This window comes from Oryctolagus cuniculus, chromosome 8, assembly GCF_051225735.1.
Source record: "Oryctolagus cuniculus isolate XC-2025 breed Fujian yellow rabbit chromosome 8, ASM5122573v1, whole genome shotgun sequence".
Classification (NCBI taxonomy): Eukaryota; Metazoa; Chordata; class Mammalia; order Lagomorpha; family Leporidae; genus Oryctolagus; species Oryctolagus cuniculus.
Genome location: NC_142874.1, coordinates 116860091 through 118013523, shown reverse-complemented (window position 1 = coordinate 118013523; position 1153433 = coordinate 116860091). Strand labels below are relative to the sequence as shown.

Below are 1153433 nucleotides of genomic sequence, written 5' to 3'. Positions count from 1 at the left end.
GGTGTTCCAGGGTCCCGGATTCAGTCTGGTGCAGCCTGGCAATTGCAGCCATTTGGGGAATGAACCAGTGGAAGATACCTTGATAGCTCACTGTCTTTCTCTTCCCTCACTCCTTCCCTCTCTAACACTGACTTTCAAGCAAGTGAACACCCTTAATCGATAAAACCTAGAACAAAAGCAATTTTTTGGAGAGGGTTATTAGTAATGCTGTGGGTTTTTCCTATTACATGGGAGAGGGCTATAAGGTTATCTTTCCTCAAGCCTGGTGATCAGGGCTTCCATAAACTAAGATTGAATGATGTCAAATGGCCATTTAGGGGACAGAGTGAGATGCTCCTGGAGGCTCCACAGACCAGAAGCGGTGGCAAGCAGGGAGGTAGCAAGATAACGAGAGCTCCATGTGCTACACTTACAGCTGCTCACACCTAGGCTGGTCTACGTTCCTGTGGGTTCCCTCTGGTGACAGAAGTATGGGAGAAGGGGAGAGAGCTTTGAGCCATCTCTAATTCTGCCCAGGATGCCACAGGGTAGTTATTCCAGCTAAGAGTGAACCTCTGATTGCCAGGGTGTGAAAGATGAAATAGAAGTACCATAGTCATCAAGAAGAAAATTGTAAGAGGAGGTTCCAAACAGGGCCTGCAAATGACCGATCTGACAGACTGGCAGCCACATGCCTGGCCTGGCCTCAGGAAACCTATGTGAGACTGAGTGCCAGCCACACCTGTTCCTACCTCTTACCACCCCACCCCTCACCTTCACCTGGGGTCCAGCCAAGCAGCAACCTGTTGAGTGGGAGAAGGACAGAGGCACCCATGCCACTGGAGCCAGCTCAAGCCACAAGGAGAATATTTATCTTTAAATGAAATATGGATGGGGTGGATACTGTGCCAAAGTCGGCTAAGCCTGCTTGTGATGACGCCATCCATATCAAAGCACTAGTCCAAGTGCTGGTTGCTCCACTTCTATTTCAGCTTCCAGCTAACGTGCCTAGGAAGGCAGTGAAAATGACCCAAGTATCTGGGCCCTGGCACTCAGGTGAGAGACCAGATTGGAGTTCCCGGCTCCTGTCTTTATTCTGGCCCAGCATTGGCTATTGTGTCTGGGAAGTGAGCCAACAGATGAATGATTCTCATTCATTCTCTCTCTGCCTTTCAAATCTGAAAAATCTGGGGTTTGAAAAGGGTGTAAGTTACTGAGTTATTTTGGTCTCTCGCGGTGACAAGTGTATATCACTTGGGATTTGTCAGAAAAATCATAATACCTGTACTAGATTTCCTCCAAGGGGCAGGAGGAGCTTGTCTTACCTTGAATAAGAGCTCTAAGAGGAATCAAAACAGGTAGCTGGAGAGAATAACCTCTGATTATAACCTTGGGACTGCTGTGTCAACACAGTGTCTTGGGTGTCTGGTTTCTCCACCAGACTAAGCTGTCCTTAAGGGCAAGCACCAGCCTATCCACTGGAACTTTAGGAGTTCCTGGTGCATAGGCACGAGTATATATGACAGAAATAGACTATCATTTAATGCATTTCTAATCCTTTAGGTCTCTGAATCAGTTGCCTAATTTTTCAATTCCAAAGGGCTGTAAAACAGATACCCATTTTATGAACATTGAAGAAGGGCACTAATTTACCAAAAGGGTCATTATCTTTATGAAACAATATTTACTGGTGAGAGGGAGTTCTCATTTACAGTACAGCTTTCTCCAATGGCTAATCAATCTCTTTATATTTTCCAGATGTAGTCCTGATAAGATTTTTAACTTTTAACCCAACTTTATAAGATAAGAAATTCATTGTTGGAACATCCCTTAAATTTATTTCCCTCTGAGATATTAGACAAGACCTATCAAGAGAATCCACAGTTCTCCTTGTAGCATGAGAAATTTCAGGCTTGGGCTGTCTCTGAGGATTCTTTATCTCTGACTTCAGACTGAGGTGGACTGCTATAAATATTCGCAGGCGCATAATGCATGCGCGTCACTCCAAGCACTGGGGGCTGGTCTCAGTTGTCTGCCTTGTAAAGTGAGAAGATCGGTCCAGTTGATGAAGGTCTTCAGGTCGAACAGATTTTTTCAAATCCTTTCTGACTGCTCTTGGCCTGCCTCATGTATTCTGGGGTGTCAAAGGAGAGAAATGAACAAGCAGATTCTGCTAATGAGGTGATGGGTTGAATGTGTCAACATCGCCAACTCCCTCCTGCCTGAGTAAACATCAGGGCTGATGCCTATAGTTCCTTCTGACATGGACAGCCCTGGTCTAGATTGTTTCTGAGTAACTACCAGTGCATGTTACGTGGTTGGTTTGCCCTCTGAATCTTACGTAGGAGGTCTGGAGGCCCCTAGCCTAGATGCTGGAACGCTGCCATGAAACGCACTGGGGATCCACTTCCAGGTGATGGTTCCAGGTCCCCTCCTTGCTGGGGGAACCCAGTCTGATCTGGAGGCAACTCAGCACATTGTCCTTTGACCAAGACTTTAAACCTCAAGTAATCTAAACTGGAAACCTGATTTACTTCCAGATTTTTCACTGACAAACGGGGGGATTAATTAGCTGACGTGCTCTTCCTTTATCTTCTTGTTAATTTCATCTCAAACCATCTGTATCAGTGTAGTGCAGTATAGCATCAAACAGCTGCATTGACAAGATTCGTGGTAAATTTTACAAAAATCAGAACCAAACCATAAATTCCCATATGCTGCCACTTGTACAAAAGGGCTCCAAAAATTCATGGATAAGGCAAGTGTTGTGGCACAATAGGTTAAGATGCTGCTTAGGATGCTGGCATTCCATGTTGGAATGCCAGCTTGATTCCTGGCTGCTCCAGTTCTGATCCACCTGCATGCTAGTGTGCCTGGGAAGAAGGGAAGACGACACAGGAGGCTCCTGGTCTGTCCTGGACCAGAACTTGTTGCAGGCACTTAGGAATGGACCATTGGATGGAAGGGTCTCTCTGCCAGTCTTTCTGCCTTTCAAGTAAATAAGTAGACCTTTTTTGAAAAGTTCATGGAAAATATGTATTATGAAAAAATGAGGCATGGAATTAAAGATCTTTTTCACCAAGATAAACTCAACTTTTAACTCCATTTTCCAGATCTTTGAAGCCACCTTATTTGTTAGGGCTTCCATAAAGAAGTACTGTGTACTGAATGGCTTGTTCTGGAAATAAGAGGTTCAAGATCAAGATGGTAGTATGGTTAGTTTGTTTTTTCTTAAGACTCTTTCTGAATTTGGGGTTTGTAAGTTAATGTGGCCTTCCATCTAAATTTCTTCCTCTTAATTATATGGATAAGAGCCCATCCTAATTATCTTTTTAAAAACCTATCTCTAAATATAGTCACGTTCAGAGGTGCTGAGGGCTAGCACCTCAACATACAAGTTAGAAGGGGATAAAATGTAGCTCGAAACATTAAATTTTATGTAAATCATACACTGACATTTTATGAAATTAGATCTTGTATCAGGCAACAGTTTAGGTTTTTCTGTATGAAATATTTACCTAATAAAGTCAATGGTGAATCTTGCTTATTGTATAAATAGGCTTTTATACCATATGGTGCTTGGCATTATAAAATGTTCTATATTTTAGTTCAATCCCCGAAATGGTGGTAATGTTAATCGGTAACTTTAAAAGGGAAATGATAGAATCAAAGGTGGAAATAGTCTGCAATAATTTGAAAGCTGTATAAAATGACCTGGAAATAGTCATGCATTCATCAGATGCCAAGGTGTCTTGGGCATCAAGGGAGAGAAGACATGAGGGCCCTGGCCTCACGGAGCTTACACACTAAGGCGTATGTAAGCAGAGGCAGTAACACCAGATGTGTGGAATTGCAGACCAGAGTAAAAATAACAGAAGAGAAAGACGAGTCCTGTGAGACAGGACTGACCTAGGGGAGGCCAGGGGAGCCATTTCTGAAGAGGCCCCGAGAACTAAACTGGAGAAGGGTGAGCTATGTAGAGAGCAAAGCAGCTTGGTCTCAGAGCCACTGTGCCAGCTGGCTAAACAAGACATGCTTGAGACAGAAGCCAGCAAGGCTGGAGCACATGGTAGGTCATTGGTTTTCCTTCTGAGAACATCAGGGACTGGAACTTTGGCAAACAAACCTAAGTGTTAAGTGAGGAAGTGGATAGACAGATGTTGCTCACATTAAACATTTAAGAGTAACCTCTATGACATCTCATCCAAGAAGATAAAACAGATGGCAAATAAGTACAAAAAAAAAAAAGCCTCATGAAGTGGAGAAATGGAAATTAAAACCACAAATGACAGCACTGCCTAGTCATTAAAATAACAAAGTGATGACACCAAGTGTTGGTGAGGATATGGAGAAATTGGGCTCTTCACACGTTGCTGGCAGAGGTGTAAAATGATACAGCCACCCTGAAAACTAGTTTGGTTTCTCTTCCAACTAAACATACTTGGCAGTTTCTTTTTAAAAATATGGCTTTTCCAGAGTGGTCAGTCTAAAGGGAATATTTACAAAGACCTGGGAAGGGCATAAGGAAAAAACTACAAGGGCTAGCTCATTACCCTGAGACAGGTAGCCCTATGGATGCTACTGCCAGCTCAGGACTTCTAGAAACAGGAGCACCATTAGCTGGAGCAGGGTGCAGCTGGATTGCTAAGCCCTGAAGCAGGGAGCCCCTGATTAAATACCCAACCCATTCTCCACCGCCAGTCTGTTCACAGCATTCCCTGTTGGTCAAACCCAAATAGAAAGCAGACTGAGGAATTGTTACCCACGCCAATCAGGCTCACAGGGCACAGAGGAGGTCTGGAGGAGCAACAGGAGATGCAGCTAGGAGCATGTTCGAGCAGTGTGTTGGGTAACAGTCACCCATCCCTGTGTGTTGCCCTAGAGGCTTGTGTGTGCTGTGCTATATTCTAAAACATTTCCTATAGCATATAATGGATATATTTTTCCTTTTTGGTGTTTTTCTTGTATCTCATGTCCCAGAAGCCATCCAAGCTTTTTCTGTGTAGAGTAATATCACCCAAGTTTTCCTTTGGATAATTACCCCATCATTTTTTCATTTTTTATTATAAATATTTATCTGTGAGAGGGAGGGAGGTAAAGAGCTAGAGTTCATATCCTGTTCACTCCCCAAATGCCAGCAATGGCCAAAACTGGGCACCAGAGGCAGATACCCAATCCAGACTTTGAAATATAGGATCCAGTGTCATACCTGCTAGGTCAAACACCACCCCAACCCCCCGCCTCCATTCTTCACCTATAGTTAGTGCAGGCCTGGCTGCACACCATGAATTCAGAGTAAACACAGGATTCACCTTGGCCAACCACAGCACTTTCTTCCCTTGTCTATAGCAGTAGACACTCGACCCAAATCAGTCCAACGAGCTTTGACCCTGAGGCTTTTGCTGTAACTATTAAGAAAGGGAATCTTGCTTTCTGTTGAAGTTGCTGAAATCATTGAATCTAAAACCAAAGCCACTAGTGTTCATCTCTGCCTCCAGTGAGCAGGGAGTCTGAATTCTGAAAAAAGAGGGCAGCCAAGATCAGCCAAGGTGAAATTGAGTCCATGCATTTCAATGGAACTCAGGGAACACCATGTCCCCACTTGGATTAAAGCAGGGATACTGCTAGATACTTCAACTACGAGTTGATATTTCACTTTTCTCCAATTCTTTAATTGGAGGTCTTTTGGTTACAGTGAGGTAGGATACAGAAAGGTATCACATCATTGGCTGAAAGGAGTCCTAAAATGGCTTTAAGCTACACTGACTACCAGGTGTCTTAGGGAATACTAGCCCTCTCCTAGAGGAAGAAACAGCTTAGGCTGAGGAGGTGGAGAAAGGAATTCTGACCTGCTGTTGGAACGAATGCAAATTAGTATTTCCATTGTGGGGAAAACAGTATGGTGCTCCCTCAAAACACTAGAAATAGAACTACCAGATGATCCAGCAATCCCACTACTGGGTTTGTATCAAAAGGAAATGAAAGCAGTATGTCACAAGGCAAATAAGCATCCACATGATCAGAGATAGTAAATCAACCTAGATGTCCCACTGACATGTGAGTGAATGAAGTGTGTGTGTATGCAATGGAACACTATTGAGCTGTAAAGAAAATCCCATCATTTTCAATAACATGGATGAAATGGGATGATTTTATACGAAGAAGTCTAGCACAGAAAGGAAGGCCACATGTTCTCACTTCAATGAAGGCTAAAAGCATGGATCTTGAAGTAGAGGGTAGAAGACTGGGTAGCAGAGGCTGGAAGTAAACAGTGGAGAGGGTTGGAGAGACGATGCTTAATGGGTATAGGGGTATAGTTGGATAGGAGCAGTAGCATCTACTGTTCTACAGGAAGGTAGGGTAACTATGGTTTATTTCAGGACAGCTGGCAGAGGATTTTGAATGGTCTCAACACAAAGAAGTGAGAAATTTCTGAGGTGATTTTCCTGATCTACTACAGTCATACAAAAATACCACTGTACCCCATAAACATGTAACGTTGTGTCAACTAACACTGCAAAATGTTCTCTTAAAAACCTTGATACAACTGGATCTTCCACATCCTCATTCTGCTTTATATAACATGTTATGGAGGAGATTAGTTATAAAAAGCATTTCTTCACTTTTAGCAAGTATAGTTTTTTAGCATCATTCGACTTTGCTGTTTAAGGAAAATGAGTATTTTGCAGTTTGACCCGTGAAACGGTTCTTGATTCATGCATTTAAGATAGTTTTGCCAGAAGGATGATCCTAAAATGGTCTGTTAAAACAGTATACTAAAGCAGTCTCTTATAGAATATTCAATTCGTAGGGAGTGAGCACAGTTACAGTGCTACTTAGCTGTCTGGTTCTTGTTCCAACTTCAAAAAGAATAAATTAAGATGTAGAAAATACAGAGCTTTTTAAATATCATTCAGCTTACTAAAATCGCCCGTAGTTTGCAGGTTTATAGCCTAACAGGGCAAAGCAGATCTTCACCCCTGCCACAGTTCTACTCTTCTGGACCCTTCTTGAGAAACAATTGAGCACTGCTGCCAAGAATAAGAATAACTTGGAGCACTTACTGTGCCAGACACTGTTCAGAGCATTTTACACACTTGGGTTTGTAGTGCATTCCTTTGCACAAAGAAGTTGAACTTTGAGACTGCACAAGCACAAATGGCCATCTTCCTTGGTTCACTCTCTTGAACAGAAAAAGCTGATGAAAGCATTCTTGTTGGTGGCTGTTTTTATCCATCCTCTAAGAACACTGGGATGTTCTCTCATTTTCTTCATGGTTATTTGTTTTGATAGGAACACATGGTTTCAGTGATGTTGAATAACACCACACAGGTCAGTCACTAGAAGGGGAGTAGACATGGACAAGAGTTACTGATGTGGATTTCCTGCGTGGAAAAGGAAAATTCTCTCAGTCTCAACCCTACACTTCACCCCTTGTCAGCACACTTTCATTCCGCAGTTCTTGGGCAGAACACCTGTGGCTCAGTTCATGGCTGAAGCAAGCTGCACAGGAGGACCTCACGATGAGGCTCGCATCTCTGTCCCTGCTCAGTCTCATGAAACGTTTTAACCAGTGGAGAATGACTCATGGCTTCACTTAGCTTGATATAACAGTGAATTGTTGAAATTTATTTAGCATCTTATTACTATTTCTACTGTTACTGCCATTACTACTATTGGGCAACTGTGTGATCTTCCAGGAAGAAAAAAAGCAAGATAAATCCTTTTTTCCACATGCATCCCTGACTTCCACCCATGCACTGGAGAAGCCAAACTCCTGAGGCTGACTGATTTGAAGAGATGATAGGGACTTTGTGTTAGTGGTAGAAAAGGTTAATGGTCTGGTTTGTGCTGATGAAGTCCACTTGAGGTGGTAGAATCACTGGTAGAGACAGCTGCCTGGACACCCAAGCAAAGCACCCAGTGCTGTTGAAAGGGGTGATGGCATCTCACCAAAGCTGCCCACCTTCCACTGGGCCATGTGGGCCTGGGCAGGGGACCAAGGGCAATGACATTCAAAAGTGACTCAAAACCAAGAATCTCTATTTTCCTTTGGGTAAGAAGGATGATTAAAAATATGCCACCTTGGGGCCGGCACTGTGGCATGGCAGGTAAAGCCTGCAATTCCAGCATCCCATATGGGCACTGGTTCGAATCCCAGTTGCTCCACTGCTGATCCAGCTCCCTGCTATGGCCTGGAAAAGCAGTAGAAATGGCCCAAGTCCTTGGGCCCCTGAACCTGCGTGAGGTCTGGAAGGAGCTCCTGGCTTTGGATTGGGACAGGCTTCAGCCATTGTGGCCACCTTGGGAATGAACCAGAGGGTTGATTCTCTCTCTCTACCTCAATTTGATATGAATCGTTTTAGAAAAATACAAAGTATTTTCACAATCAGTATTGTAGATCAAGTGTTCTGTCACTAAAGGCAGTTACCTGAAGTATCTAATATAACAAGATTTAAATTTTTTTGATAAATGAGGGTACAGCAAGACTCAATACATGCTGTTTGCAGGAAAACCACTGTAAATAGTTTTGTTTTTAAACAAAATAGTTAATGAGACTTAAAAAGTGATACCTAGTAAACATTACGTTAAGAAAACTTAGAGTCCCATATAAGGACGAATAATAGAGAAAGCTCATTACAATAACTGAATCCTGCATCAAGAAGATGATCAGAAATGTGCAGGTACCTAATTAGTTTCAAATATAAATGAAGCAAAAACTGACAACTGACAAGAGTTAGATAAACCCAAGTTACAGTTGGAGTTTCAACTCTTCTCTGTAACTGTTACAGTAACTTGAAACTCAGTCTTATGGAAACATGAGGATATGGTCCTACGCAGTCTGCTCTAGATTCTTATAGAACATTCATAGAATGTCCAATGTGCATCTATTCTATAGTTGGAATACTCACAAAGGCAAGCTCCACCCAGGACTAAGAGCCTAAAACTTAAAGGATTGAGATCATCATATGGAATGTTTCTTTGACCACAACATAAGAAACTGGAAACTAATGATATTAAAATTCACAAATGCTTGTAAGTTAACATTTCTAATACAGAATATATCACAAAGCATATTAGGATAAATTTTACATCAATAGTAATGAAAACAAAACAGATTCAATTAAATCAGTAACTATAGGATATTTGTTTTAAATGTTTATGTTGGAAAAGAATGAAAAATCAATGATGCAAGAATTCACTTAAACCCAAAAAATAGAAAGTTAAAGCATCAAAGGAAAAAAATGCAAATGAAACCAATGAAACTGAAAAGAGTTATCGTGCAGGCAAAAAGTCAGTTAAGCCAGCTAATTCCTTGAAAAATTGAGCCTTTAATTAGTGATGAAAAGAAAAATGACCAAATTCAAGAAAAGGAGACATCAGCTCAGATATTAAACTTATAAGAGGATTATTATGCACAAATTTATGTAGCAAATTAAGGTACTTGGAAAAAATTGGTAAATTCTTTGAAAGATACAAGCTACTGGAATTGATGTGAAAAGAAATAGGGAAACTTAATAGCCCCGTATGTATTAAAGAACTTGATGTCAAAGTAATTGGTGAAAAGATTATCCAAGGTTCCAGGCATTATTTCTTGACAAGATAAACAGATAAAAAGGCATGAACCTCAACTCTCACACTTAGTGCAAGAACATATTCTAAATGGAATATAGACTGATGCATAAAACCAAAAATTTTAACACGCCCTCACAAACCTGGGAAAGTCAGAATTCTTAACAGCACAAAATACAGAAGAAAGATAAATAAATGAACTTCATCCACATTAAACACAAGTTTCAAATGTCACCTTTAAGAAAACAAAAGAATAAACCAACATAGAAAAGAAAGTAGACAATATTTGCATTACCTATGTCTGACAAAAGACTTGCATCCAGAGTCTAAATACTAAATTGGTCTTCTGTATATAAAAATAATTGAAAATGAATCTTGAAGTGAATGGAATGAGAGAAGGATCGGGAGATGGGAGGGTTGCAGATGGGAGGGAAGTTATGGGGGCGGCGGGGAAGCCATTGTAATCCATAAGCTGTACTTTGGAAATTTGTTAAGTTAAAAAATCTCACAACTTGATAAATGTAAGACTACCTAGTTTTTAAACTGGGTTAAGAGGGGCTGGCATTGTGGCATAGCAAGTAAGGCCACAGCCTGCGACAGTGGCGTCCTATGTGGGTGCTAATTTGCTCCACTTCTGAACCAGCTCCCTGCTAATGTGCCTGGGAAAGCAGTGGAAGATGGCCCAAGTATTTGGAGTTCCTGGATTCAGCCTGGCCCAACCCTGGCTGTTGTTGCCATTTGGAAGAGTTAAGCAGCCATCTGGGGAGTGAACCAGCAGATGGAAGATACCTCCCTCTCTGTCAGTCTGTCTCTAAAAAGTGGGTAAAGTCAGACTGTTTGAAACAACTTGATACTTCAAAAATATGAGAGTGCTGGGGGCCGGTGCCGTGGCTCACTTGGTTAATCCTCCACCTACGGCACCGGCATCCCACATGGGCACTGGGTTCTAGTCCTGGTTGCTCCTCTTCCAACCTAGCTTTCTGCTGTGGCCCAGAAAGGCAGTAAAGGATGGCCCAAGTGCTTGGGCACCTGCACCCATGTGGGAGACCAGGAAGAAGCTCCAGGCTTCGGATCGGTGCAGCGCCTGCCTTAGCAGCCATTTTGGGGGGTGATCCAACGGAAGGAAGACCTTTCTATCTCACTATCTATATCTCTACCTGTTAAATAATAAACTTAAAGAGTGGCCAATACATGCATGAGAAGATGCTCAACATTTTCAGTCATCAGAAATATAAAGCCACACTGCTATTACTATATATAGTTGCAAACTAGCAAAAACAAAAATGGCTGACAACACACACTGGTGATTTGGAGCAAACGGATCTCTTATGTACTGGGAGGCAAATGTTAGGTGGTATAACCATTTCCCAAAACTTGATTGCTGTAAAGTTAAGCAAATTTACACTTGCCCTATGTCCCATCACTGCTAAGTATATCCAAAGAGAAGTGAAAACATATGTACTGAAAAACTTACAACTTTTTAAAAGATGACTTATTTGAAAAGCAGAGTGGCAGAGATCATCCATCCACTGGTTCACTCCCCAAATGACTGCAGTGACCAGGGCCTGGGCCCAGCCAAAGCCAAGAACCCAGAACTCCACCTGGGTCTCCTATGTGGGTGGCAGGGACCCAAATACCTAGGTCCTCATCTGCTGCCTGCCCAGATGCATTAGCGGGAAGCTGGACTGGAAACAGAGCAGCCAGGACTCTAATATGGGATGCTGGCAGCACAAGTGGCAGTGTAACTCACTGTGCCTCAACACAGATCTTGCATATAACGATGCGTGTAATGGCAGACTAGAAGCAATCCAAGTGTCCATCAAATGAATCATTAAATAAACTGCGGTGTGCCCATACAATAGAAGACTTAGCAAAAATTGATAGACGCAATGTGGATGTCAAAAGCATGATGGAAAGCAGACATGCATTCAAAAGTACACACTGATTTCCTCTATAAAACTGTAGGAAAGAAACTGGTAAGACAAAAAGGAGGGAGGTTCTGCTAAGCAGTTGTGGAAGGTATTGGTGTCAGAGGCAAGAGGGAATCTTGGGGGTAGTGGGAATGTCCCATACCTTGATTGGCAGGCATGGGAGCTGTACAGATGTACACACGTGCCAAAATCCATTAAACTGCACACTTAAAATGGATGTTTCATTACACATATTAAACCTCAAAGTTGATTTTTAGAATCATTGCAGGGGCCGGCACTGCAGCACAGCAGGTAAAGCCACCACCTCCAGTGATGGCATCTATATAGGCACCCGCTGCCACTTCCAATCCAGCTCTCTGCTGTGGCCTGGGAAAGCAGAAGATGGCCCAAGTCCTTGGGCCCCTGTACCCACGTGGGAGACCCAGAAGAGGCTCCTGGCTTTGTATTGGCACAGCTCTGGCCATTGCGGCCAATTAAGAAGTGAACCAGCGGATGGAAGACCTCTCTCTCCCTCCGCACCCCACTGTGTGTAACTCTGTCAAATCTTTTTAAAAAAATCATTACAAAAGTAAGCTCACAAAAATACTGCAATATAAAGAAGTATCTGCATGTTATAAAAATTCAAAGATGAATCCAGAATATTAGTGTCACCATCCAAGAAAATGGGAAATGCAAAGAAGGGAGAACTAACAACCAGAAAGGTTTTCCTGGGTTGAGAAAAACACAGATCTTGTGTTTGAAGTATTGACTTATCCAGCCAAGACAGATAATGTGATTCTTACACCTCCGTGCCAGCAGGGCCGTATGTGTTGCATGGGTGTGTGTGTTAACTGAGGCCCTGATAGTCCTCTTCCCATGGTGTACTATTATGTGGTTGGCCCTGGGGGAGGGCTGTGGGAATCGACACCATGAACACTGGCATGCTATGCAAGGTCCTTGGATTCTGGTGACCTTTTAAGTTTGAGGTTCTGGCCCTGAAAAGTAGTTCAGATCTGGAAGCCAGACTGAAGGCATGATCATACATTGGTGTGACAGCTGCCAACCGCCCACCCACCCATCTTTCACCTTTTTGGACTGTAGAGGGAGGGGTACTCTTGTTGTTTGGCCTATTTTTTTTTTCTGCAGGTATTGTTTCCTTTTAATCAGCTCCATAGTCCCCTGCAAACCAGACCCGTTCATTGCCCTTTCCTCCTTGCCATGCACTAAGTTCATTGCATCCACCTGACTTCTAATGATAAAGCAGCAAACCCCTGTCCTTTGTTGGATGTGCAAGGAGGGGTGGCCGATTATCACTGAGCCCAGTTGTGTAAAATCACACAACTTACTGATGCCAGTGCCCTTTTCACAGGGCAAGGCTTTCTGCTTTGGTTGATGGTGTATCTTACTGAACATGAATGGCTAATGGGTTTTCCAGCCTTACAGACTGTGCCCACTCTATTTCTCTGAGAACTTTTCTCTTCATAGCTGTGGCAACTCTGAGCCAGTGCTCATCTCATGCTGGTGAGATCCATCCCAGGAATGTGTTTGCATCATCTCTTGGCATCCTTGTTAGAATTTTAAATCACATATCCTAGGAGAATTTCCTAGATGGATAAACTGGTTTCGAGCAGTATGCTGATTCCATAAGGGCCAGGGCTCTCAGAAATCAATCACATCTATACTCTATACTCTTCTGGGGTGTGTGTGTGTGTTTTGTTTTTTAGTAAAAAATGCCCATTTCTTGCTGCTTTAGGGTTCTGTCCCCCACCTCCCTTATCAAGCCCAAGCCAGACTCTGGCTGTGTTTGCTGCAACTTAACCATAGCCATAGGCCCATAGACCAAGTGGGTAGCAGGTGCCAGTTCCTGAAATGAGTACATGTTGTCTTGCAGAGTAAAGACCTCTGCTTTGTTCTAGAACAAAGGGAAGAGTGCTAGCCCTTACTAGGGAGGAATAACCTACTCAGAAACACAAAGACTAAAGATTTGGGAACATGAACCCCAGTGTCTCCATTTTATGTGTCAAGGTCCTACTTTTACCTACCCTCACCTTGGCATAGACTTTCTAGGTGGAAAGTTAATTTTCTCTGGAGTTGAGCTACTCTTACGTAGAGGCGTGATCCTCCGATCTCTTGGCCCTTCTGCTGAACGAGATGAGAGCCTCTTTGATCACTACCAAGGAGACCTCTGCCTTTTGCCCCAGCCTAACTTTCCTTCCCCCAAGCTTTAACCCAGTTCTGTTGTCCATAGTACTTCCCTTGTATTTCTCAAATGGCAGATACCAGCAACAGCTGATGCGTTTCCTCCAGCCAAAATACCATCCAAATCCATCACCTGTATTCTTAACACACACTCGGCCACCTCCTGCCAGAGGCTGTGTGTCCTCCGAGTAACCACGGCAGAACTAGCTGCCAGAGGGGATTCTCCAGGAAGCAGACTCTAACAGATTATCATGCGGGAGGGTTATTAGGAGATGCCTTGGTTCAGGGGGAAGGGGAAGAAATCTGGCAGAGAAATTCAGATGGTGATGCAGACTGAGTGAAACTGATTTCTGAAGGTGGAAAGACCCTTCAGGGCTCCTCCTAGCAGGGGTGAAAAAGCTGAGCATTTTCACACCTATGTCAAATGCCTTTTGCACGTGAACCATGAGAGGGGTGGCTGAATTCACCTGGAGGCCCTGCCAGGAGCTGAGGCAATAGTCTCTTTATTCTTGGGGCAGGGTGGAGGTTGCACATCACAACAGCCATTCACCTTTATCTTTGCAAGGACTGAGGTTTGCTATGTGTGTGCGCGTTTCCCTCAGAGTATAAGCTGAAGGTCTGTGTGCTTCCAGGTATCTTGGAACTCTGACCTCTCCACCCCAGAACTTCCTAATAGTAGACCTTGCTGTGACCACAACAATGAAGTTGTTTCCTTCTTCCTTCCTTCCTCAACCCCTTCCCACTTTTTTAAAATTTTATTTTGGCTATTCTTTGTCCTTTCTACTTTGGATATGTTAATGAGTACCAAACACTTGGGATCGGTGCTGTGGCATAGTGGTTAAGCTGCTGCCTGGAGTTCCAGCATCCCACATGGGCGCCAGTTCCATCCGGGCTGCTCCACTTCCAATCCAGCTCTGTGCTATGACCTGGGAAAGCAGTGGAGGATGGCCCAAGTCCTTGGGCCCCTGCACCCACGTGGGAGACCCAGAGGAAGCTCCTGGCTTCAGATTGGCACAGCTACGGCCATTTAGGGAGTGAATTAGCAAATGGAAACCCGCCCTCTCCCCTCCCCGCCCCCACCTTGCCTCTCCTTCTCTGTGTAACTTTCAAATAAAAACACAGCTTTTAAAAACTTATTAGGAACCAAGCTCTGTGCTAAAGAATATACATTGGTTATGTTTCATGACTGATCTTAATTGATCATAACCTCAGTTCTATTTATAAAGCATGAGTAGGAGTTGACATTGTGGCATAGCAGGTAACCCCACTACCTACAGCTCTGGCATCCCATGAGGGCATTGGTTCATGTCTTGGCTGCTCTACTTCTGATGGCCTGAGTGTTTGGGTCCCTGCCACCCATGTGGGACACCTGGAAGAAGCTTTTGGCTCAGCACTGGCTATTGTGGCCATTGAGGAGGGAACCAGTAGATAGAAGATAGGTTTGTCTCTGTCTCTCTCTGCAACTCTAACTTTCAAACATTTTTTAAAATGAAGGAAGGGTAAGTATTTAGCAGTAAAAGAGACTTAGGGAGAATCATGTTTCCAGGCCCCACAGCTAGTTCCTACGAAATCTGAGCATGAACTTTGCATTACATTTCCTTAGTAATATTGCTAATATTAAGTCTTTTATTTCTCTATTTGAGAGGTAGAGTTAGCAGGAGAGACAAAGTCTTCCTTCTGTTGGTTAACTCCCCAAGTAGCCGCAGTGGCCAGAGCTGTGCTGATTCAAAGCCAGGAGCCAGGTGCTTCTTCCCAGTCTCCCATGCAGGTACAGGGGCCCAAACACTTGGATCATCTTCTACTGCTTTCCCAGGCCACAGCATAGAGCTGGTTGGGAAGAGGAGCAGCTGAGACTAGAACCAGTGCCCATATGGAATGCCAGCACTACAGGCAGAGGATTAACCTACTGTGCCATGGTGCCTGCCACACTATTAGTTTGTTTCTTCACCTCCACCTGTCTCATTCTAAGGTCAGTGTGTGTGTGGTACGCTGTTCTTAATCACTGTCCCTGGCAGCCCTGTCACTGGTCAGCCTAGATCCCAGGCGATACATGGCGTATGTTAGAGCTCTTTGATCACATTTGTGACTTTGCTTTACATAACCCCATCACATTCAAACCCAAGAGCCAGCTGTCCTCTCAAGGCCCAACTGAAGTCCCCCTTCCAACTATACTCCCAGGTATTACAAGAATGACCTGCCAGTGACTTACAAAGCTTCTCCACTCTTGAATGATTTAGTCCCTTTGTTACTGCTTGGTGTCTTCATGTGTGTGTTCATTGCCTTCAACAGATTGTAAATCCCACAGGGGCTCTTTAGCATTCCTACCCTGTGTAATGTATGTGCATGGGCGAATCTCCAAGCAGCTGACACTAATTTTGCATTACTGTCATGCACCACTTAGATGCCTTTGGACACTTTTTCTTCATTCTCTAATGATGCAATTTGTATCTCTTCTCGGATTTTTCCATGATGCTGAAATCCTTATCTCTCCTATATATTTTTTTATTCTGCACTTCCTCTCATGTATAATTCTGCCCTGGGAACCTAAAGCAGTTGAGTTTATCAGTGGTGAACAACATAAACTATGTTATTCACAAGGCTCGCAACACTCAGTCATGATCTAACTTTTTTGCTTTGATTACACTCAATAGGTCCAAGGGAAATAGTTTGATTTATTGTGTGTGGTGGCTGAAGATGAATGCTGGAATTGTTTACAATCTTGCTGCACAGTCTAATCCACAGAGCAGAAATATCAGTGTCTCCCTGGAGCTTTTTGGAAATGTAGTGCCCCATGCCCCATCCAGATATGCTGAATTGGAACCAGCATTCCAGTAGGATCTGCAGATGATCCCTGTTGTACTTCAGTCTGAGAAGCACTGGCTTAATAATTATGGGATGCTCTAGGTAAAATGGCTGTCAGAGCATCCCACATCCTGGGCATTACACTCGATGCTCCCTACAGGTCTCTTCAGCCCAACAGCTGTGAAAGTGGTATGAAAGTGGTATTTCTACTTTGTAGATGAGAAACAGACTTGGATGTTTACAGCATCATCCTCCTTGTAATCAGCAATGCTTATCTTGGGATGCAGCACTGTCTGCTTCAAAGTCTTGTAGACTTAAGTTGCAGATACAGCACAAGGTCTCGGTGTGTGTTCCTGACACCTCACCATTCCAGAACGTCCAGGCTACCATTAGCCTTGCTCCTCCATGGCAGGCCTCAGTCCACGACTGATAGAGTGAGTTTCAATACTCCCTTGGCCCTCGGGTTAGTTTTTGCTGTGTGTTGTACGGTGGAGCTCCGATTTCCCCTACAGGATTAATCTGCAGCTGAGCATTGCGGTAGTAGACTTAATGGTGCACCATTTCTTGGTCCCTTCCCTGCCCTACTTCCCAGCATCTCCCAGGAAACTACTCATAATCCTTACTGCATGCCCTGCTTCTGGGGGGAATAGGTATTAAGATAGCAAAGAAGTCAGCCTGGTTCCTTTGAGAGACTCTGCGTACCACAACAAAAGCAGCACACAGAGAAGGATTAACATCTCCCATATATCGTGAATACCACACTGTCCTGAAAAGTGAAGTCTTTGTAAGAGGCTGACAGCTGAAAGATGAGATTCTGTGATGCTTATTAAAGTGGAGTAACCCAGGGGAAGGAAAAAGCCTGCATTAACCCTGTCCCCAGTGGAAAGGACAGGGATAGGGTCTGTTCCTTCCACGGGAACCCTTCAGTGGCTCACCAGAGTGCCTTTTCTTCAGCTATTTTCCATAGGAGGAATAAAGAAATGCTTCTGCAGCATACACTTTCTTCCCCTCAAGTTGTGATGCAAAAAGGAAACTCCCTTGTGTAAATTGATTGTCCCATCCCAATCCTGACTGTGGCATAAATAAAGGCATTAAGTGGGCTGATACTTGTGTTCAATGTCTGCTTCAAGCACACGTGACAGAAAGAGCTTGCACTTGGTTTAACACCCTGCTCTCACTGCCTTAAAACTTTTTAATTTTTATATAATAAATTTCCAAAATACAGCTATTGGATTACAATTGCTTTTTCCCCCATGACCTCCCTCCCACCCACAACCCTCCCATCTCCTGCTCCCTCTCCCATCCCATTCACATCAAGATTCATTTTCAATTCTCTTCATATCCAGAAGATCAATTTAGTATATACTAAGTAAAGATTTCATCAGTTTGCACCCACACATAAATACAAAGGGTAATATACTGTTTCAGTACTAGTTAGAGCATTGATTCACATTGAACAACACATTAAGGACAGAGGTCCTACATGGGGAGTAAGTGCACGGTGACTCCTGTTGTTGATTTAACAAATTGACACTCTTGTTTATGGCGTCAGAAATCTCCCAAGGCTCTAGTCATGAGCTGCCAAGGCTATGGAAGCCCCCTGAGTTCACTGACTCTGATCATATTTAGACAAGGCCATGGTCAAAGTGGAAGTTCTCTCCTCCCTTCAGAGAAAGGTACCTCCTCCTTTGGCCTGTTCTTTCCATTGGGATCTCACTCGCAGAGATCTTTCATTTAGGGTTTTTTTTTCCCCAGGGTGTCTTGGCTTTCCATGCCTGAAATACTCTCATTGGCTCTTCAGCCAGATCCGAATGCCTTAAGGGCTGATTGTGAGGCCAGAGTGCTGTTTAGGACATCTGCCATTCTATGAGTCTGCTGTGCATCCCGCTTCCCATGTTGGATAGTTCTCTCCTTTTTAATTCTATTTATTTCAAAAATTTACACAGAGGAGAGGCGGAGAAAGAGGTCTTCCATCCAATGGTTCACTCCCCAGTTGGCCACAATAGATGGAGCTGTGCCAATCAGAAGCCAAGAGCCAGTAGCTTCTTGGTCTCCCACGTGGGTGCAGGGGACCAAGGACTTGGGCCATCTTCTGCTTTCTCAGGCCATAGGAGGGAGCTGAATCAGAAGTGGAGCTGCCGGGTCTCAAACCAGCACCCGTATGGGATGCCAGCACTTCAGGCTAGTGCTTTAACCTGCTGCACTACAGCGCCTGCCCTGACTTCAAACTCTTAATCACTGAACAAAGTACCTCACACTTTCGCTATGACTTGAGCCCTGGAAATTGTTACCACTCCTATTTGCACTAATTAAAACTTGTTTGAGGAATGAATTTTCCCACTGCAAGCAGAAATCAAGCTTAGGGAACCAAAGGGATAAAAATAAAGTACCTGCTGGGAAAAATTCAAATGTTGGAGGTTCTAGAAGCTTCCGGGAGTGGTCATATTAAAAATTGGGACAAGAGCAGGGAGAAAGCTGTGGCACATGCTTAAGCTCATGTGCATAGGACTAGGCATGATTGCAGCCATAACATGATTGACTTGGAGCCAGCAAGGGCTCTTAAGATCTCCCAAGAAATTAAGAGCAAAATGAATGATCCACTTGGGCTATTTGTTCTGCAACAGGTGAGCAAACAGATTGAGTTCCTGGTGATAGCCAGCATTCACCATATTACTCCATTCCCAGCACAGTGATAAGGGACTTAGTCATTATTCCCTTTAATCAAATGACAATCATACAAAGCAGATGGTATTGTCCCTGTGTCACCAGTGAGAATCTGGACAAAGTCCGATGCATTAATTGCCCAGGGCTGTGTACCTAGCAAGGACTCAGCCCGGATTTGAACCCTGGCAGTCAGACCATGGAGCCCAACTTAATGTCAATGCATTAACTCAATGCAAGGAAAAAAGTGTGTGCAGATGCTGAGCAGTAAGGAGCCATGTGCAGAACTGAAAGGGGAAAGGCTGTGTCCCCGTGGTGCAATACTTTGTGGAGCCAAGTTCCCCTTTCCCCGAGGCGGGCGCTGGGGTGGGGGCAGCAGGGCACAAACATCCGCAGACCTTGGGGAGCCCACGCGGGGTTTTCCTGGACCCATCTTGCTTCACAGGCGCATTTCCATGGATTTTTACCATGCTGGGTCAGATTGTCAGAGGTCTTCAAACTGTTCCACTGAGCCGGTGGCTCAACTGGGGCACTCTACCGCCTTCCAGACTGAGCTGGAGCCCAGTGCAGGGATGTCCACTGCTCCAACCTGCACAGCTTCACTTTGGCCTGCTGAAATCTGAACTGGGGATTATGGATAGGAATTTCTTTGCCAAAAGATGAAGTTCTGCATCTTGAAATACATGGAAGGGATGGGCATTTTTAAGGTTTTGCAACTAAGGTGCTGTTGGGAGTCCTGGCTCTGCTCCCTATTCCAGCATTTTGCTAATTTACACCTGGGAGAGAGTAGTGATAGCTCCAGTAGGTGGGTCTCTGCTGCCCACACAGGAGGCCTAGATAGCTCACAGTTCCCAGCTTCAACCTGGCCCCTGTCCCAGCCTTTGCCAGCATGCAGGAAGGGAACCAGTTGATGGGGGGTCCCCCCTTCCTCCCTCTCTCCATCTCCCATCACACTGTGGGTGCACAAGCCCTCCTCCTCCCCTTCCCAACATATACTGTTCACCTTCTGCCTCAGTCAATAGAGAACACACAATTTTGACATGTGGTGTTTGTGGAATCCTGAGAAGAAAATCTCCCCTGTGCCACAGGTTTGTTCATTAACCTTGAGGTTGAGCCTACGTTAAGGTCCTGGGGTCAGCACTGTGGCACAGCAGGTTAAGCTGGCACCTATGATGCCTGCCTTCCATATTAGTGCCTATTCAAGTCCTGGCTGCTCCACTTCTGCTCCAGCTCCCTGCTAATAGGCCGTCTTCCACTGCCTTCACAGGCACAAGTAACTAGGCAGACCCTGATGGGGTTCCAAGTTCCTGGCTTCTGTCTGGTCCAGCCCCAGCCTTTACAGCCATTTGGGGAGTGAACTAGCAGATGGATAATCTGTCTATATAACTCTGCCTTTCAAATATTCTTTTAAACAGTTCCTGGGGTGGCTTCTCTATTGGATTCTGTACCTTCCTATTGTCTACTTTACTTAGGACAAATGCAAAAGCTTCTGAGCATCAACACAAAATTTCCTTGTAATTAAATGCTTACACCAGAAAAAATACTCATTCAGGGCCAACTCTGAAACCTTTACAAAGTGGTTGTAACATTTCCTGTGTGCAGGACACAGACTTAATTGGGTTTCTTTCTCTACTTTCCTACACCATCCAATTTTGAGTATCAAGTGTAAAACATAGTGCACTCTGCCCTCAGCTGACTCACCATAGAATAGGTAAGAAGAACTCAATTGTCATCTGTACCTCCCAGGGCCATTTTCACATTCTGCCTCCTGTTGCAGGGACGGAGAGTACAGGCAGCTGAGGACCTGGGAGACTTGATAGAAAACTGGCCACCACACTGAGTCTTGAGGAAATTGCCATCCATAGGTGTAAGTATGTGATTAGCTTCCCAAGAGAAGATGAAATAACCACTCCATAGAGGTACAAGTAACACCAGCAAATCCTACAAATCTGGAGAAGTCTATCTTGTGGCTTGGAACTCGGGTTTTCATTGTGTGTCCCTGAGGCTCCATCTGTCACCTGAGTCCTCCCAGGCACTGTGTCTTGTTCACTTGACTCAGCCAGTATAAACTTTACTACTCCCTATGGCAATCAGTGTCTTCTCAACCAGATCCTTAAATCCACCAATATTTGAGGAGTGTGTATTAGGTGCCACCTGTCTCCTCCCTCCCAACTCCAGAGAAACCTCACAAGCCTCTACAGTGGGGCTTCAAAATGTGGAAAATGGGATTGAAAGACAAGTCTAGGGACGGGCATTTGACCTACTGTTGAAGAAGCCGGATGCCCACATCCCAGATAGGATCCCTGGGTTTAGTTCCAGCTGCACTTCTGTCTCCAGCTTCTTTCTAATGTGTGCTCGAAGCAGCAGCGGATGATGGCTCAAGTGATGGGGTTCCTACCACACACTTCTGAAGATTCATTTTGAGTTCCTGGTTTCAGCCCAGCCCAGCACTGACTGATGTGGGCATTTGGGGAGTGAACCAGGAAGTGGAAACTGTCTCTCTCCCCACTTTAAATAAACTCAAATTTTCAAAATTTCTAAATTGATTCGCATAAAAATAAGCTTTTAAACATTGATGGAAATGTGCATTATGAATAACTATGTATGGATTTCAAAAATGTTTGAACCAAAGTAAACATTTATTTGCATTTTCCAAAACCTTTCTAAAGTCCCTTTTCCAGTCACTCCCCACCTTCTTTTCCTTCAGCCTGTAGGTGTTTTCTGGTCTGTCACTACGTTTTCACTCAGCTAAATGACCTTCTGATTCTGCTTTCTCGAGTCAGCTGTGTGACCTTTCCCATCCACTTTCACCCACAGACTGGCCAGGTGCCATCTACTTTGACTGCCATTTCTTTACCTCCTCCTGAACTACTTAGAATCTTGGCTTCCATTACACTTCTGATACCCTTCTGTTAAAGGTCACTAAACATCATTAAACCTCACACCATTTTCTCAAATCTGTTTCCTTAACACTTTGATTTTTCTGTATCTCCAGGCAGAAAAATTGCAAAGTAAGAAAATATATATCATTGTATTCCTCTAACATAGTGACTTAAAACCTGTAAAAGTGGGTTTTATTTGACTTTCCTTGGGCAGAACTCATCTGCCATTTTGCAGCTCTTCCTCAAGGACCAAACTCCTTGCTGTATGCACTGTAGTTGGCCACTCATTCAACAAACAGCAAAGCTAGGCCCCGTGGACAAACAAAACCCCTGTCCTCATGGACTTCCTCATCCAGTGGAGTGCTGGACACATGTGCAGTCACCATCTGGACAGACATCCAAAAGAGAGAGCGTGGTCCTTAGAGACCACACAACGACCAGGGAAGATGACTGAGCGTAGATGGGCGGCTGCACCTCAGGATACTCCTGGGGAAGTTAGGCTGGTCCATGCAGTCTCTCTTCATGCTTTGCTTCCCTTGTCATAGAAAGCAGGGGGAGCAGGGAAGGAAGAGAATTCCAGGCAGAAAGAAAAAATACACGTGGGCAGTACGACAAAGGGACTAGGAATACACCAGGTGAGAGGCACAGGATGAGGCTAGAAAGATTAGGGAGGATTTCGACATCATGGTGAGTTCTGTTGGTTATCCTAAAGCCTTTGAAAACACAAAGCAAGAAGATATGATCACCCGAATGCTTTCGTTTAAAGTTTTTAAATCTCCTGCATCGTGGAGAATTGGTGCCAGAACTGGCCAGTTAGTAAGTCAATAGATAGGAGCTGATGGTTGTGTCAATCTAAGTAACAATCAGATATTCTCAAAGCCTATAATTTCAGAATAGTGGCATATTGCAATGGAAATATACATGCCGTAGTGAAGTATGAATACATTCAGGGAGACTGGGGCAAGGGGAAGATTTTTAAAGGCAAAATGAGAATTACATTGTTCCAATGTACAAGGAGTATAAAACTTGGTACTTTTCTTGCTATCTGAAACCCAAATAGTCTCATGAGACAGCAAGTAAAATTATTCCAGATTGTTTCAAAGCCTTCTGAAGTTCTGAATTGTACTCAGTGTGTGTAGCAGTTTGGAGACACTGAACAGTAGCCATGGATTAGACTTCCTACAGCACAGGAATGTCAATCCATTGAGAGTGGAGGAGGAGCCGGTTCTTTAGCTTGGAACATCCAGAGCTAAGGTCAGGAAGGAACTGCCCGAGAGGAGCTGGCACCTCCAGCCGGACTCCTACCCCTCAGGTCAGTGCCAGGAGACAAGTTGGGAACTCTGGCCTTGCTTTCCTCTGGGTCTCACATAATGGCAAAAGTAAGGAGATACCACTCGGTATTATAATCCAAGCATGCCAAGTTCAATTAGCCCAAACCTACAGCTGTCTTTAAGACAATTATAACTTGTATAGAACCCATTACCTGCTCTCAAGATCATTCCTTTTCCAAAGTCTTCAGTGAGAGAGTGCAACTGGCTGGTACCCCCTGTCTCCAGTTGCTCATGATCATTTTCCAGCTTTTCTGGGGGGGACCCCAAGCCACACACAGCAGCAGCATCACTGCACCCACTGTCTTCTCTCAGGCTGTGGAAGAGAGGCTTAATCCAAGCCTTTCCCTGAAACCTGGCTTCAAAACTTGGAGGAAGCCGCCTTTGAGTCAAAATCAAGGTCTTGGGATTTGGGTGCTTAAAACCTCCGTCTGGGAGGGGGTTGGTCAGGAGCAAGGGGACTTGGATGATTAAGTTGGGAATTTTAAGTTAAGGGGAAGATGTTTCAAAACTGTTGACTCAAATCCTGAACATCTCATGTCTGCAGAGCATTTGGTCCTGATGCCATTGGCTGCCATTCGCTATGCAGGAAGCTGGCAAACATCCTCAGGCACAGTTTGTGAGCTTTCCCTCCAATACACATGGAAACGAGGACTATGCAGTCTCCTTAACAGAGCCCTCGGTCCTGATGGCAGAGAGCCTTCAATGGCTCTGGGCTTTGGAGTGTCAGACCAATTCCATTCAAGTGCTCGTGTCCAGGAGAGAAATGCTGCATCATCCAATGGACAACAAAAATCTGTGGCTTAAACTAATCAGTGTGCAATATTAGTGACCATGCTCTCTGGAATGATACCTGCCTAAACTGTGCTTTCATGATAAAATGGTAAAAGCAACTGGCTCTGTGTGCTTTGAATTCCTCAAAATATTTGAGAAGGTGCTTTGGAAAGTGTAGTTTATCTACACCTATAGATAAACATTCTGAAGTCAGCACATACCTAGCGCTTCCCAGAGGACAGGCCCCATTCTGTTTAATGAGAAACCATCAAATAGAGCTACAAAAATGTTTTTACATCTAATAAATTACCACTTGCAAGACATTATGAACTGAATACAGTATAATGGTACTGCTCACAAGACAACTTGTAAAAATTGATTCAGGCATTGTAAACTATGAGACATGTGTATAGTTGCAGGAAAAAGTCTTCCACTCCTGTCCTGGATCTCTGACAATATGTACAACCTCGTTTGCAGTCAAGGTGAAAGTTTAAATTTGATTTTGTCAATAAGGGCCTAGGCTAATAACCTCCTGGGTTGGCCATCCTGGGCTGGGCTTTGTCTTTGATCTCAGAGACACAAATCACATCTTAAAATTTTTTATTAAAATAATTACTTGCAAAAAGGGGGATAAACTTCTTGTTAAATATTTGAGAGGTAAGTTACAGAGAGATCTTCCATCTGCTGGTTCATATCCCAAATGACAGCAACAACTGGAGCTGGGCTAATTTGAAGCCAGGAGCTTCTTCTGGGTCTCCCATGTGGGTGCTGGGGCCCAAGCACTTGGGCCAACTTCTGCTTTCCCATGCCGTAGTAGAGAGTTGGATCAGAAGAGAGGCAGCCGAGATTGGAACTGGCACCCATATGGGATGCCACCACTGCAGGCAGAGGCTTAGCCTACTATGCAACAGCTCAGGCCCTCAAGGGGGGCTAATCTTAAAACTAAGATGCTGTCATGACCATTTGTCCTTGCTGAGGTTTGATTTGAATCTGTTCATGATGTTTTTTTGCCCTGTTTACTATGTATCTCCTGCTTGGTCTGCTGAATGAGTGTAAGTGAAGTTCACAAAACAAGCAGCATGCGTCTGTGATACAGGATTCCTCTGTGCCTAGGAGGGAAAGTAAGAGCAAGTGCCAGAATGGCAAATACCCTAAACAGCACTCTGGCCTCAGAATCGGCCCTTAAGGCACTTGGATCTGGCTAAAAAGCCCATGAGAGCATTTCAGGCATGGAAAGCCAAGACATTGTGGCAAAACATGACCTAAATGAAAAATCTATGTGAATGAGATCCCAGTGGAAATAAGGGACCATCAAAGGAGGAGGTACCTTTCTCTGAAGGGAGGAGAGAACTTCCACTTTGATTATGGCCCTGTCTAAATAAGATCAGAGTTGGCGAACTCAAGAGGCTTCCATAGCCTTGGCAGACTCGTGACAAGAGCCGAGAGTGATTACTGAGGCCATAAACAAGAGTGAATTGTTAAGTCGTCAACAGGAGTCACTGTGCACTTACTCCCCATGTAGGATCTCTGTCCTTAATGTGTTTTACTATGTGAATGAACAGTAAAACTTGTCTTCAAACAGTACTTTAACAGTTTGCACCCACACAGATTCAAGGTATAATCTTTACTTAGTATAGAGTTGGTCTTCTGTATATAAAGATAATTTAAAATATCTTAATGATCACTTTTCAGTTAAGCTTCAGCACTTAAGAATTGTGTATTGATTACAGTATTCAAAGTATCAAGTAGAACAAACAAAATACTAAGAGGGATAACATATTAAGTTGCTCATCAACAGTCAGGGTGAGGGCTGATCAAGTCACCGTTTCTCATAGTGTTCATTTCACTTTAACAGGTTTCCTTTTTGGTGCTCAGTTGTCACCTATCAAGGAGAACAAGTGGTATTTGTCCCTTTGGGATTGGCTTATTTCACTCAGCATAATGTTTTCCACATTCCTAACAGGGATCACTTTTCAGTTAAAATTGAAACACCTAAGAATAATTGTGTGTTAATTACAGAGTTCAACCAATAGTACTAGAACAAAACTAAAATAGATAAAGTATTACATTGTACATCAACCGTCAGGACAAGAGCTGATCAAGTCACTGTTTCTCACAGTGTCCATTTCATTTCAACAAGTTTCCCCTTTGGTGCTCAGTTAGTTGTTGCCGATCAGGGAGAACATGATATTTGTCCCTTTGGGACTGGCTTAATTCACTCAGCATGATGTTTTCCAAATTCCTCCATCTTGTTGCAAATGACGGGGTTTCGTTGTTTTTGACGGCTGTATAGTATTCTATAGAGTACGTGTCCCATAATTTCTTTATCCAGTCTACTGTTGATGGGCATTTGGGTTGGTTCCAGGTCTTAGCTATTGTGAATTGAGCTGCAATAAACATTAATGTGCAGACAGCTTGATCACTGTTAAATGTAAGAGTGGGAATAAGAGAGGGAAGAGATGTGCAATTCTGGACATGCTCAAGCTGACTTACCTCAAACAGTAGAGTTAGAAACATACCAGGGGATTCCAATTCAATCCCATCAAGGTGGCATGTACCAATGCCATCTCACTAGTCCCAGTGATCAATTTCTGTTCACAATTGATCATAATGATAGGACTAAGAACCAAAGGGATCACATAAACAAGAATAGTGTCTGCAAATACTAGCTGATAGAATAAAAAAGGGAGTGAATGATCCAACATGGGAAGTGAGATACACAGCAGACCCATAGAATGGCAGATGTCCTAAACAGCACTCTGGCCTCAGAATCAGCCCTTAAGGCATGCGGATCCAGCTGAAAAGCCCATGAAACTATTTCAGGCATGGAAAGCCAAGACACTCTGGGGGGAAAAAAAAAAAACTAAATGAAAGATCTCCGCGAGTGAGATCCCAGTGGAAAGAATGGGTCATCAAAGGAGGAGGTACCTTTCTCTGAAGGGAGGAGAGAACCTCCACTTTGACCGTGGCCTTGTCTAAATATGATCAGAGTCAATGAACTCAGGGGGCTTCCATAGCCTTGGCAGCTCATGACAAGAGCCTAGGGGGATTACTGAGGCCATAAACAAGAGTGTCAATTTGTTAAGTCAACAACAGGAGTCACTGTGCACTTACTCCTCATGTAGGATCTTTGTCCTTAGTGTGCTGTACATTGAGATTTAATGCTATAACTAGTACTCAAACAGTATTTTTCACTTTATGTTTCTGTGTGGGAGCAAACTGTTGAAATCTTTACTTAATGTATGCTAAACTGATCTTCTGTGTATAAACAGAATCGAAAATGAATCTTGATGTGAATGGAAGGGGAGAGGGAGCGGGAAAGGGAAGGGTTGCGGGTGGGAGGGACGTTATGGTGGGGAAGCCATTGTAATCCATAAGCTGTACTTTGGAAATTTATATTCATTAAATAAAAGTTTAAAAAAATAAAAGGAAAAAAAATCTTAATAGGATGGGAGTGGGAGTAGGATGTGGGGTGGGAGGGCAGGTGTAGGGGGAAGAACCACTATAACCCAAAAGCTGCATCTATGAAATTTGTATTAAAAGATTTCTAAAAACTAGAAACAGACTGGTCATAGGATCCTGCAATCCCACTAACTGGGTATATACTCAAAACACATGAACACATTGTATCAAAGAGACACCTGCACCACCATGTTCATAGCAGCACTGTTTACAATAGCCAAAATATGGAATCAACTAACATGTCCATCAGATGCTTGGATAAAAAAGTGGTATATATACACAATAGAATATTATTCACTATAAAGGATGAAATTCTACCATTTGCAGCAGAATGGACACAACAGGAGGACATCGTGTTGAGTGAAATAAGCTGGATCCAGGCCCGCGACGCGGCTCACTAGGCTAATCTTCTGCCTTGCGGCACTGGCACACTGGGTTCTAGTCCTGGTCGGGGCACCAGATTCTGTCCCGGTTGCCCCTCTTCCAGGCCAGCTCTTTGCTGTGGCCAGGGAGTGCAGTGGAGGATGGCCCAAGTGCTTGGGCCCTGCATCCCACGGGAGACCAGGATAAGCACCTGGTTCCTGCTTTTGGATCAGCGTGGTGCGCCGGCCGCAGCACACCGGCCACAGCGCACCAGCCGCGGCGGCCATTGGAGGGTGAACCAATGGCAAAGGAAGACCTTTCTCTGTCTCTCTCTCTCTCACTGTCCACTCTGCCTGTCAAAAAATAAATAATAAAAAAATAAGCTGGATCCAGAAAGAAAACACCATGTGTTCCCCCTTATATGTGGGAGCTAAAATTTAAAAGCAAAAGAAGATTGTTTATAGACATTGTCTATATTCCCACTAAACTAGGGCCTTCTTATTTGTTAAGCTTATTACTCGATGAAGTATTAAATCTTTTAACTAGTATAAATTTAAAATGTCACTTTAAAAACTAAAGGGAGGGAGACGAGGAGGGAGGGAGGGACTATCATTGTGTCCTTAGAATTGCATCTGCAAACCACACTGCTAAAAGCTAATTAAAATTTTTCTAAGAATAGCTTTAAAAATTTCATGGCAAACACATAATGAAAAATCTTTGTATGGATTTCAACTTTTTTGGCACCACAATAAACTTACCTTTTAATTAAAAAAGGCAAGTGCCAAGGGTGAGAGATGTAGGCATCGCCTCTGTGTTTGGAGTGCTGGTCACCATAGTCAGTACAGAGTCTGCAGCAGTGAGGACCTAATATCCTTTGATAGACTTCTAGGGAGTTAGTTTTTCCACTGAAGCCAGGAAAATCGAAGTGAAGGGCTGAGACACTTACTTCATGTAAGCTTGGGGTGGCCTAATGCACTTTGGGGGATAACTCTGCAGCATAGTAGAAAGTTCACCGCAAAGGTTGAGGTCCAGAGAAGCAAAGAAGCCAGAGGGCGATCAGAACTTGGGTGGAAGTGAAGTCTAGCTTGACACCACAGCTCCCGCCTAGAGACAGTGGAGCCGGTGGCAGTAGGAGGTGCTGCGAGGTGTGTGTGGCGGGGGGGGGGGGGGGGGGGGGGGCTCTGTCGTCCTCAGCTGGTGACAGAGAAGGGGAAACCGCACTGGGCCTCCGCTGCTGCTCAGTCACCCCTAATTCGGGAGCTGGTATTGAAACTTGAAAGAAGCTTCCCTGCCCAGACTTCCTGTTGGTTAACTGGTCACCAGGTCTCTGAACACAATCCGGTAAGTCTGGTGTCTGTCTTGCTGAAGCTGTGAGAACAAGAAAGGGGTGCTAGCTGAGAGCATTCCTCTCGATTTGCAAAGATCTCTAGTTTCCCTTCTCCCCATGCCCTCTGCTCGTTCAGTCAGCAGGGCAGCCATGGAGACTGGGCAAACTGCCACTGAGTGTACACAATGTGCTGGGTACAGTATGAAGAACAGGAAGCCAGAATGTTTGCTCACTTCCCACAAGCAGCTCACAGCCAAGCGAAGGAGGCACACTGCAAAATAAAAACCCTAGGGGTGAAGGCAGTGGTGGTAGAGGTAGTGGGTACGATGGTGGTAAAAGCAGAGATGAGTTTAACTGGATCCTTCACAAAGGCTGACAATCACTATTGAGTCACTTCTCACTGTATGTTGGGCCCTGCCTCAAATATTTCTCCTACTTTATCTTTAGTTCTCCATTGGCTTTCATTTTATTTTTTGAGACTTATTTGAAATGCAGATTTTTTCCCAAAGAAATCTTTGATTTAATGAGTACAAATTTCATAAGTACAACTTTAAGAATATAGTGATTCTTCCCACCATACCCACTCTCCCACTCCTCCACTTCCACACAACCACCTCTTCCCTCTCCCATTCCCAGTCCTGTTCTCCATTAAGAAGAAAAAACTGTTCAACAGTCAAGACAAGGGCTATTCAAGTCATGAGGGATTTCTATCTGCTGGTTCACTCCCCAGATGGCCACAATGGCTAGGGCTGGACAAGCATGAAGCCAGGAGCTCCATTCAGGTCTCCCACAGGGGTAGCAGGAACCCAAGTACTTGGGCCATCATCTGTTGCCTCCCAGGAGCATTAGCAGAAAGCTGGATTGGAAGCGGAGAAGCCAGGACTCTATCCCAGGCACTCTGATGTGAAATATGGGCATTTGAAGTGGCAGCTAAACCTGTACCACAATGTCTACCCCTATCACTTCAAGTATTGGAAAACTAAGGCTTAAGAAACAGGTTACACACCCAAGGCCATGAAACAAATCGACAGAGCCAGCGTTCAAGCCCAGGTCTCTCTTTGGTTCTCTGATGCTCCTTATCAAGTGATCATTTGTAAGGACAATGAGCACGAAACTACCTGGTACCTTGGACTGGGAAACAGGGTCACCTAAGGGAATGACGGTGTGTAGACTGGCTTGAGCCAGGAACAACTCTTGTTCATTGTGGCGGAAGGAACTGCACGGCAGAGGCAGCCGTCACGGGTGCATGAACTCTGAACTCCGATCAGCATTAGTCACCAATGTTTCCTTGTCTCTTGCTTTCAAGAGATGCATGTTCTCATCTACTCTGTCTCATTGGCAGTCTTTAAAGGCCCGTTTTTGAGGGGGTGGAGCATGTGACAGGCCAATGCAGTGGGTTAAACCCCCGGCCTGCAGCACTGGCATCCCCAGTGGGCACTGGATCGAGTCCTGGCTGCTCCACCTCTGATGCAGCTCCCTGTTAATGCCCATGGGAAAGCAGCAGAGGATGGCCCAAGTCCTTGGGCCCCTGTACCTCTGTGGGTGAGCCAGAAGAAGCTACTGGCTCCAGCTCAGCTGCAGTCATTGTGGCCATTTGGGGAGTGAACCAGTGGATGGAAAACCCCTCTCTGTCTCTACTTCTATCTGTAACTCTTTCAAATAAATAAAAAGATCTTTGGGACATGTAGGGCACAAGTATCTGTGGCCAAAAGATTTGTATCTTGCTTCCTTTGCATGATCTCATTTTTTTTCCTGAACATACAAAGGATACATAAAAACTATCTCTTCCACTAAATATGACAGCCACCTGAATTTTCCAGAAGGGCTGTTCCCTTTATTTCTACTATCATAGAAAAAGTTGTAGTGAGCAATCAAAGCTATTGTGAATTTGCATATGAACTTCATTCTGTTTCATACCCCCCCACACACACACAAGATACAAAACTACAGTTGGGATGAATGGTCCACTATGATTAGGGTGGGTAGAGAAGGAGATTGGTCAGGATGCCCAGGGATTCTGGTGCCACAGCCACTGCCCGCCTGAGAATCACTGTTGTGGGGAGTTGGGATCAGTGCTGCTTCCTTCTGCAGTCTGCTAAGCCAGGTTGATTGCATTTGGCTGACAATGCTCGTGCCAGCCAAAAGAGCAAACTGGAGTTGCACTGAAAAACTAGCATTTTGTCATTTGCATGTGTCTGTCATCAGGGAAGTTTCTCTTCAAAACTACATGACTGGCTTTCTGTTCTTCAAACATTCAGATCTCTCTGGCCTATGATGTGACTCTCTGTCTTCATTAACTTGATCCATTCTCATGCATCTGCTTCTTCCAAGCATCTTCCTGGATTAACTGCATAGACTATCCCAACAACCCCTTCTCAGATGCAGATAAACAAGAATGAACTGTCATATGATTGTCATAGCAATCACTGCGCCCTCCTGTTAAAAGCACTCAATGGAGATAAGTAGGTAAACCAAAGCCAGGAAGACTTGGTTACAAAGTTCCCTTTTACAGCTACCAGAAATGAAAATTACATCCCCTGTGGCTGAAGCAATTTCCCCTGAGCCACTTCTATTTTCAGTCTAAGTGTCTATTCCAGGCTTATGTGGCTGGAAAGCTACAGATTGTTATACAACACACACGTTTGGTAATTTACGGAAGTTCTTGGTTTGATGAGGAGAAGGAAACTTCCCGAAGTTTTATTGGTTTGCGTGCTGGCCCCAGTAGGGCTGAACACCAAGTTCTTGGCATCTGGCACAGGTTTGAGAGGATTGAGTGCCTTCGCGGAGTCACGGAGAGACTTTTTGAAGGGTGCTCATGTGTTCCGCTGGCTGAAGCAGGCTAGTCTTGCTTCCCAATCAATTACACAGGAAGTGAGAAAGAGGTCCATTCCATTTGACAGACAACACACAAATGTACCCTGCCTGTGCTTCCACTAGAACAGTAACTTTGCATTTTCTTATTCTTCCAAATACCTACAAATACATCCCCCACACTCACATCTAACATACGCCCAATGTGCATGGGCCATATAAATGCTCTATAAATATCTGATTGTGGTATTAGCAGACAATTGAGGTCTCTGTCAGCAGGGGAGTCCCAAGGTAGTCAGAGAGCTTTGTGCTGAGCCACTCCAGGAGAGGGTAAGATATATTTTTAATTCAGAAGAGAATGACATCACAAATCTATAAGTTGCTAACCACCTACTACATGTCAGAAAAGTTGTTTCAGATAGCCTCTCTTCTGTCTTTAGAGACTGGTTTCCATTGGGGAAAAGAAGCCCCCCAAGGTAAACTCTTTCCCTTCAAACAGCAATATGTGAGCCAAGGTCAAAAGTGCTTATTCCAGTTACCGTCCCACTTCACAGAAGCCGGTGGCTGTGGGGGATTCACAGCGGCAATTTACGGGAAGTCCAAACTCCTTGTAGTTTCAGCTATGGCAAGTATCATTCCTTTTTGTAATAAATGACTTTAAGAAGAATCACATGGCATAAGGATTCAGTAAAACAGACCATAGTATCAAAGTATTGATCATAGACCCACCTCTTAAAGGCCTAACAAACAGCACTGTAATGCCTTCTGCTCCTGTATTTAAGTACCTGGCTCTTGCCATCGGATCAGCGCAGTGCGCCGGCCGCAGCGCGCTGGCCACGGCGGCCATTGGAGGGTGAACCAACGGCAAAGGAAGACCTTTCTCTCTGTCTCTCTCTCTCACTGTCCACTCTGCCTGTCAAAAAAAAAAAAAAAAAAGTGAACAGCATGATAAGGTCTGTTGGCCAGACTGTAACCCACAAGTTAGCCTCTCCTGGAGGATGCCACATGCCAGTTCTGTGACGGAGGCCTGTGATAGAATCCGATAAGTTGGGCACATGGGCGATTCTCTGCAAGTCCCAGCTGAGGCCTGGTCATTGTGCTTTGTGACCAGAGATGGCATGTTAAGCATTACTCCACACCTTGTAAGACGAGCTGCCTTCTCCTACCATTCACCTTAGCATAGCAGAGAGAGGAAAGAAAGGTCTGACAAAGTCCCACCTCTGCCACTTGTTGGTCAGTTACTAGCTTCTATGAATATCTCCATTAAATTGGACCTCATAATGCAACATACATTTCACTTCCCAACACTCAAAACTTCTTGTGTTGGAGAAAGCTCCTGTTGTGTGAGTCTTGAAAAACGGCAGGGCCCCATTTCTACTGCGGGAGCTGCAATGGGGCCCTGCCAGACCCAGGACTGCTCGCTCAGTGCTCTCGCTGGGAACTTTGCATCTTGAGTGATTCAAAGTCTGTGACGTAACTAGACTGCTCTGTGACAAGATCTTAGTGTGGCCCAGCTTTTGCAATCTTCCCATGGATTCCACGAGCTGTCTCTTGTCCTTTCAGTCTTTTTAAAAATTCTTAATCACATATTCAGATTATACTCATAATTACAGAGCATATTGTGATGTTGCATGTGCACAACTCAAGATGACTGGAGCAAGTTAAATGTATCATTTATTCTTCCTGTCTAACCGAAAGTTTGTACCCTTTGACCGGTATCTCCCTTTCCATCTACCCTGCAGTGACTGGTACCTATTCTACTCCCTACTTCTATGAGTTTATTTACAAACCTGGAATTTCTTTCTGTACCTGGCTTGTTTCACTTAGCACAATATCCTCCAGCTTCATCCATGTGGTCACAATTGGCAAAATTTCCTTTTCTAAGGCTGAATAGTATTCCATTGGGTACATATGCCACAATTATTTATCCATTCATTTGTCGATGTACGCTTTTACTCAACAGTTACTGTGAATAATGCCTCAATGAGCAGGAGGGAGCAGACACCTCTTCAACATACTCATTTCAAATCCTTTGTGAACCTAGAAGTGGGATTGCCAGATCATATGGTAATGATCCACTTGTCTTCTGCTCCAAGGTAGATTTGTTTTGGGTGTTACTGTTTCTCTGTTGCTGACATCCTAGAACCCTGTGTAGGTGAGAGAATTTGCATCACTTAAGAGTTTAAGTGATCAGCTACAGGAGAATGAGCTCTCACATCTGAGTGTCCTGATTCCAAAGTCTGTCACTCAGTGGATACTTGGTGCACAGCAAGTGCCAGGCACTTGATGACATGAGGGACATGGTGATGAATGGCACAGATGTGAAGCCAGTGCAAGGCAGTGCCAAGTGTGGCCTGGGTCCTGTCAGCATCAGGACCACTTGGGACACTTGTACACCTGTGGGTTCCAGAGTCCAAATTACAGAACCAGAACTTCTGGGTTTGGACTAGGGAAGTTGCATGTTTAATAAGCTTTCTAGGGGATTATGATGCTTTCTACACTTCTAATATGACACCAGCCATACACATGAGTCTATAGTATGAGTACAGTAATACTCTAACACTGGCGTGGATGCAAGAATATATGCTTGTATATAGGTGTCCTGAAGCTCTGCTTTTTCAATTGTCCCTTGGACTTCAAGTGGTCTCGGGCAGCTCTTTTCCTTTAAAAATATATACTCTCATTTGGAAGGCACAGTTATGGGTGGGGGGTGACCAAGAGATACCTTCCATCCTCTGGTCCACTCCCCAAACTGCTGAAAGAGTAGGGGTAGGCTAGGCCAAAGCCAGGAGCTTCATCTGGGTCTCCCATGTGGGAACAGGGGCCCAAGCACTTGGACCATCTTCCACTGCTTTCCTAGGCACATTATCAAGGAGCTAGATGTAAGTGAAGCAGTCAGGATTTGAATCAGCACCTGTATGGGATGCCAACGTTGCAGGCAGTGGCATTACCTGCTACACCACAGCACTGGCCCCCCAACTCTTGTCCTTTGTCCACTGCTTCTGATGAACAAGGTAAGGAATTCTTGACCACAGGAGATCTGTAGAAACTGAAAGCCTGCTCCATTTCCCTTATTGTGGCTACAAGGAATCACTTGCTGATGAGTTTCTCATTAAAAACTACAAAAGCTAATAGGCTTGAAAGAGAAGAATCGCCTCCAAATCGCAATGAGAGCGATAATCAGGGCGTCATACCATCTCCCACATCTGTCTCTGCTGGGTGTCATATCAAAATCCTAGGTTTCTCACTGGAGCCCTAACAGTGAATGAATGGACAACCCCTAGAGACCTAGCCTTCCAAGCAAAGTCAATTAGTTCATGAGGCTTTGAGGAAGTTGACCTCGGGAAAGAAAGTTAATGAAATTGCATAAATGGAGCAATGAGAGAGCGGAAAAACTACCTTAAATTTCAAAATCATTGGGGCTGGCACTGCAGCATAGCAGGTACAGTTGCTGCATGCAGTGCCAGCATCCCATGTAGGCATTGGCTTAAGTCCCAGCTGCTCCACCACTGATCCAGCTCTGTGCTAGGTCCTGGGAAAGTAGAGGAAGATGGCCCAAGTCCTTGGGACCCTGCATCCACGTGGGAGACTGGAAGGAAGCTTCTGGCTTCGGATCATCACAGATCTGGCCATTTGCAGCCATCTGGGAAGTGAACCAGTAGATGGAAGACTGCCTCTCTCTGCCTCTCTCTGCCCCTCAAATCATTAAAAATTTCAAAATCATTTTACATTCTATAAACACATAATATCTCAGAGTATCCCTGTGTAGACAAGTATTACAGCCTTCTTGTGGATGAGAAAATTTGGAGCTTGGAGTATAAGTGTTCAATTTAAGAATGAGCTCTCAGGCTGGCACGGTGGCGCAATAAGTTAATCCTCTGCCTCTGGTGCTGGCATCCTCTATGGGTGCTGGTTCTAGTCCTGGCTGCTCCTCTTCCAATCCAGCTCTCTGCTGTGGCCTGGGAAAGCAGTAGAAGGTGGTCCAGGTCCTTGGGCCCCTGTACCCACATGGGAGACCAGGAAGAAGCTCCTGCCTCTTGGCTTCAAATCAGTGCAGCTCCAGCCACTGCAGCCATTTGGGGAGTGAACCAATGGACAGAAGGCCTTTCTGTCTTTCCCTCTCACTGTCTGTAGCTCTACCTTTCAAATAAAAATTTTTTTTAAAGAAAATGAGCTCCCAAATCTAGACCTGTTGATTCCAGTGAAAATCTTAGTGTGCTTGAAGACCAAACCACTCCTGTACAGAGCAGCTTGTACCACAGTGGTGGTCCTGGTTAGGCACAAGGCTCCATCATAAACAGATGGGAGGGGAGGGCACTACCCTCCCCAGAGGTGGGGACAGACCCCAGAGGTGTCTGTCTCTACTACCCCAGAGGTGGGGACAGACAGGGCTGCTTGGGTGTGGAGAGGACAAATGTGTGTCTGACGGTTATCAGGAATACATCCCAGAGTGCATTGGGCTCAGGAGTCATCTAGGGTGGTGCCACTTTCGGAGCCCAACAAAATGTCTGCTGGGTGATGAGGAATCCACTCTGAACACCATGAATATCATGTCATGGCACACGAAGCTGTTCTGCCTACAGAAGTCACATCTGCCCCTTGTCAATATTCACTGTAAGTGCAGACGCTGGGAGCTCCCAGCATGATTGAAACAACAACCCTGGATTTTGAGTCAGATCTAACCTTGAGTCATGCATATGTAATTCCAGAGTGTACCAGAGTGAGTCATGAAGAGGAGGAGAGGGGTGAGCTCAGACAACAGACTTCAGACTCGCAGAAGCCCAGCCTCTCCCTCTGCCCTGGACACCTGGGTCTGCACAGCCACCTCGAGGCGCCTTGGGTCCAGGGCAAAGCCAGGGCAGCATCGTTGCTCTGGAGCAAGAGGTCACTGGAAAATCAGACTCTCCTACACCCAAGCACAGCAATAAAGCTACGGGGACGAGGCTCTGCTCAGGGATTGCACTGATGAATCAACAGTCTGTTATCAGCTTAGTCATCAGAGCTGGCGGGCATAGCTTGACAGCTTCTCTCTGGCCGTCCACTTACAGACAGCAGCACAGCCTGCTCAGGCCTCTGCTAAGACGGACATCAATACACAGAAGAAAACACTTCGCCTGAAACCCCAAGGGTGCTGATCTGCATCTGCTGATCAGCTGCTGGGCAGGCCCAGTGGGATGCTGGTGCTGACCCCAGTGAGGGCCAGAGGTTGTGAGTCTTCCTCAATTCCACATCCGATGACCTCACTCTGATAGCTTGCAACTGGCCATGGCTGGAGTCCTTACATCCTATACGTAGGCCATTACCAGAAGCCAGAACTTCTTATTTTCTAGATAGTCGGTTATAAAACACTTACCGGCACATCTTTTGTTGCTATATCCAATAAAGTCCCTTTTCACATCACTGAGGCAGGGAAAGGTCGGTAGACATGACCCCAAACTTCCATTCACTTAATCTAGTATGGGCAGCTTCTGTTTTTGAATTCTCTACTAAGACCTCCTAGGCTTTATAATTAAGAAAACATGTCCTAGAAAAATGCTACCACCTTGTGATACCCTGAGGAAAAATATTCTTGGTTTGCACTTTTACTCTCAGGAGCAGGGTGTGTTGAATTCAACAACCAGACTTTGTGCAGTACAGGTGTTAAATTTTCAACAGACTTTCACAGGGCAAAAGCCACATCTTATCTGTACATTGCATAATACCCGGCATACAACAGACACTCCAATATTTGCTCATTTGGAGGCAAGAACAGAGCAGTGACTAATTTAGTTTGCCTACAGATCTAAACAGAATTGAACCACAAAGGAAGGAGTTAAGTATTTGTTCATGACCCACAGGAGACTGCAGCACTAAAGTGTGAAAGCCACAGGCTTTGAGCATATATGCAGGCGCAGGTGTTAGTACTCCACTTCCATAACTTTGCCTCCTCACCTGGACAGCCTCTGTCTGGCACCCTCAAAGACTGCCCCATTGATGTCTGCAAAATGGGCAACAAGACGGTGCTTTTCTCTCTGGCCTCCTTGTCAAGGTGCATTGTGGCTGAAATTCCAGGGCCTTCTCTGAAGATGCTGCTCTGAGACTTCGCAGTCTTGGAGCCATACTTTTATTTGCAGAAAAGCAGGGGAAAATGCCCACCCCCCACCCCCGCCTCAGTTTTCCATCCTGTGGCTGAGGACATCGCTGAGCTTCAGCCTGCACACTTGTGCCCAGAGATGCTATACAGAAGCCTCTCGATTCTGCACGTGACTGCTCTCCCCATGATCTCCATCCTGCAAATCGGGTAGAAATGGAAAATCGGGGCCTGGTGCTGTGGTGCAGCAGGTTAATGCTCTGGCCTGCAGTGTCCGCATACCATATGGGCACATTTCGAGACCCAGCTGCTCCACTTCCAATCCAGCTCTCTGATATGGCCTGAGAAAGCAGAAGATGGCCCAAGTCCTTGGGCCCCTGCATCTCTTGGGAGACCCGGAAGAAGCTCCTGGCTTTGGATTGGCCCAACTCCGACCGTTGTGGCCAACTGGGGAGTGAACCAGTGGATGGAAGATCTCTCTCTGCCTCTCCTCTCTGTGTAACTGACTTTCCAATAAATTAAAAGAAATAGAGAATCAACTAATCCATGCTACTCCCTCTTGCTCTTATACTCAAATTTGTTCCTCACTTTGTGCAAATACAAAAAATCCCTTTGTGTATCCTTGAGATGGGTAGAAGGCAGTGTAACAGGAAGGACAGTGATGGGGTGGGCGTGTGGCACAGCACTTAAGCCACTGTGGCAATGCCCACGTCCTGTATCGGAGTGCCTAGGACTGAGTCCCATCTCTTTCCTACCCAACTTCCTGCTCCTGCACACCCTGGGAGGCAGCAGATGGTGTCTCAAGTACATGGGCCCCTACCACTCATCTGGGAGACCCAGATAGAGTTCCTGGCTCCTGGCTTTGGCCTAGTCCAGCCTCAGATATTGTGGGCATTTGTGGGAGAGAACGAGAAAATAGAACACTTCTCTTGCCCCCCTTCCTCCCCCACCCACTCACATTTCAAATAAGTAACTTTAGGGAAAGGCTATGATATTCTTCCTGTTGTCCTGTAAGTGTGCTGAGATCCAAAGCTAACAGAACATGCGAGAAGTGTATCCATTCATTTGATTGTTTTAAGTAACCAAAAATGCATTTCAAATAGCCTACACAGTAAAGAAAATGTTCATCTCAAATAGTAAGACCATTTCTATATTGCTTCACACCTGTTAGAATAATTATTATCAAAGATGAAGATACCAGTTGGCAAAGGTGTGGAGAACAGGGAACACTTTGGGGCCAGAGTTGTAGTGCAGCAGTTTAAGCCACCACCTGCGATGCCAGCATCTCATATGGGTCCAGTTCCGGTCTCAGCTGCTCCACTTCTGATCCAGCTTCCTGCTAATGTGCCTGGGAAAGCAGCAGAAGGTGACTCAAGTGCTTGGGCCCCTGCACCAAAGTGGGAGACCGAGTTGAAGCTCCTGGCTCTGGCCTGACCTAGCCCTGGCTGTTGTGGCCATTTTGGGAGTGAACCAATGGATGGATGATTTTCTCTCTAAATCTGCCTTTCAAATAAGTATTCCTCCCTCCTTTATAAAAATAATTAACACTGTTGGTAATGTAATGTTCAATGTAAATGGACATAGCCATTATTGATATTAAAATAGATGATCCCCCAAATTAAAAATAGAATATAATCCATTATAAGAGAACAAGACTTTCTGCATTATTTTAGCAAGAAATTCCTACATGTGTCAGCTTTATCAGATCTGGACATGACACCTGGAATTGCTGCAACTGTCCTACGTCATGAGTGGATCTTGCCTGAAGACAGTGTTCAGAGGCAGGAAGAGGCCACTTCTCACGCTATCTCAGATATAAGAGTTAAATTCTTTCTCAGACCTTGATTCCTTAGAAAAGTATAATTCTTGCAGTTGGCTTAAAACAATGAGGATTTCCCCCCATCGGGTTCTTGGAAGAGCCTCATCTGAAACATGTGACTTTGTTGAATATTCAAATTAAATAACATTCTATTAGAAAAGCATGAGTGCAGAAATGGATGTTGGATGGGCAGCCCAAAGGCTCTGTTCCTGTTCACATTCTATATCCAGGCACCAGAGCCAACCACCTTCCTGCAGGGCTAGCAGAAAGCACCTGTCCACCACTGGGTCCCAGGTCAGTACATAGGGATTTCAAAGAATTTATGGAAAGACTCTTGTTCCACATGAATACAGACAAGAGCTGTAAGCAATTATCAAATCACGGAATGTCAGTTTCATTCTCATATATTGGGTTTTATTTGTATCCTATATTAAGTACCCTATATCAGATAAAACCTATGATACTAGGCTTTCTTGGGACAGGCTTATTTCACTAAGCATAATCTCCAGTTGCATCCATTTTTACTTGTTAAATTATGCCTAGTAGTGGGTTAAGCCTGTGATTATGAAGTAAATTGAGATTATATTATTGCAAAAATTAAAGAGGGGCCAGCGCTGTGGCTTAGCAGGTAGAGCCACCGCCTGCAGTGCTGGCATCCCATATGGGTACCAGTTCGAGTCCCGGCTGCTCCACTTCTGATCCAGCTTTCTGCTATAGCCTGGGAAAGCAGTAGAAGATGGCCCAAGTCCTTGGGCCCCTGCACCCACGTGGGAGACCTGGAAGAAGCTCCTGGCTTCGGATCGGCTCGGCTCCAGCTGTTGCAACCATCAGAGGAGTGAACCAGCAGATGGAAGACCCCCACACACGCCTCTGTTTCTCTGACTTTCAAATAAATAAATCTTTAAAAAATTAAAGAAAAAAAGGAAGGAAGGAGAGATTGAGGGAGGGAGGAAGGGGAAGGGAAGTATGGGTATTTCTTAGAATTGTATCTATAAATAGTTAATTTGTTCATAGTAATAAAACTTATGGAAAGTCATACTATGGTAAAAGAAATGTACAAGCTCTATTTTTTGTACCCAAAATATTTCGATTTCATTTTTCCATGGAACTCTTAAGACCCCTCATGCAACAGGGAGATTAGGAGAGATGAGAGGACTTTGGAAGATTTACAAGTACCTGAAGAAGCCCCTCCTTGTTTCTCTTCTGAAGTTTGACAAGCCACTGCGTTGGGAGTGTACTTGATGATGCTGAGCTCAGAGAAAGGGACATAGGGAGATTAGGAGCTAAGAGAAAAGCAGCAGTGAAGCCACATGCTTTTCTACTGTCCAGAAGCACTCTTTAGTCATCTGTGGGCCAAGTGGGCACTGCACAGCGACCAGGCTTGGCTGTCTTGTCTGTACTCTACCTTGAGAAGGGGAGCACACAGGGAGGGGGATCCCAGAAACGGGTGGCTGGAGAGCAAGTCCCTGCGTTAGGGATTCAGGAGAGTGGAAGAGTTTGCAAAGTGACATCCGCTATACTAGTCTTCAGTGAACTAAGGAGCCCTGCCACACAGCCAGCATCCGTGGTGTGTGGTGGTGAGTGACAGTGCCTTCACCTTCACTCTTCTCTGTCAGTAGCATGGGCCAGGGAGAAGGAAAGTGAGATGTAGAACTATCAGACAATGTTTCTTTCATCCATGCCAAGCCTCTGGAATCAAAACTTTCATTTATATTGAAGGGAGAAGAGCTTTGAATCATACAGATATAAAAAATGTATTCAATAAACACAGCTTAAGATTATTCAGATAACAAAGCATCAAAAAGATGTTTAAAAAAAACACCTGGAAGGTGCCTCAAAGGAGATACTAACCAGCAGGAAAAGTGGATGTAATATTGTGGAGTTGGAGGGTATCAGGGAAAGTGGTTTCTTCGTTATACACCAACCAGGTGAGACTCCGCAGGGAACATTCTACACAGGAGGAAAGTGAGGGATTGCCCAGCCACACTGTGCTGCTATTGAGGATACATGGAGGTTAGGAGTACACTAGGAAAGACATTTACAGTATCTAGATTCTGCTGATGAGGATGGAAGTATTCCTTTGGAACGTGAAATGGCAGTCTCCTGAAGATGCTCCACCTGTGAAGTTCAGGCCCCTAGTGGAAGGCAGAGGAATTACAAATAGTCCTCAATGTTTGTTTCAAAGTATCTGAAAACTGGGGTAGAGACAAGAGGTGAGGCCAGACCAAGTTGGAGAGAAGGCAGGATCCGTGGAAGGACTGATCCATGCAAGGACCGTGGGAGCCTTCGAAGCTGAACGATGACATAATAGGCTTTGTGTTTTAGGAAGATGGCTCTGGTTGTCACAAGTAAAATGGATTAGAGGGGGCCTGGGAGGGTAGTTAGCTAGTGTAGTCGTTCCAATGAAAGGCAATGGTGCAAATCTTTTTATGGCTGAATGGTATTCCACTGGGGATGAGGTGCCTGAAACTGTTCACAGAAAATTGAATCAGGAGATAAAAGGTTTCAAAAAGTTTGTGGAAAACACTCTTATCTGCGCGTACCACATTTTCTTTATCCCTTCATTCATTGATGGACACCTAAGTTGATTCCATATCTTGGCTGTTCTGATTAATGCTGCAATGAACGTATCTTTGATATAATTTCATTTCCTTTAGCTACATACCCAGCAGTGGAAATGCTGGCTCATATGGTAGTTCTATTATGGAGTAAATTCCATACTGTTTTCCTTAACACTAATTTACATCCCCACCAACAGTGTGCAAGAGTTTGCTTTTCTCCCCAACCTCACCAGTACTTGTTATCTTTTGTCATTCTGATAACAGCCACACTCAATGAGATGCCTCACTGTGATTAATTCTGAATGTTTCCCCACAAATGCTAAATATTGGAGGTGATGTAGATACTAATTACCTTGGTTTGAGCAGGACACAATGCATACATGTACCAAAACATTGGACTCCAGAAATTTGTGCAATTAAAACATATCCAAAAAAAAAAATCTTTACAAAGAAAAAGACAATGGTGGCTAGGAATAGAAAGTAGTAATGAAACTGGAGAGGCATGAAAAAAGTTAAGAGATGAAAAGTGTCAAAGCTTGGAGACCAAAAAGATAGGAAGATTAAAGGGGTTGAAGAAGTGAAAGATCAGTTCCTGGCTTCTGAGTGGGGTTTGAGCAAATGGGTGAATGATGGTCACTGACCAAGCCTGGGAATACTGTCAGTCGAGCAGACTTTTAGGAAACCAAGTTCAGTCTTGGAATACAATGCATTGTATGTATTTAGAAGAAATGACCAGTCAGTAGGCTATCAGATGCCATATTACATGCACACACATGTGACTCTGAAGGCCCAGGCGGAGATGAGCTTACTTAGGGAGAATGCACAGGGTAAGGGGCTTGGTGATTGCTTGGGGGAAGAGGAGAAACTGGCAAAGGAAGCGGAGCACCTCGGTGAGACAACCTGGGAGGCACCTGAGGTCTGAGGACTGACAAATACTAAAGGGAAATGCTGCAGGGGCCTGATGTGACTGCGTGCCAGAGAGCTGGTGTGCAATCTGGTTTTGCAACCTCAGGGCCACGAAGTTGAACCTACTCCAAAATTGGTTGGATTTCTGCAGACTTTTAGGGGGTTTTCTCCCCTCTTTCATTAACGTTACAGCCTGATCAAAAAAAATCTCAAACTTCACAGATTTTTTTAAAGAGCTGTAAAGGGAAACAAATAAATGACTCAAATGCTGAAGTAATAGGCACCCCAGCCCTCTTGTCCTAGGCACAAAACTTTTCCTTCCGCACACTGTTCTGTAAGTAATGCTGCCACCTAGCAGTCTCCTGGGGAATCACCACCCTGACAGGTAACAGTTGGGTGGACACAGTGTAGACTTGTGTGGGATTCAATTCATTTGAGTTTAATTCAAACCACACTTGAAATATGAATCTCATCTCAGGGTGGGGGCGGGAAGGATGACTTCTAGGCAGCTATAGGTCTTGACACCATTGTGTTTAAAACAATAGGCTGTTGAAAGCAGCTCAGTCAAGATGAAAATGATGGTGAGAAGTACAAAGTAGCTACATATGTTGGTCCAAAATCATCCAGTTGTATAGGTTAAATATGTGCAATTCTTTGTGTATTGTTTATACCTCGATAGAGCTTTTTAACAAATGTATGATTGAAAGAAAATGATGACAAAAAGTAAAATGCCCCCTTGAAAAGCTGCAGCTCGTTTGTAACAACTATAAACGTCCATAGGTATCTTCTGGGGAATGTAGGTAAGAATAAGGTGTGGGTGATTGGTCTCGAAGAGGAATCTGGAATTGTAACTCAAAGAATCCTGCATGTGTCCTCTGGAATCCTCAGTGACATTTTAATGCATGGCAAAAGCATGACTCACAAACTAAACTGAAGTTGCTTCTCCATCTACTTTAATCTCTTGTGGTTTCACAGAAGAGAAAAATCTAACAGTCATGTCCACTGATGTAGCCTACACAGCTCTGGAAGGCAAGGTGACTGCTTTAGGTCCCATTGTTGCAAAAGCAACTGTTGCTGCAGAATGGTAACAAGACTAGTAAGTGTTGGAGCCAGGACTCAAGCTCAGACCATGTGAGGGACAGAGTCTGATCATGCTCCCCTGCATTATAATCCTTTGCTGTTGTGATATCAAGTGTTTAGTAAGTTAAAACATTTGTGAGCAAAAGAACTTTTCTATTTCCTAGTTGGTTAGCATGAGAGAAAATGTTCTCAGTTTTGCCACTGTGGCATTTCGTTTATCTTCCATTGCAAACTAAAAGTGTAAAGATTTTATCCCACTGATCATCTTGTAACTCTTCCACAGACTCTCTGTTAAAGCCCTGTTGACTCCCTGGATTGGCCAATCCTTGGAGCAGTCCTGCTAGCTCACTCTTTCAGTGACGGTGCACTTTTTGATATCTTCATACACTGGTTCACCCCAAATGGCTGCAATAGCCAGGACTGGGTCAGGCCAAAGCCAGAAGTCAGGAGCTCCATCAGGGTCGCCAATATGGGTGCAGGTACCCAAGTGCTTGGGCTATCTTCTGCAACTACCCAGGCACATTAACAAGGAGCTGGATTAGAAATGGAGCAGCCAGGACTCAAACTAACACTCATTAGAGACACCAACATTGCAGGCTACAATGCTAGCTTACTTTTCAGTATCTTGAAAGTTATTGTTGTGCACTTAGGTGTCAGTGTGCGCATTTATCCTCCCCACTTTCCCTGAGGTTCCTATACATTGTATTCTGAGAAGACTTCATACACCTCTCTGAGGAGAATCTGAATATGCAGATGGTTTATTCAGACATAAATCTATCAGAGCTAACTATGCAGCCTGTGCAACAGCAGGCACACTCATGCCTCAAGGTGCATCCAAATCACCAGGGAATCTTACTAAAGTACAGGACCTAAGAGTCTACGTTTTTAAAAAAGCTTTATTTTATTTGAAAGGTAGAGAGACAGAGAGGGGCAGAGGCACAGGGACAGAGAGAGATCTTCCATTCACTGGTTCTCTCCCCAGATGGCTGCAACGGCCAGAGCTGCACCGATCCGAAGCAAGGAGCTTCTTCTGGGTTTCCATTGTGGGTACAGGGGTCCAAGGACTTGGGCCATCTTCTACTGCTTTCCCAGGCTATAGCAGAGAGCTGGGTCTGAAGTGGAGCAGCTGGGACTCGAACTGGCACCCACATGGGATGCCAGCACTGCAGGCGGTGGCTTTACCTGATAAGCCACAGTGCCAGCCCTGAGAATATGCATTTTTGAACTCCTTCAGTCCAGGGGCCACAATTTGAGTACCAAGGTACTGAGTTAATCAGGTTTTCTGGGCTCTAGAGAAAATCTGGTTTGACAAGGTCAAGAAAAAAAACTTCTTCCATTATGGCCTATTTCCCTGAGTTTTTATGTATCTGATCATAAAGATTAGTTTTTATATAAATCAAGTCATGTTTGTTTCTAAACAAAGGCATCTAGAAGACCTATTTTAAAAACAAAGTCTTCCCATTTGAGTCCTAAATCTATTGGTTCAAATGTCTCTTCTCCATGGCTTCAAGGTTTTGTATTATCCTCTCATAGATGACATCATGGGGTGTCTGACCCACAGAGGGGTGCCCAACCTCCCACCCCACTCTGGGGACAGGCTGGCTTGACATTTCCATAAGATAAGCACCCAACTGTGGACTTTATAGGCATTGGAATCAGATTTTAGGATTGCTCTGGAATTAGTTCCTTGACTTGGTGACCTATTTTTTCCTTTTTCCTTTTTTAAAAGCCAATTTAGTAATTGTCTAGACTTACTCAGAGCCCCCTTTCAGATATCTTTGTCTTTCTGGTTATTGTCAGCATCATTCATTTTTGCTCTGACAAATAGTTAACTTTATCTTTTCATTCCATTTTCCATGAGCTTCTAAAAATATTAAAACTGTATATGTGAAATATATGGAATTTTTTTTCCTTTATATACATTTTAAGTCAAAGATGACATAAAACTAGTGTGTGTGTGTGTATGGATGGATGGATAGGTATTTGTTTGAAAGGCAGAGCAGCAGAAAGAGAGCTTCCACCCCCGATTCACTCCCCCAAATAGATACAACAGCCAACTCTCAGCCAGGCTGGTCGTCTCCTACATGGGTGACAGGGGCCCAAGTACCTGGGCCAACTTCCACTGCCTTCCTAGGCATATTAGTAAGCAGCTGGATCAGAAGCAGAGCAGCTGGGACTGGAACTGACACTCTGATATGGGATGCCAGCATTGTAAGCCATGGCTTAACTGGCCGTGTCACAACACTGGCCCCTACTTGAACCCGTTGAAGTCCCCTTGTGTAGTATTCATAACAGAAGATGTAAAGCACCTTCGCTTGGGTCCCAAGATCAGATTTCACAAGAGTGAGATGAACGACACACCATCAGAAATTGACTGTTTTCAAAAGAAACAGCAATATCAGCTCAACAAAAGTGTCAAATGTTATTCATAATTAGGAATGCATTAGTCAAAGAATAAGGCCTAGGACAAAGGAAGTAGTGGGCTTTTTCTGCTTTGAGTTGGCAGATCCATATTTGGGGTAGTGTAGTGTTCAGAGACATGCACACAAGTGTGTGTGCGTGTGTGTGTGTGTGTGTGTGAGAGAGAGAGAGAGAGAGAGAGAGAGAGAGGGTGAATGAAGCAAAAATGATTTTTGATCAAGGTCAAAATGTTTCAAAAAGATAGTGATGGAGTTTAAACTGTACTATAAATTTAAGAAATAGGGTAATTATTTTGAGTTGTGTACATGTGGATCTTGGAGTGGAAGCTAGCAAAACATTGATGGATGAATTCGGTGGTGGGTGGGTAGATGGATGGAGAGATTGTCTATTGAGTACATTGCACTTTCTAGGCACTCTGCCAAATACTTTAGTTACATGGGTTGTTTTTGTCCTCCAAACAACCCTTAGAAATTAATATTACTCCTATATGGAAACTGGTAAATGTGAGGCACAGAGCTTAAGTGGCCTGGCCAAAGTCATTGAGCAGGTGACCCATACTTTGTGCCCTGAACTTCTAGTTTATTACCCTGTGTGGCCATCAGAGGGGTGCACTTCTCAGATCTCCATTTAAGAAATAACTCACAGTGGACATGTGGTGCAGCAGTCCAGTTTCCGCTTGGGGAGCCACCATCCCATGACAGAGTACCTATTTCAGGTCCTGACTCCTCCACTCTACACCAGCTCCCTACTCTTGTGCCTGGAGAAACAATGGAAGATGGCCCAAGGACTTGGGTACCTCTCACCCATGTGGGAGACCCAAATGGAATTCCTGGCTCCTGGCTTCACCCTGATCCATCCCTGGCTGTTGCAGGTCTTTGGACATGAACCAGAGGATGGAAGATCTCTTTATCTCTGCAATTTCCAAATTTAAAAAATGAAAATAGAAAAATCACAACACACACACACACACACACAAATACAAATAACTTACTGGCCCAGTGGCAAGGTATGCAGGAAGCTGACACCCTCCAGTTGTTAATCCTCTGAGTCTGATTCAGTGTTTTGTTTTTGGTTTCTTTCTGATTTGAAAGTCAGATTTGCCGAGATGGAGAGTGAGATTTCACATCTGCTGGTTCACTTCCCAAGTGGCCACAATAGCCAGGGCAGATCCAGGCCAAAGGCAGGAGCTAGCAGGGGCCCAAGCACGTGGGCCATTGTCAGCTGCTCTTCTTGGGCTATTAGCAGGGAGCTGGCTCAGAAATAGGATGCTGGCATCACAGACGGTGGCTTTGCCAGCTACACAACACCACCACTGGCTTCAGTGTTTGATCAAAGGCCATCTGTTTCTGAGCCCACCCAGCTAGTGATCTCGCATGGTACCAATGGCAGGATCTGGACAGTCCTGCCCATTGTGGGGCTCCTCCAAAGACCAATCTTTTATTTTTTCTAGAAATGCATTGTATTATTTATTTTAGGGAGGGAATGAGGGGGAGAGGAGGAGGAGAGAGGATACTATTGACTCTTTCACTCCCCAAATACCAACAGATAGGGTTGGGCCAGGCCAAAGCCATGGGCTTGGAAGTTGATCCAGGTCTCCCTACATGAGTGACAGGGACCCGGGTATTTGAGCTTCACTGCTACCTCCAAGGGTAGAGATTAGCAGAAAGCTGGAGTCAGGATCAGAGCCAGGACTCAAACGTAGGCACTCCACTAGACATAGGTGTCCCAAGCAGCATATAAACTGCTGTGCCAAACACTTGCTCTGGGACAGTGTTTCTCCAGAACTCTCCATCGAATTGACACAGATCTTGTTGGATCAGCATCACAATCTGAAGCTGCCCAATTCTGCCGCCTCTCTCACCCTGCCTTTAGCGTAGGAGTTACTCTGAACAAACTTATTTTGCTGCAAAGCCCACCTGAGCATCTCCTTTACAGAGAAGGCAGCCAGCACACTTTGACTTTAAGTGTCTGGTTTGCTCTAATATGGAAGCACCTTAAGCATTCTTTGGAGTGGTGATAAGCAGCTGAATTAGCACAGAACTACTGCACTCTCAACGCAGCAGTTTCCATAGAAACATAAGGAGCCCTCTAACTACTAGAAGTGCTGAGCTGCCTCAAGATGGATGTATTCCCTATCACCGCAGCCATCCAGCCCATTAGGGAACTGTATGAAGGTTGCGTGGACTGACTGCGCTACACCCCCATACACGCTGGGGCACCTGGGATGCTCAACACTCATAACGTCGATGAGTTAGCAAAAACGCACGTTGTGGAGGAAGTCGCACCAGGACAACCAAACCCCTGATTCTTTAGCACGTCTGTAGGTCTGGTTTGGGACACCCACTAGTCCACTCCCTGTCATTGATCCTGTGGGTCAATGCAGCCATTGTCTACATGCTTTCTTTTTTGTTTTTAATTGAAGAGCTGCTATCCAGTAAGATAAGGCTGTGGGCAGATTGTCCCCAAGGTGGGACTAGAATGACACTTCATATGTGCCTGTGTTAAGCAAGCTGTAACATGAGGCTCAACAATTCCTAATGTGCTCATGACTCAACTCATTCTCCAACACATGGTTCTTCAGCAGAATAACTTGTACACCACCATTAGAAGATTCTCTTCCTCAAAGCCATTGCCTCTGTCCCTTCCTCAATACATAGGCACACCAAGTCAAGGACACAGACTGATCCACTCCAAGATTTCCATGGTGGTCAGATGACATAAGTAACCACACACTTCAGAAAGTAAAATAAGAGGTGGAAGAGATTGGCAGGAAATACTGTAGGGTAATCAGCATCAGGCTGTGTATATAATAGGCAGTCATTATGTATGCAAATATTTACGGAGCACCTGCCCAGGGCCAGGCCTTTTTTTGCAGGTGCTGGGGACAGAGTGATATGCCTGACAGTGTCCCTAACACCAGGAGCACACATTTAAATGTCATGGAGAAACTTTTCAAGGGTTCTTCACTGACAGAAGCAATCAAAACTCCAAGCGCCAACAGAGATCATAAAGGGGTACTTGGGGACCTCCAGATCGATACCTTTATCCTCTCTCCCCATCCTCCAATCCCTGTAGCATCCCTGGCATTTATAGTTTACATTTTCAAGCAATAGTTTATGAATTCGCTTAAGAGTACTATTAGTATAATAAAGTTTGTAAGAGGAGGGTTTTCTTTAAAAAAAAAAAAAAGCAAGCTCAGCAATATTTGGGGGTTTTTAAAACTGATGATGCAGCTGACCTACTAGAGACAAAGGCAGTGGGAGGGCCCTAGGAGGTATAAATAAATAGGAGGATCTGGGGCTGTGAACCCACGGCTTGGACCCAGAGCTGCAGGCTGAACTGCACTAGCAGGCAGAATGAGGCTCACCTTGGCATCTCTGCTGTTCACCCTGCTGGTCAGCAGCCTCTCTCCAGCCCAAGGTGAGAACTTTCTCTGATGTTTTCCCTGTCCTTTGAACAGAAACCATCTTCAGGGATTTCAATTAAAAACTGGAAGGAAGTCTGCCTGAAGAGGGGGAAAAAAACTATTTAGTTACTAAAACCAAGATGCTTAAGGATTTAACTCTTAAAAACTGGCAGTATTCGTATTGTTCTGATTTTTCTTGTTAGCAGGGGGATATATTGGCAGTCCAGAGTCCCTGTCATTTATGGATGCTTTGCATATTCCTGGTCGTCTTTAGATTCAGCTCCTGTCTAATTCTAGAAACGGATCTCTTACTAGTCTGCCTGTCAATGCTATGCCCTCTGACCAAGCCATTTATAGTGTTTACAGATTGTTGATCTCAGCCAATCTCTTGCAGTGAGCACCTTAATACAATTCCATATGGTTAGACCTGACACCAGGCATCACATGGGCATCAGAGAAAGCACACACAGTCTGCAAAGCAAACTTTTGAGCCTGCATGGGGCAGTTATGTGTGCATAGATAAGTGTCGAGTTGAAGTGGAAGCCTGTATACTGCTGAAGGAGGAAATGCATGTACAGAGACTCTGCTTAGGATTACAGGGCAAATTTTTGTTAAAAGGCAGAGGCTTTTTCCCCAATGATTATTTTGTATCCTGGGTTATTTTCACTCTTCAAGCCCCTCATTTCTCTCCTCCTCGAAGTTTTCCTGTTCTTTGCTAGGTCAGCTATAATAAGTCCTCTCTCCCAAGTTGCAGTTGGGATCTTGGTGTGATGTTAAGGGACTTTGAGAAAATCACAGAAAATAGAATCAAAAAATACATTTCCTTTGAAAAAAAAAAAAACTTGAAATCCATGCATACTAGGGGTCTTTAGAAATATCATGGAAAATGCATATTATTAAAATCTGTGCATGGGTTGAAAATTTTTTGCACTAAAACAGATATATTTTAATCCCATTTTTGCACAAACTTTGAAATATCCTCATACAATATTTTTCGATATTGTAGCTCTGTTCACTTGTTTCCTCAGTAAATTGTAAGTGCTGTAAGTTTGTCACTTCTGTTTATAAATAAATATTGAGTACAGTAGACACTTTGAATAAAGGGGATGCAACAAGTCTTTTGAAAAAGGTTTGGATTTCATTAAGATACTTGAGCTAGGTTACTTATAAAAATATCCAATACTTTTGTTGCTGATAAAGAGTCTTACATTTTTATTATTGGCTTTTTTTGGTAATGATTGGCAACTGAGATGGAAGATCAATATATTAATAAAAACAAAAGTGTCTTTAATGTTTTTTCCATGGAGAGGGTGAGGAGGATGATGGGAGAGAAAATGTTAGTGTGTCACTGAGTGCACCGCTACAGCAGGGTCAGGCCTAGGTTTGCTTGCACAGGGAGTGAAGATGAGTTGATTTTGTGCTGCATTATCATAACTGAGTGGCAATCCTCACACACTGTCATATAGACAATACAGTAAGGACCATTATGATGCTACTACAAATTTCAGTAAGTGTTGTGTTTCGAAGAAGCTAATTTTACTTAAGATTTTTTTAGAAAATGTTGGCAAGTACTCAAGCCAGGGCACATAGATATACGCAAATTGTGTGGGAGCAAACTGTTGAAATCTTTACTTAATGTATGCTAAACTGATCTTCTGTATATAAAGAGAATTGAAAATGAATCTTGATGTGAATGGAAGGGGAGAGGGAGTGGGAAAGGGGAGGGTTGTGGGTGGGAGGGACGTTATGGGGGGGAAGCCATTGTAATCCATAAGCTGTACTTTGGAAATTTATATTCATTAATTAAAAGTTAAAAAAAAAAAAACAAAAGGCATATGGGTGGGAGGGCTGCCTTGAAATGTGTAAATCTTCAAATGCAGAGTAGGATAAGTAACAGGCATAGGTGTTGTGATATAGCAAGTTCAGCTGTGTTTGGGACGCCTACAGCCCATGTCAGACTTCCTGGTTCTGGTCCAATCCAGATTCCTGCTGATGTGGATCCTGGAAGGCAGCAGGTGATGCACCCAGATGGAAGACTCAGATGAAGTTCAAGGCTCCTGGCTTCAGTCAGGCCCAACCCTCATTGCTCAAGAATTGGGAGAGGGAATTGGTGGATGGAAGATCCCCCCCTCCCCCCTCTTTCTCTGCCTTTCAAATAAATGAATGAACATTAAAAAACAAGGATAAATAATTTCTAGTTATGAATTATCTGAAAAGACTCAACTCTGCATTCACAGGTGTCCTGGAGGCCTACAACACAGACTTGAAGTGTGAGTGTGTTCAAGAGACTGCGAACTACATCCCCATACGCTTCATCGATCGGCTCCAAATTGTGCCCCCTGGCAATGGCTGCCCAAAGAGAGAAGTCATGTAAGTTGCAAAAAAAAAAAATTAATATGAACTCTTCTGCCTATTGAAAATTAGAACACTGTATAGTAACATTTGATCTTACTCAAGAATTTCAAAGAAACTCGCCTCAGTGTAGCTAAAAATGTTAATAAGAATTGGTAATATTTTACTTCAGTCATAAGCTATGTGACAACATTTGGGTCAATGGACCACATATATGACAATGGTCCCATAAGTTTGTTATCATCTAGTGACATCATAGTTTCGTAGTGCATGTAAGTATATTCTATGATGTTCCCACAATGCATTTATCAGAACCTGTCCCCAGCATGAACAATTCATGACTCTCTGCACTTGGTAGTAGCACTCAGCTCGGTGCCCTGCAGACATGCAATCCCTTTTTTCCTTCTACAATTTCATTAAGGCAAGTGTGGTGGTGTCGTTCCCTGACAGACTAAAATCTGGGGCGCTGGAAAGTTAACTCACTGCCCAACTCACACTGCCAGAAAGAAATGGAGCCAGGACACTATACAGGTTTTCCTATTTCAAAACCACTTCTGAACGCCTTGGGGTACCCACTGGGCACCACATCTTTCTCAGGACAACTCTGAGTTGCTTTCATTGGTAACTCTTCCCATGGACTTCTTTAGACTTTTTTGGAGTATTTGAAAGCATCTGTTCCGTTTTGATACTAGTGCTTTGGACTGTGGACTGGTGATCTTCAACTTCTAAAAGCTAGTTTTTTAAAAGTGATACATCAAAAATGTATACAGAACAATTTTCACCCAATAGGCTTTATATACTTACCTATATACCAATGAAAGTTTTAACCATACCACGAACTCTGAGATGTGAAAGTTTTAACCAAGCCCTCAAACTTGGGAAGTGACGTCAAGCCATGATGCTTTCGGGAGGTTATATTTCCTCTGTCATGACTCAAGTGTCACCTCTCAACCAAAGGAACTAACACAGCCCAATTTATTTTTGTTTTACTGGCAATCATTTTCAACGGATATAGAAGTGAAAACTTCGCATTCTTGAAAGTAGTTCATACCTGTCAGGGATGAAAATATGGTGAGTCCAGGTGGTCATAAATCCACGTAGAGTTGGAAGCCAGATTGTCGGGGTCCTCCTGAGAACCCAAATTGCCCATGACCTCTGACTTCTCTGAGATGCACTTACAAAGGTAGAATCTCAAAGTAAGGTGGGTGGATCCTTGATGTTTGTCATTTTATATCTCCGATAAATGGCATTTCAAGAAATTGTTTCATTTAAGCTCACACCTTTAGAGCATAGAGTCTGTTTTCTACCTGCTAGGAGACCACTTTTCCACCACAGTATAGCTCTAAACACCTTGTCTAGCATTAAGGTCATGTTTATGAAAATCAGTGGCTAACATTGTTGGTTCTGGATATAGCCTACATTTTAGCCATGATTTATTATATTGCATAATCCTGGACAAATTATTCAAACTCTGTAAGCCTCAAGTCCTTCCTCAGGAGGTGAAGAAATAATAGTTCCTCTAGCATAGGATTTTTTGACATGAATTGAGCTAATTCCATGTTACCTGCTGAGCACAGTGCCTGGAGTATTCTAAGTACTTGATAAATACTAGCTATTATTTATCACTGCTACTTGTATTACTGCTTAATTTCTTAGAGTGGGGAAAGTCTTGCTAACTGGTGATTCAATAGGACATTGATGTTACTTGGAGCAATCAGCTCTGCAAACCACATTAAAGTTCCTTGACTATTTTTCACATAAAAGGCACTTGAGAGCTTTTTCTATTACCTATTTTGTTCTCAATGGACAAGCTCAATGGACATTTTAAAGATACTGTAATATGATATTAGAGGTGAACCAACCTTGGAGTAGCTATTTGGTCCTTTTCCAGTTCTCGCCATATTATTGACAAAGCCCTAACCTTTGACTTGTAAGCTTGTCAGCTTTGTATTCTGCTGCAACATCTCACACGTACTAGGTCCCAAATGATTTTCTTATTCTTCAGACCTCATGATACTATCACCTATTCCAGACTTCAAAATGCCCAGCCCTAATTTCATACCCAGCTGTTTCCATTGTTGAAAGTACAACATTGGAGCCAGCATTGTGGCATAATGAGTTGAGCTACTACCTCCATCTCTGCATGCCATATGGGCACTAGTTCATGTTCTGGTTGTTCCACTTCTGATCTAGTCCATGCTGGTGCATCTGGGAAGGCAGCAGAGGATGGCCCAAGTGCTTGGGCTGTTGTACCCATGTGGGAGACCCGGATGATGCTCCTGGCTTTGGTCTGGCCCAGCCCTGGCCATTGCTGCCATTTGAGGGTGAACCAGTGTATGAAAGATCTCTCTCTTTCTTTGTCTCTGCCTCTCTCTGCAACAGCCTGAAATAAGCAAATATTTTTTTAGAAAATGTCTACTTTCCCATTTTAAAACAAGGTACAACACTGACTAAAATGTAACACTGCTTTATTTTATTATCTATTTCTCCCCCAGAGTGTGGCTGAAGACGAAGATAGCTGTATGTGTGAAACCTCATGCCAAATGGCTCCAAAAACTCATACAGATACTGCAGAAGTAAGTTAGGCACACCAAGTGCTTCCAATCTGTACTAAGGGTTTTCCTTTCATGTAGGGTCAAGATGGGGACCACTTAAGATTTATGAGCTGTTCCTTAGACAAATTCTGTTTTCTGCTAGTATTACTTACTGGAGACAGTGGAGTGACTCATTATAACAGTTCAGTTAGCTAAACCAGAAGCCTATTGCACCATATGTCATTGACTGATATCTCCAGGGGCAGGGCACAGTTTCTTGTGGCCATTTCTCTTACCATACCATTTTTGTCTTTGCAGAAAAACTATGCTTTCAACTCCACCAGCTCCAGTGATTTAGAGAATGACCACCTGAGACAGTGTCCCCACTAAGAGTACCTACATTCCCCCTTACCTCTGCTCTGGATTTTAGTTTGTGTTTGGTTGAATCATGTCCAAGAACAAATTCTTCTCTGTGCAAATGAGCGTGAGACTGTATGTAAGAATAACCTTGCATAAGCTGACGGGGCACACCCAAGCTTCTTCAGACACATTGCCCCATATGCTACAAGTGTCTATTCGTACTCATCAGGGAGGAGTGTTTCTTTGAGAATTGTTGCATTACAAACTACATTGGTTCTTTTGATAATACTTTCATATCTATTGTTTAATGCAAAACTTCTCTAGGAAATGAGGGAATGAGAACTTACACTTCAAACCTGAACATGTGACTTGAATTAGAAGAAAATGATGGATGTATTTCGATCATTTGATACCCAAAGAGAAGCAGGCCCCTATGACACACTCAAAAAGTAGCCTGGGAAACTGATGGAATACCAACCTGACGAGAGGCAAAGGGATCTACACAGTAGACTACTGTGCTTAAAAACTCATTGTTGAGGCGAGCACTGGGCCTCATGGTTAAGACACCCACATCCCATATTCGAGAGCCTGGATTGAATACCTGCCTCGGCCCCTAACTCCACTTCTTGCTATTACAAACCCTAGGGGGTCGCACTGATGGCTCAAGTAATTGGATTCCTGCCACCCACATGGGACCCTGGATTGAGTTCCTTGATCCTGGTTTTGGCCCCAACCCAGCGCCAGCTGTTGCAGGCATTTGGGGGCTAAATCAGCATATGGGAACTCTTGCTCTTTTTGCTCTGTGTCTCTGCCTTTCAGATAAATAAAATTTTTTAAAAATCAAAATAAAAACCTATTGAGGACATTACGCCTTCTACTTTTAATGGTTTCTTTTGTGAAATTTATTGTCTTGGGTTAAAATCAATAAATTCAGACAAGGAAATGGAAAAGCTACTTGCCTGGTTTTATCGGTTTATGGTGTGTATGTACATTGAAATATTGCACTGAACTCCCTGAGAATGTCATATTACACATTAATCAAAACTCTTAAACATTTTTCTAAAAAATCAATGCCTTTAACAGATCTCTAGTCTTAAATTCATAGAATATTCAGGAAACACTGAAAAGGTGATATACAGATGGCCTCTTACATATTTGTCTGGACAAACATTTTTACCCAGATTTCCTTTTTTTAACCATTTTTCTCTTGATCCCTGTTACAAATACTTTGCTGCCTATTAATCTAATGTCATTCAGCAAACTCAATTATGAACAATTCATTCTTTTTTGACAGGCAGAGTGGACAGTGAGAGAGAGAGACAGAGAGAAAGGTCTTCCTTTGCCGTTGGTTCACCCTCCAATGGCCGCGGCCGGTGTGCTGCGGCCGGCGCACCGCGCTGATCCGATGGCAGGAGCCAGGAGCCAGGTGCTTTTCCTGGTCTCCCATGGGGTGCAGGGCCCAAGCACTTGGGCCATCCTCCACTGCACTCCCTGGCCACAGCAGAGAGCTGGCCTGGAAGAGGGGCAACCGGGACAGAATCCGGCGCCCCGACCGGGACTAGAACCCGGTGTGCCGGCGCCGCTAGGCGGAGGATTAGCCTAGTGAGCCGCAGCGCAGGCCTGAACAATTCATTCTTAACTCAGATGGAGATGTTCTCTGGCTCTTCATCATGAAAAGTGGGGTTTTGTCATGTGGATTTGCTTTGTACATCATAGCCTTCACAGATGACCTGAAATGACATGTCACTGGGTGAGTGAAGCTATTCCCACTGCCGACGAGATCGGAAACGCACAGCTGGGAGAGCCCCTTTGCCCCAATGCGAGAATCGTGATTCCCTCCAAGCTCGACCTGTGCGTGATCCCATTTTCACCATCTCGCTATATGAGGGTACTTCAAAAAGTTCTTGGAAAAATGGAATTCAAAGATAAGCCATCTTGCAATCCATGCAGTTTTTTCTCCTGTGCATTCTCTGTGAAGATTTTGAAGACCCCTCATATTAATTCTTAGAGTCTCCGATGTTTCATTCGACAGTTTTACACTGAGTTTCACAAACGAGACTCCATGTGAACGAACACATGTCCGCTCCTCCTCGGCAGCTCGCTGGGCTGCACTGCCTGTCTGGGCCTTCTCCAACTTCCCAGCTGCCTTCCGGGAAGTCTGCTCCCAGCAGCGTTTGGTTTGAGGCGATATCTGGCTCCCTCTTTTATTTATTACTACTAAACAAAGTGCTTAGGAGAGGATGAACTGTGCCTGTAAATGCTGTATCTTCTGAGTCTATAATTCACTTTTATTGCAGATAGACACACAAGAGGATTATAAAATGTCATCAATCTTAGTGTTCATCAACTTCAATGTTTATAGGTCAGAAATCAGTTATTTCTTCAATTTGATTTTGATCTTGGAGAATGATTGGATTTAGGAGCCTTAAAATCTGTATATATTAAATGCATGAAATTGTACTCCTTAAAGTTTTAAAATTTTCTTTTAAAAATCAAACACTGCCATCTTGGGGCCACCACTGGGGCACAGCAGGTTAAGCTGGTGCTTATGACACCAGCATCCCCTACAGCAGTGCCAATTCACAAGCTGGCTGCTTTGTTTTTGATCCAGCTCCCTGCTAATGCACCTGGGAAAGCAGCAGAAGATGACCCAAGTACTTGGGCCCCTGCCACCCACATGGGAGACCAGATGGAGTTCTGGATTCCTGGCTTCACCAAAAGATGGAAGCTCGGTCTTGCTCACTCGCTTGCTTGCTCTCCCTCTTGCTCTCTGTCATTCTTTCAAATCTTCAAAAACAAATGCTACCATCTCACAGGAAGCAGCTGGAATCAATGCCCCTGTTTTACACCTGTCCCACTCAGCTAGGACACAGAGTGGTGAAGTGACTGGCTCAAAGGCTCCCAACTTCTAGGTCCAGCCAAAACCGGAACCCGGGAGCTGGAATCCGTGCTTCTATCCACTGCTCTGCACTGAGTACATAGGAGGGTGAGATCAGTAGAAACTGAGGCTAATAAACATTTATTGCCTTAAATCCCAGAAGCAATAAAGACGAATCAGGATTTAAATCCAGGAACATATGACTCTTACGTAAATGCTAGTCATTCCTTTCCACGAGTGTATTTCTTACACCTGCCCCTTCGCCGACCCTCTTTTACAGAGAGCTCCAGCACATTCAGTCTCCCCAGGTGGAGATGTCCAAGCCCAGGGGAATGAAGGCCATGGGCAAGCATGGCCAGGGAAGCACTGCCAGGACAGGGTGGGCTTCCAACCTTGTGCTTCTCATCACATAAGCACCCATTCCTCAAAAGCCACAGGTCCAGAGCTGACCAGGCTGATGTGGAGCAGGGAGATGAACCCCTAGACAGGTGCTGGGAAACCCATTGAGCCAGGTGATGGAGTGTCAGGAGAGGGGTTATTTTGCTGATCGAGTGGGTTAGATGATGAAAGAGGCAGAACAGAGTTCATGTGTGACTACATTCATCCATACGTAGACCCATATACAAAGCAATTAAAACTCATAGTAAAATAGAGCTGAGAGCAGATACAGGGAATTGAGGGACTGACACAAGTTGGTCTGCTCTGGGCAAGCTGAAGAGGAGGCTCCGAGGCCAGCAAGGCACAGGAGGAATGCGGCAGCATCACCAATGTGTAACAAAGCGAGTAGAGCCTCATTTGTGTTCCTCAAACCTGGCCACTAGGGGCCTCAGGGTGGAAGAGTCTTTGCCTCCATCTGAAGGGGCTCAGCCCTGGCCTCACGCTGAAACATGGCTTGTCCAGCCACAGGAATTCTGTTCTAGGGTCTCTCACTTTCCATTGTCTTCCTCTCCGCAAGTATTCCCTTCCACGGAGATGAGCCCTTTTAATGGTCCCACCTCCACATAGGGATAAGCACATATTCCAAGATTTACATGGGTTAGTTTTGAACAGAATGTGTTGGTCCATGTTTTTAAAAAACTCGGTGGAACAGAGAAGGAGAAGCCCATGAAGTCAGAAGGGAGATGTTTGAAAGAGAAAGCATACCGTTTTGTCATCCTCCATGACACAGTGTCTCCATGGGTGGCCCTCTGAAGTGTGACGTCAGCATCACCTGAAAGCCAGTTAAAATGCATATCCTCCCCATATTTTCCTCAGTCAGGAACTCAGAGGTGGAGCTCAGAAATCTGCATTTCACCAGTTGTGGCATGATAAAAATGTATTTGGTTCTGTCCCCATTGTCATAGATCCCCCAAAACCCTCAGAATTTCCTGAGTGAAAGGTGTCTCCCTTTTAACAGGGATCCTCTTTCAACCACACCTGAGTTTATGCTAATGAGATGGCTAGTGGAAGTCCCCTGACAGCCTTAGGACAGGGGCTCCAAGGCATGTGTTTAGAGGGTTGGAGCTTTCGTGCCCCCACTTCCTAAGCACCTCTAGGAAGAGGAGCGTTGCCGGAGATGGAGTTAATCACCAGTGGCCAATGAGGTAATTGATCATGGCCGAGCAATGAAAGCTGATATAAAAAGCTTCCAGGTTGGTGAAGACACCAAGGGTGGTGCACCTGGAGAGGACGTGGGAGCTCTGTGCCCTCTCCTCCTTCCTTGCCCTCTTCACCTTTTCCATTTGCTTTTCCTGAGTTATATTCATTATGACACATTAAAATAGGAAGTAAAGTGCTTTTCTAAGTGCTGGGAGTTATTCTAGCAAATTACCAAAGGGGGTGTTATGGGAATCCTTGAATTTGTAGTTGGCTAGGTAGAAATGTGAGTTGTCTGGGCATCCCATTTGCAACAGCTATCTAAAGTGTGGGCAACTTTGGGGGACTGAGCATTTAACTTATAGAGTTTGCACTAACTATAGATAGTGTCACATTTGAATTCAATTGTTGGACACCCAGCTGATGTTGCAGAATCAGAAAATTGGTAAATTGTTTGATGTGAACAGCCACCTGAGGAAAATTCTCTCACTAATTAGGACACTGGTCAGTTTGGCAAGCATTGCTCCACTCTCACGGTGCATTCCAGCCATCTGGGGAGCTTGCTTTTTCTTATGTCAAGTTAATTAAGCTGTAGTTTTATACAGCAAAATTTCACGCTCTTTGAGTCTTCAGTTCATTGAGTTGATTGAAACAACCCTAACCAACCCCTGCTCTATTCCTATAATTTTGCTTTTTCCAGCATGTCATGTAAATAGAATCCCACAATAAAAAGACTTGGTAAGTTCACTTTGTGTCACAGTGCTGAGACTCATTAGGTTGTTGAATACATCACCAGTCTATCCTCTCCTGTTGCTGTCATTCCATTGGAAGCGTATTGCACAACTTATTTATTCACTCACCAGTTGATGGACATTTGCATTGTTTCCAGTTTTGGGCCTTTATGAACAAAACTAATACCAATATTTATGAACAATTCATTGTGGAAATATAGGTTTTTGTCAGTTAATTACCCAGAAGAAGGATTGCTGGGTTGTAGGGAAGATACATGTTTAACTTTCTAAGATGCCAAACTGTTTCCCAAAGTGAATATACCTTTATGACTTCCTACCAGCAATATGTGAGAGTTCCAATTGCTTTACTTCTTCACCAGCCCTTGGTATTCTTGGCCTTTTACATTTTAGATATTTTAGCAGAGATTTAGTCTATTATGATCTGAATTTTTATTTCCCTAATGGCTAAGGGTATTTACCAGTTTTTCATGTGTAAATTTGGTCTACTTACATTAGAAATCAGTATTACATGAAATCCTGTTTTCATTGAGTTATGTTGGTAATGTTGTCGAAAAGAAATTGAATACATATATTATATTTCTGGGCTGTATATTGCCTTTCACTTGTCAATATGTCTATCCTCATGTCAATACTACATGGTCTTGATTAGTATAACTTACTGTAAGTCTTTTTCTTTTATGTAAGTCTTAAAATCCTGTAGGAGGAACCTTTCAATTTTGCCCTTAAAAAATTTTTTGGAGGAATTCTAAGCCCTTTGCTTTTCCACATAAATTTAAAAAAATTTTTTTTTATTTTTATTTTTTGACAGGCAGAGTGGACAGTGAGAGAGAGAGAGACAGAGAGAAAGGTCTTCCTTTACCGTTGGTTCACCCTCCAATGGCCGCCGCAGCTTGTGCACTGCGGCCGGTGCGCTGCAGCCAGCGCACCGCGCTGATCCAAAGGCAGGAGCCAGGTGCCTCTCCTGGTCTCCCATGCGGGTGCAGGGCCCAAGCACTTGGGCCATCCTCCACTGCACTCCCTGGCCACAGCAGAAAGCTGGCCTGGAAGAGGGGCAACTGGGACAGAATCCAGCGCCCCAACCGGAACTAGAACCCGGTGTGCCGGCGCCGTAAGGTGGAGGATTGGCTTATTGAGCCGCGGCACTGGCCCCACATAAATTTTAGAATCACCCTGTCAATTCCTACCCCTCCCCTCAAAATACTGTGGTTGGAATTGTACTGAATCTAGAGAGCAATGTAGGGAGAGTTGACATCTTAATAGTTCTGAGTTTCCCAGCTGCTTAACAGGGTGTATTTCTCCAGTTATATGAGACATCTCTCCCTTGTCTCAGCAATGTTTTCTAGTTTCCACATTTAGATATTGCAGTTCCCAGACCCAAGCCGTGAGCGGTAGCCTTTGAGGAACATTCCTCTGTAGGAGCAAGACAACGGACATGTTCCCTGTTTATCATCCATATTTAGGAGGTGGTCAGATGTGTTTCTAGCCTGGTTTTAATCAGTCAATACTGTTATCTCTATCACAGAAAAGTAACAGATCACTTTAAGTAGTTAAATGAGAAACCCTCAAATTTTGCCCACCAGATCTGTAACTGTACCCAAATCTCATCCCATCTTTCATCAATTCCATTTTGCTACCCTACAACTGGTACCACCAAGTCCAATCCATACACCTTTGTCTTTTCTTAAGATTTATTTATTTGAGAGGCAGAGGGAGAGAGGTCTTCCATCCACTGATTCACTCTCCAAATGGCCACAAGGCCGAGCTGAAGCCTAAAACTAGGAGCTTCTTCCAGGTCTCCCATGTGAGTGCAGCGCAAGCACTTGGGCCATCTTCTGCTGCTTCCCAAGCCATTAGCAGGGAGCTGGATTGGAAGAGAAACAGTAGGGACACTAACCAGCTCCCAAATGGGATGTCCGCACTGCAGACAGATGCTTAGCCAACTACGCCACAGCACCAGGCCCCCACCTTTGTTTTAGATCATATCCTCCTTGGTATCTCAGGAACCACACTCAATCAACTATCTTTTGTTCTATATAAATAACCACTTCCTCACAGTTAGTTCCATCCCCATACTATTTAAACATATTCCAGACTCTTCCATCTCAAAAAAACAAAAACCAATGAAAAAGTTCTTCTTTGTCTCTCCCTGGCCATGGCCTACCTTTTCCTTCATTGTCTCCATCACTCCAAATCGGGCCTCCACCCATCACAGACCCAAAACAACCACCATAGGGTCACCAGTGACCATTGTGGCAATATTAGTCAGCTGTTTTCACAACAGTTCTATGTAACTCTGTGGCTTGCAACAAAAGCACTTATTCCTCGGCCATAGATCCTCAGGTCAGCTCAGGGTCAGCTGACTCAACTGAGTTTGGTGGGGATTACCTCCGGCCATCTGCTTCAGATCTAGCCCATTTTGGTGGTATTCAGGGTGTGTTCTTCCCAAGGCAACGGAAGGTGCACAAGAGCTGTGCACAGAAACATGCTATGCCCCCAAAGGTCTAGATTCACAATGATCAACCAGTTACTTCCTGGTTTTGTATTTAATTGGCAAATAATAATTACCTATAATAATAGGGGAAATCTGATGTTGCGACATGTGCATACACTGTGAGATGAGTCAGTCAAGCTAATTAACATTTCCAACGTCTCATATGCTTATTTGTGGTGGGAACATAAATAATCTACATTTTTAGCAATTGGGAAATACATGATACATTATGGACAATAGTCAGCACACTTGGCCAAAGCTAGTCTTGTGGCCATGTCCAATACCAGTATGTTGGGAAGTTCATTGCATCTCGAGCGTAATTGCAAAACCACCTGGCAAGGGGCAATGGCAGAGGAAGGGGCAAAGCACTGGGAACAATAATAAACCTGCCACAGTTGTTACGTCCAGCGTCCAGTGATGAGTGTTTCACACTCTTCTTGAGGAGCACAACTGTATTTTTCAGGAAAGGAAGACCAGTTCCATTAGTCTCTCTCCTGTGCACTCAGAATGATTTTTTTTTTTTTTGACAGGCAGAGTTCAACAGTGAAAGAGAGAGAGACAGTGAGAAAGGTCTTCCTTTTTCCATTGGTTCACCCTCCAGTGGCCGGCACACCGCGCTGATCCGAAGCCAGGAGCCAGGTGCTTCCTCCTGGTCTCCCATGTAGGTGCAGGGCCCAAGCACTTGGGCCATCCTCCATTGCCTTCCCGGGCCACAGCAGAGAGCTGGACTGGAAGAGGAGCAACCAGGACAGAACCTGGCACCCCGACCGGGACTAGAACCCGGGGTGCTGGTGCTGCAGGCGGAGGATGAGCCTAGTGAGCTGCGGTGCCGGCCCCCATGCATTTCACACTACCTTTCTGGGCACTCTTTCTCAGATTTACTTTCAGATTCACCCTGTTCCCTGTGGCTGCCCACTATTGCATATGCTGACGTGACACTTTTTGCATCCCTCTGCCCTTGCCCCTCAAGAAATGTCATCTAAGCTTTGTTTTTATCATGTAAACATTTGCTGCATCTAAAACCCCTCATGACCAGTTCTGAACCCCATTCTATCTCTTCCAAATGACTCTGTTCTACCTCCACTTTATGTTTTGCAAAGATATTCCAAATTCAATGTCAGGGACCAAGATTCATGGTCCAGTGCTAAGCTGGTCCAACTCAGCATTTCCTACATTAGTGAAAGCTCTCCAACTTGTCTAATTGTGCAAAATGGAAAACTAGAACTCATTTTAAAATTTCTGTTATAATTTTAATAAGAGTTAATAAAACTCAAAAATGTATATTTTTAACACATTCCACTATATGCTCACCCTATGGTATGCAATCATAGCAAGCATTTTTTTAATATTTTAATTATTTATTTAAGAGGTAGAGTTACAGACAGAGAGAGGGAGTGAAAGAGAGAAATGTCTTCCACCTGCTGCTTCACCCCCCAAAGGCCACAATGGCCGGAGCTACGCCAATCTGAAGCCAGGAGCTTCTTCTGGGTCTCCCACACAGATTCAGGGGCCCCAGCACTTGGGCTGTCTCCCACTGCTTTCCCAGGCCACAGCAGAGACCTGAATCGGAAGAGAAGCAGCCAGGTCTCAAACCAGCATCCATATGAGATGCTGGCACTGCAGGCAGTGGCTTTACATGCTGTCACAGCACTGGCCCCAAGATGTGTAATTTTATCACATATTCCACTATTTATTATTTTTTTACATATTCCATTACTGAGTAAAAAATACTCATCCTATGGTAGGCAATCAGCTTTATTTGCAAGCATTTTTTTTTTTTAATCTGGATTAAGAAACTCTGCATTTGAAATCTGAAGATCAAACAAATAAAGACCACATCATATTCCTTGGCTTTGGTGAAGCTGGACGCTCCAGAAGAAAGTCCTCACTGAGACCTCTCTCCCCATTGAGCAGACAGTGGGGCTTACATCCCTCACCCTCAAAGATCACAAACAGTTCCTGCTTTTCTCTGGGTGATGTTCCCTGCAGGGGCTCCAGCTCTGGCTTTTCCTCGCCCTCAGAGCTCCAGGCCCCTTTGTTCCTCTCCAACTCCTGAGCAACTTGCCCTTCCCAGCAACCCAGAGGCCCACCTGGGACTTGCACCAGGGAGCACCCTAGTCATCTCACAGGACTGGCTGCTCTTTCAAGGGTGTTCTCTTGCGCCCTCTGGTGGCAAATACAAAAATTACCATGTTCAAATGGACGATCAGGACGGCGAAGGAGGTGGTCCTGATGCTGGGCACAGATTCTCTGCTCTTTTCCATTCCGTCAGACCCCTAAGAGTGTCCCCCAGGGATGCTGAGAAGTGGATCCCCTGAATACCTTCTGCTGATGCCCAAACTCGGAACTCGAAGGCCTTGCTCCTAAAAGTCGGCTGCCCCAACCAGCAACAGGTGAAGAATGAGCTAGAGACACAGAATCTGAAACAGACCCTGCATCTCAACAGGATTCCAGATGACTTATGTGCAAATGACACAGAGAAGCTCATTTCCCCTATTGCCTTTCTTTAACAGCTCTCTCTATCTCCTCACTGAAAAAAAATAAATTAAAAGGATGAGATGCAGGCAAGTCCCAGGGGTAAGACCTCATTCATCAAGTTAGCTCTGCACCCAGGCTAAGGATGGAAGTCAGACAACCTGCACGGACATGTGGTCCTGGCGTGATTAACTGCAGAAGCAAATGTGAAAATAACATCTACCCCTTAGGGAATGAAAAGCGAGTCCTAACATTTGCAGCTCAGCGGCACGTAACGTGGGGTCGTCACTGGGGTTGACAAGTTCCTGGAAAGTAGGATTGTTCTTCTGTCTCGGTCTCACTCCCCAGCCTCCTTAGAAATGGCCACGGCCTTTGAGCTGAAGCCGCAGTCCTCTACTGGCATCCAGTGGTAAAGGGCGGGAGGTGGAAACATCAGCTCCTCAAACTCAGTAACGCAGTCAACCCAAGAACTGATCCAGGGAGGTCAGCTACAACCAGCCTGGGGCTGGGCACATGGCTTCCAAAAGAGCCCACAGAGCGGAACGGAAGAAATGTGGCTCCCAGCCCAGTGTCAGCCACAAGCTGCCACAGATGGAGATTTCCTATTCTGAGCAAGATGAGTACAATTCATTATCAGCTGCCAGGTGCAAGCTAAAGAAATGTGTGCTGTCTTCTTTTTTTAACTTTTATTTAATGAATATAAATTTCCAAAGTACGACTTATGGATTACAATGGCTTCCCCCCAATACCGTCCCTCCCACCCACAACCCTCCCCTTTCCCACTCCCTCTCCCCTTCCATTCACATCAAGATTCATTTTCGATTATCTTAATATACAAAAGATCAGCTTAGTATACATTAAGTAAGGATTTCAACAGTTTGCTCCCACACAGAAACATAAAGTGAAAAATAATAGATGATTTTTTTAAATGATGATGAAATCAGATCAGACCTATTGTCATGTTTAATCCCAGTGAGAGTCAAGTTGGGAATTGATAATTTCTTTTCTTTTTTTTTACAGAAGATCAGTTTAGTATGCATTAAGTAAAGATTTCAACAGTTTGCACCCCCATAGAAACACAAAGTGAAATATATTGTTTGAGTACTCGTTATAGCATTAAATCTCAATTGTGCTGTCTTCTTTTATGCATCATCTCAAATTAGATGGAGAATAATGGCCGAGAGTTGGGCCAAGCCGGGCCCCACTGCTCAGTAATAAAATGAACACTTCTAAAGGACTTGCTAGCCAATGGCAGGTTAGCTCACACAGCTTCTTCTCCTGATGATGAGCTCCAGCTTGGTGTCACTGCATTGGCTTTGTTTGCGTGTTCTACCCTTTCTGCCTTCTGGAAAGTCGAAATGACAGTATGTGGAGAAAGGCACCCGAACTCTCTTGCTTTCCATGAAGGAGATCATGCGGTCCACACAAGAACGATGGGTGTCCCTGAGAAGCAATCACAGTGTCCACGGGCACTGAGAGCCTTTTGAATTCTGCTTCGCCTGTTGGCTAGCTCTGCACATTGGAGAGTGATTTGTCATCAGTCGCAACGCACAGACTCCTACTGAGGAGCAACTTCAAAGAATTCCATTTTGGAAATATCCAGAACATTTTTTCTGAAAACATCCTACGTTCTCCCACCCAAGATGCTATCATCAGCAGACACAATGTTCACTGAAGTCAATGAGAATCTAACAATCCCCACGCAATGATGATTGGGGTTAACAGGATTCACTTGCCCACAGTCTAAGGATTCAGGTCCTTGGCATTCTGTTCTCCCTATTTGTCAAAAGCAACATTTCTACAAACCTCAGTTATGTCCCCTTTTGCTATGCAAGTACTGTCCAACTATTAATGAAGATAACTGTTTTTCTAACCACATCTGGGGGAAATTTGGTCATGCGATGCTGATTCCATGGGAGCCCAACTTGGACTCGCTTAGGAGAGTAGGTCATGGACACCCCCAGGTACCATGCCAGTGAGTCACAGGCAGGTAGGATGGTTCTATTTTCCATGAAAGTCTGTGATTCCTGGAAATTCTGGCCAGTTCTAACTCCTAGAGACTGACTGGAAGGGGTCTTGATGTTCCCTCCAAGTCCCTTCTGTCACAATGAGAAGAATGAGGAAGGTATTTTTTTTTTTTTAGCAAAAGCTAAAATTCCAAGGAAGATCAAAATTGAGGAAGTCTCCTACTTCTTTTTGGCCCCCTCCGTGGTCCATGTGCTCTGGCTCCATGCTCATGAGTCCCTCAGAAATAGAACTGCAACCTGGGCGTGGCCTCTGACTACAATCATCCAGCCAACTAAAAGTGAAAAGTCTGTGTAACTTTGGGAAAACCTTGGCCAGTATCTTTGGTTGGTTTTCTGGCAATGCTTAGTCAATATCAATTAACAACAAAAATGCTGCTTTGTGTCTTTCCCCTCTGGGACAAGAGGAAGACCGTGATGTATGGCATTCATTCTCCTATCGGACCTGTGGAGCTGGTGCCAGCAGTGGTAGGGCCTCTTTCTAAAGCCAAATTGACACCTGAGTTGTTGTGCATCTGCCACACCTGCTTGATGGCTAAGCATGGGTTTTAACAAAAGAAAGTCCTGAGCTTAGGTGATCTCACGTTGTGAGCAAAATCTTGGAAGCAATTTTACTATTGCTTTTCCTAGAATGATTTCCAGGAGGATCCTAATTCATCCTGTCCATTTTTTTAAAAGATTTATTTATTTATTTGAAAGAGTTACACAGAGAGAGGAGAGGGAGAGAGAGGGAGAGGGAGGGAGAGGGAGAGGGGGAGAGAGAGAGAGAGAGAGAGAGAGAGAGAGAGAGAGAGAGAGATTCTGTCCAATGGTTCACTCCCCAGATGGCCACAACAGCCGGAACTGCGCTGATCCGAAGCCAGGAGCCAGCAGCTTCTTCTGGGTCTCCCACGTGGGTGCAGGGGCCCAAGGACTTGGGCCATCTTCTACTGCTTTCCCAGGCCATAGCAGAGAGCTGGATTGGAAGAGGAGCAGCCAGGACTAGAACCAGTGCCCATATGGGATGCTGGTGCTTCAGGCCAGGGCTTTAACTGACTACGCCACAGCGCTGGCCCAATCCTGTTCATTTTTGAGACAGAAATATACTGCAAAGAAGTGAGTCCAAGGGAAACATGTGTGTCATTTCCTAGCTATGTAACAATGGGAAAGGTTATTTTCATTCATTCATTCATTCATTCATTATCTGAGAGAAAGAGAAAGAGAGCAGGCTCCCATCTGCTGGTTCTGTCCCCAAGGTGCCCACAACTTCCAGCACTGGCTTGGACTGAATCTGAAACTGGAACTCAATCCAGGTCTCCTGTGTTGGGTGGCAGGGACCCAAGTACCTGAGACATCCCTGCTACCTCCAAGGTCTGCTTATAGTAACTGGAATCAGGAGCTAGAGGCAGGTGTTTGTTAACTCCAGGTACTCTGACCCAGGATACAGGCGTCCTAGACAGCATCTTAATCTCTAAGCCATCATTCGTCTCAGAAGTGCTTGTTGTTCAAAGATTTCTCACTGAAAAAAGAGATCATGTGACTTTTGAGTCTTGATTCACCCCCTCACCTGTAGAGAAGAGTGATTTAGACAACAGCTAAGGCAACTTCTAGTCTCCAAATGAATACCCCTTCCCTTCCCGCATCCTTCCCAACTCTAAAATCTGTTATCCCCATACATTTTGGCACTGCCAGCCATTAAAATTAAACCTGAGTGCTATCCTTAGCCTACACCCCAGCCCCAGACTTCCTCCTTAAATCACTCACTGAGAGTCCTTTCCTCACCTCCTTAATATCTCCAGGATCCATCTGCTTGATTTCCCTTGCCACCTTTGGCCTCATAAATGAGCTGTCCTTATTTGGGGGACTGACATGACAAGCCAGGAAGGTGCAGAATTAAGTTTAGAAAGTGATGGAATCCATCATCAAACGTCTATATTTCTTTTTTTTTTCTTTTTTTTTTTTTTTTTTACAGGCAGAGTGGACAGTGAGAGAGAGAGACAGAGAGAAAGGTCTTCCTTTGCCGTTGGTTCACCCTCCAATGGCCGCCGCGGCCGGCGCGCTGCGGCCGGCGCACCGCGCTGATCCGATGGCAGGAGCCAGGAGCCAGGTGCTTTTCCTGGTCTCCCATGGGGTGCAGGGCCCAAGCACCTGGGCCATCCTCCACTGCACTCCCTGGCCACAGCAGAGGGCTGGCCTGGAAGAGGGGCAACCGGGACAGAATCCGGCGCCCCAACCGGGACTAGAACCCGGTGTGCTGGCGCCGCTAGGCGGAGGATTAGCCTATTGAGCCGCGGCGCCGGCCCAAACGTCTATATTTCTAACGCATAAAAGAATCTGGCCTCTTAGGAAACATGACTTCAATTTGAAAGGTGCAGTTAGTTTAGCTCTGGGATCTTAAGCTGAGGAGTTTAATATAATTTTTTTTAAAGATTTACTTATTTAGGGGCCGGTGATGTGGCGCAGCAGGTTAACGCCCTGGCCTGAAGTGCCAGCATCCCATATGGGTGCCAGTTCGAGACCTGGCTGCTCCACTTCTGATCCAGCTCTTTGCTATGGCCTGGGAAAGCAGTAGAAGATGACCCAAGTCCTTGGGCCCCTGCACCCATGTGGGAGACCCGGAGAAAACTCCTGGCTCCTGGCTTTGGATCAGCGCAGCTCCAGCCATTGCAGCCAATTGGGGAGATTTATTTATTTATTTGAAAGTCAGAGTTACATGCAGAGAGAGAGAGAGAGAGAGAGAGAGAGAGAGAGTCTTCCATCCACTGGTTCAATCCCCGATGGCTGCAACAGCCGGAGCTTCGCCAATCTGAAGCCAGGAACCAGGAGCTTCTTCTACATCTCCCATGCAGGTGCAGGGGCCCAAGGACTTGGGCCGTCTTCTACTGCTTTCCTAGGCCATAGCAGAGAGCTGGATCAGAAGTGGAACGGCCAGGATTGAAACCAGCACCCACATGGGGTTTCAGCACTGCTGGCAGCGGCTTTACCCGCTATGCCACAGTGCCGGCCCAAGTTTAATATAAATTTTAAACATACTGGAATTTTTAGGAAAACGATATGCAAAATTCATAATTCTGTGTACAAATATTTGATCAACAAGTTACAAAATTTTCTTAAGCAGTCGGAAAAATGTGCTGAAGTCATAATTTTGACTTGCCAGGCATTTGAAGTACCTAGGAAAAAATGAATTATATTTATCAAGAGACTTAATCTAAAATCTTTAAAAGACTATTCAACTCAATGTGTCGGTGAGTCCAGTTGTTTAAGAGGAGTTCTGTTTATTGGGTGAAGGTTAAACAGTGACTAAACATCAAGTAAAAGCAGTTATTAACATATATGAAGGTATATGTTAAAAAAAATAAAGCTTGTTGAAAATGGAATTAAAACATAAGTCTAGGGGCAGGTGTTTAGCACGATGGCTAAGCCCCACGCCTGGGACTCTTCCATTCACATCAGGGTGCCTGATTTCAGCCTCCTGCTAGTGCACACCCTGGGAGGCAGCAGATGATGGTTCAAGTACTTGGGTCCCTGGCACCCACATGTGAGATTCAAACTGAATTCCCAGCTCAGAGCTTGGGCCTGGCCCAGACCCAGCTGTTACAGACATTCAGGGAGTGAACCAGTGGATGAAAGATCTCTGTCTCTGTCTCTCTGCCTTTCAAATGAGAGAGAGAGAGAGAGAGAGAGAGAGAGAGAATACATGTTTATTTTGCTGATATTTGCTGATAAAAATGTTTGAAATTCATGCAAAGCCTTTTCATAATACCCATTTTCTATACATTTTTAAAGACATAAATATTAATTTTTTATTTTTATTAATAAAAAGAGAACAGACATCATGCATTTAATAGGTAAATTCTAAGATAACCACATTTCTCTCCTTCTCTGGTTCCCTCCCTCAAAACCCCTCCTCCCTTGCATTTTTTTCTTTCATTTTTGCAAAAACATTTTCAGTCCACTCTATGATCACAGGGAAATTCTGTAAATATTAGATTTACACATTGATCATGAGGAAAATGCATATTTGAAAAGTTAAACTTTATTTTTTATTTATTTGAAAGTCAGAGTCACACAGAGGGAAGGAGAGGGAAGGAGAGGGAGGGAGAGGGAGAGGGAGAGGGAGAGGGAGAGGGAGAGAGAGAGAGGTCTTCCATCTGCTGGTTTACTCCCCAGTGGCTGCAATGGCCGGAGCTGTACCCATCCGAAGCCAGGAGCCAGGAGTTTCTTCTCCCACGTGGGTGCAGGGGCCCAAGAACTTGGGCCATCTTCTACTGCTTTCCCAGGCCATAGCAGAGAGCTGGATCAGAAGTGGAGCAGCCAAGACTAAAACCAGTGCCCATATGGGACGCTGGCACTTCAGGCAGCGGCTTTTTCTGCTACACCACAGCGCTGGCCCTCGAAAAGTTAAACTTTAAAACAGGCATAAATGTTAAACCCAAGGAAAGATCAATAAAAGGCCTTTCTGTACTTTAAATTCCCCTGCGGACATCAACTTCACGGATAATTGCACAAAGAGTTCGCCTGTTAGGGAAATGCTCCTGTTTAAGGAGTTGGTCTGGACCCCCTTAATGTGTATCTCCTGTCTCCTAATTAAAAGCAGGAGTGCAAACTGAAACCAAGTCCTAGAGCCTTGCAAAACCTTGAATTCCAATATAACTTCTTGTGCTTTGTGTAGAGAAAAGCCATGTGGCACTCCCACTGAAATGTCGGGGCCAAATGTGTTTCAAACGTGGAGCAAACACCTTAGCAGCTTGATTTTCTCCAAACCGTGACAGAGGCTTTGCCACAAGTTAGTCTCTTGCTCCATGCAGCGAGAGCGACATTTTGGCCCCTTCCTTCTTCTGGCTGGAACTTGTTACCAGTCAGATGATACTCCCCATATCGTTTTCCCAGGTGGGCAAGACCTTTCCATCTACGCTAAATTAACCCAGGGGAAGGCTGTTTGCCAGGCCTCTGAGAAGCCCAGAGGTCCCCCCAACTCACTGTTCGGACCCCTCCACCTCCCAGCAATGTGTGCAACCTCCCCAGCGAATGTGCCTGGTTGTTTTAAACTCTAAATAAATAAATAAGCAAGCAAGCAGTGAGACTAAGCAAAGGGCTCTTCTTCTTTACAGATTCTCTCTTTCCTTGCCTTAAGAAATTTTGGAGGAAATACAGCTTGCTGCACTCTGACTCATCGCTGTGCACTCCTCCGGGGAGTAGGGAAAGTTTATGGGGAAAATTGCAGGGCTGGGTCTTCCTAGGGTCCTCTGATTTGCGCTGCACGGAATGTGCAAAGCCAGGCGTCTCTTGCCTACCTGCGTAAAACTCCATCCTTCAGCTCTTGTTCCCTTCTCTCTCTCTCTGGTTCTCCCTATTCCAGCTTCTGCTGATGCACACCCTGGCAGAGGTAGCAGATGATGGCTCAAATATCTGGATTCCCTTCTCCCTCATGGAAGACCCAGACTGAGTCCTCCCTCTCCTGACTTAGGCCTGACCCTAGATGATATGGGCATTTGGGGAGTGAACCCAAATGCTTGTTCATTTTCTCTTGCTCTCACTCTTTCGTTCCATGCCACCATTCAAATAAATAATTATTTTAAGTATGGTAGAGTTCAGCAGTAAAGCCATCTAGCTCTGGGCTTTTCTTTGTTAGAGACTTCAGATTCCTGATTCAATTTCATTATTTGTTATTGGTTTATTCAGGCCTCCTATGTTTCCATGGTTCAATTTTGGTCCAGAAATATATCTATTTCTTCTAAATTTTCCAGTTTGTGGTGTTTTTTTTTTTGTTGTTGTTGTTGTCGTCATAATAGTCCCTGATGAGCCTTTGGATTTGTGTAGTTTAAGTCATCATATCTCCTGTTTTGTCTCTGATTTTCTTGACTTGAGTCTTCTTGGTATCTGGGGATTTATCCTGGTCTTATATTTGCAACACATTTCCCTGTTTATTCATTTTTCTTTTTTTAATATTTATGGGGCCAGCACAGTGGTGTGGCAGGTAAAGTTGCTGCCTACAGGGTTAGCATCCCATATGGGCACCAGTTCGAGTCCTCCTTGCTCCACTTCAAATCCAGCTCTCTGCTATGGCATGGAAAAGCATTAGAAGATGGCCCAAGACCTTGGGCCTCTGCACCCACGTGGGAGACTTACCCCATTATCTACTGCCATCCCAGGTGCTTTAGTGGGGAGCTGGATCAGAAGTAGAGCAGCTGGTCTCAAAACAGCAGTCATAGTGACCACTGTGCTACAATGCCAGCCTCACTTCATTTTTCTTGATACTCTGTAATAGTCTCAGTGATTTTGAGAAATTTCTCTCCCAGTTTTTAGACTTGTGTAATAGAAGAATCTCATCCATCTATCCAGCCTGAGACTTCTAAGATTCCTCTTGGATCTTTGTGTTTGTCCAAACTGCTGTCTGGTTTTGGTGGTCCACTGGAGACCAAGATGTGCCACATCCTGTCAGTACCCCAAAGTGGGTAACATAGAAACCTAATTCTCTAGATGAACCTGGAAATACTGGGGTGCTGGGTATGTTGCAGTTCCTTTCATCCTTGTACTGAACCAGAGAGAACACATTTATCTCCCAATCTCTATGCACTAACGGGGGAGAGCCTCTGCAGCAAGCACCCACACGCACATTCAGGCCACGTGCTCTGATCCTGGAAGAACAGCAACTGCAAGTGGACCCATGGCATGTCCTCCTCCTTGATTGCTATAGCCTAAGGAGACTCACAAATGCAGGGTCCATCAACTCCCAGAGCTAGGTGAGTAAGGAGAGGGTCTCATGATGAAAGTTATAGACACTGTAGCACTCCACACGTGAACAAATCCCTTCAAAAAAGTAGACCTGAAACTATCGCTAGAACAGCAGGGGAAAGATTTGAGGAAGGCTACACATATTCTGAGGCTGCCAGAAGCCCACTGTTTGCTCTGAAGCTGACTGACTGTATGCCCCTTTGACTGACTTATGCAAGTTGGTCAGAAACCAGGTCATTGGGTTGCATGGAAATCCTTTCCAGGGAGAAACAGAGCTGTACTTTAACGTATTCTCTGCACTTCTCTTAGGTGGCATGGTTCCTGGAGGTGGCATGCACCCATTTAAAACCAACTCTTTGCTCAGCCCTCTAGAGAGACTTGCACATACTCAGTCCCCTCTGATTCCACAGCCAACGGGTCTTGAATGCCATCCTTCAGGTGGGAGCTTCAAAAGCTGGGGCAAGTAGGGGAATGTGCAGGCCAGCTGGCCCCAAGAGAGGTTGGCAGGGCTGGAGTTACTGCTGGGATGAGTACTGAGCTCCTACTCAGATTGTCTGTGGTTCACTGCCTGTCTGCCCTTTTAACTTCCCAGTGCTGAATGGAAGAAAAGGTTAGGTAGCCACTATTCTTTATTGGGAGAAACTAAGAGATGTGTTTCTTTATAATCCCTTCTCTGAACTGTTCCTGTGAGGAAGTATAGCTCCTGTAAGTGCCTCCATGCCTGCTTAAAACCACCTCTTTGTTCTGTGCCCTATGAAAATTCAGGCATACCTAGTCCCCTCTGTTCCCAGAGACAGAAAGTCCAGTCCCTTGGGTATGGCCCAAAAAATCAGGGGAGTTGATGGGTGACAAGCTCCTTCCAAAAGGACTTGGTGGACTGTAGGGAGTCAACAGAGAAGGCTTAGGGAGAGCCAAGCTCTTGCTCAGGCTACCAGAAGTTATTTCTCTGATGAAAGTTGGATTAAAAACTCCACAGTCAACCATGGCAGTTGGCAGGATACGCTGGCAAATCTCTCCCAGAGAAAACAGTGGGAGCTTTGAGTTTCAGCATTTGTTCTTCCCTGTGTTCCCAGGGATGAAGGCCTTAGAAGTGTTCCTTGGAATGATAAATCTGAGTAGTGTGGTGTGGGACTGTACCAGTAGAGCCAGAGGTCATATGTTCACTGCCATGTTCCTTTTCTGTAAAAGTGGGTCTTCTGTTCTGATGCCAGGTTATGTGGATCAAACCCTCTATGGCCATGTTAGTGGTGCATGCTGAGGCCTTGGGGTGAGAAAGGAAAAATTCTCATGGGAAGTATGTATTGATTCTAATAAAAATGAGTTTCTCTCCCTTCTAGGGTGATGAGTCAACTATAGCCCCATTATTATCGCATTGGTGGTTGATCTTCTCAAGAGAGGACCATTTTTCAGTTCAGCCTTGGTTTCTGTTGCTAGCTGCACGGCCAATTGGCAGAAGCAATATCTAGGGCAGTACTGCTGAGTGGAAAGCTGTTGTGGGTCTCATGAATACTATATTTCTAATGCCACCACCACTCTATTTGTGCACCTATTGTGCCAGCACTTGGCTGGATGATGCCATATGATTGAATCATTCTATTTGGGTGATAAGTGCCCATAGATGGTCTTTCATGATGGTTACTATGTGAAATTGAGATCTTCGTTCTTTGTGCCTTTCCCATAAGTCTATCCATGTACATTCAGTGTAGTCAGATTAACATGATATCATGAGTACTGTAGACCAGTGTGAAATTCTAAGAGGACAAAGAAATTAAACCTAATCTTGAGGCAACACTGTAAAATATAATATTCTAAGCATACTGTAGTCTGTTCCAAGGGAATGTGAACTATTTCTGATCTATTATTGTATTGAAGTGAGAGCTTTGCAGGGTACAGTATTCTGGGTTGACAGTTTTTTTTTTCTCTTGAGATTTGGAATATATCTTGCCATTCTCTCCCAGCCTAGCCTGTAGGGTTTCTTGTGAGATGTCTGCTGTGACTCTAATTGAATAACCTCTGATCGTAATCTGGCATTTCTCTTGTGATATTTTAGAATCTTTTCTTTATGTTTTACTCTGCAGAGTTCAACTACAATGTGTCATGGTGAAGATCTTTTCTGGTAATGTCTATTAGGAGTTCTATGAGCTTCCTGTACTTGGGTGTCCTTTCTTTCTCCAAATTAGAGAAGTTTTCTGTAATTATTTCACCTAAAAGACCTTCTAATCTATTTTCTCTTTCTACACCTTCAGGAACTCCTAGAATCCATATGTTGGGACATTTGATAGTATCCTGTAGATTCCCAACAGTGTTTTTCAGTTTTCTAATTTCCTCTTCTTGTTTTTTGTCTGACTGTATAATTTCCTGCAACTTGTCTTCTAAGTTGGATATTTTTTCTTCTGCTTTACTGATTCTGTTGTTAAGGCTTTCTGCTGCGTTTTTTATTCTATTGAATTCTTCATTTCCAAGTTTTCATTTTGCTTTATCTTTAAGATCTCAGTTTCATGGAAGAAATTTTCTTTCATGTCATGTATGGATTTCATTAGTTTGTGCATTTACTTCTGATTATTTCTGTGTAATCCTATGATCAAATTTTTAATGCCATTCCTGGCAATTCTTCAGATTCTTCATCTTCACAATCTAGTATTGGAGTGTTGTGTTCTTTTGGTGGTGTCATGTTGTGTTTCTAATTCTTATTTCTTAAATTGGTGCATTTATTATTCAGCATTTGTGGAGATACTCATTGGTTTCTTCTTTGTTTTCTGCTGTGGCAGCTGTGATCTTTGGACTATGTGTGGATTAGTGGAGTGTCTGCTTTCAGGGAATACCTAGAGGCATGTGATGGTTGTGGCCAGGGAACTCTATTCAGTGCTCTTGAGTGAAAGAAGTGTTAAGGTGATGTTAAGGTGACATCCATGTTGGGCATGGTAAAGCTCCTCTTTTTTTTTAATCAGGGGGGAGGTTTTCCTGTCCTGTCGGCATAGAGTCAGCTCATTTCCTCTCCTCAAAAGAGACCAGTGCCTGGGCGCCAGCCCCAGGGGGTATAATTCTCATCCGCACTTCCACAAGGACCACACAAAGGATCTGTGCAGACTTGGTGTAAGCAGATTCCCCAGCAATGTCCCTCACCAGGGAACTAGGGGCACTGAGCATGTGGAGCCTTCCACAGTGGCTGCCTGAAGTCCCAGCCACAACCTAGCCTTCCCACACAGCTCAGTGTTTTCACATCCCCACAGTTTGATTGTTTTCACAGTCCTAGCTCACTAGCCTCCCACAGTCATAAGCACCCCCGTCGACTCAGGAGTCTCTGCTCAGCTGGTTGTTGGGCAGAGACACTAGCTGCTGCAGCTGTTACATATGTCCAGAATGGTGCCTGCTCTCTATTGGCTTGTTATAGGATACTGTTGCAGAGTTATTATATAGGGAGGGAGAAACGTGCCACCCCCTTTTTTTCTCCTCTAGCTTGGCAAGTGCACTATCCCCCATCAGGGCTGCAAGCCAGATTCCCTCTAGGCTTTTCCTGCAGCTTTATCACCAGTGGCTTGGGCGTTGCAACCTGGTTTCACCTCTCTCCAAAGCTGGTGTGGAGGCTCTTGGTTGCTGGGGTCCTAATTTGTGCATATCCACACCCTCCATGTAAGTCCACTGTGTCCCTCCAATTTGTGTAGAGTTTCCTCTGCTGTTTTCTCCCTAACTCTTCCCTGAGACTATACTCTCTCCATGTTTTTTAAACCATCTTCTCTCAGACTAGCGATGTAAGCTCCCTCCCTACTCTGCCATCTTAATCCCAAATAAATAAATCTTGAAGAGAGAGAGAAAGAGAAACCACATGGAAACAGGGATGGCTCTCTTAAAAAAAGATTCCATGGGTCCAAAAGCCAAGGGGGTAAAAGTAGAAGGCTATTTACTATGGAGACACTATTGGCATTTTTTTCTTTCCAAAAGTAACACTAGGATTAATGGCTTAAAGATGTACATCCAGGCTGGCGCCGCGGCTCACTAGGCTAATCCTCCACCTAGTGGCGCTGGCACACCGGGTTCTAGTCCCGGTCAGGGCGCCGGATTCTGTCCTGGTTGCCCCTCTTCCAGGCCAGCTCTCTGCTGTGGCCCAGGAAGGCAGTGGAGGATGGCCCAAGTGCTTGGGCCCTGCACCCCATGGGAGACCAGGAGAAGCACCTGGCTCCTGCCTTCGGATCAGCATGGTGCACCAGCCGCAGCGCGCCAGCCGTGGCGGCCATTGGAGGTGGAGGGTGAACCAATGGCAAAAGGAAGACCTTTCTCTCTGTCTCTCTCACTGTCCACTCTGCCTGTCGGGAAAAAAAAAAAAAAAAAGATGTACATCCTTGCCACCCCAGGCCCTGTGGCTTAGGTATACAGATACTGGTTTCCCAAATAGGAAATATTTAAGGATACAGTCAGAATCCTATTAGCTTTAAATTTTGGAAACTCCTTAAAATGTTGCGCTACCCCTTCCAAAGTACCAGCAATCAAGAAACGTCACTATCATGGTACAATATCAGGGGAAATTGGGCTGCTTTTATACAACCAAAGAGGAATATGAAGAGATTACAAAATTTTCATGGAAAAAAGCATTAAAAATATGTTTTATTTCTCAAGGTAATTCATCAAGTTCAAGACACTTTGTAAGCCATGATGCCAGCCATTTAGTCCAGACCTAAACAAGGCCCTGGGAATTTAACCATGCCAATGGAGTCTTTTTAATATTATTAACTGAAGAAAATAGGTGTCCTTTAAAGATATTTTAAGATTAAGAAACAAAAATTCAGAAGGAGAAAAATCAGGACTCTAGAGTGGATGCCTAGTGACTTCCCATCAACATTCTTGCAAATGATTTGGTGAGAGGAATGAGTAAGAGCGCTGTCAAGGTGTGGAAGGACTCTGGGGAAGGTTTCATGGGCATTTGTCTACTCAGACTTCTGCTTTCTCGAAACACTCTCCTAATAAGCAGATGTTGTCATTCTTTGGCCCTCCAAAATGTCAACGGGTAAAATACTTTGAGCATCCCAAAGATCTATTGTCATAACATTTGCTCCTGATTGGTCCACTTTTACTTTGACTGGACCCCTTCTAACTCTTGGTAGCAAATGCTTTGGTAGTGCTTTGTTTTCAAGATCACACTGGTAGAGCCATGTTTCACCTCCTCTTTTAATTCTTTTTTTTTTTTTTTTTTTTGACAGGCAGAGTGGACAGTGAGAGAGAGAGACAGGGAGAAAGGTCTTCCTTTTGCCGTTGGTTCACCCTCCAATGGCCGCCGCGGCCAGCGCACTGTGGCCAGAGCACTGCGCTGATCTGATGGCAGGAGCCAGGTACTTATCCTGGTCTCCCATGGGGTGCAGGGCCCAAGCACTTGGGCCATCCTCCACTGCACTCCCAGGCCACAGCAGAGAGCTGGCCTGGAAGAGGGGCAACCAGGACAGAATCCGGCGCCCCGACCGGGACTAGAACCCGGTGTGCCGGTGCCGCAAGGCGGAGGATTAGCCTAGTGAGCTGCGGCGCCGGCCAACTCCTCTTTTAATTCTTCAAAGAAGTACTTCAGGATCTTGATCCCACTTGTCGAAAATTTCATTGGAAAGCCTGGCTCCTGTCTGCAACTAATCTGAGTCCAGCAGTTCTTGTACCCATTGAGCAGGAAGTTTGCTCCACTTAAATTGTCAGTCAAAATTCTGTAAGCTGAATCAATTCAGATGTCTATATTGGTTATTGTTTCTACTATTAATCATTGGCACTCTTCAATCAGGACATGAACAAGATTAAGTTTTTTCTTGCCAATTGATATGAATCGTCTCCCACTGTGTGCTTCCTATGCTTCCTAGTCAGCATCATCTCATATCTCCTTTTTTAACAACACAAAAGAAGTATTGTATTTATTCACTTGAAAGGCAAAGTGACAGGGGTAGGGGTAGAGGGAGGAATATCTTACATCTACCAGTTCACTCCCCAAATGACCACAATGGCTGGGGCTGGCTCAGGTCAAAATTGGGAGTCAGAAATTCTATCTGGGTTTCCCACGAGCAGCCAGAGCCCAGGTACTTGGACCATCTCCCACTGGTTTCCTAGGCACATTAGTGGGGAGCTGGATCAGAAGTACAATATATGGGACACAGGAGCTCCAATATGTGATGCCAGCACCATAAGCTGCACCACAATACCAGCCTTCATCTCTTCTTACAACAAGTAGTAACTGCTGATTCCTTTGAGACATAGTCCTCATAAACTTTTTGTAAACCATCGGTGATTTCTCTACTCTTCTACTCTTCTACTCTCACTATCAATTTGCTGTTTGTTCTTATTCCAATTTTAGCAGAATCCACATTGCTCTGATAGGGCTCTTCTCAAACTGATGTCTTATCTCTAAAAAATATATGTATCTAAAAGGCAGAGTTATAGAGAAAGAAGAAAAGATAGAGATCTAATCTGCAGGTTCATCCCTCAAATAGCTGCAATAATCAGGACTGGGCCAAGCTGAAGCCAGGAGCCTAGAACTCCATCCAGGTCTCCCACATGGGTGGCAGGTGTCCAAGTACTTGAGCCATCTTCTGCTGCTTGCCCAGGCACATTAGCAGAGAGCTGGATGGGAAGTGGAGCAGCCAGGACTCAAACCAGTGCCAACATTATAGGCACCAAAACACCAGCTCCAGTGTCCTATCCTTCTTAGTGGTTCAAACTAGATCTTATCCAGATTTGTTATTTTTTAAAAAGTACAAGTTTATCCCTTAAGCCATTCTGATCCGGCTAAGAAGCCCAAGAGAGTTTCTCAGGCATGGAAAGCCAAGACACTGGGGCAAAAAAAAAAAAAAAAAAAAAAAAAAAAAAAAAAAAAAAAAAAAAAACCTACATGAAAGATCTCTGTGAGTGAGATCCCAGCAGAAAAAGGGGCCATCAAAGAAGGAGGTACCTTTCTCTGAAGGGAGGAGAGAACTTCCACTTTAACTATGGCCTTGTCTAAATAAGATAGGAGTTGGCGAACTCAAGAGGCTTCCATAGCCTTGGCAGCTCATGAAAAGAGCCTAGGGTGATTACTGACATCATAAATAAGGCTGTCAACTGTTAAATCAACAACAGGAGTCACTGTGCACTTACTCTCCATGTAGGATCTCTGTCCTTAATGTGTTGCACTATGCGAATTAATGGTAAAACCAGTATTCAAACAGTACTTTATACTTTGTGTATCTGTGTGGGTTCAAACTGTTGAAATCTTTACTTAGTATATACTCAGTTGATCTTCTGTATATAGAGATAATTGAAAATGAATCTTGATGAAGAGTGGGATGGGAGAGGGAGTGGGAGATGGGATGGTTGTGGGTGGGAGGGAGGTTATGGGGGGAAAAGCCACAACAATGCAAACGTTGTACTTTGGAAATTTATGTTTATTAAATAAGTTGAAAAAATACAAGTTTATTTGGTACAAAAAATTTGAAATCCATAGATGTTGTTTCCATACAATTCATTTCCATGGACTATTTGAAGACTCCTTGTAGTGGGCGCCGTGGCTCAATAGGTTAATCCTCTGCCTGCGGCGCCGGCACACTGGGTTCTAGTCCCGGTTGGGGTACCAGATTCTGTCCCGGTTGCTCCTCTTCTAGTCCAGCTCTCTGCTGTGGCCCAGGAGTGCAGTGGAGGATGGCCCAAGTGCTTGGGCCCTGCACCCCATGGGAGACCAGGAGGAAGCACCATGGCTCATGGTTTTGGATCAGCGCAGGGTGCCAGCAGCAATCCACCGGCCATGGCGGCCACTTGGGGGGTGAACCAATGGAAAAAGGAAGACCCCTCTCTCTCTCTCTCTCTCTCTAACTCTGCCTGTCAAAAAATAAAAATAAAAAAATTTTAAAAATGAAGACTCCTTGTTTGTTTGGCACCAAGTAATTCACTTAAGCATCTCTTGGTAATCCCAATTTTTTCTATAAATGGACAAGTAGACACATATTGAGGAAATGGTAACCAGGCTGAGTCCTCAAGAATGAGAGAAGTCTCAGGGCCAGTGCTGTGGCATAGCAGGTAAAGTTGCTGCCAGTGGTGCCAGCATGCCACATGGGTGCCAGTTCGAGTCCTGGCTGCTCCACTTCCAATCTAGCTCTCTGCTAATGTGGCTGGGTAATCAGTAGAAGACGGCCCAAGTGCTTGAACACCTGTACCCATGTGGGAGGCTCCTGGCTCTTGGCTTCAGATCAGCCCAGTCCTAGCCATTATGGCCATTTGGGAAGTGAACCAGTGGATGGAAGACTTTCTCCCCCCTCACCTCTGTCTCCTTCCCTCCCTCCTTCCTTCCCTCCCTCCCTCCCCCCCCCCAGCTCTGCCTTTCAAATAAATAAACCTTAAAAAAAAATGTGAGAAGTCTCAAAGACCAATGGAAGTGCTTACTGCGGGTAAGGAAGGTCCACAAAGGTTAGTAGGGAGGTAGGTGGCATCAGTGATGCCCTTGAGGTTAGTGCTAGCTACAGGGGCTGTAGTTTATCTGTGTGACTTTCCTTTTATAAGTTTTCCCCAGTTTAAAAAAAAAAAAAGCTATCGTAAACCAACAGGAGCTCCTCCTGGACGAAGTGAATCTGCATGTGTGACTTGTTGACTGCAGTGGAGGTTTTGAGGCACAGCCCAGACCCCTCTGTGACTGGGGTCTTTATTCCTCCCAGCTGCCAGGGTTACTGCTGGATAACACTTCTCAGCGGTTAGCCCTCTCCAAAAATTGCCCTCAGCTGAAAAGAGCAACTGCACGCGCTGACTCCCATTCTTGGAGACAGGGTCTGAAATCACTCATCAGTGAAGGGCCCCATTATTCCAACTCTGACAGCTCTCAAGAGTCCTCCCAGTTTCATATTTCCCTATTGCATCAGCTGATGCTTTTTTGGAGTGACATTGAAACTTGTCCCTTGTCCCAACTCTGCTTCCTCCTTTTCCTGAAAGCATTTTCCAGTAAACTGAGTGAATACTAATCGCCTTCTCAGAGTAAGCTCTCTGGGGATTCCAGTCTGCAACAAATAGGGAAGCGAGGAGAGTCGATAAAAATTCCATTGATGAGAATGTTACTGTTGCAGACAACTGGGAAGCAGTCCTCCCCAGGGACCTTCTCAGAGACACTGATGAACATGCCTCGGAATTTTCCTTGGCGGAACGAGGTCAGAGTATTTATTCAGCACCTCCTCTCTCTCTACTGGCAGAGCAAACCCTGAGCAGGTTTTAACACTTTGACACTTCTTTCTGCCCTCTATATGGGCTGAGGAAGCTCTTGAAGATAGAAAGTGCCCTCAGGTAGGAAGACTCAGGAAGGCATCAGCCTAACTGGGGACTGTCCCCAAGTTAAGTATGGAGTTATAAGAGGAACACTGACATTTAACAATGGTGTAATGATTTCTGTGGAGAGGGACAGGAATAGATTCTTGATGGTTGTTGTGATGAAGCAGCATGAGTTGGAGGCTTAGCTGGGGTAAAACATCTAGTGACTCTTCATTACACATCTTGATGTTGAAGAGCATTAGCACTGGGAGATAACGTGTTAGAGTGGAGGGGCTGCTGTGGGGGAAAGCCACAAGGGACAAGTTTCAATTACTTTGGCTCTTAACATGATCATGAACCCCTGCTTAACAACTTTTGGACTTTAATATGGCTGAAATTTTAAATCTAGGCTTATTAATTGGTTCATCCCCAAAATCTGCTTTGGTAAAGGGGCAATGGACATTGACAGAGCATCGTTTTGTACCCAGATTTGCACCTGATGCCTTCACATCCCTTGACACCTCCTATCAGCCTCATGAAGTAGGTATTACCCACATTTTATAAGTAAACGAATCGAGATCTAAAGAATTACACTAACAGCAAAGAACATAGAGATGCTGGATGGCAGAGCTGGTATCTAAGCCCATTTTTCTATCAGATCAATCGTGGCGCCAAGAAGAGAGAGGCAATTCACAGCAACACAGATGAATAAGACGGTTCCTGTCCTCAAGATGTTTGCTTCTCCTTCAAAACTCAAACTCGAGAAATGCCTGTGGGTTTGTAAAATATGGCCATGAAGCAGTATTCCCTCACAGCAGTCCCCCTGCTCTTACCCATACCCTCCTAGCACTGCCTAATGCTCTTCATGTTTACACCCAAATTAGTGTTATGAGATATTTTTAAAGGTTCTATTTCAAACAGTGTTAACTTTATAGAACAAAAATTAAGTGGCACAAAATCTCCATATACCCATACCCAGCATGCCCTATTATTAACATCTTATGTTAGTATGAAATATTTGTCACAATTTAACAAACGCAACTCAGCTTCGGTGGTGGGAGATTTTATTTCTGTAAAGCCAGAGAAGCCTTTTTAAATCCTCTAGCACATAAAGTGTCTAAATTTGGTTACTACAGTGTGTTTGCATGCAGAGAAAATAACAGCCACAATGGTGATTGATTAGGTCACTTGGAATCTGTTTATAATTAGTATCTTCAAATGCCTTTTTGGATGGAGGCCACTCTTCCACTTAATAATTTTAGGACAGTTTGGGGTTTAAGAGGATGATCCATTCCTCCAGAACTGTGTTTTAACTTTTAAGAAAAAATATATCCAGAGTCGGGGAAAGAAAACACTTAGTCCTTAATCCTATTAATTTTTCCTTTGCTGGGTATTATCCATCTTCCCAACCATTCCCCAATCATCTTACCCTTTTGCTGAAATGTGTTGTTGAACAAAATAAAATAGCCTTCTCAAGGCTACTTGAGGGAGAGTCTCAGGGTCAACTTCAGGGTTTCCATTCATCTTCCTAAGCTTCAAATCCTCGCAGCTGTTGGCTCTACCCCCAAATCCTGAATCTGTCAGCACCAGATTCTTTGTTTAAGAGAAGTAACAAAATGGCCTTGTGCTTTGAGAATGGGGAAGAAAAAAATTCAAGTGAGAGAAGCTTGGGTAAGTCACACACACGCACATATACTAAAAGAATTAGAAAGTGCCAATTACAGAAAGCTGAGGGAAAGCAGAGGAGGACAAGGGCAAGGAAAGGTTATTTGTGGTGAGAAATATAGGAGCTGAACTTGGGCTTTGTGATACTCTAACCACTGTTCTCCAATTAATTTTCAGACAAAGTGACACAAAGTCATCTCAACTTATCTGCAGTTGGCATGCAATATTGGAAGTAAAAATAAGTTAATATTTACTGAGTACTAGTATGTATTAAGAATCTTACCAGCATTATCTCAATTAATCCTGAATTCTACCCAATTAAGTAGGTTCTTTTATTACACCCATGTTACAATAGATGAGAAAAGTGAGGGTTGCAAGGTGGTCATTAATCAGAGCTCTCAGAGAAAAAATGCCCCCCAAAGGGTTTAAATAAAGTGTTCTATGAAGAATCTCTTTGGCTTCTTCATACACCTGTGGGAAGAACTAACAGGGGCTGAGAGGTGAACCAGCAAGAGCTGAAGCCATGGAAGTGCACCCCCTGACAAAGTCATGGCTCAACAGGGAGGAGTGGGAACCAATGGCCAGCCCTCAAGTCTCATGCCAGTACCTCCTATTGCCTAAACCATCCAGATACCAGAGGGACTCCCACAACACTCTTATAATAATGATGGGAAATGGACAGATCTGGCCTTCTTTATGCAGTATGATCTTTAGGACTGAAGAAATTTTCTGCACAAAATAGAAAATTCAATAGGAAATTGAATTCTGGGCTCCTGGTTTCAGCCTGGCCCAACCCTGGCTGTTGTGTGCATTTGAGGAGTGAACCAGCAGATGAAAGATTTCTCTCTCTACCTTTCAAACAAAATAGAAAAAATTTAAATCATTTAGAAGGTTTATCTATGATTCTAATATCTGTCAAATGCCTGAAATCCCTCTATTCCTCTCCCAAGTGGTTGGGGAACCCACTGTGAGATAGAGCAACATACTGATGGTCCAGATTCAGAATAATACTGATGATATTAAGGTTCTCCAGAGAAACAGAACCAATGTTAAATACATGTATGGGAAGAGATTTATAAAGGGGAATTGGCTCACACAATCAAGGAGACAGAGAAGTCCCAAGATCTGCCATCTGCAGGTCAAAAAGCTAAGAAAGCCTCTGGTGTAGTTCCAGTGCAAGTTCAAAGACCAAGAACCAAGGGAACCCTGGTGGAAATCCCAGGGCAAGCACTGGGGAAGGTCAATGTCCTAGCTCAAGCAGGCAGTGTAGGAAGCAAAAAGGTTGAATCCCTGCTTCCTCTTGCTTTGTGTTCTCTTTAGGTCCTCAAGAGATCCGATAATGCCACCACATCAGGGAGAGCCATCTAATTTACTAAATCCACCAATTCAAATGCTAATCTTGTCCAGAAACACCCCCTCCCAGCCATATCCAGAGACATTGTTTATTCCGTGCACCCCACTGTGCAGTCAAGTTGACACATACGATTAAATGTCACAGATGCCATTTCAGCTTCAGAATATCCCATGGGGTCTCTGGGCTCTTGTGATCGATCACACCCTGGTAGGTTTGCAACCTAATCCTCTGCCATGTAATTGAACCCAAGAGTACTCCCAAGGTTCTCTCTAGCACATTTCCTGTACACTGGTCTTCATTTTAGAATCTTGCTCCTAGGAGGAAGTGTGGTGTGTAAGTGCTAAGAAAGACCCAAGACAAACCCCAATATTTAGCAATTTGCCAGAAGATGAAAATGGAGGAAAATATGAGAAAATTTCAGTGTCATAAAATCCCAGGGAAGAAAGTATTTCAAGGAGGGTATAGTATGTTTTATCAAATACAGTGACAATTCCCAAATTCCTAAATAGTGCTGACTTAGGACTTAGAATCTGAAGAAGGGTAGGATGGGACAAGATTAGGCCACAATTTGCAAAGAAAATCTGGTCTTTTTTTCCTCTATAAACATTTTATTTAAGGTATACAAACCATGCATTTCATAAGTACAACCTTAGGAACATAGTGATAGTGATTCTTCCTGCCATACCTACCCTTCCACTTACACTACCACCCTTCTTCCTCATCCCTCTCCTATTCCCATTCTTATTTATTACTAAGATCTATTTTCAGTTCATACACAGAAGATTAACTCTATATTAAATAAAGTTCAATAATAGTTTGAAAAAAGCTTTCTTAACAGTTTTTTTTTTATTTATCTTTTGATTTTCCTGTGACCCACTGTTCATTCAGGAACATTTATTTCAGTCTCCATGTGTTTTTGCTGAGACTTGCTTTATGGCCTAGTATGTGGTCAATCCTAGAGAAAGTTCCATGCACTGGTCAGAAGAATGCATATTCTGCAACTGTAGGATGAAAGGTTCTGTAGATATCTTTTTTTTCTTTTTTTTAACTTTTAATTAATGAATATAAATTTCCAAAGTACGGCTTATGGATTACAATGGCTTTCCCCCCATAACGTCCCTCCCACCCGCAACCCTCCCCTTTCCCACTCCCTCTCCCCTTCCATTCACATCAAGATTCATTTTCGATTCTTTTTATATACAGAAGATCAGTTTAGCGTACATTAACTAAAGATTTCAACAGTTTGCTCCCACACAGAAATATAAAGTGAAAAATAATCAATGATTTTTTAAATGATGATGAAATCAGATCAGACCTATTGTCATGTTTAATCCCAGTAAGAGTCAAGTTGGGAATTGATAATTTCTTTTTTTTTTTTTCACAGCAGATCAGTTTAGTATACATTAAGTAAAGATTTCAACAGTTTGCACCCCCAGAGAAACACAAAGTGAAATATACTGTTTGAGTACTCATTATAGCATTAAGTCTCAATGTACAGCACATTAAGGACAGAGATCCTACATGAGAGGGAAGATCCTACATGAGAGTAAGTGCACAGTGACTCCTGTTGTTGACTTTACAAATTGACACTCCTGTTTATGGCATCAGTAATCTCCCTATGCTCCAGTCATGAGTTTCCAAGGCTATGGAAGCCCCTTGAGTTCTCCGACTCTTATCTTGTTTAGACAAGGTCATAGTCAAAGTGGAGGTTCTCTCCTCCCTTCAGAGAAAGGTACCTCCTTCTTTGAAGACCTGTTCTTTCCACTGGGATCTCACTCACAGAGATCTTTCATTTAGGGTGTGTTGTTGTTGTTTTGCCAGAGTGTCTTGGCTTTCCATGCCTGAAATACTCTCATGGGCTTTTCAGCCAGATCCGAATGCCTTTAGGGCTGATTCTGAGGCCAGAGTGCTGTTTAGGACATCCGCCATTCCATGAGTCCGCTGAGTATCCCGCTTCCCATGTTGGATCACTCTCCCCTTTATTTATTCTATCGGTTAGTATTAGCAGGTACTAGACTTGTTTATGTGCTCCCTTTGACTCTTAGTCCTTTCATTATGATCAATTGTGAACTGAAATTGATCACTTGGACTAGTGAGATGGCATTGGTACATGCCACCTTAATGGGATTGAATTGGAGTCCCCTGGTATGTTTCTAACTCTACCATTTGGGGAAAGTCAGCTTGAGCATGTCCCAAATTATACATCTCTTCCCTCTCTTATTCCCACTCTTATGTTTAACACATTTCAGTTAAATTCAGTTAAATTTCAACACTTAAGAATAACTGTGTATTAATTACAGAATTAAACCAGTCATATTAAGTAGAACAGACAAAAAAAACTACTAAGAGGGATAATGTATTAAGTTGTTCGTTAACAGTCAGGGCTATGCTGATCAAGTCACCGTTTCTCATAGTGTCCATTTCACTTCAGGAGGTTTCCTTTTTGGTGTTCAGTCAGTTGTCACCGATCAGGGAGAACATATGGTATTTGTCCCTTTGGGACTGGCTTATTTCACTCAGCATGATGTGTTCCAGATTCCTCCATTTTGTTGCAAATGACTGGATTTCGTTGTTTCTTACTGCGGTATAGTATTCTAACGAGTACATATCCCATAATTTCTTTATCCAGTCTACCGTTGATGGGCATTTAGGTTGGTTCGAGGTCTTGGCTATTGTGAATTGTGCTGCAATAAACATTAGGGTGCAGACCGCTTTTTTGTTTGCCAATTTAAATTCTTTTGGGTAAATTCCAAGGAGTGGGATGGCTGGGTCGAACGGTAGGGTTATCTTCAGGTTTCTGAGGAATCTCCAGACTGACTTCCATAGTGGCTTGACCAGTTTGCATTCCCACCAACAGTGAGTTAGTGTCCCTTTTTCCCCACATCCTCACCAGCATCTGTTGTTGGTAGATTTCTGCATGTGAGCCATTCTAACCGGGGTGAGGTGAAACCTCATTGTGGTTTTGATTTGCATTTCCCTGATGGCTAGTGACCTTGAACATTTTTTCATGTGTCTGTTGGATGTTTGGATTCCTCTTTTGAAAAATTGTCTATTGAGGTCCTTGGCCCATCTCTTAAGTGGGTTGTTTGTTTTGTTTTTGTGGAATTTCTTGATCTCTTTGTAGATTCTGGTTATTAACCCTTTATCTGTTGCATAGTTTGCAAATATTTTTTCCCATTCTGTCGGTTGTCTCTTCACTCTCCTGACTGTTTCTTTTGCAGTACAGAAACTTCTCAATTTGATGCAATCCCAATAGTTGATTTTGGCGTTGACTGCCTGTGCCTCCCAGGTCTTTTCCAGAAACTCTTTGCCTGTGCCAATATCTTGCAGGGTTTCTCCAATATTCTCTAATAACTTGATGGTGTCAGGTCTTAGATTTAGGTCTTTAATCCATGTTGAGTGAATTTTTGTGTAAGGTGTAAGGTAGGGGTCTTGCTTCATGATTCTGCACGTGGAAATCCAGTTTTCCCAGCACCATTTATTGAATAGACTGTCCTTGCTCCAGGAATTGGTTTTAGATCCTTGGTCAAATATAAGTTGGCTGTAGATGTTTGGGTTGATTTCTGGTGTTTCTATTCTGTTCCATTGGTCTATCCATCTGTTTCTGTACCAGTACCATGCTGTTTTGATTACAACTGCCCTGTAGTATGTCCTGAAATCTGGTATTGAGATGCCTCCGGCTTTGTTTTTGTTGTACAAGATTGTTTTAGCTATTCGAGGTCTCTTGTGCCTCCATATGAATTTCAGCATCATTTTTTCTAGATCTGAGAAGAATGTCTTTGGTATCCTGATTGGAATTGCATTGAATCTATAAATTGCTTTTGGGAGAATGGACATTTTTGATGATGTTGATTCTTCCAATCCATGAGCATGGAAGATTTTTTCATTTTTTGGTATCCTCTTCTATTTCTTTCTGTAAGATTTTGTAATTCTCATCGTAGAGGTCTTTAACGTCCTTGGTTAAGTTTATTCCAAGGTATTTGATTGTTTTTGTAGCTATTGTGAATGGGATTGATCTTAGCAGTTCTTTCTCAGTCATGGCATTGCTTGTGTATACAAAGGCTGTTGATTTTTGTGCATTGATTTTATATCCTGCCACTTTGCCAAACTCCTCTATGAGTTTCAATAGTCTCTTAGTAGAGTTCTTTGGATCCTCTAAGTACAGAATCATATCGTCTGCAAAGAGGGATAGTTTGACTTCTTCCTTCTCAATTTGTATTCCTTTAATTTCTTTTTCTTGTCTGATGGCTCTGGCTAAAACTTCCAGAACTATGTTAAATAGCAGTGGTGAGAGTGGGCATCCCTGTCTGGTACCAGATCTCAGTGGAAATGCTTCCAACTTTTCCCCATTCAATAGGATGCTGGCCGTGGGTTTTTCATAAATTGCTTTGATTATATTGAGGAATGTTCCTTCTATACCCAATTTGCTTAGAGTTTTCATCATGAAAGGGTGTTGAATTTTATCGATTGCTTTCTCTGCATCAATTGAGATAATCATATGGTTTTTCTTTTGCAGTCTGTTAATGTGGTGAATCACATTGATTGATTTGCGAATGTTGAACCATCCCTGCATACCAGGGATGAATCCCACTTGGTCTGGGTGGATGATTTTTCTGATGTGTTGTTGTATTCTATTGGCGAGAATTTTATTGAGGATTTTTGCGTCTATGTTCATCAGGGATATTGGTTTATAATTTTCTTTCAGTGCTGCATCTTTCTCTGGCTTAGGGATTAAGGTGATGCTGGCTTCATAGAAAGAATTTGGGAGGATTCCCTCTTTTTTGATTGTTCTGAATAGTTTGAGAAGAAATGGGATTAGTTCTTCTTTAAATGTCTGGTAGAATTCAGCAGTGAATCCATCTGGTCCTGGGCTTTTCTTTGTTGGGAGGGCCTTTATTACTGTTTCAATTTCTGTTTCAGTTATGGGTCTATTTAGGTTTTCTATGTCTTCATGGTTCAATTTTGGTAGATTGCATGTGTCCAGGAATCTATCCATTTCTGATAGATTTTCCTGTTTGCTGGCATACAAGTCCTTGTAGTAATTTCTGATGATTCTTTTTATTTCTGTGGTGTCTGTTGTTACGTTTCCTTTTTCATCTCTGATTTTATTGATTTGGTTCTTTTCTTTTTTTAGTTAGTTGGGCCATAAAAGCTTGTACCTGATTGTTAATAAATGCACAAGTTCACTGAAATTTGACTCTGGTGCTTCTTGCTGAAGAATGCCATCACCCCACCATCATGACATTGTGGGCCTCACAGGACAAGTCTACATGAACATTTTGGAATGTTTACATTTTACTGTGGAGAATTGACTACAATGCGTTGTGGTGAAGATCTTTTCTGTTCTTGTCTATTAGGAGTTCTATGTGCTTCCTCTACTTGGAAATCCATTTCTTTCTCCAAATTAGGGAAGTTTTCTGTAATTATTTCACTAAAAAGACCCTCTAATCCATTCTCTTTCCATGCCTTCAGAAAATTCTAAGACCCATATGTTGGGTAGTTTGATATTATCCCATAGATCTCCAACATGGTTTTTTAGTTTTCTAATTTCTTCTTCTTCTTCTTCTTTCGGTCTGACTGTAAAATTTCCAGTGATTTGTCTTCTGACTGAGATATTCTTTTTTTCAATTTTTATTTAATAAATATAAATTTCCAAAGTACAACTTTTGGATTATAGTGGCTTTCTCCCCCCACCCATAACCACCCTCCCACCTGCAACCATCCCATCTCCTACTCCCACTCCCATCCCACTCTTCATCAAGATTCATTTTCAATTATCTTTATATACAGAAGATCAACTGAGTATATACTAAGTAAAGATTTCAACAGTTTGAACCCACACAGAAACACAAAGTATAAAGTACTGTTTGAATACTGGTTTTACCATTAATTCACATAGTACAACACATTAAGGACAGAGATTCCACATGGAGAGTAAGTGCACAGTGACTCCCGTTGTTGATTTAACAGTTAACAGCCTTATTTATGATGTCAGTAATCACCCAAGGCTCTTGTTATGAGCTGCCAAGGCTATGGAAGCCTCTTGAGTTCGCCAACTCCTATCTTATTTAGACAAGGCCATAGTTAAAGTGGAAGTTCTCTCCTCCCTTCAGAGAAAGGTACCTCCTTTGATGGCCCCTTCTTTCTGCTGGGATCTCACTCCCAGAGATCTTTCATTTAGGTCATTTTCTTTTGCCACAGCTGAGTGAGATATTCTGTCTCTGCTTCACCAATTCAGTTGTTAAGGCTTTCCACCACATTTTTTTGTTCTGTTGAATTATTCATTTGCAATATTTTTTTTGGTTTCTCTTTAAAATCTCAGTTTCATGAGAAAAATTTTCTTTCATATAATCTATGATTTCTTTAGTTCATGGATATGCTTCTGATTACTTCTAAGTAATCCTTTCATTTTTTTGAATTCCATTTCTAGCATTTCTTCAATATCTTCACTTTCACATTCTACTATTGAAGTGTTGTTGTGTTCCTTTGGGGGCAGCATGTTGTTTTCCTTATTCTTGTGTTTTGAATTACTGCATTTTTGTTTAGGCATTTGTGGAGACATTTATTGGCTCCCCCCCCCCCCCCGTGATGGCTTTTATCTTTGGACTATGCCTCTGTGTATTAGTGGAGTGTCTGCTCTTTCAGTGAATACCCTGATGTGTGTGCTGGGTGTGGCCAGGGAGCTCTGTTCCGGGCTCCAGGGTGAGGGGAGTGTCCAAGAAGACTCCCCGATTAAGCATGGTAAATCTTCTCTCTTTTTTTCTTATCTGAGGGGATGTTTGTTCAGCTCTGTTGGCATAGTCTCATACTCACCTCCTTTCCTCACAGGAGACCAATGCCTGGCACTAGCCCCAGTTTGTACAGTATTCATCCACACTGCCACAAGAACCACACAAAGGATCTGTGCAGTCCTTGGTGTGAGCACAGATCTTGCAGCAGTGATCCTCACCAAGGAATCAGGGAGCCCCAAGTGTGTGGAGCTGCCCACAGTGACTGCTCAGAGACCCAGCCACACCCTGTACCTACACACATAGCCACAGTGTTTTCAAAGTCCCAGCACACAAGATTCCCACAGTCACGAGCACCCAGCCCCCTGTCAATTCTCCCAGCCAGATTCAGGCATCTCCTCTCCACTGGTTATGAGCCCACAGACACAAGCTGGTGTTTGTGGCTTGAGCTGCTGCAGTCTGGTCTCACCTGACTCTCCAAAGCTGCTGCTGGGGTCCTCAGCTGTGCATGTCCACACCCTCTACATAGATCCAGTGTCCCTCTAATTTGCGTGGAGTTTCCTCTGCTGTTTTCTCCCTAACTATTCCCTGAGATTGTACTCTCTCCACATTTTTTTAACTATCTTCCCTTAGACTAAAGCAGTAAGCTCCCTCCCTTTTCTGCCATCTTGGTGCTTCTCCCAAGTATGTCCTTTTGAAGTAGGCAGGCATACAGGCTAAAATTGATTAGACTTGTGAACTGGAAGACCATGCCTTCACCATGCCCCTGTGTGACCTCATGACCCTACCTGATGCCTTCACCCTGTGTGGCCTCATGCCCCTACCTGGCCACACCTTAATTAACCATTCCCCTTTGGAAGTGGGTTAAAAGCCAGGACACGGTGTGGTCCAGCTCTCTTTCTTCTTCCCTGGCCTCTTGCCAGGAGGGGGCTGGCTGCGGCCCTGCGCCTCCAGGGCACATGGCCTTCGGGCCATGTGCTCTAGGCTTCCCGGCCTAGATGCTCATCCATGTGGCTGGTTCCTGGTGCTCAGTATGAACCCTTATTCACCTCCCTCTCTTAAATAAAGCTCTCTCCTATGCAACTTTCTCATTAAATAAAAGCTTAAAATGTGCCATGCTGCCTCATTTATCTGTGCTGGTATTTAGAATTCTTCTCTAAATATTAGGCAAGAACCCTCTTGGGCTTATTAATATCAGGGATTTAGTAATAAGCCCGTGGTGAAATTGTAAGGCACCCCAAATTCCAGCAGCACATGTGGCACCCAGATGGCATTTCTAGGAAACATTAAGAGCCATATTTTTAGTGTAAATTTTAGGGGGTCTTCTCCGATTTCACTTTCTTATTTAGATGTAATTTCTTACTTAGGGATGATGGCCATGGCTGATGCCTGCATATTCTGCATTTGAGAGGACAAGTCTGACCTTTAGGTCTCTCTTTCTCTCTCTCTCTCACACACACACAATCACACACACACATTTGTAATTCCTCCACAATTACATATCAGAATACTTCAAAAAGTATTGTGGAGGGAATGTTTGAAGGCAAATCATCAACTAGATTAGTCTGGCCTACTGGTCCAGAGAAGGCAGGAAACATGGAAAGTAAGAAGAACCCATTGGATGGGCCTAGATTAAACCCAGTCCATTGAAAGAACAAAGGTTAAGGTTCCCAGAGAAAGAAAGCTCTGTGGACTCCAGCCTTGGCTCCCACTGAGAGTGCCCAGCCTGTTGGTCTGCCCACCAGGTTTCAGACTTGTTCCCACACAATCACATGAACTAATTCCTTGAATAAATCTTTTTATGAAACATACAATTGGCCCTCTGTGCCTATGGGTTCTGTATCCATGGATCCAAGCAACCATGAATTGAAAAATACTTGAGAAAAAACTTGTGTTTGTACTGAAAGTGTACAGAGTTTCCCCTGCTATTACTCCCTGAACAATGCAGTATAACAGCTATTTATATAGCATTTACATTGTATTATGTACTATAAGTAATTTAGAAAGGATTTAAATAAGAGGATGTATATAGATTATATGCAAATACTGTGCTATTGTGAGGAGGTAGATGAACTAGTCAGGTCCCTTTCTCGTTAAGAGTGGACAAGAGGCCGGCGCCGCGGCTCACTAGGCTAATCCTCCACCTTGCGGCGCCGGCACACCAGGTTCTAGTCCCGGTTGGGGTGCCGGATTCTGTCCTGGTTGCCCCTCTTCCAGGCCAGCTCTCTGCTATGGCCCAGGAGTGCAGTGGAGGATGGCCCAAGTCCTTGGGCCCTGCACCCCATGGGAGACCAGGAGAAGCACCTGGCTCCTGGCTTCGGATCAGCGCAATGCGCAGGCGGCCGCGGTGGCCATTGGAGGGTGAACCAACGGCAAAAAGGAAGACCTTTCTCTATGTCTCTCTCTCTCTCACTGTCCACTCTGCCTGTCAAAAAAAAAAAAAAAAAAAAAAAAAAAAAAAAAGAGTGGACAAGAGGCTGGCTTCTGCCCAGAAGCTTCCTTTACCAAGACAAAAATGCCAATCCCACTCTTCTGAGTTTCTAGTTTTATCATGAGAATAGAAAGAAGCTACCTATCCTACCCTTTGGATGGCTTTTTTGTTTTATCAAGAGCAGGCTAGACACAATTCTAGTTCCAGCCATCTAATGGGTTTTGTTTCTGACCTCTGATTGGTCACTGAATTGTGCTTAAAAGACTCCCCTTCAATCTTGAGTCTTCCTCTCTTGGAGTCCTGCTTCCTGACTGCTGTATCAGGAGGTGTCTGACTTGCATAAATCTTACTTTGCTAGCTGCCTTGTCCGTGTGGAAATGCTTCTTCTACCTGAGACAAGAACTGGGATCACCTTGCCATTTCCCTATAACACTATTTTATAGAAAGGATTTAAGTATCCACAGATTGTGGTATCCATAAAGAACCCTGAAACCAATTCTCCATGGATTCTGAGGCTCAGCTTCATAAAATAGGGTACCTCAAAAAGATTGTAGGATATAGAATAAAAAGGGAAGTTTATTTTCTATTTGGGTACAAAAAATATTGTTATCCATACATAATTTATTCATAGTATACATTTTCCATGATTTTCTTCTTTTTGAAAGAGATAGACACATATATGGTCAATTGATTCTTTAAAAATTTTTTTATTTATTTGGGGGGAGAGGCATGTTCCCATCTACTAGTTCATTCCACAGATGCTCACAACAAGCCAAGAGCTAGAACTCAATCCAGGTTTTTCATGTGGGTTGCCGGAAACCAATTTCTCGAGCCTTCAGCACTGCTTCCCAGGGTCTGCAATAGTAGGATGCCAGAGCCAGGAGCAGGAGCCAGGTAGCAAACCCAGTCACTAGGTACCTTAACCAGTAGGTCCAAATGCCTGCCCTGCTATGAACTTTTTGAAGTATTCTGATATGTAATTGTGGAGGAATTACAAATGTGTGTGTGTGATTGTGTGTGAGAGAGAGAAAGAGAGACCTAAAGGTCAGATTTGTCCTCTCAAATGCAGAATATGGAGGCATCAGCCATGGCCATCAATGTCAATTTTACCCACCAGTGAGGAAAGCAAGTTTGCACACTAGCCCTGGAGGAGGTAGGGAAAACAATGTGAGTAGAGGAAGAAGCTGGGAAGAGAAACCCTGCAGAAGTCACCCATGCTTAAGACAGGCCTCAGGGACAGGCATGGCACAGAGTTAAGCCACTGCTTGGGATGCATGCATCCCAGATGGGAATGCCAGTTCTAGGTCCCGGCTGGCCTCCAACTTGCTGCTGATGTGTCTGGGAGGCAGTGGTTGATGACTCAAGCACTTGGGTTTCTCCACAAGGGAGACCTGAATGGAGTTCCTTGCTTCTGTCTGTGGCCTGGCCCAGCCCTGGCTATTGCAGGCACTTGGGGAGTGAACCAGCATATGCAATCAATCAATCAATCAATCTCCCTCCCTTCCTCCCTTCTTCTCTTCCCTGCCCCACTTACCCCCAACCCCCATCTCTGTTACTCTGCCTTTAAAAAACAAAAGTATTAAAAGCCATACAGGAATTTGGATTAGAGATAAAAATTTCTGTCCAGTCTAATGTACAATTTTCAAGCACCTAAAAAATTAAATTCATTATTAATTCATTAATTCATTATTAATGCCTGAGAGTGACAAGAAAAATCTACCCAGATTCTTTCCAAGTCCCAAAATGCCCTAATAATGAATAATAAGTTGCTTTCTGCTCCCTCTAGAAGGTGGTTATTTGGTGCAGGAGTTAAACCGCTGCTTGAGGTACATGCATCCCACATCAGGGTGCCTAGGTGTCACTCTCAATTCCAGCTTCCTGCTAATGAATATCATGTGAAGCAGCACATAAAGGTTCAAGTAGTCAGGTCCCAGCCACCCACAGGGGGACCTGGGCTGGGTTTCAGGGTCCCAGTTTTGACTGGCCCAGCCCTAGCAGTTGTGGGCATTTGGGAAGTGAGCAGACACGAGCTCACTTTCTGTCTCTCTGCCTTTCAAATAAGTGAGGGGCCAGCATCGTGGCACACTGGGCTAAGAGACCACCTTCAATGCCAGGGTCCCATATGAGCACTAGTTCAAGTTCTGTATGCTCCACTTCCAATCCAGCTCCCTTCTATTGTGCCTGGGGAAGCAGTAAAAACCTATGTGGAAGACCCAGATGGAGTTCCTGGCTCATGGCTTCAGCCTGGCCTAGCCTCAACTGTTGTGGTCATGTGGGCAGTGAACCAGAAGACAGAAGCACTCTCTCTGTCTCCCTCTCTCTGTAACTCTGGCTATCAAGTAAAATAAATAAATCTTTTAAAGAAAGAAATTAGTGAATTAATGTAATATCCTTAAACAATGTTGTTCATCCCTTACAGGGGACACCTTTGTCAATGGTGACATGAAAGGATTTTCGAGTGTGCCAGATGGCACCAGGGTTGAGGAATGAGAGGGAAGAAGAAAATGGAAACAGAGAGGGTAGAAATTCACCTTTAACAAAAGAACTTTTTAAATTTGCATCTCAGAAGTTAGGTTGTGCAGGTCAGAGAAGAGGCTGAGAGCCAGCTGGAGACAGATGTAAGATCAATAGAGGAGTTTCTTTTTGTGAGGAGAGAAAAATGGAAATATATTTAAATATAATGGGGATGACCTAATCGGGAGGCAAGGGATGAAGATGGAGGAGATGAGAGATCAGACGCAGCATGAAGTCCCAAAAGAGGGAGGAGGGTGAGGGTCCCAGCACCCCAGGGCACAGGAGGGTCTGACTGTGGATGGGTAGGGAGGCTGGGGACTCTGTGTCAAGAAAGCCAGGAAGGAGGAAAGAACAAGTGTAAATCCAGTGGGGCTTATGGATCTAGAAAGGGGAAGTGCACAGGTTTTCTAGAATAGCTGTGATTTTTCTGTATGAAGTTAAATACATTATAGTAGAAAGCATGTGGTCCACTCATCGATCTGTCTTGTACACTGAGCCGTTGCTAGCAGATATTTGAGAATCCAATAAATGGGTGAACTATGACATTCTTTGTGTTTTTATTATGGTTGGTAATGTTTTAATAACACTCTGAAAAGGTTCTAAAAATTCCAAATGGTCACTTCCAGCCAACTTCTTGGGCCACCTATAAGTAAATAATTTCACAGCTGCTCCACTGGAGTTTGGAAGTCCCCTCTTCAAGTGTAAACAGAACGTTCTCTGCAGCTCACTTTTCTTTTTCACCTCAGACAGCTTCAGACAGCAGGACCCAAAACTTCCTCCACTCTCAGTGTAAAATCTAGAGGGAAGCAAGGACTTTGTGTGGTCCCCATGGCTGGGTGCTATTTTGCATTTACAGTTTCTGATCTTAACCCATAACACAGCTTTTAATGTTTATTCTCTTTTGAGGAAGACAAATGTTGATACAAAAGATGCAGAAATGAAAGTTTTATAAATTCCATGTACCCACCATGAGAATCAACAAACACTAATATTCAGCCTTATTTACTCTTTTGTTTTGTTTTTTTTCTTTTTACCTGAGGGCATAAAACACAACCATGACTTCTGAAGTGTCCCTGAGTGTGGAAAAGCCAGCAGAGGAAGAGAGCGTGGAGGTACAGCAGAGCTAGGGGTCCTGGAAGGCAATTGGTGGCCGGTGGCAGTTTCGAGGAGAAAGTGGTGACAGATACAGGAGGGATGTTTGCCTCAGAGAGAAGGTCTTCTCTCCAATTTAGCAGGAGGAGAGATTCAGAGTTGGTGACAGGAAGTCAAGAGAGCTTTTATCTTAATGTTTTTATTTTTCTGTGAGATAGAAACCCATCTGAACCCATCCATCTGTTGAGCTTTGAGGGGGTGTCTGGTGCACTTGAAGAAAACAGAGATGATTTGAAGCAACCCTCGGTGCACAAGTGAAAAGGAAGTTGAGATGGTTCTAGTTCAGCACAGTCTTCCCTCTGGGCCTTCAGTGGCATCATCTGGAAAATGATCAAAGTGCAGCAAATGGTTCCTGATGTCTTTTCAGAACGAGAATCCTAAGAAGTTGACCCTACCCGTTGGAAAGGAGTCCCATAACTTCTCCCACAGTGCTCAGTGCAGGAGTATGCCAAGGCAGGCTCAGCCTTCATAATGTGATTCTGTTTCATGGGCTGAGAAATTTGGTTAAAAAATTTCAGTTTTTCCTCCTTGTAAGTTGGGACATAGCCACTCTGCTTGAAGGAGGACATTTTGCCAGCATTAACTTTATTGTTTGTGGCAATTTTGAGGAGGAAATGGTGACAATCAGTTCAAAGTCTTGCATATTTATGTCATGGCAAAATGCCATAAAATCATCAAATACCACCACTCTAGAGGGTTTGAGCAATCACTTCATCTGAACATTCTCCCATATAGAGCATTGTGTGAATTACATTGGCCAGTTTTCCATCCCCTGAGATTTGGGGCCATGGTATTACTTTCTTGTTCTATGCCAAAATGGACTTTATTGGGACAAGCTTTCAGGAATATCGTTTTCATTGTCAGAGTGACAGCAGACTCTGAATGGTAGTTCAATGCAGCCCAAACCTGAAGACTTGTGAGCACCCTTTAGCAGCAGTAAGAGTAGGACAGAGTGCTGTGCTGATCCTTTGTCCAGTGATCTCTTGGCTGACTGAAGTTTGCTCTCCAATGGATTTCTTAAGAGGAGACTTTGGGAACATTAATTCTTGAGTTTTGCGTGTCCTTCCTTTTGCCTTCATCTTTGAATGACAATTTTGTTACACACCCAAAATTGTGGGCTAGCTTCCTGGTGAGTTTTAGGAAACACAGCAGGTCAGGGTTGTCATGCAAAGTAATTTATTTGCAGCAAATAAGGAGACTACAGGGAAACATTTCCAAAACTGTGGCTCCCTGAGCTGGGGAAATGGGGTGCAACAGGGTAAGTTCTTGTCACTGCATGCAGAGGTGGGCATAAGTTCACATAGGCACAGTTCCGAAACATAAACCCACATAGACCGCATATTATGCTAATAAGGCTTAAGTTCCTCCTGGGGCAGAGAGTGTCACAACAAAATGAAGCAAAGTGTGACCTTGGATACTCTTTAACCCATCTGCACAGATGTTGTACTTGCAGTAGGATCTGGACCAGTTCTGGTGGCTGATGATTACATCTTTCCCTGGAATGTGACAGGAAAACCTGAAAAACAACTTTGGAGAACATCGGGTGCTTTTAGGGTCTTGAAATAGAAATGAGTCACTGTCAAGACTTTGGAGCTAACGGGGGCGTTAGCATTGTGGCTAGAACTGCCAAAGGCCAGCATGGGCCCCCTACCCTTTCTTACTTTGAAGAAAGGGGCGTAGCTGATTTTCATGAGCATAGTTAACACTCTTACCTAAAGGGTGATGATATTTTTAAATTAACATTCAGTCCAGTAACACTCTTATACCCTTTGTAGTTATGTCTTTAGGGAAAAGTAGTGTCTGTTTCCTGAGAACTGGTTATTAAAACAAGAACAAAATGATCTTGGATGAGATTTGCTGGAATTTACAATTCTAACTTATTTATTGTTTGAGAAACAAAACAAAATAAGCTACTTGGTGAGTCTAGAGATGTAACCACTGCATATTTGGCGAGTGTTCAGCAATAATCGTTAACACTCCACTCCTGTTTGCCAAGGACTATTGATTCAGAGGTCCCCTCTGCATGGAGGAATTGTATGACAGTACACTGTTGTTCTCTATTATTGACAGCATGGCAATACAGCTCTCAAATCAGCCAGAAGGGACTTTTTCCTTTTACCGTTCAACAGGAGCTAAGTAGGCAGCTAGCACAGTTGGTTCAAGATAAGGATCTTTCTCACTAGTGTAGGACAGAATTAAGAAAGGCAACATACCCAGACTGACTTAGAGCAAGGTATTGGTTTTGGTCTTGGGCTCACCCTATCCTGAGAAAGATTTCCTTCCCGTTATTAACTTTTCTCATTAGAAATTGAAATATATCTAATCTTAAGTGAGGTAGAAAAGAAAAGACAATGGGATCATGGACTCTCAGAATTGAAACAGACAACAGAAGCCATCTAACCAAATTCCCTGATTCTCCAGAGGAGAAGGATTGCCGAAATGTTCATGGAAAATGCACACTGTGAAAACATCGACACGGACTTCAAAGTTCACCAAAGTGAACTTATGTTTTAATTCTATTTCCTATGAACTTTCTGAAGAACGCGCGTGCGCACACGCATGTGTGTGCACAAATACACATACACACACTCAGTAATTGGCACATGGTGAGGTTCAGTGCTTGTTCTTGTTAATGTATGGAGCAGTGTCTCATCCAGCTGAATTCACTTTGGGTCTGAAAGTATGAAGGGGAAGTCTGAATTAGCATTTAGAAGGAATCAGGCAAAAATTTCCCCTTTGGTAGAGAATTGCACAATTGAGTGAGTTGAGAAGAGAAGGAGGGGAGAAGGAAAAACATGGTTGTGAAGAGGTGTTGAGGGCACAGGCTGTCTCCTAAGATTACCCACCTCAGGCATTAATATTTCAAATGATACCATCACCTTTCACCAAAATGTTGGCCAAGCTTCACCTCAAGGCTTTGAGCACCATTTTCCCATGGGTAAATAGCTTATTGAACAGTGCAACCTGAGGTCTCTGTCATCGGGATTCTGTGATTCTAAGCACTTGCCTGGTGCCACACAGCTGATCAGTGATGGAACCAGGGTTGAAATTCAAGTTCCTATTTTCAAATCTTCAATCTTTCTCCTCTTTTTTTTTTAAAGATTTGTTTTTTTTGTTTGTTTGTTTGAAAAGCAGAGTGACAGAGAGGTAGTTATAGAGATTTTCCATCCATTAATTCACCCCCAAAATGGCCACAATAGCTGGGGCTGGGCCAAGGCAAAGCCAGGAGTTAGGAACTCCTTCTGGATTCTCCACATGTCTGTCAGGAACCCAAGCACTTGGGCCATCATCCACTGTCTTCCTAGGCACATTAGCAAGAAACCAGATCAAAAGCAGAGCAGCCGGGACTCAGACTGCCACCAGTGTGGGATGCTGATACTGCAAGCGACAACTTAACCGCCTGCTCCACAATGCCAACCCCATTCTTGCTCCTCTTATACAGTTGTTTTTGTTTCTACTATAGGACTCTTTGCTCTTATTTTCTCTGCTCTTTTATAAATTCTATTAAATTAGATAATTGCTTAAAACTATTCCCTTGCCCCCAACCCCTGATGTATTCAATTTCAGTCATTTATCTCATCAGTATTTAAGAGGCATTAACAGGCTGCATGGAATAAATACTGAGTTAGAATTTAGACCTAATTCAAATTCTAGTTTTGTCAAGTAATAGCCAGGTGACTTTGGGCCAACTACTTATCTCTTCTAAGCCCCAGAAAATGGATTGAATGGGGCATGTGTTTGGTGCCAGGGTTAAGATGCCTTGTGGGACATCATATTCCCATTTGAGAGTGCCTGGGCTCAAGTCCTGGCTCTGCTATTGATTCCAGCTCCCTGCTCATGAGCACCTTTGGAGGCAGTAGGTGATGGCTCAAGTAGTTGAGTCCCTGCCATGCACATGGAAGACCTGGACTGAGTTCACAGCTCCCAGATTTGCTCTGGACCAGACCTGGTTGTTACAGGCATCCAGCAGATGGGGAGATAATGGATTCATTCTCTCCCCACCACCTTTCAAGCAAATGAAAATAAACTTTTTTAAAATGGCTAAAACATAAAGGCAAATATCTATTTTCTCTTATTTGTGAAAGTTACTATATAGAGAGTATAAGAACTGTGGATATCTATCACTGGTGTGTAGTTACAACCAGTGCTTCACTGAATCACACAGTGTAAATGACAACACTGTTGTGATCATTGTCAAAAATCCTTCACTCTGGGATATTAAAGTCTCTGTCTTAAGAAAATAATAATGCATATGCATGTAATGTCTACATTCCAAGTGAAAATGGCAAAATATTAAAGTATAAAATAATAATTGTTTTAAATGGTTAAAATAGTACACTTTTATTAAAAGAAAAAACTGGAATGCCTACTACCCACTCCTGGGGTTTCAGTGAGGACTAAGATAACATTTTTTAAGTTCTTTTTTTATTTGAAAGAGTTACAGAGAGAGAGAGAGAGGGAGAGAGAGAGAGAGATTTTATCTGCTGGTTCATACTCCCCAAATGGCCACAGTGGTGGGGCTGGGCCAAGACAAAGCCAGGAGCTTCATCCTGGTCTCCCACATGAGTGCAGGGCCCCAAGGACTTGGGCCATCTTCTGCTGCTTTCCCAGGCCATTAGCAGGGAGCTGGATCAGAAGTGGAGCAGCCGACACTCGAACCTGCACCCATGTGGTATGCTGGTGTCACAGGTAGAGGCTTAACCTGCTACACCACAGTGCCAGCCCCTAAAATGACCTTTGTAGTGGAACTGACATTCTGCATCTCCTCCCTTGTGCAACTCAGTACTCTTAGTTATTAGTAATAAAAATTGTTCTACCTTAATCCTGAAAGAGAATTGTGTTTGTATGATGTAGCTCAATGGTTGAAGACAAGAAGTGGGTGTTGTGTGTTGCAAGTGAAAGTAGACACTGTTCAATTGCTCCCTGGAGAGGTCAGCTGGAGGCTGAGCAGAATTGGAATCGGAGACAGGTGAGGTTGAGAGGATCTGAAGTGGGTCCCAGGAGGCGTGTGACACAGTGGCTCCCCAGAGACAGATGCTGTCTAAACAGCATGTGTCTCCTGCAGGCATCGTAAGCCCTGGGCTGAGGGGCCTCTCAGCCAGCCTGCTGTTAGTGCTCATCATGTTAAGTGTGCAATGCCCAAGTTAATCCCAGTCCACTAAGGCAATATGTGCTTCTAATATTATGTCATACTGATTGTTAGCATCCTGGACTTCTTCTCTTCCCACAAACTGCTTCACTCTTCTTATTTCCAACTTTTTTTTTTCATTTTTCTGTCTCTCTTCATTGGTAGGGAGTTCTGTTTTGGTGATATAACCTATTTGATCTTAACCTCTAAACTTTCGTTGACATAGAAAAGTGGAGCATCTCAGAATTTGCACACATAGTTCAGCTATATTCACCTGTAAACTTTAGGGCAAATAAATAAATGCTCAAAATGCATCCAATCGTCTGATTAGAACACTTGAAAGCGGTTTCAAAATTGTGTTTCTCAGCATTGATTTCCGTCAAGAGCAGACATGTTTAATTTTGCCTGTGCCAAAAAATTCGAAGTGTAAATTTTTCAAAATTAAATAAACAGACCTGCATAGTTGCTAAACCTTAGGCAATATACAAGAGAAGTTCAAAGAGTCTGTGGGAAAATCAAATTAAAACACATTTGCTGCCAAAAAAAATTTGAAATCCGTGTATATTTTTTCATAATACACATTATCCATGAACTTTTTGAAGACTCCTATGCTTGGGCCTGGAGCCACCCTCTCAGCACTTCTGAGCCATCTCATTCTCTGCTTTATCAGTAGCATACTTAGAAAATTCTCTCCCCTTCCCCACACTGAGCAGCTCTGCCTGCATCTGAGTGTCCTGCAAATCTTTGTTCCTATCCCAGTGTCTTATCAAGTAGTACCTTCTCAACCACACAAAATGCTCCCAATGGAAGCTTCCATAGCATTGGTTTCACTTCACTGCAAAAACGTTTTCAAATTAAAAATACATATCTGTATCTCCATAGGTCAATATACATCTATAGATATTTAGGTATAGATACAAAGGGCAAGGTTCTATCTTATTGTCCTACTTGTGTGACCTGCCTTGCTTCTCCGTTCCCCAGGGACATGCCCTCCGCTGTCTCACATGGCCAAGTCGTCAGTGAGGAGAGGCAGCAGAAAGGGAGGGCTGAGTGCCTGCAGACTCTGAGAAGACACAGAAGTACTGAGGGTTGGAGTAAGTAGAGGAGGAGTCACTACAACTGCCTGGGCTGGCCTGTGCAGCACTGTCAGGAACAGTCACCCCACTGACGGCTTTAATTTTAGTTCTTAAAAGATGTTGGCTTTCCTCTATTCGAAAGGCAGAGAGACAATGATTTTACTAAGATTTTATTGCCATCATTAAAAAATCTAAAATTTTACACATTGGGCAAAGGCACAGCAAGTCTTTTTTTTGGGGGGGGGGAGCTCTACAAATCATCCCAAGTAACTTCTGCCTTGAAATAATTAATATTGGCCCAGAATTTCCTTCCCCTTCATTGGTACTTTTCTGAATGCAATCAGAATCTTTTCCTGAGTTTCAGGTGGTCACATTGTTAGAAAATAATGCATTCCTAATACTGCAGAGGAAGAATGGTTAGTCAGGACTCTTGGGTTTTGGCCAGCACTGAAAATAGCATAATTTCACGTAATTAGGATGTGTAGTTTTAAAAAAGTGTCAATATGGTGGGCATTTTGGCACAGTGGGTTAAGCCGCAACATGAAATGCCCACATCCAATATCAGAGCACAGGTTCAAGTCCGGGCTACTCTGCTTCTGATCCAGCTCCCTGTAATGTATTCTGGGAGGTAGCAGACTCAAGCATTTGGGCCCTTGACACCCATATGGAAAATTCAGATGGCGCTCCTGGCTCCTGGCTTTTGACTGGCCCTGTTCTGGTCACTGCAGGTATTTAGGGAGTGAACAAATGGATGGAAAATCTTGTCTCTCGTTCCCTTTTTTTTCTTAAATATTTATTAACTTTAAAGACAGAACGACAGGGAGAGAAGGAGAGCCAGAGAGAAAGACATCTTCAATCTGCTGGTTCACTCCCCAAATGGCCTCAATGACCAGACTTGCTTGGGCCAGGATGAAGATAGGAGCCTAAAAGTCCACCCAGGTCTCCTATATGGGTGGCAGGAACCCCAGTACTTGGGCCATCTTCCACTGCTTTCCCAGGTGTGTTAGCAGGGAGCTGGATCAGGAGCAGAGCAGCCAGGAGTCCTACCAACACTGATAAGGGATGCTGGAGTTACAGGTGATGATTTAACCTGCCGCTGAATGATGCCAACTCCTCTATCTATCTATCTATCTATCTACCCATCTTTCATCTATCTATATATCTCTCCATCTTTCGAGTAGAGGAAAACCAACATGTTTTAAGAACTAAAATTAAAGCCGTCAGTGGGGTGACTATTCCTGACAGTGCTGCACAGGCCAGCCCAGGCAGTTGTAGTGACTCCTCCTCTACTTACTCCAACCCTCAGTACTTCTGTGTCTTCTCAGAGTCTGCAGGCACTCAGCCCTCCTTTTCTGCTGCCTCTCCTCACTGACAACTTGGCCATGTGAGGCAGCGGAGGGCATGTCCCTGGGGAACGGAGAGTAAGACAAGTCACACTCAGGGCTTCCTCATCACACTGAGTGTCACTTGAAACTATGACCTTGGAGATTCCCTCTAAGCATTACTGATCCCCCCACTTAAAGAACTGTAGGGTAAATAGAAACAGTGCTGATCATCTCACTGGGAAGTAATCATGCCAGGCAAAATGTGAAATGAACCATGACAGCAGGATCGAGAGGGGAGGGCTTGACTCTCATGGAGTGGACCACAGGAAACCTGCTGGGCTTTGAGGACTAAGTAATGGTTACAGCTGCAAATGTAAGGGAAGGTGACATCTCAGGTAGAGGAAAGCACTTGAACAAAGGATGGGAACATGAAGTGTGTTCTGTGTGGGCGGAGCCCAGAGAATAGGGCAGGACTGCAGCACCGTGGGCTAAGCAGCCACTTGGGAAGTCAACATTCCATATCAGAGTGTGCAGGATCAGGTCCCACCTCCACTTCTGATTCAGCTTGCTGCTAAGGTACACCATGGGAGGCAGTGAGTGACAGTGACGGCTCAAGTAATTAGCACTTGGGTCCCTTCCACCCCTGTGGGAGACCCAGATGGAGCTCCTGGTTCCTGGCTTGAGCCTAGCCTTAGCCCAGCCCTGGCTGTGGCAGGCATTTAATGATTAAATCAATAGATGGAAGATTTTCTCTCTCTCTCTCTCTCTCTCTCTCTCTCTGTGTGTGTGTGTGTGTCTTTTTCTCCCACGCTCTCCCTTTCAAATCAATAAATATAAAGAAACTTATAAAATAAAGAAAAGTTTGGAATAGAATGAGAGCTCTAATAGGTAACAAGTGCGTTGTAGAATCACACAATAGGCCCAGTCTGTGTTCATTGCCTTTGTTGCAAATATTACAATTGGTACCTCCATAGTTATTTTGTTAATATCTAATTCCTTTTTTAAAAAAGATTGTATTTATTTATTTGAAAGGCAGAGTTACAGAGAGAGAGGCAGAAGCAGAGAGAGAGAGAGGAAGGGAGGAAGGGAGGAAGGGAGGAAGGGAGGGAGGGAGAGGTCTTCCATCCGCTGGTTCACTCCTCGATGGCTGCAACAGCCAGAGCTTCTTCCGGGTCTCCCACATGGGTGCAGGGGCCCAAAGACTTGGGCCATCTTCTCCTGCTTTTCCAGGCCATAACAGAGTTGGATCAGAAGTGGATTTGCCAGGACTCGAACTAGCACCCATATGGGATGCCGACACTGCAGGCAGCGGCTTTACCTGCTACATACGCCACAGCACCAGCCCCCATCTAGTTTCTTTATAAGCTTCTAACATGATTTAGCTATGTCTTTATGGGTGTGGGTGTGTGTGTGTGTGTATGTGTCCTTATATATAAAGATGAACTGTTACTGCCATATCAGCCACCTGCATTTGTATTGCCTTTCATTTCTAGCCTGGGTACTTATGTGCAATGTTGTAGGAGGAGACAAATACTTTGTTGATAGTAAAATTTCAGTTTCATATCACTCTTGCTGATTTTTCCGTTTAACATTTGAAGCTGTCATCTTGAGAATGCCACTCTTCTTGGAGAATCACTCCTCTCTGGCTCCCATTGAGACACCCTGAACTCTTCCAGGACTTGGAAGCTGGTGACACAGCCTCTCCTCCCTTGTTTTACTTGGGCAGAGCCAGCATTGAGCCCATTCTTTATCTTTGTCTGCCAGACACAAAGGAAAGTTGAGCTTTTACTGTGCATTCCTTGGAAATGGCAGAGCAGGAATAATTCAATGCAGTAACAGATGAGGCATTTACAAATTTGATTGAAGAGAAGTTTTTTTAAGCTCTTCTTTAAAAAAAATTCATAGAATTGTGTGGTTGCCCTCAGGGATAAAACTATGATTCAGTCACTGTACAACGGGTTTGGAGCATTCACCCTTCAGAGCAGGAGTCTTCTGTCCCTGCCTCTTTGCAAAATGGGGTGTATGACTGGGATCTGTGGCAGAATGGCTTAACGACTTGACCGAAAGAGAGGCAAGGTCATGCATTTTTTATGCTGTCACCTGACTTGAAGAAATATAGTAACCAAAGCAAAAATCATCTCTGAGAAACAAATTACCATGCAAAAGGTAGAAGTCTCACCTGAGACACCCCAGGCTCCATCTGTCCTGACACTAGTTTGAACTTTTTCATATTTGAAATAAAATCATATCTTCGTCGGTGAACATATACCCATTGGATAGCTATGTAATGAATTACGTAACATGCTTTAAACCATATTTTGTATTGCAGATAAGTATTCCGGCAGAATTCAAGTCCTTTAAAGTAAGTCATTGATTATGCCTTTGTCCTGAGTGATTTTTTGAAGTTGGGAATAGGTGTCAAAGAACCAAAAATATCCACTATATATGACAAAGAAAATGAGCAGAAGTTATCTCACGGGAGATGTTTCTGCGATGTTCAGTGAGACAAAGGATGGTCACAGGATACCAAGAGTCTGACACTCCTGCTTCTGAACGGCAAAAGGCCTCAGCAGCCTGAAAGGAATGCGGGTGGAGAATCCATGCCAGCGGGCGCCTCCACCCAGAGAGGCCGGGCAGCACACCCAGAGAGGTGAACTCAGGCAGACAGGAGACTGGCAAGGAAGTGAACCAGGCGGATGAGCTGAGGCCAGGCCCAGAGACCCAGCACCAGACAAAGGATCTGAATCAACAGGAGTGAGAACTTCACCCCAAGCTCTGATTAACAATCACAGAACCCTGCCAACTGCATACTACAATATCATAACTGCAGTTCCAGTTCCCCAGCTCTACCGCACTTGTGGGCAGTGAGTGTCTACTGAAACCCACAATCTTCTCACCTATACAAAGTCCAGATAGGAGTGAGCCATGGGTAGCTTTTTCTTAAACACAGCTCCTTGGGTACATTTCCTCTTTGAATACACCTGCAAAACTGACAAGGCAGTTACCTGCCCCTCCTGCATTTGAGGTACTACGATGGAACGGGCATAGGGTAATTTTGGTAGATGTTTCTGATCAAAAAGTGGGGAGCAGGACACACAAATGAGTCACTGCTGTAGCAATTCTGAGTCCAGCAGGAAGATGCCAGGCGTTCCTTGCGGGGTTTCAAGGCCCAAGAATAATTCTCCTTGAGCTCAGCTCCTCTCTCTAGGCTCTGAGCCCCACACCCTCTGAATCATCCATCCTGCCTCATCAAAGGAAGCACCTGCTTGTGGCTGAGTAATTTTCTCAGTCGGCTTCCTTTCAGTGGACCTTTGGAAGCCCCGTGGCATCTCTGTTGCTTTCAGTCCAAAGCCAGCAGTGTTTGTTGATACAGTTTCCTCAAAATCTTGGCTCACCGCCTGTGCAGTTCACTGGGGTTCACACCGTTGGACAAATCTTCCAGATAAGCTTCTGTCAACACTGGCCTTCTGCTGAGAGAGATGAGAGAGGACACTCTGACCTTCCAGAGCCCTCCTTGTTGCAAGTCTGCAATTGCATCCTGAGTCTCTTTCAAGGCCCTTTGCAGACCTGGTCATAAGCTAGCCTTTCATCTTCTGAAGCTGGAACAAAATGTTATGCAGTATGTTCCTTGGTTTTTTCCCTAGCTCACTGTTTCTGACAGTACTCAGAGGCGATTTCTTAATGTTGGCTTGTTGTTGTTGTTGTTATTGTTGGCTGGAAATAATGAAAATTTTCAAAGCCATCAAGTGCTGGCTCCTTTTTGTTTGATGACTTGTCCCTCAATTTCTTTCTCTTCTCTTGCATAAGTAGCAAGAAGAAACAAGGTAGCGCCCTCAGCACTTAGAAATTTCCTAAGCTAGAGCAGCAAGTTCACTGGGCATATTTTCTATTAACCCTGAGGGTACAGATGACAGTCATCTATGAGTACATAACAAGGATTCCCCTTCTACTTATTTCCAATAACATGTTTTTCACTTCCTGTTTCTAACAATTGTAAAATTCACAAAACACAAGACATGCCATTCTAGTCATTTTGAAGTGTACATTTTGATAGTATTAAATACATTCATAATGCCAGGCAACCACTACCCATGGTTTACAACTATTTATGTTGTGAAACTGAAATTCTACACCATTAAACAGTAATCCCCTCTCTCTCATCTATGATATCCACCAATCCACCATTCCACTTTGAGTCTCTTTGATTTTGACTGGTCTAACTACCTCATATAAGAGGCATCATATAGTATTTGTCTTTTAGTGAGTAGCTTATTTCACTTAGCATAAGTGAGGGTTCATCCATGATGTACCATAGATCGGAATTTACTTTCTTTCAAAGACTGAATAACATTCCATTGTCTGTCTATAGCACATTTTGCTAATTTCTCTCTATCAATAGGTACTTTGATTGTTTTCCATGTCTGTGAATAAGACTGCCACAAGCCTGGGTGTACAAAAAGCTGATTTTCATTCTTTTGCATGTATATACTGCCTCACTTCCCTGTGCTCTTATGGAAAAGTGTCCTGGGTCCATATTTCTATTAACAGTTTGCTCAAGGCAGATTAGACTTTTTTTTTATCATGGCCCTCAAAAATTTTCCAGCATTGTCCTATGTCCCAAAGAAATTCAACATTTGTAGGTATTTATTACAACAGCACCCCACTTCTGGTACCAGAATACATATTAATTATATATTACTACATTAAATAATTCATCAAAACTTAGGAGATTGAAACAAAAATACTATGTTAGGGTTTCTGTGGATCAGGCACAACTTAGTTGGGTCCTCTTTATCAGTGCCTCCAGCTCCAGGCAATGTGTCCAAAGGGCTACAATCATCTCATGGCTTGAATAGGGAAGAGTCTTTTTCCCAGCTCATTTGCAGGGTTGTAGGCAGGATTCAGTTCCTTGCAGGCTGTTGGAGTTGGGGGATGGGATTTCAGGTCTCTATTGGCCGTTGGCCAGAGGACACCCACACTTCCTGGACACATGGTCCTCTCAGTAGGGAACCTCACAATATAGTGGATCGTTTTTATCTGAGTGAACAACTAAAAAGAATCAGAGTGAGAGAGAGCAAAACAGAAATCACCACGTTTCATAACCTAATCCCAGGAGTGACATCACCTTTTCTATAAGCTATTAATTATAATCAAGGTATCTGATTAAACTCACAGTAAAGGGAATGGGAATACACAAAAGTATGAATCACTGGAACCATTTTAGAAGCTGCTCGCCTCAACAAGTAATCATTAGAACTTCATAAACATATAGGACTATGCACTTATTATTTTCAAATTAATATTTATTCGCAGATTACAATGTGCCATTCACTATCCTAAATGTTTTGTATCCATGAACTCATTTGACTCTTTTAACAACCCTATGAAGAAAGTATTTCTATCACCTTCATTTTGCATGAGTAATCTCAGAGTTTAAGCTTAAGTATTTAAATTTATGAGTTTAAACAATTTACTGAGGACTTGAAGTAAGCAAGCAGTTATGCCAGTGTTTAAACACGAATAGTCTGGCTGCAGAGCCTGAACTACTAACAACCACAATATTTACTTTCTTATAAAAGGATAGGACATTAGGGAGGAATAGATTTGTAGTTAGAGCTGAACAAAATGAAGTGTCATTAAATATAAAGTTTATAGCAGTTTTCTCCCTTGTGTACTTTTCATAGTGATGTTATAAAATAGAATGATAAACTATCTCTTTGCTAAGTTTAAATTTTTGTAAGTTTCATTAAATTTAAATTTTCGTAAATTTTATTAAATTTTCATGGAAGAAAGTTATGATTATAGAGATTTAAACAGCTGACTCCATATCACTGGATTCTATGCTGCTTTTTTCATATTACATCATGGATATTTTCTCATTATTTTTGAAAAATACAATTAATGTCTACGTTTCTTGAGCTTCTACTCAATACTCATATCACAGGGATTCTTCAACTACAGTACTTTAAAAGTTGATTTTTATTTTTGTTTTCTTTAGATCAAAAGGCTACAATTCACATTATGTTGCTGTGTGGACTTAGAAATTCTGGAGGAAGGATAATGTTTTAAAGCACATTCACAGGACACAACAATACAGCAGCTACACACTGTTCTCCCACGGCCTTTGAAATCCCCAATAAAACAGAAGAACTGTTAGGCAATTAGGGAAACATAACAATAACTCGGGAGATACTATTTACATACAAACATACTTGAAAATTTTCTATTAGAAATAGTAGGACTAAAATTGAATTTTATAGCATTGATTTCCTTTTTTCAATACATGGTAACATTAAAAGAGAAAAATAAGTTACTTCAACAACACTATCAATATAATCTCAAGATATATGGGTGTATTTTGGTAGAGATTCATAGTTTAATGTTGACTTGTAGTTAATTATTATACAAATTATCTAGTCATCTGTATATAGGCAAGTGTTTCTAGTTCTTGGCTATTAGGAATAACGCTGCTATAAATATTCATATACAAATCTTTTCTAGACTGTTTTTATTTCACTTGGTTTAATAGAAATATCGAAGTGGAATTTTTGGGTCATATTGTTTATTTATAGGAAACTTCCAAACTACTTTTCCAAAGTTGTTATACCATTTAGTTTTTCCTCAGCAGCATCTGAGAATTCCAGTTGCTCCATGTCTTCACCAGGATTTGACATTATCAGTCATCTTAGTTCCAGCCATTCTAGTAAATGCAAAGTGGTAGCTCAACATGGTTTTAACTTGCATTTCTATGATGACAAATGATCATAATCCTTTTTTTCACACAAGACAATTGTTAAGTCTTTTTGTGAGTGTTGAAGTGTCATTTTTGAGGGGTTTCAGAATTAAACACATTAGTGCACAATTTTTACAAAATACATCAGCATGCATAAAATTAAACAGAGTTCAATTATTTGTTAACACTTAATTAATTTTATTTGAAAGGCAGAGAGACAGATCTTCTATTCATTGGTTCACTCCCCACAAATACCCACAACAGTAGGGACTGGGCCAGGATGAAGTCAGAAGATGGGAATTCATTTTGGATCTCCTATGTAAGTGGCAGGGACCTAAGTACTTGAGGCATCGCCTGCTGTCTCCCAGGTAGCACAGTAACAAGAAGTGGGAAGTGGAAGCAGAGCCAGAGCTTGAAAGCAGGCAATCCCGATATCTCAATTAGCAAATTAATTGCTGTACCAAATTCCCACCTGAACACTTGATTTTTAAGATTTGTTTTGAGATCAAAAGATGACTGATATAAACAAAGTATAGCAAAGTGTTGATAGTAGCATCTAAACGATGAGTTGCACATGCTCACTGTAAAATCCTTTAATTTTTTACAAGTCCAGAGGTAAATAGCCACAGGCTTATATAGCAGCTTGATGGTCACCAGAGATTCAGGCTCCTTCCAATCTCTTCTCTGTCATCATTAAGTTGTTGCCCTCATTCTAATACTCAAATATGGGGGCAGATCTCCAGCTAATAAACCAAGGTTTCCAACATCAGAATGGACCAAGGAAAGAAAACCATTAGAACCCCTTTTGGGCAGCTTATTGGAAATTTCACACAACATTTCCTTATATGCATCACAGGCCAAATTGTAGGCATTTCATTACACCAACCAGCAAGTGAGTGTTTTCACAGTGGCTAGGTGACCAACTGAAAGTTGGGGCTCTACTGGGAAGGAAGATGTGAATGGAAATGGGAAGTTCTTAGCATTTTCCCTAGTGGTTTACTGCACTGTAACACTTCAAAAAAATCAACACCATCATATCATTTAATCAAGAAACACTTCCATGTACACTACCAACATGAAGGGTATTTTTAAACTTAACCACAAGACAACAAAATTGACAACTCAATATAACTATGGATCACATTAGATTTTTCCAGGTTGTCTCCAAAGATGTTTTTACAGCTCACTTGTAAACCTCAGTATCCAACAAATGTCCACACATTACACCGTGGTGCTACGTCTAGGAGCACTTTCAGTGGCAGGGCACTCAGTCTCCTGAGTGTGCAGATGGTGACGAAGGCTACTACAGGAGTCTGTACTAGTGGGACTCAGATCTCTGCCTATGCAAAGCGGGTCTAGATGCTCCATGAGTAGTAGCCTATGGGTAGGGACCTTTGAGCTTTATTTGCTGGTGGATCATACTGAAGCAGGGCCAGCACTGAGTTTATTCTCCCACCATGCTCTCCAGTGGTCTAAGGCTTATTCATTATCTGCCCAAGGTTGAGGGAGGAGTAGTAACGGCAGTGCCTTAGCCACCAGGCCAAAGAGGCTATAATCCAAAAGTTGTACTTTCAAAATTTATATTTATTAAATAAAAGTTTTAAAAAGATAAAAATCACATGCTGTTACAAATTTAAAAAAAGGATCCAGAGGCTCAGTCTGCAGGTGTTCACCTGGGAGCAACAGCCATGGGACCTTGCCTTTGGGTTTTACAGTGGCAGGCCTGGTAGAAGGCTGCAAGTCTGGACTTTTTCCCCACTCCCTTCCCTACTCTGCATTGCTTGGAGTTGGGGGAGGGGTGATATGAGCAACTCTTTCCTTGCTGTCTTCTTCAATGAACCTTTTCTTATTCTACAATAAGATACTTTGATCACTTATCTCGCTTCCTTTGCTTTGGGGAAGATGGCTCAGTGCCTGAAGAGCTGATCAAATTGGTGTCTCTGTGGAGAGACAATTGGTGGAGCACATTACACCTTCTTGCTCTACCCCCAAACACAGCTTTTTCTTCTAAGATTTATTTATTTATTTGAAAGGCAGAGTTATAGAGTGAGATGGAGAAACACACACACACACACACACACACACACACACACACACAGATATCTTCTATCCACTGGTTTATTCCCCAAATTTCTGCAACAGTTAAGGTTGGGACAGGCCAAATTCAGAAGCCAGAAGCTCCATCCAGGTCTCCCACATGGATGTATGTGCCCAAGTACTTGGGCCATCTTCTGCCGCTTTTCCAGATATATTAGTAGGGATCTGGATCAGAAGTAGATCATCTGGAACTTGAACCAGTGCCCATATGGGATTCCAGCATTGCTGGTCCCAAAAACAACTTTTAAATATTGGTATGATTGCTAATTTTTCCCCAAGTTGGCTTAGCTACTCATGGATATTTATTTTTTTTCAAATATTTTAGGATGAATCTCTTAAGTTCTGGGGGAGGGAGAGTTGCTGGAGTTTTCATGGAATTGCAACGGATTTATCAGTAATCCTAGAGAGAATTAAAATTTTATAATGATATTGTATCCTATTCAGGAATGTGGACTCTCTCTCCATTCATGCCAGTATTCCTTTATGTTATCTAGTGTGACTTAAAATTTCTCTTTTAAAATGTCATGAGAATTTTTGTTAAATAGTTTATCTCAAGTTTTGCTTGCTACAGGGAATATCAAGCCCTCTGAAAGTTTTGTGGAGAGAGTAAATGTTGGAAGGCCATGTACACCTGAGAATATCTTTATTTCACCCTCAACTAAATTGATACATTAGTTGATTATAAAGTTGTGGTTTCAACAATCTATTCACGTAGCACTTTGAAATGTTTTCTTATCTCTAACGTGTGTGGCACAGTGGGTTGTGCCACCACTTGAGATACCTGCATCCCACGTTGGAGTGCCTGGTTCGAGTCCTAGCTATTATGCTTCTGATCTAGCTTCCTGCTAATGCAACAGCTGGGAGGCAGCAGATGATGGCTCAAGCACTTGGGTTTCTGCCACACCCATGTGGGAGACCATATGACATTCTGGGTTCCCGGTTTTAGCTCCTGGGTTCCATACCTGGCTCTGGCTCCTAGCAGCAGCTTTATGCTAAAGCAGACCCTGGGAGGTAGTGGTGAAGAGTCAAGTAATAAAGTTCTTGGCATCCACATAGGAGACCTGAATTGGGTTCTCAGCTTCTAGCTTCATCCTGGGCCCAGCCCCAGCCATTGCAGGCATTTATGGAGTGAAACAAGAGAGAGAAGCATATTCTCTCTCTCTCTTCCTCTCTCTCTCTTTCTCTCCCTCTCTCTCCCCCCACCCTTTCAAGTTAATTAATTAAAAATATTTACTTTTTTTTTTTTTTTTTTGACAGGCAGAGTGGACAGTGAGAGAGAGACAGAGAGAAAGGTTTTTCTTTTTGCCATTGGTTCACCCTCCAATGGCTGCCACGGCTGGCGCACCGCGCTGATCCAAAGGCAGGAGCCAGATGCTTCTCCTGGTCTCCCATGGGGTGCAGGGCCCAAGCACTTGGGCCATCCTCCACTGCCTTCCCAGGCCACAGCAGAGAGCTGGCCTGGAAGAGGGGCAACCGGGACAGAATCCGGCGCCCCGACTGGAACTAGAACCCGGTGTGCCGGCGCCGCAAGGTGGAGGATTAGCCTATTGAGCCACGGCGCCGGCCATAATTAAAAATAAATAAATAAATTCCTGGTAGAATTCAGATTCCTGGTTCTTAGTAAGTGATCTTTACCTATTAAAGCTTTTAAGGCCAGCGCCATGGCTCACTAGGCTAATCCTCCGCCTGCAGCACAGGCACACCAGGTTCTAGTCCCAGTCGGGGCACCGGAGTCTGCTCCTCTTCCAGTCCAGCTCTCTGCTGTGGCCTGGGAAGGCAGTGGAGGATGGCCCAAGTGCTTGGGCCCTGCACCCGCATGGGAGATCAGGAGAAGCACCTGGCTCCTGGCTTCAGATCAGCACAGCGGCCATTTGGGGGGTGAGCCAACAGAAAAGGAAGACCTTTCTCTCTCTCTCTCTCTCTCTCACTCTCTCTCTCACTCTCTCTCTCACTCTCACTGTCTACTCTGCCTTTAAAAAAAAAAAGCTTTCAAAAATTTCCTTTCTGATATTTTTAAATTTCACCATAATGTATCTAGAGATTTCTTTGAACAAATATTTTCAATCAGAAGTTGAGAAAATTATGGTCATCATTTGCTAAAAAATTTTCTCTTTAATACATTTTTACTACCTTTCTAATTATACAATAAAACATTACTAATACAATCCTCTCAATGTTTTCTGTCCCATATTCTAACTTTATCTATCTGAAGCCTTTTGGGAGAATTTCTTGATTTGATCCCCCAACTCATTGTTTATTCTTCAACAGTATGCATTTTGGAATTCATCTTGATTAGTGAGCTTTTTTATTTCAGTCACTCCATTTTCCTGTACATCATGTAAAACCAGATTTAATAGGCTGATGTCACTAATAAACATCTCACTCCAACAAAGTCCTCGGGATCGAGGCAGTGAGGTCGGGCTGAGGAAGTGTGCAGAGGCTGGGGGGCTGTGGCATCTCGACTGTCCTCCTTCAATCCTGCCAGATGTGATTCCGCCTGGATGTCACCCCATCACCAGGCCCAGAGGACTTTTCATTTTCTGTTCTGTAGTGACAAAGTGTCCGTACAAGGCCGCCAGGTTGGTGGAGAGAACACAACACCAGATAGAAGGCTTCCCTAACCTCTCTGTATCAGTGGCACTGGGGTGCCGTTCGCGTCCAACACCAGAACTCAGATACCTTTGGAGTTCCACCTTGATTTCTCAGCTTTACTGAAGATTTCCTTTCTTCTTCTCTGGCTTTTCTGAGCTGGATGTGTGTAAGGGGACGTCTGCTCAGGCTATTTTGCCATAGTTTTGGAAATGGAAAAAAAGGATAGCTCTAAGTCAAAATGCAGAGCAGACGCTGTCTTACAGATCTGAATCTGGCAAAACGTTGTAGATGTTTCTTGAGATTTGGTTATCAGATTGGAATTTGGTTATCCGATATAAGTCTAACTATTTTTTAAAATAATTTCAGGGACATTAAATGTGATTAGGAAAGTCGCCTTTGGTAGGTATGAGTGACCCATCACTAAAAATGCTCTTCTAAAAATCCTCATAAGAAAATGAGGGTGGAAATGAAAATAGGCTTCCTGTGTGTCCCTGCATGGAAAGCAAGAGACACAAGGGCTGGAAATTCTGGGGTCTGCAGATGTCCCATGTGTAGGAATATAGCCAGCGGGTGGGGATGAAATCTGAACTGGAAGGTGGATCGTAAAGAGTGAAGATGAAGGAGGGAGTGGACAGGGTCCAGCAGAGAGAGTGAGGAAAATGTTTAGATGAAATACAGGAGAGAGATCTTCATGTCTGTGAATACAGACTTTCAGGAAATGGAAAGAATATTTGCAGAAAAGTCACTGAGAAGATCTCTGGATAGCCTGCTGTGTAAAACCCTACAGTAAAGGGCTGCACTGTTCCTCAAGGCACCTGGAGTTACTTTCATGGTCTCATTTGCTGTACACAGGCTGCGCCCTTAAGGCTTTGGCTTCTATTGAGAATGTTGACAAATAAACCATTTATCCAGATGCAAATCAGTTTTACTCTCTTTGCTTTTCCAAGTCATCAAATCCTGAGGACTTCAGATGTATCTTTTAATACAGCATTTGCCCAAGTGGCTTAACAATTATAAACAAAAGGGGTTCTACAGTAATTTCAGATATACAAGATTGTCCAGTTTTAACATGAGTTTTTGGCACAAGATTTCTAAGAGTTTATTTTAAAAAAAAATTTTTTTTTTTGAATGGCAGAGTGACACACAAAGAGGGAGAGACAAAGAGAAAGGGATCTTACAGCTGCTGGTTCACTCCCCAAATGATTGGAACGGCGAGGAAGTGCATCTGAGTTTCCCACATTAGTTGCAGAGGCCCAACCATTTTGACCATTTTCCACTGCTTTCCCGGGTGCATTAGCAGGGAGCTAGATTGGAAGTAGTGCATCTGGGACTCAAACCAGCACCTCTGGTATGAGATGCCAGCAATGTGAGTGACAGCTTAACCTGCTGTACCACAATGCTGGCCCCTTTTAAAGATTTTTAATACACAAATGTGTACTATGATCCCCCCAGGAAGGAGACATGGTATGCCCCATTTCTCAAATTTGACCACGGAACCTTGTTCCTCAAGGAATCTAAGGTCACTACTGTTCCCTGAGTAAACATTAGGAAATATTCTGATGGATTGCCAAGCTTTGTTTTATTTTTTGCTATTTTTATGAAACGGTATCTTTCAAGATGCATTTCTCATATTACAATCTAGAAACAGTTGCTTTAACTATGAAATTGCTATCTGTCATTTCTATCAATATGCATGGTTACAGGCAATGAAGTAATTTACTCCAAATCCTTCTTTATAGGTTCTCTCTTGGTATTTGATATGGTTCATCTTATTTTCCTAGGAGCACATGTGCTCTATAGAGTAGGAATCATGGATATATCTTTCCTGAGTGATGGCCAGCACAGGGTGCAGGGCTCGCTGGGAAGTCAACATACAACAAGCATACCTTGAGTGGACAAAGGCAGTAGGAGCAGGCTTTCAAACACTTCCTTTTATATCTATATATGATAACCTAAGTAGTTTAATTCTTTAATTGTCACTCCCACACATAATGCTTTTTCTTCCTGTCCTTTTTCAACATGAAATAGTCTCTGAAAGGAAAATGGGGGCCAATAAATCTAAGGAAATATTCCTAAAGAGTCTTTCATTTGCTCCAATTTAAGGATACATCATTGGCTAACAACTTAAAACTATGCCAGCCCATCTTTTGTTTGATTCCTGCCCAGTTTACTCATTAATTGACATTTTTGCCTTTACTTTTTCATGGCTGCATTTTCCTCAAATGAAAAATACAGTATCTTCCAAACACTTTTTTTTTTTTGCCTTACAAATCAGAGAAAATTTCCCTATCATCTCATTCCAAAAGCACTTGGCAGGTAAACTCTGTTATCATATCCTTATGGATGAAGGTCCTTAGCTTAGTCTAATGGTGTTTTTGCCAAGTAAACAATTTGCAGTCTATTATTTCCACTGGAAAGTCCCTTTTCCAAATTGAAGAATTTCATAATAAAAAAAGACCACTGATCAGAGAAATCCCAAGTTGTTCTTAGTGTTGGAATTTGGGGTTTGTAACTTAATAATGGGGTCACTGTTCATGCAACCAAGTTGATGATACCAATACATCAAATTTATCATGGAAAGCTTAGGACAAAGTAGTTCTGTCAGCTATACCATTGTTCCTTTTCCCCTTGTATGCCTGTTCCCTCCTCCATCTCCCTGATCTCTCAAACCATTGGTCCCTCTGCATGAACTTCTGCTATTTCCTCAGCCTTAGACATGTCCCTGAACTTGTTCTTTTTTTTAAGATTTATTTTTATTTATTTGAAAGACAGAGTTACAGAAAGAGAGAGAGAGAGCGAGAGAGGTGAGAGAGGTCTTCCATCCGCTGGTTCACTCCCCAGATGGCCGCCACAGCTGGAGCTGCACCAATTTGAAGCCAGGAGCCGGAGCTTCTTCCAGGTCTCCCATGCGGGTGCAGGGGCCCAAGGACTTGGGCCATCTTCTACTGCTTTCTCAGGCCATAACAGAGAGCTGGATTGGAAGGGGAGCAGCCGGGACTAGAACTGGTGCCCATATGGGATGCCAGCACTTCAGGCCAAGACTAACCCACTGTGCCACAGCACTAGCACCTCCCCCAACATGATTTTTATCATTGCTGCTGCTTATCAACACTTTTTGCTGGATTTTTTCAATTTTTTCTTTCTAAACCCCTATAACTATACGTAGACTTCCTCTCTTCTGAAGTCTCTTAATTAGCTGACTTCCCTTCTCCCACCAGAACCTAAAACAAAGCCAAGAGACATGGTTGGCACATTTCTCACTGAAGCTTCTAGATCATAGCTCCAAAGTACCTTTTCAATAATCCCATTTTCTTCACCACATTTTCTTCCAACATTCTATAGTTGTCTCCATCAGTGTCAGATCAATATCTCACTTTCCTACATGTCAGCTTCATTATTTTCATCCCTACACCGTGTGGATTGAGAACAGTGTCAAAGTTGACCATCCTACCAACAGCCTAGACTCAGCTTCTCAGAACTTTTCTCTTTCAATTCTAATCCACATTCCCTTTGAATGCCTCCCCACAACACACACACACACACACACACACGTACACATACACTCACTCGCTCACACATGCTCTCACATATACACGCAAATAATGCCTTTTGAGGTTCATATCGCATTGACAAGCTCTAAGATCTTGTAATGGGCTATCAAATAAGCTAAACCCAGTAGAAGTGAAAATATAAATTGGATTAATGTTTAATTCATGCCAGTTTCTTTGACTCCATTGAGCTCATTCAGTCTTCTCCATCCCCAAATGAAATAATGAAATTTAATGCAATTCCAATGATTTTTCTAGTTATTCCCAGGTGTTAATAGGTTTATGTTTGACTTAGTAAAAAGAAAATCAGTTAAATATAAGTAAAAACTTTTTCGATCCATTCAAACATTTTCTCCCTCCCCCCAAGTTTTGGCTGCCTCCCTCTACCTCCTCTTCCTGTTATTGGTTAATTAACCATTTATTCTGGCACCTAGAGAAGATGAGAGGGGTAAAAGGGAAAAATTCAAGGAAAACTTTCATGACACTGGTGCTAGTTTATGTTGTATGACCATATCCTAGCTCTTTTTCTCTTGAATGCTTTTGTGGGTTTTCAGGAGACCCATCTACATTGTTTTAACAAATGTGATGTCTCCTTCTGATGGCCACATGTAGCTCTCAGTACCTGAGTTTCCGTAGTCTCCCAGTTTGACCTTCTAACCCTTCCCAATAGGACTATTTGGCAAAGACCCTTTAAGACAACTCAAGAAGAGCTACTATAACACAATACAAAAACACAATTTTTTAAATAGACTGATTGATTTTAAAGAATTTCTCCAAAGAAGATATGTAAATCTCCATTGTATCAAAACAAATCAGTTGTTTCATTTCTGAGTTTCACCTTTGAGTTTTATCTTTGTACCTGAATGGAAAAGAAAATCCCATTGTTCATCTCTGCCTTCAATCTACAGTACCTGGTAAGCTTCTGGTATACAGAGAAGATCTTGTTGGCAGCATAGAATTCACATTTGAGAGTTATTAAAGAATAACTTTATAGTGGAGAAAATGACAAATACTATCCCAGGTAGGTGCTCAAGGTCAACATGAGCAGTCATAAGTTGTTCACGATATGGATCCTTCATATCATGTGATAAAAATGGCCTCCTAGCAATGTGATCTTCCTCCCAAAAATGCTTAAGCACAGTCTAATCTTGAGAGAAACCCCAAATAAGGGACATTTATGAATACCTAACCAGTACTTCTCCAACACTGCCAAAATAATAAAAAACAACAAAAGTTTTATAAACCGTACCACTAAGGGGAGCCTAAACAGAAATGACAAATAAATACACTCCTGGAAAAGAAAAGAGGCATCAGGTAGAGAGAATAAATAAACAAATGTGAATAAATGATAAATTTAAGGTGGCAATAATACATCAATTTTGGCTTATTAATTGTAAAAAGGCTTCATACTAATGTTAATAAGGAAAATAGTTATATGTAAATTTGATACCCATAGTGGTCTAAAATTTCTCTAGGACATATTCAGTCCAGCAGTTAAGACACCCACCCATGTCCCATATCAGAGTACAGGAGTTCAGTATCAAGCTCCAACTCCTGACTCCAGCATTCTGCTAATGCAGACTTGGGGAGACAATAGTGATGGCTCAACTAAGTTAGTTCCTGCCATCCATGAGAGAGACTTGGCCTGAGTTCCTGCTTCCCAGCTTTGCACGTCCCAGCCATTGCAGGCATTTAGAGAATGAACCAGTGGATGACAATCTCTTTCCCTCCTCCCCCTCTTTCTCCCTCTCCCTCTCAAATAAAAAAATGTTTAAATTGTTCTAAACTAAAATCTTATTAAAAAATAAAGAGAAATGATACTTGCTTGCTCCAGTGGAGACCCTTAGTCCATTATTAGAGAAAATACATATCGGCCGGCGCTGCGGCTCAATAGGCTAATCCTCCACCTAGCGGCACCAGCACACCGGGTTCTAGTCCTGGTCGGGGCACCGGATTCTGTCCCGGTTGCCCCTCTTCCAGGCCAGCTCTCTGCTGTGGCCTGGGAGTGCAGTGGAGAATGGCCCAAGTTCTTGGGCCCTGCACCCCATGGGAGACCAGGAGAAGCACCTGGCTCCTGCCTTCAGATCAGTGCGGTGCACCTGCCGCAGCGCACCGGCCGCAGTGGCCATTGGAAGGTGAACCAACAGCAAAAGGAAGACCTTTCTCTCAGTCTCTCTCTCTCACTGTCCACTCTGCCTGTCAAAAAAAAAAAAATACATATCAATGATTTTTTATGAACCTCCTTGCTGTAATAAGGTCCTTGACTCAAGCAATGATACTACCTTATAAGTAAGATTGTTTCAGGACAAGCTTCTTTTCATTTCTTAGTAATTAAGTGCCCTTAGTAGTACCCTTTCCTCACACTCCAAAGTGGTGAATCCCTGAGTTACACTGAACTTGAACAGATAGTGAATTCATCTTGGATCCCTAGACTGGCATGTTACTGGCTGAAACCCAGTAGTATGTAATGCATTAACGCTTTGATCTTCCTAGAAAAATATTTCTTAACATAAGATGTTGAGATAATATAATAATATTCTTATATTCTATATTAAATATCACATATCAGAGAAAATATATGATATTTGTCTTTTTTGGGACTGGCTTATTGTACTAAGTATAATGGTTTCCATTTGCATTCATTTTATTGCAAAAGATGGGATTTCATTATTTTTTATGGCTGAGAAGTACTCCATAGTGTATATATACCACATTTTCTTTATCCATTTATCAGTTGATGGACATCTGGGTTGATTCCATATCTTAGTTATTGAGAATTGAACTGCAATAAACATGGTGGGGATCAAATAACTTTCATATGCTGATTTCATTCATTTGGGTAAATTCCCAGGAGTGGGATAGCTAGGTCACATGGTAGACCTATTTTCAGATTTCTGAGGTATCTCCATACTGTCTTCCATAACGGCTGTACTAGTTTAAATTCCCACCAACAATGTATTAAGGTAACTCTTCCCCCACATATTTACCAGCATTTATTGTTTTTTTTTTTTTTATTTTTGGATGATAGCCATTCTAACTAGGATGAGGTAAAACCTCATTGTGGTTTAGATTTCCATTTCCCTAATGGTTAGTGACCCTGAGCATTTTTTCATGTGTCTGTTGGCCATTTGTATTTCATCCTTTGAAAAATGCCAGTTCAATTTCTTTACCCATTTCTTAACTGTACTGTTTTGTTGTTGAGTTCCTTTAGCCCTTTTCAGATTCTGGATATTAAACCCTTACCAGTTGTGTAGTTTGTAAATATTTTCTCCCATTCTATCAGTTACCTCTTCACTTTGTTGAGTGTTTCCTTTGCAGTGAACAACCTTCTAAGCTTGATGTAATCTCATTTGTATACTTTTGCTTTTATTGCCTTTTTTTTTTTTTTTTGGAGTCTTTTCCAAGTTTGGCAGTTTAACTGTCATTAGGAGTGTGGTAACAATAAAGACATTGTTCATGCTACCCATTTGACAGATAGCAAACCAAAACCTGCTATGCCCAGGCCCTCTCCTGAGCACTGTGAATATAGTGGGAGAGTGAGGGCCAAACAGATGCAGGCTCTGGCCCCTTGGTGCAGGATGACATCAAGCAAGTGAACTTATGTCAGATTATGTAACCAGTTTGAGCAGTCTCAACAACTTGGGCAAGAACATAGAACTCTATTTTTCCAGTAAATATATTAACTCTGCTCTGCTAATCCTCCTTGTCACTGGGCATCAAGACCCCTAATATGACCTAGTCTACAATGTGCTGTTCCTTTCACTTAGTAAAACATAATGTTTTGCTTCTTGGGGCTCAGTTCTGCTTATTTTTAAGTTTCAGGCCATTATTTGATCAAGTCTCCTCTTTCCTCCAAGCCTTGGAACTTCCAGCTTCCTGGAGTTTGGGTGGGGTGTGGTTGACTCTTTATATCACACCCCCATCTTCCTCAGTTTCCTTCCTTCTAGGCCAAACCCACAAGGGAAGAGAGAAAGTCACCTGTTGTGCGACATCCCAGGCAAGGTTGATGTTGGCCCCTTTGTCTTCATAATTGCCACTGAGCCATAAGAGACCCACCACAGACATGCTATGGGGTCCAGTGCCTCCACAGGCCTATTGAAAGGAGTTAATTCCAAGTAGCTTCCCTAGTTTGGGGGTCTCTTGAAAGACTCAGACCCCCATCTTCTCACAGGTGGCCCCATCTCATGATCCTCTGTTATGTTGTCCCCTTTGCATACCATCAACGCTGCAACCCCAATTCTGTACTATGATCCATGACTCCAACTCTGGAGTATAGAGGCATGAGTCAGGTCCACTTTCTGTATCCGCCCAGAAACACACATTTCCTACCTACGTGGCATTAGTGTACTACCTTTCATCAGGCCTCTTTCCTGATCCATCCCCCTCATAGGTAGAAGCAGGTCAAACCAGGCCAGAGGCAGAAAATATATCACACTAGGAAAGATTTGGGATTCAGACACACTCTTCACTAGCTTGCCACTGTCTTACTCACCACACTCCACTTCTTGTGCTTCAGAGAACTAACCCAGCTTTCCCCTACCCTACCAGGATACTAGAGGAACATATTTCCTGCTGCTGCCTTCAATGGTCATTTGGTAGATCAGCAATTTAAGCAGTAGCCCATTCCCCAGTTAGCAGGCCCCCAGACAGGAAATGGGGGAAATCACCAGTGAAATGTATTTTAAATGCATATGAAAATAGAACCTAAGCAATCAAGGTACAGAGTTATCTGTTTTGCAGTATGTAATTATTAAAGCTGAACCTATGCCTCACCTGTGACCCAGCAATTCCACTCCCGGGCATATACTCAACACATACATGAGTACATATGAATCTCAAATGTACAACTGGGTTCATAGCAATGTTTGTCATAGTCACCAAACATTGGAAAGAGATATAATAGAACCCCCAAATAAATCGTGGTGTTCACATAAAGGAATACTTTGTAACAGAGAACAGAAGCAGACTCCTGCTATATGTGACATATATTGAGGGAAAGGAGGCAGAAAGAAAATATATGTAACATATGACACTATATGTGATATTCAAAAGTAGGTGACACCAAATGATGGTTGCCATTGTTAGGAGAGTGGTTACTCTTGGGGAGAAGGCGGGTATAATGTTGGGAGAGTGGGGTGCTACAAGTGTTCTATGTCTTGATACAAATGTGTTAATTGAGCTTGAAATTTATAATCTAGATGGTTTTCTATTAGGTAGCTGAATCCCATTTTTAAAAATATTACCAAAAAGACAATGCACGTCTAAAAAAATAGTTGGCAGTTATTATATAAAGACTATACTGATTTAACATGTGCAGCTTCAGAAGTTAGTGCTAACATATCCCCCAGTGAAGCTTAAGTTTTCATTTAGAGCAAACTGCTAAGTTATTTCACTTTTTTCAATTCCAAGTGTTCTTTGCATGTTCAAAAATGAGGTGAGAATTGTCAGTGTGTTGGCTCCATTAGCAGAAGAACTTCTCAAAGTGTTGAGTGATGCCGATTTTATAGCAAAGTCTTCTAGTGTTTGAAAGAAAAGGGGTAAGTCCAAGAATAGCTCATTGTTTTCATCTGCCACAGGAAATTAAAGTTGGAAGTTCATTCCAAGAGCTCTTATTGTAAATACTACTGTATATTCAGTCTAAAATTTCAACACTGAAGATAAACTTGGTTTTTATAGTTATAATATTTTTATTGAATGTATACAAGTAAATGGTATTTTACTGCAAACAGAACTATTTTATAGATCTACCAATATAACAAAACAAATATGTTGCATAAATTCCAAAAAATCTATCATTTTAATTATTTTCACTTCATCCTCAAAAATATCCTAGTTGAGTTAGATATTAAACACAAGTTAAGGTATGCAGTCTCACTACCCATGTCAAGTAGTTCAAACATCCAACTAACCCTTCCCTGCTGAAGTAAGCCCTCCTCCTGCTCCCGCTCCAGGCAGAATGAAGCACTCAAAGCTATGTGTGATGGTAGAGCCTGAGATGAGAGTAGGGAAAGAACATACAAACTTCCATGACTTCACTATGTTGTTTCTTACTTGAAAAGTACAGGCCCATTTGGGAAACTAGTTTCTCTGCTGTAGCAGAATGATGAAGGGGAAGGAGGTGGGAAGGAGGTGATGTTGGAAAACTCCCTGGTTTGCAAAATGTGGCCCTCATCAAAAAGCTGGAGGCTTATCCTGCAGTCAGAGGGAAATCTAAGAAGTTTCCATTGAAGGGAGAGACCAGATCCTGCTGAGGCATTAAAGAAAACAAATTCCAGCAACTGCAAAGAATATATTAGCAAGGATAGAAGAAGCCAGGAGATGAGTTGGTTTAGCTCAACAGGTATCATCCGGGATGAGGAGTCTTCAAAAAGCTCATGGGAATGCAGATTATTAAGAAACTATGCGTGGACTTCAAAAATATTTGCACCAAAATAAACTGATCTCTTAATTCCATTTTTATGATCTTTTTAAAGTATTCCTATATTTTCTTTTTAAAAAAGATTTACTTATTTATTTGAAAGTCAAAGTTACACAAAGAAGGAGAGGCAGAGAGAGAGAGAGAGGTCTTCCATCTGGCTGGTTCACTCCCCAGTGGGCTGCAATGGCCAGAGCTGTGCTGATCCAAAGCCAGGAACTTCTTCCAGGTCTCCCACGCATGTGCAGGGGCTCAAGCACTTGGGCCATCCTCTACTGCTTTCTCAGGCTATGCCAGAGCTGGATTGGAAGTGGAGCAGCCAAGACTCAAATCAACGCCCATATGGGATGCCAGCACTGTAGGCAGCAGCTTTACCCACTATGCCACAGTGCCAGACCCAGTACTCCCGTATTTTCATAAAAATGTCCTAAATTTGGAAGGAGTGAATTTAAGAGATGTTTTCTGAGGTAAAATTACTAGGACTTGCTAACTGATAGGTAATGAGTTTCACTGAATAGCAATTTGAAAAAGCAAATGTAATTCACCTAGCTTGGAGTCTGGACATGGTAAGAATCCAATAAGTACTCATTTCCCCACCTCTTCAAAGTGCTTGTGCTTTACAACTAGCATTCTTGACTTGGCTGTGGGAATAAGTAAGGCTCCTCTTTCGAAAAAAACAAATTCATAATTTCATCAGAAAAATGTAAATAGAATGAAACCACTTTATAAAGCTTCTGGTAGTATCTGATGAAATTTGACCATGTTAAACAAAATTGAGGATATCCATACCCTTAGACTCTGCAAGTACATTTGTGATACGATAGAACCGCACTTGAAGTACAAAGAGCCATTAGAGAAATTCTCACATTATGAGAATTTTATACCATGGGTGTTGACTGCAGCATGATTCATAATTGTGTAAAATTGAACCTGAAATATGTATCAAGAGGAAATCAGTAATATAATGGTATGTGATACAGTATTTAACAGCACTGTTGGTGACATTAAGCAAAAACAAAAATAATTGCAGAGGAATATAGTATGATGCCCATCTTAAAACGGTTTGAAGCCTATTAAACAATAATGTCTAGTAAATAAGAGAAGAGGGGAGCACAGTGGTCTTAACTATACTTACAACATTCAAGTTCTTTGAAAATAATTTCAGCAGATATGGAACAATGTTAGGATATTTTTAAAAGATTTTTTTAAACTTTTATTTAATGAATATACATTTCCAAAGTACAGCTTATGGATTACAATGGCTTCCCCTCCATAACGTCCCTCCCACCCACAACCCTCCCCTTTCCCACTCCCTCTCCCCTTCCATTCACATGAGGATTCATTTTCGATTCTCTTTACATACAGAAGATCAGCTTAGTATACATTAAGTAAAGATTTCAACAGTTTGCTCCCACACAGAAACATAAAGTGAAAAATAATAGATGATTTTTTAAATGATGATGAAATCAGATCAGACCTATTGTCATGTTTAATCCCAGTGAGAGTCAAGCTGGGAATTGATAATTTCTAAAAGATTTTTTTAAAGATTTATTTGAAAGAGTTACACAGAGAGAGAAGGAGAGGCAGAGAGAGGTCTTCCATCCACTGGTTCACTCCTCAACTGACTGCAATGGCTGGAACTGTGCTGATCCAAAGCCAGGAGCCAGGAGCTTCTTCTGGGTCTCCCACCCACATGGATGCAGGGGCCCAAGGACTTGGGCCATCCTTTACTGCTTTCCCAGGCCATAGCAGAGAGCTGGATTGTGATACTTGAACCAGCGCCCAAATGGGATACTGGCACTGCAGGCCAGGGCTTTAACCCACTATGCCACAGCCCCAGCCCCAACAATGTTAGGATTTGATAGAGGTGTGTACTCTGGTATTCAAAATTATTCTCATTTGAAATAGTTTGCAATAAAAATAAAAATGCAGTGAAGAGTCAGAGGTCTGTTGTCCTCTAAGCTCCAGAATAATATTGTGCCTGGTGTTTGCTAAAGACTTCAGAATAGAGACTAGATCACATCTTTAACCTTGAATGACCTCCATAGAAGCAGAAACCACACTGGTGGACTAGACAAGGAATTCTGAGAAATGGGTCTTAGTTTTGGTTCTTATTTTGAGCAATTCATTTTATTCTGCTCTCATTTCCTTTACCACTATACAGGTAATAGCCTAAATCTTACAGCAAACCGTAAAACTCATAACAAGGCTAGCAACCATGTTTCACTGTGAGCTAGGGACTCAAGTAAGCAGTTTAATTAGGAGGATTAAATGAGACAAGGCATTCATGTCCTGTTGTTATCTCTCTGCCTCAGCAAACTGGGGTTTAAAGATATTAAATAAATTGCCAATGACACACAGAGCAGGGATCTTCAGCCAGATACATCTGTCACTTTGAGATTCCAAAGAGCATGCAGGGTCTTAAGACTGGATCCAAGATTCTTACTAGGTCAGATCCATTGTATTCTGTCTTTTCTAGGATTCTGAGTAGTATGGCCACATAAGTTATCCTACAAAGTGAAACACTATGAAAGTGAAAGGGGGTACTATTAATGATTACTCCAGGATCACAGGCATAAAGCAGGACTGTCCCAGACAAGCCAGAAGATGCAGTCACCATAGTTCTGACTCTTTAGCAAACAAATTCCAGCCGCCTTTTGAGAGAGACCATACAAGGACAGCGGTTTTCTTGTAGTAAACAGCAGATTCATTTAGATTCCCAGTCTCAGGTTCTGTGTGCTCTTAGCACCAGAAGTCCTCCTAACCCAGCTGGCAGAAATCAGTGGCTGAAGTGGTGCTTTCCGATGGTCTTCATACACAGCTGTCACCCACAGAGGGACACAACAGCTGCCCCGGAGTCCTTCCAGGGTTTATCCCTTATTGCCCTATTTGCATTCTGGAGCAGTTTCTTCCTCCTCCTTTGCTGAAGCATTTACAGAAATCCTGTCTGCAAAGAGACGCTCACTGCTGCAGTAAGAATGGGATGATGTTGCCCTCTGGTGTTGCAGAGGAGGCAGTGAGCAGCGGCATAGGCTTGGTCAGGGTCGTGTGTTAGCTCTCAGCAAGTGTGTGCATGGACGCATCTTCCCATTTAATCCTTACAAGCACTTTGCACAGTTCCCTCTTAGAGTCCTTATTTTTATTAGTGCTCAGACATGTTGAGAACTTTATTCAAGATCAGCCAGTAAGGAAATGAATTGAGGCAAACTCAGATCTCTTTAGCATTAAAGCCCATAGTCTTTCCTTATATCTTTCTGTAGACCATGCAAAACCTGGGTCTTTGAAAGTTCAAAATCCACAAGCATACTTCAGAAAGTTCATGGGAAACTGAACTGAAAGATGCTTTTTGATATAGAACTTTTCTGAAATCCAGGCATAGTTTTTTCATAATATGCAGTTTTAATGAACTTTAAAAAAAAAAAAAACGCATGTGTATGGATTGCAAAAACTTTTACACTTATACTTTAATTCCATTTTCCACAAAATCTTTGAACTACCCACATATTTATTTAGCATGTATTTTATGCAGGAAATTGAATATAAAGATAGGTTGACTTTCTAAGCCATCTTACATTACAATCATGGTGTTAGCTAATTCCTCAGTCCACCATAAATTTCAAACATTGATAACACCCTTCACAGTGCTCCACTAAGAAAAGACTCTCCAAGCATTTGCAGGATTTGGACTGCAATAGATGTCAGCCACTGTCCTTGATGAGAGTTTAATTCCAAGAGATTAATCTCTTCTTCCAACTTGACAGCATACCATTGTAACCTCTTCCTGCACAAACTAGCTCTGTGTTCAAGTAAACATCCGATAGCCTGGCAGAAAGAGCACTTTCTAACCCACGTTCACGCCTGGTGAAAGTATGTGACAGCAGTCCCTGGCACTGGGAGAGGAGCTGGAGGAATGGCCTCTCTCCATAACTCCGGAGCTGAGGCTGTCTGGACCGTGTTCTGCCATGCTTGTCTCTGTCTCCCATAGCTTCTCCATGTCCCTCCTCCATATTCGGCAGTTACTGTGTTCTACCCTAGTTCCATCTACCCTCTCATTCAATTGCTCCCTAAATAGAACCTTTCTGCTTTTTCCTTTCCCTAAATGGCTTTCCCTGATCCTGACTCTGGCATGTCCTCTGTTTTCAGGAAAATGTGGCTAACCTCCTGACCTCTAATTCTGCTACAGCCCAGCTGTCTTCCCACAGGCCTACATTAACCCTGTTTAAGCAACTCTAGAAATTCTTGGCATGCTCACTCAGCAGCATCATTAGCAGCAGCACCATCTGCTAGGAGTTTAACCCCTGGCTCCCTGGACTTTAATTGTGGAAGTAGATTATAAAGCCCAGCTTCCACATGTAGCTAGGTGTAAGTCACACAATATGTAAATGTTCTTCTGTAATCCCACTCATTCTAAGTGTTTGCAAAGTTTTGGTATTGAAAATTTGGTATTGGTACATTTGTGTTAGTCTCAGTGATACATGATAGCTAAATATTAGAAGTAATTTGAATATTCAATAACTATAAAATTTAGCTATGTGATAGTACAAACAAATGTTTTCATTGGTTTCACGATATTCTGTGGTTTTGCAATACATTCATTGATCTAGAGAAATAGTTAAGTTATGTGGAAAACACAGGATATAATAATGAATTAAACATAAGTAGCTATTTTGAAAGGTTTTCATTCAACCATTTTTAACACCTATATTTTTTAAAACATAAAAAAGAGCTACTATTAGCTTTAAAAACACATTTATATATTCATAGTAGTAGCAAATCAATGCAATGTGATCACTCTGCTTGGAGCACAGCAATGTTACCAATACAAAGCCACAGCTAGCAGCAGGGATAAATCACAGCATTGCTTCCACCCATTCCTGGAACTCTTTCTTCTCGTGCCAACTCTTCAACACTACCACATACAAAAGCAGCGCTTTCATTTCTGTCTTTTCTCCACTCTCTCTTCTCAAAGTCCTCCCAGACCCTCTGCATGGCACCTTTCTGAGTCACAGCTAATGGGAACAGAAGAGTGAATCGAGCAAACACTTTTCTCATTTCCTTCTTTTCACCAAGCTTTCCTCCTTGCACCTCTAAAAAGACACAAGTCCCTGTCACTAGAGAAAAGTTGGTGATGCATGAGCACCTGATTCCAGCGGAAAGTGATAGCCCCACCACTGTAGCTCCAGACAAGCAACATCAGAACTTTGTGTACTGGTTGCCCTAATTATAGAAAATGGGCAAAAAAGAAGTGTGTTTTATTTTGAATTTAAAAAAACACTAACAGATGCATTTAAATTGTCCATATATATAGGGTGCTATGTGATGTCCCAGTACATTGTGTACTCTCCAGTCAGGGTTAGTGTATCTATGTCTTCAAACATTTGACATTTCCTTAGGGTGAAAACATGCCCCAATCCTGTCTTCTAGTTTGTTTGTTTTTCTATCTACACATATAGGGTACAATAACATTATCTATAGCCACCCAACTGTGCAATAGAAACCCAGAACTTCTTACTCCCATCTAGCTATAACCTATTACCCATTAATCAACTTTTCCCTATTCCCCCAACCTCCTTTGCTCCCCTCTGATACCCACCATTACTCTTAGTTCTGTTGGATCCCCCTTTCTTAGACTACACATAGCAGTGAGAATATGTGATATCTGTCTTTCTATGCTGGACTTACTTCACATGATGACACCCAGACACCGTAATCCAAGGCAATGTAGGGCCTTTGGCATACAGACTGGCAGTGTTTCTTATTTCTTTCTCTGGCATTAGTTTTCAGACTATGGCAAGAGTTACGGAGAGCCCACATGACATACCACTTGTCCCCCCAGACAGCTGAGTATTTCCACAAGTGGACAATGGCATCTACTTAGAGGGGTTTCTTTAATATGTATTCAGAGAGCAGGTGCTCAAAACATGTTCAGTCCTGTTAAACAAAGAGGCTATTTCCAGTAAATTTTTTTTCTCTGTATTCAGAATGTAATCAGGGCAGAGAATACCTCTATACAACATTAGAGAAAAAGGGCGAGTCATTACAAGTCTCCAGCTAAGCCCATTCTTTGTGCCTTGGAATCTGCACAGGATTAGAAACAGAAGTTCAGATTCAATTAATTCCTTTATACTTTTCCCATTTTTATGAATTCCCACACTTGATTATATATCGTCATCCTTATTCTATTATAAGCACAAACATATACCACCTTCTAGCTGTGTATTCAGTACCTGGATATCCACAAGATGGAAGAAGTTCAATTTGAGAAATTCCAGAGCCTACAGTGTAAACAGAGTTGACAGGCTGAGTTGATTACTGAATTTAGAGTAAGTTCCTTGTAATAGACTGCCAGTGGCCCTTTGTAGAACTTACATTGGTAATAATGGATCTGTACAGAATAAAAAGGAGAGGAGAAAAATATGAGTTATTAAGTCCTAGTGCCCGTTCACTTGTACTGTCTGACTGGCCTTCACTGCAATCTTTTACTTACCCTATTAAGAAATACAAGAGAGGGGCTGGTGCCATGGCTCACTTGGTTAATCCTCCGCCTGTGGCACCGGCATCCCATATGGGCTCCGGTTCTAGTCCCGCTTGCTCCTCTTCTAGTCCAGCTCTCTGCTGTGGCCTGGGTAGGCAGTGGAGGATGGCCCAAGTGCTTGGGTCCTGCACCTGCATGGGAGACTGGGAAGAAGCACCTGGCTCCTGGCTTCAGATCAGCGCAGCGCCAGCTATGGCAGCCATTAAGGGAGTGAGTCAAAGGAAGGAAGACCTTTCTCTCTGTCTCTCTCTCTCACTGCCTATAACTCTACCTGTCAAATTAAAAATAATAATAATAAAAATTAAAAAAAGAAATGTAAGAGGAATAGGGCTAATGATAGAAAGATGCATTTACTTTTAAGAATAATGAAATCGGGTATTCCCAAAAATTTCCAAGGGAGTGATTAAGAAACACAAGACTAAAAACAGAGGTGAGGGTGTAAAGAGAGACATTAGAGAGGCATCCAAACAGGAATAATGGATGGAATAGTAAAAAATAAAAGGAAGCAAGTAGTGAAGATAGAAAAGGAACAAGACAGGTAAGGAAAAAGTTATTTTTCCTAAGCAATCTTCAATTCTTCTGAAAGTTATCAGAAGCCGAGAGTAAATTTTTTCAAAAGAAATGGATGGATACTGTAGAATACTATTATGTTTGAGTACTATAGGAAGGTAGAGGAAAATAAGGGCCAAGATCTTGATCCAGGAGTTGGCAGACCCTCTTTGGGTATGGGATTCACACTCCACTAAACTGCCTCTCTCCCAGGACCAGAGGATTAGAAGAGTGTTGAGAAACAATGACCACCTGACTTGACCATTTTATACATAGAGCATGTGCTGAGATACTACAAAAATTCCCCATAGAAATTTGTGAGCAATATGCTAATCAAAATTTTTTTTAAAAATGTAACTCTGTGATGAGGGAAACAAAAACTAAGAATAGACTTCCCTTTCCCTCATCATCATGCTTAGTAGCATTTTTCAAGATGAGAGAGTAAAGAACTAAATGAACTTTTACAGAATTTAAGAGGTGTAATTATGTTAAGAGCTGAGCCACTGTCCAATTATGCCAATAAATTAGCTATTACATTTCCTTCAGTCACACATTTTGTATGTATGTATGTGTATTCATACAGAGGATACACACTTTTGAAATTCTTTTGGCTTAATGCTCCACTGTGACCTTATTTCCCTATCCATAAACACATAGTATGTCTACTTGGTTTTCTCATACAGGTATTAACTTTATTAAAACAGCTGTGGCAATAGGTCTGTCTCAATTCTCCATTATATTTTATTCTTTGCATACTTTGAAGATATTTCATTCATGAATATGAACATAAATATATCAATAAAAACTCAAGATTGTATAATTATAAGTAACAGGGGCCAGTGTTGTGGTGAGGTAGGTAAAGACATTGCCTACAACACTGGTATCCCATATAGGTGATGGTCACAGATCAGGCTGCTCCACTTCCCTTCCAGCTCCCTGCTGATGGACCTGGGAAAGCAGCAGAAGATGGCCCAAGTGCTAGAGCCTGTGCACCCTTGTGGGAGACCCAGATGGAGTTCCAGCTCCTGGCTTCAGCCTGGCTCAGCTCTGGCTGCTGTGGCCATTTCAGGAGTGAACCAGCAAATTGAATATCTCTCTCCCTCTCTCTTTCCCTCTGTCTCTCCCTTTCTCTCCACAACTTTGCCTTTCAAATAAATAAAACTTGAAAAGAATTTTAATGAAAAGTGGCAGCACTGGAGGGCCAGGTAGTGGTCATCTAGCCTTATCATCTACAGAAACCAAATTTTCTCCCATGTTGTGTCCAAAAGTAATAGCAAGGAAGTCTCTGTGTGGCCAATTGTTAAACAATCCTAAAAGTTTAAAAATTCTCCTATTCTGTGTGACTTTGAGGGAGGGCAGAATTAAAGAAATGGTGGCTATTAGAAAGATTCAACAATTCCTCTCCCAAATGATAATTCCTCTCCCAAATATGTGGAGGGCTGTCATGTCTCTAAGTCTTCTTTATTGGATTTATTTAATAAGCATAGAGGACAGTGTGCAAACACAGGAAAGATACTGCCCCAGTGTAGAGCTGCAGAGTCTAGTCTTTGTTATCCTTTCCCCTCCCTGACTTATCCTATGTACTTCTTAATGGCTCTATGACTCTTATTACCCCTAAAAGTATGCCTAGGGACTGCTGTGCATTTGATAGGAAAACAAATATTAGTTAATCTCTTGCCTCCTTCACACTGAGTCTAGTATTCAGTGTCACATAGTTTATAAGTGGTGAGTTTGTAACATCAGATGTTTATGGGTCTTAACCAAAGAATGTAAAGCATTACAGTCTAAAACTGAGAAACTAGTAGTCTGGATAGCATTCAAGACTTCAGAAACAACTGCTTCACAAATTGTATTGGGGAGAAACCCAATCTGAAGGGTTAAAAAATAGTAGCATATTCTCTTTTTAAAAAATATTTATTTTATTTAATTGAAAGAGTTACAGAGAGAGGTAGAGACAGAGAGAGAGGTCTTCCATCCGCTGGTTCACTCCCCAAATGGCCAAAATGGCTGGAGCAGGGCTGATCAGAAGCCAAGAGTCAGGAGCTTCTTCCAGGTCTCCCATGTGGGTGCAGGGGCCCAAGGACTTGGGCCATCTTCTACTGCTTTCCCAGGCCATAGCAGAGAGCTGGATAGGAAGTGGAGCAGCTGGGACTAGAACCAGCACCCATATGGGATGCTGGCACTGCAGGCCAGGGCTTTAACCTGCTGTGCCACAGCGCCAGCCCCAAGTAGCATATTCTTATGCTATCAGCCCCTCCAGCAAATCTTTTTCATTTTTTCAAAAGATTTGTTTTTACTTATTTGAGAGCAAGCGCGCAAGAGTGCGAGAGCGAGCGCTTGCTTCCATCTGTTAGTTCACTCCCAAAATGTCCACAACAGCCAAGGCTGGACCAGGTGGAAGCCAGGAGCCAGAAACTCCACCAGGGTTTCCCACATGGATGGCAGTGGCTCAAATGCTTGGACCACCTTCTGCTGCTTTCCCAAGTGCATTAACAAAGAGCTGGATTGGAAGTGGAGCAGCTGGGATTCACACTACACTCTGATATGGGATAAGAGCATTACAAGTAGCAGCTCAGGCATCTGCACCACAGGGCTAGTCCCCCTAGAAAATCTTTCCTCCTTCCACTGGGGAAAAAGCGGAAAGCACTCCATGGATCATTGGGTCAATGTCTATATCTAACTTCCTAACCACAGGGTAGAGACTTTGCATATTCAAAACATAATGTTCCGGTGTTTCTCTCTTTTAAAAGCTTGATATAGAATATAAAGCATCTAGCAAATTAATGATAAAACTACTACCCAAACGGTACTCTATACTTTGTGTGTCTGTGTGGGTTCAGTCTGTTGAAATCTTTACTTAGTATATACTAAGTTGATCTTCTGTATATAAAGATAATTGAAAAAAAATTGTGATGAAGAATGGGATGAGAGAGGGAGTGGGTGATGGGATGGTTGCAGGTGCGAGGGAGGTTATGGGGGGTAAAGCCGCTATAATTCAAAAGTTGTACTTTGGAAATTTATATTTATTAAATAAAAGTTAAAAAATGAAAGTCACAAAATATTTTTTAAAAAGAATATAAAGCATCTAAACCTCAACTTTACAAATTTATCTGACTTTTTGTGTGTACAGTCCACAAACTATTAATGGCATAATGCAAAAAGTGTGCCAAGAGTATTCTTGGCTTAAAATAAGACTCTGAGAAAAGGAGGGTTCCCTTTATCAACTACAGAAATTTTTTTTTTCACAGGCAGAGTGGATAGTGAGAGAGACAGAGAAAGGTCTTCCTTTTGCCATTGGTTCACCCTCCAATGGCCGCCACGGCTGGCGTGCTGCAGCCGGCGCACCGCCCAATCCGTAGTCAGGAGCCAGGTGCTTCTTCTGGTCTCCCATGGGGTGCAGGGCCCAAGGACCTGAGCCATCCTCCACTGCACTCCCGGGCCACAACAGAGAGCTGGCCTGGAAGAGGGGCAACCGGGACAGAATCTGGCACCCTGACCAGGACTAGAACCCGGTGTGCCAGCGCCGCTAGGTGGAGGATTAGGCTATTGAGCCGCGGCGCCAGCCAGAATATTTTATAGATGTGAAAATACTAAAAATACAGTTTAAAGTTTCAGCAGAAATAAATGGCTCAAGGCATGATTCATTGCTTTCCTCTCCACTTGTTTAGTACCTCATTTTCATACATCATTGTGGTCTACTAAATTTAGAAAATCTTGGCTATGTATTTGCAAGTCACTAAGGAAAGTGATGCTTACAGGGGTGAAAATGTATGTTGTTCTTTGCACTTCAGAATAGGGAATGTACTTAGATACTCTTACTTAAAAGCTTGCTACTTTAAGTAACTGCATGCCCCTTATAAGAAGATATCTATAATGGCTTCTTTTGTATACCTAGGTAGCCATACTAGAAATAATGTGAGGATTGTATCACATAGCTAGCATTCTTGCTGTTACTGTTAATGACAGATGTGTGTATATGCAAGCTCCCGTATATTTGTGAGCTTCTCTGAAGCAAGCGCTGTACTGTATCCTAAGTGTGAATCCATTCATAGCACCTAATATGTTTATAATTATAAAAAAGCCACATGTTCCCTGCGCTAGTCATTTGCCTGCTTGGTCTCAGCTTCATTCCCTTCCTTCCCTAGTTCTGCCTACATCTCGGAAGCTGCTTGCCCAGACTTCCTGGATAAGTAGCATCTGAGTCAGTCTGGTAAATGGAAAACCTCACTGGATTCTATGCAGGAGGAAGGAAATGAGCCAAGGTGCTCCTCCTTGGCCTTCTGTGCCTCAGTGGCATCTCTGAGAGTGGCTGTTTCCTACAGGATAGTCCTTGGCACGAGGAGTCTACAAAAAACTCATGAAAATGTATATTTTGAAAAACAAGAAAAGAATGGATTTCAAAATGATTTTGCATAAAAATAAACCAATCTTTTAGCTTCATTTTTCCATGAAGTTTTTAAAATTCTAGTATATTCCCATATATCACAAGATCCTCACTGAGGGGCTCCAGCAGGTACTAGATGGCTCACTTTCTGGGCTCTGGTGACATGATGTCCTGTCTTCCACCCCATCAGCCCAGAGAGCAATAGCACATTGCTGCTTTTGCTAATTCCAGGGTTGCCTCAATATCTTTCTTTTTTTTAGAAAACTTTTATTTAATATATATTTCAAAACTTTTAGATTATAGCGGTTTTCCCCCAAAAATCCCCTTCCCACCAGCAAACCATCCCATCTCCTACTCCCTCTCCCATCCCATTCTTCATTAAGATTCATTTTTAATTATCTTTATATACAGAACATAAACAATATACACTAAGTAAAGATTTCAACAGTTTGCACCCACACAGAAACACAAAGTATAAAGTACTGTTTGCATACTAGTTATACCATTAATTTGCATAGAACAGCACATTAAGGACAGAGATCCAACATGAGGAGTAAGTGCACAGTGACTCTTATTGTTGATTTAACAACTGACCACCTGAGGCTCTTGTCATGAGCTGCGAAGGCTATGGAAGCCTCTTGAGTTCACAAACTCCGACGTTATTTAGACAAGGCCATAATCAAAGTGGAAGTTCTCTCCTCCCTTTAGAGAAAGGTACCCCCTTCTTTGGCACATTCTTTCCGCTGGGATCTCACTCACAGAGATCTTCAATTCTGGTCATTTTTTGCCAGAGTATCTTGGCTTTCCATGCCTGAGAAACTCTCATGGGCTTTTTAGAAAGATCTGAATGCCCTAAGGGCTGATTCTAGGCCAGAGTGCCATTTAGCACATTTGCCATTCTATGAATCTGCTGTGTATCCCACTTCCCATCTTGGATCCTTCATTTTTAATTCTATCAATTATTATTAGCATACACTGGTCTTATTTATGTGATCCCTTTGACTCTTAATCCTATCATAATGATCAATTATGAACTAAACTGATCACTTTAACTAGTAAGATGGCATTGGTACCTGCCAACTTAACAGGATTTAGAGTCCCATGGCACATTTCTAGCTTTACCATTAGGGGTAAGTCCAAGTGAGCGTTTGCTGAACTATACTCTCCTCCCTCTCTTATTCCCAGTCTTATTTTTAACAGGGATCACTTTTCAGTTGAATTTAAACACCTAAAATAATTGTGTGCTAATTAAAGAGTTCAACCAATAGTATTAAGTAGAAAAAGAAAATACTAAAAGAATAAAATAGTAAGCTGTTCCTCAACAGTCAGGACAGGGACTGATCAAGTCAATGTTTCTCATAGTGTTAATTTCACTTCTACAGGTTTCCTTTTAGGTGCTCGGTTAGTTGTCACTGATCAGGGAGAACATACAATATTTGTCCCTTTGGGACTGGCTTATTTCACTCAGCATGATGTGCTCCAGATTCCTCCATTTAATTGCAAATGACCAGATTTCTTTTCTTTTCTTTTTTTTTTTTTTTTTTTTTTTTTTTTGCTGCTCCATAGTATTCTATAGAGTACATGTCCCATAATTTTTTTAACCAGTCTACTTTGATGGGCATTTAGTTTGATTCCAGGTCTTAGCTATTGTGAATTGAGCTGCAATAAACATTGAGGTGCAGATAGCTCTTTTATTTGCCAATTTCCCTTGGGTAAATTCTGAGGATTGAGGTGGCGGGGTCATGTGGTAGGGTTATATTCAGGTTTCTGAGAAATCTCCAAACTATCTTCCATAGTGGCTTTACCAGTTTGCATTCCCACCAACAATGGGTTAGTGTGCCTTTTTCCCCACATCCTCGCCAGCATCTGTTGTTGGTAGATTTCTGCATGTGAGCCATTCTAACCAGGGTGAGGTGAAACCTCATTGTGGTTTTGATTTGCATTTCCCTGATGGCTAGTGATCATGAACATTTTTTCATGTGTCTGTTGGATGTTTGGATTCCTCTTTTGAAAAATTGTCTATTGAGGTCCTTGGCCCATCTCTCAAGTGGGTTGTTTTGTTGTTGTGGAGTTTCTTGCTCTCTTTGTAGATTCTGGTTATTAATCCTTTATCAGTTGCATAGTTTGCAAATATTTTCTCCCATTCTATAGGTTGCCTCATTTTTCTGTTTGTTTTGCAGTACAGAAACTTCTCAATTTGATGCAATCCCAATTGTTAATTTTGGCTTTGACTGCCTGTGCCTCTGGGGTCTTTTCCAAGAAGTCTTTGCCTGTGCCTGTATCTTGCAGGGTTTCTCCAATGTTCTCTAATAATTCGATGGTGTCGGGTCATAGATTTAAATCTTTAATCCATGTTGAGTGGAGTTTTGTGTAAGTGTAAGGTAGGGGTCTTGCTTCATGCTTCTGCACGTGGAAATCCAGCTTTCCCAGCACCATTTGTTGAATAGACTGTCCTTACTCCAGGGATTGGTTTTGGATCCTTGATCAAATATGAGTTGGCTGTAGATGTTTGGATTGATTTCTGGTGTTTCTATTCTGTTCCATTGGTCTATCCATCAGTTTCTGTACCAGTGCCATGCTGTATTGATTACAACTGCCCTGTAGTATGTCCTGAAATCTGGTATTGGGATGCCTCTGGCTTTGTTTTTGTTGTACAAGATTGCTTTAGCTATTCGAGGTCTCCTGTGTCTCCATATGAATTTCAGCATCATATTTTTCAGATCTGAGAAGAATGTCTTTGGAATTTTGATTGGTATCGCATTGAATCTATAAATTGCTTTTGGGAGAATGAAAATTTTGATGATATTGATGCTTCCAATCCATGAACATGGAAGATTTTTCCATTTGTTGGTATTCTCTTCTATTTGTTTCTTTAAAGTTTTGTAATTCTCATCATAGAGATCTTTAACGTCCTTGGTTAAGTATATTCCAAGGTATTTAATATTTTTTGCAGCTATTGTGAATGAGATTAATCTTAGCAGTTCTTTCTCAGCTGAGGAATTGTCTGTGTATACAAAGGCAGTTGATTTTTCATTGATTTTATATCCTGCTACTTTGCCAAACTCCTTTATGAGTTCCAATAGTCTCTTAGTAGAGTTCTATGTATCTCCTAAATAAACATATTTTCTGCAAAGAGGGATAGTTTGACTTCTTCCTTCCCAATTTGTATCCCTTTAGTTTCTTTTGCTTGTTTAATGGCTTTGGCTAAAACTTCCAGTACTCTACTCAGTATCTTTCGTTGTGCTTTCCAGCTCTTCCATGAGTTGTGTAACCAATCCCCTGCCTAAAAGGCTTCTGGCTGCTATAGCCACAGGTTTTTTTTTCTAAAAGACTCTACAACTTTTAATCCAGGAATAGTCCCAGGAAAATGCTACTCACTATGGAACTCTTAAGAATGTGTTGTTCTTGATTTCACCATGAATGCAATGATGAGCTGCTTCTAGGTGGGAATGGGACACTAGAAGTTTGTACCATTATGTGGAATCATAATTAAAATATAAGCTCTGACACATGGTACAAGTGAAACAAAAGCTTTGGTTAAGTAACTGCTGCCCTTGGCAATTATTATAGTAATTAATGATTACATAGATGGATACTTCTTGGTGCCCTGAAGAGTATAAAAAAGATAAGCCCATGGTCTTGAACTTTTAACCCCAAATCAAGCAATGTGGTCATTTGCATAGATCTGTTGCCAAGGCCTGATGAAATAGGTTTCAAAGTTGCAAGACAGGTTAGAAATATAGTTCTACCATCAGGTACTTTCTGCTAAGGTATGGGCTCTATCAGAAAGAAGTTGTACAGCAAGAATTCTTTTTACTGTTCTGGTTTCTGGTTTGTTTTCCCTCTCTCTCTCTTTTTTCTTTATCACCAACACAGTGAAGGCGTCTCCCTGCTGTATATGAAACCTGAACCTAGACGCAGATTTTCTACAAATGGCTTAGCCTCATGTCCCCCATGAATATACATTGTGTACCCCCTTTCTGGCTGCAACACATTAGGATGAAGGGCTCTCCACACCAGACAACGGGCCTGGCATTCAGGGGATGTGCTGTGCGTGCTGGAAGGCAAGGGGCTGGCACATTGAGACTTTGTACATTGACATTTGGGCAAAGGTGGGGCTGTCAGCCCTGAACTACCCAACTCCCTAAACATTCCTTGCTAGTAAAAGCTAGTAAAAGCTGACAAGCTGTCAAAGTCAGCTTTTCATTATTATAATGGATTGCTGAGGGAGGTTAACTTTATAAGGAAAGAGGTTTATTCTGTTGGCTTAAAGTTTTGGAGTTTCACAAAGATCAGGTAGGACCTATTGGATTGGGCTCTGGTTACAGCTTTGTTTCTTTAATTTTTTATTGACATGTAACACTTGTACATTTTTATGGGCTACAATGTGATATTTTGATACATGTATTCAGCAGAAACTGGCCAAGTCAGGCAATCAGTGTTTCTGTTTGCTTTTCTCTATGTTTGGATCCTATGAGCTCCTCTCTTCCAGTTCTTTATAGAACTATAGCCGCTCTGATGTGCAATGGAACATCAGAACATATTCTAAGTGTGTTTTAGTACCTGTTATCAAATCTCCCTCCACCCACCCTCCCCCACATTTTCCAGCCGCTGGTAATCATTATTCTCACCTCAGATCCATTGTTTTACCTTCCACATAGGATAGAGAATATGTGGTATTTGTCTTTCTGTGTCTGACTTATTTCACTTAATACAATGACCTCCAGCTCCACACATTTTGCTGTCAATGTCAGGATTTCACTGTTTTATTATGTTGAATAATATCCCATGGGATATATAAACCACACATTCTATATCCATTCATTCAACAGTGGACACCTAGCTTGATTCTGTATCTGGGCTATTGTGAATAATGTGGCAGTGAATTTGGGAGTACAGGTCTCCATCTCCCTCCCCCTCCCCTTTTCCTTCTCCTACTCCCTGTCTCTCTCCCTTTCTCTATCCTCCAGATTTATCTATTTGCAAGACAGAGAGGGAGAAGCAGAGAGAGGTATCTTCCATCCACTGGCTCACTTTCCAAGTGGCCACAACAGCCAGGTCTCACTGAGGCTGAAACCATGAACTAGGAACTCCATTCTGGTCTCCCATGTGAGTCCAGGGCTACAAGCACTTTGGCCATAGTTCACTGCCTTCCCAGGCTCATTGGCAGGAAGCTGGAGCAGAAGCAGCACAGGGGTCCAGTGCTGTGGCATAGTGGGTAAAGCCACCACCTGCAGTGCCAGCATCCCATGTGGGCACTAGTTCAAGTCCCAGCTGCTCCATTTCCGATCCAGATCTCTGCTGTGGCCTGGGAAAGCAGTAGAAGATGGCCCAAGTTGTTGACCCCCTGTAAGCACGTGGGAGAACCAGAAGAAGCTTCTGGCTCCTGGCTTTGGATTGGCACAGCTCCAGCTATTGCAGCTAATTGGGGAGTGAACCAGCAGATGGAAGACCTACCTACATTCCTTCCTTCCTTCCTTCTCTTTTTCTCTTTCTTTCTTTCTCTCTTTCTTTTTCTCTCTTATTCTCTCTCTCTCTTTCTCTCTCTGCTGCTCCTTCTCTCTCTTTCAAGTAAATAAATAAATCTTTTTTAAAAAAAGAAGCAGCAGCACAACCAGGACTCAAACCAGCACTGCAATATGGGATTCCAGTGTCATGAGCTGTGGCTTAACCCACCGTGCCTCAACACCTGCCCCTCAGTATCTCTTTGATGTTTTCACTTCCTTCAGATTATAGTCCAAAATGGGATAGCTAGGTAATATACTGGATCTATTTTTAGTTTTCTGAGGAACCTCCAGTCTTTCTCCATAATGGCTGTACTGATTTGTGTTCCTGCCAACAGTGTATAAAGAAAGATTCCCCTTTCTCTACATCTTTACTAGCAGTTATTATTGACTGCTCAGTAATAGCCATTCTAATTGGAGTGAGGTGATACCTCACTGTGATTTTGATTTAAATCTCCCTAGTGACTAATAATATTGAGTGATTTTCTTTTTTCTAACTTTTATTTAATGAATATAAATTTCCAAAATACAGCTTATGGATTACAATGGCATTTTCTCCCCATAACTTCCCTCCCACCCGCAACCCTCCCCTCTCCCCTTCCATACACATCAAGATTCATTTTCAATTATCTTTATATACAGAAGATCAGTTTAGCATATATTAAGTAAAGATTTCAACAGTTTGCACCTGCACAGAAACACAAAGTGTAAAATACTGTTTGAGTACTAGTTATAGCACTAAATCACAATGTACAGCACATTTAGGACAGAGATCCTACATGCTGAGTAAGTGCACAGTGACTCCTGTTGTTGACTTAACAAATTACCACTCTTGTTTATGGCATCAGTAATCAACCGAGGCTCTTTTCCTGAGTTGCCAAGGCTATGGAGGCCTTTTGAGTTTGCCGACTCTGATCATATTTAGACAAGGTCATAGTCAAAGTGGAAGTTTTCTCCTCCCTTCAGAGAAAGGTGCCTCCTTCTTTGATGACCTGTTCTTTCCACTGGGATCAATATTGAGTGATTTTCAAGAATGTGCTGGCCATTTGTATTTCTTCTTTTGAGAAATGTCTGTTCCAATCCTTTGCTCATTTCTTAACTGAATTGTTGCTTTTGTTGTTTGGTTTTTAGAGTTCCATATATGTTCTGGATGTTAATCCTTTGATGACTAGTTTGAAAATATTTTTTCCTATTCTGTTGGTTGTCTCCTCACTTGATTAGTGGTTCCCTTTGCCACGCAGAACTACCTTAGTTTGATATAATCTCATTTGTCTGCTTTTGCTTTCCTTGCCAGTGCTTTTGGAATCTTATGGGGAAAAAATTCGATGTTCAAGGGGCCGGTGCTGTGATGTAACAGGTAAAACCACTATCCGCAGTGCTGGCATCCCACATGGCTGCCAGTTCAAGTCTTGGCTGCTCCACTTCAAATCCAGCTCTCTGCTAATGACCTGGGAAAGCAGTACAAGGTGGCTCAAGTCCTTGGGCTCCTGCACCCATGTGGGAGACCCAGAAGAAGCTCCTGGCTTTGGATTGGTGCAGCTCTGACCATTGCAGTCATCTAGGAAGTGAACTTAAATAATCTGATTTAACATAGCAACAAACCTCTCAGATAATAAGAGTTCTCCATTTTTTTACACATACGTAAATTGAAACTAAGAAGTAGTTGTATAACAAAATAACTTGTGGATGTTGCAGCAGGATTTGAACTCAGACCCCCTGACAACAAATCTGAGTGCTGAATCCATTGTTATCTCCTTTCTAGGTGGTGTATCCCATGTAATGTAAAGAAAGGATTTCTTCTGTTTTTGTTCTCGGCTGTCTCATTGACTTAGCACAGGGCCTAGTATATAGTAAGCAGTCAATTAACAATTGAGGTGTGAGTAAGACATTGCACTAGGAACTACAGAATTATTCCTCAAAAAATGTTGCAATAGGAGGTTTACAGTAGGAAATGGAAATGTGAAGTGAAAATGACCTAATATAGAGTGTGCTTTAAAAAGTTCAGCAAAATGTCCACAAATAAAGGACTATCATTTGAAGGGTAGAGCGACCATGACAGAAACTATGTAAGTGGGTTGATTACTCATACTGATTTTGGCCAACACTAATGATTTTTCTTGAGTGCTTTTTCATGCACATAGGACTAAAATCAATTATCTTTGGTGACCCAGGGTAAGATACATTACAAAAATTTCGGCTTAAGAAAAAAATTTAATGTAGGTGATCTGTGTTAATGGCAAAATTAATGTCTTAAGAAAATATGTGATAGGCAAATGGGAATATGTGAACTTATAATGAAAGTACTTTTAAAGAATGGAGAGCTGCTTTTGCAATGTCTGCACAGAAGAAACTTGGTGTCATGTGTTTGTCATTCTATGTAGAAGACTGAGCACTAATGTGCAGTATTTCATTTTGGCAGAATATATAATCCGTGCAAACATCAAGTTAAGAAATTATCATATATGAGACTTGAACATGATGTTTTAAGGCAAATAAAAAAAGAGAACAATCAATATGCCATCCACATAGTGTAGAATCAACCTGCTCTGGATTTCTCATAATCAAACTTGTATTCACGCAGATTTCTTTCTCACTCTGTAAACTTTGTTTCTTCCCTCCTCTTTTTTATTACTAACCTCATTTTGTTGAAAAAAATGTTGCTTGTATATTTAAAATATAGAATATATTTAGAATATAGGATATAAAATTGTTCATCTAAGGGAAGGTGTTTGATGCAAGAATTCAAACAGTGGAACATCCAACTTTTTTATTGAAGCCCAACTCCACTTCCTATCCAACTTTAAACTAATGTGCACCTTGAGAAGGCAGAGTTGGGGGTGCAGCAACAGGTAATGGCTCAAGTACTTGGGTCTTGGCCAGCCACGTGGGGGATCAGAAAAACTTCCAAGTAACTCAGGTATTTAGGAAGTGGACCAACAGAAGAAAGACAACTCAATCTCTTTTCATGCTCACATACCTTCCCCTATCTCTATGATTTTCAAATTAATTAATTAATTATAAAATGATTTAAGTCATCCAGAAGCCATTAAATGCAGTCAATTCTACTTGTATGTATTATCATTCCCTCTTTTTCGATTGTTCTTAATAGTTCGAGAATTGGAGTTAGTTCTTTAAATGTCTGGTAAATTCAGCATGAATCCATCCAGTCCTGGGCTTTTCTTTGTTGGGAGGGACTTTATTACTGATTCAATTTCTGTCTCAGTTATGGGTCTGTTTAGTTTTTCTATGTCTTCATGGTTCAATTTAGGTAGGTTGTATGTGTCCAGGAATCTATCCATTTCTGATAGATTTCCCTGTGTGCTGGCATACAACTCTTTGTAGTAATTTCTGATGACTCTTTTTATTTTGTGGTGTCAGTTGTTACATTCCCTTTTTCATCTCTGATTTTATTGATTTGGGTCTTTTCTTTTTTTTAGTTAGTTTGGCCAATGATGTGTCAATTTTGTTTATTTTTTCAAAAAAACAGCTATTCATTTGGCTGATCTTTTGCAAATTTTTTTATTCAATCCTGTTGATTTCTTCTCTGATTTTAATTATTTCTCTTTTCCTACTAGATTTCGGTCTGGTTTGCTGCAGATTTTCTAGATCCTTGAGATGCATTGAAAGCTCATTTATTTGGTGCCTTTCCAATTTCTTGATGTAGGCACCTATTGCTATAAACTTTCCTCTCAACACTGTTTTTGCCATATCCTGTAAGTTTTGATATGTTGTGCTGTTATCCTCATTTACTTCCAGAAAGTTTTTGATTTCTCTTTTGATTTCTTCTACGACCCAGTGTTCATTCAGGAGCATGTTGTTCAGTCTCCATGTGATTGCATATGCTCTAGGGATTCCTGAGTTGCTAATTTCCAGCTTCATTCCACTGTGGTCTGAGAAGCTGCATGGTTTGATTACAATTCTTTTGAATTTGCTGAGACTTGCTATATGGCCCAGTATATGGTCAATCCTAGAGTAGTTCCATGTACTGCTGAGAAGAATGTAAACTCTTTAAGTGTAGGATGAAAAGTTCTGTAGTTATCTGTTAGATCGATTTGGGCTACAGTGTTCATTAAATCTGCTGTTTCCTTGTTGATCTTCTATCTAGTTGATCTTTCTATTTCTGAGAGTGGATTATCGAAGTCCCCTGATACTATTGTATTGGAGTCTAAGTCTCACTTTAAGTCCCTTAACATATCTTTTAAATAAAACAGTACCCTGTAATTAGGTGCATATATATTATAATATTATATCTTTCTGTTGAATTGATCCTTTAATCATTATATAGTGGCACTCTTTGTCTCTCTTAACAGTTTTTGTGTTAAAGTTGATTTTGTCTGATATTAAGATGGCTATGCCAGCTTTTTTGGTTTCTGCTGGCATGGAATATCTTTTTCCCACCTTTCACTTTCAGTCTGCATGCATTTTTGTTGGAAAGATGTGTCTCTTGTAAGCAGCTAATAGATGGGTTTTATTTTTTAATCCATTCAGCCAGTCTGTGCCTTTTAACTAGAGAGTTGAGGCCATTAACATTCAAAGTGACTATTGATAAGTAGTGACTTTGCCCTGCCATTTTCCCGAAGATATTTCTAATATATGCTTTGAATTTCCTGCAATCTTTTACTGGTAGGTTTTCTTCCTTTATCTTCTTTCGTATTCATGGCCTGTTTCTGTGTTTCTGTGTGTAACACATCTTTAAGCATTTTTTGTAGGGCTGGACGAGTGGTGATAAATTCTTTCAATTTCCATTTGCTATGAAAGCTCTTTATTTCATCTTCATTCACAAATGAGAGCTTTGCAGGATATAATATTCTGGGCTGGCAGTTTTTCTCTCTTAGTACCTGGGCTATGTCTCACCATTCCCTCCTAGCCTGTAGGTTTTCTGATGAGAAGTCAGCTGTGAGTCTAATTGGAGATCCTCTGACAGTAATATGACATTTCTCTCTTCCACATTTTAGAATCTTTGTGTTTCACTGTAGTGAGTTTGATTACAACGTGTCATGGTGAGGATCTCTTTTGGTCACATTTATTGGGGGTTTTATGTGTTTCCTGCACTTGGATGTCTGTCCTTCTCCAAACCTGGAAAGTTCTCTGCTAGTATCTCATTAAAGGCCTTCTAATCCTTTCTCCCTCTCCATGCCTTCAGGAACTCCTAGAACCCGAATGTTGGGTTTTATAATAGTATCCTGTAGATTCCCAACAATATTTTTTAGATTTCTAATTTCCTCTTCTTTACTTAGGTTTGACTGTATACTTTCCTGTGCTCTGCCTTCTAAGTCTGATATTCTCTTTTCTATCTCACAGATTCTGTTTTTAAGACTCTCAAATGCATTTGTCATTTGTTCCATTGAATTCTTCATTTCATTTTGATTTCTCTTCAATATCATAATTTCATGTTCTAGTAAATTCCTCATTTCATTTTGATTCCTCCTTAAGATTTCATTTTCATGAATTAGATTTTCTGTCCTGTCCAGTAAGGATTTCTGTAGTTCAAGAATTGGTTTTTGACAACTTCTAAGTATTATTATCATATTTTTTTGACAGGCAGAGTGGACAGTGAGAGAGAGACGGAGAGAAAGTTCTTCTTTTACTGTTGGTTCACCCTCCAATGGCTGCTTCAGCCGGTGTGCTGCGGCCTGCGCACTGCGCTGATCCGAAGCCAGGAGCCAGGTGCTTCCTCCTGGTCTCACATGGGGTGCAGGGCCCAAGCACTTGGGCCATCCTCCACTGCACTCCCGGGCCACAGCAGAGAGCTGGCCTGGAAGAGGAGCAACCAAGACAGAATCTGGCACCACAACCGGGACTAGAACCCAGGGTGCCGGCGCCGCAGGCAGAGGATTAGCTTATTGAGATGCGGTGCCAGCCCCTTATCATATTTTTTGAAATCTGTATCTTGCATTTTTTCTATCTCATCATCTTCATAATCTTGTATTGGAGTGTCATGTTCATTTGTGGACGACATAATGACTTTCCTGTTCTTGTTTCCTTGGTTTCTGCGTTTGTTGTTTGGCATTGTGGAGATATTTGGTTTCTTCTTTTTCTTTTCCTCACTGTGGTGGCGTTTCTTGTTATACTATGACTAGATTAAGTAGACTGTCTGCATTTGGTGAATCACTAGAGGCTTGTGGTGGGTGTAGCCAGAGAGCTCTGTTCAGTTCTTCAGGGTTAAGGGTGTGCCAAAGGTGACACACCCAAGTTTGGCATGGTAAGTGTCAGTCTCTCTCTCTCTCTCTCTCTCTCTCTCTCTCTCTTCAGAAGGGAAATAATTCTGCTCAGTTGAGCTCTTCTCCTTGATGGCAATCAGTGCCTGAGTGTTAGCCCCAGTGGGTATAATATTCGTCTGCTCTGTCCCAGAGACCACACAAAGCATCTCTGCAATCCTCAGTGTAAGCTCAGATTCCCCTGCAATGTCTCCCACTGGGTTGCCAAGATTACCGAGTTTGTGGCATCTCCCACCAAGTACTCAGCTCTCAGGCCCACTGTGAGTCCTCCCACACATCCTCAGTTTTGTTTTGTTTTGCTTTTTCACAGTCCCAGTTCATAAGCTGCACACATTCACTAGGTCTTAACCTCCTGTTATTTCTCCCCACCAGACTCAGGTTTCTCTGCTTGGCTTAGGGTGGGCCCAGCCCTGGGATGGCGCAGCTTTTATGCATGTCCAAAATAGCGCCTGCTGTATTTTTTTCCCCACCTTTGTAAGGTGAGTGGAGAGAGAGAATCATGTCCGTACCAGTCTCTTTTATTTTTTTTCCTCTCCTCTAGTTAGTCTGGTGAACCTTCCCCCATGGGGCTTCAAGCCTCATTCCCTCTAGGTTCTTCCTGCTGCTTTTCCACCAGTGTCAGGCTACTGCGGTTTCACCGGTGCTGGTGCATAGACTCAGCGGCTGGGGTCCCGAGCCGTGGGCACCCGTGCCCTCCACTTAGGTCCACCATGTCACATGAATTCCAGAAGTTTCCTCTGCAGTTTTTTCCCTAACTCTCCCCTGAGACTACAATATCTCCACTTTTATTAAACTATCTTTTCCCAGACTGTCAGTGCGCTCCCTCCCTATTCCTCCATCTTGGAGCTCAATGCCCAAATAAATAATCTTAAAAAAAAATTATGTTCAAGACATTAGTAATGTCTTCAAGTATTTCCCCTTTTTCTTCATCTAGTAGTTTCATAATTCTAGGTCTTAACATTTTTTTCTTTGATCTCTTTCATGAGATGTAGGAGTTGGCGAGATCCTAATTTTCCATCCTTTACATATGGATATCTACTAGGCTCAGTAGATAATTTTCATTGTAGATGTCTCTCATATCCTTGGTTAGATTTATCCCAAGGTATTTTATTTTCTTTACTGTGTGATTGATTTTTAATTTTTGTTGTTTATATAAGGTGAACAAATTTCATGTATTTCATATATATAGAATTAGAGCATAGTGATAATTCCCACCCTACTCTCCCTCTCTATGTGATGCTTTTATAATTGCTTTCTCAGTAAGTTCTTTATTGGTGTATGAAATACAATTTATTTGTATCAGTTGATTTTGTATCTTACAATGTTACTGAATTCCTAAGTGCTAATAGTCTTCTGGTGGAATCTTCAGCCTTTTCTATACATAGAATCATGTCATCAGTTAACAGGAATAACGTGACATCTTCCTTTCCTTTCTGTATGCCTTTTATTTTTTCATATGCCTAATTTCTCTAGTTTAGATTTCCATTACTATATTGAGTAGCAGCAGTAATAGGATATATTCTTGTCTGGTTCCAGATCTTAGAGGAAATGCTTTCAGCTTTTCCCCATTCAATACAATGTTGATCATGAGTTTATCAAATACAACTTTTATTATCTTAGATATGTTCCTTGTACATTTAAATTTTCAATATTTTTAACATAAATGGATGCTGAATTTTATTGAATGTTTTTTCTGTGTGTATTAGAATGGTCATGATTTTTTTTTTTTTTTGACAGGCAGAGTGGATAGTGAGAGAGAGAGACGGAGAGAAAGGTCTTCCTTTTGCCGTTGGTTCACCCTCCAATGGCCGCCACGGCTGGCGTGCTGCAGCTGGCGCACCACACTGATCCGAAGGCAGGAGCCAGGTGCTTCTCCTGGTCTCCTATGGGGTGCAGGGCCCAAGCACTTGGGCCATCCTCCACTGCCTTCCCGGGCCACAGCAGAGAGCTGGCCTGGAAGAGGGGCAACCGGGACAGAATCTGGTGCCCCGACCGGGACTAGAACCCGGTGTGCCGGCACCGCTAGGTGGAGGATTAGCCTATTGAGCCCTGGCGCCAGAAGAATGGTCATGATTTTTAAACTTGATTCTGTATTATATTGATTTGAGTATATTGAACTATCCCTAGATCCCTTGCATAAATTTCACTTGATATGGGGAATTATCATTTTGATGAACATTTGGGTTCAATTTTTGGTAGTTTATCAAAAAATTTGGCATGAATATTCATTAGGGATACTGATCTATAATTTTCCTTTCTGTTTTACCCTTGTATGGTTGTAGAATCAAAATATTGCTAGCTTTGTAAAAAGAATTGTAAAGGTTCCTTCCCTTTCAATAATTGGGAATAATTTAACAGAATTAGTGCCAGTTCGTTCTTATAAATTTGGTAGAAATCAACAGTGAATCCATCCAGTCCTGGGCTTTTCTTTGTTCAGAAACCTTTGATTACTGATTCAATTTCATTACTTGTTATTAATTTCTTCAGGTTTTCCATGTCTTCATGCTCACTTTTGGTCAGTGAAATTTACCCATTTCACTTCAGTTTTCCAATTTGCATAAAGTCATTCATAACAGTCTGTAATTTACTTTTGTATTTCCAAATGGTATCAATTGTAATACCTCATTCCATATCTTTAATTTTATTAATTAGGGTATTTATTTTAGCTGGTTTTATTCATTCCATGCATCTTTTCAGAAAGCCAATTCTTCATTTTATTGATCTTTTGAATTTTCGTAGTCTCTCTTTCTTCTCTTACACCAAATTCGGGTTTGGTTCATTCTTACTTTTCTAGGACCTTGAGATGCATCATTATGTTGTTTATTTGATATCTGGTTATTTTAGGTAGGCATTTATTGCTATGCACTTTCCTCTTACTACTCCTCTTGCTGTATACTTTGACATGTTATGTTTCCATTTTCATTTGTTTCAAGAAATTTAAAATTTTTCCTTTTAGTTTCTTTAATAATACATTGGTTTTTTTTTTAAGATTTATTTATTTATTTGAAAGTCAGAGAAAGAGAGAGAGAGACAGAGAGGTCTTCCATCCCCTTGGTCACTCCCCAGTTGGCCTCAAAGTCTGGAGCTGTGCCAATCAAAACCAGGAGCCAAGAGCTTCTTCCAGGTCTCTCATATTGGTGCAGGAGCCCAAGGACTCAGGCCATCTTCTACTGCTTCCCAGGCCATAGCAGAGATCTGGATTGGAATTGGAGCAGCTGGGGCTCAAAGCGGTGCCCAAACAGGATGCCTACACTGCAGGTGTCAGCCCCTTCAATAATACATTGTTCATGCAGAAGCAAGTTATTCTGTCTCCATGTATTTGTATAGTTCCTAAGGTTTCTTTTGTTGCTAATTCTGATTTTGTTTCACTGTGGTAAAAAGAAAAACCACACACACATGATATAATTTAGATTTTTTTTTAACTTGTTGAGACTTGTGCTGTGGTCTGTTAAATAGTGTGACTATTCCCTGTGCTAATGAAAAGAATGTCTGTTCTACATCTGTTGTGTTCTGTAAATGTCTGTTAGGTGTATTTAATCAATATTATAGTATAACTCTGACATTTCTTTGTTGGGCTTTTTATTTTTTTGGTATGAATGGTTGTCTTTGACAAAAATGGGATGTCCTCCAATTGTATTGTGTTGGGGCTTACCTCTCTGGGTGACCCAGCATTAAGTACTTAAACACTTAGAATTATTACATCTTCTTGATGAATTAATCCCTTGAACTTCCTGGTCTCTTACAGTTTTTATCTTTAAAGTCTATTTTTGTCTATTATATGTAGAGTTATTCCTGATCAGTTGATTTCCATTTGCATGGACTGTATTTTTCCATCCTTTCACCCTCAGTGTGTGTCTTTACTGGTGAAGTAAATTTCTTCTAGGCAGTGACTATTGATCTCATTTTCTCTATTCTGCCAGTCTTTTTTTTTTTTTTTTTTTTTTTTTTTTTTTTTTTTTTTGACAGGTAGAGTGGAGAGAGACAGAGAGAAAGGTCTTCCTTTTCTGTTGGTTCACCCCACAATAGCCGCTGCGGCTGGCGCGCTGCACCCAGCACACCAGACTGATCTGAAGCCATGAACCAGGTGCTTCTCCTGGTCTCCCATGCAGGTGCAGGGCCCAAGCACTTGGGCCATCCTCCACTGCAATCCCGGGCCACAGCAGAGAGCTGGACTGGAAGAGGAGCAACCGGGACAGAATCTGGCGTCCCAACCGGGACTAGAACCTGGGGTGGTGGCGCCGCAGGCGGAGGATTAGCCTATTGAGCTGTAGCACCGGCCCAGTCTGTCTCTTTTAATTGGGGAATTTAGCCCATTAACATTCAAAGTTATTATTGATATGCAATGACAATATTTATCCTATTTATTTTTTATTTTTTTATTTTTTTAACTTTTATTTAATGAATATAAATTTCCAAAGTACAGCTTATGGATTACAATGGCTTCCCCCCCCCACAACATCCCTCCCACCCGCAACCCTCCCCTTTCCCACTCCCTCTCCCCTTCCATTCACATCAAGATTCATTTTCGATTCTCTTTATATACAGAAGATCAGTTTAGCATACATTAAATAAAGATTTCAATAGTTTGCTCCCACACAGAAACATAAAGTGAAAAGTACTGTTTGAGTACTAGTTATAGCATTAAATCTCAATGTACAGCACACTAAGGACAGAGATCCTACATGAGGAGTAAGTGCACAGTGAATCCTGTTGTTGACTTAACAAATTGACACTCTTGTTTATGGCATCAGTAATTACCCTAGGCTCTTGTCATGAGCTGCCAAGGCTATGGGAAGCCCCCTGAGTTCACCGACTCTGATCATATTTAGACAAGGCCATGGTCAAAGTGGAAGTTTTCTCCCTTCAGAGAAAGGTACCTCCTTCTTTGATGACCCGTTCTTTCCACTGGGATCTATATCCTATTTATTTTGATATCTTCTGTTCTTCCTCTCTTGTTGTTTATCTTCATGGTTGGCAGTTTGTGGCATTACTAAGTTTTGATTCTTCTATATTTCTTTTTTGTGTATATATACTCTTCTAGTGAGTTTATACTTTCACATGTTTTCATGATGGTAAATTTGGTCTGATGATGGTAAGTAGCCTCATATTTTTGCTTGCCTTGAAAGTTTTCTCCTTCAATTAAAAAAGTAGCTTTTCTGTGTATGCTATTCTTGGATGGCAGTTTCTTTCAGAACTCGGACTGCATCATTCTATTCTCTCCTACCCTATAAGGTTTAGGCTTTAAAAAAAAAACTGCTGTTAACTGGGGCTCCCTTAAGTGTGACTTGGCTCTCTTGAAGATTTTAAAATTCATTCTGTGTTGTATTTTTCAGAGTTGGTCTATGATGTGCTGCAATAAGCATTTTCTCTGGTCACGTCTGTTTAGAGACCCATGGGCTTGCTGTACTGGAATGTTTGTCTTTCTCAAGAATTGGATATTTTAGCAATTCTTTCTTCCAAAAGATTTTTATGCCTTTATTTCTCTCTATAAAATACTTGTTCATCTAATGGGGGCCCTAAAGTCTCAGAGGCTGTCTCATTCCTTTTTTATCTTTATAACTTTGTTTTTCCTGACTGGGGTATTTCCAAAAATCTGCCTTCAGTTTCAAGCGTTCTGTCTTCTGCTTGATCTAGTCTGTTGCTGAGGCTTTAAATTGTACTTTTAATTTCATTTATTGAGTTCTTCAATTCTAAGATTCCATTTTGGTTCTTTTGCATTTCAAAAATTCAGCACTGTATTTATCATTTACATGAAACAGTGTTTTCCTGATTTCATTCAATAGTCTGCTTTATTGTCTTGTATCTTTTTGTGTGCTTTTATGTCTCTTTGGACATCCTTATAATTATTCTTTTATATTATCAGGCATTTTATCAACTTCTTTGGATCTATTATTAAAGCATTAGTGTGTTTCTTTGGGAGCATCATATCACCTTGCTTCTCAATACTTTATGTATTACTACACTGATATTTGTGTTTCTGTAGATGCACATTTGTGGATTAGTTATTTCTATCACTTTAATGAGTGGTTTTCATGGTGAAAGGTTTTCTCTGAAGATGTGTCTTCAGGCGTCATATTGGTAGGCTGCTTTGGCTTTATTTCCAGTATAGACACCCTGTATCAGTATAACTGATAGCAGCAGCAATGAGGACAAATTGTGCTCTTCTCTGACTCAGCAGTGTTGTGTGAATCTCAGTGGCAGCATGTGTAGTTGGGCTGGGTTGGCAAGGAATTGGCCCTCAGCCTGCAGTAGCTGAGATCACTAGTAATTGATAAAACCAGTCCAGAATCCTAGAGGGGTTGCCTGGATCACCTCTGTGGCAGGGATATGGCCACGACTGTGGTAGCACTGGCCCAAATTCTGGTGGGGCACACGTTCTAAGCTCCTATGCAATGTCTTGGCACCCAAATAACTCTTCTTCCCAAAATTACAATTACTGTCTCTCTGTTATACTTCCTATGCTTCGGGGAGGAATAAAGTGAGCAGTTCTGTGGACACAAAAACTACAATACCAGATAACAGAATCCACAGCCCATCCATCAACATGTCAGTGCAACATGGGGCTAAGACAAATGTCCATGTTGCTATGGGTTGTCTGCTGCTGGGGTAAACTTGTGCCCAAAGTAACTACAAGAATCCATGGGTGAAACCAGCCAAACTATAAGTACAATCCACTGGAGTCCCAGGTCTCTACTTGGCCCTGGGACAGGTCCAGAAACTCCATTCAGACACTGGACTGGGGAGAAGAACTACTGGGATCTCCCTGAATAATGGGTTTTACCAGCCTAGCAATAAGTTCCAAAAGGCAATCCTGTTCTTATTTTGGTGCCCTACTCCTTAGAAGCTAGAGTGTTAACCTTTGCTGATAGCCCAAGGCTGGGAAAAGGGTGATACCTGGGCTGCCACTAGCTGAGTTGCACCTGGGCCTCACACTCACCAGGCCCAGTGCCATCTTCAGGGTGCACATCAGGATCGGGCAAGGCTGAGTGACACAAACTGAAACAAGCCCACCACTGCAGGGCTTAGGTTTCTTCTTGCCATGGCAGATCTAGGGGTTCCATCTGAGAGCACTGATGTGGGGTAGAGGCCATTGGGCTGTATCTGCTGCTGGGTCTCATTATACCAAGCCAGGCACTGAGCTTCAAGTCAAAGGCCTAGCCTCCCTTTCCTGCCCTGTCTCCTAGCAGCTGGTGGAGTCTTGTTCCAATGTCAGAGGTTGGGGAAGGTGTAGTGAAGGCAGTCTCGTGTCTGCCTGGCAAAGGAGTCCAAAGGCTGGGTCTTCAGGTACTAGGCTAAGAACAGGAGCTGGAGGGCCCCCATCCAGCACTTATCCCAACTAAGAAGTATCTCTATACATTATACTATTTGGAGATGGGTGATTGGTGACATGGGTGACTCTTTCCTATCTTCTTCAATGTATTATTTTTCTTATTATTATACTAAAACTAGGCACTGTGTTCTCTCGCCTTGTTTCCTTAGTAATTGTGAAGGTGGTTTGGTGCAAGAATAACTGTTCAGATGGGTGTCTCTGGGGACAGACAATTGCTGTAGCATCTTAGCTACCACTTTGTTCTACCCCTCCTGTTGTTGATCTCACTGGCAGAATTTGTAAGCACCACAGGGCATTACATAGAAGAGAAAGGAAGTGCACTCTTCTGTTTCTGTATGAACTTTTTTTTTATATAGCTACCACAGTTTTACCATAGGGGCTCCACTCTATCTAATCTCATACATCTATGACCAACTTCAGTTTGACAAAAGAGCTAAAATCAACCCATGGAGCAAGGACAGTCTCTTCAACAAATGGTTTCACCAAACCCAAGTTAAAATGGCTTTCAGGCCGGCGCCGTGGCTCAATAGGCTAATCCTCCACCTTGTGGCGCCGGCACACCGGGTTCTAGTCCCGGTCAGGGCGCCGGATTCTGTCCCGGTTGCCCCTCTTCCAGGCCAGCTCTCTGCTATGGCCAGGGAGTGCAGTGGAGGATGGCCCAGGTGCTTGGGCCCTGCACCCCATGGGAGACCAGGAAAAGCACCTGGATCCTGGCTCCTGCCATCGGATCAGCGCGGTGCGCCGGCTGCAGCGGCGGCCATTGGAGGGTGAACCAACGGCAAAGGAAGACCTTTCTCTCTGTCTCTCTCTCTCACTGTCCACTCTGCCTGTCAAAAATTAAAAAAAAGATTTAAAAAAAAAATGGCTTTCATACAGAAATCAACAACAAATTCTGGTAAGGATGACGATGAGGAAAAGGGTACCCTAAATCTACTGTTGGTGGCAATGTAAACTGGTACAGCCACTGTGGAAGACAGTGTGGAGATACCTCAGAAATCTGAATATAGGGGCCAGTAATATTGCATAATGGCCTAAGCCTCTGCCTGCAGCACCAGTATCCCATATGGGTGCCAGTTCTAGTCCTGGCTGCTCCACTTCCTATCCAGCTCTCTGCTATGGCCTGGGAAAGCAGTAGAAAATGGCCCAAGTACTTGGGCCTCTGCACCCACATGGGAGACCCGAAGAAGCCCCGGGCTTCTGGCTTCGGATCAGTGCAGCTCCGGATGTTACAGCCATTTGGGGAGTGAACCAGCAGATGGAAGATCTCAGTCTCTGCTTCTCCCTCTCTCTGTCTGTAAGTCTACCTCTCAAATAAATATAAATAAATATAGATAAAATCCAACGGCAAAGGGAGGACCTTTCTCTCTCTGTCTCTCTCTCTCACTGTCCACTCTGCCTGTCAAAAAAAAAAAAAAAAAAAAAGAAAGAAAAAGAAGAAATCTGAACATAGACCTACAATATGACACAGCCATCCCACTCCCGGGAATTTAGCCGAAAGAAATGAAATCAGCATATGAAAGGGTAATTGGTACCCCCATGTTTATTGCAGTTCAACTCATAATAGCTAAGCTATGGAATCAACCTAGATATCCATCAGCTGAGACTGGAAAGAAATTATGGGACATGTACACCAAGGGATACTACACAGAGGTTTAGAAAAAAAAGAAATCCTGCCATTTTGCAACAAAATGGATGCAACTAGAAAACATTATACTTAATGAAATAAGCAAGTCTTCAAAAGACAAATACCATGTGTTCTCCCTGATCTGTAGTAACTGATACGTAAAAGGTAATTTGTAGAAGTGAAATTGACAGATGCAATGACTTTGAACAGCCCTTGTCTCTACTGTTGAGGAACTTTTTTTAATACTATTTGTTGAACTCTTTACTTAGTATAGAGTTAATCTTATGTGTATATAGTTAATTGAAAATAGATCTTAGTAAAAAATAAGAATGGGAATAGGAGAGCGAAGAGGAAGAGTGGGAGTGCAGGTGCGAGGGTGTGTGTGAAGAATGACTAAAGTCCTAAATTTGTATTTATGAAATTCATGAAGTTTGTATACCTTAAATTTAAAATAAAAATTCACAAAAAACACAGAACAGGAAAAAAATGCCTGATACAGACTTATAAATTTTAATTACCACCAGCACTTCCTTGACAGGCCAAGACCAAATTATTTTGTAGGTCTTACATGGCCTGCAGGTTAGACATTCCCCACCCTTGCAAGGATCATGTCATGTCATATAGGGATAATTTGACTTCTTTGTTTCTAATTCGTTTCTAATGCCCTTTAGTTCCTTTTCTTGCCTATTGGCTCTGGATAAAGCTTCTAGAACTATATTGAATAAAGTGATGAGTAGATATCTTTGTCTTATGTATATAAATATCATTAAAAATTAATCTTAATGAGGGGTGGGATGGGAGAGGGAGTGAGATGGGATGGTTACGGGTGGGAGGGAGGTTATGGGGAGAAAAACCACTATAATCCAAAAGTTGTAATTTTGAAATTTATATTTATTAAATGTTTTTTTAAAAAAAGAGTAGATATCTTTGTATGATTCCAGATCTTAATGGAAATTCTAGCTTTTCCCCTATTCAAAGATATTGGCTATCAGGTTGGCATAAGTAGTTTTATTGTGTTGAAGTATGTTCCTTCTATACTTAATATTTCAATGTTTTTATCACAAAAGGATGCTGCATTTCATCAAATACTTTCTCTGCATCTACTGAGGTCATCATATGATTTTTATCCTTCATTCTATTGATGTATGTATCATGTTTATTGATTTGCCTATGCTGAGCCTGGGATAAATCTTACTTGTCAGAGTGCATTCCCCAATGTTTCTCTATACTGAATGTATCAGGAAAGCAATATTTCTATACTTCTTTACCAATCACTTCTGGTTATGTTCAGCCAATGAGAGACATGGTTTAAAAAAAAAAAAAAAAAAAAAAACAACCTGGAAGACGAAAGGGGAAGGAAACTAGGGAATTTCTCTTACTGCTTCAGGTAACATTCCCAACTGAGCCTAAATTTTCTGAGCAATCCCATCTTGCCAAAGAAAGGTCCTTGGGGCCGGTGCTGCAGTGTAGCCAGTGATACCACTGCCTGCGGTACCAGCATCCCATATGGGCACCGGTTTGAGTCCCGGCTACTCCACTTCCAATCCAGCTCTCTGCTGTTGCTTGTGAAATCAGTGGAGGATGGCCCAAGTCCTTGGACCCTGCACCAGCATGGGATATCTGGAAGAAGCTCCTGGCTCCTCACTTTGGATCGGTGCAGCTCCAGCCACTATGGCCAGTTGGGGAGTAAGCCAGCAGGTGGAGGACCTCTCTCTTCTCTGTGTGACTTTCAAATAAATGAATCTTTAAAATAAAAAATTCTCCTCCTCCTGTGACACTACCTCCTCATAGGCAGGTACTGCCATGGTTCTAGCTCCTGATACCTAAACTCAGTTTCTTAGATTTGATAACCCCATCTCTTCCTGACATCAGTGTCTTAAAAGCTATAGTATTTTTTTTAATATTGCTAATCTCTGGTTTACGTTGTCATTTACTATTTGAAATTTTGCATTTCTCTAACCCATTTAGCTGATTCTTTGCATGACATTTGACTGAAATTTTGTTTTTACAGTGGAATCTTGACTAAAGTGATTGTTTATTATATTTATAAATCTATTCCACATAAAGAGATCACAAATCCCAATGAATTGATTTACATTGACCTTTTTTTTAATGTAAGGATGACTTCTCTACCCCACAAAGAAACCATTTATTTAATGAGTACAAATTTCATTAAGTACAACTTTAGAAATATAGTGATTCTTCCCATCATATCCACCCTCCCACCCCCAGTGTCACCACACCTCCTCTTCCCTCTCCCATTCCCAGCCCCATTCTACATTAAGAAAAAAAAAAAAAAAACTGTTCCTCAACGGTCAAGACAAGGACATTCAAGTCATTGCTTCTCAAAGTGTCAATTTCACTTCTACAGACTTCCTTTTAGGTGCTCAGTTAGTTAACACAGATCAGGGAGAATACATGGTATTTGTCCTATGGGACTGGCTTATTTCACTAAGTATGATGTTTTCCAGATTCATTCATTTTGTTGCAAATGATTGGATTTCATTTTTTTTTAACCATGGCGTCATATTCCATAGAGTATTTATCCCATAATTTCTTAATCCAGTCTTCAGTTGACAGGCATTTAGGATGATTCCATGTGAATTGAGCTGTAATAAACACGGGGGTGCAGATAAATCTTTCATATGCTGATTCAATATCCCTTGGGTAAATTCCTAGGAGTTGGATGGCTGGGTCATTTGATAGGTCTATAGTCAGATGTCTGAGGTATCTCCATACTGTCTTCCATAGTGGCTTTACCAGTTTACATTTCCACCAACAGTGGATTAGGGTTCCTTTTTCCTCACATCCTCGCCAGCATTTGTTGTTTATTGATTTCTGTATGAATGCCATTCTAATTGGTGTGAAGTGAAACCTCATTGTGATTTTGATTTGCATTTTCCTGACAGCTGGTGATCCTGAACATTTTTCATGTGTCTGTTGGCCATTTGAATTTCCTTTTTTTTGTAAAATGTCTTGTTTAAGTCCTTGGCCCAATTCTTAACTTGGTTGTTTGTTTTGTTGTTGTGGAGTTTCTTGATCTCTCTTTATATATTCTGGTTAATCCTTTATCAATTGCATATTTTATAATTTCTCCCATTCTGTCAGTTGTCTCTTCACTTTGCTGTGTTTCTTTTGCAGTACAGAAGCTTCTCAATTTGATATAATCCCATTTGTTGACTTTGGCTTTGATTGCCTATGCCTCTGGGTCTTTTCCAGGAATTCTTTGCCTATGTTAATGTCTTGCAGGGTTTCTCCAGTGTTCTTTATAATTTGATGGTATGAGGTCATAGATTTAGGCCTTTAATCCACTTTAAATGGATTTTCATGTAAGGTGTAAGGTAGGGGTCCTGCTTCATACTTCTGCATGTGGAAATCCAGCTTTCCCAGCACCGTTTGTTGAAGACTGTCCTTGTTCCACGGATCAATTTTAGATCCCTGGTCAAATACAAGTCTGGGTTATAGATGCTTGGATTGATTTCTCCTGTTTCTATTTTGTGCCATTGGTCTATCCATCTATCTTTGTACTAGTACCAGACTGTTTTTATTATAACTGCCTTGTTGTATGTCTTGAAACTTGGTATTGTGATGCTACCAGCTTTGTTTTTGTTGTAAGAGATTGCTTTAGCTATTCAAGGTCTACCTGTGTTTACATATGAATTTCAGCATCATTTTTTCTGGTACACTGATCTTTAAAATATGCTTTCCCTGATATCTTTTATATAGCTTTAAATAGTCTGTATATACTTAAAAAACACAAACACACACATGGGGGGTTTACCTTATATTCCAAATATTAGTTTTCAGTAGCAAGATTTTCTGTAATCCAAAGCACTGGTATAACTATCTGCCAGGTAAAACCTGTTTCTCCTGGCTACAGGATGGATGCCCCAGCAAACAGATTTTGAGATGAAGATTGGTATTCGGGAAGTTTTTTATGAGGGTGCCCAGAATCAACTTTGGGAAGTGAAGGAAGCAATGCTATCTCAACAAAGGCCTAGTCATTTGCATGGAGACTGACATGTCCCTTCACAATTGCCATATATTGACATAAGGAGCCAAGAGTTAATAACCACACACTTACCAGTCATTGGCTGTGGGCTGCCCACTACTACCTACCTCCAATGGGATATGATCTTGGGCAAGGCAGCTCTTCTTTCTATAATCCCAGCAGATGAGACAATGTTTTTTGAGTCCCTAAAGTGGAGAACAGGCAAAGTATACCACAGAATCACATTGGGCCACTCTGAGTCACTTTTTTGTATAATCTATTCTCAAAGTACCTTCCTCTCACCATCTCTACCCCTCAAGGACACATACACGGGAAAGGCAAGGACAATAATCTCAACCTCTTCTCCAGCAGTTCTGGAGCCACAATCAATTTTCATCTTTTCCCTCCTCCACTTCTGGTGACTAGTGAAGGTGGAGTCATTAAGCCTTTGTGCCCTTCTGTCAATATGTGGCAATTCTAAAGGACATAGCTCCAGAGTTTCCCATGCAAATTGCTAAGGCCTGTTGGACCACATTGCTTCCTGAACCTCAGAAGTTTAATCCTGAGCAGTCCCCTACCTACTCCCCCACAGCTTCTTCCCTTTTTCAGCTCTCACCTTTGTTGGTTTTGATGGTAAACCCTGTGGGGTAACTCAGACTCAGTTACTGTGCCATTTTCAAGCCATGATTCCTGCATTTGTAAATTTAATGGCAACACTAGGAAGGAGGTACCAAGAGACACTGACATGTATTCCTGGTTACTAAATTCATTCCTGTTTGACTCCATTGTTTAACAATTTAACCCATGGGTTGGCAGGATTCTATGACCCAAGGGGAAGGACCACAAGTACTACAACTTGGGCATGCTGCAGAGCCCTTTCTTGTTTCTTATAGCAACTCATGCCCCAGATCACAAAGCTATTGAGTTACAAGCCTTTCTGGGTCTCAGTTTACTCATTTGGAAAATTAACAGTTATAATATGATTTCATTGGGTTGTTGCAAAGATTAAATGAGTAATGTTTACGAAGCATATAAACAATGCCTGGTACATAATGAAGTCCATAATAGGAAATTCCATTTTTGTATAATTTACATATTTGCTATGATTTACAAATAAGAAATACAAGTATATATATTTATAAAATACAGGATTATGATTAAATTTTGGCAAGAACTTCATCATGCTCTATTTGAAAAAAAAAAAAAAGCTGGATATACAAGAGAGCTAACTTTTGACTTTTGACTGATGGGAGTACAGAAGCCAGTGAATAAATAATCTTAAATGAATATTCTGAGTGCATCCTAATAATAGTCCTTATAAAATCAAACATCAGTTGCCCACAGAGATGATCAACTCAGTAACTCTCCACTGAACTGGTAAATTCTCAGTCCCTATCTTGTTTCTTAAGATGATAACCCAAAGTTTACTACCTACAAGGAAAACTCAGGTTTTGTCCTTTTGGGAAACTTGGGCCAAGCTCAGGGAAGCAAAGACTCAAGATGGGATTCTGGTCCTGGACTACTCTAGTCATGCCAGTGGAGGCTGATGATCGCTGGTATGCTTTCACTGGTGGTGGATCTGAAGTGTAACTGGAAAGAAGTATTGGCCTATGTGGGGATTAGTAGCATTTAAAGCATGTAAGTCAATGGTAAGTTTAAGGATTATGGGGTTATCTGGCTTTCAAAACTGACATTAGATACCTTGAAAAAAGAAAACTACCAGGCTCAGATGAACCAACTATTAACCCCAAGCTTACTATGAACATCAGAAGGCATCCATGGCAGTGTTTAAAGACCATCAGTAGTTATGGAAAAAAAACACTATTCAGGATCAGTATTAGGATTTGCACAATAGTAGCAGAAGCACAAAGCTTCTGCATTTGAATTGAAACCCTAAGACCTGGAATGAAAACATTTGACAGAGCAGCTAGGCAAACTTGAATTCCAGAAATTGAAGCCTCAAAGTCCTTTCCCTTGATGAAGGAAAAAAACCTCCCTTTGCCTAGATAAATCACCTGTAAAGTACCTCACAAGAGGAAGCCTCTCCCCTTTAGCTGCTCTTCTCATTGACTGGAGACCAGTAATTATGACCATATCACAGTGCAGCCTGAGCAGAGAAACATAGTACCTAGACCAGAATAAAGTAATGTTCATAGCCTGGGCTAACATTACGACCAGAAACTGCAGAATCTTCAATGTGTGCACCATGGGACTCAAATAAGACTACATTAATTGATATGGTGGCACTATCTAATGAATTAAGATTTAAAGTCTCAGCAAGGAGTCCTGGAGACCATTCTAATATACTGCTGGCATAACACCTTGCAATTCGGTGTTGCAGGTTCTGTTCCCTGGGAAGCAGAATCTAACAGGGAGATTAGTGGGCAGGAAATTTACCCGTGTTCTTCGAATGAAACAATGAAAGGAAAGGAATTGGGATTGGACCAAGGGAGGAGTCCAGGAAGACAATGCAATCTCAACAGAGGTAACCTGGAAACTCTGAAGACTGGATGGTTCTTCAGAGTTGCTAAGGTGAACTAAAACAAAACTTTATAGCCACATATGTCCAGGCATTAGATATAAGCTGCCTTCAGGAAGGGGTCATTTTGGTCTTACAGTCCTGTGTATGAGCAAAGACGTGCCATATTGCCATGAAAAGACAGAGTTGCTGTTATAAAACACAAGGCAAGAAGGAGCATGTCTTGGTTCTTTAACAAGGAACCATGACCCAACAAATATAATTTCATATAACTTGTTATATTGGGAATTAGATACTTAACCTCAAGAAAGAACCCTAAAACAAATGACATGTTGGTATGAAGAGAGGTAAATTCTGGAACATATGATGGGAGAAGGAAAATGAAAATATTAATCACAGCCTCAACCAATTGCAGCAATAGAATTACCTTGCTCCATTACGCTTTTTGTTGAGATTACAACCTGTCAACCTAGAAGTCTGTGATGAAATGGACTTAACACTGAACCCAAACATGTCTCACTGGTACAAGAGGTACAACATGTTCAATTCTGTGCCTTGCTCCACACTCAGATCACTTACTTACCACACAGGTGTAACCTGATGTACTTTGCCCCAGTCACACCAACTATTTCTCATCTTCTTCACTCTCAGTCCTACTTCCCCACTATCTCTATATGGGATACCTGCAGGAACATCCTGAGTGAATTTGATACATGCACAAACATGGATGGGAAAAGGAATTAACCCCTATGGGGTATCTTACCTCATGGGAAACAGAATCCACAAGTAAATTCTTTACCAGTCCCTCATAAAGACATTAGGGTAGCTTGTATTTAGTGCCTCAGAGGGTCCTTGGCAGGATTATACCCCACAGCGGTGATTAACCCAACAATGACCCTTGAATTGGCTTTCCCTCATTCCTTATTTTTCCTAGCCCTCCCTCCTTTTTTCTGGATCACTTACCCAAATAAACTACCTCTACACAAGGCCTTCTCTAGTGTTCACTGTTTGTGGGAGCCATTTCAAATTTTTTGAAAGCTTTTTTAAGCTTTATTTGAAAGGCAGAGTTACGGGAGCGTGGGCGTAAAGACAGAGACAAATCTTTCATCTGCTGGTTCACTACCCAAATGGTCACAAAGGCTGGAGCTGGGCCAGGCCAAAGCCAGGATCCAAGAGCTTCTTCTAAGTCTCCCATATGGGTGGCAGGGGCCCAAGTACTTGGGCCATCCTCCACTGCTTTCCCAGGCACATTAGCAGGGAGCTACATTGGAAATGGAACAGCTAGGACTCAAACTGATGCATACATGGGATGCTGACATTGTAGGTGGTGGTTTAACCCACTACGCCACCATGCAATTTCTTATTTCCATTTTAGCATGAGCATGCATTTTGCCCAATGGTATATGATGGGATGCAAGGGTACTTCCTGAATGTTTTCCAGGTCCTGTCTCTGAAGCATCAATTTAGAGAGGGAGAGAAAGAAGAAAAAGGAAAAAAAGAAAAAGTTTACTAGAAACGAAAGACAAAGACAATAGCTGCAGCTGGGGGTGAACCAGGTCAAAGCCAGGGTCTCCCACGTGGATGACAGGGGCCCAAGTACTTGCGTCATTCTCTGTTCCTTTCCCAGCACATTAGCAGAAGGCTAGATAGGAAGCAAAAAAGCACCCCAATATGGGATGCTAGAGTCGTAAGAGGCACCTTAACACCCTGCCCCACAAAGCCAGCCCCCAGAGTATATTCTTAATAAAGCAGGTATCTTCAAACCTGGAGAACTTCAAGATCCACTTCTTTATGTGAGTGGCTCTACTTTTGGCCAACATAAAGGGTTCGGTGAAGACAAGGCCTTCAGGGTTAATGTCAGGTTCCCATTGGGTCCTTGGAAAAGAAAGATAAATAAATAAAGCCAAGTCTACACGCCGGTCCTTGGCAATATGTTTCAAAGTATCTGCCATTGTTTACCTCAAGCACTTACTCTACTAGACAGCTCAGTTTTCTATTGTTCCACTACCTTCAATAATCTGTTCTCAATCACACCGTATCTGAAAATCAGTTTTCATTTGAATATCCTTAAACATAGTTTACAGAACTCCTAATTATTTCACTGGGTGCTTTTTCTCCTCTTCCTCCCAACCCCTCATCCTAAGGTTCTAAGATATTTTTATTCTAGGACACGTCACTACATTCTCCTATGTCAGAAATAGAAGATTACTTGAAATATGAATTCATAGAGGACAGGGAGCCGTCTTTCATCTTTATGAGTGTACGTAAATCAAAAAAAATGAATTAAAATTAGTTTTAATTCACAAAATCCTTAAATCCAGGCATGTTTCTTTAAAAAAAAAAAGATTTATTTATTTATTTGAAAGTTGGAGTTACACAGAGAGCAGAGGCAGAAAGAGAGGTCTTCCATCTGATGGTTCACTCTCCAGTTGGCCGCAACTGTCAGTGCTGCGCCAACCCGAAGCCAGAAGCAAGGAACTTCCTCTGGGTCTTCCAAGCTGGTAAAGGGGCCCAAGGACTTGGGCCATCTTCTTCTGCTTTCCCAGGCCATAGCAGAGAGCTGGCTTGGAAGTGGAGCAGCTGGGTCTCAAACCAGTGCCCATATGGGATGCCAGCACTTCAGGGCAGGGCATTAATCCGCTGCTCCACAGTGCCAGCCCCAACTCCAGGCATGTTTCTTTCATAACATGTGTTTCCCATGAATTCTATGAAGATCCCTCATATAGTTCCTGTAGTCCCTTATTCAGATGACACTTGAATGTCTATAGATTGTTCTAGATCTTGATAGATCTAGTTCTGAGTTTGGTCAGTACTGGAAACTGAGCTGACCCTTTCAATGGTTGTCTGTCAAGATGGGCTAAATTATGCCCTAATATACAAACCTTCATTTCGCAAACACATTGGGGTTTAGCAGTCCGTTCTTATACTATGTGGCCAAAGTTCAGCAGGGGGATTATGTAGATCAAAGTCACTCAAGGATCTAGGATTAGAGGTTCCAGCACAGTATCTTCTGCTATGATCACCAAGGCAAGACAAGTTAATAGGGCAAATTATACACTGGCTCTTCAAGTTCTACTCAGAAGGGATGTTATGTCCTTTTGCTTGGACTTCTTCAGGCAAATCAAGTCACATAACTAACTTTGGAATCTATCTAAACAAAGCACTTAAGTAGTGATGTAGAAAAAAAAAAAAAAAAAGTAGCTTGAATTTGTAATCGTTTCCTGAATTACCTGGGCTCCCTACTTCACTTTAGAAGAGAAGTATCAACCAAAAAGCAGAAACTTAAACTGTACAAATAAAGAGTCAAAAACCAAGACAAAAGTATGCAGTTGCAAAATGGCCATTTATTGCCTACAGGGAAGGGAAGGGGGGGTGGAGAGATAGGGAAGTACACAGGTGCAAGGAAACAAGCATATATTTAGCCCTATACATCATGTGTGAGCAGTACCCAATCTCCAAAATGGAAAAAAGTATTTTGTCATCTGACATAGTAGTTAAGGTTCTTAAGCACCTCCCTTCTGAGCTGCCACAAGATTTAAAAGGCAGGACTGCTTTGTTTAGTCAATGTTCACATTAATGAAAAAATACTACCACCCAACTGTGTCCTTTTGCACGCACATTTTGTACAGTGTCTATTGTGGAAAAACATCTCAGCTGAGCAGTTTGGTCAAGATTCAGACCGCATCAATTGTTTAACTGTAATAAATAGAAAAATAAAGCAGCTGGTGATTTTGTCAGAGAATGTGTTCAGTAAGAGCAGAACCACTTTCTCCAAGGTTGACAGAGTGTTAAATGGTTAGAACACCACAGAATCAATCTATTAAACATTAAACACTAGCAAGCTACAATTACATGGCACTTAATTAAATCTTCTAATTTAAAAAAAAAAGAAAAAGAAAATCTTAGATTTTAAACTGATTATCGGAACACAATAGCAAGTTGATTTAATGCTTGGCTTTTTCTTAGGATAAAAGCAAAGTAAATATACAACCTAAAACAGCAGAATTTTGTTCTGGAATAGAATCAATAGAAACTACCAAGTATTCAGGAAAAAAAACTACCAGAAGATCTTGCTCAGTTTTAAAATCATGTGCTTTGCTTTCTGACCATTAGAATTAATTATAAAAATACTTTACAGGCCACAAAATGACTCAAATATATGAAAAATAAAGAACTGTTTAACTTAATGCCAGGAAATGAAAATAAATGAACTCTTCCTCCCCCCGCCCCCGACTCAAACAGTAAATTGAATAGAAGAGTATTTCATCCATGGACAATTAGTTGGCACTTGTCATATGGTTGGAAAAAATTACAACAAAAGATATAAATTAATCCATGGTGAATTTGACCATCACCCTCACCCTTTCAGAAAAAAAATATGAATACATACACACTTTTTCTCTTTAAAAAAAAAAAATACTCCATACTATGCCACTCCATAGACAACAAAACTAAAGCTGAAATGTTCATCCTCCTCAAATACTCCAAAGTATTCCTATTGAACTCTGTACCCCAGCTTCTCCTACATGAAAGATTGTTTGCATTTGGACAACTGTACGAATGCCCATAGTGCACTTCTCAGTGCTGCTGGTGTTTAAGAAATTTGCCACTCACAACACTGAATAATTCCAGATCCAGTGTGCAGTAACACAGCCATCCAAACCCCTCCCCCCCAAAAGTTGGCAGAGCACCGCTCAGGAATTTCACAGGTAGGGAATATATTTTTAGCAAGTTAAGCACAGAAAAATGACAGTACAGTTTCTGAATAAATACAAACCCAGTTACTGCATCACTTACTGCTTCAAGATTTAAACAAGTAGCAGGATACTAAGTTTGTTCAGTAAGAAGCAAAGCCATTGTTTGATAGATACATCAACACTGAGTCAATTCTGAGTTCTCACAACTACAGGTAAATTAAACAAATGTGGTACAAAAAACAATTGACAGTTTGAAAGAAAATACAACCGTAATTCAAATCTAACTGAAAACTGAAATAGACAAGAAAGGATCGCTTCTGAGAGGGTTACCATGATTCTTCTGCTTTAGAGTTTAAAATGACAGACACACAAAAAGGAATATTACCTAAAAATGGAGAGACTGTTAAAAATAACTGGTACTAGGTGCCAAACTTAACCTTCGGAAGGATTCTGAAAGCTGAATATACCATGCTACCATGCCAAAGAGTCATATCACTTGGCATCTGCATATCCTTTTCATATGTGATTTCTGAGAACAAAATTTCGGTTCAGTGCTATAGTTTATATGATGTGACATAAAAAAAAAAAAACACTTAATAGAAATATCCTTATTCTATATGCTTTGAAAGTGAACTATTTTACTTAAAAATACTCCATTACTTTGATGTCATGTTGGCTGAATGAAAATCTCAACATGTTTGTTTTTCCTTTGGTTCCAATAATATTTCAAGTCCAACTAAACTTATGCCAAAAGAAATTACTAAGTTAATAAAGCTTGCTTTTCCTGGTATCTCCCTATTTCTTGTTGTAGGAGTTGTGATTTAACAGAGAAGTTTATATAAAGATGGTATTTGGTTAAAACAAAAATTACACATGCTCTCCCCTTATCACCTTCCTGAAAAAAACTGTTTTGGTTTTCTGTTTTTCTGTGGATCTTTTTAGTTTCTTTCTGCTACTCAGAACATCGTGCAGTATACATGTAAGGGCTTTCTTTTATCTTTTCTTACACTTATGCTTTAGATGGTACTTTTAAAATAAAAATGTATATATCATTCTATAAAATGGAAGATGTTCTTGGCACCCTGCTCTTAAATAGGTCACAATATAACTTTGGTAAACAAGCAAGGTTAAAAATGTACTAATTTACTTATGTTGAGTTTAAAATTTGGTGATCATGATACTATTACAAAATTAAAACCACCCAAAGCAAAGAAAAGCATAAAAGTTTCATCTGTCTACAAATTCAAAACTCTTAACTGAACTTCCTGACTTAGAAGAGTCATTCTCACTTCCCTAATGTCTTCCTACAACTCACAAAATTTTACAAATGTGATACACAAAAGCAAAGGGGTAAATCTTTTCTAAAGAGGAGGACATGTGAAGAAAAAGAAAACCTTACAAATGTGAGAATTCACATTTCTGTCAAAAAATATGTATGAACACTATTTTGAATGTGTCATAAACCCTTTGCTTGCTATAAAACCATCACTGTAGCAAAAACTGATGTTTTCTGTGATCAAAGCTACTTATCAGTCAGCATCTTTTGCAAAGCTTGTAAAGTATCTCAAACTCAGAACATAAAAGCTTAGAAGTAAGTTTTGGTACATAATCAACTTCTATCACTAGGAAATCTAGCCTTGTATTAAGAATGACAAACCTTATATCTGATTCCTTCAAAAAACATTTGTAACCTGTTTTTCTTTTTTCCTTGTGCTTTCTCCACTCTTTGTTGTTTGATACTGAAAGTACAGATGGCATTAATGATTTTAGAAATTCTTAGAAATGAAAATACAAAGTTTCACACATTTATCCTTACTTAGGAGACAGAATTTTAAAATGGAACACAAATGTGTTTGCCCATTTCCAGTTTGAATATTGCCAAACTCTCAATTCGAATATACTTTATAGAATCAAGTGATATGAGACTCAGATATATTTCCACTTTCTCCCTTGCTTTTCTGTGATTTAATATGTAACTTTAAGACAACAAAAAGTAGGGGCAAATAAGAAACAGCTTTATATTTCTGCAAACTGTAACATCAAAACACAGTGGCTTCTTCTAATACATTCACATAGGATGCTTATTGTAAAATTAAATATCTGCTTATGACTATCCGCAAAGAAACATCAAAAGAAAGAATTTGGAACAAGGCAAAAGAGAGGGAGAGAGGGGGTGCAGAAAGCTGGTCTCAGAACCCATTGTGCCATACCTGACTTTAACATGTGATATTCAAACGAGCGTTCACACGCCTTACATCAAAGAAATGAAACAAAAATATTCAGCTATGTTGTACAAAATTTTTTTACATAAAACATCATAAATCTTGAACAGATTTACTATATCTGAATTCTAAAAAGTTGCCTATAGAATGGTGCTGGGATTCTGTTCTCTGCTTGCTTTTAGGCAGTGCTGTTGCTTAAAAGTTGACACCAGGCACAATATTTTAAAACAAAGTCAACAAGCAAGGAGCAGTAAGAGGATTTGAGCCTTTCCCAGATGTCAGTCCTGAGGATGCTGCAATATTCCCCATCAAGATGTGTAAAGCTATGAGGCGGATACTGATGCCTGAGAGAGTGGGTGACTTGACGTGCATTTTATATGACTGCTATAAAGCAAACAGTGCAGTTTTTCCTTCCTCAAACAACACTGTTTTAAGAAATTTAAAGAACACTCCAGTTCTTAGACAAATACCAGAAATTATATTGAACAATTTTTTAAAAAGTATCACATCTAAAAATGCCCCCATTTTCTTTTATCTTCAGATAAAATATGTAGCAGCCCAATGGCATAAAGCTTATTAACTTATTCTGAGAACTAGAAAGTATATGAATACATATATTTTACTTTCATTGAATATAAACCATATGTCATTGTCATTCACCTCCTTCTTTTGGCTTCTCACTGCCAAAGTTCCAAATGGCATGCGTTTTAACAAGACAATGCTGAGGAGAGCAGCATTTCTGATCATCTGAATTGGCAGCTCAAAACAGATACCACTCCTTTTACAAAGGGAACAAAGGGTGAAGGGTGTGTGAAACTTGGGCAGTGGGCTAAAGGGAAACCGTGCACATGAAATTTGGGTTACCATGCCCCAAGTATGTGTGCCACCCAAAACATAACACAATAACCTACTTCAACAGAGCTACTACCAACATTTACTAAAACCACATTAAAAATACACAGGATAATGAATGGTTTGAAAGAGTGCATTTGGAAGCAGAGAGAACCCAATTACACACCTTCCTGCAACAGAGTGCCTCGATCATACACAAAATAAACTTAAGCTGTTTACAATGTTTCCCAATTTTTTTTTATTTTTCCCCTCTACATTTAACTATTAAAAAAGTTTTTTTTATTAATAAATGGGCTCCTCTGTGGTTCATATACAATCATAAGTGAATTTTAAATTCCATTTTATACAAACATCTCAAAAAATATCGGGAGTGAAGTATGGTAGGAAATATTGCTCACATTGCTAATTAACATGCGTATATGAAAAGGAGGAAAATGTTTTGTTAGTGCATATACCTCCAGAGCAGAAAATACACCCAAAACAAAAGATCTAAAATAAAACATACAGTAGCTGATTACAAAAAAAGGTAATGTCCACAAAATTAAGTTTTTCATGCTATTCTACTTTCCAGTACTATGCTTCAGGTAATCAATTTGCATGGCTAGATGTTGGATGCTTGAGGTATATAAGAAGGGATACCTGCACGTTGAGGAAAATCTGTCATCTTAAAGGTTGTTCCTTTTCACTTGTTTTTTTATTTTCTGGTTCTTTAAGATTTTTAAAAGAATATTTACATCAAACTTCACTGAACTACAGTTACCTTCCAATTATTAATAGATGACAACGCCTCTATCACTAGGCACTTTTAAAAGGGAGTTTAGGCTTTACAGAACCCTCCTGATGCAATCCCATAAATGATATTACATCATCCCACCACCCTCATCCCACTAAAATTACCCTTTGGGGAAATATCTTATATAGCCTGATTAATTTACTAAGGAAGAAATCAGTATAAAATGACCAAAGGAAATGCATCATTTAAGACTAATAAAACAGCCTAAGTTTTTAGGTTTGAAATAGGAGACAAATTGTATATATTTAAAACTAATTAAATAATTTAAATTTGACCTGTACTTTATATATTAGGGAGACACAAATATAGGCTATTTTCTTTTAAAATTTCATTCACATAATGGAAAATTTCTTGTTTATTAAAAATATCACATTTTGAGACTAGAAACAGTAAAGTGCATGAAAAGTTTAAAATATAATTTCAGAAAACTCTTTATAGCAGCAAAAAAGCAGAATAAAGAAAAACTTAAAAACACAGACACAACCTTTTCCTGTTACTGTGCCATAATTAACATCAAGTAGCCAACTAATTTTTCCCCAAAAAACAATACTATGTTCACTGCCTCTTGAGTCACAGATTTTCAGCTAGCCCTTCTTGGGCCAAAAAGAGATTCCAACATATTTAACGGCATCAACAGTTGGGAATAAACCAGTAGCTTCTTAATTCAACCCTGACAAACAACGGAAACAAAGATTAAAAGCATATGATGGCCATTTGGCAGCTAGAGTCAGGAAAAATAATTCAACGTTTTCAACTACTGCCTCAACTCTCTCTGTCCCCCAAATCCTTTCCAATGTTACTGCAAAAAACCAAAATCAACAAGTTAATCTACTTTGGAAAATAAATGAAATATTTGTATGTTTTTCCCTTCTGAAACTTTATTTGATCAAGGCCTTTTAATTCAGCAATTGGTTTCTGAGATTTTGTTGTTGTTTTTAACACTTAACTATAATGGCCAAAATTATATCGATGATGTAATATCTGTTTTCCCAATAAAGCTGGACAGAAAAGGTAGATCAGAATAATGAAAAATAATAGACAGCAATTGTGTGGGCATCATAAACATACCGAATTCTATTTTGAAGACATGTGGCAGTATAAATTACCTGTTGTTCCCTTCAAAGTAAATTGGAAAGACAGGTTTAGAATTAATACTTCTAAGAAGACAATAACTAATAGAAATAAACAAACAAACAAACAAAAACCCAACAACAATTGGCCAAAAAACTGTCATGTGCTGTTAAATGCTTGATGCAAAATGATTTGTACAATCTTTAATTTCTCAAATTTTCTTATTATGGTTAGAGGCTATCTCATAGTTCATGTACAGATCAAGCAAATTTAAGTGCTTTTGTTAATGTGCAAATGACTTGGTGAGGAAAAAATTGGTTTGTTATAAAGAGACACAGAAATTCAAGAAAGCTTTCCCTGCATGGCATGCCATCATTCAGCTTAAAATCTGTATGTATAGTCTTAAAAAACTGCCTTTTACAAAATTGGTTGGCTCTGTTTTGGAAAAACAAATACCCTGTTTTTGGGCTTCAACCTGGTGCTTTAAAAATTATGGATGCTGTCTCCTAATACAATATGAAGAAGGACCAATTTTAAAACATGTAAAATTAAAATTTAGAAACAGTAATACTTTGGTTCCAGCCCTAGTGCCAAATGATATCAATATGCACAAAAATGTACAAAGTATTATAGCAAACACATAATGAAAGGAACCTGAAGAAGCAGCTTAAGGATGGCCATACTTCACTCCTACATACTTTGATTTACAACTGTACAGGTCCATAGCAACAGATCCCCGTCTCTGCGGGGCAGTACTCCACTACCTCCGATTCGGCAAGTGAACACCATTGACAAGAGGCAGGAGTGGAGGATGGAGTTCAAGTTGTGTTAACAGTGAGAAGTGGTCTGAAGGGATGTGAGGGTGTGGACACCCAGTGATGTTGTTCTCAACCAGCCATTGAGGATCTAAAGGCCCCAGGACACCAAGTACGTTCATATGAGTCTTGGAATAGAAAATGTAGTCAATCACGCCCTGCAAAGACAGTGGGGATTAGAAAAGAAAAAACAAAATGCTTAGAAAAAAATGGAAACACTCAAGACTTAATAAAGAACAATCCATAGTTTGTAAAACCACATCACTGTATAACCTGTACTTCTGACAGATGGTACCTGTTGTCTTGGCAGTGTTTCAAATAAGGCTCAAGTCTTCAATATGTATTACATGAAAGAAACATAGCTCGGCCAACGCCATGGCTCACTTGGCTAATCCTCCACCTGTGGCACCAGCACCCTGGGTTCTAGTTCTGGTTGGGGCGCCAGATTCTGTCCCGGTTACTCTTCTTCCAGTCCAGCTCTCTGTTGTGGCCCAGGAAGGCAGTGGAGGATGGCTTGGGCCCTGCACCCGCATGGGAAACCAGGAGGAAGCACCTGGCTCCTGGCTTCGGATCTGCGCGATGCGCCGGCCATAGCAGCCATTTGGGGGGTGAACCAACGGAAAAAGGAAGAATTTTCTCTCTCTCTCTCTCTGTCTAACTCTGCCTGTCAATCAATCAATCAAGATAGCTCAATAGGGAAACAACACTCTATATAACTCATAAAGCCTTGCATTTGTGCCTAAGTGATAAACTGAGAGGCTAAACGTAACAAATTATGTCTAGGCATCTTGGTCTACTTGGTTTAGTGAAATCTAACATTATGAACAATATACTTTCAGTTACAGTGAGTAGAAAATAAGGATATTTATATAAATGTACATAGTTAATGAAAAATAATTCAAATTAATTCTTTCAATGATGCTCGCATTACATTCAATTATTTGCACATCAAGATATCCAAGCACATCTGAATAAAACCATGGTAAAACCTGTTTTCAGATGAATTACATACATGCAAAACAACAGACATAGTTAACCATTCTAACCTGTTCTTTAGTTTATATACTCATTTTCGTAAGCTTTGGAGAACTGTAAATTCTGAATTTCCTGGCTGCATAAAAATAACTAGGCAGGGCCAGCACTGTGACGTAGAAGGTCAAGCTACCACCTGCAGTACCAGCATCTCATATGGGCACAAGCTCGAATGCCAGCTGTTCCAGTTCTCCTTGAGCTCCCTGGCAAATGTGCCTGGAAAGCAGTGGAGGATGACCTAGGTCTTGGACCTCTGCACCCAGGTGGGAGACCTGGAAGAAGCTCCAGGCTACTGGCTTCAGACCTCCTGGGATCTGTCCATTATGGCCATTTGGTAAGAGAACCAGCGGATGGACAACCTCTATCTATGACTCTGCTTGTGCCTCTCTGTAACTCTGCCTCTCAAATAAATAAATCTTTAAAAAATAGGCAAAAATCATTTTGCAAGAACATGTATACACATATCAACTGTTCCTCCTGGAATGTGATAATGATTTGATCAGTATATCTCAAAAACAAAAGTCTTAGCTCAAACAAAAGAAAAATTTGGTTTTACTGTCTCAGGCTGTGCACATGTGCAAAAAAGGCAAGTCAAATTTATTCCTGTCTAGTTCCTACACAAACCCAGAGAGGGGGGAAGCCGCTGCCTACAACACCAGCATCTCATACAGGCACTGGTTCATGTCCTGGTTGCTTCATTTCCTATCCAGCTACCTGTAATGGCTTGGGAAAGGCAGCAGCAGATGGCCAAGATGTTTGGGCCCCGGTCACCCATATGGGAGATCTGGAGGAAGCTCCTGGCTCCTGGCTTCAGCCTGGCCCAGCCCTGACTGCTGTGGTCATCTGGGGAGTGAACCAATAGATGGAGGATTTCTCTCTCTCTCTCTCTCTCTCTCTCTGCCCCCCCCCCACCCTGTAACTCTGGTTTTCACATAAATAAGTAAATCCTTAAAAAAATAAAAGAAATTCATCACTATTTTCAGAAGTGTTCCTTTAAGAGCAGTAGTGTGCCACAGTTAGTGAGAACCAGCTTTCTTAGCACCTCTTTCCCAACTCTGAATTCAAAGATTATCACAAGTGGGAGTTAGAATCTATTCCTGTGGAAATACTTGTACCACAAAAATTGATAAACATTACAAATCAGGACTTCTTTTCCCAGAAAGGTAGCTATTAAATATTTACCAACACATATCTGCTTATAAGTGATTGGAACTAAATGAATATCCATAGATTGAAGTAGCTACTCTAATACCTAAAGTCTAAATTAGATTTAACTTCTAAGCAATTTCTTTCACTTCATAATTACAAAAGCTGACTATAACATCAGCACATGAGTTTCCCTTCTTTCTCCTATTTGTTTCTTTGAAATGAGCTAACCTTAAAAATAGAAAAAAGTTATTAGAAATGTAAGAGTCCATTGTATAAATGTCCTTTGGTATTTCATTAAATTCTCTTCAGTCTTCTTAAACCAAACACCTTTTTTTTTCCCCAAAGAAACTTTTTATTTAATGAGTACAAATTTCATAAGTACAACCTTTGGAATATAGTGATTCTTCCCATCATATCCATCCTTCCACCCCTACTCCCACCCCATCTCTTCCTCTCCCATTCCCAATCCCATTCTCCATTAAGATTCATCTTCAAAAAACTTTATACACAGAAGATCAACTAAAGATATCAACAATTTGCACACACACAGACAAAACCTGTTTTACATTTAATTCTCATAATACAACTCATTGAGGATAGAAGTCCTGCATGGGGAGGAAGTCCTGCATGGGGAGGAAGTGCACAGTGATTCCTGTTAACAACTGACACTCTTATTTATGCTGTCAGTGATCACCTGAGGCTCTTGACATGAACTGCTTAAGCTATGGAAGCCTTTTGAATCCAAAATCTATATCAGTATTTAGACAAGGCCATAAGCAAAGTAGAAGTTCTCTCTTCCTTTCAGAGAAAATTACCTCCTTGTTTAATGGCTACTTCTTTCCACTGGAGTCTCTCTCACAGAGATCCTTAATGTAGAGTGTTTTTGTTTGTTTGTTTGTTTGCCACAGCGTCTTGGCTTTCCATGTCTGAAATGCTCTCATGGGCTTCTCAGCCAGATCCAAATGTCTTAAGGGCTGATTCTAAGGTCAAAGTGCTATTTAAAACATTTGTCATTCTATGAGTCTGCTGTGTGGACTGCTTCCTATGTTGGAACATTCCCTCCTTTTAAATTCTATTATTGTTTCCAAACATTTAGTCCTATTCATAAGATCCCTTTAACATTTAATCCTATCTATATATGATCACTTTAACACTTAAGATAGCATGCTTACCACCAGCTTAATGGGACTTGGGGTGCCATGGCAAGTTTTTAAACTGTACCCTTAGAAGTAAGTCCATAGGGATGTATGAAGAACTACGCAGCTTTACAGTAACAAACTTCCTCCTCCCTCTATTATTCCCACTCTTGTTTTTTTACTAAAATCTATTTTCAATTGACTTTATACACATGATTAACTATGTTAAGAGTTCAAAAAATAATATGGAGAAAAAAAACTGTTCCTTGACAGTCAAAACAAGGGCTGTTCAAGTCATTGCTTCTCAAAGTGTCAATCTCACTTCTACAGACTGCCATTTATGTGCTCTATTAGTTATTACAGATCAGGGAAAACATATGATATTTGTCCCTTTGGAACTGGCTTATTTCATTAAGTTTGATGTGTTCCAGATTCATCCATTTTGTTACAAATGACTGGATTTCATTTTTCTTTACCACTGTGCAGTATTCCATAGAGTACATATTCCTTAACTTCTTTATCCAATCTTTAGTTGACGGGCATTTAGATTGATTCCATATCCTAGCTACTGTGAATAAAATAAATATGGGGGTGCAGATAACTCTTTCATTTGCTGATTTCATTTCCCTTGGGTAAATTCCCAAGAGTAGGATGGCTGGGTCACATGATAGGTCCATAGTCAGATTTCTGAGGTATCTCCAAACTGATTTCCATAGTGGTTTTACCAGTTTTCATTCCCACCAACAGTGGAATAGGGTACCTTTTTATCCCACATCCTTGTCAGCATTTGTTTGTTGATTTCTGTATGAAAGCCATTCCAGGTGAGGTAAGGTGCAATCTCATTGTGGTTATGATTTGCATTTCCCTGGTGGCTAGTGATCCTGAACATTTTTTCCTGTGTTTGTTGGCCATCTGGATTTCCTCTTTTGAAAAATGTCTGTTTTAAGTCCTTTGCTCATTTCTTAATCGGATCACTTGTTTTGTTGTTGTGGATTTTCTTGATCTCTTTATATATTCTGATTATTTATCCTTTATCAGTTCATAGTTTGCAAATAATTTCTCCCATTCTGTTGGTTGCCTCTTCACTTTCCTGAGTGCTTCTTTTGTAGTACAGAAGTTTCTCAATTTGGTATAATCTCATTAGTTAATTTTGGCTTTGATTGCCTGTGCCTCTGGGGTCTTTTCCAAGAACTCTTTGCCTATGCCGATATTTTGCAGGGTTTCCCAAATGTTTTCTAATTTGATTAATTCTGCTGCTTTCTTGTTGATTTTCTGTCTGGTTGATCTGTACATCACTGAAAGTGAGGTATTGAAATCCCCTATTAATACTGTATTTGAGTCTATGTCTCCCTTAAGATCCCGTAACATTTCTTCTAAATAGCCAGATGCCCTGTAATTAGGTGCATATACCTTTATAATAGTTACATCTTCCTGTTGAATTGATCCCTAGTCAATTGCACAGTGTCTTTCTTTGTCTCTTTTAACAGTTTTTGTGTTAAAGTTTATTTTGTGAGATATTAGTATGGCTACACCAGCTCATTTCTTGTTTTTGTTAGCATGGAGTATCTTTTTCCATCCTTTCACTTTCACTCTGTGTGCATCTGTTGGTGAGATGTGCTTCTTGTAGGTGGTAAATAGATGAATTCTGTTTTTATTTAAAAGATACACACTGGCTGCATAGATTAGAGTTGAGGCCATTTACATTCAAGGTGACTAGTGGCAAGTAACGACTTTGCCCTGCCATTTTTCCATAATTATTCCTATTTTTTGCTTTGGATTTCCTTTGTACTTTTACTGGGAGAGCTCTTTCCTTTACCGTCTTCTGTACTGATGACCATGTTTCTGTGTGCCATACATCCTTAAGCATCTTCTGCAGGGCTGGACAGGTGGTGACAAATTCTTTCAATTTCTGTTTGTGATAGAAGGTCTTAATTTCACCTTCATTCATAAAAGAGAGCTTTGCATGGTGTAGTATTCTGGGTTGACAGTTCTTTTCACTAATATTTGGAATATATCTCACCATTCTCTCCTAGCCTGTAGGGTTTCTGATGAGAAGTCTGCTGTGAGTCTAATTGGAAATCCTCTTAAAGTAATCTGGCGTTTCTATCATTCACATTTTAGAATCTTTATGTTTTACTTTGAAGAATCTGATTACAGTGTGTCATCGTGAAGATCTTCTCTGGTCATGTCTATTAGGAGTACTATATGCTTCCTGTACTTGAATGTCCCTTTCTTTCTCCAAATTAGGGAAATTTTCAGTTATTATTTCACTAAAAAAGGCCTTCTAATCCTTTCTCTCTTTTCACGCCTTCAGGAACTCCTAGAACCAATATGTCATTTGATAGTATCCAGTAGATTACCAACAGTGTTTTTTTAGTTTTCTAATTTCTTCTTGTGCTTCATCTGACTGTATAAATTCCTGTGCTTAGTCTTCTATGTCTTATATTCTTTCTTCTGCTTCACTGATCCTATTGTTAAGGCTTCCCACTGCATTTTTTTTGTTGTTGTTGTTCTATGGGATTTTTCATTTCCAAGATTTCATTTTGATTTCTTTTTAAGATCTCAATTTCATGGGAGAGATTTTCCTTCATGTCATGTATGGATTTCATCAGTCCATGCATTTGCTTCTGATAACTTCTAAGTAATCCTATGATCAAGTTTTTGAATTCCATTTCTGGCATTTCTTCCATCTCATCAACTTCATAATCTAGTATTGGAGTGTTACGTTCTTTTGGGGGAATCATGTTGTCTCCCTTCTTCTTGTTTCTTGAATTGGTACATTGGTTATTCAGCATTTGTGAAGATACTCATTGGTTTCTTCTTTGTTTTTCTGCTCTGGCGGTTTTTATCACTGGACAATGTGTGGATTAGCGGAGTCTCTGCTTTCAGGGAATACCTAGAGGCATGTTGTAGGTGTGGCCAAGAAGCTCTGTTCAGTGCTCCAGAGTGAAGGGTTGTGTCTGAGCTGACACACCCAGGTCTGTCGTGGTAAATCCTTTTCTTTTTTAAAATCAGAGGGAGGTTTGTTCTTGTCTGTTCGCATAGCCACAGCTGAACTCCTCTCCTCAAAGGAAACCAGTTCCTGGGCACTAGCCCCAGTGAGTATATTATTCATCCACTCTGCCACAAGGACCACACAAAGGAACTGAACAGTCCTCAGTGTCAGCTCAGACTCCCCAGTAATGTCCTTTGCAGGTAACCAGGGAGTTCCTATTGTGTGAAGCCTCCCATAATGACTGCTCAAAGTCCCTGCCACACCCTGAGTCTTTCCATGCAGCCTCAGTGTTCTCACAGTCCCAGCACACAAGCCTCCCACAGTCATGAGCACCCACTAGACTCAGAAGTCTGAAGCTGGCTGGTTGATGGGTGCAGACATGAGCTGGTGCAGCTGTTAGGTATGTACAAGATGGCATCTGCTCTCTATCAGCTTGTTACAGGATACAGTTACAGGGTAACTGGGGAGAAACATGCCTCTCCTTTTGTTTTTTTCTCCTCTAGTTTGGCAAGTACACTATCCCCCATGGGGCTCCAAGCCTGATTCCCTCTAGGCTCTTCCTGCAGCTTTTTCACCAGTGGCTTGGTCTGCTGTAGTCTGGTCTCCCCTCACTCTCAATGCTGGTGTGGAGACTCTCGGCTGCTGGGGCCCTGAGTTGTACGCTGCCCTTGCCCTGCATCTAGATCTGCTGTCTCTCCAATCTGCGTAGAATTTCCTCTGCTGTTTTCTTAACTAACTCTTCCCTGAGTCTGTACCCTTTCTACTTTTTTTAAACTATCTTCTAGACTAGAGCAACAAGCTCCCTCCCTACTCTGCCATCTTAATCCAATCCCTCCTTTAATTCTCCCAAAAAACTTTCTAACATGTACCCTTTTTCAGAAGAGAGTTGAGATTTGAGTATAGTTGCCAGAATCCCAGAAAGTTGAACAAACGTACAATACAAGGAATCACAAGTATATAAAGCAATCAGAAAATTGGCAGTGGGGAAAGAGAGAAAACTACATAAAGTTGCCACTATCAATTTTTCCAAAGAACAGCCAGTACTACACAATGGGCCCTCCAACTCATTTCTTATTTGGCAAAAAAAGAAATTCTACCTTTTCCCATTTTTTTTAAGCTGGAGTATTCCACCAACTGGAAATATCTTAGCATGAATACACAGATATAAAACGGACTTTAAGAGAAATCTTCTCTAATGTGATCCCCAAAAGAAACCTGGAATAATAACCAGAAAAATCTAACAGGCAGGCACTGCGGCTCAATAGGCTAATCCTCTGCCCTGCGGCACTGGCACACCGGGTTCTAGTCCCAGTTGAGGTGCCAGATTCTGTCCCGATTGCCCCTCTTCCAGTCCAGCTCTCTGCTGTGGCCCGGAAGTGCAGTGGAGGATGGCCCAAGTGCTTGGGCCCTGCACCCCATGGGAGACCAGGAGAAGTACCTGGCTCCTGCCATCGGATCAGCGCGGTGCGCCAGCCACAGCGTGCCGGCTGCAGCGGCCATTAGAGTGTGAACCAACAGTAAAGGAAGACCTTTCTTTCTGTCTGTCTCTCTCTCTCTCACTGTCCACTCTGCCTGTCAAAAAAAAAAAAAAAAAAAAAAAAAATCTAACAAACCTGTTTACATGTAGGAGCATACTCAGCCTAGACATTTGAAGAATATGAAGATTACACAATTAATCACAAAAAAATTATACTTTTCTTGCCACATTCTTATATTTTAAATAATTTTCATTTCAACCCAGAGTCTGCCACTCACTTTGAAATCAAAGGTGTAATTGGTGTAAGGCATCAAGTTATTTTCATAGGCGCTCTTAAGTTGGAAGCCATGTGTGATTCTCCCTTCTGAGCTTCCATTCTTTCCATTGCAGCTGAAGTTCATAAGACACTCATTGTACCTTAGTTCCTTGAAGTCTTTATGGTTGTCAGCTACTCCTCCATTGCTTAAATATTCCACAACACCTATTGAATTAGGAAACCAGGGACATTATCATTTAGCATATATCCTTCCACAAGATTTTATAGGCAAGACCTGTTACCAGGTGGATACAGTGGCTATATCAGGTTGAGCCATATTAAACTATCTTCTTTGTTCTTTTTTAAAAAAATTTTTTTAAAAGCTAAATATAAGCAATTTGATATGATTCAATTGAATTGAAGAGTGTCTACTTTGGAGCAAAGTATCAGGATCACCCAGAAATATCCTCAGTTATCTTAGTGGTTCTTCATATTGAAGATGATTTCCTAGACCTGTATGGCATTCATCAGAAAGGTTTTGATTCTAAATGCCTTTTAAGTGTTATTTCAAATCAGTGCCTCTTTATTATTTCTCCCATTGTACATGGTCAACTGACAACTTTGGGAAAATACAAATATAGCATATATAATAAATAATTTACAATGAAAGCAGATTTCTTTATCTTCAACATTTCAGCAACTGGTGTGAGACAGACAATATTTTGAACCTTAATTCTCTGGTTCTCACTCTGATACTTTCAATAACATTATAAGCCAGATATGCCACTTAGCCAAAAATGCTTTCATTGTCTAAAAAATTGAAATAGCAATATCCAAAAACGTATACTGTTTCCACTATAGCCAACATGAAGAAAGTTCCACAACCTTTCTTATGATGATGATTAGCGAAAACTGTTACATCATTTCTATTTATTTGTGATCAAAAATGACAACAAGACATAGTAAGTAATGAATGCAGTTATCTGTGCTGTGGGTAAGCTCAAGTGGAGCTATCAGTTAACATTTACTACCTGGTGGGAACTGTTCTAAGTGGCACATATAAACCTCACCAACAATTCCATGGGGTGAATAAAATGATTATTCCCTTATTAAACATGGGGAACTCAGTCACAGAAAGCATAGCTCATAAACAGCAGAACCAGGAGCCAGTCCTGACAGTCTGGCTCCAGAGTCAGTTCACTTATGCTATGCTGCCAAATGACAGCTAGTTTACTTAAATCAAATGAAATATGAGGAAAACCTGCACTTGAGAGCAATGCAACTTAAGGATTAGGAATGAAAGATGTAGTTAAGATGCCAACTGGGGTATTGAGGTTAAAGACAAAGATTTGTAAACAATAGTTTTTGGTTTTTTTTTTTATATTCCAAGTGTAAAGGTTTGGTTATTTTTTCTTGAGTGATTATTTTAAATAACTAAACAAAATGATAGTGACAATAAACCAAATTTAGAATATGCTTTGGGGCCGGAGCTGTGGCGCAGTGGGTTAATGCCCTGTCCTGAAGCGCCGGCATCCCATATGGGTGCTGGTTCTAGTCCCGGCTGCTCCTCTTCCAATCCAGCTCTCTGCTATGGCCTGGGAAAGCAGTAGAAGACGGCTCAAGTCCTTGGGCCCCTGAACCCACATGAGAGACCCGGAAGAAGCTCCTGGCTTCGGATCGGCACAGCTCCAGCCATTGTGGCCATCTGGGGAGTGAACCAGCAGGTGGAAGACCTCTCTCTGTCTCTACCTCTCTCTATAACTCTGTCTTTCAAATAAATAAAATAGATATTTAAAAAAAAAGAAACTGCTTTGATAATAACAAGAGTAATAATTTAATGTTTTACATTTGGAATTTAATATCCAAAGGGCAGAACTGATTTTTACAAAGATCTAAAATAACATAAGTTTAGTAGAGTTCAAAAATTTTTTTGATCATCCTTCTATACCTAATATCATTTAATGAATTCACTGAAAAGCTGACAAAGTTACTCAACTAGATAGCCACCTATACTGAGTATCTTCTGGTTGCCCCTTCAGATCACCATTTTCCATTCGACTCTGTGCATTGGGAGGCTGATATTTACTCCATCAACTGCAAGGCCCTTCCCCATGAAAATTCTAGTTGGATTTGGTCAATGGGCAGCCCTGGGAGAAGACTGGAGGATAGGATCCAGGGGAAGTAGGAGTATACTCGCACTTTCCCCAGCCAGATCCCTTCCAACTCGTTTGGCAAGGATTCTATCAGTCAATTCAAAGCCAATGCTCCTATAAAAAGACTGACTCTACAGTAGTAACAAACTTTTCCATATTCTTATTATGACACTCAACACTTTATTGCTGAGGTGGTAAAGAGACCCTAACTCTTAATGGCAGAATATCACATCAACCACTGCTTTGTATCCCTTAGTTCTGCCCACATCTTTGGAACTAAACTTTACTAAACTTCTTTACTAAACTTTTCTCAATTACTTCATGTCTCATTCCTGAGATTTTCACTGATACTTCCTAATTTAGAAGAGAAATTATCTACCCTAAAAGTTCTAGGAACTAGTTAGGTTTTGAATGAAGAGTGAAACCAAAATTAAAAGCAATGAGAAAATAATGTTATAAATACCTGAATCTGGCAATGAGTTAAGATCTGCACATAGCACCAGCGGGATAGAATTAGGATCTGTGGTTGGGCTGCCAGGCCTACTAGAAGCTTTCTCCAGAATGTTTTTAACCTCTGAGACAAACATCATGGTCTGGATGAGTTTCACATCAGAATACTCTGGGTCCCAATGCATGTGGGCATTTGCCACAATAAGCAGCTGTTTGTCTGCAGCATGAATTGGCTTCATACCTAAATTTAAATATTACAAAAAACAGATAAAGTTATATTTTATTTAAAGACAAGTCGTATCTTATGGTGCTTTCTCAATAGATCATTTTGTTGTTCTTTTCCATGAATTTATACCTTCTCTTTTCTATCATAAAGCTGGAAGTCAAGGTTCTGGGTATCTTAATATAGGAATTACTCTTCCAGATCAATTTAGCAAACTATAGCCCATGGTTAAATGCGGAATGCCACATGTTTTTGTACATCAAGTGGAAGCAAAGGACAATTTTAGGTTTTTAGAGTTCTAAATCCCCACAAGCAACTGTGACAAAGAATATCTATGGCCCAAAAAGCCTAAAATACTTCCTATCTGTCCCACAGCAGAAAAAGTTTGCTGACCCCCTACTCAATATTGCATACAAGTCAGGAGTAACAATATGATATAGTCAACATTTGATCATAGTACTCTCATTTTCCTGAGTTCCTAGTTTAAACAAGTACTCTTATCTCTCTCTCTCTCTCTCTCTCTTAAATATCTTAGACACTCTATCAAAGTAAATTAGTGAGGAAGTTTTCAGTTATGTGTGTTACTTAAGCCTTAATTTAAATCCCTCCCACTGGCCTGCCTTCATTCACCAAGCATTTCTAGAGCACAACAGCAACAACTCAGTAGAATAAAGAATAACATTATATTAACCTGTGCAAAACAAAATAAATAAGTATATTTGCTACCCAAAATGACATCATAAACTGCATAATGTTATTTTTTAAATGAAAATTATGGAATATGTATTTGGCATAGCAGTTAAGATGTTTGAGGGATGGGCATTTGACACAGTAGTTGTATGCCACTTGTAACAACAGCATCCCATATTGGAGTGCCTGGGCCATGAGCCCACCTCAACTCCCAATCCCAGATGCCTTCTAATGCATACCCTGGGAGGTGGCAGATGATGGCTCAAGTACTTTGTGTCACTGGCAGCCCAGCTGGAAGACTCAGACTGAGTTTCAGTCTTTTGGCTTCAGGCTAAACCAACCCCAGCTATTTTAGGCATCTGGGGGAGTGAACAAGAGGATGAACAGACACATACACACTCTCTCTCTGCCTTCCAAATTTTTAAAAAAAAATGAGAATTGGGGAGTAGTATGCTCTCAAAGTCTAATAAACATCTGGCTTTATTAATAACTACTTTCTATGATCCTGAACATTTTTTGGTGCTTGGGTTCATTTGGAAAATGAGATATTACTCTAGAAAATTTCTAAGGTTCTTTCCCCCCACTAAAATTCTTTTATTTAAAAAAAATTCTGTCAAAAAATATTAACATGGTACTTTCCAAATAGTATATAGAATAATATGTTTAAAATTGAGAAAATTGGGACTGGTGTTATATTATAGTGCAGCGATGCTAGCATCCTACATGGGTGCTGGTTCGTGTCTCAGCTGCTCCATTTCTGCTCCAGCTCCCTGCAAATGGTCTGGGAAAAGCAGCAGAAGTAGTCACTTTTAAAGCGATTTGATCATAAGCTAAACAGTTGAAGGGGGTAGGTGATGTTGAGCAGTGAGTAGTGGATTAGGCTGTCCCTTGGGATACCCACTTCCCATATTGGAGTGTTGGTCTGTGTCTCAGAACTTCTATTTCCACTCCAGCTTCCTGTTAATGCATCCTGAGACACAGAAGATCATGGCAAGAATACTTAAGTCCCTGCCACCCAAACTGGAGACCTGATGGAGTTCTGGGCTCACAATTTCAGACTGGCCAAGCCTTGGCTGTTACAGGCTAGGGAATGAACTAGCAGGTGGGAGACCAATCAATCAATCAATTAAGCATTCTTTCTCTTGTAAATGAAAATAAACATTAAGAAAAAATAACTGTAACCCAAATAATTTATGGTGTCTTCTTTTCTTACAACTTTATGGTGTCACTTTTGGCCATTAACTAAATGTTCATTGTATTAAATATGTACAAATTTGCCTCTTCAAGGAGACATAAGCACTTTATTACTAAATTTCCCTCCAGGAGCACAAGAGATACATATTTCAGAAAGCAGAAGTATCTACAATACAATGCAGAATTAATCTTCTGGAAATTTGGAGGAAAACTCCAAAAGTATAAAAGAGAAAAACAGAATTGGAAAATATATAAAAGTAGGCAAAAACAGAAAGATAAAGCAGAAAGAAAACTAGAAATCCATGAAAGACCAACTGTATTTGATGAAGGGTAAGCTATAGGGTGGTAAGAAAAGGAAGCATGATTTACATGCATGAATAATTCAAATCAATACTCAAGGCAAAAGTCTTTTCTTCCGTAAAAAAGTAAGGAGGTGGGGAACCCTAATGTGGTCTTACCCCCTTCTTGCTCTTGCTTAAAATATACTAATAAATGATGAAATTTTCAAAGGCAAGCAATAGAGTTTTTTTTAAACTTTGAATAATGCAAAATATATAATGAGGTTTTTACTCTGAAGGAGGCTATAAATAATCTAACAATCTGAAGTATTGTAGATAAAAGATTCTGCTCTTACAATAACCAAGGTATAACAAAGAAATTAGAGAAGACATGTCAAGCACTTAACCTTAAAGACAAAAGATTCACACTCAAAAAGCCAAAAATATGGTTCAAAAGAGAATAAGTCATCCTAATTCATCATCTAAATTCAGCACAACCAAAACATTCCCAATTTCAAAGAATCTTTTGGAAATAATAGCATATTAAAAAGACTTCACACAGATTACCTGGAAGGAAGAAAAACACTGACAGAGACCATAGAATATCCCAAGAAATGTGATGTTTTACAGATTTAGTACTATTTTCCAATCCATCTCCTTTAACTATCCTCAGAAAACAAGAAAATAACTTTGCCATAAATAACAGCAAGATTCTCTTCATTTGCTTTGAGCTAAGAAAACTTGAGATAGTGTTATTTTTAGTAAGAACATGTTAACTTGTACTCACCTGCTCCGAATAGTTCCTTGTGGACCTCTAATACCACAGCAACACCAATGTTATCTTTTGTCATCACTCTGTTTAGCATAGCTTCGGATCCATCTGAATTAGCCATTGCCACTTGGTTAAATTCCACTGTATGCTTTTGCACCAATGTAAATCTAAAAGGTACAATGCATCATTGCAATTTTAGGTACTTAGACTATCACGCTAAAAGACATCAAATAAAGGGGCTTAAGTTATAGCTATTATCCACTGTCTCCTTTTCATTTTGTAGTTGCACATGTGCATGTGATATGGTTCTGGCTAATAAAACCTAAGAAATATGATTTCTCCAAAAAAAAAAAAAACACACACACACACACATCCGAGGCCCCACCTAGCAAAGAACATACATGTTCCATTATCCTTTTACACCTTTGCCCCTTCTAGCTAGTGCATACAGAAAGAACAACAATCTTGTGCCCATGTAGTAAGATGGAGGAAGGCAAAAGCCAACCTTCTATGGATGGGAAAACAGCTAAACCAGCTCTGGACCACCTATTTCTAGATTTCTTGTGCAAAAAATTACTCTTCCCCTACTTGTTTCATCTGCTGCTGGAATTTTCTGGTATTTAAAAGTGCACACAATCTTAACTTGAGCCAGCAAGTTAATGAGAAAGAACAGAATGAAATGTACCTAACCTACTTGGGAGTTTTATTCAAACTGCATCAAGATATTTGGCAACGAAAATGCAGGGATATACGTAAGTGTTCAGAAAAACAGATTCTGTGTGATGATGAAATAACTCTTCCTGTGATGACAGCTTCTGTGCTAACAGCATTTTCTTTTCTTACTGGTAAATTATTAAATATAGTAGAGTTGCAGGATTTAGTAGACTTTAATGCTGACATTTAATAGACGTATGGGGGCAGGCAGCTGACCCAGTGATTAAGATACCCATGTTCCATACTGGAGTGCCTGAGTTCCACACTTGCCTTTGGCTATTAACTCCAACTTCTGGTTAATGCAGACCCTACAAGGCAACAGTAAAGACTCAAGTAATTGGGTTCAGGGCCCACGTTGTAACACAGTGCGTAAAGCCGCTGCCCACCCAACTGGGAGACCAGGATGGAGTTCCAGGCTCCCTGCTTCAGTCTGCCCCAGCAGACCATTGTGGCCATTTGGAGCATGAACCAGCAGATGGAAGATATCTCCCTCTCACCCTCTCTCTCTGTAATCTGCTTTTCAAATTAAAAATAAAAAAGGTAACTGGATTCCTACCATCCACAAAGAGACATAGACTGAATTCCTGACTCCTAACTTCAGACTAGCTCAGCCCAGGGTGTCACAGACATTTGGTGAGTGAGCCAGCTCAAGAACTTGCTATCTCTCTTTCAATTGGGGGGGGGGGGGGGGAGAGACTAATACCAATATGGCCTTATGGCCTTAACTCATTTAACTTCTTCCTGCCTAATTTTAATAATGTTTTGAAATATATAAATTATCAAAACCTACTAAATATGCTTTTCACTAAACTACTGTTAAGTGGAGAGAAGACATCTTTACTCCTATAAAAGCCCCACTGCCCACCTTCCTCCTAGCTTTGAAAAGAGACACATGGCAGCTAGTGTTGTGGTACAGCAAATTGAGCTGCCACCCGTGAAACAGGCATCCCATATGAGTGCAAGTTTCTGTCCTGGCTTGCCCCACTTCCAATCCCGCTCTCTGCTAATGCGCCTGGGAAAGCAGCTGAAGTTGGCCCAAGTGCTTAGACCCCTGCACCCATATAAGAGATCCAGATGAAGCTCTTGGATTTGGCCTGGACCAGCCTGGCCACTGTAACCATTTCAGGAGTGAAGCAGCAGATGGAAGATCTATTTCTCTCTATTTCCTTCTTTCTCTTTCTTTCTTTCTTTCTTTCTTTCTTTCTTTCTTTCTTTCTTTCTTTCTCTCTCTCTCTCTCTCTCTCTCTCTCTCTCTCTCTCACACACACACACACACACACACACACACATTTTCAAAGATACTGACTAAAAGCTGACTAGACAGAGAGAGTACTACATGGAAGAATATTCCCCTTGGTGTTCCAATTCTGTATGTCTCAAATGTGCTGAGAAGTATCAAGGGTCCAATCTTGTTCCTATTTCTAACGCAGGGTACTAAATAAAGGAAGTATACTTTAACAAAATTACCTTTAAAGTTGAATCATCAAGGACAAGGAATTACTAAAGTGAAGAATAGGGTTGAGAGTATTCCAGTTAAAAGAGGTGAAAGGTGCTGAGATAGTAATGAGCTTTATAAGTTTACAGGCTGTGAAAGAAATCAAAGGGTATGAAATTATGCTGGAAATGAAAGGAACAACTAAGTGTTGTAAGCAAGCAAATACTGTTAATAGTTTTTCAAGATCATACAAGCTATTTGTGGAGAACAGATTACACAGGTCAAAATAGAACTCAGAGCCCAATTAGAAAGCTTTTGAAGTTTAGAGAAATGATGGTGGCCTGGAATAAGGCAAGAGAAACAAGAATAAACAAATTCACAATATGCTCAAGACAAGAGTGACCATCCTCCATATCAGACTTCTGCAAACATTTTTTAAAGATTTACTTATTTATTTATTTGAAAGTCAGAGTTACAGAGAGAGAGAAAGAGAGATCTTTCATCTGCTGGTTCACTCCCCAAATGACTGCAACAGCCAGGGCTGGGCCAGGCTAAGCCTAGAAGCCAGAAGCCAGGATCTTCTTCCAGGTCTCCCACGTGGGTGCAGGGGCCCAAGCACTTAAGCATTCTTGGCTACTTTCCCAGGTAACATCAGCAGGGAGCTGGACTGGAGTGGAGCACCCGGGACTCAAACCAGCAACCATACAGGATCCTGACATCGTAGGCGGCAGCTTAACCTGCTATGACACAACTTGGGCCCCCTTCAAACAGTTTCTAGTCAGACTCTCATATATGAAACAGAAAAAAAGCAGTATTAAGTTAAAACAAACTTAATTACTGGAAACAGCCTGTTTTGATGATACAAACTTGAAAAGAGAGGATACAGAGGACACAATAGTCAGCTGACTTCTCTATTTTGACTTAGTTACAAAGTATTAATAAAAAAAAAAAATCCTGATTCACAAAGATACACAGATGTTAAGGCCATTAAGCTTTGTTAAGTCAACAACAGGAGTCACTGTGCACTTACTCCCCATGTAGGATCTCTGTCCTTAATGTGTTGTACAATGTGAATTAATGCTATAACTAGTACTCAGACAGTACTTTATACTTTGTGTTTCTGTGTGGGTGCAAACTGTTGAAATCTTTACTTAATATATACCAAATTGATCTTCCGTATATAAAGATAATTGAAAATGAATCTTGATGTGAATAGAATGGGAGAGGGAGCGGGAGATGGGAGGGTTTCGGATGGGAGGAAAGAAGATCCTGCGGGTGGGTGGGGAAAAAGCCACTGTAATCCATAAGCTGTAATTTGGAAATTTTTATTTGTTAAATAAAAATTTAAAAAAAGTTGATTAAGCAGCACTTCAGAAACATCCAAAGTGCTAAAATTTGGTATTTGTAATATTAGAGTACACACTGTTTTAAATTACAGTTAAGAATAATTGCATTTATTTTTTGAAATATCTTTTAAATATTCACAGAACTTCTAATGTTTATTTATAACAACACAGAGTTCCACAGGAATGTTAAAAATCCTGCTTTAATAGCAATATTTTTAATAAAAGGATAGTTTTCTACCAAAGCCAGGTCATTATTTTTGGGGAAAAAAAGAGAAGAGTGGGAATCCAATTATTGGAAATCTCTTTCTTAATGAAAATTTGCTTTCCTCTAACTGATTTCTACTAAATCTAGCTCTAGATCTTTTAATTAAAGGAATATAAAATAAATTTCTCTTCCATACATTACCATCTTAAATATCCACCAATAAATGGCAAGTTCTTGCTGCATATTCAGTATTACATGCTATAAAATGTTCTTTGGTCTATTCAAGTAATCATGGGAGTGCCAGAAAATAATTAGAAAAGACAATATTAGAGACAGGGATAAACAAGGGGAAAAATTATCATGACCCTATATTTGTACAGTTCTTTTAATCACTGAAAGCACTCCACCTGTAAAAGAAACTAGCATGAGAAATGAGATAGGAATTTTATAATAGGCCATTTTGGAATAATATTGTACCTTTTGAATGCCCTCTTTCCAAGCACAAAACCACCTATAATAACACAGAAAGGAAAAGCAAGACCGTGGCCTTTCCCGGAAGCAGGTTACCAAATGAGGTAATACAGGAACAACCAAGTACCATGATAACCTAAGTCCCCAATCCTATGACAATGACTGCCTCTTCACAGTGTAATGGTCACACTATTCTAAATTGCTGTTCTCATCTTTCCCTTTCTCATTGATTTGAAAATAAAGCATGATCACACAATCAGAACTGCTAACATCAGGAACAGCAAGTTAAGTCTAGTAACCAGGTCTGGTTTCAACTTCATTTTTTTCTCATTTTAGACTTCTTCAAGTTTTGTATCTGGTTCCACGATCTCATTTCTAATAGTCAAGGCTATGGGAAAATACATGGCAAAAAGAAATTTAAATTCTAGGCCTAAAACATTTATAACTCAGATTCTATGTACAAATTTTATGTATATATAAAATACAAACATATATACATGTATGTAAATGCCTTGAATTATAGAGAATACTTAAGATAAAGACAAAGCAAAAGCTGATTTCTAGCATTTTATCAATCAAAATCCTATTTTCTGGTGTATCTAGCTAAAAAAATGTTCCTAGTGATAATCAAAAGTTACTACCAAATCTTGAAGTATCTCTGATTGCCCAAATAGTAAATTAACCTAGAATAATATGACTTAAAGAACATTGTAGGAACTGGTGTTGTGGTGCTACGAGTTTGGCTGCCACTTGCAATGGCACTAGTATAGCAGCACCAGTTCGAGTCCCAGCAGCTCTGCTTCTGATTCAGCTCCTTGCCTAGGAAAGCAGTAGATGATGGCCCAATTCCATGGGCCCCTGCCACTCGTGTGAGACACCTGGATGGAGTTCCAGGCTCCTAACTTGGGCATGGCGCACCCTCAGCTACTGTGGCCTTTTGGGGAGTGACCTAGAGGACAGAAGGTCTCTTTCTGTATCTCCATCACTCTTCCTTTAAAATAAATTAGTAGTATATTGCACTGCTTTCTAATTCTCTGAATATTGGTAATCTTTGTCCTAGCTTTTATGAAGAAATACTTTTATCTTCATCAATGAAAATCAGGAATTATCAAACATTCTGGCTTTAAAAAAGACTGAGAAAAAATAAGGAGAAAGTCAAATTATTCTTCTCAAGCCATCTTTTCGCTTTGTTAGTTTTGTAAACCACACAAAAAGTTTATCTTACAAGGTAAGAATATATACAAATTAAGAAATGGGTCCAGATAGGATAATTGACTCATTTAAGATTATACAGCTAGGGCCGGCGCTGTGACTTACTTGGTTAACCCTCCACCTGCGGCACTGGCATCCCATATGGGCGTCGGGTTCTAGTCCCGGTTGCTCCTCTTCCAGGCCAGCTCTCTGCTGTGGCCCGGGAGGCCAGTGGAGGATGGCCCAAGTGCTTGGGCGCCTGCACCCACATGGGAGACCAGGAAAAAGCACCTGGCTTCTGGCTTTGGATCAGCGCAGCGCTGGCCGTAGCGGCCATTTTGGGGGTGAACCAATGGAAGGAAGACCTTTTTCTCTGTCTCTCTCTATCTATATCTCTACCTGTCATATTTAAAAAAAAAAATTATACAGCTAAATAAATGTGTAGGAGAAACACCTGGTTTCAAAAACTCAGTCTTTTCACTATATTATCTCGCCAATCTGAAGAAACACTGAAGACAGGGTAATGTACTTAATGTTAAATTCCAAATAGTTTAGCATAGGATACTGTGCTAGAAAGTGTTGGATAAATATTTGGTACTAGGAAAGAAGATGGTTTTAATCTATCACAGGAGGGACAGTACTGCCATTTCCAGAAAGAAGCTCAGAGGAGGTACAATGTAATAGTCTGTTACACTCAACATCTTGAATGTTGCTGGGTCAATGTTACTATTTAGGAACAAAGAGTTGAAGAAAGTAGGAAAAAAAAAGAATGCATCTCATTATTTCCTCTGTACTCATTTCTTAATTATTTCACAACATTTTTAGTAATTCATTACAAATATCCAAAGTTTAAGGCTTCCAAGACAAGTTTCATAATTTCAAAATCTTAACCACAGCTAGTAAATTTAAGGAATTTTAGATTTTTCCTCTGAAAACTGTGAGGGAAGTGATAAAGTCCCCCATATTATCTTCAAAGAAACAATGGTGGCCGGCGCCGCGGCTCACTAGGCTAATCCTCCACCTAGCGGCGCCGGCACACCGGGTTCTAGTCCCGGTCGGGGCGCCGGATTCTGTCCCGGTTGCCCCTCTTCCAGGCCAGCTCTCTGCTGTGGCCAGGGAGTGCAGTGGAGGATGGCCCAGGTGCTTGGGCCCTGCACCCCACGGGAGACCAGGAAAAGCACCTGGCTCCTGGCTCCTGCCATCGGATCAGCGCGGTGCGCCGGCCGCAGCGCGCCGGCCGCGGCGGCCATTGGAGGGTGAACCAACGGCAAAGGAAGACCTTTCTCTCTGTCTCTCTCTCTCACTGTCCACTCTGCCTGTCAAAAAAAAAAAAAAAAAAAAAAAAAAAAAGAAACAATGGTACATCAAAATAATGTTGTTAGTACTTTTTAAAAATATATGCATATATTTTATTTTGTTTAAGGAATACAACTTCATGTATTTAATATATACAAATTTGGGAACATGGTGATTCTTCCTCCTTTCCTTCCCTCCCAAGTAGTTTAGCATTGGATATTTTCCTCCTTCCTTTCCCATTTACAGAGATCAACTTTCAGTTAATTTTATACTCATAAGATTAACCCTGCACTATTTTCTTAAATTTAGGTTGAAGTGTTTCAAAGCTAATTTCTGCATAAACAATAGGTAGCAAATGTCCAACTAAAGGCAGTTTTCCTGACTGAAGTACAAAGTAACACTGAAAACTCAAATAAGAAGCTTAAGGTTCAGTTTATTACAGTGACTAAAAGTATGGAATGTGAAGTCAGACTACCAAGTAACCTTGGACAAATTACTGAGCCTGTCTATGCCCTGATTTCTCCATCTATAAAAATTATGCAATAGCTGTATACCTGTACTCCTTGAGAGTATCTTCTAAAATTAAGTAAGACAATCCATATAACTAGAGAAGACCTGATATGTGGTAAACACTATGAAAGTAACAACATTTGTTATTGTTAAGAGTTACAAAAAACACCAAAACACAAGAAGAATTTAATATATTCTGACCTCAATTATTATAGGGATATGCCCTAAAGATCAACCAGAATGAGAATAACATCTAATGAAAAATCCGTGGAAAGGACAGGAGAGTAGGCACAGATAAATGGTAAGTAGACCAAATCTCTTACAAATTCACTAAACTTCTTTAACTTCGAATAGTATGCCATGCAAGTAATACAGCTGTATCCATAAAAAGTGACTAACTTTGTTATAATAGGTATCAATCAGGGAGAAAATGTATATGCTTACCCTGCAGGTTTATGCTAACCAGGTAGATGAAGTAGATGATTATCTATCTTATGTATCAAATGCAAATTATCAACCATGGGATTTAACCTCTATCAAACTTTACATATTTCATTTGTAGTTATCTTATATGACTACCTTTTCCTACTTGACTTAAGCTTTCAATGACATTAGAAACTGTGTTTCCTTTCTGTCTATTGTATCTGGCATTGGACTTGAGACAAAACAAATGCTCACTAAGCATTTAATAAATGAACAAGTAAATCAAGTTTGAAATTTTAATTGAAAACAATGAAAAAGTTTATAAGATGAATAATTCTGAAAAAAGGTCAACTATAAAAAATCCAATTTCACATTGATAATCTTAAAAGGTAAGTTTTTTACATAAAAATTTTACTTTATGAAAATATATTCTTAAACACAATTTTAAAACCATATTCAAGTCTCAGAAATTTTGTTATTTGGCAATAAAGATATATAGAATACTAAGCATCCTTGTTTCCAAAACATGGCCTAAGAAATAAATCATTAACAACAGTTTTTCAAATTGTACAACACTTGCTTTCTAGCTTTTTGTTATTTTAAAGGGTCAAACCAAAGAAAAGTTTAGATGTGTGATAATTAAAAGAAATAAGTTTCGACTTTTGTGCTTTGTTTCCTAAACTCACTTTTCTGTTTTGAAGAATATTGCACAACCATCCACATGCTTTCTCTCCTGCTCAGACATGATTTTGGCACGTGACTTTGGAGAAAAAAATCCATCATATCCACGCTCCTTCAATGCTGGCAGAAAGAGAGTGAAGTATTGCTCTGTTTCCACTTCCTGAGATGAAAGAAAAGTTATCATCTACATGACATTATATAACTTCGGCTAAGATATGAAAATGTTCAGCATTATAAGTAGGCTTGATTAAATTAAAATAGTTCGCATGACAGGTGACCATCTTACTTTACTGCTAGCAACTGCCATTTGACAATGCTAACTCCTTAAACATGAGGAAAACAGAAGAGTGACCTGAACGTCACATGCTTACACAGGTAGTTAGTAGCTGGAGCAAGATTACAACCTGGGTCTCCTGACTCCATTCCACTATACTTCCCCCAAAACAAATAAGTAAATTTAGTATATGACCAATAAGGTAGAATGGAACAGTAAATTTGATATATAAAAAGGTATGTTTTAAAATTATTTATTCTGCTGAACCATGATGAAAAGGAATGATATCCCAAAATGAGAAAAACAGATTAAAAAATTCTACTTTAACATATTTTAGGGAGTTGTCAATCATTATTTGTTCTCTGCTAATTTAACAATTGAGTTAGACTAATTTATCCCTTGACCCTTAAATATTTTTAACAAATTTCAAAATGAAATAATCAAATACAAAGATAATGATGTATATAAATGCTCAAAACAGCATAATTTGGAAAAAGCAAAACACCAAAAAAATTAGATTTCTAACAGTACAGAAAAGGCTATATTAATAAATATTCACATATTAATGTGTTTTTAAGAATTTTAGTAACATGAATAGTGCATTAAACACAATTATAACAAAAAGGAAAATATACCAACATTAAGGTCTCAATTTTATCTTGAAAATATTCTGTAAATAAATTCATAAGTGAATACAAAGAAAATATGCAGAAAACACTCTAGATGTTTTGACAGAGCAATTATCTTTGAGACAAGGAATGAGATTGTTTTTTTCCATAATACTTTATCTTTTCTCGCAAATTTAAATTTCCCTAAAATAAACACTTTATAACATGGTATTATTTTAACACAGAAAAGCAATTTTCTTGAACTGTTTTTATTCTTTAAGCTGTACTTAGAAGACCAAGACTACTACTGTATATATGAAACCGAATCAAGTAACTACAACAGTCTAATTTTGGTTGCCTCTTCCTCCCCTCAACTCTGTGTCAGTCTTAGTGTTCAGAAGAATATTTTTAATTTTGAAGATGTTTACTTCTTGTTATTTCCAAGACAACAGAAAAATAGGGGCTGGCACTGTAGCATAGTAGGTTAAACCTCCGCCTGCAGCACTGGCTGCAGGTGCTCGTTCGTGCCAAGCTGCTTCTCTTCTGATCCAGCACTCTGCTTATGGCCTGGGAAAGCAGTGGAAGATGGCCCAATTGCTTGGGCCTCTATACCAGCACAGGAAACAAAGAAGCAGCTCCTGGCTCCTAGCTTCAGATTAGCTGACCTCCAGCTGTTACAGCCATTTAGGAAGTGAACCAGTGGATGGAAGACCTCTCTATCTGTCCCTCCCTCTGTCTATAACACTGCCTCTCAAACAAATAAATCTTTCAAAAAAAGAAATACTTAACCAATGTGACAAATGTTAATTACCCTGATTTGCTCATTCTACAATGTACAAATGTATCAAAAATATCACACTGCTCTCCCAAATATAAACAATTCTTATTTGTCAAATCAAAACGTTAAAAAAAAAATTTTAAGTCTTTAAAATGCTTTGAAAGTAGCTAAGGAAAGTAGCTGAAAAAAATTACTTTTTAACTGGATAAATTTTTTACCTAATTATTAGCCAAATGTTGAAAAAAAGTGATACATATTCCATGAAAAGGACTATTTTTCAGTCTTTGTTACAATAAAATTATAAAACAGATGAGTAAATTCCTTACAAAGTAGGGCAAAAACGCATGACTTACAATATAATATTTTAACTGTGGGGAAGCACTTTTTCTTCTTAACAACTCTATTGTAAGTTAAATTTATATTCCTAAAAGATTCAGCAATCATTTGTAGTTTTCTCTTTCAGTAATACCAAAGGTTTTTTCATAGAATGAACTCGTAACATGAGTAATGGGTAAGATTATTTTTTCATTTAAGAAAATAGCAAATTAATGTTAAGTGGATGGCTGTACTAAGCAACACAGTTTCCCTGTGGAATATCTTAAATGCTAATTAAAACTGTTCCTTTTTTAAGAGAAAGAAAATAATTCCTTTAGAGTTTCACTTCAAACAAAGGATCTCTCCCAGAGGGAAGAACTTCTATTATTTTTAAGTTCACCTTTAAGTTAAAGACAATTTAATCTCTATAGTGTTACCTGAAGACTAATGATATCTGCGTCACAGTTAACAATTTCTTCCATAATTCCCTTTTTCCTGTATTCCCAGTTTAATGCCCAGGAGGGGCAATAGCCATATAGCTGCCGGGTGGCGTATTTATCACATAACACATTGTAACACATAACCGTGAATGATGCTAAGAAGTGGGAGAAAAACAAAAAACAGGGAGAAAATTAGGCAACTTTTACTAAAGCAGTATCATGCATAACCTGCAAAAGAATACATATATAATCCAAAAATCATCTTTATAAAAGACTAGAGGAAAATTAACATAGTAAATACTAAAATAGAAATACTAAAATTTCATTAGAATACATCATATTTAAGTTCTTTACTATTCTTGAATTAGAATGTTGTTCATACTTGAGATTTTTGAGGAAATTTCAATAAATAAAAAAACTCATTTTAAATCAGCATGCTAACTTTTGTACATAATTTGCCAAGAAAAGCTTCTCTGTACAGTGGAACAAAAGCACATTTTAGTTTCCTTCTAATTAAAGGACTCTAACTTCATTACTTTTTATTAACATACTATCTAAAAACTCTTCTGGGTCTTGTACTGCTGACCCTATTCTGAGCTAGAATAGTAAAGACTATAACAAAATTTAGTTACAAGAGAATACTTTTTGCCAATCAAATGTTCATTTGTCAAACGAAATTCTCATCTTAAAATATTCTTGAATTAAGATATGCATTTGGCCTAGCAGTTAAGATGCTTAGGCAGTGGAAGGTGGCCCAAGTCCTTGTGCCCCTGCACCCGTATAGGAGACCCAGAAGAGGATCCTGGCTCCTGGTTCCGGCCATTACGGCCATTTGGGGAGTGAACCAGCGGATGGAAGACCATTCTCTCTCTCTGCCTTTGCTTCTCTGTAACTGCCTTTCTAATAAATAAATAAATCTAAAAAAAGAAAAAAGAAGAAAGAAAAGAAAAGAAAAAGACCAAGATGCCTTCATCTCATCGGAGTACCTGAGTCCAACACCTGCCTCTAGCCTCTTGCTAATGCAGACCTGGAGACAGGAGTGACGGTTCAAGTAGTTGGTTCCTGCCACCCACATGATTCAGTTCTCAGCTCCTGGCTTCAGCTCAGCCTGGCCCAGTGCCTGGCATTGCAGGCGTTTGGACAGTGAAGAGAGCTCTCCTCTGTCTCTCTCTCAAATAATTTTTGTAATGACCCTGAATAATAAATGGACTGTGAACAAACTAATAGGAGAAGATGGTTTGCTTTAAGTGTACTTTAAGGACCGGTAGCATCAGCTACACATCACCTGGGAGCTTTGAAATGTAACTGCTGAATAGCTTAACCAAAATGTAACTGCTGAATAGCTTAACAAAATTCCCAAGTAATTCATAGGCATGTGCATGTTAAAATACGGAAAAAATTCTAATCTTCATCAGTTATCCTCTAGCCTTGCTTCCCCATCAGAACCACTTTGGCAAACTTAAAACAAAAGCAAAAACAATTGCTGATTCCAAGCACTGTGTCCAGACTGAGTCAGAATGTCAGCGTCCACGTATTTCTATTTAAAAAAAAAAAAAAACAAACCCTTGGTGAGACCAATGGCAAGAAATAAATGAGAATTATTTATTCAAAAAAGATGTGAAGAACCTAAGGTTAAGGAACACTTGACTGATGTTGGTTCAGTTTCAGATGATGAGAAATATATTCAAAGAAACCAGCAAATGAAAGCTCACTCTGGCTCTGTCTTTCCTTCTCTCCCTGTCACTCTGCCTTCTAAATAAACAAACAAATCTTTCTATATATTCTAAAAAAGTTATCAGCCTACCTCTCAAGAAAGGTAAGTGCCTAAGTACTTAAAAACTTTCCAGAAAAAAATTCATTCTTATTATTTTTCTTAGACCATTCAATTCTCAGTGGGAAGATGCCATTTCAAAAGCTGTATTATAAGGACTAATTTTAAAACCAAAAGCTCCTTCACTGTGAAAGATACAAGACACCTGCACCTAGGCCTTTCTACCCATCAGTATTTTTAAATTCATCTATAAATGGTAGGTCAAACAAAGGCTTATTATCCATAGATCACGAAGCTCTGATGGTATTTAAGTATTTCTGACACAAAGTCAAGGAAGAATGAGGAAAAACTACCTGATGGTAGAATTTGGTCTCGTTCTTTTAATGTAATCCATGGCCTCGGAGGAAGCTGCTCTGGATGAACTGAAAAAAAAAATTTTTTGTAGATGTAAGTTAATTTTATATTTTCTAAAATCAGTTTTACTTTTTTTAATAATGTAAAATCAGCCTCCATAATGGTCCACAAATCAACGTAAGTATCTAATGATGAAATTTAATAAACAATTTAGAACCATAAGAAGTTTAAGAAGAGATGGGCAGAGAATAACAGAAGAAATGCTGAACGAATTAACGACATTTCCAAAGTATTTATGAAAAGTTTTTATTTAAAACATTAAGTAAATCTCATCTTAATTTTATATGTAAATTGTATTCATTTGGCTTTATTCCACAGAGAAATCAAAGCTATGTGAAGTTCCAACACACTAATGGATCAAAACACTCAAACATCTTTATAATAGAGAAATATATAAATGTATAATAAAAATAACTGAATTTCCATAAGGGGCTCTCATTTTCTGATTTTACTCTTTTATAATGTCAACACAGAGAAACAGATAAGACTGGAATTACATTGTATAGAAAAAGGAAGGCACTGGTTAAACATTAAATGCTCAGATGTAGTTATCAATATTATAGAACTTAAATGCCATCCAATTACCAGATGAAAGAAAATTCACTGATTTAAGATTTAACTGCTACCTTTTCTTCTTCCTTCTAAAAAATTTACTTACAGGACAACTTGATTCAAGTTTATAGATTTACCCATATTATTAGTGGTTGAGAAATGTATTCCTTTAAAACAAAACACCCTATCCTCATCCAGCCAGAAATTTTGACCATAGTAGTCCCAGATCTTAAAAAGTATTACTTTACTAAACCATTTTAGTGTTCCTAAAGTCTGTTATTTTGTTTTAGCAGCCATATTTTCAGAGTGAACATTTAATCACATATTCTGTATTCTGCCAGGAAAGAAACAAAGGTTACCACAGGAGCGCAAATAATTCATCCAACAGACTCAATGTACTGAATATTAGAACCACACTGTACCTGCTAGGAGCACCATTCCAGAATCATGGCAACTGTCTCCAAAATGAAAAGTCATATATACAAATCAAATTAATAGTAGTAAAAAAAAAAAAAGTTTCTAGCTCTTGGATTCTCAGCAAAACCTACATAAGGTGGCGTAGTTAAAAATTCACAAATCAGAGTGAACATTTGGCCCAGCAGTTAAGATTTAACTTTCATCTCATATTGGAGTGCCTGGGTTCATGTCCTGGTTCTGTTTTCAACTCCCCCTTCCTGCTAATGCACATCCTGAGAGGCTGAAGGGTCCCTGTCACGGAGAAAAACCAAATTGGGTTACAGGCTCTGGGCTTTGGCCTGGCCCACAAGCACCAGCTACAGTGGACATTTGGGGAATGAATCAGTGGATGGAAGATCTTTCTAGCTGTTTCTCTGCCTTTCAAATAAAAGTGATGGGCCTGCACCGTGGCTCATTAGGCTAATTCTCTGCCTGTGGCACCGGCACACCAGGTTCTAGTCCCGAATGGGGCGCCAGATTCTGTCCCAATTGTTCCTCTTCCAGTCCAGCTCTCTGCTGTGGCCCGGGAAGGCAGTGGAGGATGGCCCAAGTGCTTGGGCCCTGCACCCGCATAGGAGACCAGGAGAAAGCACCTGGCTCCTGGCTTTGGATCGGCACAGCGCGCCGGCCGTAGCAGCCATTTGGTGGGGGTGAACCAACGGAAGGAAGACCTCTGTCTCTCTCTCTCACTAACTCTGCCTGTCAAAAAAAAATGTTAAAAACTCAGAGATCAAGGAAATTCTCAAAATAAAATAAGTTAATGTCAACATCTTGGTGGTTCCCAAATCTTAACATATCACAACATATCAGTGCAAGTAGAATATATATTCATCAACAATATCCAAATAGCAAAAAACATATGAAAGGATTCTCAATCTCACCAGTAACCAGGAAAATTAAAAAAAAGATGAGATGCTTTGACATAACTTTTTTAAAATTTAATAATATCCAGAGTTGGTGACAGTGACAGGAAGCAGCTACTTTGCATGTACAGCTGTGTGAATACAAATTCATATAACTACCTGGAGAACAAACTGACATCATATTCTAAAATTTAAAAAAGCCATGTTCCCATATCTAGCAGTTATTTCCTGAGATGAGCCCCTTCTGCTTAAAACAGAATGTTTAAAAAGTATTCATCACAGCATTGTTTTTCATAACAAAAGCAAAGGTGAAATGGCTAAATTATGTCCATTTTAAGGAAATCTATGGTACAGATGAAAAGACACAAAATACATCAGGGTAATTTTTTTTAAAGATTTAAAGGCAAAGTTATAGAGAAGCAGAAGCAGAGAGAGAGGTCTTCTACCCACTGGTTCACTCCCCAGATGGCCATAACAGCCAGAGCTGCACCAATCCAAAGCCAATAGCCAGAAGCCTCTTCTAGGTCTCCCACACGCAGGCGTCCAAAGATTTGGGCCGTCTTCTACTGCTTTCCCAGGCCATAGCAGAGAGCTGGATCAGAAGTGGAGCTGCTGGGACGTGAACCTGAACCCACATAGGATGTTGGCATGGCAGGAGGCAACTTTACCGGCTATGCTTCAATTCCAGCACCACATCATAGTATTTTTAAAAGTTCATGGAGGAGCAGGGGTTCAGTCTAGCAATTAAGATGCCAGTCAATGTGCTCATGCCCCACACCAGAGTTCCTGGGTTTTAATAAATACCCAGCTCTGGTTCCTGATTCCAGCTTCCTGCTAACAAGGACCCTGGGAAACAGCAGTCAGTGGTGGCTCAAGTACTTGCGTTCCTGGAATCCACATCACAGTCCAGATGGTGTTTTCGGCTTCAGACCTTCAACCATTGCAGGAGTGAACCAGTGTATGAGAGTTTTGTCTTTATCTACACTTCTCAAAGTTTAAAGACAAGTTTTTTTCTTTTAAGTTCATAGAAAAATTACAACATGTTTATATTGGCATAAAAAAACTTTTGAAATTTGTGCAACTTTTTCCTAATAAGCATTTCTACAAACTTTCTGAAGTTTATAGAAATTTTTGAAGTCTGTATATGTGTTAAAAGTAGAAAAATATCCAAAGAAAACTGCTGAGTGAAAAGTAGAAAAAACAGCTCATGTACCAACCCTGCTGCCAATTCAAATCTTCTGCTAATGCAAGCTCTAGGAGGCAACATGTCATAGATGAAGTAGCTGAATCCCTGCCACCCAGGTGGGAGACCCAGATTTAGTCAGTGGTTCCCAGCTTTGGCCTGCCCCAGCCCTAGCAATTGTGGGCATTTTGAGGAGTGATAGCTATCTGTTTTTCTGTCTCTGCATTCCTCTGCCTCTCAATTAAATAATATTTTTAATTAAGTAGAAAGCTATACAATAAAATTATAATTTATTTGAAAATTCTAGAAGCACAAAAATTTAGAATATAAAATTTCTCCTGGTGTAAGTTTTGTACATAAATCAATGTCTAATAAAAGCACAAATATATACATCCAGCTTACAATCATGATTACCTACATGGGATAGATTGAGATAAAAGGTAATGGACAAAGGGAATTGTAGCTTAACAAGAATTTTAACAAGGTTAATAATATAGTCTTGTAAGTTTTTTTTTTAAACATTTATTTATCTGAAAGGCAAAGTTACAGAGAGGGAGGGAGGGAGAGGGAGAGGGGGAGAGGGAGGGGGAGGGGGGAGAGAGAGAGAGAGGAGAGAGAGAGAGAGAGAGAGAGAGAGAGAGAGAGAGAGAGAGAGAGACACGCAAAGAAATCTTCCATTCACTCCTCAAATGGCTGTAACTGCCAAGGATAGGCCAGGCCAGAGTCAGGAGCCAGGAGCTTCTTCCATGTCTCTCAACGTGAGTGGCAAGGGCCCAGGAACATGGGCCATCTTCCACTGCTTTCCTAGGAGCATCAGGAGGGAGCTGGATTAGAAGTAGAACAGCCAGGACTCAAAAGCGCCCAAGTGGGATGCCAGCACTGCAGGCCATGGCCTAACCAGCTAGGCCATAGGGCCAGCCCCTTCATGTGAGATATTTAAAGGCAATTTTTAAAAGACGAAGCCATCTGGTCAATAATAAGACTAAATATCAGAATAGTTACATGGGCTACTTTCTCATAAAAAAATAATAGTGATCCATTCTAATAAAAGCAGTATCTCCAGCTTCTAAGTGGCAACCCATCCGATATCTGACACTGGCTGACAGCAGTGGGCCTGCTTTGCCCACAGTGGAGGTGTCTGCTAAAACTGGAAGCGAGAACAACACCTACATGCTAAAGCTAAACAGGGCAACTGTCTGCCACAACTGAAGACTTAGAAATGATAAGAGTCACCTAACTTAACATCCAAAAAGCCTGGAGTACACATAAAAATCACTGGTCATATTAAGAACCAGGAAAATCACAACTAATAGTGAGAAGAGTCTATCATGACATTAACACTACATGAATCAGATGTTGAAATTATCTGACAGATTTGAGAGTATCCATCTCCTTGAACAAATAATTACAAATTCCTTAGAAAACTCTGGAGCACTGTAGAGTAATAGGTTGCGCCTCCATCTGTGGCACCATCATCTCATATGGGTGCTGGTTCCTTACCCAGATGCTCCTCTTCTGATCTAGCTCTCTTCTTGTGGCCTGGGAAAGCAGTGGAAGATAGCAAAGATGCTTGAGCCCCTGTTCCCACGAGGGAGAACCAGAGGAGGTTCCTGTCTCCTGCCTTCGGGTCAGCCCAGCTAAGGCTGTTGGGACCATTTGGGGAGTAAACCAGTGGATGGAAGACTTCTCTCAGTCTGTAACTCTGCCTCTCTCAAATAAATAAATCGATTTTTAAAATTAAGGGGGGGGGGGTGCTGTGGCACAGTGAGTTAAAGCCCTGGCCCGAAGTGATGGCATTCCATATGGGCGCTGGTTCTAGTCCCGGCTGATCCTCTTCCAATCCAGCTCTCTGTTATGGCCTAGGAAAGCAGTAGAAAATGGCCCAGGGGCCAATGCTATGGTGCAATGGCTTAAAGCCCCAGCCTGCATCACCACCATCCCATATGGGTGCCTGTTCAAGTCCTGGCTGTTCCACTTCCAAGCCAGCTCCCTGTTAATGTGCCTGGGAAAGCAGCATTATGATGGTCCCAGTCCTTGGGCCCTTGTACCCACGTGGGAGACCAGGAAGAAGCTCCTGGCTCCTTGCTTTGGATTGGCTCAGCTCCAGCTGTTGCAGCCATTTGGAGAGTAAACCAGCAGATGGAAGACCTCTCTCTCTGTCTCTACTTTCTCTGTAACTCTTTCAAATAAATAAAATAAATCTTTAAAAAATGAAGAAGAGATGGCCCAAGTGTTGGGGCCCCTGCACCCACATGGGAGACCAAAAGGAAGCTACTGGCTCCTGGCTCCGTATTGGTCCAGCTCCTGCCGCTGCAGCCACTGGAGAGTGAACCAGCAGTTGGAAGAATTCTGTCTCTGTCTCTCCCTCTCTCTGTAACTCTACCTCTCAAAATAAATAAATAAAAATATAAAAAACCAACTTTTAAGACAGTTAAGATTTATTTTTACAAAGACTATTCATAACAGCATATAAAGCAGTCAATACTTAGGATAAATATGAAACATACAAGACTATTACAAAGAAACTTAAACTCAGTATGGAGAGAAATTATACAAGACACAAATGGAGGAATAAGACCTTGTAAACTTGTCAATTCTTTCCAGAGTGATTTACAGATTCAATACAACCCCAAATAACACTCCTACATTTTAAAGACAGTAGATATGAAAACTTGATTCTAATAATTATAATGAAAATATAGGGTATCTTCAAAAGTTTACAGAAAATGTGTTCTCAAGTAAACACTGGATGAGTTTCAAAACTGCATCAAAATAAACTTATGGTTTAATTCCATTTTTCATGAACTTTTTGAAATACTTTTATACAAGGATAAAGCAGCAAGGAGCCAAAACTAGCCAAGACTATTTCCAATCAGATTAAGGGAGAAAACTTAACTCTATTGGATCTTAAGACTTTATATAGCTACCATAATTAGAGACACTGTTATACTGCCATAAGACTTATGAGAAAGCCAAATACCGGCGGAGTCTATGGTCACAAAAGGCTCCCATAGCCTTGGCAGCCCATGACAAGAGCCTCAGAAGATCACTGATGTCATAAAAAAGAGTGTTAATTGTTAAAGGAACAACAGTAGTCATTGTGCACTTACTCCCCACATAGGACCTCTGTCCCTATTGAATTGTAATGTGAGAATTGACTGCAAATTCTCTCCCCAAACTGTACTCTATATGTTGTTTGTGGGCATGAGTGCAAATTGCTGAAGGCTATGATTAGCATAGAGTTGGTCCTCTGTACATAAAGTCATACTAAAAATGATCCATAACGAAGAAGGAGATGGGAGAGGGAATGGGAGGTGGGATGGGAGGCAGGGGGGAGGTTATGGGGAAACCACTATATTCCTAAAGTTGTATCTGTATAAAAATGCACTCATTAATTAAAAATTTAAAAATGAAAAAAAAGACTTATGAGAAAGAATAGAGACTCTAGAAACAAGCCCATACATTATACTAACAGTGAATTTATGACAAAGAATAAACTAAAAACAATAATGAAAGGATAATCTTATCAACAAATTGCTTGGTCAATATTACGTGTGCAAAAACTCACACAATTTATCAATTCCAGGAAGGTTATAGCTCCAAATGTTACCAGCGGATGGAAGACCTTTCTCTCTCTCTCTGCCTCTCCTTCTCTCTCTGTGTAATTCTGACTATCAAAGAAATAAATAAATCTTAAAAAAACGTTTAGAGTCTCTAAATAATAGCATAAAAGACTATACTCATGACCTTATGGTAGAGAAAAATTTTTAAAGAGGACACAAAAGCAGTATCCCTAACAGAACGGATAGATAAATTGAAGTATGTTTAAGTTTTTCTGTTCCTCAAAAGATAAAGTAAGAGAAGGAATAGCAAGCAATAGCTAGGAGGAAAGTATCTGCAATACATATACCAACAAATAACTTGTATAAAACACACAAAGAACTCATTAGAAATAACAGACACATAGCATATGTCAAGGTCAACTGGCTGTATCTGTATAGACAAGTGAGGTATTTAATTTTAGCTCAAATGGCCACATACTCCTACTAAAAAGATCTCAACAATAAATTTGCTTAATTCTCTTTCACCAATTTCTAGTCTTTTCAGCCCAAACACTTTTTAGGTCATATTAATTTGGTTTTACCTTATCATAAACTCTACAAGGTGGGGGAGGGAATGTCTAAAATATTGTGATGATGTCCTCTATGCTTTAATTCTCAATTTCTTGAGCCCTATTTCAGAACTCTGTACTTTGGAAGACTTTATCCCAAGAAAAATAACTGACTTAATGATATCTTCATACTTTTACCCACATTTTCAGTGCTTCAATAAAACACAAAAATGTCTTAAGTCAAATACTTAAAAAAACTCTTGCTATATAAATAAACATGCATCTGGAATACAATCCTTTTAGTCACATAACTCTAGTGTTCTTAGATGCCTGCCTGCAAATTTTCCACAACGTGCAGGGCACTGAACTACAAATCTTCCTTGACCTATAGTGGGATTACAGCCCTATAAACCCATTGTTGGTTGAAAATATCCTCAGTCACCTAACCTAATCAAGTATCACTGTTTAGCCTAGCCTAAACATGCTCAGAACACTTAAAGTAGCCTACAGTTGGGCAAAATTATTTAACACAAAGCCTATTTTATTAAATACTGACTATCTCATTAAATACAACGGAAAGTGAAAAAGAATGGTTGCATGGGCACATTTTCACACTCTATTATGAAGTCCAAAACACTGTAAGCTGATGATCACCTATAGTTATTTCATTCATTAAAAAAAATATATAAAATGTGTAGGTTCCAAGTAATTTGTATCAAATTGAAACAACTGATAAATACATATCTTTGTGGGCTGGCACTGTGGTGCTGTAGCACAGAAGATTAATCCTCTGCCTGTGGAGCCAGTATGCCATGTGGATGCCTATTCAAGTCCCAGCTGCTCCACTTCCGATCCAGCTCTCTGCTATGGCCTGGGAAAGCCCAAGGATGGAAGATGGCCCAAGTACTTGGGCCCCTGCACATGCGTGGGATACCCAGAAGAAGCTCCTGGCTCCTGGCTTCAGATCTTGTAGCCATTTGGGGAGTGAACCAGTGGGTGGAAGACCTTTTTCTCTGTCTCTCCCTTTCACTACCTGTAACTCTAGCTGTCAAATAAATTTTTTAAAAAATACATATCTTTGTAACTAAGAGAAAAAATTTTTTGATTTTACACCCCTTTTAACTATGTGTAAACTGCTTGGTCTCTGAATCTCAGAATTTAGATCTGTAAAAAATGAGTAAAAATTCCTACCTCCTAGAGTTAGAAACATACTAGGGGATTCCAATTCAATCCCATCAAGGTGGCATGTACCAATGCCATCTCACCAGTCCAAGTGATCAATTTCAGTTCACAATTGATCATAATGAAAGGACTAAGAGTCAAAGGAAGCACATAAATAAGTCTAGTACCTGCTAATACTAACCAATGGAATAAATAAAGGGGAGAGCGATCCAACATGGGAAGCGAGATACACAGCAGACTCATAGAATGGCAGATGTCCTAAATAGCACTCTGGCCTCAGAATCAGCCCTAAAGGCTTTCGGATCCGGCTGAAAAGCCCATGAGAGTATTTCAGGCATGGAAAGCCAAGACACTCTGGCAAAAAAACAGACCTAAATGAAAGATCTCTGTGAGTGAGATCCCAGTGGAAAGAACAGGTCTTCAAAGAAGGAGGTACCTTTCTCTGAAGGGAGGAGAGAACCTCCACTTTGACTATGACCTTGTCTAAATAAGATAAGAGTCGGAGAACTCAAAAGGCTTCCATAGCCTTGGAAACTCATGACTGGAGCATAGGGAGATTACTGATGCCATAGACAGGAGTGTCAATTGGTAAAGTCAACAACAGGAGTCACTGTGCACTTACTCCTCATGTAGGATCTCTGTCCTTAATGTGCTGTACATTGAGATTTAATGCTATAACGAGTACTCAAACAGTATATTTCACTTTGTGTTTCTATGGGGGCGCAAACTGTTGAAATCTTTACTTAATGTATACTAAACTGATCTTCTGTATATATAGAAAATTGAAAATGAATCTTGATATGAATGGAAGGGGAGAGAGAGCGGGAAAGGGGAGGGTTGCGGGTGGGAGGGAAGTCATCGCGGGGGTGGGGGAAGCCAATGTAGTCCATAAGCTGTACTTTGGAAATCTATATTCATTAAATAAAAGTTTAAAAAAAAAAAAGTAAATTACATCATGATAATAAGTAGATCTTGACAGGGATGATGATAATTTCTATTGTTACATCAACTACTTATGAGCCTTTAGACTGGAAACAATCTAAAGCTCATGGGAAAATGAAATTCAAAGTAATGAATTTTGGTACAAAGACTTATGAAATCCATGCAGTTTTTATTTAATATATATTTTCCATTAACTCTGAAAAAAAAAATTCCTACCTCCTAGGTTCTTAGAAAGATTAAACAAGTTAAGGTAACTTAAGTTCTTAACATATTTCTTAGTAAACAGAAAACACTCAGAACATGAAAAGAACATCATACTAAAGGCAGAAACTCCAACTCTACAAACAGTTATAAAAAATAGTCACATGCTTTTAGGCAATATCTGATATATGTGCTATTAATATCTGTAGAGGCTGGTGCTCTGGCACAGCAAGTTAAGTTGCCACCTGTGACACCAGCATCCCATAAGGACGCCAATTCAAGTCCCAGCTGCTCCATTTCCAATCCAGCTCCCTGCTAATGTGTCTGGGACAGCACTGAAAGTCCACATGAACGACCCAGACACCTGGCAGAGCTCCTGGCTCCTGGGTATGGCCTAGCCCAGTCTTGGCCATTGCAGCCATCCGGGGAAGCAAACCAGTGGATGAAAGGGATCTTTCTCTCTCTCTCTCTCTCTCTGTCTCTCATTCTGTCTCTCCTTCTCTCTGTAACTCTGCCTTCAAAATACATAAATGAATGTTTATTTAAAAATACATTTGTACAGTTTACTGCTTTGTCATTAATAGTTACCTGCAAGATTGTCAAGCATGAAGTTCAGTAGCTTTCGGGTTCCATCTGGGTCCTGGTACAAGTTGAGAATATCCTGTGATAAAGGATTGCCTAAAGTAAAAGATAAAAATAAAAACTATAAGACTTAACATTGCAAGACTGAACAAAAATGCACTCTATAAAGTAAGATATCAATTTTCCAAACTGAATTCTACTATATTTAACCTGATTATATACACATTTAAAGAAACTGTATAAATTTAAAGTTTATCAGGACACAGTCCTATTGTAAGCTGAGGAGCATCTGTACGTTCAAAGTGTTAAAGAGAACCATATCTAAAGAGTTAAATTACAAAGATAATGTCTCACCAGATAGACTATCAAAAAAGAAATAGAAATTACAAAAAAGGAAGCAAACAAATCATGAAGTAAAAAAATACAGTGAAAAATAATCAAGGGCTGGAGCTGTGGTATAGTAGGCTAAGCTGAATGCCAGCGCTCTTATGGCCTGGGAAAGCAGTGGAAGATGGCTGAAGTCCTTGGGCCCCTGCACCCACATGGGAGACCAGAAGAAGCTCCTGGCTTCGGATCAGCCCAGCTCTGGCCACTGAGGCTATTTGGGGTGTGAACCAGCGGATGGAAAACCTATCTCCCTCCCTCCCTCCCCGCCCCCGCCTCTGCCTCTCTGTAACTCTTTCAAATAAACAAACAAATCTTCAAAAGGAAAAGAAAAAGAATCACTAGAAGGGCTCAACAGCAGACTTCAGCAGGTAAAAGGAAGGATGAGTAAGTTTTTAAAAGATAGTTGAGTTGAATTGGTACAGTCTGAAGACCTAAGAGAAAAAATAAGAAAAGCAAATGCAGCCTCAGAGAACCATGAAGGGTCCCAACATTTGCAAAGCGAAGAGTCCCAGAAGGTAAAGATAGAAAAGAACAATTGAAAAATTAGAAAAAATGCTCACAGCATCCCAAATTTTATGAAAACCATGAATACATGTATCCAAGAGGCTAAATTCTAAGTAGGATGAGATGCAAGAGATCTACACCTAGATAAATTATAACAAAATTCGGAAAAAGACAAGAATACAGAGAGAAAGGCCGGTGTTGTGGCATAGCAGGTTAAGCTTCCGCCTGTGATGCCAGCATCCCATATGGGCACCTTTTCAAAACCCCACTGCTGCACTTTCAATCCAGTTCCCTGCTAATGTGCCTGGGAAAGCAATGAAAGTTGGTCCAAGTACTTGGGCCCCTGCACCTACATGGGATACGTAGATGAAGCTCCTGGCTCCTGGTTTCAGTCTGGCCTAGCCCCAGCCCCAGCTGCTAGAGCCATTTGGAGAGTGAACCAGTGATGTAAGAGACACCCCCCCAATCTCTCTCTCTCTCTGTCTCTGTCTCTCCCTCCCTCCTTCCCTTTCAAATAAATAAAATAAATCTTTAAAATACACACAGAGAGAATCCAAAAAGTAACAAGAAAGGTGATTCATCATGTATAGATTCGTCAGTAAGATTAACTGCTGGTTTTTCATCAGAAACCATGAAAAGCTCGAAAGCAGTAAAACATGTTCTAAGTGCTAAGGGAATAAAAACTGTCAAGTAAGAATTTTTGAACTGGAAAAAAACGGACTTTGAAATGAAGGAGAGGTTGGCATTCCCAGATAAGCAAAAATCGACTAGGTTTGTCACTACAAACTATTTATTCAAAAAATACTAAAAGGAGTTCCTTCAGGCTGAAATGAAAAGACACTGGATAGTAACTCAATTCTAAATGAAATAGTTGAGAGTGGCAGTAAATAAAAAAGAAAGCAAAAATGTATTTTTAATTTTTTTCTTTTATCTGATGAGACAATTATATAAAGCAATAATTATACATCTATGTTGATGTGCACAGCATGTATGAAGATCGTAACTATGATAATAACAGCACAAAAGAGGTGAATGGAACTATAGATACAACTTTTTTAATACTATTGAAATTAAATTGACAATAATCTAAATTAAATTCTGACTAATAGAGATGTTTATTGTAATTCCAAGGTAACCTTTTAGCATAAAAATCAAAATAATACAGCAAAGGAAATAAAAAGGAATTAAATTAGTACATTAGCAAATATATATTGATCACAAAACAAGGCTTTGTTGAGGAATACAGAAACAAAGACATATGACAGAAAACAAATAGCAAATTGGCAGTAATAAATCCTATTTTATAAGAAATTAAATAAATGTAATTACATAAATGAAAATGGATGGGCCAGTGTTGAAGCAGTGGCGCCTTTAACAGGTAGAGGTTGGAGGAAGGTAATTAGGTCACGGGACACCATAGTTCTCACGTAGTTAACATGGTTCTCACAGAACTGAACTACTTCTAGCAAGAATGGAACAGTACGAAGCAAGGCCATCTAACATGCTTAGCCTCTTCTGCAGAAGATGCATCCCTTTTCTGCTTCTCTATCCTTTTGTGACCCAATCAGGGAATGTTCATCAGAATGCCAGCACTATGGTATTTGAATCTTTCAGCTGCTAGAATCATGAGCCAAACAAACCTCCTTACTTGGCAGTGGCCTGTAGGATTTTGTTATACCAACATAAAATGAACTAAGACATCAAGATTAGCAGAATTCATTAAAAAAATCATTATATACTATCTACAAAAGACATGATACACTTAAAGACACAAAGAGGAAAAAAGACAAAAAGGGATAATCTCAATGTCCTGCATCTCTTAAAAAGAAAAACAAATGAATTAGAAGTTAAATGTTTCAACAGAGAAAATTACAAGCACATATGGTTTTATTAAAAAAAAAAAAAAAAACCTCAAGGAATCATTAAGAAAGCAATTACAGCAATGTTTTGGAAACTCTTCCAAAACTTGCATCAGTGACAAAAACCATCAACAAATGTGAAACAGAAGGAAAAATTATCAAACTCTACAATTAATGCTGATGTTGAAAGATGGCCTCTACAATCAAGATAAGTAAAGATGTATACTATCCCACTTCTATTTAATACTGTACCAGAGATTCTAGCTAGTGTAATAAGGCAAGAAAAAGAAACTAAAACTACATATTGTCTCTTTCCGCCATCTTGGAGCCTGTGGAGGCCTGCAGGGAGCAGGACTTCTAGAAGGCAGCTATATCTGGAAGACTGTGGGGCAAGGCCATTTTTGCTGGCTATAAGCGAGGTCTCTGGAACCAAAGGGAACACACGGCACTGCTTAAAATTGAAGGTGTTTATGCTCGGGATGAAACTGAAATTCTACTTGGGCAAGAGGTGTGCTTATGTGTACACGGCAAAGAACAACACAGTGACTCCTGGTGGCAAACCTAACAAAACCAGAGTAATCTGGGGAAAGGTAACTCGCGCTCACGGAAACAGTGGCATGGTTCATGCCAAATTCCGAAGCAACCTTCCTGCGAAGGCCATTGGACACAGAATCCGTGTGATGCTGTACCCCTCAAGGATTTAAACTATTGAAAAGTAAATAAATAAAAGTGGATTTGTTCTCTTGTAAGAAAAACAAAAACAAAAAACAAAACAAAACAAAAAAAACTACATATTGTAAAGGAAGAAATTAAATGATCTCTTCTCATAGATGACCAGTCTACAAACACTGCAAGATAAGATCAATTTACAAACTGGGTTTAATTCTGAAACATGAATAATTAAAACTTAACAAGCAGTATTATTTACAACAACATCAAAATGTATCAAATAGTGGGGCAAGCACTGTGGCATAGCAGGTAAAGCCTCCACCTGTGGTGCCAGCATCCCATATGGGCACTGATTAGAGTCCCGGCTGCTCCACTTCTGATCTAGCTCTCTGCTATGGCCTGGGAAAACAGTGGGAGATGGCCCAAGTGCTTAGGTCCCTGCACATGCGTGGGAGACCTGGAAGAAGAACCTGGCTCCTGGCTTCAGCTGTTGCAGCCACTTGGGGAGTGAACCAGCAGATGGAAGATTTCTCTCTCTCTGCCTCTGCCTCTGCCTCTCTGTAACTCTGCCTTTCAAATAAATAAATAAATAAATCATAAAAAAGAAAGTTCGTGGAAAAAAAGGACTGAGATAAATTTTAAAACTGCATCGAAGGCCGGCGCCGTGGCTCAATAGGCTAATCCTCCACCTTGCGGCGCCGGCACACCGGGTTCTAGTCCCGGTCGGGGCGCCGGATTCTGTCCCGGTTGCCCCTCTTCCAGGCCAGCTCTCTGCTATGGCCAGGGAGTGCAGTGGAGGATGGCCCAGGTGCTTAGGCCCTGCACCCCATGGGAGACCAGGAAAAAGCACCTGGCTCCTGGCTCCTGCCATCGGATCAGTGCGGTGCGCCGGCTGCAGCGGCGGCCATTGGAGGGTGAACCAACGGCAAAGGAAGACCTTTCTCTCTCTGTCTCTCTCTCTCACTGTCCACTCTGCCTGTCAAGAAAATAAATAAAAATCCTCATAAAAAAAAAAAAAAAAACTGCATCGAATTGTATGTAAAAATCTGGAAAAAATATTTTCCAATTTGCATACTAAAAAGTAGAAAACATCAAAGATCTACATAAATGCAGCTATATTGAATTGAAAAACTCAATATTAAACCTCAAGATTGGGCCCCGGCCCATCTCCATGGCGACCGGGCTGTATATAGGCAGCCGCCACCGCCTGAGCCGCAGGTTCTCTTACATCGACCGCCTAAGAGTCGCGCTGTAAGAAGCAGCAGCCTCCCTCTCGGCCTCCGCGCGCAGCAGCAACCATGCGTGAGTGCATCTCCATCCACGTCGGCCAGGCTGGTGTCCAGATTGGCAATGCCTGCTGGGAGCTCTACTGCCTGGAACACGGCATCCAGCCCGATGGCCAGATGCCAAGTGACAAGACCATTGGGGGAGGAGACGACTCCTTCAACACCTTCTTCAGTGAGACGGGCGCTGGCAAGCACGTGCCCAGGGCCGTGTTTGTAGACCTGGAGCCCACGGTCATTGATGAAGTTCGCACCGGCACCTACCGCCAGCTCTTCCACCCCGAGCAGCTCATCACGGGCAAGGAAGATGCTGCCAATAACTATGCCCGCGGGCACTACACCATTGGCAAGGAGATCATTGACCTCGTCCTGGACCGAATTCGCAAGCTGGCTGACCAGTGCACGGGCCTGCAGGGATTCTTGGTTTTCCACAGCTTTGGTGGGGGAACTGGTTCTGGGTTCACCTCCCTGCTGATGGAACGCCTCTCTGTCGATTACAGCAAGAAGTCCAAGCTGGAGTTCTCCATCTACCCAGCCCCCCAGGTTTCCACAGCTGTGGTGGAGCCCTACAACTCCATCCTCACCACCCACACCACCCTGGAGCACTCTGATTGTGCCTTCGTGGTAGACAACGAGGCCATCTATGACATCTGTCATAGAAACCTCGATATCGAGCGCCTCCACCTACACTAACCTGAATAGGTTGATAGGTCAAATTGTATCCTCCATCACGGCTTCCCTGCGGTTTGACGGAGCCCTGAATGTTGATCTGACAGAATTCCAGACCAACCTGGTGCCCTACCCCCGCATCCACTTCCCCTGTCATCTCTGCTGAGAAAGCCTACCACGAGCAGCTTTCTGTAGCAGAGATCACCAATGCCTGCTTTGAGCCAGCCAACCAGATGGTGAAATGTGACCCTCGCCACGGTAAATACATGGCTTGCTGCCTGCTGTACCGTGGCGATGTGGTTCCCAAAGATGTCAATGCTGCCATTGCTACCATCAAGACCAAACGTACCATCCAGTTTGTGGATTGGTGCCACACTGGCTTCAAGGTTGGCATTAACTACCAGCCTCCCACAGTGGTGCCTGGTGGAGACCTGGCCAAGGTGCAGCGAGCTGTGTGCATGCTGAGCAACACCACAGCCATTGCTGAGGCCTGGGCTCGCCTGGACCACAAGTTTGACCTGATGTATGCCAAGCGTGCCTTTGTTCACTGGTACGTGGGGGAGGGCATGGAGGAGGGAGAGTTTTCTGAAGCTCGTGAGGACATGGCTGCCCTGGAGAAGGATTACGAGGTTGGTGTGGATTCTGTTGAAGGTGAGGGTGAGGAGGAAGGAGAGGAATACTAAAAATGTCGCAAAGGTGCTGCTTTTACAGGGAAGCTTTTTCTGTTTTAAACAGTGGAAATTTGGGGTCTGATCAGTTAATTTGTATGTAGCAGTGTATGCTCTCATATACAATTACTGAGTTATGCTTTGAAAAATGAATGCTTTGTCGGGGACCCAAGCGGTTCATTTCTCTGATGGGTTTTGAATAAAGTATTCCCTGTCTTAAATAAATTAAAAAAAAACAAAAAACAAAAAACTCAAGATTGAAGCATTGATTATCCCCAAAGTGATCTACCTATTCAATACAATCCCAATAAAAATTCCAGCACAAATCATAAGCAGATTCTAAAATTTACATAGAAAGGCGAAATATCTAAAGTGTCAAGGCAGATTCAAGGCTGCCACAAAACACACCAAGAGTTAGAGGAAAGGTATATTGTCAGGTTGGGGAAGCCCAACGGGCCTGGGGTAGAGAGGGAGAGGGCGAGAGAGTAAGAGACAGAGAGAGAGCAGGTGTTCGGGAATAGGTCCTGTTGAAACCTTTGCCAGGAACTGAGCAGGGAAGTAGGAGTAGCGAATCCCACGCGGCTTAGGACTGAAGCCTACTATGCAAGGTGGCGCTGGGTGCCAGGGCCTAAGATGGCATCCAAGGCATAGATGGCGCCACAGATAAGACTGCGCCATTTTACTAACAGAAGGGGGAGGGTACTGTGATGCAGCAGGTTAACCACTCAGGACACCCCTATCCCATTTCAGGGTTCCAGTTAAGTCCCAGCTCCTCCTCTTCCCACACAGCTTCCTGCTAATGTGCCTGGAATGGCAGCAGATAATGGCCCATGTGTTAGGCCCCTTCCAGCCCTTGCTGTTGTTAATACTTGTGGAGTGAACCAGGGGATGGAAGATCTCTCTCTCTCTCTCTGTCACTCCCTGATAGTTTGACTTTCAAATAAAAATAAATGTTTAAAAAATAAACAATAGCTTAAAGGCAACTTTGAAAAATAAGAACAAGTTGGAAGTCTCATAATACTCAAACATCAAGGCTTATCATATGAGGCCGGCATTGGCATAGTGGGTTAAGCTGACACCTGCAGTGCCGGCATCTCATATGGGCTCGAGACCCAGCTGCTCCACTTCCAATCCAGCTCTCTGCTATAGTCTGGGAAAGCAGTAAAAAGATGGTCCAAGTCCTTGGGCCCCTGCATTCGCTCGGGAGACCTGGAAGAAGCTTCTAGCTTCTGGTTTTAGATCGGCACAGCTCTGGCCATTGAGGCCATTTGGGGAGTGAATCAGAGGATGGAAGACACCTCTCTCTCTCATTCTCTCTCTCTCCCTGCCTCTCCTCTCTCTGTGTAACTCTGACTTTCAAATAAATAAATCTTTAAAAAAAAGAAAAGAAAAATTACACAAAGAGTGGCATCTGAAAGTAGGATGGCAAGGACACGTAAACATCAATAATTTGATTATAGTATAGAGAAGGCAACTGGTCTGAAGCACACATTTAAGAAAAATGTCAGACTGGATTAAAAAATAGTCTAGCTACGCATTATCTGTAAGAAATACTAAGCCTAAGCACATAAAAAGTTGAAAGTAAACAGATGAGAAAAGATATATTAGAGAAACATTAACCAAAAGAAAGCTGGCATAGCTACAATAGCAGACAAAATACATTACAAGGTAAAACCCTAATATTAAAGAGGCAGGGCCAGCATTGTGGCGCAGTATCAACATCCCATCCCACGTGGAAGTACCTGGGGCCGCCCCATTTCCAGTCTAGCTCTCTGCTAATGTGCCTGAGAAAGTAGTCGGTGCTGGCTCAAGTACTTGAGCTCTTGTCACCAACACAGGAGACCTGGATGCAGTTGCTGACTCCTGGCTTCAGCCTGACCCAGGCCCAGTTATTGTAGCCATTTAGTGAGTGAACTAGCAGACGAAGGAACTGAGTGTGTGACTATCTTTCAAATAAATATAACCTTTTTTTTAGATTTATTTTATTTGAAAGGCAGAATTACACAGAGAGAGAAAGAGAGAGAGACACACACACACACACACACACACATACACAGAGGTCTTCCATCCACTGGTTCACTCTCCAGTTGGCCACAACGGCCAGAGCTGTGCCGATCCGAAGCCAGGAGCCAGGAGCTTCTCCCACAAGGGCGCAGGAGACCAAGTACTTGGACCATCTTCTACTGCTTTCCCAGGCTATAGCAGAGAGCTGGATCAGAAGTGGAGCAGCCAGGACTCAAACCGGCGTCCATATGGGATACTAGCACTGTAAGGCAGCAGCTTTACCCGCTACGACACAGTGCTGGCCCATCAAATAAATATAACTTTTTAAAAAAATTTTGAGAGCCGGCGCCGTGGCTCAATAGGCTAATCCTCCGCCTTGCGGCGCCGGCACACCGGGTTCTAGTCCCGGTCAGGGCGCCGGATTCTGTCCCGGTTGCCCCTCTTCCAGGCCAGCTCTCTGCTATGGCCAGGGAGTGCAGTGGAGGATGGCCCAGGTGCTTGGGCCCTGCACCCCATGGGAGACCAGGAAAAGCACCTGGATCCTGGCTCCTGCCATCGGATCAGCGCGGTGCGCTGGCTGCAGTGGCGGCCATTGGAGGGTGAACCAACGGCAAAAAGGAAGACCTTTCTCTCTGTCTCTCTCTCACACTGTCCACTCTGCCTGTCCAAAAAAAAAAAAAAAAAAAAAAAAAAAAAATTTGAGGGAGACTGGCACTATGTTGTGGCAGCTTAAGCTGCCATCAGCAATGCCAGCATCCCATATAGGCACCAGCTTGAGTCCTAGCTACTCAATTTCCAATTTCAGTTCCCTGCTGACGCACTTGGGAAAGCAGCAGAGGGTGACTCAAATGCTTGGGCCCCTGCACCCACATGAGACACCAGAGAAGTTCCTGGCCCTGTCTTTGGCCTGGCCCAGCTACCCTCACCCCACCCCACTGCAGCCATGTGGGGAGTGAACCAGCATTGGAAGATCTCTCCATGTCTCTCTATCTCTGTAACTCTGCCTTTTAAATAAAAATAAATCTTTAAAAACGTGTAAATACAAAAAAATGTAGCCAAGTAGACAAATTTATAGGCTTAAGTGATCATACTTGAAAATAATAAAATCTAAATACATATAAAGCACATATCCAAATACAAAAGAGGGGAAAAAATGACAACCAAAGGCATAAGAGTGTCCAGCATTGTGATGTAGTAAGGTAAGCTGCTGTCTGAAATGCTAGCTCCCATATCAAAGTGCCTGTTCAAGACATGGCTGCTCTACTTCCAATTCAGCTTCCTTTTAACTGGGGCCCTGCCACTCACACAAGAGATCCAGATGGAATTCCAGGCTGCTGACTTGCAGCCATCTGAGGAATGAACCGGTGGATAAAGATCTCAATCATGCTCTGGTTTGTTACCCCACCCCATCCCACTACTTCCAACAGATACATAAATCTTTTTTAAAAATAAAAGGGGGGGGGGAGCCAATGTAATCCATAAGCTGTACTTTGGAAATCTATATTCATTAAATAAAAGTTAAAAAAAAATAAAATAAAAGGGGGCATATGTTGTGGCTTAGCTGGTTAAGCAATTTATCTTTTTTAAGTTTTGAAATTCATTTGCATTAATTATTGATAATATTTTCTTAATTTTAGACCTTCGTCTATTTGTAACTCTATTAATTCTTTTCATTTTTAAGATTGTTTCTGAGATGGGCATTTGGCCTAGTGATTATGACAATAGTTAACATGCCTAAATCCCAGGGCAGGTACTGTGGTGCAGTGTATAAAGCCACCACCTGCAATGCTGGCATCCTAAATGGGCATCAGTTCGAGTTCCAGCTGCTCCATTTCTGATCCAGCTCCCTGCTACTGCACCTGGAAAAGCAGTGGAGGGTGGCCTAAGTGCTAGGTGGGAGAATCTGGATGAAGCTCCTGGTTCCTAGCTTCAGCTTCACTCAGTGCTGGCTGTTGCAGCCATCTGGGAAGTGAACCAGCAGATGGAATATTCTCTCTCTCCCTCTCTAACTCTTTCAAATAAATAAATCTTTAAAAATAAAGATAGAAGAAGCATTTTTTTTTTTTATTAAAAAGACGGGGGGGTCAGGGGGAAGAGAGAGAAAGACTGAGACAGAGAGAGAGAGATAAAGAGAATGCATGCTCCCATTTACCAGTTCACTCCCTACAAATGCCCATGACAGGGCTGGATTGAGGCTGGGATCACAATCAGGACTCCCATGAGGGTAGCAGGAAGCCAACTAACTACTTGAGCTATCTCTGTGCCTTTTAGGGTCTGCATTAACAGGAAGCTGGAATCACCAGCCAGAGGCAGGTATTGAACCAGACACTCCCATAAGATGTAGGCATCCTTTTTTTTTTTTTTTTTTTAAGATTTATTTATTAGGGCCAGCACTGTGGCTTAGTGGATTAAACTGTCACCTACAGCACTGGCATCCCACACATGGGCACTGGCTCAATTCTCAACTGCTCCACTTCCAATCCAGCTCCCTGCTAACACACCTGGGAAAGCAGTGGAACATGGCCCAAGTGCCTGGACCCCTACACCCCTGCACCCACATGGGAGAGTAAGAAGCTCTAGGTTCTTGGCTTTGGTCTGGCCTAGCTCTAGTCATTGCGACCATTTGGGGAGTAGACTAGCAAATCAATGTTTTCTCTCTCAGTCCCTCCCTCTCTGTAATTCTGCCTTTCAAATACAGTAAGTGAATTAAAAAAAAAAAAAAAAAAAGAATTATTTATGGGGCCGGCGCAGTGGCGCAGTGGGTTAAAGTCCTGGCCTGAGCCGGCGCCGTGGCTCAATAGGCTAATCCTCCGCCTTGCGGCGCCGGCACACCGGGTTCTAGTCCCGGTGGGGCGCCGGATTCTGTCCCGGTTGCCCCTCTTCCAGGCCAGCTCTCTGCTATGGCCAGGGAGTGCAGTGGAGGATGGCCCAGGTGCTTGGGCCCTGCACCCCATGGGAGACCAGGAAAAGCACCTGGCTCCTGGCTCCTGCCAGGATCAGCGCGGTGCGCCGGCTGCAGCGGCGGCCATTGGAGGGTGAACCAACGGCAAAGGAAGACCTTTCTCTCTCTGTCTCTCTCTCACTGTCCACTCTGCCTGTCAAAAAAAAAAAAAAAAAAAAAAAGTCCTGGCCTGAAGCATTGGCATCCCATTTGGGCGCTGGTTCTAGTCCCGGCTGCTCCACTTTCGATCCAGCTCTCTGCTATGGCCTGGGAAAGCAGTAGAAGATGGCCCAAGTCCTTGGGCCCCTGAATCCACTTGTGAGACCCGGAAGAAGATCCTGGTTCCTGCCTTCAGATCGGCGCAGCTCTGGCCGTTGCGGCCATCTGGGAAGTGAACCAGCAGATGGAAGACCTCTCTCTCTAACTCTATGTTTCAAATAAATAAAATAAATCTTAAAAAAAAAGTTATTTATTTATATGAAAGGCAGAGTTAGAGAGAGAGAAGGAGACACACAGAGAGATAGATATCTTCTGCCTGCTGGTTCATGCTCCCAAACGATTGCACCAACCAGGGCTGAGCCAGGCCAAAACCAGGAGAGCCAGGAGCTTCATGCAGGTCTCCCACGTGGGTGCAGGGGCCCAACCACCTAGGCTAGCCTCCACTGCTTTACCGGATGCATTAGCAGGGAGCTGGATCAGAAATGAAACAGCCAGGACTCCAACTGGCGCCCACATAGGATGCCAGCATCGCAGGCGGTGGCTTTACATGCTAAGCCACAATGCCTGCCTTGGGATTTAGGCATGTTAACTAATGTCACAATCACCAGGCCAAATGCCCATATCAGAAACAATCCTAAAAATGAAAAGAGTTAATACAGTTACGAATGGACCAGAGCCTAAATTTATAGTAAGGAAATATTATCAGTACTTACGCAAATAAATTTCTAAATTTAAAAAAAGATAAATTCCAATGGTACAGATATGGTCCAACAAAACTGAATGATTAATAATAAGAAACCCTCAATAATTCTTGTAACCAAAACTATGAGGTATCATCAAAGGGTTCATGGAAAATACAGACTGAGAAAACCAGGCATTGATTCCAAATATTTTTGTACCAAAATAAATTCTATATAATTTTGAAAATATTTTTTTTAATGTGAGAGGTAGAGATTTCTCTCTTATACACATACATACATACAGAGAGAGAACAGGAACTCCCATCTGCTGGTTCACTCCCCAAATGCTCATGCAATGGCTTGACTGAAGCAGGGAACACAGTCCAGCTTTCCCAAATCACTTGAGCCATCACCACTGCTTCCAAGGATCTGAACCGGTGGGAAGCTGGAGTCAGGAGCTGGGGACAGCAATCAAACCCAGACACTCCAATGTGAGACACAGGAGTCTCTTAACTGCTAGGCTAAATGCCAATCCCTAAATTTATCTTTTAATTCTATTTTCCATGATCTTTTGAAACAATCTTGTATACTAAGGTAGTAAATAATTTCTTCAAAAAAAAAAAAACACTGGGCAACAATGGTTTTACAGGGCTGTTCAACCAAATTTCAGAGAACAGATTAGTTTAATATTATACAAACTCTTTAGAGAACTGAAAAGTAAGTGATTTTCTTCCACTGTTTCAAAAGCCAATATAAACCTTACACATTCTTGAATAAAAATAATGAAATATGCAAGTCCACTTTATTCATAAACAAATAGAAAAAAATCCATGAAAATATATTTTTGGGCAAGAAAGTGGGCCTTATGCTTCCCTCTGCATCCTTGCTGAGGTAAGACTGCACGGCTTATCTGTCTCCTGATACTGCACGGTTTTTGTAACTCTAAATGCCACTGAATAGGTCAAGGCAGCTAGAGCATTACTACCATGGAACTGTTTCCTCTGGGGAAGCAAAACTAGTTTTTTTTTTACTGTTTGTTATAGTACTTCCTGTTTGCCTAAAAAGCACTGGACCCTTGTATCTGACTTACTCAACTGCAATGCAAACATTCTGTATACAAAGCACACACCTGGTCCCATTTTGGCTCTGTCTCTGACCCAAGAGACTCATGTCTTCTGCCATTATCCATGAAGCAGTAATCTGCTAACTTATTTGAAGCTTGTAAGTAGGGTAAAGCCTCCATACCTTCACTGTTCTTAACAGACACTGTCAAATTACATCCAGCAGTAATATAAAAGCATATAACCACATGACCAACTTATGTCTAACTCAGGGAGATAAATGTGGTTGAAGTTGGTAAAAAATGTGTAATCTATCAAACCAGCCTTTGAAATGTGAAAAATATTATCTCAATGGATAAAGAAAAGCATTTGATAAAATATTTAAACAAAAATTAACAGCTTGAGGTCAGTGCTGTGGCATAGCAGGTAAAGCCACCTCCTGCAGTGCCGGCATCCCATACGGGCGCCAATTCAAGTCCCAGCTGCTCTACTTCTGATATAGCTCTCTGCCATGGCCTAGGAAAGCAGAAGAAGATGGCCCAAATGCTGGGGCACCTGCATTTGCATGGGAAACCTGGAAGAAGCTCCTGGATCCTGGCTTTGGATCAGCGCAGCTCTAGCGACTGCAGCCATCTGGGGAGTGAACCAGTGGATTGAAGATCTCTCTCTCTCTCTCTGCCTATACTTCTCTGTAATTCTGCCTTTCAAATAAATAAATAAGTCTTTAAAAAAAAGAACTAACAACTTAGGAAAGTCAGAAAATCAGTAGAATCTAAAAAGTGGAATTTTTTTTAACCAAAAATACACAGTAACTATTGTTCTTAATGGAAAACTACTAGAAACATTTTGTTGAGAATTAATAACAGAAGCATACCCACTATTAATGCTCCTATTCAATATTGTGCAGAATCTTAGTGCATTAAAGGAAAAGAAATTAAATTCACAAGAATTTAAAATAAACAAAACTGTATTACCAGAAAATAATTATCTGCATATAAAATCCAAAATAATTGGGAGACAGCATTCTAGAAAAAATTTCAGTTTAGTCAAGAAAGCTTACTGTAAGATTAATTAAAAACACAAACAAAAAACTAATTATATTTCTAAAACTCAACAACAAATAAGCAAGGGGAAAAAACTTTAAAAACAAAAAGTCATGGTTTACAATAGAAATAATTCATAAGGTACTCAAAAATAAATAACAAAAGATGTACAAGACTACTGTGCAAAAAGTAAATAAAATCTAAATAAATGGATAGCAAGCTCAAATTCATGATTAGGAAGATTCATTTTAATTATGATGTCAATTCTTTCTGAACTGCTCCAGAATATCGATACAAATTCCAAGAAACAAACAGTTTTTTCTGAAAAACACAATTTCTTAGGTTTGAGTAACAGTCAAAACACTACTAAAAAATGAGAGGACTTCACAAAACAGATAAAATCCTAATATAAAGCTATATTAATAATAAAATAACATGACAATCAGGACAAGATTAGATAAATTGACCACTGGAACAGAATAGAGATCCCCAAAATAAAGCTACACATAAGTGATATGAGAGGTAACTTCAATGATCAGTGAGAAAAGGAAGAACTTCACTAAATGACCAAGCGATAATTTGCTAAACATAAAAGAAAAAGCAAGAACAGATCACTCAAAAACTCAGATCTCTTCTACTGTATTGAAAAACTCATTCCAAATAAATTAAAGAATTAACCATGGGGGTCAGCATTGTGGCACAGCAGCTAAAGCTGCTAACTGTGACATCCCATTTGGGCTCCAGTTCGTGTCCTGGCTACTCCACTTCCCATCCAGCTCCCTGTTAATAGCCTGGGAAAGCAGCAGAAGATGGCCCAAGTGCTTGGGCCTCCACCACCCACATGGGAGACCCAGATGAAGCTCCTGGCTACAGTCTGGCTCAGCCCTAACTGTTGCGGCTGCCTGGGGAGTGAATTAGCATACATAATATCTCCCCTTTGGTGGGCATATTTTCTCTCTCTCTCTTTCAAAATAAATAAATAAATCTTTAAAAAAATAAAAAGAATTAACCATGAAGAAAAAAACTACAACTTTTAGAAGATAACATTAAGAGAATGTATTTCAGACCTAGGGAACAGCAGGATTTCTTCAACAAAACACACTAATTAATAACAAAAGATTTTAAAATTCAACTAAATTTAAAAAATCAAATTCACTCATTAAAAGATACCACAAAGAAAACAGAGAAAATCCAAAGAGTAGGGGAAGATATTTATAACACAAAATGGTCAAAAGTTAAGAACCATAAATCAGTAAGAAATAATTCAATTGAAAATAGCCAAAGACATCAATAGTAATTTCAAAGCAGAAACATTAATGGCCACTAAACACATAAAAAGATGCTCAACCTTATAAACAATTAGGAAAGGGCTGGTGCTGTGGTCCAGCAGGTTAATACCCTGGCCTGAAGCGCCAGCGTCCCATATGGGCACGGGTTCGAGATCCGGCTGCTTCACTTCCAATCCAGCTCTCTGCTGTGGCCTGGGAAGATGGCCCAAGTCCTTGGGCCCCTGCACCTGCATGGGAGACCCAGAAGAAGCTCCTGGCTCCTGGCTTTGGATCAATGCAGCTCTGCCACTGCGGCCAACTGGGGAGTGAACCATGGGATGGAAGACCTCTCTCCCGCGCGCTCTCTCTCTGTGTAACTCTGATTTCCAAATAAACAAATAAATCTTAAAACAAAACAAAACAAAACAAACAAGTACTTTGTAAAACATTATGGTGTTAGTAATCACCCTAGGCTCTTGTCATGAGTTGCCAAGGCTATGGAAGCCTTTTGTGTTCACCAACTCCGATCTTATTTAGACAAGGCCATGGTCAAAGTGGAGGTTCTCTCCTCCCTTCAGAGAAAGGTACCTCCTTCTTTGAAGACCTGTTCTTTCCACTGGGATCTCACTCACAGAGATCTTTCATTTAGGTCTGTTTGTTTGGTTTTGGCCAGAGTGTCTTGGCTTTCCATGCCTGAAATACTCTCATGGGCTTTTCAGCCGGATCCGAAAGCCTTTAGGGCTGATTCTGAGGCCAGAGTGCTGTTTAGGACATCTGCCATTCTATGAATCTGCTGTGTATCCTGCTTCCCATATTGGATAGTTCTCTCCTTTTTAATTCTATCAGTTAGTATTAGCAGACACTAGTCTTGTTTATGTGATCCCTTTGACTCTTAATCCTATCATTATAATCAATTATGAACTGAAACTTGTCACTTTGACTAGTGAGATAGCATTGGTACATGCCACCTTGATGGGATTGAATTGGAATCCCCTGGCACGTTTCTAACTCTACTGTTTGGGGCAAGTCCGATTGAGCATGTCCCAAATTGTACATCTCCTCCCTCTCTTATTCCCGCTCTTATATTTAACATGGATCACTATTCAGTTAAATTTAAACACCTAAGATTACTGACATCATAAACAAGAATGTCAATTGTTAAGTCAACAACAGGAGTCACTGTGCACTTACTCCCCATGTAGGATCTCTGTCCTTAATATGTTGCACAATGTGAATTAACGGTATAACTAGTACTTTAGACTTTGTGTTTTTGTGTGGGTGCAAACTGTTGAAATCTTTACTTAATATATACTAAATTGATCTTCTGTGTATAAAGATAATTGAAAATGAATCTTGATGTGAATGGAATGGGAGAGGGAGCAGGAGATGGGAGGGTCGCGGGTGGGAGGGAAGTTATGGGGGGGGGGAAAGCCACTGTAATTCAAAAGCTGTACTTTGGAAATTTATATTTATTAAATAAAAGTTTAAAAAAAATATGGCATTACACAATAAAGCTAAAGATATACAGACCAATGAAACCCTACAATTCCACTCCTAGAAACTGTATTACAGATATGTACTAGAATTAGAATGTTTGTGGCTGCAGTGCTTACAGTAGCATTGCTTAAAGCAGTCCAAAAAAAGGAACAATCTAAATATTTATAATATAATGAATAAATCACAGCATATTCACATATCTGACTGCAAGTGAATTGTAATTGCACATACACATCAACATGACTGAATCATAAAAACATGTTTTAGTAACAAAAAATTACAATGTGGAGGATTCAATTTACATAAATGGTAAAACACAAATACATTCTTAACCTGATATCTAAATTCAGGACAACAATAACCTCTGAGAGAAGGCAGGAAGATATAATCATGAGAAAGAGTACAGGAAACTTAAAAAGCTTGAGGAAGAAGACCTACACTGACAAAGCACAATTGTGCTAATTCCATATAATCTCAACCAACAGAATTATTTCATCTGAATTATTCTGCTCTTATACATGAAAAATGGTAACTGAATAGCTTCCACACACATTATTACTATGGATAAGGTCAATCAACTCTCCAAATGTTCAGTCATTTGTATATCCTTTTATATAAATCATTAAGTTCTTTTCTACTAGATTGTTCCCTTATTTTTGTGTTATATATGAGTTTCTAGAAATCAATAAATACACTTTGCCTCCTACATCAATGATAATTACATTTCTAAGTGCTTTTTAAAAAAGATAGTGAGGGGGCTGGCATTGTTGCATAGTGGGTAAAGCCACCACGTGGGCACTGGTTGCATAGTGAATAAAAGCATCCCATATGACCGGTTAAAGCCCCTGCTGGCTCCACTTTCAATCCAGATACCTGCTAAAGTGCTTAGGAAAGCAGCAGAAGGTGATCCAAGCACCCAAAAGGTAGACCTGGAAAAAGCTCTTGCCCTGGTCTGCCCCAGCCCTAGCCAATGCAGCCATATGGGGAGCAAACCAGCAGATGGAAGATCTTGTCTCTCCCTAACTGTGCCCTTCAAATAAAAAAATTTTTTAAAAAAATAAGATAGTAAGACTATTGGGTAACGGGCATATCATTATTCATTTAGTCATTACTCTTTTATGATACATTTCATGAATTAAAAAATAAAAAAGTCTTCCACAGACAAGGTTCACTTTATTTTAAGAGAAAGAGGCTAGAAATAGAATTACTGAGTTCCTACATATTCTTGTGACATGGGCATCAATGTTTAATTCTTGAGGACTACTCAGCCCATATGGCAGACAAAGTCTTGTTTTATATCTTAGGACAAGAATTCTAAAGTAACTATGACAAATGCTTTTACTTACAACTTCCATAAGGTCAATAACTGGAACTTTTAAGAGATGTAATTGGGTTGACCTTGCCTATAGGTTTAAAATTGGCCTTCTTACCCTAATTTCTCAGGTAATCTATCCTCCATCCACAGTCCTTCAGTCTTAAAATACAATTTCTAAAAATTTGTTTCTTGTAAGCTGGTATTATAGCACAGTGGGTTAAGCTGCTGTTAGAGATGCAGGCATCCCATATCGGAGCATTGGTTAAGAACTCTGGCTGCTCCACTTCAAATCCAGCACCTGCTAATGTGCCTAGAAAAGCAGCTGAAGATGGTCAAGATGGGAAACCAGGATGGAGTTCCAGGCTACTGGCCTCAGCCTGGACTAGCCCTGGTCATTGTGGCCACTTGGGGAGTGAATCTGCAGATGGCAGATCTAATCAATCTGTCTCTGTCTCTGTCCTGTCTCTCCCCGCCCCACACTCCTCATCCCCTCCCTAATCCCGCTCTTCCTCTGTCACTTGGCCTTTCAAATTAAAAAAAATAATAATAAATAAAAATAAAAACACATCTTATTAGTCTAAGATGAGCCAGATCACTGTTAAAAGTTTCATTTGTCTGGGCCAGCATTGTGGCATAGCGGGCAACAGAGCCAGCCTGTGATGCCGGCACCGATTCAAGTTCTAGCTGCTCCACTTCAGTCCGGCTCCCTGCTCACAGCCTGGGAAAAGCAATGGAAGATGGCTCAGGTACTTGGGCCCCTGCCATCCTAGTGGGAGACCTGGATGAAGCTACTGGCTCCTGGCTACAGTCTGGCGCATCACTGGCCATTGGGGCCATCTGGGGAGTGAAGCAGGGTTGAAGATCTGTCTCTTACTCTCTCTCTGTACCTCTGACTTTTGCATAAATAAGTAAATTTTTTAAAAGTTTCACCTGTTTTTCAAAGGAAGAAAAGAAAATAAAGACACCTTATTCCTTCAGTTGCTTCATAAAGCCATTCTTGTTTTTACCACCTCAAATTTTGTTAAAAGGTGGGAAAAATTCTCATTTTCTTTCCTTTATGAAAGTTCCTTGCTCTTTTATACTGGATCTCCTGAACAGAAAATGGCACTGACAGAAAACCTAAACAGCTTTTCAAAAAAGACAAAAAGGCTACATATAGATACAGGTTAAGCATTCCTAATCTGAAATTTGCAATATTCCAAAACCCAAAACTTTTTGAGCACTTGACATGAAGCCATGAGTGGCAAACTATCCAACCTCATGTGCCAGGTCTTGGTAAAAACATTAGAACACTAAAAATACTGTATAAAATTACCTTTAGTCTATGTGTATAAGGTATATGAATCACAAATGAAGGTGATACTTAAAATTGGATCTTATGGGGCCAGTGCTGTGGCACAAAGGGTAAAGCTGCTGCCTGCAGTGCCAGTATACGAGTGCTGGTTCAAGTCCCAGCTACTGAACTTCCTTCCAATCCAGTTCCCTGATAATGTGCCTGCGAAAGCAGTGAAGATGGCCCAAGTGCTTGGGCCCCTGAACCCACATGTGAGACTCAGAAGAAGCTCATGGCTCCTGATTTTGGACCAGCCCAGCTCCAGCTGTTGTGACCATTTGGGGAGTGAGCCAGCAGATGGAAGATCTCTCTCTCTAACTCTGCCTTTCAAGTAAATAAATCTTTAAATAAAATAATTGGATCTTACCCCCAAGGTATCTCATTAAGTATATGAAAATACTCCCAAACACAAGAAAAACTGAAATTCAAAATACTTCTAGTTCCAAGCATTTCTGGTAAGGGATACTCAATCAATATCTACTATAGAACAAAGCGAGGTCACAGTAGGTGAAGCAGAGCTGGTGCCCAAGTTGACAGACTAGAGGTTAGAGAAAAGATTTTAATGAATATGCATCACTTGAGATAAAGGCCACTAGAAGCAAAGGGCAGACAAAGGCAGTAACTTGAAAGACATTGCAACTAGTGCATTAGAATGAAGCACCCAAGGAAACAAATAACCAGATTGATTCATTCAGCTGACATTTAGTCTGAATTTTCTACAAACACGTCTCTATACAACATGGAATTGAATTATGAGAGAGTAAGAAATGTATTTTTTCAGAAATGTGGTCTATATAAGGGCAAATCCACACAAGGGTAAATCTACTTGATTCAACTGTATATTATTCATTTGTCATAATGTGCTATCAATATCAAAAGGAGGGAAACAGCCCTCTTCACTGATGCTAAAAGAAAGAAGTTATTATTAGAGACAAAGAATTTCATTATAATCAGTATGAAGTGTGAATTTCATGCATGAATCTAAGATTGTAATGAAATCATTCCATAATTTTGTAATAGAAGGGAATGATTTGCCCCATTCTTCCTCTAGCTGAACGGCTTTTTCATTTTTTTTGAGAATGAGATTTAAAATACACAAAACATGGTGAAATGTCCCTCAAAAGTTAAATTTCAAATGCCTTATATTAATTATCAGGAAAGTGTTTCAAATATAAGTATTCCCCTCTCCATTTTATATATCAAAATAATAAAAATAATAATAATCCTACAGAAGAACTAAAATCACAATCAGATCATTCAAATTATCTAATTTATGAAACTCTGTAAGGAAGCCTAATATCACTTTTGGCATTTCAACCAATAATATCAGCATTTTTTCCATTCTTAAACTTCATCATTCAATGCTCCATTACATGACAAAGGCAAATACAAATAGTATATTTTCATGGAAATTCAAATAATCTTTGAAAAAGGAAAATAAAATACATGAAAGTATATACTTCATATGGCTTTTTGACCTGCATTCCTTACAAGTACAGCGTAAAATATTTAATCAATATAGTATTCATAGTTAATCCTCTGAATTTAAAAATAAACCTTGATTCATATAGCTACAACACAGAACAAAATTAAGACATTTCAGTACTTATATAAATTATTAAAGGATTCATTTATTGAAAAGGCAAAATGACATGGAGAGGGAAGGCAGAAAGAGTAAGTGGGGAATGAAGAGGGAGAGAAAGGAAAAGAGGAAGGGAAAGAGTGAGGGGAAGGAGAGAGAGGGAGAGAGAAATCGATCTCCTGTCAGTTGATTCACTCCCCCGAAATGCCCGCAACAGCCAAGGCTGGGCCAGACCAAAGCCAGGAGCCTGGAACTCCATCCAGGTCTCTCACTGGGGGTGGCAGGGACCCAAAGACTTGAGCCATCGGGCATTACCTTCCCAGGTTCACTAGCAGGAAGCTGGATCAGAAGCATGGAGTAGCTGGTACTTGAACCAGCACTTGACACAGGATGCTGGCATTGCAAGCAGCAGTTTAACCTACTGTATGTACCATAATGCCTGTCCCAGTACTTGTGTGAATTGAGTAAGACTTTCTTCCCAAACTTAATGAGCAAAATGCATGTTTTAAGAGGAGAGCAGTGCTTTAGGATTAATGAATTTTATTTAGATACAATAACATCCCTTATTAATGTATTTAATTAGATATAGCTAATCTTAACTATTGCAATGCTTTCTTTCTTATAATCATATAAAATGTCAATGCTATTTTATCTGTTCTAACAAAAGCTAAACAAGGGGCACCCTGCCTATGGCTTATTCTATCAGTGAATAAAGCCATCCTTTAAAAAAAAAGTCTGTAGGAAGGACTACAGTTTTAATTTAAAATAGCTCCTATAACAAATTTAAGAGTTTTATAGAAAGTAAAGATAAAATACAAAAACAAAACAAAAAATTTTCCCCATAAGAGTTCATAACTCTGATGGCACCACACTGAAAGTTCAATGTGATATCTGAAGAACTACTTTTCTTTCAAGACTAAGTAAAGGGGCCAGGGCTGTGGCATATTAGATTAAGCCGCCACTTGAAGTACCAGCATCCCATATTGGGGTGCTGGTTCAACTCTCAGCTGCTCCACTTCCAATCAGCTCTTCCAGCTCTCTGCTATGGCCTGGGAAAGAGGTGGAAGATGGCCCAAGTCCTTGGGCCCCTGCATCCACATGGGAGACCCAAAAGAAGCTCCTGTCTCCTGGCTTAGGATCAGCGCAGCTCCAGCCACTGCAGCTATTTGGGCAGTGAACCAGCAGATGGAAGACCTCTCTATCTGCCTCTCCTTCTCTCTGTGTGTAACTCTGACTTCCAAATAAATAAGTAAATGTTAAAACAAAGAGAGAGAGAGAGAGAGACACACACACACACTAAGTAAAATCACATTTTCAAAATCAGACTAAAAAGCCCAGAACACAGGGGTGGGTATTTGGCACAGAGGGTAAATCACACTTGGGATACTCACATGCTATATTGGAGTAGAGTTTGAATCTCAGCTCCTCTGCTTCCACCCAGCTTCCTACTGATGTGCACCCTGGGATGCTACAAATGATGGCTCAAGTACTTGGGTCCCTTCCACTCATATGAAAGACCTAGACCTAGTTGTGGTTTCCCGGCTTCACCCTGCCCCAACCCTGGTTGTGCTAGAAACACAATAGCACTTGGGGACTGAACCAGTAGACAAGAAAATCTGTCTCGGGGCCGCCACTGTGGTGTAAGGGGTAAAGCTGCTGCCTGCAGCACCGGCATTCCATATGGGCACCAGTTCGAGTCCTGGCTACTCCACTTCTGATCCAGCTCTCTGCTGTGACCTGGGAAAGCAGTAGAAGATGGACCAAGTGCTTGGGCCCCTGTACCTCACTCCATGAGACATGGAGGAAGCCTTGGCTCTTGATTTCGGATGGGTGGAGTTCCAGCCCTTGTGGCTATCTGGGTAGTGAATCAGAGGATGGAAGACCTCCCTCTTTCTCTCTCTCTCTCTGCCCCTGCCTCTCCATAATTCTGCCTTTCAGATAAATAAATAAATCTTTTAAAACAAACAAACAAAAAAACAGAACAACAACAACAACTAAGGCCAGCATTGTAGAATAGCAAGTTAAGCCGCTGCTTGTGACTCTGCATCCTGTTTTCGAAGGCTGATTCAAGTCCCAGCTGCTCTGCTTTCAATCCAGGTCTCTGTTAATGTTCCTGGGAATGCAGAGGAAGACGGCCCAAGTACTTGAGCCCCTACCATCCACATGGAAGACCAGGATAGAGTTAACATTTAGGGAATGCACCAGCATATGTTTTTTCTTTCTTTTTTTTTTTTAGAAAGATTTTATTTAATAAATACAAATTTCATAGGCACAGCTTCACCAGCATATGTAAGACCTCTCTCTGCCTCTTCCTCTGTGTCACTCTCACAAATCAACAAACTAAATTAAATAAATCTTTAAAAAAAAAAAAAAACCACTCACCTTTCAAACCTAGAGTTTGTAGCTGGAAGAGCCGACCAAGTTCATAAGGCAAAACCCGTAACAGATTGTTATTTAAAAGCAATTCCCTGTTTAAAAAAAAAAATTGCATCATTTTAATATACCAAACTTCGTTAACACTCACATTTGTAAGCTTTAACCTTCCCTCTAATATACCATGAGTGATGTTTATATCCAAGGCATTCCTGTATACTCATCCAAAAATTTTGTACAATATTAAAATACTACAAAATGTATGACTGTCACAACTGTTAACAGGGTTTCTATGATTTACTTATTCTCAAACACAGATTAAAGTTAGAAGTGTAGGAACTGCATGTCAATCTCAAGCTAAATCCACATTTTTTTCTCTTCACCCAAAATGTCTATCATATGCAAATCAGAGAGATAAATATCCTGAAGCATCCAAAGACAACAGATAAACTGGGACCTAGTCTAATTCATATAAAAAAGCCAATATTTTTAATATTGCATCATTTCTTATAACTGATTACAACATCATGACAAAATCATATTAAAACAAAAGAGACAAAGAAATTAGCTAAGGAAGTAAAAGATAATTAAATAGGAAATGTACAAACACAAAAAAAGCACAATGATAAACAATCAGAAACATATAGCATAAATTAAGCACAAGAGGATACAAATAAGCATAGGATAGCATAGATAAGGTCTAAGTCTATGACTAAAAATTTTAGCAGAGTATAGAAAAAGTAAATAGTACTTTCATTAGTAGATAACCAAAAAGCAGAAACTCAGAACAAAGCAAACTCATAATGCAATGGTGATGGATAAGATCCTAAAACAATATTCATGTTTAATTTTAAACATATGATTGCAATTTTTAAATATTACTAAGTACATAAACAAAGTATATAAACAAGGTAGAAAGTAGTTCTTGTTTTCACTGGGAACACTGATGCAAAGTCTTAGGATTTCAGTTAAATTTTCTCCTTTGAAGAAATCCTTAGAGAATACTGAAGAACTAGAAACAAAACCATTTTATCAGGTTTTAAGGTTTCCTTAAGGAGTTTTATAAAATACAAGTATACCTCATTTTACAGAATACAGATAAGTTCCTCAAAGTTTGACTAACAAATAAAATTTCATTATTTATGATTTCTCTTACCTGAGACTAAATGTTTTAGCCTCTCCCAACCTGAGGTCTGTCACAAGAAACAGGCAACACAAGAACATTCTTAGCCAGTAAACTCCAAGTTTCAAGTAAGGAAGAGTTTAATGGAGGGTGACTCAAGCACTATGCTTAGACGGTTTCTATCATTTCATCTTCACATGCATATGTAAATCCTACTGTAAGATGGCTAACAGCCCATTAGTTTCATATTCAATAAATTTAGGATTAGATATGGTAACTTACGTATGTAGTATTTCCTTACCTGAGAGACACCATGTTTCCTAGTTCTGCTGGTAAACTTCTGAGTTTATTGGATGACAGATCCAGGTAAACCAGATTATGAAGCTTGGCAATATCGGGTGGAATGCGACTAAGGTAATTGTCATTTAGGTGCAGCGCTGTCAAGTGTGTCAATGACCAAAGTGATGTACTTAAGCTCCGCACTCTACCTAAAAGGTAAAATATTAAAGCATAAAACTAGGTCCAAGATGAAGACCGAGCTGCAAGGACTAAAAAGTGATAGAAGATGCTGCAAATTCATATAGACAGTGTATCTTTGACACTTTAATTTTGTATTTAATGCCATTTGATTGATTCCAAAAGACATCTGGTCCTCCTTTAATCTCAAGCCACTTGTGCCTGATAACCACTCTTTCTCACAAACCTTCTATGCATTAAATGAGATATGGCAAAATACAAAGACCATTGCAGTCTGGTTCATTGAGAAAGAATCTGAATTGAGGTCTAGTAGTGGAATAATCTGAAATTTTTTTTTAGCATCACAATCCTAACAAGTGTTTCTAATATATTCCATGAAAATTAGTAGGGCTGGGGCTGGCGCTGTGTCACAGCAGATTAATGACCAGGCCTGAAATGCCAGCATCCCATATGGGCACCGGTTCTAGTCCTGGCTGCTTCTCTTCCAATCCAGCTCTCTGCTATGGCCTGGGGTAGCAGTGGAAGATGGCCCAAGTCCTTGGGCCCCTGCACCCGTGTGGGAGGCCTAGAAGAAGCTCCTGGCTCCTGGCTTCGGATCAGCGCAGCTCCAGCCGTTGAGGCCATCTGGGAGTGAACCAGCGGATGGAAGACCTACCCCTCTCTCTGTCTCTACCTCTCTAACTCTCATTCAAATAAATAAAATAAATCTTTAAAAAAAAAAAAAAAAAAAGAAGTCCTTTCAAAAAAAAAAAAATTAGTAGGGCTAAGTTTATCTATATTCAGGGCCTGATTCACCCTACAAACCTTAAATAGACAAGAATAAGTTACTGTGATTTAGAACCAAACTTAGAGAAGCCAACTTCCCCAGCTTTCTGATGTCATAATTATAGACTAATTTACTCTGGATTAAGTTTTTTCACAAAGTGCAATATACTCAAGAAGATACCAAATGTTAAGCTCAATCAATCAGTTGGCATCTGAAGGCTATAGTAAAACATGTACTGGAAAAAGTCAAAAGACTTGGTTCAGAGTCCTGATTTTTATCTTTATTAGCTGTGTAACTCTAGGAAAGTCATCTGGTGTCAAGTTCTATAAAGAGATACCTGTCTTAGCTATAATAATCACTAATTATACAGCATAATTTACATTAAGATATTTTGTAAGCTTTACAACAGTATTTTAATTTTTTATCATTTTCCAAACAGATTTTGATAGCCAGCACAGGAGGAAAGGACAGCACAAAATCTAAAAGGCGAAATGTGACATTTTATACAGATATTAGGCAGTAAACTCAAACTTTTATCTTCTGTTCAGGATTCTTCCTACAGCATGTTCCTTCTTGCTGTATATAATTACTTAAAATGTTTTTTAATAGGAAACAAAGTTTTCATGAGAAAAGGTTATGGGTAAAAGAAAAACCTATTTCAATTTTAGCCACAGTTTAACTGAGTGATTCTTAATCAGCAGCAATTTTGACATCGTAAACTTTTTTTTTTTTTTTTTTTTTTTGACAGGCAGAGTGGACAGTGAGAGCAGTAGAGACAGAGAGAAAGGTCTTCCTTTTACCGTTGGTTCACCCTCCATTGGCCGCTGTGGCCGGCGCACCGCACTGATCCAAAGCCAGGAGCCAGGTGCTTCTCCTGGTCTCCCATGTGGGTGCAGGGCCCAAGGACCTGGGCCATGCTCCACTGCACTCCTGGGCTACAGCAGAGAGCTGGACAGGAAGAGGGGCAACCAGGACAGAATCCAGTGCCCCAACCAGGACTAGAACCCTGTGTGCCGGCGCCACAGGCGGAGGATTAGCCTATTGAGCCGCAGAGCCGGCCCACCATAAACTTTTTGACAACTCCTCATATAATCTACATGGTAGCAATTCATAAAAAGTCTTTGTACGTAATAAACTTTTAATTTTGTAATAATTTTAGATTACAGAAGTTAGCGAGCTAATACAGAGTTCCTGCCTACCCATCATTCAGTTTCCCTAATATTAGAATCATATCACCATGATATATTTGTCAAAATAACAATAATAAGGTTCATTACTGTTAATTAAACTCTACTTCATTTGAGTTTCACAAGTTTTTGCCCATTTTTGTTCCAGAATTCAACTCAGGCTATACCACTCTGCACTTAGTCATCATGTCTCCTTAGCCTCCTCTGGTCTGTAATGTGTTCTCAGTTTTTCCTATTTTTCATGAACTTGATAATTCCAAGGATTACTTGTTAAGTATTTTGTAGAATGTCCTTCAGTTTGAGTTTGTCTGATATTTTTCCTCATTATTAAACTGGTTATAAGTTTTTAGGAATCAAATTCTATTCTGACAAATCCTAATATCCTATAGAGTTGTCACATATTTGTTAGAAGTAGCCATCAGAAAAAATAGCTTCTAGGTTGCCTTCTTGTTCAACATTGGGATGATAGGAAGATAGCAAAGATTTCAATTTACAAAAATAAAAATAATCACCTTGAAGAGACTGCATCTAAGAATCTAATTTTACTTAGAAACTGAAAGCACAATATCCTCAATTTGATCTGCCAGTTCTTTTTTTTTTTTTTTTTTTTTTTTAATTTTTTTTTTTTATTTTTTGACAGGCAGAGTGGACAGTGAGAGAGAGAGACAGAGAGAAAGGTCTTCCTTTTTGCCGTTGGTTCACCCTCCAATGGCCGCCGCGGACGGCGCGCTGCGGCCGGCGCACCGCGCTGATCCGATGGCAGGAGCCAGGAGCCAGGTGCTTTTCCTGGTCTCCCATGGGGTGCAGGGCCCAAGCACCTGGGCCATCCTCCACTGCACTCCCTGGCCACAGCAGAGGGCTGGCCTGGAAGAGGGGCAACCGGGACAGAATCCGGCGCCCCGACCGGGACTAGAACCCGGTGTGCCGGCGCCGCTAGGCGGAGGATTAGCCTAGTGAGCCGCGGCGCCGGCCTGATCTGCCAGTTCTTACAAAGGACAACAACAAAGGTATTTATTTACTAACAGCTAAACACTTATACCACAGCACCCATATTTTTTCATTTAGCCCATCTATTTTTAAATGTATAACAAAGAAATAAATATGGCAATAGTCAATTTTTGTTCATTATTACTATTACATCCCAACTATATGCTTCAGATTCTACTCACCTGAAATTTCTAATTCTGCCCAGTGAGATTTTTTCCCATTGGCTACCTCCTCTGCTGACATGATGGTATAAATTCGGCGAGGATCTGGAGGATCATATTTTTCCTTTGGCATCCCTATTAGTCTGTTAAAACAACAACAGCAACAATTGATTACAGTCTTACAGAAGACATGAAAAGTGAGAGAGTGAGTTTTCTTTTTCTTTCCTGTTACCAAGCTGGTAAGTCACTTTACACTACAATTTTCATGTGAAGAAAAACACATTTATCTGTGTGCTGGGCTCTTACAGAAACTCATTAACAGATGCCTAAGGGAAAAAGCAAGCAAGCTATGAATATTTTGCTGCTTCCTAACCCCTTACTCTTCATTTATCTGCACTGCTTGACCTTTCTCTGACTAGTCTAGAACCAAATAATTCTATCCTTACCTCAGTGACATTCACATGTCCCATGCCTAAAGCAATCAGCATGTAACATTCATTCCCTTTGACACAGATTTCCTCAGAAGTATCTAAAAACACAAGCCCTCTAGATTCATTCTATATTCATGGGACAAGGAAGCTCCTCTCTCCCACTGGTGATAAACAAATAGCCCAGATCATCTTTAGCAGCTACCCGATTATTTTAAGAGCCAGCCATAGAATTTAGAGTCCAAAAAACTGAGAAACAGAGCATGGTTCCTTAGTGAATCACACCTGTAGCACTCCCAAACCCTGGCCTTTGCAGATATACAAGCCAATATATTCCCTTACTGTTTTTAAGCTAGTGTGAGCTGTGTTTTCTGTTAACTTGCAATCAAAAGCATCCTTTTCACATGAAAAACCGTCTCATTTGGATGCATTACATGGCCACCTAATTGACACATGGCCACCTAACTAAAACAAGTATTACACAGTTTTCTTCATGGAAGTACCAAAATTATTACTAAAGAATCATCAATGATGAACTAGGCCTAAAACTCCTCAGATATGTTATTTTATGACAAATTGCTCTAAAAGTAACCTTATTCAAAGAGTCCAACACAAGAATCACTCTTTGGTAGTAATAAAATCTAAGTTATGGGTCATGTGCTTTGGCATAGTGGTTAAAACAGGGCTTAGGACACCCACATCCAATATAAAGTATATAGGTTCAAGTCCCAACTCCACTGCCGATTCCAGCTTCCAGCTAATGCACACCTGGGAGGCAGCAGGGAGTGGCTCAAGTATTTGAGTCCTTGTCATCCACATAGGAGACCTGGACTGAGGTCCTAGCACCTGGCTTTAGTCTGGTTCTGCCCTAGATGTGAGCTTTGGGGAATAACAAGTGGATGGAAGAGCGCGAGCGCATCCCCCGCCCACACTCCGCCTTTCAAGTAAATAAAACTAAATGAAACTTTATTTATAAAAACCAATCAGGGGAGGCCGGCGCCGCGGCTCACTAGGCTAATCCTCCGCCTAGCGGCGCCGGCACACCGGGTTCTAGTCCCGGTCGGGGCGCCGGATTCTGTCCCGGTTGCCCCTCTTCCAGGCCAGCTCTCTGCTATGGCCAGGGAGTGCAGTGGAGGATGGCCCAAGTCCTTCGGCCCTGCACCCCATGGGAGACCAGGAGAAGCACCTAGCTCCTGGCTTCGGATCAGTGAGGTGCACCATCCGCAGTGCACCTGCCGCGGCGGCCATTGGAGAGTGAACCAACGGTAAAAGGAAGACCTTTCTCTCTGTCTGTCTCTCTGTCACTGTCCACTCTGCCTGTCAAAAAAATAAAAAAATAAAAAAATTATGGGGCCAATGCTGGCCCAGCCCTGGTCACTGCAGACATCTGAGGAATGAACCAACCAGCAGATGGAAGATATCTCTGACTCTTCTTTTCTCTTTGTACCTCTTTCAAATACATCTAAAAAGGCAGAGTTGGGGTGAGGGGGACAGAGAGAGATCCTCCATCCACTGGTTCACTCCCACTTGGGTGGCAGAGGCCAAACCACTTGGGCCATCTTCCGCTGCTTCTCTCAGGCAAACAGCAAGGAGTTGAATTGGAAGTGGAACAGTAGTGATACAAAAAGGAGCCCACATGGGACCAGCATCACAGGCACCAGCTTTACCTGCTGTGCCACAACACTGGCCCCTGGTGCTTTTCCTGAGTTTAGAATTTATACCCAAATGAGTTACCATCAGGTATTCTGAAATTTGTTACATAAAGAGAATATATATGTTACTTCAGAAAAAACTCAGAGATAATCTATCGCCTATCAAGAAATCAAAGCTAGGGCCGGCACTGTGGCACAATGGGTTAAGTACTACCTGCGACATTGCCATCCCATGTGAGTCCTTGAATCCTGGCTGCTCTACTTGAGATCCAGCTCCCCGCTACTGCACATGGGAAAGCAGTGGGAGGGTGGCCTAAGTGGGCCCCTGCCACTCATGTGTGAGACCCAGATGGAATTCCAGTCCCCTGATGTAGGCTTGGCCCAGGACCAGTAGTTGCAACCATTTGGGGAGTGAATTAGTACATGGAAGAACTCTGCCCAAACCTACTCCAGACCCATTGTCTCCCTTTCTCTCTGTAACTCTGCCTTTCAAATAAGTCAATCATTTTTTTAAAAATGGAACTCAAAGCCAATTTATAAGAACACAACTGAAATTTCCTATATCATAGCTTCCCTCAATCCTGAAAAGAAATTTCTTTACATTTATTTAAAGAGGAAAAAAGAAAGTTTTCCAGATCTGTTCATCTGTTAATAGTAACTAGTTTCCATATTTAGCTCTTTAATATTATCATACAATCAGGGTGATATTAAGCCATATTTATTTTCTTTAATTTTTTTTTATTTTTTGACAGGCAGAGTGGACAGTGAGAGAGAGAGAGACAGAGAGAAAGGTCTTCCTTTGCCGTTGGTTCACCCTCCAATGGCCTATTGAGCCGCAGTGCCGGCCTGCCATATTTATTTTCCATAAATGTCTTAGAGCTTCAGAGCATAAAGAATACAATTATTTTCCACAGGGGGGAAAATTGTTTCTACTACATTCAACCTACATAAAATATTTCTGAAAATAAAGTTTTAAGATAACATTACAAAGGCCGGCGCCGCGGCTCACTAGGCTAATCCTCCGCCTTGCGGCACCGGCACACTGGGTTCTACTCCCCGTCAGGGCGCCGGATTCTGTCCCGGTTGCCCCTCTTCCAGGCCAGCTCTCTGCTGTGGCCAGGGAGTGCAGTGGAGGATGGCCCAAGTCCTTGGGCCCTGCACCCCATGGGAGACCAGGATAAGTACCTGGCTCCTGCCATCGGATCAGCATGGTGCGCCAGCCGCAGCGCGCCGGCCGCGGCGGCCATTGGAGGGTGAACCAACGGTAAAAGGAAGACCTTTCTCTGTCTGTCTCTCTCTCACTGTCCACTCTGCCTGTCAAAAAAAAAAAAAAAAGATAACATTACAAGATTAAACAAAGCCAAATCAAACATAGACCCAAAGACATGCTACATAATGCATTATCTACAATGAGGATGCATAAAACACAAAGACTATTAAATTTGCAGAACCACAGGTTTAATAAATTTCACAACAGTTTTTAAAAAACACAAGGCACAGGATTAAAGACCAACTTAATAGGATTGCATTAATTACGGCTTCCACTAGAGTTAGTGCTTGATATGTATTTATGGAATAATCGTATGCTTTGAAATCCTAAAATCTGCCACCTACTTCATACTTTTTCCATCCACAGCAAATTTACAGTCAATGCCTTTCTAACAACTAATCTGAAGCAAATAATCCACAAATATTCTAAAAAGTTAGATATATTAATAATTACCATTTTTCTGGTACCAATTAACTTTTAAATTAAAAAAAAATTACTTTTCATTTTATTTGAAAGGCAAAGAAACAGAGAAAGAGAGAGAGACAGATTTCTCCCATCTGCCAGTTCTCTCCTCAAAAGTCCACAACAGTCAGAGCTAAACCAGGGAGGAGCCAAAAACTCAGTCCAGGTATCCCCTATTAGTGGCCAAAACCCAAGTACTTTGAGCCATCACTTATTGCCTGCCAGGCTACATAATAGCAGGAAGTTGAAATGGAGAGTGTAGTTAGACTTAAACTCAAGCACTTCGATATGGGATGCAGGTGTTCAAAGCAGTCTTAACCACTGTGCCAAAGGTCCACCTCTATATTTTCAATTTTTCATGTTTCCATCTTTGTAAATCTTTAGAGTTCTTTAAAAAAAAAAAGCTGCATAAAACATTTACTAATATCTTTAATATGTAGAGACCAAATAATATTAACACCATCATAGTCAGAGTCAGAAATCTCTCTTGGATTTGATGAGGATGTCAATAAAAACACAATTCACTAGGGGCCAGCACTGTGGCACAGTAAGTTAAGCCCCTGCCTTAATCTCCTTTATCCCATGTGAGCACTGACTTGATTCCACTGCTCCACTTCCAATATGGCTCCCTGTTTATGTGCCTGAGAAAGCAGCAGAAAGTGGCCTGAGTACTGAGCCCCTGCCACCTACATGGGAGACCCAGATGGAATTCCAGGCTCCAGCTCAGCCCAGCCCAGCCCCAGGCCACTGCAGCTTTCTGGGGAGTGAACCAAGGGATGGATGATCTGTCTCTCCCTTTCTGTAACTCTGCCTTTCAAGTAAATAAAGAAATCTTTATTTGGGAAAAAAAAAAGTCATTTAGTTTTCTAAATGAAATCTAGATTTGGATAATCTGATGGAATCTACATTGAGTTAATTAATTTAGTAGAATCTACAGTTTTGATGATTCACTACTGCTCCAAACATCAGGTTTTGAACTGTGTTAGTTCCAATTTCTACAATACCTTTTTTTATTTATTATTTGAAATCCAGGAAAAAAAAAAAAAAAAAAAAAAAAAACAGAAAGAGCGAGTTCCCATCTACTGGTTCACTCCCCAAGTGCCTGCTACAGTCAGGGCCAAAACCAGGAATTCAATCCAAGTCTCCCACATTGGTGCAGGCATCACCACTGCCTACACAATCAGCCAGGAGCTGAACCCAGGCACCCCGACTGACCTTACATCAGTTGCCAAAGGATCTCACTTACACTGGAGATCCTAATTATGTAACAAAATAGATAAAATCTCTTTGTGGCATCTTTCAAAGTTATCAGTCTTTGATCCCATTTCAACACTATGAAAAAGACTCCACAAAATTTCCCAACTAACTGTACAAGCTGTTTCAAAGAACCTGCCATCAGCAGGTTGAAGCTCTGGCCTAGGTTCTGGCATCCCATATGGGTGTTAGTTCGAGTTCCTGCTGCTCCTCTACCAATCTCACTCCCTGTTAACGCGCCAGGGAAAAGCAATGGAGGATGGCCCAGGTGCTTGGGCCCTTGCATTCACACGGGAGACCCGGAATAAACTTCTGACTCCTGGCTTCTCCAGCAGTTGCAGTCAGTTGGGGAGTGAACCAGCAGATGGAAGTCCTCCCTCTCTCTCTACCTCTCTGTAACTGTCTTTCAAACACGTAAATAAATCTTTAAAAAAGAAACAAGAACCTGCCGTCCATTCCCTGACCCTGAGCCTATCACCTATTTAGTCTTCAAAGATTCTTCTGCAAAATTTCTTAGAGTAACTCTCAATTCTAATCGAGGAGACTGTTTATCTTTTACTTCTTGGTCTCTATATGAACTATCCTAAAACAAATCTGATGGTGGAGATTACTAAAGGCCATTAAAACACAACATATTGCAAAGACTCACAAATTTATCAGTCTTCTAGTTCCACTAATCAAAAACTTGAGGTAAACCTGTAAAATACTGACTTCATGGAAAATATATTACGATGTTTTCTAAATTACAAGCAGTATTGTACATTACTAGGGTAATTTTGCATGAAAATTTTCAAGTTTCTAAAACTACAAATGACATAAAGGTATGATATCTATATAGCAAGCTATTTCATGAATAGCATATTACAAAATACATATGAAATACACCCAAATATACTACTGCTAAAAAACCCCAAATCTCAGGTTTTATATTGGGAAAAAAACAGCATAACTCCTTCTGAAAAAAAAAATGAGATGATTCAGAGCAAACTGTTAAAAGCTACAACAAAACATACAACAAGACTGGTTATTAAGAGTAGCTTATAAAAATAGTACCCCTTGGGGCCGGTGCTACAGGCTCAGCAGGTTAAAGCCATGGCCTGCAGTGCTAGCATCCCATTCAGGTGCCGGTTTGAGTCCTGGCTGTTCCACTTTTGATCCAGCTTTCTGCTAATGTGCCTGGGAAAGCAGCAGAGGAAGGCTCAAGGGCTTAGGCCCTGCACCCACGTGGGAGACCCAGAAGAAGCTCCTGGTTTCGGCCTGGCCCAGTCCTGAATGTTGCAGTCATTTGGGGAATGAACCAAAGAGTGGACAGAAGATTCTCACTCTCTCTCAATATCTCTTTCTCTCAATAAATAAATATATATATATATATATATATATATCTCCCCTCCTCCTCTCTCTCTGTAACTCTTTCAAATAAATAAATAAATAAAAAGTACCCCCTTAACATATACAAAGATAAAAGATCTCTCTTAAACCACAGTTTCACTCTCACAAACCTAAGTTTTAGGATCTCAGTCTGCAGTTCAGGACAATTAATGTTATTTAAGATTCACATTAAGAGTGAATGCTAGAATGACCAAAGAGTGCTTCATAAATTAGAGACTTCTAACTTAATGAATGCAACTCTAAAATACAAATCATTAGAAATATTAAGTGATCATCACTACAAAAGCAATCTTAGGTGGGGAAGCAGATGTGGGCAGAATTCCCAAAATTTGACAAACATAAAATGATGTCTACATTAGATATCCTGCTTACATTTTTAAGCAAATATCAATGACTTTACAGTTTTAAACAATCACAGATAAATCTTATACAGCAACTATTACCAAAGATTATGGATGTTACTTACTAAACACTCACCATGATAAACATCTATCTTTCCATGTGGTATTAACCACTATGAGCTTCCTCCCTGAGAAAATGTGTCTATATTTACTTTAACAAAGCAAATACCCTCATCAATATCTACTTTCAACTACACATAGTTTTTATCACCATAACCATCACACAAAAGCTGTGCCATACATGAATGGACTTACCAGTCGATGCTAAAACAGTACCTGGCAATTTGTACTATATATAGATCATATTGACAAAATTAAAATTGATGGCAATCAACAAGAGTTCAGAAGGCACACTGAGATAAAAAAAATTTTAATTAAAGCAATTCCATCCCACTTCTATGTCAAGGGCCTCTAGATGGCATTTGTCCTAATTATATATTCAACTAAAGTCCACAGATAATAAATAATGCAAACATCCAAAAAGAACTTCAGTCCAAATTTTCGTGACATATCTAGCTCTATGATTCTAAACAAACAAAACCGAACTTGCGTTTTATGACAATAAAATCACTCATCGTTTTGAGCATAGTCTGTAGAGTCTCATGTTTCTAACCAACTTAACATTTATTCAAGAAACATTCCTTGCATGCCCATTATTATCATTTATTGTTCCAGACACTAAAAGTTCAACAGTGAACAAGACAGACATTGCCTTTATCCTCGTGGAGAATCAAACGTTTTCATGGGACTACCTGAAAAAGTTTTAGAATATCTTTCTTTTAAAACATTCTATAAGGAATTTGGCATTTCTTATTATTTTTACTTTTTATTTTCCTCATCTAATAGTTGTACTCCCTGTTGTCACTACTCTGAAATAAGAACAGAGATAACAAAACATCCTTATCACTAAGGTTGAGGATGAGGAATAACAGATAATTTCTAGAGCCACCAAAGACAAGAGAAAGCAGAGGGCGGGCATTTGGCTGTCAATTAAACACAGGTACAGACATCAGGTGTCAGGTGACACTAGCCTCCAGTTCCTGTTCTCCTGTTCCAGCTTCTTGCTAGAGCAGACCCTGGCAGGCTACAGTGATGATTCAAGCAGCTGTGAGTCATTGCTACTCACCTGAAGACCTGGACTAAGTTCACCCTGGCTGTCAAAGGCTGAGAAGTAAACCATCGGAAAGCAGTGCTCTCACTCACTCTCTTTCTCTCTGCCTCTCAAATATTTTTAAAAATAGTTTTAGGGGCCGGAGCCATGGCACAGTAGGTTAATCATCCACCTGCAGCACCGGCATCCCATATGGTTCCATGTTCTAGTCCCGGCTGCTCCACTTCCGATGCCGCTCGCTACTGTGGCCTGGGAAAGCAGTAGAAGATGGCCCAAGTCCTTGGGCCCCTGTACCTATGTGGGAGACCGGGAAGAAGCTCCTGGCTCCTGGCTTCGGAGCGGAGCAGCTCCAGCCATTGTGGCCATTTGGGGAGTGAACCAACGGAAGGAAGATCTTTCTCTCTGTCTCTCACTCTCACTGTCTATAACTCTAGCTCTCAAATAAATAAATAAAATCTTAAAAAAAGTTTTAAATGGGAAATGAAAGAAAAGTGTTTTTTTGCTTTTTTTGTTTGTTTGTTTGTTTTACAGGCAGAGTGGACAGTGAGAGAGAGAGACAGAGAGAAAGGTCTTCCTTTGCCGTTGGTTCACCCTCCAATGGCTGCTGCGGCCGGCGCACCGCACTGATCCGATGGCAGGAGCCAGGTGCTTCTCCTGGTCTCCCATGGGGTGCAGGGCCCAAGGACTTGGGCCATCCTCCACTGCACTCCCTGGCCACAGCAGAGAGCTGGACAGGAAGAGGAGCAACCGGGACAGAATCCGCACCCTGACCAGGACTAGAACCCGGTGTGCTGGCGCTGCAAGGCGGAGGATTAGCCTAGTGAGCCACGGCGCCGGCTAAAAGAAAAGTTTTACCAGGGAATTAAGCTAAACAGATTAAACACATATCATACATTTAATTTTAGGTGACAGCAATTGGTTTCCTAACCCAGTGAAGACATTTTTTCTGTGATTCTACTGGCAAACCAGGTCATTAGGTACCAGTAGTAACAAGAACTTTTTGTTGTATAGAAATACTGTAAATAAGACTCAAAATTTATTCTTAGGGATCTACTTCAGATCAACTAGTTATCTATGCAACAAAATGCACAGGCAAACAGTGGCAATAAAGCCTCCAAAAGATGAAATGACATTGCTGGTGGTGATACATCTTTCTAAAAACAATAACCTTAAAGCAATCTAGTTGTATCTAAAGCAAGCTTCTGGCTCTATAAAAGGGTGAGAGAATGGTCAACTTGTCAGTTAAGATTGCAAACACTTTTGGAAATGAGATATAACCTTGGATATACATACTATGTGACTTCAAAACCACAAAAAACTACAATTATCCACAGTTTGGTACGGATTAAAGAACACATACAGTTCAATGGGGCAGAATTGAGAAACTAGAAAAACTGGAAATAGAAATAATGGACTTTTCAGCAAACAGTGCTAGAACCATGTGCTATTCATGTGCAAAAATAAAAAATACACATCAATCCATACCTCACATGACAAAGTAAACTTAGGAGGCCAGTGCTGTGAGTTGGTAGATTAAGCCTCCATGGTGCCAGCACCCCATATGGGTGCCAGTTCAAATCCCGGCTGCTCTACTTCCATAGCCTGGGAAAGCAGTGGAAGATGGCCCAAGTGCTTGGGCCCCACATGGGAGACCAAAAGAAAGCTCCTGGCTCCTGGCTTTGGACTGGCCCAGCTCTGGCCATGGCCGCCACTTGGAGGAGTGAACCGGCAGATGGAAGATTTCTCTTACTTTCAAATAAATAAATAAATATTTTTAAAAGGAAGAAGAAAAATCTCCTGGCTTCTGCCTGGCCCAGCCCTGCATGGAAAATTGCGCTGTCTCTCCCCATCTCCTCTATAACTCTGCATTTCAAATAAACAAAATTTTTTTAAAAAGTAAATTTAGACAATATAAAACTTCTAAGAAAACATTTTAGAAAAATCTTCGTGACCTTTATGACCTTATTATTAAGAAAAGGTCTCTCAGCAGTAACACAGAAAGTATGATCTGTAACAAAAATATACTGTTAAACTGGGTTTCAGAAAATTTAAAACTTCTGCTGTTTACAAGAATAAAAAGAAATGCCACACATCGAGCGTAAAAATATTTTTCAAAGTGCTTATCTGAAAAATCACTCCAGAATATATATAGAATTCAAAGAAAATAAAACAATCTAATTTTTAAAACTGGCAAAAAGATTAGAAGATATTTCATCAATGAAGATATGCGGACAGCAAATAAGCACAGGAAAAGATGCTCAACATTCAGCATCAAGAAAAACACAACTTGAGCCGGCGCCGCGGCTCACTAGGCTAATCCTCCGCCTTGCGGCACCAGCACACCAGGTTCTAGTCCCAGTCGCGACACCGGATTCTGTCCCGGTTGCCCCTCTTCCGGGCCAGCTCTCTGCTGTGGCCAGGGAGTGCAGTGGAGGATGGCCCAAGTGCTTGGGCCCTGCACCCCATGGGAGACCAGAAAAAGCACCTGGCTCCTGGCTCCTGCCATCTGATCAGCGCGGTGCACCGGCCACAGCGCGCAGGCCGCAGCGGCCATTGGAAGGTGAACCAACGGCAAAGGAAGACCTTTCTCTCTGTCTCTCTCTCACACTGTCCACTCTGCCTGTCAAAAAGAAAAAAGAAAAGAAAAAAGAAAAACACAACTTAAAACACAGTGAAGCATCACTACACACCTATCTGAATTATTAAAGACTGACAATATCTGCTCCTTACTAAGATTGTACACATACATACACAGGACTGAATCTTAATGAATAGAAAACAGCACTTTCCTTTGAAAAACGGGTTGTGAGCAGGCGGGGACAGACAGTCAAAGCAAAAATAAACGCTTAAACAAAGACACTTAGATAAGAAATAAGGTGAGCAGAGGAGCAGGTACAATATCTACAAGCAGTTCAGGGCTGCTGAAAAATCACCAACTGGAGTCATGCAGAGATATTACAGAGGTGAACAAAGATACAGAAAACTCCAAAATTCTGTCTGTGCTTTCCTGACTCTTTCCTACAAGTTATTTTACTAATATGAACTGTCAACCTAAGAGTCTAATACTAAACATGATACTACTGATCCTAGCTGCTGCCTTTCTTGATTCCCTTTTACTTTCTCCTGTTCAACAGCATTTCCTTCAGTCACACTTACAAGCAGGCCTATATCCTCAACTGACTCAGCTGTCACGTTCTTAAGGAAATTACAAATGCCTAAAAAAGCTCTGTATATTTACCAAGTATAAAAATGTTGGTAGAAGCAAACTATACATAGCACATTCAATTGCCATCACACATAACACCAATTTTTCAGCATGCACAATTATAACCACTAATGCAGTAAAGAGATTCAGTAAGCCCAAGCCCCAATTCTAAAATGTGTACTCGCCAAAAAACTCAGAGAATCCACTTAAAGCAGACTCCACTACCTATCTCTAAATTCTTCAGGGGCAGCAAATAATGATGACAGTAATCACAACAACAACCACCTATTTATCATTTACATACATATTATTTACCTAACTTTATTTCATCTAATTCATTCCTCAAAACAATCTTGAATATTACTATTTCAATTCTAAAATTCAGAAAACTTCTATTTAAGGAGTTTTAGATGTTTGCTGGCACACTGCAGTAGTGAAATTCAAATCAAATTCCACTACACTATTTTGCCTCAGATATGTCCTTCAATAATTCTGTCTTTAAAAAGAGAAACTCAAAACTTCTCATATTACCATAAACCTGAAAATCTGCCTTCTGGACCATACATTTTCATTTTGTTGAAGTATTTTAGTTATAATTTTTAAAATCCATTTGCACTTTATTCAAAAAGGTGAAAGATGCAAAGAGATGAAAATACAGGCAGAGAGATCTTCCACCCTATGGTTCACTTTCTAAATACCCGTAAGTCAGTGCTGAGACATACCACACATCAGGAGCCCAGGCCTCAATCTGGGTGGCAGGGACCCAAATACTTCAGCCATTATCTGCTGCCTCACAAGGTACCAATTAGCAAGAAGCTGGGCCGGCGCCACAGCTCAATAGGCTAATCCTCTGCCTGCGGCGCCGGCACACCAGGTTCTAGTCCCTGTCAGGGCACCAGATTCTGTCCCGGTTGCTCCTCTTCCAGGCCAGCTCTCTGCTGTGGCCCGGGAGTGCAGTGGAGGATGGCCCAAGCTCTTGGGCCCTGCACCCACATGGGAGACCAGGAGAAGCATCTGGCTCCTGGCTTCGGATCAGCGCAGTGCGCTGGCCACAGCAGCCATTGGGGGGTGAATCAATGGAAAAGGAAGACCTTTCTTTCTCTCTCTCTCTCTCTCTCTCTCTCTCTCTCTCTCTCTCCCCGTCTGCTTTGCCTGTCAAAAAAAAAAAAAAAGGCAGCTGGATGGGAAACAGAATAACTGAGACTCAAATATGGGATGCAGGTGTCCCAAGCAGAGACTTAACCACTGTGACACACACCTGCCCCTTTAGTTGCAACATTATTGGGAAATCTTACTCCATAAATGGCAACAACTTAGAAAAAAAATAGTTAAAAATCACCATTATATTCCAAGATTTAATTGATACATTCAAGATTATATTAAAACTGGCCCAAGTCCTTGGGCCCCTGTACCCGTGTGGGAGACCTGGAAGAAGCTCCTGGCTCCTGGCTTTGGATCGGCCCAGCTCCAGCCATTGCAGCCAATTGGGGAGTGAACCAGTGGACAGAAGACCTCTTTCTCTCTACCTCTCCTTCTCTGTGTAAATCTTTCAAATAAATAAATAAATCTTAAAAATAAAAAAAGATTATAAGACATTTAAGTGAATCAGTTAATCTTTTTTAAAAACCTTGGAAAGAGGAAGTATCTTCAGGCAGGACCTCAAAGGCAAAAATACAAAGAAAAACATTTCTACATATGATTATCTGAAAATTCAAACTACCTATACATTAAATAATACAAACTAAAAAGTAAAATGGGGAAAATATTTACAATATATATAAGTTGATTTTCAGATACATTAAGAGATCTCATATACTTTCTTAAATTATAACGAGTGTATTATAGTAATAGGTAAGTTATCAAAGAAATGCTGCTAACACATATATAAAAATCATCTCACTCCAAGCAAAAAAAAGCAATAAAACATCATCATGTCATTCTCAAAAATTTGTGCTAAGCCTAACAAGAACGTATCCTAGACAACAGGAAGTTACATAAAATACAATATAACTATATAATAGCACAACAACTCTTCTTTCTCCTTTTTATGATTAAACCAATTGATTTAAATCTCTACCAGGGCAAGTATTTAGCCCAACAGTTGGAACACTTGCATCCTATATTAGAGTGTCTGGGTTCAAGTACTGGCTCAACCCAGCTCTTCATTCCAACCTCCTGTTAATATGCTCCTGGGAGGCAGCAGGTAGATGGTTCAGGTCGCTGAGTCCCTGCCACTCATGTGGGAAACCCAGATGAGTTCTCAGCTTCTGCCTTCTGTCTGGCCACAGCCTCAACTGTTGTAGGCATCTGGATTGGATATCTATCTACATCTCTCTCTCCCTCTTTGTCTCTGTGTCTCTCTTCCCCCTCTCTTTCCCTCCCTTCTTCCTCCCTCTTTTTGCCTTTTAAATAACTAGAATAATTTTTTTTAAGTTTAAAAAAAAAGTTAATCAAAAAATCTTCCACTGACTTCCCTTCCAGACATCACCAATATTTCATTACAAGAAACCTAATGTCTACATTTTAAGCGGTTAAGAATGGTATGCTTGGCCAACGCTGCAGCTCAATAGGCTAATCCTCTGCCTGCGGCGCCGGCACACCAGGTTCTAGTCCTGGTCGGGGCACCGGATTCTGTCCCAGTCGCTCCTCTTTCTGTCCAGCTCTCTGCTGTGGTCCGGGAGTGCAGTGGAAGATGGCCTAAGCTCTTGGGCCCTGCACCCGCATGGGAGACCAGGAGAAGCACCTGGCTCCTGGCTTTGGATCAGGCGGTGCGCCAGCCGCAGCAGCCATTGGTGGGTGAACCAACAGAAAAGGAAGACCTTTCTCTCTCTGTCTCTCTCTCTCTCTCTCACTGTCCACTCTGCCTGTCAAAAAATAAATAAATAAATAAATAAATTATTTATTTAAAAAAAAAAAGATTTTATTCAGAAGTGTGTTTAAAACTTACTATCCAAAACATTTAACACTGTATTTATTCAATAGTTGTAAAGTAATTTTAAATTCAAATAAAATACACATAGTTAGCTGTTTTGTTTTTAAGAGCCTAAAGGTCATTTATGAGTGCCCAAGAATAATAATTTACCTTCAAACAATTAACTTCCTTTCCTGGAATAGAAAATATTTGCAGGACCAGCACTGCTGCTTAGCAGGTAAAAAGCCAGCACCTGCAATACCAGCATCCAATAAGGGCACTGGTTCACGTCCCAGCTACTCCATTTCAGATCCAGCGCCCTGTTAATGTGCCTCGGAAAGCAGCAGAAAATGGTCCAAGGTCTTGGGCACCGGCCTCCACATGGAAGACCTGGAAGAAACTCCTGGTTCCTGGCTTCAGATCGGCCCAGCTCTGGCGGTAGGAAGGTCTCTGTATGTCTTTCCCCCTCTCTCTCTGTAACTCAAATAAGTAAATAAATCTTAAAAAAAAAAAAAAAAAAAAAAAAAAAAAAAAAAATTCTGGGCCTTTCTCTGAGTACTAAGCAGCAGCCATTGATTGCTGGGTGTTTGGCAAAGGGATTGGAGAAAAACAGTCAACATAACTACAGGAATTGTTCAGTGCGTGAAGACAGACAAGCTTTTTAGTAGAGAAGAGTATGTGGGTGTACTTATTATCAGTTTTAATAATATGAAGCACGTGGAACACAAAACTGAAAAGTAATACATAAAATTCATTACTGTATGGGGCCAGCACTGTAGCGTAGCAGGTAAAGCTGCTGCCTGCAGTGCAGGCATCCCATATAGGCACTGGTTCGAGTCCCAAATGCTCCACTTCCAATCCAGCTCCCTTCTGATGCACCTGGAAAAGCAATAGAAGATGGCCCAAGTACGCCCCTGCACTCATGTGGAAGACCCCGATGAAGCTTCTGGCTCTTGGCTTCGGTATGGCCCAGGTCTGGTCATTGTGGCCATTTAGGGAGTAAACCAGCGGATGAAAGATTTCTCTCTCTCCCTAACTCTGCCTTTCAAATAAAAAAAAAGTAAATCTCTAAAAAAAAAATCATTGTAAATTCCATGTAATCATTGATTTCAGCTAAAATCATTTCTATAGCCAACCTAGAGTTGCAACTGACAAATGAATATAACTGCAACATGAATGACAGCTGATCATTTCATGTACATTTAAAAGACAAAACTAAAGCAACGAGGAGTCATCCGACTGATGGGAATTGTGGTGCAGTGGGTTAAGCCACAATTTGGGATGCCCTCATCCCATACTGGAGGGCCAGTAGGAGTCGCTACAGCTTTTCTTCTGATCCAGCATGCCTGCTAATGCATCCTGGAAGGCAATAAGAGATGGCTTGAATGCTTGAGCCCCTTGCCACCCATGAAGGTGACCCAGATAGAGTTCCAGGCTCCTGGCTTAGGCCTGACCCAGCCTTGGCTGTTGCAGGAAGTTGGAGAGTAAACCAGCAGATGGAAAATTCATTCTCTTTCTCTCACTCTGTCCTTCAAATATGAAAAATAAAAAAAAAAATAAACACATAAAAAGAAAAGATTTATCAGAACTTCAGTTGTTTATCAGAGACATGAGCAGTTTCTTTGTTGATAATGGTTTTCTAACACTGAGAGAATACGTCTTAACATTTTGTGCTACACACAACAGACTCAAAACATTGCATCGTAATTTGGATTAACAGTTCCTCCATAATTTTCTAATATCTAGACAACAAATTAGTCTCTATTTGCCTGTTTTGTGATGCAGACACTCTCACACATGCATCTGTAATATGTAATGTCCCACATGAATGGTAGGTTTCAAGATATCCAAGGAAATATCTCAATGAATGAGGAGCTAGGAAGAGAGGACCACTATCACAATGCTACACAGTATTTTTTTTTTTTTTTTGACAGATAAAGTTAGACAGTGAGAGAGAGACAGAGAGAAAGGTCTTCCTTCCGTTGGTTCACTCCCCAAATAGCCGCTACAGCCAGCACTACGCCAATGCGAAGCCAGGAGCCAGGTGCTTCCTCCTGGTCTCCCATGCGGGTGCAGGGCCCAAGCACTTGGGCCATCCTCCACTGCCTTCCCGGGCCACAGCAGAGAGCTGGACTGGAAGAGAAGCAAACAGGACTAGAACCTGGCACCCATAAGCGAGGCTGGCGCCGCCGGCGGAGGATTGACCAAATGAGCCACGGCGCCGGCCCGCTACACAGTATTTAAAATATACCTCAAACAACCTCAAGAACACACACAGTAAAAAAAAAAAAAAAAAAGAAAAAAAAAGAAAAGTAAGAAAATTAGGAAGGAAGCAATGTTTCTAATGTTATTTAATTTTGTTTATATAACTTGATTTTTAATAGGTTCAGTTTAATGACTGTCTAGGAAAGTTCCTAAAAAATTAACAACTGGTTATTTCAAGCCTGCACAAGCCAACTCAAGCACACAATGGTTATCAATGGTTATATATATGAAATCTTGCTTTTCTCTCTACTTATCATCAGTCCCTTGGGATCAATTCTGAGTCACTGAAAAATTCAAAGAAAACACTGACTTGCTCTTATACCTAGCAAAACTTACTTCTCCCACTCCACTACCAGATACATTTAATAAGCAATAAGACCTAGCAGTTGCTACGAATATATACATCCTATAATATGAGAACAGAATTAAATTTTTAGAAATCTTACATGATCCAGGAGTTCTGAAACCTTGGTTAACCTTTAAGAACAAAATAATGCCAGTTCTACATAAGCTCTTAAATAAAGCAGACACACAGAACAAGAAATAAAATTATATCCTATGTGGATTCAAAACTATGTATACAGATTCAAAAATGTTTCTAAAACTGTTACTCAAACCCAGCAACACATAGAAAGGATAATTTACCATAGCAGGTGGTAATTATCTCAGGGATGCAGTTAGTGTAACATTCAAAACAAACAAACAAACAAACAAAACAAAAAAAAACACCAAGGCTGGCACTGTGGCATAGTAGGTTAAGCCTCAGCCTGCGGTACCCACATCCCATACGGGTGCTGGTTCAAGTTCCGGTTGATCTACTTCCAATCCAGCTCCCTGCTGATGGCCTGGGAAAGCAGTGGAAGATAGCCCAAGTGTTTTGGGCCCCTGCACCCATGTGAGAGACCCAGAAGAAGCTCCTGGCTCCTGGCTTCAGAATGGCCCGGCTCTGGCCATTGTGGCCACTTAGGAAGTGAACCAGTAGATGGAAGATCTCTATCTCTCCCTCTGCCTCTCAATAAATAAATAAATAAATAAATATTGAAAACAAATAATAATTCACCTATGTGCCATAAATACATAATAATTTCAACAAATACACAAATAAAGCTCTTGAAAACGCCAACAGCCATTCCTATTTTAAAAGAAAAATTCTCAATACAAAAAAGGGGGAGAGAATATACTCAGCCTGATAATGGCATGAATGGAAAACCTACAGCTAACATCATACTTAATGCCGAAATTCTGAATGCTTTCCTAAACATCAGAAACAAGATGAAGATGTCTGCTCTCACTTTATTCAACTTTGTAACTAGAAGCTTTTTTTCCAACTTTTTAACTACAAGCCTTTTTTTCAGCTTTGTAACTACAAGCCTTTTTCCTTGCAAGCAAGGAAAAAAAAAAGATGGTTTTAAGACTGGAAGGAGGAGTTAAACCTATCTTTACTCATAGGAAACAAATACATGTAGAAAATCCTACAGACCATACAAAAAAAAAGCTACCTGAACAAGTTTAATAAGGTTACAAGACAAATATATCCTCCAATACCAATGGAATTTCTATGTACAATTAACAAACAACCTGAAATCAAGGTTTTTAAGTACAATTTATGACATAAAAATTATAAACATTTAGAGATACACATGAAGACAGATATGTAAGACCAGTACAGTGAAAACTGTAACACCATGTTCAAAAAAATAATTAAATAAATGGAGTCATGTCATATTCATTTACCAGAACTCAATATTGTTAAAATGCCAATTCTCCCAAAACTGGTATCTAGATTCAACACAATTCCAATGAAATCTCAGCATGTAGATATGAGAGAAACACCAAAAACTTAAGAGCTAATTTTCAACAACTTTGAAAAGAAAAAATTGGAGGACCTGCACTATTTAATTTTAAGCTTTATTATGAAGCCAAACTAATCATGGAAACAAGATAGACATATCAAAGACAAAAAAACAGACCAAGACAACAAAGAGTCTAGAAGCAGCCTCATGCATTTATGGTTATTTAATTTTCAAAAAAGGCACTAAGGCAACTCAATGAGGAAAATATAATCTTTAATAAGCAGTACTAGACTATCATACGCAAACAAATGAAACTCAATCTTTACCTCATGCCATACACAATATACTCAAAACAGGCCTACATGAAAGAGAAAAGCATCTTGAAGAAAATATTAATGATTATTAGTTGGGCAAAGATTTCTTAAACACCAAAACAAAAGATAGATAAAAACTGACGAAGTAGACTGCATCATAAATTTTTGCTCCTTGAAACAATTATTAAGAAAATAAGGGGGACTGCAGTGCCAGCAGCCCATATGATCACCAGTTCGAGTCCTGGATGCTCTGCTCCTGATCCAACTCCCTGCTGATGCACCTGGGAAAGCAGTGGAGGATGGTGCTTGGGCCCCTGCACCCACATGGGAGACCTGAAAGAAACTCCAGTTTTGGCCTGGGCCAGCCCAGGCTGTTGCAGCCATTTAGGGAATAAACCAGCAGACGGAATATCTCGCTCTGTATCTCTCTTCTCTCTAACTCCTTCAAATAAATAAATCTTTTAAAAAAAGAAAATATAGAAAACTGGGAAAAGTGTTTGCAGATCATTTATATGATAAAAAAAAGTATATCCACGAATAAACTAAGAACTCTCAAACTCAAATTCAATTCAAAATAGTTGTAATGGGCAAAACATTTCAACAAAGATTTCACCAAAGAAGACAGCAAATAAGCACTGAGATGTTTAGCATCACTAGTCATTGGGAAAATGAAAACTAAATCACAAGAAACTATTATATACCTACTAGAATTACTAAAATTTTGACCAAGTTAGAATAATGAACAACTGGAACTCTTATACTACTGTAGGTGAGAATATAAAATTATATATATATTTTATATAATAATAATATATAATTTATATAATAATATATAAAATAATAGAAAATAGTTTGGCAGTCTTAAAAAGTTAAATATACACCTACTGTATGACCTAGGTATTTCATTCCTATATAATGACCCAAGAAAAACAAAAACATCTGTTCACCCAAAGAGTCAACCAAACTCAGTGTCTTCAGTAGCTCCATTTGTGAAAGTCGAAAACTGAAGAACAGGGGCTGGTGTTGTGGCATAGCAGGTTAAACTGCCACCTACAAGGCCAGCATCCCCTTATGGATGAAGGTTCATTTCCCAGTTGCTCCATTTCTGATCCTGCTCTATGCTAACAGCCTGGGAAAGCAGCAGAAGATGAACCAAGTGCTTGGGGCCCCAGCCACACACATAGGATACCCAGATGAAGCTCCTGACTCCTGGCTCTGGCCTGGCCCAATACTGGTCATTGCAGCCATCTGGGGATTGAAGCAGAGAATGAAAACTAACTCTCTCTCTCTCCCCCCACCGCAAATGTCCACCAACTACCTAATGGATAAATTATGGTAAATCCATACAATGTGGCCAGCCCTGTGGCTCACTTTGCTAATCCTCCACCTGCGGTGCCGGCACCCCGGGGTTCTAGTCCTGGTTGCTCCTCTTCCAGCCCAGCTCTCTGCTGTGGCCCGGGAAGGAGGATGGCCCAAGTGCTTGGGCCCTGCACCCGCATGGGAGACCAGGAGGAAGCACCTAGCTCCTGGCTTCTGATCAGCACAGCACTGGCTGTGGCGGCCATTAGGGGAGTGAACCAACGGAAGGAAGACCTTTCTGTCTCTCTCTCACTGTCTAACTCTGCCTGTCAAAAAATAAAATTAAAACTTTTTTTAAAAATCCATACAATGTACTCAGCAAGGAATAAGTTATCAATATATATCAATATATGCAACACGGGGCCGGCGCCGCGGCTCAATAGGCTAATCCTCCGCCTTGCGGCATTGGCACACCGGGTTCTAGTCCCGGTCGGGGTGCCGGATTCTGTCCCGGTTGCCCCTCTTCCAAGCCAGCTCTCTGCTATGGCCCGGGAGTGCAGTGGAGGATGGCCCAAGTCCTTGGGCCCTGCACCTACACGGGAGACCAGGAGAAGCACCTGGCTCCTGGCTTCAGATCAGGGCAATGTGCCAGCCGCAGCGGCCATTGGAGGGTGAACCAACGGCAAAAGGAAGACCTTTCTCTCTTTCTCTCTCTCTCTCACTGTCCACTCTGCCTGTCAAAAAAAAAAAAAAAAAAGAAAAAAAGAAAAAAGAAAAAAATATATATGCAACACGGATAAATTTCAAGTAATTCTGTTGTGGGGGAGGTAAGTTTGGCCATTTCAGCAAACAGATTTCCAAATACCCATCTAGAAGCAGGATTGTTGAGTAGGAGGCAATACTAGGCCTTGATTTTTAAAACAGCCCACCAGATGGCTATATATTAATGTTTATAATGTAATTCTCATTTTTCTTCATATGCATAGATTAGAAACCTCAGAGATACGGATATCTCTAACAAGACAGATGAGAAAATGGCCAGAAACCTGGAAATATTCAAAACCTTATAACTATCTTATCTAATACCCTAAAACCTAAGTAACCTGGAATAGTGATTCAAAAATAGTTCATTTTTCTGACACATGAACAACAAATATTATACAACCATTTAATAGTTTACCATTCAACTTTAGAGATTAGACAAAAGTAACATGTTTCCATCACTATAATGAATTCTCACACTAACAGTTCCTTCTCTTCAATTTCCTACTTCATCAGTCACTAACATAGATATTAAAATAAATACAATGGTTTGAGGAGTGAGCACTGTGGCAGTGTGAGCCACAGCTTGGCTTATCTGCATCCCATAGTGGAGTGCTGGTTCAAGTCCTGGCTATTCAGCTTCCTGCTAATACATCTGGGAACACAGTGAAAGATGATCCAAGTACTTGGGCTCCTGCAGGAAACCTGGATGGAGGTTCTAAACTCCTGGTTTCAGTCTGGCCCAACCTCAGCTGTTGCAGGTATTTGATCTTTCCTTCTGTCACTCTGCCCTTCAAATACATTAATAAGTGTTTTTCATTTGTGCTCCATCTTCCCAGTTCTATGTAAGCTTAATCCTTATACAGCTCATCTGTATAATGTTAGATATGTTAGATATGTTAGATATGTTAGATAAATGTTAGATATATCCAGAGAAAGTCACAGAAGTTTCCACTCCACTACATACTAAAGTAGTCAAGACAGAAATATCTAAATACATGGCATATGCTCAAGAATAAATATCATCTGTCTATTCTCAGCATACTGATAATCAAAGGTTCCTTTATTTAACTTTATTTAACTGATGTATAATTTCCTTTGAACTCCTATTTTCTACCAAATTAACCTATTAAAATTAAATAGAGGAGGAGCTAGCATTGTGGTATAGCAGGTAATACTGCTGCCTGTGATGCAGGGATGCCATCTGGGTGCTGGTTGTGTCCCAGCTGCTCCACTTCCATTCCATCTCCCTGCTAATGGCCTAGGAAAAGTGGAAGAAGCTAGTTTAAGCGTTTAGAGCCCTGCCACCCATGTGTGAGACCTGGAAGAAGCTCCTGGCTCCTGGCTTCAGCCTGGCCCAGTTCTGTCCATGGCAGCCATCTTGGGGAGTGAAGCAGAAGATGAAGACCTCTGTCTGTCCCTCTCTCTCTGTGTTAATTCTGACTTTATTTATTTTGAAAATCTTTACAAAAAAAAAAAAAAAAAGTTAAGTGGAGGGAAAAATCAGAAGCAAACTTACTGTACTCAAAAGGATATCTAGAATTCAGTAAGAGTTTACTGCAAATTTTCTCCTAAAACAGCTGATCAATGTAAGTACTGGCAAAGAAAAGTATTCTCCTAAATTAATTAGCTGTACAAACTGAAATACATATTAACAAAAATCCAAGCAGAGTGTTTCTTCAAACCTAACAGTAAAGGAAAATATCTTCGCTGTTATAAACAAAGTTGAAAATATGTGCAGACTCATACTAAACCCAAGTTGCAAGGGTACCTATAAAAATATCAAATATAGGCCGGCGCCACGGCTCACGAGGCTAATCCTCTGCCTTGCGGCGCCGGCACACCGGGTTCTAGTCCCGGTCGGGGTGCTGGATTCTGTCCCGGTTGCCCCTCTTCCAGGCCAGCTCTCTGCTGTGGCCAGGGAGTGCAGCAGAGGATGGCCCAAGTCCTTGGGCCCTGCACCCCATGGGATACCAGGATAAGTACCTGGCTCCTGCCATCGGATCAGCGCGGTACGCCGGCCGCAGCGCGCCGGCCACAGCGGCCATTGGACGGTGAACCAACGGCAAAAGGAAGACCTTTCTCTCTGTCTCTCTCTCTCACTGTCCACTCTGTCAAAAAAAAAAAAAAAAATATATATATATATATAATCTAATAAGCCATATCATTAAAACATAAGCATATCAAAAGTAAAAGGGCTCTTTTGCTCAAAGTAACATATCCACTAGAAAAATGGGATTCAGTACAATGTATTTAAATAAGAAAATGCTAAAGTAACAGTCTAACAATTTATACAAAATGTTTCATCTTTTTCCTTCTCTTACTTTCCAAATGTAGGTTCTACATCTCTAGAATATAAAATTAAATTGTTTTGTTTATTTATCAAAACAATTGTTTTATTTACATAAGCAAGTAATCATCTGCATATAAATTAGGGACATTACATCAGGAAAAACACTAATTCAATAAATTGGTTTCATCCTATAAAGATGTATAATTTTTAAATGATTTATTTTATGTATTTGAAAGGCAGAAAATAAATCTGCCATCCACTGGTTCACTTCCTCAATGCCCCAACAGCCAGGGCCAGGTTGGGCGGAAGCCAAGAGCCAGGAACTTAATTCTGGTCTCCCATATGGGTGGCAAGAACTCAAGTATTTGAGCCATCATCTGCTGCTTTCCATGTGTGCATAAGCAGGAAGCTGGGTGCATGACTCAGTCACTCCAGTATGGGATGTGGGTGCCCCAATGAGCAGCTTAACCTGCTATACCACAACATCCACCCCAAAACTGTACAATTTTTATGGCAGTTAAAAACAATTTTGAAGGCCTAGAAATTGCTTTCCAGGGCTGACGCTGTAGCATAGCAGGTAAGGCCGCCACCTGCAGAGCCAGCATCCCACATGGGCGCTGGTTCAAGTCCTGGCGGCTCCACTTCCAATCCAACTCTCTGCTGTGGCCTGGGAGAGCAGTATAAAGTCTTTGGGCCCCTGCACCTGTGTGGGAAGACCCAAAGGAAGGTCCTGGCTCCTGGCTTCAGATTAGCGCAGTTCCAGCCATTGTGGTTGGGGAGTGAACCTCTGACTTTCAAATAAATAAAATAAATCTTAAAAAAAAAAAAAAAAAAAAAAAAAAAAAAAAAAGGCTGGCGCCGTGGCTAATCCTCCGCCTGCGGCGCCAGCACACAGGGTTCTAGTCCCAGTCAGGGCACCGGATTCTGTTGCGGTTGCTCCTCTTCCTGTCCAGCTCTCTGCTGTGGCCCGGGAGTGCAGTGGAGAATGGCCCAAGTCCTTGGGCCCTGCGCCCACATGGGAGACCAGGAGAAGCACCTGGCTCCTGGCTTCAGATCAGCGCAGTGTGCTGGCCACAGTGGCCATTGGGGGGTGAACCAACAGAAAAGGAAGACCTTTCTCTCTGTCTCTCTCACTATCCACTCTGCCTGTCAAAAAAAAAAAAAAAAAAACAAAAAACAAAAAAACAAAAAAAAAACCTGATTTCCAGCATTAGAGACATGAATTTGACAGTACAAAAAATACAATTTTATTTATTTGAAAGGTAGTTACAAAGAGGTAGAGGCAGACAGAGAAAGAGATTGATCTTCCTTCCATCTGTTGGCTCACCCTCTAAATGGCCTAAACAGCCAAGGCTGGACCAGGCCAAAGTCAGGAGTCACAACTTCATCTGGGTTTCCCACGTGGGTAGCAGGGACCCAACCACTTGGGTCATCCTCCGCTGCTTTCCCAGGTGCATTAGCAGGGAGCTGAATAGGAAGTGGAACAGTCAGGACTCAAACCAGCACCCATATGGGATGCTAGCCCTGCAAGCAGCAGCTTAACCTGCTGTGCCATAGCACTGGCTCCAAAACTAAGGGTTTCATTAAGGAACCATTTTCATATTGAATAAATCTCATAATTATTTTCGCTTTTCTATTTCTTTGGGAAAATATTTTAAATATCAAATAACAAATCAGAGACTAACTGTAGTAGCTGTCCCAACTTTGGACCTGAATCAAATTATACAATGCTTCAATGTTAGATAAACTTATCAAATACACATAAAAACAGGCATTAAAACTAGTATTACTATTCTGAGAATCATTCAGAATGTAGAAAAGCCATATGGAAATCTGTAAGTCTCCATTAAAAACAGGAAAAGGGGCACAGGCATTCTGGCCCAACAGTTAAGCTGCTAGTTGGGAAGCCTATATCCCCTCTAAGAGTTCGTGGGTTCCAGTTCTGGCTTCATTCCCAATTCTAGCTTCCTACAAATTTACACCTTGGGAGGCAGGACGTAATGGTTCAAGTACTTGGGTCCCTTCCAACCATGTGGAGGACCTGGAATGAGTCCCCAATTCCCACCTCAGTCTGGCCCAACACCAGCCACTGTGGGCACTTAGGGAATGAAACAGTGAATGGGGAGCTATCCTTCTCTGTCTCTGCCTCTCAATTAAAAAATAAAATTATTTTAAAAACTAGTGGAATAAAACAGAAAAAGCTTAGTAACTGACTGGGATAAAATTTGATAAATTCCGAAGAAAAGTGATATCCAGGAAAGAGCTTCAAGATACCAACATCTTAATTATGAAAGAATTTAAAAGAAAGGCAAGGGTAACACTGACTCACACCGATGCAAAGCAGATAGCATTAAACAAAGAGTTAGCCCTTAACTTTTGGCACAAATGAATGCCTAACGAGTATCCACCCTACTCATAGAAAGGACTGCCAAAAAGGTGGTGCTTTGTACTAGAGGAAAAGATTTGAAGGGAAGGGTGTCAACTTTAAAACAGTTCCTAAAATAGTTGCTTGAAAGGATGAAGAACAAGAGAACTTTCGAAAGCTTTGAGTCAAGCTGGTTCCAGGAAAAGGATCTTTGGCCCTATGCGAAAGCAGAAACCAGCCACTGAGAAACACAGATCCCAGATTTTGTCAGCAGAGGAAGAGTATTGTTCAACATTCCCCACAAGGCAGCAGAGCATTTAGCTTGGACTTCTATGTTTTCCTAGCAAGGAGATGCTCTACAAAAGTCACAAGCAAACTAAATATAATTTTCTTCCAAATTTCAGTCCTGCAGTCAAAATGCCGACTTCACAAACTCATCAAAGGTCAGAAAAGCAGGTTTCCTGTTTTGTTAAACTCATTACCTTCCTCCTGAGCTAACCAATACAGAATTTCCTTATTGTTTTGAAGCTGACAAAATAACAGTACAGTATACATACAACATATCTGGAATAGGCAGTCATCCAGATTCAAAGATTTTGATACCACTTTCTGAAACCTAATTATACATAATCCATGTCTATTAGTACTTCACTTGCATAAGAGCCAAATATAACTCTATTTTTCCTAAAAAATATTTTCAACTTTCTTGACATCATTTTACCAAAAGACAGACGAAGCGGAGGGATGTAACACTTAATAAACACTTATCAAATACCCATTACAGAGTTGTATCCCCTACTCTACAGTAGGAGAGAGAAGAAAAATGTAAACAATCACTAACATTTATCTATTTACCATCTCTGAAATGTACTTAAAGTTGCTTTCCACAAAGGAAACATACTAGTTTATAAATCACTATAATTTAATGAAGAATTGCATGAATTCCACAAAAGAGCTACTTTCACAAATAACATTTTTTTTTAGATTTATTTACTTATTTTGAAAGAGTCAGAGAAAGAGAAGGAAGAGAGATCTTACATCCACTGGTTCACTTCCCAGATGGCCAGAATGGCCACCACTGGCCCAAGCCAGGAGCTTCTAATGGCTCTCCCACATGAGCAGCAGGTGCCGAGGTACCTGGGCTGTCATCCACTGCTTCCCCAGGCCATTAGCAGGGAGCTAGATCAAAAGTAGAGCAGCCAGGACAAGAACTGGTGTCCATGGGATGCCAGTGTTGCAGGCAGCTATGCTGACACCTGCTCAAGAACAAAATTCTAATGAGCAGTTGTTCTTGACCAAGTTGATAAACAGTTATAAAATGTGCTCCAAATGCTTTAATTTGTAACTAATGGTAAAAAATTACCTAAACATGTGTACAATTTATATACACAATAAAAGATATAGCATATGTTAGTACTGCTAACCCTATCCTTTTACTACTACCCTAAAAATGAAAGGAAAAGGAGCAGAATTATTTTTTGCAGGTAAGAAAAACAATACATACATGTTGCATATGCATTTACATATGAGTTTAGGTCTCATCCCATTAAATATTGCTGTCTCTCACCCTGCCACTGAAAACGTTCTCATTAAACATAAAAGAATTACTAAATACTAACTGAATTTTCAATTTCATTTTTAGTCAATACTCATACCACATACATAGATCCTCTAGTTTTAAAACTTAGGACCACACTATTTCTTGAAACTTGCCTCTCTCTTTCCTTCTGGAAAAACCAGATTTTATCTGGGCTTATGGAAGACAGAGTAAACAAGAAACCATGCACTAAATGCCCAGCTAGTATGGTACAAGATTTGTATGCATTATCAAATTTAACTGCACTAAAAGTATACACTAAATATTAATAATTGCATTTCAAGACTAGGAAGCTGAAGTATAGAGAAGTTGTGAAACATCCAAGACATTGGGCTGGAATTTGAACAAGGTAAGTCTGACAATAAAATCCAAGCTTCTTTCTACAAAACCATACCAAGTTTAATTTTAGATATTCTTAAAACACAGGAAATAATTTTCGGATACAGGATATTCTAAGACAAAAACTATTTTAAAAAAGAAGAATAACACATTAAACAGTGTTTTAGTATTTTTAATGCCTATAAGGCAAAGAACAAAGTCAAAAGATAAGGAAAAAACTGAAATAGTCTGAGTAATATTTATAGTGGATAACAAATTAATGTTTTTAAAACATAAACTACTTTTACAAACCAGTAAGAAGACAATCACCGCAAAGGAAAAATTAGGGGTAAAGGTCATGATCAGGTAAATCACAGAGAACAGAGTGGCTCCAAAAATTGTGAAGGAAAAAGAAGGTATCCTTGCTATTAGTCAAAAAATTGCAAACATATGACTCAGTCAGAATGGCAAAAATGAATGATGTGACTAAAAGTCTGGAGTGACAGGCAACTATTACACAACTGGTAGAAGTATAATTTTATGTATTCCTAACAAGTAATCTGACAAGATGTATTAAAATTTTAAATGTGTAATTATTTTGATCCATCAACTCCACTTCTAGAAATTCATCCTTTAAAAAAAAGTATACAGAGCTGGCGCCGTGGCTCAATAGGCTAATCCTCCACCTTGCGGCGCCGGCACACCGGGTTCTAGTCCCGGTCGGGGCGCCGGATTCTGTCCCGGTTGCCCCTCTTCCAGGCCAGCTCTCTGCTATGGCCAGGGAGTGCAGTGGAGGATGGCCCAGGTGCTTGGGCCCTGCACCCCATGGGAGACCAGGAAAAAGCACCTGGATCCTGGCTCCTGCCATCGGATCAGCGCGGTGCGCCGGCTGCAGCGGCGGCCATTGGAGGGTGAACCAACGGCAAGGGAAGACCTTTCTCTCTCTGTCTCTCTCTCTCACTGTCCACTCTGCCTATCAAAAAAAAATAAAAAATAAAAAAAAGTATACAAAGGAGTACCTACACATTTTCATTTCATTAGTGTTAATAAACACCAAAAATGTAGAAATTGTCAGTCATTAACGGATTGAATGACGGCTCATCAATAAAATGGGTTAGAATGAAGCCATTAAAAAACAGAAGGTTTTGACATGTGAGATGGTATACCTGCTGTTAAAAAGTTTGTCAATTCCTCAAAAAGTTAAATACAGAAATGCCATTATGACCTAGCAATTCCACTCTTAGTCACATATCCAAAAGAAAACATAACTACATAAAAACTCATACATGGATTCTCACAGATCTATAATAGCCAAAAATGTCCAAATGCATACAAAGGCAGCAGACTCAAGTTCCTGAGTCCCTGCCACCCACATGGGAGACCAAGAATGAATTAATTTAGGCTCCTGGTTTCAGTCTTGCCAGCTGTTGTGGGCATTCAGGGAGTAAGCTAGTGTATGAAAAGTCATCTCTCCTCCCTGCCTAAATCCCTCTTCCTTCCTTCATTCCTTCGTTAGTTCATTCCTTCCTTCCTTATTTCCTTCCTTATCTTCATCTCTCTTCCCCACTTACCCCTCTTCCTTCCTTCCTTTCCTTCCTTCCTCCCTCCCTCCCTTCCTTCCTTCCTTCCCTCTTCTTGTCTTTCAAATAAAATGAAAAAATTTTTAGAAGCATTCACCTAGGGTCCATAAATCTCAGAGAAACTGTATATTTGAATAAGCAAAAAATTATTGAATAAGCAAAAAATTATATCACTGTGGGGCAGGTGTTGCATGCCCCAGCAGGCACCTGCATCCAATATGAATGTACTGGTTATCCCACACTTCTGATCCAGCTTCCTGCTAATGCACCTGGAGGCGGCAGATGATGGCCCAAGTACTTAGGTCACTGCAACCCACATGGCAGACCCATATAAAGTTCCTGGCTCTTGACTTCAGCCAGGCCTAGCACTGGCTATTGATGGCATTTGGGGAGTGAACCAGTTTTGAAAATCACTCTGTCTATATCTATAAAAAAAAAAAAAAAAAAAAAAGGCAGGGGGAGCAGCACTGTGGCTGGCGCAGCAGGTTAAAGCCCTGGCCTGAAGCGCCAGCATCCCATGTGAGTGTCGGTTCTAGTCCTGGCTGCTCCACTTCCAATCCAGCTCTCTCCTGTGGCCTGGGAAAGCAGTAGAAGATGACCCAAGTCCTTGGACCCCTGCACCCGCATGGGAGACCTGGAAGAAACTCCTAGTTCCTGGCTTTGGATCGGCACAGCTCTAACTGTTGCAGCCATCCGGGGAGTGAACTGGTGGAAGAAGGACCTCTTTCTTTGTAACTCCTTCAAATAAATAAAAATAAATCTTTTTAAAAAAAGAAAATCACTCTCTCACTGTCATTCTTTCAAATAAAACATATAAATCTTTTTTTAAATATCACTATTTTCAATAACTTCTAATTAAAATGTAGTACCTCTTTCACAACCTAGACAACCTCCACAGTATTAACAGAACCTGTGATTTTTATAAACAACAATTAAATTTTTACAACATGTTATAGTTGTTATAGAAATATATCCAAAATATCATCTATACACATAGAAGTTTAAAATTTTGGTAATTATCAGATGCACTGATAGATCTTGTTATTCAAAAGGCAAAAGATTTATACATTTTGAAGAGAAACCAGAGTATAGATCTTGTTATTTAAAAGCACTGGGGAACCAGTGTTGTGGTATAGCAGGTTAAACATCACTTGCAATGCCAGCATTCCATACCGGAGCATTGGTTCTGAGTCCCAACTGTACGGCTCCTAATCCAGCTCCCTGTTAATTCACCTGGGAAGGCAGTAGAAGAAAGCGCAGATACTTGGGCCCCCGTCACTCATGTTGGAGAGCAGGATGAAGTTCCAGGCTCCTGACTTTGTTACTGCCCAGCTCTGGCTACTACACACACTTGGGAATGAACCAGTGCATGGAAGACCTATCTCTGTCTCTCCCTATCACTCTGCCTTTCAAATAAATGCATCATTTAAAAAAATTACAGATAGGAAAGAAATATCAATCATTTTTTTAAAAATTATTTATTTATTTATTTGAAAGAGTTACAGAGAAAGGCAGAGAGAAAGAGAGGGAGAGAGAGAAAGCAATCTTCCATCTACTGGTTCACTCCCTAAATGGCCACAATGGCCAGGGCTGGGCCAGGCCAAAGCCAGGAGTTTCTTCTGGGTCTCCCAAATGGATGGCAGTGGCCCAAGTACTTTGGTCATCTTCTGCTGCTTTTCCCAGGCTATTAGTAAGGCACTAGATCAAAAGATGCCCAAATGGGAAACATCACAGGCAGTGGGCTTAACTCATTATGCCACAACACCAGCCCCAGGAAAACCAATCGAGACGATTTTAATTATTCAGGCATAAAGCTAGTAGTACCCGAGTTCAGGTAACAACAGAAATCACCAGTTCTGGAGCCGGTGCCGCGGCTCAACAGGCTAATCCTCTGCCTTGCGGCACCAGCACACCAGGTTCTAATCCCGGTTGGGGCACCGGATTCTGTCCCGGTTGCCCCTCTTCCAGGCCAGCTCTCTGTTGTGGCCCGGGAGTGCAGTGGAGGATGGCCCAAGTCCTTGGGCCCTGCGCCCACATGGGAGACCAGGAGAAGCACCTGGCTCCTGGCTTCAGATCAGCGCGATGCGCCGGCCGCGACAGCCATTGGAGGGTGAACCAAAGGCAAAGGTAGACCTTTCTCTCTGTCTCTCACTGTCCACTCTGTTAAAAAAAAAAAAAAAAAAAAAAAAAAAAAAAAAGAGAGAGAGAGAAAAGAAATCACCAGTTTATTTTACATAAATTCTGTAATTTCCTTCCCTGAACTCTTCCTTCTGTTCTGTCATTTGTCTCTTTCTTCATATTCTATCATTGGTGTCACTTAAAACTTTTCTTTTCGCTCCCAACAAACATAGATCGTATTTACTGACTTACCACTTTATACTTTAATCTTTAAAAGACCTCCCTTCATCAGTCTCTTCTTCTCACCTAATTCTGCATGCCTCAACCACATTAACCTTTAAAAAACTAAATTCAGGGGCCAGTGCTGTGGAACAACAAGTTAAGCCACTGCCTCTGATGCTGGCATTCCATATCGGAGTGCCAGTTTAAGTGTCAGCTGCTGTGCTTCTGATTCAGTTCCATAGTAGTGTCTGGGAAAGCAGCAGAAGACGACCAAGTAGTTGGACCTATATCACCCATGTGAGAGACCTACTAGTTGTGGAGTTTGGGGCTCCTTGCTTCGGCCTGGCCCAGCCTTGGCCGTTGCAATCTGGGGAATGAACCATCAAATAGATGATCTTTCTCTCTCCCCAACACTGCCTTTCAAATAAATAAAATAAAATTTTTAAAAGTTTCTAACTACTGCCATCTTGCTCAAAATCATTCAATGCTTCTCTATGTTTTTAACAATATTGATAATTGTGAGAGTCCAGTCACATTTGTAGTATCTGTTAGTCTTAACTGTACAGATAATGAATATCTTATAAAAACATTTAAAGCAATATTACAGCACAAAAGTCAACTATAAATAACAGACCCCAGTTTATGGATTTCGTTAATTTATTTATATTTAAAAGGCAGAGAAACATCGAGAAAGACAGATACAGAGGGAGCTTCATCTGCCAGTTCACTCCCCAAATGCCTGCAACAGCCATAGCTGGGCCAGGCTGAAGTCGCAGTTAGGAACTCAATCTGGGTCTCGTAAGTCAATGATAGGAACCCAAGTATTTCTTCCCTCACCTGCTACCTCTAAAGACGCACAGTATAAGAAAGCTGGGATAAGAAGCAGTGCTGGGATTCAAACTCAGGCTCTGCAATATGGGATGCAGGCATACTCTGTAGCATCTTAACTGCTGCACCAAATGCCTGCCACAATTTATGGATTTAAACAACCACCTGCAGTTTTAAAGTTGAAATCTTTGTGTCAATGATTCAAAGACAAAATTAAAATGTCTTACCCAAGCATTAAGCCCCTCCATAATCATGTTCCAATATGCCTTATTAGAAGTTCCCACTCAGGCCCCAAAAGTTAACCAGATACTAACTTAATTTCCCATTCACCCTTGAGGCTGGATGTGTCTTCCTGCAACTACAAATTTGTTCACGCACACCAGTTCTAGTCCCGGCTGCTCCTCTTCCAATCCAGCTCTCTGCTATGGCCCAGGGAAAGCAGCAGAAGATGGCCCAAGCACTTGGGCCCCTGCACCCACGTGGTGAAGAAACTCCTGGCTACTGGCTTTGGATCAGCTTAGCTCTGGCCATTGCAGCCATTTGGGGAGTGAACTAGTGGATGGCAGATCTTTCTGTCTCTCTCTCTCTGTAAATCTATTTCTCAAATATATAAATAAATGAATCTTAAAAAAAAAAAAACACTATGAAATCTGCATCTGATTCCTATCTGCAAGAGGAAATACCAATATCCTGGAAAGTTCACAAGCTTAAGGGTTCCAAAGACCTAAATTTGACCTTGCCATTTCCTTGCCATGTAACTTTCATCCAATTTGGAATGCTTCAATATTGTCACCTGTAAAACAGGGATTAATAATATCAATTTTACCAGGATTATAACAAGAAATTAGTTAATTCATATAACTCTTAACACAGGGATCTGTAAACTGCACACAGTAGACTGAACAGCAATGAATAGTCTTTATATTTTAAAAGGTTTGTTTTAAAAAAATGGGAGGTTGGGCAGCGCCAGAACCCCATAAGGGTGCCAGTTTGTATCCTGGCCTCTCCTCTTCCAATTAAGCTCTCAGCTATGGCCTGGGAAAGCAGCAGAATATGGCCCAAGTCCTTGGGCCCCTGCACCCTTGTGGGAGACTCAGAAGAAGCTCCTGGCTCCTGGCTTCAGACAGGCCCAACTCTGGACATTGCGGCCATTTGGGGAGTGAACCAGCAGATGAAAGACCTTTTTCTCTGTCTATCCCCCTCTCTCTGTAACTCTATCCCTCAAATAAGAAAAATTTTAAAATCTTTGGAGAAAAAAAAAGTATGTGACAGAAATCTGACTGACCACAAAGGCAAAACATACAGTGTATCTGTCCCTTTATAGAAAAAGCTTACTGGCCGGCGCCGTGGCTCACTAGGCTAATCCTCCACCTAGCGGCGCCGGCACACCGGATTCTGTCCCGGTTGCCCCTCTTCCAGGCCAGCTCTCTGCTGTGGCCAGGGAGTGCAGTGGAGGATGGCCCAGGTGCTTGGGCCCTGCACCCCATGGGAGACCAGGAGAAGCACCTGGCTCCTGGCTCCCGCCATCGGATCAGCGCGGTGCGCCGGCCACAGCGCGCCGGCCGCGGCAGCCATTGGAGGGTGAACCAAAGGCAAAGGAAGACCTTTCTCTCTGTTTCTCTCTCTCACTGTCCACTCTGCCTGTCAAAAAATTAAAAAAAAAAAAAAAAAAAAAAAGCTTACCAACTCCTGTCCTACAAACTGTCCTGTCTTTACAGTTTAACCCCTAGCACATAGCTGATAACCAGAAAACAGTAACTATCATTATTACCAAAGGATTTTAAATTAGAGAATTTTACAAGGATCTCTCTGCTGACAGTGAATATAAAGGAAAGGAAATTAAAGAAGCAATAACAGAAGTCGATAAAACAGCAAGGAAGATGTTGCAGTAAACTATTAACATTTCCTCTTCCTTTTTCTCCTCCTTCTAAAAGCAAGAGCAACTTCATCCTCTCTTATTCATCCTAGTAGATTAAAATCTTTATGTGTTCTGTATATTACAGCACTTAATGTTAACTTGTCAATTGGAATATTTTGCCTTGTTTGCTTAATCCAAACTTAAATGCCACACAAGTGAAAAAAAAGTATAAGAGTTTTGGAATCAAACAGATCCAATGGCAACCTTGTGCATGTAAATTAACTTGCATATTTTCTAATAATAAAAGCCAATAGGGATAGGCATTTAGCACAGCAATTAAGAAGTCATGGGGGGGAGAGGGGAAGCTGCTGCCTGCAGTGCCAGCATCCCATATGCACATCAGTCCCCACTGCTCCACTTCCAATCCAGCTCTCTGCTATGGCCTGGGAAAGCAGTAGAAGATGGCCCAAGTCCTTGGGCCCCTGTACCCATGTGGGAGACCCGGAAGAAGCTCCTGGCTCCTGGCTTCAGATCAGTCCAGCTCCGGCCCTTGCAACCATTTGGGGAGTAAACCAAGGGATGGAAGACCCTCTCTCTCTGCCTCTGCATCTCTGTAACTCTGCCTTTCAAATAAATATTTTTTTAAAAAAAAATCATTTGAGACACTCATATCCCATACTGGAGTGCCTGCATTCAAGTCTAAGCACAATATCCAATTCCAGTTTCCTATTAATAGACACCCTGTGTGCAAGCGTTGTGGCGTAGCGGGTCAAGCCGCTGTCTGCAGTGCCAGCATCCCATATAGGCGCTGTTTCAAGTCCTGGTGCTCCACTTGCTATCCAGCTCCCTGCTAATGCACCTGGGAAAGTAGCCGGAGATGGATCCAAGTACTTGGGCCCCTGCACCCACTTGGGAGACCTAGAAGAAGCTCCTGGCTTAGGCCTGGCCCAGCTCTGGCCATTGCATTCATTTGGGGAGTGAAAGGAAGATTCCCCTCTTTCTCCTCTCTCTTTCAAAGAAAGAAAGAAAGAAAGAAAAATACACAACCCTGGGGAGGTAGCAGGTGAGGGCAAGTACTTGGGTCCCTAACAAGTCTTGTCCTGCCTTTGGCATGGCCCAATCTTGGCTATCGCAGGCATTTGGAAACTGAACCAGTCAGTAGCTGGAAGATCGATGATGGATCACTTGCGCTCTCTCTCTCTTTGCCTTTCAAATAAATTAAACAGTAAGTATAAATATAAACTTTAAAAAAAAGGGCAGGAAGTGGCTTTTGACAGTCCTTGACACCCAGTAATCAGTGTTAGTTCCATTCCTAGGTAAAGAGACTATAGTCTAAATTTTGTTTTATTCCCTAGGACCCTGAATACAACAACTTGTAGCAAGTAGACTCTCAATAAATATTTACGAATAGGGTAGACATATTTTTGGTTCTTAAAATGTCTCAAGGTTACCATTCTGTATATAATTCACATAATATTTGTTTCATAAATTTACACGTTGATGCTGCAAAGCACTATACTAAATTCAAATCTATGGTAGAACAGATCCTGTAAATGGGTAGTTTCTGGGTTTTGTTTAAATATAATAATCACAGTCATCAGAAAGCAAAGAGGTGTGGGGGAGAGGTGTTTGGTATAGTGGTTAAGACACCACTTGGGATATCTGAATACCAAATCCTATCAGAATGCCTGGTTCCTCTACTTCTGATCCAACTTCCTATGCGCACCCTGCGAGGCAGCAGATGATGGCTAGAATACTTGGTACACTGCCACACATATGGGATACCTGGATGGAGTCTGGGCTCCTAGCTTAGGCCTAGTCCAGCTATGGCTAATGTAGGCATTTAGGGAACAAACCAGCAAATGCAATCTCCATGTCTCTCTCTGCCTTTCAAACAAGTAAAAAGTAAAAATTTTTCCAAATATATGTTCCTAATCACAATATACCTACATGGAAACACAATTAAAATTTCAAAAGCAATCTTCTGCCTGTGGCGCCGGCACCTCGGGTTCTAGTCCCCATCAGGGCGCTGGATTCTGTCCCGGTCGCTCCTCTTCCTGTCCAGCTCTCTGCTGTGGCCAGGGAGTACAGTGGAGGATGGCCCAAGTCCTTGGGCCCTGCGCCCACATGGGAGACCAGGAGAAGCACCTGGCTCCTGGCTTCGGATCAGCGCAGTGCGCTGGCCACAGCGGCCATTGGGGGGGTAAACCAACGGAAAAGGAAGACCTTTCTCTCTGTCTCTCTCTCTCACTGTCCACTCTGCTTGTCAAAAAAAAAAAAAAAAAAAAAAAAAATTTTTTTTTTCCAAAAGCTAAACAAAACAATCAATCAAGTGAAACCTAGCTTTAGGGACCAGTGCTGTGGTATAGGGAATAAAGCCACTGCCTGCAGTGCTGGCATTCTATATGGATGCCAGTTTGAGTCCTGGCTACTCCACTTCCTGTCCAATTCTCTGCTATGGCCTGGGAAAGCAGTAGAAGGGCCTTTGGGCCCCTGCACCCGCATAGGTAATACCTGGAAGGAACTCCTGGCTCCTGGCTCCAGATTGGCACAGCTCTGGCCATTGTGGCCAATTGGGGAGTGAACCAGTGAATGAAAGACCTCTCTCTCTTTGCCTCTCCTTCTCTCTCTGTAACTCTGACTTTCAAGACTAAGGAAGGGAGGGAGGGAGGGAGGGAGGGAGGAAAGAACGAAGGGAGGAACGAAGGGAGGGAGGGAGGGAGGGAGGGAGGAAGGAAACCTAGCTTTACCTTACAGAACAAAATTCCTAAGAAATCAATTACATTTTTTAGAACACTACCAAGAAAATTAACAAAAGCCAAACCATCGATGCAGAAATGTTTGGGAAGGGGGAGTCTAATAATAGATTCTAACTATACTAGACTAAACACAGAATTCGTCATTAACCATACCTCCAATATAGCAAAGGTTAGTTCACCTCTTTTTAATTCTGTAGTCAGTATTTAATTTGTGAATTAGCATTCTCTCTGGTTCCTGTTTCCTCTCCAAACCTAGCTACCAAAATAATCAGAGATTCTCCATACTGTTTTGTTGGATTTTTTTTTTTTTCAAAAGAAACAATACCCCACTACTCAAAATATTCAGATTATTCAAATCTTCAGTAAAGGATTAAGGACCTCCAAATGTACACATGGATTGACGGAAAGATTATTAGAAACCATGAAAAGAGTAGGAAGGAGAAGAAAGACAGATAGGGAAATGGGGGGTAGGAGAGTCTAGCCCTTCTTCCCTACACAATGATGCCATTCATCACTGGTCATTTTTTTTCCTCAAAGGTTTATACTCACTAAACTAGGAAAGTAAGACTTTAGTTATTCTTTCACCCTGAAGCAAGCACCTTAGAAATTAGTTCCTTGTTCTCCAGTCTGATAAAAACAACAGGCCAGAGAGATGAAGCAAGTCCTTTGAACCACAGCAGCTCTTAAAAGGGCTGAAGTCATTGGTGAATGGGCTGGTTTCTTTCCCTATACCTGCCATGAGATACACAATCACTGGACATCTTTATTTACCTAATCCACATTTCACACTTTCTTCAAAACTCAATGTTTAACAGTTTGCCCCCCAAAAAAAGAAAAAAAAAAGACAAAGAAAAACTCAACAAACTACGAATAAAAATTAATTTCCTCACTTAATAGCATCTATGAAAACTCTGTTTAACATTATATTTAATGGAGGAAGACTGAATGCTTTCTCTCTATGATCTGAAACTAGAGAAGGATCTGCTGTGAATCAAATGTTTGCTTTGACACTTCTTTTCCACAATATATTGGAGGTTCATTCCAAGATAATTAGGCAAGAAAATGACATAAAATGTATTCACATTGGAAAAGAAGTGAAACTACATGTATTTCCAAATGATATGATCCTTACTTATAGAAGAGTCTATGGAATCCACTTAAAAACTATTAGAACTGGTAAGTTCAGCAAGGGATAGGATACATAATCAATACACAAAAATTAACAGTGTCTTTATACACTTGCACTAAACTACCTGAAAATGAAATTCCATTTACCACTGCATCTAAAGAAATAAAACATCTGAAAAAAAAATGCAACAAAAGAAATATAAAACTCATACTCTAAGAACTATAAAACATCATCAATAGCAATTAAATATCTAAATAAATGGAAAGACATCTCATGTTCATGGACAGGGAGACTTAATATTGTTGAGACGGCAATGCTTCCCAAATTATCTACAGATTACACAAGTATCTTATCAAAATTCCTGCTGGCTTCTTTGTAGAAATTGACAAGCTGACCCTACAACTGATTTGAAAATATAAGAGACCCAAATAACCAAAATTATATTGAAAAAGAACAAAAATGTTCTAGGATTTATGCTTCTCAGTTACAAAGCTACAATAGTAAAAACAGCACTAACAGCTAGCGCTGTGGCATAGTGGGTCAAGCCACCACTTGTAGCACTAGTATCCTACATAGGAATTAGTTTGAGTTCCAGCTGCTCCACTCCACTTCCTTTCCCTGCTAGCATATCTGGGAAAGCAGTGGAGGATGGCCTAGGTCCCTGGGCCCCTGCACCCATGTGAGAGACCCATATAAGGCTCCTGGCTCTCCCTCCCTCCCTCCCTCTCTCTCTCTCTCTCTCTCTCTCTCTAACTCTGCCTTCCAAATAAATAAGTAAATCTTAAAAAAAAAAAAAAAAAGGTACTGAATAAGGCTAATATTGATCAATGGAATAGAACTGAAATTCTCAAGCTAAGCCTTCACATTTATGGACTGATTAACTGATTTCTAACAACAGTGATAATATAATTCAATGGGGGAAAGAATAATCTAACACATGGCACTGGAACAGCAAAAACAGTGTTAGATCTCTACATCATAATATCATCATCATATAATGTTCAAGTTAAGTCAAAACTGGTCAAGGACCTAAATGTAAGAGAGAAAATATCTAGAACAAAAATAGAACATATTTTTGTGATCTTAGTTTAGGCAATGGTTTCTTAGATAGGACACCAAACACACAAAAGCAACTAGAAAAAAGAAACATGACTTCATCGTGGTAAAACTTCTTGTGTCTGAAAAGACACCATCAAGAAAGTGCAAAGGCAACTCACAGGATGAGGGAAAATATTTGCAAACCATATGTAATAGGTACAAATCTTTAATACATATAAAGGACAACCCAATCATAAAAAGTAACAGTATAAAAATGGGCAAAGGATTTGAACCTTTCTCACAAATCTCTCCAAAGAATATACACAAATGGCCAATAATCACAGAAAAAGATGCTCAGTATTATTAGCCATAAAAGAAATGCAAATCAAAACAAAGAGGTATCATTTCACATCTACCAGGAAAGAGATGATCAAACAACAGGCAACTGGTAAGGATGTGAACAAACTGGAGCCCTCATATACTACTGCTGGGAATGTAAAATAGTGTGCTGCTCTGAAAACTCTCTAGAAATTCCTCGTAAGTATGAACATGAAATACCATATTTCTATTATGTTATACAATACCAATTTCATTCTTAAGCATATACTCCAAAGAACTGAAAACATATACACAATAAAAGGTTCACAGAGCATAATTTTAATAGTCAAAAAGTGGAAAAAATCCCAGATGTATATTAGTTGACAAATGGTAAACAAAATGTGGTATACACATAAAATGGCATAATACTTGGGCATAAAAAATGAAATAATATTACATGGATGAATACCAAAAACATAGTAAGTAAAAGAATACCTTCATAAAAGCACACCTATTAAGATTTCACTTATATGAAATGTCCAAAGGCGGCAATTCTATACAGAAAGTAAATCAATTACTGTGAAGAACAATTCTTAACAGAATTTAGGGTTTATATTTCAACTGACAAAAATGTTCTTAAAAGTGATTATGATGATGGTTACACAACCATAAATAAACTAAAAACCATGGAGCTGTATACTTCAAATGGGTTATTTCTACTAGGTAAATTATATCACCAAAAAAGCTACTTTAAAAAAGAAAAAGCAAGGCCGGCGCCGTGGCTCAATAGGCTAATCCTCCACCTTGCGGCGCCGGCACACCGGGTTCTAGTCCCGGTCGGGGCACCGGATTCTGTCCCGGTTGCCCCTCTTCCAGGCCAGCTCTCTGCTATGGCCAGGGAGTGCAGTGGAGGATGGCCCAGGTGCTTGGGCCCTGCACCCCATGGGAGACCAGGAAAAGCACCTGGATCCTGGCTCCTGCCATCGGATCAGCGCGGTGCGCCGGCTGCAGCGGCGGCCATTGGAGGGTGAACCAACGGCAAAGGAAGACCTTTCTCTCTCTGTCTCTCTCTCTCACTGTCCACTCTGCCTGTCAAAAATAAAAAAATAAATAAATAAATAAAATAAAATAAAAATTAAAAAAAAAAAAAAAAAAAAAAAAAGAAAAAGCAGGCTGTCATTTGATGCATTGGGTTAAGCATCCACTTGAAATGCCAATATACCCTGTCAGAGTACTAGTTTGAGTACAGGCTACTCCACTTTCGATCCCACTTCCTGATGATAATACACCCGGGAAGGCAAAAACTTGAACCCCTGCCACCCACATGGGAGACCAGGATAGATTTCCTGGTTTCTGGCTTCAGCCTGATCCAGGCCTGGCTGTTGTTGCCATTTGGGGAATGAACCAGCAAAGAAAGGTTCTCTCTCTCTCTCTGCCTTTCAAACAAATAAATCTTAAAAAAAAAAAAAAAAAAAAACAATTCTTTAAGTAATTCCTGATCTATGCACCATTCCATTTATGTTACCTGCACTCCAAATATTTATATACAGTTTATATTATGTTGGTTTGCATATTTTGTATTTGTTGCTTTGAAAAAACTAAATTATATGCTTTATCCCCTATTCTCATAAAGCTATAACCTTAGCAAAGCTCTTTTCTACATCTTTCATGTTTCTTTAGAACTGGGTATAATAATTGATACAGAATGGGTCCTCACAATTTTTAGTTTTAGTTTTCAAGATACAAAAAACTAGAAATATTTACTATGGAGAAGTTAATTAGGCTACTCAAAAATATTTTATTGAATAAAGATAAAAATATGTATATATGAAGGTGTATATATACGTGTGTATATATCTATATATATAGAATAAAAAGTACTGGGGTCCAGAGTCATGGCACAGGGGATCAAGCCACTGCTTGTGATGATGGCATCCCATATCAGAGCATTTGTTCATACTCCAGCCACTCCACTTCCATTCTAGCTCCCTGCTAATGAACCTCGGAAAGCACCTGAAGATGTCCCAAATACTTGGGCCCCTGCAACTATGTGGGAGACCAGGATGGAGTTTCTGGCTTCTGGCTTTCTCCTGGTCCTGGCTGTTGCGACCATTTGAGAAATGAACCAGCAGATGAAAGATTCTCTCTCTCTCTCTCTCTCTCTCTGCCACTTTACCTTTCAAATAAATCCAAAAAAAAAAGGGGGGGAGGGGGGAGTTTGACACTGTGTTAAATATAACTCCTAAGATGCCTGCATCTGGTTCCAGTCCAGCTTCACTACCAAATGCAGCTTCATGCTTATGTGCAACCATGAGAAGCAATGGTGATGGCTCATGTAGTTGGGTTCCTGCACCCCATGTGGGCAACCCAGACTGAATTTCCAGCTCCTGTCACCAGCCTGGCCCAGCATGGGCTACTGTGGGCATTTGGAGAGTGTATCAGCAGATGAGAGATATCTATTTTCATTTCTCTACCTTTCAAATAAATAAACTTTTTTAAAAAATCAAAGTAAGTGGTGCTATCACTGTGGCCTACTTAAGGTGGAGCCACAGGCTGTGGTGCCAGCATTCTCTATGGGCGCAGCTGCTATTCTTCTGATCCAGCTCTCTGCTATGGCCTGGGAGAGCAGTGGTAGATGGCCCAAGTCCTTGGACCCCTACACCAGCATGGGAGACCCAGAGGAAGCTCCTGGCTCCTGGCTTCAGATCAGCCCAGCTTTGGCTACTGCAGCCATTTGGGGAACGAACCAGCGAATGGAAGAACTTTCTCTCTCTCTCTCTCTCTCTCTCTCTCTCTCTCTCTGTAACTCTGCCTTTCAAATAAATATAACTTTTTTTAAAAAAAATCATAGTAAATAAAAGTAACACAGAGCATCCCATATGGGTGCCAATTCAAGTCGTGGCTGCTCCAATTCTGATCCGGCTCCATTAATGCACTTGGGAAAGCCTAGGAAAACAGTGGAAGGTGGTTTAAATACCTGGGCCTCTGCCACCTGCGTGGAAGATCCAGCTACAGTTCCAGGCCCCAGACTTCAATCTGGTCTAGACACAGCAGGTTGTGGCCACTTAGGGAGTGAACTAGCTGACAGAAGATTCTCTCTCTCTCTCTCTTCAACTCCACCTTTCAAATAAATAATTTTTAAAAAAATGAGAGTCAGGGCCGGCGCCGTGGCTCAATAGGCTAATCCTCCACCTTGCGGCGCCGGCACACCGGGTTCTAGTCCCGGTTGGGGCGCCGGATTCTGTCCCGGTTGCCCCTCTTCCAGGCCAGCTCTCTGCTATGGCCAGGGAGTGCAGTGGAGGATGGCCCAGGTGCTTGGGCCCTGCACCCCATGGGAGACCAGGAAAAGCACCTGGATCCTGGCTCCTGCCATCGGATCAGCGCGGTGCGCCGGCTGCAGCGGCGGCCATTGGAGGGTGAACCAACGGCAAAGGAAGACCTTTCTCTCTCTGTCTCTCTCTCACTGTCCACTCTGCCTGTCAAAAATTTAAAAAAAAAAAAAAAAATGAGAGTCGTACAGAGACAAAATCCATTTAGCGTATTACAGCTCCAAGTCCACTGTTAGAGTGCACTTACTCAAAGAAAGTTGTAGTATTTTTATCCTGAAGCATGAACACGGTTAATAATTAATCTCTTGTTGTTTACTTGATGATTTTATTGTTCTTTCTAGGTTAAATCTCACATATATTAATGTTGGTCACTTGAATCACTATAACAGCAACAAAAGATCACAGTAAGGTCCAACTAAATGGTATTTCCTTAAAATATAAAGTACTACTAATAATAATGCTCTATTCTAGCAACAGAAAAAAATGCAAAGAAAAATATTGTGTTTCCTATGAAAACATACCTTAGGAAATAAAATTCAGAGTTTTACAATACTGATCTGAACTGACTGCAAAATACAGAAAAATAATTCTGCTAGAACCCAGTAAACCATAGTGAAAATACAGAATAGTAATGAATAATCTCACTAAAGATTATAGAATCCAGAAGCCAGCGCTGTGGTTTAGAAGCTTAAGCCTCTACCCCACAGCATTGGAATCCCATTTGAGCGCCTGTTTGAGTCCTGGCTGCTCCATTTCAGATCCAGCTCGCTGCTAATGGCCTGGGAAAGCAGAAGATGGCCCAAGTAATGGGCCTCTGCACCCACATGGGAGACCTGGAAGAAGCTTCTGGATTCTGGCTTCAGACTGGAGCAGCTTCAACCACTGCAGCCAGTTGGGGAGTGAACCAGCAGATGGAAGACATCTCTCTCTCTCTCTGCCTCTCCTTCTCTCTCTGTGTACTGACTTTCAAATAAATAAATAAATCTTAAAAAAAAAAAAAAAAAAAAAAAACTGTGTGTTGGAATGAGAAGGTGAAAAGGTCATACCAAGATGGCCGCTGAGGTGAGAAGGTCATGCCAAGATGGCCGCTGACAACAGAAACTGCCTGGCAACAGGCCGTGATTGGATGGCTTCAGAAACCACATGACAACAGAGCCTGACAACAGGCTGTGAATGGATGGTTTCAGAAACTGCCTGGCAACAGAGCCTGACTGGCAACACGCTGTGATTGGACGGCTTTGGAAACTGCCTGGCAACAGGCTGTGATTGGTTAAGGCATAGACCACCCCTTGACCAGATTGGCTGCCTTGGCTATATAAGCAGGCCTCAGGCCTGCTTTCACCAGACTCCCAGGGTCTGTGTGGTGACTCCGGGCCTCTTGCCCCACCACGCTCCTCCTCTCAGAACGACTCCTCTAAGAAGAAATCAACTGCAACAAGACTCCTCTATCTCTGCCTTTCAAACGGATAAATAAAATCTTAAAGGAAAAAATTACAGAATCCAACTGTAATGTTCTGTAAAATGTAAATCCTTAAATAAATACTGAAATACATTTATCATTCAAACCCCTTACAGATAAGAGTTTTCGCTGTCCAGGCTCAGCCTAGCTCAGGCCTGGCCCATCTTGGTCACTTTGGCCATTTGGCAAGAGAACCAGCAGATGTAAGATCGATCTCTCTCTCTCTCTCTCTTCCTCTCTCTCTCTCTGCCTCTCCTTCTCTTTAACTCTGACTTTCAAATAAAATAAATCTTTTAAAAAGGGGCTGGCACTGTAACATAGAAAGTTAAGCCTCTACCTGCAGTGCTGGCATCACCTACAGGCACCAGTAAAAGTCCTGGCTGCTACACTTCTCATTCAGCTTCCTGCTAATGTGCCAGGGATAGCAGTGGAAGATGGTCCAAGTGATTGGACCCCTGCACCCACATATGGGAGACCCAGATGAAGCTCCAGGCTCCTGGCTTTGGCCTGGCCCAGCTCCAGCCATTGTGGCCATTGGCAGCGAACCAGTGATAGAAGACATCTCTGTCTTTCTTTCCCTCTCTAACTCTGCCTTTTAAATAAATTAAAAAAAAAAAAAAAAAGTCCACGGAAATGTAATTAAGAAAAAAATTTAAAAAAAAAAAAAAATTCTCACAAGGAAAGCCACAAGCTCACTAACCAGAACACCTGCACTGTACTGTCCTGTAAGCAAAAAATAAACTATGTGTTAAGCCACTGAAATTTGAGTACATTTATTACCCTAATTAATTAGCATCATTCCAAGTGATACATGACAAAATCCCTAAGTATTCCAATTCCTAACTAAAGGCATTAATAATGGATATTTAGAAAAGATTGTTTAAAAGCCCCTTTAAGTAAATTAAATTTCAAAACCTAAACAATTTTTCCACATTGATTTCACTGAAATATAATTCCTTTAATCTGAACAATGGCAGCATGATCAGTCCTATTATTAATAGTGATTTTCACTGTACAAATTTTAATAGCTCAGTATAATTTGTTTTCATAATTAAAGAGTAAAGCCGGCACCGCGGCTCACTAGGCTAATCCTCCACCTTGCGGCGTTGGCACCCTGGGTTCTAGTCCCGGCCGGGGCGCTGGATTCTGTCCCGGTTGCCCCTCTTCCAGGCCAGCTCTCTGTTGTGGCCAGGGAAGTGCAGTGGAGGATGGCCCACTTCCTTGGGCCCTGCACCCCATGGGAGACCAGGATAAGTACCTGGCTCCTGCCATCGGATCAGCGCAGTGCGCCGGCCAAGGCGGCCATTGGAGGGTGAACCAACGGCAAAGGAAGACCTTTCTCTCTGTCTCTGTCCACTCTGCCTGTCAAAAAACAAAAAGAGTAATGCATTCTCCAACTCACCCAATTTAAAAAAATTGCTTCAAAATACTGTAATTCATAATATCTAACAAAAATTACTTGCCCAGTGCTAAGATCAAAATTCATTTCTATTTCATTGTTTTGAAAGTATTAGGATTCCTTAACATTATATACAAGCAGATTATTCTGTTCATTGTGAACACATACAACACACTTTAAAAAATGACATTTTCCATTTTAATAAAGTTGGTCCTACTATCCTTCACATAAATTTTTATATATAAAAGCTATATTGAAATTTTAATGTTAGAAAAAGCTAGTGAGATTTCCTGAAAATTTATCAGTACTGTTAGCAATGACATAAGGCTTCACTGAGAAAACTGGCATTAGTAATCAGAGACCTTATAAACTTCAACCAAAGAAACTCCTCCTACATTCTCTTTGCCCTGTCTTTACCCAAAAAACATCCTTCAACCTCCCTGTTGCCTTTACTTAAATTTCATAAAACTCAGACATTATTTTTCCCCACAATACAGTTAAAATTGAAAGAACAACACATTTACAACTCTATATAAAGCAGAAAATGGATTTAAAAAAAGAATTAAAAAAAAAACAGTAACACAGAAAATGAAAAACTGTTGAAAGTTGATACAGGACTTTTATTTATATTCAGAATATTCCAAAGGATTTCGTTTACTGGAATCAGACAACATGAGCTATTTTTGTAGCACTTAACTCTGGATTTCTATAGGTAAATTCTGGTTCCTTGATCCTTTTTAATACTTGAGTATACTAGAACATATATGCTATGTGTGCTTAAAACTTTTTTCCAAGGTTATATAACAAAAACCCCTAAGAGGTAATGAAACTTAGAGATTAGCAATTAAAAAATAGGAAAAATATCATGGGGCCTGCGCTGTGGCTTAGCGGGTAAAGCCGCCGCCTGCAGTGCTGACATCCCATATGGGCGCCAGTTTAAGATCCGGCTGCTCCATTTCCAATCCAGCTCTCTGCTGTGGCCTGGGAAAAGAGTACAAGAATACAAGTCCTTGGGCCCCTGCACCCATGTGGGAGACCTGGAAGAAGCTCCTGGCTCCTGCCTTCGTATCGGCCCAGCTCCGGACGTTGCGACCATCTGGGGAGTGAACCAGGGGATGGAAGACCTCTCTTTCTCTCTCTTCCTCTCTCTGTGTAACTGTGACTTTAAAGTAAAGTAACTACAAACTAATATACTAGCCCATTATATATATATATACACACACACACACACACACACTCACACACACTAATATACTACAAACTAATATACTAGCCATTTTAATATTTCTAGAACAAAGTTTTATATGCGTTGTTTTTTATACTTTATGTACAACCAAGGACAGAAATATTCTATTGTCATGATTTTAAGCTTATAGTTACATAATATTGTTTTGGGTAATTAATCGGTACTTATGTTTTTCAATGTTGATAGGGCTGCAAGAGGCAGAACTAAAATTTAACTAAGCATCTACTACGTACCAAACGTTTTCTCATTCTAATCTCATAACTGTAGTATCATAAAGGTATTATCACTCTATTTCAGATTAGAAAACACAGTCCTGTAGAAACAAGATACCTTGCCTAAGGTCAAAATAGCTAAGAAAAATGGCATAGCTGGGATTGTAACTGAAGTCTGGAAAACATCCTTTTTCCACTAAACTGCATGTGCTAAGTTGTTCTTCCAGGAGTGCCAACAGAAAACATCCATCTCTTGCTAGGGAGCAGCATGCACTATTTCTTCGTGAGACCTGGTTCAGACAGGGACAAGCAACCTCTGGCCGGAACTCAAAACACAGCCCACAAACGCTCAATCTGTACTATGGCTTTATCCATAGTGGAGTTCTAGCTAGATGAGCTAGTAACTCCGTTCCAATGTAAAGAGGGTGGAGTCGACAAAAGTAAATCAGCAAATAATTATCCAAATGCCATTTACACTTGGTTCTGAAACACACTGCACGCCTATGAGCTAGCAGGCTTCTCTTCGTAATTGCGTTTTGCTTAAGACTACTCTCCCAACAGCTTTCCAGGAGCACACACCGAGTACACAATAGAGGCTGCCTGCTCGACGCTTCGACTGACGACGAGGACCACGAGAGGCGGGAAGGTAGCCGCATCTCCCCAAAGGCAGCGCTGCCCTTCCACTGCGTACACACGGCTCCCCTCAACTCCAACACAATCCACCTCGAGAGCCCAAGCCAAGCGGGCGGCCGAGTTCAGGAGCATGACAGCTCCAGGAACTTCCTCTTCCTCCCCGACCTCCCGGCTTGGCTTGGCTCGGCTCGGCTGGGCTCGGCTCGGCTCGGCTCGGCTCGGCCCGGCGCGAACACGCCTTTCCCCTAGGAGGCAGGAGACGACAATTTCAAATGCACAACGCCGAGCCAAGCCACCACCACCACAGGCCAGCAAAGCCCGGTTCCCGGTGTTTCCCCCGCCCCTCCCAGCGAATCGACCTCGTGGAAGCAAAAAAAAAATTACATCTCACCAACCAGAAAGTATTTGCAACACAAAACGCAAATGTTTTCTCAGTCCCTCCACGCAGCCCGAAGCGAAGTGGTCCCGACAGCGCGTCTTCCCCCCGATGGACTGCTCCGAACCACTTTCCCTGGGGTCCCCGCGCCCGTGGAACGCCAAAATAAGCCTTCGCCTCTCCTCGGGGGACGCGGAGGCGGCCGGGGCGACGGCAGTCGGCGCGTCCCGCCTCCGACTCTCACCTGCCCAGGCCCGAGGCACCCCCGTGCGCCCGCGCGGGCTCCGCGTCCCGGGAGGCGTCCGGGCAGGCGGGCGGGCGGGCGGGCGCCGAGGCGGTTAGGCCGCGCTGCAGGCCGGCGCGCTTCCTGCCGCGGCCGCGGCCCCGGGAACCCAGACCCGCAGCTCGCCGGGCCGTGCCGCCTCGCGTGGGCCGCACTCGCTCACCTCCCTGCCCGGCGCGGCCCCCGCGGGGCAGCTCTCACCTGCGAGGCTCGGGAGCCTGGGCCACAAAGCGGGAGGGACACGCCGCTCGGGGGTCCCGGCCGCGGGCGCGGACGCCCCCCGACACTCCACACACACACCCGGAGCCTTCGCCCGCCTCCGACCAGCGCGGGTCACCCCGCCGCCCCCTCCGGTCACTCGACACACACACACACACACCCACTCGCGGGCCGTCAGGCCGCCCGCCAAAGTCCCAACTCGCACACCCACACGCGTATTTGTCCCTCTCCCACCTCATGTCCCCGGGGACGCGCTAGTCCTCCCCAACGCTCGCGATCGGTCCGACTCGGAGGCACACACACACACTCTACCTCATTCTCTGCCTCCGGCCCACAAGGAGCAACAGCAGCCATTTCCCCGCGGCAGGGGAAACACCACACACACTCACACAGACACACACGCCCGCGAGCGCGAGCGAGCGAGCGCGCGCGCGCGCGCGCGGGCCCCCACAGATGCTTCCCCTCCGGAGCCGCGGCCGCAGACGCAAACACAAACACCCACGCCCGCCCGCCCGCCCCGAGGGGAAGCCGCCGCGGCACGCCGGGGCCCGGGGCCCGAGGCTCGCGGGCGGCCGGGCGCGCCGGCCCCGGGGTCGCGGAGGGCCTGCCTGGTCCCGCACCCCTCCTCACCTGCATTCAGCGCGCCAGGGTCCGGGCGGCGGCGGCGGCGGCGGCGGCGAGGCGGCTGGCGCTGGGGCTGCGGCGGCGGGGGAGGCGGCGGCGGCGGTGGCGGCGGGGCTGAGGGCAGTAAAGACATGCAGGCAGCCCGCCGGGGGGAGAGGCACCGGCCAGAGGGGACGCAGGGCGGGCGGGCCGGGCCGGGCCGCCTGAGGAACGGCAGAGGCGGCGGCGCGGAGGGCGGCCGGAGGGAGCGAAACGGAGCCGGAGCGGGGAGGGGGACGAGGGCCGCGCCGCTGGGCTTCGAGGACGGTGGCCCTGGTCGCACTGGAGAGGCCCCGCGGCCGCGGCCGCTGACGCGAAGGCCTCCGCCGCCGGAGGAAGCTGCGCCCCCGCAGCTGCCGAAGCCGCGGCTATAGCTCCGAGAGCCTCACAGAGCCCGGCCTTGGCCTTGGCCTCCTGGTGCTGGGGCTGCTGCCGCCGCTGCGGGGGTTGCTGCTGCGCCTGGTGCTGCCGGGGCCTTGGCTGAACAGAGACGCCAGCTTTCGGTGCCTTCGTTCTCGCTCACACACGTTCACAACCCCCCGAGAGCCGGGGGAGAGACGTCCGGGCAATATCGGTATTGAGATTAATAACAAGGTGCAGAGAGTGCGAGAAGGAGGAGGGTTGATTGACGTGGAGGGGCTGGCGGGAGTCAGTCACTCCCCGGCGCTGAGGGGTGGGGTGAGGGGGAGGAGGCGGAGCGGCCGCGGGGCGGAGCTCCAGGCGCGCGCCTCGGGCCCGCCCCTCGCGCGCCGCGGTCGCCGGTCGTGCGCGTGCGCGTGCGCGCGCGGCGGCGGCCTGGGGGCTGGCCGTTTTCTGCTTGACCCTTGTCGTTTTCTTACTCAGTCCTCTCTGTGGACGCGGGGAGGAAGGCTGAGAAGGCTGGGTGGGGTATGAGGCCCGCGTTTACTAAGTCGTGCGGCAGGAGACGGAAGAACGCGCCTCGCTGCGCGCTCGCCTCAGGCGGCCCGAGAGCCGCCGAGCGCCGGTCTCGGCTGCTAAGGAGACGCCGGCTGAGGCGAAGTGAGCGAAGCAAGGGTTTCCTGACAACTCCGGTTTTTTGTTTTTGGGTTCACGTGTAACTCCTGTAAGTTGTGTCGTGAAAGGTAAATAAAAGAATGCGTGGAGATAGCTCCGTCCTAGTTTCGCATCCTCCCTTCTCGCGGTAGAATTACGCTCCTGGGGCAGTTTATTTGTGCCAGCTACAGAATGAAAACATCCGAATGTAAACTAGAAATGTTCGTGTTAATTGGTAAGTGTGGCCTTGATATTTTAAGTTTCTGGGCTGTAATTTTTTTTTTTTCTGGGCCAGCTTCAACTTTCAACCACCAGAAACCCAAAATGCAAATTAGTCAGATGCTGAATACAGCTCTATGGCAGTTTTGCACAATTTCAATCCCTTTTTCAACGCATGCTCCGGACTTGAGTTATTTATTTTGGTCAAGAGTACATTAGCACGGTTCACTGTTTTGTTTTGGTTTTTTTTTTTTCGCCCCCACGGGAGTGCTGTTCAGCACACTGAGCACGTTGTTTTGGTTGTAATTCATCTTGGGCCTTAATATTGAAATCTAAAATGCCTTCCTTCATCTCTAGTGGGGAAAGGTACGGTAAAAATGCAAATCATGTTTTAAACCTGAACCAAACAGCTCTTAAAAGAGTCCGCCATTGCCGCAGAACACTTGCCGCTTTCATCAGGAAGCGTGAGCGTGAAGACACCCCTCAGGACGGGAGGAGCCGCGGCCTGCTTTGGTTCTCTCCTGTTAGGTTCCTGTTTTCCTCGCTAACACCGCCACCCCCATCCCACTTTCTGTAAGAAGTCCAGGTAGTCGTAATTGTGGAAGAGCTCTCTCTCATTCCCGAGGATTTCAAGTCTGGGCTGACATAATGAATAATTATTTTTGGCTTTATAAGCAGCAAAACCAAACAGGTCAGTTAAGGAGCCCAGAATAGTGAACCTGTGAATGCCTGAATGGCATCATACTGCAGTGTTTCTCCTTGACACTCACTGTTCCCCAAGGACAAAGACTTATCGAACGTTAAAGGAAAGAAGGAAAAAAATACTTAAGAAAAGTTAAATCAAATGTGGTATCTCTTAAGATTTTTAACTTTCTTTACATACCTGTGGATAGATAGATTTCTAACTTTTCATGCATCTTTAGTAAACTTGCAGGGGGAGTTATGTTGAAGACACTGTATTTACCATTGGAAAATAGATACACGGTCAAGCATATATAGTCCCCATTCTTAAGTAGTTCACACTCTTTGTAGAAGAGGCTGTCACATAAACAGGAAATTCTCACGGAACAAATCAGAAGTGATGGAATGAAGGGTGACACAAAATTAATAATCACAACAATGTCTAGGAATATAGACTAATTGATAGCACTGGCATTTTTACTTGAGTCATATCTACCCACGCCTATAGGCTGCCCGGCAAAAGTGATTGTGGTAGGAGAGAAGCAGAGGTTCATTGTGAGTGTTAAAAAAATAATAATACTAAATGTGGGTCCTGAAGCTCAGATTTACAAGATTCTATGTGATGTTCATTGTTGACCTCTACATTATCTGTTGTGTTTTGTGTGTGTGTGTGTGTGTGTTTTAATTTGAGAGGCAGCGTTCCCGTCTGCTTGTTCACTCCCCACATGCCCTCAAGAGCCAGGAGGCTATCCCAGTCAGAAACCAGGAGACTGTAAATCTGTCCAGGTATCCCACATGGGTGGTAGGCTTCAATTATTTGAGCCATTGCTGCTGCTTTCCAGGGTATGTGTTAGCAGGAAGCCAGGATCAAGAGCTAGAACCAGGTATGGAACTCAGGAGCTCCAGTATGGGATTCAGGTGTCCTAACCTGTGTCTTAACTATAGGGAAAGTACCACCTTCCTCTAAATTTTTAATACTGAATGGATAAAAATCCATTAAGAAACACAGTAGTTGTATCATTTAGCACTAAAAATACTGGATGTTGGTATACAAAAATCAGTTGAATGTAGGTTAAGTTTAAGTATCTCTTGTTGTCAGAGATATTCTCTATACCATTTCATATGGATGATATAGCACTAAAAAAGTGGGGCTGGAGCTGTGGTGTAATGGGTAAAGCCACCGCCTGCAGTGCCAGCATCCCATGTAGAACACCAGTTCAAGAACTGGCTGCTCCACTTCCAATCCAGCTCTCTGCTATGGCCTGGGAAAGCAGTAGAGGATGGCCCAAGTCCTTGGGTCCCTGTACCCGTGTAGGAGACCTAGAAAAGGCTCCTGGCTTTGGATCAGCACAGCTCCAGCCATTGCAGCCATCCAGGAAGTGAACCAGTGGGTGGAAGACCTCTCTTTCTGTCTCTGCCTTTGCCTCTGCTCTCTGTAACTCTGCCTTTCAAATAAATAAATCTTTGGAAAAAAATCCATTATGCATTCATTATAAACAAGCAAACTAAAAAAGAAAAGCAGTATTTTTTTTTTTAAATATTTATCTGGGCAGGAGCCCAAACACTTGGGCCATCTTCTACTTTCCCAAGCCACAGCAGAGAGCTAGATGGGAAGTGGAGCGGCTGGGACTCAAACCAGCACTCATATGGAAAGTTCAAGTGGTTAAGTTGTGTAGCTTAACCCACTATACCACAAGGCTCCTAACCATTTTTAAATTGCAGTTTTGTTGTAAATCAAAGTTTGCAACAGAATTGTAGCCGGTTTTTGAGATACTATTTCTGGGAATTTTTCAAGTTTGAAAGTTGCTGCAATTTTTTTGTCGTAAATCAGAAAAAAGATCTCTAAGAAAACTTCTCTATCTTGGTCATCGGAGATGGTGCTGCAGTAAATGGGAATGCAGATGTTTCATGGTGTACTGGTTTCATTTCCTTTGGATATATATACCCAGGAGTGGGATGTCTGGATCATATGGCAGTTCTATTTTTTATATTTTGGGGAAGCTCCTTACTGTTTTCCATAATGGCTGTGATAATCTACATTCCAAATCAATAGTGAATAAAGGTTCTCTTTTCTCCACACCCTCACCAACACTTGTTATCCTTTGTCTTTTTGATAATAGCCATTCTGACTGGAATGAGATGATATCTCTTTGGTTTTGATTTGCATTTCGTGTAATTTAAGATGATGGATCTGCTAATTACCGTGGAATAATCATTATACAATGTATTCATATATTGTACCCCATAAATATGTGCAATTACTTTGTGTTGATAAAAATAAAATTTTTAAAAGAAAATCTCCTTTTTAAAAAAGTGACATACCAAGGCTGGAGCTGTGGCTCAGCAGGTTAACACCCTGGCCTGAGGCACCAGCATCCCATATGGACACCGGTTCTAGTCCCAGCTGCTCCACTTCCAATCCATCTCACTACTGTGGCCTGGGAAAGCAGTAGAAGATGGCCTAAGTCCTTGGACCCCTGCACCCACAGGGGAGACCTGGAAGAAGCTCCTGGCTCCTGGCTTCGGATCGGCCCCGCTTGAGCCGTTGTGGCCAGTTGGGGAGTGAACCATCAGATGGAAGACCTCTCTCTCTCTCTGCCTCTCCTCTCTCTGTGTAACTCTGACTTTCAAATAAATAAATCTTTAAAAAAAAAAAGTGACTTATTGGGGCTGGCGCTGTGGCATAGCAGGTGAAGCCGCCTGCAGTGCCGACATCCTATATGGGTGCCAGTTCAAGTCTGCTATGGCCTGGGAAAGCAGTGGAAGATGGCTCAAGTCCTTGGGCCCCTGAAACCAAGTGGGAGACTCTGAAGAGGCTCCTGGCTTCAGCCTGGTCCAGCTCCGGCTGTTGCAGCCATTTGGGAAGTTAACCAGTGGATGGTTTATTAACTTTCTATCTCTCTCTCTTTCTCTCTCTCTCCCTCGCTCTTTCCCCCTCTCTCCCTCTCTCTCCCTCTCGCTCCCTCTTTCCCTCTCCCTCTCTCTCTGCCTCTGTAACTTCTGCATTTCAAATAAATAAATAAATTAAAAAAAAAAAAAGTGAGTTATCTTATTGAAGCTTCTGGCTTAAGTAAGGTCTCTGATGAAATTGATTTAAAGTAGCAGTGTAGGGGCCAGCATTGTGGCATACCGAGTTAAGCCCCTGCCTGAGATGCTGGCATATCGTATGGGCACTGGTTCAAGTCCTGGCTGCTCCACTTCTGATCCAGCCCCCTGATAGTGAACCTAGGAAAGCAGCAGAGGAGCTGATAATGAACCTGGGAAGGCAGCAGAGAATGGTCCACGTTCCTAGGCACTTGCACCGACATAGGAGACTCAGAGCTGTTGCCTTCTGGCTTCAGTCTGGCCTAGCCCTGGCCACTTTGGTCATTTGGGGAGTGAACCAGTGGATGAAAGATTCTCTGTCTCTGCCTGTCTCTCTAAATCCAACTTCAAATAAATGATTTTTTTAAAGATTCTTAAAATGAATCTTTTAAAAAAAAAGTAGTGTATAAGGTACAATTTGTTCAGAAACAGTACGAAGGTTTAATCATTTTTGCAGAATTCATTCATCCTTTCTGAATTAAAAATGTGGTAAATATTCTAGAGATCACCTGTGTTAATGATTAATACTTGATCTGAATAAATCTTCCTATCTCTCCATGGTTTAGTTGATAGCTCAGGTAGCTGGTCTCTTAAGACTCTTGTCACTTCTCTGAAATTCTGTTGAACAGCTTGTTCAAACAAAATACTTCCATTGTGTATTTAAGAAAATCATTACCATTGATAAAAAAATTAATTTTGCTGATTTCAATGCACAATTTCATACTAATAGCTGTATAACTTTTCTTTTTAAACATTTTCATTTATTTTAGAGACAGAGTACTGCCAATGGGGCTGGTTCACTCCCCAAATGCCAGCAACAGCTGAGAGCTGGAACAAAATCCTGGTCTCACATGGCAGTGGCAGAAACCCAATTACTCAAGCTATCACTTTTTCCTCCCAGGATCTTCATTAACAAGAAGCTGAAGTCCAGAGCTAAAGCTGGAAATCAAACCTAGGTACTCAATCTTAAGTGCTATACCAAACACCTACTCCCAGTATATAAGTTTTCCAAAATACTTATTCAATATAGTTGGTAAAATAATGAATTTGTTTACCTCATATTCATTAGTAAAATTAATTTAAAACCAAATATTCATCAGGATAATCTTGAAGGTTTACTTCCCAGACCATGTGAAAGGGCTTCCAAATTACATTTCTGTGACGTGGTCTACCTTTTACTGAACTGTATTTCTTTCTATCTTCCCCTCTTTTACTCATTTCTCTCCCTCTCCTTTGTATTTCTTGTATTTCTTTGAGGTACTATCTACTATGGATGCTCATCCAAGAGAGGTGCTTTGCTCATTGCCTCTGCCCCTCTTCAGGCCCATTAAGTCTGTTTCCATCAAACTCCCTTTTGTTCCTTTCACCAGGATGGCTGTGGATGACACCAAGAACCATCCCACCATCTTAGCCAAAGCTGAACATTTTCCACCATTAGCAGTGGTGTGCTGTATGATGCTTTGATTCTTCATAAAGTATTAAATAAAGTAAGTGAAGTTTGTCTTGATGTCTTCTTGTCTCCACTTTTTCTACTCCCCATTTTAGGCCCCTTCATCCAGGAATAGAATCTCCATCCCAATTCAATATTAGCACCTTTTCTAGTACTTTCTTATATTCCAGCAAATTTCTATTAGGCAAGCACCACCACCCCCAGTACCTAGTAGCTCCACTTCTCAAGGTCTTGTAGGTGATTTGTATGCTATCCCATCCATTTTCTAATCCTAAGATCTCCAATAGTATGCTTCAGAAGCCATGTAGAGTACCCAGAAGGAACCAGGGAGATGGAACTTCATCTAGAAGGCCTCCATTTTATTTGTTTTAAATATTGACTGTCTATTTGCCCAATTGCCTTTCTTTTTCATCAGACAATGCTTTTTCTCTTTGAGGGAACTATTCTTGCATGTGCTCTAAACAGATGACTCTAGTGGCAACTGAAGCTCAAGAGAATTCCCCAACCCCTTGGCTACAAAGAGAAATAAATGAAGCCTAAGCAAGCACAATTTTTCCCCATGATGTTTTCAGGTATAAATAAAAAGAAGGGTTATTCAACTGTAACAGAAAGCCAAGAAGGAAGTCAGAGTGGTGAGTAGTCACATACTGCATGACGTAGAATGACACCACCACAGAGATGAGAAGTGGGGACAGCAAGTGAGCAATTCCCGGCAATCTCAAACTCCAGCGACCTCCGGCATCCCAGCTGCACCTTTTTACATAATATAGCTAAATTTAGTAAATTTGCGTAAATTATGTCTTGCATCTAATCTAACTTGAATTAGACATCTGCAACCAAAACATCCTAATACATTATGTTTCTATGTGACAGTTCTTTCAGGTAAGCAGATAACTTCTGCTTAATAAATTTTAAAATCAATGAACTTGTTGTGGGTGTTTGGCACAGTGGTGAAGATATTGCTTAGGATGCCTGCATCCCACATCAGAGTGTCCAGTTTGAATCTTGGCTCTGCTTTCTATTCTAGTTTTCTGCGAATGCACACCCTGGGAGACAGCAGATGACGGTTCCAAGTGTTGAGTCCCTGCCACCCACATGGGAGACCTGGATTAAGTCTCCAACTCTGGGCTTTGGCCTGGCCCAGCCTGGCAGTTGCAGACATTTGGGGAACTGAGCCAACCAATGGGAGAGGGGTCAATCTCTCTCACTGCCTTTCAAATAAAATGAAAATAAATAATATTTTTAAAACTCACTGAATAAAACCACACTAGGTCATTACTAATGAATTGTAGACTACCAAATATTGATGGTCCTGCTTCAGCAGCAAAATCAGTTTTAGGAACTAGTCTCTAGATACCTAGTTCTGTTGTTAAAAGAGTTTAGAAATACAAACTTAACCCAAAAAAGAGAAATCACAACAATGGCGACTTCAGACACTGACTGCATAGAAGATATTTGGTAGCTAAGAAGTCTTAATGAACCCTTTTTCCTCTTTAAGCCATGGAAAAGTTTTTCATATTAGACCCAAACACACTCTCTTTGTCTTAGATATCATACCTACAAGTTGTAACTACCACATATATGCTTTGGAATCCCAAATCAGCATCTCCAGAGTAATCACATTCAGATGGATATAGCTAATTTTCTTCTGGATATTTCCAAATGGACTGTCTACACATATTTCAAGACCAGTCTGTCCAAAACTGCACTCATTGTCTTTCCTCCAAAGTTTCTTCCTAGCCTTGCATAGCCATATCCTATTAAAAATGTCACTATCACGCTAAAAATCACAAAACCATACATATAAATAGTTCCCCAATGCAAATCCTAGAAATCATCCTGAACTTTTCTCTCCCATCCTCACCAAGATCTATCGGTTTTTTAAAAACAGATTTTATTTTTTTATTTATTTAGTTGAAAGTCAGAAATGCACAGAGAGAAGGAGAGAGAGAGAGAGAGAAATCTTCTATCTGCTGATTCACTCCCCAAATGGCCAGGGCTATGCCAGGCCAAAGCCAGGAGCCAATAGCTTCTTCCAGGTCTCCCACATGAGTACAAGAGCTGAAAGACTTGGGCCATTTTCTGATGTTTTCCCAGGCGCATTAGCAGAGAGCAGGGTCAGAAGTGGAACAGCTGGGGCTCAAACCGGCACCTATATGGAATGCTGGAACTGCAGGTGGAGGCTTAACCTTCTATGCCACAGCACTGGCCCCCTATATCTATCAATTCTACTACATTTCTTTATTAATCTATTCCCTTCATCCCAATGCACTGCCAATCTGTTTTTAAAAAATGTGTTAGGGGCCCGCGCTATAGAATAGCAAGTCAAAGCCGCCTGTAGTGCCGGCATCCCATAAGGGCACCAGTTCGAGTCCCGGCTGCTCCACTTCTGACCCAGCTCTCTGCTATGGCCTGGGAAAGAAGTAGAAGGTGGCCCAAGTCCTTGGGCCCCTGCACCCACATGGGAGACCCAGAAGAAGCTCCTGGCTCCTGGCTTCGGATTGGCCCACCTCTGGCCATCTGATGGAAGACCTCTTTCTCTCTCTCTCTCTGTCTCTGCCTCTCTGTAACTCTGCCTTTAAAATAAATAAGTAAATCTTTAAAATATTTTAATGTGTTTGTTTTATTTTTATTTGAAAAGCAGAGGGGCCGGTGCTGTGACACAGCAGGTTAAAGCCCTGGCCAGCAGCGCCGGCATCCCATATGGGCACCGATTCTAATCCCAGCTGCTCCAATTCTGATCCACCTCTCTGCTAATAGCCTGGAAAAGCAGTAGAAGATTTTTCAAGTGCTTGGGCCCTGTACCAGCATGTGAGACCTGGAAGAAGCTCCAGGCTCCTGGCTTCGGATCGGCCTAGCTCCAGCTACTGTGGCCATTTGGGGAGTGAACCATCGGATGGAAGACCTCTCTCTCTCTCTGGCTCTGCCTCTCTCTGTAACTCTTTCAAATAAATAAAAAATAAATCTTAAAAAAAAAAGAATAAAAGAAAAGCAGAGACAGAGACTAATCTTCCAACCACTGGTTCATACCCTAATTGCTTGCAAAAACTAGGGCATAGCCAGGCTAAAGCCAGGGCCCCAGAATTCAATTCTTCCACATAAGTGGCAGGGGCCCAGGTACTTGACCCATCACCTGCTGCCTCCCAGGAAGCTAGACTACAAAGCAGAGCCAAGATTTGACCGACACTGTAATAAGGAATGTCAGCATCCCAAGCAGCATCTTTTTTTTTGGCAGGCAGAGTGGACAGTGAGAGAGAGAGACAGAGAAAAAGGTCTTCCTTTTGCCGTTGGTTCACCCTCCAATGGCCACCGCGGCTGGCGTACCACGCTGATCTGAAGGCAGGAGCCAGGTGCTTATCCTGGTCTCCCATGGAGTGCAGGGCCCAAGCACCTGGGCCATCCTCCACTGCACTCTCTGGGCACAGCAGAGAGCTGGCCTGGAAGAGGGGCAACCCGGACAAAATCCGGCGCCCCGACCGGGACTAGAACCTGGTGTGCCGGCACCGCAAGGCCCAAGCAGCATCTTAACCGCTGCTCCAAACATCCACTCCTGCAATGTCTTGAGTCAGCCCATCACCTCTTACTTGAGTTTTTTTTTGTTTGTTTGTTTGTTTTTGTTTTTTTGTTTTGTTTTGTTTTGTTTTTAAATTTTTTGACAGGCAGAGTGGACAGTGAGAGAGAGAGACAGAGAGAAAGGTCTTCCTTTTGCCATTGGTTCACCCTCCAATATTTTGTCTATTAATGTGCTCCAACCAAGTATAACCCCAACATCTTCTAAAACACATTTTCTTCATATTACTGTGGCCCTTATGTGACTTCCCATAAGTTGTAGAATAAAACCTCACAATTGTTAAAGGGTACATCAAAATGTTTTAAGAAAAGGTAATTAAAGTTTGTTTTGAAAAAATAAGTTTATTTTCATGCAAAAATATTCTGAAATGCTGACATATGAGGGGTCTCTTAAAAGTTCATGGAAGGGGGCCGGCGCTGTGGATCAGGGGGTTAGTTTCCTGGCCTGAGGCGCCAGCATCCCATATGGGTGCCGGTTCTAATCCCGGCTGTTGCTCTTCCAATCCAGCTCTATGCTATGGCCTGGGAAGGCAGTGGAAGATGGCCCAAGTACTTGGGCCTCTGCCCCTGCGTGGGAGACCCAGCGGAAGCACCTGGCTCCTGGCTTCAGCACAGCTCCAGCTGTTGCAGCCAACTGGGGAGTGAGCTAGCAGATGGAAGACTTCTCTCTCTGTGCCTCTCCTCTCTGTGTGTACTCTGACTTTCAAATAAATAAATAAATAAATATTCAAAAAGTTAAAAAAAAGTTCATGGAGGGCCCTGTGGGTCTGTTGTAGCACCTGCAACACCAGCACCCCATGTGAGTGCCAGCTCAAGTCCTGGTTGCTCCACTTCCGAAACAGTACCCTGTTAATGTGCCTGGGACAGTAGCAGAGGATGGCCTGGAATTGGGCCCCTATCACCCACTTGGAAAACCTGGAAGGAGCTCCTGGCCCCTGGCTTTGGCCTGTCTCAGCCCCTGCCATTGTGGCCATTTGGGGAGTGAACCAGTGGATGGAAAATCTCTCTCTCTCTCTCTCTCTCTCTGTAACTCTGCCTTTCAGATAAATACAATTTTTTAAAAAGTTCATGAAAGTATTATAAAAAAAAAACATAGATTTTAAATTGTTTTCACCAAAATAAGCTTATTTTTTAAAAGACTCATTTATTTATTTGAAAGGCAGAGTTACAGAGAGAGAGAGAGAGAGAGGTCTTCCATCCACTGGTTCACTCCCCAGATGACCACAGAGCTGCGCCAATCCGAGGCCAGGAGCCTCAAGCCTCTTCCAGGTCTCCCACATGAATGCAGGGGCTCAAGGACCTGGGCCATCTTTCACTCCTTTACCAGGCCATAGCAGAGATCTGGATTGGTAGAAGAGCATCCAGGTCTTGAACCAATGCCAATATGGATGGCTGGCATTGCAGGTGGTGGCTTTACCCATTACGCCACAGCGCTGGCCTCAGCTTATTTTTTAATTCCATTTTTCCACAAGTTATAATCAATAAGGCCCTCATATGTGCCTTATTGATTGCTCTCGTCCTACTACCACCTGCAGCCACTTATCCTGCAGCCTCTCTCACCCCTGCCTTTAATGAACTACTCATCATTTCTGAAACAGGACATGGTCTTTTAGTTACCGTTGTACATCCTATTTCCTCAGCATTGGATGCTCTTTCCCACTCTGCCCTCTTCTTGAAATCATCCTTCAAGATTTACTTTAAGCATCACTTCCTCTCAGAAGGGTTCTCTAAAACTCTATTATGGACTCCTTTAGTATGCTGAGCTGACCTCTACTGCACTGAGTGTGATTAGAATAGCATAACTTTTCTTTTACAGCTAATCTAACTTGAGTGAGACTTCTACAACCAAAACACCTGCACTAATACATTGTGTTTCTGTATGACTAAGTATTCTTTCAAAGAAAGCTAACTGCTGCTAAGGTCAGTTTGGAAATCACTAAGCTAAAGTACGATAAGGCATGATTATGGGTTGAGTTGAAGTCTTTACAAAGAGGCACCCGTTTTTGGGGATGCATGAAGAAAGTTGCCCTCTCTGGCTAAAGACAGGTTGTCCAAGTACAGGCTCCCCTTACCCCTTGGTCTGATGTCTCTGTGCAGTGTACAAGATGAGAAACTACATGACAGTCCTCTCTGATCATATGTACACATCTGTCCTCAATTCTCAGTTCTGTCTTTATCCCTAGCACAGCACAGAATATCTGATACATAATTCTCAAGGAGTCTTGGCTTCATTAATTAACAGTCGCGGTTCTCAAAGCATAACATGTAGTTTTATATAATAGCAATTAGCTGTTAGTGAAATAAATCAGAAATAGCAGTAACTTAAATTTTATTCTTTTCTCACATGAAAGACGTCTGAAAGTAGTCACTTCAGAGCTAATGTGGCACATCCATGGTCGGCAGGGACCCAGCTCCCTCGTTCTCGGACTTTGCTATCTTTAGAGCGTGGCTTCTTTTCCTGCTTTCCAATATGGCTGTGAGAGCCACCCCATATGGTTGTGCAGTTTGTTTACTGCAAATGCATCTGATCAAATGAATGGGGGCTGGATACTCTAAGGGATTGCATTTACCTCGAGGAGGAATTTTCTAACTCGTTTGCAAAGATGGATGCTGCTTTCTATTCCATTCAGACACCAAAGACATTAACAGAGATATGGCCATTAGGATTGCAGTTCTCCTATTCATCTTCCTGGAAAGACAAAAAATTACTCCTACCCCTAAGCACTTTCCTAGAAAGTCTACCAAAAATATTTGCTTAGATTTCACTGATCAAAAAATATAATGAAAGGACACAACCAGCTGAAAAGGAAGGTAGGTAACACCATGTCTCAATTAAACTCACTGCCACCATAAATAAACTACTGGGCAGCTTCACTGTAAATGCAGCATAAATACAAACCTATCACTTCAACTCTGAGTGACTGGTGAGTCCAAAAATGTAGAGTTAAGACATTGTGTTGAGTTTCATAATGAAATATTTTTTACTCTAGGGGCAGGCATTGTGGCATAAAGGTTAAGCCACAGCTTCTGACAGTGGCATCCCATATCAGAGCGCCAGTTAGAGGCCTGGCTGCTCCACTTCCTATCCAGCTCCCTGCTAATGTGTGTAAGAGAGCAGCAGAGGATCATCAAGTACTTGGGCTCCTGCAACCCACTTGGGAGATCTGAATGGAGTTCTGGGCACCTGCATTCAGCCTGGACCTTCCCACTTTTGCAGCTATTTGGGGAATGAACCAGTAGATCAAAGACCTCTCTCTCTCTCTCTGCATCTCCCTCCCTCCCTCTCTCTCTCTCTGCATCTCCCTCCCTCCCTCTCTCTCTCTCTGTCATTCTGCCTGTCTAACAAATAAGCTAATAAACAAATAAATAAAACACAACTTTTAACTCTAGCAAAGCAAACTCAAAATTAGGGACTATCAACAAAACTTTCATGGTATATTTTTTGAAACTGATGAGTAATCTCTGTCTCTATCGCTATCTCTGAAAGGGTGATAGAGTTTTGTTTTGTTTTTGATATTTCAAAGAACATCTGTATTTAAATTCTGGGTTGTCAAATATTAAAATTTCTTTATCCTATATATATGTGTATATATATGTATATATACATATATATATTAGTTCTCCCCTTTAATAATTGCAGCCTTTTCCTATTGCAGATACCATGGAAAGTGTAGGAGTGTGTGTTTTATGTTCATATCTATATTTCTTTTCTTTTTCCTAAAGATGCATTTATTTATTTGTTTGAAAGGCAGAGTTTGGGCTGGTGCTGTGGCGTAACGGGTAAGGCCACTGCCTTCAGTGCTGGCATCCCATATGGGCACCCGTTTGAGTCTGGGTTGCTCTACTTCCAATCCAGCTCTTTGCTATGGCCTGGGGAAGCAGCAGATGTCTCAAGTCCTTGGGCCCCTGCACCCGCATGGCAGACCTGGAAGAAGCTCCTGGCTCCTGGCTCCTGGCTCCTGGCTTCAGATCGGCCCAGCTCCAGCCACTGTGGCCAATTGGGGAGTGAACCAGCGGATAGAAGACCTCTCTCTCTGCCTCTCCTTCTCTCTCTCTGTAACTCTGACTTTCAAATAAATAAATAAATCTTAAAAAAAAAAAAAAAAGGCAGAGTTGCCGAGATACAGAGGAAGAGAGAGAGAAAGAGAGGTCTTCCATCTGCTGATTCACTCCCCAAGTGGCCTCAATGGCCAGAGATGGGCCAATCCAAAGCCAGGAGCCAGGAGCTTCGTCTGTATCTTCTGCAGGTGTACAGGGGCCCAAGGACTTGGGCCACCTTTTACTGCTTTCCCAGGCCATAGCAGAGAGCTGGATTGGAAGTGGAGCAGCCGGGACTCAAACCAGCACCCATATGGGATGCCAGCACTGCAAGAGGCAGCTTTACCTGCTGTGCCACAGCACTGAACCTTATATCTATACTTCTAATCCAGTGCTAATCAGTAAAGTCTCCTCCACTGCCCTTTATTCCAGAATCTTTATAACTTGGACTCAGCAGTTCCAAACTTAGCACATTCTCCTTTGCTCACCCAAAGTTCCATCCAAAGTTGTTTCCCACACCTAACTGACTTTCCCCATTTGTCCCTGTCTTCATGTTGTTCTTGGCTTCCATTTCCCACCCTTCCATTTCCACATGATCAAACAAGCACTTACTCAGTGCCGCCACAACCAGGTATGCCTTACCCCTGATCTAAACACCCATAAAGCAGTGAGAGAAGGGACTCTCTCTGATGTGTAAGCTTGGTATAGTAAAAAACCTGTGACTTTGCCAGCGCCGCGGCTCACTAGGCTAATCCTCCACCTAGCGGCGCCGGCACACCGGGTTCTAGTCCTGGTCGGGGCGCCGGATTCTGTCCCGGTTGCCCCTCTTCCAGGCCAGCTCTCTGCTGTGGCCAGGGAGTGCAGTGGAGGATGGCCCAGGTGCTTGGGCCCTGCACCCCATGGGAGACCAGGAAAAGCACCTGGCTCCTGGCTCCTGCCATCGGATCAGCGCGGTGCGCCGGCCACAGCGCGCCGGCCACGGCGGCCATTGGAGGGTGAACCAACGGCAAAAGGAAGACCTTTCTCTCTGTCTCTCTCTCTCACTGTCCACTCTGCCTGTCAAAAAAAAAAAAAAAAAAAAAAAAAAAAAAAAAACCTGTGACTTTGGGACTAAGATCTGGGTACAAGTTCTGGTTCTGCCACTTACATATGATCCTGCAAAAACTGCTTAATAATAGATGAAGTTGATAATATATACTTGCAGAGTTGATATGAAAACAAAATACTAAATGTTAAGCCTAAGAATAGTATGCACTTAAATGTTTCCTAAGTTAATAAACGTATTATATGGGTTGTGCAGCACTTTTTTAACATGTGAGTTTAGAGGGGCAGGTGGGGTGGAGTTGTGGCACAGGTGGTTTATCCCCTGCCTATGACAGTGGCATCCCATATCAGAGTTCTGGTTCAAGTCCAGGCTGCTGTACTTCCCATACAGCTCCCTGCTAATGTACCTGGGAAGGCAGTGGAAGATGGCACAAGTACCTGGGCCCCTGTCACCCAAATGGGAGACCTGCATAGAACTCCAGGCTCTTGGCTTCAGCCTGGCCAAGCCTGAACTGCACCAGCTATTTGCCTTTCAAGTACATAAAACAAATGTTAAAAAAAAAGTATCGTGACTTTAAAAAGATGTTCTCAAGGAGTAGCTACTGTGCGTTCTTCTTCTGTAAGATATTATCAAAAGTAAAAAATCATGAAAACAAAACAATGTAATAGTGAGAAGATATAACCATAATACATAGAAAATATTTAAAGCACATATTTATTTAAAAAAAATCTCTTCACAAAGAGAAGAGATAACCATAATTCTGAGAAATTGCAGAAATACACAGATCTATTTACAACAGAGTGGGAGGCAGGAATAATATGTTCTACTTCTATTTTTTTCTTTTTTTAAAAGATTTATTTATTTTATTTGAAAGTGAGAGTTACACACAGAGAGAAGGAAAGGCAGAGAGAGAGAAAGCAGTCTTCCATCTGCTGGTTCACTCCCCAATTGGCCACAACGCCAGAGCTGCACCAATCTGAAGCCAGGAGCCAGGAGTTTCTTTCAGGTCTCCCACACAGGTGCAGGGGCTCAAGGACTTGCGCCATCTTCTGCTGCTTTCCCAGGCCATAGCAGAGAGCTGGATCAGAAGAGGAGCAGCTGGGACTAGAACCCGCATCCATATGGGATGCCAGCACTGCAGGTGGCCGTTTTACCTGCAACGCCACAGCACCAGCCCCATCTACTTATAATTTTATTGTTAAATTATTTTGCTACCTTTGGCAATTTACCAGGATTTTCACTTCTCAGCTTTCTCATGAATAACTTGAAGGTAAAAATAGCTAAGCAAAAATATCATGAAAAAAATAAGTAGCAAAAACACTGATATTATGTCTTATAATTTTGTTATTACAACAAGACAAGCAAATGGTTAAAAGAAGTGTGTCTCTTTTGACTCTCTTCTGACAATGAATTTCTTCACTATCAGCTTTAGGGCCTTGCTTTATGATAGCACACCCTAATTAGTTCCCTAGAACCAGCCTACCCTCTTACCATCCTCTTTTCTTCCTTCCTTCCTTTAATAGTGCAGCAATTACAATTGTCTGATTGAATAGATTAATATTTCCATGTGACTAACTCTTTTGGTAGATGGAAGATTATATGCTAATGCATGGGTTGACCCACATAACTGCCTTAACAAAAATACCAAATGTCACTGTGCACTCATGCTAAAAGCATCAAAGAAGGATATGTTTTTCTGATTCTCTTGTACTTGTTTTTCAAGGCAACATGCAGTTCTAGGATCTAGAACTAGAACTCATACAAAGATTATATGATATAACTCAGGCTTCATACTCTGTGAATCTGCTCAAAGGTGAATTGCCATAAAGGTGATTTTTCAAATGAGAACTCTATGAAATCCCAAATTTCCAAGAGAATATAGATGTTTAACCTTTGGATCTATTTTTCCTTTTTATTGTAAGTTTCTTAATTAAAATGCCAGAACATTCAAAAGAAAGTGAAAGGCATACATAAAGAAATGAAGAGGAGAGACACTTTACATGTTATCAAGATTCTACTACCTATTATGTTATTCTATAAGCACAACATAGTATCTTAATTTTCCTAAAGTAATGTGAGGAATGACTATTTATTTCATGTACTTTTAATTTTCTACTTGAACCACTTTTATATTTGTTTCAAAAATGAAATCTATTTTTCATATCAGTAAAGGACATTTAGTATAGTAGAGTCTTTAGAAGTATACTAATACTGAGGAGAGTACTGAATGAGCTACGCCACTGAGATGGAACCAAAGTTGGGAATTTCTTCCCGTGGAAATGAATTCAGTTGGGTTGCCTGATTTACCCTGTGGCAAGCAAGAAGTTGGAATTGCAAGAGATGAGTGGAAAGACAGTTACAGGTAGAACGGAGAGAGCCCAAAAGGCTTTGTCACAGTGATCACAGGCTCTGCAGGTTCTGTCTAGATGTGCTAGCATATCAGAGCTGGAAACACAGTCGGCTGTATCTAATGTAAAGAAGAAAGTGCTGAGTTGCACATTAGGCCCAGGAATCCTATTAATCAGTAAAATGTGTCCTAGTGAATGTTAAACTCAAGCCCATATGGTTTACTGCCCCTCCTTTCTTGGGGCACAAGTGAGTAAGCTGCTCCATCCAATGTTTCCTAGAGTGGGGCCAGGAGCTGAAGTCCTCTTTTCTGTGTGTCTTTAGCAGACAGACAGAACAGTTCATTTTTAACTTTGAAAGGTTCCCAGGACTATGTGACTGACAGAGGAATGGGGGATAGGAGTAGGGTGGGGTGGAAGAATTTTTACAACCGACTGGAAATATTGCATTCACTCCTAGCATTAAGATTCATTAAGACTGACCTTTGTCATATTTTCTTACTAAATACAGCCTCACAGATCATGGGGAAACTGTCATTTCCTTGAGGTCATGTATTTATTGTTAAAAGTAGCCAATTATTAATAAATTTGCATTGTAGAAAATTTGGAAATACAGATAAGCAAAAATAAAAACATTACATCCCACTATATTTAACAATTCAGTGGTATATGAGTGTATCCTGATTCTCTCTCTTTCCTTAACTAAGTGAACTCTTACTATATATGCTATCTGGTAGCCTGCTTTTATTAACCAATGATTTCCATTATTTAAATTTTTACTTTATCCAATATACAGAATATATATATATTTATATATTTTTGAAAGATTTATTGATTTATTTGAAAGAGTTACACAGAGAGAGGAGAGGCAGAGAGAGAGAGAGAGGTATTCCATCCGATGGTTCACCCCCCAATTGACCACAATGGCCGGAGCTGTGCTGATCCGAAACTAGGAGCCAGGAGTTTCCTCTGGGTCTCCCACATGGGTGCAGGGGCCCAAGTCCTTGGGCCATCTTCTACTGCTTTCCCAGGCCATAGCACAGAGCTGGGTCAGAAGAAGAGTAGCCAGGACTAGAACCAGCACCCATATAGGACGCTGGCGCCTCAGGCCAGGGCACCAACCCACTGCGCCACAGCGCCGGCCCCTATATATTTATATTTTATTTATTTATTTGAAAGGCAGCTACAGAGAGAGAGAGAGAGAGAGAGAGAGAGAGAGAGAAAGAGAGAGAGAAATGTCTTCCATTTCTGAGTTTACTCCCCAAATGGCCACAACAGTCAGGGCTGGGCCAGGCCAAAAAGGCAGGAGCCAGGAACTCCATCTGGGTCTCTCACATGAGTGGCAGGGGCCCAAGCACTTGAGCCATCTTCCACTGATTTCCAAGGCACATTAGCAAGGAGCTAGATCAGAAGTGGAGCAGCCTGGACACAAACCAGCCCACAGGGGATGCCGGCATTGCTAGTGGTGCTTTAACCCCTATGCCGTGGCACTAACCTCGGAATAGATACATTTTTAGTTCCTTAGTGACACTAAAACGTCCTCTAGAGCTGCTTTGTTCAAACCAGTCTCCATTCCAGGATCACACAGCACATCCAATTAATGTGGCTCTCCAGCCTCTCTCCTGGCACTGTCCCTTTTCTTGTGACTGTGAGTTGAAGGGATCTGGACAACATTGTTCTGAAGAATGTCATACTTTCTGGTTTGTCTAATTGATTCCTTGTGTTATAAGGAATTTGGGTTGGTTCCACTGTCTTCCTCTCCTATAACCTTCATGTTGTAGCTAAAGGTTTAATGATTCAAATTAAATGTTTTTGGCCAGAATACATCATGGGTACATTCTGTACTTCATGTTGTTCTCCATTGGAAGACATACAAAATCTGGTTGGCCCATAAGCAATGAATTTGGATCCTAGGTTAGTAGGATGACAGTCCCCGCCCCCATCCCAGAAGTCTACTTTAATGGCTTCTGTGTGTTGGAACTTACTAACTGTCCAGTGAAATGTAGTGTAGTTTTTGCCCTTAAGGACTGTATACATTAGTAAAGTAAGAAACCTTACTTTTCTTTTAGAATCCATTATCTGATGATTTGGTTTTGTTTTTATTGTGTTGGTAGATTGACCTTCATGATTAAGTTTCCTCAGTATGTGATTAAAATTGGTTCTCAAACACCACCTTGGGCCAGAAATTGTGGTCCAGAAGCACACCATTTGTCAAGATGTTAACATTTTACAACAGATATTCCACCCATTAAATACTTTACGTTTTGAAATTTGAGACTTAATATAATCTGGACTAACTCTTTAAATGTCAAGCATTTTGTTGTTTTGTTTTAAACCCACACCAACTGTGGATACACCTACACAAAACAAATTTGGTGGACTTCCACCAGCTGACCTTTAAAATAATCATTAGCTAGAGGAACTGTGCTCTTCAGCAACCGAGATGATCTTGTTGTTTGTGTTCTTTCCAGAATTATATTCTATTTTTCTATTTGACTTCTCTATATTGGTGGCCCAGTCTCCAAAAATAGCCCAGTGAGAAGAATATTTCTAACATTTCAAATCTTCTAACCTCTTCCTATTTATTTTCAATGTGTAATGGTACATTCTATATCTACAATGTGCTGTTTACAAACTTTCAGATTTAATTAATTTAACTGAATACACCTGTTTTGTTTTTGACAGCATCTATGAAATAGAGCAAATCTTTTGAAGTAAAGACAGAGCCCCTCTTTCACTCTTTAGTTCTAAAATGACTCATGCTCACCACACATTTTAATTAGTGTTCTTTAGTTAACCTTTTCAGTTCCTTCTTTCTGCCAACCTGAACTTGCGTGTTAAAGATTCCAATATCAAATAAGATTTAAGAGAATCACTGCACAAAATCTTTTCCTCGTTGCATTTTATAATGCGTGAGAACACACTGTGGGGATTTGGTTCTTAGAAAATAAGAACTTCTGAAATACCATACATCATCTTAAATTAGTGTGTCACAGCACCTCCTATGCAGAGCTACTCTCCATGAGATTCTTAGGGTACAGGGAGGGAGGAGTTCTGTACTCAAATACGGGAAATGCTATATGGTACATTTTTTTTTCTTGAAAGCCCATAATACTCTCAACTTTAACAAGGAAATTAAGAAGTCTTACCTAAAGAGACATGTTTAACTTTCTTTAACCCAGTGTTTTCCTAAATGTATTGACCATTGAACACTAACTACTTAACACTCATAAATGTCCTGTTTTAGCAGTGTTTGTTTTTTACAGCATACTTTAGGAAACAAAACCTGAATCTATAATCCACAAAACCTTGTTTAGAATCATAGAACCATAAAGTTGAAAATCTTACACTGTTAATAATTTAGCTTAAATCTTGGGTTTTTCTGTTTTAAAACAACAGACCTGTAAAAATTAGATGATTATGTTTAAATAATACAGACAGGGAGTGGGCATGGGCATAGTGGTTAAGACACTGCTTGGGACACTCACATTCCGTGTTGGGGTGCCTGGGTTTGAAGACAGCTCTGCTCCTGATTACAGTTCCTGCTGATGTGCACTCCAGGAAGCAGCAGATAATGGTTCAAAAAGCTGGGTCCCTGCCACCCAGGTGAGAGACCCAGGTTGAGTTCCAGGCTTCTAGCTTCAGCCTAGCCTAGGCCCTGCTTTAAGGTCATCTGAGGAGTAAAAGAGCTGATGATGTATCTCTCTGGCTGAGTGGCTGGCTGGCTGCATCTCTATCGGTCCCTATTTCTCTGCATTGCAAATAAAATGAATAAGTAAATATTTAAATAATAATAATGAAGTCAGAGTTAGAATGCACATTCCATTTCTTATCTGATTCTTTGGAACCTAACCATACACTGCCATAATTTTCCATAGAAATGAAACACACAAATGTGATCAAATGCTGCAGAACTTTATGTTGTTACATTTTCTTACCATAATCCTAGAGCATGTGTCTCAACCCCCTCAGACCCAACATTCTCCTTTAGTAGCAGAGCATTTTAAGGACTTATTTCCTCACCAAGAGTACACAGTTAATATGTAAACATAAAATTTGATTTGAAAGCAATATAATACCTTATCTATAACATATAGGATCATTAGAAGTAATAACATAGTGAAATAATGAAATGCTCTAGTGGGGCTACATTAGAAGGTATCATGAAGAAATCAGATGCTTGTACCTATATGTAGCTTTAACAAGAGTCCCAGGGAATCTTAATGAAGAATGGGATGGGAGAGGGAGTAGGAGATGGGATGTTTGTGGGTGGGAGGGTGGATATGGGGGGAAGAACCTCTATAATCCAAAAGTTGTACTTTCAAAATTTATATATATTAAATAAAAGTTTTCTAGTAAAAAAAAAACCAACAAGAGTCCCAGGGCTTCAAGAGCAAACTGATATACAGATGTGTTGATGTCTCATAGGTCTAACATGATTTTTCCAAAGTCATGAATTATTCTTGGCACAATTCTAAGAAAAACAAAATATTCAGCTGGCGCCGTGACTCACTAGGCTAATCCTCCGCCTTGTGGCGCCGGCACACCGGGTTCTAGTCCCGGTCAGGGTGCCGGATTCTGTCCCGGTTGCCCCTCTTCCAGGCCAGCTCTCTGCTGTGGCCCGGGAGTACAGTGGAGGATGGCCCAAGTGCTTGGGCCCTGCACCCCATGGGAGACCAGGAGAAGCACCTGGCTCCTGCCATCGGATCAGCGCGGTGCGCCGGCCGCGGCGGCCATTGGAGGGTGAACCAATGGCAAAACAGAAGACCTTTCTCTCTGTCTCTCTCTCTCTCACTGTCCACTCTGCTTGTCAAAAAAAGAAAAAAGAAAAAAAAAGAAAAAATATTCTTTTATGTATTTACATAATGGCTGCATTTCTAGAAAATTTGTATTAAGACTGGGGGCGGGGGAAGCACAACAAAAAATGTTGAGAAGTAAAATGGAATTGGTTCTAGACTCAGAGTATTGTAACCAGGTCTTTCCCGTCTGCCCAAAGGGACACTTGAAAATCCTTCCATGTCCAGGACTTTCCTGAGAACACTAGCAAATGCAGCCTCCCCACTTGCCCAAATATCACTTCTCCACTTTCACACCATTTGTTTTTAAATATTTATTTATTTGAAAGGCAGAGTTACAGAGAGGCAGAAGTAGTGGTCTTCCATCTGCTAGGTACACTTCCCAAATGGTCCCAACAGCTGGAGCTGAGCTGATCCAAAGCCAGGGGCCAGGAGCTTCTTCCACATCTCCCAGGCGGGTGGAGGGGCCCAACGACTTCTGCTTTCCAAGGCCATAGCAGAGAGCTGGGTCAGAAGTGGAGCAACCAGGAATCAGCACCCATATGGGATGCTTGACCTGCTACACCACAGCACCGGCCCCCACACCATTTATTGTGATATCCAAAACTCTTCCCTGCCAGCACCCAAAATGGCCCCACATGAGTGGGAACAAACCACTTAAGAACCACTGTTTTGGAGGATGGCCCAAGTACTTGGGCCCTGCACCCACATGGGAGACCAGGATAAGTACCTGGCTCCTGCCATCGGATCAGCGCGGTGCGCTGGCCGCAGCGGCCATTGGAAGGTAAACCAATGGCAAAAGGAAGCCCTTTCTTTCTGTCTCTCTCTCTCTCACAACCAACGGCAAAAGGAAGCCCTTTCTCTCTGTCTCTCTCTCTCTCACTGTCCACTCTGCCTGTCAAAAGAAAAAAAAAAGAACCACTGTTTTTATAGATTTCTTAGTATTCCATTTAATTAATATGATACTAGTGGTTTATCAACTATTTACTGAGTTCAAGGAAATCACCTTAGCTCACTGAATGGTCAAAATAGGAACCACATGCTAGAGCTCACAATACTTAATTTTATTTGTATTTGCCCATTTGATCTTTATCACCACTACAATCAGTTAAGTATTACTATTATTTTCCTCTACTAATGAAGAACATGAAGGGCAATGATGTCAAATAACTTTCTTCAAGGCAGTTAGGGTCCAAACCCAAGTCTTTTTGATGTTAAAATTGTTGTGTTTACATCGGAGACCCAGAGGAAGCTCCAACCTCGCATCCCCCTGGCCCAGTCCTGGCTGCTGTGGCCAATTGGTAAGTGAACCAGCAGATGGAAGAACTCTCTCTCTCTCTCTCTCTGCCTCTCCTCTGTTAACTCTTTCAAAAAACAAATCTTACAAAAAAATTGTGTGTTTAGCAATTATTATGTTACATGAGGTCTTCAGAAACTTCACAGAAAATGCATAGTACAGAAAAACTATACATTAATTTAAAAAATCGTTGTACTCACATAAACTTCTAATTCCATTTTTCACTGACTTTTTGAAGTTCCCTTGTACACTGTAGTTTTTATTACTTCTTAAAGCCACTGTTCTCTTTCTGTTTGTACTTTTCTTACCTTCTGTAAGATGCTCTTCCCTTTGTATTGGCTTTCCTTTTTGATCTTCCCAGAACCATTCTTTTCTGAAAAGATATGAGGCTGCTCCCTACTCCTGACTTTTAAAGTGCAGATTTGTGCTAGGTTTGGATCTGCAACAATTGGTTCTAATTAATGTCCCTAGCCTAAGGCTGTCTCTGAATGAATGACTCACTATAACTGAGCAAATTCAATTTTTAAAAGAGCTTGAGAATTTTTAACCTGAACCAACATGTCCAGGAAGTATACTGTTAAATGTTTATTGCCTCTTTTTTTTCTCACCAGCTATTCACTTCTTAAACTACTGGATAGTTGCTTCAAGATTTACTATTATCATCTGAAAATATTATTTTAGTGCATTATATTATTTATGAACAACTCCTCATTAGTGAAGTATTTTCCCCATTAATAGACTGGAAGTAATTTGAATTCAGAAAATGTATGCCACTTTGTTTTCTCTACAATACATTGCACATAGTGAATTCACAGTGACTATTGAGTGCATGAAATTTGGTTCAATCAAATTTAGCACAATAATTATAAGCTAAATATGAATAGACTTCTTCATGTATACCCTTTGTGTTTTGTTTTGCACACTTACAAAATAAGCATAATAGCTCCTAATTTATGGGACCCCTGTGAAGATTCAATGAGATGAAAATTCAATAACATTTGTGAGTGTTGCTACAGCACATACCAGACATTTTTTTGAAAGTAGTCTCTCTTTGGGGTGCAGTGTGTTAAGCCATGCCTGCAGTGCCAGCATCTCATATGGGTGCCAGTTCTAGTCCCAGCTGCTCCGCTTCTGATCCAGCTCCGTGCTAATGCACCTGGGAAAGTGGCAGAAGATGGCCCAACAGCTTGGGCTCCTGCGTGCACATGGGAGACCCGGAAGAAGCTCCTGGCTTCAGTGTGACACAGCTCTGGCCATTGCAGCCATTTGGGGAGTGAACCAGCAGATGGAAGATCTCTGTCTCTTCATTTCTCCCTCTCTCTCTCTCTCTCTCTCTCTCTCTGTAATTCTACCTTTCTTTCTTTTTTTTAAAGATTTATTTATTTCGGCTGGCGCCGTGGCTCACTAGGCTAATCCTCCGCCTTGCGGCACCGGCACACCGGGTTCTAGTCCCGGTTGGGGCGCCGGATTCTGTCCCGGTTGCCCCTCTTCCAGGCCAGCTCTCTGCTGTGGCCAGGGAGTGCAGTGGAGGATGGCCCAGGTGCTTGGGCCCTGCACCCCATGGGAGACCAGGAAAAGCACCTGGCTCCTGGCTCCTGCCATAGGATCAGCGCGGTGTGCCGGCCGCGGCGGCCATTGGAGGGTGAACCAATGGCAAAACAGAAGACCTTTCTCTCTGTCTCTCTCTCTCACTGTCCACTCTGCCTGTCAAAAAAAAAAAAAAAAAAAGATTTATTTATTTACTTGAAAGTCAGAGTTACACAGAGAGAGGAGAAGCAGAGAGAGAGGTCTTCCATCCACTGGTTCACTCCCCAGATGGCCACAACAGCCGGAGCTGCGCTGATCTGAAGCCAGTAGCTTCTTCTGGGTCTCTCACGTGGGTGCAGGGGCCCAAGGACTTAGGCCATCTTCTACTACTTTCCAAGGCAATAGCGGAGAGCAAGGACTGGAACTGGCACTGATGTAGGATGCTGGCGCTTCAAGCCAGAGCGTTAGCCCACTGCACCACAGTGTTGGCCCCATCTACCTTTCAGACAAATAAATAAATCTTTAAAAAGTGAAAAGGAGCTTCTCTTCCCACCCTTCTCCACAATCACCTTCCCTTCCAGAGTGCTTTCAGCTGAAATGTAGGAGTTCAAATTTTGAACCTGTGTACATGCATTTTTTTCATCTTTCTATATGACATAAGTATGGAATTTAGTGGGATATCTGCACAGAATCAAATATTTTTCAGTCTTCTATTATTGTTTTGAAATATATACAGAGTCATTTCTATAATGAGTCATAGACGAGGAAACTAGAGAATGGTGCCTTCTACGTGGGAAGCTAACCCTTCTCACTCATACTCTTACAGTGTGTGTTTGTCTCTCCTGGGTGAAGGTTCAGCTTATTATGTTGTGATGCAATTATCCTCAAGAGTCCGTGAGAAGAGAGACTCAGACCTGCGAGTAGAGTCTTGTCTGAAGGACCAGGTCTCATGACAACTGCCAAGGAAACAAGCACGGCTCAGACAGGGAGGTTTTACTAAGTGGGTGGGCCCAAAATTGATGTGACATGAGATTTGGTCTTCAAAGATCAAGGAATTGGGATGTTTGGAAGATGACTCTACTCCAAACTAACAGCTGTTAGAGATGACTCCCTTCATCTACAATGTGGTGGCACACAGGGGGCTAAGAAGGAAGATACATAGACCCATTCTGTCTTAAAATTGCCTTTTTTCTGTCCCCTTCAGGGGTGCATATGAGCTTTGGAGAGCAAAGTATCAGAGCTTCAACTCAGATTATCAAATTCATGATCTTATTTTGGATTTTTGAATTCCTCCAATCTTCTATAAACTCTTTGAGGTGTACTGCAGAAAACCAGGACAAGGTCATTTGTCTTTTCTTGGGCTTAAAGGATGCAGCCCCCCATTTCCCTCAGTGTTTGTCTCAGGGGCATTCAGTTTATGGGCCTCAAGGGCAAGAGAAAGCCAGGGGAAACAGGCAGGGCCCTGCCGTTCAGCTGTCACCTGATCATCTGGAAATTCTTCTTGTGCTGCTAAACTTGGGAGATCTGGGTTATATTTTTGTAAAGAAAAACAGAATCTTAACACATATGATTCATTGCTCTATCCTCAGAACCTTCCCAGCACATGGTGCTCACCAAGGATTTGTGGAATGGATAAATGAGCCAGTATGTAATTACTGAGTTGGTCTCTCTTTGCCCCTTTCCCTGCATTTTCTAGCCAGCATGTAAGCTACAGTATGGGAAACTGAACACTCATTGAGCACTTTCTGTGAACAAAGAACTGAGCTAGTTGGCCTGGGAGACACAAGAATAAGATATGGCACCTCGCTGTAAGGAGCTAAAAATCTAGTGGCAGAGACAGATGTGGACATGAATAGGACTCTTGTGAATGTGAAACCTCAGGGACATTTGCACTTTCTTGGCTTATTACCTTTCTCTCTTTTTGTAAGCATTTTTCAATTTTTCTCTCCCTTAAGAACACTTGTGCTTTTGTTCCCATCCTGCTTGCCCAATTCACTCCCTTCACACCATTCTTATATTCTTTCCAATCAACTATTCTACTACTCTAATAGTTCTTGCCTCTCTTTTAAGTAAGCTTTGAGTACCTCCTTCTTGACTGGAGAAAAGATTCCCTAGAGGCTTGTCTTTGATTATCTTTCACCTTTGGTTTCTCTTCATTTCCTTTCCCGTTTTTCTGTAGTTGGCTGTTCTCAACTTTTGGTAGAATAACCCTCTCTAGATTTTCCCCACAAGTTATTCAGTAAATGTTTTATTAGTAAAGTGGAAAGTATGTGTTTAATGTGGTGTTGTTTTTCCCTTTAGCACATAATATATTACAGAAGCTGGTTAAAATTCTTAATGGTGGACATGTGCACTCTGTCTTATAAACAGTATTGTCTCATTAAAATTAGATGAGACAGTGAATATGATTAACCAAAGTCTGAGTTGTGCAGCAAAGGTCAAATAAAATGAATGAAGGAGAAAAGTATACCGCTATTCTAAACCTCTCCAGTTTGGGTGGGAAAAAAGAATGAATGAAATAGTATCCTGCGGGGCAAGTGCTGTGGTACTCTGGGCTAAGCCTCTGCCTCCAGCGCCGGCATTCCATATGGGCACCGGTTTGAGTCGCGGCTGCTCCACTTCCAATCCAGCTCTCTGCTATGGCCTGGGAAAGCAGTGGAAGATGGCCCATGTGCTTGGACCCCTAGACCAACAATGGAAACCCGGAAGAAGCTCCTGGCTCCTGGCCTCGGATTGGCTCAGCTCCAGCTGTTGCAGCCATTTGGGGAGTGAACCAGCAGATGGAAGACCTCTCTCTCTGCCTCTCTGTAAGTCTGACTTTCAAATAAATAAATAAATTTAAATATATATATATATTACCCTGAATTTTAAATAAATATCTCATGGCCTTGTTTCTGATTTTGCATAGTAGATTACAACTTATAAATGTTCTGATGTACAATCAGCTCATTTGATCTTTTTTTTTTTTTTTTTTTTGACAGGCAGAGTGGACAGTGAGAGAGAGAGAGACAGAGAGAAAGGTCTTCCTTTGCTGTTGGTTCACTCTCCAATGGCCGCCGTGGCCGCTGCGCTGCGGCCGGCACACCGCGCTGATCCGATGGCAGGAGCCAGGTGCTTCTCCTGGTCTCCCATGGGGTGCAGGGCCCAAGCACTTGGGCCATCCTCCACTGCACTCCCTGGCCACAGCAGAGAGCTGGCCTGGAAGAGGGGCAACCGGGACAGAATCCGGTGCCCCGACCAGGACTAGAACCCGGTGTGCCGGTGCCGCAAGGCGGAGGATTAGCCTAGTGAGTCGCAGCGCCGGCCTCATTTGATCTTTACAACAAAATTATTTTTGTAAAAAACTAAGAATCTTTTCATAACTGTCATTTTTAACAGGTAAAAAAACTTAGAGCTGCCAAATGAAGTCTCCAACCTCACGAGATCTGCTTTGTATCTAGGTCTAGATCTGGGTCTCCAGTCCAGGATGTCTTACCTTGAACACATGATCCCACTGTTTCTTGGTGCTGTGCATCATTGCATCAGGCCATTTACAGTTATATTTACATTTAAATGTGTTTTTACTTATTTGAAATTGCTGAAGCACAACTTCTATTGTAGAAATACTTTTCATTAAACCCTTGTGTTTAAAAGTGGTATAGGTTACTATGATAATCCAGGAGATCTGAATTTTTCACCATACAGAATCCAAACCTTAGCAACTCCTAATGCAGATAGTGCTCGTTGAAGCACAGGAGCTGAGGAAACTCAGGAAATGAACTCTTTGTTGGAGAGAGTCATATTTTCTTTGTAAATGTTCTTTTTTAAAAAAAAAAAGGATTTATTTATTTATTTGAAAGCAAGTTACAAGGAGAGAGAGAGATCTTCCATTTGCTTGTTTACACCCCCAAATTATTGCAATAGACAGGGCTGTACCAGACTGAAGCCAGGAGCCTGGAACTCCGTCCAGGTCTCTCATGTGGATGTCAAGGGCCCAAGTATTTGAGCCATCCTCCACTGCTTTTCCAGGCACATTGGCAGGAAGCTGGATTAGAACTGGAACAGCCGGGAACAAAAACTGATGCCCATATGGGATGATGGCATTGCAGGTAGAGGGTTAACCCACTGTGCCACAATGCCAGCATCAGGAAATGGACTTTATAGACCAAATAATTACGTTGGAGCCAAATAGAGTTCTCCAATGAGATCTGCTCAAAAACTGCCTTAGAGTGAGTACTTGTGCAATTGTTTTTGCAGTGACAAAATATTGAAGAATTAAGGAACCATTATGTTAATAAATAAATGCAATAGTGATTTATGTGACTTTCATTCAACTCGAGTTTTGTAGAATATTTGCCACAGTGCCACAACATAAAGTGTCTTGATACTTTCTTTTTTATTTTATTTCTATTTATTTGAAAGGCAGAGAGAAAGAGATCCACAATAGCTGGGGCTGGGCCAACCTTAAACCAGGAGCCTAGAATACAATGCAGGTCTCCCATTTGGGTGGCAGGGACCCAAGTACTTTAATCATTACCTGCTGTCCTCCCAACATACACAGTCACAGGAAACTGAAATCAGAAGCTACAGCCAGAACTTGAACTCAGGCACAGATATCCCAAGAGGTATTTTAACCATTGCATCAAACATCTGCCTTGACAGTTTCTTGATCAGTTTTCCAATGGAAGAATTAGATGGGAATGATAAACCTAAAATTAAGCAAATATGAAAGACTTGGGGCTGGAGTTATGACACAGCATACCATATCATAGTGCCAATTCAAGTCTCAACTGCTCCACTTCTGATCCAGCTTCCTGCTAGTGTTCCTGGGAAGACAGCAAATGATGGTGCACGTGTCTTGGCCCCTTCCACCCCTGTAGGTAACCAATGTGTAATTCCTTGCTCCCAACTTCAGCCTGGGCCAGCTCCAACTGTTGGGGCCATTTGGGGAGTGAAACAGTGGGTGGAAGATCTCTCTTTCTCTCTCGCTTTCCGTCACTTTTTCAAATAAATAAATTATTTTTTAAAAATAAAAGACTTTATAATGCATTTGTTCCAAAGTCTTCACTAGTCTCACATCTGTTTAGGTTGTATAAGACTAGTCTAATAGCATACTTTGCCTGTCGTACTGATTTGTAATCTGTAAATCAGCCAGTGGTAAAACCTTTTAAAAAAAACTTTTCTCTCCCATGATTTTCATATAAAACCATACTCTAACAAAAAAAAAATTTCCTTCGAAAAGTTTATTTTTAAGATAGCTGTCTAACGGGCCGGCGCCGCGGCTCACTAGGCTAATCCTCCGCCTAGCGGCGCCGGCACACCGGGTTCTAGTCCCGGTCGGGGCGCCGGATTCTGTCCCGATTGCCCCTCTTCCAGGCCAGCTCTCTGCTGTGGCCAGGGAGTGCAGTGGAGGATGGCCCAGGTGCTTGGGCCCTGCACCCCATGGGAGACCAGGAAAAGCACCTGGCTCCTGGCTCCTGCCATCGGATCAGCGCGGTGCGCCGGCCGCAGCGCGCTGGCCGCGGCGGCCATTGGAGGGTGAACCAACGGCAAAAGGAAGACCTTTCTCTCTGTCTCTCTCTCTCACTGTCCACTCTGCCTGTCAAAAAAAAAAAAAAAAAAAAAAAGATAGCTGTCTAACAACCCATTTTTATATCCTTGGTGTTTATTATTCAGAGAGTATGACAATGCCAAGGTCAAGTTTAAAAAATTAAATGAAGACTATTTAAGAAGTGGATGGAAGACTATTTAAGAAGCTGGTGTTGTGGCATAGAGGGTAAAGCCGCTGCTTGCAATACTGTCATCCCACATGGGTGCCAGTTAATGTCCCAGTTGCTCCAATTCTGATCCAGCTCCCTGCTTACAGCCTGGGAAAACAACAGAAAATGGCCCAAGTTCTTGGGCCAATGCCACACACATGGGAAACCCGGATGAAGTTCCTGGCTCCTGGCTTCAGCCTGGGCCAGTGCTGGCCTTTATGGCCAGTTGGGGAGTGAACCAGCAGATGGAAGATCTCTCTCTTTCTGTATGTGTGTGTTTCTCTCCGTAGCATTGCCTTTCAAATAAATAAATATTCATTTTAAAAAAAATGGATGAAAAATTTTACTGAGTCTTTAAAAAATTTATTCATTAGAGCCAGTGCTGTGGTGTAGCAGATAAAGCCACTGCCTGTAGTACCGGCATTCCATATGGGCACCAATTCAAGTCTTGGGTGCTCCACTTCCCATCCAGCTCCTTGCTAATGCGCCTGGAAAAACAACAGAGGATGGCCCGAATCCTTGAGCCTCTGCACCCACGTGGGAAACCTGGAAGAAGCTCCTGGCTCCTGGCTTTGGATCAGCCCAGCTCCAGCCGTTGTGGCCATTTGGGGAGTGAACCAGCAGATGGAAGACCTCTCTCTCTTCCTACCTCTGTCTCTCTGTAACTCTGCTTTTCAAATAGATAAATCAATCTTAAAAAAAAAAAAAAAAAGAAGAAGAGGAAGAGATTTGACTGTCAGGGGCTGGGCGGGGTTGTGGTACAGTGGGTTAAGCTGCTACATGTGGCACCAGCGTCCTGTATCAGAGCACAAGTCTGAGTCCAGCTAATCCAGTTATCTGCTAATGTGTCTGGGAAGGCAGCAGGCAGCAGAAGAGGGCCTAAGTGTTTGGGCCTCTGCCATTCAAGTTGGCAACCATATGGACTTCCAGGCTCCTGGCTTTAGCCTGGCCCAGTCCTGGCTGTTGCAGCCATTTGTGGAGTGAACCAACAGATGGAAGATCTCTTTTTCTCTCTCTGTCTTTCCTCCCACCTTTCAGAAAATAAGCAAATAAATCATTTTTTAAGAAGTGGTTTAATAGTCAAATTTGCCAGTATTCTAGAAATAATCTACTTTCTCAGATGAATTATAATATAGTGTATAGCTGAGAAAAAGTTTGCATGAATAAGGATATTAATGGTGGCTATTCCTTGGGAATTGGTTACTGGGGAGAGACTTCCAGTTTTACTTCACACTCTGGGATTATTTGTATTACTTTTGTTATTTAAAAAACGAATTTTACTGTGCTAAATTAAAAATCTAAAACTAAAAATATGCTTGTCATCCAGACATTTCAGACAATGAGGGTGATTCTCAGGTTGAACAATAGCAACAAAAATGATTCTCTTTTCTGGAGCACATTTTTGGGCCAGTGCTGTGTGGCACAGCAGGTTAAGATCCCTGCTTGCTATCCTGGCATCCCATATGAGCGTGAATTTGGGTCCCAGCTTCTCCACTGCTGATGCAGCTCCATACTCATACACCTGGGAGAGCAGTGGAAGATGGCCGTAGGACCTGGGACCCTGCCACCCCAAAGGAAGAGTCAGATGCAGTTCCTAGTTCCTGGCTTTGATCTGGCCCAGACCTAGCTGTTACCACCATTTGGGGATTAAACCGACAGATGGAAGATTGTGTGTGTGTGTGTGTGTGTGTGTGTCCCTCCCACTCTCTGCAATTCTGACTTTCAAATAAATAAATAAATCTTTAAAAAATAAATAAAGTAGATGCTACCATCATGGTTTAATTTTACAGGCATTTGGAAGAAAATTACTTTCATTCACTTCTTTCAACAAGTATTTGATTATGCTAACAGATAGAAGTGGTCCATTGGCTTGGGCTGTCACCAAATAATCAGCCTCATGCAATAGCTGCTCAAAGGAGAGCTTTATTTACTTGTGACAAGAACACTATGGATATGACCAGCTCCCTAAACAAACTGCCTTTCTGGGAGCATTGTGCAAGGGCTTTTATCGCAAGGGTTAAAGGAATGCCCAAGATACAGAAAAGGACTCCTAGGAAGGCCATTCCTGCTCAAACACCATACGACTTTACCCATTGCATGTTTAGAACTGGGACCTGGGATGGTTTCTTGCACCTTTCCTTGATTCACTGGTGGTCTGGTTCCCTCTGAGAACAATGTTACAAGATAGACTTTGCTAGAACATCCTCTGAAAAAGGCGCTCAAGCAAGTAAACTATTGAAGATTATCTGCTCATTTCTACACCCACCCCTCCTGTCTAAATCTTGCCCTCTTTGTTAAAATTACTTTATTGTATACAGAGATTTTTTCATCCCTAAACTTTCCAAGAGATAAACTGTTAAAGGCACATAGCATATGACTCATAAATGCTTTTTGAACAAATGGTATTAAATAAACCCAGTTTTCTATTTTGAAACTACAATTACTTTTCAGCATAAAGAATACTAATTTGGGCTCTAAAATTCTTCCTAATAACTTAAAAGATTTTGTACTATCTGTGAAAATTATCTTATAAAATTCTCTACTTACTATTAAGAATTAGTATATGTATATAAATATCTGATTTAGCAAATTAATTGTATATGACATTTCAATTTCTAAAGGAATTACTAAATGAAGTCTTTCTTGTCGACTTTTTTCTTTTTTTGGCTTTAATTTTTTAAATTTATGTAAGGTGAACAAATTGTATTTCATATGTAGACTTAAGAGCACAACAATACTTCCCACCTCACTCTTTTTTTTTTTTTTTTTTTTTTTTTGGACAGGCAGAGTGGACAGTGAGAGAGAGAGAGACAGAGAGAAAGGTCTTCCTTTTGCCGTTGGTTCACCCAACGGTGCCGCGCGCACCACACTGAGCCAAAGCCAGGAACTTCTCCTGGTCTCCCATGCGGGTGCAGGGCCCAAGGACTTGGGCCATCCTCCACTGCACTCCCGGGCCACAGCAGAGAGCTGGCCTGGAAGAGGGGCAACCAGGACAGAATCCGGCGCCCCGACCGGGACTAAAACCCGGTGTGCTGGCGCCACAGGCAGAGGATTAGCCTATTGAGCCGCGGCGCCTGCCCCCACCTCACTCTTTTCCCCACCCTGTCTCTTCCTTTCTTTCTTATTTTTTCCTTTTAATTTTTATAGCAATATATTTTCAGTTTATTTTATAATCACGAGTTTAACTCTACACCAAATAAGGAATTCAACAAGTAGGGAGTAGAAAAACTAGTGTTCCTCAGGAGTATAGACAAGGGCTATAAACAATAATCAAATCTCAAAATATCAATTTCACTAATACACACTACATTTCTTGTGCTCTGTGTTTTAATTACCACAGATCAGGGAAAACATGGTTTTTGTCTTTTTGGGGCTGGTTCTTGTTGACTCTTGAATGTTATTTAGTTTGCTGTTTTTCACTACTGTTCTCTGAGTTCAAAAGGAAGTGAGTAAATGGGTGGATAAATAAACTATTTGCCTAAGATCCCAGAAGCAGGGGTGGGCATTTGACGTACTGGTTAAGGTGCCCATGGCCCGCACTGGAGTGCTGGGTCTGACCTGATTCCAGCATCCCGTCCATGCACAGCCTGAAGGCTGCAGTGACGGCTCAAGTGTTTGGGTTCCTGCCACTCCCAAAGGAGAATAGGATTGAGCTCCATGCTTCTGCCCTCACCCTGTCTGGGCCATTGAAAGCATTTGGGGTGTGAACCAGCAGATGGGAGCTCCATCTCTCTCTCTCTCTCTCACCTCTCTCCTGCTTTAATAAATCAATTTTAGTTTTAAAATTCCCAAAGGCAAGGAATTGCAGAGACCTGTTTAATGCTCAATAACCCTATCTCCTTAGACTGCTGTTTGGCCTTCTAAGTTCTGTTGTCAACCCAGAACAAAAAAATGGCACTGCAGTGACTCTTTTCTGTTGCAATAAATAAGTGGGCCATTTGTTTCAGTAACAGCTTGGCAGGATGAAAGATGAAAGACTAAGCCAGATAAGAAATGTCTGCTACAGGTATGGTTAAGCATCTTGGTACATCACCCATCTTTAGTAAATGTTACAACTGTCCATGAACAAGCCTTCACAGTCTTTATCTCTACAAACTCATATTTCATCTCCAGTGCCACAAGGTAATCCCCCCAATCCTGTGCCTGAAAAGAGAGACAGAGAGGAAAACAAAGATTGAGATCAAAAAGAGATTGAGGCAGTGAGTTTGAGGGGAGGCAGAGAATACGAACAAAGTTTTGTTGATCTGAAACATATTGAGATTTCCTAAATATTTTACTGTATTTCACATTTAAACATTGATAGAATGGTTCTTGTAAAAAAAAGAGTATTGGTATTGACAGATACACTTTGAAGAATGAAAGGGAAAATTAAAGTTTCTGTCAGTAGGTCAGTTTTTATTAAATCTGTGTTCCTTTCCTTATTACATTTTTACTGAATCTTTTCTCATAAGTCTTTAGAACTAAGCTGATTGCTGCAGGGGAAACTTGCTTTATGTACAAATGAGCACCTTTCTTCCTTCTTTCATTTGATGTTCACCTGAATTGTTTTTCGCCTTCTCTGGCTTTGGATGTTTACCTGTCTATGTTCTGAGTAGCATTTTCCCTCCCATCCATTGTTCCTGTGAATTAAGCTTTCCCAACTGCATTTACAAACTGTTCTAGAAACTACAGATTTCCTTTGTGTTACACAATTCGAGGAACACAATCCTCCCTTAGCAGGTGCCACCTATGCCTGGATGGACTCCCAGTCTCAGCTCCCAGTACAGATAGTTGGCCGACAATCATGTTGAATGGCAACTTTTGACAAACACACACAAAAATCCCTCTTCATAGATCTCTTTTGGACATGAATGTTCTTTGAATGTATCTGTTTTCTCTTTCTGTACCAAACTGTGTTCTTCGCTTTATCTGCCTCTTTGCGCTTTAATATTTGCCAGTAGTATGTCTCCTCATTATCACTGATAAATGCACACTGCTATTGCACTCTCTAATTCCCCACTAAAATGTAAATATATTTGAAATGTTATTAATATCCATTTACAATGTTCTTTTGATTCTTAATATGGAACATATTCTGCTGGGTAACATTATCCAAACCAACAATTTGATTTACTGTAAGCAAACCTAAGTAATGAAAAATTCCTACCTCTTGGGCTTATGCATTATTTTAAATGTCAAAATCTGCCTAGAAAAATCAACTCTATTTTCTTCCCAGATAATTTGTTACAAACAGAAATGAAAGAAAAATTGAAATAACTGAAAAGTTATTTTTAAAAATGTACTTATTTTCATTTTATTTGAGAGAGAGATCTTCTGTCTGCTGGTTCACTCTCCAAAATGCCTGCAACAGCAGTGTGGGGCCAGGCTAAGGCTAGGAGTCCAGAACTCAATCTGGTTTCCTAACTGAGTGATAGGGATTCAGGGACTTGAACATCACCTGATGCCTCCCAGGCCACATGTTAGCAGGAAGCTGGATTAGAAACAGGCACTCCAATATGAGATGCCAGGCTCCCAAGGGAGTTCTTAGCTTCTTCCTCAAATACCTACCCCATGAAATACTTTTATAAAAATCATGTTACAGCATTAAATAAATTTGACATAAGTTCCTAATATAAAATGTCATACTAGAAGTTCCTCTCTACCAAAAATGCAGTGCATGTCCAGACTTTTGTCTGGGAAAAGATCATTTAGAAATAACTGCTTTTGGTACAGTTACACTATCAAATTCTAGTTTTCTCATTTTTTGAAGAATGCAGTATCAGTAAATTTTATGTGTGTCAAAGGAGCCTTGTGATAACATTAGTAGCGTTTCTCCCTTGTCTTGATTAAAATCCTTCAGTCCCAAGGAGTGTACTGATAAGTAGGCACCTTAGCCTAGCAGGCAAGGGCTGATTTTCCTGCTGAGTCTCCTGTGAATCTTAGTTTCCTAACGTCCTAAGCCTCTCGCTCTCTCTGGCAGCCTCTGCTTTTGTAAATACTCTGCTCCACCCAGAATTCCATTCCGCCCTGGCGGTCCTTTACAAGCTCCATCCATTACACTCGTGGCAGCGAAGTCCTCCGAGTACCCCTCACTTGCCAGGCAGCGCCTGGTTCCTCCAGGGCAGCAGTTCTCTTCGTCGTGGTCCCCTTCGGGCAGGGTCGGCACCACTTGGGAACTTGTTAGAAGTAGACAATTCTCTGGTCACATCCCAGACCTACGGAATTGGAAAGTCTCAGGGAAGGGCTTATTACTGAGTGTTTCACAAGCCCTCTGGGAGATTCTGACCCGCCCCTCCAGGCCAGTTAACCCACATCCCTATCAGTAGGTGCTCAAGAAGGCTTTCATGCAAAACCAGTCCTTCTAAAACAAACCGCCTAAAACTGGCTAACCAAAATAAATTAGGCTGATGTGAAATTCTTCAAAGCTTATTTACTTTCATTGCTGTTAGTGGACAGTTGCCCTAAAATTCAGCCTCCTCTCAGCATTTTTCACATCCTTATCGCCTACACATGCTGCAAGCTGCTAATGAAATCTCAGCGCTCACCTGAAACCTGAGAGTCACCCATCCTGGACTGTCATGCCCTCGTATTTGTTCCCATAGTGAATTAGTTGCTGGTTTCTCCTTTAGTACAAAGACTCTCCTCTGAGCAAAACTCTCTTATTTTTCTTGTTAGGTCTTACACAACGCTGTCTGAGCAGGACACAGCTGACAAATGCTTGTTGCTTTCAGTGACAGTATAGATAATCATTGAAACTATAGCCTGGAGCCAAACCTGGTGTTTAACTGCTGCTTCCTCTACCTACTAGCCTTGTGACTTTGGGCTGAATTTGTTTTTTTGATATGTGTGTGTGTGTATATATATATATATATATATATATATATTTAACCATCTGTGCCTCAATTTCCTTATCTGTGACTTGGGCATAACATAATAGTACTCACCTAATAGCATTGTCATGGGATAAAATGAGTAAACAAAGGTACTTCAAAAAGTTTGTGGAAAATGGAATTAGAAGATGACTTTATTTGGGTGTAAAATATTTAAATCCATGTATACTTTTTTCATAAAATGTATTTCTCATGAACTTTTAAATTTTTTAAAAAGATTTATTTATTTGAAAGGCAGAGTAAAGAGAGAGAGAGAGAGTGAGAGAGAGAGAGGAGTCTTCTGTTTGCTGGTCACTCCCCAAATAGCCTCAATAGCCAGAACTGAGCCAGGAACTTCTTCTGGGTCTCCCATGTGGTTGCAGGAGCCCAAAGACTTGGGCCATCCTCCACTGCTTTCCCAGACACATTAACAGGGAGCTGGATCTGAAATGGAGCAGCTGGCACCCACATGGGATGCCAACACTGCAGGCCAGGGCCTTAACCCACTGAGCCAGTGTCAGCCCCATCTATGAACTTTTTCAAGATGTCTTATATGCCTGGTTTAAGTAGTATTTTGCACCAAAATATATTTATATTAACTATACTTATTATTTGCACCAAAAAAAAAATACTTCAGAGGCAGCTTTATGGTGTAGTAGGTTAAGCTGCCACTCATAGCACCAGCATCCCATATGGGAACTGGTTCATGTCCTGGCTGCTCCATTTCCAATCCAGCTTCCTGCTAATGCACTTGAGAAAGCTGCAAAAAATGGTGAAAATACTGGGGCCCCTGTACCCACATGGGAGACCCTCATAGAGTTCCAGGCTCCTGGCATTGACCAGGCCCAACCCTGGCCATTGTAGCCACTTAGGGAGTGAGCCAGCAGATAGAATATCTTTCCTTCTCTATTTGAGAGGTAGAGTTAGAGATAGAGAGATGGAGAGACATCTACTGCTTGGGTCATCCTCTATTGCTTTTCCAGGCCATAGTGGAGAGCTGAATTGGAAGAGGAGCTACTGGGACATGAATCCATATGAGATGCTGACGTAGCAGGTAAAAGGCTTACCCAAAATGCCACAGCCCTGGCCCTGATGGATAAATTAAAAAACAAAAGACTTCCAATTCAGCTTCCTGCTAATGCATCTGGGAAAGTAGTGGAAGATGGCCCAAGTATCCACGTGGGAGACCCAGATGGAGTGCCAGACTCCAGGTTTCAGTCTGGCCCAGCCCTGACTGTTGTGACCATTTGGGGAGTGAACCAGCAGATGGCAGATCTCTCTCTTCCTATCTCTCCCTTTCTGTAACTCTGCCTTTCTATAAATAAATAAATAAATAAATAAATCTTTTAAAAAAAGACTCTGATGGGGCCAGCGCTGTGGCCTAGCGGGTAAAGCCGCCATCTGCAGTGCCGGCATCCCATATGGGTGCTGGTTCGAGTCCCAGCAGCTCTACTTCTGATCCAGCTCTCTGCTATGTCCTGGGAAAGCAGTAGAAGATGGCCCAAGTCCTTGGGCCCCTACACCCATGTGGGAGACCTGGAAGAAGCTCCTGGCTCCTGGCTTCAGATCAACACAGCTCCAGCCATTACGGCCAATTGGAGAGTGGACCAGCGTATGGAAGACCTCTTCCTCTCTCTCTCTCTGCCTCTCCTTTTCTCCGTGTGTAACTCTGACATTCAAATAAATAAATAAATCTTAAAAAAAAAAGAATCTGCTTATGCACCTTCTTTTCCTTACTTTATTCCTCTTCTACCTCATTTGGATTTAGTAAAATAATTAATTTCATCACAAAATAAAATATTGCTTCTCAAAAGTTAAGATCCTTTTTGCAGTTTATATTCTTTGGCCTAGAATTTGTCCTTCTAGATCTCTTAGTTTTTAATGATTAAAAACTTAGCAAAAATTTTTACACAAAAATACCGATTTAAACATTAATAGTGATAGTGGAGTGTTTTTGTTTTTTACATATTTTGAATATAAGCTTTTTTTTTTATCAGATATGTGGCTTGCAAATATTTTCTTCCAGGATGTGGTTTGTCATCTCTTTCACTTCACATGTCTGTCACAGAGCAGTCTTTAAAATTTTTATAAAGTCTAATTCAATCCTTTTTTCTTTCAGTAATCGTACTGTTGGTGTTATATGTAAAATCTCCTTTCCAGATCCAAAGTCACTTAGATTTTCTCCTATGTTCTCTCCTAGAATATTTTAGTTTTGTGTTTTACAGTTAGGTCAATGATATTTTGAATTAATTTTATGGGAGATGTAAAGTAAGTATTGAGGTTCATTTTTCTGCATATAGGTATTCAATTATCCTAGCACCATTTGTTACAAAGACTAATCTCTTGTTTTTAATATTGAATTCTCTCCTTGGGTACAGAATTTTGAGGCATAGTGGGTTAACCCACTGCCTGCAATGTCAGTATCCCATTTGAGTGCCTATTGGAGTCCTGGCTGCTGCACTTCCAATCCACCTTCCTGCTAATGTGCCTGGGAAGGCAGAAAAAGATGGTCCAAGTGCTTGGGCCTCTGCCACCCACGTGGGAGACCCAGATGGAGTTTCAGGGTCTGGCCCAATCCCGGGCCATTCCAGCTATTTTGTGAGTAAGTCAGTGGATAGAAGATCTCCTTCTCTGTCTCTGCCTTTCAAATGAATAAAATGAATCTTTTAAAAATGTATAAAGGATCTCACCTAGCCTCTCTGGGGTTTAATTCCCTTATCTGTAAAATGAGAGTACTAATAGTAGTATCTATTTCATAAAATAAGTTAATGTACATTATCTCCTGTGACATTTTATTTGCACATAATTAAGTGCAATATCAGTACTTGTGCTAAAATCGAGTAAGATCTTCTTGAGTAATCTGTAGGAAAAATTCTTCCAAAATTCTTTTTTCTCATATTTTTACTGTTGCCTTGTTACCACAAATTTGTTTCTTAGCACTTTTCTATTATCAAGTCTTTCCAAAGCCATCAAGTTATTTTCATATAACAAAAACCTTTTTTCCCCTTTCTTGTACACATATTTCATTAAAGGAATAAACAGATTTGGGGAAACAATGAACTCTTAAGTATAAAACTACTCGTGGGAGAAATGGCGGGCCCACGAGAGAACAGATTACCAGCCAAGTTTTCTGGGCACTATGGGAATCAGTCAACGTGTTTACCAAGGCCCTGGAAAGCAATGAGTTTGGTTACTTGATGACTTGGAAGGGAGTTAATAGGGTGTGTACTACAATTAGAACAGACCATGTTTTGTTTGTCATTATCTGTAAGCCAGTTGTGTCTAGAACATGATTAAGTACGAACCTAAAAGTATGAACCTAAAAGGTTCAGCACTTTCAAATAAAGATTTTTTTTTTATTTTTTGGAAATGCATATTCTATTTAGAACATTACAATCTTCATGTGATACCGATTTAGTAAATTAAGTAAAATATTCCATTATCTTTTTAAATGTAATATAGAAATGAATATAATGAATTGGGATGCTGTCAACAGGTTTCAAACATGAATTCTGGACTGGGGCTAAGAAATGTCTCAGTCAGTGCTACCTCACATTCTGTAGCTTATAAAGCCAGCTCAAATCAGACAAAACATTACGGGATTCAAAAGGAAAAATCCTTAGTAAATAACATACTTAAAAAGCATGAATTGAGCAAGCTCACACTAATTTACTGGAAGGTAGATTATCTAAACCAGTTTTAATACCTCTCTGGATGTTCATTCATTTATTCACGTCTGCCGTCACTTGTGTCTGTAAACTCCACTCCCGTGTCTTCAAATTCGGTTGAGCCAGCCAGAGAAAGAGGCCTATTCCTGATGAACAGGCTGCTGTGGGCATTTGGGGTGCGAATCAGTGGATTGAAGATCACTCTTCTCTCTCTACCATTCAAATTAAATGAAAATAAAAGATTTAAAACCATTTTAAAACAATTTTATAAAAGATGCAATTTCAGGGGCCAGCACTGTGGCGTAGTAGGTTAAGCTTCTGCCTGAGGCACTGGCATCCCATATAGAAGCCAGTTGGAGTCCTGGCTTCTCCAGCTTCATATCTAGCTCCCTGCTTACAGCCTGGGAAAGCAATGGAAGATGGCCCAAGTGCTTGGGCTCCTGAACCCATGTGGGAGACCTGGAAGAAACTCCTGGCTCCTGGCTTCAGCCTGGTGCAGCTCTGGGTGTTGTGGCCATTTGGGGAGTGAACCAGTGATTGGAAGACCTCTCTCTCTGTCTTTCCCTCTCCCTGTCTGTAACTCTGCCTCTCAAATAAATAAATAAATCATAAAAAAAGCAATTTCTACTCAACTCCAACGAACCATGGCCATATAGAAATATGTGCCCAATAGGGCTTGGTCTTCCTGCTGTTTTCAAAAGACAGAGATCTAGATTTTTTGGTTAATTAGTTGTCATTTACATTAAAAACATATTTGTGAACTAATAGAATATTGACACAGTATACTATCTCTGAGAAGTCATATTTCTCCTTATGCTGGGTGGTATGTGTGTGTGTGTGTGTGTGTGTGAGAGAGAGAGAGAGAGAGAGAGAGAGATCTGACAGCTGTCTGCTAGGCAGTTTGAACAACAAAAGGGCACTTTTGCAACTCACACTGAGGAGGATCAGACTATAGTATCTATGGCTTTTGAGATTGTTCTGCACTTCCTAGTGAGGGCTAATGGACAAAATAAACTATCCTGTTGAGAGTTCTCATGACATTCTTTTTTTTTTTTTTAAAGAGTTATAGAGAGATACGCTTGAACTGGCACCTGCATGGGATGATAGCATCTCAGGGGGCAGCTTATCAAACTACGTGACAACGTTGCCCACTTCCCCCCAGTATTGAATAGGTACTGTGTTGGAATAGATGTTGCTCATGGGTAAGTAGATTCTTTCTAAATGTGGGGAAGGGTTACAACAAAGATGGTATAGCACTTTACTTTGGAAATAAGTGGGAGGTGGGGTTCTTTAAGCACCAAGGTCAACTGTAAGAGCACCTGCTGAGAACTGTTTAACTTCTTTTGTTTCCTTTGGATTATGGTTATTGTTATTATTAGCACAGTGTTAAGTGTTTTTGCCAAAATAAACATTTCTCTTTGTTTATCCCACCTTTTCTTTTGAAGTCTGATTTAGCAATAGATTGTAATAGCCAGAGACCCAGCAGGAAACAGATGATAAACTCAAGGAATTTAGCTCAGGAGAGTTTCAAAGGAGGGTTATTTAAAGAGAGGTAGGCAGAGTTAATGGCATTGCTTACAAGGGTGTTGAAACAAATGTGAACCTTCAAGTGTGTGAGCTACAGCCACACCTAGGTCACAAGAAACAAGGCATAAGAGATGGTATTGTGGCTTAGCGGGTTAAGCTACCATCTGCAATGCCAGTATCCCATTGAAGGCTGGTCTGAGTCCTGGCTACTCCACTGTCTATCCCTGGTACAGCGTCAGATGGTGGCCCAAGACTTGGATGGAGTTGGGGTTCCTTGCACCCACTTGGGAGACCTGGACTTCTTGGTTTTAGCCTGCCAGATTGGAGTGAATTAGCAGATGGAAGATCTCTGAATCTGCGTCTGCAATTCTGCTTTTCAAGTAAATAAATGAGAGAGAGAGAGAGAGAGAGAGAGAAGAGGGAGAAAGAGAAAACAAGGTGGAGATGCACTGCCATGGAAACCAGGAAACCAGGTGACAGCTATAGAACAGGGGCCATCTGGCCAGGACCTGGGAAGGCAATGGAAGATGATGCAAGTGATTGGGTCCCTGCCACCTGCGTGGGAAGCTTGGGGCTGGATGGAAGATCCCTCTCTGTCTCTTTCCCTCTCTCTCTGTAATTCTGCCTTTGAAAATAAATAAAATAAATCTTAGAAAAAGATATTGAAAAAAAAAAGAAACTTTTGTGAAATGGCTCTTTGACATAGTTTTCTGTTGCCTCCCCTGCCCATGATCTGACCCTCATCCTTTGAGGTCACCGGGTGAGAGCAGGGTGCTGGGGGACATACTCAGTGTTGCTTTTCCTTTCATCCTGGTCCTGTGCCTTTCCAGTGCTCTCACTGTCTTCAGCAGCAACAGCTCCTCCTCAGAGCCGCACACCACCTCCCTGGGGGTGGCAGCACGTCCTCCAAAAGCCCCATGTGTACCTGAATCTCAGTGTGCATGGCTTGCAGTTAGTGGAGGCCTCCTGCTGTGTAGCCGTTACTTCCTGAATCAGTTCTGTGTGATGTACACATGATGATGAGTTGTGGTACCACTGCAAAAATCCCCATCCTCGCTGTCAACAACGGAAGGCATGTGGCCTTGCCCTATAGCAGTGTTGAGAACCAGGGTGTCTTCCTCTCCCTAAGGAGGATTCAGGCCAGTAATGCATTCTTGTCTTTTCTTGAAGAGGTACACATTCTAGAGCATTTATGATGGTACAAATTAAGGAAAGGTAAGTGACCCATACATGTTTTAGGGCCTAGATTATCACAGTTTAAATTATATTTTATTAAGTAGCTTTTCTACACATTTACCTGTGCCCAATTGTTATTATTTTCCTGAGGTCTTTGGAAAAATATATTCTTCTTCTAAATGCAGTCTATTTTTGCTGATAGCTCAGGCTGCTAATTACTTCCTCTTGTTGGACCCCTGGATTTCCCTTTGACCTGCTTTACTTACTAGGACATGGAGCTCTGCCATCTCTCCCCGATGAGCCAAAAGAGCATCCTTTATTTGTCCATTAAATCACAACCTCTAACAATTATCCAGTTATTTAGAATAAATTATCAAGATGTCACTGAGGAACTGCAGTGGAGAATCACGTGCAACAAAATCCCATTGTCTCTTTTTCAGGTGGGCAAACAAAGGCACTGAGCAGGGACATAACTTGCTGGGTTGACCATGCTGGGGAAGCCTGGCCTGCTCCTCTAACTTCCCGATGATTAAAGGTCCCTCTACTCTGAGTCTCTTTTCTCCCCAACCTCCCATTCCCCTCACTGCTACTCCACCTCTAACACTTACTAACTACAGGAAGAAGAAAAATGCTAGCCCAGCAGCAGCAACAGCAAAATCAGGTGATGGCTTAAAGTAGTTTTGACAAAGATAGGATGCTACCATGCACAGGTGAATATTGGAGCATCTGAACCCCATATAGTCCAGACCAAAATGAGGAAGACATAATTCCCAAGTTTTCCTAAAAACCTCGGGCTCATTTCCTGACACAGAGTAAAGAAGATGCTTGGAGATAAAGAGCATATTAACTCATAAGGCTGGGACTTGGCAAGGAACCTAGCCTCAGACTGACCTAATCTAAAGGAAAGACATGAGCTGAGAGGAATGTAACGACAAAATGTCAAGTTCATTTCTGTGTCTACAAAACAAAGCCACACAGTACAAAAGGAGGAAGCGTGTCACATCCTTCCAATGACTTAGAGCCTCCTCTGTGGGCTGTGCGCACTTGTCGGTAAAAAGAAAAAGCCTTCCTCAGAGTTGCTCTGTTGATTGTGTTACTTTTCTCAGGTGTGCACTGCTTTTTAGACATGCATTTCCTATTTTAGACAAATATTTCCAACAAGTTTGACCTCTTCATGCAGAAGAGATTAAAAAAACTAACTCTAATTAGTGTTGTGTTGGTGCTTGTCATTTATATGCTTGGCTTTGAAGATCAAAAAATAGTTTATACGTGCTTTCATGTTGTTTACTTTCTCCCACACACTCTGATGTTATCTGGCCATTTTAGAATTTAAAACATCAGCATCAAAAATACTGAGTCATGGGTGTAAACATGTACAAACACCAGAGTTTCGGGATGGGAGTAAGGAGGGTGGAAGGTGCAATGGTCAGGTGTGTGGCCTCAGAACTGAACACTGCCTTTGGCCTTAGGCAAGAAACTAACTTCCTGAGCCTCAGCTTCTTTATCTGCAAAATGAGAATTAAACATGGCATTATACGTAAAGTGATTAGCAGAGTGTCCACACTGAAATATGTGTGTGATCTGTGTATCAGTCCTTAGGAACTTAAACTCAGAAGCCAGGTATTTGGGGTCTGAATCCCAGCTTTATTCCCTATTAACAGAGCAAGTTACTGAACTTCTTAGTAACTCAGTTCAATATTTGTAAAATGAGAATAATTATAGCACAAACCTCAAAGGGGTTGTTGTGAAAATGTAGAATTAAAAGAAGTAAACTGCTTAGAAAAGTGCCTGGCACATCACACATGTTCAATAAGAACCAGCAAGTATTAATATTAAATTGCAGTACAGCAATCACATGGGGTCCTTGGGCATTTGAAACAAAGTTAGTTTTTTTTTTTTTTAAGATTTAGCTTATTTATTTGAAATGCAGGGTGATAGAAAGAGGGGGAGAGATAAAGAGAAAGAGATCTTTCACCCTCTGGTTTGCCCCCAAATGGCTATAATGGCCAGATTGGGCTAGGCTGAAACCAGGAGCCAGAATCTTCTTCTGGGTTTTCCATGTGGGTAGCAGGGACCTAAGTACTTGGGTCTTCTTTCACTGCTTTCCCAGGTGCTTTATCATGGAGTTGGATTTGAAGTGGAACAGCTGGGACTTGAATTGGAAGCTGTGGCTTAACCTGCTACACCATAATACCAGCCTTAGTTAGTCCTAATTGTAATGTGGTCCTAATTGTAATGTGCTTCAAATGCTTAAAAAAGTAAAATTTCTCAAATTTTTTTATTAATTATATGCGGAACTGCTAACATTTCAAACTCATTGAGTTAAATAAATTACTAAAGTTAATTTTACTTGCTTCTTTGTACTTTGAAAGGCAGAGTAGCATAGAGAGGGAAAAATAGATCTTCCATCTGCTGGTTCACTCCCTAAATGGCCACAATGGCAAGAGTAGCCCAGGTTGAAGCCAGGAGCCAGCAACTCCACCCTGGTCTTCCATGTGGGTGGCAGGGGCCCAAGTACAAGGGCACATTAGTAGGAAGCTGGATCAGAAGCCTTGCAGTGTGAACACAAGCTAGCACTCCCATATGGGATCATGGGGTGCTCACACTGCAAGTGGCAGCTTAACCTTTGGTACCACAACACTCACCCCTCTTTCTGCCTTTTTTTTTTTTTAAATTATTTATTTGAAAATCAGAATTACAGAGAGGGTGAGGCAGAGGCAGAGAGAGAGAGAAAGGGATCTTCCATCTGCTACTTCACTCCCCAAATAGCTGCAATGGCCAGAGTTGGGTCAATCTGAAGCCAGGAACCAGGAACTTCTTCTGGGTCTCCCATGTGGGTGAAGGGGCCCAAGCACATGGACCATATTCTGCTGCTTTCCTTGGCAATACCAGAGAGCTAGATTGGAAGTGGAACAGCCAGGAATCAAACTGGTGCCCAGATGGGATGCTGGCATCGCAGGCAGCAACTTTACCTGCTATACCAGAGTGCTAACCCCTCCTTCTACCTTTTTTTTTTTTTAAGATTTATTTGTTTGAAATACAGTCTGTTTGTCTTTCTGTCTGTCTTTCACTCACACACACAGGAGAGGGAGCATGAGGGAGAGCATGGGATTGATAGATCTTCCCTTTGCCGGCTCACTTCCCAAATGACTGCAACAGCCAGGGCTGTGCCAGACTGAAGTTCAGGAATCAGGAACTCTATTGTGATTTCCCACGTGGGTGACAGAGGCCCAGGTATTTGGGCCATCATCTGCTACTTCCCATTCCTATCAGCAGGAAGCTGGATTAGAAGTGGAGGAGCTAGGACTTGAACCAGATGCTTCAATACAAGGGTATTTTGGGTATACTTGGAGTTCCTTTTTTTTTTTTTATGATTTCTTTATTTGAAAGTCAGAGTTACAGAGAGGCAGAGACAGAGGCAGAGAGAGAATGATCTTCCATCTGCTGGTTTGCTCCCCAAATGGCCGCAATGGCTGGAGCTGGGGCCATTTGAAGCCAGAAGCCTCCTGGCTTCTTCCAGGTCTCCCACGTGGTTGCAGGGGCCCAAGCACATGGATCACCTTCTGCTGCTTTCCCAGGCCCTAGCAGAGAGCTAGATCTGAAGTGGAGTAGCTGGGACTCAAACCGGTTCCCATATGGGATGCCAGCACTGCAGGTGGCAGCTTTACCAGCTATGCCTCAGAGCCAGCCCCAACCTTTTTTTTTTTTTTTTTTCAAACTAGTTTATTTGAGAGACACAGAGAGGAGAGAGACAGATAGACCGACGCACAGAAAGGATGTCTTTCTTCTGGTTCTTTTTCCAAATGCTCACAATTGCCAGAGCAGGGCCAGGCAAAACCCAGGAGCTGGGAGCCAGAAGTCAACTCAGGTCTTTCATGTGGAGAGCAGGGACCCACTTACTTGAACTATCACTGCTTCCTTCCAGGGTCAGCATCAGCAGGAGTTTGGAATTGGGAGCAGAGCTAGAACTTAAACCTAGGCACTCTAATATTCTATGTGTTGTCTTAACTGGTCTCTTCATTGCTCGACCAAACACCTGCCTGTCGCTCCCCCTCTTCGTGGAGGAACGACACAGGACCCTGCGTTGTTCTTTCGTCTGCTTGGCCCTTCCCGGGTTTGCTGCTGGTTCTTCCCGGGTTGGCTACTGACCCTTCCACCTCCGTGGAAGGGCGGTTCCCCCTGCCACATTCCCCACTTCCGCGGGGGAGCGGCACACCGCGGCCGGCTCTCTCGGGGGCTGCACAGGTGTTCCTTCAGATAGATGTTCCCCTTAGATGTTCCTGGTGCATGTTGTCTCTCTCCTCCTTTATAGTCCTTTTCCACCAATCCCAACTCTGCTACCCACAAGCCGAGTACGCTGCTCTCCTCCAATCAGGAGCAGGTCCTACAGTTTATTGGTTGAACTGGAGGCAGCTGTGTAGAAGCTGTTTCTCCCTTCTCAGCGCCATATTGTGGGAGAGCAGATGCATAGAATAAGTCTTAATTCCAGTAACTTAGTCTAGTCCGGGTTGCTCCCCACACCTGCCTTGGAGTTCCTTATTTTTGTTCAGTAAGAGAATTCATTTCAACTTGAACCCCAAATGGGAAGTTACTCTTCTTGCTCAATTAGAAGACAGTTGAAGAAGGCAGAGAACACAGATTAAGAGACCCACAAGGGTGGACAAATATTTCAAATCTTTTCCCAACGCAATTAGCTGGGCAGGCTAGCAGTTGGCATTTTACCAACACCCCTGGAGCGTCTAAAGCTTCCCAGAAATCAACTTGAAAAAGCTGCATTTTAAAATGAACTTTGAGGAAGTGCACAAACACAGATTAAAGACTTTCTACGAATACTAGTAAGAGTTCTTATCTAGGAAAGCAACATCTAGCATGTATGAGGACTGAAGTGGGTCATATTCAGAAATAAGCAGAGCCAGAAGTTGTGGTGCAGTGGGTTAAACCTCCTCTTGGGATGCCCGCATTCCATACCAGAGTGCTGATTCATGTCCTGGAATCTCCAGTTCCTATCCAGTTTCTTGTTAATGCATCCCCAGAGGCAGGATTTGATGGGTTAAGTGCCATCCACGTGGTAGACCCAAATGGATTTCCTAGCTCTGGTTTCAACCTGGCTCAGCTGTCATTTGCAGGCATTTGGGGAGTGAACCAGCAAAGGGAAGATATGTCTGTCTGTCTTGATGCTGGTTTGCCTTTCAAGTAAGATGAGAGTGTTTAAATAGGGGTGGGGTTGTGGCACAGCAGACATGCCATATCAGAGCACTGGTTTGAGCCCCAGCTGCTATGCTTTCAATCCAGCTCCCTGCTTTTTTTAAATTTTTTATTTAGTAAATATAAATTTTCAAAGTACAGTTAATGGATTACAATGACTCCCCCCCCCATAATTTCCCTCCCACTCACATCCCTCTCATCTCCCACTCCCTCTCCCATTCCATTCACATCAAGATTCATTTTCAATTATCTTTATATACAGAAGATTGATTTAGTATATATTAAGTAAAGATTTCATCAGTTTGCACCCAGACAGAAACACAAAGTGTAAAATACTGTTTCAGTACTAGTTATAGCATTACTTCACATTGGACAACATATTAAGGACAGATCCCACATGAGAAGTAAGTACACAGTGACTCCTGTTGTTGACTTAACAATTTGACACTCTTGTGTATGGCGTCAGTAATCTCCCTAGGCTCTAGTCATGGGTTGCCAAGGCTATGGAAGCCTTTTGAGTTTGCCGACTTCGATCTTATTCCAACAGGGTCATAGTCAAAGTGGAAGTTCTCTCCTCCCTTCAGAGAAAGGTACCTCCTTCTTTGATGGCCCCATTCTTTCCACTGGGATCTCATTTGGGCCATCCATGTGGGAGAACAGGATTGAGTTCCTGGATCATGGCTTCAGCCTGGTCCAGCCCTAGCTGTTGTAAACATTTGGGGAATGAATCAATGGATGGAAGCTATCTCTTTCTCTGTCACTCTGCTTCACAAATAAATAATCAATAAATCTTTAAAAAAGAATAATACATGGATTTTTAAAGAGAGAAAGGAGCTGATATTCAAAGAATGGATGCCAGAATAGCTATCCCATCTTTCTCTTTTGTTAAGTGCTCTCTCCAGTTCTTTAATGATGACACAATTAAATTTATTTTTAAAGATTGGCCGGCACCATGGCTAACTAGGCTAATCCTCCGCCTTGCGGTGCCGGCACACCGGGTTCTAGTCCCGGTTGGGGCGCCGGATTCTGTCCCGGTTGCCCCTCTTCCAGGCCAGCTCTCTGCTGTGGCCAGGGAGTGCAGTGGAGGATGGCCCAAGTCCTTGGGCCCTGCACCCCATGGGAGACCAGGAGAAGCACCTGGCTCCTTCCTTCGGATCAGCAAAAAAAAAAAAATTATTTTTAAAGATTTATTTATTTGTTATTTGAAAGGCAGAGTTAGAGAAAGGCAGAGGCAGAGAGAGAGAGAGAGAGAGAGAGAGAGAGGTCTTCTATCTGCTGGTTCACTCCCCAAATGGCTGGAATGGCCAGAGCCAGGCTGTTCTGAAGCCAGGAGCCAGAAGCTTCTTCCGGGTTTCCCATGTGGGTGCAGGGTCCCAAGGACTTGGACCATCTGCTTTCCCAGGCCATGGCAGAGAGCTGGATCGGAAGTGGAGCAGCCAGGACTCGAAACGGTGCCCATATGGGATGCTGGCACTGGATGGGATGCTGGATGAAGGCAGCGGCTTTACCTGCTATGCCACAGTGCTGGCCCCACACAATTAAACTTAATAATAACAAATTTATTTATTGAGTGCTTTCTCTATGCTAAGTACTCTTTTAATACCTCTGGAAGCTACCTCATTATTGACCTGATAGCACAAATGAGGGAAGCAAAGTCTAGCGATTTCTAGTGACTTACTTACCCTAAGTCACATAACTAATTAGTGACCATACTGGAATCCAAACCCAGGAAGCTTGGCCCCAGAGCACTGCTTCTCTTTACTGAAGAGAAACTCATTGTGTAGTAAACATTTAAGAGACTCAGAGTTCCCATTTCAGAGTATGGATTTTTGTAGTTTCTATAAAGTCCTTTTATAATTTGTATTAAGTCTCAAGCTAAAAAAAAAAAAAACTTCATGTATTATGTTATGCATGGGGACCCTGCATCAAGTTCTGGTGTTCAAAGGGGACAATCAGCCAAGTTGTACCTTTAAAGGACAATATTTCAATGAGGCCACTACTGTAATCATATTACATGCAACTCCGAGTCAAATAAGGTATGTTTAAATTCTCCTGTTAGGACAAGAGATATAAGAGTCCACAGATGCGAGGTGGGGGTGGTGGCTTATGGTACAGTCAAGTCACTACTTGCAACATCAGCACCCTATAGTGGGGTGCTGGTTTGAGTCCTGGCTACTCCATTTCTGATCTAACTTTCCTCTAATGTGCTGGGGAAGGCATGGGAAGATTGCCCAAGTACTTGGGCCCCTGCCATCCACATGGGAGACCCAGATGAAGCTCCATGCTCCTGGCTTCAGCCTGGCCCAGCCCTGACCAATTTGGCCATTTGGGAAGTGAACCAGTGGATGGAAGATCCGCCTCCCCCTTGTCTCTTCCTCTCTGTGTAACTCTGCCTTCAAATAAAATAAATCTTTAAAAAAAAAAGTTATCTACTGACACAGAACAAGATTGCAAACAGAAGGGACACGTTGAACAAAGTGATGGAGGTGAGAAACCCTGTGTGTGTTGGGGGTGGTTTTATTCAAACTGAGAAGCGATATAATCCGAGATCAGATGTGTTTTGGATAAACCACACCGACAGTTGTGACGTAATGGAAAGGACATTCAGCTTTTTTCCCCCCCTTTCAGAATAACTTGTGCGTAGGTCTCAGATCTGCCATTTTAAAGGGAAAAGTGTTACATAAATGTCAAGTACAGTATTATTATTCGATCGATCCTACAGGCGCAGCTTGCCAGCAGGGGGTAAATGTCGAGCGGACCAGTAAAAGACTAACGGAAAACTTGATCCCGCGCTTCATTTAAAAAGGCAGTTTGTTCGCGGGTAGGACCCGCTTCTTGGCTGGTGGCGAAAAGCCTGTTGAATTCTTTAAAAAGTCTTCACAAACTGGGAATGTGGCAGAGAAAGCAAGCTCCATGGGATTCTGCAGGGTTTCTGTTTTTCAAGATTTTAGACTAGGTCTTAGGTGCTCTCGCAATCTATTAAAGTTACCATTCTGAGTACAGTTGCGGGATCAAACAAAATAGAGAAGAAAGGATTAACATAATTACAGCCTCGTCAACACGCTCGTGTTTTCCTAAAGTATTAAGTGACCCTCGAACCGGAACCAAGAAGCAGAGTCTCCTAGAGCACGGAAGTCTCCTAGAGCACCGCCACGCCGGCAGTGAGGCTTAATTTGTTTCCTCCCCGTTCCTCTTGCTCCTTCTAACTCTTTCCCCCTTCGCCAATTCCAGAGCGGAACCCTTTTTTAATTGTTCCCAGTTGAAACGGAGGACCAAATTCCTCAGCACAATCCGGTGTGGCCAAAATGGCGGCGGCCATAAGGTGCCTCGGCAGAGGTAAGGCAGTAAATGGTCTTGTGGGGAAATACAGCTGTGGCTCGGTGTCTCTCGTTACAACACAGCGCAAGTCGGATTTTCCTAGGCACGAGCGTGTCCCGGGTCGTCGAAATGCACCGTGCTTTTTCTGGGCTGTAGGGCTCCTGGGTCATTACTCCTTGGAAGCGACCTTACCTGGGGTTTCACTCCTTTCTGGAGCCTTGCAGTCTGAGAGAGGGGTGACAGGAGGTTATACCTTGACAGCCTTCTAGCCTCTGTGAGGAAGGCAAGGACGGGTTCTGTCTCCGAAAACGGAGTGGGTGGGCTCCGGGGAACGGCGTGTGCAGACTGATGCGCCAAGTGCGGTTCTGGTAACGGAAAGGAGGCAGGTGGACTTGCGTGGCTTATGTCTCTACTCCGTTCGGTTTTCAGAGTTGTTTATTGGTGCTTTTGAATACAGCCTTGTAGGCGATGGCAGTCCTGAAACTTCCAGATGTCTAGTCTGGAGCAGTTTATCATTTGAAGGCTAATTCCGTCGAACTTATTGATGGCTCTCTTTTTAGCAGTTAGTGAAGTCCAGTGTGTTAGGACGACAGACCTTTTTTTAAAGGGCTTTTGTGTTTTATGTTTTGAGTTAACATAGTTCTTCAGGTGGCATCAGCAGCACCTCCTTTTGCAGAGGAAGAAATGGACTCAATTAGATCTGTGGCCAAATTCATGTAACTAGCAAGTGGAAGAGGAAGGGCTGTGTTTTGAAGGACTCCTAGGCCAGGGATTTCTCCAACACTGGATCACAATCTTCCCTTTGACTTTCTCACAGAAAAGCTCAGTGTCAAGACAAGCATCTTTTACGTGGGAAAGTTGCTGCTCTAAAGTTAGGGATTGGGGCCGGTGCTGTGGCGCAGTGTATTAAAGCCCTGGCCTGAAGCGCCAGTTCTAGTCCCGACTGCTCCTCTTCCGATCCAGCTCTCTGCTATGATCAGGGAAAGCAGTAGAAGATGGCCCAAGTCCTTAGGCCCCTGCACCCTAATGGGAGACCCGGAAGAAGCTCCTGGCTTCTGGCTCCTGGCTTTGGATTGGTGCAGCTCCGGCTATTGCAGCCATCTGGGGAGTGAATCAGTGGATGGAAGACCTCTCTCTCTAGCTCTTTCTTTCTAATAAATAAAATAAATAAAAAAAAAAGTTAGGGATGACAAGATAGTACTACAAACCCTGGGAACTACTGAGTGAACAAATCAAAATGTGTGTGTGTGTGTGTGTATGATTTATTTATTCAAAAGGCGGAGTTACGGAGAGGCAGAGACAGGGAGAGAGAGAGGTTTTTTTTTTTTTTTTTTTTTTAAAGATTTATTTATTTGAAAGTCAGGAGTTACACAGAGAGAGAAGGAGAGGCAGAGAGGGAGAGACCTTCCGTCCGCTGGTTCACTCCCCAAGTGGCTGCAACTGCTGGAACTGTGCCAATTCAAAGCCAGGAGCCAGGAGCTTCGCCAGGTCTCTCACGAAGGTACAGGAGCCCAAGGACTGGGGCCATCTTCCACTGCTTTCCCAGGCCATAGCATAGCTGGACTGGAAGTAGAGCAGCTGGGACTCAAATTGGCGCCCATATAGGATGTTGGCACTGCAGGCAGCAGCTTTACCCTCTGTGCCACAGCTCTGGCCCCTGAATATATATTTTGAAAGATTCATTTATTGAAAGGCAGAACAACACAGAGAGAGGGAGTGAGAGAGAAAGTGAGAGAGATCTTCCATCCATTGATTCACTCCTCAAATGGCCATAAAGTCCAGGGTTGGGCCAGGGTTGGGCTCCAGGCTGAAGCCGGGAGCCTGGAACTCCATTTGGGTTTCTTGAGCCATCTGCTGCTGCTTTCCCAGGAAAGCTGGATCAGAAGCAGAGTAGCTGGGACTTGAATTGGTGCCCTGATGTGGGATGCCTGCATCACAAGCAGCTGCTTAACCTGCTGAACCACAACATCAGCCCCTTAAAGTGTATATTGGTACTGAAAAAAGATTAACGGCATTATCTCCTTGTATAACAGAAATCCCATATTGGACAAAACCTAAGAAACCAAGAAGACTTCTTAAGATTATCATTCCTGGGACCAGCATTGTGGCATAGAGGGCAAAGCTGCCGCCTGCAACCCTGGCATTCCGTATGGGCACTGGTTGAAGTCCTGACTGCTCCATTTCTGATCCAGCTCTCTGCTAATGTGCTTGGGAAAGCAGTGGAACATGGCTCAAGTGCTTGGGCCCCTGTACTCATGTGGGAGACCTGGAAGAAGCTCCTGGCTTCTGGCTTCAGTCTGGCTCACCCCTGGCCATTACAGCCATTTGGGGAGTGAACCATCTGATGAAAGATCTCTCTCTCTCCCTTGCTCTCTCTCTGTAACAGTGCCTGTCAAATAAATCTTTAAAAACAAGATTGCCATTCCTTTCCCACGTTTTCTTCACCTCATGTTCTTCCTGTATTACCCTTCGTTACTTCTCACATTCCTCCTGTCCCCAGTCTCTTTCCTTGGAGTATTCCAGGAGCCAGGATTCCATCCTTCCTTCTCATCTCTTGTGTGTTTAAATTCAGTCCTTTGGTGGGCTTGTCTCAAGTTTCATGGATTTTGACTCTTGGCTATCTCATGATGGCTATCAAATTTATATCTACAGTTGGGACCTCTTTCTAGAAATCTGAGTACTTTAGATTTTGACTTGGACATTGTATTAGCACTTCACATATGTTTAAATAAAAAAATCATCATCATAGGATGCAACCTTCTCCATCTTATTTGATGGCGCCTCTATCCTTTCAGTTGCCCAGGCCAAAACCTCAGAATATCATTCACTCTTCTCTTTTTCTCACATTTCACATTAAATAGTTGGGAAATTCTGCTAGCTTTACCTTTAAGATAAACACAGAATCTAATCTCTTTCTACTCCCCTGAAACCACCTTATTCCAAACCCCTACCATCTTTTATCTGGATTTCTCTATAGTTTACTCTCAAGTAGTGAAGTTGGTCCCTTAAGAACTTAAGTCAAATCTTGCTACTCCTGTGCTCAGAACTCTGCAAAGCCTCCCGTTTTTCTTAGAATGGCTTATGAATGTGCAGTCACTTTGTTAGTCACTTTTGAGTGCTTCAGATGTAGCTCCTAGAAAGTGAGTATGCTAAATACACACTGGGGGGCCGTTGCAGGGTTAACACCCTGGCCTGAAGCACCAGCATCCTATATGGGCACCAGTTTGAGACCTGGCTGCTCCACTTCCGATCCAGCTCTCTGCTGTGGCCTGGGAAAGCAGTAGAAGATGGCCTGAATCCTTGGGCCCCTGCACCGATGTGTGAGACCCAGAGGAAGCTCCTGGCTCCTGGCTTTGGATCGGCGCATCTCTGGCCTTTGCAGCCAATTGGGGAGTGAACCATCTGATGGAAGACTTCTCTTTCTCTGCCTCTGCTCTCTCTGTGTAACTCTGACTTTCAAGTAAATAAATGAATCCTTTAAAAAAATAAATAAATACACATCGGATTTTGAAGGCTTAGTAAAAAAAGAAACTCTCAGTATATTTTTCATTTGTTTATTTGAAAGTTAGAGTGACAGAGATAGAGATCTTCCATCTGCTGTTTCACTTTCTATATATATATTTTAAAGATTTACTTATTTATTTAAAAGGTAGAGTTACAGAGAGGCAGAGCCAGAGAGAGGAGAGAGAAATCTTCTATCTACTGGTTTATTCCCAAAATGGCCGCAGTGGCCGGAGCTGTGCCAATCCAAAGCCAGGAGCCAGGAGCTTCTTCTGGGTCTTCCGTATGGGTGCAGGAGCTCAAAGATTTGGGCCATCCTCTACTGCTTTCGCAGGCCATAGCAGAGAGCTGGATCAGAAGTGGAGCAACCGGGACTCAAACCAGTGCCCCTATGGGATGCTGGCACTGCAGGTGGTGGCTTTACCTGCTACACCACGGTACTGGCCCCTGGTTCACTTTCCATATGAACAACAACTGGGGCTGGGTCAGGCCAAAGCCCGGAGCCTGGAGCTCCATCCTGGTCTCCCATATGGGTGCCAGGGACCCAAGCAATTGGGGTGTTGTTTGCTGCTCTCTTAGGTGTATAAGTTGGACTGGAAGCAGAGTAGCTGGGACTTCAACTGGCACTCTGATGTGGGTTGCTGGTATTAAAAGTGGTGGTTTAACCTACTGCACCACAAAGCTAGCCCCTATCTCAATAGTTTTACTTTGATACTGAAATGATAGTATTTTGGGGTGTTAGTTGTAATAAAACCCATTACTTTTTATTATTAATTGTACTTTTTTCCTTGTATTGTTGTTCTTATAAACTTTAAAATTATATTTGTGCTGGGGGTACGTGTTGTGATACAGCTGGTTAAACTGCTGCTTGCGATGACCACATCCTATATCAAAGTGATGGCTACTCTCTTACAATCTAACTTCCTGCTAATGTTCTTGGGAAGGCAGCAGGTGATGGCTCAAGTGCTTGAGTTCCTGCCACCCGTATGGGAAACGTGTATGGAGTTCTTGGCCCCTAAATTCAGCCTGGCCCAACCCCAGCTGTTGTGAGCACTTGGGAAGTGAACCAGCTGATGTAAGGTCTCTCTGTCTTTCCCTGTCTGTCACTGTGCCTTTCAGATAAATAAATAATAGATAAATAATTATTTAATTGTGATTCACATTATACTTCTATTGAGTAACGCTGGCCTGCAACATCATCAGGTGCCTGCCTTTTATCCACTTCACCCAAGTAACCTCTCTGACCTCTTCTCTAACTATTCTTTTCTTTCTATACTCTGTACTAGCCACATTGGCCTTTCTATTTGCTCCTGCTGTGAAATCTTTGGCCTGGACCACTTTTGCTATCCGTTTGTACAGCTAGCTTTTTCATTGTTTTCAATCCTTTGCTCAAATGTCACTTTTTAAAAATTAAATCTTTATTCTTTTATTTGAAAGAGTTAGAGAGAGAGTGAGAGAGAGAAAGAGAGAGCTCTTCCTTCTGCTGGTTCATCCCCAAATAGCTGCAGTGACCAGCCCTGGGCCAGACTGAAGCCAGGAGCCAGGTTTCCCATGCGGATGCAGGGACTCAAGGACTTGTACCATCCTTTGCTGCTTTCTTAGGCACATTAACAGGGAGGTGGATCAGAAGTAGAGCAGCTGGGACTTGAACCAGTGCCCATATGAGATGCCAGCGTCGCAGGCAATGGTTTAATTCACTGTGCCAAAACACCAGCCCCTCACTGTTTTTTTAATGAGGTCTTCACTCTCTTAGTTAAAATTGAAATCACTTTAATCACTTCACTCCTAACTCAATCCTTTTACCCTGTAGTATCCCCCCACCCCATATTAGGTTTGTTCATATTGTCTCTCCCCATTAAAATGTAAGCTCTACGAAGATCGGGATTTTTGTGTATTCACTGATGTGTCCTGAATGCTTAACATAGTGCTAGTACATATTTCACTGATTCATTCAGTGTTGAATGGATAAAGAAATGGCTTATCAGAAAATGCCCTTTTCTGTTTGTTGTATATGTTGTATAGTAGGAGATATATATGTATACATGTGTGTGTGTATGCATAAAAATAATTTTATTTGAAAGACTGAGAGGCAGAGAGAGATCATCCACCTGCTGCTTCATACCCCAAATTCCCTGCAATAGTTAGGGTTAGGCTGTGCCAAAGCCAGGAGCGTGGAACTCAGTCTGGGTCTCCCACAAGGGTGGCAGGAACCCAAGTACTTGAGCCATTATCTGCAGCCTCCCAGGTTGCATGTTAGTAGGAAACTGGACTGGATGTGTGTAGCCAGGATTAGAACCAGGAACTTCAGTATGAGATGTGGATATCCCAAGTGGTGACTTAACAACTGTGATACATGTCTCCTATGAGATAATATTTAAAGTAATTTGAGGGGCCGGTGCCATAGCTCACTTGGTTATACCTCCGCCTGCGGCGCCGGCATCCCATATGGGTGCTGGGTTCTAGTCCTGGTTGCTCCTCTTCCAGTCTAGCTCTCTGCTGTGGCCCAGGAAGGCAATGGAGGATGGCCCAAATGCTTGGGTGCTTGTACCCGCGTGGGAGACCAGGAAAAAGCACCTGTCTCCTGGCTTTGGATCAGTGTAGCTCTGGCCATAGTGGCCATTTGGGGAGTGAACCAACAGGAGGAAGACCTTTCTCTCTCTCTCTCTCTCTCTCTCTCACTCTCACTCTCACTCTCACTCTCACTATCTGTCAAATAAAAAAAAATAAAGTAATTTGAATCCAGTTTTTGCCCTTATCTGTTCAAATTCTGTTCACTCATTCAGCAGATAGTTATTGAATCTCCACTTAGCAAACACTGTGAGGTGTTAGGGAGACAATGATTAACAAGCTATATTGATTAACTCAAACCAGTGACCATGTGGAATGCTGGCACTGCAGGCGGTGGCTTCACCCACTATGCTGTAGCACCAGCCCCGATAATTACTTCTTTAATTACAACTGTCCTAAGTGCTATGAGGGAAAAGTCCAAGATACTGTAAGAGTGTATATGAAAGGCATAATCTATTCTGAATCTTTGGGGATAACTGTTCTGAAGAAGTAACATTTAAATAGAGTCCCTGAAAGATAACTGGATTGCTCTGAATTAGCTGTGTGATAGGAAAGTGGTAGAGGAGAATGTCACCGATAAAAGTAATAGTCTATATGAAAATCTTGTGGTGGTGAAGAATGGGATATATTCATTCAGGTAACCAAGAGGAGGTGGGTACATTTGAAGCGTGGTGAGTGGGAAGGAGAGTGCTGTTAGAGGATGCTCAGTAGATGGGTTAAAAGTAGCTCATTGAGTACTAGGGTAATAATTTACATGTTCAAAGATCCAGTTTAAGCCATCCAGGTGTTCCCCCAACCCAAGATTTATGTATTTGAAAGCAGAGTCACAGAGAGGCAGCAGAGGCAGAGAGAGAGAGAGGGGTCTTCCATCCATTGGTTCACTCTTCAAATGGCTGCAATGGCTGGAGCTGGGCTGGTCTGAAGTCAGGAATCAGGAGCTTCTTCTGGGTCTACCACATGGGTGCAGGGGCCCAAGGACTTGGGCCAGGACTTGAACCCAGGCACCATGATATGGTATGTAGGCATTCTAGGTGATGTCCTAACAGCTAGATCAAATGCCCGGCCTCATTATTATACTTTTTAAAACTATGGTTAAGAATCACAAACTAGGCCGGTGCTGCGGCTCACTATGCCAATCCTCTGCCTTGCAGCGCCGGCACACCGGGTTCTAGTCCCGGTCAGGGTGCCGGATTCTGTCCCGGTTGTCCCTCTTCCAGGCCACCTCTCTGCTGTGGCCAGGGAGTGCAGTGGAGGATGGCCCAAGTGCTTGGGCCCTGCACCCCATGGGAGACCAGGAGAAGCACCTGGCTCCTGCCATCGGATCAGCGCGGTGCGCCGGCCACAACGCGCCGGCTGCGGCGGCCATTGGAGGGTGAACCAACGGCAAAAGGAAGACCTTTCTCTCTGTCTCTCTCTCTCACTGTCCACTCTGCCTGTCAAAAAAAATAAAAATAAAATAAATAAAAAAAAAGAATCACAAACTAGGGGCTGGCACCTCAGATATTTTGGCCACTTGGGGATGGAAGATTTCTTATTCTCTCTTCTTTGTCTTTTCTTCTCTGTTACTGTGCCTTTCAAATAAATAAACTAAATCTTAATAAAAACCTATAAAATATAGAATGTTTTTATTTTGAAAATACTGGTTTTTATATAATGATGATTTAATGTTAACATTTTGTATGTTTTTTTCTTTCAAGCCTTGATACATCATCAAAGGCCTAGTCCTTCCAAGATGGTTTATCAGACATCCCTTTATCCCTGTTCCATAAACATTCAATTGCCTAATAGACATTTTGCTGCTGCTGCTACGAAGTAAGTATTTTATTTTTTCTTTTGTTACTTCATTTTCTACCAATTAAAATTAAAAATATTTACTTACTAATTTGAGAGAGACGGACACACAGAACTTCTGTGTACTGGATTACTTCCTAAATGCCCACAATGGCTGTGGCTGGCCTGGGACTGAAGCTGGGACCTGGGAACTCAATCCAGGTCATCTGTGAGTGTGGCAGGAACCCAATTTATTGGGCCATCACTGCTGGCTCCCAGGGTCTGCATCAATAGGAAGCTGGAGTGGGGAGCCAGAGCTAGGAATTGAACTCAGGAACTCTGGTATGGGATGCAGGCATCTTAGCTGCTAAGCTAACTACCTACTCCTTCATTTGTGGTGCAGCAGGTTAAGCCATAGCCTGCAGCGCCAGCATCCTATATGGGCACAGGTTCAAGTCCTGGCTGTGCCACTTCTGACATATCTTCCTGCTGATGTGCCTGGGAAAGAAATGGAGAATGACCCAAGTACTTGGGCCTTTTTACCCATATGGGAGACCTGGAGGAAGCTCCTGGCTTTGGCCTGGGCCAGCCCCAGCCGTTTTGGCTGTTTGGAGAGTGAACCAGTGGATGGAAGATCTCTCTCTTTCTCTCTCTGTAACTCTGACTTTCAAATAAATAAATCTAATTAAAACAAGATTATTTGAAAGGCAGAACTATTGAGAAAGAGGGAGAGGGAAAAGGAAAAAGGAGGAAGAAGAGAGAGAAGAGAAAGATAGATTAATCTTTCATCCACTAGTTCACTCCCCAAATGGCTGCAATAGCCAGGTTTGGCCAAGCTGAAGACAGGAAACCAGGAGCTCCATCCAAGTCTCCCAGGCGGGTGCAGGGGCGCAAGCACTTGGCTCGTCCTCTGCTGCCCTCCCAGGTGCATCAGCCGAGAGCTGGATTGGAATCAGAGTAGCCCAAACTTAAACTGACACTCCAGTATGGATGCCAGCAAAAATTTTAAGCAGTGGCATAACCCACTGCACCACAATGCCAGCCCCTCAGCTTCTGATTTTGAAGAGCAGTGACTGGTTTCCTATCTAATTAGACCCTAACCCCTTTCTTCATTGATACTGCCACCACCTTGTTAAACTGACAGTATGATAGCCTACTATAGCATTTTTGTTTTGATACCCACTGGAGCAAAGGACTGAGAGAAGTCTGAGCTCTCAACCTCCTATCTTGTATCATCTGCTTGCTGGGCCTTGTACTAATTGTGTTTTCCCCAGGTAGTACTGATTTTAATGAAGTGTAGAAACAGGTGGTAGTTTATGTCATCCATTTTATGAATGTCTTCCTCTATGATGTCATCGTTTTTGAGGCTGAAGTGACTTAGTTACAATAAGGTACTTAGAAGCTGTTGCATGATGGTTAAAAGCTTATGGAATGTTTACTAGATGCTAACACTCTACTAAGCATACTACATATATATTAGTTCATTTATCTCCAACAACTCTGTGGATCACAGATTCTATTTTAAGTATTTTACAGGTAGAGGACTAGAAGCCCAGAGATTAAGTAGTATTTCCAAGGTTACATAACTACAATGTGTTGGAGGCTAGATTTCAGCTGAAATTGTCTGACTGTAGAACTGTCACTCTTCATGGTTAGGAGGGAGTAGTAGAATATATGGCTTTGCTGGGTAAGGTCTGAAAAGCTTATAGAGTTATCTACAAAATCTCATTATGACATTTACTAGAATGCAATCCTTAGTTTATAGGGTGCCCAGAATGAAAACTAAAGTGCGGGAAGCTTTTGGCAAGTTTGTAAATTCTCAATTGTGTGATACATTCTTGTTTCTGTAAATTTAATTGAATATCTGGCAACTTTGCCCCAGTTGTCTCTTTTGTTATTATACTTTGTTGAGCATCTGCCATATTTCAGGCACTGGGCAGGATGTTGGTGATATGAAGATGAACCAGACACATATTCTGTTCCTCTGCCCTTGAGGATTTCATAGTGAACTTGCAGCAACATAAATAATTGCTTGCTATATTAAAGTTATGAAAATGAGTTTGTTAAATCTGTTCATAGATGAAAGATACTCGTGGTAAGCAGTTTAAAAAGTAAAAGGGATATGTAGTGAAAAGTAGCTCTTCTTTCCACCCTGTTGTTTAGCCACTCAATTTTGATGATCTGTACATACATAAGTATATAAATATATTACTTGGTTTTTGCATAAGTATTAGTATATGTTATCTTCTGTATCTTGCTTTTAAATTAATAGTATCTTGGAAATTGTTTCATATGGAGCTGACTCATCATTTTAACTGTCAAGTACTTTATGGGGTGAATGTACCATGATTTCTGTATCTATTCCACTGATACACATTTCTCTTTTGGTTATAAAAATGATCCTGCAGTTAATGTACATAGATATTCTCAAATACAGTAAATATATTTGTAATATAAACTATGAGAAATTGAATTGGTGGTTCAAAAGACATACGCATTTATAATATTGGTGGGTAATACCAAATTGCCTTCATAGATCTCTTGCTGGATTATATCCATACCAGTGAATATTAGAAGGCCTATTTTCCCATATATAATACAGTCAATTTTTTTATTTCTGCTTACATGATAGGTAATAAATGGTATTATGAGTTTTTATAAATTTTATTTATTCGAGAGGCAGAGAGAGAGGGAGAGACAGAGTTGGCTCCCGTGTTCTGATTCACTCCCAAATGCCCACAATGGCCATGGTTGGGTGAGAGTTGAAGCCAGGAGCCAGGAACTCAATCAAATCACCATCTCATGGTCTGCATTTGCAGGGAACTGGTGTCAGGAGCTGAAGCTGAGCATTGAATACTGTGATACAGGATGCAGGAGTCTTCACTGCTGGCTACAAACCCACTCCTCATTATACTTTTTTTGGATTTTTTTTAAGATATTAATTTAGAATTTCTCTAACACTTTTTTTTTTAAAGATTTTATTTATTTGAGAACTAGAGTTATAGACAGACAGAGGGAGAGACAGAGAGAAGGGTCTTCCATTCATTTGTTCACACCCCAAATAGCCACGATGGCTGGAACTGGGCCAATCTGAAGCCAGGAGCCAGGAGCTTCTTACAGATCTTGCACATGTGTGCAGGGGCCTAAGCACTTGGGCCATCTTCTGCTGCTTTCCCAGGCCATAGCAAAGAGTGGGATTGGAAGAGGAGTAGCTGGGACATGAACTGCTCCCATATGGGATGCTGGTGCCACAGGTGGAGGCTTAGCCCACTATACCACAGTGCCAGCCCCCCCCCCCCCCCCAATACAATTTTAAAAGTATTTTTTCAGTAACCTAAAAAAGTATAAGAAACACAGGTACTTATAGAGACAACTACAGAGGTGGGCGTTTGGCATAATAGTTAAGATGTTGCTTGGGACTCCCACATCCCACATTGGACTTACTTGGGTTCAAGTCCTGGCTCCAGTTCCATTCCAACTTCCTGTTATGCACTCTGGAAGACAGCAAGTGATGCCTCCTTTATCTGGGTCTCTGCCACCGATGTAGGGGGCCCAGATGGAGTTCTGAGTTTCTAGATTTAGCCTGGTTTTTGCCCTGGCTGTTGTGGGCATTTGGGGAGTGAACCAGCAGATGGAAGATCTCTTTGTATCCATCTCTGTTTCTGTCTCTGCATTTCAAGTAAATTAATATTTAAAAGCTTTAAAAATTTTAAAAACTACAAAAATTTATACAGAGATAGTTTTTTTCGTGTCTGACAAGGAGAATTATTCAGTAGGTTGATGGGAATCAAAGTATTCATTATTTGTTTTTTTATTCAGTGTAGTGACTTATACTGAAAAAATACCTTTTTGTTTCAGGCCTAATACATTTTTTAATCAGAATCTAAGATGAAATAGATGGGCAAAGCTCATTTCTCTGTCTATCCCCTCTCCCTCTCTCACTCTGGATCTCCCATCTCTGTGTGTGTGCAGCCGTATACCCTTTGTTAGCCAGGAGCAGATCTTGATCTTAAAAACGTCTCTGGCTCGTCTGAGTCTGGTTTGGGTTCCCTCTTGATAGTGGGTTCTTTTTCTTGCTTCTTGGTATATCCCAGAATTCTTTAGTGAGTGCCGGACATCTTGTGTCGAACAAGAGAAACTAAAGTGAATAGAGTTTATGCCGGCAAGTAGGCATGTGTTTTCATCTGTCCTGGGTGTGGAATCAGTCTGGTCAGGGGCTGAGCCAGGTTTTGTTCTGTTGTTGCTATGGTTGTTACCAACTTCAAATGTCTGTGGAGCTACTTTGTGTGTAAGGCTGGGCGAGGTCGCTGGAGTGTTCTGAGCGTTCCTGCCCGTGCTCCACTCCACCGGCTTCCTACAGTGGCCTCTCTCCCTCATGGACTACTGTTGCTTATTACTCGGCTTGCTAAGCTGCTGATGGTGGTAGGAGCGAGGCTCTGCTGTCTTCATCCGTGCTTAGTCTGGTGTAGGCCCAGTGCAGCTGGACCTGGGCATGGGGTTTTCTCAGCATTTCTGCCCATCTCCCATTAGTATACATCTGTTGCAGGGCCAATATGTGTTTCCTGGCCCTGTCCCAGCCATATTGGTATAGGAATACTGGACTCAAACTGTTTCCTGCCCTGCCCTTAGGGGTAGACATTGTTGTGAATTTTTTTTCTTCTTTTATTATTATTATTTTTTATGTCTCTATATTTTTTTTGAAGGCAGAGCGATAGAGAGCCAGAAACCAGGAACTCCATCCATTCTTGTGGGTGGCAGGAGGGCCTAAGAAAATGGGCCATCCTTCCCTGCTTTCCTAGGCACATTAGCAGGGAGCTGGATTGGAAACAAAACAGCCAGAACTGGAACCAACACTAGCTATAGGATGTTGGTGTTGGAAGAGGTGGCTTAACTGCTGAGCCACACCATCACAGTGCTGCCCTTTTTTCTTCTTTCTTTCCTCTAGACACAATGCTGTTTGCCTGGGCCTGTTCCTCCAGGTTTGTATTTTCTAGGAAGGTGTTCTAATCTCCTGCCCTGCTCCAGTCTTTCCTGGGAGCACCTGGTGGAAGTGTGGAAAAGAGCCTGTGAATTGAGTGTTACCCTGCCTGTCTGGATCTCCCAGCGGGGTTTGTGCTGTCACACTGGCCCCAGAGTGTTAGCTACTTGCTTGCCTTTGTCTCATGTGCCACTGGAGAGATGAGGTGGGTCTTGGGGGTGGTAGATTGTGGCAGGAGTGACTTTTCCTGGATTTCAGATTTGTTTCCTGTGATGGGTTTAAGAAAAGCTCTTTCTCAGTGTTAGTGCTCTTCCCAGCTTTTAAATTGTAAGCTGAAGCAGAATTTCTGCATTTAGTTTAAAAGGTAATGAATAAACCAGCATCAGAGATGTGAGTGAATATTTATGTGATTAGACTGAGAAATAACCATTCTAGACATTTCCATTCCATTAATAAGCTCTAGGCATTATTCTCCTTACTTCCATTTAGTTTAGTTTGACAGAGATTGTGATTTCCCACCACTACCCCTCCTCCCAGTTCCTCAGTATAAAGGATTCTTCAACCTTGGAAGGACTTAGATTGGTCTCTTGGGGTCACAGATTTTCAGAGGTTTGGAAATGCACTCTATTATTCACTAATTTTTTTTCTTATTTTCTTGGGTATGACCTTGCAATTATTTTTCTTTTCATGTTTTTGTAGTTAGGGACAGATGAGGCAGGGAGAAAGCTATTAGCTAAGGTCTCTTATTACTCGTTTAATCTGTGGTTTAGTTACCCAGGTAACTGCAGTTAAATTCTGTCTGTTTTCTGCCAGGTGTTTCTCCTGCACCTTCCCAAAAACCTTTCTAGTATTTATTTTATTCATTGAGAATCACGGTACTGAAGCTCTTCTGATACTGCACGAACAACAAAGTTCTGAATGCAGTTCTTGTGACTAAAGATCGACATTTGTTAGAGGACCATAGAAAATAGCCAGTGGTTCTGTGAGATTAATTGTTAGTGAAGGAATTTATTTAATTGCAGGTTTTTTTGGGAAGAATACATTTTCCTGAGACTGTTTGATCTGTGCTGTAATGTTTACACTGTTTTTTGTTTTTACTAAAGCAGTCTTCTTTTGAAATTTTTTTTTTTTTTTTTTTTTTTTTTTTTTTTTTGACAGGCAGAGTGGACAGTGAGAGAGAGAGACAGAGAGAAAGGTCTTCCTTTTGCCGTTGGTTCACCCTCCAATGGCCGCCGCGGCCGGCGCGCTGCGGCCGGCGCACCGCGCTGATCCGATGGCAGGAGCCAGGAGCCAGGTGCTTTTCCTGGTCTCCCATGGGGTGCAGGGCCCAAGCACCTGGGCCATCCTCCACTGCACTCCCTGGCCACAGCAGAGGGCTGGCCTGGAAGAGGGGCAACCGGGACAGAATCCGGCACCCCGACCGGGACTAGAACCCGGTGTGCCGGCGCCGCTAGGCGGAGGATTAGCCTAGTGAGCCGCGGCGCCGGCCTTCTTTTGAAATTTAAACATGTTTTCACTCAAATATTTTGTGGAACAAGTGTATAAATAAGTAAATTGCTCTGTACCTACCCAGTTCATTCTCTTTATGGATCAGACTTCTATCGGGTTTGGCAAATATTTGCTAATTTAGAAAGTCAGATATCAGCCTCTGGAAATTTCATATTAATTGCAAATGAAATGTACAAGTTCAATTATGATTCAACACTTTGGTGAAATCAGCGTTTATGTAAAGTAAGTCTGGAGGGTACAGCAGCAAGGACATTTTGTTTACTTTAAAGAGGAGAGTTTATTCCTAAAACAGGTTCCTCCTTCTATTGGCTTCACTGCTTCTCTGCTAAATATAAACCAAAAATGTGGTTTCTCCAGTTTGGAGGGTTTCAGGATATGCATTTTAAGGATTTTGTGGAGTACTTCCAAGATAGCTGTCGAGATGTGTTGCAGCCGTCCGTCCACTTGAGCACTTGCTTAGGCTTGCTGTCGTCTGTCCAAAGGAACACCTGCAGCCCATTAACATGAGGATTATCATTATCTGCTGTTCTGTTAGATTGTTCTGTTAGCTGGGAGGATACTATTCTTAGTGGTGGTAATAAGGATTTATTGAATGCTAAAAGTACGGATGGAATTAGGTGTTGGATTTGTTTTTGAGAGGCAGAGAAGCAGGCAGGCGTGTGTGCACATGCACTTACAGACACATACACACACAGGCAGAGAGAGCTCCATCTGCAGACTCACTCCCTAGACTCACAGTGGCAGGCCCTGGGCCAAGCTGAAGCAGGGCAACCAGGAACTTATTCTCTTTATTCCACATGGGTGGCAGGAATCCAGTTACGTGAGCATCACTGATGCCTCCTGGGGTTTGCATTGACAGGAAGCTGGAGTCAGTAGAGACTTGAACCCAGGTACTCAGATGTAGGATATGGGCATCATAACCAGCATCTTAACTGCTAGGCCAGACACCTGCCCCTTGGGGTCTATTTTTATTTAAAAAATTGCTTTGCTATTCATTTCTTTCACACGAACATCATAGGTCCCCCATTTTTTTTCTAAAGATGTATTTATTATTTGAAAGTCAGAGTTAGAGAGAGAGGGAGAAACAGAGGGAGAGAGAAAGATCTCCCACTCACTGGTTTACTCTCCAAATGGCCACAACAATTAGGGCTGGGCCAGGTGGAAGCTAGGAGCTGGGAGCTTCATCTGGGGTCTCCCACATGGGTGCAGGGGCCCAAGCACTTGGACCATCTTTCTTTGCTGTCCCAGGCCATTAACAGGGAGCTGGATTGGAAGTGGAGCAACTGGGACTTGAACTGGCACCCATATTGGATGCTGGCACTGCAGACAGCAGCTTAATCCTCTGCGCCACAGCGCCAGTCTCCTCAAATTTTTTTAAAATAGATTTAATGTTTGTTTTTTTATTGCTGCCATAACAAATTGCCACAAATTGAGGCTTAAGAATGACACGAGCTTTTTATTTTACGTTTCTGTTAGTCTTCTGACACTGGTCTCATTAGGCTGAAATCAAGGTGTTGTAGTTCTGTTCTGGAGGCTCTAGGGGATAATTTGTTTCCTTGACATTCCATGCCTTGGCTCTTGGCTTGTACCCTCTTCTCCCATCTTCATAGCAGTGACAGGTTGAATGCCTTGCAGTTTCTCTAGTGTCATCTTTCCAACACTGTGTGACATAGCAAGAAAGGGCAAAGGTTCTTTCTTATGTTTGAGAATTTATGATTAGATTGAACCCATGGAAATAATCTAGGAAATTCTCTCTCTCTCTCTCTCTCTTTTAAAGTTTATTTATTTTCATCTACTTGAAAGGCAGAGGCGGGGGGAAGAGAGAGAGGTACTATCTCCTGGTTCACTCTCCATATTCCCATGGTAGCTGGTGCTGGGCCAGGCCAAATCCTGGAGCCTAGGACTCAATCTGGGTCCCCCAGGAGTGGTGAGGGCCCAAGCAATCGAGCCATTATTTGCTGCCTCCCGGGGAACTGGAATTGGCAATGGACCTGGAATTTGAGCCAGGCACTCTGATAATGGGATGCAGGCATCCCAAATGGTGTCTTAACCATAGGGCCAAATGTCCGCCCACATGAAAGTTTTACTTAGTAAAACATGTTCTGGAAATATGTATGGGTTCTGTGGTAGGCAGAGTAGTGCCCCCTCCCTGCAACTGGTACAGTCGGAGACCTGGGTTGAGTTTTGGGCTCTGGCTTTTGGTGTTTGGGTAGTGAGCCAATGGATGAAAGATCTCACTTCTTTCTCACTCTCTCTGCCTTTCAAATAAATAAAAATGAAAAGCATTTTCATAGCTTTTTTATAATAAAGCTTTTTTTAGTTTAAAGATTTACTTATTTGAAAGGCAGAGTTAGGGAGAAACAGAATCTTCCATCTGCTGGTTCATTCTCCGAGTGGCTGCAATGGTCCAAAGCCAGGAGCCAGGAGCATCTTCCAGGTCTCCCACATGGGTGCAGGGGCCCAAGGACTTGGACCATCTTCCACTGCTTTCCCTCGCACATTAGTAGGGAGCTGTATTGGAAGTGGAGCAGCTGGGACATGAACTGGCGCCCATATGGGATGTCAGTGCCACAAGCAGCGGCTTTACCTGCTCTACCACAGGGCCAGCCCAAGCATTTAACAACTTTTATGCTTGTAAGAGTATATGTGGGGGGCCAGTGCTGTGGCACAGTGGGTTAAAGCCTTGGCCTGTAGGGCCAGCATCCCATATGGGCTCTGGTTCAAGTCCCAGCTGCTCCACTTCCCATCCAGCTCCTGCTAATGTTCCTGGAAAAGCAGCAGAGGATGACCCAAGTCCTTGGGCCCCTGTACCCATGTGGGAGACCTGAAAGAAGCTCCTGGTTTCCTGGCTTTGGATTGGCTCAACTCCAGCCGTTGCAGCCATTTAGGGAGTGAATCAGTGGATGGAAGACATCTCTCCCTCTGTCTCTACCTCTCTCTTTAACTCTTTCAAATAAATGAAATAAATCTTAAAAAAACAAGTATATGTTAGGGGCTGAGTTGTGACACAGTGGCTTAAGTTGCCAGCTGCAATGCAGGAATACCATACCAACGTCGGTTCCAGCCTGGGCTGCTCTACTTCCAATCCAGCTTCCTAAATGTGCCTGGGGAAGCAGCAAAAGATGACTTAAATGCCTGGGCCACTGCCACCGAGGTGGAGCTCCTGCTGTTGGCTGGCCCAGCACCAGCTATGTGGGTATTTGGGGATTGGTCCAGTGGATGGAAGATCTCTGTCTTTTCCTCTCTCTCTAAATCTGCCTTTCAAATAAATAAATAAATCTTTAAAAAAGAAAAAGAGTGTATGTGTAATGTGAATTAATGCTGGGAAGCTTATATCACCTCTAGTTCTCATTTTTTTTCCTTAGCTTCAAACTCTTACCTGCAGTTACCTCTTGAAGGTGTTTTTTTTTTTTTCAGGTATTTTGTAACCAGTTTGTTAACTTTTGCCATATAACAGACTATCCCACCATTAATCACTGCCTACGCATCATGGATCTGCTGACCTAGGCTGGGTTCAGATGAGTCTCTGATGACCTTGGTTGGACTTGCTCTGCACCTTTGTGTTTGTGGGTCAGCTGAGGATTGTCCAATTTAGCCCGGGGCTCTGTGGGGGCAGCTGTGCCCCACCCATCTCTCATTCTTCTGTTGGGCTAGTCTCTGCATGTTGTTCTTATGAGAACAACAGAAATACAGAAATAAAAGAGGAAACATATGAAGCCTCTTATTGCCTAAGCTAAGAGCAGGAAAACTGTCATTTCTGCTTTATTTATTTTTGGTTAGCCAAGACCACGAGGGTACTTCCAAAAGTTCATGGAAAAATGGAATTAAAAGAAAAGTTTATTTTTATACAAAAAATTGGAGATACATGTGTAACTGTTTTCATAATATGCATTTTCCATGGACTTTATGAAATTCCCCTGTAGTCAGAGGGCCAAAACAAGGAGCTGGGAATTATACTTCATCCCTTTAGTGGGAGGAACTGCAGAGTCACTTAGCAAAAGACTTGCATGGAGAGGGTGTAAAGAATTGGGCAAAGGATACACTCTACCCCACACTCAAACTCCATGTCCCAAACTGAACTCATCTCCATGACGACTTCCCTCACCAGAGTTCAATTTTTGCTGTATTTCTGCTTGTGGTTAGTGGTACTGCTCTATCTATATCTAGTTACTCGTACTAGAAACTTGAGAAGTGTTTTAGTCTTCTTCCTCCTTTCCCTACTTCGGTATCTGCCGTGTCAATCTTTCTGTCATCTGCCTTGTTTTCTGCCTTATTACCCTCACTCCTCCTGGAGAGGAAAGAGAGAGAATAGTTTTGTTAATTGTCTCCAGCCCTGCTTCTTTCAGATGCATTCTTTCTAAGAGACAGAATACTCTACCTGAAATACAAACATCATTCCTGTTCACTGCCTTCTCACTGCCTGTAGAAAGGCCTTATGGTCTAGAATTTCCAACGTCATCTCTCTTTCCTGCTTCGTATGTTACCCTTTTTGTTCAGTAGTGAACAAACTCTGGCCAGTGGGCCAGATCTGATCTGCTGCCTACTTTTGTACAGTTCACAGCTAAGAATAGTTTTGATGTTTTTTAATGATTAGAAGACAACTGTAATACTATGTGACATGTGAAAATTATGAAATTCAAACTTAGTGTCTATAAATATGTTTTATTGGAACACAGCCATGCTTACTCAGTTAGGCATTGCCTATAGCTGCTTTTGCACCACAGTGGTGGAGTTGAGTCATTGTGACAGAGACTTCATGGCTCACAAAGCTGAGATATTTACTGCAGGGAAAAAGTTTGCCAAGTCCTGCTCCAGTCATGTAGAACTTACAATAGCACCCTTTGTGTAACATTTTATTTCATGCCTCAGTACTTTTTATTATATTGTTTCTTTGCTTCGCCATTTTTAAAAAAATAACAGCTTTGTTAATATATAATATCCAAACTATGTAATTCACCCACTTAAAGTGTACAATTCAATAGTTTTTACTGTATTTCAGGGTTGTACAACTATCACAACCATCAGTTTTATTTAGAACATTTTCAGAAAACATTTCAAAAAACCTCATGGCCACTAGTAATCTCCATTCACTCATCCCCTCTCCTACTCTAGATACCACTAAATCTGCCTTCAGTCTCTATGCATCTGCCCATTCCTGATAGTTTATGTAAGTAGGATAATATATGTGGTCTTTTGTTACAGGCTTCTCATGTCTTAGCATGTGTCAGTACTGGATTCCTTTTCCTTTTTTAAAAGATTTATTTATTTATTTATTTGAAAGGCAGAGTTGCAGAGAGAGAGAAAGAGAGAGAGAGAGAGAGATAGAGAGAGAGAGAGAGATCTGCCATCTACTGGTTTACTCCCCAAATGGCTACAAAGGCCTGAACTGAGCCAGGCCAAAGCTAGAAGCTTGGAACTCCATCTGGGTTTCCCGTGTGGGTGGCAAGGGCCCAGGCACTTTGGCAATTTTCTGCTGCGTTCCCAGGTGCATTACCAGGGAGCTGGTTTGGAAGTAGAGCAGTAGGACTTGAACTGGAGCTCATATGGGATGCCAGCATTGCAGGCAGTGGCTTAACCCATCGTGCCACCATGCCAGCCCCTCTTCCTCATCTTGTTCTTCCTTCTTCCTCTTCTTTTTCTTTAATATTTATTTATTTGTTTGAAAGGCAGAGTGATACAGAGATAGGGAAAGAGAGAGCTCTATCTGCTGATTCATTTCCCAATTGACAGTAATGGCCAGGGCTGGTCTAAACTGAAGCCGAGAGCTGAGAACTTGATCCGGGTCTTCTCCATGGGTGGCAGGGGCCCAGGTACTTGGACCATCTTCCTTTGCTTTTCCAGTCACATTAGCAGGGAGCCAGATGACATGGAGCAGCTGGGGCTAGAATCAACATTCTGATATGGGATGCTGGTGTGCCAGGCAACTTCACTCGCTATGTACAATGCTGGAGCCAGTACTGCCTTCATTCATATTACTGATTAACACTCCACTGTATGGGTTTCCCACATTTTAATTTTTCCATTCATCAGTTGATATTTATTTCTATTTTTTGGCTATTATGAATAACGTTGCTGTCTGCATTTGTGTTAAAGTTTTTCTGTGGACATGTTTTCACTTATGTTGAGTATATATGTAGGCTAACTCTTCCTTATCTCTTTTAACACAAAGATTTTTACTTTTATGTATTTAAAAGAGCAAGAGAGAGAAAGATTGAATTTTCAACTACTTGTTCAGTCTCCAGATGCTCATAACAGCTGGAGCTAGGCTAGGACAAAGCCAAGAGCCAAGAATTCCATCCAGGTCTCTCACCTTGGTGGTGGGGACCTGCACACTGGAGCCATCATCTGCTGACTCCCAGGGTACATATTAGCAGGAAGCTGGATCAAAAGAATGACTTGATCCCAGGTACTCCAATAGGGGATGTAGGTGTCCCACTCAGTGGCTTAACCCATTGTGCTACAATGCCCACCTCTTCCTGATATGTTAAAACTTATCTTTGGCATCATCTGTGCAAGAGCTCTTACCCAGTCTCCTAGGCTAGATTAAATGTTTTTTTCATGAGGCTTGGATAGCCCTTCTTATTACATTTTATTGAAATGATCTGTTGGCCTGTCTGTCTCCTCTGCTGTTTTTTAAATTTTTGGAGCGTAGTATCAATGACTTATTCAACTTTGTATTGACTGCAAATGGTACAAAAGTTTACTTAAGTATGTGTTGAATTTGAAAAACTTTCAAGTGATCTATGCCTTTTAATTAAAATAAACTTTATCTTGTTATCTTTTTCCTATCTCATGACTTACTAACTTTAAAAAATCTCAAAGAATGTATATTGATATAGCTGATCTTGAATTTTTCTTTTCTTTAAAGGCCTGCAAAGAAAACAAAAAAAGGTGCCAAAGAAAAAGCACAAGATGAAAAAAAAGATGAGATAGAGAAAATAAAGTCATATCCCTTCATGGAAGGTGAACCTGCAGATGATGTCTATTTAAAACGCTTATACCCGAGGCAAATATATGAGGTGGAGAAAGCTGTTCACTTACTTAAGAAATTTCAAATTCTGGACTTTACCAATCCAAAGCAAGGTGTTTATCTTGATTTGACCCTGGATATGGCATTAGGGAAGAAGGTATGTAGACTCATTTAAAGTAAGTTTATTGTGACCAGGGGCAGTGTGAATTTATGTTTCTTAATTTTTAAAATTCTTGCCACTCATAATAATTTTTGGGAAAATTTTATGTTCTTAGCATGTTTCTTAATTTTTCATATATAAAAAACCATGTTGAATACATCTCTCCTTTTTCATGAAGAGTCTGTAGTATAAGGGTGTTAAATTCAGTTGAGTTATTTGGGAACTAATTTGTGTGTCATGTTCCATTTTTGTAAATGAGAGTTTTGACTACGGCAGTAGCTTTCAGATATGTTTGCAGGGGTCTTACGTTTGAGACCAAGTTTGCTTGGGTGGGGTCCCAAGGTCCTCACTCTTTCTTTGACCAGAACCACTGTGCTTTATCTGCTTATATGTTGGCGTTCAACAGAAGACTTGCCAATAAAACTCTAACAGCAGGAAAAACACTAGACCAGTATTGATGTCTGTGACTGCCCTAAATTTTATGTATTTCACATTTAAGAAATCTGATTTTTTTAAGAAATGACATTTTAACCCCTACTCTGAAAATGGCTAATTTTTTTGAAAAACGTAGAAGGTGTAAGTTTTTTTAAAGTTTTTGTTTATTTTTAAGGTTTTATTTATGTTTTATTTGAGAGGTAGATTTACAGAGAGGGAGAGACAGAGAGAAAAATCTTCCATCCACATATGGCTGCAGCAGCTGGAGCTGGGCTGATCCAAAGCCAGGAGCCAGGAGCTTCTTTCGGGTCTCCCACATGGGTGCAGGGGCCCAAGCACTTGGGTCTTCTTCTACTGCTTTCCCAGGCCATAGCAGAGAGCTGGATCGGAAGAGGAAGCAGCAAGGACATAGACTGGCACTCACATGGGATGCCAGCACTGTGGGTGGAGGGTTAACCTATTATGCCACAGTGCTGGCCCCTGTAAGTTTTAGAATATAATTTAAGAACCTCAATAACGACAATAATAGAGCCTCCTAGGAAGAGGCAGGATAGCATGGACTCTGGAGTCAGATTACAGTATAGTACATACCAGAATCCTACCATTACCACATTTAAAAGCATTTTCATTCATTTAATTTTATTTGAAAGGCACAGAGACACACAGAGGAAATCATCCATCTGCTGGTTTTACTCCCCAAATGCTCACAATAGCCAGAGCTTTACCAGGCTGGAGCCAGGAGCCCAGAACTCAATTTGGCTTTCCCACATGGGTGGTAAGGACCCAGGTACTTGGACCATCACCTGCTGCCTCCCATGTTGGCATTAATAGGAAGCTGGAATCAGAAGTGGAGCTGGTACTTGGGCTCAGGCACCTCCGTATGGGTTGAAAGTATCCCAGACAGTTTCAAAACCACTGTGCCAAAACAACCATCCCCATCACCAGTTTTTGACTTTGGGCCTCTTTGCTGTTTGCTTTTGGGTTTATTACTTAGCTTCTTTAAATCTTAGTTTTTCCTGTCCCTTTATAAAGGGAGAGAAAACGATCAGTTCATTTGGTTGTAACAAAGATTAAATGAGATAGTGCACATAATGTATTTAGTACGTACTTAATGCTAGCAGTCACTATTTACTGAGCACTTTGTATCAGGCACATGCTAAATATTCTGCATTCAGTTTCACTTAATCCTGTCGTAATCTCAGAAGAGGAAGCTGAAGCACAGAAATTAGAGTAAGTTGATCAATGTTAGGAACAATTTATGCTAGATATGTTAACTTTTTTTTTTTATTATTTGAAATGCAGAGATAGAGAAGGAGAGACAGAGATCTTTCATCCCTAGTTCACTTCCCAATTGGCTGAACGGCTAGGGCCGTGCATGTGCCAGACTGAAGCCAGGAGCCCCGAGCTACTTCGGGTTTCCCATGTGGGTGCAGGGAGCCAAGCATTTGAGCCATCATGTGCTGCCTTCCCAGGTGCATTAGCAGGGAGCTGAATCAGAAATGGAGCAGCTGGATCTTGAACCAGTGCCTATATGAGATGCTGGTGTCACAGGTAGAGGCTTAACTCGCTATGCCACAACACTGGCCCCACAATTTTTATTTTATACTATAGTGTTACTGTTATTTTAAAAATTTTGTGTTCAGGATGATTATTTTCTCAGTCAATCATTAATGTAGCTCATAATGATGACTCATAGGACTGCAAGCTTCGTTTCAATGTGGAAGCCACTTGTGCACTAATGACATAGATGCCTTCCTAAGGTATTTTTTGTTCTTCATAGAGTACATCGATAAGCCCATGTTCCCCATAGGATGTTAATTATTGTGATAACATAGTGTTGAAAAGTTTGTTGAGACCATCTGTGACATGTTAATGGCAAAGGAGTGCCCAAAAGCAAAATTAAGTTGCATAGCTGATATACATGTGCTTAAGAATCTTTGTCTCTTTGTCTGAAAAGAAATCCCTAGAACACTGGCTGACATTGTGGCACAGAGGGGTAAGCCACTTCCTGAGATACAGGCATCCTACATCAACAGCAACTTGAGATTGAGCTGCTCCACTGCTTATCCAGCTCTCTGCTAATGCACTGGAATGCAGTGGAAATGGTCCAAGGTCCTGGGTTCCTGTCACCCACTCAGGAGACCCAGATAGTGTTCTGAGTGTTTTGGCCCGACCCAGCTCCAGCCACGGAGGCCATTTGCGGAATGAACCAGTTGGTGAAAGATCTCTTTCTGTCTCTCATGTTGTCTTTTTTTTTTTTTTTCTTTTTAAGGATTTTTTTTTTTTTTAATTTGAAAGGCAGAGTTATATCGAGTCAGAGGCAGAGAGAGGATAGAGGTCTTCTATCCGCTGGTTTATTCCCCAGATGGCCGCAATGGCCTAAGCTGCACCAATCCAAAGCTAGGAGGTTCTTCTGGGTCTCCCACACAGGTGCAGGGGCCCAGGGGCTTGGGTCATCTTCTACTGTTTTCCCAGGCCATAGCAGAGAGCTGGATCAGAAGTGGAGCAGCTGGGACTCGAACTGGCACGCATATGGGAAGCTGGCACTACAGGTGATGGCTTTACCTGCTATACCGTGGTGCTGGCCCCTCATGCTGTCTTTTAAATGAATGGATGAATGAATGAAAATATTTTTAAAAAATCCCTAGAAGGATATCTGTATTCAGAGTTTTCCTAAAAATGTAACTGTTAGTAAAATTGTGCAGTCTTATCTGTGGCACCATCTAAGCCCCAGACACCACTTTACACTCTGGCCCATTGCCATTGTGCACAGTAAGCTTTGGTCCTAAGCCCAGCCTGGCTTGCTAGAAGTCAGGTGACCAAATGGCCCAAACAAGTGTCAGCTCCACTCTCACCCTAATGGGATTCCTTGCTCCCACTTCCCTACCCCCTGCAAGACTACAATGGGGCCTGCTTCCCACACACAGGCTCTCTTGATACCTCTCTTCTCCACCCCCTCCCCCCTTTCACCCTCTTTTCACCCTCTCACTCCAGTCTGTCGGGTTTCCCTCACCCAACTATAAACCTTTCCTGTAACTCCAGTGTTTGGTGTGTTTTGTGGTGGCTTTCAGTAATTTTGCAGTCATCTTTATTAGGAAAATGGCACATTTTCTTTTTCTTCCAGACTTTATGGCTGCCCTAAAACTAGGGAAGGCCTAAGACTTGTTTCCTTGTGAAGTGTCTAGAGAGATCTGAGCCGCAGGTCCAGATATTTCCTTGGCCAAATGACCAAACACATTGTTCTGAGGCCCTGTTGAATCTCTGCCTGTATTAGGGTGTCTCAAATGTGTGCCATGATTAGTCTTGGGTTTTGCAATTGACTACCCAAGTTTATCCGATAGTTGTGGTGATCTACTTTGTTTTAAATAGTCCCTCTCAGAAGAGCCTTTCAGGTTTGACATTTGTGTTGGGTATTACCTGGTTGTTTAGAGCCAGTGATGGCAATTAGGAGTGACCTGTTGAATACATTACCCAGATATTGTCTCTTCAGTGTGTACAGCTGTTTTCATGCCTTTTTTTTTTTTTTTTTTTTTGACAGGCAGAGTAGACAGTGAGAGAGAGAGACAGAGAGAAAGGTCTTCCTTTTACCGTTGGTTCACCCTCCAATGGCCACTGCGGCTGGCGCACCGCGCCAATCCGAAGGCAAGAGCCAGGTGCTTCTCCTGGTCTCCCATGGGGTGCAGGGCCCAAGCACTTGGGCCATCCTCCACTGCACTCCCGGGCCATAGCAGAGAGCTGGCCTGGAAGAGGGGCAGCCGGGACAGAATCCGGTGCCCCGACTGGGACTAGAACCTGGTGTGCTGGCGCCGCAAGGCGGAGGATTAGCCTGTTGAGCTGCGGCGCCAGCTTTCATGCCTTCTTTGATGATGTCTGAAAATTATGTGTTTAAGCAAATTTAATCCAATCTAGTAAGTGTTTGTTGTCATCAAATGGATGGCATCGTGCAAGGTGCTGGGAGAGGTATAGATATGCAAATATGTATTAATATTTGGGAGACTGGTGAATAGTGTAGATCTACAAACCAAGCATGGAGCTGGGAAGACACATTTAGATTTTTTTTTAAGATTTATTCATTTATTTATTTATTTGAAAGGCAGAGTGACAGCAACAAAGAGGGACAGGGAGAGGGAGAAAGACAGACAGGGAGAGATCTTTCATCCACTGTGTCTCTCCCCAAATGGTAGCAACAGCCAGGTCTGGGCTAGACTGAAGCCAGCAGCCAGGTTTCCCATGGCCCAAGCACTTGGGTTATCAACTGCTGCTTTCCCAGCCACATTAACTGGAAGCAACCAGTGCTCTGATACAGATGCCAGCATTGCAAGTGATGGCTTAACCCACTGTGCCACAACACTGGCCTGGGGATTTAGATTTTAATTATGATTTCTTTAAGTTTCTTAAATTTTATTTTTTAAAGATTTACTTATTTATTTGAAAGGCAGAATTAGAGAGAGAAGGAGAGACAGAGAGAGAGAGAGCTTCCATCCACTGGTTTACTCCCTAAATGGCTGCAGTGGCCAGGGCTGGGTCAGCAGAAGCCAGGAGCCAGAAGCTTCCTCCAGGTCTCCCATGTGGGTGGAGGGTCCCTAGGACTTGGGCCATCCTCTGCTGCTTTCCCAGGCACATTATCAGGAAGCTGAATAGGAAGTGGAGCAGCCTGTATTTGAACTGGCACCCATATGGGATGCCATCACTGCACATGGTAGCTTAACCTGCTGTGCCACAGTGCCAGTCCCTATGATTTCTTAAAGAAGTAAGTATCTCTTATGCTTTAAATGATAATGTGAATAGTTCTGAATTAACATATGTATGGTAGAAATAAAACACTCTGGGAACAGCTCCACTTCTGATCCAGCTCTCTGCTAAGGCGCCTTGGAAAGTAGCAGCAGATGACCCAAGTGCTTGGTCCCTGCATCCATGAGGGAGATCCAGATGAAGCTCCTTGCTTTGGCCTGGCACAGTGTTGGATGTTGCAGCCATTTGAGGAGTGAACCAGCAGATGGAAGATCTTTCTCTCTCTCTCTCTTTCTAACTCTGATTTTAAATATAAATAATAAATCTTAAAAAAAAAACACTTAAAATCATGTCAGCTCTTTTTTTATAGAATGTGAAGGAGATTGAAAGATGAGCTTTTCATAATTATTTTTCTCTTGTGTATGTAGAAAAGAGTGGAGCCATTTGCGAGTGTTATTGGATTTCCATACCCATTTTCTTCAGAAATAAATAAAGTTGCTGTATTTACAGGGGTGAGTAACTTTTTCAAATATTTATGTAAATTAGTTTTTATTTATTTTTTGATAAAATTTGACATTTTATTTTTGGTAAAACTTTGAGTAAGTGGAATTGGTACATACCTGTTTTTAGTGATGGCTTTTTAAAATTTTTTATTTTAATTTTTAATTAGTTTTAACATGTTCAATATGATTTCTAGATACAATTCTAAGAACATAATGATTTCCTTCCTTCCTGTCTTCTTCCCTCCCAGTCTCTTTCCTTTTCCCTTTTTTTAGTTTTTTTTTTTTTTTTTTTTAAGATTTATTTATTTTACTTGAAAGAGTTACACAGAGAAGGAGAGGGAGGGAGAGATAGAGAGGGAGAGAGAGTGAGAGAATCTTCCTTCCACTGGTTCACTCCCCAGTTGGCCTCAACGGCCGGAGCTATACCAATCCGAAGACAGGAGCTAGGAGCCAGGAGCTTCTTCCTGGTCTCCCATGCAGGTATCCCTATCCCTCAAGGACTTGAGCCAACCTCTACTGCCCTTCCCAGGCCATAGCAGAGAGCTGGATGGGAAGTAGAGCAGCTGAGACTCAAACTGGCTTCCATATGGGATGCCGGCACTGTAGGTGGTGGCTTTACCTGCTATGCCACAGCGCTGGCCCCTTTTTTTTAGTTTTTGAGATAAGATTTAGTAAAAGCTAGGAGTTGGTACTCAATCCAGGTGTCCCCTGTTGGTGGCAGGAGCCACTCTGATATGGAATACTAGTGTTGCACATGGCAGCTTACCCTGCTGTGCCACTATGCTGGCCCCTAAAATTATGTCTGTCTGTCTGTCTTATCTATCTAGCTATCTTAATTTACTTGAAAGGCAGAGCAAGAGAGTGAACAATAGGATTATTTGAAGCCTCAGAAACTGCAACTTTTAAAAAAATCTAAGAAATCAAGAAAATCACCTATATAATAAACTGTATTAGTATAAATATAGCTTTTATTGGAATTGGTGTTGCTGTTCCACTTCCAATTTGGTTCCCTGTTAATGTTCCTGTGAAAGTGGTAGATGATGGCCCAATTGCTTGGGCCTCTGCCACCCATGTGAGAGAACAGGATGGAGTTTCAGGCTCCTGGCTTTGGCATAGGCCAGCCCCAGTGGTTTCAGCCATTTGGGAAGGGAACCAGTGGATGGATGATCTGCATTTCAAATAAATAAATGTCTTTATATATATATATATATATATATATATATACACACACTCACCCACACACACATATATATACACACATACATATATGTAGCTCTTCTCATTCTTTTTGTATTATGAATTTGTATTTAATGTTTATGAATTTTGCTTTGTGTTTTGATTCTTCTCTAAAGTGCAAACTGTGGCATTGTTAAGAATTTTTCTTGGGCCTGCATAGTGGGTTAAGCTGCTGTCTGCAGCACTGGCATCTCGGATGGGTGCCGCTTGTGTCCCGGCTGCTCCACTTACTATCCAGCTCCCTGTAAATGCACCTGGGAAACAGCAAAGAATGACCCAAGTACTTGGGCCCTGGCACCCATGTGGGAGACCCAGATAAAGTTCCTGACTCCTGGCTTCGTTCTGGCCCAGCCCTGGCCCTTGTAGTCATTTGGGGAGTGAAACAACAGATGGAAGATACTCTACCTTTTCCTCTTGATAACTCTGCTTTTCAAATACATAAATAAATCTTTAAAAAAGAAAAAAGATTTTTTATCTTACTCTAGATGAAGAAACTACTTTCCTAGAAAAGCTGGAAATGTAATTGTTGGAATTCCATGAAACTTTAGTAATCAGGGAGTGAAACATTTTCATGGTAAAATCAAGTGGTATAAATGGAACATAGAGAAAGAAAATAATATTGTTTAGTTGTCTTTTGAATTTTTCAGACACCTGGCTAAATAATATTTCTTTGATTTATTAAGTTAAAAAAATTTCCTCTTCCATATTTGGTAAAATACCTGGATGTAAGTTAGCAAAAGAAAGCATATTTTAATCCTGTACTTTTTTTTTTTTAAGATTTATTTTTTATTTAACAGTCAGAATTACACAGCGAGAGAAGGAGAGGTGGAGAGAGAGAGAGAGAGGTCTTCCATCTGCCAGTTCATACCTCAGTTGGCTGTAAGGGCTGGAGTTGCACCGATTCGCAGCAGGGAGCCAAGAGCCCCCTCTGGGTCTCCCACGTGGGTGCAGGGGCCCAAGGACTTGGTCCATCCTTCACTGCTTTTCCCGGCCATAGCAGAGAGCTGGATCAGAAGTGGAGCAGCTGGGACCCGAACCAATGCCCACATGGGATGCCAGCGTCACAGGTGGTGGCTCCAGCCGCCACACCACAGCACTGGCCCCAATCCTTTACTTTTTTTAAAAAATATTTATTTATTTTATTTGAAAGTCAGAGTTACACAGAGAGAGGAAGAGACAGACAGAGAAAGATAGAGAGGTATTCCATCCACTGGTCCACTCCCCAAATGGCCACAACAGCCAGGACTGGGCCAGGCTGAAGCCAGGAGTCAAGAGCTTCTTCTGTATCCCTCACATGTGTGGAAAAAAGTGGCCTAAACCCTTGGGCCATCCTCTGTCGCTTTCCCAGGGGCATTGGCAAGGGAGCTTGATCAGAAGTAGAGCAGCCCACACTCAAACCGGTACTTACTTGTGATGCCAGCGTTGCAGGTGGCGGTTTTACCCACTGTGCCACAATACCAGCCCCAATCCCTTACCTTTGTTATGCAGTGTGTTGATAGCGCTAGACACTTAGATTGAGCCAGGTTCTTAATATGCCAGTGTGCTATATTTTCTCATTTATTACTCATGAAACTCCTACTTGTTCTGAATGTAAAGCTCTGATGCATTTAATTAAAGATGCATACATTGGTGCATTTTCAATTGAAAAAAAACTCCACAAATTTCATTTTGAACAGTGATACTATTTCTGAATACGTGAAAGTATACTGAATTTGTTTAAAATTAAATATTGATGTTCAAATCTTGTGTTTTGGTAGAATCCATCAGAGATTAAAATAGCAGAAGAGAATGGAGCTGCATTTGCAGGAGGAACTGATCTGGTTCAAAAGGTATAGTGCTGTTTCCATGTTCATTAGTCATAAAGATTGCTTTGTTATCTTTACCATCCGATGGTTTATTACATGTTGTTCATGATGACTAGGTTCAGACCTTTTGATAAATGGATGATAAGGAATAAGTTTCCTACTTTTTTCAATTTTAAAAGCAAGCTAAGAAAAAACTATCCAGGCAAATCTGGTATTGATTATGCTTGATTTATAGTACGATTTTTTGAGGGGGAGGGTGTTTGCTTCCTTGTTGTCCATAGAATTTTGTGAGTGTACTGGAAAGGGCAATAAGACTCTGGTTTTGAATTTGAAATTTAAAGTGAAATCCCAGAGGTAGCTCATGTGGATATCTCTACTCATGTCCTAAAGATCAAATATTTGCTTTGTTTTCTGGGAGTGAAAGTGTAAGTCAGTAGATCACAAAGAAGAGTATTTGACTTCTATAATACGGTACTTTTGTTTCCTCTTAACTTTTACTTCCCAGAGTGGCATTGGCTCGGCACGGTGGTGACAAATTATGAAGCTTGCCTTTGGATACTAGCAAAGAGCTTATAGCCTGTTTGAAAACAAGAGTTACACTTTTTTTCTGAAGTAGAAAAAAGAGGCATGGAGTTATTTCTGAAAATACAAAAAAATTGTCATTAACATGCTCTAAAAGCTCCTCTTCTAAATATAATCATTTCAATTACAGAATTTGTTTTCTGGGGACAGTTATAGGAAAAAGTTAACTTGACGATTTATCATTTGACCCATTTCCAGTTATTTATCTGGGGAAGTTTTTACTGGGCCTGTTCTATGCAATATATAACAATACTTCTATCTTGTATTTTTGTTTCCCACTCAGATAGTACTCTGAGTTTGGTGATTCTGGCTTTTTTATTTGTTGTATTTTAAAGATTTATTTATTTATTTGAAAGGAAGAGTTACAGAGAGATGGGGGAGACAGAGAGAGAGAGAGAGAGAGAAAAAAAGAATTATCTTCCATCTGTTGGTTCACTCCCTAAATGCTGCAGTGGCTAGACCTGGGCTGGTATGAAGCCAGGAGCCAGGAACTTCCTGTGGGTCTCCCACCTGGGTGTAAGGGTCCAAGCACTTGGGCTATCTTGCACTGCTTTCCCAGGTGACTTAGCAGGGAGCTGGATGGGAAGAGAAATAGCTGGATCTCAAACTGGTGTCCATATGGGATGCTGGCATCATTACTTTCTCCAGCACAGTGCTGGCCTGAGCTACTATACTTTTTTTTTTTTTTAAAGATTTATTCATTTGAAAGTCAGAGTTACACAGAGAGAGGAGAGGCAAAGAGAGAGTCTGCTGGTTCACTCCCCAGTTGGCCACAATGGTCAAAGTTTGCCTATTCAAAGTCAGGAGCCAGGAGCTTCTTCCCAGTCTCCCATGTGGGTACAAGGGCCCAAGGCCTTGGGCCATCTTCTACTGCTTTCCCAGGCCATAGCAGAGAGCTGGATCGGAAGTGGAGCAGCCGAGACTCAAACTGGCGCCCATATGGGATGTCGGCACCGTCTTACCTGCTACACAACAGCGCCGGTCCTGATACTATATTTTAATACAGATTTCTGGCCAAAGTCAAAGATGCTTGATTCTTTCTCATGTATCATTAGTTTAATTTTTTAAAAAAAATATTTATTTATTTGAAAAGCATAATTATTTGTTGAGAGGGAAAGGCAGAGAGAGAGAGAGAGAGAGAGCGCGAGCGCGAGCGAGAGCTCTTCTGTCCCCTGGTTTACTCCCCAAATGGCTAAGCTGGACCAGGTTGAAGCCAGGAACCTTGAACTCCATTCAGGTCTCCCATGTAGGTGGCTGGGGCCCAAGTACTTGACCCATCCTCTGCTGCTTTCCCAGATGCATTAACAAGGAACTCAATCGGAAGTAGAGCAGCCAGGATTGAACAGGCTCTCATAAGGGATGCCAGTGTTGCAGGTAGCAGCTTAACCTGCTGTACTACATGGCTGGCCCTATTTTTAATTTTTAATAAATCTACCAGAATTTGTTTAATTATTAAAAATAACCAGACCTTGGCTGGTGCCGTGGCTCAATAGGCTAATCCTCTGCCTGCGGCGCCGGCACCCCAGGTTCTTGTCCCGGTTGGGGCGCCGGATTCTGTCCCGGTTGCCCCTCTCCCAGTTCAACTCTCTGCTGTGGCCCGAGAGTGCAGTGGAGGATGGCCCAAGTCCTTGGGCCCTGCACCCGCATGGGAAACCAGGAGGAAGCACCTGGCTCCAGGCTTTGGATCAGCACGGTGCCATTGGGGGGTGAACCAACGGAAAAGGAAGACTTTTCTCTCTGTCTCTCTCTCTCTCACTGTCCACTCTGCCTGTCAAAAAAAATAATAATAAATTAAAAAAAATAACCAGGCCAAATATTCTTGGAAGTTTGAGAGTATACCATGGTCTTTGGAGTCAACTATTTTTTTTTTTTAATAAGGGATTTACAACAGTACATTGTACAACAATTTTTCTTTTTTTTTTTTTTTTAATTTATTTATTTGAGAAGCAGAGTTACAGACAATGAGAGGGGGAGACAGAGAGAAAGGTCTTCCATCTGCTGGTTTGCTCCCCAAATGACTGCAAAGGCCAGAGCTGGGCCGATCCAAAGTTAGGAGCCTGGAGCTTCTCTGGGTTTCCTACATGGGTGCAGGGGCTCAGGCGCTTGGGCTATCTTCCACTGCTTTCCCAGTCCATAGCAGAGAGCTAGATCAGAAGAGGAGCAGCCTGGACTAGAACCGGCACCCATATGGGATGCCGGCACTGCAGGTAGAAGATTAACCTGTTCCACAGCGCAGGCCCAAGTCAACTGCTCTTACACAATTTGTATACTGCCTTCTGTCTATTCCTTCGGTGAGCACTTGAAGGTCCTGTAGAATTGTCATTGCTACTCCCATCCTCAAAGGTAAAGAAATTCCTGCTCATGAAAGAAATGGTAACATAGCTAAAAGCATTATGTACTCTTAAGTAAATTGAGCATATTTGAGAAAGTAACCCAAGTAAGCCAAGTATATATTGAACATTTTTGATATATAAAATATAACAAGGGGCAGGTGTTTGGCCTGGCGGTTAAGATGCCTGTGTCTCACATTGGAATGCCTGGGTTTGATAACCTGGCTTCAACTTGTGCTGCCAGTTCTAGCTTCCTGCCAGTGCAGACCATGGGAGGCAGGGATGATGGCTCAAGTAAATGGGTTCCTACCACCCATGTGAGAGACTTGCATTACCTTCCTGACCCTTGTGGGTGTTTGGGGAGTGAACCAGCAAATGGAAGCTTTGTCTGCCTGTATCTCTCTGCCACTCAGTTAATTAAAAAAGCAAAACAAAATAGGTACAGAATTTCTCTTTAGGGGCGCCAGTGGTGATCTATTATTAAGGGAAACCATCACTTGTATAAAGTATCAGAACCAATATATTCTTGCAGCTTACTTTATGATATCTTTTGAAGCTTGTCTGTTTCAGTTTCAGTTTCAGAAAATATTCCAGTTATATAGTAAATTCAGTATAATTTTGCACATGTTATCATGGCTGCATTTTTAAATGTTTGTTATTTTCGTTGACTTATGTAAAATATAAAGTAGGATAAGTATAACAACCTTTAGTCATTTCTAAGAAGATTTTTATTAAATTCATTTTACTTATTTTTGAAATATCACAGATATCCTTAGTTCAGAGAAAATTTGAAGTAATTTATGTCTTTACTTTTCCCTTAGAGTATGGGTTTCACCCACAGTTTTGTATTATTCTAAAATATGATCTTTTTATTATTATTACTACTATTACTTTCATTTGAATGGCAGAGAGACGCACCAAGAAACAGAGACAGAGATATTACATCTGCTTGTTCAGTCCCTAAATACACCTGGAACTGGGCCAGGCCAGATCCAAGAGCTGGGAACTCTATCTGGGTCTCCTCTTTGGGGGGCAGGAACCCAAGTATTTGAACCATCACTGCTGCTTCCCAGGGTATGCATTAGCAGGAAGCTGGAATTGGAAGTGGAGCTGAGACTTGAACCCAGGCACTCTGATCTGGAATACGGTGGTGGAAGTGGCATCGTAACTGCTGTGTCAAACACACCCCAAGATTTTAAGATGAATCATAGTAGCACTTTCAAGCATAATTTTAAATTTAATTTAAAGGAACATTGAATTAGTATTGAATGATCTTAGAGTAGAAATCTCACATACAGTTTATTAACTCATGAGATGAGAGCCCTGGTTTTGGAACCACAGCATTTGTCATTGAATTCTGCATTTGCCTCATAGGCGTGCACAGACTGACTTGTCATCCCTGAGCCCCGAATTTCGAGTTTCCTTGTCTGGAATGTGGGCTCACTATTAGTACCTGCCTTGTATGGTTGTTATGAAGAACATATGAAATCTTTAGCAGAATGCTTGCCACATGAAAAGTGCCCATTTATTGTAAGTTGTTATTATTAAGAAAAGCACACTGTGTTACTAAGGAGTAAGGAATTTGTGAAAAGAAAAAATAGTAACAGCGAGATAAAATTCCAGAGTCATTGCTTAATTTTGCTAAAGTTTTTAGGGTTCACATCAAGGCTATGAATGGAATATTTGTGTAAGCTTTATGCAAAAAGATTCTTTAGTGAAATATTTGTTGCCCAGGCAGTATTGTTTTAAAAATTTGCTTAATTATATAATCAACTAAATTTTTAAGTGACATATATTATCAAAGTATAATAGCAATTTTCATTACTTGCCTGAATTAATAAAGAAGTCTTTTAAATATTGCGTATTAATTCCTTTGCTCTGAGAATGCGAATAGATTATGAACAATAAACTGTAAGTGAACTTAATCTGTGAACACTCTCCTCTTATTTTTAGTTACTGGCGACAAAGAGAATTTTAGTTTCACTTCTTTGTGAAAATAATTATAGATTTAGTTCTCTTGATGCTCTAAATTTAGGAAGTGAGTCTGGCAGCTATTGTTATTAGTTTTACATGTGACCTTTTGCAAAAAATTTAGCTTGTTTCTTCATTTTTTAAAGGACATATGAATTCAACTCTTTGAGATTGGATGAGCCTTGTCCTCATCAGTGCTCTGTTCTAATTTGTAATGCTTTTGTCTAACACAGCCCCATGGAAGAATTAAGATCAGTAAATATTAAAAAATTAGAGATGTGGCTATTTTTAAAAGAAAATGCTTTGCTTCTGATGGTTCTTTTAACTGGTAAATATGATTCCCCGTGTTTGAAGAAAACAACTGTGCTTAATATCTTTTTTCTGAATCATAAGGGAAATTATTGTGTCTTATTTTCAGAACAATAAAGCTTTGCATATAATCTAAAGCTATCTTCTTTGGTTTTTGACTTTCAGATTTTGGATGATGAAATTCAGGTAGACTTTTATATAGCTGTTCCAGAAATGATGCCTGAACTTAATCCATTAAGGAAGAAACTGAAAAAAAGATTTCCAAAACTTACTCGGAGTAAGCAAAAATTCTTTGAATTATTTCAATATAGTGTAAACAACTTAGCAATTTTGTTCAGTTAGAAAACAAAGGTGATGCATAGATGTAGAATAAATAATACATACTGGTTAAGTGTTGTACTGCACAAAAATCAATGTGGATTTGATTATTTTTCCATTGGCATAAATATTGATAATCTAATGTTATTTGCAAAATTATTTTATGATTTTATTATAAAATATTTTATATATATTTTACATTATAAAAGTTATTTTCTGATACCGGATCTTTAAACTTGGGTCATAGACTAGCTGAAAATAAATGAAATGTATGGTCTACTAGGTATGTGACTATCATGTTATTTAATAAGCTTTTATATCTCTTAACAATGTAATGTGTATGCTCATTTATTTTAGCATATCTATGATTTCTGACTGTGTATGTCACTCTGCAGGTGTTGTCCTTTAATGGATTCTCCCCTTATAGGTATGTTTCCCTTAAGAAATTTAGTAAGAGTAGTAACGTCATTACTCAAAGAGCCATGTTTAAAGTAAGCAGTATTATATAATCAAGTCACAAGCTACTGTGGTTGTTCAGTAGTGGGGAAGTAGAGAAGGAGGTGATTTTTAAACTGAATTCTGAATAGCTGGATGAAAAGGTACAGTGGGAATATTAATTTAAGTAGAAGGGCAATGAAGTAAATCAGAAATGATGGGTCAGGTCCAAGAAATACCAATTATTTTCATTTGGCTATAGGAATGATGCCCCATTGAAATAGAGGAGAATTATGGGAAATGAGATTGGAAAGGCAGACTGGTTCCCTATTGAAGGACCTTGAATGATGGACTAATGAGGGTGGACTTTTATTTTGTGTTTAGTACAAATTCTTAGATGTTTTTGAGGTGAGCAATGACACGGTCTGTTCTATAGAGCTTTAATCTGGCTAGAGTTTCTAAGGTGCATTGGTATGATTCAAAACCAAGGACATGGAGATATACCAGAGTGCAATTGGAGTAGACTAACGGGGTAGTGTTTGGACTGAGGACATCTTAATGAGGCTGGAGTGAAGAGGACAGATATCAAAGATTTTAGGATTTCGTGACTAAGTAGTTAGGAATGGACAGGTTGAAAAGGAGAAAGGGAGGAGTCAAACAATGCTGAAAATATTAAGCCAAGGGACTCCTAAAAAGTGATACCATTAACAGAAACAGGGAGTACATGCAGCTTGCATTGTGCTGCAGGTGAAGCCACCATCCACAATGCCAGCATCCCACATGAGTGTCAGTTTGAGTCCTGGCTGCTTCACTTCCAATCCAGCTCCCTGCTAATGCACACGGGAAGGCAGCAGAAGATGGGCCAAGTGTTTGGGCCCTGCACCCACGTGGAAAACCCAGGTAGAGTATTTGGTCTCTAGTTTTAACCTAGGCCAGCCTGGCTGTTGTTGCCATTTGGCAAGTATACCAGTGGATGGAAGATCTTTCTCCCTCTCTCCCTCTCTCCTCTGTCTCCCTTTGCCCCTCTACCCTCCCTACCCGTCTCCCAACTCTGCCTTTCAAATAAATAAATCTTTTTTTGAAAACACTAATAATACCTATCTACATGAGGTATTCAGTATGACCTAACAGAAACTGTGGCTGCAGATGAACTTCTTTTTTCTCACAACTGTATTCCCTTTTTCTTTTTTAAAAAAATTATTTTATTTACTTGAAAAGCAGAGTTATGGAAAGAGAGGTAGAAATACAGAGAGAGATTTTCTATCTACTGGTCTTATTTCCCAAATGGCCACAACAGCAAGTGCTGGGGGCCAAGCTGAAGGTAGGAGCCAGGTTCTCCATCTGGGTCTCCCATGTGGGTGACCAGGGCGAAGCACTTGGGCCATCTTCCACTGCCTTTCCAGGAGCATTAGCAGAGAGCTAGATCAAAAGTATAAGAGCTAGGACTTGAACCCAAGGATGCCAGCGTCTCAGATGGTTGCTTAACCTGCTGTGCCACATCACTGGCCCTGATAGGTGTTATTTAAAATAAGTTTTATTGTGTAAACTTAACATTTGTGGGACTGTCATTGTGTTATAGCATGTAAAGCCACTACTTGCAACACTGGCATCCAACATGGGCACTAGTTTATGTTTTACCTGCTCCAATTCCAATCTAGTTTCCTGCAAATGGCCTGGGAAAGGAGCAGGAATGACTCAAGTGCTTTGGCTTCTGCCACCCATGTAGGAAACCTGGATAAAGCGCCTGGCTTTGGTCTGGCCCAGTGTTGTTTATTGCAGCCATCTGAGAAGTAAAGCAGTAGATGGAAGATCTCTCTTCTTATGTCTCCCTCTCTCTCTATAACTCTGACTTTCATAGTAAATAGATCTTTTTTTTCTGAGATTTATTTATTTATTTGAAAGTCAGAGTTACAGAGAGGGAGAGACAGAGAGATCTTCCACTCACTAGCTCACTCCCCAGATGGCTGCAATGGCCAGGCCTGGGCCAAGCTGAAGCTAGGTGCCAGGTTATTCTTTCTGATCTTCCGCATGGATGCAGGGCCCAAGTACATGGACCATTTTCCCCTGCCTTCCCATTAGCAGGGAGCTGGATTGGAAATGGAGCAGCCAGGACATGAGCTAGCACCCATATGGGATGCTCGTTTTGCAGGTGGCAGTTTTACCCACTGTGTCACAATGCTGGCCCCAGGAAATAAATCTTAAAAGGGGGGGGGGGCAGCACTGTGGCATAGCTGGTAAAGTCACTGCTTGCAATGCCAGCATCCCCTGTAGAGGCCGGCTCAAGTTCCAGCTGCTCCACTTCCCATCCAGCTCTCTGCTAATGCGCCTGAGGAAAAAGCAGAGGATGGCCCAAATACTTGGGCCCCTGTACCCTTGTGGGAGACCCAGAAGTTCCTGGCCCCTGGGTTTGGACTGGCCCAGCTCCTGCCATTGTGGCCATTTGGGGAGTGAAGCAGTAGATGGAAGATCTTTCCTTGTGTCTTTCTCTGTCTCTCTCTAGCTCTGCCTTTCATGTAAATAAATAAATCTTAAAAAAAAAAAAAAAGTTTTAAGGGGCTGGCGCTGTGGCTCAGTGGGTTAAAACCTTGGCCTGCAGCACTGGCTTCCCACATATGGGCACTAGTTCAAGTCCTGGCTGCTCCACTTTCAATCTGGCTCCCTGCTAATGTGCCTGGGAAAGCAGTAGAAGATGGCCTAGGTCCTTGAGCTTCTGTACCGACATGGGAGACCTGGAGTAAACTCCTGGCTCCTGGCTTCAGATCAGCTTAACTCTGGCCATTGCCGCCATTTGGGGAGTGAACCAGCAGATAGAAGCACACGCGCTCTCTCTCTCTCTCTCTCTCTCTGCCTCTCTCTACCTGTCTCTGTAACTCTTTCAAATAAATAAAATAAATCTTAAATAAAGTAGTTTTTCTTAAATGTATTTATTTATTTGGAAGTCAGAGTTACAGAGAGAAGGAGAGGCAGAGAGAGAGAGAGAGAGAGAGAGAGAGATCTTCCATCCGCTGGTTCACTCTCAACTGTCCACAGCAGCCGGAGCTGCGCCGATCTGAAACCAGGAGCCAGGAGCTTCTTCCTGGTCTCCCACGTGGGTTCAGGGGCCCAAGGACTTGGGCCATCTTCAACTGCTTTCTCAGGCCATAGCAGAGAGCTGGATCAGAAGTGGAACAGCTGGGTCTTGAACCAGCGCCCATGTGGGATGCCAGCACTGCAGGCGGTGGCTTTACCCTCTACACTGCAGCGCTGGCCCCCAAGAGAGTAGTTTTAAAATTGTTTTAGTAGATTTGTTTTCAAATTTCAACCTTAGTTGAATTAAAAAATCCTGCCAAAATTCTTCATACATATTAGCTACTGTTAACTTGCCTGAATTCTAGATCATGATATAAAACTTAAGCAAATGCAAATGGACTCTCCAGTTATTTTGTTGTACTAGTGTTTTGTTAAATTTTTTATAGCCTCCATTTAATTACATATCCTTGTTAGATTTTGGCCTTTGGTTTGGTTAGGAATTTTCATGACAGTAGTGTTTGTTGTCATGGAATCAGGCCTACATTCTTTGTGAAGACCAGCAACTGAACATGATTTAAGAAGTTAAACCAAACTGTAATTGAATTTGATAAAAATATTATACTTCTTTGGTTTCTAGTTTAATTCATCCTCAAGTCAGAGCAAAACAGTGCTACATATAGTCAATTAAAACTGAAAATGGATGAATAATAGATCTCATGCAGCAGACTTCCTGCTTTGCATGGTGAACTGGTTTTCTCTGATGTTAATTTTAGTCAACTTTATAATGATTTTACTCTGTATAACCATTTTAGTTTCTTTTTCTTTATCTTTGATGTTTCTAAATTATTGTTGTCGTAGCAAAATTTGGGACTATTGTTTTTTAGTTTGAAAGGTTTTCAAATAACATTCTTTATTCATAATAACAAAAATTTCCTGTTAAAATGTTTAGTAGGCTGTATTTCTACTTTCATAATGAATCATACGTTCCATATGCTGTGGTCAAGAACCTAAAGAATGTTTTTCAACCCACTATTTTTCAACCCACTATTTGGTTAACAAGGCACCTTAAAAAATACAGACTGGGGGCTGGTGCTGTGGTGTAGTGAGTAAAACCACCTCCTGCAGTGCTAGCAGCATCCTGAATGGGTGCTGATTTTGAGTCCCAGTTGCTGAACTTCCGATCAGCTTTTCGCTATGGCCTGGGAAAGCTGTGGAGGAAGGCCAAATTTGGGCCTCTGCGCTGCATGGGAGACCTGGAAGAGGCTCCTGGCTCCTGGCTTCAGATCGGTCCAGCTCCGGCTGCTGTGGCCATTCGGGGAATGAACCAGTAGATAGAAGATTTCTCTTTCTTCTCTTTGCCTCTGTAACTCTGCCTTTCAAATACATAAACAAATCCTAAAAAAAAAAAAAAAAAAATACAGACTGGTCTTTCCCCTTTTCTAACATTTTTACCCTACAAGATCTGTTTAACAGCACTGGCAAAAACATGTGTATTCTTGAAACATGCAGACAAACGATTAACCTGTCAAAAATGTTAAAACAGAACACCAGATGTTCATTAGAACAAATGAAGTTTGTATTATGCATTTTCAGAGCTTATTCAGATTCCTGTTTAGGAACATTTGATTCCCCTTAAATCCAACAAGAGACTTTAGGGTAAAATAGGAATTATGCTTTGAGCAAGTGTCTGAAATTAGAAAACAAACAAGCCCCTGCAGCTGAGCTCATTACTTTCCCATTTTGTCTCTGTTTTACTAATGGGAATGGGTGGTAACCGTCTTGGCAGGATTGTATATGCACAATCTGCAGCATGTTTAATGCTGTGATTTTATTCATTATATTTTAATTCTTACATAACCGTAGGCAAGATGTATTTTTTCCAAATGCCTGTTTGAATTGTTTTCTCAGTATTTCATTTTTATTTCATTAGCGAAAACATTTTAAAATTTCTTTTTAGAACTTTTGAAGAAATTTGATTTTGTGTATCACTGCGTTCCCCAGTATGAATGCCGTCTTTAATTCTTTTGTTTATAATATAGATTTATTGATTTAATTTTTTAATTTCTAAGCTTATTATTTAGCATTTACTAAACCAAAAATACTAATATGAAGAATGTCTTGACTTAATGGAATTAATTTTCCATTATGCGTGCTAACCCCATGATATATACTATAGCATATATGGAAACTGTTGAGTTCTTTTAAATTGTCCTAAGTTATTGGCTGTTAGAGGGAAAAAGACATGACTAGTAAATTAGTTTCACTAACATGTGGTCCTCTTGCTGTGTAGCTCTTAGAATTAAACACTTGTTGTCTAGTAGAATCTTTTTTTTTTAAAGATTTATTTATTTAAAAATCAGAGTTAAATAGAGAAGAGAGTCAGAGAGAGAGAGAGAGAGGTCTTCCATTCACTGGTTCACTCACCAGTTGGCCGCAATGGCTGGAGCTGTGCCTATCTGAAGCTAGGAGCCAGGAGCTTCTTCTGGGTCTGCCACGCGGGTGCAGAGGCCCAAGGACTTGGGCCATCTTCTACTGCTTTCCCAGGCCATAGCAGAGAGCTGGATTGGAAATGGAGCAGCCGGGACTTGAACTGGCTCCCATATTGGATGCCGGCACTGCAGGCGACAGCTTTACGTGCTACGCCACAGTGCAGGCCTCTAGTTGAATCTTGTCTAAAGGATATTCACATCTGAGTAGGATACTACTTTCTGTATAGAAGTTTTCCTGTCATACTGGAGACTCCAGGAATATTAAGATTATTGAGGTTTAATGTAAAGTATTTTAAAGTCTCAGAATAACACGTACCTCACAGTATTGCTTGTATTATTGAAATAATCAGAACTCTTTGGTTATACAAGTAAATATACTGAAACACAATTTTTGTAGGGTAATCAGCTTGAAAGTTCCCTAAAATTTCCTCCCTATGTATTATTTTACTCTTTTTTAATTTTTCAAAGATTTATGTATTTATTTGAAAGTCTGAGTTACACAGAGAAGGAGAGGCACAGAGAGAGAGAGGTCTTCCATCCACTGGTTCACTCCCCAGTTGACCGCAATGGCTGGAGCTGGGCCTATCCGCAGCCAGGAGCCAGGAGCTTCTTCTGGGTCTCCCATTTGGATGCAGAGGCCCAAGGACTTGGGCCAATTTCTACTTCTTTCCCAGGTCATAGCAGAGATCTGGATCAGAAGTGGAACAGCTGATTGGAACCAGCACCTATATGGAATGCGGGCACTGCAGGTGGTGGCTTTACCTGCTATGTACGCCACAGCGCAGGCCCCATGTATTAGTTTAAAAGCTATTCGTGTGTGAAAGACTCCGTCCATGATTATGTACTGTTGTAATCGCTGTGGGTGGATTATGGGTATAATACAGCTGGTTCTGTTTCTGCCATTACCTCACATACAATTTCTCAGGTCTTTGGATTCATTGTCCCATCTGTTTGAAGTGCTCTTTGCTTTTTTGCTTTACTAGCTTTCTTATTCAAATACCAGCTAAAGAAAGAGGCTTTTAAAGCCATCTTAGTATAAGGGGTTTTTACCCCAGCCCCTCTGCTTCCCATTGTCACTGTGTATTTTGTTGTTGTTACCAGAGATAGCTGCTTAGAGATTCTTGTCTTTGTGCAAGAAAGCATTCATATGTAGTAGAATAGCAGTATGCATGCTAGCTTAGTATAATGGAGAGAGTACACCTGACACACCAGGCTGACATCTCAGTAAAGAACTGAGTCCATTTTGGGTTGGAGTTTGAGTATAAGCCCCCTCCTCCCTTTCCTGGAAAATTACCAGTTGGGGGTGTTTTCTAGGTGTTGAGTTCTGGAAAATCTTCCCAGGACCTTATCAGCCTCTGGTGGTAGGCAAGGGAGAGTCCTCTAAGCTGCCCCCAGGGAGAGGGCCAAAATCCATCTAACAGGGTTACTGAGCAGGAGTAGTTACTTTAGGTGTCATTGCTGGTCTGCTTTCAGGGCTTGTTTCTTCTTGTTTCCACCTCACTTAAATTCATTTTCTTTCAAAATTCCCATTTTCCTCAAAAAAAAAAAGAAAAAAGACAAATCTCATTTTCTTTGGCCCCTCTTACACATAGGTTAGTGTTTGTCTAGCCACCTAACATTATTATACTTTTGTATTATTTTTAGGACTTCATCTTATATTTTGTAATGTGTTTTCGGTTCTTCCAGTTTTTTTGTTTTGTCCCTTGCTGTATTCTCACGGCCCAGGGTAGTGCCGGAACATAGTTGGTAGTCTGCAAATGTTTGTGCAATGAATGGACATTTAATTCAGCATTCAGCTGGTAGAAGATATAAAAGTAAACAATGAAATAGATTGTTTGCAATTTATAATATTTTTATTATAACTGTATTTTTAGTAATTGACTATGATTTACTGTGTGCCAGCATTGGATGTGATGACTATGAATAAGACACAGAAGATACTTGACAACATGGAACTAATACTTTCATTTCCTATAGTAGACAAATTGGTTAGACATTAGTACTTGATAATGCCCAGATTTCTCCAGGTTTTTTTTTTTTTAATATTCATTTATGTACTTGAGAGGCAGAGTTACACAGAGAGAGGTCTTCCATCTGCTGGTTCACTCCCCAAATAGCTGCCACAACCAGAGCTGGGCCTATCTGAAGCCAGGAGCCAGGAGCTTCTTCCAGGTTTCCCACCCCGGTGCAGGGTCCCAAGCACTTGGGCCACTTTCTGCTCTTTTTCCAGGCCATCAGCTGGGAGCTAGATTGGAAGTAGAGGAGCTGGGACTCAAACTGGCACCCATGTGTAATTAGTGCTGGCATCTCAAGGGGTGCTTAACTGACTGCCACAGCACTGGCCCCCAGATTTCTCTAGTAACCAATCAAAACATTGTCTGCTTTCCAACCTTCATCTGATTCACCTATCCTTTTTTTTTTTTTTTTTTTTTTTTTTTGACAGACAGAGTGGACAGTGAGAGAGAGAGACAGAGAGAAAGGTCTTCCTTTGCCGTTGGTTCACCCTCCAGTGGCCGCCGCGGCCGGCGCGCTGCGGCCGGCGCACCGCGCTGATCCGATGGCAGGAGCCAGGAGCCAGGTGCTTTTCCTGGTCTCCCATGGGGTGCAGGGCCCAAGCACCTGGGCCATCCTCCACTGCACTCCCTGGCCACAGCAGAGGGCTGGCCTGGAAGAGGGGCAACCGGGACAGAATCCGGCGCCCCGACCGGGACTAGAACCCGGTGTGCCGGCGCCGCTAGGTGGAGGATTAGCCTAGTGAGCCGCGGCGCCGGCCCACCTATCCTTTTTTTGTTGTTGTTGTTAAAGATTTATTTATTTATTTGAAAGTCAGAGTTGCACAGAGATAGAGGAGAGGCAGAGAGAGAGAAAGAAAGGTCTTCCTTCTGTTGGTTCACTCCCCAAATGGCCGCTACGGCTGGCGCTGCGCCAATCCGAAGCCAGGAGCCAGGTGGCTCTTCCTGGTCTCCGATGCGGGTGCATCCTCCACTGCCCTCCCAGGCCACAGCAGAGAGCTGGACTGGAAGAGGGGCAACCCGGACTAGAACCTGGCGCTCATATGGGATGCCGGTGCCGCAGGCGGAAGGATTAACCAAATGAGCCACAGCACCAGCCCCCACCTATACTTTCTACATACAATCTTGGTTCTTTCTGTTGGTTTATACCATGTTTTTCCATACAAGTTGGCTTGAAGCTGTTGACTATGTCCATTTCCTTACGAAGTGTTATTCTTCTTTACAGTCTTCTCTATCATAATTAAATGGAAATGTTGCCCTCAATTACAATCACATTTTTTTCTACATTCAAATGTCTATTCTTAGTGTTTTCTCTTTCTCTCTCTCTTTTTAAGACTTATTTATTTATTTGAAAGGCAAAGTTACAGAGAGCCAGAGGTAGAGGCGGAGAGAGGTCTTCTATCCGCTGGTTCACTCCCCAGATGACTGCAACAGCCATAGCTGGGCAGATCTGAAGCCAGGAGCCGGGTCTCCTGTGTGGGTCTCTGATGCAGGTGCAGGGGCTCAAGGACTTGGGGCATATTCTACTCTTTCCCAGGCCATAGCAGAGAGCTAGATCGGAAGTGGAGCAGCCGGGATTTGTTTGTTTGTTTGTGTATTTATTTATTTATTTTTAAGATGTATTTATTTATTTAAAAGTCAGAGTTACACAGAGAGAGAAGGAGAGGCAGAGAGAGAGAGAGAGAGAGAGAGAGAGAGAGAGGTCTTCCATCCACTGGTTCACTCCCCAGATACCTGCAATGGCTAGAGCAGGAGCCAGGAGCATCTTCCAGTTCTCCCACATGGATGTAAGGGCCCAAGGACTTGGGCCATCTTCCACTGCTTTCCCAGGCTATAGCAGAGAGCTAGATCAGAAGTGGAGCAGCCAGGATTTGAACTGGCTCCCATATGGGATGCCGGCACTGCAGGCAGTGGCTTTACCCGCTGTGCCGCAGCACCAGCCCCAGTGTTCTCTATTTTCATGAGTCTTGTACATGTACAGTTCTAACTCATCCTTGTCACTAACTGTCCACTCATCTTCCCTAGTAAAGGAAGAAAAGAGCAGGTATATTACAATGAAATACCTCATCATATAATTTAGTACAGGTTATGTTCACTGCGGATATTGAGAGAATTAGAGGAAGAAAAATGAAAGGAAGAAAGGAAAAGTAGAAAAATAGAAGAGCATAAAAGCACATAAAAAGGGAAAGTAGAGAAAGGAGAGGGCAGTTCCTTAGCAATAAGGGATAGCAAAGCTATAGAAATAGCAGTGACAATTTAACATTAAACTATATTGAAAAGAAGTATAGAATACTAGTTAACATAGCTTTTTAGCCTTGGCTTTTCCTTGTTATGACCTTGAGCAAATTTTAGTATTCTTTTCTTTTTTCAATTGATTGTATTTATTTGAAAAGCAGAGAGAGGGAGAGTAACAGAAGCAAAAGATAGACCTCACATCTGCCGTTTCACTCCACAGATGCCCACAGTAGCTGGGGCTGGGCCAAGCTAAAGCTAGGAGCCAGCAACCCAATCTAGGCTTCTCATGTGGGTGTCACGGACCCAACTATTTGAACCATCATCATCTGTTGCCTCCCTGGGTGTCTATTAGCAGGAAGCTGAAGTTGGGGGTGGAGCTAGGCATTGTATTCAGATACTGTGATATAGGATGCTGATGTCCCAAGCATCTTAACCCCTGTGTCAAATGCTTTTCTCCAGAAAACTTTTTTTTTAACTTTTTTTTTTTTTTTTTTTTTTGACAGGCAGAGTGGATAGTGAGAGAGAGAGACAGGGAGAAAGGTCTTCCTTTACCGTTGCACCCTCCTATAGCGGCCGCGGCTGGTGTGCTGCGGCCGGCGCACCGCGCTGATCCAGCAGGAGCCAGGTGCTTATCCTCGTCTCCCATGGGGTGCAGGGCCCAAGCACCTGGGCCATCCTCCACTGCACTCCCGGGCCATAACAGAGAGCTGGCCTGGAAGAGGAGCAACCGGGACAGAATCCGGCACCCCGACTGGGACTAGAACCCAGTGTGCCAGCGCCGCAGGCGGAGGATTAGCCTGTTGAGCCACGGCACCGGCCCAGAAAACTTTTAAACATTTTTCTGTCTCCAGTTACTCTTCTACAGAATGAGTTTCATCATACCATCTACCCCATAATGTTTTTGTGGCAATGTATACAGAGCATAGCACAAGCCCAGTGCTTAAAGTATACACTATTTGTGAGTCACTGTTGTTGCTATTGCCTCCCTACTACAGTTCTCAAGTAGCTGTTTGTTTTCCACGATTATTTTAGGAGAATTTACTCTTTTTCGTGTTTTCATATACCACTTATACCTTCGTAACTCATTTGTTGAATAAGTGAATAGTTATTGAATGCCTGGTATGTGTATTACAGTTAATACTGAGGACTGAAAGATGAAAAGATATATAAGAAGGTATACATCAAGAGGGCAGAGATGAGAACAAACTCCTGCATTAACATGTAGTAAATCTAACAGTGGAAAATGTACAAAGAACTTAGAGGAATGAGAGACTGTTTTGCAGAATCAGATTATATAAAGAAGATAGTGAAATTGAGGTGTTAAGCATGAATAGGCGTATGTTTTCCTAACCTGCATGAGAAGGACATTCCTGGCAAAGAAAATGGCTTTTACTAATGCACGAAAGTAGGAGAGAGCCAGTTGTGTTCAGGAAATTATAAGTAGCGTTCTATCGTTTGGTACATAAAGTGCTATCAGATGGTGGTGTTCAGTGGGGTTGGACAGTGATAGGCAGTGGGCCAGATCACAGAGGGCTTTCTGTGCCCTACCATGAAGATTAGATTTTATCCTCTGTGCATGCAGAAGCCATTGCTAGGAAGTGACACAAGATTTGCTTATTAGAATGAGTGTTGGAGAGATTGTGTAAATGGTAGAGTGACCATATGAGGAAGGTGAAGTGTTAAGATCAGACAGCAGTGAGGAAGCTATTGCAAGAGTCTAGGAAAAAGATGACAAAATAAATAATTTGGTAGCGGCAGTGAAGACAGAAGAGAATGGGTCATTGAAGAGGTGGAATTAACAGAAGCTGTTGAGTTATGAGGATAAGGGAGAGGGAAGAATCTAGAATGATTCCCTAATTTTGATAGTGAGTTTTATTTTAAAGATGAACTATAGGAAGTGAAGCAAATTTGAGCATGATGGTTGCATCACGAGGGGAGGGGAGTAAATGGGCTGATGCAAAAGTATTGTGTATTAACGTGAAGTGGGTTGTGATAAATGGGTGCATTGTGGTCTCTAAATCAAGTAAAAAAAAAAGCACAGAAAGAGATAGTATGAAACTAAGAGGAACAGAAACATACTGAAGAGTTTTGCTGGAAACAAAAGATGAGACTGAATGTTTGGTCTAGAGCTTAAGATGCTGCTTGAAACACCCACGACCCATATCATAGAGCCTAGTTTCTAGTCCTTGGCTCTGCTTCTAGTTCCAACTAACTTTTTTGTAAATTTATTTTTAAAGAAATATGAATTTCATAAGTACAACTTTAGGGATATAGTTATTCTTCCCACCATATCAGTCCTCCCACCCATCTCCCACCCCTCCTCTTCTTCCCTCTCCCCTTGCCAGTCCCATTCTCTGTTAAGATTCATTTTCAATTAATTTTGAACTCAGAAGACCTACTCTATACTAAGTAAAGCTTCAACAATTCTCATACACACACACACAAAACCATTTGACAGCTCATTTTACAGTTAACTCTCAATACAACTCATTGAGGACAGATGTCCTGCATGGGGAGTTATTACACAGTGACTCTTGTTAACTCTGATGTATGACGTCAGTGACCATTTGATGCTCTTGACGTGAGCTGCCTTCGCTACGGAAGCCTTTTGAGTCCACAAATACTGTCAGTATTTGGACAAGGCCATAAGGAAAGTGGAAGTTCTCTCCTCCTTTCAGAGAAAAATACATCCTTCTTTGATGGCCACTTCTTTCCTCTGGGGTCTCACTCACAGACATCCTTCATGTAGAACTTTTTTGCCACAATGTCTTGGCTTCTCTTGCCTAAAATACTCTCATGGGCCTTTCAGCCAGACCAGGAAGCCTTAAGGGCTGATTCTGAGGTCAAAGTCCAACTTCCTCTTACTGCACACCCTGAGAGGCAGCTCAAGTAGTTGGGTGATTGTCACTCATGTGGGAGACCTGGATTGAATTCTTGGCTCCCAGCTTTGGCCTGGACCAGCCTCAGCTGTTATGGGCATTTGGGGAATGTACCAGTGGATTCAAGTTCTCTCTCTGCTTCTGACATATTCTCTCTCACACTGGCCTATAATTAAAAAAAAAAAAAAATGCTGTAAAGGAGGGACAGAGAAACACACAATATAAGATAAATAGAAAACATATATTAAAGACCTAAATTCATCCATATCAGTAGTTCTGTTAATTGGAAATGGATTGCACATTTCATCCACAGGCACAGTTTACCACTAATGCAAAAGCAGTCCAAGTTAAACTGAATATATTGAAGGCACCTTTATATTCAAACACACAAAAAGGCTGAAAGTAAAATGATGGGTGAAGATATGTCATGAAAACAGTGATCAATATAGAGTGGACTGGTGATACCAATACCAGCAGAATTGACTTTTAGGTCAAGGAATATATCTACAGAAAAAGATAGATATTCTATCATAGTAATAGCACATACTCATCTGGAAAAGAGCTTCAAAATACAGGAAGCCAAAACTGACAGAATTGAAAGGGGAAATAGACTAATCATGAAATACGGTTGGAGATTTTAATATTTTTCTCAGTCACTGATAGAACTTACAGACAGAAAATCAATGAAAGATTTGAGTAACACTGTCAACCAACATGCCTAATTTGTATCTATAGAGTGCGTCACTCATCAATAGCAAGTGTTAGTGTTGGACACTTACCATGGTACACCAGTCGCTGGGTTATAAGGCAAGCCTTTAGGTCTTACATTTATTATTTAAAAGAATTGAAGTCATACACAGTGTGTCTTCTGTTCATAACTAAGTTAAATTAGAAATCATTAATCATGAAAAATATCCACATACATTAGAATGAGAACACATGCTAGTAAATAACTCAAAGAAGAAATTAGACAAAGCCTTCCATGAGTGACAGTGAAAACACAACACATCAAAGCATGTGAGATACAGTTGAAGTAGTTCTCAGAGGGAAATCTTAAGCTTTAAAGGCTAAATTAGGAAAGAAGAATGGTTTAAAGCCATTGTGCTAAGATAAAATCTTAAGAACCTAGGAAATAAACAACAAATTAAACCCAAACTAAATAGAAGCAATACAATGATAAAGATCAGAGTAGAAGACACTGGAATGGAAAGGACAAATAATAGAAGAGAAGCAATGAAAACAAAACCGGTTCTTTGAAAAGATCAGTAAAGCTGTAACATTTAAGTGACACTGATTAAAAACAAAAAAAAAAAAGAGGGATGACAAAGATTATCAGCATCAGGAATGAACTAAGAAAATGACAAGACAAACTGTTGATTGGAGAAACATGCTACACATACAAGTATGCATGTATTAAAAATTATTTGCACCAAAATAAACTTATCTCCATTTTCCATAAAATTTTTGAAGTAGCTGCTTATTGTAACAAGCCCCTGAAAGCAGAACATATAAAGAAGTCTTATAACTTAGCAAAACTATCAACCTGATTGTTATTTTTATTTTCTTTAAAAATTTATTTATTTATTTGAAAGGCAGAATTACAGAGAGGGAAAGAAGGGGGAGAGAGAGAGAGAGAGAGAGATCTTTGTTAGGAAAATGGAGCAGTCTTATCTATGGCGCGATCTATACCCTGACACCATCCTAGGCTGTAGCCCCTGCCATCATTGCTGGGAGCCAGGTGGCCACATGGCCCAACTACTGGTGTCAAGCTCCACCCTAATCCTAATAGGATTCACTGCTTCTGCTTCCCTTCCTGCCCTCCAGCAAAGTTTTAAAAGGACCTGTTCTTTAACACGTGGCTCTCTCTCTCTTGCTCTCCCCTCTCACTCTCTTCTCTCTCTCTCTCTCACTTTATATTTATTTGACAGGTAGAGCTATAGACAGAGAGAGAGACAAGAGAAAGGTCTTCCTTCTGTTGGTTCACTCCACAAATGGCCGCTACAGCCGGCACTGCACCGATCAGAAAGCCAGGTGCTTCCTCCTGGTCTCCCATGCGGGTACAGGGGCCCATGCACTTGGGCCATCCTCCACTGCCTTCCCGGGCCACAGCAGAGAGCTGGACTGGAAGAGGAGCAACCGGGACTAGCACCCGGCCCCCATATGGGATGCTGGCACCGCAGGCAGAGAATTAACCAAATGAGCCACAGTGCCAGCCCCTCCCCTCTCTCTTGCCTCTGCTCCTCTTTCCTCTCCCATGCTCGCTCACTCTCTTCCTTTCTATCTCCTGACCTCTGTCTCTCTCTTACGCTCTCCTTCTCCCTCTTTTCCTTCTTCGCCCCTTCCCTCCAGTCTGTTGGGTATTCTCCAATAAACCCGTTTCCTTACTCCAGTGTTTGGTGTGTGTTGTGGCTGTCTTACAATCTTCTATCTGGTTCACTCCCCAGGTGGCTGCAATGGTCTGAGCTGAGCCAGAAGCTTCATCTGGGTTTTTCATGGGGGTGGCAGGGGTCCAAACACTTGGGCCATCTTCTGCTGCTTTGCCTGGGCCGTTAGCAGGGATGTGGATTGGAAGTGAAACAGCTAGGACCCAAACCTGCACCCATGTGGGATGCTAGCGTCATAAGCAGTGGCTTTACTCACTACGCCACAAGGCCAGTTCCAACCTGATTTTTAAAAAGAAGGGCAGTGGGGCAGGTTTTACTCTAGTGGTTAAGAGGTTAAGATTCTGGTTGGGATGTCTGTGTCCTGCATTGGAGTGTCTGGGTTTGGAGCCCTGCTCCAGTTCCTGACTCTGGCTTCCTGCTGGTGCTCAAGTGACTGAGTTCCTGACACCCATGTGAGAGATCTGGATTTTGTTCCTGGCTTCCAGCTTTGGCCCAGCACCATCTTAACTGTTTCAGGTGTTTGAGGTATGAATTGCTCCATGAGAGCGTGCCTGCATACTCTCTCTCTCTTCTCCAATAAATAAAATTTAAAAAAAGTTAAGAGGGGGACAGAATCAGGCACTTTGCAAAATAATATGTATATATTTGCAAACATATATATAAACAAATATATAAAAATAAATATATATAAATATAAAAAATTATATATATAAATAAACAAATATATATATGTTTGCAAATATAATATATAAGTGATTAAGGACGTGAAATGATCTTAAACATCTTGGATACTAGAGAAATACAAAGTAAAGAGAAAGACAAAAGAAAATACAAAGGTAAAGTTTGATTTGTACTGTTTTATGATGGAACTGGCTTAAATGTAAGTCTCATCAACCCTAATTTATTATCTTTTCTGAAATTTTTTTTTAAGATTTATTTTACTTATCTGAAAGAGTTACAGAGAGAGGCAGAGAGAGAGAGAGAGAGGGAGAGAGGTCTTCCATCTGCTGGTTCATTCCCCAAATGGCCTCAACAGCCAAAGCTGAGCTGATCTGCAGCCAGGATCCAGGAGCTTCTTCCAAGTCTTCCATGTGGTGCAGGGGCCCAAGGGTTTGGGTCATCCTCTGCTGCTTTCCCAGGCGCATTAGGCAGGGAGCTAGATTGGAAGTGGAACAGCTGGGACTTGAACTGGCATTCATATGGGAAGCTGGCACCACAGGCCAAGGCTTTAATCCACTGTGTTATAGTGCCAGCCCTTCTGAAAGTTTCTTCTTTTTTTTTCTTTAAAGGAACCAGGATTTTTTTTTTTTTAAAGATTTATTTATTTGTGGCCGGCGCTGCGGCTCACTAGGCTAATCCTCCACCTTGCGGTGCCGACACACCGGGTTCTAGTCCCGGTCGGGGTGCCGGATTCTGTCCCGGTTGCCCCTCTTCCAGGCCAGCTCTCTGCTGTGGCCAGGGAGTGCAGTGGAGGATGGCCCAAGTGCTTGGGTCCTGCACCCCATGGGAGACCAGGAGAAGCACCTGGCTCCTGCCATCGGATCAGTGCGATGCGCCGGCCGCAGCGCACCGGCTGCGGCGGCCCTTGGAGGGTGAACCAACGGCAAAGGAAGACCTTTCTCTCTGTCTCTCTCTCTCACTGTCCACTCTGCCTGTCAAAAAAAAAAAAAAAAAAAAAAGAATTTATTTATTTGAAAGGCAGTTACAGAGAGGCAGAGGCAAAGAGACAGAGAGGTCATCTGGAACTGGGCTGATCTGAAGTCAGGATCTTGGAGCTTCTTCCCGGTCTCCCACGTAGGTGCAGGGGCCCAAGGACTTGGGCCATCTTCCACTGCTTTCCCAGGCCATAGCAGAAAGCTGGATCAAAAGTGGAGAAGCTGGGATTAGAACCAGCACCCATGAAAGCTTTCTTTCTTTTTTTTTTTTTTTTTTAAGATTTATTTTATTTACTTGAAAGTCAGAGTTACAGAGAGAGGAGAGGCAGAGAGAGAGAGAGAGGTCTTCCATCCGATGGTTCACTTCCCAATTGGCCGCAACGGCCGGAGCTGTGCCAATCCGAACTCAGGAGCCAGGAGCTTCTTCTGGGTCTCCTCTGTGGGTACAGGGGCCCAGGGACTTGGGCCATCTACTGCTTTCCCAGGCCATAGCAGAGAGCTGGATCAAAAGTGGAGCAGCTGGGTCTTGAACCGGTGCCCATATAGGATGCCGGTGCTTCAGGCCAGGGTGTTAACCCACTATGCCACAGCACCACCAGCCCGTTTCTTATTTCTAATTGTAAGCTATTTTTTTTTTATATTCTATCAGTACCTTAATTCAATATTTTAATGTGGAACTATTTTCCATTCCTTCTTAAGTCCTATTCTTTCCGACTTCATTACCATTGCATCATCACAAGGATATTAGACTCAAAATTATGAAGTCATTTATTTGTTCATTCTTCCAACAAACATTTATCATAGTTACTTCTTACTAATTATCTGCCTGTCTCTAGTGGACAAATCAGGTAGGTGGTTAGAAATCATGAGAGACTGTGGCCAGAGATATACGTTAAGCAATTAGAAATGGCTAAATGGTATTTAAGACCATGTGTCTGGATGAGACTTAGGGAGATGTGCATGAATAGAATATGAGAGGTCAGATGACTGAGCCCTGGGTAGTTCAAACTTTGGAAGTCAGCTAAGTGAGGGTGATGCTTAGCAAATGAGAATGGAATGGAACAGCCAATGATAGCTGTTTCCAGGGAGAAGTCAAGATATTCTAAGGACTTGAGCATTTGGTGCAGTGACTTAAGATGCTACATGGGGCGCCTGCATCCCATATCAGAGTTCCTGTGCTCAAGTCCTAGTTCTACTTCAGTTTCTAGCTTCCTGCTAATGCACACTCTGGGTGGCAGCAGATGATGGCTCAAGTACTTGGATTCCTGCCACTTGTGTGAGAGACCTGATATGAGGTACAAACTCCTGGCTTCTGCGTGCCCCACCCCGGCTATGGTGGGCCTTTGGAGAGGGAACCAGTGAAGGGAAGATCTTTCTTTGTCTTTCTCTTTCTCTCTGACTTTCAAATAAAAGAAAAATATATTAAAAAAATTAGAAAAATATTTTGAGGCCGGCGCCGCGGCTCAATAGGCTAATCCTCCACCTAGCGGCGCTGGCACACCGGGTTCTAGTCCCAGTTGGGGCGCCGGATTCTTTCCTGGTTGCCCCTCTGCCCCTCTTCCAGGCCAGCTCTCTGCTGTGGCCCGGGAAGGCAGTGGAGGATGGCCCAAGTGCTTGGGCCCTGCACCCCATGGGAGACCAGGAGAAGCACCTGGCTCCTATCTTCAGATCAGCGCGGTGTGCCGGCTGTAGCGCGCCAGCTGTGGCGGCCATTGGAGGGTGAACCAATGGCAAAAGGAAGACCTTTCTCTCTGTTTCTCTCTCACTATCCACTCTGCCTGTCAAAAAAAAATTTTTTTTTTGAGAAAAAGAGAGACACTCTAAACTATGCTGATAGGTCAGGTCAGAGAAACATGAGCAATGACTTGGATTTGCTTGACAAAAATTTTTCAATGGAGTAATAAAAATGATAACTTGATTGAAGTAGGTATAAGAGAAAATGAGAGGAAGTAGAGAAAGAAAAACATTTTTTTAAAAATAATTTATGCCCTTTTTGTTTTTAAAGGTATATTATTTATTTGAAAGGCAGAGTTACAGAGAGAAAGAGAAGGAGAGACAGAAAGAGATTTTCCATCCACTGATTCACTCCCCAAGTGGCCATAATGGACAGAGCCAGGCTGATGTGAAAACAGAAGCTAGGAACTTCCTCTGGTTCTCCCAAGTGGCTACAGGGGCCCAAGTATTTGGGCCATCTTGTGTTGCTTTCCCAGGCGCATTAGCTGGATTGGAAGAGGAGCAACTGGATTTTAACTGGCACCCCTACGGTATGCTTGTTCTGCAGATGGCGGCTTTACCTGTAAACTATGCCACAGCACCAGCCTCAAGAACTTACGTTCTAATGTGAAATCATAGGAGATTTGTTTTTTTTTTTCTTTTTAGGGTGGGAGATTTGATACCAAGTTTGTAAGCTAAGGAAGATTATCTCAGAAAGCAGAAAAAGTTGACCATGTAGAGAGAAGGGCAGGATCGTGCTGATTTCTGGGTGAGCATTGGTCAGTTCAGGGTGTTGCTGTAGATTCGTTCTGAGAGGAGAAGCGTGGTGGGGCAAGAGGTGTGGAGTCACCACACAGACCCCGGGAGTCGGGTGAAAGTGGGCAGGAGGCAAGCAGCTCGCAGACTTGTTTATTTCAGTTGGTACAGCAGCTTATATAGCCGAGGCAGCCAATTTGGTCAAGGGGCGGTTTATGCCCTAACCAGTCACAGCCTGTTGCCAGGCAGGTGCCATTGCCAGGTGGTTTCCCAGGTGGTTTCCAAAGCCATTCCTGAGTAACTGATGCTCGCTTGCCAGCAGCCTTCTTGGCATGGCCTTCTCATTTCACCTCATTAGGGCACAGATGAGAGGTGGCCTTTGGTAGAAGCATAGATAGTTCTGTAATGTCAGGTTGGAACAAGTGTTTGGGTGTGGGTTCTGGTCAGTTACTGATTACTTTTTTTAAAGATTTATTTATTTATTTGAAAGTCATAGTTACACAGAGAAAGAAGGAGAGGCAGAGAGAGAGAGAGAGAGAGAGAGGTCTTCCATCTGCTGGTTTACTCCCCAATTGGCCGCAGTGGCTGGAGCTGCACCTATCTGAAGTCAGGAGCCAGGAACTTCTTCTGGGTCTCCCACACAGGTGCAGTGGCCATGGGACTTGGGCCGACCTCCACTGCTTTCCCAGGTTATAGCAGAGAACTGGATTGGAAGTGGAGCAGCTGGGACTTGAACCAGTGCCCAATTGGGATGCTGGCACTGCAGGTGGCTGCTTTACCTACTACACCACAGCACCGGCCCCCTGAGTAATTCTTGAGCTCTCACTGCATACAAACCCCTGTTCTTTTTAAAAATATACCTTTAAAAATAATGAAATTTAAATACAGGTAGTTTAACCAGATGTATCTTTTTGGAATACCACTGTTAGCAGCTTACTGTTTATTATTATACTCTCTGTTGAAAAACTTAGTATTCTAAGTAATTCTTCCATTTGCATGCATCTCTTATCTCTTAACTAGATTGTAAGCTCCTCAGGGGTAATTGCTTTCATTTATAGCTGAAATGCTCCTGAGTCATACTGAACAAGTCCTAAAATAACTTGGGAGTAGCACATGCTGAGGGTACACTGTGTATGCCATGTCACGAGATCTTCACATTGACTCATGGAGGGAAGACCTGGTGGAGGCACAGTGACAGTGGCATCTCTTTAGTGGTACATTATTGATTTATGTTCCTTACCCTTCAAATGATTAACAATTTCAATGCATAGAATTAAAAGTCTTCAAGTTAAATTATGGTATATTAGAATATTAAGCATATATATTTTGTGTATTAAATTTGAGTTAAATAATGACTGAATCATAGGCAAGTGTAATTTAGTTTTGGAGTCACTTGTATAATGTTTTGAAAGTTCTTACTCTGTTTTTCTCTACCCTAATAGAAGACAAAGCGACGTTAGAATGCAATAAATTAAATTTTAGTCCTTGATGTTTCTTGTACCAATTTCTATAACTGTGCATAATGAACTGCCTCAAGATTGTATCATTCATTATGATGTTTCCACTGCTAAATCTTTTTTTTTTTTGGACGGGCAGAGTGGATAGTGAAAGAGAGAGAGACAGAGAGAAAGGTCTTCCTTTTTGTCGTTGGTTCACCCTCCAATGGCTGCCACAGTTGGCGCTCTGTGGCCGGCGCATTGCACTGATCCGAAGCCAGGAGCCAGGTGCTTCTCTTGGTCTCCCATGCGAGTGCAGGGCCCAAGGACTTGGGCCATCCTGCACTGCACTCCCGGGCCACAGCAGAGAGCTGGCCTGGAAGAGGGGCAACCGGGACAGAACCAGTGCCCCAACTGGGAATGGAACCTGGTGTGCCGCCGCCGCTAGGCGGAGGATTAGCCTATTGAGCCGTGGTGCCGGCCTCCACTGCTAAATCTTGTTGCTTTCTAGTTTTTCGATTTTATGGTAAAGCAAGTCAGACAAATTGTGCACAAAGGTAGTAGAAATTCCTTTTTCTTTTTTTAAAGATTTGTTTATTTGAAAGAGATACAGAGAAAGGAGGGGGAGAGAGGGAGAGGGAGGGAGAGACAGAGAGAAAGAGAGAGACCTTCCATCCTTTAGTTCACTCCCCAAAGGGCTGCAACAGCTGGAGCTGGGCCAATCCAAAGCCAGGAGCCAGGAGCTTCTTCCTGGTCTCCCACATGGGTGCAGGGCCCCAAGGACTTGGGCCATCTTCTACTGCTTTCCCAGGCCATAGCAGAGAGCTGGGTCAGAAGTGGAGCAGCTGGGCCTCAAACTGGCACCCGTATAGGATGCCAGTAATGCAGATGGAGGCTTAACCTTCTATGCCACAGTGCTGGCCCCTAGGCAGTTCTTAAAAGATTCCAGGATTGTACTATTAGTTTTCATAATAAAATATTTTATAGATTTTAATTTTTATCTCTTTTTAAAGTATGGTATCAGCATTGCATGTATTTATTTCTATCATGATGTAACAATCTTACTACAAACTTTGTGACCTAAAAACAACACATGCTTATTATGTCATCATTTCTGTGTGTCAAGAATGTATATACAGCTGAGCTAAGTCCTCTGATTAACAGTCTCACAGAACTGCAGGTACCATGTTGGCTGGGGCAGTGATCTTATCTGAGACTTGCCTGGGGATGGACTACTTCCAGAATCACATGATTGCTGGAAGAATTCCGTTCCTTGCAGGCTGCTGCACTGAAAGCTTTAGTTTGTTGCTGGCTGCCAGCCAACCTGAGGCTGCTCTCAGCTTGTTGCTCCATGATCCTTTCCATGTGGCAGCTTCCAACATTCCGGCTTTGCTTTTTTTCTTGCTAGTAAGGAAGTTCCTCCCAAGGTAGCATCATAGTCTCACGTAACCTAGTCATGTCCACATCATCATTCTTGCTTAGAAGCTGCAGGTCTCATCTCTACATTCAGCGGGAGGAATTCACACACAAGCACCAAAACAGATCTGTGTGTTGCAGTGTGTTTGCTGTGTCCTTACAAATGTGATACATGTTCATCTTACTGAGTAATTTTTGGTGCTTGTTCAGATACAAGTGATAATTTTGGACTTTTAATTTTTCTAACCAGATTCCATTGGCCGCGACATTCCCAAAATGCTTGAATTATTTAAAACTGGACATGAAATTGAGGTAGATGAAGAAAGGGAGAACTTTCTCGAGACCAAAATAGCAACAGTAAGTGATGGTGGAAATGATCAGACAATCCTCTTTTCTTCTTTGTACAGGTTATTCATTAATTATTTATCACATTATAATATACCCATCATTTGAACTTGTTCTTGGCACTAGCATTAGGGGTGACACAAAATATACACGTGGATAGTTTTTAAAATTCTGTTTATGAAACTCATAAATATTAATAATACTTTAGAATTTCTTCCTCCCAGAGTTATGTGCTATTCACTCACATTCACAGTCGACCCTTGAACAGCCTGGGTTTAAATTGAGTAGGTCCATTAGTATGTGGATTAATTTTTGAAAGATTTTAGCAAGTTGAAAACTTAAAAGTATGTAGCCTAGAGATGTCAAAAAAATTAAGTAAAGGGTAATGAGTGTACATCATATATGTAATAATTTATCATTTACTAGTATAAAATATATACAAATCTATTATAAGAAGTTAAAATTTATCAAAACTTATACACAGGCTGTTCATGGCATAATCAGTAGAAATATAAACAAGTGTAAAGATGCAGTATTAAATCATAACTGCATAATACTAACTATAGGACATACTCTGTTACTATAGTAATTCCCTAGCCTCCTTCTGTTTGCTCAAGTGTTGCAAGTATCCCTTTAAAACACCAGTGACATGCCAATAAATTGCTTATTGCAATAAAAAGTCATCTTCCATGTTTCTAGCATATTTCTTACTGTATATAATATATATAACATACAAAATTGACTGTAAACCTACCTAATTGGCTGCTCATGTTATTAGCAAAGCTTCTGGTCAACAGCAGGCTCTGAGACTCTGAGTAGTTAAGTTTGGGGGGGGGGGTCAAAATGTATGTATTTGTGAATTTTCAACTGTGGGTGGATGGGTGCTACTATACATACATCACCCCTCTCCCAATTCCCGAGATTGCCCAAGGGTCAGCTGTCTCTGTATACAGTTATCCTTTTTTATTCCTTTTTTATTTATTTTTGTTCTCTAATATTTAAGCTTATTGAGAATACTGGCTTGATCTTGCATATTCCCTATGAAACATTGCATAATGCTGAGTACGTAGTGGGTATGTAATATAGCTATAGTAGAGTTGAGTAGTTTATTTTATTTTAATCAGTTGTGTCTGGTTATCTTTGTATTTTTAAAATTGCTTGTCTACTTAAAGCTGATGCTGGAAATTGGTCTCCAATGCTAATTATAGGATCCTAATACAGGAATGTCAGATTTATAATGTTTTTTTTTTTAATAAATAAGTAGTAAAAATGTTAAGGTTTTTCACAAATAAGCTCTTTATTAAAGGATCTCAAAAGTACATGTTGATTTGCAAAATTTAAACAGTGCCTAACAAGGGTCAGATGCCTGTCTAGGCACTGTTTATATACACTATTTTTATCCTTAGTCCTATGAAGGTAAAATTATCACATCCATTTTAGATGAAGGCATGGAAACACAGAGAGCTAAAAACTTGTGAGGCTAGCGTGAAGCAGAATAGATAATTGAACCGTGGCAGTCACCTCAGGAGTGGAGGGAATCTTGTCTCTTGATTGGAATTATTTGAATGAATAGTTGTAATTCTTCCTCTTTCTCTTCCCATTTTTACTCTTAAGAGACATTCTATATGATAGCTAGCCATTAGTAGTCCAGACTAATTAGCTGTGTCTACTGTAAAGCATTGAAATATAGAAAAAGCACTCAGCTAGTGTTATAGTAGGAAAACCTACTCTAGAAAGGGAGTAAAACGGGTTTAATCTTCTCAGAAACTGGGAAACTCCTGTTTGACATTATTACCATCAAAGCTCAGCTCCAGCCGGCACCGCGGCTCACTAGGCTAATCCTCCACTTTGCGGCGCTGGCACACCGGGTTCTGTTCCGGTTGCCCCTCTTCCAGGCCAGCTCCCTGCTGTGGCCCAGGAGTGCAGTGGAGGATGGCCCAAGTCCTTGGGCCCTGCACCCCACGGGAGACCAGGAGAAGCGCCTGGCTCCTGCCATCGGATCAGCGCGGTGTGCTGGCCGCAGCGCGGCGGCCATTGGAGGGTGAACCAACTGCAAAAGGAAGACCTTTCTCTCTGTCTCTCTCTCTCACTGTCCACTCTGCCTGTCAAAAAAAAAAAAAAAAAAAAAGCTCAGCTCCATTTTAGTTGGCACCAAGCTCTGCTAGAATCTGATGTTGGAATTTGCTTGTTCCAAAAGACTCTTGGCAGCGCTTCTTGTTTTTTGGGGCGGACAACACTGTAATCTAAAAAACAAACAAAAACCAATCACATTTTAAGGTGCTGTTTTGGAGTTGTAGAGACTTGAGTGTGAATACCTGTTCTGCTACTTACAGGATGACAGACTTTAAGCATGTTTCTTAATGTGTCTCAGATTTCCTCATCTGTAAAGATGTGTATAGTAATACCTATTTCACAATATGTTTTTGAAGATGAGTTACATTTTTTAAATGGTGTTATATATTGTTATTATTTTTAAAGATTTATTTATTTATTTGAAAGGCAGAGCCACGGGGAGGGGGGCTTTCATTTGTTGGCTCAGCCTGCAATAGCCACATCTCATCGGCTGTTGCTGAGCTGGTCTGAAGCCAGGAGCCAGGAGCTTCTTCTGGGTCTCCCATGTGGATGCAGGGGCCCAAGGACTTGGGCCATCTTCCACTGCTTTCCCAGGCACATTAGCAGGGAGCTGGATTGGAAGTGGAGCAGCTGGGGCTCGAACCAGTGCCCACATGGGATGCCAGCACTGCAGGCAGTGGCTTTACCTTCTATGCCACGGCACTGGTGGCCCCTAAATGGTATTATATATCATTATTTTGATTGGCCTTTTAGGACTGGAATATCCTTTTTTAAATTTTTATTAAAGATTTTATTTTTATTTATTTGGAAGACTTAAACAGAGAGAGGAGAGGCAGAGAGTTGGTTCACTCCCTAGATGGCCACAATGGCCAGAGCTGCGCCAATCCGAACTCAGGAGCCAGGAGCTTCTTCCGGGTCTCCCACACGGGTGCAGTGGCCCAAGGATTTTGGGTCATCTCTGCTTTCCCAGGCCATAGCAGAGAGCTGGATTGGAAGAGGAGCAGCCGGGACTTGAACCGCTACCCATATGGGATGCCTGCACTTCAGGCCAGGGCATTAACCCACCGGCCCCAAGGACTGGAATATCCTTTAAAGAGTCTTCCTAGCTGGATCAAGCCTGCCATTTTCTAAGTAATATTTTCAGTGTATTCACTAGTTAATAATTAATTTAGTTGCTGACTCAGCGTATAAGAAAACATTTCATCTCATTCATCTTTTGTTTTGTTTTTTGATTAATGTCAGAGTGGCATGGACTCCAGATTAGATTACTCAGATCTTGTGGAGTTATAATGCCTCTTCTCAATGGAGAGGAAATCAACCTGTGTGTTTAAAGAAAATCTCTTGGATTACTACTAAAGATCATAGCGTAGTTGGAGGATGAGAGTGGGTTTAATTTCATCCTGTCTTGATTCACACCTAGTTCTAAATTAGAAATTTCTGTGTGCAGTTTACTCTCTAAACCTCAGCTTTTCTTTATTCCCCATAAGCAAAGTTATGATGGCAATGATGAGTACTTCCTAGGTTGGGAAGGAGTAGATGAGATGATAGCATAACAGTGACTTAGCAGACCACTTCTGCCTAGGTTGTAACAACAGAGACCTGGTTTCCCCTCCCACAGTCCCCATCACCTTGATGCCAAAATCAAACAAAACCACAGTGCAATGTTATTTGTGGACTTTCAAAACTAAATTTTAGCAAATAGAATCCAGCAGTATATAAATAGGATAACATATACTATGATTGTTGTAGTCCTGTTGTTGGTTGCTATAACAGAATACCTGAAACTGGGTGTTAAAGAATGGACACTTATTTTGGCTTATGATTCTTGAGGCTGGGAAGTCTAAGAGCATGTTGCGAGCATGTTGCAAGGGCCTGTGCTGTGTTGTAACCTGGTAGAAAAGTGGAAGCAGAAGGATGAGTGCATATGTGCAGAAGCAGCAAAACAGGGATTGTCTTGCATTAGGTATTAGCTCCTCATCTCTTAAAGGCCCAACCTCCTAACACCACCACGACAGTCAAGTTTCAACATGCAATTTGGAGGGGACATGCCATATTGAAATACCATAGCAGTGACCAAATAGGGTTTATATTAGGAATGTGAGGTTTATTATTAAAAAACAATCATTATGCCGGCGCCGCGACTCACTAGGCTAATCCTCCGCCTAGCGGCGCCGGTACACCGGGTTCTAGTCCCGGTCGGGGCGCCGGATTCTGTCCCGGTTGCCCCTCTTCCAGGCCAGCCCTCTGCTGTGGCCAGGGAGTGCAGTGGAGGATGGCCCAGGTGCTTGGGCCCTGTACCCCATGGGAGACCAGGAAAAGCACCTGGCTCCTGGCTCCTGCCATCGGATCAGCGCGGTGCGCCGGCCGCAGCGCGCCGGCCGCGGCGGCCATTGGAGGGTGAACCAACGGCAAAGGAAGACCTTTCTCTCTGTCTCTCTCTCTCACTGTCCACTCTGCCTGTCAGAAAAAAAAAAAAATCATTATAATTGGTTAGATTAACAAACTAAAAACAAAAGCCATATGATCATGTAAGTAGATGCAGTAAAAGCATTTAACAAAATCCAACATTCATTCCTGATGAAACCATCTTATCAGCTGCGGATAGAAGTCAGTGCGTCTCTGGCCTCAGAGTCAGCCCTAAAGGCACTCGGATCTGGCTGAAAAGCCCATGAGAGTATTTCAGGCATGGAAAGCCAAGACACTCTGGCAAAAAGATCTCTGTGAGTGAGATCCCAGTGGAAAGAACAGGGCTTCAAAGAGGGAGGTGCCTTTCTCTGAAGGGAGGAGAGAACCTCCACTTTGACTATGACCGTGTCTAAACAAGATAAGAGTCGGAGAACTCAAGGGGCTTCCATAGCCTTGGAAACTCATGACTGGTGCATAGGGAGATTACTGATGCCATAAACAGGAGTGTCAATTTGTAAAGTCAACAACAGGAGTCACTGTGCACTTACTCCTCATGTAGGATCTCTGTCCTTAATGTGCTGTACATTGAGGCTTAATGCTATAACGAGTACTCAAACAGTATATTTCACTTTGTGTTTCTATGGGGGTGCAAACGATTGAAATCTTTACTTAATGTACACTAAACTGATCTTCTGTAAAAAAAAAAAAAAGAAATTATCAATTCCCAACTTGACTCTCACTGGGATTAAACATGACAATAGGTCTGATCTGATTTCATCATCATTTAAAAAAAATCATCTATTATTTTTCACTTTATGTTTCTGTGTGGGAGCAAACTGTTGAAATCCTTACTTAAGGTATACTAAGCTGATCTTCTGTATATTAAGATAATCGAAAATGAATCTTGATGTGAATGGAAGGGGAGAGGGAGTGGGAAAGGGGAGGGTTGTGGGTGGGAGGGACGGTATGGGGGGGGAAGCCATTGTAACCCATGAGTCGTACTTTGGAAATTTATATTCATTAAATAAAAGATAAAAAAAAAAAGTCAGTGCGTTTAACTGATAAAGGATATCTATGAAAAACCAACAGCTGACGTCACACATAGTGAATGCTGCTTTCCTCCAAAGGTCAAGAACGTGACAGGGATGTCTGCTCTGATTGCTTCTGTTCATCATTGATCTGGGGATTCTGTCATCAGGCAAGAAACAGACAAGAAGGGTCTAGATGAGAAAGGAGGAAGTGAAACTGTCATGACTTGCAGATTCTTTTTTAAGATTTTATTTATTTATTTGAGAGTTAGAATTACAGACAGTGAGAGGGAGAGACAGAGAGAAAGGTCTTCTATCTGCTGGTTCACTCCCCAAAAGGCCAAAGTGGCTCAAGCTGAGCCGATCCAAGGCCAGGAGCCAGGGGCTTCCTCTGGGTCTCCCACATGGGTGCAGGGGCCCAAGCACTGGGGCCGTCTTCTACTGCTTTCCCAGGCCACAGCAGAGAGCTGGATCAGAAGAGGAGCAGCCGGGACTGGAACCAGCGCTTGTATGGGATACTAGTGCCACAGGCGGAGGATGAACTTACTGTGCCACAGTGCTGGCCCAGATTCTATAATCTTACTAGTAGAACAAAGTGAGTTAAGCTTGAAGATCTAGCTTAATATACAAGATTCAGTATTTCTGTGTAATAGCAATGAGAAATTAGAGATTGAAATAAAAAGTCAGTGCTATTTGTAATCATAACAAAAATATGAGATAATTAGTGATAAATGACAAAATGCATGAAGTATTCATATACTTAAAAATATAAAATATAGTTGAGAGAAATTAAGTGATGATGTGTATCTTGTTGTTCATGGATCAATATTGTTAAAATGGCAGTTTTCCCCAGCATAATCTATAGATTCATTGCATTCTTAATGATTAGGTTGCCTTTTTGTAAAAATTGACTGGTTGATTCTAAAATTCATATGGAAATGCAAAGGATCTAGAATAGCCATGGCTATTTTGAAAAAGAACAAAATTGTAAATTACCAAATTTCAAGATTTTTAAAGCTAGGGTAATTAAGACAATGTTGTATGGATAACAAGAGATAAAACAGTCAATGGAATAGAAGAGAGAACCCCTCAAAGACAGAACATACATGGACAACTGCTTTTCAACAAAATGCACAGGCATTTTTATTGGAAAGCCAGTAGCCATTTCAACAAACAGTACTGAGACAACTGGATGCCAGTCTGCAATAAATTAAACTTTACTCTGTACTTCAAACCATATGTAATAATTAATTTAAAATGTATCAAGTAACTAAATTTAAAGCTTAAAATAATAAAACTTCTAGAAGAAAAAATTGAGTTAGGGAATGATTTCTTTGGCATAACATAGAAAGCATGATCCATGGAAGAAATTGATAAATTATCCTTTATGAAAATTAATAGCTTCTGATCTTTAAATGATGTTGTTAAGAGAATGAAAAGATAGTATTTCTTTTTTTTTTTCAGATTTATTTATTTATTTATTTGAGAGGTAGAATTATAGACAGTGAGAAGGAGAGACAGAAAGAAAGGTCTTCCATCCATTGCTTCACTCCCCTAACGGCCGCAACGGCTGGAGCTGTGCCGATCCGAAGCCAGGAGCCAGGTGCTTCTTTCCGGTCTCCCATGTGGATGCAAGGGCCCAAGCACTTGGGCCATCTTCTACTGCTTTCCCAGGCCACAGCAGAGAGCTGGATTGGAAGAGGAGCAACCGGGACTAGAACTGGTGCCTGTATGGGATTCTGGCACCGCAGACGGAGGATTAACCTACTGTGCCACTGCGCCAGCCCTGAAGACAGTATTTCTTCATAGACTGGGAAAGATATTTGCAAATCAAGTATCTCATAAATCCAAAATATGTGAAGTATTCTTAAAACTCAATAAAATCATGCAGTTTTTTTTTTTTTAATTTATTTGAAAGACAGTTACAGGGAGAGGGAGGGAGAGAGAGAGAAAGAGAGAGAGAGAGAGAGAGAGGTGTCTTCCATTCAGATGGCTGCAACGGCCGGAGTTGCGCCCATCCAAAATCCGAAGCCAGGAGCCAGGAGCTTCTTCCTCCAGGTCTCACACGTGGGTGCAGGGGCCCAAGGACTTGGGCCATCTTCCACTGCTATCCCAGGCCATAGCAGAGAGCTGGATCAGAAGAGGAGCAGCTAGGACTAAAACCAGCACCCATATGGGATGCCGGCACTGACCCGCTGCACCACAGTGCCAGCCCCACCATGCAGTTTTAAAAATTAGCAAAAGATTTGAACATACCTTATGAGGGAGAAACACAGGAAAAGACTCACCATCTTTAGTTATTAGGGAAATTTCAATTACATCCATTGGGGAGAATAAAATAAAAAACACTGACCATACCAAGTGTTGGTGAAGACCTAGACAACCTGGAACACTCATGCACTGTTTGGGGAGTGTTAAATAATACAACTGTGGCGAATGTTTAGAGTGGTAGTTAAAACATTGCTTTGGATACCCACATTACATATCAGAGTTCTTGGGTTCAGATCCTTACTCTGTTCCCAATTCCATCTTCCTGCTAATATGCACTTAGGAAGGCAGAAGGTCACCCACATGGTAGACCTGGGTTGAATTCCTGGCTCCTGGTTTTGACCTGCCCCACGTTTGGCTGTTACGGACATTTAGGGAATGAACCAGTGCATGCCTTTTGAATAAATTTTTCAAAAGTAATTTAGTTACTGGTGTTGGCATAGCAGGTAAAGCTGCCGCCTGTGACTCCATTATCCTATATGGGTGCCAGTTCACGTCCCCAGCTGCTTCACTTCTGAACCAGCTCCCTGCTAATGGCCTAGGAAAAGCAGCAGAAGATGGCCCAAGCATTCTGGCCCCTGCTACCCATGTGAAAGACCCAGATGAAACTCCTGACTTGTAGCTTTGGCCTGGCACTGCCCTGGCTGTTGTAGCCATCTGTGGAATAAACCACAGGAAGATTCTCTCTCAATATCTCTCTCTCTCTAACAAACAAACAAATCTTAAAAAAAAAAAAAAAGTTTAAAAAAATCGATTCCACCTTTTTGGCAAAATAAATTTTACAGGTTTTTTTTTTTTTAAGATTTATTTATTCATTTGAAAGGCATAGCTACAGAGAGGCATAGGCAAAGAGAGAAAGAGATAGAGGTCTTCCATCTGCTGATTCACTCCCCAGATGGCTGCAATAGCTGGAGCTGGTTCCATCCAAAGCCAGGAGCTATGAGTTTCTTCTGGTTCTCCCAAATGGTTGCAGGGGCCCAAGAACTTGAATCATCTTCTACTGCTTTCCCAGGCCATAGCAGAGAGCTGGACAGCTGGACTTGAACTGGTGCCCATATAGGATGCTGGCACTGCAGGCGGCAGCTTTACCTGCCACGCCACAGTGCTGGTCCCTCCCCTCCTTTTTTTTTTTTTTGGTAAGATTTTATTTATTTATTTGAGGGTCAGAGTTACAGAGAGAAAGAGAGAGAGGGAGAGACAGAGGAAGGTCTTCTGTCTGCTGGTTCACTCCCCACATGGCTGCAATGGCCAGAGCTGGGCCGATCTAAAGCCAGGAGCCAGGAGCTAGGAGCTTCTTCCAGATCTCCCACATGGTAGAAGGACCCAAGCATTTGGGCCATTTTTCACTGCTTTCCCAGGCCATTGCAGAAAGCTGGATTGGAAGAAGAGAAACTGGGATTAGAATCAGTACCCACATGGGATGCTGCTGCCAAGGCAGAGGCTTAGCCAATTACGCCACAGCACCAGCCCCTGGTCAGTTTCTGAAGAAGTTAAACAGTCATCTACTATATGATCCCACTATTCCAATTTTAAATATTTACCCAAGAGAAATGAAAATACATGTCTATGCAAAACTTGTAAATAAATATTCATATCAGATTTGTTTATAATAGCCCCAAATGGCAAACATTCCAAATATCCATCATAGGTGAATATATAAACAAAAATATTCTTTATACACAACAGGAAATCTTGATAGATGCTATGATATAAATGAATTTAAAAATAATTATACCAAGTGTAAGACAGAAAAGAAGTAGTATATACTTTATGATTCTATTTATATAAAATTTTGGCATATGTGAAATAATGTATAGTGAACAGGAAGCAGACCAATGGTTTACTTGGGAACATAGGAGGCGAGGGGTGGGAAGGAGGAATTAGAAAGGGACACATTGAATTTTGGGAGAGTAATTGGTGGGTTCGTTATTCTGACTGGTGATGGTTTATACCAATGTTAAAGCATGATGAATTGTATACTTAAGGAATGTGCAGCATATTTCATGGCATATTATTTAGCAATAATGACGAGCAAACTATAAGCACTTTTTATGGCATGGATTATGCTCAGGCAAAGAAGCTCGAAAAACTACCCAGTGTATGATAACATTTATATGAAAAATCTAGAAAAAGCAAAACTTAATATAAAAAAGTAGATGACTGTTGCCTGAGATGGGGATGGGAAGAAATAGTAAAGTAAAAGAGTAAAAATGCGTGAGGGGACATATTGGGGTCATGAAGGTGATTTTAAAATGATTTATGGTGATGGTTGTACAGCTTGATAAACAGTGAAAATTACTGAATTTTATGTTAGAATATGGTGAATAATACTTGTATGTTGTATGCCTTAGTGGAGTTATTTTTAAATTGAGGTCTGGTTTTTAAAATTAATTTAATTTTGAAATTCATTTGAAAGGCAGAGAGAGGGAGAGACAGACAGAAATAGACATCTAGAGAGAAATCTTCCATCTGTTGGCTCATTCCCCAAATGCCTGCAACAGCCAGGGTGGGCCAGGCCGAAGCTAGGAGTCCAGAACTCAGTCTAAGTCTTCCATGTGGATGGCAGGTATCCAAGCACTTGGGCCATCTAGGCTGTGCACCGGCAGGATCTGCAATTGGAAGTAGAGTCATGAACCAAAACTGGGAACTCCAACCTGGGATGTGGGTGTCCCAAGTGGTGTCCTAATTGCTGTGCCAAGCTCCTACCCCAATATGCCAAATATAACTTAATAAAATTGTGAGGCCGGCACTGTGGCTCAATAGGCTAATCCTCCACCTGCAGCGCTGGCACACTGGGTTCTAGTCCAGTCGGGGTGCCGGATTCTGTCCCGGTTGCCCCTCTTCCAGTCCAGCTCTCTGCTGTGGCCCGGGAGTGCAGTGGAGGATGGCCCAGGTGCTTGGGCCCTGCACCCACATGGGAGACCAGGAGGAAGCACCTGGCTCCTGGCTTCGGATCAGCGCGGTGCGCGGGCCTAAGCGGCCGTTGGAGGGTGAACCAATGGTAAAGGAAGACCTTTCTCTCTCTCTCTCTCTCTCTCTCTCACTGTCCACTCTGCCTGTCAAAAAATAAAAAAATAATAAAATTGTGAAAAAAGATTAAAAACAACTTGTCATATCTGATACCAAATAATGACTTCATAAGTTTTGTAATTATCAGGGATCATATTAAAATTTTAAAAGCAATTTCAAGTCACTATTATGCAGTAGCTATTTTAACATTTACACAGGTGAAAATATGTCTTTTTTGTTTTTTCTTAATAGCCCGCATGCTGTAGAACAAGTGCAGATAAGAGGGCACTAACACCATCTCGTGTCTAGTAGAGCTCCTGTTTATTTGAATAGAAGGAAATATGTACAGCTGGGTTAACAAATGGCAGCCTGCAGGCCACATTCAGCTGCCGGTGGCCTATTTTTGTACAGTTTCTGAGCTAAGAATGGTCTTCATGATTTTAATATGCTACCAAGATTGGGTGTAACCCACAAGACCTAAGATACTGGCGTTTTACACGAATAGTTTGCTGAGCCTTGATCTAGAAAGGTGTTTTTGGGAGAGTGAAAAGGATTCCTGCTGTGTTTTTACGTACCGCTATAGCTATCTTTAGTTGATGCATCCTGATGCTCCTTTGTAGGAAACTTCAGAGGGTCTGCCTGCAGCCTTCCTTCAAGATCCAGTTGCAGTATAGATGTAATGTGAAATTGATCTTGAGTAGTTTAGTCTTCCTTCTGTACCGAACTGTTAAATACAGTCAGTTGAATAATCTTTATTTCTTTTTTTTTTTTTTTTTTTTTTTTTTTGACAGGCAGAGTTAGACAGTGAGAGAGAGACAGAGAGAAAGGTCTTCCTTTTTCCGTTGGTTCACCCCCCAGGTGGCCGCTACGGCTGGCGTGCTGCGCTGATCCGAAGCCAGGAGTCAGGTGCTTCTCCTGGTCTCCCATGGGGTGCAGGGCCCAAGCACCTGGGCCATCCTCCACTGCACTCCCGGGCCACAGCAGAGAGCTGGACTGGAAGAGGAGCAATTGGGACAGAACCGGCACCCCACCTGGGACTAGAACCCGGGGTGCTGGTGCTGCAGGCGGAGGATTAGCCAAGTGAGCTGCGGTGCTGGCCTGAATAATCTTTCTTAATCATCCGAGTTGAAGATTAGCATCTTGGGTATTAGAAGTTACCCACTAATACCTTTGTCTATGAGAACTATACATAGCCAGCCAGTATCTAACATTGCCAGCAGTACTTGTGGGTTAATTAATTTCATTCCTAATCTTTGACCATTACTACCTATAACTTACATAATCAAGAAATTGGTTATGTCTGTATCTGAGTTAATCAAATGTCCATGTGAGTAAAAATATTTAAATGATATGTTGAACATTATGAAGGCAGAACAAGTTATTGGAATATGTTACCTTTCAATTAGTTGTATTGCTATCATGTAGTCACCACTTATTTTCTCTCTTTACATGTTGCATAATTTATTGGATTAAAAATAAGTTGCTAAGTGATCAGGCATAAGGGAAAGATCTCAAAGTCTAAAAATGAAGGGCTAATGAGGAGAAAAGTACATTTCTTGTGTTTTTTCCCCCACTGACTGACCAGGAATTAGAAATAAAACTAATGAAGATTCTCAGAAATGAAGTTGAGACACAACTGGCCAATATTGATATTCTAAATAGTAGTTTAATTTCAGATTATTTAAAAGAAGAAGTGATAGATTTAAGGAGACAGTTAACATTTTACTGCAGCTGAGATGGAATCAAGAGACCTAAAAGAATAAAAAAGTAAGATAAGAAATTCTGTTCATTTTGTTTGTTATATCTCCAAATCCTAAAAGAGTATCTTGCAGACAGTTTTAAATTAATTATTGAAGGAATGTGCTTACAGGGCACTTTAAAATGTTCATGAAAAAATGGAATTAAAAGAAGTTTGTTTTGATGAAAAAATGTTTTTGAAATTCATGCATAGTTTTTTCATAAAGTACATTTTCTATGAACTTTCAGATGACCTTTCATATGTACAATTCCAAAAACATTTTGCACCAAAATAACCTTATCCTTTTTTTTTTTTTAAGATTTTATTTATTTATTTGAGAGTTAGAGTTACAGACAGTGAGAAGATGAGACAGAGAGAAAGGTCTTCCATCTGCTGGTTCACTCCCCAGTTGGCCGCAACGGCTGGAGCTGCGCCGATGTATAGCCAGGCGCCAGGAGCTTCCCAAGCGGGTGTAGGGGCCCAAGGACTTTAGCCATCTTTTACTGCTTTCCCAGGCTGTAGAAGAGAGCTGGATTGAAAGAGGAGCAGCTCGGACTAGAACCGGCTCCCATGTGGGATGCTGGTGCCGTAGACAGAGGATTAACCTACTGCACCACAGCGCCGGCCCCATAGCCTTATCTTTTAATTCCATTTTCCCACAGACTTTTTGAAGTACCTATGTATGTATGAACAAAATAAGTCAATTGAGGATCATTAGTAATTCTTAACAGATATTACTTATTTAGTGAATCAGTGAGGAAAATGCTTTTTCTATACAAATTTGACCAGTTTACACAAAACTTTTCAAACAATCCTAATGGAGTAATACTACAGTTGTTAATTGTTGGATTTTACAGCATGAGTCGGCTGGGCTAGGCCGAAGCCAGGAGCTGCTTTTGGGTCTCCCACATGGGTGCAGGGGCTCAAGCAACTGAGCTTGCTTTCCCAGGCCATTAACAGGGACTTCGGCATTGCAGACAGTGGCTTTATCTGCTTTGCCACATTGCTGACTATAGATTTTTTTTTTTAATAAAAGATTTATTTATTTATTTGAAAGGCAAAGTTGGAGAGAAGCAGAGAGAGAGAGGGAGGTCTTCCATCCTCTAGTTCACTGCCCAAATGGCCTCGATGGTCAGAGCTGGGCTGATCTGAAGCCAGGAGTCAGGAGCCAGGAGTTTTATCTGTTTCTCTCATGCGGGCGAAGGGGCCCAAGGAGTTAGGTCATGCTCTACTGCTTTCCCAGTCTATAGCAGAGAGCTGGATTGGAAGCCGGGCAGCCGGGACTTGAACTATGACTCTTATGAGATGCCGGCACTGCAGACAGCAGCTTTTCTGTTTTACCTGCTATGCGACAGCACCAGTCCCCTGACTATAGACTTTCAACAAAATTTCCAAGGATGACTTTTAGTATTTTTTCTTAAAGATTTGTTTGTTTATTTTTAAAGATTTATTTATTTATTTGAAAGGCAGAGTTGCAGAGAGAGAGAAATCTTCCATCTGGTAGTTCACTCCCCAGATGACCACAATGCCCAGGGCTGAGCCTGGCTGAGGTGAGGAGCCAGGAGCTTCTTCCAGGTTTCCCACATGGGTGTTGGGGCCCAAGTACCTGAGCCATCTTCCATAGCTTTCTCATGCACATTAGCAGGAAGCTGGATTGGAAGTGGAGCAGCTGGGACTCAAACCGGTGCCCATATGGGATGCCAGCGCTGTAGGTGGTAGGTTTACCTGCTACGCCACAGCACCAGCCCCATGCTTGTCTTATTTTATAACATGCAAGAAATCCATTTTTTATTGTTGTTGGCTGATAGATTTCCTTGTAATTTAAGATACTTGGGTTTCACTGTGCTATATGAGACACTTCAGAGTGTAATTGAAGACCACTTATATGGTTGACTGATGTTCTTGTCCTTCATTATAAGGTATAAATTTTTAAATTTTTTATTAATATTGACTATCTCCTTTTACAGAGGTTTGTGCAGTACCCTTATTGTTTTAAAAATGGAAATGTTTTCTCTGTGTGTCTCTTTCTCCTTTCACTTTTGTTAGTGTTGACAGCCTCACATTTCAAAAATAAGCAAATGTGATAGCGTTGTATTTGAAGTTTTATTTGCTAATAAATCTAGGAATAGAACTTTTCACTAAGGAAAAAATTACTAGGGCTATAAAATATGGTATAGTAGGACTTGTGGTAGGCAGCATTTATCAGCAAGAGAGTTTAAATTTGAAATTTGGAAGGTGCTTATTTGATGCATTTAATCTATTTCATACTATAATAAATTACATAACTCTGTCACTGCCTATTACCTATACAGAGCCTACACAAGCCCACTCATATTTCTGTATGTGTTTTCAAGAGTCACTAGCTACTTGAAATAGTTGAATAGAATCTCATAAGTGTAGAAGTAATTACTGTAGTTTTCTTGGGTTTTAGGCTTTGATTTTCAAACCAATTATGACTGAAATATGTTTTGGGATTAATAAAATTTGATAAAAGTTGATGAAAATATAAACTTGCCTTAATAATGCACACTGGACTTTTTAAAAGGTGCAGTGTATTATTTTTTAAAGATTTATTTTATTTATTTAAAAGACAGAGTTACAGAGAGAGGTAAAGACAGAGAGAAGTCTTCCATCCGCTGGTTCACTCCCCAGATGGCCGCAACGGCCGGAGCTGCGCTGATCCAAAGCAAGGAGCCAGGAGCTTCTTCTGGGTCTCCCATGTGGGTGCCAAGGACTTGGGCCATCTTTCACTGCTTTCCCAGGCCATAGCAGAGAGCTGGATCGAAAGAGGAGCAGCCCAGACTAGAACTGACGCCCATATGGGATGCTGGCACTTCAGGCCAGGGCTTTAACCCACTGCATTACAGCGCTGGCTGCAGGTGAAGTGTATTATGAATCTAGTTAGTTTTTAGATCTTTTTTTTTTTTTTTTTTTTTTACACTTTTGGCCCCTTTTAAGTGCTTTGCTGTCAGTGCAGCGAGTTGTAGACTTTTCTACACTTTATGAAAATGAAAATGTTCTGCCTTCAAAAGAATGTTTAGTGAAGGCATGCGGTATTTCCAATCAACTTTTTCTGGTTTAATTTTTATGTTTCAAGTGTATATGTACATACAAGTTAAGGTTCCCCCCCCCCCCCATAAAGATTTATTTATTTGCAAGCCAGAATTACAGAGAGAAGGTCAGAGAGTCAGAGAGAGATCTTCAGTCCGCTGGCTCACTCCTCAAGTGGCTGCAGTGGCTAGGGCTGGGCCAGTTAAAAGCCAGGAGTGTGTAACTCCATCCAAGTCTCCCACCTGGTTACAGGGACCCAAGGACTTGGGACATCTGCTGCTGCTTTCACAAGTGCATTAGCAGTGAACTGGATCATCAAGTGGAGCAGCCGGGACTCGAACTGGTGCCCCCTTGGGATGCCGGTGTCCTAGGTAGCAGCATAACCTGCTACACCATAGCGTCGGCCCCTACAAGTGAAGCTTTTTAAGGTTATTCTTTTCTACTCTTATCTGAAAAATCATATCAGGAACTTGATGTCCTATCTTCTCTTTATCTTAGAACATTGTGTTTATAGTACTTTTCAAGAGAAAATCTAAAGAGGAATGAACCCGTATGCATAACATTTCAGTTAAGTTAGTAAAGAAATGAAACAGCACATTTATTTAAAATCTGGTACTTCCTAAAACCCTAACTGCTCTTTCCCACAAAAGAGGAGACTGCTGAGCACAGTGGGCTCCCTTGAGCATGATTTGATTCTCGGGTGTGAGGTTCAAATACAAACACAGCAAAGACTGGCTTGTGCTAAAATGTTAGCACATACTTTTATTACATCTAAAACAAACTTCCCTTCTCTTCTGATTTTGCTTTCACTCCCTGTGCAGTTCCCATCTCCCTTCCATTCATCCTTGACTTAATAATTCAGAAGTAAAGCAGTTAGGACTTGAACCCGAATTCATATGGGATAATGATTTAACAGGCTAAGGATTAACCCACTGTGCTGCAATGCCAGCCATTGCCTGGCCCCGTCAGTGGCTTGCCTGCGCCTGGTTGGTTATTTCTACAAGGAGGTGACATTGTAATAGAAACTGAACGATGCAAGAGAACAAGTTGTGGAGTTAATCTTGGAGAAAAATATTCTTGGGAGAAGGCATCAAGTATAAAGGGAAAAACAAGGCTGGAGGTATTAATGAATGAGAGGTATTTCTCCTCAGGCCTGGAAAAGGCTAAAATATTCTTGAAGAATCACATACTCAAAAAGTTCTGAGAAAAGTGTTAAGTACATACAGGAGAACTGTCATAATTACAGGAGAACCTAGAATCATGTGTTTTATTGGCAATATATTCATAAATAGTTTTCTGTAATAAAAGTCTTAGCTTGCTTTTAGTAGAAAAGCATTTTGTACCAGGTTTTGAACCTTGGGAAACCATTGTAGGGTTACAGTTCTGTGAACCTGCTCACATTGTGTGCAGAGTGTTACTTGCATGTGTATGTGTACCTTTTTCTTGGTTGTGTTTTTCATCAGAGTTTCATGATTCATGTATTCATTCAGCAAATACTTATGGAGTATGTACTTTTCTAGGTAATGGGGCATATCCATCAATAAGGCAGACATCAAGATAAGAATGCCCAAGAAGAATAAAATGTTGGGAAAATGGAAATGTGGATAAGAAGTGGGTGAGGGTGTTGAAATTTTAGATAGTGTGTGTCTCATTGGCTTCCCTGAAAAAGTGACTCTTGAATTGTGATCCAGTAAATGGGACCAGGGGAAGAGCATTGCAGGCAGTAGGAACAGTAAATGCGAAGGCCCTGAAGAGTGTGTCAGTTGTGTTAGAGGAGCAGCACAGCCAGTGTGGCTGGAGCAGAGTGGGAGAGGAGGGGCTGGGTAGGTCATAGTGAGGACACTGCCTTTTACTCAGGGTGGGATGCAAAGCCTTTGGCAGGATTTCTCCAGAGGATTAATATGATCTGAAATAACTTCTGAAAGAGTCCCTCACTCCTCTGTGCAGAATAGACTAAAGGGAGTTTGTTTGGAAGCAGAGTACAGTTGAAATGGTTTTATTTATTTGGTTTTTAATTTTTAAAAATTTATTTATTTGAGAAGAGAGAAACAGAGACAGAAAGACAGATACAGCGAGAGAACTCTTATCTTCTAGGTCCTGTCCTAAACACCTACAGTGGCTGGGATTGGGCCAGGGCTGAATCCAGGAGCCAAGTACACAATCTGGGTCTCCCACATTGGAATCAGGAACCCACTTACTTGAACCTTCACTGCTGTCTCGCAGAATTCACATAAGCAGGAATCTGGAGTCCGTAGCTGGAGCCAGAAATTGAACCCAAGCCCAAGTACTCTAATGTGGGGTATGTTTGTGTCAACCACTAGGCTAAATACCTACTCCCCAGTTAAGATCCTTTTGCAGTAGTGTTTGCTTGACATGAGGCTTGGATTCAGTATTAACAGTAGAAGTAATAGGAAAGGATTTTTTTTAAAGATTCATTTCATTTATTTGAAAGAGTTACAGAAAGAGGTAGAGACAGAGAGAGAGAAAGAGAGAGAGAGATCTTTCATCTGCTGGTTCACTCCCCAAATGGCTTCAATGGCCAGAGCTGAGCCGATTTGAAGCCAGGATCCAGGAGCCTCCTCCAGGTCCCCCACATGGGTGCAGGGGCCCAAGGACTTGGGCCTCCTTTGCTGCTTTCCCAGGTGCATTAGCAGGGAGCTGGATTGGAAGTAGAGCAGCTGAGACTTGAACCAGAACTCATATGGGATGCTGGCTTTGCAGGCAGCAGCTTTACCTGCTACCCTGCACTGCCAGCCCCAAAGAACCATTTGAGTGTCTTAAAAATATTTTTAAAACTATTCATTTTATTTGAAAGGCAGAGAGTTAGACAAAGAGAAAACTTCCATCTGCTTGTTCATTGCCAAAATGCCTGCAATATACAGGATTTTGCCAGGCCAAAGTCAGGTGTTCAGAACTCAATCTGGATCTCCCATATGGGTGGCATAGCTCCAAGCTTTGAACCATCACCTGCTGCCTCCCAAGTATGCATTAGCAGGAAGCTGGATTGGAAGTGGAGGAGGAGCCAGAACTCTAACCAGACACTCTGAAAGGGATGCAGGTATCCCAAGTGGTGACGTAACTGCCCTACATGCCTGCCCTTTAAATGTCTTTGAATTGAGCTTAATAGTAATAATGAGTTAGGATTTTGTGTATATATTTATTGGGACTGGTGGTCAGTGGCATGTGTCTGTGTTCACGGATTTTTTTTTTAATCTAGATATGGTATCAGATTATTAAGAACATTGTTTCCCATCTTTTTCTTTACTCAAAAGCAGTTTATTTATATAGGAGCTATTCTTTCTTTCAAGTTATTAGAAAGTTAATAATAAAAGCAAGTTGACTAAGAGTCTTTTTGGGAGGAATGTTTGAAAATTGCCATTTTTTCTAGTGCCTCCAGCCTTCTTTGCCTACATACTTCTGGGTCTTGCCTTCCTGCCTCATTTAGGGCCCTGGTCGAATGTCACAGTTTCAGAAAAGCCCTGCTTGCCTCTCCCCCTCCAAGAGCAGTCCTCATCACTCGGGTTCTGTTGATAGCCTTTATTTGTTCATAGTTCTCACCACTCTTTGACATCAGATAAATGTGTCTGTGTATCTGCCATGCTCTCTCTTCCTTGCCAGCATGCTAGCTCCATGAAGGCCACGATTAAGCTGCCATTTTGTTACCAGATCTGGGCATCAAGAACAATTCCTGGTACTTGCTGGTACTCAATATTTATAGACTGAATTAACAACTGTTGTCATTTCTTTGTTGGATAATAGTCTTTTTTTTTTTTTAATTTGTTAAGTGAAATTTGGTTATTATATACCTAAGAAGAACCATCCAAATTTGCATATTAGCATGTTTATTACTTAGAATCTTCTTTGGAAATGCCCTCAGTGTCTGCATATCTTTTTTTCCCTCAGTGTTTTATTTCAGAATTTTTCAAATGAGTAGAAAATTTGAGCAGTACAATGAACTTCCACATAGTCATCACCTGGATTCACCAGTTTTGTCACAATTGCTCAGAAAAGCAAATAAAACTAGTTTCATTAAAAGTTAATAGATTCTCTTTTTATTTTTAGAACCACTTGAAATTAAGCTGCAGACATTTCCATACATCCCCCCAAAATATTTTAGCTTACATAGCCCAAGAATGGGGACATTCTTAGATACTTGTGTACATATATGTGAATACATATAGAATGTTTTCTTTTTTTCTTCGATTTTGCTTAAAAATACCCAAGTATTTTTTATCTTGGTTAAATATATAGAGACATAGTACTTTTTTTTTAAAGAACAGCTGTTAAAGTTTAATTGTTGGTACTTTTAATCATATATAGCTTTTGATTTTTTTCTTTTTTAAACCCTTTTTGTTGTTGGCTGTGGTGGTCTTCTGATTTGTTAAAAGAATGTATGATATTTGCAAATTTTTTGACTTTTTTTTCCCAAGAATTTATTTATTTTGAAAGTCATAGTTACAGAGAGAGAGAGAAAGACAGAGATCTTCTATCCCCTGATTCACTCCCTAGATGGTGGCAATAGCCCGGATTGGGTCAGGATGAAGCCAGGAGCCAGGGACTCCATTTGGGTCTCCCATGTGGGTGGCAGGGGCCTGAACACCTGGACCATCTTTCACTGCTTTTCCTGGGCCATTAGCAGGGAGATGAATTGAAAGTGGAGCAGCCAGGTCATGAACCAGTGCCTGTATGGGATGCTGACCTTGCAGATGATGGCTTTACCCCATACACCACAATGTTAGCCCTGAATTTTGTGACATTTTTTGATAAAATTGCTTGAATATGTAAATTTGCTTAACCTTATGACTTTGTATTCCAGTGTTTTGATTTAGATTTCTTTCATTATTTCCTATATAGTCTGTTTGGTACTTTTTATTTATTCTTATTTGGGAGGGTAGTTTTAAAGTTTTTTTTTAAGATTTTATTTATTCAACAGGTAGAGTTACAGACAGTGAGAGAGAGCAGAGAGAAAGGTCTTCCTTCTGTTGGTTCACTCCCCAAATGGCCGCCATGGCCAGTGCTGCGCCGATCTGAAGCCAGGAGCCAGGTGCCTCCTTCCGGTCTCCCATGTGGGTGCAGGCGCCCAAGCACCTGGGCCATCCTCCACTGTCTTCCCGAGCCACAGCAGAGAGCTGGACTGGAAGAAGAGCAACCGGCACCAGAACCCAGTGCCCATATGGGATGCTGGTGCCACAGGTGGAGGATCAACCAAATGAGCCACGGCGCCAGCCCCAGTTTTTAAGTTTTGTAACCCTTTTGCCTTGTTTAGATTTTTGTTATATTATAGTTGTTTTGTGATTGAAGAATGTATCATTTTAAGTTTATGTTTTTAAAAATTTCTTGAGAATTTATAGTTTATAAATATAGTGTCAGAGAAATATTCTTTTTTTTTTTTCAAATGTAGCTTGTGTTCGGAGGCTTCCAGGAAGTGCAGTGATCACCACATTGATAATTCATTAGAAAATGCAAGATCCTAAGTTGGCAGTGAGGAAAGCCAGAAAAATCAATACAGTCTAACCGGACCTTTTCAAGGTTTAGGATGTGGCTCTAGATACCTCTGCAACTGGGTGTTAGAGTTGGGTGTGGAGATGTGGTAAGAGTCTCTGAAATAGGGAAGGTTGGTTGAAAACCATTGAGGATTTTTTTTTAAAAAATATTTAAATTATACAGATTTTATAAATTTCATATATACTGATGCAACATAGTGATGCTTCCCTCGCTGCTTCCCACCCCCGCACCCCCGCCGCACATGCTCCTCTCCTTCTTCTTTCTCCCTCTCCTATTCCCACTCTTATTTTTTACAAAGATCTACTTTTAGTTTACTTTATACTCCTAAGATTAACCCTACACTAAGTAAGGTGTTCAATAATTAGTATGAAGGAAGAAAAAAAAAAAACCCATTGTTCCTCAACAGTCAAGACAAAGGGGTATGAACAATCATTGAATATCAAAATGTCAATTTTACTCCTATTCATTACCTTTTAGGTACTTTATTGGTTACCACAGATTGGGGAAAAACATACGGTATTTGTCTTTTTGGAACTGGCTTATTTCACTAAGTCTAATGGTTTCTAGTTGCATCCATTTTGATGCAAAAGACAGGATTTCATTATTTTTTAAATGGTGGATAGTATTCCATAGTGTATATATACCATAATTTCATTATCCAGTCTTTAGTTGGTGGACATTTGGGTTGATACCATATCTTAGCTATTGTGAATAAAACTGCAATAAACATAGGGGAACAGATCATTCTTTGATATGCTGACTTCATTTAGTTTGGGTAAATTCCTAAGAGTGGGATGGCTGTTTCATATGGTAGGTCTATATTCAGATTTGTGAGGTATCTCTGTAGAGTCTTCCACAATGGAAGCACCAGTTTATATTCCCACGAACAGTGGATTAGGGTACTGTTTTCCCTACATCCTTGCCAGCATTTGTTGTTTGTTGATTTCTGTATGAGAGCCATTCTAACTGGGGTGAGGTAAAACCTCATTTTGGTTTTGATTTACATTTCTCTGATGGCTAGTGATCCTGAGCATTTTTTTCATGTCTGTTGGCCATTTGACTTTCCTCTTTGGAAAAATGCCTGTTCAAGCCCTTTGCCCATTTTATTTTATTTATTTATTTATTTTGACAGGCAGAGTTAGACAATGAGAGAGACAGAGAGAAAGGTCTTCCTTTTCCATTGGTTCACCCCCCAAATGGCCGCTATGGCCGGCGCGCTGTGGCCGGTGCGCTGAGCCGTTCCAAAGCCAGGAGTCAGGTGCTTCCTCCTGGTCTCCCATGCGGGTGCAGGGCCCAAGGACTTGGGCCATCCTCCACTGTCCTCCCGGGCCACCGCAGAGAGCTGGACTGGAAGAGGAGCAACCGGGACAGAATCTAGCGCCCCAACCAGGACTAGAATCCAGGGTGCCGGTGCCGCAGGTGGAGGATTAGCCAAGTGAGCCGCAGCACTGGCCTGCCCATTTCATTTGACAGGTAGAGTTATAGACAGAGAGAGAGAGACAGAGAGAAAGGTCCTCCCTCCATTGGTTCACTCCCCAAATGGCCACAACAGCCGGTTCTGTGCTGATCCAAAGCCAGGAATCAGGTTCTTCCTCCTGGTCTCCCATTTGGGTACAAGGGCCCAAGTACCTGGGCCATCCTTCATTGCCCTCCTGGCTTGCAGCAGAGAGCTGGACTGGAAGAGGAGCAACTGGGACTAGAACCCGGTGCCCATATGGGATGCTGGCGCCGCAGGCGGAGGATTAACCAAGTGAGCCAGCCCTGCCCATTTCTTAACTGGATTGTTTGTTTTGTTGTTGAGTTTCTTGAACTCTTTATGGATTCTGGATATTAATCCTTTATCAGCTTCATAGTTTGCAAATATTTTCTCCCCTTCTGTCAATTGCCTTTTTGCTTTGCTGAGTGTTTCTTTTGCAGTGCAGAAGCTTCTCAAGTTGATGTAATCTCATTTTTCAATTTTGGCCTGATTGCCTATGCTTCTGGGGTCTTTTCCAAGAAGTCTTTGCCTATGGCAATTTCTTGCAGAGTTTCCCCAGTGTTCTCCAGTAATTTGATGATACTGGGTTATAGATTTAGGTCCTTGATTTATTTTGAATGGAGTTTTGTGAAGGTCTAAGGTAGGAGTCTTGTTTCATACTTCTGCACACGGAGATCCAGTTTCCCTAGTACCATTTGTTGAAGAGTATGTCCTTGCTCCAGGGATTGATTTTAGCTCCTTTGTCAAAGTTGGTTGTAGAAGCATGGATTGATTTCTGAAATTTCTATTCTGTTGCATTGGTCTACATGTCTATTTTTATGCCAGTATCAGCTGTTTTGATTATAACTGCCCTGTAGTATGTCTTGAAATATGGTATTGTGATTGTGTCTGGCTTTGTTTTTGTTGTATAAGATTGCTTTAGCTATTCAGGGTCTCTTTTGTTTCCATATTAATTTTAGCGTTATTTTTTCTAGATCTGAGAAGAATGTTGTTGGTATTTTGATTGGGATTGCATTGTGTCTGTAAATTACTTTCGGTAGTATGGACATTTTGATGATATTGATTCTTCCGATCCATGAACATGGAAGACTTTTCTATTTTTTTGTGTTGAAGGGGTTTCTCATATATTCCATGACACTGGACAACTGTTCTTTCCATGATGTCAGATTGGTCTCAGGGGTGACATGGTGGTACAGCAGGTTAAGCTCCTGCCTGTGATGCTGGCATCTCATATAAGCACTGGTTTGTGTCCTGGTTGTTCCACTTTTGATTCAGCCCCCTGCTAATGTGCCTGGGAAAGCAGTGGAAGGTGGTTCATGTAGTTGGATGGTGTTCCAGGCTCCTGGCTTCAGCCATCTGGGTTGGGAACCTGTGAATGGAAAATTAATCTCTCTCTCTCCCTTTCCTTTTTTCTGTCTGTCTCGCCCTTTCTCTGTAACTCTTCCTTTCATTTAAATAAATAGACCTTAAAAAATACAAGTAAAACATAGAGTCTCTGGACTGAGGGAGATCAGAGTTAAGGAGACTTGAAACAGGAATATTAAGTGAATATACCAGAGGATTTCAGAAAGTTTGTGGGAAATGCATATTATTTTAAAATCTGTTTTTGTGTGAATCATTTGCAGCCCTCTCATTTGTATACTGAATGCTGAGAACCTGCCCTTATCTCCTCCCACCATCCCTCTTCCTTGGCTTGGTTCCCTGATGTGTGTCAGTGAGACCTTGTTCTCTGGGCAGGAGGAGACTAGAAGAGATTTAGTTCAAGGGTAATAGTGTCACTAAGGCCTTTGGACCTGCTTTACAATTTTTTCCCTCCCCTTTTGAACATTCATGGTGACTCTTTTCTGTCCTCCCATCTCTGTTCATTTCTGGTACTTGGGGAGTATTATTTGACATAATTACAAATAATTGTTATAATTTTGTTTTTGATCCTTGTTTTCATATTTCTCTTTCATTTCCCCTTCCCTTCTCTACCCTCTTTATTTTCCCCTCCTCTTTTATACTTTTTTACCCTCCTTGGTTGTCTATTTGTCAAAGATATGAAATATAGAATTAAATTTATGAGAACTTTAGATTAATTAACGGGAATGGTTTGTCTCAATATTTTTTCAGTCATATGCAATTTAATTTTGATTATAGAATATCTAATCAAAAAATGTTTAATAGATGCCTGAAATAATGATGCTATATAATTAATAAATCAGTTGTTTATACTAAAAAATCTTAACATACTTTAAAAGTTTGATTTCTAAAGATATTAAGATGTTTTCCTGCAGTCTTATATACTTTTCTAATTTACTACATGATGAAACTTTAAAACATTTGTTAGTCTCTGAATTATTACTAAATCCAAATTAGTGGCATCTGTAGGTTTATTGTGAAGCATCATTTCCTCTTGTGTGTGAATAGCCCTGCTCTGTTTATTTTCTTACATCACAGACAGGTTTGCACTTGTATACTATAAAATAAAGTTAAGTCAATAATAGAGAATAATGTGTTGTAAAGAAACTGCAGACTTCTGAGATATGAATGTCACCTGTTCTATTCTGATTTTAATGCTGGTATTATATCTATGATTTTATTGATATGTACTTTAAACATAAAACCTTTAATAATTTGGAATGAGGAAGAGGTATGAAAACTTTCCTTGGCCGGCGCCGCGGCTCAACAGGCTAATCCTCCGCCTAGCGGCGCCGGCACACCAGGTTCTAGTCCCAGTCAGGGCGCCGGATTCTGTCCCGGTTGCCTCTCTTCCAGGTCAGTTCTCTGCTATGGCCGGGGAGTGCAGTGGAGGATGGCCCAAGTGCTTGAGCCCTGCACCCCATGGGAGACCAGGAGAAGCACCTGGCTCCTGCCTTCAGATCAGCTCGGTGCGCCGGCCGGCCGCAGCGCGCCGGCCATGGCGGCCATTGGAAGGTGAATCAACGGCAAAGGAAGACCTTTCTCTCTGTCTCTCTCTCTCTCTCACTGTCCACCCAGTCTGCCAAAAAAAAAAAAAAATTTCCTAAATATGATTGACATTATGAAGAACATCTTTTAAAAATACATTATATAAATACATTTATATAGTGGCCTAGCTTTGACATTAAATTACAGTAGTAATAAAGAAAAAAAAATACTTTTTTTTTACAATTATGTAAATATCCACATTTTGATGACTTGTAAACAGTATTGGTATTGGCAGATCAAATCTAAGCTTGTTTTCTAAATAGAGAGAAAAAAGAGCAGGACAACTCAGATTTATGTTTATATGAAATCCTGCCAAGACCTGACTTTACTACTGTTTCTTGTCTGGGCTTCAAGTATATTTGGAGCTTTGAACTACTTAGTTTAGTGTCTTTGATGTTGTCTATTTTTTTTTCATCTTATTAAAGTTGTGGACATATTCCATTCATAGGTGAATATCACTATGCTTTGCTCATGTAAAAGTAAATTGTTTTGATACAAGAATATTGTCAGTCTGGCAGCTGATAAAAGCTGAAGTACCCGGTAACAAAAATAAACAAGTTCAGGGCAAGAGAATATAAACATAGTAAAACCTTGTGTTGAAATCAGAGGGCCTCAGTTTTGGTGGACATGTTAGAACAGGAAATGTGAATGTGTTGGAGTTAGTTCAATTAAACAAGGTACAGCTAGTATAGAGTGCAGAAATTTAAGGCTTATTTGGAAGCAAACTGGAGTAGTGGGTAGCAGGATTATTGTTCATAATAAGTAGGTACAGTGGCTGGAGAAAAGGCTTCAGCCCATTGGCTCTTGGCTCACTGCTGCTTTCTCTCCTTTCTCCTCATTCCTTCCAGTTAATAATGATAAACTTTTCTTTTGGTCTATTTTTAGTCTACTATAGCATTTGTGTTATAAATAAGGGAATTATAAAAAGAGGGAAATAATCTATAGAATGTAAAATAGAATAGGTTTGCAATACATCTTAGATTCCCAAAGGGTTTTAGGTCAAAAAAGAGGAGAAACTAATGTTTACCTAGAATCCATTGTGTACCAGGACTGTCTTTGATTGTTTATTGTGAGCGACTGTATATTTAGTTGGGATGAGTCATCCTTGTAAGATTTTAAGTTTATCCTTTGGATGGATTTTTTGCTAGTAGGAATGTTAGAATTAAAAAAAAATATTATTGGCTGGCCCGCGGCTCACTAGGCTAATCCTCCACCTTGCGGCGCCGGCACACCGGGTTCTAGTCCCGGTCGGGGCGCCACATTCTGTCCCAGTTGCCCCTCTTCCAGGCCAGCTCTCTGCTGTGGCCCGGGAAGGCAGTGGAGGATGGCCCAAGTGCTTGGGCCCTGCACCCCATGGGAGACCAGGATAAGTACCTGGCTCCTGCCATCTGATCAGCGCGGTGCGCCGGCCGCAGCGTGCTGGCCGTGGGGGCCATTGGACGGTGAACCAACGGCAAAGGAAGACCTTTCTCTCTGTCTCTCTCTCTCACTGTCCACTCTGCCTGTCAAAAAAAAATATTATTATCACTTCTAGTTTTCTTGCCTATGGTGTTATAAAATAAAATAATTTCCCAGAACTTTTGGGAATTGAAAGTGTGACTATCCATATTTATCACAGATATATAATAGCTTAAAAAACACTATGCTATTTGAGAGAAACAGTTAATGTTTAATCCATTGCATTAACTCATTAACTCAATAATATAGTGATCATTGATCAAAAGAACAGTGAATGATTGGGGTAAATATTTGACCTAGCAGTTAAGATGCTACTTAAGACAGCCGTGTCCATAGTGAAGTGCTGAGATTTGATGACTGCCTCCAGCTCCTGACTCCAGCTTCCTGGTAATGCAGACCCCGAAAGGCGTGACGATGGCTCACGTGATTGAGTTCCTGGCACCACACAGGAGATCTGGGTTGTGCTCTGGCTTCCAGCTTTGGCTTGGCCTAGTCTTGGCCATTTCAGGGGTTTGGGAAGTGAGCCAACAAATGGGGGATCTGTCTATCCATCTCTCTCTGCACCTCTCAAATAATGAAATAATTTAAAAAAATAAAATGTACACCTCAGTGTTTTCTAACATTTTATTCATTTTATGTAAAAAGAAAGGGACAGAGACAGTCAAAAGAGGGATCTTCCTTCTATCTGTTTATTCCCCAGATGCCTGCAGCAGCAAGGGCTAGGTTAGGCTGTAGCTAGAAACTGGGAATTCAGTTCAAGTCTCCCATGTGTGTGGTGGGGACCCAACTGCTTGAGCCATCATGTGCTGTTTCCTGGAGTGCATATTAGCAAGAAGCTGGAATTGGGAGTGGAGCTGGAACTAGAATCCAGGCACCCTGATATGGCATGTAGGCATCCCAAGTGGCATCTTGGGTGCTGTACCAAACACCCCCCCACCCATAGCACAGTTTTGAAAAAATAAAAGTCTAGTGACAGATCAGTTGTTCCCAGGGGTTAGCAGTAGGTAGGGTGTGTTTGCCTGAGAGAGATCACGTGGGGCAGTCTTTGTGGATTCTGTATCCTGCACTGGAATGGTTGTTACTAGAATGTAATTAGGAGCTAAAATTCATGGACCTATACATATACTTGAAAGGTCAGTTTTACTAGCTCTTCATTTTTTAAAATATAATTTTAAAAATAAGTAGGAGACCAGAAGAAGCTCTTGGCTCCTGGCTTTGGCCTGGTCCAGCCCTGGTTGTTACAGCCATTTGGGTAGTGAATCAGTGGATGGAAGATCTCTGTCTGTCTGTCTGTCTTTCCTTCCTCTCTAAGTCTGCCTTTCATATAAATAAATAAATATTTTTTTTTAACAAGTGAACATGTAACAGCAATAATTGGCTTGTTACAAGCTCTAGTAGTTGTTGGGAAGGGAATTTGGGTCTGTTTCCCAGTACCAACAGTGAGATAAATTCTTATTTTGTGCTATTTATGAAGAGATAAACTAAACTTTTTTGGGAGTGTCTTTAAGGGATGGTTTTGTAATTTTAAATGCTAATCTAGAGCTAATTTTTTTATTAGGAGATAATGAATGTACATAATAAAATGTTTAAAACATAATGAATATCATAGATAGGAATATATAAATCATTCAGCATTCCAGTAATCACTGGTAACATTTTAGTACTTTTCATTACTGCTCGTTCTCTGCATTTTTTGATTATGTAATTGCTGTTATATATTGTTTTGTGTTCTTTTCCTTGACCATATTTTCTCTTGTCTTTAAAGTTGTTGCAAAGTATCACTCTAAAAGCTGTTTTATAGCCTGTTATGTGGATATATAACTTAATGAAACTTATTTTTGTTGTACATTTAGATTGTTTCTGATATCTCATTATTTAATAGTATAGTATCATCCCATGAACATAAATCCACATCTCTCATACACAGAGAATATATTTTGTGTCTTTGTATAAATGTATAGCTGTTTACTGAAAAGTCTGATTTTAGTGAAGTATAAATGTGAATAGTTTTTTCCATTCTCTGCTTACAACTGTGCCCTGTACAATTTCCCTTTTCTGTTAGGCGTTGCCAGTTTAAACAGAACTAGTTCCTGTGACTGTCAGCTTGAACTAGTTCAAACTCTAATTCCATATCTGAAGAGCTCGCTTTCCCATTTTGGTGCCAGGTTTTTACAGTTCTGTGTCCTGAAGTTGGGAAGATTTATTATACCTTCAGGCTTCTCCCACTGTAGACTTTCCAGTGCTCCGTTCTAAGGTACCTTGCCCCAGTGCCTTTTCCAGGCCTAACTTTTCTGTCGTAGAGGCCTAGGAGGGGACTAAGGGGAAATCACAAATGCCTCTACTTACCTGTCTGTTCCCATTTGCGGTGCCCATCTTGGTTGTTGCTACTTTTCTGGCTATCTCTAGTATACTGGTTTTATGTACTCTACATAGTGCATATTCGACCAGCCAGTCTTCCTTTCTTGTGAAGCCCTGCCTCCTCATTTGGCTCCTTCTTCTGTTTTGGGTGGGTGTTAACTTTTTTGGTGACCTTAATTGTTGACATCCTGCTTTAGAATGTAGGCCACTAAAATGCCTTTTTGCTTTTATTTGTTTATTTTTAAACTATTTATTTGAGAGGCAGAGTTACCGAGTGAGAGAGAGAAATCTTCCATCCACTGGTTCACTGCTTAAATGGCTGCAACAGCTGGAGCTGGGCTGATCTGAAGCCAGAAGCCAAGAGCTTCTTCCAGGTCTCCCATGAGGGTACAGGGACCCAAGGACGTGGGCTGTTTTCCATGAACTTCTCAGGCCATAAGCTGGGGGCTGGATTGGAAAAGGAGCACCCGGAACATCCCATATCGGATGCCTGCGCTGCAGATGGAGGTCCAGTCCACCATGCCACAGCGCCAGCCTCCAATGCCTTTTTGCTTTTAAATTTGAGCCTTGGTCATAAGCCCTAAAGAAACTTGTTTCAAGTGTTTTCAAAATTTATAGCAGCTTTGGAAATCATCGCTAAGCACTTTTCCTACTTTTATTTTAAATGGCCATACAATTCTTAGCAATGCAAAATATGTATTTTTTTATAAATTTATCATTTAATTCCATTTTCCATGAGTGTTTTTTTTTTTTTTTTTTTTTTTTTTTTTTGACAGGCAGAGTGGATAGTTAGAGAGAGAGACAGAGAGAAAGGTCTTCCTTTTGCTGTTGGTTCACCCTTCAATGGCCACCACGGCTGGTGCGCTGCAGCTGGCGCACCGCGCTGATCCGATGGCAGGAGCCAGGTGCTTCTCCTGGTCTCCCATGAGAGTGCAGGGCCCAAGCACTTGGGCCATCCTCCACTGCACTCCCTGGCCACAGCAGAGAGCTGGCCTGGAAGAGGGGCAACCGGGACAGAATCCGGCGCCCCGACCGGGACTAGAACCTGGTGTGCCGGCGCCACTAGGTGGAGGATTAGCCTAGTGAGCCGCGGCGCTGGCGTGTATTTTGCATTGTCAACATAGTAGATGCATAATAGGAAACTGAAAGTTTATCAGTGTCCAACAAAACTTTCTTTTAAATAAAAAAATGCAAAGCAGAAAATATCCTTGCTTTAGCAAAATTTGATGGCTGTTTGCTCGTGAACTTCCTCAAGCATCCTTTGATATGTCTTCTATGTAGAAGAGGTCAGCAAACTGTGGACCGTGGGTCAAGTCTGGCACCACACCTGTTTTTGTAATAAAATTGTTTTTGGAATACTGTGGCACTCACTTGCTTATATTTTGTCTATAGCTTGTTTTGCACTACAGCAGCAGTGTTGAGTAGTGTGGCAGAGCCCATTTGGCTTGCAAAACCCAAAATATTTATCATCATACCATTTACAAAGCACATTTGCCAAGTCCTGTTTTACACCCTCCCTCTAGAATTCTTTCTAAAACAGATCAGATAAACGATTTGTCTCCTTAGAAACATTAAACGTCTTCTTACCGCTGATAGGATATGTCCTAAAATCTTTACCTGAACATCTAAATTCCCTTGCAGTCTAGTTTCAGATCACTATCTTAGGTTCAAACTCAGTACTTCCTGCTGTTTTCAGTGGTGGACTCTGAAGAATAGAGTTACAAATTGGCAGCTTGCAGACTAAATTTGTCCTCCTGTTGGGCCCAAACAGTGGTTTTATTTTATTGAATTAGCCTGTACAAAGTAGACAGTATCACATGGAAATCCAGATTCTGACAGTTCTTGATAAATCAGGAGTTCTGATGACAGAGGGTAGCCCCACAGCCCTTACTGTAACAGTGAGGTAGGCCTGAGTAGCATCTGCCTCTGCATAACCTTTGTCGGGCAGGCAGGAGGGGCTTGAACCTCATCCTCTTCAGTCATGTCTGTCCCCTAGATAAATGGGCCACCTCATAGTCAGCAGGTCTGCCTTGTTCTCTGATTACTTCATGTTGGTCTCACTGCCTACAAGACCTACTTTGTCCTTCAAAATTCTTCATCCATTAAGACTCAGCTTGAATATCACCTTTGTGCAGCCCTCTTGTCACTTCTTCCTCTGTGCCTTTGTAGTACTTTGTTCATCTACTTTGAGTGGCACCTGTCACATTGCACGTTAGTGACAAGACTGTAATTTCCTTGAGGCCAGTGTCTATATCTTACTTATCTTTTTGTTTCTGATCCCCAGCATGATGTCTGACAAAGAATAGCGCCTATATAACTTTGCTCAGTTGTATGTTGTTAACATTTGAAAATTAGGAAAGTAAGGAGCTGACTTTTGTTGCATTGCAGGTTAAGCTTACATCTGCAATGCCAGCATCCTATCTCTGACCACCAGTTCAAGACCAGGCTAGTCCATCACTTTTTTTTTTTTTTTTTTTTTTAAGACATTTATTTATTTGAAAGTCAGAGTTACACAGAGAGAAGGAGCGGCAGAGAGAGAGACAGAGACAGAGAGACCGAGAGACCGAGAGAGAGAGAGAGAGAGAGAAGTCTTCCATCTGCTGGTTCACTCCCCAAATGGTTGCAATGGCCGGAGCTGTGCCAGTCCAAAGCCAGGAGCCAAGAGCTTCTTCCAGATCTCCCATGCAGGTGTAGGAGCCCAAGGACTTGGTCCATCTTCTACTGCTTTCCCAGGCCATAGCAGAGAGCTGGATTGGAAGTGGAGCTGCCGGGTCTCGAACTGGCACCCATATCAGATGCTGGCACTGCAGATAGTGGCTTTGTCCACTACGCCACAGCACCAACCCCTGGTCCACTTCTTTTTTATTTTTTTAAAGATTCATTTTATTTATTTGAAAGAGTTACAGAGGGAGGTAGAGAGAGAGAGAGAGAGAGAGGGAGGTATCTTCCATCCGCTGGTTAAATCCCCAGATGGACACGACAGTCAGAGCTAAGCTGTTGCAAAGAAGGAGTCAGGGGCCCAAAGACTTGGGTTATCTGATGCTGCTTTCCCAGGCAGCATTAGCAGGGAGCTGGATCAGAAGTAGAGCGGCCAGGACTTGAACCAGTGCTCATATGGAATGCTAGCTTCAGGCTGAGGCTTTAACCCACTACACCACAACACCAGCATTCCAACCCCCCCCCCCCTTTTAAATTTATTTTAGCTTCACTTTTTTTTTTGGTATATATCTCATAAATACAACATTAGGAACATAGTAATTCTTCCCACCATACCCGTCTTCTCACTCACTCTACCCCCTTCCTCCTCCCTCTCCTGTTTTAGCTCTACTTCTGATCCAGCTCCTTGCTAATGTGCCTAGAAAAGCAGTGGAAAGTGGCCCAAGTGCTTGGGCCCCTGCACCTATGTGAGAGACCTAGAAGAAACTTGGGGTTCCTGGCTTCAGCCTGACCCAGCCCCGGCTGTTGTGGCATGAACCAGCAGATGGAAGATCTGTATCTCTCTCTGTCCTCCCTTCTGTGTAACTCTGTCTTTCAAATAAACAAAAATAATCTAAAAATTAAAGTAGTGAAAAACTCCTTAGGTGGAGAGAAAAATTGAATTTCTTCTTTTTTTTCTTTTTAAAGATTTACTTATTTGAAAAGCAGAGTTAACAGAGAGAGGGAAAGACAGACAGATATCTCTTCCAACTATTGATTTATTTCCCAAATGGCCACAATAGCTGAGCCTAGGCTGGGCCAAGGCCAGGAGTCAGAAACTATCTGGGTCTCCCCTGTGGGTGTTGGGGACCTAGGTGCTCGGGCCATCTTCTGCTGCTTTCCCAAGCACATTAGCAAGGAGTTGAATTGGAATCAGCTCAAATAGGCTGCCAGTGTCAGGTTGTGTCTTAACACCTACACTACAATGCTGGCCCCCAGTTCTTCTCTTTTTTTTTTTTTTTAATTTTTTTAAAGATTTATTTATTTATTTGAAAGGTTGGGGGAGATACCTTCCATCTACTGCTTCGCTTCTCAAATGGCTACAATGGGCCAGGTGGAAGTCAGGAGCCAGGAGCTCCATCTGGGTCTCCCATGTGGATGGCAGGGGCCCAGTTCCCTGCCCAATTCCCTGTGCTGTGCTCGGCTGCTTTCTCAGGCACATTAGCAGGGAGCTGGATTGGAAGTGGAGCAGCTGGGACTTGAACTGGCGCCCATATGGGATGGCAGAACTGCAGGTGGAGGCTTAACCTTCTGCGCCACAGCACTGGCCCACACTTCTCTCTTAAGTGCGTGTTCTTTTCCTTTTAGTATCTCTCTATTTTCTCTTTTCTCCCTTTAGTTTACAACTCATTTGTGTTTTTCAGAGAACGAAGACTTTATTTTCATAAGGATCACCCATGCATAATAGCTGTGTGCAGGGTTACAAGCTAGCAAGTGGTGGAAGTGAGGTTCATACCCAGTTTTGTCTGCTAAGTTAGGAGCTCATACACAGAGCTGCAGAGCCTCTCCTTACCATATGTGTACCCTTGGATAAGTGTCAACGTTTCCTAAGTCTCAGTTTCTAGTTGTAATTGAGAAGTGATAATGGCACCTACCTTACAGTGTTCTTGGGAGAAATGAATGACATGCTTAGAACAGAGCTTGGTCCAAAGCAATCACCCAACAATCAATTATTATTTATTTGAAAGGCAAAGTAATAGAGAGAAGTGGGGAAGAGAGGCAGACACTAAGAGATTGAGAGAGAGAGGAGTATCTTTCATCCACTGGTTTACTTCCCAAACCATTAGAACAGTCAGATCTGGGCCAGGCTAAAACCAGGAGCCAGGATTTTCATCCAGTTCTCTTATGAGTAGCAGAGGCCCAGACACTTGGGCCATCATCACTCTTCCCAGGTGCATTAGCAGGAAGTGAGTAGCCAGGACTTGAACCAGTACTCTGATAGGAGATGCTGGTGTTACAAGCCGTGGCTTCAACCTGCTATGCCATAATGTTGGCACCTGGATTACCTTTCTTTTCTGGGTTTAGACAGTTAGGAGTCATGCATGTTAAGAGTATGGACCCATCTGTGGAAACGACTTGCCAAGCCATACTTTAATTTTATACTATTGCATTTGGAAGGGATTTTGTAGGTCAGATAGTTTAGTAGGTGCTTATCCAAAGTGGCAGCCTTCTCTGCAGTTTCCAGTTGGGATCAGTCAACTAAAAACAGTCACAGCATTCCCAGGAGCAGAAGTGGCCACTGATGTATGAACATGTGTGTGCTTAAGAATCATAGATGTGTACTTTGCTTTGCTTTTTTAGTTCTGCCTCTATAAAATATAAAAATCCTTTTTACACACTTTAATCCTTAGTCCTTCACAATATTTGAATCATTTTACTTCTGTATTGGCAGTTCTGAAGGTTTGGCCCTGGGACCCTTTTTAACTGAGGTGCTGTCCTTTGATGTCTGTCTTCTGTCTTCTCCTTTCTTATAAGCTGAGAATCCATGAAGACTCTGAAAGCACTGGCTAAATTTTTGTGTGTGTGTGCGCATCTTCCTGGAGTTTGGTTTGCTGACCTACCAATGCTTGAGAATCACTGCAGTGGACATGTTCCTGAGTACATTTTGCCTGAGAGGAAATATAACAAGTGCACTTTAAAGGGACAGAAAGTGGCTCAGTGCCACTGACTTTTAGTTTTCTCATACTGTAAGAAAGTAATTGAAAATGAAGGTTAGGAATTACATGGAAAGGGGAAAATCTGAGAGTTAAGGCAGAGAGACATCGTGTTTGCCTGCATTCACTGAGCCTTTCCCATGACATGTTTGGTGAAAGTGCCTTACCAGATCCAGCAGAAGGCAGGGTGCAGTAAGCAGTCTTTTCCTGAAAACATTGTGCTGCAGAAAAAGGAGTGTTTCTGCTCTGCAGTGGACATTCTAGCTGAACACAGAAGATGAAAAGACAGTGTCGTGACTGGTGTGTGTTCCAATACAGTGTTTACACATTTCAGTGTCCCCTTCTGTGTCAGCCTCTTCCTTTTTTCTTCCTGCTGTTGGCATGCACTCTGCTATTGACAGTGAAACAGATACCATCCTCTCCTCAAAAATCATCACCCCAAGGGCTGCTGTTGTGGTGTAGTGGGTTAAGTTGCTGCCTGCAGCACTGGCATCCCATATGGGCACCAGATCAAATCCTGGCTGTTCCCTGCTAATGTGCCTGGGAAATCAGTGGAGAATGGCCCAAGTGCTTGGGCTTGCCACTCACAAGGTAGACCCAGATGGAGTTTTGGGCTCCTGGCTTCGGCCTGGATCAGCCCCTGCTGCTGCAGCCTTTTTGGGGAGTGAACAGCAGATAGAAGAGTCTCCTCCCACTTCTCAAAATCAATAAGTCTTTTTTTTTTTTTTTTTTTTAAATCATCTCAGCCTTCTTAAGGCCGCCAGATGCTGCTGCATAGGAAAGCTGTTTTGGAAGTATAGAGTAGCTGAGATGTATCAAAGCTTGTAAGCATTGCTCTGTTGACATCATTGTCAATTTCATATGCTAACCTTTAGAAATTTTTATTTGAGATGGAGAGAGAGATTCTATCTGCTGACTTATTCCCCATTTGTCCACAACAGCTAGGAACTCAATTCAGGTCTGTCATGTGGGTGGCAGAAACCCAATCACTTGAGCCATCAGCTGCCTCCTAGGGTCTGCATCAGCAGGAAGCTGATGTGAGAATCAAATCCAGGCATTGCAGTGTGGGTGACAGGTGTCTTAGCCTCTAGACCAAATGCCTGCCTCTGAAAGTTTTGATAAAACTGGTGCATGCATAGAGTTTGTTTCTGTACATAGCTGAGTACTGATTGTCACCAGTAGTCACTTAAATAACCATAATAATGCCCATTAAATATATAACTTTTCCATGTTTTTGCATAGTATCTAAAGAAATAAAATTAACTATTATGATCATAAATATATTTTACAATTCAGTAGAGGGCATGTTACTGAGCCAAGTTAGGTCTGCTGTCTGATGTGCACATACACCAGTCCGTGACACCGATCTTTTGAGAAAGGCGTTCTTATTATTTCTTACTGGCTTAGAGACAGCGATAGGACACAAATCTTCTTCCTTGAAAAGGGGTGTGGGGAAGGTTTCATAGATTATTTAGAAAAAGCTAGTGTGTTGCTGTGGATTCGTTCCGAGAGGAAGAGCGTGGTGGGGGCAAGAGGCGTGGAGTCACCACACAGACCCTGGGAGTCGGGTGAAAGTGGGCCAGAGGCTAGCAGCTCGCAGACTCATTTATTTCAGTTGGTACAGCAGCTTATATAGCCATGGCAGCCAATTTGGTCAAGGGGCAGTTTATGCCCTAAGCAATCACAGCCTGTTGCCAGGCAGGCGCCGTTGCCAGGTGGTTTCCCAGGGGGTTTCCAAAGCCATTGCTGAGTCACTGATGCTCGCTTGCCAGTGGCCATCTTGGCATGACCTTCTCATTCCACCACACTTGTGTGCAGAGAACTGTCAAGTTCTGATTTGAGGGGATTGCAATCAGGCCATTTATAATAAAGTTTAGTAAGATGGGCTTCACATTGAATTTCCATGGTCAGTGGACTTCTTACTTTTGAAAGGGCTCTGGCCTGTTGATATTTCAGTCATGTTCCTGTTTGGTTCTAAGGTTAGATTTTTCCTTCTTCATCTTTGCCCCCTCAGATTTATTTGTTTATTTGGAAGGCAGAGTTACAGAGAGGAACACACACACACACACACACACACACAGAGGGAAGGAGGGAGGGAAGGAGGGAAGGACAGAGAGAGAGAGAGAGAGAAATGCAGTGCATCTGCTGGTTCATTCCCCAAGTGGCTGCAATGACTTGGAGCAGAGAAAACAGGAACTTTGAAAGATGTGATTAGAACTTTGTGGCTGGTACCTATTGTTAAAGCACAGAGCTTTTGAATTTCTGGGACTTCAAGAGGAAACCTAAGGGACAGTCTGATTTCAGCACGGTAATAAAGATAAGAGGTGTTAAAAGTTGATCAAAAGTATAAACTATTTCAAAACTTCTGTATTTTTAAAAAAAAATTAAAATCGTTGAGGACTTCCTAATAATGAAAGTTGCAGGGGAAATAATTATTTTCCGTTTCTAAACAATATGTTTTTACTTTGCTTACTGCTGGAATGGCAATATAAGGCTGTAAAAAAATTGGAGTTTAGTATAACAATATAGATCATCACTATTAAAAGAGATATTTTATACATCTTTTTCATGTATCTGTTTACCAAATTTAAGGTTGAAATGGATGTTTAACAAAGGGTAAAGGAACTTAAGAGATGACGGTCACGTCAGTTGATAATAGGAAACAGAACAATTTGAAGTAAAATGGAGAATTAAGAGAGGGAAGCAAGGTGAGGATGCATGTTGATATCTTGTGTGTGTGTTTTTTTTAAAGATTTATTTATTTATTTGAAAGGCAGAGTTACAGAGAGGCAGAGACAGGCAGAGAGAGAGAGAGGTGTTGGTTCACCCCCCAAATGGCCACAATGGCTGGAGCTGAGCTGATCCAAAGCCAGGAGCCTGGAGCCTCTTCCGGATCTTGCATGTGGGTGCTGAGCCCAAGGATTTGGGCCATCTTCTCCTGCTTCCTCAGGGCATAGCAGAGAGCTGGATCAGAAGTGGAGGAGCTGGGATTCGAATCAGGGCCCATATGGGATGCCAGCACTGCAGGTGGTGGCTTTACCCACTATACCATAGTGCCAGCCCTGTGTTTTCTTTTTAACATAAAATCTTTAAGAAACTTTTACCAGTAAACCACTTGCCTCAAATCAAATTAAATCTCTAAGGCCAGTGGACTTAACAAGGTGAACCAAGCATTGATTTGATTTTTTTTTTCCTTTTAGAACTCCCACTTATGGATTAGCATAAAGTAAGAATTCCTCCAGTAACATCTAATGTTTCTCATTTAGTGTTTGGTGCTACATCCTGCCCAGGTGGTGTCAAATAAGTACTCTTTGGTGATGATTAGAGAAGTTTTTTCAGGAGGAATTCTCTTTTTGTTTACAGTAACACATTTTTCACCTGGTCGCAGAGTTGTTAAAAACAAAAATTTGTTTGAACTTTTTACTCTGTAATTTTTTCCAGTTTTGCTCTTATAAATTTTATCTGAATTAAAAAAATTTATCCATTTGGCACAATGCAGAATCCTATAAACATTCAGTATAATGTAACTGATTGAACTTCTATTCCTATTTAGATAGAATAACTTTCATCAAATTTGGATGACATGCATGAGGATTTTTCAAGCATGTTAGTTGAGTTTAGAGATATTAGTTCGGACTCAATCACTATATATTTACTTACTGTAGTTTTTTGGTAAGATAATTGTTATTGTATAGAATGTTTCTAAAGTTGGCACTTTAGCAGAGCTTCTTGACTCTGGATAATAGTCTGCATCTAGGATATGCTTTGGGGAATTTGCTTGGACACCGAGGAATCTCAGGAGAAAAACCTAAGCATAAATCTTTGCTGTAATATGTTCTATAAGATAGTCAAATCTTGACATGTAAAGACATGTAAATGTAGCATTGTGAAAGAAGAGTAAGGGAGGTTTTTCCCTTTCACAGTAGAATCTCTTTGTAGGCAATTTACATTATGTCTAGAATAAATACCAATAGTTATTCATTGTATTTCCCCATCATTATGTGTATCCTTTCCTTTCAGCTGGACATGTCAAGTGAACAGATAGCCGCCAATTTGCAAGCAGTTATTAACGAAGTGTGTAGGCACAGACCACTGAATTTGGGTAAGTGATTTGTTGAAGGTAGGCTTAAACTTTCCTATAGGCCTATGATGCTTTAAAAAATGTAAAGTATTAAAACAATCAAGTTAACATACAAATACAATAGCAACCATATTTCCAGGGTTTTAATAAATAAAAATGAAATTCTCCAAGGAATTCCTATTGTCTCATGATTTTTACATTTTTAAAAATTTATTTTCATTTTATTTGAAAGGCAGAGTGAGAGAGAAATTGATCTTCCATCTACTCGTTCTCTCCAAATGCCTACTATAGCCAGTACTGGGCCAGGCTGAAACCAGGTGCTTGGAGCTCTATTCAGGTCTCCAGTGAGGGTGTGGGAAACCCAAGTATTTGAGCCATCATCCCTTGCCTCCCAGGGTACACATTAGCAAGGAGCTGGATCAGAAGTGGAGCTAGGACTCAAAGCGGCCACTCGGATATAGGATGCAGGTGTTCCAAGCAGCAGATCTGCTGTGCCAAGCACGTGCTCCTCTTGATCTTATTTACCTTTTAAAAGAAAAAGGTTGATTTTTATCATATGAGAGTCACTTCTTATCAATGTCATGATTTTATGGGGAATTACTAACCTTAACTGAGATGTCTAAGTACTATAGGGTAGAACATAGAACATAGGCTGGTCTGGTGCCTTTATTATTGCCTTATATACCATTCATATTATTTCCTCAGATGAATTTCCCGCTTGGATGGTTGAACCAAGCATGGATCTGTTATACTCAGTTGATTGTTCATGTCTAGGTTTACTCTTGGTCAGCTTTAGCTTTGTAACTGTGTTTACAGTTTAAAAAGCTGTTTTTTGAGTCCTGTGTCTTGGCACAATGGGTTAAAGCCACTGCTTGTGACGCCAGCGTCCCATATTTGAGTGCTGGTTTGAATTCTAGCTGTTCTGTTTCCGATCTAGCTCCCTGCTGATGTGCCTTGGAAAGCAGCTCTGGCTGTTGTAGCCATTTGGGGAACAAATCAGCAGATAGAAGATCTCTCCTTCTGTCATTCTTTCTATCATTCTGCCTTTCAGATAAATAAATCCATATTTAAAATTAAAAATGAAAATTAAAATTTTTTTTGTCTTCTTAGGGAGTCAGACACACTTGTATAAATACCTCATTTGTTAAAAATTACTTTGTCATAAACATGGCTATAGTACTTAGTAATTGTATGTGTACAGAATTCCTTTATTTTCTTTAAAGATTTGTTTTACTGATTTGAAAGGCAGAATGACACAGAAAGAGAGAGGTCTTCTATCTACTGGTTCACTCCTTAAATGACCACATGGCCAGGGCTGGGCCAGGCTGCAGCCAGGAAACGTGGAGCTCCATCCAGGACTCCCATGTGGGTGTCAGGGACCCAAGCACTTGGGCCATCTTCTGCTGCTTTCCCAGGTACATTAGCAGGGAGTTGGAATGGAAGCAGAGCAGCTGGGCTCAAAGTGGCACCCTGAGCTGCAGGCTGTGGTTTAACCTACGGGGTCATAATGCTGACTCCTGCATGTGCATTCTTACATTCCATGGAGAACTTTTTTTTTTAAGATTTATTTGAAAGTCAGTGTTACAGAGAGAGCTTCCATCTGTTGGTTCATTTCCCATCTGATGGCTTCAGTGGCTGTGTTGGAGCCAGGCCAAAGCCAGGAGCCAAGAGATTCATCCGGGTCTCTCTCCCCACATGAGTGGCAGGGGCCCAAGCACTTGGGCCATCTTCCGCTGCCTTTTCCCAGACCATTAGCATGCAGTTGGATCAGAAGTGGAGCATCCAGGGCTGGACCTGCTGCCCATATGGGATGCCAGCATCACAGGTTGCCACTTTACGTACTATGCCACAATGCTGGCTGTATCACAGAGAACTTAGATTTCAGTTTAGGATCTTCTAAGACTGTAGCAGGAGTGGGTTGATGTATAGCCAGTCCTCTAGGCAATGTTGTTTTCTTTTCTCTCTCTTTTTTTTTTGTTAAGATTTTTGTTTATTTAAGAGGCAGTTACAGACACTGAGAGGGAGACAGAGAGGAAGGTCTTTCATCTGCTGGCTCACTCTCCATATGGCTGCAAAATGTGGAGCTGGGCTGATCCAAAGCCAGGAGCCAGGAGCCTCCTCTGGATCTCCCACTTGGATACAGGGGCCCAAGCACTTGGGCTGTCTTCCACTGCTTTCTCAGTCCACAGCAGAGAGCTGGATCGGAAGAGGAGCAGCTGGGAATCAAACCGGCACCCATATTGGAAGCCGGCGCTACAGCCCACTATGCCAAAGTGCCAGCCCCCCTTTTCCTATTTTAAGTGAAGCCCCTTAATGTTGTTTTTGTGGAAAGACTGAATTTTTAGGTAATTTTACCAACTGTTTGGTAACACAGAAGTAGCATCTGTGCTTTTAAATAAATATTTATAATATTTTTGTCAAATGTAAATATCACCACCTGCTCTCCTCACTGTTGACTTTGCAATAAAATGAATTCCAAGTGATCATCTTCTGGACTAAAATGAATTATTAGTGAGTATATGCAGCTCCAAGGTTAAATCTCTCATATTCTAGAATATAGCTAGTTTGTCTTATACTCTATAAATGGAACTATCTTTCCTTTCTTACAGAATAAAATACTAGTTCAGTAATACAGTACTATTAACCTGAAAATATGATGTGAGCCCTATTTGATTTATTTTTTTTAAAGATTTATTTATTTATTATTTGAAAGTCAGAGTTACACAGAGAGAGGCAGAGGTCTTCCATTTGATGGTTCACCGCTGATCTGAAGCCAGGAGCCAGGAGCCTCCTCCCAGTCTCCCACGTGGGCGCAGGGGCCCAAGGACTCGGGCCATCTTCTCTGCCCACCCAGGGCATAGCAGAGAGATGGATCAGAAGAGGAACTGCCGGGACTTGAACCGGCACCCATATGGGATGCCAGCGCTTCAGGCCAGGGCATTAACCCGCTGTACCACAGCGCCGGCTCCCCTATTTGATTTCATGTTATGTTTTTGTATTTGCTCCTTGGGAATCTATGAAATAAAGTTAAAGCTGATTCTGCTTTTGTTTCCAGGTCCCTTTGTGGTACGAGCTTTCCTTCGTAGCTCAACAAGTGAAGGTTTGCTGTTGAAGGTTGATCCATTGTTGCCTAAAGAAGAAGCAACGGAAGAAAGGAATAAAGCAGCTATTTAAAAGTGTTGCATTGTGAAATTTTTTGTAGTAGATTAAGAAGCAACAGATAAAAATATTAAACTGCACAGTGTCCTTGTTTGATGTCTTATTATTTCTTTATCATTACTCTTGTAATCAATTTTAACAGTACAAAATGTTAGCAATTTCAAAAATAACAAAAAATTTTCTCTGTGTCTGAATCTACCTTTTAGATCTTGTCACTTTTTCTTCCTTAGAACCCAGATTCTACATCCCGGTAATTACAGCAGCAATTTATAGCTTAATCATTTTCCCTTGGGAGCTGTAACCTTTGAGGAAATAGTAACATCCCCCATTCCCAAAGGGCTCAGAATAGCAGCAGCACGAGCTGCATCCCAAACATGACTGTGTTCTAAAGCAAGAAACGTGGAAATGTTCATCCTGAAGTAATCTGAATACCATGTGTGACAGTATGCATATAGAAAATGACTAAGCCATTAAAATGTGTAGGTGGATTACCTCTTATGAATCAATTTGTAATAATATGTTACATTTTTGTGATAATAATGCCTTTATTTTTAGTATGCTTTGCAATATGCAAGGAACTGTATAGTACTGCTGTACATTTAACCCCTTTTTGAAAAAAAGATTATTTTAAAGGCAGAGCTATGGATTGAGGTGGGGGAGAAGTGGGAGGGAGAGAGAGAGACAAAGAGAGAGAGGGAGGGAGAAAGAGCACTTCCATCCACTAGTACAGTCCCTAAGAAGCCTTAACGACCAGGACTGGGCCAGGCTAAAGCCAGGAGCTTGGTACTCCATCTGGGTCTCCTGTGTGAGTTGCCGGTGCCTAAGCACTTGGGCAATTATCTGCTACTTTCCCAGGCACATTAGCAGGGAGCTGGATCTGAAGTGGAGCAGCCAGTGCTCACATGGGATACTGGTGTCTCAGGTGGTGGTCCAACCCTTAGCCTCATTCGATCTTGAATTCCTATGCTTTATAGTAGATAGGTGTTTGTTGAATGAACATTCCTGTGAGGTGAGTAGAATAAGCCTAAGAAGTTAAGTGTCTTTCATCATGTGCCAGTTTCCAAATTCTTGTTGAGCCTTAAGTGTGTACAACTATGTGACAAAATTAAAGAAACAGGTAATTTTGATGTGCAGTTGCCAACTGTCCTTTCCTAGGAAAGACTTCGTTTATTCTGATATGATCTTCCACTTTTTAGGGAATATCCAAATGCCTTTTCTTTAATGAAATAATAGTAATGGTAAGTTTGCTTGGGGTTTTAATAACACCCAGTTTATGAGGACAATTTTAACAATTCTCATGCCTGTCTCCCAAGCTATTTTTGAAATTAGTGTTCTGGGTAGTCCAAATCACTGTCAACTACACCACTAAGCTTATTTTCCCACAGGAAAATTAAAATTTACAGGCTGCTTACCAAAAACAGCAGTAACATTATTACAAAGCAGTAATGGCCTTATCTCTTCATTGAGTGTGTGCTACTACCTTGTATGTCATAAGTGATTTACTGAGGAGAGTGGGACTCCTACTTTACAGATAAGGAAAGTGAAACTCGTGAAGTCCCTTTCAAACTAGGATTCAAATCTAAGTCTGTTTGATGTGATGTTTTAGGCTCTTAAATAGCTTAATGACTCTTAGTCATTAGGTCGTTTTACCTGCTTTTATGTATTCCAAGATAAACTATTTGAGCAATTTAAAAAATTTTGAATGTTGAGTAATACTGCAGAACCTTAGTGTCTTTAGTGAACGGTTACGGCAGATGTGCAGAAAGTAGGAATGGAAGTGTGAGAAGACGTGGATGATGAAGCGTAGCCAGGATGGGCTGGTTTCTCACCATTCATTGGAAGCTTGCTGATCAATATTACTTGAAGATCTAAGTTCACAAAATAGAAGGTCTGGGATTGTATTTGTGGATTTTCCTCTGATTAATGGAGTAAACATAGTATTGCTGTTGAAAAACATTTAAATACTGAAATATTTTTTAAAATTACTGAGAATTCCACTACTTGGGGATTACCATTAATATTTTAGTACTTTGTTGTCACTTGAGAGAGAGAGACAGAGTTTGTGCATAAGATGTTGTAAAGTAAACATTTCACATATGAAAAATACCATTTTAATGATTGAGCAGTGTTCCACCCAGTTGATTTTTTTTTACACAGAGAGAGGAAAAGCAGAGAGAGGGAGAGAGAAACAGAGAGAGAGAGAGAGAGAGGGAGGTCTTCCAAATGATGGTTCACTCCCCAGTTGGCTGCAACGCCTGGAGTTCCACCGGTCCGAAACCAGGAGCTTCTTCCAGGTCTCCCATGCGGGTGCAGGGACCCAAGGACCTGGGCATTTTCCACTGCTTTCCCAGGCCATAGCAGAGAGCTAGATTGGAAGTGGAGCAGCCGGGTCTTGAACCGGTGCTCATATGGGATGCTGGCGCTTCAAGCCAAGGCGTTAACCTGCTGCACCACAGCACCGGCCCCCCTGTTGATGTTTTAATTTATGGAGACATTCCTGAATTGTTGGGCATTCAACTGTTTTCAAGATATTTTCTTCTCCCCCCAATTATTTGCAGTGCTTTGGAGACAATTTTTTAAATAACTTAAAATATTTATATAAGGTGAACAGATTTCATGTATTTCATAAACAGATTTAGGAGCATAGTGATACTTGTCACTCTACCCTCCCTCCCACCCATACTCCCATGGAGAAAATCTTGAAGTATAATTTTTTCCCGCTTTATTTCCCTCTAGAAATGGTGTTCCTGGGTCACCAGGTATGATGTCTCTAGCAGCTTCATTATGTCCTGACAGGTGCCTTTTAAGCAGAAGAAACCAAAGCAAGGACACATGGTTGGGGGAACGTGCCCTAGGCAGGAATATCCTAGTGGCCTAAGAGCGAACTGCTCCCTGCTTTCCATGAGAGCATTTTTTCACTTGGCTAAGCTAGAACCTTGTTGAATGTTTATTAAAATCTCTGGGGAAATAGTAAAATTATATTACTCAATGCAAATCTCATTATGTTTCCTTCTTAGAGAACAGTAAATTAAATCCTGTATTTTAAAAATGAGTAAATACAAGTGATTCTCAACTTCAGTTTACATACAAATCACCTGGAGGTGTTACAGACATAAATTGCTGGGCTCCACCTAACAATATAGGGAGACCTTGAGAATTCATGTTTTCAAACAGGCGGTGAGGAGGATAATTCTGGTCCAAGGACCACACTTCGAGAACCACTGGTGTCTACTAATGGTTCTTTTAGATTGATTGGATAAAAAAAAAACAAAACCCTTTGGTTTATTTTTTTTAAAGATTTATTTTATTTGTTTGAAAGGCAGAGTTACAGAGGCAGAGGGCGGGGAGAAATAGAGATTTTCTGTCTGCTGGTTTGCTCCCCAAGTGGCCATAATGGCCAGGGCTGGGCCAGCTGAAGGCAGGAGCCAGGAGCTTCTTCTGGATCTCCCACATGGGTGCAGGGTCCCAAGGCCATCTTCTGCTGCTTTCTCAGATGCACCAGCAGGGAGTTCAGTCACAGGTGGAGCAGTGCCCATGTGGGATGCCAGCATTGCAGGCAGTAGCTTAACCCATTCCACCACAGCATCAGCCCCTGCTTTATTTTTGAACTCCATAGGTGATTCTGATGTGCCATATTTTATATGTGCCATATCTATAGTGCCTGTATTTTATATGTCCTTGTTTTCATAACAAGTAGTCTCCAGTAGGTGGCGACAGCAGTCTTTCATACAATTCCTAAATACTAGCATTAACTGGCAAACACTTGTCTTCATTTGTACAAATAAAATGGCAAAAATGTATTATAGATCACTTGGAGCTTTGTTTTGGAGTGAATTGTTAATTTTCTTCTATTTTGATTGTGTTAACAGGATACTTTAGGTGTATAATGCACATACAGAAGTGTTAAAATACAGTTGTTTTCTAAGTTTTATTATAGAAACATGCAGAAAATAAGTTAATAAAGTGATCCCCCAGCTTCAGCAATTATCAACATTGTTCTGTGTCAATTCACCTGTTTCTTTAATTTAGTGTCTCCTTCCCCCCACCCCTATCACTCATCCTCATTCCTCAAGAGGAATTAAAAGCAAATTCCATCATATCACTTAACCTACAAGGGTTTAGAAGCAGTCAAGGCATAATTACAAGAAGATTTTAGGTCCATTATTCAGATACGCATCGTTCTTGTGTTATTCTCTGGCCATTGAAAACCATTAGTTTTTTGGGTTACATTTTTCACATAATAATGGACAAAACACCTATTGCTAGTGCTTTGAGAGCTTACATTACCAGGTAACATCTTCAGCCACAAAGGTTGCATGTGAATCTTAGTACTTTAAAAAATAAGAAACTGGTATCAACACTTAAATTTTTATTTCAGTTTCAAAGCATTCAATCCCAGTTTCCTGCTAATGCACACCTGGGAGACAGCAGGTGATGTCGGGGCCCTGCCACCCACAGGAGGAATCCTGATTGAATGCTAGGCTCTTGCTTTCAGTCTGGCCCAGCTCTGGCTGTGACAAGTTTTGGGGGAGTGAACCAGCACATGAGAGGTTTCCCTCTGTCTCTGCTTTTCAAATACAAATAAATAAAAAATTTTAAAGTAGCACATTCAATAAACTTTGGCAAGTAGAGAAATGAACATAATGAAGAAGAATTCAATGACCTATTATTCCTGTAACAGTTACCATTTTGTCATATTTCCTTTTTTTCCTCTTCCCTGTGTGGAAGGCGCCCTTTCCTCATAATTATGTGGTTGTGATCATGTTGGATGGGGGGAGATATTTTGACCCTAGAGGTTTGCTGCATCTCCAGCTCCTCAGTCACTTCCCACTGATAAAAAGTACTCCCCGCCCCCCGCCCCATCCTGAATATTTGCTGAATGGATCAACTAATACTTACTGTGTCTTATTATGTACAAACCTTAGATGAAGGGACTTCAAGAAGTCTTCGGAAGAATGAAGTTAGAAGAGAAGCTTATTTGGGTGTGGAAAATTCTGAAATTCATTCCTACTTGTACCACTGTTTCCTAAGTTGGTGTTATTTTATCAAAAATTAATTTATGCAGGACTAAGTTAAATAAAACAACCTTGCATTTCCTAAAGGGCTATACATATACCGTTGGTGGTACAGAAAATGAATTCTTAAATATGTCTAACATTATAGGAAAAATATAGTAAGCACATAAAGTGATTTCTTGGCTGTCATCACCCAGGATGACATTGCAGAAGGTCATTATGTTTGTTTTTAAAATCCATTTAAAAATATGAAGTTATGGTGTTAGCACTGCGGCGCAGTAGGATAATCTTCAGCCTGCAGTGCCAGCATCCCATATGGGTGCCGGTTCAAGTCCCGGCTATTCCTTTTCCAATCCAGCTCTCTGCTATCGCCTGGGAAAGCATTGGAAGATGGCCCAAGTGCTTGGGCCCCAGCACCCACATGGCAGACCTGGAGGAAGCTCCTGGCTCCTGGTTTTGGATCGGCCCAGTTCCGGCAGTTGTGGCCATTTGGGGAGTGAACCAGTGGATGGAAGACCTTTCTCTCTGTCTCTCCCTCTCACTGTCTGTAACTCTACCTCTCAAATAAGTGAAAGCTTTAGAAACAAAACAAAACAAATATACTACGTTATATAAACTGCCAAGCAGTTTTCCAAAGTGGCTGGACCATTCTACATTCCCTCCCATAATGTGTGTGTGTTCCAATTTCTTCATGTCCTTGGTAACACTTGAAAGTACTAATCATTTCAACAGTTGTAGTAGGGGTGTAGTAGTGTGACAAGGGACTCAAAGTTCAATAGGTTATTTGGTTGTTTTAAAACAAGGCCTGTTCTTCATAAAATTAAATGTTAGTTTGTAACTGGCCCATTTCTAGTTCTATACCTTTGCTTGCTTGATAATGGCAAGGCCAATAGACTGGTTTCTCCTGTGTACTTCCAGCTGCGGATACAGGACAGCACAGGTGGTGTCAAGGTTACAAAAAAAACCCTGGCTAATTAGCTAACTGCTTCTCACTTCTGTATGCCTTCTTTCTGCTCGCACAAGCTCACACGCATAATCAAATGTCTGATAAAAAGTAGGTTCTGCCTTTACAAAGCCCCCACCACTGCAACTCGGGGCTGTCTTCTCAGGACTGCTCTGTGAGAGGGCAGTCGCCAGCTTGCTAATAGACTCCTAATCTAACTTCAGAAGTCCCGCTGTGTTTTAATCCCTGTGCCCCACAACAGTTGTCTTGTATGTTTTTCTTAGGAAAATGGATTATTTGGTAGAGAAAGTATATTGGGCTTGGGGCCGGCACTGTGGCACAGTGGGTTAAAGCCCTGGCCTGAAGCGCAGGCATCCCATGTGGGCACTGGTTCTAGTCCAGGCTGCTCCTCTTAGATGCAGCTCTCTGCTGTGGCCTGAAAAAGCAGTGGAGAATGGCCTGGGTCCTTGGACCCCTGCACCCACATGGGATACCAGAGGTTCCTGTCTCCTGGCTTCGGGTTGTCTCAGCTCCGGCCTTTGCAGCCATTTGGGGAGTGAACCAACAGATGGAAGACCTCTCTCTCTGTCTCTACCTCTCTCTGTAACTCTTTCAAATGAATAAAATAAATCTTAAAAAAAAAAGAAAGTATATGGGGCAAAATGATAGAAATTTTCATGTATGTGCTATTTGCAGGGTACACTACACTATAGAAGCTTCAGAAGTGGACTTGTGCAGGGCTAATGTGGACTTCTTAGGATGAAACAAAGAAGTCTTCTGGACAAAGGCGGCAACACTTCAATGCTATGAAACTTGCAAAGTAGTAGTGACTTTATCATTGAGGGTAGTCACAGGCAGCTGTGTCAGTTAGCAGTCTTCAATTGAGTCAATAGAAATTGACTGACTTTAACCAGAGACGGAATGGATTGTAAGCAGTAGGCCATCTAATCAAAGGAAAAGCCAAACAACTGGTCCTTATAAAGTCTTGCAAGGAAGCAGAGCAGCCCACGTCAGAATCAACAGTCTCTTCCGAGGGCTCTTGTCAAGGTACATCAACAGTTTTCTGACTGTTCTGTTTTCAACTTAATATATTTTTTTGAGATAACATTTTTAATTTAATTATAGTTAAAGGCTTAATAGCTACACTAGAGAAAGAATTCAACAAATAAGAAGTGAAAAGAATGTAGTCCAACAGGAAAATAGGCAAGGGCTACAAACAACAATCAAATGCAAAGGTGTTCAGCTTCACTCATGTAAATTTTAGAGTCACAAAGTCGCTAAAACTGTAGTATATAATTCCTGTCAAAGTATTTGACAGAGTTAAAATGAAGTTTGACAAAACACCAAATTTGCAGCAAAACTGATACATACAGGCATTTCTTTTTAAATTTTAGTTTCCACACGTAATGGACAACATGAGGTATTTTTCTTTCTGTGTCAGGCTTGTTTTACTCAACACAATGTCCTCCAGTTTCAACCATTTTGCTGCAAATGGTAGAATTTCATACTTTTTTGGTGGCTGGATAATATTCTGTGTGTATCACATTTTCCTTATTCATCAAATGATGCGTGCCCTGGTGGATTCCATTTCTTGGCTATTGTGACAGTGATGCTGTAAACATGGTGGAGCAATTTTGATAAAATGAGTTCATGTCTTTTGGGCAAATACCCTGTAGTGGGATTGCTGTTTCACATGGCAGGTCTTTTTCTAGTGTTAAAGAAATCTTCACTCTGTTTCCACAGCTGTTGCACTAATTTGCATTCCCACCAACAGTGTAGCAATTCCCCTTTCTCTACATCCTTACCAGCATTTGTTGCTCTCTTGGATAATAGCCATTCTGACAGAGGTGAAGTGGTATCTCATTGTGCTTTTGATTTGCATTTCTCTGATGTGATGTTGAGTATTTTTTAATGAATTTGTTGGCAATTTGTATTTCTTATTTTGATAACTGTCTATTCAGGTCCTTAGCCCGGTATCTTGATTGGTTGTTTTTTGTTTGTTTGTTTGTTTGTATATTTATAATTTGTCAGATAAATAACTTACAAATACTTTTCCCCATTTTGTTGGATGTCTCTTCATTTGATTGTTTCATTTGTTGTGCAGAAGCTTCTGAGTTTATAATCCTGTTTGCCTAGTTTTGCTTTTGTTGCCTGCACTTTGAGGGTTTTATTCAAGCAGACATAGCCTACACCAGTGTCTTGAAGTGTTTCCCCTGCATATTGTTCAGCAATTTCATAGTCTCATGTCTTAAATTTAGGTCTTGATTCATTTTGAGTTGATTTTAGTACATGGTATTATTTATTTATTTAGTACATGGTGTTATCATACATAATACTATATATTATATTTTAGTACATGTATGTATATATGTATGTATATGTATATAGGTACTGTATATATATGTATATGTATACCTGACTTTGCCAATACCATTTTTTTAAAAGATTTATTTTATTTATTTGAAAGACAAAGTTACATAGAGAGATCTTCCATCTGTTGTTTCACTCCCCAGACGGCTGCAATGGCCAGAGCTAAGCTGATCAGGTCTCCCATGTGGGTACAGGGGCCCAAGGACTTGGGACATCTTCTACTGCTTTCCCAGGCTGCAAGCTGAGGCTTTAACCCTCTGCACCACAGCACCAGCCCCGCCACTACCATTTATTGAAGAGATTATCCTATCTCTGGTGGGTATTTTTATGATCTGGGCACTTTTGTCAAAAATCGTTTGGTTGTATGTATGTGTATTAATTTCTGACCTCTCTATTCTGTTTTATTGATCTATGTGTTGGTTTTTTTGCCTGTACTATACCATGCTGTTTTAATTTCTATAGCTTCGTAGTATGCTACTCCCCTCCCACCCCCACCCTGCCTGCAGGATTGCTTTGGCTATTTTGCATCTTTTGCAATTCCATATGAATTTTAGGCTTGTTTTTTCTAATTCCATGAAGAATGTAATTGGTATTTTGATAGGGATTGCTTTGAATTTGCAGATTGCTTTAGGCAGTAAGAACATTTTAATAGTATCATTTAAAGATATTCATATTTTAAATAGTATTATATTTAATAAAGATATTAATTCTTACAATCCATGAGTAAGGAATATCTTTTCATTGTTTTGCATCCTTTATTATTTCTTTCATCATTGCTTTATAATTTTCATTGTAGAAATCTTTCATTTCTTTGGTTAAATTTATTATTAAATATTTGATTTTTTTGTGGCTATTGTGATTGGAATTTCTTTATTTCTCTTTCAGCAAGTTCATTATTGCTGTATAAAAAGCTACTTTTTTGTATATTGATATCACTGAATTAGATAGAATCAGATAGAATTAGTCTATCAGTTCTAACAGCTTTTGGTGGAGTGTTTAGGTTTTTCTGTGTATATCATGTCATCTGCAAATGTAGATATTTTGACTTCCTCCTTTTTCAACGTGTTTTATTTCTTCCTCTTCTCCAGTTGCTCTTGGTAATACTTCCAGTATCTTGTTAAAAAGAATGGTGAAAGTGGTCATTCTTGTCTTGTTCCAGATTTGGGGGAAAATTCTTTCTCCCCATTTGGTATGATATTGGTGTTGGTTTGTCATATATAGCCTTTATGATTTTGAGGTATGTTCCTTCTATACCTAATTTGTGGAGGTTTTTTTTTTTTTTTTTTTTGTTTTTTTTTTTTTTTTTATCACGAAGGGAAGTTGAATCTTGTCAAATGCTTTTTCTGTATCTAATGAGATGACCATATAGGTTTTCTTCTACGTTCTGTTCATGTGATTTATGATGTTTAGTGATTTGTGAATGTTGAATCACTCTTGGATCTCTGGGATAAATCTCACTTGATCATGACATATGAGCTTTTTGATATGGTGTTGGATTCAATTTGCTAATATTTTGTTGAGAATTTTTGCATCTATGTTCATCAAGGATATTGGCCTGTAGTTTATTTTTGGGTTGCATCTTTGTTCAGTTTTTTTTTTTTAAGATTCATTTATTTATTTGAAAGTCAGAGTTACACAGAGAGGAGAGGCAGAGACAGAGAGGTCTTCCAACTGATGGTTCACTCCCCAATTGGCCGCAACGGCCAGAACTGCACCAATCTGAAGCCAGGAGCCAGGAGCTTCTTCTGGGTCTCCCATGAGGATGCAGGGGCCCAGGGACTTGGGCCATCTTCTACTGCTTTCCCAGGCCATGGCAGAGAGCTGGATCAGAAGTGGAGCAGCCAGGTTTTGAACTGGCATCCATATGGGATGCCAGCACTTCAGGCCAGGGTGTTAACCCGCTATGCCACAGTGCCAGCCCCTGTGTTCACTTTTGATATCAGAGTGATGCTGGCCTTGTAGAAACAGTCTGTCAGAGTTCCATCCTATTGGTTATTTTGAAGTAGTTTGAAAAGTATTGGCATTAGCTCCCTTTGAATGATTTGTGAAATTCAGTGGTAAAGCAAAGCCCTGGTTTCCGTGGCATCAGTTGTAATATTTCCTTTTCATCTCTTATTTATTTGAATTCTTTTCTTTTTCTTTGTTCATCTGGCTAAAAGTTTGTCTATTTTGTTTATCTTCTGAAAAACCAACATTTGTTGATCTTTTGTAATTTTTAAAGTTTAATTTCTTTTTGTTTTAACCTAGAAACCTTTTATTTAAAGTATACAAACTTCATGCATTTCATTACAAATTTAGGAACATAGTAATTCTACCCCATCCACTCTCCCTCCCACCCACACTCCCACCCTTCTTCCTCCTCCATCTCCTATTCCCATTCTTACTTTATACAAAGATCTATTTTCAGTTAACTTTATACTCATAAAATTAACCCTACACTAAGTAAAGAGTTCAACAAATAGTATGAAGAAGAAAAAAAAAAAAAAGCCACTGTTCCACAACAGTGGAGACAATGGCTCTTAAAAATAATTGCATTTCAAAGTGTCAATTTCATTCCTATAGATTACCTTTGAAGTACTCTCTTAGTTACCACAGATCATGGAGAACATATAGTATTTGTCTTTTTTGGGGCTGGCTTATTTCACTAAGTATAATGGTTTCCAGTTGCATTCATTCTGTTGCAAATGACAGTTTTTTTACTGCTGTATAGTATTCCATAGTGTATATGTACCATAATTTCTTTATCCAGTCTTCAGTTGATGGATAACTGGTTTGATTCCATATTTTTGTTAGTGTGAATGGAGCTGCAATAAACATGGGGGTACAGATGCTGATTTCATATGCTGATTTCATTTTCTTTGGGTAAATTCCTAGGAGTTAGATGGCTGGTTCATATTGTAGGTCCATATTCATATTTCTGAGGTATTTTCATACTGTCTTCCAAAGGGGCTTTATCAGTTTATATTCCCACAAATAGTGGATTAGGGAACCTTTCTCCCAACATCCTCACCAGCATTTGTTATTTGTTGTTTTCTGTATAAAGGCCATTCTAACTGGGGTGAGGTGAAACTTCATGTGGTTTTGATTTACATTTCCCCAGAGGGCTAGTGATCCTGAGCATTTTTTCATGTGTCTGTTGGCCATCGAATTTCCTCTTCTGAAAAATGCCTATTGAAGTCTTTTGGCCATTTCTTAACTAACAGACTGTTGTTTGTTGTTGTTGAGTTTCTTGAGCTCTTTATAGATTCTGGATATTAATCCTTTATCAATTGCATAATTTGCAAATATTTTGTTGGTTGCCTTTTCACTTTTCTGAGTGTTTCTTGTAGTACAGATGCTTTTCAATTTACTGTAATCCCATTTGTCAGTTTTGGCTTTGATTGCCTGTGCTTCTGGGATCTTTTTCAAGAAGTCTTTGCCCATGTCAATGTCTTGCAGGGTTTCCCCACTGTTCTCTAATAATTTGATGGTATCAGGTCATAGGTTTAGGTCTTTGACCAATTTTGAGTGGATTTTTGTGTAAGGTGTAAGGTAGGAGTCATGCTTGATATTTCTGCATGCAGAGATCCAGTTTTCCTAGCACTTTTTAAAAAAAGATTTATTTATTTATTTATTTGAAAGTCAGAGTTACACATAGAGAGAAGGAGAGGCAGAGAGAGAGAGAGAGTCTTCCATCCAATTGTTCACCCCCCAATTGGCTTCAATGGCCGGAGCTGTGCTGATCTAGCACCAGGAGCCAGGAGCTTCTTCCTGGGTGCAGGAACTTGGGCCATCTTCTACTGCTTTCCCAGGCCATAGCAGAGAGCTGAATCAGAAGTGGAGCAGCCGGGACTTGAACCGGCGCCCATAGGATGCTGGTACTGCAGGCAGCAGTTATACCCACTGTGCCAAAGCGCTGGCCCCAGCACCATTTGTTGAAGAGACTGTCCTTTCTCTAGGGTTTGATTTTAGCTCCATTGTCAAATATAAGTTGATTGTAGATGCAAGGATTGATTTCTGGAGATTCTATTGTGTTCCATTGGTCTACTCATCTCTTTTTGTGCCAATACCAGGCTGTTTTGATTATAACTGCCCTGTAGTGTATCTTGAAATCTGATATTGTAATGACTCCAACTTTGTTTTTGTTGCTCTTCTTCCAATCCAACTCTCTGCTTTGGCCTGGGAAATGATTAGAAGATGGCCCGAGTGCTTGGGGCCCTGCACCTGGGTGGGAGAGCTGGAAGAACCTCTTGGCTCCTGGCTTCATATGGACCCAGCTCTGGCCGTTGCAGATAAACCAGCAGATGGAAGATTCTCTCTCTCTCTCTCTCTGCCTCTGCCTCTGCCTCTCTGTAACTCTGCCTTTCAAATAAATAAGCAAATCTTTATTTAAAAAAAGAGAAGGGCCATATGCAGCAATTTTGGGAGGAATAACAGAATTCTTAACCTATCTGCTCCTTAAATCTTTATTGTTTCCTCCTTTGATTCTGTGAAATCAATAACTATATTATATTGAGCCCAACATTTTAACTTTATACCCTGTTGTGTACATTACTGGTCCCCTATTAATAGACATTTATAGTTTTTTCCTAATATTTATTTATTTATATATTTGAAAGTTGGAGTTACACAGACAGAAGGGGGGGGGGTCTTCCATCCACTGGTTCATTCTCCAGATGGCCGCAACGGCCAGAGCTGTGCTGATCTGAAGCCAGGAGCCAGGAGCTTCCTCCGGGTCTCCCACAAGGGTGCAGGGGCCCAGGGACTTGGGCCATCTTCCACTGCTTTCCCAGGCCACAGTAGAGAGCTGGATTGGAAGTGGAGCAGCCGGGACTCGAACCGGCACCCATATGGAATTCTGGCATTGTAGGCGGTGGCTTTACCCGCTATGCCAAAGCGCCAGCCCCCTAATATTAAAAAAAAAAAACTATTTTCCTTTTATTTGTAAGACATAAAGATAGAGATCTTTTACCTTTTGGTTCACTCCCCAAATACCTGCAACAGCCATAACTGGGCCAGACTGAAACCAGGAGCCTGGGATTCAGTCCAAGTCTCCCACATGGGTGATAGGGACCCAAGTACTTGGGGTATCATCTCCAGTCTCTTGGGGTCTGAATTAGCAGGAAGCTGGGTTGGAAGTGGATGAGCACTGTGATATGGGATGCAGGTGGACCAAGCAGCATCTTAACAGCTGTACCAAATGCCACCCAGTATGTCATTCTGATGAACATAATTATTGGGCTTTCAATATATATGAGCAAGTACTTCTCTGAGGTAGGTTGCTGGAGATACACTGTAGTGATTAAGAGCTCAGACCTTAAAACCACGTTGTAGGGATTCAAATTCCAGATCTGTTGTGGAGTGTACATTGTTGGTGGTAATTTTAAGGAGCTATTTTATTGACTTACCACATAAATTCAGAAGTATGTGCAAATAGTAAGTCTACAGTGTAATGGATTTTCCCAAAATGAGTATATGTCTAGCACACAAACCAAAATGTAGGGTAATGCCAGCACCTAGAAGTTCCTTTGTTAATGCTTTGGGAAGTACTGTCAATCAAGATAACAATTCATGACTCCTTTTTTGAGAGGTAGAGTTACAGACAGAGAGAGGGAGAGAAAGAGAGAGGTCTTCCATCTGCTGGTTCACACCCAAATGGCCAGGAGCTTCTTCCAGGTCTCCCACACAGGTACAGGGGCCCAAGCACTTGGGTCATCTTCTATGCTTTTCCAGGCCAAAGCAGAGAGCTGGATCGGATGAGGAACAGCCAGGACTCAAACTGGCGCCCAAATGGGATTCTGGTACCACAGGCAGTGGTTTTACCCACACCACCACAGCGCCAGCCCCATCTTGTGACTTCTAAGATCATATATTCATTTTGTCTGTTTTTGAACTTTCTTTAAGTAAAAGAATCACCTTTATGTTATTTTGGTGGAGGTCTAGGTCCGTTCATCTAACAGTGTGTTTATGAAATCTGAATCAAGTGTAGGTGTGCATGTTCTCATTGCTGTACAATATTCCATTGCATGAATGTATCATAATGTCCATTCTACTATTGGTGGACATGTAGATTATTTAGTTTGGGCTAATACAAATAATGCTAATAGGGACATTCTTGTATATGTCTTCTAGTGAAATTTTATACCGCATAACTTATTAACATTCTTACCCACTTCTCTGGTGAACATATATATGCATTCCTATCAGACATATGAATATAACTAACAGTGGAACTGTTGGAGCATAAGTTAGGCATAGGCTGTTTAGGAAGGGGAATCTTACTCTTCTTTTTAGTTATTTTTAATAGAAACGTGAATTTGTGCTTTTTTTTTTTTAAAGGATTTTTTTGAAAGAGTTACAGATAGAGACACAGAGAGAAATCTTCATCTTTTAGTTCACTCCCCAAATGGCCGCAATGGCCAACTTTGGGCCAGGCCAAAGCCAGGAGCCAGAAGCTTCATCTAGGTATCCCAGTGGGTTGCAGGGGCCCAAGCACTTGGGTCACCTTTGACAATTTTCCCAGGCACATTAGCAGGGAGTTGGATTGGAAGTGGAGCAGCCAGGACACAAACTGGCACCCATATGGGATGCTGGCATCCTAGGTTGCAGCTTTACCCACTATACCACAGTGCTGGCCCTGAAAATTTATGCTTTTTTTTTAAAAAAAGATTTATTTATTTATTTGAAAGGCAGAGTTACAGAGAGACAAAGGGAGAGAAAGAGAAAGAGGGAGAGAGGGGGAGAAGGAGAGAGGGAGAGAGAGACAAAGGGAGAGAAAGAGAGAGAGAATCTTCCATCCGATGGTTTATTCCCCAGATGCAACGGCTAGAGCTGCGCTGATCCAAAGCCAGGAGCCAGAAGCTTCCTCTGGGTCTCCCACGCAGATGCAGGGGCCCAAGGACTTGGGTCATCTTCCACTGCTTTTCCAGGCCACAGCAGAGAGCTGGATCGGAAGTGGAGCAGCCGGGAACCAAACTGGCGCCCGTATGGGATGCCAGCACTGCAGGCGGCAGCTTTACCCACTACGCCAGAGTCAGGCCCTGATTTATGCTTTTGTTAATAGCATGTAGTGCTCATCAGTTTCCTAAAGTAGTTGCACCAATATACCACACTACCAACAGTATTTAAGATTTCCAGATCTTCCATGTTCTTTTCTTTCTTTTTTTTTTTATCTTTTATTTAATGAATATAAATTTCCAAAGTACGACTCATGAGTTACAATGGCTTCCCCCTCCCCATACCGTCCCTCCCACCCACAATCCTCCCCTTTCCCACTCCCTCTCCCCTTCCATTCACATCAAGATTCATTTTCGATTATCTTAATATACAGAAGATCAGCTTAGTATACCTTAAGTAAGGATTTCAACAGTTTGCTCCCACACAGAAACATAAAGTGAAAAATAATAGATGATTTTTTTTAAATGATGATGAAATCAGATCAGACCTATTGTCGTGTTTAATCCCAGTGAGAGTCAAGTTGGGAATTGATAATTTCTTTTTTTTTTTCTTTTTTTTTTTTTTTTACAGAAGATCAGTTTAGTGTACATTAAGTAAAGATTTCAATCATTTGCACCCCCATAGAAACACAAAGTGAAATATATTGTTTGAGTACTCGTTATAGCATTAAGCCTCAATGCACAGCACATTAAGGACAGAGATCCTACATGAGGAGTAAGTGCACAGTGACTCCTGTTGTTGACTTTACAAATTGACACTCCTGTTTATGGCATCAGTAATCTCCCTATGCACCAGTCATGAGTTTCCAAGGCTATGGAAGCCCCTTGAGTTCTCCGACTCTTATCTTGTTTAGACACGGTCATAGTCAAAGTGGAGGTTCTCTCCTCCCTTCAGAGAAAGGCACCTCCCTCTTTGAAGACCTGTTCTTTCCACTGGGATCTCACTCACAGAGATCTTTTTGCCAGAGTGTCTTGGCTTTCCATGCCTGAAATACTCTCATGGGCTTTTCAGCCAGATCCGAGTGCCTTTAGGGCTGATTCTGAGGCCAGAGTGCTATTTAGGACATCCGCCATTCTATGAGTCTGCTGAGTATCTCACTTCCCATGTTGGATCACTCTCCCCTTTATTTATTCTATCGGTTAGTGTTAGCAGGTACTAGACTTGTTTATGTGCTCCCTTTGACTCTTAGTCCTTTCATTATGATCAATTGTGAACTGAAATTGATCACTTGGAATAGTGAGATGGCATTGGCACATGCCACCTTGATGGGATTGAACTGGAATCCCCTGGTATGTTTCCAACTCTACCAATTGGGGCAAGTCAGCCCGAGCATGCCCCAAATTATCCATGTTCTTTTCAATAATTATTTTTCATTTAGCTAAATATGTCATTGTCTAATAATTTTTAAAGGATTTTCCTTTTTATTTCTTTTTTTCAAATTGAGAAGCATAGAGAGTGAGCTTTCATCTCCTAGTTTGAGAATTTTATCTTTTCAAAACACCAGCTAATTAGGGTCCCTCTTGCTTCTGGAGGCAAGGATGGTCAGGCCATGCTAAGGCATCTCAGGGAAGCCAAGCACCTTTAGATGCTATAACGGGGAGACATCATCTACGCTCTATGCTTCAGTTCCAAAGACCACTGGCTACGTGCTGCCCTAGGCCCTGGCATCAAGATCTGGGTCTTAGAGGGCAAAGATCATCACAGATGAACTGAAGCGAGAAGGTATCAGTACCAGCAGCAAGGCAAAGCTACGCAACCTACCTCTAGCCTGAGGTGCTGAGGGCCGTACTGTTTTCTGGCTGCATAGAAAACCTAGTGTGATGTGGCAGTGACCATTGGCACCAGCTAACCACTTTGGCAGAACTTTAGAAATAAAAACTCTGGATTTCTGCCAACAAAACCAACCAAACAAGCACACACCTATTTGGGAGAGTCAGAATTTAGGCTGTCACTCCCCCATCGACTCAAGTTGTAATATGGTGATTTAGAGTTTTATGGTGTTCCAAAATTTGCTTTTTCTTTAAAAAACAAACAAGACTTACTGGTGGGATAAATACGTTATTACTTAACTCCATCAAATTACTCTCTTTCTGGGGGAAGGATTAATTTTGTTTGGATTATTCTATAGAATAAAGGGCACTCTGTAAAGTTGATCAGGATTCCCAGATTCCAAAACCTGGTTTTGCACATTACTCCCCTTTTTATTCTTTTTTATCTAAATCTCAATATTTGGTAAAGTCAAGTTTATACAGTTTTAAAATTACATTTCTGGTGTATCACACACTTTCAAATATTACTACTCTAAATGTGGAGTAAGGACTGCAAATCCATGCTCCTACATTCTCATCCCCCATTTCCAACCAGACACAGAAGTCTCTGCTTATTTCCGTGTGGTCTCAGAATGTTCTTTAATTGGCACACAGGTATTTGTACATATTTAAGGGGTGCTGTGTGATGGTTCCACACATGTACACAATATGCACTCTCAGGTTTTCCTCCCTCAGTGTAAGCTGCAAATAGCCATGCTGTTGACAGAAGTGTGATAGAAGATTAAAACACTTTTTCATCATGTCTTACAATGTGCAACATAATTTTCTGAGACTTATAATTTTCTCAAGTATTCCTATTGTTGGTTGTTTGGCCCTGTTGACTGACCAAAATCTGAGTCATTCATAGAAAGTATAATTTAAATCTATTATTTAGTCACACTACCTGAGGAGCTGACTTACTCTTGGCTTAGTCTTGTGCAGTTTTAAGATTTTGTCTTTCTATTTTAATTTTTTAAATTACCAGGTTTGAATTATGTCACTTTTTTAAAAAATTATTTTTAATTTGAAAGGCAGAGACAGAGGGGCCAACCTTGTGGCACAGCAGGTTAAAGCCCTGGTCTGCAGCGCTGGCATCCCATATGGGTGCTGGTTCAAGTCCCAGCTGCTCCACTTCTACTCCAGCTCTCTGCTAATGTACCTGAGAAAGCAATGGAAGATGGCCCAAGTGTTTGGGCCCCTGCACCCACATGGGAGACCTGGAAGAAGCTCCTGGTTCCTGGCTTCGGCCTGGTCCAGCCCTGGTGGTTCTGGCCATTTGGGAGTGAACCAGCAGATGGAAGACCTCTCTCTCTCTCTCTCTTTCTCTCTCTCTCTCTTTACCACTCTCTGTAACTCTACCTTTCAAATAAATAAAATAAGTCTTTAAAAAGAAGAAAAGGAGAGAGAAAGGAGAGAGAGAGAGAGAGAGAGAGAGAATCTCCCATGTGCTGATTTCTTCCTAAATGTTGGGGCCAGGCCAGGCTGAAGCCTGGAGCTGGAAACTCAATCCAGTTCTCCCAGATGGGTGGCAGGGGCTCAACCGCTTAAACTATCACCTGCTATCTCCCAGGGTTCCCCACCAGGAAACTGGAATCTGGAACAGAGGCAGAATTTGAATCTATGCATGCAAATATGGGATGCAGTTATCCCAAGCTGTGTCTTAATTACTGTGCCCTCTTTTAATTTTTAAGTAAATTTTCAAAATTCAGACAAGGAAAAATTCCGAGAAGGTTGCTATAGCTTCATAGTTCACAGTAATTTGGGGGAAGTGACTTGGCAGAGGAGCAACACTGATGAACATGCAGGGTCACTCATGAATCCTGATGATTTCAGAGCTGGAGTAGTACGTGGGCTTTAAAGGCATCTAAGTTTCTGGAGTGCATTGATTATGGTATGATATAGATTGGTAATAGATTGTTGTTTAAAATTCCAAGAAATTTGATAGTTTTTTGATAGCAAGGTTAAATAGTAAGTTATTTTAATATATATATATGTATATATATTACAGATTTATTTATTTGTTTGAAAGGCAGAGATACACAAGGGGACAGATAGAGAGATCTTCTATCCGCTGGTTCACTCCCCAAATGACTGTAATGGCTGAGGCTGGACCAGGCCAAAGCTAGAAGCCAGGAGCTTCTTCTAGGTCTCCACATGGATGGCAGGGACCCAAGCACTTGGGCCATCTTCCACAGCTTTCCCAGACCATTAGCAGTGAGCTGGATTGGAAGTGGCTCCACCAAGTATCCAGACCACCAAGTGGTGCCCATGTGGGATACCTATGTTGTAGATGGCAACTTAATCAGCTTTGCCAAAATGCCAGCCCCCGTTTAATACTTCTGACCAAGCTAAGATGATAATGCTGATGATAAAGGCCCAAGATAAAAGATAAAAGCTGATGGGGAAAAGGGAAAGAAGGGAGGTAGAGTAGAAGGAAGGAAGGAAGGAGAGCGGAGAAAGGGTTTGGTGGCAATGGATGGAACACAGGGGTCTAAGGGAATGTAAGCTGGGAGATGAATTCCAGCATTAGTGGTCTATGCTGAATGTCATACTCCCAGCTCCAACCCTTACAAGTTGTGCTACCTTGAGCTTTCACTTGCCTGTGTAATCCTCAATTTTCTTAGGTATAGAATGATCTTATGAAAGCTTACATTAACTCACAGGGTTATGAATACTGAATCAGGAAATGTAAATGAAATAATAAAAACTAATGTGGTAGTCAACTGTATTATTATTATAAGTCCTAGGGTCCTTAACATGTAAAAAGCTCAAACTAGGTTAAAAAGAAAATTCGGACTTCTATATCTGCCTGTAATGGACTTACATTGTATTTATCCTCTACTTTTTTTTTTTTTTTTTTTTTTTTTTTGACAGGCAGAGTAGACAGTGAGAGAGAGAGAGACAGAGAGAAAGGTCTTCCTTTGCCGTTGGTTCACCCTCCAATGGCCACCGCGGCCGGCGCGCTGCGGCCCGCGCACCGCGCTGATCCGATGGCAGGAGCCAGGAGCCAGGTGCTTCTCCTGGTCTCTCATGGGGTGCAGGGCCCAAGCACCTGGGCCATCCTCCACTGCACTCCCTGGCCACAGCAGAGAGCTGGCCTGGAAGAGGGGCAACCGGGACAGAATCCGGCGCCCCGACTGGGACTAGAACCCGGTGTGCCTGCGCTGCTAGGTGGAGGATTAGCCTAGTGAGCCACGGCGCTGGCCTATCCTCTACCTTTAAAGTAGTAGAAGCCTGGACAGAATTTATGAAACAGCTGTTTTCTGATATTGGAAAACATGCAATGCAGAAGTTTGCTCTCTTAATGAAGGAGAACAAGTGGGTGACTCTACAGAAGTTCTGGAATTCTGCCTGGAGTCCCTTTCCAGGCCAGTTCAGGAAGGGGGAAACCAAGGAGAGCATGAGGTCTCTTAGAGAAGAGACTGAGAGCAGGTTTGGGGGCAGCTGTGGCAGCTCTGTGGGGCACTGCACAGAGCGGGGCGCTATGCAGTGAAGCCCCAGGAATCTGCAGAGTGCTTTCATGAGTCTCGCTGTGTGCTAAGGCACCCAGGCACAGTGAGATCACACAAGGACCCCTAAACAGAAATTACTGGGAAACCGTAAGCTGAGCGATTCCCAGCCAGGAAACATGTGAGTTTCATCCATAGACCAGCAAAACATCAGGGGAAATACTGGGCACCCAGTGATGCCTTACAATAGGGCAAAAAGCTCCTCTAGACCACCACTAGCAAAGTTCAAAAAGGACCAAGGTGACCACCAGGGAGCTGAAGCGCCTGCTCATTCACACTCTAAATGACAAAAGCAGAGTTCAGAGTCAAGAACTTAGACTTGATAGTGCCCAGCAGCCTGTAAACAAGACAGGACATGTAAATAAGCAGGAGAGTGCCCGGGAGAAAATCAACCAACAGAAACTGACTCAGAAACTGCAGAGGTGAAGGAGGTAGCCGGTAAAGGTATTAAAAAACCTGTTATAAAAATGTTCCAAGTTTTCGATACAGACACGATCATAATGTGAAAAGAGAAGATACGAAAAAGAAACAAAGAAAGCCTCTAGAGCTGAGAGCTGCAGTATTATAATAAATTTGGCCTGCAGAAAACACCACTGGATTAGCCACTGCAGGAGAAAAGAACAGTGAGCTTGGAGATAATTGTGATAGAAACTATGCACGCTGAGGTTTGGAAAGAAAACTCCGCAGAAAATAACAAAAATAAAGAGAATAGGCTGTCAGTGACCTGCAGACTACTCCAAGTGATGTAACACAAGTGTAATTGGGGCTGCTGAAAAGGGCAAAGGTGAGGAGCCAGAAAACACATTTGAAGGAATAATAACTTAATTGTTTCCAAACAAGAAGAAAACTATGATTTCTACATCAAAGAAAGGCAATTAACTCCAAGTAGGATGACTGAAAATAAAACCATTTTTTAAGATTTATCTTTTTATTTGCTTTTTTTTAAAAGATTTATTTATTTATTTGAAAGTCAGAGTTACACAGAAAGAGAAGGAGAGGCAGAGAGAGAGAGAGAGAAAGAAAGAGAGAGAGAGGTCTTAAATCCGATGGTTCACTCCCCAGATGGCCAGAATGACTGGAGCTGTGCCATCTGAAGCCAGGAGCCAGGAGCTTCTTCTGGGTCTCCCACTTGGGTGCAGGGGCCCAAGGACTTGGGCCATCTTCTACTGCTTTCCCAGGCCATAGCAGAGAGCTGGATCAGAAGTGGAGCAGCCAGGTCTTGAACTGGTGCCCATATAGGTTGCTGGTATTGTAGGCGGCGGCTTTACTGGCTACACTACAGCGCCAGCCCCTTATGTATTTATTTGAAAGGCAGAGTTACAGAGAGGCAGAGGCAGAGAGAGAGAGAGAGAGAGAGAGAGAGGGAGAGAGAGAGAGAGGAAGAGAGAGAGAGAGAGAAGTCTCCCATCTGCTGGTTCACTCCCCAGACGGCCACAATGACCAGAGCTGTGCCAATCAGAGGCCAGGAACCAGCAGCTTCTTCCATGTCTCCCTCGAGGGTGCAGGGGTCCAAGGACTTGGGCTATCTTCTACTGCTTTCCCAGGCTCTCTGGATGGGAAGTGGAGCAGCTGGGACTCAAACTGGCACCCATATGGGATGCCGGCTCTGCAGGATGCAGCTTTACCTACTAAGCCACAGTGCCGGCCCTGAAAATAAAACCATTCTAAGGTGCATCATATTTAAATTGTTGAGAACCAGTAATAAGGTGAAATTTAGAAAGAGAAAAAATAAACATTAAATATAGGTGTACAAAAATAAGAATGTCAGAAATAATGCAAGCCCAAACAGAAGGCAATTGAATGAAAATTTTAACATGTTTTTAAAAAAAGTTCAATTAGGATTCTATGACAAGTGATAATATCCTTTTTCTTTCTTGTGCTACTTGGTGTCTCCACATTGATTTTTTTAAATGTTATTTAAGGTATACAAATTTCATGTATTTCATATATATAGATTCAGGAACATAGTGATACTCTCTTATCCTACCCTCCTTCCCACCCACACTCCCACCCTTCCCCCTCCTCCCTCTCCTATTCCCACTCTTAATTTTTACAAAGATCTATTGAAATTATTCTTGAAAATGAGAGCAAAATATATCTTTTTGGACAAAGAATACCATGGAGAATTTGTTTCCTGCAGACCTGAATTACAGAATGTTACAGGAAGTTCTAATCTGGAGGAAGCAGAATGATACTAGATATAAACTCAGTTCCAGGCAAATGAATGAATAATACTAGAAATGGTAAGCGTGTGGGAGAGCACAAAATATATGTTTCACAGTTTCCATTTCTTTACAAAATAGCATTTTTTTCCCCAAAAGAAACCATTTATTTAAGGAGGACAAATTTTGTAAGTACAATTTTAGGAATGTAGTGATTCTTCCCATCATACCTGCCCTCCCACCCCAACTACCACCCCACCCCTTCCTCCCTCTCCCATTCTCAGTGCCATTCTCCATTAAGAGAAAAAAAAAAAAACCAAACTGTTCCTCAACAGTGAAGAACAAAATAGCCTTTTAAAAAAGGATTTGTTTATTTGAAAACGAGAGAGGGATCTCTGTCCCCTGGTTCACTACCCAGACGGCTGCAGTGGCTGGGGCTGGGCCAGACCAAAGCCAGGAGCCTACAGCTCCATCTGGATCCCCCGCATGGGTGGTAGGGGCCTAGCACTTGGGCCATTTTCAACTTCTTTCCCAGGTGCATTAGCAGGGAGCTGGGCTGAGTGCTGTTACATTTTCTCTTAAAAGGTAATTTTGTAAAGGGGCCGGGTGCTGCCCTGGATTCAGCTGCCACCTGCGATGCTGGCATCCAGGAGCATCAGTTGGCGTCCTGGCTGCTCCCCTTCCAGTGGAAGTGGTGCCGGCCCTGGGTGCAGGCGTCTTAACTGCCTTCATTTGTTCTTTATGCTGAGAAGTGTTCATTGTACAGTCATACCAACTACATTTACCCATTCACCTGTCGGAGGGTACTTGTGTTACTGCCAGTTTTGGGCTATTATGAATAACACTTCTGTGAACATTCATGTAGAGGTCTTTTTTTGGTGGACATGTGCTTTCATTTCCCTTAAATATTTCCCAAAGGGGGCTGGCATTGTGGCATAGCAGGTAAAACCACCGCCTGTAAGTGAGTAGAAGTGAAATTGACACTTTGAGAAGCAATGACTTGAACAGCCCTTGTCTTGATTGTTGGGGAACATTTTTTTTTCATATTATTTGTTCAATTGTTTACTTAACATAGAGTTAAACATATGTGTATAAAGTCAATTGAAAATAGATCTCAGTAAAAAATAAGAGTGAGAATTAGAAAGGGAAGAGGAGGGGTTAGGAGTATGGGTGGGAAGAGTCACCATGTTCCTAAAGTTGTAATTATGACGTGTATGAAGTTTGTAACTGTACAGCTGTTTGCATACATTCCTATGGACTTACTTCTTTTTTTAACTTTTATTTAATAAATATAAATTTCCAAAGTACAGCTTTTGGATTGCAGTGGCTTTCCCCCCCATAACTTCCCTCCCACCTGCAACCCTCCCATCTCCTGACTCCTCTCCCATTCCATTCACCTCAAGATTCATTTTCAATTATCTTTATATACAGAGATCAATTTAGTATATATTAAGTAAAGATTTCAACAGTTTGTACCCGCACAGAAACACAAAGTGTAAAGTACTGTTTGAGTACTAGTTATAGCATTAATTCACATTTTACAACACATTAAGGACAGAGATCCTACATGGGGAGTAAGTGCACGGTGACTCCTGTTGTTGACTTAACAATTGAAACTCTTGTTTATGGTGTCTATGGACTTAATTATAAGGGTACAGTTTAAAAACTTTCCATGGGACCCAAAATCCCCTTAAGTTCGGTGGTGAGCATACCATCTTAAGTTTAAAGTGATCTTGTGGATAGGATTAAGTGTCTGGTAATAATAATAATAGATAGAATTAAAAAAGAGTGCATGCTCCAACATGGGAAGCAGTCCACACAGCAGACTCATAGAATGACAATCACTTTAAATACCACTCTGACCTCAGAATCAGCCCTTAAGGCATTCTGGTCTGGCTGAAAAGCCCACGAGAGCATTTCAGGCATGGAATGCCAAGAAACTGTGGCCAAAAAAATGTCTTACATAAAGGACCTCAATGAGTGAGACCCCAGAGGAAAGAAGTAGTCATAAAAGAAGGAGGTATATTTCTCTGAAGGGAGGAGAGAACTTCCACTTTGCTTATTGCCTTGTCTAAATACTGAAGGAGTTTGTGGATTCAAAAGGCTTCTACAGCCTAGGCATCTCATGTCAAGAGCCTTGGGTGATCACTGACATCATACATAAGAGAGTTAATTAACAACAGAAATCACTGTGCACTAACTTCCGATGCAGGACCTCCGTCCTCAAAGAGATGTATTATGGCCGGCGCCGCGGCTCACTAGGCTAATCCTCCGCCTAGCGGCGCCGGCACACCGGGTTCTAGTCCCGGTTGGGGCGCCGGATTCTGTCCCGGTTGCCCCTCTTCCAGGCCAGCTCTCTGCTGTGGCCAGGGAGTGCAGTGGAGGATGGCCCAGGTGCTTGGGCCCTGCACCCCATGGGAGACCAGGAAAAGCACCTGGCTCCTGGCTCCTGCCATCGGATCAGCGCGGTGTGCCGGCCACAGCGCGCCGGCCGCGGCGGCCATTGGAGGGTGAACCAACGGCAAAGGAAGACCTTTCTCTCTGTCTCTCTCTCACTGTCCACTCTGCCTGTCAAAAAAAAAAAAAAAAAAAAAAAAAAAAAAAAAAAAAAAGATGTATTATAATTATGTCTAAGTGCTTGCAAAAATGTATCATTCTTGATTCTTGGGTGCTTCTTTAAAGTTAATTAAGTTTCTTAAAAAATGAAATAAACTTCAAGATGCAATAACTTTGAACAGTCCTTGTCTCGACTATTGAGGAACAGTTTTTTGTTTGTTTATTTTGTATTTTTTTCATGCAAATTGTTTAACTCTTTACTTAGTATAGAGTTGGTCTTTTGTATATAAAGTTAATAAAAAATGGATCTTAGTGGAGATTGGGACCGGAAATGGGAGAGGGAGGAAGAGGAGTGGTTGGGGTATAGGTGGGAGCATAGATATGGTGAGAAGGATCACTATATTCCTAAACTGGTACTTATGAAATGAATGAAGCTTGTATTTCTTAAATAGAAGATTTCTTTGGGAGGAAAAAAAGAAAAAGAAAAAAACACCGCCTGTTGATGCCAGCATCCCATATGAATGCTGGTTCAAGTCCTCACTGCTCCATTTCTGATCCAGCTCCTTGCTAATGGCCTAGGAAAAGCAGCAGAGTCCAACTGTTTGGGCTGCTGCACTCACATGTGTGACCCGGTTGAAGCTTCTGGCTTCAGCCTGGCCTAGTCCTGGCCACTGCAGCCATCTGGGGAGTCTGTAACTCCAACTTTCAAATAAATAAACAAATCTTAAAAAAAAATACTTACCAGTAGGGTCATATAGTAGGTGTTAAATTTCATAACAAACAGTTTTTGAATGTGGTTGTATCATTTCATAACCCCACCACTAATGTGTGAAAGTTAAAATTGCTCCATATCCTCTGTAAGAGTTGTAATTTTTGCTCTATTTGAGCTATTCTTTTGTCATGTAGTGGTGTCTGAGTGTGATTTTTTAAAAAGATTTATTTACTTATTTATTTACTTGAAAGTGTTAGAGAGAGAAAGCTGTCTTCTATCCACTGGTTCACTCTCCAAATGGCCTCAACTGCTAAGGCTAGGCTAGGGAGAAGCCAGGAGCTAGGAGCTTCATCTTGGTCTCCCACATGGGTACAAGGGCCCAAGGACTTGTGCCATCTTCTGTTGCTTTCTCAGGCTCATTATCAAGAAACTAGATCAGAAGTGGACTGGAACTGGTGCCTCATTTTGGATGCCAGCTCTGCAGGCTGCAGCCACAGCGCCAGCCCTCACAAATCTATTTTTGGGCTATTTTGTCCCACTGATCTGTTTGTCTTCATACTAGCACCACACAATCCTGATTGCTTGTAAGATACAGTAATGTCAAAATCAGATAATATAAATAATCTTGATTCTTTATAAAATTTATTCTGGTTGTTTTAGTTCATATGCATTACTGTATAAATTTTATTTGTTTTGTTAAAAAGTTTTAACAGACATATAAAAGTTGTACATATTTATGGGATACTAGGTGATATTCCCATAGTGAATACATATGGTGTTCAGTCAGAGTGAATACATCTATCTCTTCAAACACTTTACATTTGCTTTTGGTGAAAGCATCCAGTATCTTATCATTTAGTTTTTTAAATAAAGAAATGTTCAGTACATCATCTATCATCAACCTACTGTGCAACAGAACCCTAGAACTTCTCAGTCCTGTGTAGTTATAACTTAGTACCCATTAATCAACCTTTCTATATCCCTCCCTCCCCAGTCTCTGGTAACGACTTGTTTCTTTTTGTAATATTTATGTATCTGAAATGCAGAGTAACAGAGAGAGAGGAAGTCTCTCTCTCTCTCTCTCTCTCTCTCACACACACACACACACACAGAGAGAGAGAGAGAGAGAGAGAGAGAGAGACCTTCCAGGTTTAACTCACCAAATGGCCATAATAGCCAGTGCTGGGCCAGGCTGAAACCAGGAGCCGGGAATTCCATGCTGGTTTCCACATGGATGGCAGAGACCCAAGTACTTGGGCCATCTCCCTAAGTGTATTAGCAGGAAGCTAGATCAAAAGTGGAGCAGCTGGAACTTGAACTGACACTCAGGGGATGCCCACATTGCAAGTGGTCTTAGCGTACCGCACCATAGCAGTGTTCCCCTCCCCCCCCCAATGTTGTACTATTAACTTGAATGAGACCATCCTTTTTCTAGACTCCACCTATGAGTGAGATCATGTGGTGCTTGTCTTTCTGTGCTTGGCTTAATTCACTGAACATAATGAACTCCAGGTCCATCCATGTGGTTGAAGATGACAATATTTTATCCTTTTTTGAAAAAACGCTGGGTGATATTCTGTCATGTGTACATACCACATTTTCTTTATCCATTCTTCAGTGGTTGGACACTTTGGTTATTTCCGTTTCTTGGCTATTGTACACAGTGCTGCAATAAATATGGGAGTGCAGATACCTCTTCAATGTACAGATTTAATTTCCCTTGCTTATATAACCAGTAACAGGATTGCTGGATCTTAAGGTAGTTCTACATTTAATTTTCTTTAGAGATTTATTTATTTATTTGAAAGGCAGAGGGGCTGGCACTGTGGCATAGTGGGTAAAGCCACTGCCTGCAGTGCTGGCATCCAGTATGGGTGCCGGTTTGAGTCTTGGCTGCTCCACTTCAATACAGCTCTCTGCTATGGCCTGGGAAAGCAGTAGAAGATAGCCCAAGTCCTTGGGCCCCTTAATCCACCTGAGAGACCTGGGAGAAGCTCCTGGCACCTGGCTTTGGATCAGAGCATCTCCGCCATTGTGACCATCTGGGGAGTGAACCGGCGGATAGAAGACCTCTCTCTCTCTCTCTCTCTCTCTCTGCCTTTCAAATAAAAAATATTTATTTATTTGAAAGGTAGAGTTATAGAGAGGCAGAGGCAGAGAGAGAGAGAGAGTCTTCCATCTGCTGGTTCACTCCCCAATTGGCCACAATGGCCTGAGCTGTGCCAATCAGAAGCTAGGAGCTTCTTCCGGGTCTCCCACATGGGTGCAGGGGCCCAAGGACTTGGGCCATCTTCCACTGCTTTCCAGGCTCATTATCAGGAAGCTGGATTGGAAGTCGAATAGCCAGAGTTTGAATATGTGCCCATGTGGAATGCTGGTGGCTTTACCTGCCATGCCACAGTGCTGGCCTGTGGGGAGCAACTGGGAGCAACTCGGACTAGACTAAGTTACTGGAATTAAGACTTATTCTATGCATCTGCTCTCCCACAATATGGCGCTGAGAAGGGAGAAACAGCTTCTACACAGCTGCCTCCAGTTCAACCAATAAACTGTAGGACTTACTCCTGATTGGAGGAGAGCAGCATACTCGGCGTGTGGGTAGCAGAGTTGGGATTGGTGGAAGAGGACTATAAAGGAGGAGAGAGACAACATGCACCAGGAACATCTAAGGGGAACATCTACCTGAAGGAACACCTGTGCAGCCCCCGAGAGAGCCGGCCGGCGGTGTGCCGCTCCCCCGCAGAAGTGGGGAATGTGGCAGGGGGAACCGCCCTTCCACGGAGGTGGAAGGGTCGGTAGCCAACCCGGGAAGAACCAGCAGCAAACCCGGGAGGGCCGAGCAGACGAAAGAACAGCGCAGGGTCCTGTGTCGTTCCTCCGCGAAGAGGGGGAGCGACATAATGGTGCCGTGACTCGGATATGAAGCCTAGGCAGGGTTTAGTGTCGTTCCTCCATGAAGAGGGGGAGCGACACTGGCCCCTACATTTAGTCATTTAGTTTTTTGAGGACTATCAGTACTGTTTCCCCAGTGGCTATACTAATTTACAATTGTACCAACAGCATAAAAGAGTTCCCTTTTCTCTTACCTCTTTATTTAATTATTTGTCTTTAAATAATAGCCAGTCTAAATGTGACATGATATCTCTTTGTGGTTTTGACTTGCGTTTCCCTGAAAATTAGTGATGCTGAACATTTTTTCATATACACTCTTGACAATTTGCCTGTCTTCTTTTGAGAAACATATGTTTAGTTCTACCACTTATCTTACATAAATTTCTACACAAAAAAAAAACAGCTGTTTGGGTTTTGATTGAAATTTCATTAAAATTTTTTTTCTGTTTTGTTTTAATTAATTAATTAATTAATTTTTTTTTTTTTAAACTTTTATTTAATGAATATAAATTTCCAAAGTACGGCTTATGGATTACAATGGCTTCCCCCCCATAACGTCCCTCCCACCCGCAACCCTCCCCTTTCTCACTCCCTCTCCCCTTCCATTCACATGAAATTTTTTTAAAAAGATTTTATTTATTTGAGAAGCAGAGTCACAGACAGAGAAAGGGAGAGACAGAGAGAGAGAGAGAGAGAGAGATCTTCCATCCACTGGCTCAAGCCCCAGATGGTCAAAATGGCCAGAGCTAGGCTGCTCTGAGGCCAGGAGCCCAGAGCTTCTTCTGGGTCACTCGCTTGGGTGCCGGCGCTGCAGGCGGAGGATTAGCCTATTGAGCTGCGGTGCCGGCCAATTCCATATGAATTTTAGGATTGCTTTTTCTAGTTCTGTAAAGAATCTCATTGGTATTTTGATAGGGATTGTATTGAATCTGTAGATGGCTTTAGGTCGTATAGGCATTTTAATGGTGTTGATCCTTGTGATGTATGAGCAAGAAATATCTTTCCATTTTGTGTCCTGGATAATTTCTTTCATTAATGTTTGATAATTTTCATTGTAAAGTTCTTTCACTTCTTTGGTTAAATTTATTCCTAAATATTCGACTTTGTGGGTGGCTATTGTGAATGGGGTTTCTTTCTTGCTTTCTTTTTCTGTGAGTTCATCATGAACATACAAAAAAGCTATGTTTTTATATGTTTATGTCATAACCTGCAGCTTTACTGAATTGGCTTATCAGTTCCGACAGGTTTTCGGTTTTCCCATGTTCAGCGTCCTGTCAGCTGCGAATGTGTATAATCTGACTTCCTCTTTTCCAACTTTGATGCCCTTTACTTATTCTCCTCCCCGATTGCTCTTGCTCCTTGTCCTGTTTCAGATCCGAGGGGAAATGCTTTCAGATTTTCCCCACTCAGTATGAAATTGGCTATTGATTTGCGATATATAGCTTTTGTAATTTTGAGGAATGTTCCTTTGATACCTCACTTTGGAGAGTTTTTCTCATGAGGAGGTGTTAAATCTTATAAAATGCTTTCTCTGCATTTATTGAGATGACCATATGGTTTTTGTCCTTCATTCTATTGATGTGATTTATAATGTTTATTGATTTGCAAATGTTGAACCACCCTTGCATTTCTGGGATAAATCCCACTTGATCGTGAAATATTGCCTTTTTTATGGGTTTTGTATTCAATTTGCTAGTGTTTTGTTGAGAATCTTTGCAAATATGATCATTACGAATTTAGATCTGTAGTTTCTGTTTGTGTTGTATCTTCATTTGGTTTGGTATCAAAGTAGTGCTGGCCTTAGGAAAAGAGTTTGGCAGAGTCCCATCCTGTTCAATACTTTGGAATAGTTTGAAGAGTATTGGAGTTACTTTCTCTTTGAATGTGTTGTAGAATTCAGTAGTAAAGCCATCAGGTCCTGCACTTTTCCTTCTTTTCCTTGATGGAAGACTTTTGATTGCTGCTTCAATCTTATTGATTGTTATGAATCTGTCAAGATTATCCATATCTTCTTGATTTAATCTTGGTAGGTTATATGAAGCTAGGAATTTATCCATTTCTTTGAGATTTTCCAATTTATTAGTATATAGTTCTTCATTGTAGTTTCTTATGATCCTTTGTATTTCAGTGGTGTTGGTTGTAACATCTCCTTTTTAATCTCTAATTTTATTTGTTAGTCTATTTTGTTTATCTTCTCAAAGAACCAACATTTTGTTTTGTTGATCGTTTGTATTATTTTCTAGTTTTAATTTCATTTGTTTCTTCTCTAATCTTTATTTCTCACCTCCTGGTGATTTTGTGTTTGGTTTGTTCTTGTTTTTCTAAGTCTTGAAGATGCATCATTAGATCTTTAATTTGAGACATTTCTCTATTTTTTTAAAAGTAAGCATTTAATGCTATATAATTCCCTCTTAATACTGCTTTTGCTGTATCCCACAGGTTTGGATATGTTGTGTTTTTATTTATTTCAAGAAAGTTTTTTATTTTTTTATGATTTTGTTTATTTATTTGAGAGGTAGAGTTACAGACAGAGAGAAGGAGAAACAGAGCGAAAGGTTTTCCATCCACTGGTTCGCTCCCTAAATGGTCACAATGGCCGGAGCTGGGCTGACCCTAAGCCAGGAGCCAGGAGCTTCTTCGGGTTCTCCTACAGGGGTGCAGGTGCCCAGGCACTTTGGCCATCTTCTACTGCTTTCCCAGGCACATTAGCAGGAAGCTGGATCGGAAGTAGAGTAACTGGGACTCGCACTGGTACCTATATGGGATGCTGGAGTTGCAGGCTGTGGCTCAACCCATTACACTGCAACACAAGCCCCACGATCATTATTTTGAATTCTATATTTGTCACTTTATAGATTTCCTTCAGTTCAGGGTCTAATTCTGGAGGATTATTGTGTCCTTTTGGAAGTGTCATGCTACCTTGGATTCTTTTATGGGTTGTCTCCGATGTTGGACCCCAGCAGCTTAGGCAAAGCCCCTGGCTCATGTAGAGTTCATGAGTGTAGCTCAAGGGCTAATGCCCCAAAACTCCCATAGTTGCAGGATGTAGGAGATTCACCCTTTGCCCCACATGTCGCCCTGACTCTGACTCTGACTCTGATGCTGATAGGAGCAGAACAGAGATGCACTGTATGGCTTTTTGCTGTCAAGTATTGGGGCCTCTGCATGTCGGGGAGGAAAGGAAAACAAGTCAGCTCCCCTGCTCCAAGCTCAGCAGTTGCTCAGACCCCAGTCAGCTCCCTAGGCTGAAGTAAAAGTCAGTGAGTGGCCGGTGCCGTGGCTCAGTAGGCTAATCCTCTGCCTAGCGACGCCGGCACACCAGGTTCTAGTCCCGGTCGGGGCGCCGGATTCTGTCCTGGTTGCCCCTCTTCCAGGCCAGCTCTCTGCTGTGGCCCGGGAGGGCAGTGGAGGATGGCCCAAGTGCTTGGGCCCTGCACCCCATGGGAGCCAGGAGGAGCACCTGGCTCCTGCCTTTGGATAGGCGCAGTGCGCCGGCCGTGGTGGCCATTGTAGGGTGAACCAACGGCAAAGGAAGACCTTTCTCTCTGTCTCTCTCTCTCTCACTGTCCACTCTGCCTGTCCAAAAAAAAAAAAAAAGTCAGTGAGTGTCTGTGGCATTCCCTCTCAGCTAAAGCTGTGAGAAGTGGGACACTTGGCAGTTTGTTCCTACCCTAAGGTGATAAGATGCCGGCGTGCAGCTGGTGTCTCCGCCTTCTCTCCTGTGTCTCACAGAGTCTTTGTTGTTGTTTCTCACTGCTTCACCAGAACGTTCCATCAGCCAGACCCCAGGAAACGTGGTCCTTCCTTTGTTGTTTTCATATCGCAGAGCAGCTTAAGTTAGTGCGGCTACACCCTATTCAGCCATCTTGCGTCTTGAGAAAGTTCATTTCTATCCTAATTTGCTAAGCATTTTTTTCAGAATAGTTGTTCAGTTTTACCAAATGCTTTCTCTAAATCTATTTAAAGGACCACATGATTTTCTTTTTTAGTTTATTAATATGCTTAATTAGATTGATTGCTTTTAAAAGGCTATGCCAGCATTTTGTTTCTGTGATAAATCCACTTGGTCATGGTACATTATCCTTTTCATACACTGCTAATTGAGATTTGATAATATTTTATTAGGAACTTTTTCAACTAGATTCAGAAGAGATATTGATCTTTAATTTTCTTTTCTTGTAATAGCTTTACTACTCTCAGTTTCATAAAATAACTTGGAGAGTAAAACCTCTATTTTATGAAGTTTTTGTAAGATAGTTATTATGACTTCCCCAAGCAAATCCACCTGGAAGTAGAATGTATTTTGTGAAACAACTTTAAATTAATAATTCATTCTATTTAATTGATATAGATGTATTTTAGCATTAAAATATTTGCCCTTTTACCAGTTTTGGTTTTATAATTTAAAAAAAATTCTGACACCTAAAATTGTATATTATTATGGGGTACTATATGATATTACAATGCATGAACACCTTGTGTAATATTCAACCAGGGTACATAAAACTTATCTCCTCAAACATTTAATATTTCCTCATGGTGAAACATTCAACATGTTTTCTTCTGGTTTCTAAAAAAAAATATATGCTACATTATCATTATTTATAGTCAACCCACTCTTCAGAACACCAGAGCTGCTTATTCGTAACTACTTATAGGCCTACTTACAGATTATTACTCATTAATAAACTCTTCCCATCCCTCCACAGCCTCTTAACTTCTATGAGATCAATTCTTGCAGGCTCCACATATGAGTGAAATCATGTGGTATGTATCTTTCTGTACTTGGCTTATTTTACTTCACATCATGACCTCCAATTCCATCCATATTATTGCAAATGACAAAATTTCATCCTTTTTATGGCCAAATAGTATCCCATTATATATATGTATGACATTTCTTTTTATCCATAGATACTTGGCTTGTTTTCACTTCTTGGCTATTGTGAATAGTGCTGCAATAAACATGGGAGTGCAGGTATCTCTTCATATGGATCTCATTTCTCTTGAATATATACCTAATAATGGGATTGCTGGGTCATATGCTGTGCTATTTTTTAAAAATGAATCTTCATACTGTTTTTCATAATGACTAATTATTTACATTTCTACCAACAGTGTACAGACTTCCCTTTTCTCATCATTCTCATCAAAATTCATTATCTTTAGTCTTTTTTTTTTAATTTTTTAAAGATTTATTTATTTTACTTGAAAGTCAGACTTATACAGAGAGAAGAGATGGAGAGAGGGTGGGAGGGAGCGAGAGAGAGGTCTTCCATCTGCTGGTTCACTCCTCAGTTGACTGCAACTGCCGGAGCTGTGCTGATCCAAAGCCAGGAGCCGAGAGCTTCCTCCATGTCTCCCACATGGGTGTAGGGGCCCAAGGACTTGGGCCGTCTTCTACTGCTTTCCCTGGCCATAGCAGAGAGCTGGATCAGAAGTGGAGCAGCCAGGTCTCAAACTGCCGCCCGTATGGGATGCTGGCGCTGCAGGCCAGGGCTTTAACCCTCTGTGCCACAGCACCCGCCCCATCTTTAGTCTTTTTGATAGTAGTTTTTGTAACCAGAGTGAGGTGATATCTCTTTGTGGTTTTGATTGGCATTTCCCTGATTATTATTAACATTTTTTCAAGTACCTGTTGGCTATTTTTATGTCTTCCTTTAAGAAATGTGTTTAGATTTGCTACCCATTTTTATTTTAAAATTTTATTTGTCTATTTTCACTTTATTTGAAAGTCATAGAGAGAGAGACAGACAGACAAACAGGGAAAGATCTTCCATCTGCTGGTACATTCCTCAAGTGCCCACAATAGTCAGGTCAAGATGAGCCAAGCCAAAGACAGGAGCTCAGAACTCAATCCAGATCTCCCAAGTGGGTGTAAGGGACCCAAGTACCTCAGCCATCAAATGTTGCTTCCAAAGGTACGCACATATTAGAGAGAGAACTGGATCACAAGTGGAAGAGCTAGAATTTGAACCAGGTTCTTTAATATGGAATGTGGGTGTCCCAAGCAGCGCTTTAACTGCTGCACCAAACATTCATACTGGTATGTCTGTTATAGTATTTTGATGAGGTTACCATGAGGCTCACAAAAAAAAAAAAATCTTTTGGTTATAATAAGCTATGTTTAAATAAAAGCAACTTAACATTGATTATAAAGATAGGAAAAGAGAGGGGGAAAGAGATAAGAGATACAATAAAGAACTCTGTACTCATTCTTCACTCCATTTTAAGTTTTTTAAAGAAACTTATCTTTCACTGCAATTTTTTCATGAACTTCCTTTAAGAAAAAGATTTGCTTATTTGAAAGGCATAGTGACAGAGGAGATAGAAAGAGAAAGAGAGAGAGAAAGAGAGGAAGAGAGGAAGAGAGAGAGATCTTTTGTCCTCTGGTTCACTCCCCAAATGTTTGCAACAGTTGGGGCTGGGCGAGGCTGAAGCCAGCAGCCATGAAATCAGTCTGGGTCCCCTGCGTAGATGGCAGGGACCCAAGTACTTGAGCCACCACCTGCTGCCCACTATGTGTGCATTAGCAGGAAGCTGGATCAGAGCAGAACTGGGACTCAAAGCAGGCACTCTGATGTGGGATGCAGACATCCCAGTTGGTAGCCCAACTTGTAACCACAATACCTATGCCTACATTTTGAATTTTTGATGTCCCATTTTGCATTTTTCTATATTGCTTGATTCTTTACATATAAATATAATTTTTATTATTTTTAATTATTTTGTTTTTTAGTCTTTATATTAAACACAGATAGCTTATACACCATGTTTACAATATTAGAGCATTCTCAGTTTGTAAAGTTACTCTTACTAATGAGTTTTCTACCTTCTGAAAATTTCTTCCTAATGATGAGCATCTCTTTCTCTTAGTTCAAAGAATTCCCTTTAGCATTTCTTGTAAGACAGGTCTGGCAGTGGTAGATTTTCTCAGCTTTGTTTGGGAATGTCATCATCTCTCCTTTGTATCTAAAGGATAGCTTTCTTGAGGACAGTATTCTATGTGTGGCAGTTTTTGCCTTCTGTACTGTGAAAGTCTTATCCCACTCCCTCCTGGCTTTAAGGTTTCTGCTGAGAAGTCTGCTGTTGGGTGAACTGGGACCCCTTTATGTGTTATTTTTTTTTCTCTTGCAGCTTTGAGAGTCTTCTCTCACTCTTCAAATGTTTATTTTCTTTATCTACTTGAAAGGCAAAGACAGAGACAGAGAGAGAGAGAAAGAGAGAGAGGGAGAAATTTCCTCCACTGGTTTATTTTCCAAATGCCTGCAACAGCTGGGGCCAGGCCAGACCAAAGCCAGGAGCCCAGAATTCCATCTGGATCTCCTATGGTTGTGGCAGGGGCCCAAGCATTTGAGCCATCATTTGCCGCCTTCCAGGATACATTAGCAGGAGCTGGATTGGAAATACAGTAGCTGGGCTGGAACTGGCACTCTGATAGGAGATGTGAGTGTCCCAGTCCTAATCAGCTGTGCCACAGAGCCCACCCTGAGAATCCTGTCTTTATCTTCACCCACGGAAAGCTTGATTATATTGTAATCAGGATCCACTTGGTTGTGTTGAATTGGACTGCTAACCTCTCACCTTCCTATACTTGAATAGTTGTATCTTTCCCTGTGAAGTTCTCTCTTGTTATCTCGTTGAATATGCTTTCTATGCCTCTGGCATTCTCCAGTCCCTGTTGAATGACAATAACTCAAGATATATCCTGTTTTCATGCCGTCCCAGTGTTCCCATAAGCTTTTTTCATTCTTCCTCATCCTTTTTTTTTCTTCCAATTATTTTCAAGTAGCTTGTTTTTGAGCTAATTCTTTCTTCTGTTTGATATTGTCTGCTGTTGATGTCTTTATTGAATTTTAAAGTTCCACTTAGTGTACTTTTCAGTTGAGGAAGTTGTTTGCTTTTTAAAAAATTACTTCCATCTCTCTGTCTCTCTGTTAAGAGTAATGAATCATTTCTTTGTGTTCTACTGAAGTTCATCGAATTCCCTTTAAACAGCTATTTATTTTATTTTATTTTATTTTATTTTATTTTTTTGACAGAGAGAGAGACAGAGAGAAAGGTCTTCCTTTTGCCGTTGGTTCACCCTCCAATGGCTGCCGCGGCCGGCGCATTGCACTGATCCGAAGTCAGGAGCCAGGTGCTTCTCCTGGTCTCCCATGGGGTGCAGGGCCCAAGCACTTGGGCCATCCTCCACTGCACTCCCGGGCCACAGCAGAGAGCTGGACTGGAAGAGGGGCAACTGGGACAGAATCTGGTGCCCCGACCGGGACTAGAACCCAGTGTGCTGGTGCCGCAAGGTGGAGGATTAGCCTATTGAGCCACGGCGCTGGCCAAAACAGCTATTTTTTTTTAAACTTTCATTTAATAAATATAAATTTTGAAAGTACAACTTTTGGATTCTAGTGGCTTTTCCCCCCATAACTTCCCTCCCATTCACAACCATCCCATCTCCTACTCCCTCTCCCATCCCATTCTTCATCAAGATTCATGTCCTGAAGGGCACTCTGGCCTCAGAATCAACCCTTAAGGCACGCGGATCTGGCTGAAAAGCCCATGAGAGTATCACAGGCATGGAAAGCCAAAACACTCTGGCAAAAAAATACAAAAACAAAAACAAAAAACCCTACATGAAAGATCTCCGCAAGTGAGATTCCAGTGAAAAGAACAGGTCATCAAAGAAGGAGGTACCTTTCTCTGAAGGGAGGAGAGAACTTCCACTTTGACTACGACCTTGTCTAAATATGATCAGAGTTGGTGAACTCAAAAGGCTTCCATAGCCTTGGCGACTCATGACAAGAGCCTAGGGTGATTACTGATGCCATAAACAAGAGTGTCAATTTGTTAAGTCAACAACAGGAGTCACTGTGCACTTACTCCTCATGTAGGATCTCTGTCCTTAATGTGCTGTACATTGAGATTTAATGCTATAACTAGTACTCAAACAGTATTGTTCACTTTGTGTTTGTATGTGGGTGCAAACTGTTGAAATCTTTACTTAATATATGCTAAACTGATCTTCTGTATATAAAGAGAATTGAAAATGAATCTTGATGTGAATGGAAGGGGGGAGGGAGAGGGAAAGGGGAGGGTTGCGGGTGGGAGGGAAGTTATGGGGGGGAAGCCATTGTAATCCATAAGCTGTACTTTGGAAATTTATATTCATTAAATAAAAGTTAAAAAAAGATTCATTTTCAATTATCTTTATATATAGAAGATCAACTTGGTATATACTAAGTAAAGATTTCAACAGTTTGCACCCACACAGATACACAAAGTATAAAGTACTGTTTGATTAGTAGTTTTACCATTAATTCACATAGTACAACATAATAAGGACAGAGATCCTACATGGGGAGTAAGTGCACAGTGACTCCTATTGTTGATTTAACAATCGACACTCTTATTTATGGTGTCAGTAATCACCCAAGGCTCTTGTCCTGAGCTGCCAAGACTATGGAAGCCTCTTGAGTTCACAAACTCTGACCTTATTTAGACAAGGCCATGATCGAAGTTCTCTCCTCCCTTCAGAGAAAGGTACCTCCTCCTTTGATGGCCCCTTATTTCCACTGGGATCTCACTCATGGAGATCCTTCATTTAGGTCATTTTTCTTTTTGTCACAGTTTCTTGGCTTTCCATGCCTGCGAAACTCTCGTGAGCTTTTTAGCCAAATCAGAATGCCTTAAGGGCTGATTCTGAGGCCAGAGTGCTTAAACAGCCATTTTGGATTCTTTATCCAACTATTGAAAGTTTCAGTTGCTAGATGGTTAGTTTCTGGAGTCTTATTTTGTTAGGTAAAGTCATGGTTCCCAGAGAGTTTTTGATGTACATTGGCATACAATGTCATCAGCACATTGACGAATTTGCTGTTTTTCAAGTCTTTGTAGTCTGACATCATGGCCATCCTTCCAGAAATCCAAGCAATCTGCTTATTTTCTCTGAACTTGTGGACACTTCTATTACTTCAGCACTAGATGGCATGCTAAGTTAGTTTGCAGCAAGTCAGCTGTTGGTATGTTGTTGCTGTTTGAGTCCTAGAGAACCCCCCAAACTCAGGTTTGTCCCAAACCTGCAGATGACGTGTCATTCAGAATGAACTGAGCAAGTGCCTGAAAAGGTGTAGTTCGTTGCTACAAGCCTTTTTCTTGTTCCAGGATAGGCTCAGATGCCGAGTGCTGTGGACGCAAATGCTGCAATGCTAGGTCACACCCTGAGCCCACAGCCTGCTGAGACCAAATCTGCCAGCAGGGACTGTGGGATCCTGTCTGGTATGGATACTTATTGTGACAGGCCTGCTATGGGGTCCCATGTCTGAGGCCTAGATTTAATTACCTCTTCTGCTTCAAGCAGGAGCTTTTCTCTTCATGTGGTGGTACCTGGAGTGGGGGGAGGGGTGATGAAAGCAGTTATTTGTGCCTATTTTCTATTGTTTTTATTATGTTAGCACCAGACACTGAAATCTCTCAGTTGGCTTATGTAGCTCTTGTGAAGCTCTTGTTTCAATTTTCGAATTGGTGGGTCTGTGGAGAGATGATTACCAGAGCATCTTACTCAGCCTACATCTTGCTCTGCGCTCTGGTTTTACAATTTTTTTTTTAATGTGAAGAAATTGATTTCCTTTATTGTATTGTCAAATTTATTGGAGTAAGTATTTCTAAAATATTCATTTAGCATTCTTTTATTATCTGTAATCCTATAGTGATGGTCTTCTTATAGTTCTCCATTGGTTATCTATGTCAATGCTCTATTCCCTTAATCAGTCCCAGTAGAAGTTTACTCTTTTATTGATCACTTGAAGTATTTTTTATTTTATTCAAAAGGCATACACACTCACATGGTGGTGGTGGGGTGATCTTCTGCTGGTTAACTTTGCAAATGCCCTCAAGATTAGAGTCCAGGCCAGGCAAAACCAGGAATCCAGAACTCAATCCTGTCATTGGTGTAGGGACAAGGTACTTGGAGCAGCTGGGTCTTGAACCAGTGTCCATATGGGATGCAGGAACTGCAGGTGGTGACTTTCACCTGCTACGTCACAGCACTGGCCCCTGATTTTTCTGTATTGCTTGTATATTTTCCATTTAATTAAAAACTTTATTTCAGACTTAGTAAGGACTAATTAAAATACCACACAGTTTGGCCATTTAAAACACATACTCAATGTAAAAAGTATATTCAGACTTGTACAACCATAATCATAATCACTTTGAGAACAATTTCGCGAAACTGAAAAGAAATCCCATATCTACCTAGTCTCCTTTTTCTCCAGTGTACTCACCCTCAGCCTTAGACATTTACTAAACAGCTCTCTATCTCTATAAATTTGCCTACTCTGGATATTTCATATAAATGGATTCATATGTGGTCTTCTTGACTGGCTTCTTTCATTTAGAATAATGCTTTTAAGACTCCTTCATGTTATAACATGTATCAGTACTTAATTTGTTTTTTTAAATATTTATTTATTTTATTTGGAAGTCAGAGGTACAGGGAAAGAGAAAGAGAGAAATTTTCTACATGCTGGTTTACTCCCCAAATGGCTGCAACAGCTGGGGTTGGGCCAGGCCAAAGCCAGGAGCCAGGAGCCAGGAGCCAGGAGCCAGGAGCCAGGAGCCAGGAGCCAGGAGCCAGGAGCCAGGAGTTTCTTCCAGGTCTCCCACATGATGCAGGGGCCCAAGCACTTGGATCATCTGCTGCTGCTTTCCCAGGTGCATTAGCAGGGAGCTGGATCAGAAGCAGAGCAGCTGGGACTTGAACTAGCACTTATATGAGATGCTGGCACTGCAGCTGGCAGCTTAACCCACTGGGCCACAGTGCTGGCCCCTTTTGTTTCTATTGTTGACTAATACTGTATTATACAGTAGATCACATTTTGTTTAACCATCCATCAGTGATGAGTTTTTGGATTGTTTACATTGTTAGACTCTTATGATCAATAGTACATACTAGCACCAACTACTTACATGTGCAGCAACTTATTTTAGTTTGATGAAATCCCATTTTGTTTAGTTTTGCTTTGGCACCTGTGGCAGAGAGATGGTCTTGGCTCTTTGTCTCACGTGACAGAAGAATTATCACTCAGACAAAGCAGTGAAAGTAAAGTAGAATTTATTCAAGTTTGAAACCTCCTGTCAGAGCAGCAAAGAGGGGGGTTCCAAGAGAGGAAGACCCAAAGGGCTGGTGGGAACGAGGTTTTACAGTACAATCTTAGGCCAGCGCTGCGACTCACTAGGCTAATCCTCCGCCTTGCGGCACCAGCACACCGGGTTCTAGTCCCCGTCGGGGCGCCGGATTCTGTCCCGGTTGCCCCTCTTCCAGGCCAGCTCTCTGCTGTGGCCAGGAAGTGCAGGCCGCGGCGGCCATTGGAGGGTGAACCAACGGCAAAGGAGGACCTTTCTCTCTGTTTCTCCCTCTCACTGTCCACTCTGCCTGTCAAAAAAAAAAAAAAAAAAAAAAGTACAATCTTAGAGACTAAACTGTCAGTCAATAAGGTGGGGACAAACCCAGCAAAAGACCTGATTTATAATTCCTTATTCTGTCTGGCTTGCTCACCATGAAACAAAAAACCACCCCGAAAGGTGGAGTAGGTAACTTATTTTCACAATAAACTGTGAGTTCAGGAGGAATCATCACTCCCTTGCTATTTTCATGGTAAATTGGTAAATTTGGAGATTTCTTTTTTTAACTTTTATTTAATAAATATAAATTTCCAAAGTACAGCTTATGGATTACAGTGGCTCCCTCCCCCCCCCCCCCATAACTTCCCTCCCACCTGCAACTCTCCCATCTCCCACTCCCTCTCCCGTTAAATTTGGAGATTTCTAAGAAAGGAGGGGACATTTTGATCTTGCTAAAGATAAACTTTTAGGGGGAAGCAAGCACTCCCAATTCCAAATTTCTACCAGGAGACCACCCTGACTACCTATTACCCATTTGACTGCTCACCCTGTGCTTTTAAGATCATATCCATGGGGCCAGCGCTGTGGCGCACTGGGTAAAAGCCCTGGCCTGAAGTGCCAGTATCCCATATGGGTGCCGGTTCTAGTCCCAGCTGCTCCTCTTCCAATCCAGCTCTCTGCTATGGCCTGGGAAAACAGTAGAAGATGGCTCAAGCCTTGGGTCCCTGCACCCACATGGAAGACCTGGAAGAGGCTCCTGGCTCCTGGCTTCAGATCAGTGCAGCTCCGGCCATTGCAGCCATCTTGGGGAGTGAACCAGCGGATGGAAGACCTCTCTCTCTGTCTCTACCTCTCTCTCTAAGTCTGTCTTTCAAATAGATAAAATCTTAAAAAGAAAGATCATATCCAAATAAAAAAATCATTGCCTATAGCGATGTAAAAATACTTAAAAAAAGATTTTATTTATTTACTTGAGAGGCAGAGTTACAGAAAGAGGGAGAAACAAAGAGAAAGGTCTTCCATCTGCTGGTTCACTCTCCAAATGGCCCCAACAGCTGGAGATGGGCTGATCTGAAGCCAGGAGCTTCTTTCAGGTCTCCCACGTGGGTGCAGGGTCCCAAGGACTTGGGCTATCTCTCATTGCTTTCCCAGGCCATTAGCAGAGAGCTGGACTGGAAGAGGAACAGCCAGGACAGAAAAAGATTAACCCACTACACCACAGTGCTAGCCCCTTATTGATCTTTCAAAGAATGAAGTTTTGACTTTATTAGTTATTTCTATTGTTTTTCTATTATCTATTTGATTTACTATTATTTTTATCATTTCTATCCTTTCAAATACAAAACTTACAAACATTTTTAAAAAATAGTAAAAAACTATTATATTAAATAAAGTTTTGTAGGCTTACTCCTTTTAAAAGAGATTTCAAAAATTCCATCACACTTTTTCCTACAGGGTGTTTAAAAGAATTTTCTACTTGGGGCCGGCACTGTGGAGTAACGGTAAAGCCGCTGCCTGCAGCACCAGCATCCCAAATGAGTGACGATTCAAGTCCCAGCTGCTCCTCTTTTGACCTAGTTCTCTGCCATGGACTGGGAAAGCAGTAGAAGATGGCCCAAGTGCTTGGGCCCCTGCACCTGTGTGGGAGACCCAGAAGAAGCTCCTGGCTCCTGGCTTCGGATGGCCACAACTCTGGCCATGTTGGCCATTTGAGGAGTGAACCAGTGGCTGGAAGACCTCTCTCTCTTTCTGCCTCTCCCTCTCTCTCTTTGTAACTCTGCCTTTCAAATTAAATAAATCTTAAAATTTTTCTACCATCAGTTGTGTTATTATGTGAATCCAATATTTTTCCTGTTAAATTCCTCAGCAAAATGCTTTTGCTTTTATGATCATTTTTTAGTTTCACAAAGTTACTGATTATTGGCAATATCTGCCCTAAAAATTCCAGTTGTCAATGACGGCAGACTAAACGATGACAATTACCAACAGTTGTTCTTCTGTATAAAGTACAACTCTCTCTTTCTTTTTGCTCATTTAAAAAGACAAGAACTGATTTCAACTCTTGCTCTTCTTGTACTGTGTACAAGGTGGAAAGCAATTTTCAGGATTAAAACTCTAAGTTAACCATTGAAAGCAAGTGGACTTGTCAAGTTATCTGAATGGATTCATTGAGAATTCAAAGAAATAAAAAAACATAGCCATTATTACATGTCTTTAGGGAAAAAAACCTCTTTTCAATGCTAATCATTGCACAAATATATGTTCCCATGGGAAAATAATGTTTTAGCATATCACAATTATAACTGTCAATGTTTTAAAAAATTAAATTCAATATAACAAAACCCTGTGATCATTCTGAAGGCATGTGTTGAGACTTACAGCTCTTTTAATATTAAGGTCAACAATAATTGAACTTCTTTTTTTTTTTAAATCTATTTATTTATTTGAAAGGCAGAGTTACAGTGAGGCAGAGGCAGAGAGAGTCTTCCATCTGCTGAATTACTCCCCAGATTGCCACAATGGCCGGAGCTGCGCTGATATGAAGCCAGGAGCCAGGAGCTCCTTCTGGGTCTCCCATGCAGGTACAGGGGCCCAAGGACTTGGGCCATCTTCCACTGCTTTATCAGGCCACAGCAGAGAGCTGGATGGGAAGTGGAGCAGCCAGGACCTGAATGGGCACACATATAGGATGCTGGCACTGCAGGTGGCAGCTTCACCTGCTACGCCACAGTGCCAGCTCCTGAACTTCTTAAAAGAACTATAGTGACAAGAGTAAATAATTAATGCTATCATTTTTCAAAATATTAATTTTAGTAGATCCGTGTTGGAGAGTTAATTTTAGATAACATTGGTAAGTTTCTCATAATTTGGTTATAGTTGGAAATAGTGATATATATAATATATATATATCAAGATTCTCTAAAAATACATGTGTCATATCAAAAGAGTAAACATTTTTCACTGTGATAACATTTTTAAACATTTATTTGAGATGTAAATTAGGGGCCCTTCACCTTCCTGTTCCTTTATCATCAGCTCTTCTTCATTTATAGCCCTTACTACATTTTACTTGTATTTATTTTTTCAGGTGTTCACTTAGTTAATGTCTAGCAGCCATGCCTGATACTCCTGACTATTCTTTTTAAAGATTTATTTATTTATTTATTTGAAAGACAGAGTTACAGAGAGGCAGAGGCAGAGAGAAAGAGAGAGAGAGAGAGAGAGAGAGAGAGAATCCTCCATCTGCCGATTCACTCCCCAGATGGCTGCAACGGCCAGAGCTGTGCTGATCTGAAGCCAGGAGCCAGGAGCTTCTGCCGGGTCTTCCATGTGGGTGCAGGGGCATAAGAACTTGGCCATCTTCTACTGCTTTCCCAGGTCATAGCAGAGAGCCAGATTGGAAGTGGAGTAGCGCCCATATGGGATTCTGGTGCCATAAGCGGAGGCTTTACCTATTTATACCACAGCGCCGCCCCCTGACTATTTTTTTTTCCTGTGATACATTCAGAACCTAGTACCATACCAGGCATATAATATATATCCTCAAAAATTTGTTGAATAATCAAATACATAAAATGTCAAGAGACCTGCCATGAAATCCAGTATGTGGTTTTTTTTTGTAATTTTTTTAAACTTTTATTTAATAAATATAAATTTTGAAAGTACAGCTTTTGGATTATAGCGGCTTTTCCCCCCATAACCACCTTCCCACCTGCAACCATCCAAATCTTGTATGTTTTTTTAAAAAGATTTATTTATTTTGAGAGCATTACAGAAAGAAATAGAGATAGAGATCTTTTGTCCACTGCTTTACTCCTCTGATGGCTGTAACGGCCAGAGCGGGGCCAGGATGAAGCCAGGAGCCAGTATCTTCATCTGGGGCCCAAACACTTGGACCATCTTCTATTGCTTTTCCTAGACCATTAGCAGGGAGCTGGATCAGAAGTGAAGCAGCTGGGACATAGCTGGCGCCTATGTAGAAATGCCAGTGTTGCAGGCTGACGCTTTACCTGGCTGCAGCGCTGGCCCTGATACCAAGTTTTAACTCCATTTTGACTTACTAAATAATTTCAGCAAGTTCCATACATAGCCTCTTCAGCCTTGGTTTTCTTCTTTCATTTAGTGAATAACAATACCTTCCATAGGATCCCTTACATCTTTATAATATCGGAAACATTTTTATAATATTCACTGGATGATTAACACATACCAGGTGTTCTGCAAGGTGTTAGGGATACAGTGGTTAACCAAAAAAGACCAAAATCTTCGCCTTCATGGAATGTACATTCTAGTGAAATCTGTTGTGTTGTTTTGGTTCTCATAAAATTCCTGTAAGTTGAGTAGGGCTGATTTAAAATTTTTTTTTAATTGTTTGAAAGGCAGAGGTAGAGAATACAGAAAGACAGATCTTCCATCCACTGGTTCTCTCTCAAATACCCACTAGAGCTGGTGGTGGCCAGGGTCAAAGTCAGGAGCCTGAAGTCAATCTAGGTCTCCCACTTGGGTGGCAAAGACCTAAGTACTGGACTCATCACCACTGCTTCCCAGGGCCTAGGGCATTAGCAAGAAGCTGGGATAAGAAGGAGAGCTGGGGCCGGCGCCAAGGCTCACTAGGCTAATCCTCCGCCTTGCAGTGCCAGCACACCGGGTTCTAGTCCCAGTCGGGGCGCCGGATTCTGTCCCGGTTGCCCCTCTTCCAGGCCAGCTCTCTGCTGTGGCCAGGGAGTGCAGTGGAGGATGGCCCAAGTGCTTGGGCCCTGCACCCATGGGAGACCAGGATAAGTACCTGGCTCCTGCCAACAGATCAGCGTGGTGTGCCAGCTGCAGCGCGCTGGCCACGGCGGCCACTGGAGGGTGAACCAATGGCAAAGGAAGACCTTTCTCTCTGTCTCTCTCTCCCTCATTGTCCACTCTGCCTGTCAAAAAAAAAAAAAAAAAAAAAAAAAAAAGAAGGAGAGCTGGGACTTGAACCCAGGTACTCTGTTATGGGATGTTGGTGTCCCAAGCAGCAACGTAACCACTGCACCAAACACCTGCCCAGGAAAGGTATTTTTATTAATTTGCCAATGTGGAAATAGAAATTATGTGATTAATAGTTACTCAAGGTCAATTGGCTAGTGAGTCCAAGAAGCAGATATTTGCTGTCCAGTGTTTTTCCCAGTATTTTGTCCTTCCTCCTGTATCTCATCTATCTGACTCCTCATCTATCATGCAGGCATTTTTCTGAAGAAAAGTCAAATATGATTGATTCAACATCATCTGTAAAACAAACTGAATAAATACAGAATGATAGCATGACTCAGGTTTTAAAACTATGGCATTTCAAGCTACTTAAATCCAAAGAGAATTTAAAATGAAGTCTGAATTTCTTTGTTTGGCATTGTGCTGTTGCTATTTAAGTAGTCCCTAACTCTTATGCCTAGACCCTGGACTGTAGGAACTGGGGCTTCCTGTTGTTAAATGTTCTAATACCGTACATTAGTATGGAAATGTAGAAAGTGCTCATACTGGATAACATATTAGTTGCTAAGTCAGGGAAATTATTATGCCATCTGTTCCTCTTATAAGGTACGTTGTTACCCAACTTACTTTCTGAACCAACACACCAAAGGCACCGTAAGTAATCTAAATTGTAGCTTGCATATTTTCAACCAAATAAGCAGTTTATAAGGAAAAAAATCCCCAACTTTGTTCTCCCTCTCAATTATAAGGGATGCCTTGGAAAATTATTTCCTTCCTTCACACTTTGTTTCCATGAGTTAATCTTTTACTAAGTCATCAAATACCTCATTTTAAGCTTCAAGCAAAAATTTTTCTTCGTTATGAATGTACAATGGTTCTTTAGCATTGATTGCAGATTGCTCATAAGAAATCAGGTATTTATTTTAATCTAAGCATTGCACATTCTAGGAAAAATTGAAGTGTCCAAAAGTATGCTTAGGCTTGCATGCAGGAAGCTGGATATAGAAAACATGAGAGTACTTCAAAAAGTTCATGGAAAATGGAATTAAAGGAGATGGTGCAAAATAGTTTTGAAATCCAGGCATAACCTTTTCATTATACACTTTTTTAAAAGATTTATTTATTTATTTGAAAGAGTTACACAGAGAGAGGAGAGGCAGAGAGAGAAAGAGAGAGAGGTCTTCCATCTGCTGGTTCACCCTCCAGTTGGCTGCAACAGCTGGAGCTGTGCCGACCTGAAGTCAGGAGCCAGGAGCTTCTTCCAGGTCTCCCCTGAGGGTGCAGGAGGCCCAAGGACATGGGTCATCTTTGTTTTCCCAGGCCATAGCAGAGAGCTGGATCTGAAGAGGAGCAGCCGGAACTAGAACTGGCGCCCGTATGGGATGCCAGCGCTGCAGGCCACGGCTTTACCCGCTATGCCACAGTGCCGGCTCCATGATACACATTTTTCTTTTCTTTTCTTTTCTTTTCTTTTCTTTTCTTTTCTTTTCTTTTCTTTTCTTTTCTTTTCTTTTCTTTTCTCTTCTCTTCTCTTCTCTTCTCTTCTCTTCTCTTCTTTCTTTCTTTCTTTTTTTTTTTTTTTTTGACAGGCAGAGTTAGACAATGAGAGAGAGAGAGGCAGAGAGAAAGGTCTTCCTTCCATTGGTTCACCCCCAAAATGGCCGCTATGGCTGGCACACTGCGCCGATCTGAAGCCAGGAGCCAGGTGCTTCCTCCTGGTCTCCCATGCGGGTACAGGGCCCAAGCACTTGGGGCATCCTCCACTGCCTTCCCGGGCCACAGCAGAGAGCTAGACTGGAAGAGGAGTAACTGGGACAGAATCTGGCGCCCCAACTGGGACTAGAACCTGGTGTGCCGGCACCGCAGGCGGAGGATTAGCCAGGTGAGCCACAGTGCAGGCCCATGATACACATTTTCCATGAACTTCTTGAAAACCCCTTGTATGCATTGATTTTGACATTTTTTGCATTGAAGTAAACTTTTACTTCTATGTCCACAAACTTTTTGAAATACCCTTATTTATATATTTGACAGAAGTGACAACGTAGTTTCTATTTTTAAAAATTTTTACTTATATATTTAATTTATTGGAAAAGTAGGAAGACAGGGACAGAGATCATCCTCTGCTGCTTCACTCCAGGTGTCTTTAGGCCCCAGGATGGGCAGAGCGTTTGCTTTGCGGTCCTCCTCCACTACGGCAGACTCTCTCTGGACTCCCAATTATTTTCAGGGCTTTCAATGCTGCTTGCAATGATGGCTCCTACATACTTAAATCTGCTAGCTCTGTCTCCTGAGCTCCTAATCATTCTCCACTTGGACATCTACCTTTCCAAGCTTTCTAAGTGGGTATCAAGGCCCTCAAAATACACAGTTGTTCAAAACTGGACCCAGGTGCTTCCACAGGCCTTGTGCTGCTCTCCCATGTTATTAAAGATCACTAACACCCACTCAGCGGCATCAGCAGATGCCGGGAGCCCTTCCTAACTCCCGCTTCTCATTTTCCCTTCTCGTACAACCATCAGCGTGACCTGATATTCTCATTCTTTGTAAGTCTTAAATAGGTCTGCTTCATTCAAATTGCATTTTTAAATTTTTTTAATTTTTAAATTTTTTTGACAGGCAGAGTTAGACAGTGAGAGAGAGAGAGAGAGAAAGGTCTTCCTTCCATTGGTTCACCCCACAAATGGCCACTGCGGCCGGCACACTGTGCTGATCCGAAGCCAGGAGCCAGGTGCTTCTCCTGGTTTCCCATGGGGTGCAGGGCCCAAGCACCTGGGCCATCCTCCACTGCACTCCCTGGCCACAGCAGAGAGCTGGCCTTGAAGAGGGGCAACCGGGACAGAATCCAGCATCCCAACAGGGACTAGAACCTGGGGTGCTGGCGCCGCAGGCAGAGGATCAGCCTAGTGAGCCACAGCACCGGCCTCAAATCGCATTTTTAAAAGATTTATTTATTTATGTGACGGGCAGAGTTAGAGAGAGAGAGACAGGAAATGAAAGATCTTCCATCTGCTGATTCACTCTCCAAATGGCCTCAGTAAATCTTGGGCTGAGGCAGGCCAAAGCCTGGAGCCTGGAACTCCACCCAGGGTTCTCACATGGGTGGCAGGGGTCCAAGTACTTGGGCCTGTCTGCTGCTGCTTTCTCAGGTGCATTACCAGGAGTTTGATCAGAATTGGAGCAGCCAGGACTCAAACTGGTGCTCTGATAAGAGATGCTGGCATCACAGCTGGTGGCTTAATCCCCTGTGCCATAATGCCAGCCCCCTCCAAAATTTCATTTAATTTAGTTTAAGCCTTATCATCTTACATAGATGGCTAAGGTAACCCTTTGAAATATTTATCTGAATAATCTATTTCTTTTATTTAAATATATACTTATTTGAGACAAAAAGGAACAAATAGAGATTGAGCTCTCATCTGCTGGTTCACTCCCCAAATGTCTGCAAATACTGGGACTGGAGCTAGGCCAGGGCTGAAGTCAAGGGCCAAGAACTCCACCCAAGTCTCCACCCAAAGTGAATAGTGAGAACTCGGTTACTTGAGTCATCTGTTGACTTCCACTGTCTGCATTAGCAGGAAGCTGGAGTCAGGAGCCAGAGCTGGGAATCAGACCCAGGTACTCTGACATAGGAAGCAGGCATCTTAACTGGTGTCCTAACCACTAGGCTGAATGCCTGTGCCTTGGTTGCGTTTTAACCCAAAAGAAATATAATGCAAGCCACAAACCAAAGCCATATAGATACTTATAATTTTTTAGTAGCTACATTAAAAAACATACAACAGGTAAAATTAATTTTAATATATTTTGTTTAGCCCTATGTATCCAAAATATTAGCATTTCAATGTGCAATCAATATGAATTTTTGTGTATATGATTTGCTTTTAATATGTCTTATAGCATTTAAAAATCTATTTATTTGAGAGACAGATGGAGAGGGAGAATTCTCATTTATGGATTCACTCCCCAAATGCCCACAACAGCCAAGGCTGAGCTCAGGCTGCAGTTGGGAGCTGGGAACTGAATCTGAGTCTCCTGTTTGGTGGAAATACCCCAATGACTTGAACCATACCCAACTTCCAGGGTCTGCATTACTGGGAAGCTGGAGGAAGGAGCTGCAGGCTGGTATCCAGTCTAGACACTCTGATACAGGTTACGGGCCTTCCGACTGGCATCTTAACCACAGGTCAAATGCCTGCCTTGATATGTATAAATTATTGATATATTTCCCACTGTTACCTTCATACCAATTCTTTGCAATCCAGTGTAGATCAGCCATCTTCATTTATACTAGCTATGTGTGAAGAGCCCAGTAACCAAATGTGGTGATGGCCAGATATTGGACCACGTAGCTCTAACTTGTTTCTCTTTCTGCAGAGTCTACTCTTCTGGTCCATTCTCCCTACTGCAGTCAGTGTAGCATACCTGATTTCATTACCCCGTTCTTAAAATGCGTGATCAATTCCGCATAGCATCAGCCACCTAAACTCATGATACTAAGCTGTACTTATCTAACATCATCTCACTCTAAATTCAGTACATACTACTTGTGATTGCTTCCCAAAGATACCACACTATCTCTCCTCTAGGCCTTTGTACACACTGTGCCTTCTGTTTGGAATTACCTTTCCAAACTACTTTGCCAGGTGACTCCTAGTCAGATCTTAGTTTAGATTTCACTTCTTCCAGGAAATCTTCCCAAACGGGATAGATATGAATTAGGTGCTGCTCTTAGGAACTTCCATTGTGCCACTGCTTACCTAACACTAGTGCTTATTGAGCTTTGTATTGTGCTGTGTCACAGCTTCATCTCCTGTTGGACTGGGCACTCCATGAAGGTAGCGGTTATACCTGGTCTTAACTCCATAGTTTAATTATTGACTGTGGTGGAGGCTCCTTGATGACCTGGCACATAGTATAAGCTCATTAAATCACACAACATCAATTTTACATCAGTCTTAACCTTTGTGAGTATATAGTTCAGTAGTGGTAAGTACAGTTAGCCCGCCACATATGCAGGTCAGGTTCTGCAACTGAGGATTCAACCAACCTTGACTCAAAATATTTGGAAAAAAAATTATGTGTGTACTACACATGTGCAGATTTTTTCCCTTGTCATTCCCTAAGCAACACAACATTATTAAAAACATTGCATTTGTTCTGAACATGTGCAGACATTCCCCTAAATAACTTGCATGTTGCTGCCTAAACAATACAGGAAGATACAGTGGGTGCTAAGCAAATTCTGTGCATTTTATATAAGGGAGTTGACCTCCTGCAGATTTTGATATCTACAAGGGAGGTGGGGTGGCGTTTGTGGAGCCAATACCCTGAGGATGTAACGGACAACTCTATATGCACATTGTTATGCAAAAGATCTCTAGAATTTTTTTTCATCTTGCAATACTGAAATGCTATCCCCAGTAAACACTAATTGCTCCCCACTCCCTCAGAGACGTAGGCAACCACCCTTCCGTTTCCTGTTTCTGTAGTTTTGGCTGTGTTAGATTCTTCACAGCAGTAGAATCGCGCAGCGTTTGTCTTTTTGCGACTGGCATGTTCACTGAGCATAGTGTTATTGAGGTTCAGACTTGTTATAGCATGTGACAAGAGTCCTTCATTTTCAAGGCTGCAAAAAATTCCATTGTGTATAACTTTTTCTTATTATTCCATTGTGTATAACTTTTTCTTATTATTCCATTGTGTATAACTTTTGTGTATAACTTTTTCTTCATCCATTCACCTGTCAATCTATTTGAGTTGCTTCCATGTCTTGCCTATTTGGACTAAATGAAAGTATGGGAGGAAGAGAGGAAGGACTTCTGCCCTGAGTCCTAATTCTCCATGCAGGCAAGTATACTCATTCTACAAATTCTCCTTGTATGTCATGAACTAGGCTGAGTATTTCTTGGCATTGTGGAAAAGAGTCTGCCTTATTGATGGGTACTATTACCTGTTCCTTTTATGTTACTCTAATGTAAGTTTGTGATAGTCCTAGTTAGCATGCATCCAAGAAGTACCATAATTTAAAACTCTGTGATTCTAAGAAAGGGACCCTCTCCTGTGTAACCTAACAACAACAGGAGATTTAGTGGAAGGATAGTGGGGGTAGCCACAGAATAGAAGGAAGAACCGAAGAAACTTTAAGAAGCTTTGGGAAGGACAAGAACCAAGATAACTCAGGGTTCTCAACTTCAGAAGCCATGGATCTTATTAATAAGCAGTTTTCCATCAGATGACTCAGGTCCCAGGTGTGCCTGTTCCAGGGTAGAAATCATGAATGACAAAAGCTGGCGGACAAGAAAAAAAGAAACGAAAAAAAACTCACCCATGATCACATCTCTGCCTCTCTGGTCAAGGTCAGGGAATAATCTGGGAAGAGGGCAGAGTATTAGGAAAGCATTCAAGGTAGACAAAAGCAACGTCTGCTTTAGTTGTGAAATTATCTCTCAGGAACTAAGACTGAGACTAAGGGACAAGGGATGTAAAGCACTTATTTGACTTCTTAAAGATTATTATTTTAGTTAGCTATTCACTGTATAAAAGATTCAAAAATAATCAAGTATGCCTTCTATCATTGCGTCTGACTCATTCACTTATTCATTCAACAGACATCAAGGACCTATCATCCCCAGTATGGCTAAGCACATAGAACTTACTCTCTGCCTTCAAAGAACTTTGTGTTGAAATAGTTAAGGATGGATAAAATACGGAGAAATTACAGTAAGCTTCGTAGAGGAAGTTGGGCTAGGATGAACATTAACTTTCCACTGGGAAAGCAGCGTGAGTCTTGAATCCAGAAAGGGAAGAGCAGATGTATGGTCGCCACAAGAGAAGACGGGCACGTGTTTAAGAGCCACACGTAATTCAGAATTTCAAGAATGTTACATGTCCCTATTTATACATATGTTGGGAGAGATAGTGACGAGGAAGGGCTGGAGATCAAGAGTCAGATTGTAATGGGTTCAGGAAGGATTTAAGTGAGGGATTTTTAAAAAATATTTATTTTATTTATTTGAAAGAGTTACAGAGAGAGGTAGAGAGACAGACACAGTGCCGGCCCCCTAAGTGAGGGATTTAAATTTTATCTTGTGTGTGTTGGAAGAGTCTTGGGCAAGTGATGAAGATGATCAGATTTCCATGTTACAATAAGATTTCTGATGGCCATGTGATTAAAAAGTTGAATGGAAAATAAAGTCAAAGAAAGTCGCTAACTACAATAAAATTTTACGATTTCTTTCTTTGTTTTGAAAGGCAAGTAGATAGATATCCTATACATTGCTCCACCCTCCTAAATCTCTGCAGCAGCCAGGGCTGGGCCAGGCTGAAGCCAGGAGCCCAGATTTCAATCCAAGTCTCCCATGTGGGTGGCTAGGACCCAAGTACTTGAGCCTACAGCTGTTGCCTTCCAGGGTGCTCATTGGCAGGAAGATGGAACCTGGAGTGGAGCTGGAACTCAAACCCAGCCACCGCTGACTATGGGTTTTAGGCATTCCAAACAGGGTCTTGTCCAGCCATGTAGAGTAAAATGAAAAAGAGAAGTGATGAGGCTTGAACAGAGGCAATGATTATTGGAGTGGAAGAGAAGGAGGCAGGTAAAGAACTTACTTAGGAGACACAATAGGCAAGATCTTGTTTGCTTGTTTTATGTTTGGTTGCTGTCTGGTAACATAAAATTGAAACCAAATAACATTGACTCACGTAAGTGGAAAGTTCAGAGAAGTGAAGGTGTTGGACTGAACAGATCATTAAAGAAAATTGTTTTCCTCTTGCAGCTCTGCTCCCCGTAGTGTCAGTTACTGGTTTCTTTCATGGTGACAAAAGGTCTGCTGCATTTTAGGCCTTATTTCAAACATCACAAGATCCAGAAAGGGAGAGCATGTTTGGGTGGCCTTTTGGAGACTTTCTTCGAAGACAGAGAAAACCAAGTTATCTCAGACCATTCCTGACTTAATCGCTATGCCCAGGGAAGTTTCAAATTTGCCTCAATGGGGTGATTTGAAAGATCCACTTTAACAAGGAAGATGAGCCAAGATGTAGGAGGCCAACTTCCCCCAAGCACAGGACTCTTAGGGGCTGAAGGCTTAGGCAGGAGATGGATCCCGGGACAGTCTACTTGGGGAGAAGGTCAACCATGGTCTAAGCCCAGAACATTGACTGAGGGAGGAAGCAGAATTACTTGGGGAGATGCAGTGTGAGAGGAGGGGTTCTTCTTTCTTTTGCTGCAGATGATTAAACATGTTTCTAGGATGCAAAGTAGAGCTGATGAAAAGGAAATCTGCAAGATGAAGAGGAGGGACTGTGCTTGGGAGGCTCTGCAAGCCAGAGGCCAGGTATGCAGGCCAGCTTGGTCTGCAGGGGGCTTTTCCCCAGGTAGGCGCTTGGGATTAAAATATCTATTTTAATGCAAAAGATTCAAATCCATTCATAGTTTCTCATCATACACATGTTTGTGAATTTTTGAAGCTGTGCTGTCATATCCTGAGTTGGAGAATAGGGACTTCTCACTTGAAAACTTTATTTTCTCAGTGACGTGGGAAGAGATGATGGGAGCTTCAGAAGAATGAAGATTTGGAAGAATAAGTGTGAAAAATGGAAAAGGAACGACTAAGAACTTTTTTTTTAAGAGTTATTTATTTGGAAGGCAGAGATACAGAGAGAAGGAGAGAGAAAGAGAGAGAGAGAGAGAGAGAGAGAGAGTCCATCCACTGGTTCACTCCCCAAAACAAATGTGGTTGGGTCAGGCTGAGCCAGGAGCCTGGAGCTTTTTCCAGGTCTCCCACATGGGTGCAGTGGGCTAAGCACTTAGGACAACTTCTACTGTGATCCCAGGAGCTGGATCGGAAGTGGAGCAGCTGGGACTTGAACCAGCACCCATCTGGGATGCTGGTTCTGCAGGCAAAGGCTTAAATTCCTACACCACAGTGCTGGCCCCAAGAACTTTCGTGAGAACACTGGTAGTGTTGAACGTCCAGCTGGTCAAGGATGCTCTAAATATTCAATGGGTCCTTTATATAGATGTATTTTTTTCTAGCTTTGCTCAGCAGCTCAGGAACAGCAGGATTGAAGATGGGAGGTTAGATTGGTCCACGTTTAAGAGTTCCAGGATAGAAACAGCGAACATGATGAGGGACCCAGGCAGCTGAGTGTGCTTGTGTACCATGGTCTCCAGCATTCTGGGAATTCTGGGTGGGTGTCATTAAAACCATCTACAGAAGACTATGAGGTTTGTGTATTAGAAATTTCATCCACAGAAAGACTAGAGTTCTAGTTAAACCTTCTAGAATTGTCACTTTCCACAAGGATTACTTATACAACTTCAATATGCACTCATTTGTTTGCCTACTTTAACAGCCAGTCATTAAATTGAGCAATATAACAGGAATACTTTTGGGTGCACATAACCAAGAACTATAAATGGCTTAAGCAAATTGTGGTTCATTTTTCTCACATTGGCCAGGGAAAGGCCATGGCTGACTCCAGGATGTCATGAAACGATCTAGGCTTCTTCCACTCAGCCACCCTTAAATGTCAATCGTCATCTTATTCTCACAAAGGGCTACTGCAGCTCCAGGCATGACATTCCAATGCAAGGCAGGAAGTAGAAGGAAGGGAGCTATGCTTGTCATATCATCATGTCTTTGAGATATTTGAAATCATATGACAATGCTGTAGAGCTATTAGAAAGTCAGAGTTCAACAGTGTGATGAGAACTGACATTGTGGCACAGTGGGTTAAATTGCTGCTTGCAATTCCACTGACATCATTCCATCTTCCAATCCAGCTTCCTGCTGATGTGTCTGGGAAGGCAGCAGAAGATGGCCCAGATACTTGAGCCCCTGCCACTCATGTGGGAGATCTGGACAGAGTTGCTGACTCCTGGCTTCCCCCTGGCCTAGTCCTGGCTGTTGCAGCAATTTGGGGAGTGAACTAGCAGGTGCAAGATATCTCTTTCTGCTAATTAATTCTTAGCAATATAATGGAAAAGAGAATGCATTGCTTTCCTTTTTACTAAGATAGCAAAGGGAAAGATGTGGGAACTGGAGGACACACTCCAGATTTGACTTCCCAAGATATGCTGAGGTAGGAATTCTGTTTTCTTGCACAGACCTCCAACCAGGATAAAGCAAGTGGTGCCACAAGAGAGCAATGGGCATCCGAGTCAGACTGCATTACATCCTGGCAATCAACATGGAGACACAGGAACTTACTCTTTGATTAAACACAGTAAGAGCCATTTCCTCGAGGGAGAAAAGTGTCAGCTTCTATGAGGATCTGCCATACTCATACCAGCATAGAGGCAGCTGATTCTGGGTGGTAGGTGACCTCAAATTGCTGAGCCCAGTTTCTCTTGCCAGAGATAGCACCAGAAATGAAGAGGAATAAAAATTGATCTATCATGTAAAATAGATGATGCAGCCAGAGCAGGCTGCTTCCTACCAGCAGGAGTGCTGCCCTGGCCCTGGTCCTGCTGTATGTGCCGGCCTCTCTGACAGCAGGCATCAAGCCGGAGTGCAATGCAAAAGCAGCTATTGATCCAGCCAGCATCTATTGAACTACCATGATGCATTCTTCAACAGTCACTTCCTGATAAATAGAAACACAGTCAGAATGACGGAGTGTTTGAAAGGGCCGGTGTTCCTAGCTCTGGAAATGCCCAGTGCTTTGCTTCTCCAGTTATTTCTCATCAGTGAATTTGCTTCAGCCATGACCCAGCAGCAGGGAGGCCATTATAGCAGGAAAATATTTCGTTACAGTGGCAGTCTTTCAATAACCTAGAGCTAAGTGTGGGCCCTGGCCTGTCTGGATCTCTTTAAAACTATAAGACAAGCACCTAACATTGCAGTGTGACTGGACGCTTCAAAAATTCAGAAAACTCGAGCTTAAGCATAGTCAAGCACAGCAAAAGCTAACTTTCCTTTCATCAGGTAAAAGGGCCTGAAGTGTCAAGACCATTAAAATGCCCTGAAAATATCCCAACATTATTAATACTAATCTGTATTTTTCAGTATTGTCCCTAACATAACCTTTCATCACAACTGTGCTGGAACTGCACACTTGAAATTGACCTTCACCTGCCATTCATGGGCTCAGGTGAAAGTTACTCACAGCAAATGGAAAGGCCTGAGCATCATGAGGAAGAAAAGAGAGGAGGAAAAGCCCAGTGTCTAAACAATCCACAGACTCTTTAGTCGATCACTGATTACCTAAAGCTGCCCTTATCCCCAAGGCATCAGTAGTTGTCAACAGATTTGCTCAACAGAATCTTTCTTGGACTAGCGTCATGTATGATGTGGCATTCTCTAATTATGCAAACAAAGGCACTGATTTTAATTACATGGAAATTGGTGTTTACTGTGAGCTTTTATGAAGAGTAATTATTACACTGGAACAGGATCTAAAGAGGAGTTATTTATCTTTACAAGCTTTGATTTGGGTGTAAATGCATCTGATCGCTAGGAGTCAACAGTGAGAATGATCCACATTTATATCATTAGTTTCAGACATCAGATTGCTGGTGCACGTGTAGTTTTTGTGTATATAAATTTTTTTAAATAAGAATTTTTGAAAATATAATTACTTGAAAGGAAGGAAGGAAGGGAGATAGAGAGAGACAGACAGAGACAGAGAGAGAGAGAGACAAAGACAGAGAGAGAGGAGTCTCCTATCTGTTGGTTCACTACTCAAATGCATGCTACAACTAGGGGCCGGACCAGGAGCTAAGAGCTCAGAACTCAACCCAGGTCTCTCATATACGGGTGACAGAAACCTGCGTACTTGAGCCATCACTCCTGCCTCAGAGGGCGCACACTAGCAGGAAGCTGGAATCTGGAATGGAGTCGAGACTTGAGCCCAGGCACTCCTATATGGGATGTGGGCCTCATACCTGATGCTTAACTGCTAGGCCAAATGCTGTTGCCTGTCTACACAAATGTGGATTTCAAGGCTTAGATTAGCTTGCTTCCTTCTCAAGCTTGCTTTTATGGTTCCCTAAGCATGCTTGGACACATGTCAGAATTTCTGCTTCCATGAACAGCCTTTGCCTTCCTCAAGGTCGAGATCTTGTCTTCATTACCTCTGTAGTCAACCAAAGCCCTTGTAAATCAGCAGAGCACAATGCTTGCCTCATAGGGAGCATTTAAGTAAAAGTGGAAGGAAATAAATCTGGCTCAAAGGGATGATTTGGGACAAATGAAATAATTGTCTGCCTTTCCCTATGTGAAAGAGGGATGAGTATTTTGAGGTACTTCCCAGGTGTGTTGTGAGGATCGAGCTGTGAGTACGTGGTAGGAGAGTCATTGCTCAGAAGGTGGTCGTCATACAAAATTCTCTGCTGTGGTGTGTCTGCATGAAGTTCTACTCTGCTCTGCTGATGCTGCAAGTACCTGACAGTTGGTGCTCCCACACTTCCTGGATCTATACAGTGCTAATGCTGTCCATCTCATTTCCATCCAATAGCTGCTCTTCAGACTTAGCACAGCCTCAAACTTTAATTCACAATAAGAGTAAAGGTCAATTTGTGTCTGACCTTGCGGACTGAGAAAGAGAGAGGAGAGGGAGAGATGGAAGATGATTATGTTTTTGCCTGATGCCCATTGCTCATTTTAAAGGAGGACTTGAAGCCAGTAATGGTGTGAGGCCAGGTGTGATTCTCCATCTGCCGTCCCTGGTAGCTGAAGCTCCTTCATCAACATTGATTAATACACTGTGGCAGGTGCAGGTCTTTAGAAATCAGCTTCCTTGAGGAAATGGTTTTGCTGTGGTTTCAGTGTGTGCTCCCTCCCCCTTGGGGTCATGCGTTGAATTTTAATTCCCAGTGTGAGATATTAAGATAGTGAAAACTGAACCTGGATCTGGGTGTTCGGTGATGGTGCCTTTGGGAGGTGATCACGATTAGGTAAAATCCTCAGGGTGGCCCACCATGACTGAATGATTGGTTTTGTGTTTTTATTTTGGCATGAATTAATGTTTTTACTAAGGAAAAGTTTGTGGAGGAAATGTAATAGAAATTTTTTTTTGACTTTCAATTTATACTCACAGGCACAATGCCTCTCTAAATAAAGAGTTCAAGTAAAAACCAGTAAGGCCCCCATTCCTCAGGAATCTAGACAAGTTAGAAACAACCAGCAAACCACAAGACGTCAATTTCATTCATATACAAGCTGGAGTTTTTTATGTACTCTGTATGTTAGCTATTGTGAATGGTTTTATAAGAACTGAGAGATGAGAGGATAAAGACCCACAAGTACATGCGCTTCCTGTCCTGAGTGTGATGCCTTGCGGGCTCTGTTGGCATGAAGGCCATCACCAGATGTGGCCTCTCAGGCTTGGACCCCCAGAATCTTGAGGTAAATAAACCTTGTTCCTTTATGAAGTCGCCCAGCCCTCGGTATCTCAGTGTGGTAATGGAAAATGGCCTCACTAACCCAGAGATTCCTAACATCTACCCAACCCCACTTCCTGCCTATGGGCAGGGACATGAGGGGCTTGGATAATTCTTTCATGCTCTTTTCATTCTCATTGAAGCTTGAAGTTTTCATCTTGAGAATCTCACATATATACATATGTATGTGTATCTTTATCCTTTAATGCAATAATTCTACTTCTAGGAATGTAATAGAATTAAATTGTTAGAGATCTATTTCTTTATTCATGCCTAGAACATTTGTTATAAAAAACGATTATGATATCAAAAACTTGGAAATAGGGACAGGTGCTTATATTCGGTTAGTGGAATTATAAGCTTGCAAATATTCTTCCCATTTAAAACTATTTTTAGCATTATTGTATAATTTTATCACAGTGCTTTTTTTAAGATTTATTTATTTATTTACTTGAAAGTCAGAGTTATACAGAGAGAAGGAGAGGCAGAGAGAGAGGTCTTCCATCCGTTGGTTCACTCCCCAATTGGCCGCAACGGCCAGAGTTGCACTGATCCAAAGCCAGGAGCCAGGAGCTTTTTCCAGGTCTCCCACTTGAGTGCAGGGGCCCAAGGACTTGGGCCATCTTCTACTGCTTTTCCAGACCACAGCAGAGAGCTGAATCGGAAGTGGAGCAGCTGGGACTCGAACCAGTGCCCATATGGGATGCCAGCACTGCAGGTGGTGGCTTTACCTGCTACGCCACAGTGTAGGCCCCAAGAGTTCATTTTCAATAATAAATTTTTGTCTCTTTTTTTTAATATTCATTCATTTATTTACGAGGCAGAGAGAGGGAGAGACCGAAAGGTCTTCCATCTGCTGGCTCAGACCCCAAATGGCTGGAGCTGTGCCAATCTGAAGCCAGGAGCATCTTCTGGGTCCCCCACGTGAGTGCAGGGGCCCAATTACTTGGGCCATCTTCCACTGCTTTCCCAGGCCGTAGCAGAGAGCTGGATCGGAAGAGGAGCAACTGGGACATGTAGGGGCACTCATATGGGATGCTGCTGCCACAGGCAGAGGCTTGACCTACTACACCACAGTGCCAGCCCCTATTTTGCTATTTTTAAAAGTGATAACCAAAAGGCATTGGATCACACACAGGAAAGTATGGCAATATTCTCCTGAGGCAGAGAAGTTAGAGGTAAGGAAGGACAAACTTAGCAGAGGCCACGGTACCCATGTGGGGGCGGAAACACCCACAGCTTGGTCCATCTGGAACTGGTGACCTCAGAGCAAAAGGTGACAAATTCCATGGCAAGTCAAACAAACACGGAGCATGGTATTGATGTCAGATGATAAAATAATAACACACTGCTGAAGTTGATAAGGGGTCAGCCACATTGGCTCTGCTCTCCGCAGCAGGGAGACCCAGAAACAAGACCCTTGGCTCAGCAGGTAGCGCTGCCTGCTGGGCCACAGGAGAGTCTTGAAGCGGAGATGGAAGAGTGGAGCCTCCTGTGGGTGGAGAGGGAGAGGAAATGAGGCCAGCAGGCAGGGCAAGCAGCGTTTACTGCCAGGAGCACCGCAGTGGGGAACACAGAGGTGAGTAATACTCAGAGAGCCAAGCTGGCGGCCAGAGAGCATCTTTAAAAGCTAAGACTACTTTGTCATTTCTCCCTGCAAAACCCTGCACTAGCAACTCACCCCCTCCAGAGTGATAGAATAAATTTTAAAAATGTGTCCTGGGAAATCTGCAAGGGGCTTTGTGTCATTGTTGGCTCCGTGTGCTCCTTAGGTGACGCAAGGGTGACAGAACCTTCCACGTGTTGTCAATCACATTAGCCTTAGTGTTTTTTATTTAAGTTTCCCAGGACCCTTCAAAATGCTGCAACATTGAAACCTGGAACCTGGGGACACAGAGCAGGTTTCATCCAGAAGGGAGTCCAGTAGAGGAAGCCTTGAGGACCATCAAGTCAGAATCTAGATTTGAGGACTGTGGGGAGCACAGTTGCAATTGAGGATTTGGGTCTGGAATATAAAGCCTCAGGGTGCCCTGTGGGTATTTGCAGCTGTGCAGAAGCAAATCCTCCAGCTTAAGCAAAGAATATTACCGTGTGCTCAGCTGCTTCAAGCAGGTTCAAGGAGTGAGATTGTTTATTTGAGATTCTCTGCTTGCATTCATTTGTACCCTCAAGACCTTGGTATTGGCTGGCTAAGTCTGTATGTGGTAAACAATCATTGTGGGGCAGTAGTGTCAGGGGAGAGAGGGATGTGGAAGGGAAATCTGGGATAGTGTTATCAGAAGGCGGTCGCTGGAACATGTGGCTGCACCCAGACTGGTTCCACCTGAGCCGAGTCTCTGCTGTTATCAGAGCTTCAAGAAGGCAAGCAGAGCCCAGAGAATGCACACGTTCTGGCTGACCTCAGGAGCCTTGGCACTGAATCTCCCCCAGCCTTCCTGAGGTCAAAGACTGAGCTGGTGAGAGAGCTGAGAATAGAAGCCCAGAGCACCTGACGCCGTCTGTGGCCTGTTAAACCACTCAGAGCAAGGTGTGTGCGGTGTGCACACAAAGCAGTTTTTATTATTAGTGACGGGAAGCAGGACTGGCCGAGTTTAGAAGCTCCTTTGAAACTAGAGGTTCAGTCTTTGCAACCCAAACACTGAAAATCACACACAACGTAAATTCTTTTTCTTCTTAGTAAAAATGACTTTTTCAAATAATAAATTAAAGGATTCAAAGATTTTTTCCTAGACATGAATGGTTGTTTCAAAGCAGCGATTTTTTCTAATTTTAATGCCAATGCATCTAAAAGGGCTGGATTTAAAGTGTCACAGGCATTTCTAAATCACAGCCTCTTGTACTTCTCCCAGCCAACCCAGAAATAGCCAGCAGGGAAAGCCTGCGCTCAAAGCTCATCAGAAGCAAGAACCAAGACGGGGCCGGAGTTGTTGAACAGTGGGATCAGCCACTGCGTGCAACACTGGCTTCCCGTCCAGGCAACCCATATCCTAGCCCCGCCTGCTGCTCTGCTTTGGTTCCAGCTCCCTGCCGATGCACCTGGGAAGGCAGCAGGTGATGGCCCAAGTGCTTGTGCCCTTGCCACCCAGATGGGAGACCCAGGTGGAGTTCCTGGCTCCTGGATTTGCCCTGGCTCAGACCTGGCTGAGTGGCCATTGGGGAAGAAAACCAGCAGATGGAAGACCTCTCTTTCTCTCTCTTACTCTCCATCTCTTTCAAAAGAAAAAGAAATCAAGGTAACCAAGGACAAACGTCTTGGTTCCACTTGCCTATTTTTGCTGGAGTTTGACTCAAAGTCAGACGAAACAACAGCCTGTGCAGTTCCTGGAGCAGGGCTGCGCCAAACCAGGCGATTTTGTTGGGTAAGCTAAAAGCCGTGTGCACCCACAGCTATTGCTAAAGAAATGCTTCAGTTGAGCAAGAGGGTGTTTGTGGCAGCATTTGACATTCCCTGTCCTGTGCTGTCCAGTGTGCTCACTACTGCACACATTTGGCTCTTTAAGTTTAAATGAAAATTGCTTACAACTGAATGAAGATTTTGATTTTTACTCACTCCAGCCCCATTTCAAGTACTCAAAAGCCACATGTGCATAGTATAGATATTGTATTGGACAGTCCCGATACAGAACCTTCCCATCACTGCAGAAAGTCCTACTGGATAGCACTGCCTATGTACCAGAAATTCAGGTTCCAAACATATTTGCCCTGATCATGTAGCAAGAACCCTGGTCATGTAGCAGTTCATCAACCGACAAGGAGGTTTAATGACAGTCTATTACATTCTAGCATTCACCCATTCAATAACTATTCATCTATCACCTACTGCATGTCCTGGCTTTGTTTGCCTACGGGCCAAGGAGGTTACCTGTGGCTTCATATTTCAAGGATAGCCCTGAGACAGACAGTGGAAAGACTGGTGGTGGTGTTTCACATGAGGCTGTCTGTATAGGAAGATCCAGTTTTTCTCTCTACTACATTCACTCTTTCCATTTTTTCACTTCCAATACCAGATGTGTGTGTGTGTGTGTGTGTGTGTGTGTGTGTTACTCCGAGCAATCTCCAGTTCTCTGTGGATACCAACCAGGTGTCCTATAGTTCAATTCACTTGAGACACTAACTAGAATCAGGTCAGACTGCACAGGCCAAGTCCTCCACTTCAGTGTCAGTCGCAAGCTAGGTTTGTTCCTTGTGCTTCTTTGTAACTGTCTTGCATCAGAGGGTCCACAACATCCTGCTTGGGTTGATCATTGGCTAGAATGGCTCACAGAACTCATGAAAACAGCTACCAGTTTAGTATAATGGATACAACTAGGAACACCCAGACGGGAGAGATGCATACGATAAAGCATGGGGAAGGGTAAGCAGCGTCCAGGCCCTCTCTGTTGCAGGCAGCCCCTCTCCCCAGCACCTGTGGCACTGCCTCATGTCACCTGTTGCTCTTGGCGCCCTCCCTCTCTGGAGGCTCCATCACCCAGGCTTGGTGGATTCTTAATTCGGTTTCTAGCCCTTCTCCCCTTCCCAAAGGATGTGGGCCAGGGTTGAAAGTTCCCAGCTTCTGATCCTGGATTGCTCTTTCTGGTGCCCAGCCCCCAGGATACCTCATTAGACCAAAAGAACTCCTGCCATGGAGGGATTCCAGGAGATTGAGAGCTCTGTGTCAGGAGCCAGGGGCAAAGGTCAAATAGTAAACCAAAATACACACCTAGAACTCCCATGGTCAGGAAATTACAAGGGTTTGGGGAACCCTGTGATAGGAACCTAGGGCAGGGACCAAATATAGATAATTATGCAACACTGTAATTGTCACTAGAGGTTAGAAATGGGTTTAGGATGGGGCTGGGACCGGTGCTGTGGCATAGCATGTAAAGCCGCCACCTGCAGTGCCATATGGGTGCTGGTTTGAATCCCAGCTGCTCCACTTCTGATCTAGCTCTCTGCTATGGCCTGGGAAAGCAGTGGAAGATGACCCAAGTACATGGGCCCCTGCACCTGCATGGGAGAAGAAGCTCCTGGCTCCTGGTTTCAGATCAGCTCAGCTCCAGCCGTTGTGGCCATTTGGGGAGTGAACCAGTGGATGGAAGACCTTTGTCTCTATCTGCCTCTACCTTTCTGTAACTCTGCCTTACAAATAAATAAAAGAATCCTTAAAAAAAAAGAAAAGAAAAGAAATGGACTTAGGAGACATGACCTAGTGCACCAAAAGTGTCTGCTACAAACACTTATAGCTGTAACTCTTTTGCCTTTATTTTAACATCCACTGTTATTATGATGTAATAATATATTATGTAAAGTTATGATGATGTAATTTCAGAATCAAATAGTAATGCATCTAAACATTCATTGGAAGGTGGTCCAAATGCTAATACTAAGAAAATGAGCCTCTTTGGAATAGAAATTTGACATGCTAAAACAAGGCCAACGACTCTGACACACTGGGCTATTAATTTAGGAGGAAATAGGCTATGAAATATTAGAGATAATGTTGAGAAAAAATACAGACAAGCATTAAATCAAAAATGGGTGATCCCGGTAGTAGATGCATGTGTGGTGAGAACTCATTTTGACTTGGTTTCCATGTATTCCTCTGGCAAAAACCAGTCAGGGTTATGGATGGCTCAAGGAGCACAAACCTCCCCATGGGTGGTCCCAGCTTTCTCCACCTAGGTGCGTCTTCAAGAAGTAATCCCTAACGAAGGGCACCCACGGCAGCTTGCCTGCTGGCCCACTCTGCTGTGGAGCCTCAGTGTGGCACACAGTGGGGAACAAGTGCTGTGGTTGCCTCTGTAGCAGCACTTCCAACTCTTCCCTGGGTGGAAGCCATGTGCCATACTGGGGTCAGTTTCCTCACCAGCCTCAGAGCTGGGTTCCCATGGGTCCACCCCTGCCCAGGCGTGCATGGGCTCACCTGCCAGGTCTACAGTTACTGTGGCACAGGACCTCCTTGGCTACAGCAGTTGTTTTCAGTGATGGGAATGCCTGCTCCGTGTGAAGTAGAATAGTTTTCTGATCAGCTGGAAGGGAAGCCCCTCTTGCCTCTATGTGACTGAGAAAGCATTTAGTCCTGGCAGCTGCTGGCAGTCACCTTGCAACCATATGGAAAGCCAGGCTAAATACATAATCAATTCTAATGACCCAATTTGATCAGTGTATGCTGTGTCTATGTGTTGAAATATTACACTGTACCCCATAAAGACGTACAAGTATTACACGTTAATCAATTTTTAACAATTGACGACCAACAAAAGCCAATACAAGAAGAAAGTACAGTCAAGGGAATTGTAAAAAAAAAAAAACCATTGCAGTGGCATTTATGATATTATAAACCTCTGGCTCAAAATGACCCTGAAGTTTGCTGTCTGCTCTTTCTAGTTACGCGAGTCAACAGATTCCCTGATTCCCTAACTCAGGGTAAATTGCTTTTCTGTGACAGAGAGCTCCTTAAGTGATAGCTTAACAGATACTTAGAAATAAATGTCCTTCTACCTTCCCTCTGCCAATGGTGACTTCATGGTGATGGAGACTTAGAACAGAGTGTCACACCAGAAGCTCCTAGGAGACCACACATGTTTCACAACCTAAGCTGAATGCCTGGTCTTTTTCCACTCAAACTTTTTTTTTATAACTTTATTAATGAATTACTTGTTGCTATTCACTGGAAAATCACTTCTAAGCTGATTTACTTCGCTTATAAAGCAAAACATCATCTACTAGTCAGTTTAATTACTGAGTTCTGATTGCTTCCATATATAAACAATTCTCTGCATCATGACAGAAATGCCCAGATGGGCACTGCTGACCTCAGATTATCCAAATCCACTTGTGGTCGGAATGGTGGTCAATGGCATGCACAGGACAGAGCATCTGACTGCAGTAACGCTTGGGTGCAGCACAGTAATCTTACCCAGTTTCACATCGCACAAAGTACATCATTTGTCCTGGATATACATCTAGCAATCTCTAGTTCAACAGATTCTGCATGTTATTTCCCAATAGAAGGACTGAAAATATAAAAACCCTTACATTTTGTAGTTCACATGAATCCATTTGTGTGCAGGAAATGATCTGTATTTCAGTTTGGATTCTTATTCTTAACAGTGATGGAGGCTCAGCTTAAATTGGTAATCTCAGACAGGGAATCCATTGGCCTGCAAGCAGAAAAATCCAGGGGCTTCATTTGGGACAGGATTTGGGCTCTAACAGTGCTCTCGGAACTGAGCTTTGCTCTGTCTTCACCTCTTCATTAAGTGTGTTGGTTCTGTTAGGCTACCCAGGTGTCTTCCTGGTACCTCCAGGTTTCCTCACATCTCTAATACAAACAAAGGTTCAAAGAGAGGTCCCTAGACCTTACGGTCACTGGTATTGCTTAGCCTGAACCGATTATTGTGACCAAGGGTAGACTACGCAGGTTGACCTAATAGGTTACATCCTTAGTCCTTGCAGGTACTGGAACCACATGCATACCTCCTAAAGGTAAAGGAATCCTAAATATATATGTAGTGTACTTTCTTATCCTTTTTTAAAATTTTTTGCCATGAAGAGTTAGACAGTGACAAAGAGAGACAGGGAGAAAGGTCTTCCTTCCGTTGGTTCACTCCCCTAATGGCCACTATAGCCGGTGCAGCGCCAATCTGAGGCCAGGAGCCGGGTACTTTTTCTCGGTTCCCATGCAGGTGCAGGGACCCAAGCACTGGCCATCCTCCACTGCCCTCCCGGGCCACAGCAGAGAGCTGGACTGGAAGAGGAGCAACCGGGACTAGAACCCAGGGTGCCGGTGCCACAGGTGGAGGATTAGCCTAGTGAGCCACAGCACCGGCCCATACTTTCTTATCTTAAGATAGGGGACTTGAGTGTTGGGAAGTGAAAGGACACCAAACAATCAGAAAGTGAGGGCAAGAACCATTTTTTGTCTTTGGGTTCCAGGAATTGATGGTGGTCTGGCCAGGGCCTTCAGTCCTTGCTCCACTTCCCATGCTCAGGTTCATGTCCAGTCAACGGTGCTTCCTTGCCTTTTCTTCCAGCCCTATTTGGGTCCCATCTGAGCACTGATTTCTCTGTGAGCACAATTCTTAACTTGCCAGACAAAATCCATCATTATGCAAGGAATTGTGGATGCCATCAGTGAGTTTCCTGTAGCTTTTTTCTTAATCCACTCTCATTAGCTTCACAGTATGCTTTAAGAATACCAACAATGGCTATGAATAAAAGGAATCATATGTGTGATAGGTTCTGAGGCAGGCGGTTGACTAATTTTGATATAAAGAAAATAACCTAGGAGCTGAATGATCTGTTTTTTTCTTGTATTGGGGGGTGGGAGAGAGAGAGTGCACTCTCATCCTCTGGTTCATTCCTCAAATGCCTACAATAGCAAAGATTGGGCCAGGCTTAATCTTGGATCCCAGAACTCAATACTGGTCTCCCACATGGTTGGCAGGGACCCAACTACTTGAACCATCACCTGCTACCTCCCAGGGTGTGCATTAGCAGGAAGCTGGGATCAGGAGCAGAGCTGGGACTTGGATCCTTGCAGTCTAATGTGGGATGCAAGGGCCCCAGCTTGACGCTACACTGCTAGGTGCAGTGCCTTCCCCGAGTTGACAAGTTCTAACAGAAAACAAACAATGTAGGAAAGCAACGAGAGTGCACTTGGGACATCCAATACGAAACATAAACTTTGGCTCCCCGCTTCGCTCCACCCTCCGCATGAGGAAGAATTGGCTGTTGTAAATTTAGAGCTCCAAGTGTCTCTGGATTATGTGTCCTGGGACGAGGGTCCTGAAGAAGGGCAGAGTTCACTTCTACAGAGGGCAGTAGAAAGCAAGGACATGTTTGGAAAGTTAAAATTGCCCACTAAGAAATTTGCTGAGCTTCTAATTTGGCTGTTAATCAAACAATCTAAAAATAAGGGCTGCTTTAAATAAAAGACCAAAATAAATCGCTCAGGAAAAAGTCCCATATTGGTCTGTTTCCAGCAGGCAATTATACTATCTAATCTCTTATCTATTCCCCTTTGAAGTCAACATGACTATACTTGTTCTTTTCACCTAATAGGAACCCAGCTTTCAGTTAATTGAAAAGATATATGAAGGACCTTCAAAAATTTCATGAAAAATGTGTATTATGAAAATACTAGGCATGAATTTAGGGTTTTTTTGGTATCAAAATAAAGTTAAGGGGCCAAGTGTCATGGAGCAGCTGGTTAGACTGCTGCCTGCGATGTCAGCATCCCACAGGAGCATCAGTTCAAGTCCCAGCTACTCCACTTCTCATCCAGCTCCCTGTTAATGCACCTGGGAAGACAGCAGAAGATGACCCAAGTAGTTGGGCTCCTGACACTCATGTGGGAAACCCAGATGGAATTCCAGGCTCCTGGCTTTAGCCTGATCCAGCCCCAGCCACTGCAGCCATTTGGGGAATAAAATAGTGATGGAAACTTTCATTATCCCTCTTCTTCACTCTCCCTTTCAAATAAATAAATGAATTTAAACAATTTTTTTTCATTTGACAGGTAGAGCTATAGACAGTGAGAGAGAGACAGAGAGAAAGGTCTTCCTTCCGTTGGTTCACTCCCCTAATGGCCGCAACGGCTGGAGCTGTGCCGATCTGAAGCCAGGAGCCAGAGCTTCTTCCTGGTGTCCCATGCGGGTGCAGGGGCCCAAGCACTTGGGTCATCCTCCACTGCACTCCCGGGCCACAGCAGAGACCTAGACTGGAAGAGGAGCAGCCGGGACTAGAACCAGCACCCATATGGGATGCCGGCGCCGTAGGTGGAGGATTAACCAAGTGAGCCATGGCGCCGGCCCCTAAATAATCTTTTTAAAAACCACTTAAATTCAATTTTCTGTGAACCCTTTGAAGCCCCCTCATAAACTACCTTTTTACCCCTTCCAAAAAAACAATAAAATTACACTCTCTTAATTTTCTTTTCTTTGCTGAGGCAGAAAATTACTTACTGTGATTTTAAGGAGACCCAAAGATGAAGCTCCAATAGGCAACTGGAGGTGTTGAAAGAAATATTTTTTTAAAGATTTTTATTTATTTATTTGAGAGGTAGAGTTACAGAGAGTAGCGGGAAAGACAGAGAGAAAGGTCCTCCGTCTGCTGATTCACTCCCCAAATGACTGCAATAGCTGAAGCTGAGCTGATCCAAAGCCAGAAGCCTGGAGCTTCTCCCAGCTCTTCCACGCAGGTGCAAGGGCCCAAGCGTTTAGGCCTTCCTCCACTGCTTTCCCAGGCCATAGCAGAGAGCTGGATTGGAAGAGGGGTAGCCAGGAGAAGAACTGGTGCCCACAGGGGATGCTGGCACTGCAGGTGGAGGCTTACCCTACTGCGCCACAGTGCCAGCCCTGAGAATATTGAACTTGGAGTCCAATAGCTGGGGTTGGAAGTTAGTTCAGCCATGGCCATGTGACCTTGAGCAGTTTTCCTCACCTTTCTAAGCATCATTTTCTAAAGAAAACAGAAGAAACAAGAGGTTGTGAAGCAACTTAATAATTAGACCCTGTGTGGAGCTGGAAAGAGTCTTACATGGCCTTTACAACTATTCTCTAGGTATCTAAACCATTGTGGGTGGGTGGGTATTCATTGAACGTATAACAATCATACCTTTGATTTATGTAAAACGTGCTCTCAAAGAACTTTTCTAAAAAAGGAACGCTTTATTCTGACATGTTTAATTCGACTAGAACAAATGACATTTTTGGATCTGCCTGTGTTTTTTTTTATCATACTGTTATAGCAATAACCATTAAGTTCTGAGAGCTGGTTATAAGCCAAGCACTGCCCAGATCACAGGTTCTTGTAGGTACAAATCCAAGTCAAATTTGGATCTGACCCAGGAACTGATGAGCCTTCCACTCAGCCTCAACGTGAAGACAGAGGGAGCAGTGCAACACTACACGGGCTTGGGAGGGGAAGATGGTCAATGGCCAAGATGAATGCTTTGCATTCCAAGTCCCAATCTCAGCACTTTAAAATTAGCCTCTATTTTAAAGAAAGGCAGACTTTTCCTTGCTGTGTTCTGTGGTTGGTGCCTTTCTCTCTTGAACATTTATGTATCGCACATAAGAATTTACATGGCAGGAGATAATATTTGATAGATATTAATTTTCCAAAAGATAACTTTTACCTAGTCAAATTTAACCTAAACTTCAAGCCTAAATGAAACAAAAAAGAGAACAAAACAAAATGTGAAATGTTTCCTTTTTATATACTAAGATTTTTATTTACTTATTTGATAAGAGTTACAGAGAGAGAGAGGGAGGGACAGAGAGAGAGAATCTTCCGTCTGCTGGTTCACTCACAAATTGCTGGGCTGAGCCAGACTGAAGTCAGGATGCAGAAGCTTCATCCATGTCTTCCATGTGGATGGCAGCGTCCCAAGCATTTGATCCATCCTCCGCTGTTTTCCCCAGCACTTTAGCAGGGAGCTGGATTAGAAGTGGAGCAGCCGGGACCTAAACCGACCACCCAGCAGGCCATGCTTTAACCTGCTGTGCCACAGTGCCAGCCCCATGTCCATTGTTCTAGTTACCAATGCAACCAGCATTTGTACACAGATCTATCTGTCACCAGATCCTTACTGTAGTGCAAATTCATTATGTTGCTATGGAAACACACAGACTCTGTAGTCCCAAATTCACTGCGTTTAAATTTCTAATTTGAGACAGCAAATCCCAATGAGTCAATCATTTCACCAGAGAGACGTTCTGGTCTTTGGGAACACCCTAGAGGGTCCCAGCCTTACGTTGTCCTAGTGGGGGACCAAGGAGGGACTCGGTGAGGAGCAATCATCTTGTTCTCCTTGTCCAACCCAGCCACATTCACTGTGACTCTGATTGTCCAGCTGGGTGATGTGGCCCTGACCTCATGACGGGTACTGAGAGTTGTTATTTGCAAGGACACACACCTCTTAGAATGCCAGACCACTGACAACTCCAAATGCTGATGAAGATGTAGAGCAAGAGGAACCCTCGCTGGTTGGTGGGAATTCAAAATGCTACAGCCATTTGGGAAGACAGCTTGTCAATATTCTTACAAAACTAAACATATTTTTAATATATGAGCCAGCTATCATCCTGTCTAGTATTTATCAACAGGACTTGAAAACTTGTGTCCACCAAAAACCCTGCACATAGATGTTAATAGTAACTATTTATTGCCCAAACTGGGACAACCCAGACGTTCTTTGGTTGGTGAATGCCTAAATAATCTGTGTTACATCCAACAATGAATCTCACTCAGCACTGAAAAGAAATAGAAAAGTCATCCAGAGACAGAGAAAACAGTGCATATTGTCAAGTGAGAAAGAAAGGGGGAGAGAAGACTGCACACCGTGCATAGCGTGTGTATCTCTGGGAAAGGCAAAACTATGCAGACAATAAAAAGGATCAGTGGTTGCTGAGGTTTGGGGAGGAGGTGGGAATGGATTTTTAGGGCAGTAAAATTGCTTTGTATGGTAATATCATAGACACATGTCTATACATCGGGTCAGACCAATGGAATGCTCAACACCAAGAGTGAACCCTGATGGCAACTGTGGGCTTGGGGTGATAATACTGTGCCAATGTAGGTTCATCAGTCATAGCAAATGTCCTGCCCTGGAGGGGGATGTTGTTAATAGAGAGGCTACACATGTTGTTAATAGAGAGGCAAGGGATATATGGGAAATTCCTACAACTTCCAGCTCAGCTTTGCTGCGAACCTAAAACTGTTCTAAGAAATAATCTATTTTAAGAACTTAAAACAATTCTTATATTGATCTAGATTTTTTTTTTGCCTCAAAGGAATAATTGATTACAATATCTGCCTGACAGTTTTTGAAAACCAGAAAATCTTGCGGTGTAGTAAGACTAGATCTAACGCTTTGTAGAAACAGAACCAGAGTTCTTTTAGAAGGAGCTGCCTTTAAGATACTACCCTTGGGGGGCCGACGCCGCGGCTCACTAGGCTAATCCTCCACCTTGTGGCGCCGGCACACCGGGTTCTAGTCCCGGTTGGGGTGCCGGATTCTGTCCCGGTTGCCCCTCTTCCAGGCCAGCTCTCTGCTGTGGCCAGGGAGTGCAGTGGAGGATGGCCCAAGTGCTTGGGCCCTGCACCCCATGGGAGACCAGGATAAGTACCTGGCTCCTGCCATCGGATCAGCGTGGTGCGCCGGCTGTGGTGGCCATTGGAGGGTGAACCAACGGCAAAGGAAGACCTTTGTCTCAGTCTCTCTCTCTCATTGTCCACTCTGCCTGTCAAAACAAACAAACAAACAAACAAACAAAAAAAAACAAAAAACTACCCTTGGGGCTGGTGCTGTGGCGCAGCATATTATGCTACTGCCTACAGGGCTGGCATCCCATATGGGTGCCAGTTTGAGTTCTGGCTGCTCCACTTCCTATCCAGCTCTCTGCTAATGTGCCTGGGAAAGTAGCAGATGGCCCAAGTGCTTGGGCCCCTGCACCCATGTGGGAGACCTGGAAGAAGCTCCTGGCACCTGGTTTCAGTCTGGCCCAGCCACAGCTATTGCAGCCATTTGTAGAGTGAACCAGTGGATGGAAGACCTCTCTCTCTCTGTCTCTCCCTCTCTCTCTGTAACTCTGCTTTTCAAATAAATACAATAAATTAAAAAAAAAGATACTACCCTTGTTTCTATGACTTCATCTTATAAATAATTTATGTTGCCTGACTATATCTTTTTTTTTTAACTTTTATTTAATGAATATAAATTTCCAAAGTACGGCTTATGGATTACAGTGGCTTCCCCCCCATATCGTCTCTCCCACCCGCATCCCTCCCCTTTCCCACTCCCTCTCCCCTTCCATTCACATGAGGATTCATTTTCAATTCTCTTTATATACAGAAGATCAGTTTAGCATACATTAAGTAAAGATTTCAACAGTTTGCTCCCACACAAACATAAAGTGAAAAATAATAGATGATTTTTTAAATGATGATGAAATCAGATCAGACCTATTGTCATGTTTAATCCCAGTGAGAGTCAAGTTGGGAATTGATAATTTCTTTTTTTTTTTTTTAAGGAAGATCAGTTTAGTGTACATTAAGTAAAGATTTCAACAGTTTGCACCCCCATAGAAACACAAAGCGAAATATACTGTTTGAGTACTCATTATAGCATTAAGTCTCAATGTACAGCACATTAAGGACAGAGATCCTACATGAGGAGTAAGTGCACAGTGACTCCTGTTGTTGACTTTACAAACTGACACTCCTGTTTATGGCATCAGTAATCTCCCTATGCACCAGTCATGAGTTTCCAAAGCTATGGAAGCCTTTTGAGTTCACCGACTCTTATCTTGTTTAGACAAGGTCATATTCAAAGTGGAGGTTCTCTCCTCCCTTCAGAGAAAGGTACCTCCTTCTTTGATGACCTGTTCTTTCCACTGGGATCTCACTCACAGAGATCTTTCATTTAGGTTTTTTTTTTTTTCCCAGAGTGTCTTGGCTTTCCATGCCTGAAATACTCTCATGGGCTTTTCAGCCAGATCCAAATGCCTTTAGGGCTGATTCTGAGGCCAGAGTGCTGTTTAGGACATCTGCCATTCTATGAGTCTGCTGAGTATCCCGCTTCCCATGTTGGATCACTCTCCCCTTTATTTATTCTATCGGTTAGTATTAGCAGGTACTAGACTTGTTTATGTGCTTCCTTTGACTCTTAGGCCTGACTATATCTTAAAAACAAGTGATCCCAGTCTGTCTTTCATGATTTTGTTCTATCTACCTAGCTATAACTATTATTTATTTATTTGAAAGGTAAAATTACAGAGAGAGGGAGATACAGAGAGAAAGGTCTTCTATCTGTTGGTTCACTTCCCAAATGGCTGCAATGGCTGGAGCTGAGCCTATCCAAAGCCAGGAGACAGGAACTTCCTCCAGGGCTCCCATGCGAGTGCAGGGGCCCAACCACTTGGGCCATCTTCTACTGCTTTCCCAGGCAATAGCAGAGAGCTGGATCAGAAGAGGAGCAGCCGGGATATGAACCTGTGCCCATATGGGATGCCAGCACTGCAGGCAGAGGCTTAGCCTATTATGCCACAGCTTTGGCACCCCCTAAATATAATTTTATTCAAGTATATGATTAAGAGTAATAGCCGGGGCTGGTGCTGTGGTGAGTGGGTTAACGCCCTGGCCTGAAGCTCTGGCATCTCATAGGGGCGCTGGTTCGAGACCTGGCTGCTCCACTTCTGATCCAGCTCTCTGCTATGGCCTGGGAAGGCAGTAGAAGATGGCCCAAGTCCTTGGGCCCCTGCACCCCGTGGGAGACCCGGAAGAAGCTCCTGGCTCCTGGCTTTGGATCAGCGCAACTCTGGCTGTTGCGGCCAATTGGGGAGTGAACCAACGGATGGAAGACCTCTCTCTCTCTCTCTCTCTCTCTTTCTCTCTCTCTTCTGTGTAACTCTGACTTTCAAATAAATAAATAAATCTTTTAAAAAAAAGAGTAGTCAAAAAAAAAAAGAGTAATAGCCCCTTGCTCAATTATTCCACATTCACCCCATTCACTAGAGCCAACCATTTATAGCACATTTATAATAATTACTTCTATATTTAAATATGCCTTTTCTATCATCACTTATCAATTTAGGTATTATATAAGTTTTCTTCCTCTATATTCAATGGAAAGTGAGATATTCATTGTTTAATGCCGTCTACCACTTCCCTAGAAACTTTGGGAGATAATTCTCTGATTCCTTATTTCATTAATTGAAGCATTATTCTTGATTCCCAACCTTTTAAGATGAGAATCATAGTGCCTCTATTTTGCCATCAGTTTTCCTCTACTACCCCTTTTCAACTTCTGACATTTATAGTTTCTCATTTGCATTTTTGACGCTGATAAACTATTTTTTCTATTCCATAACCAAAATGCAGACATAGTGCCTAAAGATTGAACTTAAATGTTGAAAACATGAGGTAGGCATTTTGCCTAGCAGTTAGAACACACACTAGGATGCCTGCACCCATTGTCAGAGTGCCTGGGTTCAAGTCCAAGCTCTGTTCCTGAATCCAGCTCCCTGCTAAAGCACACCATGGCAGGTAATCAGGATGGCGCAAGCATTGAGTCCCTGTCAACCACATGTGAGAGCTGGATTAGGATCCTTGCTCCTGGCTTCTGTGTGGCCTAGCCCCAGCTGTTATGAGCAATTGGAGGGAAAGCCAGAAGATAGGAGCACCTCTGCTTCTCACCTAAATATATAAATAAATAGAATTAAAATTAGTAAAATGTTACTGTGACTTAATAAAATATTGTTTCTGTCACTTTAATAAGACCTCAGGAAGAAGAGACCATTAACACTGGAGATTGTTCCCCCACTCTGGCTTTGATTTGGCTGCTTGGATCCCTCTAAAATTCATGTTAAAACATAATCCCCATGGCCAGCCTTGTGGCACAACATGTTAAACTTCTGTCTGCAATGTGGGCATCCCATGTGGGCACCAGTTCAAGTCCCGGCTGCTCTACTTCTGATCCAGATCCCTGGTGATGTGCTTGGGAAAGCCGGGGAAGATGGCTCAAGTGCTTGGGGCCCTGAACACACTAAGATCCTGGCTCCTGACTTCCATTTGGCCCAGTCCTGGCTGTTGTGGCCATTTGGGGAGTGAATCAGTGGATGGAAGATCATTCTCTGTATCTCTCCTCCTCTCTATGTAATTCTACCTTTTGAATATTTTTTTAAAATAAACAGCATAAAATCTCCAATGAAGAGTAGTAAAATGTTGGGCCTGGAGGAAGTGATTGGGTCATGAGGGCTCTCCTGCATGCAGGGGTTAGCACCCTTGGGAAAAGGCCTGAGGCATCAGCATGGCCCTTTTGCCTCTTTTCCCATGTGATGGTGCAGCAAGAAAATAAGAAGACCTTGCCAGACCCCAAATCTGCTGTCACCACGTCTTACACTTGTCAGCTTTAGAACTGTGAGAGTGAAGCTTCCATGATTTATTTTTTATTTTTTTAAAGATTTATTTGTTTATTTGAAAGTCAGAGTTACACAGAGGAGAGAGAGAAAGAGAGAGAGAGAGAGAGAGAGAGAGAGAGGTCTTCCATCCGTTGGTTCACTCCCCAATTGGCCTCAACGGCCAGAGTTGCGCTGATCCAAAGCCAGGAGCCAGGAGCTTCTTCCGGGTCTCCCACGGGGTGCAGGGGCCCAAGGACTTGGGCCATCTTCTACTGCTTTCCCAGACTATAGAAGAGAGCTGGATCGGAAGTGGGGCAGCCGGGACTTGAACCGGTGCCCATATGGGATGCTGGCACTGCAGGCGGCGGCTTTACCCGCTCCACCACAGCGCCGGCCCCTGCATGATTTATTGATCACTCTCTAAGGTATTTCACTCTAGTAGCAGGCACAGACAGAGATGCTGGCCCCTGAAACAAATCCAGCTTCAGCAGAAGCCCCTGCTTTGCTCTGCCAGCTCTGAGTCACGCAGCGACTTAGTCTCCTTCGGTGTCTGAGTTTGCTCTTCCATGAAGCATTACCTCCACTCACCCCGCTCCGCTATGATCCTCCTTGGTCCTTCTTGATGTATTACAAACAGGCCTGGGGCTCACTGACCAGCATTTGGGATCAGCGATGAGTCATACCATGAGCTATCATCCAACCATAGTCACACGATTATTCCTCCACTCCCTCTCAGAGAAGTAAAACTGGGGTAGGGTACAGGGGAATGGGAAAGGGAGAGAAGGACCGAGGCATGATTTTGTTAAGTATCCTTAAAAATAGGACAGGGGCTCATGTTGTCTTCCAGACGCATTTAAATGTGGTGCAGATTAGAAGCAGAATGATAGACTAGAACCCTTCTGGTCCTAGGCTGATGAGGAGAAGTCCTAACAGCAATCACAGCTACCAGTTATTGAATCCTTCCAGGGTGCTAGCTCCCAGGCTAAGTACTTCACGTGTCTATCTCATTGGATTTCTATTACAGGCCTGTGCGATAAGAAATGTCAACATTTCAGGTGCTAGACCCATATCCATATCCATATCCATATCCATATCCATATCCATATCCATATCCTTATCCTTATCCTTATCCTTATCCTTATCCAGCTAGCTAGCTATCCACAGTACCAGAGCCCAAAGGTCACAGATTCAGATCTGCGTCTGTTTGGCTCCCAGGTCTAAGCTTTAAATGACTATGCTGATTGGCCTCTTCTAGGAGGTCATGATTCACATTCTCAAAAACATGGCTTTACCAAGGATCCCTGTGCCTTCCCTGTTCTAAGTAACACTTGCAAAATTATTAATTTTACATGGTTTGTTCTTTCACCAGCCTTTTCTCATCTAGGCAGAGTCTAGGGTTTGAACTAGTGTTCCAATGTTGCAAAGATGTACCAGTACCAAGCTGTCTTTCAAAGGCAACATCCTTTTTGCTCCCTAATACAAGACCTTCCAATTCCTCATCCAGTCTGGAGCGTGGCTATTGTTCTCAATGTAGTGTTTCAGGAAATGGCTTCATAGCCCAAAGTCTTTTTTTTTTAAAGATTTATTTTATTTATATGAAAGACAGAGTTACAGAGAGAGGTAGAGACAGAGAGAGAGGTCTTCCACCTGCTGGTTTACTCCCCAGAGGGCTGCAACGTCCAGAGCTGCACCAATCCAAACCAGGAGCCGGGAGCCAGGAGCTTCTTCCAGGTCTCCCTCGCGGGTGCAGGGGCCCAAGGACTTGGGCCATCTTCCACTGCTTTCCCAGGCCATAGCAGAGAGCTGAATCGGAAGTGGAACAGCTGGGACTCAAACCGGTGCCCATATGGGATGCCAGCACTTCAGGCCAATGATTTAACCTGCTGCGCCACAGCGCCGGCCCCCATAGCCCAAACTCTGGAAGGTCCTACCCGGAGCAAGGGAGCATCTCTTCCATGAAAAGGCCTAACTTCACATTTCTCTTTTAAAATGGTGGCTACTTATGGTAGGGCGAAAGAAAAGGCTCATCATCCCACCGCAGGATAGCTACCTTCACGTGCCGAGTCAACTGTGCTAAGGGATGCCCAGATGGCTGGCAAATGAGATTTCTAGGGTGTTTTTGAGGGTGTTTCTGGCAGAGATAAGCATTTGAATCAAAGCTCACCCTCTCCATTGTGGGCAGGCATCATTCCACCCACGGAGAGCCTGAATAGACGGAAAGGTGGAGGAGGGGCAAATTTGATCTCTCTGCTTGAGTCCGGCCATCCACCTGCTTCACCCTCAGACACTGGAACTCTCAATTCTGACTCCTAGTGGGAATCACACCATGCTCTCCTGACTCCTGGTTCTAAGGCCTACAGACTTGGACCGGGTACACCAACAGCTCCTTCTGTTCCCCAGCTTGCAGATAGCAAATGGTAGGACCTCTTGATCTCCATAACTGGGTAAGCCAGTTCCCATAAAAAAAAAAAAAAAAAAACTCCTCTAATATATTTATGTTATTCTATTGTTTCTGTTTCTCTGGAGAACCCTCACTACTACTTCATAGCCTTCAGATGGATTCTATTTCACTTTAAAGTCTCAGCTCCATGTTTAGTCCTGCGCCTGTTGGCTTTATTGTCCATTAAAGAATTGTTTGCTCTTCTCCTATTTATCCAAGTGAATTGAAGGGTGCGTACTTATTTCAAACTCATTTAAAAGACACAAAAGCAATAGGAAAAAAGAAAGCAATAAGAAAAACCATCTTTTCTCTCTTGCCATAAAGAAAAATCCAGTTGCAGCAAATCCCTGTTATAACACAAAGTGTTAATTATACCCTAAACGAAATCATGGCAATTAAAACACACTCACACAATTACACAGTGCCTACCAGGTGATTGCTGTTACAAAAGAATTCTGCAGCTCTCACAAGCACTTGCACTGTTTGGCTTTTTTTCCCCTTAGTAGTGTTTATCCTGGGGGTGACCAGCTGCTGCTGGCTGGTATCCTGCCGCCTGCCACCAGCCCTGTCATTTTCCCTCGCCCCTTCCTTCTGAACTCAGGGTTGTTGAAACACTGATGGTGGAGGCAACAGAAGTGACTAAGCAAGTTTGACTCATGCTCTTCTCTTTCCCTTCTTGCTCCTGTCTGTAATTATTGATCCCCTCCTTCATCCAAGAGCAGATGATGCTGTTGGTGGCAGACTTCATCCGGAAGCTTTGTTTCACATCACTGCTCCATTCTGGGACGTTGCTGTGCCATTCTGGACTTAGGCTCTCAGGCTGCTCTGACCCCGCCCAAGCCAGAGGTTGTCCTGACCGCATCTGTATTGTGTCTGAAGCAGCTCAGCCTGCAGATTCGTTTTCCTCCTTTATGGGAGGCTTTATGAGAGTCTCTCTATTATTATCATCATTACCACTAGCCTGGGCCATAACAAGTTTTTCAATCTTGGGACAATAGGAAGAGGAGCCAGTGACCTTGTGCAGTCACAATCTAAAGTCCCATCACTGCACTTCAGAACAAAGAGAGAAGTCTAGGAGGTTTATTCACCAAGACTCAATGCAGCAGATATTAAAACAGGCACTAAAACTGCAGTCATTTAGCAGGTGTAGTATAGAGCAAAAAGAAAATTGATGTAACAGGAAAAGAACCCAGCATACATAAAATTTTAATAAATGATATTGGAGGATATGACAAATCAATCAGAAAGGGTAAGATTGTCAACTAAATGGTCTAGGGATATTGGGTTAATAAGAGAATCAATTTCAATTATTTTCACCTCATATTCTGTGAAAATTTATTCTAGTTGAACTAAATATAAGCTCTTAACAACAGTGAGAGACTGTATGTGACTCTGATCTCTGGGAGAGAATGTATTCTCCTGATGTTAGAACCAGGATGGAAGTAATAAAGAAACTTATTACTGTTAGGCTACATAACAAAGTAAAACTTCAATTATAATATAAATGGCTGGTATCTTTCCTATATAAAGAGCTTATGCAAACAGACAAGCAAAACACCAAGACTGAGGTGGAAAAATGGGCAAAGAGTAGAAATAATTCACAATTGCATCTGTAATCAAAGAAATGCCTCTAGAGATAAAGAAATGTCTGCTCCCCCCATCAGATCAGCCAGGCTTCTGTGTTGGTTGCTTCTCCGGGAAGCAGATGCGGAGGCAGAGTTTGGAATATGAGGGTTTCTTCGGGAGTCATGTTTGAAAGATGAAAAAGGGGAGCTGGCAAAGACATAGATACTTGCTGAATGGTCTCTCACACTGCATAACAAGCTGTCGAGGAAAACTGAGAGAGACTTAGCACTAATAACATCAACAATGAAGCCATTTGATCCTCCAACTGCCCTGTAAGGCATACCTCCTTGATTCCTACATCAGAGATGAGGACAGCAAGGCACCCAGAGGATAAATGAAATGCCCAAGGCAGAGTTGGAGCTGGAACCAGCAATCTGGTTCTCAATGTTTGATCTTAAGACTCATATTACATTTCTTCTTCAGTATCATATGGAGTACTAAACAGTTCTTTTTTTTTAACTTTTATTTAATGAATATAAATTTCCAAAGTACAGCTTATGGATTACAATGCCCCCCCCCCATAACTTCCCTCCCACCCGCAACCCTCCCCTTTCCCACTCCCTCTCCCCTTCCATTCACATCAAGAATCATTTTCAATTCTCTTTATATACAGAAGATCAGTTTAGCATATATTAAGATTTCAACAGTTTGCACCCACATAGAAACACAAAGTGAACAATACTATTTGAGTATTAGCTATAGCATTAAATCACAATGTACAGCACATTAAGGACAGAGATCCTACATGAGGAGTAAGTGCACAGTGACTCCTGCTAAACAGTTCTTAAGATGATGTTAAGAAAGGATTTTAATCATATGTGATAAAGCTTATGATACAAGATTAATTGGAAAGAGCCAAATTCAAAATGGTCTATGCAAAATATGTGTAAAATAGGGGCTGGCCGTGTGGTGCAGTGGGTTAAAGCCCTGGTCTGCAGTGCCAGCATCCCATATGGGCACCGGTTTGAGTTCTGGCTGCTCTACTCCTGATCCAGCTCTCTGCTATGGCCTGGGAAGGCAGTGGAGGATGGCCCAGGTCCTTGGGCCTCTGCACCTGCATGGGAGACCCAGAAGGAGCTCCTGACTCCTGGCTTTGGACCAGTGCAGCTCTGGCTGTTGTGGCCATCTGGGGAGTGGGCCAGCGGATGGAGGACCTCTCTTTCTCTCTTTTTGCCTCTGCCTCTCTGTAGCTCTGCCTTTCAAATAAATAAATATTTAAAAATATATTTGCACAAAATAATGGATGAAAATAGAGTAAATTACTTTTTAAAAATTTCAATTTATTTATTTATTTATTTATTTTTTTGACAGGCAGAGTGGACAGTGAGAAAGAGAGACAGAGAGAAAGGTCTTCCTTTTTTTGCCGTTGGTTCACCCTCCAATGGCCACCATGACTGGCGTGCTGCGGCTGGCGCACCACACTGATCCAAAGCCAGGAGCCAGGTGCTTCTCCTGGTCTCCCATGGGGTGCAGGGCCCAAGCACTTGGGCCATCCTCCACTGCACTCCCTGGCCATAGCAGAGAGCTGGCCTGGAAGAGGGGCAACCGGGACAGAATCTGGCACCCCGACAGGGACTAGAACCCGGTGTGCCGGCACTGCTAGGTGGAGGATTAGCCTATTGAGCCGTGGTGCTGGCCTATTTTTATTCATTTGAAAGGCAGAGAGAAAGAGGAGACAGAGATAGGCAAAGAGAGACCTTCTACCACTAACTCACTCCTCAAATGCCCACCACATCTGGGGCTAGAATAGGCTGAAGCCAGGCACCCATAGCTCATTCTGAATCTCCCATGTGGATAGCAGGGACCCAACTTCTTGAGCCTTCATTGGCTGCCTCCCAGGGTGCACATTAGCAGGAAGCTGGATTGAAAATGGAGCCAGGACTTGAACCAGGCACTCTGATATGGAATGCAGACAGCTTAAGCAGCATTTTAACCACTGGCCCAAATGCCTTGCTCTACAATAAATTTTCAATAGTAACTCCAGGCTTTTGGTTTTTTTTTTTTTTTTTTTTTTTTTTGGTTGTAGCCTTCAAGGTCCCATGAGCAGCAATCCCCTGAAATCTTGGGCAAACTGTGAGGATTCGTTAGCCCAGATATTTTAATTGTCTTTTTATATGACTTACATTTCCTCCAAAATTTCCTAAGATGAATAATGGATTAATTGGGTGAAAACTCCCCAAACATCGGCAGGCCTGAGAAGGAAGCATGTTTGTGTTTTCAATAAAGAGAGGTCTGGCACACAGGAGAGGCATTCAATGTAGTGACCCATGGCTGGCGCCGCGGCTCAATAGGCTAATCCTCCGCCTGTGGTGCCAGCACACCGGGTTCTAGTCCCGGTCGGGGTGCCAGATTCTGTCCCGGTTGCCCCTCTTCCAGGCCAGCTCTCTGCTGTGGCCCGGGAGTGCAGTGGAGGATGGCCCAAGTGCTTGGGCCCTGCACCCCATGGGAGACCAGGAGGAGCATCTGGCTTCTGCCATTGGATCAGCGCAGTGCGCAGGCCGCAGCATGCCGGCCGCGACGGCCACTGGAGGGTAAACCAACAGAAAAGGAAGACCTTTCTCTCTGTCTCTCTTTCTCACTGTCCACTCTTCCTGTCAAAGAAAAAAAAAAAAGTAGTGACCCAGATTAAAGGGATTGAACAAGTTACAATAAATTTTCATTCAGTTTCTCATTCATTTAGTCTAATGCTAGGAGCTGGAGATGCAGAAATGAACAAGGTGACAAGTCAATTGCTGTCAGGAGTTTGCACTCCAGTAGATTCACATACTTAATAAACAAATGAAAATACTCTCACACGGTGATGGATTCGATGCCCGAGAGTACTGGAGCGATGAGATAGGACGTGCTGGGTGGGCCTGTGCAGACTGATGAAAGTTGGTGTGGGACTGAGAGAGAGGTGGCATTGTAAAGGTGATTAATGCGAAGCAAAACCACACTACGTAGAACAGGAAAAAATTCTAGCCACTCATTTTTTCCGAGACCTGGGAGTAAGACACTCATCTCTGGAGATTGAATTCCCTGGCACACTGCTCCCTGCTCAGTTGAATTATAACTGAAGTATTATGTTCACATTATGTGGAGTCTGTGAGAAATTGGGCACGTTTGCAAAAATGTAGCTTTTGAGGGGAAAATTCATGACATATCACTCACCAGAGACTTTTTCTAAATATATCCTAAAGTAATAAAACACCTTAAATCTATAATTGTTCACCCAAATAAGGGTGTTTAAAATTAGACAGTTTTTTGCATATAGAAATATATAAGAATAGAGGGACTACAAATCTTGAATGAACAAAGAATAACATAAGGGAAACTATCTCCTGTCTGCATTTAGCAACGGTCTATCGCCTTGCAATGAAGACTGATCACACAATTTACTGGGGGAGAAACCAGAGCTGCCAAAGTCAGAAGAGCTTTGTTGGGGTCACCGGAATAGCAGAAATAAAGTCTTCACCACAGCCTTTCTTGGACGTGGACAGTCTGTTTTGTAAAGAATGCTAACAGAGTGCTAGGGTTCCTAGGCCCTTCTTGTCTTCTTCTCATCAAGGTAGAATAAGATGTAGCAGAAGAAATTCTTCAAAAACGATAAATAAGGGTCACACTGGGAAGGAGATGCTGGGACAAGAGGGTGTTGTGCTTTTATTTTGGAATATTTATTCATTGATTGAGGGGAGCGGGGAGAGAGAGAGAGAGAGAGAGAGAGAGAGAGAAAGAAAGAGAAATATACTCCCAGAAAGCTGTTCACTCTTTAAATGCTCGCAACAGCAAGGGCTGGGCTGAGCAGAAGCTGAGAGCCAGGAAGTCAACCTAGCTCTCCCATGTGGGTGGTAGGAACCCAAACACTTGAGCCATCACTGTTGCCTCCCAGGGCCTGCATTAGCAGGAAACTGGAGTCAGGCACTGGAGCTGGCCATGGAGCCCAGGTACTCCAATATGGGGTCACAGACATCTTAATGTTTGATCCAAACACCTGCCTGTGTTGTCAGATTAGAAGCACTTGACTTGTGGTTATCAAGGAAGCCCATTAGAGATCTACCCAGGTAATCACTGGGACCAGAGTGTCGCTCTAGGTGACAGTGCCAGTGGAACTGGTCCCTCAAAGCCTCAGCAGGCGGCCCCCATTATCCATGGGTTTCCCATCATGAATTTAATCTACCTGCAAGCGAAAACATTTCCCCCTAAAATAGGTCTGTACTAAACATGGCAAACTTTTTTCTATTGTCACTGTTCCTTAAACTATACAGTACAACAGCTATTTAAATAACATTTGCATTGTATTAGGTATTAAAAGTAATCTTGAAATGATTTAAAATAAATGGAAGTAAGTATGTAAATTATATGCAAACAGTACACCATTTTATATAAGGGACTTGAGCATCCTGGGATTTAGATTTTCCCAGGGTGTCCTGGAACCAAAACCCCGTGGATACTGAGGGGTCGCTATAGTGTTTGTTGGCCCACATTTCTTCCCTTTCTACCACTCTCCCTTCTGAAAATACTGTTTAGGAAAAAAATGTCAAAATGCCTATTAAACACTTTTTATGCTTTAAGCTGATTATGAGCTTGGACTTTAAGAATGGAAATAAGCAAGAGAAGGGATTTTTTTAAATCCTCAGAAAAATGTCTATGGAAAAGGTGCTTTTTGGGGGTGGAAGTTCAGGCTGGGTGTCAGTGTCTGCTGGTCAGTTGTATCATAACTGAAAACATTGAGCTTTTCTTAAAGAAAGTTCCTTAGTTGAAATGAATCACTGAACTTGCTGAGCCATTAACACTTCAAAGATTAATCACTCCATTAATGGCACAAGGTGATAGAGAGAAACAATCAGGCTAAAGAAGAATAATCAAGTGAACCCGAGTGGGGCAATCCATCTGATACTCAGAGTTGCTGGGCTAAGACTTGGATCTCCTTCAGTTGTGTTTAAGAGAGCTTTAGGTCATTTCGAACTGCTCTGTTTTTGTAATTCAGAATTGTGTTCTGATATATAGTTTTCTGTTAATCCCTTCAGGTAATAGGATACTGAGAGCTATTTCTGTGTGCTGTGAGCCGCGGGGTGGTTACTTAATGACCCGTGTCAGATAGTCCCGAAAGGCCTCGGATATTTTGTTTAGTGTGCTTACTTGATAGCCACAAGTCCATTCAGATATATTAAACTTGGAGGCAGACCATCTTACTTGGCTAAAGAAAGAACAATGCTGCAACAGGAAGTCAGATGGTAAACATAAGACACCTGTGTTCCGAGATCAACCAAATAAGGCATAGCCTCAACAATTTGGATTTGAATAACAGTCGGGGATGGGTGAAACTAAACATTTATTTTTTATTAGCCAGTTCTGCCAGTGACGGATTTATTCTCCAGGTTTATAGCTAAGAAATCACAGGTGAGCTCTTAATAATACTGTAGAGGTCGTATTCTCTTTGTCAATGAAATTTTCATACCATATACATCTAACTTATAAAATGTCACCATGAATGTGCTTCAATTCCATGGTTATGGAAAGTTTCTGTTTCAGAGACTGTAAATCAGACTATTCCTCCGTGGCTGTCACCCGTATTATTGGTTAAATCAACAGCATGATAGTAAGAGTTTTACATACTGTCTCTATTTGTTTAGTTCCTGTAAGGCCTGAGGCACCATTTTGGGCCCATTTAAACCATCATTTCCATTCCTCACATAGCCCCTGCAAAGCAAGCATGCTAGTTGCATCTAGCACTTGAGGAAACAGAGTTTAAATAACTTACCCAAGAGTTGCAAATGTTTAAGTGGTAGAATCAAGATTCCAGGAGGAGCCTCTTCAGTGCCAAAACCCCAATCCCATCATAAGCACTGCTTTTCCAACGTTTCTCTTGCAAATGTCCCTGGCACAGAAGTCTTTCTTTGCCTGAAGATTGTAGCTTCTGAATCGTCACAAGTTGTTCAGTTCCATAGCTGTCTAACTAGTGGGAGTAAAAGAGACAAACCCTGGTGCAGCATCTCAAAGCACTTCACTGTGGGGAGCAATCCAGACTGGACTGAGTTACTGGAATTAAGACTTATTCTATGCATCTGCTCTCCCACAATATGGCGCTGGGAGAGAAGTAAACAGCTTCCGCACAGCTGCCTCCAGTTCAACTAATAAGCTGTAGGACTTGCTCCTGATTGGAGGAGAGCGGCGTGCTCGGCGTGTGGGCAGCCGAGTTAGGATTGGCGGAGGAGGGCTATAAAGGAGGAGAGAGACGGCATGCACCAGGAACATCTAAGGGGAACATCTAGCTGAAGGAACACCTGTGCAGCCCCCGAGAAGAGCCGGCCGGCGGTGTGCCGCTCCCCTGCGGAAGTGGGGAATGTGGCCAGGGGGAACTGCCCTTCCACGGAGGTGGAAGGGACAGTAGCCAACCCGGGAAGAACCAGCAGCAAACCCGGGGAGGGCCGAGCAGACAAAAGAACAGCGCAGGGTCCTGTGTCGTTCCTCCACGAAGAGGGGGAGCGACACTTCGCTATCAGGGAAAACAAATCAGGCACACCCTCTCCCTCTACCCCAGTACTTGCTCCAACTCGACTAGTTGTGTAGGAGGTCCATCTCACTTTCTCCTGTCTTAGCCTGCAGGTGAACTGTTAGCGTTGATCAATGGCTTGCGCAGGTCACAACAAGAGCCAGTGCTTTCCAGTTGTGTGGCACTTCACACTGATGACCTTGGTTAGTCCTTGAACCAAGTCAGAAGTTCAGAACTATTGTCATTATCATCCTCCTTTTACAAATAAGTGACTTACTTAAGGTCATTGATATACCTACTGATGGAATAGGGATTAAACCTATAATTTCTGACTTCTGTAACTGGGGCAGGCATATGGCCTAGTGGTGAAACTTTTGCTTTGGATGCCCACATCCCATACTGGAGTGCCTGGTTTCAAGTCTTTTCTCTGCTCTAGATTCCAGCTTCCTAAGGCACACCCTGGGAGGCAGCAGTTGATGGTGCAAGTACTTTGGTTCCTGGCATCCAAGTGGGAGACCCAGAATGAGTTCCAGAATCTTGGCTTGGGCCTGGCCCAGCCCTGGCAGTTAAGAGCACTTGGGGAGTGAATCAATCTCTGTCTTTTTCTCCATGCTTTTCAAATAAATAAAAAAAATTTTAAATCTATGTAATTGTTTTTCCGATACTTGGTAATTCTTTAGGTTAATTTTCTCAAGTGCCTGGATACTAATATATTATAATTTTCCAATGTTCCAAGTAATTTGTACTTAAAATAGATAAAATACTAAATATGCAAATAATTTACACTTTCTAATAAACTGGAGAGCAGTCAATGATTTCTTTAAATATCATCCCCCTCTGCCATTTGCATTCAAATGTATCTTTTTTCACAAGAGAAATATATGAAGAGCAACCAATATACAGAAAAATGAACACCTCCCTCTCATTATCCATGGGTTTCCTTATCTGTTTTCTGTCTTATCTGGATGAGAACTTTGGTCGATTCTTCCACAGCTTGCAGAGTTCCCACTACCTAAACGGCCTGACCCAGGTCTTTCTTTATATGTGGTGAAGTAAGTTCTTGCTAACAGGGTAGGAGTAAGAAACAGAGGGACTAAAAGCATTGTTGCCAGAGTTAGAAGCCGAACCTCCACCTCCTACCAGCTCCGTAATACTGCGTCATCTCCTTCCCCTCCCCAAGCTTGGGTTTCTTCCTTAAAGAAATAGAGGTAATAACAGTATCTAAGTTACAGGGTAGTTGTAGAGATTAAAGAAGACAAAGTAGACATGCTTAGCACAGTGCCTGGCTTACAATAAGCGCTCAATAGTTTTTTTTTTTTATTCATTTATTTATATGGAAGTCAGAGTGACAAGGAGGGAAAGACAGAGAGAAGGGACACTTTCCATCCACTGGTTCATTTGCCAGATGTCCACAGCAACTGGAGCCGGGCCAGGCTGAAGCCAGGAGACCAGAACTCCATCTGGGTCTCCCACATGGATGGCAGGGACTCCATCTGGGTCTCCCACATGGATGACAGGGAACCAGGCACTTGGGCCACCATCTGCTGCTTTCTCAGGCACATTAGCAGGAGGCTGAATTGGAAGCAGAGCAGCCAGGACTTGAATCAGCACTGTGATAGGGATGTGGGATCCCAAGCTGTGGCCTGAGCTACTGTACCACCATACCCCTCATGTCAATATGATATTACTTCTTCTGGAAGTGTCCTTTTCCCACCGGACTCAGTGAAGTCTAGTTAGAAGATAGCCATACAAAATAAGGGCTACATCTTTGCCCTAAAGGTGAGAGCCAAGTAAATCTGGGACATAGTACCATAAATGGACGTGTAACATTGGATTTATTTTCTTAGTGATGCCACGTAGTTATAGGGAGAGGAGGGAAAAGATAGTCAATAAGTGATTCTGGGAGGCTTAATAAAATATTTACTCTTTTCCATATAACCTTGTAAACCAGCGAGCTCCATTTTTATGTCTTAGTAACAGCAGTGCTGCATCAAAGGTAACGCAGACTTTGTATATGGGGGAAGGCTTTAACAGTTCCCTGCTAGTTGTTGATTGAAAAAAAAATCGTTAACATAACAGAAATGAATGCATTTTGAACTCATGGAATTTCTTTATCTCCTTATGTGTGACTTGAAATTAGCTCCAGCTCCTTTCACATGATACCGGCTGACTTGGTGCTAGCACCCAGGGAAAGCAGCTGAGTGGGCTGTGCACCGCACCATGGGACGCATCAGGACAAGGATGCACAAGGTTCTGAGGCACAGGGCACCATCCACAAAGGTTCTTCAGATACCACCTGTTGTGACATGGCAGTGAGCAAAAGGGTCTCACTCATTCTCTTGCTAGGATGTTCTGCAGTCTGATAAAATATTGATGACGTAGCCAGGGAGGCTCTGTCTAACAAGCGCCACAAAGGTTTCTTCTCTTTGATAATATTCTACACGAGTTTTTTGAATCAGGATCGCATACCTTATACAGGCTGCAGAAGAGCGGAAGTTCCTGGTGTCAGCGATGAAGCCTGGAGCTCCACAGTGCGTCCCAAGTGTTCTTTGTGTGCTGTCTTGTCTCCCCAGGCTCGTTTGCGTCTTCCTCTGCCACTTGAGTGCCTGGCACAAGCCTCCCTGTCTGCTGGATTAACTAAACGCCTTGTTCACGACCTGTAGTTATTCTTCTTTCCAGCAGGAGGAGTGTGGTGATTAAGCTGGTACAGGCTTCCTTCGATGCATTCAGCACAAAGGGAAGACTAGCGACAGCAACAAGATGTGACAATTCGGAAATGAGAAATACTGAAGAAAGCAATGTTTCTTATTAATAAGCAAATGCAGAGAATGGTAAAGTTATTTACACAAATTCCATTTCTTATTGTATTTCTTTTTAAAATTACTTAACAGAGAGGAGAGAGAGAGAGAGAGAGATTGATTGATTGATTTCCATCCTTGGGTTCACTCCCCAGATGGCCACAACAGCCAGGGCTGGGCCAGGCTGAAGCCAGGAGCCAAGCTTTTTCCAGGTCTCCCATGTGGGTGCAGGGCCCCAAGGACTTGGGCCATCTTCTACTGCTTTCCCAGGCCATAGCAGAGAGCTGGATAGGAAGTGGGGCAGCCTGAACTCGAATCGGTGCCCATATGGGATGCCGGCACTGCAGGTGGCAGCTTTACCAGCTTCACCACAGCGCCAGCCTCCCAACGTTTCCAAATCAATAGAACTGAGAATTTAGCAGAATGACACTGAAGAATATCCTAAAGATTATTCCTCAATCTGAGGAGAAATGAGTTTAGATTGAAGTTTAGATATGCAGGAGGAAATAAAGAATATTGGAAAGCATAGATGTGTGGATAAACAGGTACTTTAAAAACTATTTTTAGGGGCCAGTAATATGGCACAGTCGGTTAAGCTGTTGCCTGTGACACTGGCATCCCATTTCAACACTGGTTTGAGTCTCAGCTGCTCCACTTCCATCTCCATACTAATGGAAAAGCAATGGGAGATGGCCCAAAATTTGGGCCCCTGCCACTCCCAAGGGAGACCTGGATGAAGCTCTTGTCTCCTAGTTTCAGCCTAGCCCAACCCTGGGCATTGTGGCCATCTGGTAGGTGAACCAATGGGTGGAAGATATCTCTCTCTCTGTAACCCTTACTTTCAAATAAATAAATAAATCTTTAAAAAAACTATTTTAATTAGATCTTTAAAAGAATATCAATTGTACTGATATAAAATGATTTAAAAATAATGTGGGTTTATAATATGTAGAAATAAAATACAAAATGATAATAGTACAACTTGTATTTGTGTTTATGTTTATAAAATAGAAAGTAATTCAATGAAAACTCAAATTTATAAGTTTTTAAAGATTTATTTATTTATTTACTTGAGAGGCAGAGTTACAGAGAGAGGGAGAAACAGAGAAAGAGAGATCTTCCATCTGATGGTTCACTCCCCAAAATGGTCTCACTGGCCAGAGCTGGGCTGATCTGAAGCCAGGAGCCAGAAGCTTCTTCCAGGTCTTCCATGTGGGTACAGGGGCCCAAGCACTTGAGCCATCTTAGACTGCCTTCCCAGGCCATTAACAGGGAGCTGGATCAGAAGTAGAGCAGCCGGGATTTGAACCAACCTATTGGAAGCTGGCACCACAGGAGGAGGCTTAACCTGCTATACCACAGCACCAGTTCCAATAATTCTTTTTTAAAAGATGTACTTATTTATTTTGAAAGTCAGAATTACTGAGAGGGCGGGAGAGACAGAGAGGACTCTCATCCATTGGTTCCCTCCCCAGTGGCCCAAACTGCCAGGACTGAGCCAGGCTGAAGCCAGGAGCCAGGAGCTTTATCTGGGTCTCCCACGTGGGTGGCAAGGGTCCAAACACTTGGACCATCTTCTGTTGCTTCTCCAGGCCATTAACAGGGTAGGAAGGGCAGCAGCTGGAGCTGGAACCAGCCAGTGTCTCAGGTAGCAGCTTTACTCACTGTGCTACAACTCTGCTCCCTGAAGTTAATAATTCCTACTGAAATCTGTAAAGTAACCACTAAAAATTTTACCTACCAAAAAAGCAGAGCAAATTGAAAATAGTCATGCAGAACCTATGAAGTTTTGGTCAACTGTGGACCACATATGTGATGGTGGTCCCTTGAGGTTATGATGGAACTGAACAATTCCTATTACCTAGTGACGTAGTAGCTGTCATAACATCACAGTGCAACTCATTCCTCAAGGTTTGCGGTGATAAAGTATTTGGTGGAGTAAGCCAACCAACTCTACTGCCAGTCACATAGAAGTGTAGCACATGGAATTGTGTTCAGCAGCTGATAGTTGCTCCAGATGCTAAATGACCAGGGTACTGGCTTATGTATTTTTTATACTATACCTTTTATGATTTTTTTTTTTGACAGGCAGAGTGGACAGTGAGAAAGAGAGACAGAGAGAAAGGTCTTCCTTTGCCGTTGGTTCACCCTCCAATGGCCGCTGCGGCCAGCGCGCTGTGGCTGGCGCACCGTGCTGATCCAATGGCAGGAGCCAGGTACTTCTCCTGGTCTCCCATGGGGTGCAGGGCCCAAGCACCTGGGCCATCCTCCACTGCACTCCCTGGCCACAGCAGAGAGCTGGCCTGGAAGAGGGGCAACTGGGACAGAATCCAGTGCCCCGACCGGGACTAGAACTCAGTGTGCTGGCACTGCTAGGTGGAGGATTAGCCTATTGAGCCACGGTGCCGGCCTTATGATAATTTTTAAACATAATCCTTCTGCTTATTAAAACCCCTATGTATTGTTAAACTGTGTGGCTTGGTACATTGGCAGTAGCATATACGTTCACCGAGTGGAAGCCCCATGGGGACGGGCGAGTTCCTCTCATTGAAACGAAGAGCATCTCATTTAAATGAGAGCCACGTTTGAGAGGAGAGTCCACATTTGTGGGCTTTGTGAGCATGGGGAGGGAAAGAGAACTGACGTCAATTTTATTGATTCCCATTCCTTCTATTGCTGCTGACAAAAGAGCTTAGATCCGAGAGGACTCACCGAGCTGTGTGTGTTGTCCCACGGGCGAAAAGGAGGTGTGCTGTATAAAACCAGACCAGCTTGTCCTGTTGTCTGCAACATCAAGCAAGTAGTCCATGAAAAATATCACTACTAGCAAATTTGTTTCCTCTAGTGTGTATTTAAGAAAACATCGAGGACTACTACCTTCACTGAAAAATTTCTCCTGTTAGTATAACTGCTGTTCAGAAATGATGTGCTTTACAAGACAATTAAGCTCACCTGAAACTTGGACACATGATGTTGACTTTGCACATCTATGCAAAAGTGGCATTTGTTAAAGAGCTTTTGCCCTGATGCGTGTCATTTATTAGTGATAGTCTGCTTCGGTCATTTTGACCTATAATATTGCTTGTTTTGTTCATTTTGGCTTTTACAAATAAAAGTAATTTCTTACTGTGTTATGTTTAGGCTTTGTGTTAGAATTCCTTTTTGATCACTTCTGGTAGCAGTAATTCTGAGAAAAATTTTTTTGTTCTTTATTTAATTTGAGCATGCACAGTGCTGCTCCTGTGCCATCAATATATGACACTCCAGGAGTGTCCTTGGCCCCAGAAATTGGGAAAGACTTAAATAGATGCACGCCATAGATCATTGCATTCTAAAACTTGGCTTTCCTTGCCTAGAGGGATATGGAGATGATTCTTTTCAATTCCACTAAGTTTTTCTGAATTTCCCACAAAGCTGAGAGAAGCGTGGCACGGGTTTGTAAAATCGCTGTTACCTTTACTCCCTGCTCATTTCGTGATGTCCCTAGGAGGCTCTCACTTGGTTCTGCTCTGTCACAAACGTGTCCGCTCAGTGTCTGTGGAAGGGAAATGGCATCCAGGAAATCCACGGACGTTTCTAAGATTAAAAACGCTGGGAAAACTGGGGGTGGGGTAGGGAGCATGGTTCTCCTACGTTTCATTCCATTCTCTTAACAATCTGGCCACTGTCCCAGGTGCAGTGCTTACTTTTTGACGCTTTGGTTGGAGGTCTGCTCTAGAAAGGAAGCAAAGCGATGAACATGCAGAGGATTTCCAGGGCTGGTTTTGTGTGAGGTCCCTTATTCTGCTTTTCTCCTCATCTCCGTATCAACAACTGCAGACCCATGTTTCTTGTTCCTGTTCTAGGTAGAGTCATGGCGGAATTGGTGGACAATGTTTAAGGCTCTGGGTAAAATGGAAAAGCAATCATAAGGTTCAAAACATCAGGGGCCGGTGCCGTGGCTTGCTTGGTTAATCCTCCGCCTGCGGCACCGGCGTCCCATATGGGCACCGGGTTCTAGTCCCGGTTGCTCCTCTTCCAGTCCAGCTCTCTGCTGTGGCCCAGGAGTGCAGTGGAGGATGGCCCAAGTGCTTGGGCCCTGCACCCACATGGGAGACCAGGAGGAAGCACCTGGCTCCTGGCTTCGGATTGGTGCAGCGCCGGCCGTGGTGGCCATCTGGGGAGTGAACCAACGGAAGGAAGACCTTTCTCTGTCTCTCTCTCTCACTGTCTATAACTCTACATGTCAAGTAAATTAAAAAAAAAAAGGTTCAAAATGTCATTGTAGCCCCCACTTCAAGCTATATTTGATAGCTTATATATTTGATTGAGTGTATGTTTCTTATTCTTATCAAAGTATCTAAGAGCTATGTGATTGTCTTAATTAACCCTTATTTCTTGTAAGAGTGTCTTCAGTGTTAATTCAAAACATTTTTGTATGGATATAATTGCCATTACTAGAATCCCCATGGTAATTCTGTTATTACACACTTTCTATTTCAGATATTTTCCAATTCCCTTGCTACCATGGCCTCTGTGCAGGTTCATCGCTTCTCACAGAGTCTTGTTTTCACTTGCCTGCTGACTAGCCTACTCAGGACAAGTCGATTATCACTCACAGTATCAAATGCCTCATCCATAAAATAAGCACAGTGCAAGGTATCACATTTGTATGGTGACTTTCTGAAGATGAGCCATTGATTCTATTTCATTCAGTGGTTTTGCTGCTAAGCAGTAGGATGGCTGAATGGAGAGGACCCTAATGTGCAAGAGGATTGGATTGCACGTGACCATCGCATGGGTAGGGCACACTGTTGAGGTTGCCTTGCTCCGACTGCCAGAAGAAAGTACTGAGCCTTGGCCGGCGCTGCGACTCACTAGGCTAATCCTCCGCCTAGCGGCGCCGGCACACCGGGTTCTAGTCCCGGTCGGGTTGCAGGATTCTGTCCTGGTTGCCCCTCTTCCAGGCCAGCTCTCTGCTGTGGCCAGGGAGTGCAGTGGAGGATGGCCCAAGTACTTGGGCCCTGCACCCCATGGGAGACCAGGATAAGTACCTGGCTCCTGCCTTCGGATCAGCGTGGTGCGCCGGCCGCAGCGCGCCAGCCACGGCAGCCATTGGAGGGTGAACCAACAGCAAAAGGAAGACCTTTCTCTCTGTCTCTCTTTCTCACTGTCCACTCTGCCTGTCAAAAAAAAAAAAAAAGAAAAAAAAAAAAAAAGAAAAGAAAGTCCTAAGCCACAATCCCATCCATTCTCATTTGGTCTATGTGTTCATAATGCACATGATGTTAGAGCTACTAAGGTGTCTCATGGTTTTAAAAGAGTTTCTAGTTGTAGCATTATAAAAGGGTGCCATATGATCGTCTGAGGTATGTGGCAAGTTATGAGTGATATGATTTTTACATGAGGCACTGAAATTGTGGTTGTGTACAAGCTGCAGTGATAGCGTGAATCCAGGAGAAGAATTTGAAGGCTGATGTTGTGTTAGTGTGTTTTGTGATGCTACAAGAAAATAGTCAAGATTGTGTATTTTATCAAGGAAAAAGATTTGTTTAGGTCACAGTTCTGGAAATTCACATGCACAGGAGTATCTGCTCAGCTCTTGGAAGGGCCATCTGGAAGTTGGCATTACAGTGGGAGAGACTGAGGGAGTGAGCAAGAGAGATAGATCACACGGTAAGACAGGAAGACACAGAGACTCAGGGGCCTGGCTAGATCTTTCATGCGAAGCTGTCTCGAGAGAATTAGCCAGGGTCCTGTGTGGACTACATCAATCCCTTCTGAGGCAGCGCCCCCAATCTTCAGCTCAATGGGCCCCACCTTCAAGGGTTCTGCCACCTGCCAACTCCACCACACCAAGGACCCAGCTGCAGCACAGGAGGTGTGGGGGCCACACTCAGACCATATCAGTGGTGTTTCTGCTCTTCTTCATGAGAGCATGACTGCCTTCTCCACCAAGAAGCGTCCCTTCTTTTTTTTTTTCCTAAAAAATTATTTATTTGAAAGGCAGAGTTGCAGAGAAGCAGAGGTAGAGAGAGAGAGGAGCTTCTTACGGGTCTCCCACATGGGTACAGGGGCCCAAAGACTTGGGACATCCTCTACAGCTTTCCCAGGCCATAGCAGAGAGCTGGGTCAGAAGAGGAGCAGCCGGGACTTGAACCAGCTCCCATATAGGATGCTGGCACTGCAGGCAGTGGCTTTACCTGCTATGCCACAGTGCCGGCCCCTCCTCTGCTTTCTTTCTGTGCTTGTTGGTCTGTGTGACCCCAAAACTAAGTCTTTAAGACTCTGAGAGTCCAGTGGCTCATATTTATTTTAAAAAGTCTTATATTTTGAAGATTTATTTTATTTGAAAGGCAGAGTTCAAAGAGAGAGAGAGAGGAGTGAGGCAGGGAGGGGGTGGTGAGAGAGAGAGAGAGAATCCGTCTGCTGTTTCACTCCCCAAATGGCTTCAACAGCCATTCCCAGTCTTTAGTAATCACCATTCAGATTAACCTCTTCTTTTTGCTCCCACATTTTTGAATACATGGAATTTATCTGTCTACGTCTGACTTACTTCATTTGGCATAATGTCCTCCAGTTGCATCCATTTTGCTGCAAAGGATAAGCTATCATTCTTTTTTAGCTTGAATAGCATTCGATTATGTATATTTATATTTTCTTTGTCCATTCACCTATTGATGGGCATCTAGGTTCATAGATTTTCATGATATTTAAACAAGTCTTAATTAAGCTTTATTTGTATTAACATTTCTTTACCCTTGTCATTGTTACTGGCTTTTTATTTCCTTCATACTTTTTTTTTAAGATTTATTTTATTATTTATTTGAAAGACAGAGTTAGAGAGAGAGAGGTAGAGACAGAGGAGAGGTCTTCAATCCGCTGGTTCACTCCCCAGATGGCCGCAACTGCCAGAGCTGCGCCGATCCAAAGTCAGGAGCCAGGTGCCTCTTCTAGGTCTCCCATGTGGGTGCAGGGGTCTAAGGACTTGGGCCATCTTCTACTGCTTTCCCAGGCCACAGCAGAGAGCTGGACTGGAAGAGGAGCAGCCAGGACTAGAACCAGAGCCCACATGGGACACAGATGCTGCAGGCCAGGGCTTTAACCCTTTGTGCCACAGTGCCAGCTCCCCTTCATACTTCTTTTTAAAGATAATTTATTTGTGGAAATATGTCTTAGAGTTTCTCAGGAAAACTGAGCAATCAGTAAAGTTTCTAAATACTTATTTGAATAAAAATTTTTCATTTGTTTTCACATTTCAATGATTATTTTCTTTTGTATGAAACTGTGTATAAAATTTAAGTTTCCAAAATCTCTTTCCTCTATATTTGTAGAAATCATTCCGTTGTCTTGTTGCATCCCATAATCAGATGAAAAATATAAGCCGATTTGAATATTGGTCACTTGAGGTTGTTTAAAAAAACAGCTTTTTTTCCTAGCACTGGGACATCTCACCTGGATCTCTTTAGATGTAGTCTTTTCCATAGTTCTGTTTGGGACTAACTCTGAAGATTCTGTTATTCTTTGGCTCAAAGAACATTTCCTTTTCTTGTGTAACTTAAGATTATTTTAAACAAGTCCAGGTGAACATGAATACACACTTAAGGTAAAAATCCAAGGGCAGCAGTACACAGGGTCGTGGTCTCCTGGTCCCTTTCATTGCCCTGTGGTCACAGGATGATGCTCCACCCAGTTCCCTTTCAGAGACCAGCTTATGGCTGACGCAGTCAGCCTGCAGCCTGGTTTCTGGTGCGGCTCATCGGTAGAGAGCGGCTTTATTTAAGGGGATGCCTTCCCGAGGTGACTCACATTTAATAACTTGTGGAGGTGGGGGGTCTGAGGGCGCAGCCATGTCTGCTCAGTACAGGTCACCTCCGAAATCAACATGCTGAACAAGTCCCCATTGCTTGGCCAAGATGTTGGGCCCTCATTCTAGATTAACTTCTCCTCTTGTCCAGTCTTGGTTTTTCCCCCAAGAGGATTCTTAAAATATACAGTGCCTACCAAATTTGGACTTAACATCTGTTGGAAGAGAATCTGACTTAGGGCTGTCAGAAGTGGTATGAGAAAGCAAATGACATGGTGAGGTTTGAAAATGGACAACTCACTGGTGAGTTGGCAATGAGGATTCTATCCCTGGTGGTAGGTGGGGCACAGACAGCCCTGGCACTAGGTGCGGTTATTAACTCTGTCCGCTGGACTGGAATGCCAACCCCAACGGAAGGGAATATCCTAAATATTGTATATTATCAGGCATTTGAGAAGAAAAAGAGAAAGGGGAACTCCAAGGGAAATGGGATTGGATAGCTCTTTTCTAAAACCACCGACAACCTATATTAAATTCTTCCACAAACACAGTATCTACTGGAAACTTGTGAACAATTCAAATTCTGAGCCCCATCATAGAGCTACAGAATCAGATACTTTGAATCTAGAGCCTGGGCAGCTAAGGTCTTTAAAAAAAAAAAAGATTTATTTATTTATCTGGAAGGCAGCATGAGAGAGAGAGAGAGAGAATCTTCAATCCACTGGTTCACTCCCCAAATGGTCACACCAGGAGCTTCTTCTAGGTCTTCTATGTGGGTGGCAGGGGCCCAGGGGCTTGGGTCATCTTCTGCTGCTTTATCCAGGTATATTAGCAGGGAGCTGGATCAGAAGTGGAGCAGTGGGGACAGGAACCGGTGCCCATATAGGATGCTGGTGTTGCAGGCCATGGCTTAACCTGCTATGCCTTGGCAGCTAAGTTTTAAAAAGCCCTTCATGTGAATGTGATGCTAAAGTTTTAGAATCAATTTCATAAAAAAAAAAGGTAAGAAAAAACTGCAGGCAATTAACAGCAACAGGCAATCAGAAGCCAAGTGTGGGAGCCAGAGTGCCTCCCTCAAAGCTTACAAAGTCTCTGATATCCTGCAGTGGTTGGGCAGAGAAAATTGCAGCCAGGCTCAAGAATAAAGGACTGAGCTCTAGATAATGTTTAATTCCAAGTAAAACAGCTCTGTTTTGCCCATGTCAAGGCATTAGGATGGGTACACGTGGAGAGATGTGCCCCCAAAGTTGGAAATCCGAGTGCACTGAATCCTGGTCTTGCAGAAGTAGCTCACCGACCACCTTAGAAGTTAGCACTTCTCCCTTGCCTGAAGGCAACTGAGAGCTGTGCCTGAGGCCAGACACCATGTTGTTTGCTCAGTGTCTGCTTCCACATCCTTCCAGGCTTTAGGTCTCTATCATAAGTCCTTGCAGCCAGAGATATACTGAACCTGATAAAGGAGAGAAGGACTATGCCCTGAAGGAGCAGCAGTGATAGCCAACATGTCCCTGCAGGAGCTATCACATGTAGGACTGGACTTGAGGGTGTTCCAGCAGGGGTCAGGGGAATAAGGTTGAAGACTGGAGAGTTTATTTATCTAAGAGTATGCACCCGAGATACAAGATTTGTTGTCAGGGCAAAGTCCATAGCAGGTGGTTTGGGCTTGCTCCTGAGATGGCTTATCGAGGCCCATAAAGAGTGATGGGCCACAAACAGCCTGAACTTTAAATGCCAGACTTGCTGTGCAAGACAGTAGAGGAAGGTGTTAGAAGACCCAAGAAAGTGGGGGTGCAGAAATGGATACACTGCTCGAGGAAGTGGAGTGTAGGTGGAGATGTGGATGTGCCCCACGAAGCCAGCAGATGCCCTGTGGCATCAGGTGCCCCAGCAGCACCAGAGGCCCCTTGGCCATGGGGAATGTGTGGCTGGAGGGCACCAGCAGCACTGAAAACATTCAGCGGTGTCTCTCCTTTATAAGCCAGGACTGATGGGCACGGAGACTGCTCCAGAATAAGGCTGAGGGGAACCCAAAATGACAGAGGCCAGGTGGCAGCAACGGAGCTGTTAGAAGCCAGGTGGATGCAGTCATTGTAATTAGCCACAGGGTGGAAATGACAGCCCAGGGGTCCTGACTTGAAGAAGTTTATGCAGCTGATTAATTGAACAGGTGACCCTGGGAGCAAAGTAGATGAGAGCCCACTTGGGTACTACTCAGTCTGTACCATGGGAACAAATCAAGGCTGACTGATCGGAAGGCTGAGAGCAACTGCCACAATAAAAATCCATAGTGTTTTGCTCAAACTTAGACCTGAACCTGTTTATAGACATGGAGCACATTGACCAGGTCCACAGGAAGGAGGCCCTTGCAATACCTTGACAATGATCGTAGCAACAATTCTCACGCCCTTCTCCAATGGGGGGTAGCCATTGAATCAAATAAGCTGTGCCATTGGGAAAGAGGAATTGTATTTGGCAGAGTGACATCCCCTCAAAGACGTCCAGCTTATAGTCTCTGGAAACTGTACCATGCAACGTTACAGGGCAAGGGAGATTTAAGGTTGCAGATGCAATCGAGGGTGTGTCTTAATCCTTTGCAAAGTACCAGAGATCAGATGATTTATAAATAATACAAATTTACTTCTCACAGTTCTGGAGGCTGGCAAGTCTAAGATCAAAATTCAAAATTCAGTGTCTGGTGAGCACTGCTCTCCGCTTTCCAGATGGCGCCTTCGTTTGGACGTGCTGCCTGGAAGCAGGGTCTGAAAGAGGTGAGTGCTTTGTCCTCACAGGGCAGAAATGGAAGGACTGAAAGGGCTTAGGGTGCTTCCTTCAAACTCTTTTATGAGATTTCTATCCTACTGCCCTCATGACCTAACCACCTCCTAAATCCGCACCTCTTAATACTATCATACTGGTGAGTATGTTTCAACAGATGACTTCTATTTAAATTTTAATGTTTAAATTTTTTATACATAGAGTTTTTTAAAAAAGATTTATTTATTTATTTATTTACTTGAAAGAATTACACAAAGAGAGAAGGAGAGGCAGAGGCAGAGGCAGAGGGAGAGAGAGAGAGAGAGAGAGAGAATCTTCCATCCTCTGGTTCACTCCCCAGATGGCCGTTATGGCTGGAGCTGGGTGGATCCAAAGCCAAGGATCAGGAGCTTCTTCTGGGTCACCCATGCAGATGCAGAGGCCCAAGGACTTGGGCCATCTTCTACTGCTTTCCCAGGCCATAGCAGAGAGCTGGATTGGAAGTGGAGCAGCCGGGACTCGAATCGGCGCCTATATGGGATGCCAGCACTGCTGGTGGTGGCTTTACCTGCTACACCACAGTGCCTGCCCCTTCTATTTAATTTTAATGATGTATTTTAGCTCAATATATGAAAAATTCATCATTTCAACATGTAATTAGTATAAAACTTGCTATGAACTATTATATATTTTTTAAAGAAATTTGTTTTTATTTTAAAATATTTCAAATAATACAGGAAGATATAGAGTTCAGTGAGTATACTTATATTTAACAAATTTTAATATTTTGCCACATTTGATTATAAGTAAATATTATATACATATATGCATACTAAATTTTTTAAAAGCAGGAGTAGATGTATTAATATCAAATAATGTGGATTAATGACAAAGCTCACAAAATGAGGAAAGAAGGATACATTATTTCAGCACATGAATTTGAGAGGACATAGACCTTTACAGGTTGCTAACCAGCTAACCTTCAATAAGGAGAATATCTTGAATTCTCCAGTTGGGCCCAATGTCTCACAGGAGTCCTTTGAATGAAAGAGGGAGAAGAGACCGTGTCAGAGCAATGTGTTGTGAGAAGACCTTGCCAGTGATTGCTGGTGAAGATGGATGGGCACCATGAACCAGAGGAATGTGGGCAACCTATAGAGGTTGGAAAAGGCAAGAAGAATGAGTTCTAAACTCGTAATCTTGATTTTATACAAACTATCCTGATTTCAGATCTCAACTTCTAGAACCATAAGATTTCTTTTAAAATGTGTTGTTTAGCTACCCAATTGTGGTAATTTGTTCAGAAGCAAGAGGAAATGAACACATGCACTAATGCCCATCCATTTAATTTAGAAGTCTGGCAAACATTGAAACCTAGAGAATTCCAATAGACCACTGCCAACTCCAGCAGAGGATAGCCCCATTTGCAGCTCCTGTGCCGCATGTAAATTTGCTACCACATTAACATGGTCTTGGAACATAGAGCGTGGCCACTGAGTTGATAAGTTCATCCTTTTCTATTCCAACCATTAAAAAAGGAACAGAATCAGTTAACATGAACATTGAACAGTCAAAAATATACATTGACAGTTTTGTCCAGCACCCTTTAAAAATCTCCATTCCATCATAGTGTAGTCTATCATCATGTAGTCTGAAGAAATCTGGACCATGTGAATATCCTCCAGCATGATACATTGATCTGCTACATCAAAGATATTATGCTAATAGGGTCATTTGAGCAAAATGTGCTTAGCACCCTGGAGGCCCTGGCAAGATACCTATGTGTCTGATGGCAGAAGATAAACTCTGCAAAGGTTTGAGGGTATAACACATTGGAAAAAAAATTCAGGATGTGCCAGGATACTCCTTCAAAGTAAAAGACAAATGATTGCATCTTGCCTGTTCCACGATGAAGAAGCAAGTGCTTGGCAATTCTCTTTGGCTTAAGGAAAACAGTATATTCTACACCTGGGAATAGAGTTTGAGCCGATTTTTTGTGTAGCAAGGAGGATTGCCATGACTGAGTGGGTCCAGGTCTCTGCTGTGGTGTAAGTAGCTCTACCTCATGGCTCAAATGACCCAGCAGATCTTGTGACGTTAGAGATAGGAATGGTGAAGACAGATGCTCTGTGAAGTTTATGGCAAGCCCCTGTGGAGCAGTGAAAATGCAGGACCTAAGACTTCTGGTGCTAGACTATCCCTCACCGCTGAAAATTCTACCTTTTTGAAAAACAACTCCTCCTGCTGTTCTGTTGGGCCCCAGTAGAGATGGAGCATCCAGCCATGAGACATCAAGAAACCATGCCTTTGGAAGTGGGTTCTGTCAGGTCCACTAAACAGGACCTGTAATGGCCTCTCTGGGGCAGTCATGCAGCAGGGGAGAATGCTCATTTCCCTCAGGACTGATCCCCTCTGCCTCTCATTGCTTCCAACATGTAACCAGACTTGAGACCCGCCATATGCCAAGGGGGAGGGATACACAGCATCCCCCAAAATAATTACATCGCACAACTCCAAAATATTCACAGAAGTGGATCTTAAGGGTGCTAGATCAATATTCCAGAAATCCTCAAATTCCAATTATTTTTTTTCTAGTATGCACAATCTCCCTTCTAAGTGGTACCAGGTTTCTGTGTGAGTCTATAGGGAAGATTCATCATATACTTTTTGGCAGAGTAGCAGGGCTCTTTCTCAAGAGAATGCATCTCCTCTTACTCACGAAACTCTGGGTTTAGGAATTGATTGAGGAGCCACAGTTCTCTGTTGTAATTATTCAGGTCAGAATTTTTCATTAAATTTAGAGCATTTCCACTTACACGAATCAAGTAAGTCTTTAATATGCTGCTCATCTATTTCAGTCCTAAGAGCACTGTGAGCAGTTTGCAAGCACCAAAGATTTCTGCACATCTAAGCATTCTGATGGCTGCTTTGGCTATGCTTCTGGTCCAGTAGCCATAGTTGCCTTGTCTCTGACAATCAAGTGCTGTCGCTTACTCCCTGTCACCCAAGCATCTCGTCCTCACTGAATTCATGAAGCCCATTAAAGGGCATATTTTCTTATCCTTCTCTGCAAAGAATCAACTCCACCAAATTCTCAAAGACATCAGTACTCGCTTCCATAGAGGACTTCTTAATGTCTAAGATAAAGCAGATCTATTTGTCTTTATGTTGCCAATTTAGCCATTTTATTGTTTCTTCCAAAAATTATTCTTTTTTCAAAGATTTATTTATTTATTTGAAAGTCAGAGGTACACACAGAGAGAAGGAGAGGCAGATAGAGAGAGAGAGAGAGAGAGAGAAAGAGAGAGGTCTTCCAACTGCTGGTTCACTTCCCGGTTGGCTGCAATGGCCGGAGTTGCACTGATCTGAAGCCAGGAGCCACTAGCCTCCTCTAGGTCTTTCTATGTGGGTGCAGGGGCCCAAGGACTTGGGCTATCTCCTACTGCTTTGCCAGGCCACAGCATAAAGCTGTATGGGAAGCAGAGCAGCCAGGACTTGAACTGGCACCCATATGAGATGCTGGCACTGGCTTTACCCACTACACCACAGCGCTGGCCCCAAAAAATTATTCTTTTGGTTTCACTGGTATGTGCTTAGCTTTTCTTTCTAGGCTTAATTAATTAGTTTTCATATGATGGAATATTACTCAGCCATAAATAATTATCCTGCCATTTGCTAAAAAATGGGCACAACTGGAGTTAACTATGATAAGTGAAGTAAAACCCTGAAAACAAAAATATCACATGTTCTCTCTTATTTTCAGTAGTTAATAATATAGGGATGATAAAAATTGTGTGGATGTCAGACCATTTGAGATATGGTTATAAATATTGCTTCACTGACTCATACCATGTAAATGACAATATATTCTTTTTTTAAAAGATTTATTTATTTATTTGAAAGTCAGAGTTACACAGAGAGAGGAGAGGCAGAGAGAGAGATTTTCCATCTGATGGTTCACTCCCCAGTTGGCTGCAATGGCTGGAGCTGTGCCAGTCCGAAGCCAGGAGCCAGGAGCCTCTTCCAAGTCTCCCACGTGGGTGCAGGGGCCCAAGGACTTGGGTCATCTTCTACTGCTTTCCCAGGCCATAGCAGAGAGCTAGATTGGAAGTGGAGCAGCTGGGACTAGAACTGGCGCCCATATGGGATGCCGGTGCTTCAGGCAGAGTTAGAGAGAGAGGTAGAGCCACAGAGAGAGAGCGAGCGAGAGAGAGAAGTCTTCCATCCGCTGGTTCACTCTCCAAATGGCCGCAACAGCCAGGGCTGTGTCAGGCTGAAGCAAGGAGCCCGGATAGTCTTCTTGGTCTCCCAAAAGGGTGCAAGGGCCCAAGCACTTGGACCATTCTCCAGTGCTTTCCCAGATGCTTTATCAGAGAGCTGGATCAGAAGTGGGTTAGCCAGGACTCAAACCGGTATCCATATGGGATTCCGGCTTTGCAGGCAGTGGCTTAAATGGCTAAGCCACCATGCCATCCCCCGTGCTTTGTTCTTAACTTAGGTGTTGGTTATGAGTATGATCCAATAACAAAAATCCCTCATTTATATATATTGGTATGTAGACTGTATTTTAATAAAGTATCTGAAAAGTTATATTTTGTGTTTATTAATTCACATTTGAATTTCTCTGGATTTGCCATTTTTTCTCGATTCTAGAGTTGTAATTTTAACTTTTTTGTTCTCAATCTTTTTGATTAATAATAAATCTTTTTAAGCTATAATTATTCTTCATTCCATGGTAGGAGTTTGGTGTATGCTTAGGATGCTACTTGGAAGAGCCACTTCACTTATTGAAGTTTCCTATCAGGACAATAGCCAGTGCTGAGATTCAAGTCCTAGCTCTGCTCTCAATTCCAGCTTCCTGCTAATGCACACTCTGGGAGGCAGCAGGTGATGGCTCAAGTATTTTGTGCCTACCACCTACACAGGAGACTTAGATTGAGTTTCAGACTCCCAGCTTTGGCCTGGCCCAGTCTCAGCTGTTGTGAGAATTTGGAGAGTGAACCAGTGGATTCTCTTTGTCTATCTGACTGCCTTTCAAATAAATGAACAAATTTTAATTATTCATCATTTCCTGCTTCAGATGCCATATTGAAGTGTATCACTTAAGTGTTGAAATGTAATTTTCTTTGTCATTAACTTTTCCATTGTTTGTAACTTTCATTTTCATAGCCTCTTTAAATTTCAAAGTGCATATGTTTAAAACAAAAACTATTCTATTCTTGTTAAGGCCTAGTTTATTATAGTTGTTTTATAGAATATGTTATGTACAGTTTTTTCTTGAATTAATTGAGATTTTATTTATGGTCTAATACATAGCCATATTTATAAGTGTTATCAGTGTGTTTGAAAAGCAAATGTATCCTCCAGATTTTTGTGCTGAGAATTCTTGCTCTGTTCTACCATTCCTACATTCACATCTTCCCCCTTCTGTTTCATCTCCCAGCACCAATTTCAAAATTCAGCTCCCGGTCTCGGTTTTAACATTATAGAACCAAAACAGAACCAGCATCTTCCTCATTGTGTTTCTCTGCTTCCTTTTCCCCTCTCCCTACTCCCTGCCCAAGAGAGGAGGTGAGGCTATGGTCATGCCAATAGATGTTATCATACCCTCCCCCTGCTAACAATAGAGGTCTACCATGCTCAACCCAACTTGGGTATCACCCTGGACTCCTATATCACACTTGAGCTTCACCAGAGCTCCCTGGCACCACAGAGCTTACACCTCTGAATAACCACTGAAGGAACAGATACTTCACTAAGCCACATAGGCATATTTCAAAGATAACAGCCAACAGAGGAAAAAACCAAAAATATTTCCACAAATACCTAAAAATAAGCATGCAAATACAAGAGATGTGAACAAGGAAGACAATATGACTCCCCAAAAGGAACACAACACTTCAATATTAGAATGTGTAGATGAATAGATTGATGAAATGATTGAAAAAATATTCAAAAAAATGATCATAAGATTACTCAAAACACAGAGATGCAAATATATGAGCTAAAGAAATCCATACAGGATATGGGTAAGAAGTTCTGCCAGGGGATATAGATATAGAAGAGAAATCAAACTGCAATATTAAGGATGAAGAATTCAATATGTAAAAAAATACAGTGGAAAACCATAAAAATAGACTCAGTTAGACAGAAGAAAGAATATCTGAGCCAGAAGACAAATGCTTGGAAATATCTCAATAGAAAAAATCAGAAAAATAAAAATACCATTTGAGACTTATGGGATACTATCAAACAACCAAATATACATGCCTTAGGAGTTTCTGAAGGTGTGGAAAGAGAGACTGGATGAGAAGACCTATTCAGTGAAACAATAGCAGAAAACTCACCTAATTTGGATAAAGATAGGGACATCCAAGTACAGAATCTCATAGAACTTCTAATAAACATGATCAGAAGCAATCTTCACCACAACATGTTATAGTCAGACTTTCAAAAGTAAAACATAAAGAAAAGATTCTAAAATGTGTATTAGAAATACTAGATTACCTTCAAAGGATCTCCAACTAAATTGACAGCTGATTTCTCATTGGAAGTCCACAGGCTAGGAAAGAATGGAGAGACACAACCCACGTTCTAAAAGAAAAAACTGTCTACTCTGAATACTGTACCCAACAATGCTCTCATTTATAAATCAAGGTGAAGTAAAGAACTTTCAAAACAAAAAGAAATTGAAAGAATTTGTCACCACTCATCCAGCCTTACAAATGACACTTAAGGATGTGCTACACATAAAAACTAAGAAAGATAGTCATCATCATTAAAGAATGTGAAGGTGGAAAATCTCCTAGTAAAAGTATAATGGAAATCCAAAGAGAACAAAAGGAATTATGGGAAAATGGCAAGACCAAGTTGTAGCTTATCAATATTAATCTGGAATGTAAGTAGACTAAATTTTCAAATTAAAAGATACAGACTGGCTGTATGGAATGGCTTAAAAAGCAAGACCCATCTATTTGCTACCTACAAGAAACACACCTCACCAACAAAGATACATGCAGACCAAAGATGAAAGGATGGAAAAAGATATTCCTTGCTAACAGAAAACAAAAAAGAGCAGGTGTAGCCATCCTAATATCAGTCAAAATTGACTTCAACACAAAAATTGTTAAACAAGACGAAGGGCATTATGTAATTATGAAGGGATCAATTCAACAGGAAGATGTGACTATAATAAATGTGTATTCAATCAATGCCAGGGCATCTGGCATCTGGCTATTTAGAACAAATGCTAATGGATCTAAAGGGAGACATAGGCTCCAATCCAAAAATAATGGGGCACAGGGGCCCAAGCACTTGGACCATCTTCCACTGTTTTCCCAGGTACATTAGCAGGGAGCTGTATCAGAAGTGGAGCAGCTGGGACTCTCGAACAGGTGCCCATATGGGATGCTGGTGTTGCAGGTGGTAGCTTTACCCACTATACCACAACACCACCCCCGTTGTGATTCTTTTCTAAAATGTGTTTTGAATATCGTTATCTATTTCTGTTTACAAAAGTACTAGGTTGCAATGTCTATTTCTTCAGCAGCTGTGAACCATTTTTCTTTTTCCCTGAACAAGTACGTGTGTTTGAGGATGCCAGAGGTGAGTTTAAAAAATTCTATGCGTAAATGCATGTAGGCAAGTTTCCTTCCAATCACATAGGCACTGGTCAGACGGGCTAGCTTGGGACCTCTGCTTAAGTCACAAGGGCATCACTCTGGTAGAGTGCTTTATGCTGTGAATAATTATAATTAACATGTCTGTTCTTCAGAATGCTATTTTATTTTTAACTGCCTTTGAGGTGACTAGCATTATGTGCATGAGGTTAAGCCACCACCTCCAATGCTGACGTCCCATATGGTTGATGAAAACAACTAGGATTATTTTCGATGGTTATGTAAAGTTGTACCATGTAAACAACTTTCCAGTTCAATTCAGAGCTTATTTTAAGTCTTTTAATATCCTCAGACTATAAGAGGATTTGTAAGTACAGTTGTGGCTGGAAACAATTGCCTTCCTTTTTGAAAATGAAATTTTTGGAAAATCAGAGTGCATGTCTCTTTGTAGTCTTCCCGCCCCACCTGGTGGAGGGGAGAGCAGAGAAAAATCACGCCGTTCTTCTAGTCATGCTGGGTCATAGATCTAGGTACATAGATCCAAAAGTTCGTGGGGAACTGGAATTCAAGGATAAGCCTATTTTGGTGTGAGGATTTTTGAAATCCATGCATAGTTTTTTCATATTATGTATTTTCTATGAACTTTGTGAAGACCCCTTATACACACGGGTTTCAGATGTGTTTCCACCAAAATAAACTTACCCTTTAACTCCATTTTCCCATAACTTTGTGAAGTACCCTTGTACATGCATAAACTTTGTTCTGTCCTTGAACATCTATGAAATTAATTGCATGTTTACATTTGTTTCCTTTTGTTTGTTTGAGTGGGCTCTCTTATTTATAGCAATCTATTCCATGTGTAGATCATGACAGTATAGGGTTTTACACTTTATAAGAGACTTTGGCCCTACATCATTGCAAGTTAAGTTTTCTGTACCACTGCTGCATTTGATACATCATTGACTCAGCTCCATACCAGAGTGCTTTGGTGACAAGAACTATCCTGGAAGATGTGGAAGGAACATGGTGAAGCTAGCAAGAGGGAGCCAACTCAAGACATAGAAGCATTTCTCCCATCTTGGAGGCACTTTCAAAATTCCATGCACTTCTGGCTCAAAACAAGATGTGAAGGGGCACAGGGTTTTGGCTCTTCACTGTCTGCTTTCTCGTCTTCTCTTTGTCTTGCACCCACAGGGGAAATATTTTTCAACTTTATAACCTCCTAAAAATGACAGCAGGTTTAGGGCTGCCTGCCTGCCAGGCAACTCCCAGGAGAGTCCATGGCCAGTTTTTTTCCAGTCTTTTCAAAGTCCACAATCATTTTAAGTTTGAGTCATTCCACAGGCACCAAAGCCAGACTTATTGCAACATAGCTGCTACTATATATACATTTGTGGTGTAAGAGAAAAAAAATCAGCAGTGGATTAGCTAATAAATTAGTCTGAGCAAACATCGCAGTCATAAACTTTTTTTTTTTTTGGTCAGAATTACAACTCTGGTTATATCATCACTGGGAATCTTTAAAAAATGGACACTAAGGGATACTTATGTTACCCATCCCAGTTGTGGGTCTGCTTCTTGGTGAACAGAAGTCACTGTCACACAAAGTCATTTATTTGTAGCAAATAAGGAGACCACAGGGAACCATTTCCAAAGCTGTGACTCCCAGAGTAAAAGAACTGGCATCTGTTACCTTAGGGGATATGAATATGCAAGAGGGGAAGTACTTGTCATCACATGTAAGTTCAGACATAGGTTCAAGCAGGTGCAGTTTAGAAACAGGTTAGATATCATGTTATGGTAATAAGGTTTAATCTCCTGGGGGGAAATTTTAGCACTAACATCAGGGAAAGATTATTTGGATATCTGGATATTTGCATTTGCTGCTGTCCTGGCTGTGGCCATGACTGATTCCAGCTAGAGTGTTGGGAGTTGAAGTCAACTGCTTCCCTGGTTGAAGCCACCTGTTTCCTCTGTGTGGCCTGTAAGACAACCTATGATGAAATGCTACTCTTTGGCCTGGTTACCCAAGAGGAGGGGTTCCGCGCACTGTGGGGATGTGGGTTACCTTAAGACTTGGATCAAAACAGGAGATCTGTTTGCTTGCTGCTTCTCATTCATGATTAGAGAAATAGCATCATTATTGTCAAGATCATCATCATCAGTTTTCATTTATGTGAATGGCTGGTCGAGAAAGACCTTTGGGAGCATTTACATATTCAATTACACTACGATGATTATTTATACCCCTAAAACTGCCTTACACATAAAAATGCCTGATCCAGCTGAAATTTAATAATAGTGCTTTACACTTGCGCTCTTAATGTTTCAAAAGATTTTCATATCCACTTTTAGAATTCGAGGCTCAACATCAGTTTGATAAGTAGTTCCTAAATATTATTATCACTGCTTACAGATGCGGACTTAGAAGATCTATGAATGGCTTATCTGAAGTCAGTCAACTAGTTTAGTCTTAGAACTTAGCTTGCATCCCAGGTGTTTCTTCCTGGGCTCTGGGAGATAACACAGCTCCTTTTTCCTAGGTTTTGGAGGCCAATATCTGCGCTGCAGTGAATATAATCTCAAAGTCTCAAATTCACTTCTGAGGAGGTGGAATAGTGCCTCTGAAGCCTTTATTTTCTTTGTAATATGTGGTTAAAAACACTTTCTTAGTAACCATTGTAGAAGTCTCCTCCCTACCCATTACCCTGTTTTCCCTAACAACATTTTCACTCAGATGTTCACATCTTCTCCAGGAAGACCTGGACTTCTGGGATCCCAGGTTTGCATTTTTGTGATACTGGCATGGTTATTAATAGCATTCTCTATTGTTCTCCAAAGTATTTTGTTTTGGACAACAAATTAGTCACTTTGGGCATGTCATATAATTCACATTATAGCTACTTCGGTGAAATCTTAAACTCTGCTCGTTCAGGAGGAGCATAGGAGTGAATGTGGACAGGGAAACATTTATTTGGGGTTCACAGGAAACTAGATTTCTTGCTTTTCTTAGATACCTTTGGATTAACCTTCTGTAGACTGGACAAAAAGCCAGGATGTGGTGCTATGAATGACTTGCAGCTACTCTGTATCTAAAAGTGCCATCCAAGTGGAAGATGAAGCTGACACAGTGGAAGCAGCATTTGACAGCATGGGTTGGGTATGCTAACATAACAAACAGCCCTCAAAGCTTTGCCAGCTGAGCAAAAACAGTTTATTTCCCACCTGAGTTCTCCAGAAGGTCTTGGCAGGGGCCTTTATTCCACTTAACCCTCAGGAGTCTGAGTTAACTGAGGTTCTACCACCTTCCAGAGCTGTGCCGAAGGTTTCGTTTTCACCAAGGCAGAGGAAGGGAGTGTTGCTGTACTGCTTTGGCACTTTGCTATGGGATATAGGTGTCCCAAGGGGTGGCATTTTTTTTTAAAGATTTACTTCCTTCTTTGAAAGGTAGAGTTTACTGGCCCCCATCCCCAGAGAAAGAAAGATGGAAGGGTGGGGGGCGGGAGGGGGAGAGATCTTCCATTTGCTGGTTCTCTCCCCAAATGGCAAGAACAGCTGGGGCTGGGACAGGCTGAAACCAGGAGCCAGGAACTTCATCCCAGTCTCTCATGTGGGCTTCAGGGGCCAAGGTACTTGGTCCATCTTCCTCTGCTTTCTCAGGAGCATTTGCAGGGCACTGGATCAGAAGTGGAGCAGCTGGGATATGAATGGATGCCCATATGTGGGGCCAGTGTTGTGGTGCAGTGGGTTAAGCCACAAGGGGTGTTGTGACCACTGCACCAAACACCCATTCTTCCATGTAAATAGAGTTTTAAGATATTGTTTTTAGTTGCTGTACACTCTATTTTATGGGAGCCTCGTAATTTACTGAACACATTCTATATTATACATGGTCCTGAACATTTCATTGTGTAGATTGGTGCAGGGGCAGAGGTGGTGTCTATTTTAGAATGCTGTCTTATCTGGAGCAAAAGCAAAGAACAATATTTGGAAACCTTGTTTCCTATCTGTATTAGTCAGCTTTTTTGTTTTTAAACTTTTTATTATACAACAAAAGCACCTGAGGCCATTACCTTTACAAAAAGGGGGATAATTTAGCTCACAGTTTTACAGGTTCAAGGTTAAGACTGGTTGGCGCCTGAGATCTGACATCTGATCAGGTTGGTGGATGGCAGTGGTGGCCCCCGTGCACAGGAAGCGCTCACATGGACAGTAGGAAGCAGAGAGGATGGTTGGGCCCCCTCAGGCTTCCCATAACCAACCCTCCTGTGAGAATTACCTCCAGGAGCCCATCTTCAGCGACCTGACGATCTCCCACCAGGTCTACTTCCTCATCACTCTAATTGGATTTAGTTTCTACCCTCTCTCTCTTTTTAAAAAAGATTTATTTATTTATTTTTACATAAAATAGACTTTAATAATCTATTTATTCTATCAATATTGACAGAGAGATCACTTTATACCTTTCCAATGTCGAATACCAGGAAACATTAAAACGCCAATGTTCAGTGGGAAAATAAGTATTTTCTTTTTAACTATATTATGTATTTTTTCTCAGAAAACTTTTCTTTAAGGAATACAAACTTCAGGCATTTCATAAATACAACTTTAGGAACATAGTGATTCTTCCCATTGTACCCGCCCTCCCACCCTTCTTCCTTCTGCTATTTTCATTCTTAGAAAATAAGTATTTTCAAGGGCACAAAAAATGGAAAGATATTCCTTGCTTCATGGAGGAAGAATTCCTATCCTTAATATATGTAAACTACCTAAAGCAATCTACTGATTCAGTTCAAGTTGACACACAAAATTAACCATCGCAATATGTTAAAATATTGAGGTAATATGCGGAGAAATAATTCAGAGAAAGAGTGGGATTTTGTGTGCAGGAAAGGAGGAATACACGTTGAGATGGTCATGGTCAGCCTCCACTGTCAGCAAAAAGTAGCGAGGACGAAAACCACAGGGACAGCCGGAGACGGTGTCGGCAGCGTTAGTCCATGCGGCATATCAAAAACCTGTTACTAGGGCAGTGTGTGTGCGAGGAGTGGTGGAAGGCGAAGTCTGAGAAATAAGGTGGAAGCCTGATAGGTTGGATAGGACGCTGTCGGAAGGTTCAATGAAGTTAGCTTCTGCTGCGCATGAAATCGAGCTCTGATGGGTTTTTCAACGGGAGAAAAAAACAACTTTTTTTTTTTTTTTTTTGACAGGCAGAGTGGACAGTGAGAGAGAGAGACAGAGAGAAAGGTCTTCCTTTGCCGTTGGTTCACCCTCCAATGGCCGCCGCAGCCGGCGCGCTGCGGCCGGCGCACCGCGCTGATCCGGTGGCAGGAGCCAGGAGCCAGGTGCTTTTCCTGGTCTCCCATGGGGTGCAGGGCCCAAGCACCTGGGCCATCCTCCACTGCACTCCCTGGCCACAGCAGAGAGCTGGCCTGGAAGAGGGGCAACCAGGACAGAATCCGGCACCCCGACCGGGACTAGAACCTGGTGTGCCGGTGCCGCAAGGCGGAGGATTAGCCTAGTGAGCCGCGGCGCCGGCCCACAACTTTGTTTTAAAATAAACTATTCTGGATGTTGCATAGATAATGGACTGTAGACCCCAAGAGTAGAGGAGGAACAGAGGCCACCTTTGGCACGTGGCAATAATTTAGGAGAGAGATGATGGTAACATGGGATTAGTTACTCCCTCTGATTACCGTTAACTACAGCCCTGGAGTTTAAAGTTCTTCATGAGTTTGGGAGCCAAGTCATGTAACTGCTGCCCTTTCTCACCTCTTCTTTTTATATCTGGATCCCTCAATTCTTTCAGTAGGAATAGATAGAATAGGAATATGCCATTCAGCATGGGAACCAGGGGATTCACACAGTTAAGGAAACTGTTTCCTAAAAAGTTGTCAGTGATATTTTTTTGTCATTGCCATGGCTATCATGTATTTTTTACCAGTAATGTTTAGGGAGGTGGGTTATTCAAGGTGTTCTCAGTGTAAGTAGAGATAATTGGTGAAACAAAGAGCCGAAAATACAATTAAAAATAACCTGCAAGTAAGGTTGCGTTAGTAAAGCACGGGCTGAATCGGATCCAAGATTCTAAGAGTTTTACTTAAAAACCAAAAGCTGGGGGCCAGCACCATGGATCATTTGGTTAATCCTCCGCCTGTGGCGCTGGCATCCTATATGGGCACCGGGTTCTAGTCCCAGTTGCTCCTCTTCCAGTCCAACTCTCTGCTATGGCCCGGGGAAGGCAGTGGATGGTCCAGGTCCTTGGGCCCTGCACCCGCATGGGAGACCAGGAGGAAGCACCTGGCTCCTGGGTTCAGATCCATGTAGTTCTGGCTGTGGCGGCCATCTGGGGGGTGAACCAATGGAAGGAAGACCTTTCTCTCTGTCTCTCTCTCTCTCTCAATGTCTAACTCTGTCAAATTAAAAAAAATAAAAACAAAAACAAAAGCTGGTGTAATCTGCACAGGGAAATGAAAGTGATTAAATGTGTGGAGATGAGCTCTCTGTGTTGGCATTATTGGCTGCTGGGACCATTTGGCATTTTCAGGGACCTTGGGCACTGACTTTGTATTGTGTGGCTATGGTGGCCACAAGGGTGATATTCAAAATGCTTAACATTTGGTGAGGCAGGTGTACCAGCCAATGAGAAAAGACCCCAGTCTGAAAGAACTGCTATAAACCTGTGTACAAGGGCTGGGTAGCTTCCTGAATGGTGAAAATAAAACAAAGAAACACGGAGGGGCCGACACTGTGACACAGAAGGTTAAGCCACTACCTGCAGTGCTGGCATTCCATGCAGGTGGAGGTTTGAGTCCTGCCTGCCCCATTTCCAATTCAACTCCCTGCTAATGACCTGGGAAAGCAGGAGATGATGGCTCAAGTACTTGGGCCTCTGCACCTGTGTGGGAGACCGGGCGGTCTTCCATCTACTAGTTCACTCCCCAAATGGCTGCAATGGCCAGAGCTGCACCAGTCTGAAGCCAGGAGCCAGGAGCTTCTTCCTGGTCTCTCATGTGGAAGCAGGGGCCCAAGCACTGGGTCATCTTCCACTGCTTTTCCCAGGTCATTAGCAGGGAGCTGGATTTTTAAGTGGAGCAGCCAGTACACAAACCTTTGCCAATACGGGAGGCTGACATTATGGGTATCACGGGTGGTGGCCTAACCTACTACACCACAATGCTGGCCACCTTATGAACTTTCTGAAGTATTGTTGTATAAAAAGGTGTTTTGCCTCACTAATAGGTAAAGAAATGTGGATTTAAAAAATATCTTTATTTTGCTTGGCTAGCATCTATTATGTGGATAACTCGTATCAGGTATTTTTTTCTTATTCACTGCAAACAAAATTCCTGTAAAGAGGTCACTAATGTAATGTCCATTTCCTAGGCAGGGAATCTGAGGTCCAGCAGCGTTAATATGACTGTGGACATGGTAAATAAGGAGGAGGATGAGCAAAGTGCCATTTTACCTTTGAGTTTTGCAAAGATTAAATGACCAGTGATAAAATGAAAAATACGCATGGCTGCCCCCAGCAATTTCACCTACAAAAGTTTATTCCAGGGAAATAGCTGTGTGAGTACAGTAGGGTTTTTACAAGGATGTTTAGTGCTGTATTATTTATAATGGCAAGTAATTAGAACAACTAAATGTTCTTCAAGGGATTAGTGATATGCGTAGACACATCCACATATGCAAAGTCAAAATTCCAAGTAGTTGTTAAAAAGAATGATGCAGTCCAACCTAATTTGGTTTAGAAACATAAGGTCTTGTTATATTGTTCAGTGGGAGAAAAAGGGAGGTTACAAAATAGCATGGAAATTATAAGCCTATTTTTGTAAAATAAATTGTCTTTAGTTAACCAGAGAGAAACGTCTAGTTGCATATGCCATGGCTACACTTATAGAGGCACTGGATTATAGTTTATACTCTGTATAATCTGAATACTCTGTGCTCTGGGTGTCCTGGCTGTTTGGGCGGTGAACCAGTGGATGAAAGATCTCTCTTGGTAATTCTCTGCTTTTCAAATAAGTAAACAAATTAATTTAAAAAATTTAAAAGTTCATCAAAATGGAATTGAAAGTATGACTATTTTATATGCCAAAATTTTAAAAATCCATGAAGTTTTTTTCATAATATGCATTTTCCATGTATTCTGAAAAACATTTTTTGTACCAAAATAAACTCAAACTTTTATTCCATTTTCCACAGACTTTTTTTTTTAAGATTTATTTATTTATCTGAAAGGCAGAGTTACAGAGAGGCAGAGGCAGAGAGGTCTTCCATCTGCTGGTTCACTCCCCAGATGGCCAGGACTTTCTTCTGCATCTTCCACGTGGGTGCAGGGCCCCAAGGACTTGGGTCATCTTCTACTGCTTTCCCAGGCCATAGCAGAGAGCTGGTTTGGAAGTGGAGCAGCCGGGACTTGAACTGGGGTACATATGGGATGCTCGCACTGCAGGCGGCAGCTTTACCAACTACGCTCTTCCACCAATTTTTTGAAGTGCCCTTATGTATATATTCCCTTTGTAGTTTGAAATATTGTGTGTGTGTGTGTGTGTGTGTGTGAGAGAGAGAGAGAGAGAGAGAGAGAGAGAGAGAGAGTCGATCTTCTATCCACTGGTCAACTCCCTAAATGGCCACAACAGCTGGGCCTGGGCCAGGTTGAAACCAGGAGCCAGGAACTACATCCTAGTCTCCTGTTTGGGTGGCAGGGCCAAGCATTTGGGCCGTTTTCTGCTGTTTTCCTGGGGCATTAGCCAGGGGCTGGGTCAGAAGTGGAGCAGCTGGGACTTGAACTGGTGCCCATGTGGGATGCCTGTGCTGCAGGCAGCAGCTTATCTCACTGAGCCACAACCCTGGCTGAATGGGACCCGATTTTTTCACTGGGCTGTGAAGGACGGGCTGAGCCCCTGAAGTGGCGCAGCACCTCCTTTATCACTCCTGTGCAGAAGCAGTGATTGCCATGTGCTGTGATGGCCTGGCTTCAGAAAGGAGTCACCAAGGTCCAGGGACCCGCGTGCAGGGGCCACCAGTGTCCCCAGGCCAGGACGTGACTGGGATTTGGGGTTTGCCTGTGATGGTACCTACAGTTTCTTGCTCTAGTGGGTTCTGTGTCTGCCTTTGGACAGATGAGTTAACTCTCTGAATATGTTAGCCACCTTTCCAGGGAACTAGCAGTGCCTATTACTGGAGGATTACATGGGAAAGTGTACAGTGCCAACACAGAAGATTCCGCAGAAGAAATCTGCTGCTGTTGTGGTTATCATTACAGCAGGGTGGATAAACGTATCTCCCAAAGCGGGTAGCAGCAAGGCCAGGGGAATGCGCAGCGATGACAGCAGGGCTGATCCAAGGAGAGGTGGCAGTAATAAAAGTCATGGACGGTGGATGTGCGATAAAGAGAATTGAAGGCACAGAGACCTGCCCACTCTCTTAGGAAGAAGCATTGCTTGGTTGGGTGAAGCACTCATCTGTCAAGGTTACCTTGTAGGAATAAGCTAGTTATGATCTGTATATACATAAACATGTATGCTAAATTTTAATCATTGAAATATGTTATGCTAACATAATTGCTTTTTGCAACATCTCAGTTTTAGCGGCCACATAAGGCATTGGATGTGTCTCATAATATTACTGAACTACTGGTTGACGCGTTAACCATTTGGTCATCCAGGAGACCCTGGGGCAGATACCCTGGGGCCACCTCCCTCTTACCTAATTAGGGTACTGGGAGGAAGATGGGAGGCACGGAGAGGGGTGTTAGCTATAAATCCAATAAACGCAGCTTCTGACGACTCCCCTGTATCCAGGGGCTCTTTTCCCTTTCCTCCTCTTCCTTCTTGCCTTTTCTTTAAAAAAAAAAAAAAAGTATCACATTTGCATTTCCCAAGTATGGCAGATGTCTTATGGAGACCCCTTGGAGAGTCATGATTGTATGCTAAAAAAAAAAAAAAAATACAAAACAGAAGGAAGTGTCTAGGTGACTGCAGTTTGGCGGCTCCAAACTTTGTCTATAGGAGGCGGCGGCAAGGTTGGCAATGGGGCTGTCGCAGGGCGCTGGGAGCCAGGCTGCGTAGCACTAAAGGTGGCAGTGGGACAGAAAAAGGGAGGCCCCCCTCCCGCGTTACAAGGGGACTGCTCTCAGGCACTCTCAATAGCACCTGTGTGCGCCACCTTCAAACACAGCATCTCTGTCCCTAGGCCGACCACAGCCCAGGGGAGAGGGCGAGGGCCAGGGGTTCCTTTGTCGCCCTGGCTATCTGCTAACACGCCGGGACCTGCCAGTTACAACCTGCTTGGTTACTCCGCAAGGCCAACCGCTGGGAGCGGCGCCCGCCGCACGGGAGTCGTGAGGGCTGGGAACCGGCAGGACCACGCCGCCCACAGCGCCGCCTTCGGGGCACCTGCAAACTGCGCTCCCAGCATCCCCATCTCGGCTCAACCTAGGGACCCAAGACGTCGCTTCTCTGGGCCAATCGGAACCCACTCAGCATCTCCCTGATGCAATCATTCCCATCTTACAAACTGATTAAACCTGGGCTGGCTATTTTTATTTGGTCCTTATAAAAATAGCAGCCGTCAGTCAGGGTTGGCCGGGAATCAAGGCCTCTTGCTCTCAAAGCGCAAGGGGGTCAGCACTTAGGGGCCCATAGCGTCGCGACGGCGGGGGCGCTGCCTTGAAGTGCATGGGGGGAGGGGGAAGGTGCGCTCTGGGACACGCACGCCGAGAGCCCCCCAGGCTGCGACCACCCGGGGGATCCCTGAGCCACGAACACCGATCGGGGCTGCCCCACGCCAGTCCAGCAGGAGTGGCGAGTAGGGGTGGGGGTAAGCGGGGCAGTTCCAGGTGGTGGACACCCCCACCCTCACCCTGGAATCGGCCACTCCCCAGGCGAGAGGCGTGGGCCGGTTTGCAGACCCTCAGCTGTGCCTGATCTTGCCTCGCACTTCCCCCACGCCGCCGCTCCGGCCCCCGGTGTGACCACTTTTAATCCCGCCCCAGACAAAGCCAATCTGAACTCCGGCAGAATGAATAAGGGGATCAGGTTGCGCTCTCGGCCTCCCCTCACCCCCCCTCCCCGCGGCTCCCCTTCCCCACGTGACTCTCTGGAATCTTTGCCAAAGCTCCGAGTCCCTGGGTCCATTTTCACGCCGAGCAAAGGAGAAAGGAAGCAGAGCCCGGGAGGCGGAGGAAGGCGGGGCGTGCGTCCTTTAAATGCGGGGATCCAGCCGGTGCCCCAGTGCGTGCGTTTCTGAGCATTAAGTTGGGAGTCTCCAGTTCCTTCCTCTGTGCATTTAAAATGATGGCTCCTCCTCCGCTGCCGTAGGCGCTCCTCCACCCCGCAGAGCAGCTCCGGGGTGCGCGGTGCAGAGGTGGGTGTCGGTGTGGAGCAAGCCGCGCCCCCGCAGCCCTCCTCACCCAGGAGAGGGGCGGGAGCGAGAAAGTAGCAGCCGCGCCCCCAGCCCTCCCGGGAAGCCCGAGAACCGGCTGCTGCAGGCGGCTGAGCCCGAGGCGGCGCGGTGCGGCTGCGGCGCGGGCGCGTCCCGGGAGCCGCCCGCAGCGCCGTGCAAAGTTTCCAGCCAGCGGCCTCCGGCGCCCGGTGGCCGCACCGGGAAGTGGCTGTGGGAGGGTGCTTCTCTGTCCCGGGCGAGCCCCTCTGCCGACGCAGCGCGCTCATAGGGTGTCCAGGGAACTTTGCAGAGCCGCTTGGGACGAACGTGCTCCAGGACTGCCTGGATTCCAGAGCAGAAAGCCCGGGACATCCGACCAGCCGCTGACCCGCAACTTTCCGGAGAGACGTGGCCGCGGAGCTGTGCGCGCTGCCGCCGCCGGCTCTCCCGAGCGCTGCCTACGTGGGTGTCGCGCTCTGCTGGGGAGCTCGGAGCGCTCTCCGCCCGGGGCCACGAGTGAACGGAACCCCAGCCGCCTCGGACGCCTCTGGGCTGATGTGAGTGTCGCCAGCGCCCCGTGTCCTCGGAGCTGATCGCCTGCGGTCCCCCAGCCTCGGTACTCCGAAGCCAGCGGTTTGCCCGAGAGTCGGTTCTTGGATGCTGCAGGCTGTGCTCCTGCAGCGTGGGAGCCGCGGCGGCGATGGGAATCGTCCAAGTGTGGCTCGCGGTGGCCCTGGCGCTGGCGGCAGTAGCTGTGTTGCCTCCTCCTTCCCAAGGTAAGGGAACCGGGCCGTGCGCGCGCCTTGGTGCGGTGGGCAGAACTCGGCGCGTTTTTAGGGTCTGGTGTGTGGGACGGAAGTTATTCTCTCCCGGTGGCGGGTTGGGACGGGAGGCGACTTCTGCTGAGAAGATTCTTACCCCCGATTGAGTTGTGTTCAGGTCTCAGCCCCAGCCAAGACCTCTCTCTCTCTCTCTATGCCCCCAGTGCGTTTGGCTAGGTGGCTGGTGGGCCATCGGGGTGACATCCCTGGAATTGGATTATTTTTCTTTCCGCTTCCCCAGAAGGGAAAGCAACTCCAGAGAACGTCCGAGACTTCTGCCCTCGCCCCGTGAAACCTCCCATCTCCCACCTGCAAGCCTCATCGCTCTCCGGCCATGCTAGCCACGCTCAAGTCTAGTTAAGATTTTATCCCGACCTGGTCAGAGCGTGTTTTGAACGTGGGCAATTGCGATAAAAGAAACCTGCTCGGGACGGAGAGGCAAGAGCCTGCCTGCTTCCTCCCAGGAAGGAAGAAAAAAAAAGTAGCTCCTGAGAGTTTAGGTGCATTTTGTTCGTCCTCCGCCTCCCAGGTTTCCTCCGGGCTCCTACTACGTGTAAAATCCCGAGCTGGGGCCGAGAACGGAGATGGGGAAAGAGTTGTCGCCATGATATCGGGAGCGATCTGGGCTCAGCCCAAGAAATGAATCCATGAGTAAATCCGGAGTCGGCGGGGAGGAGGAGGCAGTGGGCAGCCGGGCCCTGCGACGCGAGGCGCGCGGAGCTCCCACCTGCTCCCTCCGGGAAGTCGCCCAGCCGGAGCGGGAGGGGGAAGGGCGCCGCCGGCTGCGAGCGAGACTGCTCCGTCCGTCCGCCGCGCCGGGGTTCGGCTTCGCTTCCCGGCTCTACTCTTGATTCATCCACCTGCCCGGTGGAGGAGTTCACCTGCCCGGGCGCGCAGCAGAGCCGCGGTGGCGGCGGACTTGGGACCCGGGCTCAGGACTAGGGGCGGCCGCAAATCCGGGGAGGACAAAGCCCTGCCTCGGGTCGCTCTCTAGGCAAGCGGCAGAGGCTCTTTAGGATCTTCTGGAGAGAAAGTGACCAGGCCTTGGAAGTGCCCGTCCATCAGGGGGCATTCCCCGTGGGAGAGAGGCGGCGTGCCCGCACGCTTCCGCGCGCTGTGTCTGGCGTGTAGCACCTCCGGGGGAAGCACTTTGCAGCCTTTCTCAACCGTGCACGCGTGCAGAAACAGTTACTGCATAGGTACTTGTGGGTGCCTGCTTAGAAATAGTCCTTGTAGGTTTTAATTTTAATAATAGGCGTGACAGAAGAGTCAGCCCAGGCCGCCCAAACCTGAACTTTGATTTAGAAAAACTAGTTTCACACGGTGGCAGTTTCTCCCTGAGAATCATCTACCAGCCCCGCAGAAAACCTGCTATCACTCCCGGATTGCTCACCAGGGGGCAGTTGGTATGATACACTTGCTCAGAACCAAACCTCTTGACATGACAGAAGCCATTATTAACAGCCTACAGGGTGCGCTCTTTGGAAGACCGGCTGATACAGTGGCAAAATTTGAGAACTGACGAACAAATGTGGGAAAATAAAGTCTGCTTCAGTCTTGATTAGTGGTGGTGGTGGGTGATACTCCTTCAAGGAATCTTTGGAGACTTGCTTTTTATTGGGTCACCTCACCTTCGGAGCGTCCTGCATTCATTGCACACTTGCTTTGATAGGCTGTTTCCATCCAAGTCATATTGATGCTTATCTAGTAACCAATGAATGGACAAATGCATGAGACATTTGAACACATTATTTGCCTGGCACTGTACTAAACACTTTACATACTGTGTCTCAATTAATTTAATTATGTGATACCAGTCTACAGACAAAAAGTCCGTTGTCATCCAATGAGATCTTTAGTTTGATTCTGTCAAGATTTTTTCTTTCTTTTGAAAATAAGAGCATTGAGGGTCTGGCACTTGGCTCAGTGGTTTTGATGCCTGTTGACATGCCTGCATTCCATTTCAAAAGTGTCTAGGTTTCAATCTTGGGTTTGCTTCCAGTTCCAGCTTCCTTTAAAGTGCACTCTGGGAGGCAGCAAGTGATGGCTTGGTGGCTTGTAGTTGGGTTTTTGCCACCCACATGGGAGACACAGATTGAGTTCCTGGCTCTTCCTGGCCCAGCCCAGGTTGTTGCAGGTATTTGGTGAATGAACCAGTGAATGGAAGATTTCTTTCTTTGCTTCTTAAATAAATAAAAACATTTAAAAAGCATTAAACCAAGGATCTTAGAGATTGCCTCCAATGTTATTATTAGTTAAGGGAATGATTTTTTTTCTTATTTTTTTTGGCAGGCAGAGTGGACAGAGAGAGAGAGAGACAGGTCTTCCTTTGCTGTTGGTTCACCCTCCAATGGCCGCCGCGGCTGGTGCGCTGATCTGATGGCAGGAGCCAGGTACTTATCCTGGTCTCCCATGGGGTGCAGGGCCCAAACACTTGGGCCATCCTCCACTGCACTCCCAGGCCACAGCAGAGAGCTGGCCTGGAAGAGGGGGAACCAGGATAGAATCCGGCGCCCTGACCGGAACTAGAACCCGGTGTGCCGGCGCCACAAGGCGGAGGATTAGCCTAGTGAGCCACGGCGCCAGCCGTTAAGGGAATGATTTTAAAAATGCAGAAGAAACATTCACATGTGTGCTTCTCTTGAGATGAACCCTGGTGGTTCCTTTCTTGGCTAACTTGTGGCGCATTTGTTTTCTTCTCCGTGCTTGGAGAACCTATCATACAGGCACCCGGCAATGTAGGTGCTTCCACAATTACAGTGGCTGCAGGTGTGGTCTCCCTCACTTAGCTGTGTGCTTATTAAGGGTTAGGGTGACTCCTAGTTGTTACCTCCAGCCTAGCTCCTAGTACACAGTAAGTGCTCAAAAATATCGTCTGATCACATCCTTTTGAATTAAACTTAAGTGGTAGACTGGCCTCTATAACTAGTTCACTGACCTTGAATGAACCACCTGACTTCTTTGGGCTGTGAGCCTGTCATTTATAAATGAAGAATTCGATGAGGTGATAGCTCTAGTATATTTTTTTGCTCATTGTCAAGCACAGAAAAAAAAGAGATGGGCATTTGCTGCGTCTTTTGTGATCAATTGCAACTTTCTGGTTCTAAATTTTCTTTCAATTATCAAGAGAAAAATGAACTTTTGCAAATAAATTATTGGCAGTCCCATTTTACATTGCCTTTTATTGCAAAACTGACATATTACTTTGATTTGAGGATGCAATAAAGTCAAGAAGTCACAGAGAAACCTCTAACATGCTGCTTTCTGAATCAGAGAAACTCTGCCTTGGCATTTTCTGGAGAGATTCATTGGGTGGTATTGCCCTGGAAGTCTCATGGAGTTAGAGTAGATAGAATAATTGGCTTGGAATAGGGAAAGATTATGCAATTGGAGGTTAAGAGATCTGAAGTCTACTTTGTATCCCATCACTCCCCTTGTGATTTTAGCAAATCATAACATTTCCTAGGCTTTTCCTGTAAATGTCATTTGTAGAGTACATTGAAAAGGATCATTTGCTAGAGGAAGTATTTTATTTGTAGGTGTGTCAGTAGTTTTGGTTGCTTTTAGATTGAGAGTCCCATAGGCTAAGGACTCAATCCTTCAAACTCAGTGTTAGGAAAGAGAAGACATCCACTGGGATATATAGTCTATCTTTTCATTCTCTCATTTCACAAACCTTTATTGAGAGCTTAAGTGTTAGGTTATATATTTAAAAAAAATTTTTTTTGGGCCGGCGCTGTGGCATAGCGGGTTAAAGCCCCAGCCTGAAGCGCCAGCATCCCATATGGGCACTGGTTCTAGTCCCGGCTGCTCCACTTCTGATCCAGCTCTCTGCTATGGTATGGGAAAGCAGTAGAAGAAGACCCAAGCCTATGGGCCCCTGCACCCACATGGGAGACCCAGAAGAAGCTGCTGGCTCCTGGCTTTGGATCGGCTCAGCGCCGGCTGTTGCAGCCATTTGGGAGTGAAGCTGCAGATGGCAGATCTCTCTCCGTCTCTGCCTCTCCCTGTAACTCTTTCAAATAGATAAAAAAAATTTTTAAGATTTATTTATTTATTTGAAAGGCAGAGTTACAGAGAGGCAGAGGCAGAGGCAGAGAGAGAGAGAGGTCTTCCATCTGCTGGTTCACTCCCCAGATGCCAAAACAGCCAGAGCTGTGCTGATCTGAAGCCAGGAGCCAGGAGCTTCTTCCAGGTCTCCCTCACAGGTGCAGAGGCCCAAGGTATTGGGCCATCTTTCACTGCTTTCCTAGGCCATAGCAAATGAGCTGGATTGGAAGTAGAGCAGCAGGGACTCGAACTGGCACCCATATGGGATGCTGGCACTGCAGGCAGCAACTTAACCCATTATGCCACAGTGCTGGCCCCAGGTTATGTCTTTTTTTTTTTTTTTTAAGATTTTATTTATTTGAGAGGTAGAGTTACAGACAGTGAGAGAGAGACAGAAAGAAAGGTCTTCCTTCCACTGGTTCACTCCCCAGGTGGCTGCAATAGATAGAACTGCACCGGTATGAAGCTAGGAGCCAGGAGCTTCCTCCAGGTCTCCCATGCAGGTGCAGGGGCCCAAGCACTTGGGCCAACTTCTGCTTTCCCAGGCCACAGCAGAGAGCTGAATTGGAAGAGGAGCAGCCAGGACTTGAACCGGCGCTTATATGGGATGCCGGCGCCGCAGGCGGAAGATTAACCTTTGCCACAGCGCTGGCCCCAAGGTTATGTCTTATAGGAAGATATAAATATCAACCAGGGGCAGGCACCGGCATCCCATATGGGCGCCATTCTAGTCTCAGTTGCTCCTCTTCCAGTCCAGCTCTCTGCTATGGCCCGGGAGGCAGTGGAGGATGGCCCAAGTGCTTGGGCCCTGCACCTGCATGGGAGACCAGGAGAAGTACCTGGCTCCTGGCTTCGGATCGGTGTAGCTCCAGCTGTGGTGGCCATTTGGGGAGTGAACCAACAGAAGGAAGACCTTTCTCTCTGTCTCTCTCTCTCACTGTCTAACTCTGTCAAATTAAAAAAATCAAAACCAAAACCTGCAGAACACCTCATAGGTCCTGCCCTCAAGGAGTTAGCATACCCAAACATCATTAGTATCAGGGAAATAACAGCTGGGACTTGGTACGTTTGGTCCTTGGTGGTTTTCCAGTATTGAAGTGTTAGATTGCAACTCTGCATCTTTTGGCTTCTGTGACAACCCGCCAGTGGCACCCAAAGGTGATGTATTGTCCTAGACTCTTTTCCCCATCATAGTGCATTTCCATTCCCCTCTGGGGACTGGTTTCTGGGTATGTCCTTCTTGCACACATCCTCCGGTGAGGACAAGTCTTCTATATTCTCTCTTACAGACTTGGTGTTGATATCACTCAGTGTTACTCAGATGCTCAGGCATAAAACACTCTCTACCACCTGGCTCGGAGGAGAGGAGGGACTGCTACCACGCGGCAAAGCTGGAGCTGCATGCCAAATCTTTTAATAGTTCCAAATGGTTGGCCCAGTTTTCCCTTTAACTACTCGATTAATTGATCTGACTCTTAGTTGACAATAATCAGGACGTGAGCTGTCATGTCAGTCCAGAAAATGATTGTTTTAACTGTTCTACAGTGTACAGAGCCATATGCTGAATTACGACACAACATCAAGCCTGAATCTTTAAATGCCAACTTGTAGCTGCTTGTTCCTAGTGAGTCATGTTTTGTGATACCCTGCTCTCCAAGTCTCTTCAAATCTTAATGGTTGTTATCTGCCATAATTTCTTTAAACTGATGGTTCTGATACCGTTGGCTCTTGGATTGAACTTCCCTAAGTTACTCAGTTTAGCAGTTAGTTTTGATAGTAATATCTTCAGGATGTAAGTACCAGGGCAAATTGTATCTCAAGTTTTCTCTGAAGACATTACATTTCATATGGGTATCTCAGAAAGGAGGCATTTAGTTTTTCAAATTTTATGATAGGAAGTATTTTGCCTCTTTGACCTGTAACAGTTGAGCCAACCACACAAGGGGAAGGGTGGCCTAGACTCATGACCTTGGCTTCCTTGTTCATGTTGTGGAATTCAAAAGTGTGTGGAAAAATGGAATTAAAATAAAAGTTTAGGGGCCAGCACTTTGGCGGAGTGGGTAAAACCACCCACCTGTGACGCCAGCAATCCCATGTGAGCACTGGCTCGTATTCCAGCTGCTCCAATTCCAATCTAGCTCTCTGCTAATGGCCTGGGAAAGCAGAGGAAGACGGCCCAAATGCTTGGGTCCCTGCATCCATGTGGGAGACCTGGAAGAAGCTTTTGGCTCCTGGCTTTGGCCTGGTCTAGGCCTGGCCATTGAGATTATCTTTGGGAATGAACCAGCAGATGGAAGCTCTCTGTTTCTGTCTCTCCCTTTCTCTGTAGTTCTTTTAAGTAATTAAAAAAATTAAAAAAAAAAAAAGATGTTTATTGTAGTCAAAACATTTAAAATCCATGCATGCTTTTTCATTATATACATTTCCATGAACTTAAAAATTTTTATTTATTTGAAAGAGAGACAGAAGAGATCTCCTATCCACTGGCCAGCTCCCCAATGGCCAAGGCTGAGCCAGGCTACAGTTGGGCCAGGAACTCAAACCTCCATGGGTGGCAGGGAACCGAGTACCCCTGCTGCCACTGGGGGTGTTCATTAGCCAGAAGCTGCGATTGAGAGAGCAGCGGGACTCAAACCCAGCATTCTGACAGGGAACGTCCTAAACAGCGTCTTAACCACTGTGCAAATGCCAGCTCCTTATGAACTTTTTGAAGACCTGTTTGCAGGGGTATCAAAATGTTTTGGCACCAAAATAAATGCATGGTTTGATTCCTTTTTCCATGAGCCTTTGGAAGAGCTCTTGTAATTGCTTGTCCCTGTAGAGCTTCGTGCTGTCTCTCATGGTCTTGGAGGGCCGGAAGGGAACTGCTGAGGCATCTCCGCTGTGTTCTGTCCCCTGCAACAGGCAGCGTTCTGGGTTAAAGCTCTCTGCTTCCATTGTCTCTCATGTCTCCCCCTTTCCTTGAAGAAGGCCTGTTTCTCCTTCCAGAGCTGCACCAACTCTCAGAATTCTCTTTGAGCTGGAGTTTCCTTTAAAATCCAGCCAAATCCATACCTGGATAGACTGCTGCCATTCAATGCTCCTTAAGACAAAGAACAACGGATGGGGGCTGACTTGTCTTCCATGCTATGAGAATTGACCCATCAGCGAAAAGTCTACTGCTCAGGTTCTGAAGCAGAAACTGCGTCTAGCACCCAGTGCCACCAACCTCCTGCTTCATCTGCTGGTGGGTGTGTGGCCCGTGCTAGGGAGGAGAAAGATGCTTGCTTCGGATGGCTGCATCTGGCTGTGGATGGTTATAAATGTTTGATAAGACTGGGCATCACACTGGAATGCTTTATTTTCTCAAGAGAGTAGAAATGAGGTTTTGGAAACGGTGTTAATGGAGACTCATTCATGCAGCTGCCTTCCGGGTAGAGCTAGTCTGTTTCAGGCAAGCCCTTGGAGGGGAAAGCTTATTTCTCTTGGAATTGTACATCACAGAGTGACCCAAATTGAATGATTTCCTTTCCTGGTGATAGAATTTATCAGCAGCCACACACCATTTTGACTTGAGTCTCCAGCAGATGTTTGGCTTAACCAAGTATGGATGTGGTGCCACACTCAGAGCTGTTTTATGTTTTCATATTGCAGTGAATTTATAACCTCTGTTTAAGTTTCCAAAAATGAGATCTGGGATGGGTATTTGTGCACTGCTTAAGATACTCGGTTTATTTTGGAGCTTTGAGAGGAAATTGACTTTGGCAGTTACCATTGTGGTAACAACAAAATGATGTATTTGAAGATGGTCTTTTTTTTTTAGGATTTATTTATTTGAAAGGGAGGAAGAGAGAGAGTGAGCGAGTGAGCGAGTGAGCTATCTTTCATCCACTGGTTCACTCTCCAAATGCTTGTAACAGCTGGGGTTGGGCCCGCTGAAGCCAGGAGCTAGGAACTCCATCTGGGTCTCCCATGTAGATGGCAGGAACCTGACTACTTGAGCCACCATCTACTGCCTTCTCAGGCACATTAGCAGGAAGCTGGATTGGAAGCAGAGTAGCTGAGACATTCTGGTGTGTGGTGAATGCATCCCAAGCGTGTCTCAGAGGTCGTTTTTTTTTTTTTTTTTTTTTTTTTAAAGAGTTAGACAGAAAGGTCTTCCTTTGCCGTTGGTTCACCCCTCAAATGGCCACTACTGCTGGCGCACTGCGCCGATCAGAAGCCAGGAGCCAGGTGCTTCCTCCTGGTCTCCCATGCGGGTGCAGGGCCCAAGCACTTGGGCCATCCTCCACTGCCTTCCTGGGCCACAGTAGAGAGCTGGGCTGAAAGAGGAGCAACTGGGACAGAACTGGTGCCCCAACCAGGACTAGAACCCCGGGTGCCGGTGCCGCAGGCAGAGGATTAGCCTAGTGAGCCGTGGTGCCGGCCAGAGGTCAGTTTTAAAGGTTAAATCTTGTGTGTGTTTTTTTCTAGAAGTTAAATTTTGTTGATTTTAAAGATCATATATAAAAATTATATATACTTCAAGACATCCTGTTGAATTTTTTTTTTTTATTTTTTTATTTTTTTTATTTTTTGACAGGCAGAGTGGACAGTGAGAGAGAGAGACAGAGAGAAAGATCTTCCTTTGCCGTTGGTTCACCCTCCAATGGCCGCCGCGGCCGGCGCGCTGCGGCCGGCGCACCGCACCGATCCGATGGCAGGAGCCAGGAGCCAGGTGCTTTTCCTGGTCTCCCATGGGGTGCAGGGCCCAAGCACTTGGGCCATCCTCCACTGCACTCCTGGGCCACAGCAGAGGGCTGGCCTGGAAGAGGGGCAACCGGGACAGAATCCGGCGCCCCGACCGGGACTAGAACCTGGTGTGCCGGCGCCGCTAGGCGGAGGATTAGCCTAGTGAGCCGCGGCGCCGGCCCTGATATACATATGGAATTCTATCTATTGATTAAAGACTAGTGTCAAAGTTTTCATGGTTAAACCATCAAAAAATGAATGGGCTGAAAGGAAAAGAAAGGTTAATTTTGTTAAATTTTATCTGTGTGATGGTGATCTTTGTGATAACTTTTTTTTTAAAACATAAAAATTAAATGTCCAAAGTAATTTACTTTTAAATTTTTTAAAAGATTTATTTATTTAACACCCACAGATTCATTCTCCAAATGGCTGCAACATCTGGGACTGGGCCTGGCCAAAGCCAGGAGCCAGGGGCTTTATCTGGGTCTCCAGTGGCAGGGGCTCAGGTACTTGGGGTGTCCTCTGCTGCTTACCTAGGCCGTTATCAGAAGTGGTGTGGCTGGGACAGTTGTGGACAGGGGCTTAACCTGCTGTGCCACAACACTGGCCCTCATTCAAATAATTTAGAAAATGAATTGTGTTGATATATATTTGAGATATATAAGATTATTTGATATATATATATACATGTACACCTATACATATATATATTTATATATCTGTGATGTACTGTAGACTGAAATACTTTGCCTTTTGAACAGGATTTCTTGAGGAAAAATAAGTCAATTATAAATTTTCCCCCATAAGTTTTATATCGAGTAATCCTCATTTGAATGTCAAGGGCAGGGAAGTCAATTCAGTAAATTGGCCTACAGAGTTCTTTGATTCAAATACAGCATAAGCAGTCATCTCACTTTCTTTAAAGATTGTCCTTCCTTTCACTGTTGGTGGAGAGAGTGGACTGGCCCATTCCTGAGAAATATTTTTGAGGTTTCATGAGTCATCTGTTAGAGGGCAGCACTGCAGTAAAATATGCCCTCCTCTCTCTGGAAGCCAACTGTGGTACCTTGTCAACATGAACCTTGGGGTGTGGTGCAGTTGCTATCTGTTTTGCAACCTCAATTTTTGAGCGAGTGGCGGGTAGCACAATGCTTACCTCTTTCTCAGTTAAATCAACCCCTGTTGTGCTGCTCAAAAATTGGTTGAGAATCTGCATATGTTTTTTAAGATCAAGCTTGCCATTTTATTTTCAAATATTTATGTTAGAGTCTTAATTGTTGATATGCTAGTTGTTCAAGAATATGTACTCTGTCCCATTGAAATTCAGCCTTCTTTTCCATTTAGAAACAATTCATCTGTTGTTTTTCATTTGGTACTTAATGACTGGAAAATATAAAGATGTATCAGTTTATAAGCAGCCCATCGGAAGAAAAATTGAGTGAAAAGAGGGAGAAGAGTGTATTGGGGGTCATGAACTCAAGAGGAGGATTCTCAAGTAACTACCATTTAAACCACTGTCCTATAAAATGATTTAATCTGTTAGAAGTGTGAAATGGGCTGGCGCCGCGGCTCACTAGGCTAATCCTCTGCCTTGTGGCACCAGCACACCGGGTTCTAGTCCCGGTCGGGGCGCTGGATTCTGTCCCGGTTGCCCCTCTTCCAGGCCAGCTCTCTGCTGTGGCCAGGGAGTGCAGTGGAGGATGGCCCAAAGTACTTGGGCCCTGCACCCCATGGGAGACCAGATAAGTACCTGGCTCCTGCCATCGGATCAGCGCGGTGCGCTGGCCGCGGTGGCCCTTGGAGGGTGAACCAATGGCAAAGGAAGACCTTTCTCTCTGTCTCTCTCTCTCACTGTCCACTCTGCCTGTCAAAAAAAAAAAAAAAAAAAAAGTGTGAAATGGGTGTTTTGTATTAATCAGATACTTAGGTATCTGTGTGAAGAAGCAGGAACTGCAAAGGGGTAGACGCACACACACACAGACGCATGTACACACACACGCCTGGAAGATCCTCCAACATTCATGGAAAGTGCATATAATGAAAAAAACTATGTACAAATTTTGAATTTTTTTGCACCATAATAGCATGCTCTTTTAATTCAATTTTCCCATACAGTTTAAAAAGGCACCCTTGTACATTTTTATGTATTTGGTGGAGTGGATGCAGCATTCTATCATTGGTAAGGCTGGGACAAGGAAATACCCAAGAATGATTTCACAAGTGATCGGTGTAGGCACAAAGTGCTATGAACTCAAAGAGGGAAGCGGGTAGTAATCCTGTGGGCTGGTAGAGTTTCAGGAAGGAGATAGGATCAAGTTCAAGGGGCTTGAATAGACCAAATGTATCTCTTGTTGGAAACGAAAATGAACAAAGGCCTTTGGACATGGAAATATATTGTAGATCCTAAGCTGGTCTCTGGGCTGGACTGGGGAATTTATGGAAGTGAAGAGTGGAGGAGCAGTTTGGATAAGCAAATTGGGACTGGATTATGGGGACTTTCCTGATGTGTCGCAAAGGAAAAATCTGTACTGTATTTATAGTGTGCCATCATAAACACATTTATTTTAAAATTCAAACGATCACTTTTAATGATGCTTTCCCTCATCGATGTCCAAGAAATGTTGTTTTGGTGTATGGGGCTCTTTCCCCAGGGAGAGAATGCTCAAGCTTTTAAGATTTTGGAAAAAGCAGTTTGCTTATTAAGATGCGTGTAGATGCAGTTTTAGCAGCAATTCTGCAGGGGCAGGGCCTCTGGGTTTATTTTGCATCCCTTTTAATTCTTGTTTTGTTTTTCCCCCACAGGTGCTTGTATCTATCAGGGGTCCTTGTTGGCGGTAGGTCCTTAATATATTTGGTGTATTTTTTTTTTAAATGTAAAATGCTTGATTGAGGTTACTGAGTGAGTGAGGTGATCCTGTCCTTGTAAACTCTGTTGATTTTGCTTCACAGTTTGCGGATTAGCCCGTATCCTGGCACAATTGTGCTCAATGACTTAATACCTTTCCAGAGTGCATTAGTTCCACTTGAATACTTGGGTGATGGAAGCGAAGTTCAAACACTCAACACGTAGCCTGTGTTCTGTGGCTGGCCTTTGTGTTCTTTCAGTCGGAGAGAAAATGGGATCCCATCCTCTTGTCAGATATGAAGAGGGCACAGGGTCTCTATCCTGTTGTATTGGCTTCTCCCTTTGGACCCGCCTTCCAAAAAAGCTAAATTTGGTCCAATAGGTAGTCTGATCGTTGCTCTGAATGAAACCTGAGTGTTGGTAAACAACAAACAAATTAGCATTTTGTCTCTGAACTTTTGCCATATAGGGTAGAATTGATTTTGAATTTAATGTCGGAATGCCTTGGGGGATAAGCTCCTGCAAGTCTCATGCATTTCTTTTCATTAGTAATGTACTGTGGTGCATAACAGTGTGTTAAAGCCTTATTGAAGAGATTGTCTACACTCCATCAACTCTAATAAATGGTATGACAAGTCATTCTTCACCACTTTTTTATTTTGGTTTAATAAATGCTGTAATAAAACAGAACTGAGATGGTTGGAAAAGCTTTGCTCAATCCCATCACAACCTGTTATTGACATGTGTGATATTAATAAGTCATCTTGGATTATCCTCGTGGTATTGAAATAAATGAAAATTATCTGAAGTATCTGAGAGCCTAGATAATTATAGATATTCACAGTGATATTCTTAAATCTGAACTTTATAGCTTTTAGTTACTACTTGGGAGATTTAAATATTTTTTTGCTTTTTTTTTTATTAAGGAATCAGGGAAAAAAAGCCATTTTCCTTCTCCTTCTCATTCCATGCTCTTAAACAATCTTTCTTTTTAGACTTTAATACATTTTAGGATCATTTTTAAAGTTGCAGTGCTGTCGACTACATCATCAGGTTGGGGAGTTATAGTAGATATTATAGACAAGTCAGTCATCTCTGTTAATATGAAGACAATTGCTTATTGTATAGAGTGCTTCATAATTTGTCACTGTATTTTCATAGCTATTGATTTGCTCGGTGCTGCTAATAGGCCAGTGAAATAAGTGGGTCATGTGTTATTCTAAGCCCTCCCCTTTCCTAGTAGAGAATGAGGGACAGAGATGAAGAGATTGGCCAACAGTAATTGGTCATTATAGGAGTGGACTAGAACAAGACAACGTGTCTTCTCTCTTCATTCCACCTGTATGTGAAGAACAGTTGCTGGACTGTCTTCCAGAGTTGACTTTGCTCCGTGTTATTTGGGAGGTTAGCTGGATCAAGTTCAAGGGAGAAGCGCTCCTCCATGCCAGGCCCTGGCGGAACCTGGAGCCCACAGCTGTCTGTGGTTAGTGGCCTGTGTGCTCTTGCACCAAATCACTCCTGACCCTCCAGGTGACTTGGTTTACCAAGACCCTGCTGTGTTTGTTCCTGAACCTTCTGTAGCCCAAATGTAGTACTGTACTTACACAATTCAGTCAGAGAAATAATCCATGTGTTACAGTAATAGGGGTTATTATGACACCAATATGGAGTGACAGCTATGGATCTGCTGTTCTAGGCATTGTGATGCATCACTGTGGAAGCAGATTAAACTCCCTGCCTTGGTGAAGCTTGGATGATCATAAGGCAAATGCAGAGAATGCCCCAAAGGTGTGCTATAGAGAAAAACACTGTGACGGTAGGGGAATGGAGAAGACTCGGGAGGGGATCAGGGTGGCTGTTTTAATTAGGGTTTTGGGATCAGAGTGCCTGAGTTTGAATCCTTGCTCCACTTCTGATTCCGGCTTCCTGCGAATGTGTACCTTGGGAGGCAGCAGTTGATAGAGCAAGTACTTAGTCCCCTATCTCTCATGTGGGAGACCCAGGTTGAGTTCCAGCCTCTTAGATTTGGCCTAGCCACGCCCTGCCTGTTGTGTGCACTCTGGATATGAACCAGCAGATGGAAGATCTCTGTCTCTCTCTGTTCCCAACCACCTTTCAAATACATACATACATACATACATACATACATAATTAAGTAGGGCAATAGGGAAGGCTTTACTGAAAAGGTTTATTAATCTGTTTTCTTTGCTAAGAACACAGTACCACAGACTGGGTGAGGTATAAGAACAGAGATTTATTTTTGTCTCACAATTCTGGAGGTCAAATCTGGTGATGCCCCTCTTGCTGGCTGATTGCTGAGGTGGTGCAGAGCAAGAGACAGGGCGTGTGTGTGCCTGTGAGGCAGGTCTCTCTCACTCACCAGGGCTCAGTCTTGGGGACTCCATTCCAAAAACCTTATTTAATCCTCATCACCCCCAAAGACCCCAATTCTAAACTCTGCCATTGCTTAAATTTCCACCCTCTTAATTCCTCATAATGAGGATGCCATTTCTACACAGGGAACTGTGGTGGACACACTGAAGTTCTGGTCAAATTACAGCAGAAGGTGACATTTGAACAAATATCAGAAAGAGGCAGTTATATGAGCACCTCCACATGCATTCAGAGGAAGAGAATTCCAGAGGGGAGAATACAAGTGTGAGGTCTTGGGCAGTGTTGTGGTGCAGAGAGCTTAGACACTACCTGCATCGCTGGCATCTCAGATTGGAGTGCCAGTTCCAGACCTGGTCACTCTACTTTCCATCCAGCTCCCTGCTAATGACCCTGAGAAAGCAGCTGAGATGGCTAACATGCTTGGGCCTCTGCAGCCCACATAGGAGACCCAGATGGGGTTCCAAACTCCTTGCTTTGGCCTGGCCCAGCCCTGGTGGTTGTGGCCATTTGGGGAGTGAACCAGTAGATGGAAGATCTCTCTCCTTCAACTAAAAATAAATAAATCTTAAAAGAAAAAATAAGGGTTAGGTCTGAGGCAGGAGATTGCTTGGCCATTGGAGGTAGGTGGAGCTCACAGGAGGTGGAGCATGTTGGTCCTTGGACAGACTTTAGCTTGTCCTTTCAGTGAGCTGGGTGGGAGCATGAGAGATGAGGAGTGACAAAATCTGACTTATAGTTTAATTAAACTGCTGAAGTGGGAGTGTGGAAAGAAATAATATTCTTGTTTCTAGGGAAACTATGTTGAATACTTTAAAAAGACTCCACCGAGGTGAGTTACTAAAAAATTGCTGTCAAATTAAGTGTAGGAGAAACAGCTATAAAAGACTGGGAAAAAACTTGAAAATCTAGAGAGAGTCGGCTCTCGGATTTGTTCTTAACCATGTTAAGTTTTCTTTCCACTTGAAGGAAATGGCGAATGATAGGGTGGGGGCATAGTTAACTCTCCCTAGAACTCATCACCGCATCTCCTAGTGGTGAAGGAAGGCATCACACCTGCTCGGGAAAATGGCAAAGGAACAAATGTTTATCTACTTTGAATTAAAATAAGAAGTTTTTAAGAACACTTGCATGCTGTTCCGCAGTCTCCCGGCCCGGCAGCTCTGTGGGTGAGAGTCTTCTCTTTAAGATCGGGCTGTGAGAATGGTGGTGTTGCAGACTCGGTAATCCCACCCACGTGCTCTCCGTCTTAGAGGTGGCAGTTGCTTCAGAGAATAAGGAGTCCAGACTGCCTGTTTAATGGATGAAGGGGCTGGGGCAGGCATGTGGGGTTGTTGAAGCTTGTTGGTCTCTCAGGGGAGCAAGCACAGTGGAGGGGTGGCCGTGTTGAAAATGACAAATCATTGGCTTTACCCTGAAATGACCATATTAAACACATGAGGGTGTGGACTGAGACCTGTGCTGCTGGTGGCTGTGGGGAGCAACCGGACTAGACTGAGTTACTGGAATTAAGACTTATTGTATGCATCTGCTCTCCCACAATATGGCGCTGGGAGAGAAGTAAACAGCTTCCACACAGCTGCCTCCAGTTCAACTAATAAACTGTAGGACTTGCTCCTGATTGGAGGAGAGCAGCGTACTCGGCGTGTGGGCAGCCGAGTTAGGATTGGCGGAGGAGGACTATAAAGGAGGAGAGAGACGGCATGCACCGGGAACATCTATGGGGAACATCTAGCTGAAGGAACACCCGTGCAGCCCCCGAGAGAACCGGCCGGCAGTGTGCCACTCCCCTGCGGAAGTGGGGAATGCGGCCGGGGGAACTGCCCTTCCACGGAGGTGGAAGGGATAGTAGCCAACCCGGGAAGAACCAGCAGCAAACCCGGGGAGGGCCGAGCAGACGAAAGAACAGCGCAGGGTCCTGTGTCGTTCCTCCACGAAGAGGGGGAGCGACAGGTGGCCAACTCAACAGTGTGAGGGCTTCTTATACTTATGTCTCTTTAGTCTTGTGACCTGCTTAGGGAACTGCTAGATCTGATGGATTCATGGTCCTGGTAGCTTGACAGTTCTTGTTTTGATTCTTTCTCCTCTGTTACAAACCAGCTCTGTGATGTGGGGCAGGTTACCTAAGTATTTGGAACCTCTATTGTTTCTCACGTGGAGTCCAATAGCACATATCTTGAAGGGTTTTTTTTTTTTAAAGATTTATTTTATTTATTTGAAGTACAGAGTTACAGAAAGAGGTGGAGACAGAGAGGTCCTCCATCTGCCGGTCACTCCCCAGATGGCCGCAACGGCTGGAGCTGTGCCAATCCGGAGCAAGGAGTTCTTCCTGGTCTCCCATGTGGGTGCAGAGTCCCAAGGATGTGGGCCATCTTCTGCTGTTTTCCCAGGCCATGGCAGAGAGCTGGATCGGAAGAGGAGCAGCCGGGACTAGAACCGGCGCCCATATGGGATGTTGGTACTTCAGGCCAGGGCTTTAACCCACTTTAGAGAGACAGAGAGAAAGGTCTTCCTTTGCCGTTGGTTCACCCTACAATGGCCGCCGCGGCTGGTGCGCTGCGGCCGGCGCACCGCGCTGATCCGAAGGCAGGAGCCTGGTGCTTCTCCTGGTCTCCTGTGGGGTGCAGGGCCCAAGCACTTGGGCCATCCTCCACTGCACTCCTTGGCCACAGTAGAGAGCTGGCCTGGAAGAGGGGCAACCGGGACTAGAACCTGGTGTGCCGGCGCCGCTAGGCAGAGGATTAGCCTGTTGAGCCACGGCGCTGGCTGCCCTTGAAGAGTTTTTATAGAGGAAAGAAGACCGTGAGGGGAAGCACCGTGGTGTGATGTGTGGCACGTGCTTGTCTGCTGTGAAAGGTTCCTCTTTGCTGGCCAAGAAGAAGAGAGGAAAGGTTGGTTATGAGCCACCTGCTGTGTGTTGAACACTCGGTGCTGTCTTCACAGATAAGGAAGAGACTCCGAGAGCCTAAGTCACTCGTCTAAAGTTACAGTCAGCAAGTTCTGGGGAAAGAGTGAGGTCCAGTCTGGCCGTGTATTTTATGGAGTATTCCGTTTCCCACAGTCCAGCCCGGCTGCTTGTTTTCTGTGAACACACTAGCGGATTTCACCTCAGTCCTGTATAACCCACCCCCTGCCTGCCACACCTGCCGTGCAGTTGTTTCTGCCAGTCTCTGTCCTGACCTCCTGTGAAAGCCAGCTGTCCCTGGCTAACCCCTTTCCATTGAAGTGCGGCTCTCCCACTACTGTGCACTAAATCAGCACACAGGCGAGAGACATTTAGAGGGTCACTTCATGTCCAAAATAGTCATACAGTACCGTATATGCATGTGCATATATAAAAATATATATTATACATATATTCACAAATATATATGAGAGTACCTTAAAAATTTAGGAAAAGTGAACTCAAAAGACAAACTTATTCTGGGACAAACATGTTGAAATCCATGTATATGTGAATAAGTAAAGCTTACTGAAAATGCCTGTAAGACAAGAACTGTGTAGATTTCAAAATTTTTTTTGCACCATAAAAACCTTACCTTGTAATTCAATTTCCATGAGCGTTTTGAAGTACCCTTGTACAGTATAATACATACTTATGTGTAGGTCTCTATGTGTATCTAACTTCCGTCTGTCTATCATCTCCTCCCTCCAGTGTGCTGTGTTTCCTGACTCCTGGCTGCTCCAAAGCCTTGCAGCTGTATTTTGGGATGAATTGTTCTCCAGCCACTTGGACCCTCCTCTCGCTTACGTACTTTCAGCTGTCTCCCTTCTCTTTTGGTTAGCACTCTCTTCCCCACCTTCTTTCTGTTCATTAGGTCAGAAGCTACCAGAAAGGACCAAAAAATGCAATGAGAAACACCGAGCAATCTACCTTTGGGTGTGTTTCTCATCCCGCAATAGCCAGGCATCCCTGGACTCACAGCGTGAGCCCCTGTGGGAGAGGGTGAGCCTGAGGGGAAGCTACCTGGGCAGTGTTTAACGGCGTCAGGGCCAGCCAAGGGGAGCGGGAACGTCGGTTTTTAATTTCAAAGTTTTCACATGGTTTCCATTCTTTTCCAGTGCTATTGAATAAATAAAAAGAATGTAATGTAGCTTTCCTTTCACAGAACCATGAGTGGCAAAGACTTCTGCCTGATTAAGTTCTTCCTAGAGGTGGATGGTTTTGAGTCTCCACCTCCGTTTTTCCATCTGTGAAATGGACCTGAACTGTTTGCATCTCAAGATTGTTGTGACGGTTAGAGAGCTGCAGCATAAAAGCAGTTACGATGGGCAGAGGTCGGCAAAGCCACGCTTCTTTCCTATGGCCAAGGTGTTGAGTATGGGGATTTTCCTACTTGGCATACGTTAGCTGACAACGTGAACCACAGGGCACTAGCTTTTAAAAAGCAAGCTTTTGAAATTATTTTCAAGGATGGGAAACAATGTGAACTGTTTCTTTTTTTTCTGCTGTAAACTATACGTGCATTTCAAAAATTTTTTGCACTACAATAAAATTATTTTTTTTAAGTTTATTTGACAGAGTTAGACAGAGAGAGAGAGACAGAGAGAAAGGTCTTCCTTCCATTGGCTTACTCCCCAAGTGGCCGCCACGGCTGGAGCTACACCCATCCGAAGCCAGAAGCCAGAAGCCAGGTGCTTCTTCCTGGTCTCCCATGCGGGTGTAGGGGCCAAGCACTTGGGCCATCCTCCACTGCTATCCCAGGCTACAGCAGAGAGCTGGACTGGAAGTGGAGCAGCTGGGACTAGAACCGGTGCCCATATGGGATGTTGACGCTGCAGGTGGAGGATTAACCAAGTGAGCCACGGCACCAGCCCTACTTATTTTATTTTTGTAGTGGAAGGATGTAGGCTGTGGTGTTTGGGTTCTTGGTCTCATTACATATGTGCTGTCTAGCCTGACAGGGCACTTGATGTAGCCGGTCTCCATTTCTCATATACCTAATGGGGGTCTGTTCCTCATAGGGCTAATGTGACAATGGACTGCCTATGACAGAACACAGGACTGTGCCTGGCAAGGAGCAGGAACTCACATCAACTGGATGGCAATGCAGTTGGGTTGGGAATGAGTGAGTGATAATGGGCACGGCGTCTTCGCTCAGACCCCGGCTCTGTAATTACCACCCATGCAGCCTGCAGTCAGTCTCTCGAATGAAGTGATGTCTCTTTCTAAATTTGTAATACAAATAAGAAAATTCCATTAGATCTTCCCCAAAGCCCCTTGATCTCTTGATGGGATACACAGTTATTTAGTTTTATTTATCTAAGAAATCCTTTTTTTAAAAGTCTGTTTATTTGAAAGACAGAGAACTAGTAAGAGGGAGAGGGGTGAGAGAGACAGATAGACAGACAGACACAGACAGGGAAAGATAAAGATAGGTCTTGCATTCACTGGTTCAGTCTTCAAAGGCCTGCAACATTGAAGGCTGGGCCAGGCTGAAGCCAGGAGCCAGCAACTCCATCCAGGTTTCGCATGTGGGTGACAGGGGTCCAAATACTTGCGTTTTCATCTGCTGCCTTCCAGGATGTGTATTAATAGGAAGCTGGATCAGAAGTAGAGGAGCCGGGCCTCAAACCATGCACTGTGAAATGAGATACGGGTGTCACAAGAGGTAGCTTAACATACCATGCCACAATGCCTGCTCCAAGAAAGCTTTTTTTTTTTTTTTTAAATGCCTGTAATCCCTGTTCATTTATTGAGTACTAAGCTATTAAGCAGGGAGCTCACTTTTAATTAAAAGTTACTTATTTTATATATATATATATATATTTTTTTTTTTTGCTAGACATTATTGCTGTGCGAGGTGCTGGCATGAGTTGAGAGGTGGTGAACTGCCTTTAACTAGAGACATTTAAGTTGAGATTAGACAAACAGAATCAGGAATGAGATGGTGGCGCGCTAGGTGATTTCCAAGGGCTCTTCTGTTAGGGCTCTCACTGTGTGGCTGCTGGTGAGAACTGTGCTTCTCCCTAAGGGAGCCTCAGAGAGGGTGGGGAGCAGCTCCCTACTGCAGGGTGTCTGCTGCCTTTCTTCACAGGGAGTGCTTCTGTCTCCTTTGGTGCCAAATGGTGAGAATGGGGCTGTAGGGGCCTCAAGTGATTCTTTTCTGCTTGCTGGGTTTCTATAAGTTGTCCATCATGATCTGATGTGCCAATTGCATATTTGAGAACTTACATCTTCTTGGAATACTTGTGTGAGAAGAATAACAGAAGAGATCTTGTACTTTTATTGATGAATAATCCATATGCATTTCATTCTTATTCGTAGTCTTGTGGGAGGAACAGATGTTTTAAGTTAACAAACACATTTCTTATGCTTTCGTTTGAATTAGGAGGATGCAACTGAGCTTGGCAGCCGTATTAATTTGTTCAAACTATGCAATGCATAATCATATATCTCAATTTTCTAGTCTGACCATACGTTCCCTCTGCATTTTTTTAAAATTTATTTGCTTGTCTATTTGAAAGGCAGAGTGAGTGGGTGAGTGAGTGAGTGAGTGAGAAATAGAGATCTTTCGTCCACTGGTTCACTTTCCAAATGGCCTCAACAACCAGGGCTGGGCTAGGCTGAATTCAGGAGCTAGGATCCCCATCCAGGTCTCCCACCTGGATAGCAGGGGTCTAAATATGGGGGCACTTTTGCTGCCTCCCCAGTACAGGGAAGCCTTTTTGGAAGCAGAGTAGCTGGCACTTGAATGGGCACTCCATAAGGGGTGCAGGTATCCCAAGCAGTGGCTTAACCCATTTTACCCAAATACTCATTCCACCATCTTGTGTTTTTAAAGATTATATCATTTTGTCCCCCCCACCACATTTTTCTATTTACAGTTGCAAAATAATTGCATATATATACTCTGCATTCATGCATGTATATGTATATCCTGTAGAACTGTTACTCATTTATGATAGCTTACAATATTATCTTGTTGTGTTTTTCTTTTTCAAGTTCTTTATACTAAGGGAAAGGTCATATGTTTGAATATCAAATAATGATTAAGCCTGCTTATTCTTTCTTGCAATTCGAATCATACATGTCTAAAGAAAAGTTGACTTTGAAAAAATTTCATTGGGAAAACTTTGTTTCTGTGATAGGGGACATTTAAATATAAAACTGGCAGAAAAATTTTAAAAGAATCATTGAGTCATTTTATGTAAAACAAGTTCGTAGCCTCTAGTGTCCCAGCTAGGTCTTTTAGCAAGGGTTTTTTAGAGTCTGAGAATTTGTAACCAAATGCATGGAAGAAGGAAGAAGAAATAGTTACTGTTAGTATTCAGGCGGCCCTTGAGCTTGGGCCATGACCTCTGAATTTCCTGACAGCTCCTGAGATTGGTTATTTATTAAATTTATGTGACTCCTTTTATCCAATGGGAAATTGGATGGGTTGGGGAGGGGCCAGGGAGGAACAGGGTCTGCCCTGGAGAGCGGATTTCATTGTTCTTTGTATCTTGCCTCCTTGACACGGTTTTGTGATTGTGAGCAGGAGAGAATTATTAACAGAGGTAGATATTTCTTCCTGGGTACACTTCCTGTATTGATGCGCCCTAGAGGGGGCTTGGTCTATGGAATGAAAAGTTGGGAACAGAAGGAACTTGAAATTAGTGGCTGTACTCCTGGAACACCTAGTAGCAGACTCCAGGTACTCGTGGGCATCTTGAGCGGTGGCCTAACTCACTGTGTCGCAACACCTGTCCCAGGAAACTAGTTCACAATTGATGTTTATTTTTATTCATTTGTGAGAGGGAGGGAGGGAGGGAAGGAGGCAGGCAGACCCATCTGCTGGTTCATTCCTCAAATGCCTCAAACAGTTGCTACTGGGCCAGGCTTTAAGCACGAGTCAGGAACTCAGTCTGCCTCTCTCATGTGGGCCATAGGGACCCAAGCACTTGGACAATCAACTGCCACCTCTCAGGGTGTGAATTAACAGAAAGCTGGGATTGGGCCTGGAGCCAGGACCTGAACCCTGGCACTCTGCTGGACGGCAGCCCAAGCCACATCTCCACCTTCTAGCCAATGCCCTCCCCAGATGGAGACCACTTTTTTTTTTAAATGTTTATTTATTTATTTAAAAGGCAGAGTTATGGAGATGCAGAGGCAGAGAGACAGACAGACGATCTTCTATCCACTGGTCAACTCCACAAAATGCTGTATCTGGGCCAATTTGAAGCCAGGAGTCTCTTCCAGGACTCCCACATGGATACAGGTGCCCAAGGACTTGGGCCATCTTCTGCTGCTTTCCCAGGTCATAGCAGAGAGCTGGACTGGAACTGAGTAGCCGGGACTCGAACCAGTGCTCATATGGGATGCCGGTATGGCAGGCAGCAGCTTTACCCGCTATGCCACAGCACCGGACCCTCGAGACCACTTTTGATCTTAGCTTGCAGTTTGAGTCTGCTGAGACTTGAGAGAGGGGAACGAAAGGCCCTTAAGATACAGGATCGGTCCGCGAAGAAACATCAGTGTTAAAAGGAGTCCAGTTTGACTGAAGCCGGAGAGGTGATGGGGTGAAACCCTGGGAGGAATTGTAAGCTCCCGATTACCCAGGCCCCGGAATAAGGCAAATGAGTTACATTCTGCAGGCAGAGGGGCCTTGTGAAACGGAGACCATTGCTTGCCTTTCCAGCTCTGTCACTGCGTTCTGCCTGGGGTCTTGTGGGAGATGAGACGTCACAGCTCTGACCTCTGCTCATTTTTCTTGGTGTTCAGAGGTGTTGCTGGGCAGAGCTCTGTGGAAGGTTCCGTGGCTGCTTTGGAGGCCACTTTAGAAGAATCAAGTAAGCTGCTGAAGAAAAAAGCTATCTTTGTATATTCCTTCTTCTGGTTCATTTATGAGGAGGAGGGAATTTTTTCAATCATCCCAATCAGGAGATAAATGCAAAGTATAATAAAAGAAATCCCGTGAGCAGCAAGGTGTGCCTATTATGGGAGGGTCAAGGAGATAGATATAGATATAGATATATATTATATGTTGGAAAGGTCAAGGATATGTACTGTAGATCCTTGACATCACAAATTTTTTTGCATTATAAATTATCAAGTTAAAAAAAACTCAATTTAAAAAGGTAAAGAGTCGTGTTTTTAAAAAACCAAACCCCAGTGCTCGCTTTGGCAGCACACATACTAAAAAAACCAAACCCCAGGGGTGGGCTGCAGTTAGATGTAACTTGGGTTGCCCACATCCCATGTTGGAATGCCTGGGACTGAGTCTCGGCGCCTCTTCCCATTCCAACTTCCTGCTAAGGTGCACCCTGGGAGGCGGCAAGTGATGGCTCAAGTACTTGGGTTCCTTCCACCCATGTGGGAGGCTCAGGTTGAGTTCTTGCTCCTGGTTTTAGCCTGGCCCAGGCCTGGCTGTTGAGAGAATTTAGGGAAGTGAACCAACCAATGGGTGGGAGACTTCTTTCTCTCTGCCTTTCAAAGAAATTAATTAATTTTGAAACCCCAAAAAACCAAACCATAAAACATAGAATATCAGCTCAACTGTTGAGGAATGAGAGCTTTTTTTTTTTTTTTGCTTTCCTAAATGAAAATGGCTATATTGTTTTACTTATTCTTTTTTTTTTTTTTTTAAGATTTCTTTTTTTTTTTTTTTTTTTTTTTATTTTTGACAGGCAGAGTGAACAGTGAGAGAGAGAGACAGAGAGAAAGGTCTTCCTTTGCCGTTGGTTCACCCTCCAATGGCCGCCGCTGCAGCCGGCGCACCGCGCTGATCCGATGGCAGGAGCCAGGATCCAGGTGCTTTTCCTGGTCTCCCATGGGGTGCAGGGCCCAAGCACCTGGGCCATCCTCCACTGCACTCCCTGGCCATAGCAGAGAGCTGGCCTAGAAGAGGGGCAACCGGGACAGAATCCGACGCCCCAACCAGGACTAGAACCCGGTGTGCCGGCGCCGCAAGGTGGAGGATTAGCCTATTGAGCCACGGCGCTGGCCCTATTGTTTTACTTATTCTATTAAAAGTAATACCAGCCTGTTATAGAGGAAAAGGAATAATCAGACAAACAGAAATATAACAAAAACTCTATTATCTCCATCATTCTTTAAACAAAATAATTAGTACTAAATAATAGATGAATTTATTGTATAGACTTTTCTATGAATGAGTGTGTCATGTATATGTGTGCATTTAATGAAGGAACTTAGGCAACACAGTATGCATACTATTTAGCAACCCTTCTTTTAAGCTTAATACTGTTTAATGGATGTGTTTTTTATGTCACTCTGCATGGATCTACATCATTCGTGAGGGGTGGACTGCAAGTCATTTTATTCACTTAATGGGTCAGTATTTGTACTAATCCAGTATTTAGGGATTTTCAGCAACACTGGGCTTAAAGTGCTTGCATACTTTTGAATTATTTCTTCAGTGCTTGTGCCTTAGAAACACACTTAATAGAATGAGTTGCATCATTTACATTTTCTTAAAAAAGTATACTTGCATACACACATACCAAATTATGCTTCAGTGGAGTCAGGACAATTTTCACAGCCATTAATTGAAATGTTCTCTGTCGCTCCCCCTCTTCGTGGAGGAACGACACAGGACCCTGCGCTGTTCTTTTGTCCGCTTGGCCCTCCCCGGGTTTGCTGCTGGTTCTTCCCAGGTTGGCTACCGACCCTTCCACCTCCGTGGAAGGGCAGTTCCCCCTGCCACCTTCCCCACTTCCGCGGGGGAGCGGCACACCGCCGGCCGGCTCTCTCGGGGGCTGCTCAGATGTTCCTCAGGTGTTACTGGTGCATGTTGTCTCTCTCCTCCTTTATAGTCCTCTTCCACCAATCCCAACTCTGCTACCCACACGCCGAGTATGCTGCTCTCCTCCAATCAGGAGCAGGTCCTACAGTTTATTGGTTGAACTGGAGGCAGCTGTGTAGAAGCTGTTTCCTCCTTTCCCAGCGCCATATTGTGGGAGAGCAGATGCATAGAATAAGTCTTAATTCCAGTAACTTAGTCTAGTCCGAGTTGCTCCCCACAGTTCTCCAATGAAAAGATAAGACCAACAGTTGATTTGTTATTTAATAGATATTTTTATTTGAAAGAGAGAAACTTGTATTCTCCCCTTCTGAGGTCTGACTGCCCCAATGCCTACAGTGTCTGGGGACTCAAAGACACGGACCAGGAATGCAATCCAGGTCTCCTAGGTGGATGGCAGGAACCCAATTACTTGAGCCATCTTTGCTACCACCTTTTCTCATTGTCTGCATTAGCAGGAAGCCAGAGTCAGTAGCTAGAGCCTTGAATCAGGCCCAGACACTCTCATATTTGTTGTGAGCATCTTAACCAGTAGGCCAAACACCCTCTCCCACACTCAGTTTTAGAATGATTGGCTATTACAGGATGATGGAATAGAGATGGTTTTGACAAAATTTTTAAAAAATTGAGTGGTGTAAAACTAAAAAAAATCCAAACAGAATATATATTTTCATACATTTAATGTTATAAAGAATCACTTGGTAGTTAAAAAAGAATTCATGCGAATATTAAAGAATAACACCAAATTTTAGTTACTAAGCTGGCTAAGAATAAGGATAGAGAGTTCACATAAGAGAAAATACAAGCAGCAAATATACTGAGGTGAATCATTGTTGGTAATAACTACATAAAAACTAAACCAATAAAGGGGTATCAGCTTATGCATATTAGAAAAAAATTTAAATGATCAAACCCAGTTTTGATGAGACTCCTGAGAATTTGCCCTGAGGAATTCATTTAGAAGAAAGAAAAGTTGTATGTAAAGAAGTGTTCTTTCTGGTATTATTTATATTATTCAATAAGAAGTTATCTAAATGTCTCTATTACAGGAGTGTTTAAGTAAATCATAGACTTACTTACTTGACGTGAGGCATTCTGTAGCCATTAAGATAATGTGTGTGAAGAGCATGTGGCCGTGTAGACACATCTAAGAGGCAAATCTAAGTGAAAAGAAGACTACTTGGTTCAAACCCTGTGATTAAAACTATTTTCTAAAATGTGCTTTCAGTGAATGGAGTGTAATGAGATGAAAAGGAGACCCATTTTTTTTTTTGTCAACAGGAGCGAAAGAGTTTACCAGGGTAAACTTTACCACTTTACCAGGGTGAGCAGACAATGGGTGAGGAACATGGAGAAGGAGCAGGATGGATGTGGAGGTGGGATCCAGGCACAACCAGGACAAAGTTTATTTTTCAAAGATGGGAACAAAGCAGAAGGAATGTGAAAATTGCATCCTTGAGAACTCTTTTGTGCAAATGGAAACTCAACTCAAACCAGCTTAATCAAAGCCTGAGATTTATGGCTCTCTTAACCCAAAGTCCAAGGGCATAAAATTAGCTTCAGACACAGCTGCATCCATGTGTTCCTCTCTGCACACCATCTCTCTCTACTATGCTTTATTCTAGGTTGGTTGGCAACATCCCCAGGTAGCCTCTTTGTGATGGAAAAGTTGGTTTACGTAGTTCAAACAACTCATGGTCCCAGATAAAAACTATCAGTTTTGGGGTAGCATTTCCAGCAATAGCTCTTGGGAAAATTCTGATGCTTCTGACTTAAGGATTATTTCCCCAGGTTTAATTTTAGTCTCATTGGGGGCAGAAGAAACCTTGTGATTTATCACACCACCCTGTGGAGGAGGGCAGTTCTAAAAATGAAAGCATGTTGGCCAAAGAGAAAGGAGCAGATGTTCTCTACAAGGCTAGAGGTGTTTGGAGGCAACCTGGCTTCATTCCTAAGTCTTAAGTGAGAGCTAGCATCTGCTCGATTGGCTCATCCTCACTGCTGGAGAAAGCATTGTTGGGCTCAGGCCTCCTGTCTCTTGACTACCTCTGTCCAGCCCTCACTGAACTTTATACTTCGACTTTCCGATTTCTGACTCTTCCATGGAATGCCATCGCCCATCTCTGTGCAACGACACCTGTGTCTTCTACCCACCTGAAGCACAGTTCATGTTTGCGGCCAGCAGCCTTTGTGCCTCTGAGCTAGCGTCCATGTTCACTTGCTGTTACCTAATGTTGGGGAGGGAAGTTAGCTGGACACATTTCACTCTGTAATAAAGCTTCACTTGTTTGAGAATAATGGCCCCCAAACATGGGCATGTTTGATGAATTCGGGCCACGTTGTCATCCTTTTGGGTAATTTGAGAGGAGCTGGTGAAGTTAACAGTGGCAGTGGGTTAGATGTTAATACGTTCTGAAATGGAGTGCTTTATTGTTTTCTTGCAATGCTTGTCTGGAACATTGCATGGGTACTTAGTTCTTGTTTCATTTATTTTCCTTTGATAAATGACTAGCAGAAAGAGAAAACAATCTGTAATAGAAACTGAAAATGTATTGGCTAGAAAGAAGGAGTTCAAGGTCTACAGGACCCAACGTTTTTCAGGTCATCTGTAATGAGTTGATGTGCGGCTCCCCTGGCCATGAGGAGCGAGAGCAGAGTAAGTGAACCATGGCACTGGGGATGTGTAGGAGGTTGAGGTTCTATTCGGACAGAGCTGTTCTCATTTCCAGCCTTCTTAGGGCAACAGTGTCCTTCTCTTCCTTTTGTGATATTGGAAATAAAATGTTTAATCCCTCCCCTATCCTTATAGTACTCTGTCCTGACTGTCAATCAAACTTTCCTTTCCCCATGGCATGGAAGTTTCTTTGGGACATTGAATTTACTTCTATTCGTTGAGACCCTCAAAGATTACTTTTAGGAAAAGGAAATCACACCTCAGCTTATTTGTCCTTGGAAGGCAGAGTGTTGGCAAGTCAGTGCTTGAATGTGAGGTAAGTTACATGTCTTGCCAATGCTGATGTTTCTCAAGGTGTGTTTTCTAGGTTCAGTAGAGTCTTTGTGGCTGAGGGATTATGGATGACACTAGGGTTTGAGGAACATAGGAACTGGAAGGGGTTTGGTACAACAGGCAAAAGGGCACAGGTGGGGATTGGGCAGGAAAGAACAGTATCTTCAGGATATCTTGGGTGGAAGGGTTCATGTAATTTTGGTTAGTACAAGCCCAAAATATTTATGTGTGAGAATTGTATGGAAACTCTAGGGATATGCTGGAGAGAGAGAGAGAACCAAGAAACAGAAATGTGGTTCAAAGAGATCTTTTTGAAAAGAACTTCGGGGACTACTGTCATAGCTTATCTTTTCATACCTAGAACAGGTCTTAGAAATTGCAACTGAGTGGTTTATTTTATTTCTTATTGCTTTATCTCATCTTAAGGATTTTGCATGTAGGTGTCAGAAGTAGCTTGAGTGTGAGGGTAAGGTTGTCACATAGCCCTGCTTTTCGATAGGTTCCCTAAGCTCAGTATTTTTCTTCCTCTGTTATAGATGCACCTTAGTTTCTTTGCTCCACATCCCCTGCACTAACATCTCAGTTTTTATTCTGAAGTGTTGGTGTAATACAACATGCAAACAAGTGAGGAGCTAGGATGTTACGGTTTCTGTGTGTGCCTGACCGTGAAGCTATTCTGTACTTTGTCCTGTCTTGAGAACTGCTGTCTCCTGGCTCTCTGAGTGGATCCATTCTTGAACAGGTGCGATACTATGTTCAACTTACACCGCCCAAATGGAATGACATCTCACCTTTTGGAAACTCAGCTCTTTGGCCAACTCACCTGGTTGGAACACAACAAAGAAACAGGAACTAACAACAAAAGGCTAGAAAGAGCCAAAATAGATAGCGCAATGTCTATGCCTTCAACAGCCTGATTGATTCATTCCCCAGGGGCTGCAGAGAGCAGCCTGCATTGGACTAGAAGAGGAAACATAATTGCAGTATTCAGCAGTGCTGCTCAGAGAAGGGGGCAGTGAGCTCTGGCATTCAGGAGAAAGAGTTGAATGCAAATCTAAACACCTCTGCCAAAGAGTTTGAGTCTTATCTCCTTCTAATTGTACATATTTAAAATTTCTTTTTTTTTTCTATCATAGGCAGGTGGTCAATAAAAAATAAATCAAAAACATTTTAGTGGAATAGCCACCCCCCCCATCTTAATTAGATACATCCTATTGTCTGGAGTTAGTGAACAGCTGGTAGGTGTCTGACTTGGGAAATGCTGCTTGAAATGGTCTTTTCTGTGCTCACGTCTGCTTTTGTCAGGAATAGGCGGGGTAAAGTCTATCCCACCAGCGGTGCATGTAAGCATTGCGGAGGTGCGTATTGGGATGCATTCATTTAGGGCTCATGAACACCTTATTGCCTACAGTTCCTTTATAGTTAATATTTATTTTCACTCCTCCACTTTGGTTCATGTGGCAAGACTGCATCTCTTTCTTTTCAATCCTTCACGGTTACGTGCCTTTTCCATCTGCCCCAGTTGTCTGTCTAGATTAGATCTGAAGATGGAGATGCAGGCAGGTAGATGTGAGCTAGGCCCTGAGTCTGCCCTCTCTTGTGTTGGGAGGGACCCCGGTCCCCTAACTGCCAATGAAAGCTGGGGTAAACATGAGCATGCTTCAGAAGTTGTGGAAAATGGAATTAAAAGTTAAGTTTATTTTGGTGCAAACATTTTTGAAATCCTTATTTTCAAAATATGCACTTTTAATGAACTTTTTGAAGACCCCCTTATATTAAACTGGTGTCAGAGTTCTTACCTGTGCTCAAAGCCACTTACAACATGTCGCTACTGAGCATTTGCATTGGGGCTAGTGTGAAAGAGAAGCTGTATTTTAAATTTTATCTCTTTTTAATTAAATTTAAATAGCCCCACGTGGCTAGAGGCTGCAATGCTAGATGGTGCGGGTACAGATTTGGACACCAAACTATGGGGCCCAAAGAAAGCAGTAATTGCAGGTAGTTTGGGACTGTGTGTGCACTCCGCACCTAGCCTGCCAGAGTAATTTTGCTATTGGAAAGGGGAGAGCTGGGAGGTAAAACTGGAAGAAACATATTCATTGGGACTCAGACTCTCTTAGAAATCGGGCAACACGTTGGCAAGAACCTTGTCCCTAGTGCTTGGGTTCATGTTCACTGCCCTGGCCCCATAGTGGCAGGATGACTCTCCTACTTCCTGTTTGTTGGTTTGTGATGGATTCTGGGAACCTCAGGAGGCAGGTAGCAAATAACTCCAGTGTGTCTATGGGTGGGTGGAAGACCTTGGTTACCTATGAAGCCTTCCGTCCTCTGTCCTTTTCCCTCCTTTCTCAAAGAGTCCTAATGGTTTTCCTGCATTCTTTCTCACGGTCATACCCTTTAAAGAGATAGGCCCCTTCCTCAGTCTCCATGATGAATTTTTTTGGTTTAAGTCCGTGGTTTTCTTTTACTCATATATCCCCAAAATAGTTCTGAAAGCCAAGTACCTTTTTATACATTTAAAATAGTGTGTTTAAAATTTTTAATCAAAAGATACAGGAATTGCAGAGAGATGATTTTTTGCACGTGGAAAACATTGACATTTTAGGATAGAGCTGTTAAATCCGTCTTCAGTGCATCCAACAGAATCTGAATACTTTAGCAATTTGATTCCTTCCAGCATCTATAAAAAATACAAACTCATCTATAACTGTAGAAAATACACATTCTTTCTTTTTCTCCTGAAACTTTCATATCTGATACAATTTTCCCACAGACGTCATCCTAATGTAATTTATTTTTGTGCTTGCAAGTCTTTTATTGATCACCTTATGATACATCTCAGCAACAAAATATGTATATAACTGTAATTTAAACCATTTGTAATGTTCCCTGTGAACATAAGGCTCCAAGTGTTAAGTAATTTTTTTGGATTGAGTTATTACAGCTGAGCAAAACAACATAAATACATTGAATTTTTGATAAATACTTGTTAAATGTTAGAAAGTACAGCTTCAGTGGGAAAACGTCTCCTACTAAGATGGATGAACTTTTTTCCCCTTCAATTGGTTCATGCAGGATGCATATTATTTATTGCTAGAGGAGACGACATCAATTCTGTTCTCATTTTTCACTTGTCTAGATGTAAACTTCATGAAATTTGTTCACATAATAAGTAGATGGGAAAGGAAGGAATTTGTTAGTCTCTCCAAACTCCTCCTGAGTTCTTAGCCAAAAATCAATTATGATAGATCACTAGAAATTATTTTAATGATCGGCTGACAACTTGATTAGATCTTTCTTCAATTTTTATTAAAAGCAAAGGATTGGTACCCACTTGATTTGTAGATGGTTTGGTTGCTAGTTATCGTAGTAATTTACTTTCTTGTACCTCCTCTGATATTTCAAAATGCCCTGTGTTTGGTGACCCTGAGATTTTGACATACCAGAACATTCTACCATGTCAAGTGCAGATAAGTGAGACGTATGCTTTTCTTCTATAGTGTGAGAAAGAAGATAGGGAAATTAGTCATTTCTTAGAAAAGAATGAGTGTGTAATAGGGATCTGGAGATGACATTGGGTTACCTATTCTGATTGTATCACTGAGGGGCCCTCATGTGGTCCTCAGGGTATAGTTCTCCAGTGCCCCAGTTAAAGGCTTTTGGTCTACACCAGCTTCCGTGGTTCCTCTCTCCTGGCCTGTGATTGGTTAAGGCATGAAATAGGATACAGTCCTGGACAATGCAAAGTGAGGGCAAGTCTGCTGCCCAACCTCCTGGAAATCTTTCCTTCTTCTCAGAGAGATCCAGAAAAGAGTCAACTCTTGCTCCTCTAGGTGTGGCTATATTTGTTGTTGGGCAACAGCTGGAACAATATACTGAGGGCCCAGCTTGATGGTAAAGTGGCTTTCTTTGCTGGTTAGGACAGAAAGAATGCAATTAGTCTTTAATGTTGCTGTTGACCCACTGACTGCAGTTAGAAACACCATCCCTCTGAATTTCTTAGTTAAGAAGGAAAGATTTCCTGATTATTAAGTCACTTTTTGGGGCTGCTGCTTATCATCCTCCTCATCAAAGTAACAGCTGTAGTGAGATGGGATTCACATGCCATCCAGTTATTTACCCACTTAACTTCACAGTTCATGGGGTTCTGGAATATTCGGAGTTATGTGACCATGCCCACAGTCCATTTTAGAACAAGACAAAGCCCATGCTCTCTGGGAGTCAGCCTCCTTCCTGTTTTTCTTTATTTACCACCTTCCTAGCCCTCTGAGGTCACTGTTCTTTCTGTCTCCGTAGATTGACCTGTTCTGAACATTTCACATGCGTGAAATCGTTTACTCTAGGGTTGTTTGTGGCTGGTTTCTTACCATAATCTTTTCAAGCTTCATCCATGCTGTTACCTGTTTCAATACTTCATTCCTTTTTTTAAAAAATTATTAGCTGTGAGCCCTTTCACAGTCACTTTTTTTTAAATAATATTTTTATTTATTTGAGAGCTAAAGTTACAAAGAGTGGGACAGAGAGAAAGGTCTTCTATCTGCTGGTTCACTCCCCAAATGGCCATGATGGCCAGAGCTGCTCTGATCCAAAGCCAGGAGCTTCTTTTGGGTCTCCCATGTGGGTGCAAGGGTTCAAGAACTTGGGCCCTCTTCCACTGCTTTCCCAAGCCATAGAAGAGAGCTAGATCAGAAGTGGAGCAGCTGGGACCTAAACAGACAACCTTATGGGATGCCAGCACTGCAGGTGGAGGCTTAGCCTACTATGCCACAATGCCGACTCCCACTTCATTCCTTTTTATTGCTGAATAATATTCTATTGTATGAATATGCCACATTTTTTAATCAGTTGATGTACATTTGGGCTGCTGCTACTTTTTTCACTGTTATGAATAATGCTGTCCTAAATGTTTTGTGTTTGAGTATGTGTCTAAGCATCTATTTTTAGTTCTCTTGGGTTTCATATCTAGGAGCAGATTTGCTGGTCATATGGGAACTCTGTGTTTAATCATTTAAGGAACTGCTGGACTGTTTTCCAAAGTGCCTACCCCATTGTGCAGTGCCACCTAATATGTGTGAGGGTTTTAGCTTTTCTACAACCTTGAGAATGTTGCTATTTTTTGAGTTTTTGACTACAGACTTCCTAGTGGGTGTAAAGTGGAATTTTATTGCAATTTTGACTCACATTTCCCTGATGGCTAATGATACTGAATATTAGCTCACTTGCTTAATTGGCCATTTGTATTTTTTCTTTGGATATTGCACTATTTAACAATTTTTCCTACTTTAGAAAATTTAAAACATATATATAAAAGAATAAACACTAGTATAATAAACCCCCATGTACCCCATAACCCATTTTTAATAATTCTCAGCTCATGGGAATGCTTGTCTTATTTACTGTGCCCTCTGCTATTTACGTTTGGATTCTTTCACTCCTCTTGAAAATATGATTAAACATCTCTTTTCATTTCTTTCCTTATTTCTTTGCAGTTTATATGTTGAAGATCCTTGTTCATTTGTCCTGTAGGATTTATTTTTTTTAATAGACTTATTTATTTATTTGAAAGTCAGAGAGGAGAGGCAGAGAGAGAGAGAGAGAGAGAGAGAGAGAGAGAGAGAAAGGTCTATCGATCGATGGTTCACTCTCCAGTGGCCGCAATGGCCAGAGCTGTGCTGATCCGAAGCCAGGAGCCAGGAGCTTCCTCCAGGTCTCCCATGTGGGTGCAGGGGCCCAAGGGCTTGGGCCATCCCCCACTGCTTTCCCAGGCTACAGCAGAGAGCTGATCAGAAGTGGAGCAGCTGGGTCTTTTTTTTTTTTTTTTTTTTTTGACTTTTATTTTATTTTATTTTATTTTTTGACAGGCAGAGTGGACAGTGAGAGAGAGAGACAGAGAGAAAGGTCTTCCTTTGCCGTTGGTTCACTCTCCAATGGCCACCGCGGCCAGCGCGCTGTGGCCGGCGCACCGCACTGATCCGATGGCAGGAGCCAGGAGCCAGGTGTTTTTCCTGGTCTCCCATGGGGTGCAGGGCCCAAGCACCTGGGCCATCCTCCACTGCACTCCCTGGCCACAGCAGAGAGCTGGCCTGGAAGAGGGGCAACCGGGACAGAATCCGGCGCCAGCTGGGTCTTGAATTGGTGTCCATATGGGATGTCGGCGCTCCAGGCCAGGGTGTTAACCTGCTGCACCACAGCGCCCACCCCACTGTAGGATTTCTATATTGCAGGTTTTCCTGATTGCATTCCCAGGATGTCATTTAACATGGTTTTCTGTCCTCCATCATGCCCTATACACTGGTAATTAGCCCTTTCGTAGATTCAAATACTGTCTTTTTTTCTTTTTTGGCTTGAATTCATCATAGACCACAAAATGACTTTCATAAAGTTGTGCATGGTTCTCTCTCTTTTGTGAAGTGATAAGTAGTACAGGTGTTGTCTGAGACATATATTATAAAAGTTACCCACAATGTTTTTTCATTTAATAGTAATAGGACCAGCAATGAGCATTAGCAGCTAAAATTCATGTAAAAGGTAAACCTTCCCATCCTCAGCTTTCTGGTTAGCCTAGGGCACAATTACAATAGGGAAGGTGGTTAAATTCTTAGTGGATCTCTGCCCAGCATCTTTCATTAACCAATTTTCAGAAAAAATGATTTGGTTTTCTAACACCCACCAAAAGTGATCATTGAGGATTTCTTATTTTTACTATTAGAAGGAGTATTATTATGCATTCTTGGACTTTAATACATTTGAGATGTATCAATTTATTGTCATTAATTCTTTTTGCCGCTCAGGTTATCCCATTTGTCTGTGGTGGGAACCTCTTTACGTTTGCTGTTGACCCTAAGAATCTAACAGATTTTTTTGGTTTCCGGTATACAATGTTTCATCCTCAACTTCATACTCTTCTCCCAGTGCTAGGGTCAGCCAGGTTTTCAATGAGCTCTGCTTCCTTTTAGTGGGGCATGGTGTTCAGAGACCAAAATAGCCGTTCTGAGAGCTGATAATTGTCACTGAATTGGTCACTCTCTTGGCCCTATCAGTGGACAGAAGTAGGAAATAATATTTCCTTTTAAAGGGAAAACAAAGCATGCGCTTATGCTTGTATTTCCATGTTCAATTTAGAGTGCTTTCTGTTTTTGATGTGTCTCTTCTGTTCTGAAAAGCCATTTCCCAGTGACACTAATGAAATTACGCGTGAGCCTAGACACCATGCTTCTACATATCTGCTCATCGTGGGTAAACAAACCGGTATTGAATTTATCAAAATGATGACCGAGAGTAGTTCGGGTTTTTTGTCTTTAGAATGTCCTCTACCTGCAGATAGTCAGTTTTTAGTGTCTGAAGGCCGGTTGAAAGGACTCTTCAGCGTGTGATTAAATGTGCAGTCAAGCCTTGGGATGTGCAGTGCTGTTCTGGATGTGTCCTGTGCCCCTGAGTGCTGGGGCTCAGAGACCGAAGCTCCAGAGTGTGGCCCCTCGCAGCTGTGCACTGAGCACCGCAGGACACAGGAAGGGCCTCCCGGGTGGGATCTCTCTCGCCTTCCTGCCCTTCTTTCTCTTACTCCTTCGCCTCCCCAAGCCAGGCCATAAAACCCAAGAATTCCTCTTCCCCAAGGCAGCACACAGGAACTAGAAGCCCTGGCCCCCGAAGCCAGCCATAACAACCTAGAAATGTTACTCTAGCCTGTCTTCCCACCCCACCTCTCTGTGTAAAAGCTGACAGTGCCTCGTAAAACCCTCCTTCCAGAAGGGGTCCTGCTCCCCAGTCCCCAGGCCTCTGTGTGCCTCTGGGCTCCACAGGGAAAGAGAAGAATCCAGACATTCAGGTCTTGCTGGGGCTCTGTCTCCCGTGTATTCCACTGCAGAGTGCATTTCTGCCCATTCACGCTTCTCCATGGCTGTCGGTCCATTCTGCACCAGGTCTAAGCGTGAGAATAGAGTTTCGCCAAGGCCTTTGGGTTTTCCTTCTGAAGCCTCCCATGATGTGTAGAACTTGCATGGAATTAACTTGTTATGCCTTCCTGCTGTCACTGTGTTCTCTGTTACAGGGGTGTCCCTCTGACCCTTATGATGGGTGAGGAATAATATCCCACCTCCCCAGAATTATGTATATTTAAGGGCAATTGACTTTTTTTTTTTTTTTTTTTAAAGATTATTCCATTTCAAAGAGTTACAGAGGGAAAGGGAGAGACAGAGAAGATCTATCTACTATCTATCCACTCTGCAGATAGCCACAATGGCCAGGGCTGGGCTAGGAGCTTAAAATTTCATCCAGGTCTCCTACATAGGTACAGGGGTCCAAGTACTTGGACTATCTTCTGCTGCCTCTCCAGGTGTAGTAACAGGGAGCTGGATCATAAGCGGAGCAGCTGGGATTCCAACAAGTGCTCCTGTGGGAAGCTGGCATTGCAGGTGGAGGCTTAACCTGCTGTGCCACAAGCCAGCTCCTATTTGCATTTCTTCATGCATTCTCTATTTACACCTCCTCCTACCATAGTTCATCATGTTCTTTTGTTTTCTTTAAGGATTTATTTTATTTATTTGAAAGGCAGAGTTAGAGAAAGAGAGAGCGAGAGAGGCAGACAGAGACAGATCCTGAACTGCAGGTTTAACCCACGCTGACGCAGTGCCAGCCCTCGTCACGTTATTTCTATTTCAATCACTTTTCCTTGGTCTTTTTGTTATTTACAGCGGAAGACATACTGACAAGTAAGTCAAAATCACTTACTTGGAGGCTTAAGGTTTCACTGGTAGCATTAGAAGTCAGCAGCAGCCAGACCAGGATGATAAAATTGTAGGCAGCAGTTTGGAATAGATATATTTTTCAAATATTTATTTATTTATTTGAAAGCCAGAGTTACAAAGAGAGGGGGAGAGGGAGGGAGAAAGAAATATTTCATCTGTTGGCTGGTTCACTCCCCAAATGGTTGCAATGGCCAGGGCTGGGCCAGACCATATCCAGGAGCCAGGAGTTTGATTCAGGTCTGGCATGTAGGTACAGGGGCCCAAGCACTTGGGCCATCCTCCACTGCTTTCCCAGGTACATTCTCAGGGAGCTGGATTGGAAGTGGAGCAGCCTGAACTCGAACTGGTGCCCATATGGGATGCCAGCGCTGTACACAGGGGCTTTAACCTGCTGTGACACAGTGCCAGCCCCTGGCAACGGAATGTTAAGAAAACCTGCAGATTGGTGGAGTTTAAGGAGTCTTGGTATTTCACTAGGATTATATGTGAATTCTTTATTTTTACTACTTTTGTTTTTTCTCTTTGCAAATTCTAAGCTTTAAATTTTTCTGTTTTTGAATTTTCCTTTTTGTTAACTTTAAAAAAATGTATTTGGAATACAAAGAGACAGACACCGATCTTCCATCCACTGGTTCCTTTCCCAAAATGCCTGCAATGGCCAGGGCTCTTGGATCTTAATGTGGCCGTCTCACATGGGTGGGAGGGAGCCAACCACTTGAGACATTACTTGCTGCCTCCCAGGGTGCTCATTAGCAGGGAGCTGGAACTAGACGCAGAACTGGGACTCTGATATGAGACAGGGGTGCCCCAAAGCGGGGTTCTTAACTGCTGTGCCGGACACCCACCCACGCCTGTCTTTGTAATGTCAGCTCCAGGTCGGTTTGACTTTTCATCGTGTCTACCTGAAGAACACCTCATATAAGGCAGCCAGCTTTCCAGACTCCTTCTAGAAGAAGAGAAATAAATAGCAGGAAACAGCACCTGGATATAGCTCTTCAACCTTTGCTTTCTCACAATTTATTTGAAGCCACACACATTGACTGGATGTAACCCATGCCAGTGAGGATCATGACCTTGCAGACATGGGACTCAGAATCAGTGGACCCTGGTAGCTTCCTCACTGTTGGAGTGATTGTGTGAATGCCCATAGACTGACCGAGTGTTTGTGTAAAAGAGCAGTGTAACTGTCTGGCAAAACAGAAATATTGCATGTATGTCCACCCTAGGGGAAGCATGAACCATTAAGCTCCAGATTGGAAGGAGATGTTTCACTTGGTCTAGAGGAAATTTTAAATGCTTTGAACAGTGTCTGATGCTGAACCAGATGCTAGTGTAGGAAGGTTTGGATGCCTCAAGAGTTTGAGAGCCAAATGTTCAAGACAACTAGGAAAGTGAATACTTTGGTCTTGAAATTCTACCGAGTTAAAGGCGACTTTTTTCTATTGAAATTTTTTCTCCCTTCTTTTCAGAGCCTCACTTGAAGTGGTTGGTAGTCAGGTCTGAGGACGTGCAACACCGGGCTGTGCGGACCAACCAGGCCTTTCCAGGCTGTTACTTTTTAACTTCAAGTTTGGCTCTTGTTTCTTTGAGCCCCAAACCATGATCTCATCTGTGCCCAGGATCACTGAAGCTATAAATCCACGCTGTCCCGAGAGTGCAGCTGTGTGTTGTGAAAAATGATTTTCTTGTTGTCATTAACAGAACAACTACCAGGGGAATTTTTTTATAGAAGTTGACAACTGAAGAAAAGCATTTTTCCCCTTGTTGATATAAAGGCTGGCGCTGCAGAGAATGGTCTCTCTTATCCTTTTGTGCATTAACTGAGCATAATTTTCAAATGTAAAACTTCCAAGAGGAGCATAATTCTAGAAATGGCAAGATCATAATTATGTGCGGCATAAAGGATAAATTTGTAGTTTATAAATCATGTGTATTAATATTCAGCAGGAGCCCAATTCATGGTCAAACTTGAAATAACTACATTGTTAAAAATAATTGAATTTGGGTTTTAGAGGAAATTTTAGCAGTTAAAAGATTATTTTTGTGGGGAGGGCTTTTTAGCTTTCTGAGGTTTAAATTTGCATTTCGGTGGGGTTATTTGCATTGCTCTCTGGAGCAGTGGCATACATTTAAATGAGTTTAGACTTATTTTCCTCATTCCTACCACCTACCCTTTCTCATCTAAAAGCTTGGTTATTTGACTTTTTGTATATTTCAGAATCTCTCCTACTTTTGCTCTCACTCCCTTGGCCATTGCCCCCAGCTTGCTTTCTGCAGTGTCCTCTCACTCGAACCCTCCCTCTGGCCCTGTGCCCCTCAAACCCATGTTAAGCATCATCAAGAGAAATCTAACTAACAGGTGACTTTAACATCACCCCACCTCTGTGCCCCTCGGTGTCTACAGAGGCAGAACTTACTGTGCCCTGAAGGACCCTGGTTGCTCTGGGGAGGAAAGATTGGCCCCAATCTTACCTTACTCTTGAGTTATGTTCAGCTTTTTTTAGTGGACTTTGGTTGTTGCTGATTTTCAAGAGTGTTTGTCCCAAACCAAAATGTTTCATTTATTTATTTTCCATTTTTATTTGGCGAGAACGTGTGTTTAATTTATAGTCAGAGGCTTAATGCTTCACTACATGAAGAGTTCAACAAGTGAAAAGCAGTAAGACCACAGTTCAGCAGGACTGTAGGCAAGGGTTACAATTTCCCTCGTATAAATCGTGTAAAACTGACCTGCTTTTAAAGAACCAGAAGGCTTCAGTTTTGTGCTCCTGGAGGCTGGGTGTCTCCGACATAGGAATATCTCTGGAGCTTGGGGCTCCTCGTCTCCCGTCCGTGTGTGGGTGGCAAGTAGAGTGTAAACGTAAAGGACTTGGGTAGACTCAAGTTCAAATCCCACTCTCTTGAGTTCTCTTGAAGATACTTTAGATGCTCTGTGTAGCCCAGGCCAACCTCGGCTGTCTGTTCTGTAGGCTGCATGACAGTGAGGACCGGCACATGGCAGGCAGTTCCTCGGTGGGAGTGGGGAGTTCTCCGTGGAGCTTTGCAGTGGTCCTCGGGATGCTGTGGGGTTCAACCTCATGGTTGGTGGAGATGCTGGGTAGGGTAGGTGCTGTTGCCTTCCTCTGGCCGTGTGGGGAAAGCATGTGTTACAAGGTGCCTGAAGGTCAGAGTAACTGCTGCAGATCCAGGCCATGCTAACACAGGCTTGTCCTTCTGTGCACAGCCCAGGGATTCTGTGGCAAAGACGCTGCAGATCCCACAAGGGTGGTTTGTTAGGAGTGAGGATGAGAGCAGAACAACCCAGCAGGCTTTAACCTTTCCTTTTGGTATAGCCAAGTGTCCACAAGAGCTCAGTGAGGTACGAGTAATTCTCATTCCAAGTCCCCTTCTGTTTGACAACACTGGTTTCACCCCCTGGAAATCGTGATCACATTCCTGTTTTTATTGGGAGCACCCACAAGGAGGGAGCCATCCTCAACCCAGGATCATTAGCAGTGCAACGAGAAGCACTCAAGACACAATAGTTATTCCAAAATGAAAAAACACCAGCTGAAAGCCAAATGCCTGTGCAGGATGCATGGAAAAAAATCAACATTGTAGTAATGGGAGTAGCCAGAGTTTCTAGAAGCTCAGATAGAAAGTGCTAAGGATACACGGAGGGGCATCTCTTTTTACAGCTGTTGCAACTAAGCCACGTTGCTTACATTGAAAGAGAAAAACAGTGTTCATACCACTGTGACAACTGATTATATTTAATAGCTATTCTCATAAAAACCTTATTAAGATTTGCAGAGGGACAGAAGATTAAGTGACTGAGATTAAAATTATTTTTACCTGAATCACAGGTATTTAAAATCTGAACCATTGAATCTGGCATATCTGACCAGATGCTCTCTAACTTTTTATTTTATTTTTTTTTTAATAAGGAACCATCTGCTGGACATGGAGGTGCCTATTAACTTTTCTGGTAGAAAAAGAAATTAACATCCGAAGACACAAAGCCAGTGAATTGTGAAAGAACACAGTTATGAAGACAAAATTAAAAATCCTCTGACACCCTAAGGACCAATTTAAAAGTGTTCTATTTAGAGAAATTCTGTTTGCGAAGCATATATTTTACGTTATTTCTGTTAAGGTTACTACCAGCAGCAATTTCAGAAGTGCGTTTTAATAGATTCTGTATTATGTTGCACTTAATGGCAATGAGCCCTGGATCTCCGCTCATCTGTTACGGGGCTCAGACCCTGCCCTTCCTACCTCCCCCAACTCTTGATGGGCAGTCTGGGGGTGTCGCAACAGGCTACCTGGAAATCCCTCTGCACATAGAAACATAATTATATCAGTGGGAAAAAATAGTTAAAATTATTTGTGAAGAGTCAAGTAGTCTTTTTTTTTTTTTTTGGTAGCTGTAAAACAAATTAGGAAGGCGTGTGCTACTCTATTTTTATAGTTATATATTTACAAAGACCTCTGGATCACACATCATCTCTCATATTAAGGGAAAGATGAAAAAGGAGACTTCAGTGGACTTTGGATAAATTTCTAAAAATGAAAATGTTGGCCAGTACTCTAGTTTAGATATTTTGGTTGTTTGAAGTTGCATAGCTTTTACTTGAGGCAAACTGGGTTAAAGCAGTATGCAAAACTCTTTTCCTCTACATTGGGTTAAATAGATCTTTGTATGCTTAGCTTAAAAAGTTCTAAAATTAGAATTTTTCTGACTTTTATCTATAATAGAATCTTAATGAGGAACGTTCTACTATACACTGTGTCATTGACACTCTCTTTTTTTATGTGTGAAAATCTTGCTGAGTTGAGAGTTGGCCTTGCATAAAGAAAGATGTGTAATTAATTATTGCATAGTCAATGCTTAACCAACTAAAACAGATCCTTTGCAAAAACTTTAACTGAACTTGTTTCTGTACAAAGTTCTAGATAGTAGTACCTTGTGCTCTGGTGTTCTGGGATCTAAGTTTATCCTGGTGCTTATATGTAGTAGTTGTTGGCCTTTGGGTAAGTTACAGAAGACCTATGCCTTGATTCTGCATCTGTAAAATGGGGTGATAATAGTGCTTAACTCATGGGGCCAGCTGGGAACCAAATGAGTTAATATATTTAGTATATTATTTACTGAAAAATGAGCCTTCAATAAATTATTACTTTATAGTCTCCTTAGAGTTAATACCTAGACTCAGAAGAAATAAGACTGAATTGAAAATATTCTATAATCTACATTATTCATTAATTTTTTGAAGACATCATTTATTACTTACATTGTAATATTTTTTTTCTTACCAATTAATACTGAATTACAGACCTAAGTTCAGGCAATAAAAGTATTTGTTCTTAATTTCCTTCATAGTTTCAAATTAAAAACTTTAATTGTGACCCAATATCTTTTCTTGAAATCTACCTGAAGTTTTTGGAAGAACACATGGAGCAATCTCTTTAGGTAACTTTTACCTTTATTTGAAAAGTTTGTTTTCCTTCTGAAATTGGTAGTAATTAAATACCACAGTGAAAACACAGCTGCTAGTTTCTTTAACGATGACACATATCAAAGAGATTCCTGTTTTGCTTATTAGTCTGTGTTGGTTATGGTCTGTAGTTACACCAGCCATGAATAATTTACATGTGTGTTCATAGCCTTAGCTGCTGGAAGCAAACATGGATGTGGAAAGCTAGTGAGAATGAGAGCAGGGTGGGGGAGGAAAAAGAGGGTGGGTGGCAATTTATTATAAAAATGTCTTGTCAACACTTACTCATCCGCATAATGAAAAAAACTCTAGGGTATGGAATCAGAAGATGTTCCTAATTGGTTATTTGAATTTAGGCAAATGTCAGTTTCTCTGAAGCTGGTTGCTTCATTTTTAGAGTGGGGATGAGGGCGGTGCTTAGTCCCTGGTCGCTGTGGAGCCCACACCATTCTGTCATAATTGTAACTGCAGCCTGCAGCATTCTTCCGTGCAGTGCTCTCTGCATTATGGACGTCCTCACGTTTGATCTTCTCTAGAGCCCTCTGAGGTAGCTACAGTCACCATTCCCCTTTATGGAAGGATGGACTTGGGGAAGGAAGGGAGCATTTTCAAGGTCCCACTGGAAGTAGCAGAGCCAGACTTAGACCTGGTCTGCCCAACCCCAAGGTCAGCCTGCTTGGCCTCCATAACCTTCATAAGTCTTCCAGTGACCAGGAAAGCTTCGCTTCTATGGTTCAGCACTTGGAGTGTTCAGAAAAAGAATGTATGCATTTCCATAATGACTTTATTTTGCAGTTTTGTATTGTATTCTGTTGCAAGGACCTGTGGTCCCTTGTTTTTCTCAGAGCAATGTAACAGTTGGTTCAGAATCAGATCACTGTCTTACTCTCTAGGTATCTATGTATTTATCTACCTATATCTAACAATGTTGTAGGGGAACCACAGAGAGACTCCTAGATAATGACCTTGAAATCACCCAGTTCAATTGTGGATAGTACTTACTGTCTCACTGATGCCATTGTCCTCTAGGTTAAACCATCCCTGCACATTAGCCTGTTAAAATTTTCCAGTTGTGATATGAAATGGGTTCCATTTAAGTTTGCTTATATTTAGGAATTTTGCTTGGTTTCCTTGGGAGTTAAACATGTGCCAGCTTAATCTGTGAAGCCAGAAAGAAAGGAATTGACATTTTGGTCTCCATTCTGCAGGAATAACACAGTGTAAGATCATGACTCTCTTTCCATGACTGGCACCTTCACCAGGAAACATTTTTTAAAATCACAATGAAAGCATCCTAATAACTGTAAATAAAGAAATACTGAACACTTGTCTGATTGATCTGAGAGATCTTTATTTCAAATTTAAGAGTGTTGAAGCTTTTCTAGGAGAAGAAATTATTTTTTTCATTTTCAATTATCTCTATATACAGAAGATTGATTTAGCATATATTAAGTAAAGATTTCATCAGTTTGCACCCACACAGAAGCACAAAGTGTAAAATAGTTTCAGTACTAGTTATAGCATTACTTCACATTGAACAACACATTAAGGACAGAGATCCCACATGAGGAGTAAGTACACAGTGACTCCTGTTGTTGACTTAACAATTTGACACTCTTGTTTATGGCGTCAGTAATCTCCCAAGGCTTAAGTCATGAGTTGCCAAGGCTATGGAAGCCTCTTGAGTTCGCCAACTTCGATCTTATTCCAACACGGTCCTAGTCAAAGTGGAAGTTCTCTCCTCCCTTCAGAGAAAGGTACCTCCTTCTTTGATGGCCCCGTTCTTTCCACTGGGCTCTCACTCACAGAGATCTTTCATTTAGGTCTTTTATTTTTTTTTCCAGAGTGTTTTGGCTTTCCATGCCTAAAATACTCTAAGAGAAGAAATTCTATGTTCAAGTAGTTGTATCTGTCTTTGTTAGGTTTTATTCAAATAATGAAAGCTTCATTGTAGGGAAAAAGACTATTTCCAGATGGCATAGTGTATCAAGAGTTCTAAAAATTTATTTTTAATCTATATATTTGGAAGTTGTAGCGTATTTTTCCAACAAAAGAGTTCCTAAAAGCTGGATTGATCCATTTAATGCTTGATCAACTCTCACTACTGTATTATCTTGGTCTTAATCCTGGGAGTAAGGGAATGTTGTGGGCTTGACTGCATCCTTCCACATTCTAGCACTGAAGCCCTAACCCCCACAGTCTCTCACAAAATGCCGTATGTGGAGGTAGCCTCACTAAAGAGGGAATTAAGGTAAAATGAAGTCCTGTGGTTGAGCCTGGTGTCCTTATAAGAAAAGATTAAGAAACAGGGGTGTGTGCTGTATATACCTTTCTCTCTGTAACTCTGCCGTTCAAATAGATAAAAATGTAAACAATTGGGGGGGGGCAACCTTGTTGCCAGCAGGTTGAGCTACCACCTGTGACAATGCCGGCATTTCATTTAGCACTGGTTCATGTCCTGGTTGCTCCACTTCCAATGCAGCTCCCTGCTAATGCACCTGGGAAAGCAGCAGAGGATGACCCAAGTGCTTGGGCCCCTTCACCCACATGGGAGCCCTGGATGAAGCTCCTGGCCCCTGTCTTTGGCTTGGCCCAGCCCAGACTGTTGAGTGGTGATTCAGGGAGTGAACCAGTGGATGGAAGATCTCTATGTATGTCTCTTCCTCTCTCTCCATAACTGTCTTTCAAATAAGTAAATAAAATCTTCATAAAAAAATAAAAAGAAACCCGGGGTACACGGAAGAAAGACCATGGGAAGAGTGGATGAAGATGATCTTCTGCAGACCAAAGAGAGAGTCCTCAGAAGAAACCAGCCCTGCCAGCACCTTGATTATGGATTTCTCGCGTCTCGGATTGCGAGGAAATCAATGTCGTTGGTTTAAGCTATTTGGTCTGGCACTTTGTTATGGCAGCCATGGCAGACGAATTTGGGGACTGCGTGGTGTCAAAAGAGTGGACCTGGTTTTCTGTTAACTCTGCAAACAGGAGAAGTTTGTCTTGAGTCTTCGGCCTTTTGTTAAATCTGGCTCCTTTTTCCCTTGTCTTCTTGCTAATGTGTTGCCACTGTACCCCTCCTCCTAAACATGTTGTGTTGGGCAGGATCTGGACACTCCAGATGCAGTTAGGAACAATGGATGTGAAAGCCTCGGGCCCAATTCTCACCCCTGAGCCACTGATGGCCCCTCAGTTCCCTAAACAGGAGCTCCGTGCAGGCACGGGCTTCCGTGACCAGCCTGTTCTCAGAGGCAAGAATAGACTGTGACACGGGTAATTGACTTCACTTCATGTTCCTGGGTGAATATCCTGTTTTAGAAGCCAGAGTTAAACCTGAATGAATCTTTACTTTGGGAATTGTAGGCACTGTAAGCAGGCAGAGCAGAACCTCTCCAGTGTTCAGGAAATGGGGTCCCTTTTTGTGGTTGGGGTAACAGTGGAGCCTTGAGAGCTTGCTCCTAGCACCTGCCTGCTCTAGTGTTTACAGTTGCCTCTCTGTCTGATTCTGCACCAACAGTCTGAAATCTCTTTATGGCTTCGGTTTGGAGGGCTCCCCTGGCACTCCAATCTGTAGCTCAGCTTTCAGGGCGAGCAGGAGGCTGCAGGTCGTGGGGAAAGAGACGGATGTCTTTTGTGCATGGGGTCCATTCATAAGATGAGGGAGAATTCTAATTTATTTGTGAGGGAAAGAGGGATGGTGGGAGGGAGAGAGAAGAAAGATGTGCACTGCCATCTGCTAGTTCACTCCCAGATGCCTGTAACTGCCAAGACTGGCCCAGGCTGAGGCCAGGAACCAGAAACTCTGTCCAGGTCTCCCATGTGGGTGTCGGACAGCCACCTACTTGTGTCATCACCTGCTGCCTGCCAGGGTCTACACCAGCTGGAAGCTAGAATCAGGATCTAGAGCTAGGAAAATCAGATCTGGCACTCCAGGGGCCAGCGCTGTGGCATAGTGGGTTAAGCTGTGGCCTGTAGTGCCAGCATCTCATATGGCCACTGGTTAGAGCCCTGGCTGCTCCACTTCTGATCCAGCTCTCTGCTGTGGCCTGGGAAAGCATTAGAGGATGGCCCAGGTCCTTGGGCCCCTGTTCCCACTTGGGGGACCTGGAAGAAGCTCCTGGATCCTGGCTTTGGATCAGAGCAGCTCCGGCTGTTGAGACCAACTGGGGAGTGAACTAGCAAATGGAAGACCTCTCTCTCTCTCTCTGCCTCTCCTTCTCTCTCTCTCTCTAACTCTGACTTTCAAATAAATAAATAAATCTTTAAAGAAAAGAAGATCTGGCACTACTATATGGGGCATGGGTGTGTTAACCAGCATCTTAACTACTCGTCCAAATGCCTACCCCTATAACTTATTTTTATCTGATCACATGTGTATGCCGTACTGGAAGTAGATAGTGTGAAATGTAGGAAGGGGAACAACTAAATTTGGAGTGCTTCTATAACTGGTCTTCTAGACAGACGTATTGTTGGAGGCTGACAGCAGACTCCAAGCACTCCTGTTGTCCCTGCCACCATTCCAGCCTCCCCTCCACCTTCACAATCCTTTGTGGTCAACCATGGGAAAGATGGGGAAAAGGGACATGAGACAGATGATATAAATTAAAAAATTTTATTTATCCAATGAGCCCTTCTATAGCACTTACTATGTTTCAGGTGCTGCTCCAAGTGCCTCTTAGATATTCATTCATTCATCCATCATCTTTATCCCTGTTCCCTAGGAGAAACTCTGACCAGAGAGGTTCTTGCTCCAAGTCACACAGCAAGCACATGGAGAATGGGGATTTGGATCCTCAAGCGTGTGGTTCCATAGGACTCCTTGGAGGGGGCTTGGAAAGGAATTGCAGGGCTGGGAGAGAGACATGGGACAGAAATCAGGCCCAGTTTGGCTAGAAATTGAGGAAAATGCCTGTTACTCCATTGAACTGACTTCTAATTCATGCCTTTTTTTTTTCTTTTTTCTTTTCTTTTTTTTTTTTTTAACTTTTATTTAATGAATATACGTTTCCAAAGTACGAATAATGGATTACTATGGCTTCCCCCCCATACCGTCCCTCCCACCCACAACCCTCCCCTTTCCCACTCCCTCTCCCCTTCCATTCACATCAAGATTCATTTTCGATTATCTTAATATACAGAAGATCAGCTTAGTATACATTAAGTAAGGATTTCAACAGTTTGCTCCCACACAGAAACATAAAGTGAAAAATAATAGATGATTTTTTTTAATGATGATGAAATCAGATCAGACCTATTGTCATGTTTAATCCCAGTGAGAGTCAAGTTGGGAGTTGATAGTTTCTTTTTTTTTTTTTTTTTTTTTACAGAGGATCAGTTTAGTATGCATTAAGTAAAGATTTCAACAGTTTGCACCCCCATAGAAACACAAAGTGAAATATATTATTTGAGTACTCGTTATAGCATTAAATCTCAATGCACAGCACATTAAGGACAGAGATCCTACATGAGGAGTAAGTGCACAGTGACTCCTGTTGTTGACTTTACCAATTGACACTCCTGTCTATGGCATCAGTAATCTCCCTATGCTCCAGTCATGAGTTTCCAAGGCTATGGAAGCCCCTTGAGTTCTCCGACTCTTATTTTTTTTTTTTTTTTTTTTTTTTTTTTTTTTTTTTTGACAGGCAGAGTGGACAGTGAGAGAGAGAGACAGAGAGAAAGGTCTTCCTTTGCCGCTGGTTCACCCTCCAATGGCCGCCGCTGCAGCCGGCGCACCGCGCTGATCCTGGCAGGAACCAGGAGCCAGGTGCTTTTCCTGGTCTCCCATGGGGTGCAGGGCCCAAGCACCTGGGCCATCCTCCACTGCACTCCCTGGCCATAGCAGAGAGCTGGCCTGGAAGAGGGGCAACCGGGACAGAATCCGGCGCCCCAACCGGGACTAGAACCCGGTGTGCCGGCGCCGCAAGGTGGAGGATTAGCCTATTGAGCCACGGCGCCGGCTATCCGACTCTTATCTTGTTTAGACAAGGTCATAGTCAAAGTGGAGGTTCTCTCCTCCCTTCAGAGAAAGGTACCTCCTTCTTTGAAGACCTGTTCTTTCCACTGAGATCTCACTCACAGAGATCTTTTGCCAGAGTGTCTTGGCTTTCCATGCCTGAAATACTCTCATGGGCTTTTCAGCCAGATCTGAATGCCTTTAGGGCTGATTCTGAGGCCAGAGTGCTATTTAGGGCATATGCCATTCTATGAGTCTGCTGAGTATCTCGCTTCCCATGTTGGATCACTCTCCCCTTTATTTATTCTATCGGTTAGTGTTAGCAGGTACTAGACTTGCTTATGTGCTCCCTTTGACTCTTAGTCCTTTCATTATGATCAATTGCGAACTGAAATTGATCACTTGGACTAGTGAGATGGCATTGGTACATGCCACCTTGATGGGATTAAATTGGAGTCCCCTGGTATGTTTCTAACTCTACCATTTGGGGCAAGTCAGCTTGAGCATGTCCCAAATTATATATCTCTTCCCTCTCTTATTCCCACTCTTATGTTTAACAGGGATCACATTTCAGTTAAATTTCAACACTTAAGAATAACTGTGTATTAATTACAGAATTAAATCAGTCATATTAAGTAGAACAGACAAAAAAACTACTAAGAGGGATAATGTATTAAGTTGTTCATTAACAGTCAGGGCTATGCTGATCAAGTCACCGTTTCCCATAGTGTCCCTTTCACTTCAACAAGTTTCCTTTTTGGTGTTCAGTCAGTTGTCACCGATCAGGGAGAACATATGGTATTTGTCCCTTTGGGACTGGCTTATTTCACTCAGCATGATGTGTTCCAGATTCCTCCATTTTGTTGCAAATGACTGGATTTCGTTGTTTCTTACTGCAGTATAGTATTCTAAAGAGTACATATCCCATAATTTCTTTATCCAGTCTACCGTTGATGGGCATTTAGGTTGGTTCCAGGTCTTAGCTATTGTGAATTGAGCTGCAATAAACATTAGGCTGCAGACCGCTTTTTTGTTTGCCAATTTAAATTCCTTTGGGTAAATTCCAAGGAGTGGGATGGCTGGGTCGAAAGGTAGGGTTATCTTCAGGTTTCTGAGGAATCTCCAGACTGATTTCCATAGTGGCTTGACCAGTTTGCATTCCCACCAACAGTGGGTTAGTGTCCCTTTTTCCCCACATCCTCGCCAGCATCTGTTGTTGGTAGATTTCTGAATGTGAGCCATTCTAACCGGGGTGAGGTGGAACCTCATTGTGGTTTTGATTTGCATTTCTCTGATTGCTAATGACCTTGAACATTTTTTCATGTGCCTGTTGGCCATTTGGATTTCCTCTTTTGAAAAATGTCTATTGAGGTCCTTGGCCCATCTCTTAATTGGGTTGTTGGTTTTGTTTTTGTGGAGTTTCTTGATCTCTTTGTAGATTCTGGTTATTAACCCTTTATCTGTTGCATAGTTTGCAAATATTTTTTCCCATTCTGACGGTTGTCTCTTCACTCTCCTGACTGTTTCTTTTGCAGTACAGAAACTTCTCAATTTGATGCAATCCCAATAGTTAATTTTGGCTTTGACTGCCTGTGCCTCCCGGGTCTTTTCCAGAAACTCTTTGCCTGTGCCAATATCTTGAAGGGTTTCTCCAATGTTCTCTAGTAACTTGATGGTGTCAGGTCGTAGATTTAGGTCTTTAATCCATGTGGAGTGGATTTTTGTGTAAGGTGTAAGGTAGGGGTCTTGCTTCATGATTCTGCACGTGGAAATCCAATTTTCCCAGCACCATTTATTGAATAGACTGTCCTTGCTCAAGGAATTAGTTTTAGATCCTTGATCAAATATAAGTTGGCTGTAGATGTTTGGGTTGATTTCTGGTATTTCAATTCTGTTCCATTGGTCTATCCTTCTGTTTCTGTACCAGTACCATGCTGTTTTGATTACAACTGCCCTGTAGTATGTCCTGAAATCTGGTATTGTGATGCCTCCGGCTTTGTTTTTGTTGTACAAGATTGCTTTAGCTATTCGAGGTCTCTTGTGCCTCCATATAAATTTCAGCACCAATTTTTCCAGATCTGAGAAGAAGGTCTTCGGTATCTTGATTGGTATTGCATTGAATCTATAAATTGCTTTTGGGAGAATGGACATTTTGATGATATTGATTCTTCCAATCCATGAGCATGGAAGATTTTTCCATTTCTTGGTATCCTCTTCTATTTCTTTCTTTAAGGTTTTGTAATTTTCATCGTAGAGATCTTTAACGTCCTTGGTTAAGTTTATTCCAAGGTATTTGATTGTTTTTGTAGCTATTGTGAATGGGATTGATCTTAGAAGTTCTTCCTCAGCCATGGCATTGTCTGTGTATACAAAGGCTGTTGATTTTTGTGCATTGATTTTATACCCTGCTACTTTGCCAAACTCTTCTATGAGTTCCAATAGTCTCTTGGTAGAGTTCTTTGGGTCCCCTAAATAAAGAATCATGTCATCTGCAAAGAGGGATAGTTTGAGTTCTTCCTTCCCAATTTGTATCCCTTTAATTTCTTTTTCTTGCCTAATAGCTCTGGCTAGAACCTCCAGAACTATATTGAATAGCAGTGGTGAGAGTGGACATCCCTGTCTGGTCCCAGATCTCAGTGGAAATGCTTCCAACTTTTCCCCATTCAATAGGATGTTGGCTGTGGGTTTTTCATAGATTGCTTTGATTGTATTGAGGAATGTTCCTTCCAAACCCAGTTTGCTTAGAGTTTTCATCATGAACGGGTGTTGTATTTTATCAAATGCTTTCTCGGCATCTATTGAGAGAATCATATGGTTTTTCTTCTGCAGTCTGTTAATGTGGTGTATCACATTGATTGTCTTGCGCACATTAAACCATCCCTGCATACCAGGGATAAATCCCACTTGGTCTGGGTGGATGATCTTTCTGATGTGTTGTTGCATTCTATTGGCGAGAATTTTATTGAGGATTTTTTTTTTTTTTTAATTTGGCAGGTAGAGTTATAGACAGACAGAAAGGTCTTCGTTCCATTGGTTCACTCCCCAAATGGCCGCTATGGCTGGCGCTGCGCCAATCCTAAACCAGGAGCTGGGTGCTTCCTCCCAGTCTCCCACGTGGGTGCAGGGCCCAAGCACTTGGGCCATCCTCTGCTGCCCTCCTGGGCCACAGCAGAGAGCTGGACTGGAAGAGGAGCAGCCGGGACTAGTACCTGGAGCCCCAACCGGGACTAGAACCCGGGGTGCTGGCACTGCAGGCAGAGGATTAGCCAAGTGAGCCACGTTGCCGGCCCTAATTCATGCTGTTTCATAGCCCTCTTCCCTTGTCACTGACGTCAACACTGCAGTGACCTTACAGGAGGCTGGGTTTCTTGAGGGACCAGAAAACAAATATCCTTAGAAGGAATTTGTTCTGGAGGCTGGAGGAGAGCGAGGTGGTCCCTGCCCATGGGAAGGGTAGGGTTGGTTTAGTCAGTATCCCTAGATAATACACGGATTCTCTTGTGTGTTCTTTAACAAATGGAGGGGATACTATCTCCTATTTTCAAGATTCTTGTGAAGATAAAACAAGAAATAGAGCATGGAGCTTGAAGTTGGAAAGCTGCAAGCTCGCCAAATTCAATATTTCCCACACAACTCATTTTTTTTTAGATGAGGGTAAGGAAATCAAACATAGGCTGTAGTTAGAAAACCACTGTTCTGTTCTAAATATGAGACCGATCAGGCCAAGAGACAGACAGTACCTATCCTGCTGTTGATCAGTGTGTTCTCTCTGAAGGCTGTGTCCCCGTGAAGACTCTCGGAAGAGTTAAAAGTACCTCTCAAAGTAAGCACATTGCTTTAGGAATACCTACTTTATTGAATACTTATGATGTCCTGGACAGAGACAGGTTCACAAGTGTGTGATTTGTGCAGTTGCACAAGCTCTACCCTTAGAAGGGCCCTGCTCTTGATTTCATGGTCTGCTTTTGCCATCTTGAAATTCTTTGTGGTTTTTGAACAAGATACCTGTGACTTTATCCTATGACGGGCCTCACAAATTACGCAGCTGATACTCGCTCCTGGTGTTAGATATTTGTATCTATATACAGAATGATTTAAAATTGTATTTTTGTATATAAAATTAGACAGCTGACCCTGGCTCTTGTTGTGTTTCAGATACACACACATACATATACATACACACAATCATTTTTGGAGTTTTCAAAAAAGTTAATGGAAGATATATATTATGAAAAAACTGCATAGATTTCAAAACTTTTTTGTGCCGAAATAAACTATAATTTAATTTCCCATGAACTTTTAAAAGGAATACTCATGTGTGTGTGTGTGTATATATACACACACATACATGTGTGCACACACACATTATATATATATATATATATATATATATATATATATATAAAGACTCACAATCACCTTCTAAGTAAGGTTGGAATGGGGACCCTAGGTGAGAAGCTCACTGTCTTTCTAGTTAATGTCAGGGCTTGACCACAGAAAGACTGTGCTGGGGAAAGAGATAAGAGGCTAATGTAAATGTTTGTTTTGGGGGTAAGGAATGTAAGAGCTGTTTACTGGCCACCATTGAACATTTAAAAATGTTCTTTGTTTTTAGATGGATAACATGAACTTTTCTCTTTCTCTTTTTAGCAATAGTTTGGTATCTCACTGATTTATGTAGTACCTTACTTTGCACATCTGGTGGCTGACCCAGCAAATGTGATTTTGTTTTCTTTGTGGAAGGAGAAGCTAAGAAAAAATTGGAAAAAAACAAAACAAAAAACTTGTTTTAGTTCGGGTTGTGAAATTGAAAGTAAGTTTAGGATTCAAACTCCCTTATGCTTGCTTTTGTTTCAACACACAGTTCATGTTTTTCTTTATTTTTTCACATATGGCCATAAAACAACATAGTGCTTTTGGAATTGTTTTGATGATGAAAGTCGTAGGAGTAGAAAATACAATTACTTGGTCTTCCTATGTTCAGTATGAGTCAGTAAGAGTCCAAGACTTAATGTTTGGTTTCCTTTACCTCTCATTTTTAACATTTTTCCATCTGAAGTGTTAGGGAATTCTTTTTAAGATTTATTTTTTATTTATTTGAAAGGCAGAGTTAGAGGAGGAGAGACAGAGAGAGAGAGATCTCCATCCACTGTTCAACTGCCCAAATGGCCACAATGACTAGGCTGGGCCAGGCTGATGCCAGGAGCCAGGAGCTTCATCCAGATCTCCCATGTGGGTGCAGGGACCTAAGCACTGGGCCATCCTCCCCTGCTTTCCCAGGCCATAGCAGAGAGCTGGATCAGAAGAGGAACAGCCAGGCCTCAGACTGTTGCTGGTGCCCGTATGGATGCCAGCGGTACAGGCGGAGGCCCAACCTGCCATGCCACAATGCCGGCCCCTAGAGAATTCTTTTCGATTACTTGGGTAGAAAACAGCAATTTTTTATCTAGAGAAAATTCTTAAAGAAGTCAGGATTTCTGGGCCTGATATTCTTGGAGAATCTTATAGCCCAAGTTCTAATAACATTTTATATTTACATAGTATTTTTTAGTGTGTAATTGTTTTCATATTTGTTATGGAAAGAAGGATAAGATAGAGCAGACAGAGAATGTTAAATTCTGACAAAACACGAAGAAGAATACTAAATGAGGCTTCTATATCAAGAAACAAGCTAAGTAAGTGTCCGTAAGGGCAGGTACTACACAGAATTTAGGAGTGCAATTAAATTTTATTTATCTGAAAGGTAGTGAGATGATAGGGGGAAGGCGAGAGATCTTCCATTTCCTAGTTTACTCCTCAAATGCCCATAACAGCCTGGGCTAAGCAAGGCTGAAGCCTGGAGCTGGTAACTGCAGTACCAGGAACATGCATGGCAGGAACCCAAGTGCTTGGACCGTGATGTGCTCCTTCCCAGGCACCTTAGCAGAAAGCTGGACAGGAGGCTCTGAGTAGACGTGACTCAAACCAGGCACTCCGATATGGGTTGCAGGCATCCTGAGCAGTGACTGGAACCACTGCACCACAGTACCTGTCCTAGGAGAGCAATTTTGCATTCTGCTAATGTCCATTGGTTCCTTTTATTCATCTAGCCAATATTCACTGAAGCTCTCAAATTAGAAACTAAAGTCAACCCCGTATGAGTACCCCAAATTAGACTGCAGTGACTCTCTACCAACACCTAAAATGGCAGATCTGTGGCAATACCATTTTCTAATTTGAATGGTACAATTTCAAAATACCTAACTGATTAGATTTCTTTGCTAAAGATAGAATATGTTGATTTTTTGAAAGAAAAAAAGAACAAGGGAAATTGGAACAATTACATTTTGCAGGCAAGCTATTGAACACACATCCTTGGAGACTTCTCAGAAAAGAAAGCCATTTGCAAGGGACCACCAGAGCACTTCTGGGACACAGAGCACAGAACGCCTCCCCATTGCTTAATCCTCACCTAAGTCCTTGAAAACTCAATTAGGGAAGTTCATGCCCAGAATCTGTCAGACAGGTTGTAACCAGAGAGTGCTAATGGCTTAATTCTTTAGTTATCAAAATGTCACTTCATATTAAATGAATGAACAGTAAGTACCCATATGCTAATTGGATTTATTCCTTACATGTTGGTTGGGATCATTATCACATTGAGTGTGAACTTTATTGAGTGACTCTACAAATTCCCCTTCATTCTGCATGTTAGGGTGGCATTGGTACCCACCGCCTTCAGGGGTGTCTGAACTTGTAGCTAAGTGGGATAAAGTAAAAACTGAAAGTTCAAGCTGCAAAGTTGAAGAATTTGTGTAAGTCAAATATATAGTGAGGGCCGCTGTAAAGATTTTATTCCCTTGAGATGGAAGCTACTGCATTACTGTAGGTTTCTCCCCACCATACATGTCTGGATTTATTGCAGCATAAACGAGTGCATTGACCCCTGTTTCAAATCTGTGGGAAGAAGGAAAAAGGGTACAATAGCTTCATCTAGAGTGCAAATAAGAAAGGAAGTTGGCTATTCAACAATTTTCCTGTTCTTTTTTCATTGTTATTTATTTTTTAAAGGTTTTATTTATTCTTTTGAGAAGTGGAGTTACAGAGAGGGAGAGACAGAGAATCTTCCGTCCGCTGGTTTACTCCCCAAATGGCTGCAATGGCCAGAGCTGGGCTGATCCGAAGCCGGGAGCCAGGAGCCTCTTCTAGGTCTCCATGTAAGTGCAGGGGTCCAAGGACTTGGGCCATCTTCCACTGCTTTCCCAGGCCACAGCAGAGAGCTGGATCAGAAGAGAAGCAACCAGGACACAAACTGGTGCCTGTTTGGGATGCCGGTGCCACAGGTGGAAGCCTAGCCTACTATGCCACAGTGCCGGTCCCAACTTTCCTGTTCTTTAAACTGAGGACAAACACATCTACATTTGCATCTCATCCATAGGATAGCACCTCACTTTCAGAAAAGGTGTGGGGGGTGTGGCTTCACCTTTCGCATCTGAATAGCCCAAGATCCCCCTCTGCAAATGGTGGAGTCAACGGGAGCCCGGGAAGCAGCTCCTTGGTTCCTAGTGAACGGTTTTCTCTGCTTCTCTCTTTACAGAAAGGCAAATAAGAGGTACCTTGGCTGTGGGGGAGCTATGAGGAAAGCCATTGAACCCAGCCTCAAATCCGTAAATGGATGGGTGTTTAGACTTCTGATATTATCTCCTGTAGGTGCTTATTTAGTGGATGCACTGTTAGTTTCGGGAGACACTTGCCAGCCAATTTGAATTGTTAAAGAATTTGACATTCTTAGTATGCATTTCCCTGTGTTTTACTGTGCTGGGAGTCTGACAGCCTGGAAGTGGTTCAGTTCCCTCTTGCTTTGTGAGAGGGCATCCTTGGTGGCTGTCGCATTAGGTGTTCCTGTGGAGGTTACGGCTCTAGCCCATTGATTCTTTATTTCCTTCCCCAGAGATGGCGTGGCAGAGGTGGGGATCTGGGGAAGGATGTGCCTTGGTAAAGGGTCTTGTGTCACCATCTGCGTGGTCTTAAAGTCTGTGCCCCCGCCCCCCCCCCCCATTCCTATGTTGCAACCCTCGTCCTCAAGGAGGTGATGTCAGAAGGTGGCGCACCCTGAGGTGATTGGGTTTGAGGGAAGCCTGTTCTTCCTTATGAAGACACAGAGGAAGGGACGTCCATGAGAGAGTGGCCCCTCAGCAGTTGCCACACCAGTTGGTGTCTTAAACATGGTCTTCCCAGCCTGCAGAACTGTGAGAAAAAAAATCTCTGTCTGGAAGCTACTCAGTCTAAGGAATTCTGTTACACCGAGACGTGGTTCTTCACCTTAGCTTTGAGCTCGTTAGGGCTGGTGGAATGGACCCAGTCTATCTCCCTGTAGTCGGCGTGCAGGGAGACCAGCTAGCGTGCCTCGAGCTCATTTAGCCCAGCACCCACAGTGTCTACCTCCTGCCTCACTAAAAGCCGTGACTATGTTTTAACATCTTGCCACACTTCTTCTGGAAGTGTCTGTGGCAACCTTGACATTAAACACAAGGCAAAAATAAATGTTTTAAGAATAAATCTGAACAGAAACTCCTTGAGGCACTGCTCCTATTTTCAGGTGAGCCGAGTTATCACCAGACTCAACTCAGTTCCTTTGGCCATCTTAATGCTAACATGTTTGCCCCATAATGTGCACATAAGTTTATTTAGTGTTAAGCTAGCAAAGGGCTGGAGATAATAAGTCAGAAACACAACCTTGGCAGAACAGAGTGAAAGGAGAGATCTGATGCTGCTCACTAAGACTTTCTTCTGTTGAACTGCAAGGTACAGACACAATCGATCTTATCTGTATGTAGCTCAGACCATTGTCTTTATTCAGTTCGATGAATGAGGCTGATCTTGCTGGTAAGACTACATAATTCACTGTATGAACTTTTTGGGCTTCTTTTTTTTTAACTTTTATTTAGTAAATATAAATTTCCCAAGTAGAGTTTATGGATTACAATGGCTTTCCCCCCCCCATAACTTCCCTCCCACCTGCAACCCTCCCATTCACATCAAGATTCATTTTCTTTATATACAGAAGATCAATTTAGCATATATTAATTAAAGATTTTATCAGTTTGCACCCACATAGAACATAAAGTGTAAAATGCTGTTTGAGTACTAGTTATAGCATTACTTCACATTGAACAACACATTAAGGACAGAGATCCTACATGAAGAGTAAGTGCACAGTGACTCCTGTTGTTGACTTAACAATTTGACACTCTTGTTTATGGTGTCAGTAGGCTCTTGTCATGAGTTTCCAAGGCTATGGAAGCCTTTTGAGTTCGCCGACTTCGATCTTATTCATACAGGGTCCTAGTCAAAGTGGAAGTTCTCTCCTCCCTTCAGAGAAAGGTACCACCTTCTTTGATGGCCTGTTCTTTCTACTGGGATACTGGGATCTCACTCGCAGAGATCTTTCATTTAGGTCTTTTTTTTTCCAGAATGTCTTGGCTTTCCATGCCTAAAATACTCTCAAGGGCTCTTCAGCCTGATCCAAATGCCTTAATGGCTGATTCTGAGGCCAGAGTGCTGTTTAGGACATCTGCCATTCTATGAGTCTGCTGTGTATCCTGCTTCCCATGTTGGCTTGTTCTCTCCCTTTTTGATTCTATCAGTATTAGCAGACTAGTCTTGTTTATGTGATCCCTTTGACTCTTAGACCTGTCAGTATGATCAATTGTGAACTGAAATTGATCACCTGGACTAGTGAGATGGCATTGGTACATGCCACCTTGATGGGATTGTATTGGAATCCCCTGGCACATTTCTAACTCCACCATTTGGGGCAAATCAGCTTGAGCATGTCCCAAATTGTACAATCTCCTCCCTCTCTTATTCCCACTCTTGTATTTAACAGAGATCACTTTTCAGTTAAATTTAAACACCTAAGAATAATTGTGCATTAATTACAGAGTTCAACCAATAGTATTAAGTAGAACAAAAAAAATACTAAGAGGGATAACGTATTAAGTTGTTCATCAACAGTCAGGGCAAGGGCTGATCAAGTCACCGTTTCTCATAGTGTTCATTTCACTCTAACAGGTTTCCTTTTTGGTGCTCAGTTAGTTGTCACCGATCAGGGAGAACATATGATATTTGTCCCTTTTTTGGGACTGGCTTAATTCACTCAGCATGATGTGTTCCAGATTCCTCCATTTTGTTGCAAATGACTGGATTTCACTTTTTTTATTGCTGTATAGTATTCTATAGAGTACATGTCCCATAATTTCTTCATCCAGTCTACTGTTGATGGGCATTTGGGTTATTCCAGGTCTTAGCTATTGTGAATTGAGTTGCAATAAACATTAAGGTGCAGATAGCTCTTTTATTTGCAAATTTAATTTCCTTTGGGTAAATTCCAAGGGGTGGGATGGCTGGGTCGAAAGGTAGGGTTATCTTCAGGTTTCTGAGGAATCTCCAGACTGACTTCCATAGTGGTTTAACCAGTTTGCATTCCCACCAACAGTGGGTTAGTGTCCCTTTTTCCCCACATCCTCGCCAGCATCTGTTATTGGGAGATTTCTGTATGTGAGCCATTCTAACCGTGGTGAGGTGAAACCTCATTGTGGTTTTGATTTGCATTTCCCTGGTTGCTTGTGATCCTAAGCATTTTTTCACGTGTCTGTTGGCCACTTGGATTTCCTCTTTTGAAAAAATCTATTGAGGTCCTTGGCCCATCTCTTAAGTGGGTTGTTTGTTTTGATGTTGTGGAGTTTCTTGATCTCTTTGTAGATTCTGGTTATTAACCCTTAATCTGTTGCATAGTTTGCAAATATTTTTTCCCATTCTGTCGTTTGCCTCTTCACTTTCCTGACTGTTTCTTTTGCAGTACAGAAACTTCTCAGTTTGATGCAATCCCAAATGTTAATTTTGAATTTGACTGCCTGTGCCTCTGAGGTCTTTTCCAAGAAGTCTTCACCTGTGCCAATATCTTGCAGGGTTTCTCCAATGTTCTCTAATAGTTTGATGGTGTTGGTTAGTAGATTTAGGTCTTTAATCCATGTTGAGTGGATTTTTGTGAAGGTGAAAGGTAGGGGTCTTGCTTCATGCTTCTGTTGTGATTTCTCTTTTGATTTCTTCTATGACCCAGTGTTCATTCAGGAGCATGTTGTTCAGTCTCCATGTGTTTGCACATGCCCTAGGGATTCCTGAGTTGCTAATTTCCAACTTCTTTCTACTGTGGTCTAAGAAGCTGCATGGTATGATTCTAATTCTTTTGAATTTGCTGAGACTTGCTTTATGGCCTAGTATGTGGTCCATCCTAGAGAAGGTTCCATGTACTGCTGAGAAGAATGTAAATTATTTAAGTGTAGGATGAAAAGTTCTGTAGATATTTGTTAGATCCATTTGGGCTATAGTGTCATTTAAGTCTACTATTTCCTGTTAATCTTCTGTCTGGTTGATCTGTCTATTTCTGAGAGTGGAGTATTGAAGTCCCCCAGTACTATTGTATTAAATTCTAAGTCCCCCTTTAAGTCTCTTAACATATCTTTTAAATAAACTGGTGCCCTGTAATTAGGTGCATATACATTGATAATCGTTATATCTTCCTGTTGAATTGAACCCTTAATCATTATATAGTGCCCCTCTTCATCTCTCTTAACAGTTTTTGTGTTAAAGTTTATTTTGTCTGATATTAAGATGGCTACACCCACTCTTTTTTCATTTCTGTTGGCATGGTATATGTTTTTCCAGCCTTTCACTTTCAGTCTGCATGCATTTTTGTTGGAAAGATGTGTTTCTTGTAAGCAGCAAATAGACGGGTTTTGTTCCTTAACCCATTCAGCCAATCTGTGTCTTTCAACTGGAGAGTTGAGGCCATTAACATTCAATGTGACTATTGATAAATAGTAACTTTGCCCTGTCATTTTCCCAAAGATATTTTCTAATATATGCTTTGAACTTCCTGTGATCTTTTGCTGTGAGATTTCCTTCCTTTACCTTCTTTCATATTGATGTCTGTGTTTCTCTGTTTCTGTGTGTAACACATCTTTAAGCGACTTTTGCAGGGCTGGACGAATGGCGACAAATTCTTTCAATTTCTGTTTGCTACGAAAGGTCTTTATTTCACCTTCATTCACAAATGAGAGCTTTGCAGGATATAATATTCTGGGCTGGCAGTTTTTCTCTCTTAGTACCTTGACTATGTCTCGCCATTCCCTCCTAGCCTGTAGGGTTTCTGATGAGAAGTCAGTTGTGAGTCTAATTGGAGATCCTCTGAGAGTAATCTGATGTTTATCTCTTGTACATTTTAGAATCTTTTCTTTATGTTTCACTGTGGTGAGTTTAATTACAACGTGTCATGGTGAGGATCTCTTTTGGTCATGTTTACTAGGGTTTCTATGAGCTTCCTGTACTAGAATGTCTCTGTTCTTCTCCAAACCTGGGAAGTTCTCTGCTAGTATTTCACTAAAAAGGCCTTCTAATTCTTTCTCCCTCTCCATGCCTTCAGGAACTCCTAGAACTCGAATGTTGGTTTTTTTAATAGTATCCTGTAGGTTCCCGACAATATTTTTTAGATTTCTAATTTCCTCTTCTTTTCTTTGGTTTGACTGTATACTTTCCTGTGCTCTGTCTCCTAAGTCTGATATTCTCTCTTCTGCTTCACTGACTCTGTTTTTAAGGCTCTCTAATGTGTTTGTCATTTGATCTATTGAGTTCTTCATTTCATTTTGATTTTTCTTCACTATCACACTTTCCATTTCTACTAGTTTCTATATTTCATTTTGATTCCGCCTTAAGATTTCATTTTCATGAGAGAGATTTTCTATCCTGTGCAGTAAGGATTTCTGTAGCTCAAGCATTTATTTTTGGAAAATTTCTAAATGTTCTTATTATAAATTTTTTGAAATTGGTATCTTGTATTTCTTCCATTTCATCATCTTCATAATCTTGGCTTGGGGTGTCTTGTTCATTTGGGGGTATCATAATGTCTTCCTTGTTCTTGTTTCCTCGGTTTCTGCATTTGTTGCTTGGTATTATGGAGATATTCGTTGGCTTCTTCTTCCCTCACTGTGGTGTTTTTTCTTGTTATACTATGACTGTATTAAGTGGACTGTCTGCTTTTGGAGGAGCCTTAGAGGCTTGAGATGGGTGTGGCCAGAGAGCTCTGTTTGGTTCTTCAGGGTTAAGAGTGTGCCAAAAGTGACACACCCAGGTTAGGCGTGTTCTCTCTCTCTCTCTCTCTCTCTCTCTCTCTCTCTCTCTTTTGATTCAGAAAGGAAGTAATTCCGCACAGCTGAGCAGAATTGAAGGTAGTCAGCTTCCAATCTCTGGCTCCTCCTGTTGCAGCACTGGTGCATAGATTCTGTGGCTGGTGTCCCGAGCTGTGGGTGCCCATGCCCTCCACGCAGGTCCACCATGAATCACTAGATTCAGAAGAGTTTCCTCTGCTGTCTGTTCCCCAACTCTTCCTTGAACCTGCAGTATCTCCACTTTTATTAAACTGTCTCTTCCCAGACCATCAGTGTGTGCCCTTCCTATTCGGCCATCTTGCTGGACTCCTGGGCTTCTTAATGACTTCATCCTTCTATGGGTTCTTTGGGAAATAGGGAAAAGTGGATTAGAGTTTGTTCACTCAGTTGGTTCAGTAGAAATTCTTTGCATGGCTGGTGTATCCACCAGGCTAGGTGCTGGTGGGGATAGAGATGAAAGCCATTGTTTGTCTTCAACAAACTTACAGTTAGTATAGAGGACTTTATAACTAAATGGGGAGAAGAAAATCCTTAACACATTAAACAATTAGATATGTTTCAAAATTGTACCTTTGTACCGTAGCATTTTTCTCTTAAAATCCTGAAATGTTTTATATTGCCATAATTTTATAATAAAATGAAGGTTAATCTTAAATCTAAGATGTTCAGCCTAAGCTTGCTTTGTATTGCCTTTCTCCATTGTTTTCTTTTAAAAAAATACTGATTTATTTGAAAGAGAGAGATAGAGGAGACAGATATCTCTCATCTGCTGATTCATTCTCAATTGCCCACAACAGCTGGGGCTGGACCAGGCCAAACCAGCAGCCAGGAACTCCATCTGGGTCTCCCTGTGCATAGGAAGTACCTAAGTACTTGAACTATCTTCTGTTACCTCCTAGGGTTGGCATTAATGAGAAGTTGGATCAAGACAGAGGCCAGGCTGGATCCCAGGCACTTTGATATGAGCAGGGGCATTCCAAGCCCTGACTTAAACCTCTGTATCACAATGCCCATACCCTTTTGATTGTTTTTCTGATTTAAATTGATCATACTCATTTGTTTCTCAGCAGTAGTTTGGCTTTCTTTTCGGTTTTTCTTTTAGATTCTAATTATTTAAAAATCCTGCTGTTCTTCCTGGTATCAGGTGGCTCCCTGTAGATAGCTCCCACTAGTCTGAAAGAGTCCTTACTGTGTTCTGAAAACATAATGTAGGCTTGACTTGGCATAGTCACCTCTGGGGTGTATGTTTAAAGGGAATGTTTGCCTTCCACACCTGCTCTGGACTGTTGGTTTGACTTCACATGTTGTATTTTATAGGGTTATGTACCATGCACCCAGCATCCTCATTTGGGAGTGGTTGATAGGCATCATCATGCAATTCTAGAAATCAGGTTATTCCATGCACGTTGGCTGTGCTTCTCTGTTTCTTCCTCTGCACAACTAAAGGAGCAGTGAAGGGAGAGATACCAGTGGCCTAAGCTCTAAGCAGTTTGGTTGTCCTGCAAGAGGGCTAGTGGAGGAGGCGAGGCTAGGAAATTGGATGGAAGTTGGAAGTTGGATGTACTTGGAGACCTTTATGAATTCACTGTGTGTGTGTGTAACTAGAGATTTTTTTAACATTATTAGACAGAGTTAGACAGTGAGAGAGAGAGACAGAGAAAGGTCTTCGTTCCATTAGCTCACCTCCCAAATGGCTGCTACATCCGGAGCTACGCAGATCCGAAGCCAGGAGGCAGGTGCTTCTTCCTGGTCTCCCATGAGGATGCAGGCGTCCAAGTACTTGGACCATCCTCCACTGCCCTCCCAGGCCACAGCAGAGAGCTGGACTGGAAGAAGAGCAACCGGGACTAGAACTCGGTGCCCATATGGGATGCCGGTGCCATAGGCAGAGGTTTAACCAAGTGAGCCATGGTGCCAGGCTCACTAGAGATTCTCGAGTGTTCCTCACCATCACTTTTGAACATATTAGTCATAACATCAGGGAGCAGCTTTGGAAATAGGGTAACATAGAGATCGTGATAATATAGGAAATCAACACCTTGTGGACTGTAATAGGAGGCTGTGATTTGTAGTGAGGAAAAGTCATGAATAGTTCAGTAGGATAAACACTAAGCATCTGGAACAGCAGGAGAGTGATACGAGAAAAGATGAGCTTTACCTGCACGTCTCTGGATGGCTTTTTTCCTGAATTATAGGCAAAGATCCCAAACCGTAAAACTAATAAGAGAGTGATTTTTTAAAAAGATTTATCTATTCATCTGAAAGGTAGAGTTAGAGAGGGAGAGAGAGGTTGATCTTCCATCTGCTGGTTCACTTCACAAATGACCACAATGTTGGAGCTAGACCAGTCTGAATCCAGAAGCCAGGAGCTTCCTCCAGGCCCAAGCACCTGGGCCTTCCTCCACTATTTCCCAGTCATGTTAGCAGGGAGCTGGATTCGAAGTGGAGCAACTGAGGCTGGAACCAGCACCCATATGGGATGCTGGCATCACAGGGAGAGGCTTTATCTGCTACACCACAGCACGGGCCCCGATAGTTTTTAAAACCACAATAAAAGCAATTTTTGGAATGTTCACATAGCAATTTTGCACTGTATTGACAGTTTGCTAGTCTCCTTTACTTAAGTGAATTATTTTGCCTTTCTGTTTTTCACATAATGCATCTAAATGTTAATTGAATTAGGCATTTAAAGTAAGAATAGAAATATGTAATTTGTATGTGGGCTGCATATTCTTGTGTTTGATCAAAGCTATGTTAGTATTGCCTTATAACAAGCTGTAGAAAAGTCAGGTAGAAGGCTGGCTGAATCAATGATATGATGGAATGGCTTTTGCTAATGTTTGTAGAGGAATCAAATGGTCACTTTGTGTGCATATTTACATTTGGACCTATCCTTTATTATCCATGGATTTGTAGATTGTGGATCTGTAAGTTTATTTTATTATTTTATTTCATTTTTCCACAAACTTTATTTTTATTTCTATTTATTCCCCAGAATCTTTTTATTTAAGGCATACAAACTTCATGCATTTCATAAATACAACTTTAGGAACATAGTGATTCTTCCCACCCTACCTACCCTCTCACCCACATTCCCATTCTTCCTCCTCCTCATGGTTTTATACCTTAGCAGCTCGCATGTTTTTTCTTTAGGTGACTCCTTTTTTTTTCATAACTGCTTCTTGAGGGGTCTGGCTGGAGAAGTGGCCTTGGAAACATTAGCATGCTGTGCAGACAGTTAGATGGAAATCGTTAGCACTTGGTTCTCCAGGCCTGACTTGTGAGACACTTGTGCAAGAGTGGCAGCACCGGATTGTCCTTACCAAAGAGATTGTGCACTTAGTGCAGTTAGGAGATGGCCAAACCACAGCAGCGAAGGGCTCTTCTCAATCGATATTTCTTTCTTTCAACACTTCAATTATATTTTTCATAGTCGCTCACCAAGCTGGCCGCCAGCTGACGTCAGACGTTTGAGAACAGTCGTTCTGAAATTTGGCTTTGTATTGTAGTCAGGATCTGTATTAAAAACTCAGAAATGTTATCCAGCTCCGTGGATGCTAATTCAGTGAGACAGGGGTGGGGTGCTGAATATTTATTTATTTATTTATGGATAGAAAGGTGGGGGAGGGAGAGACCTTCCCTCTGCTGGTTTGCTCCCCAAATGGCTGCAACAGCTAGGTCTGGACGAGGTCGTGGTCACGTGTGAAGGAATTCCATCTCTGGGTCTCCTATGTGGGTGGCATGCCCCTTAATCTTTACTTTTAACAAGTTTCCCAGGTGATGTTGTACTTGGTCCCTGGCCCAGGGCATGGGACCCTCACTTGAGTGAACCTTAGCTATACCAACAGGCTGTAATTGTTGGCTCAGATCATGCCCTCTGGCAGCCTGGGACTGACTACATGGGAGAGGGAACACCTCCTGCTCTCCCGGCTTATCTATTACAGGGAAACAGCATTGTACACAGTGCTTTTCTTTCTGTTTTGCTCCTTGTGCTTTTGTTTTAATCAGACCTGTAGGGAGAATCTTTTCAAGTTATAAATGGGTGGATCTTGCACTCTCAAGAATTTATTGCCGAGGAAGTATTTGAGCAAGGTATGGATAGATTGATTAATTTCTTTGTTTCCAGGGAAACAGTATTTATCTTAGAGTTGAGCGTTTGCTTTCTTTAAAATGTGTACTGATTTCTTCTGACCAACATTTGAGGGTGCTTCAAAGAGTCCATGGAAAGTAGAATTAAAAGTTAAGTTTATTTTATTTCAAATATTTTTTGAAATCCATAATTTTTTATACTATACATTTCCATGAACTTTTAAAAAGTTTTAAAAGATTTATTTATCTATTTATTGAATGGCAGAGTGACACAGAGATCTTCCATCCACTGATTTATTCCCCAAATGGCCACACCAGCTAGGGCTGGACCAGACAGAGGCCAGGAGTGTGAACTCTGTCTGGGTCTCTTACATGGGTGGTTGGAGCCCAGATATTTGGGCCATTATCTACTGCCTTCCCAGGCACATTCACAGGAAGCTGCCTTGGAAGCAGAGCAGCTGGGACTCAAACCAGTGCTCCAATTTGGGAAGCTGGTGTCACAAGCAGTGGCTCAACTCAGTGTGCAACTCTGGATCCTCCATGAACTTTTTTTAGGATTTATTTTTATTTATTTGAAATACAGAGTTACAGAGAAAGAGAGAGAGAGACAGAGAGATTGAGATTGAGATCCTCCATCCACTGGTTCACTCTGCAGATGGCCACAATGGCCAGAGCTGAGCTGATCTGAAGCCAGGAGGTTGGAGCTTCTTCCAAGTCTCCCACATAGGTGCAGGGGCTCAAGAACTTGGGCCATCTTCCATTGCTTTTCCAGGCTATAGCAGAGAGCTGGATCGGAAGTGGAGCAGCTGGGACTAGAACTGGCGCCCATATGGGATGCTGGCGCTGCAGGCTGGGGCTTTAATCCACTGTGCCACAGCACTGGCCCCTCCATGAACTTTTTGAAGACCCTTGCAGCTCACTCCTCTGCAATGGTAGCAACACAGGCAAGAACCATCCATCCTCACCTCAGTTAGCCTATGGGCCTGTTCCGTGTTATGGGTTCATCTAGAAGAGTTGGCTTAGGCTTCAGTCACTGAGCTGCTGCCAGGGACTCAGCAGCCTCCCCCTCGAGCACCCTTGCTTCCCGACGCTCCGTCCCCCCACCTTCCTTCTCCCGCCGCAGCCTTCCGCAGGCCGTTTCCACCAAGGAAAAGGAATCTATCGTATGTCCGCTATCCAGAACCTCCACTCCTTCGACCCCTTTGCTGATGCAAGTAAGGGTGATGACCTGCTTCCTGCTGGCACAGAGGATTATATCCATATAAGAATTCAACAGAGAAACGGCAGGAAGACCCTTACTGCTGTCCAAGGGATCACTGATGATTACGATAAAAAGAAACCAGTGGAGGCGTTTAAGAAGAAATTTGCCTGCGATGGTGCTGTGATCGAGCATCCGGAATATGGAGATTGGACTGGCTGAGGACGACCAGCTGAAGGTTCATGGTTTTAAGTGCTTCTGGCTCACAAAAGCTGAAGTGAGGATTTCCTTGCGATGAGTAGAATTGCCCTTCTGTCCCTTGTCACAAGTTTAAAAACCTCACAGCTTGTATGATGTAACCATTTGGGGTCCGCTTTTAACTTGGACTAGTGTAACTCCTTCATGCAATAAACTGAAAAGAGCCATGCAAAAAAAAAAAAAAAAAAAAGGTTTAGGTTAGATTTGTGCATGAGACACTATGTATTCTAAGTAAGGTACATTCTTAATATTACCAAAATATCTCTTGTATTTCTCTTGGATCCCACAAATCTGCTCATTAGCTGTCTGCAGAGGCATGGCACTCCCGAGATAAGATGTGTAAGGGGAGAAGTTCCCCGTTTGCTCGGGCTTGGTCTCCACTAGTGTAGACCAGTCAGGTGAGAGGGAACGAAGAGGCACATGCGTGCAGAACTGTAGCGTGGGTCAGTCTTGTTCAAGAGGGGGCCGTTTAATGCCATTTCTGATCTCAGTAAGCTCAGGGTTATTCCAGAGAAGGATGGAGGGTACTCTTGTGGTTATAGACTGCAAGGTCTGTTCTATTTCAGAATGATTCAGTGCCTCTGAGTCTTTGAATTGTAGGACACTTATCCGGCGTTCCTAGGCTTTCTCTGAAATTGGCTCTGCCGAATTAACATCTTGCTACAAGTGGGTTTAGAACTTAGGTTTGGACCATATCTGGAGCTATAATACAGATGGGATGGGTGGAGTGAAGGGAGTTCTTCTGTTGTCTTGACAGCCTTTAATGCTTTGTTGGAAATGGAAACGTGACTTCTTGGCCCAGCACAAATCAAAGAAGATGCAAAGTACACAGCCGGAGAGAGCCTTGAGTTGCAGAGCCCTCGGTGCTCTCTGCTTTCCTTTTCGGGGCCACCAGGTCTATTTCCAAAACTTCTCAGCCAGCCTTGCTATTAAATCGACCTTTTCCAGAACCTGAGTATTCCGGAACCTGGGGTGCCGGCGCCACAGGCGGAGGATTAGCCAAGTGAGCTGCGGTGCTGGCCCTCCATATAGTTTTTTATTTTTATTTTTATTTTTTAGACAGGCAGAGTGGACAGTGAGAGAGAGACAGAGAGAAAGGTCTTCCTTTTCCGTTGGTTCACCCCCCAAATGGCCGCTGCAGCCAGCGCTCTGCGGCCGGCGCACCGCGCTGATCCGAAGCCAGGAGCCAGGTGCCTCTCCTGGTCTCCCATGTGGGTGCAGGGCCCAAGGACCTGGGCCATCCTCCACTGCACTCCTGGGCCACAGCAGAGAGCTGGACTGGAAGAGGAGCAACCGGGACAGAATCCAGTGCCCCAACCGGGACTAGAACCGGGGTGCTGGTGCCACAGGGAGAGGATTAGCCTATTGAGCCGTGGCGCCGGCCTCCATATAGTTTTTAAGAGTAGGGAGAGGCCTGGTTAAGGTCCCTGCTAAATAGGTTTGAAATGAAAGAAGCTTTTTGAACAGTTTGGTCTGGTGCTTGACTGATTGTGGATACTTAATGCTTTGCAGAACAGCAACCCGCCCTTCTCCCCATGGAAGTGTTCTTTGGCTGTGAGAGGGCCTGTGACTGAGTGGTGAGGGGCTTTGGCACTAGCTGGCCTGCATTCCTTCCTTTGATGGGTCCACCCGGCCCTGGTCAACAAGTAATACAATCAGGCAACCTGCCTTCTGTGCCTCTTGGCGCGTCCCGGGAAAGCACTTTATTGTGCAGGAATTAACCACCTCTGCTGGGAGATTTATTGCCTTGCTGGGTGGAAGGCAAAGCGGATTTTATCAGACTCTCTGCCGCTCTTCTAACTTATTGTTATAAGCAAAGGCTTTGGTTATGTTTGAGCTCTGTTGCAGATTGGCCTGTGCATGTGTGTCATAGTGGGACAGCTACTGAAAGCAACACACAAGATTTGGCTAGTTCTTTGTGTATCAGCCTCTATGGTGGATTTCATTGAGAATAACTATCAGTTGGCCATTGGAATGTGAGTAGCTGTCTGTTGGTAAACTTCGGGATGCCAAAAATTACAGATGTTGATATAGCCTTGATGTATGTTGTTTATTTTAGGTTCTAGGATCTAGATTCTAGCCCCTCAAGGACAGTACCTGTATCTGTGTATAGAAATTTCCTTGGCAGGTCAACAGATGGATGATACAGGAAATCTTTACTACTCTTTGCATTGAAAATTCTTGGTGTTGTCTGTCTGTGCTAGACCAGTCCATCTTCTCTTCCTGAAATCTCATTCTAATCCCTTGTTTGTGAATCCAGCAGATTGTGCAACTTCTGTATTAATTTATAGTTTCAATCACATCACCTGTCTAGTCATAGGTCATGGAGCACTGGAAAAGGAAGAGGGTAACGAGGGAGAGTGCTGTTGACATAGAACATCACTCGCCTACCTCGTGTGTGTCTCTGTCTCCAGAATATATTTACTTTGCCTCAAAGCTTTTATTTCAATTATAAGCAGATTAAGGGGACCTTGAAGTGACAGCCTGAGTATAATTAAAAGTCACTCAGAATGAACCCCAACCATTCATTCATTTATTAATTCAGAAAATAGTTTTTAAGCTCCCAGTATGTGCCCCGAAGTGTACTAGGCACCAGAATCCAGTGAAGCAGATACGCATGATCTTGTGTTCATGGAACCCAAGGTCTTAATGATGTAGATGAGATTGAAAACACAGTTAATTTATGAGAATGGGTAAGGGTGGGCTAGTATTTCCAGGGGAAAGAACAATATACTTGAAGGCTTTGAGGAATAGGGGAGGGGGAGAGAAATAGATAGGGAGGGAAGGAGGGAGGGAGGGAACAAACTAGGAGGGAGGAGCGGAAGGATATTTGTGGAGCAACTGGAAGGAGTTCATATTGGCCTGACTGTGGAATGGGAAGGAAGGGAATGCTGGGAAATAAGGTTAAAGAGAGAATCCTGGACTAAGAAGGGTTGGGAGCTCCTTTAAGATTTAGACTTTTTTTGTTGTTATTTTGTAAAGATGTCCGTGTTCTGGCCATGACTTAGAGAAAAGTTGGACAGGGCAAGAGCAAATGGTCATGCTGTTAACTGAGTTGGTAGATCTGGAGTGGAGAAGAGAAGAGTAGGGGTATAAGAGATACGTGGGACCTAAGTCAGTAAGTCTTGGTCATCTAAGAGGGAGCAAGGATGACTTCCGGGTTTCTGGGCCCATTGGGTGATGATGATGCCTTTCACTGACTGAGCTGAGGGAATGCAGAATAGTGGATTTAGAGGAAGGATGGTGACGTAAGTTTTTGACACAAGCTGACTTTGAGGTGTTCATGAAAAAGCAAGGTAAGACATTGACTGGGCAGTTGTACTTTAAGGTGTGGAGTTGAGGAGAGATGCCTTAGATGTAGATACTGCCTTGGAAATGCTGTGAAAAGTCCATGAGAAATACAAAACCAGTGGTGCATGACCGCCTGGTATGTGGTTAAGTTAGAGAATTAGGATTTGCACACACAAAGTAATAATTGCAACAACACAAGACAGCATAGTGCCTGCTTGAAGGATGCTCTAAAAGCTGGGGAAAGAAAATTTAAGATTGACCACGATCAAGGGTGTTTCCAGGGCAGTGTGGTCTTTCTGCAATTGACCTCCTCATCTTCCCCTGCCTAAAGCTGCCTGTGGTGTCTCATTGATCTGGGGTGAGGTCCACATTGCTTAGCTCGTTTGCAAAGGTCTGGGCCCACTGAGTTTCTCCCCAGCTCTCAGCTCCCCCCTCCCACTCTTTCCTGTCATTTTTCAGTTTGACAACTTCCTGTTGATTCCCTGCAAACATGACGCTGCTGCTCACTCTGTGTATCTCTCCGCCACATGCATTCATTAGATTTCTGGCTTGTTTGTCCCTGGCTCATCTGACCTGCAGCTCCCATTGACTTTTCAAACAAAACTTGGCCCAGGCCATCAGTGTGATACTTTCCTTCACCCTTGACTATAACATTAATCCCTCCTTGGGCCTGCATGTTATTCCATTACTTCATGTAGTGGTCTGTGGTGGTTGGTTTTGCTTTAGTTTATATTGCTAAAGTACCCTTCTAGAATTTTCAGCTCATTATTTAAAATGGTGATTTTTTTTTTTTCAATCTGTACTTAATGTCAGTCATGGTGTTGGCACATACAAAATGCTCCACGAATTTTGAACTGGAATGACTGCATTAAGCTTCAGGTATAAGAATGAGATAGATTACAGGAATATAGCTCCTGTCGACTGGATTTGTGTGTGTTGAATGGCTTTACCAGTACTGATTACTAACAGTGCGGCATCCTTACTCCCAGCGATAATGTTATTGGGACAATCTAGCCCAATCAGTGCTTGCACACATTTTGGGCTCCATTGTCTCCAGAATCATTTTGATTGAAACTGTGGCTTTACGACCCATATTTTCTGTTTCAAAAAATTGAAATTGTAAGTTGCAACCAGCTGAAAAAGCTTCAGATAGTTCAGCGTCTACCATGTTCCAGGCACTAGGAATATGGAGAAAAACATCGCCCCGTCCTCAGCAAGCTCACAGCTTTGAGAGTTTGCTAGAGGCTTTAGTGTTAATAGCCATTAAAGCATTGTAAAAGTGGTACTTGGCAGCTAAGAAGCCTTGTCCCACGCTGCACGGCCTTGGTCTGATGCCTGGCTCTGGGTCCTGACTCTGGCTTCCTCTCAGTATCGACCCTGGGAGGCAGCTGTGCAGCACTAGTGACTGGGTTTCTGCCACCCCCATGGGGGACCTCAGCTGTGTTCTCAGTCCTGGTCCTGGTCCTGGTCCAGTCCTGGCTGTTGTGGACATTTGGGAAGTAACCAGCAGATGAGAGTCTCTCAGTGTGTCTCTCTGTCCATTTCATATAAATAAGCAAATAAATATTTAAAATAAGCACATTTTAAAATATCTGCAGCATTCTCACCTTCTTCCATTGCGCCCCAGGCGAAAGCATGTTTTTCAGAGGGATAATTGTTCCTTGCATTGTTAAAATTCCGACTCTGAGCTATATAAACATGGGATTTGGTCGAGGGGTTGAGATTTGTAGGGAAGGTCTTCCTGACTAGATCTGTGGGATGCAACCAGGCACAGTTCTGTCAGGATTTTCCTTTGAGCACAGTTTGCTGGAGGCTCCGTCCATGACTCTTGATTTTTCTTTATTCCTCCACCCGTTCCCATCCAGGCTTACAGAGTTACAGGATGTCTTTTGATGGAAAGTGAGGAATGTGTTTGCTTCTATATGATTATGGAGGAATTATGTAGCCTCCTTGGAGGAATGGCTATTGTTTTAAAATGGCTATGCTAAATTTTCATAAAAAAGTGGTGTAGACAGAAGCCAAAACTCCTCCACATCTCTGAAACCTTAATTTGTGCCACTTGGGGAAGATGATATGTTAGTGTTAGGAAGGAACATGCATCTCCAAGACACTTCAGAGCGCTGAAATCTACCGTGGTGCCAAGAGCATCAGAACAATTGAACAATGTGCCAGGTGGCCCAGGGGTGTTAAGTGACTAGTAGCATAGAGACAAGTGGGAAGAAAAAAAAGAAGACAATTTTAAATTACTTATTCAAGCGTCTATCCTAAAAGAATGGGAAAAATTTGAAATTATTTTGCCAGCATTAACTAGAGTTCTAAGTCAAAGATAATGTATTAATTTCTGCATGGATTTAAGAGGTTGCTGATAAACAGGTACTTGGTACTGTCTCTGGGGGAACAGTTTGTTTTATTAAATGCACACACTAAAATGGAATGTTAAAACTTCACATTACTGTAGTTTGATAGCAAACCTAATCTGTAATTGTTAAAATTCCTTTGCTCTCTTATTATGCATGATGTGAGTCTGCCAGGCTGGTGCCCTGTCAGTGCTGGCTTATGTTTCTTGGTCCACTTCCCCAGGTCTTCCTCCGTTAAGTAGTCACCAGGGCCCCCTTGAAATGGATAGAGGAGCCAGGAGGGGCAGCCAATGACTATAGTTGCCCCTTGACTTATAGTGGGATTACATTGAAAATATCATTGTTGAAAATGCATTTTATATGCATATCCTTCCCGGCATTAGTGCACCATTTGGGTAGTTTACTTTCCTGACTGTGAGACTGACTTGGAGCTGCAGGAAACTGTGACTACACAACAGCCCAAGAGAATATTGTGCAAGGGGGTTGGCCTTTGATGCAACAGTTAAGACTCATTCTTTCTGAGTTCCTGGGTTTGAGTCCAGGCTCTTTCTCTGATTCCAGCTTTCCTGCTAATGCAAATCCTAGGACGGAGCGATGATGGCTCAGGGACCCAAGAACTAAATCCACAGGATACCTGAATTTAGTTCCTCATTTCTACCTTTAGTCTGGCCCTGGTCCTGCCTGTTATAGACATCTGGGGAGGGAACAAGTGGATGGGAGATCTCTGTCTCTGTCTCTGTGCCTTTCAAATAAAATGAAAATAAATAAAAAGCTGAAAAAGAAGACTATCATGCAGTGTATCACTAGCCGGGAACAGATGAAAGTTAAAAACCTAAAATGTTCAGTTTCTATTGGATGTGTGCCAATTTCACACCATTGGAAAGTCTAAAAATTCTAAGTTGACCTATTGTAAGACAAAGATGTCTGTAGTGACATTTACTTCAGGTTTCCCTGGGAAAGCAACCTCATTCCTATTTCACTTGAGAATTTGTTTAATGTTTATATAAGAAATGAAGCTTTGGTGATCCATCGTGTGCCTTTTCATAAAAACCAACCTACAAACCAAAGAAGTCATCTCTGGAAATCTAAGCAATGGTACCGGGCACTCAGAGCTTTCACCCGCAGTAAAGCACTCTAAGTAGGGCTATAGCTAAGGCTGTGGAACAAATGTACGAATGTCAACCTCAACAGAAACATTATAGAATTGTAGGTGCCCTTTTGGACTGGCTAAGGAGACAAAAGGCTAGTGGAAAGGAGTGTCTGGAGGTGCAGGAGAGAGGAGTGGTTGTGTGCTTGGTTAATCAGGAGGCGGGAGGGGAGGAGTGGAAAGCAGACACAGGGAGAGTTGCCTGGGACAGAGGAGAAATGTTCTTTCTGTTGAGAAATACAACAGAAGGGATGGCTGTAGCTTCAAGTGAGTTTGCGTTGCTCCCATACAACAAGGAAAGTTTGTGGAGATGGTGAGCTGGGAAGAACTCCTGAGTGGTGGGGATTCTAGACTGATTAGGCTTCCCCAGGGGAGGTGCTGGGGACCTTCAGAGAAGGAATGGCCCTGCTAGGTGGTCACTTGCTTGCAAGTCTAGATTTGGAGCTGGCTGCTGCCCTTATACCCCACTCTTGCTCTCTCTAGTTCCTTGATGTCTAACTTCTCAGCCATCCCGTCATTTATAAGTCAATGTAGATTGCTCCACTTGGAATGAGTTTCTTTGCCTCTTGAACCTCAGTTGTACCTCCTGCCTTGTCTTTCCACAGCTCAGCAATTTTGCAAATATGTTTCTGTGTGAATAACCCATGACAGGACCCCACTCACAACACCACTTCTTCCTTCCTTACTGTAACACGCACCCCCATGTTTTTATCTTGTGGATTGGACTCAGAGGGAACAGACTGGGGACAAATAAAAACTTAGTGACCTGATCAGGAGTCTAGCTGAGAGTGAAATCATGAATCTGAAGTGAGGTTCATGACACGGATATGTGAGGTTTGTCTGGTTCTGTGTAGAAGCCTTGGTAAATTAAGAGTTGGGGTTGCTCCAGGATTAGTGGCGGGTGGGGAGTTTCTGGAAATATGTGGGTGAGAAAGCTAATAATGTTGGCAGAAATGTCATTGAAGTGAGATTCCATGGGGTCCGTACTTGGTGTGGCAATAGCAATAGATGGACTGGCAGACTGACAGCAGAAGTTTCAGAGGGCCAACTTCCTGCTAAGGCTCAAGGTAGTAGGAGGGGTCAACAGAATTGGGATTCTCAGATGCATTGTATGTTTTCATTGAGTGCTCTTATATTCTGTCTTGACTCTTGCACTTAAAACCACTGGAGTATGGGGGTACTTCAAAAAGTTTGTAGAAAATTGGAATCGCAAGATGCGTTTATTTTGGTACAAAAAAATTTCAAATCCATGTGCAGCTTTTTGATAATACACGTCTCCATCACCCTTCTGAAGACTCCTCCTGTATTGAGGATTGACAGTCACTCCCGAAGCGAGGTTCAGATGACTCAAAAGATCTGTTCAAATCCCTTGATTCCGTGATGCACCAAACAGAGAAACCAGGAGCCGGATTGGGTGACTCACATGGTCCATGACGACGACTAACACACCCTGTGTCTTCAGACCTTTAGACCTATGTTATGTTGCTCTGCTTGCAGTCTCTGACCTGGAGGTTCCTGAACGGTGCCTCATGTAGGGTGTGATGTACACCCGCAGGCTGATGCAAGTACTGAGGGGTCTGTCTGTGCTTCTTTATGATGTAGGATTTTGTGATTCCCTCCTCAGAAATAATGATCTGAAAGTGGAGATTCTGTTACAGGTATTCATGCGGTGTGGGCATTTGTCCTGCAGAACGCAGCTAACAATACTGTTACCTTAGCCATGTGTGGTGATGTGTCTCTTGAATTCTTAAAAGCAGCTGGGAGCTTGTGGAGCAGCACCTCTCTGGGTGCCTCTGAGTTCTTTACTCCTCCTCCTCACCACTGCTCAAGGTAGACTTTGGCCCAGACATCTCTTTCCCTTCGTCTGCCACCCATTCATTCAACTTTATTTCCTGTCCCTTATCCCTCCTCATGTCACTATGACTTCTAAGTGCTGGGCTTATAATCACATCATTTTTATGTTTAGGATTAGCTTTGGGCTCTTGGAAGCCATTGATCCATTATTTGGGATTGAGAAAAGAAAAGTGGAAAGCCCCAGAAACTCAAAAGAAAATTGCTGTTCTTTTTCCTTCCTTCCACCTGAATCGCTACTTTCATGACAGATAGCGCCAAAGCGGTTTCTCCCGCCCCCCCCCATATTGGGACTTGCTTTTTTTTTTTTTTTTTTAAGATTTGTTTTAATTATTTGAAAGGCAGAGTTTCAGAGAGGCAGAGAGAGAAGAGAGAGAGTTCTTCCATTCACTGGTTCACCCCCAGGTAGCTGTTATCGCTGGAGCTGTACCAGTCTGAAGCCAGGATCGAGGAGTTTTCCCTGAGTCCCCCATGCAGTTACAGGGGCCCAAGGAATTGGGCCATCTTCTACTGCTTTCTCAGGCCATGGCAGAGAGCTGGATTGGAAGTAGAGCAGCCAGGTCTTGAACCGGTGCCCATATGGGATGCCTGCACTGCAGGTGGCGGCTTTACCTGCTACACCACAGCACTGGCCCCTGCTTATTGTTTTCTAAAAATATATTTAAGGAATACAAACTTCATGCATTCCATGTATACAAATTTAGGAACATAGTGATTCTTCCCACCCTAACTTCCTCTTGCCCTTATTCCCACCCTTCTTCCTCACCCTCTCTCATTCCCATTCTTACTTTTTACAAAGATCCATTTTCAGTTTACTTAGTGTAAGGTTAATCTTATGAGTATAAAGTTAAGAGTTCAACAAATAGTATGAAGAAAAAAATCAAAAACAAATAAAGAAAAAAAAAACCCACATTGTTCCTTAACAGTCAAGACAAGGGCTGTATATCACCTTTAAGGTACTCTATTAGTTACCACAGTTCAGAGCGAACATATGGTATTTGTCATTTTGGGACTGGCTTATTTCACTAAGTATAATTGTTTCCAGTTGTATCTATTTTATTGCAAATGGCAGAATTTCATTTTTTTATACCACTGTGTAGTACTCCATAGTGTATATGTACCATAATTCTTTATCTAGGCTTCAGTTGATGGACAGCTGGGTTGATTCCATATCTTAGCTATTATGAATTGAGTTGCAATAAATGGGGGAAGGGGGGAACAGATCACTCTTTCATATGCTGACTTCATTTCTCTTGGGTAAATTCCCAGGAGTGGGTTGGTTGGGTCACATATTCAGGTTTCTGAGATATCTCCGTACTTTCTCCACAGTGGCTGCACCTGTTTACCTTTCCACCAACAGTGGATTAGGGTACCCTTTTCCCTACATCCTGGCTAGCACCAGTTGCTTGGTGATTTCTGTATGAAAGCCGTTCTAACTTGGGTGAGGTGAAACTTTGTGGTTTTGATTTGCTTTCCCTGATGGCTAATGTTCCTGAGCATTTTTTCATGTGTCTGTTGGCCACTTGAATTTTCTTTCTTGAAAAATGTCTGTTCAGGTCCTTTGCCCATTTCTTAACTTAATTGCTTATTTTGTTGTTGAGGATCCTGAGCTCCTTATAAATTCTTTAAATTAATCCTTTATCATTTGCACAGTTTGCAAATATTTTCTCCCATTCTGTAGGTTGCCTCTTCACTTTGCTGAGTGTTTCTTTGGCAGTGCCAGAGCTTCTGAGTCTGATGTCATCCCATTTATCAATTGTGGCTTTGCTTGCCTGTGCTTCTGAGGTCTTTTCCAAGAAGTCTTTCCCTGTGCCAATGTCTTGTAGGGTTTCCTCAATGTTCTCTAACAATTTGATGGTATTGAGTTGTAGATTTATGTCTTATTCATTTTGAGTGGATTTTTGTGTAAGGTATAAGGTTTTTTTTTTTTTTTTAAGATTGATTGATTTATTTGAAAGGCAAAGTTACAGACAGGCAGAGGCAGGGAGAGAGAGAGAGTTCTTCCATCTGCTGGTTCACTTCCCAGATGACCGCAGCTTTGCCGATCTGAAGCTAGGAGCTTCTCCTCAGTCTCCCACTTGGGTGCAGGGGCCCAAGGACTTGGGCCATCTTCCATTGCTTTCTCAGGCCATAGCAGAGAGCTGGAGCAGCTAGGACTTGAACTGGCGTCCATATGGGATGCTGGCACTGCAGGCAGCAGCTTTACCCACTATGCCGCAGCATCAGCCCCAAAGTAGGGGGGTCTTGTTTCATACTTCTGCATGTGGAGATCCAGTTTTCTCAGCACCATTTGTTGACAGACTATCTTTATTCCAGGGATTGATTTTAGTTCTTGTGTCAAATACAAGTTGGTTGTAGATGCTTGGATTATTTTCTGGAGTTTCTATTCTGTTCCATTGGTCTACACATCTATTTTTATGCCATTACCAGGCTATTTTGATTGTAACTGTTGTGTAGTAGTCTTGAAATCTGGTATTGTGATGCCTCCAGCTTTGTTTTTGTTGTTTAAGATTGGTTTAGCTTTTTGGGGTCTCTTGTGTTTCCATATGAACGTTAGCATCATTTTTTATAGATCTGAAAAGAATGTATTTTGATTGGGATCACATTGAATCTATAAATTGCTTTTGGTAGCATGGACATTTTGATGATATTGATTCTTCCAATCCATGAACATGGAAGATTTTTCCACTTTTCAATGTCTTCTATTTCTTCCTTTAATCCAAGGCTGTTTGTATGTGATGCATTCAGTGCTGGAGTTTTACCTACTGACTTAAAGTTCCATGTGGAGGGAGTGCAGGGGGACGGGCTGTACCTCTGACAGGATCACCGTGCCGCAGCTGGGTGCCCAATTGTACCATGAAAAGGGGTGCTCAGGAGCAGCCCTCGCCTTCTTCCCCTGAAAAATATGCAACGGGGGAAAACATAGTCTTTGTAGATACAAAGAAGTTTCCTATAATCAAGAAGAAAGTAAGGGAGTTGGAAGATCAGAATGGGTATGAGTCTCACTGTCTTTGGAAGGATGTCACTTTCAGTCTAAATTTCAGAGACATGCAGCCACTGAAGCAAAGCACAGACTTGAAGAAAGACAAAGAGAAGAAGCCAGAGACGGGAAGGAGAAGGAAACTCAGTGGGAGACAAGGTTATTTCCTGAAGATGGAGAAAGCTGGGTTTATGATGAATCATTACTGAAACGTCATGGTGCTGCCAAGCATTAGGTTGGGAAATACAGAGTTTACCCCAGTGACCAGGACAGAGCGTGTTTAACTTTGCAGGTTGGGATAAGTTTTTGGCTTAGATTTTCCTTTTATAACATGGTTGTTGCTATATCTCAAATATGCAGTTAGACCAATCCCAACACTTATGGTGCACAATTTCATACAATTGAACTCTGCCAGCATGAGACTGTTCTTTGAGGCAGTCATGATTAGGATTCAGAAAGAGCATTATTCTTAGATTCTGATCTCAGATATATGGGTCCAGATCTCAACTGGGCCACCCAGGTGAGCAGCTGCCAGTGTGTAGTCTAACTTCTAAAGCTCAGAGTTCTCAACTGTAAGTGGGAATAATAACAGCACCTATGGCATATGACTATGCCTAAAAACTCTTGCTATTGTATAATCTTTCTCTCTGTTCTAGCTTCTTTCCTTCTCTTTTTTTTCTCCCAATTTTACCTTTTTTTTTTTTTTGCTCAAATTCCCTGTTCTTTCAAAAAAACATTCCAGTATGTCTTCTTAGTAGGAGTTTCAGGTGTGTGAATGAATTATTTATTGCTACTGGCCTGTATTTCTGCAGTGGGTTTGTGAAGAACTATCTCATGGGGGTACTATCTGAAATTATTAATGACAGTTACAAACTGATCTGCGGAGGAAGCTTAGAAACATTTGGCTGTTTCCTGAAAAATCCAGAATGGAGACATAAGGTAGCTGGAGAAAGGCTTTCTAGGAGGCACCCAGGTTCTCAAATGTTAGGAGTCTCTCATGTCAGGAGTCTGGGTTATGTGTCGTAATTTTACAAAGAGCTCTGAAATTGTTTAATTGTGAATATGCCAACAGTAGAGTTTCCATTTTGTTTTTCTCTGTATTGTCCATTCCAACTAGGTCATATCTGAAGGACAGCACTGCTGCCTATGGCTAGGCAAGTTGTGTACTTTTTTGCCATTTACCTTTCAACACAATTGTATGTGGAAGCCCAAAAATGAAGGTGCACCTTGTTTGTGGTGGCTATGTTCTATAAATTCTCCATGAACACTGAATTAACAAACACAGAATCAGTGCTCCTGGGCTTGGGTCCTATGAGCCTCTAGTGTCAATATTTTTATCAACTCCACTGACTAATTCATAACCATGTTTTAGATGTGTTTCTGCTTAAAGACACCGTATTAACATGGATGACTGATTCACTAACATTGGCTCCATGGCCAACATCACAACAACTGATGTCTGAATGAAGCTTATCTAACACATGGGATTTTTCCATAAGACACACCCCAGCTTTCTTGTGCTTAGTGCAATAGACAGTGCTTGAGTACTAGGTGTAGGGCCCGTTATAAACAGTGCTGTTACCAACACAGAGCACAAAAATCTGAAAAATATGGCACTGAGTAGTCTGTGAAAAGGATCCTTGTTTGTGGTATAAGAGCTGAAATAATAAAGCAGAGAGCTGGCCTGTTCAGCCTCAGCTGGGAACATGTGTTTGGTTGACTCTGATTTGTTGCCACTTTGTGCATACCCAACAATGACTAAGTATTTATTTGGGGGTTGCAGATACATTTTAGCCAGTAGACAGGAACTGGAGAGAAATGCGAATCAACTGTGAGTTTTTAAGCAAGAACTGAGAACACTCAAGGGAATTGTTGGGCTGAGGCTGATCTTTAGGAAGGTAGGATGATGCGACTTTACAGCTAGAAATGACGTTGGACAGTGCCAAATCTAATCTTTTCAGGTCTTGGATGAGAAAGAGGTTCAAAGAGATTATGTGGGGCTTTTGCAACATGGCTGAAGAGGAAAAAGGTGTGCTGATTGTGACCACAGAAGGAAAGGGGAGGAACTGCATTCCCAGGGAATAGTTGGAGGGAAGTTCACAGTAGAAATTCTACAAAAAGAAGAGAGATGCCGTGGAGCAGCAGGGATAGCACAAACACACAGCAATGAGCATGAAACTGCCAGCAACTCTTGCAAGCAGTGGTTGGAAGGGATGCCCTTTTCTTGGAGCAAGGCACTCTGCAGCTAGCAGGGAGGAAAGGCCTTCTTAATAAGGCGAGTAGAGGCTGCTGTGGGCTGCAAGCTGAGGGATTTTAGCAGAGGAATAAATCCGCAGTCCCCACTCACGTTGACTCTGGCCTGGAGGGTTGATGGGTGGCAGGACACCTGCTTAGGCCTGTGAAGTGCTCCTCTGGTTTTACTCTACTGGGGCATCTGGACTTGATTTGCCAACACAGATCACTGAACAACCCCTATGGGTTAGGCAGCTGGCACTGGGAACACCGTAGCTCTTTCAGTAGATGGACGAGGCTGGTGGGACTGAGAGTGGATCCGCTGCTCCCTGTGACTGTGGGAGACCTGTGCTCTGTGACTGGGGAAGTTCTGTGACTGTGAGATAGGGTGTGCAATAGGGTGTGGCTGGGTCTTTGGGCTTCAGAGGCTTGGGGTGGCTCTCACACTGAGAAGTGCATGGATCCTTTCTGTGGTTCATGAGCTTTCAAGGTGAGGTGCCTGGGCACTGTGGGCTCACCCTGGGTGGTTGGGCATCTTGGCAGAAAGGGCCTGATACTGTGGTCATGCCAGCCGACATGATCATATCCTCCCCTTGCTAATGATAGAAGAGCTCTACCACTCCCAACTTGGTGTCACCCTGGACTCCTTCCCACCCTCAAGCACTGGCCAGAGCCTTCTGGCCCCACCCAGCACATGCCTCTGGATATCCATTGAAGGAACAGATACTCCACGAAGCCACAGAGGGCATAGTTCAAAGATAAAAGCCGACCAAGGAGAAAACCAAGTGTTTCCACAGTGCCTAAAAATAAATTTAGAAATACAAGAAACATGAGCAAGAAAGTATGACTTTCTAAAAGGAACACAATGACACTTCAGTATTAGAAATGAGGACAAAATGATGAAATGCCTGAAAAGGAATTAAAAAATGATTATAAGATTACTCATAAACACAGAGAAGCAAACATTAAAGAAAATCATACCTGACATGTATGAAAAATTCTTCCAGGAGGTAGAGTTATTAAAGAGAAGTCAAACCAAAATATTAGAAATGAAAAATTCAATATGTCAAAGAGGATATACAGTGGAAAGCCTTAACAGACTTAGTGAGGCAGAAGAAAGAATATCTGAGCAAAAATACAAATCCTTGGAAATATCTCAATCAGACAAAAAATTTAAGTTAGAAAACAAAAAAAAGTTTGAGATTGACATTTATGGGATACTGTCAATAACCAAACATACATTTCTTAGGGGTTCCTGAAAGTGTGGAAAGAGAAAAACAATTAAAAGGTCTATTCAGTGAAATGATAGCAGAAATAGCAAACTTCCCCGATTTGGAGAAAGATCGGGACATCTAAGTTCAGGAAGCACACAAAAATCCTAATAGACATGAACAGAAACCATCTTCACCACCACACAATAGACTAGAACTTTCAACAGTGAAACATAAAAAGATTCTGAAATGTGCATGAGAGAAATGTCAGATTACCTTCAGAGGATCTCCAATTACACTGACAGCTGATTTCTCATCAGAAATCCTACAGTCTAGGAGAGAATGGACAGACATAGTCCAAGTCCTAAAAGAACAAAACTGTCAACACAGAATACTGCCCTCAGCAAAGCTGTCACTTGTAAATGAAGGTGAAATAAAGGCCTCCCAAAACAAACTGAAATTGAAAGAATTTGTCACCACTTGTTCACCCTTACAAATAATACTTCAGGATGTGCAACACACAGAAACAGTGAGATAGTCATCATCATGAAAGAATGTGAAGGCAGAAAGTCTTGTAAAAGTACAAGGAAATATAAAAAACCAATAGGAATATTTATGGAAAAATGGTGGAGCTAAGGCGTTACTCATCAATAAAAACCTTGCATATAAATGGCCTAAATTCTCCAATTAAAAGAAACAAGAGTGGCTGAATGGATTAAAAAAGACCCATCATTTTCCTGCCTATAAGAAACATACCTCACCAACAAAATCTACAAAGACTGAAAGTGAAAGAATGGAAAAGATATTCTATGCTAATGGAAAGGAAAACTGAGCTGGTGTAGCCATCCTAATATCAGACACAGCAGACTTCAACACAAAAACTACTAAAGAGACAGAGGGAATTATGTAATGACTAAGGGATGAACTCAACAGAAATATTTGACTTTAGTAAATGTATATGCACCCAATGCCAGGGCACTTGGTTATTTAAATGAATTTAATTTATTTAAGTGATTCTAAATAGAGACATAGGCTCCAATACAGTAGTAATGGGGGACTTCAGTACCCCACTTGCATCAATGGTCAGATCAACTAGACAAAAAACCAAAACCAAGAACAATAGAGCTAATGTACACTGTGGTCCAAATGGACCTGGTTGATATCTACAGAACATTTTATCCCACAGCTGCAGAATACACATTCTTTTCATCAGTGCATGGAATTATCTCTAGGATATACTATATTCCATGCAATAAAGCAAGTCTAAGTAAATTAAAAAAAAAATGAAATTATACCATGTATCTTTTCTGACCACAATGGAATGAAGTTTAAATTAACAACTCAAGAAACTCTAGAAAATATGCAAACACATGTAGACTTAACTACATGCCCCTGGATGTATAAGAAATAAGAAGGGATATAACAAAATTCTTCAAGGCTGGCGCTGTGGCTCACTAGGCTAATCCTCCACCTGCAGTGCTGGCACTCCGGGTTCTAGTCCCGGTCAGGGCACTGCATTCTGTCCCAGTTGCTCCTCTTCCAGTCCAGCTCTCTGCTGTGGCCCGGGAGTACAGTGGAGGATGGCCCAAGTGGTTGGACCCTGCATTCGCATGGGAGACCAGGAGGAAGTACCTGGCTCCTGGCTTCGGATCAGTGCAGTGACCATTTTGGGGTGAACCAATGTAAGGAAGACCTTTCTCTCTCTCTCTCTCTCTAACTCTGCCTGTCAAAAAAAATTCTTTGAAATGAATGAAGATGACAACATAACATTTCAAAACTTATGGGATACAGCAAAGCAGTGTTGAAAGAATATGGCAATTAGAACATCACAAAAATGGAAAGATACGAAGTAAATGATCTAACAATGTATCTTGAAGGCATAGGAAAACAAGAACAAACCAAACCCCAAATTAGGAGGAGGAAAGAAATAATTAAAATTAGAGAAAAAAAAAGTAGAAACCAAAAAAGATACAAAGATTAATGAATGAAGAGCTTATTTTAGAATTTTATTTATTTGAAAATATTATTTCAGCTATACAAGTTTCATGTTTTCAAATGTACAGATTTAGGAACAAGTGATACTTCCCACCACTCCCTCCCTGCCACCCACACTCCAACCCTTTTTCCTCCTCCTCTTCAGTTCCCATTCTCAATTTTTACAAAGCTCTACTTTCAGTTTACTTAATGATTGTAAAGTTAACCTGACACTAAGTGAAATAGTTGAACAAATAGAATGAAGAAAAACAATACTGTTCCTTAATAGAAGAGACAAGGACTATAAAAAAATCACTGAATCTCTAAGTGTCCATTTCACTCCAATATGTTACATTTTAGGTACTCTATTAGTTATCCTGGATCAGGAAAATCATATCTGTCTTTTTGGGACTGACTTATTTCACTAAATATAACAAAATTAACACACCATTGGTGCAACTAACTAAAAAAAACAAAAACAAAAAAAGGGAGAAGACTCAATAACATCAGAGATGAAAAAGGACATGTTACAATGGATACCACAGAAATCAAAAGAATCATCAGGAATTACTACAAACAGCTATATGTCAACAAACTTGAAAACCTAGACAAAATGAATAGATTTCTGGACACATGCAATCTACCAAATTGAGTCTTGAAGACATAGAAAACTTACATAGACCAATAACCAAGACAAAAATTGAGTCAATAATAAAGACTCTCTCAACAAAGAAAAACTCAGATGGCTTCACTGCTGGATTCCAAACTTTTAAAGAGGAACTAATGCAAATTCTTCTTCAAGTATTCAAAATAATTGAAAGGGAGGGAATCTTCCCTATGAGGGAATCTTCCTATGAGGCCAGCATCACCTTAATTTCCAAACCAAAAAAAGATAAAACAGAGAACTATAGACCAATATCCCTGATGAACATAGCTGCAGAAATTCTCAATGAAATAGTAGGTAATTGAATCCAACAATACATCAGAAAGATCAATTACCTGTACCAAGTGGGATTTATTCCTTGTGTGCAGGGATGATTGAACATTCACAAATCAAAGGATGTTATATGTCACATTAACACATTGAAGAATAAAAACTCTTATGGTTATTTCAATAGAGGCAGAGAAAGCATTTAATAAAGAGTAACATCCTTTCATGATAAAAAAATTTAAGTAAATTGGGTATAGAAGACACATCCCTTAATGCGATAAAGGCAATGTATCACAAAGCCACAACCAGCATCATATTGAATGGGGAAAAGTTGGAAGCATTTCCCATAAGATTTGGAATCAGACAAGGATTCCCATTTTCACCACTGCTATTCAGTGTAGCTCTGGAGTGTTAGCCAGAGCCCTTAGGCAAGAAGAAGGTGATACAAACTGGAAAAGAGGAAGTCAAATTATCCCTGTTTTGCAGATGACATGGTTCTATATACGGGGAACCAAAAGCCCCCACTAAGAGATTGTTGAATTTGTAAGATAATTTGGTAATGTTTCAGGATATAAAATCAATATATAAAACCTGTAGCCTTTTTATACACAAATAATGCTATGGCTGAAAAAGAACTTGTAAGATCAGTCTCATTCATAATAGCTACAAATCATTGAAATACCATGGAATAAATTTAACCAAGGATGTGGAAGATTTCTACAATGAATATTACAAAACATAAGGAAATAGAAGACAATAAAATTGAAGAATCTTCCATGTTCATGTGTTGGAAGAATTAATATCAAAATGTCCATACTACCCAAGGCAATTTACAGATTCAATGTGATCCCAATCAAAGTACCAAGGATATTTTTCTCAGAGAAAAAACATTGCTAAAATTCAAATGGAAACACAAGAGACCCTTAATAGTTAAAGCAGTATTAAAGAACAAAAAGCTGCAGGCATCACAATACCAGATTTCCAGACATACTACAGGCAGTTATAATCAAAACAGCCTGATACTGGCACAAAAATAGACATGTAGACCAATGGAACAGAATAGAAACCCCAGAAATTAATCTGTGCAGCTACAGCCTATTAATCTTTGACAAACAAGCTAAAAATCAAACCCTGGAGAAAAGACAGTCTCTTCAACAAATGATGTTGGGAAAATTGGATCCCTGGATGCAGAAGTATGAAACAAGACCCCTAACTAATACCTTGTAGAAAAATCAAGTGAAAGTGGCTCAAGGATTGAAACCTTTGAGTTGGTACCATCAAATTCCTAGAGGAAAAGATCAGGGAAGCTCTGTAAGCCATGGGCACAGGCAAAGAATCCTTAGACTCCAGAAGCACAAGCAATCAAAGCAAAAATGACAAATGGGATTGCATCAAGCTAAGAAGCTTCTACAGTGCACAGGAAACACTCAACAAAGTGAAGAAGCAACCAACAGAATGAGAGAAAATATTTGCAAGATATGAAACATAAAGGATTAATATCCCAAATCTATAAAGAGCTCAAGAAACTCAACAACAAAACAAATAATCCAGTTGAGAAGTGGGCAAAGGACTTGAATAGGTGTTTTTCAGGAGAGGATATTCAAATGGTCAACAAACATATGAAAAAAAAAATCCTCAGATTCACTTGCCATCAGGAAAATGCACATTAAAACCACAATGAGGCTTCACTTTACCCCAGTTAGAATGACTGTCATCCAAAAATAAAAAATAATAAATGCTGGCAAGGATGTGGGGAGAAAAGTTACCCTAACCTACTGTTGGTGGTGCAGCAACCATGGAATAATCTATGGAGATGCAGCCACTATGGAATACTCTATGGAGATACCTCAGAAAGCTGAAAATAGATCTACCATATGACTCAGCCATCTCACTCCTGTGAATTTACCCAAATAAAGGAAGTCAGCATATGAAAAAGTTATCTGTGCCCCAATGTTTATTTCAATGCAGTTCACTTTAACAAGGATATGGATTCAACCCATATGTCCATCAACTGATAACTGGATAAAGAAAATATATTATATATACATTATAGCATACTACTTAGCTATAATAAAGAATGAAATCCTGTCTCTGGCAATAAAATTTATGCAACTGGAAACATTTATACTTAGTGAAATCAGCCAGTCTCAAAAAGACAAATATCATGTATTTTCTCTGGTATGCAGTATTTAATATAGAATAAAAAATATAGGAATAGAAAGGACCTCTTTTGGTTGAACTCTATAATTAACACACATTTATTCTTAGGTGTTGAAATTTAACTGAAAAGTGATCCCTGTTAAATATAAGAGAGGGAATAAGAGAGGGAGGAGATGTACAATTTGGGACATGCTCAGTTGGACTTGCCCCAAATGGTGGAGTTAGAAATGTGCCAGGGGATTCCAATACAATCCCATCAAGATTGCATGTACCAATGCCATCTCAGTAGTCTAAGTGATCAATTTCAGTTCACAATTGATCACACTGATAGGTCTAAGAGTCAAAGGGATCACACAAACAAGACTAGTGTCTGCAAATACTAACTGATAGAATCAAAAAGGGAGAGAACAATCCAACATGGGAAGCGGATACACAGCAGACTCATAGAATGGCAGATGGCCTAAACAGCCCTCTGGCCTCAGAATCAGCCATTAAGGCATTGGGATCTGGCTGAAGAGCCCACGAGTGTAGTTTAGGCATGGAAAGCCAAGACACTCTGGAAAAAAAAGGAGGACCTAAATGAAAGATCTCTGCGAGCGAGATCCCAGTAGAAAGAACGGGCCATCAAAGAAGGAGGTACCTTTCTCTGAAGGGAGGAGAGAACTTCCACTTTGACTATGATCTTGTCTAAATAAGATCAAAGTCAGCGAACTCAAGAGGCTTCCATAGCCTTGGCAACTCATGACTAGAGCCTAGGGAGATTTCTGACACCATAAACAAGAGTGTCAAATTGTTAAGTCAACAACAGGAGTCACTGTACTTACTCCTCATGTGGGATCTCTGTCCTTAATGTGTTGTCCAATGTGAAGTAATGCTATAACTAGTACTGAAACAGTATTTTACACTTTATGTTCTGTGTGGGTGCAAACTGATGAAATCTTTACTTAATAGATGCTGAATTGATCTTCTGTATATAAAGATAATTGAAAATGAATCTTGATGTGAATGGAAGGGGAGAGGGAGCAGGAGATGGGAGGGGTGCGGGTGGGAGGGAAGTTATGGGGAGGAAAAAGCCATTGTAATCCATAAACTGTACTTTGGAAAATTATATTTACTAAATAAAAGCTTAAAAAGAGAAGAAAAGGACCTCTTGTGATTTGGTTGTTGTTTTTTGCTCTTGTTTATACTCTCGTGGAACTGTGCCTACTTTTTACTTGTTGAATATTATAGTTATTGGTGCATTAATCCTGTGATTAACAAAGTTTTTGCAAAATTTAAAGGAAAAAAGGAAGGAAGGAGGGAGATCAAGGGAAGGAAGTATGGTTATCATCTTTAGCATTGTACTGTGAGAATACATGAAATCTATTTTCTTTTTGTTAATAAAAAATATTGTGTGACCTGTTACAGGCCATATATTAATGAATAATGGAGCGTGCATGTGGCTGGAGTAGTAGTTCAGAGGACCCAACTGTGGATCTGCCTCCCTAAAGCCCTCCCTGCACCCCCTCTGTTGCATGCAAGGACCTTCTTCTCCAGCTTCATAGGAGGCTTTCGGTGTCAATGTCCCTGTCACTTAACCCTGTGGTTGTGCTCATTTTGAGTAGCAACAGTGGGCATGACATGTAGCAAACGGCACACTCGTCCTTGTTTTCATTTGCCTGAAGGTGGAGCTGAGCTGAGAAACGTTGGTGTGGTCGCAGAGCTGGGTTAAGGTCTAGGGCTTAACTGAATTGCTTCTGGAGGGCCCCATGCGTGTAGCTGTGAAGGTATGGTGAGAAGATCAAGGAAAGGGACCCAGGGACCAACAGCATCATTGATAATCTTGGACGTCTGTGCTTGATGTGGAGGGGAATGCATTGGGAAGGGTTTGCAGTCTCTCTGGACTGTATTCTTGCTGCCTGTCTTCATCACCAGGATTGGCTTCTCAGCCACAATCAAAAGATCACATCTAGTATTTAATGATTCTCTGCCAGTTGCCACTTTGTGATTCCTTGGACAAGGAACTTAATCTCTCTCAGCTTTGGTTTCTCTCCTTATAAATGTATTTTTCACTCCTTATAAATGGAGTATGTTTTTGGTACCTATCTCATAGGATCGTTCTGATAATTAAATGAGATAAATATATGCATGTGAAAATGTGGGGCTATGACTTGGCACAGTGTCTGCCCTATGTCAGAGTAAGTATTTGATAAATGGAGGGTATTATTTAAGCTGGCAGTGTACGTGGGTACTTCAAAAAGTCCATGGAAATTATGTGTTAAGAAAAAACTATGCATGAGTTTTTTTTTAACTTTTATTTAATGAATATAAATTTCCAAAGTACGACTTATGGATTACAATGGCTTCCCCCCAATACCGTCCCTCCCACCCACAACCCTCCCCTTTCCCACTCCCTCTCCCCTTCCATTCACATCAAGATTCATTTTCGATTATCACAGAAGATCAGCTTAGTATACATTAAGTAAGGATTTCAACAGTTTGCTCCCACACAGAAACATAAAGTGGAAAATAATAGATGATTTTTTTTAAATGATGATGAAATCAGATCAGACCTATTGTCATGTTTAATCCCAGTGAGAGTCAAGTTGGGAATTGATAATTTCTTTTTTTTTTTTTTTTTACAGAAGATCAGTTTAGTATGCATTAAGTAAAGATTTCAACAGTTTGCACCCCCATAGAAACACAAAGTGAAATATATTGTTTGAGTACTCGTTATAGCATTAAATCTCAATGCACAGCACATTAAGGACAGAGATCCCACATGAGGAGTAAGTGCACAGTGACTCCTGTTGTTGACTTTACCAATTGACACTCCTGTCTATGGCATCAGTAATCTCCCTATGCTCCAGTCATGAGTTTCCAAGGCTATGGAAGCCCTCTGAGTTCTCTGACTCTTATCTTGTTTAGACAAGGTCATATTCAATATGCATGAGTTTTAAAATATTTTTGCTCTCAAAGAAACTTACCTTTGAATTCCATTTATACACAGACTTTTTGATGTACCTTATATTGTGTGCTTTTAGAAATTTTTATTGTTTGACAGGCAGAGAGAGGGAGAGAGGGAGAGAGGGAGAAATGGAGAGAGAGAGGGAGGGAGAGAGTTAGTTCTCCCCCAACTACTGATTCACTCCTCAAATGCTTGCAGTGTCTTGGGCTGGATAGAGGCCAAACCTAGGAAGTGGGAACTCCATCCTGATCTCACAGGTCTTCCACGATGGGTGAATGGGATCAAATTACTTGAATCATCACTGTTGCCTTCCAGGGTATGCACTGGCAAGAGACGAGTGAGAAGCCAGAGCTGGGAATTGAACCTGAGTACTCTGATATGGGACATCCGCATCCTAACTGGGATCCTAACCAACCACTAGATTAAATGCCCACTCCTGATGTTTCAATAATTAAAAAGTTTTATCTTCTTTAGTCTTAAATAAACGCTGAATTCTGAGGATCTCTTTGATTTCTGGTACCTGGGGCTAATAAACAACTCTGTGTGTGTGTGTGTGCACGTGAATGTGCTCTGCAGGTGCATGTGTATATAATTAGATTAGGGTGGATGGTGTTCCTTGCTGGGATTTGACAACTCTGGTCTCACAGACTTGCCTAGTTTGTGACAGTCCGCTGACAGTACTCTTTGGAGATAAATGCCCACCCCCTCCAAAATAATCTGCTTTCTGAAAGAAGTCACAGTGGCCACTGCTGGCCCCTTGGGCTACAGAGCAGGGTTTGGGGATGTGACAGCACAATGGACAAGGAACCAAAGGAATAAGGAAAGAACTTGGGACAGGACGCTTAGCAGACAATTGAAGGGGTACATGATAAAATCATTTTTCAAAGTTTTTCTCTAATTGTATATTTTTGGGCTTCCCCCTCTATAACTTATGAGTTTTTGTGTATATTTACATTTACAAGACCTGGGGCAATATTAATTTGTTTTTGTCTTTGATCACCCTCTTACCTTTCAACTCCTACTTCTATTACTTGGATTCTAAAATAGCTGAGAATGTAACCACTATTACACCTGGATGCTTTGTTAGTGGGGAAGAAGTGGGTTACAGAGTATTGAGAATCTGCTAAGCACTGAATACCACATTGGCATAAATGAGATCATTCCTTTTAGATTCTAAAAAAAGGTTCTATGAACAACGTTATCGGTATTTGTTGTGATGAAATGTAGAAAAGGACGTTGAATTATACCAAGAATGCATCGTCTTCCTGCCTCTGACACTGCTTACTTAGTTGACAGAGTTCTTACCTAACGCATTTGGACTATTGCTTGACATTTCTTTTACAGTTGAATCTGTTGAACTGTGATACTATTACTTGATTTGACCTCTGGCTTCCTTTAATTAATTCATTTGCTGACTTTTTTTTATTATGAAGAAAAAACAACTAGGTTGCATTTTTTTATGTATTACTTTTCCTTATTTTAGTTTTGCTTTTCTGGAAAATTTGAAATAGTTCACAAGAGTTGTATAACAGACCTCCATGCATTTTCACCATCTGTCAATTCATTACTGATTTATTTAATTTCTGTATTTACCAATATCTCTCATTATTTTGAAAGAAAATCAACATCACTTCATCAATATACATACAAGTATTTAGTATGTGTATGTAAATGATATTTACTGTTTAAAAAATATAACCAAAATATGACATGATTAACCTGAGATTATATTAAGTTGTTACTTAATACTCCCAGCTATTCAGTCATGTTCAAATTTCTAATTGTCATTTTTTTCCTTTGTAAAGATTCATATCAGGTCCAGCCATTGTGGTTAGTTGTTATGCACTGTTTTACTTCTTTCATTAGTGAACTTTTTGAAGTTGTGCTTGCATTTTAAATGCCTAGTTCAGATGCCCTCAGTGTGAACCGGTTCTTTCAAAAGTTGTGTGCAAACTGCTTCTCCTTCCTGTGTCCTAATTTTCTAATTTATACAATGATAGTCTTTGAGCTAGAAGACCTTTAGAGTCATCTACAGTTGTCAAATTTGTTATGATAGAAACTACAGGTGAGAAAGGTTATTTGAACTTTTTTTTTGTTTTGAGAGAGGAAGTGGTTTTTGGACTTGTCACAAATCGGAGCCAAAGATCAAATAGTGGATGATGGGCTGGGGAGATTCTTTTTGGATTTTTATGAAGTTCTACTTTCATAGAAGTTAGAGTTTTGTCTGTTACCTCTAGGTTACCCATGCTATCTTGGTAGCCTTATTTTAACTAAACATTATGAAAAATAATATTAGGTTAGGATTTCATTTTAAAAACTTGTTAGATGGGAGAGTTTTCTTTTGGCCATGATAAACTATGTTATTTTGAACCAAGTCTTACCATTAAAACAACTAGAAAATATGGACAAAATATGAAGAGGCTTCTACTTAAATATATTGCAGAGCTATTAAAATAGGAAGGAATTTTAGGCTCAAGATTCAGGAGAGGAAGGATCCAGAAGTTGAGAGGGTAAGAAATTTAGCACAGCTTTTCATACAATCATGGGGCTGCTGGAGAATCAACATGGGAGCAGGACCTGTCTGGGAAGGGGACTGGTAATTATCCTGTATTTCCATTTGAGAGCTTGCAAGGTTGCATACTGAATGGAAGAGTGAGCAAATAGAGGAACCCCACAAAGACCAAAGCTAAGCTGTGAGTCAGATCAATCCAGCTGTATGGAGGTAATTTGGAATTACATGTACCCTGAGCCTAGCTGTCTGCCAATGCAAAATTTGTCCTCTCTGGAGGAAGATGGCCTCTTGCAGAGCATCTAGTAGTTGCTACCATTTTAATGCTTAAGATAAACTTAGGCAGAAACAGCAAGGCAAATAAGAAGACAAGACGTAACTGAAGACCAAAAGAATACAAAGGATGATAGAACGAGACCCACCAGTGTCGCAGAAATTAGTTATCAGACATACTCTTTCAAATAATATGTTCAAGTTGTTAAAAGAAGACTGAGAACTATAATATATAACTGGGGAAGAGCCAAATAATATAATAAAAACAAACTGAATATGGTAACTGTGTATTTTTAGTAGCAATAGTGTGTTCTCTCTCTATAACTGAATGCCTGACACAGGTTGCTTATGAAAAAAAGGGGTCTTTTTAGCTCAGGGTTTTGTTGGTTTATGGGCAGAGTACTTTTATTGACTCAGTTCTGGAGAGGCCCAGTGGTGTCGGCTGGAGGACAGTGGCCTCATCTCAAGCCAGGAAGCAGAGAGAACTGGGGTGGGGACAGACTTGATACCTCTATAACAACCCTCTTATAAGAGCTCAAGGAGTCACATGAGAATTACCTTCTGAGAGAACAACCCTAAGACCTAAGGACCCCCTGGCCCCCACTAGGCCTTGCATCTTAAAAGTCCCATAGCACCTCCTAATACTGCTGCCCTGGGGACCAAGACTTCAATCATGAACCTTTGATGTGGGCAGTTAAACCACATTCAAATCATAACATGTAGATTTGACAGTTAAAGAGAGAAGCAGTGAACTTGACAGAACAGAAGTAAAGTCTAGGAAGAGATGAAAAAGAACAGAAAATACGGAAAACAGTATAAGAAACAACTGTGAACTCTGATGAACAGATCCAACATTTGTGTAATTGGTGTCCCAGAAGGGGAAGAGAGCTGCAATGGGAAAGCAACATTTGAACTATAACTGATGAATCCCAAGCAGGATGAAGAACAGAAAGAAATCTTAATATAAATACTGAGAACCAAGGCAAAGCAACATATAAAATCTGCCAGTGAATAGACATATTATCCTTAATGAAGAAACAATAATACTAAGATGATAGAAACAATAAAAGCCAGAAAAAAAGTGGAAAGGTATCTTAAATGAAGGAAAACAGTAGACTATATAGAGTTCGATACTTGGCAAAAATGTCCTTTTCACCTAAAAGTGAAAAGTGTATTTTCAGACAAACAAGATTTGAGTGCATTTATTGTTAGTAGGTCAATAATAAGTGAAATACTAAGGGTATTCTTTATGATGTAGGAAAATTATTCTAGATGTAAGTTAATAGATACAGGAAGGGATCAAGAGCAACAAAAAGGATAAATATGTTGGGAAATCTGAATGATAATCATCCAGCAAGTAAGTGAATATATGCATAATTAAAATTGTACAACAAAAATTGTGCATATTTTGGGAGGGTGTTAAATGGAGAAAAGTGTTCTACAGTGTATTTTCTAGAAAATTGTAAAAATTCAAATTTAGATTAGATTTTATAAGGTCAAAGATGAATGTTTTATTCTCCAGAATAACAACTAAAATAATAGCTAAAGAATCTGTAAGAGGAAAACAGAATAATAAAAATTCATGATAAATCCACAGTGAGGCAAGAAAGGTGAAGAAAAGGAAAAAATGTAAAGAAAATAGAAGTATGGATGATTTAAACATATCTTTAATTCCTTTAAATATGAAATAGTAAAGCCTCCTGTGAATAAAAAACAAAGATTATCAGACTGGAAAAGCAAAACCTACCAATATGATACTTGAAAGAAATATAAGCTAAGTATAAGGGTTCAGAAATGTTGAAAAGAAGCAAATGAAGTACCATAAAAACATTAAAAACTTAACAGAACTGCAAGGAGAGTAGACAAACTCACAATCACAATGGGAAGTTTTATGTCTTTCTCAGTGGTTGTTAGATAATTGGACCCAAAAAATCAAAAGATATAGGATGGTTGAATGAATTTATCAACCTGTGATAATTCATGAACAGTGCACACAATAACGGCAGAATGCATGTTTGTTTCAGGTGCACCTGGCACAATTGCCACAAATGAACATATGCCGGGTATGAGGTAATCTGTAATTTCTACAGAATTAAAACCCAAGGAGAACATCTGAAACACTGAGACATGAAGTCAAAACTCAGTAATAAACAGTCCTTGAGAATTTCCCAGATTGTTGTAAAGAGTTGATATTTTTCTAAATAGTAAGTCCAAGAAGAAATCACAGAGGTTAGGTAAGATCTTGAACAGAATGATAAAAATACTGTAAGTTATACTGAACACAAAGGGAAGAAAATTCGTAGCCTTAAGATATACATATAAATAGGAAATATGCCTCTAAATAAAAAAGACTGAAAAACTGTAAGAAGTAGAAAAAAAGAATAACAAACCACACCCTTGGAAGTAGAGGCAGAGGGGATGAGCATTGTGGCACAGCGGGCCCGTTTCATTAAGTCCTGGCTACTCTGCCTTTCCCATGCAGCTTCCTGCTAATGTGTGTGGGAGGCATCAGATGATGGGCTAAGTACTTGCGTCCCTGCTAGCTGAATGGGAGACCCAAATGGATTTCCTGACTGCTGGCTTCAGCCTGGCTTAGCCTTGGCCATAGCAACCATTTGGGAAGTGCAACAACGGGTGGAAGATCTCTCTTCGTTCCTCCCTCTTTCTCTGTCACTCTTCCTTTCAAACAAGTGAATGAATAAATGAATTTTTTTACAAAAGGTAGGAAATATTCAGGAAATAGAAATATAGGTAATATTTCTATAATAGAAATATAGGAAATATTCAGGAAATAGAAACTGTGAAGAGTGCCAGCAGTGTCAAAAGTTTCCTAGTCTTTAAATTGACAAACTTCTGATGATGCTGTGCTCCTTGACTTTGTAGAATTACTGTTTGGGCCAAGGAGTATATTCCAAAATCAACATTACTGCATAACCACCACCTTTTCTTTTTCCTCCTCCTTTTTAGTTTTTAAAATGATATATATATGTAACATTTTAGAAAAGACATCAGTACTTTTTAGCCCTCGTATTCTTCTTGCTTTATTAGTTTTAAAAAGAACTTTGCACATTTCTTATGTTATAAAGTGATGTATGTGCATTGAAAAAAATATAAATGTGCAAAAAGAAAAAAAACAAGATGCACTAGAAAAAACTTAATAAACTTAAGTCCTGGATAATATTGATATATATTCTTTGAGCCTCTTTGTTTGCTTGTAGATTTACAAATATTTATAATAATGTGACCAGTGTGTTTTCTGTTCCATATTTTGTTCACTTAATACTCTATGATGAATATATTTTCATATTATTAAATATCTTTCTGCAAAAGTACTTAACGACTACATATTACTTCACTGTATGCCGCCCCCTAATTTATTCAAAGTGCATCAGTCTCCTGTAATTGGACATGTGGAATGTTTGCACCTTTTTGCTGTGATAAGCAGTGTTAATGCTAGGAAAACATCCTAGTAACTAACTCTGTGCAAATGGCTCATTGTTTCTTCAGAATAAAAACTAGGAAAGGCACTTGCCTGAAGGAGAGTGTTTAAGGTTTCCTATTTGTATTGCTATATTGTATATATTGTATATATGTTATATTGTATTGTTATATTGCCTTCTAGGAAAATTGTGCAATTCACAATGTCATCATCCACAGTATATGAGGGTGCAGGTGTCCATCTCCAGGACTGTCACCAACCGTGGGCGTAATCTTTTCAGATAAGCTTCACTGAATCACTTTAACCTGCTCCAAAAGAGCTGAGTCAGCATTTCCAGAAGGATGATGGTTGTGGGCATTGGAGCGAGGCGGCTTTGCAGTGTGCCCTGCCCTAGGCTGGAGCTCACAGGGGGGCAGTGAGTGTTTGTATTCATTGGTTTCCACAGTTCATTTCTAAGAGGTGGTCAGGGGCCAGAGGTCATGTACAAGCCAAGGGAGGTGAAAACGTGCTTGGTTTTCCTTCACCATTCTTACTTCCATTGTAGGTTATATTAGTTTCATTTAATCCCATTGTTTTCCATTCATATAATTACCTCACAGCCATTGGTTTGAAAGGGCAACTCTGAGGTGGGTGCAGTGTGAGAAGATCATGTTAGGACCTAGCTGAGCTGTTAAAGGCTTGGAAGACACAAGTCAGCCGGCCCAGTGAGCTGCACAACCAGAATTTACAAAGCATGTAAAAGTATACAAGGCTTTTTATGTGTCTTTGTTGTTGTTGTTGAACAAACTATGTAGGAACTATATTGAAAGAGATTTTTAAAAAGCACACAGAATGCACTGTAGCACTATTGTTTCATTGCTATGCTTTTTTTTTTTTTTTTTTTTAGACAGGCAGAGTGGACAGTGAGAGAGAGAGACAGAGAGAAAGGTCTTCCTTTTGCCGTTGGTTCACCCTCCAATGGCCGCTGTGCTATGCTTGTTTTTTAATTCAAAGGAATAATGTATATAGTCTCAAAATTCAAATAAAGTTAAAACTTGTCCTAAAAACAGGAAGTTTCCTAGACAATGTCTGCTATTTGCTGGAAGCAACTGCCTTGAACACTTTTAGCTGTTTCTTTGGGTATTGTCTTTTACATGGTAAAATAACATGCTTATTTAATTGAATTGAATTTTTCATTATTTAAATTTTATTTATTTTAAATAAATTATTTAATAATATTTATTACATAATAAACATTTATAATTTAATAAAATACATTATTTATTTTATTTATTTGATCTCTCGTATGTGTTAGTTCACTCTCCAAATGTCTGCCAAATGTTTGCAATGGCCAGGGCTGGGCTGAGCCAAAGCCTGGAGCATGAATTCAATTCTAGACTCCCCTGTGGGTGTCAGGACCAAACTACTTGAGCCATTACCTGCTGCCTAGCATTAGAAAGAAGCTGGGATTGGGAGCAGAGCCAGGATTCAAGTCCAGGCACTCTGATGCAGATGCAGGTATCCCCAGTAGCGTTTGAAGCCCTGCATCGAATGTCTACCTGATCTTTTTCGTTATAGGCAGTCTCTACAGACTTCCATAGACGAGGAGGGTGTTGTTTCCCCATATACACATGTACCCCATGCATCCTTTTTCTTCCCTTCATATCCTTTTTTTTTTAAAGATTTATTTTTATTTATTTGAAAGACAATGTTACAGAGAGAGCTAGAGATAGAGAGAGAGGTCTTCCATCTGTGGGTTCACTCACCAGTTGGCTGCAATGATTGGAGCTGCACCAATCTGAAGCCAGGAGCTTCTTCCAGGTCTCCCACATGGGTGCAGGGGCCCAAGGACTTGGGCCATCTTCTACTGCTTTCCCAGGCCATAGCAGAGAGCTGGATCAGAAGTGGAGCAGCTAGGACTTGAACTGGCACCCATATGGGATGTCGGCGCTTCAGGCCATAGTGCCGGCCCCATCCCTTTATATACTGTAACACCTTCCTCTTCTTATCCTCCCAATATAATTTTTAAAGAGATGTCTACTATGGAAAATTATACATCAAACTTATCTTGTCCACGCCCACGACCTTCCTGGCTTTTCAAACCCTTCTGTACCGAATATTTTGGAGCAATTCCCACATATTTCATCTGTAAATAATTCAGTGTGTATGTACCCAATGTAGTTTTATCAAAGCTTTTTGTTAAATCAGTTTTTGTGGTTGACTTTATTCTGATCATATATATTGGTACCTTGCATAATTTCTTTTGAAATTGATAATTATATCTTATTTATTTTTCTATGTGCCTGTAGTAATATATTCCTAAACATGTTGATCAAACTCTAGTGTTAATCTCAGTATGGCTAAAAGCATTGGATGATGTGAGTTCCATTATCTCTCCATCTTCTCTCTAGCAATTATATAAAATCCTTCCCCACTCTGTCTTGGATATTTTCCAAGCCTAAGCACAACTGTCATCCTGGGTCTTTCCTTTTGTGCACTCCTGTATTAAGTTCACAGAGTAATGGAGACCTGGTTTTTCTCTTTCTTGATTTACTTTCCAATTTTAGTGGAATCAGATTGTGTACTTAGTTTCTAAGAAAATGTGCCATCTAAATTTTAAAAAAGATTTATTTATTTGAAAGGTAGGGTGACAGAGAAGGAAAGAAAGAGAAATCTTCTACTCACTGGTTTATTTCCCGAATGGTGGCAAGGGCCACTGCTGTTGCAGGCTGAAGCCAGGAGCCAGGAACTCCATCTGGATATCCCATGTGGGTGGCCATCATCAGCTGCCTTCACAGGCGCATCAACAGGAAACTGAATTGGAAGTGGAGCGGCAGGGACTCAAACTGGCGCTCCCATATGGAACACCAGTGTTGGAAGCAGCAAAACCTGTCCGGCAAAGCCAGCCCTAACTTGTATAGGATCACACACTTCCAGTCTCTCTCTCTCCTGCTCCCGCCTCCCGCCCCTCCCCAACAGATTTTGGTTGTACTGCATAAGCCCTCTCCTTGTTCTTTGTTTTATTTTCCAGTTGCAAAGTCTTTGCCTTTTTAGTTTGTTTTCTGAGAGATTTCTGAAACTTTCTACCTTTCCTCGAGATTTAGACATTTTCTTCAATAAATTAAAAAAAAGGTTGTTTCTCATGTTCTCATTGTTCCTTCTTTCTGTTGTTTCCTGATTGCAGTATCTTCTCTGATCTCTCTGAAAATCTCTAATACTGTTATATTTTTTTCTGAGTTTTCTACTGTTCTGTACATCATACCTGCTCCTTCCAGATTTCTCTCATTTGATCTTGCGTGTTTATTATCTGGTTATTTTAGGCTATACATTCATACTGATTGGTGGAATATTAGGTGATTCAAAATCCTGTATGAGTGGGCAGCATTTGTCGGTGGATGGACCTCCTAGTTGGGTGATGTGGTGAGGTGAGGTCAGCCACATCCCTGGAGGAAACGCCAATGTGTGTGTCACCTCTGCCTCTCTTCTCTCTGGACTCTGTATGCTTTGAGTTCCTTCATTTTCAGAAGCTTTAGGAAAAAGTAGAGATGTGCACTTGTTCCGCTCACTTTGTTTAACTTCAAGTCTTAGCCCAGTGCATTGTTTCTCTGCAGGTCACTTTTCCGGAGGACTTGGTACACGAGGAGGCAAAATGAGAAAGTAGTTCTTTCATCTCTCTGTCTCTACCTCTATCTGTAACTCTGTCTTATAAATAAATAAATCTTTTTTTAAAAAAAGAAAGTAGTTCAAAAGAAAAGGAAAAAAGAAGAGGGGGAAAGAAAGGTATTATGTTGAGGGAGAGTTGCCCACTCTTGTGCCATACAATTCCCATGAGACATAAAATGCAGAAACCGAGTCAGGGTTTCAGTTTTATTCCCAGGATCTATGCTAATGTGCTGTCTCAGATGGATGTGAAAAAACACGAGGATACTTGCCAAAACAGATATTGGTCATCTTTGGCTCAACTCAGCAAGTATTTTCTACAAAATGAATCCCTAAACACTTTTTTTTTCATCTTGTAACAGAATTAACTCCTCCATCCAGTTCTGCTTTATTGGAAACCAGATCAGATTTCTTTTGAGTTTGATGGAGAGAACAGAGAGGTTTCATTTCCCTTATGGTTTATTGTGTCTTTCAAGGAGGGTTCCATTCCATCGTAGCTCAAATATAGCTCCCGTCAACCACTTTATTCACTCACTCCTCCTTCCTTCCTTTTAATTTGCAGGTCAGCATTTCTTTCCTAGCAGATGATTGTGACCGAGGGGTTAAGATGGCCCAGACCTGCCTTCATTGTCTCATCAATTGCTAATAATAATAATATATTATTATATTATATATAATATACTATTAATATAATATATAACATATGATATAATATATTAATATTTATATTATACATATTATATATTATATAATATTTATATTATATATATTATATATTATATATAATATTAATATAATAATAATATAGCCTGTTAATTGTCTCATCACCAGTTAACTGATAGCTGTTAGGTGGTACTGTTTTGGTTCCTTTGAATCAAAAGTTGAACAAGGTGTAATTTTTTTTTTTCAGCTTAAAGACTTTAGAGCCTTATAAAAAGCTGACCCCTGTTGTAGAGGAGGAAAGGTATTAGGAACTGACAGAATCACTCTGCACGCAGGGAACCAGTGGCCGTAGAGCTGCGATCTTGGCAAGGAGGCAGGGGGTTCCTGCTAGGAACTCAGCTCTGTACCCGTTTATTCCCTACCTGTGTGCAGTTACTTTGTCAGTTCCTAGTGGTCAAATTGACTTTAGGTTCAGTGACCTTGGCTTTACTTCTAGCTTTGCCACTATTAGTTTCTTTTTTTTTTTTTTTTTTTTTGACAGGCAGAGTGGACAGTGAGAGAGAGAGAAAGGTCTTCCTTTTTGCCGTTGGTTCACCCTCCAATGGCCGCCGCTGCAGCCGGCGCACCGCGCTGATCCGATGGCAGGATCCAGGATCCAGGTGCTTTTCCTGGTCTCCCATGGGGTGCAGGGCCCAAGCACCTGGGCCATCCTCCACTGCACTCCCTGGCCATAGCAGAGAGCTGGCCTGGAAGAGGGGCAACCGGGACAGAATCCGGCGCCCCAACCGGGACTAGAACCCGGTGTGCCGGCGCCGCAAGGTGGAGGATTAGCCTATTGAGCCATGGCGCCGGCTGCCACTATTAGTTTCTAAGGAGCAGTTGTGTGGTTTACTCAGAGTCTTGATAACACCATCACATATTGGCTTAAATGTGCACCATACAGGAAAGCCCTTGCCCTTAGACCTGACTGTGTGCAGGAACCAGGTCACGGGAAGTGGAAGCTTACAAGGAGAGTGGGAATGTCAGGCAATGATCTGCATCTGTTACTTCAGTCCAACCACTTTCCAGCCATGTCATGTTTGATAAAATATTTTCTCTTGGTCTCAGTTTTCTGATGTTTAAAGCCAGAATCTTAAGTCTGTCTTACGGAGCCGCTATGAGGATGTGTGAAATGGGATCATGTGAGCAACTCGTGTCCCTGTGTAAGTGTTTTGGGTGAGTGTTATTGTTAAGATGTGCAGGAAGGGGCTGGCATCGTGGGGCAGTGGTTTGGGCCACAGCCTGTGATGAGGGCATCCCATATTGGAGCATGGTTCAAGTTGTGGATGCTCTGCTTCTGATCCAGCTTCTTGCTCATGCTCCTGGGAAAGTAGTGAAAGATGACCTAATAGCTTGGGCCCTGCTACCCACATAGGGGAACTGGATGCAGCTCTGGGCTCCTGACTTAGGTCTGGCCCAGCCCTGGCCATTGCAGCCACTTGGGGAGTGAACCGGCTGATGGAAGACTGTCGGTTGGTCTCTCCCTCTCTCGGTCTTCTGTCTTTAAAAACACATAATGAATCTTAAAAGAGAAAAAGATGTTCAGGAAATATCAGGGTGCTAGGTTGCAGGGGGAGAGGATATCCAAGGCCAGCTGAGCCTCAGTTGGAGCATTTGTGCTCAGTAACCTGGTATTGGTGGTGCTTTCCTGAGATTAGGGTTTTCTTGAAAGCTCAAGCCAACTTAAATTGACTTGTTTCTCCCAAGAATTTTCCCGACTTGTGGAGGTTATTGAATCTTGGAGATGACCTTGGAAATCATTAAAGTTATAAGCAGCTACCTTGTCTGGATTAGTATGTGATGAAAATGTCATTTCTTCACTCTAAATCCATTCCCTTCCCTTCTATCAAACTAGAGAACAGCTTCTAGAAATGAGGGGATATCTGGGATTTTTGGGTTGTTTCTTTAGAAGTATAGAGGAGTGACTATTTTTGTTGTTGGTTAGGAATATGCTAATGAAATTCATAGAATCATATATTTTTGGAGTGGAAAAGTAGCTCAGGGACTACTTGATTAAAATTTTTAATTTTATTGATGAAGAAATTAAGCTTGAGAAAGGCTGTTACTTGTCCAGAACCACTGAGCTATTAACTAGTGAAGCCTGAGAAAATAAGTCTCTGCTTCAGTTTCAGCTGAATAAAATAACTCGATATGATGGTATAATTGAGCACTTTAAATGTTTCTAGTCACTGGCAACCTAGGCTGGAGAAGAGAGGAACCAAAAGATCTTCTAAAGAAGTTTGTTGAAATAGTGCAAGAAAACAAAAATATTAAATTCATCAGTGAATTGGGATTTAGTGAGCATTCTTGAGTTTCAGAATTAACATTCTCATTTCCATATGCTACAGAGCTATTAATTATGTATCTGTTCTTAATTATGCATCTCCGTGTATCCAAAGCTCCTTGTTGTAAGAATTCTGGTGAATTAACTGCTGTTTATTTGTGGACCACAGACACTGATGCTCAATAACTTGACCCAAAACTCAACCTTTTATGATGGGTGCCATCTTTAATGGAATCCAACCTTTTCTTGTTAGCATTTATTTTTATGAATTATAGTCACTGTGAATGTAAACATGGATTTCTGAAAATGCCATGAAGTAGGTCAGCATGCACCAGCAAAATCCATGTGACATTCATTGTATCAGGTGAACATAAGGCATTTTTCTGGATTGGGAGAGGAGGGGTTCCAACTCTTTCTGAATAAAGCCTTCTTAGTTTGAAATATGGGTTTGAGAAATAGTGTTCTTTTAAAAACTCTCAGATCAGGAATGTTATTCATACTGTTTCTTTGGGGAGAGCTATTTTCATATTGCTCTTTCTTTATGTGCTGCATAAAGCTGCCGATTTGGAAGTCTATTGCTCCTTTGTATTTTGGCTGTCCCCACAATCCTGGCAATAGCACGTTCTGGAAATGGCAGAGTGGAGGCAGTGCCTGCGGATTGAAAGGCCCACAGTGAGTGCCACGCTTTGGTTAATTGGCCCTGGGGCCTGGACATCCTGGGCAGCAAATATGCAGTTGGCTTTTGAGTATGTTGCTTTGGGTGTGTGTTTACTGCTTCCTCTCCCATCTTTGGTTCTGTTTCTGAGGAGCTTGCTTTTCTCAATCTCTTCTATATTCTCTCGTTTTTTTTTTTTTTCTAAAGAATTATAGACGTGGGGTGTGCCCTTCTGTGGGACTTAACAGCTTCATGAAAGAGATGGACAATGTTCAAATAAACATTTATGTTTGTGTGTATATATGTATATGTGCATATATATAAGAATTATTACAGGGATCGGTTCTGTGGCATAGTGGGCCAAGTGAAGCCGGCATCCCATATGGGTGCCAGTTCATATCCTGTCAGCTCCTCTTCTGATCTAACTCTCTTCTATGGCCTGGGAAGGCAGTGGAAGATGGCCCAAGTCCTTGGGCCTGTACCTGCAAGGGAGACCTGGAAGAAGCTTTGGATTGGCCCAGCTCCAGCCATTGTGGCCATTTGGGGAGTGAAACAGTGAACGAAAGACCTCTCTGTCTCTCCCTCTCCCTCTACCTTTCAACTAAATAAATAAGAAATCTTAAAAACTGTTTCCGATTAAAAAATTATTGCAAGGCCAATGCATACTCATAGTAAACAACTCCAATGGAACAAAGAGCTTATTTAGTACCCAGTTGACCTCTACCCTTGTCAAAGTCTTCTCAGGACATAACCTATACCTTAAACCTTATACTGACTCTTGGGTCTCCTTCTAGGTGATTTCCATGTGAACACACCATATATGTATATATATGTTAATGTTTTTTCCTTGAAATGGAGTGTACTGTACACTTCATTCTATACCTTGTCTTTTAATCATATTTTGGAGACCATTTTACATCACCATGTACAGGTACTCACATTTCTAAGTGACTAAGTTCCAGCTTAGGGGTCTTCTTTTATTTCTTGGTTTTCTCACATATTTTCCTTTCTTCCTTGGACAACATACTTCAAGACACACGTTCAGTGCATTGTATACCTATGCTCATGCTGCCTTCCGGCTTGGTTTTTCCAAACCTGAGAGAGCAACCTGGTGAGAGGCTGGGCCCACCTCCTATTCACCTTCTGGTCTGTGTGGGCTGGTTTGTGTTTGTGTGTTTGCCAAAGTCAGAGCCAAACTGATGACTCCAAGAGGCAGTGGAGCATGAACAAATGAGTGAGAGGTAGGGTATGTGAGTGGCGAATCCGTAGATTGGACATAACCAAGCAGAAAATCAAGATACTGCACTGTCTGAATTTTCAAGGTCAACAATGCTACTCTCTCTTTTCAAGTCAAGTCAGCACAGGAGCTGACTCCAGCAGCTTTGTGTGTTTTTCGAGACAAGGGGAAGGTCTCAGAGCTTGTAATGCCCGTCTCAGGAAGAGCCTGCAGATTCCCAAAGGAGATGGAAATGTCAGCTGTAGCCTGTCTTAAAGCAAGAGTGCTGCACTTTGGACCACAGAAGTTATTTTTCAAACTTCTTGTAGAAAGGCAACCTGTTTTTCAAATGAAATCTCTTTTATGATCTCCAGTATACAAAAGAGAGAAAGATGGAGCTGCAGGGCTTTGGTTGTGTTGGGCATCCTGGGCTCCCCCCAACAACTCGGATCGCTTGTCAAGTCCCCACACACAGATCAAAAGGCATTGGACCTGTTCAGTGTTTCTTTACAAGGAGGATGTTGTGACTTTATCTCTTGTCTTTAAATAAATTTGACACTATGAAGTTTCTACTCTGGGTATGGTACTGAAAAGATACAATTTTGCTTTCTCTTTGTCCTTTTTAAAGGGGCCTGTTTTTAGTTGGCTAGACTGAAGGGCAACCTATAGGTTAAAGAGAGGATGTACTTCTGCCACTTTGGTTAACTTTTAGCTACTAAAGTAAAAGTTAGAAGTAGCAGGACTGGAGAAGCTAGCTTGTATGGGCAGCCAGTTTTTCCACGAATTCCAAAGCCTGTGAGATTGATTGCTCTTAGTGTTTGCCACAGCCAAATGATTAACTAGAACCCTGAAACTGAGCCCGCCTGAGAAGTGATTTATGTTCTGAGTACAAAAAGGATGTTTGCATAAAACTATCGGATTTCTTATTGAGGCCTTTTAAACATTGTTTATCTTGGGGTCACCCACAGCTTAGAGCATTTTCATTTCTTTTTGTGTTTTATTGTCTTATACCAGAGGCCAAGGCCAGTCTTGTAGTATTTATTGAGTGGGGTGGATTAGGGCTTTCTAGGGGCTGCTGTTGAGGCTTTGGGAGAAGCATGCCTGAAACCACGGCAAGTGAATAGTGGTCTGAAATTTTTCACCACCGCCGATGAGGTAGTTGGTTAGGATTGATCCATTTTTCTAAGCAAACAAACAATACTCACAGACGTTGAATCATACTGTGAATCAGACTATGATCATTTGGGATTTCAAGACTGAAATGTGTATTGATCAAAGCCAGAGTCAACTTTTCTGGAACCTTCCCTTTTTTTTTTTTTTATTTGACAGATAGAGTTAGACAGTGAGAGGGAGAGACAGAGAGAAAGGTTTTCCATCCATTGGTTCACCCCGCAAATGGCCACTATGGCCGGTGCACTGCAGTCGACGTGCTGCGCCGATCCGAAGCCAGGAGCCAGGTACTTATCCTGGTCTCCCATGCGGGTGCAGGGCCCAAGCACTTGGGCCATCCTCCACTGCCCTCCCAGGCCACAGCAGAGAGCTGGACTGGAAGAGGAGCAACCGGGACAGAATCTGGCACCCCGACCGGGACTAGAACCCCGTGTGCCAGCGCTGCAGGCAGAGGATTAGCCTACTGAGCCGCAGCGCCAGCCTGGAACCTTCTTTTTAACACCTCTTTTGCATCTTGAAGTTTTATTCTGGATGGAAAACTCTCACCTTCTCAAGTTGAAATAGGGTACTTCATTCTTTTTTTTTTATTTTTTATTTTTTTTAATTTATTTTTTTTTGACAGGCAGAGTGGACAGTGAGAGAGAGAGAGAGACAGAGAAAGGTCTTCCTTTGCCGTTGGTTCACCCTCCAATGGCCGCCGCAGCCGGCACACCGCACCTATCCGAAGCCAGGAGCCAGGTACCTATCCTGGTCTCCCATGCAGGTGCAGGGCCCAAGCACTTGGGCCATCCTCCACTGCACTCCCTGGCCATAGCAGAGAGCTGGCCTGGAAGAGGGGCAACCGGGACAGAATCTGGCGCCCCGACCTGGACTAGAACCTGGTGTGCCGGCGCCGCAAGGCGGAGGATTAGCCTAGTGAGCCGTGGCGCCGGCCAGGGTACTTCATTCAAAAATGTCTACTGAGCACCTGCTATGTGCCAGACAGGGTGCTAGGTCATTGGCGCACAACAGCAAATGAAACAGACACAATTCCAGCTCTCAGTTGACTCTCATTGTTGTCTTAATATCTAGTTGTGAAAAATATGGTGAAACGTGAGACCTCATCCCTCTGCACGAAGATTGCTGTTTGCAGGAAACAATGTGCTTCAAGCCATGAAGCCTGACAGCTTCATAGAGAATTTCCTTTCCTGCGCATCCTGGGTGAGGCGAATGGAGGATGAAGATCATGGCCTCGTCCTGAATATGAAGATAAATAAATTACTGTGGGCTCACAGCATGCGCTGTTCCTTACCTGCAGGTGGAAGAAGACGTTTTCTTAAAAATACGTGCTCCTCTAGGTGTAATGCAGACCTGAAAGAAAAAGCACTCAGTCGCAATTCTTTCCTAATAAGAAGCCCTGAAATATCTGAGGAGTGCCTGATGGGAGCTCTTGCCTCGGCTCCATAGTTAGCAATTCCTGCCTTCCTCTCTCCCTCTGTTCCTCCTTCCCTCCCTCCCACTAAATGGGTACTCCTTATTGCTTGTTCTGCCAGCGGCAGACGCTAATGGTGTCTATTTTTAAGCATTTTATTTATTTGAGAGACTGAGAAATAGAAAGAGAGAGCTTCCATTCCCTGGTTTACTCCTCATCTGCCTTTAACAGGAACCAGGAACGCACTCCAGGTCTCCAGAGTCGATGACGGAGACACAGTTATTTCGGTTACTACCTGCTGCTTCCAGGTGTGCATCAACAGAAAGATAGAACCAGGAGTAGAACTGGGAGTGCAGCAGGAACTTGAAACCAGGGTCTCTGATACGGGACGCGGGTGTCTCACCCTGCATCCTAACCACGAGACCAAAGGCTCTCCAGGGCTGTGGATTTCCAATGCTCTCATCTTCCTTATCTTGTATCATAACCAACCTGAGTGCTAAGCCCTAACTGCTGACCGGAGTCTTTCATAATTCTTATTCTTTGCTGGGAAGATATGTTGGTTTTTCAGGCAGTGAGTGCCTTTGCTTCTGTACAGTCATGTTGGTCTGTGGGTGGAAGGACTCGTACTTGGCCAACTGTCTTCTGAAAAGCACCAAGTCTAAGTGACAGCTCAGACCAAACCAGCGTTTACCTTGTCCTTCCTGTGTCACATTACCCTGTGGTTTGTTGGACCGTTAGGTTAGGCCGTGTTTTAGAGAGATGAAGGTCAGGATGGCCGTTCAGGAAGGTCGACATCTCTGTGTAAACTGGCATCGGTGTCCTTCCATGGGAATTCATGTGTTTGGAGCACTGTTCTGTGGCAGGGCTCATCTCCAGGCACTTTTCGTGCCCTGTTCCCAGGACAGACCGAGATGCGTAAAGGAGATGCGTGGCTTACAGTGACAGCGTCCCTGGGTCCTGCTGTTTGTCACCACTGTGCCAAGTGGCTTCTTCCAGGCACTCAGGGAGACCAAACTCTTGCCAACTTTAATGTGGCGCACGCTTTAATTTAAATGAAATTGTTTCTTCAAGATGTATACATGTGTTTTCTCCCCAACTAGAGGCAAGCATTTTGAGCTTAGGAAAAGACCATTCACATATTCTGGTTTCTCTCCAGGCTGTACAGATCTTTTGCCTTTTAAGAAAGGTTTCCATGGAAAAGACCCTTCCTTCACTTGTACCTTATTTTGTGTTTTCTTTATATCACATAGAATAATTTTTTTGTGTTTATAAGGATATTCCAAAAAGTTCATAGAAAATGGAATTAAAAGACATGTTTTGCCCTTGTCTTGACTGTTGAGGAACAGTTTTTTTGTGTGTGCAAATTGTTGAACTCTTTACTTAGTATAGAGTTGTTCTTCTATGTATAACGTTAATTGAAAATGGATCTTAGTGGAGAGTGGGACTGTGAATGGGAGAGGGAGGAGGAGGATGGGTGGGAGTGTGGATGGGAGGGTGGGTTTGGTGAGAAGAATCACTGTATTCCTAAAGTTGTACTTATGAAATGCGTGAAGTTTGTATTTCTTAAATAAAAGGTTTCTTTGGGGGGAAAAAGACATGCTTTGGCATGGAAATTTTTGAAATTCATGTTTTTTTTTTTTTAATATTCACTTTCCAGGAACCTTTTAAAGGCACTTCATTTGCATGCATTCCAATTTTTCACACCAAAATAAACTTATCTTTTTATTTTTAAAGATTTTATTATTTATTTGACAGAGTTACAGACAGTGAGAGATAGAGATAGAGAGAGAGAGAGAGAGAGAGAAAGGTCCTCCCTCCGCTGGCTCACTCCCCAAATGGCTGCAACAGCAGGAGCTGCATCAATCCGAAGCCAGGAGCCAGGTGCCTCCTCCTCCCAGTCTCCCACACAGGTGCAGGGGCCCAAGCACCCGGGCTATTCTCCACTGTTATCACAGGCTACAGCAGAGAGCTGGAATGGAAGTGGAACAGCTGGGACTAGAACCGGCGCCCATATGGGATGCCAGTGCCGCAGGCGGACAATTAACCTAGTGTACCACAGCGCCGGCCCCTAAACTTATCTTTTAATTTTTCTACAAACTGTTTGAAGTACCTGTGTAATTTTTTTAAAAAATATTTATTTATTTATTTGAAAGTCAGAGTTACACAGAGAAAGGAGAGGCAGAGAGAGAGAGAGAAAGGTCTTCTATCCGCTGGTTCACTCCCCAGATGGTCTCAACGGCCAGAGCTGGGCTGATCTGAAGCAGGAGCCAGGAGCTTCCTCTGGGTCTCCCACATGGGTGCAGGGGCCCAGGGACTTGGACCATCTTCCACTGCTTTCCCAGGCCATAGCAGAGAGCTGGATCAGAAGTGGAGCAGCCGGGACTCAAACCGGCACCCATATGGGATGCTAGCACTTCAGGCCAGGGTATTAACCTGCAGTGCCATAGCACTGGCCCCCTGTGTAATATTTTTATAAATATTTTCTGATAGATTGAGAGAGAGGCCCATGGCCAATGACTCAGATAATGACCGATTCAGGATTGGAGGGCTCATTGATGTTTGCTGAGGCCTTACTGTGTGCTTCAGGGTAATGAGCAGTATGTGACATGACATAAGTTACTGAGTATTTGCCTGGGATATTGGTTTCAGTATTTGTAGTATTATCAACCTTCCGGTCCTACTCACTCTTTTGCTTCAGGTAGCACAGAGCTGTACCTTCCTTTTTGTGCTCAGAGACCTGGTTAAGCTGGAACCGTTCCGTTATCACTCACTGAGACTGCTGCTGTAGTTTCTACTTGTGCTCCTGACCCACCCATGCCCATCTCCTAGGCTCTTCTGTTTCTGACCCAAAGACCGGTCAGCCCCTAGAGGGTTTTGATCATAGAACACAAGACCTTCGGATAGCGTTCCTGCCTTAATTCCAACCCTCCCCCCTCCCCCCACTCTGTGTTCTGGAATGTCCAGTGTTAATATCTCATGGACTGTGCGCTCTACAAGGACAGTGTCCATGTATACATATACCTCTTTGAATCTCTCGGAGCCAGAATGGTGTTTAGAATATAGTAGGATTCTGTAGATTTGTGTGGCATCAGACTGAATTTTGTGCAGTTTCTGAAACTAATGAAATTTCAGCTTGTTAGCAAACCTAATTGCATCACCTTCTGTCTGGTCCCTTACAGTCTTATTTGATGGATTCAGTGTTGTCGGAGCACTTTGTGAAATGGAAAACAGACAGCTCTTTCCTCTTGCAGCTCAGTGCAACTCTAGAAATATATTTAGAACATTTAGCCCTCTTGGAGTGTCACAGGCTGTCTGCATTTCTGTGAGGTTGTCCTCCTCATCTGATATGAAGAAGTGGCGTTGTTTCCAAAGCAATAGAAAAGTGGGAGGAAGGCAATCTGAGAGGTTTTTCCTCACTGTTCTTCAGAATATCTTTGGCCTTTCCATTATGTTGAGAGCAAAACATGTAACCTAGTTTTATTTATAACATTGATTCTGCCATTCACTCACTGATAGTTAACCAAAGTTTGCAACCCACTCTTCTTTCAAGATCTCTTTCCCAGCTAGATCAAATGGTTTATTTTATTTATTTTATTTTATTTTATTTTATGTATTTAATTTTTTTGACAGAGTTAGAGAGAGACAGAGAGAAAGGTCTTCCTTTTTCCATTGGTTCACCCCCCAAGTGGCTGCTATAGCCAGCGCATTGTGGCCGGCACACCGCACCGATCTGAAGCCAGGAGCCAGGTGCTTCCTCCTGGTCTCCCATGCTGGTGCAGGGCCCAAGCACTTGGGCCTTCCTCCACTGCCCTCCTGGGCCACAGCAGAGAGCTGGACTGGAAGAGGAGCAACCGGGACAGAATCTGGCACCCCGACCAGGACTAGAACCCAATGTGCCGGTGCTGCAGGCGGAGGATTAGCTTACTGAGCCACGGCGCCGGCCTCAAATGGTTTAGAAATCTCTGCGGATTCCCTGGAGAGTCTTTCGTTCAGGAAATATTATATTCTGACCACATTTGGACTGCAGATGGTTTACAATGATTTGTCTTCTGCACAAACTACTTGTGATTTGTGGACTTTTCTCTTATTCCTATTTCATTAGGCCAAGAAACTACATCCGTATGTGGCCTGCTCTGTATTTTCAGAACCGAATGGGTCACTGTTGGGCTTGGTTTTGATTTTCAAGGAATCAAGTGGGCAGTTTGGCACCCCAGTCACTGTTGATCTTCTCATTCTGTTGTAATGAGTGCCATACACTTTAGAGGTAAATTGTGTTATCTCTGTGTAAAAAGGAGAAATTGAAGCTTAATGGATTTAAGAAGCTTGCTCAAGTTAGCGCTGGTCTCTTTGTGTAGAATTCACTTAAAATATATGTTTTTTGTAATCATGAGATTTTATGAAAGTTCCTACAAGGAAAACAATGATGTTTAAGAGGCACTGTCATGTTCTCACCACGACATTCAACGTTATCAACATTTGCCTGTTGGAATGCCCTGTCTTTGGATCTGTGTTTAGAGTATACCTAACAGGTTTCAAAGAAAGTCAGTTGACGTTGAAAAGATCAGAAAGTATTAAATTTCTTTTCAGGCCCATTTTAATTGCATTTATATAATTATCTTCATAACCATTTTAAGTCAGTCTTCTTGTTAATATTTTATAAAGCATACAAAACCAAGAAAAGCCATTTTTAATTCGTGAAGAAAAAAATACAAAAATAAGAAAACTTGAAATGTTAGCAGATGGGTAATTAAAAGCAAGCGAAGAAGAATTATCACAGTTAGTGTGCATAGTTCTGTATACTGAGAATGTGTAATTGTTTGGGGTAATAGATGTATCTAGTCCTGAGTGGTGGTTCAGAAACTGCCTAGGATTCCTCCATCCCGTATCACAGTGCCTGGGTTTGACTCCCAGCTCTGCTCTTAATTTCAGTTTCCCGCTAATGCGCATCCTGGCTGCTGATGGCTCCAGAGTTCAGTTCCTGCCAGGGAGACCTGGGTGGAGTTCCCAGCTCCTGACTCAGCCTGGCCCAACCCCAGCTGTTGTGGGAATTTGGAGAATGAACCAACAGATATGAAATGTGTCTGTCTTCCGCTCTGTGTCTGCTTTGAAAGTAGAATGAAATGGAGAATAGAGTAGACTAGGCTAGACTAGAATAGAAGAAATAAAAAGTAAATATACCTGTCCTTGAATATCCGGCAGCAAATAATTGACTTTGCTCCTGGGCCTACTCCACTCTGCAGTCTGACGTGCTTCCGCCTACCCTTGCCCCAGCCCAGCAAGGAACAGGTAGTGAAGCCGCATGATTGGCATTGTCTTGAGGTGAGATATTGCGTTATTTTTGATTATTCACAGTACTCTATTATTTTCCCATAGGTAGTAGAGTATTACCTGAGGTCACTGTTATAAGGTATAAAATCCTTGAGGCTGGGACTTGGTCATCTCTGTATCCTGGGACCTGGGGCAGGGCCACGCTGTAGTAGAATCTGGGTGCAGGTTCCTTGCCTGGAGCAGAAGGGCCCCTAAGACCACATTTCACTGGTTGGGAACCTACTTGTGGTGCAAACCAACTTTTTGGGGGGGCATGGATTGAAGGTGGGAAAAGGTTGCTATTATTCTTTGGAAAACAAACTAAAAGCAGAGACAATTACACTGATCTAATTTTGCTCCAAGCATGTTGCCAAGAACAAAGTAAATAGCATAATTTGTGCTGAAGTGGGAAGTAAAGAAAACAAAATCTAAGGGAGGGAGAGATTATAGCTAGAAAACAAAGTTATTTTTCGAAACTATTATCCCCATGGTGCCATTTGTTTTCCAAGGTGACTGGTGTTCAAGTCCCTTGCCTGTGCTGCTAGAGAAACACCTGGCCTTCTAGGAGCTTGTTTGTAGCCCCTGGGAGGACTGCTTAGTCAGACCTTGCAAGCCCTGTGCCTTGTGTGGCCAGGATGCAGTGTTCTGCTTGTACTGCGGTACCTTTTACATCGGTGCAAACATACCTGGCTCACTTTCCCCAGCTTCCCCCTGTCTTTTTCCTCTGCTCAGGAAATCAGCTTGGTTGGGTCTTTTGTGTAGGGCGAACCCCATTGGTGAGTGGACCATCAGTGGGTTCTCTGTTAGCTCAGTTTTCATCAAGGAGATCCATTTCTTTCCCAAAACTGTGATCTAGGAGAGTTGCCAAGCAGCTAGAATTTAAAAAAAAAAAATGCACAAAGCCCAGCAAACAACGTCATTCTTTCATGTGGCGCTGTCCCCTTTGTCTTCTGTAAGCCTGTCGCTAGCTGGCCAGTTCTCAATTAGAGTCCAAGGGTTCTTTAGCCTTTGGCAGTTTCTGGGCTCTTAGATTTTTAGTCAAAGCTTGATTCCAAATAATTGTCCACAGACAGACTTCAGAGGGTGGAAGTATAAGACTCTAACTTTCGGAGGTTGAAAAACTATAGAAATTCAGACAAGATTTCTCAGGTCTGCTTTTGTGAGCTTAGCAAGTGTAAAACATTTACAAGGCTTTTATGTCCAAATCTGAACCCGTCTATTCTTTTCAAAGAACTCACAAGGTCTTCATCTTTTCTGACAAGCCTATCTATGTCTTGGACAAGATCTGTAGTAGAGGCTTAAAACTCAAATGAACCTTTTTTGATCTCCAGATCTTTTGCAGGGCTAGTGTGGAACAGGCCGGTTAACACAAGTTAGTTCATCATCTTTGTTGGGTGACTGTCTCTCGGTAGCCAGATCCAGTCTGCTGCTGAGAGGCAGCCATGGTGACTACCCACTCAGAGGGTTTCTTTTTTCAATTATTGTGAGTACTTGAATATGGCTTGTATGTAAGATTCCCTGAAGAACTGTTTTTCTATTACCTAAACAAGATACTGTCCCTAGGTAGCTTCTGCAGTCTAAAAAATGACCTCTGCTTCATGGAGGCCTTTCCAAAGATAGAGTTGAATCGACTGATTCTAAATGTTACACCATTAGTGAAAAATGTCTAACAGTCACTCGTGGGACCTGGGACAAGTTCGGTTTCAGCTTCAACCATTTTCCTATCAGAGTACCACTGCAGAATACCTCTCTGGCAGTTCCAGAAAAGCCATGTGGAAGGCCCACTGCCAAGATGCACAGTGCTGTGGCTGTCTCTTTGCTGGGGCATTGTCCTCTTGCTGCTGCTGCCCAATATCAAGATGCCCACACACCCCCTTGCCCAGCCACAGAATTGTGGCTTCCCTGCTAGGTAGGCCTTTGCCACTGCTCCCTATACTCCCTTGCTCTGTGGCAGTTTCTCCTTCAATCTCTGAATGAAAACGGTGATCAGCAGCCATAGTGCTCAAGAAACTTCTGTGGAATTCAATTCCTGTGGGTACATTCTAATCAACAAGCAAGAGATTTCTAATTCACCTTGAAATTATGTCATGTATTATGTTTTTAGATTTGCTATAATAAATAGGTTCAAAGCAAAGGATTCTTTTGATTTTAGTGCTTTGTAGCAAAAGTTTTTATTTACTTTAATGTACCTTATATAACTTATTTCCCCAAGATATGTTGGTGGTTGGATTCTTTGGCCCATTTAACTGTGACACTGTGTATGGTTTTCTGTTTTTTAATCTATTATGGGAGAGAAGTGTTTTGCTGGTATTGTGTTAAAGTTATGATCACGTGGTTTTGACTTTGGGCAACTGGTAGTGACGTAGAGTAACCAGAAACAACTAGAGTTGGTAGACATTTCTGGGGTAATTTAGCTGTAATCCTTAAGTAGTTGGAAATCTTTGATCTGTAGGGCAGCCCACCTGAGTGGCATATCATAGCTTAGTAGTGCCATATATCACTGGCATTTGACACTGGTGTGAAAAGGTAGAACAGATTAGCACGTGGGTATTCCCACATTATTGAGCACCAAAACGCAGTAGAAGACTTCTTGAGAGAAGAAAATCTGTCAAGTTGGGTTATGCACTGAGTCTGTTGGAGCTTCATCAGAGGGGGTCTTGATTTATTGGGAATATGAATGATGGCCATGCAGAGTACAAAGAAAGCTTATAGAGAAAGTGTGATGATTGGCAGAGTAGGACGCGAATGTCTGCTGTGAGTTGTGCATTCTTTGAGAGTAATCAAAGATGGTGCTTTCTTTAAAAGTCTGGTAGAATTCAGCAGTGAAGCTCTCTGGTCCTGGACTTTTCTTTGTTGAGAGGGTCTTTATCACTGATTCAGTCTCCACCTTGGTTCTTGATCTGTTTAGGTTTTCAATGTCCTCATGCTTCAGTTTTGTTAGATTGCATGTGTGTAGAAATCTATTCATTTCTTCTTCATTTCAGGTTTGTTGGCATATACCTAGCTGTTTGTAGTAATTCCTGATGATTCCTTTTATTTCTGTGGTATCCATTGTTACATCTCCTTTTTCATCTCTGATTTTATTGTTCAGTCTTCTGCCTCTTTTTAATTTTATATTTTCAAAAAACCAGCTGTTCATTTCACTGATCTTTTATATTTTTTGGTTTAAATTCTGTTTATTTCTTCCTCAATTTTAATTACTTACTTACTTCTACTAATTTTGGGTTTGGTTTATTGTTGTTTTTCTATGTCCTTGAGATGCATTGATGGCTCATTTATTTGATGCCTTTCCAATTTCTTGATGTAAGCAATGATTGCTATAAACTTCCCTCTTAACACTGCTTTTTATGTATGCCATAAGTTTTGATATGTTGGATTGTCATTTTCATTTTTTTCCAGGAATTTTTTAATTTCCCTTTTAATTTCTTCTATGACTGGTTCATTCAGGAGCATATTGTTTAGCCTGCACATGTTAGCATATTTTCTAGAAAAAAAAAAGATGGGGCTTTCATGTGGCCATGGGCTTCATTCTGGAACTCCTTTAATGATTGTGGCAAATGTAGCAGAAAATGGAATTTCTTGTTTGGGGTATGAATTGTAATTGTGATGTTGTTCTAGATAAAGTGAGTCATAGCTTTCTAAGTTTGCCGTGATGACTGATATTGCAAAAGTTCTGTATGAATCACCTCTCAAAATAACTTAGCGTTGATTTCACAATTTTTCCTACAGTATTATTACATTCATAGTCATGTAGATTATCCCTCTCCTGCATGCCACTCCATAGGAGAGGAATTGTACATATTTTTGAACCTTTGTATCAACTCCGCAACTCAGAATATGTATCTATTACTATTTATCAGTGTGGCAATTGCCACTTACGTATAAGGCTTGTGATTAGTGATTTTAGTTTTTAATTTACCCATGAATAAATTTTTAATAAGGAGAAAGCAAGGGTAGATGAAGAAAGGCTAAGTAAGGAGTCTGTTTCGCCACTGAACACAATACAGAAGTTATGTTTAAATTTTTCTTAATACCAACAGTTCTGTGGGTCATAGGCTACAGAGTTTTGGGTCATACACAATCAACTCACCTTGTAGACATGTTTTATTTGGTCCTCGTAGTGTTGAAAAGTTTCTTTTTTTTTAAAGTCTGTTGCCAACATTTCAAATGTGATTTCATAGGAAAATTTGATGTTCTGACTCCTCTTGAGTAGTTGCAAGGTTTGGGGGCATAAGGCCATATCCCCAGAGGGATTGAATGTGTAGGTCCAGAGGGATTGAGTGGGATTGCTCATTGCTGGGCCATGTCTATCTGAGTTTGCTGCTTTCCTTGCAATGTCATTTTCTTAGACAGAGGTTGCTCTGTTTAGGTCAGCATTGGTGTTTGTTGTTCCTGACTAATAATTAAGTAGAAGAGCAACAAAGAGATGAATCTGGTATTATTGATAATGTTAAACAACTGTATATTCTGTGTGTGTGTAAAACAATAAAGTAGACTATAGCAGGGATTTTCAAACTTTTCTTGAAAATGTCCATTATCTTCTACATCCATTTCCATGTACTTTTTGAAGCTACTTCCTATTTCCTTTCATTAAAATCCTTTCCTTTCCCTTTCCCTTTCCCTTTTCCTTATAAAGCCCCATTTCTGAGATTTTCCCAATGGCTTATTTTGTTGCTCAGATGCAACCATTAGCCATTTAAAGATCTACAAAAATGTATAAGAAAAAGAATTATTATTTTAATAAAAAGAAATCTTTTTCCCCCTTTCTGATGGTTTATCTTTTCCGGGTCTCCAATACATTGGTTATATTAGTAGGGTGAGCTGGTATACACATAAACTGTACTTTTTTGTTTTGCATTATAGTACATGGGGTGTGAGCTCCTGGTTAAGTCTTTCTGGGTTTGAATCCTGACTGTGTCACATATAAGCTGTGTGATCAGCACAGTCAAGATCTTCTCTAAGCCTTGATTTTCTCTCCTGTGTTATGGGAATCATTATAGCATCTGCCAGAAAGGATTGTTTTGAAGACTAAATTGAATAATTTAGACAGGGCAATTGACTTAGAATAGAAACTCAATAAATATTAGCTATTATTATTTCTAGAGAAAGAGTCTTCAGGGTTCTTTTATTACTATAAGTTTTCTTTTGGCTAAAATCTTGGTGTGATATTGAGTATATCTATATCATCTGTCATCAGCAAGGCTGCAAAATTCTGCCATAGAAAGTACCCTTGTAGAATTTCCTCTTGTACTTTACGCCTCATCTGTAAGACAAGGAGACTTTTCTGTGCCACCCACCTTGTAGCATCAGATCAGCTGGAGGTTTCACAGTGATAACTGAGGCTGCTGGTAGACAGTTGCTACAAATATTTTGATGAAGATGAATTTAGTCATCCATTTTCCAATTCTTTGCGTTTTTCCAGCTTTGGTAACCAAATATAGAAAAGCATGAGTATGTGTTCAAAAACATGCAAATTACTCATTTACTGATATGGAAATATATTTTGTTCTTGATATGTTTCTTGTTTTGCAATTTTGATGTATCTTTCTTGATGTTGATTTTGACTTGTTGCTGGAAGGAGAAAGAGCAGATTTAACTCCTATACCTGAAAGGAATCCACAAGAAAAATATCTTTTAATCAGTGTACATAGGATATAGCACTAACTTTGGGAAGATGTTCTTGGTCAACACAAATTTATGATTATGTCCTTCTATCTTGTTCCTTCTAGAAAAATTTGATTTCAAGTAGGAAGAGATAGAAAAAAAACACAAGAACTATTTCTCAAGTTGGAAATTGCTATTTTCTTGCACTGTAGGAGTCCCATATTGCTGAGTAACCACTGGTCCTTTGTGAGAAAACACAAGACGTCATTTCATTGTTATAAAATGAAGATTGAGTGAGATGGATTACAGTTGAGAAAAGTATCTTTTTAAATGATTGCAAAAAACACAAACCTATCTCAGCTGTAGGGTTTGCAGCACAGAGAATCTTGTCCATTTTGTCTGGCTGCCATTGTTGTTGTTACATTTATCCCTTTTCCGTCACTGCCCATAGGGTGAACACTTGGCTTTGAGCTTTGGGAAGCCAAGGCTACAGGGAAGAGGACTCTCGGAGGAGCTGGTTCATTCTGAAGCAGGAAGCTGTTTTTCCTGAGGAGAAGGTGTATTGTGAGATGTGATTATAGTTCCTTGTTGGGATGGTGTTGCCCACCCTTGTTGGGGACAATTGTTAAATGAATGAGCTAAGAAAAGAAAGTTCAGAAAAGCAGTCTAAATGCTTTTGTTGGTGACTGCTAGAAAACAATTTTCCTCTTCTCTTACCCTTTCTAGGACTCAGCACCAGAGCTAAAAGGCTGTGGCACTTGAACTGGTATTAAACAGGAAGCAACATGACACACAATTGTCACCAGTTAATGTACTTACTGCCTTCGGAAATGCACACTCGAACCTCAGATGGTAGAAAAGATAGAAGACACTGCTCTTTTAGTGGAGATTGTTGGAACATCAACAAACTCTTATAAAAATATTTTATTCCATATTTTCCCATATTATTTTTATTCACTATGAGTAAATTTATGTACACAGATTATAGATGTACATGTTCACTTCCTTTATTTTTCATTCTTTGAAAATGTGTCTTTCTCCCTGTTGTTAGAAAACTTTATATCATATTTATTACTACTAAAAAACTATTTTAATTAAATTCCTGGGCCAAAGATCTCACATAGTCCAAGAACCAGTTAATTGAGTTCTCAATTATTTCAAGAGTAAATAATATTTATAATTTTTTAAGCTGTGATATGAACTCAGGCACTGGTTTTCTCTAAATCACAAGCACTTTCTAAAAGTTGTTTCATGGTTGGAATGCCATCCCCCCACCCTTCCCTACATTGGGAACAGTATTTAATTTATTTGTTATTTATTTTTTAAAAATGTATTCATGTACTTATTTATGTATTTGAGAAGAAGGGAGAGATAAAAAGAGAGGGAGACACACACACACATATGCACATGCACCTGTTAGGGGATAATATTTCAAATTATGATAAACAGAGGTTAGGTTTCCTTCCTAACCCAAAGCCTTTGAAACCCACACTGGGACTGATCTATGATGCTTGTTGTTGTTTCTTTGGAAAAATTAGTCTCAAGTCACAATGTGACTTATGACTTCCTCCATAATTCTGGTGTTGACAGAAATAATACTTTGATTTTCCTTTTGCACTTGGACTGGTAGAAGGGGTTTTTCTCTCCTTCCCATCAGCCTGATCACTGCAAGGAGTTTTAATTTTCTTCTTTCTGGTACAGAGACATGAAAGGTGTTCATGGCCTTATCTGACAAAGAGCAGCAGGAAGAGAGATTTTTGCTCTGTTTTTCCATCTTCCTGTGTCCTGATTCCTCTCCCATGGATGGTGAGGATGACGTTGGCCACCTGGCAGAACAAGAGTTGCCTTCCTGGAGACTGGAGACAGATCCAGGTGTCTGCTGGGCACAGAAAGCAAGAGTGGTGCTGTGTATGGTGCTACCCAAAGACCCATGTGGTGAAGTCTTGGTTCCAGCGTGGCACCACTGGGGGATGGTGGAATCTATGGGAGGTGGGGCTTGGTGGGAGGTCCTCAGGTCATTGCAGAGGTGCCTCTAGAAGGTAGTTCTTGAGGAAGGATTCCACAGGTCTGAGTGTGGACCCAATCACTCTCCCTCTGCTCCCTGACTCACTGCATGATCCTTCTTCTGTTTGCACTGCGCCATCTCCCACGAGGCCTTGCCCAAGTCCAAATCTCCGCATCTAAAACAGCCCAGTCAAGCTCTCTTACTTCATCAGTAGCTTGTTTCAGGTATTTCATTATTGAGCAAAAATCTTAATACTAGGGGCAAGTCAAGTCAGAGGCCCTGAGGACGAACATGAAGTCAGATGGTCTGTAACAAGATTTTATTTTATTTGACAGGCCAGTGAGAGAGAGAGAGAGACAGAGAGAAAGGTCTTCCTTTGCTGTTGGTTCACCCTCCAATGGCCGCCGCGGCCGGCGCACCATGCTGATCCGAAGGCAGGAGCCAGGTGCTTCTCCTGGTCTCCCTTGGGGTGCAGGGCCCAAGGACTTGGGCCATCCTCCACTGCACTCCCGGGCCACAGCAGAGAGCTGGCCTGGAAGAGGGGCAACCGGGACAGAATCCGGCACCCCGACCGGGACTAGAACCCGGTGTGCCGGCACCGCAAGGCGGAGGATTAGCCTAGTGAGCCGTGGTAACGAGATTTTGATATTAGGCAGGAAAGGGTCCGGGGTGGTCCGGTTGGAGCACTTTTGCCTAGGGTGCTGAGTGTTTTCCATGCAGAGGGTGGGCGGTGTGTGATGCTTGAGCCACTACAATGGCGGTCTTTCCAAGGTGGTGTCATTGTGGCTCCCTGGCCACTCATCATGCTTTAGAGAAACAACACATCTGAGTCCACTCAGATTAAGGATTATGGCATAAGGAATGGAAGCTGTGTTTATGACCAATTAATGAAATCACTCCTTTTAAAATTTCATGAAATGTTAAGGAAAATGTAAGAAGAGATTGTAAAGTTTATGATTTTCTAAAATGCTGGTTTAGTAAATTTAGTACTTATGTAAAACACTAAAATTTTTCTAAAGGGAAAAATATACTTTACCAGAAATAATGCCTTATATAAATGTGAGTTATTACTATATAGGAAGTTTCTTACAGAAGTAATTTAAAAGCTACAATCTACTTAAAATTCCATTTTTTATGTGAAGAAGTCAAATATTTTAGTGGCGTTATATTTACACATGAATACAACATAGTTAATATAGTTTTCCTATTATAAGAAGCTTTATAATACTTTCCTCATTCCTTTTATCCTCTAAATGTAGTCTTTAAATAAAAGTACCATTCCTGGTTTTTTCAGCCTCAAACCAGACTTAAAATTCCTCCCGAAATTCCTGTCTTTCACAATCTATTCCTAAAGTGTTCCTGGAGACCACACTACACTTGGGATTCCTTCAGTTATTCATTCACTCCGGTCTGATGCGAAGCTGTGGGGATACAGTGATGAAACAGAAAGATTGGTTAATGTCCCTGTAAAAATCAGAGCATTCTGACCTAATGGTATGACAAAGCTGATTTTTCTTTGACAGTGTAAAAGTTTTAAAAGTACTGACATTGTATCGGCATGTTTTAGAGCATCTTACTTTTTTTTTTTTTATTTGGCAGGTAGAGTTATAGACAGAGAGAGAGAGAGAGAGAGTTCTTCTTTTCGTTGGTTCACCCCCTAAATGGCCGCTATGGCTGGTGCTGCACTGATCCAAAGCCAGGAGCCAGGTGCTTCTCCTGGTCTCCCATGCAGGTGCAGGCGCCCAAGCACCTGGGCCATCCTCCACTGCCCTCCTGGGCCACAGCAGAGAGCTGGACTGGAAGAGGAGCAACTGGGACTAGAACCCGGTGCCCATATGGGATGCCAGCGCTGCAGGCAGAGGATTAACCAAGTGAGTCACCGCGCCAGCCCCCTAGAGCATCTTACTTTTTAAATAATACTTTACAGTGTGTTTCAATCTTGTCGTATGAAAAGGCCCAATAATGGGTATATGGGATTTGTGAGTGTACAACTCTTACTAGAGCCTTCTATGTTTCTGTTGACTTGAGTAATTCCAAGTGTTTGCATATGAAGCAGAATAATTTGATGGTTAGCACATCAAACTGCTAAGTTTGAAAATCTGAGTTGCAATGCTGCCTCTGCAAGTATCTGATTTTGTGACTTTATCATGTAAGCCTTTTGTTAACTCTTCTGTAAAAGAAGGGCTGGGGTTCGTAAGAGTTAAAACTCGACATTAGGTAGTTATTGTCATGTAGCAGCCTACCCCAACACAGTGCTTAAAACAATAAGCATTTAATATTTTGGGGGGAGGCATTGAAGGGCCATTTGGGCAGTCCTGCTCACATGGACCAGGCCTGCCTGGACTCGATGGGGCTTATTTGTTCTTCTACAGTCAGCTAGCCACTGGCCAGGTGCTGGCTCTTCTGGAATGACGTCACGCATGAGTTTAGCAGATGTCTGGCTGTTGACTGTTGAGCCAAAAGATGAGAGCATCATGTATTTCTCATTATCCAGCAGGCTAACCTGGGCCTCTTCTCCACTTGACCTTAGCCAAGAGGCTGAGAAGTAATGGGCCTATTCTCATGGCCAGAGCAGGTGTCCTGGCCACAGTGAGGAGACCTGTGTGAGGCTTTGTGAAGCTCGTCATTTCCACCACATTCTCTTGATTGAAATGAATCTCGAGGCCAACTGGTTCAAAATTAGGGAAAATAGAGTTCTTCAAAGGTTCATAGAAAAATGGAATTAAAAGATTATTTTGGTGCAAAAATGTTTGACATCATAGTTTTTGAAGTCTATGCATAACTTTTGGATAATGTATACTTCCCATGCACTTTTCGAAGATATTGTGTAATGCATGGATTTTATGGATTTTTTTTGGGGGGGGGCACTAAAATGAACCTCTCCTTTAATTCCATTTTCCATGAACTTTTTGTATATCCTAAAGTCTCATTGAAAGAGTATGTAAACATGCTGTTTCATGGAATCAAGCCTATTTTGCAGTTAATTTACTGTAAGTTTCTTTGAGCATTAGCTTTTTCTTAAATCTGTCAGTGATCAACTTGGCTGTTTGAATATCTACCACTATACTTGGTCAGTGAAAGAAACATAAAAGAAAAATAACTCTTGGCTGTATTGAAGGCACTTTGTGTTTTATGAAACCATTTTCGCTTTCCAGAGAAACGTAAAATAAAGGACACCCTTGAGGAGGTGGCAATGTAGTTAAGCAAATAAAGCTCATATATTAAAAAAAACAAGAAACCTTTCAAGAACGTCATTCTTCTGCTTCATAGCACCTGATGGCAATCTGCATTCTCACTCTTATCTGTGTGTGTATTTACCACCAGTCTCTTCCTCCAGTCCGAGGACTGGGTCTTTTGTCTGTTTTGTTTACTGTTACACCTGGCTTTGTCAAATAACTGGATGGAAGCATAGTCAGTGACCAACGGTGGTATTCTTCTCCGTAAGCACATGTCATTTATTTGTTACTTCATTTCATACTGCTTTTTAACATCACCTGTTGTCTTGTTAATTAGCTCTTGTAAGACATTTCATTATTTCCATAGTCCCTCCCATAGATAATAAGCCCCTGAAGTGCCACAGCCATAGATGAGATCTGCATCCCTCACGATTGTACAGTGCTTTACCTAGACATTATTTGCTAAATGAATGAGAAGAAGAAAGAAAAAGCCTTCTCCTGGGACTATCACCAGTGCTGAGCCCAGGCTGCAGAACTCTGACTGCTTGCGTCCATGGTGTGCTGGTGGTGAACTGGGTTCCAGAGAGGTGAGAGGCCAGGGCAAGAGGGATACCTCTGGCAGCATCCACATCACTCTTTATGTTCATCTTGTTGCCTCCAGCTTCACCCCACGGGGCGTCCCACCCCATGGCCACACTCACCGTGTCCTCCGGTGAAATCGCTCTGCCGTTGAATTCTCTTGTCATGAATAGTTGTTCCCTTCTTCCTCTGGGTCTCCAGTATCCTGCTTGTTCATATCCTCTCTCAGTACTTATTCATTTTTAACGTCTGCTTACCTGTCTCCTAGCCTTAGCCACATGCAAGTTCTCAGTCAACCACCTGATTTTAGGATCTGACTTTTGTCTCTGCTCTGACTTGGCACCTTGAAAATTATCGACTCTAACCTCAGTTCTAACCTCTAACCTTACTGCTAACCATCTTTTATTAAGTTATTTAAATTTTGTTAAGTTTATTAAAAACCCTATACAACTGTCATCTAGTGAAGACATAATTTGTTTTTTTCCCATCAGTTTTATTTTGACATTCTTATCAAGATAACACTAAGCTTATCTGATTTTTAAAAATATCACCATTCAAAGTCTCTTTCCATTGATTTTATTAACCTGAAGAACATTAGTCTATTGAGATTCTTTTATGAAGTTCTTGATTGAAGAGTTCTTCGGGGGCCCATCTGTATTTTTAAACTGTGCTTTCCTTCAATGTGTCATTACTTTGAGTTGAATGTAGAGGTGACCTTTGGATAAAATTCACGCCCTCGTGGTCTCTGTGTGTGTGCTGTGAAATGGCATTGAGGAGGTGAATGTGGATCTAGGACCACAATGTAGGGGAGCTGGACACACTGACTTTATCTCCGACAGCTTGCTTGGGACCGTGACTCGAGTCTCCCCATTGTCAGACGATCCTTTGTCTTCCTGGGGTGTGTCGCAATCTGAGTTGGTTCTGCACCCAGTGCCAGGTCTTCAGGGAGGTGGCGCATCTCTGTCTTGAGTCCAGACCAGTCGCCAGGAGCGCTCCACCACAAGCCCCTTGGTGTAGGAGCCCTCTGCTGTTTGACGTGTGGGCATCTACCCTGAGACTATCGGTGGTCCCCTCTGTGGGGCACCATGAACGCCCACCTGTTCCTCTCTAGAAGTCTCTTATTGCCCGGAGGGCCCGTGCAGAGGCAGGTTCCAGATGTTTACCCCACAACTCCTGCAGTCTCCTCACCCTGTATTGTTACCGGCAGACTCCCTCATTCCTAGTCCCACCCCTACCCACCGTGTCTCCTGAGCACAGGAGGCATCATGGTGTTGAAACGGAAAAGCAGAGGTTCTCCTGCAGTTATGTCGTTGGGGTGCCTTGTTTCCAGTGAGTCTCTGTTCACTCTCACTCAGCCCATGTCATCATGTGACATGCGCAAGGTGACTGTGCTCACTGAATTAGTGCTGAGAAGGGCCAATCCTGTTGGGGAGAACTGTTGGGTTTTCCCAGTTCCTTCCCACTTCTGATTGGGAAGCTGTGGGAAAAGTGCCTCTTATTTCAGACCTTGTTCTAGAGTCATCGGAGATAACGATGGCAGGCTGGCCGAGGTAGTACGAGTGTTTCCGGTTGCCTTGCACCGTTGTTCCTGGTGGGCTTAATCGTTTTCCTAATGCTGATCGTCAGTTCCTGTGGGCATTCAGTCTCACTGTACAGATGGCGTGACTGGGTGCTACGTGACTGAGCCTTGATGACTGTGACCCTTTCCCGTGCAGCTGAACAGAGGACCGCATCAGTGAGATCAGAGCAGCAGGTTCTTTCATTTTTAGGACCAGTCTCGGATGCATCACCTCTTTGAGTGAGCCTGTGCTCCCCAGGAACTCTCTGTAAATTGAATTCTGCTGCCTTCATTGCTTCCACTTGGCGATGTGTTGCCTTATGTTCTTGACTATGAGAATTCACGGTCCACTTAGGTCACATAAAATACCTTATTGTTAACTTAGTGCATCTTGTCTGTGTTTGGCATGCTGAGAGAACCTGTTTAACGAAGATTTGAATATAGATTGAATGTACCAACTGATTCTGTATCTGAACAAAATATGATGAGGAGTCAGTGTGATGTTTGGTAATGCTTCCTGCTGAGGGTGGCAGCATCAATGCAAATCCCAAGCCCACACCACTCCACAAGATCTTATGTTTTCCTGTGACCAGGAGTGGTTATCTATCTTGGATAGAATTAGCACAAACAGAAGGACAAACATCGCAGGGATATTTCACTCAAGTGTCTCAAAAACGCTGAGCTTACCAGTTGTCTAACACTTAAAGCAAGTCAAGTATGTGGCTGACTAGCACAGCTCATCTTCATGCAGTAAATAAAGAGGCCCGGAATATAATTTGTCGTGGGGATAAAATGACAGGGTTATAAATCTTTAACCAGGCTCTTTTAAATCCCCCAAGATGGAAAGCTGAACTCCATCAGAAGTCTCTGGCATGAGAACGCAGTCCCAATCTTGAGCCATTTGCTTGAAGTGGGAATATCCATGTCGGAGTTGTTGCTGGGATGGATGTTTTCATTTGCAAACAAAATATAAACCCTAAATGTAAATCACTGACTTTTCTCCTAGCAGCACCAGAATAATGCATTGCGTTCATGCCTGGGCTACAGTCTTACTGAGGCATAAAGGCGTTACTGTATTTGGTAATGCACTGGGAAGACTTTCATTATTATGTCTCTGCAGGCTTGGCTCTGGGCAGGAAGATGAAGTAGGTGGAATCAGCCTTGGCCATCTATTGCGAGTGCAGGCCGCCTCTTCTCCATTGGCCCTGTCCCGATCTGCCCAGCAGGCTCCTGGCTCCTTATCCCATCTTTCTAGAGGATGGTACAAGGGGGAAGTGTTGAAGGCAGGGTCTCCCTTTGGGCTCTTTTAGTTCTAATGCACATGAGTCCTATTAATTCAGGCTCTGAATGAGCACCTGCCCCTGGGTGAGGTCCTCTGCACAAGTCTCTCTTTGATGTTTGCACTTTGGGTGTACAGTGCGTTCCTGTATGATTTTTTTTTTCTTGACAGGCAGAGTTAGACAGTGAGAGAGAGAGAAAGGTCTTCCTTTCGTTTGTTTACCCCCCAAATGGCCGCTACGGTCGGCACGCTGCGGCCGGCGCGCCACGCCGATCTGAAGCCAGGAGCCAGGTGCTGCCTCCTGGTCTCCCTTGCAGGTGCAGGGCCCAAGAACCTGGGCCATCCTCCACTGCCTTCCCAGGGCATAGCAGAGAGCTGGACTGGAAGAGGAGCAACCAGGACAGAATCCGGCGCCCCAACCGGGACTAGAACCCAGGGTGCCGGCGCCACAGGCAGAGGATTAGCCTAGTGAGCCGTGGCATCGGCCACCTGTATGATTTTGCTCTTGGCTTCTGCCTTTCTTTGTATCACACCATTGTTTCTCCCACCTTTGATTCCACACAGGGGCAGACTTACTGCTTATGTACCATATTTCCCCACATTCAAACTCTCTGGACCTTCAAGGGGCCAAGTACACGAGTAAGTTTGTCCAGGATAAGACTTAGCACCTTAAAACACTGTGCCAGACCTCTGCTGGACATTCCATCATGTTTCATCTGTACAACAAGCTCTCAAGATAAGAACAGTCATCTCTGTTTCACAGATAGGGAAACTGAGGCTGGAGAGGCCAAATAAACACCTCCAAGGTCACTGGCTACCAAGTACTGGAACTAGAATTTGAGCTTAAGTTGCCTGCACTATTACTGGCTCTGTGGTTCTCTCAGAGGAAACGAGAGAGGAAGAAGAAGGAGGTAGAGGGGCGGAGAGGGAAGGGAAGGGAGAAAACTGGCTCCCCATTGTCTCTTTCCTGCAAATGAGCCTCCTTTTCCTTGGGTACCTCTTGCTAACTTGTGCACTGCAACTGTGACTCTGTAGAGGCCACCCTAGTCTCAGATGCCTATCACAGAGGAGTTGTGGGCTAAATAAAAACCAAGAGGACACGGGAGACTGGCTCTTGGACACATCAAACTAGAAAGGCAGATCCCTGTAGCTTAAAGCTTAAGTGGTCCTGTCTTGAAGCTTGAACAGCAGGCAGCATTTCCAGTATCAGGCAGAAAATAATGCCATCCTCGGGCCTCTCTGCAAACCATGAGACTTCTTGTCCACATCTCATTGCGTGTAATGAAGACCACATTCCCCTTGAATTAAAACAAGAAAGAGGAACTTTTGTCTCTCAGTTGTTTATAAAATAGGCATTTCCTAATGAATGGGCTATGCTCTCCTGCTTCTGTCTGGTGGCCCCTACTCTTCGTTCCCCATTTAGCAGCATCTTGCACTTGGGTACCCTGCTCAGGAGGGACATGCCTGTTACCTGTGGATGCACCCTTCAGCGTGTTGATCGTGACTGGTGTCTGGCTGTCAGGATTCTCTCCACCATTCATTTAATTTATGAAGAGTTTAATACAAGGGATCTTCCAAAGTGAGGACAGGATATGATATAGAGAAGGAAGAATGCAGCATCCCAGGGCTGGTTAGAGCACAGAGCCAATATTGATCCCTCATCTGAAAGGGAAAGGGGATGGAATATTTACTGGAACCTAAAGGCAGAGCCAACTTGTGGGGATGGTCGCCTTCCAGGAGCTGTGGCCTGTTCCTGATGCACAGCAGGGAGGGAAGCCAGGGAGTCAGCAGCCTCCCTTTGACCCTCTGCTGCTTCCTCCTCTGTGGCCAGATCTTCTGGAAGCCTCATGGTGTGATCCACACACAGGCCAGCCTGCCTTAGCTGAGAGCAGGGGCAAGTGGAAGACATCTAACACAGACCGTCAGATATGTGGCACAGCTACACCCCGAGAGATGCTGGCTTGCAGGCTCTCGGTGGGTGGGTGTCATTGTGCAAATCAGGATTATGACCTTAGCCACTCAGACAATACTGAATTGAATGTCAGATGCTGCATTGACTAGCAGGGGAATTTCTGTTTTGTAGATTCCAGCCAAATTAAGGGTAAGGACTGTAGTTTTCTTGTACCCTAGTTAAGAAATGAAGAGCCGGTGCCGCGGCTCATTAGGCTAATCCTCCGCCTTGTGGCGCCGGCACACCGGGTTCTAGTCCTGGTTGGGGCGTCGGATTCTGTCCCGGTTGCCCCTCTTCCAGGCCAACTCTCTGCTGTGGCCAGGGAGTGCAGTGGAGGATGGCCCAAGTGCTTGGGCGCCTGCACCCTGTGGGAGACCAGGAGAAGCACCTGGCTCTTGGCTTCAGATCAGCGTGATACACCGCCTGCAGCACGCTGGCCGCGGCGGCCATTGGAGGGTGAACCAATGGCAAAGGAAGACCTTTCTCACTGTCCACGCTGCCTGTCAAAAAAAAAAAAAAAAAAAAAAAAAAAGGAAATGAAGAAATTTGTCTTATACAGATATCTTATTTGTGATATCTCATTACATGATGTTATCAATATCTATAAAAGTTGGTGATTTAAGAAGGACTGGGCCAGGCATTTGGCACGGAGGCTAACCTGCTGCTTGTGATGCCCACCTCCTGTATCAGAGTGCCTGGGTTTGAGTCCTGACTCTGTTGTCCTTTCCAGCTTCCTGTTAATGAGCACCTGGGAGGCAGCAGGTGCTGGCTCAAGTATTTGAGTCCAGTTCCTGCCATCTATCTGGGAGACCTGGACTGAGTTCCAGGCTTTGGCCTGGTCCAGCTCAGGCTACTGCAGACATTTGGGTTGTGAACCAGTAGATGGGAAATCTCTCTGTGTCTGTATCTTCTCTCTCTTTCTCTGCCTTTCAAATAAAAATAATTTTTTTTTCAAAAAATAAAAAGGACTTGATACTAGGAAGACTTGAATGTCCAAATCCACAGATACTTGGACTTGGAAGGGGGGAGGCGGAGAGAGTCCCATTTGTCCTCCTACTTAGGGCAGGAATCCCACCCTGAATGCCTGCAGTAATTATTGGTGGGTGGATGCTCAGTCCAGCCCCGTCCTTTTGCCATCAGGTATAATAGAAAGAACCTGCTTACACTGAGCAGCAATCAACTCCCTGTGTCTTTTACCACTTGTTCTAATTTTTCCCTCAAGAGCTACATAGCTTAAATCTTAACATCTTTCAAATACATGAAGACAGCCATCATTTCCCTTGACATCTTCTCATTCCCAGGCTGAAATTTCCCCGTGTCTGATACCTGTTCTCATATAACGCAGTTTAATTCAACCACCACGTATTGAGCCCTCAGCTCCAGGTGAGGCACTTGGTCCAGATTCCAGGAGGGTGCACCTGTGAAGCTTACAGTGTCGTCAAGAAGTCTGGAGTACCACCATATAAGACACAACACAATCTTTTGAGTAGAAGTTGAGCCACAGACATGTAAATTGAAAATATCAAGAGATGGGAGGGGTGCGAGTGGGAGGGAAATTATGGAGGGGGGAAGCCATTGTAATCCATAAACTGTACTTTGGAAATTTATATTTACTAAATAACAAAAAACAAAACAAAACAAAACAAAACAAAAATACATTTAGGGGCTGGTGTTGTGACGCAGTATGTTAAGCTACTTGTGACTTTGACATCCCTTGTTCCAGTACTGATTTGAGTCCTGGCTACTCTGTCTTCAATCTACTCCCTACTAATGCAACTGAAAAATTCAGTGGAAGATGAGCCACCCATGCAGGAGACCAGGAGAGAGTTACTGGTTCCTGGCTTCGGCCTGGACCAACTCTGGCCATTGTAGCCATTTGGGTAGTAATCAGGAAGATCCCTCCCTCTCTCCTTCCCTGCTTCCTCCCCCAAATAAATAAATCTTAAAAAGTACGTTTAATATACTTACATAACAAACATCATCATAGTGTAACCCAGCCCACCTTAAACATGCTCAGAGCACTTCTTTTAGCCTACAGTCGGGCAAAGTCATCCAACACAAAGACTATTTTATGGATGGTGACTATGACCGCATGACTGACTGGGAACTGTGATTACTGCCATCGCCTGGCATTGTGCCAGAGTACTGCTTACCACTAACCTGGCACAAGGTCAGAGCAAGAGCTGAGGACTGTTTTCTTCCGAATGCATATCACTTTCTCACCACTGCAAAGTGGAAAAATCATTAATCAAACCATTATTAAGTTGGGAATCACCTGTAGTACCAAGACTTCATTCATGTTCTGTGAAAGCACCCTCTAGCATGTCAATAAAGAGCCTTCTCCAGGTTGAGGGTCATCAGTTCACTCACATCAGCGGGTCCTGTCACTCACCTGCTCTTAGCTCTGGTTGTCTTATTGCACCATCAAGACATCAAGGGTTTTGCTGAAGCCAACTTACATTATGTCTGTTTTAGTAAATGCCAGTCAGAGAGCTACACGTCTCCTCAGTGGGCAGGTGTTAGCACCTCAAAGAGGAGCGGGAGACAGAGGGACAGGAGATTCTCTTTATATTCATCAGGACAGGGGATGTGGTTTACAAGAAAGGCAAGAGACAGAAATAAATACAACCAAACGTTAGAAATTATTGAGGGTACATGGTGGTCCCTGGATATTCCTGACATTGTTCTCTATAGTATGTTTGAAATGCCCCAAAACTTGTAAAACGAAGAAGTGCACACTGCCCTGGTCATGGTGAAAGCTATGGTCTTGGGCAAGTCACGGCCCCTTGGACAGGTGGCCAGGGACCCTGGCCCATGGTTAATATTCTCTTGTACCAGCTTAGATTGATTTTAAAAATGACTCTTGGGGTTTAAGCAAAATAAGCAGCCTTGGTGAGGTCAGTTGGGTGCTTCTGGGTCTGAGTCACTGCCTGTGGGCTGTAAGCTTCTGGAGCGACTGCCAGGGAAGGGGGATTGGTCAAGCATACCTGAAATCATACTTCCTGCACCTGCTGCTGAGCTCCCGGGCCAAGCAATGCAACCTTCTCTCCGCCCTTACACCTTCTGCCTTTGGGGTGCCTTCTCTACCTTTCAACCATTCCCCCATATAGAAGGATATTGGATTGGGCATGGTGTACTACGTCCTATGTGTATTACTTCCTTGAGTTTCTGCATTAACACAAAGCTAACGATGAAGCCTACCTCTCAGGGTTTGTATTGGTTTTCCAGGGCTACCTTAACAGAGTTCCTCTAACTGCTAAGCTTACAGCAACAATTACAGTTGTGCAGGCCAGGAGTTTGAAATGAAGGTGTCAACAGGGCCACACTCCCTCTGGGTCTCTCAGGAAGAATCTTTCCTTGCTTCCAGCTTCTGGGGACTGCTGGCCTGCCTTGCCTTGGGCCGCAGGCTTTTCACCTCTGCTTCTGTCTCCACTTGACTGCCTTTCTGTGAGCTGTGTGTCTTTTTTTTTTTCTTATAAGGACATTAGTCATTGAATTGAAGGCCCACCCTAAGCCAGTATGGCCTCTTGTTCATGTAAGCAATTACATCTACCAACACTCTATTTGCAAATGAGGTCACATTTTGAGATTCCAGGTGCACATGCAATTTGGGAGGGGAGAGTATTCAACCCTCTATAGGATTAGTTTGGAGCTTTGGTTGGGTGCTTAATGCAGAGGACTTATTTAGCATGTGATACACAGAGATAATATGCAGGAAAAAGCACTCTCTGAGAATCATTCAGGTGGCGGCCTATACTGCAGCCCCCTCAGAATTGCCTGTGATGTGATTCTGCACACTTTTCAGGACCTCGTCGCTCCTGTCTCCTGAATTCAGCCACTTACCTGCAAAAAACATAGAAATATCCAGACTATTGGAGTATTCTTTTTCATTCTTGTTCCAGTGCCCCAGTTATGGGTACAGCCAAGGGCAACTTCCTGCGAGTGTAGATTAGAGTCGGGGCGCAGAAGGGAGGCAGGAGGCTGCAATGCTCTCACTGGGTGGAAGACACCGTGTCATCGTGCAGGCCCTCTCTGGATCCTTGGCATTCTTCTCATGCTTGCAGCTTTGGGGTCTGTTCTTGACATCTGGCTCTCTACAGAGAGAGCACTGTGGTGGCCTCTTCCTCTTCACATCAAGTGCTGGCAGGTAGGGAGGCGAGTTATGCTGAGACACTGCTTGTGGCATCCTCGGGCGTTGGATGAAAGAAAGTGGAATTCCCCTGAATGAGTAGGATGTGTTGCTTTAAACATCTCAGTTGCATAAAACGCTGGATAATATGGAGCCTTCAAAAGCTGTTCTTTCCCTGCTCCAGGATATATGTCTACAGTGACATCTTTATAAACTTTGAATGTGTTGTGTGCACAGAGATGCAAAGAAGGTAAATAAGGGAGGGATTCCAGATACTTGTTTGATTCACCTAATTTAGCTTAGGGCATTGACCTTCCCCTGAAACTGCAACGATGCCTGATGCTGCTTAGAGATACCTCTTGATGCAGCCAGACACTTAAAGTGCCTGACTGGCAGCCACCTGTGAGACAAAAGAGAGATCTGTCATCACTGACAGGCCCTGTAAAGAGTTACCTCAGGGGAGTACAGGGCGTGAGTGACTGGTATAAGGATGCTGGTAATCAATGGGTCTGTGGATAGTTGTGGCCCTCAAAGTTTGGTTCACAAAGATCTTACACATAAGAAGCTTACTCTTGGACTGCTCGTGATACCCCTAGAGCAGTTGGCCCTCCGTCTCCGTGGTTGACATCCACAATTCGAACAATGGCAGATCAAGAATATTAAAAACTGTGGACTGCACATGTATAGACTTTTCCCCCCATCATTACTTTCTAACGATATAGGATAACAAGATTTACATGGCACTTACATTGTCTTATTTTTTTGTCATTCATTTTAATTTATTTGAAAGGCAGAGTAGGAGGGAGTAAGGGAGGGAGAGAGGGAAGGAGAGAAATAGGAGAGAGAGAGAGAGAGAGAGAGAGAGAGAGAGAAAGTAACAGATCTTCCATCTGCTGGCTCATTCCTAAATGCCTGCAACAGCTAGGACTGGGCCAAGCCAAAGCTACGAAGGAGCCGAGAACTCCCTCCAGGTTTCTTAGAGGTATGGCAGGGATTCAGGCCATCATCTGTTGCCTCCCAGGCACATTAGCAGGAAGCTGGTACAGAAGCAGAGTCAAAAGTGGGACTCAATCCCAGGCGCTCTAATATGGGATGCGGGCATCCCGAGTGGCAGCTTAACCTGCTTTGCTGGAGTACTTGCCCTGTCTTAGGTATTATAAGTAATCCAGAGATTATTTAAAGTATACAGGAGGATGTGTGTGCAGGGAGAAGCGTGTCTTGGAATCTATCCACTGACAACTGCATTTATTTTAACTTGTTCAACCAATCAACCTTTATCAATCTCTTCCTATGTGCTAGGCACTAGGGATCTAGAAATAAGTCAGTTTCTACTCTGAAAGGGTTTCCAGTCCAGTGGAGGAGATCTATAGGTAAACACATCCATTCTTGCAATGACTACTTGAGCGATTACAGTGTTCCCAGCCTTGGCTGTGCTGGGTATGTTGAACAAGATATTTGGTTCCTAATGTTACAAAACCTTTAGCCTAGTGTTAGGGGAGATGCACATTTAATAATTATAGAAACAATTATAAAATTGTATTTGTAAGAAATGCTATAAAGCAAAAGCCCAGGGAGCTGTGAGAATATGTAATGGGGACAACCAGAGTTGCTGTTTTCCAATTGTGTTTCTATGGGGTAAGTGCTGTGATGGAAATGTGCATAGGGAACACATGGGGCATGAGAAGGGGCCTTTGCTCTGCTGAGGTGGCTTAAGGAAGCCTTCCTACAGGAGGCAGCACCTGCATCTTGGAAGATGAATTAGGGTCACCAAGGGTGGGCCCCCAGCTTCCTAACATTCTCCCTTGGGTGGATGATGATGCTGTTCCGCACCCCTGAGTTCAGGAGGACAGCAGGTTTGAGGAGAGGGAGGGGGTGTGTGGTTTGGTTTATTCTGAGTCCGAGACACCTGAGGACATCTACGTTAAGATGTCTGGAAGGCAGACTCCATGAGCTTGGAGCTGAGTGTGCAATGACTGGGAAGCAGCAGCAGCAGTTCAAGGCGTGGGGATAAATGAGAGAGGGAGAAACACAGGTGCTCAGACTGAGAAGAGGTCCTCCACAGAGGCTTGTGCTTTAGCAGGAAGCTGAAATCCTGGGCTCATCCAGGACTAGAACCCAGGTACCCTGATACGGGATGTGGCATGTTAAACCTCTGTCCTAATCACTAGGCCAACCACCCCTCCACTTGGATTTTTTTGTATTATAGTCACGCCAAGCTTTAGAAGGTAGACAGTGCATTATGTATTTCAAATACATTAATTAATTGTAAAGTAAAGCAATAGCAATAAAAACTTGAAAATTGTTGAGTAAAGAGTTAGTTTGGAAAAAAGCAAACACGCATTTATTTAGTATGTATTATGTTCTAGGATAGCTCTAATTGTGTCCATTGGCCAGCCATATTAGCATCCACCAGGAGCTTGTTAGAAATGCAGTATCTATGGCTGGCACCACGGCTCAATAAACTAATCCTCCACCTGCGGCACCGGCATACCGGGTTCTAGTCCCAGTCGGGGCGCCAGATTCTGTCCTGGTTGCCCCTCTTCCAGGCCAGCTCTCTGCTGTGGCCAGGGAGTGCAGTGGAGGATGGCCCAAGTGCTCGGGCCCTGCACCTGCATGGGAGACCAGAAGCAGCACCTGGCTCGTGGCTTTGGAACAGCGCCCCGCAGCGCGCCAGCCGCGGCGGCCATTGGAGGGCGAACCAACGGCAAAGGAAGACCTTTGTCTCTCTCTCTCTCACTGTCCACTCTGCCTTCCAAAAAAAGAAGAAGAAGAAAAAGAAATGCATTATCTAGGGCTCACCCCAGACCTTCCTACTCAGAACCTGCATCCCTGGTTGGTTGTGCACCTGGTGGTTTGAGAAGCCCTGCTCTCCGTACTTTATCATGTTTAATCCTCATCTTAATCCTGGGACTTCAGATAGCTATTCCCTGTTCTGATGGGAGAGTCACTGAAGAAATAGAACCAGTGAGAATAATATTATGAGACTTAGAACAAAGAACTGGCTTACCTCATTATGTGGGCTGGCCAAGTTAGCTTGTCTCCATAGGATGGCAGGAAGGGAAGATGAAGGGTAGTTCATTAAAGGGCTTGTTAGGCAAGTGTTGAAGCTGTCAGGAAGGCACAATTCCGCAAAGACAGAGTAATTGTAGACCCACTTGCTATTTGGAATTTCATTGGCCAGGAAGAGGTCAGCTCCGGTGAGGGGCTCATTTGATTAGATCAAGCCAACCAGGGATGGTGTCTTTAGTTTGAAGTCACAAGGGACTTTACAACTACAAAATCCCCTCATAGCAGTACCTAGGTTAGTTTTTGATTAAATAATTGGGAAAAGATCTAGATGTGCCACAAGTGGTTCTGCCTCTCCTTCCATCCTGGCAAGTTAGTTTAGCCATCCCATCTTCATTTCTAGTGAGTGGAAGGTTTCTCATTTATTTTGGATCCCACTGCTGATAAACAGTGCCCTGGCATTCAGTCCCAGGACCATCTACTGTGCTGTCTCTGGAAGGCTTATCAATTTTCAAAATGTGTCAAGACCACTACTTGTGGAGCATCAGTTGGTCAACAGTTATTGGCAGTGCTCCTGTCGGATCTGTTTTAGGAGCCCATGGTGGGTACTGTGTCAGGGAGTGTGGTTTAGTAGGGTACAAGTAAAGTGAAACACAAGCCAATTGACTGAGGTGGTTTGCAGCACGTAGCTCTTTTTATGGCTTGAAATCTGTTCAAGTAAACTTGATTTATCAAGATTATTGCCTTGCACAATCTAGACGGAACATATTTGTGCTGGAGTTTATAGATTGCAAGTTAGTTACTAGCTTTTTAGAATAAACTTGTAAATAGTGTGTGAGTCTCTGTGTTCATAAGTTATTTTCACTCTAGAGATCTTTTTGAATCTCAAGGTATTAGTTTTAGAGGAGACTCGTATATGACTTTTTTTTTTTTAATCTAACCCAGTATTTGCTTTTCTTGTTGTTAGAAAATGTGTTCCAACAAGTTCTGACTAGCTGCCTTTCCTTGCCGGCTGGTTGATTGTCACGTAGTTTTAGAATGTGCATGATTTTAAGTAGCATGTGTAAATATCTACACTTGGTGAAGTTCAAGACTAGCACAACTTTGAACTGCAGACTGCTCACCAAGTGCGGCTTGCCCACGGCTTGACAGCCATCAGCCTTTACTTGGCTTTGCCTCTGTCTGTTGTGCGGTGCTCACGTCTTCATTCTTAGACTCCCCCACTCTACTGAGGACTCATGTGTCAGCTGAGGCTTCGTTTGGCGTTTTTTCCTCAGACTGGCTTGTGCTGCCCTCTGAGGCTGCCGCCTTCGCTCACCATCTCCCCTCAGCCTCCTGAGCCTTGGTGCTTTCTTGGGCCTCATGAACTGAGCCTTAAAGTTGAACATTCCAGAGCCACTATAGGAAAAGCTGGTGTGTGCAGACCACATGGCCCTTTGATAACATCAGGAAGTTAGTATTTGCAAAGTAAATACGCTAGGAAATTGGCCACCTAGGGCTCAACTTACAGGCAACCCGTGCTTGATCTTACCTTTCTCCTGAACCACTTTGAAGAAAGGCTGATTTTTTTTTTAGAGGGATGAGAAACAGCTGTTTGACAGACTACTTGGAAAATTAACATCTTGCTCATGCTTTTTCCCCCTCTCAGAGTTGTGAAACCCCGGTAGGAGCCTGGGCCAGGGAATACTAAATGGTGATCAATTATAAGGCATGTCTATTAGATATGCCATCTGTTCCAGGCTTCACATATCTTTAATAGCATTTTTACTGAAGCACTCCGTTTATCCATTTATCATCAAACCTGTCACTTGTGAACTGTGTGGAAGTCTATATTAATCTGGAGCCAGTGGATTAAGTTTGAATCACATGAGACTAATGAGCATTTGCTAGGTCAAGAATTCCTGGCTCTTGCCCTGTCTCTTTATATAGATACAGTTTTTCTTTTTAGACAAACTTGCTACTTTTTTCATCCAAAGCTTGTCAACCAGAACACAACAGCAATATGCAAAGTGACACAAATCCCTGTACAAGCTGTTCCAGCCCTGTTCTTTGGTGATTTCCCTGTGGACAATGCCAAAATTGTGTTCTGATTAATTACTTTTCTAGTGGTGACTAAGCATATAAATAACAAGAAGATCTTGGTTTGATGGTAGTTTCCATAGGTAAAGACCCTCACTATGTCATGCCATTGCTTTCCTGTTTTTTTCTTCTTTTTGTTTTGTCAGCCTACTACGTCTGTGTCCAAACTCCTTAACCAGAACAACATGGTACAGACATAAAAACAGGTGCATACAACCAGAGGGACAAAATAGAGACTCCAGAAATGAATCCATGCATTATAGCCAACTGGTCTTTGACAGACATTCCAAAGGCATATACTGGAGAAAGAATTGCCTCTTCAATAAATGGTTTTGGGAAAACTGGATTTCCACATGCAGAATACTGAACAAAGACCCCTCACTCCCCACCTACCCTCTTCTCATCCTATATAAAAATCATTTCAAAATGGATCAAAAATATCAATATAAAACCTGAAATTGTGAGATTACTAGATGGAAACTTAGGGGAAACCCTTGAAGACATCTATATAGGCGATACTTTTTTTTTAATAAGACCACAAAAGCAATGGGATTATGATACTTTTGCACAGCAAAGAAAACAATCAACGGAGTGAAGAGACAACTGACAGGATGGGAAGAAATATTTGCAAATTATTCATCTGACAAAAGGCTAACATGCAGAATATATGAGGAACTCAAAAATCTCAACAATGACAACAAACAATACAGTTAAGTAATGGGCAAAGAATCTGAATACAATTTCCCAGAAGGAGAAATACAAATGATCAACAAATACAAGATAAAATGTGCAACATCAGTAGCTATCAGAGAAGTGCAAATCAAAACCGTAATGAGGTATCATGCCACTCCAGTTAGAATGTTATTAGCAAAAAGACAAAAAAATAACAAATGTTGGTGAGGATGTGATGAAAAGGGACCTCTTATATTCTGTTGGTAGGAATGCAAATTAATGCAGTCATTATGGAAAATAGTATACAGTGTCCTCCAAAAAGTAAAGCTGGGTTCACATATGACCCAGCTATCCTACTTCTGGGTGTATATCCAAAGGAATTGAAAGCAGCATATCAAAGAGATACCTATATGAATGAGTTCACTGCGGCACTATTCACAATAACCAAGATACAGCATATATTCTAGATATAACATGGGTATCAATGGCTGAAGCAGTAAAGAAAATACAGCGTGTGTTTATATATGTGTGTGTATGTATGTATATGTATATATACATATATATACGCACACACATATATATGTATATATATGTGTGTACATACACAGCTGGAGACAGACACATGGCAATATTTTTAGCCATAAAAAGAATGAAATTTTGAAAATTGCAGCTAAATGGATGAAATTGGAAGTCATTATGTTAAGTGAAATAACCCAGACACGGAAAGACGAATTCTCCCTCATAGGTGGAAATTACAAAATAGTTGATCTGAGAGAGGATGTTTGGCCTAACAGTTAAGACAATGTGTGGGGCATCTGCATGGTGTATCACAGTGCCTAGGATCAACACCTACACCTACCCCTGGCTCCTGACTCCAGCTTCCTGCCGGTGGGGACCCTGGGAGGCAGCAGGTGGTGGCTCAAATTATTGGGTCCCTGCCACCCACAGGAGAGTCCTGGATTGGACCTGGCTCTGCCCAGCTATTGTGCACATCTGGAGAATAAACTAGCAGAGGGGAGATCTGTCTTTCTGCCCCTCTGCATTTGTCTCTCTTTCTACCTCTCAATAAATAAAATTAATGAATTCAAACAGCAGTTGCTCTGAACTTAGAATGGCGATTACTACAGGCTGGGAAAGGGGGAGGGAGGGAGGAAAAGAGAAGAGTTGGATAACAGTATGGAAATCCAGTCAGAAAGAAATAACAATATCTACTCTCCTCCAGTACAGTGGGGTGAGCAGAGTTCCAATAATGCACCGACCCTGACTAAAGAACTGGAAGAGAGGAACTGGTAGGCTCCAAACATGGAAATGCCAAGGAGGTGGAAAGTCTGGTTGCCTGGCTTGATTGGTTTATGTCACTTCAATATGTGTTGAAGTATTGTGTTGTATTCCATAAAAATGTAAAGTATTACATGTAAGTAAAAATTTTAAAATAATGATTTATAAAAACTATGTCTAAACTCCAACAGTATTTGTATATTATATGCCAACTTGCATTGTATTAATATATGTTGTTAACTTCTCTCCAAAGTCCTTAAGCCTAAAACCTGGCCAGATTTATTTCACTTTTTTCCAAGGCACTCAGTAGATACTTTTGAGTGAGTGAATGAAAATGTTGGTGCATTAAAGAAAAACTCTGGTCTACTTTCTGGAGAAAAGGGGAGAGGAGAGCTGGAAGAATACCTTTTTTTAAAAATAAAACTATTTATATTCATTTTATTAGATAGGGAGAGAGAAAAATAGAAAATCTTCCTTCTACTGGTTTGCTCCTCCAAATGCCTGCAACAGCCAGAGCTATGTTAGGCTGAAGCCGGGAGCCTGAAATGCCATCTGGATCTCCATGTGCGTGGCAGAGATTCAAGTACTTGAGCAATGACCGGCTGCCTCCCAGGATGTGCATTAGCAGGAAGCTGAATTTGGAGCAGAGTAGCCCAAACTTGAACCAGGCACTCTGACACGGCTTGTGGCTATTCCAAGCAGTGACTTAGGCCTTTGTGCCAAATGCCTAAACCAAAGACATCATCTTAAGTCCCATATCCCTTCTTGGTGTATGGAGGTGCAAACAGAGCTGCCACCTGTGTGTTCTACCCGTGTATGTCTCTCCATGGGAAACATGAATCCTTATGACTAAGTGTGATGTTCTAGAGGGGATATTCAGGGAGTGGTGAGAGGGGAGCAGACCTCCTAGCCTTGTCCTCAATGCCTGGCAACCAGAGGGATGAAATGATCCTCACAGCTGCCTTTTACATTTGGAAGTTTGGTGATTCATAGACCTCATCAACAAAGGTGAGGCAGGATGATAGGCAGAGATGAGCTAGCTGACATTTGCTCTTTGTAGAAGGAATTTGTCAAATTCGCCCACCTAGTTGGCAGCCCCAGATGTTCCACCTTCTGCTCAGCAATTTCTGGTGGGGATCTTGGGGAAATGACCTCACGCAACTAAAACCATGGCTCCAAGGCAGCATCAGCAAATCTGATGCCCCTGTTTCTGTATGTCAGGTTTAACAGAGAAGTGCTGTTGGCAGCACAATTAAACAAGACCTCCACAACCTGGTATCTAGTTTAGATTTGCCAAGTGCATGGAGCGTCTGATTAATGAGAAGTAGAATTTGTCTGACTGGGGTCTTAGTAACCTGTCAACAATACTCTACTCTTTGCTTTCCAGATGAGAGAGGAGTGACTTTTCCCTGTTTTTATGGAAACAAACACTTCTTAGCTGTAGTAGTTTGCATTTATATAAACTTGATTTCTTTCTCTGTGGAGTAAAAGGAAGATAAGTCAGCCAGAGAACCAGAGCCCAGAGGAGATACGCCCTCCCCTCCTTTTTTTTTTGAACAGAGTTGGCTTATTGTGGGGGCCGGCTAGGGCAGTGGAGCCTGCAGTCTTCAGGTGGAATTTCTTCTTCCTCAAGGAAATAGCAGAGCTTCTCTTAAGCTCTTTCACCATTTGGATCAGGCCCACACAGATCATTAAGGACTTTGCCTTTCCTTAAAGTCAGTGGATTGTGCTGTTGATTGCATCTCTAAGATACTTTGATCCTTAGGTTTGTGTTTGATAGAATAGTCAGAACTATAGCCTGCAAGACTGAAGCATCACGGAAGTCGATTTACACTTGGAGCTTATAGATTATGTGTTGATTCTGTAACATGGAACTTTGGGCATTACTCGGATCAAGCGTCACTGATAGTGTAGTTATTGTTTTGGTGCTTGCATGGACAGTTGACATTACTCTGCTCCCTGTTCTCATGCTATTCTGCACCATAAAAGAGCCCCACTCTAGATGGACAATCATAAAAGCACCAACAGCTCTATGTGATGCCAAACAGCTGTTTTATTTCCTGCTATTAACAATTCTGTGCAGCAGCCGGCACTGTCATGTAGCAGGTAAAACTGCTGCGGTCAATGCTGGCATCACATATGGGTGCCGGTTCGAGTTCCAGCTGCTCCGCTTCCGATCCAGCTCCCTGCTAATGGCCTGGGAAGTCAGTGGAATGTGGTCCAAGTCCTTGGGCCCCTGCATCCACACTGGAGACTTGGAAGAAGCTTCTGGCTCTTGGCTTCGGATCGGCCCAACTGTGGCCGTAGTGGCCATTTGGGGAGTGAACCAGCTGATGGAAGTGCTCTCTCTCTCTCTCTTTCTCTCTCTCTCACTCTGCCACTGTCTTGGCCTTTCTGTAACTCTGCCTTTCAAATAAAATAATAAATCTTAAACAAAAACAAAAACAAATCCTGTCCAGACGAAGATGCCCTATGTATTGCCACTGCTTTGCAAGTGAGGCCATTGCAGGTGAAGCACTTGACCTGCCTTGGCATATCTATCCTCTGTTTTCAGTTCTGACATATTTACTTATAAGCATTGCTTCTGCTGATTTATCTGATGATATACAAGATTATATCATGTCTCATTAAAATGCTTGATTGTGGATAATATTTTTGTTGAATTTAATTTTGGCCGTTGAGAACTGAAGCATAAAAGGAGTCACCCCTCCCCTCCATGCGTCATAAGCTTGGGAATTAGTGGACAGGTCTCTGCGTCCCTCTTGGTTCCTTCATTTCAGATTGGACTGCCTTATTCCTTCCCTCTAGTGTTCTTTGATAGCCTTTCCCTCTTTTGACTGTCTTTGTTGAACTTCTCTGAATCCTCTTGCATTGTTCTTGGAGTGTAGAAGTTGGAAATCTGTGTTCTGTTCTCCAGGTTTGGAGCAGGGTGTGAGGAGATGGTAGGATGTGGTTTTACCATCCTAGGGATACTTCTGCAGGCTCCTCTCCTGTGCCTCCATGGTGTCCTCGGCCTTCTCGAGCTGTTGGCCTTTCTGGGTATTCTCATTTGGCTCTGTTGGTTCAGTCATCTTCGTGCTGACTTGCAAAGCCTTCTTTCTGGTCCTGACCTGACCCTTCCTGTACCAGACATGGAAGGCAGATCTCTATCTCACTTTTCCATTTGCATATTTAATGGGTCCTCAGGCTTCACAAGTTCAAAAGAGAACTCTTTTTTCTTTTTTTTTAGAAAACTTGTACTTTCAAATTTTATATTTATCAAATAAAAGTTTTGGATTACTGTGGTTCCCCCCCCCCCCATAACCATCCTCCCACCCACAAACCATCCCATCTCCTACTCCCTCTCCCATCTCATTCTTCATTAAGATTCATTTTTAATTATCTTTATATACGGAAGATCAATGTAGTATATACTAAGTAAAGATTTCAACAGTTTTCACCCACACAGATATACAAAGTATAAAGTACTGTATGAAGACTAGTTTTACTGTTAATTCTCATAGTACAACACATTAAGAACAGAAATTCTACATGGATTTACATAGGGAGTAAGTGTACAGTGACTTCTTTTGTTGATTTAACAATTGACACTCTTATTTATGACGTCAGTAATCACCCAGGGCTCTTGTCATGAGCTGCCAAGGCTATGGAAGCCTCTTGAGTTCGCCAACTCCGATCTTATTTAGACAAGGTCGTAGTCAAAGTGGAAGTTCTCTCCTCCCTTCAAAAAAAGGTATCTCCTTCTTTGATGGCCCATTCTTTCCACTGGGATCTCACTCACAGAGATCTTTCATTTAGGCCATTTTTTGCCAGAGTGTCTTGGCTTTCCATGCCTGAGAAACTCTCATGGGCTTTTAGCCAGACCTGAATGCCTTAAGGGCTGATTCTGAGGCCAGAGTGCTGTTTAGGGCATTTGCCGTTCTATGAGTCTGCTGTGTATCCTGCATCCCATGTTGGACTGTTCTCTCCTTTTTAATTCTATCAATTATTATTAGCAGACACTGGTCTTATTTATGTAATCCCTTTGACACTTAATCCTACAAAAGAGAACTTTTAATTCCACACGTTTCCTATCCAAGTTCTTCAACTCCAATTTCTTTTCATTGCACATAAGCTTTTTTAAAAAAAGATTTTCTTACAGCTTTAAAGAATTATTCTATTTTATGTACTTGAAAGGGAGACAGATGGATAGACATCTTCATCCACTGCTTCACTCTCCAAATGCCTGCAACAGGTTGCAGCTAGGAGCTGGGAACTTATCCAAGGCTCCTTTGTGGAGCCATCACCTGCTGCCTCCCAAGGAGGGTATAGCAGGAAGTTTGAAATGGGAGCTGAGCTAGTTCTCAAACCCAGGCACTCTGATATGGGATGTGGGCAACCCAAATGACATCCTAACTGCTGCACACAGCACCTGCCCCGTCTCATGGAATTTTGGTTTCAGCCCATTATCTCCTAGTTGTTTATGCACCCCTCATCCAGTGCATAGCCCTGTGCTATGGATTCTACCTCCTAAAATACACCCTGCATCCTCATCTCTAACTCTATTGCCTCAACCCTTTTCCACAAGCCCATCATGTTTTGCTTATATGCATGCTGCATTCTTCTTCCTTTTTAAAAAACATTTGTTTATTTATTTAATTTTATTTGAAAGGCTGTTACCAAGAGAAGGAGAGACAGACAGAGAGATCTTCCATCTGTTGGTTCACTCCGCTATTGGCTGCAATGGCTAAGTTTAGGCCAGGATGAAGCCAGGAGCTTGGCACTTCTTCCAGGTCTCCCACGTGCGTGCAGGGGCCCTAGCTGGATCAGAAATGGAGCAGCCGGGTCTCCAACCTGCAAATATGGGATCCCAATATCACAGGCACTGGCTTTTCCTGCTACACCACAATACCGGCCTCCATGCAGTATTCTAATCTCGCTTTGCCTGGCTCCATCCTTTCTGGGCTGTGTGTTCAGATCAGGCCCCTGCTCTGTTTCATTCCCTTTGATGGCTTCATGTTGCGGTCAGTTGGAATGGTCTGCATCTTCTTGCTTTCTCTTAAGACTGCAGCTCTCTCTCTCCCCTGTGCCTTGCTACAGTCCAGTCTGTGCCTTCTCTTCCTCCCCTGTGTCAAGCTTTCACGTTGTTTGGCCTTTCTCCCTGGAACACTTGTCTCAGAAAAATCACCTGACCGGCTCCCTCTCCTGCAGATGGCAGTGTAGAATCACCTCCTCCAGGAAGCCATTCCTGCCATACTGTCCACACTGGTCTCTTCTCCCAATTCCCTTTCCTTTTACCTCCCTTTGTGCTGGCCTTTCTTTCTTTTTTTCTTTCTTCTTCTTCTTTTTTGTTATTTATTGTTTACCATCTGGAATGAAGGCAGTATCTTTAACCAAATATAGTCCTTTTCCCTCCTTTTCTCCATATTCCCCTCTCCCATAGCACAAGATACATCTTGACACACATATTGTATTTAAAACACACTTTTTCTTTTCTAGATTTATTTTATTTATGAAAGAATGACAGGAGAGAGAGGGAGGGAGGGAGAGAGGGAGGGGGAAAGAGAGAGATTGAGAGAAAGGTAGAGATCATCCCTGTGGGGAGCAACTGAGACTAGACTAAATTACTGGAACTGCTAGGACTAATTCTGTGCATCTGATCTCCCATCATATGGCGCTGAGAGAGAGGAAACAACTTCCACACAGCTGCCTCACCAATTCGACTAACAAGCTGCAGGAGCTGATCCTGCCCCTGATTGGAGGAGAGCAGCATGCTCAGCGCGTGGGGAGAGAATGCCAGGAGAGTTGGGATTGGTGGAAGAGGACTATAAAGGAGGAGAGAGACAACATGCACCAGGAACATCTGAGGAACATCTGAGCAACCCCTGAGAGAGCCGGCTGGCAGTGTGCCGCTCTTCCGCGGAAGCGGGGAAAGCGGCGGGGGTGCTGTCCCTCCGCGGAGGCGGTGGGGCTGGCAGCTAACCCGGGAAGGGCTGGGGAAAGAGTGGGGGAGCGACACATCCCCTGGTTTATACCCAAATGGAATCAATGACCAGGGCTGACCATGCTAAAGCCAGGGCCCGGTCCTCTGTTCAAGTCTTCCACATGGGTTCAGGGGCCCAAGGACTTGGGCCATCATCTGCTGCTTTCACAGGCACATTAGCAGGGATCTGGATGGGTTACGGAGCTGCTGAGAGTAGAACGGTTGCTCTGATATGAGATGCTGGTATCATAGGCAACGGCTTAACCCCATGTACCACAGTGTTGGCCCCAGTAATGTAATTTCAGTGATTGATGAATAGTTCCTATTCATTGTGCTTTTGGTCTGCAGCAGTGTACTTAGGCTGATCCCTTCAAGGCTTTCTGTGTGCTGAATTGTGTCTCCCCAAATCCATACATTGAAGACCTAATGCTCATTGTGAGTCTAGTTGGAGGTAGGGCTTTGAATGAAGTGATTAAGGTGAAATGAGTTTATAAGGATGGGTTCCTGATCCAATAGGAGTGGTGTCCTTATGAAGAAGATGGAGAGAGACAAGAGGACATTTTTTATCTCCTGCTCTCTCCCCTCTCACACTGAGAAAAAGCAATGTGAGCTTCACTGAAGGTGCTGACGACAGTGTGGGTGCTGTCTGCAAGCCAGGAGGAGGGGCCACACCAGAAACTGAATTGGCTGGCACCTTGATCTACCCCCAGCCTCTAGAGCTGTGAGAAGTGGATTTCTATTATGGGCCCTCTGGTACACTGCAGATTGAATGGCAGTCCGTGCAGAGTGAGACTAGGGCATGACCCGCAGAGACTGTCAGATTGCTTTTGTAGGTCTTCACTCTGTGTGGATCTTACCATCTTCTATACACGAGTGTGATTTGGGATTCATTTTCCTAAATGTGCTATTTCTCCTCATTATTTGTTATCTACCAGTTGTCTAGCTTCTGAGGTCTTCTGTAAGTCGCATTTATTATTCAGGGGAGTTAGCTGATGAATTAGAAAATTCATAAATATGTAAAAATATCCAAAAGTAACATTTAAAAATGTTGAAAGAGCATTCTTCTCACTACAGGTCCTAGGGATCTGTTTGCATTAATTTCATCTCCAGAAAGGCTCATTTATTCTCATTCTTATTATTTTTTAATCTGAAGGCCAGTTCCTTATTCAGAACAAGGTCATGTCTTATTGATTGTCGTATTTGTGGCATCTAGGGCAGTGATGCCTCTATTACAGAACACAGTGTCAACTCAAAAAGTTTACTGCATGAATGATGAATGTTTTCTGTACCCCTGTTACTCTTAGACTGTTGTGAAAAACTCTGACTTTTTCAGAAAAATTAAAGAAATTATACAATTGAGAATAATCAGAATTTTTTTCTTAGTCTGCTTTTTATTTTTTGCTTTTCATCCTGGGATTCAAAATTAAAGGCCTGGAGCTAAATAGAGAGGGTTTCATTTTCTTCCTGGGTTGGTTTCTTTCACTGTATCTTAGTAGTGTCTATGGGCCTATCTTCCACAGTGTTGCAGGTGATTGCATATTGCTTTCACTCCAATTTTTCACATATTCTCTGTCCCCCAGAAATGTTGGAGGAGAAATGTGTCTGTGAAGAATTTAGAATAGTGGCCTGTTTATCATGGAAGACTTGGTAACTCCAACATCAATACTTAGGGCTCAAATAAGATTGTGTTTTCCTCTGTAGAATTTAAATGTAAATCATGGGATTTCATAAGTTTTCTTGTTTATAGGCCTTCTGAAACTAAAGTTCAGAATGAGTGAAAATTGGTTGCAGTGAAGGTAGGTATGAACAACGGAGCGGGATGGAGGGACCATTGGGATAGAGTAGCTCAGAAATGTGTCAATTCTAGGGCTAGTACATAGGAGACACTTTGGATGACATTTTTCCTAAGGTTGTCAGAATTCCTGTCTGCATTTGCAATCACAGGCAACTCATTGTTTTGCCCTTGATAGCATGCTTGTAACTTAACTCTTTAGTTTGTGTGTACTCTTACCGTAGAATTAATCTGAGTCCTGAAGTCAGATTGCCTGGCTTCATATTCTGGTTCCTTCACTTAATATTTTTGTGATCTTGAGTATGTTACTAAATTCCTCTGTGTCTCAGTGGAGTGAAGACACATCCATGAAGTGAGGCAAACAGTTCCAAGAATCATCATGGGGTTAAATGAGTTCATGCATTTAGAAGACTGGTGTATCATAAGGCCCAAGTAATTAGTTATTATTTTTGTCACCATCCTCTTAAATATCTTCATCCTCATCATCTTTTTTCTCCAAGGAAACTGGTATGTCAGTATCTTTTTAACTGAATAATTTTTTTAAAGATTTTTTTTATTTATTTATTTGAGAGACAGAGTTACAGTGAGAGGGAGAGAAAGAGAAAGGTCCTCCGTCCATTGATTCAATCCCCGGCAATGGCCGGAGCTGCGCTGATCTGAATCCAGGAGCCAGGTGCCTCTTTCCTGATCTCCCATGTGGGTGCAGGAGCTAAAGGACTTGGCCCATCTTCTACTGCTTTCCCAGGCCACAGTAGAGAGCGGGACTGGAAGAGGAGCAGCCTGGACTAGAACTGGTGCCCATATGGGATGCTGGCACCGTAGGCGGAGGATTAACCTACTGCACCACAGTGCCAGCCCCTTAACTGAATAATTTTTTAAAAGATTTTTATGTATTTATTTGAAAGGCAGAGTTCCAGAGAGGCTGAGAAGCCAAGGGAGAGAGAGGTCTTCCATCCACTGGTTCACTCCCCAATTGGCTGCCACAATTGAGCTGCATTGATCAGAAGCCAGGAGCCAGGAGCTTCTTCTGGGTCTCCGATGCAGGTGCACAGGCCCAAGGACTTAGGTCATCTTCTACTGCTTTCCCAGGCCATAATAGAGAGCTGGATGGGAAGTGGAGCTGCTGGGACTCGATCTGGCACCCATATGGGATGCAGGCCAGGGCTTTACCTGCTACGCCACAGCGCCGGCCTCCTGAATAATTTTTTCAAATGATCCATTGCATTTTGAAATAATTTTAGAGTGGAAAACCTCAGAAGTCAGGCAACTTGTTGGGTAGACTACTGTGGCTTGTTTCCCATAGGCAGAGAAGTTTGGACAAGGAGAGACTGAGCCAAGGAAGAATGTTGAGTAGACAGCGTGGCTTGAATGCTGTGAACAGTACCCGAGTGAGCAGAGTATTCATACAGAGCTCTTAGGACAGGACTGAGAGCTGGCCCTTTGGGCATTCGGGTGCCATCTCTGCCTGCCTGATTTCAGCTCCTTTCCCTGGGGATGTGGGAGTGTGATAGTTTTGTGGGAGCTCAGGCTCAGACTGGCAGTGCCTCCCTTCCCCACCATAGCCTTTTTCAACTTTCTGTCTCCGGACCATCTCAGATACGACTGGGCTAACTTGGCCATAAGGGAGTGCAGCCTGTAAGGGTAGGGGAATGAATGTCCCTGACAATGTCCACCAGTGACTCCAGCCTTCAGCCCTGCAGATCAGCATTCAGGGAGGGGGCGTTTTCTTTTCCTCTCGGAAGTCCATTGGCATACAGCTGTTATGGACTACAGTCTTTATAACATACCTTCTTTATTTTATTTATTTTTTTATTTTTGACAGGCGGAGTGGACAGTGAGAGAGAGATACAGAAAAAAAAGGTCTTCCTTTTGCCGTTTGTTCACCCTCCAATGGCTGCCGTGGCCTGCATGCTGCGGCCGGCGCACCGCGCTGATCCGATGGCAGGAGCCAGGTGCTTCTCCTGGTCTCCCATGGGGGTGCAGGGCCCAAGCACTTGGGCCATCCTCCACTACACTCCCTGGCCACAGCAGAGAGCTGGCCTGGAAGAGGGGCAACCGAGACAGAAGCCGGTGCCCCGACCGGGACTAGAACCCGGTGTGCGGGCGCCGCAAGGCGGAGGATTAGCCTATTGAGCCACAGCGCCGGCTTATAACATACCTTCAACTTGACCTTTGTCTCACTCTTCCCTCTCCTTTACTCATGCTTTCCAGGATATCCTTCCCAATGGGCTACTGTGCATGAGTCTGTGACCTTGTCCCAGGCCCTGCTTTGAGAAGAACCCAACCAAAACAGAAAATGAGAGAAGTAGTGCAGGGACTTCCCAGGTCAGTTTGCATTTGGAATGCTTTTGCCTTTCTCTGTGGTGCATAAGTTGCATCTGGAAGACTTGAGGCATATTGCATTCCCCTCCCTTGCTTCAACTGTATTGAACTTTTCTTGAGGACAAGAGCAATTTTGTTGACGTGAATTTTGTGTCCCTCACCCTCTGTCACGGGGAAGTAAGCCTGTTTATTGATGAATTGGTTTTCTAGTTGAATCTCACAATTCCTCTTGGGACCATCATTCAGGGTAATCTAGCTTTGCCAGGGAATGTCTGTGGCAAATGACTAATGAGTTCTACAAGTTTGGAGCTTTTGGTTTCTAAGAACATTGACATAGGTGACCTTGGGAGCTGAGGAGCAGTTGTGGTTTCTGCAAGTGATCATCTCTCCTGAGACTACCACCTCCATGGGCTGCCCCTTGTCTTGAGGTCCCTTCACGGGATAGTGAAGCTTCTTGGTTTTCTGCTTTTGATCCGCTCTGATGAGAGAGGAATGAGTTCTTTTGGGGAGAGTAGTACTCTAAGGCATTTGTCTGCAGAGTCTGAAAGCAGTCTTTCCAAGTCCATAACTAGACAAATCAGTACAAATGGCCCAGATAAAGTCACACTCATTGGTATTTTGCAACATTTAATACTTCTAAAATGTCAACTCGCTGTTTTTGACTGTAACCTATATTCCTTCTTAAAGAGATGTATGAGAAGACCCATGGACTGGAACGGTGTCCAGACTTCCACCTCCTAGAGAACTGTGCTAACAATGATCGATGAAGACAAAGCATGGTCCTCTAGGATCCACGATGGGGCTTGGGTAACCAGGCAGGGAGGTTGTAAAGACAGGAGCCAGTTCAGCGACTTAATCCGCATGGAGTGCTTAGCCTTGTGCCTGGCACAAGGCACATAGTGAGTGTTAGCCCTGCTGCCTCCGCTTCCACTTTCTCACTGTGATTCAGGATTAGAGGTTGGGGGACACCTTCAGGAGAAGCAATGTTAAATGTGTTACATCTGTTCAGCGTGACTGGATTTTTAGAAATTCAGGTAGCACCACTCACCACCATGGTAGCTGTAAAGAAACTGAAAGCAAATTCCTTTCTCATGGCTGAAAAATATGAATTTGACTCAGAATGATGCAACAGTACTGACAACAGTAGGTTCTAGCTCTTGTCTGAACCTTATCTTGCCATGGCCATTACTGCTGTAAATAGACGGCATGTTAACCAAGTAGGAGCAGAACTTTTTCTGAACACAGCATGTGCTTGACTACAAATAGTTCGTCGTAAGCTCCTGTGAGATGTGAATCTGTGCCTTGTATTTTAAGACACATGATATACAGAGCTACTGACAGATAAGGCCACACCCCTGTCATATGTGATTGCTGGCATATTTCTCCCTAAGCAGCGCTGCTGGTTATTATGAAAGCAGGGCAGGTTTGAATGGAGAAAAAAGGATTTGCTTCCGTTGAAAGAAAATAGAGCGCAACTTCTAACACACACTTGGAGGCTGTCTTTCAACTTTTCCCCTGTGTCATTTTGAAGCAACTGCAAGTATTGCTGTAGTACTGACGTGATCAGTCTATTCAAGAGAGGAACCTTTCCAAGTTTATTCTAGCCCCCGAATTGCATTTCTGTTTCCAGACAAGTCACTGCCAAAGAAGTCAGCGAGGCATCCGTTTGATGAAACATCTTGTAGCAAATTGCCATTTCTAATTATTCAGTGTCTTTACCTCCAGAGTTTCAGCTGTCATCACTCAAGGTAGCTGTATTTCAAGCCGGGGTGTCTGGTCTTATGGAGGAAGTGATGAGAATGATGTAGCAAGAAGTTTCTTCCATGCCTCGAATTTAACTTTGTCCCCATCCGTGGGCGGCCAAGGAAAATCTTTTTCTGCCTTTCCGAGCTGTTCTATTGCCACTCATTCCTTTCTCTCAAGCATAATGAGTTCTCAGCAACTATTTGAATTTGGTCATTGCTTTCTGACCACATATCTATTATCATTGCATCTGTACAGAGCACGTCTTTCATGGTGGCTTTTGCTGTTTGCCCCTGCGTCTGCCTCTGCTTCTCTGGGTCGGAGACTCTGTCTCATCTTTTTTTGGTTGTTAATGTGAAGAATGGAACTTTTCACAGAGGAGACACTCAGGAACTATTAAGTTGACTGAATGTTTTGCTGCACAAATATATGTAAAATATTATGGTTATTAAATGTCAATCTCCCAAATATGAAGTTAGCAATGAATTGGAAGCTAGGTAAAGAAGCAAAGTAGTGGAAGTACTTGGAGTAAGATTTTTAGAAGTATATTGCATTTTTGAGGAACTCGAGACTTGGAGAAACCTCTTTATATCACAGATAGGAAGTCCTGTCTTGCATGGGGTGAGAAGTCCTTGGGTCACATGCTCCAGTCTTTCAGGGCTCTGACCAGGGAGCTGAGGGGTTGGCCCATGACAGACCTGTTGTCAAATTAATTCTAAGAGGATTCTAAGGGCTATGAGCTCTCACCCAGTGTGCACAACTCCCCACTACATGCACATGAATTCTAAGGTGAAGACTTGACCGGTTGCTTCTGCAAATTTGTGAAGATGAAGAATGAGATCAACTGGACTCTGTGGCCTGACATTAGCCTGCTCGTTTTAACTGATTACAAAGCCAAGATGCTAGGTGTCTCTGAAGAGAAAGAAAGTGTCAGAAATGCAAACAGTGCTGAAGGCATCACTACAAACTGCTGGAGCCTCTCAGTGTGAGCTGGGGGAGGAGAGGGAAAGACAGAAAATAAACATTCAACATCCATCCGCAGCCTGCCACCTGTTAGGTTCTGTTGCATTTGTTAGGTTCAACAGCCCTTGAAACCAGTGAGTCTCAGACAGGGATGACTACCCCTCGCCTCCAACCCTGCTGCCCCTGAGATAGTTGGCCATGTCTGGAACCACTTCTGATAGTCACAGCTGGGGAGTTACTCTTGGCATGCAGTGGGCAGAGGCTGTGGATACTGCTAGCCTTACTGCAATGCGCAAGACAACCCCCACCACAAATTTTAATCATGGCCCCAAAATGGCAGCAGCGTCGTGGTACCAGAGACTCTGTACCTAAGGACTGAGCTGTTCCAGTATTTACAGATGAGAAAACAAAGGCTTGGTACTATCTGGTAAGTGGATTGAGTCTTTGCACTTGCATTTTTCAGCTTTCAAGACTGTGTCCACACACTTTACCCTCTCCCTCCAGGGAGCAGTGACTCCCAGACACGAGTTTGCTGAAGCATCAGCAGGGGGCTTACAAAAGAGTTCAGCTTGCAGGAAGTACCTCTGGGATTCTGTTTTATTTGGTCCAATGTGGAATCAGAAGCCATATGCTTTATCCAACACCCCAGCTCCTCGGGCCCACTCATGGAGAAACACTGCCCTAGGTGAGGCTATCACCAGTAGTTGTTCCTATGGCTTGGAGCCAGTGACTTGGCCAACTTCTGCTTTGCACTGTTTTTCTCATCTTTTTACTGCTGTGCTGTCCTCTCCTCAGACTGTGCCTTTCATGGTGGAGGGGCTTTCTTAGTTATGGGCATGAATGTGCCCGCAGACACTGGGTGAACTGAGGAATTGGAGCCAGCCCGTTCATGCTCACTAGGGGATACACTGTTTCTGAGTTCTAGGCTGCCATTCTTTTAGATCAGGGGTGAGAAATGTGCAGATCACAGGCTATATAAGGCCCTGCCAAGGTAACCAAGGAGGGACTCAAAATTCAATAAATCTATAGCAGGATGATTTTTTTAGAAGTCTCAAATCAATGACTCTTTCATTGTAATATTAAAACACTACGAATTATACTTATAATCTGGGTTCCTGTTTCTGTAGTTGGACAGCTTTTAGATCTGCTCGGTCTGCTGAACTGTTCCTTTTTCAGAGACATAGATATCATCCCAAAAGGCTCTGGTATCCTGGTTTTTTAACCATTGTTGCCTGTGGAATCCAAGCAGCTCATTTGAAACAAGTTCAATGTCATTTCCTTCAAGGACTAGTTCATCTTGCTGGGGTGAGATACTGAACAAGCAGTGCCTGGCCTCATACAAACCCTTGGATGTATTTTTCAGCCAAGAAATTTTGGATTTCAACAGGAGACCCATTCTGCGAATAACTGTGTTGATGCAGAAGTGAACATACACAGACCTCACCTTGTAATGCACGCTCAGTGTAATTCCCATGATTATATTCTGTCCATGACTACAGACAGTGTGAAAACAGTTGCCAGTTCCTTTCTATCTCCCCACAATTAGACAACTGGAGCCTTCTCTTTTTCTTTCCAAGGAGGCTTAGCTCTACATGGATGTGACTTAAGTCCCTCTGCAGGGTACCAAGGGGACCCTCCCCAATAACTGTGCGCCCCTTCTGAAGTTTTCTGGGATGTTCATAGTCCAAATGCTGAGAATGGTCCTCATTCTCACAGTTGATGCGGCAAAGAGAGAATGTCTTTTGGAGCAGTCTAATTTTTCAGTTGATGATTTTGTGTGGCCTGCAAATGATGTTATAAATATCCAAATGTCCGTTGGCAGAAAAAAAGGTTCCCCACCCCTGTTTTAGATGAATAGTGCTGTTTGCTACTTTGGGTATTGAAAATAATACCGAGCTGTTTAATAACAGTGATTTTGGGGAGTAATGATTAAAGCTCTCTTTAGGGTCAGCCTGGTTTGACTCATTTAACAAATGTTAATTAAATACCTCCCCTGTGGCAGCTAAGAATTTTGCTGCACTATTCTTAGACAACAATATATGGTCAAACAGGGTAAATGTGGGTGAACCTTTGGGCCTGGGAGACATTACCATGTGGCCAGGGAGTGACTTAGAGTCAGGTAGCTAAGGATTAAAGAGCCAGAGATGTTTTTCAAAAGATAGCACATGGGATGCTCCTTATTGCTGGATTCTGTGTTTGGACCCATTCATTGAAACGTATTTGTAGCTCTCAATACCACTTCTCTCGGCAGTTTCATGGTTGTTCACAGATAGGTAGAGTGGTGAAAAATGGGAGTTCCCTGGGCACATATTCTCAATGGGGTTTGAATGAGGTGGCAGTCTGCTTCTTTGCCTCAGCTCCCACTCAAGTTATCCCTCTGCACAGTCTATTTCTGTGCCACCATTTTTGCGTTTTTCTTAGTGATCTCATTGTGTAACATGGTGCTCCAGCATCATGCTGAGGCATTGTCTAATGTTCCTAAGCACAAGAGAGCCATCATGGCTTACAGAGAAGACACTTTCGTTGGACAAGCCTCATCCAGGTGGGGCTGCAGTGTCCTAGTGAGGGTCTGACATGATGAGTTAATAACCTATGATAAGGGGCTAGTGCTGTGCCATAGGGAAAATCTGCCGCCTGCAGTGCTGGCATCCTATATGGGCACTGGTTGAGTCATGGCTGCTTCACTTCTGATCCAGCTCTCTGCCATGGTCTGAGAAAGCAGTGGGAAATGGCCCAGTCCTTGGACACCTGTACCCATGTGGGAGATCTGAAAGAAGCTTCAGGCTCCTGGCTTCAGATTGACCCAGCTCCTGCCATTACGGCCATTTAGGGAGTGAACCAGCGGGTGGAAGACCTTTCTCTCTGTTTCTCCCTTTCTCTGTCTGTAACTCTACCTATCAAATAAAATATTAAAAAAAACTATGCTAAATAATGTATCTTTAACCAGAAATGCACATATACCAATGCATAGATCAGGCGATGAAAGTGTGATCCGAATTACAGGGTCTCATGCCTGTATTTCCTGTAGAACCAGCAGTTTAGTAGTTGCCAATTCAGAGTTCATGGAGATGTGACAGAACATAATGACTACGGATAAAGAGAATCAATATGTATACATTACCTAAATGCCTGTGCAATGGAGTACTATGCAGACATGTTGTAGAACTATCAGGGAGAGACTCTCATTGTGCCCGAGACAAAATAAACATTCTTTTTTTGCTGAAAGATTTACTTATGCATTTGAAAGCCAGAATGACAGAGAGAGGGAGGGAGGGAGGGAGGTGGAGGGTAAGAAGAAGGAGAAAAGGGAGGAAAGAGAGAGAGATACCTTACATGTACTGGTTCATAGCCCAAAGGGCTACAACAACGGGGGCTGAATCAGGTCAAAGCCAGGAGCCGGGAACTCCATTCTGGTCTGCTGTGAGGGTGTCAGGGCCCACGAGTTTGGGTCATCTTCAGGGGCATTCTCAGGCTCATTAGCAGGAACCAGTGCTCCCATATGGAATGACAGCCTTGCAGGTGGCGGCTTAACCCAATATGCCACAGTGGCAGCCTCAGAGCATGGTTTTTTCTGAAGTGAGTGTAGCTAATTTCCATATATACAGAAATTGAAATGGAAGAATAAGATAAGTGATCTCTTAAGGAACAAAACAAATTGAACAATGCTGTCCCTTTGAAAGGCCTAATTATCAAAGAGACTTAAGGATCATTTGATTCATTTTCCAGGCCCAATGTGTCTAGACAGATTTTTAGGATTATTATCATACAGTTTTTTTTAAATTTTGTCCTGGCTTTTACTACTGATTTTTTTTTTTTCCATTACAGCCCACAAAGTGCTCCAAATGGAAAGACCCTTTAAGCTAATTAACTGTGACCTATTTTGTTGGTGTCCTTTTAAACTAAAAAAAATATGATTTAGATTTTCTTTTTTAAATAATTTTTGAGTTTTATGTAAATGATAAGGGGAACAGATGTCATGTGTTTCATATATGTTGTTTTACGAGCATTGTTACTTCTCACACTACCCTCACTCCCTCGCTCCCACCCTCCTTCTCCTTCCTTTCTTATTTTCCTTTTAATTGTTATGATGAAGTATTTTCAAGTTACTTTATAATCACAAGCTTAACCTGCACTATATAAAGAATTCAACATGCAGTAAGTAGAAAAACCACTGTGAAAGGAATTGGCATCATCCCTGCAACGGAAGCCATTATGGAAAGCATCTAAACATGGATTGATAACACTTTGGGTCACTTTCCTCAAGTTTCTCATTTTCTGTTTTGGTGAGGGGATCCTTGAGAGACACCAGCTTGCAGCAGGGCACAGGTGTCCGGGATCCCTGGCTGTGGAGGCCTCCGAGGTCCTGGTGAGGAGCCTCTGTCACGCTCTGTTTCTGACGCTCCACGGGATTTGCGGGGCAGGGAGCTCGCCAGGAGCCAGTTACTGCTGAGATTCAGGCGTGCTGTTGATTCCATCTGCAGGAAGGAGCAGGGTGCCCTGCAGTGTCTATAAAGAGCATTTAATAGGGTGGTCTCTTCCAGCCAATTAGATTCTTTTAACGGTGAGGAAACATCTCTATAAATGTGGAAAGTTCTTTTAATCTGTATGTGAGTTATGCAAGTCAACAACTCAAGTCAGTGCGTAACCCGGTAATTGTCAGGTTAGGAGCAGAAATATCTAAATAGTGCTAGCCCAGTGTCATGAACTTTTCATGGTCATGCCCTAAATCTCCTCTCCAAGAAGAGGCGCTGGGGAGCAGTCACAGGGAGAGGGGAGCAGTGCAGAGATGGAGGAGAAGGGCCAGTGCAGGGGCACCTTGGCTGACTTGGCATTGCAGGCTCAGTCCAAAGCCTGGGACCCACCCCTGTAGTCTGCCCCCTGTTTACCCAGCTCTTTCCCTGCCCCAGGGAGGGGGAAAAAAGGGGGAGGGAACATTGGGTTCAGAGTCCTTCAGCCCCCTCCATACAAAATTCCAAATGCAGTTGTTAGGGGAAACTGAGCTCTCTTCAAAGTGGTAATCACACATATGCTACCTGTGTTTGGGTGAATGGTGAGCCCTACTTTGTTCACATCTGAGTCACATGTCATTACCTGTAATCCTTATCTGGCAAAAGAGACTCGGCAGATGCAATAAAGTTAAGGATGTTGAGATGGCCATCGGAGAGAAGCTGCTGTAGACGAGGAGTAGTGATGTGATGATAGAAGCAATCATTGAGTAAAGTCCTTTGAAGATAGGGGAAAGGACCACAAACCAAGGAATGTAGGCATCCACAAGAGATAAGGAAACAGGTTCTTCCCCCAAGGCCTTAAGAAGGAACCAGTCCAGCCAACATGTTGCGTTTGGCCCAGGGAAGCCAATTTCAGATGTCTGACATCCAGAACTGCAAAATAATCAAATTTTGCTAGATTGGTGATCACATGTTCCAGCAGCCATAGCTGCTAAGGTACTACCCAATAGGTATGTTTAGGATACTGCGATTTTACTATTTCCTTTGAGAAAAGGTAGTTCACATTTGTAGGAAAACATGCCTTGTGCATGGGTTTCCTCATGCTTCCTCTTTTCTTCATCAGGATAGCAAAATAAATTTATTTAAACATTGGTTTTGAAAGATTTATTTATTTATTTGAAAGGCAGAGTGACATTCAGAGAGGGAAAGAGAGACAGACAGACAGACAGACAATCTTCCATTTGATGGTTACTCCCCAAATGCTCACAACAGCCAGGGCTAGGCCAGGCTGATTCAAATCAGGAGCTGGGAACTCCATCTGGGTTTCCCATGTGGGTGGCAGAAATCCACGTACTTGGGCCATCATCTGCTGTCTTGTACCTCATTAACAGGAAGCTGGCTTGGAAGTTTGGAGTAATAACTCAAACAGGCACTCTTATATAGGATGTAAGTGCCCCAAGTGGTGGCTTAACCCTCCGAGCCACAATGCCTGCCCCTAGAATTTTAAGAGGAGTCTTTGGGAGCAGTCACAAAATTTTTGCATTCTAGGTGGTCTAGGAAAAATTTGATGTAGTCATTTTTATGAATGAGTTAGCTGGAAGAAAGTGCAGGTTTCTTGACTTCTGGTCTGTTGGGGGTAGAAAGTGGAGGATGGTTCCACTTTCTGGCCTCTTCATAATTTTCTGCCTCCATTGTGAAAATGGGCAACTCAATTGTTGCCCTGTGTGACTGTGGCATTTCTGAAAACTTTTGGTCAATACCAATAGCGCCTCGTTATCCTAAGCTGCACTTAGGTACAGCTTTGACTTGATTAGGACAGGAAGGTAGGTGTGAAGAAATAGGTGCCAATTCAAATAAGGTTCTTTTGAAAAAATTATATCAAATGCCTAGTTATTACTCGAAGAAGGCAATGCATGCTGCAGTGTTGGAAGCCCTCATTAGGGTGTGAAAGGGCTTTCTTCCAAACCCACTTGGGAAGCCTGGCCATCCAACCCTTACTCATTGAATGCAAAGTCTGGAAATTAAAAGGGGTGTCATATATTGTATCAATTAAAATTTTTTCTTTGTATGTTCTTTTGGGGACTAATCCAGGGAGAATAAGGTAGACCAGAAATCAAGCTCACCATAGTGATTATAATACTCTTCAAGTCTGAGACTAATTAAACTTTTATTTAGTTTTGAACTCTGCTGTTTCAGATAAGTTCAGATTCCAATGGAATATTTGAGGCTACAGATATAGGGAAGCTTTTAAAACAAAGTAGGTTTTGTTCTAGTTGGATGAGAAAAAGTATTATTCTGAAATGTCTGTGTATTTCAAAGTAGTGTTGAAATGCTTACTTCGAGTTGTTTATGCTTTTAAAGAGGAAGAAGGAGATACAGTAATGTAGAATTTGCTTCCAGTAGCTTCTATAATCCTCCCTGCAATTCATGAGATAAGTATTGTTATACCTTACTTGTCAAAGAACTGTGAATCCGTGAGTTAAGGTGATCAGCAAAGTTACAGTGAGCACTTTCAAAGAGTTTAGTCTCAGCACTGCAGTTGGAGAGATCAGGCACTGAACACTTAAACTGATTGACATCATTGGCTCTACATTCAAGGGCCCTGCAGGGTGTGTGGATGCACAAGGCAAACTTTCCCAATCCAGGGCTTGGCTAGTGAAGAGCACCCTTCACTACTAACCATTTTTTACTTGTTGAACTTAAAAACCAAATCATTGCTTATTTATTTAGGTCAAGTTTTCTGTACTATATTATAAATGTAATGCATCTTGTAAAAGATCTTGATGATAAACAAGGTGAAATATATGAATATTCTTTTTTTTTAAAAAAGATTTAATTATTTGAAAGAGTTACAGAGAGAGAGGGAGAGACAGAGAAAGAGATCCTTCCGCTGTTTCACTCTCAAAATGGTCACAGCCACCAGGGCTGGGCTATGCTGAAACCAGGAGCCAGGAACTCCACTTGGGTCTCCCAAGTGGGTGCAGGGTCCCAAGCACTTGGGCCATCTTCTGCTACTTTCCCAGGCACATTAGCAGGGAGCTGGACTGGAAATGGAGTGCTGAACTGGAACCAGTGCCCATATGGAATGCTGGCGCTGCAAGCAGTGGCTTAATCTGCTATGCCATGGCACTGGCCCTATATGAATATACTTGCATAACTTTTCCTAGGTCCTTGAAGTATTCATACAATGTATATTGTTGATAAAAAGAAAACCAATGCCTACTTTATGTCCTGCTGAACAGAGCAAGATGGATTGCAGTTTGTATGCTTTATGTTTGTGTAAATCTTAGCCCCTAAGCACGACATGGAGTTTTTTTCCTTCAGTAGTTAAAAATGTTCTCTGCAGTTTTGTCCTCAACCTGGTTTGAGATGCATCAACCTCTTTTTTTTTTTTAAAGATTTATTTATTTGAAAGTCAGAGCTATACAGAGAAGAAAGGCAGAGAGAGAGAGAGAGAGAGAGAGAGAGAGAGAGAGGTCTTCTATCCGATGGTTCACTCCCCAATTGGCTGCAATGGCTGGAACTATGCCAATCCGAAGCCAGGAGCCAGGAGCTTCTTCCAGGTGTCCCACATGGGTACAGGGGCCCAAGGACCCAGATCATCCTCCACTGTTTTCCCAGGCCATAGCAGAGAGCTGGATCAGAAGTGGAGCAGCTGGATGTCAAACTGGTGCCCATATGGGATGCCAGCACTTCAGGCCAGGGCGTTAACCCACTGTGCCACAGCACCGGCCCCAGATACCTCAGACTCTTACATAGTCCCTCATGGATGAATGTGATTTTGCTGTCACCAGTTCTTTTCACTGCACATCTGGGCATTTATAACTCTACTCATCTGAGAATTTGCATATTCAGATCAGAGTCCCTGAGAAAGAAGTTCCATGGCCCTGGAGGAGATCTCAACATGACATTAGAACTCCTCAGTGTGGGATGGGAACTACTGATGGGTGGCTAATGGGCCCACAAAAGCCCATGGAAATCAATAGGAACTTGTTTATTGGAATTTACCTCATGCAATACCTGAATCCCCAGTAGCTCATGACTTGTGAATTTGGTCTTCATGCCACCCCTTTGAATTGCCCTCAGCCTTCCTAGAGTTCCCCCTTTCTTTGTCTTCCCTGCTGTTTTCTCTTTCTGTGTACTAGAGGGAACAAGTCCACCCTTGCTCCCGCAGTCCTGATACTGCCCCAGCCTGGTCCTGCCTTATCATCATCTTGGCCACCTTTGCAGAGGCTGATAGTGCTCTACTAATCATCATAATACGACTCCTCTTCCCATTTTCAATACTGTAGAGGGCAAGCTGGGCATTTTCTCTTTGCCCTGACAATCCTGTCCTTCCCCTGTTCTGCAGTTGTGGAGGCTGCACACATTCATGGGCCCTTTCCTGCTGCCTTCCAGATGGGCTGGAAGGGAATGAGGGAGGGGTCTTTATTTTCCAGTGTCCACCCATGAGTTGCCTCTGGTTGCTTGGGTTTCTCTGCCTTCAAAGGCCATGGTTCTTCTGAGTTTTGGGGACTGATGTCCACCATATCCAATCTGGCCTTCCTCTGCCTAGGGCTCCCTGTATGCTGCTCAAACCCTTGTCAGTAGTCACTGTTTCTCCTTTTCCTCAGTACTCTTATTCTAGGAAACCATCTGTTTTCTGCCTGGACCAGAGTTTCTGGCCTTTTATCACCCTGGTGCCTCACACATGGCTCCCTTTCCCCCTTTATGTGCAAGTAATCATATCATCTTGCCTCTTTCCCCAGCCTGCATGATTTATGCAACTATCTGTTGTAGTGGTTTCTTCCTTAGTAGGCAGTCAGCTCAGAAAGCATTATTACAACGAGAAGACATTTGAGAAATCATGTGGTCTAATGAGTTTTTTATTTCAAATGTGAAGAAAATGATGTCAGGAAAGATAGGTATCTTGCCCAAGGTCCACTAGATATGAGCTGCTGACTAATTCACCCTTGTTTTCTCCATACAACATGAAAACATGAAGTAAATGTCCCCAAAGGGAGACATTTCAGAGATGAAGAATCCAACATTGGACAGTCTCAAAAAAATGGTGCTGGGAAAATTGGATCTGTGCATGCAGAAGTATGAAACAAGACCCCCATTTTATACCTTATACAAAAATCAACTTACAGTGGATCAAGGATCTAAATCTGTACCTGATACCAACAAATTATTAGAGGAGAACATTGAGGAAACCCTTAAAGACATTGGCAAAGGCAAAGTCTTCTTGGAATGGACCCAGAAGCACAGGCAATGAAAGCAGAAGTAGACAAACAGGATTAAGTCAAGCTGAGAGGCATCTGCACTGCAAAGGAAACACTAAGCAAAGTGAAGAGGCAACCAACAGAATGAAAGAAAACATTTGCAAGCTATGCAATAGATAAAGGGTTAATATTCAGATTGTATAAAGAGCTCAAGAAACTCAACAACAACAAAACAAGCAATCTAGTTAAGAAATGGGCAAAGGACATGAACAAGCATTTTTCAAAGGATAAAATTCAAATGGTCAAGAGACACATGAAAATATGCTCAGGATAACTAACTATCAGGGAAATGCAAATCAAAACCACAGTGAAGTTTTACCTCACCCCAGTTAGAATGGCTATCATACAGAAATAAAAAAAAAATAAATGCTGGTGAGGATGTGGGGAAACAGATATCCTAATCCACAGTTGGTAGAAATGTAAACTTGTACAGCCATTGTGGAAGACTGTATGGAGACTCCTCAGAAATATGAAAACAGACCTATCATATGACCCAGCCATCCCACTCCTGGGAATTTGCCCAGGCGAATTGAAGGCAGCATATATGAGTTATCTCCACCCCTATGTTTATTACAGCTCAATTCACAATAGCTAAGATATGCAGTCAACCTAGATGTCCATCAAACAATGACTGGATGAAGAAAATATGGTGTATATATAAACTATGGAATACTACTCAGCCATAAAAAGAATGAAATCCTGTCTTTTGCAACAAAATGGATGCACCTGTAAACCATTATACTTTGGGAAGTAAGCCAGTCCCCAAAAGACAAATATCATATATTTTTCCCTGATATGTGGTAACAGAGTACAAAAAAAGGTGATGTTTATGAGTGAAATTGACATTTTGAGAGTTGATTATTGTTTACAGCCCTTGTCTCTACTGTTGAGGAGCAGTATTTTTTGTGTTATTTTTCTTCTTACTATTTGTTGAATTCTCTACGTAGTGGAGGGTTAAGATTGTTGATTATAAAATAAACAAAGTATGTCATTGTAAAAGTTAAAAGGAAAAATAAGAGGAAAGAGGAGGGAGTGTGGGAGCATGGGCAGGAGGGATGATGGAGTGGGGAGTATCACTGTGTTCCTATATTTGTATATATGAAATACATGAAATTTGTTCCCCTTATATAAATAAAAAATTTTTAAAACAAGATCCAACGTTAATTAGATTAAATTATCAGTCTGCAGAAATAATGTATTCTAAGAGAAGTTGGTTGTATTCTAAGAGAAGTTTGGAAAAGGTATTGCTGACAAGTGGAGCCCTTTCCTCATCTTCAACTGGAAGAATCGAAAGTCTCCTAAGACATCCAGATGATCTTTAATCCAACCTGTTTCACATGCAGAGAGGAGTGTATCCTCAGAGAAGGAGGGTTATTGTCTAGAGAAATCAGAGCTTTACAAAGCTTTATTTGTGTATCTCTGATGATGATTAATTATGTCAAGTCTCTTCCTGTTGGACCAGCCCTAGTGATGCGATTTGATTCACAAATCCCTCCAGGGATACAAAGTGCATTAAATTTGCAAATACTGAGCCTCTACTATGAGCTTCTCCCTCTATTAGGAATTGAACCCATAGAAAGGATGTAGACATAGATCCTGCCTTCATATAGATGTCATGGGGAGAGAGACACAGAACCAGACCATTTTAATGTCGAGCACATTGGATCCCTCTGAATGGTTTGTCATAGGCTCCTCCTTTTCCTTCTCTAAACATGTTCCTTTTAAGAAATTGCTGGGAAAGTGTTTCTTGTGTTCTTTGTTTCCACGCTCTGTTGATGGTGCCAGCTGCTCCAACTGCAGCTGCACTATAGTTCATTCAGAGTCCTTGTGTTCACTGGAGTCTCCTTCTGGGCTGTTTCAAGAGTGTTCAGGGCCAAATGTGTAGCCCTGCTTCTGGATGAGACCACAGAGGGAGATGAGTTACCTCCCAGAGTAGACACGTGCATGTGCTTAGCAAATTGCTGCATTCAACAGGTACTGAATGTATGTTTCCCAACTGCAGGGCCAGACACTGGAGATGAAGAAGTCATAAGAGCAAGTCTTTACTTTCCTGGAGCCTCTTTCCTAGGAATGTCTCAGAAGAGTTTTCCCTGGAGAGGGAGGGCTGAGTCTAAGAGGGAAGAGAAGCAGGTGCACCAAAAGCTCAAACCTGGAACAGAACTGACAGCAGTGGGCATTCAGGATCCTTAGTGTGGGCCAGGGTGGAGGGTAGACACAGTCGGACACCAAGGAGTCAGCGGAATCAGAGAAGAGGGGCTGGGAACGCCTGGGCTCAGAGGGGTTCAAATCTGTTGCAGCTGCTGGGCCACTTTCTCCTGGGGATTGTACATTTCTGTGGGCCTGACTTAGGCCAGAACCTTAAACTTTCATATTTGTTACTGTGAGGGTCATAGCAAGCAGGATCATATTGAAGTTGACTTCTGCAGATGCTGCTCTTAGTTAAGAAGACTGGTTGATGTCAGGCAAATTGTCAAGAGGCTAATTTCATTTATGTTCTTTATTGCTGCCCTATTGCCTGAGAGGACCATAGCATGGGTTTTCCAAAACAGCCCATCAACTCTGCAGCCTTGAGCTCTTTACCCTCCTCGTTTTGGCCTCTGTTGCGCTTACCTTTCTTGTGTCTTGCTTGCACTGCCTATGTCCTATATGTGATGCTGCACACAGCACTGCTGTCCTCTCCCTCCACATTCCCTGGGTTCATGCCCCTCCATATTCCCAGACGGTTGCTTCCGCCTCCTTCTCTTTTTGCTCCTTTATCTCATCTCTCTTCTTCCCAGACTAACTGCAGCTTCGCTTCCTCCCAGAAGGCTTTCTTTGTTTTCCCCCAGACTGGGTCAAAGGCCCTGGCGTCTGTGGTCTGCTCCACTCATCACCTTGTGTCGTGGCTCTCCCCGGGCTAAGCTTTGTATATATACTTACTGCCTGTTCTCCTACCAGGCTCCTTCCAGCCCAGGGCGAGATCCCGCTGGAGCCTCAGCTCCAGATTCCATGGCTGAGGTTCAGAAAGTAGACTTGCATCTTGGAAAGAAGAAGGTGTTATGATTTGCAAGAAAGAATGGTTATATTACATGTCAGGGCCTTCCTGAGTTTCCCAGTCTCCAGAATTTTACTTTGCTTTTCTTTGCCCCAAGCTCTGCATATCACAGGGACACTTGCCTGCCCTGAGAAACTGGGCTGATCAGGGTGATTCATGTGCCTATTGTCCATGGTCCTGTCCTTGCTGATGAGAAAGATGACATAATTATGGGAAATGGATTTCCTGGGGTGGCTCCACATGAGACAGAGAGAAGGGAAGTGAATTACCTTTGTGCACACACTCATCATCATAAGCAGGGGAGTTGTTGGTGTCTAGGCGTGTCAATGCACTTGCTAGAAATCAATGGTTTTTAGTTCATAAAATCAAGGTGGTCGGTTGGGTGGCAGTGCCTCCACAAAAGCAGTAAGCTGCTTCCTTCCTGCGCATGCGATGTGCAGGGTCCCTGGGCCTCCCACTGCATGTCCACTGAGGCTTCAAGTGCACACAGCAATTTCATTTCCCTGAGCTGGGAGCATTCGCCTCCTGGTGTGCACATCGTGATGCCATCGTGGCCTCTCTGTGGGCGAAGATGGTAATTACTAGCAATGAAAGACAGCTATGGATATTCAGATGTCTAAATTACACTGAGAAGTTTCATCTTGAAAGTAATTGCCTGACACAATGAATTGAGGTTCATAAAAGTTGGAGGAGCGGAAGTTATTTCAGAAGGGGATGGATTGGGGGGCCGGACAACTCCCCAGTGGAAACCTGCATGGTGGTTGCTTGCCTGACCATACACGTCAAAGTATCATTGCCAGCTACTGCAGACCCACAGATGGGTGAACCACATGTACGTTAAGGGTGAACACCCTCTTTCAGTAAGCTTTACAAAGGAGTCCCTTGTGAAAGTGTATACACCATCACTGCAAAACCAGGGATATACTGATGCTGACACGTAGTAAGTGTCCTGTGTTGAAAATGCTGCCTTTGAACTTGTCTGATCCTCAGGATAACGGTGAGCCCACAGGGAATGGACAGGATGAACTGTGCCGCAGCAAGTGTCTGGTTGAGCCCCTTTGCCTTCTGTCTCCTTTCTGTGTACTCAATTCAGGCCACTCGGCATGTGGTCCCAGTGCTGTTTCATCAGATTTTTCCTGGACTTGGACTGAAGTAAATCTCCTACATTAAGTAATTATTTAAAAAAAAATTAAGGTAAAACACAGTATAAAATTTGTCATGTTAACCACTTTCAAGCATGCATTTTAGTAATATTAATTACATTCATAGTGTTGTGCACCACTATGTAGTGTTGTGCAGTATGTTGTGCAGTTTTGCATACCACCATCTATTTCCAAAACTTTTTCATCACCCCCAATAGAATTTTTTTATTTTTTCTTTTTTACTTAATTTTTTCATGTCAATATGATATTAATAAAGAGGACAGATTCAGTGTAGTTCATAAATACAATCTGAAGAATATGATGTTTCTTTCTTCCCTTCCTCTTTCTTCTGTCTTCTCTTCTTCTCTCTCTCTATCCCTCCCTTAGTTTTTGAGATAACATGATTTTAGTTTACTTTGAAGTCAGAAGCCCAATGCTACACTAAATAAAGAATTCAACAAGTAAAAAGTAAAAAGACCTAGTTCAGCAAAAATATAGTCAAGGGCTATAAACAATACCAAATGAAAAATGACCATTTCACTGCTGTACAATAAATTTTTAAACAATCACAGATGATTAAAACTATAGCAGTATGTCATTCCTAGCCATTGATTAGACAGATACACAACAAATTTGAAAAGTGTATTTGTAGCAATAGTGATACACACAGAATTTCTTTTTTGTTTTTGTTTATTATTTTAATTTTTACTTTTAGCTCCCATATATAAGGGAACATGTGCTATTTGTCTTTTGTGTCTAACTTATTTCACTCAGCCTGATGTCCTTCAGTTGCATCCATCTTGCTGCAAATGGTAGAATTATTTTTATAGTTGAATAATATTCCATTGTATATGTATATCATTTTTAACCCATTCATCTGATGATGGACACCTTTTTTGATTCTGTATTTTGGCTATTCTGAACAGTGCTGCAATAAACAAGGTGGTGCAGGTATCTCTTTGATACAACATGTTCATGTCTTTTTGGTTATGTACTCAGGAGTGGCATTGCTGGATCACATGGCAAGTATGTTTTTAGTTTTTTAATACTCTTTTTTTTCTCTTCATTCTGTTGATGGAATTTATGATATTTATTGATTTATGAATGTAGAAACACCCTTGCGTCTCTGGGATTAATCCCACTTGGTGGTAATATATGACTTTTTGATGTGGTTTTGGATTTGGTTTGCTAGTATTTGATTGAGAGTTTTTGCATCTATGTTCATCAAGGATATAGGTCTGTAGCTTTCATTTCATATTTTGTCTTTGTTCAGCTTTTGTAGCAGAGTGATCCAAACAGAATTTCTACAACTATTAGGGAGTAACTCCCTACCCTCAATTCCTGGTAGCCTCTCATATATGAGGGATCTTCAGAAAGTAATGGGAAATGCATATTATGAAAATATCCATACATGAATTTCAAAATTTTTTGCAATAAAAATATTTCTCAAGTTCATTTTAACATGAACTTTTTGAAGTACACTTGTTCTTTCTGTTTCTATGAATGTTCCTATTGTGGATATTCCATAAAAGTGAAATCATACAGTATCTTTCATGATGTACTTGGCTTATCTTTTATGATATCTTTGAAGTTCAAGCACATTGTAGCATGTATCAGAACTTCATTCCATTTTATGGCTGAATAATATTTTTCATTGCCTGTATATATGTATGCATGTATCTGTCTATGTCTGACAAATTGGCATATCTATTCTTTATTGGGGAATACTTGGATTATTTCAATATCTTGGCCATTGTGAATACTTTAAAATGAACACTGGTTAAGAAATACTTTTTTGAAAGATTTACTTATTTATTTGAAAGGCAGAGTTACAGAGAGGCAGAGAGAAAAAGAGAGAGAAAGAAGTGTCTTCCATCTGTTGATTCACTTCCCAGATGGCCACAATAGCTGGAGCTGCACCAATCCGAAGCCAGGAGCCAGGAGCCAGGAGCTTCTTCTGGGTCTTCCACATGGGTGCAGGAGCCCAAGGACTTGAGCCATCCTCTACTGTTTCCCCAGGCCATAGAGGAGAGCTTTATTGAAAGTGGAGCAGCCAGGACTTGAACTGGTGGCCATTTGGGATGCTGGCACTGCAGGTGGTGACTTTACCCACTATGCCACAGTGCCGACCCCTAAATACTTTTTTAAATTATTTAAAATTGTGGTGGGCATTTAACCTATTAAGATACTGGTTAAAACATCTGTGTCCCATAAAGTATATCTGTAAATACCTGTTCTTGGCTATTGACTGTAGATTCCTGCTAATGCTCACCCTAGAAAATGGCAGATGATGTCTCAAGTAATTGGGTCCCTGCCACCCATATGGGAGACTTGAATTGAGTTCTCAGCTTCAGCCCAGCCCAGTCCAGCCCAGTACTGGCTAGTAGTACATCTACTGGTACTGGCTAGTGTACCAGTAGATGCGAGCTCCCTCTTTCTTGTTTGTCTCTCTGCCATTCCAATAAATAAATAAGTAAATGTCAAAGATTATGTAAAATTTGAAAATGGTTGCCTCTGTAAATGGTTATTTGTGCTTCAAGTCTCAACTAAAATGTAACCTTCTTTGTTCTGTGACATCTGTCCTTTTGGAATCTCTGCACTGTGTCGATCACTGCTTCTCTTCCTGTCGGCCTGCAGTAGTGCCTCTTGTCTGGGGTTGTGGACCATGCGTGCAAACCCAAACCAACAGATATGGTAGCTGAATTCAAGGGTGCTTGAGAAAGCGTGAGTTTGGTAAACAAAGTAGTAAATCAACAAAGGAATTAAAAGTCTGTCCTAAGGAAACCAAGGAATTAGAGTACAAAACTATTGAGACTTGAAAGCAAGACTTTTTCTTCCTTGAATGTTGTATGGGACAAACCTGGTGGATTTAAGCTGGAGATAGTTAAGTCTCTGGAACTGCACTGATTTATTCCTTATTTGCATGCTTTTTATTGCCCTACATTTTACACATTTACAAGGTCAAAGGTGTGGTATCTTAACCTAGAATTTCCAACACTGAGCTCAGCACATAATAGGTGCTTGAGTTAGTTGAAATATAGACCCCACTTACTCTGACAGAGTAAATACGTGACTTATTGACTAAAGCTGTAGTTCCTGAAAAATAGACTCTAGGACAGAAATTGGTGGGCAGAAGAACATTTTATTTTGGTATGCTTGTGGGGTAAAAAACACTGTGGCAAACAAAGTTAAGCAGAGGGAAAATTTGCATCATAACACAGTAACCTCAGAGACCACAGCAGATCCTATGAGAGTCCTGGAGTTGGGGTGGCTTTACACAGATGGCCTTGCATCTGGGCAAGGGGGTACTGGGCTTTGTATTTCCATGGCCCAGTGCCTGACTGCAGGGAGGGGAAATCCTTTGGTGGGAGGCAGTTCTCTAAAGCCAGGGGCCATTTCAAGTTAGCTTTCCTGGCTACTGGGGGAAGGCACCCATCCTGAAAGGAGAGGTCTGAGGGCCTGCCATGGACAGGAAGTGGGTTTCTCCACATTTTTGGAGACTCAAGTTCTGTTTATCTTGATCTACCATCCCTCAAACATTATATAGCCAATAAGGCTTACTCTACATTTGTATTCCAACGGGAAGGGCAGAGCATGATTCTCTTCCTTCTGTCATCCCTCCAAGTACTTTAGACTTGCATGTGACCCAGAAGTTGCATAAATTACTTCCACTGACTTGCCATGGGCTAAAACACAAGTCAGGTGACACGTCTGCTATAGAAGTTGGGACATGATGTCTTAATTGTCTACCTCTATCAGGTACAAATGAAGGGAAGCAAAATGTAACTGGTGATTTTGGGCCATTTTTCCATATCTATTTTCCAAGCTTTCTGGAGTGAGCATAAAGAGCTTTTGTAATCAGAACACTATTTAGATGTATAATAGATGTAATTGATTCCTGGAAGAATATGAATTTTAAAGACTGAATTTTTAACTGGTTTCTCTATTATTTATGGAGAACACAGAGAGTAAGAAGTTAGTGGATAGTTACCAAAAATGGCCCCCACTAATTATATTTAATTCATTAACTCAGCGAATGCTCATTAAGCATTTTTTTAAAGATTCATTTATTTATTTGAAAGTCAGAGTTATACATGGAGAGAATGAGAGATAGAGAGAAGGAGAGGCAGAAAGAGAGAGAGAGAGAAAGAGAGAGGGAGGTCGGTCGGTCGGTCGGTCGATCGATTGGTTGGTCTTCCATCCATTGGTTCACTCCCCAGTTAGCTGCAATGGCCAGAGCTGAGCCCATCCAAAGCCAGGAGCCAGGAGATTCTTCCACGTCTCCCACATGGGTGCAGGGGCCCAAGGACTTGGGCCATCTTCTACTGTTTTCCCAGGCCATAGAAGAGAGTTGGATCAGAAGTGGAGCAGCTGGGACCTGAACAGGCACCCAATGGGATGCCGGCACTGCAGGCGGCGGCTTTACCCACTATGCCACAGTGCCGGCCCCTCATTAAGCATTTTTTGGCTAGGAGGAAATTTCCTTTTACTACTTTTGTCTTGTTTTCATTGGTTCTCACCGCTATGATTTGAGATCACAAGTCAGTCACCCACAATGTGGGGGTGGTGTTTCAAGTTACAAACACTCGTGTGTGTAATCCTTAGGAATGAGATGTGTGCAGAGGACTTTAATAGGAGTTGGGTTCATTCTTTCTGTCTGGTGCCGTATTTATCATGCAGCTGGGATCTGGCAGGAAAGTACATCTTTGCATCTTCAGGAGAGTGTTTGAGCCTGGGCAAGGTGCTGGGTGTCATTGACTTTTCTGTTGTGGCTCTCTTTGTAGAGTGGATTGATGTAATGGAACGAGGCAAAGGAAAGAACGCCAAACATACCACTTTTTTCTTAAATCTGACTCCCTTTTCTCCTCTGTGCATTTACATTCTGGGACTTGTTTGGGCAAAGGCAGTGTCCTACCCTGTTGGAAATAAGTCTTGCTCAATTTTTCACTGCCTTGATGGGTTAGGAATAATCTAAATTCTGTGTCTGCTTGAAGTCGCCCACAAATCTGCCATAAACTGTTTTGCCACATGTAATCTTAAAAATTAAAAACTTTTATTATAGAAATTTTTAAGTAAACAGGAAAGTGTGGCAAAAAATACAATGAACCCTGTGTCATCTTCCCTTGGTTTCAAGCGTTGTTAACATTTTCCAATCTTGTTCCATCTGCCTTTTCTATTTTTAATTTTGTGCTGGAAAGTTTTAAGCAAATCCTTCATTGTGTCTGAACATCCCCCCACACAAAAATAGCATCCTTTGTAGGCACCCCTCAGACTTTCCTGAGGGCTGCTTGTGAGAAGTGTTTTGGATTTTATAGCAGAAGTTTTCTTTGAGCCAATCGGTTGCTTGTGCCAAGACCAATTAATTTACTCATTCATAACTGAGAGAAACAGCCCTATATTGTATGCAAGTGAGTCCCAGAGCCTTTACCTGCCTTTTGCTGGCTGTTTATTTTAACTCATCCACCCTCACCCAGCATCACCAGCCAGTCACATCTTGACAGCCTTGAGTGAGCTGAGGGGACCTTGTCACAGATTTAGGGGACAAAGCCTTCTTTGCACAAAGGCTGTCTGCCTAGCCGTTATGATCTAGGGACATGATCTGTGTTCCTGGAGATTAATGACCGTGTCAGAAATGCCTGTTTTCTCCCCTTTCTCGGAAGCAGTCAATCTGTAGCCAGTTTGTAAACCTGCCTTTCTTGATGTTGAATGTCAAGGTACAGAGAGAACTGAGGTTTGGAATGCACCCAGTCTATAAAATGTTTTTTTCTAAAACAAATAATAAATTGTGGTAAATAGACCTAACAAAATTTTCCATATTGTTTCTATCTGTATAAATCAGAAATGTTAATTGTATTCAAATTGTTGTACATCCAATCCATCGAACTTTTCATTTTGAAAACTGAAACTTTATGCCATTGAACTACTACTCCCCATTCCTCCTTGCATCTAACCCTGGCAACCACCATTCTGCTTCTGTCTCTGTGAATTGAACTATTCCGCATGTCTCATATTAGTGGAATCGTACAATGTTTTACCTTTCGTGACTGGAGTATTTCACTCAACCTTATATTCCCAGTGTTCTCTATGCTGTAGCATGTGCTGGGATTTCTCTGCAGGTTGAGTGCTGTTTCATCGTATGGACAGACCAATGTTGCTTAGACCAATTGGTCTGTTGATGGACGTTTAGGTTAGCCTTCCTTTGGCTCTTTTGAATAATGCTACCATGTCAATGGATGTGCATATGATGCTTTTTAAGTGGTAACTTCTTTATCTGTTCTGGGATTTGTTTCTTCTTTTTAGTGTACATCATGGATTAAATTATTTCCTAGCCTATAATTCTAAATTATCATTTCCTTCAAATCCAAAGTATTTTCTTCTGTGATCTACTGTATGGCGTGCATTGGTACACATCCACTTTCATGGTGCATTCTTAGTAGATATTGATTGAATAACTGAATAACTGGAATGAATGAATACAGAAAATTTAAATAAAAGGGAAACTATGGAATGGATGGGACCAAACGGTTGTCTGGATCAGTAACACATGCTTTGCTTCCAAATATCTGACCCTTATTCCTACTTAAGTAACTTAAGATTGATTAAAATAACTATTCTTATCTGTATTTTTTGGTTAAAATGCGCAAACACAACCCATACCTCTTTTCTTGCATTTCTTCTCATGTCTTGAACATAGTTCAATGGCTCAATATACAGTCACTATAAATGAGTAAATCAGGGAGTAAATGCATGCATAAAGGAGTGATTTCTTGAATAAGCCAACTCTGGATAGATCCTTTGCTGAATGGTGTTTCTTGGAAACCTTCACTGTCATAGGAGAAAAGGAAGGAAAGGGAACTAGGGACATCGTTTATTCTTTCAGTCCATGAGTATTTGTGGTTCTGCACCCTGGGAGGTCAGCAGTAAATCAAGCAGTTCATGCTTTCTGGATCTTACCTTCCAGGGAGTGAAAGAGACATAAATGGAATGGTTTCCAGCTGCTGTTAGTGCCGTAAAGAGAGATAGAAAGCTGTGACTGAAAATATTAGGGGCCTTCATTGGACAGGGAAAACAGAGGGGACAAATCTTAGGAGTGAGGAGAAGCTGGGTCAGGACAATAAAGGGGAAACTGTCCTAGAGAAAGGAGAACAGTTTCAAGGAGCTGCTAAGAGGCTAATATGACTGGGGCATCAGGGTAGGGAGGGGTTAGAAGGTGAGGCTGGGACAGTGGCCAGGGGCCTGGCAGGCTGTAAGGAATTTGGATTTTTAGTTCAGAGTGATTATCCATTGATCATGATGTGTTAGAGTTCTCCAAAGAAAGAGATCCAATAGCTTACATAGCGATGTATGAGGAGATTTATTATGCAATTGTCATGGATGGGGAAAGATGGATGTCCCAGCTCAAGGAGAGAGAGAGTGTGCAACTGAAGTGAAAGGGGGGGGGAGTGAAGTGGAGTGGAGTGGAGTGGGGAATGGAGGGGAGGGGAGGAGAGGGGGAAGGGGGAAGGGGAGGGGAGGGGAGGGGAGGAGAGAGATTGAATTTCTTCTTCCTCCACTTTGTTTTAGTGAGGTCCTCAACCGATGGGATGATGTCATCCACACTGATGAAGGCAGATTTTCTTTACTCAGTCCACTTATTCATACACTAATCTCTTCCAGAAACACCCCCACAGATACACCCAGAAATACTACTTTCCTAGCTAGCTGGGCATCATTTAGTCCAGTCATGTTGGCACATAAATTAACCATCGCACACGAGAATGGTAAGATCTCATTTGCCTCTGGGAATGATCCCTCTTTTTGTTGTGGGGAAAGTTGCTGGGGGTTGGGGGGATGTGGGCATTGTCAAGAAGACTTATTTATGGGAGGCCGGTAGGGCCACAGCCCAGGCGAGAGATGATGGTTTCCTGGACCAGAGGTGGCCAAGGCCCCTGAGACATGTGGACAGACTGAAGATTCATTTTGGCGATGAGAGATTGCCTTCCTCAACTCCTGTGTTAGGTCTGCTTGTCTCTCTGTTTATTTTGTTACCTCTTAAGGCAATTCCTCAAGGTGTGCAGAATCAATTGCTGTTGCCATCACTGCCGTTTTTATGAATGATTTTACCTGTTCCTCTGTCAGATTCTCAGCATCAGTCCACTGGACAGTAGATTTCGCAAGCTCTTATCCTCTTACTCATGAACAACTTTCTCCCCTACTTCATGCACAAGTAGTTTTGAGTACTTAAGTTAATATTTGACTGAATGCAATATGATGATTCTGTCCTTCCTCATCACCTCCCTTTGACTCCTAAGAAAATTTATTTTGCAGAATACAGACAGGGAGAGGCAGATGATAGTTGAAGAATCTATGTTTGAAATATAGCACATTGTGCTGCTCTAAACTTGTTTTGTTCATAGTGAGTGGTGAATTTAAGGTATATGAGGATAAATATGCTCACATATGCTTTGATTTGCTCAACTTACTCTGAACTGGAGAGGAATTAACTATAATCTTTCCAAGTGTTAGTTTGTTATCTGAGTGTTGCAGTGCCAAGCCAGAGGTGGGCAGTTTCAGGGTGCCATCAAGGCGATTATGGGGTTATCCTTGGGCTGGCGCACTTCCAATGTCAGAGTGCTGGTTGGAGGGCCAGTTCCAATCCAGCTTCCTGCTCATGCACCTGGGAAGCTGGGGATGATGGCCCAAATTCTTGGGCCAACTGCCACCCATGTGAAAAGCCCAGTTGGAGTTACTGCTTTCTTGCTGCAGCATGGCCCAGCCTCAGCTGTTGTAGCCATTTGGAGAGTGAACCAGCAGGTGGAAGACCTCTGTCACTCTTTCTTTCAAATAAATAAATTAATAATTTTTAAAGAAAAGTATTTGGAGACTGATAGCTAGGTACATATTGCTTGCCTTTTGATAACCTGATTGAAACCCTGGTTCTGACCTTGCCCTTGGATCTTATCTGAGGGCATATTTAAGAGAATTACTCTGTAGAATCTTTAGGTTCACCATCATTTTGATCCTGTTCTTAAAATTATATAGGGTCAGCCCCAGAATTAATCAAACCTGTCTTCCCTGAGATCTGGAAACCCATGATGAACTAGCATCCCTCCAAACCCCAAGCCACGCACTTGCCACCTGTGGGAGGCATGGGAAACCAGTTGGTTTTCAGGATTGATGAGAAGATGACACATGAGGGTTGCTTGCCTTCTGTCTGTGCAACTTCTACATACACAATGTGAAATGTCTTTGGAAATGATTGTTAATATAAATTCTTTATGGTTTCTATACACAAAAATGAACTTGTAAATTACAAATATATACTACTTTCTAGCCTTACAGAGAAGACATTGTCTATTTGAGGGTTCATTTTTTCTTAATAAGGTGTTTCAGCTCCAGATATAATTCAGGAAATGCTTCTCTGATGACTGTAGTCTTTTGCTGGTTTTTCTCTTTCACATGATAAAGATGATTCTATTTTTCACGCTGTAAGCCAAATGCTTTTTGATATTCTTATTAGGCAAAATCAGTTAACATGGATGTGAATTGTAGCCTATTTATACCTGTGTTATCAGAAGTGAATTACTTGTTTGTTTAAGAATGAAGTTCTACCTCATTTGAGCCCATTTTTATCCATTAGCAAATGAATTCTATTTGAATTTTCATAAATGTTTTACTTCACACTAAGACTCATTGTTTTAGAAAATCAAAACAGTGACATTTTTTAAAACAAATAAAAATGTATAATTTACTTAGGAACAGTGGAAGTAGGACCACAAATAATATATTTTCTAATACTTTTTCTTTTAGACACAGTAACAATTGATCATGGGTAATGTTGATATCAAACAGTTTCTGGGATGAATAATATGTATTTAACTAAGCAAAAGTGTAGTTTAAAAAGCTCTTAAAAGAGCCACCTGCCAGGTAAAATTGATTAAGCATCTAAGTAACATGTTGAATTTAAAATATGCTGTGTGAGATCCCTGTTTCATCCTTGAGGAACAATAATAAACTCAGGCGAGAAGGTTGAGCTTTCTCCAGAGTTTACTTGAGATGTCAGGATAAGTAATTGTGTTCCTGCTACAAATTTGAAACTTAACATTTGGTTGGGTCTATTTTTGCTGTCCCTCCATAGATAATAAATTGCACAAAGAATCTTTCTGTCGGCAGAAGTTAATCCCTTTTGTTTTCTCTGCAGAAAATGCATGGCTTTCTCTGTGATAGGCAGGTATCCAAGCACTAATACCATTCTCCTCGATCTAGAATCAGATGATGATGGCCCATCACTCTCACTGACAACCAGGATGGCAATCTTGCTTGTCCCCATCTTCTAGTGTGGTTCAAGGGCAGGAGCAGTAGCAGGAATTTTATCAGCAATCTCTAGAGCCGGCAGGAGTGATCAGGACGGGAGTAGATGACTGACTCTTTGAAAACTCTCATGTTGCCATCTCCAAATCGACCAGAACTCTTAATCCTCCCCTCATGTGTCCTTTTGGGGTGATACTAACACAATCTATTTGGTTAATTCCTACTTCCTGTTACTTTCTTTTGATGTAATAGATTAGATGATGGCAACCCATGGCTTGTGGTTCAGATCCAGTCTGTGGCTGTTAAAATTGCATTTTACCATCTTAATTGATGGAGAAAGTAAGATTATTTCATGACACCTAAGTAGAGGTTTATTGGCACATAGCCATGATGATTCATTTACATGTTGTCTGTGGCTTTCTCTCTGCAGTGTTGACAAAGTTGAGTTGACATAGTTGAGTAGTTTTGAGACATGCCAAATGGCCCACAAAGTCTAGCTTGAGGCAAGTCTAGGCGTATCTCAAAAATAAACGTTATCTACTTGTATATTGTATGATCTTGTTCTTACGTGCAGTGGTGACTTTACTTTTGAGTGTTATGGAAAAGGTATGTTTTTTCATAAGCAGCATGTAGAAATCTTTTAGCACATTTCTTATGTTCTGTATTGTTTAATTGTATGAAGGGAACTATCAAAGAAATAAGAGAATCAGAACTCTGCAGTGAACAGTAAATCGTGGACTCCACAGATATGAGATTAATGCAGCCATTGACTTATTTGCTGCCTCTTCAGCCATTTCTTTAGGAATTCATCTCAACTTGTTACTCTATGAAAATTTCAAGGATATGAGTAGTGTTTTATTCCATTTTAAAGAAATTAACATGATTGCTATAAAAATACACATGATCCGGTTTTAACTGAAAAAGTGGAATTGATTATAAATACTGAAAAGACCAAACCAAGTAGTCTCGCTTCTCGCTTCCTCCGTCGAATGTCTTTGCTTATAAATACACACACAAGGCTAACTTGATGATAAACAACTTCCAGATTGATGAATTGACAGACAGTTGAAGTCAAATTCCCTGAGAGAGTTTGTTTTTTTTTTTTTTTTGCATGTGTATTAGAAACTTTGGAAAATTTGCATATGTTGTCATTAGTTATGTAGTTAGATAGAATGCCATTTACTGCATTTGTAAGAGTTCTCTGTTAACTTTGAAGTAAACACTTTGGGGAGAACTTGGGAAGAACTCTAATTTTCTACAAATATCCCTGTACCCTTACTTGCCAAACTTCCTTTCATCCTTGGCATTACATGGCTTGCCGTTCTCCCTCCCTTAGAATAGGGTCCTTGCTGACCCACTCACTGTTCACTCTGCAGCGTGGTTCATGGGCTTATTGTTCTGCAGAGTTGTGAGACTGAGCCACTGCTTTTTGCAGATGAGCACTTCCTCTTTCCTACATCTGACATTCAGCTTTAGGATGAGATCACAAAACCCCTTTGGTCCCTATTAAATGTCAATCATGGGGCCAAAAATGGATAAAAGCTGAAATAGTGTATTTTGGATGAAATCCAGGAAATGAATGATTAGGCACGCTCTGCCTTTAATGGAGTCATTCCCTGAGGTTGCTGGGAATCTCGGGCTATGCACAGTGGGGCCAACCAGACCCTTCCCAGGCTGTTTACAACGCTGTCATTAGCTTCCTTGAAAATCTGCAAGAACAGGGATTCAGGGTGGAGCTGTGGATGTACGTCCTGGTTCTCTGTGGACTCTTCCTGGGCCTGAGGCACTGGTTGATTCCGCTCAGCTCTGGAAGACTTGTTAGTATTATCAAGCCAGGACTTGTGGGGACTCCAGTGGAATCCATTAGGACTCCCCTTGTGGGATGCACCTAGGATTCTGGCACCAGTCAGCAGATTGCAATGATTCGGTTACTCAAAGCTACCCAGGGCCCTGCCTTCCAGTGAATGGTCCCCTGCTTGTTTCATGTGTGTGTGTTTCATCTCACGGATGTGCTGCAAACTCATTGTCTCCCATTTCTTTAATAGCCTCTAAGCACTCGTGGGATGTTGAGTGCGGTAAGTTCCCTGTAAATGTTGACTGCAGGGCAGGACAGCAAAGGCTAGAAGGTCTCAGGAGAGTGTTTGCCTCTGCTGTGTGTATGCTGTGCGATGTTAATAAGTCCCAGCTAGACCTCCCAGTGAGGGAGTTCCGAGGCAGCAATTTAATTCTCTTGCCTTTAGTGAAACAAACAGTAGGTGGGCTGGGTGTTAAGCTTAAATGTCTCTGGTGCACCATTTAAACCATACCTCCCACCTGTGGGCTCTGTGCTGCCTGCCCTTCTGTTGCCATTGGTCCCCTAATTCACTTTTCAGTCCCTTTCATCTCATCATTGTTCTCAAAGGCACAGCTCTGAAACCACATAGCGGCCTTTCAACTTCCCCTGCATTTTGTTTTATTCTGCCAATTGACTAGTACTGTCGGCTAATTGGAGTGGAAATGTAAAATGAAAGCTGAATTATTCAGCTGCCAAGTCTCGTCACTTGGCAGAGAGTGGGTGATGCTGGTAATTGTACCAGAAGTGTAATTGCTCTTGGTTCTGCTTCTGGATTTAACAATGAACCTTGGGAGGGTCTTGCATGGAGACACCGGATACCTGCTTCTTTTCAGTGGCTTCCTGGCCAACAGTGAGGCTTAAAGCAAATCCAGTCAAGCCTTCTTGTGTTGCTAAGAGAATGCAAGCCCTGTGTGCTTTGCTGACTGCGGGAGTGGATTGCTGGGCTGTAGTACATAGTCAATGTGCCGTTCCCATCAGAACTGGAAGGTGATTGTCTCTTGGTTTGGAATGGGGGTGGGAATCCGTATCCCCGAGGGTGAAGATGCTAAACTCACATGCTAGGTGTGGCCCGTGCCATGGCATTCATGGGAACAGAACTCTGGTCCATTTTGTAAAGCAGTTATGAGTAAGGAGAGGTTTAGGTGTCTGGAAAGTACTGTGTAGCTTAATGGAGAAATAAGGAAAATAAAATGTGTTCTATTCATCATTAAAGTTGATCATGTCAGCCAGCTCTTTTTCTTCCTTTGTTTTCTTTTCCACTTTAATTAATGAATCAAATGACAGTAGAGAATAACACGTGGGGTAGATTATGTTGGTTTGGCACATGGAAACATATGGTACTGGCACCTCCAGTCCTCCCAAGTTAACCCTGAGCCCGTGACTGAGAGCAGTGATCTTTCCCACTCAGCCAGCCCAACAGAGCCTCAGGATCGTTCTCAACACAGAATTTCAGAGAGCTACTTCTGGAGTGGACCTGTTTGGTAAATCTGACTTGTAAATTAGAAGAAAATTTCTACTGTGAACTTAAGAAATGGAGCTAGGGTACTTATTCTACTCTTCTCACTTGCCAGGATTGAGGAGTTGATTTGAGCCATTGGGTATGGTGGCTTTACTGATAGTATGTTCTATGGCTTTTTGGAAAGCTTCCTCAAATATTCCTAGAGAAGAAGCCATTTGGGTTTCCCTCAAAGCAGGCCTTGCGTAGCACGTGGAGAGGCAAAGCTGGCTGGCTGCCCTCCCTCGCAGGCATCCTTGTGAGCTGCAAGCTGACAGGGTGTGGGTGAGAGGATCAGCCAGAGTCAGGGCAGGCTGCTGGGCAGGGAGATGCAAACCTGCTGAGAGCTTTTCTCTCTGGAACCAATTTCTTTTTTCCTCTGGGGGTGCATGATCCTTGAACCGTACAGTCTCGGTTTCAAAGACTGAATTGACCAGCTCTATGATTCTCAAATACTTTGTTTAATTTTCAATGTGTTTTATAAAATGGAAGCAAGAGCTAATGCTTCAAAGGATTTTATAAGGATTAAATGTCACAAAACAATGACTTACAGTGTGTAGTATGAACACATACTGTATGCATATTTATGTACAAATGCAGTGTGTGGATGTAAGTAATATGTACATTATAGGTATATGTTTATACCTTATAATAAATACACACACACACACACACACGTGGACTTTGAAAAGTTGGTGGAAAATGGAATTAAAAGAAACTTAGGGACCGGAGCTGTGACGTAGTGGGTAAAGCCACTTCCTGCAGTGCTGGCATCCCATATGGGCATCTGTTCTAGTCCCAGCTGCTCCACTTCTGATCCAGCTCTCTGCTATGGCCTGGGAAAGCAGTAGAAGATGGCCCAAGTCCTTGGGCCCCTGTACCTGTGTGGGAAAACCCAGGGGAAGCTCCTGGCTTCAGATTGGCACAGCTCTGGCCATTGAGGCCAACTGGGGTGTGAACCAGAGGATGGAAGACCTCCCTCTCTCTTCTCTCTGAGTCACTCTCACTTTCAAATAAATAAATAAATCTTTAAAAAAAGTTTAGAGGTGCAAGTTTGACTTAGTTGTTTGAGGAGCACACATTCCACATCAGAGCACCTGGGCTGGATACCTGGCTCTGGCTTTTCTGTTTTTGTTTTTTTTTAATAATTATTTATTTATTTGAAAGGCAGAGTGATGCAAAGAGAGGGAGAGATAGACACAGAGAGAGATCTTTCATCTGCTGATTGACTCCCCGAAATGGCCACAGCAGCCAGGGCTGTGGAGCCATGACCTCCATCTGTGTCTCCAAGTACTTGGGCAATCTTTTGATGCTTTCCCAGGTGCACCAGTAGGGAGATGGGTTGGAAGTAGAACAGCTGAGACTCAAAGTGGTGCTCATATGGATGCTGACGTCACAGGCAGTGGCCTAACCCACTGTACTAGTGTCAGCCCCCTGGCTCTGGCTCTTGATTCCAGCTCCCTGCCAGTGCAGATGCTGGGAGGCAGCAGCGATGGGTCAAGTGATTGGCTTCCTGCCACCCACAAGGGAGACCTGGATTTTATTCCAGTCCAAGGGCAGCCACTGAGCACATCTGAGGCATAAACCAGCAGATGGGAGCTCACTGTTTTTCTATTAGTCTTTCTGTCTTTTTCTCTTGAAGTAAAATAAATTAAAAAATTAAGACATTTATTTTGGTACCAACAGTTTTTAAATCCATGCACAGTAGGATCTTAAAAATGTACATGGAAAATTTGTATTATGTAAAACCATGCTTACATTTCAAAAAATCCCTCTATGAATGCATTTAAGTTTTTTTGCAGCACAATAAATTTGTTTTAATTCCATTTTCCACCAACTTGTTGAAGTGCCCTTGCATATGTGATAAAATATGTATGCAATAGTTGCTTAGTAACTAGTCTCTATGAGTTATGTATGGATATACTTGTATAATATTTTAAATTGGAGCTTGGGAGCTTTTGTGTATAGTTTTTCTGAAAAAACAGTATCTGTGGATAGTATATGCTGAAAAGTAAGATCTCTAAGTTCTTTGTACTTTAGCAGTGGTAGTGTATTGATGAGTATTGTCATGAAATGTACGTGAAGGAAGAAATCCAGCACATGATGGATTGGTTCACAGCCTCTAGGTTGGGGTGTCTGTTGATGGTTCCTCTGAGTAACAGTTAATGCAAAGCTTTTCCTGGAGGCCACAGAAAGGTCTGAGAGTGCAATTCTGAGGTCTTCTCCTCTACCTTGTGAGGGTTGAGCTCTGTGCTAAGGAATTGCAAATGTGTTATCTGATTTATCCTCCCAACATTCTTTGGGGTACATTTTATCTTTATTGTTTTTACAAAAAAAGGCCACTGAGGCTAAGTCAGAATAATGATCACAATTTCTTACCTAAGACTCTAGAACAATTAACTTAGAAAGTTACATTTGAACCCACAGTTACATGGCTCCCAGATCCATTTCTAGACTGTGGACAATGCAATCTCCTCCCTGAATTTTAGGAGGTATCTGGGGCTCAAGAAAATGACTTACATTATGTGTCTCAGCTTTGTCAAGGCACAACCTGGGCAGAAGCCTCGTTCTGACTCCTGGACCAGTACTTTTTTTCTATACATTGCTCTCTCCAGTTATTTTTTCTCACTTTATTCCATAATAGAGTCCCACTTTATTAATGAAAGTCTCACATCTTCACCTGTATTTAAAATTCAAAACCAAATGTAAGGGAGTCGGCTGTTGTTTTCTGTACCTGAGGTGAATTGTATTTGTCTATATCTTCCTCATGGCTTCATTACAGGGATAAACTCAATATAAATTATTGATGCCTTAAATTCTTGCAGTATTTAGACCCTAAAATCCTATTTTGAGTAAGGTAAGAGGTATAAATATACACAAATACATGTTAAGGTTTATTCTTCGGGTGTGGGGAGCAATCCGGACTGGACTAAGTTACTGGAATTAAGACTTATTCTGTGCATCTGCTCTCCCACAATATGGCGCTGGGAGAGAAGAAAACAGCTTTTACACAGCTGCCTCCAGTTCAACCAATAAACTGTAGGACTTGCTCCTGATTGGAGAGCAGCGTACTCGGCGTGTGGGCAGCTGAGTTAGGATTGGCGGAGGAGGACTATAAAGGAGGAGAGAGACGGCATGCACCAGGAACATCTAAGGGGAACATCTAAGGGGAACACCTGTGCGGCCCCCGAGAAAGCCGGCCGGCGGTGTGCCGCTCCCCTGCGGAAGTGGGGAATGTGGCCAGGGGGAACCGCCCTTCCACGGAGGTGGAAGGGACAGTAGCCAACCCAGGAAGAACCAGCAGCAAACCCGGGGAGGGCCGAGCAGACGAAAGAACAGCGCAGGGTCCTGTGTCGTCGTTCCTCCACGAAGAGGGGGAGCGACATTCGGGAAATTCAATTCTACTTTATAATGATGGCTTTCCATATTACTAAATCCACTGTCTTGTTTTTATCTAGTCTAGTCATCTTTTAACATTTTTATTCATTGACATTGCTGGTATTTTTAGGTTTATATCTGCTAGCTTTCCATTTGTTTTTTGTTTGATGATCCATATGTGTGTTTTCCTTTCTTCCTTTCTTTTCTTCTTGGCATTAATCCATCATTATTTTTTAATACTTCAGTTTCCCATCTGTTAGGTTGTTAGTTACAAACACTTTTACTATTTCACTAGTGGTTATCCTGCATATTATAATATGTATTAATAATTTTATTTACCTCTTCCCAGCCAGTACTGATACTTTAATTTTGCCTATCTCATATCTTGTGTGTACTGTTGCCATCCATTTTATATTTTCATCTATTGTAAATCCCACCAATTATTTTAACATTTATTTGTGTAGTTTTCATCTATCTCTATGTGTTTACCCTTTCCATGACTCTAAATTCCCTCCTACATTACTGTGTTTTCATTAGAGTTATTTTCTTTTTCTGAAAAAACTTCCTTTAGTTATTTTCTCACAGGTTTTATCAAATCAAAAGTTTTTAATTCTACTTTTGTTTTTGAAAGATATTTTTGCTGGGTATAGAATTCTATGTTGATTGTTTTTGTTTAGCACTGTAGAGACATTTCTGTTTTTCATTACAGTTATTATTGTTTTAAATGTGGAAAAGTTGTTTTAACCTTCTGTTTCAAAAAAATAATTTTCTATGCCTCTTTAACTTTTAAGATCTTTGTTTTTGGTTTTTGGCAGTCTTATTCTGATGTCTTAGCTATTGTTTTCTTTATACTTATTCTACTTAATAGTCATAGCAACTGTGACAATGTTTTTCCTAAGTTTTAGAAAATTCTTGGTCACATTTTAAAAATAGTTTTTTTTTTTTTCTGGGGCTGGCATTGTGGTGTAATGAATTAGGTCACTGCCTGCAATGCCAGCATCCCATATAGGTGCCTGTTGGAGTCCCACCTGCTCCACTTCTGATCCAGCTCCTTGCAAATGTGCCTGGGAAAGCAGCAGAAGATGGCTCAAGTCTTTGTGTCCCTTTACCTACGTGGGAGACCTGGATGAAGTTCCAGGCTCCTGGCTTCTGACTTTGGCCTCTAACTATTGCATCCATTTGAGGAGTGAACCAGTGGATAGAAGATCTCTCTCTCTCTCTCTCTCTCTAACTCTTCCCTTCAAATAGCTAAAATATGTCTTAAAATGCAAAACAAAAAAATTGTTTCTTCTTCTTTTTGTCAATTGTCTTTAGAACTCAATTGTGCATTTATTAAACCTTATAATATGTTCCATATATTTCTAATGTTCTTTATATTTAAATACTTTTTATTCTTTGTACTTAAGTTTGGATATTTTCTATTTGCCTTTATTTTATTTTATTTTATTTTTGACAGGCAGAGTGGACAGTGAGAGAGAGAGAGACAGAGAGAAAGGTCTTCCTTTTTGCCGTTGGTTCACCCTCCAATGGCCGCTGCACTGCGGCCGGCGCATCGCGCTGATCTCAAGCCAGGATCCAGGTGCTTCTCCTGGTCTCCCATGCGGGTGCAGGGCCCAAGGACTTGGGCCATCCTCCACTGCACTCCCGGGCCATAGCAGAGAGATGGCCTGGAAGAGGGGCAACTGGGACAGAATCCGGCACCCCAAGTGGGACTAGAACCCAGTGTGCCGGCGCCGCAGGTGGAGGATTAGCCTATTGAGCCGTGGCGCTGACCTGCCTTTATTCTTGCTTAATAATGTTCTCTTTAGCTACAGCCAATCTATTATTTAAAAAATTTCTTTTGTTTGAATTTTTCTGTTTTACAAGTTCCATTTAGTTATGTATATAGTTATTGATTGTCAATGAAACAATCAATTATTTAGAAATTTTCAGTAAGTGTATCTATTGTCTTCTGTTATTTTTATACAGTTCTGAGCTAAATAAAGTATAATACTGTAGATAATTCAGTGTACATAGTACTGTGCAATAAATACATTGTTTATATGTAAAGCAGAGTTAGGATATATGATCAGATGATTCTAAATAAGTTTTTTACTGATGTGAATTTTTTTGTAGCACATTTGAAAGTCATATACAAAGGGAACAGTTTTCCTTTCTGCAAAAATGTCTGGATCTTATTTTTTTTTTGACATCCAGAATTTATGATACATGTTCATTAAATGGCAGTAGCACCCTAAACGTCAGTTCTTTTTTTTTTTTTTTAAGAATTATTAATGTATTTGAAACACAAGGTTACAGAGAGATAAGGAGAGGCAGAGAGAGAGAGATATAAAGAGAGATTGAAATCATCCATCATTTGGTTCACTCTCCTAATGGCCACAAAGGCTTGGGCCCAGCCAGGTGGAAACCAGGAGCCAGAAGCTTCCTTGAGGTCTCCTACATGGGTGCAGGGGCCTAAGCACTTAGGCCATCCTCTGCTGCTTTCCCAGATGCATTAGAAAAGAGCTGGATCAGAAGTGGAGCAGCCAGGACTGGCACTCTTTTGGAATGCTGGCATTACAGGTGGTGGTCCAACCCAGTATGCCACAACCCAAGCCCCAACTCTGACTCTTCAAAATAGAGTTTCAGATACCCCTTGGGGTAACCCAGTCCATTTTACATTAACTGGTGTTTAAGGCTGTTTTACATTCACTAGAGAAGCTGGCCACCTGCCATGGAAGCATTTGACTCAGGGTCTCTGCCAGGCCTGAAAACAGGATATGACTTTACCTTGTGGAGTGTGTCAGACTGACTCCCAGCCATATACAAATGGGCAGTTTAACCAGGACTCCTGCCAAAGGGCAGGCCAGGTGAAGAGTCAGGGATAGAAGACTATCACAGAGCTACACCTGACTTGACACAGCTCTGACATGTTGGCATATGATAGCGTCAGCCTGACAGTTGGTCAGAAAGAGCAGGGCTCTGTTGGAGCAACGGTTTTGAGTGAGACATGAATCTGGAAGGTGACATCTCAAACAGTGCAGATTAAAAGTGGCTTTGGCAGTTGCAAGGCTTTTAAAAGACAGACTGTTGAATACAATGCTGCTGTCTGTGTGTTGGACATTTCATTAATTATATCTTTAAATTTGGGAATATCCTCATTCAAAAACATTACCTAAGGACCTACTGTGTCTTAGTCACTATGGGAATACAATGCAACATATATAAAACAATTTGTGCCTACTCTGGGGAAGGGAGAGAGACAAGTGAAAAACCAATTATAAAGTAATGATGATAATCTTGTAGAAAAGAAAAAAATAAATAATTATGAGAGATAATGGCATAGTTATAATTTAATTTCAAGTGCAAACATTTTGAATGTTTAAAATTTTTTACTTCAGTTTGCCTTAGGAATATGAAATGAAGTCTTTTTTTTTTTTTTTTTTTTTTTTTTTTTTTTTTGACAGGCAGAGTGGACAGTGAGAGAGAGAGACAGAGAGAAAGGTCTTCCTTTTGCCGTTGGTTCACCCTCCAATGGCCGCCGCTGCAGCCGGCGCACCGCGCTGATCCTGGCAGGAGCCAGGAGCCAGGTGCTTTTCCTGGTCTCCCATGGGGTGCAGGGCCCAAGCACCTGGGCCATCCTCCACTGCACTCCCTGGCCATAGCAGAGAGCTGGCCTGGAAGAGGGGCGACCGGGACAGAATCCGGCGCCCCAACCGGGACTAGAACCCGGTGTGCCGGCGCCGCAAGGTGGAGGATTAGCCTATTGAGCCACGGCGCCGGCCTGAAATGAAGTCTTTTTGAGATGAAATGATGGAGAAAAAAATGTAATTACAAACTTAATTCTTCTTAGTATCTGGATTACTTAAAATGGAAACATGAGACTGACTTTTTACTCATAATGAAACTTTTTCTGTGGTTCACATCTCTAGGAATTTATGAGGGCTATTTTCTCATTGGGGTGCTCTTAGGTCAGGCTTTCATTGTAATAGGATTGAGTCAGCATGAATGGAAAACTGGGTGTAGGAACAGAAGAGTTAGAGAATTAGCCCAAGTTGCAATTGCTTTCGAATTTGCAATGGGGGGCACATTTTCTCTGTGTTTTATTTTATAGTAATTTTTGAAGGTGTTCTGATGTGTGTGTGTGTGTGTGTGTGTACTGTACTACTCTAGGAGCATATATTATATATTTCAAAGTTATTTATTTGACAGGCAGAGTTAAAAAGAGAGAAAGAAGGAGGGAGAGGGAGAAAGAGAGAGAGAATTTTCCATTATCTGGGTCACTCTCCAAATGTCCACAATGGCCAACCAAAGCTAGGGGCCAGGAACTCCATCCAGGTCTCCCATGTGGTTGGCAGGTACCCAGGTACTTTCACCATCCTCTGCTGGTTTCCAGGGTGCACTAGCAGGGAGCTGGATTGGAAGTGGAGTAGCCAGAACTCCAAATGGTTCTCCGGTATGGGATGTTGGTGTCAGAGGCAGCAACTTCATCTTCTGGACCACACTGCTGACCCCTCGTGGTATATTTTCTACAGAACTTGGTTGTGGAATATTGTGTAACCATTTATGCTATGGCAAAGTTAACTTCCCCTTATATATTTTTAAAGATTTATTTATTTAGTTGAAAGTCAGAGTTACACAGAGAGAGAAGCAGAGGCAGAGGCAGAGGCAGAGAGAGAGAGAGGGAGGAAGAGAGGGAGGGAGGAAGAGAGGGAGAGAAAGGGAGAGAGAGGGAGAGAGGGAGGGAGGGAGGTCTTCCATCTGTTGGTTCACTCTCCAGATGGCCACAATGGTCTGAGCTGTGCTGAAACAAAGCTAGGATCCAGGAGCTGCTTCTGGGTCTCCCACATGGGCACAAGGGCTCAAGGACTTGGGCCATCTTCTTCTACTTTCCCAGGCCATAGCAGAGAGCTGGATCAGAAGTGGAACAGCCGGGACTCAAACTGGCACCCATATGGGATGCCAGCACTGCAGGCAGCAGCTCCACTAGCTATGCCATGGCACCAGCCCCCCTTATCTTTGGAAGCTGAAGATCCAGGAGGGATTTTCTAGAGTTCTGAAAGTTACAACTACTCCCACCATAATCAGCAGGTTATGATTGTGGCATTGGACTACAATCATAGCTAACACTGACTGCTTCCTGCCAGCAAGGTGTCATGCCCAGTATATTAGCTTAGTTAAGCTTCACAGTCACCTCTCTGGGTTCTGTGTTATTCTTAGACTCCATGTTAGCACATGGAAACTCAGGAAAACAGAGAGGAGTCCAAAGGCCCAAAGCACAGAAATAGCTGAATTTGTACTTGAACCTATTTACCCCCTGTGCCTGTCAGCATTGCTGCTTGAGTTAGTGATGTAGCAGCTTGCGTTCACAGACCCAGCCTGTGGCATGATCTCTGGGTCTGGTGGGAAAACCATGTTTGACAATCAAGGAGACTCATTCAAATATAGGGACCATCACTTACAAGCTTTGGGCGTGTTACTCTCGGCATCTTGGTTTCCTTGTCTATACAATGGAGATGATGATAAATTTTATTTCAAGAGGTTTTAAGAAGAAATGTAAAAAAAATGTGAAAATGCCCGGGAATCTGGAATGTGGAAATTGCCCTCTTTCTCCTGGTTTATGATTGCTATCATTTTTTTCTGTGCAAAACAAAACTTTTGGTTTGGCAGTAAGGGGAGCCTTGAGAACATGAGGCAGGGGAGTGTTTACCTGGTTAAGGAGGCAGAGAAGTCCTTCCGGAGAGAGTGGTACTTCAACTGAGACCTGCGGGATAGGTGGACGTTCCACTGAGAGAGGGAACTTGCTGTTGTGGGCATGGAACATCTGTAGCCAGCGAGTGTCCTCCTCTGTGAATGTGGTCAGCAGAGCCCAGTATGCCTTGCCTTGTTAGTCCCACTAAAGTCATAACATAAGGCTGGTCTGAAATCTAAGGCTGCTGTACCATTCAACACGTCATTACTGCCATGACACATGGAGAGCGTGGCACAGGGTGCAAAGGGTGAATTTGGATTCCATGTCTACTCGTTACTAGCCGAGCTCTGGGCAATTCACTCAGCTTTTTTACACCCTCATTTGTAAAACTGGGGTCATGATGCCTGTTTGCAGGATGCTATGAGGAGCACAAGGACCATGAGTGTGTAGAGGACCTAAAAATACGGACATTGGGAGGTGGCCACTGGTCCTTCTCCTTCCTTTCCATGGCTCCACCTTTGGTACCACACTAATCTAAAGCATCTGAACAAGAACATGATTTTAACTTGCCGTGCTGTGCAGGGCCCCTTGGATAAAAGCATTTTGAGTCATAAAGCAGCTATCTCTTCACCCAAGCAGACATTATTTATTGGAGAGGCAGAGTTACAGAGAGGCAGAGGCAGAGAGAAAGAGAGGTCTTCCATCTGCTGGTTCACTCCCCAGATGGCCGCAACAGCTGGAGCTGGGCTGATCCAAAGCCAGGAGCCAGGAGCTTCTTCTGGGTCTCCCACGTGGGTGCAGGGGCCCAAGGACTTGGGCCATCTTCCACTGCTTTCCCAGGCCATAGCAGAGAGCTGGATCATAAGTGGAGCAGCTGGAATTCTAACCAGCGCCCATATGAGATGCTGGCACTGCAGGCGGCGGCTCCACCCGCTATGCCACAGTGCTGGCCCCTCAATTGGGTATCTTACAGCCCATGTCTTCAGCTTTATCATTTTAAGAGGAGATCAGGTATCAGTCCATCATGCCAGGTTGCTGCAATGGGAAACTTCTTACCTCCTTGAGGTGTAGAACAAGAGATTCTGCAAGGAGGTATTGCATGGAACAAACCTTTCCGATCGGTTTCAAACAGGAGCTCTTTCACCGCTTTCTTTTTCCCCCCACCATTAACTTGTGTTTGTTCTTCCTGAAAGGAGAAATCTAATATAAGTACAAGGTCTCTTTTTTTGCTAAACAATAAGTACCCTCTCTTCTTTTTATTTGGGGCTGAGTGAGGAGCTTTACAGGAACTTTAAAATGAGAAGAAATGAAAAAGGTATTGTTTATCCAAGCTGTCTAAGGAAGGGCACTTGGGAAAAGAATTGAACTCTGAAATAACCTTATGAAAGTTATTGATTTGTTTCTTTATGGTTCCTTGGTAAACAAGGACCATTATTTCTGCGCCTGACCTGGAGCTGGGTCAAAGAACCCCTATTTATGGATGATCGTGCTTGAAAACCAGACTTGTCAGGAGAATGAACCTCCAGAAATGGAGACGTGAGGCCCTCTTGAAGGACAAGGCAGGCCTGTGGTTAATGTTGTCACTTACTGAATACAAGAAGGTTTGGGGATAGCCCAGAAAGTTCTGATACATTGTCCACTGTTAGATGTTTGTTGAATGGTTTTATTTTAAACTCCTTTCTCTCATGGCAATTCAGTTCTGAAGCCTAGGGTCTAATCCAACCATGATTAGCAGGAAAAAAAAGAGCTCAGCATTTTTTGTTCTTCTACTTTATATTTTAAAAGTAACATTAAAGGATTATAACTGCTATATATTTTTGTTATTGAAAAGTAGAAAATATAGATGATAAAGGAAAACATAAAAATTAATTAATGCCAAAACCCACAAGTGAAGATTCTACACTTGCTGCTTTATATATTTTCATTTTGCTTCTATATACATAAATATACTTTTATTACAAAAAGCATTTTATTTTACATACTACTTTAACTTGAAAGCGCAGCTTTTAGGATAGTTTATCACGTGCTTATTATTTTTGGTGTAGGATATCAAGGAAATTTAAAAAGATGAGTAATCAATAATAGAAGTTATTATATCATTCAGATGATAGAAAATTTATGTTGACAGCTGATCTACTGCTCCTTAGAATGCTATAAATACTCCCCTACTCCAAGTTTAAGTACTTATAAGGGATGTATTGTTTATTTTTAGCAGTAATCATATGTTTAAAGTACTTAACTAAGTGAAATATTTTTTAATCATCTTGCTATTACATTAAAGTATTTGGGGATAGAGGCATTATATTACGTTGAAAAACATTTTATTCAGATTTTAAAGAATATTACAAATTATTTAAGCAGATCATCTTCTGTTGAGGTTTTAGGTTTATAATCTAATCATGTGATTTAGTGAAAAATTGTTTTAAGGATGTTTCTTTTACTAGTTGTTAAAATTTTGTATTGACATAAAGAGAGCAGATTTCATGTATTTCACAGATACAATTCTAAGGAGACACCATGCTTCTCTTAGTTCCTCCCTTCCCTCAGTCACTGCTCCTACCTTTCACAGAATGTGGTAGATAGGGAGAGTGGATTGTGAAGTGACAGTACTGCAGTGGTAACGTGGAAACTCTGTAGAACTCACTTTACCCCGTTGTTTCTTAGGATTTTATGATTTTACCCAAAGTTTTTTTTTTTTTTTTTTTTAATTTTTGACAGGCAGAGTGGACAGTGAGAGAGAGAGACAGAGAGAGAAAGGTCTTCCTTTGCCGTTGGTTCACCCTCCCATGGCCGCCGCTGCAGCCGGCGCACCGCGCTGATCCGATGGCAGGAGCCAGGAGCCAGGTGCTTTTCCTGGTCTCCCATGGGGTGCAGGGCCCAAGCACCTGGGCCATCCTCCACTGCACTCCCTGGCCATAGCAGAGAGCTGGCCTGGAAGAGGGGCAACCGGGACAGAATCCGGCGCCCCAACCGGGTCTAGAACCCGGTGTGCCGGCGCCGCAAGGTGGAGGATTAGCCTATTGAGCCACGGCGCCGGCTGAACCCAAAGTTTTAGTTGGTGAGGAACTCTAGCATTCCTACCTTCATAAAGCAATTTTACAGGGCCACAGAAATTGATTTGTTAAGTTTTAGCCTAAAAAATATATGGCTGTCTATGTAAGCCTGGAAAAAGGGTCTCGTTTTATTTAAAATTCATCATAAATTACTTAGTTCTATAAGGGCATTAAATAAGGAAGTACAGGACCAATGCCCAGTTAAAAACCATTTTTCGTGAAACATGGTTTGACACCAGTGAAGTGGTAACATTCAACATTGTGGGGTTTTGTTCTGCAGTAATTGAAGCATCGTTTTTCAAGCTCTCACAGCCCGAGTGGAGGATCTCAATTTCAGGGAGGGAGCAGGTATTCAGGGTTGCTCATGAATTAATTTGGCCAGCATTCGGGATCTCTGCTCAGTGATGGGCTGTGCAAAGAGGACTGAAGTGAGCACTCTTGTTTGTTTTTCCTCCTAAAGATTTACTTATTTGTCTTAATGGCAGAGTGAAAGAGAGAGAGGGAGAGACAGAGAGAGAAAGAGACCTTCCATCTGTTGGTTCACTCCTCAGATGGCCACAATGGCCACCGGGAGCTTGGCCAGGAAGAAGCCAAGAGCCTGGAACTCCACCCAGGTCTCCCACATGGGTGGTGGGGACCCAAGCCATTGGGTCCCCGTCCACTGCCTTTCCAGGAGCATTAGCAGGGAGCTGGACCAGAAGAAATGCACCAGGACCCGAGCTGGTGCTCTGGTGACCCCACTACTCGGCAGTGCTGGCTCTGAGCTCTCCTTTCTTGAAGAGCCACGGTGTGCTGGGAAAATAGATAGTAAACAAATTCAGGAAGATTTTCCAGGTCCCATAAATTGCAATTTTGAATTCATGTGAAGAAAAATCACAGCCTTAGGAGTAAAAGTGAAAAGCAAACCCCATGTTCCTAGGAGATCCTGTTTTAGAGTTCAGTAAGCCATGTCCAGTGTCTGAGAGCTGTTAGGAAGCGTTAAGGGCCTGTTTGGGAGCCTTAGGATGATTGTGAAGATACTTAAAGTGTAGAAGGGAACTTCCTTTGGTGTAAGAATGTTGCCCTTGAGAGAATAAATAATGCAGGCACCTTAGGACCCTACCAGAGTCAAGGCCACGCTAGGAGCTGGTGTGGTCATCCAGTGTCTGAGTTAAAGGCAGACATGCGGTCATAGTAACATGGAGACATTTCTAATTACTCCGGTATTCATGAAAAATCAACTCACAGATTCATTTCTCTCTCCTGCTGCAATATTTTGGATCCTTTGAATGGCAGGGTCCTAATGAAGTGGTGATTTCACTGTTTTAGGGTTTATTTGTGTAGACTGAGTGAGGAGATGGGAGAGTTCAGATATGTCTGGGACCATTTTTATTCCAAGAAAAGAGAATTGTTTGGAAGATGTTGCTGAGTGCCTATAATGTTAAAAAAAAGGCATTTGGCTTAAAAGTGAACAACATTTAATGGTCCTTATTGAGGGCCACACATTACTTTTGTATATATCTTTAAGTACAGCATCTCATTTGATCCTTTCAAGAGCCCTATGACGTAGGTCTGTTTGGCATCCCTGTTTTACCCTGACATCACTTTTACTGGTGAGGAGCCTGTGCCACAGACCTCATAACCTACTAATAGATACCCAGTTATACCCAGGCAGTCTGACTTCAGACTTGAGAACTAAGGCCTCGTAAGAACTTTGTAAAGTCATTGTACAAATTAAAAGAGAAATAAGAAGGAAGCAGAAGGGTGGGAGTGAGGGAGGGTATGGTGGGAAGTAAAATGCTCTTAAAACTACACATGAAATAAAAAAAAGTGTTATTACAAAAATTAAAGGAAAGAAAAGAAAGAAGGAAGAGGGTTTGAGGGAGGAAGGGAAGCAAAAGTATGCTTATCATCTTAGAATTGTATCTGAAATACGTGAAATCTGTTCTCATATTACTACTTTGTAAACATAGGCAAATTATTCACTATTTCTCATCTTGTTTCCTCCTCTGTAAAATAGGAATAATACTGGCACTACTAGTGCCGTGGGGTTGTCTTCCATGTCAGTGCTTTGCACAGCATTATCTTTCAGGTACTTTCCCAGCCCTCTGGGATGATGGCAGAGTCAGCGCGACCTAAGATACCCCAGTCAGTCCGTGGTAGCTGCTGGCTCTGTGAAGTTGTCACTGTTATTTAATCTGTGTCTGGAAACTGCAATTATTTTCTTAAAATCAATAGGACCATGCTGTATATATTGCATCACGTTGGGGAATGAACTGTTTTTCCTCATCCTCTTGTATTGGGTTAAGAGTCGATCGCAGTTGCTGTACTGTCACCGCTTGTGCGGATGGCGCTGTAACAGTGAAGACTTGAGAGAGCTTCAGTCCAGGTGCTGGCGCTCATTGGCTTTGATTCAGAAGCTTTGTGACGCGGACACTGGGAATGTAATCTCACCACAGACATGCATTTCTATGGTGACTCTGGAAAGTTCTCTGTGTTTGAAGTTAGCATTTTTTGACCCAAAAGGATGACTGCATTTTTGTTTGGCTGTGTTGTACATGTCCCTGTAAATCTGTATCAGTGTTGGTGTATCAGTCACAGCTCTCCAGAGAGAACCAATAGTGTCTGCCCCTCTCTCTTCTTCTCTCTGCTACTCTTGCTCTCACTCCAAGAGATTATTTTAAGGAATACACTCATGTGACTGTTGGAACTGGCAGGTCCAAACCCTTATAGGACAGCCCAGCAGACTAGAATGCAGGCAGAATTTCTATGTGACAGTCTTGAGACTGAATTATTTCTTCTCTTAAAAACTTCAGCTTTTGTGATTAAGGCCATCCAGTGATTGAACGAGGGCTGCCTGTATTATGGAGGGTAATCTCCTTTACTTAAAAGTCAACTGGCTGTCCATGTTAACCTCATCTATAAATGTGTGTGTTATCCTTGATTTACAATTGAGTTCTGTTCCAATAAACCCACCATAAATGAAAACTACTTTTGAGCCAAAAATGTGTGTGATGTCCCTGAGCCACTCAGTGTGGTGGCTGAGCCACACAGTTCACTGCAGAGAGTCCATTGTTGACTCTCATGGTTGTGGGGATGGCTGGGTGCTGTGGCTTACTGCTGCTGTCGCCCAGCATTGCAAGAGAGAACTGGACTGCATATCACTAGCCCAAGAAAAGATGAAATTCAAAATTTGAAATACAATTTCTGTTGCCTGTGTACTTATTTTATGCCATTGTGAATTTGAGAAATGGTAAGGCAAACCACTCTAAGGCAGAGAGGGCCTATACCTTCACAGTAATAGCTGTCCTAGAGTTTGACCAAACAAGTGTGCACCATAGCCTCACCAAGTTGGTACCTAATATTTGATTTCTCCCAATTTTTGTGAAAGCATCTATTGCTGACATCCACCAGTTTTATTTTATTTTTTTTATTTATTTTAAAAGCAGAATGTTGGGTCCAGAGGTGGGGAAAGGGAACAGGGGGAGAGTGATCTTTCATCTGCTGTTTCACTCTCCCAGACGGCTGCAAAAATCAGGTCTGGGCCAGGCTAAAGCCAGGAGCTAGGAACTACCCCATGGATGGCAAGGGCCCAAGCACCTCCTCCACTGCCTTCCAAGGCTCATTAGCAGGAAGCTGGATCAGAAGTGGAGCAGCCAGGATATGGGATACTGCACTACAAGTGGCAGCGTAACCCACTGCACCGCAATGCTGGCCCTAGCATCCACCCGTTTAACAGCACATCCTGGTGCAGATCCAATGCTGGTGTTCCAATGACTTTATCAGGAGCATAGACACTTCATGCTTTCCTCCCTAAGGTATTTTAGTAGCATTTCGGTTGGCAGGCTCAGAGGAAAAAGGAGAAAGTTTTGAGAAGAGGAAAAAGTCTTCACTATGCAGTGTATAAACTACGAACTGTTTTTTTTTTTTTTTTTTTAAAGATTTATTTGAAAGACAGAGTTACAGAGAGAGGTAGAAACAGAGAGAAAGGTTTTCCATCTGCTGGTTCACTACCAGGTGGCCGCAATGGCCAGAACTGCACCGATCCAAAGCCAGGAGCCAGGAGCTTCTTCCAGGTCTCCCACGTGGGTGCAGGGGCCCAAGGGCTTGGGCCATCTTCCACTTTTTTCCCAGGCCATAGCAGAGAGCTGGATTGGAAGAGGAGCAGCTGGGACTAGAACCGGCACCCATATGGGATGCTGGCACTTCAGGCCAGGGTTTTAACCTGCTGCACCACAGCGCCAAGCCCTTGACTGTTGTTTTTTTTTTTTTTTTTTTTTTTTTTTTAATGTTCTACAGTGTGCCAGACCAAGGACAGTTCCTGCTTCTAGGGGTTGCAGTTTGGTCCAGCAAGGTCTCCAGGAATGCAAATGGGTGTGATAATGCATGGCAGTGGGCTCACCAAGGACTGGTGAAGAGCTGCATTGGAGAGGATGGAGACTGAGGGTCGGGAATGACTCCGCTGATGCAGAGGCCTGAAAGGAGGGGGCTGGTTTGCAGACTCCCTCTGGAGAAGTCCAGGAAGAGTAGAGATCCTGCGAGGACAGTAAGATGTGAGGCCAGACAAGTGGTTGCTGGGCCACCTAACAGGCAGGCAAGGGTGAAAGGCTAGGACTAGGGGACTCAGCAAGGCCAGGGAGACAGGCGAGGGCTAGATCATGGGTTCTGGATTTTATCCCATTAGCGATAAGGATGAGCCATGGAGCAGTTTTGAACCAGAGAATAACATAGATAGGACTCTTTATATTTTAAGATTATTTGTTGGGGAGGCAGAGAGACAGAAAAAGAGAGATAGACACAGATGAAAAGGGCTCCCATCCTCTTGCTTATACCCAAAAAGTCCACAATGGTGGGGGCTGGACCAGTCCAAAGCCAGGAGTCTGGAACTTAATCAGGATCTCCCATGGGTGACAGGAACCCAACTACTTGAGCTATATCTGTTGCCTCCCAGGATTTGCAGAAGTAGAAAGCTGAGTCAGGAGCTAGAGCCAGGGATTGAACCCAGGCATTCTGATATGGGAAGCAGGTGTCATAACCAAGGTCTTGGCCAGTAGGCCAAATGCCTACCCCACAAGAAGATTAGTGTTTAAAATTCAGTCAAATACTACAGCTATTTCAAACCCACATAGAATAGGAATTTGTGTTAGGAAATCTCTGGGAAAATGAATTTCACTGCAGCCTGTGGTGTCAGTACTGCTTCAGAGCAGCCTTTCAATGGAAACAAGCAGGTGTGTGAAGGATCTGTGAAAGAGTTCGGTTCACAGTTAATTCAGAACGGGCACAGTTGAAGTAAGGATTCAGCGTGATAGATGGTGAAAAAAATGAAAGAAGCTTCTGAGCCCATTCAGATTCACTTTTCTCTTCATGAAAATTCTCATTTGTTGAGTCATGACATAGTATCATCACTTTATTTTTTTAAATTCTGTTGTGTTCATGATTTAAAGTAATTTATGGTAGTCTTTTGCATGGCACTCATACTTCATTTCACTCCAATATGCCCAGCACAGAACTGGGCACATAGAAGCCACTCTGTATATACAGGTAGGTGGATTTGTCTTAAAATAATTGAATTCTGGGCTGGCATTATAGCACAGTGGGTTAAGCCACTGCCTACAGTGCCGGCATCCCATATGGGTGCTGGTTCGAGTCCCAGCTGCTCCACTTCCAATCTACCTCCCTGCTAATGCATTTGGGAAAGCAGGGGCAGATGGCTCAAGTGCTTGGGCCCTTGCACCCATGTGGGACACCCAAATGATGCTCCTGGCTCCTGGTTTCAGCCTGGCACAGCCCAGGCTATTGTAGCCATTTGGAGAGTGAACCAGCAGGTGGAAGATCTCTCTGTCTCTTTCTCTGTCTCCCCCTCTCTAATTCTAACTCTGCCTTTCAAATACATTAAAAATTAAATCTTTAAAAAGCTGAATTCCCTACTCAAATCCTTTTTGTTTCTGACTGGCGTTAAGGAGATGGACAGTGAAGTGGGAGGCACTTACAGGATCTAGAGGCAGATGCAGCTCCTAGGAAGCTGGCTGGTGCTAGTCAAAGTGTCATTTTCCTTTTCACATGCTCTCATGGTTTCTGCTAGTTAACAGCAAAAAGGAACTTCAAATCAAGGAGCAGCATGTCCTCCTGAGGCTTCAGGCCAATCGATGGTTTTACTCTGGGTATCGACAGCTCTCTGCTGAATGTCCTTGTCTGTGCCTACGTGGGTTGACTGTTGTGAAATGGATTATACTGCTTTGATTGCCTCTCCGACTTTAATCAGTGCCCAGCAAGTACTGTGTGTGGAGGGCCTGCAACTCTCCTTTGCCTTTTAATTGTTGGGACTGTGGGGCTATTGATGGTACTGCTTCCTGTATTCAATCCTCGACTGATCAGGTTTTCACCCTGAGCTTATGCTTCTTTGCAGGACGCCACCGTTTGGAAGCCCGATTCATGCCAGAACTGCCGTTGCCATGGTGACATTGTTATCTGCAAACCCGCCATTTGCAGAAACCCTCGGTGTGCTTTTGAGAAGGTATGGTGTCCTAGCTGCATCTTCCATGTATTGGTGAGCTCAGTGAAGGGCAGAGTTTCTGTTACCACAGCCCCTCCTTGGGAGCTTTAGGAAAAGTAGAGGATAATTTTAACATTGTATCTAAACTATATTTATTTTCACTTATTGAGCAGTTATTTTGCACCAGGTATTCAGCTAAAGGTTTTGCAAGTGTTATCCAGTTAGGGTTATGTTGGGTAGGTATGTTTATCTCCACTTCACAGATGACAAAAATGAACGCTGGAGAATTTAAGCAGTTAACCATGATTATGCAATTAATAAACTGCTACCCAGAGGTTTTACTCCAAGTCTCACAGATGCCAAAGCTAACTGCGACATCTACAGAACGTTGAACGGAGTTAGAGAGAGAAAGAGAGAGGTCTTCCATCTGCTAGTTCACTCCCCAAATGGCCACAAATGCTGGGACTGGACCAGGTTGAAGCTGGGATCCTGGATCTCCATCCGGGTGTCCCACATGGTGGCAGGGGCCCTAGTACTTGGGCCATTTTGCACTGCTTTCCCAGGCACATTAGCAGGGAGCTAAACCAAAAGAGGAGCAGCCAGGTCTTGAAACCAGATCTCATATGGGATGCCGTTATCATAGTCTGCAGTGTAACCTGCTGAGCCACAACCCGGCCCCTTGATGATGATGTTCCAGAAACATCATTTGGGTCTGCCCCTCAGTCTATTACGGTGCTGTGCTGCCTTTGTCTTCCTTGCAACACACGAGAGTCTCCTTGCATTTGACCAAGTGACATTTCCTCCTCTCCTGTCTGTGAAAAATGTCCAGTTTTTTTCTGACCATGTATCTGTTCCACTGGGAACATGTTTCACTAGGTGTTGACTTTTTAAAGTGAATGTATTTGTTAAAAAAAATAACTTAAGCTTTAAATTGAACATTTGCAGCTCCCTTGGAGAAGTCCAGTTGTTTTCCTTTAGATTTAGAAATTGTGTCAAATTCGTGGGCATAATTTATTATTCAGTTTACTCTCCTGCTCCCAGTCCCATGATGACCGTCAAGCCTTTATGCTAGGTAATTCCACTAAGGTTTGGTTCGTACCTGACATTGAAGTGAAGGGAGACCTTGCAGGTCTTCCCTGGTTCCTGCGTAGGTGTATTGATGAGGATCCAGGAGTGTATCCCGTGTTTAAATTGGATGATCTGTTGCTATTTATTATGAGGCTTTCTACTCTGTGGAGTAAATACTAAACCATCACTCTGGCTGCTGAGTTACTCATGGCGGCATCTGAGCCGGTTTTCCAAACATCACAACACATGTCCTCCACACTCCACTTGAATAACTGGTGCCGTGGGAGAAGCCACAAATTACGTGTTAGAGGACAGCAATTTCATGCCTGACAACCACATACCATTCGGTACCAGAGGCTGGCAGGCTAACTCTGGCCCGGCCCCTTGTACAGCCTGTGAATGAAGGGTGTTGTTAGCTCATTGGTGCATTCATTAGATGTATTTAGTTCATTGACATTTTTCAATGGTTAAAAGATTGAGAATATTATTTTGTGATGTGAAAATGCTAGGAAATCAATGTTCACTGCTCATCACGTTTTATCGAAACACAGGCTCACGCCTTGGTCTGTGTAGTGTCTTTGGCTGCTTTTGTATTTTGGTGATAGACTTGTGCAGTTGAGTTGTAGACCACATGGGACTCCCAAAGCCTAAAATAGTCACTTCAAGCCCTTTCCAGGAAAAAAAAAAAAAAAAAAAAAAAAAAAAAAAAAAAAAAAACAACCAATAAAATGACATGATCTTGACTGCGTCCCTCCTAATTTGTTGTCCTAACTCTTCTCACTTTGGTAAATCCACTCTCCCAGTTGCTCTGGCTGGAACATTCAAGTCCTCTTTGACTTCTCACTTCCACATCCCACATCCCACACTCAGTCCAGTAGCAGATGCCAGCTTTTCCTTCATAAAACTCTGCGCTCTTTTCTCAATTCCATTCTGCCTTTTTATTACCTCTTATCCACTAGTAGCCATTTAACTGGTTTCAGTTTCTAGACTTGCCTTTTTCATTGTGCTCTTGACATAGCAGCCAGGGAGTTCTTTGAAAACTGCAGTCAGATCATGTCGCTTGTCTCCTTAGCCCTGGTTAATGACCTCCAGTTTCGTTTCTTCTCACTTGCAGTCAGTCCTCACACTGCCCTTCAAGACAGTGTCCCTTGAATTAACCTCCTCTTCTCTCCCTTGTCACTCTGCTCCAGACTCCTAGCCTCCTTGCTGTTCCCTGGAGACATCTACTCATATACATGAGGGTAGTTCCATTTGGGAAAATGGAAGTAAAAGTTAAGTTTATTTTTTAACAAAATATTTTTTAAAACCCATGTATAATTTTTTTATAACACACATTTTTGGTGAGCCTTTTGAAGGCCCTTGTATGTATAGATTTCAGGATTGTTTTGCACAAACATAAACTTAGCATTTATCCTATTTGCTGTGAATTTTGGAAATATATATTGAAACATATATACTGAAATTTATAATTTATATATATTTATAAGTAAATTTCAGAGTGAATTGTAAAGTGCAAAAGAAATACCCTATGGCAGAGAGTGCTTGGTACGTATCTGTATACACACACACACACACATACAATATACACAGAATTTAACCTTTTGCTCTGTTTGTCTTGCCTGGACACCATTCTGTTTAGAATTGCAACTTTCTACTCCCTACCACACATTTTATATCCCTCTTCCACATTTTATGCATATTTTTCTTCTTGGCACTAACTACTATCTGACATACCATATATTTACCAAAATGTCTTGTTTACCATCTTCTTTGTTCACTGTATATCCCCAACATCTATAATAGTACCTGACGCATGGTAGCACTCAATAAATAATTTTTGACTGACTGAATGAATGAAAGAGAAATGAGGCTGGAGACTTGGTAAGTTCAAGGTTATAGAGAGCCTTATCTGCTATATTATGGAGCTTAGAGCATTATTTTTAAGATGATAGAATACCAATGAAGTTTTCAGGCACAAGAGTGGAATGGCCAAAAAGAATCTTGGTTTTTGAAAGATAATGCATAATATAAGAAATGAGCAGATCTGTTCAGAGGATGTGAGGATAATCCAATGACAGAATGAGTACCTGAATTAGAGCATTGGTAGTGCAGGGACCAAGAGAGAAGGGCAAGTTCATAAAAAAAAATTTAGGGGATAAATCAGAACTGAATGAAGGTAGAAAGGTGAAGGGAGGGAAAAGGAGAAATGACTTCCATGTTTATGACTGGATGAATCACCAACTGACTCATCATTCACCAACTGAGATATCTCTCTCTCTCTCTCTCTCTCTCTCTCTCTCTCTATATATATATATATATATATATGTTACTTATAGACATATAGCTACTATATATAATATTTCAAGAAGTTTGTGGAAAATGGAATTAAAAGATAAGCTCATTTTGGTGCTCAAAATTTTGAAACCTATGCATAGTTTTTCCTAATATGTATCTTCTATGGACCTTTTGGAGACCCTTTGTTCACTTCTGGAGTGGTGAATTTGAAGTGCTCAGAGAAGAGCCAGGTGGATAGGACAAAGAGCAAGTTGTATATATGAAACTACAGTACAGAGGAAAGACAGGGCTGGAGAGAGCAAGAAGACAGTGATGCAAACCATCAGAATTTATGAACTTACCCAAATGGATTGTGTGAGAAACAGTACCAGACCAAGGCTGGTCTTTGGGAAACACAGTCATCGAAGGGGAAATAAACATAAGGGAGATAATTCAGGAGATTACAAAGACACAGACAGAGAAGTAATGGGATAAGGAATGGTCAAAGAAGAGAGCAGTATTAAGGTTTCCAGGAAAGTAGAGCATTTCTAGAAGGCATTGGTGTTGACAATGTTGATTACAGTAACAGGAAGAAGGGGGAAAAGAATTTAATGCTGTCTGTTGGATTTGGCAATGTGTAGGTGGCTGGTGCCTACACTGAAATTGGTGTCAGTGGAGTGGTGGAAGTGGAACCTACCATGGCACCAATAGGAAGAGCAACTGGGAAGTGGGGAGGGGAGCTAAGGAAAAGCTAATCTTTCAGGAGCTTGACTGGGAGCAGAAGGGACATCAGGCAGGCTACCCTACGTCGGTGATACTTCTTTGAAGCTCTCTTCTCACAACCATCGTGACTTTCCATGTCCTGCCATGGCTTTGTGCTTGCCCTGATTATACCCTTGGAGCACACAGCAAATACTTCTTGTTTATCTGCTTCTCTCTTTAGACACTTCCTTCTTGAGAGCAGGGATCTTCTTCATCAACACACTTCTCAAATAGCATAACATAGGGCACCAGAAGGCGCTCAGTCAATATTTGTAGACTGGTTGAATGGAATGGGGTTGGTTTTGTTTTATTTCTCAGCTTTTGTTATAAGCATGAGATAGACATTATTACCTTAGAAGGGATAGGGGAATGATTCAGGCTGAAGAGAGAAATTCAGGATATGCGGGTTGGAGGGAGAGAGAGACACAGAAAGAATACATGAGTTAGAAAGAAGAGTTTCCACGGACTGTGCTATAGCGTAGTGGGTTAAGTGGCTGCCTGCAGTGCCAGCATCCCATATGGGCTCCCCAGTCCCGGCTGCTCCACGTATGATCTAGCTCCCTGATAATGCACCTGAGAAAGCAACAGAGGACAGCCCAAGACTCCTGCACCTACGTGGGAGAACCTGGAATAAGCTCCATGCTCCTGGCTTCTGCCTGAATCAGCCCTAGCTGTTCTAGTCATTTGGGGAGTGAACCAGCAGATGGGCTTCTTTCTCTGTCTCTGTCTCTGTTACTCTGCCTTTCAAATAAATAAAATAAATATTTTTAAGATTTAATTATTTTTATTTGAAAGGCAGAGTGACAGGAAGAGAGAGAGAGAAGTCTTCCATTCGCTGGTTCATTCCCCAAATAGCTGCAATGGCCAGAGCTGTGCCAATCTGAAGCCAGGAGCCAGGAGCTTCTTTTAGGCCTCCCACACAGGTCCAAAGGCCCAAGGACTTGGACCATCTTCCTCTGCTCTCCCAGGCCATAGCATAGAGCTGGATTGGAAGTGGAGCAGCTGTGACTCGAACCAGTGCCCATAATGGGATGCTGGCACTGCAGGACCCAGCTTTACCCACTACACCACAGAACCAGCCCCTAAAAGAGATGAAAGAAAGAAAGAAAGAAAGAAAGAAAGAAAGAAAGAAAGAAAGAAAGAAAGAGAGAGAGAGAGAGAGAGAGAGAGAGAGAGAGAGAGAGAGGAAGGGAGGGAGGGAGGAAGGGAGGGAGGAAGGGAGGGAGGAAGGGAGGAAGGAAGGGAGGAAGGAAGGGAGGAAGGAAGGGAGGAAGGAAGGGAGGAAGGAAGGGAGGAAGGAAGGGAGGAAGGAAGGGAGGAAAGAAGGGAGGAAAGAAGAAGTATGGAGAACAGAGAGTGTGGGATCCAGAGCATAGGGTGGGGATGGAACTTGGGATGGGGTGACAGCCTTGCTCTCTAGGAATGGAAAGAACGAGTCCTAGGTAGATACAGATATACTCAGATTTATGAAGAGGGAAAGGATATTGAAGCAGTTCATACCTAATGAGTTTACTTCGTGAAGACTTTGAGGCTCAGTTGGGAGGTATAAGAGAGTAGTGAGTGCCTGGAACTGACACTGAAGGGATAAGGGGGCTGACTGAGGTCTAGGTTATGCATTTGTGTGTGGTGTTAAGGGGCCATGTGAGCAGGAGACCATGAACCTCTGGGAGAACCAATCTGTGGGGTGGAATGATTGTCTCATCAATGCTTACCAGTCAAGTGGGTGTAAAAGAAGATATGGCAAATTGTGGGATATATCCAGGGCTGAGATTTTGTCATATAAATGAAGACTAAGTGTAGAGGTGCAAGGAATGGTAGACATTCAGACCAAAGAATAGGAAAATGAGGCCAGCAGGGGGCTGATTAATTGCATGGAAAAAATGCTGGAGAGTAACTCTGGAGCAAATGAGAAGGTGAGTGAGAAAGGGGGAAGGGACACACACACACACACACACACACACAGATGAGGGGGCGAGAAATACCCGGAGAACTCTAGGAGGCTCACTGTCAGAGAGTTGAAGGCTTTGGGTGTACAGAAGTTGGAATGTGGGCAGGTCTGAGGCTGGCCATGGGTGTGGGGAGTGCCAGTGAAGTACAAGTAAGGATATCTTGAATTGAGTTTGCCAAGAATGTGCAAGGATAGAATGTTGGGCTGGTTGCTTTCATGGAATTGAAGTTGTTCAGAATTATGTCTAGACATAGGGTAGAAAAGAAACTGAGATCCAGGTGCCAGGTCCTTTTGTTATTTTAAAGATATTTATTTATTTATTTATTTGAGAGGCAGAGTGACAGGGAGGGAGGAGAGAGAGAGAGAGAGAGAGAGAAATATCTTCTATCTACTCTTTTACTCACCAAATGGCTACAACAGCCAAGATTGGACCAGGCAAAATCCAGGAGCCAAGAACTCCATCCCGGTTCCCACATGAGTGGCAGAGACCCAAGAAGTTGGGCCATCATCTTCTACCTTCCCAGGCACATTATCAGGAAGCTAGCTCGAGTGGAGTAGCCAGACTTAAGGCAGCACTATGATATAAGGATACCAGTGTTGCGAGTGGCAGCTTAACCTGCTGCACCACAACACCCACTCCAGGTGCCAAGTCTTTAGTGAGTAAACTGGGGAATGAGGGTAACAGTGAAGAATGGCATTATCAGGGAGTGTGAACTCCAATGAAGGAGGTTCCTTGTCTGTAAAATGAGAAGCTTAGACGAGATGATCCAACTGTAAGACAGCTTTCAACTCCAAGGTCAGGTGAGTGTTCCACAGAGCATTTGACTTCTTTGCTACAAGTAATGAAATAGAATCATGGAATGGTAGAGCTAAAAGAAACCTTTACAAATCATTTAATCTGACTTCCTCATTTTTTAGACGAAAGAACTAGCTTTTAGCAGTGCTGTTACTTGCTCAAAGACAGAGCTAGTAAGTGGTACCATCATGTCATACCTGAGTGCTGTCTTCTGGCCCACTGCAACTTCCTCTCCATCGTGGCGCTTTGAAGTTTTCCATTGTGTTTCTCAGCAGCATGTGTTGTCATTCACATCTGCAGTGGTACACTTACGCTAGTTCACGGTACAAATTACTGAATCACTATTGTACTCTAAACTACTTGTATTGCTATTAACAGCTTGGGCTCCTGTCATTCTTCTCTTTTTAGATCTTTCTAAAATCATGTTATAATTCATGTTTTCATCATGGACTGATTGCAAATAACCTAGCATAAATGGCAATTCTGAAAATTATTTTTGATTATGCATCAATCATGTATTTTTCCTAGAACCACATATGATAGATTGTATATTCATATGCTACATAAAGAATAGCTACCTAGCTGGATAGATGGATGTTGACCAGGGAAGGGAGTGGAGACATTTAGAATCTTCTTTTTCCCCAGAGACATTTTCTTGGATATTTAACACACACTCCAAATTCTCTTTCAGCTCACCTCTGTCATGTGCCACCAGAAGTTCAATGGACAGACCTAAAATAGGGACCATCTTCTCTGCTCTTCCCACTGCCATTCAAAAACTAAAAAATTTATATTTATGAAATGAGTTTTGAGAGCCAAATATGAAAGTTACTTTTATATAAAATAAAACTCATTTGAGGGCATAAAAATACACCGTTGAAGTTTTCCATTCTGTCCCCCAGTCTTCCTTGCTCCCTGCTTCCATGTTAGAATATATAAAACACTTGGATCTTCCTATTTCCTATCTGTGTGGCATTCTTAATTCTGCACTGTCTTAGTGGAAATTCAATAACTATGCTCTTGGGATTCAGAGGGCTCTTTTATGAAAAGTCATTAATGTTGCACAGCACATGCAATTTTGTAAAACCCCATATTGTGTAAATTTTGTCCTTTAGCAAGTAAATAACAAACATTTGTATTTATCTATTTAAAGGATTAGCAGTAGCAAAATCTTATTATTGTTTCCCATCCACCCTTTTGGGTGGAATTATATGAACTTGGATTTCTTTTGTAATCAACCAAAAATGACAACACAAATTAAATAAAAGATTAACACACAGGCATACACACTTTTTTATTCTACTGCCTGAATCCCTTGTAAACTTTTATCCTGTGGACAGAACCATGATGTTCTGGTTAATTTTTATCAAAATCACTCATTGCCCATTCTACCAACTTCTAGACTTGAGGAAACCCTAAGATACATGGGAGAGAAACAACACAGATAATAGGACCAACAGAGAATCCCTGGCCCCTAAAGACAATCATATGTTCTTTGTGTTATGTTCTTTAACCACTTTTAAACAGACATGTCTGTTATGGTGACAAATGGAGGATTAATTAAACAGGTGACAATTTCCAATAATCTTGAGGTATCAGGTGATAGCTCCTTCTCTTAATAGTAGCAAGGAACACCATTGAAATTTTAGAAGCCTTAACAACACACTGTAGATCTTTATTGGAGCCCAGAAATTCTACCCAGCTCAGCACAAAATGTATGTGTGCAGTTTCCCAACTGTCTGCTTCCTTGATTGACTGTCCTTCAGCCTCCTGCCCCCATGTGCCTCGCTCCCATGCTGCCCAGGCAAAAGCGAACCCCTAGAACCTCAGCTCCACCACTGGCTGTGGTCCCTTGGAGACAGCAGGGAGACCTGTCAGCCCTGGGCTATCTGTAGCTCCCCAGTTGTCTGCCTCCATCCAGCCTAGGGAAATGCAGCTCTCCATTCACCCTGACTGTTCTTTTCTTGGGCATAAGGGAGAGCGGCATTTGTAGTGGGAAAAAAATTCTCCACTGCGTTACATGTGAAAAGGCGTAGACATTTTCTCTGCAGAAATGGCTTTCATGAGGGGTTCACTTTATCTAGGAGAGAAGTTCATCTTGCCAGAGCGAATCTTTTTGGGTGTATTCATTTTATCCTGTCTATTGTCACCTGCGGAAACGCCTGTGATCTAGCCAGTGCCAGGTGATGTGGGGACCCGTTGTGACTGTGTTGGTTGCTGCTGTCTCACACTGAACTGCTTTAAAACGCTCAGGGAGAAGTGCTTCGGATTCCCGCCAACCAGTGCTGCCCGGAGTGTGAGCTGAGATCTCCTGGATCTTGCCATCATGAAGACAAAGTCCATGAGGTAAGTGCTTTCCCGCCCAGCAGAGCTTCTGTGTTTGGTGGTCATTGACGAAGGAGAGCCGGATGTTACGTTCACCCTGACAAGAGAAGGTTGTTTCCTAGCCCGAGCTGTGGAGGACCTGAGGTTCATTTGCCCTTTTGCGGGAATGGAGATTTCCTGAATGAGATTAGAACTATCCTATTCTTTCCCTGGGTCCTCAGTAAGTATTTGGAGGTTGAATTGGTGTCTTTGTACAGAGGAGTCCAAATGCTGATGTTGAAGAAGTTGTGATGTTCAGCAGTAAATGAATCACCTTCCTTTTGTATCCTACGTGCATTTTTTTGTTCATTTAACAACCCTGCGCTGGTGAATAGAGCAGATGTTATTCCTCCCATGTTAATGATTAAAAAAAAATTGTCTAAGGTCATATTACTAATAAGTGGTATGACCTGCTCTAGAGCCCTGATGTGCTGAATCCTAATTCCAGGCTCATTCCATTAAGACAGAAATTCTCAACTTCACTTGTGTAGACATTTAAGGCATTGCTGCTGAAGTATCTGAGCATGTTGAGTGCCATCCCTGGCCTCTACCTACCAAGTGTGCCAGTCACCACAACCAAGTGTCTGCAGGCATGGCCAGATGTTCCCTAGGCAACAGAGTGCTCCCCTTTGTCCCCACAGGTGGAACCACAGCACTAGATATTTGCCCTAAAGTGCTGCTTATACTATTTTTTCATTCTAGCTGTCTTAGGATTCATTTAGAGATGTTCAATACTGGTTAAAAAGTAGCATTGCAAGGTTCATAACAGAAATTATGAAAATCGACAGTGCATCTCCACCCATATGTAAATGTCACCCTGAGGCAGGTGAGCTTGAATGGGATGGAAAGAGGCTTTTTTTTTTTTTTGCTTTAATCTTCATCTTCCACCCATACAAAACATTCCCCAAGTTCATGTATCTGGCCATTCAGGCAAGAGCGCAGGTTAGCAGGATTTGATATTTCCTCTCTAGGCAGCTATTCAGTGTCTGTGCCTGAAGCTCTGTGAGCACAGTGATCATTTCCCTACGGGACAGGATCCCCTTACTCAAGCCTCTACCTCCTAATTACATGGGGAAGCTGCTCTTTCACTCCTGCACAATGCATTGCTGAAAGACTCCCAGGCAGGTCTGTGAGGGAACCATCTTCATGACACGTCTCCCCGTGTGCTGCTGCTTGGCCAGTGTCACCTTTCACCAGCACAGGAGAAGGGGCTGTGAAATGGCAGGTGCTACAGGGCAGACTGGTGGAAATAATGCCAGTTCAGAAGGTGTGGAAGATGTGTGCGGTACAAGGTGAACAACACCAATAATGCCAGTTCAGAAGGTGTGGAAGATGTGTGCGGTACAAGGTGAACAACACCAAATTGAATTTGTCTTGTAAGATTTTATTTATTTATTTTCCTTTTATGAGAGAAAGAATGAGCCAGCAAACAAGCTTCCATCTACTGGTTCACTGCCCTGCAAGAGCTAGGACTAAGCTACACTAAAGTCAGGAGTCCAGAACTGTATCTGAGTCTCCCACATGGATGGCGGGGACTCGGTCCTTGGGCCATCACCTGCTGCTTTCAAGGCATGCACATTAGCTGGAAGCTGAAATCAGGGATAGGAGCTGGGACTCACACCCAGGCAAGTTAACTACTACACCAGATGCACACCCCAAGCTGAATCTTCCACGTGAAGGAGATGTTGAGAGCCAATGGAGGTCAGGATCTGGAAAAAATCAAAGCCAATATCTCAAATACAGGGTAGATCCAGGGACCTGAGTGGTTAGGAGTCAGGAGTCTTTGCATGGGCCATTCTTTCTAATGACACATGGCATTTGCTCTCTCATGTTGCATTTGGGCACAGTCTTCTTATCTTGATGTAAGATGCCTGAGAACATTGACAATATTTTCTATGTCTTTATAACGATCTTTCCTGCCTCCCACCTAACCTGGTATTCAGCATTGAACTTTTCCTGGAGTAGATACTCAATAAGCATTGATGAATGAGACTCAAGTGATTAGTAAATCCTTCTCCAGCTACTCCGTGTCTTTATCACAGGGGCACACTGGCCATTGTCCTGTGTGGCTGGGCAGTTCTCAGACCATAGATCTCCTGGGGCTTAGTTAGAAAGCCTGTTGGTCGGCCGGCACCGCGGCTCACTAGGCTAATCCTCCACCTTGCGGCGCCAGCACACAGGGTTCTAGTCCCAGTTGGGGCACCGGATTCTGTCCCGGTTGCCCCTCTTCCAGGCCAGCTCTCTGCTGTGGCCAGGGAGTGCAGTGGAGGGTGGCCCAAGTGCTTGGGCCCTGCACCCCGTGGGAGACCAGGATAAGTACCTGGCTCCTGCCATCGGATCAGCGCAGTGCGCCGGCTGGCCGCGGCAGCCATTGGAGGGTGAACCAATGGCAAAGGAAGACCTTTCTCTCTCTCTCACTGTCCACTCTGCCTGTCAAAAAAAAAAAAAAAAGAAAAAAAAAAGAAACCTTGTTGGTCTCCTACTTTGGCTGCGAGTGCTCCGAAAACCCTGCTTGGTCTTCTTTGTCCCTGCCTTCCTTGGGGTTCATCTTTTCTGCAATAACACATCCTGCAGAGAGTTCTAACATGCGTAGGAACATGCCCGTGTGTTGTTTTTGCATATGCAACTTTCAAAATGCATTCCCTCAGAAAATGTTATAATTACATTTCTGGTACTTGATGTAACTGAGAAAAAGGCTGAATTTCCGGAACTATAGCTTTGGAGAAAAACATGTCTAGTAGCCTGCCCCCTTCAAATCAAGCTAGAAGATTGATTTTTTTTTTTAAATTGAGACAAAATCTAACATTAATCTTAAGTCAAAATCATTGTATTTCTTATCTTCCTGCCCTTCCTTCCCCCTCTTTCTTTCTTCATTTCTCCTAGGTTCTGACCAAATCCTTTTTAGTATTCATTTTCTTGAGCGGTTTAAATGCTTGTCTGCTTTGCTCTGGGTCTTGCCTGGTCACTTACATGTCTAGTTGTTTTTTCTTAGATCCTGCAGCCCTTTGTCTTTGCGGTCAGTTTCTGGAGGATTCTGCTTCCCCAAGGAATGCACGCAATGATCCTCTCCTTAGCCTCTGGTTTGCAACCCACACGCACATGAGCTACAGACTAACTCTGGAGCGATGAGCTGAGGCAGGTGCTTCCCCCTAAGGGAGGGACTTGGGAGAGGCTTTGTGGGATTCCCCAGGTGTGGCTGCAGGAGAATCAGGTGAGGTGCTGCTGTCCCTGGAGAACACTGTTGAAAATGAAGGTCAAGGTGGGCTGAGCTCCGGGCTGCCTGGGAACCTGCTCTTTGGACTAACACGGCTGGGCCTCACTAAGGGCCTCCTTGTCTCCCAGAGGAGGAACAGCTTCCCCAGCTGGCATCCCAGCAAGTCGAGACAAGCCCCCGGAGCTTTCCTTTCCTGGAGTGAGGAAGACACTTGAGCTTCTGGCTGACTCTGAGTTATTTGAGAATGTTGCCTGGGCTTATTCCAGCAAGATTCTGGTGGGGCGGGGAGAGGGGGCTGTTTCACCTGTGGCCCTCCCACAGCTCTCCCTCCAAATTCATTTAGGGAGCCGTGCCCAGCCAGGGAAATAAGCATCAACTGTGCTTTTCTAAGGGGTATTTGAGTGCCTTCTTCCTGTTCTTTTCCCCCATGAATTCTTTTGTGAAGGGGAGGGGAGAGGACCATCAATCCTTTCTCTTCCTCATTCCTAATTTAATCTCAGCTCCATGTAATGTCAAATTAGGAAGAACATGCTTGAAGATTTGCTGAGAAGGCAAATGGCAGGTGGTAAAGCCTAGTGCCAAATGCCAGTGAGTAGAGGCACAGGAGGGAGAGGTGGGCTCATTCTTTCTGTAAGGCTAAAGGGGACAGTGATTTCTGTGTGCGAAGGAAGAAGAGCATATTGAATTCTGTAGCCTTGTTCTCTTCAAAGTAGAGGACATAATTATCATATGCACTGAACATTCCCCGATATTTAGTATTCTGGATTTATAACTTCATAACAGGAACAAATTATATGAAGAAAACTTATTTTTTGTTCTGTCAGTAAGCCAGGCTAATGCTTTATGACCTTATCTTTTCTTTGGACTTATGTCAACAGCCGAGCTAACTTGTTAGTTGACTGTGCAGAAGAATATATTTCAGATGTTGTCTACAGAATTCACTTTCGCCCAGTGTCAAAGTCTGCTTCCTCAAGGGTATTAATGAGGTTACGATGGCACAGCTTAAACTGGTTCTTGCAGTAGTTTTGCTGTGTGTCTATTACTCCTTGATTTCACAAAGCTCTCTTTGCTGCTGCAGTTTTTTTTTTTTTTTAAGATTTATTTATTTATTTGAAAGGCAGAGTTACAGAGAGGTAGAGTCAGAGACAGAGACAGAGGAAGAGAGAGAGGTCTTCCATTTGCTAGTTCACTCCCCAAATGCCCACAATGGCTGGAGCTGAGCTGATCCGAAGCCAGGAGCCAGGAACCTCCTCCAGGTCTCCCACGTGAGTGCAGGGGCTCAAGGACTTGGGCCATCCTCTACTGGTTTTCCAGTCCACAGCAGAGAGGTGGATTGGAAGTGGAGTAGCCTGGTCTTGAACTGGCACCCATATGGGATGCTGGCACTGCAGGCAGCAGCCTCACCCACTATGCCACAGTGCTGGCCCCTGCAGTGTTTCTTAAAAATAATGCTTTTATAAGTGGATATAGACAACTCTGGGAGAGAAGAAATATATACATTTGTGTGTGTGTGTGTGTGTGTGTGTTTTGAGCCTCTTGAACTCTAGGTTGGGTGTTTTATGGGCATTATTTTTTTTTTCAGCTTTTATTTATTTATTTTATTTCTTAGAAAGCCAAAGAGAGAGAGAGAGAGGGAGAGAATGAGTCAGATCTCCCATTCTCTGGTTCACTCTCCAAATGTCCATGATAGCCCGGGCTGGGCCATGCTGAAGCCAGGAGCTGGGAACCCAATCTAGGTCTGCCATGTGGATGTCAGGGTCCCAGATATTGAGCCATCACCTGCTGCCTCCCAGGTGCACACTGGCAGGAAGCTGGAATCGAAACTGCAGGTGGACCTGAAACCCACACACTCTGATATGCGATGTGGGCATCCCAAGCAAAGGCTTGACCACCGGGCCAGCTGCCTGAATTCTTCATGTTCAGAACACTCTGAGGAAGGGTGTGGGATGCAAACTGGTGGGGACTGATACGGTTTGTCCCCATGAGGGAGATGGTAATGATTCCTTTCCCTCATGTTATACACTGGGCATCACCACCTGGAGCTTCTTGTGTGGCTTTGACATCAACCAGTGAAGTCTCCCTGCCGAATGTTCTTGTTATTCCCATAATTCTCAAGCTCACTGTGAAGGGAGAATCCATTGCCTTTTTTTTTATGTCTCTTGAGCTATAGATTCACGTGATCAGAAAGCTCAAAGGTACTGAAGAGATTAGCTAATATAACCATTTCATGTCACAGATGAAAACCTTGGGTGATGGACAGGTTGTCTTATAATTAATTTTTGAGGTCTCTGAAAGGTGGTGGTACTACAAATATTTGAGAACTGACAGTGTCTCTTAGTTGTAATAAAAGCAAGCTCTTATTGTTATGAAGTGAAACGTCTGAGTGTATAGAAGCCAACTCCTAATTCTTAATAAAGTAGTTCCCTTATAGTTATTTTATGTGCAGTCTTCAAATCTGAATGTATTTAAGAAATATATGTAATTAGATAATTCAACAGTAATTTGCTTTCTGATGATGAAAAAAAACATAATTTGTTTAGTAAAAATGTAGACAGGTCCACAGCATAAAAGCATAAAATCTACCAGTAATCCCAGTACTCTGAAAACCATGGTGAATGTACTTCAGTTTTTGGTGGTGGGGTGGCAGTGGAGATAGATAGACAGACAGACAGACAGACAGATGTAGACTTTAACATAGTTGAAATTATTCTATGTGTACGGTTTATGTCTTGCCTTTTTACACAATGTTATATTATCAGTAATTCCCTCATATACTTTGGGAGAATATTATTCCCAATTACTAGGCAATTGGGTCACCTCCAGTTTTCACTAAAATGTCATTTATAGACGAGGAAGCTGAGATGGAGAAGGATTAAGTGAAGGCAGGCAGAGCTGAGCTGAGACCGGAGAACATGCATGGTGCCAAGTCCCTCCTTGATTCCTCTCCATCAGTGCGGACAGGCATCGCTATCTCTTGTGCTCCCCGTGAGTCTCCCTGTAGGAAAGTTACCATGACCGTAAGGTGAGGACTTGGTTCCCAAATAATTGGATGATTGTAATTACCTGTTAGAATAGTAGCACAGGTTGCTAGTAATTCCATCATGTCAGAGCTGGCATGCCTGTGACCTGAATCCAGGGGCAGAACCCAGGGGCACTGACTTCTGTAAGTAGCACAGGGCGCCTTTGTGCCCCAGAGACACTGAACAGTGATTCTTGAGGGGAAGCAAGAGAATGTTTGTTTTCTATACTTCTCAGTGACACGGCTGTAATCCCTCGAGTATGTTTAGTCTAATGAGTCCCTAGGATGCCTGATGTTTTTAATAAAAGTCTGTGTATGATTTGTGCTGGGTCAGATATCATTATATGCTAGATTTATTAGAAGCAAAGGGGAAGAGTTTGAATATTTAGGGAAGCGTTGCAGGAGGAAAATGCAGACAACTTTATTCATTGAGTTGATTTTCCCTGTATCTGTGCAAGGCTGCTGTTGTCCTGTTCTGATACAGAGAATGTAACAGTCTTGACTGTCACTTCCCGAAACAGTCGTTGCGTGGGTAGCTTTTTTCATTCTGAGTTCACCCTCTCACACCTGTGTCACACCTGAGAGTGGCTTGTTGGTACACTTTTCCTACTTGATAAATCCCAGGATAATTCAACACATGGATCTCTTAGATGGCAACATACTGCCAGCTTTGAGAATGTGGTATCCCAGTGTAAAGTGGAATAGGAACATTCTGTGCGTGCAGACAGACTCTCCCTGCGCACGACTGCGCTCCGCAGTTTATGGGAGAATTGGATGGAACAGATGCCTCCTGTCGACTCTCTCACTTTCTCCAAGACCATGGGATCACAGCACCAAAAGAAAGAGGTGAGAGAGAGAAGATGAGAACTAATCAGAAGCCACATCAATGAGACAGGGTTACAGCGAGAGCTGTTGAAAATGATATAAGCAGGGGCCAGCACTGTGGCACACTGGGTAAAGCTGCTGTCTGCAGTACCAGCATCCCATATGGGTAACAATTCGAGTTCCAGCTGCTCCACTTCTGATCCAGCTCCCTACTAATGCATCTGAGAAAGCAGCGAAAGATAGCCCAGGTGCTTGGGCCCCTGTATCCACATAGGAGACCGGAAAAAGCTCCTGGCTCCTGGCTTCAGAACAGCCCAGCTCCTACTGTTGAGGCCATCTGGGGAGTGAACCAGTAGATGGAAGACCTCTCTCTGTGTCTCTGCTTCTCTCTGCCTCTCAAATAAATAAATACACCTTTGGGGCCAGTGTCATGGCTCACTTGGTTAATCCTCCGCCTGTGGTGCAGCATCCCATATGGGTGCCGGATTCTGTCCCTGTTGCTCCTCTTCCAGTCCAGCTCTCTGCTGTGGCCCAGGAGGGCAGTGGAGGATGGCCCAAGTCCTTGCGCCCCTGCACCCGCATGGGAGACCAGGAAGAGGCACCTGGCTTCTGGCTTTGGATTGGCGCAGTGCCGGCCATAGAGGCCATTTGGTTAGTGAACCAATAGAAGGAAGACCTTTCTGTCTCTCTCCCTCATTATCTATAACTCTACCTCTCAAATAAATAAATAAAAATAAATAAATACATCTTTGGGGGAAAAAACAGAAATAAGATGATATAACCTTTATAAATAACATAGTAAAAATACATGTGTGCATATTTTGCTTTGGGCTATATAAAATTTTTATTTTATAGGTTTGGCTCATTTTTATTTTATTTTCGTGTTTTTCTGAAAATTTCAAAAATGAAATCCTAGAGATAATAGAAAACTGTTCTAAAATTGGTCTCTGACTTGGAACACTGCAAAGCTTCATCTTAGCCTGCAAGCTGAGCGCTGTCTTCCACCTTTCCTGAGATCCCTGCTTAGTTTGTGTAAGAGATTAACTTCTGTTGGTGGAATGAAAGCCTGCACTCTGGCTCTAACCTTCTCCTTTTTCTCCCTCCACACACAGCATGGAACACAGTGGGCCTCTTCCCCGTGTAGTGTGTGCTCTTGCACCCACGGGGAAGTAAGGTGCACCCCCCAGCCTTGCCCACCGCTGTCCTGTAGACACCGCAAGCTGGAACTCACCCCTGACGGCAGCTGCTGCCCAGTGTGTGTGGGCCCTGGAAGTGAGTATGAACTCGTCGCAAGGGCCCTCTTTGCCTTTGAGGCCCACGTGGTGATACCCCAACTCCTTCCTGTTCAGTAGCTCAAAGAGCTCACTCCTTTCTTTATTGTAACCAAGATGCAGCCTCGTGCTTGGCCGGGAGTGATGTTTCAGAGAATGGGATTGGAACTCATCTTTAAACCCCTTCTAAACTGAGGAATCTGAGTCTCTGATTTACTTATTTTGCCTTGGCTGGATGCATCCCTTGGTATTCACAGCTCCCAAGAGGGAAGGGGAGTAGGAAAGAGACCCTTTGATAGGATTCCCCGGGGCCAGTGTGGCTCCTCCTGCTCACTTTGTAGAGAGGACAAACCTGTTCCCTGTGGGTATGGTGGCGCTGGCACGGATTCTGCTGGGCGGGCTGTGAGTGAATGACGTCCCTCTCCAGGATGCAGAGCAGGAAGGGTGTCTGTCTTGAGTGCATCCCTGCTGAAGTGGACACCTCCAGCTGGTGGCACAGAACTTCGGGAAGCCAAGGGTAGACTTCCAGGCCGTCTCCTTAGAATTCCCTTTAGTCCCTGTAAACTTCTATTGCATTTGAGGGATTTATGTCCCCTTCTGTGTGGCAGCTAAATAGTATTTACTTTATGATGCATAGGAAGTGTTGTCATTGCCACATGCTCTCTTCTGACATGTAGTAGCCGGAATATCTTTTTATTCCTTGAAAGCTACACTCTATTCTCCCCTTAAAAGAGATCCCCTGGTTTCTTTCCATTCCCCGCTTATTCCAAGCCTGGCAGGCCTCTACCCTGGAGAGCCATTTTTCCAGGGATTCAAAAGCATGCTCAGGAAATGATGGAAGTGAAGTGTTTGCCTTGTGTGTTCCAGGTACCCTTTGCCAGGGAAGGACTGCCAGCTGCTCTGGGCCCAATAACCCTGCAAGTGAAGATACTTGGACAGCAGAGTTGGGGGTGGCACAGAGAGTGGGTTGTCTGAGCCTGTAGGATTCTTTAGGAGGTCTTTAAAGGCCTTCCTGTAGCCGTCCAGGAGAGAGACATACTGGAAGCATTTTGCCTCGAGTGATTGGAGCATCATCAGCTCTTATTTGGGGGGAAATGAAAGGCCTCTGTTCAAAAGCAGGGGAGGAGAGACTTTTTGTCCCTGTGATCTCTCCCAACCTTCTGGTGGTTTTTGTTTTTATTTATGTGTGAGGCAGAGAAAGACAGAAAGGTAGAGAGAGCTCCCGTCTGCTGGCTCACCTCTCCCAATGCCCACGATGGCCCTCGACTGGGAGGCAGGAACTCAATCCAACTCTCTTACGTGGGTGATAGCAACCCAATTACTTGAGCCATCACTACTGCCTTCCATCTGCATACCAGGAACCAGGAGTCAGGAACAGAGCTGGGTATTGAACCGAGGTAATACATGAGGGGCACAGGTGTCTTAACCTCTACGCCAAATGTCCACCTAGTTGCCAGGTTTTCTGTGCTATTTACTGTACTCCTCAGGCATGAAGATACTGGAAGGTTGAGTGGAGACCCTCACAGGCACCTGTGCCCCACTCTGGGCCATGTACCCCCACTCAGGTCCTGGGCTATGAATAGAAGGTGGCAGCAATCCCTGGGCAAGAGGAGGAGAGCAGGTGGCAGAGAAATTATCCTGGGAAGCCTAGTAGGATGTGGGACCATACAGGAGTTGAGGCTCCAAGCACCGTCATACTTCACTTATGAAACAGAAATTCAGAGAATTCGGGATAACAACTGCAGAGATAACAACTATCCCAATCATAGAGCCTCTTTTTGTGTCCCAGGTACCTAATGTGGAGTCCTAGGCAAATGCACGCATACCCCTGCAGGCAGCCCGGGGACCAGCCAATGCAATCCATCCTGTAACCGTTATTTCTCTGACCTTCCAGAACCCTGTTCCTATGAAGGCCGTGTATTTCAAGATGGGGAGGACTGGCATTTGAGCCGGTGTGCCAAGTGTGTGTGTAGAAATGGGATCGCCCAGTGTTTCACAGCTCAGTGTCAGCCTCTGTTTTGTAACCAGGTAAGGAAGACAACTTCAGGATGTTCACTTCACTGGTCAACCTCTTATAGTCTCTTCTGAGAGTGTCGGGCCTTGGAAGTACTAGAAAGAAGACACAAAGGCTGTTTTCTTTTCCTTCTACTTTTGGAGACCACCTCTGAGACATTTCTTTTCCCCTTAGAAGCTACAGATAGGTCTAATTAACAGCCATTTAGGCTAATTGTTACTTAATGAAGCTGAGCCTTGAGGGTGCACACAGCAAAGCCTCCGGCTCCAATTGCAGCTGTTCTGAAAATGTCAAGCTAAGCATCTGGGAAATTTGGTAATACGATCTGGGTTGTTATTGTTTTTCCATGCATAGGTGTAGTCAGAGTTTTAAAAACATATACATGCCTTTGAACATGATTATCCAGATGTACACAGTTTAATTTTTATAGGATAATGAGTCAAATAATCAAAGGATTTTCTAAGGGGATGTTTGAGATAGTGGAATCTCGTTCATTTGTGCTGATCTGATTTTCAAAACATTAGGCTCTTCACACAAATTTAGAAGAGAAAATCAATTGCATATAAATGGTGGTTGTGGTATTTTATAGGTTTTTGCTCTTCAAGAGGCTCCTAAAGATATTCCATAGTGGTTGACAGATAACCATGAAAAGAGCTTTGCCTCCAGTCAAAGTATAGCTCATTTTTTGATCTAAGGGAGAGCTGGAAGCCAACACTTAGTTGCCACAGAGCAGTACTTTGTGTCAACTAAACCCAAATCAATAACATGGCATATTGTGACAGTTGGGCAATATTTTAACCAGCAGACAAAAGGCAATTAGATGAGAAATGCTAAATGCCAAATAAAGGCAGAATCTATTTAATTGAAAGGCTTGATTGTGTTACCCACTCTGCACCAACTACTGTGTCTCATCTCCCAACTCATCAACACATCTTGTCCTGGTTTTAAGATTACTAATGAGCTTCTTGGGAGAACTGCACGATATGTAGCTCTATTGCTCTGATATTTGGAGAACATTATGATTTGGGGGCAATTTAATTATAACATTCTGGGGTTTGGAATGGTAATTAAGTAGTTTGCCACCATTATAAGAAGGGAGGTGGGGATGAGAGATGGAGGAAGTACCCCATGGAGAAATTTCTGCTTTAAATCTTCACACATTTAACCACATGCTGCATATTATGGGACCAGATACTCAAATAATTGAAATTCCTGTGTCTGATTTTCAGAAACATTAGACATAAACTCTAGTTTCACTACACAGTATCCACTGTAGAGTTTTCATCAATATACATAATTAATGTAAAAAGATAAAATGTTGGTACCATACTTTAGAGCTAATTGATATGTAAGCATTTTGAAGATTTCAAAATAGATTAATTTTAATCACTCTTGCATTATTTAGTCTGTATTTTGCTGTGACATATTTTTTTTTTTAAAAAAATCCAGTTGTCAGGTATTTAAAATCAGTTTCTTGATTTAATATCATGTTAAATGTTGGGTATTCTAAGACATAAAGGAGTGCTATAGAATTGGGGCTGTTAATATAACACATCACCCCAGCACTATTATCTCTACGCCTATCACCATCACCACCATCACCACCATCACCATTGCCACATTTTGGAAGTTTCAAATGTGCTAGTCATTAATTTTAAGAGCCTTGTAATTCCCCTAACAGTCCTGTGTAGCGGGAGCTATTATTATCATTCCCTTTTTATAGCTGATGAAAATAAGTGACTTGCTCAGGTAGGCATAGTTAGTAAGCCCTGGCACTTTTTTTTTTTTTTGGACAGGCAGAGTTAGACAGTGAGAGAGAGAGACAGAGAGAAGGGTCTTCCTTCTGTTGGTTCACCCCCCAGATGGCCACTACGGCCAGCGCACTGCGCCAATCCAAAGCCAGGAGCCAGGTGCTTCCTCCTGGTCTCCCATGTGGATACAGGGCCCAAGCACTTGGGCCATCCACTGCCTTCCTGGGCCACAGCAGAGAGCTGGACTGGAAGAGGAGCAACCAGGACAGAACCGGCGCCCCAACTGGGACTAGAACCCAGAGTACTGGCGCCGCAGGCGGAAGATTAGCCTAGTGAGCCATGGCGCTGGCCCATCCCTGGCACTTCTAACCTGGGCAGTTCTGTGTGACTGACTCAGGAGACCACACCTGACTCATATTTCCGACCATTATGCTATATTCCTCTCCAAATGAGGAGTTACGCATTTGTGTCTAATCTTTACCATAACAATATCTGCTAACAGTTTCAAGTATTTTGTATACTTTCATTAGTACATTAAATATAAGGAAAACACAGATTTGTCAGTAGACAAGCATTTTCAGTGCCTGAGCTATAGAAAACTTGTCTTTAAGATTTTCTGTGATTTTTTTTATGTAAGTGGTTTGTGTTTAACTTATGAAAGGGGGGATTTTAACTCATTAAAGAGAATTTAGAAAGGGCAGAAAAGCCAAAAATTATTTTTTACCATTCAGAAAGACCGTGATAGTTTTTTGGAGAGAGGGAATAATTCATTGCGGTCTTTTGATAGGAGAATATAGATAATTCTGTTTGCATAGTTATAGTTACATCTTAGAAGTTGGTGATAATCCCTGACAAAGGGAGAAATTCCTATTCAAACAAGAGGTTATTTCCTGAATGACAGGTTCAATTCTTCCTGATGGTGCCTGTTTTCAACTCCTGTCCAGAGGCCTTGTGAACAGAGCCATACCCCCGCCACAGCTTCATGGGCTCACTGGCATGGTCTGCTCAGCCTGAAAAGCGTCGTTCTGGATGGTGTTACTGCCAGACTTTAAATATCACAATTTTCCCATTCCCAATATTGATTCATCAGAATAGTTTGAACTTCATCCTTGGCTATTATTTCAAGGACATCAATTTCTCAAGAAAGTGAGGAACCTGAAATCTCTCTGAGCCTCAGAGTGTGTGTGAGCTGTTTCCTTGGGGCCTGCATGGCTGAAAGACTACGTGGCAGGATCTCACTTTTAGGAGGGACTGTCTTCCCTTTCCGGCCCTGTGCATGCCTTTCCCCTGAATTTGGGGATTTAGAGCCATGGCAAAGTCTGAGGTCTATGTCTTCCCCTACCTGCAGCTGCTTTTACTGTGTTGCATTCTTGTGGCATGTTTCTTTATATGCATAATTTGAAAACCTTGGGAATGTTTCTAGGTGAGGTATCAGTCCACATATTTGGCCTAGATATTGTGGGGCTCTTTAAGACGGTGCTCCAGTTTTTGAGATATTTTCTTCAGTTATTGCTTTGATTAATTATATTTGTTCCAATTATTCTCGCTTCTCCAGAAACATCTGTGGCTTTCAAGTTGTTTGCCTTTCTTTTTTCCTCTTTATCAAGCACTGTTCTGTCTCGGTTTTTCACTTTGTGTCTTTCCTCTTTGTGCCTCCTATCACTGGTTCATCTACTTTTTTTTCTTATCACGATGATTTTTCTTTCTTTATTGCTCCTGCTTCTGTTTGGTAGGGACTACATGTTCTTGCATCTCACGGAGCTTTCAGAATGGCATTTAGACATTTTCGTGTACATATAGTAAGTGACGGTCAGAAGTCTTGCTCTATCTCTGAAACTACAGAATGTTATTCCCTTCTCTTTGATGGGATTCAGCACGTGCTGTCCTGAACTGCAGCATCTTGGCTTCCTGAATATTTTAAGTTGAAGGAATTTGGAAAAAAAAAAAAAAAAAAACAAAACAGTAGCAGGAAGGTCACTTTGACCTTTCCCTGCCCTTCCCCTTCGAAGGTGGTAAGGCCCAGGAAGGACTCTGAGCTTTCCTGAAAAGGCTGTCAGACCCTGATCTGACAGGTGCTCTTCCGATACCTGAGAAATGGAACATCCCCATCTCTAAGGCAGGCACACAGAGAAGAAGCTGGACAAACGGGCCTCACTGAGTTCCTGTTAGATCATACCCTGTGCCCTAAAGTATTTCTCCATGACTATCTACTCTTCATCAGTGTACTATAAAAATCACTGAGGTTCCACCCTTTCTTTGGGTCTTTATTTCATTGTGAGGTCTTCTGTATCGAGTAAAATCATGTGCTAGAAATGTGTGTGTGTTTCTTTTCTAAGGGCTTCAGCCTTGAACCTAGAAGGAAAGATATGTTTCCTTCTCTGTAGCTCATTCTTCAGGGCTGTCCCCCACGTTCCTGTATCTCTATCTACTCATCTTTGACCAAGGGCAATCTGTTCATCCTCACTGCTTGAAATCTGCAAGGCTAGGGGTCCTGCTCTTGGACAAGTTCCCTTCTTGCATCCATCCAGGCACTAGGAAATATTCAAGTGTCCAAGCCCAAGGGCCTGGCAAGTTTTCACTTTGGGAAACTCTATCGCACTGAGCTAGAACTTGCTCTAGGTCTGTGGCCCAGCCTCTCAGGTCCTGAATACATGCAACAGGAGACACCGTGAGCCCCATTTGTGCTGCTTCGAGGGCTTTGACCATCTCTCCCTGTGACCGCTGCCCTTTACGTGAGGGGTGTCCTCCCGCCCTCTCTCCCTCCTCCAACACGCGTTCTTCCCATTCACCCTTTTTGACATTATGGGCTCCGACCAGATGTGCAGAGGAAGATACTGTGGAAGGTGAAAGGCTAGCACTGCTGTTCTAACTGCCCCCCTCCCTGCAGGAGCAAGCACACAGGGAGGGTGAAGGCCAAGTTCTGCTTGGTCTAGAGAGGCAGGAAGTGGGGTGAGGTGATGGTTCTTATTTCTGTTTAGGCTTGCACAGCAAAGGAAGGCCCTGAGTGTCGCATGGTCACTGGGACGACTTCTTGGATGTGGTGAAAGGTTGACTATTAGTTCTGTTTTCTAGTGGTAGAGTTTTAGTTTCTTTCCACATCTTTTTATTATTATTATTATTATTATTATTATTATTTGAAAAGCAGATTTAACAGAGAGAAGGAGAGAGAAAAGGAGAGAGAGAGAGAGAGAGAGAGAGAGGGAGGGAGGGAGGGAGGGAGAGAGAATCTTCCATTTGCTGGTTCACTCCCCAAATAGCTGCAAGAGCCAGGCCAAAGCCAGGAGTCTGGAACACCATCTGGGTCTTTCACATGGGTACAAGGGCCCAAGCACTTGGGCCAACTTCTGCTGCTTTCCCAGACACATTAACAGGGAACAGGATCAGAAGTGGAGTAGCTGGGACTTGAACTGGTTGCCATATGGGATGCTGGCATCACTGGTGGCAGCTTAACCCACTGTGCCACGATACCAGCCCTTCTTTCCATATCTTTAAAAGTGTGTGATGGGAAGATATTTTACCAAGAGCTGTCAGCCATGTTACGTTATAAGTATTTTATTTTATGAATATGGAAAATTATAATTGAATACAACCTTGATAGTCATCCTGTCCCATACTATAGTGTTCATTATATTTTTAAGTATTGAATACCTGTGATTACTGAAGGTAGCAGGTTAGACCCAGGATTTCTTTTTCTATAAAAGGCCACAGAGTAAATATATATTTTTTAATTCTTTTTTTTTATTTATTTAATGAGCATAAATTTCCAAAGTACAGCTTATGGGCCACAATAGTCTCCTCCCCCCCCCCCCCCGTGTCTTCCCTCCCATCCACAACGCTTCCCTCTCCCACTCCCTCTCCCCTTCCCCTTCACATCATGATTAATTTTCCACAGAGTAAATATTTTTAAAAAGCTTTGTGTGCCATCCCTGTGGAACAAGTATTCAGTTCAGCCTTTGTAGTGCAAAGCCAGCCAAAGACAATATGTAAAGGGATGGCCGTCTGTGTTCCATAGAACAGATACTGGACTGGATTTAGCCCATGTGCCACAATGTGCTGCTTCCTAGGTTAGACTGCATTTGGAAGGGCATGTGTATGTGGGCCAGAATGATAGGATTTGGGGTGGCAGCAAAGCAAGCTGACTGCGAAGAACCTTTCCCATCCCCATGACCTGCCTCCCAGCTCACCTTCTTACGGCTCCTCATTCCTCGTGGGATCTGAACTCTGCTTCCTGTAGTTCTCTTGCGTCCCAAACACTTCTTCTTCGGATGCTTTTCCTTCCTCTCTTGTTGTCTACCTTTGTGAAGGAAGGTTGTTCCTATCAGTAAAATATGGAATTAAAATTGGAAAGTATAGTTTTCCTTGTGCTAAACCACTAAGTGATAGCTCCTTCTGTACACATTCAAGTTCACTCTGCTTCTGTTCTTAGCCCTACTCTACATTGGTTAAGATAACTTGGCACCAACTCTGTGCATGTTCAAGATTTGAAATTATGACATGAGTTCCCTGTTTCACCAACATTGTATAAGACTTAGTTCATATACCTTTACTTTACTCCCTCATTGAAATTTCATTAAGCTAAGGATTTCTGAGGTCAAAGATTGCCCAATGATTTCAATGTAAGTCCAATTTCCACATACTATAATAAGCACCAATGGTCATAATACTTTATGTAACAATAATAAATAAAATAACCTGAAACAAAGAAAATTGTTGGTTTAATTCCAGTAGTTCAGGCATTTGAAATAAGTAAATCTCTATTAGGTAGCAATGCATGAACCCAACTGATTACATCACTGAGTTAAAGGACTACTGAGGGATGACTGGAACTTTCCATGAAATAACTAAGGTTATGTGACCCCTCCTCTATGTCAACTACCTTCTTGTTCTTACTGACTGAGTATGAAAGCACCCATGGGAATCAAACCTCCCTTCCTACTTCCTGCAAGAAAGGGGAGGGAGACCCTGAGTCTTGAGCTCAGCGGTGTCTCATGAGGAGTGGGACTGTCTGGAGGCTTTGGTGTGGCTGTGCTGGCCAGTCTTGCTGCCAATCACTTGTCGTCACCAGGGCAGCTATGTGACGTTTGACAAGTTATACAACCTCTCTGGTCTGTGCTTTTTCAGTAGGAATAAGACCTCTATTTCCTAGGATCCTCGAACAGTGTGTGGCAAGCACCAAGGATGATTATTATTGTTATGGTGGTTTGTGCTTTTAGTTGTTTTTAAAAGGAGACAGGACTTGAGGCAGATGCAGACATCCTAAGGGTCACACTGCCCTTGCAAGTGCTGATCCCTATCAGAACCCTAGGTGACAAATGAATGCTAAACCAGAGGAAGTTGCTATGATGCCTGAGTGAGCTGGCTATGAATGACGTCTTGTTCTTGTGGACTTTATTAATATCTCCTTATGATGGATTGTTCATTTTCTGGGTGTTAAGGGTGAAACTGTCGTCCGAGCCCCTGGAGAATGCTGCCCACAGTGCTCTGCACGATCCTGCCCCGTGGCCGGCCGAGTGTATAAGGTAACCTTTGATGGACCCCATGTAGCTGTGCCGACATTTGCTCTCACACGTCTGCCCTTCCCGCCGCCGCGACTCCCCACCCTCGTGTCTGACTCATTGCCAGGATTAGTAACTCAGTACATGAACGCCTTTTTTCTTCTCATCACGGGAAGCCTTTATGAAAAAAACTGAGTCGAAGAGGATTAGAAATATAGAGGAATGTGCTGTTTCATGAACCCTGGTGAGCTCACTGTTCACGCATTGTGAAGGGAAACAGGGCCTATCACTGGTTCCCATCAGGCTGTGAGAATGGCTGCCTGCGTTGGTTCGATTTTATGCACTAATACCCGAAGAGGCAAGCTCTCTCTCCTGTTACCTTACATTGAAGGGTGTGACGGGAGTGTGGAATGGGAGAGAAGGCTGGGGGTGAGAGTCTGATGATGACAGAACCTTCAGGGTACTCCTGGGACAGTCCATATGTCTGCCCAGCTGTCACAAGGTAGGCACCAAATAAAGATGTGTTCAATCAATTGGATGAATGAGTGACTGTCCTGTCTTAGAAGTGTCCAACTGAGCCAAAAGAAGGTCACATAGTCAAAAGCAAAGAACCTAAAAAATGAACCCAGCTTCTTCCCTCGCTTGCCTGCCACTCTGAGGAAGACAAAGTGGAAGTTGTCATTATGACTCTCAGTAGGGGACCTGAAATTGGCAGCTTCACAAATTCTGGATGGGCCACTTGAAACCTGAAGGAAAGTAACTAATTAGGAAGGGAGTTTTGCACGTGCTACCTGTGCTATCTGGCGTCGTAGCCACATGTGTGGCTTGCATTCTGTTCCATCATATTTTCTCTGGTTTCCTTTCTTTGATTTTTACATTATGTTTCTAGTTGATACGATTGTGCTGGACTAATTTGTTCTTAAAGAGACAGCCTTCAAATTCCCCTCCACAAGACAGTAACTGATAGCAATCAAGTTGTCCCGTGTAAGAAGCCTGGAAGTATGGCAGCCGAAGGGTTGATCAAGTCAGGTCTCAATGTTGTGCTAATGGATTGAAGCTGGTTTTTTTTATTATTATTATTATTTTTTTTTGACAGGCAGAGTAGACAGAGAGAGAGACAGAGAGAAAGGTCTTCCTTTGCCATTGGTTCACCCTCCAATGGCCGCTGCGGCCGGCGTGCTGCTGCCGGCGCACCGCGCTGATCCGATGGCAGGAGCCAGGTACTTATCCTGGTCTCCCATGGGGTGCAGGGCCCAAGCACTTGGGCCATCCTCCACTGCACTCCCTGGCCACAGCAGAGAGCTGGGCTGGAAGAGGGGCAACTAGGATAGAATCCGGTGCCCTGACCAGAACTAGAACCCGGTGTGCTGGTGCCGCAAAGCAGAGGATTAGCCTAGTGAGCCGCGGCGCCGGCCATGAAGCTGTTTTGATCTCTCCACCCTGTCATCTTATTCTCTTATTTCGCCAAGATGGCTTCTTTAGCACCAGGCAGCTCCTCCTCACAGTCATTACTAAAGGCTGGTGGAAGATAGGGGAGAGGGCTCTTTTTCTTTTATGTGGGATGAGAGTCTTTTCCACAGCTTCCATCACTGCTGTAGACTTCTCCTGAAGTCCCCTCAAGTAGGACGGGGACGATGCCCATCTCACAGCTGCAAGGGAAGCTGGAAAAACAGAATGTGGCTGCCATGCCTGGGTCTCCTGGCCTAGAATATCTAAAGAATGAACTCCCAGGAGTCAGCCAGCACGATCTTCCCATGCATCCCAGTGTTCCCAAGACCTCCGTGTGGCTGGCACAGAGCAGGCTCTCAACCTTTGTAAAGTGAATATAGCTGAATGAAAATTTATCCACAGTTCCTTTTGGACACCTATTGACATTTTTCTTAGAGACTCTCATTATCTAAATAATATAACTTCTCTGGCATACATTCCATGTAGTCCATTTAAAAATACAATAAGAAACCAGTGTGTTGTGTGTCTGTGATGTGTGTGACATTTATGTTTCTTTTTTCCTTTCTTCACTCAGCATGGCGAGCAGTGGAGTGAGAATGCCTGCACCACGTGTGTATGTGACCAGGGCGAGGTCCGGTGTCATAAACAGGCCTGCCCCCCGCTGAGATGTGACAAGGTATTTGAGAGCCAGGAGCTGAATTTTCTGTACTGTATTCTGGGTCACTTAAGAAATGTATTTCTCAGTCCAGTGTGTCCTCTGAGGGCATCACACATCTTACAGTGTCGAGAATGTGACGTTAGCCCAGATCTGCAGTCTGGGCAGGAGGGTTGAGGTGCAGGAGATCTGCCCTCCCCTGGGTCAGGTAGGGGGAAGACAGTCCTGTGTTTCACACGCTTCTGCCCCTATCGGCTTGGATGATTTCTTTCTCACCATCCTCTGAGGAGTGCCCTGCATCCATCATTTTCTCTGCTTGCCCAGGGTCAGAGCAGGGCTCGCCGTCATGGCCAATGCTGTGAGGAGTGTGTGTCTGCTGCTGGAAGCTGCTCGTACAATGGGATCGTACGGTACCAGGATGAAATGTGGAAGGGCTCCACCTGTGAGTTTTGCATGTGTGACCGAGGCCAAGTAACCTGCCGGGATGGAGAGTGTGCCAAAGTGGAGTGTGCCCAGGTAAGATGCGAAGGTATTTCCCTTAAGACTGTCACCATTCTTCCCAATGGCGTAGGATGCCCTGCGCCTGTTCCTTATTTCTTGGCAGCAGGAGGAATGGCCAGGATGACCACTCATGCTTCAAGAGGCTTCCCAGCACACGGTCTTGGTGGAGAGTGGATGCCACCATTGGTTCAGGCAGCTTGGAGCAGCATCCCAGGAGCTAGCTCCCAGCTCATCTGGTCGGATTGGAAGCCCTGAGCCAGGGACGTGAAGGGGAATGACATGGCATGGGACATTAGCCTATCCATCAGCACAGCTGGACCTCATTGCTGGTGGCCTGCCCTGTCAGCTCGCCGTGGCTGTGAGAAGCAGGACTGCACAGGTGCCCAGCGGCTCTGCTTCTGCTGTTGGGCCCATTGGCAGTACGGAGCAGAGAGGAGGCCAGCACCTGGGGGCTGCTCCTGTGAATCAGGGAAGAAGAAAAGTAACTTTGGATTTTGTTTCTAAGAGGGAGCTATGTGTACCTCATGAACAGTTAGCTCCATTGATTTACGCTGTCTGCAGAATTTCTAGAAGCTTCTAACAAAACAGCCTCTGTGCATTGTAGATGTATATGGCAGGGAAATTCCTTGGTTTTCCTCTTTGAACTTGATTTTGACCCATTGCAAAGGAAGAATTGCTTTTAAAGTTGTCTCCTCCCTGCCTGCTCCGGTCTGCCCCACCCGTTCCCCTCGGGGCTGTGAACTTGAACTTGTAAGGGGGACTTGAATGGTCTACCGCTGGGTGTCTGTGAAGGCATTTTTGTCCTTTCTGGTTCTTCTCCCCGGGTCTCAGCTCCTCTTCCCACAGATCCCGCAGCGCAGCCTTCCAGACAAGGCTGACATTGACAGGGCTGGTTTTCATCGTGCCCCCTCTTCCGGGTCTGGGCAGAGCTGAGGCTCAGTTAAGTGGGGAGGGCCTTGCTTTTGTGTAGATTTGGATGCCCCCCTCACCAGCTCGCCTTTTCATTCCGTTAGGGGAGTCAGCATGGTTGGATGGAGATGAGAAGAAAACCTCCCCTGGGCCCCTTTCTTCCTCTCAGACTGGGTTGCTTTGCCTCCGTGCTCCACCCAGGGGACGCTGGGTTGTTTTCTAAGGGTTTAATTTGTCTAATATCCCAGGAGTTATGGGAAATCTTGCAGAAGTGATTCTGGTAGGATGGGTCTTTTAAAATTTTATTTGTTTATTTGACAGGCAGAGTTCCAGACAGAAAGGGAGAGACAGAGACAAAGGTCTTCTATCTGCTGGTTCACTCCCCAAATGGCCACAGTGGCTGGAGCTGGGCCCATCTGAAGCCAGGAGCCAAGAGCTTCTTCTGGGTCTCCCACATGGGTGCAGGGGCCCAAGCACTTGGGCCGTCTTCCACTGCTTTTCCAGGCCACAGCAGAGAGCTGGATCCAAAGAGGAGCAGGCGGGACTTGAAACTGGCACCACAGTACAGGCTTAGCCTGTACACCGCAGTGCCAGCCCCAGGATGGGTCTTTTAGCCACTCACTTTCAGTCTGATCTGAGCAGGAGACTCATCTGCAGGAAATAATTTAGCCGGTTCTCCCTAGAGTGAGTAGCTGCCTGCGTACTTGCTGTCTGTGGATGCTCTTGGCCAGGGCAGCATAGGCCAGGTCCTCTTTGTCTGCCCTTGGAGAAGCGGGGAGCCGGGGAGCAGCTGCCAGTGTGGAAAGCATCTCGGTATTCCTGAAGTCCTGGCCCTGGCGTGACGCTACTCTATCTCATCCTGGTACTTCCCACCATCTGCCAACTATGGCTGTGTTAACAGTGCTGAGTCCTGAACCTCTTGTGCCCAGTGCCTGTGCTCTCTCTACCTCACCTGAAAGCCCAGGTGAGGAAAGCCTCAATCCCTGACTTCCCGTTCCTGGCAGACGCCAAAGCCAACAGCCACGCCACAGGTTTTTTCCGAGAAGATCCATCCACGTTCTCTTTGTGGGGCAGAAGGCTCCCAAGCCGTGGACAGGCTCAGGACTGCACAGCCCTGGGTCTGTTTCTTTTTTGCATTGAGAAATTTGAATGCCTTAACTCTATTTTTCTTGATCTCTGTTCAACCAAAACTTCCTCCAGATTACCCCTGTGTTCTCTCCATTTTGTGGAAGACACCAGGTCTTCAAATGGAAACACTACCAGAAGTAAAATTTTCAGCAAAATAGGCTCTTATCAAAAAGACTACATAGCCTTCTCCTTATGCCATCCTTCTAAAAATTGCACTAGTTAAAGAGCTTGCTAAAGCCTGGATGTACTTTCTTCTGCCTACTTTATATCACTGGTGATTTAAAAAAAAAAAAAAACTGAATAAGATAAATTCCAATGTCAAGAGTTCCCAGGTTGGGGCCAGTGTTGTGACGTGGTGGGTTAAAGCTGCCGTCTGCCACGCCAGCATCCCATATAGGTGCCGGTTTGTGTCCTGGCTGCTTCACTTCCAATCCAGCGCTCTGCTAATGTACCTGGGAAAGTGGTAGAGGATAGCCCAAGTTCTTGGGTTCCTGCCACCTATGTGGGAGAGCAGGATGGAGTTCCTAGCTCCTGGTTTCAGCCTGGCCCAGCTCTGGTCCTTGTGGTCATTTGGGGAATGAACCAACCAGAGGTTGGAGGAGCTCTTTCTGTGTCTCTTTTCCTCTTTGTAACTCTGTCTTTCAAATAGTTAAGTAAATCTTAAAAAAAAAAAAAAAAAAAGTCCCCAGGCTTTGGGGAAGTCCAAGAGGTAAACAGAAATTACTATACTCAGTGGCACCAAGGATTATGCAAATACGAGTTAATGCATTAGGAGGTCCCCATAGGAAATGCCTATGTCTGCCCAGGGAGTAGTGCAAATGCACTTCCTGGTATTTGTATTCCATTCCAGCCTGCTTTTTGCCCGCTTCCTTCTCTGAAATATCAAGGTCATTTGCTTTCTAAGTGTAAGTGTGTGCAGTTCTGCAAAAAGGTGCAAGGTAGCAAACTTTTAAGAGAGACAAATTGTCCAGCTTTGCTTTTGCCATCTTTATCATATTGGCTGTCAACAGCAGTGATCTGACAGTACTGAGATCAGTATATCATTTTCCTTTGTTAAAAGGGCAAAAATGGCCTGGTCCTTGTCTTTCAGATACACCCACCCCAAATCCTGACGTGGAGAGAATCAGTTAGTTTATGGGAGTAGCACAATATAAAGACTTTTATTTTTCTGTATCTTATAATGTCTTTGAACACAAATTTAGGTGAAGGAAACAGGTGATTTTAAGGTCTTAGCATTTACATCTGAAGTATAAAATAGGAGGGGAAGGAAGCTTGTAGCAATAGCCACACATAGAGGGGGAGGTGTCTTTCCATTGTCCACTGGATGTTCCCTCTTCCAACGGGCAGGATGGTCGACTCAGGGTCTTTTGTCTGCGGCATGTGGGGGAATTTGCTAGGGAAGGGGCAGCAGATTTGAGCTGGCCTATGCTGCAGAATCCTCTTTCAAAAGCAAAGAATGAGTTTTGTTTCACAAGGAAGTTTTGCTCAAAGCAGAAGCCAAAGGCTGATGGGAGCAAGCTCCCGGCACAGTGAACCCATGTGGTTTGGAACATCCAGACTTCTATAAATAGCAGCTCTATTGAGAGTGTCCTGAATCCTGCTTTCCCAGCAGTCCACGCTCCGTGATTTCCATCAGTGTTTGAGAGCTCAGAGCTGCCGGCTTCTCCCCTCCTCTGGGTGAGGGGGGCTCCCGTTATTGTTGGGTCTGTAGATATCGTCACGGGTACTGGAGAATCTCTCTTGCATTTTGTCCTTAATAGAAGTACACACCGTCTGTCTTGTTTCAGAACGTTGTTTTAAGCAACTTAGATTACATGCATAGAAAGCTTTTAAATGCTCTGAAAGCAAATTTCAGTCTGTGGCTGGGTTTTGCAGGCACTACCAGCTTATTTGTCACGTTTCTGCAAAAACAATTTATATGTAAATATGTCTCATCTCTGTAGCACCCACTGCTCTCCATTGCCTTCTGATGAGCGTGGACTTTTGATGGACGGTAATCTGTGGAACTCCTTTTCAAACAGAATAACTTCCTAGGCACTATACAGTTATAGTCATTCAGGTATTTTTGTGTTGCTTTTAAAAGTTTCCATTTTTCTTGACAGAAATCTTGTAAATTCTAGAAGATTTTGAAGTCCCAAGAAAAGAGACTAAAAATCCATTTCTAAAGCTGCAATCTAAAGAGAACCAATGCTTTTATATTTGTTTTTAGTGCAGTGTTTTTAAATATAAAATATTAAATATAAAATATCATTGTGGTTAGTCTTTTTTTTTAAAGTGAATGGACTTTTTTATTTTTATTTTTATTTTTTGACAGGCAGAGTGGACAGTGAGAGAGAGAGACAGAGAGAAAGGTCTTCCTTTGCCATTGGTTCACCCTCCAATGGCCGCTGCAGCCGGTGTGCTGCGGCCGGCGTACTGCGCTGATCCGATGGCAGGAGCCAGGTACTTATCCTGGTCTCCCATGGGGTGCAGGGCCCAAGCACTTGGGCCATCCTCCACTGCACTCCCTGGCCACAGCAGAGAGCTGGCCTGGAAGAGGGGCAACCGGGACAGAATCCGGCGCCCTGACCGGGACTAGAACCCGGTGTGCTGGCGCCGCAAGGAGGAGGATTAGCCTAGTGAGCCGCGGCGCCGGCGTGGTTAGTCTCTTTATGTCAGTTTCTATTCTTCACTTTTTACATAACATAGTTTCTCTGCTTTTAAATATGATATGGATTGCAAATTAAATATTAAATATTTAAGGAAACATTACCGTTCTTGAGAAAGTGTATTATGTTTGGCAATTAGGAAGTACTTTAAAGAATACTCCTTAGCTTATAGATATTGGCATTTGGATAATGGCAAATGACACAAAGTATTTGTGGTTTTTTTTTTAACAGCAGGTTTGGGTAGTAGGAATGCAGTAGTATTACACTGAGTTACAGAATTCAGAATTAATTAACTTTTGTGCTAACATTATTTTCTAATAAAAAATAAAAATTTTGCAGTTGCTGATATTGGGAAATTATAGTGATAAGGCTTTGAAAATTAGACATCCTCCATCCACGCTGGGCATTTCTTTTCATCCTCCTAGAGTTTTACAAAGTCGTTGTGATGGGAAGAGTTTCAGAATATTGAATAAAAATCAGTTTTTTGCTGTTTAATTTATGCCTGAGACTACATCTATGCATCTGATTTTGTATTCAAGGGAAATATTGGTTTGATTTGCACACTATTAATGAAACCAAAGTCACAAGTCTCAACCTTGGATATTTAAGATAGAATGATCTCCTTCTGAAACTCATAACTTTCTAGGACCATGAGGTTGACCGTGGCTGCCTTTCCTATTCATGTGAGTTCATGGTCAGAGGCGAATGTCTTCAGAGCAGAAAGGAAAAGGTCTCAGAGGCGTGCGCAGTATTGACGGGACTGGCCACAGGGCGACACACTGCAGGGAGACAGTGAGGGATGGGCTGGACTGAGGGTGTGCCAGGGTTTCTCATTCCAGTCAGGCATCCAGCTGCTTTGCAATTTAGCACTGCTACCTAGAGATGTTAATTTGATATGTGCCACTGCAACTCTTAATTTCTACAGGGTGAAGAATTAATTCACTTGGAAGGAAAATGCTGTCCTGAATGCATTTCAAGGAAGGGTTATTGTGTTTATGAAGAAAAGGCAGAATTCGTGAGTATTGGGTTCATCATGAAATACTCTTAATAATTCCAAATTAATTTTCAGGAGCGCATATTGCCTTCTGATTTGTTCTACCCTTCCCTTTGTTCAACAACTGCTGTTGCACACCTGCTGTGTCCCAGGTGGTGGGGATGTTGCGCCCGAGCACAACAGGCAGAGGCCCTGCTATCAGGGTGGGACCTACTGTCTAGACTGGGGATGCAAACAACATGCAACAAACACATGTATACATGCAATGAATGTGCACACATGCATACATGTGTCAGGTGCTGCCAAGTACTCTCAAGAGGAATCCAGGGGCCTGGGGAGGCACTGGGCTGGAAACAGGGTGATGCTCTTGCATTCCATCAATGTGGAAGTCCTCTCAGTGGAGGAAGTGGAGGGAAGCCTAAAGGACGTGGGGCATAAGTCATCCGGGTATCTGAGGGGAAGCCTCGCAGGAAGAGAAATCAGCAAACACAAAGGCATAGGTAGGCTTGACCTGTTCAGTAAGTGGCAAGAAGAAAACTTCTATGGCTGGGACACAGGGATGGAGGGAGAGAGGAGCTGGAGAGGAGGTTCAGTGCATAGCCGGGAAGCCAGCGGGTTTGATCCTGAGGCCGGTGGGAGCTGCTGGGCGTTGTGAGCAGAGCCGTGCCGTGTGGCTGCCTTGTGAATGGACTGCCTTGGCTGCTGCATGGCAAGTGATGGAAGGGCTTGAGATGGGAGGCAGGTGGTCCAGTTAGATGTTTGCCGTAGTGCAGGTAAAAGATGGCAGTGGCTTGGTGAACATGGTGAGTGGTGGTCAGGTCAAGATTTATTTTGGAGGTGGACAGATTTAATGGATGTAGGGTAGAACTCTGTTTGGTAACCATTTTGGGAATTTTTATTTTTTCTTGTTTCTGCACTTTTTTTATTATAATACCTCAGAGGAAAAATTACCTATCTTAACCTCATGAAACTTAGCCTATTTCTGTAGCTCATATTTTCCATGAGAGATTTTGGAATGTTGATAAATTAATTGTGTTCTTAAAAATATTCTGGCTGATTATAAATATGATTGGAATAGGATTATGAGAATTAGGATTAAGTGCTTTGACTAGTGAATTTATTTCTGTGCACTTTTTCTTTGTGATTTGGATGCATTGCGGCTGTCAATCTACCAGTGCTTCTGAATATTTTGGGCAAGTTCAGTGTTTAAATTCCATCTTTGCTGTTTTTAAGTATGATCTTGGCCAAGTTACTTAATTATTACTGTGAAGGAGGGTTAGCAATAGTACTTACCTCATGGGGCCATTGGGATGGGCTATATTTTTAAAAGCAATTTTTAAAAAATTGCTGCTATTATGCTGTTGGCATTGTCTCATAGTGGTGTTTCATAGTTTAGTCATCCTTATTTTTTAAGAATTTAAGATATTAAATGCTCCCTCTGAATGCTGAATTTTTTTAAAAAATTTAATTTCATTTATTTGAAAGGCAGAAATACAGAGAAGGAGAAGACAGAGACAAATCTTCCATCAGCTGCTTCATTCTCTGAATCATGGGAACAGCCTAGGTTGGACCAGGCTAAAGCCAGGAGCCTAAAACTCCATCTGGGTCTCCCACGTGGCAGGCAGGGGCCCAAGCAGTTGAGCCATCTTCTGCTGCTCTCCCACGCACATTAGCAGGGAGCTGGATCAAAAGTGGAGCAGCCTGGACTCAAACTGGTACTCATATGGGATGCCAGCATTGCAGGCTGTGGCTTAACCCTCCATGCCACAACGCCAGCCCATAAATGTAGAATTTGTGTTACTCACTCATAGTATCATGTTTCCTACCCAGTTTTGGAGGTAAATTATGCCCAATGGATTTGAAAAGGCAAAATTGTTTTAAATGAGTGTAAATGCTCTTCATATTCTATGCAAAATTTAAAGAATTGCCCTTCTGAGCTTTGATTCTTTGACCATGAAGTCTTTTATATAGAAGAGAATTGATGCCAAGTATACAAACACAATGTGAGAATAAGAATTCAAAAGCATTTCCCAAGTGTGTTGTCTTCACCTCGTATTGGTATGCTGTTTTTGTTTTTCACAGAGATAGATTTTATTTCTATTCATAACAAATGAATGAAGCTGCATGTTACTTGGGGAGAAAACAGATAACTACTAATGAAAAAATAAATAGGTCAGCCTAATGGTGTTTTAGTGGTATAATAAATACATGTTTCTCCATCCCTAGATATCTTCCAGTATGAGTGAAGTTAAACATATTCCAGTAAGTATGGATTTTTACCTTATACATAGATCACTATAAAATAGTTATAAGTAATGATCCTGGAGAAACTTAGTACCTTAGTATTTTTAACAGACATGTTTGGTGGCACTGTCATCAGGAAGTAAGATTCTTAATGATCACTAGACTTCCAACACTGGACATCTGTTTCTTATTCTAGCTTACTTTTTTCTATAACATTTACGTATATAGATGCATATATGTGTGTATATTTATATTGTGTATATAATGTGTGTGTGTGTGTGTGTATATGTAAGAGCTTCTTGGGCTTCTGCAGTGTTCCTTCCCCGGGTAGCCCTGAGCATTCCTTCTCCCTCGGTTATTTTCAGGGCAGCGTTGTTTGGTCTCTTTAGAGTTACTGGATTTATTTGAAAGGCAGCGTGGCAGAAAGAGGAAGAGATCTTCTGTTTGCTCATTTGTTATTCCCCAAAGGGTGACAACGGCCAAGGATGGGCCAGTCTGAAGCCAGGATCCAGGAAGTCCCACATGGGTGGCAAGGGTCTAACCACACGGGCCTTCCTCTGCTGCCTTCCTAGGCACATTAGCAGAAGTGGAGCGGCCAGGATGCAAACCCGTGCTCTGGTATTGGAATACTGGCCTTGCAGTTGGTGACTACCCACTGTGCCACAACACCAGCCCCTGTGTGGCTCGTTTGAAGGCAGTGTACAAACATGCTTTTACACACACACAAGCTTATAAATTTGGAGCTTCTAGAATAAGGGGCCAGAGACATAGTCTGCCTTGAAATAGAGCCAGGCCGCTTCTGCCTTTTCAGCCTTATAGACCTCAGTGTTTAATGTCGCCTGTTCATTTTCTTGTGTTCTGTCACCTTAATTGTTTTGGATGTTCAACATCCATTAGCTTAATACACGTTTCATCAAATTTTATTTTTAAACCTGCTCTCCTCCGTGGTGCTGTTTTACCTTCCTCACCAGCCCCGTACAATCTGGTAGGAACCCCTGTCTCTTGCCTACCTCCAGGGTGACTGGGTTATGAGCAAAAGGAACCGCTCTTTATAATTCACTTTGGCTTCTCTGTTCAACCACGGTGCTTATTAGCATAATTTGTTTGACTGAAATGAATGTTTCAGTGTGAGAAAGCTCACGGCACATCTACAGTCTCCAAAAGTGGGCCTACAAAAGTTTTAATTTTATGAATACAATGACTTGACTGTTCCTGTGACCATAGTAGCCATAAGGAAATCCAGGACTTTAACCAAACTGTTATTACAGTAATTATATTTAATGTCTCTGCTAATCACTAGGTACATGGTAATCCCCTTTGGTGATTGTGCATGTGTGCATGTGTGTGTGTGTGTGTGTGTGTAAGTTACATGAGTGTGTGAGTGAAATAGGTAGAACATGTTTTAAATGCTTCTTACATATGCTAGTATATGCTAGTCAATTATTTTTTTATTTGACAGGCAGAGTTAGACAGTGAGAGAGAGAGACAGAGAAAAAGGTCTTCCTTCCGTTGGTTCACCCCCCAAATGGCCGCTAAGGCCAGCGTGCTGCATCAATCCAAAGCCAGGAGCCAGGTGCTTCCTCCTGGTCTCCCACACGGATGCAGGGACCCAAGCACTTGGGTCATCCTCCACTGCCCTCCCGGGCCACAGCAGAGAGCTGGACTGGAAGAGGAGCAACAGGGACAGAACCGGTGCCCCAACCGGGACTAGAACCCGGGGTACCGGCGCCGCAGGCGAAGGATTAGCCTAGTGAGCCGTGGCGCCGGTCAATGCTTTTTACATATTCTAGAATCCTCCCACAGTTTATCTCTGGGTGTGCCTGATATTATTTGATAGCAGCTGTACCTTAAAAGAAATCGAAAAAGGAAAAATTCTGTTGTAAATTTAGTGCGCTTACACCTTTGACCTGTTTCTGGGTTGGGTTTGGTGGGGTGCTGAGCGGGTACTTCCACTCCGTCCTTCTGGGAATTCCAGGCGCCTCCTCAGCTGCCTCTCATCTGAATCCCGGCACCTTCCTGACCAGGCCTTTCTTTGCTGTTTCTTGCAGGAGGGCGAGAAGTGGGAAGATGGTCCCTGTAGGGTGTGTGAATGCCGGGCGGCTCAGGTGACTTGCTACGAGCCCTCTTGCCCGCCATGTCCAGTGGCCATGCTATCCCTGGCGGTGAAGGGACAGTGCTGTCCAGACTGCGCAGCAGGTGGGTCCGTGTCCCGTGCATTTCTGCCGAGATGGTTCTACTCACCCAATTCCATGGAGATTCTCCCCCTGCCCTGTGGCCTTTTCTTTAGTCACTCGATGGGTTTATTTTCCTCTTCCTAATTTTTATAACATGGCTGGAATTCATCTTTGTCCATGTGACTGCCTGAATCTACATGAGTATGTGACCTAGGCCAAGTCACCGACCCTTTCCGAATCTCATCTGTTTGCTGTTTGTGGAGAAAATGCACTGTATCTATCTTGAAATCCTGTTGTGAAAATCAAATAAGATAATGTTAAATACAAAACAAACAAAAAATGTGCAATGGTAAATCTACATCTTCTCTTGTTGGAAATGTAAGAATAATTGCTCAAAGTGTGTTGTAGCTTTTATTTTTCAAGGTGAGTCATTGAACATATGGTTCCTTTTGGAGTTCTAAAGTGGGTTTTATAAGTTTAAAGATTCATTAATTTTTTCCCGAAGAAAATTTTATCTACTTGTTTTGCAGTTCTGCTTTCAAGTCACCTGGGGTTGAATTACTCCCAGTTAATAATTGTTGGCAAGCAGTGGAGCTGTTTGGCTGAGTAGTAATTTGCCTATAAGCTTAGTCGCTCTTGGAGAAGTGGCATTTTCTTCCATTCATATTTCATAATTAATTGTTTTCATCTATGGGCTGTAATTTTTCATATTGGCACTTGCTCTTGTTACACTCCTCATTTTGGCTAATCACACTGTTTCTCTGAAGCATTTATCAAGGGAAAAACAAACCAACTTCATGGTTTAATTATATTACCTCAACCCAAATGGTCCTCTGGACTTAAAAAAATATTTGGTATACTATCATGTAAGATACACTGAAAATCAGACCCTTGACAACTTCTGAACAAAACCGTTTGCTGACGATTACCTCTAAGTTCAGTGATCATCCCCGATACTGGGATTTAAAATTTTAGAGAAAAGGAAGAAAACTGACTATTTCTTTTAAGATAGTAACCACTTTAAACATTGTGGGTTTTATGTCTGAACTTTTAAAAGCGTGTTGAAACTTGAGAACATCAAAGATATCATTGATGATTGAGTCTGTTGAAATTGGGTATTATGGAGGTATTCCTTCTTATTTCTACTGGCTTGATAGCAAATAGAAGCATTGATGAGGCTGTTCATTTGGCACTACTTTCAGTCTGGGGTTGAGGAGACCATTGGTGGTATCTCAGACCATTTCAAGGAAAGATGCCTGGCAATCAGGCATTAAAATACATTTCTTACTATTTTGGGGGCTTTGCACACCCAAGTTCTGCAGTTTTCTCCTTCGTGTCCTGCACTACAACGCATACCCTGTAGATCTTCTCTGGAGGCTGCACGGGAGATCACATGGTCTTCACTGAGTTCTCTTCTCTGTCCTTGATTCTAGTTCATTGCCACCCAGACTGTTTGACCTGCTCTCACTCTCCGGACCACTGTGACCTCTGCCAAGATCCCACCAAGTTGCTGCAGAATGGACGCTGTGTGCACAGCTGTGGACTGGGCTTCTACCAAGCTGGCAGTCTCTGTTTAGGTAAAGCCCCAGGTGGAACCCCCAAGGGTAGTACTGGAGGGTGATTGGAGAGACTCAGCAAAGGTAGTTGTCAAAGTGAGGCTCAGTATTGTCAAGAAGGGGTGAGGTCATGAATGCAGGAAATGCTCACCATCTCAAAACTGCCAGCAGGTGCAGTGTCATTCAAAGGTTGCCTGGCCTACCAGTCTCTTCTTTCCAACACCTAGCAGGTGTTTTGATGTCTACTGGGAGATGTGTGATGTGGAGGTCAGATGATTGTAAGCAGTCATAGCAGATTTTTTTTGATTTTTGAAGGGTCTCAAGGATAATACTGTCATCAGGATGCTTGATACAATTCATGCAAACACTCAGTTAATACAGGATAAGCAGGATTGATACAGTCAAGATCACTTATGGGGACTTTCTAATTTTGTGAATGGGAAACTTGTGGGCCAGAGAAATGAACTGACATGCTCAACATCTCACAGATCATTGGTCCTAGAGCTTATCTCTCTTATGGGAAGATCCAGACTGGGTTCGTGTGCATTTCAGAATCCTCACACATGGGAGAAGGAGCACGTACCTGGGGGAGTTTGGCTTGGTTGACGCCAAACCTTACTTTCCCCCTTATCTTTGATTCATGAGGTTATAATTAGCCACTTAAGGGTGTGTAGATTCATATCCTGCTGTAAGTATTTAACCTCTGTGTCTTAACATTCTTATCTGTAAGTCGGAGGTAATTCTGGTACCTTCTTCAGAGGATTGATGTGAGAGTAAGTGTGTCAATACATGGTAAGTGCTTAGAATAATGTCTAGGATATAGTCAGGCCTCAGTATGGAGTTGCTGCTATTTTTACAATTATTATTATTATTATTTTTACAATTATTCTTCCTACTTTCTCTCGCATTGTCTTCATTTTCAACCTTTATGGAAATTATAATATCTCCATCATAGGGAGGAATAGGGGCAGGGGATATCCTTGCAGAAGGCTTGAATGATAGTGATATTGGAGGCTGTTGGCTAAAGGGAAAAGAATATGGATCCTTGAACCAAACTCCCTGGCTTCAAAATCCATCTCCATGTGGGCTTGTTCCTCGCCTGTGGAACTGGGATTAGCGATATCTACCCCATAGAGTTGGCATGAGGATGAAATGCATGTGTAGATGTGGCGCGCTGCCAGCAGTGCCAGGCGCGAGCTGTGTGCTGTATCGTGGTGGCTGTTAATGTGGCTCCGCTGTCTTCCTTGTGCCCCGTGATCTGCAGAGCTCAGGATTGGGGGACGGAAGAGTGGGCTTCGGAGTGGTGCCCTTGCACTAATCACAAGTTCTCCTTCTCTTTCCCTGCCTTGGCCAGCCTGCCAGCCTCAGTGCTCCACGTGTACCAGTGGACTGGAGTGCTCCTCCTGCCAGCCGCCGCTGCTGATGCGGCGTGGACAGTGTGTGGCCGCCTGTGGGGACGGCTTCTACCAAGACCGCCACTCCTGTGCAGGTAATCCCTGGCTGGGCTCCAGCAGGGCAGACCCTAAGAAAGCTGCCCCATCCCACTCTGGCAAGTGGCCCAGGGCCACCAGGGGCTGTTAGCAGCTTTTCAAATAAGAAGACTGTGTAAGCCTCTCGATGAGATGAAAAGAACAGCGGAAGAGCGAGGTGACAAAGGTGTTTTAATAATCTTACTAGGTTTCTTTGGCATCTATATACTTCAGTAGGTTTATATGCCTACTGTTATTTTACTGATTTATTCTTAAAGTTTAAGCATAGTAATTATATGTATTTATAGGGTACAGTGTGATATTTTGATGCATGTGTATGATGTATGATGATCAAATCAGGATAATTGCCATAGTATCACTTCAAATATTTATTGTTTCTTTGTTATTGGGAAATGCAAATTCCTTTCTTCAAGCTGTCTTGAAATCTACAGTAACGTGTGTTAACTATAGTCACCCTACTGTGCCATTGAACAGGAGAAGTTATTCCTCGTGGTTTCTGTTCTCAACTTTATATTTTTAATTAAGATCTCATTGGAATTTTTAATATCATAGTAGTCTCTGGAGGTGGAAATGGTCATAATAGAATTCAATTTGTTGTTATTACTTGACTGTTTTTAATAGTATTTGTATTCATAAGGATAAATGTATAAAAACTGGTTAAATACAGAAATGAGAGAAAAGGGGAACAGTGAAAGCAGGGCTGAGGGGCAGACACTGAAGCATGTCTTCAAGAGCACAGGTCATCAGCTGTGCCCAGAACTGAGCCAGGGTGTGTGGCGGCAGGTGTGTCTCAAGAGGCACATGGGCCATCAGGGGGTCTTAGATATCAGGCCAGGAACCTGTGGCCACTGCTGTCTTGCAGTGTCATGAGACTTGTACATCTTTATGGGAGACAGTGTGATATTTTGAAACTTGTGTGCAATGTGTGATGATCAAATCAAGTTAACTGCCATGGCTATTTTATATATATATATATATATATCTCCCAGATCGGATCTGGGCAGGTCCTGGGTGGGGGAGGCGGCTGGTCCCCTCCACCCCAGGCCCTGGTCAGAGGCAGAGCTCCAGGTTCTGTGGAAAGTGTCTTGAAAGGAAGCCCAAGGGCTGTGCGTGCCACAGAGCTGTGGGAACAGAGGCCCTGTTCTGTAAGCAGCCAGGAAAGAGTGTCTGGCTTCTGAATGTGTCCAGCCTGAATTGTACCAGGCCCCCAAGGCTGGTAAAACATTTCTGGATCTCTGGAGCCTCAGCAAAGAGGGCTGCACAAAGAACTCAGCAGAGGCTGACCAAGCAGATGGCAAATGAATGAAAGAACAGCTACCTCTTGGTGGTCCTCCAGGACCCAGTGTTTCAGTGGCAACTCAGCCATTAAAGAGGAAAGGACCCTTGGTGCTTGCAGCTTATCCGGCTGTAGACACCTGTTAATTTAAAACAGACTGGAAGAAGGTACATGCAAAAAAAGTGCCTTCATAGGTGTCTACTGGTTGGGTAATTTGGGTTAACTGCTGAAATTTCACTTCGATGGAATTATCAAATGTGTTCTGGACTCCTTCTATCCCATCAAAGAGGCCTACTGCTAGCACTCCTGTGACAGATTTGCCTTTAAAAGGGAATTAATCCCCCCTAGATCTTTCTCCTCCCTCCACAGCACTCCCACCTCCAGAAACACACACACATCACATACATATTTACTTTTCTTTTTTTCCATTCTCCTTTCTCCTATGCTCTGTTTTAATTGGCGATGTTAATGCTGTTTTCAGGCATTTTGAAATGGGTAATGTTTCATTTGATTACTGGTTTATGTAGCTGACTGCTTCACATTCCATCCACATACCCACACACAAATGCTTCTAGTAGAAAGTTGCTGGGAAAATTTGTTCATGCTCCCTCCAGGGAATTAAACCAATTTGCTTTAGTTCAGGCTGGTTGCGTTTTTATGCATAAAATAAGGAGGAGAAACAGAACAAGAGAGAGAGAGAGGAGGAGAGAGAGGGAGATGATCTTAAAAATTAAAGCAAAGTTTGTGATCAATTTCCATATCCTGTCTTGGCACTGAGACAGCCCAAATCAGCTTTCTCAATAAGTGTCCTCAGCTTTGGGATCCTTGAGAGCCTTCGTACTTGTACCATTTTTGGTGACTTTTTACTAGTGACCTTGAAAGTCAATCCAATCAGCCAGCACTCTTCCAGTACGTGCTAAACTTTTCAAAAGCAAGCCTGCTATTTTATGGTAACAATAGGTTTTTCTGGGTTGATTTCTCTTGGCAGGGTCATTTATGGTATGACTGGGATAATTTGCCACTTTATTGATCCATTAAAACCCAAAGAAAGTGAACACTGCAGAGGAAATGAATTAACAGAAATCATCAGATTAATATTCATATTCACTAGTGGAATATAGGGCAGAGTGAAAATATGGGACAGGTCCAAGGAGCACATAAATATGGCTCTTCGGCCAAAGAGGAAGAGGAGGGAACCAGAGGGGGCTGAAACAGACACTGAGTTCTGCCAGAGAATCTCATCTTGTTTTTTTTTTTTAAGATTTATTTTATTCATTTGAAAGGCAGAGATACAGACAAACATGTGCACATGTGCACACACACACACACACAAACACACACACACAGAGAGGGCTTCCATTTGCTGGTTCATTCCCCAAATGGCCTCATCAGCCAGAGCTGGGCCAGATGGAAGCCAGGAGTTTCATTCGCGTCTCCCATGTGGGTGCAGAGGCCCAAGCACTTGGGCCATCTTCTCCTGCTTTTCCAGGTGCATTAGCAGGGTGCTGGATTAGAAATGGAGTAACAAAGATATGTACTAGCATCTATAATATGGAATGCTCAAATTGCATATGGTAGCTTAATCCACTGTACCACAACACTGGGCCCTAGAGAATCTCATCTGTAAGGACCCTTAATCATCTTCTCTTTCCCTTGGGTGCAGTGGTAGTCACACATACACACCTATATATATCATCAATATGTACACATCTATTAATATTACTGTTATAGTCTATGCTTGATTAAATAAAGTGTTTTTTTTAAAAAGATTTATTTATTTGAAAGGCAGAGATACACAGAGAAGGAAGGAGAGGGAGGAAGGGAGGAAGGGAGGGACTGAGTCTTTCATCCACTGGTTCACTCCCCAATTGGCCACAATGGCCGGAGTTGTGCTGATCTGAAGCCAGGAGCTTCTCCCAGTTCTCCCACGCAGGTGCAGGGTCTCAGGGACTTGGGCCATCTTCTACTGCTTTCCCAAGCCATAGCAGAGAGCTGGATCAGAAGAGGAGCAGCCAGGACTGGAACCTGCACCCATCCCTGCTCCATTTCTCCTGCCTTCCCCAGCTTTGGAATTTGATGCTTTGATCACTTTCCTTTAAGGCTCAGTACTACTACTTTTGTAACACCCTAAACTGGAGATGGGCAGTGTGTAAGTGGCCTCTTCTTTAGCAGGTAGGGCCATGGAGTAATCACTCTATTAGTGCCAAAACCTTGGATTTTAGCCCTGGTGCTTAACCTTCTGCCTTAACCACTAGGCTTCCTTTGTCTCTGGCTAGATCTGGGTCAACATCTCCTGCCCATGCTCTCCATTCTTCTGGACCCTATAGATCTCTGGTCTGGGGACCGAGCTTTTTCTTTTATTCCTGCTCCCTGTCCTTTTCTGACCCATTTGCAGGAATTAACGGACCATCTCGTAGTCACCTCTTGCCTGGTAGTCAGTCTCTACCCTGGCACGGATGTCCCTTGTCCACCCTCCCTGTCCCACCATGCTGCTTGCCCTTGCACACTTTCTGTATGGCTCTTGCATACTACTTGCCCTGGATTTATTCTGTTCTTTCGAAAGACTACTGGTTCTAGTATCTCATCTTAGGAACTGTCATCTTAAATCTTTTTTAAAAATTTATTTACTTTATTTGAAAGGCAAAGTTACAGAAAAAGAGGCAGAGAGAAAGAGAGAGACAGAGAGAGACAGAGAGAGAGAGAGACAGAGAGAGATTTTCCATCTGCTGGTTGACTCCTCAAATGGCCACAGTGTCCAGGGATGGGCCACGCTGAAGTCAGGAGCTTCCTCCAGGTCTCCCATGTGGGTGGCAGGGGCCCAGGCACTTGGGCCATCTTCTGCTGCTTTTCCAGGTGTGTTTGCAGGGTGCTGGATTGGAAGTAGAGCAGCCAGAACTCAGCTGGCACCCCTATGGGATGCCAGCGTCACAGGCAGAAGCTTTACCTGCTATACCACAGTGCCGGCCCCTTAAATCTAACACTAGATATTGACTGCGCTTTCCAGGTCCTGAGAGCACTCTTCCTTGCTTGTCTGGCCCCTCTTTTCAATCAACCTCTATTCAATTCTTCTGGGTCTCTTGAACTGTGCACAAAAATCTCTGACACAAAAGCCTGTAGGAAGAAAAGTTAAAACAACCAACAATACACACTGATTGGGTTAAAATGGGAACCTCATAAAACTGCAGATTTTGGGTAGAGCAGAGGCATAGGCTTTTTTTTTTTTTTTTTTTTTTTTTAAATACAAGCATCCGTGTTTGGTTTGTGTGTTTAAAGCTCAATGCTATTCACGGAGGTCTGAAGACAGAGCCATGTGCATGCTAGGTAAAAGCTGCTTCATTCTTCAGGCTGGTGAGGGGGAGGGAACATGGCGCAGTGGTTCAAAGCCTGGGCTCCGGAGCAGACCACATGGCTTCTAACCTTGGCTCTCATACTTAAATATTCTTCAACCCCACGCTTTAGTTGCCTCGTAAAACAGGGAAAATATCATCTGCCTCATAGCATTGGCAGCAGTTGGTGAATTCATGTACCTCGTTGAGGGTATGGAGCCTTGTTCCTATTAGCCTTCCATAGACATTAAGAGACTAGGATTTCTGTCTTCCACTGTCCTTCTCCCTCTCCCCTATTCATTTTCTTTTGACCCCTGCCTCTGTCCTGAGGATGTGAATGTAAATAAGCCTCAGTCTTTGCCTATACAGTGAGCCCACAGCCAAGGCATGTCACCATTTATTCCAGAGATGGAATGCTCACACAGACCTGTTTAGTTCATTCTCTGTGTGAGAGCTGTGTGGTCTTGTATTTCAGAAGTTAAGAGTCTTAGAACCCTGTGAATGTTCTACAGGCTTATAAGAGGTGGGGTTCTTCTGAACCTCAACACTACAACTTCTACATAAAAGTCTTTAAGAAAGTTCATGGAAAATGAAATGAAAAGGCCTTTATTTCGATGGAAGTAATTGAAACCCATGCATGGTTTTTGGCATTATATGAATTTTTGAAGTATCCTTATATGGTTTTGAGCAAAACATTTAAACTCTGTGAGCCTCAACTATAAAATATTAACTACTTTAACACATTATGAGTACTAGAAAAGGCATTTGTGAAGAATAAATATATTATGCCTGGCATGTAGGATGTAGAGAATAAAATGTACCTGTTGATACTATTGCACTGTCTCTATTTTTCAACCCATGGAAATGAAAACTAAAAAGCTTGCTTGAAGAAGCAAAGAGTTTTTGTGCCATTAATCTATGATTTAGGACAAAATTCCTATGTAACAGAGAAGTACATATAGACGGTTTGCTATATTCTTTATAAGTTAAAGTCTTTCATTTTCTTTAAATGTTTAGGTTAAGTGAGAACCTGTAGTGATTTGTTTCCAGCCCATGCCATAGTGTAGTTCTAGCCAAATACATGGTGTATTTAGGAGAGACATTTTTAAGAAAACCTGTAAACTGCATGGATAGGTTGCTGATCCAGTTGAGATTTTAAACTGGCTTCAGCAGAAGTTGTAACGTTCATTATTTGTTGGGACCACAGTTGAGCAGAGCAACCCGTCATTTGGGGAAATGAAGGCTGACCCTTGGAGCAAGGTCCTAGCAGTGAGACCTTATGGGCCAGCAAATGAAGTCCCAGCTCATGACGTATCCCACCTCGCTGGACCCAGGGAAGACCTCTGGGCCGAGGCTCCTGTGGAACTACTGTTCTGAAATCCCCAGCCAGCAGGAACCCTCCATGCCCTGTTGGGGTGCTCATTGTCAAGCTGCTGTCCTCCATACCCTAGAATTGGGAGGTGGGTCTCAGCTCCTGGCAGCTCACAGCTTCAGTTTGGGGGCCCAGTGCATTCCTACTGTTCAGTCTTCACTCGTTGTGTTCTGCACTTTAACCCCTGCGTGGACTTTCTTGGGTGTTCTCCACCACTTATGGTCTCTTAGTGACTTGCTGTCTTATGCAAAGAGACTTGTTGCTTCGAGTGATTTTTTTGGTCTCTTGCATTCTATTCATGCAACAAAGATTTGTTGAGCCTCTTTCTCTGTGCCAGGCTCTGTCCTGGAGATAAGGGATACAGAGTGAACCTGGCAGACAACTTCTGTAGCCAAGGAACTCATGACCTCACTGGCAGAAGACAGTCCCTATATAGGTCAACAAGATACCTTCTGATGTTCTATGAATGTATTACTGTCAGTATTATAAAGACAGCTTTTTTAAAAAAAGATTTGTTTATTTGAAAGGCAGAGTTACAGAGAGGCAGAGAGGCAAAGAGAGAGAGAGAGAGAGTGAGTGTTCTTCCATCTGCTGGTTCACTCCCCAGATGGCTACAACAGCTGGACTTGCACCAATCTGAAGCCAGGAACTTCTTCAGGGTCTCCCAAGCAGGTGCAACAGCCCAAGGACTTGGGCCATCTTCTACTGCTTTCCCAGGCCATAGCAGAGAGATGGGTCAGAAATGGGGCAGCTAGGACTCCAACCAGCACCCACATGGGATGCCGGCACTGCAGGTGACAACTTTACCCACTGCACCACAGCACCAGCTCCCTAAAGACAGTTTTAAAAGGGATTACGATAGGAAGTGACTGGTTATCAAAGCAGAGGCATGCCTTGTACTTCTGAATTCCAGGTACTTTTAAGCACGTACAAAGCTTTCTGGAATCATCTGACTGAAGCCAAATGTGCAAAACCATTCCATGTTGAAGACAAAAGAAGAAGGGCTAGGCATGTTGGGATTTTGGCTTCCCTGTAACATGCCTTCCATTTAGCTGCTATATTGACTCCCTGTCAGCAATGCCTGGCTAGGCACAGCCTCCGGAAAATTGCAGAAACTTTATTTTTCACACCTCTTTTTCTTCTTTAATTTCCTCATGTTTAAGATAGCTGCATATCTTCTCGGCACTGCAAAAATGACTCTTACAAATGAACTGTCATTGAACAGGAGTCATGTCCTTGGAGTTTGTTAACCCATTCCCAAGGGAGAGCCACTGGATTGCCTTCCTAGACTAGAGGTTTCTGGAGTAAACTAGAGCCAGTATGACAGGTACCAGTGGTATTCCAAGTCCTCTCTCTTTGTTTGTTCTTGTTCAGGATAAATGGAGAGAATCTGGAAAAAGCAGCTGGTGGTGTTGTGCCTGGGACTTTTGCTTTAGCAGGAGACTGGGCTGTGTTTGGCTTTTGTGTGAGCTGCTTATAGCCCCTTGCTGGGCATGCCAGGAAACAGATGACAGCACAAAAGTATCACATCCCAGCAGACAGAGCCCGCCACAAATGCAAGGGAGTTTATCTTCCAGACAGATCCCGTTCGTCCTGACAGATCTGAACACCCCGAATATTTTAGCTACGGAGTACAAGCTACGGACAAGTCTTCTGGCTCTCTGCCCGGTTTCTAAGGTTCTTAGTTATTTTAGCTAGATTGTGCGACATACATTCTTTCTCTCTGTCCCCCTCCCCCAGTTCCTACCCCAGCACTCTCTCTGTTGCACCCTCTGCTCCCTTTCTGCACTGCTCCTGGGGCTACCAGGAGGGTGCTGTTATCTCTGCTGAGATCTGAGCAGCTGCGCCAGGGCAGCCAGGAAGGCCGCGAACTCTCCCCTCCTTTGGCTCTTCAGTTCCACTAGACAAACAGACATCACTGGAGAAGTCAATGGCCCTTGGGTCTACAGGGCCCAGAGTGGAGAGTTGAAGAGGGAGCCCAGGGTGGGAGGCCCAGCCGCTGTGGATTGCCAGTGGTCACAGAGGGTTAGCGGGAGCTGAGACGCTAGGCCTGGTGCTCCCTGCATTTGCAAACCCCTGGGGGGTGCTTGGGTTGTAGCATTAGTGACAGAGGAGATGGAAAGGGTGACTCTAAGAATGTTTCTGGTCAGCTGAGTGCATGTCTTTATTCTCTGACGTGTGAATCTGCGAAAAGCCAGCCTGCCTGCAAAACCCTCTCTCCACGCGATCCTGCCAGAGCCACTGTCAGCTGAGATGTCATTGCTTTGTTCCAGCTCTGTGTCTGCAGAAGACAGTGCTAAACATCCGCATAGGTTACCCAAGACCGGTGAATCATTCAGCTGATCCACAAAGCCAGATAATAGATTAACCTAGCTGCTTACCTAACTTGTGCCTTCAGGAAAATGACACCAAGCTCCCTACATCCCATGCCTGTAGTACATTTTTTCTCATCAAATGAACTCACATTTATTTCAAAAATTGACTTGATAAAGTCAAATAAAATACAAGCTAAGATAAAAAAAAATCAGTGAAAATCCCTCAGACTTGCCTGAATCACTATTGTTAATTTATGAATGTATTTCTGAGTTTATCTGTCCATACACATACACACATTTATTTTTCAAAACCAAAATCATGCTCTGTATACAGTATTACTGCCTGCTTTCTCATTGATGACTTATCCGTCTACACCTTTTTACAACTATATAACTTTCAGTCTCTGGCTCTGCCATTATTCATGTAGCCAATCCTCTATTTCACATTTGTTCAGTATGTTTCTGTTATCATAAATAACTGCATGCAAACATGTTGGTAGACATTGTGGTGAATGTTATTATTTTTTAACTTTTTAAAAAGATTTATTTTTATTTGAAAAGTAGCTTTACAGAGAGAAAGGAGAGACAGAGATCTTCCATCTGCTGGTTCACCCTGCAAATGGCCTCAACAGTCAGGGCTAGGCCAGACGGAAGCCAGGAACCAGAAGCTTCATCCAGGGCTCTCACTTGAGTGGCAGGGCACCTAGGACTGTGCCATCTTCTACTGCTTTGCCAGGCCATTAGCAGGGAGCTGGATCAGAGGTGGAGCAGCAGGGACTTGAACCAGTGCCCATATAGGATACCAGAGTTGCAGGTGGTAGTTTAACCTGCTATGCCACAGTGCCAGCCCTATTTAACTGTTTACATTAAAATATTGTAACAGACATATAAAAATCATACATATTTATGTAATGCTATGTGATGTTTCTATATATGTTACATTATCCAGAGTAATTCCTCAAACGTAGCATTTCTTTATGATTAAAACATTCAAAATTTGTTTTTTAATTTTTAATTTTTATTTTTAAAGATTTATTTATTTATTTGAAAGGCAGAGTTACAGAGAGGCAGAGGAAGGGAGGGAGGGAAGGAGGGAGGGAGAAAGAGAGATTGAGTTCCTCTATCCACTGGTTCATTCCCTAGATGGCTGCCATGGCCAGAACTGAGCCAATCCAAAGCCAGGAGCCTCTTCCAGGTCTCCCAAGTGACTACACTGGCCAAAGGATCTGGGCCATCTTCTACTGCTTTCCCAGGCCATAGCAGAGAGCTGAATCGGAAGTGGAGCAGCCAGGACTCGAACCAGTGCCCATGTGGGATGCCAGCACTGCAGACAGCAGCTCTACCTGCTGCGCCACAGCACTGGCCCCAAGTTGGATTTTTAGAGAGAAACATATAGTACATTATCTGTAGTCACCCTTGTATGCAATGGGATCCCAGAACTTCTTCTGTCTGACTATAACTTAGTACCCATTACTCAATCTTTGCCCATCACTCCCTCCTGTCTCTCCTTCCTAGTTTCTGGTCCTCACCATTATACTATTCTAGGAGGTCACCCTTTTTAAAAAGATTCTGCATTTGAGTGAGATATTGCAATAATTGCTTTTCTGTGATTGGCTTTTTTCACTTAAAACAGTGACCTTGGAGATTGGTGCTGTGGTGTAGCGAGCGGGTAAAACCACCACCTGCCATCTGGCATCTTATATGGGTGTTGATTTGAGTCCTGGCTTCTCCACTTCTGATCCAGCTCTCTGCTATGGCCTGAGAAAGCAGTGGAAGATGGCCCAAGTCCTTGGGTCCTGGCACTCATGTGAGAGATCCTCGATCCTGGCTTCGGATTGGCTCAGCTCCAGCCATTGCATCCACTTGGGGAGTTAACCAGTGGATGGAAGACCTTTCTCTGCTTCTGCCTCTTTGTACCTTTGCATTTCAAATAAATAAGTAAATCTTAACAAAAGATAAAAAAAAAAAAGTAGTGACCTCCATTTCTATCTATCTTGCTGCAAGTGACCAGATTTATCCTTTTTCTTTATTTTTGTTTATTTGAAAGGTAGGGGGAGGGTAGGGAGGGAACTTAATCTCTGGCTCACTCCCCAATGCCAACAACAGCTAGGGCTGTATCATACCGAAGCCAGGAGCCAGGAACTCCATCCAGGTCTCCCGTATCGGTGGCAGGGAGCTAAGTACTTGAACCGTCACCTACTGTCTTCCAGGAAGCAGGAAGCTGGATGGGAAGTAGAGGTAGGAAGTGATCCCAGGCTCACTGATATGGAATGCGGGCATCCTGAGCTGATGCTCAGCCCGCTGTGCCTCGATGCCCACACATAGATTTCATCCTGTTTTATGACTGAGTCGTATTTCGTGGTGTATATGTGCCACATTTTCTTTAGCCATTTTTCCATAGATGGACATTAGATTGTTTCTATTTCTTGGCTACTGTGAATGGTGCTATAATAAACGTGTGAGTGTAGATGTCTCCTGGATAGAGTGATTTCATTTCCCGTAGATCTATGCCTGGTAGTGGGATTGCTGGATGATATGATTGTTCTGTTTTCAGTTGGTCAAGGAACTGCTGTACTGTTTTCCATAATATCTGGACTAATCTGCATTCCCACCAATAGCAAGGGGGTCCCTTTTCTGCACATCCGTGCTACCACTTGTTATGTTTCAGCTTTTTGATAGCGACCAGCCTATCTGGAGTGAGATATCTCACTGTGGTTTTGCTTAGCTTTTTCCTGATGATTGGTGATGTTGAGAGTTTTGTTTTCTTTCAACTACTTGTTGTCCATTTGTGTACTCTCCTTTGAGAAATATCTGTTTAGATCTACTGACCATTTTTTAATTGAATTATTTGGAGTTTTTTCAATATTTTTCATCATCTTAAAAGTAGATTAACATACAGACACATATACACACGCATGCAGAGGGAAAGAGAGAGGGGAGAGAGAGAGAGAGAGAGAGAGAGAGATCTTCAGCTGAGTCACTATCCAAATGCCCACAACAGCCAACATGAGGCCAGGGCTAAGCCAGGAACCCAGAACTCCACCCAGGCCTTTTATTCTGGTGGCAGGGCCCACGCATCTGAGTCATCGCCTGCTGGACTTGAGCAGGAAGTTGGATTTGAAGTGAAGCCATCTGGGCTTGAGCCTGCACTTCAGTATGGAATGCGGGTATCCCACTGTGCCACGGTGCCTCGCCCAGGGTGATGATGATGAATATGATAATGATGGTGATGATTTGAGTTGAGCGCCTTATCCATTCTGGTTATTAACCCTGTGTCAGATATATAACTTTGAAAAAGATCTCCCCTTCTGTAGTCTGTCTCTACTCAGGTGGCTGTTTAATTTGTTCTGGAAAAGCTCTGGATGTCCTTGATGACATCCCAAGTGTGCATTTTTGCTGTTGAGTCCTATACTTTTGAGATCTGATCCAAAAAAAAGTCTCTGCTGATTCAAATCTCCTGAAGTGTTTCCTTATGTTTTCTTCTAAAAGTTTGAAACTTTTAGGTCTAACACATTTATCTTTGATTCATTTTGAGTTGATTTTTGTATATGGCATGGGATGAATAAGGATCTAGCTTCATTCTTTACATATGAATATCCAATTTCCCAAACGCCTTCATTGAGAAGATGGTCATTTCCCCAGTGCCCATTCTCAGCACTTTTGTCCAAGATCCATGAGCTATCCATTGCTCACAAATGTTGGTGAGTTTACTTGTGAGATTTTTATTCTGCTCCATTGATTTGTAGATCTGTTTTTATGCCAATATCATGCTGTTTTAATTCTATAGCTTTGTAATATTTTTTTTGACAGGCAGAGTGGACAGTGAGAGAGAGAGAGAGAATGGTCTTCCTTTTGCCATTGGTTCACCCTCCAATGGCCACCGCGGCCGGCACGCTGCGGCCGGTGCACTGCGCTGATCCAAAGGCAGGAGCCAGGTGCTCTCCTGGTCTCCCATGGGGTGCAGGGCCCAAGCACTTGGGCCATCCTCCACTGCACTCCCTGGCCACAGCAGAGAGCTGGCCTGCAAGAGGGGCAACCAGGACAGAATCTGGCACCCCGACCGGGACTAGAACCCGGTGTGCCTGTGCCGCTAGGTGGAGGATTAGCCTATTGAGCTGTGGCGCCAGCCAGCTTTGTAATATGTTTTAAAGTCAAATGGCATAATGCTTCCTTCTTTGTTCTTTTTGCTCAAGATTGCTTTGGTTATTTGGGGGCTTTTTGTGGTTTCATAGAAATTTTAGTAATGTTTTTGTAGTTCTGTGAAAAATTTCATTGATCTTTTTGATAGGGATTGCACTGAATCTGTAAATCACTTTGAATGCTATTGACTTTTTAATGATATTCTTTTTTTTTTCTTGGCAGAGTTAGACAGTGACAGAGAGACAGAGAGAAAGGTCTTCCTTCCTTCCGTTGGTTCACCCCCCAAATGGCCACTATGGCTGGCGTGCCGCATCAATCCGAAGCCAGGAGCCAGGTGCTTCCTCCTGGTCTCCCATGCAGTTGGGCCATCCTCCACTGCATTCCCGGGCCACAGCAGAGAGCTGGGCTGGAAGAGGAGCAACCACGACAGAATCTGATGCCCCAGCTGGGACTAGAACCCAGGGTACCTGCGCTGCAGGCGGAGGATTAGCCTAGTGAGCCGCGGCACCAGCTGTGATATTGGTTTTTTCAATCCATGAACATGGAATGTGTTTCCATTTCTTTGTGTCCTGTTTGGTTTCTTTATTCAATGATTTATAATTTTCTGGCAAATATTTTTGATTAGCGTACATTCGTAGCCTTGCGGTTGCTGGGTCCTTTGTATTTGTAACATATTTTGAAATTTTTGACACATGCTGCTCTATTTTTAAGAACTTGTATTAATTCACACTTTCACTAGAAATGTGTGCGTGCCTACTTGTCACTACCCTTGTCAACACTAGGTATCACAGTTCTTAAATTTGTCAATTTGATTGACATAAAATGGACTCATTTCATTTTTTTTTGCTTTGCTTCTTGTTGGGATACAGATGAAGCAGGCTGAGTTAGTCATACTTGTCTGCTCGTGGTCCATTTTCTTCAGTGGCCTGGGACAGGCTGTTCCCTAGTCTGGTCGTCTTCTGCCTTTCTGTCCCATTTGTTCTCCTCCCCTCCTCCCACTCTCCTTCTCTCTACAAGCCGTACTAATGCATCGTGTCTAATGTTTGTGTCTTCCTTGTTACTTTGTGTGGTTGTGTTTTCAGCATTCACAGCATGACTGGGCATATTTCCTGCTTTCCTAGCCCTTTTCCTCACTGTGCACTGCTCCTCAGACACAGGCATGCTGCTGTGGGTGTGTCCCATCACCACGCGTAGTCGCTGCTCTCCTGATCAGTTCTCGAGATGGGCGATTCATGAGGTTGCATATGTTTTTCATGTGTTTGTATTGTTTCTGTTTTGAACTTGTTATGATACGTGGCGTCCAGGCATTCCCATTTCAGGATGGAAAGCCTTCTGTTGACAGAGGGAAGCAGGTGGAGAGCAGAGACCCAGCCTGGTAGGGGACAGAAGGTTGTGGTGAAAAGATCAGAATTGGTGATTGCTCAGATGTGCTTTGAATTTGTACTTTTAAATGTGTCTGGAGATTGAGCTTTTTAGGTAAAACAATGGGAAGAGTGCCCCCCACCCCGCATCTGAGCCCCACCACGTGCTATTTCTAATCACTTTCAACAGGACTTAGGAGGTTTTGTAGAGGTTGCAGGGAAACCTTGAGTGTGAGGCCTCCAGGGGAGGCTGGAATCCTTTGATGTAGCTGCTACCATAAACCCCGAGGGTTCTATTTCTTCCTTTTTCTCCCTCTCTGAGTAAAATTCCTTTACTGGAGTCTTCCCTCCCCTCCCCTCCCCTCCCCTCCTGTGTCCTGTCCCATCCCATCCCAGGTTGCTCCCTTTAAAATTACCTGGCCTTTAACACCATTCAAGGCAAGGTTTGCCAGGTCTCCCTGATGCCAGCCATATGATCATATACAACATTCTGGTTTTTTTCAACCCTTTTATCTCATCATATAATTGGGATTAGGTACAACTAATATTATTATTTTTTAATTATTTGTTTATTTGAAAGTCAGAGTTACACAGAGAGAGAAGGAGAGGCAGAGAGAGGTTTTCCAGTCACTGATTCACTCCCCAGTTGGCTGCAATGGCCAGAGCTGCACCAATCCAAAGCCATGAACCAGGAGCTTCTTCTGGGTTTCCATACAGGTACAAGGGCCCAAGGACTTGGGTCATCTTCTAACACTTTCCCAGGCCACGGCAGAGAGCTGGATCAGAAGTGGAACAGCCAGGACTTGAACCAGTGCCCATATGCAATGCGGGCACTGCAGGCAGCAGCTTTAACCCACTATGCCACAGCACTGGGCCCTATTTTTAAGCATATTTTACTTATTAGAGAGAGAGAGGAGAGAGCCATAGAGTTCCTATCTATTTGTTCACTCCCCTAAATGCCTGCAATAGCTGGGGCTGGCTTAGGCTGGAGCAACTCAATTCAGCACCCCAATGTGGGTAGCAGGGAGTCAACTTTTTTTTTTTTAGATTTATTTTATTTGAGAGAGGGAGAGAAAGATAGAGAAGAGAGGTCTTCCATCCTCTGGTTCACTAACCAGATGGCTGCAATGGCAGAGGCTTGTGTAAGTGGGAGCTGGTTCAGAAGTAGAGCAGCCAGGACTTGAACTGATGTCCATATGGGATGCCGGCTCTGCTGTGCCACAGCACTGGCCCCAGACCCAACTTCTTGAGCCAGCACCTCTTGCCTCCAGGATGCTCACTGGCAGGAAGCTGGAATTGGGAGCAGAGCTGGGACTGAAATCCAGGCAGTCCAATATGGGCATCCAGACTGGCATTCTTACCACTAAGCCAGTGCCTGCCTGCAATAATCCTTATCATTCCCACCTTACTGGTTAGGAAACCAAGAAACTGCATTGAATTCAAGACAGAAAAAAAAAATTCTCCATAGAGAGATTCTTACTGGACATGTACGCTGCCTTCTGATAACACTTAAACCTGGGCGAGTCCTCGGGAGGTGTTTGTGAGATGGGAATGCAAGCAGGCAGTTGCTGCAAAGTGGCTAAGAAACAGAGCGAGGGCACACGGTCTGCATACCACGTGCCTGCTGCTAGCTGACGTCGGGGCCATTTCTGTGCTGTTATGAGCCAAGACGTCTCGGCAGTTGGGAAGTCTGAGCTGCAGCCTCAGACTGGTGTGTGGGGAATGGAGGAAGATCTGCTGATCAAGGGTGTGAATTCCCTGAAAACCAATTCCAGAGGACCACGGAGAAGACAGGGAACCAAGGCCCCTTCTCCAAGGAGAGGGTTTAATCTGAAGGCTGAGCCCAGGGGCCTCTGAGACTCTGGTTGGGTCTGGAAAAGTTTCGTGGAAACTCACACTGCCGTGGGATTTCTTTCTTTCTTTCTTTCTTTCTTTCTTTCTTTCTTTCTTTCTTTCTTTCTTTTCTTTCTTTTCTTTCTTTTCTTTCTTTTCTTTCTTTTCTTTCTTTTCTTTCTTTTCTTTCTTTTCTTTCTTTTCTTTCTTTTCTTTCTTTTCTTTCTTTTCTTTCTTTTCTTTCTTTTCTTTCTTTTCTTTCCTTTCTTTCCTTTCTTTTCTTTCTTTTCTTTCTTTTCTTTCTTTTCTTTCTTTTCTTTCTTTCTTGACTTACACGTTGTTTATTTGAAAGGCGTGGTTACAGAGGGAGATCTTCCATAGGCTTGCTTTCTCCCCAAATGGCCACAATGGCCTTGGGTTGGCCAGGCCAAAGCTAGGAGCCTGAAACTCCATCCAGGTCTCCCGTGTATGTGTTAGGGGCACAAGTCGTTGAGCCATCATCTGCTGCCCCCGGGTGTATAGGCAGCTGGTTAGGATTTGGAGTAGCCAGGACTCGAACTGGTGCTCATAGGGGATGCTGGTGTTGCAGGCCACAGCGTAAACCTCTGCCCTGCAGCGCTGGCCCCTGGGAAGTGCTTTCCACACTTCTCTGAGAAGTGGCTGCATTCTCTTCTTAGAGAAGCATAGGTTAAGGAAGTTTTAAAGCAATCTTCTATTTCTAAATTATCAAGTACAAAACAAGTTTCTTATTTCAGAGTGAGGTTTCCACACAGGGTTAGCAAAAGAAAAGTAATTCATTCCTTTTCATTTTTGAAGGCATTGCTTGACAAGCCAATGCCTGCCTTGTTATGCTCCAGGAAATCAGGGGCCTTGCTGAGCAAATTATCTACTGCATGTGAGAGAAGAAGGCGGTCTTCCCTGTTTAAAATTTATGACCACAGTTTTCACAATGAACAATTGGAACCCTGAGCGATCTGAAATGTAACACTAAGAGAAATGACCTTTGATTTTTTCATAATAGTCCAAATTTAATAAAAGCCACATGTAAAATAAGCCCACAAGAAGAGATAATCTGCAGTAGCATATGTTCAGTATTAGAAATTTGAAGTCAAATTGCAAAACACGGTGGGAGCACCGCATGCAGGGGAAACCTGTACAGTCTATGTTGAAATAAAAATCCCGTCTGCTATTGTGCCTGACCGTGGAACTTGCCTTCTGTCATGTATGGGAGAAAGAAGGGGGCATGGGAGCAGTGTCACGACTTTACTCTACATACAGCAGGAGTGTCGGCCATCACAAGTGGATCTGGACTTCAGTGTGTTTCCAGTTATATGTTACAGCCTCGGTTTCATCTGTCCTAAGAGTAGGACCTCATGGTTGGTTGCTCCCATGGAGAAGGTAACTGATGGATGAGTTTCCTGCAGTCAATTAAAAAAAAAATCTGCCATGCCTTTGTTTGCATGCACTTGATGGGTGCACCCTGCTCTGTGGCATTGGCATATGTGAAGAAAGGGCTGGAAAGCTCAGCAGGGCTCGGCTTGTCAAGGGTTTGAATTCTGGCCCTGAGTTGGTAGAAGGAGGTCATCTTGCTTGTTGCTTGTTGCTTGTTGCTGTTCTGATTGGCAACTCTGGTGGTCATATGAAAAATGTTGGGGGCTGACGCTGTGTTGTAGTAGGTTAAAGCCCCAGCCTGCCGTGCCAGCATTCCATATGGGTGCTGGTTCGAGTCCTGGCTGCACTTCTTCCAATCCAGCTCTCTGCTATGGCCTAGAAAAGCAGTAGAGGATGGCCCAAGTCCTTGGGCCCCTGTACCTGCATGAGAGACCTAGAAGAAGCTTCTGGCTCCTAGCTGCAGATCAGTTCAGCTCTGGCTGTTGCGGTCATTTGGGGAGTGAACCAGTGGAATGGAAGACCTCTCTCTCTCTCTCTCTCTCTCTCTCTCTCTCTCTGGCTCTACCTCTCTGTAACTCTGTCTTTCAAATAAATAAAATAATTCTTTAAAAAAAAGAAAAGAAAAATGTTGAACAAGCCATGAGGAACAGATGCCCATGGGTAAGAACGGGGGCCTGCACCCCTGGCTGCATTAGGCCTTTTGCTTGCTGGAGCATGGTGCTTGCCAGGATCCCTGGGAGGAAGCCAGAGGGGCAGAGAGGAGGTGGTGACCATTTGCCAATCAGGTAGGAAGTGCTTTGTTTTATTTTTAAAAATATTTATTTATTTATGGGATTGGAGAGAGGAGGGAGAGAAGAAGAGAGAGACAGAGACAGAGACATCTGCTGGTTGACTCCCCAGTGCTCACAACAGCCAGGCCTGGCTGGGCCAAACTGAAGTTAGGAGCCAGGGACTCCATCTGGGTCTCTCAAGTGAGCAGCAGGGACCCAGCTTCTAGAGCCATCGACAGCTACCTACCTCCCAGGGCCTGCGTTAGCAGGGCGCTGAAGTCAGGAGCAGGAGCCTGGCTTCAAACCCAGATACTCTGATGCGGGATGTGGACGTCTTGACCTCTTAGCTAGACACTCACTCTGGAAGCATTTTCCAGATTTGACAACTGGTGTTAGTTGGGCGTCTGCACTGCCAGCCAGCCGCTCACTGGGAAGAACGAGGAAGCTGTGCTTCTGTGTTTCGTCTCCCTCACACTCCCTGTAGAGATCATTGCATCCCCTACAGCATGTCTTGAGTTAATTACTCTTCTTTTTGTCCCCACCAGCCGGATCAAAACTCGAAGGTCCCTACCTGGCCCATTTGGCTTTGCTGTAGCCACTACACCTGTCTTTTCAGCCTCACTACTCTTCCACCATTCCTTCAGGAGCTCACTCCCAGAGCACCGGAGCAATGGAGTGCTTCCCATGTGCCCGTGGCAGCACTCGGGTAACATGGCTCACCTGTGGCCCCTGGGGAGGGCCCCAAGGCTAGGGTTGCACCTTGCACGTAGTAACTGCTTCTGTTGAGGGTTGGTACATCAGCCCTGCCTACCTTGGTAGAGATGCTATTGGGCCTTTTGTCTGGTTGGTTAGCTGTGTAACAGTTTGGATCAGCTCCAGAGTGAGTGAGACAAAGGCATCAGCAGTGACAGGCCCTTCAAGTGCTGGCTGTATTCAGTAATCAAAGCGTAGCTGGATAAATGAATGGCGTACTTCATGTGTGTTTAGGGGAGGATTTGTTAGAGATCCTTCATCCACATCTTTTGTTATGTAATAGTGGTGACAGTGTACTCTTGTAACATTCATAAGGTAATACAGAGTTAAGTGTAAAGGAAGTCACTTGGAGTATTTGTAAGGACCCAAGCAGTATGCCCGGCACAGAATTAACAAAATGGAAATGAGCTCTTCCTTAAACTTCTCCACAGAATGGACTGTTCTCCATTTTCCTTCCCCCTCCATTCATCCAAACTGACCTCATCTCTTGCCTGAGCCATACAGGGGTCCATGCTGTTCCCCCCACTTTCTCAATCAGGCCTGGTGTCCGTCCAGCAAGAGCCCACTCACGATCTCACATTACAGTTAGGATAAAGGTTTGCATCTGGGGCCGATGTGTGGCACAGGATGCTAAGTCAGTGCTTACAACACCAGTATCCCGTTCTGGAGCTCTAATTCTAATCCCCATGGCTCCACTTCCAATTTAGCTCCCTGCTGATGCACCTGGGAAAGCAGTAGAAGATGGCTCAGAGGCTGGGGCCCCTACCCATGTGGGAGACCAGAGGGAATTCTAGGCGCCTGGCTTCTGCCTGGCCCAGCCCTGGCCATTGCGGCCAAATGCGGAGTGAGCCAGTGGATGGAAGAACTCTGTGTCTGTGTTTCTTTTGCTCTCTGTCACTGTGCTTTCAAATGCATACAGAAATACATAAGTCTTGTTGGAAGATTCTGATTTCTCTTTCTGGTCTCCCTGGTCAAGTTTGATCAGGTCCCAGGTAATATCATCAGCCATGAGCCATACTGCGCCCCACCAGATCCAGATCCGCACTGCTGGTGCGGTGCTCTAAGTCATCCAGGGGCTGCTGTCCGTGTGGTTTAGATATGTCCAGCTCTGCACCCACCACTCCTACCACTGTTGCTTTTTATTATGGAGCCAGCCTAGAATTGAACACAATTTTCAGTCATTCGTGGGCTTCTTGGGGGAGAGACTATTTGAGATGAAGGTTTTCTTGTGTAGTTTATAACAAAGGACTGGATTGGCCCTTGAGGTTTGCGATACAAGTACCTTTTATTTGGTTCTCAAAGGGTTACCTGGCTAAGAAATTGCTAAGGTGTGGTTACCAAGTCTCATTTTCCCAAGCAGCAACAATACTCATTCTCCCAATTTTGGTCACAATCAGGCCTCTGTAAAATAGGTTGTGCTGTGTTATTCTGAAGCAAACATTTTAAAAATTAGGGTGTATCAGTGAAACATAGGTGGGTTTAGCCCTACAGACGGCTATTGCTAAATCTGGAAATATTCAGTTATTCAGAGTAGGTCTCTCTTTGCAGAGCTGCTTAGGTGAAGAGCAAGCAAGGACAGTAAGGAAGATCAGATGGTGGAAGAGGAGGCAGATTTTGAATCTTAAACGAACAACTCTGGTCTAAGAGCAGCCTGTGGGTAGAAACTGAATATGTAAGATCAGTGGGCCTCCTGAGTCCTGGAGATACCTGTGCAGGGAGGCTGCTACTGGTGGGGGGGAGTGGAGACAAGAGGTGTGAGGGAGGAGAGAACGCGGGGTGAGGGGCAAGGAGGGGGAGAGAGTGAGTGAGAGCAAGGGCCACAGATGGCAGGTGGTGACTGTGTCCTTGAGAGGCCTCATTAGGGGGCCGTTGTGGCACAGAGTTGGTCAAGCCATCACCTGTGATGCCCATCCCAGATCAGAGTGCCCGTTAGAGTCCTGCCTGCTCCAATGCCAGCAGCAGAGAAAGGCCCGAGTGCTGGGGCCCTGACACGTGGGAGATCTGGATGGAGCTCCAGGCCCCTGGCTTCTGAGACCTTGGGGGTGTGAACAAGCAGATAGCGATTCATTCTCTCTCTCTCTCTCTCTCTCTCTCTCTCTCTCTCTCTCTCTCTCATGCTCTCTCTTTCTGTGTGTGTGTGTGTCTTCCGCTAACTCTGTCACTCTGCCTTTCAAATAAATAAAATTTTAAATAAAATCTTTGCAGGCCCATGGTAAATGGCTTCCGTCCCCAGCTGATTCTGATGGTGTCCAAGGTGGGAAGCGGTTATCCTGCTGTTATTTTTATCATGTGACTGCAACAGGCAGTGAGGTGGGGGTGGTATGATTCCGTCCGGCGGTCCATCTTTGCCTCCACCGTTGGGATTCCCTTCCCTGTTGCTCTCTCTGATTTTCTGTTCCATGGGATTTACCCAAGCTGGACTTCTGGCTAACACATCTGTTTTTTCTTTCCCTTGAGAGGGAGGTGCATTTCTTGGGGAGAGGTAAACACATGAGAGGTCTCCACAGAAGTTTCTGAAACATGTACATTTTCTTTTTTTTTTTTTTTAATTATTATTATTTTTTTTTTGACAGGCAGAGTGGACAGTGAGAGAGAGAGACAGAGAGAAAGGTCTTCCTTTGCCGTTGGTTCACCCTCCAATGGCCGCCGCGGCCGGCGCGCTGCAGCCGGCGCACCGCGCTGATCCGATGGCAGGAGCCAGGAGCCAGGTGCTTTTCCTGGTCTCCCATGGGGTGCAGGGCCCAAGCACCTGGGCCATCCTCCACTGCACTCCCTGGCCACAGCAGAGAGCTGGCCTGGAAGAGGGGCAACCGGGACAGAATCCGGCGCCCCGACCGGGACTAGAACCCGGTGTGCCGGCGCCGCTAGGCGGAGGATTAGCCTAGTGAGCCGCGGCGCCGGCGTACATTTTCTTTTGATGCCATTTTTCCATGAACATTTTGAGGTTCCCTCGTGTGTGCATAGCAGTTTAGGAACCCAGGAGTCAACGAACATCCCCCTTATAGGTTCCAAGGCTTTTGGGAGAAGAATGACAAGCAGACCTTTCTGTGGTCAGCTCTGCACTGACTGTGTTGTTTGCCTGCAGTCTGCCACGAGTCCTGCGCAGGCTGCTGGGGGCCGACGGAGAAGCACTGCCTGGGCTGCCGGGATCCCCTGCACGTGCTAAGGGAGGGCACCTGTGAGAGCAGCTGCGGCGAAGGCTTCTACCACAAGCAGGGCACCTGTCACGGTAAGTGCTGGCCTGGGGTACCCAACTGGGCACATGTTCTCACATCCAATTACAGCCCCAGTAACCAACAGTTACTTCACTGAACAAACATGGGATGAAAAGACAGGTTGATTTGGTGCCAAAAAAAAAAAAATTCATGCTTAATTTTTCCATTATATTCATTTTCTATAAACTTTGGGAAGGATTTTGAATGCAAACGGCTGCTGACTCTGCTGGTGTCTTAGCAGTTCCTGGCACACTGTTCACCAGTGAGGTTCCCTTGCATGGTCCCCACAGTTGGTTAGAATTTGGGTGCTCGTCTTAGCGTCATTTTGCATATGAGAAATGTGAAGCCCTGGCTACCTGCTCAAGACCCACACCCTAGGGAGAGGTGCACCTCTGCCTGGTTTCCCACCGTCTTCTCGCCTCTTCTTCCTGGTCTTCCTCTGCGTCTCTGGATGGGCTGGCTACCCCTGTGGATGTTGCCAGGTTGCAAGCCGGCATCCTGACAGTAAATGAAGGGTTTGAGTAGAGTTTACTGCAATGATCACATCCAGAGAAAGGTTTTTCATAACCACGTCCACTAAATCAAGACAAATGCCCTGTCCATGAAGCTGTCTTCACTTCTTGGCCTCATGTGTTCACTGAGCAGCCCAGCAGCAATCAAACATGGTCTTTGGGATGTGACAGATCCCCGTGTCCTAGGGAAGAGAGACACCCTTAGCAGCTGTTTGCCTAAACATGGCCCAGTTGCATCAGCATGGCTGGTGGGAGAAGTCTTGCTTGCTGTGGCGGAGTCACAGGTGGCTTAGAGGTGGGAGAAGGAGGAAAAGAAGGCTGCCGTTAGCCTGCGCGTGGTCATCTTTCCCTGTCAGCATCACTTTCCTGCTTGTTAAGCCAGATGTGTTCTCTGAAGGCTGGCAGATGTCACATTTGCACTAATCCTGAGGCCTGAAGGCATTTACCCTGTAAGTCCCTGGAGAAGCCAGTCGGTTGCCGTCGCTGACACAGGAGTACTGACACTGACCCACTCCTGGGACTGACACTATCTGGACTGAGAATGCCACCTTAAAAAAGACTTATTTAAGCCAGGAGCCAGGAACTCCATCCTGGTCTCCCACATGGATGCAGGGGCCCATGCACTCGGGCCATCTTCCACTGCTTTCCCAGGCTCGTTAGCAGGGACCTAGATCAGAGGTGAAGCAGCCAGGATCTGAATGCACTTTGATAAGCAATGCCATATGGCAAGCAGCAGCTTAACCTGCTGTGCCGCAGTGTTGGTCCCGAGAGATCCACTTTTTCCAGGGACATGTTGCATTGAAAAGCAGGGAAAGTTAGCGCAAGCCTTGGGGCAGAAGAGGCCGGAATCTGCTTGGGCTGAGAGATGGAGCGAAGAAAGCTGGAGCTCCCTGTGGGCTGGAAGAGTCCAAGAGGCAGATTGCTCACGGGGTCACTTAGGGAGAGAGTGTGCCTCTCAAGTGCCCTCTGTCTATCTGTGTAAAGCATCAGAAAGGAAACTTCCAGGCTGGAGGTTGCGCCATGGCTAACTTTAACCAGCCAGCTAGTAGATCAATCAACAAGTAGTCTCCGAACCCATGCCTGTGTTTAGCACAAGGCAAGAGTTCCTGGTGCCCCCAGCAGGCTTCTGAATACAGAAAGACTAGAGCTTACACATTTCATAAAATTGATAAGAGTTCTCTACCTTTGTATCAAGCAACTTCAGAACGTACACAGAAATATTTTCTAAAACAATGGTGAGCCAAGCCACTGATGGGTATCGGAATGTTAATTAAGACGTTGGATGCTGATAACATTGACTTATTTCCAATTCAGATTAGTGCTATTGAAGGTAAAGGCCTGCTGGTGTTGGTTTAATAATTTATAACCATCCAGCCCATATCTCTGGAAATCTCAAAGTCAAATGCTGAGAAAAATTTAGCACAGCCTGTTATGAAAGAGTGGTATGCCCTGGCTGAAAGAACTTAGAGAAAGCAGGTTTGTCTGGGATACATGTTTTAGTTTTACAAGTATTAGATAGGAAGGGTGGGGCAATCAGAGGGAAAAACCTCCTCATTCTTTGTCGTACTTGTGCTGTTAGGGAGGACTCTTCTGGCTCTGCCTAGCGCAAGGATCAAAAACGGTTCAGAGGATTCCGTTAACCACATTCTCCCTCTCCCCTCTCTCCTCTCTCTCTTCTCTCTCTCTCTCTCTCTCTCCTCGCCCTTTCTCTTTCCCTCCCTCCCTCCCTCTCCCTATTCCTCCTTCCTTCCTTCCTTCTTTCTTTTATTTTCTCCATATTTCCCTTCTTTGTCCAGACAACCACTTTAGTTGTTTCTATCTTTTTTGTTTCCATGAACTTACCCAAGGTGACTATTTCTGTTTTGAACACATAAATACTTAATCTTCTTAAATGTTATGTTGCAGAGTTCATGCAGTTCCCGTCACTTCTCATGCAGGGCTGTATTTTCTAAGATTCACCTGTGTTGCCCTTCATCTGGGCCTTGGCTTCTCACAGGTGCATAGCAGTCCTTGTGTGCACTCTCCATCCCACCCCTGCACACTTCCAGGGAAGGTTCTCTCCCTTGAGGCCCTCCACAGGCCATCACTAGAGAGCAGTGAGCCCATTAATGAACCTGTAGGGAAGCTGTCCTGGGATTTACATGCGGAAGCAGAATTGCTGGCTTCTTGACTCAGCATCTGTAGTTGACTAAGGAGCGCTGGGTTGCCCACTGGCGCATCTGCACAGTCTACACTCTGACACATGAGGGTTCTCTTGCCTCCCCATTCTCACCACCATTCAGCATCGTCAAGCTTCTGGTCATTGCTGGTCAATGTGAATAAAGGGCTAGCCCACTTATCTGCATATTGCTGATTATTAGTCTATTTTCAACTCCTGTGGGGCTTCATTTATGTGTTTTAATGTGCTTTTCCCATTGTTCTATTGGCCTTGCTGCCTTTTATGGAGTTGGTTATATGGAGTCCATTTTATGTTATAGATACTAACTCTTGTCAGTTTAAAATATGTAAATATTTCCCATCCTGTTGTCATTTAACATTGGCTGTGATGCCCTTTGTTGAACAAAAAAATCTTTAATTCATTACTTTTTGCTTTAAAGTTTTGCTTTTGAAGTTCTGTTTAAGAAGATCTACTCTGCTCATATTCACAACTAAATTAGCCTATATTTTCTTCTGTTAATTTGATTTTTACCTTAGGTTGTTGATACATAAGTCTGTTTATGCTTGTGGATTTAACTAGGGATCCAGTTTTTTTTTTGTTGTTGTTTGTTTTTGTTTTTTTTTTGCATTTCATGCTCCAATTTTCCCAAAATTACATCTTAATTCATGTTTATTGTATCTGGTTTTCACATGCACAGTGACCTATCAGAGATATTCCATAGTCCAAATTTCTGTTCTGGTATCACTATCACCCTGTTTAATTCATTTGTTGGTACTGCCTTTCAAGTATATCCCCATACCTTTTTTTTTAAATAATTATTATCAGTTTGTTTGTTTGTTTAAGATTTTTTTATTTATTTACTTGAGAGGTGGAGTTAACAGACAGTGAGAGGGAGAGACAGAGAGAAAAGTCTTCCATTGTCTGGTTCAGTTCCCAAATGGCCACAACAGCTGGAGCTGAGCCGATGCGAAGCCAAGAACCAGGAGCCTCCTCTTCAAGGTTGACTTAGTTATTCATTTATTGAATAAGGAAATTCAACTGAAATTTTTATTGATTTTTATTCAAGTTATAGATTGGAGAGAAATGTCATCTCCCTAATAATTTCATTTAAATGTACAAATTATCTTCTAAGATTACTTTAGGTCTATCTAAGGATGCTTTATATGCCATATTTCCATTGGTGATTAATTTTAATTTTTTAGAAATTTTTGTGTTTTTTCAATTCTTGAAAATTTGATTCTGCTTATAGATTATTTAGTTGTGTTGAGATCTTGGATCTAGAATTAGAAACATCAGAACTTTTCATGGGGAGTGAGAGAGAGGAAGACCTTTCAGATCTGTTTGCTTCTTTGATGCAGTCCAGAGTTGAGAGTGATTTTTCTTTTTCTTTTTCTCCCCAATATTAAGGTCATTTCTTTGCTCATTCACTGACATTTCTCACACCTTATACATTTGCTTATAAACAGGTGTCGAATCTTCCAGGATGCAGGGTGGAATGCTTGGCTTCATCATTTAGTGTCTTTTTTCTTAAATTCTTAAAATATTTTCCGGAGGTCAGCAGGGTGTGGGTAGCTCTCTATTCCTGAATCGCGGATCCTCCGTGGTGTGGAGAGGTTGCTTTGCTGGTTTGTAGAGGAGTTAGCCAGGGCGTGTGGGGTCGCTGTGGTCGCAGGCGCTCCTACACCTGTGCCTACGGTGCTCTGGGAGAAGGAGGTCCCTCTCGGCTTCCTTCCGGGTCAGTCTTTCCACCTGTGCGCCTAAAAGTTCATCCCCCTTTTCACCTAGCTGTTTCCACCCATCAGTCACACTCTGCAAAAGCCTCCCAGCGTCCATACTGGATTTGAACCTTAGTGCTAGTGTGACACAGCCACCGTCCGGGCCCCCGAGTCCTTTCTCTCCCGTGCCCTTGCTTCTCAGGCGCAGGCCTGTCACGGAGCGGCTCGTAGCCGCAGCCTCCACTTTCACCCTGCTCAACTGACTCAGGTAGCACAGGCCTCCACGTCCCAGTTTCCAAGTGCAGCGGCATCTTTCCTGGGTCCTTCCTACGCTGCCCGTGACGGCCTTCCGGAAGCTTGTTCCTCCCCTGGCCTCCCAGCCTCTGGGCTCCTTCTTTCTCTCCTGCTCCTGAATCGTTTCTTCTTGGTCACCTTTGCTATTTTTGCCCCCTGGTTTGGTAAATGTTGGTATTGCCCAGATCCTCGCCTACTTCTGTCTTATCCTGCTTCCTTTTCCTGAATCAGTGAACTAACTTCTGGCTTCAACAACTATGTATGTGGGCTGATCCCCAGCCCTCTCTTCTGAGCCCTTGAACCATAAATCAGATGCCTGCTGGACCACACAAATCCCAGCTGAGCTCTTCGTAACCCCACGCCCGCTCTGTCTGAGGTTCTGTGTGTGGCCTTACTCCTCCCCCAAGGCAGATCCCTGGAAGCAGGCAGAGACGCTGTCTCCTCCACCACTCTCAAACCTTTCACATCCTCCATGGCCCTCGGTCAGCCATGGTTTTCCAACTGAACCCCATCTTTATGTTCTCACCCCTGCATCCCTGCCTCCAAACCTGAGCCAGAGTTTGTTCTTATGCACGAATACGGCCGATTTCTCCCGTGTTTAACGCTTCGCAGAGGCTCGCGGTGCCCTCCACACGATGAGAATCGGGACCGCAGAGTCTGGTTGCCGTCATCTGGCCCTTCCCACAGTTCCTGCCGAGTGGAACTGATGTTGCCCTGAACGGCTTGCTTCTCCCGGGAGCTTTGCTGCTTCAGCCTGGAGTGTTTCCCCTCAGCCCCGCACCATGCAACCCGAGACAACGCACTTCTATGAATCCTTTCTTCACCTTTCCTACTTCCTACTCCCTACAAAGTCTTTGCAATTTTTATTGTGCCTATGCAGACTGGTCTGAGTGATGTTTTTAGTATTTCTAATGTTGTCTATTTTGTTTCCCTCTTTCAGACCAATTAGCCACTTGAGGTAGAGATAAATTGATTTGATTTTTGACGCACATCTAAATAAGTGCTTTGGGGGTGGGTAAATGAATGAGTGGGTGAATGTGTAGATCCTAGAAGAGTATATGTAGTTCAACAATTTCAGCATAATTTTATTAATTTTTTTATTCTTTTTATTTATTTGATAGACAGGGATATAGAGACAGACAGGACTCCCATCCACTGGTTTACACCCCAAATGGCTGCAGTGGTTAGGGCCGGGCCAGGCCAAAGCTGGGAGCTGGAAACTCAATCTAGTTCTTCCACGTAGGTGGCAGAGACTCAGGTACTTGAGTGATCGATCACCTGCTGCCTCCCAGAATGTGCATTAGCAGGAAGCTGGAATGGGAAGCGGAGCCTGGACTTGAACCCCACGCATTCCAATATGAGATGCAGGAGTCCCAAGTGGCACCTTAATCGCTGCACTAAACACTCACCTCTCAACATAATTTTAGCAGCATCATATTGCCTAGTTAGATACTGACATTCTGAATGCTTTCTCCAAGTACTGTAAAATAAAGGAGAAACTATTTGATACATACTCATTCTTAAAAATTCTTCATTATTCACTGAAACTCATATTTCACTGGAGATCTGATATTTTCTTTTGATAAATATGGCAACCCTGTCTCCAACGCCATTTTAGATTTAAATCCCATTTTAAATTGAATATGCAGTGGATGTGCTTTGGAGTATTTGTTTTGCTTGGTTCAGTGAATAATTCTCCAATTCTCCTTCAACTGTGAAAAGACAGAGTCCTTAGCAATGCTGGAATCGAGAAAACAGCACTCCACTGAGCAGCCAAGGGAAGAGATTGCGGCATTGATACCAATCTGAACATGGCAGAGAACAAACCTCACTGTTTCCTTCCTCTGATGGACACTTCTTCCCCGTAGCTTGTGAGCAGTCCTGTAAGAGCTGTGGCCCCAGTAGTCCCAGATGCCTCACCTGTGCTGAGAAGACTGTGTTGCATGATGGGAAATGCGTTTCGGAATGCCCTGGCGGGTACTTTGCTGATGTGAGCGGCAAGTGCAAAGGTAACTGATACATAGTCATCATGATCCTCGGGAAGTATTTCATACGCATTTGACCTTGCCTGGCGCCGTATGCTGCCCACTTGGGAGCTTGGATGTGTAGTGGTGGAAAAATGTTGCTTTTTTATTACAGAACCTGTGTGTATTTGGCATAGGGGTGGGGGACAGGGGTGGATGCTGGCTGGCTAGAGTGATTAAATTAAGGATTTAGGCATATCGGTCATCATCCTTTTAATTCACTAACAACATTTTGAACATACAATCCTGTGTTCTTGCAGAGGTGGATAATGTAGGGATGCTGGGCCCACAAGCCATTTTTTTTTTAAAGATTTTATTTATTTTTTATTTGAGGGGTAGAGTTACAGACAGTGAGAAGGAGAGACAGAGAGAAAGGTCTTCCGTCTGTTGGCTACAAAGACTGGAGCTGCACCAATCCAAAGCCAGGAGCCAGGAGCTTCTTCCTGGTCTCCCATGCGGGTGCAGGGGCCCAAGCACTTGGGCCATCTTCTACTGCTTTCCCAGGCCACAGCAGAGATCTGGACTGGAAGAACCGATGCCCATATGGGACGCTGGTGCTGTATGCAGAGGATTAATCTACTGCGCCACAGTGCTGGCCTCCCACAAACCATTGTCTAAAGCCTGTGGAATCATTTGATCTGGTCCTGGCAAGTCAGCTGCAGGCAGAACTTGAAATGCAACAACTGTATAACAGGCCAGTTTTGAAGATGATGGTTCTAGATGGCCAGCGAATTATGCTATAAAAATCCAGGTGGCTCTTGGCCCACCCCAGTATGTAGACCATCACTAGTTAGGTTGTAGGTGTGACAGAATTATTTTTCCATGTCATTAAAAAAAAAAAGATTTATTTATTTATTTGACAGAGTTACACAGAGAGAGGAGAGGCAGAGAGAGAGAGAGAGAGAGAGAGAGAGAGAGAGAGATGCCTTCCATTCTCTGGTTCACTCCCCAGATGGCCACAAAGGCCAGAGCTGAGCCGATCTGGAGCCAGGAGCCAGGAGCTTCCTTTGGACCTCCCACGTGAGTGCAGGGGCCCAAAGACTTGGGTCATCCTCCACTGCTTTCCCAGGCTATAGCAGAGAGCTGGATGGAAAGTGGAGCAGCCAGGACTTGAACTGGCACCCATATGCAGGCAGCAGTTTTACCTGCCATGCCACAGTGCCGGCCCCCTTCCATGCCATTTATAAACTTATGCATTGACAACTACATTACACCACAAAAATAGGCTAATCATCTGCCTGCGGCGCCAGCACCCCGAGTTCTAGTCCCGGTCGGGGCGCCAGATTCTGTCCCAGTTTCTCCTCTTCCAGTCCAGCTCTCTGCTGTGGCCCAGGAAGGCAGTGGACGATGGCCCAGGTCCTTGGGCCCTGCACCCACATGGGAGACCAGGAGGAAGCACCTGGCTCCTGGCTTCGGATCAGCACAGTGCGCTGGCCGTAGCAGCCATTTGGGGGTTGAACCAATGGAAGGAAGACCTTTCTCTCTGTCTCTCTGTCTCACTGTCTAACTCTGCCTGTCAAAAATAAATAAATAAATAAATAAATAAATAAATAAATAAAGAAGTCTTACAGGTAGTAAAGTTGAAGTCTGTACCCATTGAAAGTGTGCTTGAAGGTGCTGTTTGTGTGTTGTTTCTTTCAGAGGTTTCCCTAACCTGGAAACCATTCCCATTTGAGACAGGTTTCTAATTTATAGTCACCTGATTTTGTGTCTTTCCTTACAGGCAGCTCAGAACTTTCTGCTGTCTGGGGGCAGCTTGACAGCTCCTCCCTGCTGACACATCCACGCACCTGCTCACTTCTGCCGAGTGTCAGCACAGGACATTTTGGTTGTCCCACCACATCTGCCTATGAAACTGTCCTGTATCTGCCAACCTGTTTACTCACCCAAGGTTCATCCTTTAGCCTTGGTGTTCTGTCCCCAAGGTTCTCATCCTATCTGCCCAGCCCCTCATCACTGTCCTCCGGAGTCTTCCTCCTCCTCTCACTTGGGTCCCTAGCCCTGCTAAAAGGCTCAGCCAAGGTCAGGTTATCACCTCCTGTCTCTTGGAGTCAGAGGTGTCTCCTTGTAGTAACCAAGATCAAATGCAGGGGAAGTACATACATGGCGTTTTCATATGTAGTAGTTAGATTCTATACTGTGATACTGTAATTCACTTAGAATCCTGGAAGATCAAACCTGGGAGTGTTGCAATGACCATTAGTCTACCCTCTCCCTGTGCACATGCTGAGAGACCAGCCACTGGCTAAGGGCATTAGTGAGCTGGTGATCAAACCGGTCATGGTTCCTAGTACTCCCAGTAGTCAGAACTTCCTACCCTTCTCCACCCAGAAAGTTTGGGGTTTAGGTCCAGAGAGACCTAGAGCTAAATCCCAGCCCTGCTACAAATGACCTCTGTGATTTGGATAATTTTTCAGCCTCCCAGGACTTTATCTTCCCCATCTATAAAGTGCAGTTAATAATACCCACTTATGATATTGGTATGAGGATTAAAAATGACCCTATATAAACAGCACTTAATGCGAACACTGAATCAAAGGTGGCTGGTAAGTAATAGCCAGCACATGAGTGAAAGAAGGGGCAGGACTGGTATGGGCAGTGTTGGCGGAGTAACCAGCTGCTCACACGTCTTTGCCCTGGGCTTGGTGTGGCATCTTGGTGAGGGGACTGCAGGTGCTCAGGGGGCTTCCCAGCTCCTATGAAGCCCAGCCAGGAAGTGAACTCTGTAGTCACCCGGGTACCCTTGTGTTTGCCTCTTATTCCCTTTTGCAGTTTGTCATAAGTCGTGTGCCAGCTGCTCGGGGCCCACAGCCTCTCACTGCACAGCTTGCATGCACCCCCAGGCTCTGCATCAAGGCCACTGTCTTTCCAGCTGTGCAGAAGGCTTCTACGCTGACCACGCAATCTGCAAAGGTATCATTGGTGTCGTCATCATTCTTAAGAGAATGGCCCATCAAGGGACATAGGTTGACTCTTTGCTGATAGTATGACTTTCCAGTGCAACTTTTCCTTTGGTGTATCTTACATGGCTACATACACATTACAGCTGGCTCTCATAGTTATGAGTTCCATATGTATCTGTGGATTCCGCATCCACGGGTTGAAAATATTCAACCAACCATGGATTGAAAGTGTTTGGGGGAAAAACATTTCACCAAGTTCCAAAAAGTGATACTTGTCTTTACTGCAGGCTGAGTACTAAGCTGAATGCATGCCATTAATGTATTGTGCAAGCAGTGTGTTAGTTATTGTAAGTATCCTAGAGGTGATTTAAATGGTACGGCATGGTATGCTTAGATTCTGTGCAAATACCAAGCTGTTGTCTAGAAGGGAATGGAGCACCTGCAGGTTTCCGGGTCCACAGGGGTCCTAGAACCAATCTTCTGTGGATGCTGAAGGATAAACGTGCTTTCTCTTTATTACAAGCATTTCATGAAGGGATAATCTGGGGGAAAAATCATTTGAAAACTTGTGAAGACTCCCCAAAATTTCTGCCTTTTCTAGCTATCCCTACGGAGGAAAGTTATTTCCATTACCATACCTTAAGAGAAAATAAAACTCCTGTTCTCTCTTCCCTACTCTCCTAGCATTGCTAATGTTTTTCTTAGAGTCACTTTGTTTCTCCCTGGAGAACTTTTTGTTAATGCTACTGCTCAGAAAGCCGAGAGTCACCGGTAAGACCTCTGGGCTGAGTCAAATGGAAAATCTTAAGAAGCCATTTACCAAAAAGGCTTTGGGCTTATTGGAAGGGCAGTCACATTTGAACATTTTGAAACCACCACATTGGGAGCAAGCCTTTTAATTAAGTGGAATTAATTTATATTTATTTGTATGTTAGTACCTTAGAAAAGAGTTTGAGGAGAGTTACAAGGAAAAACACTATGTGAAACATGGAAGCTGGAATAAATATTTGTAAACAGAGAATCGAGCAGGGGCGGGGAAATGTCTGGCCTGCAGGCCACGTGAGGCCTCTGAAACCATTTGGTGTGGCCCTGCCCAGGCACCCACAGGCAGGACTTGTTATCAATAAATCTATAGCAGGCTAGTTGTTAAGTTGATAAGTGTGTATGGCCCACAGAGGATGCTGTACATATCCAGATGGCCCCTGGCATAAGGAAGTTTTCCACCCCCTGATTCTAGAGTCTTGTAAAGACCAGGAAGGTCGGCAGGGTCCACCTGTGCGTGTGAGATAGTATGAGGAGTGGGTTTGGTTTCCACCAGCGGCCTGGGTATATGCAGTATTGAGATGTTATGAGATTTTCATTGCTGCGTGAAAGGAGACCTTCCTTGTCTGGAAAAACAGCCTTTCCTCAAATAAATTCCAAGAGGAATGTGTTGTCTAGACCTCTACATGTGTGTGATGGATGATGTCATAGATAATAACACGTGACTGTTGTGAAAGATACAGTAATGACCTTTGTACAACTGCTCCTAGAAATCTTCAGCAAAACCCTAGAACATCGTGTTGAATTGTCACTGTGTTGTAAAGATCTAGCCCGAGAGCCCTTTCTGACCCGAGAGGTGTGACTGTTACCAGCGCTGTCACTGTGCCTCATACAGATAGGATTATCACCATAGGCTTTGTATAGAAAAATAACACCTTGAAAGGGCGTATCTGGTGAACTTCCCTAAGTGGTTTTGAATTTAGGCAGGGGTGGGGGTGGCAGGGTGGGGGGTGGCTCTTGTTGATTGCAACAGGTACTTGTTGCTTGGGTTACTTTCTGCGTTTTGTCCTCCTGCAGCCTGTCATCCCTCCTGCCTGGCTTGTGTGGGTCCTGAGCTCTCTCAGTGCACCAGGTGTGTGAAGCCAGAGCAGGGCCTGCAAGTCCAGCAGCTTTCTGGGGCCCAGGTCCTGTCTGGGGAATGTCTGTCCCTGTGCAGAACCCACTTCTACTTGGAGAGCACTGGACTGTGTGAAGGTGAGTAAGCATGATTTGCAAAACTTGTGGGTTGCTTTGGGCTTACCTCTTGTGAGGTCCTGTGAGCTGGGACTGAACCCCGGGAGACTTGTGTTTTTACAAAAGAAGGGTTCCAGGATGCTTGTGGGTGAAGCAGGAGCCTGCCTTGCCAAACAGCGGCCCCTTGTCTGTTGCAACTCCCCTAATGAACGGCAGATGATCTTCAAGAGCTGAGTCCGTAGTCCTCTCCATAGTTCCATTCTCAGAAACCCCTTCAGAGGCCACTTTGCGTAGCTAAGAGAGACTCCATGTTCACTGTGGAGTTCTATTTATCATTTCTTCTAATTGGCCACTCTGAATATGAATCAGTACCCTCAGGGCAAAACCTGGACTTCTGTCAACACTGAGGAGTCATTGCTGCCCTGCCTTGCGTATCACCTGCAGACAATTGATGAGATCTCGAATAATTGGCTTTCATTACCAGGTCACCTGTGAGTGATCCAGAGACAAGGGGAAGGGAATCTTCCTGGGAGTGGCCTTGCTGTTGGAGGAATTCTTTGACTCTCAAGATACCTGAAAAAAATAATTCATACATAAACATAGATAAAACATAACGTATTCATTAAAAGAAATTTTGAACGTGGAAGGATGTAAGAAAATAATCCACCCACAATCTAAACCCAGTTACGCTTTACCACTTTGCTACAATACCCATGACTCTTTTTTCTCATTTATAGCTTTCGGTCTTTATTTTTGCAAATACCTGTGAACATGCTGCAATTCAGTACCTTACAAACCAACCTACTAAAGTGGCTTTAATTTCACATTAGAATGCATCCTCACTTGGAAAGGCTATGTTTCAAGGTCACGTTAAAAGACTTCAGGCACAATTAGTGCATAGCATGGGAAGAAGTATGCAGAATTAGTAGGCTGATGTCAAGATGCAATGGGTTAAGCCACGGCCTGTGATGCTGACATCCCATATGAGCACCAGTTAGTCTCAGCTGCCCTGCTTCAGATCCAGCTCCCTGCTAATGTGCCTGGGAGAGCAGCTGAGTATGGTCCAAATGCTTGGGCCCCTGCCACCAATAGAGACCTGTCCCAGCCCTAGCTATTGTGGCCATTTGGGGAGTTAAGCAGTGGATGGAAGATTCTCTCTCTCTCTCTCTAACTCTGAATTTCAAATAAATATTTAACTAAATCTTAGAAAAATGAGAAGTATGCAGGCTTGGAATAGAGAAACCCAGGGTCAGGCATTTCACCTATTTGAGCCTTTGCATTCATAGAGCTAAAATAGATATCTTTCACATTGGCTTTTTGCCAGAATCAAAGGAGATTAGGAGTGCAAAAGTGGCAGGTGAGTGATCAAGCCCATGCTCAGTAGGTGTGGGTCTCAATCCATACGCTCAGGTGTTCAGAAACATGAGAAGGGCAATCCCTGGTGCCTGGGAGGCCCACACTCCAGGGAGCTACAGTAGCACCCAGAGGAGTCACTGCTCTCCAGACACCCCAGTTTTCACTCCTATATGCACTGCCCAGACTCTCTGTGGTTCCTTAAACTCTTGTGGCTCTGATTCCATAACCACCATGGCATATGGGAATCTTTTTGACTCTTAGAGCCCCAGTGCTGCCCCAAGACGCGCAGCACATGACCAACACTCTCCATGGATTTGCTACTACTTCAGGTGGCTCTGTCGTGGAAGGCGGTGCGTCTCCTGATGCGTCTCCTTCCGTAGGGACAGAGACATGGGAGGGGCCACTATCTCCTCTCTGTTTAATTGTGTCTCAGATCTCTTCAAGGGGTTAGCCTCGCTAGACAAGCTTCCTCAAGCCCCTTCTGCCTTCTGGCGAACCCTAGAGCCCCTAAGGAAAATAATTACAGTTCCCAGCTCTGACTGATGTGGGAAAGAACAGGGAGGAAACTTTTATCTTTCTTATCTCACTTTCTCACTTGCTTGCTCTTTTTTTTTTTTTTTTGATGTTTTATTTGTTAGATTCTGTGTAATCAGTCTGCACAGTTCTTATAGCTTTGGCCTGTATGTCCTGAGGTTTTCTTGGAAACCACAGAGATATCAGACCTGCACAAACCCTGAACTTTCCAAGACTTCAGCGGGAGGCCACATGAGACCCATGGCTTTGATGGCACGCGGGTTGAGGCTACAGAAACCAGAGAAGCCCACGGGAGATCCCTCACTGTGGCCTGAGGACTCGGGTTTTCCCCTTGGCGTGGTGGTCCCAGGAGAAATGAGACAACATCTTCTGAGACTTCTCAGTGCAGTTGGCTGCTGCTTTCAGTTCTGAGCACTGTAGCAACAACAACCAAACTTTGGGGTGGGTCTAGAAGAAAGGAACCAAAAAGGATAGCCGCTGGTAAAGTTAGAGTTGTCAGATAATGAAAATTAGCGTGATTGGGATTCTCCAGCCCGGGAGATATTGTACCCATATAGTTGGTGTCCACTTTGAGCTGTGGGCCGCTGTGAGAAGTGCCTGCCTTGTTTTTGTTCACCTAGACCTGATGGGTAGCAACCTTCTGTGGTCAGTGGGATGCTGATTCCATAGAAGAAGCTGATACTTGAGGCTGTGACTTGCTCAGTCACGTAGCCCGCATGGAACAGAATCCCAGGGAAGCCCAAGCCCACCTGACTCCAATCCCCGTGCTTTTCAGCCTCACCCAGCCCTGTGGCTGCCTCGGAGCGGTGTGGATGCCTGTCAGAGGTGGTGCAGCTGCTCGTCTTTCTCCCATGGGGAGGAGGAGGAGCACAGCCTACTGGTGCTGCAGGATTGAGGCATCTTAAATTACGAAAGCATCTCTGAGCAAACAGAGTTGTCCGGGAATCCCTGTGTACCAGCATCTTTGCAAAAGGGTTAGAATCTAATCCCTGAGGAATGGCTTAATTGTGCTCTTGTGTGAAAGGACCGAACTGACCCCTGGATCCCCTAGCAGCCCTGTGATTTTATGCTTGTTAACATAATATTATTAGGTAGTATCACACAGATAGCTGTCTACTCACATTTATTACCAAATCCCTGTGCGATCGCCACGAGGTAGGTTGTTGCCTCTGATTTACACGTGATGAGAATGTGCCAGAAAGAGGTTAATTGAGTTGCCCAAGATTCCTTTGGGAACCTGAGCACAACAACCATCAGTTGTTTCCAACCTTATGGGACGCAGCTCCTGTCACTCATGCCGTATCTCTGGAAACCTCTCTACCTTCTTAGAATCTGCTCCATTATCTGCTCCATTTTCGATTCTGCCGAAGTGTTGTATATGGAATTAGGCCCGAGAGTCCCATGAGATTTTGCATGGGGCTCTTTCTCCCACACTTTCCCAGAAATACCCTTGCTGCTTTGCAGGGTATTTTATAGGGTTGAATGAGAGAGAGAGAGGGAGGGAGGGAGGGAGGGAGGGAGAGAGAGGAAGAGAGAACACAAGGGTGCATGCGCGCTTTTGGGAAGACTTTTTTGTAGCTCTTTGATCTCAAGTGTTTTTTTATGCAGAAGGGAAAAGTAACTCTTCCCTTCTTGGAGACTGCAGCAAAGAGTGATTAGAATATTACTGTAGCTAATGAAAGCAAGAGGGCTATGTTGTAGGAAGAAGCAATCTACTTGGAGGCTGAAATAGTGTCAGAAATTATGATAAAAGTTTTCACTCCTAGCTGTGTGACAAACCAAGGAATTATCTAGTGCAAGATGAAACCAAAGGACACTCGAGATATTTAATGAAAATCCAAGCCTATGATTGGAAGACCAAACGATCTATGTAAAATTAACACACAGTGCCCAAAGAGGACAGTTTACTGGAAGCTGAAGGAGAGTTGGTCTGTGTTCCTTACACGAATGTTTATGGAGTGTCTCGTGGGTGCCAGGCATTCTGGGTATTGGGGATGCACTAGCAGTAGATGAGCCAGATGAAAATTCCTATTCTCACAGAATTTATAGTCTAGTGAAACAAACGGATGATAACTGAATGGGGCAACAGAACTCATGGTACGCTCTTCAGTGATGGTCTGTGCTGTGGGGCCCACGGCCAGGTCACGGTGGAGAAGGAGGAATGGGTGGAGGCAGCTCCAAAGCAGAGCGGCTCTGGCAGGATGGGGATGGCCGCCTGCACTTGCGTGCCCATGTTCCTGTCTCGTCCTCCCAATGGAAGGGGGCGCTTCGGAAGCTAGAGCTGTGACGGTACGCTGCTTTCCCACGCGACCTCTGTGCTTGCAAAGTGAGGCTAGAATCGCTGATGCTGGAGAGGCTCTGTTCCTAACCCCAAGAGGTGACCCAGGGCGGGGTTTAGTAGACAGCTGAATTTGTGCATGTTTAATAAATGCCAACATGTAGCATTAGCTAAAAGAAGGCTGTTTGTCATTTCATTCCAAGTTCCAGGCCCCTATATGACTGAGTATTCTCTAGCACTGACAGATCTGAGTTCTAATAAAAATCCCAGAAACAGAAACCAAAACTTAAGAAACATCAGTCAATAAAACTAAACAAATGAATAATAACTCAAAGGCTCCAACCCAGCATCAGAAGAGCATCCCTTCCTCTTTGATCCTTCCCCTCCATCAGTTTCCCGTGCCTCTGTGTGAGTCTGAGTGTACTGAGTGTAGGTGAGGCCTCCAAGGTGGAGCTGGGTCGGGGGAGGTTGCTCAGTTACCCATCCGCAGGCCACCGCTGTCTTAGGAATCTGTGTGCTTGGTCCCGCTGGAGTCCTTTAGTGACAGGGCTGTTTGTGGCAGCCCAGGGCTGGAGGGACAGGAGGCCTTCCCTACGGATGCTCCTAGCACCAGGTCAGATTGCGCAGCTCAGTGTGGCGTCTCCCTTTACTCCTGATGAAAAAACATTGTTTAAGGACTCAGTTATTTTGAAGACTTAGCATTTAGTTGAGGTCTCTCTAGAGTGGAGCGGCTCATAGGAATCTCCTGGGAATCAACATGCAGGCTCAGAATGAGTAGGGCTGGGGTGGGGTCTGAGTTTCCGCCTTTGTGTCGTACTCTTGGTCGAGGCTGATGCCACTGACCCATGGGCCATAGTTTGGGTAAGCAAAGCTTCGAATCAAGGAGGAACATGTATACCTACCGCTGTAGCACTGGTATGCTTATTTTTCTCAAAATGGTTTTTAAAATGCTGACTGTTAATTCTTCTCATTGCCTGCTTTATGCATATTACAGAAACCTGAGAAAGCACAATAAGAAAAAAGAAAAGAAAAACAGCTATTAGGTTTCACAAATTCATCACATAAAAACAGTAATTTTGCAGTGTGTGTGCCCCACATTTCATGCATGGAATATACCAAGATATTATGGATTGTTTATCTGGAATTCAAATTTCACTGAGTGTTCAGTATTTTATATGGAAACATTACCTCTAGCTCTTCCAAGTTCAGATAATGATTTTATTCTGTTGGTTTGGATTCTTACAGTCGTGTATATATTAAATATACCTGTTGTGTTCGTGTGTCGCTTTGTAGTTCAGAAATTTCTTACAACCAATCATTGTGTTGACAGCGCTCTGAGGGCACATACATCTATTCCCATTTTATAGATAAAGAATAGTGAGGCTTAGGAGGAACCGGAATGACTTAGCAGTGGGGGATCCTGGGTTCTGAAACAGGACGTGGTTTCCTCTTTCAGAAGTTTTTTTTTTTTTCATTCCAAGCCTAGACCCCTGGTTCTTTGTGCCGGTCTAGAGCTTTGCAATTTAACTTCAGGCCAGGCCATCCAATTACCAACGCAGCTCAATCACCATTAAACAATCTGGCAGTGGTGACCAGGACTGATATGAACATGATCAGGATAATTAGATGAGCCCCATAATTGCCCCAGTTCTGTGGCAAATTAACACTGGGTTCTTTCAATTCCCACACCAGTCAGCGAGAGGATTTGAGATAATAGAATTTTGAAGAAATTATAAGTTTTATTTTAAAAATGCACTCTATACTACAATAATGAGTTTTACTTCCATATCATCTAATTTACTACCTTATTTTTTTTTTAAGAACACAGTAATAACCCTTGCAGCAGCCCCTTTCCTGCATCAGCGCTCTTGTCATTGTCCTCGAGTGGTGACAGAGTGTTGCTCCGGTAAACATCGGGGATTTCGGCAACTCAAGTTCTCCAAGCCTTCCTTTTCAGTCTGGAAGACAATTTGCTTCCCCCAGGCTGGGTCTTACTGCACAGGACAAGATTGCACCGAATCAATGCAGGCTTTGTATCAATTTAAAAACAGATCAGAAATTCACCAGTGATTTTGGTGTATGAATTAACTTGCTTTCAGCGAACAGGGAGAAATAAAGTAGACTGTGGATTTTGATCTATTTAGTTGTTGCTGTGACTCACCCACGGCCTGAAGGCAGAGTTTTAATTAAAGATATAAATGGGCAGGAATCTGCCTGCACAGCTTAAGAGTATGTTCCCATGAAGTTGGATTTCTTTACATTCACTGAATAAAACATATGGAATCTATATTAAGCGACTCTCGATAATATAGTCCCCAGGGTGCTGACATAAGCTCTACAAATACATGCCTTCTGGTCGTGCTCCGTCGTGTTCCCTTTCCTCTTCTGGCTTTTACAGCTTGGGTGTGCCAGGCTCTGGGGATGGAAAGATGAAAAAGACACAGCCCATGCCTTAAGGGGAAGCCTGATCAAGCAGCAGAGACTGACATCTGCACAAGTACAGAAAAGCGCACGTAACACGTGCTGTGATGGCAGCCAGCACAAACCCAGAAACTGTGCGCAAGTTGCTGGCTTTTACCCAGAGAGAAGTCAGTGAGGATAGATTTGTGGGGAGAGAACTTGGCGTGATTAAGCTTCTGAAGGATTAGTGGGTGTTCCTCGGCCAAAGAAGGCACGAAAGGGCGTTCAAGGGCAAGGAGAGAGCAAGTGCAGAGAGAAGCCTGGTGGATTTGCAGAAGCGGGAGCTGTTTGGCTTTCCTGCAGTATAAAGTCAAAGGAAGGGAACTGTGGGACTGCCGTGTAGGCACGGTGTGTGTCATATTGTGCAGTGCATTGTATGCTGTGCTAAGGAGTCCAGAGTTCACTAATGTGTTGGTAGGCAATTAAACGTAGGGAAATGGTTCCATCATTTGGCATTTTGTAGTGGTCTACCTGACAGCTTTGGGGCAGATAAATAGGGAGAGACAGCCAGGAGCTGGTTAGGAAGCTGCTGCATTAGCGGACATCGGGAGCGTCATTGGAGGTCTAGAGAAAGACACCACACAGGTGGAGAAATTGGGATAGATGAGACAGGTTTAGGAAGTAAAATCAACAGACCTTGGAGGCGTGGGAGTGAAGGAACAGTTAGCATCCATGATAACTCCAAGGTTTTCAGTGTGAGTGACTTGGTACACAGCGGGGCTACCAAGTGAGACTGGAAATACAAAAGAAGTGCTCTATATGGCGTGGAGGTGGGGTCGTTGATGATGAGTATGGTTTGGGACAGTTGTCACAAGTTACATTAAGGGTATGTAGGAGGAAACCATTATACTGAGTGAAATAAACCAGTCCTCAAAAGACTAATTCCATATGCTTTCCCTGATCAGTGTAACTAATAGAGTACCTAAAAGGTATTCTATAGAAGCAAAATTGACACTTTGAGATGCAAGGATTTTGAACAGCCCTTGTCTTGACTGTTGAGGAACATTGTTTTTTTCTTCACAGTTTGTTGAACTCTCTACTAACTGTAGGGCTAACCTGATGAGTATGAAGGTAACTGAAAATAGGTCTTTGTGAAAAATAAGACTGGGAGTAGGAGAGGGAAGAGGAAGGAGGGTGAGAGCGTGGGTGGAAGGGAGGGTAGGGTAGAAAGTATCACTATGTTCGTGACTGTGCATATAGGTAATACATGAAATTTGTATACCTTAAATAAAATTTAAAAAAGAAATGAATGAGGAATATTATTTTGGAAATAAGGAGTATGAGGTACCTGTGAAATAACAAGAAAAGCTTTTCCCTAGCCCAGGCAGTAGATTTATGTGTTTGGAGTTCAAGGTAAAGGCTAGAGCTGCACACATAAATTTTAGACTCACCCGCATGAAGGTCATCCTTAATGCTATGGCTAAGTTCACCAGAGAGTGAGAACAGGAAGGGCAGAGAGTCTAATTTGGGGAAGCCCCAGTATTTATGAGGCAGCCAGAAGAGGAGGCTGCAGAAATGAACAAGGACAGAACTAGATGAGTGTGACGCCAGTGTTGCCACACATGGACCCACACACTTATCTTCCCGCCCATTGAGTCAGCGAAAGTCCAGTTAGGGAGGATGTGTGATGAGCCAGGGCAGGGACTGCGATAGATTCTGCAGGAATCACAGGTGGAAGAGCTGTGACCCCCACCCTAACAGAGTTCTAGTGGGGAGAGGAAAAAAAGCGGGAGGGGACGGGACAGTCAATTACGTTTGACCTCCCTCCTTTCAATCACTTCCCCCTTGCCAAGACTCCTACTGCATGTCCTGGAGAATTTCAATATCTGCATCCTCTTTCCAGAGAAGCCTACCTCAAAAATTGTTCTGAAAAAGCCAGGCAATTTTACATGATGTGAAGGCAGGGATGCACTGCATTTATGTATCATTAAAAGCAAAGAGAAGTAGTAGTGTCTGTTGTCCGCTTACATGGCAAATGGCACAAACAAAGCCTGATATGTTTTCACTGCGTCAGGTATAACTTTTTCTGGAGTCAGGGTGACTGGACTTCAGAGCTGTCTAAGGACCTGTTGGTGCTGACAATTTGAGTGCTTAAACTTGGTTATACTTCTTCAGAAATACAATCAGCCATCAACTGGAAAGGCAGTCTCTAAAAATGTAGTTTTACAAAGAGGAATTATTCATAGAACTTCTTTTAAATATCTGCCCTATTACGTCCGGTAATGGAGTTAGTCTTCCTTGACGAGTCTTAGACTTCACACAGAACGCCTGCTATCAGCTCAGCTTCCGTGGAGTGATTGAGCCCAATAAAAGTCACTGGCATAGCATAGACATTTCCCAAACCACCACAGGATTGAAGTTCCCTGGGCTTGTTTTAAAGGTGCAGGTGCATATGCCTGGACTTCCTTTATAGAGCAAGACACTCCGAGGTGAAATCACCCAGCGCGCCTTTCCGTGTGTGCTCACAGCAGCAAGCTGGCTCATGATCGCGTTGGTTCTTAAATATTTCCAACGAAGGCAATTCTGAAGTCTGCCATGGTGGTGTTCGGTGGGGCTTGCTTCTGAAATCTAGGTGGTGGCACGGGGACTGTCTCCTGCTCTTCTGGGCCCATTGCCTTTTTAACTTGTGTGTCCTCTTCCCTTCCTATTTTATGTAACTCGGAAATAACTTCTATTCACATCAATCCAAGTTGTCACATGGACTTTGTGACCAAATGAGATGGAATAAAATATGTTAATTCATCTTTCCTCAGTTTTTTTTTTTTTTTCAATTCCACTGTGATGCGTCTTTATTTCCTGTGTATTAGGGTGATTTAACAGAAAGAGCTGGGGCTTTTAGCAATCTTATGAAGTTACTATAAACATATCGGTATTATCCTAAGGATATTTATTTTAGTATGTAGAGAAAAGCTGTTGCTTCAAGTTGCTTCCACATCTCATCCTGGAAAGCTCTGTGTTGACAATGTAATTTAGCAGTTCTTTGAGAGATTGCCACCTGAATTTCTATTACATGATGTTTCATTTTTGTTAAACATGTCTTACATAAGAGGCTAATGTATATCCCTTTATAATTATATTTGTTTCAACATCAGTTTACTTATTCCCATTTTGGTTTTTGAAGAAGATTCTACAAATTGAATTCCTAATTGTGTCTTGTGCCAACAGAGCTGTTTATAAGGCAATCTAAAAAAAATTTAGACAAAGGAAATTAATTAAAAATATAGGGCTCTAGTTCCTATTTTTCATGTAATAAAAAAATGTCTTGAATGGATATAAAATTCTACAGTCAACCCAGGGACGATAATCAAAATATTAATCAACCAGTGAGGCAAGGGCACTGTCCAATGAGAATGGACATTGGCCTCAGCTCTTGAGCAGGTCCTGCAGGGTCTCCGGGTACAGGTGTTAACCCTGTAGGTGCTGGGTTATGGGGGAGGCAGGATGTTAGCTGTGAGACCAAGGCTGTAGCAAAGTGATAGAAGCTTAGAGCTATGGCCGTATAGCAAGCAGTGTGAGTACTTTAACAACCACTACGGATAGACCAGAGTGTCCTAGCTGAATATCAGCTCTATGTCACAGATTACATGTTAATTTATTAGAGGCTGGTGGAAAGGGACATCCTATAATATAAAATGAACTCTGGTTCTTCTGATCCTGCTGATCTGTGAGTCTTCTGGGTACTTGGGAATAGAAGCAAGAGGAATTCAGCGGGCTGCCTCTGCAGCCTGGTGGATCTTGTCCACCGTGCAGAATGTGTCACCCACATGGGGAAGAGCTGAGACTTTGTCTTACTCATCCCAGGGTCCCCAGCACCTGGACTTCGTGAGGCTTAACGATGATTGGTGGGGAATGGCTGATTGTCTTAAAATGCAGGTTTTATTATTCAGCTGTGGCAAGGTCAACAGATCAGGATTCTGTTGTATCTGAAACTAGAGTGATTTACTCACAGTTCCCAAGAGAATGGGGCGGTCCAGGACTTGAAGAGCTCCATGGAGAAGCAGCACAGTCAGACAGGAGGCAGAGGGGAAGGTGGGCAGCAGCCTCTGTTGCGGTTTCCCAGGAGGAATATACGTGGCAGTGTAAGCAGGTTTAGGGCTGGGTAGTTGGGGCAGCTTCAGTGCCTGGGGTTTGTAGGGGCTGTCTCTGGTCGTCCAAACCTTGTCTGAGGCAGGAACAGTGGAGCAGAAGAGTATGGATAAGGGAGGCAGTGAGCCTTGGGCTCTGGGTTGGTATTTGCCCATGAGGGGCATGCTGATAAGCTGGTCATGTAATCCTCCAGAATCAGCATGGTTCCACAGGTCAAAGAATCAGAAACACAGGGAATAAAAATGGCTGCTCTCAGGAAATGACACAAATATCTCGTTGTCCTTGAAGATCTGAGGAAGGCAAGCGCAGAGGTTTTCTTCCTCTTTGTACCTGTGCTAACATAGCACTGAATGTTGATAATTACAGTTAAGATTTATAAAGCCCTTACTAGGTGTCCAGCGCCAACCCAGGAACTTTGCATGCGTCAGCTCAATTAGTGTCCACAGCCCCCCATGCTGGATGCACTGCTTGTGTCCTTGTGCCCTTATAGAGGAGGAAGCAGGAGCACTGAGAAATTGTTTAACTTAGTCAAGGTCATGTAGCCCTGTGAAGCAATGTTCTCATTCTCTGTGCTATGCCAGGGATCTTCAAAATGTTTGTGGAAAATCTGCATCAGGAATGGACTATGCATGGACTTCAAAAATGTTCCCCCAAAATAAACTTAGCTTTGAATTCCACTTCTCCACAGATTTTTCTTGATGTCCCCTTGTACCCTGCCTCTAATTCATTGTATTCCCGTTGCCTGCTTGTGGGCCCACTGTTGTAGCTGGTTTGAACAGCTCAAAAGGCTCATCTGTGTATATCCTGTCGCCATCACAGAGTGGACATTGTAGAAACTTCTGTGACATTGTTATGTTGAGCTTCTCTTATGCAGCCTGCTTGGCGGCTCAGCACCTAGTGACAGCGAGAGAGCTGTCCCAAGGGTGGGACAACTGCTTTATGGTTTCTTGTTCTTGATTTGCTATTCTCTGAGGACAGGAACTTGAAAAAAATGTGGAACTCTACAAATGGTTATTTCTATTATGTGACGTTTGTGCTTTACTGATTCTGAGTTGTTCTACAAATGCTTGCTTTGTGGGAGGTTGCCTTTAGAAAGAAGTACGCAAGGTGTGTGCTCTGCTCTTGGGAAAACCATGTGGATGTTCAAAACATACTCCAACCCAGATATGTTAGCAGCAGAGAGGTAGCTGCTGTCTGTGTCACGTGGGGCATCCCTCATGGTCTCCTCTGCTTTCTCTTTCTCCCAGCCTGCCACCAATCCTGCTTCAGTTGCGCAGGAAAGAGCCCACAGAACTGCACAGTCTGCAGGCCGTCCCAGGTGCTGTTGGATGGGCAGTGCCTCTCTCAGTGCCCAGACGGCTACTTCAACCAGGAAGGTACTTGCACAGGTGAGTGTGTAACATGCTGGGCCATGCCCCCAGGCCTGTGTTTTGTCTTCATAGTGCTGCGAGATGCCATCATTAGAAACCAGGCTGTACCAGGGACTAGTGTGGGGCTGTGAATCCTTGTCTTGAACTTGCAGGTGTAAAGGGTATAGGGTGCAGGGAACAAGGGAAATTCTGTTTGTTTGAAAAGGGAGTAAGGATGTAATGAGAAGTTAGAATTAGCTTTACCCTAGAGACTAAATTATCTGAGTGAACTCTGAACGGGATCCTCTCTTGCCTAGAAGACCGTGATCTGAGTAGATAACTCATGGACTAAATAATGTTATTTATGCCCTGCAAGAACCAGGACTTAGTTCATGATAATACACTATTGCATAGCTCTTTTTAAAGTTTAAAATCGGGGCCAGTTCTGTGCCATAGTGGGTAAAGCTGCCACCTCAGCATCCCATATGAGTGCCAGTTCAGGTCCAGGCTGCTCCACTTCTGACCCAGCTCCCCGCTAATGGCCTGGGAATACAGTGGAAGATGGTCAAAGTGCTTGGGCCCCTGTCACCCATGTGGGAGATCTGGAAGAAGCTCCTGGCTCCTGGCTTCAGCTTGCCCAACCCTGGCCATTGCAGCCATCTGAGGAGTATACCAGTAGATCGAAGATCCTCTCTCTCTGATTTTCAAATAAATAAATATTTAACCAAAAAATTAAAGTTTATAAGTGAGAGTCACTGATAATCCCACATCTCAAAAGCAGTGACTTTCAACCTGGTGATCTATTTTTCAGGATATACCTTTATGCATGCTATTATAATTATAATGGATTAGAGCTATGCCTTTTTCTTTTTCAATAGTTGTTGAGGCCAGCTAATAGGAAAAAGCCTATTGTTAGGAAATTGTATTACATGTATTCCTGGAGTCCAAATATGTGTGGTAAATTTCTAAAATATTAACATTTGTTAGTCTCAGCTAACCTTACATTCCAAAGGGGAAATTCAGAGTGGACACAAATTTAGATGATTTCTGACCAACTAGTATTTTTGTTCTGGAATTGTCTTCCCTTTTCCAAGAACCTTTTTAATCTCTCCGGGGTCCTGGTGAGTTGTTTTCCTTTAAACACTGGCATCTCAGTGGGAGGATGTTCCTGACTGCTTTGTCACTGGGTTGTCCTTGAAAGCTGTTTCTGTTCTTAGGTGTTTTCTAGCCAGGTTGGTTTCCCTGCGTGTTCAGTGGCTTAGGGGAAGAGAGTCAGAGAAACCGTAACTTTTCTCTGTCTGCTTGAAGCTCGTCGATGGATGGTACCACCAGCAGCAGGGCACCAGGTCATGGGAAATATTCCAGTGGGTGGTGGAAATCATCCAGTATCTTTGGCATAGGCATTTTCCAAGTCGAGAGCCTCAGGAATGCAGAAGGGGGTGATAGTTAGTGCTATCCTAATCAGTGGGTTTTTTTTTTTTTTTTGGCTCTCTTTTTTTTCTTTTTTTATAACTCCTTATCTTCTCTTAGGCCTCTTGCCAGAAGTGAGAGGTGGTTGATTGTACTTGAAATCTGTGCCTTTGCTTTCTACCAGCCATGGGCCAGGAGGAAACTCATCAGTCCCAGCCAGCTCTACCCAGCTCCAGTCCCTCAACTCCCCTCCTCTTGGGCTTGAACTTGGTTAGACCTCCTCGTCCTTGGCAGGGAAATCCTTAAATCTCCTTCCATGTGCTTGCTCCTGCTGCCTGCATTGGCAGCAGAAATGCAATGCAGCTGCAACCTGCTTTGGTTCCTTGCCACGCTTATCTTTATTGCCGGCACCTTATCGAGACTCCCTTGGTTTTGTTGTTGTTGTTGTTAGTGTTGTTCTTGGCTTTGTTTTTTTTTTTTTTTTCTCAGTGTAGTACTTGTTAATTTGGTGGTTTTTCTGGGGAAGACATAGCTTCGACATAATTTTGTCTGAGGGATTGAACTCCAGATGCAGCTCAGGATAACCTCCACAAAGAGGACATTTTCTGTTCTTGGTATTTTAATTAAGTATTGCTGATAAAACAGTCATCCAAGTTGTGGCCCGCAGGGAGAGTCTGGCTGGCATCCAGCTCGAGTGAGAAGTTTCTGTGTCACTTGTCTGTCAGAACTTCTGAGCAGCAAAGTCTCTTGCTCTTTCTTTGAACCATAGGATTGGGGACGGGGGAGTCTTACTACTGCCGTTTGTGCTTTGAACTTGGATTTGAACTTCCTGACTTGCAGAGGTAGCCATGGCTGTGCTGTCCTTCTGGAATGCGTGGTTGATTACTGAAATTTTTATAGTTCTAAATTTCATAGTACTTTTATTGAGACTTACAGGGGTGGATCACCCAAATCATTTGGCCTGGCCCTGCCAATGCATCCGCAGGACAGACTTGAAATTCAATAAATCTATATAGCAGGCTAATTTTTAAGTTGATAATTTTGTATGACCCCAGTAGTGGTGTTATAAATACCCAAAACACACTTGGCAGAAAAATGTGTCCCCCACCGCCACCCATGGAGAGCATTCTCATTGATACCAGAAGTGCAATTGCTTGGCCAGTTCTGAGTATGTGCCAGACTTGCTCTCGAATCTTCTAGGAGTGATCAGAGTGTAAGTCTGTTCTCAATGTAACATGTGGCCTGCACTGAACACGTCATGTGTTTACATGCTGTTCATTTCAATCCTGGCTTTTATTCCCTCCCACTCCCAGAATGCCACCCAACCTGCAGGCAGTGCCGTGGGCCTTCGGAGTCCGACTGCCTCTCCTGTCACCCTCACATCACGCTCACAAGTGGGATCTGCAGAGCCAGCTGCAAGGAAGAGCAGTTCCTCAACCTCGTGGGATACTGTGCTGGTGAGTGACACCTCCTTCAGGGTCCTCAGAAATCCCTGGGCAGATGCCAGGGGTCTTCAGGCCAGGCTGGAGAGGGCTCTTGGACCTGTCCGTTGTCTTCAGAGTATGGTTTCTTTTATAGGAGACATTGCCCTCCTGTACGGCAGCTCACCTCACTACCTCGCCTCAGGCATTTGTGAATATTGGTAGATTCACGTGGAGCTTCTAATAGTGCTCTTTGAAGGCCTGAGAAAACATAGAGCCTCATATTAATGAGGGGTGAAATCATGATCATAGTGCCTTTATATGCACTTGACAACTTCATCGTAAGATCGCAAAATGTATTCTTAAAACAATCACTCCAAAGACCATCTCTCTCTTGTCTCCGTGATTTCCTGCTTCTTGCTATGGGGAACCTTTGCCACTAGCCCCAGGCATGAAATTTTAGGGAAATTAACCTGAAAGTAAATCAGCTTGCCCCAAGAGATGGGATTTTTTTTTTCTTTTAGATTTCTAAAAAGAAAAACAAATGTAGGGAAGCAGTCTGAAATGTGAATGATGTTGGAACCATACATCATTTACGTTATCTATCTATGTATACAATACATCCATCCATCTAGACATGCAAATGTACACACACCCACTCACAAATATAGGGAGTGCCTAAGAATGATCAGATGCTCAGAATACAGACAAGAATGAGTAAAACAATGACCTTGCCACCAGTTTATACCTTCGAGAGAAACATTGACCAATTTATGGATTGTCATATCTCTTGACCCACTTCTGTGAAGTATAGGAGAAATTCACAGACATTTGCTTTCAGCAGCCCTGAAAGGCTTGGCTAAGAGGCATTCTAGGATGCTACTGGGCATATGGGAAAGGAGAGCAAGGTAGGACCTAGGAGAGTGAGTGCTAGAGGCGTTGACCTAGCTGTAGGATTTGGCTTCCTGCAGGAAGGGGGTGTGGCTAGCTGGCTAGATCACAGTATCCAACAGGTGCATTTAGTCTGGGACAGCACTGATATCTCAGTTGTCTAGTCTGGTATGTGGGGCAGGGCCCAGTAGGTCAGGGGTGGTGCTGCTGGTGTAACTGGTGGGGCCATGGTCTGAGTGACCATCCCTTTTTGTACGTGACCTTAAGATTAGACATTCATTCTGTACCCTAAGAAGACCCAACTGCCAGGTATAAGGCTACAGCTGAAAAATGCTGGATTCAGAGTAGAAGCCCAAATTTGGAGGCTCTGCAAACATTTTGGAGGCTGCAAAAAGTAGAATCCCAGAGTCCAGGCTTAGAACTAATTGGAAATCCTACATGCTATAGGGTATGAAGTCATTGACAGAGTTGCCAGTTGTAGTAAGGACTGTGGGCAAATGGGAGACAGTCGTGCCTACCCTCAAAGGAGAATCTGGCAGTGGGAGGAACTGTTGCTACAGCTGGTTACTACAGCTTTAAGGTCAGCTACTGAGTCCTGCTTTAGGATGTGGGGGAGCAGCTACCAGGAGAAATTTTGTGCCATGGTTAAAACATACTGTGGATATTTACTGAGAACCCACTGAGCACAAAGTACTGAGTTGCTGTGTGAGGAAACACAGATATTTTTTCAGGCTACTTTAGGAAATGAACTACAGACACAAGTGCAGCTAACATGTGTACAGAGTAATTTATGGACCGTAACACCAGCAGGCAGTATGGGCTATCACGTCTACATTCAAAGAAGCGACAACTAATAAGATATGGAAGGCCTCATGGAGGAGGTGGAACCTTAAATGCTTCCAGAAGGTTAGCAAGGCTTTGTTTAGACAGATGGACTCAAGGGGGCTTTCTGAGTGTGGTTCCACCAGCAGACAGGCTCAGAAGGTAAAGCCCGGGAGACCATCATGACCAGTGGGTCATCCATCCTGGATGAAGATCATGATTGTTACTAAAGCATATTAGAGCAAGTGATTAGGAAATTTAAGTTGGAACCAGAGTGTAGAGGACTCTGAGTTTGGGTTACATCTGGTGGGTAAAGGGAATTGAGATTTTTGGAGAGGATAGTAGTTTGATTAAGGGTGTGTTATAGGGCTGGCGCCGCGGCTCAATAAGCTAATCCTCCACCTAGCGGCGCCGGCACACCGGGTTCTAGTCCCGGTCATGGCGCTGGATTCTGTCCCGGTTGCCCCTCTTCCAGGCCAGCTCTCTGCTGTGGCCAGGGAAGGCAGCGGAGGATGGCCCAAGTGCTTGGGCCCTGCACCCCATGGGAGACCAGGATAAGCACCTGGCTCCTGCCTTCGGATCAGCGCGGTGCGCCAGCCGCAGAGCGCCAGCTGTGGTGGCCATTGGAGGGTGAACCAATGGCAAAAAAAGGAAGACCTTTCTCTCTGTCTCTCTCTCTCACCGTCCACTCTGCCTGTCAAAAAAAAAAAAAAAAAAAAAAAAAGGGTCTGTTATAGGCAAGAAGCCTGCAAACTGTGGAAGATTGACTAGAGCAAGGCGAGATTATAGTCAGGGAGAAGAGTGAGAAGGTAAGCCCTGAACTATATAGCCTTTATGAAGGCTCCTCTATTTACAATCTATCTTGCATGCAGACCCTAAGAATTTTATGCTGCAATGTATCTTATAAACAAATGTTTGTATGAGGAGATTGGAAAAATTTAATTTTTAATGAGCTCTGTTCTCTCCAATGTCCACAGCTTTCTTTGATAGAAAATTAGGTGATTAGGAATTGCATTAATTTTTTAAGGCTAATAGGGGACTGTTAGAATTGAGAATCATGACTGAGCTAAGTGACTCTGGAAGTCCTCAGCCCTAGAAAAGTAGGTCCCACTAAAATGAGCTGGGACAAACCATAGCTGTTTTGGGAATTAGGTGTGTTAAATAGTGGTTTTAAATGAGGTGACCATTTCCTGCTGTTCAGAAATCCTTCGTGGAGTGAAGTCTGGTGTGACAGTATTTGATAACAAAAAAACTTGACCAGTAATTTCAGCTGTTGAACTTTCAAAGAAGTGTGTTGAGCCCGCAGTTGATTTTTTCACTAAATGTGTGCCTTTTCTAAAGTGCTTCCCACTTTTCTCTGTAGCACAGCAATGCATGCATTCATTTCCTCATTCAAGGGCATAGGAAGCCCATGCCCCCTGCCAGGCACTGTGCTGGGCTCTGGGGATGCAGAGAATGAGTTAAACCTGCTGCATCCCAGGAAGTGCTGCTCAGTGCAGGGAGTGGATGTGGGTTAGTTCTCTAGGGTTGTCATAACAAAATACTGGGTGCTTTCTGTAACAGAAAATCATTGCCTCACAATGAAGTCTTCTGAAAGCCAGAAGTTCAAGATGAGTGCGCCAGGAGGGTTGATATCCTCAAGGCCTTGACTTGCAAATGGCGGCCCCCTTGTTTTCTTTCCACCAGGTCGATGTGCACGTGTGCCTCTGGAGTCCTAATCTCCTCTGCTTATCAGCATACCCATCAGATTGAGTTAGGATCCACCGTTAACAGCCTCATTTTAACTTAACTAGCTCTTTAAAAGTCCTATATCTACAGGTGCATTCTGAGGTACAAGTGGTTGTGGCCTTAGTACATGAATTTTGGAGGGAAACAATTCATCCAATGATAGAAGGGGATACACATTTAGTAGGTCATTGCTGTGGAACTCCGTGGTACAAAATATGAGATGAGCTTGTGGGACAGGACCCCAGTCTAGACCAGAGAGGGGGTGTGTGTGTGTATGTGTGTGTGTAGCAGGTATGAGGGTTTTCTGAAGTATATCACAACTGAGATGATTTTGAAAGGAGAGTGAGAATTAGAAGGTTTGAAGGTATGGAGGGGAGAACATTCCAGAAAATGGGTGAACTATCATCCGTTCAGATGTCCATAGAGTTAAGCAGAACGCCAGCCCCGAGGAAGGATGTGATGTGGTTCAAGTGGAAGGAAGCAGGTCTGGCTTGGGAAGACCCTTGTGCGCTCGGATGGAGAAGAGCATCCTTTGTCGTCAAGGTTTTGAGGCAGGGAGTGCCATCACATTTCTGTGAACAGAAAGACCTGAGAAGATGGCTTGGAAGAAGATGAGACTGGAGCAGGAAGACCTTTGGAAGGGAGCTATAGGAATCCAGATGAGAGGCAAAGGCCGGTAGTGAGAAAACTGCTGAAGGGATGAAGAGATGGGGTCTTGGCTTCCCTGGGTATTAATGATCTCTAAGGTTGATCCATGTAAGATTGTTGTTCTTGCTATTTTGTGGGACCATTTATTTCATATGGTGCAGTCTCACAGAAGCAACAGAAGTTAGTGATCTCTCAACTCTAGTTGCTAAAGGGAAGGAAGCTTTGTGGATGGCTCCCAGGTTTCTGGGCATGGAAATTTGAGAGAGGGGAATATCATTTACCCCAATAGGCAGGCGTAGGTTTGAGAGCCAGTGAGGGAGAACACATGTTTGAATTTGGACAAGGATTAGGGGTAACAGGTTGACATTCAGAGGGAACTGTCCTGGTTGAGGGGAGGATAAATGAGAAATGTCTTACTGTAGCCACCAGGTGTTCATCTTCTATCTTAAGTTTATCCTGAGCCTAAAGGTCTGGAATGTTCTTTAGAGCTTTATTTATTTATCTGAATGGTAGACTGTGTGTTTGTGTGTGTGTGTGTGTGTGTGTGGGAGAGAGATTGATTGATTGATTGATTGATTAATTGATTTCTGCCCACTGGTTCATTCCCCAAATGCCTGCAATAGCCAGGACAGGGCCAGGAGCGTGGGACTCCATCCAGGATTCCCAGGTGGGTGGCAGGGACCCAAGTACTTGAACCATCATCTGCTGTCTTTCCAGACACATTATTGGAGAGCTGAATCGGAAGCAGAGCAGGCAGGACTCAAACCGGCACTCTGATATGGGATGCAGGAGTTCCAAGCAGTAGCTTAACCCACTGAGCCGCAAGGTCTGCCTCTGGAATATTTTTAACTAATGTACTGTCTCTGTCAGTTCATCGTCAACCTCATGGCGGTTTAGATGCCTCTTATCTCTACTCAGGAAAGTGGCAGGGAAAGCCCTGTGATGACAAACAGCAGAGGATAACCCGCCCTGTGCAGTGCTGTCCATGGAATGTCCTTTCCGTGTCCTTGGGAAGTCCTAGCTCCTTGGAAGTCTTGGAGAAGGACCCTCTTGAGCACCTTCCAGGGTGGTAGGATTTACCCACAGGAATTATTCTCTATCTGAGTTGTTCCCAAGATCATCATCAGAGACCTCTTAATTGCACTTAGCTGTTTAAGAAAGAAAATTACATCTAATCTATCACACAGACACGAGTAAACACATCCTGGGAACAGGTCCAGTAACCTCAGTGTGTTCTCACATATGGACATGTCTTATGTGTAAGATCTTTTTTCTCCAAGTGTATCAAAGCAAGTACAGAGTTTGCGAGATTTAGGCCAGGGCTGAAGGTTTTCAACAAAGATAAATGAACTGGAGTGAGTGGCGGGAGTGCATCCAACTGTAGCAGACATGGTTAAGTGCTGTGGAAAGTCAGGGTGAGTTTTTTTTTTTTTCTTCATGGATTTTTAGATTTTATTTTTTGCCCACATCTCAACAACGTTATCAGAAAATTCCAAAGCCTGGGGTGCTTTCTCCATTTGTCTTTCTCAGTGAAAAGCTTTCTCCTGTCCATAGAAGAGGGTGAGGATGAAAAGGAAAAAACACAGATAAAAACCTGAGGGGGAGATGTCCAAATGCAGATGCATTAAAAACAGTGCCTTGCGTTCGTGGAATGCCTAAGGGGAGGGCTCTGTTTTTTAGTTCTTATGTGCAAAGGAGATAAGACGGGAGCCAGCAGCACTGCAGAAACATTTGAAGGGCTCCTGTGTTAGGGTGGGGGAATCCTTGGGAGACTCAGATGTGTTCTTGTTTATCTCATAAATTTTTAAATGCTCATTCCCTTTTTTATCACAAATCTGTGGAAGACAAGTATCATGTATTACTGTAGCATTTCCCCCACTCTACTCCCTGAGACTCAAGTTGTAAGCAATGGGAAGTGTAGGCATGGCATAAAGTCTTGGCTAAATAAAGGTAAGCCACTTCTCTAGTGCAAGTTCTCTCAGAAGCTTGAAAGTCCATTTGTGTATTGTGAATCTCAAAGTAATGAAGGCTGGACGTCATTCCCCAAATATTTCATGGAAGACCCCAACACCCCTTTTCATAGCCTCTTGAAAAGATAACTTGTGGTTTGCAGAACAAGATGCAGGAAGCCCCTAATATTACTGAGAACAAGTAATGTTGTGAACAATTTGTTGACAGTTTCTAAAGGTAGAATGAGATCTGGAACCGATATGCAAAGTGGGAACTGACTTCTTTCCTTTCTCCTCCCTCCCTCCCTCCCTCTCTTTGTGGGCAGGCAGAGGAGCCACCCCTTTGCCTGCTCAAGAGCACTGCTCTTGGGGGCCAGTGCCACGGCTCACTAGGCTAATCCTCTGCCTGCAGCGCTGGCACACCGGGTTCTAGTCCCGGTTGGGGCACCGGATTCTGTCCCGGTTGCTTCTCTTCCATCCAGCTCTCTGCTGTGGCCTGGGAAGGCAGTGGAGGATGGCCCATGTCCTTGGGCCCCTGCACCTGCGTGGGAGACCAGGAAGAAGCACCTGGCTCCTGGCTTCGGATTGGCACGGTGCCAGCTGTGGCGGCCATTTTGGGAGTGAACCAATGGAAGGAAGACCTTTCTATCTGTCTCTCTTTCTCTCACTGTCTAATTCTGCCTGTCAAAAACAAAAACAAAAACATTGCTCTTGACATTTCTCTTCTAAATTACGAAAAAGACACTTTGAAACCCTCCATGATTTTCCCTATATATTATCATTTCTGAAAGAAGAAGGATCTTAAAAATTTGGTGAAAAAGTAGGAATGCGCAGATTGAGAGAGCAGCAGATTTTTTTTTTTTTTTGCGATGTTGATAAAATAGTGGTACTGAGTAACAGGAACAAAAACAAGAGTCAAATTGGACACAGTTAAGAACCAGGGAAGGAGTCTGAACAAGCCAGTACGCCAGCTCTCTGCCTCCAAACATGGTGACTTGAAGCCAGAGAGGTGAGTGCCAGTTCTGTTCTACAGCAACTTCTGCCATGTGGTGAGATGGCTGGGCACTGCCCTACCTCTTTCTGTAGCTGCTTCTCTGATTATAAATGGAAAGGAAGGAAAGAGGCACTGCCTTTAAACATGTAGTAGTTACTGCCTTAATTCGATCATCAAAACCCTCCCCATCTGTCTCTCCATGCCTGGCTCTGATTCCTTCCCTTCCGGTCCAGCTTCCTCTTTGCATGTCCTACATTATAATTCCCCTATTGGCTGACTGATTCTACCAGTGACCTTGCACTTGGCATTGACTGGCTCATGTTCTCTGTGAGTGATCTTTTCATGGGCTTCCAGTAATGGGCAGTGGTTTTGTGGGTTTATTAAATGAAAACTGCAGTGCTAACTTGAATGCATTTGGCCATTAACATTCATGGTGACTCTCCAAGAGAGGTACTGATTATATCCCGTTTTTCAATTGATGAAACTGAAACAGGTTAACTAATGGGCTCAAAGTGACAAAACTTGAGCCAGAGAGTGCCAATATTTGAAGCTAGAGAATATACACTTTTTGAATTATATATTGGAGAGACAGTGAATGAGAAATAGGCAGAGAAAGTGCTCCCATGCAATGGTTGACTCCCCACGTGCCCACAAAGGCCCCAGCCAAGCCAGTGCTGAAGTCAGGAGCCAGGAATATGATTCCAGAATTCATACGCTTGACCATTTTGTTGTCCTGGAAGCTGAGCTCAGTTGAATACACACTACAGGGGCTCAAGAATGGTTCTTAGATCAGTAGATTGAAAGTTGGATTGGCGGGAACTGGTATGATGAAAAGGGGGCCTGGAGTAGCACTTTGGGAAAAGCTGCAAGAACTTGCTAGTCTTTTACAAACATAAGGAAGCTGATTTAGACTGCCATGTATTCCCGTGTTCCTTTTGTGTATGCATTATCCTTATGAATAAGTAAAGTTTAAAGGAAAACATCAATGCATGCTAAAGTTTAATAATTTATATTGCTTCACATTTACTTTACTCTTTTTAATGTACATATAAATGCATTTTTATAGTTGCCCACAGCTCTGTGTTTCTTTATTCCTTTCTCTTAAATATCACTGCATCTTACATACTTCCTTGTATTGGAAAGAAGCCACATTGCTGTCATTTTTAATGACCAATAACACTTGCTTATGTTTGTGTAAATTAATTTGATTGGCCATTTTCTTGTTATGGACCCAGACAATAATGAGCAGGAGGCAGGTTTACTGCTTGTTCCATGGTAAGTTAAATATGACTTCCAGGACCATAACTATGACTGCATATATTCCCCATGGTATTGTTAATACTAAGAATGGGTGTTGGTAGAATTTTGTAATTTTCAAAGTATTTTCTTCTCATTTGATCGCCCTAGGAAGCTTCCTGCAGAATGGGGGACACTGGGCAACGCCCAATATGTTGCCTGGGGAGTTAGGAGCCAGGTGCAGTGCTTAACTGGCACGTAGATGGCGCTGGGAATGTTGGGTAATGTGAGTGACTGGAGACAGATGTGCTACGGTCTCATCCACTTCTAGTACATGGGACGTGATAGTTAGAGCAAAGGTCTTAGTGGTTCTTTCTTATCGCTTCTTTTTCACCTTCCTCCTCTTTCCATCTGGTCCTGTTCTTCTATCTCTGGTTTTTCAATTTTCTTGTGTTTCCTATTTTTTAAACACTTGCTTCTTTATTTTCCTTATCTTCTTCTTTTGTAATGTGTTTTCTTTTCCTATTTCTCATCTTGTCACCCTATCTCCTGTTGTTTGAACTATCAATTGCGTATCCAATCTCTCTCTGGAACTTTCAATGATAGTCTCTTCCTTGTTCTCCTGATTTGTATTATTTAAGAGATCACACTGTCTGCTGTGGAATGATTGAATGTTTCAAGGCATTTCTTTTCTTTGAGCTTTTCCTTCCAGAAGAAAAGAACATGACTTATGATTAAATTGAAGCCTTCCTAAATTAAAAGAGAGAGAGACAACAACTTGTATCTTTCTCCTTCATCTGACTTTTATTCAACAATATCTTACCAAACTTTAATAGTGACAGAAAGACCTTACTTACAAACTTCTGACTTTGCAGGGCTCCTGACCAAGTCAGGTTTGCTGTTGTCTTTCTAAGAACTATGGCCCAGGGGATGAACTGCAGAGAAGGCTCTTGTGGGTCTGTGGCTGAAGAATACAGCTAGATGTAGACTCGTGGGCTATCCTTTTCAATACCAAAGAAAGTAAAATGCTAAGGCTACGCATGTGAATCTCTGTGACTTACTTGTAATAGGCAAAAACAGTAACCCATTGCAGGCATGGTCATCCACGTTAGTTCTGATGGGGCCCTCTACAGACAAACAATAATAACGAATGTTGAGCACTTACTGTGTGCCAGCTCTTCATTTACGTCATCTCATTTAATGCTGACTGCAGCCCTAGGAGGCTGGTCCTGTGAAGAACCCCATCTCCGAGACTGGAGACAATAACCCATCTACCCAAGTGTCCCGGCGGGTAAGCAGGAGCTCTGCGCTTTGAATCCGAGCAGTGCCACTTCAGAGGGCACACATGTGACTCCTGTGTCCTTGGCTCCTCACCCGACCCCCTGCCAATGCTGACTCCCCAGGGGCCCTCCACATGCTCTCTCAACTCAAACTTGGCTACTCCTCTGCTCTCACTCTACAGCTCTGCTTTCTTGCTTTGTTTAGAAGATTAACATAGCTGATAAAATAAAAGAAAGAAGCAGACAAACTTGCCTTTTCTCCTCTAATGTCTCTGTTTTCTGTTTGCCTGTTTCCTTTGAGAAAGGAACTCCTGCCTCATGCCCAAGGGAGACTCTCCACCTGTGACCCAGGCCCATCTGGCCATCCCCTGGTGAGCTGGTCTTGGGGGCCAGTTACTTTCTCTTCTGGTTATACACTTCATCTTCCTCTTTCTCTTTCGATTTTTCTTGCTCTTCTCCCTCCCTACCCCCTTTTCTCTAGGACTGTTGAGTCTTTCACAGGTCTTATCTTCATTTCTGTTTTCTCTTAGATTCCATCCCAAGTGCATGAGGTTTCCCCCTACCTGCCCGACATCTGTCCGACAGGAGCACCATACAGAAAAAGCTCCTAAACTCCTCCATCCTCATCACCCACCCACCCTGGCCCCACGGTTCCTTTCCATCCTTTTCCTGACTTTCTTGTTAAGACGCAAGATTTTTCAGTCAGCACAGTTCAAAACCTTTGGTTTATCCCTGCTTCCAAAACACCCCTACTCCAGAACAGACCACAGCCGAGTCTTGCGCATTCTGCCTGGGCAGTGTTGTTGGATGCATTCTCTGTTCCGTTTCTCCTGGGAAGCCCCAAGCTCATCTTTCCCAGGTGATAACCTCACTTTTTCCCCTGCAGCCTCTCCTGCTATTGTTTTCCCACTTGTTCTCAAGAGGGAGAGTAATTCTTCCTGAAGATCAGCTTGGTTTACAAAACAGTTTTTGATGTTACAAACCATTTGTTGATGGTTTCCACTGGCTACCAATACATTGTACTAGTCATCTTTCATTGCCTTAACTAAAACTCCTAAGAGGAGCTTTTTGGGCAGGAAAAGGTTTATTTGGGCTTGCAGTTTGGAGATCCAGAGGTCTGGATCGGGCAGCCCGTTAGTCTGATGCATGGTGGAAGCTGACCATGGTAAAGCAAATGTGCAGTAAGGTGCACAAGGTGAACCAGGAAGCAGAGAGAGAAGCTAAGGTGAACTCAGCTTAAATAAACAACCCTCTCAGGACAGCCACCTTCCAAGAGCAAGTCCCCAGTGACCTAAAGCCCTCCCTGTGGCTCTACCTCCTTGTTGCCATAATTAAATTGTCTCCACCCGAACACCTCAACCATTAACTGTAATCCATTAACTACTAGAATAAAACTTTAGGGGGTTTAAATATCTCCATGAGTTTGGGGAGCCAACATGCTGCATCCATAGCACATACTAAATCTCAATTTCTCATCCTGACTTCTGCAGCCTCTGGCCCCCTGAGTACAAAGCTCCAGCCATGCTGGACCTGTCCCTCACTCTCCACAGTCCTCGCTGTGTGCCTGGGAGCTGGTGCGTGTTCTTTCCTCCGAACACAGATGTCTTCAGCTGGCACCATTTACAAACATCCCATCAGCATCTAAATTCAAGTCCCTGTTGCTTTCTTTGGATAAAATATTCTCTGGGCTTCCCTTGACACCTGTTATATTGTGAGTGTGGCTTTCTTGTCCTTAGAGTCTGGCTCAGTCCTGGGTATCCCGTAGCACCTTCCACAGAGCCTCACACCCAGTTTGCCTTGACATAAAAGTTCATTGTAGTGAACCGTTTTGTGTTTTGGAGCTACACTGAGTAAAACGTAAATTGGATGCAAGGCATCAAGATGCATGGGCAGGAGTGGTGCTCCTGTCAGCGTGTTGGCAGTGTGCCTTGCACCAAAACTGGGAGCTTTGCTCTCTATTTGACATCGCCACTTGTCACTTTGTCCTACCTCCTCTTCAAACTCTTTCCTTGGTTCCTACTGCAGCCTTCTCCACATGTTGGTGGGTTTGCCATCACTCAGAAGAAATGTCCTGGAGCATTAAAGATTGTCTATTACAATGCGTTTGGTTGTTGTTGTAGTTCAGTTGATTTTCAAAAAGTGAAGCGTTAACCACAGGCACTGAAAAAATGAAGTTTTGTTTGCTTGGTTGGTTGGTTTTGTTAGTTTTGTGCTAATTCAGTGCCTCTAACAAAAAAAGAACACATGATTTTTGAGGCTTACGGCTAAGCTTTGCTCAAAGTGGAGGTCAAAAGGGAAGGAAATAGGATACTTCTTTCTCTTCTGCCACCTGTATGGTATTTTTTCTGGATTCCTTCAGTACTTATCCCTGAAATGGAATTCCATCAATCTTAAAAGTGGCATCAGAATTCAAATTCTCCACCCTTTAGAGGCCCCAAGTTTTGTCATGAAACCATTTCTTTCGCACCTGATGAAGAACAGCTACAGGTGCTGATTACGCTAACCACTTCCAAATGCACTTAATCTTCTCGTGATCAGAACCGAATCGATGGACAGGACACTATTAACAATCTCACTGTGTCTCTAAGTTGGTCTTTGCAGGTCATTATTTATCAGCTAAGGAGTCACTGCCCACAAAACCTAACATCCAAAGCCATGCTTCAATAGTACGCATTTACTTTAATATCCTCAAGCTCTTTTGAAATAAGTGGAATAAGTCATTTCACTGCTGTGTTCTTCCACCCCTCACAGCTGTGGGAGAGCCTCACTGACCCGCAAAGCAGAGCCTTTGTGATGTGGAGAAAGCATCACACAGGGATGGCCGCGCGTAATTGCCTCACCACCGCAAGGTGACACATCACGGGCTGTGCAGCTGCTGAGTAGCAATATTTCTTTTAACTTTTAAATTGTTAGCGTATCTGCATGCTGGGCGCATTCAGAAAACAAACAGGATCTTGTGCTGGTTACAAACAAGAAATGTATTTATTTATTTTTTTTCTGGAGCTAATATTCCATGTCCTTCCTTGCTTCCTTGCTATGCGCTCATTAGTTTGCTTGTGAGAATTCTCTGTGTTTCTTAGCAAGGAGGCATGTATGCAGACAGCTGGAATTCCATCTGCCCCACACCTCCCCCGCAAACACACACATGCTTATTCTACACCAGTAATCTGAAACAGGCTAAGCGTAAACATTTCCTGGGTCTCTCTTCTATTTATGTCATCCTTAACGCGTCTTATATTTAAAGAGTCTTCCCTGTAATTGCAGTCATAACAAGTAAGAGTTTCCTCACCAAGTATCAAAGGGAGGCATCTGGGAGACAGCCTCAGGTACCAGGGGCGCTGTTCCTAAGCGGTTAATGGATGCGCACTTGCCATTTAGACATATTTGAGGTCAGCCTCCCATTTTTTGATTACAGGCAAGAAGATCAGATGTGAATGCCTTCCTGCACAGATGGGGCTTTTAGGATGGATGTTAATCCTTGCGGAGGCAGCTAGATGGCTGGGTGGGAAACTCCATTCCTCTGTTTTAGTAGCTGCCGTCCTGGTGCAGATTAAGCAGTGAAAATATAAACTTCCTCCAGTGTATCCTGTGAAATCGTTGCAAATATCACCTTTGGACAAGAACAGGAGTGGAGGGTGGAGTGAGAAGTATGACAAGGGAATTCGACTGGAGGCGTTGCTGGCCCCAAAGATACTGTGTCAGACATGATGAAGGACCTAACTTCTGATGGATGTGTTCCTACAGTGTGAGTCCAGCAAGGGTCTGAATTAGTATTTGTTAGATGGTGACCACCCACCAAGAAGAAGCCTTACCTGCAAATAGGCTACTTCTTGGTTGAATTTACTGGGTGTAAAGGGACTGACGTCTGAGCGGTTGGTTGGCACAGTCCCCTCCTGCAGTGCCTGGAGATGGGGCTCATAGCATCTCTTAATTACGTTTAGATGGCATAATTAATACCTTTGACTGGCCGTGGGGATATTTCTGTCTCTGTTACCTCAAATGATAGCTGACAGGGTGGTTGCAGTCGATGACATACACAGCTGAGCTATGCCCCTTTCCATCAGCCTGGAGCAGGTTGTGAAATCCAGCTGGGACAACTCATACTGACCTTTTCATGGGCCTCCAAATTCTTCACAATTTCCCAGAATCTCTTCTTCAATAACTTTTTCCTTTTGTTCACCAACTATGCAGTGGCTCCCTACTACACACTACTGATCTGGCCAGATTCTACTTTGTTCCCCCCCCCCCCTTTTTTTTACAGGTAGAGTGGACAGTGAGAGAGAGAGAGAGAGAGAAAGGTCTTCCTTTTGCCGTTGGTTCACCCTCCAATGGTTGGCGCGACTGGCGCGCTGCGGCCATCGCACCATGCTGATCTGATGGCAGGAGCCAGGTGCTTCTCTTGGTCTCCCATGGGGTGCAGGGGCCCAAGCACTTGGGCCATCCTCCACTGCTCTCCCTGGCCACAGCAGAGAGCTGGCCTGGAAGAGGAGCAACTGGGACAGAATCCAGTGGCCAGACCAGGACTAGAACCTGGTGTGCCGGCACCGCAAGGTGGAAGATTAGCCTAGTGAGCCGCAGTGCTGGCCTTGTTTCCCTTTTGAAAGGAGTTTTGAGTCCTAAAAATTTGCAAAAAGGTCTTGCCTGGTCACGTCCCCAAGACAAGCCGCTAGTAGTGTGTTTGCCTTCCCTCTCAGCCACAGTGGAATCCACATGCTTGCGTTGTAGTTTTCTTAACGTGCCAAGCCTAGCATGAGCCCCTTGAGAACATTCAGCCGTGGAATGTTCTTTGTGAGAAGGGACTTCTGCAGGTGTTATGGAAGGGAGGAGGGGAGAGAGTCACAGGGATCTCACCACCCTCCCCCAGCAGGAGTCACAGTCTGAGAGTTGCTGAATGTCAGAGTTTCCTTGGATTTGTGCTTTTCTGTCATGGTTCTAATGTCTTCTCTCATCACAGGTTCCATATTGTACAAAGATTTCTCATTTAAATCTTTAATAAAAAACACAGACCACAGTAAATAGAGTGACAAAAGATACACACACACACACATCAGTTCCCAACTGCCTAGGATAAAACCCAGATTCCTTTTCTTGACCGATAAAAACTTCTATATCTGGCCCACGCAGGTCAGGTAAGAGTCAGCCACGCTGAACATTTCCCAGTTGCTTGAAGGATCCTGTTCGGTACAGCTGCTGAGATTTTTGTCCAAGCTCTCCTTTTTTTTGGAACCCTCTTCTCTTCTTCTCTCCGGCTTCTCTGGCAGCCAAGTCCTGCTCAGTGTTCTCCTCTCGACCCCTCTGGGAGGTCTTCCCTGCCTGCTGAGCCAAGTAGTTGCACCCCTGTTGTATACTTCCACAGTACCTCCTCCCTGTGGCAGAGCACAGGTAACAGTATCTTTCCAGTCCTACACTCCGCCATCCACCATCTGTTCCTGTTGCTAAGCCCACTGTGCTACCATTTGTGTTGCTGTGTGACACAGGGCACAATAGGGAGATGGCTCTCCTTATAGCAAGAGGCATAGCTCACGTTCACTCCAGTATTGAATTCTTTTCCTATTCTGTGTTAGGGGAATGAAGGCAGGAGCAAAGTGAATGACCTCTTGGCTCCTTCCCTCTCCTCGGCTGGCAAGGTTTTTCTGGCCTAGGGTAGGGAGATGGAGAGCACAGGCATTGTGTTGATGGAGGACTTCAGTCTCTTAGTTCCAGTGCACATTCAGTGTTTTTGGCTTTTTTTGCACCTGTACCTTGGAGTCTACAAACTTGTCTCTGTAGGTGACTTTGACAACTTTGTCTAGAAGCACAGGATAACTCCATGCTCCTGGTCCAGGGTGGGATGTTCACACAGATGAGGAAAGAACCCATTGTTACACTGTTATTTGGTTACAGATACTAAATACTCAATTCCAGTTATAAATCCAGGGTCATTTTCCCCTACTGAGGTGAAAGTTTTCTTAGTAGACATTTAAGTATTTTTGTTACTTGAAAGAGAAAAAATATTTTTTAAATGCTTGACTGAATTTATAATAAAATAAATACACATTAAAACAATTATGTAACAATAATTTCACCAATCATATTAGCCATGATTGTTTTACTATTTATTAAATTTCTTAGTGTTGGCAAAATTATCATAGAACAATCTCATAAATGGCTGCTGGGAATATAAATTGGTACAAACTCTCTGAGAGGAAATTTTTAATTCCTAGTAATAGTTTTACATTTTTTAGTGCCTGTAGTGGTTAAAAATGTATGGTCCAGGCCGGCGCCGTAGCTCAATAAGCTAATCCTCTGCCTTGCGGTGCCGGCACACCAGGTTCTAGTCCCGGTCGGGGTGCCGGATTCTGTCCCGGTTGCCCCTCTTCCAGGCCAGCTCTCTGCTATGGCCTGGGAGTGCAGTGGAGGATGGCCCAAGTACTTGGGCCCTGTACCCCATGGGAGACCAGGATAAGTACCTGGCTCCTGGCTTCAGATCAGCGCGATCGCCAGCCACAGCGTGCTGGCCGCGGCGGCCATTGGAGGGTGAACCAACTGCAAAAAGGAAGACCTTTCTCTCTGTCTCTCTCTCTCTCACTGTCCACTCTGCCTGTCCAAAATAAATAAATAAATAAATAAATAAATAAATAAATAAATAAATAAATAAAATGTATGGTCCAGAGTCAGTCTAGATATGTTGTTTGTAAGCGAACAGCTTAAACTCTCAGAATCTCCGTTTCCTTATTTATTAAATGGGGTTAATGAGATTGCCTACTACATCTCTTTGAATGAGATTTTGCAGTTCTGTGTAATGCATATGCCTCATGTATGCTGAGCCCAATAAATATAACAGTAATATGAATTACATTCCTTCAATATTTTCTCTCATACAGTATCCTGGAATGAAGACGAATACTGATTCATCAATATTTTACAAAAGTGGAAACAGCTTGGAAATAAATATTCAAACTCTAAGGGAAAAAAATAGCAATGTTTTGTTTACCTATTCTGGAATATTATATTACTCCAAAAAATATCATTACAAGGAATCCCCAATGAAATATGGGAATGCAGATAGTATTAAGTAAAAAATACATTATGTGTGCTTACATTTAATATGACCTCATCTATGTAAAAATCTTGGTATGTAGAACTGCAAATAGAAATAGCTAAAAGGGGGCCAGCATTATGGCATAGCAGGTAGAGCTACTGCCTGCAACGCCAGCATCCCATATGGGTGCTGGTTCATGTCCCAGCTGCTCTGCTTCCAGTCTGACTCCCTGAGAATTGCCTGGGAAAGGCAGTTGATGATAACCCAATAGCTCCTGTTTTCTACCTGGCCCAGCCCCAGCTATTGGGGCTGTCTGGAAAGTGAATCTCTCTCCCTTTTTCTCTGTAACTCTGACTTTCAAGTAAATAATTCTTTAAAACATTTTTAAAAAGAAGTAACTACAAGAAAAACATGTCAGTGTTAGTAGTTCCTGAATCTGAAAGGCTTTCTGAACATGACTTTATACATATTTATATTTTTGTAAAGTTGCGTTTCTTATTCCTTCCATGGCTTACTTTGTAGTTTGAAAAATACAGCCTTAAGGTCCCTGTTTGAGCTCCATCCATCTCCTCTTCCGGGCAGATCGCAGTACCCACCCCCGGACTCCCCCCAGGATGAGCATGGAGCCTGCTTGCAGGTGGTGCCTGGAGGGCTGGCCACTTGGAGCTGGCCGTGCCTGAGTTCTGTAGTCTGCCCTAGGGAGCTGTACTTTTCTGACTGGAAGCCAGAACATTGGTATTAATCCACAAGCTCTCATTGCTCTGATTTCTGTCTTCTTTCCCCACACATCATCAATCATTTTGAAGTCTCCCAAGGAATTCTCTTCTACAAAGAGATTTTGGCTTTGAGTCTCTAAAGACAAAGGTGTGTTCTAGGTTTTAGGAATTTATTATTCTTTTTTGGGTTGGTTTAATAAAAATCAGTCAACCACCCTTCAGAGCAGGATTTCAGACATGCTGATTTAAGTGGTCTTGTTGGGGACTTGTAGGTGACAGAGCAGGGTAGGAGGGTTACATGAATGGACTCACTCAGGTTGTTGTTTTGTTATGAATTTATTCATATGATTGAGCATTCAGTATGACTTTTTAAACCATACAATGAATACAACAGTGAACAAAATCACTTAGCTATCCAATTTTCCAAACTTGAGCAGTTAACAATCTCCTGTGTAAAGTGGAAATATAAATTGATTTGGTCTAATGGGATGCTTTGGGCAACTCTGCAAGTGGGAGTTTTATATTTTTGGGTATCATTTATTGATTTCTCTTGTTCCTCTGGGTACTCACTTTATCATGGAATATGGTATGTCTGGGGATTGATCTGATGCCTTCTGGAGGCGTAATGTGGAGGAATGGAAGGAGGCAGAGGCCCGGAATGACCTCAGGGCATTGCCCACATTGAGCTTTTTCCATGAGCTTCTGATCTGAACAAACCAGGTCTGGTTTCAGACCTTCAAAACCTTAGGTAGGAGGATAGAAAAAAATGAAAGCTATAAGGAATCCCATCATTCATTAGTCAGAGATCAGAAAAGAGGACTAGCCACAAGGGGCCACCAGGCAAACCATGCTAAAGGGGAGACAGGGTTTCAAGCAGAAGGCTGAGAGAAGTGCCACGTTGTAGATTTCAGGTAGGGAAAATTAGAGGAAGCCACAGAATTTGTGTATCAGAGACCTTTTCAGGAGCAATGCCACAGCAGAATTGTGCAGGATGAAGGCAGATTTCAAGGAGGTTGGAAGTTGGAAAGGGAAAGGAGTTGGGTGGTGAAAGGTAGACAAGAGATCAGGTGTGTGTAGAGAAAATCTTGGGGCCAAGAGGTGGTTCGAAGCATGTTTGGAGGCTTAGGCCGAGGACATGGAGGAGAGAGAGGTGGTGGAAGGGTAGTATAATGTTGACAACAGGACCCAAAATGTCAGTGGGGGGGTTAGGCGTTTCGTCAAGGAAATGGTTGAATTTCCCTTTGCACACCTCAATGGGAGGTAAAAATGGGCAAAGATAGATGTTTTGAGGTTGAGAGGAGTGAATCCAAGGTGCTCATGCTTAATGGGCTGGGAAGACATGAAAGGGTAGGCAAGGAGAAGAGTGGCCCAGGTTTCAGTTCAGACCACCCACTGGGGCCAAGGCAGGAATGTCTGTGACCTGGCTCCAACTTCCTGTAGAAGTAATTACTGCACTTCACCCTCCCTTGTTTCAACGGCTTCTAGAGTGCCCCAAGATCAGACAAATCCATAAACACTTATTTATTATACCTACAAAATACTGCAGATATCTGCTTACTTTTTCTTCAAAGCGTTCTCATTTCTCTAATTGCACAGTAGAGAAAGCTTCAGTTGGACACAACTGGTCTTTAGACTGCAGAACACCTGCGCATCTTGTTGATACATGCCTGTGCCCAGGATGCTCTGTCTGCACTCGCTTTCAGGAGGAAGGACCCATGGCTCTTCCACAATGGAGCACTGGATCAGTACTGTTTCCTGGGCTTCCAGTCCCACAATTGACCCACTCCGTAAGCTAATCAGAGAGCGCTATCACTTTCATTTGCTCTAGCAACATTTTGAAGGTTTCTGAGTTTCTCTTTGCACACCTAGGATTATGCTCTTGGCAGTGTAAGGAGGGCGCAGGAAGAGAGACCACAATGCTTTCATTGTGTGGGAACTGTATACCAAGGCAGGAGGAAATAGCCTCCTTATCAGATTTCCTTCAATACAGTCATCATTTCCTTTATAATTTACTGAAAAGCTGTAATGAGCATTAATTTGGTTGTTAGGATATCATGAATTGTTCTTAACATCAGCAAAAGGCTGCTTGTAATTTGAAACCAACACGGTTCAGAGAAAGGTCGGGTGGCTATTAGTTTGTGTGCTGCTAGAAGAATCTGCATTTTTTTTTTCAACAAGCAATGATGCTTTATTTTTTTTTTATCTTTTATTTAATGAATATAAATTTCCAAAGTACGACTCATGGGTTACAATGGCTTCCCCCCCCATACCGTCCCTCCCACCCACAACCCTCCCCTTTCCCACTCCCTCTCCCCTTCCATTCACATCAAGATTCATTTTCGATTGTCTTAATATACAGAAGATCAGCTTAGTATACCTTAAGTAAGGATTTCAACAGTTTGCTCCTACACAGAAACATGTTTCTGTGTAGAATCTGCATTTTTTGAGGATAATTTTGGCCTACTGTTGGGGGGTGGCCATCAAGGCCCTAGAAAGTGTTCTCAAGTGGATGAGTGGGCACTAGAAGTGGGTGTGAGACCTGCTTCTTGTACACGGGGCACATCCAGATGACCGGCAATGAAGAACACATCACACAATGTAGAGAGAAAAACCCACCTAATAGTCTTCAAGGGCAGGCAGTCGGTTGTACTGACATGAACGGTTTCTGGTGAAAATCTCTCTAGAAACCAGTCTCTATTACAAGACCTCAAGACTCAACAAAACATTTCTGAGCCATGAGTCATACATCATACAATGTAAACAGGTGTTTGAACCTCACAGGGGAAGCTAGAACAGCCCTATAGCCAGAACTCTTTCTTTTCCTAGGTCTTTACTCTATTTTTGTTTTGCCAGGCAATTCAAGATTTGTAGATTTTCTTCTGCCTTTGGGATGAAGCATGTAAATGGGACTTGAAGGGGAGATACTGCTAGAAAGCAGGGAGGAGGAAGTTTTCACAGACAACGAACCCCAACTTAAATTCTTTATTGAAGGATGACTATTAGATGAGTGAGAACAAGATGCAGGGTTGGCTCTATAGGGTAATTTGTTCCATAGCTTTCAGGCAGCTGGGCTGATGGAGCTGCTGTGGACTGTCTTGTGTCATAAAAATGACTTTACAACCGTCACTTTACCTCTAGTTAAGACTGCAATTTTCCACCAACTCCTCCCGATTTGCTGCTAAGCACAACCCCTCCACACTGAAGGCTGAGACCGGTAGGCTGACTGAGAGCCCAAATCTGTGAGAAGGAGCCACTCGGAGGGCTCAGGGTTCCTGGAGCCCCGGGAGGGAGACAGTGGTAGTATTGATCTCACTGTTTCCACTGGTCTGGTAGTTCTCTCTGTAGCCCTCAAAGGTATCTGTGACACGGCACCCTCGAGCTTGAATTGAAGGCCATTCAATTGGAAAGGGATTAAAAACTCAACCGCCGTGCACCTCAAATACACAGTGTGTACGGGTCACACGCTTCTGCTTCCCCCACCCACACTGCCTCTGGGCCACCCCCCTGCTCCTGTGCTGCAGTGTTGGTCATGAAAATCCCTCCTGCCCTTCAGCGCGGCGATTAAACCTTGTGCTCATGAGCATCCACCCACACCTTCTCTCTCCCACCTTGCCTTTGCAGACTGCCACCCTCTGTGCCAGCACTGTGTCGCGGATCTCCACAGCCCCGGGAGCATCTGCCTGGCCTGCCAGAACGCCCGCCACCTGCTACTCGGGGACCACTGCGTCCCTCAGTGCCCTTCAGGATACTATGCAGAGAAAGGAGCTTGTACAAGTGAGTAAGTGCTGACTCAGCAGCCAGAGGTGCCTTCTGATATTCTCTTTGGGGCAGCAGCTGAGAAAGATCGGACTTCCCAAAGAGGAAGAGGAGGCAAGATGCACACCCTGCACCTAGAAACCAGAGCATGGGATGGTCTCAGTGTTGGGGTTCCATGGTGGCTCTTGGGGTGCTTCTTGGGAAGGAAGTCTGGCTTCATAGTGTCCGTGTGCCTTTTCCCTCTACAGGATGCCACTCCTCCTGCAGAACCTGCCAGGGCGGAGGGCCTTTCTCCTGCTCCTCGTGTGACAACAACCTCGTCCTGTCCCACATTGGCACCTGCAGCGCCACCTGCTTCCCTGGACATTATCTCGATGACAACCGTGCTTGCCAGCGTAGGTTCTCTCAATGAACTTTCTCTCCTTTTCTGCCCTTGTGGGGTTATTGAAAGATGTGCAATGTGCTTGCATCCATCTTCTCACCTGGTAGCCTTTGTTTTTATAACAGGAAGAGAACTAATTTACAAATTGCCATTTGCAGATTATAGCTCAGATGGCAGAGTCCCGAGGTCTCCCCTGGCAGTATCAGCTGTGAGATCTTGGGCAGGTTATTTCACTTCTCAGTTCAGTTATCTCATTTAAAAATTGAAAGTATTATCTGTTTCATCTTTTTGATTCCTTTCACCAATCCAATTCTGTGATCCCGGGCAGAGACTAGACTAAGCATTTCTCCGAATTTAATGTTTTCTCCAAGTATTTGTTGAATTTTGACATTGTGCCAGGCTCCATATGTATGCTACAAGGCCTTCAATTTCTGCCCAAACAGTATTTCATCTTGCACAAAAGTTACTTGTGTAGGTGTCCTATTTCTCAAAGAAATCAGAATGTGATGAGTTACCCTGAATCTGACACAAACAAAGAATTAAGAAAAATTAGGGAAGAGAAAATCTAGCTGGGAAAAAAGTTAGAAAATTCTTCACACATGCAGGAATATTCGTGATAGACCGTAGGGGCTCACTTTATTTCAATCACTGAAGTGTCACTTGCCGAAAAAAAAAAAAGTTACACTTTTGAAAATGAGTGACAGCTAGCACTTGCAGTGGTATTTCAGTTTTATGTTCTCGGAAGGACCATGTTGAAGGAGTTATAGGGCAGTGATTAGGAGAGAAAGCTATAGATTTAGAGTAGGGGGCTAAAGTTCAAATCCTAATTGCCACTTGCCAGCTGTATGACTTTGAGCAAGTTAGTTAACCAGTGGATCTCAGTCTCTTTCTCTGTAGAAGGCAGTTGTAATAGTACTGACGTCCTCTTGTTGAACTGCACACAGCCTAGCAGAGCATAAGGTCTCATACAGATTCACTGCTGTCCTGGTCACCAGCATCATCAGGACTGAGAGGCAAATGAAACAATGGAAGATATTTATATTTTATAGATGCAAAGCTCCTACTGTGCATTCACTGAGATGTTTGCAAGGATTTGATTGGAAATGAAGTTGTATGGAACTCCCACTTCTTCCTCTTTTGCTGAGAGACCAAAGATATAAATCAATTTTGGACCAGTGGGGAAGATTTCTTTACTTTTGCAACAAAAACTTTGCTGGATGTATATCAGCTGTCTGCCAGCATCTGTAGCTTCTGTGATACAAGAGACAAGGATGAAATACTTGCATCTCCTATTCCAGAGCAAGAGAGTGTCGGTGGAAAACTAGGGACTTAGATTTATGAGGCTCTTCACAGCAGTGGAATCAGAGAAATAAAAGTTCAAAAGAAAGAAATAGAATTCCTTGTATGAAGTGTAGGCGACAAAAAATACGTTGCATTGAAATATTTCCCTTCTGGGAAGCCTTGGTCTTGCAGTGCGGCCTCTGCAGGGGCACTTTTGTGATGCTGCCATGTGACTAGGATTTCAGAGATCATTGCAATGGAAGTCACAGTCTCCTAACTTTTGTCCTGAAGTTTCACTCTAACACTGACTAAAGTATGCCCCTAAGTTGGGATATTTGAGTTTCTGCTATTTTTAAGAAATCCATGTGGCAGGCTTTGTGGCATAGTGGATTAAGCTGCAGCCTGCAGTGCCAGCTGCTCCATGTCCAATCCAGCTCCCTGCTAATATTAGCCCCTGGGAAAGCAGCAGAAGATGGCCCAAGTGCTTTGGCCCCTGCATTCATGTGGGAGACCTGGAAGAAGCTCCAGCTCCTGGCTTCAGCCTAGCCCAGCCCTGGCTGCTGTGCCCATTTGGGTAGTAAACCAGCAGACAGAAGACCTTTCTTTGTGTCTCTGTCTTTCCCTGTGTGTGTGTGTGTGTGTGTGTGTGTGTGTGTAACTCTTTCAAATAAATAAAATAAACTCTTTTTAAAAATCCACAATGCCCCTTCTAATGTTCACCATCATAGACAATTACAGGCATGCCAGTTTTAGAAAGTGTGTAGCAAAGGGTAGTTGAGGAAATGCAGTCCATCTTAAGAAATGTATTGATAATCATTTTGTTGAAGAACACAAGGAGCAGAATTCTAGTTACAAAAATCTTTAGGAAGTGTTGCTATTAACTGAGCTCTAAAATGTAAGGGTGGTAGTTGAGGTAGGAACTTTAAAGGGTGATGAAAAATAGAGCTCTTAGGACTTGAAACACAGGGTTTTGGAGTTGAAAGAGAACTGTGGGGTTATCCAGCCCAATCTTTCTAAAGAGTTTATTTTATTAATATTTGAAAGGCAGAGTTATATATATATATATATATAGAGAGAGAGAGAGAGAGAGAGAGAGAGAGAGAGACACACACACACACACACACACACAGACTTTTTCATTTGCTGGTTCACCACCCGCCCCCCAAGTGACTGCAATGGCCAGGGCTGGACCAGGCTGAAGTTAGGAGATGGAGCTCCATCCAGGTCTCCTGCATGGGTGGCAGGGGCCCAAGGACTTGGACCATCCTTTGCTGCTTTTCCTGCAAGTGGTGTGACCAGGACTCAAACCCTTGCTGGTGCTCATGTGGGAGGCCAGCATCGCAGGCGGCTGCTTAACCTGCTGTACCACAATGCCAGCTGCACCCAGCGCACTCTTACACCCAAGGCAGAGATTTTTTCTCCTGCTTCAACAAACCCCCCTGTGGAGGAAGGAAGCCACTTCCGTGGTTGGATAGCTCCAGCTCAATGGCCCTAGAACTTCTCCCCGGAGCAGTGTAAAGTCAGTCTCCTCACTCCTTCGTGTGATTATTTTCCCGAGTTTGAATTTAACAGTCATTTCCTACTTGGCCGTCTGCTGCAGGCAGGATCAGGAGCGGGGGCTTTAAGGAGACGCTGGTGACCGTCTTTCAATCTACAGCAGCAAATAAGTCTGTGTGAAAAGAGAGTGAACTCCACATGCGGACGCCCCAGGCTCCTCCACAAATGATGGTTATACCCCACCCCATGGCCTAGCTCCCTCGCAGGTTTCTGGCCCACTCGCCACATTCTTCTCTTTCTTTCTGGAACTCTCCGGTGACCTCAGAGAACCAGGAATGCTCATGGTTACGCCGGGCCTGATACTGTGTGGGGTCTGAATTGACAAAGTCGGAGGAAGTGCTTCTTCACCGCCCGTCCTTAGGAGATGGAAGCCGTGGAGCCACAGTGCTCTGGTGTGGGCAGAACGGCCCAGTGTGAGGCAGGGTCGTCGTGGAAGGGACTGAGAAGGGAGTGAAGGCAGAAACGGTGGACAGCACCGGCTCCTCAGCGTGGCCCCACTGCATCCCTGCACAGTCTGCATGAACTCTTCAGCATTTCCCAGTGCCCAGGGTGAATCCACTGCTCCATGGAGCCAGTGATGGGCCTCAGGTCCACGTTCAAGGTACCGGGAGGAATGAAAGGCAGCAAAGGAACATTCAGGAACAGAGAAACAGACAGCAGCTCGAGGAGTCAACCCTGGCCAGGCCTCCCACGTCAGGCCGAGGCATGGGCCTCTCAGCCCCAGCTGAGGCACTGGCCTTGGAGCCCCACGGGGAAGCCCAGCTGGGAGGCCCAGCTCCTCGTGACCCTGAGGTTGCAGCTTAAGACAGAGTTCCCAGATTCAGGAACCTCATCACATCGGTAGTGACTACGAAGCCTTAAGTTGACTAAATGGCATGGATTTAGTTCCCATGGGAACTGGTGTCTAGGCAGATCCTCCCCGTCCCGTGCTTGTGCGGTTGCTTTGAGAACACAATTGCAGCATTGTACTTACAGCCTGGCTTAATTTCCTGGATGACTTGAAGGTTATTGTTTTCGCTGGTGAAGGTAACAGAACTGTTCTGCAGATGGTGAGATGCAACCACTGTGTAGGTGTCTGTGGCATATTTAAGTATCGCTGGCATGATTTCTTGGTCTTCATTAAAGTCATTAATAAAATACTGATAAAGTAAAAAATCAAGGTTTAATTATTGTAATACTCTACTAAGGACATCAATTTTTTGTATTAAGGACCTTTCTTTTGCCTATTAAGTAGATTGAGTAGGAGGGGTGTTTGGCCTAGTGATTAAGATGCATGTATCCTTGGTTGGGTGCCTGGGTTTGAGTCCAAGTTCTGCTTCATTCCCCGCTTGCTGCTAGTGGGCACTCTGGGAAGCAGCAAGTGCAAAGACTTGGGTCCCTGTCACCTACATAGGAGACCTAGATTGAATTCCCGGTTCTTGGCTTTGGCCAGGCCCAGCTTGGGCTGCTGTGCCCATTTGGGGAGAGAGCCAGCAGATGGGAACTCTGACTCTTTAAATAACAAAAGGGAAAACTATTTACTGATGACCCTTTGCATGCGCATTTCAACCCTTCTTCAAATCCACTTAGGACTACTGGGCCCCCCCTTTATTTTTGTATTCCCAAGTTATCTTTAGACTCCTTGTTAGATGCCTTTGCCAAAATGAAGGTACAGCACACAGGGAAATTCTAGCAAAGAAAAAAAAAAGAAGAGGGGAAGATAAAAGTTTAGTCTCATGTAAGCTTCCAACAGTTAAAATATTCTTTTTTAATTATTCCCAACTGAAAACCCCATCTAGAATTTTCCTAGGGCTTTAAATTACCAATCTAGTTACTTGAATGAATATCTTATAGCAATGGCTTCCTTGTGAGTGAAACAGAAATACTTTATATCCTTCAATTTTGCAGAGAGGCAGTTCCCCTGCACTGTGCCACACACTTTGATATCCTGTAGATCTAAAACTTACTTGATTACTCTCTAGATTTTTCCTCCGACACATCCTTAGAGAAGAGTTTAGAATGAGGCAGAAAAACACACTTGTACTACTGTATCTGGCTTCTTTCATTTATGTAGCAAGTGTTTATTGAACACCTGCGATGTGATAGAAAACCAGTGAGGCACTGGGGAATTGTGCCAGGAGCAAAACAAATCGCATCTTTGCTTTCAGGACTTTTCTAGCTTAAAAGACAAAGATGTGGAATTGTCATTTAAATGAGAAACGTGTACAGGTGCTCTAAGAATGTGCACCTGGGAGACCTGTTCTAGAAAAGAGAGTCAGTGAAGACCTTCTAGAAGAGACAGACGGAAGAGTGAGAGCGAAAAGCAAAACACTTGGAGATTCTGTTAAGAAGATTTGAATATGTGTGTTGGGATTTCCAGGAGGAGAGAAGAGAGGGAAGGCAGAGGAACAATATTTATAGAAAGAATGGCTGGAAATCTTCTGAGAGTGAAGAAAGACATTGTGTTTATGAGAGTGTACTCTGAAACCTGAGCAGTATGAATAAAAAAGTCACTCTGGTGGATGCACGGAAAATAATTTGCAAGGAGCTTAGAGAGGGTTGAGGAAACCAGGGAGGAGGCTATGATGGGAATCCACCAGGGGAGGAGGAAAGCTCCAATATATTGGCATCTGTGACTATGGAGAAAAGCAGAAAGCTGAGTTACATTGGCGAGTTTGAATGAATAGGATCCAGTGTCTGGGTTAGGAGTGAGAGAAAGGGAGACGTCAAAACAGACTCCAAAGTTTCCCAAATGAGCAGATAGCAAAATGCCAGTTGTTAATTTGGGGAAGATGGAATGGGAGCCTATCCTTATAGCCTGAATTATGGAGCTGGCTGCTAAGAATGACAACTTGCCATATCAATAAACCAGGTCCCCTAAAAGTCCTTTGTATCTGAAAATACAGAATTGGCAGAGCTACGCAATAAAGTTTGTGCCTAACTAATCCTGACATCATGCAAAAATATAAATCTACATCAGGAGTTATAGGAAGCTTGATTCCTTATGAAGTCAGGCTCAAATAAAATTCTGGACACTAATTCGAGACCTTAATTCTTTTTACTTGATCAATATTTTTATTAATGACTTTAATGAAATAATTTAGAGTACATATAAATGCTGTTGCGGAATCACAGGGCATTGTGTGTGTGGGATTTCCATTCTTGGGTTTCTAATCTATCCTATCTGGAAAATAAGATTGTTCTTTGTTGTTTTGGAAAGTAAGACTGGTATTTTCTGTTTCTGTTGATCCCTGGGCGGAGTAAGGAGCTGTAATTAAAGAACAGGTTGGAGCACAGCTTTGTCCCTGCACAGCACCTGTCTAGGTTTGATCAGTACAATTGTAATCACCTGGTCACTTTCCTTTCCTGTGTGCTCAGCATGTGACGTGCATTGTCGGAGCTGTGACTCACAGGCCAGCTGTACCTCCTGTCGAGACCCCAGCAAGGTGCTACTCTTTGGGGAATGCCAGTATGAGAGCTGTGCCCCTCAGTACTACCTGGACATCACCACCAAGACATGCAAAGGTACAGCTCTTCCGAATCACAGGAGGACTCCCTTGCTCTGTGATGTCCCCTTGCTGTGGATATCCAGTGTCCCATTTTGGGACTTCACATCACCCTGTGTTTCGGCTTTCTGTGATCATAGCAAGATTTATGCATGTATGTATGTGTGTGTGTGTGTATTCATACATTCCTTTGCAAACATTTTTGAGCGACCATGTGCCAAACATTGAGCAAGATATTGGTAACTAGACCAGAAGTGTCCAACTGGAAACCCTCAGGTTGTCCTTGGCTCATATACATATTTTGTTTGGCCCACCTGGTGGTGCAGGGCTATAAATCTTTGTCTATTATAAACCAGAAGGCTTTGATTACAAAAACTGAGGTTTGCAGCTTCTTTTGGAAGCATTAGAAGGTGTGGGCATACTGGATTTGTATTCCTACAGTGCTGAGCTTAGAGCCCCATAGCTCTTGTCCTTGCTGGGTGGAGGTGAGCTCTTCAGTTCACTACAATCCCCACCATTCCCTAGTCTATCTACCAGACCGTTATTGAAGAATTACCTTACCCTCTGGGCTTTGTAGGGCTCATGCCATCCACATGGGAGACCCAGATGGAGCTTCTAGTTCCTGACTTTGACCTGGCCTGGCCCAGGCCATTGTGACCATTTGGGAAGCATATTGGTAGATGGAAGATCCCTCTCCCTCTCCCTCTCCCTCTCCCTCTCCCTCTCCCTCTCCCTCTCCCTCTCCCACTCCCTCTCCCTCTCCCTCTCCCTCCCCCCCTCCCTCCCCCTCCCCCTCCCCCTCCCACCTTGCTCTCCCTCCTCCCCATCTCTCCTTCTCTGTGTGTTAACATTGCCTTTCAAGTAGATAAATCTTTTTAAAATTTTTAAAAAATAACAAGACAACCGGTGTTTTTTTCCCCTCGTCCCCCAGTAGTTGGAATTCTTGGGCTGACAATCTGAGTGGCAGTGCACAGCCTAGGGTAAACGAGTGAAAGAACAGGTCTGACTTGGTCCTGCCCCACTTCCCCTCTTTATCCCAGCTTCCTTCCACGTTTCCCTCCATTCCTCGGGTTCTGCCCGAGAAGCTGGGGCTCAGATATGGAGGTCAAACATCTGTCAAGTCAAGCTGGGCTGCTTGAGGGCTCTGCAAAGCTGCCTCCTTTCCATTCCAAGGAATTCTGCATGGTTAACACCTCCGGTGGTCCCCTGTAGGCAAGACCACAGAAGTCTTTCTGCTCTTTTTTCCTTCTAACCAGTGGCTGTCAGTGTGTGGTGCAAAACAAGATTATCACAAATCCTCCGCGTTGTACATGATTTCATAACGAAGTTGGCAGTTTTCAAGGCTCTGTTGTAGTCTTTTCCCCGTCAGGATTGATTCAGGCCAATAAAGGAGTGAGATTAACTGTATAAATCTTCTTGGAAGCACGTGTGCTGTCTTGCACATTTACCTGCTTCTCTAGGACTTGGAAATATTGCATCAGGGCAGAGAGAAGGTGACTAAGGGGAGCTTTTCCCAGCTTCTGCACACAGAGGAAAGTGGGATGGAGACAGCCCCGAGTGCAAGTCTGTTCTCTAAGAGAACCTGGTCGCTGTGCTCGTTTACTGGGCTGTGACTTGATGTGTGGCCCTCCGATAAATGTTCGCCTTCATTGTTTCCTTTGTTCCTCACAATAGCCTTACAAAAGGGGTATTATTCTAATCCCTGCTTTACAGACAAGAAAACAGAGGTTTGAAACATTTAAAGAAAGGATAATAAAGATAAAAAGTGGCCAAACCGTGGCTTGAATACTGCCTCGCTGCACGTCACAACCCACGGGCTTATCCGTGCCATCGTGTTCCGTGCCGCACACATGAAGACTTCCCAGTTAGAACGTTTGCTCTCAGGAGTCTTCTGATGGCATTGGAGTTGCCTGTGAACGCAGCAGCCACAACATCTGTACCAATCACCATAACGAAGAAAGAAGCAACAGCAATGAGGTGTTTTCCTGCTCAACAGGTGTCCTGTTGAGCCTGATGGTCTGTGTTCCTAGCAATCCTCACTGGTTATTTGGATGCACAGCCAAAGCTGGACCCCACCACAACATATAGCTCCCTGTGGGCAGGAAGGCAGGGTCTACACCCTGTCCCCCCCACCCAGCACCTCTAATGACACACATCCCTTGGGTGTTTGTCTTCTGGTGCTCTCGGTGAAATCTGTTGGTGCAGAAATCCCTTTCTTTCTGGACAGTTCCTCCATGCCCCATTGAGCCCTAACAGTGTTGGTTCTTTCCGTCGTCTTGATCAAAACCAGATTTTTGAGAACCAGAACAGCCTGCAGCTGCAGGCAGAGGTGACAGCAGATGCAGTCTTAGTTCCATGTTTGACCTCTCATGACCTCTGAGCATTTGGGGGAGGTGAGGGTGAAGGCTGAGGGGCCAGCTGGCCACTCCCTACAGCGAAGACTCAGCATGGCGCAGGGTCACGGAGTTCTGGGGGCCACACAGTCAGACCAAGTGGACCTGGCTGCTCAGCAGGCCGCTCTGCTGACAAATCTGGCTGTGCACAAGCAAGGAGTGCTCCTTGTCCAGGTCCGTGTCTGACATGATTAGGAAATACTAAACCCCAGAGACGTATTCAGGCCACTACAAGCAGAGGCCTGCTTGGAGTTCGCTTATCTGCCACCTTTGACATGGTCTTCATTTTCCCTCTGCCAGCTGCAGACTGCGTCTTCATAAATTAGACACTGAGACTGTGTGTAGACAGGAAAGAAACTGATCTAACACAGACTCTCTTTCTAGAGTGTGACTGGAGTTGCAATGCGTGCGCTGGGCCTCTGAGGACAGACTGCCTGCAGTGCATGGACGGCTACGTTCTCCAGGACGGGGCCTGCATGGAGCAATGCTTGCCATCGTTTTACCAGGATGGGGGCTTCTGCAAGAGTAAGTGTCTGGAGGCCCTGCTCCGCATGGCCCTGAGCCTTGGCTGCTTCTGCTGTGTGCTGCCCAGAGAAGCAGCCAGCGGCAAGTTTCCCATTCCGGCTTTTTACCCCATTTCTGGTTTCTTTCCTGAGAGCCGTCTTTTTTTTCCTGGCATTTTCTCCCTTTCCTTCTCCCATGCCAAAATGGCCATACAAACAGGAATGTGTTGGTCATTACTTTCAGATTTCCTTAAAAATGGAACAGTCCTGCCCTCTGGATGGGAAGATCTTGGTGCAGTGGTCATTAGAACACATGGTAATGTTATGGGCTGGACTGGGCCTAAATTAATTTTCCAGACTCTTTTCCTTGGAGAAGAATCCTAAGTACAGACCCAAACATGGCATACAGTGTGATAAACTTTATTTACAAAGCCAGAAAAATACACAGGCTCATTAGGGCTTTATTTCTGGAAAGTGGGACAAAGAAAGGGCCTTCTCATACCCTGCTCTATTCATCCTGAGGCCACATGGAGGAGAGAGAGAGAAAGCTTCCGTTCTTCCTAGCTTTTTATGAGCCTAGAAAAATGGAAGTATTTACAGGGTACCACCCCTATGTCCCTGGTAAGAGGAAGTACTTCCTGGGGAGGGGTCCCCTGATTGACAGGTAGGTGGACATGGCAACACAGAGCAAAGGAGGTGTGGCTTCCAGCTCATGAATTTAAAATTATCTAAGTGAGGCCAGCGCTGCGGCTCACTTGGCTAATCCTCTGCCTGTGGCGCCGGCACCCCGGGTTCTAGTCCTTGTTGGGGTGCCAGATTCTGTCCTGGTTGTTCCTCTTCCAGTCTAGCTCTCCGCTGTGGCCCGGGAAGGCAGTGGAGAATGGCCCAAGTGCTTGGGCCCCGCACCTGCATGGGAGACCTGGAGGAAGCACCTGGCTCCTGGCTTTGGATCGGCGCAGCGCCGGCCGTGGCTGCCATTAGGGGAGTGAACCAACGGAAGGAAGACCTTTCTCTCTCTCACTCTCACTCTCACTCTCTCACTGTCTAACTCTGCCTATCAAAAAATAAATAAATAAATAAATAAAATAAAATTATCTAAGCTTTCCCACATCAGTAAGATCATGTGATTCTGTCAATCACCTGCCTTGGTCAGCCCTCTGTATACCATGTACCTCATTAACACCTCTCCCTGGCCCAGTATCCCCTTTAAAATCCTCAGACCCTGAAATCCCTGCTGAAGGTACAAAGAGAACATTTCTGGGGGATGAAGATAACTGATTCCATGGGTCAGGTGAGATCCACCCTCAACAGAAGCACTAGGGAATAATAACAATAATCACTAATACCTGTCAATCATTTGACAATTTATCTAGCATTTTCTGTTATTTAATTTGGTCTTCAACCAGGGATCTGGGTGGGACAGGATTTCTACTCCCATTTTAAGGGGAGATCGCTGGGACCCAGGGAGGTGGAGTGACTAATCCTAAGTTTCCTTCTTGGTAAGTGTCGTGGTTAGGATCAGAACCCTGGCCCCTGGCTTCCTGGCAGGGCGCCCTACCCAGAACCCCAGCCTGCATTGCTGCTTCCCGCCTAGCTGCTTCCTGCAAGGCCTGTTGAGCTGACTTCTGTCTTTCAGGCTGTGACAGCCACTGTCTCCAGTGCCAAGGTCCTCATGAGTGCACCCGCTGTGAAGGGCCGTTTCTCCTTCTGGAAGCCCATTGTGTCCAGGACTGTGGGAAGGGCTATTTTGCAGATCACACAAAACACCAGTGTACAGGTAACTTGGGCACTGTGCTGAGGATGCTGGGAAGAAGCAAGGGCAGCGTGCAAGGCGCCTGTGCTGATCCGCAGGCAGCCAGGAGCACCTGAGTGAGAAGCAGAGTGAAAATCCAGGAGGTTGGCCAGGTTATTGATGGCTCCCATCACGTCTGCCACGTGCTGGTTAAATAGGATGTAGGAGCATCAGTCAATAATTTTGTTGTACAAATCAATATTGTCCCCAAGGTCTTTATGGAAACAAAGCTAATATTTTATGGAATGTAAGGCTCACATTGAACTGCTGTGATTAAGAGTGGATCAGCCTTATTGATATGAACATAGGCTTTTCAGTGTATAGCTTAAATCACCTGTGGCCCTCATATTGGCATAAAATCCGTGAAGAATGAGGTTTTTGGGCACAATTTAGTGAGATACACCATAGCTTCTTTGAATTAAACTGAAGTTAAACCCAAGGTCTTAATCTCCTTGTCCCCCATCATCTAGGAGAGTATCCCCAATTTGTTCTCATCATTTGTAGAAAAGCTCGGTACTTTGTGCCCCACATGAAAGAACACTTGCTCTTTAATAATAATGCCACTGACCAGACATAGCATTTTACATTTTACCAGACTTTTTTCATCTGTATTACCTCATTTAATAATCACAATGACTCAATAAAATACAGCAGTCACTAGGAATTCTGTTTCACAAGAGGCTGAGAGAGATATTTAAAAGTATGAATCAAGTTCAATCAGATATTAAACCTAAATCTTCTGAATCCAGTCCAGGGCCATTAAAAATATATCATGAAGTTTCTCTATTACAAAATCTCTAGGAAGAAAGCAGAAAAATTAGGCAGTCAACCTGCAACTCAGAAGATTATTAACTTGACCCAAAGAAATAATCCTGTATTCCTTTAAATAGCTGGCTCTCTCTTTGCACTTCAAGTGCTGCTGCTAAGGATAACAACAGTCCTAAGGATGATCGTGGCAGTGCCGGATCAGTTGAGCCATCCACACTGTTCTAGTCACTTCACACTATAACACAATATAATCTTCCCAACAATTATTTGCGTTAGGTGCTATTATCATCCTCATTTCTAAGACAAGAAAATTGCAAGACAGAATGTCTGGATAACTTGCTCTAGCTCAACAGCTGGTAAGGAGGGGTGAATGGTACCCAGAAAGAGGCCTGCTCACTGTAAATGTTCTCTCTTACACATCCGTGTAGTTAGCTTTTTAAACAATCCATCCATGTGCAAAATCTTAAATTGCAGCGTATACAACAAGGAGTCTTCTGCTCTGCCCAGGTTGTCTTTGAGGATGGAGCAGAAACCTGTGCAGCTATGGGAAAGCCGTGAGAAGTGTCTCTTGTTACAGCTGAGGATCATTTGTTGCCCGTGCTCAAGCCCTTTGGGTTGCCATCGTTTTATTTCTGTGTCCCTGCTGGTGCTAACTGGGTGTCTGTGCCTTGGCTATGCCTCATCTGCTGCATCCTCTCTTGGACAGCCTGCCCTCGGGCGTGCTTGCAGTGCAGCCGTGGGGACCGATGTCATGTCTGTGACCATGGGTTCTCTCTGCGGAGTGGCCTCTGTGTTTCCAGCTGCGTTCCTGACTTCTCTGCCCACTCCTCTAATGAAACATGTGCTGGTAAGTGCACACCTCTGATGGGCTGGTGAATTGACTGCTAATTTCTCAGCATAGGGTGAGTTTGTGGATATAATTGACTCCTAGGATATAAAATGCAGTATTCCTGTTTCCAGGAAACCCCTGATGCTATAAGGAACATGGGACTATTTATAGGCCACGGGAAATTAAGAAAATTCAATCTCTATAATCTTTGGAAGGGAAAAAGAAGCAATCTGTGCTTTAAAAGTCACAACTCTCAGATAAGGAATTTTGTATAAACTTTGTTATGTTCTGAACTACAGCCACGTTTTTGAACATTACTCACATATTTACATATACAAGGGAACTCCAGTAAGCTTGTGGGAAATAGAATAAATAAATTTATTGTGGTGCAAAGTATTTTCAAGTCCTTGCACAGTTTCTTCATAATATGCACTTTGTGTGAACGTTTGGAGAACCCATCACATAATGAATTTGTTTACGTCGACTTGTAGAGCTAATTATGTCAAAGTGCAATGGTGCGTCCATTTTGCACGCGGTGGAGATAAATTATAACTGAATAGCAAATAGTATGAGGTGCTTGCCCCATTAGGTTCACATGTTTGAAATGAATGGATGTCGGGACTTCAGTTTGCCATTAAAAATAGCATTAACACGTTAAAGGAATGGAGTTAGTCCCTTGCAATACATTAATGGACACACTTCTTGAACAGCAAAGAGAAGCACATTTCAATTTGATAATAATTTTGAGCCAAAATGTTTCATGGGTGGCTGAATCTTGGAACTAATATTATGGCTGAGGGTTCCTTGTTTATTATTGATCAATAACATGCAGCATTTTTAACACCCACAGTCAATCATTTTCTGTCTATATTTCTGGCCTCTAACAATAATAAGATTTTTCTAAGGCAAAGCAAAAATCTTTGACTTACTTTGTTGGTCTCTGGAAACCAAGTACTTGAAAGTCAAGTTTCCCTTCCTGGGATATAATACAAGTCAAATGGTGAAAATGATGTCACTTGCATTACCAGAATCTGGCAGCAGAATTAGTCCTTGTGAGATCTGGTATTCCCAAACCGTCCCATCTGCCATAGCTGTGGAAGACAATGTGGCTAATGAAAGTCCAGGCAAAGCAAGTTGCAGGAGACAGGATGAATTCTGCACCACAAAGGCGATCCTAATTCCTGTGTCAGTGTTTCATATGCACAGTGCATTAGTCAGTTTTTCATCACTATAACCAGATACCTGAGGCAGGCTAACTATAAATAATAGTGGTTCACAGGGAGGATCAGGTGGCCCCTATTGCTTCTGCCTCTGACAATGGTGTTCCTGCTAACAGAGCCCAAAGGCACAGGGCATCGCAGCGAGTACTGTGCCTCCACGACCTTTTCATAAAGCCACCCGGATCCAGTCATGGGGGCTCCACCCTACTGACCCGATACAATCTCATCACTTCCCAAAGGCCCGCCTCTAAACACCATCTTGTATTAAGTTTCCACCTTCTTAGTACCTGTAAGACTTTTGAGACTCAAAACCATAGCAGACAGAGATGATAAAATTTTAAGTTGGAGTGTCTGTATGTCACATGCATGGGACCAGGAGCCACTGTGAATCATCCTTCATTGTAGGTTAACTGGTACACTTCTAGGAAGTCGCATCACACACTTGCCTCTCTTCTTACCCTCACTGAGTCTGATGTGTCAGGCATCTTAGACTGGGAGATTGTGGTGCTCAAAGCTGGCAGCCTAGCAGGAGTACCCAGGGAGTTTGTAAAGTTAATCGAGTCCCATCCCTGAGCATTCAGGATGCTCTGGTGGTAGAGCTGGAGCATCAGTATTGTTTTGAAAACCCCCCTGTGTGATTCTTTTACTACTGGCATTTAATTCACATACCATAAAATGACTAGTTTATTGGTTTGTGATACACTCATAGAGTAGTGCAGATATCAGAAAAATCTGATTCCAGACCATTTCTATCATCCTGAAAAGAAATCCTATAACCGTTAACCATCTCTACCCATTCCCACTCATCTCGGCTCTCAGCAACCACGAATCTATTTCCCATCTCTACGGATTTGCCTATTCTAGACTTTTCACAGAAATGACCGTACAAGGCCTTGCACTGACTTCTTTTTCTTAGCACAGTATTTTCAAGATTCCTCTCTATGGTATCAGTGCTTCATTCTCTTTTCTTCTTATGGGTAAATAATATTCCATCATATGAGTATTTGACATATTAATCTATATTTCAACTGACGGACATGTGGGTTATTTCTACTTTTTGACTATCGTGCATAAGGCTGCTATGAACAGTCACGTGCAGGTTTTTGTGTAGGCATGTATTTTCAGTCCTTGTGGCTGTATACCTAGGAGTGCTATTGCCGCATCACTTGGTGACTCTATGTTTAAACTCTTATGATCGGAGGATCTACCCAGCTATTTTCTTAAATAACTACACCATTTTACACTGCCACCAGCAGTGTTGTGAAGGTGCAGTTTCTCCATAGCCTCACCAACACTGTGCATTCTCTGCCCAAGAAGTGAAGTGATAGCTGATTATGATTTTGATCTGCACTTCCCTATGACTCATGATACAGTTCATCTTTTCATGGGCTTATTGGCCTTTTGTATTTCTCTAGAGAAATGCCTATTCAAAATCTACCCATTTTTTAAACTGTTGTTGCTTGATAGAAGTTCTTATTGTTGGGCTGGCGCTGCGGCTCAATAGGCTAATCCTCCGCCTTGTGGTGCCGGCACACTGGGTTCTAGTCCCGTTCGGGGCGCCGGATTCTGTCCCAGTTGCTCCTCTTCCAGGCCAGCTCCCTGTTGTGGCCCAGGAGTGCAGTGGAGGATGGCCCAAGTACTTGGGCCCTGCACCCGATGGGAGACCAGGAGAAGCACCTGGCTCCTGCCTTCGGATCAGCGTGGTGCACTGGCCACAGCGCAGCGGCCATTAGAGGGTGAACCAACAGCAAAAGGAAGACCTTTCTCTCTGTCTCTCTCTCTCACTGTCTACTCTGCCTGTCAAAAAAAAAAAAAAAAAAAAAAAGGAAGAAGAAATTCTTATTGTTATGTTAAAGAAGTTCTTTATATACATGAACACAAGTCCTTTTTTAGATTTATGATTTGGAAATATTTTCTTTCTGTAGATTTTTTTTTCACCTTCTTACTGGTATTCATTGAATGGCAAAATTTTTTAATTTTGAAGAAGTTCAGGCCATGTTTTTTCTTTTGTCATTGTGCTTTTTATTTCATAGCTTAAGAAGTATTGCTCAATTCAAGATCACACTCATCTATTGTATTTTCTGCTAAGGGTTTTATAGCTTAACTCCTCCATTGAAGTTCTGTTTCTTCATGTGCATCCAGGTGATAGCTACTGGGTTAGAAGGAGGTTAGAAGGAGGCTTATGGTACACAGTCACCTAGAATCTCTTCTGTAGTTCTGAATTCAATTTACAAGTCTGCTCTTTGTTGAAAAAAAAAAAAAAAAGGGAACAGGTCCAGCCTGACCTTGAGATTCCCATGTTTTCCAGGCAAGGTGCACACCCCCAGTCTTCACGTGAATGGTTCCCTGGCCCTGGCCATTGGCTCAATGAAGGCGCTGGACTTTTCCCTCCTGAATGTGCAGCACCAGGAGGGCAGGGTGCAGGACCTCCTGTTCCACGTAGTGAGCACTCCCACCAATGGGCAGCTGGTGCTCGCAAGAAATGGAAAAGAGGCCCAGCTGGACAAGGCTGGCCATTTTAGCTGGCAAGATGTGAACGAGAAGAAAGTGCGCTTTCTGCACAGCAAGGACAAACTCAGGTGAGTCAGGTTCTGTTCCTCCCGCCCTCTTTGCTTCGTCGCCCTGGCCCCTCTCTCAGCCTCGCTCAGCAACTGTCCCTTCCCTGCGGACGATCGATACCCCATGAACGCTTTCAGCTGTCTGTCATCATTTCCCCCTAATTGCTCGGAGAGTGTGCTTCTGTTCAAGGCATTTTCATTTTATCACATAATTATGGGTAATTCTCTGATGTGACAGGAAAAGTCCTAGTGTAATTACCCAGGTTTTTGCCAGGCAGAAGCAAAACCAAACGCCACAGCTGCTTCCTCCACGTGAGAGTAATATGCAGGGAGCCGGCGGTGGGGTGGATAAAGGAGAGCACGTGCTTTTCAAGGTGTTTTATGGTCCCTATAGAACTGCAGATTTGGAAGGAAACTTAGAGTCAGAGTTAACTTTTTTTTATTATCCACATTATAGGATTAATTGTGGTTAATTTTTAAGCCTGATCCAGTTTTCCACTGATGCTTTGCACACTTCTGGCTGTCTCTCCACCCCAACTGACGTATGCTTCAGGAATGCAGCTGATGGCTTGCACAAACCCAAGCCCATGCAGCCCTGTAATTAGCCGAGTAAATCTCCTGTGCAGAAAGGAGAGAGTGCCCCAGAGATGAGCCTCGGGGCCAGCCTTCGCCCTGCTCTTCGTCATTAGTGCAGATAATTCAGTGTAGACTCCGGGAGTAGACCAGGAATTTCAAAGCCTTGGAACAGTGGTGAGGACACCAGATATTTTCCAAACACTGGACTGGAGGGTTTTTTTTTTTTTCTTTTCAACTTTTATTTAGTCAATATAAATTTCCAAAGTACAACTTTTGGATTATAGTGGCTTTCCCCCCCATAACCTCCCTCCCAACCACAGCCATCCCATCTCCCACTCCCTCTCCCATCCCGTTCTTCATCAAGATTCATTTTCAATTCTCTTTATATACAGAAGATCAACTTAGTATATACTAAGTAAAGATTTCAACAGACTGCACCCACACAGACACACCAAGTGTAAAGTACTGTTTGAGTACTAGTTTTACCATTAATTCACATAGTATAACACATTAAGGACAGAGGTCATACATACAGAGCTGGTGCACAGTGACTCCTGTTGTTGATTTAACAATTAACACTCTTATTTATGACCTCAGTAATAGCCTGAGGCTCTTGTCATGAGCTGCCAAGGCTATGGAAGCCTCTTGAGTTCACAAACTCTGATCTTATTTAGACAAGGTCATAGTCAAAGTGGAAGTTCTCTTCCCTTCAGAGAAAGGTACTGCCTTCTTTGATGGCCAGTTCTTTCCACTGGGATCTCACTCACAGAGATCTTTCATTTAGGTAATTTTTTTTTTTTTTTTTTTTTTTGCCACAATGTCTTGGCTTTCCATGCCTGCGAAACTCTCATGGGCTTTTTAGCAGATCTGAATGCCTTAAGGGCTGATTCTGAGGCCAGAGTGCTGTTGAGGGCATTTGCCATTCTATGAGTCTGCTGTGTATCCTACTTCCCACGTAGGAGCATTCTCTGAACTGGAAGGTTTTGGTGTTTTTTTTTTTTTTTTAATTGTGTGTGTGTGTTTGTTTTTGTTTTGAAGTTTGGACTTGCAGACAGTGGGAGAAAAGGTGATGACACTTCTTCAAGAAGTTCAAGGCTGATGATGCCAATAACCTCACGTGGTCATATTGTTGGAAAAAAAAGGAACACTTACTGAGTGAATTTGAGCCAGGTGTTCTGTTAAGCACATGCATTATATATGTTATTTTCCCAGGCTGCAGATCAGGAAACAGAGGCCTTCAAGACTCTAAGTAGTTTTGTCCTAAGACCTCTTGACCTGAGCACAGAGCTGAGACTCCAGTCCAGCCTCTCTGGTTCCACCACCTATGCCTTTAGCCACAGTGGGTTCTGCCTCCTAATACAGTAGGAGCCATAACCTTGCTTCCACCATCGTGAGACAGAGTTTACTGCACAGAGGAGTACATCTTGCTGCAGACTTGGAGCTTAGAGTCTGGCATCAGCTGCCATCAACTCAGTCTTCAAGGTCCTGCTCCCTCTCCTGCATTCATTTCTGTTCTAAATATACTTCTTAGTCTCTCTCTCTCTCTCTCTCAATCACTCAATCACTCAATCACTCACTCACACATACAGTTCTGCAGTTTGCTGCCTATGGTCATTTGTCCTGGAATCTCTTGGGAAAAGCATAAACCTCTGTAGACAACCAAAGCTAACCTCTTGTCTAGTTCACATCTTAAACCTCTCATCACCTGGGTTCTGGCAGAATCGTAGTTTTGCTCCCCTAAACTGGACATAGTTTAGGAAATTCTTCTGGAACTCCTTTTGGGGATTCCCATTTTAATAATGGATGTTTTTAAAACTAAAAATACAAACAAAAGAACGGATAAGAGGAATAGTAAAATGAAGTTGGCAGAAATTCGTGAAATTATTTAAGTCTCTGAATAATGCAAAAAAAAAAAAAAAAAAACAGCTGCCATCTACTTTTGTGTTTTGATTTGGTTTTGTTCCATGAAAACACTGGCCATGTCCCCAGGATTGGAATCCTTTAGGACTGGATTCCTTTGGGATTAGAATGCTCCTGTGGAGTAACAGGAACCTGTAAATGCAGTTGTGATGCCTGCGATTAGCTGGCCCTGCTGAGGTGCTGAACACTGTTATTGGAGCCTCAGGGTCACCAAATACCATTTTTCCCAGGTAGATTGAGAGTAATCACCCCCTCTTGTTCATCCTGTCACATCCACCAGTCGTATTCTCTTGAAGCATGGAGCAAGGGGAAGAGAGGCAGGATTTAAATGGGGCAGAAAATAAAGGGGAGGTTGGACTGGGAGGAAAGAGTCAAGAATGCCTTTTTATTTAAAAAAAAATCAGGTTTATTAAGGTATAATTCCCATTCAGTAAAATTCGCCATTTGAAAGTATGGTGTTCTGTGAGTATTAACAGCCTTACAGCTGTGATCATAACTGCAGACAAGATATAAAGCAGTCCCATCACTCCCCAAATCTTGTTATGGTTGCTTCCTTCCACCCTGCCCCTGGTAAGTACAGATCTGTTTTTTATCCCTGTAGTTTTGCTCTTTGTAAAGTGCCATGTGTATGTATATAGTCTTTTGTTTCTGGCTTTTGCTGTAACACTTTTGCGATCCATCCACATCCTTTCAGACTAAAGTCAAAAGTTCCAAGAACACCTTTGAAAGAAACTTTCTAACTGTAGTCCCTATAATAGACCAGGATTCCGAAGTCCCCGGAATGCATCAATCACACACCTTACCTGCCAGCATCACTGCTTCGTTTGACTTTGAAGGTGGACTTCTCTTCCCTTCCGTTCTTACAGTCTTTAAAGCTGCTGGGAGAATACCCTTTTATACAAAGGGAAGCCTTAGCAAAGAGTGAGGCTTACTTCGCTACTAGGTGGGACTCTTAGGTTGCAAGGAATACAAGTCTGCTTGTGTTAGGTCAGGTGTTAGATAAGGCTTGTTAGAATATTGTAGGGGTGGCTCAGAGCTCAAAGCCATCAAGGGCACTTGTGCCCCAGGACAAGTCTGGAAGCTAGAAGCAGAAATGGGAAGCAGGACCTAACTCTTCTCTGATCCCTGGGTTTCTTTGCTCATGGGCTTCATGCGCTTTTCTCCTGTAGACAAGTTTATTCCACTTTCTCACCAACATGATAGACTCTGGTTGCCCACAGTCAAATAGTGAGACTGACTGCTGGTGTTCAGGTTTCTTCCAAATTTCCAGGGCGGACTCAGCCATCCTTCCCTGGTCTCGTCCACAAAGCATATGGGTGAGGGTGGGGTGGGGGGAGATAGATAGGGTCATGCAGCGTGGCCATTACAAGGGGCCCTGATGAATTGGGCAGGAGTTGAGGAGGGGAGCATGCAGAACCCATCACACAGTATAGAAGATTTCTTTCTATTCCACAATTTTACCATTAGCCTGCACTGTAGGAAGGTACTGCAAAAAGGTCATGCAAAATGGAATTAAAAGATGAGTTTATTTTAAAACAAAAAATATTTGAAATCCATGTGTAGTTTTTTTTTTCATAATGTGCATTTTCTCTGAACTTTCTGAAGATCACTTGTATTATTAATCTTTCTTGACCTGGCAACTGATTTTTCAGGCTTTTATCCGTTCAGGTTAGAAAGTAGGAAATAAAGGGGTTAAATAATGATTATTATGATGTTACCAGGAGACCTGAGACCACATGGTATTTTTAGCCTGCTCTCAACATATCAATCTATGGTAATTTTACTTGCAGTATACATGTTATACTGCAAGTATACATGTTATACTGTAGTGGCTTTTTTTAAAAAAAGATTTATTCATTTATTTATTTAAAAGGCAGAGTTACACACAGAGAGGAGGAGATGCAGAGAGAGAGAGGTCTTGCATCTGCTGATTCACTCCCCAGATGGCTGCAACGGCCAGAGCTGTGCCGATCTAAAGCCAGGAGTCAGGAGCTTCTTCCAGATCCCCCACTCGGATGCAGGGGCCTAAGCACTTGGGCCATCCTCCACTGCTTTCCCAGGCCATAGCAGAGAGCTGGATCAGAAGTGGAGCAGCCGGGTCTCAAATCAGCGCCTATATGGGATGCTGGCACTGCAGGAGGCGGCTTTACCCACTACGCCACAACCCCATGTAGTGGCTTGATCTAAATCCTTGCTTACACATGACCTAAAAATCTTTTTAATCCCTATCTTTCTAAAGACTAATTTAATGATTGTATTTTTCCTTTTTTGGGGACTTCTTTAGGAAAGGTTACTTTTCACTGAAAATTAGTGACCAGCAGTTCTTCTCTGAGCCACAACTGATCAACATACAAGCATTTTCAACCCAGGTAATCAAAATGTCAAGCAACTAATAATTTCACATTCTCAGGCACAAATCAAGATTTTCTTGCAGTTTTAGAATAACAGCTGAGCTGAATTCATCCTGTCTTGGTTTCCTCTTGAAATGCCATTGGAGTAATCTTCAGTACTTCCAGGTATAACAGCAGCAACAATGATACTGACACCTCTGTAGTACCCTTAGTGTTTCACCTAAATCACTCAGCTGATCCTCAGGCCAACCTTGTGAGGCGCTGTTATCCCACAGATGAGGAAACTACTCCAGGGAGGTTGAGTATCCTGTCAGTGGTGATAGAGACGCAAGGTGTGTGCCCAGTGGATCTGCCTACAAAGCCTTTGTTCCAGCTCATCACAGTGTGGTACCTTAATTTACTATATCAAATCTGATACTAGTGATTGAGAATGATTTGTAGCGGTTCCAGGTGTTAACACTTTCCTTACTCTAAGTAAATGAGTGTTAACTAAATATTTCTCTCTCCGGAGGGTGGAATTTATAGCAGTTAGAGGATCTTAGTCAGGGACAGCACCTTGGGCCACCAAGACGCCTGCAGTTCCACATGATAACTGTGTTGGCCATGTTTCAAGGGAGGATGCGTGGTTATCATTTTTGAACTGGTACTTTTATCTCTTTGGTCCAACAATGAAAAGATCCTGTGGATAGCGATGTAGACTTGAACCAGAAATGGCTGCCAAATGGTATTTGTAACCCAGCTGAACTCTGGACGGTGTCATGGCATCAGGAACAACTTGGAGTTTAGGAATAATTAGAAATCGATCCTCAGTTAATTTGATCTCACTGATAGGCAAAGTGTATGCATGTTTGTTTTAATTGAAGCTGAAACATGTGATCTCCATGAATACAGGCCATAAGCCAACATTCAATCTTAGGGCTTAAGGATTTAGTTGCAACTCAGAAGTCATGTTTTGTCCTTTTTGTTGGGCTAATGGAGCTACTCCAATGACCAATCTGGATATTGGGCAAGTAACTTCTTAATCTGAGACGGTCACTTCCCATGGTTCCCTGAGTGTGCTTACTTGTTTTCCCATAACCAAGTGAGTGAATAATGAGGGCATTTTGAAATTATATTGTGTGAAAAACTGTTATTTTGGGTTTTTAAAAGTGGAATTTGAGAAAAGAATTCAATCTTATTTTTGTTCCTTTTGTGGTCTTGGGCCTCCCTGAGACTTTTCTCATGTAAGATAATTTGGTTTTTTCCATTTGTGGATTTTCACATCCCCTTTGATCTTCCCTCTTTCAGAATATGAGGAACTTTTCACTTCCATGGATAAAATCACAGCTTTAGAATACTCACTTGGGAATTCTGAGGAGTAGCTACCTTTTAATTTCCCACTATTATTATGATGGTGATTATTATAATGATGTATTACTTTAATGCAGATTGTAATTTCCAGAAGGCAGTGGGGGGGGGGGGCAAAGCTTAAAAGAAAGAAAGCCTTTTGGATTAAAGAAGGCAGTGTGTTGAGAAAGTTCTAGAAGGTTCAATGTCAAATGATAAAAATACTAAGAATGTTTTTTTTGGCTTCTAGTTTTGATTTTTTCTTTTCTGGTAAGTATTTTTATATTAGGGTTCACTAACTTTTATCTTTAAGACATTTTATTTGCTTACTCAAGTTGGCAGTGGGAAATGTGACAATCCCAAGGAAAACATCCAATTTTGCTAAACTAGCAGGACCACGTGAATTAACCAGGTCATTGCCTTTCTCACCCAGACCATGGTCTTGTCAGGCTTTCTTTACTGAGTTAAGGTGACACTCTAGCAAGATCTGGCTAAGAGAGCTTGAAAAAATCATTGGAAGGACCAGAACTAGAGTAAATTCTGGATGCAGAAGTATAAAGCTACTTCAAAAAGTTAGTGAAAAAAATGGAGTTAAAAGATAACTTTTTTTCCTTCCAAAAAAATCCTTTGAAATCATGCATAATTTTTTCATAATATACATTCTCCGTGAACTTTTTAGAGATCCGTCATAAGCATGAATTTCAAAGGTTTCTTGGCAGCTAAAAAAGGGTATTTTTTAATCCTATGTTTCCACGCACTCTTTGAAGCCCTCTCATATCTTACACTAGATCAGCAGGCTGCACTGCAGTGTCACTCCTGAACACAAGTCCAAAAATTCCACCTCTTATTAGTACCTCTTGGATGGGTTTCCTGCCACGGAGCTAATCTGACTTAGAATGATGGGGATGTGATGTAAATCAAGATCGCAGAGTGCCTCTCATCCGTGTCGTTCAGTAGCTTGAGAAGCCTCTAGAACCCAGAGGGATGATGTGACCTCAGTTGCTGTGATTACTACGTCTAACCCACCTCTGGCAAACGCTGGAACAGTTTGGCATTTTGCTAGAGCACCTGGATTGCTTACAAAGCATAGATACATCAGGTTGCAGCCCCTCGTTCCTAGTCCCCTGGCTACCCTCTCTTTCCTATTAAATGACTCTCCATGGCCTCCTTGCTTGCACTTGGCAGGCCCCCTACGTGCTGAGAAACGAGGTTCTCCACGTTAGCAGAGGACAGCGGGCAACCATCACCACCCGGCTACTTGACATCCGAGATGATGACAACCCGCAGGATGTGGTAGTCGAAGTGTTGGATCCTCCACTTCATGGCCAGTTGCTCCAAACCCGTCAATCCCCTGCCAGCCCTCTCTATCAATTCCGGCTGGATGAACTCTCCAGAGGTCTTCTCCACTACGCCCATGATGGCTCAGAGAGCACCTCTGATGCTGCAGTCCTGCAAGTCAGCGACGGACACTCCTTCCAAAACATCCTGTTCCGCGTGAAGACTGTGCCCAAGGTAGGGGTCGTTCCCACGCTTAACGTTCCCTCTCACCTAAATGCCACCACATCTCAGCCCGAGTCTGACATGCCATCCTCTTAGGTTTTTGCCATAGCCGTGAACACCTCTGCTATTACACATATTTACCGATTGTTTTGCTTTTCATCACCTTTTAATTGTGTCCTCACCCTTTGTGTAGAATTATTCTGTTTTCTAAAATATTACAATTATGCGTTAAGGGGCCAGCATTGTGGTATGGTGGGTAAGCTGCTGTCTGCAATGCCTGTATCCCATATCAGAATGCTGGTTTCAGTCCCAGCTACTCTGCTTCCAATCCAGCTCCCTGCTAGTTTACCTGGGAAGACAGCACTTGATGGCCCAAGTGCTTGGGCCCCTCTTCATCACGTGGGTGACCTGGATGGAGCTCCTGGCTCCTGGCTTTGGCCTGGCCCACCACAGGCTATTGAAGCCATTTGGGGAGTGAACCAGCAGGTAGGAGATTTCTCTCTCTCTCTCCCTCTCCCTCTCCGCCTTTCATATAAAGTAATTCTTAAAAAAAATACAATCTATTCTATAAAATTCATCTACATAAAGTGCTCTTGAATGCTACACATGAGGTGGCACTCCCACTTAGGCAAGATCAAAGAGACTTATTGAAAATCATTTTCGGCCAGCGCCGCGGCTCACTAGGCTAATCCTCCGCCTTGCAGCGCTGGCACACAAGGTTCTAGTTCCGGTCGGGGCGCCGCATTCTGTCCCGGTTGCCCCTCTTCCAGGCCAGCTCTCTGCTATGGCCAGGAAGTGCAGTGGAGGATGGCCCAAGTGCTTGGGCCCTGCACCCCATGGGAGACCAGGAGAAGCACCTAGCTCCTGGCTTCGGATCAGCGCGGTGCACCGGCTGCAGCGGGCCGGCCGCCGCGGCCATTGGAGGGTGAACCAACGGCAAAGGAAGACCTTTCTCTCTGTCTCTCTCTCTCACTGTCCACTCTGCTTGTCAAAAAAAAGAAAATCATTTTCACTATTTTTGATATCGATATTTCACTAGGAGCCCTTTTCTCAGTTGCATCCAGAATGGCCCTTTCCCATGATGGTTAAGTGGGCAACTTACATTTTTTTTAAAACTTTTCATTCTAAATATCACTACTCACTGAGGTGTCATTAATGATTAGCTAGTGTGAGTGATTAGCAGAAGACAGTCTAAAATCACTTGTCACTTTCTCGCCACTGATTGCTCAGACTTTGCGATGGAGCCCCGCACAGGTGCACAGCTGCCTCTGATACGGTCTGCTAACCAGTTTCTCCGCCTCATTATCTTCAGCCGTTGAAACGCGGATGGTGGCATGAGAGAGATGTGGGCAAGTGAAGGCTGGTGATGAGCTAGAGTTGGCAGATAGCAGCCTTGTAGCTAATCCTAATTATCACCGTCTTGCAATTGCCCTGGGAGATGAAGTTTAGTTCCAGGGAGACGGAGTCTAGACAGACGCTGAAAGTTTTCTTTGCTTCCTCCTTGGTTTCTTTCCAAAGTTCACTATGGGATCTCAGTGCAACTCTTGCAGTCGTCTTTCCTATCACGGCCTCCATCTCCACACTTGGAGCTCAGCTGAGTGGGTTGCACAATCACCTAGTGTGGAAAAGCCCGAGACTGAAGGGCATTTCTAGGATTTTTGCTGCTTTGACTAGTAAAGCAAAGATCAGATTTTCATTCATAAATGAGGCACAAGGCAGGGAGCTTTAGAATCCTTCCGCTTCCCCGCCCCGTTCCCCTTCCCATCTCCTACAGTGCGGGGCCTGCCTTTCCATGGGGTGATCGATCTATAACGGGTTTCTAAGCCCAGGAGTTGGAGTAAGAAACTCAAAGCTTCAGCATCCAATTCGATGTGATAATAAGAAATTTGACTGAAAAATTGGTATATTTTACCAGACTCTTTTTTTAAGAATTCAAAATAGTTTCTTTTATTTACTCCACTGATTTTTGCAGTATCTTGGTGAAGAAAGTTAGAATAGGGACCACTTGACGTTATCTGTTGTAGTTGAAATTTTGCTGTGGATGGAAATTTTGCTTGTTTGTTTTTAACATTTGTTAAACACTAAAGCTTCCTATGAGTTGTTCTGTTGGATTTTCATGAACATTCTATGGTTTTCATATGATTATCATCTCTGATATTACAAAAGAAGAAATGGAGGCCGGCGCCGCGGCTCACTAGGCTAATCCTCCGCCTTGCGGCGACAGCACACCGGGTTCTAGTCTCGGTTGGGGCACCGGATTCTGTCATGATTGCCCCTCTTCCAGGCCAGCTCTCTGCTGTGGCCAGGGGGTGCAGTGGAGGATGGCCCAGGTGCTTGGGCCCTGCACCCCATGGGAGACCAGGAGAAGCACCTGGCTCCTGCCTGCCGCGGCCATTGGAGGGTGAACCAACGGCAAAGGAAGACCTTTCTCTCTGTCTCTCTCTCTCACTGTCCACTCTGCCTGTCAAAAAAAAAAAAATAATAATAAATAAATAAATAGAAGAAATGGAAGCATAAGACAATTTAACACCTTCACCTACATATGGGTATTTAATGTTAGGGCTGTGATCTCATCACAAGTATGCCTTCCTGCTACACTTGACCTTGAAGCTTTCATTGTACCCAGCACCTTGCAGTGTTTTAGTTACTTATATTCTATTCTGTTGATGGACAGAATGGAGACAGTAGTTCAGTCATTTTCTCCACATCCTATCTGAGCAGGCTGGACCCCACCTTCCTGGGATCTTCCTTCTTGACTCAGCTCATTACAAGTGAGGCTATTTATAATCGTAAGTCTAGTAGGCATGAGAAGAAAATCTGGCCTCAGCTTTTAAGATCTTCCTGCAGATGCTGTGTGGTCAGACACAATTTATTTCATTCTTACAGCTATTTCTGAAGAGGGCATGAGGATTCTTATCCTGAGGCCACCTATATATTGAATTTAATGAGTGGCCTGTTATTGACTGATGTGTAGCTAGTGACTTACATGGAATAGCCCAGGTTTCGAGGACAGGTGTCTCAGTTTAATTCCCAGTGAACCGACATGCAAATTAATCCTAATATTGTTTAACAGGAAACTGTCCTGGCAAGGTAGCCAGGAAGGGCTGGGAAAAGAATGCTTTGTGACAGCGGAGACTATTTCTGTGTGACCCTCTTGAGCAGGGCATATGTAGGGGACAAATGGATGCAGTGGTGTGGGTGAGATGGGTGCTGTGTTCCTGCCTTCCAGGGCACCTCTGCCAGCGTTGGCCCCACCCAGCTGGGGTCAAGTAGAGCATCTCTCCGTTCTACCCTCGTTTTTCAAGTTTTGCGTCACTTCCCTCAAACTTAGCTTTTCGTCCTTAGCCTGCTGTGAACAAACTTGACTGCTACCTCCAGGTTTACACTGAGCTGCTGTGGAGAAAACAGAACCATGGGTGATGTTGGAACATGTTCTACTGGGCGAAGGAGGCAAAAGAAATGAAACAGATTCAAAAGTAATAAAGAATACACTGCTGAAGAGGCCTCCGTTAATTGGGTGGATTACCAAACCCGAGCCTGCCAGAGAGATGAATCTAAAGCAATTCAGCATTTAATAAGGGCTAACATGCAGGCCCATTGAGGTGCTTGTCTCTGCGGCTGGACTTTTAAGGAATTACCTTCTTTTTCATTAATTAAGGCGCCTTTTGTTCCACATAGGAAATAAATCTGATGATCCCTCTGACCTCTTCTTTGTTGTTGTAGCTGTTATTTTCTGCAACTGGGTAATGCTTTCATGTTAAAAGCCTCCAAGGGTCACGTTGTGAACTGGATGGAAAATTCTGCCGAGGGTCCTTTCTGGCTGTTGATCTGTGCAGTGCCTGTGTGCAGCTTCAAAGCCCTGTTTTGTTCCCCCTCCGTTCCATTAATGTCTACCTTTCATTGGCTTTCTGACAGGGACATAGTTAGCTTGATAATAATGATGTTTATGAGCATTGCAAACATCAGAGGTATAGCAAGCAGTGTGTTTTCGTATGAATAAGAATCTATTTCATAAATAAATCCTTGCCATCAGTCAGGATGTCACCCTTTTTGGAGGAGTGCTTAATATTTTGGTCAGCTCAGTGTCTCGTAAGGTACAGACTAAGAAAATATGTGTTGATTATATGTATTTATCTCTAGCATTCAAAATCAACATGGAGCAGAGGTTCTGTATCCCTGAGCAGAAGTAGCAAGTTTCTGAGGTTCACACACAAGTAAAAACCACAGAACCGGGGCTGGCACTGTGGCGCAGCATGTTAGCGCCTGGCCTGAAGCACCGGCATCCCATATGGGCACAGGTGCTAGTCCCAGCTGCTCCACTTCCAATCCAGCTCTCTGCTATGGCCTGGGAAAGCAGTAGAAGATGGCCTAAGTCCTTGGGCCCCTGCACCCACGTGGGAGACCTGGAAGAAGCTCCTGGCTCCTGGCTTTGGATTGGCCATTGAGGCCATTTGGGGAGTGAACCATCGGATGGGAGATCTCTCTCTCTCTCTCTGCCTCTCCTCTTTCTCTGTGTAACTCTGAATTTCAAACAAATAAAAAAATCTTAAAAAAAAAAAAAAAAACAGAACAACACTTTGACTTCCCCTCCCTCCCCCTTCGTGCTGGTGAATTTCATCTTCTTTCCTCAAGTTCACACTTGCTCCTTCTGTGAAGATCACAATGTCCTATGAGACTGAATTTTAATAGCTATAGTGTAAGTGGGTTCTTGCAAATTAAGGGCTTTTTTTTTTTTTTTGCAGAATAAGTAAAATGATAGAGTTGCTGCTATATCCAACTTTTGAATATTTTTGCCTGAGGATCATGGACTCCATTATTTTAGCTAAAATTTCATCATATATGGTCCAGCCACTAATTTGAGAGGAGAGGAAGTTTTTATTCTCTTTGTGAGATTTTTCGTTAAAGTATAGTCTGTGCCCTTTACTTCTGGTTTACAACATTAATATTTGCAACACAACATGTAATGGCTAAACTTTATCACCAGCACCTCTGCATGCCTGTTGTTCTATGAAATGTATTAGCAGAACTATTGAACTTAAGGCACTATGTCAATCATGTCCCCAGTTTTACTTATTGGGATTTCATTGCCTGCTAACGTGCTCTGCAAAATATATAAAACATCACTGGGAAAGAGATTATTCAACTGGTAATATAGCTAATTTGTTGAACTGATGGGGATATGTGTACCATTTTGAAAAGAGATTTAAAAAAAAGCCTACAAGGAGATAGATTCCACAATGTAGGAACCACTGGAGAAACTAGATTGCCAAATGGTTGCAACAGCTGAGGCTGGCCAGGCCAAAGCCAGGAGCCAGGAGCTTCTTCTGGGTCTCCCACATGGATACAGGGGCCCAAGCACTTGGGCCATCTTCCACTGCTTTCCCAGGCACATTAGCAGGGAACTAGATCAGAAATGGAGCAGCTGGGTCTTGAACTGGCACCCATATGGGATGCCAGCATCGCATACGGAGGTTTAACCTGCTGTACCACACACTGGCCTCTAAATTAAAAGAATTAAATAAAACATCTTTGTTATGATGTGTGGGAAGATTTACACTTCTTTTTTTAACCACTTTATTGGAGTATGATTGACATGTCAAAAGCTCTACATATTTAAGGCCGGCGCCGTGGCTCACTAGGCTAATCCTCTGCCTGTGGCACCGGCACCCCAGGTTCTAGTCCTGGTTGGGGCGCCGGATTCTGTCCCAGTTGCTCCTCTTCCATTCCAGCTCTCTGCTGTGGCCCGGGAAGGCAGTGGAGGATGGCCCAAGTGCTTGGGCCCTGTACCTGCATGGGAGACCAGGAGGAAGCACCTGGCTCCTGGCTTTGGATCGGCGAAGCGCCAGCCGTGGCAGCCATTTGGGGGGTGAACCAACAGAAAAAGGAAGACCTTTCTCTCTGTCTCTCTCTCTCTCTCACTAACTCTGCCTGTCCCCCCCCCCCCAAAAAAAAAAAAAAAAACTCTATATATTTAATGTATACAACTCACAGAACTTGGGGATAAAGGATCCCCTGTGAGATCAACACCACCATCATAGACCTATCTATCACCTCCCAAAGTTTCCTTCTGCCTCCTTTATGAATATTATTTAGTTACTTATTTTTATGATCAGAGCACATAAGATCATGCTTCTTAACAAATTTTGAGCGTCCTGTCCAAGGTTGTTAGCTGTAGATGCTGTGCTGTGTAGTAGATTTCCAGAACTTATTTACCTGTGGAATTTAAACTTTGTACCTTTGACCATAATCTCCCCATTTCCACTCCCTCCTGCTCTGGCAACTGCCATTCTGCTCTCTGCTTCTGTGAGTTTCACTGTGTTAGATTCCAGTTGTAAGTGAGTTCATGCAGTTTTTTCTTTCTGTGTCCATCTGATTTTGCATAGCCAACTGTCCTTCAAATCCAGCCATGTAACAAGTGGCAGCATTTCCTTATTTTTAAAGGCTGAATAATATTCCATTAAATGTATATATTCCATATTTTTTTATCCATTTATTCACTGATAAACACTGAAGTTGATTCTGTATTTTGGACACTGTGTATGATGATGCAGTGAACATGGGAGAGCAGATAACTTTTCAGCCTACCGATCTATTCAGGTTTCTATTTCTTCATTATTCAGTCTTTTTTTTTTTTTTTTTTTTTTTTTTGACAGGCAGAGTGGACAGTGAGAGAGAGAGACAGAGAGAAAGGTCTTCCTTTCGCCGTTGGTTCACCCTCCAATGGCTGCTGCAGGCAGGAGCCAGGTGCTTCTCCTGGTCTCCCATGGGGTGCAGGGCCCAAGCACCTGGGCCATCCTCCACTGCACTCCCTGGCCACAGCAGAGAGCTGGCCTGGAAGAGGGGCAATCAGGACAGAATCCGGTGCCCCGACCGGGACTAGAACCTGGTATGCCGGTGCCGCAAGGCGAAGGATTAGCCTAGTGAGCCATGGCACCGGCCCCCATTATTCAGTCTTTGTCCATTGTGTTTCTAGAAATTTGTCTATTTCTTCCAAATTATCCCAATTTTACCATATAATTATTCATAATAGTCTGTTATGATTTTTTGTATTTCTGTGGTATCAGTTATCCTGCCTCCTCTTTCTTTTATAATTTTATGTATTTCATTCTTCTCTTTTTTTCTTAGTATAGCTAAAGATTTGTCAATTTTATCCTTCAAGAACACCAATTTCTAATTTTGTTCATGTTTTCTACTATTTTTATGATCTCTATCTCAGTTGTTTCTACTGTAATGTTTATTATTTTTTTCTTTCTGCAAACTTGGATCTTAGTTCTTATTTTTCTAGTTCCTTAATAAGTAAATTTAGATTACTTGAGATCTTTCTTTTTTCTCAGTTTGGGCATTTATCATTATAAATGTCATTCTTAGAATTGCTTTCACTGCTTCCATAAGTTTTGATATGCAATGTTTCAATTTTTTGTTTGCCTTAAAATATTGTTCTACTTCCCTTTTGATTTCTTCTTTGACTCATTGGTTGTTCAAGATGTCCATATATTTGCAAATTTTCCAAATTTCTTCCTTTTATTTCTAGTTTCATATCATCATGGTCAGAAAAGATAGTTGCTATGATTTCAGTCTTCTTAAACTGATCAGACTCGTTTTGTCGCCCAGCGTACAGTCTAACTGGGAGGATGTTCTATGTGTGGTTGAGAAAAGTGTAAGCTCTGTTCCTGTTGGATGGAATGATCTGCACGTTCTCTGTTAGGGTCATTGGGTTTGTAGTATTTTTCAACTGCTATCTCTCTGTCTTCATTTTCTATCAGGATCTTCTCATTTTTTAGGATTTTTTTATTTGAAAGGTAGAGTGACAGGGAGACACACACACACACACACACACACACACAAATCTTCTATCCACTGGTTTACTTTCCAAATGGCATCAACAGCCAGGATTGGGCCAGGCTGAACCAAGAGCCTGGACCTTTATTTGTGTCTCCCACGTGGGTGGTAGGAGCCCAAGTCCTTGGGCCATCTTCCACTGCCTTCCTAGTTGCATTGGCAAGGAAGTGGATCAGAAGCAGATCAGCTGGGACTCCAACGGGCACTCTGATGCAAGATGCTGATACTGGGGCCGGTGCTGTGGCACATGGTACCAGCTCGAGTCCCAGCTGCTCCTCTTCCGATCCAGCTCTCTCTGGCCTGGGATAACAGTAGAAGATGGCCCAAGTCCTTGGGCCCCTGCACCCACGTGGGAGACCCAGAAGAAGTTCCCAGCTCCTGGCTTCGGATCGGTGCAGCTCCAGCTGTTGTGGCCAGCTAGGGAGTGAACCAGCAGGTCGGAGACCTCTCTCTCTGTCTCTACCTCTCTCTGTAACTCTTTCAAATAAATAAAATAAATCTTTAAAAAAAAAAAGATGCCTATATTGCAAGCCATGGTTCCACCAGCTATGCCACAATGTTGGCCCCTGGATGATCTCTTCATTGTTGAAAGTATTGAAGTCCCCTACTAATATCATATTGCTCTTATTTCTGTCTTCCATTCCATTATTTGTTTTGTATATTTAGGTACTCCAACGTTGGATACATATGTATTTACAGTTGCTCTATCTACAATGAGTTGACCCCTTTTCCATTATCTACTACCTTACTTGTCTCTTGTGACTCTGTTAAAGTTTATTTCCTCTACGTATAGACACTTCTATTCTCGTTTGATTTTCACTTGTGTGAGCTATGCTTATTCCTCCCTTCATTTTCAGCCTATGTATATCTTTAAAGCTACAGTGAGTCTCTTATGGGCAGCATAGTCTGGATCTTGTTTTTCTATTCATCCAGCTTCTCCAAGTCTTTTTTTTTTTTTTAAGATTTATTTGTTAATTTGAAAGGCAAAGAGAGTTACAGAGGGGCAGAGAGAGATCTTCCATCTGCTGGTTCACTCCCCAGATGGTGCAATGGCTGGAGCTGGGCCAATCCAAAGCCAGGAGTCAGGAGCTTCTTCCAGGTCTCTCAGGTGAGTACGGGAGTTGAAGGACTTGGGCCATCCTTCACTGCTTTCCCAGGCCATAGCAGAGAGCTGGATCAGAAGTGGAGCAGCTGGGACTAGAAGTAGAGCCCATATGGGATGCCAGCACTACAGGCAGAGGCTTTACTTGCTACACCGCAGTGCCTGCCCCTCCAAGTCTTTTGATTGGAAATTTAATTCATTTACATTTAAGGTAGTTACTGAGGGGCTCATGTTGTGTTGTGGCATACTAGGAAAAGCCACTCAGGTTCAAGTCCTAGCTGCTCCGCTTCCTATCTACCTCCTTGCTAAAATGCCTGGGAAAGGCAGCAGAAGATGACCAAAGTGCTTAGTTTCCTGTACCCACATGGGAGACCTCTTTGAATCTCCTGACACCTGGCTTCAGCCTGGTCTAACACTGGCCATTGCAGCCATCTGGGGAGTGAACCAGCAGACAGAAGATCTCTCTCTCCCTCTCTCTCTCTCTCTGTAACTATGCCTTTCAAATAAATAGATAATCATTTTAAAGCGATGAAGTTGTTATTGATAAGTAGGGACTTCTTATTGCCATTTTGTTTTCTGTGTGATAGCTCCTTTCTTCCTCTCTTGCTGTGGTCCTTTGATTTATGATTTTTTTTTTTTTGGTAGAGTTTTGTTTTGATTCCTTTCTGTTTTGTGCATCTGCCGCAGGGTTTTGTGATTATGATGCAGCTCACATAAAATGTCTTACAACAGCTTGTTTTAAATTGATGACAACTTAAATCATGTACAGAACACTCCTCTCTCTCTGTACCTCACTATTTTATGTTTGTTATTGGCGTCACAATGTATATCTATTTATATCATGTATCCATTAGCAAATTTTTGTTAAATAACCTGTAGTTATTTTTAATACTTTTTTCTATTAACTTTTATTGTAGAGTTAAAAGTGATTTATAGACCATCATTGCAGTATTAAAGTATTATGAGTTTGACTCTACATTGCAATGGTGGTATCTGTGCAGGATTAGTTCTGGGACCTCCTGTACATACCAAACTCTTCAGATGCTTAAGTCCCTTATTAAAAACAATATAGTGTGCTTGCATGCAACCTATGCACATCCTCGAGTATACTTTAAATAATCCCTAGATGACTGATAATACCTAGTACAGTGTAATCCAAAGTAAGTTGTTGTTCCACTGTATTGGATAGTCCTGTTCATATTCGGTATAGACATATTGTTTTTATAAATATTTTAGATCAGTGATTGGTTGAATCCACACATGTGGAACCCATGAACACGGAAGGCTGACAGTACTTACTGTAACCAGTGAGTTTTATGCTGTCCTGTGTTTTCATGTTGCTAATTAGCATCCTTTTGTTTCAACTTGAAAAACACCAGTTAGCATTTGTTTTTGTGAGATAGAACTAGTAGGGCTACACTCTGTTAGCTTGTATTTGAGAAAGTCTTTCTCTTTCATCCATTGCTGATAACAGCTTTGCAAGCGAGCAAATTGTTCTTGCTTGGCAGTCTTTTCCTTAAGCATTTCAGTAGTATCCCATTCTTCTGGGCCACAGCTTTCTGCTGAGTCATCAATACACTGATAGTCGCCCTTGTATGTGACAGGTCACTGTTCTCTTGCTGCTGTCAAGATCCTGTTGTTGATTTTGGGAAATTTGATTACCTTGAGTTTTGGTGAAGCCCTCTTTAACCTATTTGGAGTCTTTGGGTCTCAAGAATCGTATAGATTTTCCTCCCCAAATTTGGAAAGTTTTCTGTTATTATTTCTTTGACGATCTTCCCTCTGGCCATGCCCACTTCTCTTGTTCTCTCTCTGGGACACTCTGAGGACTATATGCAATCTCTTGATCCTGCAAAGCCAAGCTGGTACCAGTGTGGAGACTCTTTGTTTACTTCCCTTATGGCAGTGTTCTGAGGGGTTCAAGATTGTGTGCCGTCTTCCAGTCTAGCAGTCAAGGCAGCTGTTTGCTGTCTGTGCACCTGTCTTCAGGGACTCGTGCACACTGTCTGCAGAGGAGGACTATGGATATCGGCTGTAGATGTGTGGGTAGGGGGGTGGCGTGTGGGGTGCTAGGTTTTCTTTTTAGTCAGTTAGCAAGTCTGCAAGTGAGATGTCTTATGGGTTCCATGGGCGGGGCTCTTGGCAGTGAACATAGGCCAGTTAGTAGGATTTGTAGCTGTTTCTAGGAATCTGCAATGTGGTTGCTTTGAACCCCCTGGCTCTGCTCCTGTCAGTTCCGGGCTGTTCTGTCAGGCCAATCCTCCCCACGTTCTGGGTGAGTTGAGATAAAAGTTGGTTTCTTGGCCAGGGTCCCTCAAGGCTGAGGAATCTGGGTGAAGCATTTTCCTCTCACTTTCCCCTGGAGGAGAATTTAAAGTCCAAAACAGTCTCTCATATTCTGAGCCGTGTTGTCTTGGGAGAGGGTGATACAGGAAAAGAGAAACTCTTCTTCCTAGCCTCTCCAGTGCAGTGCACCTGTGTATGGATTTGCTGTTGTTGTTGTTCTACCAAGATGCTGGAACCTTTTGTCTGTACTTCTGGTCTCCCAGGAAGATTTTGTCATCTGTGGTTGTTAAAATTACTGCTTCTGTGGATGCTTGAGAGCTGGAACCTCCTGTCATCCAGTTGATGTCCCAGAATTATACTCTTGCCCTTAGACATTAAGTATCATTTGTTTCATACGTGCTGTGCATAAGTAATTTAGAGGCATCTCCATGACCTTGTAATTAGCATAAATATTCTGAAAGGCCACCTGGGACTTCCACAAGAGCTGCTCCACAACCACTGTGAGCTCCACCCGGGCCATGCTCAACATTCTTCAGCATGCCCTCGCGTCTCCTGGAAAAGCTTCTGGTCAGTGTCAGGGGTGGGGCCTGAGATTCCGAACTTCTCAATGAGCTTCCAGGCAATGCTGGTTTCTGGGCATTGATGTGCAAGGTGCCCTGTCTCATAGAACGTAGCATTCACACAAGAGTTGGAGGGCTTGGTCTTGGTTGTATGGTGAAGACAGAGCTGTCGTGGGACAGCTCTCTAGGAGGGTGCATGCAGGCCATGGTGCTTAATTGCTTGCTTGGACTATGGAAAACCACGTTTGTCTATTTAGTCAGATATTATGGCTGTTGGCCTAAGACTGATTTCTGTAACCAAAATCAAAGTGGACTATGCAGCTGCCAAAGATTCCTAGGCAGTAAGAAGCCTCGGCCTGGGGCTGGCGCCGTGGCTCACTAGGCTAATCCTCTGCCTGCGGGTTCTAGTCCTGGTCGGGGCGCCGGATTCTGTCCCAGTTGCTCCTCTTCCAGGCCAGCTCTCTGCTGTGGCCAGGGAGTGCAGCGGAGGATGGCCCAAGTGCCTGGGCCCTGCACCCCATGGGAGACCAGGAGAAGCACCTGGCTCCTGCCTTCGGATCAGCATGATGCGGCAGCCATTGGAGAGTGAACCAACGGCAAAGGAAGACCTTTCTCTCTGTCTGTCTCTCTCACTGTCCACTCTGCCTAACAAAAAAAAAAAAAAAAAAAAAAAAAAGCCTGGGCCCGCCCGCAGGTCTATCATCTGCTGGAATTAGAGCCTTTCCTCTCAGAATTCTGGTGGGTTTGGGGCAACATTTTGGGTGCATCCTTGATGTTTGTGTAAGTCATATGCCCCATCGTTGGTGAAGGGAGACAGTTCTCTGGGGTTTTTCCCCTGAGCACCAGTAGGAATAGAAAGCACTTTTGCTGCCAGTCTCCTGGGTACCATTTGACTAAGTTTCCTGGTATCTGTGGTAAAATTAGCTATGGATGCCTTCAGAGTGGGAAGGTCCTCAAATGCCAAGTGATTGCCAAAGAATAGTTGTCATATTCTCTTCTGAATACCCCCCTCCTGGGAGGGCTGTTTGCTCTGTTCTGTTTACTGGCAATTTTGAAAGTCATAACAATAATTTACAAAGCTGCCTCTTCTGAAATGCCATATTTTGAAATATCAAGATTCACTGATATTTTTAACATTTATTTATTTATTTGAAAGGCAGAGTTGGCCGGCACTGCGGCTCAATAGGCTAATCCTCCGCCTTGCAGCGCCGGCACACCAGGTTCTGGTCCCAGTCAGGGCGCCGAATTCTGTCCCTGTTGCCCCTCTTCCAGGCCAGCTCTCTGCTGTGGCCTGGGAAGGCAGTGGAGGATGGCCCAAGTGCTTGGGCCCTGCACCCCATGGGAGACCAGGAGAAGCACCTGGCTCCTGCCATCGGATCGGCGCGGTGCGCCAGCCGCAGCGCGCTGGCCGCGGCGGCCATTGGAGGGTGAACCAACAGCAAGGGAAGACCTTTCTCTCTGTCTCTCTCTCTCACTGTCCACTCTGCCTGTCAGAAAGAAAGAAGGAAGGAAGGAAGGAAGGAAGGGAGGGAGGGAGGGAGGGAGGGCAGAGTTACAGAGAGAGAGAGGAAGAGACAGAGAGCAAGGTCTCCCATTTGCTGGTTCACTCCCCAAATAGCCACAATGGCCAGGGTGGGGCCCATCCGAAGCCAGGAGCTTCTTCCCAGTCTCCCACATAGGTACAGATGCCAAGCATTTGGACTATCTCAGGCAGCTTTCACAGGTGCATTAGCAGGGAGCTGGATCGGAAGTGGAGCAGCTGAGACTCAAACTGGCATCCATATGGGATGCCAGCCCTGTGGATGGCGGCTTTACCACTACGCCGTAGCACCAGCCCCCTGATTTTTTTTTTTTACTTAAATATGGAAACTGAGCACTAGCAGCCTCACTGATCTCATTGGGAGGGGGTGTATATTAGGAGACTTTGGAAGAGGGCATGCACCTTGTAGGTCAGAGATGGCAGCCCCTTTATAACCACATTAGCTGTAGGACTGCTCCGAGGAGCGCTAGGTAGGTGGGTTCTTCCAGCCAGCTACTCCCAGCTGTTGCTGCCTCACTTTCCATCAGCAGCCGAGGCCTGTCCGAGCTGCTGCCACTGTGTTTCTGCCGTCTGCCTCTGCACTCCCTCTACAATTGCCCTCGTCAGCCCTCGTCTTCTTCTCTCCCCAGAGTCATTACAAGAACCTGTTAAGTGGTTTGACAGCGCCAGGCGTGTTTCAGTCTCGTCACCTCCTCTCTTGCCCTTAGAGTCTGTTCTGAAACCTAGCTCTGCTCATCTTGGTTACTTTCCAGCCCCTGGAGGACAGGTTGAGACTTTCAGCCTGGTTCTGCCTGTCACTTCTTACACCACCACCCCTACCCTCTTTGCACACCCAAACTTGGACATTTAATTAAACACACAGGGCATTTTCTCATTCCTTTTCCTTTGCTTAAGCTGAGCCCTCTGGAATTTGCTTTACCACTTCCCTACTTAGAAAGCCTATTTTGTTGTCACGTGGGATGAAATGATATTTCCTTGGGAAAAGCTCCCTGAGACTTCCGCTCTTCTCCCGCAGTTCCTTGCTCATGCTTCTTACAGTTGATGTCCAAGAAGTATACTCTTGCCTGTAGACATTAAGTATCATTTGTTTCATATGTGCTGTACATAAGTAATTTAGAGGCATCTCCATGACCTTGTAATTAACATAAATATTCTGAAAGGCCTGCCTGTGGACTTCCATAACAGCTGCTCCACAACCATTGTGAGCTCCACCCTGGGCCATGCTTGGGAGGCATCCTGGTCACCTACACATGTGTCTCCCCCAGTAGACTGTAATCTGCGAACCTGAGGTCTGATTGCAGATGTTTGTGTGTGTGTATCACACCTCTAGCAATGGAGCTGGCATATAAGAGGTGCTTAAAATAGATGATTCTGGAATGTGCAGGCATGGAGTAGATAGGAGGACAGGTGGATGGACAAGTGCAAGAACAACATGGAGAGACTTAATCTTCGAGACTGACATAATTGGTGGCAAATTACTTGTAAACATATATGCAAATGCATGTGTCCACACATATACTGCGGCAGGGACTCTATGCTGTGAATCTCTCTTTCCTATTAGATGATTGCCAGCCACAATAGAAACTGATAACTTTGATTTTTTTTTTTTTTAAAGAACTGATGTTTGATTTTGCTCAGACCCAGTTCTTGGCTTTTTCCTTCTTCTAGGATGACGGAGGTCTGCGGCTCGTGGCCAACGCCATGGTGTGGGTGTCGGAAGGGGGGATGCTGCAGATTACCAGCAGAATTCTGCAGGCCGAAGCTGCGGGGGCCAGCGCTGAAGAAATCATCTACAGGATTGCAGAGGATGACCCTCACTTTGGTAACTCTTTTTTTCCCCCCTGTGGCCTGATTTTATTGTTGTTTTCAGCAGTCTAGGATTGGCTATTGTGCAGTGCCATGCAGAAAGATTTGTGATTTCAGTGAGCTGAACTTCCTGCTTCCTGGTTTTTTTAAAAAGATTTATTTATTTATTTGAAAGGCAGAGTTACAGAGAAAGGATGAGACAGGAAGAGAGAGAGAGAGAGATGTTTCATTCCCTGGTTTACTCCCCAATGGCCACAACAGCCAGGGCTGAGCCAGACTGAAGCCAAGAGCCAGGAAGTTCATCCAGGACTCCCATGTGGGTGGCAGGGGCCCAAGCACTTAGGCCATCTTCTGCTGCTTTCCCAGGTACGTTAGCAGGGAGCTGGATCGGAAGTAGAGCAGCCGGGACTCAAACTGGTGCTCTAGCATGGGATGCTGGCATCACAGGCCACAGCTTCACCTGCCCTATCACAACGCTAGCCCCAGAACTTTCTAATACTTCATACATTGCCCTAAAAACAGCATAATCATGATAGCTATCACACTGCACACAGTGGCCAGGTAGTATACTAAGTTTCATGAAGACATTATTCATAACACCTAAAATTATATATATTATTGGGCCAATGCTGTGGCATAGAGGGTAAAGCCACCCCCTAAGACTCCACCATCTCCTATGGGAGCTGGTTCAATCCCAGCTGCTCTACTTCCAATACTGCTCCCTGCTAATGTCCTGAGAAAAGTAGAAGAAGATGGCCCAAGTCCTTGGACCCCTGCTACTCATGTGGGAGACCAAGATGAAGCTCCCAACTCTTGGCTTTGGCCTAGCCCAGCCGTGGCCTTTGTGGTCATCTTGGGAGTACTCCAGCAAATCAAAGACCTCTCTCCTCTCTCTGTCTCTCTCCCTCTCTCATATATACACATATACACATACACAGATGACTTTCAAATAAATACCTTTTAAAAAATTATATGTATTATGGAGTACAATGTGCTAATTTGATAATTTTCTATGTATATATATATATATATTATATAATGATTAAATCAGGGTGATTAGCATTTCTGTCTCCTTAACAGTTTGTCATTTCTTTGTGTTGGGAACCATTAAGCTCCTCTATTCTAGTTCTTTATAGGATACATAATAAAATGCTGTAAACAGTAGATACCTGACCCTGCTGTAGGACCCTAATACTCATTCCTCCTATCTAATTGTATTAAGTACCTATTCATGTCTCTCGTCTCCCTCTACCCCCACCCCTAGCCTTCCTAGTGTCTAGTGACTGCCATTCCACTCTCTGTTTCTGTGAAATCAACTTTTCTAGCTTGCACAAAGGAGTGAGACCATATGGCATGTTTTGCTGTCTCTGAATTATTTTAGTTAGCATAATGTCCTTCTAGTCATCCATGATACACAAACGATCAGGTTTCATTCTTTTTCATTGCTGAATAGTATTCCATTATAAACCTCCTAAAATTTACATCTCAAAACAATTTCAATTTGCAGGTAAAGAAAACTGGGGTAAAGCAGCCTGCTAATAAATAGCAGTTTAATGTCATGTGTCAGTCTCTCAAACTCCACTTGTATCCTTTTCAGAACATCATCTGATTTCTTTCTTAATGAGACATTAAAAATTTATATAAAAACATTTTGAGCATTCTACATTGTTACTTTCCTTCCAGCAAGATGGTGGAGTATCACTAATATTCTGAGAAATGTCCCACTCTCATCATCTACAAATGCTGGGTAAAATAAAGCAAGATTGATAAGGTGAGGCCAGTGTTGTGGCCCTGCTGGTTAAGCTGTTGCCCATGACACCAGCATCCCATATGCTTTGAGTTCCGACTTCTGATCCTGTTCTTTGCTAATGCACCTGGGAGGGCTGTGGGAGATCACCCAAGTGCTTGGGCCCCTGTGCCCAAGTGGGAGACTGGGATGGAGTTCCTGGCTTTTAGCTTTGCCTTGGCCCATCCCTGGTTGTTGTGGTTATTTGGGGAGGGAACCAGTGGTTGGAAGACCTCTCCCTCTTTGTCTGTAACTCTAACTTTCACATAAATAAATCATTAAATCTAGCTAGCTAGCTGTCTTTATCCTTACCACCCCCAAACACACACACAAAGAATGATAAGGTATCCACAGCTGACCTCCCTAGAACAGTGAAAAAATCGCCAGTGACAGCAGGACTCAACAGCCAGTCTGTGCAGAGCTCCTGGGGCATCTTCCTCAAGTGGGGCCAAGCGTGTCTCCATCATCTGAGGGCTTGGGCTGTCATGCCCATGCTCTGATGGGGAGCTGATACGAAGACCCAGCCTAAAGCCAGGACTCTGGAAAGACATCTCCTCAGTTAGAGGCACAGAACAGAGCACAAAGAAGCTCACTGGCACAGAGAGATGGTAAAGAAACCTGCCTTTCTCAGCATTCAGAATGGACACAACAGTCTTAGAATTCAGAGGCTCACGTGTATGTCTCCTACAGATCTGGAGTTAAATTACGATGTGCACCTGCTCGGAGAAACCCAGAGCTAAGACATTGTATGAAGTTAATCTGAGGCCAGTGATGCTTGTTGAGTTCTTTGCAGAAGTTTGTAGACGCTTCTGTAGAAGCCGTCTCTCAGTGAGGCCATTCAGAACTGTCAAAAACAAAGCCACTGAAGGTTAAGAATTTACATTACAGAATGTATTAAGAAACAATCTGTAGTACTGTAGCCAAAATAAATAAGATTAAAACTCCAAAAATCTCAAATAAAAGAATCAATCTTAGAAAAAGTATGAAGTAAGCATATTTATAGTGATTTCAAGATAGAAAAGAAGGAATTGAAACTGCAAGGAAATAGCCAAGTGCTATTAAAATAATGGGTAAGTTTTTAAAAATAAGTTGGTCATCTAAAAATGAAAATTATATTCATTGAAAGTGAAAACACGCATATCACATTAAGCAGCACAGGCAGACTAATCAGTTTTTCCCGTAGGCTATCAGATTTTTAATATTATATATTTTCTGTAGTGAAGGAAAAAATAACTATAGATAATTTAAAAATAATTTTAATGTCCACAAAGACCTTAAAGAGCATCATCTAATGAAGAGTTGACCTTACAGTTTTGTTCTAGTTGAGTAGTTGTTCACCACAATGTTGTCGTCTTGAGGAAGGCAGGTGTACCTCTGTGGACCATAGGTGTCTCTGAGAAGTGAGGGTAGATAATTTTTTTAACTTTTCACTTTCAGTACTTTTAGATTTAAAGGTTACAAAAATAGTCCAAAGAGTTCTTGAATGCATGTATTCCTTTTCCTGTTGTTTTTCAAGATTTATTTATTTGAATGAATGCCAGAGTTACAAAGCGGGGGTGGGGGGGTGGGGGGGGTGGTGGTGGTGAAGGTAGGGGGAGAGAGAGAGAGAGAGAGATCTTCCATCTGCTGGTTCACTCCCCAGATGGCCTCAACAGCCAGGGCTGGGCCATGTGGAAGAAAGGAGTTTATTTTGGTCTCCTACCTGGGTGGCAAGGGCCCAGACACTTATGCCATCTTCCATTGCTTTTCCCAAGCCATTAGCAGGGAGCTGGATTGGAAGCGATGCATCAGGGACACAAACTAGCTCCTGTATAGGACGCCAGCATTGCAGGTGGCGACTTTACCTACTATGCTACAATGCTGGCACCAGTCTTTCCCTATTATGACATATTACATGATCGTATAATAATTATTTAAGCCATGACAGTAACATTGACTTGATACTGTTAATTAATCCATAGACTTTATTCAAATTTTGACAGTTTTCTCACCAATGCACTTTTCTAACGCAATTAAGGTTCCCAATGTGCATTTAATTTTCAGGTGTCTTGGGTCTCCTCGAATGTGTGGCAGGCAGTTACTCTGTCTTTGACTTTTGTGACCTTGATACTCTTGAAGACTACTGCTCAGTTAGTTGCAGAATCTCGTTCAACTCATATTTCTCATTATTAGATTAACGGTAGATCTTTTCCCCTTTCTCAGTGCATCATATCAGGAGACACGTGCTGTCATCATATTTATTACTGGTGATGTTAACTTTGGTTGGAGTGGTGTCTGCCAGATTGCTCCCCTGTAAAGTTGTGATTTTGCATTTTTAAAAATACCCTGTTCTCATCATGCTTTCAACTACTGATTTTAAGCCAGATAATTTTAAGTCCTTTTCATCTCTAAAAATCTATGATTCTTTTGATGTACGCATTTTTCTGCCTTTACCTTGATCATTAACAACCAAAAAGTTAAGTCTCCAAATTTCTTAGAAATAGCCCAGTGTTCCATTAAGTATTAAACAGAACAATGCTGAATTAAATGGTTTTTATGCAGATAAAAGTTTGCCTTTTTTAGCTTGATAAATGCTGTATGGGCTTTATTGTGACCCTTTCCTGCTAGAACTCACTTAATTAACTTCTTCCTGTGAATATAATCTTCTGTGTACCCTGAGCTCCCTATTAGGAATAATCCAATTAAGTTGCCCTTAGGAATTATTCAAGAGTGAAACAGTGGTGGGAACTAGAAGCCCACTTAACACAAATTGACTTACATCCATCTATCCCGATGAGGTGGCTTTGTGGAGCCCTGGCTACAAGGCACTTGCTCATCACTTTAGAACATGCAGCTTGGGCTTTAGGATTTTTATGAACAATTGACCTTGGAGCAGAAACAAATGTGAATTGCTTGTATAGAATGTGCATCAAGGATCTAAGTTCAACTACTTGCAGACTCACTGCTGTTGCCAAATATAAGTTTAGACAAGTTGATTAATTATTGTACTCTTCGATATTTCACAGCTCTGAAAGTAAATTCAGTGAGATGGTTTTAATGAAGTAACTTCAGTATTATTTGAGGGAGAATCCAACTTTAACACATGGCCCCAACCCTCAACTACTTAGCCTCATTTAAGAAAGCATTGATAACAAATTATCCCAATCCCAAAGTAATCCATGGAGATTCAAATGAGATTCCAATTCTTAATAGCTGTGAAATCTTCTCTTCAAAATTCTTGGTTAAAATACAGACTCAGTATTAAGGAAATCCTAAATGGAGATAACTTTCTGGTTTGGAAACCTAGATTTTCAAATATGTAGAGTAACATCTCCTTGCAGTCATGTTACGATAAAAGCAGAGGTGAGACACTACACAAAGGGTTATCTCCCACTTCTCTGCAATGAACCCCACAAAATCCTGGTATTTCTCCTTTTCTACTCATGGCTTTATCACCTAGGCACCTACAGTCAACACATCCAGGACTGAGCTTTGTCTCACCTGCCGCCTGCTCATCTTTCTGTATTAAGCCTGTCAGTGGCATTCCGTCACCCAACCTAATGGGTGATTCTCCTTGAACCCTTCCCCTCTCACCTCTGCAATTGTATTGGTGAGGTGCCAGTGTGTGTGCATTTCCTCAGACATTCGAATGTGGTTATTTCTTCCCACTCTTGCCTCTATTGCCCTCACCCAGGTCTCCATCTCTCCTCTGGATTTTGTAGTAGCCTCTTAATTGGCCCAACTATCAACATAAACGTTAGCTACTGTTATTGCCATTTTTATAGAATGAAGTCCAGCCTCGTTAGTAAGACTTTCAAGCCTTATAGGCTTCTGTATTCTGGTCATGCATGTTACCTGTTGTAAATCAGTTCATGCCATTCACCAGCAGAAAATCTCATGGAGCCTCCTGGTTGTTTGTGAAGCTGACTTACAGGAGTAGGAACTGCATCTTGCTTATCTTTGAATACTTCTAGCCCTGAAGATCTTTGCACCAAAACTACCACCTGACCAATACTCAGTGACTATTTGAGTTGAAATTAGTGGAAATTACTCTTATCCTATATTAATCTATATAATATGAAAAGTAATTTTTATTGACAGATGGATTTATTTCATTAGGCCATGTTAGGAAAATTCTTCCTTACTTTTCTACTGTATAGCAGAATAACAAGGAAATCAGTATTTGAGGATTTTCTATCTTTCTATTCTCTGCATTTTTGTTGTGGAAATTGCCTTTCAGAATATTTTGCAACTGTACTCACACTCACACACAGTCTACATCCTGGGAAGCTGTGTCTAGTAAGAGCATGTTATGAACAGAATTTGAACCGTGAGAGATTCATAATAGAATTTTTGACTTGAGTACATATGAAAAATAATACAAGAAAGAAAGCTAGAATGAGTTGATTCTATACATGATTGTATGAATAAGAGTAGTGATGTTTCTCTCTCATTTCAGCATTTCGTTTCCATCCATGTTGTTAGGCTCATTTTAAACTTGAATTTAGTGCATATAAATATTAGAATGAGTGCTTGCTTTGAGACAGGGAACAAATTTCTTTGTGGTAATCAAAATGCACTATCAATTGCCAATTGTCTACAGTTTTAAAATCTGGATTTCCTCCTATAGAACATTTTAAAAATAGATACAATATAAACAGTCTGTGTATGTGTGTGTCTTCTATCCTTCTCATTACCAGACAAGTAGAGTGGCTTCTTTCAGATTTATTATGGGTGCATTTTCTTTCTTTAAGTAAAAAATGTTTAACAGACATAAAATTACATTTGTGAGTTACTATGTGATGTTTAGATGCATGTATACATTATGTATATCCAGTAACTAAGTCTGTCTCCTCAAAGGAAATTTAACATTTCTTTCTGGTGAAAATAGCCCATATCCTACCTTATAGGAGGTATCCTACCTTATAGGGCTTTTTTGAGAAAACATTTTTTATTTCATTTATATGAAAGGGAGGGACAGAGGGAGGAGGAGAGAGAGAGAGAGAATACATAAGAGTGCTTTCCCATCTGCTGGTTCACTCCCTAGATGGCCACAAAAGCGTGGGCTGACCCAGGCCGAAGCTGGGAGCTGAGAATGAAATTTGGGTCTCCCACGTGGGTGGCAGGGACCCACATACTTAAGCCATGACCTGCTGCCTCTCAGGGTGCACATTAGCAGGAAGCTTCGTTTGGGAGTGGAGCTGGGACTCAGACCCAGTCAATCCATTGGGGATGATGGCATTCTGAGTAGCATCTTTTTTTTTTTTTTTTCAGGCAGAGTGGACAGTGAGAGAGAGAGTCAGAGAGAAAGGTCTTCCTTTTGCCATTGGTTCACCCTCCAATGGCCGCTGCAGCCTGCGCGCTGCGGCCAGCACACCGCGCTGATCCGATGGCAGGAGCCAGGCGCCTCTCCTGGTCTCCCATGGGGTGCAGGGCCCAAGTACTTGGGCCATCCTCCACTGCACTCCCAGGCCACAGCAGGGAGCTGGACAGGAAGAGGGGCAACCAGGACAGAATCCGGCGCCCCGACCGGGACTAGAACCCGGGGTGCTGGCGCCGCAAGGCGGATGATTAGCCTAGCGAGCTGCGGCGCCGGCCTAAGATCTCATCCCTTTTATGGCCGAGTAGTATCCCATCATGTGTGCGTACCTCATTTTCTGTAGCAGATGGGCACAGGTTGTTTCCATTTCTTGACTATTGTGGGTAGTGCTGTGACAACCGTGGTGATCCAGCAAGTTTCCCTGGGATATGGACACTGTAGCCTTGTGGGGGAGGAGGGGGATTGCTGGATCCTGTGGATGTTCTCTTTTTAAATGGGGGGTGGGGGGCACCACACTTGTTTTCCACAATGACTACGATAATCTGCATTCTCACCAGCAGTGGGCAGCAGTGGGCAGCCTTTCCTTCCCACCCCCCAACACCCAATCCTTGCCAGCACTTGTTGGTTTTGCCTTTTCCCAAGAGCCAGTTCACTGGGGAGAGGTGATATCAGATTTTCAGATTCCCGACTCCCAGCCTGTGTCATTCTCATGCTACCAGTGAGGAGCAGAGTCTTAAGGAGTGCGATGCAGCAGGGAGGGATAGACCTGGGTTTAACACCACAGGAAGCACTGACCGTAGCGCCACGTCTGTCCTGTGTCTTCTAGTGTTAGCTCTTATCATTTAAATGGGGCAGAATTCTCCCAAGAATTTCATTGAATGTTCTTTTCTGGTTTTCCATTGTGTTTACATATGAACTCCTTGGTTGAAAAGCTCTCTGTTACCTAGGAAGTTATGGGTAGAAACGAATCTGTTCAGTGTCCAGTATCTGAGTGTGTATTTACCGTGTTCACTACGATGTGGGTTTTTAATGTAACTTTAATAAATACAAGTCAGTAACTTCAGAGGTGAATTGTCCTTGAATGACTTTTAGTTCATTGAGCAAAAAGACTGGCAGTTCTGTGTCTAAAGATGGATTCAGTGATTTTATTGAGTTCTGTGTTGATTTGCTTTTTCCTTAGATAAAAGTAAAGAAGTACATCATTACTTTTCAATGTTTTTTTTTTTTTTTTTTAAGAGTGTGTCTGGCAGGGGCAGTGAGCTAGGAAAGGAAGCTAAGAGCTCTTTTACTTCCGTGTCCCTGGGACCTGGGCTAACCATGGGCCTGTGCTTTCCTAGGGGATGTGGTCCTCCTGGTGAACATGCCTGCAGACAGCCCAGCTGAGACAGGGCAGCACCTACCCGATGGGAGGACAGCTACCCCCACCAGCACCTTCACCCAGCAAGACATCAACGAAGGCATAGTATGGTACAGGCATTCTGGAGCCCCAGGCCAGAGCGACTCCTTCCGCTTCCAGGTACCCCGTGCTTCCTCACTTTTTAGAGGGCCTATGGAAACTCCATCACCCTTAGTTATTGCTCAGCTTGGACACTTTTCTGCAATTGCCTGAAAAATCACGTTAGGTGGAAGACAAATGCGATTAGTGGCCTTGAGAGGTCGTCTTAATCTGTCAATTCAGATGCCTGGATGTCTCCACCAGCACAGGGGTTTCAGTGGTGGGGAACCTCCAGCCCGCAGGCTGTGTGAGGCCCCTGAAATCCTTTGGACTGGCCCTGCCAAGGCAACTGCAGCTGGGACACAAAATTTAATAAGTCTACAGCAGGCTAATTTTTAAGTTGATAATTGTGTATTGCCCATGAATGATGATAAGAGTATCCAAATGGTCCTTGGCAGAAAAGAGGTTCCCCACCAATAATGGTCTTCAGAAAAAATTCTTAAAAAATATCAGACTTGGAGAGAAAAAAATGTTTGAGTAGTGTTGTAGCATTTACCATTTTATGATAAGATTGTGGACCTACAGCCAAACTCAGTGGGTTTAGGTGTCAGTTCTGCTACATATAGGGTAGGAAACTTTGGACAAATCACTTGTTTAAAACCTTTATGCTTTCATGTCCTTATCTATGAAAAAGAACTATTGTCAGGACTTAGTGAATTAATACATATAAAGCATTTAAAATATTGCCTATCACACAGTAAGCACTGCATGAGCGTTTCTTATTACCACTTATACAAATTAATCAAATACCTGTCCACAAGGAGACCATCTACAAGTTAAAGAATAAGAAAGCATACTGGCTACTTTCTCTGGCCATTATTAAAATATAGTAAGAAATTAATAAGAGGCCGGCACCACGGCTTGATAGGCTAATCCTCCGCCTAGCAGTGCCGGCACACTGGGTTCTAGTCCCGGTCGGGGCACCGGATTCTGTCCTGGTTGCCCCTCTTCCAGGCCAGCTCTCTGCTGTGGCCAGGGAGTGCAGTGGAGGATGGCCCAAGTGCTTGGGCCCTGAACCCCATGGGAGACCAGGAGAAGCACCTGGCTTCTGCCTTAGGATCAGCGTGGTGCACCGGCCTCAGCACGCTGGCCACGGCGGCCATTGGAGGGTAAACCAACGGCAAAGGAAGACCTTTCTCTCTGTCTCTCTCTCTCACTCACTGTCCACTCTGCCTGTTAAGAAATTAATAAGAGGGTAAACAAAAAATCCACACCACATGGAATATTTTGAATGGCCTCCCAAACAATTGCTGGGTCTTAAAGGAAATCAAAATAGTGTACTATTAAGAAATATTGATGAGGAGGAAATAACATATCAGAAGTTAAATGATGTGCACAAAATTATGCTGAGACAAAAAGTGATGGCAGCTCTCATCAGCTCTCATCATTGAGCAAGAAAGCATAAAAATAAATGGGCCAAATATTTTAAGTCAAGAAACTACAGAACCACAAGGGAAACCTACAGACAACAAAAGGGAGGAATTAAAAGAGATCAGCATAGGAATTGATTAATTATACAATGCTAGAACTGGCAAATGATTACAAAATCTTATTTTATCCCAAGACCAATAAAATGAGACAAACCTCTGGCAGACATAATAATTTGGAAATAAAGAATTAAACAGAAATACACAGCAATAAGGAGTCAGGCATGAGAAAGAGCATGTAAGCATGGATACGGGCAAGAATTTGGTAAAGTGTCACAGAAAATATACATGTTCGTGGTGTCGGGTGTCACCTTGAAATCCAAGGCTTTTCTGATATGCAGGAATCCAGCTGGGGATAAACTAACCATGACAGCTCACCTTGTTAAAATTACCATCCACTCTGCTTCTGTTGGCTGCATGTACATCTGTGTTGCCTGACTAATGTATATTGTGCTAAAGATGTGCTTTTCCAGGGAGCACATTGAGATAAATTTGGAAACCATTAAAATGAGATGACACTGAGCATATTGAGTGTCCAATAAGTGGGCGAATGCTGCGTGCCCCTTGCCCGAGTTAACTTTCCATTTGCAGCACCTGGGAACAGCAGCAGTCATCAAAGACTGAGTGAGAATGAAGGCAAAGACCTCAATCAAAAGAAGGCAGCTCAGCCGACCACTGTCCTCAGATCTCCCCCCGCCTCACAGCGGTCAGGATACAGAACGCTCCCGACGTGAGCTTGTCCCTGCAAAATGACATTTGATTGCCTTTACAAATTGGTTACTAAGAAAGTGAAATGAAATAAATTAAAAAAAATAGTAAGAGTCGATGCTTTTTTTTTTTTTTTTAAGCAAATTCACCAGAGTTTAAGACTCTTACTTGACAAGTGCTTCCCTTTGAAGAGTCTTTACAAATTTTACTTGAAATGGATCTGGAACTCCTATTTCAATTGCTTTCAAGGTGTGTGGGATGTTCTTTAGAATATCCTCCACAGCGACCCTAAATCATCCTTTGGGAGGGGATTTGAAAAGATAGCAACATAGCCAGGAGTCCTTCAGAATCAGGTCAGCTAGAAGAAAAAGGGGTGATTATTTTTGGTTAAAACGGGGAGTAATTATGAAATAGTGACCTCAGATTCCTTATGTGATTTGCGAACTCCCTCTGAAGGTATTCCAGGAAGTGCCTTCTGAACACTGACAGCATTTTTATTGCAAGTATGAAACAATTTTCTGGAAATAAGATTTCCTGGACATAGACGTCTTGGTGTGTTAATTCTTAAAGTCTCATTGTTTGCTAGATTTACCCCATATTTCGATGTGAAATGCACACTGTAGTTATGTGCTAAATAAACGGTTAACGATTTTCCCTGTTCATCACTGTGGGCTCCCTAAAGGATTTTAAACCAAAAATATATACTCTTCTAATGATTCTTTCTTTTCTTCTCTCTTTTTTTTTTCTTTAAAGCAGGAAATACAATATAATGAGTTGCATGGATTTAATTCCATCTTAATGTTGATGTGCTGTCATGAGCCATCAATGCTTCCCATCTGTTACTTTGCATGTAAGACTTGGGATTTATGTAACGTGAGTGCCATTTAAAAATAGAGACAGAAGAGAGAAAGGAAAGCATGCACGTTGGCAGTCGCTGTTGGTGTGGGAAAGAACCCTGGTATTCGCATTACATTCACGCAGCCTCAGGGGATGGGGTTTGGCAGACTCCAATGTATTTCACTCCTTACAGGGAAGTCTGACTGATTCACCTGCCCTGTAATATGCCCCCATTTCAACACCTGCTCAGTGCTCTGTTCCCATTCTTCAAGAAATAGGAGAACACATTTCTCTCTCTCTTCTGATTCCCTAAAGCTGCCAAAGTGAGTCATCTTGGTCAGTGCAAAGATCATGAACTTGGTGAACCTGATTGTTAAACTATTCCCACTTCCTGGCTTTGACACTTTGATGCATTACTTAATATGAGGGTGCTTCAAAAAGTTGGTGGAAAAATGGAGTTAAAGATAAGTTAAGGTAGTCTCTGACAAGTAGCTACCAGAGGGCAGTGTCTCTACTAGATTTTCAGTGGATTATAGCCATGGTTATTTATAGCAACACTAGAAGATGTCTCCTTGAAAACATGTAGAGATTCTGGAATGTGATTCCCGGCATCTGATGTGATCCAGATAAAGACAAAGACAGATTTTCTGTAACTTAGGAAGACGCTGGGAAAGAGCTGCCCTCCCTGCCTTTTCCTAAAGAGTCGTAGAAGCCCACACCCTGTCACATGGAGTTAGTGCAACTCCACTACACGGCTTAGCACTTCTTGCAATAAGAACAAGGCGAAGCAAAGAATGGGGCGAAGAAGAGCTTAAGGGAGCAGCTCAGTAACTGAGAGGAACAGAGAAGCTGCAGAGGAAGAGCTTCATTTTCCAGCATTTTTTTGAAGCAGGAAAAAGTTGATTTTATGGCCAGTGCCTTAATTGTAATGTTATCAACCTTGTCTTGCAAAGATGAGGCTAAGATCTGAATTTATCGTGTAGGTGAAGACGTCTGTGCTTGGTGAAGATGAAGGCAATGGAATAAAAATCCTTTGTTATATGCTCATAAGAAGACATTTTAATGAGGCCATCAAAAATTTTATTTTCAAGAATGTTGAATAATATAGCAAAATATCTTAGGATTGTGTTGTGAAAAAATGCAATATGCATTTGAATATAACTTTGATATATCTGCATAGAAAAAAGATGAAGCTGAATTACATCAATATATTAATAATTACTATAAGTAATGAAATTCTAGATGCTTTTTTTATTCGAAAGACAGAATTACAGAGGCAGAGGCCTTCCATCTGCTGGTTGACTCCCCAAAATGGCCTCAACAGCCGTGCCTGGGCCAGGCTGAAGCCAGGAATCAGTATCTTCCTCCAGGTCTCCCTTGTGGGTACAGAGGCCCAAACAGTTGGGTCACCTTCCACTGCTTTCCCAGGTGCATTGGCAGGAGGCTGGACCAGAAGTGGAGCAGCCGGGACTCAACTCAAACCAGTGCCCATTTGCCATGCTGGTGCCTTAGGCGGTGGCTCAACCACCTATGCCGCAGCATCGGCCCCTAGATGATTTTTTATTTCTGATTTATATTTACCTAAATTTTCAGAGTTGCCTAAAATGATTATGTATGTTTTTTACAGTCAGTAAAAGAGTAATAGTAAAATGTGAAGAGAAGAATGAAATCATAGTGCAGGAGCATCCAGGACCCAAAGCAGAGCCTTTGGGGCAGTGGGGGACTACACATGCACACACAAGCCCTGCCTGAGAGGACATGAGGGACTCAGCAGTGTGACTTGTCTTTCCAGGTGTCCAGGGCTACAGACGCGCAGGCCCACTTGGAGAGCCGCACGTTCAACATCGCGATCTTGCCGCAGACGCCGGAAGCACCCCGCCTCTCTGTGGGGAGGTCTCTCCATATGACAGTGAGTTGGGTGGGGCAAGCACTGTGCGCCCAGATGCAATGTCCTGATTGGGTATGCGGTGAGAGCTTTGCCCCCGTCACAGCCTCTGGGGCTGTCAACACCAACCCTGGGAACACGTTTCTCACGGAGCTGGAAAAGAAACGAATTCCATCTTGACCCTCCAGCTTTTGTCAATGGTGCAAACAGTTTTCAGGGCTTTTTCTTGAGTCCTTGGATGAAATCTGAGGCCCTTGTCGGCAACACCATTTGGTTAAAGTTGGTCAGCTAAGGACAGCGCCACCTAGCTGGGAAACAGGGGTTCCGTGTTTTTAGACGCTCTGGTGAAAATTTCCTTTCTACTATAAAAGCTTCCTGGAGAAACTGATGCTGGATCCTGAGAGATAAGCAACAATTATCTAAATAAAAATTGGGGGCAGGTTAGGAGGAATGCATACATGATGGCAGAGGGTGCTTCCGTAGGCAGAAAAAGTAAGCTAAAGACTGAGAAGTGAGAGAGACGAGGACCCTGCAAACAGTTTAATCGAACCAGAGCAAGTGAGAAAGGCAGGGATGGCATAGCAGGGCTGTGAAGGTCATGGCACTGGATCACAGAAGGCCTTGTATGCTGTATGGGCAGGAGTGCAGCATGTGGAAAGATCTGAAGAAAGATGACAACTAAATTAGCCCACAAAGCTCGGTTGAGACAATTAGCAACTCCACCGTCACCCTGTGTCTGGGGTGGTGGAATGCCAGAACGCCCCTTCCAGACATAGCCACAAGCAGGCAAGACCTTGTAAATTAATTATTGTGGGTCTACATTTTAGCTAGCACCCACATAATTATACTCCAAAGCAGTGCATCAGCCTTGAGCCACAACAAAGAGAATAATGATAGTTTCAGAAATTATGGGTCTGGGGCATGACAGAGACATAAAGGGGAAAATAGAAAGTTTTTAATGAATAGCTGGTATTGGTATTTCCACCATAAACCGTAATTTAAAGAAATCATAATTCAGCAGCACTATAAAGTCTATAATTCATCATTCTGACTGGAGGAACTTGCATCAGAATTTTCTCTAAACTGTAAAGAAAAATGTGCATGCACATCTCCTGCCAAATGCTAATGCAGTGTTATTTTGAGTTGAGAGGGGAAAAGTATGGGCCTGGAGCCATGAAGACAGTGCCATTCCCTCTGTTTCTATGGCCCTCTGAAGCCTGACCTGAAGTTGCCTAACCTTTTAGCTTGTGTGTTTGCAGATCAAGTCTGCCCAGTTCAAACTTAGGATATCTCAAAGGTTAGTTTATGGTAAAATGTGATTGATTTGCCTACATGTTACTTTAGGCATTCACAGTTTGTATTTCTTTTGACATTAATTAGCGCCATGACTGTAGGCCATTCTTACGATCTTTGACAAGAACACATTCTCAATTCAGTGATTTTTGACTCATGTAAGTGTACAAGTTTTATACATTTAGTAACTACATTATGAATACATTTGGGAATAAGTATACATATTCATCTATGGGTTTAAAGGTGGGGATCTACTTCTCCAGTCATGCATTTAGTCCCTAATTTATGCCAAGAGCTGTATGGGACATTGGAAGTTCAGTGACCATGAAACACAGGCTCTATTCTCAAGGAACTTTCAGGCTAGGAGACAAGCACATCAGTAAGCCACGATAACCCAATGGTAAGTGCATGACAGAGCAATGACATGGAAGATGTGGGAGGGCCCCTAAACTGGCAGGGCATGGAGAGAACCATGGATGGCTTCATCTGGGTCTGGGCTGGTTGAGTTTGCATTAACTTGGCATTAACTTGAGTTCTCAAACTTAAGCCTGCATTAGAGTCACCTGTAGAGTTTCTTGAACCACAGATTCCCAGAATCTACCTCAGAGTTTTCTAACCCAATAGCCCTGATGTTGTAGGGCCAAGAGTATGCCTTTTGAACAAGTTCCCGGGTGGTGCTGTCTGCTGCTGCTCAGCTCACCACACTTAGAAAACCATGCCACAAATGAAAAAAACAGGGGACAATGCATTCCTGGCAGAAGGAGCAGCAAATGAGAAAGACGGAGACCTGGGCGAATATGACGTGTTTGACAAATTGCAGGTGGTTCAGTTGGCTAGAGTGGGAATCCCTAGGTGAAAACCCAACAGGGAGTGAGAGTGAAATCCCGGAGGATGTCTAAGAGAAGAGGAATGTGTTTCCGTTTTGTCCTGAAAAGCGACTGGGTCTAGTAGGATGTTGAAGAATTTGTAGCAGAGAAGTGCTGGGTCGGATTTTTAATGCTCGTAGGAAGACCACTCTGGCATCAGGGTACAGAACATCCCAATGGAGAGACACATAGGCCATTGCAGTTGTCTGGGAAAGCTAGTGACACAAACTCTGTACAGTGACAATAAGGATTAAGAGGATGTTTTTTAACTGTTTAAAATGTGTATATTTTATGTGTTTGAAGAGAGAGAGAAGTCTGTTGGTTCACTCCCAAAATACCTGTAATAGCCCAGGCTGGGCCAGGTTGAAGCCAGGATCTAGGAGCTCGATCCAGGTTTCCCACATGGGTGGCAAGGACCGAGCTACTTGAGCCATCATCTGCTGCCTTCCAGGGTGCTTATGAGCAGAAAGCTGGAATTGGGAGCGGGGCTGGAATTCAAACCTAGGCACACTCATATGGGATGATGCTATCCCATGTGGCATCTTAACCATTGCTGCCAAATACCCATCCAAAGTTAGGGAGATCTTGAAGAAAGATTTTTCACACTCTCACTCACTGTAGCATTATTCACAATGACCAAAGAAGTAGAAGCAATCTATATGTCCTTTGACTGATAAATAGGTAAATAAATACACAGGCAAGACTATTGCTCAGCCTTAAAAAAGGAGAGATGGCACAGAGCTAAAGTCTGAGGACATCATGCTAAGTGAAAAGCCAGTCATGAAAGGACAAAGACTCCCCACATAAGTAAAGCATCTAAAGGAGTCAGATTTTTAGCAAAGAAAGCAGACTGGTAGTTTCCAGATGTGGGCTTGGCAGTGGGAGAGGCAGAACAGGGGAGTTGTTCAGTGGGTATGCAGTTTGTTGTACAAGATGGGAAATGTTCTCGAGATCTGTTGTACAACAATACAATTAACACTCTGGTATTGTTCATTTAAACATCATTAAGGTGGTGAGAGAAAGGAAGAGAGTAGATAGATATATCTGGAGACACTGGCCAATTCAATAGGGGAGGCATTTGAAACACCCCAGTTTCCTTTCTTTTTTATTTATTTTCATTTTTTATTTGAAAGGCAGAGAGAGAGAGAGACTGACTGACAGAGAACTTCCATCCACTATTTCACTCTCCAAGTGGCTGCAACAGCTAGGGTTGGGCCAGACTGAAGTCAGCAGCCCAGAACTCCATCTAAGTTTCCCAAGGGGGTGGCAGGGATCCAAGCACTTGGGCCATCACCTGTTGCCTCCCAGGATGTATATTAACAGGAAGCTGCATTAGAATCAAAGTAGCCAGGACTCAAACTAGGCATTGTAGCATGAGATGGGGCATCCCAAATGATGACTTAAATCCTGTGCCAAATCCCCACACTCCCCACCCCAATTTAAAATAATTTTTTTTTCAAGAAACCCAGAGAAAGGGAGCTCTCATTCACTGTTTCATTCCTCAAATGCCCACAATGACCAATACTGGGGCAGGCCAGATCCACAAGCCGGGTACTCATTCTAGGTCTCCCATGTGAGTAGCAGAAACCCAATTACTTGAGCCATCACCTGCTGCCTCCCCGGATCTTCATTAGCAAGAAGTTGTAATTGGGAGCCAGAGCCAGATCACAGAGCACTGATGTGGAGCACAGGCATCCCAGCTAGCGCCAAAATTGCTTGGCCAAATGCCTGCCCCATCACCCCAGTTTCTTAGTATACAGAGGTGTCACTCATTGTGATCAGAAATGAGTGTACTTCAAAAGTTCATGGAAAATGGAATTACAAGGGAAGTTTATTTTGATGCTAAAAATTTTGAAGTCTATGCCTAAAAGGGATTTCCAAAAAGTCCATAGAAAATGCATAAAAATCATACATGCATTACAAAATACTTTTGTATCAAGATAAACACGCATTGTAGGGGAAGATTTCAAATGTACTTTATTTCTTCAACAATGCTGTGTTTTAATACAATGTTTTTATTTGGCATCATCGAGGAGTAGGTTTTGAAACAATTCCCTCTTCCTCCAAGCTGGGGCACTTACTGGAGTCTCTCTTCCTTTGAGGTGACTCTGCCAACAGCACACGGGTTCCATTCGATTCCAGGGTTTGTGGCTGTATGTGTCCACACATTACACACAACACAGCTCCACTAACCGACACAGCAGTACCCCGTTTGTCATGAAAATCAGGTGTACATTTCTGTGGCTCTGTCTTCCATTGCTTGCTGAATGCCTTAAAGTTGGACTCAGTGTGTTTTGGGCCAAGAGGGGCTTTGCCAATCTGAAGCCAGCGCTGCCGCCACCTCAGAGGCTGACAGGTGGGAGTTGGCTTAGGTACCCTGCAGAGAGCCCTAAAGGACACAATGGCTTTCCGCTGGGTCCTTCAGCACACTACACTTATCTTTTAATTGCCCTTTTCTGTGAACTTTTGGAAGTCCCCATTTATAAGGGGACTTGAGGAAGCAGGCCTGCTTGGGTTTGGTATGGGCTGTGCTGGAGCAGAATGAGAATGAGAATGAGGCAGTGGATTCACAGGTGTGATGAGTGTGGTGGGGGCCAGGGGAGAGGCAGGTCCTGCAGGGTCTCATACAACCCTGGGAGAACTGGCTTTTATGCTGAGTAAAACGAGAAGCCATTGCAGGGGACTGGCAGAGCTCTCATACCCTTCCTAAAGGAATCGTGCTGGCTGCTGGCTGAGATAGACTCTATGGGAGGTGAGAGAGCCAGAGGGAGGCCCTGAGCCGTCCACAGGAGAGAACCCTGCTGGGAGGGCAGGGGGGGGCAGCACTGCTGCATTCTGGATGGAGTTGGAGGTAACGTGGCCGTTATGAAAACCATTATTCTGTGATCTTTTTTTGGTTGATACGTAAGATATGAAAAAGCATCTTCTGCCATGATTCCTATGAAGTTTAATCTCTCATTTCTTACTTTGTTTTCTTGTGAAGTAGTGGACATTCAAAATCGCCAATATGAAAATTGGTTATACTTTAATGTATTTCAAGCTTGAGATTGATTTCTTCAAAGTCAAGTCCTTACTGCCTCTTCTGCTCTCTATCTCTAGTAGTACAGAGATAGCATCAATAAGTTACAAGATAGGGTATCTTTGGTTTTGACTGGAACATACTTCTCTTTTCCATACTCCTATGTCCATGATCACGCTCTCTTCTATCACTTTGTTGATTTAAGGACATCAGAAATCTCTCATGGTACTCGGAGAGTTTTTAGTGATTTCGATGGTTTGGAGAGTAGAAGGTGACGAGCAGCACTGAGCGTTGCACTGCCCCTGTACTGCGCTGTCCACGTGTCATTGACCACACATGGCACACATGGATGGGCTGTAAACGCCTGACAGTGCGTACAGTTAAATTTGTTGCCTTGTTTTATTGCAGCTGAGAGACCAGCTGCTCTTCATAATTCTCATTTTCCGTGCTCGTTACATTCCAGACCTGAGCATGGGCCTGAAATACGACTCGTTCCTAGAGGAGGATTGTCCTAACCTGCAAATGCTGCCTCTCCCCGGGACAAGTATGCCTTGGGGACAATTCAAAGCAACTACAACCTTCAATCTTTTCATGGTTAAAGGGAAGAACACCACACCCTCCTCCCGAGAACAGGACTGAGTGCTGCTTAATCCTTCCCTAAGCGGGGAATTCCTTCTGAGAGAAGCAGGGCTGCATGTCAACTCGAAGCCACCTCCAGGGCTCAGTTAGAAGAGCTGCTTTGTGACATCATGAAGGCTCCGGGCAAAAAGCCCAGGTTCAGGGCAGTTTTCCCTTTTCTCCTCTCCACACTGTTTTTACTCCTGTCCCCAACCCACTGTCCAACATGCATACGGATGGATTCTGAATCTCTTTGTTTCTCTGTTACTGAGTTGCGGGTGTGCACAGGTGAATGGATGGTCAAAGCAGCAAGCTCATTGACCCTCTGATTAATGTTGCTTGACTGATTAATTGAGTCCTGAAAGCTACGGGGGAAAGCCACATCTAGTTCTTAGCAACAGTAGAATGAGGGCAATGAAATACTAGGGATTTTTATACGTTTTTTTGCGGTGGGGGGGGGGGGATCTTTATATGTTTTAACACTCTTAAACCCCTGAATGCAAACGATGAGCTTCTCTTGGTGTTTGAAGTGGGCTCATCGTTAGCCCTTGGAAACCAGAAGGCATCATAGTTCCTTTAGGAAAGCACGGAGCTGGGTTCTGCTCTGCAGAACTACCTCGGGCCAAGACTTAAATCTCTAGCTGGATCCTCATGCATCTTTGCCGAATTCTTCCTTAGCTATTTGAGCTACAGGAGCAAAGACGTGAACCAGTGTGGGTAGTGATGCCTCATTTTCAAACGTGCTTTGCTGCAGATTCCTCCTAGGGAAAAAGTAATCCTGTTGGGACCCCCATGGCATGCATGGGGAAGGGGAGGGAAACATCACGGTGCAAGGAAACCTGACAAGGGCTCCATACACCTGACAGATTCTTGAGGCTGAGACAGATCTTCAGTGCAAGAGACAGGACAGGGTCCTTCTTTTAAGGTTTTGAGAAAGTCTTTCTAATTGTGACTGATTTCTAAGCCCAGGGAGAATTTGGTTTTGTTTTCTTAATATAGGACTTGTGTTTGCTTCTGAGCTTTGTTTTTAAGGCACTGTTTTCTATTTCTTTCATCTTAAATTTTGTTCAGGCACGGGAAGATGGCCTGACCGTCATCCAGCCTCATTCCCTCTCCTTTGTTAACTCCGAAAAGCCAAGTGGGAAGATTGTATATAACATTACCCTCCCTCTGCCCCCAAATCAAGGTAAGATGTACCCTCTATCATCTCTCTAGTTGTTGACAAGTGTGGAAAACCCTGGGGTTTTGTCTGCTTGTATGCAAGGAGATGCTTGTGGAAGTTTCAAGGAGAAACAATGAATCATACCCCCATCGAATCTGTCCTCTGGATTACAGCTAACTGGGAGAGAGTGAGGCACTATGGTCAGACAGATGGAAGTGGATCTGTGAGCCTTGGTGTTGACAGCTGTACTGGAGAGCATAGTGTCACTGGATTGAGCTCTGGACACTCACTGCTCTGTAGGGTCTCTAGGGGCAGAGCCTGCCCTGATGAGGTTTTGAGGAGGCAAGACCAGGACAAGCATGTGGTTAACGCAAGGTCTTCCCTAGAGCCCAAAGGAGGCTGAGCCACATGTATTGAGTTCCTCTCCTGATCAGATGATAAGGCACTCCTCTTCCCCTAGGGGAACAAGGCAGTGTAGAACTCTGGGCTGAGGATAGCTGGGTCTCATGGTCAGTTCCCAGCCACTAGATTGCTTCACTCTGGGCTTAACTAGTCAGCCTGTGGCCAGCAGAGGTGTTGCTGCCCTTCGTGGGAAGATCAGCTTCTATTAATACTGCTCTGTTTCCACTGCTGAGACTGTCTCCCAAGCCCTAGATGTGGAGCTCGCCTATGATCAAATTCCCAAGGAGAAGGAAAAGTCTGAGACATAAATTGCAACCCCTTTGATAAAGCCCAAGGAAACTGAACATCTAAAAGTTATCCCTCCCTGTGCACCTGCAGAACTTTGAAATGATGGGCAATTCTGCAGCCCCCCAGAGCATTTCTCACAAGCAAAGTGACCCTCACAAATGCAGTTCTTAGAATAATCAAGATCCATGTGGCCGTCGTCAAAGACGACCTCAGAGTCTAAAGAGTTTCTGAAGGAAAGAGGGCGAATTGAGAAAACTCTCTTTGTGGCTTCAGTAGAAGACAAGTCTGTGCCAGTTTCTCAGGGACCCTGGCTGTTGAATTGAAACTCAGTGAGAGACTCTCATAATCATCTGGGAAAAAAATCTTGTCTAAGGCACATTAGGGGCAGTGGTTAGTACCTTACTGTGGTTTATATTCAGTGCACCCTAATCAGTTGTCTGTGGGTTTCCCTCCTCTTAAATAACTAGAGAGTAGTCTACCAAGAACAGGCCGAGGTCATTTGCTCTTAAAGGATGAAAGACGTCCCCCGCCCCAACACCAGCAGCAACAGCAGGAGAGGGGCGTGCCGTGGCTCAGGTTACTGGTGACACTCATGCCAGCCTCTTCCCCTGCAGGACTCATCGTGCACCGGGACCAGCCTCAGGTTCCCATCCGGTATTTCACGCAGGAAGATATTAACCTGGGCAAAATCCTGTACCGTCCTCCCGCTGCAGCCCCGCACCTGCAGGAGATCATGGCCTTCTCCTTCGCTGGTAATGCTCTATCCTCTGCCTGGAGACGCTGGTAACAGATGCCCCCTAACTTTTCCCACGGTCTTATGGACAGTTTGATGATACTGCCTTGCAGCTCTTTTAAATCGCGTTGAGACCTGTTGGCTTAGTATGTAGCATGATGTCAAGTGTGTAGTGTGGGCTCAGTTCTGTTCTGTTCATTTATTCATGCATGGATGGAGGCATACTTCCAGTAAGTCTGGATTTTCTGCTGGCTGTGTGTCACTGATTGAGCTGTTGGAGTTAAAACAGTGAGCAAAAGGAGGCACGGATCTGCTCTTAGCAAGTTTGGGGATCTAGAGAGGAACAGTATTTGATAAATAATTCCAGTAGTAAGAGTTTAACTGCAGATTTGAGATAAGAGCTCTGGAAAGGAGAAAGAATGTTCAGAATGGCACTAAACCAAACAAGACTGATCGTGAGTGGGGGCTGCCCCAGGAAAGTGTTGGCAGTGGAGGAGAGGGTGGAAACCAATGAGGTCAAGTACACATCTCGAGGTGGTCAGAGAGCATTCCTGAAAGAAGTCCATGGGTCCATGACCAAAGGCCATGGGAAAGAAGGAATATGGCCTTCTGAGAGTTTAAAAACATCTGAGCGTGCAGTATTGAGGGTCAAGCATAGTTAGGGATGAGCCTGGTGGGAGAGAGAGGCCAGAGGAAGCCATTAAGGATTTCTGCTTTCTTTTTCTTTTTGTAAGATTTATGTATTTGAAAGGCAGAGTTAGAAGAGATTAGGAGAGACAAAGGGAGAGGTCTTCCATCTGCTACATACAACAGGCAGAGCTGGGCCAAGCTAAAGCCGAGAGTCAAGAGCTTCTTCCAGGTCTCCCACATGGGTGCAGGGACCCAAGCATTTGGCCCATCTTCTGCTGCTTTCCTGGGTGCATTATCAGAGAGCTGGCTTGGAAGTGGAGTAGCTGGGACTATAACCGGCACCCATATGGGATACCAGCCATTGCAGGTGGTGGCTTAACCTGCTACTCTGTCGCTCACTCCGCAGGCTTGTGGAGGAGTGGCAACGGATTTGCTGTTGTCTCTTTCCCTGGTCCTCCCCGGATTAGCTGCCAGCCCCCCCGCCTCCGTGGAGGGGCGGCCCCCCCGCCGCTTCCCCCGCTTCTGCGGAGGAGCAGCACACCAACCGCCGGCTCTCTCAGGGGTTCCTCAGATGTTCCTCCCGCATGTTGTCTCTCTCCTCCTTTATAGTCCTTTTCCACCAATCCCAACTCTGCTGGCATTCTCTCCCCATGCACTGAGCACGCTGCTCTCCTCCAATCAGGGGCAGGATCAGCTCCTGCAGCTTGTTAGTCGAATTGGTGAGGCAGCTGTGTGGAAGTTGTTTACTCCCTCTCAGCGCCACATGGTGGGAGATCAGATGCATAGAGTTAGTCTTAATAATCTCAGTGGTCTAGTCCAGTCTCGGTAGTTTCAGTACTTATTAGCCCACAGTCTCAGTACTTATTTGTCTCCCGGGCACCGGGTCCTGCCATGTTACGGGAAACGGGCCCTGCTCCCCACACTACTCTGCAAAGCCAGCCCCAGGATTTGTGTTTTCATCCCCAGAACAAGAGGAGTCCAGCTGAGGAAGCTATGTAAGCTAGCATTTCATAAGGAACTCTGCAGTGATGTCAGTGGCCTTGGGGGTGTGGGTTGGAGGAGTCCAATAAGGAAGACCCTATAGTACCTCAGGACATGTGTCATGGAGGGATGGAAAATGCACATGAAAACCATGATTTAATGGAAGACAGCCTTTTAGAGGAAGACTGAACAGAAGAACAATACCTTATCATTAAAGCTCCCGTGAACCCTTCTGCCAAGCCAGGAAGGCCTTCTTTCTTTATCTCTTCCCTTAATGCTACAACCAAAGCTCTGAAGAGAGAGCAGGGTTTTGAGCTCCTACCCCTAACTATTTTCTATGCCTTCAAAAATCCTAGAGCTTGTTTCTTTATGATCTTGGACATACCATATAACATGAATGTACGGTATTATTTTTATACAGAAGAACTTCATAAAGATTTTTGGAAAAGTGATCTGAAAAGATAAGTTTACTTCAGTGAAAGAATTTGAAAAACCTGCATTTTGTTCTAAAACATATTTTCCATGAACTTTTTGAAGAATCCTGTATATGAGATTTCAATTTTTTTTTGCACCAAAGTAAACTTACCATTTAATTCCACTTTCCACAAACTTTTTGAAATATCTTTATGTGATGTTTGTTCACACAGAACATTTGGACATTTCTTATGGTAATTTGGACATGCATTAAATAATGTAAAGTTCTTTTCGGATTATGGTAAATTATGAAACGATATTTGCTTTTATGTAACATAAGGACAATTGTCCAGAAAATGGTTAACTTCTTGATTAGATTGAAAATCTCTCAGGGCAAGAATACGCCTCTTCTCTACAGAGTGCCCCCAATGTTTAGTAACTGGGTTAATAGCCCACAGAAATGTTCATGGTTCTCTAAGCTCTACTTTACAAGAAACTCAGGATATCTTGGGATTAGAGAGAAAGAAAGCATGTCAGCCATGGTTGAAGTCATTTCCTTCCAAACCTTACTCGCCTGAGTTCTCAGAGCCTCTTTGGAGAGAGAATCCTGTCGTTTGTAAGCTGTGGGATAAATGCCATGAGATAAATCTCTCCCACAGTAACAGTGTGTAAATCAATGTCCCCAGCATCACTCAAGTCTACAATGGAATTGACCCACCTGAGAGCCCTGTCACTGATATACAGCATCACCCACAATCACCGATTTGTAGGATTTTATGTACTGATAAAATGGGATCAGAATGAATGCATTATAAATCATTCCAGCTGCTATGATATAAATTTTTTCCACTGTGTGCTTCTCTTTGCAACTTAAAAATTAATGCTGGTGCCATTAAATTCAACATAACATTAGCAAATGATCTGGTGATCTTTCCTTAAGCCAGAATAATTTAGAGTAAAATATTCTTTACTTTCCTAACCTCTGACCCATATTTCCGGTCTGTCTTATCTATCTCTGACTCCAACATATTTAATATACTGATTTTCTCTCTTGCTCTTTCAGGTCTGCCAGAGTCAGTAAAGTTTCATTTCACAGGTAAAGTCTTTAATATCAACCTTATTAGAAAATGGAATTTTCCCCTGTATCAGTCCTTTCTTTCTGTGTGCCTTGCTGTTGGAGAGAAAAGTGCATGTCAGAGTGTGAGCTGGGAAGCTTCTTGCAAAGACCTCAGCATCCTAGGTGTAGCTCACAGGGCAGTAGAAGCTGTCAGCAAAGCGGAGGCATGTTTGGTGTCTATGTGTGAACACTCTGGGGAGAAGCTTTCTTGTCAGGGTAGAGTGAGGATGCTTGACCATAATTAGCGTCCTCACAGAGGTGTATAGATAGGACTGACTACTGCATTATAATCAACCAGCCCTATGTCCTGCTACATATCCTATAGGAAAAAAGCAGTAGTGGGACAGAAAATTGACTCCATCAAACTCCCAGCCCTTTCTTCTTTCTGAGAATTAAAAATCACACTTGAATCAACAGTAAGTTCCAGAATGGTGCCAACTGTTGATCTCAGCCCTTTTGATCTCGGCTCATTTCTAGTAAGAGTCCACTACAAAATTCATAGAATCAGCAATAATGTATAATAACTTTTTTTTTTTGACAGGCAGAGTGGACAGTGAGAGAGACAGAGAGAAAGGTCTTCCTTTGCCATTGGTTCACCCTCCAATGGCCGCCACGGCCGGCGTGCTGCGGCCGGCGCACTGCACTGATCGGAAAGCAGGAGCCAGGTGCTTCTCCTGGTCTCCCATGGGGTGCAGGGCCCAAGCACTTGGGCCATCCTCCACTGCCTTCCCTGGCCACAGCAGAGAGCTGGGCTGGAAGAGGGGCAACTGGGACAGGATCCGGCGCCCTGACCGGGACTAGAACTCGGTGTGCCGGCGCCGCAAGGCGGAAGATTAGCCTAGTGAGCCGCGGGCGCCGGCCAATGTATAATAACTTTTTACACTTTACAAAACAACTTATGATAAAAGTTGTCTAATTTAATCCTTATGACAGTATTGCAAGGACAGATATTATTTTAAGCATTTTAAAGCTGGAGATACTGAAAACCATAAAAAGTCAATAATCTTCCAGGTTTCCACCCCTGACAAACTTTGTAGAACCAAGATTTTAATACAAGTTTCTGTCTTTGAGTATGGCATAGTTGGCTTAGTCCGCGCACATATGTGTGTGTGTGCATGTATGTGTGTTGGTCGTGAAAAACAGGTGTCATTGTACCATGCCCTAACTTTTGCCTAGAAGTTTAGGTAGGTGAAGAGCTCATAATTAGTTTCTCTAGAATGTTAAATAAAATGATCCTTAAATGTATTAAACAATGAAGGGAATGGACCTTGAGCTGACCTTAAATTATCTCGCTTCTACCCAAGGTCAAGTTTCCTTTTCTCTTTTTCCTAAGGAGTAAAGCTTTGGGAATCTGGTAAGAAGAAAACCAATTCCTCTGGAAGAGTTTTGTGAAAGAGAGAATTTATAATTGGGCAGATAATGAATCAAGGCAGCCGCAAGCCCAGCCCTGATGTTAACCCATAAGATGAGGGAGAACAGCTCCTTTTGGGTTGTCAGCTCACATGAGCAGGAAAGCTGATGCGCCTGAGCTGGTTGGCTGCAGGACAAGCACAGACGCTCTGCGCAGTGGTTCTGAGCAAGTAGCGTGCACGAGGCCAGTGGGGCCCGCAGGAGCCATTTAACTCAAAGAGGCACTTTGTTTCTCAGAGAAATCAGAAATGTTGCTCAGAGGGTGCGAGACGTATCACTGCTAATATTTTAATTGTAAATGCTTATGTTTGTTTACCAAACATTTGTTGTGCTTATGCCTTCTAGTTTCAGATGGAGAGCACACAGGTCCAGAGCTGGTCCTCACCATTCACTTACTTCGCACTGATGGGCAGCCTCCCGTCTTCCAGGTCACGGCTCCCCTGCTTCGTGTCAGCCCAGGAGGCAGCACTTCGCTAGGTAGGAACCATGGCTTTGGAAATGGTGCTGTATTTCTACGGTAGTCCCTCTTCAAGCCTCTTGAGGGCTGGCAGACAGCAGTGACCACCTCTCGCATGCCTTTCCATCCGTGTCTTCCTCCTGCCGTTTCCACGCCTGTACAAGCAGCACAGAGAGAAGGGAACGAACCCTCTAGAGCCACCACTCAGTGGCTTATTTTCCAGCCTCTAGGAGTTTGATTTGTGGCCCATCCCTAAAATATAAAGTAACAGAGAGCAGAAAGGACGAGAGGGACGTGGTTTTGAGTAGCTTCTCTTGTTTTCTATTCAGAAAGTGAAAAATAATAGAAGTGACAGATGACAGTGACCTTCAGAAGCTGTGAAGTGGGAGACTTGGCCCAGCTATTTTGTGCATCATTTTATTTACTTATTAGTATACGGACCCCTGCTCACTTTCATGATGGCCACAGCAACCCTCTTTAAATTTGACTCCTATGAATTCAGAAAAATATAAAGGGGAGAAACAATGACAGTTAAACACAGGCTGTGGGAATATTTTCTGGAAAAAAATCGACCCCAGCTAGCCAGGGTTGATTGACCTGTGGGCATCCTTTACGCATGCCTTCATGGGTACCAAGGGGAGAATGGGCTACGGATTCAGAAACACGTCTAAGTGAACTTTGGGAAAGATCTGCTTGCAATTTGGGTGTTGACCGCAAGGACACTTCAAAAGGTTCGTGGAAACATAAAATTAAAAGACAAGTTTATCTTGATGCAAAACATTCTTGAAATCCGTACCTTTTTCATAACATGCATTTTCCATAACTCTTTGAAGACCCTTCATATTTATTTCAAAGATATTTTTTGCACCAGAATTGAACTTTCCCTTAAATTCCATCTTTCCATGAGCCTGTTGAAGTATGGTCCCACACTATCTGTTTTCATCCTGTGCTTGATTGGAATTCAAAAGCACCGTGTGATGACTCCCAGGTTACTCACAGCCTGGCTTGCAGCCTGGCCTGTGGCTTTAAAGGGCGGAGTCTCTGGTTGCCAAGGAACCCTGGCTCTCACTCTGTTTTACTCTGTTGCTGCAGGGCTTCGGTCGGTGGTGGAAGCTGCTGAGACCACAGCTGAAGACCTCTTCTTCGAGCTCCGGAGGCCTCCCGCGCATGGGGTGCTCCTTAAGCACACAGCTGAGTTCCAGGGGCCCATGGCCACAGGTAGCTGCACGCGGGGTCACTGACCTGCTTGTGTGTGTCCCAGGCAGGAAGGCAGGTGTCTTTCTGAGCAAACTAGGAGCAGATGCTGCCTTTCGTGTTGACCTCACTGCCTAGGTATTTACTTCAGACCTTTTTCCTCTGCCTGCTCCTGCCTCCCAACCCCTTCCTGCCCCCATCCCCACCTCAAAACCCATGAAGCTCTTTCCTCACGTTCTAGGTGAAATTGGTTGCCTTACTTCCAGAACGTGAGTAAATGCATGGGGAAAAAAAGCCAGAAGAGATGTCAGCTACCACTTTCCTTCACTGTGTTCATGAAAAGACATTTGTTGGTCTTAAGTTGTTTTTAAGACTTATTTGAAAGAGTTAGAAAAAGGAGAGAGAGAGGGAGAGAGTGCGCTTCCATCTGCTGGTTCACTCCCTAAATGGCCACAACAGGCAGGGCTGGGCCAAGCCATAGCCAGGAACCAGGAGCTTCTTCTGCCTCCTACGTGTGTAGAGGGGCCCAAGCACCTGGGCCGTCTGCCCAGGCGCATTAGCAGGGAGCTGTATCTGAAATAAAGCAGCTGGGACTCGAACCGGTGCCCATATGGGACACGGGCCCTGCAGATGGTGGGTTTACCGGCTGCACCACAATGCCAGCCCCTATTGGTATTAATTCGATATATGAAACTTACAAGAATTTTTAGCATCCTGGCTCTGTTAGTGTTGGCTACATGCATCTTTGAAAAGAACAAGCTGAGTACATTTCTGAAGTATTATCTAAGCAGTGTAGCAGTGTTGTGATGTGACCAGCTTTCCAAAATATTTATTGTATTCTCTCTGATTAATAAAAAAAAAGGATGCAGATTGTTTAGGAAGCACAGAAAAGCAGAAAGAACACAACTCAATCTAACTTCTGAATAGTGAACCCTTGTGTATCAGAGTGAATATTTGCGCTTTCAAAGTAGTCTCCCCAGAATGCTGTATCGTAGTCCTACAATCTGTGCTTTCACAGAGCCTTTGTAAGAATCCTTTCACAGATTTACCAATGCATTCTTCAGAACATCCCTGCTGGGACAAATTGTTGTCCTTGAAGGAGATTGAATTTTTCACAACAAATCATGGGCATGTAGGAGTCACATACGTAGACTTTACAAAATTGACCGGACAAAAGAAGCGCCATTACAATAGATTTATAGGATCCCAAGGGAACTACTTTAAGAGCATAATAGTCTTTGCTCAATTTTTTTTAACATTACAGTTAGCCTACATTTGTGTTATACATAAAATCTAAAGATGTTTATAGCAAGTTTTATTATCTTTTTTTAGGTATAATACTACTACCACCATAGAATACAGTAGCACAATGTTGAAAGGGAAAGTTGAGAATGATTATAGAGAATGTTAATTCTTCTATCCCATCACACAACATCCATTACTGGAGTCAACAATTTATTGAAAAATGGAGTTGAATGTAACATCCAAGAAGAGCCATTTCTCAACTGTGTTTTTTGCCATCATTAAGGCCCATGGCACCAAGAGGCATTTGTCAAAAAAGAATTCCATGAACAAACAAATTTGAAAAAGTTTAATATTTGTGTATTAAAGATTCTAAAATTTGAATAAATCCTACAATTTAAAAAATTTTAATTTAAAATTTTACTTAATCCCATTTTCTCCAAACTTATGTGAAATGATACATTTCACACAATACTTTTCTAATCTATTATGTATTAATACTCTAGACTACACAGCCTGGGTTTCTAACTTCAAGTATATTTTTCAGTTTTTAATTTCAAAAAAAACTCTTGCATTTCTCCCCTCTTACAGGTTTATCAGGTGTAATTTATTTTCTTAAGTTTTTCAAAGATTTTTTTCAGTATTAAGATTATATTCCAGAGGCCAGAGTGGAGGCATAGTGGGTCAAGTCACCACTTTTAATGCCTCCATCCCAAGTTGGAGAGCCAATTCTAGTCTCAGCAGGTCTGCTTCCAATGCAGCTCCCTCCTAGTGCACCTGGGAAGGCGGCAGCAGATGAGCCCAGTACTTGGGCCCCTACACCCACATGGGAGACCTGGATGGAGTTACGGGCTCCTGGCTTCAGCCTGGCCCAGCCCCTGCTGTTATGGCCATTTGGGAAGTGAACCAGCAGATGGAAGGTCTCTTTCTCATTCTGTGTCTGTCTGTCTGTCTGTCTCTCTTATCACTATGCCATTCAAATTTAAAAATTAAACACTAGATTCCAAAAGAGCTCTCATAAAGAATAGAAGATTGTTCTTTATTTTTCTAGAAGTAGGAATAAAGAATAGATTTTGTAGAGGCATATTTTAGCTCAGTAGGACTAAGAACTTAAACCTTAGAGCTATCTCAGGAGGAATTAGCTGCCTTGTTACAGTCAGCCTCCCATCTCAAGTGGGGGTGAAGATCAGGCTACCTCACTCTTCCTGGAGAGTGGTGTAAAGAGAAACCTGTGTTGGTGGGTTATGATGAGCTTATCATTCCCAACGTGGATGATTCTGTACATACTTTGAAACCCTGAGAACCAAGATGCCATATAAGTGAAAAGTATTATTCCCAGAAGCCACCGGTTTTGTGATCTGTTTTGTTCTTGGAAGGTGACACTTTCACTCAGGAGGAAATGGAGAAAAATGCTGTGCAGTATGTGCATGACGGCTCCTCCGCCCAGGAAGACAGCATGGAGGTCTCAGTCACAGATGGCCTCGCAGCCATGACGTTGGAAGTGAGAGTGGAGGTGTCACCGTCCGAGGCCCGAAGACCTCAGCTGGCCGCAGCTTCCTCTCTGAGCATTACCGTTGCTAGTCAACGAACAGCCGTGATCACCAGGGCGCACCTTGCATACGTGGTAAGCTATGACACCTGCTCTTCCTGTTCTTGGTGGCCCCCTCCAGCTGGGTTGACTAGAGGGCAGTTCTGGGTCTGAATATTCAGGGCAGCAGGGAGATGGCCGTGTGTCCCCATCTTCCCTACAGTTTGGTTTTTAGAGGCAGTCACACTGTTGATTCTGGCCTCTCCCAGCATCTCGGGAGCCTGGAATTGAATGAACACAGTGTGATGGAACACAGTGAGGATTTGTAGGGGTGGGTATTTGTCGACCAGAAACAACCCCACGTGCCCATTCTCTAAGTGCCATTCATAATATTTCCAATAGGAATATCGGGGAAAGAGCATTCTGGGGGAACTTGCTGGTCAGTGACTAGTGGATGAAAGTGTCTCATAGTCCCCTAAGACAAATTCCACTTTTCATCAGCACCCTCTTTGGCATTACTTTCTGCAGATTGCCTAGGCAGAATCCCTGGCTCCTCCCCTACCTCATGCCCCAGGAGAAGCACTGTGGGTAGGGAACCAGGAGGAGACTCTGGGCACTGGAGTCTCTTCTCCCATCTGGCTCTACCTTGGGAAGTGATCCTAGGTGATGAAAGTCATCTTTCTTTGATTCTACCTCTTGAGCTAAGGATAATAAGTAATTTTATTTTGCAGTTACAGATATTGTAAACAGGTATGTATTCTCTGTGTAAATAAAACAACCGGTAGTTTTTACAGTGCCTTGAAAGGAAGAGTAATTATCTGAATGGTAATTATCCTTAGTGTTGAATTTTTCTCAGTAACATTAAAATTTCAACCAATGACCATTGTCCCCCCTTCCTTTCTTTTAGCACTATACAGTTTTAAGCAACCTTTTTCTAGACTGAAGGCTTTCATTTTAAAATCCGGTCCTGAACAGTAGCATTTGAGATAAAGAATCAGCCTGGGAACAATTGCTTTTATACAGATTTTTCCCTCAAATTGTCTTTTTTTTTTTAAATTATGAGAAACTGAGTTTCACCTTGATTTTTCTCGTGAGTCTACTCAAGTTTCAGAATAACTTTGATTTTTTTAATTCACAAATGATTTTTACCATAGGTTATGGTCTTTTAATCTTATGAAACTCATGAATTCATAAAAATGTATGAATTCAGGTTCAATCAATAGATCACCGAGGCCTGAAAAATGTGTGACAGACCAAAATAGCACTCTAGGAGCAGTTCCTAGCCATTAACTGCATATTATAAGCTGCATATCAAAATGTAAGCCCATTGGCGACTGAACATGTATTTGCAGAAATTGATTGAATGTGAATTTACCCACCAGAGCAGAAAGACTCCAAAAGAACTATTTAGCCTGCTAAAAGCATGCATATATTTTAAAGACTTAGCTATATTATATGCTAACTTTCTCTGAGGGTTGTGGAAGAATTTTATGCTTACTGTCACAGGAGAATTTTTTCAAATATGCATAGTTACTGAGTTTTCATGAACATTCAGAGGAGCTGGGAGAGCCATGTGCAATCCGAGTCTGCAATGGGGCAGGGCACAGAGGGCACACAGGGAGAGGAGCAGGTGAGTCTGGTCTCAGTATCTTTAAGGGGAAGACAGTGATAGGATCTGGGAAGAAACAAAAGGCAGAAATGAGATTCTTCCTGCTTTGCTTCTTAACAGTGTTTTATAAACACTGTTTGCTATGCATTGCAGGGAAACAAGCCTGGGAGAGAGCATGGGTGCTGGGGTTAGCACGGATGTGTTTTAATCTAACCTCAGCACTTACTGCCACAAGGAGCCTTGACAGTTGTTTCAACTCTCTAGGCCTCAATTTTCTTGTCTGTAATATGGGGGGGAAGGGAGGAGATGAAAAATACAACTAATTTTAAGAAGTTAATAGCATCTCTATGAATCAACCAAAAATAAAATAATGAAATAATGCAAAACTATGATAACACAAAATCATTACATATGACCTGTCTAGGAATAAATGTAAAAAAAAAAGTGTGACTTCTAGAGATCGATGCTATGATTGGTTATGTGGAAAATTCAAAAGACTTTCTTGACAAGTTACTGGAAATAAAGGGAAAATTTGCTGAGAGGCCAGACATAAGGTCAACAAACAGCACTGGCCTTGGTATTCATAAGCAAAAAAATTAGCCAATAAATATAAATAAAAAGATGATACCATTTAAAATAGTATTACAGAAAATCATGTCCCATGGACTACATCTAACAACAGCAGGCAGTACTTCTACAGGGAATATTATACACTTCAGTGACAAACACCAAATTTCTGAGATTTACATATTCATGTGTCGAAATATTTAATATTGAAAAAATATCAGTTCTCCCATAAAAGGACCTTTCAATCCAGTTCACTTCCAATCAAAAGCCCTGATGGTAAACTATCTCTGAAATACATAAGAACAAAGGGCTACAATTCTTCAAAAGCATAATCAGAGGGCAGGAAGACTTGCCGGACCAGCTATCAGGATTTAGTATAAACCCACGGTGTTTGAAACAGTGTAACACAAGAATATAGTTCACAGTCTAAAACCAACCTAATAGGGTATGCTAATAGAAAAACAGGGAAGCCAGATCCGTGACAACAGAGGAACCGCTTATAACGTGGAACTGCACAAAGTGATCATTCTCAGGTTGATAAAGGTATCTGTAGCCTTCCTTCAGAGCCCACACAGATACCAACCCCACATGGATCAAGTACAAGGTCATAAGTAAAAGGGTACAGTCATCTTTAGGATGTATGTAAGTATTTTCGTAGTATTAGGAAAGGGAATACTTTATTAAACTAGAAACCAGTGCTAACAATAAAAAGAAAGATTAAAAAATTTGACTATCTTAATATTAAATTTACATTCATCAAAATAATAAAAGCTGAAAGCAGGCATGTTACAAATAAAAAAAGATATTTGCAGCACATATGAAGGTACTTCAAAAAGTTCTTGGAAAATTAAATTAAAAGAAGTTTATTTTCATGCAAAAAATTAAAATTGCATATCCAAGGAAGATTCCAAAGTTCACTGTGCACATTTTGAAAAAAAAAAAAAAAAAAAACCTATGCATGGAGCTTAAAGTTCTTGCACTAAAATAAACTTTTCATTCCATTTCCCATAAACTTTTTGGAGCACCCTTATAGAAACAAAAATTGCAAAGAAAATGTAAAGAATGCCTACAGATCAAGGAGAAAAAGATAATCCAATGGAAAAACAAGCAAGAGACATGAGTGGGGATTTCACAGAAGAGGAGCCCATATGGTCCATCAACTATGGAGGGATCCTTGCCTATGTTATCACTCAGAGAAAGCACATGAAGTCTTTACCATTTTATAACTAGTGTTGGAGAGGAAATGAATCTACAGGAGATTTTTTTTTTACTTTGCTTGTAGGAGTTTAAACTGGGTCAACCACTTTGGGAAAGAACTTGGCATTGTCTTCTGAGGATGAACAGTCATACACCCAACCATTCTATGGCTAGATTCCTGCCCAAGAGAGACTTCCACATATACACTAAGAACATGCATGAGAATGTTTACTGCAGTACTGTTCATAATAGTGAAAATATTGAACAAGCCAAGTGTCTGTCAACAAGATAAGAGATAACCTATGGTGTATTTACTCTGTAGAATATTAACCTCGTGGTAGGTAAATTACAGATATAAACAATAATAAGGATAGATCTTCAGCAGTCTGCTGTTGAGGAAAAAGAAAAAGAAATCCCCCAAGAGAAGTCGAACTCTACTTTTGTTAAGTTTATGTAAAATGCCAAAATATAATTTGCAGTAATATATCAAATTATATTAAGAGATTTGATGAAATGAAAAACAAGATTCATGGTGATGGCAGTCCCAGGGACAGAATGAAGGAAAAGCACATTAAGTATTTGTTATCAAAATTCTTGCCTTGTATTGAATGATGGGTTAATGACTATATACGTGGTTCAAGGAAGATACAAATATGAATCAATACCAAAGGAATAAGAAAGAGAGAAGACCAGTTGCATGAGAGCCAGGTCTATTTCTTATATACTTTTATATGCCCACAATATCTTGGAGATCCTAAAATGGTGATTTTCTTTAAATTATGGCAGGGTATTTTCATGGGTAAAAATGTGTCTAACAGATTTCCCACTTTTTTACCCCCAATAATCATTTGAGATCTGAAAGAAGATTTGTTTGACATAAAATAATCATTTATTTGCCAAATGTGCCAGTGTGGAATTGGAAGCTATTCATGCCAATCAGGGGCCAGGAACTCTGTCCCTCCCAGAAGATAAAACCATCAAACTCAGATGGCTTTTGAAACTCAGGCTCCGAGGGAGCTTGCAGTTAAACTAGGAAATACTCTTTTGGAAGTCTGCATGTTGTATTTGGTAACTCATATGGAGAAATAGAGAAACTTGAAAAGAATATGCATTTAGGGGACATTTTATGAAGTCCTGCAGCTTCAATGACTTTTAGTTCCTTCTTGCCAGTGTCAAGTGATGTGAGGAAATTCTGTGATCTTGCTTTGTGACTCCACACACATCAAACGGCCCTGGGGATAATGGAAGCAGACTGAAGACTACTATCCCTAGCCCGCCATGGGCGTTCCTGATCCAGTTACTCTCCTAACTCTCTGGCATCGCCGTGCAAACCCACATTTGAACATATGGCTAACTGTGCAATATTCATTTTCTCCGTTGCTGTGGAAAAGTGTAGAGTACCCCCAGGATCACAATCCAGTGCTCCAAAAGATGGATGACTTGGGGAAACTTTCCAAGACATTGCCTGCCTTCTAGATATTTCCAAAAATATTCTTGAAGAAAGGAAATTGTCCATTAAAATGCTCAGTAGAAACACAGAAAGTCAATTTTATTTCTCAATAAATAACACAGGAGGCAGCTCAGCTATAGTTTCAGTCCTGATAGAATGGAATCCCTAAGACTTCATGAATTCTTTGGTGAATTCCACATTTATACATATTAAAATGAGTCATTGACTGAGTGAAATGAGTTCTTTCTGTTTCACAGAATTTTACCATTGTGTGGTGTATCAGGTGTTCCAGTGGAACCTTAGTTGTTTCTGAAACTCCGGAAGAATGCTGTATTTCTGTGTATGAATGACTTAACAATTGACTGGGTTTGTTCTTCACTAGATGTTTGTAAAGATACAAAACCACATAACCATGTGTGGTGATTATAGTAACAATAGGTCCCACACCTCAAGTGCATTTCCCCACTGCTGTCTTGAGCTGTTCTTGGAAGCAGACCTTATGAGAGGGGTGTTTGGGAGGAATAAACACTGGCATTTTCATGCAATCTGCAATGGTGTTGCTTTATGACAAAAGGGAAAGGGACTTTTCTACTTAACAGAGAAGGAAGCTCCTGTGGACGTTTTGGTACTGGAAGTATTTATTCCTAAAATGTGCATTTATGTCTTAACTCGTATTTGCCTCACTAGGATGATTCTTCACCTGATTCTGAGATCTGGATTCAGTTACGTTCTCTGCCCATGTATGGCTCTCTCTTAAAAACCTCAGGACCTGAGGTGGAAGAACTCTCAGAGACTTCCAATTTCACAATGGAAGACATCAACAATAAGAACATCAGGTACACTGCCACTTTGTGTTATTTGACAGGACTTTTTTAAAAAACTGTGTTAAGATATTTAAGCAACTGGTTGCACCTGCTTAAGAGAATATATTGTTTCTGGCCCCATTCCTCCTTTTCACTTTTTTCATGAACAATTGTTTACATTTATATGAGGTGAACACATTGCATGTATTTCATATTTACAGATGCAGGCACCCATTCTCCCTGGCTTGTTGGTGCGGCTCATTCCTGTGGTTCTTTTTCTGGCCTTCACAGGTACTCGGCTGTGTTTGAGACAGATGGCCGTCTGGTTACTGACAGCTTCCAGTTTTCCGTGTCTGATGCAGACCACAACCATCTGGACAATCAGATATTCACCATCCTGATCACCCCTGCTGAGAATCCACCCCCAGTCATTGCTTTTGCTGACCTCATCACGGTAAACAGTTCTCAGGTCAACAGACAGGAGACATTATAGAGAGCTGGAATCTGGTGATGGAAATAAAAGCTTTTGCCTAACTTGGCTGCCAAGTTCTTCCTCCATGCTATCTAGGCAATGGTATCAAGATACGTGTGGTTGGCCAGCGCCACGGCTCAATAGGCTAATCCTCTGCCTGCGGTGCCAGCACCCCGTGTTCTAGTCCCAGTCAGGGCACCGGATTCTGTCCCGGTTGCTCCTCTTCCAGTGCAGCTCTCTGCTGTGGCCCGGGAGTATAGTGGAGGATGGCCCAAGTGCTTGGGCCCTGCACCCGCATGGGAGACCAGGAGAAGCACCTGGCTCCTGGCTTCAGGTCAGTGTGGTGCACCGGCCGCAGTGGCCATTGTGGGGTGAACCAACGGAAAAGGAAGGCCTTTCTCTCTGTCTCTCTCTCTCACTGTCCACTCTGCCTGTCAAAAAACAAACATGGCTTCCAAATATGGATTTTTCAAAAAGTATAAAAATAAGTATATGCAGAGATGAAGTCATTATAGCCACATTATTTAGTCAACAAAGATTTACGTGTAGACACTATGCTAGACTTTGTTAGTATATATTTCTTCTATAATTTGAGAGGCAGGAGCCTGCCCCTGTGGCTTAGTGAGCTAAGGAACCACCTGCAATGCTGGAATCTCCTAATAGAGTACCAGTTCAAGTCCCAGCCGCTCCACTTTCAATCCAGCTCCCTGCTAATGTGCCTGGGAAATCATGGAGGATGGCCCAAGTGCTTGTATCCCTGCCACCCATGCAACAAGACCCAAATGGAGTTCCTGGCTTCTACCTTCCGTCTAGACCAGCCCTAGCCATTGTGGCCATTTGGAGAGTGAACCAGTGAATGGAAGATATCTCCATCCCACCCCCCAGTCACTCTCCCCTTCAAAAAAAAAAAATAATCTGAGAGATAGAGAAATGGAGAACTCCCATTTGCTGGTTCACTCCCCAAATGCCTACAGTGGGTCCCAGCTGGAACTGAAGTCAGGAGCCATGAACTCAATCAGGTCTAACAAGTGGGTCCTAGGAACCTCGTCACTTGGGTTATCACCAGATACCTCCCAGGGTCTACACTGGCCTGAAGCAAGAGTGAGGAAAGGAGCCAGATGTCGAATCCAGAGTGTAGAAGTAGAATTATAATGTGTCTTTGAAGAATTTATAAGCTAATACTGATTGACAGTAACTAAGACATGGACAGTGCCCCCCAAACACTCTTTAATTCAAACCAGTACTTATCACTATAAACAATATTGACAGGATATTGAGGAGAGGGGTAGATAATAGAGTATATCTTGATCATTGATGCTACCTAGACATGAGTTCAGGTGCCAATGTTGTTACCTAATAACTGGCTGACTTTGGACCCAAGGATTTAATCTTTCTTAGCTATAGTCTCTTCTTTAAAATACTAATATTCCTACTACATAAAGGATTTCTCTGAGTTAAAAAATAGCACGAAACCCCTAGCACAGTACCTGGTTCATGGAATGGATTCCATAAAAGTTCGTTGATTTTTTTCTTCTTCCTGCTCTTCATACACAGCACAATGCTAAAAGTCCAAGCGTTTTTCAGGCTTTGGCAGGCAGCTGAATATACATGAAACTCTGAGCTGTTTCTACATGGTTCTGCTAGGCCCCTGATTTTTCCATTTCCACATCTTGCAAAAGCCGCTTGCGCTGTCCCCCTTCCCAGACTCAGGGCAACGGTCTGCTTAGTCACTTCCAGACCTTACTACAGTTAGCCAAGCGTTGTCCCAAGTGAAATGACTTGACCGCTTCCAGCAGGCCAGTGAGAAATACCAGGCACTGCTTGCAGAGTTAGTGTAAGAAACAGAGCCCTCAGGGAAAAAGGTAGTTTGAGCGACTGCTTTTACTTAGATGGATTTATTGCCCTCTTTGATGTTAGGATAAGCACTAGCGTTCAGGTGTGGTGAATCCTTTCTTCCCATGTCCGTATAAATGTGCACTATAAAGGAGTGGGTGGGACTTTCATTCTCTGGGTGGGAATGCTGTGTTGGACAGTCACCTTGCCAGTGTGCACAGGAGGACTGGATCAATCATTCTCGAGCTGTGGGCTTTTGAATGTTGATGGGGAGGCAAGGCAGCATCCTGTCGCGCACCTGCAGCGAGGTGGCTGATTGGAATGGGCCGGAGCTGCTTTATAAGCAGATCCATCACTGAATGAAGCGCAGCTTTGAAGGGAGACATGGAAGTCATCGTGCCTGAGTGTAGCTTGCAGAGGCACTGAAAGATTGCACATTCCTCATCTCGTCCGTGGAGGATCTGCCTCCTACAGAAGTGGAACTCATGCCCGAAGGTCATGCAGGTGGCACTTTGCAACCCAGGTCTGTTCTACTGAAGTTCTGTGCAACCGCCCAAGGACTCCCTGTGTTCTTTTCTCTCCTAGGTTGAGGAGGGAGGGAGAGCCCCCCTCTCATTTCACCATTTCTTTGCCACTGATGATCAGGACAACCTCCAAGGAGATGCTGTCATTAAACTAAGTGCCTTGCCCAAATACGGCTGCATTGAGAACACAGGCACAGGTACCAGCCGGGGCTTGGCTGTTCCATTATTCAGGAGCTGGGAAGACAGGAGGGTGAGGGAAGGTCTTTAGGTCTAAATAGACCTGGAGATGGGAAACCATGGAGGAAAGGAACCATTTCAAAGAAATGGAAGGGGGTGGGGGAGGGATGGAGGGAAGGAAGGAGGGAGGGAGGGAGGGAAGGAGGAAGGAAGGAAGGAAGGAAGAGAGGGAGGGTTTCACTCATTCAACAAAAATGTATCCAGTGTTTTCTGTGTTCTGTGCACTTTTTAAAGCACTAGGGATATATCAGTAAACAAAACAGACAACAATATTTAGCTTATGGTTGCTTAGATCCTGGCTTTGGGAGTAGAGGACACATAAATAAAAGATTCAATACTTGGGAAACTTTCTCAGATATTAGAAGATAAATAACTGCTATGGAAAAAATAGAGCCGGGTAAGGAGGAGCCAGCAAGGGGGTGGAGGGGCTTGTGGCTCACACTCAGAGCTTAGTGTCGGGGAAATACAATTCCTGCCCCGTGTTGAGGCAGCTGCAGTTTACCTGAACCACAGCTTGTGCCTGAGCTGCTTCCATGGAAATGACGTGAGTTAAAAAGCCTGCTTGTCTGTCTGTGACACCCTCTTCAGCAACCCCCCTCCTCCTGGTGGACCCCCTAGTGGGTATCACAGGATGGAGAGGCGAGAAGGCGTAGATGGTCCCCAGTCCCCTGAGACTGCTGTGACTGGCAGTTGAGACAGCTCACGGCAGACCCCTGTGCTGCCCCTCTGCAGTGAGAGCCCTCAGCACCAGCGCATGGCTCTGATCGGCGTGCAGCTAGCAGCTCCCATGGAGGTGCCGTGGGCTGCAGGTGTCTGGCCGGCATACTGCCTAGGAATTGCACCTGATTACTGCAAACTCATTTAGCCGTGGTCCTGTTCTCCTGTAGAAAGCCTTGAGTGTTCCCTATCTTATCTTTCAGTGTGCACTGAGGTTTGATGGTCGGGTATTAGGTTTGTTTCAACAAACACATGTGCAATACCTGGTGGATATAAAGATGAATAAGACACAGAACCTGCCTCACTCGAGTGGAGATGTGAATGAAGACAGAGAAATTACAGTAAATGACAAATGCCAAGCCAGATAAAGGAGCAAAGTGCTGACAGAATACATAGAAGAAAGCAATTACTTTTGACTAGAAAAGCAGAAAAATCTGAGGAAGTCCTTGGAGTTGGCCATGGGCAGAGGAAGAGCATGGGCAAAGTGGGAAATCACAAAAGGGTGTTTGCCCCCAACCTTCTCTTCTCCCTGTGTGGCTTCATTTTTATTAAGCCTTCATAACACAGTTTCACGCTCATGTGAAGTGTGTGCAGGGGCACAGATGCACCAGACAGAGAGGTGTCCCACAGCCCCGGAAGGCAGCTTTCTAGTGAGCCTCGGGCTCTCTGAAAAGTGGTTCTCAAACTTTCACGTGTACAAGAATCACCCAGAGGGCTTATGAAAACACCGGGACCTGGGCAGCAATCTCAGGGATCCTGTTTTAGGAGATAGATGTGGTCTGTGAATTTGCATTCCTCACCAGCTTGCCCATGCCACTGCTGCTGGCCCAAGGACCACACTCAGTAATGTTGGTGTAAACCTAGAAGCAAGGAAAAGGCATTAGGCATCAGAGGCAAAGCAACTGTACGTCAGCGAGGGACCCCACCCTTTGCTACATGGGAGACACCGTTTTGCCTCTTTTTAGAGCTGAGTCCATTGTCTGTACATGAAACCAGCTACTTACCATCAGAGTCCAGCTATTCAGAACATCTTCTAAAAATCTGGTAGAAGAGCACTTTTGCTTTTAACCAACAAAAGAGAAGACACAGAATGACTGGATTTGCAAGGAGGCAACCTAATGACATGGACACTGCGTTCACTGAGGCACAAGCAGGACAGGATCCGCCTCCATCACCTCTGAGAGCAGCTCAGTGGGTAGTGGGTGATCCTGCTGACATTAAGTCATACGTAGGCCATTTCTTTTTTAAGAAGGCAGGAAAGCACATTGATAAGAATGATATACACTAAAAAAAGAAAAACAAACAAAAGGTGTGGAAGAGTGTGGTGCTTACAGCTGCAGGGACAGATTCACTTGTTGAATAGTTTGTTTTCCAATGATTTAAAATGAAGTGGTGCTATATTTGTGTGTATTTTTAGGCCTCATTTACTGAGGCTCTTTTTGGCTCTAAGAAGCTCCATTTCCCCTGTTGATAGTGGTCAGTGGAAGGAGAAAGTAAAAATTGAAAGAAGTTTAGCATTTCCTTCCAGAAACTGAACTCTATGTCCCAGGGATTACAGGATCACTGGCCACTTAGATCTCTCTACACTTCCACTATCCAAAGGAATCCAATCTGAGGGATACAGAAAAGTCATGCTATTGAAAAAAAAAAAAACACATCTTAAACTCTTCTTTCTAATAAATTGTTAATAAAATACTTTCCTTCCGAATATTTTTGTTGGGATGTCAACAAATGTGACCCTGTCTACAATTCAGTAGTTAATGGTCTTTTAATTTATGATCTATTCTTTGTAAAGGATCATGGAGAAGGGAGAGGAAAGCTTTCAGATCGGATGGCTACACTTTCCTTTGTTGTTTATACTCAGAGAATGTTGGAGGACGCAAAGATTTCCTTTATCTCCTCTCCCTAGAAGAAAATTGTAGAAACAATTTAACATCAATTAGAGAGACTCAGATTGGAATCAAGTAAAAGACAAAACATCCATCAATTCAACACTGCTGTATCTTCCTGTTGGCTCTGAATGGTACCCAAGCATCTCTGGGCCTGCATGTGTCCTGAGCACCACACGAGTCCTGGTGTGCTACCCCACAGGCTGGGCTCTGACCCATGTAGACCTTTGCTTAAGGAACTGGGAGGTAAAATGAAAACATGCTGGAGGAGAGGTGTCCTAGATAAAAAGGTGCACAGGTCACCTTGTCCTGTGTGAAGGAAGAATGTTACTCTTGCAGGACGGTCCCCGTAGATATCTTTGAAATTGGCTGGAGCTTAAGTAGAATTCTTACCTATTGTGTTCTTACTTGCCCCAAGACACATGATATCAAAAGATTCCTTTCCAAAAATGCACGGATTCTGTGCTGCATAAAGTAAGATTCCGAATGCTTTCCTAATTCTATATTAGCTGTTCTCTGGGTGATGGCAGGATAGATAGATCCATTTAAAGATGAAAAACAGGCAGTGTGGAAACTGGGACCTGACTCCCAGTCTTCCAGTTCTGATTTGGCACTTTTCCCATTCTCCTAGGTGTATTCTCAGACACAGTAGGTTCATCTCGTTGAGAATGATGTTGTATTTTCTAGTTCATCTGAACAAGCAAGAACTGATGGATCGAGGTAAAGCTTCTCTCTTGATTTTCATGCAGGTGATCGTTTTGGCCCAGGAACTACCAGTGACCTAGAGGCATCGTTCCCTATCCAAGATGTCTTGGAAAATTCCATTTACTATTTCCAGAGTGTTCACGAAAGCATTGAGCCAACCCATGATATTTTTAGTTTTTATGTGAGTGATGGAACCAGTCGTTCAGAAACTCACAGCATCAACATCACCATTGAGGTAAAGACTTTGGCAGTTGGAAAAGTTGAGCTTTTGACCACGATATTCTGCTCTTAGAGAGCTTTCCTTATGCAGACTCCAAAGAAGATTGGATCTGACCTTCAATTTTAAAGATCAGTGTTAAAATATAACCTTGACCTTCAGGAAACCTACAGAGTTAAGATTGGCATTTGGGAAGGTCTTAGTTGGAAATCTGAATTTCCATTTCAGAGTAAAATGTATCCTTTCTATGTGAAAATAGTTTGTGAAAGTCAGAGAAGCTTGGCCAGTCACGTCTTGAGATCGAAACTAACGTGCTTATTTTTCTCTGCAATTACTGTGCTTGTTCTGCATGCATACTTGCCTTTTCTTATATTTTTAATGCATTTATTAAGTTAATTGTAACATCAAAGAAATCGATTCCTTCATGCTGTATCTGTTCTCATTTGAGCAAATACATAGGCTTTGCTCCACTACCCTTAGGGAGACAGTATAGCAAAAGATCAATCTGGGAATGGAATTACCCTCTGCCCTGGGAAAATAAAATGTATGGAAACCGCAGCACTCTTAAGGGACAGTGGGGAAGGGGGACTGGCACAGAGACAGGAACAGCTTTAGAAACCCAGGCTTTCAAATATGGTGTCCTCTTTGAGCTACTGTGATATGCTTTGGGTTTTCCAAGAGAGTTCTGGGTTCACGCAGTGTGCTGCCTTATCTCCCAGATATACCTGTGTTTGTCAAATCACACGTTCATATTTTGGGTGTAGAAGTTACAGGTCATGTACCTATGCAGAGCTTTTTACAATATTTTCATGAAAGCCCCAACTGCTTATCTTCAAGGGGACACTCGGTATGATTCACTCTGTTCTCAAATGAAACATTTCGGTTAGGAAGTAAAGGTAGTGACACATTAAACACTATTTTGATGGTGAAAGTTTCTGCAACAATGATACTTCTCTTGAATAATGTGCATTTTCTTTCTTCTTAAACCAATATCTGCATGGGACCTGATATTTCATGTTTTAATCAGAGAAGGAACGATGAGCCACCGAGAATGACCTTGCGGCCACTCAGCGTGCACCTGAGCTCAGGAGTGGTGATAAGCAATTCTTCTTTGAGCCTACAAGACCTGGACACTCCAGATAATGAGCTGATCTTTGTATTGACAAAGCTGCCTGACCACGGTAGGGCACACACTGCTATGGAAAGCTTCTTAATTGAGGTACCCAAAGGGTTGTTAGAATAAACACATTGATTTCAGTTGGTTATTCCTTTGCTTTTCCTGTATGTGGTCCATTATTTGCATCAAAGTGTAATCAAATTCACAGTTGGCTAATATTCTCTGGGGTCATGGTAGATACCAGTTGCTTAAAAAGCCCAAATCCTCAATGATTGGTGTCTCAAATTTTATTTCAGCTGTTATCCAGCTATGTAATCTGAAGCAAAACAAATTTCCAAGCCAGCTCATCCTCTTCTCAGAGTGGGCATCATTACCTGGTAATACTGGGCCATCCATGCAGCCTCATACAGGCATGCTAGACATTTCAGGAGGTGTGTCAATTGTGTATTTGGAAAGAAAGCACTTTCTTGTCTTAAACCAGAAACAAAAACCACCGTGTGGATCTTCTACCTGCTTTTCTAAGTGCCATTCTCCTGGTATCAGCCAATGCTCAAGAGCCCAGACGATGCATCTCAATCTGTCATAATGCTCACTGGTCCTTTAAAGATGAAACCCTTGCAGCTGACTGAGGGTGAATAGAAGAAAAGTTGTTGGTCATTGCATTTTTGATTGCCTTCAGTTCACTTTCACTTTCATTATTGAAGCACTTTAACCATCCCATTGAAGCACATGACCTTTGAAAACACAAATAAACCTCAGTCTGAAGATGCTTGGTGTCTTTCTGAACCTAAAATATATTCACAGCACCACTCGAGATGCCCTAAGAGAAAGGCAATGACTGAATCATGCTGTTTTCCCTTTGTAGCTGGGAAAGATAAGGTTTAGATAATGACGTGTTTGAATTCATGGAGGGAGAGGTGATGTCTCATCTATTATATTACCACATCCATCTGCGTCTCCTTAAGATATTTCTAAGCAGGAAAAGTGGGCTTTGTCTTCTTTATTTGAAGATGAGGTAACAGGGCAGCACCCTATGCTTATACATAAAATATCAACTTCTCATCACCAAGAGCCTCCAAGGTACTTGACGTTCTACCCAGGCTCACGTTAGTTGACAAAATCAGTTGACAGTGCTTCAGTGTCGTACGCGAGTATATTTTACCGTTGTCTCATTATTTTTCTTTACTTACTTCCTCAGGTCATCTTCTGCGGAGACTTAGTGCTTCTGAGCCCCTAGAGAGTGGGATGGTTTTGGTCCAGGGCTCTTCCTTTACCTACCAGGATGTCCTGGCTGGGCTGATTGGATACCTGCTTAGCAACCCTGGAATGGCAGTGGATGAGTTCCAGTTCTCCCTCACTGATGGCCTGCATGTGGACATGGGGAGGATGGAGATCCACGTGGAGCTGCCTACCAGTGCTTCCCCCCACTTGGTTATCAACCGAGGCCTACAGCTCTCAGCAGGTACCACAGGGACAGAGGAGGGTGTCCATGGTTCTTCCACCCTTATTCCCTCTTTGGCCAGTGCACAGTCCTTCCTCCCGTGATGGTTCTGTGAGTAGATCTTAACTTGACTGGTCTGTACTTGTAAGCACTAGAGTTTTGGAGAACTGTTGTTTTAGGGACACTAAGAATTATGAGTGATAGGGGCAGATATTTGGCCTAATGGCTAGACACTTCTTGGGACAGTCACATTCCATATCACAGTCCATAGGTTCAAGTCTTGGCTCTGCTCCCAATTCCAGCTTCCTGCTAATGTATACCCTGGGAGGCAGCAGGTAATGGCTCGAGTACATGAGTCCCTTCCATCTACATAAGAGAACCAGATTGGGTTTCAGGCTGCTGGTTTTAGCCTTGCCCATCCTGGCTATTGATGGGCGTTTGGGGAGTTGAACCAGCAGGTGGAAGATCTGTCTGTCTCTCTGTCATTTGAAGTACATTTAAAAAAAAAAATCATTCAGCCAGGAACTGAGAAGGCTTAATGCCTGGTACCTAGACCCAAGGAATGTGTAATAAGTTAGCCTCCAGTCTCCCAAACTCATTTGACGTCTCATCCAGTGGAAACGATGGGGAATGACCTCCTCTCTTGCCTTCTCTTCCAGGGTCTGTAGCACGCATCACAGAACAGCACTTGAAAGTGACAGATGCCGACTCAGATGACCTTCAGGTTATGTACATCATGAAAGAAGATCCTGGCACAGGGCACCTGCAGATGGTTAAACAAGACAACCTGCAGCAAATCTCTGTGAGAGGGCCCCTCCGAAGTTTCACACAGGCAGACATTAGCCAAGGTCAGCAAGTTCTCGTCTGCTGACCCAAACTTCACAGGTCCCACCCACCGTCCTGAACTCAGAGTCAAATGCCTGGTAGCCCATGGTGGTGAACTGTGCACGCTCTGCTTTCAATAAGAACTGAGTTACAGCTTCATTTATTCCCTTTCTTGTCACCTCATTTCCTTTTTTTTTCTTTTCTCTTTTCTTTCCTTTCCATTCTTTTCTGTTCTTTTTTGTTTAAGTAAACCTGTCTTTCTTGGCTAAAATGTATTCATGATTTGACATAGCACTGATGAAATTTGGGACTATTATGGAGGCAAGAAGTCATTTTGAATTGCTATGATGCTAAAAGTATGTTTGAGAGAAAAAAGAAAGATACGCGTTGGGATGGATTAAGGTGAAAATTATGCCTTCCTTAGGTGAGCAATTTATATCTCTTTTGCACTCCCCAAAGAGCACAAGTTAATGAACTAAGCAAAATGGAAGGGCATAAATCGAAGCTGCCTGGGGGAATTACATGGCTCATCCCTCCTCCAAGAAATGCTGATGTAACAGGCATCAGCGCTGGATGCTACATGGGTGCTGTGCTGTGCTTTCAGGGGTAGAAGAGGGAAATGAAAGTTACATGTTGGGGGGCAAAGGTGGTCCAGAGCCATGAGATCCCATGCAGCCCTGTTTAGCTGTGGAAATCTGAGTGGCCCCCTAAGAAGCTGAGACAAAGCCTCCTGCCTCTGCAGGAAGCCCTAAGATTGACAACAGCTGAATTCTCAATGGCCCTTGATGTATTTTCCTTCTTATTTTTTTTTTTTTTGAAAAAGATTTATTTATTTGAAAGGCAGAGTTACAGAGAAGGAGAGGCTGAGGCAGAGAAAGAGATCTTCTGTGTGCTGGTTCACTCCCCAAATGGCAGCAATAGCCAGGACTGAGCCAGGCTGAAACCAGGAGCCAGGAGCTTCATCCAGTTCACCCATGTGGGTGCAGCAACCCAAGGACTTGGGCCTTCCTCCACTGCTTTCCCAGCACATTAGCAGGGAGCTGGATCAGGAGTGGAGCAGCCAGGTCTCAAACTGGCAGCCATGTGGGATGCCAGCACTGCAGGTGACAGCTTTACCTGCTATGCCACAGCCCTGGCCCCAGCCCTGGTTGTTCTTCAGTGGAGGAGGTGGAATAGCAAAGGGGAAGTCATAGCCTAATTTGTCCAGGGCTTGTTGTCCCCCTTTGTAAAATAAGCCCAGACACCTCTTCCCAGGCATTTGGTTCCATTTACATCGAGAGGTTCCTATCACGGATGCTGGGGCTTAACAAAAATGTAACACACTGTCCGTCTGCCTTTCCATTCTAGGATTGCTGTGTGGCGTTGACTTAGGTATCGCTTATTGGCTGCTTGGTAGTAGGCCATGTTGTTCCAGGTCCTGGGTGATGAGGAGTGAAGGGCTCTGGGCTGAGGCTGTGTGTCTCCAGTCCTGCTGTGTGCAGATATGATAGGGCCCTTCCAAAGGATGTGGGTGTGGTCACTGCACCTCCTACTTCCGGGATATGTTTCACGAGACCTTCCTAGAGGCTGGTTGACCTTTCAGAAAGGCTGAGCCTCAACTGTAAGAAATGTCACGGGGTGATTTTGTTATGAGGGGGTCTTTGGTTCTATGGAATTCAATAGGGAGACGAAAGGGAGAAAATGAGAGCTTTATATAAAAATGTCAAAAGCAGTGTCAAAGAGAGGAAGGTGTGAATTGACTCATGGGTGTGAATGCCAACTGAAGTCCCACATCTCACCTACATAAGGACAGAGAGCACTGGTGGCAAATCTTGATTTTCTTTCTTGCTTTTAGGACTAGTAGAATACAGTCACGGAGCAGGAGAGCCTGGTGGGAACTTTGCTTTTACATTTGACGTGGTCGATGGTGAAGGCAACAGATTGATGGACCAGTTATTTTCCATCAGTGTTGTAGGTAAGGGACATTAGGTTTGCTAATATAAAAATACTCTGGCGATTCTGAGGTTATGTAGCTTACACTCAAGCTCACCTTGAGGCTTGAGCCCTTTCCTTCAGCTCGCTGATGTGGAAATGGGGAAATCATATTCCCTCTGTCATGCACAGGGCTGGCTCCCTGACGCAGTCTCCGAAGGGCAGGCCTGAGGATTACTCGGATATTATCCCAAGCACCAAGCCCAGAACTAAAGGAAGGAGGTGGGAAAGATCCCATTTCCAGTCACTGTTTCTGATGTTTTCAGATGACAAATCCCCACCTGTCATCATCACCAACAAAGGGCTGGTCTTGGATGAAAACTCAGTGAAGAAAATCACTACCCTGCAGCTCTCTGCCACCGACCTGGACAGCGAGCCTGCACAACTGGTCTACAGAATAATTAAGCAGCCCCAGCTGGGCCGCCTGGAACACGCCACGTCACCAGGTAAGTCTCATTTCCTGTTTCATCAAGAATGTCGGGACTCATCACATGTACATGTGCATCTAGAGTCTGCCTTAGCCAGTATTTATTCCCTTCCTCACTAACTGATACATTTATATTACCTCCTGATAATATACTTTGCACAAAATAGGTGTCCAATAATTATTTGTAGAAAATGAATTTTGTATAAGCAATTTTATACAAGCAACTGTGTCTCCCTAACAAGTCAACATGGCATCCTGCTGTTTTTCTACACTCCCTTAAACACATGGCACAGTGCAATTCACCATACTTAATAATTCAACTCAACAAATTATGGGTGAGCATATGTATGGCATAAGACTCTAGTTTAGCTCCTGCTCAAAAAACAAAGGTGAATGAAATAGAAACCTCGCCCTCTAGAGTTCTCTTTCAGGTGAGATAAGGAATCTCTGCATAAGGCTGTAACTCAGGAGAGAATACAGCAGGTGTTTACAGAAATGATTAAACCTGGTGTTGGAGTAGCAGGAAAGTATTAGGCAGAAAAGGGCCCAGAAGTGGCATATAAGAAGGCCTTTGGAAGGGAGATTGGGGCAAACAGAAACTCTCTTCTTCCCAGGGATAGGAACCATGTGTAGACAAATTTAGAAAATGAAGAGTGGCCCAGTGTAGCTGAATGTTATACTCTGAAAATAGTAGGTGATAGGGCCCAGAGGTCCATTGAGAATATGAGAATGGCCTTCAAGATTGGGATCCGTAATCTGTAAGTGAGTAGGCAGTAGGGAGTCACCGGGAGACGTAAGCACAGAAGGGAAGTGCAGCGTATCAGGTAGCGTTCAACAGGAGGAACCCAAGGAAAGGAAAGGAAGCAATGGCAGTGGTAGAGGTTTTTCTTGTTGGCCAGATAGAAGGTGCAGAGGCATTGGCTACAGGGATCTTGGTGTAAGAGTAAGATGAGAATAACGTGAGAGACAACACCTGGTACCTAGGACATACTCATTAAACCAATCTTGGTTGAATGAAGGGGGAAGAAAGGGAGGAATTTCAAGGTAGAACCTGGTATTTGGCAGCTGAATGGATGTGAGGGACAGGAGATGTTTCCTGAGTCAGGCATCTAAAGGTGGAGCTGTCTTCATTTCTTAGGGCATAGAGGAAGTGACAGCTTGCTGGAGATGGAGAGCTTCCTTGGCTTTCTGTGACATTTACATTACAGATTCTTCCTTCATCCAGCCAGGGAAACAGCCAAAGCAGGGAAGGCCCTGCTCAGGGAGGCAGGTGGTGAGCACACAGTCAGGCAGCTACCATGTCAGAGGCTGATGTGGGTTAGGGAGGTGTGCAGGGAGCGAGTAAGCAAGGAAGGCCTGCTTAACCACAAAATGACATCCGAGCAGAGATCTAGACAGTGCAGTAGCCACCCAAGCTCATAGAAGGCAAAAGCATTCCAGGCAGAGGGCCCCCCGGGTGTAAGCATCCTGACGTGTGATCAGCCAGGCAAATCAGGGTCAAGACACACAGGAAAATGAATGAGGAAAGGATGGTGGGAGAAGAGCTTTGAAAGGTGGAGAGGGGGTCAGGCACACAGGGGCAGAGGCAGAGTATGTCTGGGCCCAGGGCAGGGGTGGAGGAGAGGGTGTCAGACTCCTATGGCAGGATGCTGTGGAGAAGAATGGACAGGTTGGCTCAAGTCCTCCATGCAAATGCAAGCAGGTGGCTTGCCCTTTTGTCCTGAAGCTCCTGGAAGAAGTATGCAACTCAGTACCCCCAAGACCTTGGCTGCATGAGATACTTGATAACTAATTCATGAGCTAATTGCTTCTGCCAGGATTCTGTCAGGCTGCTGGTGGTATCTCTCCAAAGATCAAAGGGCAGATTCTTGGCGGCTGTGTAAGGTGACTGCATGCACACTCTACGGAGCTTTCAAACGTTCCAAGCTTCATGCCAGGCACTGCCAGGTGCCCACCTGCTGGGAACTCCCAGCCGCCTCTGCTCTGACCCCAGGCTGCGTTAAGAGCCCCTCATGGGTTGCTGTATAATCGACTTTGCTCGCTTCACAACTCTCAGCCTCTTCTAGACTTAAAATCAGGTTGCCAAGATGGAGCCAGTTGTGCTTAGGGAGAGATGGGCAAGTAGACCTGTTCCTCCTCCCTCTAGGACAGGACCCTCCAAGACCCAGGGGGGGGTGGGGTGGGGGGGACGCTCACTTAACCTGGGAGGATTCCCTTGCCTACCCTGGCCCCACAGGCTTAACTTCCTAAGCCACGTCTTCCTCCCTCCCTGCCAGTTTTTCTCAATCTGCCGGTTTCCAATCACTCTAGGTGGAGAAGATGCAGGGTCCCAGCGCCTGCCCCTTTGCTCTTGGGACCCCTCCCCATTGCCAATGGGTCGGGGCTCTCCTCCCTGCCCCTCTCTCACCACCGACCCACATGGAGCCCTTTCTGTTACCTTGTGCCTTTCCTTTTTTTTTTTTTTTTTTTTTTTTTTTTTTGTCTCCCCTAACTGGGAACATTTTCATGAGTTTGTTTCTTTCTCAGTGTTGAAAGTGTCCCCTTGGAGGAAGTGCAGTGACTTCTCACCAGCAGCTGGCTGGGGTTTAGAATAAAGCGTTTGTCTCAGTGGGTGAGGATGGCTCTACCAGGAGTCAGGGTGGGGGCAGGGGGAGATGGGCAGGGCTTGTTCTTATCAAGAAGAGCAGAGCAACTTCTAGGCCAGTGTCCTTAATGTGATTGCTGAGCTATTTGGGGACTGGATGCCTCCTGGAATTGTCACTGGCCTCCAGCACCGACAGACCCGCCTCCCGGTGGCTCACTGTGAAATGGACTTAACCCCATGCTGTCTTTCTCGGTGAGCTGATCATAATTGATGGTCCTCCTTAGACAAAGTGGTGTGGAAATTCTTTCCTCCTGCAGAGCTAGCTGCCTTTGCAAACTGTTCAGAAGGCATCTGTGAGCCTCCCGCCCCTGAGAAGGGTCCCTCATGCATGTGTGGGGTGCGTGTGTGTGTGTGTGTATGTGTAAGGAGCCCTGTGTGTGCTGCCCTTCAGGGTCAGGGCTCTGCCCTCCTGGCAGGCTTTCCCTCCTCTCCTAGACTCTTTTCCTTGCAGCATCAGGAAAGGGAGCTGCATTACCCAGGACAGAGCCTGAACTGCTCCAACAGAGACCCGAAAACAACAACGGTTTAGGCAAGAACACTTTTCTCGCAGAGCGATCTAGAGGCAGGTGGCTCAGAGGCCAGGGGTGGCTCAGTGACCCTCAACCTGAGGCATCTATCCTGGCCCAAGGTGGCCTTTGTAGCTGTCGCCCCAGCCGTCAGCAATGGGGGAAAGGCTGGAGGAGCCCACGGCTGCTCTTTGCTGGAAGCGTTACTGGAAGAAGTCCCGTGGCTTGCATCACAGCCCAGGCAGGAGCTGAGAGGTGGTTCTTCCCAAGCACCCAGGGACTCGGCTCGCGAGTCTGTTTGAAGCCAGGGAGGAGCTGGGATTCAGCCAGTTCCAGCACAGCACTGCTTCTCAGGGGACAGGGCCTGGGTTTGTCACACTGCCTCAGCTGGGGGGTGCACGAGCACTCACAGGGCAGAGGTGCAGCTGCTAAATGTCTCTCAGTGAATGGATTAAGTCCTGACCAAAATCCTCGTTCTTCCTAGAAGCCTAGTAGTACTATTAGTGAGAAACCCTGGACCGTGGCGGCGAATCCAAAATCCGAGTCCTCACCTTGACTTTGGCCTTATTCCCAGTATAGCATGTTGGTGCCAGCACGGTTCCATAGAACCCACAGCTCCCACCACCTTGCTTCTTCCAGTCCCGCTGCACAGGCCTTCAGAAGTGTGCATAGCCACTGCTTCTGGAACATAGCCACACATCCCCTAATTACGGGGACATGCTCTGCGAAGTGCGCCCTTAGGCCATCTCGCCATCATGCAGGCATCACAGAGGGGTAGGCCAGTCACTCTGGGCAGGCTCTTGATGCAGTCAGGAGATACGGGAACCGTGAAGTATAGGAGGCTGCTGCCAATCTGACACAGCAGACCGCTCTACACACCCTAAAATAGCTATACACCAGTAGCCTAGCTGTTTATTATCATCCTCACTGTGCCGTGTGTCTCTGTGCTGTACGTTTCTCTGACTGGTTTCATTTACTCAACATCACCACAAACACGTGAGGAATCCATTGAGCTATGGCAGCTCTGATGTCACTAGGGGACAGGAGGTTCCCAGCTCCATTAGAAACATCCTGAAGGGGCACATGGTTTGTGGCTGACCAAAATGTCATTACGCGGTGCAAGACTGGGCTTCAGAGAGGACGCGCTCGTGTTGGCACACCCTCTGTCAGTTAGCACACACCATCCTCAGAGGCCACAGTGACAGGTGGCTTACTAGCCAGACCAAGAAGAATCCTCTCGGATCTGTCAGAACCCCTAAAGGCTCTTAGGGACCCATCACGTTGTTCTTTGCTGATAGGCAACCAGGAGGCTCCCTCTCCCATCATCAGGTCAGGCGGCCCCGGTGGCTTCCTCTCCCCGTCAGAGCCACTGAAAGATGAACCTGAATCTTGAATGCCCTTTTCAGCTGAGGACAGCACACGTGCCGGGGCCTGCAGACGACGATGCCCGAACCCCAGCTGCATGGCAGCTTCCTGTCTGGGAGCCACCAGAGCCTCTTGGTTCTTTTTGGGGTGCACTTTCCTGTTCACAGTGCTTAGCTTCATTTGGGGCCTGGGGACCAGGGAGCTGGACGGCACCTTTCACCCACCCATCTCAGAACTGGGGAGCCAGCCCCTGTGTGGGTTTCCAGCAGTCAGGGAGCTGTGTGTTCATGCACTTGTCAGGAGTCAGAGATCTCAAATTCGGGCAAATGACAAGTTCTACCCTCAACAAATTCAAAATCCAATCTCTTCCTGTTTACTGCTCACCCCAAGATTTACCCTCGACAGTGATCCCCTCAAGGATGAAACCTAGCAGTCTTTTTTTATTTTTTGACAGGCAGAGTTACACAGTGAGAGAGAGAGACAGAGAGAAAGGTCTTCCTTCTGTTGGTTCACTCCCCAAATGGCCACTACAGTCGGCGCTGCACTAATCTGAAGCTGGGAGCCAGGTGGTTCCTCCTGGTCTCCCATGTGGGTGCAGGGACCCAAGCACCTGGGCCATCCTCTACTGCCCTCCCAGGCCGCAGCAGAGAGCTGGACTGGAAGAGGAGCAACCAGGACTAGAACTCGGTGCCCATATGGGATGCCGGTGCCGCAGGCGGAGGATTAACCAAGTGAGCCACGGTGCCGGCCCCTCAAGGATGAAACCTAGCAGTCTTTAAGTCCTTCAATCAACTTTGCATGGAACCATCCAGATTTACACACCTTCTACTTTGTGTTTGCTGCCAAGTTCTCCTTAAAGGAGCTATTGTTGGCCGGCGCCACGGCTCACTAGGCTAATCCTCTGCCTTGTGGCGCCGGCACACCAGGTTCTAGTCCCGGTCGGGGCACCGGATTCTGTCCCGGTCGCCCCTCTTCCAGGCCAGCTCTCTGCTGTGGCCAGGGAGTGCAGTGGAGGATGGCCCAAGTACTTGGGCCCTGCACCCCATGGGAGACCAGGAGAAGCACGTGGCTCCTGCCATCGGATCAGCGCAGTGCGCTGGCCGCGGCGGCCATTGGGGGGTGAACCAACGGCAAAAGGAAGACCTTTCTCTCTGTCTCTCTCTCTCTCACTGTCCACTCTGCCTGTCAAAAAAAATTTTTTTAAAAAAAAGGAGCTATTATCTTAGAGCTCCTAAAATAGCAACCACTTTTCCAAAAAAGCATCTTCCTCCTTTCTCTACCCCAATTCACCAGCAGGCCTGTTGGCCTTTGGAATTGACTTCTAAAAGTTCTCAGGGGAGTGGGCATTTTGCCCAGGAACCTTCCTATCGCCTGAAGCAGATTTCAGAATGAAGGGATCACACAGGGAGAGCCCCAGTGGCCTGCACAGGTATCCGTGCACTTGATGGATACAGGCTGGGGGAGCGAGGTCAGAGTCAGGTGTCAGGGCTCTGTGCAAGGCTTGGGCTCAGCCACCCCAGCGAGTCACACTGCCAGGCCGCTGCTTGGGACTCATGAGCTGCTGGGTAGGTCAGACCATTCGGATTCCCCCGTCCTCACTGGCTGTGTGTGGGTGTGGGTCTGTGGTTGTGTGGGTGTGTGGGTGGAGCTCCTCCGTGTACTGCATCCTCACATAGGGTAGCCCTGTTTCTTAGCTACTGGTTGGCTAGTCAAGACTCTGTTAACACTTACCAGTTGACTGGCAGCCACAAGAAGCATTGTTTTTTTCCACTAGATATAAATAGTTCCCATAGTAGTATTCCCACTCAGTTGTCCTTATTTAAAAGGCAGCAGGGCAGATGTCTGATCTAGGAGTTAAGACTGTAGCTAAGACTCCCACATTCCAGGACTGGCATTGCGACATAGCAGGTTAAGCTGTCACCCCCAATGCAAGCATCCCATTTGGCCATAGGTTTGAATCCAGGCTGCTCCATATCTGATCCAGCTCCCTGCTAATGTTCCTGGGAAAGCAGTGGAAGATGGCCCAAGTCCTTGGGCCCCTGCACCCATGTGGGAGACCTGGATAGAGCTCCTGGCTCCTGGCGTTGGCCTGGCCCAGTCCTAACCATTGCAGGCATTTGGGGAGTGAACCACTGGATAGATTTCTCTCTGACTCTGTCTCTGTTTCTCTCTGTAACTCTGCTGAATAAATAAATACATCTTTATTAAAAAAAAAAAAAAGGTTCCTACATGTCATATCAGAATAGTACCTGGATTTCAGTCCTGGATCTGTTCCCGATTTCAGCCTCTTGCTAATGTACACCCTGGGAGGCAGCAGGTGATGGTTCAAGTAATTGGGTTTCTGCCACCAACATGGAAGACTTGAATTGTATTCTAGCTCCTGACTTCAGCCCAGCTCCATCTCAGTCACTGTAGGCATTTGGAGAGTGAACCAGTGGATAAGAGCTCTGTGTGCATGTGTGTCTCAAATAAATAAATTTTAAAAGGCTTTTTCAAGTACAGAATTTGTGTGAATCCTGATATGAGTAACACTGCACAGACCAAGTAAGATTTGGCACTTGTTGCTGCTGGTGTCCACCATACTATCTACTTTCTGGGAGGTGGCTATAATTCCTCCAGTTGTGGAGGTGTCAAAATAATGAAAAAAATAAATAAGTAAACCTCTGTGCTGTGTGAGGGCATGGGATTAAGAGATAATGCACATTCGAAGATCCCTCAGAGGACTCATATGGAACAGAAAGAAAACATTAAGAAAAGCAAATCAAGTTTCTGATTTTCTTTCTACTTTTGGAATAATTTTTATTTATAAAAAGGAAACAAATTTCATGTATTTTACATATACAGTTTCAAGAACATAATGATTCTTCCCACCTGCCTTCCTTCTCTTCTTATTTTCTTTTACAGTGACATACTTTCAATTTTCTTTATAGTCACAACTTTAACCCTGCACTCAATAAAAAATTCAACAGGCAGTAAGTGGAAAAACCACTGTTCCTCAAGAGTATAGACAAGGGGGCCGACGCTGCGGCTCACTAGGCTAATCCTCTGCCTGCAGTGCCAGCACTCCCGGTTCTTGTCCTGGTCGGGGCGCCGGATTCTGTCCTGGTTGCCCCTCTTCCAGTCCAGCTCTCTGCTGTGGCCTGGGAAGGCAGTGGAGTGTGGGGAGCAACCCGGACTGGGCTGAGTTACTGGAATTAAGACTTATTCTATGCATCTGCTCTCCCACAATATGGCGCTGGGAGAGGAGGCAACAGCTTCTACCCAGCTGCCTCTCACCAACTTGACAAGCTGCAGGACCTGCTCCTGATTGGAGGAGAGCAGCGTACTCGGCGTGTGGGCAGCCGAGTTGGGATTGGCGGAGGAGGACTATAAAGGAGGAGAGAGACAACATGCACCAGGAACATCTAAGGGGAACATCTGAAGGAACACCTGTGCAGCCCCCGAGAAGAGCCGGCCGGCGGTGTGCCGCTCCCCCGCAGAAGTGGGGAATGTGGCAGGGGGAACCGCCCTTCCACGGAGGTGGGAGGGACGGTAGCCAGCCCGGGAAGAACCAGCAGCAAACCCGGGGAGGGCCGAGCAGACGAAAGAACAGCACAGGGTCCTGTGTCGTTCCTCCACGAAGACGGGGAGCGACAGTGGAGGATGGCCCAGGTGCTTGGGCCCTGCACCCCATGGGAGACCAGGAAAAGCACCTGGCTCCTGGCTTCGGATCAGCGCAGCGCTGGCCATAGTGGCCATTTGGGGGGTGAACTAACGGAAGGAAGACCTTTCTCTCTGTCTCTCTCTCTCTCTCTCTCTCTCTCTAACTCTGCCTGTCAAAAAAAAAAAAAAGTATAGACAAGGGCTATGAACAATAATCAAATAAATTACCACAAATCAAGGAAAACATGATATTTGTCTTTTTGGTACTGGTTTACTTTGCTAAGAATAATGGTCTCCAGCTGCATCCATTTTGTTGTAAAAGACAGGATTTCATCCTTTTTTATGGCTGAGTAGTAATATTCCATGTACATTTACCATAATTTCTGTTTTTAAAGAATTATTTTTATTTCAACAGAGAGAGCTCAATCTTTCATCCGTTGGTTCATCCCCCAAATGTCTGCAATGGCCAGAGCTTGGCTAATCTGAAGCCAGGAGCCAGGAGCTTCTTCCTGGTTTCCCACAAGGGTACAGGGGACCAAGTACTTGGGTCACCTTCCACTGCCTTCCCAGAGCTGTGCCATGGTCCCAGCCCCAACCACAATTTCTTTATCCTGTCTTCAGTTGATGGACATCTGGGTTGATTCCATATCTTAAGAGTCTCTGAGGTGTCTGAACATCAGAATCACTTGAGGATGTGTCTAAAACAATGAGGGAGGCAGGTTAAGACACCACGTGGGACACCTGCATTCCATATAGGAATGTCTGATTTTGAGTCCTGGCTCCACTCCAAATTCCAGCTTCCTGCTAATGCAGACCCCATGTGGCAGCAGGTGATGGCTCAAGCACCTGTTTGTCTGCTACCCACATGGGAGACCCGGATTAAGCTCCCACCTCCTGGCTTTGACCTGGCCCAGTCCTGGGTGTTGTGGACTTTTGGCAAATGAACCAGTAGAAGTAAGATCTATGTGTCTTTGTCTCTGCATTTCAAATAAATCAAACAAGTAAAAGTTAAAATGAAACAGAAATAACGATATCCAGGCTCCCTCCAGACCAATAAATAAAAGTCCCCAAAGGCTGCGGCTTACACTCGGTGTCTTTTTAAAGCACCCTGTATGGGTCTGTTTTCTCTTTCTATAACTAAATCCCTGGGGCTCTGTACCTTTATAAAGAAGAGAGGTTTATTTAGCTCATCGTTTTGGATGCTGAAAGTCCAAGATGAAGCAGCCCATCTGTCTGGCCTCTGGTGAGGGCACCTTGGCTGTGTCCCACCACAGCAGATGGCAGGTATGCTGGGCGCGCACCTAAGAGGAGGCGATCGATCGATCGATCGCACGTGAGCCAGACTGGGAAAAGGGAAGTCTTGTTCTTTCTCTTCCCAGGGGGAACCCCACCCCCACCTCCCACTGGGCCTCATCTCTTAAAGGCCCAGCTCCTCTTAATATTGCGACCAAGCTGCTAGCCCTTGAACCTTTAGGAACACGCCCAAAGCATAGCACACTCCTATAACGGTCCTAATGCAGGCTGGGGTGCAATTGTGTATTTATGCTACTCTGTCATGTTAGCATAGCTTCCTTCTCTCCTCTCTCCCTCCCTCTTATCAACAGATGTGCTTGAGTAGCTGCTACAAGAGAAACCACCTAGAAAGGGAGGGACAGGTACACAAATAGGTCCAAGTGTACTTCAGTAGCTGTGTCAGGAACGTGGGCGCCTGGAACACAGTGAGCTCCAGCTCAGAGAGGCTGGGGGTGAGCAGGAAGGGCTTCTCACAGGTAATGCCTTCGCTCAGGGATTCTCTGTTCTCCTCTTAAAAAAAAAAAAAGATGTTATTTATTTATTTGAGAGGTAGAATTACAGACAGTGAGAGGGAGAGACAAAGAGAAAGGTCTTCCGTCCGCTGGTTTACCTCCCAAATGGTCGCAACAGCTGATCCAGAGCCAGGAGCCAGGAGTTTCTTCCAGGTCTCCCATGTGGGTACAGGGGCCCAAGCACTTGGGCCATCTTCTGCTTTCCCAGGCACGTTAGCAGGGAGCTGGATCAGAAGAGGAGCAGCTGGAATTAGAACTGGCGTCCATATAGGATGCCGGCGCCCTGGAGGTGGAGGATTAACCTGCTGCGCCATTGCTCTGGCCCCTTTGTTTTCCTCGTATCCCAGTCTTTCTCAGCATTGTGACACCAGCCTAAACAGGTGGCCTTGTTTTGGGTCCTCCTGGAGAACAAGGGCATGATAGCTTGCTAGGATTGCTATGAAAAGCACATTGGGGTGGACATTTGGCGCAGTGGTTAAGACACTGCTTGGGATGCCTGTGTCCCATATCGGAGTCCCTGGATTCGAGTCCCATCCCTGCTCCTGTAATGCATCCCGGGAGGGAGTAGGTTATGGCTCCAGTTTTTGGGCCCTTGCCACCCACATGGGAGACCTGACTAGAGTTCCAGCTGTTATGGTCCTTTGAGGAGTGAGCTAACAGAGGGAAGATCTCTGTCTCTCGGCCTTTCAATTACAATGAGAATGAATACAATTAAGAACTTTAATGTTTTAAGGTATCTTAGACCCGGTGACTTCAAGAACAGGAATGTGTTGCCTCACAGCTGTGGGGGCCACAAGCCGGGCACAAGATGAGGTTCTGGGCACGATCGGTTCCTTCTCAAGGCTGTGAGGGCAGAGCCGGGCCAGGCCTGCCTCCTGGGCTCACTGATGACCCCCTTCGTCTTCACAGAGCACTGTCCCTTAGTTCTGTGTCTGTCCCCAAACCTCTCCTGGCCTAGATCACAGTCCTGACGTCATGTTGTCTAATGACCTCTGCCGTGACCCTATTTGCCTGGTGAGGTCCTGGGACGTCAGCCTATGAACTTGGGGAAACCACAATTCAGCTCCAGCAAAGAGGCTGTGGAGGAGATCTGAATCAGGAAGGCTGAGACTCCCAAAGCCCGGCCTTGAGGTGGGACCTGGGCCACGTGAGAGATCCCCAGCTGGGCGGGGAGCAGGTGGCGGAGGCACCACCTGATCCCTATGGAAACATGGTTTCTGCCAGGGTGCCTTATTCCTGCACTACTTTCCTGAGCCGGGCTGCACGTTTCCAATGCGCTCTGCCTTCCTGGGCCCTGCAAAAGCTGCCAGGGCCTGTGTGGGTCCTCATGACACTGTCAGCAGGCTGGTGACTGAAAACACCCTCAGAGGGATTTTTCCAACCCCAAGGACCTGCTATGCCAACCTGAAGGGACAGAATGCTACCTAAAACATTATCCTGCTTGTGTGGGAAGAGCTGCCATCCCCTAGTGTACCCAATTAGCAAACTGAAAGCTAAAGCATGCAGAGGGATTGCAAACGTCTGCTTGGTAGGAGCTCGCAAATAGTGATGGAGTGGGGAACGGAATTCATGCACCACCTCTGGCAGGGGCACCTGCTGTGTGCCATGCACCATTCTCAGCGCACACCAGTGAAGGAGCGGGCAAAACCAGCAGCCCTGCATGGTTGGGCACGCTGCAGCAGTCGGCATAATGAAGCATTTGTTCAGTGCACTAAAGCTAGACCAAGCGAATTACCTTGAAATAATTGGCGTGGAAGGGCTGGTAACTGGGAAGTGGGCTTGTTTTGAGAGCGATACCCAAGGTTGAAAGGGCCTTTTAAACCACTGCTTGTAGATAATGGGAAGATAGTTGCCCTCTTCACCTCCACTCCTTCCAAATAGCTGGATCCAAAAAAAGCTATTTTTTTCTCACTCCCCTACCTTCCCCTCCTTTTAAAATAGATACAGGATTGATTTATGTCCTGCTCTTGAATACATGTAAAATTTGTACAAAAATATCTTCTATGCAAATGATTTGTAATCTCTAGACTTAAAACCTGGGATATGTCTTGAGATGGGAAATCCCATCCTTTGGGTTGTGGGGTTTTTGTTTTCTCCAAATAAATCTGATATTTAAAGTTCAAAAAGAAAAAAAAATAGGAAAAATCCTTGTCCCCTTAAAACTCGTGTTCTCAATGCAGCTTATTGCTCTTTGGCATGTCACTATGGATATAATTATAATAATATTACTAAATCCCATCAAAATCAGTATTTCAGAGAAGAAGTGATAGGCAACAAAGTGTTTTATAAGGAGCAGTTCAATGATATTTCAGTGTTGATAGTTCCATGGTAGGACTGTAAGTGGTTTTAATAATTTTTTCATACTTTTTAATGTTTTTCACATATTCCTTTTCAATATAAAAAGGGGCTCCTAGAAGGCTTAAGCTTTGGAATTAGACACCCTGGGGTTCTAGTTCCAGCACTGCCCCTGGATTAGCTCTGTGACCCTGGCTAGCTCACATCATTTTCTTTTTTTTTTTTTAAGATTTATTTATTTATTTGAAAGCCAGAGTTATGCAGAGAGAGGAGGGGGGGGGGGGTTCTTCCATCAGCTGGTTCATTCCCCAAATGGCTGCGACGGCTGGAGCTGTGCTGATCCGAAGCCAAGGGCCAGAAGCTTCTTCCAGGTCTCCCATAAGGGTGCAGGGGCCCAAGGACTTGGCCATCTTCTACTGCTTTCCCAGGCCATAGCAGAGAGCTGGATCAGAAGTGGAGCAGCCAGGTCTCGAACCAGTGCCCATATGGGATGTTGGCACTTCAGGCCAGGGCATTAACCCACTGTGCCACAGCGCCATCATTTTCAACTCCACAAGTAATTGGATGACTATGTCATAATCTTAAAAAGGGAGGTATTGTGCCGAGCTCAGAGTCACTAAAAGACAAAATTCATCAAATATAAGCAAGCCTGGAGCAGTGTTCCACCCATGTAGGAGCTGAATGTTTGCTGGATTGAACTGGGAAATTCCACTAAGATGGGCTTGATTAAACCGGAAAAGCCTCCCTGAGACCAAGACCAGAGAGCATTTAGATACTGATGCTTTGGAAGTACAGTTTGGCAGTTTCCTCAAAAGTTAAGCATACACCTAACATGTATCCGTCTGTTCTCCCAAAGATTTACCCAAGAAGAGTAAAGACATACATCCGTACAAAGACTTGCGTACAAGTAATGATAGTGGCTTTATTTGTAATAGCCCAAAGCTGTAAAGAGTCCACATGCCCATCAACAGGTGAATGGATAAACAAGGATGAGAGAGAGAGCCACACAACAGAATATCCCTAGCAATCAAGTGTAATGCTTCAGGATGGGCAGATTATGGCAGAGCAGTGTGGGACACCCACATCCCATATCAGAGTGCTTGAGTTCCAGTCCTGCCTCTGCTCCCAATTCCAGCTCCCTGCAGTGCACACTCTGGGAGGCAGCAGATGATTGGTTCCTGCCACCCACATGGGAGACCCCAGTTGAGTTCCCAGGTCCAGCCCTGGCTATTGTGGGCAATTGGGAATGAATCACTATTCTCTCTTCCTCTCTCCCTCTCTCCCTCTCTCCTCCTCTCTCCTTCTTTCTGCCTTTCAAATAAATAAAAATAAATAAACTAAAAAATCTAAACAAAGGAGTGCTTCAACATGAATAAATCTCCAAATAATTATGCAAGAGAGAAACCAGACATAAAATAGCGACTATTAGCCAAAAACTAGAAAAAACGCCTACTAATCTACAGCGACAGAAAGTACTTCATCAGTTGCTTTGGAATGGAGTGGGGGAGGATCTTGAAGTGTAAGCTGGAGTGATGCATATTTCACTCTATTGACTGCGATGATAGTTTCATGAGTGTGCGAAACTTTATGAAGTTGTGCACTTTAAATATGTGCAACTTATATGTCAATTTCATCTCAATTTCTAAAAAAAAATCTTAAAGATTAATCCCAGAGCTTCCTTCCCAAGAAGAAAGCAAAATCTGTCACCCTTCTTAGTCAGACTCACGTAAAGGGAACAGTGAATTAGGTGACCAGCTGGCTGTGCGAATCCAGTCAAGTGTTTCCCTGTGAGCTGTGAGGCTGGATTCACAGCAGGGAGAAGAGATTTAAATTCACAGTGCAGCCAGTCTCAAGTTATTAAATTTTTAAAGAATGGTATGGATTTCCATCCAGAGTCACAAGACAAAGCTCTGAGATAGGGGGATACACGTCTTGCCTGTCAAGAACGGAGGTAGCAAGCACGGAAATATAAAATGCCTCATCAAAAAAGTAATGCCCCCATATCCAGGAGGCTATCATATGTGGCTGACGAGAGATGCAAGTGTAAACCATGCAGGCTGATGTCCTCTTGTTAACCAGAAAGCCACACTTCAATATGTAGCAAAGTGGAAGCTTCGTTTTTTTTTTTTTTTTTTTTTTATTTTATTTTTGACAGGCAGAGTGGACAGTGAGAGAGAGAGACAGAGAGAGAAAGGTCTTCCTTTGCCGTTGGTTCACCCTCCAATGGCCGCCGCTGCAGCCGGCGCACCGCGCTGATCTGATGGCAGGAGCCAGGATCCAGGTGCTTTTCCTGGTCTCCCATGGGGTGCAGGGCCCAAGCACCTGGGCCATCCTCCACTGCACTCCCTGGCCATAGCAGAGAGCTGGCCTGGAAGAGGAGCAATCGGGACAGAATCCGGCGCCCCGACCGGGACTAGAACCCGGTGTGCCGGCGCCGCAAGGTGGAGGATTAGCCTATTGAGCCACGGCGCCGGCCCAAGCTTCGTTTGTTTTTAACAGAAAAGCCAAACTGATTTCGCCAAGATTAACAATGGCAAATAATAAATCCCAGAAAACAGCTAATAGATCTTTTAAGGCCAAGCTAAATAACCAGGTTAAATGGATTAAGAGCCTAACACCCAGAATCAGAAAGAAGAAATCTGTGCTATGGGACTAAAAGAGGTGATTTTGTTTCCATCTCCACTGACAGCCAAGTATGAGCCCCAGTAGTCTCATGATAGAAGCAAGAATGCTGGGGCTCATTTTGCTAAATGTTGTCAGGCATCTAAAACCATAAAGGTCCCATGCATTTGTGGAATATCTCATCATTACTTGAAAATCACTTTCGAGTTATTTCCTGTTTTTAGATTTAAAGCGATGCTGGAGAAGCCGTCCTATGACTCTTTCTCTATGATGTTATTAAAGGATACTGGTTTTCTAGGTCATCTTCAATTTGGTGTAGAATGATTGCTTGAGCCCCAAAGGCATGCAATAAGTTTTGTTCCTGCCTGACTGGCTAATGTGGGATATGAGAGGCCAGAGTCAAAGAACCTTGAAATTATGAAGGTCAGGGCCAGCTCACCAATCACAGAAACAAGGCTGAGGGCAGCCAAGCCCTGTGACTCGAGTGTTCAGAATCTAAACCATCACACAGGATTAAAACGTAGGGCAAGTTTTCAGAAAGGACTGTGGGGCGATGGGGAAATCAAAAAGTTAAGCAAGAGGGGTTTGCAGGACCAGGCATCTATCTCCCTTCTCACAGACTTCACCTGCATACATAAACTTCCAGGGAAAAGGGAGTAACGTTGACTGAACACCTGCCGTGGGCTCAGCACACGGCAGATGCCTCCATCAGTAGGTTAGCACCTGCCTCCACGGAACATATGCTGTTGTAGGTAAAACATCCACAAACAACTCTCCCATGAGGTCTTGCAGAACAGAACAGAAGCATTATAGGAAAAACACCAGGGGCTCTGTGGCTGCCGAGAGTGGTGGTTTCCAGCCTTGGAGGCTCTCCTAGCATTTCAACCTCCTGTCTCCGCTTCTGCCCCTTCCTCCAGGTCTCCAGCTTAGTTCCTTTACTCAAGCTGACCTGACGTCCCGAAATGTCCAGTATGTCCATTCCAGCGAGACCGAGAAGCATTCCGATGCCTTCACCTTTACGCTGAGCAATGGCGTCAGTGAGGTAAGCGCAGCACTGGAGCCCATCCTTGATGGATACCAATTCTTCTTTGCTGTCTTGCGTGAATGCAGTGGGCGGGGCAGCTGGAGATGTGAGAGCTGAGTTTCCTTCCCTGCGCTCTTGCCCAAGAGTGCTCACTTTTGGGTGTCTGGTTAATCCGTCCTGCCAAGAATGGAGAGCACACCTACCTTCGGGGCAGTGGGCGGGTGCTGGGGACAGGTGTGCCACCTGCACGTTTCTGCCATCCTAGGTGACGCAGACATTCCACATCACCCTTCACCCCGTGGATGACTCGCTGCCGGTTGTGCAGAACTCGGGGATGCGAGTGCAGGAGGGAGTGAGGAAGACGATCACAGAGTTTGAGCTCCAGGCGGTAGATGCGGACACTGAGGTATGAGCGCCCCCTGGGCTCCCTGGCTGAGTGAGGGGCCGAGCTGGCGGCAGCTGCTGCTTTGCGCATGCGCAGCCTGCCCATCCATAGCACTGAGCGGGGAGGGTAATTGCAAGCTCCGAGGAGGATGAAAAAAAAAAAAAAAACAAAAACAAAACAAAAAACAAAAAAACAAAAAAACAGAAGAAACTATGGCTTTCTGCAAAAGAGAAAGTAATTATTTTTGAGAACGAATTGCTTTTAACTCCTTTCCAAAATCCTAGATACGCACATACTCACCCTCTCCCTAAGTACAATGACCCTTTACCATGTTGATTTTTTATTACACTTCATAGAAAATAAGGTAGATGGGGGCCAGCGCCGGGGCTCACTTGGTTAATCCTCCGCCTGCGGCACCGGCATCCCATGTGGGCACCGGGTTCTAGTCCTGGTTGCTCCTCTTCCAGTCGAGCTCTCTGCTGTGGCCTGGGAGGGCAGTGGAGGATGGCCCAAGTGTTTGGGCCCTGCACCCACGTGGGAGACCAGGAGGAACCACCTGGCTCCCGGCTTCAGATTAGTGCAGCGCTGACTGTAGTGGCCATTTGGGGAGTGAACCAACAGAAGGAAGACCTTTCTCTCTGTCTCTCTCTTTCCCTCTCTCTCCCTCTCTCTCTCTCTCTCTAACTCTACCTGTCAAAAAAAAAAAAAATCAGGTAGATGACATTGTTAACAATGTTTTTATTCCCTGTTCGACTGAACACGGCCCATCTGTATCTGTACACTTTTCCTCCATCTCACCTCCTTTATTCAGACCTCACGGATGACAACCAATCATTACAATTTCAGCATCCTCAAAGACAACGCTATATGTGGTAAAATAGGGCTCTTATTCTCATGATGCTGCCAGATTAAAGTACCTGACATTCCAACGTGACTTAGCTCGCACAAAACCATCCCAACATACTGATTAGTGTGTAGTATGCAAGTCCCAACATACTAACTGATTAGTTCCGTGTGCCTGCCTCAGTGCCTGGCACTCACTCATTTGTCAATTCTTTTATCACATATCTGTTGCCTACTAGATTCTCTGCTTTGCTCCATATGCCAAAGACAGAGCTATGAACAAAGCAAATGAAGTTCCAGGTTTACAGAGCTTATGACGATTGGCTGGGGGAAAGAAAATAAAGGAAGGGAGAAGAAATCAGATCAGATTTGTGATGAAGAAAACTAAAGGAAGGGAAAGGAAATTGAGCTTGGTGGGTGTGCTGTTCTACACAAAGTAGACGGTTGAAGGCCTCCCCCAGGAGGTATCCTTGAGCAGAGATACCGGCAAGTAAAAGAGCAAGCTCTGTACTTATGGGAGAATTCACTCTCCAGGTGGTAGAACCAGCAGTGCAGGCACTGTGGTCAAGTATGCTTGGCCCCTGGGAATAACTGCAACAAAAGTTGTAAGAGGCCAAGAGGCTGGAACCCAACGTGCAAGCAGGTGAGAGTGAGGCCAGAGGGGGATTGGTCATAGCAGACCTTTGTGGTGCAGGTCAGGCCTTTGCATTTTAGTCTAAGTTGGTGGGAAACCACTAGGCTTCATGCCTTTTTTTCTTTTTCCTTGTACAGGTCATTTTTCGCAGAAATTGAAAATGAGAGAAAATTAGCCTCTGTTCACATGCATATGAGATTCATATATAAGAGTTTGGGGGAAATGGAAAGGAAATGAGTAGTTTGGAAAGGTCTATTTCCCGTCATCCAGGCTTTCCCCTCTGTGTGACCTGAAAATAACAAACTTAACTGTTTTAATCTTAAAACTGAAGGCACCCAAATATAAGAGAGCTTCAGAAAGCTCACCCCAAAAATGCACATTTTGCACGGCTCTCAAAACTTTCTCGTACTAACATGAATGTACCTTTTAATCCCACTTTCCACAAACTTTCTGAAGTCCCTCTTGCAAGTCTAAGCCACGAGAAAATGCCAACCTTATTTTAGAAATAGCTTTAGGTTCTGCAACCCTTGACGAGCTGTTGCCGTCAGCTCCCCATCCGGCTCGTGTGGTGAACCTCCATTCCCCTCGTGCCTTTTGCCCCCGGACAGGCGGAGTCTGTGCTGTTCACCGTTGTGCAGCCCCCACGCCATGGCAGCATCGAGCGGACCTCCAGGGGGCAGCACTCCCACCTGGCCTCCACCTTCACCATGGAAGACATCTACCAGAAGCGCGTGAGCTACAGCCATGATGGAAGCAACTCCCTCCGAGACTGGTTCAGCTTCACTGTTTCTGATGGCACAAACCCATTCTTTATCGTCGAGGAAGGAGGGAGAGAGGTAAGGAGTGACGACAGGGGAGGCTGCGGCCGGGCACTGCGTGTGAGAGGCAGGGCAGGGATGTGTACAGGACAGCACTCTGTGGGGTCACTTACTCGTGATGAGCCTTGGACCAATCACCTCCCTAAGTCTTGCTTTTTCATCTGTAAAATGGGCATGGCCGTAAGTATCAGCTTCAAATGGACTAAGGATTAAGGGAGACAATCCACACAGAGTGTTTCACCCCGTTGACAGAGTTGAACACTCAACAAAAGACAATAGCACGATAGCTGTTACCACTGCTACTGCTAGTTCTCCTTTTCTTTTGTCTGCCCACCTTTCCACCTGGAGTTTTTCTCTCATCTGGTTTTTCAGTAATATCCTGTGCTACTAAATTGTGTTTCTCTTTTAGAACTAAGTCCCCTTAGTCTAGCCAGAGACTGTCAGTCTTAGAGCAACAACAGTGGTCAAGAATGTGGCTCTTGCGGCCAAAAGGTGCTCATTGAAGTTCTACCTCTGTCACAAGCCAAGTGTCATTATAGGTCAAGTCACCTTTCCAAGCCTCTGCTGTCCTGCCCAGCTGTGGCTGCCTGGGCGGAGCAGTTTCAGTGAGCAGCTTACCCACCTTCTAGCTCCTCTTTTCCCACTTGGATGATGAATGGTGATTTTCTTGACAAAGACCCTGCTGTGTCCTTTGGACACAGCCTGTGAGCCGGTCACTCTCAGCTGGCCAGCCCCTCCATGCAGGCTCCCGGGATTTTTTCTGCCGTGTCAGCAAAATGTGTGTGTGTGTGTGTGTCCACACCCTCTGGCAGGCCACCACATCTGTTTTATTTCTGCCAGACTAGCTGCTCCCCAGTTAGCTTGATTTTCAGAGGAGAGAAAACGATTTTGGCGTGTGTCAGTAAGATGGCGGCCACTTTCCCAAACAAAAGGTCCCAGCAGGTCCCCGTAGGGACTGTATCATTTTGAAAATGTAAATTATTTAGAAGGTAGGTTGTGGGAGAGTGAACAGCCAGCATCTTCCTGCTCCGTGGCCCAGCTTGTTTTACCTACCTACTCAGTAACAGCTAGGAGATGGCTCAGATTCTGTGTGTGTGAGAGAGTGAGTGAGTGTGTGTGTGTGTGTGTGTGTGTGAGAGAGAGAGAGAGTATATGAATGGGATTATAAACTTATTGTCCCTTATCCCCACATAGCCATCCCTCAATGTAAACAACAATAAGAACTAACATAGGAAAAAGAAACAACAGCTGGCACCCCTCCCCCACCTGGAGACTCTGACATTAATATTTTCATGATGATTTTCAGCAGACTCTCATGAAAATTTTAGCAAGGATTACTGGCAGGAAAATCTTCTGTGTGCTATTTCATCTCTGGGCAGTACTGACCTCAACTAAAGACAGCATAGATGCAGGCAGACCCACTTCTGTAGCAGCTGAGAGCCCAGCGGGAGTTTCTGGCTTCTCTCCCACATTTGTCACTCAGCGTGCTCCCTGAGGCCTCTGCCCCAAGGTGATGAGGCTTGGGAACGGGCACAACTGCCCCTTCTTCCCCTCTGCAGGGTCAGCAGACTTCAGAGCTTCCGGTCTGTAGGTCCTGGCCCGACCTCTTTAGGGTGCCTGGGATTGATGAGCTTTCTCTTCTGACCTCCCTACAGATCCGGACGGCGGCACCTCAGCAGTTCCGAGTAGACATCCTGCCAGTGGATGATGGCACCCCTAGAATTGTCACCAACCTGGGCCTCCAGTGGCTGGAGTATATGGATGGCAAGGTAAGGCTGGACCCATCTGCCACACTGACCCTACCCAGCTTGGGCCACTGCAAGGAATAGAACTCTAGTTCCATTCTAGTTCAGCACCTCCCTATGTCAACTGATTTTCCCAAGATGAGTGAGCCCTATGACTTTGCTTAGGATTGTTTATTAGCTAAGACTGTCTAGATCAGGGAGGGTAGTGCATGAAGATACTTGGAAAAGTTCATGGAAAATGCAATTAAATAGTATGTTTATTTTGGTGCAAAATAGTTTTGAAATCTATGCATAGGACAGGTCTTCAAAACACTCATGGAAAATACATATCATGAAAAAGCTATACATTTATTTTTTACCAAAGCAAACTTATCTTTTAATTCCATTTTCCATGAACATTTTGAAGTACCTTGTATAGTTTAAGATGCTGTTACAAAAAACAATGTGTAGTATTTCAGGCAAGTTGGAAGGTTTTTTCCCCCCATATATATAAGGTCAAGGGAAATGAGTAATGTAGGGCTCTACATACCATTCAGAAATGCAAATGCCTTCATGGGTTGTTGCTGTTGACCAGATGGCTGGATGTCTTCAGAAATGTATCATTATTCCAGCCCAAAGGGAGGGGAAAGCAGAGAAGTAAAAGACAAGCAACTTCCTTTCAATCAACGATAGAGAAATCACTTGTGCTCATATTCTGTTGGCCAATAGTTGGTCATGTGGTCTCAGATGTTGCATGGGAGTCTGGGAAATAACTCTCTAGCTGGTCAGGCTGCACTCAGCTGGAGTCAACTGTAACCTTGTGAACTAGAATGGCAAGATGGACTTCAGGAAGCATCTAGCATCTTCCCCAGGCAGAAAAGAAGTGTGCATTTTTGTAGGTGAGTGCCTTCAGAGGATTTCTACTTTAGAAATTTCCTTCTCCTTCTCCTAATTCCCCACTTGGTCATTTTAAGGCATAGGCCTTAATTTTCACCTGGCAGCATGCCAGACACCAAAGCCACATCCCCACCTGAAAACACACACACAGGTCTTGAGTTGAGTTGAGAGCTGATTTCTCACTTTGGTGGGTGGTATTCCCTCTTGGACAGCTGGCGTCTCCGTGGAACTGATTAGTTGGTTGTATGTGTAGCTGTCACACCATAGGTTCCCACTGAACTGGCTGGGGATCTTAAAATATGTGAAATAAAACTGGAGCAAATTCCTCTGATAATTTATTTTATTTTCTCCCCCTACCTGCTACCTGTTCAGAATGATCCCATTCTTTTCTCAGCAGTCTCCACCTGGGCTTCTACCTCCCATTCCTCCCCTTGTTCAGTAACTCTGATTTAAGTAATCGGTGACTCTATTGCTCAGAATTCAAAGGTTGATTATCTGTCCTTATCTTACCAGACCCACTGTTGACCACTCCCTTCCTTTTCTCAAACCTCTGCCCTCCCAGTTATTTGTTGAATGAATGAATGAGTGAATGAGTGAATTAAAGCTTAGCCAGTATATTTGGGCAGTAATGGGGTAAGAAATATTTATCTTACTCCATTTCAAGCATTGAAATTACCTGATTTCAAGTATTGCAGGTGACTCCTGGAAGGTAAAAGTGGCCATCATCTCCGTATGAGCTCATTTTTCCATAGCTGCAACCTTCTTTCAAGGCCAGACTCAAAGCCCACTGTCTCAAATCCCTCTTTCCTCAACACCAAGTAGAATTAATCTTTCTCTGTCTCTCTCCCTCTCCCTACTCTCTCCCAAAAAGTCCATAGCGCCCTCTTTATGTGTCCATGATAGCTCTCACCACATTGACCTTACTCATGAACCTTTCTTTCCAAATAAGGTGTGAGTGCTGGGCTACTGTCCATCCTCACAACCTGTCCAATTCTGACAGAATCTCTCATGCAGCAGCTGCACTGAGTAAATCAAAGTTGAGCTGAATTCAATCTGAGTCAGAGGGCCTGGTTCCTGCTTTATTCCCACTCCAGGAATTAAATGTAATGGGTTTCTATTCCAGGCAACCAACTTGATCACCAAGAAGGAACTGCTGACCATGGACCCAGACACAGAGGACCCACAGCTTGTCTATGAGATAACCATGGGCCCCAGGCATGGCTACGTGGAGAACAAGCTGCAGCCTGGCAGAGCTACCACGACGTTTACCCAGGGTGGGGACTTGAGGAACTCAGATATGGGAGAAACCTCTCCCAGTGTCATCCTGCAGTCTCCCTGATCTTTCTTATGGCCAACTCCAGCTACTTACTCCTAAGTAACCTATTTGCAAATAAATAGATCTTGCAGTGTCTAATCATCTAACTTATGAATTTTAGTCCTCCTGATATTTTTTTTCCCTGTTACTCTAAACTATGGCAGGAAAAACTCATTTTACCATGCTTCCTAATTTTAGATTTGGGCCAGGTTTTCTAGAAAGGATATACGATACTGCTTGGTTTTCTTTAAAGACAAATAGACAAAAAAAAATCTTATGAAAGGTCTGTGATCCTATATGGTTTATTTTTTGTGCCTTATGGATTATACATTTTTTTTTGATCTTTTAGCCAAGAATTTAAAATCAGCATGCAGAGATTGCTCAACAAACCTGTTCCTGTTGTGAATCACAGCAAGCAGGCCCTTTTGTATTTTAGTTGCTTATAACCTTGTCATGCTCTTCTAGACTTCTGCTCCTGGGCCTGCCTGGGAGCAGTCATCTTACCACTGCATCTCACAGGTCATGATCCGTGTTCTCCCTTCCTTCCTACATTCAGCCGGGTGTTCTCTCCTGGCGCCTTGTTGTCTCTGCCTTGTATGTGTGTTTTAATCCAACCCAAGCTTTTCTTATTAGCACATACCTTCCCAAGAACCTTCTTTAGAAGGAATTAGGGCCGGATGTGAGGCTGCACATAGGGCTCCAAGCCTTCCTTGTGTCAACTCTTGGAGTGCACTTGCACATTCCGCAGCTGTTTACTGAAGTGCTTTTGGTCAAGGCCCTGAGATTCTCATTTTACAACCGCACGAGTGCTTTCTGTACATAAAGACAGGTCTTTTGTTACACTGAGCTGCAGGATTTCATTTTAAAATCTGCCAGAAATTTTTCCTTTTAAGATTCTACTTCTTACTATTGTGAAAAGTTCTGTCTGTAACCCATTACCAGAATAAGTTGGCTGTGTTTGTCTGGGAGTATTGTGGTTGCCTTGACTGGATTAATTCACAGTTGGTCTTTTTTTTCTCACAGAGGATGTGAACTTGGGGTTGATTCGTTACGTGTTGCAGGAAGAGAAGATCCATGAGATGATGGACAGTTTCCAGTTCCTGGTGAAAGACAGTAAACCCAACGTGGTCAGCGACAATGTCTTCCATATCCAGTGGTCCCTCATCAGCTTTAAATATACCAGGTACTGATGTTAGGGTGTGTTTATCCCTGAGAAATGAATCAGGCGAGCAGAGGGAATCAGGATAAAGCACCTTAGGGGTGAGTTCTAGTCATCTGCTGCTGCTGATAATGGTGGTGATAGTGATGCCATGGTAACAATAATAAAAATAATAATCGCACCAAATATTAAATACTATATGTATCGGCCACAGTACCAGGTACTTAACATCATCATCTCATTTAATACTCATAATTTTAGATGGACTCTATTCTTGTCCTCACAGCAGCAAAGCAATAACAACAGAAAGAAGTTCAGCAAAGGCCCGTAGTCACACAGTGAGTAAGCAGTAAGACTGGGAGTTGAGCCCAGTGGTCTTAACCATTGTACTTTACTGCCTCTCGTACAAGGATTTCTGCATCTGTGTTCCAGCTTTAAATGATATTTAATGGTTCGGCCTTGTGGCATAGTGGGTAAAGCTGCCAATTGAAATGTCCACATCACATGTGGGCGCCAGTTCTTGTTCCAGCTGCTTTACTTCCAGCTCAGCTCCCTGCTAATGCTCCTAGGAAGGCAGCAGAAGACGGCCAAGTGCTTGGGCCCCTGAACCCACATAGAACACCCAGAGGAAGCTGACGGCTCCTGGGTCAGCCTGGCCCACCCCTGACCATTGTGGCCATTTAGGGAATGAACCAGCAGATGAAAGATTGACCTCTCCCTCTCTCTCCTAACCCCCCACTCTCCCTCTCTCTCTCTCTTACAAACCCTGCCTTTCATATAAATAAATAATTTTTAAATATATATATATATGTGTGTGTGTATAAAACTAAGGATAACTGATGGAAAAAATAAAAAATAGGCATTCAATTCCTAAAAATAACCACTGGCCCTCACCTGCAACGTCCTCACCTTCTACCTGCATCTCCCTGTTCCCAAATTTGCATTCTCTCCAGCTTCTTTGGTTTTCCTAGGATCATATGTCTTTAGGGGCACACTCATTACTAATACTGACAGCTCTTTAAATGGTTACCTAATCTGTTGGGGAGTTAGGCAAACAGATATAATGATGGTGAGCAAGCATTATGCTGATATTACAGGTCAAATTATAACTATGGGTATAATTTTTCTGGGGGTACAAATTCTTTAAATCTACATTTTGGGGACTCATTATTTCTAAGAAGTGAACTTTATGACAATTCAGATGACAGTTGGAAATCAGAGGAAAGACAGACTCAACTTCCTGTGTTATATATGTAGAGTCTATTCCACTCTTCCATACATTTGGAGAATTAGAGGGAAATTAGAATCTTTTGTGTATGTAATGTTGCTCTTATTTACCTTTTGACTGTTTCTATTTCAGAATTAAATAAATTCAAAACTGATCACTCTTTCTGGATAATTCTCTAATAGCTAATGGACTAAATAGTAAGATAGTTGACATGACACTTTGCCTACAGCCTTCCCAACCACAAGACAAAAACTGGGTCCAGTCTCCATCCTCAGTGATGGAAAACAAGCCCAGTGCATGCCCCACTTGCTGTGGCTTTTCCAGACCCACATAATTATTTCATATGGTTGGCCTCCAATTTTGAAAAGCAATATGACTTTTCAGCAGCAAGCTAAATGAATCCTGTCTTTCCCTCATTGTCATAAAGCTCCACTTGTCTAAACACCTTTGTTAGCGACGTCATCTCTAATTTTCTTACCTCTGGCACTGCCCTGTCTCCCTTCCTGGGGATCTATCCCAGCCCATTCCCACCTGAACTAAGTCATTAATTGCCTTTGAGCAGGCTTCTTCCCTAAGAACCCCCTGACCTGCTCTGATTACCACCCCAGGGGGTGATTGTTTGTAGTTTCTTATGTTGTGCAGTCTGAAGTTCATGGCTCCTGTGAGCCATCCGTCTTCTGAATGATTCTCTATTTGCTTTCACAACGAGGCAGGTGATACTCTACATTCACGTGGTACGCTGATTGCTCCAGGTGTACACATTCCCTCAATTTACAACCTGACTTAACAGAACCAAACTACTTCTTCTCTGAACTATCTGACATCAGTAACCATGCAGAAGAGACAGGCGTTGAACAGGCCATGGGGCAGGTTTTCAGAGACTGCTTCTTTGTGTGCTTCCAGCTACAACGTCAGTGAGAAGGCAGGGTCTGTGAGTGTTACCGTGCAGAGGACTGGGAACCTGAACCAGTATGCCATCGTCCTGTGTCGTACCGAGCAAGGCACTGCGAAATCCAGCTCCAGGGTTGGCTCCCAGCCTGGACAGCAGGACTACGTGGAGTATGCTGGCCAGGTAGGGGCAGATGGACCTCTAATTCCTGGAATGCCAGGCAAGCTGTGGCAAGGGCTGTGGTGTGGTTACAGGCCATGGTGGCACCTTCCCACTTCATTCTACTCTACTCCCTTCCCACCCGCATCCTTCCTTAAGTAATTTTCCTACATCTTCTTCCCATGGTGCTTTATTCTTTCAGTCTGTTTAATCCCGTTGATACTTTAAATTGCCAAAGTTTACACTGTCACCTAGCTTCTCAGTCTTTGCATTTTGCTTCGTGACAAAAACAAGGCTCCAAGGCATCCTATTCTACACTGAGCCATTGGTATCCTAAACCTTCCTTTCCCTTCACCTTCCTTACCTAAAGGGAGGGAGGAAAGGATACAGAGCAGTTGGGTTACTCTTGGAATAGGCCAGATGAGACATGATGGGAAGTTGGGTTTCAATTACTATGTGAGGTTCGAGAGCACTGGATGGAGTCAACTAATGACCGAGCATTGATTGGACTTAGCAAAGGATCAGATAGTGGGCCAGAAAGGAGAGCTGGATGCAGATGCTTCTTGCTAGGAGAAAACACATGGGGAGATCCTATTTGGCAAGCTTTGGTGCTTGTGACTGCCTTGGACATGTTGAGTGCCAGTTGCCTTAGGAACCAGTTGACCACTCTGTAGATGGATAAGGAGGCCAGCAAAGAATCCATGGTAGAGAGAGAAATCTGCAAGTCATCTATATGGGTGTTTCAGAAAGTTCATGAAAAATGCGTATTATCTTTGAATTCCATCTTTCTCACAATCATTTTGAAGTCCCCTTGTATGTACCATTGGTAATTAGTGGCAGGTTGGCAATGAGAAAAAAGAGTAAAAGGAAAAGAGAAAGAACTTGAATAGTCAAGACCCTTAGAGCAAGGGCCCTGTGTCTGTCTCCTTGTATGTAGGGCACAGTGTCAGTGTCTGGCACTTTCTAGGTATTTAGTCAATGTTTTTTCAAAGCGATTTTATTATCCTTCTGACAATGCCACTCTCTGTCAAGTGGAGGAGTTTCTGCCCCTTAATTGAGGCATTTCAGCTGGAGAAACCCAAGGCCTCTAGCATCCAATTTATTTGAGGAATTAGAACAAAGGGCCCATATGGGTGCTAGGTATAGTCCTGGCTCCTCTTCCGATCCAGCTCTCTGCTATGGCCTGGGAAAACAATAGAAAATGGCCCAAGTCCTTGGGCCCCTGCACCCACACGGGAGACCTGGAAGAAGCTCCTGGCTTCAGATCAGCCCAGCTCTGGCTGTTGTGGCCATTTGGGGAGTGACCCAGTGGATGCAGAACCTTTCTCTCTGTCTCTCTGTCTCACTGTCTCACTGTCTGTAACTCTGCCTCTCAAATAAATAAATAAAATCTTAAAAAAAAAAAAAGTTAAGAAGTATGAAAGAACAGACAAGCCAAAGAGATTTAGTAAAATAAAACCAAATCTGCTCTTCATTTTCCAAGAAAAACTAAAAGCCATCAGTGGATTCTAGATATTATTCCTTTTGTTGGGGGTATTTTGAAATATGGAGCTTAGTAAAGCTTAATTAAATTAGTTGTTTGGGTTTGCGCTAATAATAATGCTCTGCAGATGTGTGTGATCTTTGGCGGTTTATGATTATTTTTTTCACATGTTTCAACTGTCTCAGCTTCTACAAAGCACAGTCCATCCACTTCCTGCTCTCTAGATTTTGGTTTCACTCAAAGGTTTTCATCTTTTCATATTTTTTTAGACAAAACCAGAATAAATCCCTATAAATTCACAGTTGTGTAAATATAAAATAATTTCCCTGTTTTGTAACAGGCTAAGTTCATTCACATAGTTTTATCCCATTTTAATGGCAAAAGATTTAGTCAGATAAAAGGTTAAAATTAGCCTGGATTGTTTATAATGTAACTTTCTGTGAATTCAAACCTCACTAAGTACAATGAGATTCTATGTCAATTTTAATTATATATGCAATATGGTAATGGTTTCAATGCTATCTCACGCTTGTTCAGTGCTTTAAAATGCACTTAGCACTAGTGGGCATATTATTGTTATTGTGTTGGTGGAGAATCCAATGTTTGTGAAGTTTTATAACCTAACCTAGCTTGGAAGAAACAGAACCAGGACCCGAGGCCAGAACATTATACTCTGAGGCCAGAGATCTTTCCTGTTAAATTTGCCACAGAAAGACGGGAAACTGAGCAGTCAAATAATGACTGTTGCTGTCCTAAGATAGCTAAGAAAACAAGAGAGAAACAGTGGCCATGTTTTCCTTCTGTCACCACATGGTGGGCGATGCCTTTGTGTTCCATGTCCCTATCCAATGAGTCAACCCCAGTGCACGGGAGAAGAGTGGGAAGAGACGACTACATGCTGCAGGTGATAGCATGGGAGGTTGGGGGGGCTCAAAGAATGTGCTGTGTGGGTCAGTGGTCTGCCCACTGGACTTGCATGACTTTTTTTTATGGCGTTCTGGGGCATCAGACCAGGGGAAGCTGCGGCACAGCTTGACTTCTCGTTGTTCGCTTTGCGACAGGTGCAGTTTGACGAACGAGAGGACACCAAGTCCTGCACCATCGTCATCAACGATGACGCCGTGTTTGAGAATGTTGAGAGTTTCACTGTGGAGCTCAGCATGCCAGCGTACGCCCTCTTAGGGGAGTTCACCCAGGCGAAGGTCATTATCGATGACACTGAGGACGAACCCACATTAGAGTTTGATAAGAAGACCTACCGGGTCAACGAGAGTGCTGGTTTTCTGTTTGCACCTATTGAAAGAAAAGGTCTGTTGGGGCCAGAGGTGACGAGGAGCTATAATAAGAGCTAACGTTTCTTGAGTCCCTTTTGTGTGCCAGGTACTCGTGTCGCATATTAAATTGTGTGTAAGTACTTTATACGTATTCATTCATTCAACCCCAAAACAACCCGAATAGTGCTTCTATTGCACAGTGAGTCCTCGCAGAAGGCCTCTCTTTTTAGTCCAAGTTGTTAGAGCGCCCATTTATTCTTAAATTAGACTAGAAGACTGGTTATATTTAGCCCTACAAATTATTCATGAACTGAGTATTCTTAATCAATCACCCAATCCATAAAATATTTAGTAACCTTGGTCAAGGAGGGAAGTTATAGTTTGTTAAGAACCAGCTTCCCATCTTAGTTCTCAGAGGACAGAAAACGTGCTTAAAGATTCCCCTTCGTGAGTGTCATAGCTGGAGCTCAAACATGAAATAAAATGCGTGCAAGAAATAAAGAGCAATTCTTCAGGGGCTGAAAATCAAAATGAAGATCTATGGATTTATGATGTGCAATATCGAGACTTTAAAATGGGTAGAAATTAAATCTCCATTCAAAGCCACATGACTATAAATGATAATGTCAGGATTTTTTATTGACTCTGCTGACTGAATATCCATGTAACAAATATTGTGGATAGCACAAACCCTTGGTAATGCCTCTTGGAAAACAAGCAAGCCCCCTTGATTGCTCTGAGCCCCCAAGCCAGGCTCAGAGCAGACTGGCAACTGAGAGAAATGGCAGAACTCTTAAATAAAGCCATTGGTACAGAAAGGCAGGCTGTATTTTGTTTTGTCTTTCTTTTTGGTAAACAAGCTTGCTTCTCCCTGGGAATTAAAGTGCAGAAGTTTATTCACAAAGGCAGGGAACTGTACTCAAAACACTACCTTCAGGACACAATTACAATGATACTCAAAGTACCAAATGTGTCTCTTCTCTCTCCATGCACTGTGGTCTTGGATGGCGGGCAGTGAGTCTTGTGAGTTAACAGAGCACAAACAGCACAGACTAGGAAATCCATGGTAAGCTATTTGGTGAAGTAGCTGGTGTTTAGTAAACCCACCAGAGGCTTCAAAGAAACTGCAACTCAGAAAGGTTTCCTATCAGAGCCTGAAGAGAAACAGGATGGCAGGTGTCTGAGGGCACCAAGCTCAGTGCGTTACGAGGGATCTCAGGATTTGAAGGGTGCTCTCTCCAACGCTCTGATCTTGTTGCCATCTGTATTTCAGGAGATTCGAGCAGCATCGTGTCTGCAGTTTGCTACACGGTGCCTAAATCGGCTCTGGGAAGCAGCCTCCACGCTTTAGAATCGGGCTCTGATTTTAAATCCAGAGGGAGGACTGCTGAGAGTCGGGTGATTTTTGGGCCTGGTGTGACCATGTCCACCTGTGACGTCATGCTCATTGACGACAGCGAGTATGAAGAGGAAGAGGAATTTGAGATTGCCCTGGCCGATGCTTCCGACAACGCCCGCATCGGAAGGGTGGCGACCGCCAAGGTGCTCATCAGCGGTCCCAATGATGCCTCCACAGTCTCCCTGGGCAACACAGCCTTCACTGTCAGTGAGGATGCAGGTAACGGACAGCCTCTCTGGGCTTCCGGATTGCTTCCGTGGACAGTTGAGACTCTGAGAAGGTCATTTCTCAGTGACACCATTGTTGGTCTGAGGCATATGTAATGCTGGACATCAAGACCAAGAATGGAACGTAGTGGGGAATAGGGAGGAGCTGACTTAGAGCTCCACGGGCTGACTTCTGTGGCCCGGTAGGAGTTCCTGGTGCTAAGCATTTGACTTGTGAAAGGGAGAGGGGTTTGATTTGCTGAGGACACAGGTGCATCACTGAGTGTCCTGCTGGCTGCTGAGACAATACACGGCAAAGGCTCAGCTCGGGGCACAGTGGCAGTCTCATTCATGTGACATCCCTAAGCAGCCGGTGGGCAGGCATCTTCTCCCTGGTGGATTGGCTCCTTCCCCCTCGTGTCTGCCTAGGCATCTCCAAGACCTCCGTTTGTTGCTGAGAGATACACCCCAGGGCAGCAGCTGTGCTGAGCATCTGCTGATCTGAGCCAGCCCAGGGCCTTTCCCTCTTTGGAGGGATTCTCACAGATACTGGGAACTAATATTTTTGAGCATGAACTGAATGCCAGGCACCATTCCGGGTGTGTTCCATGTATCCTCACTTGATCTTCCATGGAAGACACAATCTCCCAGAGAAGAGCAAGCAGAGACCTAGAGGAGTTAAGGAAATCAAAGACTCAACAACCACTAGAATGGCCGAGCTGGATTAGAACCCTGATCTTTCTACTGAACTGTACACCTCTCCCATCCACCAACTGCTCAGTCCCGACTCCAGCTCACCTCACAGCTTATTGGCTTGAAAAACATGGTGATGGGGTTTAACATGTGCACTTTTCTCTGAACGTGAAAACAAATATCTTTAGGACATGACAAAGCAGGATGTCACACTGAACCAAAAGATGATATTTGTTCCTTAAATGAGCAGTAAGAGGTGGGAGTTTGGTATCACAGTTCAGCACCCACATCCCATATCAGAGCACCTAGGATTGAGTTCTAGCTCTGATCTGATGCCTTGGAGGTAACAGGTGATGGGTCAACTAATCGGGTCCCTGCCACCCTCATGAAAGACCTGGATGGAGTTCCTGGCTTCTTACTTTGGTCTGGCCAACCCTCAGCTCTTCTGGGCATTTGTAGGGTAAACTGGCAAATGGGAGATCCCTTTCTTTTTCTCTATGTCATGGTCTCCCTCTCCCTCTGCCTCTGCCTCTACCTCTGCCCCTCTCCCTTTTTTTTTCTTAAAGATTTATTTATTTGAAAGTCAGAGTTATACACAGGGAGAAGGAGAGGCAGAGAGAGAGAGGTCTTCCATCCGCTGGTTCACTCCCCAGTTGGCCACAATGGCCGGAGCTACACGGATCTGAAGCCAGGGGCCAGGAGCTTCTTCCCAGTCTCCCACATGAACGCAGGGGCCCAAGGACTTGGGCCATCTTCCACTGCTTTCCCAGGCCATAGCAGAGAGCTGGATTGGAAATGGGGCAGTCAAGACTTGAATCGGCGCCCAAATGGTATGCCGACACTGCAGGTGGCGGCTTTATTTGCTATGCCATAGGCCAGCCCCAGTCTCTGCCTTTTGAATAGATCAAATTAAAAAGCTTTAAGGGAATGTCACTATGGTATAGTAGGTAAAACTGCCACCTGTGGTGCCAACATCCCATATGTATGCTGACTCAAATCCCTGCTGCCCCACTTCCTATCCAGCTCCCTGCTGATGTACCTGGGAAAGCAGCAGAAGATGGCCCGAGTGCTTGAGTCCCTGCATCCCCATGGGGGATGACAGACCCCAGCTCCAGCCATTGAGGCCATCTGGGGAATGAACTAGTGGAAGAAGATCCCTCTGTCTCTCCTTCTCTCCCTAACTCTGCCTTTCAAACAAATAAGTAAATCTTTAAAAAATTTTAATCTAAAAATAAGCAGTAGCATTTATGGTTTCAGTAATGATGTGGGTGCCACTTGGAGAACATAGGAAACATTAACCCAATTAAGATTTGAACAGGGGCTGGTGCCGCGGCTCACTTGGCTAATCCTCTGCCTGCGGTGCCGCCACCCCAGGTTCTAGTCCCAGTTGGGGTGCCAGATTCTGTCCTAGTTGTTCCTCTTCCAGTCCAGCTCTCTGCTGTGGCCTGGGAAGGCAGTGGAGGATGGCCCAAGTGCTTGGGCCCTGCAACTGCATGGGAGACCAGGAGGAAGCACCTGGCTCCTGGCTTTGGATTGGCACGGCGCCAGCCATAGCGGCCATTTCGGGGGTGAACCAATGGAAGGAAGACCTTCTCTCTGTCTCTGTCTCTCTCTCTCTCTCTCTCTAACTCTGCCTGTCCAAAAAAAAAAGGGATTTGAGCAAGAACATCCAGCTTCCCCCGTAGCATCTCCCCACTGATTTCTAGCTGTGGCCTTAGTCTCTGAGCTTCTTCTCTCTAAAGAGGATTGAGATGGTTTTCAGTGGCTCTTTCTCCTCCAAGTAAAGTGTTCTGCTCCAGTGCAGAGTGTCCTTTGTAAGGCCATGAGACCACTCTCCACTCAGGGCTGTGACTTCACCACTCCCTCCCTGGCTCTCTAGGTCTGTCCTTGACCTTGGTGTCTGCTGACAACAGGGTCATGACGTCTCTCAGTCTAACTCTGCAGGTGTGTGGGGGCTTCATCGCTGGGGTTGGATGATTTAAGTTGAAGGGGACAAAGCTGTACTGTAACAGGCAGAATGTTGTTCTGAAAACCTCATTGAGTTTCTGTGGCAGGGTTGACCATGAAAGTCTCTATTAATCACGATTCAGGCACAGTAAAGATTCCGGTTATCCGCCATGGAACCGACCTCTCCACTTTCACGTCTGTCTGGTGCGCCACGCGACCCTCGGACCCAGCTTCTGCCACTCCAGGTGTCGACTACGTGCCCAGCTCTAGGAAGGTGGAGTTTGGGCCTGGTGCCACCGAGCAGGTGGGTACACAGCAGTCAGAGTACCACAGAGTGAGTCACTGGGCCAGATGGGTCTGAAACCAGCCAAAATCTTCAGTGAGTTCATCAAACCCCCGGAAGACTGTGGCTTTTCCTTGGCTATTGCCAGATCGTTTAAAACCATAAAGAGCCAGACAAAGGAATAAACTTAGGAAATCTAAGCACTCCCAGGGACTTTTAGAGTGTCATATACCCAGTGTTAGAAACCACACTAGTTTGATGTAAATACCTGGACACAAACCATCAGTGGTGTGTAGTCAAGAGATGATCATTTTATGGATTTATAAGATACCTTGCTAGAAGAAAGGCAAGTGGCCACTTTGTCCCCGTCTCCCGAGGGCAAACGTGTACTGGGTGCTGGGTTCCTCGGTAAAGTTTGTTTTGGTTTCTCTTCTAGCATTGCACCTTGACTATCTTGGATGATACTCAGTATCCAGTCATTGAGGGACTGGAGACATTCGTGGTTTTCCTCAGCTCAGCACAAGGAGCCGAACTGACCAAACCCTTCCAGGCTGTCATTGCGATTAATGACACATTCCAGGATGGTAAGACATTCATTGGGGGTGCCTGCTGGTGGGTCAAAGTATATTTCTGTTTCTTCCTTAATTTCTATGTAAATGACATTGGAACACAAATTGTCATCTGAGATACATGTATTGCATGTGTGTGCACGCACAGCACATTCATGCATACACTATTATGTAAAAAGCAGGAGCCAACCATTCATGTCGCTGTTGCTCTGCCAGAGGTGTATAAGCCTTGGGCCTTGCCCTCCAGTAGCTCAATGTCTAGGTGTGGAATCAGACCCTGGAACAGAAAAGTTAGAATATATTATGCTAAATGACCTCCAAGTGCTATAAACCCAGTCCTGCGGGAGCACAGGGAACTCAGCAGGAACTGTATGGGGTGTGGGACTCTCAAGACTTCACAGAGGGTGATAGTGAAGCCAGGTCTTCAGGTGTGATCATTTAGCTAATGGGTGAGGCAGGAGAGTCTCCTTCACATGGAGAGAGACGCACACACAAGATAGAAACTTCTGAAAGACAGATTCAGGGAAGAGTGAAATGCTTACTCTTGCTTTGAGCATGGCAGGAGCTGAGCGGAAGAATGAAATGGGAAGACAGATTGGGGTCAAGTTGGAAGGAATTTGAAAGCAAAGGGAGCAAGAGATGCCTGTGAGCAGAGGAGTGGAGTGATTTTGGTTTTGGAAGCTGACGCTGGCAGTACTGTAGAGGCGGTGCAGAAGTGGAAACAGGAATATGAACAAATGATCAGATGCTGCTGAAGATGTCACCTTCATAACACAGGGAGGCACGGGGGAGGACAGTTGTTCTTGGGAAGAACTCATGCAGTTTAGAGTCATCAGAACTTCAGAATCCACTGTCTGGATTCCAGAGCTGAGTGGAGAAGATCAAGTAAACCTCCCACCTTTTTTTTTTTGTAACTGTATTTAAGGTATATAAATTTCATGTACTTCATATGTACAGATTTGGGAACATAGTGATACTTCCCACTCTACCCTCTCTCTCCTCTGCTCTCACCCCTCCTCGTCCTTCCTCTCTTATTCTCTGAATTTTTATAAGGATCTACTTTTTACTTTTTACTCATAAGATTAACCCTATACTAAGTGAAGAGTTCAACAAATAGTATAAAGGAAAAAACACTGTTCCTCAACAGTAGAGACAAGGGCTGCATGTAATCACTGTATCTCAAAATGTCAGCTTGACTTCCATACATTGTTGGTACTCTGTAACTCCCAATCAGGGAAAACATACGGTATTTGTCTTTTTGCGACTGGCTTATTTTACTAAGTATAATGGTTTCTAGTTGAATTCACTTTGTTGCAAATGACAGGTTTCTCTTTTTTTAAGATTTATTTATTTTATTTGAAAGTCAGAGTTACAGAGAGAGAGGCAGAGAGAGAGAGGTCTTCCATCCGCTGGTTCACTCCCCAGTTGGCCACAACGGCCAGAGCGGCACCAATCTGAAGCCAGGAGCTAGGATCTTCTTCTGGGTCTCCCTCGTGGATGCAGGGGCCCAAGGACTTGGGCCATTTTCTACTGCTTTCCCAGACCATAGCAGAGAGATGGACAGGAAGTAGAGCAGCCAGGTCTTGAACCAGCGCCCATATGGGATGCCGGCATGGCAGGCGGCGGCTTAATCCACTATGCCACAGTGCTGACCTCATGGATTTCATTCTTTTTTACAACTGAGTAGTACACCATGGTGTATATATATCATAATTTCTTTATCCAGTAAATAGATGATTGATATCTGGGTGGATTCCATGTCTTAGCTATCGTGAATTGATCTATAAAAAAAACATGAAATTTCCCACCTTTAGCCAAGAAGACCCCTCAGCAGCTGCAATGTGGCCCATAAATCCCACCATTGAGCTCCTTGAGTGGCTGAGAAGGCCTTGGAGAAGGGACAGGCAGCTCCCACAGGCAGTTGTGAATGTTTTCATTCCTTCCTAGATAATTCATACTGTGCCCTGACATAAAGAATTCAAACAGCACTGTGGGTATGTTATGAACATTGCATCTTCTCCCAATCCCCCAGTTCCCCTTGCTGGAGACTGTCATTATAACCAGCGTATGTGTGTCAGGGTGGGAGGAGGGGAGGCAGGGAAGCAGAGAGATTCTCCTTCAGGAGAAATGCAGAAATAAGCATCCAAAATGGCAGTATCGTATTTTAGGGACAGAGTGAAGTGTAACTTCCGTGAATGAAAATTCACCCCTTTTCATCTGCAGTTCTTTGAGTTGTGACAGAGGCGAGCAGTGATGCTACTCCCCCTTACCCCCACTCCAAGTGCTAAGCAGCGCTAACAGCCTAGAGACTTCTCACAAACCCCTGGGTAGTCACTCTTTCTCCAGTCCCAAGCCTTGGTGACCACTGATCTGTTTTCTGTGTCTGAAGTTTTACCCTCTCCAGAATGTCCATAATATGTTCCATTTTGAGTCCAATTTCCTTCACTTAGGAACATGCACTTGAGAGTCTCCCATGTTGCATGTATGAGCAGTCCACTCCATTCATTGCTGAGTAATTTCCCTTGTTTGTTTATCCATTCACCTGTTGAATGACATTTGCATAGTGTCAAGGTTTTGGCTGTAGAGTGGCTATAAAGACTTGCATATAGGTTTTTGTGCAAATATAGGTTTTGATTTCTCTCTGGTAAATACAGAGTCGGATTGCTGAGTCATGGTAAGTAGATGGTTGGTATTGTCAAGTTGTTTTTTTTTTTTTTAGTTATTCTCGTAGGTGTATAGTACTATCTTGTGGTTTAAAACAATTTCCCTAAGAGTGGCAAGACACCAACTATGAGAAAATATTCACAAAAAATTATCTACTTAAAGGACTGTTAACTAAACTATAGAAAGAACTCTGAGCTTAACAAGAATAAACCAGGCTGTTTTCAAAAGGGACTAATAGCCTGCACAGACAATGATACCTGAGTTTTGTCAAAACTCAAAAGTTTAATGCCAAGAGTGAACCCTAGTGTAAAGTGTGGACTTTGGATGTTAATGATGATTCAATGTGTTCATCTGTTATAACTGGTGTACTGATGCAGGATGTTGATGGTGGGGAAGGTCACTCTTGTGTAGGGATGGATAATGCACTTTCTACTCAAATTTTCTGTGAACCTAAAACTGCTTAAAATAATAAAGTTATTAATAATAATGGGAAAAAAATAAAAGTTTCCCTAGTGACTATTGACACTGAGTTGTTTTAATAGTTTTTGCCATCCCTGTATCTTTTTTGGTGAGGTATTCATAATATTCAAATATTTTCCTTGTTTTTTATTGAGTTATTTCCCCCCTCTATTGTTGTTCTGAACAACATTTTGTGTTTGGCTAATATTTTATCCCAGGCTATTGCTTGTCTTTTGCTTCTTTTAACAATGTCTTTCAAAGAGCAATTGTTCTCCATTGTGAAGAGCTCCAACTTTAAGTAACAGTTCTTTTACAGAACATACTTTTAGTGCTGTGTCTAACAAATGTTTTCCTAAACCAAGGTTACAAAGATTTTCTTCTCTGTTTTCTTCCAAAAGTTTTATGGCTGTAAGTTTTTACATTCAAGTTTGTGATTTATAAAATGGTAACTTTTAAACTATGAACAAAATTATAACAGTTATACATTTTATATTGCCATGTTACTGCAGAGTTTACAGTGATCCATTAAACATTATCTCATTGCCTCATAATCCAGTGGTTTTACTTCTGTTTTTATTTTGTAGATAAGGACACTGAGAATCAGGGGAATAAAGATATCACCCAAAGTCTATTATCTAGAGGAACCAGCATGCATCCTAAGACATTTGCATTATGCCACCTGTTTTATTTGCTGCAATAGGGGAATCTGTAAATTTTTCTTTTTCCTTAGTGAAGCAAAAAAAAAAGGAAACTCACTCTTCTTTGTGTTCTGGACAAGGCCTCTTATTCTTTAGCATGAAAGGATAGTTAATTTACCTGTGATGAGCAGAAAATGAATACAAAGCAGAAGTCCTGTAATATAATCCCAGCCCAGCACTTTCTAGCTCTTTGGCCTTTGGCCAAAAGCTGAAGGTTACGGGGCCTCATCTCGTGCATCTATAAGTAATGAAAATCCTCAGCGTACAAGATTGTTGAAACGATTAAATTAGATAAGATCTGTGAGAATGCCTATTAGAGTATCTGGCACATAGTAGATCGTATTAAATATTAATTTCTTTCTGACATATCTGCAATTTATCACACTTAGCTAGGAGACACCAGGAACACATATTTTGTTGCACTCTGATCATCACAGAGGATTCTATTTAGATTTTTCTTACCATGAGTCTATTTATTGATGGGCATTGGGAGTACAAACAGAAAAGAAAATGTTAAACAAAACACTTCTCATCTTTCAGGTAAGCGTCTGCAATGGGGTGCCGGTCAAGAGTGTATCCCAGAGAAGAATCCCAGCCCCTGCTCCCCTGAGGCACTGCGCTTTCTACTTTCATTTACCCTTCCTCCCAGTAACAACTAACTTTTGCGTCCCTTCAGGATGCACATTCTAGTGTGGAAGAGCTTTGCCTACTTAATCTCTAATCTTCACACCAGACCTGCAATTCGTGAAACTGAGATGGAGTAACCTGTGTAAGATCACATGACGAGGGAGTGATGGGCCAGAGTTGGAACTCAAGCCTCCTCCAAGTCCATCTTCTGTTTCCGTGTCTTACCATGCTAACTTTCCATACCGGAGCCTAGCAGACCACTGCCCGCTGTATGGCTGGGCTTACCGGAACTCACAATCCTTAGCAAGTCCACTTTCAGCCTTCTGGAGTATGCTTAGCTCTTTTCATCTTTTTTCCACTGGGCTGGTTGTAGGACCATAAGTCAACTCAGTAGCTCATCTCAGCCTGTTTTCCCGTTTCTCACCTTTGTCTTCTGCCATGATACCCACAATTAGACTCCAGTGTGTGTGAGAGTAAGGCCAGCTGGGCAGGATAAGAATGGCCCTGTTGCCACTACAGCCCCATGTATGCAATGGTGTCATACCTACTCATTAGCTTGGAAGAGCCAGGGGCAGGCGTTCTAAATCTCTGGGCCAACCATTGCTCCTGAAGAGGCCACTGCATTCCAGGCACGGGTGTTTACGTTCATTTTGTCAGTTATGGAGAAAGCGAGCAGGACGAGCGTGTGTATAGAACATTTTCTGTGCCTGCGCTGGTGCTCAGCATTGTGTTGTCTACAGAGTAATGAAGAGCAGAGTCCCACAGTCTATTTTGGGATGGAGACTTACAGAAATTAAAAGATAACTATAAATGGGTCATGTGTGTTAACTTTTCAGAGAGAGGTGCCAACCATCAGTGAATATGTAAGCCCCTGTGCCTTTCGTGGGTCATCTGTTTCATTTTTATGCACTCCATCAGTATAGAAAGAGAGAGGCTGGGCGGTCAGGGGAAACTGACTCCCAGAGCCAGGGCTATCCCTTCCTGAGGACTGTATTCCTTAAAGGGTTGTAGAGAGAGTGGTGTGAATACAAGCTCGAATGAAAGCACTACACGCGTGGATCTGCGGCTGCACACACCTTGTAGTGCACACCTTCTCTTCCCTCAGCCTCTCAAGGCACTGCAGCCTCCTTACACACAGGCATCGCTTCTGGGAAGCCGACTGTGGGAGGCGCCACTCTCTTCTCTTTCTCTTTTTTTCTTTTCATGCACAGAGATAGACGGGATGGTATCTTGTTCAAGAGGGGGGAAAGGAGTATTTTATAATGCAAGATGGCCATGGGGCTGATTAAGTCAGGACAGAGCTAAATAGTAGCGCTTTAACTTCTAACCTCGTTCCTCCAACCCTTGGCCCTTTCCCTAGCAACCAGCATCCTTTCATTGCTCCTGCCTTTAACAGCATTTCACTGGATTCCAGACCCCAGGGCTGGGCTTAAAGCCCACGTTGTACATTTTCCTTTAGGTGTGCTTTTTAGAGGCACTTCTGGCTTTTTCTTTAGTAATAATTGGTAACTCTTTGGCTTCATTCAGGGGATGCGATGGTTTCCATTTTTCTTGAGCCAACAGGTGGGAACAGGAGTGGGCAGGAGGCAAACAGAGCTTTCAACAGACTGGCTTGCAGAGTGCTCGGGTGCTCGCACCAGCCGCTTCTGGTTCCTTCTCCTCAGGTTTGGCAGGGCACAACCAGGAGGTGGCCAAGAAATTGGTGGTTATGTTTTCGGGTCAGCTTCCTGCCATCCCAATGGCTAATTCTACCTCAGGAGACTTGGACATGACTCTTGGCATTGATTGTGAAGAAATTAATAATCAGAAGTCAACAAAATGTTAGTCTTGGGGATGTATTTTAATGTAGAACATTATAATAGAAATTATAGGAAATAAAGAAGTCTAAAAAAGGATCCTTCCTGTCTAGAAGGTAGAGTTAGGGAGGAAATACAAACCATCATATCCTAATTCTTTGCAAAACGTGAGTTGCCTTCCATGGGCAGATGCTGTACTGAGTATCCTGCATACATTATCTCATTACAATTATATGAGGCCATGAGTTATAGAAGAAGAGGTAACACTACAGCAGCAGCCACGGACTAGGCACCCACTGGCCAGATCCAGCCTGTGGTTATGTCTTGTTTGGTCCATACAATTTTGCCTTCTGTGGAATTTCTCCTTACTATTTTATTCGGTTGTTATTTGTAAATGCAGGAGAAAAATACAAGGGAAAAATGCACATCTCTGACTTTGTTGGAAAATAAGCTTTGCAACAAAAGACTGGCGGCTCTGAACAGAGCCGGCTCTTTTTCCTTGGCCAGGGTCCTCACTCCTCCCTGTTGTTTCCCTGGACGCAAGGCCCATGTGAGTGGCCATTTGTCATCAGACTTGCACTGCTATTGGCTTTATTGTTGCCTAGGAAGAAAGCGAACTCTTTCGAGTATCCAAATCACCATCACAATTTTTCTCACACCTGACCCATTTCTTTACTTGTATTGCCTGCCTGCCTGCGATGAGGCTGAGCAAAGACAGGCGCAATTGACTTAATCCATTTCATTGGAACTGCCCTCACAGTGAAGCAGTTCCCTTGTCCTGAGAGCGACAGCCATGCCTTGCTGCCCGCGATCTGTCAACCTGCTCCTGCAGTGCAGCCCTCTCGCGGCCACTGCATCCCTCTGTCTCCCACTAATGACGCCACCCTCTGCTCACCCAGTGCCCAGCATGCAGTTTGGCAAGGATCTGCTCCTGGTGAAGGAGAAGGAGGGCGTCCTGCACGTTCCTATCATCCGGAGTGGAGACCTGAGCTATGAGTCGTCCGTGAGGTGCTATACTCAGAGCCACACGGCTCAGGTCATGGAGGATTTTGAGGAGAGAAGAAATGCAGACTCTTCCCGGATCACATTTCTGAAAGGGGAGAAGGTAAGTGATTTGTGGTGGCCTCAGACGGGAATCCCGTCTTCCTGTTCCCTGTGCCTATCCATGGCACTTTAGACCAGTTCTAAGCATTCTCAGAATGTCCTTGCTAAATAACCTTTGTAATAATGTTATCTATTCCATTCTATCTTGTCTCCAACTTACAACCAAAGATATATGTGAGGAGCCTTCAAAATTTCATGAAAATACACATGAAATTAATGTGCATGGATTTCAAAAAGTTTTGGACCAAAATAGGCTTATTTTTTATTTCAATTTTTCCACAAACTTTAGGTAGTTCCCTTGTATAGATTTGTTTAGCTGGGAAGGTTAAGGTCTTGGGTAACACTTTCGGAACTTAGCAGAATCAAATGGATGAGGCTTCCTTGTAATCTATGTTAGAAATAAACACAGACTGCTGATGTTACTGAGAGAGGAAGAGACAGTCCTCTACTATCTGGGTCCCTGACCCAGGGTGACATACATCCTAGTACAGGACCAAATAGGCAGCAGTTGAGCAGATTCAAGTCAATGGGGTATTCTCCTGGCAATGTACATGAAAAGTCAGGCATAGGGACATAGGAACTCCTGAGAAACTCATCACTAACTACGGTTGCATCGTAAATACGATTGAACCAAAGCCTGAAACCTCTGCAAATTCTGTGTGCATCAAAAGTATATGCTGAATAAGAAACCCATCTGCCCTTCTCTGAATCCCAGTTTCAGAAGACTGACTCAATGCCATCCCTGGTTCAAGTGCACAGTCCTCACTGGTCAGTACAAGGTCCTACTATTATTTTTGTCTGCTTTATTTTACACCAGTTCTCCAGTCCGACTGCCTGCCCAGCCTATTGTGTTTAAAGTGTTATCTCTTGATTTATATTTGTTCCTAAAAATAATTATTTTCTATGTATGATTTTTAATTTATGAAATTATGGTAAGTCTTTTAATTTCTTTTACTGTTTTACTAAGCCATTTGTATATTTCTAAAGGTTTTTTATTTATTTGAAAGGCAGAGTTACAGATTGAGAGAGAAAGAGAAAGAGGTCTTCCATCAGCTGGTTCAATCCCTAAATGGCTGCAATGCCCAGAGCTGGGCTGATCTGAAGCCAGGAGCCATGAGCCTCTTCTGGGTCTCCCACATGGGTCCAGGGGCCCAAGCACTTGGGCCATCCTCTGCTGCATTCCCAGGCCATTAGCAGGGAGCTCCACTTCCAATGGAGCAGCCAGGACTCCAACCAGTGCCCACATGGGATGACAGCACTGCAAGAAGAGGCTTAACCTACTATGCCACAGTGCCAGCCCCCATATAGCCCTTTTAATATGATAGGAGAGAGGTCCAAAAGGGCCCAACTGAAAGTATTCCAGTTGGTATTACATGATTCCAGAATAGAGGCTGCTATGTAGAATGCTGTGACTCTAATTACACTTCCTTGAAAATACAGTCCTCAGTAGAGAATAATCAGTTTGACAAACACTTGCTTTGTTGTCATCAAATAAGGATTGGGATTACAATACTTTGCAGTTTTCAGTTTTCATACCATTTGTCCTCAGCTTTCAGAGTTCTTTAACTTTTAAAGATATCTTCAACCTGACACAAAGCCTTTCAAAGTTCCCTATAAGATTACTTAATTTTTACAGAGGAATACAAACATTACTCAGCTCTCTAGAAGTCTAATCAGTATGTTAAACACTGATCATCAGAAATCTAGCTATTACAACATGTGCAAAAGTATTAAGTAGCGCAGACAAAATGTAGAAAAGCACATAAATATTTCACATGTGTCTTTAGATGTTTGCCTTATTGCTCTTTGTCTTTTCTTTTTCTTTTTTTTCTTTTTTTAACTTTTATTTAATGAATATAAATTTCCAAAGTACAGAATATGGATTACAATGGCTTCCCCCCCATAACTTCCCTCCAACCCGCAACCCTCCCCTTATCCACTCCCTCTCCCCTTCCATTCACATCAAGATACATTTTCAATTCTCTTTATATACAGAAGATCAGTTTAGCATACATTAAGTAAAGATTTCAACAGTTTGCTCCCACACAGAAACATAAAGTGAAAAATACTGTTTGAGTACTAGTTATAGCATTAAATCTCAATGTACAGCACACTAAGGACAAAGATCCTACAGGAGGAGTAAGTGCACAGTGACTCTTGTTGATGACTTAACAAATTGACACTCTTGTTTATGGCTTCAGTAATCACCCTAGGCTCTTGTCATGAGCTGCCAAGGCTATGGAAGCACCCTGAGTTCACCAACTCTGATCATATTTAGACAAGGCCATGGTCAAAGTGGAAGTTCTCTCCTCCCTTCAGAGAAAGGTACCTCCTTCTTTGACCCATTCTTTCCACTGGGAACTCACTCACGGAGATCTTTCATTTAGGGTTTGTTTTTGTTTTTGTTTTTCCCCAGAGTGTCTTGGCTTTCCATGCCTGAAAAACTCTCATGGGCATTTCAGCCAGATCCACATGCCTTAAGGGCTGATTCTGAGGCCAGAGTGCTGTTTAGGACATCTGCCATTCTATGGGTCTGCTGTGTATCTCACTTCCCATGTTGGATCATTCTCTCCCTTTTTGATTCTATCAGCTAGTATTTGCAGACACTAGTCTTGTTTATGTGATCCCTTTGGTTCTTAGTCCTATCATTATGATCAACTGTGAACAGAAATTGATCACTGGGACTAGTGAGATGGCATTGGTACATGCCACCTCGATGGGATTGAATTCAAATCCCCTGGTATGTTTCTAACTCTGCTGTTTGAGGTAAGTCAGCTTGAGCATGTCCCGAATTGCACATCTCTTCCCTCCTTATTCCCACTCTTATATTTAACAGTGATCACTTTTCAGTTAAGTTTCAGCACTTAAGAAGAATTGTGTATTGATTACAGTATTCAACCAAAAGTATTAAGTAGAACAAACAAAAAAAATACTAAGAGGGATAACATATTAAGCTGCTCATCAACAGTCAGGGTGAGGGCTGATCAAGTCACCGTTTCTCATAGTGTTCATTTCACTTTAACAGATTTCCTTTTTGGTGCTCAGTTAGTTGTCACCTATCAAGGAGAACAAGTGGTATTTGTCCCTTTGGAATTGGCTTATTTCACTCAACATAATGTTTTCCAAATTCCTAACAGGGATCACTTTTCAGTTAAAATTTAAACACCTAAGAATAATTGTGTGTAAATCACAGAGTTCAACCAATGGTACTAGAACAAAAAAAATACTAAAATGGATAAAGTATTACATTGTACATCAACTGTCAGGACAAGAGCTGATCAAGTCACTGTTTCTCATATTGCTCTTTGGTTTTTGGAAGTCATCACCAAGACATCAGAATTGTTAAGTGTATCTAAATACAATTCTTGCCACATAGGGAGGTGGCACTGAGGCATGAACTGTCGAATTTTAAACATTCTGTTTTATGAACAAAATTGTTTGAATCATTTTGAATGTGTGTTCTTTGATGCTAAAAGAAGCAATTTTCTAGAAAAATCAGGTGGGTTACTGACATCTTGCAGCGAATGTTAACCTATTTGTGCCACTGGCTCTAGGTGAAGAACTGTACTGTCTACATCCATGATGACTCCATGTTTGAGCCAGAGGAGCAGTTCAAGGTCTACCTTGGCCACCCTCTTGGAAACCACTGGAGTGGAGCTAGAGTCGGAAAGAATAACATGGCCACCATCACCATATCCAACGATGAAGATGGTAACACGTGAAACTGCCCTTAGTTACGCTTGGGTTGCTGGGATAAGACAATGTCATCAGTAGTGATGCACTATAAAATGCCTACTGATAATCTCTGAATATTTGTATCAAATGTTAGCTGCAAATGATTACTCTCTATAGGGCTCCGGTAAGCTCCTGGGAGGTTTTATCTCATTATTCCCTACCGCAGGGCCACATCATAATGATGAATATGGTTAAAAGCTAGGACAGATGCACTAAGGCAAAGAAAGAATGAAAACTCAGTCACTATACTCAGGAGCAGGAAGTACAATCAGCAGCAACTGAATCCAATGAACTCATTAAAACACTGCTACCTTTTCGGAAAAGTCCACTTCCTCACAATTTCTCAGCTTTTTTCTCTCTCATTGATTTAGCCTACTGGCCTAAACATCAACCAAAAAACAAAAAAAACAAACAAAAAAACTTCAAATTCTGGAGTCAGATGTTAGCAAAGAATGACCTCAGCATCCAGGAAACAAAAACTGTTTCACAGGACAAATGATTTTACTCAAATAAATATTTTGATGAGTTAATGGATAAAATTATAAATAGTATAACAGTTTTGAATATTTATTGTAATTCCAAGACTTATGTTAAGCATATTATATCACTGTTCATTTAATCCTGGCAGTATTTTCTTGAAGTAGGTGCTGTTGTCCCTGTATTATAGGTCAAAAAGCTGAACCTCAGCATAGTTAATTCATTTGCACTCTCAGATACACAGCACTAGGCAAAACTGGATGCGAACCACATTTTATCCCATTCTAGAAGCTGCATGCTTAACTACTCTGAGTCAATGAGATTCTTAAAAAAAAAAAAAAATTTACTTACTTGAAAGGCAGAGTGACTGAGAGGGAGAAAGAGACATAGAGATAGCATCCATCTATGAAGAGCCAGCAGCCAGGAACTCTATCCTTGTCTCCCATATGGGTCACAGGGGCCCAAGCACTTGAGCTGTCTTCTGCCTTCCAAGCCATATCATCAGGGAGCTGGATTGGAAGCAGAATGGTCTTGAGCAGAGACCTGAACCAGCACTCTGATGTGGGATGCCAGTGTCGCCAACACTGGCTTACCCTACTGTACCACAACACCAGTCCCAAGTCAGTGAGACCCTAAGCATTTCTAGTGAGAAATCTGTAACTAACATGGACATCAGGTAAAATAAGAAAAGCCAGCCTTGAGATTAAATTAGTCCTTTACCCTAAGAAACAGATCCTCAGTTGAACCTCTCCCAGAACACAGAAACACAACGGAGGCTCAGAAAAGTAACAAATTCACAGCTACAGTAAACATCTTAGATTTCAGAGAGCGCCTTCTCACTAAAAACTGTAAAGTCTCAAACGAGACATCTTCTACAATTGGAAAGATTTGTCTTCCTGAAAGGGAAACAGAGATTAAAAACAGCTGTAATATTCAGTGATGTACTAAAAATGGTATACAGTTTGTAACTGCTCTCAATTTTCCCAGATTTTTATCTCTACTACCACCACCACTCTCCTGCCCTTCCATATGCTTTGAACTTTTTGTAAAAAGTAACATAGTATGAGTGATCATTTCCTAGCAATAAGAATATTACCTTAAACCAGATTGTATGAGGTGGTCTTGTGCTCTTAAGTTATCACTATAGCCATTCACTAAAACTACCCATACTTATGTAAGTAGCATGAGAAGTTAGGCACTGGGGAAGGGAGGAGAGGCATCTAAAAGGCCAGCGATGAGAGATGAATTTAGCAACTTTGAATATATGTAAATGAGATAAATTATAAACCGTAGAAATTCCTGTCCCATAAATGAAAAGTTGCTGGATGTTATCAGTCAATAGCTGTTTATGAGGGGCCTACTATGTCTCATTCCCTTGAAAAGTTGTACAAATTTAAAAACATTCTGTGAGCTAGAATACCAAGATGGAAACTTGGACTCTATGCATTTCAGGATCTGTATAAGTATTGCCCCCATTATATAGTTTTTAATAGAGAGAGATGTGCGAGAAAATTCCTACAAGATCACAGGTAATGCCTGTTGCTAATGCATTGCCTAGCGGTAAATACAGATTGATTTTTGTGACTGCAAGCCCTTTTGCCTATATTGTTAACTAATGGGAACAATTTCTTCTTGTTATTATGAGGGGTTTTCACAGGAGTCTGGATCCTTTGTGCTGTTCTTTTTTTATTATTTTTTTAAGATTTACTTATTTATATGAGAGTCAGAATTACACACAGAGAGAGGAGGCAGACAGAGAGTGAGGTCAAGCCAGGAGCTTCTTCCAGGTCTCCCACGTGGGTACAGGGGCCCAAGGACTTGGGCCATCTTCTGCTTTCCAAGGCCATAGCAGAGGGCTGGATCAGAAGTGGAGCAGCCGGGTCTTGAACCAGAGCCCATATGGGAAGCCAGCACTGCAGGTGGCAGCTTTACCTGCTACACCACGCCCCCTTTGTACTATTCTAACCCGCTCTCCTGTCCCTAACTGTGTTTCCTCAGCCCCCACCATAGAGTTTGAAGAAGCTGCATATCAAGTCCGGGAACCTGCAGGACCAGATGCCATTGCAATTCTCAACATCAAGGTGATCCGCAGAGGGGATCAGAACAGGACCTCCAAGATTCGCTGTAGCACACGTGATGGGTCTGCCCAGTCTGGTGTGGATTATTACCCAAAGAGCCGAGTCTTGAAGTTCAATCCTGGTAATTGAATGTCAACCCCAATCTGTGGGCTCTAGTTCATGGAAAACAATAGTCCCAATAGCATAAAGCATTTATTAAGCACATATTTGAGATTGTAAGTAAAATTTTTAGTTAGTAGAAATGATATGGAAAAATAATAGGACCCTTACTTCAGAACATGCTGGACATTTTGGTTCATTTAAAAGGATTTGATTGAATGACAGGAACACCTGGTTTTAAATACACACACACAGATCATTCAAATATTTGTTCAAAGAGCACTGTGCTGAGTCCATCAGAGAACACAGCAATCTGGAAGGTACAGTGCCTGTACTCAAGTGGTTTAACATCTGCCAGGAAATGGGATACGTGGTTATGGGCTTTCCACAAAAAGTTTCTCCGAGGGAGAGAGAGAGAGGTGAGGCAATGAAGAGAGAAGGATGGTATTCAGGTCAAAATTAGCCACTTAACCATCTACCATATTAATTCAACGGATGGAAGGAGACAGGAAAGGGTTGAATTGTATGTGGTTTTTTCCCCAGAACCTTCTGGAGCACTGTGAAGGTAAAAGACTGGTGTAGATCCTGACCATTTGTCCTCTAGCTGGCAGCTGGCAAGAGCGTTAGGAGAGACATCCTGGCAGGGAAAAGGAGAAGAGGACTCCCTCAGAAATGATGCAAGCCATGGGTAGAGGGGCCCTGTGCACCTCTTTGGCCTCATTTGAGCTTTAAAAGGCATTTAGCTCCATCACTTGTGTGTCTGTGTGATGTCTGCTGGAAAGCTAGATGCCCTTCTCCCACCTGTGCAAAGCACCTCTATGTCAAGTCTCATTACCTTCTCCTTTCTGCATAAGGATCTAGAGGAAGCCAGGGCTAGGAGCAACCTGGCCCAGATGTCTGTGGGAGTGGAGGAAGGGGACCTTAACTACTGCCTGGGATAGCTGCACCTTCAGAGCATCATTCCACAGAAAAGGAGGGCGATTTCGAGAGCAGGAACCCTTCCCCTACCTGGCCACCAACCTAGCGTGTTATCACTGGTCTGGGAGGTGGACTCTGTGCTGCTGCTTCTCAGGGGACAGCTTTGAAGGGTGCCAACAACACGGGAGCTCATGCATACATGTAAGGAGAAAGAAAAATTAAGCAAAAAGAAAAGTCATAACCAGGATGAAGTGTACTTTGGATCACAGATTTTTATTACTGCCAGCCAGTGTCAGGCAGGGGCCATTAATCCTCATATGGTGCTTCATAGTAAATCTGCAACCTGGAGCCTCCACCACAGGTGGAATTTGGTCTGGAAGACAGATTCCTCTTTTGAGATGGGGCGAACATAATTAGCAGCACTGCAGTTAGAGAAAACCTCTGGAAGGAAAGGGGGTATTTGTATGTGATGTCCTTGCAGGGCCAACCTGCCCACTCTCGGATGCATCCCCTAAGAAGGCGCCTGCTCTCTTTTTCTCCTGTCTTTGATGAAGGTGTGGATCATATCTTTTTTAAAGTCGAGATCCTGTCCAACGAAGACCGGGAGTGGCACGAATCGTTCTCTCTAGTCCTCGGTCCAGATGACCCGGTGGAAGCAGTACTTGGGGACGTGACCACTGCCACGGTGACAATTCTAGACCAGGAGGCAGCAGGAAGCCTCATACTGCCAGCACCACCCATTGTGAGTTGCCTGCCCTGAAGGATTGCTGCTTCTATGTGTTCACTGATTTATATAGTGGTATATATCACCACATATTCACTATAGCAGATAAGAACTCAAGGGAGTGAGCCTTCAAATGCTCTAATTCTTTGTTAGTTTAGCCCAGTGATTCTCAGACACCAGCAGGTGCACCCTTTACCACCCACCCCACCCCACCCTCACACACAGAGGACATTTGGCAGTGTCTGGAGACATCTTTGGTTGCCACGAGTCACGCTGGATGCCACTAGCATTGGTAGAAAACAGGGAGTCTGCTGGACAGCCTACAGAGCACAGGGCAGATCCCACGTCAAAAAGAATGACAGGCCACAGATGTCAGTAGGGCTGAGGGTGTCAGACTGTTCTGATACAAGACCAAGATCAAACCACGTGGATACCTTAGTCTGTTAAAGGTGGAAAGTACAATGCACTTGATCTCCTTTCTTTGGTGGGAGCTGGCACAGTAAGAGGGTAATGCTACCTCATATCTATTATCCTGTATACCCACCACACATAGAGAATTAAGTATCAGCAGAACTGTAGTAAGCTGCTTCCCAGTTTGGGATGACAGAATGAATGTACTGGCTTTGCAATGAAGAGGAAAATACCTGGAGGTTGTCAAGGAAAATCTAACCCATAATAGTGAAGTAGCCAGAAGAAACCTTGTAACCTCCCCTGACAAGTCTCATGTATTAGACGACAAGGACTATTTTAAAATGTGATTTTTATTTGACCACAATGTGGTGCCAAATGTGCAACTGCTTACCATTAATAAATTAATGCAACTTTAAGCTATCGGTTGCCATTCATGAAGAGCTTTGGCTCCTGTGTGCAGGAAAATTATTTTTCCCATGAGAGGCAGGGCTGATTCAGGAATATGAGTAATAGGACAATAAAGCTTTCAGCTCAGGCAGTAGAATCATCTCCACCACCCTTCAAGAATTACAGCATCTTTTAGGGGTGGCTTATAAAGAACTGTAAAAACTATGGTTGCCATCTTGAAGAACCCCTAGAAGTTAGAGATCTTGAGTCTCTATGGGGGCGGGAAGCCTTTGTTCTCTGACCTTTCAGATACTCCACCTGGCTTGAAGCTTGGTTGCTCTTTGGCAGGTGGTCACCCTTGCTGACTATGACCATGTGGAAGAGGTCTCCAAGGATGGAGCCAAGAAGTCGCCCTCTCCAGGCTACCCCCTGGTCTGTGTCACCCCCTGTGACCCTCACTTCCCCCGATACGCTATCATGAAGGAGCGCTGCAGCGAGGCAGGCATCAATCAGACATCTGTGCAGTTCAGCTGGGAAGTGGCCACCCCCACGGATGGCAATGGGGCCCGGTCGCCCTTTGAGACCGTCACTGACAACACGCCGTTCACCAGTGTCAACCACATGGTAGGTCTGGGGAGTGGGTCTGGGTGGGGATGAAGAGAACCCCCATTGTCCTTGCTCAGACTGTCAGTTTCCTTAAGGCCCCCATGACATTTGGAATGTAAAAATGCAAGTATACAGATGGTCCATTTTAATCTTTTTAAAAAACGATTTCATATGAAAGGCAGAGTGAATGAGAGATCATCCATCTGCTGGTTCACTTCCCAAGTGACCACAACAGCCAGGTTTGGGCCAGGCTGAAGCCAGGAGCCAGGAACTTTGGCAGGGTCTCCCACACAAGTGGAGGGGGCCCAAGCACTTAGGCCATATTCCTTTGCCATCCCAAGCACATTAGCAGGGAGCTGGATTGGAAGCAGAGCAGCCTGTACTCCAAGCAGCATTCTGACATGGGATACCAGCGTCAGAGCCAATGGTTTAGCCTGCTGTGCCACACTGCCCACCCCAGTCTTTTTATTCTTGTGTATAAGGAAAGTGTTGACAATGTTCATGGAGAATCCATATTATGAAAAACTATGCATGGATTTCAAATTTTTTTGTTCCAAAATAAAGTTTTTTCATTCCCTTTTCCATGAACTTTCTGGAAACACCCTTGTGTAAAGATAAGTTAGTATAGTAGAAAAAACTGCATTATTAGTCAGAAGACCTGCTTACAAGTCCTGATTCTGTTTTCACCTATGTGGCGTTAAGAGGTTACTTGCCCTCTCTTGTCTCAATCTCAGCTTCTTCCACTGACCACTTTTCAAAGCGATGGACAGATATGACTTGTAGATGATACAGTGAGTCAGACTGCAGGCAGCCACATTAGTGGTCCCTGTTCTTTTCACGTATTTTCAGTCATTCAGGAAGCACTAGGCTATAAACTCCTGAAGGATGAGCATCCAGGCTTCTGCCCCATTTGTATACATCCCCAGGTGGCCAGCACATTGATGGCACGTGGTGGGGACTGCTTATTCAACCAAAGCACAGAACGGTTACCAAGGTGCTGTGTGCATTTTTACAGGATGCCTTCAATGCCTTTTGGACTAAGTCTATGTATAAATAAATAGCAGCTAATTTTTTAAAAAAGTTTAATGAGAAAATCTGTTTTAATTTTTAATGGACTTGAGTGAAAATTGTTTTCAAGGGTACAGATTATAAGGTTTGTGTGATTGCATTGTGGGAGGGCTCAGGCACACAGAACTGATTTTTCTTGTTACATACACCCCTTTGTGTATGTGTGTGCACACATACTACCTGAAGAGTCCTGGGGAGACTACATGGCCTCTGTGTTGATTGAGTTAGGCATTCGTGTAGCTTCTGCATCTTTGGGAACTGTAGAAAGAGCAGCAGGGGCCAGGAGGCATCAGAGGCCAAGTTCTCAGCTTGAAGACGATGCGTTATTGCAACTCTTCAGCTGAGGCAAGGGAAACGAAGGGATGAGAAATAAGTCCTGGGACGGAGGCATCTCACCACTGTCTGTCCACACCAGGCTCTCAGCAACAGTGACTCAGAGGCCAGCCAGTCTTGCTGGAAGATCTGGAAAATAGTCTGGCATTCCTTATGCTGAACTAAATGCATACAAAGAGCCATACTGTTGCTGGTAACCAGGAGCTTGGTTTTTTCCCAATGTCTATTGAGTTGGCTTATTGTCTGTCTGCCTTTTTTGGCTATAAATACTCACTGCTCTATCCCAGGCTCTGGTTCATGCTCGATAGTCAGTGATTATAGAATGAATGGGTGAGTACATAGACAGATGGGTGTTGGGTGGATGGGTGGAAAGATGAAGGGCCCTCACGGATTACTAGGTAGTAGGAGTTTCCTGTATCAGATAGGAAAATGCAGTATAAGAGTCTGCTCTTGTCATTTATGCAAGTCTGAAATGCTTTATTCTCCTTGGTAGGTCCTGGATAGCATTTACTTCAGCCGGAGGTTCCACGTGCGTTGTGTGGCAAAAGCTGTGGACAAGGTGGGCCACGTGGGGACCCCCCTAAGGAGCAACATTGTGACCATCGGAACAGACAGTGCAATCTGCCACACCCCAGTGGTGGCTGGGACAGCCAGAGGCTTCCAGGCTCAGTCCTTCATCGCAACTTTGAAATACCTGGATGTCAAACACAAGGAGCATCCAAACAGGTCAGGCAGGTGGTGCCTTCCACCATGACAGTGTGGGCTGACACGTGGGGAGCTGCCCGGGTGGGAGGCTTCAGTGATTGCTGCCATATCAATGAATGAATGATAAAAACACTTTCGAGGTCTGGACCCTAGCCTGTCTCCCCAACCTCATTTCCCTCACATAATCCTTTCCAGCCACACAGCTTAACATGGAACTTCCCAATGGCTTCAAACTTTTAGGCTGACCCTTCTACACTGTTCTCCCCAACTCCAAATCTCTGATACTCCCTTTCCCTTGCTGTAGGTAAATCCCATCATCCTACGACACCTTGCTCAGAACGTGTCTTCTAGGGACACTTCTGTAATTTCCAATTTAATTTGGAGGCTCCTCCTCCTGGCTGCTGTAGCACCCACATTGCTGCTCTGTGCCCACAGCATATGGTAGGACCTAAAGGGAAGGGACCAGAAGTATGTATTTTGCATCTCCTCTACCTAGCACAGTGCCTGTTGGCACCCAAGAGGCATTCACCAAACATCTACTAGACAAGTAAGTAGTAACACTGTAAATACTATAAATCACTGGACTTTTCTTGTGCTTCATGAGTTAGATGGGAGATGGATACATGTCTTCTCTACATGCTCGTTAAACCCAACAGCATTTAATGCATACTTTTATGGGCAACTGAGTTCAGAAAAATGGTTCCTTTTCAAGGGGAAAAAATAGGTTTGAATGTGGGTTCAAGAACATGCAAATCCTTTTTTTCAAATAGAAAAAAAAATTTATTTTTGTTAAGGAGCAGTAACAGAAGTCCTCAGTGCACTCACTGACCACTTCCTAGAGAATGGGCCATCCTCTTCACATCCAGGATTCTGCTTGCTCTTAGACATGTACCTGTTTGCTCAGAGAGACACACTGTGTAAACTCATAACACATTCTCCATAAACAAGCTGAAAATGTGAACTTGTACCGTGAAAAAGAATGCATCCCATAAGTACAGTTCTGTTATGCCGCAGTCTTAACCAATATTTATTAAGTTCATATTTTATTTAGAATTGTGTACTATACGCACTAGAGAGAGCAACGAAATGAAGGAAATGGTCCTTGTCCTCATAGTGGGGAGGCAGAATAAACAGAGTCTTAAAACACACAAGAAACAGCAGGCAATAGAAATAAGTTACAGACCTCCCGATTCAAAGGCCACCAAAGTGCACAGGGATATGGATCACAGGAGCTGGGTTTGCAGATTAATGCCAGCAAGGGCCCTAGGAGGTGTTGATGGGACTTGGAGGGAGGAGAGAGAAAGTGGCTCTCTCTGAGGGAGAAACAGTGTGAGTAGTACAGTGCTGTAAGTGCTAGGATATTTGTCTGGGTGCAGAAATTGGCCTTAGAATTGGCTCAATGGTATCTTTTTTACCAAAATACTTAAAAAAAAAGTCTCTGGCCAGCGCCGTGGCTCACTTGGCTAATCCTCCACCTGCAGCACTGGCACCCCAGGTTCTAGTCCCGGTTGCTCCTCTTCCAGTCCAGCTCTGCTGTGGCCCTGAAGGGCAGCGGAGGATGGCCCAAGTGCTTGAGTCCCTGCACCCGCATGGGAGACCAGGAGGAAGTACTCTGCTCCTGGCTTTGGATCAGTGAGAAAAAAAAAAAAAAAAACACTATGAAAAAAAAGTCTCAACTCTACCCAAATTCCACATACATTCACTGTGATAGAGTAGGGAGCCAGCACCTGTCTCATCACTCACTCCTAAAAAAAAAAGCAAAGCTTCCTCTTAGAGCAAAAGAAAGCTCTCAAGTAATGCATGGTTAGGAGAAAATATTTTCTTGCACAGAAAGAAAAAAAAAAAAAAAAAAACAATGATTCCCAATCGCTCTCCGTCTTGAGTCTGGTGGATCCATGGGGCAGGACAGGAATCAACTCTAGGAACACATCTTGCACTCTCACATTCAGAGAGAAATCCTACACAGAAAGCTTCGGGGGGAAAAAACTGCTGGATTCATTGGTGCAGCCAGATGTGTTGGTGAGAAGTGCAGCCTACTGTGCACAGCGTGCAGCTAAACACTCCTCTCTGCCCTTCTCATCTAGGATCCACATCTCGGTGCAGATCCCACACCAGGACGGAATGCTGCCCCTCGTGTCCACCATGCCACTGCACAACTTGCACTTCCTGTTATCCGAGTCCATCTACAGGCACCAGCATGTCTGCTCCAACTTAGTCACCACCCACGACCTCAGAGGTATCTCAGGTAAGCGTGAGTTCCTTGCTGGTTCCCCCATGCCAGTCCAGTGCAGTGACTTTCCAAGTAGAGCTAAGCAAGAACTCTGCTTTGCATGGTTTCTGGTCCTCAAAATATGCATGTTGGTGGTTGTCCTACTTGGCCAGCACCTAAATACAGGCAGTTCAGACTGCAAAGTGGACAGGAAATCACGAAGTCTTTGGCAGCAGACTTAGACTCAAATCCTTGTTCCGCAGCCTGTACCACTGAAGAAAACACCTTGACTTCCCTGAGCTCTGTTGTGTTACCTCCACAGCACGAAGGTCACACTTGTACCAATCAGGCTGAGGATTCCATGCCTGACATTTTTAAAGTGCCTACCATGCTGCATTTCTAGTTCTTTCCCTCCCCTGTAGTGAGCATGCTTAGATCTGCCCTAAAATCCCATTATAGCATCCTCTTGGGAAAGCCCAAGTGCAGATGTTAGGGACTACAGGATAAGAGTTTGGAGTGCATAGTGGTTATTAGGGATCACCCCAGTTGCAGGGCAGGGGAGGAAGCAGGACCGGGCAGAGTGAGAAATCAAGCTGCAGTGTGGCTGCCAGAGCCAGTCAGCTGGACCTCTCAGAAGATCTGTGCTTCTTCTAAGTCTTTATAGCCCACTTGTCCTAGCGAGCACCTGACCTTGGGCCGAGCCGCCCGCTCTGCAGCTGCCGCAGACTGCAGGAGCCGACAGCTGAGACAGCGCTTCTCTGTGTCTGCCAAGCAGACATTTTACTGTACAAAGAATCCTGTCCGTTTCCATTTACCTTAGCAAGTGCATGGTAAATGTTTGCTTCCCCCCTTCACAGCAGATGAATCATTTAACAGTGTTTTTGAAGGCAGAAATGCACTCATATGCTCTTTCATATTCATTAAGCATCACTTTGGGGAGTGATGGTCTCTTTATACAGTAGAAATTAGTTGAGTATAAATTATTCTTAAATCATTGAGCTACACATGAAAGTTTAATGGGCCCACATATGTAGCTAGTGGAAGAAACATACTATGTTTAAAGACCGAAACTTTGTACCTCTCCTACTTGAAGTATTTCCATTCACCACAGGTTAGTGAAGCATTTAGTCCCTTTAGGCAAAAGGTGGGATTATTGGTGTCCAGCATTCTGAGAAATGCATGAACTTTTCTGAAACTCTACACTCTTCTGAAACTCCCAGTAGGGTCAGGGGCTGGCCCTGTGATGCAGCAGGTTAAAGCCACAGCCTGCAGCACTAGCATCCCAAAAGGGCACCAGTTTGAGTTTTGGCTACTCCACTTCCCATCAAGCTCCCTGCTGATACACCTGGGAAAGCAAGCAAAGATGGCCCAAGTCCTTGAGCCCCTCACCCACTTGGGAGACCAAGAAGCAGCTCCTGGTTCCTGGCTTCAGCCTGCCCCAGCCTGGTCACTGCAGTCATTTGGGGGATGTACCAGCAGACAGAAGACCTTGCTCCCTGTCTTTCCTTCTCACACTGCCTTTCAAATCAATCAATCTTAAAAAAAAAAATTAGAACCCTAGCCATTTAAACATGCATCTGTACCCATCTCTCCCCTGCAGAAAGGTCTTCCATAATTTAGAACAGCTCACTTGCTTGGCAGCATTTGATGCAATAATTTTTGCCTGTAGCAGGTGAGGTTTAGTGAAGCACATTAGTGAGCTATCTACTCATTAATGCTAAATTAAGCCTCTTTTTTTTTTTTTTGCAAGAATTCAAAAACCATAGGAGGGACAGGAGGGAATCAGATAATAAATTTGTCTTTTTTAAAATAAAATTCATCAATGGGTGTAGAGTTAGTTCATTCCTTTGGGGCTGACCATGAAACCCAGGACAGGCTTGCCAGGTCCAACAAGCAGTTTCAGTGGGTTCCGAGTTCTGCTGATTTCATGGAATCATTTGTCTACCTTTTCTCTCCAGGTTCCTGCAGTCTCTTAGAGGTAGAGGCCTCCTTTGTTTTTTCTAAGATTTATTTAATTAAGAGTTAGGAGGGAAGGGATGGGAGCAATTGGAAAAAGAGGTCTTCCATCCACTGGTTCACTCCCCAAATGGCTACAACAGCCAGGGCTGAGCCAGGCCAAAGCCAGGAACCAAGAACTCCATCCCAGTCCCCACATGGGTGGCAGGAGCCCAAGTACTTGAGCCATCATCGGCCACTTCCCAGGCACATTAGCAGGGAGCTGGATCAGAAGCACGGCAGCCAGAACTTGAACCAGCGCTTGAGCAAATGGGATGCCAGCACCCAAGCCTTGTTGCCACAATGCCCACCGCAGCGGCCTGCATTTAACATTAACAGGGGCAGCTCACAAGCACTCCACAAACTCCTCTCCCATTCACAGCATGCATTGCATGCCCTGGGTTACTCTGAGTCTCAGATGGAGGACAGCTCTCTCCACATCACTAGGATGCATCCGTTCATCCCACCCTGCTTCTGGGCATCCACGGACCGAGTCACCATTGCTTGCCCTTCCTTCCCTGGCAGAGGCAGGGTTCCTGGACGACGTGGCCTATGACAGCACCGCCCTGGGTCCTGGCTATGACCGCCCCTTCCAGTTTGACCCCAGCGTGCGAGAGCTGAAGACCATCCAGCTCTACAAGCACCTCAACCTGAAGAGCTGCGTGTGGACCTTTGACGCCTACTATGACATGACCGAGTTGATTGACGTCTGTGGGGGCTCTGTGACTGCTGACTTTCAGGTGGGTGCTCCCGGGGCTTGTCTGAGGGTGTTACTCCCACCCCTGTTTGTTCCTGGAGCACTTCAGCTACCAGTTTGCAGGTAGAAGATGAGGTCCACCAACTAAGGGGATCTAAGTCCTTTGAACACAGTAGAGTCCCCCAAATCCTCTAAATCAAGGTATTGTGGGTATAGCGACCATCTGGTGCAGTCTTTTGTATAAATATTTAACATTTCCTTCCCCTGGGTATATATAGGAGGACTTCAACAATTTCATGGAAAGTGCATATTATTTTCTGAAAATGGATATATGGATTTCAAAATTTTTGCACCAAAATTTATCTCTTCATTCTATTTTTCAAAGACTCTTTAAAGTACCCTCATAGGTTTTATCTTCTGTGTGTAGTTTGGAAAGCAGAAAAGTTTCATGTTGGATGCTGAGGTTATTATTACATAGAAATGGTCTCTTTCCAACCCAGGGAAATAATTCAGGACAGCTGGTGATGCACCATAGGTAGTTGTCAAAAATACTTGGATTTCACACCTGTTCCAAACTGACAACTCTTCTAAAAATACATACTTGTAGGGGCCAGTGTTGTGGTGCAGTGAGCTATTAACACCAGCATCCCGTATCAACACCAGGATTTGAGTTCTGGCTGCTCTGCTTCCGATCCAGCTCCCTGCTAATGTGCCTGGGAAGGTAGTGGAAGATGGTCCAAGTGCCTAGGCCCTGTCACCCATATAGGAGGACCGGATGGAGCTCTGGGCTCTTGGCTTCTACCTGGACTAGTCCCAGCTGTGGCAGCCTTTGGGGAGTGAACCAGAGGATATAAGATATGTCTATCTCTCTTATTCTACCTTTCAAATAAATAAATCACTTTTTGAAAGATTTATTTATTTATTTGAAGGCAAAGTTACAGAGAGGCAGAGAGAGAGAGAGAGAGGTCTTCCATCCACCGGTTTACTCCCCAGATGTCCGCAATGGCCAGAGCTGTGCCAATCCAAAGCCAGGAGCTTCTTCTGGGTCTCCCATGTGGGTGCAGGGGCCATCTTCTACTGCTTTCCCAGGTCATTAGCAGAGAGCTGGGTTGGAAGAAGAGCAGCCAGGACTCAAACCAGTGCCCATATAGGATGCCATTACTGCAGGCAGCAGCTTTACCCGCTACACCACAGCGCCAGCCCCAACAAATCATTTAAAAAAAAAAACTTTCACTGGTTCAAGACTTAGCCAAGGCTGTGGCCAAGGTGTAACTTATAAACTTGAGTTGGAATACTGTATCTGCAAATAAAATTGGCACCATGTGCCCCTGTAACATATTATACTACATTTACTTTTAATAAAGGTTGTAACCCTTAAAAAAAAACTTTTAAATATTTCTAGCCATAAAACATTAATGGTAATGTAAAATTTTACAAGAAATCAGTCATAGAAGGACAGTTAAATATAGGGTCAAGGAGATTATACTAATCTGTCATCACAGAAAAATCGGCTGTAAAACAAATTCTTTTGGATTTTGAGCAGTTACCTCAGCGAGCTAAAACCTAGTTAGAGGTTTACTTGTCATTTCAGACCAGATTTAACCTCCCTATTTGAGACACTTGTAGAGGGACTTCGAGCCATCAGTTACAAGCAAGTATCTTGGATGAAAATTTGCTTGGCTTTCTTTGTGATGTCGCTCATGTTGGTTTCCCCCATTTGGTATACACTACTGCCCTCTACTGCATCGATCTTCAGGCATTTGGTTTTGTTTCTGCTTCTGCAGTTGCATAGCTTACAGTCACTATGCAAAATGCAAAACTGACTGCTCCCTTGGCCTCTCAAAATTTGGTATTCTCTGGTCATCATGATTTTGCTTCAATCACATTTTTGGATCTTTTTGTTTAGAACATCTGAAAGGCAAAGATATCTTATTACATATACTCCTTTTTTAAACCAACACAGACACATATCTCGTTGTCTGGTAGAAAGAATACTAGACAGAGAAAGAAGGTCTAGCTCCCACCTTCTGTGGCCATTATCAACATAGTTGATAAAGGTAGGACATAATTAGGGCATAAGCTCTCTGAACCTCATCTGAGACTGTCATGATCTCAATGTCGGAAGGCACCTAGCACAATATCTGGTATAAAAAGATATGAAGTAAATATTTTTAAGGGCTTCTGTTTTAAGTCACATCTGTTTTAGTTTTATTAAGTCACATCATGAGTGCTAAATGAAAAAAAAGAAATAAAGAAGCTTAACTGTTCCAGTAACTACAGAATATTGTGGCTCTATCAACCATTGTGACACTGGAGCAGGCATATTGACAAAAAACTATGCCTTGGGGGACAGAACATGGTGTGAGGCCCAGACAGAATATGGACATTTTCTAAAGGAAACAGAATAAGGCATGTCCATAAGAGATTTTCAAATGAATTTTTAAATGAAATTATTAGTCTTTTGAAAAAATTGGCATCAAACTTCATGTCCCTGGCAACAATGAATATGAATCCTTTAGATAACTTAAATTTTTGATATCTTAAATATTGATAAAGCATTTTATTATATATATATAAATAATTATGGATACAAACACTTTACACTGTATTTTCAAATCAAAGAAAAATCTAAGTCTTATAGTATTTGGCCAATGACAAAATGGTTTTAAATGAAGCTTTTTCAATTATAAAACAAATATACAGTTATGGAGGAAAAAATTAAAAATGAATAAAACTCCCCTACTCACACAAAATGTACATAGTTAGCTTAACTATGAAAGCTTGTATAATGTTATCTTTATATCCAGTTTTAGCTCATTGCAAAAATTGCAAAAATTAATGAGCCAAATAAATAGCAGTAATGGGAACCCTCTTACAAGTATTCTCTTGCAAAGTGTGAGGTGCTGCCTTGTTGAAATTATTTCCAATAGCAGTGTATGGGGACAGAAAATTACTGAAATATGAAGATATTTCTACAAGTTTGTAGAACAACAGAATTTAAGTATGAGTTTATTTTGGTGCAAAAATATTTTTCCATATAGTAAAAAAGATTTGTGTGGCCAGCATTATGGCATAGTAGGTAAAGCTGCCGCCTGCAGTGCTGGCATCCCATATGGGCACCAGTTCAAATCCTGGCTGCTCCACTTCCCATCCAGCTCCCTCCTTATGGTCTAGGAAAGCAGTAGAAAATGGCCGAATTCCTTGAGACTCTGAACCCACATGGGACACCTGGAAGAAAGTCCTGGCTCCTGGCTTCAGGTAAACCCAGTTCCAGCTATTTTGGCCATTTGGAGAATGAACCAGCAGATGGAAGACCTCTCTTCCATCTCTAACTCTGCCTTTTAAATAAATATATAAATCTTAAAAAGAAAAGATTTGTTTATTTGGAATGCAGAGTAACAGAGAGAAAGGAACAGATTTGAGATCTCAGATCTTCCATTTGCTGATTCACTCTCCAAATGGATGCAAGCCAGGAGCCAGGAACTCCATCCTGGTCTCCCATTTGGGCTGCAGGGACCAAAGTACTTGGGCCATCTTCTGCTGTTTTCCCAGGTGCATTAGTAGGAAGGTGGAGTGTAAACAGAGCAGTCTGGACTCAAACCAGCACTCCAATATGGGATACTGGTATCTCGAAAAAGCAGCTTAACGCACTGGCACAAGGCTGGCCCCTCAAAAATGTTTTTTTGCACCAAAGCAGCCAGCCCAGTTCTCCACAAACACCTTGAAGTACTCTCATTAACGTAGCTCTGAGCTGTCTGTTGGTAAGCTTCCAAGACAGGATTTCCGTGTCCTGTGTTCCTGCAGGGGGAGGTAGGCATACTCACTACAGCATCCCAAGTTGGGCACATGTTCATCCCAGGGCTCCCCAGTGCCCATCAGGCTTGGCTCAGGCTCCTACAAGTCACTGGCCAGTGGTCAGCAGTGGGAGTATGTACTGAATGGTAGACCCCCCCCCCCACGCCAAGCCTCAACTGGTTCCCCTGGGAATTACCGTGCCACGTCACAATGTGGGCCAAAGCTTTCAGCAGCTGAACACTGGAGGTCGCGTTAACTCTCACCCTCGGTGGTTCTGTTTGAGCATCACCTCCATAGAAAAGCCTTTGCAGAAATCAAACTACAGAACTGAGCACCCGACTCAGTGAATGGGTGAGTGACAGAATGCATGAATGAGGCTGGAGCCGAGAGGCGATGACCGTCTGCCTTTCCATCACGAGGAAGATGACCACCGTGCATCATTTGCTTGGCAGGTGAGAGACTCGGCTCAGTCCTTCCTGACCGTGCATGTGCCCCTCTACGTGTCCTACATCTACGTGACCGCCCCCCGCGGCTGGGCCTCCTTGGAGCACCACACCGAGATGGAGTTTTCCTTCTTCTATGACACCGTTCTCTGGAGAACAGGTACACCCACTGACATCCTAACCTCCTCCTTCCTTATACCCGAGCACGAGTGAAAGAAAAACACTAGTGATTTACAGCAGCGGCACTCCTCATCCGATGGTCCTGGAGGGCCGCCCATGCCTGGCACAGGTGCAAATCTGTGGTTCCTGAAAACCAATGACGTCCCTACCTGCTGAAGCTGGAATGCCTCAGCACAGACAGCCAGGGGCCCAGAGCAGGGGACAGCAAGTCACAGATGGGTCCCAGACTGCCTGCCATTGTCAGGAGGGCGGGTTTTAGAACACAGTGGTGTTTCTCCTCTCTTACGTTGTGCTTTGTGTTGGAGAAGCAAACAGGCCTTCGCTTTAGCAGTGCGGAAATCCAAAGATGTGTCCACAGCACTTGGTGATGTGTTTTAGGTCCAGCAGCCCGCACTCTCCATCGTTTGCTCTTTGGTTGCAGGCTCAGGAGAAAGGATTTTACCCTTCAGCACCTCAGGGACTGCAGGGCTGAATTTTTTAAATGAGCCTCCCCCAAGTACTGCCCTCTCCAAGAAGAGCTCCCAGGCATGACTGGGCGACAGCCCCTGCCACCCTGCTCCTGCAGAAATGGTATCCAGAATTCGCTGGCTCTGCCCTCCGCTCCCTCCAGGGGGCGCACTGCCTGTGTGCTCTTTGGTTTTTCTCTCTCCCCTTTTCTTCGGCTCCCATTCTCCCGGTCTCTGAGGCAGAGACACTAAAATGTCGCTGCATTCTTTAGTTGGGCTTCCTGTCTGGTGTTCAAAGTTCCACCCTGTCCTCGGTGAGGCGACTCAAGTGCTAATCATTGATTTGCTTTCTGTTTCTCAGAGGAAGGTAACCTCAGGAAGCTTCCCATCCTGGGTCAATAATTCCTGGAGCTTTGTTTTGTTAACTTTGCATCTCCCTCCTTTGGCTCCCCTGTGGTCTGGGACCATGCTTACCTCTTTGGGGATCAGGGCTGCAATTGTCTTATTAAAGCCACAGCTCATTCCTGTCCTGCCTGTGTAGCTGGCCTTCTACAAGCTTCCCTGCAATGCTCCTGTGGTTCAGGTACCAAAGGTAGCAAGCAGGACTTAGGGCTTTATTAACTCCTGAAAAGTGTCCTGGCAAGAAAAATGAAACTACAGTCTGAAGGAGATGTGCTATAATCACAAAGTTTGATGTTGAGCTGTACGATCCATTTTTATTTTCTCAGCTTTGGACTAAGCAGTTACAGATATGTAGGTTATGTCCATAACGGTGGAGCAATATTTTTTTTTAAAGAGACCAGTGGAATGAGCTGTCTTAATTGGCAAGTGTCCCTCTAGGGTCAATTATCACATGAATAAATGTGCTCTGATGTTACATTCAAGTCCATGTCCGGTTCTCCTTAAAGATGTCCCTAGGCTAACATTTACATAGTGACTATCTGGGCGGTCATCTTTGTGCCTTGACCTGGGCGTTTTGTGTGTGCTGCCTGCCCAGGAATCCAGACGGACAGTGTGCTCTCTGCGAGGCTGCAGATAATAAGAATCTATATTCGAGAAGATGGTCGTCTCGTCATTGAATTCAAGACCCATGCCAAGTTCAGAGGTAGTGTTGGTGCTGTTTATTTATTTAAAAAAATATGTATTTCAGATATACAGACAAGTTGAAGGAATGGAGCAATGAAAAGATCAAAATATTAGCCTGTTCCTATCTTTGCAATACCTTTTTTTGGCCACACTATTTCCAAACAAGCTGCAGTCTTCATGCGACACTGCTCTGAATACTTGAGTGGACATCTCCTAAGGTTTCCCCACACATTCACAGTGCCGTTATCACATCCCAGAGAGTCAGCACTGGCTCAATATCCAATCTCTATTTACATTTTCTCTATTGTCCCACAAATGCTTTCTCCACTTGTGTATTTCTTTGTATTTTATATCTGCTTTCATAAAAGGAAGGCCAATCTAATCAAGCTTTGTGTTACATCTCGGCTGTTATTTTACCCAAAATACCCCCCACAGGTGGGTTTTATATTATGTCACACAGTGGGGACATCTTATTGAGTAGCCCTCAGCTTTGTATTGTCTACCATTGTCCACTCTGCCAACGCCTCTTTTATTGGACGCTGATACTTCTATTTATAAGCCATTAGAGTTTTCTACCTCCATGAAACATGTTGGTCGACACACAAAGCTAAGTGTGTTCCATGTTCATTGTCATATGGAGACCCCTATTGTGGTGAACATGCTCCCTGCCCCTTGTGTGCGCCGGCCCATTCATACTGTTCATAAACACAGACACGGCCTTCATGACTCTGCTCAGTAGGCTCATGGGCTGGCTTGCGATGCCTGCCTTGCTGCCCCAGCCAGTGTGGTGCTCACGCTAGGGCGCCAGGGCCTCACCTTAGCTGCTCAACAGAAGAGGGTAGATTCAGCCTGCAGGATCTGGAGGGGTGTCGTCACAAGTACAACAAAACTCACAAACAAGTGTGTGTTTTCCCTTGAAACAGGGCAGTTTGTGATGGAGCACCACACTCTCCCGGATGTGAAATCTTTCATCCTCACTCCCGACCACCTGGGAGGAATTGAGTTTGACCTGCAGCTGCTGTGGAGTGCGCAGACCTTTGATTCTCCCTACCAGCTCTGGAGAGCCACAAGCTCCTACAACAGGTGAGTACACTGCTCGAGGCCTCCAGGGCGAGTTTCCGCTGCTTGCAGGAGCTTGGGACCTGGGGTTTTTCTTTGAAGTCTGCATTTCTATGTTAGATAGAAACAACCCTCCAGCAAGCAGAAAGAGCCATAAATCTAGATCAGGTCAACTTCTCGTGCATGAACCAAAAAGTGCTCACGCTTGCTGCACACCTCCTGTCTCATTCATGCCTTCCATTCACACCCCCCTGGAAAGTCAGTCTTGTGGCAGTCCACCTTCGAGGGACGCTGGGAAACATGTCCAACTGAAACCTTAGAATAAAGACGTTTTGTCTCTACTACACAGCAATACAAAATCTAGGAAGTTCATTTATTAGGTCTAGGTGCCAGTCCTGGTGATGCAAGCAAGACTTACTCCTCTCCCGTACCACAGAAAATAGAAAAGTATCCCGTTTATAAAAGGGGATAAATACTGTCTCCACTTAATAGATCGTGAAACTAAAAGTGACCTTTTATGAGAAAATCCTTTTCCAGTTCCACAGTTAAGAAGTGGCATGTTATCGTAAGCATCATCTTCAAAAAGTCTTCCTTAATTACAGATTTTTCTCACGTAGCAAATATTTTAATTGTATAACGAATCCTTTGAAGTCAGCATACAGTCATCTTCAGGGAGGATGATTCGTGTACTTTGTCCCAATTTATAGGCAGAGAAATTGTCCTCCCGTAAGTCCTCTGCTGACACCTCCTTGCAGGACACGAGGTTCAACCCTCCCAGATCCAGCCTTCCAGCCACCAGCAGCCCCTCTGTACCTCAGGACTTCTGCATTTCCCTCTGCCCTTCCTGTTCTTCGTGCCCACCAAACTAACTCCCAAGACCCAGCTCAAGTGCTGCCCAAGCTGACAGCAGCCCTCTGCTGCTGCACCCCCCCCACCTTGTCCCGGCTTCCACCAGAACATGGCTCATCATCTGTGGTCTGTTGGCTGCTCCCATTGTGTCACCAAGCTGTGAGCATCCCCAGGGTTGAAGGCAAGTCACCAGCATCCCAGGTTTTAGTGCCTGGTTGTGAGGTCAGGTGATCAAATACAAACAAACAGCAAAGGCAGACATCACCAAGCCCTGTGCTCAGTGTACCGAGAGGATCAGAACACCCAGAATGCAGTTGTGCAGGGACTGAGAGCCCCTGGAGGCTGAGGATTTACACAAGGCTTTCCTGGGGACTGGGGCAACTTGTACTCATTTTGTGATAGGCAATTTTTTTTTAAGATTTTACTTATTGATTTCAGAGGTAGAGCGACAGAGAGAGGGGTCTGCCATCCACTGGTTCACTCCCCAAATGACAGCAAAGGTGGGTGACAGGCCAATCCAAAGCCAGGAGCCAGAAGCTTCATCCTGGTCTCCCCCGTGGGTACAGGGGCCCAAGCATTTGGGCCATCTTCCACTGCTTTCCCAGGCCATAGGCAGAGAGCTGGATTGTAAGAGAAGCAGGCAGGAGAAGAACCAGCACCTATAGGGACGCCGGTGACACAGGTGGAAGCTTAGCCTACTGTGCCACAGGGCCGGCCCCAAGATATTTGCCTTTGTAAAAGGGCAAGAGGGGACTACAAGATTAATAACTTTGCACGAGGTCTGTATCGGGCCTATTTGCAGGTTTAGTGCAGAAACTATCCCAACTAGTATTTAGCAATGGGAGAAAGGACTGAGGGCTCAGGAGAATATGCAACCTGCCCTGCATTCATCTGGTCAACCAATATTTGTTGAATGTTTCCTGTGTGTCACAGAAGGTCCTGGGTGCTTAGAATATATCAGGAAGCAAAGATTTCCTAAACTTACATACAGTAACTTAACAAAGTAAGAATATATTACACAGTAAACTTAATAAGTATGACATGTCCGAAGCTGGTAAGTGCTATGGAAAAACGCATAAAACAAGGGAATCTGGAATAGGAGTTTATTTTAAGTTCAGATGTTCCCAGGAGAGCACACGAGGAAGGCCCATTTGAACACAGCCTTGAAGTAGGGGGCCCGCATCATGGCATACTGGGTAAAGCGGACACCTGTGTCCCATAGGGGTGCCAGTTCATGTGCCGGCTGCTCCATTTCCATTCAAGCTCCCTGCTATTGGCCTAGCAAAGTAGCATGTGTTTGGGCTCCCCCACCCACGTGGCAAACCCAGATGGAACTCTTAGCTTTCACCTGGGTGTTGTAGCCATTTGGGAAATGAACCAACAGGTGCAAGATTTCTCTCTTTCTGTGACTCTTTCAAATAAATAAATCATACCAAAAATGACTTGAAGGAGTTGGCTAGGCAGATATCTGGGGGCAGGGTTCCTGGCATGCTGGAGAAATGCAAGGTGGTTCCTGTGGCTGCAGGGAAGTGAGCCACGAGGAGGGGCACAGATGATCAGGTCAAAGCAGTGAGGAGTGGGGGTGGAAGCACTCAGTGAGGTCTCGTAAGGCACGGAGTGGACAGGGCTCTTACTCTGGTGCAGCAGGAGCCCCTACAAAGCTGGAGCAGAGAAGCCACATTATCTGACCTGAGGTCTGGAAACCAAGAGTCTGACATGGACTGTGAAGTATTTCTGTTAAGGGTTACTGTTCACCTGTTATGTGTCTGATGTCATGTACTTCAGATACGGTGTACAAGGTCTCGTTTCCTGCCAGGATTTGGAGAAACACAGGGCTCATGCAGGCAAGTTTTCTCAGCTCCTTCCTGCTCTGAATTCTACATGTGTAAACAAAGGCCCTGAGAGTTTGTGTGGTGTATCTAAACTCATATACCATGGCACCAGCAAAGCCAAGCCAGGGTTGGATTTTTCTCCTGGTTTCTAGCCTATGCCAGTCCACTAAGTTGCCCCCCAGGGTATGTTACATAAATGTTATTTTCTTTGGCCAAATCTGTACTCTACCTTTACTAATAAGTAGACACATGACTTTTAAAATGGCCAAAGAACCAACCCAGCAAAAGTAAAGCCTGTCCACAGATCACTCACAGTCTTAAGACCTATAGCTCTATGCTCTTTCTTTTAATTTGACAGAGTTATAGACAGTGAGAGAGAGAGAGACAGAGAGAAAGGTCTTCCTCCCATTGGTTCACTCCCCCAATGGTCACTACAGCCACCGCTGTGCCGATCCAAAGCCAGGAGCCAGGTGCTTCTTCCTGGTCTCCCATGTGGGTGCAGGGCCCAAGCACCTGGGCCATCCTCCACTGCCCTCCCAGGCCACAGCAGAGAGCTGGACTGGAAGAAGGGCAACCGGGAATAGAACCGGCACCCATATGGGATGCCAGTGCCACAGGCAGAGGATTAACCAAGTGAGCCACGGCATGGGCCCCGAGCTCTATGCTCCTTCAATGGATGGCAGTTTCCCAAGGCTGTTGAAGAATCCTCCTGATGTTTCTGGATGTTCGTTTACCTTTCATTCGGCCTGTCAGGGCTAGAGCTGCTACTCCATGGCAAGCATATGAAATAATGCAGGTGAGGGGCACACAGGCCTCACGCTTTCAGTGTCATGACCTGGAGAAGCCTGGGTCCCACCACGAACAGGGAGATATCACCTCCAGTGAGAGGGGGTATTGTTCTTCAGTGTCACACAGGAGTACGGCATAGAGCCAAATACAAGTGCAATGGGCTGGGGGTGTTCTGTGGGCCACTGCTTCCATTCTCTTCTGCAGTGGAGTCCTGGGCACTGGCCAGCTTCTCTTTTCAGAGGAACACCTGGCACTGTCATATCTTAGTAAATAAAAGCTTTTGCATCAGGGAAAGTGTGGAACAGGTCATCAACAAGAAACACTAAACCCAAATTACTAAACAAGTTTCATGGTGTCTAAAGGAAACAGCCAATTCTGTTTTGTCATCATCTGAAATTTTCAGAGTTTTAGCAATAGCATGCCTTTCTCAGCAGAGTTGGGTGAAGGAAACCAGTACTATTTAACACCTCTGGATCAGAGAGGAGTCCCTTGCAGGGGTATAGCTCAGGGGTACAGCATCTGACTACAGAGAGGAGTTCCTGAAAATGCCATTTATAGGTTTGACAAGTTCTTGGATGCCAGGCACCAAAGCAGTGTGAAGTCTGTTTAATGACAGCTTTTCAGGTAAGTTAATAATCTACCAGCCCTTCCCTATGCCCATAGTCTGCTCTTCTCTTTCCAGGAAGGACTACTCGGGGGAATACACCATCTACCTGATCCCTTGTACGGTGCAGCCCACACAGCCGTGGGTTGACCCAGGCGAGAAGCCTTTGGCCTGTACTGCACATGCCCCGGAAAGGTAGGAAAATACAGTCACGCCCTATCACCTGCATATTCCTTGTTTGTGCCTCCTCCTACTCACCGAAATGTATTTGTAACCCAAAGCAATATTGGAGGTACTCTTAGTCATTTGCAGGCAGGCACAGGGTGGCAAACACCGGGGCCACACCCACGTTCCCCACTGAGACCACACAAGGTGCCATGCCGCTTCTTGTTTCAGCTCTTATCCTATAGCCCAGTCACCTTTTCATGGTGTGCCCAGTGCTGTGGATTTCACATTTGGGGCCTTTATCCTTGGTGATTTTAAGTGTCATCTAGTGCTTCTAAACCCAAGATGACTGGGACATGCCACATGGAGCACTGGGTCATCTTCTCTCAGATTGCAGTTACAGTGCTATTGGCCACGAGTTAAGTATTAGCCAATCAGCATCTATTAAGCAAAGGGTCTTTAAACACACATGGTTATATATGCAGCAGCTAAGGAAAGTGTTGTGAACAGAGGCTTAGATAAACCTAATCCTGTATTTCTCCAGGGAGTCATGGTGCAATACCTACTACCCTGGTGTTTGTGGTGTTTGCGAATAATGAGAACTAACTATGACATCGGCCCATTCCCACCTAGTCCTGAGACTGCAGCGTGCCATATATTCACTTGGCTTGTACCATGCTTTACTCTCACTGATGCATGGATATTATAGCACTAGATTAGAGTCTAGGATTAAAAGTAACTCTGCTCTCAGCTGGTATATAGTTCAGGGCCACTTTTCTAGGAGCTAAGCAAAGTATATAGAAAATAATTCTGCAAGAAGATGTTGAAGACAGAGTCTGACCCTGAGAAGTCTCATTGAAATGAGACTTTTTAAAGATGCGAATTGGGAGATTCCAAGATGGCTGAATAGGGAAAAGACGTGCTGATTTTGATGAGGGGAAGATAGCAGAAAAAGAGCAGAGGAAGTGCGTTCCCAGGGGAGGAGTAGTAGGGAAGTTTGCCATGGAAATTATACAGAAATAGGGACCCGTGGAGCAGCATGGAAAGAGTCGACACACAGGACTCCCCCAGCAGGGGGTTGGAAGGGACACCACTGAGAGGTAGGTAAGGGCAGACTGTGGTGGCCTGTGCCACGGCATGAGGGAGATCCTTGCAGACCACACTGAATTTGAGGCCAGCCTGGAGCCCTAGTGGGGTGCAGGTACCCACCTATTCCAGCAGAGAAAAAGCACGTTTTCTCTCCATCCGCCAAAAAGGGTGCCCAGCAACCATCAGGGAGAAAGTACTATCTTGATACTAGGAGAGGCTGAGGTAGCTCTCACCCCTGTGACCAGGGGATTCTATCACAAGGAGAAATCCACGTTTCCCAATGAGTCCAGCTGTGAGGGTTGACAGGGGGCTGGGCACCCACTTAGGTTGATAGTGGAGTAGGGAGGGAGCTTACTGTTCTAGCACAGGAAAGCATAGTTTTAAAAAAGTGGAGGTAGAGTAGTCTCAGGGAAGAGTTAGGGAAAAAATGGCAGAGGAAACTACTGAAATTAGAGGGACACAGTGGACCTACATGGAGGGCATGGTGCCCATGGCGCAGGACGCCAGCAGCCAGGAACCTATACACCAGCGCTAGACAGTGAGGTGAGACGAGACTGCAGTATCCCGGGCCACTGGCAGAAAAAATAAGCAGCAGGAAGAGCCTAGAGGGAACGAGGCTTGAAGCCCCATGGGGGAAAGTGCACCAGCCTAACTAAAGGATAGAGAAAAAGAAGGGGGGGGACGGTATGGACACATTTCTCTGTCTCCAATCACTTTACAAAGGCGTACAAGCCAATAGAGCGGGTGCCATATTGGACATACACAACAGCTGTGCCAGCTCGTGTCTGTGCCCCGTGATCAGCCAAGTGGAGACTCCTGACTCTGGTGGGGAGAAATAACAGGAGAATAGGAGCTTGTGACTGTGAAGATTCTGAACCCGGACTGTGAAAAAAAAAAAAAAGAAATTGAGGGTGTGTGGGAGAACTCATGGTGTGGATGGGACTTTGGGTAGTCTCAGTGAGAGACGCCATAAGCTTGGGTGGCCCTGGTTACCTGGTGAGAGGCATTGCTGGGGAATCTGAACTTACACTGAGAACTGCACAGATCCTTTGTGTGGTTCTTGGGACAGAGCGGAACAATATTATACCCACTGGGGCTAGCACTCTGGCCCTGGTCTCCATTGAGAAGACCTCAGCTGAGCAGAATACGCTTCCCTTCTGATTAAAAAAGAGAGAAGATTTACCACACCAAACCTGGATGTGTCACCTTAGGCACGCCCTTAACCCTGGAGAACTGAACAGAGCTTTCTGGCCACACCCACTACAAGCCTCTAGAGATTCACTGAATGCAGACATTCCATTCATCTACAGAGTCATAGTATATCAATAAAAGCCACCACAGCAGGGGTGTGGGGGAGAACCAATGATTATCTCCACAAATGCAGAACAAGAACCGCAACATTCCAAGAAACAAGAATAAAGAAGATAACATGACACTCCCAAAAGAACATGACCCTTCAAAACTAGATTATGAATACGATGAGATAGAAGAAATGCAAGAAATCAAACTCAAAAATTGATCAGATTATATAGAAGTCATCAAAAGCAAACAAACCAACTACTGAAATCCATGCAGGACATGAAAGAAAACCTCTCCCATGAAATTGAAATCTTAAGGAGGAATCAAAAGGAAATGAATTCAATAGAACATAAAAAATGCAGTTGAGAGCCTTGAAAACAGAATCAGTGAGGCAGAAGAGAATCCCTGACTTAGAAGACAGCACAGGAAAGTATACAGTCAAACCAAAGACAAGAAGAGGAAATTAGAAATCTAAAAAATATTGTTGAGAATCTACAGGATACTATTAAAAAACCCAGCATTCGGGTTCTAGGAGTTCCTGAAGGCATGGAGAGAGAGAAAGGAAAGAAGGCCTTTTTAGTGAAATAGTAGCAGAAAACTTCCCGGGTTTGGAGAAAGAGATGTCCAAGTACAGGAAGCACATAGAACTCTCAATAGACATGACCAGAAAAGATCCTTGCCATGACACATTGTAATCAAACTCACCACAGTGAAACATAAAGAGAATATTCTAAAATGTGAAAAAGAGAAACACCAGATTACGTTCAGAGATTCTCCAATTAGACTCACAAGAGACTTCTCATCAGAAACCCTGCAGGCTAGGAGAGAATGGTGAGATATAGCCCAAGTACTAAGAAAAAAAAAAAAACTGTCATCCCAGAATATTATACCCTACAAAGCTCTCATTTGTGAATGAAGGTGAAATAAAGTCCTTTCATAGCAAACAGAAATTGAAAGAATTTGTCACCACTTGTCCAGCCCTGCAAAAGATGCTTAAAGATGTGTTACACACAAAAACAAACATGTTCATCAATATGAAAGAAGGTAAAGGAAGAAAATCTCTCCATAAAAGATCACAGGAAGTTCAAAGTATAAATTAGGAATATCTTTGGAAAAATGGCAGGGCAAGGTCATTACTCATCTTTTTTCTTTTTAAAGCTTTATTTATTTGAAAGTCAGAGTTACACAGAGAGAGGAGAGGCACAGAGAGGGAGGGAGGGAGGGAGGTCTTCTAACCGATAGTTCACTCCCCAATCGGCTGCAATAGCTGGAGCTGCCCCGAAACGAAGCCAGGAGCCGAGAGCTTCTTCTGGGTCTCCCATGCAGGTGCAGAGGCCCAAGGACTTGGGCCATCCTCTACTGCTTTCCCAGGCCATAGCAGAGAGCTGGATCGGAAGTGGAGCAGCCGAGTCTCAAACCAGCACCCATATGGGATGCCAGAGCTTCAGGCCGGGGCATTAACTCTGCTGCACCACAGTACCAGGTCAAGTCATTACTTATCATTAGTCACATTGAATGTAAATGGCCTCAACTCTCCAGTTAAAAGGCACAAACTGGCTGAATGGATAAAAAAACAAAGCCCATCTATTTACAAGAAGTACATCTTTCCAACAAAGGTGTAAACAGACTGAAAGTGAAAGGCTGCAAAAAGATAATCCATGCCAACAGAAAACAAAAAGAGCTGACGTAGCCATCTTAATATCAGACAAAATAAACTTTAACACAAAATCTGTTAAAAGAGACAAAGAGGGGCACTATATAATGATTAAGGGATCTATTCAACAGGAAGATGTAACTATTATAAACATATGCACCTAATTATAGGGCACCTGATTATTTAAAAGAAATATTAAGGGATTTAAAGGTAGACTTAGACTCCAATACAGTAGTATTAGGGGACTTCCACTCCACTTTCAGCAATGAACAAATCAACCAGCCAGAAAATCAACAAGAAAACAGATTTAATTGACACTATAGACCAAGTGGACCTAACAGATATCTATAGCACTTTTCATCCTACACTTGAAGAATACACATTCTTCTCAGCAGTGCATGGAACTTTCTCTAGGAATGACCACATGCTAGACCATAAAGCAAGTCTCAGCAAATTCAAAAAAGTCGAAATCATACCATGCATCTTGAAGCTGGAAATCAGCAACTCAGGAATCTCTAGAACATATGCAAACACATGGAGATTGAACAACATGCTCCTGAATGAACAGTGGGTCAAGGAGAAATCAAAAGAAAAATCAAAAGATTTCTGGGAGCAATTGAAGATAACAACACAATATATCAAAACTTATGGGATACAGCAAAAGAATTGTTAAGAAGAAAGTTTATAGCAACTGGTGCCTACATCAAGAAATTGGAAAGGCACCAAATAAATGAGCTATTAGTGCATCTTAAGGATCTAGAAAGACTACAGCAAACCAAACCCAAAACTAGGAGAAAAGAAATAAGTTAGAGAAGAAATCAACGAAATTGAATCCAAAAAAAATCATTACAAAAGATCAGCAAAATGAAGAGCTACAAAGAGATCAAGAATTCCACAACAACAAAAAAACAACCCACTTAAGAGATGGGCCAAGTACCTAAATAGACGTTTTTTAAAAAAAGAGGAAATCCAAACGGCCAACAGACACATGAAAAATGTTCAGGATCACTAGCCATCAGGGAAATGCAAATCAAAACCACAATGAGATTTTCACCTCACCCTAGTCAGAATGGCTTACATACAGAAATCAACTAACAACCTATGCTGCCATGGATGTGGGGGAAAAGGCACACTAATCCACTATTGGTGGGAATGCAAACTGGTAAAGCCACTACAGAAGGCAGTTTGGAGATTGCTCAGAAACCAAAATATGACCATATGACCCAGCCATCCCACTCCTCAAAATTTACCCAAGGGGAATTAAATTGGCAAATAAAAGAGATATCTGTAACTCAATGTTTATTGCAGCTCAATTCATAATAGCTAAGACATGGGACCAACCTAAAAGCTCATCAACAGAAGACTGGATAAAGAAATTATGGGATATGTACTCTAGAATACTACACAGCAGGTTGGCGCCATGGGTCACTTGGCTAATCTTCCGCCTGTGGCGCCAGCACCCCAGGTTCTAGTCCTGGTTGGGGCTCCAGATTCTGTCCCAGCTGCTCCTCTTCCAGTCCAGCTCTCTGCTGTGGCCCGGGAGAGCAGTGAAGGATGACCCAGGTCCTTGGGTCTTGCACCCGCATGGGAGACTAGGAGGAAGCACCTGGCTCCTGGCTTCGGATCGGCGCAGCATGCCGGCCGTAGCAGCCACTGGGGCAAGGGGTGAACCAATGGAAAAAGGAAGACCTTTCTCTCTCTCTCACTGTCCACTCTGCCTGTCAAAAAAAGGGGTGGGGGGAGGACTGACCTTAACTAGAAGTCCAGAGAATTCATCCACTGAAAAAAAAAGGAGGCAGAGTGTGGGTTCAAGTAAAGGAAGAATTCACAGATTGGCAGAGTAAGGAAGACAGAGGTACCATCTATTTGAACTCAGTGTATTCACAACATGAAAACCAGGCAAGAGTTGGGAATGAGGGATACTGAGGTTTGAAAAGAAATAAAGGGAGGCAGAGTCATCTGAGAAAGAGGTTATGTACCATAGGGTCATGGCAGTGGCAGACAGATCAGTGCTGAGACCCAGTTGAGTTACTTTTCAACTGCCATGACCATTTGATCAATGCTGATATACACACACACTTGTGAAACATCAAGATGGCAAGCAAAATCATCGCATCCAGAAGTTCCCGCATGCTCCTGTGTCATCCCCCTCTCACCCCACCCCTTTCCCCAGGTGTCCACCAATTTTCTTTCACTGTAGAATCATTTGCATAATTGACAATGTCATAGAAGTGATACCTACTATATGAATTCCTTTTCCCTGGCTTATTTTACCCATGATGATTTTCATACATTCATGTTGCTATGTGCATCAGTGGTTTCTTTCTGTTAGTGCTGAGCTGCATTCCATGGTATGGAGAGGCTGCAGTTTATCAGGTCCCTTGCTGGACATCTGGGTTGAGGAAACTTTTTTTTTTTTGACAGGCACAGTGGACAGTGAGAGAGAGAGACAGAGAGAAAGGTCTTCCTTTGTCATTGGTTCACCCTCCAATGGCCAATGGCAGTTGTTCAGTGCCTCCTTCAGGCTCTTCTGCATTCAATGGGGTGTCCCACTGTGAAGTCTTGCCTTCTACCTACTTGCTTCTCCTCAGTGTTTTAGAATGTTGTAAGGACCAGGCTTGATGTCCTGTCACTTGCTTGATGACCCCACTGCACATCCATTCGAGTGTTTAGATACAAATGAACACCTCCAGCCCTGAATCTCTCTCCAAGTAAGCCCTGCATGTCAAATTGACTTCTCAGCAACTCCGCTCCACTCGGCTCTTAGAGGCCTCTCAAATGTAGCATGTCCAAAAACTAAGTTCTTCATCTTACCCCACCATGTAAATTCCTCCTGTGTTTCTATCTAGCAAAGGGCATCTATCCCTCTACCCGATTTGTAAATAAAGTCTTCTTTTGGAAAACAGCTACACCTGCTGATTTGGTGTTTTCCAGAGTTGAGAGGTTGCACAGAAACCACATGGCTTACCACGTGTATCAATTCTCTGGCCATTTACAAAAACAAAAGTCCATCTCTGTTCTGGGTGCTTACAGCCAAATCCTTAGAAACATCTTTGAGTTTTCCCATACTCTTGAACTGCCAGCAAAGCTTATGGATTTCCCTTTTAAAATCTACTTGGGAATCCAGCTGTTCTCACTGCCTGTGTATCAGTAGTCCCCAGTAAGAGCCACTGTCTTCACGTGCCTGGATTAAACAGCCTAATAGGTCCTCTTGCAGCTACCCTGCAGTCTCTGCTCAACCCAGAAGACCCCCTTCCCTGTCTCAGAACTCAAGTTTAAGTAAAAGCCTCAAGTCCTTAAGGTACAGGGAAAGCCTTAGGTGATCTGACCTCCAGTTCCCAACCTGACCTCATGGCCCTCACCAGCTGGCTGACCGTTTCTCTTGTTGATCAGGTGCACCCATGGCCCAGCACCTTTGCCTGGGGAACGTGCTCTCCAGGCAGCCACTCCTGCCTTACTCCCCGCCTCTCTCAGGCCTCTGCATGAATGTTCTCACCAAGGCCTTCTGCGATTTTCTTTCTGAGTAACACTGCAGTGAACATGGGAGTGTGGATACCTACACAAAGTGCCAATTTCACCTCCTTTGAGTCCACACTCAGAGGAGGGATTGCTGGGTCACATGGTGCCTCAATTTTATACATGCTGAAGAGCTGGCATCCTGTTTTCCATAATGGCTGGAACAATTTTTTATTTTTTGTTTATCCAATTGAGTTTTATTGTGGAAATGTTTCATAACATACCGAGTCACAAACTCTCATCCATCATCCAGCTTTGGGAACTTGTTAAGAAAATCTCACATCTTGCATTTCTAGAAATGAGTTTGAAGTAGGTGGTTTCTGGTGTTAGCTCAATCAACCGTGCTAGAATGTTTTTGCTTTTCTGCTTTTAACAGATATCTTTAAAGATAGTCCACATGCCCAGTAATACCTGCAGTTTATCCATTTAGCTCCCTTGCCAGACAATCGTTACATTCTTTTCCTAGTGTAAACATTGCTTTAAATCTCCTGTAAACAGGCATATTTATAAAACACATTCCTAGAACTGATGTATCAAAATATGTATTTACCACTGACACATTACCAAGCCTCTCAGAAGGCATTTTGCCAAGTTTTTACGTCTACCATTTTTTGTGCTATAATGACCTTTCTATACAACTTAATTTTTTCTCTACGCTGTACTAGTACTCCTGATTCTGAACATATATTAGACTTTGGGCAATTGGTTAGAGAGCTAACACTTTAATAATTAAAGAAATACTCGGATACACTGATTGTAATAAATACACTAACAAAGCCTAGTTTATACAGGCAGGCCTGAAGGCCCAGTAGGTAAAATTTTACCTCTGCTGGGCTAATGCCACTTTTCAGTAAGACATAATTAATAAAACTTTTTGGGCTTCCCTTGAGGCCTTCCAACTTTTTTTTCCATTTCTTTTTTCAGTTTGTTTGCCTTGTACTGCTCAGCCATGATTACAAACTCCTCTGGGGTACTCCAATTTGCTGTTTCTTGAATATTAATCAGGCCAGTGACAATCCTCAAGTCATTTCTGGCAATAAGGGTAACTGACTATCCAATTCTCCCTGCTCTTCAAATGCACCCTACTCTGTGAACATACTCTTCAACGTTCTGGGGAAAATCATAATCATAGTCATGCATATCATTGCCATCCAGTCCATATGATGCTAAATCAGTAGCAGTATTCTCACTCAACCTGTTTTAAAGTTCAATGCTTTCTCCCAATCTCTTTGTTCTCTCCTGCCATGCAGAGATTCTACTGACATGTGTGGGAGAACTAGGACACTTGACAATGATCAGCTTTTCTACTGAGGAAGGCTGTGACTTTGTCTTTAGGTGACATATTTGGTAGGAATTTTTGTAGATGCATTTGTTTCTCTTCTTCAGTGGTGAAGATTATATTTTGCTTTACTGTATTTATAGCAGCTGGGTCCAAGGTTCCAACATACTCAATCATCAGCTCTTTCAAGTATGACTGTGTGAGTCAATGGGCACCATATGGCCAGGTTGCACTTGTCATAACTATGTGCCTATCTGGGTGCATGTTTAATAAAATCTTCCTTATCTGGGGTTCATGTCTCATGTCCAACATCTCATTTGCTTCATCTAAAACTAAACAGGGGAGCCCATGCTGTGGTGTAGCAGGTAAAGCTGCCACTCGCAGTGCTGGCATCCCATGTAGGCTCCAGTTCCAGTCCTGGCTGCTCCACTTCCAATCCAGCTCCCTGCTAATGCTCCTAGGAAAGCAGTGGAAGATGGTGCAAGTCCTTGGGCCCCTGCACCCATGTGGGAGACTGGGAAGAAGCTCCTGGCTTCAGATCAGCCCAGCTCCAGCCATTGTAGCCAGTTGGGTGTGAACCAGTGGATCTAAGATCTCGATCTCTATCTCTTGATCTCTCTTTCTCTCCCCCACCTCCCCGCCTCTGCCTTTCAAATAAGTAAATAAACCTTTAAAAAAAAAAAAAAGCAAGTTATGCTTTTGAGTTTGATGAAATTATTCATTTGTAAGTCAGCTAGTGTTCTAGGAGTTGCAATAATGATGTCTATGCCTTTTGAAATGTCTTGTATTTGTGCATTTCAATCACCACCACCACATATACAAACACTTCTGAGATTCTTGTGTGACTGCTTAAAACATCGAGTTTGCCCTTGAAGAGCTAACTCTCAGGTGAGTGTAAGAACCGGCATGCAGGTCCATTCTTTCTCTCTCTACTGACTGGTTGACAACCAGGATGAATAAGTCCAGGCATTAAATGTGACAGTGGCTTCCTGGTTCCAGTTTAGGCTACTCCTATGACAGCTATTCCTTGTTGATCTATTGGCCATTCCTGCTGCTGAATTAGTGTTAGCTTTTTAATATGTTTCACGACCTAAGGGTAAGTTTGAAAGGAATCTTCAAATAGGCAGGATTGGGAACTGGACGTTTCTCCCTTCTCTCAAGTCACACATTACATGAACATTTTCCTTCCTCCAGTTGTCTGTCCAATATTATGTCATCAAGCTTGCTTTTTTCTGCCTCTATGTGGAAGTTTTAATTAACTGGAGGTAACTCAGCTCTGTGACTTAGATTATAATTTTTTGTTTTATGAGAAAATCATTGATTACCACTTTTGCTTTTGTCTGCATTGCTTAGCTGCCAAGAATTTTTAGTACTCCTTCAGGAGTTCCTTTTATTATCTGCATTTTCGTATTTGTTGTACTTTGTATCTCTCTTAATTTTGATCCACCACGACCACCATTTACCATGCTGACCAATTCACTCTTCCAGTCAAAAGATAGGTGATTCCCTCCAATCAGCAGCTACAATTTCACGTCCAGAGGGGTCTCTCCAGCCACCTCCCCTGCTGACCCATGCTCCCTTTGCCTGGGTTCTTCCACAGGCCTCCTATCCAGGGCCCAAGACACTGTTGATCCTCACCAGGCAGCAACAACCCAGACACAGGCAATGGCTCCTGCATCTTGCCTTGACATCCTTAAAAAGATCCAGTGTTTCCAACATCATTCTGTTTGGCTCTGTATCACCTGACTGCAGTATCAGAGAGCTAACATTCCCTTATCTTACCTTCTAACATGTTACATGATTTTTAACTTATTTGTGTACAAATAAACTCTTTGTTAAGATGTAACCTCCCTGAAGGCATGTTTTTCTGTTTTAGCCTCATATAAATTCCCATTACTCCAACAGTGTCTGTTGTCTGATGCATGCTCAGTGAATATTTACATAAATGGGGCTATAGAGATCATGGGGCCGGCACCGCGGCTCACTAGGCTAATCCTCCGCCTTGCGGCGCCAGCACACCGGGTTCTAGTCCCGGTCAGGGCGCCGGATTCTGTCCTGGTTGCCCCTCTTCCAGGCCAGCTCTCTGCTGTGGCCAGGGAGTGCAGTGGAGGATGGCCCAAGTACTTGGGCCCTGCACCCCATGGGAGACCAGGAGAAGCACCTGGCTCCTGCCATTGGATCAGCGCGGTGCGCCAGCCACAGTGTGGCGGCCATTGGAGGGTGAACCAATGGCAAAGGAAGACCTTTCTCTCTGTCTCTCACTGTCCACTCTGCCTATCAAAAAAAAAAAAAAAAAAGAGAGATCATGGAATAGAGAACTGTCAACAGACCTAAAGAAGGTAGATTTGATTCAATCCTAGAGAAGGAGGAAGAGTAGCAGGAGATAAGTCTGGACAAAGAAGCAAAGGCCAAAGCTTTTGTAGGTCATGTTGGTCTACATTCTAAGAGCTATGCGGGACCACTGAAGGATCTTAAAGTTGAGTTTTTAAAAATTACAGTACCTCAGTCTATCACAGTCAGTATACTAGAGGGAACTAAGCCTGACTCCAGGAAGGCTGGTTAGAAGGCTGGTACATCTGTGTGGCCCTTCACGAGGATATGCACTTCCAGAAAGATCAATATGAGGTCTCTTTGAGTCAGCCACCAAGGACAGCAGTCAAATGTGTGTTCCCAGAGTTCAGAGGTGAAACCTGAATCAGAGAATTAAATTTGGCCTCACTACATTTAAGATAACCAATGCAGTGACAAGGCCAAGGTCATCCCAGGTGAAACTGAGGTAGAGGGTCCTAGGACTCAGCGTTGAAGCACCCTGATCTGCAGAAGTAGGCAAAGAAGGAAGGGACTCACAAAGGGAGTCAGGTAGGAAGGCGCCAGGAAAGAGGATCACCTAGCACTGAAAAGTGTGACATTGATTAAACAAGTTTTTATAGACCGAATGAGTCCAAGTTTCAGAGTATGTGGATCTGAGAAGAAAATGACTGGGGAGCACCCTGTCTCTGAACCCTCTAGCAATCAAAGAGTAACTCTGGGATTCTTAGAATGAAGATGTACCAAGAAAAAAAAAAAAGCTAATAGTATACATGAGACTGGGTACTTCCTAAAGAAAAGAGGTTCATTTAGCTCACAGTTTCAAAGGCTAAAAAAATCTATGATCAGATGGCCTCATCAGTTAGGCTGCTAGGGAGGGCTTCACTGGCCATGGCACATCCCAGGGATGATATCATAGTGGGAGCACATGCAAATCGGAAGACAGGGAACCCTAGTGTAACTAGGGTCCCATGAGAACTTTATTAATCCCTCCCAGGGGTACACCCCAATGACCTAATGACCTCCCGCAAGACCCCACCTCTTTAAGGTCCCCCTACCTCTTGATCTCACCGCACTAGGAACCAAGCTTCCAATACATGAACCTTTATGGTCCGAACCACATCTAAACCATAGCAGGTCTCAAAGGATTCTAAAGGCTAATTGTGTCATTCCTTGTCAAAAATAAAAATCAGATAACCTCATAACAGCCAAAGTCCTTCTCCCACAGGCATCTCTTTATTCAGTAACTGACACCACAACAAAGCCGTGAGAATGGTAGAGAAGGGAGGCCGTTCAGTGACAAGTGCAGAGCTGACCCTCCTCTCAAGGCTGCCGTTTCTCCTACGTTTAGATTCCTGATACCCATTGCGTTCCAGCAGACCAACCGCCCTGTGCCTGTAGTGTATTCGCTCAACACTGAATTTCAGCTTTGCAATAACGAGAAGGTGTTCCTGATGGATCCCAACACATCTGACATGTCCCTGGCAGAGATGGACTACAAAGGAGCCTTCTCTAAAGGTAAGTTGCTGGCTCTGCCTGGACTTGAGAAGCTTTGGGGAAGACCCTGCCCTAGCACCTCTGCTTATCAGCTTTCAGTCAGCTTGCTAAGGGAAGATTCCCTGGGGTTGGTTCCCGGGCAGCCAAGAGCAGACCCCCATCCTTCACATTTCGCAACAGCATCACATACTTGGCACCCTGTGATGACAGTATGCTGATGTGGAAAAGCACCGAGACTTCCGACCTGACTTTCAGCGACTGGCCAGCTTTGGGTTAAGCTGCTTCATCTCAGTTTCTCAGAGATTGCAGTAGTACCCCCACTGCCTCCCAGCCTCAGAGGGATGACAAACACCTTACTCTACACGATACTTTCACTACCAGCGTTATCCCTCTGCTCACCACTCCCACCCCAGACATGGTCCCTTGACTTTTCCAAAGCTTGCTCCTTCTCCTCCTTCAGGTCTGAGTAAATGTTAGCCCCCTGCAAGAGCTTTCCCTGGCTACACCATACCATCTAATATGGGTCTCCATGTTCCCCACTTTTGTAGAATGCCGTCCATTGTTTATGGTACTTAACACAATGTTAACATCTAATATACACACTAGGCATATATCTTGGACACTCAGTCCAAAGAGAGGCTGTGATCAGATATCCAATTTGCATACCATAGCACCTTTCCCAGGTCTCTACTGAACAAATGAATTACCTGCTTTTCCTCTATGACCCCCATCAGCCTCTTTCTTATCTTTTATCTCTTGTCTTCTCATATCTTAAACACATTCAAGTCTTGCCCAACACAGAAATAAACATGCCATTCACCCTACCTGCCCCACAGGCATCAGCCCAATTTCTCCTTTTCCTTTCTCTGACAAATTTCCAGAGTGGGGAGCTCACAGCATCCCTATGGCCCCTCTTGACCTTCCCTTTGCTGCACCCTAGAATCCTCCCTGTTGTAGCTCTGGATTCTCTTAAAAGTGACACCAAATCCACATGTTTGACATGTTTCCCGTTTGGCTTCCTCTGCATCAGTCCCACTGGACACCACGTGGCCTCTCAGCTCACTTCTCTCTCCTACCTGGAGTCCTCGACCCTTTGGCCCTTGCATGCTGGAGTCCCCACATCCCATGCTTGGCTCCCCTGAACACTGTGTCTGGTCATCCCATAATTTTGACCACATGATTGCTCTGATTCTCCTGTATTCCTACTACTCCACAGCCATTCCATAAAAACCTGGCCTTATCCCTGATCTCCCCTGAGCTACCTTTCTATACTTCCACCTGCACACCTGAACTGCTGACCCTCTCTGAGTGGGAGGTCTCCCAGAAGCCCAGAGTTGTCTAGGACTGGACTTTTCTCCTCCCAGACATGCACCTCTCACATATGCTGCCCATTGCCTGCTGCACCAACACACTTCAAGGTTATCCTCATCTCCTTCAGATCCCACAGCTGCCTACACTATGGTTAGCTGAATAGGATGCCTGGACATTTTCCAAATCCATCCCCTTGCCTCACAGCTGTTTTAGGTACCCGTGTCACACCAGAGCACTGAAATAGCCATGCCTGGTCTCTGTAACTCAAGTCTCCTCATTCTCCACACTCTTACAGTCCAGGGGTGCTATTATTACATCCCTGCTTGCAAGCTCCTGGAACTGTACATAACTTAGCTATGCAATTCCAGCATCATCAGCAGTTTGTCTATCTTCCCTAGGGTCCCTACTATCAGGTCCTCTGCACATCCTGCCCCACCAGTCACACTAACTTACTTAGCACTGTGTAGTCAGTGTTTGGATAAGCATTGGACACATCGTGGCTGTGGGACCTTGGATAAAACACAATCTGTATCTCTTGGGATCTTGAGAGAGGATTAAGATGGTATAGGTAAAGAACTTGGCACTATGGCAGGCATGAAGCAAACAATTCCTACTCCAAGACTCACACCCATCCAGCAGTCAGTATTTTGTACATGGACTCTGTTTTGCCTAGAATGTTTTCTTCTGCCTCACTGTAATCTCCTGAATGTTCTGAAAATTGTCTACTCCCATTTCAAGATGTTCTCAATTATTTCTCTTTAGTCCTTGCACAGCTTTTCCCAGGCAAATTTCTATACTTGCTTTGTGCCCATTCAACATGACAGCTTTCTCCGTCGTGATATGTAACAGGATGCCACTATGGGTTGCTCAGCCACCCTTACCACCTGCTAGCTTTGGGACTTCCATTAAGTCACTTAGCCACTCAGTGCCGCAACTTTCTCATCTGTAAGACTGATCACTCCATGAGTTACTGCATGAGAAGGACTTAGTATAGTACCTGGAAGATAGTTAACATTTATCAGTTGTGCTATTTTTATTAATCACTGTGCTTTTATTTTTCTCCTCTCAACTGCATCTCCCATTTCCCTTGTGTATAATCAAGTGCTTGATATACCGGAAATGCTTAATTAATGCTTATTGAGTAAAACAAATGGGTAACTTAGGGCACCAAGGAATCCGAGAGTTCTCCCTCCGAAGGTACTTTTAACTGTAAGAGAGTATGTTAAGTCCTCTCTACCCTTGACATTTCTCTTTCATCTTGAAGCCTGACCTAATTAATGCCTTTCCATCTTTTCAGGTCAGATCCTCTATGGCCGAGTACTTTGGAATCCAGAACAAAACCTTAATTCTGCTTACAAGCTGCAGCTGGAGAAAGTCTATCTGTGCACCGGCAGGGATGGCTACGTGCCTTTCTTTGATCCCACAGGGACTGTCTACAATGAAGGGCCACAGTATGGATGCATTCAGCCCAACAAACACCTGAAACACAGATTCCTGCTCTTGGTATGCACACTGCTGGTGTCAGACAAAGGACACCGAGTATATCTCCTCAACTAGGGATGCTGCCTACCCTAGACAGAGCTCTACTCTTGATGGTTTTTCCTCTGTACATTTTTGTTGTTTCCCTCTCATCAGCTCAATACAAGGACACAAATGTGATGGTGGCGAGCCAGACAAACTATTATTGATGGCCCAGGAAGAAGGAACTCTAGGCCAGTGTTTCTCAAAGTATGGTCAGGACAGGGTAGGCATTTAGCTGAGACGATTAAGACACTCACATCCTGTATCAGAGTACATGGGTTTGATCCCTGGCTCCAGCTCCTGACTCCAGTCTTCTTCCAATGCAAACCTTAGGAGATAATAGATGATGTCACCTGTGACGCCACCCACCTGGGAAACCTGGTTTCAGCTCCCGGCTCCTGGCTGGGTCCAGCTGTCACAGACATTAGGGAAGTGAACCAATGGATCAGAGCTCTCAAGAGTAAATTTTTTAAAATTGGAAAAAAAAAAAAACCAGTATCCCTAATACTCTTTCAGTGAGTCCACAAGGTCAAAATTATTTTCCTATTAATATGATAATGCCTGCCTTTTCATACTCATTCCTTCATGAGTGAAGAGAATATGAAAACTTGTAACTAATCTTCAAAAAATCATTTACCTAGTTTTTATTTCAAGTCAAAAATATCCCATTATATGAAAATACCTGAAATATATTCCTGCCTTTCCAACTATATAAGCTGTGCAAGACCAGATTTTCCTTATATACCTCATTCAAAACTTGCACATTACACAGACTGAACACAGAAGCAGGTTCTGAGGACCCAGTTCTTTCCTAGAAATTTGCTGAAGTGTAAAACAATGCATCACACTGAGAGGGAGGGAATGAGTACAGATATTTTCACTAAGAAAGCATTAATAGGAGCTGGTGCTGCAGCATAGTGGGTTAATCTGTAGCTTGTGCTGCCAGCATCCCATATGGGTGCTGATTTAAGTCCCAGCTGCTATACTTCTGATCCAGCTCCCTGCTAATGTGCCTGGGAAAGCAGTATAGGATGATCCAAGTGCTTGAGCCCCTACGCCCACATGGAAGACCCAGATGAAGCTCCTGCTTTGAACTGGCTCAGGTCTGCTGGTGCAGCCATTTGGGGAGTGAATCACCAGATGGGAGATTCTCTCATTTTCTTTCTCTCTCTCTAACTCTGCCTTTCAAGTAAATAAATAAGTATTTAAATAAATTAAAAATAAAAAGCATTAATATGTAATGGATTTGTCATTTTAAAATGAATCTTTTTCAGGTTTAATTTTTAACAGAGTAAATAATGATAGATCTGTCACTAAGCATAAGCTCTTTCAGGTTCCTGATTTTTAAGTGTGGCAAGGGTCTTGAGACCCAGTACTTAAAAAAAAAATCATGAAAAATTCATTGAGACAAGTTTATTGTGGTGCAAAAAGGTTTTTTCTTGAGATTATTCTATTTATATTTAACAGACAGAGAGAATAAGAGACTGACAGGTCTTCTATCCACTGGTTCATTCCACAAATGCTACATCAGCCAAGTCTGAGCCAAGCCAAAGCCAGGAGCTAGGACTCGATCAGCGAGGTGGCAGAGACCAAGCACTTGAGCCAGCTTCACTGCCTTCCCTGGTGCTTGAGCAAGAAACTGTTGATCAGAGGCACAGCAGCCAGGATTCAAACTAGCACTCCAATATGGGATGTGGGCATCTCAAGTGGCCACTTAACCCACCGTGCCGGAACACCAGGCTAGTCTAAAAAAGCTTTTGAGGGATATCCAAAAGGCTCATGGAAAATGTGTAGTGTGAAAAAACTGCATGGATTTCAAAAACGTTTGCACCACCCCAAAACTATAATATTCCATTTTTTCCACAAACATTTTGAACTACCCTCTTAGCTTGAGAATTATCAGTCAAGGCTGTCCCACTGTTTGTGTTTCGGGATCACAGGGGATGATCATTTTTTTTTTTTAGTGATTTTTTTTTTTTTTGACAGGCAGAGTGGACAGTGAGAGAGAGAGAGACAGAGAGAAAGGTCTTCCTTTGCCGTTGGTTCACCCTCCAATGGCGGCCGTGGCCGGCACGCCGCGCTGATCCAAGGTGGAGCCAGGTGCTTCTCCTGGTCTCCCATGGGGTGCAGGGCCCAAGCACTTGGGCCATCCTCCACTGCACTCCCGGGCCACCGCAGAGAGCTGGCCTGGAAGAGGGGCAACCGGGACAGAATCCGGCGCCCCGACCGGGACTAGAACCCGGTGTGCCGGCGCCGCAAGGCGGAGGATTAGCCTAGTGAGCTGCGGCGGCGGCCGATGATCATTTCTTACAGACAACCATGAGTGGCCAGGGGCAGCTGCTGACGAACGGAGAGACCATCCACAATGCATGCTCCCCAGACCCAAGCCAGAACAGGAGTGGAGAGTGCCTCTGTCCTCCCAGGGACCACCACCTACCACTGCACTGGTTCTCTTCTTAAAGCCTGTGTTTCTTCTTCTTCAATCCCAGGACCGCAGTCAGCCAGAGGTCACAGATAAATACTTCCACGATGTACCTTTTGAGGCCCACTTTGCTTCCGAGCTGCCTGACTTCCATGTGGTCAGCAGCATGCCAGGTGTGGATGGCTTCACTCTCAAAGTCGATGCCCTCTACAAGGTGAGTTTGGTGAGAAGAGACGCGTAGGTCCAATTCCACTGTGTAGCTTGCAGAAGAGCAGGACCACATCAGCTCTGGATTTCCACTTTTATTAATTGCATTCTTGTTGGCAGGTCTTTGTCACTGCCATTAAGTTCACCATTCACCCAAAACTGTCACCGTCTATCCCCAGTAGACCAAAGCAATAATAAATTCCTAGTTTGCATTGTGGGCATCAGGCCTGCATAGCTATTCCAGTTGTTCCTAACTTCTTTTATGTTGCTTACTTTTTGTCTCTAGCTGAGCCAGCCAATTTTCACAGGCATGTGGAACACAGACAACAAAATCATTAATTCAGTGTATCTATTTAGAATGAAAGTTGATAAGCAAAAATACCCTAAATCCCAGAAATAAACCTGAGTTTCTATGATCAAATTTCACTTTTTTTTTTTTTTTTTTTTTTTTTTTTTGGTTTCCAAATAGTAATCCATCACCTAGGATTTCACAACTAGCACCTCTTTTCAGAAGTTATTTCAAAACCATGGAGGGTTTCAATGGGGGCAGATGAAAGGGAAATAAAATGTGTACTTGATGATTTCATCTCTCAGGGTAATCTAGGAAGTATTAGGATTTCACAACTTTTTGTCAAGAATCTACTTTGCAGAGTGGATGTTAAGTGCATGTTTCTTGAATGACTTTTTTAGCTGAAAGTCAGCAATAAATAGTAAACTAGACAAGAAACAGTTGAAGGTCACAAGGAGTAAGTGTGGTTATCAATATCACTATTTCACTGCTAACAAACCTCAAACATTCACTTAGCTCAAGAGACCACGGAAGGCAAAATCTTAGACTATTCCATGCATAGGGAGGAAAACAGAAAAGAATGAGTAGCCGTTTACCCTAATTTAGAAATAAAATAGAACCCATATTTGGCTCAGTTCTCTTAGTAAACACTTGAGACCATTCCCCCATCCAGGCATACAGTGGCAACTGCCTCTCCAGTTCCTTCTTTCCTTCTATAGTGGTCTGTAGGGCAACGGTGACGTGTTTGCTCTGTCTCCCATTTCTCTCCTGGGCAGGTGGAAGCAGGACACCAGTGGTATCTCCAGGTAATCTACATTATTGGCCCTGACACCATCGCAGGGCCCCGGGTCCAGCGCTCTCTCACAGCCACCCTGAGACGCCACCGAAGGGACCTGGTGGACCCCAGTGGCCAACTGACCCTTGACGATTCCCTCATCTATGACAATGAAGGAGACCAAGTCAAGAATGGCACGAACATGAAGTCCCTGAATCTGGAGATGCAAGAGCCCATGGTGGCCGCTTCCCTGTCCCAGACTGGGGCGTCCATTGGCAGTGCCCTGGCTGCCATCATGCTCCTACTTCTGGTGTTTTTGGTGGCTTGTTTTATCACCAGGAAATGCCAGAAACAGAGGAAGCAACAACCATCAGAGGACATTTCGGAGGAATACCCTCTGAATACCAAGGTGGAGGTGCCCAAGAGGAACCCGGACAGGGTGGAGAAGAACGTGAATAGACAGTACTGCACCGTGCGGAACGTCAACCTGCTCAGTGACGCGCAGGGGGTATACACGTTCAAGGGGGCTAAAGTGAAGAAACTGAATCTAGAAGTCAGAGTCCACAACAACCTACAAGACGGAACAGAAGTTTAATGGCGGGGACCCGTGTGTATTTTTTCTAAAGTCATTTTTATAAAACAAGGGGAAATACTGGTATTTTTGTAATCTTGCAGATTAAAAAAAGGGAAGACTGTAGCTTTGAGTGGCACCTGGCACACATCACATGCATCAACTCACAACTGAGCTACCTCATGAAGCAAAGAACCACTGAGACCCCCTCTCCCCCCAGTGTTGGAGTAGTCACTTCGATGGATCCCTCCAATAGCTTCAGCAGCTCCTTCCGTGTGGCTGATCTTAGAAACAAGTATTCTAGTTATCAGGACAGATGTGAGACAGGTTAGCCGGTGGTGTTCAGAGGACTGGGGCATGGGCCATGGCAGATCCCTAGGAAACTAGGGTGTGTTGCATAGTCTTTGGCCTCCCACCAACACCCCAACTTTCTTCTTCCTGGGCTTCCAGGCAGCAGAAGACAAGTCAGTGACACCCAGATTCCATCCAAAATTGTGCTCATCAGCACGATGTAGGTATCTGCTCACTTCCCCCTCGACATAACACTGCCACGGCCTCTTTGCTCTTCCTGAGTCCATTCCCCCTGGGAGTCTCCATGTGCTTTAGATGAGCAACTTCTCTGCACTTCACAGGAGAAACCCTGGGTCTTTTCTGTCAGACTCCAGCACAGAGGACTGCCCCTTACAAGGGGGGGTGTGTGTGTGTGTGCTGAAACCCTGGGCAAGGAAGGGCCTGGCCAGCTTCTCAATCACAGGAGTGACGGCTTCACTCGAGGCCTGGCGTGATGTCTCCATTTCTCACTGGTGTACACTGCACTGAAACATCCCTCCTGACAGATACTGCAAACAGGATCAGTACACCATGGCCTTGGTAGTCAGCATCACCACCCTTTCCTGTTGCACCCAGGCTTAGGCTTATCCATTACTATGCTGGGCCAAGTGCTCTGGAGCTGTTGGTATTTAATTTTGTTGTTTCAGGATAGTAAGTGATTCAGTTAAATATGGCACGTTAGGAGACAGCCGAGGTCAAGGTCAAGTCAAACATACACACGTTCTCTTTGCTGTGTGTATCATAGCAAATACCTCCCTGCTACTGTATTTCAGGGATTTCTCTTTGGGGGGAGGGTTCTTTTTTGGTAGCTCAGGCACTTTTTTTTTTTTTTTACCCCATCAGCTCATGACAAGGCCATCAATACATGGCTTTCAAGTGATTTGTGCTCTAATATCAGCTTAACGCTTGTGAGTAGCGTGTACACAGTTTGCTTTTGTGTTTTGCTTCTGCATTATTGACAAGAACACAAGCATGCATGTCATGTTTTGAATCAGAGGCACAATTCCATTCCTTAGGAGTAAACCCATGCTGTCTCCCAGATGCATGGCACACTATGATCACCCAGCAAATAACGGCATTCACCTTGCGTAACACTTGTAGTAGGATGACTCAAGCTCTCTGAGAACATTCCAAACAGAACACACCCTGGTACTAAAAGCCAGCAGGAATAGCCATGAAAGGGTGCAGGAAACTACTAGACTCCAGCTCCTTAGGTAGGACCTGTGTGAGCCACGCCTTTATTCTTCAGCAGTGCCTTGCACATTACAAGCACTCCAGAAATATTTGTTGAGTGAGTAATAAATGGTGTAATGAGTGAGTGAAAGAAAAGCTTAGGGCGGGGAAGTGAGAGGACGGTAGCAATGTCACGAGGGTGGGTAGAGGAAAACAATTCTCTCTTCTACTTGAATTGTGAAGTCTTCTAGTTGGAAGAAACACTCCTTTATATAGGCATGATGTGGCTGTGGCCTTAAGGAGACCTCAACAGGGAAGTTATATTAATGTGTTAGCAAGAAGGGAGCCTGAATCAGCATCCAGAACAGGAGACTCACAGGGAAGTCTCAGCTTTCTGGGGTGAGAGAAGGTTTCAGGAGGGGAGAGGTGGAGGTGAGCCTGTGAACTCTTGTCTGGTCAGGAGCAGCATGAGCAATTTGGGGCAGAACTCCTGGAGCATCCTTGTGGACGTTCAGGACCGGTGGCTCATGGCTGGAGAGCTGATCAGCCAGCACAGAACCTTTTTCAGAATGAACTGGAGGGTACATGTTGATGAACAAGGACACGGAGCCAACCACTGGTAGAGCAACTTTGCATTGGGCTAGCCAGAACGCTTACACAGGAAAACACCACCTTTCCATCTGCTTACATATCCTTCTTGCACACTCCTTCCATGACTCCTAAATAGGGCACACGCATGGGAAGAATGCACACAGGTCACAGAATGAGGCTGCTATGTGGAGGTATAAGGACAGAGCCATAGAGTGCTGCCAGCAGCCTCCAGTATGAGTTCTGCAGTGACAAGGGCAACACCCTGTGATGACCTGGCAATGGTGAACTCTAAAAAGAAAGCCCACGGACTATCACTGCCTCTCGTTCTTTCTACCCTTCACCCCACTGCATATGCTTTGTTGAATGCCAGTACTGCTTTAGTGGATGCACGCTTGTTAAATAGGAAGTGTTAAGATACATGGGGTTGAGATTTACCCGTTGGGTATAGAATCATTCATTTATGTGTCACACCTCATCTTAGCAATCGGATAATTGGGTGACTAATAAGGATGGTATTTCAGTTTCTATAACTTGCTCACTAATGCTTTGTGTGTTACTAACCATTGATATCATGCATTCAGGTAAGAAGGAACAAAACTCCCTCTGGGGTTGCTACCAGATATTGCATGCTGGCTGTGCGGGTTGAAAGAATGAATGGTCAGCACCATTTTTCTGCCTTGCTGCCCCTGTATTATACCCTAGGCTTCTGCTGGAGGCCTCCTGCAGATTCTTTCTGTTGGATGGGAAATAGTGTTGGGATGTGTTTGCACAATCTTTGATGTTCAGCCTCAGTCTCCTATAGGTATTTGTTATTTTTTGGTACTACACACCTGCTCAGACTGAGTGAAACATTTGTGGTGCTGTCAACCTGATTTCTTGACCCTAAATGATTTTTGTATTTCTAATATGAATTTGTGTGTTATGAATTTCTGATATCTCCAATAGCATATACCATTATATGAATTTGTATTAATAAATAACATTCTGGTTAGTTTGTTTTGCCGTGTTCTTTTTAAGATTCAGCTCACTAGCACTGACATAGTCATTTAGATAGTAAGATCACTCTGAAATTTGAGGCAGTTTTTTGCAAAAAAAAAAAAAAACCCTGCAGTAGGGCTGCATCTGACACACATAAACTGTGCTAACAGGAAGATGCTGAACAAATTACATATCCTCAGATTGTCATAGCTCTTCTTTTGCAAGTCAGTTGAAACCTCAGGTCAAAGAGGAGTTATTAAAATCTCCATACATACTAGGGTGATCTATATTATCAGAATGGGTGTCTGGCACAGTGGTTAAGATGCCACTTAGGATGTCCATGTCCCAGAACAGAGTACCTGGGTTTGAGTCTTACTCTGCTACCAATTCCAGCTTCCTGCGAATGCACACTCTGGGAGGCAGTAGGCGATGGCTCAAGTACTTGGGTCCTTGTTACCTATGTGGGAGACCTGGATGGAGTTCAGCCTGGCCAAGACCTGGCTGTTGCAGTCATTTGATCAGTGAGCCAGCAGATGGAAGATCTTTGTTCCGGCACTTTGCCTTTACATAGATAAAAATATGTGAACACAGGGCCAGTGTTGTGGAGCAGCAGAATAAGCTTCTGCCAGCAATGCCAGCATCCCACACGAGCCCAGTTTGAGTCTTGGCTGCTCCACTTCCAATCTAGTTCCATGTTAATATACCTGTGAAAGCCTAAGATGGCCTAAATACTAGGGCCTCTGCCACCCATGTGGGAGGCCAAGATGGAGTTCTAGGCTCCTGGCTTTGAATGTGCCAGCCCTTGTGGGCATCTAGGAAGTGAGCAGCAAATGGAAGATCTTCCTCTCTGCCTCTCTCTCCCTAACTCTACCTTTCAAATAAGAAAACTTTTAAAAAAATAAGCATTAATTTTTAACTTTTTTCTTGGCATTGTGGCACAGTAGGCTAAGCTGCCGACATCCCATATCAGAGCACCAGTTCAAGTCTCAGCTCCTGTGCTGCTACCCTGGCTTCCTTCTAACACATCTGGGGACGAAACAGAGGGCCCAAGTGTGTGGGTTCCTGCCATCCATGTGGAAGACCAAGATGGTGTTCCTGGCTTTGGCCAGGCCCAGGCCTGGCTGTAGCAGGCATTTGAGGAGTGACCTAGCAGATGGAAGATCTCTCCTTCTGTTGCTCAGCCTTTCAAATAATTTTAAACAAACATTTCTCCAAGATGTCAGAATAGGGAGGGGGCTTACTGCTCTGGTCCAGGGGAAGATAGTTAAAAAATAGTGGCCAGAGTGCAGTCTCAGGGAGGAGTCAGGGAGAAAGCTGCAGAGGAAATTACAAGCAGATCAGATGAACACTGGATCTATATGGAGGGTGTAGACATGTACAACTCGGGACCCCAGCAGTGGAGAGCCTCAGGACCAGCTTTAGAGAATGAGGCGAGACCAGACTGCAGCAACCCAAAACACTGGCAATAAAGCTGCAAGAACAGCCTGATTTGAGCCCTGTAGGGGACAGTATACCTGACAACCTAGAGGGAAAAAAAGGTGGGCACATCTCACTCTCCCCAACCACCTGGCACCTGCATCCTGTAACTAGCTGAGAGAGAGTGGGTGCCATTTTGGACACATAACAGCTGCACCAGCTTGTACCCGCATGCCCAGCAACCAGCCAAGAGGAGATGCCCAAGTCTGGCTTTGAGAATTGACAAGGGGCTGGGTGCTCATAACTGTGGGAGCCTTGTATGCTGGGGCTGTAAAAACACCATGGCTGTGTGGGAGGGTGCAGGGTGTGGCTGGGTCTCTGGGCAGCCAATGGGGGCAGCTCTACACACTCAGGGCTCCCGGATTGCCTGGTGAGGGTCATTGCTGCCGGATCTGTGCTCACACTGAGGACTGCATGAAGCCTTTGTGTGGTTCTTGCAGCAGAGGTGATGAATACTGAGCCCACTGGGGCTAGCACCTGGGCAAGGAGGGAGCATGAGACTATATCAAACTGATGTAGCTGATCAAACCCTCCCCTCTGATTAAAAACAGATTTCCCATGCCCAACTTGGGTGTCACTTTGGATACTCCCCTCTCGCTGGGCACTAAACAGCTCCCTGGCCACACTCAGCACATGCTTCTGGGTACTCACTGAAAGATCAGACACTCCACTAAACCACAGAGACATAATCCAAAGATAAAAGCCATCAGAGGAAAAAAAATCTCCACAAATGCCTAAAATTAAATGCAGAAGTTCAAGAAACAAGAAGACAACGCGATTCCCCCAAAGGAACAAACACTTCAATAGTATAATGTGAAGATGAAGAGAATGAAGAAATGCCAGAAACTGAATGCAAAAAATTGATCATGCCATTACTTAGAAGTAATCAGAAGCAAATCCAAGAATTAAATAAATCCTTACATGAATGAAAATTTTTCCCATGAAATTGAGATTTTTAAAGGGAAGTCAAGATGAAGTATTAGAAATGAAGAATAGGTCACATGAATCTTTACAACACATTGTAGTCAAACTCTGCACAGTAAAAGAAAGGTTCTAAGATGTGCACTAGAGAAATGTCAAATTACTTTCAGACGATCTCCAATTAGACTCAGATGAATTCTCAGCAGAAACCCTATAAGCTAGGAGAAAATGTCAAGATGATTCCAAGTCTTAAGAGAAAAACAACTGTCAACCCAGAACACTGTACCCTGCAAAGCTCTATCATTTATGAATGAAGGTGAAATAAAGACCTTCCATAACAAACAGAAATTCAAAGAATTTGTCACCATTTGTCCAACCTTACAAAAGATGCTTAAGGATGGGCTACAAACAGAAACACAATCATCATTAAGAAAGAAGGTGTAGGCAGAAAATCTCCTAGTAAAAGTACAAAGAAAATCCAAAGTAAAAAATAGGAATATTTATGGAAAAATGGCAGGGCCAAGTTGTTACTTATTAATAGTCACCTTGAACACAGTGGCCTGAACTCTCCAATTAAAAGATACAGATTGGGAGATCCAAGATGGTAGAATAGAGAGGGATCTTACTGCTCTAGTCTAAGGAAAGATAGTTTAAAAAAAAAAAAAAGTAGAGAGTGCAGTCTCAGGAACAGTTAGGGAGAAAATGGCATAGAAAACTTCATACAAATTAGAGGGACACTGTGGACTTATGTAGAGGGTGTGGATGTGCACAACTCAGGACCCCAGCAGCCCAGAGACTCAGCACCAGCCTTGGAGAGTGAGGTAAGACTAGACTGCAGTAGCCACTGGTGATAAAGCTGTAGGAAGAGCCTGGTGTGGGGCTGGCTTGGAGCACTGCGGGGAACAGTGTACCTGCCAAACTAGAGGAAAAAAAGGGGGCACATTTCTCTCTCCCCGACCACCCTAAACTCGTGTCCTGTAGCAAACCAGGATAAGGTGGGCACAATTTAGGACGTATAGAACAGCTGCACCAGCTCATGTCCATGCATCCAGCAACCAGTCGAGTAGAGACACCTGCAAGAGTCTGGCTACAAGAACTGACAAGGGCCAGTGCCGCGGCTCAATAGGCTAATCCTCTGCCTGCAGCACCGGCACCCCGGGTTCTAGTCCTGGTTGGGGTGCCAGATTCTGTCCCAGTTGCTCCTCTTCCAGGCCAGCTCTCTGCTGTGGCCAGGGAGTGCAGTGGAGGATGGCACAAGTGCTTGGGCCCTGCACCCGCATGGGAGACCAGGAGAAGCACCTGGCTCCTGGCTTTGGATCAGCGTGGTGCGCCGGCTGCAGTGGCCATTGGGGGTGAACCAATGGCAAAAGGAAGACCTTTCTCTCCGTCTCTCTCTCACTGTCCACTCTGCCTGTCAAAAAAAAAAAAAAAAAAAAAAGAACTGACAAGGGTCTGGGTGCTCATGACCGCTGGAGGCTTGATGCTAGAACTGTGAAAACACTGTGGCTGTGTGGGAGGACACAGGGTGTGGCCAGGACTTTGGACAGTCACTATGGGCAGCTCCACATGCTAGGGGCTCCCTAATTCCCTGGTGATAAGGTCAGTGCTGAGGGATCTGTGCTGTCAAAGATTGCACAGATCTTTTGTGTGGTTTCTGGGGCAGCATGAATCAATATTGTACCCTTTGGGGCTAGCACCCAGGAACTGGTCTCCTTTGAGGAAAGGAGGTGAGCATGAGATTATGCCAACAGAGCGGACAAACCTCACCCATGATTTAAAAAAAAAAAAGAGGGGGACTTACCACACCCAACCTGGGTGTCACCTTGGACCCCCCCCTTCACCTTGGAGCACTGAACAGAGCTCCCTGGCCACACCTACCACATGCCTCTGGGTGTTCACTTAAAAAGCAGACACTTCACTAAGCCACAGAAACATAGTCCAAAGATAAAAGCCATCATAGGGAAAAACAAAGAAACCAACAAGTATCTCCACAAATGCTGAATAATCATTGCAGCAATTCAAGAAACAAGAATTAGGAAGACAATATGATGCCCCCAAAAGAATACAACACCTCAATACTAGAATATGAAGATAAAGAAACTGAAGAAATGATAGAAGTTCAAAAAACTGATTATAGGACTACTTAGAAGTAATCAGAAGCAAATTCACAATCTAATGAAATCCATACCTGACATGATAGAAAAGTTCCCCCATGAAATTGAGATTTTAAAGAGAAATCAAAATGAAATATTGGAAATGGGGAATTCAATAGAACAAAAATTGCAATGGAAATCCTTAACAACTGGCTCAGAGAAGCAAAAGAAAGAATATCCAAGTTAGAAGACAAACTCTGGAAATTTTACAGTCAGAATGAAAACAAGAAAAAAACTGGAAAACTTAAAAAAAACACACTGTTGGAGATCTACAAGATACTATCAAACAACCCAACATACAGGTTCTAGGAGTTCCTGAAGGCATGTAAAGAGAATGGATAAGAAGAAATTTTTAGTGAAATAACAGAAAACTTCCCTAATTTGGATAAAGGGGCATCTAAGTACAGGAAGCACATAGAACTCCTAATAGACATGGCCGGAAAAGATCTTCAACATGACACATTGTAATAGAACTCTCCACAGTAAAAAATAAAGATTCCAAAATGTGCACGAGATAAATGCCAGATTACTTTCAGAGGATCTCCAATTAAACTCACAGCTGACTTCTCGTCAGAAACCCTAGGCTAGAAGACAATGAAATAAATGGTCCAAGTCTTAAGAGAAAAAAACTGTCAACCCTGAATACTGCACCCTGCAAAGTTCTCATTTATTAATGAAGTGAAATAAAGACCTTCCATAACAAACAAATTCAAAGAATTTGTCACCACTCACCCAGCCTTATATATGTTTAAGGATAGACTACACAGAGAAACATGGTCATCACTATGAAAGAAGGTGAAGGCAGAAAATCTCCCAGTAAAAGTACAAAGAAAATCCAAAGTAAACCATAGGAATATTTAATGACGAATGGCAGGGCCAACACATTACTTATCAACACTCACATTGAATGTATATAGTCTCAGCTCTCCAGTTAAAAAGATACAGACTGGCCAAATGGATTACAAAACAAAACTCATCTATTTGCTGCCTACAAGAAAAACACCTCAAAGATATCCAAAGACTGAAAGTAAAAGGATAGAAAAATATTCCAAACTAGCAGAAACAAAAAGAGTTGGGGTAGCCATCCTAATATCAGACAAAATAGACTTTAACACAAAAACTGTTAAGACACAAAGAAGGGCACTATGTAATGATTAAGATCAATTCAACAGGAAGATGTGGCTATTATAAATGCATATGCTTATACACAGTGATCTGCCATCAAGGAGACCCAACAGGCCAGTCCACTGTAGTAGCTTTCGATGTAGAAAGTAAGGGCTTCAGCAGAAGCCAGCTTATGAAGAGCCCTGGCAGCTCTGCCAGCCAAGAGTTGGGTCACTGGAAACAGAACTGCTCTGGAGTCAAAGGACACCTAGGTCAGAGCCACAGATCTTGGCTCTAAGCTGAAAAGCTCTTCACTTGGCCCAGCTTCCAAAGTGACCACCATTGCTTAGAGGACAGCCAAGTAGGGTCAGTAACATTGCAGGCAGAACTGAAAGTTTCCTGCTTTTACCTGGCCAGCTCTCCTCCCAGGCCAGCTACGTAATAGAAGTCAACAGGGTGCCTTCCCCAAAGAGGTTGACACCTCCCTTATGATGTACCCTATGTGGAAAGATAGGCAGGTCTGGGCCTCATAACTGGCAAGGCCTTAAAGCCCACCTATCAGGTCCCTCCTGTCAGTTTCTATTTGCCTCTCAATCAGTAAACTGTTTTGTTTCCTTGCTGATTTTCTGTCCATTGCTGAATGTGGGGTATTGAAATCTCCCATTACTATTGTATTAGAGTCTCTTTCTCCCTTTAGATCCATTAACATCTCTTTTAAATAGCCAGGTGCCCTGTAATTACTTCCATATGCTAACAGCACCTTTCTTAGGTCCTCCAATAATGACTCCTCCTTTGTTCTAGACCCCATCTAGCCTACTTGGGGCCTCATTCCTTTGTGATCATAGCTTCTACTCTTACATCAATGGCTCTACTCCAATCTGTGTGTATTGACGTTCCTCTCCCCCACTTAACATTGTATGATTGTTCAGAATGGTTTTTTTATTTTATGTGAAAAATCAGAGTTACATAGAGAAGGAGAGGCAGAGAGAGAGAAAGAGAGAGAGAGAGAGAGAGAGAAACGGAGACAGAGAGTGACAGAGAGAGGTCTTCCATCCATTGGTTCACTATGCAATTGGCCACAACAGCCGGAGTTGTGCCGATCCGAAGCCAGGAGCCAGGAGCTTCTTCTAGGTCTCCCACACAGGTGCAGGGGCGCAAGGACTTGGACCATCTTCTACTGCTTTCCCAGGCCATAGCAGAGAGCTGGATCGGAAGTGGAGCAGCCGGGACTTGAACCGGTGACCATATGGGATGCCAGCACTGCAGCCAGAAGCTTTACCTGCCACACCATAGCACCGGCCCCCAGAATTCTTCTACAAACACCTCTACCCACAGGAGATGAGGGGTTTTTTTCTCCCTGTCTTGGTTGGGATAAGCTTCACAGCCTTTCTATCCAGTAGTCATCTCTGTAACAGCTTTGGGAAACATTATCTTGACCAACCAACTCCAAAACAACCCCAACAGTTAAAAGAGGAGGTCACTAGGTCCTCTGAGACCTCAGCTGATGCCATCCAAAGTCTCCAAAGCCATATCACCTAATAGATGTGATACTACAGAACAAATTGATCTTAACAGTATTATTATGTTACCCAGCCAGGCCACATAAAACCACATCCATCTAACAGTCTTCACTAGGGTCCAGAGACTGCCTCATTTCCTCTCCATCAAATTCTCTTATTACTTGGTTAATACCACTCCTAGGACCATTCATTGCTATTCTAACCCTAGCTTTTATACTACCTTGTCTGTTTAAGTGTTTATAGGAGGCAATAATGGAATTAACCAAAGCCTTCACAAACCAAGTGGTCAAACAAATGTTGTTACAGGGATATACATGGCTCCCCACCCAGGAGATCCCAGCTTAGGACGTCACCCCTTGCAAGTGGAGAGTAACATTACCTCATGTCAGCAGGAAGCAGCTATAGAAAATAGACCATTGCCCCTCCAACCATCTTGGACTTTTAGGGTCGATGTAATCCCATACAACACCTACTTTATAAAAAAAGGGGGGGGGGAGTTAGCAAAGTGGTGTAGTCTTATCTGTGGCATGATCTCACCCTGGACACCACCCTAGGTTCTGGCCCCCATCGCCACTGCTAGAAGTCAGGTGAACAGCTGGCCCAACCACAAGCATCAAGTCCACTGCACCCTAACAGGATTCGCAGCTCCCACTTTCTTACCCCTGCAAGAGTATCACAAAACCTGCTTCCCATACACGTGCTTGCTCGCTCTCTCAACCCCCCTCTCTTTCTTCTAAACCCTCTCCCTCTGGCCTGTCAGATTTCCCCCTCAATAAACCTTTTCCCTTAAATAAAATATAAATACATATGCAGCTAACTATAGGGCACCTGGCTATTTAAAAGAAATGTTAATGGATCTAAAGGGAGACAGAGACTCCAATACAATAGTATTGGGGGACTTCAATACTCTATATTCAGCAATGGACAAATCAACCAGACAGAAAATCAAAACAAGGAAACAGCAGATTTAATCAACACTATAGACCAAATGGAACCTAACAGGCATCTACAAAACATTCCTTCCTACATTCACAGGATACACATTCTTCTTACAGTGCATGGAACATTCTCTGGGATTGACCACATGCTAAGTCTTAAAGCAAGTCTCAGCAAATTCAAGAAAAAAATCAAAATCATACATCTTCTCTGACCAGTGTCCTATTGAATGGGGAAAAATTGGAAACATTCCCACTGAGATCCAAAAATCAGATAAGGATGGCCACTCTTACCTGGAAGTTTTAGACAAAGGCATTAGGCAAGAAAAACAAAAGGGAAACAAATTAGGAAGGAGGACATCAAACTATGCCTATTTGCAGATGACATGATTCTGTGTACAAGGGATCCAAAGATTGCAAAGATTATTGGAACTCATAAAAGAGTTTGGTATAGTGGCAGTATATAACATCAATACACAAAAATCAACAGCTTTTGTATATACAGACAAGGACATGGCTGAAAAAGAACTTCTAAGATAAATCTCATTCACAATAGCTACAAAAAAATCAAATACCTTGGAATAAATTCAAAGATTTGTAATTCCCATTGTAGAGATGTCAAAGATCTCTACAATGGGAATTACAAAACATTAAAGAAATAGAAGATGAAACAAAAAAAGAAAAAATGGAAAAAATCTTCTATATTCATAGATTAGAAGAATCAATATCAAAATGTCCATACTATCAAAAGCAATTTACAGATTCAATGCAATACCAATCAAAATACCAAAGCCATTCTTCCTTAAATATAGGAAAAATGCCAAAATTCACATGGAAACATAAGAGACCCCAGATAGCTATGACATGATACAATTAAAATGTTATAGAACATTGGGGAAACTCTACAAGATATTGGCATAGGCAAAGAGTTCTTGGAAAAGACTCCAGAGGCATAGGCAATCAAAGCAAAATTGACAAATGGGATTACATCAAATTGAGAGGCTTCTGCACTGCAAAAGAAACACCCAGCAAAGTGAAGAGGCAACCAACAGAATGGGAGAAATGATTTACAAACTATGCAACTGATAAAAGATTAATAACCAGAATATATAAAGAGATCAAGAAACTCCACAACAACAAAACAACCCACCCAGTTAAGAAATGGGGAAAGGACTTAGACATTTTGCAAAAGAAGAATCCAAATGGCCAACAGATACAGGAAAAAAATGCTCAGGATCACTAACCATCAGGGAAATGCAAATCAAAAACCACAATGAGGTTTCACCTTTCCCCCATTAGAACGGCGTTCATACAGATATCAATGAAGAACAAATGCTGATGAGAATGTGGGGAAAAAGGTATCCTAATCCACTGTTTGTGGGAATGTAAAACTCGTACAAACACTATGCAAGACAGTATGGACATACATCAGAAATCTGAATATAGACCTACCATATGACCCGGCCATCCCACTCCTGGGAATTTACCCATGGGAAATAAAATCAGCATATGAAAGAGTCATCTGTACCTCCATGTTTATTGTCACTCAATTCACAATAGCCAAGATATGAAATCAACACAGATATCAGTCAGTTGAAGAGTGGGTAAAGAAATTATGGAATATGTACACCATTTAATACTACACAGCAGTTAAAAAAAAAAAAAAAAGAAAACCTGTCATTTGCAACAGATAGGATGCAACTGGAAAACATACTTGCTGAAATAAGCCAGTCCCAAAAGAACAAATACCATATGTTCTCCCTGATCTGTGGTAACTAATATGGTACCTAAAAGGTAATCTGTAGTAGTGAAATTGACACTTTGAAAAGGGATGACCTGAGCTGCCCTTGTCTTGACTACTGAGGAACAGGGTTTTTTGTTTTGTTTTTTTTTTTCATACTATTTGTTGAACTCTTAGTATAGAGTTAATCTTCTGTGTACAAAGTTAATTGAAAATAGATCTTGGTAAAAAAAATAATGGAATAGGAGAGGGAGGAGGAAGAATGTGGTGGGAGGGCAGGTATAATAGAAAAAATCAGTATGTTCCTAAAGCTGTACTTATGAAAACATGAAATCTGTATACCTTAAATAAAAGGTTTATGAGTAAAAAAAAATTTTCAAAAACAAAATCAGAAAAAAGTGTATGGAAGGCGGGCATTTACGCTAGCAGTTAAGATACTGGTTGCTGGCCACTGTTGTGACATAGTGGGTTAAGTCTTCACCTACAATGCCAGCATCCCATACTGGTTCCTGTTCAAAACCTGGCTGCTCCACTTCCAATCCAGCTCCTTGCTAATGTACCTGGGAATGTAGTAGAAGATGGCCCAAGTGCTTGAGCTCTTGCAACCACATGGAAGGCCTTAGAGAAGGCTCTGGGCTCCTGGCTTGGGGCTGGCCCAGCCCTGGCTTTTGTAGCCATCTGGGGAGTAAACCAGTGGATAGAAGGTTGCTCACCCTCTCCCTTGCTCTCTCTCTCTCATTCTCTCTCTGTAACTCTACCTTTGAAATAAATAAAAAATAAATCTTTACAAGAAAATCCTAGTTCAGATGTCTGCATTCCTCATTGGAGTTCCTGGGTTCAGTTCCTGGATCTGGTTCTTGACTCCAGCTTTTTGCCCATGCAGACCTTGGGAGGCAGCAGTGATAAGTAGTTAGATGCCGGCCAACCACAGGAGAGCCTGATTGAGTTCCTTGCTCCTGGCTTCAGCCTGGACATTACAAGGATTTAGGGAGGGAACTGTGGACAGAAGCATGTGCATGCACACACACACACACACACAGACATGATACTTGATATCATGTGAGGATGGTTGGGTTCCTTCATGCATATGCAAAGATTTGTTAAGTGTTACTAACACACTCTGGAGACAACCAAAACTCCAAATGGGTGTATTGGCTGTGAGAAGAAAATGGCCAAGTCAGAATGGAACTGAGCACAAGTTGATACAAACAGACCTTTATCCCTGGGCTTATTTTGGCTTAAGATCATCAAATTCCAAGTATTCTGAAGTATTGTGGCAGCCTGTGCATCTGTGTCCTTTTCTCCCCTCTGAAAAAAAAAAAAAAAAAAAAAAAAAAAAAAACCACCCTCCAGTGACAGTGACTAGCAGGGCTCTGTTAGCATATGTGCAAATTCAGCAAGACACTGAGAAAGCATGTTTTCATGAAATTTGGGGAAGGAATGCTGCATCCAAGCTGGGTGGTCCTGAAATGCTGCCAAGGGCTTAATGTAAGTTTCATATCCTCAATATTTCTTCTGTGTCCCTTGACTAACAGCAGACGAGGTCCTGGAGAATACTTCTCTAGGGTGCAAGAACGAACTGTACTAAGAACAAAACTGTATTGTTAAGATTGCCTATAAGGATGCTTCTGCGACTTGAAATTTCTTGGCCACAAAATTTAGGAATCTTGGGGAATAAGTGGCAGGAAATGGGTTCCCATTTAGAATTTAAAATATGTGTTAAATTGGGGCCGGCACTGTGGTGAAACAAGTAAAGCAGCCACCTTCAATGCCGGCATCCCATCTGGGCGCTGGTTTGAGTCCCGGCTGCTCCATTTCCAATCCAGCTCTCTGCTATGGCCTGGGAAAGCAGTAGAAGATGGTCCAAGTCCTTGGGCCCCTGCACCCACGTGAGAGACCCAGAAGAAGCTCCTGGCTCCGTATTGGTGCAGCTCCAGCCGTTGTGGCCAATTACGGAGAGAACCAGTGGATGGAAGGCGTCTCTCTCTCCCTCCTTCTCCCACCCTCCCGCCCCCTCCTTCTCTGTGTAACTCTTTCAAGTAAATAAATCTTTAAAAATAAAATATGTGATAACATGTACTAGGAGCAGGGTGGGGAGACTGTAACTGAAACACATAAAACAGGATTTTGCAGGTTAAAGATAGTCAAATATCAACAGTTTTGTACATTTCAACCTGAAAGTAGTTGGCACAACATGTAACAGATTCTGTCTACAAATGAGCAAGAGGGAACTCTAACTAGAACCCTTTAGGATAGCATGCACCGAATAGCTATTTGCCCTGGTGACAACAATTTATTGGACACCTCTGACAATGCTATAATCAAAAACAATGACTCCTTTGCCTTCTCTCCCTCATTCAATCCTCATAAAACCCTAGCCAGGGGCCAGCACTGTGGCACAGTGGGTTAAGCTGCCACCTGCAGCTTCAGCATTCCATATGGATGCCAGTTCCCTGGCTGCTCAAATTCCAATCCAGCTCCCTGCTAATAGCCTGGGAAAACAGCAGTGCTTGGGCCCCTGCCACCCACATGGGAGACCTGGCAGAAGCTCCGGGCTCCAGGCCTGGGCCTGGCCAGCCCCTGCCATTGTGGCCACTTTGTGACTGAACCAGCAGATCGAAGACCTCTAACTCTACCTTTCTAATAAATAAAGCAAATCATTTAAGCCTTATTAGAAAAACAAAAAATACCCTGATAGTTTTCCTGAATGAGTTTCATGTAAATACTAGAACTTCAAACCTATAAAGGTCTTCCCAAGCATAGCTTCATATGGCCAGAAGTGGTCCTAAGCTCCTATAATCTGAATACCTGTTTTGAAAAATTCACCTGAATGAAACAACAAAACAGACCCATGCTGTAACCCTGTCTTTCAAAAATAGAGTTTTATCCCTGGGCTCACTGTGACTTAAGGTCAAACTCCAGGACTAGTCAGCAAGTTATATAAAAGCTTATTAGCCTTATTCCAGGCTCTGAATTTCCATAAGTTGTGGAAAAACCACTTTCCAGCAGTCTCCCTTAAACATCCCACTAAGCAATGTTTCAAGGATCAGTGTTGTGGCACAGAACACTAACATTAAGCTTCCGCCTGCAGAACCAGCATCCCATATGGGCACCGGTTCGAGTCCCAGCTGCTCCACTTTCAATGCAGCTCCCTGTTAATGTGCCTGGGAAAGCAGCAGAGGATGGCACAAGTGCTTGGGTCTCTGCACTCACCTGAAAGACCTGGAAGAAGTTCCTGGCTCCTGGCTTCTGCCTGGCCCAACCGTGGTTGTTGCAGCCAGTTGGGGAGTGAACCAGCAGATGGAAAATATCAATCTTTCTCTCCTTGTATCTCTGCCTTTCAAATAAGTAAATAAATCTTAAAAAAAAAAAAGTTTTAAAAATGAGCCAACGTATCGCACTAGTTGCTCCCTAGAACGTCTTTGCTCCTGATGCTGTTTGCCCCACATCCACTCTTCCCTCCTCTGTGCTCCAAGACATATACCTTCATCCATGACTTATCTGAGGCCCCAGGGCTCCTCGGCTTCTGGTTGGTTTGGCCAAATGGATCCTTCCGTGGAGAGAAGCTGTGGTGTGTCTGAGCTCCTTCCTAGCGGTGGTTCTGGCCATGGCTGCAGTGGATGGCCTGTCTTCCTTAGACCCAGTGCTGATCAAAGAAAGACCTTCCCACACTTATCCATGCAAACCTCACCAAGGTGGTAATAATTTCTTTCTGTTCTCCTTCCTCAGGGACTCAGTCAACCCTGCCCACACTTCTGTGAACAGTCCTTTTTTAAAAATTATTTATTTACTTGAGAGGCAAAGTTACAGAAGGAGAGACAGAGAGAGAGAGAGGTGTTCCATCCACTGGTTCACTCCTCAAATAGCTGCAATGGCCTGAGCTGCACCCATCCAAAACCAGGAGACAGGAGCTTCTTCCAGGTCTTCCACATGGATGCAAGGGCCCCACGCACTTCGGCCACCTTCCACTTCCTTCCCAGGCCGCAGCGGGAAGCTGGATTGGAAGTGGAGCAGCTAGGACTCAACCTAGCACACCACAGTGCCAGCCCCGAGTAGTCCCTTTATTAATTAACTTCATTTAAAGTCTGATTGGAGTACGAAATCTCTTTTCTGCCTGAATTCAGTTCCATTTCATTTCAGTTGTATAAGTCACACTTAAGTTGTGTCTCAATTTTAAATTAGCCATTACTGATAGTGACTTGCTGATTAATGCTTAACACCTGGCTTTTGGGATTAAAGAGACCTGGTTTGCAGCATTTCCTGGGTGTTTTGTTGTAAATACTCCTACCTGGCTGACTTCAATGTATCAGTATAATTTACTGAGTGCAGACTTGGAAAGAGGTGCACAGTAGCACAGCTTCCCACAGAGTTCCCACCACACAGATGCAACAGACATAAATAAACTCAAGAACATCCATCATGGAAAAATGCCATCATTAGGAAGTAACTGGCATGTTTACTCCCTGTTTTAGCATAATTTATTCAGTTATGCAGCCAGTCCTTTGTACCTGGAGGTTCTGCAGCTAAGGATCAACAGCAAACCCAGAATATTCTAAATGCAATCTTTGAACATGTACAGACGTTTTATTGGAAAGGCAGTGTTACATAGAGAGATCTTCCTACCACTGTTTGACACCCCCGCCCCCTCAAAATGGCCACAACCACAGAGGCTGAGCCAAGAGCCTGGAACTCCACCTGGGTCTCCCTTGTGGGTGGAGGGATACTTGGGCCATGTTCCGCTGCTTTCCCAGGCGCATTTAGCAGGGCACTGGATCAGAAGTGAGGCAGCGGGGATTGAGAGAGGAGCTCATAGCGGATGGCCTGGCAGGCGCAGGTTTAACCTGCTGACCACAATGCCCGCCCCGACTTTCTTATTATCTTCTAAGGAATACAACTATTTATATAGCATTCACACTGTGCTAGGTATTAAAAGTAACAGAGACCATTTAACCTTTCGGAGGATATGGGTTAAGTTATATGCAAATACAACGCCATTTTATACAGTGGATTTGAGCGGATGCCGACTGCCATATCACAGAGGGGCTGAAGCCAGGCCCTAGTAGAAAGTGAGAACTCCTGTGTTTCATCTTTAAACACAGCTATGTTTCAGAACCAGTTTGTGAAATTCCGAAAATTTAACAACGGTCTCTCCCATGCTGGCGTTGGCCAGTCCAGCACACCACTATACACGTGCACATCCAACACCCACAGCACCCTGGCCCAGCGGTTTCTACCTGTTTTACCACATATTTTAAATACACCTCGATAACTGTGCTCTAAAATGTTATACTTGGAGCCACGCTACAGGATCCTAGAGTCCAAAAGAGCTCATGCAAAAATTCACCAATACCCAAAAGTGCGATCCACAGGGACATTTACTGAAGAATTGAGCTAGAAAATTGCAGGCCCAAACCTGCTTCCCGAAAGCTGAAACCCTGTGGGGCAGGGGTTGTATAGTTTTGGTTCCTTATCTTTACAGCTGCACCTGTGTGAGGATAAGGGGCCAAAGCTGTGTAACCCTTGCCTCACCTGCCGTTAATGCATCAATCAATTCTAGGAGATGTCCTTTGAACTCCCCGCACATGCTTTGAGTTTCCCACGGTGTGAGTTGATTTGCTAATGAGCTTCCCGTGGTGTGAGATGATTTGCTAGTCTCTGAAAACCCTATAAAAACCCTGACCCTTGACTTCTCGGGGCTGCTCTGTTCCTGCGTGTTCAGAGAGCCCCAGCATGCTGGATCAATAAACCCCTTGCTGATTGCATGAGAGTGTCTCTTGGAGTCGTTCCTTGGGTGGCGGGTGCTTCTCGACCCTAACATTACCTGTGCTGACGGGTGGGACTGCTGGCGGCAGGTAGGTCCTCCGTAGTCATACGTGCCACCCGGCCGCAGAACACAACGTCAAATAGTGCCCGGGCCAATGAGCACATCGGGTCGGTTCGCACCCTCACAGCTGGTGCCTTCCATGTCCCGGGTTCTACCAGCCCCAGCTGTACTGGGCTCACCTGGGCCCTCCGCTCCCCACCGGATTCCACTTAAGGTGTTTACCCAGCGAGAGGGGCGGAGCAGTCCCATCCCAGAGGCCAGCCCCAGCGCCTAGACTGCTCTCTCCTGAGGGAAGGGCAGCCTTGTTTGCATCGGATTCTTGGATTGTTCTGTTGAGCAGAGAGAAAAGGTGATACAGGAAGATGACCTTCTCATCAAACTGTACCATTGTTCGCTTACCCAGAGTCATGACAGTTTTATCGAATATCCTGTCCTGAATTCTCCCTCATAAACTGGATTTCATCTAACCGATCCTTCTGAGGAAACTCGGCCTTTGGGGGAAATGTGTTATAGTCCGCTGTGGAACGGTTCCAGTCTACAAGGTGGTAATTGCATGGTTGTTACAACTAGAAACACACAGTAAGTGTTTAGAATGCATTGCATTTTAAAGCTGCCACCCTGAAACCAAAGAAACTAAACCCTGAACCTGAAGCAATTAAAATATGTGCTGTATGTAAATGTCACCTGTCACTCATCTCTTTCTGGATGTGCTATGGATTCGCTGTCTCCCTCTGAGCTGGTCCACGTGTTGGTAAAATAGAGGCCGTCACCCCCAGCTCACAGCTAGCTGGCTGGCAAGCGCAATGTAAGGTCGTGTGTGAAGTGCATTACCCAATGTCTGGCATAAATTGTCAATTCTCAGTAAATATTCCTTCCAGTCTCCATGCTAATTCCAGAACTTTCAGGATGGACGGCACTAGTCTAGAGCAGAAATCTCCAAACCTGAGTACGCAATACCACTATCTCTTCTGTCTCTTCTAGACTTGTAAATCTGGTTAACTCCCAAGACACTGGCCTTTTAAGCAAGACCATCCCTCTGCCTTCTCTGTTGCACCTCCTCTTAAATCAACGGTTCTCAAACTTTAGGGTACATCAGAATCGCCTGATGGACTTAGAGCTCTTATACAACCTGAGAGAATCTGAATTCCTAGCTGTGCTCCGGCTGACACAGGAGCAGGCCACGCTGGTGCGTATCCACTGAGTAGAGCAGCGCCTGTATTGGTTAAAGCAGCATCACATGTGTTATCCTGCTGAAAGAGGAGAAAAAACATATTCTGAGAGCTTAAGCTACTATAAACAAACCAAACCAGACATTTACAAATATGGCAATTCATTAGTTCTGTTCCTTTCATTCAAATTAATATTTTCAATGAACTTTAACAAATATTTATCTGAGCGGGAGAGAGAGAAATGCCATGTACTGGTTCACTCTCCAAATGACCACAGTGACTGGGGCTGGGCCCAGGGCCAAGCAGGGGGGCTGGAACCACAATCCAGGCCTCTCAAGTGGGTGGCAGGAATCAAAGCACTGTAGTCATCATGGCTGCCTACCTAGGTCTGCATTAGCAAGAAACTGGAGTTAGGAGCCAAAGCCAGATGTCAAACGCAGGCACACAAGTGTGGGATGCAGGCATTTAACTGCTAGGCTAAGCATTTGCCTCTTTACCAAACTTTTCTCAGAATAACAGCAATGGGAGTGAGGAAAGTTGAACCATGATTGAAAAATATGGACCACACCAAGATAAATGTTTTTTATATGGTAAGTAGGGAGCAGGTGTTGAGGTGAAGTAGGTAAGCTACTACTTCAGACACCATCATTGTATGTCGTGTTGTAAGGTCGAGTCTTGGCTGCTCCACTTCTGATCCAACTCCCTGCTTATACACCTCAGAAGGCAGCAGAGGATGGCCCAAGTATTTGGGCCCCTGCTACCCATAATGGGAGACCAAGATGGAGTTCCTGGCTACTGGCCCAGCCCTGGCTGTTGCAGCCATCTGGGGAGGGAAACTGTGGATGGAAAATCTCTCCACTCTGCCTTTCAAATAAGCAAATAAATATTTTTTAAGTAGGAATTCTTTCAAATGATAACATTCACTGTCAGCTCAAATTGCATTGCCTTCTTCACTGACTGTCCCCGTCGTGTTCTTGATGTTCCTCTTCGAAAGCCTACCATGTTTCAAGGCCTGAACCCAGAACTCAGCATTACATACAGACTTTGTATGTCATCACACACTTTCATAGACTTTTTTTTAGAATAGTCTTAGATTAATGAGAAAACTGAATGGAAGGCCCAGAAAATTGAATCATATAAAAGACTCAGTGAGTCTTGTTTCTGGATCCCCTCTGACAGCCTTTGCTTTCTGTATTTAGACCATAATATTCAAAGGGATTGTTGATCTATTAAGACTAATATTTATAACAGCTTCCTATTTGTTGCTCTTGTTCTTATTTTGTCTTCCACTCTTTTTCTGCCTGTTGTAATTTTCATTGAGCATTTCATGATTCCACTTTCTCTCCTTTATTTGCATATCCATTACACTTCTGCTATTTTTCATGGTTGCCCTGTAGTTTACAATCCAAGTTCACTTTCAGATAACACTATCAGTTCATGGGTTAGGGCAAAATCTTAGAATAGCAAAATAATCTGAGTTCCTTCCTCTAGTCTGTTATATCATTGTTGTCATCCATTTCATTTCTACATAAATAAGTCTAAGCATGTGCATATATTTTAATACATTATTTCTATTTTTATTTTGAATTTCAATTTGATTATCTGTTCAATCAAGAATAAAAAAATAAATTTTTAGCCTTCCTTTATTCCTCTCTTTGATGTTTTCTTTATTTATGTAGGTTAAAGTTTCCAATTTTTGTCATTTTCATTCTCTGAAGAATTTAACACTTCTTACAAGGCAGTTTTACTGACAACACCTTCCCTCAATTTTTGCGTCTCAGAAAATCTTTATTTCTCCTTCACTTTGAAGGACAAATTTATAAGATGCAGAATTCCAGACTGTTTTTCTTTTCTCTCAGCACATTAAATACTTCACTTTCTTCTTGCTTGCAGGGTTTCTAAGGAGAAGTCAGGTGTAATTCTTTCCTATGCTCCTCTATAGGATTTTTTAAAAAGATTTATTTATTTATTTGAAAGGCAGAAATACAGAGAGAGAGTCAGAAAGAGAGAGATCTTCCGTCCAATGGTTCACTCCACAAATGGCCAGAACAGCTGGGGCTGGGCTAGGCTGAAGCCAGGAGCCAGGAGCCAGGAGCTTCTTCCAGGTCTCCCACTTGGGTGCAGGGGCCCAAGCACTTGGGCCACCCTCAACTGATTTCCCAGGTACATTAGCAGGGAGCTGGATGGGAAGTGGAGCAGCCAGGACTCAAAATGGCATCCATGTGGGATGCTGACACTGCAGGTGGAGGCTTAACTTTCCATACCACAGCACCGACCCCAGGATTTCTTTCCCTCTCTTCTGACTTCTTTCTTCACTTTTTATTTTCTGTACTTTGAAAATGATATACTTAAGGGCAGCTTTTCTGGCATTTATCCTGCTTAATGTTCTCTGAACTCCCTGGATCTGTGATTTGGTGTCTGATATTAATTTGGAAATTTTTAAGGCAATATTTCAAATAGTTCTTCATTTTCTTTTTTGTTTCTCCATCTGAAACTCCATTACATATATATTACACCTTTATTTTTGTCCCACTATATAGCTTTTGAGTATTCTTTTATTCAATCTTTTTTCTCTTTGCTTTTATTTTTGGCAGTTTCAATTGAGACAGCCTTCAGCGCAGAGGTCCTTTCCCCATCTGTGTCTGATTCTGCCAGTAAGTCCACCAAGGACATTCTGCATTCCTATTACACCGTTCTTCATCCCTAGCATTTCTTTTCTTTTGTAAAAATGTTGTAAAATTTTACCTGACTCACAAAAATTGGACATATTTAGGGAGGACCATGTGATATCTAATTAGGGTAAACATATGTATCTCTTCAAACATTTAATATTTCTTTATGGTAAAAATATTCAAATTCTTTTTTTCTAGTTTTTTTTAGAGAAATATACAATACCTTGTCTAGTGTTGCCCAACTGTGCAACAGAACCCCAGAACCTCTTCTTCCTACCTAATTACAACTTAACACCCGTTAAACATCCACAGCACCACCCCACTCTCCCCTTCCCCTGGCAACTGGCATAATATTCTTATCTGCTATGACATCAGCTTTCTTAGATTCATGTATGAGGTCATGTGGTGCTTGTCTTTCTGAGCTTTCTGAATTTTCATCTCTCATGTCTCCCAGATATCTTTTTGCATGCTATTTTATTCATTATAGCCCTTAGCATCTTAATCATCTTTGTTTTAAATTCCAGGCTGATAATTCCTGCCATCTCTGCACTGATTCTGATGTCTGCTGTCTTAAACAGTGTTTTCACCCTTTCCCTTGCCTTGCCACTTGTTCTTGACTGCCAGACATGATGCAGAAGGTGAAAGGCACTGAGGTAAACAGGCCTTTAGTGATGTGATGGTCAGCCGTGAATACAAGGGAAGCCTTCTCCAGGTCTGTCACCGGGCTCCCTCTTAGTGAGCCTGCGCCCTGGAGTGGAACTTCACTCCTGCTTCTTGACTGTCTCCCTTTGATGGTGCAGGATGAGCACAGCCTCCTGGACTTGAGAAGTCCCTCCCCCAAGGTCAGTTAGGCTCCGATAATAACCCTAGCAGGCTAGGCTCTGGGTAATTAGTTTCTCCTGCAGGAAGACCTTGTCAGAACAGAATGCTCTACTGGATTTCAAAATCATTCCTGTTCCCCCATCCCTGCAAGAAGGGAGTTTTTCTCTGATATTTACAGTGAGAACTTAGTCAATGTCCCAGAGCAAAAACAAGGGTGGGAACAGGGGAACTGCTGACTGAGTCCTCTGAGCTTGTATCTCAGAGTGGTCCATGTAGATTCCCTGGCAGTTATCTGGTTGGAGTGCGGTTTCCAGCACTGGCTCCGTTCATGGCTCTGTTCATGGTTTCTGCTCTTATGTGTCCTGGATCTCTGTGTTTGCCTCCTGGTCTCTCCAACTTGGGTGGTCAGTGGTTGACCCTGTGTCCCCACCTCTGACAGATCTAAGAGGTGGGATTGCTTTCTCAGTCTGTTTAGCTTGTTTACTTGTTAGAGAAGCAGCTTCCAGCTTCTTCCATGCCAGAGAAGATATGGGAAAACCATCCTGTATTTTTCACTTTAACTTCACAAGAGTTTGTCTTGACCCTGATCAGGTTATAAAATCATTAAGATTCAAAATATGTCTCATTACTTCCTTTTTATCTCCATAGCACTTTGCAGTGCCTTACAAGTAATGTGTTGCTAATAGATGGTTGCTGATAATTTTTAGCCCAAGTGAATACACACCTGGCTTTGATCAACAAGCAACATAGTGAAAGAAGCAAGGCCCAGACTCTACGTAATATGCTACCTTACTTTTGCAAGAGAAGGAAAAAATAAGGATGTTATTTTGTCTTGGTTGATCTTTTTTATCATGAAACAACAGAAAGATTTACAGGAAAACAAAGGAGAAAAAGGTGTTTGATTGGCAGGAAGTGAGTATAAGGGACAGAGTGGATGAGGAGAGAGTAAGAGTGACGTTTTTTGATGTGCATAAAAAATATTTGAGAGTGGCAGGGTGGAAGAGAAAGATAAAAGGTACTCCCATTTGCTGGGTCACTCCCTAAATGTCCACAAGAGTCAGGTCTGGACTTGGCTGAAGCCAGGAGCCAGGAATCTAATCCAGGTCTCCTGCATGGGCGGCAAGGATCCAAGTACTTGAGCCAATACCTGTGGCCTCTCAACGACTTTATCAGCAGGAAGGTGGAGTCAGGCGCAGTATCAAGGAATCAAATTCAGGTACTCTGATTTTGGATATGGGCGTCTAAACCACTGAGCTAAAAGCCCACCCCAAGGTGCACATTTTTGAGAATTTTTTTTGTTTTTAACCATGTGAATTTTTAAAGAAAGATGCACAAGGGCCCTTCAAAAAGTTCATGGAGGTGGAATCAAAGATGTTTATTTTGGTGCAGAAACTTTGAACTCTACACACAGAGATGGTTTACAAAATGTTGATGGAAATGCAGACTATGAAAAAACTATGCATAGATTTCAAAATATTTTTGGACCAAAATAGTCCTATCATTTAATTCCATTTTCAACATAGTTGTTGAAATATCCTTGTATTAATTAATGAAGTTGAATTACCTTTTTTCCCCCTTTGAATTATTCTTAGTAATGACTGTGATAGCTACTCAGTTAATGCTTGGCTGTGTGGGGTGACCTAATTGCACAGTTTTGGGGTTAGCAGCAAACAAAACTCAATGTAGTTTATGTCCAGAGACGTGTTGTTACTTGTTTTCTATTGGTGCCATAAACTTAGCAGCTCAAAACAGTACACATTTATTGTCTTATAGTCCTGGGCTAAAATCAAGGTGTTGGCAATGCCAAGTTCTTTCTAGAGGCTGCAAGGAAGAATTCACTTCCTTTCCATTTCCAGAGGTCACCTGTATTCCCTGAATCCCTGCCCTTCCACTTCCAAAGCCAGGAATAGGCAGTTGGGTCTTGCTCACCACACTGTCCCGCTTCCCTCTTCCTCATTTGAGGGTCTCCATGGTTACACTGGGCCTACCCAAATAATTCGAGATAATGTATGAAGGTCAGCTGATTAGCAACCTTAATTCTCCCTTGCCAAGCAACATATCATATCCACAAGGTCCAGGATTATGTTGGACATCTTTTGGGGGCTGTTAGTGGGCCTATACTTGTGGCTTTCTTAATTTGGTACAGAGCTTTGAACCACAGAAACCAGAATACTCACCTGTTCCTCTCCTGCTGCTGCACAGAGACCTGCAGGCTGAGGATGGGTCTCTTTTGTTGTATAATCTCCATCCAGAAACGGAAGGCGCATACTCCATGTACACTCCTATGTAACTTATATTTTTTCCCTGCCTACTGAGCTGATGGAGCTCATGAATAGCACCTGTTTCTGGTGTTAGCGTGGATTGTTGTGCTTTTGAACTGAAGAAGGATTTTATCTAGATTACTGGCTAGTGCTTCTGGTGCTTTCTCCTCCCCCTCACTCTCAATGGGGCTCCTTTGGCCACCCTCTTGGCATTATGTGTAGATAACACACAGCACATTGTACTGATTCAGCTAACTTTGGGCCAGGGTCTTACCTTCTCTGTGCAGTTTATTAATCTCTGCAAAATACAAAAATACCTCATTTGGTTGGAGTGAAAATTAAATAAAATGATGTGTACAAAGTATTTAGAACAATGCCTGGTATATGGTGGTGCTTTTTTTTTTAAGTTAACATTATTGATTACTTTGTAGTTTCAAACACTGAAATAGTATTTGACTGATTGGTTGATGACAACTAGGAAAATAAGAACATTGGCTAATAAGTGATGGAACAAGGACATAAGCCTCAGCCATTTTTTTTTTTTTTTAAGATTTATTTATTTGAAAGTCAGAGTTACATAGAGAGAGGAGAGGCAGAGAGAGAGAGGTCTTCCATCCGATGGTTCACTCCCCAGCTGCACCGATCCGAAGCCAGGAGCTTCTTCCAGGTCTCCCATGTGGGTGCAGGGGCCCAAGGACTTGGGCCATGTGCTGCTGCTTTCCCAGGCCATAGCAGAGAGCTGGATCAGAAGAGGAGAAGCTAGGACTCGAACTGGTGCTCATATGGGATGTTGGCACTGCAGGCGGCGGCTTTACCTGCTACGCCACAGCATGGTCCCCCTACTGCATTTTTTAAAACATTGAAGCTGCAGAACTACATTTTTGGAAGATAGACGAGAATCCCACGCCTGCCTTTCTCAAAAACTTGCAAAAATTCCTGCAGAGCTGCTAAATTATGGGAAATCATGACCTGAAGCTTGTCATTCCGGAGCCAGCCCGGCATAGAGTCCCAGCTATGGTACTTTTTACTTAGGTGGCCGTGGTTAAGGCACTCTGCCTTTCTAAGCTTGTTTCCTTTTTTTGCAAACTCTTCTAAGGATCGCACCTGCCAGATTTGCCTTGAAGGTTACACAGAGGTCATGTGGGCAGGCTCTTCGTTCAATGCCAGATACCCAATCAGCCATTGCTTCCTAGTGCGTTCTACTGCATCCTGCTGCCGCTCCGACCTCCCTCAGTCCAGTACGGGTCGGTTTTCCGGCTCCCGGTGCCTGCGGTGCTGTGAACTTGCCTCCTCAGTCTTTGACTAGAGACTCAGTAAGAAAACACCTGGGTTCAAAAATCTGACCCTGCATTTAATTCCTGGGCGACTTTGCTTCCACTACCGGTCCTGAGTCTGTTTCCTCTTTTCTAAAACGGAGATAACAATGGTATGAGCTTCTCTGGGTACAGATCTAAATCAGGGTGTGCCTGTAAACCATTCAGTATAGTGCCAAGCCAGCTCAATGTTAGTAGCCTTAGGGATCTGCTCCCTGCAGAGGCTCCTTGGGGGTGGGCACCGTCCCACTTTAGGATAAAATAAGCGTGGCCGACCGGGACTTTGGAGAACTTAATGTAAGCAAAGCAGTGAAAACAGAGGCGGGACGCAAGGGGAGGGGGTAAGCTCAGAGACTCGTGAGGCCCGAGGCTGTGGCGCCTGCGTGCAGAGCTGGGCCCCAGCGGCCGAAGGGCGCGGCTTCCCCTTCCCCGGGCCCCGGGCTGCAGTCAGGTGGCGCGGGAGGCGGGAGCAGCGGCGGGAGGAAGGGGTGCGGCCGCAGTTGGAGGCGTGGAGCGAGCGCTGAGCTGCTGCGCTCCTGCGCCTCTGAGCCCCGGAGCCCGCCAGGTCCCTGCCACCGCGCTTCACGGTAAGTGCAGGCTCCCCGCGCGTCTCCGCTGCCCCGCGAGCCGACCCCGCTACGCGCGCGTCCTTGGACAGAGTCCACGTCGGGCGTTTCCCGGTGGGGGGAAACTGAGGTCCAGCGAGGGTCACGGCGCGGCCACGCTGACACAGCGGCCCCAGGGCGCCCGGGATCTGAGACGTTGTCCCGGCCTGCCCAGTCGTGAAGTTCTGGGGTTCAGGAAAAGCCAGGGAGTCGGAATGGCCCTCGGATCCCCGGCGTCTCAGGTGGGACTGGCTCAGGGCTCTGCTTGAGGACTTGGAACCTCACTCATCCTCTGAGCACCTTCTCTGCACGGCGGCAGTTACTTTTATTTTGCTTAATTTTTTTTTAGAAGTAGAAGGAAGGTGGCTTTAGACACTGGGCGTTGGGAGTCCAGGAAGTTTGCTTTTCCCCGGGAAGACTCACCGGTTTTCTATGATTGCACAGGATCCGATTCACTGGGCGTTAGTCATTGCCGGGCCCCTGAGTCAGCAGGTGGGACTGGGGCTCTGGGTGCAGGGGAGCGACCTGGTGGCCACGCTCTGAGCAGCCCAGGGGCACCGAGGCCCCCGCTGCTACTGGTAAGAAGTGGGGATTCTTTCCAAGGATTCGTCTTCAACACCGACAGCAAGAGTCTGCCCTCGGAGAGCTACATTTACTGCTTTTTTGGAAGCAACATTATATAGCGCCATGGGTTTTCATGAAGGCAGAAACTTTAGACTGCCCAGAAAGGAATTTTGAAATGTAAAAAGCGGACCCTTGTTCCCAGAACCTTGTGGTTGCGTTGAGAAATCTGTTTAGAAAGGAAGGCAGTAGTACAATTGGGGAGCTGCTGTAATCCCGCTCAGGAAGGAAGTGTTTGAAATTCCATTGTTCCAGCCATTTGGGCTTCGCAGTAATTCTTTATTATCCATCTACCTACCTACCTATCTATCTACTCATTTTAAATGCAGGCAGAGTGCTACCATCTTCTGGTCTACTCCCCAAATGGCCCCAATGGCCCAGGCTTGGCTGGAGATGAAGCAGGGAGCCACAGTATTCAATCCAGGTCTCCCACTTGTGTGGCAGGGATCCAAGAACGTGAGCCAGCTATCACCTGCTACCTCCCAAGGTGCGTGTTAGCAGGAAGCTGGAATCAGCAGTAGACCTGGGACTCGAACCCAGGTACTTTGATGCGGGACCTGGGTATCCTAAACAGCATTTTGAACACTAGATCTAATGCCTGCCCTCAGTCCTTCAAAGTTAAGTGAGAGATCAGTAATAATTCTTTTTTTTTTTTTTTTTTTTTTTGACAGGCGGAGTGGACAGTGAGAGAGAGAGAAAGAAAGAAAGGTCTTCCTTTGTTGTTGGTTCACCTCCCAATGGCTGATGTGGCCGGCGCGCTGTGGCCAGCGCACTGCGCTGATTTGAAGCCAGGAGCCAGGTGCTTCTCCTGGTCTCCCATGGGGTGCAGGTCCCAAGGACTTGGGCCATCCTCCACTGCCCTCCAGGGCCAAAGCAGAGAGCTGGCCTGGAAGAGGAGCAACTGGAACAGAATCTGGCACCTCGACCAGGACTAGAACCCGGTGTGCCGGCGCCGCAGGCAGAGGATTAGCCTATTGAGCCGCGGCGCCGGCCCAGTAATAATTCTTAATAGATTTGCTAATTATACTGGATCAATACATTACTGAGCATCCGCTTTGTCCAGGTGTCCGGCAGGCATTTGGGTAAAACAGAAGCACAGGTATTAAGTTTGTGTCTTTGGAGTGTGGCTTCCTGGTTTCAGTAGGGGTCCACTTACTGGCTGGGTGGCTGTGCCCTAGCTTCTTCACATGCAAAATGGGATGTTATTAATAAATGATACCTAATTAAATCATTCAGTAAGTAGAAAGAGGCAGAGAGAGAGAGAGAGGTCTGCTATCCGCTGAGTCACTCTCCAAATGGCCACAGTGGCCAGACCTGGGCTGTTCCAAAGCCAGCAGCCAGAAGCTTCTTCCGGGTCTCCCATGTGGATGTAGGGGGCCCACGGACTTGGGCCAGGCCATAAGAAGAGAGCTGGATAGGAAGTGGAGCAGCCAGGACATGAACCATAAGAGATGCTGGCGCTGCGGGCGGAGGCTTAGCCTACTGTTACAGCACCAACCCCAAGTGGTTTTTCATTATCTGCAATGCTCCAGTGAATAAACATGACATAACTTCTTAGCCTGAGCACTTTTATATCACCTGGCACACAGGATACCTTAGCTGATGCCATCACACAAAAGATCTCATGCAAGGCTAGCCACAGCTCTTCTGTTTCCCTTTTTCACAGGTGAGGGGATTGAAACTCAAAGCAATTGTGTCGAGCTTGAAGAAACCAAATCAGTAATACCTTGGATCCTTTGTGTACTGTATTTATAGAGAGAATCCTAGACTCTGTGAATAGCGAGCCAGCTGCTCTTGGCCGTAGAAAACATGAGACTTCCAGGGCGAAATATTTCCAGGGACTAATGACGTAATTTCCTGTTGAACTTGCCCTGGAGCGATCATTGCATTTTTAGAATATTTTTTTCCTAGGATGGGTGGGAGCAGCTTGCACTTCAATGTTAACCTTGGAGCTGGGCCAGCATGTTGAATGATGTCTAGTAATGGACAGTGCACCTGCGTTCCCAAGAACTTCACTGCTTCCCCTCTGCACCCTGCCAAGGACCGGGCTGCCTCCTCCAAGAGCACATTGTCTGTTTCTAACTAGCTGTAGGCTGGGGCCTTACGCTTCTATATTTGGAGGATACCCAAATAAGCAGAGGGGAGTGGACTGAAGTTCACCAGCTATAGTTTGTGTTCATTTCCTGTACTGTTGTTTCCTCTAGTGGTAGTCTGTCCTGGTAAGAAGAAGTCAGTCCTAGACATAATTTACAGGATTTTAAATAAGTCAAAAACTGGCTTTCCAGGAAGCATATTTGAAAGCCCCTTTAAGTAGAGAGATGTTTTTTCCCCTCCATTGTCATGGAACTCTCACAGGCATAACACAGTTGCATGAGGGTACTTCAAAGAGTTTGTTAGGACTTGATGTGGCATAGCGAGTAAAGCCACTGCCTGCAATGCCAGCATCCCATATGGGAACTGGTTCAAGTCCCAGCTGCTCCACTTTTGATTCATCTCCCTGTTAATGAGTCTGGGAAAGCAGTGGAGGATGGCCCAAGTCCTTGGGCCCCTGCACCCGCATGGGAGACCCGGAAGAAGCTCCTAGCTCCTGGCTTCAGATCAGCACAGCTCTGGTCATTGCAGCCAGTTGGGGAATGAACCAGTAAATGGAAGACCTCTCTCTCTGCCTCTCCTTCCCTGTGTAACTCTGACTTTCAAGTAAATAATAAAGCTTTAAAAAAATAGAATTAAAAATAAGTTGCTTTGGGTGCAAAAAAAGCTTTAAAAATCCATGCGAGGCTTTTTCATGATGCACATTTCCAAGAATTTTCTCAAGTGCCCTTGTATGGTGGGTATATCAAAGACGCATTCTCTTCCTGAGGAGGTTTTGAATGTTGACATCTGTTTTCATGATTAAAGATTAAGGGTTGGACTGGGACTGTTGTGTTTGGAATCACAGATTCACATGATTTAGTTTTTTTTTCTTTTAATAGGTTAGTTTGATCTCAGCTCAAGGCAGAGTGGGCTAGCATGGCGTCTCTCTGGGTGAGTAAAAATCAAACCTTCATAACACAGTCACTTATCTGAGTCAAATCAAAATACAGAAAATCAGAATATTGGAAAAACTTTTTGGAAGGTGATAAAAAGTTCATCTGAACAAAATAACATGGCAAAAAGCTGGAAGATATCTACAAACAATAAAATAGGAAAATATAAAATTATGTAGTTAAAATATTTTGTGGAGCAGGCACTGGTGCAGTGTAAGATGCCTGAATTGCACGTTGAGGTGCCTAGATTCAAGTCCTGGCTATGCTTCCAACTCTAGCTTCCTGCTAACAAGCACCTTGGGAGGCACTGTGGGAGACCTAGATTGAAGTCTGGGCCGGCACCACGGCTCACTAGGCTAATCCTCCGCCTTGCAGCGCCGGCACACCGGGTTCTAGTCCTGGTCGGGGCGCCGGATTCTGTCCCGGTTGCCCCTCTTCCAGGCCAGCTCTCTGCTATGGCCAGGGAGTGTAGTGGAGGATGGCCCAGGTCCTTGGGCCCTGCACCCCATGGGAGACCAGGATAAGTACCTGGCTCCTGCCATCGGATCAGCGCGGTGTGCCGGCCGCGGCGGCCATTGGAGGATGAACCAACGGCAAAGGAAGACCTTTCTTTCTGTCTCTCTCTCTCACTGTCCATTCTGCCTGTAAAAAAAAAAAAGAAAGAAAGAAAGAAAGAAAGAAAAAGAAATCTGGGCTCCTGGCTTTGGTCTGGCCGGGGCCCCAGCCTTAGTCATTACAGGCCCTTGGGGAGTGAATCAGTGGGTAGGAGATTTCTGTCTGCCTGTTGGTCTCTCTGCTTTTCAAATAAAATGAAAAAAAAAAAAAAGTTTTAAATAATTTGTGGAAGTCAATACATGGAGAATAGTATATACTTCAGGAATTTATTATAAGACAAATATATTTCCTATCATAGAGGAAAAGATGGCTTATTCAGTACGTAATTTTAGAACTTCTGGCTGTTTGCTGGTACATTGACATGGAATTGATTGGTCAGGTTTGCCAGCTGACACGTTCAAAGTCTCAGCACATTTCCAAATGGCTGGGAGAGATCATAACAAATCCCACGAACTGTGCAGTTTAAGCCAGCATCCATTTGTTGCCTGAGAGTCCTGGGTGTTGGAAGCCTAGGGTGGGTGTCACGGCACTCCTATCCAGGTGTGGGTAGGAGCCTTTGGAGAAAGCCTCCTCTGAGCTCCTTTAGGTGGTTGGCAGGATTAGTTCCTTCCAGTTGGAGGTCTGAGGCGTTTGTTGCTTTGCTGGCTGCCAACAGGAGCTGCCTTGAGCCCCTACAGGCGTCTGCCTTGGCCCCTACATCTCAGCAGCCACAGCATCAGTGCATTGAATCGCTCCCACACGTGGAATCTCTTTTCCCATCTAGAGCCCCTCCCTCTGCCTTCTTTTCCCTTCAGCCAGTTCTGTGCTTTGAAGGGCCTCTGTGGTGGGACTGGGCCCACCTGGCTGGCTGATCCAGGATAATCTCCCTGTGGAAATGGTCACAGTCCAAGGACTACAGTGTGGATATTTTAGGAGGCATCTAGGGGTATGTGTGCAGCGGGGGATCTCAGAAACATTTGACTTCAGGCAAAGGTGGGGACTAGGCCAGAAAGGGAGGGCCTTGCTGAGCCAGGAGCAGGCCTTCCAGGGAAGAAGGCTCCAACCAGAAAGGGGTCCATCTGCCTCTTTGAAAAAAGTTATTCCTGTTCCCAGATTAAAACGGATCTTTATGAATGAGGTCTTGGAGAGCAACTCAGAACCTCTAAGCAAAGGGCCGTGGCACTTCCTCAAAACATTATAAATAGAACTGCCTTGTGATTGAGAAATCCCACTTCTGGGTGTATATCCAAAGGCGTTCAGAGTTGGGTTGTGATGGGTGTTGTGGCACAGCAGGTTAAAGCACAGCTTGAGATGCCTGCATTCCGTTTTGAAGTGCCTGGCATTGAGTCCTGCCTCCATTTCCAATGCAGCTTCCTACTGATGTGCCTGGGAGGCAGCGGATGATGGCCCAAGGACGTGTGTCCCTGCTGCTAAGGTGGGAGATACAGATGGAGTTCTTGGGTCCTGGCTTCGGCCTGGCCCAGCCCTGGCTGTTGCAGGCATTTAGGGAGTGAATAGTGAAAAGAAAATTGATCTCTCTGTATCTCTGTCTCTCTTACTTTGCCTTTCAGTAAGTATATAGATCTTTTTTTTTTTAAAAAAAAAGGTAGAGTCTTAAAGAGATTTTTATAATTAAATTTTATTTTTTTGAGAGGTAGAGTTATAGAGAGAGGGAGAGACAGAGAGAAAGGTCATCCGTCTGCTGATTCACTCCCCAGTTGGCCCCAATGGCAGGAGCAGGGAAGATCCAAAGCCAGGAGCCAGGAGATTCTTCCGGGTCTCCCACTTGGGTGCAGGGGCCCAAGGACCCGGGCCATCTTCTACTGCTTTCCCAGGCCATAGCAGAGAGCTGGATCGGAAGAGAACCAACCGAGACTAGAACCAGCAGCCATATGAGATGCCAGTGCTACAGTTGGAGGACAGCACTGCACCACAGCACCGGCCCCATTTTTAAGATTTATTTATTCATTTAGAAGTCAGAGCTACAGAGAGATAGAGAGCGAGAGACACAGAGAGAGAGATCTTCCATCCACTGATTCACTCCCCAAATGCCTGGGCTTGGGCCAGGCCAAAGCCAGGGGCCAGGAGCTTCCTCTGGGTCTCCCATATGGGTGCAGAGGTCCAAGGACCTAGGCCATCTTCTACTGCCTTCCCAGGTCATTAGCAGGGAGCTGGATAGGAAATTGAATAGCCAGAACTTGAACTGGTGCCCATATGGGATGCTGTCACTGCAGGCAGTAGCTCTGTCCACTACACCGGCCCCATTAAAGAGATATTTTTATACCTATTTTCATTATAGAACTTTTTACAATAGCCAAGAGTAAAAGAAACCAAATGTCCATGCACAGATGAATAAGCAAAATGTGCTTGCTAAATACACATGCATGGATTGCAAAATTTTTTGCACCAAAATAAAGTCATGCATCAGTGGAACGTTATACATAGTTAAAAAAAAAGGCGATCCTGTCACAGACTACAACATGGACTAACCTGCTTCGTGCTAAGTGAAACAAAGCTGCCACAAAAGGCAAATCTTTCATGATTCCACTCACATGAAGTATCCAAAGTACTCAGATTCATAGACTCAGAAAGCAACAGGGTGGTTGACAGGGACCAGGGGTGGGGAGGAGAGGAGTCATTTAACAGGTAGAGAATTTTACTTCTGCAAGATGAGAAAGTGCTGGATACCTGTTTCAGAAAAATGAATATTCTCACCAATGGTGAGAAAAATGGTTACGATTTAACAAAAATTCAGATTTCCAAAGGTAAGTATTCTTATCAGAAGGTCCTGTCTGTTCTCCTTTCCTCTCTTATACATAGCATGCCCACATCTAAACACAAGCAAGCAGTCAAGTCCACACATTGCTACAGACCACAGGTTCAGCGTGTGGTTACCAGAGCGAGGTTGGTTTGCTAACGGTACAATCGAGGGAGAGGGTGTCAGTGCAATTTTGGGACGTTTTTGCTGAAGATGAAGGAATGGTGGGTTTCTTAGGTTTTCAGTATTCTGTCTAGGGGTGTTGCAACCTGACCACTATTTCGAATGAGCACACCGTCTATGTTGCATTAGTATTTCCTTTGTTTGGAAATTTTGCGTGTTTCTGTTCAGGCCTGAGTTGTACCTCACCCGTGATGGAGAAGGCCTTGGACTTGGGTTCTTTTTCATGTTTCCTTTCCGTGCATAGCAAGCACTCATCAATTCCATAAAGTAGAAAGTTTGTGGGAAATGGAATTAAAAGGTAAGTTTATTCTAGTGACAGATGATTTTTTTTTTTTTTTTTGACAGGCAGAGTTAGTGAGAGAGAGAGAGAGACAGAGAGAAAGGTCTTCCTTCTGTTGGTTCACCCCCCAAATGGCCACTATGGCCAGTGCGTTGCGGCCGGCATGCTGCGCTGATCCGAAGCCAGGAGCCAGGTGCTTCTCCTGGTCTCCCACATGGGGGCAGGGCCCAAGCACTTGGGCCATCCTCCACTGCCTTCCCGGGCCACAGCAGAGAGCTGGACTGGAAGAGGAGCAACCAGGACAAAATCCAGCGCCGCAACGGGGACTAGAACCTGAGGTACCGGCGCCACAGGCAGAGTTTTAGCCCAGGGAGCCGTGGTGCCGGCCAGTGACAAATCATTTTAAAATCCTTGCATCAGAGGGGAGGTATTCAAAAATTCATGAAAAATGTATATTCTGAAAAATTATATATAGAGGTTTCAAAATGATTTTGCACCAAAATAAACTTATCTTTTCATTTGATTTTTCCATGAGTTTTTGAAATGCCTTTTAATAGCTCACATAAGTCACAGAATTTCCAAAACTTCAGATTGGTTTATTTTAGCTAAAATTATATCTGTGCTAATGGCATGGCTCTTTTATGCTGATCAGAAACTTTGTTACATCTTCACTAATGAGGAAAAATGGGGAACATGAATCAATGTTCCAGTGCTGTGGCGTAGCACGTAAAGCTGCCACCTGCAATCCTGGCATCCCATATGGGCATTGATTGGAGTCCTGGCTGCTCCACTTCTGATCCAGCTCCCTGCTAATGTGCCTGGGAAAGCAGTGGAGCACCCACGTGGGAGAGCCAGATGAAACTCCTGTCTCATGGCTTTAGCCTGGCCCAGCTTTGGCTGTAGTGGCCATTTGGGGAGTGAACCAGCCGATGGAAGATCTCTCTTTCTCTCTCTCTGACTCTCCCTCTCTCTCTGCCTTTCAAATAAATACATAAGTCTTTAAGATAAATAAATATAAATGCAGATTGGCAGTCATTCTAAAACAGGGGGCCCTGGGAGAAGACACTATAAAAGGGATCCTGGATGGTGGACACGTTGGGGACGGCAGATGTCGGGTGGACACTTGGACATAGAAAAGCTCACCTGTGGTCATGTGTTCAGGTGGAAGTGAGAGTGTGGAGCCTCCCTTCCCTGTTCCAGCCTTGTCCCCTTTCCTGGAAACAAGATAGGTGCAGCGTGACATGCATGACACAGTAGTCTCATTTCTGCTGTTGTGGGGAGACCCCCTGCTGGGCTTGGTGCACTTGTTGTCTCCAAGTGTGGGAGTTTAAGGAAGAGCCGCAGATAGAGGTGCACAGGAAGCAGGATTGATTCAAGGGCAAAGGGAAAGTGCAGGGGAGCATGGGCAACCTCATGGGGGGAGCTGCCTCCCACCAAAGTTGGGGTTGTCCATTTTAAGATATGGGGTGGTCCCTGGGGTGGTGCTTAACTGAATATTCAAATGAAAGGAGTTTGGAAGTGCTTGAGTACTGCCCACTTCCATGTCCCCTTTTTGGAGATCTCAGAAGTGTCATGGCATCTGGTGACAGTGTCACGGTGTCAGGTGCATGCTGGGAAAGGCTGTGCCCAATGGTGCATGATGAAGAATGAGGTTCAGGTGCATGGTGGGAGGGCTATGCTGAGTGGCTGGAAAAATCCCAGCCACTGAAGTTTGCACAGAAGCAGGTGGGATTTGGGTGGCGCCCAGGGTTGTGGCACAGATGCTGGCAGGCCTCAGTACCTTCCTCGCTACCTCCATGCCTGTGCAAGAATGACACCATCATGGTGGCCTCAGGAAAGGTGCACTGTAAGAGGGAGATCTTTTTTTTTTTTTTTAAAAAAAAAGGTTTGTTTGATTTATTTGAAAGGCAGAGTTACAGAGATGGAGGAGGGGGAGATAGTGATAGAGAGAGAGAGAGAGAGAGCGAGCTTCCATCCACTGATTCATGGCCACAATGGCTGGGGCTGGGCCAAGGTGAAGCCAGGAGCCAGGACCTTCATCTGGGTCTCCCACATGGGTGCAGGGGCTCGAGCACTTGGGCCACCCTCTGCTGCTTTCCCAGACACATTACCAAGGAGCTGGAATGGAAGTGGAGCAGCTGGGACTCATCCCATATGGGATGCCTGCATTGCAAGTAACTGCTTAACCCGTTAAATCACAACACCAGCCCTGTAAGAGGGACTTTGTAGTAGGTAATGCCTTTCAGATTCTGCCCCATAGATGAAGCCAGCTTTGGGGATTGGTTGCTGTTGGTCCTGGGTTCAGGGAGTTGGTAAGAGCCCTGTCTACTTCCATACTTCAGTGTGGTTGCTCCTCCCAGATACGTTAATTAAAAATGTCTGTGGAAAGAACGTCTGTTCACTCGGTGGGTGTTCTGGATTCCTCCCCTGCTCTCTCTCTGAGCCACTGCATCTCAGGAGTGGGAGATCAGCATTGGCCCCTGTTCTCACTGAAGCAAACGATTTCTGTCCTAGCAGAACAGCATCGTGCCTAGCTAGGTTCTCAACATGACTGCAGCTTCCTGCCTAGTGTGTGCGTTTGACACCATGTTCCCCGAAGCTTCCTAAGGTCAATATTGGCCTCGAGACAGTTAGCCCTTTGTGGGAAGTTATGTACAACAGGTTATACCTGGATTTTGAATCACAACCTAAAAACTTTGTTTTGGGGCTGGCGCTGTGGCATAGTAGGCTAAACACCAGCAGCCTATGTGGGCGCCAGTTCGTGTCCTGGCTGCTTCTCTTCCGATCCAGCTCTCTGCTATGGCCTGGGAAAGCAGTAGAAGATGGCTCAAGTCCTTGGGTCTCTGTACCAGCGTGGGAGGCCCAGAAGAAGCTCCTGGCCCCTGGCTTCAGATTGTCACAGCTCCAGCCATTGTGGCCAGTTGTGGAGTGAACCAGTGGATGGAAGACCTCTCTCTCTCTCTCTCTGCCTCTCAAATAAATTAAAAAATCATAAAACAAAACCAAAAACAACAACTTTGTTCCAGTAGGAAGCCTGAAAATAAATACTCCATAGTCTGAGTGAGAAGGAAGAGGCTTCCCTGGCGTGCATGGAATGAACGTTGAAGAGTTGTTCTTCACCACTCCCTGATCCAAGCCTGACCTGAAAAAGGGAGGGTCCCTCTTCATATTTAATCATGATAAATCGGGCTTGTATTGTGGTGCAGCTAGTTAAGCAGCATCCCATATCAGAGCACTGGTTCAAGTCCTGGCTGCTCTGCTTCTAATCCAACTCCGTGCTAATGGCCTGGGAAAGCAGTGGAAGACGGCCCAACTCCTTGGGCCCCTGCTACCCTCATGGGAGACTCAGATGTTGGGCTTCTCACTTCTGCCTGGCCCAGCCTCCACCATCATGGGCATTTGGAGGGACAAACCAACAGATGGAGGATCTCTCTCTCTCTCTCTTCCTGTGTCTCTCCCTCTCTCTGTCTCTATGCCTTTCAACTAAATAAAATCTTTAAAAACATTGTGATAAAAGTAGAATATTTCAATCTGATGAGCAGTCATTGAATAAGCCTAGTAAATGCAAGACAAAGAGGAAAAGAGAAAAGTTTTGATTAGCAACATTCAGGGAAGAAGGTATGATTTGATTCTCTTGGAAGTGGTGGATACAAAACTTTAAAAAATAAATACTTTAGGATATTGAACAATAAGATGAATACACAGGTATCACAGGATTAAAAAGAATGAAGGGCAAAAAAAAATTCTCCAATCTGCCCCTTTCGCTGTCTTTGGGTCTTTGTTCCTTTAATGTTCAACCATTGGTGTGTGATCAAATACCTCACCTAGGGCCTGGGGACATGTTAACATAGGAGGATGACAGCCTCCCATGAACAGAGTTCAGAAAAGGTGAAGAATGTATTTGGAGGACTTTGACATATGGCCTGCAGCTCTGATAAGTCTGATAGTGGCATCTGAGAATTATCAAAATGAATCAAGACCCAGAGAAGAAAGTATTTTTTCACTTACCTATTCATTCAAAGATATTTACTAAACATCAAACATCTCCTGTGTGACACAGTTAGGCTCTGGCAATACAGCAGAGAAAGAGAAATCCAAGAGCAAGGCGCTTACTTTTTATTATGAAAGACAGACAATAAGTTAAGAAATAAATGTGTAATATATGAGATCAGTTTTAGGTGCTCTGGAGAGAAGCAAATGGATAACAAGAATGATGGGGAGTGTTACATCCTGGGGAGTGTTACATTCTGAAGGAATGATACAGGAGCTGAGGTCCCCGTGGAAGGAGAGGGAGAGCTGGGGGAATATCTTGGGGAGGAGGCACAGCGAGGGTGAGGTTCTAAGGCAGGTGGGTGAAGTGCATTTGAGAGCAACAAGAAAATCCCAGGGTGGATTATTGATGCAGCAGTTAGGACACTGGGATCCTGCATCCCATATTGGAGTGCCTGGTTCAAATCTCCACTCCAGTTTTAATCTAGCTTTCTGCTAGTGCACACCCTGGGAGGCAGCAGACAATGGCTCATGTACATGGATCCCTGCCACCCACATGGGGCTTCCAGATAGAGTTCTGGGTTCCTGGCTTGGGCCTGGCCCAACTTGGCTATTGTAGGCATTTGGGGAGTCAACCATTGAATGGAAGATCTCTCTGTCTCTCTCTATTTTGAATAAAATGATAAATTTTTTTTAAATCCCACAAAGTAACAGGATGGAGGAAAGATTAGAAAGAAATTTGAGAAGGTATTGAAGTTCTTTTTAATGATATTTTAGAATCCTCCAAGGTCATAAAGAGTCCCCGTAGCCTTCTTTTGAACGATTCAAGGGGTTCCCATTCTCTACTTAATTCTGAAATCTGTAGCACCTTGACATGAGGAATTGTCACTTTTCAAACACGTTCGTGAACAGCTCATAAAATACTGACTGTATCTTTCCATCGTGTCATGTGGACATCAACAACCTTGGCCATTTATGCAAGAAATATTCTTCCCAAATTGTTGCCAACACATGGTGTCCCTGATCCCAGTGCCTGACACCTAGGTTCCTGTCCCGTGGAAATGAGGTGAATGGAGAGTGGGTGTCACCGCCGCTGTCCTCATATCCCGTCAAGCAGAGCTGTGGTCAGAATGTTTGCTTCTCCCACAGATTCGTTTGTCAAAATCCTAACCCCTGGGGATGGTATTCAGAAGGAGCCTTTAAAAAAAAGGATTATTAATTTTTTATTTAAAAAGCGGATTGACAGAAAGAGAGAGGCAGAGACACAGAGAAAGGGAGCTCTCCCAACCTGGAGTTCACTCCCCAAATGGCTGCAACAACCAGGACTGGGCCAGGCTGAAGCCAGGAGACTAGAACTCCATCCAGGTCTCCCACGTGGGTTGCAAGGGCTCAAGTACTGGGGCCATCTGTGCTGCTTTCTCAGGCACATTAATAGGGGGCTCGATTAAAAGCAGAGCAGACAGGACTTGAACTGGTGTCTGATATGGGATGCCAGCATCACAGGCAGTGGCTTCACTTGCTCCACCACAGTGCCGGCTCAGGTTGGATCATTGGGTGGTGATTAGGTCATGTGGGTAGAGCCCTCCTGAATGGGCTCAGTGCTCTTATAAAGGAGATCCAGAGTGGCAGCTAGGCCCTCTGCCATGCAGTGAGAAGGCAGCATCTGTGAACCAGAAAGTGGGCCCTCACTAGACACCACACCTGCTGGTGCCATGTCTCAGGATTTGCCAGCCTCCAGGTCCTGAGGAATAAGCCCCCCATCTGATATATTGTTCCAGCAGCCTGGACAAAGACAGCCAGGCAGTGTCCTCCTGCCAAGGACCATTCCAGAAGAAGTAGTTAATGCCAGGTCTCCCACCTCAGTGAGTCAGATCCCTGTGTTGTCCACGATTGGACTCCTGGTCCTTTAGACCAGGGATGTCTACTCTGGGAGATGAAGTTGCATATCTGTGGAGCTGAGGATGCATCCAGAAGAGCCACACTGATCTTTGGCTCTCTGTGGCCCTTGGCAAAAAGGACAGTTTGGTCAAGAACTCAACTAACTTAAGTACTAGATTGTGGAACAAAAACGTAGTCCACAGATGCTGGTGCTAGATGATTCAAAAGCAGGTGAATATTTAACATTATTTAACATCTACTTCAAACACAGAAGTGAATATTATCCTGAGAAATTTGTCTACCTGGGGGCCCAGTATTTCTGTCTCAATCCAGTACGTTGGATTTGCCGCCTTTGTCAGAGAAACCCTGAGTGCTTGGGGAAATGGAAGGAAGATACAGTAGGATCACTGGACATATCAGTGCGCTGCACTTTTTCTACAGAGCCCTGGGCCCCACCCGGCTTCTGGCACATCTCCCCCATCTCCCTGGATACCACAGTCACTTTGATTTCTGGACTGTTGGTATCTAGAGGAAACAACTTGATCAGGCGGCTGATGATCCAGTGTAGACCTTGAAGAGATGGTACACCTTGGGATGTCATTGTCTTGCTTCCCCCTGCTCTGAGCAGACTCACTCAGCTTGTCATTGAGCCTCTGTAGGAGGCTAAGGCCTGGGCTAGGTGCTGGATATGATAGTGAGTGAGGCACAGTCTGTGCCCACTAGAGCTTCATGTTAGAGCAGGTGGAGAGACAGATGTGAACCGTGAGCGAGCTCACTGGATGCTGTGTGACCTAAAGAGGGGAAGGTTGCTGAGATGGACACCAGGATGGGACCCTCTGCCATCAAGTGCCAGGGAAGACCAGTGAGAGAAGATGGCCTTAGGGAGAGGACTGAAGGGAGAGAAATGTTCCGGATAGCGGGAGTAGCCTGGACAAGGGTGCTATGATTGGAAAGAGTTCACCAAGTGCCAGCTGGACTTTCAGAGAACTACAGTGTGATGGGCAGAGCAGCTCCAGGTGAGGGCAACAGAGGAAGCTGGGCCAACCCACTCAAGGCAGGATGGACCAGTGCGAGGACTTGGGGGCTAAGTGGGGCAGTGGTCTGGGCTCACTCAGATCTTTAACGGATTCTTGTGCTGCTGCCTGGGGGGATGTTTAGAGGCAGGCAACAGAAGGCCGCAGAGAAGCACACTACTGCCCACGTCCAAGAGGGCAACGATGGTGATTTGATGAGAGCAGGGCCACAGAAGCACAGGAGATGACCTTTTTAAGGTGATGGATTGGATCCGGAAGGAAAGCAAGATGAAGAAATCCAAGGAGCTGCCAGGTTTCTGTGGCTGCTGGTGCCATTTTCACAGGGACAGGGGAGACTGAGGAAGCAGCAAAGTGGTGATGAGCAGAGTCTAGAGCTACAAAGCCTGGGTTCAAATCTTGGCTGTGCCACAAACTAGCTCTGTGACCTTGGCAAGTTTCTTAACTTCTCTGTGCCTCTAAAACACGGTAGCAATTGTACCTACCTGAGAGTGATTCCAAGCAGGTTACATAAAGTACAACCAAGTGCTGTGTATGCGTCACATGGGGAGAGTCGCTAGAAGGAAATGATGAGTCGATTTGTGAGAAATCGACATTGCACATGGAGTAGACATCAAATATGCAAGACCAAGACCTGAAGCTGGGGCTGGAGCTGTCAGAGTGGGAGTTGTCAGCCTACAGAAGAGGAGTGAAGAAAAGACACAGCAGGATTAGAGGGGAAGAAGGGAGAGAGGGAATCTCGATGTTAGAATTGTCTGCTTTACAGAGGGCTGGCCGAGAGCAGGAGCTGACAAAAGAATGAATATGGGCTGGAGGGGTAGGAAGTGGCCCGAAGCCAGAAGGCAGGAGAAGACAGGAGCTGGGTCGGCTAACGTGGGCTGTTTCTGAGGGGTCTGGGCTGCTCCTGATTAGAGTCTGTGTTGTAGAAAACACAACACAAACAGCTCCTTCGGCCCTGGCTTCCCTAACCTCTGCAGCACATCCATCTTCCCGCTGCAGCCCACACCCTCCTCTGCTGTTGCATTCCAATGCCCTGGCCCTGAGACCGCCCGGGGTGAAATCACCGTGTTTACAAAAGAAAAACTGCAAAGTATGAATACTTCTCATTTGAGTGCAAGAACCAATGCAAACATTTGCTTCAGGCCTCTTGGCAGCATTGTAAACTGAGCCACCGTGTCAGTCGGACTCCCTCAGTCAGGCATCCCTGGTGGCCGCCAATCCTGCCCACAGCCCACTGCAGGACCCTCACTGCCTGCTGGAGACACCTCCCCTGCTTGCCCTCACTGCTCTCGGGGCTTCGGGGTGTGCCTGTGGCAGGGCAGGGAGCCCCCTGCTTGCCCATCATCTTCCTTTGACCCTGTCATCTCTTCCAGCCGTGGCAGAAGGGAGGCCCCTTGGGTCTGCCCCAGGGGAACCAAGTGTTAGCAATCCTTTCTCTGGCATCTCACCTGCTGTGTGCACTTCCTGGTGCTGCAGTGCCAAAGCACCCAAAACTACCAGGCTTCAAACAACAAAAATCTGTTCTCTCACCTGTCCAGAATCTCCAAATCCAAAATCAAGGTGTCATCAGGGCCCTCCTTCTGAAACCTGCAGGGGAGTCCTTCCTTGTCTCGTCCTAGCTTCTGGTGGTCACTTAATGGAAGGGCCCCCTGTTAACAAAAGACAGATTAACAAGAGAGAAACAAAGAGAAGTGTGTTAACATGTGCAAGGGGACTTCAAAAGGTTTATGAAAAATAGAATGAAAAGATAAGTTTCTTTTGGTGCAAAAAATTTTGAAACTGTATATACAAGGGATATTCAGAAAGTTCATAGGATATGATTATTATGGAAGAACAATGCATGGTTTTCAAAATCCTTTTGCACCAAAATAGATTTCTTTTAATTCCATCTTTCATGAGCTTTCTGAAATACCCTCATATATTTCTTGTGTACATGGGAGATAATCCTGAGAATGAGCAGTTCTCAATAAATAAACTGGCTTTGAACTCCAGTTTATTCGGATAGCATGTTCAACAAAGTGACATTTCAGAAGACAAAGAACTCTACAGGCAGCAACTTGGTGGTGGCGTGGGGGTTGGGGGGAAGGTAGTTAGGCAAATAAGTGGCAAGTAAAGATTAGTTAGCAAAGCTTGGCAGTCCAGGTTTCTAGTAACAACACTGGATGAGAAGATCTCAAGGCACTTTGTTCTTGGAAGAGAGGGGAAGGGGATACCCTTTGTCTTGGTGAACGTATGTCCTGCTTTAAGCAAAGGAGGGAGGAGCAGAGAGCTCTCCTGGGTCTGTTTCTTCCTTATTTTCAGCTCCACAATGCTTCTTATTTCTGGTCTCCTGCACTGGCAAACTTTGTTGTTCTGGGGTTTGCAGCTGCACCCCATGTCTGCCTTCGTCGTCTCATCCCATTCTCCCAGTCTGTCTCTGTCTTCAGCGGCTGTCTTCTTATAAGGACCAGAGTCCTCTTTTACTGGGGCCCACCCAACTTCAGGATGACCTCATTGTAACTAATTACATCTGCAACCCTGTAGCCAAATAAGGTCACATTCTGTGTGTCTCTTTTGGGGATACATGATTCAACCATGTTGCTTGCCTCACTTGACTATATTTCATTTTAGGACTTCTCACAGTAAACTTTCTCTGGTTTGGAAACCACTTTTGCCTTGAAACTCTGAACAAGAAATCTTACATTTTCCACGTTTTGATTGCTTTATTTGTTATAGTTGAATCCATTTTTCCTTGTATCATCAAACTTCATGACCCAACTCTTGACGCTGAGCCAAGAGCGATCATTTCTCCCTGGCAGTTTGAGAGCTCTGGAGTCCTAGAGTTTTATCCGAGGCTTTGATTTGAAGCTTTACTTTTTGGATGTGGCCTTTCCAGGACCTTATGAAGTGATGATCGATTTGGATTGGCCTCACCTCCAAAATGTACCTGCAGCAACTGCTATTCCTTCTCTGGAGCATTTGGTATTAAATATGTTTCATGTCAACACGGTTGGCACCTCGTGTTTATCTCTTCCATTCATTCTTCTGAATATAAATGCTTAACTTCTTGCAAGCCCAGTCTACTTGATATGAAGAAATAGGCCTTTATGCATCAAAGACAGACTGGCCTCTCTTGAGGATGGTAGCAGACAGCAACTCAGGGCCCGTGGCTTCAAGACTCCATCGAGTGCCGTGGCTGACCTCCAAAGTGTAGTGTTAGAAGATCAGGGGAAACTAACTGTATTGGCCTAAAGAAGATGATTCAACTGCGTTGCAACTTAACTTAGTAATTAGGATCGAAGATTGATAGGACAGAGCATTTATTGGCTGTGTAAACTTGGGCAGGTTTCTGACGCATCAGTTTCACCATTTGTGTGCCTTATAAGTTTATTGTGAATATTGAATGAGCTGATACAGGAGACCTGCTTAGCACAGTGTTTAGCACCTAATAAGTAGAAATAATCATTTTTATTATAAAAATCTTTGTGTTTTGCCCCTTTATGTAGACATTCCTTGCTTTAATTTGTTTTCCAGCTGGTTTTGGCATGATTTTCCTTTTGGGGGCATCTAAAGGTCAAGTTTGAGCAAGAAAAGCAACTAACTTGTTTAAGGGATGTGGCTGGAAATCTGATCAAACATTATTTGAAAAAAAAAAAAAAAAAACAACGTTGCCAAATATTCATCAGATGCCCAGCACTCACACTGACATGATGTTAGGGTACTAGGGTTACAGGAAATAACCCTAGCCAAGTATTGACTGGGTATTTAAATATCAAGGAATTAAGCCAGCAATGAAGCAAGAATTCAGCTTTGTGTAGCTGTAAAAATGCCAAACAATGAGCTCATCATTGACTTCTTCGTCTTCCACGATCAGGAAAGAATCCATGACTTGTTTGTTCATTCCCCCCTCCCCCAGGAAACCTTTCATTTAAGATATACAAACTTCATGCATTTACTAAATACAGCTTAGAAACTTAGTGATAGTGATTCTTCCCACCATTCCTGCCCTCCCACCCATACTCACACCCTTCTTCCTCTTCTCTCTCCTATTCCCATCCTTATTTTTTGCTAAGATCTATTTCCAGTTAACTTTAGACACAGAAGATTAACTCTGTACTAAGGAAAGAGTTCAACAAATAGTTTGAAAAGAAAACTGTTCCTCAACAGACTTTTTATTTCTCTTTTGATTTCTACTGTGACACACTGTTCATTCAGGAGCATGTTGTTCAGTCTCCATGTGTTTGCATATGCTCTAGGGATTCCTGAGTTGTTGATTTCCAGCTTCATTCCATTGTGGTTAGAGATGAGGCATGGTGTGATTTTGATTTTTTTTAATTTGCCGAGACTTGCTTTATACCCTGGCCTGTGGTCTATCCTAGAGAAAGTTCCATGCACTGCTGAGAAGAGTGTGTATTCTGCAGCTGTGGAATGAAAAGTTCTATAGATATCTGTTAGGTCTTTTGGTCCATAGTGTTGATTAACTGTTGTTTCCTCGCTGGTTTTCTGTCTGACTGATCTGTCCATTGCTTAAAGTGGGGTATTGAAGTCCCCCATTACTATTGTATGGGAGTCTATGTCTCCCTTTAGATCCATTAACATTCTTTTAAATAGCCAGGTGCCCTGTAATTAGGTGCAAATACATTTATAATAGTCACATCTTCCTGTTGAATTGATCATTACATAGTGCCCTTCTTTGTCTCTTTTAACAATTTTTGTGTTAAATTCTAGCTCATCTGATATTAGGATGGCTACACCAGCTCACTTTTGGTTTCTATTAGCATGGAATAACTTTTTCCATCCTTTCACTTTCAGTCTGCCTGTGTCTTTGTTGGTGAAATGTATTTCTTGTAGGCAAAAAAATATATGTTTTTTTTTTCCCATTCAGCCAGTCTGTATCTTTTAACTGGAGAGTTGGGGCCATTTACATTCAAGGTGACTATTAATAAGTAAGGACTTGGCCCTGCCGTTTTTCCATAAATATTCCTATTGTTTACTTTGGATTTTCTTTGTACTTTCACTGGGAGATTTTCTGTCTTCACCTTCTTTCATAGAATGTTCATGTTTCTGTGTTTCTGTGTGTAGCACATCCTTAAGCATCTTGTAAAGCTGGACGAGTGGTGACAAATTCTTTGAATTTCTGTTTGTTATGAAAGGTCTTTATTTCACCTTCATTCATAAATGAGAGCTTTGCAGGATACAGTATTCTGGGTTGACAGTTTTTTTCTCTTAAGACTTAGAATCATCTCACCATTCTCTCCTAGTTTATAGGGTTTCTGAAATGTAAGAAATGTAATTCATTTCTAACATTTCATTTTGATTTATCTTTAAAATCTCGATTTCATGGGAAAAATTTTCATTCATGTTGTGTATGGATTTCTTTAGTTTGTGTATTTGCTTCTGATTACTTCTAAGTAATCCTACAATCAGGTTTTTAATTACATTGCCGCATTTCTTCAATCTCTTCATTTTTACATTCTAGTATTGAAGTGTTCTTATGTTCTTTTAGGGGCATCATGTTGTCTTCCTTTTCTTGTTTCTTGAATTGCTGTGTTTATTTTTAGGCATTTGTGGACATACTTTTTTTTTTTTTTCCATGTGATGGCTTTTGTCTTTGGACTATGCCTCTGTGACTTAGTGGAGTGTCTGCTCTTTCAGTGAATACCCTGATGCATGTGCTGGGTGTGGCCAGGGAGCTCTGTTCAATGCTGCAGGGTGAGGGGAGTGTCCAAGGTGACACCCAAATTGGGAATGGTAAATCTCTTCTCTTTTTTAATCAGAGGGAAGGTTTTATCTGCTCTGTTGGCATAGTCTCATGCTCACCTCTTCTCCTCCCAGGAGACCAATGCCTGGTCGGTAGCCCTAGTGGGAACAATATTTGTTGGCGCTGCCACAAGAACCACACAGAGAGTCCATGCACCCGTCAGTGTGAGCACAGATCCTGCAGCAGTGACCCTCACCAGGGAATCCGGAAGCCCCAAGCATGTGGAGCTGCCCACAGTGACTGCTCAGAGACCCAGCCACACCCTGCACCCTTACACAAAGCCACAGTATTTACACAGTCCCAGCACACAAGGCTCCCACAGTCACAAGCACCCAGTACCTCTCAGTTCTCCCTCAATTCTCCCAGCCAGACTCAGGCATCTCCTCTTGGCTGGTTGCTGTGCATGCAGACACAGCTAGCATAGCTGTTCATGTATATCCAAAATGACACCCACCCCACCTCGGCTAGTTATAGGATGCCAGTGCTGGATGGTAAGGGAGAGAGAAAGAGAGAAACATTCTCCCTTTTTTTCCCTTATGGGTTGGCAGGTACCCTATCCCCCACAGGGCTCCAAGCTGGACTCACACCAGGCTCTTCCTGCACCTTTATCACCAGTGGCTTGGGCTGCTGCAGACTGACCTCATTTCACTCCCTAAAGCTGGTTTGAAGCTCTCTGCTATTGGGGTCCTGAGCTGTGTGTGTCCATGCCCTCCACATAGATCTGCCCCTCTAATTTGCATGGAGTTTCTTCTGCAGTATTCTGCCTCACTCTCCCTGAGAGTGCACTCTCTCCTTTTTTTTTTTTTTTTTTTTTTTTTTTTTTTTTTTTTGACAGCAGAGTTAGACAGTGAGAGAGAGAGAGAGAAAGGTCTTCCTCCCGTTGGTTCACCCCCAAAATGGCCACTACAGCCGGCACGCTGCGGCCGGCACGCTGCGGCCGGCGCGCTGCACCAATCCGAAGCCAGGAGCCAGGTGCTTCATCCTGGTCTCCCATGTGGGTGCAGGGCCCAAGCACCTGGGCCATCCTCCACTGCCCTCCCAGGCCACAGAAAAGAGCTGGACTGGAAGAGGAGCAACCGGGACGGAATCTAGTGCCCCAACCGGGACTAGAACCCAGGGTGCCAGCGCTGCAGGCGCCAAGTGAGCTGCGGCACCGGCCCTTTTTTTTTAAAACTATCTTCCCCTAGACTAGAGAAGTAAACTCCCTCCCTATTCCACCATCTTGGTCTCTCCTGTTTGTCCATTTTTCGGGTGTTTTAGGCAGCTGAGAATGAGGGAAAGCAATGGGTCTCGAACTTTACTGTACATTAGAATCACCTGGAGGTCATATTCCCACAGCAACTGAATCAGTAGGAGTGGGTGCAACCAGGGAATTTGTGTTTCTAGGGAGTTCTCAGGGAATGCTGTTGCTGATCCAGGCACCCCACTTTATGCCACTGCAATGACATCCGTGAGGCCCTGTGCTGTGGTATAGAGCACAGGCATTTTACTTCTGACTGAGTGGATTTCAATTCTGGGGCTACCCATGTGTTCAGAGTTCTGCTAAGCAAATGATCTCCATGAGATCAAGTTTTCTCCATTGTCAGCTGAAGATAATAAACCCATCCCACCAAGGTCGTCATAAGAGTGAAATGTTTGTAGAATGCTTGATTCAGTGCCTGATGTGTGGTAGTTTTAAAATAGCTCATTCATTTGTTTTTTCTCAGTCATGTAAATATTTCTGAATGATCTAGACAGCTAAATGAAGTAAACTGTTCATTGAAGTCAACCAAATCCATAACACCATTCCCTTAGATAGTTGAAGCAGTTCTGAATATTTCACTAAGGTTTCACTTTGGAATTGTCGTGCCCTTTCCCAAACTGGTGTATCTATAATTTTTTTCTTTTAATTACACAAGTTATTCCTCTACCATTTAATTCTTAGTAGGTAGAAGATTACATGATGGATTGAGAATTTGCACCTGGAATTTCAGCATATTTTGATGCATAGGTGGTGGAAGGCAGAGAACGGGTTGCAGCTAGAATGTAAGTCATGAGTTTTCATCATTCAGGAACAGTGAGAATCTGGCCACAGTTTTGTCTTGTATTAAGAAGCGACGGTGTCAGTACCTGCTTGGTACGGAATCACATGAATCACAGAATCACTCCATCTCTAAACAGTTTCTTTCGGTATTGTCGAGGTGGGGCCTGGTCATAGATACTTTATGGTATCACCCAGGTGGTGCAGAGGGTCATTTCAAGAAACACCAGGAACAGTTATAAGATTGTCTACGTGGTATTCACCTTCAGATTCTGCTGCAGAACTTGCTTGTGAACTTGAGCAGATTTTCTCATCGTCTTAAATACTGGTACTGCCTACGTGAGTTGACCCTCTCTTATGTGTCAGGGCTGCTGTGCAGGTTATAGTTAACATAGATAAAATGCCTAGCACTGTGCTGGCTGTGAGGCACTCAAATATTCTAATGTTGTTATGGCTCTTCTGAAATGCCAGACACAGAAGGTGGACAGTTTGGAGAAATGTCGGGGGCAGGTTAAGATGCTGATTAAGACACCTATATACCAGGCTGGAGTGCCTGGATTGGCATCCTGGCTCCAGCTGCGGCTAATGCAGACACTGGGAGGCAGCAAAGATGGGTCCCTGCCTGGCTTCCACATGGCCCATCCCTGGCTGTTGCCAGCATCTGGGGAGTGAACCAGTGGATAGGAGTGCTCTCCTCCACTCTTCGCCCCCCCCTTTCAAATAAATAATTAAAAAAATAACTGAAATCGGAATAGGCATTTAACCTATCATTTAAGATGCCTGAGTGCCATATCGGAGTGCCTGTGTTTGATCCCTGGCTCCAGCTCCTGACTCCAGCTTCCTGCTAATGCAGATCCTGGAAGAAGCGGTGGTGACTCAAGTAATTGAGTTCTTGTCACCTATGTAGGAGACATGGGTTGAGTTCTGGCTTCTGGCTTTAGCCTAGCTCAGCCCTAGCCATTGCTGGCATCTGGGGACTGAAAGAGCAGATGGGAGCTCGCTTGCTCTCGGGCGCTCTCTCTTCTAAAGTAATTAAGAAACAAATAACAGCAACAACCAAACACGCAGAACTTCATAAATGGATAGAGCTGAATGAGGCCAGTTGGCTGTGTGGAGTCATAAAACCTAAGCCTTGGGGAAAGGGAATTCTCCAGAGATTGTACTGAAGTGATTGATGTCTTCCAAGCACTCTCACAACTACTTCTTGACTTTATCATTGTGTTTTTAGTTTCAGAACTTATTGTGGGTTCTTTAAGATTAAAAAATGTTTGATTGTTTTGAAACAGATTGTTCTACTTAATCTATGGAATCAGCAGACTGTCATTTTTTTCCTGTGCAAGAGCATTAATTTTCCACTTACTTTAATGTGACAAGATAATGGCCTTTCATGAAAATATTAACCACTTCAGAGGAGCCTAAACAAAGCCATGTTAATACAAGACAACAGAGTCAGTCTTGTTCAGTACCAGGATAGGAAGTCCTGTTTAAAAAGAAAATATCATGGGGGCCGGTGTTGTGGTACAGTGAGTCAAGTCACCACCTGTGATGCCAGCATCCCCTATTGATCGCTGGTTCAAGTCTTGGCTGCTCCACTTCTGATTCAGCTTCCTGCAGTGCACTTGGAGAAGCAATGGAGGATGGCCCAAGTATTTGGGCTGCTGCCATCCACTTGGGAGATCCGGATGATGTTCTAAGTCCTTGGCTTAGAACATGGTGCAGCCCTGGCCTTTGTGGCAATTTGGGGGATTGCACCAATGGATGGAAGATCTTTCTGCGTTTCCCTCTCTGACATGCTGCCTTTCAAATAAAAAAACCGAATGTTTAAAAAAAAAAGTAAAACGTTGTTACTGTAAAGACATGTTTTTCTTCAGAAGAGTTTAGAAATACCATGTTTATTTTTTTCTCAATGTCTTTGTGGCTGTCTTTCTGTCATCTCTCCAGAAATTATAAAAATACTTTTCCTTGCATAGAATGGGTTTTCCCAGCTTACTGATGTGTTTCTGATTTATGTACTTAAAAGTAGTAGTATGGGCCAGCACCGAAGCTCACTTGGCTAATCCTCTGCGTATGGTGCCAGAATCCCATATGGGTACTGGGTTCTAGTCCCGGTTGCTCCTCTTCCAGTCCAGCTCTCTGCTGTGGCCCGGGAAGGTAGTGGAGAATGGCCCAAGTACTTGGGCATCTGCATCCGTGTGGGAGACCAGGCAGAAGCACCTGGCTCCTGGCTTTGGATCAGCATAGCTCCAGCCGTAGCAGCCATTTGTGGGGTGAACCAACAGAAGGAAGACCTTTCTCTCTGTCTCTATCTCTCACTGTCTAATTCTATCTGTCAAATAAAAAAATAAAAAAATAAAAAAGTAATAGTATGACCTTTTTTTCCTCTGTGTGCTTTCTAAACATCTGTGATGTCGATGGAACTTTCAGAAGGGAATTTATCAGCCACAGTTGTACATCCGGGAAACAGAGCTCACAGACAGACAATCCTAATAGGGTTTTCATTTATGGATCGTTCAGTGCAGGGTTCTCCAAGGACAGCAGTCAGCATTAATTAAAACATCTTAAAGTGTGGAAAGCATGATTACTTCTGTGTGCAATTACTTCTGCAAAGCATTGAGTGATCCCTGGAAGACAAAGAGGGTGAAGGAAATGTCAGCTCTTCTGTTGCTTCCCTGCAGATGCCACTTTAAAGCAAATATTCTCAGTCACCAGGATTGACATAACTCATTGCTCTTGAGCGCCAGTGTTTTAGGTTTGTAATCTGTTGCCAAGAGGAGCAAGAGAAGCCTCATGGTAGAGTCAGTAGATGTCACGGAGCCTGCGTGTCTTGAGAGGGGGGACTCTTGGGAACTACTCCTGAAATGGTAGGATGTGCTGGTGATGGGGTCTTGTAATTATCATTTTTAACAAGTGGGACTTCCAAATGTACCCTCCTAGGTTGGACACCGAGGGACAGTGAGAGATTACCCAGGCTTTAGCCCTTCAGTGGATGCTGAAGCTATTCGGAAAGCAATCAGAGGAATTGGTGAGTGTTGCTTTGCCATTTCTTTCTTTTGAAAAAAAAAATTATTTCTTTTCATTTTATTTGGAAAGCATAGAGACAGGGAGAGATCTTCTATATGCTGGTTGGTTCCACAAATGTCCACAGCAGTTGAGGTTGGGTCAGACCAAAGCTAGGAGCCAAAACTCAATCTGGGTCTCCCATGTGAGTGTCAGGGACTTGAGCCATCATCTCTACCTCGCAGGGAGCACATTAGCTGGAAGCTGGATCAGAAGCAGCGGAGCCAGGACTCAAACCAGACGCTCTGATACGAGACGCTGGTGTTCCTGCCGGTATCTTAACTGCTGCACCACACACCCGTGACCACCCCCACCCCTCCTAACCTCATTTCCTTGCTTAATGTTGAAGCAAAACAGCAAACTTACAGTATGAAAATAAGTAGGCTCAGTTTGTCCAAATTGGCTTATTCAATTTGGGAAAATGTTAGGGATTCTTTTTCTAATTGTGAAATTAAAGAAAGTATTGGGAACCCACTTTTATTCAAACTTAACATTTATCACACCTACCTTTTTTTGAAATAAAAAAGATTTATTTACTTGAAAGGCAGAGTTACAGAGAGGGAGGGAGAGAGACGGAGAGAAAGAGAGATAGATCTTCCATTTGCTAGTTCACTCCCTAGATGGCTACAAAGGCCAGGGCTTGGCCAGGCTGAAGCCAGGAGTCCAGAGCTTCTTCCCCATCTCCCACATGGGTACAGGGGCCAAGCACTTGGCCATCTTCTGCTACTTTCCCAGGCACATTAGCAGCAAGCTGGATCAGAAGTGGAGCACCCGGAACTCGAACTGACGCCCAAATGGGATGCTGGCGGCGCAGGCTGTGGCTTTACCAACTACACCACAAAGCCGGTCCCCACATTTGCTTAATATTAAAAACTACCACCACCACCACTGCCGCTATCACCAACAATAATAATCATCATTATGGATGTAGTCACCATAGATTCTTTGATTTCATTCCCACTCCATTCCCAAGAGATAAACACTATCCTTAATCAGAGTTTAATTACCATGACACTTTTAATGCCATGACTACATGTATGTGCACACATTGTTTTGCATGCTCTAAAACAGCAAAACATGAGATTCTGGATACATCTTTCTGCAGTCTGTTTTTATTCCTGAATTGTATGTTTCTGAGATTTATCCATGTTAATATGTTTAGCTCTGGTTCATTAACTTTAACTGCACAGTAGTGTATTACATACTATGTCATAAGAAGGGAATATTGATGGAACATTTCAATTGCCTATAATTCTTTTCTATTACAACATAAAAATATTGTAATGAGTATTCCTGTGTATGTCTCATTGTGCATATTTGCAAGCATCTCTCTAGAATGCAGCAAGGATTGGAATTTCTGCATTAGAACAGATAGTTATCTTCAAATTAACTAGAAGTTTTTGCCAAAATGCTCTTTGAAATAAATATAGACTACGATATTGGGGAGGGGGTGAGTGGGTGAGGAATTTGGCCCAGTTGCTGCCTGGATTCACTACTCACATCCAGCTTCTGAGTCCAGCTTCCTGCTACTGCAGACGGGAGACAGTGGGCGATGGCTCAAGTAATTGGGTTCCTGCCAGCCATGTGGAAGACCTGGATTGAGTCCCCTGCTCCTGCTGTGACCTAGGCTGCTCCCCAGCCCCAGCTGGTAGAGGCATTTGTGGAGTGAACCAGGGGATGGGATATTTTCTCTCTCTCTTTCTCTCTCCCTCTCCCCCTTTGTAATTAAGTAAATTAAAAATAAGAAATTAGCATTGCTTCCAAGAATCTATGAGACTTCCTCTTGCTTCATAATCTCACCAATCCTTCCTACAGTAATGCTATCCAGTTTGGCCAGTAGAGTGGTCTCGGATTGCTGCACATTCTGTTGTGTGTATTTCCTGCCTCCTGTCCATGACCTCCCCCTTCCTGGGACAGATGAGTGTCTTTCCTTGCATATTTGTTTCCTCTTTCACGTGTGTTTTTCATATGTTTTCATCCTTTTCAGGTGAATTTTGTTATTCGTAATTAGCAAGAATTTTTTCCTAGTTTCTGCATTTAAATTACATTTATATTTTAAAGCCATGAAAAAATATCTTCTACCAATTCTATGACTTTCTTTTAACATTAGTTATAGTAACCTTTATTGGATAGAAGTTTTAGATGCTAGTAAAATCAAGTTTACTAATATTTTCCTCTAAGATTTATGTTTATTATATCTTTTCTATAATGAGATTGTAAAGATATTCTCCTGCAATTTCCTTCAAAGTTAAACTTTTATTTTCCACACTGTGATCTTCAATCTACGTTAAATTGATGTTTGTGTAAGGTTTGTAAAGGTGTCTTGTTCTACTGTGTCTCATAGATCTTTCATTGTCCCCACACAATTTGTTGAAGCGCTTATCCATTCTCCCTGATTTGCAATGCTGCCTGCTTCACATTTCCCTGTTTTTCTGTTCTCTGTTAAGTTTCATTTGTCTGTTTGCCACTCCCTGTCCCAATACACTATTGTCACTATTATTATTTTACAACAGCATTTACTGAATAGTGGGGCAAGCATTTCTCTTTGCTCTTTTGCCCTCATTAATGAATTTAGGATCAGCTTGTGAAATTCCATAAAATACCCTATTAGAACTTTGTGTCAGTATAATATTATCTTATTTTGGAGTATTTAAGATTTATATTATTTTCCACTTTTAAATCAAAGTATTTCTTCTTTTATCTCTTTGATTGCCCTACTTATGCCCTGTGTCGAGTAGATTGTTCCATGAGGTTAACATCCAACTGAATGAGTGAATTCTATTTTCTGTCTTTCTTTATATTATGTTTCTTAATGAGTTTTTGCATTTTGGCTTTCAGGCTCACTTTGCGAAGGTGTTTGTATCACCAGTTCTGACATTGTCCAGAGTCGGTTTCAGAGTGGCATTTGTACTGGGGAGCTGTCAGATTCAGTTTCTGAGTCATGAGACAGCTTGGTGTAGATACTGGTCTTGGGCATGTTCAAAGTAAGAGACGAGAAACCGCAGGCTTTACATACTACACATAACTGCAAGAAGGTAGGTAGGTTAGGAATCTAGGTGCAGAGTATATAGCGTCATGCGTAGTCATTGAATTGGAGCATATCATTGATAGAATAGAATGAAAGATAAGTTAGAGAGGAAAGGCAGTGAATTCTGCCTGGAGCAGACTGAATTTGAGATACTTGGGCCATTGGAGGTGCCCAGTCATACACTGCCCAGTCGTTCACTGCAGTCATTCACTGCCGCAGATTTTGTGAGTTTGTAACCAGACTCCCGGAGCACACGGTAACTCACAGAGTTACTCCTTAGCTTTGTAGAGAAACACAAGACTGAAGGTACAGACTGGCAGCGTCGTTCACTGCGAGGCCCAACAGCTATCCAAGTGCTCACCTTCTCTTGTCGATCATCGATGTGGGCTGTGCACCACTGTCACGGCCATGTGAGCTGGCTCCCGTACAGAACTTGAGCCCTGAGTTCCAACTGATCTTTTATACCATTCTAATTTTGCTGAAGGCTTGCAAGCCAACTCACTGCTTCCCAGCCCACGTGTCCTCCTCTGCAGCAAATGAACTGGACACAACCTCCCACATTTATCTTAATATTGTAATTAACAGGAAAGAGTGACCTCAAGGTGATTCCCAGACAGGCTACCATCAGCCCTGCCCTGGAGTTACTCCTCACTTACAAGCTAATGGTTATGTACATGAGTGTGAAGTGCATGAGGGGGTTGTAGACAGAGATAAAAATAAAAGGAAGTTTTCAAAGTTTCATAGTCAGATGAAATTAAAAGATAAATTTATCTTGGTGCAAAAGAAATCTGAAACACATGTATAGTTTTTTTTTTTTTATGATGTCCATATTCTGTGGACATTTGGAAGAACCTTTGTATATGTTTTGGGGTAATAGACTTACTTTATCCTGTGCCACTTGGAAACTGCGACTTTGACAAGTGAGATAAATTCTCCAAGTGTTAGTGTCTTCATCTTTAGGACAGCTCAATCCTACCTACTGCGTAGGCCCCTGTGAATAGCAACTGGGACCATGAATAAAAAAGTACCCTGAATGTGGTAGGTCCTCAATAAATGTCAATTTCTGTTCTTCTGAGTAAAAAGATGTTGATAGCAGTTGTGGGGATGGGAGCGAAAAGGAGGTAAGACAGCATGTGAACCTCATAAGGATAAAAAGGTTAGTTCAGAAGGAGTTTCTCTGTGCTCTGCCCTCTGTCTGCCATGATGATTAGAGTAGACAGTGATTCGCAGTCTTCCCCCTAAGCTATCTAAATAGAGCTGACTTCCTTTTCCAAAACCCAGGCAAATGAAGAAATAAAGATTCCAACCTGGTAAGAAGCTGGAAATTAAAATTAAATTCATGTGTTAGACCATTGGTCGTTTTTCTTTTGTTCAAGACAGATTCTGAGCACCTTCAGGTTGGTGATGAGTAAAATCATTTTCGTTTCATGTAGGAACCGATGAGAAAACGCTCATCAGCATTCTGGCTGAGAGGTCAAGTGCACAGCGGCAGCTGATTGTCAAGGAATATCAAGCAGCGTATGGAAAGGTGAGATCAGATGAACACGACGGGCATTCAGGAGATAATCACCAATATTACAGTGGTGGCTCCCGTGTGACCCTGCCCATAGTGCACCTGTCTGAGGCCCAGTATTGATCAGATGAACACGATGGACATTCAAGAGATAATCACCAATATTACCGTGCTGGCTCCCATGTGACCCTGCCCATAGTGCATCCAATGAACAGCCTGGAACCTGAGTCCTGGCTTTGCCTGTAACTGGCTCAGTGGCCTTGGATGTTTCCTGGTCTCCCTGGGCCTTATTTCTTCACCTGTGCCATAACCAGGGTTGCCTTCGATCATGGGTTCTAAGCCAGGAGTGATTTTGCTCCCCAGGGAGCATTTGACATGAATGGAGACATTCTGCTTGTTATAAAAATGGGATGAGAAGGGAGACACCTCTAGCATCTGCTGGGTAGAGGTCAGAGACACTGGTAAATAAACCTGCAGAAGATGGTCTCTGCATTAAAGAGTTACCTGGCCAGCTGTCTGACAAATTCTATATTAAGTGATCTCTTCTTCCCTAACTTTATAATAATTATGAAATAAGTTTAATTCATGCAGCAAATGAAACTTGTCAAGTGTCAGAAATTGCCCATATAGGAACAAGTATGGCTTGGTTATTCTATACTGTTTACTTGTTCAATACCTATGTGTTGAATACTCCTCTGTGTCACGATGTATCCTAGACATTGGAGTCACTTTGGCATAAAAGTGGCTCCTCTCTTCTTTGATGGAGCTAGCATTCTATTAGAAACATAGTGTAAAAATAAAGTAAGCAGTATGTAAGAAATAGAATGGAGTGATGTGATGAGTGCCTGGTGCATGGTGGTGAAGAGACATCAGAGAGCGTTGTTGCCTTGCTCTCAACCAAGACTCAATGCCAAAAATTCTGCTCTACTCCACCTGTAGGGAGAACTCTTCAGGCAGAAAGTACAACAAATGCAAAAGCCCTGGAAGCCAAAACAAGCTGAGAATATTTGAGAAACTGAAAAGGATTCTAGCATGGCTGGAATGTGGAGAGTGGAGGGAGGACAGAGAGGTTTAGAACATGCTGGGCCTTGGGTCTTGGTGCAGAGCCTGGATTTTATCATAAAGACAATAGAGAACCATTGGACGTTTGCAAGCAGAGAAATAATATAGCTCCATCTTTAATTCTAGAAGATTATCTTTGGTGCTGTAGAGGGGAAGGGGTGGAAAGAAAAAGCAGTCAGGCAATTGAATGGTCCGGGTGAGGGGTGAGGGGGCGGTGGCCATCCACAGGCTGCTCAGGTGTCACCTCCTGGGAATATTCACCAGCCCCCGGATTCTGTTAAACCCCCTTCTCTGACCTCCCTCTGTCAGATACTTAACAGATATTAAGGATACTTTATCTTTGAATAATTCTATTTTTACCATGAGCGCCTAATATCTAAGGGGTAAGGGTTCTGTCTGACTCATCTAAATACCTGGCATAGAGCAGGTGCCCAGCACACTTTTGCTGCATTAAATGAATGACCAGGCTTCTTGGAAAGGCACCACATTCACATATGGGTAATATCAATGATCTATGGGTCTTTAGTATTCCCAAATGTGGAGGAGGAATGGGAGCACAGGATGACAGCCATTTCTTACAGTGAACAGAGGAAGAGTATACGGGCATAAGATTCAGTTGCGAAGTCTTGGGTTGAAGACAGATGCTAGTGCAATTTAGCATTTAGAGAGAAAAAAACCCTGGAACAATTAAAGCAGAGCCAGGGACACTGGGCTCTTTCCTGCTGTCTCTGCAGGGACATGTCCCTGCTGTGCCCTGGCTGTGTGGAAGTATTGGGCCGCACCCCCATCTTATAGCAGTCTGGGAGGAAAATACTCAGGAGCAGTATGAAAAGGGTATTTGGTAGCATTCCTCTGCATATTGCAAATGAAAACCACATTCAATGCCTGACTTAGGCAGGGAGATAAACGATGCTTACGTAATGTGTAAAAACAGGGCCAAAGGACATATCAATATGCGGTGCCCACGTCATCACCACACTTAGGGTTTCCTTTGCTGTTGTCAGCATGAAACTGCTTCTGGTGCCTCCTATCTCTGTGTTGTCACCAGAGGCCGGTGACCAACCACTGTGCTGCCCTCTCCTTTCTCCTTGGATCCCTTTGGCAGCTACTGAGATGCAAGGTACCAGGAAGAGAGCACCTGCCAGTGAAGCCGGCTGTGCATGTCCAGGGTTCCTTGTCTTCCTCCTCTTCCCTCCCCCCAGCCCAGGCATGTGGCAGTCATGCACCCTTCCCCTCGGGCTTTCCTTCAAGAAGCCTCTATAAAGCAGAACATTTTGGCAGTGATTATAAAAAGTAGGTTAGTATCCACCAGAATGCTTTCAACTTTTCCATTTTTTTCCCAGTACATGGGCGCATTTTTATCTGATTTCAATACATACGTTCATGTTGCACCAGGTGACTTCAAAGGAAGAGAAAGGAAAAGTATCTCATGCTTGCCTCTCTGGGTTTTTTCTTGCAGGAGCTGAAAGATGACTTGAAGGGAGATCTCTCTGGCCACTTTGAGCATCTCATGGTGGCCCTTGTGACCCCACCAGCAGTGTTTGATGCAAAGCAGCTGAAGAAGTCCATGAAGGTATGAACCCTGCACAAGCCATTTCTGCCCAGAATTGAGTATGTCATCAAACATAGTCACTTCCTGCCAGTGTACGCTTGAGGTCTGGGTGCACTTGGGTGCTGCTTTGGTCTGTGCTCCCCACGTGGTAGAATGGCTCTGAAATATGGGGAGCAGTCTTGGTACATTGAGCCCAAATATCCCTGGACATAAAGAATATCATCACATCCTTATTTTGCTTTTTTGACGTGAGGAGCCAAGTTCTCTGTTTTGTTGCCATTTGAAGTAAATGGCACCATCATCAACCCCATTGCTTAGGCCAAAGGCCTACCGTTATCCTTGGCTCCTTGCTTTCCCATACCCTTCAAAGCTCTCAGATCTGTCAGCGAGTCCATTGGTTCCGCACCGACGTCGGTTGCAAATGTGTGCACTTCTCGCAGAATACTCTGCTACCAGTCCGTGTGGTCATCAGCATCCTTTGCCTGAACTGCATCTGATATCCTAACTGGTCCTTTTGCTTTCATCTTTGCCCAATTCAATTTCATTCTCCATAGAAAAGCCAAAATGATTTTTATGAAGTTATTTTTAAAAACCTAATGATGCTGTTCCCCAGCAGAAATCTCCAGTAGCTGTGGACACATAGATGCCACTTCGTGACCTTCATCATCCAGTATGCACTGGCTCCTGTCTGTCTCTGGACTTTTAAACTCGGTTCCCCCAGAGACGCTGAGCCAGCAGGCAGGATGTGCTGATTGAAAGATTTAGGGTCAGGAACTTGTTACATGATTGACGGCTGGTTGGGCAAATCAAAATCTGAAGGGCAGGAGGCTGGCCTTGTGGCGCAGTGGGTTAAGCCGCTGCCTGTGACACCAGCACCCCATGTCAGAGTGTAGGTTCCAGTCCTGGCTGCTCCACTTCTGATCCACCTTCCTGCTAATGGTCCTGGGAAGGCAATGGAAGATGGCCCAAGACTCAGATAGAGTTCTGAGCTCCTGCCTTCAGCCTGGCCCAGCCCTGCACGTGGCAGCCGTTCAGGGAGTGAATCAGCAGACAGAAGAGCTCGCTCTCTGTCACTCTCTTTCTCTGTGACTGTGCCTTTCAAATAAATGAAGATAAAGAAAGCAGTCTGCCGGGCAGGCTGTCAGACCATTTTGTCTAGAGGCATTGCACAGAATGAATCAGGCTCACAAAGAATATAGAATGTCTAAGATAATCTCAGTTGCATATAATCAGTTGTTAGTGGGCTTCAACTCTATGCACAACTACAAAATACCTTCACAGAAACACCCAGATTAGTGTTTGATTGAATAACTGGTGGCTGTTCCCCAGCCATACCCACCTTCCTCGCCGTTCACTGACAGAGCTACCCTGGCCTCTGTTTCGTTGTTCCTTGAACATTATAGACTTATTCCTATTTTGAGATCTTTTTACATGATATTCCTTCCAACTGGAACACTTTTTCTCCAGACATTTTCTGTTAACTCTTTCGGTTTTATCTTTTTATTATACCTGTTACCACTCAAAATTATTTTGTCTAAATTTTTTTGTCCTTTTTGTTTGTTATCTTTTTCCATCTAACTGAAAGGCAGGTGGCCTCAGAGTCTTGGTCTGTACCTTCTGACCCTAGAGCAAAGCCTGACGGGAAGTAAATCACCGTCTGCCTTCCCTGTTTTCTGGTCTGTGGACGAGGTGTGGGCATCTGAGAAGCAGAGGGCGAGATGGGATAGGTATGCGTGGGATTTATGGCAGGAAATGCCAGTGAGAGATACGGAGGAGACGGAGTAGGTGGGTAGGTAAGCCATCACTGTGGTGCATCACCGGCACCTGTGAAAGGGAGACGGGTGGAAGCAGATTTGAATAGGAAGAGCTTCCGGGTATGGTGAGCCCTGAGGAGGCCTTGGCAGGCCCATGGGGAGCCCCTGAGCAAAGGTCACCCCTTGGATGAGCCTTATGTTGGCCAAAATGGTCCAGCTCCAGTGCCCCGGCTGTGTGCAGTCACTGGCTGAGAGCAGCCTGCAGAGAACATGACCTTGGTGTGAACTCCATGGCAGAGCCCAAGGCTGTTAGCCAACCATGACTCTGCCACAGACTCTGGAAGTGAGTGAAGGGATGGGGTGCCTCAATGGCTGCCACAGTGGGAGGGCTCAGCAGGTGAAGCAGAAGATTAGATTTATCGACAAGGATTAGAAAATTGTCTCTCATACACAGAGGAAATCTGAAGTAAGAAGTCCAGGGGCTGGCACTGTGGCACAGCAGATTAAGCCCCAGCCTGTAATGCTAGCATCGCACCTGTTCCTGTGTTCCGGTTGCTACACTTCTGATCCAGCTCCCTGCTAATGTGCTAAGGAAAGCAATAGAAGAAGGCACAAGTGCTTGGGTCCCTGTTATACCCATGTTGGGGACACAGATGGAGTTCCAGGCTCCTGGATTTGGCCTGACCCAGCCCAGCCGTTTGGGGAGTGAACCTGCAGATGGAAGACCTCTCTCTCTTTCTCTCTGTCTATTTCCATGTTACTCTGCCATTCAAATAAGTAAATAAATCTTTTTTTTAAAAAAAATCTTATTAAAAAACTGAACTATAAGAAATCCAGGACTGGCTGTGGTGGCACCACCATTATCAAGAACCCTTAAAACTTGAGTTTCTGACTTGTTCAGTCCACAGCTTCTACTTTTTGTTCGAAGATGGTAGCTCAAGATTCAGCCAGTATATCTTCATTGTATGCACATGCTACTTCTTCCCCTATCTCATGGTCAGAACTTGGTAAAATGCATAGATCTTTCTGTACAGGAAGCTGAGAAAATATGACTTTATTTGGGAAGCTATCTGCCACATTAAAGATTGGGCCTCTGATACTAAGCACGAAAGACAAAAGCGATTGAGGGCAACTGGCAATCTCCCACACAGGAGCAGAATCAGTTTCCTCTGTTCGTGTGCTGCGTTGGCCTTATCTGACCAAATCCTGGTACCAGTGTTGCCCCTGGAGTCACAGTGTGATTCAGTAACCTCAGCATAAACAAGGCTGAGAGTGTTCCTCCTGGTGCCCACCAGGCCAGGAACACACATTACTGAGATCTGAAAACCGCCCAGTGTGAAGACCAGCCAGCACAGCAGTGCAAGAATGAACCAGGTCAAGAGTTCTTCTCCTTCAAAAGGCTTCCATAGCCTAGGCAGCTCCTGTCAAGAGCTTCGGGTGGTCACTGACGTCATCCATAAGAGTGTTAATTGTTAAATTAACAACAGGAGTCACTGTGCACTTCCTTCCCAAGCAGGACCTCTGTCCTCAATGAGTTGTATTAGAATTAACCATAAAACTTGTCCTCAAACAGTTTTATGTGAGTGTGTGTGTGTGTGTCTGTGCAAATTGTTGAAATTTTTACTTAGTGTAGAGTTGGTCTTCTGTGTATAAAGTTAATTGAAAATGAATCCTCATGGAGAATGGGACTGGGAATAGGAGACAAAAGGGGGTGGGGTGGGAGTAGGGGTGACAGGGCAGGTACAGTGGGAAGAATCATTATATTCCTAAATTGTACTTATGAAATTTTACTCGTTAAGTAAAAGGGGTTTTTTTGGGGGAAAAGAAGAGTTCATCTCCGAACACAGCAGCATAGTTGAATGCTCAGTAGGGTTAATCTTATTAAATTATCATGTGTGATCTTAAATAACATCAGCTTTTTCCTTAATGTTATTTCCTCTCAGAATTATCCCATTGATTTTTACGCTAATGTGGGAAATTTTCTTGAAAACTTTGATGTCATTTTACTCCAGATGAATTATGTTGTTTTCATGCTAAAATGTGTAGAAAATTAGAAAATTACTTTAGAGCCACATGAGATCTTACATTGATTTACTCAAAACTGTTTTTTCTTCTGTAGAACATAAGACATTATGAAATTAAGGTCTTTTTTTTTTTAAGTATCCTAAAAATTAAATTTCCTTTTCCTTCTTAGGGAACTGGAACAGATGAAGATGCCTTGATTGAAATCTTAACAACCAGGACAAGCAGGCAAATGAAGGAAATTTCTCAGGCCTACTATACAGGTTATCTTGTTTTCTTCTCACTTTTACCACTGTCCACACGTATATGAGCCAATGCTACTTTTCCCAGAATCCCACCCGTCTTGTCTTCATAAGCTGTTTTGAGAAGGCAGGACTTAAAGAAAGGAAGTAGACTCTACATTGGACCAAAGACTGGATAGTCAGGGAAAATCAGAATATTATCTGAGCTAGAATTTTTCCCATAGCAGTGGCATTAACATTTTATATTCATGATACTAGAGCTGCCGTGGAATTCACTCTCAACGTCACTGCCTAATTCAATCAACCACTCTCATCAATGTAAAGACAAATCATTGTGTATTTTTAGTATATGTTAAAAACCACTCAGATTAGCTTGTGATTTTTGGTGTGAGAAATTAGACAAACCGTTTGGGGGAATGTGTGGTGCATGTGTATCCAGCCTAATGAGCCATCGCCCTAACAGTGTGTTAGCAATGTAAAAACAAAAAAGGCTGTGGTGCAGCTTGAACCCTAGGCCCCCAGGGATAGAATGACTTCCTGGGTGAAGTCTCTGGCCCCACGAGACACCAGCTTGCAAACTCAGGTGCTCCCGGGCCACACGGCACTTTCAACCAACTGGCTGCAAAGTCAAGGTTCTCAACTATGCCCTCAGGTTCTATATTTCACTAGGACAATTCATAGAAAACTCAAGAACCTGCTTTACTCACAATTACAGTTTTTTATTTATTTGAAAGGCGTAGTTAGAGAAGGAGAGGTGGAGGGAGAGGGAGAGGGGGAGAGAGAAAGAGAGATTTTCCATCTGCGGGTTCACTCCCCAGTTGGCTGCAATGGCTAGAGCTGTATCGATCTGAAGCCAGGAGCCAGGAGTTTCCTCTGGGTCTCTCATGTGGTTACAGGGGCCCAAACACTTGGGCTGGATCAGAAGTAGAGCAGCTGGGACTCGAGCAGGTGCCCATATGGGATGCTGGCACTGCAGGTGGCAGCTTTACCCGCTACGCCACAGCGCTGGCCCCACAATTAGAGTTTTATGACAAAGGATAGATATTAGGGCCAATAAAATGAAGAGACGTGGAGAGAGTTCTGGGAGAGTCTAATAGGAAACTTTCTTTCTTTTTTTTTTATTTTTTATTTATTTATTTTTTTGACAGGCAGAGTGGACAGAGAGAGAGACAGAGAGAAAGGTCTTCCTTTGCCGTTGGTTCACCCTCCAATGGCCGCCGCGGCCGGCGCGCTGCGGCCGGCGCACCGCGCTGATCCGATGGCAGGAGCCAGGAGCCAGGTGCTTTTCCTGGTCTCCCATGGGGTGCAGGGCCCAAGCACCTGGGCCATCCTCCACTGCACTCCCGGGCCACAGCAGAGAGCTGGCCTGGAAGAGGGGCAACCAGGACAGAATCCGGCGCCCCGACCGGGACTAGAACCCAGTGTGCCGGCGCCGCTAGGCAGAGGATTAGCCTAGTGAGCCGCGGCGCCGGGGAAACTTTCACTCTCCCGGCACATCGATGCATAATTACCAGCCAGCAGACTCATGCAACCTTTGGCATCTGGAGTGTCTGATGGGAGGTTATTACATAGGCATGATGGATGGACTCACTGTCCTCATGATTGCACTCAGAATCCAGCCCCTGGCTCTCCCCAGATGTTGGACCATAGCATATGGCTCAAAGCCTCAACCTTTAATCACGTGACTGGTCTTTGTGATATGAGCAGCCTCCATTCAGCATCCTCTTGTGACCATAAACTCAGGTGCGGTTCAGGGGGCCACCATGAATAACCAGAACACTCCAATTGATTGGGAAATTCCATAGTGGGAGGGGGTATCTCCCAGGAACCAGGCCAATTCTTTATTATAAAACAGCCCCTTCTAACCCTCCCCAAGTGCTATAAGGGAGCCATGGTTTCTATGTTTGTATATCAGAAGATCAGTTGTGTATCTAGGAGCTTTGGCAGTGGGAGAAGTCCAAAGTGAGGGTGTACTGATCCCAGGACGGATATGAGAGAGGTGGCTTTGGGAAGTTCTCACCGGAAGGTGAATACCTCAATGGCAGGTAATGGCTCTGTTATTTATGTACTAATCAGTGTCTGCTCAGAGAAATAGGAACAGCACTGGATATTTGAACAGGGAAAGTTTAGTATAGAGAAGTGCTTTGGTGCCTTCTAGAGGACTGAAATACACAAAAGGAATGCAGCGGGCGACAAAGGAAAGAGGTAGAGATGATCAGAATCTACAAGTTCAGAAGAGGGACATCACCAGGCCCATGCTAGGATCTCCAGGCCTCCGGGGGAGGCTTAAGGAGCCAGAGTTTAAGTTTCTAGAAAGAGGGTCTCATCTGGCTGGAGCGGCTACCACCGAGGGGTGCAAAGTGCCTTGTCCTAGGTGCCTGCAGCCCAGTACTTACTGCTGTGAGAGTGGAGGCCTTCGCTGGGTTGGCTCTGATGTGAATAGCAAGCAAGGCCCCTGTACTTCCTTCTTCCTCCTGCCTGCCTTCTCCCTTGGCTTCCCCTGGTGGGGGAACCTAACTGGGCATGGGCAGAGAAGGATAAATTGGGAGTGAGAGAATTGTTCAATAATGGGCACAAGTGGATGCATTGTAGGAATACCTGGTTTAAAGTATTTCAGTTAAAAATGGTTAATTTATAGAAACATCCTAGGAGCCTTATGTTCTACTCCAAAGATGCCACTTGCTGGCATTTCTTAGAAGAGCTGCTGTGAGTTCCCTGGGGCCCCACTGCAAGTACAAGCAATCCCAGGTGGAAACGCTGTGCGAGCAGGGATTGTTGTCTGCTTTGCTCCCTGCTCGCTCCCCAGGGCGCAGAACAGCAGGAAGTAAGTTCAGATACATGTATATTGAAGGAATGTCCTCAACATGAAGGCTGGCTCCTGAAGAGATGAGTGAGGGGCCAGCATTCGGTCTCTGCCTACAACACTGGCATCCCATATCAGAGTGCCAATTTGGGGCCCAGCTGCTCTGCTTGTGATCCAGCTCCCTGTTAACATGCCTGGGAAAGAGAGGAAAATGGCCCAAGTACTTGGGCCCCTGTCACCCACGTGGGAGACCTGGATGAAGTTCCTGGCTCCTGGCTTCAGCAAGGTCCAGTTGTTCTGGCCATTTGGGAAGTAAACTGGCAAATAGAAGATTCTGTCTCTCTCTCTCTCTCTCCCTCCCTCCCTCGCTCCCTCCCTCTCCCTCTCCCTCTCCTTCTCTCCCTCTCTCCTTCTCCCTCTCTTCCTCTCTCCCTCCCCCTCTCTCTTTCCTTCTCCCCCTCTCTCTCCCCCTCTCTCTCCCTCTCTCTTTCCCTCTCTCTCCCTCTCTCCCCCTCCCTCTCTCTGTCTCTCTCTCCCTCTCTCTGTAACTCTGTAACTCTTTCAAATAAATAAAAATAAATCTTGTTAAAAAGAGAGCCTAGTGAAAGTTCTAGGATTTCGGGATGGTGTTTTGCAAGTATAACAAATGTTAATAGCTCAAAATTCCCAGAGCCTCAGTTTCTGTGTTGAACTACTAAACTCTCTAAGGCTACATGGAATGGGATTGCATGGAGGTTACTTTGATGACTAGAGGTGAGTGATGCCCTAGCAGATCCAGAAGGAAACGGTCTCAATCGTGTTTAGCCAAGATCTGTGGAGATTCAGGACACAGCACTGCCCTGGGAGCCCAGTGCTCTTCCACTGTCAGCGTCAGACCTCCAGTGCTGCATGTGGTGATGTCTGAATGCAGTAACTCTGGGCCTCTGCCCCTTTGCTTCTGGTGCAGTTGACACCAAGCCAGAGCATTCTCTTCCCTGCTGACCACGTGGTGTGTGTCTGTCCAAGACATATATTTGTCCTTGGCTGCTGGCTTCTGTTTTCTGCCTTATTTCTGGGAATCTTTCACTTCTTTGTCTTTGCACCTCTTTCTGTGCGGCTCATTCCCTACGGGAGAAGATTCAACAGGTTCAGGAAGTCACTGTGTAATAAACAGCATTAATTTGGGCAAGGTTCTTCAAGCAGGTCATCTCTTAGCTACTGACTGGATAGTTGGCTTTTTCTTAAAGTTTATTTATCTACTTATTTGGAAGGCAGAGAGAGAGAGAGAGAGACAGAGACAGAGCAGACAGATCATCTATCCTCTTATTCACTCCCCAAATCTATCCTCTTTTTCACTTCCCAAATGCCTACAGCACCCAGAGCTAGGCTAGGCTGAAGCCAGAAGTCAGGAACTCCATCTGAGTTTCCCATGTGGCAGGCACTTGGGTACTTGGGCCATCATCTCCTGCCTCCCATTTACATTAACAGGAAGCTGGATTGGAAGCAGAGGTAGGACTCAATCCCAAGCACTCCAAAATAGGATGCAGGCGGCCGGCGCCGCAGCTCAATAGGCTAATCCTCTGCCTGCGGCGCCAGAACCCCGGGTTCTAGTCCCAGTTGGGGCTCCAGATTCTGTCCCGGTTGCTCCTCTTCCAGTCTAGCTCTCTGCTGTGGCCCAGGAAGGAAGTGGAGGATGGCCCAGGTCCTTGGGCCCTGCACCTGCATGGGAGACCAGGAGGAAGCACCTGGCTCCTGGCTTCGGATTGGTGCAGTGTGCCGACCATAGCAGCCATTTGGAGGGTGAACCAACGGAAAAGGAAGATCTTTCTCTCTGTCTGTCTGTCTGTCTGTCTCTCTCTCTCACTGTCTGACTCTGCCTGTCAAAAAATAAATAAATAAAACAAAATAGGATGCAGACATCCCAAGTGGAAGCTTAACCTTCTGCACCACGACACCTGCTATTAACTGTGTAGGTTCTTAAACTGTGTGTATGGTATCTTGCTAAAAAGGTCAAGGTTCTGTTACTGTGGAAGGAGATAATGGAAATCAGAAGGCAAACTAGCAGCTTGCCCACCCTAGCTTTCCCACTATCCACGCCTTATTCTTGTTGTCAGATGAAAGCAGCCATGATTTGATCCAGAATGGCAATTCTTTCTGTTCTTTTGCATCTACCATAACACACAATATGAAAATCGTTATAATGTGTCCTCTTGCAAGAGAAGCGCAGGAGGATGTTAAATTGAAAAGCAAAATTACTTTTATCAGACACTCATTCTTTCCAGTGTTCGCTTTTAAACTTTTCTGTTTTGTGCAGTTTTTCCAGGGTTAATTTCATTCTTATTTCCTTTCAGTATATAAGAAGAGTCTTGGAGACGACATTAGTTCTGAAACATCTGGTGACTTCCGGAAAGCTTTGTTGACTTTGGCTGATGTAAGGATGTGTTTTTTACTTCTTGACTCCCCAGTAAGCTGCCTGCTCAATAATAAATTTTTAGGGAGTTTAAAAACAACCAACCAGAGACAATGAGATTGCAGTTTTCCTTTGAAATGATTTGTTCATATTACATTTACGTTGCCACGAGGCGGGGTAATATTTAACCTAGATTGTAAACATATACATAATTAATGTAGCAACTAGAAAACTTATTAGGATCAGTATATGAATTAAAACATTTTGATCAGGTTTTGGAATATATTAGGAAATATTCTGAGAATTGTCTGACATATAGTAAACTGTTCATTTTCATTTTAAATGTCTTGTTTTTAGGACTATGTTTATTTTCTTCTGATTCCAAAGAATATATATATATATTGTTAAAGATTTATTTATTTATTTGAAAGTCAGAGTTACACAGAGAGAGAAGGAGAGGCAGAGAGAGAGATCTCCCATTCACTCCCCAATTGGTCACAACGGCCAGAACTGTGCCGATCTGAAGCCAGGAGCCAGAAGCTTCCTCCAGAGCTTCCCACGTGGGTACAGGAGCCCAAGGACTTGGGACATCTTCTACTGCTTTCCCAGGCTATGGCAGTGAGCTGGATCAGAAGTGGAGCAGCCAGGACATGAACCAGAACCCACATGGGATGCCAGCACTGCAGGTTGTGGCTTTACCCACTACGCCACAGTGCCGGCCCCAAAATATATATTTAGTTAGCTTTCAAATTAAGTGGGAAGCATGAAATGGAAGAATTATCTGCAGAGATGAATATTAAATTCAGAAATGGTCAGTCTCAGGAGTTTTGAAAACTGGCTCTCAACTTTATCCTTGCCATCTTGAAAAGCTGTTAAGCCATTAATCACCATGTGGCCAAGGCCACACCTTGGGGTGGGGAAGTCCAGGGGGAGATGTACTCACCGATGGGCGATGGGCGAGAGAGGAAGTGATTTAAGCTGTAGCTCACCGACTTCTTCCAGCTGATTCATGCAGCTCCTAGTGTGTGAGAAAATCCAGATAATGATCTCAGCACCTGTCAGAGTGAGGCAGACGCCACTGGGTTTCAGTTGTGGCAAATGGTGAAACCAAATGTGTGAAGCATTGCTGCAGACTTACGCTCTCCGAGCCATCATGGGTCCTAAGTGTACATCCATTCACATCAGGATGGAGCACACCCCAAGCCCGCATCCACCCACCCCTGGGAAACTGTGGGGTGAGGCCCCAGGGCAGGGAGTTAGGCTCAAGCACTGCTGAGAGCCCAGGCTGCCTGCTGAATTAAGATTCTGATAGTAGCAACCTCCTAAGGTGCTGTGAAGATTAAGAGAGTGGGAGAGCGAGTGAAGTGCTGGCACACAGAAGGCGATCAATACATGGCCCTGATGGTTTATTTTAAGACCCATGATAATCAGCATTTTTATTACTGGAGCGGAGTGCAGGGCAGCAAAGCAATCATGGCATCATGTCAGCAGCACAGAAAAGAAACCAGACATGCTTGAGTGGAGGAATAAGTCCATGTTTAACCATCACAGACAAATGTTCGTCCACCTGTAATTTCCAGAATAACCCAGGCAATCTGTTTTCCCTTTCTGACTCCCATCTTTCTGTAATGTGAAGCACCTGTGCACCACCACACACGCACACTCAACCCGCAGCCTTCAACATCAGAGTCGGTGACACACTTTTAAGGTTTTTTTTTTTAATAGACTATTTTTAGAGCAGTTTTAGATTTACAGAAACGTTGGACAAAAGGTTGCAGAGAGCTCCCAGAGGCCCCTCCCCGCGGTGGCCCCCAGTTTCTCCAATTTCATTAGAGTGGTACACTTGCTGAATGAAGACTAAGTCAGGAGTTTGCCTTAGGGATCACTCTTTCCTGTTGCACAGTTCTGTGGGTTTTGACAAATGTGTAATGATACACCTACCGTTTTTGCAATTGCTGGACCATATGATAAGAATATATTTATCTTTAAAAGAAACTGGCAGGAGCTGGCATTGTGATGCAGTGGGTTAAGCCAGCATCCCCTATGAGTGCCGGTTTGAGTCCTGGCACTTTGCTTCCAATCCAACTTCCACTAATATTCCTTGGAAAGCAGCAGAAGTCGGTTCAAGTGCTTAGGCCCTTGCCACCCACATGGGAGACCTGGATGGAGTTCTTGGTTCCTGGCTTCAGCCTCGCCCAGCCCTGACTATTGTGGGCATTTGAGCAGTGAACCAGCAGATAGAAGATCTCTGCCTGTCTCTGTGTCTCCTTTTCTCTCTGTCGCTCTGCCTTTCAAATAAGTCTATATTTTAAAAATGAAAGAAAAGAAAAAAGAAACTGGCAAAGTGTCTTCCAAAGTAGCTGTCACATTTTCTTCGCCACCAACAATGACTGAGTTCCTGTTGCTCTGTGTTCCCATCGGTGTTGAGTAGTATCAGTGTTTTGGGTTGTAGCCATTCTAACAGGTGTGCGGTGGCTGTTTTAATTTTTAGTTCCTTGGTGTTGTATGATGTTGAATATCTTTACACGTTCTTTCTTGCTATCTGTTGACCTTTGGTGAGGTGTCTGCTCATATGTTTTGGGTGGTTTATTATCTTATTATTGAGATCTAAGGGTTCTTTATGTATTCTGGGTACAAGTCCTTTGATATTTTCTTCCAATCCATGCCTTGTCTTTTATCCTCTTAAAACCTTTGAATTCTCAGAAGGGGAAAACTGAAGCTCCTAGGGTTGTGTGATTTGCTACAAATTTCATGACTCTCCAGTGTCAGAGCCAGAGCTGAAGCCCCGAGGCCCTGGCACCCCAGCGCTGCCTCGTGCCCATGGGGCGAGAACCTCCCGGATGCAGGCTGGTTGGAGGGCTGAATGTTGGAACCTCCTGTATTGAAAGTACTTCTCACATTTTCCTCACTCCTGTTTAGGGCAGAAGAGATGAAAGTGTGAAGGTGGATGAGCATTTGGCCAAAAAAGATGCCCAGGTCAGTAGCCCTGACTGTCCTTGCACAGAGAGATGGTGCCACCTGGCACCGTCCTACTCTTGCTGTCTGAGGAAGATGTCTCAAGATACCCCAGACTCTGCCTTCCCAGGACTCGTTCTCACTCCCTCTGCCGCTCCACCTGCAGACTGACAGTCTGTGGAGAGTGGAGGCTTCGATGCTAGATTATCTCACTGACCTTTAATATAAAGCAAAGCTCGCACTCTTCTCCTTCTGCTCCCTGAGAGAGAGGAAGAGCTGTGCCTGGGCTGACCTGCGGGTTCCCCCCACCCCACCCCCACCTGTCTCTAGATTCTCTACAACGCTGGTGAGAACAAATGGGGCACAGACGAGGACAAGTTCACCGAGATCCTGTGTTTAAGGAGCTTCTTGCAGCTAAAACTAAGTATGGTCGTCCTGTTGGGTTTATGTCATTTTTGCAAATGTTGGGGAGTTTCGTGTACAGAGTTCTGGAAAATGCAGTTGAAAATTGCAAAATCAGTTCCCACTCATAGATAAACTTTTCAGGCAGTAAAATGGAGAAGCTGTGTGCTAACTCAGGACAGTGGGGTTACTACTGCTTCTCTCGGGGACTGAGCAGCTGGGGAGGAAGGCGGCAGGTGGGAGAAAGAGGCTGCCCTACAGGGAGAGAGCAGGATGGGTTCCCGTGGGATGGAGAAGGCTGACTGCAATGCTGCCCACCCCCTCTCCCTCATTAGCTGCTGTCCAGAAAAGCCAGACTCCCTGCAGGTGAGTCTCTGTCCAGGCAATAATTTTGATTGACATTCAGCTCTGCTAGGAAGGCCAATGGGGAGTGAAGAGCACAAGCTGTTCCTGTCAGGCCAACTATTCTGTGGAACTCCTGGGCACCCTCTCTCACTGCTGCACCTCCCCAGCCCTTCTGGCTGCAGTAGCTCTCAGAGACCCGGAGCGCCCTTCACTGTGAACTCTCCTGACTGTGGCTTCCAGGTGCTAGAGAGCACCCCAGGGCCTGCCCAAGCTTCTGCTGAAAAATAAGGAGACCTAAGCCATAAAGTCACACAGTACGGTGACTTTTTAATTCTGAAATTGTCCTTCCTCAAGTCAGACATTAAAATCAAATTTATTTTATCAAATGCTGGTTATAGTATATTCTAGTTGCTTTATTGATGTCTTTGTTTAAAAAAAATAAAAATGAAGCAATGGTAGACTTCTCTCCAAAATTTCTTTTTTCACAATTCACTTGGAGAAAAATTCACTTGACTTAGGAAATTTGTCTGTATACTTGGTTACATATGACAGGTTTTTTTCTTTAAAAATTTTATTTATTTATATGAAAGGCAGAGTGACAGAGAAGAAGGGAGACAGAGAGGAGGGAGAAAAAAATCTGCCGTCAACTGATTCACTCCCTAAATGGCCTCAACAAAGCCAGGAGACTATAACTTCATCTGGGTCTCCCACGTGTGTGGCAGAGGCCCAAGTACTTGGGCCATCTTCTGCTGCTTTCCCAGGTGCCTTAGCAAGGAGCTGCTTTGGAAGCAGAGCAGCCAGGATTCGAACTGGCACTCAGATAGGGGATGTGGGCATTGCAGCGAGTGGCTTAATCAGCTGCACCGCACGGGCTGGCGTCATTTGACAGGTTTTGCTTGAACAGAAAACTCCAATGCTTAGAATGATTTGCTCAACACAAAGAAATCCCCGTAATTAAGATTTCTTTAGCAGATAAAACTTATTTTGCTAATGACCACAGTATAGTTTCCCAGATGCTGCTATAATTTTCTAAATAGCTTGCCTAATTAGATAAGTAATTTTTCATTTACCCTTTCTGGCTATTTTAAATGCTTCCTGTCTGAGAGGAGGGAAGAGAGAGGGAGATCATTGAAGAAAATGGCCTGTGAAGTTCAGGTTTATGATACATGAGTGTCTTAAAAAAGAAACAAAACCCAAAAACTTCTGTGCTCTAAGTTTGGTGGTTTACAGAAGGAGTTTTAGAGCTTGTAACGTGATCGACTGCATATCCGAGTTAAAAAAAAATGAATATATTCAAGAGTGGTCAACTGGGATGCTTTAAATATTTTTGTGGTGCTACTTTTTAGCTTTTGACGAATACAGAAATATTAGCCAGAAGGACATTGAGGACAGCATCAAAGGAGAATTATCTGGGCATTTTGAAGACTTACTGCTGGCCATAGGTAAGCCCTTAAGTGCTAATAAATGGAGTTGCTGTGCGCTTCTTTTAACTCACTGTCAAAGAAAGCTGCTTTCATGTAAGAATCCTGACTGATCTGTCTCTGCGCTCCCTGGAGACTCCACACAGCCCAAGGTACACAAAATGGGCTCAACAAATATTGGTAAATAGACACATAAAGAAGTTATCTGTTTACATTTTACTTTCCCTTTTAAATTTTACTTGGTTTGTCACCATGTTTAAACTGTAGGTTTTTTTGAGAGCCAACATATTTATCTTTCTACTGACATTTTTTTTTTTATTGAAGCTTATTGAAAACAGAGACCTAACTCAATTCAGTCATTCTCCATATTTGGTTACTTCTGGAATATATCAGTAGCGTCCCAACACTGAGCCCACGTTGGAGGTACAGATCTTGTTCCCCTTGGTCGAGCGAGCAGAGGACATGTCAGAAAGGAAGCTTCATGCTGAATGTGTTCCTACAGGCACATGCATCAGCCAGCAGTCAACACAGTTCAAGTCCATCTGTCTGCTCAGTGTTGTCTCGGCAGTTTGTCATTTCAGGCACTAGGAACCCAAGACCACTGCGTTCAACAAGCAGAGACACTTTTCCAATGCAGCCCTTGACCTTTCAAATCAAGGAGTCAGGCTGCCAAGTCTGGTAAATGCCTGTACACACACAGGATTGTTGCAGATCCTAATCCACTCTAATGGCAGATGGCTGCTGAGCTTTCTATAAACTCCCTGTCTGTCTGGGGCAGGGTACGCCACCACGCCATATCCCTGCCCCAAGGAGCAGTCCCCTCTGGCGTCTGTGCTGGTCATCAGCGGAGATGCCCGAGAGTAACCTCTTCCAGGGTGAAGCTTCTGCTGTGTCACTCACATGTTAACCACTGCTATGGAGGGCGAACTCCCAACTAGGGCACTTCTCATTCTGTGTCTGAATCAACCCTTCTCTGGCACTTCCGTTGTGCTTGGTGCTGTGGTGAACTCTTTCTGAATATGAACTCACTGAAGCCTAATCATGGTTCTGTGAAATGAGTTACCTTGGCCGACATGGTACACCTGAGGCACAAAGAAGTTAAGTTACTTCCCGAGCTCACCCAGGGAGCTTTGATAGAGCCCGGGTCCCATAGCCCGTGATATTGGCCAGCTACTGGAGTGTGCTGTGGTGTAGACATAGACTGAGACACAGACTTTCAAATTACAGAGACCATGCCAGAGACAAGCACCCTGCAGATGGCAAGCCCTGCTCTGAGGGTCTCATCCACTTACACTATTCACTTCACTTCTGCAATTCTGTTCAGTGCCAAGAGCAAGGCTCTTTAGCCACGGCTGGCTCAGAAGAGCAATACTGTTGACTTCAGTTGAAGTACTAAAATGCAGGCCAAGAATGGGGTGGGGGTGGGGGTGGGGGAATGTTCCTTTTTTAATTAAAAAAAAATGCATTGACATCAGCCTCCATAATTAACTTTGAGAATGTTCCAATCACCATGATAGCCAGTTAACTTTTTCATTTCAAGCTTTTAATCTTTGTGTTAGTTTTACTGTGATTTACTTTCCCTGTTCTTGCAAAGCTTTAATATTGGAAAAACTTTATTGAGATGTGCAGATTCTCACTCACCCAGCTAAGAAGCATTCTTGGACATATACACTGAATTGTCCCTTACGTTTGGACTATCATGGACATTATTTTTAGCAAGTAAAAAAAGACTTCATAGTCATGGCTGCCTTGCAAAGCTAGTGAGAATTTGCACCTGTGCTGGGAAGGGTCCAAAGCCCATACCCAGAGACTTCAGCAAGGTGCAGCTGCCTCTTGGTCATGGACATCAGTTCCTGTGGTTCCTCAGCAAAGGCAGCATCTGGGAGTGAGATGGCCCAGAAAACCCAGCATATCAATGAAATCTTCAAGTGCGACAGAAAACACCACAAGAAATCCCGGTGGTACAGCCGCGGACTACAGATCACCATCACTTTAAATCCTGCGGAATCTCAGCATTGGCTCTACGGAAAGTGGTGGTGCGTGCCAGATCCGGAGGAACTTGGCAGTGATAGGCGTGATGTTAGAGAAGGTGGACGGTGAAGCCATGATCGTTAAGGACAGTTGTGCTTTGCCTGTAGAGGGCACTGAAACCACGTGAATACTCTGACTACTGTGCATGCGTGCAGGGCTGCACAGACAGGAAACACCAAGCAGGGCAGCCGCCTGCAAGTGCAGTTGGCTTGGCTCGTGGCTACCCAGGCCAGGGCTGCTGGGTTTCTGGGAGGTTAGTACCTAAATGCTTGAGTAGAGGTGATCATTGATCCAACCAGACTGATAGCTGCAGGGAAAGTGAATCTTGGCACCTTTAGAACTTGCCCGAAAGGTCACAGACCTGATGGAGGACCTTCTGAGCACCAGGCTGTCCCACTTAATAAAATGGAAGACTTTGGTGTGCACTGCAAGCAACCTGTGTCTTAGCAGTCTCATCGTTCAGCCCCTCTTTGGCTCTCGATTTGATGACCTTTTGTGGAATAAATACTGGGCGAATACCCTGAGTTCCTCCAGTTTGCTTCCTAATGCAGACTGTATCACTGATCTTAAAAGCTGGAAACTTTAGAAGCCCAGATGAGCTGAGGGGTTTTTATGCTGGATTTAGAAACACATGACCAAAAAATCAGAAGACGAACTCACCGAAGCCACCAGAGACAGTTGTCGGAAAGCCCTAGGAACCATCCATGGGTTGATGTCTCAGGTGATCAGGAATTGCTTAATCAAATTAACATCTCTTAAACAGTCACCACGCAGGACTTTTGCGTGAAAGCTAGTAGGAGAAAAATACTCAAGTCACAATTTAAAACCAGTTATCAAAAATCCCATTAGAAGTATAAGGTACTGTGAACTGTCCTGTAATAAAGTCTTTTTTTTCATCTTAAAGAGTTTTATGATTTAACTCAAGTTCAAAATACCTCTCACTCATTCACTATTTCAGAACTGTTAAAATAAAAGCTCTTTAAGAAAACATGTTCATTGAGATATAAGTCACATATCATAAAATTGAACCAAAGCTATGCACTCAGTGATGTTTAGCCTGCTTATAGAGTTTTGCAGTTATTTGCACATTCTACGTTAGGACACTTTCCTGAACCCCAAAAGAAACCCTGTAATCTCTTGACAGCTATTCCCATTCCTTCTTACCTCTGCACCCGCCAGCCGTTAACCTACTGTCTGTCTCTGTGCCTATTTTAGACGTTCCTAGACAAGGATCCTAATGCAGTTTGTCAACACAGTTTTTGACATGAAAACCCATCTGAGCCATATCATCTCAGAAGTGACTCGTTGTCAAATAAAAAGAAAATCCAGACTTGGAAAAGCAGCGACTTTATTCCAAAGAGCACCCCGGCCTCAGAAATGTCCAGGAGTCTCAGAACTCACAGGAAAGGCTCTCCTTTTGTAGGGAGAGGTAGTCGGACCTGAACCTGAGCTGTTAGAGGGCAAGCGGACCAACAGGACCCACAGGGGTGGAAAGCACAGGTGTCTTGCTGTGGTCTGCTAGATTCTCGTGATAAGCTAAGGGGGTGTGTTCTGCGTGTTGGTGTCTGCTCAAGTCTAGGGGTAAATCAGAGTTCAGGAGCCAGGGGGGAGGAGAGAGGCCCAACTCAGATTGGGTCAAGACAATGAAGAGGACAGGAAATGGGTAATTGTGAACTCTTGGTCACAATAATGAACTCTAATGGACTCCTACCTATTCTGTTGAGTTAAAAAGCAAATTTCTCTGTTCCAGTTGCTCCTCTTCCAGTCCAGCTCTCTGCTGTGGCCCGGGAGTACAGTGGAGGATGGCCCAAGTGCTTGGGCCCTGCACCTGCATAGGAGACCAGGAGGAAGCACCTGGCTCTTGGCTTCAGATCGGCACAGTGCGCCAGCCGTGGCAGCCATTTGGGGGGTGGACCAACGGAAGGAAAACCTCTCTCTCTGTTTCTCTCTCTCACTGCCTAACTCTGCCTGTCAAAAAAAAAAAAAAAAAAAAAAAAGCAAACTTCCTTACCACTAAAACTTAGTGCCACCTCCCCAGATTTTCAGACATGAAGAATAAACCTGTTAGTTAAGAATAAGAGAACAAGAGGGCAAACTAAAGGGAGAGAGAGGGTTATAAAAAGAAAGGATTGTACAAATCCAGCTTTGGGGTTGGGGGGGGGGGTGTGATTGAAAACCTTAATAGGATGGTTTTTTTAAAATTTTTAGTATTTATTCAAAAGGCAGAGAGAAATATAGACAGACTGATCTAGAGCTCTGCCATCCACTGGTTCATTCCCCAAATGCCCACAAAAGCTAGGGCTGGGCCATGCTGAAGCCAGGAGCCCAGAACTCTATCCAGGTCTCCCACGTGCACAGCCAGGACATAAATACGTTAGCCATCACTGCTGTCTCCCTGGTGCACATTAGCAGGAAGCTGGAGTCGCAGTCAGAGCCAGGACTCAGACCCAGGCTCCCTACTGTGGGATGTGAGCTTCCTGAGCAGTGTCTTACCCCCGTATCAAGTGCCCACCTGAATGAGATTTTTGATTGAATTGTTAAGGCTTGGTTAATATGTCTGAGAAAATTTAGTGCTACTTTGAATGATTGTTTTTTAAGATTTTTATTTATTTGACAGGTAGAGTTACAGACAGTGAGAGAGACAGAGAGAAAGGTCTTCCTTCCATTGTTTCACTCCCCACATGGCTGCAACGGCTGACGCTGCACCGATCTGAAGCCAGGAGCCAGGTGCTTCCTCCTGGTCTCCTTTGTGGGTGTAGGGGCCCAAGCACCCGGGCCATCCTCCACTGCTATTTCAGGCCACAGCAGAGAGCGGGACTGGAAGTGGAGCAAACAGGACTAGAACCCGGTGCCCGTATGGGATGCCAGCACCGCAGCGGAGGATTAACCTAGTGTGCCATGGCGCTGGTCCCATGATTGTTTTCTTAGACAAGGTCATATCTGACAATTTTCATTGTTTGCCCCAGATTCCGTATTTGTGTTTCTAATACATTTCTCCTTTGATTTTCCTTAAATCACAGACACAAACCAAAAGATTTTTGGCTTTCCTTTCCAGAGTCTGTAAGCCACTATAAGCAAGTCATTTATCTTGAGGCCGGCGCTGTGGCGTAGGGGGCTAAGCCTCTGCCTGTGGTGCCAGCATCCCGTGTGGGTGTCGGTTCTAGTCCCAGCTGCTCCATTTCCAATCCAGCTCTCTGCTGTGGCCTAGGAAAGCAGTAGAAGATGGCCCAAGTCCTTGGGCCCCTGCACCCACGTGGGAGGCCTGGAGGAGGCTCCTGGTTCCTGGCTTCGGATCGGCCCAGCTCCAGCCGTTGCAGCCATTTGAGGAGTGAACCAGCAGATGGAAGACCTTTCTCTCTGTCTCTCTCTCTATCTGTAACTCTACCTCTCAAATAAATAAATAAATAAAATCTTTAAAAAAAAAAAAAAGGCAGAGTTACAGAGAGGCAGAGGCTGAGAGAGAAAGAGAATGAAAGAGAGAGAGTCTTACATCCTCTGGTTTATTCCCCAAATGGCCACAACTGCCAGAGCTGTGCCCATCCGAAGCCAGGAGCCAGGAGCTTCCTACGGGTCTCCCACGCGGGTGCAGGGGCCCAAGTACTTGGGCCATCTTCTACTGCTTTCCCAGGCCATAGCACAGAGCTGGATTGGAAGTGGAGCTGCTGGGTCCTGAACCGGTCGGTGCCCACATGGGATGCCAACACTGCAGGCGTTGGCTTTATGTGTTATGCCACAGCGCCAGCCCCAATAAATAAAATCCTTTAAAAACAAAGTCATTTATCTTGTTCTGAGCTGCAAAATTCATTATAAAATCCATTCACATTTGATGAGATTCTTACCTGCAGATCAGATTTAAGATTTTAAAAATAATTGTCTTGCCCTCAGAAGTTGTGTTCCCTGTAGAATTTTCTATTGCTAACTATGTTCCCTTTATTTCAAGGATAATTTACTCCATGTTTTTGACAACTTCGTTGTTTTATTTCTACTTCAGTTGTTTAGAAAGATTTGAAAGATTATAGTATGTCCTGGATGGCTGGGTTTCAATCACAGGCACTAGTTCTAGTGTATGACTCCAACCAGTGTACAAATTCTAATCCAGCCATTGAGAAGAACATCTTTCCATTGGAAAATCTGGTTTTAGACTGAACTCCAGCTCCCCTTCTTACCTGACGAGTTATTTGGTGCAACATCTCTGCAGTCACCAGGCCCAAGCTAATCAGCTGCAGCCAAAGAAGTTAGGCCCAGAGCGATGGTTGCAGCCTAGGGAGACGGCAGTGTGAGCGTAGGTGTTCAGGGTGTCTGGGACCTAGAGATGACTCAGGCTCTGTGGGAGTTTCTTTGGCAGGTAATTTTATTTTCCCCCTGGCTGACGATAATTACTGTGCTAAACTTCTGTGCAAATATGATGTTAAAAGCCTTTGAAATTCAGGCTAAGCCTGCCTTTCATTCTAAATAAAAGCCAGTAGTGGAGAGGACAAAGATAACATGACGGTCTAAAGCATCTTTGTTTAAAACGTATTGCTGTAGACTCATTCAGTTTCTATTAAATGAGGCCAACCGTTGCTTGCCTTTTTTTTTTTTTTTAACAGTTCATTGTGTGCGGAACCTGCCTGCCTTTTTAGCTGCAAGACTGTATCAAGCTTTAAAGGTGGGTCTGGAAATTTCCTGTTCATCCCCAAAGAGAATGCAGAGCTATTGCTTCTCGTTGATGGCTTGTCGTGTTTCTTTTCCACTTTGATGAGTTCTCTGTTGTAGCTCATTTGTCTACTAATTTGTGTCATGGGTGAGTATTCAAATCAAAATAGTGATAGCTATAGGGGAGTGTTGACTAAATTATTCCTCCACCTCACAGTAAGTGTAGACGGGACTCCTTTTGGAACCCCAAACCTCAAAATGAATCTTTAAAGCCAGTGGCCTGTCCAGCTGCCTCTCTTAAAATAAACCCAGCTGAGTCAGCAGCTTTCACAGGCTGTGTTAGCCCTGTGTTTTCTCGATGGTCTTCACGGCTGCATGGTGAGTTCTGTAAGTACTTGCTCTTGTGGCTCTTCAGACCTGGGCAGAGCGTCATCCCTAGAAGACATTTCCAGTGGTCCCATGTGCACCTTCAAAGGTACAGTCAGGAGGAGCGCATCATTTTGCTCGCCCGCCCCCGAGTCCTGGTGGATGGCCCCGGGCAGGAAGCGGCCTTGCCCCGCCCTCTGAGCGTTCAGGGTTCCTGCGCCTCCCCAGCCTCGTGCACCATGCCGCAGCTCCCCGGCCTTCCCTGCGATGCTCCGCTGTGCCAAGCCTGTTCCACCTGCAAGCCTTCGGTTCTTGTCCTCTGCCTAGCATGCTGCTTCCCTTGAACTGTCTGTGGCTGACTCCTTCTCACCTTGGCATGTCTTGGCTCACCTGTCCCCAGCTGTCCCCTCCTGTGAGAGTTCTTTCCTCACTACTCCCTGCCAAGTGACTCCCTTTCAGTTACTCTGTGTTTTATTTCTCTGGTTTTTTTTTTAAAGATTTATTTACTTATTTGAAAGTCATGGTTTCAGAGAGAGAGGGAGAAACAGAGGTGGGGAGAGGAGATCTTCCATCGTCTGGTTCACTCCCCAAAGAGCCACAACAGCCAGTACTGGGGCCGGGCAAAAACAAAGCCAGCAGCCAGGAACTTCCTCCAGGCCTCCCGTGAGGGTGGCAGAGGCCCAAGCAATTGGGCCATCTTCTACTGCCCTCTCGGGCCATAGCAGAGAGCTGTGTCGGAAGAGGAACAGCCGGGACTCAAACCATTGCCCATATGGGTTGCATTGCAAGCAAAGTTTTACCCACTACACCACAATGCCAGTCCCATGTTTCTCTATTTTCTTAATAGCTCTTATTAATATTTACTTAAATAGTAGATAAATTACTGTCAACATCTATTAGAATTTTAGCTTTATGAGGACAGAGATACACAGTCATATGTTGGAATCCATGAAGGATTGTTTCTAGGACCCTCTGCAGGTAGGAAAAATCAGTGAATGTTCCAGCTGCTTGTATGAAACGATGCGGTATTTGCATTAAACCTATACACATCCTCCCGTGTACTTCGGGTCATCTCTGGACTACTTATACCTAATGCAATGTAATTGCTATATAAGTAATTGTTACGTTCTATCAGAATAATGAAAGTAAAGCATCTATACATATTCAGTATAGATGTAATTTTTTCCCAAATATTTTCAACCCATTTGAATCTGTGTGCAGCTCCCAGGGGTACAGAGGGCCAACTGTAATCTGTGCTGTTCACACCTTATCCTGGTACATGAAATAATGCCGGGCATCTAGTAGATGCTCACTGTATAGTCAATAAATAAACAGAGTCAAAACCCCTGTAACTGCTGGGGAAGAAATTTTACATGCTCCCTCTGTTTGGTTACCCTAAACGTGATGCATCTTTACATTTGGTTGGTCCACCCCCATAGCACCTCTCAGATCTTCCCATTCTCTCCACCCGTGCTGCCACCGTCATCTCGGTCCTTTGTTACTGTGATCATGTACAGATGCATCCCAAAGCCTCAGGTCTTATTCCCCTAGCTTCGTCCTACTCCTATCCTACAATTCATTTCTCTCCTATAGCAATCAGAGTGATCTTCTGAAATTTGATTACAAATTTGATCTGATCTCAACACTCTCATGTTTAAAAGATTGCAGTGGTTCTCCACACTTGGGATAAAGTCAGAATTTCATTCCATGGTTAACAAGCTCTGGCCTTTGCAGACACATCCCTTGCTGTCCTTTTGTCATTATTTATAAATTCTTGGATGGAGCCTTCTTTCTTGTCCTAAACCTTCACACATGCTGTTTTCTATCTCAGAATATTCTCTCCTGTCTGTTTAAGCTGCCCCCTGTCTTCTGACTGTTGAGCCAGGCTTCAGCTTGAATGTCACTTTCTCAGACAGACTTTCCTAATCCCTGACCTCTGATCTCTCTTAGGCCCCCTAACAGATGCTCTCATGGTACCAATATCAAGGCAGATACCCCTGTAGTGGCCTGTTTTCTTGCCTTTATCTTTTACAAAATTGGAGGTTTCACAGGGTTGCTTATTCTCTGTTGTTCAACATTTAGCCTAGTGCTGGGCCAGATTAGATGCTTAATTATTTCTTGAATAGATGAATGATGAGAGTGGATGGTAAAAGAAAGAAGAAAAATCACTGTGGTTGAATGGTATGTGCACCATTATCCGTATCTCATAAATTTGGATCTGTAGGTCATTGTTGTAACCAATGAGATTTGTATTGTGAACAGCTGCATTTCTTAACAGGGTGCTGGGACTGATGAATTTACTCTGAACAGAATCATGGTTTCAAGATCAGAAATTGACCTTCTGGACATTCGAGCTGAGTTCAAGAAGCAGTATGGCTATTCCCTATACTCAGCAATTAAAGTAAGTCTACTCTTAAAAGAGCAAAACATAGTTTGCCCTTCTCTACTCATCCTCTTTCCATTATCTCTTTGAAACACGTGCATGTGTGATTTCTCTCTCCTTGTCCATGTGTAAATTTCTTTTCTGAGTTCACAGCAAAATGTCCCTTAAAAGTAGGAGCTATTTTTCATCTCTGAAATTCCAGACCTATAATAGATACTCAGAAAAAGTTTAATTTTTTAGGTTCACTGGCTACTAATTTTTCTTCTTTTGTCAGCAGCATATGCAAGTTCTTTGCTTATTTTTGTATTGCACTTTTTTTGTTTTGACAGGCAGAGTGGACAGTGAGAGAGAGAGACAGAGAGAAAGGTCTTCCTTTTGCCGTTGGTTCACCCTCCAATGGCCGCCGCGGCCGGCGTGCTGCGGCCGGCGCACTGCGCTGATCCGATGGCAGGAGCCAGGAGCCAGGTGCTTTTCCTGGTCTTCCATGGGGTGCAGGGCCCAAGCACCTGGGCCATCCTCCACTGCACTCCCTGGCCACAGCAGAGAGCTGGCCTGGAAGAGGGGCAACCAGGACAGAATCCGGCGCCCCGACCGGGACTAGAACCTGGTGTGCCGGCGCTGCAAGGCGGAGGATTAGCCTAGTGAGCCCCGGCGCCGGCCTGTATTGCACTGTTTTGTTTTGTTCAGTATTTATGACAACGTCAGGAAATAAAAATATACATTTTATAGGTCCTCTTTCCTTTATGCGAAAGAGCATGGTTTTGCAGCTTAGGGCTCTTTCTGTTTCGGTATATAGGAAGATTTCTCCCTTTTAACATCTGTATATTATTTCATTGTTTGATAGTTTGTACCCACTACAAAAGCTGATGTCTCCAGTTAGCTGCTATTATAAACAGTGCTGCACTGTATGTAAGGTACAGGAATATATGTGGTTAAATTCTCAGGAGTCATATTCCTGAGATAGAAATAAACACATTGTAAATTTTGGTCAATATCAGCAACTGGTGTCCATTGTACACCGCCATCAGAAATGAGTCCTTGTTTTTCCATGGCCTTGGAACAATGAGATGTTTTCAAATTGTTAGGTTTTTACAGTCTGCTAAGTGACAAATGGTATCTTAGTGTAGTTTTTAACATGCATTTTCCTCAGTATGAATGAAGCTGACCATAGTTTCATGTCCTAAATGCCATTTGTATTTTTGCTATGTGTCCTTAGGTTCTTTGCCCAGTATTCCTTTGGATTTTTGTCCCTTTTGGTCAATTTCTAGGACCTCCTTTCACTTAAGGTGGATGATAATTAGCATTTTATCTAGTTGTCAGTATTCTTCCTGGTTTGTCATTTGTCTTTTGACTTGGCTGAAAGTATTTTTTTGAGTAGAAGTTTTATGTCCTATTTAATTGAATTTATCACTGTTTTATTTTACGATATCTTTTGATTTTTTAAAAATCTATCCCTTGTATTTCTGTCATTCTGAATGGCAATATTTTAACCAGGTGTTATACAGTAGCCCTTTCTTATCCATGGGGATATGTTCCAGGACCCCCAGTGGATGCCTGAAACCATGGATGTACTGGCTCCTGTATATACCATGCTTTTCCCCATACATATACACATGCATGCATTTGAGGGCACTTCAAACTGTTCATAGAAAGATGCAGTTAAAAGACAAGCTTATTCTGGTATAAAAATTTTTTAAGTCCATGCATAGTTTTTTCATAATGTGCATTTCTATTAACTTTTTGAAGGTCCCTCGTATTAAAAAGATTATATATATACTTAAAATATTAACAATAATAACTAGTAATAAATAATTATAACAGTATACTGTGGTAAGTTTTTTGTGTGTGGATCATTAAACTATGATAATATTGATGCTTAGATGTCCTTCATCAACTTTTTCAACTTTGCTGGAAATGTGGCAACAGCCTTCTCATTTGCAGATGCAGCTTCCCTGGTAACTTTTATGCTTTTCACTCTAACCCTGCTTCTGAGTGTGTAACCACCCCTTACTTGCAGTAAATGGCTTTAGTGTCACTTATTTCAGGGAATCCCTTGTGACGTCTTTGTATAGGCGCAATCGCTGTGGCACAACCCATTGCCATTATTCAGAACACGTTTTCTGTTCATGTCTTCTACCCACAAACTTAATGCCTTTTCCATCATAAGTAAGCACTTATAAACCATGATCATCACTTTTGCATTTTGAAATATAACAGCCAAACAAGTGTGAACTTCACATAGTTGAATTGCCAACATCTCTACTGGTACTTTGGGACCATGTATTAAGTAAAAATAAGGATTAGTTGAACATAAGCACTTCAGTACTGTAACAATTGTTCTTAGCTGCCAAGGTGGCAGCTAAGTGAATAATAGACAGGTAGCATGCACAGTATGGATACACAGATGGTTAACATCCCAGGAGGGACAAAGCAGGGCAGCTTGAGAGTTCGTGTTACTCAGGAAAGCACACAATTTAAAACTTATGAGGGATTTTATTTCTAGAGTTTCCCATGTAATATTTCAGGCCTGGCAGTCTTTTGTTGGTTTGTATTTTTCCTTCAGCTTCCCAGATGATATATGGAAGGCCTCAGTAAATGAGTGATAGACAGCAATACTCCAGGCTGGGTCCCTGAAAGAAACGAGGGGCTGAGTTTGGTGAGCCAGGTGGTTCAACCTCGCCATATCCCAGGGCCACACTAACTAAGTGAATAGAGGAAGTTCAGGGCTGGCTTTGCAGAGGCCTGCAGGCTGTGAGGTTAGTATCTTCCTGTATGTTTGCTGTCCATTTTCCCTATGAATGTCTAGGGAAAATGAGCACAAGAGAGTGTCAGACCCAGGCAGATTCTGCAAGGTCTAAGCTGGGAACTGGGGCCTGACTGATGAGCCAGGGCAAAGAAGAGAGCAGTAGAAGGCAGAGCAGGGAATTTGGCTGTGAACATTGAGGGTTCAAACCTAGGAGAGAAGTCCATGCTGCCCACACACCTGGGGCCCAGCTGAGGGGGTCCTAATGCATCATGTGGATTCTGATCCTGGCTAAGCTCCCTGGCAGCAAGTTCTCTCATGAGCCCAGCCACAATCGCTGGTGACAACTGGCTTAGACCATGTTCTTGTGACACTGAGAGCAGCTTCAGTCCTCAGTTCAACCTTAGCTGTGGCCCTGCCCGTGGAAGCCACCCTTGAACAGGTACATACGCTCACCTGGGCCTCTTGGTGGCCATCTTGGAAACATTCCTTCCCCGGGGCATGGGGGCGGGGGGAGGGGGCCACAGATGGCTTTTGAATGAAAGACTGGATGGACATCACTCAATCCGTCAACTAGATCCATTCACCAAAGTCCTTTTTTGCAGCCAGTTTTTGCTTTTAGAAAACCTTTGAAGAAAGAGAGGTTTCCTTAAGTTGAAATCAGGGAACTTACTCAACAAAGCAATTCTCAGATTATGCCTGGGGCTTGGCACTGGCTGTGTCATCTGCTCACAGTCAATTCTCTCTGCATCCATCCTGCCACATTATGATGGTTTTCATCATCAGAGGAAGATTCAATAACCTTAACCATATTGTACTTACTAAGGCAGAAAAGTAGACCCATACATTTTATAATGATTGCAGTAACAAGGTTGACACACAAAGAGGCCTGTTGGTTCACCCTCAGAAAACCAGGAAATTAAATTAACCAGTGGCTCTCAGTTCCACAATTGTTTGAGTAATTGAGAATTATTGCATTAGAAAACATCTGAACTATTTGTCATTTAATAGAAAAGAAAAATCCAATACCAAAGTGTTAGACCTATAATTTGAAACAATATAATGTTCCTCTATTTGTACCACCTCATATCCAATATTAGGGAATCTCATGATGTTCTCTCTGCTGATACGCAGGATCTTTGCAGAGGGTGAAGTTTCTGAATTTCAGGGGCTAGATTCCATTTTGTGTACCTTCCAAGCCTTTGATCTGTTTGCCTCTTCCTTCTGCTTCTTGTAGAGTCATTTGCCTCTTCGTTGTGACCTTTCTCAGGGCTGACTAGTAGGAGAAAGGAGAGGAACAGAGGTGAAAAATAAAGGTGTATCTCTTATGACTTAGTAATAAGGTAATAATGGAAAATTTATATGAAGTTACATTTCTTATTCCATTGGTCAATAAATTAGTTGCCTACTTAATAAGTAACACAATTCCAGGCTCTTTAAGGGAAACTATAGTAGCCACCCTCAGTAATTTCATAATTGTCAGGGACCCAGTAGGCAATCCAAAATAAACTTCAAATGGAAAGACATCACGGTGGAAGATAGAATGAAAATCGACAGTATAGGGCCGAAATCATGCAGGAGCCTTTTGGCAACGTTTACAGATTTTGGTTGTTAGCTTAAGGGTGATGGGAAGCCATCGAAGAATTTTTTTTAAAGATTTTATTTATTTTATTTTTATTTTTATTTTTATTTTTATTTTTTTTTTTTTGACAGGCAGAGTGGACAGTGAGAGAGAGACAGAGAGAGAAAGGTCTTCCTTTGCCGTTGGTTCACCCTCCAATGGCCGCCGCTGCAGCCGGCGCACCGCGCTGATCCTGGCAGGAGCCAGGAGCCAGGTGCTTTTCCTGGTCTCCCATGGGGTGCAGGGCCCAAGCACCTGGGCCATCCTCCACTGCACTCCCTGGCCATAGCAGAGAGCTGGCCTGGAAGAGGGGCAACCGGGACAGAATCCGGCGCCCCAACCGGGACTAGAACCCGGTGTGCCGGCGCCGCAAGGTGGAGGATTAGCCTATTGAGCCACGGCGCCGGCTTTATTTATTTTATTTGAGAGAGTTACAGACAGTGAGAGGGAGAGACAGAGAGAAAGGTCTTCCTTCCGTTGGTTCACTCCCCAAATGGCCACAGCGGCCGGAGCTGCACTGATCGGAAGTCAGGAGCCAGGTGCTTCCACCTGGTCTTCCACACAGGTGCAGGAGCCCAGTGACTGAGGCCATCCTGTACTGCCCTCCCAGGCCACAGCAGAGAGCTGGACCAGAAGTGGGGCAGCTGGGACTAGAACCAGTGAACATATGGGACCGCAGGCAGAGGATTAGCCTATTGCACCATGGCGCCAGCCCCACCTCTGAAGAATTTTTAACAGGATAGTGTCATGATCCTTGAAAAGACCCCTGTGGCTATGGAGAATGAATTGGACATAAAATAGAAACGATGTAGAGTGATGAATTAGGAGGTTATTGTATTAGTCATATTAGAGTAGCTACATCTGAGTTCATGGTGGTCCAAAGAGAGGAAAGAGAACAAGGGATCCAAAGCTCTTTAGGAGTTAAGACTTCAGGAACTTCATGTGATGTCTTGGTGTAAAAAGTGAAGAAAAGGAGGTATCAATGATGATATTTAGGTTTTCAACATGGGGACCAGATAATGGTGCCATTCCTTGTAAGAGGGTCAGGTTATATGATCTTCCTTTTTGTGAAGAGTGAGAGGAAGTTCATGAGATTGGTTTTGCATGTTTTGAGTTTATGATGTCTTTGAAACGTGGTAGTGGAGAGGTCAAGCAGGGCACTAGTGATTATATGAATATAGTTTGAGAGTCAGTTATGTCAGTGAATCTTTGGCTATGCATGAAAATCCTCTAGGGAGAAATAGAGAATGAGAAAGAAGCTTGGAATGGACCTTAAAGCGTCACCAAAATTAGTGACTGGATAGAAGGGGAAGACAGAAGTGGAGATGCCAGAGAGGAAGGAGGAAAGGCTGGGACCGTGGGGCAGAACAGACGTCAAGGGCAGAGAGTGTTTCCAGGTGGGTGAGATGGACAGTGTGCTGTGTCTGCTGACAGAAATGGAAGGCCTGAAGATGGGCGTTAGATGGATACGCTGGTCATTGGACTTGATTTATGAAACAGTAAGGATTAACACCTTGGGAATACAGATTGGTGAATGAATGTAGGGTCAAACTAGTGGCAAAATAGGAGGGCATAGACTAGATTTACCGCAATCAAGTTAAAAAACAAAAAACTTGAAAAGCACCACAAAGAAAGAGTCCACAGGTTGAGTAACTGAGGAAGATAAAAGATGGGAACAAGGTTGGGAGAAAACAGAACCTTGGTACCACTGTCAAAAACTGAACAACAGAAACCTTCAGTTATTTTCTTAGGAGCAATTAATATGACATAATTCAAAAGGCATAAATTCTGTTTGGAGATTTGTAACTATGCAGTGTAAATAGAATATTGCTAACCAGAAACAGAGGGTATGGAGGCAGGAGAAAGGACAAACATTTGTGGGTTCCTACAGTGCATCAGAGTTTTGTACATGGCTCCGTGGTAAGACACTTGGGTATATTTTACTAACTGACAGAACCATAATATTTGCTTCCAATTCCAACCTGACTAAAGGTGACTCTTTGAATGCAAAGCTAGAGCATTGTTGGCCTCTTAGCAGTATGAGAGAATATTACATTCAGCCAAGCAAGACTTAAGAAACCCCATCAGTGAGCTCTGAAGTCTTACCAAGCAGAAGACTATGTATCGACGCCTCCTGTGTCTTCCTAGGAAAGCATCCTTAACCCCTTGTCACCAAATGGCCCTGCTTCATTAATTCCCTTACATTATCACTTTCTCTGGCTTTTACGTCATCTTCCCTGAAAGCGGTAAAGAAGTATTCACTGGTTTTGTTGCCTTGAAAAATGATTCAGGTTTTTTAAAAAAAGCAACTTTTAACTTTTTAGTTAAGAGCCAAGTTTCTCCTCCAGTGAAATCTTCCATATAGCAAGTGTGGTGTCTTTATTCCGTAAGCCTTCGCCTGACTTGGTGTCTTTTCTGAACCCAGGTTTTCTTCTAGCCTGGAGCCTAGGAATTGATGTGCACGCTTTCTAGGGATGCGACTCACTTCACTGCCTTCAGTCAGGCAGTGCAGCATGGTGTTAAGGGGCCAGCCTGCCTGGGTTCAGATCCCACCTGTGTCACCTGTTCTCTCTGATCTGGGGCAAGGTTGCTAACCTCTATTTTGCTCATCTGTTGAACAATGTTACCTTTGGTTCCTGTTATTCAGAGCTTTGACAAAAGTATAATGTAGTTTATACATATTAAGTCTTTTGAATAACACATATTTGGTAAATATTTGATATTATAACATTATGTAATTGTTGCAATCTTTTTAAACCCAAACTGAAATTTAGTTGCAAACTGTGGAGGAGAATGCAGACATCACACACTGTAAAGGAGATGATGGGCTGGGGCATAATTATACCTGGGTATAAACCAGTGAGGGAAGTGCAGGTGCATTTTACTAACTGGTCTCATCGCGAGCGAGCTCTTCAGTCGTCTCCCACCAACGTGAATGCCCGAATGCTGGGGGACTGGATTCATGTATGGTCCCCTCATTGCTTGTGCTGTATTTATTCTTCTCTGTTGGTCCTTGTAGTCAGATACGTCTGGAGACTACGAAGTCACGCTCTTGAAGATCTGTGGAGGAGATGACTGAGTTGAGAGGACAGTCTACAGTCGCCACTCCGGGATGGACTCCACCTACTTCTTTCTCAATCAAGTGTGCACCGCAACCTGTTGGCCTAACGGAAATACTCACTGTTCCATAACAACAATGCAGGCAGAAAGTGATTATTTTAGAGCCTCTCATTCATAATATAGTAGTTGATACATGAAATTTAAACTAGTATAAAGAATCTGCTATTATCAGAATTAGATTGCTGCTTAGGAACTAAAAAAAATCTGTGTATCATTCTAAGCCACTAAACATACGGGTAATAAAAAATGTTGCCTTTGTTAAAGGTAATTTGTCCGTCTTTATCGTTACCAACTTTATGTGGTGCCCAATACCAACAGTTAATTATACTTTAAAACATGCTCTTGTTATAAAAACTTGCTGGGGGTAGGTATTTGGCCTAGCAGTTGAGACATTGCTTGCATTCCACGTCAGAGTGTCTGGGTTTGGGTCCTGGCCTGCTCCCCATTCCAGCTCCCTGCCAGTGAGCGCCCTCAGAGGCAGTGGTGATGGTTCAAGTGGTTGGCTCCCTGCCATCATATAGGAGACCTAGATTGAGTTCCAGGCTTCAGCCTGGCCCAGCCCTGGCTTTTGTTGGCATTTAGGGAGTAAACCAGCAGACAGGAGCACACACTCTCTGCTTCTATGCCTATCAGATAAAAACAAACACCTAGGGGCTGGTGATTTGATGTAACAGACTAAGCCCCACCTACGGAGGCACCAGCATCCCATAAGGGCACCAGTTCATGTCTCGGCTGCTCCTCTTCCAATCCAGGTCTCTGCTTATGGCCTGGGAAGGCAATGGAAGATGGCCCAAGGGCTTGGGTCCCTGCACCTATGTGGAGGAATCTCCTGGCTCCTGGTTTTGGATCAGCCCAGCTCCAGCTGTTGCAGCCATTCGGAGAGTGAACCAGTGGGTAGAAGACCTTTCTCTCTGTCTCTCCCTCTCTCTGTAACTCTACCTCTAAAATAAAATAAAATCTTAAAAACACACAAACACACACATACAAAGTTGTTGTTTTTGTTTACCTGCTACTTTACTAAGCATTCTCTTTAAGAATGGAATAGAGGCTGGTGTTTTGAAGCAGTGGGTTAAGCCACCACTTGTGATGCTGATGTTCCATATCATGCTAATTTGAGTCCCAGCTGCTCCACTTCTGATCCAGCTCCCTGCTAATGCACCTGGGAAGACAGTAGAGAATGACCCAAGTAGTTGGGTTCTTGCCACCTATGTGGGAGATCAGGATGGAGTTCTTGGCTCCTGTGTTCAGGTTGGCCCAGCCCTGGCTATTGCAGGTATTTGGGTAATGAACCAGCAAATAGAAGATTTCTCAATTTCTCTCTCTCAGTCTCTCTCTCTCTCTCTCTCTCTCTCTCTCTCTCTCTGTGTGTGTGTGTGTGTGTGTGTAGCTCTACTTTTCAAATAAATAAATAAAACCTTTTTTTTGAAGAAAAAAAGAAAGGAATAAGGGGCCGGTGTTGTGGCATAGCAGGTAAAGCTGCCTTCTGCAGTGCCAGCATCCCATATGGGGATTAGATCGAGTCCCAGTTGCTCCACTTCCAATCCAGCTCTCTGCTGTGGCCTGGGAAAGCAGTTGAAGATGGACCAAGTCCTTGGGCCCCTGCACCTGTATGGGAGACTGGAAAGAAGTTCCTGGCTCCTGGCTCCTGGCTCCTGGCTCCTGGCTCCTGGCTTCGGATCAGCACAGCTCCGGCTGTTGTGGCCATCTGGGGAATGAACCAGCAGATGGAAGACCTGTCTCTCTCTCTCTCTCTCTCTCTCTCTCTCTCTCTCTCTGCCTCTCCTTCTCTGTCTGTGTAACTGACTTTCAAATAAATAAATAAACCTTTTTAAAAAAAGGAATAAAAAAGGAGATGTAAGTGACCCTGGCGTGCCCTTTCTAGTTATAATCAAGCTATAGGATTGGCAAGGCATGGTAAATTATTTCTGCCCCAGAAAGTATCTACTGAACTATTAATCTAACTACTTCCTCTCTGGATGGCAGGTATGAATTGTGGGTTGTTCCATGGTAAATGCTACTTTCCCAGAATAGGTATTTAGAATCAAGTCTGAGGTTTCCTTTTCCCCTAAGTTGGTAAAATTAAGCATTTTCATAATCCTTGTGTTGTCCCCTTGAGTGGGCTCTAATGAGAAATATCCTGACTGCTATGAAATACATGAAGTCAGACATTCCAGCTGGAGTTCTTAGCCTGGACATGGAAATGGTCAGGCTGTGATTGTGGTGTGGGAGTTCAGGCCCTCAAGTCAATGTGGGCCACTGGCCAATGCCTCTCAGGTCTTTCAGGAAGATGGAGTGGTTCCTTCTTGATCTGGGGTTCCCAAAAGGCTTCAGGGGATAACACACAGAGCTTTAGAGTCCAGCACACCTGTTTTTGACTTGCTATCCCTAGTAGTTGATCCTGGCATCTACTAATCCCTAAGAAACTTAAATTATCTCATCAATTTTAGTTCATCTGTTTGAAAAGCAAAGCAATAGAGAGAGGGAGAGAAGAAGAGAAAGACATCTTTCACATCTGCTGTTTACTCCCCAAATGGCCACAACAGCAAGGACTAGACCAGGCCAAAATAAGAAGCCTAGAAATTTTTTTATAAAAAGCTTTTATTTAATAAATATAAATTTCATAAGTACAACTTTTGGATTATAGCGATTCTTCCCCCCATACCCACCCTCTCACCCCCAAACCATCCCACCTCCTACTCCCTCTCCCATCCCATTCTTCATTAAGATTCGATTTTAATTAACTTTATATACAGAAGATCAACTCTATACAAAGTAAAGATTTCAACAGTTTGCACCCACACAGACACACAAAGTATAAAGTACTGGTTGAAGACTAGTTCACCATTAATTCTCATAGTACAACACATTAAGGACAGAGATCCTAAATGGGGAGTAAGTGCACAGTGACTCCTGTTGTTGATTCAAGAATTGACACCCTTATTTATGATGTCAGTGATCACCCGAGGCTCTTGTCATGAGCTGCCAAGGCTATGGAAGCCTCTTAATTCCACAAACTCCGACCTTATTTAGACAAGGCCATAAGCAAAGTGGAAGTTCTCTCCTCCCTTCAGAGAAAGGTACCTCCTTCTTTGATGGCCCCTTCTTTCCACTGAGATCTCACAGAGATCTTTCATGTAGGTCCTTTTTTGTCACAGTGTCTTGGCTTTCCGTGCCTGAAATGCTCTCATGGGCTTTTTATTTTTTTAAAAGATTTTATTTATTTATTTGATAGGTAGAGTTACAGACAGTGAGAAGGAGAGACACAGACAAAGGTCTTTCTTCTGTTGGTTTACTCCCCAGATGGCTGCAATGGCCAGAGCTGTGCCGATCCAAAGCCAGGAGCCAGGTGCCTCTTCCCAGTCTCCCATACAGGTGCAGGAAGCCAAGCACTTGGCCATCTTCTACTTCTTTTCCAGGCCATAGCACAGAGCTGGATTGGAAGAGGGGCAGCCAGGACTAGAACCAGCACCCATATGGGATGCCGGCGCTGCCGGCAGAGGATTAACCTAGTGTGCCACAGAGCTGGCCCCTCTCATGGGTTTTTTAGCCAGATCTAAATGCCTTAAGGGTTGATTCTGAGGCCAGAGTGCTGTTTAGGGCATTTGTTATTCTATGAGTCTGCTGTGTGACCTGCTTCCCGTGTTGGATGGTTCTCTCCTTTTTAATTCTGTCTATTATTATTAGCAGACACTTGGTTTTATTTATGTGATCCCTTTGACACTTAATGCTATCTTTATGATCAGTTATGAACTTAGACTGATCACTTTAACTAGTAAGATAGAAGCCTAGAATTCTATCCAAGTTTTTCACATAGCTAGCAAGGGTCCAAGCACTTGAGTCATCATTTGCTATCTACCAGGGTACATTGGCATAAAGGTGCATTGGAAGCAGAGGTGCCAGGACTGGCATGCTGATAGGGGTTGCAGTGGCTTAACCCATGTTGTCACAACGCCCACCACTGTCATAATTAAATATGAAGTAAGATAATGCCTGTGAAGTACTTAGCACCTGGACTAAGGGTTCAAGTACCGTTAGCTACCATCAGGCCCCAGCAACATCAACATGATCTCAATAGCACCTCAGCCTTTCTTCAACAGACTTCAGTTCACCTGCCAGTGGCCAAACCCTGTGTTAAATATTAGATGGAACACAGTGGACTAAGACACATTTCCTTTGCTAAGGAGCTTAAGATCTGTTGAGATAGAGGGTGGGGGAGGGGGAGGGAGGGGAGGGGAGGGGAGGGGAGAGAAGAGGAGAGGAGAGGAGAGGAGAGGAGAGGAGAGGAGAGGAGAGGAGAGGAGAGGAGAGGAGAGGAGAGGAGAGGAGAGGAAAGAGAAGAGAAGTAAGCAAACAACACGGCGTATGGGCATGCATTGAAAGTAGCACTGAAGGTAGGAGGCAGTAATTCAACCTAATGAAGGTCACAAACTCAACCAGAAAAAAGAAAGGGAGAGGATCTTCAGACAGGTAAAAGCACTCTGCAAAGTTGCAGAGTAATAAAATTACCTGGTGTGTGCACGGCTGTACCCAAAATTTAGTGATGGTTGAGGCTTGGGGACAAGCAAGGTGACAGGTGGCAGACAGGGGTCAGGATATAAACCTGACATACAATGCTGAAGCCATTACAAGCAGGGGAGAGTGATGGAAAGCATTGCAGGAGGACTTTAATGAGGGAAGTGATTGGTCAGTTTTTTGTGAGTTAGGAGAGAAGGAAATATATGGGAGGGGGAAGGTAGAGACAGGGAGTCCATTTAGCAAGTTCTGTGATCAACATTGGACATGTCAGCCTGAAATATAATGATGGTAGGGGAGAATGAAGAAAAAAAACAAGCCCTCAAATGTTTAGCAGATAAAATCAAGCAAACGTGATAATCAAAGCAGCCAAGTATCCACTGTGTTGCATAGTTTGGGTTCTGAGTTGGTAAATTAGTATATCTCCAAGCAGTAAATCAATACTAATACTCACTGAGTCCTTACTAAATATCAGGTACCATGTTAAATAGTGTGGTATACTTTATTTTTTTTAAGATTTATTTATTTATTTGAAAGTGAGGGTTACACAGAGAGTGAAGGAGAGGCAGAGAGAGAGAGAGAGAGAGAGGTCTTCCATCCACAGGTTGACTCCCCAGTTGGCTGCAACGGCCGGAGCTGTGCCCATCTGAAGCCAGGAGCCAGGAGCTTCTTCCAGGTCTCCCACATGGGTGCAGGGACCAAGGACTTGGGCCATCTTCTACTGCTTTCCCAGGCCATAGCAGAGAGCTGGATTGGAAGTGGAGCAACCAGGACTTGAACTGGTGCCCATATGGGGTGCCAGCACTGCAGGCGGTGGCTTTCCCTGCTACGCCACAGCGCTGATCCCGTGGTATACTTTAAATTGTTGATCTTCAAGCCACCTTACAATGTAGACACTAACAGCTACAAGGGTACTTCAAAACATTTGTGGAAAATAGGAAATTAAAATATCTTTAGTTGGTATGAAAAATTGTGAAATCCATGCATAATTTTTTCACAATCCACATTCTCCATGAACTTTTTGAAGACTTCTCCTACAGAAATGAAAACCTGAAGAAATTAAGTGACTTCTATCAGAAGAACCAGGATTTAAGCCTAGTGGCTCTGGGGCTGACGTTATGGCCCAGTGGGTTAAGCCAATGCCTACAGTGCCAGCATCCCATATGAGTACCAGTTCAAGTCCCAGCTGCTCCACTTCTGATCCAGCTCCCTGCTAATGTGCTTGGGAAAACAGCAGAGGATGCTCCACATACTTGAGGCCCTGCCATCCACATGGCAGACTTGTATGGAGTTCTAGGCTCTTGACCTCAGCCTGTCCCAGTCCTGACTGATGCATCCATTTGATGAATGAACCACTGAATGGAAGATATTTCTCTCTCTCTCTCTCTCTCTCTCTCTCTCTCTCTCTCAAATAAAAAAAAAAAAATTCTTACCAAAAAGAAAAAAAAATTAAGCCCAGTGGTCCAGGACCACTGTAGGGCTCTCCTCAACCCTACAATGCCATGTACTTGAATGCTGGGATTCTTGTCTGTTGCCTCACTGTTGCGTCTTTATGCTTAGAATAGTGCTTGGCACATAAAGTCACTTTGCCTTTGTTAAACGGAAGTTCTTTCTCCTCTAAGCTTTTGAATGACGTCAGTGAGCTTGGGTGGCCATTTAAACCTTTGACATGGTACCTGAGTCTCAGCTTCCTAGATTCCCACCCCTCTGGCGTTCTCCTTGCTTTGTGTGCGTTGAACCAGCTGGGGGCTGCTGCTCCAGAAAACTAATGTGAAGTGGCTTAAAAGAGAAATTTATTTTGGGGCAAAAATTTTTTCAGATCCATGCATATAAATATCTTCAAAAAGTTTATGAAAATGCAAATTATAAAAAGCTATGCATGGATTTCACTTTTTTGCACCAATGTAAACTTATCTTTCCATTTTTGACAAACTAATCTCGTATTTCTGATGATTCTGATGAAACACAGCTATCTCAGGGTGATTGCTGTTAGCCTTCCAAAGAACCTCAGTGCTTACTTAAATATTTAAATGTCTAAGTGAAAGGGGAAATATATTGCAGAGGAGTAGCACCTGCCCAGATGGCTTCAGGCAAATTAGTTTACCATTCTAAGCCACATATTCTTCATCTTTAAAATGGAGACAATAGCAGCATCTATCATAAAAAGTCATTCATAAAGTGATTTTATAATTAAATGGGAGAACGTTTAAAAGCACTTGTCACAGAGCATAGTACCAGATAAGCTCTCAATAAATAAATGTTAGCCTGTATCGTGTTACTAATGTGGTGTGTTATTCAAGGGCCATGCTTTTCATTGCCTCCAACTTCCACAAGGTGGCAGGTCGAGTTCAAAGTGGACCCCATGGCTTTGTAGCCCAATGGTGAAACTTACTCTACTTGCTTTTCTAGAATATTTTTATGGTCCAGGTAACTTCTTGTTGCTGTAAACTCCTTCTTGATGGAACATGTGGATCATTTAATTTAATCCTGCTTCTCCGGATTCTCTGAACCATCTGCATGTACGTGAAATGTATACCAATTCTGCCTCGATCACTTGCATGAGTGAGTGTGTTCCAATCGGCTTATTAAGCATTAAGTTTAGTCCCTGAAAACTGTGAAGAAGAAAAAGTTTGCAGATGAATTGCTACAGGGGACAGGAGATTTGCTCGCCTCATCCTAGAGGAATAGATTATTTGTTCTATCAATTAGGAACTGCAAAAATGGCAAATGAAAATACTAATAGGATATTCTCTAGTCTACCTGTAAAAGCAGATTGAAAATCATTTTTGAATATTGTAATTCAGTCTTTTCTCTTGTGTTTCTTTTTCCATTTCCTCCATTTCATGTCATTTTATTAGCCTACAACTTTATTTAGTTTTTAAAATGTTGATTTGGGGGTCAGATCAAACTGGGTTCAAATCCTGGCTTTATCAGTTATCATAGCAATACATATAGCAGTATTTGACAAGTACTTAACCTCTTAAATAGTTGGGAGGATTAAATGAAATGAAGCATGTGAAGAATTTAGCACATAAATATTAATTACTGGTATTTCATTGGGATAGTGAGGTTCTCGGTGTATTTTCCAGTGATTAGCAGATAGCAAGTCTTCAATCAGCATTTGTAGAACATGTAAAAGGAAACACATTTTTACACTGCACAGTGATACTAACTGTAAGAGCGTGGGAAGTCTTTGGCACAAGGCTCACTTGGAATCAGTGTTATGTGGTCAGATGTGTCCATCGCAGTGGTCGGGTTGCAGAATCCTGACCAGGTTCTCTAGACTCATTTCCTGCCCATAAGTTGATTACTGTATACATGTGAGTGGGCAAGTTGCTTAACCTTTTCATGGCTTGATTCATGTTCCCTATTTTTCTCAGTGTGGGAGACTTAGTCGATTCACTAGGGGGGATTTTCGATGTGGCACAGCTAGCCCTTCTGGTTCATAGTTAAGAAAGCAAATGAAGTAGACCTCTTGGCTGTTCCCTGCCACTGAAACTCATGGTTTCTGAAACATGGAAAGCACCCCGAATTTCTCTGCAACCCCATCCCCAGCAAACCCACAAACTCTGATCTTTCCCACCCACTCTCTGTGTGTCCCCCTGGGGCTCTGAGGGTTCCGGGAGGATTGGTTGCTTTGTGCTTAGGCTCACTGGTACTGTACTTCTTGCAGTTGCAAAACACTCCGCTTTGTGCCCATGCTCTACCCTGCTTTGAGACCTGAGTTTGCCTGTTTCCCTAGGTTTTACAAAGTCAGAAGTGAGAGAGAAGACTTTCAAAGGAGGAAGAGGGTGAAGAGCTTCAGCAGTAAATGTTGAAAAGAAATCTCAACTCCCCCCACCCCCAAACCCAAGATAGCAAAATGCCCCCACTGGACTGAAGTGCTTTTAAAACACAACAATGCATTGGAGAACATGGGTCTTTAGAACCTCCATGTCCTTTCTGGCACAAGCTTTGTGGAACTGGGTGTACCAATAAAGCAAGCTCCAAGGTGGCTTGCAGAGCCCTAGGCTTGCCTGAGGAGACAGGTGTGATTTGTCGATTGCTACAAAGAAAAATCAACTCCCAGGCAAAATAGAATTTTGAAAAAGGACATTGAGATATAATCAACTCCTGCCCAAGGGAGCATGGGCAGTGGGGTAGAAGAGGGGGCTTTTGTTCAGAGGTTCCAGGGGTAGCAAGTTGGTGAGAATGAGCCCCAGTTCACACCTCCCAGTAATCCAGGGCCTAACAGGTGCTGCTGGCCACATATCTCAGATGGAGCTTAGAGATTTCCAATGTGGAAAATTCAAACTTCTTGTTTTGTTTTATTTGGTGTTGGAGAGCCAAGTCCAGAAGAAAAACCTAAATCAGGCACTGCAAACTCTATTTAAACAGGTGTTATCTGATCTCTGCATGCAAAATATTTTCCTTGGTAGCTACCAGTCAGACCAACTCCTTCAGTTTGTTGTGTGGTAACCATGATCCAGGAACTCTCCCACATGGTGGAGTTATAAAGATGAATAAAACTGGGGCCGCCATTGGGGTGCAGTGAGTTATATCATGGCCTGCAATGCCAATGCCGGCATTCCATATGGGTGCTAGTTCAAGGTCCAGGTGATCTACCTCCAATCCAGCTCCCTGCTAAGCACCTGGGAAAGCAGCACAAGATGGCTCAAGTGCTTGGGCCCCTGCCACCCACATGGGAGACCTGGATGGAGTCCCAAGGCTCCTGCCTTCGGCCTGGCCTGGCCCTGACTGTTGTGGCAATTTAGGGAATGAACCAGTGGATGAAAGATCTCTCTCTCTCTCCCCAACACCCACCACTCTGTAACTCCACCTGTCAAATAAATAAATAAATCTTTTTAAAAAAGAAGAATCAAGTTATGCATGTCCCCAGGCAGCATGGTGGTGGTGGCGTGGTTGGCACAGTGGGCTTGGGAGTCAGGCTGATCTGCCTGCCGTGCTTAGCAGCTATTTGGTCTCAGAGAAGTTTCTCACACTGTTGCTTGCAGCTTGCAGAAGTAAAAGATAAAATATTTGGAAAAACTGCTAATTATTAGGTGCTCAGTAAAAACTGGTAAAGTTGTATAGTGTTGCTCCCCCTCTTCATGGAGGAACAACACTAAACCCTGCCTAGGTTTCCTATCTGAGTCACGGCACCATTATGTCGCTCCCCCTCTTCGCGGAGGAACAACACAGGACCCTGCGCTGTTCTTTTGTCTGCTCAGCCCTCCCCAGGTTTGCTGCTGGTTCTTCCCGGGTTGGCTACCGACCCTTCCACCTCCGTGGAAGGGCGGTTCCCCCTGCCACTTTCCCCACTTCCGCGGGGGAGCGGCACACCGCCGGCCGGCTCTCTCGGGGGCTGCTCAGGTGTTCCTTCAGATAGATGTTCCTGGTGCATGTTGTCTCTCTCCTCCTTTATAGTCCTCTTCCACCAATCCAAACTCTGCTACCCACACGCCAAGTACGCTGCTCTCCTCCAATCAGGAGCAGGTCCTGCTGCTTATTGGTTGAACTGGAGGCAGCTGCGTAGAAGCTGTTTACTCCTCTCCCAGCGCCATATTGTGGGAGAGCAGATGCATAGAATAAGTCTTAATTCCAGTAACAGTCTAGTCAGAGTTGCTCCCCACAATTCCCCCTTTCTTTTTATTTTTTGGCGTTGATACGTGCCTGTCTTCGGTGCCCCACGGCACACACTCTGCTCTGCTTGCTAGAGTTGCCCACAGGTGCTTACAAGCCCTACCAATCAGGCAAACCGAATCCGGGTCCTCTCTTCGCCATGTTGTGAAGAGGTTTTTAGGCTCTGATGCGTGCCTGTGTTCGGTGCCCTGCAGCACATGCTCTGCTCTGCTAGAACTGCCTGCAGGTGCTTACAAGCCCTACCAATCAGGCAAACCGAATCCAAGCCTTCTCGTTGCTGTATTGTGGGGAGACTTATTGGTGTTGATAACGTGCCTG

The 1153433-nt window shown here is 43.2% G+C and overlaps 5 protein-coding genes, 2 long non-coding RNA genes, 1 other non-coding gene and 4 pseudogenes across 24 annotated transcripts; 9 read left to right on the top strand and 3 right to left on the bottom strand.

The window, feature by feature from the left end:
• The first annotated feature begins 50238 nt into the window (after positions 1 to 50238).
• On the top strand, positions 50239 to 56530 carry CXCL13 (C-X-C motif chemokine ligand 13). Its single transcript, XM_008267697.5, has 4 exons — positions 50239 to 50348; positions 52572 to 52704; positions 55182 to 55262; positions 55539 to 56530. The coding sequence occupies exons 1-4, from the start codon at positions 50285 to 50287 to the stop codon at positions 55576 to 55578; spliced, it is 318 nt and encodes a 105-aa protein (XP_008265919.2). The 5' UTR covers positions 50239 to 50284; the 3' UTR covers positions 55579 to 56530.
• A 113877-nt stretch (positions 56531 to 170407) lies between these two features.
• CNOT6L (CCR4-NOT transcription complex subunit 6 like) lies at positions 170408 to 291686 on the bottom strand. Of its 8 annotated transcripts, none has more exons than XM_008267694.4 (12): positions 291064 to 291686; positions 242360 to 242481; positions 239062 to 239248; positions 237647 to 237732; positions 214289 to 214378; positions 204150 to 204218; positions 202023 to 202180; positions 199616 to 199770; positions 191354 to 191505; positions 188195 to 188422; positions 185601 to 185803; positions 170408 to 177691 (listed from the first exon to the last, which is right to left on the bottom strand). In XM_008267694.4, the coding sequence occupies exons 2-12, from the start codon at positions 242469 to 242471 to the stop codon at positions 177479 to 177481; spliced, it is 1653 nt and encodes a 550-aa protein (XP_008265916.1). In that variant the 5' UTR covers positions 242472 to 242481; positions 291064 to 291686; the 3' UTR covers positions 170408 to 177478. The 8 variants fall into 8 exon arrangements, with proteins under 8 accessions (XP_008265916.1, XP_089159318.1, XP_002717141.1 ...); XM_089303192.1 differs by having other exon boundaries at positions 239062 to 239244; positions 291064 to 291681; XM_002717095.6 differs by lacking the exon at positions 291064 to 291686 and adding an exon at positions 290668 to 290917.
• On the top strand, positions 216160 to 217873 carry LOC108178034 (large ribosomal subunit protein eL33 pseudogene; annotated as a pseudogene).
• On the top strand, positions 218879 to 220571 carry LOC100349937 (tubulin alpha-1A chain-like; annotated as a pseudogene).
• A 357-nt stretch (positions 291687 to 292043) lies between the features above and the next one.
• LOC149125126 (uncharacterized) lies at positions 292044 to 297585 on the top strand. Its single transcript, XR_016212482.1, has 3 exons — positions 292044 to 292345; positions 296996 to 297050; positions 297465 to 297585. It is a non-coding gene; the product is annotated as an uncharacterized LOC149125126 (long non-coding RNA).
• Positions 297586 to 343607: 46022 nt separating this feature from the next.
• MRPL1 (mitochondrial ribosomal protein L1) lies at positions 343608 to 444363 on the top strand. 3 transcript variants are annotated; one of them, XM_089303195.1, is made up of 9 exons: positions 343608 to 343660; positions 351409 to 351523; positions 364837 to 365095; positions 370693 to 370776; positions 373761 to 373832; positions 379166 to 379277; positions 401988 to 402094; positions 441053 to 441134; positions 444169 to 444363. In XM_089303195.1, the coding sequence occupies exons 1-9, from the start codon at positions 343630 to 343632 to the stop codon at positions 444285 to 444287; spliced, it is 981 nt and encodes a 326-aa protein (XP_089159321.1). In that variant the 5' UTR covers positions 343608 to 343629; the 3' UTR covers positions 444288 to 444363. The 3 variants fall into 3 exon arrangements, 2 of the variants coding, with proteins under 2 accessions (XP_089159321.1, XP_089159322.1); XM_089303196.1 differs by lacking the exon at positions 343608 to 343660 and adding an exon at positions 343785 to 343925; XR_016212481.1 differs by lacking the exon at positions 401988 to 402094.
• Positions 444364 to 563665: 119302 nt separating this feature from the next.
• Positions 563666 to 1054913, top strand: FRAS1 (Fraser extracellular matrix complex subunit 1). 2 transcript variants are annotated; one of them, XM_051820194.3, is made up of 74 exons: positions 563666 to 564465; positions 576073 to 576104; positions 762955 to 763062; positions 772143 to 772235; positions 780424 to 780583; positions 782477 to 782610; positions 789783 to 789866; positions 791866 to 791967; positions 792271 to 792462; positions 798058 to 798147; positions 800353 to 800388; positions 802419 to 802566; positions 803978 to 804121; positions 805455 to 805589; positions 827214 to 827357; positions 833891 to 834031; positions 836819 to 836959; positions 838789 to 838965; positions 850906 to 851046; positions 853731 to 853874; positions 874745 to 874897; positions 875128 to 875274; positions 881457 to 881603; positions 884362 to 884502; positions 886117 to 886257; positions 887747 to 887887; positions 891398 to 891668; positions 896428 to 896512; positions 899006 to 899332; positions 914316 to 914469; positions 922876 to 923054; positions 927798 to 927914; positions 934758 to 934872; positions 936153 to 936290; positions 939360 to 939392; positions 941169 to 941300; positions 942373 to 942498; positions 945093 to 945340; positions 950755 to 950903; positions 951162 to 951324; positions 953761 to 953896; positions 957292 to 957482; positions 958492 to 958645; positions 959780 to 960043; positions 960682 to 960870; positions 962682 to 962801; positions 963085 to 963264; positions 979042 to 979166; positions 979414 to 979554; positions 981619 to 981846; positions 983484 to 983597; positions 985573 to 985723; positions 986788 to 986947; positions 989055 to 989223; positions 991744 to 991990; positions 993230 to 993574; positions 996345 to 996505; positions 996921 to 997068; positions 1004197 to 1004402; positions 1007956 to 1008112; positions 1010612 to 1010812; positions 1012263 to 1012450; positions 1013579 to 1013854; positions 1015731 to 1015963; positions 1018027 to 1018187; positions 1020672 to 1020886; positions 1025091 to 1025241; positions 1026705 to 1026812; positions 1027717 to 1027876; positions 1032005 to 1032121; positions 1044587 to 1044753; positions 1047341 to 1047546; positions 1050054 to 1050200; positions 1051259 to 1054913. In XM_051820194.3, exons 1-74 carry the CDS (start codon positions 564390 to 564392, stop codon positions 1051850 to 1051852), a joined length of 12039 nt encoding a protein of 4012 aa, XP_051676154.3. In that variant the 5' UTR covers positions 563666 to 564389; the 3' UTR covers positions 1051853 to 1054913. The 2 variants fall into 2 exon arrangements, with proteins under 2 accessions (XP_051676154.3, XP_051676155.3); XM_051820195.3 differs by lacking the exon at positions 800353 to 800388.
• Positions 672692 to 672808, top strand: LOC127483381 (U5 spliceosomal RNA). Its single transcript, XR_007909554.1, has one exon. It is a non-coding gene; the product is annotated as a U5 spliceosomal RNA (small nuclear RNA).
• Positions 1040511 to 1042852, bottom strand: LOC127483228 (putative ATP-dependent RNA helicase DDX43 pseudogene; annotated as a pseudogene).
• Positions 1054914 to 1078730: 23817 nt separating the features above from the next.
• On the top strand, positions 1078731 to 1143244 carry ANXA3 (annexin A3). Of its 7 annotated transcripts, none has more exons than XM_089303186.1 (14): positions 1079308 to 1079398; positions 1080709 to 1080745; positions 1083010 to 1083061; positions 1104472 to 1104559; positions 1109056 to 1109150; positions 1111657 to 1111770; positions 1115698 to 1115788; positions 1120901 to 1120980; positions 1123879 to 1123935; positions 1124245 to 1124338; positions 1126008 to 1126103; positions 1132703 to 1132761; positions 1135393 to 1135515; positions 1142881 to 1143244. In XM_089303186.1, exons 3-14 carry the CDS (start codon positions 1083047 to 1083049, stop codon positions 1142938 to 1142940), a joined length of 972 nt encoding a protein of 323 aa, XP_089159312.1. In that variant the 5' UTR covers positions 1079308 to 1079398; positions 1080709 to 1080745; positions 1083010 to 1083046; the 3' UTR covers positions 1142941 to 1143244. The 7 variants fall into 7 exon arrangements, with proteins under 7 accessions (XP_089159313.1, XP_089159314.1, XP_089159312.1 ...); XM_089303185.1 differs by having other exon boundaries at positions 1080709 to 1081136; XM_070047981.2 differs by lacking the exon at positions 1080709 to 1080745 and adding an exon at positions 1080367 to 1080524.
• Positions 1127783 to 1129037, top strand: LOC149125125 (COP9 signalosome complex subunit 5 pseudogene; annotated as a pseudogene).
• Positions 1137971 to 1142921, bottom strand: LOC149125124 (uncharacterized). The gene is made up of 4 exons (XR_016212480.1): positions 1142707 to 1142921; positions 1139432 to 1139516; positions 1138697 to 1138867; positions 1137971 to 1138127 (listed from the first exon to the last, which is right to left on the bottom strand). It is a non-coding gene; the product is annotated as an uncharacterized LOC149125124 (long non-coding RNA).
• Positions 1143245 to 1153433: the final 10189 nt, after the last annotated feature.

What these genes read in the sequence shown, in the direction of transcription:
- CNOT6L (XM_008267695.5), bottom strand. Translation starts at nt 290,672, where the DNA reads ATGAGGTGGGAGAGGGACAAATACGCGTGTGGGTGTGCGAGTTGGGAC. An exon ending in GGCAGAATTAGAAATTTCAG is followed by an intron (nt 239,249 to 242,359) that starts GTGAGTAGAATC and finishes TTTACCTTTTAG; the next exon opens with GTAGAGTGCGGAGCTTAAGT. An exon ending in CAAGGAACTATTCGGAGCAG is followed by an intron (nt 188,423 to 191,353) that starts GTGAGTACAAGT and finishes ATTTAAATTTAG; the next exon opens with GTATGAAGCCAATTCATGCT.
- MRPL1 (XM_089303195.1), top strand. Translation starts at nt 343,630, where the DNA reads ATGGCGGCGGCCATAAGGTGCCTCGGCAGAG. An exon ending in AAGTTGCTGTATTTACAGGG is followed by an intron (nt 370,777 to 373,760) that starts GTGAGTAACTTT and finishes GTGTTTTGGTAG; the next exon opens with AATCCATCAGAGATTAAAAT. An exon ending in GCACAGACCACTGAATTTGG is followed by an intron (nt 441,135 to 444,168) that starts GTAAGTGATTTG and finishes TTTTGTTTCCAG; the next exon opens with GTCCCTTTGTGGTACGAGCT.
- CXCL13 (XM_008267697.5), top strand. Translation starts at nt 50,285, where the DNA reads ATGAGGCTCACCTTGGCATCTCTGCTGTTCACCCTGCTGGTCAGCAGC. An exon ending in CAGCCTCTCTCCAGCCCAAG is followed by an intron (nt 50,349 to 52,571) that starts GTGAGAACTTTC and finishes CTGCATTCACAG; the next exon opens with GTGTCCTGGAGGCCTACAAC. An exon ending in CTCATACAGATACTGCAGAA is followed by an intron (nt 55,263 to 55,538) that starts GTAAGTTAGGCA and finishes TTGTCTTTGCAG; the next exon opens with AAAAACTATGCTTTCAACTC.
- FRAS1 (XM_051820194.3), top strand. Translation starts at nt 564,390, where the DNA reads ATGGGAATCGTCCAAGTGTGGCTCGCGGTGGCCCTGGCGCTGGCGGCA. An exon ending in AGTGTGTGTGGGCCCTGGAA is followed by an intron (nt 780,584 to 782,476) that starts GTGAGTATGAAC and finishes CTGACCTTCCAG; the next exon opens with AACCCTGTTCCTATGAAGGC. An exon ending in CCTCGTGGGATACTGTGCTG is followed by an intron (nt 853,875 to 874,744) that starts GTGAGTGACACC and finishes TTGCCTTTGCAG; the next exon opens with ACTGCCACCCTCTGTGCCAG.
- ANXA3 (XM_089303187.1), top strand. An exon ending in CTTCTTGCAGCTAAAACTAA is followed by an intron (nt 1,124,339 to 1,126,007) that starts GTATGGTCGTCC and finishes GCTACTTTTTAG; the next exon opens with CTTTTGACGAATACAGAAAT. An exon ending in GACTGTATCAAGCTTTAAAG is followed by an intron (nt 1,132,762 to 1,135,392) that starts GTGGGTCTGGAA and finishes ATTTCTTAACAG; the next exon opens with GGTGCTGGGACTGATGAATT.